The 1,118,116-nt window shown below is 35.7% G+C and overlaps 6 protein-coding genes and 2 non-coding genes across 8 annotated transcripts; 1 reads left to right on the top strand and 7 right to left on the bottom strand.

Annotated features, from left to right (window-relative positions):
* Positions 1 to 147,115: 147,115 nt before the first annotated feature.
* LOC145681976 (uncharacterized) lies at positions 147,116 to 148,381 on the bottom strand. Its single transcript, XM_081753577.1, has one exon. It carries the CDS (start codon positions 148,379 to 148,381, stop codon positions 147,116 to 147,118), a length of 1,266 nt encoding a protein of 421 aa, XP_081609703.1.
* A 139-nt stretch (positions 148,382 to 148,520) lies between these two features.
* LOC145681975 (uncharacterized) lies at positions 148,521 to 149,768 on the bottom strand. Its single transcript, XM_081753576.1, has one exon. The coding sequence runs from the start codon at positions 149,766 to 149,768 to the stop codon at positions 148,521 to 148,523; it is 1,248 nt and encodes a 415-aa protein (XP_081609702.1).
* A 227-nt stretch (positions 149,769 to 149,995) lies between these two features.
* LOC145681974 (uncharacterized) lies at positions 149,996 to 150,847 on the bottom strand. Its single transcript, XM_081753575.1, has one exon. The coding sequence runs from the start codon at positions 150,845 to 150,847 to the stop codon at positions 149,996 to 149,998; it is 852 nt and encodes a 283-aa protein (XP_081609701.1).
* A 3,709-nt stretch (positions 150,848 to 154,556) lies between these two features.
* Positions 154,557 to 1,012,113, top strand: rdgC (retinal degeneration C). The gene is made up of 14 exons (XM_081751765.1): positions 154,557 to 156,300; positions 422,144 to 422,271; positions 571,751 to 571,826; positions 634,257 to 634,390; positions 640,473 to 640,634; positions 683,224 to 683,390; positions 723,091 to 723,127; positions 724,928 to 725,077; positions 801,603 to 801,689; positions 836,128 to 836,313; positions 844,386 to 844,641; positions 943,135 to 943,298; positions 994,958 to 995,045; positions 1,003,784 to 1,012,113. The coding sequence occupies exons 1-14, from the start codon at positions 156,105 to 156,107 to the stop codon at positions 1,003,984 to 1,003,986; spliced, it is 2,034 nt and encodes a 677-aa protein (XP_081607891.1). The 5' UTR covers positions 154,557 to 156,104; the 3' UTR covers positions 1,003,987 to 1,012,113.
* On the bottom strand, positions 454,574 to 454,645 carry TRNAQ-CUG (transfer RNA glutamine (anticodon CUG)). Its single transcript has one exon. It is a non-coding gene; the product is annotated as a tRNA-Gln (tRNA).
* Positions 705,941 to 706,012, bottom strand: TRNAR-CCG (transfer RNA arginine (anticodon CCG)). Its single transcript has one exon. It is a non-coding gene; the product is annotated as a tRNA-Arg (tRNA).
* Positions 1,012,114 to 1,018,740: 6,627 nt separating the features above from the next.
* On the bottom strand, positions 1,018,741 to 1,061,998 carry LOC145681973 (WD repeat-containing protein on Y chromosome-like). Its single transcript, XM_081753574.1, has 8 exons — positions 1,061,938 to 1,061,998; positions 1,060,867 to 1,060,982; positions 1,050,275 to 1,050,646; positions 1,038,191 to 1,039,080; positions 1,034,706 to 1,034,832; positions 1,032,933 to 1,033,233; positions 1,021,858 to 1,022,033; positions 1,018,741 to 1,019,030 (listed from the first exon to the last, which is right to left on the bottom strand). The coding sequence occupies exons 1-8, from the start codon at positions 1,061,996 to 1,061,998 to the stop codon at positions 1,018,812 to 1,018,814; spliced, it is 2,262 nt and encodes a 753-aa protein (XP_081609700.1). The 3' UTR covers positions 1,018,741 to 1,018,811.
* A 1,671-nt stretch (positions 1,061,999 to 1,063,669) lies between these two features.
* LOC145681520 (uncharacterized) lies at positions 1,063,670 to 1,087,627 on the bottom strand. Its single transcript, XM_081753164.1, has 4 exons — positions 1,087,509 to 1,087,627; positions 1,079,488 to 1,080,327; positions 1,072,773 to 1,072,864; positions 1,063,670 to 1,063,898 (listed from the first exon to the last, which is right to left on the bottom strand). The coding sequence occupies exons 2-4, from the start codon at positions 1,080,319 to 1,080,321 to the stop codon at positions 1,063,670 to 1,063,672; spliced, it is 1,155 nt and encodes a 384-aa protein (XP_081609290.1). The 5' UTR covers positions 1,080,322 to 1,080,327; positions 1,087,509 to 1,087,627.
* Between the last annotated feature and the right edge of the window lie 30,489 nt (positions 1,087,628 to 1,118,116).

Raw genomic sequence — 1,118,116 nt, 5'->3', positions numbered from 1 at the left:
ATATAGAAATGTCCTAGTCACCATTTTAGTCAAGATGAAAATTTCCATCTCGCCCGAAATGGTGAAAATCCTTATCTTGGATAAATCAGTGGCTGATAAGACGTTGGCGCGATGAGAGGACAGTGTTTAAACATAATCCCTTGGCAATTGAGTTTATTGTTCAGTGATAGTGACATCAGTACTTTTTCTATTGTTTGTTGTTGAGGTTAAAATGATGCCAGTATTTTGACCACCGTAATTTCTATTTGGAAGTATGTTTCATTTATAATAAATAAGTAAATAAATTTGTATTGCGGTTTGAAATTTATTATTGGAATTGAAGACAAAGACTTGGATGTTTTCCTCTGATGCTGTTTCCTCTTACCCTTTCATTTAATACGCTTAGTAGCGGTTATTTAATTATTCGTTGCGGCTGGGTCATATTAATTAAAACAGTTTTTGTGCTCCGTTTTCATCGCTAACATAGATTATGAGAACCTAAATTCAATTCCTGTCGGTTTTACCCCCATTACGAGAAATCATAGCTACATTGCAACCAGTGATAGCGTACAGTGCTTGGCAACGGTAATCTGATTTGACAGTAACATGATTACTCATGCTGTAATTTCAATGCTAATTGTCAACAGCAGGTTGTTCCTTTTATGGCATATTCTGCCCGATTGCGTCTATTTGATATTCCAATATGGATTCTGTGTCCAGTAGAGAGACTGTTCGTTAACACCTTAGTGGACTAGCTTAATACTGTATACACATCTTATTCGCATAAATCTCTTTCTACCTATTCTACGGATAAGTAAGTGAAATCTTATGTCCAGAACTGCTTCTTATGTTCATCTGTCTGCCAACAGGTACATATTAGAGAAAAAATGGTAAAAGCTAGCGAGAAGCGGTTTTTTGGAATCGATTCCATGTTCCAAGATAAGATTTCATTTTAACTATATTAAAACCGGAAGTGTAAGAAATTTCCTATTACTTCTGGTTTCAACATTGATTTCCGTACAGCAAAAAGGATAAGAGAAAGCTAGAAATAGCTTTTTTTTTTTTTTTTTTTTTTTTAAGTATAGACGAAGGGTCTCAAGAATAAATTTTGTCTTTTCTTTTGTTCCTCTACTTTAGTGGTTCCCAACCATGTTTACTTGTAATTGTTAACAAACAGCTTTAAAAACGAAGAGTTGCGTGATATATCGAAAGAGAACAGAGCAGTATTTAGTATTTATTTTCGGCACTGTTGGTCTAATAATACACGAAAAGTCTATATTACTTACTTTGAAGTTGATTATTGATAAATTGATAACGGACTCTTTATTTCATATTTCAACAGTGTCGCTATTGTGCTTCTGAATAATAAACATAACGTAAACTGTGCATATCTGCAGTAATGGAACCATTCATAAGCTGTTGTTCGTTTCATGTTGTGAATGTTGTATTGACTTTGTAATTTCTCGGTTTTTTTTTTTTTTTTTTTTTTTTTTTTTGGCAGAGTATATAAAGTAAAATGACAGCTTCCGGTTCGAAGAGGAGATTGTATAGTGAAAACTACATCAGGTATGGCTTTACGTTCACTAAAGCTAGTGAATTCTACCAGTGGTGGCGTAAGGGCGGGGCGAGCAGTGCCCCTGCCCCGGGCCCCACTTTGTGGGGGCCCCCGAACGGCAGGTAAAAAATAATCACTAAAGAAACTTGTCAGCCTGAGGTACAAGGGCCGTCAAGGTTTATAATTCACAGCTTCCCTAAAAGTAAAAGTAAATATTGATTAATTGTCAATCAACATTACACCAAATAACAGATGAAACAACAAAAACACCTGTCTAATAAAACTAATCAGTGCCGGATTTCCGTATAAGCTAAACAACATATAGGTTAGGGCCTCACTCTATTGGGGACATGGAAAGAAATTTAAAGAAAAACTTAATGTAGATTAAAAATAAATAAAATAACAGTTTTATTATCTTGTGGGTTCCCGAAGAAATTTAAAGGAAAAGCTGAATGTAGGTGAAAAAATAATAATACAAACGTTTCACTCTCTTGGGGGCCCCCGAAAAATTAAAAAAAAAAAAAAAAAAAAAACTGGATGTAGGTGAAAAATAAGTAAAATCAGTTTCACTCTGTTGGGGCCCCAAAGAAATTCAAAGGAAAAAAATGTATGTGGATTAAAATATGAATAAAACAAAAATTTCACTCTGTTCAATTACTTCAGAGAAAATTAAAGAAAAAATCTGAGTATAGATTGAAATATACTAAAAGTCGAAGTATATTGTGTTGTCTACATTCTGCTAGCTTCCTTCCTGAAATATCACTATTTATTTATTTATCAGTTCAAGGGAAGGGCACAAAGAAGTGATGAACGTACATAAAGCTTTATAAAGATAACCAAGAAAGTTATGTTGCTTTTTGTGGACGTCTGTGTTCAAATGGCTCTCACAACGTGAGTTGAATGCGAATGAAGATAAGGCGAAGATCAGTTGTTTGTGTGGGGTATATCCAAGACACTACCTGGTTGTGGCAGTTCAGTTACAACGTGAACTTTCGTAAGGACAGAGTGAACATGGGACCTCCACAGAGCGTCGTAGGGGCGTATATGCTGTACGAGTTCAAACAGGAGTCAAACGTCACGTTTGCAGCGAGGCGGAAGACATGCCAGGCCTTTGGTGAGGGTGTCGTGACTACGTGGACAGAACAGGAATGGTTTAACAAGTTTAAGGACGTGACGAAACACTCGAAGATGCACCACGTGCCGGAAGGCCAACACATGTACAAAATTAAGATCTTCAAGCAGCAATTGAAGCGAACAGTGGCCAGCCATGTGAGGAATTGGGACTACAATTCAGTGTGAGTGGAGAAACCATTCGGCAGCACCTCCATCAATTTGGGAAGCACTACAAGTTGAGTAGACAGATGCCACATGATTTGACTCCGGGCCAGAAAGCAACGCGAGCAGACACCTGTGTTTCTTTGCTGTCTCGTCTGAGGAAGGAGCCATTTCTGGACAGGATATTGACGTGTGATGAAAAGTGGGTCCTGTACGAAGCTCCACGGCGCCGTCGTCATTGGTTAGCATTCCACGAACCGGTTCCAAAACAGCCGAAACCAGCACTGCAGTGGTCCAGTGAACCAGTGATCCTCCTGTGTGTTTGGTGGACTGCTGACGGCATCGTGCATCGGGAAATGCTACCAGCTGGTCAAAGCATCAATGCAACTGTGTACTGTCAGCAGTTGAGCAGTGTTTAAGAAAAACTCAAAACTCTGGAGAAAGCACTTCTGAATCACAAAGGTTTTCTCCTTGTTACAGGACAACGTTAAGCTCCACGTGGCTAGGATGACCCAGGACACCATTCTATTCCTTGGATGAAAAACACTATTGCATCCGCCACACTCCTCGGACATTGGATCGTCCGATTATTACTTGTTCCATTCCTTGGACAATCATGTTAGAGGACGCAGTTCAAATCCCTAGTAGAGGTGCAAAATGCACTTGATACCTTCTTCTCTTCACGGCCCACCAAGTTCTACCGCGATAGAATCCATGGCCTTCCAGAACGTTGGCAGAAAGTCATCGTTACTGATGGGGACTATTTTTGATTTTCCAGGTACGTCTTAGGTGACATATCGATGTTCAGTGTGGTTGGTGAAAAAATGATAGAACTTTCTTTGTTACCTTTATATTAGGGTACTAGCATTCTGTTCCTAACTAAAAGCTCTTTGGTGCAAATGCTATAGTTGCTGATTCGCTTGTTTTCCTTCTGTCTTTTTCTTTTGTCTTTTACAAGTCGAATTTTCAGCGAGCGAAACTCTTTTGCTTAGCTAGTTTCTCCTTTTTTGCTCTTGTTTCTTGGCGTACAAATTTACACTTCAGCCCACAAATTTAGAGTGAATAAGATGTACAATAGGAAAACAGTGTTCGAATGTTCAAAAAAAAAAAAAAAAAAAAAAAAAAACGTGAATTATGTTATATTGCTTCCTTCGATATTTAGATAGAAATAAAATAGAACTATTTTCTTACTTTGCCAACTTTGTGCAGCAGCGACATGATGAGAGCGAGAAAAGGTTAAAAACATGTTTGTTGCTCTGATTTGGTTTTGTTCTAACCGAATGACCTGGATGGCATAGAATTGTTTATATATAATCCGTTCACTAAGGTGTGCTTAGAAACCTAAAGGACAACTTGACTTTTCCCCACAAGGTATACTGAAATATGTATTTTCAATGGAGCTTGAAACTTACCAAAGTTTGGCAACAGCTTTTCAGATTTTGATAACACAACCCGTATCTGTCGCATCATTTGAAAGGTCTTTCAGCAAAATGAAGCTGATAAGACCATACTTACGCTCCAATACGAGTCACGAAAGACACGAATCTGGACATTCTTTCTATTGATAATGGAATAGCGTCTACTTTGGATTTTGATAATATAGTTGATACTTTCGCAGCTACTAAAGCAAGGAATGCTGGCGGAACACAGGCTAATAAGGTAGTGGAACTATTGCTGAAAGTAGTTTCATGTTTCAACTTAAGACAATAAAAATACAAAAATACCAAAACAATAATAAAAAGCCGCCAAGATCTGTCAATTGACTGGTGATGGGTGGTAATGAAAAGTGGGATGGTACACAACCCATAGTAGAATTATGTGCTCACATATTTAATCTATGATGTAGCCCTATCCCCAATTGTTCAATACATTCAGGATTTTTTGTTACTGTATATTCTAATACTAAGTGTTAGTAAGTGGTAATGGAAACAATCATAAGTGGCAGAATATAAATATGACTGAATTATTAAATATAAAATAATGTTATCATAAAACAAGTGTGAAATCTGGAAACAATAGTAAAAAGAACAAACAGGAGAGAAAGATTTTAATGCTTAACTATTTATTGATATTTCGGCAAAAGCAGTGCACTAAATAGATCGTATATTATCACTGGGGAGAAACCTAGTAAAAGATAAATGAAGAAGACACACAGGAGAGAAATCTATTCTAACCATTATTTACTAGTTCGATTAAAAAAAAGAATCATGTGTTATTACTGGAGAGAAAATGAATGTTAAAGTGAATGGGGCTAATTGTATGAGAAAAATTTAATCAAATAAAACCCATGTAGCGTAAACTCAGACAGGTGAGAGACTATGAATAAACTTAATCATATGACAAATTGGACAGGACAAACACCAAAGGCGAGAACCGAACAAGAAAATTCTATAGAAAACTGAGAACATACATTTAGAAATCGCATCGGTTATATTATTATTTGCATATTTTTCAATATCAGCTCATTGTTACATTTTGTACGTAAATTTGTCTCTAAGTGTATTATTAGGAGCATAACTTGAGCTAGTCTACCTAATTACAGTACACTTTTAACCTAGAATAGTATAACTTAGGTGTCGGATAAATTCTGGATTCTTTGTTGTTATGTTTTGTTTCTTCTTAAGATTATGTCATTTCTGTCATGGGTTGTAGTTTCCGTTACACTTGTATCCCTAATCATTTTTCTGTCATGCCCCTTGTTTAAAAATGAATATATACTGTATATATATGATATATATGCTGAATGTCACCCCCATTTATTTAACATATTCTAAATTAAGGTGGTTTAAACACACACACCAACGGAAAAGGGGGAGGAGGAGTAAACAGAAAGAATAAGTATGAAAATGAATGTCAAAAATAGCAATGGATAAATCATGATTGTTCGAGAAGGGGCCCCGATCTACTTCACTGGCCCCGGGCCCCAGTTTGCCTTACGCCGCCACTGAATTCTACGCAACTACCACAGTGTGCATATGCCATGCTGTTCTTAGTAATGATGCTCTCCGCTGCGTCCGATTGGAAATACTTTTGTCAACAATACATCCAGCTCTCCAAGACAAATCTAAAGCTTGTTTTATTATGAAAAGAAATTCACTGAAACGTATGAGGTTGAATTCCTTTGGACTTTCATGAGTATAATAAGAAGGTGGTGAAAGCAATATATAAACTTTCTCTTCTAATAGCCAAAGATTGAAAAGAAAACTTATAATATTGGTGAGAGACTTATCAAACCTTTCATACTTAAGGCAACCAAAGTATGAGAACAGAGGGAAAAAATATCGCATTCAGATAATGTGAAACGTAGAATTAATGAAGTGGCCTTGTATTTTTTTAAAAAAATCCCGTAGTTTAAAAAAAATCTTCATTTCTTGCCTGCAGTGTAATGATTCCACAGACACATTTTAGTGTTTTTATTTAACAGTGTATCGTGGGTTCGTAAAAGAAAAGAGGTTAATGGAAGAAATATTGTTTTCAAAAAGTTTGGAGACATCATTATCGAAAGGTTCTGATGTGTGTTTCTGCTATCAATATTTTTTTCTTGAAAATTATTTGTCTTGGAGCAGAGTTGTAGGAGTTCGAGCAATGTTAGGTTTGCGGTTTGGATTTGTAAAGCTGGCAAAGGACAGAAATCACACAATTATTGGTTTCCACTGCTGAATTCACAGGCAGTGAACCAAGAAAAAAAGGGAGGCTAGCAGAGTGGGTAATAATAATTCAGAATGGTTTGGTTTTGAAAGGATAGACTTTTCTACGGCGATGAATCTTTGGTTTCCGTGAGCCATTCAATTGGTTAGTTAGAAAATCGTATATTCAGAACTTTAGGATGATTGCTGTGCCGTATTTAGTCGAATATAAGCACGTCTCTAAAAAATAAATAAATAAATAAATAATATCTATTTTGAGAATCCGTTTAATATGCTGATATAAGCACCCCCTGTACCACCCAAGAGAGAGTTAAATAGCATTTTTATTTATCCTGAAAAACACAAACTTAGACTTGTACATGAAGTGTTATGAAGTGAAAAATTAAACATCTTGAACTCATTTTTGTACTCCATTTTTATGGTATTTTCACACAGGAAAATCAAAGAATGACAGTTATTTGTGCTTGACAATAGAGTTATGTTTTACATTCCCCCTTTGTTAATTCTCTTACATGACATGCAAGAAATAAACAACAATTGAACAGCAATTATAAAAGTCTTCCAAAAATTTGAGAGCAAAACTGTTGAAAAAAAAAGGACATTTATCTGCGAGTAAATACGGTCTTTGTGTATAGACATAAGGAAAAAGAAGAAAAGTTCATTTGCAAATATGAACACGAGTATGAAAGACTCTTTTTGTTTTTAAATTTTGTCAGGTATATATTTGAAAAAAAAAAAAAATCAAATATGATTTTTGACATTAATTTTAAACGGAAACAATGCATCACTGTAAGTGAATAACTGTTAATTCAAGTGTCATGTTATCAAAACTCCAATTATTGATTTATTGGCAACAATTTAAGCTACTTCTTAGAGAAGAAACTGTATTCTCAGAAACGTGTGAATAAGATAGATATAAAATAGATGAGATCAGAGAGGAGGAAGAAATACCGTCATTGATTAGCGGTATTAAAGCGGATAATACCTACGTAAAGATGAAGACTTAATGTGAGAACCATTGTGCTGGGGAAACTATCACTTTACGGCAAATGGCACGTTAATGATTACTAAATATCTATGATACAGTGGTTGAAACACTTAACATTAATGTTTTCCATATTTATGCTTTAACTTATTTTTCTCAAATTATAATGAATTATGCACTATTTTAATGCATTGGATTTTGGACATAAATTCTGGTCATTTCAGGAATTAATATACGTACATATAGGTCCTATGTATCTTATAACAACATACACAGAAATTTATAAATTTTACACATAGACAGGTACGAAAATATTTAGTTTGAATTTGCACTGTTTGCAGTTCTTCATGTATACGACAATTTACTGTAGATTTTGGGTTTCGACTCATTCATATATTTATCATTGTATTTGTTTTATTTGTATATTTTGATTTCCTTTTTCCTTTTGAGCGACGATGGGAGAAAGTGTAGTGATCGTGAAAAAAAAAGTCTAATTCAACATTTCAAAGAATCTACACGTTCCATGGCCATACATACCGAAAAGATTATATTCCAATGTCTGTCTATCTGTTCGTACCCTCGTCCAAACGTTCACTCACTCTAGAGTCCATACCGTTCAACGTATCTGGGCTGAACTTTAAACCTGAGGTTTTTAAAAGATCTCCACTTTTTTAAAAATTCTTTCTATGTTCCAAAATAAGGGTAGTTTATGGAAGGGTAAAGAAAACAATTTAAAAAAAGCAGCTCTAATAATCTTGTTCCATATTAATGATCGATATTTCATTAAGAACCCTAAATAAATATCAGTAGATGAAGAATGTAGAGTATTAGTCGGGTGCATTGATAAAAATAATGACACAATGATCGAAAGAATTGGAGAAAACAAGAATACTAGTCATAATCAGTGTTGGGTAAATTACTTGTAAAAATGTAACGCGTTACAAGTTACTTTACTTTCTCTTAAAATGTAACGCGTTACTTGCTCCAAAAAAATAACTGCTACTTTACTTCGAAAGTAACGCGTTACTAACACGTTACTTTTAGGTCCGAAACTTTAAATATGTGAAAAAAAATATTGCTTCAATTTTCCGTACTACCATTACTCCAGCTATTATTATTATTATTATTATTATTATTATTATTATTATTATTATTATTATTATTATTATTATTATTATTATTATTGCACGTTCTGAAACGCTTTATTTAAATGCAAGGACAAATTATTACTTGATATATGAACATTTTCATATAATGTAATATTGATAAAATGCCATACTGCGTTACTCGTAGGGATGGGCACGAGCGAGTTTTCTTTGAAACTCGATTCGACTAGAAACAAACATCTTTGAGCTCGACCCGAAAACTCGGCTCGAAAAATTTCCTTCAACTCGACTCGAATTGGGGTCGAATTTCGAGTCGAGTCGAGCCAAATCCGATGTGTGTTTCGAATACATTCTTCAAGTATATTACATAGACAATATAATTATTATCAATGACACTACTACTACTACTACTACTACTACTACTACTACTACTACTACTACAACTTATTATAATTAATTATAACAACACTGTATATAAACATGAAAGATAAGCGGTTTGTATTTGAATACTAAAACTAGTTGATTGCCAACCTCGGTAGTCGTGAAGTCTAGGAGTCAAGGACATTGTTCACGAGCTTCTGAATTTGGGTGAGGGTCTAGGTTGAGTATTCGGGCTCGAGCCAAACACTGTTAAAAGTTATAGGGCACTGGCCAAATATCTTCAAAACTGCTCGTCCCGGGTTTAGAATTGTCAACGGCTGGAGCAGCTCGGCTTACAGCTCATTCACTATCGACCGGAACCGAGAAGTGAGCCGAGCCAACAGGTCACCCAACCGACTCAGCTAGAGCCCTTGGCTCAGTTGAGCCGAATCGAGCAGATGGCTCATCCCTACCAAGCCAGCTCGAGCCGATGTTTCACCCCCAAGCGAGCCGGCTCGAGCCATCTTCTCAGTTGAGCCGAGCCGTGCTAAGCTTGTTATAAAAATATCTTGTGGTCTCACTATCGAGACGAGACGAGATGCGAGCAGTGTTCCCTTTCGTGAGCAACACTAAAAGTATTCCATATTACTGCTTAGCTTTCATTTCTCATGGCTTTCGCTTTCCAGTCTAATCAGGCCATGATTTCAAGACGAGTTAAAACGAACGAGCCATTTATAAAACTCGACTGGACTCGAAACTCGATTTGCATTCGAGTCGAGCCGAGTTTTAGCTTGACTCGTGCTCATCCCTATGCGTTAGAAAAATAGTTGCTAATCATTATTCTGCTAAACTAATTATATAATAATAACAATGTTGTTATGTAAAATTAAAAATACAGAATATAGAGGAACATTACACTACATGTAATAAATTGAGAACACATGAATTAGGGGTGAATCAAAACTTGCCAGTAACTCTAAAATCGATACATGCTTTTAAAAGCTAATTTCAAACTCTATAATCAACGGGACTTTAGGATAAGCAAACTGATCTGAAAGAACTCCAATATTACATACCATCAGTAAACTATTTTCTAGTAATAAAGTAGACCTGCTCATCAGAACACAGTTTATTCATATTACCTCCTTATTGTATATCGTTAATTATGGCATCCTAGTTGTTGATATATATTTCCCGCCGGGGCACTTCAGACACTTTACTTTTAAATTCTATCCACCATCATCCTCAGTTCTTAAGAAAAAAAAAATTCTTTCAAATGTTCGAACAGTAAAATATTTTCGTTCTCCATCTTTATAAAAACAACACCAATCAAAGTAAAATAGTCTACCGGTATCATTGCACTCCTAGTTCACTCACTGAATGTATTGATTTGAAGCTGTCAAAATCTACGACAGAATCTTCCAGGTGCTTGCAATCTGTACATGTGATTTCCCTAAGGCTGTCCTCAGCTTCCAAAAGCAGCAAGTGGCACTACGAACTTAGCGGTTTCTCTGTGTGTCGGTGACTGTCAGTCACTGACATACGTAGTTCATGCTCGAGTGTTTCATTCTGAGAAATTCACTTACGGAAAAGAAACATTTGTTTCCGAAGAAATAAGAATACATATATTGTAGTTACTCACCCGAAATGTAACGCGAAAAAAGTAACGCAAACTAGGTACGTTACTTAAAAATTTGTAACGCGTTACCGTTACAGTTACTTTGGAAAAAAATGTAACGCGTTACTAGGAAACGTTACTTAAAAAGTAACGCGTTACTTGCGTTACGTTACTTCCCAAGACTGGTCATAATATAGTAGACGCGAAAGAGAAGACATATAAGAACTGGTTTAAGAAGAAAACGTATTCTGAAAGATGTGAAAGAAGTAAGGAAACAGAGAGAAGGAGAGAATGAGGCCGGCCGCACATTCATCAAAGCCAGGACAGCCAAGCCTACACAAGAGGGAGGCAGGAGAGGTTTCGGAGAGTGTCCTGACTACATTGACTATCTGTCTGAATCACAATGGTGGGGAGAGCTTTGTCTACTACGCGCTCGAGTGTACTACAAGGCTTTATTGCATTGCTAACAGTACTACACTTCGACTCAGCTGTCCTGTTCTCTGGTCAATAGGCGGCCGGACTAAGATCGAAAATTAATGGACTGTATGGTGTATTCCTACCTGAAAACAGTGGCGAATAATCAAAGTCGGTAGTGTGCCAGTGGTGGAATAATAATAATAATAATAATAATAATAATAATAATAATAATAATAATAATAATAATAATAATCTTGCTTTAAAGCGGTTTTTTACTCAGTAACCGGGTGGCCGTTTCTAGCAAGTACAGATTGTTGGAAAGTTGTCCAAAGAACTTTCTCCTCATATCACAGATGTCAAGAGATACTGATTTTTGTTGCATTATTAGAAATGCTTTACATTTATCTGTTTTTCTTTTCTTGTCACAGTGCATTGAGGAACAACAGTTGTAACTGAGGTAATGATTGATTTTACTGCTGTTCTTCCATATTTTCACATTTTTTTTAAAAAAAAAAATCACCCTCTATACTTACTAATTATTACACTTAACTAACCATCAAATCTATTGGGACTTCATTCATCAAAGACTTTGTATTTTCTTGTTTTATATTTATTGGTGATAATAATGATTGGTTTTGTTGGTAAGCACCGTTATATCTGTTCTGATTTCTTGGTATCAATTATAGTTTATTGTTTTGAAGTACTGGTAGACTTGCCTACGAGGCAAGAGACTGTCTCATCTCGAAAGGGCGTAGTGATATTGTACTTCGATTCAGAAAGTTGGTTGGTTAGAATTTACCGTTCCTTTCCAGCTCGACCAGCCGGGAGATCTCTCTCAGAGATTGTAGCTTAGGTCGTTACGAAAATTGACTCATCTAGTAGGCCACTAAATACTGAATTTCGTTGGTATTTATCACATCGTATTATTTGGTGTCGGAAATTAGTTACATGCTGTTATTACTGTACTAATTTAATTTAAAAAAAAACTGCATAAGAAATACTTCAACTCCTTCGGAAATGTATACAAGATTTTGCAAAAGAATCAGATGCGCAATGAGAATCACCTCAGTTTGCTGGTTGTGCAGGATGGAGTATGGAAACAGGAAATTTTGAATATTAGAGTTGGTAACACTGTAGTACCGATAGTTATTCGGAACCAATGCGTGGTAATTGTGAAGCCATTGCCATTTTGTAATCGTACAGTACGCGGAGCGTGCTATCTCTGTGAGAGCGTTTTACAAGTAGGGTGATAGTTTGACCGCTGCGCAGAGTATCTCTACAGCATTACCATGGTAGAACCATGGTAGAACTAAGACAAGGTAAACCCACGAGCAGCCTCTTCGTTCGCGTGACGTCACCTTTGACACCTAATCAATGACCCTCCGAACAAGACACTATTGTCGCGCCCTCTCAGTTGACAGGTCACTAGTTGTATTTTTGTTGATTTTCTACGTTTTCTTTGTTTTTAATGACATTTTCTATGTGTAAATATTATTGTATGTTTTGTACTGTACATATTGTATAAATAGAACTCATCTGTATTTGTTACATTGACTTTGAAAGCTTTAGCAATGCCCTTACGCGTTGTGTACGGCTGTAAAATAAACTCACGAAATAGAAAAGTTGGTGAGGAGAATGCCAACTTCCATTCATTTCCAAAGCAGGAGAATTTAAGCAATTGTAAAAGAAGAAGGGCGTAATTTTGTCATCTGCAGTTGGGCCCAAGAAGTCTGTAGGCCACACCCTGCTTATGCCAGCCATAGTTTTATGAATTTTACCAAATGAATGAATATACTGTATACAGTAACACAACGTGTTCTTTGCTAATACCACTTTAAATACTGCTTTTGTAATAATATTTTTGGCATTAATTTACTTATTGTGCATCGCCCTATATAAAGGAACAAGTCCTGACTGATTGATTGATCAACGGTCAGTCCATACCGCTTAAGTTCGAAACTTGAAATTTAGACAGGGCATAGGTCTCACAAAAAAGAAAAAAATCCGAAGGGAAAGGGGAGAAAGAGGACTGGAAATGATTATCTTAAGATATCGATATCCTAGAATCTTTGAACGTTAAAGACATACAGTTTGGTATATGAACTTCTCATTTAAAATAATTGTACACATCTTTTAGCGTTTTGTTACAGTATATTTGGCCTAGATGGGAAGAAAAAAACGAAGCGGGAATGAGAAAGGGTTGGAATTAGAATTATTATAATGAGATGTCCATATCTCGGAATCTCGTAAGCTTTGAGACATGAAACTCAGTATTTGGACTTCTTATTTAAAACAATTAGATATGTATGTAAGCGTTCTTTGATAGTTGCCCTAGAACCAGGGTAAAGTTACAATTGTTATAATCAGAAAACCATATCTCTAAATCCCTTAAAGTTATCGGTGTGAAAATTTGTGTTTATGTTTTAATTTACACCGTAAAATAATTAAATTTAAAACAATTTAAGACATGTTTCTGCGTTTTTTAATGTTTCCTTAGAAAAAAGAAAAAAAGAGTTGGAGTTGTAATTGATAAAATAAAATGGCCATATCCCGAAATCCCTTAAGAGTAGAAACATCTTATTTAATCATATATTTCAGCATTTTTTTTAATGTTACCGTTAAAAGGGAAAAGTGAAGGGAAGAAATATTAATGGTTGCAATTGTTATAATAAAACAGCCATATCTCAAAATCCCTTAAGATTAGAGAACTTAACGATATAAGAAGTGAAAGACCGTGGGAAAAGCAAATGCAGGAGTCTAGACGCGAAGTTCCCGGCTGATCAAAGGCTAGTTATTCAATAAATAATCTGCATGAGCTAGAGTTTACATACCGATTTCTGGGTATTGGTTTTTGAAGCTCTAAGTTAATCACGTAACTTCAATTCATATGTATTTATTTTCTAATATTCAGTAGTGATTTACAAGAGAGTATTTTGGAATGAAAATTTGTATTTAGATTCATATGATTTTCATCATTTATGTCAACTTTATTTTCTTTATCAGGGTAATAGATAATAATTTATTTTAATAGTTTCATAGCTGTGGCCTGCAATAATTTCATTCTTAATCAACTCCCTTTAATATGCTACATGTTTCATCTTTTTTAATAATCTTATTATTTCTAAAATTATTTTAGATCAATCAGGGAAAAAGAGAGAAATATAGTCCATTCTTTTCCGTTTATTTCAGCTGTTATTTTTTCCTTTCATTTTGATGAAGAATCAAATTACAAAAGTATTCAGGAAAAATTGCTCTTGACAAGGAAATTAAATTAAGATAGTTTAGAAAAAAATTCTTATATCAGAGGCATGAGTTCAAGCAACGAGCATCCGGAGTCTCTAGGATTTAAGTACAGACTAAGAGGATATATAATGGAAAGGATTCTGTCGTTTTATTTACCCATGGTAAAAAAGAATGTCAATTTATTGAATCTTCTACGCAGCAGGAAACAGTAAGATCTGCATTAATTGAAGGTATTTGGAAAAAAAACCGCACAGCAAGTGCATGATGAATTATATACAACAGTGCAACTGTTGATGCATGTTTCATCAGAAGATGAAAATGAAAATGAAGGTCAAATGTATTCATTAAATACGCATGACCTTGAAGAACAGTCTTCAATTTGTAGCTGGGCGGGTAGGTTTCAAATTTAAAATAAAATATTCACAGCTCCCTGTCAAAGAACGTCTTCAGGGACTGCAATACAACTGGACACAATTAATCTCAAAAGGAGGACTGACATTTCTATCAAAGGAACGTCTAGACACAGTCAGAGTAGCTAACAAATATTGTCTTGAATATCATAGAGAATTTATCCGCAAAGGAAAGAGTATTATTAGAAAATTAACGGTATAATGAAAAATGAATTTGATAATAAGTGTGAACCGAAAGTTTTAACATATTTTATCCGGCTTAGAACATGCATAATAATAAATGAACTAAACAAGCAACTGAAAAGTTCTTCCTTCAAAAGAATATTTTACAAGGAAATGAAGAAAGTGGTGAAGTGAGAGAATTAAAATGTTAGTTTAAAAAATCTAATTGGCAAATGCAAGTGGATTAGGCCTACTGGGGATACCATTTAAGAAAAAACACGGACAACACTTCAGAGGTTGTCGGGTAACTTGTCTATATAAAGAGGTGAAAGTTTGATTCTTTATTGAAATACTTGATTTATCCTATGTGCATTTTTAAAAAGTAAAATATATTCCGATGCCGGAATAAAATTCCAGTAATATAATAGACATCTAAATTAGAAATAGCAAACAAGCTGACGACAGCACGACTCCTATCCCGAGCGTGTGTCGGAGGTGACGTCATTGCGCGAGTAGGACGCAGACGCGTTCGCTGATGAACTTACCTTGCCTTATTTCTACCATGCAGCATTACCAGCTAGGACGTCATAGACGCGTCCCATCTGCATATACGATTACAACGTGGATGCACAATTTTGAAGAAACCGGTTCAGATTTGAATTAGGAGCTTCCAGGTGGCGTTTGAACGGCACTGCCCCAGAGAACATTGCAGCTGTTTTAGTTTCCATAGAGAGGAGCCCTCGCCGCTCCGTTCGACAATACGCATCTGCACTAGAGATTGGGCGACGAAGCATACAAAGAATACTGCACAAATTAAAGTCCCACCCCTTATAAGTTACATATTTTGTAGAAATCACATCCAAGAGGTCCTGCGTCGCGTAAGGAGTTTAGTGAATGATGTTGGCTAAAATCAAAGAGGACGACAATTTCCTTAACAACATATGGATGTCAGATGAAGCCCACTTCCACCTTAGCGAATACATTTACAAACAGAACTTCCGTTACTGACCACAGGAAATTCCTTGTGAGATACACGAGCGTCCATTAGATAGCTCCAAGGTTACAGTATGGTGTGCTGTATCATGTCAGAGTGTCATTGGCCCTTACTTGCTTGAACATGAGGATGGCATTTCAAGGACAGTAACATCCACTCGATATGTAGATGTGCTTCAAACATTCTTTACAAACACTCCACAATCTTAATCTTCACATCGAAAATATGTAATTTCAGTGGAAGAGCCACGTCACTTACTGCACGAAAATCGATGGAAGCCGTTCGCCAATTGTTTTAAAAGGCGCGTCGATTCACGTAATGGTTACATTCCATGGCTTGTGAGATCTACATTCCATGGCTTGTGAGATCCCCTGTGTGCGTTTTCTTCCTTTGGGGATATCTTAAAGGCAAGGTGTACCGTACATGTTCTGCAACTATCCATGAACTGAAACAGAAGATTGAATTCGAAATAATTGTCATTTCCCCTAGACATACTACACCGATCATCCAGAGTTTCCACAACAGGCTATTAGAACATGAACGAAGAAAGGAAATATATCTTTCCGATGTCATCTTTAAGAAGTAAAGACATTTTGTAACGAAAACATAAACGGTATACTGCATACATGCACATTCTCAATAAAAGATGTTTTTCCTGTGTTTATTCTCAAGTTGCGTTACTTTGAAATTTCTCGTCTCTGTACCACTCTGTACGTAGAAGTTGAGATATAATAAATGCGGGATATTTTTAAAAAAAATCTATCCTTTTAAATTGTGTCAACCTCTAAAGATGGAGTGCTTCAGCGACGGTGCACACCTGGCTGTATAATTTGCTAAAATATTGCCTTTCATTGGGTACCAATCTATGCGTTAGTAGTTGTGGAGTAACTACCGATTGAGTAACGATGTGCATTACCTGCCCGTCGGGTTTGTGGAAAATGGACAATGAGGGAGTTGGAGGAACAACGTGTCTGTGACAATTAGGGAAAAACTTCCACAGAAATATTTCGAATGCTTAACCAAGCATGCAAGGATGACTTCATGAGCCGAACGCTATACTATGTTTGGTTTAAGCGAGTTAAGAAGGGCATAGGTTCGATTGTCAAAAATCCAAAAACTGAAAGATCTTCCATGTCAACAGACGACCAACATGTTGAGATTGTGCGTGCTGTAACTCGTGCAAATCATCGTTCTTGAGGTTGCTGGAAACGTTGACACTAGTGTAGGATCGTGCCCTCAAATTCTGATTGAAAACTTGCGAACTATCTGACAAAACATCGCACTTCCGTTATGCCTTAAGCATCCTGTTCTCCTGACTTGGCCCAGGCAGATATTTCCCTATTTTCCTAACTTAAAATCACTTTGATAAGACGCTGTTTCCTTTTGCCGAGGAAATTCAAAGCAAGTGATTTCTAGCAGTCAAGAAACAATGACAACTTTGCATTTATGGTGTAATAAACCTCCTATTAGGTCTTATAGTCAATTTTATGACGTCGGACTGCAATTCCGGAGTAGTGCATAATGCACTAAGACCTAGGGAAGTTCATTGAAGGGGATAATGCTTAAGAATTTGTATAATGAACAATAAAACAAGAACAGCAATAGTTCGGTATTTTTTTAAAGATATGTCGTATAGAAGTTCAAACCTAGTAGACTGAATGAATCGTTGGTCTTTAGTTGGACATATTGTTTTGTCTTTTACTACATACCTAGCCCTATCTTATTTGTAGTTTTCTCTTACTCCCCGCAGATAAACTTAATTAAATAAACTTTCACAGGAAGGGACACGGGTGAAAAAATATTAACAAAGTGACACCGATATTTTTTAAAGCACCAAATTGCATGCAAAGAATTTAATATTTATTTTATCATTGTTCCGTTATCAGGTTGCTACGGAACCACATTGCGTCTTCCTAAAATAACTACAAATGGAGATGAAAGCCAAAGTTGCCCGAATACGTTGCAATATTTTCGTAGAATCAATATCAGATAAAACGCCTTTCATTTGAAAAGATTATACCGCTATCGGTCAGGATATTTCTTTCCTTCCATTTGTTTTCGAGGAGCAATTACTTTTAGCAAGTAAGTTGAGAAAGGATGTTTTTTGGGAATTAACATTTAATGTAAAAGCGTTTTCCAAGCAATAATGATAAGGCTTGTTTCCTGAAAATTTTTCCCTCGTTGTTCCAAAGTATTTAGTAATGATTATTATTGATTAATCGGTTGATCGGAGTTTTTAATACTTTTCTTTATCATTGAGGATATAGGACGGGATTCATTGCTTAAAGTGCGATCCGAGGTACTACTCCGGGCTTTATTCGAGACAAGCTCCCCGCCGGGGATTGAATCGAGATACTTGCACACAGAAAGCACACGCATTAGTACTTGGCTTCGAAGAGACATAATAATAATTGTAATGGCAATTCTAGTAATGAACTGTCTTTTAACTGTTTTAAGTTGTTGTAGAGGATTCGACAATGTTATGACATAATCCGTACTCAATGAAAGAGATCATAACATAGGCTCTCATAAAATTTCTTCAATAATCCCGCTCTCTCTGTTTCAAGTAACTCTCAGTTTTTTTTTTTTTTTTTAAACAAAAAATGTATGTTGAGTAGGTACAATTTTCTTCTTTCTTACTTCAATCATAGGTTTGGTGGGCAACTTGGAAATTTTAAAAGTTCTCTCTCCCTTGAGAGAGAGATTTTATACTTTGAAAAGGTCTCTTCTTCGTAACTGCATCTAGATATTCTATTCTTGGTTTTCCTCTTTCTGGTTTTCTTTCTGTCTTCCCTTCTATCAACACGGTGATCCAAGCGGAGTGCTGAATAAGATGGCCAAGCATTCTATTTCTTCTTTTTCCTGTTATCTTCCCACGACGAGTAGGTACAATAGATATTATTTTTAACTGTGAATATTTGGAAATGAAAAAGTGGAATTATTAAACATAATAAGCCAAACACAATGAAACAAAGCTTTTTAATAAACAATTGAAACTTAGCTAAAAATATAGTAAAGGTCATTGACTTAAAAATGAAATTCAACTGTAAAAATCATCATTATTGTTAATTAATACTATCTATAAAACAAAAAGATCTCAGTCTGTGTGTAACACCTATATACAACCTTCAAAACATTTATTAGTTACGGGTTGCATAAACATCTAGACGAAAATATTTGATTTATTGTTAGTCCTTATTATAGACTTAATATGTTTCACTCTGTCAATCACGTTAGTTTCTAGTAGTTCACAATCAGGTTAAGTTGTTCCCAGCTGCTCTGCCTCTTACTTGACATCAACAGATCTCGCTAGCGTGCAGGCAATTTCCAGACGAGCCGAAGGCTTTGGGGAACAACTAATACCACCACCACCACTAATAATAATAATAATAATAATAATAATAATAATAATAATAATAATAATAATAATAATAATAATAATAATAATAATAATTTAGTCAATATAAAAAGTACTCGATGAAAAACTCGCATCTTTATTTTCTGAACTGTAAACAAATTGGGTAGGAACACTTTCACGCTAATGCGTTACGCCCTTCATTAATCTCACCAGCACTTTTTCCAATTCTAGTAAACAAATTAGTCAATCAAGAATATAAAAAAATATAAAGTGAGCTAGATAGTGCATACAAAACGCTATTATATGAACTAATAACTGTTTCAAAACCTTTTATTTATTCAAAATTACTCAAAACCTTTTATTATAGATCAGTTATTTGGATGTGCAGTTTATGAGGTCGTAATTGTTGAGCACCCAAATTTATACACTATACGGAGGATTTTGAAAATAATTATTAATCCATATAATAGTATTTTAGAGATACTATCTGGCTAATTTTCTACAATTTTTTATACTCATGATTGTCTTTAATTTGTTTAACTAGAATTTTAAGAAGTAGGGATGAGCTTAGGATTAGGATTACGAATTAGATTCTTAGGCTTTCGACATTCATGGCTATGTTAGCCCGTCCATCGGCGATCACACTTTCCGAGGAAAGGAAGGAAGAAATGATAGGAAAAGGAAAGAAGCGCCCTAGGACCGATATGTTAGGTACCATTTCGCTGTTTGCCTGGTGTGAATGAGAAAACTCAGGAAAACCTCATTCAGGATGGCTGACCTGAGAAAGCTTTTCCACTTTTTTGACTAAGTGTTCTTACCGGGAATCGAACCCAGGACGGCTCTCACCAAATATGAGAGCGTTAGCGACTACGCTACGCGGGGCCACTAGGTATGAGCTTAACGTATGAACGTAAATGTGATTCTACCCAATTTGTTTACAGTTCAGGAAATGAAGACGTGATTTTCACATTCATTAAAACAAGGAAATACAGAATTAAAAATAAAAGAGAAAAATAATTTAGTTACAATTAGTTCTGTGAAGTGTTTTTTTCCATTCAACTAAAACACAAGTATCGTACATTATTACATTGTTTCACTGGGTAGGCTATTGACAGCAATAAAACTTTTTCATCTGTTCGTTCGATGGAATAAATACTGTCTTTGCATGATTACTCGAGTGAAAATCATTAGCTTGTTTGTTTGAGTAACTAAATGTGTTGCAATGTTCAAATATTGATTTATGTTTCGTGAATGCTTGCATCTATTGTTACAGTACAATCTACATCATTTATTAAGTATAAGAAATACTGCTTCCAACATGATCGTATCATGAAGTAAGTTGCAGTTTTAATTGAGTTGTGAAGATTTAATACCACAGCACATAACAAATAGCGTTATATTTACTCTTTCACAATAATGAGCACATGAGCTTTGAGCATTTTTAATTGTGACCGAAGATATGTTTAGAAAGACCGACATAGGGGGAGAGCCACTGTGGCTTAGTGGTAAAGAGCTCACCTCTGATGTTATGTTCAGATCCCACACTAAGTGAGTTTGAGGTGGACAACATTGTGTCCGTGGATTTTCTCGCGGTTTTCCCGTTTCCTTCTACAATATCATACCATCAATTCTTTCATGATCATTCACCTGCATTTATCATCCGTTTCTTTTAGCCTACAAGGCATAATCGTGGTACGTTAAATGAGAAATTTCGTACACTTGATTATATTCGTTACACTGTCAATGTTAGGGGAAATACGAGCAAAGAGAATAATGGAAAAGTTTCCAAAACCTGGGAGTGCCAGCACGCCAAGCGGTAATTATGTGAAGGAGAAGACTAGTATCTGTCGTGTAAGAATCTGCTGCTGTTCAAAACCGCAGTTCGTATTGTCGAAGAAATTAAAGGTATATCATCTAAGATTATTAACGTAAATTTCTCTAATCAATGAAACAGCTATATGCAGGGTGTCCATAAAGTCCATTGTCACAACGTGTATCTTCGAATCGACTTCGAATATGAGAAAACGCAAAAACATGTCCATCATTATTTTAAGGGGCTTGAATTTTGAGCTATAAAAGGTCCAGCCCAAACACCCCCATATAGAGGTACGTGGGGGTCAACTTGAAAATTTTAAATGGCAAAGGGGATCGAGTAATATATTGTTGGAAAGGACTCGACAAGAGAAATATTTTCCCGAGTTTCAAGTCCCTATGTTGACCCATCCAAAATGGCGGGAGGTCACATTTTGTGTACATAAAGTCCGTTGCCACCCCGTGTATCTTCGAAACAACTGAGAATATGATAAAATGCAAAAACACGACCCTCGTACCCTTATTTGGGTGTCTGGGGTGGACCTTTTATAAATTAAAATTCAAGCCAATTAAAATAATGATGGTCGTGTTTTTGCGTTTTATCATATTCTCAGTTGTTTCGAAGATGCACGAGGTGGCAACGAACCTTATGGACACGAAATGTAAACCCCAGTCATTTTGGACGGGATCAACATACGGACTTGAAACTTTCGACGAAATATTTCTCTTGTCGAGACCGTTCCAATGATATATTACCCGACCCTTTTGCTATTTAAAATATTCAAATTGACCACACATACCCCTATATGGGGGTGTTTGGACTGGTCCTTTTAGAGCTCAAAATTCAAGCCCCTTAAAATAATGATGGACAGGTTTTTGCGTTTTCTCATATTCTTAGTCGTTTCGAAGATACACGGGGTGGCAACAGACTTTATGGACGACCTGTATACGTGTCTCCTATTTCCCCATACATGTAGTCAGTTCACAGCAACGGAATAATTATTAAATCGAAATCACGAAATCTTTCGCACTGCTAATTACTTAATCGGGCAAAGTGGATGGGCATTCATTTTTACTTTTTTTTTTCTTTCATATTTCCTGTTGGACAGGTTCTAAGAAGGAACACACGTAGTAACAAATAAAATAAAACGAATTTCATAAAATGGAATATACAGAAACATGTTTATCTAGTAGAAAAAAGTGACAATTTAATGCTATAATATATAATACTAACATCAATTACCCGCTTCGCTGGATTAAATGAAGGAAAAATAGTAATATGTCCCGTTAGTCAGTCACCTTTTACTATTAAAGCTCTCTTTGATATTGGATTTTTATATCCCCTCCCCATCCATTTTGCGGGCCACGGCATCGGAAGTGTCATTGTTCATCTCAGTGACCCCAAAAACTATGAATCAGACACTCATATAGGTAATTTCGATTATATATCCCCCTACACCAAGTTGCAGGGTTTAATTTGGATTTAAACGGTATCAGAAGTGTCACTGTTCATCTCAGCGATCCCAAAAGTTATAGATTCGACACTAATATCGGTCATTTTCGATCATTTCTAAAGTCTCTCCCCCTCTCTTAAGTTACATCTTCAAAGTGATATGCCAAATCTATCTTAGATTCGAACTTCATCTAGCTTGAAAATTTGATCGAGATCGGTTCGGTGGTTCAAGAGTTACTAAGTTTTATTTATTTTTATATATCTTCCCTCCCATTCCCCTCCCCTAAGTTCTACCGCCAAAGTGAAATGATAAAAACCGTCCCAGGCCCGAACGTCATCTGTGTTGAAAATGTGATCGAGATCAGTCGGGTGGCTCAAGAGATTAAGAGTCACAAACATAGTCACTTTCAATTTTATAATATAGAGTTTCACTTTGTTTTTTAACTTTGAAGTGTATTTTGGAAGAAAAGTCGTAAAGGTCAAAGAAGAAATGCACTATTTAGGGTCTACAGCAAAAAGGATCAAAGAAAAATGTCTGATGATGTGAACTAAAATTATTATTGTTTTTTTTGTGCAAATAAATTTGGTAACCACCCAGTGTAGGTTGGATTTACGCTGATTCTAAAGCATGGGCACATGAAGAATCCACATCTTACGTACGCGCGGGATCTTATTTTTGAAACTTGTGTGAGGCGATTTGATTGTTGAGAATACTGAGATACAATGTGTATTAAGTGAAGCATAACGCGACAAGAACTCGAAATAGAAAACCAATCGCATTCATAAATTACTTTATATATTTCCATTTGTAACCGTCCTAGAGTTCGGGTCACTGTTCGGGCGAACATTTATTTGTAACCGTCCTAGAGTTCGGGTCACTGTTCGGGCGAACATTTATTTGTAATCGCCTGGGTGTCGAGTCGCTGTTCGGGCGGCCATTTATTTGTAACCACTCCGTATTCTGTTCGCTGTTCGTGGCTCTGCTCGGCACGCCATAAGATCAAATGACATCTGCTCGTCGTGAAAGTCGAGAATTTATTTCAATAATGCTCATTACAACAAATGGTTTCGTTCTGAAACAAAGTTATTATTAGCTTAGGCCTAGAATAATGGTCGTTGTTCACTTCCAAAAACGTAAACATTGTAGGGTTACCAGAATATGTGAGTATTATCTGCAAAAAATTTTATTAATAAAGTGTTGAAAACTATTCAATATTGATCCAAGTTTTTCGAAGGTCTGAATCAAGGAAGTTGACTCACTAGTCCAAACATTCCTGAAAATAAATGGTCATTACGCCATGAATTGACCAAAACCATAGGTGGGAAGAATGTGTAATACTACACGTACTTACACACGAAATATGCCATCGACACTTGCGAGGCAAAACTAGAAACGAGGGAAGGCCTGCAACCATAGGCACTTACAAAATGTTTCTATACATAACTGAAATATCAACACTAATATTCAGTAAAATACACGTATGTTCCCTGGAACATAATGTACATCATCCACCTGGAAAAAGATGTGTAAACACACAAAATACAAATGCTCTTGTAGCATCGTAAAGATATGTCTCTATAAGACAAAATACATGAGACCTATTAAAAGAAAAACATGAGATACAAACAAGAATATAGTCAACGACATTACAACTCTCTGGTCGGTCTGAAACATCAAGATAAAATTCCCTACAAAACAGCTGTAACAAGCTTCCTTAGGCATCTTCGCTATAAAATATTCAAACTGGTATTATTAACGCATTAAAATTCAAAGTCATCGAGCACATGAAATAATTAACAAAATAATTTTCATAAAACATAATGGCTTCATGCTGTAGGAAAGAAAGAAAATAAGTTTATTTTTCGGGATCTATATCGAATTGGAATAGTTTCTAGGACATACTAGAACAAAAATACAATTTTCTCAAAATTAACATAAAAAATAAAACAACACATTAGCATACAAGTACACAATGTAGTTACGATTCATAAACATTAAAAGATTCACTAGAATATTACTAGACAATAAAATATACTCAAAATATTTAACCTAAGAATACGCATGCTTAGTTATGGGTACCATAAAGGAAGAAGAGAAATGAAAAACTATATTTTGCGATTGATGGCGAAAATACAGTTAGCTATGGAATATCCAATGGATTAGCCACATCCATTTTTGCAAGAGATCTGCAATTCCAGGAAATATTGCCTCCCTAAAAAAACATTTATTTATCCCCATAAAATATCCTACCCGAAGAAGTTTCCCTACGGTCGTTCAGTGGTCTAGAGAAGACAAAAAAAATGTTAATTAGAAATTACAAGAAAATATAGAACTTAAACATATTTCCGCATACATATTAATATGAGGGGAAAAACGACCGTTCACCATCAGAATATCTGTTCATTAGTTCCTTCTTAAATAAAAAGATTACTGCTTTCGTTCGGAGAATATACTATTCACACGACATTCCTGCACAAACTATTGACCAACAAGGAAATGTCTGTTATCACTTGTTTAAGGCTTAGCCTACTTTCCGTTCTAAACTTTTCTCTTCGAACAAAATATATCATGTCACATCCTGGAAATTCAAATAAAGTCAAAATCGGGTAAATGACGTAAATGAGGTTCAATCAAATTACAGTAAACATTTCAAAATGAAAACGGGAATCTAAGATTAACACTGAAAAAGAAATTTAACATTGATAATTGTAAAGTTTCATGTTCTACGCATGAGATTACGTACTAAGTTTTAATCACAAATATACAAGTGTACATATAATGAATAACGAAAAATTTCTCTTCCTGGGCATCTCGATATATTTTTTTTTAATTCTGAAAAGAAAATCAAACATTAATTGTGAGTCATATGTATGATAACATGTTTGAGAATTTGGAAAGTGGGAAGTGATCCTAATTTTTTTTTTAAATGAAAAACAATAGAAATATGTTATAAGGACAAAACATCCTCCCACTAGCTGAGGTACGGATATCTCGCCAAGATATCAAACCGTTTTTGGCTAAATACGGTCCCTCTACGTATGTGAATACATACTAAATTTTAATTATAAACGTATAACTATATATATTAGTAACAACTAAAATTTTTCTGATTCTGCGCATCTGGATACATTCTTCTTCTTTTTTAAAAAAAAATCTAAAAAGAAAATAATACATTAATTGTAAATAACATGTAATAATGTATTTAAGAATTTCGAAAATGGGAAGGGATCCTAAAAGAATTTTTAAAATTTTAAAACACAATAAAAATATATATTATAACGCCAAAACATCTTCCCACTGGCTGGGGATACGGAAATCGCGCCAAGATTTCAAATTGCTTTTAAGATGCAATTCCCTACGTATATAATACGTTAATTATTTATTAAAAAATCTAAATTCAAACATCTGAAATGAAAACCAGAAAAGATAAATGGCATTAAACTAATAGTAAGTCATTGATAATGTTTGCAACACAAATGCACAGCTGACTGAGGTGTGAAGTACTACGTTGAGCAAAGACACACACATATACACACACACAAAGAATCAATCAGCTGTGTGTCGTCCGTCATTCGTAATCATAAACACAGGTGGTCTAAAATGCAGCGACTATCTTATCAAAATAAAGAAAGAAAACGTGTTATCTTCTCTTTGCTGAACAGTTAAAAGCTGGAAGCAAAAGGGAGTTTTAAAAGAAATGCGTAGTTCTTCTTTTCGTATCCAGGCGTTCGGATCAAAAACTAAAAGCAAAAAGGAAGAAAAATGAATGAATGTTTATTGCTTAGAAATGAGTCGCTAATCCTGGGAGAAAAAATTGTATCAACATACAAAGTTTTGGTTGCTTTTTTTTCTTTCTTTTCCTATGGTTACTACTTCTACTTTGATAATTATGGTTTGTTCGTCTATTCCTACAGCGGTTATCTCTATGTACAAATCTATGCTTAATGTCACACAAATTGCGGTCCCTGTCTAGTATGTGATAACTCAGGTTACGTGGCCGTGATTTACGACGTTTTTTGTTTCTGTTACTGCCTTTTCGAGTGCGGTCTTGGTTTTGATTTCCTTTAAATTTCGTATTGTTTACGCTCTGATCTTTGTATTTTTGCTTATTACAATAACTATAAATTCTTTTGTGCTTTTTCAATCTGTGGTTTGTGACAGCTGTTTTTGTGCGCTTACGACCTCTGTCGTCTACAATCATATGTTCGTGGATTTCACTACCTCTACTACAAGCGGCGTCACTAGATCCTGAATAGATAAAATCGTTGTCAGATTTTTTACGAGGTTGGTTTAGACTACCTATCTCTGGTTGGAGTTCAGATTCCTGCGTTTCCTTTTCATTAGCAGTGTTAGTTTCTAGCTCAGGTTCCAATTCCAATGTTTTATTTACACTAGGAATATCAGTCACAAACAGGTTCAAATTCCGGTATTTCGTATTCAGTAGGAACATCTGACTGTAACTGGGGTTCACATTCCGGTGTTTTGCTTTCAGCGCTCTCTGTTTCTTGATCATTTTCACGAAACACGTCCCGTAAAGCGTCTATCTTCTGACCTACTTTGCTCTTTAGTTCTTTTTCTAATCTATTCATATTCTCTTTATTTCCTTGTTCTAATCTAGCTAGGTTTTCTTTATTCTCAGCACGGGACTCTTTACTTTCTTTCTCTAATCTAGCAAAATTCTCATCGTTTTTATCTACTTTTTGTTCTAATCTATCAAAATTCTCTTTAAAAAGTGAACTTATCTTAGTAATCATATCTACTTCCTGTGCCATCTTGGAGAAAAATAAACTTGAAAAAACATACAATTAGAATAAAATATTATGTCACAAGATATGATTAAAATCACCTAAAAGAGATTTTTTTTCAGATTACTGGTACTAAGCTGAAAGAGAAATCGTATATTAAAATATTGATCTTATAAGTATTCGAGCACCAACGGTCTCGATTCGGGTCGGTAGTTCGGGCGTCATTTATTTGGAACCGTCCTAGAGTTCGGGTCACTGTTCGGGCGAACATTTATTTGTAACCGTCCTAGAGTTCGGGTCACTGTTCGGGCGAACATTTATTTGTAACCGTCCTAGAGTTCGGGTCACTGTTCGGGCGAACATTTATTTGTAATCGCCTGGGTGTCGAGTCGCTGTTCGGGCGGCCATTTATTTGTAACCACTCCGTATTCTGTTCGCTGTCCGTGGCTCGTGGTACTACCAATAAGTATACTCCTGATACTTTAACTTACCTGGACAGGACGATGAAGGACCTCTCCAAGAAAGGTTACAAACTGTTTCCAAAAAGCTCGTCGGTCTCAATAATGAGATGAGCATTAGGCGCCGAGAGGTTCGGGTGTCTCGTCTCGAAAACCTCACGGACGATCAGACGGTCATCCAGACCATAACACACACAAACATCACTCATACAAGCAACGAAAACACACTGGATTAAATAACACTATACTTATTTATTAGAGCACTAGTATATTAAAAAATAATAAAAAAAAATAACGAAGAGAAATGAACACAACACTGAACACTGAGGATGTATAACAATTTTAGTCGCTGAAATCACGCTTTGCCCTTTTCGGGCAATATAGCCCTTTATATATATATGATTACGATTCAGATATCACTACAAATTCTTCTCTCACACCATTGACACACTTGGGGGATTAGCACTGGGGAAAAGTTGTCTGGATCGTCCCACGATGAATCCAGTTGTTACGCTGAACAGTCCTGCAGCGTAAAGGTAAATCTTCAGCAAACAAACAAAAAGAAGATCTCCACAGTGGAATACTGATATTGGAGGGCGCGTATATAACTTTTTGAACGCACAAGGTCTGCGGACCTGGGATTTCACTAGTTGGGGCTAGCCGTAAGAAATCGTCCCTCACCGGCTAGATAGCTTGTGCCCCTTCACAAAAAGTCGTATCTGAAGCTCGACATGACATACGCGGGTTACGGCTTCCAGACCTGGAGTCAAACTCCTCGAGCACCCAAGCTCAAGGTACGGGTTGCGATGGTCAACTGAAAAGTGTTGGCAGTTCATTTCAAAAATCACTCTGTTAACTCACCTGTACGCACATACAACCAGAATACGGAAAACAATTTATGTTAATTTTAGTCAACTGCCTATAATGCACTAGACACGGCGATAACACTGGCGTGAGAAAGTACAGATAACGAACTGCAGAACAACGCAGTTGGTGCCAGTTTGGCCACTGGGACATCTGGTCAGCCCGTATTTCTCTAATCTATTGTAATGTTTCCATAAGCGATTAAAGAAAGCACTTAATTCAGTTCCAAATAACTGCAGAATATATACTGTGCATATAATAAGTCAGGGAGAAACACTGAAATGGTTAGTCACTAACTGAAATGTTCTCAGCAAAAGCAATGTTTTAAATATATATATATATATATATATATATATATATATATATATATATATATATATATATATATATATATATGAGAAAACGATGAAAGACTTCTTTGTCCAATTGTGTGGAAAAGAAGCAATTCCCACCAAATAAAGAACTTATGTGCGTTGTAGAATAAAGTATAAATCGAAAATAATAATCACTGTCTTTACGAAATATACAGAGTGTCCACAAAAAATCCTTCTATAACCTGGTAGCGGTTATACATTCACTCTAGTAATGAAAAACAAAAGTATTTTTTAATCTTAACATCTAAAACTTCTGTGTTACATTCAAACATTTCATTGTAATTCTTAGTATAGCATTTATATTTTATAAGTGTTATGACATTAGAAACTAAACACTAGATTAGATGAAAAAAAATAAGTGTTAACATTGTTCCCACTTCGGAGAGCTGTCTCACCACTACAAGAGTTTCGGAGATGTCCGTGAAACTACCATACTCACATCGGCACAAATTTTAAACCATGTGCAAACATTAGTGCCCTATTAGAGGTGAGACCTACAATGTTAAAAAGAAGTACTGTTACACAAACGTCTAAAAAAAATCAGGGGGAGTTAGGTTCACGTTAGAACCACTGAGATGAAACGGATACAAAAAATTAGTGCTAAATCACCATTGACAATAACGCATAGAAAGAAAATTTGTTCTCTAGGCATAAAACAGAAATATATATACGAAAATCTAAAATTTCTGCATCACCAAAGAAAGCAATTGGTCCGATATTTTCATGATGAGATGAATAGGACTAATTTTCTTTCTATAGACATCGTGAGCACTAATTTAACACTAATTTTTGGAATATTCTTACGAACACGATTAATGCTGCATTATTAAAAATAGGTGAAGACAACCTCCACCTACTTTTAGTAATAGAGCACTAATTATGGAAAGTTTGCGTAAAATTAGTGCTGACGATACCGCTTAGCAGGAAAGTTAATGCTCTTAGCAGAAAGCCAAAAATATACACGAAGAATATAATGGCGGCATCATCAAAGAAAACAAATTATCTCTCATTTTCATGATGAGATTGTGCGTGAATTGCACTTTTCTTTAATATAGACTAAAATTCTTTAAAACTTTTTGTTGAAACAGGTTATATCAAAAATGGATCCTAACTACTCGAAGTATGTTCCATTTGTGATTCCTGTGATACAATGTTCTTTCATGAATTTATATCAATCAGTTATTGTCAGTCATGTTAAAAAATACTTACTTGAGCGCTAATTTTTGAAACGGTTTCCATTCTTATTGATTAATTAAATTATTCCAGATTCATGCTTCCCGCTAATCTTCTACCAAATTTTGGTGTCTAAGTTTTCCGTTGTAATAATGTACAAATTATATTTTTATACTAATTGATCAGCACAATTTCAGCACTATTTTTGTATGGCTTTCATTCTAATCAATTAAGTAGGTTACGCCAGGTTCACGCTCTCCTCCTTCAATTTCTGGGCTAATTTCCTGTTATATTAACAGCACAAATTTTTATTTTATGTCCATTTTCAGCATAAATCCAACACAATTTTTTAAAATTATTTCATCTCAATTGCTTAAGTGGATGGAGCTAGCCTAATCCCACCCAAAATTATTTTCTTTTTCTTTTTTTGACATTTGTGTAATAGCATAATTTTTAAATAACACTAGCTGAACCTGCGCTCTCTACACAGCGCATCATTCGCATATGAGCATAAATCTCCTTCTCATTCTTCACAACATATGTACATGTCCCTTTACAGACACAAGTGAAAGACGTCTTAATAATAATAAAAAAAAATCGGCAAGGGGTATCATAAAGGGGAGATTTTTCGATTATTTTTTCTCAATATCTCGCACCGTTTGCAAGATTTGAGCCTACTTCCGGTTAGAGTTTCTAATTAATGTATGACCAGTGTTTTCTTTTTTCTTGCATGCAATATGTAATAAACAAATACAATACATATACAATTAATTATAATGTCAGTTATATATGGTGTTCATTGGGCAAAACAGTCAAAAAATAAAGATTTATCTTAGGCTCGAGAAATGGTTATCCTTCCTTTTCCATTATTATTTGGCCAAGAAACAAACGCCTGAGACATATACAACCCCAATATACAATAATGTAGCGTTGGAATGTATAACGCATAGCATATGATGCTTTCGTTTTTTTTTTTTTTATTTAAACGCTTCCAGTGTACCCTAAAAATGTAATAAAGAAACAATGACTATGTTTTTTAAATATTCAATTAGAACGGGACAATCTACGCAAAATTTCCAATCGATCAGTGAAAACGTCATCTTTCTAGCGCCTGTAGTTTCCGACATCTCATTGTCGAAAGGATTGACCACAAAAATATAAACATAGTTTAAAAGAACTAGGAAGATGGAAGCACAATTCACATGCTTGATTTTAGAGAAGGCTTATTAAAATACGAAGGCTTTGAACAATAATTTTATATCATAAACTTTATGAAAAAGATATAGTTAACTAATTTAGACTATTTCAAGTACAAATACTCAAAACGTTTGTCTTTGTTAAACGTGAAATCACACATAACCGTAAATGAAAGATTTGAAAGCCCAAGTTATAGGTTGGAGCTCAGGCGCTTTTAATTGCTATTGTAGAATTTTAATAGATAGATTGTATATAGAGAGTACTAATTGGATATTAGCTTTTGGTATATTTTTTGAACTAGTGCCCGATTAGTACTTTCGATATATAATGTTGAAAAAATTGTACTGTTGAACAAATATCAAAAATCGATAGAATATCCAAGGTGGAGTTAGCGTGAATCTACTGACTAAAACCGATTGAGACCTAATTTTAAAACACGATGCCAGAAATTAGTGCTGCTGACCTACAAGACCAAAAAATTTTGCTAATACCCAAACGCCAAATTTTATTTTAATTCAGCTTCCCGTTTAGCAGCGAGGCTAAATGAGACATGGACCTACAGTTTAACATGGGATCCGAACCACACGAGCTTCTGCCGGGAATCGAATCTCGGTCCCCCACGCTAAGTTTAATAATAATAATAATAATAATAATAATTTTGAATGGATCCAGGTTTACGTTATCTCCACCCACTCAAGCGATTAAGATCTCGATCTTAAAACATATATAAAAAATTAGTGCTGACCACTCATAGTTAGGTCAAAAAATTGTACTGTTGCACAAACATAAAACAAAAATCTCGGCATGGCTATGTTCATGCTAGTTCCGCCCACTCAACTGATTAAAATCTAACTTTAAAAAGATATGCTCAGTATTAGTGACGAATTAGTGCTGACAACCTACAAGTCAAAACATTTGTGTCACACAACAAAGATTCTGGGTGGGACTAGGCCAATAAATGAAAATGAAATTAAATATTTAAGTTTTGCGTCCCACGTTTATGCCGGTGAGGCTAAAGGAGACGGTGATGATGAGAGATGAGTGAAATGGTGGAATGAAGAAAGTGGGAGGAAACGGGAGAACCCCGAGAAAACCCACGAGCACGGCGTTTGCCAATAAATGAGTAAATAAATAAATAAATAAATAAATAAATAAATATTCAATTGTTATTGGCAACGAACCACACATTTTTAGCGCCATAAAATTTCATTTTTTCGATTTTTTCCCCCATGATTGTTCATGGGATTTTATCTTGGATATTGTTCATTACAACTTTGGAAGTAATTCGACAGTATAAAACAAAACTGACCGAAGTACTAATTATAGATTGCAACACTTGTGTAACGGTTTCTGCAATGTAACATCACCTTCATCAGGCACATTATGCAGCATAATGCGTTCTGAAGAAGGTGATGTTATGTTGTGGAAACTGTTACACAAGTGTTGCAATCTATATTTAGTGTTTTTGTTTTAGTGATACTGACAATTTACATTAAGCATATAAGTTATTTTTTCTTTTTAGTTCAATGTGATCTATTGATTATCTTGGGGTGGGAGGGAAATTAAACAAAAATTAAAGTTTATGAGTTAATTATAATTTTTGGGGTATATCTCATTATTAACCATACTGTATGTATTGATGTTTTTGCTAAAGTCAGAAGAGAAATCTTGATAGGATATTATATCAGTGCCTGTTTCATTTTAAAGGATGGCCTGGTTGTTGCACAGCAAGAGTTGTTTTAGGTTAACAATAAAAGAAAGTTTCTCAATTTTGTTGAAAACTACACATAACAATGTTGCACTAACCTATTTTACTTTTTTTTTCAACTCAATGACACCTATTGATTCAAACGAATCTCTTCTTTACTTCACCTCGGCCTTCGTTTATCCGGATACTACTCAGAGATGCGTGAATAGTTCTTAACCAAATTTGACACAGTGATTTGATAGCGCACGCTGAGTATAATTAAATTTGTGAGTTTTACGCACCACGATTATGCCTGCTAGGCTAAAGGAGACGGTGATGATGAGAAATGAATGAAATGGTGGAATGAAGAAAGTGGGAGGAAACGGAGAACCCCCAAGGAAATCTACGCACACGGTGTATGTCCAAAACAAAGTTTACTTGGCGGAGCAGGGTTTGAACCCGGGACCCCATGCATCAGAGATGAACGCTCTACCATAGAGCCACCGCGGCCTCGCGCGCTGAGTGTCGTAAAAAAAAGGTTGCATGTCTCGATGGGACATACGATTGAGGAATAATCACCGAAAAACGGAGGAGCAGGTTTGAACCCGGGACCCCATGCATAAGAGATGAACGCTCTACCATAGAGCCACCGCGGCCCCGCGCGCTGAGTGTCGTAAAAAAAGGTTCGCATGTCTCGATGGGACATACCATTGAGAAATAATCACCGAAAAACGGAACACTCATAGACTTAACCTTTGGAAAAGCATTTGGCGCGCGAATTCTCATTGTATACTCATACAATTTTCAGCAAGGGCGAAGCCCTTTCCGTTTTTTTTTCTACGAACACAATGTTTCAAAGAGATTATGCTTCTCGCTGATATGCCAAATTCAACTATTTGCATGTTGTGTTCATTCACGAAAATAATCGTACTAAAAAATTCTATGTAAACTCAGTAAAGGTGGATCGCTTCGCTCCAATTTGCAATGAATATGTCTTATCTTTTAATAATTTCCTGTCAGCCGCTATTCTGGAATTTTGATATTAGAGAGATCTGGAAACAAATCTACCGAATCCATATCCAAACTATAGGTTTCAAAACTCAGAGTGTATTTAAAAAAAATAAAAACTCGATTCACATTATAGAAGGAACATTAGACGGTGCCCCTTTAACTCGTTTCTTTCACCAGAGCAATGTAGCAGGAAATGAGGGAGAAAGTGATTTTTTTTCGTTATTTCTGTGAGAAAGACGGAGAGACGATGAGTTGTGTGAAGTTTCCAGGCAATTAACAGTTTTCTCATCTTTGTAATGACTTCCTATCACTAACTGCAACTTTTCGGCTTTCTTCCTGTAACACCGGTTACAATGTCTTCCTACAACCAACACACCCTACCGGATTCGTTACGTAATTGAGTAATTAGCAGTTAAAAACACGTTAATGAAGTTGAAACCGTGTTTTAATGGATGCATCATGGAAGTTATGGTAATAGAGATGCAACGAGAGAGAGGATTCGTTTCAAGGGTATCACCATTAAAGTGCGTAATGTAAAGGGGTAGATTCAGGTAGTACAGTCAACAATAATTTTATTTAACTGGAGACAAAGAAATCAATGATAATTCTTCAGAGTTTCACTGATTAGGATTAGGATTTAGATTTCTAAGCTTTCGGCATCTAAGGCCATTTATCTCGTCACGATTTGAGAGATGACGTCCCTCGGCGAGCATACTATCCATGGAAAAGGAAAGAAGAAAGGATTAGGGAAGGAAAGAAGCGGCCAGAGACCTATAAGGTAGGTACCACCCCGGTATTTGCCTGGTGTGAATGAGAAAAACCTCATTCAGGGTGGCTGGCCTGAAAAAGCGTTATACACTTTTTCGACCGAGTGTCCCAACGGGAATCGAACCCGGGATTGCTCACTAATTAATTAATTTCAGTCATTTAATTAGTTTCCGATTTCATTTTTATTAATGAAATTATATTTGGGTTTGGGAGACGGTACCCGTACCAGGGACAGAATGCACGAGTATTAGGGGAAGTGAATAAATTTAAATGCTATGAACACTAATATATTGTTTGTTTGTCTGAAATTTAGCTTCCGTACGAGATAAGGTGGAATCCCAACCAACATAATCCGTTGAAAGCTCTTTCTCTGGATATCGTACCGTTAACTCGTGCGCTAAAGGCAAGCGTGCTAGCCACTAGTAACAAATTCAAAAATATTATTAGATCGAATAGAAAAAAATGTCCAAAGACTACACATATACCAATCAATAAACGTCACTGACTAGAACAAAATCATATGCATCAGTGTAAAAGCTTATGCGATTTTTTAATGTGCAATTTCATTTCCATCCGAAGATAGGCGGGCCGTAGACTCTCTGGAGCCATGAGTATTCATTTATTGGTAGTATCATTGGGAGATAAGTATTAGGATTTATTTATTTATTGATATATTTATTTGGTTAGGCATACAGAAGAAGGTGACCTGAGCATTGTATGTAATTTATATGATGAAATGAAGTGCAGTAACAGGACACAAGAATACATGACAATAGTTACGACGAGGAAATTAATGTAACTAGTCTAGTCTGCTCTGGGACTACTCACAACGGCTTCAAACACTTGCAGCTCTGTTAATTAGAAAACAAAGGAGTTCATTGATGATGTTATGTGCAATGGATGAATGGATGGTGATAATATATACCACAACCGGGTATATATGTGCCTGATCATGTTCATGGAAGATGATCAGGCAATGTCCTGATTATGTTCCAGTGGGCGGTGGGCGGTGTCCTGATTATGTTCCAGTGGACGATGGGTGGTGTCCTGATCATGTTCATGGAAAGCAAGGTGATCTAACGGTGACTATGCATATAGTGGTAGAGCTGGAGTTTGGTCCAAGAGTTCATGGAGAATCGGATGAGTGTCTGCTATACGGCGTTGAATGTAACGGGAACAAAGACTGTGGTAAGAACGTTGGTATGGATATGCGACGGTACATCTCTTGTGTTGGCGTCCGTAGTGATAAGGAATAAGCAATGCATGAAACATGGCTTTGCAGGACAGCCATAGAAAAGGAAACAGTTTATAATAAAACTTCTGTGGAAACGATAATAAGGCGATATGTCCATGCGTAAGAGCAGACAAACAAAAACTTTATAAAGAATGAATTTGGTGTTAGGATCCCAGTTAGTGCCTTTTAAACTTCGTAACAAGTTGATTAGACGACGAATATTAGCTTGTAAATTGGAGAGGTTGGCTTTCCAAGGGAGATGTTCGTAGAAAGTTACACCAGGCAACTTCACGCTATTTTGCAATGGTAGATACGAACCTAGCAATGTAAGATGTAAACGTTCCGGCTTTGGTGTTAAGCAGTACTTGTTTCTTTTAAGTCCAAATAACGTCATTTGTGTTTTAGGTGGATTTAATTTAAGTTTATATTTGAGACACCAACTGACGAGTTTATCAATTGCTGGTTGTAATGTTGCATTTATTCGATCCACTGAAGAATATAAAGCGAGATATGCTGTATCATCAGCAAACTAAAGTGCATAAATTGGTGGTTCTGGTATCGGCATAACAGCAACATATAGGATTATAGTAGTGGTGACAAAACAGAACTTTGAGGAGCTCCGGCCTCTAGGATGAAGTGATGGGATTGTGCCTAATTTATTTCTATGAAAGCGGAGCGGTTATGAACAAAATTGGTTATAAATCGAACGTACGGTAATGGTAGAATGCGGAGTAATTTGAAGAGAAGTCCTTGGTGCTAGACTGTGTCAAATACGCGCTCAATATCGAAGGAAGTAAGAACATATGGCAGCCGTTTATTGGAAATGGTTAACAAGATAGCTTGATAGTTTTGAACAATTGGTCAGTAGTGCTAAATGATGCTCGAAAGTTTCGAGAAAATTGATAAAAATGATTTTTTTTGAAAACCTAAAAATTGACGCTGACCGAGAACCACGTCACTTATTAAGATGAAAACTCTCTTGAAGCTCTTTGTTAGGACACCATCAAGACGACAGAACGTAGCATGAATAATAAGTCAAGAATTATGATTAACTCTGAAACTTCAGTCTTTATTTAATTAAAATATTGTCCAAACAGTCGACATATTACATGCAATTTATAAAATGTCATACTTAAGAGTAAATTGTGATTTATAGTGTCAAGAAAATCGACAAAAAACTTTTGTGGCACGAAAATGTATGTCGTTCCTTGTTAATAATAATTAATAGTTGTACTGGAACAGATTCCAGGTTTGGGCCTGGAAATGTTTCTTCCACGTTTCTCGATCTTCAGCTTGCTGTTTTAACTCCCAGTGTTTTCTTGTATTTTTGAAATAATCAATCAGTTGTGTTCTTCTTCTAATTCCTCACTTTCCTTCCATCTGTTTTTCAATGGCAGTATGAAGAATACTATTTCTTCGCAAGATGTGTCCAATCTGATTGGCCTTCCTACTAAGGCTTAAAGCGTCCTCTTCTCTCCTATTCGTTTAAAAACATCTTCGTTTGTTAAAATATGGTGTTAACTACCAAATCGTATCTCCTCCTAAATCTAGCACTAATACATCTATTGGTGACCTGACACGTATACTAACAATTAGGAACATATACCCACTATCTGTAAGCATTATGCCAACGAGAGGAAAAACTATTATTATCTATCCGGATTTACTACTGACAAGCGAGCTCTCCTTGCTGATGTAATGGCTAGCGTATGTGCTTTTGGTGCAGAAGGTTCTGTAGCTGAACATTGAACATACTATAATAGTTTACCTTCCACTTACACTGTGTTTCATACGATTTAGACACGTTGTTGACAAGAGACGTAGATACGAATCAATCATTAGCCACAGACTCTGTTAATTATAGAAACCACAATAACCTTTTTGAATTGTCTCGATATACAAAATTATGTACAACTCATTTGGCTTATTGAGCATTGACCTCAACTAGAAGCCGCAACGGACACTCGCTCCACGTTATTACTCCCTGGACACTCGCTCCACGTTACCGTATATTGGCACTGTTAATCATCTTGTTAATCGACACGCTTAACCAGTCGTCTCCAACTGATAATGGATTACGTCAAGACATTTCTTTCTGGAAGCATGAGCAAGGAACACAGGAAAAAGCAATGTAGGTCGAGTGAGGGTAGTGTACGAATAGTATGCCTGCTACGAAAGCAGGAAAAAATGAAATGAAATCTTTGAGTTTTACGTCCCACGGTTATGCCGGTTAGGCTAAAGGAGACGGTGATTATGAGAAATGAATGAAATGGTGGAATGAAGAAAGTGGGAGGAAACGGGAGAACCCCGAGAAAACCCATGCACACGGTGTTTGTCCACCACAAAGTTCACTTGGCGAGGGCTGGGATCGAACCCGGAACCCCAAGCACCAGAGGTGAACGTTCTACCACTAAGCCACCGAACTAAAATTTCCCCCGGATCCCGGAAAATTTTGGTCACCCCTAAGTTAGAGTATTCAATATTTACAACAAAGCTGATCAACAGTCTCATAAGTTGCTTTTGTATGCCGCAAATCAAGGTTTAATAATTGGATTTGTTCCTTGTATTTTTGTTCTACCTGAATAGCAATTAATTTTATTTATTAGATGTTATTTTGCAACAATTTGACTTCAATATATAAAAGAAGTCTTAAGTTGGCGAGTAACTGATGAATGTCCAGACCAAATCACTCATGCTAGAAACTTCAAATTTAGAGAGTGTATAGGACTCGTCACGTAAGGACACTTAAAAAAAAATGATTTTTCAAAATTCGAGTAGAAAGGGAAGGATAGGAAATGGGAGTGGCAATTTTTATATTAAAATGTCCATATCCCGTAATCTCTGAAAATTAGAGACATTAAATTGGATACTAGATCTGTTTCATCGCTTTGTGATATTTGATCTAAAAAAGAAGAAACGAGAGTTGGAAGAAAAAGGGGCAAGATTCCAGTTATTATAATCAGGGTCCATAACTTGGTTTAGTTAGTTAGATTTGAATTTAGCGTCCTTTTCAGCACCGAGGCTATATGAGATACGGACCTACAGCCTAACGCGGGAACTCACGCACATGAGCTTCCGCCAGGTTTGTGCAGTAGCCGCATAGCCACGAGTTAACTTTCTATAAGTCAGAATCTCTTAAAGTTAGAGACGTAAAATTTGGTATTTAGACTTCTCATTTAAGAGTTAAGCCATGTGTTTAATATATATATATATATATATATATATATATATATATATATATATATATATATATATACCCTCCATTCCAAAAGAAACCGAACTTTTGAAAACAAATAGTACCACTAGTGCCATCTGTTGTAATATTATACCGGTAGATGGCGTAGTCCCTCATTGACAACTGGTATAAATGTCATGACATTTGGATGCACGGCAACAAAGTTATTGCGTTTCAACTGTCAGTGTGTTCTGTACATCGGTAGGAAAATGAGTTTCAAACAACGAGCTGCAATTGAGTTTTGTGTTAAACTGGGTAAAACTTTTAGTGAAACGCACCAAATGCTACAAAATGCATATGGTGATGAGTGTCTATCCCGTACGCAAGTTTACGAGTGGTTCAGGCGATACAAATCGGGTAGAGAGACGCTGGATGATGACGAAAGATCAGGCCGTCCCAGAACCGGATTATCGGAAGAAAACATCGAAAAAGTGCGTGAATTCATCAAACATAACAAAAAATCGTCGGTGAAAGTTATTGAAATGGAATTAGGCATTCCTCAAACAACCGCATACCGCATTTTGACCGAAGTTTTGGGCCTTAAGAAGGTTAATTCGCGGTTTGTACCACACAAACTCACAGAAGACCAAAAAGTTGATCGAATTGCGCATTGCAAAGACATCGTTAAAAGTGCTCGGCAGGATCGAAAATTCTTGAAATCGATTGTAACTGGTGACGAGACGTGGTGTTTTGAATATGAGCCCGAAACAAAGCGGCAAAGTGCTGAATGGAGAGCGCCGGATGAAGGAACACCCAAAAAAAGTCGCTTGGTGAAGTCAAAAGTTAAGGTGATGCTGATTTGTTTTTACGATTCAAAAGGAATTATCCACAAAGAATTTGTTCAGCCCGGCCAGACAGTCACTGTAGAGTTTTACTTGGGCGTCATGAAGCGTTTGCTGGCAAGAATTCGTCGTATTCGGCCCGAATATCGCGAAATCGGCAGTTGGACTCTTTTGGAGGATAATGCACCATCACATCGTTCGCGACTTGTAACTGAATTTTTGGTCAAAAATCACATTATTCGGTTGCATCATCCGCCCTATTCACCAGTTCTCGCTGCGTGCGATTTCTATCTGTTTCCGAAACTGCATTTGGCGATGAAAGGAAAGTGGCACGCATCGATTGATGCCATTGAGAAGGCGACGACCGCCGTCCTAAAGACCATTCCAATAAAGGAACAACTTGTTGGAGCGTGCAAATATGTGTATCGATGCAGAAGGGGAATACATTGATTAATAAAAATGATTTGTTCCAAAATGTACATTGCTTTTTTGTTTTTTTTAAAACGTTCGGTTTCTTTTGGAATGGAGGATATATATATATATATATATATATATATATATATATATATATATATATATATATATATATATATATAAAATATGTTTCAAAACAACACCGACAACGTTTGGAAGGTAATTTTTGACACCAAAATAAGACGAAAAGTATAGACCAACCTGGGTGCACAAATTCTTCCTTTCTAAGTTATAGGCAGCCGAAAACATGAAAAATTATATACCTCTAAAGTCGGAAACACACTTAATTGTTTGCATAATTCCACAAAACATACAAACACCAAATTTTGCATATTGTTCGTCATGGGATGTGAGTAATGGGAAAATTCCAATATCAGGAAAAAGGCGACATTTTCCACGCAAATGAAGTGTCGAAATTTTTCGACGTTTCGAAACGCTGCTTTTCAGAGTAGTTCCGCACACCATAGAAACGTTATATTTTGTCAGGCAGTGAAGCTAGGAACATAGTTTATGATAGAAAAAAGAGCATTAAAATTCGTTTTCGTTTCGCGGCGCAAATCGAAAAAATGTGAAATTTGTAATGGCTGTATCTAGGATGTTGAAATTTCGAGGTGATGTTTATTCTGATGCGTAGTTTGCGAATCCGCCCTTAAACTTGAAAAAAGTAGTCATATTCGGAGTAAGAAAGTGTTAGGAATGTTATAAGGGAGCGTCTAATTCTACACAACTTGTAGATATGGTGGAATCACGAAATTGCGTTCAAGTGTGTAGAGTACAGCCCATGTGAGGGGAAAAATCCGACATGTTGGAAAAGTCATCATCTTCGATTCAAAATGGCGGCTCAAAAATTTGTAACCATGAAAACTGTAAGTTGTGCTGTTGGTAGGTAAGCCAGGTTTCGCTATGTTATTAAGGACGTAGTTCAGTTTAAGAGAAAAAACAAATCATTGGAGAAGGCGCCATCTTGAATTGAAAAATGCCATATTTTTGAATTGCCTTCATTTGGCCTCTTATGTGGTATATTCAGGAGAATAGAACAAATAGATTTCAACGTAGTAAGTTAGCACCGCGGTAAAGTGTCTGCTTTCTGAGTAGCAGGTCTGGGTTCGAATCCCAGCAGACCTTGTTTTATCTTGCGTTTATTTTCTTATCACGTTGCTTCATTTTACCAACTAGTTTCTGTTGGCATTGCGTGAACAAAATATTTTCGTTATTACAGACATAGACGGAAAGGATATATTTATACGCTAACTGTTGAGATGGTCTCGAAACTAGGCAGTATGTTCGTGTAAAGTTTCGAGACGATATTGAAGTATTTAAAATCAAACATATGTAGCTTTGGAAATGGAGCATCAGCAGTGTCTCTATCGGAAGCAATGTTCGGGGGGGGGGGAGTATTACCCCGGAGGCACTGCTGATAACATTCTATTCGCTATTGTATTATAAACGTATTATTTTGATCTTGCCAGGGGCGATCTGAGGAGGGAGTGTCCCCCAAAAAGAGTCTGAAAGAAAGATTGGGCATCATTTTCACGATATAGTGTCCATACAAGACAACAATACATTTTGTCTCGCAACAACAGTGTCTGCTTGAAACCGGAAACGATTGCAAAATATCTCTCTCCCCTTTTATGTTCCTCGTTAAGATACATGCGTATACCAAATTTGAAGTGAATACCACAAATGGAAAGTATAAAATATTAATTTTAAGGAAATACACACACACACAGGGACGTACGCAGGGGGTGGGTCCTGGGGGTCCTGACCACCCCCGAAATTCCAACTTTTGAGTAATTTAACCTAATTTTTGGGACAAGTTTAGGAATTTCAATATAAAATACACTGATATTGAGTTTGGCCCCTCCCGAAATAAATTCCTGCGTACGCTACTGCGCACACACGCTCACACACACACCACACACAAATGGGCACCTTTTGAAAATTGGCTCGTCGGCAGCGTACATAATTTTAATATATAAGATACGTGGAAAAGTGCCTCTTTCGATTTAATAGTTTTAGTAGCGGGTCCGGTTGGAATGAAATGCTGTATATAATAAAGTCAAGCTTATTTTCAATCACCTATGCTATAAAAATAAACTTTCAAGAAAGAAAAAGTGAGAGAAAAACTTGTTGGGAATCGAACCCAGGTCTTTTGCACAATAGGCTCACGTCGTTTCCCTACACTACGCAATTCCTTAGGTTTTGTACTTCCTACTTACTGCTCACATAGTACTGATACGTAGCGGGCCAGCGTCTGTGGAATTATATACCTCTAAAGTCGGAAACACACTTAATTGTTTGCATACTTCCACAAAACATACAAACACCAAATTTTGCATACTTGTTCGTCATGGGATGTGAGTAATGGGAAAATTCCGATATCACGAAAAAGGCGACATTTTCCATGTAAATGAAGTGTCGAAACTTTTCGACGTTTCGAAATGCTGCTATTTAGAGTAGTTCCGCACACCATAGAAACGTTATATTTTGTCAGGCAGTGAAGCTAGGAACATAGTTTATGATAGAAAAAAGAGCGTTAAAATTCGTTTTCGTTTCGCGGCGCAAATCGAAAAAATGTGAAATTTGTAATGGCTGTATCTAGGATGTTGAAATTTCGAGGTGATGTTTATTCTATTGCGTAGTTTGCGAATCCGCCCTTAAACTTGAAAAAAATAGTCATATTCGGTGTAAGAAAGTGCTAGGAATGTTATAAGGGTGCGTCTAATTCTACACAACTTGTAGATATGGTGGAATCACGAAATTGCGTTCAAGTGTGTAGAGTACAGCCCATGTGAGGGGAAAAATCCGACATGTTGGAAAAGCGTCATCTTCGATTCAAAATGGCGGCTCAAAAATTTGTAACCATGAAAATTGTAAGTTGTGCTGTTGGTAGGTAAGCCAGGTTTCGCTGTGTTATTAAGGACGTAGATAAGTTTAAGTGAAGAAACAAATCATTGGAGAAGTCGCCATCTTGAATTCAAAATTGCCATATTTTTGAATTGCCTTCATTTGGTCTCTTATGTGGTATATTCAGGAGAATAGAACAAATAGATTTCAACGTAGTAAGTTAGCTCCGCGGTAAAGTGTCTGCTTTCTGAGTAGCAGGTCTGGGTTTGAATCCCCGCAGACCTTGTTTATCTTGCGTTTTTTTTCTTACCACGTTGCTTCATTTTACCAACTAGTTTCTGTTGGCATTGCGTGAACAAAGTATTTTCGTTATTACAGACATAGACGGAAACGATATATTTATACGCTAACTGTTGAGATGGTCTCGAAACTAGGCAGTATGTTCGTGTAAAGTTTCGAGACGATACTGAAGTATTTAAAATCAAACATATGTAGGTTTGGAAATGGAGCATCACCAGTGTTTCTATCGGAAGCAATGTTCGGGGGGGGGGTATTACCCCGGGGGCACTGCTGATAACATTCTATTCGCTATTGTATTATAAACGTATTATTTTGATCTTGCCAGGGGCGCTCTGAGGAGGGAGTGTCCCCCAAAAAGAGTCTGAAAGAAAGATTGGGCATCATTTTCACGATATAGTGTCCATACAAGACAACAATACATTTTGTCTCGCAACAACAGTGTCTGCTTGAAACCGGAAACGATTGCAAAATATCTCTCTCCCCTTTTATGTTCCTCGTTAAGATACATGCGTATACCAACTTTGAAGTGAATACCACAAATGGAAAGTATAAAATATTAATTTTAAGGAAATACACACACACACAGGGACATACGCAGGAGGTGGGTCCTGGGGGTCCTGACCACCCCCGAAATTCCAACTTTTGAGTAAATTTAGCCTAATTTTTGGGACAAGTTTAGGAATTTCAATATAAATTACACTGATATTGAGTTTGGTCCCTCCCGAAATAAATTCCTGCGTACGCTACTGCGCACACACGCTCATACACACACACACACACACACAAATGGGCACCTTTTGAAAAGCAGCTCGTCGGCAGCATACATAATTTTAATATATAAGATACGTGGAAAAGTGCCTCTTTCGATTTAATAGTTTTAGTTGCGGGTCCGGTTGGAATGAAATGCTGTATATAATAAAGTCAAGCTTATTTTCAATCACCTATGCTATAAAAATAAACTTTCAAAGAAAGAAAAAGTGAGAGAAAAACTTGTTGGGAATCGAACCCAGGTCTTTTGCACAGTAGGCTCACGTCGTTCCCCTACACTACGCAATTCCTTTGGTTTTGTACTTCCTACTTACTGCTCACATAGTACTGGTACGTAACGGGCCCGCGTCTGTGGAATTATATACCTCTAAAGTCGGAAACACACTTAATTGTTTGCATACTTCCACAAAACATACAAAAACAAATTTTACATACTTGTTCGTCATGGGATGTGAGTAATGGGAAAATTCCAATATCACGAAAAAGGCGACATTTTCCACGTAAATGAAGTGTCGAAATTTTTCGACGTTTCGAAATGCTGCTTTTTAGAGTAGTTCCGCACACCATAGAAACGTTATATTTTGTCAGGCAGTGAAGCTAGGAACATAGTTTATGATAGAAAAAAGAGCATTAAAATTCGTTTTCGTTTCGCGGCGCAAATCGAAAAAATGTGAAATTTGTAATGGCTGTATCTAGGATGTTGAAATTTCGAGGTGATGTTTATTCTATTGCGTAGTTTGCGAATCCGCCCTTAAACTTGAAAAAAGTAGTCATATTCGGAGTAAGAAAGTGCTAGGAATATTATAAGGGAGCGTCTAATTCTACACAACTTGTAGATATGGTGGAATCACGAAATTGCGTTCGTGTAGAGTACAGCCCATGTGAGGGGAAAAATCCGACATGTTGGAAAAGTCGTCATCTTCGATTCAAAATGGCGGCTCAAAAATTTGTAACCATGAAAATTGTAAGTTGTGCTGTTGGTAGGTAAGCCAGGTTTCGCTATGTTATTAAGGACGTAGTTCAGTTTAAGTGAAGAAACAAATCATTGGAGAAGGCGCCATCTTGAATTCAAAATTGCCATATTTTAGAATTGCCTTCATTTGGCCTCTTATGTGGTATATTCAGGAGAATAGAACAAATAGATTTCAACGTAGTGAGTTAGCTGCGCGGTAAAGTGTCTGCTTTCTGAGTAGCAGGTCTGGGTTCGAATCCCCGCAGACCTTGTTTTATCTTGCGTTTTTTTCCTTATCATGTTGCTTCATTTTACCAACTAGTTTCTGTTGGCATTGCGTAAACAAAATGTTTTCGTTATTACAGACATAGACGGAAAGGATATATTTATACGCTAACTGTTGAGATGGTCTCGAAACTAGGCAGTATGTTCGTGTAAAGTTTTGAGACGATACTGAAGTATTTAAAATCAAACATATGTAGCTTTGGAAATGGAGCATCAGCAGTGTCTCTATCGGAAGCAATGTTCGGGGGGGGGAGTATTACCCCGGAGGCACTGCTGATAACATCTATTCGCTATTGTATTATAAACGTATTATTTTGATCTTGGCAGGGGCGCTCTGAGGAGGAAGTGCCCCCCAAAAAAATGTCTGAAAGAAAGATTGGGCATCATTTTCACGATATAGTGTCCATACAAGACAACAATACATTTTGTCTCGCAACAACAGTGTCTGCTTGAAACCGGAAACGATTGCAAAATATCTCTCTCACCTTTTATGTTCCTCGTTAAGATACATGCGTATACCAAATTTGAAGTGAATACCACAAATGGAAAGTATCAAAGATTAATTTTAAGGAAATACACACACACACAGGGACGTACGCAGGGGGTGGGTCCTGGGGGTCCTGACCACCCCCGAAATTCCAACTTTTGAGTAAATTTAGCCTAATTTTTGGGACAAGTTTAGGAATTTCAATATAAAATACACTGATATTGAGTTTGGCCCCTTCCAAAATAAATTCCTGCGTACGCTACTGCGCACACACGCTCATACACACACACACACACACACGAATGGGCACCTTTTGAAAATTGGCTCGTCGGCAGCGTACATAATTTTAATATATAAGATACGTGGAAAAGTGCCTCTTTCGATTTAATAGTTTTAGTAGCGGGTCCGGTTGGAATGAAATGCTGTATATAATAAAGTCAAGCTTATTTTCAATCACCTATGCTATAAGAATAAACTTTCAAAGAAAGAAAAAGTGAGAGAAAAACTTGTTGGGAAACGAACCCAGGTCTTTTGCACAGTAGGCTCACGTCGTTCCCCTACACTACGCAACTCCTTAGGTTTTGTACTTCCTACTTACTGCTCACATAGTACTGGTACGTAGCGGGCCGGCGTCTGTGGAATTATATACCTCTAAAGTCGGAAACACACTTAATTGTTTGCATACTTCCACAAAACATACAAACACCAAATTTTGCATACTTGTTCGTCATGGGATGTGAGTAATGGGAAAATTCCGATATCACGAAAAAGGCGACATTTTTCACGTAAATGAAGTGTCGAAATTTTTCGACGTTTCGAAATGCTGCTTTTTAGAGTAGTTCCGCACACCATAGAAACGTTATATTTTGTCAGGCAGTGAAGCTAGGAACATAGTTTATGATGGAAAAAAGAGCATTAAAATTCGTTTTCGTTTCGCGGCGCAAATCGAAAAAATGTGAAATTTGTAATGGCTGTATCTAGGATGTTGAAATTTCGAGGTGATGTTTATTCTATTGCGTAGTTTGCGAATCCGCCCTTAAACTTGAAAAAAGTAGTCATATTCGGTGTAAGAAAGTGCTAGGAATGGTATAAGGGTGCGTCTAATTCTACACAACTTGTAGATATGGTGGAATCACGAAATTGCGTTCAAGTGTGTAGAGTACAGCCCATGTGAGGGGAAAAATCCGACATGTTGGAAAAGTCGTCATCTTCGATTCAAAATGGCGGCTCAAAAATTTGTAACCATGAAAATTGTAAGTTGTGCTGTTGGTAGGTAAGCCAGGTTTCGCTTTGTTAATAAGGACGTAGTTCAGTTTAAGTGAAGAAACAAATCATTGGAGAAGTCGCCATCTTGAATTCAAAATTGCCATATTTTTGAATTCCCTTCATTTGGCCTCTAATGTGGTATATTCAGGAGAATAGAACAAATAGATTTCAACGTAGTAAGTTAGCTCCGCGGTAAAGTGTCTGCTTTCTGAGTAGCAGGTCTGGGTTGGAATCCCACAACGTGTTTGCTTGCTGGAGTGTGTGGACGTGTGCTGCTCGCTCTCTGCGATTGACTCACTTCCCAATCTTGGTCGTCAAATACTTCATCTTAACGTGTGTGTTTGTTTTGGCTCGTTATATACAGCGAAGCTTCTATTTATTGTTGTCGAAGTGCTTTTTTTTAATTTTTTTTTTAAAAAAAGAAAAGTTTGTTTACTTCTTGTTGAATACTGTGCTGCATTTGAAGATGTCAAATCTTAAACGAGTAAACACACTAAAATTTGATTTCGGCCCTGTTTCTCAACGACCAATGTCTCTTGTGATACATGAGTGGTTGCAGAACACTTTTTCGTTTACTATTGATCAAGTGTTGAGTATAGAAATGGATATGTATCGTAAGTGTGTTTTCGTCAAACTGGTCTCTTTACAGTTATGTGAGAAAATTCTTCGTGATACAAATGGTGTTGCAAAGTTTAGTGATTCCCAGAGTTCATACGATATAAAAGTGACTTGGGCTGATGTTAGTATTTTAACCGTGAAACTGCATGTCACTCCCTTGGATTTGACACATACTGATATCCAAAATGTTCTTGAAAAATACGGTAAGATCTATAGTATACAGGACGAACTTTATTCCGCTGAACATGTCTACCCTGTTCGAACTGGCACGAAATTAATTAAAATGGAAGTGAAACATGCCATCCCTTCGTTTATAAGCATTCAAAATAGTCGCTATTATGTTACCTATCCTGGTCAACAAAAGACATGCTTGCGATGCAATTCCCTTCAACATCTTCACTCTGCGTGTCCTCTCCGTCCTCAGCCCCAGACTATTTCTGCTTCTTCGAGTTATGCTGGACGAGTATCTGTTCCCAAGCCTTCCCATTTGCTATCACCGCCGGATTTTGTTCCTAAATTTTCCACCCTCGCCCAAACTGTTCCGCAGCGAGGAGGTGAAGTCAGTTTATCCACAGTGTCTCCTTCGGTATCCGCACTAGACGGCGGTAATTATGATATGAATGTGAACGATAACACCATACCTGTTATGAACAATATCAGTGAGTTTCCTCCCCTCTCGTCTGACAGTGATACTGCCCACGACAAGACCACATCGTGTGATAATGATACTGACGGTCGCCAGCCTCTGAATGTACAACCAACTGAGTTCCCAGATACACTGCACCAACCTCCCACCTCAACTGCCTCCCCAATGGAAATTGCTTCCAATATGGCCGAATCTATTCCCTCTTCTTCACCTGCTGCTTCCATTACTATGATTACCGACGCAAGTGTGAGCCCCATTCAACCATCTTTGGGAAATCTTAGTGTTTCACCTCAATCTTCCCCTGCTCTAAGTATTCCAGCAGATGATCAAGGGCAAGAGTACTCCTCTCAGCGAGAAAGTGTAAGATGTGCATCCAGTTCCCCTGATCGTGCTAAACGGAAACGTACGAAACGACAAGAATTGAGTAAAGCCCTGTCTCAAAGAACTGAACATCTGTCTGAAGATATCGTTTCCACACGTTCTTCTGACAATAAGTAAGTACTACAACATTGCAATAGTGGATCAAATTTTCAATTTGTGTCTGTTTTTTTTGTCTAATCTGTACATTCATAAGACAATACCGACGATTTCTTTGTCAACATTGAGTTACATGACATTTCCATTATCACCATTAGTGGAATTTCTAGGATAATTCAGTTAAGCAGCGGGCCTGTTATCGACTCCAATATCCTGTGTCAAATATGGTGTACTTACAGAAAAACCTACATTTTTATAGTGTTTCTCTTCATCATTTTCATGTCTGTCAAGATAGCCACCATCAATATTAACAACTTGCAGACACCTATGAAACAATTTTCCTTACGTGATTTTCTTGTACAGTCGCACATCGATATCGCACTCTTACAGGAAGTTGGTTTAGAACAGCTCAATTTTGGAACAGCTTATACAGTATACAATAACTATACCGCAAACGGCACTGGTACTGCAATAGTGGTTAAGAATGATGTAAACTTTACACCTGGAGAAATTCACCCAACCGGGAGAATAATAACTGGCACACTAGGAACTATACAGGTCGTAAATCTGTACTCACCGTCAGGAGCACAGCAACGTTTAGAAAGGAATGATTTTTATGCGCATGATGTTCCGTCTACCTTATCCCCAAATACTGAACATTTTTTAATAGCTGGAGACTTCAATTCCGTCATCCATCCTGAAGACCAAACTCCTGGTTTTAACTATTGTCCTACCTTACATGAATTGGTTACAGGATTTCATTTACAAGACAGTTGGTCATTGAAACGTCCAAATGAACGTGGATATACTTACATACGGAACAACTCCGCTTCGAGAATTGACCGCATCTATTTGTCTTCCGTTCTTGCAAAAAAGATAATAGACGTAGAAGTTACACCTACCATCTTTTCTGATCATCAAGCTTATGCCATATCCTTGAAAATTCCTGACGCTAAAATTGAACGTGGTAGAGGCTATTGGCATTTCAACACTTCCCTTCTTTCTGACACCTCTTTCTGTGAAGAATTTGCAGCTAACTGGCAATATTGGGTGACACAACAACGACATTTCCGAACTCTCAGCGAATGGTGGCATCAATATTTGAAACCTCGCGTTTCTAGTTTCTCCAGATGGTATTCTTCGGAGAAAAGTCGAGATCATCGAGCCCTGTATAATTTTTTCTACAGATGTTTGTGTGACGCTCAACATTCTGCAATTTCTGATCGTACTTTCTTACCTACTGTTAATAAATTTAAAGCAAAGCTTTTAACCATGAATAGACACAAAATGAAAGGTGTACTTATTCGAAGTAAATCTCCCATATTCGATCTCGAGGAAGAGCCATCACTCTATCATGTTATACAGGAATATAAGCGTGGTGCGAGTCAATTAGTAACTCGTATTCAAGATAAGGATGGGAATATCTTTTCTTCCTTCCCTGAAATCAAAAAAGCATTTTATTCCTACTATAATAACCTCTTTGGCGAACGCGGTGATGCAAACACCGACCATCAGATCCTAAAGAACCTCTCTCCAGTGGTCGATTATGATTCCGCTAGACACATGGAAACCCCAATTACGAAAGAGGAGGTAGAATCTGCTGTAATGAACGCACGTAGTAACAAATCTCCTGGTCTTGATGGACTTCCAGCGGAATGGTACCAACGCTTCTTCCCTTTGATAGGGGACACTTTAACAGCCTTAGTTAATGAATATTTCAGTGCTGCGCCTGTGCACAATTATAAATCTCCAGGAGTAACAGTACTTACTCCCAAAAAGAGTTCTGCAAGTTTGGTCACTGATTATAGACCCATTACCCTAATGAATTCTGATTACAAAATTCTGGCCCGCTGCTTGAACAATAGACTCCAACCGTATTTGGTATCGTTGGCGGGACCGCATCAATTTGCAAGTGTCGGAGACAGGAAAATCTACCATCTTCTGCAAACGATTCGAGATTTCATTGCCAGTTGCCAAGATTCACCAAGCACTCCTGCGATTTTATCAATTGACTTTCATCAGGCATTCGACAGAGTCAACCATGCCTATTTATGGACTCTTCTACAAATGTTCGGCGTAGGGGAGACCTTCATACGATGGATCCGTGTATTATATGACGAAGCACAAACAAAGCTCAAAATAAATGGCTTTCTGAGTGATCCTATAAAAATCAACCGAAGTGTCCGACAAGGCTGTCCGCTGAGCATGACACTTTTCATCATTTCCCTGAGTCCCTTACTAAGTCACATTGCCGCACATATTCAAGGGATTCCTCTTTACAACAATAGACTCAAAATTTGTAGTTATGCGGATGATGTAACGGTATTTCTACGTGACCAAGAGGATCTTCATTCTGTGGAAACATGCCTTAGAGACTATGTGAATCTATCCGGCACTCTGGTAAATCGCGCGAAGACTAAAGTACTGCCACTTGTACACAACTCTTACGACACACAATTACAAGTAGTCGACCAACTGAAAATTCTTGGGATAACTTTTACGCCTGTCCTTGCTGATACCATACTACTCAATTATAACAAGTTAGTTAATACTGTGCGACATATTCTCCAACTTCACAGATCCCGTCACCTAAGCTTACAGTCCAGAGTATGTTTTCTCAATATCTTTGCATTTTCCAAAATATGGTTTCTAGCACAGATCCTTCCTATACCCTCTCACATTGTTAAACGTTTTACCAGTGTTGGCAATTGGTTTATTTGGCACGGTCATATCTTCCGGGTCAAATATCCATATACCTGCCTACCAAGCGGACAAGGTGGCTTAGGGCTTGTACATATTGGCTGTAAAGCAATGGCTTTATTTCAGTTTCGCTGTTTTCAAAATATTCAACACAATGCAAATTGTACCAGCCATAGCATCTTAGCTGATTGTATTGAGTGTACAAGTACGACCTTGCCTCTAAATATTACTACAATCCCTCGCTGCTATTGGTATTTCAGAGAAGTGGTTGCTGATTATCTTTATATGACTGCTGAGCAACACGCATCAATAACCTCGGTGAAGTGTCATTATCTATTGCTCCTCAACAAATTGACCCTTGAGCCTCCTCGTCTGGAATTGAAACATCCGAATAGCAACTGGTCTCAGATTTGGGAAATATTTTTGCCGCTCATCTTCCACGATATGTTCAATCGACGTGGTATACTGTTGTTAATGAGCTTCTTCCCACGAACGCTAAAAAACATCGTCTCAAGTTCAGTGATAGTCCTCGTTGTGACAAGTGTGGTAATGAAGATGATCTTGTGCATCGATTAACTAAATGTGAGTTTGCAGCAGGAATATGGTTTAAATTTCAAACAGTAATCAGCAAAATCTGTCGTACGGTTCCTACTCTTACCACAGTTCGAATATTCATTCTACCGGACTATAAATTCTATCCAACAACTAAACATAATTCAATTACATGGCTAACAGCTAATACGATTGAATATATATTACACACCTCCAAGCCATGCTACAGGATCGACTATCAAGATTTCTTGTCTACACAATACAGACAATATCCTCCAGCTAGAAAGAAAAAGCTATTTGCAAACTACCTGGACATAGCACTTTCTGAATATATATGAACTTCCAAACTCAATGACAACCACTACTACCTTTGGTGAACTGTTTTTTGTGAATATTGTCTTTCGGACTTTTCCCAATATCTGTGTACGATTCCGTTCCAGTATACACTTTTTTCTCTTTATGTTAATATCATGTTAATAATGTAATTCCTTTCATATTAATCCCATGTACTGATGTTGTATTGCTATTGTATTTCATATGTATATTACTATGTAACAATAAATAAGTAATAAAAAAAAAGCTCAGCGGTTAGAGCACTGGTCTTGTAAAGGAGGGGTCGTGAGTTCGATTCTCACAGGTAGCTGTTATTCTTTGTTTTACAAGGATGATATCATGTATCTTAATATTAATTGCTGACGAGTTCCAAAGTACGGTATGTGGGTAAGCAAAGTTCATCAGTTCTAACGCCTCCTTAGCTTGTATGTAGTATTTACTGTATTTTATTTTCTAAAAATAATAACATACATTTAATGCAAAAAAAAAAAAAAAAAAAGAATCCCCGCCGACCTTGTTTTATCTTGCGTTTTTTTCCTTATCACGTTGCTTCATTTTACCAACTAGTTTGTGTCGGCATTGCGTGAACAAAATATTTTCGTTATTACAGACATAGACGGAAAGGATATATTTATACGCTAACTGTTGAGATGGTCTCGAAACTAGGCAGTATGTTCGTGTAAAGTTTCGAGACGATAATGAAGTATTTAAAATCAAACATATGTAGCTTTGGAAATGGAGCATCACCAGTGTCTCTATCGGAAGCAATGTTCGGGTGGGGGGAGTATTACCACGGGAGCACTGCTGATAACATTCTGTTCGCTATTGTATTATAAACGTATTATTTTGATCTTGCCAGGGGCGCTCTGAGGAGGGAGTGTCCCCCAAAAAGAGTCTGAAAGAAACATTGGGCATCATTTTCACGATATAGTGTCCATACAAGACAACAATACATTTTGTCTCGCAACAACAGTGTCTGCTTGAAACCGGAAACGATTGCAAAATATCTCTCTCCCCTTTTATGTTCCTCGTTAAGATACATGCGTATACCAAATTTGAAGTGAATACCACAAATGGAAAGTATAAAATATTAATTTTAAGGAAATACACACACACAGGGACGTACGCAGGGGGTGGGTCCTGGGGGTCCTGACCACCCCCGAAAATCCAACTTTTGAGTAAATTTAGCCTAATTCTTGGGACAAGTTTAGGAATTCTATACCTCTAAAGTCGGAAACACATTTAATTGTTTGCATACTTCCACAAAACATACAAACACCAAATTTTGCATACTTGTTCGTCATGGGATGTGAGTAATGGGAAAATTCCAATATCACGAAAAAGGCGACATTTTCCACGTAAATGAAGTGTCGAAATTTTTCGACGTTTCGAAATGCTGCTTTTTAGAGTAGTTCCGCACACCATAGAAACGTTATATTTTGTCAGGCAGTGAAGCTAGGAACATAGTTTATGATAGAAAAAAGAGCGTTAAAATTCGTTTTCGTTTCGCGGCGCAAATCGAAAAAATGTGAAATTTGTAATGGCTGTATCTAGGATGTTGAAATTTCGAGGTGATGTTTATTCTGATGCGTAGTTTGCGAATCCGCCCTTAAACTTGAAAAAAGTAGTAATATTCGATGTAAGATAGTGCTAGGAATGTTATAAGGGGGCGTCTAATTCTACACAACTTGTAGATATGGTGGAATCACGAAATTGCGTTCAAGTGTGTAGAGTACAGCCCATGTGAGGGGAAAAATCCGACATGTTGGAAAAGTCGTCATCTTCGATTCAAAATGGCGGCTCAAAAATTTGTAACCATGAAAATTGTAAGTTGTGCTGTTGGTAGGTAAGCCAGGTTTCGCTATGTTATTAAGGACGTAGTTCAGTTTAAGTGAAGAAACAAATCATTGGAGAAGGCGCCATCTTTAATTCAAAATTGCCATATTTTTGAATTGCCTTCATTTGGCCTCTTATGTGGTATATTCAGGAGAATAGAACAAATAGATTTCAACGTAGTAAGTTAGCTCCGCGGTAAAGTGTCTTCTTTCGGAGTAGCAGGTCTGGGTTCGAATCCCCGCACACCCTCTTTTATCTTGCGTTTTTTTCCTTATCACGTTGCTTCATTTTACCAACTAGTTTCTGTTGGCATTGCGTGAACAAAATATTTTCGTTATTACAGACATAGACGGAAAGGATATATTTATACGCTAACTGTTGAGATGGTCTCGAAACTAGGCAGTATGTTCGTGTAAAGTTTCGAGACGATAATGAAGTATTTAAAATCAAACATATGTAGCTTTGGAAATGGAGCATCACCAGTGTCTCTATCGGAAGCAATGTTCGGGGGGGGAGTATTACCCCGGGGGCACTGCTGATAACATTCTATTCGCTATTGTATTATAAACGTATTATTTTGATCTTGCCAGGGGCGCTCTGAGGAGGGAGTGTCCCCCAAAAGGGTCTGAAAGAAACATTGGGCATCATTTTCACGATATAGTGTCCATACAAGACAACAATACATTTTGTCTCGCAACAACAGTGTCTGCTTGAAACCGGAAACGATTGCAAAATATCTCTCTCCCCTTTTATGTTCCTCGTTAAGATACATGCGTATACCAAATTTGAAGTGAATACCACAAATGGAAAGTATAAAATATTAATTTTAAGGAAATACACACACACACAGGGACGTACGCAGGGGGTGGGTCCTGGGGGTCCTGACCACCCCCGAAATTCCAACTTTTGAGTAAATTTAGCCTAATTTTTGGGACAAGTTTAGGAAATTCAATATAAAATACACTGATATTGAGTTTGGCCCCTTCCAAAATAAATTCCTGCGTACGCTACTGCGCACACACGCTCATACACACACACACACACACACACAAATGGGCACCTTTAGAAAATTGGCTCGTCGGCAGCGTACATAATTTTAATATATAAGAAACGTGGAAAAGTGCCTCTTTCGATTTAATAGTTTTAGTTGCGGGTCCGGTTGGAATGAAATGCTGTATATAATAAAGTCAAGCTTATTTTCAATCACCTATGCTATAAAAATAAACTTTCAAAGAAAGAAAAAGTGAGAGAAAATCTTGTTGAGAATCGAACCCAGTTCTTTTGCACAGTAGGCTCACGTCGTTCCCCTACACTACGCAATTCCTTAGGTTTTGTACTTCCTACTTACTGCTCACATAGTACTGGTACGTAGCGGGCCGGCGTCTGTGGAATTATATACCTCTAAAGTCGGAAACACACTTAATTGTTTGCATACTTCCACAAAACATACAAACACCAAATTTTGCATACTTGTTCGTCATGGGATGTGAGTAATGGGAAAGTTCCGATATCACGAAAAAGGCGACATTTTCCACGTAAATGAAGTGTCGAAATTTTTCGACGTTTCGAAATGCTACTTTTTAGAGTAGTTTCATACACCATAGAAACGTTATATTTTGTCAGGCAGTGAAGCTAAGAACATAGTTTATGATAGAAAAAAGAGCATTAAAATTCGTTTTCGTTTCGCGGCGCAAATCGAAAAAATGTGAAATTTGTAATGGCTGTATCTAGGATGTTGAAATTTCGAGGTGATGTTTATTCTATTGCGTAGTTTGCGAATCCGCCCTTAAACTTGAAAAAAGTAGTCATATTCGGTGTAAGAAAGTGCTAAGAATGTTATAAGGGGGCGTCTAATTCTACACAACTTGTAGATATGGTGGAATCACGAAATTGCGTTCAAGTGTGTAGAGTACAGCCCATGTGAGGGGAAAAATCCGACATGTTGGAAAAGTCGTCATCTTCGATTCAAAATGGCGGCTCAAAAATTTGTAACCATGAAAATTGTAAGTTGTGCTGTTGGTAGGTAAGCCAGGTTTCGCTATGTTATTAAGGACGTAGTTCAGTTTAAGTGAAGAAACAAATCATTGGAGAAGGCGCCATCTTGAATTCAAACTTGCCATATTTTTGAATTGCCTTCATTTGGCCTCTTATGTGGTATATTCAGGAGAATAGAACAAATAGATTTCAACGTAGTAAGTTAGCTCCGCGGTAAAGTGTCTTCTTTCTGAGTAGCAGGTCTGGGTTCGAATCCCCGCAGACCTTGTTTTATCTTGCGTTTTTTTCCTTATCACGTTGCTTCATTTTACCAACTAGTTTCTGTTGGCATTGCGTGAACAAAATATTTTCGTTATTACAGACATAGACGGAAAGGATATATTTATACGCTAACTGTTGAGATGGTCTCGAAACTAGGCAGTATGTTCGTGTAAAGTTTCGAGACGATAATGAAGTATTTAAAATCAAACATATGTAGCTTTGGAAATGGAGCATCACCAGTGTCTCTATCGGAAGCAATGTTCGGGTGGGGGGAGTATTACCCCGGGAGTACTGCTGATAACATTCTATTCGCTATTGTATTATAAACGTATTATTTTGATCTTGCCAGGGGCGCTCTGAGGAGGGAGTGTCCCCAAAAAGAGTCTGAAAGAAACATTGGGCATCATTTTCACGATATAGTGTCCATAGAAGACAACAATACATTTTGTCTCGCAACAACAGTGTCTGCTTGAAACCGGAAACGATTGCAAAATATCTCTCTCCCCTTTTATGTTCCTCGTTAAGATACATGCGTATACCAAATTTGAAGTGAATACCACAAATGGAAAGTATAAAATATTAATTTTAAGGAAATACACACACACACAGAGACGTACGCAGGGGGTGGGTCCTGGGGGTCCTGACCACCCCCGAAATTCCAACTTTTGAGTAAACTTAGCCTAATTTTTGGGACAAGTTTAGGAATTTCAATATAAAATACACTGATATTGAGTTTGGCCCCTTCCAAAATAAATTCCTGCGTACGCTACTGCGCACACACGCTCATACACACACACACACATAAATGGGCACCTTTTGAAAATTGGCTCGTCGGCAGCGTACATAATTTTAATATATAAGATACTAAGACTATTCATGGCTTTGGATTAATTGTTTTAACAAAAGAGACACTGACCAAAGCTTAATACTTTACTTTATTTTAAATTATAATTTGTTACTGTTTCGGATATGTAGCATATCCTTCTTCAGACACGATCTAAATTAATGAAAATACAGAGATATATATAAACATTTATAACAACATTTATATATATGTCTGTATTTTCATTAATTTCGATCGTGTCTGAAGAAGGATATGCTAGATATCCGAAACAGTAACAAATTATAATCACTTTAATTTAAAATAAAGTAAAGTATTAAGCTTTGGTCAGTGTCTCTTTTGTTAAAAAAATATAAGATACGTGAAAAAGTGCCTCTTTCGATTTAATAGTTTTAGTTGCGGGTCCGGTTGGAATGAAATGCTGTATATAATAAAGTCAAGCTTATTTTCAATCACCTATGCTATAAGAATAAACTTTCAAAGAAAGAAAAAGTGAGAGAAAAACTTGTTGGGAATCGAACTCAGGTCTTTTGCACAGTAGGCTCACGTCGTTCCCCTACACTACGCAATTCCTTAGGTTTTGTACTTCCTACTTACTGCTCACATAGTACTGGTACGTAGCGGGCCCGCGTCTGTGGAATTACACCTCTAAAATCGGAATAGTAATCGTGTTATATATGAGTTTTTTAGGATGATTAAGGAAATGATGTATTGTTATTTGATTGTAATAAGAAATTAGAAAGACACGATTCTAGTACAATGTTCTACTACAGTGTAGAAAGTGGTGTTATTTAATTTGCTATAAACAAATTTTTTAAAAGCCTCCAATAATATTCATATTCTAAATTACCTAGTAAATAAACGTCTTGACTGAAAATATAAGAGTAAAGATACAGGAAGACTGTATGTAATTGTCCAGTATAAATAATCATTTCAACAAGTCCTGCTGCCCAATAATTACTTTTGTACCAAAGGACAGCATTGTAATACAGTGTAGTACGTTACTGTGCAAAAACTGGTGTTCAATCAAATGTTATGAACTAATGTTTAAAAAGCCTTAACAAATTCATATTTGTAAATTACGAACAAATTTAGCCTTCATAAAAATACAAGACGAGAGATACAGGTAGACTGCAAGAAAGTGTCCAGTAAATATTAAATATTTCAAAAAGTCTTGCTGCAGGTAATATGTACTGCTATGCCGAAGGGTTCCATTATAAGGGACTTTTCTATATTACAGTGCAAAAGTAGTGTTCTCTCAAATGTTACCAACAAATGTTTAAAAAGCCTCCAACAATAATCATATTTGTAAATCACCTAGAAATTGTAGTCTTCATTGAAAATACATGAATAAATATACAGGGAGACTGCAAGAATTTGTGCAGTATATATGAAACTTTTCAAGAAATCTTGCTGAGGTAATATGTACAACTATGCCCAAGGTTTCCATTATAATCCACTGTACTACATTATAGTACAAAAGTAGTGTTCACTCAAATGCTATGAAAAAAATTTAAACCATCTCCAACAATATTCATATTTGTAAATTATCTAGTAAATTGTAGTCTTCATTGTAAATACAAGAATAAATGTGCAGGAAGACTGAAATATTTCCCCACCCTTATATCACAGATATGAATTACTTTTCCTGCAGGTAATATGTACAATTAACCACAAGGACACTATTATAATACATTGTACTAAATTACACTGCATAACATAATATTAAAAAATGCTACGAATAAATATTTGAAAGGTTGCAAAAATCAAATTTGTAAACAGTGAGCGTTTTCGCAAAATGCAAGGTTTAATAGGTAGGCTATTGGAAGACAGTGTCCGCTGTTTATGTTTGAGAAAATAAATTCTGTTATTGTCTCTAACATGTATAGGTGTGCGCAAAGTGTACATAATAAGCCATATACATGCTTGCCAGAGTAGAAGTAGTAATAGAGTTCTTTCTAATAAATTGTGTGTTTGCTTTTCAAAGTTACATGGAAGGAATAATACCGGTTGAATTGAAGTATGTGTTGGTAACAGGTGTCTGCTGTAAATGGAAGTGAATTCCTGAAGGAATAGTTTTCTAGAACATGACACCTCACAGCAAAGACCTGACCGGGGGCCTGGGGGCGGAGCCCCCAGCGAGCTTTAGCGAGTTGAACTCTAAAGGTACAATACATTGCTCCAAAACCTCCAAAACTATAGGACCTACCGTAGTCGAGTCAATACTTCACTTAGGTACTAATATATGCGCTAACCAAAAATACATGTTCCAGAATCCTGCGATACTTCCGCAAGAATTTTTTGAGAGGTAGTTCGTGAGTACTTCAAATTATATCTTCAAATTATATATATTTGACCTAGAGAAGAAGAAAATGGAGTGGGCAGGAAAAAAGGAGTAGCATAATATATTATTTTTTTTTTTTAAAAAAAATAATTATATTATCCCAAAATTTTGTATGTCAGAGTATGGGGCGGCAAACACCTTTCTACTTAAGGAAAATATTAAATACGGTCCTGGAATACGTAGATCGAGTCGTTACGTACAGCATCAACGTTTATGTTTTTATTTTTATTTTTTTTTTTTTAAAAGAAAAACTCGTTTTTCCTGACGACTTTAAAAAAACTACGCGTGAAGATTTATTCTCACTACATCATTTTGTTCTGCTTGATGAGATCTGTCAATTTGTGTAGATCTTACTTTTTTTTGTCATTACACACTAGTAATATTGTAGAATTCTTATGTGGAACTTTGAGCTTGTTATTTTGTTTACTATGTTATGTTTTATTATTTGCCGTTCTTTCAATGAGAAAAAAGTTTGTCATTCTTGGAGCTCTGCTTCTTTCTCCTAATTTCTTTCTTACTCTCGGACTGAACTCATTTGTTAAACTGAGTTGAATCGTAGCAACATTAAGAGAGAAAAAAAGTTTTCCTTACAAGTTGGTAGAGATAAAAGATGCGAGGTGGACGTCTAACTTTCCCGGAGCCTCCAATACCAAATAAGTAGATCTCAAAAACTTTTCGTTTTTTTTTCTTTCATTAAAAGGACTTATTATATCATACACATTTGTTGGAAACACAGTGTAGCCATACCAAAATCACAAGAGAAATCGTACAGCCAAGTAAGATTATAGTGGGACAAAATCGTATCCGTGGGTTTTCTCGGGGTACTCTCGCTTCCTCTGACTCTCACTCCACTGATTCTTCCATCACCTTCCTTAGCCTAAAGGGCATAATCATAGCACATTAAATTGAAAGATTTCATTTCATTTCATATAAGAGGAAACGTACCAAAATGAATATGTATACGAGGGGCTACCCAAAAGAAACCGGATTGAAAGAGGGCTGCCGTTCTTAGGCGTAGTAGAGAGTTCTCCTGCTAGATCAGTGGGCCAAGCGGCGTCTGCGTAGGAGGTTAACGTTTGATCGTATTATTGTTTTTCTCAACTGTTTTCGTTTGCCGCCTGCTAAATCGTTATGGCAGATTCAAAGGAACAAGGAGTGTGTTTGCTTCCTACTTGGGAAATCGGAAACGAAAACTTCCCAAATGCTTCAACAGGCTTTCAAGAAGGATACTATGAGCCGCACACAAATTTTTGAGTGGTTTGGGCGCTTTAAGTGTGGTGAGATGAGTGTTGAAGATCATGTTCGTTCTGGGTGCTCTTTATCCTTTCGAAACGACGAAAACATCGAACAAATCTGCCCCAAAATCAGCGAGGATCGTCGTTTCATGATCTATGATAATTGAAAACAGGCAGGAGTGAGTTGGAGCTCGTGCCAGCGTGAGGTTTTGCAAATGAGACATGTTGCCGCTAAGTTTGTTTCTCGCCTGCTCACACAGGATCAAATCATTCGTCTGAATTTGAGCCAGGACTTGAAAAATCAGATTGAAAGTGATCCAAACTTTTTGACCAATGTGATGACATTTTCCGAGAATTAAACAAAATCTAAAAGGAAAATGTTTTGATGGTGTAGAGGCTGTAAAAAGAACTTCGCAGAACGCATTGGACGATATAAAAGTTCCAGAGTTCCAGAGGTGCTTCAAACAGTGGGAAAGAAGATGGGAGAAATGAATCGCATTTAATGGAGAGTACTTTGAAGGAGACTGAAAGAATTTTGTAAAAAAATGTAATAAATTATTTTTTTTAGAACGAAAGTCCGGTTTCTTTTGGGTCCTCCCTCGTATGATAATTAGAAAACATATTATCTTAGTCATAACGTAAAAAAAATGTTTTCAGAAAATGAGGAAAAACGAATTTCTTCGTAAATCTAAATATCTTGATAATGTACCAGAACCATATCCACTTATGGAGGAGATAGCGATATTGAAATATAGTCTTATTTAGCTCTTCACTACGATGTTAGTAAGATGAGAGTACATAGGATGATTAATTAGGTACAGCGTAGCATTACTCTTTAAATTTTAATATCTGCATAACCATAATATTGTCCAACTATAAGGTATATGTCAGCCGGTAGATCACTTTGACCTGAACATCTCATGTCTAGTTTACGAGAAAACTAAACATAAGCTGAATTTTTGTTGTGCTTAAAAGTATGACACTCCTCGCCAATAATAATTGACATCTTTTTATTTTACTGGAAATAAAATATTTATTTATGTACTACATACATAGCAAAGTACAGTTATTTTCTATTCTTTGTCCTTTCCTATAACGATTACATCGTACTTTTTTTTTTTTTTTTTTTTTTTTTTTTTTTTTTACAAGATTACTACTTGTAATGCAATAACAAAACAATTTTCCATAGTTTTCAGACATTCCCAATTTACGTCTTCTGTCTCCTCAAACATTGTTTAAGATTCAAAATATCCCAATTTTTCTCCAAAGCAAGATATTGTAGTATCATTCGTGGGATTTTGAAAAATGCTACTTTTATCAGTCATCGATACTCAACTAATAGTATTAAGCTACTTTCTGTAGGGTTTGTGGTTCGATCCAATCATATGTCACTCATCACTAATGGACAAACACTGTGTGTTTTTTTTTCTCGCAATTCTCTTGTTTTCTCCCACTTATTTCATTCCTCCTTTATCATCTATCTCGTCATCCCTGTCTCCCTTAGCCTTGGTGCATAATCCATGTCCCTCCCACATGGACTTTACAGGAATTAAGTGATTCGTGTGTGTGCAAATGTGGTGCATAATGTATAAAATCACCTACCAAGCCCTTATTACTTCCATGCCACATCTGGTATGTTCTGCAAGCCAAAATTGGACATACCAAATAATAGATAGATGGTAATAATTGTCTGACTGGTCAGTGTATTTCAGGATGAAAAAAACTAAGCCATTACAATAAAATGGCGTGAAAAATACTACTATCGATAATCTATATCGCCTATTTAATATTTATGCATAGAGAGAGAAGGGCAAGGGAAGAAAGGCGATCCTTGATCTAACATGAATAAAGCGCCTTCATTTGAGGATTCCTAAATTAATTTCAACTACACTCCTGTCCTATAGCTCCCAGATTTTCATACTAGAAACCGGGACACCATATGAACATTTCCAGTACAATTATAGTTATGCACATGCTTTTTAATGAAATATCAGAATTATTTAAATAATAGGTCAATACTCACCAAAAGTGAGTGACAGACAGTAGATTATTCCTATCAGTTACTATCGATTACTAATAAAAGAGTAGATTATTCCTATCAATTACTATCGATGACTAATAAAAGAGTAGATTATTCCTATCAGTTACTATCGATGACTAAGAAAAGAGTAGATTATTCCTATCAGTTACTATCGATGACTAAGAAAAGAGTAGATTATTCCTATCAGTTACTATCGATGACTAATAAAAGAGTAGATTATTCCTATCAATTACTATTGATGACTAATAAAAGAGTAGATTATTCCTATCAATTACTATCGATGACTAAGAAAAGAGTAGATTATTCCTATCAGTTACTATCGATGACTAATAAAAGAGTAGATTATTCCTATCAGTTACTATCGATGACTAATAAAAGAGTGGATTATTCCTATCAGTTACTATCGATGACTAAGAAAAGAGTAGATTATTCCTATCAATTACTATCGATGACTAATAAAAGAGTAGATTATTCCTATCAGTTACTATCGATGACTAAGAAAAGAGTAGATTATTCCTATCAGTTGACTATCGATGACTAATAACAGAGATAGTTTTAAATATCACAAGAATAATACTAATTAACTTTTTTTATAAGTAAACCGGTACATCTAGAATTTTGATAATTTTTGTGGGGACACATATAAATCAAGCACGTCTAGAAAACCTACTCTGGACACATCATTTATGGTAGCATAATTACAGACAAAGAAAGTAAAAATTATAGAAGTGGACAAAGAACATCAAAGAAGAATTAACGCTCCAATATGTTGCAATCGATTCTCGTTCCGGTATAAAGTAAAACTTCACATTTCAATGGCAGAATCGAATTAAAGTTCATTTAAGTATAACTATGAAATTAGACTAAAAGTACTTGTATGAACGCACGACAAAGAGAGTAATTTGACAAGCTTTTAAATTCCATTAGTTACTTAGCGTAAATGCATTCTACAAAGTAAGTTGGAATTATTGTTATAAGAGTTGAAATCATGTTTTATGAGTACAATAGTTTCTCCAAATATATTTAATTTGAACTAGGGAGGAGAAGTGGCAAGAAACACGTGTCCTGGGCGCAGTATAACAATGGCTACGGATAAGACACTCCGTATGTGTATAAAAATTAATTGGTTAGATTGAATTTTTAGCGTCCGTTGTCAGAACCAAGGCTATAAGGGGTGTGGACTTTCGGAAGATAGTTAGTACCCACTTTAAGCTGTGTTTTTGAATCGGATCAATTTGCGTTACGAGTCACCAGTGGCTCGTGCGATATTCCATTTCTGTGCGGTGCCGTTTTGTGCATTGCATTACGTCTGTGCGTTTGTGGTATTTTCGTTCGTACAAATTTTGTACATTACTAGCACCGACGAACAACCCTTCAAGGAGACACACTGTGACTCTTGAGATCCAAACTCAATTTTATACTGCCGCAGCTAACGTGTTAAAGGCAGCGGCGCAAAGCTGTCTTTAACATGGGGGAGGGGTGGTAAGAATGTTCCCGTAATTTTTTTGTTATGAGCTGTTCAAAATATTTATGAAGTTGAAAAACAATGCTGTTTTGGATTAGGGAAGCAGAGTTGTCTTCAACACTGGGAGGTTGGGAGAGTTGAGACTTATTCTCACTTTCCTTTGTGGCTATCTGACACAAATAATCACATCTCTCCCCAAAAAACACATTTCAAATCGGATTATTGGGAAGACAGTCCCTCTAGTTCCAAGATTAGAGGGGACATGTCTCCCTCATTCTCCCTCGGGATTAACACCGTGTGCGTGGGTTTTCTCGGAGTTCTCCCGTTTCCTCCCAGTTTCTTCATTCCACCATTTCATTCATTACTCATCATCACCGTCTCCTTTAGCCTAACCGACATAAGCGTGGGACGTAAAACTCAAAGATTTCATTTCATTTTCTCCTCCGGAATTTGCGCTAGTGATTAAAGGCATATTCTGTGGGGGTAAGGTGTTTCAGTATTTATGGTAAAAGTAGAGTATCTTCTGTATTTTATTACATTTTTCATTGAAATAAATTTTCTAAGGAATGAACGGGTTCAAATATTTCCAATAAACCTATTCTCCTCTTGCGAAGAATGGACATTTCAGCTAGTAATAATAAGAAAGAACGAAAAATTTAATTTTTTAACATAGTACTAACTTTCTTATATATATATATTGTGTGGGATATATTCTTAAGTTTTAAAATCAAATGATCGTTAAATTTTGGGTTTAAATGTAACGTTAAAACAAATCTTGAGTCCCGAGACAATGAAAGAGCTATTATAAATAGCATTTCAGAACCTTATACCTCCAATGAATGAAGTAAGATGCATGAAATTTACCTTTTGCGATAAAGTGTGTTCGGATGCGGTCCTGTATTTACTAGGGGACATAGGGGATAAAACTAAGTAAATGTAAATTTTACTTTTTAAACTTATGTTCTGTAAATAAAGGAAGACCCCCCCCCAGAAAGTCATTTTGCCGCTTACTAGACGGTTGATAAAGTATCGACTTAGCTGTAGTTACGGTTTCCAGAAAAGTTGTTGCTAGTAGTTTTTACTGCTTCCTTCTCTTTTCTGAATGTTTTTAGAAGTTATCTCATGGCTACAAAGTTCCAGTGACCATGGTTAATGTGTCTAGACTACGGTGACATGAGGGCGAAAGAGCACTCTAGTACATTAGTCCTTTACTTTAAGTACAAAATGGCCCGAAAGGGGAAAAAAGTGGGGGAAAAAGTAGAATTCAGACCAATCCTGAAAGCATCTCGCTACAAATCAATAGGATGGTGCTAGATTTTTTTTTTCAGAGTAAGTTAGATGAAATTTTGCCTTATGCTTCTATCACTTCATTGTAAGCTTCAATGAACTACATGCAAATTATCAAACAATATGGATTTCCTGCACTAAATTTTCTCGCTCTACATCCAACTCATCCCTACCCACTAAACTATTCTTCCCACATTCTTCTGAGAGAAATAGATCATGCCATTTTGTGAGATCGTTAATGAAACATTAAGTTAAGAAATATGAACAAAATAGTTACAATCGGTTTTAAGAAAAATAGCAATCTTCGATATTTCAAATAAAATATTCCTTGTCGTGGATATAGAGGGAGAGTGAAAAAAATCCTTTGAGAAATTCTTGCCCTCCAAAGAAACAAGAACCAATGCTCAACAGTTAATATCGATGAATTAAACACTGTGATGACCTTTAAGGGCACCTATACGGACAGGCGTACACTCATGTCCAAAATGATTGTCGCACATTTATAACGGTTTTCTTGTAAGAATATAATTTGATAATGATTTTGTAGGGTACTTTTAATACTGATACTATGTGTATAATCGGGAAATGTATATTTGTGGTAAATTTCATAAGAAAAGAATTATAAATACGAAAATTAGAATAAGTAAAACAAAATGTTGCTTAATGGACAAGAAAGTATTATTTTCGTTATACCGGTATTGTTCACATTTACTGCTCTTTTGACATGAAATTTCCCACATGCATGTCTTTCCTGAATATACACATACTAACATTAAAAGAAATACCGGGCGAATTCGTTATCAAATTATATTCTTACAACAAAATATTTAATTTTGGACATGAGTGTACTTCCAAAATGCCAGGATGCCTATTTTCTCCTGGCACGTATTTTACGTTTTAAGTTCTTCTGAAATACTACGAGTTTTTACTCAATATTCTGTTTACTTACTTCCCTCTTTTCCTCTGAGTGTGTAGAGTTCTTTTTATTATTATTATTATTATACATTTACACAAAATTCTAGTTGTTGACTAGTCTTATTTTTCCCTCTCCAAAATTTTCAATAAAGCATTTTCCGTTCTAGCTCTGATCTCTCTGCTTGATGGGAAGTATTACTGAGACAACAACCTGTCGATTAATGGAAAAGTAGAAATTAAAAGAATTAGGTATATATATATATATATATATATATATATATATATATATATATATATATATATATATATATATATATATATATATAATATAATGTTTTGGTACTAGCAACATAGTAATCATCATACTTTCAAAATCCAGCTTCATAGTAATTTTCTATTGCTAGTTTAGCAGGATGATTCAAGCGCTCCTAAGTATAAGGAAACTTTCTATCCCTGTCCGTGCGTAAATGTGGGCCTAGATACAACCTTGGATTTTGATGATGTAAGGGCTACGATGCTTATCTCCAAGAGAATGGAAATAGTTTTACAACAAAAGAGGAAGTTGTGATTTCTTGTAAAGAAGTCTGTGTTTGTTGCAAGGTACTCGTAGAATAAACTGAATGATAAGAGCTTGACTTTATATATATAAACTTTATTTTTAACATTATTGTTACTTTGCAAGCACTTTCGTGTGAAGCATGTGTCGGCCACTGGCTTTTTCGTGATGAGGACAAATAGCAGACCGGGATTTAAGTGTTTAGAGGTTTAGGGGCTAATTTGATTTGATTTGATTTTCAGTTTAGCGTTACTTTCAGCAGCGAGGCTATTGGATCTGCAACTTAACGTGGAATCCGAACCACAAGAACTCCACCGGGAATCGAACGCGGGTCTCCCATGCCAAAGACGCGTACGCTAACTGCTTAGCCACGAGGGAGCTCCGCGGGGCTAATAATATTGTATGATTCCTATTCATTAACAGTAACATTATTCAGTGAGAGAATGCCAATAAAACAGAAAGGAAACGGATAATATATATCCAAAGATAAATTCTATAAAGTGCTACCACTACTACTACTACTACTACTACTACTACTACTACTACTACTAATAATAATAATAATAATAATAATAATAATAATAATAATAATAATAATAATAATAATAATGCTTTAACAGTTATGACTATACTGTTTGATCCTAATATAGTATACAAAGGAAGACTATAACTTTGTGGATGCTGATGGATATAGCCGAGCTGATTGAAAATTAGACTCACAAGGGAACATCTTATATTGATAGTAGCATTGCTCAATCAAACAATGTGCAATCGATAGAAGAGTGAAGAAAAGTGAGGAATCCAAAGTTTTACGGACCAACACCCAGAAACACAGGATATACAGAGGAAAGAAGAGTCTAGAATCATGTGAAGATAGCAATGCAAAAGATACACTGACACAGAAGGAACTTCAAAATGATTAAAATAATCAAAATGACTTGTATACAACAATATAGTAAGCAAACATTGTACCCACAAACATGCTCAATAACATCATATGTAATGCAGTGTTGCCAACTGAGCACAAAATGAAGTTTTGTTAAATGGCATAGAGGACAAATTATGACATTTAATAAATCTAATTATGAGTATAACTATACCTGTGACGTCTTGATGTACAGTGTCACCAACGTTTGAAGATAAGCCTATATGAATTCCTATATGAATCTTGGATGTAGAAGAGTACATACATTACACAATTCGAACTAGTTAAAACCAAAATATGAGACTACAAACAAAATTGTAATCACTGAAGTACGAAAGTAAGGGACGAAGCACAGTGTCGAAGCAGTTTTGCCCAGATGAAAAACCAGAATAGTTTCAAACACAACTCACAACTTCATATAGGAATTCATATAGACCTATCTTCAAACGTTGGCAACACTGTACATCACGACTTCGCAGGTATGTTTCTACTCATAATTAAATTTTCCAGGTGTTATACTTTGTGTTCCGTGCCATTTAACAAAACTTCATTTTATGCTCACTTGGCAGCACTGCATTACATATGATGTTATCGAGCATATCTGTGGGTACAATATTTGAGTACTATACTGTTGTATAAATGTCATTTTGATTACTTTAATCATTTTGAAGTTCTTTCTGTGTCAGTGTATCTTTTGCATTGCAATCTTCACACAATTCTAGATCCTTCTTACGTCTGTATCTCCTCTGTTTCTGGGTGTCGGCTCGTAAAGCTTTGGATTTCTCACTTTTCTTCACTCCTCTATCGGTTGCACATTGTTTGATTGGGCAGTACTACTGTCAATATAAGATGTTCCCTTGTCAGATGATTGCGAGTAGAAAATCATTGTGTATGACATCAGGTATGAGCGTTCTTAACTGTCACGGATATCAGTCTCGATCGAGCGATAGATTAGGATAACAAGTTAACATAATAGAAAAAGAAAAACTAAAAGAAGAAAACATAAATCAAGAAAACTCATGTGGTAGAGCACTCATCTTTGGTGTTAGGGGTTCTTGGTTCGATGTCAGAAGGGTTGCCTACGAAACAACAGTTGAGGTTATCTTCTCTTTAAAAAAAAGTATAATGAGAGTGACGTCACGACAGGAAGATTTATGTGTTGTAGCTCGTCAGGAAATAAATGTTTGTCTAGTCTCATGAGGAACCCTATATGCCACAATTTGTAATTTTGCAGTGGATAACATCATATCAGTTCTCTTTAGTTCTACCGTTTCCTTCCATGTTCTCATTACAGCCATTATTCCCCCCCCCAAAAAAAAATAGAAAAAAAAATCATTTCCATTAATCAAACATTCCGTTTGCCTAAGGATCTTAGGCATGGAATAGTGAACTAAAGTTTTAATCATATTTTCCCTCAACTTCATTTCTAACACAACTCAGGAACAGCAAATTCGTGAAATAATAGTAACTTCTGGTGTCACAGCGCATTATAAGTGATAATATGCTGATGAACCAGAGAGCTATTTTTTTTTTTTTTTTTCGTGAGTTACGGCCGAATGTAACTTAATGCAAGTTAGTTTTCCAGTATCTGCGATTGGATGCCCTAACATGAAGTTGGCAGCAACGATTTACATTTATAGAGGAAAGAATTGTTGTCAAGTACCTTGCCATCGTGACCGCCCGGAGTGAAAAATGGCAGTTTCACTCCTTGGAGTTTCGAAGGGAGTTCACTTCTTGGAAATACATTTAAAAAAAAGTTAACCTGATCTCACATATTGTAGAACTTGATATTTATACGAAATACTATAATACTGGCACAGTATATATTACACTATAATACGTATAGTACTGTACTAGCATTATAGTATAGTATGGTATTTAATACTATAGTTTAATACATACTACATTAAAACTATATGTAAACTATATTCAAAGGTATTCTGGTTTCAAAATTTTTGTTCATGCAATTAGCATTTTATTTAAAATTCTAAATTCTCACACAATCACTTCTAAATAACTTTCTACAAAGTCAAGAACTTACTCATAACGGCACAACGATGGATCCATCTCAATTCATGGAACTCATTAAGCAAAATCTCTAGTAGATTCTCATTGTTGTTTGTATGTTGAATGAGTTGCATGTTAACATGGCAAGAAGTGTTACAGTGAACATAGCATAATTATATTGAAAGAGGTATCATGTTGAGTTTGTGTCCTTGTTGATTGGTAGGTATCAATATCGAGTACATAGGTAACCTCAAGTTATAAGTAGCCTGGTATACTCAAGAAACCTCTTATTTAAGTCGCGAACAGAAAGGTTCTAGACCCTGATAACAGTATATGCCATGATAATAATTATGTATAATAAAGTAGTGAAAAAGCTACAAACTAAGTAGGCTCATTTGTGCTTCCTAGAAGTACAGTACAAAGACCTCATATTACTAATGAAATAACACTACGGTTCCAAAACGAACGAAACAGCATTGAAATATCGATTTCATCTATTACTCCAAAATGAACACCAAAGCATAATGAGTTTCGTTATTGATTGAAGAGTCAAGCTACTTATTGTAATTATACATGCCTTGCCGATCAAACGCTGCTTCGTTATCAGCTAATTTTTCTTGTAGCCTAACTAATGAGACCATTAAAAGATAATTATTAGCATGCAAAAAGCGTACATTCAACGAACATATTGATATTTCAGTTCATATAGGAAGCACGGATAAACAACTGAAATAATTTAAGTCACCCATCACCATCAGCAAAATCACCGGCATCATCGACTTCGTATGAGTCGTGTAATAGAAGCAAATGACTAATCAACCGTTGAGATGTTAAAAATGTAAATTAAAGAGTATGAAAGGTAACAGTTCACTTGAGAGAAATGTCATTTCCGCCGTAGTTCTAAAAATCATTTTGCATTAGGCTGTTGAAAGCTAATGCAGAACAAGATAAAACAATATAGGTCAAACAGGTGCGTATTCAAGATGACGAGATAAATCTTTTAATGTGATTACACACGAACTACTTCGCACGAATTGCTTCATTCATTTTATTCAATTAGATACATTTTCGTCCATTAAAGAGGAAGTTCAGATACAGGTGAAGATCTAAGTTTCCATCAGGTTGCTGCCTGTCAAAAAAAAAGTATGAATTTGGCCGAAGATCGATTGAATAGTCGAGTTTCTGCTACTAATATGTATGGAATTGTGAATAAGTTTTAAAATATGATGGAATATTCATTGGTTTATATGAGAAAAAATTCTAATTTGAGATTTGGTTTTCCAAGAGGAGTAAACAATTCTACAGAAAAACATAAAGTGATTAGAAAGGAGGGAGAAGAAAAGTGATTTCAAAATTACTGTTCCGGAAGAGCTTCCCATACAGGAATGATAGAAAAAATTCACGACCGCAAATTTAAAAAGAAAATGAGACGTATTGACTTTCAAAAGAAAGAAAAATAGTATTATGTGAAGAAGTTGTATGTTAAGTGGTGAGAAGTGTTAGGGTGAAGTAACATACAGTCATATTAAAAGTAACACTTTGAGTTTGTGTGGGAGGATTAAAGATGGCGCTGTAAACACTAAGTATTGGGGATCTTTGCTCTCATTTTTTATCCAATTTTTACTATTTACAATTCATTACTTTGGACAATTTTATTATTTGTTACAATCTTCATGTACTGTTTTTCATTTTCAATATGTTCATGCGCCGCTTATCTTTCTTTATTACATTAATAGTGTGATAAATAATTATATTTAAAATAGGCAAATTCGGCCATCTTGGCACGTGCCATTTCAGTACATATTCTTATTTCAAACAATTTATAATTAAAACAAATATAGAGACGTAGTCCACAGGACTCTAAGGTCGGGACTTTATAAATCTCCCGTAAGGGAGGTAACTGAAACTGAAACTGAGTTTGTGTGTTTTTTGATTACCAAGTGTTTCAATATAGATAACCTGAAGTTGTAAGTGGTTTGGTGTATTCAGAAAATCTTTTATGTAATTATACGTCGTAAATAGATAGTTGTAGACCCTGATAATTGTAGGCGTCCGTGTACAGTTCTATTTTAAAGGGTCATACTTTATTAATGAAATATTGACTTCTATTAGCAGGAAATGCACTCTTACTGGCTTGGAAAGAGTTTCTTAAGGGAGGAGATGCATTAATGGGTGCAGAATAACTTTAGGAGAATTGAATATAAGTACACGTGTGGACATATAGCATAGAAACTACAATGCATAAAACACGAATCAGCTTTAAAATTCAAACCAACTTGTCATAGGTAGCCACTAAAAAGAACTAGTACTATCTAACCAAATTAGAGCAAAAACGCAACAAGGGAGCTCGTGCAAGGGCGCGTCCGTAGAGAGCAGGCGCCTTAGCGATGGTAGGTATAGGCATAAACGAGGATGGTGGAATAAACACTACATATAACAAACGAAAGAAAGCCCTGCCTATTTTCGACACTTCTAAGCTCACTTTGTACACTACTTTCACATAGTACTTCACTTTATATGTCTTATTTATGGAGCACTGCGTAAAAAGCATAGTTTGCACTTAATATTTCTACTCTATTATACATGAGAGAGATAAGATCTCGTGACTACCTATACAATGCTAATGTGTAATCAATTGACATATTTCTTCCGTAAATTTTACAAATTTACGTCCCCCTAAAATAAGATAGCACCGGGATCCGTGAGGGTAATTATCTAGAATAAAGTATTCAGAAAGCAACACAGTGAGTAGATTCATTTGTATTGGTAGTTAACCTAGCTAATCTGATTAACCCTAAGGTTACGTGGAAACATAAATACGTATTACATGTTACTGTAAATCTGTATTTATTTGCATTCCTTCACAATTAATAAGAATAAGTGAAAGTAATATCCCAAACGTCAAAATCCACATATGGCTGTGTGTATCGACAAAGTTCAACGTTAAGTCTCGATCAAGTGGTGAGTGAATTAAATTCAACCTCGAACGGCTGATTTTCGTGATTTAACTTCGTTGATCCTGAACCAAATGTACTAAACTTTCAGTGGTGCATAAGTTTCCTTGAACTACGTTCAAGTTAAAAAATTCAACTTTGAATTCGTTAATATGAATGTTCCTTTGAATTTCGTTGGGGTACACAGCCGATAGTGAAGAATTATCTGAATTTAAGCAACAACCGAAGTACATCATCAATAATGATGATAACGCCGGAATCCGTTCTTTTTTATATAGGCACCCATAAGTATATCTTTGAAAGTTAAGACTAAGTTAAATCTCTTTCGTAAGACCTGCTCCGTTTCAAAGTTGCTACAAAATTCTTATCCCCAAAATTAATTTTTCAGAAAACTTTCTAATTATTTTTTTTTTTCTGAATTTCGATACGTAACCACATCGACTTCTCGCATCAGATGTTCATATTATGTATATCAGAATTTTTAAGACTCAAAATTTATAGTTGTATGCTCAGTGTTTCAAAAAGCAATTTACAGTAATAATGGAAAACCTCCCATCTACCCTAAATAGTGACAATTCGCAACTCTGCCTTATCCTTAGTTTTGAGAAACTGAATAAGGTTTGTTCAAGTTTTGAACTTCCTTGAACGATTTAATAACGTAGTTTCTCTTTTCACCCTCTTATATATTGAATTTTAAGTTTAAAGACAACACTTGTACAAAATTTGTGCCACCTTCTCAGAGATCTGGTGAATGAAAAAAACTCCTTTCTACTTGCCTCTCAAAACTCCAGGGGTTGTAAAACTTCATCTTAGCTAGGGAGATCAATGAGAATTTTCGAATGAATAGTTTCGGAGATCTGAGAAGTCATGAAAAAAGAAAAAAGGATTCAAACATCCTTTTTCCTGTAGGGCTCATAGTTTATAATGCTCCATTTTACTTTTCTCTAACACCTTGAAGATACGTATCATATAAAGGTACGTATCCAATAAAAGATTGTTTAGCTATCCAAGTGTGATGAAGACCGAAAAATTTATAGTCCTTCTTTCGTTTCTGTCCTTAAGAGTCACATTTCGTCAAATCATGTTTTACAACTTCAAATTTCGGTGCTGGTGTAGTTTTCTTGCACCACATTTTGGAAGACATGTAAGTAAATTCAATACTTTGAATGAAAATACATGTTTATAATGAACAAATTTCTGCAGGCGACAGAATTGAATTCAAAGTAATCCAGCTGAATTTTAGAATAAGAAATGTAGGGTTACTAGGTAAAAGTATAAAAGTGCTTTACGACGAATAAAATAAGTGAGTGCATATGAAAGATAACTCTAATAGATACTATTTTTCACCGCGGGTGTATTTCTCCACAGTGTGCAAAACCTGTACACTGTACAGTGTTTACAAGTGGGGCGTTACTAGTATGAAATCATGACAAGTTCTATTAAAACTCGCAGGGGTGGAACTGAAGGGAGAAGGCGCGCGTAATGATTTTACACTAATAACTCTACACTTGTAGGCATAAAATACAGCATCAATTCTTACTATATAATTATGTAGCTTGCAGAAATTTGTTCCCTATAAATATGTATTTTCGTACAGAATAATGAGTCTTACTTGAAATCTTACTAATTGTAGTGTGACTAAATTTGACCACCACCTAAAACAATATCACAATGTACAGCTACTTCATATAAAGGTACGTATCCAACGAAATCGTTTAGCTATCCATTACATGATAAGGAAGAAGAAAAATAAGTCTGACAGTGAAATAGTTTTATATTTTTGTAATTTAGAAATCCAAATTACTCCAGGAGATAGCTACCAAGTGCTCTGGTTGTTACTATTATTTTCTCTTATTTGACGTATGTAAAGATAACCAAAAAAGTTCTTTCGCTTTTTCATCCATCACCTTCGAACATCGATATGTCACCTAAGATGTACCTGGAAGATCAAAAATAGTCCCCATCAGCATCCATGACCTTCTGCCAACGTTCTGGAAGGCCATGGATTCCATCACTAGAACTTGGTGGGCCATAAAGCAAAGAAGATGCCAAGTGCATTTTGCACCTCTACTAGTAATTTGAACTAGCATCCTCTAAGGTGATTTCCAAGAATGGAACAAGTGATAATCGGACGTTGCACTGTGCGGGGAATATGGCGAGTACTTTAATGTTTCCCATCCAAGGCGTAGAATGGTGTCCCGGGTCATCCTAGCCATGTGGGGCTTAATGTTGTCCTGTAACAGGAGGACCCCTTTGCGATTCAGAAGTGCTGGTGAGTTTTTCTTGAACACGGCTTAACTGCTGACAGTATACAGTTGCCTTGATGCTATGACCAGCTGGTAGCAGTTCCCGATGCGCGATGTCGAGAGCGGACCACCGGACACACAGTACTACCTTCTTCTGGTGCGTTGCTGGTTTTGGCTGTTTTGGAACCGATTCATGGGATGCTAACCAATGAAGACGGCGCTTCGTACAGGACCCATTTCTGATCACATTTCAACACCCTGTCCAGAAATGGCTTTTTCCTCAGACGAGACAGAAAAGAAACACAAGTTTCTCGTTGCTTTCTGGCCCGAAGTCAAATCATGTGGGAGCCATCGACCCAACTTGTAGTGCTTTCCAAGTGGATGGAGGTGCTGCCGAATGATTTGTCCACTCACACTCAATTGTAGTCCCAGTTTCTCACATGTATGGCCACTGTTCACCTCAATTGCTGCCTGAAGATCTTCATTTTGTACAACTTCTTCGAGTGTTTCGTCACCGTCCTCAAACTTTTTAGATTAGCGCTGCACTGTCCGCATAGTCACAACACTCTCCCCAAAGGTCTGGCATATCTTCAGCCCCATTGCAGCGGCGTTTGACCCCAGTTTGAACTCATACAGCAACAGCATACACGCCCTTATGGCGTTCTGTGGAGGTCCCATGTTCACTCTATCCTTACGCAAGTTCACGGTGTAACTCAATAGGCACAATCAGGTAGTGTGTTGGATATACCCATACGAACAACCGACCTTCGCCTCATCTCCATTGGCATTGAACTCTCGGTGTGAGGGCCAATGGAACGCAGACCTCTACAAAAAGCGACAGATCTTTCTTGGTTACCTCTATAATTAGTATTATTGTCTAAGAAAAAGTTAGAGAGCTGAAATGTTAGCTTAATTGCATAGGATCCACAAGTATCTTCGAATCTCTATAAAGTATCATGTCCCGTTCATCTTCTTAAAAGTTATTGTGTACCTATTTCACTGGATTACTCGTAACGGAAGGAAAGCAATTTCTGTTATTCAAGTCAAAGATGCTATTGAGTTTGAACTGCCTATACAATATTATGAAACGATGATTATAACTGAAACTGATAACTATTTAAGGACATTACAGGACCTATAAATCGTTCATGATGATATTTGAGTGATATGGATAATTCAAATAAAACGTGTCTGCTTTTGAAGGCTAATGAAGCTGAATTCTAGAGCAACTCTAATAGGAAAATGATATTCATTATACGTAGTTTTAGATATCACGTCTGTGAGTTAATTAGGGTTAATGCCCTCTTATGGTCTTCTTGCTTAATTGTTATTTTACTGGTATACCTCTAGTGTGAAACGTTTCATTAAAAAGATAGTTAATGGTAGTAAAGTTAACATCTGGACTTACGTCCGAGATCCTTCTTAGGTTAAACCAGAGTAAATGGGTAATCTGGTCTGAACAAGAGTATTGCGAAAATTTTTCAATTACCAAATTTTCCCTAGTGTGTTGTGTATCCTATACCTAAGACAGAAGATATGTGATAAGATTAGTTTAGCTATATTAAAGGAAGTACCAATTTCTCATTTGCTTTTCGCTTCTATTTTTACTTTTTCCTGCACTTTTTTCTTACAAAGAAAGACACATAGAGCAAACAATGAGTGGAAATTATGCTACTTTGAACAGACACACTCATACACTATTGCAATTGTATTAGTTTATTTCTGAAGAACAAAGAAAAATTTAGACATTTACATTAATCAGTCAGTTAGCGCGAGAATTTCTCTGGATTTTCGCGTTCTATCGAAAAAATACCTTTTTTGCTAAATTAGCCTATGAAATTTCCCTAGATCAAGGAAATTTCCCTCAAACTACGAACACTGGAACGTAGCAGATTAGAAGAGCTTGTGCGACATTCTGCGAGGTCTAATAAATTTAAAATACTTAGAGTTCATACTGCTCGAGATTAGTTTGAGTTATCTGCTGAAGGATGGAAATGCTTTCAAGCCTATATATTATAAACTAGGAATAGTTTACGATATTTGACGAAACATTGGGAGAAGTTAAAAGAACGATAAATATTGAGGCCATAGTGGAGGGAACAAGTAGGGTAATCTCTCCCTACATCCACTTAACTACTGCCTCTAGTATTTTGCGCTCTGTAAAATTTATAAAGCTTATTTCCAATAGACAAACCTTTTTTTCCTATGTGCCATTTAAATGCTCTTAAAACAAATTTGTTTTTCTTTTATAGTAATATATATTTTTGGGTACATTTTATACTTTGTTTATCATTGCTATTCCCCACATATCCGCTGTTACTCGTTTAACTTTCAAATGACTTTTGCTCTTCATTAGAACGTGTGATAGATTTATGAATACGAGTGGAACGTTCGGATGGCAAAATAGAGAGCACAAAAATAAGTTCATAAAATTTTATGATATTTCATCTCTACACAAAACTCTGGTGAACTATCTTCCATTTTCTCTCCCTCCTCCCCCCCGAGTCCCCTTTTCCATCCTCTGATCTATAAACTTTAAAATTAAACCCAGGTACATTTCATGTCATCACTAAGCTTTTAAAAGCGGGGTTTACTTTCCAGCGTTTGCGTAATCTGTTGCCGATAATGGCTTACAGGCCATCTGTAATATAAGCACATTGGTTTTCTATTTTAGTAAAGGCGGGAAAAAATCCATGAAAATGAAGGAAGAAAAGATAGAAACAATGGATGAGAGAAAGTAAACGATCGATAGGATAGATGATGGACGTGTAAAGTTCTTATAATCCGTATTCCGTGCTTTGTGATAGGGTTTTCTTTTAGTTGATCATACGGGAATAGATAAGGAAATGTATATGTTTAACATAACACATATTACTTTCATATGCAGTATAACCTCGTTTATCCTGTTTAACTGAGACCAAAGGTAATCCGAAAAATCGAGAATTCGGTTAATCCGGGTAATATGGGTAATAAGCAGACTTACCATTTACTATAATAACTTTTCACATCGTTTCTTAACAAAGAATTGATCCACTGTCTTCTGTTTCAAACACGTGTGGCGTTTGAATGAAGCATTGAGGTGGTTTATTAAACTCGACAGAAAGCATCTTATCTACATTATTACCATAACTTATTGTACAATTTATGCAAGAACAGTGCACTTAATCAATATAAAAAGTGAATGTTTGGCGTACTTACAGTTACGTTCCTGCTATAACACAGGTCTGCAAAAATAAAACAATGCTAAGCTGTTTCGGTTTAGTTAACTAATTCGTATATGTTGGGGTGCCCTGAATCTAGGAATGACAACCATTTTGTCCTGGGATGTCTGGTTTCGAACAAACGGGTGGTCACTCTTGAACAAAAATATGAACATAAATATGCGATTTACAGAAACACCATTAACAACGTAACACAAATTAATGTCCAGAAACACGCACACATGTGAAGACAAAAAAGTAATACCACCCTCAATCAGATTGCTTGTGAAATCGGTTTTTTTTTTAAAGTCAAACTTCGTTTGGAGTTCATCCTTTTGTAGGTGGCTACCGGAAGATCCCTAAACAACATCCAGTAGTAGTCTGCCATCATCGTAACACTCCAGTTCCCCTGATACCTTTTTTTGTTTCTAGAGCAGTCGTAGCGTTCGGACGTGTGTTAACATCGCTCCAGGAGTCAGTCATCTGCGACAAGATGGGAGTAGATACCTCAACTTGGAGAACTCGGATAGGGTTATTTGTTGTGAGAATTAAGTTCCAGTGTTTCAAACCTCCTGCAAATTCTGATATTTTTGGTGTTGTGCTTAAACTCTCGTTTTTTTTTGGTTTAATAATTGCAGTGCTACTTGTAATTGGTGGAGTGGAAGTAAATCCAGGCCCTAAGTCATTAGATGACTTATACAAAAAGCTGGAAGAAATGGACTCAAAGATAAATGGAATATACAGTGTGACTAATGACCTAAATAATCAGCTGCAAGTAGTGATGAATGAACTCAATGCTGTTAAAAAGGAGAACGAAGAACTGAAAATTCAGTTGGCTGCTAACAGTGAACTCTTGGACAAATTAGAAAATCATTCAAGAAGAAATATTCTAATATTTCGAAACATTGGCGAGTGCGAAGGTGCGGAAACTTGGAAAGAATCTGAGAAACGTGTTATAAAGTTCGTCACAGAGCAATTGAAAGTGGATCTAAACGCAAGTGAAATAGAAAGAGCCCATCGTCTAGGCCGCGGACATAACAGACCCATCATTGTAAAGTACTCTTCCTACAAGAAGAAGAATGTAATATTAAAAAATGCATATCATGCTAAGGAGATCCCTGTCTCAATTACAGAAGATTTCTCTGCCTCAATTCGTCAAATTCGCAAAGAACTAACTGTTTTTATGTGGGATGACCGTTCCAAAGGTGACCATGCAAAGCTTCAGTATAACAGGTTAATTATAAATAATAAGGCATTTACTCTTGAAGAACTGCAACAAAATAGTGCGACGCCATCAAAGCAGGAGGAAATTCCGAAGAACGTACATAGAGAATTGACAACACTACCAGTGGTTAACCAAACCCCGATTTCAGTGAGTGCATCCACCTATGTAGAAATGCCATCGTCCGATAACAAAAGAGGAAGGAAGATCACCCGGGCGACCTTACCTCACCCCTACAGAAGCAGAGTGTGACTAACAAAGGAATGCAATGAAACATGTGGTAAGTTATCTACATCTGATCTCGAAGAAATGTGTTTGTGTAGTTCAAAAATAGCAACTGGTCTTACAAATAATAAAGTCTCTCTAAAAATATTCTATCAAAATGCTCGTAGCTTACGTGATCGAACATGTGATTTCTTTTGTGGTATATTAACTAACAATTACGATGTAATTACAATCACTGAGACATGGATTAACGAATCTCATTATGATGCTAAGTTAATTGATAATAGATATACCGTGTTGAGACAAGACAGAAACTCTATCAAAACCTGTAAAACAAGGGGTGGGGGTGTTCTTATTGCAGCCCTAAGTAAACATTGCATGTTCTTATTGGACAGGCGTGATGATAATTATGACTGCTTGATTGCCAAAATAAACAGCGAGGGGAAAACCATATATATTTGTGTTGTGTATTTTTCATCGGGATCTTATATTGAATTGTATAATGATTTATTTACTCGCCTTGAAATTAATTGTCCTCAAGGTTGTCCTGTTCTTATTTATGCCTTATTATAATTTGCAATCATTAAATAATGTGACGAACGAAAATAATCGTACATTAGATCTGGTTCTGTCTAATATAACAAATAGAAGTCAGTAGGGAATATTGTCCACTAATTCCAGAAGATGTACACCATCCATCCTTAGTAATAAACGTGATGCAGCAGGGGACCGCGAAGATTAAAAAGAAAACTAATATATCAGGATATACTTTTAGGAAAGCTAATTTCTTAGAGTTGTATCTTGAATTCTCATCTATTGACTGGAACTGCCTGAAGAAATATGAAAACGCCAATGACCTAGTTGATAATCTCTATTATATTATTTATAGTGTATTTGACAAGTGCTTGCCACCTAAAAACAACTCAAGAACAGCTTATCCGTGCTGGTTTACAAATGAAATTATCAAAAAAAAAAATCAAAACTAAAGCAAGGTATCATAAAAAATACAAATGTAATAAAGAAGTAAATTATCTCAATAAATTCAACGAATTGCGTAGGGAAATAAAGAAAGAAATTAAGCTGGCATACAGAGCGTTCATACAAGATTCTGAAAATAACATTAATAACAATTGTGGAACTTTATAAAAAATAATTCTAAGCATCTTCTTGGGGGGAAATTAAATTATGAGGGACGCGAACTTTATCATAATGATGAAATAGCCAATGCTTTCGCACAGTATTTCTCGTCAGTATATGTGTCAGATACAGGTTTTACTGACATTCCTACGAACAATTTATTAACTTATGTAAGTAACAAACTAGACTCACTTACCATTGAGGAAATCACTCAATCTGAAGTAGAAATGGCAATCAAAAAATTAAAGCCCAGAACTGCTGTTGACCCTGATGGAATACCTCCATATATCGTAAAGGGTTGTATAGATGCGTTTACATATCCGCTAAGGATTGCATTCAATCTCGCCTTAAAAACATGCATTTTTCCGGATAAATGGAAATCGTCTATAGTTTGCCCAATACCAAAAACCAATGATAAACACGAAATAAATAACTACCAACCTATATCAATTTTACCTACTTTTGCAAAGATATTGACCACATCCAACGATAATTGACCACATCCAACCCGTAATATCACCATATCAACATGGCTTTATCCCACACAAATCAACAACAACAAACCTTGCACTTATCACAGACTTTATAGCAAATTCGTTAGATGTAGGATGTCAGGTTGATGTAATATATATAGATTTTGAGAAGGCATTTGACAGAGTCAATCACAAGGTACTATTACATAAGCTAGGCGAATATAATTTCTCTTCTCCCTTGATCAAGTTCTTTTCATCATATTTAAATAATCGAAAACAAACTGTTATCTACAAGGAATATAAGTCATCTGATTATATTGCATATTCTGGAATTCCCCAGGGCTCTAATCTAGGTCCATTATTGTTCCTTTTATTCATTAACGATCTCCCTGATCATATATTATTAAGTAACAAATTGCTTTTTTCTGATGACCTCAAAATATACGGTAGGATAAGGACCATCCATGATTGTCTCGATTTACAACGTGACATGGAAAATATTGCTAATTGGTGTTCTCTTAACAAACTTAATGTAAACATAAGCAAATGTAACATTTTACCGTTTACCAGAAACAAAAGTCGAATAGAGTTTGATTACTCAATGAATCAGATCTTACTAAATAGATTAAATTCAGTCAAAGATCTTGGAGTTATATTTGACACGAAACTGACATTTAATAACCATATAGAGAACATAGTTAACGAATCTCTCAAGATGTTAGAGTTCATAATTAGAACTGGAAAGGAATTTAACAATAGTACTATACTAACAAAAAATGTATTATGCCTGTGTCCGATCAAAACTGGAATATGCTGCCGTGATTTGGAACCCATCACAACAGCAATACAGACACCAACTGGAAAAGGTTACAACGATAACGTAGTATGTAACATTAGCAATCTGTGCCTATTTACAGAAAGGGATCAGAGGCGAATTATGTGAGCAGTATAATGTATAAAGAAAAAGAAAGACATATAGAGATTTCGAGATATTATTTGTGTAATCGGTAACTAAAATAAGAGTTGTTGTTACTATAGCAACGTCGTAAATAAAGGTACACGTACGTAGTGTAAATAAGTGTGTGTATGAAGGTCTAGATATTTTATTGTATATGCAGAAAAGTTAATTATGTACACTTCTCATGGTCAAATATTAAAAACCAGTTAAGAAAGTGTTAAACGCTTTGAATTATTTTGAAGATTAACTTAGATACGAACCAGGCCCTTACAAGATCCAATCTAAATTTATCAAATACTTGACGTACAAGACAACTGGAATCTATCCATATTATGAAAATTATCTAACATTAATAGACAACTTCTGTATCCCTACACTTGAACAAAGGCGAAATGTGACAGATTTGATTTTCCTCCATAAAATAGTACAAAACGAATTTAATTGTACGGATCTCATATCAACATTAAATTTTCATGTCCCGACATTTAAAACTCGTGCTAATAACTCTAGTCTCTTTTATTGCAAAAAAGCAAGGACCAACGTATTATTGAAATCACCAATTTGGAGAATGTGTTCTACTTATAACAAAATATGTATCAAACACAAAGAAATTGACATCTGCAATATGAACTCTATGTTTAAGAAAACTGTTGTAAATGTATTATGTAATACACCAACACTATAATTGGGCTTATGCCTGTTGTGTTGATGGCAAATAAATAAATAAATAAATACCATCGTTCCATTTCTTTGAGATCTTGATGGAAATGCCCCCCCCTGCTCTTCACTCACTGCTCCCACATTGTCAGGAAAGTAGTCAATGTGAGGGTTGAGAAAATGGACTTAAGCTCATGGAGCAACCAAGCTTTCGGAACCGGTACAACATTTTTCCCACCATTTCCTTGTACTGTGGGTCCTTTCGGTTTCCCCAAAACTTTTTGATTACCACAGTAAAGGCAACCCAAGCCTCTTTTGGAGTTGGAGTCATTGAACTGATGAAGTCTTTGTCGGGATATGAGTTTTCTAATATCAGGGCCAACAAAACCCAGCGTACTCGCGGTATTTGAGCAACAGTGTAACCAGAACTACTTACCAACGTTTTACAAATCTAAGATGTAATCTTACTAAATTCGTTTTATGAACAGATTTATTGTTATTGGTTTTTCTTTGTAATCTCGTATTCCCATTCATGACACATTACGATATGTGTCAATGATCCCCATCCGGACCAATATACATTTATTTTGATGTTTCAGGGAGCACAAAAATACATTTAATCTTCCATGTTCATTTTTATTTTCGTGTGATGCATTTGCAATTTAGCGAGATCCAGCTACCTGTTTTACCACGTTACATTTCGATTGTGCAAAAACTTGATGTTCCAGGAAGAAAAGGGGGTCATTTTCGACTTCGTGCACCCAGAAACGTAAAAATCAGCTAAACTTATGCAAACAGCTTTTTGGTTGCAGACCTGTGTAATAGTTAAAAGTTAATATCAATGTGGATATTAAGTTGCTTTTTTTTGAAAAAGTCTACAAATCTAACCAGGATCATCCGGAGATCCGGATCAACGAGGGCCGAATAAACGAGGTTGTACTGTACCTAGGCTTAGTAAGGGACACAGATACAAACATATGTTTCCATGTTCGGAAAGCTAATTGACTTTTCACTTATTGATTTGTATTTACGTTCCAAGTCAGAGTATGTGGAACAAGACCTAAGTAGAATCTGAACCACTATACAAGTATTTGTCGACTTTCGATCGACTTTGTCTTACTGCGCGGTCGTAAATCGATTTGGTTGTACGTAAGTCTGTCAGGTGGTAGCCTAATATACAGTACAGTGCCATTTTGATCATTTGTCGGGCGATGATTTAGGCTATATTACATTATATGAATTTTCGCCGTTTCGTATACAGATGTGTTTGTATCTAATCATCTCGGTCTTATCAGTAATGTTAATTTCTAATAATTAAGAAACGCCGCTCCGCAACGTTCACTGTCTGCCTTTATTTGAAAATGGACAGTGATTATGCTAAATACTTGGAGCTGTTACATAAGTAATTACAACCTTATTTGCATTTAATAAAGCCCTTGTCTTTCAAGAAGAAGCAGACTTTCGTAAGTGAACTTCGAGACCATATTTTGCGAGGAGGTAGTGCACATTTAAAGAGATAATATTACAAAATGGGAGGGCGCAATGGCCAAAACTAACCGAGAAAAATCATCTTATAGTTTTCTGCTCGCCGCATATATCATAAGACGCGCAAGCTTACCAAGTGACAGCGTGGCAGAGTGAGAAGAACTTGAGACTCTAGTGCAAAGGGTCCAGGATTCGATTCCCATTCGAGTCTAACTTTTGTTTTTACTTCAAAAGATAAAGTAGCCATTTGTAACTATAAGTAAAATATTAATTCACCACATGTTCATAATGTATTAAAACAATAGAAATTTTCCATCACTTGTAAGATCTTTCAGTGTTCTATGTTAACTAGGAACAAAATTTAATCTTTTCCGTAAATATTATTGTTACCGCAGTCGTTGTGTAAACATGTTCTTGATGCTCCGTGTCTACATTTGTTGACAGTGTGCGAATTACAAGGGGAATGATGGGCAAATCTCCTTTGATTATAGCAACATCCATTATTAGCAAAGGGTATTTCCCCTTCAACTCCTTTGTAATTCTCACACTGTTAACAGACGTAGACACGAAGCTTCAAGAACATTTATTACACAACGACTGTCGTAACCATAACATAACATAACTCGTGATATCAGTATATTTACGGAATAGATTATATTTTCTTGCTAGTTAACATGGAATATTGAAAGATTTTACAAGTGATTGAAAATTTCTATTGTTTTAATACATTATAAACATATGGTGTATTAATATTTTACTTATAGTTACAAATGGCTACTTTATTGGTTGAAGCAAAAAAACAGAAACAAAAGTTTGACTCGAACGGGAATCAAACCCTGGACCCTTTGCACTTAAGTCGCAGGTTCTTCTCACTCTGCCACGCTGTCACTTGGTAACTTTATGTGTCTTATGATATATGCGGCGAGCAGAAAACTTTAAGAAGGTTTTTCTCGGTTATTTTTGGCCATTGCGCCCTCCCAGTTTGTAATGTCAACTCTTTAAATGTGCACTACCACGGGCACGTAGCCAAGAGGGGTACGGACCCTCCCTTCGAGACCAGAAATGGAAAAAATAAGGAAGGATGAAAAAATGAAATAAGAAAAAGAAGGATCGCGTTTAAAAAAATTTAAAAATGAGGAAGCTTTTGGTTGCTCTTTCTTATGAGGAGATTTGTATTACTTGAAATACATGGTGGCGAGGTGAGCGAGATATCCTGGAAGAGTCAGGGAATTTGAAATTTCTAGAGAAGTTACGGAATTCTCAGAATTTCTGTTATTAGTCAGGGGGATTTCAAGGGAGATTTCAAGCTTCCGAAAGTATAGTACCGTTGTATAACAACGTGGACACTTATCATAAATTTTCGTCATCGCATCCTTGAAGTATCAAACATGGTATTTCAAAAGCAATTTTCTACTGCTCCTTTAACCTGTCATTAGAACAGACAGTAGTTGACGGAATAATAAATACAAAAATCTATATGGAAAGAAAGTTCTGTTAACATTTGATTCAACAGAGAAAGGGACGCAGATATTGTAAAATATTTTACAAGACATTTTTGAGTATGTACTTTTTATAATAGTTGGGGTCATAATGAAAGGAACATTGTTATATTTGAATGAACAGAGGAAGGATGTAAATATTGTAAAATCTTTTTCAGTACGTATTTTTATTATTATTATTTTACTCGAGATTTCTCATAGTTTGTTATTAAAATACTTACCAACATATCCTCATGTTATTGTCCTAACAAACCAATATATGTTGATAGTAAAGTAGCTTAGATTGATCGAGCTTCTGGGCATTCAGAATATCATGTCACCCCCCCCCCATTACGAAATCCTGGTTGAACGAACCAATATATGTTCCAGTAAAATAGTTTAGAATGATCGAGCCCTTGTTGTGATGACCACAGTATTTCATGTCACGGACCCCTCCCCTTCACGAAATCCTGGCTACGTGCCTGACTACCACCTAGCAAAAAATAGCCCCGAAGTTCACTTACCAAAGTCTGCCTTCTCTTTGTTAGTAATAAACAGTAAAGCACATAAAGCGAGATGAACATAGTATATACACTACAGACAGTTATTACCGTTTACCTTTTTGAACAGTACAATATTTAACAAGATTAACTGCCAATCTGCATTAAACATACAAGTACTATCATTTTAAAATTATGACCATATTTAAATTTGAGCACTAATATTTGTATAAATGCAAGTTGGTTGACAAGCTTTAAAAGAAACTTAAATGCATACAATTAGAACTTTCCGTTAATCACGATTAATGCTATTCAGTCGGTTCGCACCGGTTTCCTAGAACCGGTTATTAAAATATTTCCAGTTCCCAAAACTGTTTGTTATACCCAAACATAACAGTAAATTTTACTCAGTTTTATCTAGCAACAGTAAATTTTAGTTTATGTAGCTTTGTTTTTAGAAATTCTAACAGCTACAGGGTAAACGTATGATCTCTCCGAAGAGCAGTTCTATATTTCTTAATCTCAAATGCTGAGATATCAAGAATGAGAACAGGGTTCACATAAGTGTAGTAGTGAGGGTTAACTTACATTTGCAACCCATACATACAATTAATAACAAATGTCGATCCATTGCTGGATTAAGGCCTTTCCAATACTTTTTGACACTCATCTATCTTGGATAATTCGTTTTCAACATATTCATAGTTCTACCTAATTTCATCACACCACTTTGTATTAGGAAGCTATGTAGGTCACTACTTGTCATTTGTGCTATCCCGTGAAAAATTTGCTTTTATCTGCCACGTATTGTTTGTTTCCTAAGAGTTCTCTCTCTCTCTCTATCTCTCTCTCTGGAGATATATACACAGAACCGGTTGTATCAGTCTGAATCTCGTCTCGATGAACAAATTCTAGTCTCGATTTTAACCTCGGTCTCAAGGCTCAAGGTTCAATCTCGTCTCGATAGTCTTGAGATGAATTGTGAGAAATTAAAAATTGTACAAGCATCGTCATCTTATACTCTGTTTCCGAATTATTATTATTCTGAACTCCTTTGTTGATAAGTGGTTAATGCTTATGCTTTCTGTACATGTATGTGCTGGCTCAATTCCCCATTGGCGTATCAAGTCTTGTATAAAATTCTAGTAGTGATTCAGATAAATTTCAAGCGATAGATGTATTTCATATAGTTTAGATACTGAAAATGGACATTAAACTCTAATAAATCTACTACAATACTACATTAAATTAGCATTAGTCAATACTACATTCCAGATAACGCGGTAGATATAGCAGCAAGACCGTATTTAATCGAAACGCCATGCAAATTTTGCTATTTTTCATTTACTATTCATTACATTCATTTTTAACTGCCGTTTTACCTTTCCGAGTGTAATTGATACTTTATAACACAAACTTACTACAACTTTATAATCAGATTAATGTCCCATAGTCTAATAGCTACATCATTCATCTTTGCTGTGCACGGCCTGGAATTGAATCACCGAACGGCTTAGATTTAAACTCGGATATATATCTACGTAATTAGGGTCCCACTTTCAATATATTAAGTTTCTTATACACGCAGTAGTTTATAAAGTTGAAATGCATTATATACTTACATATATGCATATTACATATATATCCTGATTTTCTTCTAATCTAACGCCCACGGACTAAGGTATCCACAAGGAGCTTACAATAATATCCTATACTTCAAATGGAGCGCAATCTGCCATTTAATTGAAATGTAAAGGTCATGAAACTCCCCCGCGTTAGCGTTAGAGGGGAAACATGGAACTCCAATACTTTAGCACATAGATTTTAAATTTGTGTTGAAAAGTTAGGTAGATTAAGCTAAGAGCTACCAGCTATCCTAGCTCTAGATCTAAGACTAGGCCTGGAACAAGTAAGGTCATATGTAGAGGCGAAACTTTTCGCAACAATTTTGATATCTTGTAGTATTAATTATCACAACTTTCGCATTTATGTCACATTTATTTTCTTAAATGTAGCACAAGTTGAGTTGTTTTTTTTAATATGGTACCTGTAAACGGTATATTTTTCGTACGTAAGGTGTATTTAATATACCTTAATTAGGTGCACATTCTAGATAATGTATTCACTGAAATGTAGAAATTAATGCAAAATTTTAAACACTTCCTCTAACCTCATCCTTAGTTAAAGGATAACATGCATCAAGACATTGCCAATTTTTCTTTTAAGTTTGTTCTCCTGTCAGTAACAATCATATTATACTTGGAAAAGAATCTCTCGGCATCAACACTCAAGACTGGCAACCATATTGAACGTAACGAGCTGACAGCAAATAACCTGTGGTTGACTTTTAAACTGTTTAGCAATGATACAATGTCAACTTCCTTATCCTTACTGTTGAGAAGTTCAATAACCTTACTTTTAAATTCACCGTAAGAAACTAAAAAATCAATCATTTTTACCACAAAACACAGTCAACGATTTAAACAACAATTCAGTTTTGTTGATGTCTACATCTTTATGAAGTGAAATAGTTTCTGGAGCAAATAACTCTCAGAGCTTTTCGTACTCTCCACACAGAATTGTCGTCACTTGCTTGCGTGTAATTTTGCAGCTTCATCAATACTTTTGACACGCAGTTTTCAAGTTCACTTCAACTACTGCCTGGTGAGAAGCACTACCCTTTTTAATTAACTCTACAGTAGCAGACCTAATTTTTTCTGCTTGAGCTAACTCTAATTTATTTTGCAAGTTTTCGTTTTCCCGACAATAATGTAACCATAAGAGTCCCGACTGGCCTTTGTGACGCAAAAAGAGGCGTTGAAAATCCCAGAAAGTGACATCACACCATGCAAGCTTACGGATTTTATGGAGAATTTAATTTAGCGTTGTGCACCTCGGTAAAATGAAACATTTTTTAAGTTAAAAAATATTGGAAATGCGCTTTTTAGTTATTATTAGCAATAATTAGCCAGAATTCCACTTTTTCGCTTTTATTCGCATTTATCGCCAGTAATGCAGAATTTTGCAAAAATTCGCTAAAATATAAACGATTTGCGATTGGGTTATGATAACGGTCATCCAAAAGTAATACTGTAGTTTCACTATTTTACGTATAAGTTAGCAAAACAACTAATTTTAAGTACAGATAATTTCAGTTTTTTTGTCAATATTCCAAACGAGGCCGAAATTTTCGAGAATAGGCTTGTCTCGTATTTAATTACAAGCACCTGTCTTGGTATCGGTCTCATCTAGAGTAAGTCTCGGCCTCGTTTCGATTTGAAAAGATTCATTTCGATCTTGCAAATTCGAGACGAAACGGGACTCGAGACTATTCTTGGCCTCGGTACCATCTCTGGATTCAAACGCTTAGGAGTAACAACTGGTTTCTATAATCATAGTAACAATATTTTTACTTCGTTATTATTACATCTTTTATTATTATTATTATTATTATTATTATTATTATTATTATTATTATTATTATTATGCTATTACTCAATAATAATAATAATACTATATGTTATTGATAATAATAACTACTTAACCTAACTTGTACAACAGGTCGTTAGTCGGATAGATCGTAAGTTGCCAACTACCTGTATACTTTCGATGCTCTTCTGCCGGGAATCAAACTCGGAACTTTGTGCACCAAAGGCAAGTCCATAGCCACTAGGCCAACGAGATGTGGCTTGAGCAAATTAGTAAATACTCATTACTCAATTGCTTCTCCTTTGTCATAATGATTCCCACAGGTTTATCTCATTGCGGGCGTGTTAACTATCGACTTTCTTTTTAAATTCTGTACCAAATATGAAATATCAGAGCTAATTATAAAGCATAATCCTTTAAGTTGAGCTCAGTTTACTCTGTATAGAAGAGATCCATTTTACGTACTATCCACTTAAGAAAACTAGAGACTTGAGCACAAACTACAACACTTATTTAAGTGTAGCGTTGTCCACGAAATGAGACGAAACAATTTCAGTGATGAGATACTACCCCCAACAAGCACTTGCAATAGAAACGTAAGTATAGGCATATTTTCCGAGATGAGACTTTACTTACACATATTTTTTGAGACAAGACAGCCTCAACTTTTGTCTAGTAATTATTAGGATTAATATAACTTCAGTTTTTTTAAACAAAATCTTAACAACAGTTTTCTTAGTCACAAAAATTCTGTTTTTGAGAAGTATAGTTTGTTCCACACTAGCGCCATCTGAACGACGATTTTTATGAAATACTTGGAAACTGGACATCACTGTCCAAATAACCATTACACCTTTGGGTTGTCTATGATTCAATTCTGGTCTGTAGCTGACAACAACCAATGTTCTTTGGCTGTTGCTGGATTTTGTAGCTAGGTTTACTTTTCGAACGAACTAATTGTAATTCATTCCAGAAACTAGTAGTATTTCGGCTGATATTTTTATGTGTATTCTCTAACAGAGAAAGACCTGTTGATTTTGGAGGTTGAAACTGAACTAAAGTTACAAATGAATGGGATTGCTAAGAAACAGAACGTAAAGAACAATTGAGTCTTAAAGTACACTAATTCCGTACTAATATTGACAATACACACTACTTGTTAATTGCTAGGAGACATATATAAACAATTGCTAGGGAACAAAGTTGGCCCTGACTTTTCGCAACATGATCAAATTATGTAAAGTAACTAATATATGAGCACAGGTATTAGTTCAGCTTCATCGTTGAAAGAAGCCGAACGTTATAAACCGTAAAAAGAAGAAACAAAGCAATATGAATAGAGCGGCTAGTTTCGAGAGTACAGAGGATTCAAATCAAATCAAGAAGTCATATTACTACCCCGTGCAACACAGTATTCCGCACATCTCTTTGTCAAGTTGTCGATGTAAATGTACAAGAGAAGATGGCGAATGTTATACCATCCTTCTTTAAGGCAAGTTTTGAGTTCTTGTAGTGTCTGAGATGATGAGTTTCTTTGTGAAACTCTTGTACTGAGAGCATCCTAGGCATGTTCGATGGAATTAAGATCTGGATGCTGACCAATCCGTACGGCCGATATCCTCTCTCAAGAGTCTATGTAACTTTTGTACTTAGATTTATAGGGGCAGGGTGTTGCTATTCATGTGAACAAAGTCAGGACCCATTGCACCATGGAAAAGACTAATATATCCTTTGAGTATCTCGGTAGATAACCGTTTCCCAGTAACGGATCCTGCGTCAAAGATATGCAATAGTATTGTTCCATGTTTTTTTTTATTATGGCTGCTCGTACCAAAACTCCCGGCACCCATACCTGTTAAACTCACGGATGTAAAATGTGATATCTAGAATTATTTGCTGCACAGAACCATTATTCAACTTCGAACATCCTGTTGTATCATCTGCCTGGGTCCCAGTTACGATGTTTCTTGCATCAATGTAATCTAGCTCGACAAAAGACAAAGACAAATGGAACACTCTTCACTGGCTTTTGAGGAGACAATCCAACACTCTTTAGTCCTAGTTAAATGGTTGTAGGTAACTCATGAACACCAGGAGCAACGGCAAACGCAGAAGTAATATAAATTGGAATGACTAATCGATTTGTTTTTGCCAACTGTCCTATCTCCCGAACTGTTGCACAGCTTCCATGACCTTCACTATACAAACGTTTAAATCTGAAAGTGACATTCTTTATTCCGTCCCACACAGTGCAATATTTGTGATACTTTGACTTACCTGATGCTAACTAAAACTCTGTCATAATCAGTTACGTAAACCTTTTTAGTCTTCTTCCGACAGATTACTTCATGCAGCAATATGCATTGACAAGAGGTTTTACCATATTTGACTATCTCTCTTCGATACCACCTTCTCACTCAGTATCGCAGTTTTTTCCTGATAACGACGCACACAGAGCACTTGCCCCTACTGACAGGTACAATGGGTCGCTAGTGCCATCTCTTGGTAGATTTACATGATGCATAGACACAGAAGTATGTGAACAAATTTTATTCGTCAATTTATATTTGTTCCCTAGCAACTGTGATAAGCATATATAGTATACTGGAAAAGAAACTATTTACATTGTCACAGTCCTATAGAGCAAAATATTCTGCGAGCAAAATATGACAGCATGTAATGTTGTCATATTTTGCTCGCAGAAAAGATTATCTTGCAGATGTGAAACGTTATTCTAGACAGATTAGAAAAAAGAAGTATCTAATTTAAGGTTGCATAATTTATTCCTGTAAGTTGTTTCATTTCTAAATTATTGATAGGATAAATATTACACGAGAAAGCGAAAATACATTTTCAAATGCCTATTATGAAGTCAGGTTAGTTCTTAGTTTATTTCTGACTAATAATTCCCAAACTTTGTTTTCATAAACTTTTCGCTTGTATTCCTCTCTGAGATTTAGGAACGAAGCACCACTACCAAATAGAACGTTCACGTCCACAACTTTGTTGCCTTGCCGATGATTTGTGTGAAAATCATGGGAATCTATCTAGAGGATTAGGGGGTTAACAGGGAGCCAGTGACGGTGTTACTGCAACTTTTATTTCCAGATTTATAAGCTGCATGACGGAGAAAGGCCCTTAAACCAACAATGAATATCGTTGTACCACCTGAGTCCAAGGGAACTTGGGAAACAGAACACGTTTTCACTTTCCCTCACATAGTGTTCTCCTTTGTGATGATGTGCTGTCTGCATGTGATAAATATGCGTTGATAAAATGTGATTATTTTCATTTCGTGAGATTCAAAATGCTTTAAGGATATTTTTATTGATTTTATAGAACTTTCTGATTGATAACATTTGCTGGAAGTTTTACAATTATAGGCACCGGAAGCTGGAGGTCAGCCCCTCCCGCCAATATTATTATAATTGAGGGGGCTGAGTCCCTCGATGTTTCAGTGTCATTTTTGTGTTCTTATTTCTACAAAACATTTTCCTTAGCAAACATTTAAAAGAGACTGCTATCCATCTGTTATTGGGAATATGTATTTAAATTTGAAGAAATTAGCGGAAAGTGTTATGCGATAAAAGTTTTTAACTACTGATACCCCCTCTCTCTCGAATATTTATTATCGTCGACGCTTATTTTGCAATTACCAAATATTACGTGCACCATTTTTCTGTTTAAAAATATAGTACGAACCAAGTGTTACGTTCACTGACTTAACGTTTTCTCGCCTCTTAACATTTTTAAAGCTCCTTTCCTTTATTCGTAACGTATTAAAATTCTCCTTTTTAAGTTCATGAATATGTACGCACGTTCTATCAATATTCAACGTAAAAACAAGATATATTTATATATATATATATATATATATATATATATATATATATATATATATATATATATGTGTGTGTGTGTGTGTGTGTGTGTAGGTAGGAAGGATAAAAAGTAACCTCTGTGTCTCAGCACTCCGAGAGTTTCGTAGCTGATAAAGGAATGTAAAGCGATGAAGTATGGCGATGTTATCGAGTATGTCATTCAGTGAGAAGCAGCAGTGCCGTAAAGTAAATAAGGAAAATGCAAGCACTATAACAATCTTTCGAAAAGACGAATAACATGCGGTGGATCATTATTGAAGAGGCACATGGGCGCACTGTTTTCAGGGACTTTGTGACGAAATATTTACCAAAATGAAGAAGCAATTTCGCAGGAAGCACTACGATACATGAGAAGCAATCACCTGTGCTATATGGCTGTTCCTGCGGGAGATCGACAATGATTGACGCGCTGACGGTGTACAACGCCTTCCACACATGTTGCAAAAAGTATAGAGATAGTAGGTGATTACATTGAAGGAATGCAACAGGTGTACGTCTGTGGATAAAACCAAATACTAATTATGGCAATATTACTTTTATTCAGTTCTTGTATAATAGAACCGGCCATGACAACGAAATTAATCACGACTCCCTACTTCCTGCTAACGTGACACTCGTAATCTGTGCGCTACTTGTCTGACAGTGCTACATTTATGGCGCGAAATACTTGCACATCTTCCTATTCCGTTGTTGTATATAGACCTACTCCCTCATCAGCGGCTGAATGTCTTTAGAAATGATGATAGGATATCTATGACAATAGCAACTGTTCATAATGAACTATCATATAAAAAAAGAATAAGTTTACATTAGTGCAAGAGAAAGAGTATACTATTCAGCTAAGGCCTAATATTATGTATTACCTTATTTAACATTTTTTGCATCCAGAAGTTGTATATCAAAAATGTGGTGCTACAACATTATTGAGCTTCTCATTTCCTACAATTTACACTTTCCACTGATTTACATTATTTTCATTCTAATTCCTAGAAAAGTATAAAAGCGAGTTAAGTGTAAGATACAAGACGAAATACATAGTTTGGAGAACACAGTGACATTTAAGTGAAAGAATAGTAACAAATACCGCAGTAAAGGGCAACGGCGCAAATCTGTCTTCAACATTGGGGAGAACGGATAAGACCGTTCCATAATCTTTTTTTGATTAAGCGATGTTCAAAATATTTATGAAGTTGTAAAACAATATTGTAGAGAATCAGGGGAGCAGAATTGTCTTCAACACTGTTAGGAGGGCAGATTTGAGGCTTATTCTGGGAGGTGAAGGTGAGACGAGACTCATATTATGGTAGATGAATTTGATTTCTGAGGTGAACCTGTTGTATATTATATATAACATGTTTCTTGATTACTGCAGGAACAAGAATGTAAGATTCCAGATCGGAGGTGATAACACTTCCAAAACCTGCACCAAGAGCTGCCCTCAGGAATGTGTGTGCGGACCGACCTTCTGGTATGTGGCAACTGAACCGCTCCTAACGGAGCTACTGAACATGCCTGAGTCTTTTTATCTCGTGGCTTCGGACGACTTGGGGGAGACTTCCGCAGAGTTCTAGATGCAAAAGGGAACGCTATCTTAGCGCAACTTGATGCCTGGTGCAAAAAAAGACTCTTTCAGTCAATGTCTACATGCTGTTTGAGAAGAGGCTCCTACGGGATCTAATTCTCTGACTAGGCAGACAGACTATAATAAGGGTTACGATAACCAAATACCTGAGAGTGGTTCTAGACGAATCACTTGACATGCAGCGGCGCATAGATTACATCTGCAACCGAGCAAGCAATATTGCACAGAGGATCCTTTCCCTGGGAGGAAGACGGTTCCAGCTCCACCCTAGCCAAATCAGAGTGTACAACTACAGCCTGTGAACCTCAGTATTGGCCTACGTGGCGAGCTCATGGGCACGTAGCCTCGTTAAGCGCAATGGAAACGTTACAAAAGTCAACACAATACAACGCTTGATCTTGCAAAAACTGAGCGATCCCTGGTGAAGCACTCTGTGTTACATTGGGGATAGTGCCTGTCCTCCTAAGAATAAAATCGAACGAGCTGAAAACTACTGGATTAGGCATGGGGGACCTGAAAGAATTGTTCACCTGCTAGGCCAACTCTACCTCACCAAGGAAGAGAAGAGGGCCAGAGTATTAGCAGCCCGGCAAAGGGAATGGACGCTTCTGAAAAGGAAGGAGAACCCATGACGTGCTACCAGACGTAGCCGAACGGCTGGTCCTCAAGCACTTAAACCCAGGTAAAGACCTTGTACAATTTACAACGAGACACGGTCCACCTAATTCTAAATTCCACGCGTTGGAGTTAACTGGAACGCCGCAGTGTGAATCTGGACGTATTCTTGGCACACCTGAGCACACTGTTCTGGATTGTGAGCTTATGTCCTTTTCCAGTCTAATGGCGACTGACACGTGTCATTGGGTTCGGGAGGAGGTACTAGCTATCTCAACGTGTTCGTGGTACCTCAACACGCAAAAGAGAGGTGGACCCGTATTGTTTGGGCAAGCCTACCAGGGGAGTAATTCACTCTCAAATGACCATATCTGTCTCTACAGGCAGTCTGTGTCAGTCATTGGCTCTGGTAGTTTACGGTGTACCTCTATCGTAATTAGAGGAAGTCCGTGTTGCTTGGACGATCCTATCGAGAGGGGAATGTCAGATTCTTGCCTGCAAGGGGACTGAACGACGACTGAGGGAAATGCCAATCCCATGTTCTGGGCAACGGTTTCTGATCCCAGTGGAAGGGAGGAAACTCTGTAGGATATGGGCTGACACCAAACTCAAATGGTGACTTAACACGTATCATTGGATCCGCGATGAGATATGGGAGATATGAGATCTCCACGTGTGCGTTGTACCTCTACACGCGAAGATGATTGCTAGTTGAAGGACAGAGGTAGGCAGGGCGGAACTGTAGCCCTCTTGGACATTACCTGAGGTTCCAGGATTGGATTGACCATATCGGACTGTGGTCATACCGTGGGATTCGGTATTATATGGGAGCTAATCCCAGGAATCTGGGTAACGGCAAGCATGTGCGGGAGGTGAACTTGCCTCGAAACGTTCGGAGACCATGCCTGCACAGCATGGTAGGGTCTGACTCGCTAGCAGGACCGCCTCCACCAGTAAGCAACTAGTAGGCAGGATTCCGGTTCTGCCGCGCAGTGAGCGTATCCCACTACCTTACAGAATAGGGGTTACACGCTAAGGCGTCAAGATTGAGGAACAGATCTTGACAGTGCACGTTGAGCACGTGGACTGATGTCCAAGATAGAGAAACCACGGGCAGAGTGCCTTGTTTGGTGGGATCTGCCCATTAAATAGGCCTAACGGCCACGGGCGCGCTTTCCATGCGTGCGTGTAATCGTGGAAATAATAGACCACTAAATCCTAATGTATATTATATATTAGGCGATGCAGATGAAGTGGCAGTTGGACACAAATCATCACATTTCTCCCAAAAAACACATTTCAAATCTCATTAAACATAACTTTCTTACAAGGCTGTCTAATTCTTTATTATAAATTAACGATATATAATCGTTAATTTATAATAAAGAATTAGACAGCCTTGTAAGAAAGTTATGTTTAATTTGTGTTTAAGATAGACACAAGGCCTTCTTATAAAAATATCTATATTTCAAATCTGATTATTGGAGGGACAGTCCCCCTTGTTCCAAGATTCGTGGGACATGTCCCCCTCATTTTTCCCGGGATTTGTGCCAATGGCTAAAGAGATATGTTATGATGATATTACGTCCCGGAAACCAAAATCCTAGATTATCCAAGTCAAGCAGTAGTAGATTTGTCAAGTACTTCAATCGGTGATAATGAGGAAACCAGGTGAAATTAACATTGCGGCGTTTAGTCTCTATGAAGAGGAAATTTTGGAAACTACTTGAAATAATAGCGGATCCCGGTTAAGGAATCCCGGTCACACTACTGGCAATACTGTTTACTGACTTGGTAACAATGTTCAAGAAGGTGGATGCTGCTAGTGCCATCTCAAATATTGTACTGTACGTTAATCATCTTCAGGGATAGTTTGAAGAGAACATGAGTACATGAACATTATGCTTAATTCAAGAAAAGTGTGAATTTCTTCGTGACAATGATAGAAAAAAGATCAATTATCGTAGTATAAATGGTGTTAACATTCAAAGTGTAATCTGGAGCAGTAGGCGCGTGACTGTTGATTATATCTTGGGAGTGTGACTATCATAATTGTGGTAAGGAAAGAAACTAATACCTCGTGATAATCTGAGTTACCAAAATTGGTGTAGTAGTTTCACATGCCTGGACATTCGTCAAATAATTCTACTAAAACATAATTACAGAAACGAGATAAAAAGGAATCAAAAGACCTTGTTAGATATGTATTTATTTAAAACAGAAAGAAACAAAGAAAGAACAAAGTTCCATGTATTATAAACGGAAACTTCATTACAATATTGATGTTACGAAGCATGTTTTCGTGCATTCCCTTTGTGAGTCAATCAGCCAATAGAAATAATGTGCATGATTTAGTGAGAAAAACGCAACGTAATCCTTTAAGCACGTAATGGACTGAAAGCTCAATATCCTCGGCTGAAAATGACTTATCACTTGAAGACCTTTTTCCCCCTCCTCTCTCCTTTTCTCTGTAAAACTATATCGGTTTCCCTCTCACGGCGTGCATCGATCATTTGTTCAAGTGTCGATATAAATGTGTCTATGCGTGTGTGTGTGTGTGTGTGTGTATGTGTGTGTTTTAGTACGCGATAACAAATCACGCCTGTCATATTAACCTGCACTTGAAAAATATAGGGGAAAACCTCAGACAAGAATATAAATTGTATCGAAAGACAGGTACAAGAAATTTTACGCTATGGTGCATATGCAAAAGTAACGTTCAGAACAGAATAGAAAATTAAATGATAACATTCACAAATCTGGGTAGAGGTTAATACACCTATTCAGTTACGATAACTAAAAATTTGCAGAAAGAAATGTTTTCTATTTTTAATGTTAAAAATACTGAAAGGAGAGGAAGGACAGATATTTTTTAAAAGAATCTGATGATTCTATTTAAAAAATGAAAGCTTTTAAGTTCTGTACGCTAAAGGAGACGGATGAATAATGAAGGTGAATAATTATGGAATAATTGGTGAATGAAAAGATGAGAGGAAACGGTAGAATAAATAATAATACTCACAGACACGATGTTGTTTACCACAAATTTACATGGCCTGAAACTGAACCAGGGAACCCCTGTACCAGAGGTGAGCGCTATACCATGTTTTTAAAGTTAAATCATTTTGTTAGTTACTTGATTTTCTACTTTATTAAATGCTTCTACTTAATACGATAGGGGCATGAACACAGAAATATCGAGGACAGTTAAAATTCTACATAAGCTCACCACCAAGAGTCGAAAGTCGCACTGCATCAAAGTCACACATGCTTAACCACTAGACCAAGGCGGAGGACGCTGGCCCACTGCGTTCCCATTATTATGTTGGAAAGGAAACAAGAAACGGCTTTGTAGATGGTTTAGGATTTAAGATTTAGATTTCTGGACCTTTGGCATCTATGACTATGTTAGTCCGTCACGTTTGTTGAAATGATATTCCTCGACGAGCACACTATTCGGCGGAAGGGAAGGAAGAAAGAATTGGAGAAGGATGGAAGCGGCCTGAGACCTATATGTTAGGTACCAGCCCGGCATCTGCCTGGTGTGAATGAGAAAAACTGAGGAAAACTTCATGCAGGAAGATCGACCTGAAAAAGTTTTTTTTTTTTAAATTCGTTTTGACCGAGTGTCCCCTACCGGGAAGCGAATCCGGGACCGCTCGCACCGAAAATGAGAGCGTTAGCGCTACGCGGGGCCACTACAGATTTATAGAGTACGTTACAATTAGTTTAATATCACTGTCGCTCAAAGTTCAACTGCAAAACTATCATAGGAAAACTAACGATGAAAATATATTTTCACAGGGAAAAACGATTATTTACTGCAGAAAGTGGACTGTGTAACACTAAAAAAGATGATTGTTGGGTCTCTTGTCAAGAATGTGGCTATATAGAATGAAACCTACTGCTTAAAATGCAATCTGGATATTGCAGTGTGTCCCGACGGGAAACAGAACCCGATACCTCCTATGCCAAAGGCACGCTCTGTAATCACTAGACTATGGAGGAGATAAACACACGAAAAAGAGATTTTACATTCTCAATCATAACGAAAAGATTAAAACAAATATTAAGAGTCAGTTGTTCGTATGGAGGCACAAAAGATAATTCCAAGGTATGGAGTATGACCATATTTTGATTAGGGCTCTGTTTGGGCCCTAAAGATGGGTCGTCTGGGTTTTTAGGAACACGGAGAAATGTCCTCTTGTTGAAGTTACAGATAACCGCTGCAATTTCAAGCTTTGTCCATCTGTAAGCAAAGGAAAGGAGGAATTGTAAGAGTTCAGTTGTTTAAACTATATATTCTCGTTACGCCATGAAGAGATTTGTCTATTAATACTTACGTACAAATCTTTTTTTCTCTCTCTCTGTGTGTGTGAAATCTAAATATGTCCTCTTTTATAAAATCTGTCATATGATATTCCCAATATTGATTTAGCCTTAGGATATCTAACATTCTGAGAGGACATAAAGAAGTGGATCTCTGATACCAATTGTGAATGTTATCGATTCCCCTACAAATAGTGTAAAAAAATATTTGCTGATGCTCTTAAAGCCTTATTTAGAATATTATTTAAATGCAATTTCACATGAATTGGTCAAAACCCTACAGGCAATCAGATTAGGTCCAACGTTACATGACGAACATATAACGTTGGATAAAACAGTAAAAAGTCACGTTATTGCTATAAATTTGTTGATATACATTTATAACACAACCAGATAAGAACATATACTACCTTGTACAAAAACTCCGATATGATCAGAGTAGTGAGAGCTAATTTGTAATGCTCCGCAGGCCAGTTCAAAATGAAAATCATACGTGGGGCCAATTTATCTTGCACCCTGAACCAACGGTGGACTGAATATGCGTAAGTAATATATTTTCTGAACTGCTGTTCTAATCTCCCTCTCGTGCTTATTATTTCATCAGTCTAGATCAATTAGGATATGAGCTACGAACATTTGGAAGTACCTCTATAAAATCTACATTTTTTTCAATTAAAATCAGATCTGCATCGACAGCCTTACTTCACAGAAAGGACTTGGTAACTATAGAAAATGTTCAAGTATATTATGGTGGCCAACTACTCTCTTCCTGTTAAATCAGTTACATTGAGTTATGAAATAAATATATATTTCTCATATGTGTATTCGCGGGTCACTATATACCACAGATCTAGGAATAAATAACAAAATTAGTAAAATAAAATAAATAAAGAAATAAAATAAAACAAAAATCGGTTAATGGTAGCATCATCGTAAGATGATTCTAAAATACTGTATATACTATTACTGTAAAGGTACGAAATGTACTAACGATTTATATAGTTAATCAATACTTAACTCATCATCCTTGCAAAGAACATAGACAATCCGGAAATAGTTAATTAGTTGGTTTGGTATTTAACATCTTTTTACAGAACCTAGGCTATGTGAGAAGTGGATTTACATCTCAACGAAGGATTCAAGACAATGCTTTTCCGTCGGGAATTGAACTTGGGTCTCCCATTCAGAAGGCAGTAAAGCTAATCATATAATCACGAAAGAATTCCCGGGAATAGACGAAACAAGGAGTAATTGTAGATTAATATTTATCATCTCTGACACAATATTCATAAGAATAATAATCATAAATAATAGAATTATGCTCTTTTTAATTTCGTGTTTATGGAATTTTTTACTTTTATGTCTCATGTTTATGCATGGGATGAAATGAGAGAACCTCGAAAAAGCCCACGCACCGGTGTTTGTCCACCACAAAGTTCACTTAGCGCGAGCTGGGATCCAATAATGAATTCCATGTACCAGAGGTGAAAGCTTTACCATTGAGCTACCGCGGCCCCTAATACGTGAACATAAGTCTTCTGAAAAGAACTGTAAAATTTTAACTTGTGCTATGTAAATTAACTTCAAACAATAGGGTTAAGTATCGTTAAAGTTCCATAGAATTACATTTTTACTTATTTGGGGAAAGAGATGGTGAGAATGGGGAAAAAAAGCAGCACTTATGCACTATCACTCTAAGGGGATAGAAACTCCTTGATTCTTTTTTTCTATATGAAGCACACATTACTAAAGGAATGATAGGCAAGGTTGCAAGGTTGTTATTGATGCAAAATTTACAACATGAGAAATATTGGAAACCTTGAACTTGTTTCCACTGCCATTGGAAAATTACTTTTTTCTTTTCTTTTTGCATTACCATCTCTTAGTATATTTCTCTCAACAACAAGAAGGAATAATTCCAGGTTGCTGCAGCCCTACAGCAAGAGCTCCCTCATGGGTAATTTTATAGCCTTTGATATGGGGGACCCAAGTTCAATTTCCGGCGAAGGTCATGCGATTCGAATCCCACGTTAAGCTTCAGGTACACGTCTCATGTACCCTCACTGTTGAACGAAACGCTAAATTCAAATCCAATTCAATCTAATCCTTGGCTACAGTTGAAGAGCTGTAACTAGATATTTCATCAATTTCTGTTGGCGGTGGTTTGGTTTGATTTAAGACGAATAAAGGCCAGCAAACTGAAGCTTCAGGGCCCCCCTTTCACGTAACAAATAATAATAATAGTCATAGTAGTGGTAATATTTCTCTACGCTTGTTAGTAGCATTAAGGAATATATGCAAATGGTGCAGCAGAAATATTCCGGGAAGCAGACGAAACAACTTTCGTCTTCACCAACCAGCAAACACTTGTGCGCACAGTGATACAACATCGAGTTCCGTGGTTTGTTTGTGAATGCTCCAAAAGATTATGAAAATCGGTTTAACAAAATACATACAGTAATACTTAACGAAATTAATGAATATCTCAGCCCATCTACTCATAAATAATAGGCGACTTCTCAAGGCACAAACGATGTTTTATTTCCTATAAAACTGGACAACTCATAATAATTTAAAATTAAAGGGAAGGGGGATTAAAAGCAGCATAAATAATAAATATTTTAGCATCACAATACAACTAATGAATGCAAATAATCTCCTCCATGCGTAGAACAAAAGATACTAATATAGACAGTCCTAATCTACCCTTACAAACTCTAAAAGTCAAAAACAGAAGACAAAAGTAACTCAATATATAGACTTCCTAAAGAATAAGAAAGCAAAAGAAACATCATAAATACTATAAACTCAAGTCTTAAAAGGACTATCAATAAACTTATGTTTAAAACAAAACATGTTATACCTAATATAGTTAAAAGATAAGAAAACAGTACAAATAGTATTTTCATAATCTTTTATAGTTTAATTAAAACAATGGTCTTGTAAATCTAATAAATTTTATTCTAAAAGTATGAAGAGAAAGACTCCAACACGTACATATCTTCAGTCCCCAAATATGAAAATCGATAAAAACTAATACTTTAATAAAACTACCTCTTAATATCAAAGTAACTTGAATATTATCAATAATTCTCACAATTTCAAGTTGTATTGTAATTCAGATATTATACTAGTTATCAATGGGCCTTATACTTCTTAATAATGCAATTATTACCTGTTTGACTCTCTCAATCATGACAGACTCTCCTCGATTCTCTTATATACTTTTCTTAGTTTTTTCTGAAAGGTATATTAGTACTATTTATTAATATAACAAGACTTTGATCAAATTAAATATTTACATTAATCTCTAAACTATTACTTTTAATAGTCCTTCTTCCCCCTATTCTATTAACCATTTGATTAATCAAGCGTCTTTTTCTTGCAAATGTACTACCATGAGCAAAATAAATGACGCGTCTCTTTATTCTGAAGTTTTTCGAAAATATCTCCATTTTCTTTATATGTTCGAAATTTCGGAAGGTTTCCCCAGCAGGACAGGTTAATAACAAACCCGTTTTTAATATTTGTGTTAGATATTAGCTTAAAATAAATAAATTAGAAGCAAAAAACATTAAATCGAGAGAAATCTCGAGAATTACCAACTCTGCTAAAGTGGGAAATTTTCAAGAACGCGATGGAATTCTGAAGTTCAACACGAAGCAGCGACATCTATGTCATTGAGAGAGACGTGGATTAGATCTACAAACGAAACTTTTAACGAAACATTTCTAATGTGTCTTATTACATGCATTATCAGCGAACTCCAAATATATGAATCTATGCTAAGTATTAACGTAAAGATAGAGCAAATAGTGGAAATTACCTATGGAAAAAGACGAATTCTTAGCACAATCGTAATGAAAAATCGTCTTTACCGTAGAACAGGTTCAGGTCACGTAAGAAAACAAGTAGCTCAGTTAGTTAAAGTAACTAGTCTGTATGCCGAAAGTATTGGGTTCGAACCCCATGGAAGTGCCGTTGTAATTTTTATTACTGTGATTATTTTATTTATTTTTTATGTGGGAGAAAATCAAATTGTAACATATGTGTAAAACTCATGACGATACCAAAAAAAAGCCGTTCTCGCACTTGCGTTAGTGTGTCTAATTTTTGTTTGCAAACAGTTTAGTAATTATTTCCCCTGTGCTCACTACTCACTACATGCTCACTGGTGCATAACGAATGTTTTCGAGTAAATGTTAATTCTAATTAGGAGAATTTTATAAAGTTTCACAATGTTTCTCGCTTGATAGTCTTCTATCTACTTTTTTGGACACTTTGATAACAGATTTCTCTATTAAATGTTTAATTTCCCCTATATATATATTTAATTACAGAAAAGTTTTACATGTATTTGTCTTAAATTGAAATTGTTTTGAATTTACCACATGAGGTAAGTAGCCCGAAGGAGGAGAACTGAAGTAACTGATATTCTACGTAAACGCAATCTATTGTAGAATTATTATGCTTCTTAACTTCAGCACATAATCTTTACGTTGGTCAGACAGAGAAAAACCCTGTTTTTTCCTCTCCTATGACCACTCATCTTAAAGCTCTACATGTAATGATTCGTGTCACATAATTTCGGCTCTCCAAACACATTTATTATTATTATTATTATTATTATTATTATTATTATTATTATTATTATTATTATTATTATTATTATTATTATTATTATTATTATTCCTGAATATGCCATTCTTACATAATGTAACTTCAGATATCTTTATTTAAAGTGCTTTCTTTAGTAATAATTTGAGCAACCATGTAACAAAATTTAAAATGTATGAGGGGGCACGAAGTTTTATTTCCCCCCCCCCTTTTCAGCACCGTCCCAACAGAAAGTATATAATTTCTGACAAGCAGAGTAGACAAAATGAATAAGAAATTAAAGTAACCTTTCCTCCTTCGTGAATGGAATATCACGTAACATTTTTTATTCTACTGAAGACGACCCTAGGCTGTTATGGTTAGGTAACAAAAGTTGCTGTGACCAACTGAGTTTCGATTTCTTACGCGAAAGAAGTCTGTTATATTACGAGGCATGCTTTTCATTAGCAAAACTGTTCGAAGTAATACGAACATGGCTCAAGAACAGAGACGGAACTGAATTACCACTCGATTGACCTTGAGGCCAAATCACCAAAGAGTAGCTATAAACGTAAGTCCAGCAAGCATTTCTGGGGAGTTCTGTTCTGTATTCCTATCTGCCAATCACGTTTGTTCGTAGGAGTAATACTTTACAAATCTAACCTTTCGATAGAGCACATTGACAGGGAACGAAAGGGAAGGAATTCTTCCCTTGTGAACGTGGGATACCACCATGTGCAATAAAAATGTCACGTCTCCTTGAAGTGATATTTTATCAAAAATAACTCTTTTTCCTTTATATATCAGAAGTTTTTGAGGGTTTCAAAATGCGGAAACGTTACGGACAAACAAGGACGCATTTAGGGGTGGGTACAGGGGGTCCGGACCCCCCTCTGAAATCCCAACTTTTCTGTAAATTTAGCCTAATTTTTGGGATTATCTTTTAAAATTTTATTATAATTCATCCTAATATTGAAGTCGGGCCCCTTCCGAAATAAATTACTGTATACGTGCCTGCTGACAATTTTTAATATATTCGTTAAATAATAAAGTAAAATAATTAAATTAGGAGCAAAAAGCTTCAACACGGGCTAACTTTTGTCCACTGCCAATATTGTTAGAAGGGATATTAATAGCATAAACTGCTAATCAATGCTGAACCTTGAAACTTCACCCCGAACAGCAAGCCTATTATTGAGAACTACATATAAAACATTTTATCAAAACTTGTCTAGTTTTTATCTGGCATGAAATTATTATATACACTAAAATGCACTATCCTAAAATGTGTATCTAAACATTTCTCTACGTATTTACGAAGCAATGACAATTTTTTATCGAAATATTTGGGCAGGAAACTCTAACAGCTAGCCATTTTATTTAAATCGTAATAAACCCTGTAACCGTGCGTTAACGTGAAGACAAAGCTTGGTCCATTGGTAATGTGTTGGAAGAATGAAAACTCAATGTTCGTAGGTTCGAATTTATCCACTCACCAGAACATTTTATTCTTATGTGTAACGATGAAATAAGAAAGAAAAAATGTATAACCGTTAAGACAAAACTTCAACCAAGTCTGAAGAGAACAATACTAAAATAGTAACACAATGACGTCAACCAAGAATTATTTCATGTAGCGTTTGGACGAAATTACAACTGTCAACAAGTAAAAACAGGCTGATAGGCGTAATGTAGTCTAGACTTCTGAATGCATTTACTTCCTCAAAACTTCCGTCTCGTCATTGGTATGCCGTTAGTCATGGTAAAACCTTTCAATTGGAAGTGAAATGACAAACTAAAACAGTTTTAAATCAATAAATGTCTATGTGTAAAAGTAGGTGTCTCTTATCTGTAGTTCTGAGTTCCTTTTACTTTGAAGTGACAAATGAGAGAAGAAAGTATGGTGATCGAAAAAAAAGTCAAATTTGAGATTTCAACGAATTTACACGTATTATAGCCCCTAATACCGAAAAAGTTATTTTTTGATACATGTCCATCTGTTCGTCCGTCCGTTCGTTACACTTTTCTGTGCACTCGCCTAGCGGCCAACCGTTCAACTTATCTGCACCAAATTTTAGTTTAAGATTTTCATAGTATTTCCGATAGTTTCTTTTATTTCCCTTCTACTCCCAAAACAAGGGTAGTTTCCTGTACGATGAAAATAGAAAAAATATATTTTCTAATAACTGGCTCTAACGATCTTGTTTTTTTCTTTTTTTATAAATCAATATTTAATTAGCAACCCTATTTTGTGGTATAAGGCATTTATCTGAGAAAAATCTACAAGGGGTCGTTTATACTTAGGGGTGAGTTTTTTCTCAGTGATTTTCTCAAATTGGACTCAAGTGTTTTCGTTCATATTTCATAAATAAATATTTCATTAATAACTTAACAATATGGCATAAATAACTCGTTTGTCCTAAAAAAATGCGAGGGGTAGTTTATTCTTGGTGGAGTGTGTTGTCTGGGTGATTTTCTCAAAAATGACTCAAAAGAGTTTATTCGTATTTCAAAAATACATATTTCGTTAATAACCGAACAATATGGCAAAACTCGTTTGTCCTGAAAAAAAAAAATATACGAGGGGTAGTTTACTCTTGGGGGAGTTTTTCCTCCACGGTTTTCTCTAAAATGAATCCAGCAATTTTGTTCGTACTCAGAAATAAATATTTCATTAAAAACCTAATAATATGGAATAACTCGCTTGCCCTGAAAGAATCCTCAAGAGATAGTTTATTCGGGGAGTTATTTTTCCCTCACGATTTTCTAAAAACTTACGTGGACAATTTTATTGATAATTCATAAATAAATATTTCATTAATAACCCTATATTTTAGTATAAGTCATTTCTATGAAAAACAATTACGACGGATAGATTATTTTGGGGGTCAAGGTTTTTCCCAACAATTTTCTCGAACGACAGGCGATTTTGTTCAAATTTCGCAAATAAATATTTCATTAATAAGCAAAAGTATATCTTAACTCATTGTTCGAAACAATTCACAAGAGGTAGGTTACTTCTGACGTGTTCTTTTTGAACGACTTTCTCGAAAATGACTCATTTGATTTTTTCATATTTCATAAACAATTATTGCATTAATTACTCTATTATATGTCTAATGAAAATGTGCTCAAAGTGTGAGTTAGTTTTGTAGTGTGGATTTTCTTCAATCGAAGTTTTTTATTCGATAATCTGACATTCGAAGTATTTGAATAATACGATATTTTTTTTTCGTATTATCCAAATACACACTTCAGTAACAACTGCGGCCTAACACAGTTAAGAAATTGAATTTAAAAAGTTTAGTGCGGTGGCCCTGTAATTGAATATTTTTTGGTAAACACCCTAGCTTTTTGTGGTAAACTCAGGCTTTTCTTTTTCGAGCGACAAAAGAGAGAAGAAAATATGGTGATTGTGAAAATAGTATATCAAATTCAGATTTCAACGGATTTACATACTTCATGGCGTCTACATACCGGAAATGTGATTTTTCGATACCCGTCCTTCCGGTCCGTCCGTTCGGTACACTTTTCTGTGCACTCGCCTAGAGGCCATACCGTTCAACGTATCTACACCAAATTTTAAACTTAGGGTTTACATAGTATTCCTACAGGAGATTTTCCCATTTTTTCCTACCGCCTAAAATAAGTGTGGTTTACTAACAGCCGAAAATCGAAAAAAGCTATTTTCTCCAAAATGGTTTTAACAATTTTGTTTATTTTTCATTAATCAATATTTAATTAACAACCCTATATTGCAGTATCAGATATTTCTCTTAGAAAAATTTACGAGGGGTAGTTTATTCTTGGAGGTGACTTTTTCTCGACGATGTTCTCAGAAAGGACACTGGCAAATTTTGTACACACTTCATAAACAAATATTTAACCTTGCAGCATGGTATAAGTCAATTGACCTGTAGTAGCTTATTCTTGGAGTTGAATTTATTTCCAGTGAGTTTCTCAAACAAGACCAGTTGGCAACCCTGTATCTCGACAACGAAGCTGAACTCAAAAACTGCAAGAGGGCTATTTGTCTCCTTTTGATGTCACGAATCATCTCCCGAAGTTTGTGGACATCTTTCAGGTTCACCCTTAATGAAGCTTCTTTTCGAAAAGTTAACTATTAACTTTAGACATTGTTTATTTTTTTTTAATCACAAATGCCGTTATTAATTTTAAGGCAGAGAGCTACTTTTGAGAGAATAGATCTTTAAAAATAATTTTAAAACTTAAACTTTTGTTTTCGAGTCATTCCAGACAAGACGAGACATTTTAAAAGCTATCTCGTGTCCAAAACATTTGTTACGTCTTCTTTTGGATGTCACAAAGCGCGTCTCGTCTCTTTCTCGAGACATGTCATCTCGTGAACATTCGTTAACACTTGGGAAGGATTATCTTTCTACTCAAAGCATTGTTTTTATAATGGTTGCATATTTATGATAATTGCCGTCAACATAAATTACAGTTCTTTCAGTTGAATTAATTGTTTATTATTATTATTGAAATTAAAATTAAATGCAATATCTAGTTTAACGTTGCACGAATATGCACCTACGCTAAGGGAAAATGATGATGAATGAAATGATGAAATGAAGAAAGTGGGAGGAAAATGGAAAATTCAAAGAAAACCCATACCCATGCACACGGTATTTGTCTACCTCAAATTTCACTTGGCGCGAAGTTTAGTCGAGCCACGGACCCCATGAATGCTCTATTATTATTAATAATAATAATAATAATAATAATAATAATAATAATAATAATAATAATAATAATAATAATAATAATAATTGAAGTGAGCTTAACGAGTTTCAACCGTCCGACTCAACCAATGTTTGGGTGCCTGTTCGTTCATCTACTCCATGACAACTTTTCATAAAAGCCATTTCCTTTTAATGAAACTAGTAAGTGCCTTTTAGCTTTGAGAAGTAACTATGCTTGGAATTTGAAATCTGCAAAATATAAGAGGTAAAATTAACCAAATGGTAAATTAACCAAGTTTACACTAATGTATACAAAACAATTTTGCAATATCAATTACGTGAATCTTGTCCCATAAAGAAGCCGAAACCCCTACACCAAAGAGCCCTCCGAGATTTGATAATTGTCCACAAGGACTGAAATTGTCATTTGAAGCCAAGACTTTAATATGAAGCCAATAATTTCTTTAAAATAGACGAAAAATTCGAAAGTTATAAGCATTTTCATATTTTTGTCTTTTCCCATAATGGAGCCGTAGCACACTATACTGATGAGCCCCCCCGACTCCAGGATTTGTTCATTCTCCATCGGACTGAAATTGCCATTTGGAACCAACACTTTAATACGAAGCGCAACAATTCTTTAAAATAGACGAAAAATTCGAACGTTAGAAACATTTTAATATTTTTGCCTTTTCTCATAAGGGGCCCGTATTAGCCTACACTGAAGAGCCCCACGAGATTTGATCCTTGACCACTGGGACTGAAATTTTCATTTGAAACCAAAACTTTAATATGAAGCCAAAAATTAAACTTTTACATCAATTTAAACTGACTGGGTTCCAGTTCACCCCACTATTATGTTTAGTTTAGTTAAGTGGTAATTTGTGACAGCTTCACATCATCAAAAGAATCTTTCACTACCCCCCCCCATCCCAGAAGTTTGTGCTGGATCCGCCACTGGTTTCCATAGACATTCTTCCTATTCTTTTTATCACCTTGTTGGGGCTCCCTCGTACAAATAAAGAAGCGGTAATATTACAATCAAGGGGAGCTATATATTAGGTATTTCTTTAGTTACCTACCCCTAACCGCACAGGGCCATCTTTGGTAGAATAAAAAATGCTACGTGATATTCCATTCATGAAAGGGGAGAGGATGCTGTAAATATATTTCTTATTCATTTTGTCTACCCTGCTTATGAGAAATTACTTTCTGTTGGAAGGGTACTGAAATGAGAGGGGCAAAATAAAACGCCGTACCCCCTCCTACATGGTTGTTCAAATACTTACTAAAGAAAGCACTTTAGACTAAGATATCTAAGATTTAAACTAAGAAACTAAGATATCCTTACATTATGTAAGGATGGCATATTCAGGATTATTATTATTATTATTATTATTATTATTATTATTATTATTATTATTATTATTATTATTATTATTATTATTATTATTATTATTATTATTATATGAATGTTTTTGGAGCACCGAAATTTTGTGAGACGAACAATGGAATGTAGAGGTTTAAGATGGGTGGTCATAGGAAGGAAAAACCAGAATTTTTTTCTGTCTGACTCTCTAACGAGAAGAGTAAACTATGTACTAGGATTAACATTTACTGGGAAACAACGCGCTAGCGAGCATTACGTATAGTGAGCAGTGAGCACAGGGGAAATAATTACTAAACTTTTTGCAAACAAAATTAGGGATGCCAATGCAAGTGCGACACCGACATTTTTTCTTTTTTTTTTGGTATCGTCATGAATTTTACACATATGTTACAATTTGATTCTTTCCCACATAAAAAAATAAATAAAATAATCATAATAATAAAAATGACAACGTCACCTCCATCTGGATTCGAACCCGCTACCTTCGGCATACAGACTAATTGCTTTAACTAACTGAGCTATTTGTTTCCTCACGTGAACTGACCCTGTTCTACAGTAAAGACGATTTTTCATTACGGTCGCGCTACCAATTCGTCCTTTTCCATAGACAATTTCAACTTTTTGCTCTATCTTTACGTTAATACTTGGCATATATTCATATATTTGGAGTTTGCAGATAATGCACGAAATAAGGCATATTAGAAATATTTCGTTAAAAGTTTCGTATGTAGATTTTATCCACATTTCTCTCAGTGACATAGATGTCGCTGCTTCGTGTTGAACTGCATAATTCCCTCGCGTTCTTGAAAATTTCCCACTTTAGCAGAGTTGGTAATTCTCGAGATTTCTCTCAATTTAATGTTTTTTGCTTCTAATTTATTTATTTTAAGCTAATATCTAACACAAATATTAAAAACGGGTTTGTTATTAACCTGTCCAGCTGGGGAAACCTTCCGAAATTTCGAACATATAAAGAAAACAGAGATATTTTCAAAAAATTTCAAAATAAAGAGACGCGTCATTTATTTTGCTCATGGTAGTACGTATATTTTCTATTTCTGACCCTCGTTTCATGCTAACAAACTATCAAGAAATCCCTAGTATAAAATTCTATATAACATCTATTTTACTAAACACTATTAGCTACATACTTATATATTACTTTAATTACAGTTATCAACATTTTTTCCTTATATCAAGTTTCTCTTCGTCTTTCTAAAACATATGTCAACATCAATTTGATTACATCAGCCTCTATTTAAAACTGCCAATAATGCATTAGTAGACTTACCAGTATACACCAATATTTCATTACTGATGAAATTTTGGGTCTCTTTTTGGCTAATGCTTAATTATCCAACTCACCACATGTTTATTTCTAGCAATACATTATGTTTCAAGCATTGAATTAGCCTTTGATAAAGTAATTCACATTTGTCGAGATGTTAACTTTAGTTAATTACTTCGTACATTTCACGGTCGTTAGTGGAATATCCTTCTTTTCTATCTGTCTCTACCTTCATGTTGATCGAATAATATATTATGGATCCTACCTATGCTTTCATACCTGAAGAGTCGCTGTTAATATTTTATTATTAACAACAGCAACAGCATTCGTTGGATATGTTCTCCCATCAGAACAAATATTTCGAGGAGCAAGTTATTATAAACCTTTTATCTGCTATTCGTTTTTTAGATTCAATATTAATATAATGAATTTAGGAAGATTTTGCTGTTGATAGCCCAACACTTAATCGATTCTTTTGTTTTCCATTTTTTTCTACCTTTTATTTTATCTGTAATATCCATAACCCACTTATTATTTCTCCATCAAGCAGGTTGTAATAATCCACCAGGCCTTAACAGAAATTACGATAATATTCCTTTTCATCCTTGCTTCTCAACAGAGGATATAATTGGATTCATAATGATGATGATAGCATTAATACTAGTTTCGTTATGAAATCCATACATATTAGAAGACCAAGAAAATTTCACATCTTCAAATCCATTGGTAATTCCCTCTACATATTCAATCAGAATGATACGTTCTTTTTGCTTATTCTATTCTACGCTCTATTCCCAATAGGTTCAGAGGAGTTATTGCTCTTGTAATATCAATTCTTATTCTAATAAGTAATTATACCATTTTCCAGACCAGAAAAATACGTGGTCTACAATTCTACCCTATCAACCAAATCATACTTCAAATCATAGTATGCTCAGTTATTTTTTTAACTTGAGTTGGTGCTCGCCCACTAGATGACCTTTTACATCCTAACAGGTCAAATCGTTACTATCATTTATTTCGCTTATTTTTTACTTGTTCCTTATCTATCCAGTTTTTGAAACATTATATTGAAGACGTAAAACGTGGCCCTGCGTGAGTAATCGCTAACGCCCTCGCCTTCGGTGCGAGCGGTCCCGGGTTCGATTCCCGGTAGGGCCACTCGGTCGAAAAAAGTGGTCGGGGTTTCAGGTCAGCCTGGGTTTTTCTCATTCACACCAGGCAAATACCGGGATGGTACCTAACATAATGGTCCCAGGCCGCTTCCTTCTTTCCCCGGATAGTTTGCTCGTCGAGGGATGTCATCCCTCAAACGTGGCGGGCTAAATGTAAGGTGACCAGACGTCCCGTTTTAGCCGGGACAGTCCCTTAATTTCAACCGTTGTCCCGGTTTTTTCTGATTCTCAAACGGGACGCCTAAATGTCCGTTTGTAAACAAACATGACCTAGGGGTCCCGTAATTATTATTCAAAATATACATGGTCAATGCTAATTCTACACTCTTCCATACCAACACTCATTGGGAAGGTTCAGCCGTGCCTAGAACTTCTGAAAAATCAAAGGAGAATTGAGTGTTCTGTGATTCAAGTGGGAATTGTGTGGTAATTCTGAGTGTTGAAGTAGTTAAAATTATTTTTGGGTAGTACTTAAGTTAGAAACGCTGTGTTATCATTCTTACTTGTGTATTTTGTAAATTGGAAACACTGCTGAGTCCCAAAATGCAATGTGGAAGTCACCCCCCCCCCCATCGCTGATTCGTATGCGTCCCGTTTTTAAAAGTAAAAGTTCTGGTCACCTTGGTGGCCTTAGATGCTGAGAGCCCAGAAATCTAAATCCTAAATTCCTAAATCCCTGAAGACGTAAAACTTAATTCTTTGAGAATAAGTATATGTTTTGAAAACATACAACAAAGTATAAATTCTATGAACTTCATTCTAAAGCGTGTTCTCCATAGACATTTATTAAAACTTCAGTAATCCGAGTCAATAAATACACTAAACCGAGTCAATAAATAAACTGCAGCAGCTATAAAAATAAATAAATGAACTAATGCAGATACTGGTGTTGCAGCTATCACAAGTGGTAATAAAGCGGAAAAAGGAATTTGAGCATTTTTGTTATAGCTGCTAAGATAAGTAAAGACGCAAAAACTACTATTTCATTATTACTTAAGATTGTTACTAAACATTATTATTATTATTATTATTATTATTATTATTATTATTATTATTATTATTATTATTATTATTATTATATTATTATTAATCTCCATAATTTGTATTCACGCAATAATTAAGCAAACTGCAAAGTACCCTATTCGATTAGAAAGTCCAGTTAATATGCCGGTATTATATGATCGAACATTTTGATAGCAAATAATTATACTAAACATATCCCAACTCATTCAAGTAGAATTCTAGTTAAATTAGGAGAGATAGTTAATAATACTATAGAGAAAAAGCAAACATTAAAACTAGTATAATAAAACGACTTAGATAATAATAAGAACTTATATGCTGATTACAGAAGTAAATTGCTTTGCTACAATGTAACACAAATCACATAAATAATATGTGATATTCAATCAAATAAAGGAGTCATCACAATTCTATTTCTATTAAATGATGCAATTTCCTATTTAATAAAAACTCTACAATTATAAATTAAAAGATATACACCTATCATAATCAACAACACATATATTTTTAACACTTAACGGGAGGGGGGAGACTACTAACATTGATACAAAAGCTAACCATTTTTCTTTTGTCCGTTTATCGTAAATGAAAAGAGATAATGAAATGTAACTTACCATAATAATAAATAATGTTATTCTACACCAGAAAATACCAATCCGAAGAATTTTCAATGTTGCCATCCATAGAAATTACAGTATGACCAGAATTTGAATTATCCAAAAATCTAGGTTCAGGCAGTGACTAGAAAAAATGTATTAAACGGTAATTGATTACTCATCATGTTGTCTTGGTTCCTTGTTAACTACTTTTCAAATATTTGTCTTTATTTTGTAATAAACAATATAATTTTTAAATATATTTTTTTAAATATTTTAATATAACAGGATTTCAGTGTAATTTTTTATTGTCATATTTTTATGTACTCCAATAGTTTGTATTGTAGATTAGACATTCCACAGTATATATCAAAGTAACAACAGTGTTTTTTAATGCTATAATTAACCAGTATATAGCATTTTAACTTTTAGGGTCCCATATTCGGGGTTCTAACCCTACTTGTTTCAGAATTTTGTGATATTTTTCCTAAAAGAGAGAAACAAATGCGGGCTAGGTTTCTTTTGTACACCGTTGCTATTAATAATTAGCAGACGTAACTGTCTTAAAGAAGTTTTGTAAATTAAATAATAATATAGTCGCGAAGGTATACAATAAAAATCCATTAATGGAATAATAAAAATGCAGTAATTATTGTTCCTCGCAGAGTTCGTTGTTTAGTATATGAATAATACGAATTAGCTTTTTTCATAGTAAAATGCTATTAGTATTTTTCCATATAGTCCACAGGAGGAACAAAAGCAAATTCGTACTAGTCATGTACTAAATAATAATAATAATAATAATAATAATAATAATAATAATAATAATAATAATAATAAACTTTGGAAGTAACACTGTATTGTTTTTATTAATAATGGCTACAATAATGGATTCTTATTGTCCATCTTCGAGACTATACTATTATTAAGTTACGAAACCTCTTTAAAACAGTTAGTTCTACTCATTATTAACAGTAACAGTGTTAAATGTAGGTTAGTTGATTTTGGCAACAAATAGTTTACTAATGAAATGCTCGTCAAATGTTAATATTTTTATTACAGGAAGTTATAAACGATGAAAACGATGATTATTATTCTTGAGTAGTGTATATTCTATTGGCTACTACTGTAAGAAAATGCTTTCCTGAAGTGTCTACTTTCTCTGCTATGTCACTTTAAATATCACCATTTTATTTTTATTATTTAGCTATTTATACATACTTCCGGTAATTGCCGCCATCTACAGCATTAAGCCTATCGTATAAGAAGAATGACATTTTTCAGGAAGTATGCTATCCAAGAAAAGGGAAAGGCATAGAGGAATATGGAAGGAAGGAAGCATCCCAGAATTTGCCTGATGTGAGTAAGGAAATTCAGAAAAAACCTTACTAAGGATGGCTGGTCTGAAAAAGCTGTTATAACTTTTCGAGTGAATGTCTCCATCGGCAAATGAACCCAGGACCAGGGTCGCAGTAGTTTAGTGGCAGAGTGTTCCCCTCTGGTGCATAGGGTCGTTGGTTTGATCCCAGCTCGCCCCAAGTGAACTTTGTGGTGGACAAATACCGTTTTTGTTGGTTTCCTCGGGGTTCTGCTGTTTCCTCTCAGTTGCTTCATTTCACTATTTCATTAATTTCTCATCATCACCGACTCATTTAACCCAGTCGGCATAACGTGGGACGTAAAACTTAAATACTTCATTTCATTTCGAACCTAGGACAGCTCACACCAAGGAACCTCACTGCGAGGGGCTACTAAAATCATCATGTGGTATTGTACTATTTCACATTCATATGTTGGCAACACTATGAAGAACACTGATCACGTTTTTGGAGTATGATCTTTTCAGCATATTAATTTTCTGTTCCCTCAGAGTCAGCGGCGCAAATCTGTCTTCAACACTGGAGGGGACGGGTAAGCCAGTTCCTTTTTTTAAAAGCGATGTTCAAAATATTTATCAAGTTGCAAAACAATGCTATGGAGGATTAGAGGAGCAGAGTTGCCTTCAACACTGGGAGGCGGGCAGATTTGAGGCTTATTCTGGGGGGACAACAATTTCATCTCACTTTCTTTTGTGGCAATCGGATACATTTGTCCCCAAAAAACACATTTTAAATCGGATTATTGGGAGGGACAGTCGCCCCCAGTTCCAAGATTCGAGGGAACATTTTCCCCTCATCCCTCCGGGATTTGCGCCAGTGCTCAGAGTGCATAAATGCCGAGATATAATTTTGAAAAAACGTAAAATGAACTTCTATCATAAATTATAAATTTTTCGTTTATCTATATCCGTGTTTTCAATCAGTATGTTTCCACTACAAAGCTGTAAAAATAAACCTTTCGTGACATTAATTCAAGATATGAAATACAATGAAATATACAGTTATGTAGATATAGTGATGCAGATGGCTAATACGGAAGTATAAAGCAAATTATTATTTTTAAAAAGATAAAAAGGTGAATGTAGAATATAAGAAACTTAAACATCCTGTAGAAACTTACGATAGATGTTGCTCTCTACAGATTCGGATTGAACGTTTCGTTCTTCGTACAGAGTGAACACTACAACTCAGTCACCATTTACCTTTTGACGTGAGCCAGAAAGAATTAACTGATACTGATACTTCAGATATTCCCTATCGAAATTATTTAAGCAAATAAAACTACAAATCTGCACCCACCAATTCATTGTGGGTAGGTGATATTATTAATTTTTGTTCCTGTTGGGATAAATTGTAAATTAATTTAATATAAATTCAACTATTATTTATAGACAGTGGAGTTTTAGACCTACAATGTGACTAAATTACCTATTGAAGTAATTCTCTAAAAACTCAAAATTAATTGTCATCTTACGTACTTTTAAGATAGTAAAAATTTCGCTGCTAAGATACATAAATACTTTTATAATAGAGGGTGAACAAAAGTATGGATACACCCCTATAAAAGTTGAACGGTGTGAGGAATCAGAATGTCGTTTAGTAAGGTGTAGGCGCAACTTACAGGAGCTATGGCGATAGCGGCGGCCATCTTGAAATCCCCATCTTTGATTTGGGTTACGTTTTTCAAATGGGAAGGGGGTCATGTCTCATATTTGAGACATTTAAGTGATTACATTTTTCTTTTTACAGGGCAGAGTTCCCTCGTAGCTGACATACTCGTGTTTAGCCCGGGTTCGATTCCATGGTTGAGCTTACGTGGTTTGTATCCACGTCAAATTGTAGGACCATGTTTCATATAACCTTGCTGCTGAATGGGACAGTAAATTCTAATCAACCAATCAACCATATTTTTATCAGGGAAATTCATACAATTTTCTTACTTCTTTTCTACAAGGAATGTCTATATAAGTTCCTTATCAAGTATTAATCATTTGATACACTTCTGTTAGGAGTAGAAATAAAGTCTCTGTTAATAACTAATTGATTAATTGAGTGGTTGTTTAATGTGACGGTATTAATGAAGAGCTTGCAAGATTAATACGCACCTTATATGCAGACAATTTGGTTTCTTTATGCTATGACATATACCTAGGTAACGACCCGCTCGGGAGAGTAATACTCCCGGAAGTACGTTTTTTGTTTTTCGCGCGCTACCCCAGCCAGCTGTTTTAAGTTGGTCAAATTTTGTTCCAGCATTGGGGGTCAAGGTGGAACAAAACGAGCCCTGCAGGGCTTATAACTCGTTCCTACTACTACTACTACTACTACTACTACTACTACTACTACTACTACTACTACTACTGCTACTGTTACTCTTACTACTACTACTGCTGCTACTACTACTACTACTACTAGTAAATTGCTTTTTGAGTATTTTTCCATCTTATTTTAATGAAAAAGTGTTATGAATTTTTTTTAAAAAATAAAATTTTTCCTTGGGCCGGGTTTGAACCCACGCCAAAATTGAATTCAATTAGTAGCCCGTTGCGATAGAAATCGGCCACGAGAACCGACATCAACAAACGTTTGATTTCTGGTATATGCATGCTACATGGCAAAAAACGGATAACGTCACCCAATCAGAACTGTGTATTTAGTTCCTACTTCCTGGGGCATTACTCTCCCGAGCTAATTCTCCTAGGTATAGGGACAGAATACTATAATATCTGATGAGAATACAATAACCACGCACAAGTTTCAATTTCGTCCGATAGATGTCAACCGCTGCAGAACGTTTGCTAACATCTAACGCTGAAACTTCTACTAACGTACTAACATTACAATAAGTCCCACTTGCGTGATCCTACTAACGTTATAGAAAATCTGATACCATACGATGCTAAGTGCTTGAATATGTATGGCGATGCGTCCTAAAGTAGAGTAAGATATCTAGTTTCTAAAACATAAAACTATTGGACGCATCATTTGTCGTTTTGATCTTCGCACCAAAACGTTCCTTTTTTTCTGGATGATTCTCATCAGGGACGTACGCAGGAACTAATGTCGGAAGATAGTACAAAGCTTTTTGGAGCGATCCAAACTCAATACGAGGATAAATTGCATTAAACCTTGTTAAATAACCCTTAAATTAGACTCGATTTACAGAAAAGTCGAGATTTCTCAGGGAACGGGTCCGGACTCCCCCAGGACCTATCCCTGCGTACGTCCTTAATCCTCGTAATACTCGTACTTGCATGCTAAGTGGAATTAGAAAGTAAATTTACATTTATTATGAGCAGTAAATCTGTCAATAGAATATTAGCAGCAACTCGCGGATTGTCAAGATTGGTAACTGCAAAATTACCACCGTTGCAAAGAGTTAGTCGCTTCTCATTGTTCTTAGTAGGTGCAAGGTATAATGACCAGCTCTTTCCTTGACGAATGCTTCTCTTAATCTTGAGGAAAAGTTAGGTTTTATTTGTGCTCAAACTCCAGGACCTAGTTATATTAGATCTTCAAATTGGCTCAAGCCTGGGAGGTCCTAAAGCGAGTAGAACCCGCCCTAAATTATCTTTTACGCCCTCTGAAACAAAATGTAGAAAGCTTTTAAATTGGAGCGAAACTAAATGTGCAATCTTTGCAATTAATACATTTACCAAATTTAAGACAATTTAGCGCATGTTACTAATTTCTGCGTAAAATTATATGTTTCTTGCTAGATGCACCAAAAATATCCCATTGGCCTTTTCTGCTTGTAAGAATTTGAAACTCAAGTACTGTATTGCATCACGACAAGTATAGAAGTTGTGTGGCCAGATGCACTTCCAAAGGATAGTTGCATCAAAGATGTTTGTTTTTGGAGATGTACGTTTGTAAATAAACTGTATGACAGACCCATAGCTATGGTGTAGCCAAGGGGCATCTTCGTTACCACTCTTTACAGACAGCTTTATTCTTCCTGAAAGTTCGGTTGATTTTCTAGATAAATATATTTTAAAAAATATAAGCTAAAAAGTTCCTTACAGATTTCATAAATTTATCTATATAGACTTTAAAAGAAGTGCTGAGTGACTAACTGATCAACAGTCAGGCCAAACCACTTAAGCTAGAAATTTGAAATAATAAATAAATAAATAAATAAATAAATAAAAGTTTTGTTGTCTTCCTTGATCACTGATACCATCCCCTTAGTGTTAATGTTTCCCCCCACTAAGAAATTGTCCTGACTGCGGATCTGGTTTCAAACTATGCTATGGATAAGAATCAGAAATCTTATAGAACGGCTATGTCCTTCTGTCTGTCAACAGGTGTTAAAGCAAAAACGGTCAGAAATATCGAGAAGTTGTTTCTTGGAATCGATTCAGCGTCGCAAGAAAGACCCCATTTCATTTGTTAACCTTCTATAAAGGTAACCAAGAAAGTTCTGTTGCTTTTTCACCCACCACTTTCGAACATCGATATGTCACTTAAGACGTACCTGGAAGATCAAAAATAGTCCCCATCAGCATTGAAGACCTTCTCACAACGTTCTGGAAGGCAATGGATTCCATTGCGGTAGAACTTGGTGGACCGTGAAGCGAAGAAGGTATCAAGTGCATTTTGCACCTCTACTAGGGTTTGAAATGACGTCCTCTAAGATGATTGTCCAAGGAATGGAACAGATGATAATTGGACGGTGCAATTTCGAGGAGTATGGCGGATGCAACAGTGTTTCCCATCCAAGGCGTAGAATGCTGTTCTGGGTCATCCTAGCCACGTGGGACTTAGCGTTGTCCTGTAATAAGAGGACCCCTTTGCGATTCAGAAGTACTTGCTCCAGAGTTTAAAGTGTTTCTTGATCACGGCTCAACTGCTGATAGTATTCAGTTGCATTGATGTTCTGACCAGCTGGTAGCAATTCCCGATGCACGATTCCGCAAGCAGTCCACAAAACACACATGAGGATCTTCTTCTGGTGCAGTGCTGGTTTCGGTTGTTTTGGAAACGATTCATGCGATGCTAACCAATGATGGCGACGCCGTGAAGCTTCGTACAGGACCCACTTCTCATCAAATGTCAACACCATGTCCAGAAATGGCTCTTTCCTCAGACGAGGCAGCAAACAAACAGGTGCCTGCTCGTGCTGCCTTCTGGCCCGGAGTCAAATCATATGAGATCCATCGACCCAACTTGTAGTGCTTCCCAAGTTAATGGAGGTGCTGCCGAATAGTTTCTTTACTCACACTGAATTGTAGTCCCAGTTTCTCAAATGTCTGGCCACTGTTCGCCTCAACTGCTGTCTGAAAATCTTCATTTTGTACATGTGTTGGTCTTCCGCCACGTGATGCGTCATCGAGTGTTTCGTCACCGTCCTTAAACTTGTTAAACAAGCGTTGCACTGTCCGCGTAGTCACGTCACCCTCACCAAACACCTGGAATATCTTCCGCCCGCTTGCAGACGCGTTTGACTCCAGTTTGAACTCGTACAACATACACATCTTTATGACGCTCTGTGGAGGTCCCATGTCCACTCTGTCCTTACGCAAGTTCACAGTGTAACTGCCATAACCAAGTAGTATGTTGGATGTACCTACACCAACAACTAACTTTCGATTTATCTCTATTCGCATTCAACTCACGGTGTGAGAGTCAATGGGACACAGACCTCCACAAAAAGCGAAAGAACTTTCTTGGATACCTTTATATTCAAACTAAAACTAGTATGACTTAACCATTTTCGCTTTCAGCTTTGATCGTCATAGAACAAACACGGTAACTGATAACTACAAACTGTTTTTTTCTAAATGAATACAGCGCCTCACGAAAACGATGATACGCCATCTTATCCGCGTTTCTCTACTATAATCGGAAATGGTAGAAATTTACTGTTACTTCCGGTTTCTACATTGATCTCCATAGAGCAAAAACAATGAGATAGCGAAAAAGCAGTATTTTTGTAGGTGATTCAGCATCTCAACAATACGTTCCATCTACTCCATTAACTTTCTATTCAAGTGTAGAGTGTTGTACATTAACCATTTCCAGTTTTAACGTTGATCGCTATAAAGCGAAAGCGGTAAGAGTTAACGAGAAATTGTTTCAGGAATCGATTCTGCATTTCAAGAATAAGTTTAATTTCCTTCGTTAACTCTCTATTCAAACCGGAATTGGAGAAATTTACCACTATCTACTTCCGTTTCCACTATTTATTTCCGCAGAGGAAAAACGGTAAATGATAGAAGCAATTTTGTGCAATCGATTAAGCGTCCAAAGAATGTCCGGCTTTATTTCCATAGTGCGAAGAGAATTCGTAGATATCTACTACCATGCAGGTTTCAATATTAATTTTTACATATTGCCAAACCGTTAAGAGATAGAAACAAGTGGTTTTCGATATGGCTTTAGTCCCAAGAATAAATTCTATCTCTGACTTTTAATTTTCATATTGCCAAAACGGTAAGAGATAGAAAGTAATGGCGTTTGATATCACTTCAGTGTCTCAAGAAAAGTTCCATCTCTGACCTTATAATCTTGTATTTTAACAGGAAATTATTAAGACCAATTTCGGTATTGATTTCACATAGTTTGGGAATCGAGCGTAGTTATACAATGTGAAATGTAACTCATTTCTTTTTTTTTTAAAAAAGGCATTTTCTTTAGGAGATTCTACCTGTGCTCCCATAATTTAATGGGTACAGGTTTAGTGGGCACTTAGTTTAGTGGGTAAAGCTTTCATTTCTAGCTTCAAGTGTAAGATACAGTAGTTGTACAGTGTGATATTTTCGTAACACTTGCTTAATATTTTTGCATGTTGTAGATTAAAAAGATCATTCTGTTAAAATGTTTGTCTTTCAGTTTAACGTCCCGCGATTGTGCCCGTTAGGCTAAGGAGACGGATGATTAAGGCAAAGTGAGTGATGATGTAAGAATTTGTAGAATGGGAATGTGAGAGGAAACGGGAGTACACCGAGAAAACCCATGGGCACGATGTTGTCAACACAAATTTATTTGGTCGGGTATCGAACCAGGGACCACATGCACCAGAAGTTAGGGCTGTTCCGATAATCGAGTAATCGATAACAATTCGATAAAATTTCAAAACCGTTTCATCGATAAAGAATTTTAATTTTATCGAATTATCGAACTTTCGAGACTCCCGAAATGTTCGAGACTCTCGAAATGATCGAGACTCCCGAAATGATCGAGACTCCCGAAATGTTCGAGACTCTCGAAATGTTCGAGACTCCCGAAATGTTCGAGACTCCCGAAATGATCGAGACTCCAGAAATGTTCGAGACACTCCAAATGTTCGAGACTCTTGAAATGTTCGAGACTCTCAAAATGTTCGAGGCACTCGAAATGTAAGAAACATTAGACAACTTCGAGACACTCGAACTCTTCGGGAGTCTCGAATTGTTTGAAAGCAGCAAATATAGAAATATATCAATATGATCGCATTTGTCGAGTCGCTTAAATATTTTGAAAAGTTCGGAGTGTTTGGAAGAAACGAATTCGAGGTTATCATAGTTGTATATAATATGTATTACATATATGCAGAGTGTTTATTTTAAAATTCTCTCCTTAGCAATGAAGTGAAGGAAAAGTTCTTCCCCACAGATCTGTATAAGGTTTAAGCAGTCTGTCAGAAGAGAGAAAGAGGAAGAGAAAACATGCATCACCTGAATGGAATTGGAATCCAAGACACCATTAGTCTACTAATAGTCACTTTGCCGATTGCGCCAATAAGGGGGCAGGCAGAAAAATAATTTTAATATGATTTCGAGGGTTTAATTTAAAGTTCTGTATAGAGATAGCTACTGATATAGGTAGAAGTAAGGAAATTCGAAAAGGCTGAAGAGTTATCAAACTTCCCTTTCGAAAATTTACTCTCCGGCGCTCGAATGCCTTCGAGTATTTGAAATTGTCGTGAAACAAACCTTGAGAATTTTGGGTGCGAAGCTCCCTATTACAGGCCGTCCTGTCTGTCTGTTTGCATGTGGCATCCGACGATAACTTTTGAACGGATTGTCCGATTTTGATGGAACTCATTTTAAAATGCTCTCTTTTGCTTTCACCAGACACCTATTGTTTTAGTTGCCATACCACAAGGGGTTTTTTCCCGAATTGAAGTATTTGTTCTTACTTTCGGCATAGGCGTGTGAAAGCTACGATAACTTTCGAATGAATTATCCGATTTTAAAGAGGATTGGTCTAAATGCATATGTCAAGTATCTGTTGCTCTGGGTTACTTTACGATATTTGATTTTGTGCATAAGATGCCGTGCGGCTCTGGGCATTACCAACCTCAGATTCAATGCGTACCTGGGAGGGGGGATGCGGCCGAAGCGTGGTGCCGACAACACCACATTCATCTACGACTGAAGGCACACTCCCTACCAGGGTTGACTTCAGGGGGTAGCCCGGGGGGAATCTCCCCCCGAACAAAATTCATTCCCCCCCGGAGAAACTAAAAACATTTCAGTCACAAAATGTAGAAATTACTTCACCCAATTATTTGCTTTCTTTCCGTGCACGTGCAGACAAAATCCGATCTATCAATATACATATAAATGACGTAGACTCATTCTATATAAATATTAAACATGTAACATCTAAGATAGAATACCAAATAGTCAATAAAACTTGTATTTCTTAACGCTATGACCGAGTTTGGCAGAACATGAAATTGTTGACTGTTGAAGAAAGGTTTCCTAAATAAAATCTTGACCGGACTACGGTACATCCTATAGTATTGGAGCTATGGAACTATAAAGTTCATTTATTCATGTTTTCGGCATCCTATAACTCCAAAAGGAAGCTTTTGTGCATCCAGGTTGGTCTATACTTTTTGTTTTATCTTGGTCTGAGGATAGGGTTGCCATATTTTGAAATTAGAAAAGCGGGGGATTCTAAACCGTAAGTACTGATGTGAATTTGCATATTAGAAATACTGACGATCCTTCTGACAATTTTTTAGTGATTTCTTTGTTAAGTGACACTTCCAATGTACTTTTCTAACAAAACTAAAGTAAAGAAAATTTAGTTTTTGCCTTTAATGTTTTATTAAGTTCAACAAATGTGAGTCTCGAATTGTAAAGTAAGTATTAAATAAGTATTACAGTAAAATATCTCTAATAAGGATTTTCTCTAAGACAAGTTTTAAAAAAAGCAAGCGATATATGGCAGATGTTGTTCATACGGTTTTCTCTCTAAGGAATACAAAATAATTTCTAAACTTTTATCGTAAGAAAGCTAAAACATATTTAGGAGTCTTGGTCCATCTCTTATAAAATTTCTGATCATTTTCAAAGATTTCTACTTGAAATCATACTAACATACGAAAATACCACAGTTTCACAATATATGAAATACAGTATAAACATTTTAAAAGAAAAAATACTAATAATGAATCTAATCTAAACAATATGCTAAGGATCCGTAGGTTCAATTTGCAATCATTTCTGAATATATAAAGACTAGTTGAACATATAGATTACGTAACAACATAGACGTGTTCAGTTGAACTGGACAGAATGTTATCAAAGAAATACGCAACCATGAGATCATACATTAGTATTCATGGGTTGAACCAAAATGTGTATGATTATGCCAAATTTTTTACATTTTTCATTCCCTTTAACTTCCTTTAAAAAATATCGATGGCATAAAATCTTATCATAAAATTCTACGCATGATACGTCTTTCATATTGTACAAAACCAGTAGTAATAATTTGACAGTTTTTGCGTTCATCTTGTTTCTGTCATCTGTTCATTCGCGATTGAGATTGACACAGAAATGTAGCTGTTTACGTTGAATATAACAGCACTTTATCAACAAAGTCGTCTTAGATTTTTCTCCAATCCGAAAAAGCGGGTGGTTTTTCGTGATTAAGAGATGATTAAGCGGGGGACGAATATAAGACCTGAAAATCTGGTGATATCCGCTAAAATTAGGTAATGTGGCAACCCAAACGTTGGCGGCGGTGTTTTGAAACACTATATAAAATAATGCACCACGTTATTCTAAATTGATGCAAAACTCTTACGTTTTTAAAACCTACATTATTCGTCCAGGAAGCAATCTGCCTCCACCAAACGACGCTTCTGGATCCGCTAGTGTGTGGATTCATCATAATGTACAAATCAACTGTATAGAACATATGCTACACTGTATATTCACTGTCGAGGAAATAGATTTATTTCCGTTTTTCACCTTCATTAAACTTAGTGATGATTTCAAGGTTTCCCCCGCGTAGTCTTATCATACGTCCTAGATTCAAGCCCGATCCGGAAAATTGTCTGCGAATAACTAATGCCCTAAATTTTAGGGAAAATGGAAGACTGGGAAATTTCGCTGTGTTTGGTCAAGTGCTTGGCTTGCAATTCTGTCTTGTGCTGATATTAATGAAAAAAATCAATAACGATAAGGTGTTCTTCGCAAGAATATTTTACTCAGGAAAATAATTAAGACAATAATATAAAAAATATTTTTTAAGTATAGAAAATGAGCATAAGCATTTTAGGAAGTTAAGATTAGACTTTTCTTAACTTCTCAATAAACACACACACCATTCTTAAAAATATCCAGAAATTATGGTAATCCTACCCCGGGAGATTTTGAATACACGGAGGGTGAAAGTAGCAAAAATATTGGTAAACCACGGTGAACATGATCAGAGATATGTTTGTGGGAAAATATTCCTCCTAAACAACTCCTGAAATCACCACTGATTTGACTAACATTTATTCTGCTGAAAGGCTAAAGGGGGAGTTTGCTCCCAAAGCATCATCATATCTGATTGCGGCAATGTGTGAACTTGTGGCCATTAAGAGAAAGCAAACACGACAGAAGATAATACATTTGGCTTAAAAATAAAATTTTGCTATAACATTTTAGCAACACCGTGCGTGATTAATATGGTTGAGGTGTTGGGCGTATACTATATTGTATGAAGAGCAAATGACCCTATTTGTACGTTTAAGACCGTATCTCTGGCAACACTAATACACTAGCTGTTAGCAAATAACAAACAAGAGATAAAATTCAGGGAAAAATGAACGCTTTCTGTGTGGGGGGAGGGGAGGGGACGTAAAAGCAATCCCTTTGTGCACGCTTTCCTTTCTCCTCACAAGTACAACTTTGCAATAACTTATCAGATAAAAAAAGTTGTTTGACTAGTCTGGCTGCAAGAAGGAATCATTGGAGGTGAAGGAACCGAACTGTCCATCACTACTTTTGATAATACCCGAAACTTCGATAATACTCGAAATTTCGATAATACCCGAAACTTCGATAATACTCGAAATGTCGATAATACTCGAAAGGTTTCGAGTAACCGATGACAACTCGATAAATTTTCAGTCCCGAAGTTCGATAGGTCTTCAGCCTTATCGAACACCCCTACCAGAAGTAACCGCTCTGTCATTTTTTTAAAGTTAACTGATTCACCGACCATATTTCAGTAACTTGCCTATTTTCTGCTAGGTTATATTCGTTTTACAAGTTTATTCCAGTAACCTTGAAGACTGTCACATCGAGGACATTTAAAATTCCACAGGTTCTCCCACCGGGAATCGAACCAGGGAACCTGTATACCAAGGATGTACTAGACCAGCGGGGAGGGTATCACTGAACCACCGTGCCCCGTAAGTAAATATTGAACTTTCTTCTATTTCGTATGAAACATTCACAAAAAGAGAACAGATTTAATATATCTGCTTGCCGAAACGTTTTTCTGCACTATTACTTACACGTGAAAGTAAATGACGAAGTTTGCCTTTGTCTGAAAAATCACTGGTTCAATTACTGCAATATAAACTTGTAAAACAGCAGAATTCTCTTGTTTCTCTAAAAAGAAAGCTCAGAGTATTTTTCATAATTATGAAACATTAAAGCTGTTCTTAATTGCATGTAATTGCTTTGCTTAAGCTACAGCGATATATCCCTATATATCCCTATTATAATTAATCTGTACCTATATTATCAACATTGATCAGAGGCGCAATAATTAAGCATATAGCTTATATATAATTAAAAGAAAGAGTTGTCATAAGTAAGATTATTAGTTTGTTATTGATAGGACATGTTGTCATGGAAAACATTATTATTGGGAGGATACGTACATAAAACGGTATGGTTGTTATTGATCCATAATATATGTATAAAGGAAAGAATAAATCGACGTTAGTTGGTATGTATAATGATATAATTCATTGAGATAGATTAACGAATTAGGGCTAGAACTTGAATTAAAAGGAATATTTATCGTTCTATCTGGTGCCGGAACCCGGGAATATACTGAAAACCTTTAGTTCTGAAGGATAGTAAGAACTGAGTTTATGTGTATACATATATATAACTTTTATGAGTTTCACTACTTTGAGAAGTGGGAGGAAAATCCAAAGAATTGGTAATATGCAGGATTCCGAGATTGAAGAAGTACCCAGTATTTTAAATGAAACCATATCTGGAAATGCCGTAACTGTGTCCGAACGTTCTCATTCTAATCTTATTGATACGATTAGTCAACTACTAGATGCTAAATTTGATCAACAACAAAAGTTGAACGAACAAAAGCTGAAATCAAACCATGAAAAGCTAGAACAGACACTAACTGCTAAATTTGATCAACAGCAAAAATTGAACGATGAAAAGCTAGAACAGATACTAGAGCAACATAAATCTCTTGCAGATAAAGTACAAGGTGTACAAGAAAATTTTGATCGCTTGCAACACAATTTGAAAGAAAATTTGCAAGTATTAGCTGATGAGGTTACCATCAAAATTACAAATGATATGACGCGAGAAGTTGATACCAGGTTTCAACAATTCAGTAACAAATGGCAAGGTAGACAGGATCAACTAACTCTAGAAACTGAGTCGATAAAGAAAGTCGTTGAAGCCATGGAATCGACGACAGCCCAACAAAAAAATCAGATAGTGAATATTACTGCCCAGGTCAATTCACATAGCATACTGATATCCAACATACAAGAGGAAATCAGATCGTTACAAGAGAGGGAATGTGACTACAATAATCCTATGTATAAGGAGGCTTTGGGTACTCCCAATCAACAGGAAACAATGCATCATCAACAGGAAACATTGCATCACCGCCCGAGAACTCCATTAATAGAAACTGACGGGATATCTTCTTCTAAGAGTTCTACTGATGATGGTTTAGTTGTGGAAAACCACAGTAGGCGATTCCAAAGTCCAGATCGCAAAAGAAGAAAGGAGATAAATAAGTGCAAAAGGGTTCCAGACCATTATCAACGCCAACAAAAACATAACTATAGCAAAATAAACGTTAAGGTCAGTGAAATTAAGGCCATGACTAAATTCAGCGGTAAGTGTGACGAAACCGCAAGCTCGTTCTTAGAAAAATTTGAAGCAGAGTGTGAAATTATGGGTGTAGATCAATCTAAATTTATGAAGTTGTTACCACATCTGTTACTTCCTCCTTGTTCCTTGTGGTTTAAGGCTATTCGCGACCATATAAAATCCTACGAAGAATTTAAACGGGCCTTGTTGGCTAATTACGAAAATGATTTCTTGTTAGCTAACCGTGATGCGATGGTGCGAACTCGACACTATTCACCTCGGGTCGATAAATCTCTTACGGATTTTACAATCAATGCATATAATGAACTTAAACTCGTCAATCCGTTTCAGCCCGAATCCAGAATAATCGCTTCCGTACGCATTTTATTGCCGTATAAATTACAACAGATTCTGTTGTCTGCTCAATGCGTAAACTTCAATCATCTGATAATTTTAGTCCAGAACTTCGAGAATCAATTTCCGAACCCTAGCGGAAGTAATCGTAATCCATCCAATCCAATTCCTGTCAGAAACCTGAATATAACTAATGAAAATACCGAAAATCTTCGCAGCGATGAGAGGTCACGTGACAATACTGGCATTGGAATTAGTGAAAGATCTGTTATACGTACTGGAACTGGAGCTAATGGAAGATTCAATTCTAGCGGTAGAAATGGAACGAATTATAATAATCCGAGGAACAGTTGGATGAACGGGAGAAACTTTCGTGGAAGACGCAATTGCAGTAACAATGTGATGCATACCAGTGTGACTCAAAACAGATCCAATTGGAGATCTCGAGATGGCAGGAACTGCCGGAATAGGACCGAAGTAATGAATGAAACAGGAAATGGGTCAAGAGAAAATAACCAAGATTGTGGTGTTCAATGTACTTTAATTGACCCATTTGTTAATCATAATTTAAACTAAAACCCGCTGATATGGTTAGGGTTAATCCCATATCAGCTGAAGGTTCTCATGATTATTCGTCTCAAAGTTCATCTAATAGTTTATTTGAGAACGATGGTAATTTATTTGAGGATAACAATTCTTAATTTATTCTCTCAGATGTTACGAGTTGTGTTGTGAATACTTCATTTGGACTTTATGTTTGTGCAACATGTTATCATGTGATTAATTTATCTTATCTTTGTATTAACTCTGAATGTTATGTTTACCTTTATTTTACTTTACATGTTCAAAAGAGATTTGATTATGTTAAATTGAAATCTATGACATTGATTTTAAATTGAAGCCTTTAAATGTAATTATTGCCTTCTGATCTTGTTGTTGTTTTGGTAAGATGACGATCTTAATTATAAATAATGTTGTTTGTATATGGATGTTATCGTTCAATGTAAAAGAGGAACAACTAACTAGTAACTCTGCGTAAGTCATCAATTAGTTATAATTTTGAATAGACCCATAAATGATATTTGTAATGAATCGACGTTTTATGATACGTAATTAGTAATAAAAGAAAAATGTTATTATAAATCAATTGATATATATATATATATGGAGAAAGAAGAGAAAAGAAAAATATTTATATTGATGTAATAATAATAATTAATACGAGGATTGATGTAATAATAATTAGTACGAGGGCTATTCAAAAAGTGAGTGTTTTGAAAATATCCAGGGTTCTTTCCTTCACTGTAATACTGTTACGGAATTCCCGTTCTGGGCGACATTTACAGCGATATATCCCTATATATCCCTATTATAATTAATCTGTACCTATATTATCAACATTGATCAGAGGCGCAATAATTAAGCATATAGCTTATATATAATTAAAAGAAAGAGTTGTCATAAGTAAGATTATTAGTTTGTTATTGATAGGACATGTTGTCATGGAAAACATTATTATTGGGAGGATACGTACATAAAACGGTATGGTTGTTATTGATCCATAATATATGTATAAAGGAAAGAATAAATCGACGTTAGTTGGTATGTATAATGATATAATTCATTGAGATAGATTAACGAATTAGGGCTAGAACTTGAATTAAAAGGAATATTTATCGTTCTAAAGCCATGGTGATTTTCCTCTTGGTGCTACGTTTAATCATGATAATTCTCAATAACATCATGTCACAGAAATGAAATGTTCATTCAATGGGGGATTTCTGATATTTTAGTTCTGATGTACGTTTTGATCCAAAACAGACCACCAATTAGTTTCAAGCGTTTGAAAACGTTTAAATCTCTCTCTCTTGCGGAAAGTTTAATTAACGTTTTGAGATTGGAAAGTGGGAGACATTTGAACATGATTAATAGCTGTAGTGGTTGGTTAATTATCTGGAAATGGTTCTAACATGCCGCACATGATTATAGAAATCACTAGAATATGTCAAGTATTATCATATTTCTATTTGTTACTTGTGATTTACTCATTTCTGTGCAAATTAAATATTTTATTTAATACTTTGAAATCCTTTACTTTTCACTGAATTTTACAAGAAAAAACAAAAACAGTATTTGAATATAAGTTAGAATTTGCTTTTTCTGTTTCGAATAGTATTCATACTTCAACTTTTAGTCCATTTGTGGTTTCTCATTCCACTCTTCTAAAAAGTAAAGAAAGGGTAGTATCCAGGCCCGTAGCCAGCCCAAAAACTTAGGGGGGGCCGGCTGAAGTTAGGGGGGGCCCGATCCAACCATATGATAGTTCATCACCACATTATAGTTCTTTTGCAAGCCTACTGTAAAACTTTTAGGGGGCCAGCAAAAATTTAGGGGGGCGACCCCCTAGACCCCCCTGGATACGGGCTTGGTAGTATCCGATCTTTTATTTTATTTAAAGAAGAAGAATACAGTAAACTACTGCCCAATTACTGTAATCTAAGTTACAATAATAATAATATTCATGTTATTATCTAATTAATACGACAAAGTAACAATATTATGAAGACTATTCATGTACGTTGTTACTACATAAGACGTACATAAGATACTGATTGTAACACGTTTAAACATAAAATTTTCAAGTTCTATTTTTATTTTATTCCCATTGCCATTAAGGATATCTATTGCCAATTCAAAGCACACATCCGCCATGTAGGAGAACTTCTTTAAGATATTTGTTTTACCTTTATTGCAAAAGAACAGAACGTTATTTCTATCTCTCATGTTTGGATGAGGGACCCCCAAAATTCATCTTTCCTAAGAAGTTAATATAGTCCATATTATTGCGTAGTATTTTATGTAAAAATACAATATCAGGAGTATATTTTCTATTTTCTAAGGATGGTAAATTAAAATTAGTGTTTTTACAAGGAACCTGAATCAAATTTGGATAGTTCTAAGTTCGATTAAAAATGGAAATCTTAAAAATTTGGATTGCATGTTTTCAATTTTGCTGATGTATATTTGATATACTACAGATTCCATATTTGAGAAGCATATTGCAGCTTAATTTGACGTAGGCGAAGTACGTAAAGTATCTTGAGCTCTCAGTGCGACCTTGTTACAAGCGCGTGCGTTGGTACTCGGGGTTCTGAATTTGATACTCGGTGGGACAGTTTTGAAAATTTAATCGCATTACGGTGGTTTGGATTCCACATTAAAGGTTAGATCAACACCTCATATAGCCTCGATGCTGTAAAGAAACGTTAAACTCCAAACAACTAAATTAAACAAATCAAAGTCAAAACTCAAATAATTCCACTCAGTCTAATGGTGCACACAGAGGGTGCAGAGGAGAATTTTAGAGGGGTTTTATACTTACTCATATGGTTGTCCTAATTGATCTTCATGTAATGATTACGTTAACTAAATTTTCTCATTAGTTTCGATTTGACATGTCCTTGGTATCAACGGTCTATTAGAAGAGAAAAATTTACTACTTTGCTAAACGCCTGGAAATTACTGTCAAATGCTCTAACTCCATTTTATCGGAGAGAACTGAGAAGAACTCGTGTACCAATTTTGAAACTTCATGTAACTAAAATCTGCCTGCAGTCATACAAGTCGCATACCACACATAATTTAACAACTACTCTTCCAATTCATTCGTTGTATATAAAAAAAAATAATAAAAAAAAAGACGAAAGACAGAGAGATTGGTTATTCACGGAACCACAATGTAGTTTTTTTTTTGTGGCAGGGAAATTGAACCAGAAAACCATTGCATCTGGATGCAATGGAGCATTCTTCAGTTCTGAGAGGTTTTTTTTCTTTCGTTTTGTTAAAATATGTATTCTCTGCCTGAAGCAAACAGCATCCTGGCTTTTTTCCCCGTTTCACATTGGAATCCGTGGAATGACCTGAGTGCGGGCGGGAAGGCATGTGTTACTCGTGCATAATAAAAGCATTCAATACCCATCCAGCTGTGTAGAGAAACCATGTAGAGGAAATGTGACTTCCATCTGAAATGGAGGTAAACCCACTAGAAAGAAGTAGACAAACTGCACTAGGAGGCAAATGTTATTTCCAGATATAGCAGACAATGCTACAAAACATTCTATATACTATCTAAAAGTTGTTCAAGAGAGCTGAAACGCTCTAGGAAAAAAGCAATTGAATTGGTATTTGAAGGAAGGAACGCAAAGATGAGCTGGACAGTTAGAACGCCAAATAGTTTATTTGATCCATAAATTTTACAATATTACTAATGTATAGGGGTCTAATAAAAAAAAGTCCGAAGATGAGACACATACCAATCGATAACTCTGTATCATTTTGAGCTGAACAAAATAATACGGGTGAATGTAAATCCTGATGCGTAGTTGTTGAGAAAATCAAGATAAATTATTTTTTGTAAACCTTAAGCCTCTGCGTACCGGTGATATCCATCTGGATATCTTGAAAATGTATCCCCTAAGAAGGGTCGTATTAATCTAGCGGATGCAAGCCTAAGGGAGCATCCAATTACAACACACACGTGTTTGTTTTGACAATAAACAATTAGCAACTTCGAGTTCTATTTCGAGATCGGAAAAGGAAAACCTTTGTCTTTGATCTTCACTCAGTGTTGCCAACCTGAAGCAGCATAAAATCCCTTCAGAAGATCAGAATTCCCCTTTTTCAGTCCAAATGTTCCACAATGCAAATAATTGTTTTTGTCAGTAATATGAATGCTTTCCTTACGTGTACACAATAACTATGCCCTATATAACGGTCTAGACCGTCTTTTAACGTGAATGACACCAGGGGCGTCATTTAGAGGGAGCAGAAGAGGGCAATTACCCCCAAGAGTTTGAGGAATATATATACGTTAATCGATTGTCTACTAATATACTACCTAGGTAATACAAAACGTGAAAGTCTTATGTGGGTGGTACTCTTGCCCCCCTCAAACGAAGTCTGAAATGAAACCGGTGTTAGAGCACGCACATAGGAAAATAATAGCTGGAAATCAAGAGCATGCTGTACGATAACCCAATCACCTACTGACATGAAACTAATACTGGCGTATACCCTCATCAAACATTCCATTATGAAGCTACCGGAATGATAGTACATAGCTTATTTAATGAGTAATAACCAATATTTTTTCAATAACTAGCTAAAATTTTAGCTTTTTGTTTAACTATAATATTCTGTAAAGATAAGATATAAATCAATAAAGAAAATCGACCTGAACAAAATTACATAGTTGAGGATGAATTCTGATGAGTAGTTTTTGAGAAAATCGAATCGAATGATTTTTTTGTGCGCAGCACTAAAAGAAGTCAAGTCGTTTGTTGTCAATAATAGTTGTTAGTATTTATTCTGCTGTTAACACATTTATTTATCTACGTATTACTGTAGTGTAAAAATGCATTGTTAATTAGCAGATTGTAACTCTTCAACTCTGTAACAGTAATGCACACATACTCGTAACAGTAACACAATACTAGTCCCTATTCGTAAAATTAGCATACCATATGATATATTCCTAAGTTAAAAAGTAGTGCTAAAAATTCATTTGAATGAAAGCATATTTGTTCCATTTATTTTGATGAAAATATATGAAGTTATAGTTATAAAAAAGGTAAAACAAACAAAAAAAAAAAAAAAAGAAAAAGAAAAGAAAAAGAAAATTAGGTCCAAAGAGGTAACTTAAAGCTTTAGTAACAAGAAATTCCCGCGTAGAGTCGGATTTAGGTTTAGTGGGGCCCTAAGATGTTGAAGGTAATGGGGCCCTTTATATGTCCAGATGAACATAGGTACCCTATATACAGAAATGAAGAAACTAATTTAAAGGGCAGACTAGCAGAAGGGGCCTCATTACTTACCTCAAAGAAGCCTACACAACAGGAAGCACTGTTACTACATATTTTATTTTATTTATTGGTTATCTTATACTTTGAAAATTTATATATCAAGCTTTTTCTTTAGATTTTGGGGCCCCCAAGAGAGTGGGGATCCTAAGCTATAGCTTGTTTAGCTTATACGTAAATCCGGCACTCCCGACTTCTTTTCTCATCAAAATACAGTAATAGGAATACAGTGACATACTTGAAAAATTACTAATCGCTTGTTGTATTTGACACGAATCATAAAATAGGCCTAAATTCATACAAAATTCTTGAGCGTCATATCTGTATGTCCTGTTTATTTTCCTCTCAGTACTGCGTGAGGGAATGTTGCTCACGAGACGTTTTCGTAGAAGTCTTATCTCGCCTCGATTCTCGAAGGATTCTTTCTCGTCTTATCTCGATTCTCAGCAAGCTTCTCGTCTCGTTTCGAAAAATTTCTCGTCTCGTCTCATCATGTACAGTCACCGACAATTTTTTATTTCCATGTGGTAAAATTTATTTTGGGAATAATTGTAATATGGTTGGAATGCGCAACGTTGGTATGGTTGGAACGTAGATAAAATTACATTATTTTTAATTTACTGGAAACTATACTCAAACTATACTTCCATTCCGAAATTAGTCAATAAACTAATGTCATCAAACAGAAAGAAATTTTGTCTTTGACCATACGTATATATACACGCATACTTTGCCCGACTACGCGGCTTAATGTGGAAAAGGGGAAGACCAGATATGACGGAGTTCTATAATTACTTACTTCTTGCCCTACCCATACTAACAGAAACACACACTTTTATATCAAATCCCGCTTTTATTATTATTTTCTGACCTGTTAGTACAGGCCAATACTTTATAAATATTTGTTAGGTATTGCACTGTACGTTTAAAAAAAAATATTACACAAAGAAGTTCCAGAATAAAAATATTTTTACACATTTTAAGATAAATTTAGTAATGTATAATTTAATGACAGAAAACATGAAATAATATAGATAAACCAGGGTCCCTCAAATTTTCCATTGACGTATTACTATAATTCCTACGAACCAACGAACCGCGGCTGTCGTGCCACATATTCAGAAGACATTATGTATACTGTATACAAGGGCGCCGATTTTTCTGTAAATTTGGGGGTGGGGACATTCAGATGCAGAAAACATATATGAGGATTTTAAAACAAATCGCATTCAAATTATGCCAAATATTGTAAATTTACAAATACAATGGGCTTTGGGGGGTCTCGGCCCCCAGGATCGGCGCCCTTCACTGTATATGCATACAGTTTTAAAATAAACAAAACATTAATGTTAATAAATGGCTAAATAAATGTAAAAAAGTAGCTCTTAAAAAGTCAAAACATACACGGTTTAAATCAAAAACTTTTTTTCAGCCGTGTATCAAGAACTTTTTCAAAAACTAAAAAGTCAAAAACTTCTTCTTTTTTTTTTTTTTTTTTTTTTTTTTTTTAGTTTTTGAAAAAGTCCTTGATGACGGCTCCATCTCCTTGGCACAGTCGCGCCTTAAGAAAGCGTTACAAGTCAAGTAGATCGTTCAAAAAATATTCTTAATTTAATTATGGAGTTTCTCTCTCTTTTATTCTTTTAATCAAACCGAATAGTTGCGAACTGATAACTTCAAAATCTATTATGCTTGACTTTTCGGAAATAACGCAAACAGTAGTCTTGATAGATTAACTGAGTAATAGGACCAGTGGCAGCCCGTGTCTAAATGCAGTGTGACTTGCGGCGCGATATGAAGTGGCAATCTTACTGGAAGCTTCAAAGCATATAATATTCTGATGGACAGTAGGATATCCGCGTGTCCTATTTGGTTGGGTTGTGTAAAATTAATATAGGAATTCAGGTACATTTACTTTGACACATAGCAGAACCATAAAACACACTACTACTGTTAATGCTATATGCCTTGTTAATATCTTTCGAAAGCTCATGTTTAGCACTTTTCTATGTGATAGGGAATATATCTGTGCTTTCCTTTTGTTTTCATGCCTTAGAGAGGATAGGAAGACACAGCTCGATTTTCACAGAATTTATTTCAGCATAAGTATTTAAATTCGGTCACAGATTAGCGTAAACAATTTTAAACATTAATGAAAGTGAAGGTTAAATTAAGGCAATGTGAGCGAGGATATAAGAGAAGGTTGACTCCAAAACTTCTGTCGTGGTGACTTACGCTTGGAGGATAAGAAAGATCTCTAACTTCGTTTGGGTTTTAGAGACTACAAATTGAAGCTGATCTCCGAAGCAGAACTGCGGAAAATGACACGAGAGGTTGCAGAGAAGCTAAGCATTGATCATTCTGCAGTAATATGGCGTTAGGAGAAACCAGAAAGGGTGGAAAAACGAATAAATTGACCGAGAATCAAAGAAATCCTCGCCTTGAATCTGCTCTATGTTACTGATACTTCTGCGGTAAGAAAGCGATACATTTTTCGAATATATTCACACAGCTAAGGAAAATTAAATATTGTGCGACAACCAACATATTCTATCAATCTCTGGATGAAGTGATACGTGACCAGTCGACCTTCATGTAGGGTTGCCATATTTTAATACATAAAAAACGGAAGAATGTTGAACCAATGATTATTGTGACATGTTTTCACAAGCTTTAACTTTCTTTTCCACCTTAGTTACGATACTACCGTAGTAATTTGTATATGTTTTGTGTTTTAAGTTACACAAACATATTTATATCAATTTTGCAATGCTATTATTTAAGTTACTCTCTCATCTGTCGGCTGCACATTTCACTCAATTATATATGTATTTTTGAACACACATTTTCAATTCAAGTATAGTTATAACCAGGGGATTTTGATGGCCTAAAAATTGTTGAAAAATAACCTTTAAAATGACAACAAAAGTCCTGTAAAATGACCTAAAAATCTTTTAAAAAATAACTCAAAAATTCGCACAAAAATCAATTTCTGAAGGATCTGATTCAGGATAGGGAAAATGAAAAACAAATCAGTCAAGAGATTGTTGACTCAAGAAGAGAAAAAGAAGAAGAGGAACAAGATGAATGAGAAGAAGAAAAAATCAGGAATTCAATCTTTTTTTTCGGCATCTATGGCTATTTTAGCCCGTCACGTATGAGGGATAATGCTCCTCAGCGATCACATTACCCAGGGAAAATGGGGGAACAAAACAGGTACCCCTAACCTAACCTAGAACCTATATGTTAGGTACTAACCTGGCATTTGCCTGGTGTAAAGGAGGAAAACCCTCATTCAGGACGACTGACCTAAACAAGCTTTTGTTCTCTTCCCACCAAGTGTCCCCACTGGAATTGGAACCCGTGAACGCTCGCACTAAAGGCGAGAACGGTAGGGACTACGTTACACAGGGCCACAAGAAGAAAAGAAAGTGATGGTTGTAAATAAACAATATACAGTAAAACCTGTTAACTTGGCCACCTCTATAAGTTGACCACCTGCTTATCTTGGCCTTGTTCGACTTGAACCTACATTTTCCCGTTAGATATTCATTACTTATTTCTCTGTAAGTTGGCCATCTGTCTATCTTGGAAGTTGGCCGCATTGAAGCAATGTGTACTCTATAATGATAATGATAAATCTACCTGTGTATCTTGGCTACGCGAAATATCATTTTGTTATTTTTCTTAACTCTTTCGTATTCCCATATGAGAGGCAGATGTTCTGTATTTTTGACTGGAGACAAAGAAGCATGGATTTCCACGATTTTTTCTTGCAGATCAATGGCCAGAACTCTACCCTGATAAAAGTATGGTGAAGGAAGATGTGAATAAGAAAAAACACGCACAGGAATTCAGGAAATGGTTGTACGTCTTATTTACCATGTCTGTTTTGGTAAAACCATTAGATATATCGGCCCATTTCATCAGTGACGAGCATTAGTAATTCCGGAAAATTTTCAAGGTTGAAGCTAACCATCTCAATTGTCAACTATTGGCACCTACAGCTTGTCGAAAGGTAGTGGAGGTTTTGAGATATGAATTTCCTTAAGAAAAAAAATGAAATTAAATCTTTGAGTTTTACGCCCCACGGTTATGCCGGTTAGACTAAAGGAGACGGTGATGATGAGAGATGAGTGAAATGGTGGAATGAAGAAAGTGGGAGGAAACGGGAGAACCCCGAGGAAACCCACGAGCACGGTGTTTGTCCACCACAAAGGTCACTTGGCGGGGGCTGGGATCGAATCCGGGACCCCAAGCACCAGAGGTGAACGCTCTACCACTGAGCCACCGCGCCCCCCGAATTCCCTTAAGAGTTTTGCTCCGAGGGAAACACTTGTAGCTAATTAAACATACAGTAGTTTTTCTAGTACTGTATATTTCCATAATTAAAAGTAGCTGTCGTGCCATTGCTTATTACGATTTTTCAATGAAACAATACTAGAAATCCTATTCGAAAAATACACCAATCACACTTATTTTCTATAAGTTGGCCACCTGTCTAAATTGGACACTTTTTAATGGAACCAATTGTGGGCAACATAGACAGGTTTCACTGTATGAGGAACAATAACAATCTCTTCCTCACTTAGGTATCGTTAATAATTTTTTTTTTTAAAGGACATTTCGTTGGTGTGAAATAATAGTAATAATAAAGCGCAACCTCACGATGGTAAAAATTACTTAAGCTTTTGATAGTAGTAATCTTTTGTTTATTTCTGCCCATACCCGTCTGTAGCCTTTCAATCTACAACTACAATGATTTTTTTTGTTTTTTACATATATATGTATCATGGCATTAGGGGGAAAGTTAATGGGATGTTTATATAGGATCCACGACAGTAACCATTGAGATAGAAACCTTTTACAGGCAGGAAGTGATGAGCATCAATGAATAAACATGAACTGAAACTGTCGGGAAGGGGGAGGGGGAAGAGCAGAGACCAAAATATGAAACGATAGTGGATAAACTCATTACATGCTATTCTGAAATATCAAAAGAACACGAGGCGTAGATTATAACACAGTGCGTAAACAATGAAAATACCGTACATAAAACTGTATCTAGAGCTACAATATAAACTGAATTTATATGTTTTACTATCAATGAACTGTAAACATGACCACAATTCATGTTAACGAAAATATTTATCGTATTTTTTAAAATAAATATTTTAATATCCTTCTACCCTAGGTAACAGAAATGAATATTTGATGATGTCCCATTTGCTTTTGTAGAAATAAACCCTCCCAGTTCATTAAGTTACAAATAATAATGTCATTAACAGTAATACTATAAACATGGACATATTTTTAAGATTGAAATTTATATTTTAGAAGTAACTGGATTGTTACAAATAAAACAAGTGAATGATTTGTTGTTCCACTAAAATCAATATTCACTGAAATCGTTTAAGAAAAAGAGTGAGAAACAACTAAATTTTTGTTTTATTGAATACTATTCCATTATGCCCTGGTTATGAAGGAACCTTCCGCAAAAAAAAAAAGTTTCTTTTCTGGCCATTCTACAGGGTGTCCAATATACAATGCAACCCGGAGTTTGGGATAGTAGAACTTTTGAACCTGAAGTGATACACAAATAATGATTATACCAAAATGAAGCCTTGTTCATGCATAATTTTTAAACTAGGAAGCAAGGATTGAAGTACACTAGAAATCACATAGTGTTGCCAGATGTAACCAAAGGTGTAAATCAATTTGTTTTGCAAAATATGTAAATTGACTCATAACTCATACATATGGATGTTTTGTAATTAATTTTTAGTTTGCTTAGTTGGAGTAGCTTGCAAAATATGCAGTAGAAAAAAGAATCTTTCATTTCCACCGATAACTAATCGGATTAGGCCTCTGAAGGGGGAACTAGAGAAATCATAGTTTTCATAAATTAACACTCTGAATTGGCAACCCTGCTGATGTTTCAGTACATCAAAAGGTGTGTTAAGGATCTGTCTACATTATGCAATTCCTGAAAACAATGAAAAACAAACTTTGAAATTATCATGATAAAATTTTTACTTACATGCACCCGGCAACAATGCTACTATCAGAAATGAGTTACCAGCTCTACAGCCGATACTCGATTTCACGCCATATGTTGCGGAGCATGTTTTCCGTGACACAGTTCCGGGTGCATGTAAGTAAAAGTTTGTTTTTCATTGTTTTCAGGAATTGCATAAAGTAGACAGATCCTTAACACACCTTTTGATGCACTGAAACATGAACAGGGTTGCCAATTCAGTGTTAATTTATGAAAACTAAGATTTCCCTAGTTTCCCCTTACAGAGGCCTCATCCGATGTTATCGGTGGAAATGAAAAATTCTTTTTTCTGCTTCATATTTTGCAAACTACTCCAACTAAGCAAACTGAAAATTAATGACAGAACATTCGTACGTATGAGTTATGAGTCAATTTACATATTTTGCAAAAAAAAGAAAGAAAAAAGAAAAAAGAAAAAAGAAAAAGAAAAAAGAAAAAAGATTTACACCTTCGGTTATATCTGGCAACAGTGTGTGATTCCTAGTGTACTTCAATCGTTGGTTTCTAGTTTAAAAATATATGCACGAACAAGGCTTCATTTTGGTATAACCATTATTTGTGTATCTCTTCAGGTTCAAAAGTTCTACTATCCCAAACTCCGGGTTGCATTGTATATTGGACACCCTGTAGCTCTCGGGTACCAGTTCATACAGCTGTAATCTTTCATAATTAACCTCATCCCTGTAACGGAACACAAAACTATAATCAATTAATTAATTAATGTCTAAATAATACTTCAATTTTTATGTTAAATCATGAAGTGTTCGGAAAAACAATATGTAAAACAAATAAAAATAAAGAAAGAAAAGAAAAGAAAGGATACGAAGTATATTTTCAGGAACTTGAAAGTGGCATGAAACATTGATTCCAAATTTAAACCAGAACACAACGTGAAGTCCATTCCCACTATGGCTCTGTGACATGTCCTAAAATCCATGACCTTTCTGAACATTAAGCGAGCGCTTAATTTCTAAGTATCAATCATTGTGCAATACCTCGAAAATAGCACACGCAAGGCTCTAAATGTCTCCCTTTACCTTGAGACTGACGGTAAGATAAGAAATACAACTGACGACAGTGCGTAAGGTTATCTCTTATCTTTGTTAGCATCAGGCAAGTTTGCTCTTTATCGTGTTCTTTTCTCTTCTATCCAAAGACAAGGAATTATGCTATATTTAATTGGATATCGTTATGTGTTTGGAAAATTACTATTTGAAAACTTTTCATGAACTTCTTGAATTCTTGTTCGGGTTTTACTAATTCCTAAAATTACTCGCGTCGTAATAATGGTTTTTAGTTTACTTTCTGGTACATGCGATTCAGATTAGATAAACATTCCTGCATATAGGTCATGAAACTACATTTTTAATGCGATTCTAGATCAGTAACTCGTTATGAATATATTGAATTATTCAGGGTTAATTTTTGGTTTCTTTGCAATTGCTATTCAAAGTGAATCGCAAGAAGTAGTAAGGAAAATGAAATCTTTTAGTTTAATAATTCACTATTATGCCCATTAGGCTAAGGGAGATGATGATTAAAGCATGTGAATGATGATGGGATAATTGGTGGAATGAAGAATTCGGAGGAAGCGCGAGTACCCTGACAAGACCCACGGACACAATGTTGTCCACCGCAAACTAATTCTACCGGGGATCGAACCAGAGACTCTATGTACCAGAAGTAAGCGCTCTATTACTGAGCCAACATGGCCACCAAGCAGAGCACCCGTGTTTGCAAGTGCATGAGAAAACAAAGAGAGTCTTTTAAAACTTCTATTTTTCTTATATTCCTACTAAATAGAAACAAGAAACGAAACGGAAATTCGAAAAACTATCTTTTAAAAACTCTAACAAAGCTAGTTTCCACTCCAACTGATCGATTCCTTTGTACAGTCCGCAGCTAAAAACCTGCAACAGGGGCATGTAAGTTTATTGTGAAACGACTAAGTATTTCGCTCCAAAATAAGTGTGCAGGGGAGGGCGCCGAGGTTTCTCCTGGCATGATTCGTGCCACTTAGACGTTACGTTGATTCCCTGCGCTGTTAGGCGTAGTTTTATAATAAAGTTACCTGCTTATGTTGCAGGTTTTTTTGCTACGGACTATACCAAAGACATTTTTTTTAAAAGTCCACTTAAGTAGCACAAATCGATTTAAGAAAAATGTAGGTAGTGAACTGTTATTATGTTGATTATTGATTCTGATCAACACAAAGTTGTAGGGTGCAGTGGCGTACGCAAGGGAGGTTTCGAAATTTTAACTGCCCCTTGAGCAAGATATGGAAAATTAATATTTATTATATCAAAAGATATATACACAATATCACGCATGTTCTGAAACGGTAGGAGATTGAGCGTTTGAATCGCCTCCATCACCGGTAGACTGGATAATTTATCTTGATACACCCTTGTAACTTTTAAATTAATAGAGAGAAAAAAACGCTGAAATTTCGTGCAATGTAACTATCAAGAACGGTACATTGTTGGGCGTACTCTGTTCCCTAGCAGCAAAATTACCTAGCAGAAAAATGTCTATCATGTTCCCTCAGGTACATGGGAATGTGTCCAGTATGTGTCTTATGTACCTCTGAGAGAGAAATCATATGGATGACAAGTGATAGTCACAGTCTATGTCCGCCCCTAGGCACATGCCTGACATGTACCTGGGGAACGTGCCTAGTATGTTCTAGCTATGTTCCCTGTGCCATAAGCGTCAGTGAAACACAAAATTACTTCCCCAAAATATGTTAAATCGCCTATATGGGTAATGTGTTTACATCAAAGTGAGTTTAAAAAACACTTTAAACAAGTAAAAGAAATGTACCCCAGGGTAGGCGCGAACCACCAACCTTTGGATTACTAGCCGCGTGCTCTTCCGACTTGGCCACGAAGACGATGATGAGAACGTCCCTTGTAGAGGGATAAATTGTTGAGGTCTTTTGAATTTGGCTAATCAGAGTGCTCCTTTAACCAAACGGTAACCATTTGAGATCAGATAAAATTTGCTCGCCATGTCATTTTATAATAAGATGACGAGTGTCTATTAACTTTATTTCACAGTTCTTGCATACTCACTTTCAAATGATCGGCGACAGTTCTCATCTAATAAGCCATATAATAAGTTGATGTATTTGTTCCTTCTAGTACACCATCGTTTAGAAAAGAAGCAACAAATGCATCAAATGTGGGAGATGAATTTAGAACACCTAAATGGCGCATGCCTAGCACCTCTTGTGTTATCAGGGTATCTGAAATAGTTACTCATGTCCAAAATTATTGTCGCATGTCCATAAATATGTTATTATAGGAATATAATTTGATAACGAATTCGCCCGGTATTTCTTATAATGTTAGTATGTGTATAATAGGCAAATACATGTATGTGACAAATTTCATTTGAAAAGAGCAGTAAATAAGAACAATAAAACGAAAATAAAACTTTCTTGACTATTTAACAACATTTTCTTTTACTCCTTTTAATTTTTAATATTTATCATTCTTTTCCTCTGAAATTTACCACAAATATACATTTCCCGATTATACACATAGTATCAGTGTTAAATCATTATCAAATTATATTGCCAAAACAACACAATTATAGATATGCGATTATCATTTTGGACATGAGTGTACCTAAAGGACGTACCTAGAACATGACAGATATATGTCCCAAGTGACGACATAGAAACAAATGACTGTTGGAGTTCAAAACTGAGCCTGGTACTCAAATGCACTGCGTCATTCTTAACAATATTGCTCCAATATTGGCTATTTTATGTAAGTTTTGTGGAATTGTGTAAAGAATATCCTTACTTTACCTTATAACTGTACTGCTTTTTGACACCTGATACGTTTTGACTTTTTCACAAACGTAAAACATATTTGCTAAGACTTTCTTCATAGATTTTTGTAAATTTTCACTGCTATATATTCGAGAGACACACATTATATGATTTATTATCGTATACGCTTTCCAATCCATGTGAGTTAGATAGGAATTATATTAGGCTACAAATTATATTTCTGTGCTGAATACGCCGACCAAACAATAGTTTATTGTTTTGCGCATTTAATTAAACAGATAATGAGTTACTGAAAACAATAACAATTTATTTTGTATCTGGAATTGTGGACTGTATTAATTTGTATTGTTGGTGGAATCAATAAGTATTAGGATAAGCAAATACTACACACAAACACTGAAGATCCCGCACACGAGGCCTTTGCAGGAAAGCACAACACAACACTGACAAAAAATGCGGGAGGCAGCCTACGGTATTTTTGAAAAGAAAGACAAGAGACCGCCAGAGTAAGATACTACAAATAGAAACCATATTGAACTGCAGAGACATCTCTACAGCAAAACTGACACTACATAAAACATATATTTTGTTCCAAGTTTTGGAAATGCCGACAATAGGCTCAAATACTGAAAAAACATAAGTCTTCTTTTCTTCTTAATTTTGTGAAACAAACAGAGGGCAGAATGGCCCGAACATAGCCCCCACCTTGAAACGCTCTAGTTTCAAATAACACACGCACACAACGAATGATCGAGTGTCCCACAGGAAATACACTACAAACGAAATAATAATAATAATGCGTAATAATTCAAAAACAAACAAACAAACACAAGACAAATATTCATATGCAATGATAAGACATGCTTGATGAGCGAGGTTGTAGTGTTTCACATGACTTCACTTTACTTTGAAGGGTTGGAAGGCAACGGAACCAGCTTCACAATGGGGTGCTTCAAGTCCCCGAAGGCAGTCTTTATAGTAACTGCTCGCACTAGAGCATCATTTTCCGGATATACACACTGAACAGGCCCTAATCTCCATTGCTGGGGAGGCAGATGGGATTCCTTTTTTAGGCACTTCATTTCGGTGTGGAATTCTCTTTTCTGTACCTCATTTACCAAGCACAAAATACTCTCTTCCACTGCTTCGAAAGTACAAGCCCCCTGGCGTTTCTGCACCAGATTCCTGCAGTTGTAAGCAAACCTGCGACACCAACACATTACATGCTTCAAACTCACTAGAGAAGAGTAACGGTTCAAAATGCCATTTTTAGACTGCACACACATAACTGTGACACATTTTTTCTTTTCTTCCACATCTGTAGCTGTCAGCGGGAAGACATGGAAGTCCTGGCAACACTGCTTCGCGCAACCACTCCGACCGCACCACCAAAGGGGATGCTCTAAGAGCTCGCTGAGGTTTACCCTTTTTGATGCACAATCAGCTGCGTTGTCTCCACTGTTGGTATGCGCCCATTGTGACGAAGGCAAAATTCCTTGTATTTTCGCTATACGATTTGTGACGAAAGTTTTCCATTTCACAGGTGACTGGGCTAACCAGGCCACCACAACAGTAGCGTTAGTGAAAGCCCTTTTATCCTGGACGTTTGCACTGATGGCACTTGCAACTGTTTTTATCAATTCGGCCAGCAACAATGCGGCGCACAGTTCCAGTCGGGGTAGGGAAACTGTTTTGATTGGAGCAAGTTTGGTTTCTGCAGCGATGAGTCTCACGTCGACACGACCGTTAAGACGCTCTGCTCGTAAATAGGCGACTGGAGAATAGACCCGCTCACTAGCATCAGAGAAGCCTATTAATTGACAGCTGACGGCGTCAGAGAGCACAATGCATCGTTCGACCTTCACTTCACGGAGCAAAAACAACTCATCGCAGTACTCTCGCCAGGCTGCACTTGTTTCCCAACCGAGCCTTTCCTTCCACAATGATTGTAATATCATCTTGGCCCTGATGGTTACTGGGGAGAGGAGGCCAAGGGGATCAAAAATCTTGGCAATCTCTGACAACACTTTTCGTTTTGTCCACACTACAGGGGGAGAGGGAGGCACTACGTTGAATCCAAACTCGTCACTAACAGGTGACCACTGTACTCCGAGGGTCTTGATGTTGTTATCGGTGTCAAAGTTGAATTGTAGGTCAATTTCACGCATATGGGGAGGAACAGCCTGGAGCACTTCCGGTTCGCTAGATAGCCACTTTCGAAGTTCGAAGCCTCCTTCTCGTAAAAGTTGAATCAGCTGTTGTTGTAGCTCAATTTCTTCGCTCACACTAGCTGCACCTCCGAGGAAGTCATCCATGAAAAAATCTCTTCTCACCGCCTTCGCTGCTAAAGGATACTTCTCCCCCTTCTTCTTCAACTACCTGGAGCAAGCATCTGGTTGCCAAGAAGCTAGCAGATGCAGTACCATACGTCACTGTTAACAAACGGTAGTCTTCGATTGGAGCACTTGGAGAATCTCTCCACACAATTCTTTGGAAGTCGACGTCGTCCTTCTGCACTAACATTGCCCGGTACATTTTTGCAATATCCGCACATAAGGGAACACGATGCTCACGAAAACGAACAAGAATCGGGAAAATATCGTCCTGCAATTTTGGCCCCACCATGAGCTTCTGATTCAGAGATACACCCGAAGTTGTTCTTGCACTCCCATCGAAGACCACTCGCACCTTCGTAGTGGAGCTGGTGGGCTTCAAAACAGCATGATGTGGTAGGTAACAACTAGTTTCAACTGGAACGTTTCTCTTGCTTGGGGGAATGAGTTCCATATGCCCTAACTGAATATATTCCCTCATGAAGTCGCGATATTGTTGCTGAAGGGAGGGTTGTTTAGCTAACTTCCGTTCGGTATTTAATAGCCTCTTCACTGCGATTTCACGTGATCTGCCTAATGGGGCTGTGTTACCCCTGAAAGGTAGTCTCACCACATAACTTCCGTGCTCGTCACGGTGGTGTGTAGCTACGAAGTGTTCTTCACAGCTCTTTTCTTCCTTTGACAGGTGTTTTGTAAGTGGGAGCTCTTCTAACTCCCAAAACTGGTGAAGAGCTTCATCGATCTCACAGGAAACTCGATGTGACGTTACCGTTAGCTTCCCACTTGTCGGACCTATATTGCCAGATAGCACCCAGCCGAGACTAGTTTCTAATGCGACAGGCGTCCCGGGTGGCTCTATACACTTCCCGCTCAACATAAGTGATGGAAACACGTCCGCTCCCAACAGAATGTCAATGGGGCCCACTACGTTGAAAGTGGGATCTGCTAATCTTAGGCTCTCTAAATGAGACCAGTTTGTAGCACTAGGACACTTTTGTTTGGGTAAATCAGATGTAACTTTCTGAACTACCACAGCACGAGTTTCAAAAGTTTCACTTGTTCCCCCGAATGACTGAAACTCTAAGTCCACCATTGCACTCGCTGTCGCCACTCCTGCTCCTGTAATCCCGGAAATCACAATACTGGATTTCTTTTTCTTGAGACCCAGCTTTTGTACACAGTTCTCGGTGACAAAACTAGATTCACTCGCGCAATCTAGCATCGCTCTGAAGGGGTAATACACACCATTATTTCCTCTTACTTTCACGATGGCAGTACATAATAACACCTGTGGTACACTTGCGTCCGCTGCAACATGGGCCGAGATATTTGATTCACGCACTGGTGACTCAGCTCTCTCGTAGTGCAAGAGAGTATGATGTTTTTTTAGCGCACTTGCGACACGTACTAGATGCGCACGTATCCTTTCTACACGATTTCCGAAGACAATTAAAACAGTTTTTTCTCTTTCACTAGGGTGACACGATCCGACATTTTGAGTTTTGTGAACTCCGCACATTTGTAGAGGGGGTGGATTGCACTGCATACGTCACATAATGTTTGACCACGTTCACTGGTGGTAACATGGGAGGAAGTTTGTTTTTTGTCGCGATTCTTCACTTGTTCACTACTTCCGGCGACGCGCGATTTCCCGCCGGTAGACACTGCGAGCGCGCGGGCTCTGTTATCGAGGAACTCTGCAAGCTGCTCAAATGATGGCTGTTCATTCGTTTTCAATGAAAGTTCCCACTGTCTACGACTTTCACTGTCCAGTTTATCCGTGATATGATAAACCAAAATAACATCCCAGTGTTCGACTGGTTGCTCGAGCACCTTGAGGGACCGCGTGCACTCCATTGTGGTATCAATTAACTTACGTAGAGCGGCTGGCGATTCTTGTTGTATTACGGGTTGCGTAACTAAGCGCTTAAATGTCGCGTTCACTATTTCCCTCTTATTGTGATAACGAGCGTTTAAAATGTCCCACGCCTCTTTGTAGTTGCTGTCCGTGGTTTGCATCGCTTGAAGGAGTTGTGCTGGTTCCCCTTTCAAGGATGTTTTGAGGTACTGCAACTTTTGATCACCTGAGAGATTTTTGTTATTGTGTACTGAAGCCACAAATAAATCGTGAAACGATAACCACTCATGGAGGTTTCCCGAAAACACTGGCAACTGAAACTGCGGTAGTCTTACGTCACTAGCAGGTTGCCTTTCAAACAAAGACAAAGGCTGAGCTCCTTTACTTCCCTCCAATTGAAAATCCATCAATTGAACACACATCTGAACTATCCTCTTGTCCATTTCCGCTAACTCTTCCTCTTCTTTTTCGAACTCCTCGTCTCCTGCCACCGCCGAAATATCATCCAGCAGCTTTGAACACTCCTGCTGGAGTTCACTGACCTTCGTCTGATGCACCAAGATGGCTGCCGCTGCGGTAGCGTCCAACTCTGTGATGACTTTTCTTAATTTTTAGCGGCTCCATCTCTAAAACACTACACTATGTTCGTGAGAAAAAAACACTCAATCACTAGTCTATTATTGTTCACAGCAACAGTTCACATAGGCACTAGTAATCCGGCTCGGAGGACCATGAATACGCCGACCAAACAATAGTTTATTGTTTTGCGCATTTAATTAAACAGATAATGAGTTACTGAAAACAATAACAATTTATTTTGTATCTGGAATTGTGGACTGTATTAATTTGTATTGTTGGTGGAATCAATAAGTATTAGAATAAGCAAATACTACACACAAACACTGAAGATCCCGCACACGAGGCCTTTGCAGGAAAGCACAACACAACACTGACAAAAATGCGGGAGGCGGCCTAACGGTATTTTTGAAAAGAAAGACAAGAGACCGCCAGAGTAATATACTACAAATAGAAACCATATTGAACTGCAGAGACATCTCTCCAGCAAAACTGACACTACATAAAACATATATTTTGTTCCAAGTTTTGGAAATGCCGACAATAGGCTCAAATACTGAAAAAACATAAGTCTTCTTTTCTTCTTAATTTTGTGAAACAAACAGAGGGCAGAATGGCCCGAACATGAGCATTACTGGAATTCATGGCATAAGCCCATCACGTGTGAGGGATGACGCCCCCCAGCCATCAGAATACCCGGGCAAGTGAGGAAGGAAGCGGCCTGGGATCTTTTATATTATGTGCTACCCCAACCCCTCACACAGAATGAGTGGCCTGAAGAATTTTCTACCGAGTATCTGCGTAATCAGAAGCTTCCAGAACGTTAATGGAACTATATATGAAACAAACAAATAATGCAGAATGCAGTTACATTAGTGGTAACTTTGATAGACCCAACATATGCCAGAGACCATTATGAAGATAGTACTTCGGCCAGTTTAAAGTTTCTTCCGATGTTTCGGATTCATAGATTGAGATTAAGGATGAGCCTTCGCCTATGACGAGTTCATCGTATAATGACTAAAGTCTATGACAATGGTGACGGTGATGTCTCAGATTATGAAAACAAGTAAACAAACAAAAGAGGCTGTCATCAACGGAGATAGGATCGTTTCCAATTGCTGGATATTACGTCACCGAAAGATGTTGCGTTTCGTGATATTATACTGCAGTTGATACTACTTGTCCTTTCTGACAGCTCGCGTGCGCGCACGTGATGCTCAATGCTGTGTAGCCAGGTTTTGTGTCTGTTATTGAAACATAAAATTATTCACTGCAAGTAAATCTCAGTTTTATAAAATTAAATGACCCAAAAGAGAACTAAACAGAATGCTCTTAATAACCAGCAGATTCATTACTCAAGTTGACATTCGAATAAACCAATGTGCATTTCTTTATATTCAAATTGGCTACGTGCTGCAAGGGTGGGGTGGAATGTTTACTTTGCCGATATGTAAAACAGATCACCATAACACAAAAGTTTCCTTACGTTGGTTCATGGTGTTTTCTTTTGAAAGTCTAGTTTGATTTTTAAAAAATGGCAAATAGACAAGAGGTTTCCACAGACCACTTGGTTATGCTTCTCTCCACAGAAGCAAGCATTGTTTTGTTTCTGCTGTCTCTTATTCCCTTACAAGTGAATGAAAAGAGGCAGTTTTCATAGCGCTGATGGTGTCTCAAATTGGAGAAAGACCAATACAAGAGTTCACAACCATTGAAGCAATTTTAGTCATCAGTCAGCTTCCTGACAATGAAAAGACCTAGAAAGTCGCAGTTAATTATTATAGTACATTTACTGCAGTCAAGAAGGTCATGCAATGTGCGTAAATAATTGTTGTTTTGTATGAGAAACATCCTCCAGGAATCGCTCCTGAAAGCCTCTCCATTTTTCAATTTTACCCACAAAATACACCCATTGCAAAGTTACATTGTGTTTTAACAATGTGACTTTCAATGTTAAGCAGAGCCAACTTTTTATCACTGTAGTCTCTAGCCATGTTTTGAGATATATATGACAGTGACCCACAAGCTCCTTAAGTTAAGCAGATAAAACTTGCCATATAAACTTCTTCTATTAACACGAGTATCTAATATGACACGAATTCAAGTTGTTTTTTTTTTTTTCGAAAATTCTGTTGCTAAAGGAAGGCAGAGGAGTAACTTCCATAATTTTTACTTCCACATTTAAAAATGGACTTTTTTGTTTCATACTAACGGGAAAGTTGCTGAACACTTGGGTCGAACTGGGTTTTCACAATATCAACTTATTAGAATGTGTATCTCAAGGAGGAAGGGTTTCAAAGTTTATATTTAAAAATTTTGCATCGCACGAGATCATTTAGAGTCATTATTTGAACATGATTAACAGTTAGTAGATTTGGATTTTTATCATTAGAGCTCATACTTTCATGGAAATGCGTACACTAAGGCAGTGGTTCTCAACATAGGCGATAACGCCCCCCCAGGTGGTGTTCTCATTTCCAAAGGGGACAATGAAACAAAAAGGTGCGATGGGGGGGGCGTAGACTATTTTGGGATCGTTTCAAATTTCATCATAACCTGTTAGACTTTTTTCTTACTATTGGACGAAAGCTATTATGCATTTTACAAGTTTTTAAAAGTTTAGTTCTTTTTTTTTACAATTATTAATAATAACACATTATTATTATTATTATTATTATTATTATTATTATTATTATTATTATTATTATTATTATTATTATTATTATTATTATTTTATATTGATGAAAAATATCTAACTGAGCTAAGAACTTGGTTATTATAGCTTTAAAAAAAGTCGATCAAAGAAACGTTCGTTGATTCATTTCTTTCAGAAAGTTAGTAGGGCAAATGTATGTTTTAAATATATATATATAATAAATTTAAAAAATGAATTTCTCGGGGACAAATTATAGAAACAAAACTTTCTTTCAAGGCTGCTTCAATTCTTAAAAATCAGACTTGAGGGATATATTTTTTATGACTAATTTAAGAATTGAAAGCATTTTCCTGGTTCTTAGATTGTTTCGCTTAAGTCTCACGTTCAAAGTTGTGCATCGATGGATTGAGTTAAGTTGACGGTAGAAAGGGGGCGCTCAGGACAATCACATTCACCCAAAGGATCGTTAACCTTAAAAAAAAATTGAGAACCACTATCCTAAGGGACAAAAGGGTATTTATATTTTTTCAGAATGAATAACGTTTAAACTGTACTGCTTGAAATAAATATTTGAACTCGGTCAACCTGAGGTTTTATCATTTCATTTTGTTTTAAATACGCATTCCAAGGGAGTGGAAAAAGGAGTATTCAATTGTACATTTTCATTTATATTTTCCATTTACCTCTTCACTCCGCGCGAAGAATTGGTATTTCAGACATGTTATAATAGTGTTTCAGATAGTCGTCTTGTATTTGGTAGGAATCGATACGAAATTGCATTTTATGAGTACCTATTGGCTCAACAAATAATCTACTAAGGTATTGTAAGGTGTTTAACCTGTACAATGGATAAGTACAGTGGATCATAACGAAGTGGATAAATATAGTAATATTTTTTTCTATTTATTTTCAGATTATCACGAAACAAGAACAAGAAGACAAAAGAAAGCAGAAGGGAACAAGGAAGGAAAGAAAGAAAGAAGCAAATGATTGTGTGTTGTTTCAGTGGCGACAAGTCCGGACCTTCTGTGTTGTGCATTGCTAATACAAAAGTTTGCGTGCGATTGGAGCTATTAGCGTGACACTTGTCTGCTTAATATCGAAAATAAAAAGAGCTCTCAGCTTGTGTCTTCTTTTTTCACTTGTTCCATGTGTGACTACAGTCTCACAAACACGCTTAGAATACAACCATAGAGATATATACAAACACACTCATACATATAATATTTTCCTTCTTAACAAAAACATTAAAAAAAAGTACTAAAGATGTTCAAAATGACATCAAAATTTGAAACGTCAATAGGCACACAGTCGTAATTATTTTATTAAGAGAAGAAATCTTTTACAAAAGTAGCAAATCATTGTTTACAAAGTGAAAGTAATCTATTCAAATACTTAATTCTACATAACATATTGCAGTATCTGCAATCATTTGCATATACACCTCACTTTATTTAACCACTTTTTTTTGTCAAATTAAAGTGATCGTAATTTATGAAGACTTAAAACAAATTTTACTATTAGCATAAATATTAAGTTACAACTGTTTTACTCACTTTGAATTTATCACCTGTCCAATTTTTGAATTTAAATTAACGAGGATAAGCCACACTTTCCATTAATAAATATAGATTTTATGCATTTTAAAATTGAATTTTTCGAAAAAATTATTTCACATTTCGAGAAATAAAATAAAATTACCTTTATCTTTTATTTTCTCAGAAGAAAATGAAGAAAAAATATATTTGAAACAAAAAAAGGGAACAAAGAGAAACAAAATAATACGTAATGTTAACTAAAATTGTATTTGATGAAGACATTTCCAAAATTTTGCCTTTGTTCCTTACGGCTATGGAACTGGGTTAAGAATTTAACATTAGTTTAACGTTTTTCTTAAGAAAGAAAGAAAAAAAGAAAAGAGAATAGTGATAAACTTGGACTGCCTTTTTTGATTTTTCTTCTAGTCTTTTGTTCGTAAATAAAAAGAATCAAAACAAAAGAAAAATAATGTCTTTGGTGAAAGAGAATAATCTTCGCGCTTCTCTATTATTACATTACCTCCCCGATAGAGGGAGTAAAAATGCAAATGGCTAAGACAAAGAAAAGAAGAGCGCGAAAAGAGAAAGATCTTTCTTTCGCTTTTGAAGCTTCTGGCAGCAAGTTATATGCAAGCGTAAATTTGTATTATAGCGTTATTTTTATGTTCCTCTCCGCCTTTATGTATTTCTCTTTGAGAAAGATCAAGTAATTTTTTGAGCGAAACATTCTGCGATAGAAGCAGAATTTAATTTGACCGTACAGTACTTTCTTTTTTACCGTGGTGAAAAATAGTTTAGGTGATAGTACTCTCTCTACATTGATATTACATGTTGTATTAGGTATAATAGAGAACTGAAAGAGAAAAAGGATGACCCGGGGCTAAAACAACGTGAAAGAATAACAAATTGTGTTTGATTTTTTTTATCATGGGGTCTTCGTTTTCAAAACATTGTTGCGAAGATGACAACTCGGGTTCGCCGACAAGAAGTGATGGTGGATCGGCCAAATCTAGTAAAGGCAGTGGAAGTAGTTCTGGTTTATGGTCATGGTGTTCTGCGTGGAACGCTTGCAGTGGGAAGGGGAAAAGACGGGAAGAATTTACAATGCCCAAAGCAGAGAGATGTAAGTATAACATTTTTTACTCTCTACTTCATTATATGCCTTTTCATTTTATTTCTTTTACAATTTAGAATGCTTGTTTGTTCGTAACATCTTATACAGGAACAGTTAGAGCTGGATTTAAGACGATTTGACCAATTGTTTCGAATTGGGCCCCGCAGCTAAAGGGACCCTGCGCTATAGCATAATCTACTCTCAGTTGTCAAATCAGTGTTCGTAGGTCTCCTTAAGAAAATTTCCCTCGACTATCACAAAATTTTCCCATTTTAAATCAAATTTTCCCTAGATTTTTGAGTATCCAATTCCTATGACAGAAGTTACGTTAGAAGACCAATTTAGCTATATAGAACGAAGTACCAATCTCATTTTTTATTCCTTTGCCTTTTGCTTCTTTTTTAGTTTTCCTTCATTTTTTTAATAAGCACAAATTCACAACCAACAACAAGTGTAAATTATGCTACTTTGAACACACACACACACACATACATAAACTATTGCTATTGTATTGGGTTATTTCGAAAAAAAAATAAGCATTTATATTGGTGAATCAGTCAGTGTGAGGACTTTCATGTCTTACCGAAACATTCCCTTCTTTCCTTTTTGCTAAATTTATCTATGTTCCCTCAAATTATGTGCATTGTGTTAAATACACACAAAAACATTGCAATATATCCTTTTCTTGACAATCTCAGTGACTCTGACATCTGGAGGAAGGAGTTATTCCAAGTCCAAACTTCTCAAACCTTAATTGAGATCACCAATTCAGCAATAACGCTTGAGCAGTTTGGCAATTTTGTTCACTGACTGGAATCACCGCGAATACAAAATTTTAAAAGACTACGGAGAAAAAAGCAAGAAAAATAACTGATTAAAAAGAGGATTAAGAGGATTAAATAAATAGTTTATTATTTATGAATGTTAAGTAAGTTCAAAAAATATTTTTTTTCTAACAGTGAACTTACATTATCATGTTTTTTTTCTGAAGAAAAATATGTTTTCAGTAATTCACTAAAAAAAATAGTATTGTGACTATATACTTTTCAAAAATAATATACAAACGTTGTTAATTATTTGTAAGCTTACATGTATGTAATTTTATACTAAAATTTAGATTACATATGTTTGATCTATTAAGTCATGCGTGTTTTATGCATACATTTTAGTTGTTTTCCATTTTATTACAGAAAAAATATGTAATAGACTTTATATATATATATATATATATATATATATATATATATATATATATATATATATATATATATATATATATATATATATACAATTGTGTCCTGCGTTTCCAAAGGCTGGCCCTGGGGTGTTATGCATTTTCGCACGGTGCAATTTCACACGCATTCATTATCGAGCAAGTTTGCACGGTCTCCTTTATCGGATTAATATTCTGTAGGTGTCGTGCATTTTCACAAGATCCTCCTGTCAATCACTTGATTCATCCTGAAAACACTTTCACTACAAAGGGATGGAGAACACAGAACAAATGTCGACTAAATAAGAACAGAAAAAGAGCAAACGCAAGTTAAAATACATACGAACAATTGCAATTAATACTAGAGCAGGAGAGCTTAAGAAATGTTTCACTTTTACAGAAAAAAATAACAAAGAAAAATAACCAGAAATTAAAATAACTAAGAACAAGACACAGAACAAAAATGAGCAAACAAAAATTATAGCAAAAGAGGAGAGATAATAATAACATAAACAATACGAAATTGAAGTAAGTAAAAAGAAACAACAAAAACTATCGCAAATTGAAGTACATGAAAACAAAAATAATAACAAATGAAAATAAATAAGAACAGAAAAGGAACAATCAAAAATTAAAATTATTAGGAATAGAAGATAGAACAATCACAAATTAAAGTAAATAAATAGTAAATAAGCAGCATATCAGAGAATTTACTCAGGAAGTTCAAAAATCGAAGAAAAATGTGCCCTCCCCAGAGCATTTTTAAACGTTGTGATTTGTGAAACACAAACCATTAGCTCATACTTCAAGGCAGTTCGAAGAAAACCGTTATCATCTTGTTATTTTCTGTGCGAACAACACGTCGTTAAGGTGGAATTTTTACACTTCTGTACATCGTCAATCCATTTTGTACAATTCATAGTTCATTATTCCAGCTTTTGGAGATGGGCACGAGCGAGTTTTCTTTGAAACTCGACTCGACTCGAAACAGATATCTTTGACCTCGACTCGAGAACTCGGCTTGAAAAATTTCCTCCAACTCGACCGGAAGTCAGGTCGAGTTTCGAGTCGAGTCGAGTTTCAAAGAATGATTATATAATTGTCAATGATACTACTACTGCTATAGCTTATTATTCATATTCTTCTTCTTCTTCTTCTTCTTCTTATTATTATTATTATTATTATTATTATTATTATTATTATTATTATTATTATTATTATTATTATTATTATTATTATTACAACACAGCGTATAAATATGAAAGACAGGAGGTTTATATCTGAATACCAAAAACTAGTTGACTGCCGACCTCGGTAGTCGTGAAGTCAAGGAGGCAAGGACATCGATCACGAGTTTCCGCGTTTTGAGTTCCGGAGGAGCATGTATTCGGGCTCGAGCCAAAAATTTTTAAACATTATAGGGCGCCTGGCAAACATGTTCTAAATTGCTCGGCCCGGGTTTAAGGCTGTCAACAGCTCGAGCGGCTCGGCTCACAGCTCATTCACTATCAAGCCGAACCGAGAAGTGAACCGAGATGACAACTCATCCAACCGAAGTGGCTCGAGCCCTCGATTCAGTTGAGCCGAACCCTGCCAATGGCTCACCTGAGCCGAACGGAACCGAGCTGATGGTTCACCCTAACCGAGCCTGCTCGAGCCATCGGCTCAGTTCAGCCGAGTCAAACCGAGCCGATGGACTCGTTTCAACCCAGCCTACTCAGCCAATGGCTCACCTGAGCCGAGTCGAATCCAATCGGTGGCTCATCCGAACCGAGCCGACTCGAGTTGTTCGCTCAGTTGAACCGAGCCGAGCTGATTGACATCACTATCCGGGTCCTACCATGCAGGTCTGAGCTTTGATAGTAAGAAATACAGTATATACTTATATTAGTGCTCACTACATTTGAGGCTGCCTCGTTATAAAAATCTATTGTTGTCTCGTTATCGAGACGAGAGGAGATGCGAGCAGTGTCCCCCCTAAAATTATTCGCCATTACTGCTTACAAATATTATGACTTTCGCTGTTCACTCTAATCAGGCCATGATTTCAAAAGGAGCTGAACGAGCGAGCTATTTATCAAACTGCACCTCAAAAACAGTAACTCAGCTGTGAACTCGACTCGAGAAAATTACCTTTGACTCGACTCGAAATTAGAATCGAGTTTTAGCTCGACTAGTACCCATCCATAAGCTCAAGCTGCTCAATCATTTTTTTAAAAACTCTACGCCATTTCCTAGCTTCTCCAAGACTAATTGCAATCTGTGGTCAAGATGGGTGTAAGTTGATTTTTCTACGCTTATCCGGATTGCAATTTAAGTCCTGTCTCGCAAAGCATGAAAATTAAACGTCGCATTTGGCTTTAGTATACTCGCAAGCTTCAAGATACGTGGTGTACTGTTTGATATTCTGCGGTTTAACTTATTGCTCCAACCCTCCATTGAATTGTTTGTTCTGTGTCCTTGACCATCTGAATGTTTGAAATGTCCAGCCATTGCTCAATGAAATAATCGTTTAACTCTGGTCAGATGGACAGTCCTCCAGACAATGAGCCAACCTTCATCGATCCAGCTTAATGATATTAATGCTAAGGCACTATACATACGAACATGATGACGTACATCTTCATTGTGGAGGTATTCTTCGACGAGACCTAAATTCTAAACCTTCCATCAGATTCTCTGGTTAAAATGATAATAGCGGCCGGAAACCTCTGAATTAGAAAACATCGCACGCAATGCATTGATTGCAGCGAGCTTTTCAGCACTCGAGAATCCTTCTGGACAGACCACATTTTAAGAAATATAAATAGTTAGTTGTATGTTCCCTCTATTTTATCTGGCATCAATGCATACAAGACTGATTTTAACTAGTGTTTGCTCTTTTTCTGTTCTTTACTTAGTTGACATTTGTTCTGTCCTCCCACCACTTATAGTGAAAGCGGTTTCAGGGTGAATCACGTGATTGACAAGTGAACCTCGTGAAAATGCACCACATCTGTAGAATGATTAATCCGACAAGGAAGACCGTACGAAATTGCTCGATAATGTGCACCGTATGAAACTGTATTGTGCGAAAATACATGGAGTCGGCCATGGTAATGGCCATAAGGATGTTTGTTTGATTTCTTATGTATCTAATTATTAAAAACTTTATTTTAATCCTTTAGTATTGATGCAATGTATTTCTGAACACACAGCATAGCTCTCCGGACTGATCAAGTTCAATTAAATCGAATGGTATATTTAGTATCTTTCAATTTACATCTCATCTAAGCATCTAATATGCTGTATAGAGAATAACGTCACAATGTTCCTTTTTACATTATTACCTAATTAATACGTGGGGAAGTTTGCTAAGAACCTGCACGAATAGTAATGTTGGTCATTGACACGTGATAGAATGTGTGTTTTCTCTGCCTTATATCCATGAACACTCTTAATGTCTTCCACACTTACAATGAGTGATGATCGCTACAGTGGTCAAAATACAGATAAAGATTGAAAAGAAACTAATGACTTTTCTCTTCAAATAATTACTAACACTGTAAGATATAATAAATGAAAACACGGTTTCTATAGAGTGACAGTTCAATAATATCTTATTTGCCACTGATTGCTTTATGTAATGAAAATCCATGAAAGTTATTTGAAATCTAAATTAATGTAAGCTAAAGTGTTTCATTTTACTTATACTGTAAAACATAGTAAACACTGAAATTATTTTACCAATTAAATTTAAATATATATTTTCGTTTGGGTGTTTATAACACCTCACGCCAGAACTAATGTTATTAATCAGCATTTTCATACAGAAGGGACAATAGTTATGTTATTGCCTTAATGAAATTTCCTACTAAGTTTGTTTTAAACTGCTTCACAGTAAAATTTCAGAAAGTAAACATCTCGATAATGTTCTCAACATAATTTCTGAAGTTTAAATACATTTAAATAAAACACGTTATTCAAAACAAAACAATTTCGGTAATGTTTATTATTTTAGATCAAAATCCAAATAAATTCCTTTGAATATCTTACTAAAATGAGCATAAGCGAGTTTCTACCAGTCAAGGTGTACTTATGTGTGTCTGTTTTATCATATCGTCCAGAAAATTTATCCGCTTTTAAATTTGATATGTGCTTTCTTTCTGGCAACCCATATAGGCACAGTGCTTAGAATGGAAAGAATGTGGGGTGAAAACTAGACTACGTGAACGTTTCAGTTATAAATAATGCATGGTTACCCGCATGAAAGTCATGGTCCAAAATGTGTTATCAAAAGTTGAGATTTAAACCAGTGCATAAAAGGCACACGATTTATACAAGAATATGTTTTAATCCAGTATTACAATTAGTTAAGAGGGATCTTTTTGGAAGTCAGAACAACTAGAAGCTTTAAGATAGTTATTACTTTCGTTAGGGCAAGTCAGGAGAGTGTTGGAGTTGCGTCATGTAGTTTAAAAGTTGGTTATTTATTTTTTTATTTATTTCATAAGGACAATACAACAGGCTTAATGCCCAGTTATAGTGTTGTATACATAATTATTTAACATACACTATTAAACATACATTATATACATACACAAATATACGTCATCTAATTATACATAACTTATTGTCTGACAATTCTTTTGAATTTGTTGTCTAACGTACTAAACACATCTATTACATGAACTCTAATCATTTCGTTATATGAAGCACACATCCTCCTCAGAGGAGACTTATGTAATATATTAGTTCTTTATTTCCTGGAATAGAATGTCCCAGTGTTTGCTGTTGTAGTCTTACCTATTGGGACACGTAATAATACTTCTGAAATTAATTCTGGACAGTTAATTTTACCGTTTAATAATTTATGTAAGAACAACAAATCAAAAACCCGTATCCTTTTTTCTAATGTTTGAAAATTAAAATTCGTTACTAAGTCTTCATAGGGGACATACTTTGGGTAGAAACCGGTTTTCTTGTATGCAAGCATTTTTAAGAATTTAAATTGTATATTTCCTATTTCATCAGTGTATCTAGCGACATTTGGTGTCCAAACAATACAACAGTATTCTAATTTTGACCTCACATACGAAAAATATAACATTATAAATGTTGATTCTTTGTATAAATCCGGTCCTATCCTATAAATTAAACCTAGGTTTCTTTATACACTACTCGTTATCGCGTCAATGTGTTGGGCAAAGATTAATTTGCTGTCAAGTATAACTTCTAGATCTTTGACTGTATTTTGGGTAGACAGGGAAGTGCCACTTATTGTATACGAAAATTAATTGCATTTTCTTTCCTCGTAGAAGATACAGATTTACATTTTATACATTGAGAATCAATTTATTCTTATCACATCACATTTGAGCTCTCGGTAGATCCTGTTGAAGTTTCACGCCGTCATCAATTGAACTTACTTTAGAGTATAATTTGAGATTGTCGGCAAAGAGAAGAACTTCAGAAGTTTTAATACACAAAGGAATACCATTAATAACAAGTAGAAACAACAAGAGATCTAGATTAGATCCTTGAGGGACTCCTGATAGAGTATTAAACTTTTCAGTAACAAATCCTTTGTATGAAACATATTGTTTTCGGTTATGCAAGTATGATACAAAATACTTCATTGCTTGTTTCGAAACATTCAGAGATTCTACTTTTAGTAGCAAGACATCATGATCAACGACGTCAAATGCCCTGCTAAAATCAGTATAAACGATATCTACTTGACCGCCTTTATCTAATTCTGTTACTATAAAATTTGTTAAAATTGATAAATTTGTCGAAGTAGGCCTATTACGTAAGAAACCGTGTTGATAAGTTGAAAGAACACTTTTTACATGATTTAAAATTCGCGCATATACTTTCAAGAATTTTTGCAAAGGGTGACAGAATAGCAATTGGCCTGAAATTTTCTATTTCTCTTTTGTTTCCAGATTTTGGTAATGAACAGACTAAACTTTTTTCATTTATCTGGGAAAGTGTTTATTCTAATAGAAATATTAAATATAGTGCTAAGTGGGTATCTAAATACATCACTGTAACCTTTCACAACAAAACGGGGAATGTTATCAGAACCACAAGATGCTTTTGGTTTCAACGCTGATATAGCATTTTCTATTTCTTCTAGTTTTATTTCGTCCAATTGAAAGTTGTCTAATATATTACATTCGGTTCGATTAGCAAGCAAAGCGTCAATGTTGTATGTGGCGAGTACATTGTTGTAAACTGAATGGAAATAATGTGCAAATGCCTGTGCTATTTCATTGACATGTTGGATATCATGACCATTGTATGTAAGGGAGCTTGATGACAAATGCTGTGTATTGCGTTTAATAAAACTCCAGATCTGGCTTGGGTCTTTTTCAATAGAGCATTCTGAGTTTAAAATAAAAGTTTTGTAGGCTAATTTTACGTCAGATTTTATTTCTTTACGCAGTCTCTCAAATTGATCGCGATGGTAAAGCATATTTGTTGATCCCTTTTTCCACTTGTTATGGTGCTCTGTCTTGGATTTTATTTTCATAATTATATTATAAGTAAACCAACATTGACAACTTCCGCTGATATGTTTTTCGGGTGGAACACATACAGAAAATATGTTGTTAGTCATTTGATAAAAGTTTGTTAATGCTATATTTACATCATCGGATTGCGAAAAGCAATTCCAGTTTACTTTAGAGAGTTCTATGTACATCTTTTAGAAATCTGCTTTTCTAAAATTAAAACCGGGTTCTTTAATTTCTTTCTTATGTTTCTGCAGGTGTTCAAATGGGAAAGAAATAAGTAAAGCTGGGTGGTGCCTGTCTTCATTAGCAACAAGAGAATACTCTTTTATTACGGAAAAGTCATTAACATTTGAGAGTACTAAATTTAAGGTTCGGCCATTACTATTTTGAATGTCATTATGGGACATTATCATACAAGGACCTAAAGTTATTCAAGTCTTTAAATTTATTTGTTGAAAGTATTAGGTCAAAATTAGAACACGTTATTTGACTTATATTAAAGTCCCCTATGCAAGAACGGTGCTTCCTATTGGAACATTACTCTCAATAAATTCATAAAATAATTCATATGTCGTTACAGTTGAATCCGGAGGAATATATACTGCACGAATAAACATCTTTAGTGAGTGACTGAAGAGCTTGACAATTAACCCTCTTTCAGACTACGCGGTGTTTCCCGCGTGCCGCATCTGGCACGGCGCCGTGATTATTTGATTACCATTAGTATATATGAGGCTTTTCAGATTATCCGACAACGGCGTTTCGTCGCGTGCGGCCGCCGTAAACATCACGGCGCCCTTCAAGACGGCGCGGCGCCGCGCCGTACACAGCATATTGATACCATTGTCGCTTCTGGTTCTTTTCAGACTAGACGGAGCGCGCCTGACAAAATTCTGTTTGCTAGTTTATTGAAAGGGGCTGGAAGGAGTTGATTTTGGTTATCTTAAATTAATTTCATGAAAGATATAGAAACGTTACTTAGTTTGGTGGAGTAAAGGCCCCTACTGTGGGACATATCTTTCGATTCATACAAGTCCAAGAATGAAACAAGAGCTACTTGGAGGGAGGTTTGCAACAGATGAACCCATTTCCTTCCTCTATGCCTTCGTCTTTTAGATTTTAAGTAGAACTAGTACAAATATACTAACCTATCACGATCATCCATACTGTCTGTAAAGTAAAAACGACAAATCAGTTTGGCCGGCAAAAAAAGCTGCCGTGATGTTCACGACAAAAGCACGACTTTCACGGCAAGACTTTTGTACACACGGCGCGGCGCCGTTCACTGCACGGCATATAGTGTGAAAGAGGCCGCACATTCAAAATTTAGAATCACATTGTAATTTTGATGTACTGCTAATATTACACCCTTCATAGAGTAAACAGAATTACTTTCCTTAAAATTTCAATATGTATTAGACACAACATGTATTTTATTTGAAACTTAAGAGATTGAAAAGTGCTTGAAACTTCTTAAAATTGAAGCAAAATATATTTGAAAGTTGACTAGTGCCTGGTGTCAAAACTAGCCACAAGAAGAGGATAAATTCACACTTTGTTATAAAAGCATGTTTAACAAAAATAAATAAGTAAATAAAATAAATATCTAATTTTCATGAAACTTGGCATCATTAGAGCGGATTCATGTTTAGCTTGACTTCGGGAAAGGGCAAGACGCTCCGATATGAATACGGATTTCACGGTTTTCATTGGTGCATCACATATCAAACTATATGTATCAAGTGTTTCAGACCAAGGAAGGAATTTGTCCCCTTGGAGCCCAAGATGACGCTTCTGCTTGGCATGTTGTTTCTACCGACTTCCCAATGTGGCCTATTGCTTGAGGTTGAAATCAGTCAAGGAAAATGCATAAAATACAGTACCAGTGGTGAGTATATATTGACACTCACCTTTGCAATCGCCATGGAAAAAGTAGGTAATTTCAATATCTCTAGGTGTTGATCAATAAACTCTGAATGTGAAAATTATCTCGGAAACCTTCACGAAAAATTTACATGATATTAGTACCCGATTACAGTATTTTACGAAGAAACTATTGAATCACTTTACTGCAAACTATGCAAAGAATTATGCCTAAAGTGTCGGATTGCGATGTGAGAAACTACTGACAAATTTGGACAAATATACAGTTTGAACGTTTTGGTGTTTCCCTTCTCAGGTGAGTAAGTGGACTCTACATTATTCACGATATGTGAATGGAAGAAATGGCAGTAAAGTTTACAAAAGTATCTTTGATTGTTACGGAACATATAAGTTATAATTTTGGCAGTTTACTAACTAAAGCCTATTTAAAACACATTAAAACATCCTAAGTCTATTTAACCCAAAGTTAAAACATACAACTTATTTGTTACATACCCTTTATAGAATTTATGAGTCTTACAACGATACGTTGTATATACTTATATTTCTGGGGCAATGAGTATTTCTTTATATGTACTAACCCAGGTTATTTCGAAGAAGAAGTTAGTTACAAATATATAATTGTCAAATATACAGAAAGATATTCAGATGTCATAAAATAATGAGTTTGTCAATATCTGGTTGGCAGGCAACCAGATAAATAAAAAATAAATAATATAAATAATAAATGGAATCAAATAGAAACGAAGTGTGCGTATGATTTAGTGTGGCTCAGTAATAAAGAACCAGTGTCCGAATGTATCGTTGTAAATGGTACAAGAAACCCGGGAGTTGAGAAGGAGCGTTTTTTTTAAGTTTAGTAAAAAAGAAAAAAAACGACCAAAATTGAGTCAGACATCAATTATATTTGTTTAAGAAGCGGTCGAGTTATATATTGGAGCAGAATGAGTGACATAGATGGTGAAACGATGGACAGCCCAACAATAGATTCATCCAATATGTTGAAAATTTTGAAGGAAATGTCCCGACATCAAGCAGAACAATTTGCTCAATTGAATCAGCAACAAACTGAACAATTTGCTCAATTGAATCAGCAACAAACTGAACAATTTGCTAAATTGAATCAGCAGTTAGAAAAGCTAGATCAAAAGGCGGATCAACAAGCCCAACATGTTGATAAGCGCCTAGAGCAACTACAACAGCATAATGATGGATTACAACTGCAGATACAACATATGGATAAGGTGATAAGCAAGATAGGGCAGAGACTCTCTGAATCTTTAGGCAAAATAGAAACCAAGGAAAAGGTAAACTGCGAATCTACATGGGTAGAATTTGCGAAGTCTTCACGGAAACACACTGCCGTGTTGATTGGAACAGACTATCCCAACTTTTCCTTTCAGTCGCATACTTTTGGTTGCCTCATGGATGCAAGTTGTAATGATGATTTCGGTATGCATCAAAGTGTGAAAAGGTACAATCGTTTTCGTCTGGTGAATGCTATTGATTACTTGAACTCCCAGTATCATGTTGAGTATCTATCATGTCTCAATATTAATCTTAAGCATGAAGTAATGGTAATGGAATCATCTAATGGCATGTACATGACAGTACCTCATGTGGCAAAAAGAAAGTTGAATCCAGTATTTGTGAAACTCAGGAAGAAGACGTGTATTCCTGACTACCCGATTGAGTTGAATCAGTTGGACTGTACATTTAGTGACAAGACTAATATGATAATAGTGAGCAATCCGACGATATCCTTACGGAACATGACACGGTGCCTTGATGTCGGTCATCTAAGCATGACAGTGAGAGATTTTAAAAATCATTCAATGTTACTGTATAGTGGCAACATGAGCCAAGCTAACATTGATCGAAACCAACTTAGATGTATTCATGTGCAATTAAAGAGTGATCCCAATGTGCAGGAAGATGTTAAATACATGTGTACCTGTGATACAGCTGAACCTAACCCCAGAAGAAATTAAACCCGTGGAAGGACAAAGTACCGATATGGAAAGAAGAGGTACAGATATGTTAGGAGACATGACATCTTGTCACCATTAAAACGAAGAAGAACTAAACCTAATTTTACCGGTAAAGTAACCAAGCCTAATCCTAGTGATAATGATTGTGTATCCGAACCTAATTTTGTCGGTAACAGGACGCAACTTAATTGTAGCAAAAATAATACGATTTATCAGAAATGTTGCGCAGATGGCAGGAACTATGATAAGAAAAGTAAGAAACGTAGAACTATGGAAGTAACTAACGTGCAATGCTGTGTTTCTGTTTGTGACTATCAGTGTACCATGACTGAATTTGTTGGATATGTAACTTAGATTGGAGTTGCGTCGTCTGAAGGGACCGTACTCAATTGATTTTGCTTTAAATAACGTTATGACTTTGTTTGTTGTTCGTACTTTATTTGAATTCTATAAAGTTAATGTAAATGATACATAAGAGATAGCATTTTGCTTCAAAAGGATAAAACTAAGAGTTGTGGAAATGTATAACGCATAATGCTATGTTTTAATTTAAGACATCGAATCTTTAAATTTGTATTTAAGATGACAATTTCTTTATTCATGTTATATATATATTTTAAATGCAACAATAATCGCTTTATTTGAGTTCCATGTTACGGGAATACATTTGAAAGTATTTTCGTAATGCAAAAATATATATTGAAGTTAATTCTTATGTCATGTCCTGATTATTATCGATAATTCAATCTCAATTTATCTTTTGTTTAATTATATGTTATATTTGATCATTTTGGTGTTCAAAGAACAACTATATGAATATCACATACATCTTTTTCAAAACCTTCTTCATGATGCCCAAGTAAATAATTATTAGATTGTAACAAAGCATGTAATGGCTCCGAAAAGGAATCAAACAACTCGTAAAAACATTTAATAGACCCGAAAAAGGACTTAAATAACTTCTTAATCTAATTTCGAATGCGCCTCATCGTCGATGAAACGTATAAATATATGAAGATGATAATAAAGTTTAAAATAAATATGATAAATAAATATGATAATGATATTGTTATAGAATTAAATATGATATAGGCCCTATATATGTATAATTATATGAATTGTATTTTTTTTTATATACGAGGTGCACTTGAAAACTCGAATGATCCATATGTATATAAGCGGTCCAGAATTCTTTTCCTTTTTATGAAAGTTAATGAATAAAAAAGGGAAATTCCGTTCGGGCGTCATTATATACAACGATACGTTGTATATACTTATATTTCTGGGGCAATGAGTATTTCTTTATATGTACTAACCCAGGTTATTTCGAAGAAGAAGTTAGTTACAAATATATAATTGTCAAATATACAGAAAGATATTCAGATGTCATAAAATAATGAGTTTGTCAATATCTGGTTGGCAGGCAACCAGATAAATAAATAAATAAATAATATAAATAATAAATGGAATCAAATAGAAACGAAGTGTGCGTATGATTTAATGTGGCTCAGTAATAAAGAACCAGTGTCCGGATTTATCGTTGTAGTCTATTAGGAGTGAATACGATATTTCGAACCAGTTCATCTCTGCCTTTAATAACATTCTTCTGAGAGCCTCGAATCACAGGCGAACCACGGTTCTGATTCTTCCAAATTTCCCGTTCGATATCTGCTGGAACAATCATGGATAGAATGTTTTGTCTTTTTGCTTGAGATTTTTGACGCTTTGGTGGTTTCTCTCGAAGCATTAAATGCTTCAGGCAGAGAGACCACATGGTTTGCAGATAGAATTGTTTTGCACCCAAGTCACAAATGACTGCCATCATAAATTTGAAACAACAAGACAGAAAGATATAAAAAGCAAAAACAGTGGGTTGTCTACTTAAATGGCTTTATCAAATAAAGAAAATATATTTAAAAAAAATAAAGCTTAAGGTTAGTCTTTAGAAGGATTCGTATGTCGGAAGAATTCGCAACTATTTCGCACTGATTAATAACAATCTTGCGAAATACTAGAACACAATTCAAGGTGTAATCCCTCTCCTGTGGGAGATTATTCTGTCTTGATCTTGCATGTTTAACGCAAGCAGTACAGGTATTTCAGGAATTAAACACTTGTTCGCTTGCGAAGATTGCCAGCTCGTGGAAGGTAATTGCTTCAAGATACTCCTGCTCAAAAGTGCAACTTACCAGCATACAAATAAAATGGTACACTAAATTTTCATCTGTTTTATTTTATTTTCCATTTATATATATATATATATATATATATATATATATATATATATATATATATATATATATATATATATATAGTATTTAGCCAGTACAAGATTTGACGTTTCATCCTATAAACATCCAGCAAAGCACCAGAATTAATATACGTTTTCCTGCGGCAGTTCCTCGTCCGCATATTCAAACACAGTGTAAGCAAATTTACATGCCTCATATTACATACAACATATATCTGACGGTATGAGATTCGCGGTACGTATATATATTAATTGACATGTTTGAAATATACAATTATATGGCTAAATATCTGGTTAATACACATAGTAGGTATTTCACTTTGATGGAATTTCGATCCGGAGGATCGAAGGCAAGATGACTCTTATTTATTCCTGCATTTTCTTACCTATTTCCATTACAAATGACATAATTTAAAACATTACTTAGGGACATTTCAATGTTATCTTCTAATTTCCACTATATATATATATATATATATATATATATATATATATATATATATATATATATATATATATATATATATAATATTGATTCTGAACATAAATGCGATAAATTAAAACAAGGGGAAATAAAAAGAATAAAATTAAATAAGAAAATTCCTTTAAAGAATACAAATAATTCTGTAACGCCATAACGTTACAAAGATTTGATTATTGACTTTTACTAGTCTTCTGCTCGAATGAGAATCTATCCTATTTATCTAACAATCCAATAAGACTAATCAAGAAGAGAGTAGAATTCGAGTGGCTCATTCTCTAAAAAATAATCTGTATTATAAAAGGTATCAGGAACACTGGAAGTTAACGAGCTGAAAGGGAAATATTAGATAAAGAACCCAAGACTTGGATAATCGTGACTTCGTCAGGCATATATTTACTTCAACATACCAATTTAAAGGCTATTCTCTCGACTTAAATCCGCTTCTTATACATTAAATCTATGATAGAAGTTACAGACTGCAATAAAGCATTATCTCTAACAGAATGAATAGAGTAAAACACAATATATTCGTATACTATTCACCATAACAAATATCGTCGAGAACCGTATTGATCGTAACAAATATGTCGTATGTAACAATACAAGCATATGCCGAAGAAAGAAGAGAGAATGCCGACTTATAAGACTTGCATTTTAAGAACTTATATGATACTTCCTGTTGTTTTAAACAACAGTATCTCTCGATTTTTCTGTGTATGGTCTAGGTCAGTGGTTCCCAACCTACGGGAAGAGGGTATGAAAAACGAATAAGGGAATGCAAGCTACCGACAGAAATGAACTGCGAAATTGCGTTTAAAGCACAACTTGCAATGACCATTTACAACTTAGCTTTAACAAACTTCACAGGCGATACAGGTTTGATATTTTGTCTTAATTATGGAAAGGAGGAAGGCGTGAAGTATGCAGGTTACAAGAAGAAGGCGCCAGGTAAACAAAGTTGAGAACCAATGGTCTAGATACTGGTATAAAGTAATAATTTAAAATGTATTTGCATTCTTTAAGATTATTTACCGATGATTATTATTCTAATGTTGTTAAAGCGACATAACATACAAATAATATGTATGGAATATACACAACGGTATATCATAATTTCATCAATGAGGATTTTGAGACTCAATAAAAAAACATCGAAGACAGGTAGGGTGGAAAAAAAAGCATATCATTGGACAGGCATGTATCTAGTAATTTATTTCAGGAGGTCCAAAACTTTTCGGTAGGTCCCAATTCAATGAGAGGATAAACTATATTAAAATTTGTAAAAACACCTCTCAAGTTAGACTAAATTTACACAAAAGGCCGGATTTCGGTGAGCTGTCTGGACCCCAGAACCCATATGCTACGTATGTTTTTGTCATTATGCATAGAAATGTATTCAATTTTTAAACACAAAAAGACATAACGCGAACTAGTTTAATCTCTTCTCCGCAAAAGATGTTAGAAATAACAATGCTGAAGTTATTATTGAAGTAAGGGTAAGTGACCTTTTAGTATCCAACTCTACCAGGATTTGAATTTTGTCTTGTCTTCCACGATAATTTTCATAAAGTTTTCCGATTTTAATTAAGGTGGATCACTACCCGGAAGTCAGTATAAGCATTAGTTTATTGCCTTAACCAACGCGTAAAGAAATGGCACATATTATAAGTATTACACTATAAAATAGAGTTATGCGTCAGCTACAACTTGAGATACTATTTTCTGTGCTTATGTATTCTGTTAGCTAAAAAAGTAAAATATAAGAGGAAAACTTGATCAGTTTTAAGATCAGTACGCAAGATGGCGCTTGCTGTTAGATTTTGCTACTCCTGTGTTCAGTTTTACGAAATTTTTACTTACAAGCATAAATTATTTTACAAGTAGTTGTCTCATTACGAAACATGAATATTATATTACCGTTTCTCGTGTTATGTTTTACATTTTATCCAAATATTATTTTGTGTTTACGGAAATAGTTTTAGCGGCTGAATCTCATGCTTACGCAGGACGCCATAATGCTTCGTTGCCAAACTTACATGTGTACTCTTGCAGTCACAGTAGTAGGGCAATTCCTTGTTAGCGTTTGAAGTCCAGAGGCGGAACCTGTGAACTGTGACAAAACTATTACAAATAATAAAAGTGGAAAATGGGGAAACGGAAAGAATCATACACAAAAAAGAAGAATCCAACTTAAAGTAAAAGATCGAAGAGCCAAGGGAAGCGAAGAGAAAGGGAGAATAATTCGAAGAAACAGCTAAGCGCTTTTCAATTTTTAACTGTTTGTTTCCACGTAAATATTATACACACGTGTAATACGAAGATAGTTTATTTTGACGATCATTTTGAACGTTAAATATGTAATATGTGTTCTTTCATTTTCTTCTTTTTTTCTTTCTTTATTTCTTTCTTTTTTCTGAAACTCATTTTGCTTAGGTAAAATATTATATCTTCTTGAAAATAATTTATATATGTTTTTGAGCTTTCATACATACCCGTTAGTGGAAAATAGTAATTAATTCTGCTTACTAGGGAAATCGTGGGGTGTTACTCTGACTTCATTTTGATATTATGCTCAGTCGTCTCCTTTTACATATGAAACAATTAGGCAACCGGAGAAAACCTCGATCGCAAGCTTGTTCGAATTATGGACGTTAAAATTTCAAAATTGAACAGATTTTGAAAAAAGTTTGAAGAAACCATTTTTGAGATACACGCTTCATTTTTGGTACGGAGGTGTTTTCTTGGATACTCGATGGAATGGTGAAGTCTAAACGTACGCATTTTGCAAGATAAGGGAACTTATTGGGAAAGGGATGAAGGGTAATGGCGTCTTACAACTTGCCAAAATGAAATGAAATGAAATCTTTGAGGTTTACGTCCCACGGTTATGCCGGGTAGGCTAAAGGAGACGGTAATTATGAGAGATGAGTGAAATGGTGGAATGAAGAAAGTGGGAGGAAACGGGAGAACCCCGAGAAAACCCACGAGCACGGTGTTTGTCCACCACAAAGTTCACTTGGCGGGGGCTGGGATCGAACCCGTGACCCCAAGCACCAGAGGTGAACGCTCTACCACTGAGCCACCGCGCCCCCCTTACAACTTGCAAATTGCACCCTATTTGGTACACCGGATAAATGGGCTAATAAAATTTATTTGAAACCAACTGTATTGTCATTCAAATGTCACTTTCTGTGTGGCCATCTAAACATTAAACAATGACATGTGTCCCCGAAATGCTTTGCCGCGGGACAAACTTCAACGCGACACTCAACCAGCTGGCCTCTGTGCATTGTGGAAAAAATGAAATATTTCAGTTTAACATCCGATGATTATACCCTTTAGGCTAAGGAAGACGATGATTAAGGTAAGTGAATAATGATAGAAGAATTGATGGAATGAGAAGAAGGGAGGAAACAGGAGTACCCCGAGAAAACCCATGGACATAATGGTATCCATTGTGGAAGACGGTGTTTCAATATTTCATCGCTAGCCATTTTTTAAAATTTTCAACGGATTTCAATGGCGATTGTTTGAAAATAGTGACCAAACTTCAGACAATATTTTACGTATTTCGCGAGAAATGTGACCCAAAAACAAACAATCGGCTAGAGGTGATGTATTGAAACAGCGGTTTTCTCGAGAATAAAAGTCACCTAGTTCACAACTTTGAGCGCACATTCCCGTTAACCATTTTTTTCTTCTCTAAATTTTTTGGTCTATTTTCTCATTGAATATCTTAAAATATTTCCTGGAGTTTGATCAATATTTCCCAATAATACTGACATTCTAATTGCTGAAAACTAAGCACATGGCTAGCGATGATGTATTAGAACACCGTATTCTACGATGCATAAGCATAGGTCGACAGGATTCGGAGTACCGCGACAGTGCAAGCCTGTCTGGTGCTGCTCGAGCTGTTTGGACCCAGCTACAGAAGGGGAAGAACCAGGCCAGTAGTCAGTCCAAAAATGCGGGGGAGAGGTAGAAGTTAGGGGGGCAAATCCAACCATAGATCCAGGTTCATCACCATATTATTGTTCATTTGCAAGCTTATCGTGAAAACTTTAGGGGAGCAGTAAAAATTTAGGGGGAGCCCGGCCCCCTAGATTCCCAGGAATACGGGCCTGGGAAGAACCACAATATAGATAATCACAAGTTTAATTATGAATATCTTCATTGAATTTTGCACGCCTGGCAAACCGTTCCCAAGACAAATGTGATTGTTCAATTTGAAGGTGGCCACACAGGATAGTGATATTTGAATAACAATATAGTCGAATAGGAGTATCAAATACATTTTATTAGCCTATTGGCCCCAGGGGTAAAAGCGAAGGAGAATGCGCGGACGCCGTACCCCACCTCGAAAAAAAGTTAAGGCGTCCCCCAGTTCTGAAACAAACTATAATGGGTATAGATAGGCAGGAGAACGGCGTGGCGTCATGCCGCTACCTACCGTCCTCCCATCCTTTCAGATCCACTTTTACCACTGGTTGGCCCAGTGTGTCAAATGGGAGGCAATTTGCATGGTGTAAGATGCCATTACCCTTCACACCATTCCAAATAATTGCCCTTATCTTGCAAAATGTGTACGTTTTGAACTTACTACTGTGTTGAGTATCCAGGAGAAGTCCCTGATATCAAAACTGAAGCGTCTATCTCAAGAAATGATTCTTCAAACTTTCTGCAAAATCAGTTCAATTTTGAAATTTTAACGCTCATAATTCGAATACGCTTGCGATCGAGGAATTCTCCGGTTGCCTAACTGTTTCATATGTAAAAAGGCGTCGACTGAGCATAATATCGAAACGAAGTCAGAGAAATATCCCGCGACCTTCTCTAGTTAGTACTTAAAAATTCATAAAACCGTAAAGCTTTATTTTGTTTCTATAATGAAAAGAAAGTATTCAGACCCTATAGCTTCACTTAAGAAACGCAACCACTCATGTAGAAATCCTTTCTCTAGTCCGGAGTTGCAGTGACCCCGTGGTAGAGCGTTGACATCTTGTATGGGGGGTCACTGGTTCGATCCCAGCTTAGCCAGGTGAGTTTTTTGGTGGACACACACCATGTGTGTGTGTGGATTTTCTCAGAGTTTCTCTTAGTGCTCCTATCTTCTCATTCTGCCATTTAATTCATTCTTATCATCACCGTCTCGTTTAACTTATATGGCATAACCGAGAGACATGAATGTTTTTTTTTTCTGTAACGCCCTATCATTGTGCTTCGAAGGAAAGATAGAAAGTGATGATGACAACGAATGAAATGGTTGAATGAAAGAAAGGGAGGGACCCGGAAGAAACTCCACTCATGGTTTCTTCACCACAAAGTTCACTTGGCGCGAGCTGGGATCCAGCCAAAAACCGGACCTACCAGAAGTGAGTGATCTATGTCTAGCTCTTATTGATCCAATATTCTGACGAATATTGTCCGTGAATTCCGATTTGTAAGTGATACGTTTACAGCTTGCGGTTTCAACATAAGATTAAGGAGCGGAGATGGAACCCATGCTTGGGACGCTGAATCTATATCAACAAATAATTTCTTGTTATCGCTTACCGTTTTGCTCTATGTAAATTGAAAGTGTGATAAGGGGCAATGCAAAATGACTGGATGAAGTAGCTACAATCATTGGCATAAGTCACTGTTCAGTCTGTAATATTATCCACCCTGTACTCAGATTTCGGAATGTGTGTGCCAGGATGGTATCACGCCAGTTGATAGGCGAACTGAAGCAGTGATGTGTTGATGTGTCACGAGATTTTGCTACGCCGTAAATGAGAAGCTAGTGACTTTCAGAAGAGATTAGTTACTGGGTATGAAACATGGGTGCACTACTACATTCCGGAAGTAAGAAAGCGAGCATGCAATGGCAGTATCCATTATCGGACACAACCATCTACAGGGAAGTTAGTACTTTCTTCTGGGACCAAAAGGGTGACATTTTGAAGCGTTACAGCATAGGGAACGCATAGTCAATAATATCTTGTATTCCGATCGCCAAAAAGGTCCTAAACTTACTATACGACGTAATACGGACTTCTGAAAACAAATTTCCTCTATAACATAACAATACTCGGCCTCATACTACTGCCTGTGCAATGGCTGTGATCATTGAAAATCTTCATTTCATCCCCCTTTCGTACCAAATCTCGCCTCAGTGGTGAAAGGCACTAAAGATAAAGAAGTTGCAATCTGATGAAGAGGTGCAACGAATGGTGTATGAGTGATCGCATATCCAATAAAAAAAAAAATCTTTAGAGGCATTGGGACACTTTGGAAGTAATGGGAAACTTATATTGAGCGTAGAGTGGATTATGTAGAAAAATGAAATACATTTGTTCCATGCTCTCTCAATATTTTAAGTTTTTAAGTTTTAAAGGTTTTTTTGACACCTCGTAACACTAGAAAATTGTTGTTCCCGTAAGTACCGGATATGGAAGTGGAGATACGATTTTAACAACCGGTTCCAAGAACCTGAGAAATTTTAATAACCGGTACGGACGAACTAGGTGAATGACACCATTGAGTAAAACAATAGACCCGTATGCTCTGTCAACGATCAGACTATGAGCGTACGCAGTGGAGGCAAGGGGACAATCGCTTTACCCTGCATTTTCGAAAGGTGTTTGGTTGTTTCAAAACTCTTTTACCCAGAAACACACATGAAGGAACAATATATTTGGTTACACATACTAGAATATTTAACATAAACCTATTTAATGTAGTCCCCAAAGATATACAATATGCCTGAATAATAACTGTTTTGCATCATGCGTTATGCGCATCAATGTATTTCAAACAGCGCCTTCGGCACCCTAACACCCGTGCTAATCGCGTAGTTTTACTCGCTGCGAGAATTTATGCAGAGTCATTCTGACGCGTGATTACTAAAGAGTTCGACTAATATATGTTACCTGTAGTAGCCAGGCCTTTAGTATGACTCTAATCATACGTCAAAACGACTCTGCATAAAGCCCCATCTCAGTTTCCTTATTCCACCTGGATTGTGGAACAAATCTGTATGTAAGTAAGGAACCTAGTAAAAGTTGGTGATAGTTTTCATTTAACGTAGCCATGTTTGGTCCAGAAAACGCAGGAATTTTAGCCATAATGAATATCATCCCGGTAGCCACTCCAAAATTGTAGGGGGCTCGGCTGAAGTTAGAGGGGGCTCGATCCAACAATATAGTTAATTTAAAAGCCTACGGTGAAAATTTTAGGGTTGCCAGGCCCGCCTAGACCCCCCTGGATACGGGCCTGATGATTATGCCATCTAAAGTAAAGTTACACTAAGACATTCAACTTACAAAATATATGCACTGGGGAACACAACTTACAAAATACCTGCACGGGAATAGAACTGACAAAATCCCACGCTTGAAGGAACTGAGTCTGTTTTGTTGAAATGATCGGATTTGTTTAATGGTTTTGTATTTGGATACTTAATTTTTATTTTGCACCTTTGAGACATCTAGTTATAGATAAACGTATATCTTTGTAATTTGCAAAGAAAATTTTACCATGCAAGTAGTTTTCGTTACCCCTAAATGCAGTTTCAGTCGAATTTTGACCAAAAAACGCTGGAATGTTAGCCATGATGTTTAAACCCCTAAAGTAAAGCTGCTCCAAGGATTGCAACTTCGCCTATAAAATAACATTTTTGAACCTACTAAGAATATGTTTTGTCCTATCTACCTAGGTAATGGTTTTGTATTTGTACACGTATCCTTAATCTGCACCGTAGAGGCATCTAATAAATAAATGTATAACGTTTAACTGCCATTTTCTAAGAAACTATTACCATAGAAATGATATGATTTCCCCCTAAATGCAAATTGAGTTGCTCTTTGACCAAAAAACAAGGGGATGATATATTAAATCTCTAAAGTAGAGATAAGTTTTACACGAAGGATTACAACTAGGCGTATAAAACACCATTTTTGAGCGTACTGAGAGTCTGTTTTGTCCAAAAGATGAAATTTATGTAATGATTTTGTATTAGTATAGGCATTCTTAATCTGCACTGTAAAGACATCTAGTTTGAGAGATCCACATAACGTTTCATAAGTTAAAAATCACTTTTGATCAAAGAATATAATTAATTCATATTTTAAAGCAGGCAGTATTGAATAAAATGGAAATAAAAGCTCTCATTTCTTTTTGTTGTAAATCATGTATGTATAAAATGCGGCCGTCTAAACACTTTTCTATCCGTAACTCATGTGGCAACGTCGCATGTATCGCAATGAGCTCTGCCATCTAGTGAGAAAGTTTTACTCTAAAGGTGACTAGCGATCCAGCTTAAACTTGGCACATGTATTTCTTCAACCATAGATGACACATCTATTGCTTGAGGTTGAAATACATCAAGAATAGGGTAAGAAAGAATTATAACCAAACAATGTTGCTAGTTTATATAATACATTATCAAAATATTGTACCCATGGCATAACTTTGGTGAAAGTTATTCCATTTTGACGCAATATTATATATCTTCTTTACAACTGCCTAATTGTCCGCACAGTTTGAGTTCAAGTCTGTCATCAATAAAGGGGATAAACCAAGTTCAATTAACTAAGATGTTGCAAATTTCCACATATAATGTGAAAAACTAATTTTTCAATACTTGACGTTCCATTAAAACTGTAATCAATCAATTAATTTTCCATTATAATTTTGGTGAAAATTATCTAATTTTGATTAATGTTACATATCTTTTCTTTGGGGTTTGCTAATTTTCAACAATATTTCGGGTTAAAATAAGTCAAGAATAAGCAGCAAATTTATCTTTATTTAAAGCAAAGAATATTTTCCTTCGTGCACTTGCAAAATAGCGTTTGTGATTTTTATTTAAATTAATACTTTCTCCCTATTGCTAATGTTGAAAAAATCAGAAGCAAAAGATACATTAACCTCACCTTTAAAAAATAAGTGTTTCATAGGTTTCACACAGTTTCAACTATTATTTCGGAAGTATTGGTATGTCAATATCCTTTTGTGCACCCTGACTTTGATCTAGTATTATCGGTAAGTCCCACCGAGCGACCAGGAACGTATACCACATCATTTCTATTCTTACGTCCTTTCAAATTATATATTCCTTTAAAATATTTATATCTGGCCACTTTTCTGTCAACGGCAATGATGAATATCAATTTAAAAAAAAAAAAGTTATGAGGCTCGACATTATTCGCAAATCTAATCTATTTTGGAGCTGTATAGATGGCAGTGGACTTCGTGGACACCCTGCATATTTCAAATTAACGAAACAACGTTACATAACGTCATCTGATTCCATAGAATATTAGAATTAGATATTTTGTTTAGGCACTTTAACATTGATTAAGGAATAATGCTTCAAATGAGAGAAAAGTATTAGATTAGAAATAAGATAATTGGAAAACATGATATGATTATTTTTAATACCGGATAGTTAAGAGTATTTAAGGTGTCTTTGTCAATTTTTTATTTATTGTTTCATTATAATTTCATGTAATATGCATATTTGCATTGCACGAAAATCTTTGATTTTTTAGTTTTTTTTTTTTTAGAATCTGCTATCTGCAGTTTCCATAGAACGCCTAGCATTTATACTTCCCACCAAAGCCGAAATATGTGTTTGGTTGCATATGATTTGCAAAAAATGCATAAATGTTGCCACGTCAAGTACTATTTTATCTCATAGAGGTTGATGAATCGATTTTAACGTTTCTTTTTAATACCAGGCTATATAGGGTCCATTATAAATGTAATGCGCATTTTCTGGAAAAAATAGATTTATTGATCGGACCTGTACAAATGCTTAAAATTCTTGAAAATACTCTCCCCCCCTGCTTCAATACACTTGCGGAGACGTGTCTGCCACGCCTGGAAGGCGCCCTGAAAGTCCTGGACGGGAATGTCTCTCAGGAACGTTGTAACATGCTTTTGGATGTTTTCCACGATCTCCCAATACTTTCCTTTCAGCTCTGTCTTCAGTCGCAGAAACAATCAAAAGTCGCACGGAGCCAAGTCGGAACTGTAAGGGGGATCGGGACCACCGGGGTGTTGCTCCGGGCCAGGAAGTTGGTAACGATGAAGGACGTATGGCTAGGGGCATTGTCATGCCTGCAGATCCTCGGTCACTATCCCATATACCGCAAATTTGGATATGTGTAGGGTGTCAGCAATTTGCTGAATGCTCAATCGACGCAAAACTTCTCACACACTATCCACGTTGAGGTCGGTTCTGGCCATGTTGGGCGTCCAGAACTGAGTTCGTCGGCGACCTTCCCCGGCTCTCCTTGAACGCCTTGTACCACCTCCTGGACTGTGACCTTGAAATGCAGTCGTTCTTGAAGGCCTCTTGAAGCTTCTGGAATGTTTCGGTTGGATTCTTTCCAAGCTTCACGCAAAAGTTGATGGCGTATCGCTCTTCAAGCTATCGCTCCATCGCACAGTGTTACAAAGTCGAAAACAACACTTCACATGGAGGCACGTCTTTCTGCTTACACTGCTCGGAGCAAACTGGCGACTGGCTGCATTGGGAGGGTAGACCCTCCACCACATTGCCCGACCGGTTTTACCGCGCTGCCATGGATAGTCGCATCACAATAAAAGCATGTGCATTACTTTCATATTGGACCCTTATGACAAGGAATATCCCATCGAAAACATAAATGTAAAATATAGAGCCAAGTTCTCGTGCATTTATGTTTGTTGATTCAGAAAAAGAACAGAGATGTGAAACAATACCAAGTTCTATTTAAATTTGAAAATCATAGTATAAAATTTGTTACTTTAGTACTAAGAATAACTTACTAAGCGAAAGCCTCTCGAGGTAATACTTTATAGAACTTCTTCTCAGCACTAAGGTTGCAAATTTATCTTCAAATTTTTGGATTTCAATAGAATTTGGTTTCAAATTTTTCTATGATAATTTACAAATTCAGTTGGAAATTCACTGTAGTTCAAATCCTTAGAATTGAACGCTTCTGTGTAACTATTCTGAAACAATTCCAAGTTCTATTGAAATCATAAAATTTGAAAATAAAATGTGCAACCTTATTGCTGAGAACAGGTTCTATACAGTATCGACTTGAGAGGCTTTTTCCTGGCAAGTTATTCTCACCACTAAAAGTGCTAATTTCATTTTTCGAATTTTCGACTTTCCGTAGAACTTGGCATCATGTCAGATCTCTCTTCTTTTCTCTCCGAATGAAGTTAAACAGTAAATTCAAGTTTACGTGTTCCCGGTCAGCTTGGTCGGTCATTTTATGTATACTACAGTGATACGAATGTATTTTCTGTCCAAAGCCCTTTTCATAAATCCACGTCTGTACCAACAGTATTTTCGTAAGAGCTCATATTACAATGTTTTTCTTTCAGAAAAAAATGCTCTGGGGCACACTTAGTATTCAGAGGGGCAGATATTATTTTCCCACTGTACTATTCTATTTATTATTATATTATAAACGTATTATATTGATCTCCTCCAGGGGTCACTCTCACAGCTCAGGGAAGGGGGTAGTGCCCCTCGAAAACATGTCTGGAAGAAACATTGTACATATATATATAACAGACACATCTAACTGGAATGGTTCTTCGCGGATTCAGGATATAACTGTTCTCTACAGCCAGTCAGGACTGACTTTTTTCTCACGAGGGAACCTATCCAAGTGTAACTCTGACTTCGAGTCGAGACTATAACCGTAGGATACCTTCTCCCAAAAGAACATAACACGAAAAGGGATACATCCTCGATCACAACTGTTGCGGAGATATAAGGGTGAAAAGTTAGAAATTGAGCTCCATACTACACATTACAAAGTCAGATTCCGGGTTAGATTTTTCGGAAACGGTCGAGTAAGGAAACTCAGCGAATACATATCAGATTAGTGTGGGGAGCATAGCACCTTTTGAATGAAAAATTTTTGTCCCCGGGGCACTAGCAGGGTCCCAGGCGGGGTCTAACTCAAAATTTGCAAATGGAACCGGGGGTCAAGTAGCGTATTGTATGAAAGCTATTGCAAAATAAAAGAAGATAGAACAAATCTCAATTCTCTACGATAACCCTGTGCAAATGGGCAACTGGTCAAAATGTCAATACAACCTACATCAGAAAATCTATGGCCACACTTCTAAACCCGTTAAGTTGCGACAATAACAAAACAGAAAAACACGTTTAAAAGTGCAAGGTATTGAAGTAAAGCAAATTGCTGCAGAGTCTCTCAGAGTCGCAAAACGGACCTTACCCAAGTATAAGTGTGACTTCAAATGACCAATGGACCACAGAATAACCATGACCATTGCATTTCGTGTCCTAGAAGAGAAAGAATACATTGTCAATCGCAATCGTCATGGAGGGTGAGTAGGTCAAAGGCAACGGTATACGCTTCGCGCATCGGGACCCCAAATTCAGAGACTGCACTGTGAAATTTCTATTGGGGGATTTGCTGATCGAGAAACATGATGGTAAGGACGAAAAGGAAATAATAGTGCAAAAATCAAATATATCGGAGGGTGCTTTTGAGAGAGAGACTCTGCAGCAATTTGCTTTACTTCAATACCTTGCACTTTTAAACGTGTTTTTCTGTCTTCTTATTGTCGCAACTTAACGGATTTAGAATCGTGGCCATAGATTTTCTGATGTAGGTTGTATTGACATTTTGACCAGTTGCCCATTTGCACAGGATTATCGTAGAGAGTTGAGATTTGTTGTATCTTCTTTTATTTAACAATAGCTTTCATAGAATATGCTACTTCACCCCCGGTTCCATTTGCAAATTTTGAGTTAGACCCCGCCTGGGATCCTGCGAGTGCCCCGGGGACAAAAATTTTTCATTCAAAAGGTGCTGTGCTGTGCTCCCCACACTAATTTGATATGTATTTGCTGTGTTTCCTTACCTGACCGTTTCGGAAAAATCTAACCCGGAATCTGACTTTGTAATGTATAGTATGGAGCTCAATTTCTAACTTTTCACCCTTATATCTCCGCAACGGTTGAGATCGAGAATGTATCCCTTTTCGTGTTATGTTCTTTTGGGACAAGGTATCCAACGGCCATAGTCTGGACTCGAAGTCAGAGTTACACTTGGATAGGTTCCCTCGTCAGTGTACACCTAACTATTTAAATTTATTAACACCACCTTATTATTATTATTATTATTATTATTATTATTATTATTATTATTATTATTATTATTATTATTATTATTATTATTATTATTATTATTATTATTATTTAACTACTAATTTTTCGTGAAAAGATATCAGTTTGTCATCGTAGTACGTACCTACATTTACGTACAAATAATTTCCTTACACTGTTCCAGAAATATATTGATTAGTCTCCTATTGATGGTGATGATGCCATAAATAAAATCTATTTTCTGCTACTTGAATTGTGATCTACAAGGTATAAATGGCAATCTCGTTCAATCCAGATTTAAGTTCCTAAATTAAAAGTTTCGTTGTGTTAATACAGTACGGAGTTGAATCACTGTAGTTAATGAAACCAATATTACTGCCCATAATTATCATTCTTCCTCTGCTGGCTATGTGGTTACCATACGCAACTTTTGCTGGAGAGCTCGGATTTGATTCATGTGGAAGCTCAAATGGTTTAGATTTTACATTAAGCTGTAAGTCCACGTCCCGCATAACTTCGATATTGAAGAGATTATAACTTCATACCATATAATTACACAATGCTACAAATTGCAAGGTCACATAAAATTTTTTCGAAAATGTGGGCGTTCTTTATGTATTTCCACCCCCTGAATTCGAAAATTATACTCTAAATATCGTATCACCCACAGTTTTGGCACAAATCTCTTACATTTGTAATTGATGAAAATGAAATGAAATCTTTAAGTTTTACGTCCCACGGTTATGCCGGTTAGGCTAAAGGAGACGGTGATGATGAGAGATGAGTGAAATGGTGGAATGAAGAAAGTGGGAGGAAACGGGAGAACTCCGAGAAAACCCACGAGCACGGTGTTTGTCCACCACAAAGTTCACTTGGCGGGGGCTGGGATCGAACCCGGGACCCCAAGCACCAGAGGTGAATGCTCTACCACTGAGCCACCGCACACCCATTTGTAATTGATGACAATGCAATATAATGATATTATAATATATACGAAAACACCATATGAAGCTCAGAAACGGCGCATCGCTTTCAACTGTTCAACAGTTGTGCCCCTAGCGGCACACAGCAAACTGTCACATTGGAAATGACGCTTCCTGTTCGTCACGGTGTTGTTTGAGGAAGGAAGTATGTGTTAGTGTTAATGTACAATGTCTACCCGAGGCTTGTAAACTCCTCTAACAGTTTTTGTTATATTTGTGGTGAACTTGTGGTGAAAAAAGACTGTAGAAACATTACTGAGTTCGTCAAGAAGGTCTACCATGCCTATTTTGGAATGAAACTAGGCGACATCAACAAATCATTAGCTTCACAAGTCGTGTGTGTTTTGTGTGTAGAAAATTTACGACGGTGGGCGTCAGGAAAGAAGAAGCAGTTTCGCGATTTGATATCCCTATGGTCTGGCGGAAGTAACAGAATCATACCGACAACTGCTACTTCTGCTCTTGCAAGGTTACTGGTTTCAACAATAAAAACGAAAAGACTATTGAGTATCGGAACAACATTCGCTCAGCGAGTCGTCCTCTTCCACATGGTCCACATATGCCTATACCACAACCTCCGCAGACATTAGATACGGACGACAGTGATGACATAGATACCGTGCAGGAGACGGATGATACTGAGTTTGAAGTAGGCATAGATGAGGTCCCTATTCTGTTCACTCAGTCAGATCTAAATGATTTAGTTCGTGATCTGGGACTGACAAAGGACAAAGCAGAGTTTCTAGGGTCATGTCTGCGTGAAAGACACTTGTTAGCACCCGGTACTTCCGTTACATTCTACAGACAAAGGGACTTGATATTTTGCTCAGATAGACTTGTTACTGTACTGCAGTGATGTACAAGATTTAATGGGCCAGTTGAACATTCCATACGCGCCAGGTGACTGGAGACTGTTTATTGACTCATCTAAAAGAAGCCTGAAGGCAGTTCTGCTGCACAATGATAATATGTAATGCCTCAACACCTGTCGGCCATTCTGTGCATCTGAAGGAAACATATGACAACATGAAGGTGCCTCTTACTACCATACATTATGAAGATCAGAATTAGATGATGTGTGGTGATTTGAAAGTGTTGGGTATGCTTCCAGGACAATAATCAGGATATTCCAAGTTCCCTTGTTTTATCTGTGAATGGGACAGTCGGGCTCGTGACAAGCATTGGGAACAAAAACAGTGGCCTCGAATGTTGGAATTGGTTCCAGGGGATAAAAATATCAAGTGTGGAACTCTAGTGGAAAGAGACAGAATACTCTTGCCACCTCTACACATCAAATTAGGCATAATGAAGCAGTTTCTCAAGACATTACCTAAGTGTGGCAACTGTCTCAAATATCTATGAAACAAGTTCCGCAATCTCTCAGATGCTAAGTTTAAGGAAGCTGTGTTTACTGGTCCCGATATTCGCAAACTAATTCTGGATGAAGGTTTCCTTCATTCAATGAATGCCGTGGAGCGACAAGTCTGAACCGCCTTCAAGTGTGTGGTTCAAAACTTCCTGGGAAATAATCGTATCGCAAATTATATCGACATAGTTAAGAATGTGCTGACGAAATTCAAAATACTGCGATGCTCAATTAATTTGAAGTTACATTTTTTTACATTCGAATCTTGACCTTTTCCCTCCAGTCTGGGTACTGTAAGTGAGGAACAGAGTGAAAGATTCCATCAGGATATCAAGGACATGAAACGACAATACCAGGGCACTTGGGAGGTTCGGATGATGGACAACTACGTCAGGATGCTTCACCATGAGTACCCAGAAATACCACATAAGAGGAAAAGCAGAGGCAACGCCATAACTACTAAGAAAGCACGGAATGAATGGGCTTAATGCATGTTTTGTACAACATTCTCTGTATGCATCTGTTCACTATGTTCATATTTCAATATTGTGTTATTTTAAACTTATATTCTACTTCAGCATAATTCGTGTTCCATATATATACTTGAACGACTAACTGGAAAAAGCATGCAAAATGAAGATAAATAAGAAGAAAAGGAAAGTGATAAAGTGCACAAGAGCAGTACAAGAAGATGCAAACGTATGGCTGGATGGAGAGAAAATCGAAAACGTTAAGACGTTCCCCTATTTAGGAAGTCTAATATCCTCGGACGGAAGAAGTGAAAAAAATGTTAAGTTCCAGAATAGCGCAGGTTAAACAAGCATTCAATAGGAAAAGATGACTACTAACATCAAGAAATGAGTCGTTGGACGTTCGTGAACGATTTATTAAGACAGTGGTATGGAACGTGGACGTCTATGAAGTTGTCCCGCCCACCTACCGATTTTTCCTTTTCCTTATCTACATCGTTAGTTTATCGTTAGTTTACGTTAGTTTTGCTATAATTATCGTTAGTTTCGAAAAATAAAATTTTTATTCAACAAATAAATGGGCAGGCCAACTTCACGGTTCCTCACTCACAAATGAATTTCAAAAGTTTTTCATATCACATGGCTAGTTTATCGTTAGTTTAGGTTAGTTTTGCTAAAACTATCGTTAGTTTCGCAAAAATAACGATTTTATTCTAGAAATAAAGTTTCCCGCCAACTGTGAATTAGCCCGCATATAATGAATTCTCATAAAATTCCAACTTATATCGTTAGTTTATCGTTAGTTTAGGTTAGTTTTGTTAAAATTAACGTTTATTTTGCAAAAAATAACGATTTTATTCAAGAAATAAGGTTTCCCGCCAAATGTAAAGTTAACCCGCCTATAAAGAATTATCATAAATTTCCATCTCACATCGTTAGTTTATCGTTAGTTTACGTTAGTTTTACTAAAACTATCGTTAATTACGCAAAAATTACGATTTTATTCGAGAAATAAATGGGCAGGACAACTTCACTGTTCCCCGCCCACAAACGAATTTCAAAAGTTTTTCATATCACATCGTTAGTTTACGTTAGTTTTGCTAAAACTATCGTTAGTTTCGCAAACATTACGATTTTATTCAAGAAATAATGTTTCCCACCAACTATGAATTAGCCCGCCCATATTAAATTCTCTTAAGCTTCCAACTCACATGTTAGTTTATCGTTAGTTTAGGTTAGTTTTGCTAAAATTAAGGTCTGTTTTACAAAAATAACGATTTTATTCGAGAAATAAAGATTTCCGCGAAATGTAAACTCTAACAGCACAATTACATAGCAGGCATATGCCTATCATGGTCCGTCAGGTACACTGGAATGTGTCCAGTATGTCCCTAAGGAAAGTAAAACTAACATAAACTAACGATAAACTAACGATGTGAGATGGAAATTTATGATAATTCTTTATAGGCGGGTTAACTTTACATTTGGCGGGAAACCTTATTTCTTGAATAAAATCGTTATTTTTTGCAAAATAAACGTTAATTTTAACAAAACTAACCTAAACTAACGATATAAGTTGGAATTTTATGAGAATTCATTATGTGCGGGCTAACTCACAGTTGGCGGGAAACTTTATTTCTAGAATAAAATCGTTATTTTTGCGAAACTAACGATAGTTTTAGCAAAACTAACCTAAACTAACGATGTGATATGAAAAACTTTTGAAATTCATTTGTGAGTGAGGAACCGTGAAGTTGGCCTGCCCATTTATTTGTTGAATAAAAATTTTATTTTTTTCGAAACTAACGATAATTTTAGCAAAACTAACGTAAACTAACGATAAACTAACGATATAGATAAGAAAAAGAAAAATTCGTTAGTTGGGCGGGACAACTTCACAGACGTGGAACGTGGCGCTGTACGGATCAGACACGTGAACATTGAGAAAAACTGACATTTCCAAAGTGGAAGCATTTGAAATGTGTTTTTGGCACAGAATGCTGCGCATATCATGGACCAAAAGGAAAAGGAATGAAGACGTACTGAAGGTAGCTAATGAAGGACGTCACATCATGAAGATAATAGGAAAAAGAAGAAACAGCATGCTTGGCCATCTTATTCTGCACTCCGATTGGATCACCGTGCCGATAGAGGGAAAGGCAGAGTGAAAACCAGGAAGAGGACGACTAATGATAGAATGTCTAGATGCACTTACGAAAAAGAGGTCTTATCAAAGTATAAAACGGCTCTCCCAAACGAGAGAAAGTTTTAAAATTTCCATGTTGTCCACCAACCTATGGTTGAGGTAAACAGGAAAAAGATAGGTAAAAGAAGATATTCCTAGGTATATGTAATACTTCAATATGTGTTACCAATATTGATATGTATACGGTTTTTGCCAGAACAGTAGGTGATAAGACTTTTTGAGTGTCATTTTCGAATGCAGGAGGTCGAAATACATAAAGAACACCTACTTTAGATAAAGAATACCTAGAGAACATAAAGAAATACATAAAGAACACCTTGCAAAAAACGTTTTTCACTGTGTTATCATTAACTTACCTGAAACCTAACAATTGAAGCGAGCGTTAGCGAAATTTCTACTATTCGACTCGATTGACATTTGTGTGACTGCCCGTTCGTCTTTTTCACGACAACTGTATTAAACTTATCTGATTTTGATTAAACTTGGTATGTGCTTTTCTTTAGCTTCATTATTTAGAGAATCCATCAAGTATAAGAGGTTAAAAAAGGAGGTAAAAATCAACCAATGTTTCAAGTTTGAACATGTACATGCACAATTTTCCAATATAAACTACGTACAATAATTTTCAATTATGACAAAACTTAGTATATATTTTACTTAGTATATATTTTCTTCAGGGCGTTGGAGATATCACCCAGCTTAAGCTTAAGATCTGCCAAGAATGAAAGTGTGAATTTAATCCCCTCAATTTTTTAATAATGGACTGTTCAATGATAGTTTTTGTTAAAAAAGAATCGGGTTTAGCGTGATGTATCGTATATTTTCTTTAAGGATCCTGGATCGTTCTTTGTGCAGAGATAAAATCAGTAAAAAATAAAGTAATAAATTTACTTTCATATACCCTTCACCGATTTTTTGATAATCCACAGTGCTTAGGATTCAAATCACTCAAGAATAGGCGTTGAATTCACTTTCTCATTTGATATGGATTAACCTCGCATTTGTATTTGAATTACTCGCCTGCAGTGCGAGCGGTCACGGGTTCGATTCCTGGTGGAGGCACTCGGTCGAAAAAGAGCAAAACGCTTTTCAGGTCAGCAACCCTGTATGAGGTTTCCCTCCCTCAGGCAAATGCCGCGGTGGTACCTAACTTATAGGTCCCAGGCCGCCTTCTTTTTTCCCTTTCTCCGGATAGTGTGCTCGCCGATGGACGTTATCCTTCATACGTGACGGGCTAAATGGCTATAGATGCCGAAAGTCCAGAAATCTAAATCCTAACTCGTGTATTTAAATTAATGTTATTATTGTTGTTTATTATAATAAATTGTTCAATAATTTTTGAAACCAAAGCGAGCACACTAATTTATTTAAGTTTTTATTAAAGAAAACGGAAATAAGAAAAATATTATTTTATCTTCTGCAATAAAATTTTTCTCGACATCCGACGCACTTTGATTATCTGTTCTTTCTAAATATAATTGCAAACAGAATTTCCATTTCACTCAAAACACAAAATGTTAGATGCAGTAAATGTAATAAAAGGTTATGTTCAGTAATATTTTACAAATAAAGGGATATATTGTGAAATAAAAAAAATCTTCTATGCAATTTATTTTTTTAAATGATAAACAGGGTGTTACGAACTTCATGTCCCCTAAACTCCGCCCTCCTCTGGATACCACTATGCTAATGATTGGTAGGGATGCGCTCGAGTCGAGACATGTCTCGAATCTCGACTCGACTCGACTCGAATTCGAGTCGAGATTCGAGTCGAGACACACTTCGTAAAATTCGAGACGAGTCGAGACAAACGTATTTCTCGACTCGAATTTTCGAGTCGAGACACGAGTCGAGTCGAGACGGCTCTTAAAAATCTCGACTCGACTCGAATGTCTCGAAAATCTTTCTATAATTTTTAATATTATTTTGAAGAAAGTATTCACTCAGAAACAGCCTTGAAACCAATTCCAGCTTTTATTCCTTCAGATAGGTACAGAACGCATAAAATTAATAGTTAATCTTTAAAGATCAAGATTTAATTTTCAGCTCAATTCAGTTAATTAGAACTAATAGTTAATGTCGTTGTATTTGGTTGTACTGCAAATATAATGATAATAATAATAATAATTGATTATCTAGTTTGTATAAAACTATTATCCGTAGTCTAAATCTAGTTTGTATAAAACCATTGCGATAAAGTGAACTTCATAAATTCTCTGAATAAGCAGTTGGTAGTCTATAGTAATTTAGCATAGTATAACGAAATACTTTAGTTTGTATAATATTAACCTGTACCTTGGGCAAAAAGTGTTCATAAATATGTAATATACTTAGTAGAATGTTCATTTTAAATCAACAGAAAAGAAGAATGTTTTTAATATATGTAGGAGATTATTATGGGATAGTTGTGACTATGTACATGTTATGTGTTGACCTAGTCAAGTGAATTTATGTATTTTACGGTCTTAAAAAGAATATTAAGACATATAAAGCAATAAAGGTGAGACTAATAATCTTTGAATATCTGAGTTGATTTTTGCATAAAGAAAAGTAATTATCGCTTCGTAACTTATATTTTACAAGACGAACCAGGTTGACGACGCTTTTCTATAGAGTCGTTATAAAAATTTGGTTTACCAAACCCGGGACTTTTGAAAATTCAGTTCCCGAAGAAGGAAAGTAGGGCTGAATTTACTTGGATATTACCATTTATGAATACGAACTTAACCGTATTACGAAGCGGTAAGGTCATCAAAAGAAAAATGGATAGTGAAATAGTGCAACAGGAATCTAATACCAGTAATCCAGGTGAAATTAGTGCAACACCAAGTTTGTCATCTGGGGATCGACTTTTGTTAGCTGTGCAGCGACAAATTATGCAAATGACGACTGAGATAAAACAAACCATGGAACAGAAGCTCAATGAATCTAACACAAACATGGAACAGAAGTTCTATGAAGCTAACCAGACCATGGAACAGAAGATAGAACAGAAGTTCTATGAAGCTAACCAGACCATGGAACAGAAGATAGAATTGAAATTCAACGAAGCTAACAAGACCATGGAACAGAAGTTCTATGAAGCTAACCAGACCATGGAAAAGAAGATAGAACTGAAATTTAACGAAGCTAGCAAGCAGTATGAAGAATTAAGTAAACGAATAGAACGGATAGAACTGAAATCAGACGATACGAAACAAACAATCGTCCAGGTGATGAACGACATATCCTCGCAGTTTGAAGAGAAGTTAAAAAGGTTAGCCGATGAATGTCAAGAAAAGCACGATCATCAAAATCATGAAATCTGTGCTGTAAAAAAGGATTTAACGTTAATAGAATCTTCCGTTAAACATCAAAAGATCCAGTTGGCTACTATGCAGGAAGAAATTAAAATGTTACAGGCTAGAGATAACATTTATCGCAATAATCTGGGCAGTGATCGCTTCGAGTTTCCCCAATCACCGGATATAAATACGCCTTCGCCGGAATCTGAGGAGGATATTATATTAGAGGAAAATTGTCCGAAGATCACTGATGAACGAAATATAAATGGTATCATGACACAGCTCGCTACGGACCGGAACAATCACACCACAAGAACAAGGAGTGAGAAAAGAAAGGTAAAGTTAAGTGTCAAGATGAGCGAAATCAAAGCCATGAGTAAATTTAGTGGTAAGTGCAATGAAAATGCTAGTTCTTTCTTAGAGAAGTTCCAAGACGAATGTAATATAATGTCTATCGACCGATCACAATACATGAAATTAATACCCCATGTATTACTCCCACCTTGTTCCTTATGGTTTAAGGCAATACGTGATCACATTAGTACATATGAGGAATTTAAAGCGGCATTGATCGCGAATTACGAAAATGACTTTTTGCTGGCAAACAGAGATGCCACTCTTAGAAATCAACATTTCAATCCTCGATTGCACAAATCTATTGTAGAGTTTGTTGTAAATGTCTATAATGAATTAAAGGTTGTTAATCCCTTGCAATCGGAATCAAGAATAATTGCATCGATTCGCAATTTGCTTCCATTTAAATTACAGCAGATCTTATTTTCCACACAGTGTATGAGTTTCAGTCATTTATTAATGCTTGTACAATGCTACGAAACTCAATACCATGCTATGAATCTAACACAATCAGGAATGGGTAAAAATAAGAATAATTCAGATCATTTGATCCCTGTTCGGAATTTGAATATCCGAAGTGTGAATAATAATGAACCGAACCTAAGACGAGTATACTCTAGCAATCAAAATGAACAAAATAGACAAGGTTATGTAGGGAATCCGCCTAACCTAATCAACCGAAGTAGACACAAAAACAATAGAAATACATGTCGAAATCCTAGAGATGCTACCAATCCTATGTATAGACAAAATCATTGTTCACGAGATGGTACTTCGTATCCAAATTCAAATCACAATGAAAGACATGTACAACCTAATGTAGAACCTAACCACGATTGTGCGGTACAATGCACTTTATTAGATTCATATGCCAGTGCGAATGTAACATGATTACCGTTAACGAAATTAGGTTAAACCCATGTTGGTTATAGATTCTTGTGAATTTTCGTTTTAAAGTTTGTGTTAATATTAATAATGAAAACGATGGTTATAAATATTTGAAATGCATCTAGTTAAAGAGTTAGTATCACCCAACATTCTTGATCAAATAAATAAGAATGAAAAATAACAATAATAATGAAAAACGTGTTTATATAATAACAAAAGGGTGTCTTTTGTTTCTGTAAAATAAATTTATTTACTTCCATTTGATTATTCAAACGTAGGTTATGTTTAATTTTTATTCTTTCTTATTAATGTGAAGAATCATAATTCAATTTATAATTAGTTAAAGGCAAAAATTATTTATATTAGATTGATTTGTGTTTAATTATCAAAGATTATGTTAAGAATAAGATCCATTCTATAAAATCAATTATTCAATGACTACCTTGAGTGAAATTCTTTTTTTATTTTGGACATCTTAGTGCTACTATGTATACATTGCAATTGCAACATCTAACTTATTTGTTATACAATGCGCCCGAAAAGAACAAATATTATTTGTCACATCATCGTTTGTAATAATGATCGAAACTAATAATCTTGATAATTTGTGTTTCACCCTCGTTAATTATATTTCTAAGCGACGATGTTTTTAATGATAAAGAATAAATAATAAGGTAATAAAAGAGAAATATTAATGAAATCAAAGATTTATTATAAATGTATTTATGTAAATGATAATAACTAATATTTTATATATATATGAGGGTTAACCAAAAAGTAATGAAGATATATACGAGGTGTGATCAAAATATAAAAAACATATGTAATGTACGAACATTAATCTAATCAGACCAGTGGTTCTTGAATATAAAAGCCAAGCCTACTCATGACTTTTATATTCAGTCCCTTTATCGGGCGACATTTTCTATAACGAAATACTTTAGTTTGTATAATATTAACCTGTACCTTGGGCAAAAAGTGTTCATAAATATGTAATATACTTAGTAGAATGTTCATTTTAAATCAACAGAAAAGAAGAATGTTTTTAATATATGTAGGAGATTATTATGGGATAGTTGTGACTATGTACATGTTATGTGTTGACCTAGTCAAGTGAATTTATGTATTTTACGGTCTTAAAAAGAATATTAAGACATATAAAGCAATAAAGGTGAGACTAATAATCTTTGAATATCTGAGTTGATTTTTGCATAAAGAAAAGTAATTATCGCTTCGTAACTTATATTTTACAAGACGAACCAGGTTGACGACGCTTTTCTATAGAGTCGTTATAATAGTTATAATTATTGTGTTTTCGTTCCCATGAACGCAATAGAGTTACGTAACTTGTGGATTATTCGCTTGCCCAACTATTCTGAGGTTTTAATATGTTGCAGCATATCACGAGCTACGGATAATATATAATGTAACATTTAATATTTGTTGTAAATCACATATTATGATACGAGACTATTTTACATAGTATATCTTATCTAATATAAATAAAATAAAGAGTTTGTTTGTGTGTTTGTCTGTCTGTCTGTGTGCGACCTGGGGACCAGACGAGTGGACCGAGAGTTCCCAAAATTTGGTCACGGGTACCTTAGTCCAGGCCCCAGATCAACACGAAGCGTTTTTTTAAATTTCGAACCAGGGGGGTCTCAGGGGGGACGTTTACTGGGACCGACCTGGGGACCAGACAAGTTGACCGAGAGTTACCAAATTTTGGTCACGGATACCTTGGTCCAGGTCCCAGTCTAAGGCGAAGCGTTTTTGTCAAAATTGGAACCAGGGGGTCTCAGGGGGGCGTTTAGCGAGACATGTAGTAAAAGTAATCCAAATTGATCGACATTAGTGTCAAATCCATGGTTTTCACGGTCGCTGAGATCAATGGTGACACTTCCATCAGCGATGACTTGCAAATTCAGGTACTACTGTATGCGGGCCGGGTGTCAGCGGGTGAGGAATACCGAGACATGTATAAATAGCCCATATTGATTGATACTAGTATCAAATCCATAGTTTTCGCGGTCACTGAAATTAATGGTGATACTTCCACAGGTGTTGACTTCCAAATACAGCCTCCATGCGAAGAATGGGTATATTAAGCTAGTATTACAATAAACGGACTGCTTGGATGCCAAGAACTAGTACAGATAAGTACCATTCACTTCTATGAATAGGTATTTTTTTAAAGGATTTTTGTAAACACTAAGTTATAAAACAATGAACTACATACAGTAGTTATGGTTTTGGTTCCCAACATAAAAGAAATATGGATTGTTCATGAGATATTGAACTTCAACTTTCACTCCTGGAAAATTTCAATTTTGGAGTTAGGCCACTTGGCATCAAAGCAGTTCACTGTAAGATAAATTCATTCCGCACATTAGTAACATAGTTGTTCAGGGGCCTTCGATTTCCATCCTCTCAAATGAAAGCTGAACGATTGCTTGATACATGCTGACTATATAGGAGAAATAGTGTATTAAGTTTTCGAGCTTTGGTGCGTATCCGTATTTACACTCTGATATAACTTTAAGTTCACACTCAAATCGAGCTAATTGTTTAATGCATTTCGAAAGCTTTTGTTTTTATGCAGCTCATTAAGGAAAATCTATTTCATAATCGTAACATTTATGTACTAAGAAACTATGAACGTAAAGTGGACTCGACCTAGCCCCGTGGCCGCTGTGACTCAGTGGCACAGCTCTCACCCTTGATGTGTGAGGACTCTGATTCTGTGTGTGTGCGTGAACTCCGCGGCTAGTGTACGCGTCTTTGCCGTGGAAGACTCGGGTTCAATTCCCGGCGCGAGCTCATGTAGTTCGGATTCCACATTAATCAGTAGGTCTACATTTCATATATCCTCGCTGCTGAAAGAGACGGTAAAGTCAAAATCAACTCAACAATATATATGTGTGTGTGCTTATGTGAATTTCCTCGTGGCTGTATGGTTAACACGTACGCCTTGATTGCGGGAGACTCTGGTTCGATTTACGGTGGAAGCTCATGAAATTGTTACCGGTATCCCACTTTAAACTGTAGATCCATGCCTCATATAACCATAGATATAATATATATGCCTTTGATACACTTATTTTCCGACTTGGAAGCTATCGAAAATTTCCGGACACAGAGTCCCGTAGACCGAAAATGAGAAACATGGGTACAGAGTAAAACAGCCATAGAAATTTAAGCTTTTTAGGCTAACTTAATCCTTACATATAATACAACTAGCTTGGCCAAGTTATAATGGAGGAAATGCTATCATTGCAACACTCTGAGAATAGAAAATGCTCGTCAGGTTTTACTATCCCCCCCTCTCCTGCAGAATGAAAACCCAGACTAAAACTCTCTCTCTCTCTCTCTCTCTCTCTCTCTCTCTCTCTCTCTATATATATATATATATATATATATATATATATATATATATATATATATATATATATATATATATATATTTAAATCCCTCTACTAATTTGGAGACCGTCATAAAACGTATCCTTTTTGCAACCGGTAGAACGGCTGGAGTATAGAAATTTGTTTTTGGATATATCGTCTCTAGACATTGAGGATGACACCGTAGTCAACTTTTTTTCTTCAAAATTGATGTATTTCTGCCTGTTTCCAAACTGGCGTTCTTCTGGAGACAATTCACTCAAGTACCTCTTCGGAGTCCAGTATAGATGCTTTTTTGCGTACAGTTTCAGGCTATTTCTGCGCCCCTTCAAGCAGAAGTACCAACGTTTGCTTGGGCGTCCAATTAGCCTTACAATGAAGCGGACTTCCGGCGAAGCTGTGTATAGATGTTTTACGCACCTCTAGTTATGGTAACAGATATATATGTATTTATCTGATGGAGCGACGAGCTCTTTATTCTGTTCCTTCAGCTTTTTACTATATACAAGGAGTATCAGACCACCCGTCCCAGGAACTTTTCTTGCCTCGTAGTGCACGTTGACACTTGAAACAAAAAATGAACTACCAAATCGTATGTGAAGAATCAAATAGTGGTGCTTCAGTATCCAGTGGCGTAGCGGGAATACTTCCACGGGGGATCAACTGCAAAAAAAAATATGTGGAAAGTGGTATCACTTTCGATTTCTTTGGAAGTATTATTGAAAAACAAGCAATTTTGCAGGAAACACTTTTCGTTAAATTCTACGGTTTGGCATATGTGTATGTTATTTGTTGTTGAATTGCTATCAGGACGCCCGTCCCATGCATTTTTCTCAGTTCGTACTTCGTAGTACAGGTAGACACTTCAAACAACCAAAAAAAGAAAAATAATGAATGACCAAATCGTATGTGAAGAATCAAACTGTGATTCTTTCATATTCAGTGGCGTAGCGAGAATACTTCCGCGGGGAATCAACTCCAAAATTTTAAATGGAGAGTGGTACCAATTTCGATTTATTTGGAAGTATTATTGAAAAGGAAACAACATTTACAGGAACATTTTTCGTTAAACTCTACGGTTTGGTATCTATGTATTATTTGCTGTTGAATTGCAACTAAGAACAACAGTTTTAGTTGGTACTGACTCCAAAAGAACATCAGATAGCACATGTTCTATTAAATAGTTGCTGAAAACTCTTTACAGCATTCAGTATCAAACGTTAAGGCATATCTCGTCTACTTATCAACAAACGAAAACAATATTACAGGACAGTACTAGTTTAAATTTCGGAATCTGAACCAATTTAAAACAGAAAAACACTCTTTGGTTTTAAACTACGTATGAAACAAATTTTGGATGTAAAGTCCAACAACAACCCCCCCCCCCTCCCAAAAAAATCAAACTTACGAAATCACTGTCACTCTCTTAGTCTTCTTAACTTATGTAAACATTTTAATAAATCACTTTTCGGAACTCATTGCACAAACAATTGTTCAAGAATAGTACAAATATACAAACTGAAGATAATAAATAAAATAAATAACATGAACTGCAACTTCTGAACATTCTTACCAAAATATCGTACTCCCCCCCCCAAAAAAAAATAAAACTCATAATAAATGTTCAAAGGATCGTCCAGCACGTGCGATCCACATTCGAATGCGCACTGGGACATTGCAGATTGCTCTTAACACTTCATTTCCCCTTAGTCTATGGCATACATTATAGATCTTGTTCATTATGTCTTCCCTTGTAGTAGGACGCTCTTGCTAACCACCTCCTTGACTCGTCCCCAAAAGAAAAATCGAGATGAGTCAGATCCGGAGAACGAGCTGACCAGGAAACGTCCTCCTCTTCCGATCCACCTGTTTGGAAATAAATGAGCAACAGTTTGTCCGGCAACTCTTGCAAAATGAGCAGAGTAACCGTCTTGTAATCACATTATTTCACGAGTTTCTAATGAGACCTCCTCCGAGAGCTCAGAAAGAACATCTGACAAAAAATTAGCGTATCCTACTTCTGTCTCCAGATATGTTGATTGTCAACTTCACGTACCCAGTGAGCATTCTTGCTGGACTACTAGTGAGCATTGTGTACGTTGACCTACATTAATCTTGAAGGTCGCCTCATCCGTACACAGAATGTTCTGGTGAAACATGGGTTCCTGGCGCTCACCCATTGACAAAACTCCAGATGGTTTTGGAAATCTTGTTCTCGAAATTTTTGGTGCAGATGAACATGATAAGGATTTAACGGATTATTGTGCAGAGTCCTCCAAATCATAATGTGGCTCATAGCAGCATCCCTAGCTAATCGTCCTGTCGAGATTTGGGGAACCATAAGGACTGCATCAAGGATGTCGGGAGACCGTTTATCCTGATCATGGCGCCTGATCTGCAGACGTTTGTTGTGGTGAGAATGGACGTGCACAATCCTTTGCACACAAAGTACCGATCAGATACTCGTGGACGTTTGCGGACAGATAGTCAGTGTCTGTGAATATCTGAGGATTCAGTGAATATATTCTGGTGAATTCAAATCGGTTGAGAGCTACGTCCATATGATATACCTTTTGGTATGCCTCTGAAACAAGATGCGCTACATCGTATTCGGATGTCTTTACTCCAGCATTCTTGCGCATCCACAGTGAACAAGCATCATTGTATGCGTCTTGAAATGGTTTCATAAAACACCTATCAGTGAGTTGAGTCTTGTGAGTGATATGTGGAGGAGTACTGAGCAGTGAATCCTGTGATCTCTCGCATATTTAATCACTTTCAGTTCTTTATGGCTGCCATGTTCATCAACAATTAGCAGAACTGGGATGTGAGGGGAAGGATGACAGAATTTCACAAAGTGTTGGAACGAAGTTAAAAAAAGTATCACTCATTATCCAATCAGTACTTTGTGCTACAGCAATACTCTCAGGTGGAGCATCAACAAACAGTCCCTCACTCATTCTCTGGCGCGGAAATACGACTATGAAGAGGGGAAGTACAAACTGACGAGTAGCACTCACGCAGAATATTAATGTTACATTCCGACCTCTTTCAGCCGACGTAGGATTGCCAGATTTTGTAAGCGAAAAACAGGGGAGACCAATCTCACGCTATATAGCCATTAAGATCACGGTTCCTACTCATCTGGTAAGAATCGATTATACCTATCTTTTCCTGATTAGTAGCTACTTACAATTTTCCCATTCATTCTTTTTATATACAGTTAGCACAAATGAAGCCCAACAAAGGATGTATAAAAAATGTGGAGAGGTAACGGGAGTGCTGCCTGGTGTCCCTTATTCCGAATTCCGAGCTTTTGTGTTTAACAGGCCCTAAGTATTGCGTCAATTAGGACACACACTCCCATTTATGATTGAAGAGATACTCTTTTCTTTGTTGCGTCATCATTTGAGTCAGAAATACTACCTTCCGTTTTCAGGTGAGACATACTAGTTCTTGCGGGCTGATTGCTTTTTCAATCTGGAGAACGAAAACAGGCGTCCTGAAAGCCTTTTTCGGGACAGTTAATTCTTTCATTGAAAACCGGGACGTCTGGCAACCCTAGCCCGACGTCAACTTGCCCAGAACTCGTTTCCGTTTTTCACATATCACTTTGGGATTAACATGAACACACGATACACCAATCTCATGAGCGTTCAGTATTCGTGATGGTGGAAAAGAACATTTGTTCATCAGTGTGCACTAATTTGTATATAACTTTGCAATTTGTTCCCTATTGAAAGTTGTTGTTCACGATATACTTATAGGTCGCTGTGGCTCAGTGATAGAGCGTTCATCTCTGCTGCATATAGTTCTTGGTTCGATCACAGCTCCGCCAAGTGACCTTTGTGGTGGACAAAAACCGTGTGTGTGGGTTTCCTCCGTTTTCTCCCACTTTCTTGATTCCACCATTTCATTCATTTCTCATCATTGCCGTCTCTATTAGCCTAGCCGGCATAAGCGTGGGGAATAAAACTCAAAGATTTCAATATACTTGTAGACACAGGTGTTCTAACAAATAAATTGGGAAGTCACTTCTTAAACTCGTATAAAAACCTTTCACAGCACTCTGTTTATCTTTGTTGAACCTGTCATTGATATTTAGTTCTTCAGCTAAGTCAAACTAGCTTCAGGTATTCTTACCGTGATAATGACATTAAACGTTCAGCTAACTGTTTCGCACGACATTTCAGCTCTTTTCCATACATATCGGGAAAAGTATTTTCTCAACTCCTAACTTACGCGCAACAGGTATTTTCATTCCTTGCTTTCGCTGTGACAGTCTGTGTTGCAGAGAAGTATTTGGGACACCAAATCTATGTATCAAATGCCATGTGAAGCAGTTAGCTGATCGCTTAATGGCATTATCATAATAAGAATACCTGAAGCTAGTTTGACTTAGTTGAAGAACCTAATATGAAAGCATCACCATTTGTTGTTTGAAGTGAATACGTGCACTACGAGCCGAAAACAACCTGGGACGGGTGATCTGATACACCCTGTATACATGTTAAATTAAAATTTCTGCAAAATTCCTTAAATGGGTTAAGTGAAATAACATCTGAGGTTTGAAAACATTTCTTTCAGTTACAAACAGTGTTCAGTTCTTTTAAAATAAAACGTCTACTTTCCTTTAAATGGATGAATATGCAACTGAGGTAAACTGTATGTAATTTTGAAATGTAATTTTTTTCTTCAAATGTAATTTTCTGTTATGTAAAAATAAAGCGTTGACTTTCATTTATATATCTACAGAATACTTCAAAAGTGCTGTAATATACAATAAATGGGTAAAACTGAATTTTCGATGAAAATGCGTGAGAACAAAATTTTTACAATTTTAAACATTATGTTCACTTCTGTACCGTATATATTAAGTGTTTCCGATGTTCCCAACGTAGTTTCATTGGGGTGAAAGTCCGTGGCCATAGGAAAAATTGTTGAATATGCATCTCAACTAAAAGTTCATAAGAATAAAAGTTTAGCAGTTTCAAGCGTAGGTTTCAATTAATGCGAGTTGCAGGACATTTTAGATACCGTGTTTACGCAAGTCTAAAACGCCCTCAAATGTGAGACGAAAAAAAAAAAAAAAACTACTCGGCATTGACTTTTAAGAATGAAAAAGATAAATAAACATGTGAAAACACAATGAAAATTTTTCGTCTTTCGTTTTCAGTTTCCAATTTCCGGATAAAACAATTTCCTATTTTCGGAAAATGTGGGTATTCCTAGTACAAATTTTTCACAGAATCATGACTAACGACATTAGCTATCTCCGACAAAACTCAATCGTTTTCTGCTGTAAATTGGGCCTTACTGACAGTGCAAAATGTAGGCCTAAACTTGCAAACTCGAATGTAAGACTCACCTCGATTTTGGGGCTGAAAAATAATTAAAAATGTGCGTTTTAGGATTGCGTAAATACGGTATTTGAAAATGAAGGAAGGAGAGGAGGATAAGACAAGACGCTCAGCCATTCACGATAACCCAAAGGAAAACTACATCCATTTAAGCTGCGACTTTTCCTTCCCCACGATCGTGAATACAAACTAGTATTGTGTGGTCATTTCTTGAACATCAATAAGAATATTGCACTTTGTTATTAGAACATATAAAGAAAGCATGGTTCATGCAAGTTGGTGCCCTAGCACACTACTTCCTGCTCATACTAAACTACTTGAACACTAGATTTTAGACAAACTGTATTGATCGTCAAGGAGCCCGAGGCTTACTTTGAGTTCGATGAACTACGCTTTCAGGGAGTACGGTTAATTTCTGTTGTAATGCACCGTATAGATTCGCGACTGGGCTCATCTTTGCACGAAAACAAAAGATATATAAGGGAAGCAATATGCCCAAATTCTCCCCCCCCCCATATTTTCATCCTTTAAAATTCCGCTTCAAAACATGGGTAGAATACAACAGAGGGCGCATTGAACAAATGTGCTCTCATCTATGATACGGGACTTTTTGGACACCCTGTAAACAAACTTCATATTTCTCTGCTTGTTGAAACTACTGTCGTCCCCCTAAAAAATATATCATTATACGTATAGCTTTACTACGAACTTTTATATTTACCTATCATCCTCCGCAACCAAATCTACTTTTTTTCTTGACACTCACCCTCTTTAAATCAAACTTCTTTCAGACTGTTGCTTCGTAATGAACAATTTAATTCATTCTCATTTTTCATTACAACCTTACGTGCTCATGGACGAGTGTCACATCAAGAGGCAAGTAAAAGTCTTGAAGCCTAAAATACCAATTAATCTATAAAGAAATCTTACTTCCAGTAGTGACAGCAAATGCAATAGTGTTGATTATCCGCATTAATTGAGACCGCGGTTACGCATCTAATTAAACATGCGTTTGTTTAGCAAAGAAAGCCACTACAGTGCATTGTTACTTTTCTTATAATACATCAAGCTTGAAAAAGTGATGGCGAAATCTCAAACAACCTTAATTAGTTTAAACTATCATGTTTACGTTGTTCCAAGGAAAATATATAAAGGAGAAAATGGCTGAAAGTGATCAAAAGGAATGATGCTTGCTTCAATTCGTTATTTCTGATCACTGTTCAGATGATGTAGTCAATGAAATATTGACCCACAACCTATTGACCCACCACCCATCGTGACCATGACCCACTGTGATCCACCATCCACCATGACCCACTTCGACAAACCGTGACCCACTACCTAACGTGACGCACTCTGACCCACTACCCATCAAAACCCATTGTAATCAACTTTAACCCATGATCCACGTCCTCCTGTCTACTGACTAAAGAGTTTACACTTTCAATTAAACAATGCTGTGAAATTATCACTAATCGGAGTTTGAATTTCTACGGTCAATCGCTCAAGCACCGCTCTGTTACAATAAGGTGGATCTGACCTTTACAATATAAAATGGTAAAGTGTTTGTCATGCCATACACCATAAATGAGCTCGGTGTTCCGTTTTGTAGGCACTCCGTTCGAACTTTTTACATGTCAACAGAGTTTTTTTTTTAATACCGTCAATCAGAGCCGCAACTAGAGCGCCCGGGGTGAAGTAGAATTCGGCACCCTGTACAGACACCTTACCAAGCTTTCTGTTTTTTAAATATGAAAAGCAACTTCTGTTATTATGCTACACTGAATTTTTATTAAGCTGCTTAAAAGAGCATTACAACAGCAAAAAGCGATCATTATGTATTCTTTTACAAATAAGAGCTGCTTTCAAGAGGTTTATTTTGGAATTTTTGTTAAACTTGACAAAACTCCCTTTGGTTCTATACAAATCCACTTGGAAAAAGTTATGGAAACTTACAGTACAACTATTTGCAATATTTCATACTATCGATAAGAAATGAAATTTCAGTACAGTAGAAACTATGTGCTTTTAAAATGTTCAAATTGAATTATAGCATTAATTTCCAGTAATAATTGTAAACTTTTGTAATTTTATTCTGTAGGTAAATTGGATTTTAATTCAATTCTTTTACGATAAAAAATATTTTGTAAAATGTAATGGACATTTAGAAGGAGCCTTCTTTGCGAATTTCTCAATATTGATCCATGGAGCTAAAGAATATGTTTAATGCTGTATTTCAAATCTAAAATATAGTTCGCTACAACATTTTGAAATAATAGTAATTACTAAATCTCTTAATGAATAGAAGTTCTGAATTTAAGGTTGCTTATTATTAATTAACATATTAAAAATACACTAACACACATACACACATATATATTATATATGTGTATACGTTTGGTATGTATGCTGATAGAAAAACCACAAAACTAGATACGTATGCACAAAAGAAAATATCCTGGCGATACAAGTGGTTGATGGAGAAATGATTCCAACAAATTCCTTCAAATTGGAAGCATTTCATATAGCCTATCAAAGGAATAAAAAAATACACTGGTAGTGATCAGTCTTTGAAAACGAGGAAATTCACTGACTCCTTTTTTACAACTGCTTGTAGTTCGAAAGTATTATTATTCCTGTTGTTTTCCTACACTTTTAATATTCCCGCCAAACATCAACTTGCATGTCCTCTCGTGTCTCTTCACTCTTTTCATTTTTGTATCTTCATTCTCACAGAAATATTAATCCCATTGGGTAGAAAAGCATGATTAAGTAAGCAAACTCATCACCATCAACGTATTTCAGACTCAGACTTTGACTGTTTCTGATTTTGAAAACGCTCTTGAGTACATTATAAATCATTACTTAGCACCTTATATATATATATATCACATCGTCATTAAAAATCATGTACAGCAATAACTTTCTTTAAGTACTAACATGTAACACTTCCCAAGTGTAACACTCCGATTTTGATAAAATTTGGCAGGTAGATATTACACAGGAAATAAATGAATACGCATTTTCTTTTTACGGAAAAACAGTTTTAGGGTGCAGAGTCCCCAACCCAAAATTTTGAAAGTTGGCGCTCGGAAAGCAAGAAGAAGTAAGTGGACCGAAGTAAATGAAATTATGCATAGATACCGTAGAATTAAATCGAAGGAATGTGTATTTCGTATTTTCTTAAAACAAAAAAATATAAAACAGGTGGGTGGGGCACAGACCATTCCAAACCTTTGATTACGAAATATCAAAAGTGCGAATAAATATATATTAGAAGTGCCTAAAGGATAAGGAGAATTACTACAACACTTTGTGTAGGGACAATAGGCAAAAAAAAAAAAAAAAAAAAAAAAAAAGCGAACACGTGTTTTTAGTTTCTGCGGAAATGTAGTGTTGGGGCCAAGGCCCCTCTGAAGAAAGTAAATATTAAAGCAGAAGCGCAAGGAGTGGACCGAAGCGAATGAAATTGTGTGTAGATATTGTATATGTAAAATAAAGCACGTTGTGTTTCCCAAGTGTCCCGTACTGATTTGCTTCAAATTTGCACATCAACAGTAAACAGAAAATAAATCGACACGTGTTTTTATTTATGAGGTTAAAGGCGCACCCCGAAATACTATAAAATACGCTATAAGTAGAAAAAAACTAGTGTGAAAATGGTGAAATTTTACCAATAGATAGATGACCTAAAAGTAGGAATCAATACAGTGAATTTCCAGTGTTTCGTGTTTCTGCCCTCAAAAGTTCAAGTTCAAAGACTGAAGTTAGCGCCCCCTAGCTACTTGCGAAACTCGTATTGCCTTATTTTTACATATACAAGATCTATGTATAATTTCATTCGCTTCGGTCCACTCCTTCCTGCGCTTCTGCTTTATTATGTATCTTTTTAGGAGAGGACCTTGGCATCCACACAGTTTTTCCGCACAAACTACAAAACACGGGTTAGCTTATTTTTGTGTATTGTTTCTTAACACACTTTCGTTGTGATTCTCTATGTAATTTAGGCACTTCGAAAGGAAACTCATTAGCACTTTTCATATTTCGTAATCAAATATTTGGAAGGGTCTTTGCCCGAACCATTTCTTTCTTTCTTTCAGGGAAATACGAAACAAGTATTCCCTCATTTTACATCTATTAGGTACAATATCTGTGAACAATTTCATTCACTTTGGTCCACTTCATACTGCGTTCGGGCGTCAACTTTCTAAATATTGGGTAGGGGCTTTGGTCCCCAATAATTGTTTCTCCGCAGAAAATAAAAAAAAAACACGTATTCGTGTATTTTATTTGTAGTATCTAACTGCCAAGTTTTATCAAAATCGGAGTGTTACAGTTGTATCAAATTGTATCAAAACCGACAACAACATTGATTTAAAAGGGCGTCAATACTTTTTTTAAAAATAATTTCTAGCACTTTTTCTTTCTTTTTGCTCGTTCGGCGCTTTCTAGCAATCAACGCCCGGGACGACCGCCCCGCGCGTCCCCTTCTAGCTACGGGTCTGCGGGAAACGGATCCGAGATATAAGGAAACTAGTATAAAACGATTGACAATTTTCCTATAAATGGATATAAAACATTTTTAAACTTCTGCCAGTAACTTTCGACTTTCATTATGTGAAGGTGGCCCAAAGATGTCCAACACTGCTTGTAAAAATATTTGACATCCCACACGATCAATATGTATGATAATAGTTGAAACAACGTATTATAATAATTATTTGTAAATAGTCACATGTATTCTATGTACAATCTAAAAAACATTGTTACTTTTTCTCATCGTCTTGTATATTACTACATAAAATATTCAGTCAGTTGTTTCAGTTACTTTTTAATCACTGTTTGATTCCTTCATTTATGTTGTTTCTTCTAGCTTCCGAAAACGTGAGAAATCTCTCTATCTGCAAACAGAACAAAGTGCATGCACGAGCCAATGGTGAGCACAGCTGCCAACTGCGAAATGAGAACTTCCGGTGGTCCAACGCGCCTTTATGTATACAGAACTATACGCTCAACAAGCTATACGCTCGCGACTGTCGCGCACCTGCCGGTGAAACCCTGAACTGCAGTTATACAAAAAAAAGTTATCTCAGCACCGTTGGGACCACCAACGTCAATTTTCAAAGTTGATTTCTACGCACTAGTGGTGGTGAGAGGAGACCATCGAACACGGTTTCCCACTGGACGACCATATAGTGTCGCCTGATCGACCAGGTCGCCTGATGGAATGCAAATCACCAATGTATGGTCGTTATATCGGTATCAGGATAAATATATATATATATATATATATATATATATATATATATATATATATATATATATATATATATATATACAGTGAAACCTGTCAACTTGGCCACCTCTCTAAGTTGGCCACCTGCTTATCTTGGCCTAGTTCGTCTTGAACCTGCATTTTCCCTTAAGACATTCGTTACTTACTACTCTATAAGTTGGCCACCTGTCTATCTTGGAAGTTGGCCACACTGAAGCAATGTTTGATGTCCTATGATGATAATGATAAATTTACCTGCGTATCTTGGCCACGAAAAATACAGTTTTGTCATTTTTCTTAACTCTTTCGAATTCCCATATGAGAGGCAGATGTTCTGTATTTGTGACTGGACACGAAGAAGCATAGATTCGCACGATTTGTTCTTGGAGGTCAATGGCCAGAATACTACCCTCATAAAAGGGTGGTGAAGGAAGATGCGAATAAGAAAAAGCACGTACAGGAATTCAGGAAATGGTTGTACGTATTTGTTTACCCTGTCTGTTTTGGTAAAACCATTAGCTATATCGGCTCCTTTCATCAGTGGGAAGCTTTAATAATTCCGGAAAATTCTCAAGGTTAAAGCTCAATTGTCATTTATTGGCACCTGACTGCATGTCAAAAGGTAGCGGAGGTTTTGAGATATGAATTCCCTCAAGATTTTCTCAAAACATCTTTTGCTCCGAAGGAAACATTTCTATGTCATTAACAAGAGGTAGTTAACTACAATATTAGAATGTGCATATCTGCCAAAAAGAATAAACCAAATATGTCTAGAATGAACCACCATTCAGTAACAGCTGAAAAGAAGTCATATAAATTGCATATGAATTTCTCAATTTATAACTTAGCTTTTCTTGTTTTCAATCTGAATAACTCAGTGTGCTATAATATCAATTTCAATGAACTGCGTACATACACTTCTATTTCATGGTTTTTTGTGTTATTGTGTTTTCAATCCGAATAATCTAATGTACCAGACTAGTTTTCAGGAAGAGAAAGGTATGCATATATAATAAACATACTATCAAGAGCGCCGATTCTGGGGGAACCGAGGGGGCCCGGGCCCCCAAAGCTCATGTGGCCCCTATTTTATTTATGAGTATACAATATTTGGTATAATCTGAGTGCAATTTGTCTTAAAATCTTCATATACTGCATCTGAATGCCCCCCCCCAAATTTACAGAGAAATCGGCGCTCTTGCATACTATAGTAATACTTTCTAGTACTGTATATTTTTATGATTACTCTATATACATTATTTATAAGTAGCTGTCGTGCCACTGCTTATTAAAATTTTACAATTTAGTAATACTAGAAATCCTATTCTAAAATACACAAATCACACTTATTTTCTGTAAGTTGGCCACCTGTCTAAGTTAGCCACTTTTCAATGGAACCGATGGTGGCCAACATAGACAGGTTTCACTGTGTATATTTTGTGTAATGTAACAAACAGTGGCGGATAGTATTCATGTTTCCTTGCAGAGGTCCTTACGAGGGTTCGCTTCCATCTTCCTCTCCCCAAGAAGTAAAATAAATTAAAAAATTGCTATTACTTGTTAATCTTGTACAAAGGACGCAATTAAAGTCCCAGTGTAACACCCCTTCACATTTAGATTTTTCCCCTGGAAGAAAACCAGTTATTATTGTTTCTTGATTTCTCAGTCTCACCTACATAAACATACGAATAGAATTACAGGATAGGACATGTTTAGATTGCTTGCACGTGACATCTAACTATATTTCTCATCAAATGTGTCACAGATGAAAATTTCCGTTTGTACTGCCTCTATTTTCTGGTACATATGTTTCATTTATGTTATGCTGCTAAAATTCGTTAGGAAACAAGTACAGACTGCGCCTGTGTGCCAGACAAAACGTAAATGTACTGGATAATTATTTCTTCACTTTCTTCCAGAAAAAAAAGTAACCCATCTCATGTCGGCTAACAAAAGGAGGTAGCGGACCAAAGATAGCCGTTGTTTACCTAAGGTCGTTACACAGCAGGGGTTTCATTCAGTCAGAGGGAAAAGAAAAAATAATTTAAGGTTTCTACATTTGTTTTGAACTGCAATATACTTCTTCCTTTTATTTTAAGAACCATTTCCTTCTCATTTGTCTGCATCAGAAAAAAATGCAAAAAAATCACTAGAATGTGCCTATTTACCCAAAGTACGTACTAGATCACTAGTTCAATAGTAAAATCACTAAATCTAGTACGAAATCATAAATGTGGCATCCGTGGGTTGGAGCGAAAGTAATGGTTGGAGTAAAAACTATTCCGTATTTCTACTGCGTTCTGTTGTTGAATTCACAGAAATGTTCAAAAATAAATTCAAGAAGTAAAACACGATCCTACAAAAGACTGTTTACTTGCTCACTGGTTTCCGTATTGTGAACTGAAACTCAAGTGCGCAGTCATGTTGAATACTTCTGTCCCTTTCTACTTTACAACTTGAGGTGGGATGAGGGTCAGGATAGATATAGTGATATACCGCTAAAGGAAGTGCTTCAGTACAGAGTCGGAAGCGGTATGTATTGTTTATACTACTTACAACGTTACCCCCCACATAAAATATAAATTCACCCTTTCTCCCTTCCCTTTTTCGAATACAATGAACCGACTCTTTTGCTGAAGAAAGATGCTAAAAGAAAATTGAAACATCTGTGTCTAAACTTTCTTTGAAGCGCAGTCTTTTGTATTTGTAAGGTTTTGCGAGTGTTTTCGAGATAGCCAAATCTTTTACCAAGGACTCCTGCTGCGAACTGACCGTGAATAAACACCCTATCTCGCTGTGCTCAATTTCTCTGGCACACGTGAAATGGGTTTGTTGTTTCCAAAACAAATAGGAAGTTACCTTGTGCTTTTGCATTTCTGCACGCACACAGGTACCATTGTTGTTTTAATGATCAGAAGAATATCAAAACCATCCGATATATATGATACGAAACAGCTAACAGAGGGAGGCAAAGATAAAAGTAGGCCTATACCAAGTTTTCCGCCTGGTACCATTACGGAGAATAAATATTTGATAAAGTCACGTAGATGCGCTTAAACATATTCCATCTGTCCTTATAACTTTTCTGGTCTCATCAATTTCTCAGGAGAATACGTACAACATATGTCCAAATTCCATATATACTCTTTCTAAACTAATGAGTAAACTCATTAAGAACACCAACTGATATCAATAAACAGGAAAGAAAACAATACTTTATACTTCTATCATTTGGTACACATCTCTATGAAGCACAGCTTGTTTCTTTTCGAAATAGCTCCTTCGTGTCACAGCTGTGGTTAGTTTTGTTTTGTGTTAGGATGAAAGAGAGAAATGCAACATTTGCTTCGCGGTGAAGTTATATATATTATTAAGATGAGCGGTGATAAGCGAGGTTTAACAAAGAGTGCCTTTCGGATGCACAATTTAACGGGTAGTTGGAGTCCGTGTTGAGAATCGAACGAAAGCTATGTAAGACATGTTATGACAAATCCAAAAGGTGTGTTGTATCGGTGCAGTACCAGTTTTTCACGTTTTTCAAAATGTTCCAAAACCCAAAGAATAATCTTTAATTTCTGATATTTTAGTCGTCACAAATTACAATTTTATAATGTAGTCAATGTTTATAATTACTGGGCAGTTGGACGTTTAAACTAATGACATCATAATAAAGTCAAAACCATAATTTTGAGTTGAATTGATTCTGAGTTTAACGTCTCGTTCAGCAGCGAGGCTATGTGAGACGTGGACCTACTGATTAACGTGGAATCCGAACCACATGAACTCCCACCAGGAATCAAGCCCAGGTTTCCCACGCCAAAGGCAAGTATGCTAACCGTTAGCCACGAAGGAGCTCCACCATAATTTTAGTGGGCGTTAAGAAATATCTCGCCAGTGCTTTTAGAATAAATAAAATTTTATAAGTATTAAAGAATAGTGGTAAGAGATTTTATAATAGCTCTTTTATTTATGAGATATGAGTATTTTGAAAAAAAAACAACTAAAGAATAGGTTGGCGGAACCACAAAAGACTTTCTTATAAATACATACGCACCTTACTCACCTTTTATAATTGCCATGCTTACGTTCTCCATAAAAACAGAAATTCTCTTTTAGTGATACTTTACACAAGATCATGAAGTGGGTTAAAATTTAATTAAAGGCAAAATAAATACAATAATCCACAAATATTGCCTCAAGTGAGTTTAAAGATTTCTAAACACTAGTGCGAAACCGGGCTCTGCCGTTGCGATCGATTTACAGGTCTTGAGACGAAAGTAAGAAGGGACTTAAGCACACAATAAGTAAAAACAATTAATATGCCTGTAACTTTCCCCCAAATGGGTGTATCTTAAAACTAACCTCACCATTATTTTTCTAATTAAATTCTAGCCCGAAATCATGTATCATATTACCCTATTCCCATTTTGAAAACTTGACCTTAATTCAAAAGCACATCGCCCCCTTCCCGGAATTTACGGGAATTAGGTGACCTGAGAGAGCACATGTGGTGATAGCTCTCTCCAGCGACCTATCAAGGATCATTGCGTGTATGCCAAGACGTGTCGCCGTTTTTATCCATGCAAAAAGTCGACATACTGATAATTAGGTAGGTAGTCATGATGGTCTGGCTGATGTGTGCGTATATTTTAACTCGTACATTTTGTCTCGACTCGAATTTCGAGAAGTCTCGACTCGAATTCGAGTCGAGTCGAGACAGAGACTGTCGAGTCGAGACACGAGTCGAGACAGAAACATATTTTCGAGTCGAGACACGAGTCGAGACAACATTTTCTCGAGACGAGTCGAGACAGGCTTAAATCTCGACTCGACTCGACTCGAATGCATCCCTAATGATTGGAACGCAGATTTGTGGTATTTTTGTTTCTTCTCTACGTCATAATTTTTGCTTGCTTTCCGTTAATCATTGCGTGAACTAATGCCTCTATTGTAACACTATACTAGCAATCTTACTTTGCAATTAACATTTGGGTCGACTATAAGTGTAGAGTCAAAACTCATGGTCCGATTAGAAAAATTCCAACATTTTAGATTGAAAACCTATCATTTCCAGCAACTTTGCTGTCTCTGTTCATCTCTCTCTCTCTCTTTCTCTCTCTTTTTGTATCTGTACTCGTAACTAATTAGGAAAGGTCGCAGTGCACAAGTCTGACTTCATATCGATACTCTGCTTGTTCAATTCCTTTTTATATATGAAACAAATAGGCAACCGGAGAAATCCTCAATAGCAAGCATGCATTAAAATTTCAAAATTGAACAGAGTTTGCAAACAGTTTGAAGTAAACAATTTTTAAAAATAGATGCGTCATTTTTATTAGTTTTTTCAGTACCCAACACAGTGGTGAGGTCAAAACTTACCCATTTTTATTAACCTATCAACTTATTATGCGCAACAGGAGGCAATTTCCGAGTTGTAGTACGCCATTACTCTTCATCTCCTCCCCAATAAGTGCTCTTACCTTGCATTTTGATCTCACCACTGTGTTGAACACTCAAGAAAAAACCCTGATATCGAAAATGAAACGTCATCTAAACAAATTGGTTACTTCAAATTTTTCGCAAAATCTTTTCAATTTTGAAATTTAACGCTCATAATTCGAACACGGTTGCGATCGAGGATTTCTTCGGTTGCCTAATTGTTTCATATGTAAAAAAGGAGTCGAGTGAGCATAATAGCAGAGTTACACCCGACGACCCTCCCTAGTAAGTGGGAACTGTAACTCAGTGGTAAGCCGGTGCTAAGAATTTCCGGGTCAATCCCACGCCATATGAGTTCGCAATGGAGAACATCGTGTTCCGTGGATTTTCAACGGGTTTTCCGTTTCTTCCCACATTTTTATTACACCAAACTTATTTCAAAATCGTTCTCTTTTATTAATCACCTTATCTGCTTTATCATAAACGACATAACCATGGAACGTTAAATTAAAAATATTATTTTATTTCATAGAAATGCGTTTTCAGGAGTAGTGGGCAACGAATCTGAATAAACAGAGTGAGAATTGCAATTTCACCATAGGTATTTTTGCTCATAATGACCAGTCAATGAAGAAAATATTTAGAAGTTTAGCATCTCTCTCTCTAGATATTTCGTAAAACCAACAAAACCATAAAGCAAAAATATTTTAACAGATCACGAAGGAGAGATAATTTTCTACTATAGAGAATAATAAAAGATGACTGAGACGGGCAATTCAAAATTCTTGAATTTTATTTGCGTTTAACAAAATAAAGAAAATAGTCCAAAGTTTAAATATACACCGATCAGTGGCGCATCCACGCGGAGTGAACTCAAAACTTCGTAAGTCATAATACACTTCATTTTCTCAGTAAAACTATACTTGTAAAACACTGAAATAATTGATCGCAGTGGCTGATCCAGGGGGGAGGGGCGATCAGGGATGATCCCCAACAGAAGAGGAAAGTTTCTTTTTTTATTTTATATATAAATTGAACTCATCCCAGAGTTTGGAGCGCTTAAATGTAGGTCTAAGTAGCAGTATTACAACCCACCGCTCCCCCCAGAAGTCCGTCCTGGATCCGTCCTTGAATTGATGTAGCATAAAGATTTGATCTTAGACTTCATCTGTACTCTTCCAATGATTAAAAACAATCTAGTTATATCATTCTTTTCTGAAATTATAGGTGGAAGTATGTTACAATTACTTATCGTCTTTTCGAGTGCAGAATAATACCCATTCAATAGTACATAGACGTGGTGGCTTTGTAGTATTATACACACTCTCAACAAAAATTTCTGGTTGCGCGCCTGACACCAAACGAATTTAACACAATGATGTGCGTCAATGCTAAAGCTCATGCTTAGTTTTCGAGAAAATTTATTATTTTTGAACCTATTTGCTGAGCGAAACCCATGCCACCTATTGTGAGACTTATCCTCAAATGTATCCTCATGAAACTCGTTGTTATGACACTAGTAAGGCGACAAGACATAATTTCGTTAATGAGATCTAGACGTATATATATAGTATTTAAAAAAGTTTATCATTTTCAAATAAAATCAGGCATTGTAACCAACTGAATATTTTGCAATACAAGGAAGAAATGAATTCTATATAAACATTGATGTTTTCCACAACAACCTCATTAAGACTGCATATCGTGTTCCACTTGGAGCTCTGATTACTTTACCCGTGTTAGTCGTAAGAGAGAGACATTGCTGTCGAGTCACGTGCAGCTTATGCAGTGTTTCCAGCTTTTGATACAATATTTTCCCAAACTAGATTTTCTTTTAGGCACTGTAATGATTTTAAAGAAGCAATCTGGAGCAAAGGTCACAAGAAGTAGCGGTCTATCCGTCAACGTTAGGAGAAGTCAATGAGCTCAGTGGTAGAGCTTCTGGTGTGTGTAGTCCTTGGTTCAATCCCCAGCTAAGGAAGTTAATGGTGGACAACGTCGTGTCTGTGAGTTTCGCAAGATACTTCTATTTCCTCCCACACTCTCATTCTACCTATTCTTCCATGATTCACTAGCCTTAATCATCCGTCTCCCTTAGCATAAAGGGCATAACGTGGGACGTTAAAAGATTTCATTTTGTTTATTTCTTAGGAGATATCAAACAATAGAGCAATAACAACATATCTATTCCAGCAAAGAAAACCTATTTACTGTATTAGATTGGCAAAGAATGAGATACCCTTGTTTTAATGCCATAAAATTCATTTTTATAATTTTTTTTCGGAAACTACACATCAGAATTTACCTGTAAGCATATAAGTTTTTCAGCTTGATTCAACCTATCGATTGATCTGTCTTATCTTTGCCACAATATTATAATTAAATATAAATTAAAATTTGAACTAATCCTAATTTTGGGCTTTAACTCATTAACCATAGTTTGGGGTGTTAGCAAGTGTTCTCCAACCTTTCTCTTGTGGCGAAACCCTATTAATAAAAATAATTTAATACGACACCCCTTTCACTGACATTAATTATAAAACAAAGACTGTTGTAACAAAGATAGATTTATTTAAGAAAAATATCAATGCTGTATCGAGAATTTTCCAACTATTGTACATTAAACATATTTTATACAGACGAGATTCAGAACTTTACATTTACACATTCAAAATGTATGGTTCGGTAATAAATCTGGTACTTAACATACCTGTATTTATTACAGTACAATGAAACCAGATTAACAGTCAAAAGTATAGACCCTCGTGTTGGGCTGTCTGCATCCATCATCCTGCTAGTGTGCTATGAACTGAAACAGACAGTAATCCGAAGGAACAAAGTCAGGATTATATGCCGCATGTGGCATAAGTTGTCGCGTTTTCATAGCCCAATGTGGTATTACGTCAATTTGATGCAGTATTACGCGCTTTCACCAATGCAGGATATTTTGGGCGTAGTGCAACATACATCCGACTCAATTCTTCGAAATAAAGGCCTACATTTGGAACGAACTCGAAGTGAATTACTCCCTCGTAGTCCCATCACACACAGAGCATAATTTTATGCTCGAAACGGTCTGGTTCGGCGACATGTTGTGGCCCTCGCTCAACCACTGTTCTTGCACATTCATATTTCGGAAAACACTCACATTTCGTTACACCTGAGAACTCGTTTCAAGGATAGCAAATCACGTTAAGTTTGCAGCAGTTGTTGGCACACGTCCACGCTCCTCTGAACCTGAGCTGGGCTCAACTCGTGTGGCGCAATACAAAAGCTCCTGATGGTTTTCCAGAATACTTAAAGGTGACCTATTACAATGAACTGGAAAATGTGGAGTCGTTTTCATAATCGTCCTGTGCTGCTGGATGAATTTTCCTCAATGGCGTGTCGTATAACTTCAGAATCTGTTCCTTTGGTTCAACCGGACCTTGGGTGATTTTCGACATTTTTTTACAGCCTGCACGAAATTTAAGGAACCGAGGTACTATGCTGTGGTTCAGTGGATATTATTATTATTATTATTATTATTATTATTATTATTATTATTATTATTATTATTATTATTATTATTATTATTATTAAAAATTGACTCAAAATACTGACGGAGTGATGGCTTCCGCGTTAAATAGTCTGCTTACCACACTACTTCTTTGTGCCGCGCCTGCTGTTTGGATTGTGGAAATATTGCAAAACTTCTGACTTATCCCTCAAATATTGAAAAATGGTATCTCTAATCTCCATGTCACGGTAGAATGACTCGGTCTGACATTTTTTTAATAACAAAATTTGTTCATTTCTGACAGAACATATCTGTATTTTTTTTCGTGGGATATATTACTTTCAATGTATAAAATAATTACATCTATAACAGAACAAAGACATAAATTCTGAAAGAATCTATCAACCTTGACGGTTGCTAGGGTGTCGAGACTCGAAGAGTTAAATCAAACCGCTAAGCAGTACTAATGTAGAGCATTAAGAATAAGAGACATCTAGTGTCATCATTGAGTATAAATCAACATGTCCATCGCGTAGTTAATACTCTGAACAAGAAGAGGAAACTTTGGTGCTACTATTGATGCTAAACTCTTGACCTCACGAAGTCCTTGATGCTAGCCCACGACACCCAAGTTGGAAAGTTCTCCTTTATACTGTCGTCTCCTTAGTGTTATAATGAAAAGTTTTAAGAAGGTGTAATTACCATCAGTTTCGTCTTCATACGTGGTGTGGTTATCATGTAACATCAATTTCTAGGTTGAAAAATTTGTTTTTTCTCAAAGTACTCATGGAGACCTATACTTAGTCATTAGCGGGATCGAGAAGGGTCGTTTGGAAGGAACTGATCGAATTCTGGAGTATGAATGTAGGAGGCTCGAGATCACTGGCGTACGCAAGGGAGGTTTCCGAGTTTAACCACATCCTTCAGCAAGATATTGGGGAGATAAAAACATTTACTATATTAAACTATATACAGTATATACAGAAATCACAGTATTTGCCTGAAAGGATATTCAATTCAGTGCTTGAATCGTCCTTGATGAAATTGAGCTAATGCCAATGCTCAAGAAAGGAAATTTATATCAAAAGAGAATAAAGTTCTCGCCAATACAGCAAGCACTGCACTTATAGTTTCTCACATCTTGCTGTTTATGCAAAGAAAAAGCCTGCAGATATGACACTATTAATTTGATCTCATGCTATTAGATTCTATGTATCTAAAAGAGTTTAGGAATAGTGAATAGAAAACCACACATAAAAATTCCGGGGGTGCGGTGGCTCAGCGGTTCAGCGTTCACCTTTGGTGTGGGGTTCCTACTTCGATCCCAGTTTTCGCCAAGTGGGTTTTGTGGTGGAAAAATATCTTTGTGTGGGCTTTCGCGGGATTCTCCCGTTTCCTGCCACCTTGTTCATTTCACCATTTCATTCCTTTCTCATTATCACCGTCTTCCTTGAATTTCACAAAATAACCGTGGTACGTAGAACTGAAATATTTTATTTCATTTCATTTTACAAAGATCTCAACTTTAGGTCAGTTCACAGTATCAGTGTCTTCAAGGGCCAAATTGATGAGATTACCAATCATAGATACAAACGAGGGTGTTCCAACATGGAATGTTTTGGACTCATTTTCAGCAACTACATATCAAACTGTACGAGATCGAGAACACGATACGAAGAAGAAAGAAAAAATAGAAGATAAATTCATCATAAAATTGAATTTTGGAAATATAATAAGTGGATTAGGAACAAAAATCAGGGAAGCAGATTCTCCAGAGCAACCTACGATGAGACTGGAGGGAATCAAGGAACCTGAGCTCAAAAGACAGATAACAGAAGATGAATCTTGGGGGACGTATTTGAAAAGTAAAGAAAGTTAAAAAAAAAAAAACGAGGAAGATGATGGATAATAATGAGAAATGGAAAATGTGGTTGGTATGAGTGTCCTAATGGACGACGTTGCAAATAGATATATAAATAAATTAATTAATAAATAAATTAAAAAAAATAAAAATAGTGAAGTGTTGTTGGATTAATAATTCATAGGCAAGTATACTCTACCGAAGGAACTAAAGGTAATCTTAGTAATCCATTAGTTGCTGCAATGATCCTTACTACGAATTAATATTGGTGTACATCGATTTTCATCAATTATCAAGGAATGTTTTAATTTTGGTCGGAGCTTCTCCATTACTTTGTCAGGCAAGAATGGTCGCTCTCCCTTTCCGCGGTGTTTACTCCCATCAATTACCAGATAACTTTCACTTAGTTGATGTACAGTCAACACAAGAGCTGACGCTGCCGTTTTTCCGCCTTTCTGACTGGAGTTAGCAAATTATAGTTTATTGGTTAAGTTGTTGACTTCTTCTTCTTCTTCTTCTTCTTCTTCTTCTTCTTCTTCTTATTATTATTATTATTATTATTATTATTATTATTATTATTATTATTATACAGAAGGTCTGAGCTATTGGTTAATGCCATTGCCTCGGTAAATGGAGGGCAAAGCGACTGTCACAATTTCACAGTCCATGTATTAAATCTCTATAACGGTTAGAAAAGGCTTATAGAATTATAAATCAATAACTTTGATTTTTAACCAAAATCACAAGTTGCGACCACAGACTGCTCTAGAGAAACTCATTTGAATGAAATACTGAATATTAAATAAAACACACAACTCTTGTGCAAACCATACAGTTATTTACAGTGCATGCATATTGATTGTATGTGTATTTACAGTGATGTGAAATACACAAAAGGGGAAAAAAAAGGAATACGCGTATGATTGAGCCTTCGATACTGACACATTTGCCAAACGAGTGTGACTATATATGAAGACATTTGTCATACGAAAAAAAAAAAAACACATTTGGACTAGTTATGTGGTACACCCCTTCTCTATTGTAGACTACCGAGTGCAGCTGGTAAAAAATATGACTTATTTCTTGGAAGACTGGGCGGTTAAGTCGACGGATGGTTAAAGAGAGGACAGTTAACAGAGAGTCCACTGTATTTAAGTAAGATACATAGCGCCTATAGGTCTATAGATAAGCTACAAATTGTTTAAACTAGTCATATTTTTATGATATATATATATATTTTTTATTATACGTCCTATATGTTTTAAAGACCCACTTTCTTTACCAATTAAATAAATTAGATTCGTTCTTCACTAGAACGACTTATGTTACAATATATACGACAATAAAGCTGCTTGTACATTTCTCCCCGCACCCCACATTAACTGTATTAAGTACCTCCACATTTTGCCTTGGAAAGGTGGCAATTCTAGTGTGCCTTGTTAATCAATATAGTAGCTAGTTGAGAACTAGTAGATTATCTTGGATTTAGGCATGTAGGTGCTTATGACATTTTCTTCAATGTAGGAGGGGTACATATATTCAAAGGATGTCAGACAAACCTCTATGGACTTTGAGATATATATTTTAACATTCTCCTCTTTAGACTACTACAGTAGGACCCTCGAATTATCTGTTCCGTAATGCTGTTCGTAAATCGAAATTATTTTTCAAATTTAGATTAATGAAAATACAATTAATTTGCTCTAGCCTCAGAAACATGTATTTTTTTACATTTTATAGGAGATTTTCTAGAATTTTCTTCCTAACCCAAAACAAAGGAAGTTTACTGAAGAATGAAAATTAAAAGAAAAAAGTGATTTTCCCGAAAACGATTCTGTTCATTTTTCAGAAATCAATATTTCATTAAGAATCCTATCATGTAGTCTAAGTTGTTTTTATGGGGGGAGGGGGCAGAAGGGAAGCTCAATCATAGGAGTGTTTTTCTTGGACGATTTTCTTCAAAGTGACTTAGACACTTATTTTCATATTTCATAAATAAATGTTTCACTAACAAACCTCAAACCTAAATATGGTATAAATAATTTTCCACTAAAAGATTCAGAAGGAGTAGGCCTAATTTTCTCTAGGGGGTTAGTTTCTCTCGAACGATTTTATTTTTTTTTTAAAAAAAACTACGAAGCCAATTTTGTTTATATTTCATGAGTAAATGTTACATTTTGAAACCTACAATATGGTATAAATTATTTTTCACTTTTTAAATCACAAAGAGTAGCTTGCTAGTGGGATGAGTTTTCTTCGATACAAAGTTTTATTAAAACGTTTATTACAAGTTTCTCTGTATTTCGTAAATAAAACAGTTACCGCAATAACTATAGCATGTTACTGTATGGTTAATTTAAGAATTCCCTGTGATGTCACATATGAACGCTACCTATCCAGTAATTAAACGATTCAGATTGTTAGGTGAACTTAACATACAAAATCTGAGATATATGATTAGGGAATCTTAATTGGGAAAATTTATTTTCTGAATGTGCCAATGTTTCCGAAGCTTTCCACAAGTTTATCAATACTTTGATTCTATATTTAAATGCCCGCCAAGTGAACTTTGTGGTGGACAAACACCGTGTGCGTGGGTTTTCTCGGGGTTCTCCCGTTTCCTCCCACTTTCTTCATTCCACCATTTTATTCATTACTCATCATCACCGTCTCCTTTAGCCTAACCGGCATAACCGTGGGACGTAAAACTCAAAAATTTCATTTCATTTCTATATTTAAATGAATGTTGTCCAGAAAAGATTACGAGGTATACCACCTGCGGAAGTAAACATTCACAAACAGTTCCTAATTGGTACACGCAACATCTTAGATCTCAGCGGGATAGACTAATCACATTGTATAATATTGCTAATATAACAGGGTTATCTAGAGATAAAGAGAGATTTAAAATTGCTAAAAAGATATACAGAAAAGATATTAAAGCAGCAAAAATTACTGCAAACGAAAATTGAATAAATAATTCAAAAAACAAGTGTGCAGCGGCTTGGTCTATAATCAATAAGGAAATCGGAAAATGCAATATTAAAGACCCCATACCAATATCCGTCAATGAATTCAATGAACATTTTGTAAATAACATAAGGAAATTAAGTGATAAGTCAAAAAGTGAAGACTTTTCTTCTGAAAATCAAATCTACAATTTTAGTAGTTTATTAGCACAGCAAAACCTAAATAACGTTAACTCGAATTTTCAGTGGACTAGAATAAATATCAGCACTGTTTTACAAATTGTTAACAAATTAAAATCTTCAAATAATGAAGATATTTATGGGTTTTCTAATAATTTGTATCGAAAAATAATTGATGTTATAATTGATCCTTTGGTTTACTTATTCAATTGGATACTTTTAGATGGAATATTTCCTGACTGCCTTAAAACGACAGTTACAGTACCTATACATAACAAAAATGATAAAAGTGATCCTAATAACTACCGTCCTATATTAGTCCCAATTATCTCAAAAGTTTTTGAACAATGCATCAAAATCAATTATTAATGTACTTTGAACAAAATAAAATATTCCACAGTTCGCAATTTGGATTCAGATCTGGCCTTTCTACGATTAAGGCCGTAGAAAACGTAGTATCACACATATTAGATAGCTTCGAAAATAATTTAAATACGTGTGCAACGTTGATAGATCTAAGTAAAGCATTTGATACGATGTCACATCATATATTGGTTGATAAATTATATTATTATGATATTCATGGAACTGAGTTGTCATTGATTAAGTCCTATCTTAGTAATAGACGTCAATCTCTCCGTATTATTAACGAAAGATCAACATTTTTGGATGTAACAGCAGGGGTACCTCAGGGTAGTGTGTTAGGACCTTTACTTTTTCTTATTTATATAAATGATTTCCCGAGTTTTATACCTTGTAAATCTGTATTATATGCTGACGACACAACTCTTCTAAATTCGGGTAAGAATTTAGTAAGTGTTAAAACTAAAAGCAATCAAATGCTTGAAATATCATCTATATGGTTGAAGCTTAATAAAGTTTATTTAAATGAATCTAAAACAGAGACTATATATTTTTCTCTTAGTAATTATATGATAGGTAGATATGCACCATTCCGTAAAATTACTGGGAATCCTTCTAGATCCGAAATTAAACTGGAGTGAACATACTGAAAATTTATGCAGGAAATTATCTAGAGTGCTATTTTAATTCGTAAACTGAAAACAACAGTTACAGAAACAATGCTTCTTGCAGCATACTATGCCTTTTTACATTCTCATCTACAGTATAGCATAATATTGTGGGGAAATTCACCAGGTGTCCAGACTGTCTTTAAATGGCAGTAAAAAGCCATAAGAGCAATAAAGGATTTAACTGATAGTGTATCGTGTAGACAATATTTTACGGATTTACAAATTATGACAGTTCCCTCTCTATATATTTATAGTTGTCTTATGTACGTTAAAGAAAATGAGAGCAGTTTACGTTATCGTAACAATATCCATTCATATAATACTAGACATAAAGATGACTTAAATACGCCTTATATTAGGCTAAGTATAACACAAAGAAGTTATAAATATACAGGAATGAAACTATATAATACATTGCCAGTGCATATACGAATGATGCGTGATAATGATTTCAAAAAGCATTGTAAATCTTTTCTTGTAAGTAATTTTATTTATAGTATCAACGAATTTGTAGACAAGTGTAAATTGTAACTTTTTTCCTTTCTTTCTTTCGTTGTATAAATTTATTTATATGCTGACAATGTCTATTGCAACAAATGTTGTTTAATGACAATAAATATTCTATTCTATTCTATTCTAAATGTAGCGAGAAAGTTTAGTGTGGTAGCCCATTCCTTTATTAAGAGTTATTTTGTGATGAAAAATATAGAATGAATGGAACATTATCTTTCTTACAGACAAAAAATGACAGTAAATTGAAGAAAACAGTATAAAAGCAGAAAAAGTACAAAAAAGAATAAAAAGTGTTTTTTTGAATCAGAGGTCGAACATAGGCTATATAGTATTTACGGCAAACACCTGGCAACACAGCTATGCGCATGGAATTGTCGGTACAAATGTCTGTGTGCTTTCGTTTCCGAAATATTGTTCTGAAGTCGAGGAAAAAATTGTTCACGAAACTTATTCATATTCCCGATTGTTCGCAAAACGAGGAATTACTAACTTGTGGGTCTCCTGTACCTACTGTTAAACAAACTCAATGATTATGACCTCGAATACATAATTCCCTATCTATGTTTTCCTTACGTAAATTACTTCTTCATATATAAATCATATATGAACGTAATTATATTAGCCAATTATTGGTTTAAATTTTACAGTTAATTATTTTCCAACTTGCTGAATTTCATTGTCTTCCCCTGTAAGCACGTATTTAAACTTCTAGATCCTAAATTCGGTACAAATTGCTATTAGCAAACTGTGACTAGAAAGTATTCAACGTATGTTTACGAGTCATTCAACACAAAGATATTAAGCGTATATAAAAACAGAGAACAACGAAATAAATTGTCCAATTAAATGACGAAATATAGACATAAATCTAAGTAATGCTATATTGATTTTGTTTCACAGAACAGTAAATATTATACAGAAGTTGTTCTTGTTATCCCCTTTGATGTTTCAAAGTGTATTAATCTTGGAATTTTCAACTGCAGTTTGTCTTTCGTAAAATCAAAATTACATACTGAAACTTAGCACATAAAGAAATGAACCTATGGCTATTCATAGGATTCGATCTATGTGAATTTCCACTGGAAATTGAATTATTGACAATGCATCTACGTGTGATTATAGTCACGGCAAAGAGTCGTGAGATTTGATCTAGAGTTACCAATTTCAGCAACCAATAGAATGCTCGGGTGTGTCCCAATCGTCAATTCATCAAATGTAGTCAGTGTCGTCTCTCGACCTACACGGAGAACATCTGTTGTCTTAGGGTAGGGACATGCCGAAGATACCTCACGATCGAGGTCAAGGTTTAAGTCGCGGTCGCTACCTCGATGTCTAGGTCGCGATGGATGAAGGGCACACATAGCGAGGAGGTCGCACCCTCGCTGTTAAGTTCTCAATTTAAGGAGAAACATTGCTGTTACGCATGTGAAATTATTCCGTCAGTGAAACCCCTGTGTGAAAAAAAAAATCCCTGTGAAACCACATTTTGAAATTGAAAGGACCAAACAGTTTATAAATAGGGATGGACGCGAGACGAGATGTGATAAATGCCAAAGTCTCGTCTCTTATTCGAAAAAATATTTGAGTCTCATCTCTTCTTCATCTGTATCAATATTCTAAATCAAGAGATTTTACCTTTTATTCAATTATCTGTGAAGAAATGCCATCTTTTAGCACTAAGGCGAGAAATCGTTTCTCAGTAAAATTTAATAAGTAAATAAATAAATAAATAAATAAATCATGTATATCTTCAGGTTTCGAGGTGGAAAGTGTATTAACTGCAGCAAATGAAGTTTCGGCACTGCAATTCCATTATTCGACGTTTCCTCCCTATGGATACGTGCCTGTCTTTACAAATATTTCTTTACCTTATATCAATAACTAACCCTTTTTATAAATCTCGGAATTGGGTAGGGGGTGTGGAGTTTTTAAGCATAGATACGATTAACAGTAGCTTCTTTTTTTAAAAAAAAATTCTACAATTTATGGACTTAAGCCCGAAATCCCGCTCTCTGTGACCGCCACTGCCTTATATAATAATAAGCTACAGTGTAATTCTCAAATAAGTAACTTATCTGACATTCTCATTTTAGCTGCTATTTTCTTCAATTCTCTATTTAAAACATGCCTATTATGATGTTGTTTGTGTTTCTTATTCCACATTGCTGAAGCATTCCTCATTAGTTCTATTAATATATCTTTCATAGTCAAATATAATAGTGCAGCAAAACCTCTCAAGCATGAATACACACAATCCTGTACAGACGAAATTCTAAACAAATTAAGACTTTATTCCGTGCAGCGCTTCAGGGAGAGCCAATGAAAACATGAGCCACAGCGATGCTTCCGCTGAACATCAATGTAAAAACAAACTCAGATGTTCATAATCGCGACCACTAATTCACCCTCACGGTCGACCTCTAGGTCGCGATGTAGCGTACATCTTCGGCATGCGCTTACCCATTTGAATCCATGTGTTTGTACCAGTATCGAGGGTGCGACCGCGACTTAAACCTCCTCGATCGCATCAGAACATCAAAGTTTGAACAAAATCGATCGAGCCATTCTTGAGAAATAAATTAATATCACTTTTCCGATTTTGCGCCATTTCTCATGAACCAATGAGAGTTGAGGTTTGAAACGTGAGGGATTAATGTATCTTGGAGGTAGCTACATACCATCCACTTATCGTCCCAAGATTCATCTGGGGCCATTTCACTATACTTATCCACCTATGCCCTTTAAGGCTGAGGATGTTAGAGGAAAGGTGTGATTACAACAAAGTCAACCTCGCGTCTGAACGTGCTACTATGCCATACAAACAGCATGTTTTACTCTCAACCACTTCCTTAGGAAAGTGAAGTGGAGAGGAAGCCGAATTACACTCTAACATAGCAAACAATTCGTCTTAAATCTATCCTTAATAGGACCAACCAATTAAATACAAATTAATCAAATTAGACTGCCTTTTCCGACGCTTATGCCTTGTAGTTAAAGCAGAAGAACGATTCATGAAAGTGAATTAATATGAAAGCACTAGTGGAATGAGAATGTGGGAGGTAACCGAAAAATCTAAGAGAACTTGTGGACACAATGTTACTCATCAAAACTCACATGCTCCAAAGTAGAACCGAGGACTCCTCTCACTGAAGGTGAGAGTTTTATCACTGAGCCAGCATACTCTCAGAATTTCCCTTGCGTTTATGCTACCCGTTTTTTTTTCAAAGTGATCGTTGCATATTTCCTTTCTGATATATGCTAGATATATTACATGAAAGTGTGGTAAATTATCGTATAGTATGCAACGCTGCTTTAGCGATAGCTCTCACGAGTTCTATGTAATCTTTTATGAGCGCGTGCGTGTTTTGTTGTTCTTTTTTCTCTATCTTTTTTTCCCTTCCTGATACGCGTAAAAGAGCACGAAAGCAGGCTGTGGGTTAATATTCAATAACACCCACCTGGTTTTGAGTAGCTTCTGCCTTCTTCCTGATTAGATTACGCAACAATATATATTGCACAAAGGGGAGGCATAATTTCCTTTTTTTTCCCCCAAAATGCTGACTGTCAAGAGGAAAAAAGTCTCTAATTATTTACGTCATTCAGTAAAAGTGGAAAATTTATTTCGATAATAAATGGGACAATGTAAGTGTTTTACAAGTTGGATTATTCTAATAGAATATTTGAAATTAAAGGGTACAGATTATGTCCCAATTGAGGTCGATTTTCAACTGGTTAATTAAGGTTTAATTTTTATTTCCTTCTTAAAAGTTAGACAACCTTCAGTAGTAGCTATAACACAAGGGTACGCGCAAGGGAGTGTTATGACACGTAGTATGTTGTTGAAACTTTACGGAGAGACGACAGGTCTGTTGCTAGAATATTACGCCAGGGGGAGCTAAGAAAAATTTTTAAAAGCTAACTTGAGTTGACTTTATGTTGATATTTTCTTAGTACAAAGTACATAATTGCTACTGTTAAGGAAAAAGATTTTAATTTAATGGTACAAAAGCATTTGAAATGCATTTAATAACACAGGTTAATGTGGTCTTAACAGCTTTTGAAGATTGAAGATTGTTTACAAAATGAATACGAAATTCTATCAAGTGAATACAAAGCATGCCTGCCTGCAGAAGTCAAACCATCTAGAACTTTTCCTGAAAAGAAAAATAGAAAATACAGTAGCAGACCAATTATCATAATAAATGAAGTGCTGTTGCGGACGAAACTGCTGAATTTTTATAAACAAGAAATAATTGAATTCATCCCTCCAGGGACGTACGCAGAGGGTTGGTCCTGGGAGTCCAGAACCCCGAAATCATGACTTTTTTTGTAAATTTAGTCTAATTTTAGGGATTATTTTACAAATTATAAATATAATTTATCCTCATATGGAATTTGGAGCCTCTAAAAGCTTTGGATCCCTCCTGAAATAAATTCGTGCGTACTTGCCTGCATATGCCTGGCTACGCGTCTCCTTGAACGATACAAGAAATTGTTGTCAATAAAAACAGAAACTCTACGTTAACAGAGTAGTCTATTTAAGAAGGAAAATTGTGTCAACTCCTCCCGGAGAAATAATGGGCCAGAAATAATAAAATATTAAATTGAGTTCTCTATTCCGACCCCACAAACAATCGGAGCTTCCAGAGGGGGTGAGTGTGTTTTCAAAGTCTCAGCCCCCTGTGGCTACCCCATAGTTACGGACCCGGTGACAGCCTAGTAAGCCAGTTAACAGATAACAATTTGTATGGAAAGGGAATATTTACATAACAAGAGTATAAATCAAGATTGTACGTATCATAATTGGGTGTAGATTGGAGATTACAACCATTGACAAAGTTTACTAGTTATAGGTTTTCTGATTACGGAGGAAAAATTATTTAATTAATCTTTTTATCACAAGTACGTATGCACTGCATTAACTTAATCCTTAAGAGGTTAACTTTTAATTCAAAACTAACGTTTATAACAGTTTCGTATATTCCTAACTTGCGCTAAACAGCAATTAGTGATTTTTTCTTTTGTTAAAATTTGACTAAGTCTAACCCCCAATAACTCGGGAATCAAATGTAAGCAGAAAGAAATAATTTCACATGTGCAGTAAGCAAGTCAAGATCTATCTTCACGACCGTCCGGTTAACATTAGATGAATTCTGCAGATCGCGTAAAATATACATTGAACAGCAAACATTATGACCATCGGCTATTTTTGAACGAAATCGTCGAGCTGACGTAAGAATCACAGGCCATAACAGAGCCACTAGCCAGACACTGAGAGGAATCTTACTCAATCAGCCAGTGTGATGCTTGTGTATAGAATAACGAGTTTGAGAGGGGCCAGATTGTGATGGCCAGACGCTGGGAACGAGCACATCGGAAGCAGCGCGACTTATTGGGAGTTCACGAGCAGCCGTGGTTGTATCTCTCAAAGATGCGAAGAAGACGGCGAAAGTAGTACGAAAGCACAAGAGATGGGACGACCACGCTTCATCAAATATGTTGGAGGTCATATACTGTTGAGCTTGGTACAATAGGATAGAACGCAAACTGCGGGCCAATTAAGAACAGACTTTAACAGACTATAAAAGTGGACAAGGCACGAGTATGTCTGTGAACAGTTCACCATTCACTGTACATCTCCGCAGCCAAAGTTTCACAAGTGTACCAGTGTTAACTGCACAACATCCTTGATAACGACACGTACTCATCATCATTGAGTCGCCGAACATGGTCTGATTAATAACGATTCTGCCCTGATCCTATTGATGGCCAGAGCAACAGATGCTCGAGATGTGCACTGTAGCAACAATAGACCGATGGTGACTCCATCACAATTTAGGAAACCTTCATGGGCCCGGTAATTCGCGTGGAGGGCACTGTTGCGGCTCCTAGCTATCATCAGATCATTGCTGCTTACGTACACACATTCGTGTCCATATTTCCAGTTGGGAATGATATCTTTCAGCATGACAACGCTCCTTATCAGAAGACCCATTTTACGATGCAGTGATTTGAGGAGCACAGTGGTGAACTTCAATTGTTGTAATGGACCCCAAACTCAAGGAATTTTAACACAACTAAACACCTTTTAGATATCATTGAACGTTACATCCGAACTCATCAATCCCCTCCGCAGAATTTACAGGAATTAAGTGACTTGAGAGTGCAGATGTGATTCTTCATTTCTCCAGCCAGTTACCAAGGTCTCATTGCTTCCATGCCAAAGAATAATGCTGGTGTTCTACGAGTCAAAGTGAACACATCAGATATTAGGTAGGTGGTCATAATGTGTCTGAACGGTCAGTGTATGTATATTGTACTTGCGATTTTTTAAAAGAAAAAAGAAATGAACGACAAGAAATAGAAAGTACTTCTGACTTGGAAACTTACGGAAGTGTCACTCATTGATTTTGAATAAAACTTTGCATACTTGTAGAACATTGAAAATAATCGACACGTATTTTTTTTTATTTCGGCATGGTGCGGGTTTAAGGGTAGAAGCCACCCTTTCAACGGTAGGGGTGGTCTCCAAGCATAGACAGAAAACAATCATTTAATGTAGAAGAAAACATACTGCCATAGGAATTTTAGAACACCTGATGCAGAATCTGACGTCAAAATTCAAAATGGCAGATCCAATATGCTGATTAAAATTACAAAAAGTTTTCTGGTTTGAAATGCTTTGCAATTAGGCAAGAACAATCATATTTGGCAGGGGTTACTATGAGAAGGTTGCTGGCCGATTTGAAACTCTTTTCTATGCGTACTTCAACGGAATACTTGATTATTGTGTCTCTGTACCTCTCACTATTAGGGGTGCTTATTTATAGTGAGCCCTCGTCTCTCACTATTCCGGGTGCTTATTGAAAATGAGTTCCTTCAGCTCTCACTAGTTGGTGTGTTTATTTAAAGTGAGTTCCGTCGCCTCTCACTACGTCAGAACTTCGCATATCCTCAATTGTTATAAGTATGAATTTATCGGGAAAACGTTTTACAGTAATGATATTGCGCAAAAAAGTGTGTGATGTATAAACATCGTTTACACCACGCACATCTTATTACGGAAATAAGTGTAAACAAATCGCAAAATGCTGCAGAATCTTTGAAACAAAATGTTACGGGATTTTCAAACTCGTGTGGTTTTTCTTCCAAATAACCGCTTTTGTATCACGCATACCTACTAAGATTTGCAAATCTGGGAGAAGAAAACTGATTATGAATCAGTAATTAGATCTTTATTATATTATTACGGAGATATGTAAATTTATGTTATAGTTGTAGAGAAGGACAGTCAGAAAAATGTCTCGAAGTTTTTCTACGGCCTAAAGAAGAACACAGGAGGCTGAATCCTACCAGTTGTTCCTGTAGAAAAGATTTCTATTTTGAGGTACTCTTTTGTTCTTAAAATAGGTTCAAAAGTTGATGAATTGTAATCACTTCACGAATCAAATAACAAAACAGTCTTTGCATTAGACGCTGCGAGAGAAACCTCTTGAAACTATGATCTCACAAGCCTTGATGTTAATTTTCCCTAATTTGGCGATTTCACAAGTATATTTTCAGATTTAAAGAGGTTGTTTTGGACCACAGTGAAAGGCGAGGGGACTCACTTTCAATAAGCACCTCGGATAGTGAGAGGCGCAGAGATGCACTTTAATCAAGCATCACGTTAAAATACGCACAGAAAGGTGTTTTAAATTGGTCAGCAACCTTCTCGCAGTAACCTCTGCCAACTATGATTGTTCTTGCCTAACTGCAGAGCATTTCAAACCAGAAGACGTTTCGTAATTATAATCATGATATTGGACCCGCAATTTTGAATTTTGTAATTTTGTTCAGATTCTGCATCAGCTGTTCTAAAACCACCCTGGCAGTATGTTTTCTTCTACATTAAATGATTATTTTCTGTCTATGGAGACCACAGACCACTCCTACCGTTAAAGGGTGGTTTCTATCCTTAAACCCGCACCATTGTAGAAATAAAAAAAAAATACGTGTCGATTATTTTTCGATGTTCTACAAGTATCCGAAGTTTCATTCAAATCGATGACTGACATTTCCGCAAGTCTCCTTGTGAGAGAATATATGTCAACAGATTTTACTGCGGGTTGCGTCATGAACTTCCGTACATGCCACTTTTGTTGGGAGTATTCGTTCCCTATACGTGGGAACTCCAAGGTTTCACAGAGGGCGCGGTGGCTCAGTGGTAAAGCGTTCACCTCCGGTGCTTGGGATTCCTGGTTCGATCCCAGCTCGCGCCGTGTGGACTTTGTGATGGATAAACACCGTGCTCGTGGGTTAAGATTTCATTTCATTTTTCCAAGGTTTCACAATGCCGATGTGTTCTTGTTTATATGTTGAAATGTGGTTTCTGATGTCAGTGATGAAATCTGAGTGTTTTCAGAATTTACGTTACAATGAAACATTTTATAGAAACGCCATATGCGGAAGAACTCAACAAGATATTGTGATAGTCATAATTTAGAACGATAAGGGATGAATAACGCTTGAGAAATTACGAAAGTGTATTAATTATGAAAGTAGATAACACTTAGATAATTGCCATATCTCTTTGATTGAGAAAACTCTCTACACAATTTTTTAAAAATAATTATTGGATGTTCTACGTGAACCCTGACCTTCAAGAAGTCGAGAGGCTACATCCTTAAATAAAATTATGGGAGCATAATTACAAGAAATAGTTTGAGAATGAGTACTTGAAACGAAGAAACTTCCGTAAAATAGAATAAAGCGGAACCAACAGTAAAGTTGTGAAGTGCACTTAAGCTGAAGTCTACAAGAAAACTCACAAAGAAAGAAAGTGCTTCAGAAAGTTTCGGGAAGATGGACACAAGTAATTTAATTATAACTTTGCTTTAGATTTCGCCATTGCCTGTCCACACTTCGAAAGTTTAGTGAATAGTCTCTGAGGTACTTCTTTCGACTGTTCTTTGTGTTTCACACAACTCCCGTTACAATACTCTGCGACATACGCGTGGACGTACGTGATCAAACTACTTTCTTCCTTTTTGAGAGTAAGAAATGTGATAACTTTCTTTTTAAATTTGTCAACATTTATTTGTTTGAAATCTTATATTTCTTTCATATTCCTAGCACTAACAGTGGAGAATGGGAAGAACACAGCTGGGACCTATGACATATGTTTAAAGACATCAGTTAGGCACTTTATTAGTGAAGCAGAAGGAAAACATTTTCGATTTTCATCAGATTGACCATACACGACAAATTTGTTTTAGCATTCAGACTGGATCTTTAACGAATTCAAGTTCGCTGCTACGAAACTTTTGTTACACTAAGAAATCCTTATAGCAAAACAACCATTTCATTTTACGCAGAATTCTCTGAATTCCACTGTATTATTTTTATTATCCCCAATCTCTCCAACAGTGTAGGTTCCATCACTTCAACTTCCACAAAAGCTCATGCGGTATGGTCATTGACACAGATTAGGTGAACTTCACTTTACACTTCAAGAGTGCCTCTTCCAGCGTTGTGTCGAAACACCACCCATGGAGGTCTTACCTTAGGGGTCCAAACAAATGATAATCGGAAGGGGATAAATCAGGGCTATACGGAGGATGGTCAAGAATTTCCTAGTTGAAAGTCATGATGTATGTACTGGTTCGTTGGGATGCATTTGACCGTGCGTTATCGTGCAGTACCAGCACCCTCTCTCGTAGCGATTCTTTCTGTTTCTGAAGTATAGCTGCTACCACCCTGTCCATGGTTTGAGAATACGTGCGTGCAGTAATCCTCGTACCCTTCGTCAGAAATTCAACATGAATAATACCTTGACGGGCCCAAAATACAGTAACCATTATTTTCTTGGCAGATGCGGTCTTGAATTTCTTGGCCAGCTGTGACGAAAAATGTTTGCATGCCATGCTCTGGTGTTTTGATTCAGGTTTTTCATAGGGGTTTCATCCTCCGTTATGATGCGATGAAGGAATACATTTCCTTCGTGGGCATATCCCGTGAGGTGGATCATAGAAATGACCATTCGAAGTTGTTTTTGGTTTTCTCTAAGATGTTTTGGCAGCCAGCGCGCACAAACTTTTCTGAAGCCAAGTTAAGCATAGACGATACTTCTCACTGAACCATATGAGATTTGCAATACATCCGCAATAATCATCCCATCGACATCACACATATTCCTGTTGGTGGTCTTCCACTTCTGTCATGATCTGTCACAGTCCTTCTACCGCTTGCAAATACACCATATTTACACTTGTTTCTGCGACATAACACACACTCTCTCTCCATAGACCTGTACAAATTCTCGATGAAAACTTAAATTCTTCCTGTCCCTTGGCCCATAATAAAGGAATAATACCGCGTACCTCCTCCTAGGAGTAATATTCAAGTCGATGCGCCATCTTTAAATTGCTTTAGGCAGCAGACGGGTTGATGCAGAAGGCTGTAACTGCTTTACTGCTTTCCGACTTTTCTTATCTCGGTATCTGCAACATATAAAAGAGTTAATTAGTCACACTGAAATCTCTGGGTCTTAGAAATAAAGTCACCTTATTTTTGATACAACTTTGCATATATATATATATATATATATATATATATATATATATATATATATATATATATATATATATAGACACCATAGAGTTCATGTCCATTATGAGAACTCTAAAGTCTTACACTAATGTGTCTCAAACTATAAAAATCAAGTTACCTTCTTGTTGCGAAGTCTTTTACATAGAGTTAGAAGACAGCAAGCCCTGCGGAAGACAGAACATTCCATAACTTTCTTTAAAGCATTTACGAGTGACAACAAGGGTGAATGAGTAATAAGAGAACTACCGAAACGAACTGATGTTATGTATATGAAATTACCCGTTCAAAGAGAAGAGCCCAAAATCATATTAAAATCACTTTGCTTCTTAAAAGACACAGCAACGCCTCGAGTAATTAAGAGGAGAATATGAATTCTAAAAGGGAAGGAATGTTCTACGTAGATGTGAAGCAAGATATAAAATCCAAACCGAAAGGAAAAAAAAAAGAAAACTTTAAGTATGACCCGCATGCACCCTACCAGTTTTAACTTCTGTAGTAATGCGGAAATAAAAGAAAAATAGATATTAAATGGATTTAAGTACTCGAGGAAAATTTCATTTTAAGAAATCTTGGAATTTGCTGAGAACTTGATTCCTGAATGCAAAAATCTGAAATGATCAAGTTTCCACTTTTCTTTTCACAGAATTCAGTGATGTAATTTCTCACAAGATAATAATAACCAAAGTTTTATTTTTTATTTTTTTTAATTCTGAAGATTTCTTTTTCAGCGTATTATTTTCTTTTTTTTAAAAAAATAGAGACAATAATTAAATATTCATAACACACTTAACATTCATTTTTATTACCTAAGTTGTAATTTGGAATTTGTTTTCATGTCTTAGGATGTATATAAATAAGAAATTACTTTCTTCATTGTACTTAGTTAACAAAGAAAGGAATATTTTTATTGTAATACGTTTTCAGTTTTATTATGTTTTAATTTCCTTTCTATCATTAAAAGGAAATTGAAATTTACCTAACAGTTTTATGTTTGCGGTTGCTTGTTTTAGAGAAGCCATTTGTTGTTTTAATCACTCCATGATTATTATCGTTATTCTGTTGTATCAGGGATGGCATTTTGTGAAAATACTTACCTAACGTCAATTGAACAAAGTTATAAACAATTTTTAATTTGCATTTCCAGTAAAAGATCGGAGTTATGTAACTTGTTACTATATTATACACAGTTCAAAAAAGTTACAAATTCTCTTTGTTAAGAGTAATAAAAATCAATTTAGATCTATTTCTCAAAATATTACGTCATAATTGAAAATTAAAGTATTCTAATTTTAATCAGTATAATTGTTTCGATACAAAACAGCTTTTAACGTTACGAAACATGCACTTTTCGTAGAATACCAATTATTAGGAATGTGTCATTAATTATGTATTTTATTATTTGTACTTGCCTAGTTCATTCTCAACAGCTTATGAAATATTTGCTTATCTTAATCAATTTTATATAAAGTTGGAAGCAGTACAGTATTGTAATCTCAATGTGAAAATTTATTCGCTTGTCAAAAAAATTCAAATGCAAAAATCATCGTTAAGTTTATAATTGAAATATATTCTATCTGTTCTTAATGGTAGACTCTTTCTTCATTAGTTAAAGCATTTTTTTTTACTGAAAAGTTATTCTGTTGTATATAGAACAACACGCATTCTTTTGGTAACTTCTTATAAATTGACTCACAATATACCATTTTTCAGTATACTTATCTATATTTCTTTATTATATCACAAATTTTAAAAAAGAGACCGCAGTAGCTCAGTAGTAGTGTGCTGACTTCTGGTGTGTGGGTTCCTCGTTTGATCCCAGCCCACACAAGTAGACTTTGTGATGCATAAACACCGCGTGCGGGTATCTCCCGTTTTTCCCCAATTTCTTCATTAACCTACTTCATTAAGAGTACTTTACAAGCTATAGTTATCGAAGCAGGGTTGAATGTACAAAGAGACAGAAGAGCCAATAAAGAAGCTCGTCATAAGTATGTACAACTGAACACTTATTGCATATTGTAACACGTTTGTATACTTTATTCTAATGTAGCACTATAACATATGCATTTGTGTGTGTGTGTGTGAGTGAGCGTCTGTTCTGTGTTGTATTTTTTACTTTCTGATTTTTTTTTATGATTGTAAACTATAGTCTCTGAATTTTGTATCATGTTTATGTACTACAAGGCTCCTTATAGCCTTAACCTTGACAGGTAAAACAAGTCGAAATAAATCAATAAATTATCATTATCGCTGTCTTCCTTAGCCTCGGAGCATAATTGTGGGATGTTAAACTTAAATAAAATTAAGGCATTTGTTAATAATACAGTACAGCCTAAACATCAAATAGTAATAATTGTGTCTGTCGTCTCCTCTTTACATTGTATAGTTACCAGTTTCCTTTGGTGCACTCGCCATTGCTCTTTTTCTTTTTCTTAACCTTCATTCCATATTCAGAGTTTTGCCTCAAGTTTCTTAACATCATTCTTAATTGTCGATTTCAATTTCACAATGAGCAAAGCGAATAGTCTTAAGTCTTATATATCCTACCAGGATATTATCCTTCGTAGTTTTGCTTTTTCCTCTAATTAATATGAACAATAAAGTTGGTGATAAACTACACCTTTATCGAGTACTACATCCAATTTAACTTATCTCTGTCATTTCGTCTTCTATTCTGGGACTTGTTTATTGATTCAGACATAAGTTCTTCATATGGGTTTTCGGCTCTTCTATTCAATTACAATCTTGGAAATTATACTTCTCAGATCAGTTCTTCTCAGATTTCCTTTCGATTGGTTTTGCGCAGGTTTCCAGTCTTCCTTAACACACCTTTTCTTCTCTAAATCTCATATTATTTGGTGGGCGTGTTTTTATCGCAACCTCCCTCCAAGTATTTTCCTTCCGCTATTCCCTTCCAATCTAATAGCTTAATTCCTCAATGTCTCGTAGTGTGTTCAATCATCCTATGTTTTCTTTAAGAAAAAAAACCTTTATCGTATTTTTTGTTTCTACTATTTACCCTCCTACCATTTCCAACACTTTCACTTCATACATACCTAATTTACTTATCTAATTTTCACCATCTTTCTATAACATTACACTTTGCAGACTTCCGTACCCCGTTTTTCATCTTCTCCCAGACTTGCAAATTCTAATATAAATACGCGTACAGTAAATCGCTAAAGAAAATCTAATGTTCGTTGAAATACATTGAAAGTCAAGTAAGAAAAGACTTCTTTGACTTTTCAAATTCTTGAAGAAATCCTGAGTTTTGTGTCTCAACATTGCTTCGACTACAGTTATTGCCCTCGAAGTTCAAAATCAGTGGTGAAATGATGTCTGAAAGAACATGAGTACCTAAAGGAAAAAAATAATGTGTTGGTGGTTTCTTGGATAGCGAGATATTAGAAGGAATGTATTTTTTTTTATCAATTTTGCTCCCTATTCACAATGGGTTTCCTGTATAGCGAGTTTTTATTGAAAAGAATATATTTATTTATCAGTTTTGCTTCCTGTTCACAATTGGTTTTCTGCATAGCGAGATATTGCAAAGAATGTAATTATTTATCAATTTTGCTCCGTGTTCACAATGTGTTTCCTGCATAGTGAGATATTGCGAAGAATGTAGTTATTTATCAATTTTGCTCAGTGTTCACAATGGGTCTCCTGCATAGTGAGATATTGAAAAGAATGAATTTATTTATCAGTTTTGCTCGCTGTTTACATTGGATTTCGTGCATAGCGAGATATTGAATAGAATGTATTTATTTATCAATTTTGCTCCCTGTTCACAATGGATTTCGTGCATAGCGAGATATTGAAAAGAATATATTTATTTATCAATTTTGCTCTCTATTCATAATGTATTTTCTGCATAGCGAGATATTGAAAATAATGTATTTAGGTATATTTATCAATGTTGCTCCCTATTCACAATGAGTCTCATTCTATTTAGACTCGATGTTTACGAAGGACATGAGTACAAAACAATCAGTTGACCAGAACCGTAAGAGATCCCTACGCTTGAAAGTATGATTTGCTCCTAATAAATGATCTCAGTTGAAATTATGCTGTATAGGGCTAATATGTATGAAGAAAATGGCGTTATAACATTTTATAATATTAACTAAAGACAAAGGCAAGAAGACTAAAACGAAGGAATACGTGAGTTGGATATATAGTATGTATAAACTTTTTGCAGTCTTTCTTTCTGTTTTGATAATTTTGTTGAATTCAATTAATTAATCGGGGTCAAATTTGCATATCAAATCAGTAAATTAAGTTAATTCGATGAAAAATTTGAAAACTCTAAAGGAAGAGTACTTGACCTATTTGCGTGTATAGGATACACAAAACAACGTGTGTATGTTTTCCTCCATGTGACTGCTTTTATCAAGAAGTTAGCCTTTACATCTCAGCTGGTGCTTTAGCGTGATTTTTCTAATCTAGTTCTTAGCAAGTGCTAAGGCGCAAGATTGACGACTGAGTTAGCTTTGATAAAATACATACACTTATGTATATAAGAACATTGCGTGATTGGCTTAACATGGCATGATTTATTGATTAAACATTTTTATATAACTTTTTTTAAAAGAAAAAAGTTAGTATAAGCTTCAACTCAACTATACTCCATATAGTTTGTTTTAATCTGATGATTATGTTTTGCACTCTTTCAATTTCGTGACTTAAAGCAAATTAGCATGTACAGTTCGTTTGTACTACAGTAAAACAATTACGTATTTATTGCGGAGGCAAGTTTTAAGTAATTTGAGATGATATGATAATTTCTAGAATATTTAATAATCTCACACAATCATTTTTCTTTTTTATAAGGTTAATGCACAAATTTTAACTTACGTATGATAGTGCAACATAAATTAGAAAGTAGGTACAGTATGAACAAATAAATAAATATACATAACTGAACGCTTATTCTGCGCAGGGGTAAAATAAGTTTCTGGAAAATATTTGAAACGTATACAAACCTCTTCTCCCTTGTTTGTGTTTTTTGATCGAAATGGAACGGTGAGAACGGAACTCGTCACAAGTACAGAATATGTTCACTCATTGTCCTCGTTGACTAACCGCTTTCGAATGATTTCCTCTTCGTCTGCTGTTCCAAGTCTGTCGTTGGACATAGCCATACATCGTTTTCCTTCCTAAGCTTATTAATTTCCTCTCTGCTATTGTGTGGTTTATGTTAAAAATCTAAGTTATAAGTGATGAAAAATGCTTTATGAACTTATGAAAAATGTGTAATAATTAAATGTAATACGACTAAATAGACATCAAGGTAGCTGCCGGATAACTTCAAGAGTTCTAAACTTAACATTTGATCAATTCTTATACAATACGTTTTACTTTAGACAATTTGTATTATTTTTTATACTATATAGTGCAACTTCAAAATATCCAGCGCCATTACCAATATTTAATTTTTAACAATTTATTAGTTTAAACATTTCAACCTAAAACAGGTATTCGAATTCGTGTGCGTGCTGTATTGATTATAATATATCCTCTAATTTTTGAAACTGTTTTCTTTTTGAAACCGTTTTAACATTATAAGATAACAGTCTCAGTGATATAGACGACATGGCTTGAATTGCTGCGACTTTAACCATTTATGTCCCGAAAGGGTTGGGAAAGAAGCAAAGAACTAACGAATTCGTTGTTGCGGCTTGGAATATCCCGTTTTTGGCATAAATTTTGAACTCTCACTACGCTCTTTACTATACGCATTTTAATGAAAGTGACGTGAAAAAGACATTACGTTAATCGGTTCAGCTGCTTGGTCGCACTGCGGTCACAAACAAGGTTATATTCTTTTTTTATTAATAGCGATCATATACATTTAATTAAGAGCGTAATGAAAATATAAGTACATTTAAATCCTACATATTATTTTTTTTGGGAGTAATTGTAGATGAATACACATCTCGAAAATTGTCAAAGCACTGGAACTTTTAATCAATTTGGTTTCTCAGAACTGTACATCTTTTTTCGTCACTGAATTTAGATTCAGAAACAAAGAGCTGTGTAGGATTCGCGTGAAACTTGAATCAACTCAATAGAATTAAGGTGAAAATTTTAACAACTTTATTTTAAGGATTTGAGTCTCATCAGAGATGATTATACCATTGACTTTTCTGTAGCTAGTGATAAGGAGCTCGTAAGAGTTAGAGGATTTTTGCTGAGCAGGTGAATCTCGATTTCCGTATGGATTGAATAATATAAATACTTATTTGATTTTACAACTAAATGTCGCATTCTTATTGAACATAAACGGGTCGTGTTACGAGGAAGCTCAAGGATTTTGATCGATTACAGTATGTATACTATCAGGGCAACCCATCGTGTATTACTAGGTCGTACGCCTTCTATCTTGGCCTCTTGGTCTCTGAATCTAAGGCTTATCAAGCCATTGTGTGGCATGGATCCTTTCGGTCAGCCGGTCTCTAACAATGACAATCGCGATCGTGCAATATGCTACCACAGGAAGACATCTGTGCGATGGGCCATCTGCCGCTATGAAAGTTAGTGTTTTATCGTTTTGAGCATGTTGGAATTGCCATTACCTTGTGTGTAAGCTGGGTCAAATCTGTAATTTCTACTGACTCTTCTTAAATGTGTTTTCACCAGCATACAATTTAAGTTAATATCGTTTAAAGCTAAATCGAATAAAATAACAATGCTAACAATCTTCTCAAAGCTAAATCGATCAAAATAATAAAGGCTACTATTTTTTCCTTAAACTGATTATTTTGAATTTTTAAACAGAGTAGAAGTAAATTTTTTAAAGAGAGAAAGGAAGGTTAATTTTATGTAATCAGGATCTCACACGTAATCTTTACAAAAATATGGAAAGTCTGAAAGAATCGATCTAACCTAATATACGTATACAGTTACTGTCAAATAAAGATCAGAAAACGTGTCTTGACAGGAATCGATTCAGAATATTGTGCATAAAGAATACGGGTAGTTTTCTGAAGTTCTCTTGTTCCTATAAGTACCGATCAATGAGCTTAGAAGGTACTGTTGTTATGTACGGTTATTGAAAATTATAGTCAAATTAGCAACAATAAGTAGTAATTTGGCAACTATGGTTCATTTAATATATATTCCCTTGATATCAATATTCTTTACTCATTAACACATTAATTTTTCTTGGATGCACCATAACGTAATAACGCTGATGCTTGAGTTACAGACGAATCACCACCCGTAAGAGTGACCACTTCAATGATCAAAGCCTGTTTAAACATCTTTTTAGATAGAGTTCATCATCGCCTGAAAGAGTGAGGTCAGGCGAATAAGATTGTCGATTGAACACATGAAAGTGTAAGTTATTTAATTCTTTATCATGACACGAATTGAGAAGGACGATGTATCGTCTTAGGAATAACCGATTTGAGAATATTTGAACTCAAACGTGAAACATTTGAAGACAAGTATAGTATATACTTCAAGCGGTTCTGAATAATCATATGATTTATCGATTATGAATCTGAAAGAAAAATGAATGTATATCGAATATAGCATTTAGCATAAAAATATTGTTTCTTCTTCCTTATTATTATAACGATTTTTGAACGAAATTTATTCCTTAACTTCCTAAACTGAGTAACAAGGTCAGAATTATTTAGAACTATGTAGAGATAGGCATTTTGCAATCGAGCTCAGGTTTACTATCCTCAATGGGAGTTGCATTCACTAGTCTTCATAAACCTTATCTCATCTCATTTTTATCTCAATAATCCCAACGAAACTCGCATTATAGCTAATCTCAATTAAACTCACGCTATCTCAAGATCATACTCCGTCTCATAGAGCCTCGCCACTGAAAAGGACGTTAAACTCACAATCAACTCAACTCAAGATCATACTAACTAATCTCAATAAAGCTCATGTTATATCAGGCTCATAATCACTAATTTCAATGAAACTCAAGCTATTTCAGACTCACACTCCGTAATCTCAATGAAACTCACGCTATCTCACTCATTAAATCACAATGAAACTCTCGCCATAGCAGATTCACAATCGCTAATCTGAATGAAACTCATGCTGTCTCATGATTACACTAGCTAATCTTATAGAAGCTCGCGCTATCTCAAAGTTTACTCACTAATCTCGATTCAGCTCATGCTATATCAGGTACACATTCACTAATTCCAATGAAATGCACGCATTCTCAGACTCAAACTTACTAATCTCAATGAAGTTCACGCTATCTTGGCCTCTCACCCGTTAAATTCAATGAAGCTCACGCTATCTCACTGTATCACACTATACTTGAGCTCGGGCTCACTGCCCTCAACGAATCTGAATCTCATTAACTTCATTAGGCTGACGCTCACTAAGTGCTTGAGTTCGCTATTAGTATTGCCCACAAAACGCGATTGTTTCGAAAAAGTGTTGTCAAAGTGCAGTATTGTCTCAAAAAGCATGCCTTTTGCCATTAGAAATAATTCTTCTTTCATCGTATTTCTTGAAGAAAATTCTGTCTCGCGTCGTCCCGTCTCGTGAGTTCCACTACTCTCTCTCCTCACTGCTGTTCGAGTTCTGACTCGTCATCCATTTGTAGAACTCATAGTTGATTGCGTTGGTTTATTAAGCTAGAAAGCAGGGCTCACGAGTTTGGATATCTCTTATTGTGACCTACGTAAGTTTCTGAAAAACCTAACAAAGATTTAGAAATATATTTACGTAGAATCTAGATTGAAAATATTCACTATTTTGAGAAATTTAGCAGAACTTTTTCAATTAATTTTGCTTTGAAGTATTTATTACTAATAAATACTTTATTGAATAATGAAATTCGTATTGAAGAACTGAGATTGTCCGTGGTACACATGACGAAAGCAAAATAAAAAGGCTGAATTTGTGTGTAGTACGCATGCAGTGTCAATGGGTTAAAATTAGCGACAACATGACCAAGTCCCTTTTTATTCTTCTTAATTTTATTGTGCAAAGTATTGATTTTAAGAAAACTAAATTGGGACGAAAATACTCAATACCTTAATAAAATATCTTATTTTTCATTACCTTTATATTTGTTTCACTGTCTGAAAAGTAAGAAAACTATTTATTGTGAAGGCGATTTAGTAGCGAATTGGAACTATCTTAGGTTGATGCTTTAGGGTTTGTTTATAGCCAGACACTTAAAATGAATGATTTATATCATATTTGATTTAAACACATGCGCTAATGTTTTTCTTGTATTGTCGTAACTCCCTCTCATGAATCTTGGTTTTAGATTCTTTTTGAGTTGAGTGATTGGAATTCAATCTCTCATTTCAGCGCCCAGGTTATATGAGACAGGACCTACTGATTGAAGTGGTACACAAAAAGATTCAAAACTCTGCTTGGATTGTATCTGAGCAAGTGGCTCCACCGGGAATCGAATTCGACGTCACACACACCCGTTAGTCACTTAGTCACAGAGGGTCACTAAGATGTTTTCGAAGAAGTGCTTGAAACAGAAGAAAAGAAACTAACACAGTGTATACAGAAAATTTATTTAAAATGAAAACTTTTTTTTTTCTTTTTCAATATTATCCAATGGCAAAGGTAAATAAAACTATGGAACAGCAGTACATAAATGACTATACAATTAGTTTCAATATCTAGAAGAGTTGCATTAGATCGTCTTTTTCGACCGCAACATCATTTCACAAGGTAGAGAAGAGAAACAAACGTGAAAAGAAGAGGGAAGAAAGGTTAGTTGAACTTAGAAAAAGTGATTTTTCATAAAATAATTTGAAGATAAGAAACAAATTCTAGGAAGAAGGCCCGTTGGAAGGGGTTTCATCTCCAAAAGCGAAATGAAGTCACTCGATTCATTGTTTTGGTGTTAAACAGCATTTGAAATCCTAAAGTATTCCCCGGAAGTGTTCACGAGAAATTCCCATTTCTTACATGAAAATACTTTTTCCAAACTGCTGTGAAAAATAAACAACTACGTAATTATAAAACTTTAAACATAGAAACATCTATTCTTCTGAATTTTATAACAGATCACTAGCGCCAGTGTTAGTAGAAGCTTGCAGAAACTTTTCCAGCACCCCTCGTATGTATGTACTCTATGTATAGTATTACATACATATATGTACGAAGGAGTGAAATATATAACATGTTAAATAAAATACGTAACTGAAAATCGGAGAAGCAGTTTCGGTTTGTTGGCTTTCCAGTTCGTTAGCCTGTTCACATGTAATGAAAGAGATTTACGTTCGTCGATCAGCAATTGGATGGCTACCTAACGAGATGGAGTGAAGTACGGAGGAAACGGTTTGGGACAGAGAGGGACAGAGGTGATTAGGAAATAAGAGAGCATGCGGTTATTAACAGAAGTTCTGCAGAGAGAGAGAGAGAATACGCTTGATCGAACTTTAGCCACACTGACAAGGCTTGAGAGAAGAGAGAAGGTAAAAGAGGGAGAAGCAGAAAGCAGGAAATCATGGCTTAGAGATTTGTTGACTGACTTCTTTCAATGTTTGAATTGGCTAAGAGCTAATTTTCCTTTTCGTTTTTGTTATCCTATTCCACTGCTTTCTGCACGATGAAACGCTACACAAACACACACACACACACACACCAAGAGATGCATCCCAATGCTTTCAACCGGATGTTCAATGGTAGGTGCAGTACTCCGTGTACTCCGCAAAAGTACTAATGAATACAGCTTGGTTACATAGGAAACGAGCTGCCACTCATTATTTATTTAATTACTTTTAGTTATTCTGTAAATAAAAATTTCATGAGTTACCGAGTTTCCAAATTATAAACTAATTTTAATGAGCAGTTGTGCCGGGAATTATTTCATGGTACACCAAGGACACTGTATATATCTGATTTTCGCTTCAAATTATCTAACTTACTTCATATTATTTTAATATTTCTTTACATGCCTAGGTAACAATTTTAGACTGTAATTGCTGTGTAAGGTTAAATCAATGTAATTGATGTTCTTTTTTGTTTTAATTTATCCGTATTTAGTCCTTCTAGCTGTTCGATTGAAGTCTACGGTCTAACTGTCTACTGAATTGATATTCGTCTGCCTAATTTATGTTTGTATAATTTTTCATGCTTTCCGGTGATTGAATGACTGGGTACGTGAGATCCGGATTCAACTCCCAGTAGTAGTAACTACAGTAGGTTCCATCAAGAATGGGGGGCCGCGGTGGCTTACTGGTAGAGAGTTTATCTCTGGTGCATGGGGGTCCCTGGTTCGATCCCAGCTCGCGCCAAATAAACTTTGTGTTGGACAAGCACTGTGTGCGTGGGTTTCCTCGGGGTTTTCCCGTTTCCTCCCACTTTCTTCATTCCACCATCTCATTCATTTTCATAATCACCATCGTCTCCTTTAGCCTAGCGGGCAGAATCGTGGGACGTAAAACTCAAAGATTTAATTTTTTTTTCAAATCAACTGTAGTTCTGTCTCATAGTTCTTGCGCTGGAAAGGGATGTTAGCTGCAAATGTCAATTACAACAATCTGCTTAATTCCTTCCTGCGTAGCTCACATTTTACATTTATCTTGTTTATTAGAATGATGTTAGTGGACCTTAAATATTGTTATGTTAGTATTTCCGTCCATCCATCCGTTACTCCACAATATAACTTTTGAACGGAAACGAATTTTCTAATTCTGCTTTTCTGCAATGGATAGCTACAGCGATAATCTCGGTGAGTAACGGTAACTTTAACGGTGATTATCCATACCTTATACCCCATACATGGAAATATATATGTTTCTTTAATCATGCTTCTGCTTTTTTGCAATAGGTAGCTAGAGCGATATTCTCGGCCAATTTATTAATGTAATCAATCCATTAATATCTTGGGTAACGGTAACATTAACGGTAAGTTTCCATACCGATATCCTATACATGGAAATATGTGCGTTTCTTTAGATCATGCAATAAATAAAAGGAATAATAATCTCGGCTAAGTTCGTTAATAGAGTTGATCCGTTAACATATTCATGGGTAACGGTAACTTTAACGATGATTATCCATACCGCGTAACCCGTACATGGAAACGTGTGCGATTCTCGTGGTCCTGCTTCCTGTCTCTATCAGAGTTTATATCTAATTGATATATTTAACTGTATATCATCTATCTAACGTAGTCATTTCCACATGGCTAGCCTGTAATGTCACAGTTTGCTTTTCCTCTTGTCAGCAAACCACAAGGAAAGGAGAAGGAGCTGGCCGTAATATAACATAACAACAACAACATAATGCTGTAGTGAGTTGTTTTGGAGGTACATTACTCTTGGACCCATGGTCGGCAAAATTTGTCTTTTCTATTCTTCTACTTCCATTCTCTCTTCTCGTTTGCTCTAGTGCAGGGATTCTCAGCCTGTGGGTCGCAAAGATAGGCGAAAGAGAGAAATATAATCATAATCTAATACCGGATAATATTTTAAAGTATTATTTTGAATTTTGTTCTGATAGGCATATTTTTATTTTTGTACATAGGGTAGAAGGGGGAATTGGGAGATACGTTTTTTTAACCTTTTTTTTCTCACAGGTTATAGGTGTTTTTCTTGTTTTTAAGAACTGATTGTATGTTGCAGGTTCTTCTGCACCTACTGTGATAGTGATAAACTTTCGGCATCTTTACTTTTGATACTGCAACATTTTTATCGCTATTGGTCTGTTGGTGCAAAATGATTAAAACCAATGCCAGAGCACATAAATTCGTGGGGGTGATTGGATGTAAATGAAGAAAACTCAAACTTTCATTTGGTATATATAACTTGTGTTTCACTTAAAAACTAATAGTTTTATGTGGGCTAGAAAAGAATATACCTTTGTTTACGCAAAATAAGGAGTAACTTATTTCTAAATCTCAAAGATATTTGAATGCCTTTTCAAGTCTTCCAGTTATTGTTTATAGCGTAGTATATTGTCCGGTAAACTTAATCCAAAATGCATCACATACGAAAAAAAACTATAAGCGGTCAAAATTTTGGCCGAAAACGTAAACAAAAAATAGAAAAACCAAGAGAATAGGCCCTGATATTCAAACAAACATAGGAGAAGGTAATAAGACTAACGCTATACAATAGAACAAGTGTTGGAACTCTGGATTGATAAACAGGTCCTATTTACAGCATCAGCACTATTGTCATACGCAACAGCCACTGGAGGCCTAAGTTTGGAGCAACTTATTTATAAATCTCAAAGATATTTGAATGCCTTTTCAAGTCTTCCAATTATTGTTTATAGCGTAGTATATTGTCCGGTAAACTTAATCCAACGTGCATCACATACGAAAAAAAACTATAAGCGGTCAAAATTTTGGCCGAAAACGTAAACAAAAAATAGAAAAACCAAGAGAATAGGCCCTCATATACAAACAAACATAGGAGAAGGTAATAAGACTAACGCTATACAATAGAACAAGTGTTGGAACTCTGGATTGATAAACAGGTCCTATTTACAGCATCAGCACTATTGTCATACGCAACAGCCACTGGAGGCCTAAGTTTGGAGCAACTTATTTATAAATCTCAAAGATATTTGAATGCCTTTTCAAGTCTTTCAGTTATTGTTTATAGCATAGTGTATCTGTAAACTTAATTCAAAATGTATCACATACGAAAAAAACTATAAGCGGTCAAAACTTTGGCCGAAAACGTAAAAAAAAAAAAAAAAAAAAAATAAATAAATAAATAAATAAAAACAATAGAACAGGCTCTGTTATGCAAACAAACATAGGAGAAGGAAATAAGACTAACGCTAAATAACTATAAAACGCTAACTAACTATAATAACACTAAATAAACAGGTCCTATTTACAGCATCAGCACTATTGGGATACGCAAGGGCCACTGGAGGCTTAAGGTGAATAAAATAGCTTAATAAGCACAATGCGCTAACACAAAAATGCACACCGCAAAAGACAAAGATAGCACAGCATATAAATGAATTCTAAGCAAAAAATGCTAACTTAAGGCATTTCATCCATTTACCTCTACATCATGTGCTCAATTACCCCTTGGGGTAATTGGGAGGTATAAATTTTAACAAAATTTTAACTGCCTCACAATGAGGATCTAAGATTGCTGTTCTTCACGGCACCATCCTTACGATGTTTTTAAGCAGCAGTAAAAGAACAGGATCAAAACATTAATAGATGCGCGATTTATTATGACTCAAACCAAAACACACACAAACCTGAAACTCGGTTTCAAATATGTCATTTCTCAATCCAATCAGTTTTTGGCCATTATTACAGCCTCTCAAAATTCATCAAAGCTTTCTTCTGATAAACATCTACCCACCCAAGATTTGGGTGTAATTAAATTCCATAAAAAATATACTGAAATGCAAAATATGAATTTTTAGAAGTTTTTCGTCCAATAACCCCTCCACCCAATTCCCCCTTCTAAACTACTGTCCAGAACAACAAAGAATAGGTCTACTAAACATTTTCAACAGGAGCAGAGTTGTTTAAAAATCAATTTAAATGAAAGAGGTACGATATGAAACTAATGAGAACTGTGTATTGGAATTCCAGGAAAATATAAATGCAACAAAACTTGCATATTGAAACACAATTAAAATCGAAATTTAGTGTGATACCTGAGCATGGTGTGATTTCATTAGCGTGGTCAATGTCTGGTTCAATCTTCGTGATGCACATTATGAAGTCATTTAAAGTACTCAATATTTTTAATAACTCCAAATATTCTAACCAAAATTAGAAATCACTTTATTTTTATTACATGACTCAAAATTAGGGAATTATGAAGTTTTAAAATTTTCAAACGGACCTCATTTTGAAACAGTATGACGAATCGGATTCGACATTTGTAATATGAATGAATTGACCAAATTTGATTTTAATCCATTCGCTTTTAGGAAAGTTACTGCATCCACTATATACAAGAAATGGATTCTACTATTATAGAAATAGATGGATATCGTGAGATCTTTAAAATAGGTATGTTAAAAATCGCAAACCAGAAATTATAAGGATATCGCTGGCAAGAGGATGTTATAAACTGGGGGTCGTGATAGGAATTAGGTTGAGAACCATTGTTCTAGTGTTTATTCTTCTGAAACTCTATAGATTGGTGAGTTTTAGATGACTGATCTACCTTCTTGATAATATAATTAATTTAATGTGCTTTGATTTGACATTTATTTCACATTTTTGTGTAGTTTTTATACTTACCTAATTGCTACGTGTCTATTTAATTTCTTCTTTATTCCATTATGTATCTATATATGCTTGCTATTTCTTTGAAATCAATAAATCTTAGTCTATCTCCAAAACTACGTCCCTGTATAATTAGTATCAGTTTTACTCTTCTCTTATTAGTTCTTGATTCAAGTTAAGTGTTTATCGTCCCTTTCACACCAAGGCTATATAAGACAGAACTTAAGAAGAATTCTTTAGGTTAGTGTTAGAGACACTTGCCTTTACTGGTTATCGAACTGGGAAATATGCAGCACACGATTTGGCCCCTTGGTCAAGAAGAGGTCTATTATGGTTCTGTCTGTTCGGCTGACTTCATTATTTTAGTTCTGATTTACTTTCTGTCTGTTCAACCTATAAGTTCAGTTGTTTCTACGAATTTACATAAGTTTATCTATCTTTCTGTCTATTTAATTGACATATGTAGATAAAGCTTGTTTACATCTTGTCTATTTACTTAATTACATCACTATTTAAATGCTAACAGGAAATGAATGTATTTAACTCTAAAGGAACTATGTGCCAATTTTTGGTAAATACACTTTTTGTTAGATTATGGGTCTGTCTGCTAATGAGAGGTCCATGTTTAAAGAATGCAAATGCCAATCGGTTCCGTTGTAGTCCATAGGAACACTCAAAGATGGCGTTTGCTGCATGATCACATGGTGAATACAAGCATTTCTTTTTTTGGTTCAAAAGGTCCAATATATTTCAATCAAAGATTTTCTGGTAAGCCTTATATCTGGAAAACTACATACAGTGTAGCCAAGCTCAAACTATCACAAAACTCGATATGATGCTCTTATTCCGTAGAAAATACGAAAACTCGATTTAGGGGCCGTTCAAAAATTTTGTGGCCCCTGATCCAAAAACTAATTATTGGCCAAGATCGAAATCTTTTGATCCATTTTTTGGATCATTCCTAAAATTCTTGGTCAAGATCGATCTTTTGATCCATTTCTAATCATTCTTGTTGATATCCAACATTTTTACATTAGCCACTTAGCTCCTTTTGAACTAAATACATTGCAATAGATGGTGGTCAATAATTCTTCTCTCTTTTTTCATAGGAGATATATAAAGCATGTGGAAGGCATAAATCGTAGTTAGAACAATGTATGGGTAGGCCTAAGAAGCTGTTGGATATGGGATAACCGTCTTGTGAACCTCGTGGTGCAAGAAGTCCTAGCGACAATGAGCTACGTAATTACACAATATCCCTCCACGCTGGTCTCGTGGTTAGCACGCATGCTTTCTGTTTATGTGAACCGAATTTGACTCCCAGCGAAAGAGCACAAACATTTAATTGCACAATAATTCACTTCCATTAATCATCCTTTAGCCTAAGGGACATAAGTGTGGGACATTATATTAAAAATTTCATTTCGCATTACAAAATGTTCGAGAACCCATCTTCATTACTGCAACTAGGGAGGTAAGCGAAAACTCTATAGCCATTACTGTTAATCCTATTATTTATATTCTTTACAAGAACTAGACGACCATATGTCCGCAAACTGCGGAATTGAAAAGTGTAAGGCATCATTTATAACAAGTATAATTAGATTTTTTTTGTTTGTTCAATGCTTAGAGCATGGCTTTTGCTGCATGAAGTCCCGTATTTGATCCTTGGTGGGAGGACATTGAAAGCATTACAGTGCCTAGGAAGAATGTTCAGACCCTACTTTAAAATCCGTGGATCTCATCCCATATTTATCATGTTGCTGACATAGAATTATAACGGTAACTAGTAGTTTGATTGGCGAGGAATTCACGCCATGTAAAACTACGAAAAAGAATAAAGAAAAATCAATTTTTATGTGGATAGTATCGTGGGTAATCAGTGGATAATATGTTGTTATTGATGCATTACTTGCATTGATGTACCGGGTGTTTCATATTTTCCGTCAATAATATAAAGTTCAAGGGCCTTGTGCAGAGTCGTTTTGACATATGATTAGCGTCATACTAAATGCCTGACTACTGCAGGAAACATATGTTAGTCGAACTATTCTGTATGGCACTAATCAAGCGTCAGAACGAATCTGCATGAGGCCTCAAACGTCAGCGATGCATAAGTTCGTGCGGTTCTTATATTTTATATCTTATTTTTATTCTGCTGTTCTGTTAATTCAAATACAAATACAATATAGATATAACATTAACATATTTTACGAGTGTAACAATACATTTGCTACATTTTACTGTCACTCACATTAACTTGCACATTGCTGTCACTCACTTTACTGTCACTCACACTTAGTGTCAGTGATGTATTCAACTCTACTATCTATGACCTTCTGCCAACGTTCAGGTAGCAGTTCAATGCCTCAATTGTTGAACTGTTTCGGTTTTAACTGGAAGAAATCTGTTAGCCATTTGTCAAGAGAAGCTTTTCTTTCAGCAATTGCTTCATTCCCGTACACTGCACAAATTGTTCTCGCAGCTTCTGCTGCACTGGATCCTCGGTTAAACTCGAAGAGTAAACTGTGACGGAAATGATCACTTTTCTCAACTTAACATTCCATATTAGTTTGGCTGAAATATATACAATAATAGTTCACAATCAAGAAAACCTGTGTTTCACAACACACAAACTCTAAACTACGGCCAAACAACGGAATAACAATAAACAATCGCTTCACGCCGCATTGATGCCAACCCAAAAGAAAACCGACCAAACTTATGTATCGACCTTATAATTAACAAGCTCAGTGAACGAACGAATTGTTAATGAAATATACTTGTGAAATACATTTACTAATGCTTCGGCACAATTCTAAACTCCTGGGCGGAAATATCATTATTAAACAATTATAGTTTAAATTTCATAGAATGGGATTCAGTTACTATTTTCAGGTTCGACAAAACGATTTAACTATGTTGAATTTCGGAATTTTTTTTCGAGAAAGGAATTTTTACAGCTCTAGCGACTTCGAAACACAATGAAACATAATCAGAACTGTGATCAGCGACGATATAAATATATTTTATAACTTTCATTTCTCGTTGTACATGAATTTAATAGATAACTACAGTACATTAAACAAGTTTTGCTGATGTAATATTAGAGATGGCTAATTCCGGAATATTTACTTACCGGAATCTGGAAAGTAAAATTGGAAAATTTTTGGAATATCGATAAATTCAGTAATTTAGAAAATCCCACATTTCGGAAAATTCCGGAATTCGGAAAAATTTTGTATTTTTTGTTTTTGCGAAATCCGGAAAATGAAATTTCCACCGGAATCCAGATTCCGAAAAATTTTGGCCATCCATAGTCAATATGCACTGATATAATTTTCTTTTCTTTTCTTTCCTTTCCTTTCTTTTCTTTAAAAAATGAATGGTTACCCAATAGCTTGTCTTTTCTCTCTTCTGTCCCTTGTATCCTACACTTTTATTTCTTCTTTCAACCAATGAGAATATCTCTCTTTTTTAAAAAACTATCAAACCTTCAGGGATTTTCTGGTTGAGATGAACCTTCATATGCTTCCCATTAGAACATCTCTTCTCTTTCATTCCATACAATTGGATGATATGGAAGCTAGATTCGATGTATGTTTTCAGTTTTGATTAATCACACATATCAACAAGTTTTTGCATATAGATAGACTCATTTTGCTACATTAATATATTATAACTTTGTCTATAGAATATCTTTGAATAAATAACAACTACAAATAAAAAAAAAGAATGTCAATATGAAATTGATAGGTTCTCTACAACAAAATCAATTGGTTTACTCAATGGTTTAAATTGGATAGTGTATTTTACTTTATCTTGAGGTTTATATAATTATAAATAACTCATAAGTGACGATAACAAACTTCTCATATTTGTGTATTACTAACGACGATCTTTTAAAGCAGAGATAAAATGTGGAAGAAGCATTTAAAATCAAATAGACGAATTCTTATGTTAGATGGTGGGGTCTTCTATTGGACTTGCAGAAAGCGACACTAAACTTGGGTTGACACAACGGAAAACACTTCTTAACTTCGATACATTGTTTTTATTGAGGTCTAACGTTCTTTTTCAGCACCGAAACTATATGAGACGTGAATATACAGATTCAAGTTGAGTCCGAATTAGCGCAATGCTCTCAATTCCAATGATCTTTCTGGGAATCGAACGCGAGACGTCGTGCATAAAAGGCACACAACCTAGCCATTTTACCATTAGGGAGGATTTTACTTCCGGCGTGATGACCACTTCTTTTTACAGAACTTACTTTCAACATTTAATGTTGAAAATATGAAATTTTAATAATTTTTGTTGTTAATTAAATATACTAACTTTTGCTGCTGAGGTACAGAGATAGTCTATACAAATATGATGGACTATCGAGATACCGTGGTGAGTATTCTCAGATTCATCCGCCGCCTTCGGTCATCATTCTTCATTTTCATACTTTTTAACGTTAAATTTACTATTTCGAGACAATTATTTGCAACAAAATTCAGTAATATAGGTAGATGACTGCGACCTAGGTCCGTACCTGAAAATATGAAACTTCAACTGAGGTTAAGACAGAAAACGAGGCGAGGCTTCAAAGATGGCGTGAAGGGTTGTGCAGATTTAATTTTTGCGATTTTCAGTAGTTTTACATGTTTTCCTATTATTTAGTGATCTAATTATCCATAATTCATTCTAGCATAGATCAACTTAAATATAGAAAATGAAAAATATTAAAGCATGTCTATAATAAGGACTTATCTGAAAACATCTAAAGTTCTATTTCTACAAGATAAGAAGAACAATCTTCTAAAATATCTGGAAACATGTTTCAATGAAACTAGTTATGAGGATGACCTTATCAACTATTAAAACATTATCTATTAAAATAACATTTATAAACAATTATCAAATATTTAAAAAAGTTTTAGAAATCTGGTTTGCAGATAGCGCCCAGATTATACTATGACCTTACGCAATTTAAAACATTGCAGAAATAACTAATCAAACTTTACTTAAGAAACAATTGGATATCGGTGACAGAATGTTTGCTAAGACAATATCAACTGTTATAGGAAGGTTATACATCTAATCTGATGTAATTAAAGGATTGAGTATAGCCCGCTCCCCCCAGTGATTTTTAATGAATCATAGTGATTCTATCGATTCATACTAGTTCATAATGAATCGGAATCGCATGTTCTAAAGATTTAAGATGTAAATCTTGCAGTAAGGAAGCTTTAGTATAAGTAGTAGTAGTAGCAGTAGTAGTAGTAGTAGTTAGTAGCAATAGTAGTAGTAGTAGTAGTAGTTAGTAGCAATAGTAGTAGTAGTAGTAGTAGTAGTAGTAGTAGGAACGGGTTAGAAGCCCCGCAGGGGTAGGTTGGGTTCTGTTCTCGATATAAGTAGTAGTAGTAGTAGTAGTAGTAGAAGTAGTAGTAGTAGTAGTAATAGTAGTAGTAGTAGTAGTAGTAGTAGCAGCAGTAGCAGTAGTAGTAGTAGTGACTTCCAGTTTCGGTGACAAAGAACTGGGGGGAGCGGGCTATACACAAGCCTAATTAAAAGAAGTTAAATTCCGTTAAGCCCTGTCGTAATTACTTATATCACGGTAAACCGAATATAACCTAATCTATCTTAACCTAAACTAATCTAACCTACCCTAACAGTGTGTTTTATAAGTTGGCGGGGATTGACGGAATTTATGTGATTGAAACACTCATGTAATCGAAATGGATTATATTCGCGACTTTAATGTACTACCTTATAGATGTTAAATGTAGTGAAGAAAACAATGAAAAATTTAATATGGTTACAGTTAATTAACCATCAAAGTTTATGTGGAATTATATTGTTCAGTGTATGAGAGTAATAATGGAATTGCGAGATATGATAAGAATTACAGGAATTTGGAAATAAATGAGTTCATCAGAAGTGGAGTATATCTTAGGTACCGATCTTTCCTATGCCAATGTGGTAGCATTAGTTGCTAGCTCTGTACATACCAGGAAGTATATAGGCCTATATTGTGGGTATAAGAAAGATATGTCCAGTATACAAATAAGTTCTTAGTTTTACATTTTAACAATATGTTACAAACTGAAAATAGGACACAATATTGTTTTCTTGATGTTAACCACATATCAAAGTACAGTATTTTTCTTATAGCTCTATCAATGTACATAGTGTAGAAAGAAAAGGCATTCAAGCACCGTATACTATCAACAAATACCAAGATATATTGATTATTGACCAAATATGATTCTTTAACGTTATTGAAGTTCGAACGCAAATATTACATACACGCACACACGAAAATATATTTTAAAGTTCTATGTAAACGCTTCAGTGTAATTGCCATGGTACGGTAATTACTCTAAAATTACATCTAAGGACAATTTATAGTGTAAGGATAATGTCCGTGTGACACTATTAATTGCTAACTCTATACATACCAATAAGTGCATACATTGTGGATAAAACAAAGATATGTCCAGTACGCAAATAAGGTTCTTAGACTTTAGATTTGACAATCTGTTCCAAACTGAAAATAAGTCACCATGTTGTTTCCTTGATGTTAACAACATATTTTTCATACAGCTCTATCAATGTAATATGAAAGAAAAGGCATTCAAGCACCGTATACTATCAACTAACACCAAGATATGAAATTACTGGCCAAATATGGTTCTTTAACGTTATTGAAGTTCGAATACAAATATTACATACACGCACACACAAAAATATATTTTAAAGTTCTATGTAAACACTTCAGTGTAACAGAGAGTAATTACTGTAAAATTGTTCTGATGCATTTTTTTTTACGTTAGTGCTAAAATGTTGTCGAACTTTTGTTGAATGATGTTATTAGTAGAGACTGTAAATATTTAGACATATTTCCGTTCAAATTTAAATATTTGAAAAAGAAACAATGGAAAGAAAATAAGATTTCTTGGCACGCGAAGAGAATTAATAACACAGATTTCAAGTAACAATAGAATCACGCAATCATCCATAAACATATCAGATCTCCAAGTGAAATATCTTACTAATTTATAAGTATAAGACTATATTGTGGCAGCGTTTGTAACAGTAAAATCTGCATTATGTCGTTAAAACATTAATGGTTGCGAGTTAAAGTATTCGCAGATAGGAATCATTATGCTAAATACGTCATTGTAATATTTTTACGAATCGAGAAAAGAAATTAAAAAATAAACCAATTGGGATCTAAACATTTGCATAAAAAAGATACAGTTTGAAAAAGATCAATTAGTTTTAATAAAGGCTTAAATAAATTTACAAGCAGTTATAACTTCTATATAGTATGAGAATTATCTTAGGATAATTTATAGCTTAAATAATGGACTATGTCAGATGACATTCTTGACTATGGTTATCTTGAAAAACGTTTGTTTGTCATTACTCACTAGCTTTTCGGATGCTCACCAAGGTTTTTACACAGTTAAATCTTCTGGGTTTGATTCCTGGCGGAAGCTCATGTGGTTTTCAGATTCCATGTTAAACTTAGGTTTACGTCTCATCTAGCCTCGCTGCTGAAAAGGATACTAAAATCAAATCAATCAATCAATCAATCAAAACACATAAATCTTCATTAGATCTAATTGCATATGAAGTTCTTTTGTCGATTTGAGCTGGGAGTGATTTTGTAGGAGTCAAAATGAATGTCAAAATAAATTCATGTTTCTAGTTGTTTCTAAGAACGTATTGCCTTACACAACCCACATTACTTCTGTGTTATGCAGGTTTACATAACAGCAGATTATAAATACCTGGAAAATGAAATGTTTACTTTGAGGTAATTCTTCTTCCTCTTATTTTTAAAAATCAGGTTCTGAATTAAAACCGGGAACGGAATTAAGTGCTCACTCTTTTATCCGGGTTCTGAATTAAGACCTAGCAAGACAGATGTTTACACCTAGTAGAATTATTGATCGTGGTACTGATACTAAACGGACGTTGTGAATCTTAAACTTTTCCCCAAGTTTTGAAAAAAAAAATCATGTTGAATATGAAGCAGAACACAATAGAGATGAAACTATTATTAGAATGAAGTGACACTTTCGGTTATACAAATTGAAAAATCAAACTTAGCATAGCTCACCACTTATGTACGGACATTGTGGACTTAACAACACTGAAAATGCAAGCGTGGGGAATAATGGAGAAATGTAGATAAACGAATCACTAATAAGAAAGTATTAGAAAATGTCGAAATACACGTAGAAAGCATATTAGAAATAATTATAACGACATGAAAATGAAATGCTGGTTAAGGCACATTCTCAGAAAAAAGACATGCAAATATTGACACGTTTATCAATAGGGTATCGAATGCATTGCTGGGGGGAAACAACATTTATCAACTAAGTAGCAAGTGAAACTGCGACAAGCAACGCATAGAATAGTCAATTTGATACAACAGAGTGAAGACTTTGATAGGTATGGTGGAAGAAAATAGAAGAGAGAACAGACGATTACAGATAGACACTACAATAAAAGAATACTTCCTTTTGCCGAGACGAAGTGAGGTGTGGAGAATTGTTTAACCTAAAATTTTTAGGGAGATGCATCTACACTACCTCTCAAAAGTTTCCGACAACAGTTTTGAGTGAGCATCTACTGTGGACCTATTATTTTGACACAAGAAGTTTGCTGCCATGTATAAGAAGTACTCCTGTATCCTGTCTAAGGCATAAAATTTGGAGACAGTTGGATCATGATCTGAAAGATACTATATATAATTTATCTAATTATTAGGACAAACGACTTTATGCTTTATACAACTGTATATTATGCTTTATTTTTCCTTACATTATGCTTTATTATACTATTTCCTAAATTGTGCCTTAGTATGCTGTTCTTGGCATTATATTTCACTTTTAGTCATTTCTGTTACATATTTGCTTTATTTTACTTGTTTTTATTACACAAGGAATAAAATTGTATATTAAGATATTAATTTTCCCCCCTAAAAATTACATCAATACAACATACTACCTCATTTTGTGCATTTTCTTTAAGCAGTATTTCGAAGAAGAAACACGTACCTGCACAGCAGACTTCTCATATTTAATGAGTTCAGAACGAAGAGTTCAAAATAGATTACCGCCTTCTATTTTGAAATGATCAGTTGGGAATTATCTTACTCTGAGATTGAATTTTACTCTTGGAATAAGTATAACCAGTCTTGCCTGCCATTTAACACAGTGAGAAAACAAAATAATTTTCTGAGAGGAAGGTGCGGAGAGAGGAAGAATTTAAATTTCCCATTGTTACACGTAAAGGCAAATTGTTTGTGGTATTGATAATAGCCTTTGTTTTTCATTTTTTTCTTTCGCACAAAATATATTAACAATTTTTTCTTTATTGTACACATACACAAGGTCTGGAATAAAAAGCATTAAGTAATATGCTTTATAATTTATTTCTGTAAATTATGCTTTATTATGCTTATAAGATTAGCAAATTTCGATATGTAAAGTGGTGAAAATCACAGATAAGGTACCAACCATAGGTGAAAAATTCCATTATGCTTTTACTGTTTTTTTATGCTTTATAATTGCCCTACTAATTATAAATCTTAAAATAGATAGTGAGAAACACAATATATATTGCATAATATAAAGGGAAATGTGAAGCAGGGTAGGATATTAATTTTGTTTGAAAGGTATAGACATAGAGGTTAAATCACTGTTAGAAAAGCTATAAATAACTACAAAACTTGCGAAACTTATTCTCCTTTGCAATTTCTTTTACTGAATTGACCCCATACATTTATATTTTTTCAAACAAAACTAATATGTTACCTCGCTTTCCACACTATTTGTAACAATATATCTGTAATAATATATTACTACATTACTACATTCTACATATAATAATTAGACTTCGGATTTTAAGGCAAATGCCTATTTTGTTCCCTTTATAGGAAGTAAAAAATACTTCGGATCTTTACGAATCATGAGGAATTAAGCCTATTAAAACACTTTATAAGTGCCCTAAAAATGCCTAAAATGGAGTTTAGCGCCTATTTTGGCCGTTTTGGCCTAAAAATGCCTAAAACTGCAAAAAATACAAAATTCCTGTATTTTTTAAATAAACTTTTTTTTTAGTGTTGAGTGAAATTTAATTGACAAATCTGAAGGCAGAGTGAGTGTGTTTGTCGAGGCTAATTTTAGTCTAACTCGTATGAAGAAGTGAAACGCAGAGGGTGGTTGTATGTAAAAAATTGTTTCTAAAAGTTGAGCTATTTCTGCTCAAGGTCAAGCCCATTTGTGAAAGACAAAGACAAACCATCCCTTTGCATCCTGCAGACACTGTACTGAAAGATCTCTATCTCTTTCTGTCTGTCTCTCTTTCCCCAGGGGCAAAACCAAAGCTATTGCTAAGTGCATATCGCAGTAACCAATATTCCCCTCCCTGCCGTTCTGCATTCTTGGAACTATTCCACCTTTTCTCTTCTGTAGCGGCTCACTTCAGCTCTTCTGTGATCCGTTCAGCTCTCTGGAATTTGGACAATAGTTTACACACACACATTCACAAATCAACACACAGCTCTATTGAAGCAAGAATCTCTTCGGGTCTTCGCTTTCAATATTTGGGAAAAACCAAAGTCCACGAACAGAAACGATTCATGAAGTGACGCGGTTCAGTTGACTGGAGTATCCATCCATGTATCATTTTCGGGTCAGTGCAGTGATTTATCTTAAACACGTAGTTCAAGAACGATACATCGTCTCTACAACGCATGAACAATTGGACTCAACGGCTTACAGCCCAGTCACAGATCTTGAGGATTCTTAAAAAGAAGTTTTGTATCATACGCAACAATGCCAAAGGAGAAGTCTTCAAAAAGTACCTTGATTCGCCAGTGGTTGCAAGAATTTCCAGATCTAACATACGATGGAAGAATAATCTTTTGTCCATTGTGCAGCAAGCAGGTAAGAAAAGCTATTTTTATTTACAGAATTTATAAATTTAATTAAATCAATTGTACACCCCCCCCTCCTTGTTTCTGTATAGCTAGCTAAAGTAAAACCTTTATCAATGGGAGGTTAACTATTTTAAGAGACAACGTTACTGAGCTGCTGAACTCGTGAAAATCTAATTTACATGGAATTTAGATCAGTTAAGAAAAAACATAAAAATAATCCTGTAACACAGGAAAATCTTTAAAATGTAAAGACTTCTAGCAGCCTGCTTAAATGAAATATATGAACGATGGTTTTGAAAGTGCTAATGGAAGAAAGTGTCTAGACTTACACATTCAACAGTTTTAGGGATTCTCGGGGATCTTGAGAAAAGCGGACATGGCATTCTCGGTTCTTTCCGAAGGACTCCCCCCCCCCGAAAAAAAGCGGTAAAGGTTAAAAACAATGTAAGTTAAAGTTGACATATTGTGTCAGTAACTCCAAAAGGGGTCCTCTTTTCGGAGAAAAATGTTTAATGCCAGCAATTACTCGACAGTTTCAGGAGCTTAAGAAAACATATTTTTGCTATCTCGTTTTTCAAAAGAAAAAAAAAATACGAAAGAAGTTAAGAAAGGCGGGATTCAATTTTTTTTAAATAAATGCCAACAGTTCCAAAAGTTTGAAAGAAGAAATGTGCAATGCCAATATTGATTATCTTTAAAAAGTTAAGGAAACTGGATATATCCTTTCATCCCGAAAATATCTAAAAACGAGGATTTCAGTTTGAAAGAAAAACTAGAAATGTCAATATCTTGAAAAGCATAAAAGATAGGAAAAATGTTTAAAGGCCATTTTTTTTTTTTTGTTATTTTTCTCGAAAAAGAAAGAAAAGATCTGTTAATAGTTAAATAACGGCGTTTGAGGTTCATAGATTGTCTCAGAACTTGTTTTACGAAGCAGAAACTTGTTTGTCTCTTTGTTTTTTTATTTATCAATTTTGCTCGAGGTGCTACTGTCTATTGTCTTAAGATGCTATTGATTTCCATCCATAGTTACAGACAAATAAATTCCACACAGGGGCAAGAAAAGAACAGTCTGACACTCGTCTAACAAGAATTACAATTGCGGATAATTTTATTTTAGGACAGATCTTAAGAAAGGAAGAATTTGTCTCTGATGTTCTCTCCCCAAAGCCAAAAAAAAAAAAAAAAAAAGGAATTCTAATCGATTGCTCTCTCTCTCTCTCTCTCTCCTGATGAAGAATATCCATACACCTTTTGTCGCAGGGCCGCAAGAGACAACTAATTTCCAAAAAAAAAAAAAAATTAAAAAACGCCAATTTTATTTATTGTATCATGCTGATGTTCACGCTCAACTAAGGCATTGCTAATACTTTATTTTCGTTCTAACTTTGGTTTCTGTCAGTTGATAGTTGCAAAAATTTTGAATTTTTGAAATTTTAAAACGGCCCTTATTTTAAATTTTTGACAGGTCACTGATTTTCACACTGAAACATTTTAATCATATTTTGGGGAAAATTTGGTTCAAATCAGTTAAAAATTTTGTAAATTACAGTTTTAAAGAAAATTTTAAAGGGACGATATTTTGAAATTTTTCATGCAATTATTTTGGCATCCAAATCTCAAACAAAATATTGCCAAATTATGTTTTAATTTTTGCCAAGTTGGAGTGTGTCAGCATTCGAAATTAAATAAAATATAGTGCTTAAAATTAAATTAGTTACAGTGCTTAAAATTAAATATTATTTCTCAGATATTGATATACAATTTTATTGCTTCTGTCTGTAAATTGGGGATTATTCTGAAGTAAAATGCTCATCGATTAGTCTTTTATTTGATCTGTTCTGATTCGAAATGGGACTGGGGTATATTGGTCTTTAACGAGGTAGACCAACAAGTTTGCCTTTTTGTCAACTTTAAATCAATAATGTAACGTTCACCGATTAAAAAAAAAAAAAAAGCACATTACGACCAGAAAGGCAAGCAAACAGTGATGGTAGTTGTCGCAATTAGTGCTCTCAATCGGGTCAGTTCGGGTCGACTTTTGGTTGGACACCCTCGAGTAACGGGTCGGGTCAGGTCAGCCTAACTCGGGTCACGGGTCGGGTAGCGTTAGACCAACTCAGTTCACCGGTCGAGTCGGGTCACCCGAGATAGTTTGACCCGACCCGACTGGTGAACTGAGTTGGTCTAACGATACCAGACTCGTGACCCGAGTTAGGCTGACCTGACCCGACCCGTTACTGAGGGTGTCCAACAATAAGCTGACCCGAACTGACCCGTTTGAAAATACTAGTCGCAATGTACACGAAGAAAATTAGAGAATTTGAAACCGAAATTAAAGTTAAAACGCCACCATCTTCACTAGTTTTGTAAGAAGCATTTGAAAATATATTTCTAAGCGTTTTTTTTTTTTTTTAAGGTTTCTCAGGAAAAGAAGTGCCACTTAAAGCAACACATTGATGGTGCTGGACATCTTGCCAAATCTAAAGCGAAGAAACAACAGAAACAGACACAGTTAACTCAGCCTTCTGGATCTGGATCTGAATCTGGAACTGCGAACACATTTAATGCGGATCTTGCTAGAGCCCTTGTCGCTGCCAACATCCCATGGAACACACTTCAAAATGAAACATTCCGACAGTTTTTATAGAAGTGGTGCCAGCAATCGATACCGTGTGAGTCAACACTCAGGAAAACGTGTTTGGATTCTGAATACAACAATACACTTGATACAATCAGAAAGGATATTGGCGATTCCAGCATTTGGGTAGGCGTCGATGAGACTACTGATGCATGCAATAGATACATAGTGAATGTTGTTGTAGGAAAACTTGATGAAGATGGACCTTCAACTCCTCACTTGTTAAGTAGCAAGGAAATTAAGAAAGTGAGTGCCCAGACAATTGCTTACACCGTGAACAAAAGTTTGCAACTTCTGTATCCTAGTGGTGTGGATGATTCTAAAATTCTTCTTCTTTGCACAGATGCAGCTTCTTACATGATTGCTGCGTTTAAGAACCTAAAACCTTTCTACCCCAACCTCATCCATGTTACCTGTGTAGCACATGCTTTTCATAGAATTTCTGAAACAATCAGGAACGAATTTCCTCAAGTCAATGCCCTCATTTCTAACATGAAAAAAACTTTTTGCAAAGCCCCATCGAGAATCGCTGTCTTTAAAGAAAAACTGCCTGGCATTTCTCTTCCTCCACAACCTGTCCTAACGCGCTGGGGAACATGGCTTGAAGCAGCTTTGTATTACGCAGAGAACTTGGACGCTATTGCTGGTGTTGTTGGCGAACTTCCTGGTGTGGAAAACATTGCAAGTGTTTCAGTTTTGAAGGAACTTTTCAAAGATCCCATTCTCAAAAGAGATCTTGTATATATCAAGTCAAATTTTTCATTCTTACCTACGACGATCACTAAGTTGGAAGCTACGGGAAAGCCACTTAGTGAACAGGTGTCAGTAGTTAACGAAGCCGAAAAGAAAATCCAAAGTGCTACGGGGAAAGTTGGGGAAAAAGTGCAGTGTAAGTGGGAAAGTGTAGTGAAGAAGAATGAGGGATTTCTTGTGTTGGCTCGTATAGGGAAAGTTTTGATGGGAGAGGATGAAACCATCCCCGACGAAGTGGAAATGAAAAATGTATCGAAATTTAAGTATGCTCCTGTAACATCTGTCTCAGTGGAAAGATCGTTTTCGGCAGCAAAGATGATCCTTACAGACAAAAGAGAGAGATTGACAGTCGAAAACTTTGAGAAACTGTTGGTAATTTACTGTTTCCAAAATTACGAATGAGCAAGTTGTGTACTGAATGAATCACCTGATTCACTGAAAACAAAAGATGTTAATAAAAAGGGGTATGTAATAATTTATACTATTATTTTTAGAGCCTATTTTTAATTTTTAGCGCCTATTTTCCTATTTTTAGTACCTATTTTAGGCGCCTAAAATTAAACTTTTTGGTGCCTAAAATTCCGAAGTCTAATAATAATATATATAATATATTACAAATTGTCTTTTCGTGTGTATATTTTATGAATTGTAATTAGATATATCACCTACAGTATTCCCCAGATAGCGATCCGACTGTTGTCAAATTTTATGCTTTAGACAGGATCACTTCTGACACACGACGGCAAAATTCTTGTGCGAAAATAATAATCCCACAGTAGGTGCTCATTTAAATGAGGAATGTTCGAAAACTTTTGAATGGTAGTATACTTTAAAAAAGTTTCTCACTATCTCTTATCGCTTTAGATCTATGTATAACTTCTACCACTTTCGGGCGTCTACGGAGATTGAACCTATTTTTGGAGCGCTCAATACACATCTGAATACCGATTATCATTATCACGTACCATTTACTGCTCAAATACCAGTCGAGAAATGGACAGACAGGGTTGTTGTATAAGATTTTCCGTAATTAACAAGGTTTTAAAGTCTAAATAATAATTTTCTCTTAATAAGTAGACTGTGTCCGCCAGAAACATACACTATATGGTACAGGCGCGCACCTAGAATTTTTTGTAAGGGGGAAAAAGCTTTGGGGGGGGTCCAAAACTACACATAAGCCATTACATCTACATAGTGTTCAACGGGTAGGGGGTCTATTATTCTGCACCCGAAAAAACGATAAGTAATTGTCAAACACTTCCACCTCTATTTTCAGAAGAAATGGTTGTTTTTATAAGAGAAAGAATATAGATGAAGTGTAAGATCAAATTTTCATTCTACAACAATCATTTCCCTGGTAAAAAGTATAGTATTATTGAGAAAGTGTAAAAATGTATGTTGAGTTAGGAAGTTTTGGGGGGACCCGGTGGCTCTCTCGTGGGTGCGCCCCTGATGTGACAGTATAACTCCTGATACAATACTATTTCCTTTTTATCTTGATTTATCATAACAAAAGTAAGAGACTACTGGTACTATGTTTCCCTTCTATCTACAGAACTAAATAGAAATGATATTAAAGAAGATGGTCTTTGTAGCATAATTGTTCCATGGAGAAATACTGTAGTTTGAGAAGAATATACAAGTTAATTGCAGACGATTAAGAGAAAGAAGAGGAAAGATTACTGGGATAATCTCTTCAAGTTAAGTAAAGAAAAAGTGAAAATTAGATTGACAAGTCGTGAAAGGGATAATTCATCAACTGAACAATGAATTGAGTGACAAGTTATTAAGAACTTGATAACCATTAGTTCAAATCTCATAGACTGTAATTCGAAGATTGATTTCTTAACCCCGCAAACTTTCACTTTTAAGACGCTGATTTTATTTTCTTTTTCTTTAAGCTTTAGTTCTTATGAGTGTTCAATATATTGTAGGCTGAAACCTCATGAACCTGGTCTAATATTTCACATTTATTTTTCGTTTTTCTTTTAAAGTGAGTTTCCCTCTTGATCGTGAAACTGCAGCAGACTAATCAACTATAGGAATTCAATATTGAAATCAAGAATGAAGATCTGCCAATTACGTCTTAAAACATATAAAAATGGAGATGAAGCATATTAGTGAAAAATTTAATTCTCTCTTTCACACACACACACACAAACACATTTGATATATACATATATAATATACATATCAGGTGTTCTAAAAATTGAGCTCACGGACCTTAGATCACTATTCTACAGGTCAAAATAAAACGAAAATGTTATATGATGAAATGTCCTCCGGGGCCTCCTTCACCCGCTATGGGGAATCAAAATTTCACTATGTGGCAACGTCGCAGATTAACTTGGACCCATTACCACTACTCTACCAATACAACAAAGCAGTTGAATCGATTGCAACACTAATAAATGATGCTAGTATCAAGTAATATCGACTTTAGTTGCCACTTGGAAAGAATCGATATAACTATTTGATAAACTGGTACTTCTAATCTATGGTTCTTTATTTGAGACGTTGGAACATAGTGCAATTTGTGTCCCTAGATGATGACTCGAAAGATATACAAATATATATTTTTTTCTTTATTTTGACTTGTAGAATAATGCTCTGTGGTCCGTGGGAATCTAAAACAGGTTTGTTCAAGCCATATTTATTTTTACATGAAAGAGCACACCTTAAACTATTTTTCGACATAGTTTCCACTAATGTCCAAACACTTGTCAGAGCAGGTGACCAACTTGTCCAAACCTTCTTTAAAGAAACATCCCGCCACTGAAGACAACCATAACACTAGAGCGTTTGTTTTTTCTTTTAACGTCGTCTTCCCTTTCAAAGTGCTTACGAATTTTTATTGAATTGCCTCACCCACTTTCGTACGATTCCATCGCTCACTGAATCTTCCCCGTTAGTCTCTATAATTTGACGATGAATTTCGGTCGGCCCCGTCCGGACGTCCCCACTTATTCGAAACACGTCGTATTATGACCATGGTACACAACGCTAAGATACTTTATGCGTTACTCTGTTCGTCTCAGTTGTACTGTTTTCCAAACTTTGCATATTTGTGATACTGTAGCGTCCTTAGATTGCAACACTGAATAATAAATGTGGAATTGTAAGTTTTCTTTTTACATGTACGTTTGAAATATGTAATTGATGCAGTGCTATTTGAAAAGAAAATAATTTTATATTGCATTGGCAATATAACTTCATATTTGCTTCATCTATTGTATTGCAGATATGTCAAAAAATTTTCCCTTGTTGATAATGTTTGTTTTGTACAAAATTTCCGCATTTTTTCACTATTAGTTCAGAAGTTACAAGGTTGTCTCAGGTTAATAAAGCACCCTGTATATACCCTGTAATAAATAAAACTGACAGACTATAAGAGATAGGCCCTAATTCATCATTTCAAAATAAGAAAGAAAAGTTCATGTAGACCTGGGAAAAAGTGCATAGCTTTAGAGCTAGAGTCGTCCAAAAGCATGGAAAAAACATTGAAACACGCGTTATTTTGAACCGAGGAACCGTGGAGTGACGATCTATATTAGCGTAAAGATAGTCACACATACGTTAATCAAAAATACATATTTAACAATGTACAATCCTCACAAAGAAAACTCTTAGATATCCTCGGACTTAAAGAAAGATCCGAAGTAGACAGAAAGTAAGCATTGACAACGATAAACACGAAATACATCAGCGAGAATTCGGAAGTGTTAGAGAGTACCAACTTCATGGTTCTTCACGTTTGAAATAACGTGTGTTGCAGTTTTCTTTCTTTCTTTCTTTTCACGCCTTTTACCACCCTAGTTCCGAAATAATACACTTTTCTCCACATATCATTATTTTCTTATTTTGATATAAGAAATCGTCTAAGGATGATTTACACCGTAAAAAATGACAAAAATATTGTTAATAAGAAAAAAATTAACAGCAAAACGTTTCCTACATTTTCGTATGGATTTTGAGTTGAGTTGATATTGAGTTTAACGTTCCTTTCAGCAACGAGGCTATATGAGACGGGACCTATTGATTAATGTCGAATCCGAACCACATGAGGTTCTACTGGGAATCGAACCCGAGTTTCCTACGCCAAAGGCGTACGCTAATAGCTTAGCCACGAAGGAGCTCTCGTATGGACATTGTGTAATGTTAATAACAATGATATTAATATGTTACTAACAAAAATGTTGGTAACCTCTAATAAGAAATTTTATAACATACGATTTGTTAATAGCAATGTTATTAGTAATATTTTTGTTAACACTTTACAAAAACCATTTGAAATTGTTAGTAACATGTTAATAACAACAGCAATTTCTTCAGATATATGATATTTATTCAACGTAGAAGACAGCTCTTGCTGCAGCCTCTGTAGTAATAATTGACATGGCAAGAAGACAGGAATGGGAAAGAAGGACTAGCTTAGAGATTATCATGGAATTAGCATAAAGAGCTGGTACACAGAATTTCAGTGAGTTAGCTGAGTACGAAAAAAATATTGTTTAAGAGCGCTCTCAAATGTGTTTAATGGAATTTGGCTTTCAACAGGTTGACCACATCCAGGGACGTACACAGGATTTTCTTTCGGTAGTCTTATATGTTCGACTTGACGTATAAGCTTAGCGAACAACTACTCTGTACTACTACTACTACTTATTATTATTATTATTATTTTTATTACTATTATTATTATTATTATTATTATTACTATTATTATTATGATTATTATTATTATTATTACTATTATTATTATTACTATTATTATTATTATTATTATTATTATTATTATTATTATTATTATTATTATTATTATTATTATTATTATTATTATTGGCACATCAGGAAGAGTTTGCTGAAGCTTCATATATGTATTTCGTTCACTTACTTTATTCTTTTTAATATACAGGAACTTATCATTGTACACGAGGAGATAAAAGAGGATAGCACAACAAATTTAGAAACGATTATAGTTATGTTTCTAATTCTTCCTAACAGAAAAATGATATAGCTTATTAATTTAATATTACACATTTGTAAAATTTAAGAAATGTTACACGTAAAACACACTCTGAATTACTATGAACAAATCTGATGAATTTTATCAAGATGGATATTGCAGTTTCAATTGCAATAGATTTGAACGCATAAAATATCATCAATATACTACTTTGAAAATGTTCTACTTCAAACCTTCTTTAATCCATTCTTTAAAAAATCAGTAATGTTTAAACAAAATGAGTCCAATAATATCTGAGGTAATCACATATATTACCATACCTTTAGATACATACTCGTGTAGAAAATGAAACCTTTTTATTTTCTTTAATAATTAAATAGACACGTTAATTGAAAACAGATACTTTTAATGTATTATATTTTAAAGGAAATTGTAGATTTAGGAAGCTGCAGCTCGTACGGTAACTATCTTAGATACGTGATAAGTTCTAAAATCATTGTTCTTAAAATGAATCAAGGTTTTCAATGACATCACTTGCATGTATCTCATTCCATGAACTTATAAAGAATTTAGGAAAATTAGCCAAGAAAGTTTTTTTTCTTTCCAAAATTGAGTACCCATACTACGAACAACAGTTCACATGTATACAGGATACATATCTCGAAAAATACTATCTGAACTAGGCTATATGTTTGCCAAATTTTATTATTTAGTATGAAAAAAGTATTTTCAAACGATATGTAATTATATACAAATTCGAAAAATCGAGAAAGAGAATTCAAGATCCTCCTCGTACCCTGATTAACTTCTAATTTTGTTGTTTGCGCGTCATTATCTTTAAAATAAATCAGAGTTGAGTTGAGTCGAATTTCAGTTTAGCGTTCCTTTGAGCAGCGAGGCTATATGAGACGTGGTCCTACTGATTAACGTGGAATACGAACTACAGAGCATACGTTTAGGAAAAATGTTCAAAATTTCTTTCCTTTTGAAAACTAGCAACCCAAGCTAGCCAAAATAAAAATGTTATCAACATTCTTTGATCCAGACCGCTTTCGGAACGATCGCAAAATTCATATTCTTAACAATGTTAGCAACATTGTTATCAACATGTTACCGAAAAATGTTAGCAATGTTGATAGCAAATGCTACAAATATTTGTTAATAAGAAAATTGTTATTAACATGTTTTTGGAAAAAAATGTAACGATGTTGATAACAATTGTTTTCAACAAATGTTGATCAATGTTGATAACATTTTAATACATGAATTTGAAATAATGTTCGAAACATTATTAATAACAAGTGTTATTGACCGTGTTATTCTCGGTGTAAATCAATATTTACAGTTTGTCGGTATAGTTCATTAACACCCTGGATATACGCTAAAGGGCTGCAGCCTCCACCTTCTCGAGTTAAAGATTGATGTTCGATGCACAAATCACATTATTAATCTATATAGGTAGATAAGGGTTTTTATAGTTTGTTTCTGTGACAGAAACTTACACCATCAAAAATGTTTCGTAAAACTCCAATTCCCATGTTATATTTTAATTTATAATTAAAAATATAATAATTTAATATTCAAATACTGTAACGTTTAGGTTGGATACATTCAGAAAACAATTGTACCTAACACACAAACACACACACACACACACACACACACACATATATATATATATATATATATATATATATATATATATATATATATATATATATATATATATATATATATATATAGTTAAAATAAACCTGTCTTAAACATACTGAACCAAGGAGCCTAACCTCTCTTGTGTCTGTTAATGTGCTAGCTAGGACCAAGTGTTGCATATGCATTTGTGAGCACAGCACACATACAACACTTAGAGGGTTGACGGAAGTACTCACTTTCGGAGGGCAAACTTGCTTTTTGAATCTCATTCATCATCTTTTCATTACTTTTCACATTCATTTGGGCTTCGGCCCTAGGATAGTTCATTGCGATGGCGGACTCTGGCAATACTAATAGACAATCGGTCCTCGGTCGACATACAGGACTACCAGCTTTTCTCTCTACAAATTCAAACACTTCGCATGTTCAAACTACATCCACTGGAACTACCAGTCGCACTCGACACTTTTTTTTGGGGAAGTCAATCAGTCGCGAGCACGTCTAAAGAGAGACATCCATCCACTGAGTCAGTCCAGTCTACAAAGAGATTTCGCGGGGGATCACAATCTTCAAACGTCCAACCTATGGACACTGGATCGCCACCGTCAGAATCGTTATCCGAACCTCTCAATATGACTCCAGATCCCGTTTACAATTTTCTCCTAACTGACTTTGACCCGAAGTACAGACATCCAAAGATGATCTTTCTCCAGATCATGAAATACATTCCACGTGCGAATGTATAACAAATAGTCCAAACTAGAAATGGCTACATTATAAAATCAAAAGATCCAAATTTTGGAACCTATTTACGTAACAAGGCATCTTATGAAATCTTCGGAAAAAACGCAAAATTAACAAAAAAGGCTGATTGTAGGCCTAAACAACCACCACCACCCAAGAAATTGCCAATGTTGTCTGTTGTTATCCGTGGTGTTCTTCCAGAGTTTACGGACGACGAAGTGCGCGAAGAGCTTCTTCAAGAGGGCGTTAACATTGACAAATGCATACGCATTAAAAACAATAATGGGCCAACATATATGATTCGTGTTTTGTCCCAAAACCAGCAGGCCATCGATCATCTTCTGGCACACGGTGCATCTATTTATAAGAAAATTCATAGGGTAGAGCCTTCTAAAACTCCTGGGCCAGTGCCTCTTCGGTGCGAGAGATGTCAGACCTACAACTCTCATTTCACAAACAGCTGTCCAAATCAACCGCGCGGCGGATATTGTGGAAACCAACATGAAACCAGGTTGTGCCAAAATCAACAACAACCTCCAAAATGTTCCACATGTGGTGAAATGCACCCCACATACAGCTATCGCTGCAAGGCAAAGCCCCCGGCAGAACCCACTCGTCCGGAGTTTACTGCACCCATTCGAAGTTCTGATAAAACTACACCTCCAGCTCAATCTATTCTGCATCCACTCAGTATCGAAGATTTTCTACGTTACTTCACTATAGTGCTTCAGAACGTGCTGCCATTTCAACGCGATCATATACTTCGTACCATAACTGCCACTGCAAAATCTTTCTTTAACATCAATATGCATGGTACATATTCAAGACAGTATGCTCACTTTCAAATTGCGCCTCTTGAAACCGTCGTTTAAAGCCATGTCCCTTCTGATTCTAATTATGAATTTGTTGTTTATTAATATTCGATCCTTCCAGCAACACAAACTTCTGTTAGAACATCTTTTACTGGAAGAACAAATTGATATTTTTGCTCTGAATGAAACTGCACTCAAACCTAATGTCACAGCTCGCATCAAGGGTTATCACCTTCACCGACATGATTACATGAGACCAGCCGCCAGAGCTCAAGGTGGAGTTGCAGTAGGTTTTTCCACCAAAATTACCATTCCGACAATATCATCCACAGGCTTTTGGCAATCATCCAGAACATCTTCTGTTGTCCGTTTACTATCCATCCATCGTTATCAACGTTGCTACAATCTATATCCGGCCGAGACACCAAATACCATTTGATTTTTTCAATTACATTGCCCAGAATTTTCGGAATATCATCATTATGGCTGATATCAATATTCACAGTCGCAACGACCGAGAAAAACAGCAATTTATCGACTACGTAACGCAACGACTACATTTACATATCCATGACTTACCTAGTCATACCAGACCAAGCAGTCAAACAACGCCAGATGTTGTAATTACGTCACTTAATCTGGTAGGCGATTGTAATATCCAGGTACTTGACACAATAGGCAGCGACCACTGCCCAGTAAAACTAACGATCAATAAAGGCCGTTACTGCAACAACACTCCGGTGTTCCGTACCGTCAAACGTTACGATAAAGCAGATTGGAATACGTATAGGACAACCATTGAAAAAGATATTTCTGATCTTACAGCACCAACTACTGAATCTGAATTGTATAACACTATCTCACGACTCACAGATACCTTAACCTCTAATGCTGAAGCATCTATTCCTACGGACAAAATATGTCCCTCTAAACCAAAGTTACCGCCTCCCTATCTGGCCATTGTAAAACGTGCACGGCAGCACATTCGAGAATACCATCGTACTGGAATTGAGGCACATCTTCATTGCTATAGACAATGGCAACGAGCAGTGAAAAACTATCTCATTGCATATAAACGGAGACATTGGATTAGTGCTTGCAATAAGTTGAGAGACGAAGCACATCCTACCCGCTACTGGAAGAAATTTCATCAATTAACGGGAAAGAATACTGTTACATCATATCCGCTCCATCTCAATAGTGTTCCACTACTTTCAGACACAGACAAAGCAAATGCTTTTGCAGATCAAGTACAAGCAGTATTCACTCCAACTGAGTCTCCATGCCAGAGCGAACGTGTTGATATTTCCAGTGTACCTGCTCTACAACCCTCTGTAACACATCAAATCGACTTAAATCATCCTCTTACCAGACCAATTACTGCTCCCGAATTACATTACGCTCTCCGACGAAAACGAAACACAGCTCCAGGAATAGATGGCATATCTTATAGGATGCTAAAAGAATCCCCGCCTCTCTTTATTTCTTTATTAATTTCTATTTATAATTTCATTCTCAGCACTGGATATTATCCGTTACATTGGAAAGTCTCAAAAGTCTGCATGTTTCATAAACCGCACAAGCCCATTCATGATGTTAGTTCTTACAGGCCCATTCAGTTAACTTCTGTCTTCAGTAAGCTATTTGAAAAGATTCTCGTCAATAGACTACATACTCATCTTAAAGAACACGATCTGTTACCAACACATCAAGTAGGTTTTAGGCCTGCCTTTTCTATTATCGATCAACTGCTACGTCTCACGACTGTTCTCACCAATCAGTACAACAAAGCCTTTCCATCATGTTTAGTCCTTATGGACCTAGAAAAAGCTTTTGATAAAGTATGGCACTATGGCTTGCTGCGGAAACTACAATCATTCCGTTTACCAACTTGCTACTTTCGTCTTATTTACTCTTTTTTAAGTAATCGAATAGCGTATATTTCAATAGGAAATGTCCTATCTAGTCCTATTTTTCCGCACACAGGCGTACCTCAAGGATCTGCACTTAGTCCATTCTTATATATCTTATATGCCTCAGATATGCCTCGACCACCACCTAATGTCTATGTTTTCCAATATGCTGACGACACAGCATTTTTATCGCTTGGGAAAACTATATATCAGATCAGTAGAAGCCTACAACTGACACTCGATAATTCTCTCATCTGGTGCAGGAGGTGGAAATTAACTGTCAATTCAGAGAAAACGCAAGCTCTTGTATTTCTTCCACCTAAGCGTAGAACTAAAGTACGCCGAAATCCTGCTAATCTTACTATATCAGTTGACGGACATTTTCTTCGACCAAGCGCCTCTGCTACGTATCTGGATGTGGTATTCGATACCAAACTCACCTGGAAACCTCACTTTCAAAAACTGGCGCAAAAAGCATCTACTAGATTAAATCTTCTACACCGCCTTACGGGCACAACTTGGGGACTAAGTGCGGATGTCTTACTAAAGACATACAAAGTTTTTCTCCGACCTCTTCTCACTTTTAGTCACATTGCCTGGTGTCACGCTTCACCTAAACTCTACGAGAAGTTAGCAGTTATGGAACGCCATGTTATTCGCCTGGCATATCGGATTCGCTTGCCATATCCAAATTACATGACCTACGAACACATCGACTTTCCAGCCGTTTTCGACCATCTTGCTACACTCCGGACAAGATACACTCAGTTACGCATTACAAATGTTCATCCACTCTATCTGGACACTTTAAGACTTGATGCTCTTACGGATGCTCCGTATCGATACCAGCACTCACCGCTCAACATACTCACCACACTATATGTTAAGACAACAACTTTGGACGCCGCAGAGAGAGCAATATTTGATATTTACGTCATCAGAGATCATATACCTCATATTTTTCCATTTTAGCACATGTTTCTCACTCATCACTAATATTGGGCTATCATCACGTCTTACATCAGTCTCGAGTCGCCCCGAGACAGAAGATCTAACGCTCATGTGTCTCAACTAATGTTCACCAATGTGTTTGTGACGTCAATTGCACTTCATATCATTATCATACCTGCTTATATATATATCATATACCTAGTTACATTTATCCTTTAACTATATTTGTATATTTGCACCATTGGTATGATATCTTGCACTACATTATATTGTTCTGTTTTTCAAGACTAATTTTACGTCGTTTTTTCTTTTCTCAATCTATTGTTATTTTGCACTAGCAGCGTTCACCCCGCTTCGCTGCGGTCACCCCGGAACGCAATAAACTTTGTTACTTAGATAATTTTTACTTTTTCGCTTTCAAGTGATATGATAAAAACCATAGAAGATTGCAGTAAATGTTAACATTATATCGCCTGTCATTTATGTTAACCCGCCCCGCTTCGCTGCGGTCACCCCGGAACGCAATAAACTTTGTTACTTAGATAATTTTTACTTTTTCGCTTTCAAGTGATATGATAAAAACCATAGTAGATTGCACTAATGTTAACATTATATCGCCTGTCATTTATGTTAACCCGCCGAGTGACACGGTCATGCGGGTTGCATATAAATACGTTTATTTTTACCTATGATGAACTAACAAAGGATTTGTACGTTATGGACACTTGAATGGTCAATTATCTCAAGACACTGGTAATTGAAAATTAAAGTGATATGATAAAAACCATCTAGAGTCCAAATCCTAATAACCCCCCAAAAATGAAAGAAATTGGTTCAGCCGTATTAGCGTGATGAGGGAACAAAGGATTTGTACGTTCTCTTTTATATATAAGATTGCACTTAGACCATCTATTGTACCTGTACTAGCACCATCAACATGTATGGAAACCTATGCCAAAGAGAGGGCGTAACCCTCTAATGGCTGGGGTTAGTTTGTTTGATATGAAACCAAGTATACTGAAATAAACAAAATAGATGATTAAAGAAATCTCCCAAACCTAATCCCTTACCTAAAAAAAAAACTGTCTTAAACCGGAGACATATACCTATGTATAACATTTCTCACTATTTTTAACCATTTTTAGTGTAATACATGATGAGAGGCTGATGAAAAGAGTAATTTTTTTAGATTTGCTTATACTTTGTATAGCACACTTTGGAAGTCTAAATTGGATCATGTGTTTGTAAAATCAATCTTACTAACTTTACAAAAATCTGTGTAAATAGTTGAAATGTGAATTTTAACTTAAAGCAACTTTCTCAAACTTGTATTATTTGAATGTTATTGATGTAAGACATATTACAGACTTTCTATCTCCTTTAAGTTGATGAGGCTGTTAAGCCAGTAGAAAAGTAGATTGTCTGTTCTGTAGTTCAAAACAAAGTACAAAACTGGAAATTTGATAGGTTGAATTGAAAATTAGCATTTCTTTCGAACACCCGAGGTTACATGAGATGGGAACTTACAGTATAATGTGGAATCCAAACCACCGTAATATGTTCAAATTCCAAAGTTTTCCCACCGGAAATCGAACCACGGACCACGTACAACAAGGACGCGTGCTCTAGTCACCAGACCAGCAGAAAGTTCTAATTGGAAATTTGAGAAGTGGAGTGAAGGAATAGAAACCAAAACTACAATAGCTTAAATAAAAAGTGAACTCAATTTATATTGTCTGTAAGTCCAAAACTCATATTTAATATCTGCCGTGAACAGATCAACACATGTTGTGTTTTGGAGGAGCATGATGGCTCAGTTACAGGGCGTTCACCCTTGGTGTAAGAGGTCTCTGGCACGATCATAGGACTGTGAGCTCGTGTTTGACAGCATTGGTCCCTGTGTTCTCCTGCTTCCTACTACATTCTCATTCCACCAGTTCTTCTATAATTGTTTACTTTCATTAATTATCCGTATCCTTTAGTCTGAAGCACATAACCAAAAGACGTAAAATTAGTATTAGAAGTTTCATTCATGTTGTGTTTAGATGGACAATGTCACAAATGTAAATACCGTTATTGATATAACCTCTCTTGTCAATGTTACATTGAAGTAAATCTCTTTACTGTTCTTGGTGAGATAAGAAAGAAGAAAATAACAGAATTTACTTACTAAATACATAAACTAATGTAAATGGAATGAAAGTTTGAGCAAATACAATTCATTTACTAAGTACATAAATTTGTCTAAGTGTGACGGGTTCGAGAGCACTTTTTATTGAATTTTACTAAGGTGCTCTTAGACTTCTATCTATTGCCTTTAGATCTCGTTAAGTTCTTAACACCGGATGACAGACGGAGGAATGTTAATCCTACAATGTTATGTAACCTCAAACAAGATTATAAGGAACAATCTATCTTGCTAAAGACATGCATATGAAATTTTTGAGTACACTCAAAGAAGGAGACATCCTCTCCGCTTACGTAAATGAAATTCGTCTTTTCCTCTCGTGTATGTATGTCGAAAGCCTGGATCCGTGAGAGTACGTATTCAGGGTGGAAATTAACTACACAGAAATTCCATTAACACTTAAGTAGCTAGAAGAGGTAACGGAGTTACTGAACGTAAACAGGCTTAGATATATCCTGAAGTCTCGGAGGGATAGCGCAGATCCTCAAGTATACTAGGCTATGAAGAAAAAAGTTTTGAAATAGAAAGTCTATTTCTTAGTATGTTAACTTTACCTAATGGAAGACTTGGATTCCATTCTCGAAACCATTACTATTTTCATTTTTTCGAGTTGATATAATAAAAAAAAACAATATAGCTCAAATTATTCGAACTCCATTCATGCTGATCGGCAAGTATACGAATAAATATCCGAAGTGTAATATATATATATATATATATATATATATATATATATATATATATATATATATATATATATATATATATATAAACCTATTTACATGGAAACTTATGTATTCGTTCTTAAAAATATGATTTCCTCGAAATTCCTACTTAAACCAATGTTAAAACTTTAATTGGAATTTTCTTTTCTTTTTTTAAAAAAATGTAGTGAAAGCAATCTTATTTTCAGTATACATTAGACCTACGTTTTTGTTCAACAAAAGCTATTTTTGAATTTCTTAAATCTCACAATATAGAGTAATGGAGGGTAGATGAAGGCACTTAAGAATGACATAAAATTATGAAACTATTTTCTGATATATGAAACCTTATGTATTTTGTGAGTGTTTTGTGGTCCTTCATGCATATTAGAAAAGTGAGTAAACTTTTGTACGTATTAGGACAAGAATAATAACGAAAAAAGGTATTGCATTGTGCGAAATGACCCGCATATGCGGGTAATAACGCATACACTGGTGGGTAATGACACACAATTGGAAATAATCCCATACACATCAATTCCTAGATTTTAATTGACATTATACTGAAAGATAAATGTATTGTTACAAGTAGAAGTTATCTGAGACTACAATATGAAAATGATGATATATTTTGGAAATCCATCACATCAACAAAACTATTTTCATTAAACAAATAATAGTATACATCAGAAACGTAACATGAGTTTCTTAGATTAACGTACGATTTTATGCAATGTAAGACGCATGGAAAAATACGTTTGCATGTAATAATCAGATAATCTACTGCAATCCATTTTTTTAAATTTATTTCATACGGAAGTCTCACATATTTTCTGGCAAATCACAACTGCATTTTGTATGTAACTAGTTTAAACAAAGCACACTATGATACCACAACCCTTTATATTTTCTGAAATCGTTAGAGATAATGCATAAGCGTCCAGAACTTGATAAGTCAACATCATTGAATTTATCATCAGCATGCAAGAGCTCTTCATCCATGTCCTTAGAATACGCTGTACACGAAACGACATGTCTCATTAAAAATGAAATTTTCATAAAAGGAACGTTGATTGCTTTATATAAAAGATCTTCTATTTCTTTTTATATATTTTTAGAAGATCTGTACTTCTTGAAATCCTTGAACTATCCACTGTAAATGGCCAGACTTCAAGAAGAACACCGCGCAGTATTTACTCTCCTGTAGTTTGTGAACATAATTTGATTTATCAAAAACTTTTGCAGTAAACCGAAACACATGATATCAATATTTAATATGTAAATTTTAATTCTACGTGTATAACAAAGTTATGCAATGAAAGTTTACAAGTTTTCACCTACTCCTTAAGTCTTCTCAGAGAAAAATTAGATCAAGAATCAATTGTCTTGAAAACGTACGTGAACACGAAAAATAAGACGGGCAGAGGCGTAATATTTTTGATGGTTCTTATCACGTCCACTGGGTGTTCCAGCGTTACCATGCTCTCCAGTTCTGCAGAACGCTTCAGCGCGATATTAACTATTGCGCGGCATTTCACCACATTCTTGTAACATCTTTGATAGTTTTCGCAAATTATCTGGATATTTGCATATTTGAATTACTTTCAGAAATCGTCAATACGGAGTACCACTTTACTTGTATTTCAGATGATTCTCAAGCAATTATTTCAGGAAATTTTACTTATTTAAAATAATAATAGAAAAAAGTATTTTGCTTTTAGAGATTTCATTCCTTTGATTTTCTAGAACTGAGCAATTTATATTTTCTTATTTTCCTTTCTAACTGTTCTGTATCGACTTTTCTTATGTAGAATTCTTCTTTCACTGTTTAATATTGTATCTTCTTGTATATACTTCCTGTGCATTTTCATCATCCTTGCTCTTATTCTATTTTCCTTACCCTCTCTGTTTTGTAACTCACTTTTTCATAAAAATTCATAACGGTGTTTAAGGTGCTCCGCTTCTTCTGGACTCAAATGTGTCTTGCCAATTGACACGAAAATGGTATAATTTGTAAACGTTAACTCGAGCTTGTCCCCAAATACTTTTGCTTTTGATGGCTTGTAATGTAGCAGTTTCACCTGACGTTTGCAACACATACACTCCTCCACCCACGCATACTACCACATTTTCTCTGACAGTGTCACTCCAAACGGACAGTTCTCAAACCATTGGTCTACCATTGCTACCATGTACTGGCCCCGCTTACTGCTGTGTAACTCTTTCACCTTTTTTCCACTATTGCACTGAAGTGCATGCATATATATTGAATCTTCTTGTCCTTGAATAGAATAAAGAAGGAAAGAATGTGGTGTATTAGAAAAAAAATTAGATCAAAGAAGGAAAGATTCACTGAGACAACAAATCTTTATTTGATGAGTTGGTAAATCCTCCCGGCACAGAAGAAAAGCTTCCAGCATCGATCTACAAGCCATGACTGCATAACCAAAAAACGAGGTTGAGACAAAATAAACTTCCAACAACGGAAAAAAGAGAAGGTAAAGTTTATTTACATTTATGTGAAAACAATAAGGAATAGAGTGAAGGAGAAAGATCCGGATGGTTATCTAAAGCAACAGTGAAACCCAAATAAATATGCAGAGCAACCTTCAGAAAGACGGAGAACTATTTTGTTTCAATTGAGATCTAGAAAGTCTATTATTTAAGTTTCTATCCAGTTTCTTCGTAAAAAGCAATATAATAAACTTAATTAAGAACTTGTAGTGTGGAAGTTGGAAGTAAGTGATGGTGCTAAGAAAGCAGAAAAACTCTTCTTCCTCCTAGCTCGAAAGTGAAAAAAGTTTTCCCTGTAAAATTATATATAGTATGTTAAGTCTGATCCATATCTACCTTCGACACATCTGAGAAGAGAGTGCGATGCAAGAAAAGTAGGAACGAGGTAAATTTATAATTTGCTTGTCATAAAATCTGTATTTAGACACTTTCGTTCTAATCCTGTATGTGATGTTATAAAGAAAAATAATAATAAAACTTTAAAACAATTCTTTTATTAAATGTATTAAGATAGAGATTTTTCTGGTGTAACATGAAGAATTCGGAATAAGACCAAAGACACTAGGTACTCTTTCTAATGCTGTGTTATACAATGTCCACAACTAGAGAACTATAGTGGTTGAAAATAGAAGCGTGAGTTAAACATTATGGTTGTTATTTACTTTCTAGTTCTTATTTAACATCTTGCAATCAATTCTTTACTCCTAGCTGCCTTAACTTATGTTTTTAAAGGCGTCACATAAAGGTCTCGAACCAGCGTTGAACTACTTTTATCACTCATTGAAATAATGCTTAATTAACAGAAGTTACCTAGGCATTTATACAATCTATATACATTTGTAACAATTTAATTAATTTTGCAGTAATAACTCGATCAATTTAATAATAAGCTACAGCAAAAAGTTACGTTACAATATTGTATTGTTATTCGGTTTATATATATAAGTACAACATTTCAAAGCTCTAGTTAGTGTGTGAAAGTTAGGTTGCAAGATTTTACACTAATAGACAAACAAACAAAGTCACATAAGGAAAGCATTGCAGAAAAGGGTTTTCTTTTCACTTCTATCCCCCCCCCCCCGATACACTTTCACTGTTATGATCTCGCATCCTGATCTCATGTGAATGTGGAATAACATACATTAGAAAAACAAGAGGAACAAGTAAAACCAGATGTAAGGAGAATCAGATGTGAGGGATTAAAACCATATATATATATATATATATATATATATATATATATATATATATATATATATATATATATATATATATATATATAATATGAAGGTAACCAAGAAAGTTCTGTCGCATTTGTACCCACCACTTTCGAACATATATATGTCACCTTAAGACGTACGTGAAAGATCAAGAATAGCCCCATCAGCATCGACGATCTTCTGCCAACGTTCTGGAATGCCATGGATTCCGTCACGGTAGAAATTGGTGAGCCGTAAAGCGAAGGGGGATAACAAGTGCATTTTTCACCTCTACTAAGGATTTGAACTAGCATCCTCTAAAGTTGTTATCCAAGGAATGGAATAGATGATAATCGGACGGTGCAATGTGCGTAGAGTATGGAGGGTGCAATAATGTTTCCCATACAAGGTGTAAAATGTTGTCCCGGGTCATCCTAGCCATGTGGCGCTTAGCATTCTCCTGTAACAGGACGGCCTCTTTGCGATTCAGAAGTGCTGGCTCCAGAGTTTTGAGTGTTTCTTGAACACGGCTCAACTGCTGACAGTACACAGTTGCATTGATGTTCTGACAAAATGGTAGCATGCTTATACGTGTTTCTTAGCGTTACCTAAGTAAATCAATAGAAATAAAAATTTCCAACTTTAGAGAGGATTTATGGGGAATTGAAAAATCTTTCCCATATTATTTACGTAGGACACTTTTACACCCCAAAATTATTGGACACTTCCTGTAGGGTTTCAGAGATTAAATTTGACATGATTGTAGCTTTTCGGGACTAACCAACAGAAAAATTGCCAAAAGTGAATATTTTCAATCTTTAGTGAGTCTAAAGGGGAGATTAAGAAATGCTCCATGTTATTTAAATGGGCTTTTCTTGGAATACAAAATCTTATCTTTTAGATAGTTGAAGTAGAAAAAGAAACTTGAAATTTGGGGGAATTGTAAGTTTAAGAGGTGCGATACCGTAGGCCGAACTAACGTGGGGATCTGGGGGCGAAACCTCCTGCTGGGCCAAATCCATTAAATGTAATTAAATGCACGCAAATGCACGAAATTCACTGTTGATGCAAAGGCTGATACATAAAAGATGCGAAGACTAGGCCGAGCTAACAAGAGAGCCTGGGGGCGGAGCCCTCAGCTACCAAAGGCTAGTTGAAATATAAAATTATAAAATATCAAATAAATATGAAAATATCAAAATATGTACAACATTCTCAGATTAGATGAACTCTGATGATGAAACTAGTCATTGCGTTTGAAACGTAAGTTGAAATAAATTAAAACACAATTATAAATTGAACGTTCTTTTAATTACAGAAATCTCGGTAAAAATTATGTCAAATATCTATATAACATCAAGATTTTTTTCTTTACAGTAAACCTTCCCGAAATGGTCCTTCCGTTCATGATTGATTTGTATTCTTTGTCAAGAGGAAGACTGTATTAGACAAGACCTACAAATGTTGGATCTGGGCCACTGGTCTCACTAGGAATCAAACAGTATTTCTGAAACAAAAGTACACACGCTAGCCACAAGAGCATTTGGAAGCTCTTGAGTTGATGCTCTTAACCTTAGTAAGTGGATACACTGGCAACAGACTATACAATAATGATTAAAAATGTGTTTTTTGATGAAATAAATCTTTTTAAAACTAGTTTTGAGAAATATAATAGCTCCGGTGCTTGGAGTTCCGGGTTCGATCCCAGCTCGCGCCGTGTGGACTTTGTGGTAGACAAACATCGTGGTAGTGGGTTTTGTCGGGGTTCTCCCGTTTCCTCCCACTTTCTTCATTCCACCACTTCATTCATTTCTCATCACCACCGTCTCCTTTAGCCTAACCGGCTTAACCGTGAGACGTAAAACTGAGAGATTTAATTTTTTTCTTGAAGTATTTGTAGAAGAAAACAGTCAAAAAAGGAACAAAATTATGAACACTTTTGGATCAATGCTCTTGAAGTTCGAATTGTTATTATTTCTTGTCTAGGATTCGAATACCGTTAAGGTCATACAAATTTTGATTGACCCTTTCCCATGTTATTATTAAATTGAAAGCTTCTTGTTTTAGAGAAACTGCAGATTTCTAGGGAAAGGATTTAATATGCTTCCTATGCATAATTGAACTAAGAAGCCATTTCGTTACTTTTAGCATTTGATGGACAGTAATATTAACTGTACGGTAAGTTGTAGAGAAGTACCGGTATACAATTTCAAATTGCAAGGAAATAGTAATTATTATTTTTTTTTATTATTTATTACAAGACACCACAAGCTGTAGAAACCCACTGCAGCGTCCATAACATAGAGTTAGGTCAGGTTAGGTTAGAACTCTATGGTCCATAACAATATACAGTATTTGTGTTTACTATGTACATTATTGTTCAAAAAATTATGGCTAAGCACCGCTCTATGCAGAAGTAAATGAAACAATTGTCAAGCCATTTTACCTATTAAATATCTTTATTTTAACCCAAAATACTGAATTGTTCTACGAACATTTGTAAGACTAGGCTCTCTTAAAGGGAGATAGGTGATCAGGATGTTTTCAATAGGACTGTACAAAGAATGTTGTATCTGCTCTGAAATTTCTTCTGGTGTTAACAATGACATCCAGGTCAGTCATGGCTTATTAAGTACATCTCCCATATCTGTTACATACGAATGTATTTGTGAAAAACTTTAAATAAAGCAAGTAATCATATCATTTGGTCATTAACGAAGATTGGTCTATTGTAAAAAGAAAATATCATAATATGAAATCAACCAAGGCCAATTTTCATAAAATACCATAATCCATACAGCTACTTTCATCACAATCTTCATTAAACTTCTTGTGAACGTCATTTAGTACTCTGAAGCATCTCAACAAGAATTTGTTAGATTTCTTCGCGAATTCGATTTCTTAACCTCTGAATTGAGACATACATCTGACGAATACTACCTTGAGCAGAGTTAATGAGAAGCTGATTGTACAGGATGTCCAAGAAATCACTTATTCCTAAGTTTAAATATCACAGAGAACAATGCCAGTGTAATTTTAGTTGTGTGGTTGGTAACACTGTTTTCAAGGCCACAAACAGCACTGTCTCGTTTCATTTCGTTCAACGTCATGTGGAGCATTTCAATTGTGAACCCATGGGTGAAGTGATTGGTTGCAGTAAGTCAACTGACAAATAGCTTTTGGTATATGTATAGATGTACGAGCGACCACACAGAGGGCAATGAAAAAAAAAGGTGTTTATTGCGTTTAGAGATCGCTTCATCAAGAACCCATCTCGTAAAGCAAACCTACTTGATTGGGAAAAACGTCCGTTCTTTCCTTCGGAATGTGTCAAAAGACAAGCCCAGTAGTGGACGTAAGAAGACACGCAAAAGGAAACATGTGCAGTTGTTGCTCGTTCAATCGCGATGTTTCCGCAACTAAATCACTTTGCTAAAGTGCAGATAAACTAAATATGTCGCGTTCAAGAATGCATAACCACATTTAAAAACATTTGAATTTGAAAGCATTTCCCTAGGAGTACGTGAAATCCTTAGACACCCTGTGTGTGGTGTTTGCGATGAGACAAAATGTAGAATGCACAAATATGGAAACAGAGTAAGATGGGGTTCGGATGTACTTCAATTTGTTTTTCAATATGTAGTGGAAGAAGCTATAAAGAAGTTTTCATTTCTTCACCATAAATATTAATGAAGTAAAATTTAGTTTCATGTTATTCAACATAGTTTCTTTCTAATATTGCACAACTTTGAAAGCAGAGAACTACGAAGATCTTCAGATCTCATTAAAACAGTTGAATGTCTTACTACACAAAAAGTTCCACATTAAACCAACACAACAAAACTTAAAATAATGATGTGCTTTTGAGAAAAAAAAATAGAGAAGACTGAAGTTCAATTAGAGAGCAATTTTGTGGCTATAGTCATTACCTCTGAAGGAAGATGCAAAAAGAAAATGATATTCCGAGGAAAAGAAGCTCTCTAATAATAATAATAATAATAATAATAATAATAATAATAATAATAATAATAATAATAATAATAATAATAATAATAATAATAATAATAATAACAGCTCCCCCTCAAAATTCCCTATGGTATAGGTCTGAGTGTGAAATATCTCTGTTCGAACCCATTCATGGGAAAGAAATGTACTATCGTGAACAAAAGTGCACTAACACCTGTATTCTGCATATCCTTAGTACAATAACTAATAAGCTTAATAGATATATTATGCTATAAATGAGAAACTGAAATCGCATTGATCATTTTATTGTATTTAACAGTAACTACCACTTCTTTAAAATCATTGGAACAGATGAACAAAAGTATATTAATCCTTATGTAACAATTTTGTGTTTGGAAAATGAAATTTATTCTTTAAACTTATACTTCAACTACAGGAAATTGCTTTAAGAAATTATTTTTCACTCTCAATAAATATATAAAATTCAAATACAAAAAATTTCAGAATTTCCCTGATACAGTCCGTGCCTTCTTTAAAATTATCTAAAGACATGAACAAAATATATTAATCATTTATAGTTGGGGAAGGGCGACAGTTTTGAATTTACAGAATGAAAGTTACTTTTTAAATCTATACTTCGAACTAGATACAAATTTGAAAAAAAAAAACAGTCATAAAGGGGTTGGTAAGAAGTTTGTACAAATCATCGGCTTTAATCAAAATAATAGCAATATTTCCGGTCAGGCCGGTCAAAACCCGGTCAGTTGGCAACCCTATTTTGCCACTACAGGTCTATTAAAAAAAAAACAGCCGGGTATAACGATTTTTTGATTCCGGGTTGTGGGATATTAATTTTCAGGGTTTCATACAACTCTACCAAAATTCCAGATATCTTACCTTCTGCTGTTTAAAAAAGAAAAAAGTCGCTCCGTAGTTGCCAAATGGCCACTGATTGGTGGTTGTGACCATGAGACTTTTTCTCAGGACCACAATATCTACAACATACCACTGTTTCAAGCAATTCCATCATAATAAAGAATACCATTACCTTCTGTTCATTTTTTTAAAAGTGTCCCTGTAGTGGCCAAACGGTCGTTGATTGGTGACTGCGCCTGTTGAGATTTTTTCCAGGATTACAATATCTACAACATATTACGGTTTCAAGCAATTCCACCGAAATCCGGAATACCGTTACCTTTAGAACTTAAAAAAAAAAAAGTGGTCCAGTAGTGGCCAAATGGTTAGTGATGGATGGTTGTACAAATTGAGACTTTTTCTCAGGATCATAATATCTACAACATATCACGGTTTTATGCAATTCCACCAAAATCCAAAATAACGTTACCTTCTGCTGTTTAAAAAAAATTGGTCCTGCAGTGGCCAAACGGTCAGTGATGGGTGGTTGTACAAATTGAGACTTTTTCTCAGGATCACAATTTCTACAACATATTATAGTTTCAAGCAATTCTACCGAAATCCAAAATAACATTACCTTTTGCCCTGTAGTGGCCAAATGGTCAATGATTGGTGGTTCTGCTTATTGAAACTTTTTTTCAGGGTCACAACATCTAAAACATATCACAGTTTCAGTCATTTTAATCGAAATACAGAATATCACTATTTTCTGCTGCTTTCAAAAAAGTGGCCTCGTAGTGGCCAAACGATCAGTGATTGGTGGTTACGCCCACTAAGACTTTTTCTCAGGCTCACAATATCTACAACATATCAACGTTTCAGTCATTTTTACCGAAATCCAGAGTGTCGTTATCTTCGGTTGTTTTCATGAATGTGCCCCTGTAGTGGCCAAACGGTCAGTGATTTGTGGTTGTGCCCGTTGAGACTTTTTCTTGGGAACACCATATCTACAACATATCACTGTTTGAAGCAATACCATTGAAATCCAATTTCCGTAAGAATTGTGCGGATCCCTTTGTTATTTCGAATTGGGCATTATCCCTGCAACCCTTTTCTCACAAAAGCGACAAAACCCGTATTTTCTATTTTGAAGTTATCTTTGCATTGGCAGAGTTTCGTTTCTTTAAAGTGGTCCTTTTATTTACGAGAACCCTTTTTGAAAGGGAACTCTTTGCCCCCTTAACCTATTTTCCGAAAGAAACAAAAAATACGTGTCGATTTATTTTCGGTCTAGTATATATCTGCCAAGTTTGAAGAAAATCGAATGACGAGAAACCATTGTGAAGCTATCTCCTTTACACTTTCACTGTCTGGACTTAATGGGGTTTTGCCCCAAAGTCTTCAATTATTGAAAAATTTTCTAAAATCTATAGAAAGAGACCTATACGTTACAGTGACCTTAAAAAGGATGTGTGTAAGCAGATAACGCACACTTACCTGTACAAAATACAAACACACATCAGTCACATTGAAGAGTAGGAAATTTATTTTTCTAGGAGATCACTATTTGTGCTTTAAAAGTTTTTTTCTTACTTACATTAGTGCGAAATATTAATAATAGTTTACAATAACATAATGGCAACGGATGATTTTTAAGTTAACAAATACTAATATATACATTCACTAAGGAATATAAAAGTATCACGCTAACGGCTAACAGTTGTATCGTACTACAGCAAATTTGTGTCATTTGAAAACAATATTGATACATCTGGTTATCATTTAGTGAGAAAAGTATTTCGCGACCAGTAGCTAAAATAGTTGCGAAAAGGATACAACTATATCCCACAATCTATTGCGTCATATTGTCATCTATGTTTATATAAGAGCTCACTTAGTTCAGGAACAGGTACTCCAGGTCTTGCTTTGTGATACAACTTGTGAATTAGTTGCTTGACTATCTATAATTTTTACGTGTTACATTTTTGAAAAGGTGATTTTTTAAAACTACATTCATACCTGCTGTTATGATTTTAATGGGGTTTGAATCTATCTTAGTGACCTCGCCATCCTCGTTCCACGAGCGCCTATAATAATAATAATAATAATAATAATAATAATAATAATAATAATAATAATAATAATAATAATAATAATAAATAAATAAACAGTCCGTTGACACCTAAGATCGTATCTCTCGAGGTTAAAATGGAGTTTATAAAAAGTTCTATTTGGAATAAGGTTGGTTATGATTCCTAAATTGGCCTTACCAAAACCAGACATTAAGATATTATAATCTGGAATGTTTTGTTGATGATGAGCTTTACTAATGTCTTGAACCGAAAGGAAAAATAATGATGAAATTTTTAGAAGAGCCAATAAAAAAATAAACAAATAAATAAATCAGAAGATTTGGAAAGAAGAAAATTAAAATGTATTGGCCATATGCTATGACTCTCTCCATAGTGTAGAAGAGTGATTGAGGAAAGAATTGCTAGAATGTCAATCCTGAATTTAGTTCATAAATTATGTTGAAAGACCAGGAAGTAATGGAAAAGATGGTTGGTTTATTTTGAGTTTAGTATATCGTTCAACATCAAGGATATAAGAGGCCTGGGCCTACAGTTGAACGTGGGGTCCGAACCACATGAGCTTTCACATGGAATCTGATCCGAGTCTCCCTCAGTGAAGGCGTGCACGCCGACCATATATCCACTAGAGAGCTCGAAGCAGCGGACAGGAATACATACAATTAGGCTTCTCAGTCAGAGACGAGTATTTACATCGGGCTCTCGTTCATTAACCTTCGGGCTTGGGCTTACTATCCACTAGTTTTACTCGGGCAAGAAATCTGTACCCGCAGTGAACTCGTACTCCCTTGAGCTAGGACTTGCTATCCGCATCGGCTAGATCTTACTAATCTATTTGGGACTCGGTAATGAGCTTAATACAGTGTGTCAGTTATTATTTGCCAGTGTGTTTAAGCCAGGTTGAGCGCGAGTTCCCGATAGTTTGAGCATCTCTGTTCCGATCAACCTTAAAGTATAGTAGGTCAAGAAGTACTGTTTCTGAACAACTACTTTTCATCTTTAGTACAAACTCACAATCAATTTTCATTATATGAAGATGGGTTGATTGAGGATTACAATGAATACCAAAGTCACTTTCAGTTTTAAGTTCACGTTAAGTAAACACAAAGTTTTAGCAATTTTGCTTTGATCGCTTTCACAACAAATAATATCATGTAGTTAGCAGATTAATGCAACATACAATTCTTTAATATAGATAGCAAGATGGTGTAGGAATGTCGTCCCGAGTGTTGCAATCCTAGAAAAAGAATGTTGCAAGATCGCCCAATTCAATGATGCATTAAGTTAACATAAGCTTATACCGAGTAGACAAATTGAACGTGTGATGTTGAGAGCCACGGAAGGACACAAAATGCCTAATTTTGCAATTGGAAATATGCAAAGGAAGGTGAGATTCAGTTTATCTCAATAATACAATTATAGCGGAGCGCAGACATTTAGTACTCGTATAATTATATGACAGCTTCTGTTGATAGTAAAATAGTTTCTTTATAAAATTTTGCTGCTTTCACATTATAAGGTATTTCGGGATATATTACGTAGTATATCCCAGTTAGATAGCTTTAGAAGTAAATTACCATTAAAACTGCTTCAAATGTTACAAGGATTGCTATAACTATTAAAATAACCCAGATGAGTTAGAATACCGTGCTATTTTCTTATATTTACGACCACTCTGTACTATAGAGAACTAAAACGTGCCTTGTAGCCATAAACAAAAGGATAAATGACATTTCCATTGCTTTCAAGAGATTAAATTTGAGAAAATATGTTCCACTAATCAAATTTATTGTACGACGTTCTGCATTCTTAAGCATAATAGAGCGGATCTTTAATGACTCAAAATGAGTAATGTAATTGAACAAGTTAACATTACTGCTATTAACAATCGAAAAAAAGGGTTGTAACTTTATTATGAAATTACAGGCCTATAAATTAGTGATTAGCAAAGGCTGAATAACGATGAGTAATTGGTATTATACTGAACAGGCACATTTGAAATTAAATTACTCTCGTCTTGAAGGAAGAACATTAATATAGGGCAGTACAAGAATGTAACCTCATTTGCATGTGAGAGGCATGTCCACTCTTTGGGTGAGAGCTTTGTGGTAATTAAGTCCAATCACCCCTACTCGTGGTTTCTGAGAGAGAGAGAGTATACTCCCACTTTTCATTCTCTCACTTTTGCGTCACTCTACCTCATGTGATGGCTAGGAGGAGTAAGTAGAAAGATCTTATTATGGCTAGTAATTCGGTAAGGAACGACTTCAGACTGTAATAAACTTTCGAGTGCGTTATTTGGTAGGAAATCTCATAGGCGTACTCATACACACATCTCTCTCTCTCTCTTACTTATACATAGGCATACAGAGACCTGAGTGAAGGGGCGGACGTCGTTTGCATATTGAAATTGGAACCAAAGTTGTGTGTGTGATGTCACATCAGCTGCGAATGACAAGTATCATTTTTTTTTTTATTTATTTCAGAGTGCTGTCAAGAAGCTTAAGGTCGATCGTGCCTTTATTTTGTCATAAGGATTGCTAATTAAGTAGCACGGGGTATAAAGTATCGAGAAGGTTCATCATTGTAGAAACAAATAATCTCCGTTGAGTTTTCTGCTTGCACCCTCCGAGCGTCTATTATTATTATACCTCCAAACTACGCTATGTATAGTTATGGGAGTCTTATAGAACGGCTGTCCGTCCGTCCATCTGTGTGTCGAGAGGTATAAGAGCGAAGACGGTAATAAATAGCGAGACACAGCTTTCTGATTATTCGGATTCAGGTCCCAAGAATAGGTTTAACTTCTGCCCTTACATCTCTATTCCAACCTGAAGTGGTTTTAACACATTGACTCCCACGTGACCTACCGAGAGTTTCGTCCGAGCACCGATAGGTCACCTTTTCTGTAGTTTGATATGGTAATATAATTTTCAACGGCGTGAAAATCAGTTTGCTCTGGTTGGTTTCTCAACTAAATATGTATTTCTTGGTTAACCTAAACATAAACAAACACTCTGAAATACTTGCTTCTGATCACGTAATTCACACTTATACATGCTGGCAGTCAAAGTGTTAATATTGATATTCATAAAGGAAAAGCAGTAATAAACAGCGACTAACTTTGTATATGTATTTTATGTGTCAGAGTTAGGTTCTAAATCTCGGCTCTAATCTCGGTATTAAAATGAAAAGTCAGGGAAATTACTTCAATTGGCGGTGTCAGTATATTCATTCACATAGAGACTATAATATATAGAATGGAAAGTTTTTTTTCCAGTCTCAAGAATAGATTTAATCCCAGTTCTAATGCCTGTATACAAATTGTAGAAAGTAGAAATCTACTTCCAGTTTTAGTTTTAATGTTGTTCTCCATAAAACAAAAGGGTAGCGAGGAATGGCTTCTTTTTTTGTGAATTGAGTGTTCCAAAAAATTAGATTTAATCTTAACTTTATTCCCGCTATTGAATCCGAAATTTGTAGATATCTGTCGCTTACGGTGTTAATACGTCTATTAAGTTTTCATATAGCAAAAATAACAAGAGAAAGCGAAAAGTATGTATATACTCCCACAATGAGAGAATAAAGTCTTATTTTGAATCTAGAAAATCTGGTGAGGTGAAATTTAGTAGGATTTCTGTATAATACAGATTTTTTATACCAGGTTAGTACTAGTTTGATGCTTAGCCAGATCTAATCTGTACAGTCATGAATAGACGGAAATCATGTATGTCCTAAATCGGTACGTATAGGATATAGAAAGACATGATTATGAAATTCGATAAACATTATCTAGTTATGTACTGACACAATAAAGTCCCATTCTTGTGTACGATCTAGATTTTCATTCTGGCCGGAACTAAACAAACAGGAGAAGAATTGTATATGTAGCAGCATCTAGAAAATTTGTATGGAATATACGTACATATAAAGATCTAGATTTCCTACGGGCTGGAAATAAACATACAGGGAAAAGAACTGAGTAGCAGAATCTCGAAAATTTGTACGGAATATATATGCAAAGATAAGGAGTGCGATGCACCATTTTGGCTGGCCTGGTTCCAATGCAACACAGAAATTCTGCATCACAACACAGATTGCAGTTCTTCTGCCGCGGCAGGAGTAACGCCAAGAAAGTCACCTGTAGCTGGAATCTATGGATTTTTCTTCTGGAAGCGCTCGATTTTCTTCTCTTTGCAAAAGTATGCTCCATCCTCCTCCCTTATTTACCTACTAAAACCGAAACTTATGAATCTATCATTTCTTGTTAGAATATTGAATGCCTATAATTGCAAGTCTATCATAGTTTTAGAACGTGAAACAAAACTTACTAGATGAAATTTGAGATTCAGATGCTAAAGCATTTTACACTACGTAAAATCAAGTGACAGTGAAACATTGGGAGGAATTTGGAATGTAGGTCGACCTATTATCATGTTTAAAGGTACCAGTGTTCACTCTTGGTCACAAAAATTTAGACGACTTTCAAGAGTTTAAGTCTAAATAAACTGATAAACACAGTAAAGAGGATCACGTAAGTCACCGTTATCCATGAAGATATTAAAGGATTGGTTCCATTACGAACTCGAAAGAGATAATCGCTCTAGCTATCTATTGCAGAAAACAGAATTCAGAAATTCGCATTCGTTCAAGAGTTATCGAGAATAAATAGCATTGAATATGGTAAGAGCTATAGAGAAGATAGGGCTTTCTTGGTTTGAAAAATATAATTTCTTCAGCTCTTGCCAAAGACAATGTCAATTTGAAGTTTGGGGGATTTTAAACTGAAGTTGGCTGTTCATGCATGGGGCATAAAATTAAATTTTTTAAATACCATTTTCTGTTAGAGAAAAGAGACAGGTCACACACTGTTTTTGCGTAAGGAAAGGAAAAAAATGTAGTTAATTATCTTGGCCATCTTCGTATCTATCCTGGCTCCTCGTTGTCTTTTATAACTTTTCGGGAGACGATCGACATTATCTAGGTAAGAGTGTCTACCAAAAGACAAGCAATCACCTGGACCTCGGTGTCCCGGCACCGGAATCTTTTCTAACCACTCCAGCCCAATTTATTCAATTCTTGTTCTGACAGTCCCTAGAACTTCTTCCAATGGTCGCCTAGTCCACTGAACCACGTTCAAGCCGGTACCTCTCTGGATAATACACGTAGTAGTACACTTCATCCTTTTGCCAAGAGGTTCCGAAATTTAGGTTTTATAAAGGACCCATCTAAGCTCGGTAGACTACCATTGTTGTCGAAAATCGGCTACGCAAAGAGCATAATTTGGTTAATTGGGACAAGATAGGAGAAGTCTCTCTACTTTATTTAAGATTATTGAACAATTTATGAAACATTTACAACATAGTACATAAAAGAAGAGAGAAAATATTAGTCAGCATTACTTGACTCGATTGCCCATAGTTGGACCAGTGTTGCCAGACCAGTCAATTGGAAAAGCAGGAGACTCAAAGATAAAAAACAGGAGAAAGCAGTAGACACATGCAGTAGTGGCGTTTAAATGTAAATCCTGGGAGGGGGACAATAAAATTTGCAATTATTAAGGGCGCCGTAGTCAAAACAAGCAGTCCAGAATTCATTTCCGATTAACTACGTTGAGCAAATGAAAGGGAAAAGTCCCGATTTATATTAATATTATTTGATACACACGTGTGTGAAGTAAAACGTAGTGAAAGAGCAAAGTGGAGTGGGAAAATGTCTTTTCATGCACGTAGCGATAACATAGCTATATGGTACAGTCACACGTGATCGTGACGTAGGACGATTTCTTGCTGACGATCGTGGAGAAATGATCAAAGCCACTCTTCCAACCCAAGTCCCAATCTAAACAACACTTACTTGTAAATAGAAAGTCATAAAAACAGTAACCATAATGCATATAGAAGATGACGTACAGTTGTATTCTTTGGATTCATATCATATACAGTAAATCTCTATATCTATATGCTCTACAGAGTTTTGTGTATTATAACAGAGAAATTTCATCTTTTTATATGAGGAAACATTGAAAATTCAGGAGGATTTCGGCGTTCCTCTGCGTTTTCCCTAACTTTTACCCCTGTATATAAGGGTAGAATATGAATTGCTGTTAAAAATAAACCAAAATCCTTACTACAGCCTAAGGTTTATATATAATATGTAATATAAAGTTTTGAGTTATTGAGAAGAAATCCTCTTTGTAGCCATAGCAGAAATGAACATTATAAGCTTTTCTTGCTTGCAATGACTCACTGAATAATGCATTCTCATAAGTTTGAACGTCATTTCATTTTCTTTCATATTAGAATTAATATCTCATAATGAAGAAGATATTGGTTCTAGATCTTATTTCCTTGTTTCAATCTTCTGTAATATTTAATTTATAAAATCATTCTTAGAATTTTTTCCTTCTTTCTTTTTCCTGTTCTCTAGCATTGAAAGAGAAAGGAAATCACAATATAGAAGGTCGATGTGGGCGCAAAAACTAATTCCACGGGCGTGTCCGCGAATCAAAAGGCAAAAGAGAGAAAGAAAAAAGAAGGCTAGATGTTCTTTCAAATTGTAGTCCATGACATGCAAGGGCGGAGGAAGAGGGGTATGGGTGGATCTGCTTTGGATTTCTCATTCAAGAGAACCTAACCAGCTATGATGTGTGAAGTGTTAACGTAGGCTCTGTTTGTAGGCTATATCCCAAAGACAGAATGGACATTTTGCGTGTGTTTGATGTCAAAGTTTAGTTGTAACTGGGGATTTTTTAAAGATAGCACGCTAAAGCTTGGTGTTATTCATTTTTATTCTTTCATGCGCGGTAGATGGTAAATTTCATCTAATAATGTGAAATGAATGAGAAACAGTATCATACTAAAGGTTTTATTTTCTCCCAGTAAACACAAGTTGAATTTGAAGAGATGCATGTCTTACTCAGTGATGATGAAATGTTCGTTCCCAGTAAACGTAATTTTGTAAGGTATCCATAAAATAAGCGCGGTAACCTAATTATATCTTCGAACTGCTTAGTAAATTTCGTAATCAATAACCATTACCTATAATATACAATGTTCCCACAATTTGTAGCTGGCATTGCAAGCTTTCCACTGATACCTGTATCAGTACTATCTGTAAAACACAAATAAAGGTATCACGTTGGAGGCAAGGTCGCCCATGTTGTGGTTTCCAAGGGGGGCAAATATAAGCGAGGTTTCAAATATAGTTTCAAATTTTGCTATAACTAATGTAAAAATTCTATTTGGCTTTCGATATTCTCAAGTAGGATTTTCTCTTAGGGGGGCGAGCCCCCTAATGGGCGCCTTGGTTGGAGGCATTACTTTCTCAATCACCCTCGTAATTAAAATGTTCAGAGTTAGTTTCACATTAACAAGTGTCTCACAGTCAGTTATCATATACTAACATGAATTTCTAGGTTTTCAAAAAAGTCGTTTTACCAATCTTCTTGAATCTTAACGGACGATCTCGTGGGTTTTCTCGGGGTTCTCCCGTTTCCTCCCACTTTCTTCATTCCACCATTTCACTCATCTCTCATCATCACCGTCTCCTTTAGCCTAACCGGCATAACCGTGGGACGTAAAACTCAAAGATTTCATTTCATTTTCTTAACGGACGATAACTTACAGTCATCGATATAGTTTTGTTCAATTCAACGAAATCTATCGATCGGTAAACGTACTTGCGTCAACACGAAACAAGATTTTTCATGCCGTCGACGAAGAATTGTAGTGGCTGCTATCGACACCATGGCCGAACTGCTCCTTCCACCTCCGCGCCACAACTGTAGCGTTGGGGGCGCTTAAGATGATCCTTAAGGTTGGGGGAAGAGACAAAAGTCGAAGGGGGCAAGATCCGGACTACAAGCAGGATGATGCAGAATGTCAACAACACTTTGCTAGCGGATGGGACAACTTTGAATTTTTTGGTGGAGGAGAGGACGTGTGGCGGTACTCCATCGGCTGTTTCGTTTCCGGGTCGTAATAGTGTATTCATGACTCGCCGTCGGCAGTGAATGTTCCTGGGCAAACAACCTTCAATCAGAAATTCTGGGCGAATCGTAATCAGAAATTCAATGACAGCCCACTGTTTTAAGCCGACGTCACCACTGGATGCCATGGATTGGTCCATTACTCTGGAACGAGAAGAGATAGGAAGGTGGAACAAATGACATTCCATAGCTTAAACAGCAATGCATTAATGATAAACAGTTCACAATATTTGCAGTACTATTGGCCAAGTAGTGGGCTTGGTTGCACTACTTTATGAATCGCCCTCGTATAATATGAAACTAACATGAAGGCAGTACGCGGTATCGTTAATGAGATATAATTCAAAATTATAATTCACTTTAAAGTTTTATTTATTTATTTTCGTTTGATTGTGACATTGCGCAAAGAAAAGATATGTTGTATGTCAGTCGATAAAATAACATCCTTGAGTTCAAATTATCATGTGTAGTTTTCGAGAAAATTACGAAAAAACTAATTATTATGGCGCGAGAAGGTATGTTGTTTATTACCATTAAAATTGATAGTTTTTATTCTGCCGGAATAAATTGCTTATTTATTTATTTACATGATATATTATATATATATATATATATATATATATATATATATATATATATATATATATATATATATATATATATATATATAAACACAAGGTAAAGTAGCAGATTTATCTATTGTTCTCTGTCTTGTTCTAATGGTGAATCCCAATACTTACTACTCTACTTTTAACGATGATGACACACACACATATGACCTATGTGAAGTATCTTTCGAAAGCACAAACCTTTGACACATTTATCAAAGCGCAAATTCGGATACAGAGAATTTAATCCCGAACCATATACAATTACCGGCAAAAATTATTAACCATGCAATTTCATTTCTAAGTATCTTCCAAGTGAGTGGACCGACTTGAGTACGATCTGCTAATTTTTAATATTCTCGTTCATTTACGTGTTGTGTTAGAGTAATCAAATCCTTTTCAAAGTTGAAAGCCAAAGAAATTGTATGAGTAGTTATCAGGTTTTATTGGCGATTGTATAAAGAAACTAGCGCATGTAAGCAACATAACTGCTCAAAAGCAATAACCGGATCCATCATAACGTTTACTGCTAAAGCGCTCGTTTTTCGTTACTTATGGAATGTCAGTTCCTAACACTGTTGGGAATACAACATTCAGATGAAAACTAGAGTCCTTTCTGTCTTTTAGTAAGTCCACTGGTTAGATACAAATTACCCACACTGCAACGACGCGATAACTAGTTAACTTAAAAAACGTTTCTTCACATGGGAAAAACTGCGGGGTGGGTAAGAAGTATTTAGGGATTAAAATTTACTGTAGTTTTCTTTAATATTTAAGCACTTGCTATAAATCTTTGTGTATATTATTGAAAATGATTATATGTTCTAGCCCAGATTATAACGATCTTACCAAAAGGTAGTCGTCAACCTGGTTCGATTGATGATGTCAAGAACTTGAGTGGTAGTAACTGTTTTCATGTAAAAATATCTCTAGTAATTATATATATAATGTTATTCTCACCTTCTCTATCAGAATTATAAAGTAGATGAACGGTTTTAAATGGTTTATTAGTTGATACACTTTTAATGTACTTTTCCTTTACACTGTCGTGCACACATACTTGACGATTAGGTATCCATAAACAATTACATAGCAACGAACTATATAATAATCTCTATATCTTACAGATATTAAAAAACCTTCTTCTTTTGTTATTATTAAATTAACATTCTATAAGGTATAGTGCTTATGTATGAGCACTTTCTACCCAAGGTACAGGTAATTATTAACCTATCCAATATTTCGTTATATAAAATGTCGCCCGACGATGGGACTGAATATAAAAGTCATAAACGAGCTTGGCTTTTATCTTCAAGAATCACTGGTCCGTTTACAATAGTGATCTTACATTACATATGTCCTTTACATTTTGATTGCCCCTCGTATATCTTCATTACATTTCATATATATATATATTTATAACAAATCTTTCATTTCATTAATATTTATCTTTTATTACATTAATTATATTCATTTCATTATCATTTATTACATTATCATATTTTATTATTAAACGTCGTCGCTTATCATATAATTTTTGAAGGGTACGAAGTCAAAATCGTAGGAATCAATTACGTTTTAATACATAAGTCACCGTGATGCAGGGCGCATTATATATATTAATTATTTTAGATGATATTTCAAAATAAACATTGGATCTATAAGACATCAGAATAATGAAGAATCTTATTCAAGACGGTCGTTGAATAGTTAGCTTAAAAGAATGAATCTTATACTTAACATAATCTTTGACAATTAAGTTTTCAACACAAGTCAATCTAATATAAATAATCTTTGCTTTTAATCAATTATGAACCGAATTATAATTCCTCATATTGTCTGTATATCGAAGTTATAAGAATTGTTTTCATTATTGATATTAACACATAAACTTAAAAATAAAAATTCACAAGAATATATAACTGATATAGGTTTAACCCTAACTTCATTAACTAGAGTCAGTTTAAATTTGTACTAGCATAGGATTCTAATAAAGTACATTGTACGGCACAATCTTGATTAGGTTCCACAATATGTTGTATATGTATTGCATCGTGATTCTGATTTTGATACGAAGTGCCATCTCTTGAACAGCGATTATGTCTATCCACGTAATTTGTCGTATTCATGGAATTTCGCCATATCTTTCGATTGTTTTTATATCTACTTCGATTGGGTGATCTGACATAATTATTGTTGTGGTTGATTAGGTTAGGTTGATTTCCTACATAGCTTTGCCTATTTCGCTCGTTTGGATTACTAGAATTTACTCGGCTTCGGTTGTATTCCGTATCGTTCATACTACGGATATCTAAATTCCTAACTGGTACAAAATGATCTGAATTATTCTTATTTTTACTCACACCTGCTTGTTGATTCAAAGCATGGCATTGAGTTTCATAACATTGAACGAGCATTAACAAATGATTGAAACTCATACATTGTGTAGAAAATAAGATCTGTTGTAACTTAAATGGGAGCAAATTTCGAATGGATGCTATTATTCTAGATTCCGACTGCAATGGATTAACAACTTTTAATTCGTTGTAGGTATTTACAACAAACTCGACAACAGATTTGTGTAAACGAGGATTGAAATGTTGATTTCTAATCGTGGCATCTCGATTTGCAAGCAAAAAGTCATTTTCATAATTCGCAATCAGTGATGCCTTGAATTCCTCATATGTATTGATGTGATCACGTATTGCCTTAAACCATAAGGAACATGGTGGGAGTAATAAATGAGGGATTAGCTTCATATATTGTGATCTATCTATACACATTATATTGCATTCGTCTTGAAATTTTTCCAGGAAAGAAGTAGCATTCTCATTACATTTACCACTGAATTTACTCATGGCCCGTATTTCACTCATCTTAACACTTAACTTTACCTTCCTTTTATCATTTCGTGTACTTCTTGGGTGACAATTCCTATCCATAACGTGATGTGTTGTTGCGTCGTCTCTTATCCGTCCATCTGTACTCTTCGGATGTATTTCTTCCAAAATAATGTCTTCATCAGATGTGGGTGGAGGCGAGGTCATCTCTTGTGAATGGGGAAACTCCAAAGGATCACTAACCGTATTATTATGGTGTGCGTTGTCCTTGACCTGTAGCTTCCTCATTTCCTCCTGTAGAGTAGCTATCAGTTGCGTATTTGCGCGTATGTTGTTTGAATTATTGGTGACCTGAACCTTTTGTTGACGAACAGAAGATTCCATTACTTCTAAATCCTTTTTTACACCACTGATTTCTTGGATAATGTGGTCGTGATTATCCTGACAATCCTCGGATATTCTTTTTAACTTTTCCTCGAATTGCGAGGTGATGTCATCCATCGCCTGGATAATTGATTGTTTCGTTTCATCTGACTTCTGTTCCATTCGTTTACTTAATTCCTCATATCGCTTGTTGGATTCTTCGAACTTCTGTTCTATCGTCTGCTTCAATTCATTGGACATATGAACCAAATTTTGTTCCAATCGCTTCATGGCTTCCGAATCGCCCTTACGACATTGTTCTTGCCGCTGTAAGGCTAACAAGATTCGGTCTTCCAGTGTCATTCCTGGTGCTACACTATGTTCACCGTTGTCACTATCATTGGGTTCATTCTCCATAGCGTTACCGTTCATTTTTCTTATTATTATTCTACCACTTCTCAGTCTGGTGAAATTTGTATTCATTAACTTTATTACAAAAGTAAATTCACCCTTACTTTGCTTCGGGTAGTGAATTTACAAGATGTTCCCGGGTGAGGTAAACCAAAATTTTTATAACGATCTTACCAAAAGGTAGTCGTCAACCTGGTTCGATTGATGATGTCAAGAACTTGAGTGGTAGTAACTGTTTTCATGTAAAAATATCTCTAGTAATTATATATATAATGTTATTCTCACCTTCTCTATCAGAATTATAAAGTAGATGAACGGTTTTAAATGGTTTATTAGTTGATACACTTTTAATGTACTTTTCCTTTACACTGTCGTGCACACATACTTGACGATTAGGTATCCATAAACAATTACATAGCAACGAACTATATAATAATCTCTATATCTTACAGATATTAAAAAAACCTTCTTCTTTTGTTATTATTAAATTAACATTCTATAAGGTATAGTGCTTATGTATGAGCACTTTCTACCCAAGGTACAGGTAATTATTAACCTATCCAATATTTCGTTATAAGATTTCAATGTTTGTACTGGCATAAACTATCATCTTTCTTCAATGCACGGTCTTCTGTACAAATTCCTTCAGAATGTTTGTGATAATATCCTGAATCTGTTCTTCTATATGTTCCAGAGTGCATCATTTTGGTCTTGTAGGCTACTTCCTTTGGCCAGTATTATAGGAAATGTCACAGAGTGTAAGGTATGGATTCATGCAAAGAATGTTTACTAAAAGTTCCGGCCACAATATAAATTCCCAAACTTCACTCTGCGATCATATTAATCTTCAAGAGGCAGCTAGATACGAAATGAGGTTTCCACGGACAAAATAGGTGTAAACTCTTTCTATGACACTACTTATCATAAACCCTACAGTTCTGTTGTATGCGGATTTTTTGTGAACTACATGTAATTATAACTTGCAATTATGCTATCTTCATCTTATATCGTGATACCCCTTTAGAGTCAGTTCTCATTACGCCTGTAACCAAGCCTGTAGTTGTAAGCTTTCTATGACAGCTCACAATTATCTAAAACCGGATTGTGGCATTTCCACCTTCACTGTTCGCCACTGCCTCTATACAGCAACTACGAATTCTACAGATCATAGCGTGCCACAGTCTGTGATTGCTTCTGGTCAATCAAGGGGTTGTCATATTACTGAAAAGATAAGTAAATATCATCATATATGATATTTATATGTAAGTACGTAATAATGTTCCATTATATAGAGTACACAAAGTTTCATTGAGATTGTTTAAATATTTTTTTAAAAAAATCAATGCCTGGTTGTTTCTAACCCACCCTATAGAAGCGAATAATTGAAAACATTATCAATAATAATGAGCAGGAGCATCATCATCTAGACTCTAATCGACGTTGCCGTGCTATATGGTTATTGGAAACAACTTTACAGGACTCAGCATTCTTAAGATATGCTCTTATTGGATTTGATTGTTTGGTTTAACCATTCTTAACCAAGGTCATTTTGTTTGGTTTTAACATCCATTCTTAACCAAGGCTATCTACTATTGTTTAAAGTAGGATTAGAAATACTAAAAGGATCCAAATACTCACACTAGGAATCGAATCAAGGACCACACGTACAGAAGACATTGTGTTAGACACTTTACCATGAGAAAGCAATCTGTGTTAGTACGTACCGGTATACATGATGAACATAGTCTATCTACAAAATTTAGCTGACACTGATATGTGTGATATAATAATCTGGTTTCTTAAAAAAGAAATTCGCCAATTTCGTTTCAGACCCAACTACAAAATAACCTTGCACCCTTAATGAATGTTTCAATAACCACGAATTGTTATCCATCTTGCCTCTCTAATCTCTATGGACTCTTCTGATTTCTTCGTTTTGGCTTTCAATCTGTTCATGCAAGTCCCTTTGTTATGATCGCTATTTCATATCTTACCTTCATTCACATCTTTTTCTAAGCCCTTCTTTTCCTTCGCCAGTATTTTCCATTAGAGGTGTGTTTTCACAGAACCGTTTGATTAATATTCCTACATTCACTTTGACTCGTATCATCCTGTCACTTCTATAATAAGCTTCTACAATATTGATTTCTCTGGGTGGTTTAATTCCTATCCATCTTCCCGATTCACGTGCTCCTCTGTAAATTCTGTATCCATCATCTAGTTACTCTTCTTCTCTTCTGGCTCATCTTCTCCAGATTATTTCTATACAACGATTTCAGATAATAATAAAATTATAATAATAGAATGAGTATAAATAGGGAACAGTAGTCTATATGCAATGAAGACTTTTCATAAGTACAACAGTTAAAATATGATGCTATACCTTTGTAAATGGCAAATGTTAACCATTGTTTAACGTTTTACTAATGCATTCCATATTTTGCTGTAGATATATTTCATGTGATTGAATAATTTGATATCACTGAGATCCACTTCTCTATGCTTTAGTTTTTGTTTTATACAATATACGTATTTTAAAAGAGCAACAACTAGTAAACAAAACGTTAAAAATGTATCATATGAAATATCATGTATACAAAAATTTGTTTGAAATGTTTCACTAATATATTTTTATGTTTGTTGAAATAGTAAGCTATAATTTTATTTAATTTTTTCCCGCAAAGGTAAATAATATACGGTAAGAAAAAGTGTAAGTTCATTAGTTGTATATTCTTTATGAGATATGAACAAAATTAGGTACTAGAGTTGATTCCGACGTAATTAGTTTACTTTCATTTCTTATTTTCAAATAACCTACCTTTATTTAAGGGTACAGAGAAAAATAAGGACTCTTTTAAAGATTCTTCCTAAAAATGCTAAATTTAAAATCCGATTCGCTGATTGATGCCACAAAAGCAAATTTTCACCAGGTTTTGGATTTGTATGACAAATTGTCCGGTGCTATCACATCTTGATCGACGGTCAGATAGATCTTTTTTAAGTCTTGGCTGCGTGTAGAGAGTTGAAAGTAAAAATGAAACAGTTTGAAACGAGCATTGTAGTTAATTCTTTCGCTTGCCATCCTTATCTTTTAACTGCTGCACCAATCACAGTGACGGTTGCAGACGGTTTCAGTGACGGAATTCAGTATCATCACAGGGGCAACCGTATACGTATAGCGGCTACTATGGCATAGCATATTAAATGTTGCACATGGTTTTCAATCTTTACCACGTTTTCCCATCAATTAAAGTATAATGCATTAATTTTTCTATTTTGTGGTGTTAAAAGCAGTGAAAAAGATCAACAACCGTTCTAAATACTTTCACTTAATTCAAGGCTAGGTAACGTTAAGCCAAAGCAAAGGTGGCTTATTCATCAATTATACAAGTATTGCTGCTGCTATGTTGCCGAACGTACACCCATGCAGATTAAAATTTTGCGCGTATACTGTAGTTCACGATTTTTCGCGTTTATTACCTATTTCTTCCGATTTTGGCTAAAGTTGAGTGATTAGTAAGTGGAGATGATAGAAAGGGTATTGTGTATGAAAATGTTCCTAAAAAATGTTAAAAGAAAATAACGAATATAACCAAAAAACAAAATTAAGGTCGATTGATTTATATATTCTGGCAAACGTCCTTTCGAGGGATTTTGTACGTAGTATTGAAAGGCTATTCACATGTTTCCAATAAAGAAGCTGGTAAGGGACGATGAAAGGGAGATAAAGGGCTAAAATGTTGAATCTATTGGTTTAAACTTATTTTCTCGATTTCACGTGTCACAATATACCATACAGAATGATTTGTAGTCTTACTACCATGAATAAAATAGAAAAGGTTGTCGTTATCAAACCAGCGGATGGGAATCGTAGCTTATGTATTTCGTAATAATTTCATTAAAATTTAAATTACATTCTTTCTTTAAGAGCTTTATTAAATCAAGAGCATAGTCTTACAAATATTTAATTTCTATAAGTTTGTGTTGCAGTTATTAGAAATAACGTTACTTAAAAGATCTGACACTATACTTGAAAAGAAGCGAGCCAGTAGCCACAGGAATCTCTTCGCTAGACTAAGTTACACTATACTCAACGGAAAATAATAATACGCAACTTCCGGTTGCAGAAGACAGATAAGATTTGAAATATAACATCTTCTTCAGACGAAGAATATATATATATATATATATATATATATATATATATATATATATATATATATATATATATATATATATATATATATATATATATATATATATATATATATTATCGCTATCTCTTAAAATTGTTACTTTTGATTTACAGGTTGTCCATAAAGTCCGTTGCCACTCCGTGTATCTTCGTAACGATTGCGAATATGAGCAAATGCAAAAACACGTGCGTCATTATTGTGAGGGTCTTGAATTTTTTGCTATAAAAGGTCCATGCCAGATACCCCCATATAGCGGTACGTGGGGTCAACTTCAAAATTTCAAATAGCAAAGGGGGTCGAGTATTTTGAACGGGCTCGACAAAAGAACGGTTGCTAGGTATTCTGAATTGGCAGTGAAATCAATTTTCGGAGTGAAGGCCTTTGATGACTTTTAGATATCTATGGCTTGTAAATGTGGTCCTTCTACGTTTTTTTAATTTTTAGGCAAGGTGTAACTATCGTAAATACTTTTGTAAAACGAGAAGGTGATGAGTTAGTGGGTGGAGACTTTGTTTCTTCGCATGTTGCCCCTACTTTTGTAAACGGATTACCATTTTGTTGTTATATTGTATTCCCATGAGAGTAAGGTTTTAAGAAATGATTCTTTCAAAAGGTGGGAATAAAGAGTTGAAAAATATGAATATCAAAGAGAAGAATCAGTACCATTGGAGTTTCGAGAAGTGGTAATCGCTACAAGATAAACTTGGTTTTAGACATTTAGGACTACGTAGTTTCGCTGATTGAAAACTAAACAACCCACATCAATCCATACCCTTTAATCCATACCGAACTACCCTTTTCTGCTCTATAGGAATCAATATATGAACCGGAAGTGGTAGTAGATTTTTACTAGTTCTGTTTGAAATCTATATGCGTATACAGGGTGTTTCAAAACAACGTTTCGAAGGTGATTCGTGACACCAAGGTAAGACAAAAAGTATAGACCAACTTGGGTGCACAAATGCTTCCTTTCGGAGTTATAAGCTGTCAAAAACATGAAAGAAATGAACTTTAAAGGTCCATAGCTCCAAAACTATGGAACCTACCGTAGTTGGGTGAAGACTTCACTTAGGAACTAGTATGTGCCCTATTCAAATATCCAAGTTTCACAATCCTGCGGTACTTCCGCAACGATTTTTCTAGAGATAGTTGGTGAGTACTTCAAATAAAATACACGTAGCCAAACTATCTCTATAATAATGTTTTGCGAGTACTTTAGGATTCTAAAATACGTATTTTTGGATAGCGCACATATTACGTCATAAGTGAAGTCGTGACCCGATTAAGGTAGGTCCAATAGTTTTGGAGCTATGGACCTTTAGAATTCATTTTGTTTATATTTTTGGCATCCTATAACTCCGAAAGGAAGCATTTGTGCACTCAGGTTGGTGTATACTTTTTACCTTATCTTGGCATTAGGAATCGCTTTCCAAACGTTGTCGGTGTTGCTTTGAAACACCATGTATAAAAATGAAACTGACTATGTTTGTGACTTCATACCTCTTGTGCTACACAACCGATTTCGATCAAATTTTCAATACAGATGAGGTTCGGGCCTGTGTTGGTTTTAATCATATCACATTGACGGTACAACACAGGTGAGGTGAGGGGGAGATATACAAAAATGATTGAAAATTACCTATATTGGTGTCGAATTCATAGTTTTCGGGAAAGCTGAGATGAACAGTGACACTTCCGATGCCGTTTAAATCCAAATTCAGCCCTTTATGTCCAAAGTGAAACGTATTCTCCCCTTGCTAAGAACTGGTATTCTGTTAGTACAGGAATAAAATTGAAAATAGAAGTTATTCTTGCAATACTGAATCCAATTTTTTTAAAGAAAAAAGTAATTTTTGTTAAATGTTCGCTGTGGCTATAATTGTTGGAACCGGAAATCGTAATTTTGTTTACTAATTCCGGTTTGAATAAAGGATGAAAGTCAATACAAAACTTATTCTTGTAACGCTGAATTATGCTACAAAGCTATTTGTCGCCATCTCTTACTTAGGATTGCCAACTTGTGAAAATGGAAAAACCGGACACCCTTTTCAAGTATGTATACTCTTAAGATTGTAACATTATCGCTCGTCAAAAATGTGAACCTGAAAGTGGTTACTTCGCATAAAATTGAACGATCCTCGGAATTCGGTTTTAATAACTTTAGTTACTTTTGAAGGATTTATTATATATAGTTATTCCAGTTTTGGTTGAGTCGGCAAATGTAATTTTTGTAGTCTACCATCAACAATACGATTATATATAATGACAGATAGGCTTATTTTTCAAGTTTACACTTTATTTTAAAATAAAACATATTTTTAGAAATCAGTTAATGGCTAATGAAAAAGTCCAAAATGGCAAGAGTTTCATCAAATAAGCTATATTTAATGTTGTAAACATTTCGTATATTTGTATGGCTAAATGCCTCTCTAAATATGCTAAATTTAACCAAAAATAGACCAAATTTGCATTGCTACCACCTTGTAAACGATAACACCATTGCCACCGAACAACAATTTCGTTACGGAATGGAATTACGCTATGGCCGTGATCAGCCGGTTGTTGAATGCGTTTCATTTTAGAATCCAGATTAATTTAAATCTACTTTACATGGAACTTAATAATAATCTGAATAGAACAGAGGAAAGGACTAGTAAGAGGAAAAATTACCGGGCATTTAATGTCCGGTTTTGAGGTCGTACCGGACACCGGACAAGGAGGTCAGAAACCGAGCTGCCCGGTAACCTTATTCTTAGTATTTTTGCTATCTGGAGTTCAATTCGAAAACTCTAGTAGGAGTAAAATTATATACTTCCGATTTTACCAGAGATTTTAAGTATGGAGATGGAATCTATTCTTGTGACACTTAATCCGTTAAAAAAAAAAGAAAACGATTCTTGCTATCTATTATTGTGTTTTTTTTTTTCTATGGCGGCCAACATTGAAACCTAAAATGATTGATTTCGACCACTTCCATTCTGAATAGAGGATTACTCAACGAAATGGAGGCTATTCTTTGGACACTGAATGTTTCTCCCCCTCCCCCTCCCCCCAAAATTCTCGCTATCTGTTATCGTTTATGCTTTGGTACTTGTTGGCAGACATTCAGACAAACAGCAATATACGTATAAGACTTCCCATATTGATGCATAACATAGTTCGGAAACCCTGAAAGAACTACACGAAAAAAGTGCAAACGCTGAAGCTTTAGCCAACCACATACATATTCCTATTTCAGTTTTGTACCCTTCAGTAGCGTTCTTTTGTTCTACATATAATACTATCGATTTTACGTTTGTTTCACAACAGCTCATTGCATAACTGAAAGAAAGAAAGAAAGAAAAAAACAAGGTAAAACATTTGAACCGCTTCTTGTTTGTATGGTTTCTTGTTGTAGCAAAAATATACGTTTATCATTTGCGGTGACAGCCTGTAATTGTGGAATGTCACGCCTCTTTTGTGGCGGAACGTTTTTCAAGTACTTTGAGATCTTTAGTGTATGACATTCTATTTGGAAGCAACAATTTAATTTATTACCATCTATAATAGATGGTTCACTCTTAAGGTGTTCTCTAAGGGCAACACATTTTCAATTAAATATGAGAACTGCATTTAGTAGTCAAGTTTTAATTGAATCATAACGTTCAGTTCGATTAAACTGTTACCGTTATGTCTTATCGGCATTTGATATTCATATTATTGTTTTGATTATCGGATTTTCCACATATCTCGGTCCACGCTTTTACCTCAGAAACAAGTATGAATGAAAAAAAACAAACAAACAAAAAACTACCTCACTATCAGGTGCCCTAGGTTATTATTGCCCCGCTCGTCAGGAGTGTTTCTTTGATGTATCTTTTGATATGATTTTCTGTTCAAACTTCAAATAACTTGGAACTCGAGGGAGTAATAATTCCCTAGGGTATTATTACCCCTTGTAAAGTTTCCCTGATACACCGGTAAGCATTATTTTATTCCACCAAAGAACGAGAGTGAATTTCGTAAGTGGGCTAAAGCTATTCGACAGAGTGTTGTTACGAAGCAGTAGCATTTGTGATTCTCATTTCTGCGACCTTTCTTCCGTGAAAGTCGATACGTTTATTAGTGAGTGGAGGGAAAGTTGAATTATCGGGACAAAGATGGAAACTGAAACCAGGTATAGTTCCCCACATTCTTCCAAACCTTTCTAATATTTATGAACACGTTTAGATAGTGATGAGTTTGGTCAGTTTTTCTACTCAATCGAATTAATCTGGAGGAATTTATTGGGATCATTTCTCATCCATCAACTACGTGTATCACCAGGATATTTTCGTGTGTATTCGCATCTAGTTATGTGATTTTATCTACATAGATACAAAACATATACACACATTATATACAAAGTATGTATGTGTGTGTATTTTAATATGTTAATTAGTAATAAGTAACCTTAAATTCAGAACTTTCATTCATTAAGAAATTAAGTAATTACTGCAATTAAGATAGGATCTATGTAGTAGCCAAACTACATTTTGTATTTTAAATACAAACATTAAAATATTCTTCAGCTCCATCGATCAATTTTGAGAAATTCGCAAAGAAGACTCCTTCTGATTTTCCGTTATAGCCTATATCACAAAATACTTTTACCTTAAAAGAATCCAAATTAAAATTCTAATTGTGTGGTTACATGCTGAATAAAATTTCAAAAGTTTACAGTTGTTACTGGAAATTAATGCTGTCACCTATTTCGAACATTTTAAAAGCACATAGTTTCTTATGTATTGAAATTTCATTTCGTATCAATAGTGTGAAACGTTGTAAATAGTTGTACTGTAAATTTTCATAACTGTTCACCAATTGGATCCGTATACCAAGCAAAGGTAGTTTTGTCAAATTTAACCAAAAAGTCCAAAATAACGCTCTTAAAAGCAGTTCTTACTGGTGGAAGAATACATAATGACCGCTTTTTGCTGTTGCAATTGTGTGCAGGCCCGTAACCAGTGGAGGGCTAGGGGGGCTATCCCCCTAAACTTATCGTGCCCCCCCAAAACCTTAACACAAAATGCTATTATTAATACAAAAAACACAATTTAGCTATTGGTTAGAGAACGTTTAATGACTTGCCCCCCTTCCCTAAACCTCTGTGGCTGGTTGCGGGCCTGATTGTATGTCCAAGCAGCTTCATAAAAATTTAGCGTAGCATAGCTTAACAAAAGCTTGGTGACATGAACATGAGACGCATCGAATTCTACTTCGCCTCGGACGCCGAAATCTCTATCTACGGGTCTGATTCGGTGACAGTTCACCCTCTTGACTGTTTTACCGATAATAGAAAAAGTTAGTTTAGTTCGTAATCTCATTTCACTTGTTTTTGTTGTGTAAATTCAGAATTCTCTGTACCATTATTTACTTTAATTTTGTATATAATATCCCACAAAAGATAGAAAAGGATATAATATACAAGGAAAACCTTGAATGTTGATTCATTATTTCTTTTAAATATATAATAAAATCAAGTCATACTTTTCAATGCTGTGTAAGTCCTCTAATGTTGTACTTCCTGTTAATTATTTGCTCTGGAAGACAAAGGGATGAAGCGAATTGTTTCTGTTACTTTAATAATTTTTAATCCTTTTTTTTCCTTTTAAATGAAGAGAGCTCATTAGAACAAACTTACGTTGATTAATTAACTTTGATATCATCTCCCAACGCCTTCTCATTTATCGAACTGACGAAGCGAATTAAATTGCCTATTTTGATTCTAACCTCAGGGTTGAAGAGAAAAAGGAGATGCACAGCAAAGGAGCTAGCGAACACAAATGTTATTACATATAAGAATATTGATATATATACATATATATATATATGAATATTCAGTTAAAAGGAAAGTAAAATATGAATTGAGCACTTAGCTTTTCTCGATTATGCCGTTGGGAAGGAAACCTTATAGATTTAGTGGGGTTAACTGTCGTAGATGATGGCCCCGAAATACAAAATTTACGGAGAAATGAACAAAATCAGGCGAAATGTCAGCATGAGAGTAACAAAAAGGTAATAAATGTCACCAATGTAGAGTGGTTAATTAGTGAGAAAAATGAATTTAAATTCTGGAAGATATGAGTTCACGTATTGATGCGATATTAGGTAAACAGACAAAATAACATATTATAGCAGTGTTTCAAACCTACTGTCTTATTGATTAAACTAAGACGTGCATGCAGTAGTAATGTATGGATATACAGATATGTAGAACGGAGATTAATACAAGGGTAGTTTCAACTGAACCAAATGTGGTGAAATGAGGCAACGTTTTGGATGCTATCTCATTTTATGAGTGCATAAATCCGTAAAATCCACTAAAGAAATGTGTTATTTGATTTTACAATACGATTGTACAAGTAATCAAAATATATCGAGATCTTCCTTTTTACATGTATACACTGTGTATATAGGTAGAAATACGAAATAGAAGTGTGCTCTGTACTACGTAGTATTCCATGAGAAAAACATGATAAAGTGAAGGACTAGGTGAGGCAGTGTACAGAGAGATCATAAAAGCGTCACATAGCTATGCAACACACTAGAATTGTTTTTCTTGATGCCATATAAAGAATTTTCGTACTGTTCTCGTTTAACTCATTGACGTGTATACTCATTGACGTGCCTGCTGTTTACAGGCGTATCTCTCGATAACGCTCGGATCCTCCAGCTACGCTCCTGCCCTGAGTCAGTTAAATAGTATTTGTGCTTTTTAGTGACCATTTAGCACAAGTTGGTTTGCTCTTTAAGTTGATTCGTGTTTTATATATTGGAGTTTTATTGCTATGTATGAACATGCTGTAGTATAACATTAGTTTTCCTTAGAGGGAGGACATGCCTCCAGGAACGGGATTCCAATGCTAACACAAGAGATAAAAACAACCCGTAACAGATTAGGCAACACCTCCGAACTTAAAACAATGTTGGTTGCCTATACAAAAGGGGTTACACTTTCATTTAAATCAGGGATGCAAATAACCACTCGCCCACTCGCCTGGGGCGAGTTTTTAATATCACTATTATCTATTTCAAACAATAAAGACTATAAAAATCACGATATCGGCTAGTAGCTATTTTCTTGGTTTAGTAAAATTTTTTGCTTATTTGCATTCCTGATTTAAATGCATATCCTACGTGGAAGATGGGTTTCAAATACCGCTTTACTTACGTATCCATCGATATTTATTCTACTCAGTTTTTTTATTTCCAAATATTATGTGTAAACATTATTCTTCCCGTAAGAAAAACTTGCATTTTCGCTAGTCATTATTATAAGTTCTATTTAAGTGATAAATGCCTCCCTTGGTAGTGTTGCATTTTTCACTAATTTGAGGCGCAAATTTTTGATCATTGAAAGTTAATACCTTCGCAGGAACGAAGAAAACTGAGTATCTTCGGATATGAGATATGACAAAGAATTTAATAGAATAGACCAATTCACCAGGAATGAAGGGGGAAAATTCTAGTTAAAGTGTAAAGCAACACTAAATTGAAAGCAGAAAGGAGGAGAAAATGAAATTAATGATAACATATTAAGATGATCTTATATTCTGAGTGATACAATACAAATATCATGGAAGAGAAAAGCGTTAAGTAAAGATCAATAATGTAATAGATCGATAAGTTTAAGAAAGTAATCAATATTAAAATTTAACGAAAAATAGTAGCAGTATGAATAATTCCTAAGTTGCAACAAGTGTTTTGTTAATGAAAAGAACATATTTATGATAATAATGATGAAGATAATGTGTTGATAATAGAAACTATGAAGTCAACATGTCCATCAGTTTTTGAAACCAATCTGTATATGGTTACTGTAACAAATTTATACTTTCGACTGTAGATGTGTAAGTGTAAAAAATTAGAGCAACGAAACTATTCTTTCATAATAATCATAACGGTCCTGATTCACTTTGTTCAACACTATGAATCAAAAATCGCATAAACCATACTATACATGGAGGGATATCTAAAAAATAACTTTTGTATTTTTCTATTCCTTAGATATACCACTATTTTGTCTCTTTGCAGAATTTGATTTTTAGAAAATACAATAACGTTTCAACTGTGCATTTGCAAGTGGTTCATATCAAACTAAACAGCTTTGTATTCTTGGAAGTGCCTATCTTCTTGTACAGAAACTGAAAATGATTTCTTATCTCTTAACGTGTAACTGTTTTATCTTAAGTACGTAGTTCCGATTCTGCTCGCCAGGTGGTGATGATAGCTTTTCTATTTTCTTTCATTTAGTTTTCGTTTCTTGCCTTTTGGTTGTGACCGTTTCCCGTGATGCAACAAAGACGACCTGATATGATTCACTCAGCCGTCTGCTCTTCCCATTACCGTCACTAGATGTCACTAGCGCTGCTCTGTTCACAAAATCTCGCTGGAGAGCAATCCTGATTGAGGCAAGTGATGGGAGTATTAGAGATGTGCGGGGCGGGGGAGAAGAGTCTTTTTTTTTTTGTTCAAAACCAGAGTGAGCGGATGGTGAGCAAAAGAGGGAAAGAGAGGGAGTTGCATGTTCTCTAACTCTCCGCATCCTGGACTGTTTTCACCCCAGGAACAATGTGAAACCCCGGATTTTTATTGTCTTGCTCCGAAATCGATAGGTATAGACGAGCCATAGCGAATTCTGTTCCCAAAATTCTACATTCCAAACATCCATTTCCACTGGCGATAGTAGAAGTTAAAAAATAAAAAAGAGAGAAAACTGTTTCAAATCTCTTAAAACTAGAAAGAAAAAATCAATATCCGGTGAAAGGGCAATACCTGTCATTTGTAGATCCCAATCTCCGTTTCTCTTTGACTAAGTAAAAAAAATTAAGCTTTATCTGTGACAAGGGAATCATTGAGGCGTAGGATTCTAGGATTCACTGATGCAGATAAAAGTTAGATTAATCAAATACTTTTATTATACTGTGATATGACGAAATTATTCGCTCAATGAACGCATTTTGTCATTCTGATCATATTAAATACGACATTTTGTGCTAATGTATATAGAATTACAAGAAAGTATTCAGTAGTATCTCAACCAATGGGGGACACATACGTTAATAATACTTCTTATCATTCATTGGAAGTCACTTATCAAATCGGGTTTGGGAAGTATTGGTTCCGTGCTCTTTCTTTATTCTCAAGTTAGTGACGAAGTTAGTGACTCGTAACCCGGAGTGTTCTCTTCTAACTCAGGACTTAGTATGACTTGAAGACAATGAAACATTTTCATAGATATTGGAAAGTATGGATGAAGCTTCAAATGTACGAATAACTTTAACAAAGATGTTTCTCTCCTTTCTCACTTTTCTCACTAAATCTGTCTCTTCTAACTCACTTGTTTGCGCGTGTGTCAAAGTACTACACTGAAAGATAACTGCAAGACCTCTCAAGGGTGTGCAAGGCCTATCAAGGGTTTAAAAATCCTTGACCGATATGCTTTTCTATTGAAGGATGTCAAAGTTTAACCAAGTAAGCTTGAAGAATTTGTTGTGTAGAATACGAGAGATACCGTTGAGACAAAATAGTGTTTCGTGAATTTTTTTTTGGAATGTTTAAAACCATTGTATCATTTTTCAGTATGGGAAGACGAATAAACATGGAATCATAATATTTGATATGGTCAACACGAAACGTTACATCGGGTCAAATACATACATATTTGAGCTTGAATAGACATCATTAATCTACTGCCAATTTTGCACTAATATTGCACAGTTGATACATCGACTATTGCCGGAATATTTGGTCTATCCACTGATCTGACAACCAAAATTCAGACCCGGTTGACTTGGATAAAAAATCATGACCCGGGAACTCGTGAAATCACTGCTATAAACAAGCTATGAATAAAAGTTGTGGAACTTGTTTTTTTGTATTTTTAAGTTTTACGTCCCACACTTCTATCTTTGTGGCTAAAGGAGACGATGAGAAATGAATGATGAAATTAATTGTCAAGAAAAAATTACATAACATGCATACCCAAAACGAGATTTGAACCCATGCAAAAACAGGTCCTTATATTGCCTAGTGCCATAGACCGTCGACCACGTTAGCTGCTTAATAACACTTTTTAATAAAATTATTCTATTTATATAAACGAATGTAATGATATTTGACGGCTAACTTCTGCTAGACTGTTGCACCGATTTTTAATGATTCTTGGTACATGAGTTGAACCTGCCTTAATTTAGACTTCAAGCACATTTTTGGCAAAAGGCGAGAGGGTGAAGTAAAATAATCAAAAACGACCGGTATTAGTGTCCAATACATAGTTTTTTTTTTTTTTTTTTTTGATCGGGAGATTGACTTCCCGATGCCACTTAAATTTAAAATCATCCTTCATTATCCTAAGGGAGGAAAACGAATCAAGTACTTTCCATTCTTCTCATGCGAAGAAAGTATATTTCAGCTAATCTCTAATAACATTGTATTTTTAAAGATGGAAGAAGCATAGTCTACATATAACGAAATGATGCTTGGAGATTTCACTTTCTCTTATGTCATGATGCTCTATAAAAGAAAGAAAAAAAGAGATTATGGTATCGGAACCGTAAATTATTTAGGTTCCAGTCATGGAACCTAAACAAATACAACTTTTAATTCGGCGTACTTCGGGAAGAAAATCAAAATACATTTCCAGGTATCGGTTCTGTTCAAGTAATCGAAAATCCTATTTCAGAGTGCTTCGCTAACAGAACCGAAAATACATTTTGACATATCGGTTCTGTCATAAAACTAAAATATATTTTGATATATCGGTTCGTCCACAAACCGAAAATTAGAAAGAATATTGAATTATGTTTTGAAACGGTTCAATCATTATCATTTGCAAACATAGTTAGCTTATGATCAGTACAAACTCCAAATCAAAATCAGAATATTCTAATATTTGCTCGTTAAAAACGAAAATATTTGTCCATTCTGTATAAGTGAATAAACTAGAAAAAAGATGACGCCGATAGCTTTCACCGTTAGGGATAAAATGAGGTGAGAGGAACTATCACATTAGTTACGAGTATTACTATTACCACGTTGCGTAGAGCTCCTTTCACCTTCGGATAAAATTAAAAATAGGTGGTGACCTGCCACTTCTTTTTGTTATGATAAAACAGAATGGTTAATACTTTTTAATGAGAGGGAGATATAAAAAAAAGCTAAATATCTGTGGAGTTGCTTTTCACCTATTAAGCTGTTCTCTATTTAACTTTGTCCAAGTTTAGGCTACACTAAACTAAATCAGTACCTGAGCAACAGCAGAATCAACCGTCCTTATTCATTGTAACCAAGTATTATACACGTTTCATAGTCAAACATATACCATGTAAACTTATTCGGAAATAATTCTAGGATCCATAGATTTATCCTTGAGAGAAATGCTTAAAATTGCTTCAAACAAATAGCTAATAAAAACCAAATGGGCCTCCTATTTTTGTCAAATAGAAATATTTTCTCTATGCAGAAACCATTAATTCTTCAACCTAATTTATAATCTACGCTTTCTAAAAAAACTATTTAAATTATAAAGAAGGCTAACCAGCGGAGGCTTGTGCTAGATTCATAAATGCTTTCTGTTCATCATTCAATACTTTTCCAACCACATCAACAAATCATTGGCAAACAATATATTCAAAATGACCGTATTTGTAGTCTCTATGTGCCATAGGATGGCATCTTTTTACCAAACTAAACCATCACACTCATTATTTTTGCTGTGTTCTTGAAGTTTGATATTGCAGAAGAGGTCTCCAATCCATCCATCTGAAGCGAAAAAAAAAAGAGATTTTCAGGACACGACATAGGTGGGTGATTCACTGGCTTTGGCTAGGCTTCGTTTCATCTTCTTTCACTTTTTTTTGTTTGCTTTGGCGAACAACCGAACGACGACGGCCAGGAATCACACACGAAGAGGAAGATAAAGGAAGCAGTGTAGGGCATCTGTCTTGGAGTTTGAATGTCACGTCTTCTCTTCCCGTCTCTAACAAATGGATGGCTCTGAAAGATGCTGGCTCTAGCTTTTGTCTCTGGATAACCTGAACCAATCTTTTCCCTTCATCTCACACTTGAACAACAAGTAACCAACCAACCAGCTTTGCTTCCTTCCGTGGATGCTGAAAAAAAATTGCTTTCCTATTATATATATAAGTGTCACCTCTCTCAAACTGGAAAAGATATATGTTACTGATGTTCTTTCTACGGGTTTCATAAAAGAAGGGAAAAAAAATGAACAGTGTAATTGAAACACGAGGTTTTAAGCGAGAGATTTAAGGATGCACTTGTGTGTGAAATTCAAGTATTTCTGGAAGAGAAGTTGTGGAAGCAAGGAACTTGAATTATGCCCTAGTTGTTTTTCTATTTAATTAACTCGCGGAGGAAAGCTACCTTTTTTAATTAAAACCAGTCAATTGGAATTCTTTTATATTTATTTTTTCGGTTTTCTTATTGTATAAGACAGTTCTCTACTGTTCGGTAGAGTGATGTATTGTCTTATTTTTTTTTAAATGTACTAAATAAAAAGAAAATAAAGTGGCCTATTAATATTCATTTACGCCTACTAGAATTAATTTGGAGAATACCTTCTGCTTAAAAAAAATATTTGAACACACGAAAAGCAATTAAATTTGGCAGAGACAAGTAAAATATGCAGACTGTCTTTTTATCACAATTCCACGTATATCTAAGAATGGTTTGTTTACTTTTTTAAAGTTGAAGTAAGACGGACCTATTTCTTAGGTGCGCATATGGAGAAATCCTTCAAGATAAAGTTGGGTAGGCATTTGTGAGGAAAAGTAGTTCAAGTGCTACTTCAGTATGATTTGTTGTTGCTGAATACATATCAACCGTATGCCACGCTGTCACATTCACTGTTTCTCAGAAATTAAAAAAAGAAAAAAAAGGCTATCTAAAGTATTTTTGGTAACAGAAAACTCAAAATATGTGTTTGTTCGACAACAGTTTGCATAACGCTCAACAAAATTTCTATTAAAGTTGGCATAAATATTCTTCGACACTCCAGAAAAGCGATTGCTGGAATTTAAACCTTCAAACATCCAGTTGTCAGTGTTACCAACCTATTACAAAATTATTTTTTCCGGGTTATTCCTTACCGTTCAACATATCTGCGCCAAACTTGGTATGAAAATTATTCGATACCCTAGGAACATAATTTTCTTGAAATAACACTGCATAAGTTTGTAGAGTACTTGGTATTTTCTAATAATAATACATTATATTTGAAGTAAATGATGCATTCAACCAAGTCATTAGTGACAGGAGTTGCATCAGAAGTTTTGACCCTTCCCTTATCACTGCAGCAACTATGGTCTCGTTGGAAGCTGCTTGCAGAGTCAACTGGTGGGAGAGACATTTAACGAGATCTGCTTTAGTTATCATCAATAATAAAGTTCTCTTACTTTGCAGGAAGAGGCACATCTCTGCTATCTATTGATCTTCTGATTCCCACAGAGCTTTTCTCACGCAGTTTCCGTGTACCACTCTTGATTAAGCGATGATAGTACAGATCAAAAATGGTATCGATGCACTGGAAGTATTCGCACTTTGGAAAACATTTTGAACAAAAGTATCTGCAAGGTCTCCGAAAGTGCGTTCTGCTTGTAGCTTTCCAATTGCTATTACCAGGGCCTGTCAATCAATGATTAGCTGTGATTCGCTGTCAAAATCTTTGGCATCAAATATGTTTGGATAAGGAATACGATCAGTCAATATTCCAGCAAGAATCGTTTCTAAGCTTGAGCGAAGCTGCCCATTTTCCTGCCAGAGATAGAGGAATATTGAACAGTTCATGCGTCATAAGTCAGTTCATGCGTTCGTGTGTCAATTGTTAAGGTTGACTGGATGTCGCTGCAGAATGTTCTTATCAGCTTTCATTGTTTTTATATTCCCAGTTTTTTGCATCTAATTGTCTCACTTCATACAGAGAAGCAAAGATCAGATGCTTGTTTTGAGGCAGCTTGTCCTTAAAATTTATCGTTCTTTCTTCAGTTGGCAGAAACCTGTTCTTCACAAAGACATCAAACTGATCTTGTCCTTTCTGTGGAGTCTCCAATAGACCATCCTCAATGCCTAGGCTAGCCAAGTTCTTGTTTGCAATTAATTGAGGCATGTTACTTGACAAAAGGCCAAATCTCAGCAAAACTAAAACTAATGTATCTTCATATCTCAAATCCTACTTCATTCTGCATTTCATTGCCTCGTTGTAAACATAGTTTTCTTCTCGTTGTCTAGAAGACCAAAACCTCCAAACTGACTGATGGTGTTGAGCTTCTCAGCTTTTCCAGTGATATGTAATTTTCGGATCCTGAGCTGTTAGCTCTTTTTTGTAGTCACTGAATCTTAGTCTTACTTGTGAAGGATGAAAACCATGCCACCACAGTACGTTGACTCCTGAGGATACCATTAGTTGGTTCCGATTGATTGCAGATCTGTTGTCCATGTCAAGCAGTTTATTTCTTGTCAAGGAAGCTTGATTTAATGACTCTAGACCTCGTTCGGTGCCACATACTAATCTCTCACTTCTATCTTCATAGATAAAGTAGTCTTTAACATCGGGGTTCTCATTCCTTTTAACAAATCTTCTAAATAATATGATTGATTGAATGATTGACTAAGATTGAAAGAGGTAGTATAGAGTTAGAAATTCACTTTCATGGGCATTACATGAAGAAAACTGATTTATTACAATTACATATAACAAAGAGCATATAAGATAAACCACTACCAAAAGAGCTTATTAAATGAATGATATTAACAAGATAATTGAAGGGTTCACATTCTCGTTTTACATGTCAGGACTATCTATGTGTATTTTTCACCCGAGTCACTAACAGAGCTCTTTGCGAGCGTACTTACAGTGTCTTAACGTCCATAACCATCAGAAACTGCACTACTCCTTCCCAATGCCACTTTTCGACGAAGCAAGAGTGGTAACTAGGAGGTTGATAGATTCTTCTGCACACCTAGACTGAATTGTCTACGGTTTTTTATAGTACTTTCATCTCACGGAAGTGGAATTGTTTTTGTTTTCACTTTTCTAAATTCGCCCGTGTTACCTACAAACATGTTGTTAGTTCTATTTAAAAATGTTTTCACTCTGCTATTTTGTTCTAGAAACTTAGAGTTGATCCGTTAACTGTGTACTTCTATATTATTATTTTTAAACCTCAAAATGAGGAATGTCTTACTTTTAAGGCTGCAAACAGCTTCTATGTTGGAATCTGAATAATGTCATCAATTCAGAAACAGAAGAAAATCCGAAACTACCGTAATGACAATAGCACTAATGAATTAAAGAACTGGAGACTAATGATAGCTTTGACTGTATCTTCCGTTAAGTTATCACCTCAAAAATGCGTTATAATGACGATTTTTTAAATGTACAATTTCATTCCCATCCGAAGATAGGCAGGCCGTAGAAGGTAACGCCTTCTCTGGAACCATGAGCATTGGTAGTTTCATTGGGAGATAGGTATCTAACTAACTAACTCTATGGCCTATGGAACCCGGAGGTTCAACGCCGCGTTCACAAAAGCTCTCCACTGACTTCTATCCTTAGCTAACTGCATCCTGTTTCTACTTTGTATTCCTATCTCTGCAAGATCCATCTTAATATTGTTTTCCCATCTGCGTCTAGGTCTTCCTAATGGTCGTTTTCCGATTGGTCTTCCAGTCAAGACTTTGAAAGCGTTTCTACTTTCTTCCATTCTAAAGATAAGTATCAGAATTTATTTATTTACTGGTATATTTATCTGGTTAAGCATACAGGAGAAGGAGAACTAAGCATGGCATGTGATTTAAATTATGTTAGTTACGAGGAAAATGTTAAGCTTTGAAAGTCATGTACACAATGGTTAAAGAACAATAAAGAGTAGAAAGCTTATGAATATATTAAGAACAAAATAATGTCTTGCTGGTAATGGAAGATTATAAGCATTGAAGTTCAACAAACTACCCTGCAAGACTTCATATTTACCTTAACTAGGTACACACAACTTTAGCAGAATGCAGACTTGAAAGTTTATTTTATTAAAATTTATAATTTTATACAATATTCCGTTCGTATTGTTTAAAAGAAAACTCTTGTGAGTAACGTTAGTTAAAGTGAACTTAAATTCTAAGTTCCCTACCATCTACCGACTTCCATATAACTCTACAATGTATTTGTCAATCTCGATACACAAAAAATTGCGTAGTGCCTTCATTTTATGTGGTGAATTTTACTAATAGTCCGGCAGCCGAGACCTAAACCCGAAGTTAGCGTTTTAAGTTTTTCTGTTTGCATATTCTGAATGATGGACATGTGAGCTTTTCAAATTCGAGTGATGCCACCTTGGCACCCTTGGGGAACTCGGGCGGTGACGTCATCATGTCATTGCAAGTTTCATTGAATGCCCTACGACAGTTTCAAATACTTGACCACAATTCCTACAATTTTTATCCAATTTGTATCCTGTAACTTTCTCTTGATAGATAATGAATTTACCTTTCGCTTATTTTATTCGCTAATTATCTATTAATTTTCATTGCAGTGAAAAAAATACTTTAAAATGTAAAAATGCCCTGTTCTCTTAAAGAAAATTTGCATGTATGAAATTCATTTAATTCTATATCTATCTAGAAGCTTCCAATTAAGCTGGAAGCTTTTGATGTAACCAAATTCCAAATCACGAGGTCAGAAGTGTAAAGAAAACCACATTATTTGAATGGGAATAGAGTCTACGATCCCTGGCATTATAAATGAGAGCGTCAATCAACTTGAAAATATACATTTCCTTTCGAGTTAATTTTATTCAATTTTTAGTATTGTACTTAATTTAAGACAGACAAAGCCACATTGTGATCATTAAAGAACATTTCGGATGAAAAACGTATATATTTAAATATAGGTAATTTGCCACTAAATATTGTTGATGGAGAGCACATATACGGAGTTTCATGGTTACAACACTTTTATGTTGTAGAGAAAGTAGTTCAATTTGACAACCATCCACTTTGGCGGTTTATCTACCTCTGATTGATATGTCCTCTTCTCATCCCAATACTATCATGACAGCATGACGAAGGCACAGGTAATAACAACAAATTGGGAAAGATATTACTGTATTCACATGTGACCAGCAGTTATACAGAGTGGCATTACACATACAGTGAGCATGTCCTGTACAATTTCAGAACGTTATGCTGAGACTTGGAGGCATGCACCTTCTGATGAGTTTTGTTGGTTGCATTGGTACTCTCATGGTGGACAGTGGGTTAACTGAAGTAATCCAGAATATATTTGCGGGTGTTAGTAAAATTCTACTTCGGAAGAAAGTTTATCAGTATGTACGCGCAATGACGATAATTGCAGAAGAAATTTTGAGAGTAATATTTGAGTCGAGTTGCTTACAAAGTGGCAACGAATTACTGGATGTTCTGTAGAACTTACCCCAAAAAGTAAAACAACAAAACTTAGAATTCATGTTCTCATAAAACCTGTATTCATTATAATGCTAACATCTTAGTGAAACAAGGAATGAAAGTAACCCTGGCTGGCAAATGACTGTAATATCAGATGACACCGGTGCTTTCCTCTTCCTTGTTTATTACTATAAACGTAACCAAGAAAGTTCTATCGCTTTTTCACGCACCACCTTCGAACATCGATATGTCACCTAAGACGTACCTGGAAGATCAAAAATAGTCTTCATCAGCATCGTCGACTTTCTGCCAACGTTCTGGAAGCCCATGGATTCCACCGCGGTAGAACTTGGTGGGCCGTGAAGCGAAGAAGGTATCGAGTGCATCTTATACAATCTACTGGGATTTGAACTGGCGTCTTCTGGAGTGATTGTCCAAGGAATAGAACAGGTGATAATCGGACGGAGCTATGTCTGGGGAGTATGGCAGATGCAATAATGTTTCTCATCCAAGGCGTAGAATGGTGTCCTGAGTCATCCTAGCCACGTGGGGCTTAACGTTGTCCTGTAACAGAAGGACCCCTTTGCAATTCAGAAGTGCTTTTTCCAGAGTTTAGAGTTTTTCTTGAACACGGCTCAACTGCTGACAGTACACAGTTGCATTAATGCTCTGACCAACTGGTAGCAATTTCCGATGCACAATGCCACGAGCAGTCTACCAAACACACAGGAGGACCCTCTGATGCAGTGTTGGTTTAGGCTGTTTTGGAACCGGTTCATGGGATGCTAACCAATGACGGCGGCGCCGTAGAGCTTCGCACAGAACCCACTTCTCATCACATGTCAATATCCTCTCCAGAAATGTCTCCTTCCTCAAACAAGACAGCAAAGAAACACAGATGTCTGCTTGCGTTGCCTCCTGGCCCGGAGTCAAATAATGTGGGACCCATCAACCCAACTGATTGAGGTGATTGAGGTGTTTCCCAAGATGATTGAGGTGATGCCGAATGGTTTCTCCACTCACACACTGAATTGTACAGTAGTCCCAGTTCCTCACATGTATGGCCATTGGTCGCTTGAATTGCTGCCTGAAGACCTTCATTTTGTACATGTGTTGGTCTTCCAGCACGTAGTGTATCTTCGAGTGTTTCGTCACTGTCTATAAACTTGTTAAACCACCGCTGCGCTGTCCGCATAGTCACGACCAGAGATGGTCATCCTCCCTCATTTTGCCCTCATGAGGGCCGCCCTCACCCTCACCTCACCCTCATTTTAGTAGTTGAGGGTGAGGGCGTTGGAGGGTGAGGGCGATAAAGTAATTGAGGGTGAGTGTGAGGGAGGGTGAGTGTGAGGGCGTCAATGGAGGGTGAGTGTGAGGGAGGGTGAGTGGAGGGCGTCAATGGAGGGTGAGTGTGAGGGAGAGTGAGTGTGAGGGCGTCAATGGAGGGTAAGTGTGAGGGAGGGTGAGTGGAGGGCGTCAATGGAGGGTGAGTGTGAGGGAGGGTGAGTGGAGGGCGTCAATGGAGGGTGAGTGTAATGGAGGGTGAGGGTGTCAGTTGAGAGTGAGTGTGAGGAAGGTGAGGGTGAGGGTAAGGGTTCATAAAATTAATTATCTTGCAATTCTTCATTTCTGGAAAATATGTTAGAAAATGTAATGTAGTTTTTTTCTTAGAATTAATCGTCGTTCACAGAAAATCGTTATATCAATATTCTATCAGTTTCACACGCTTTTCATGCGCCAAGACAAGATGTTTCTAATAGCTTTATTACTATTCTATATTTATATATTTTCACTTTATAGAAACAATAATTACGAAATATATAAAAATATCTACTGCAAGTTTTTGGCTACTGAAAATTTCAAATTTTAACGAAAGTAACTCATTAAAAATACTAGAAGTTCTCAGGAAATGATGTTTTTTTTTCATATATTCGTTCAGAAGAGAAACTAATAAATATTCATATATTCATTCATTCCGAAATTGTAACTAAGAAAAAGCTTTATTTCTTCCTTTAAGAGAAAAATATATATATATAAGAAAAGTACAAAGCTGCAAGCCGCAATAAATAACTTTATATTTAATTATCAAATAAAAAGATATTTCCTGCTTTTGGCTATATACCTAGTTTTAGATTTCCAAACTACGCTATGCATATGAAAGGGAAGTCTTATAGAACGGCTCTGTTCGTCTGTGTGTCTGTCTGTCAACAGGTATCACATCAAAATCGGTAAGAGCTATCGACAAGCGGTTTTCGGGAATCGATCCAGCATCCCAATAATAGGTTGCATCTCCTTCAACAACCTCCTACTTAACAGGTACCCTCAAATCACCTTGGCAGTCAATCTGTTAAACCGGAAGTGGTAGAAATCGGAAGTTTCCGGTTTCAAATTAAAGACCACGAGTAAAAAACGGTAATAGCGATCGGCAAACGGTTTTCGGAAATAGGTGGATATGAATGGAACCACCTTAACTCCTGCATTTCTACTAAAACTGGAAGTGGTAGGATCCACTACTACTTCAGGTTTCAATATTTATTTTCATAAACTTAAAAGGGTAAGAGCTATCGACAAACGGTTTTCGGGAATCAATTCTGCATTGCCAGAAGGGTTCCATCTCTTTCAACAATCTTACTTAAACGGGAAGTGGTAGAAGTCGACCATATCTGGTTTCAACAAACATATTCATAACTCATAAACGAATATAAAACATAGCTAGCGATAAAGAGTTTTCAGAAATCGATTTAATTCTTAAGGGGATAAACCACCTGTACTCCTGTATTTCCACTAAAATCGGAAGTGTTATAAATTCACTACTATATTCAATATTGATATTCCTAGACCAAAACGGTAAGTGCTATCGACAAGCGGTTTTCGGGAATCGATTCAGCATCCCAATAATAGGTTCCATCTCTTTCACCAATCTTCGAGTTAAACCAAAAGCTAGGTTGAACCACTTCTGGTTTCAACAATATTGGTCATAACTCAAAAACGGTAAGAGCTATTGAGAAACGGTTTTCGGGAAACGATTCGTCGTTTCAATAATAGGTCCCATCTCCTTCGACAACCTAATATTTAAATCGTAAGTGGTAGAAATCAACTACTTCAGGTTTCTACTATTTCCAGTTCTACTAGTTTGGAAGTTTACCGTAGTTTCATACTGTAGAACGATACTCGCTTGTTCTATCATATAATTCTTGTGTTATCAAATACTAGGTTTATTACCAGGTACTCAGTAATATTTATATATTTTCCCATTACAGTACCTAGAAAGTTGGAAGATTATAATTTGCTGTAATGTCATATTTCTATTCATGGATTCAATCAATATCATGGCTTAATGTGGAGTTAATACTTGATAGTGAATATTTGTTTAGAATGGAAAATTTTCAGAAATGGGAAGTTTTAAGCGGAAAATTTTCCACTTCACATCACTAGTTGCAGAGATGGTTTCAGTAGAGTAATTGTTAATATGTACATTTAATGGACGAAAAATATAAAGGAGATTCTTTCTTCTAGGGTAGAAAATGTTTTATTTGTAGCTGTACTTTATTTGAAGGAGCGCCAAGTAAACTTTGTGGTGGACAAACACCGTATGCGGTGGTTTTCTCGGGGTTCTTCCGTTCCCTCCCACTTTCTTCATTCCTCCATTTCATTCATTTCTCATCATCATCGTCTCTCTTAGCTTCGGAGCATAATCGTGGGACGTTAGACTGAATATTTCATTTCATTTTATTTGAAGGAGAACATTTCTACCCAGCGATTATCTGAAGCAGAGATCTTTGGGTTATCCGGGTTCGATTCCGTACCGGACATAAGTTCCGCGATAGGGAGAAAAGTTCAATTAAATATAAAACATAATTGTATTTATAATGATTTACATATATAATTATAGTCCTAAATTTACACAGTTCAACTTTTTTATTATTATTAAATTAAATATTTCCCTTTGTCTTTCGTGACTGGTGGCTTGTTGGCAGTGGCGTTACTAGGTCTAATTTGGGGTGTTCAAGCCTCCCCAATTTCTTACAAGCCCAGCTAAATTTCACTATGTTACATACTTTTAGAAAAGAGGATACTAAGAAAATCTACCGAATTTGCACCCAAATGCAACAGAAGGTGCACACACACCTTAAAATTCAGCATCTTCACAGAGTAATTGATCGTTGATTATTAATATTCTGTTACTATATGAATAGCCCCCTTAAAATATGAACTATTTCACAGGGCAAATTTTAAATAGGTGACTTTTAAGGTTTGATTACTTTATAAGGTAACTAATGTTTTCTTTTTTTACTGTATTCTAATATTATTACGTGCAAATAGGGATGCGCACGAGACAAGATTAGAGGTTGTCTCGCCTCGAAAATATGTTGTGTAAAGTGATGCCTCGAAAAATGTATCTTTTTCTGTTGGAAGAACTCTGTCTCGTCTCGAATCTTGTCGAGTTATTTTGAGAAACAATAGCTTTAATTTAATAAAGAATAAAACAAACATGACAATGTTGCTAAAAATGTGCAAGACTGAAATAGTAACCACAATTCTTTTGCCCTAAATGCTCGCAAATTGTGTTATGTTCTTGATTAAAGATAAACCTAAAATACCGAAACAATGGAATTTTGGAGTGTTGGGTACCTTGGCCCCAAAATGGTTTTTCAGTCCCCTTTTTAAAAATCCTAGTTACGCCACTACTTGTTGAATGCAAACAGTCAATGATCGTACAGATCACGCCCATACCCATGGGGCCTGAGCTTCCCTGAAATTATGAGTTTGCTTGAGAATGAATTTCGTAATGAAGAGTAATTTCATTCATTCGTCCTTAAAGTTGCTTGTATCCGAAGTATGTTCCGTCCTTCATTTATAAATATGGTGTTATATAAAGTCATAACTTCAATATCTTCTTTCTGCATCTCTTAAGTTTTTTTCACCAAAAGTTGAATATCAACAAACATTTGGCAACCATTATTTTAGATTTTTTAAATCTATGTTCTCTACCAATTGTAAATCAGACATATTGAAAGAAAGGCACGAAAAGTCAAGCTTTATTTCTAAAGAAATGAAATGAAATAAAATGATATATTTAGTTTAACGTCCCAGGATTATGCGCCAAAGCTAAGGGAGACGGTGATGATGAGAAATGAATGAAACTGTGCAATGAAGAAAGCGGGAGGGAACAGGAGAACCCCGAGAAAACCCACGCAGACGGTGTCTGTTCATCACAAAGCTCACTTGGCGCGAGCTGGGATCGAACCAGGGACCCCACGCACCAGAGGTGAACGCTCTACCACTGAGCCACCGCGGTCCCCTTTATTTCTAAAAAAAAAAAAAAAATGGATATATTGTGCACATAGCCAAGGACGTACGCACGGGGTGGGTCCTTGAGGTCCGGAACCCCCCTCAAAATCCGGACTTTTTTGTCAATTTAGTCTAATTTTAGATACAAAGTTTAGTATAATTTAGCCTGAAATTGTGTTTGGACATCCCCCCCCGAAATGCTTTGGACCCCTCCCGAAATAAATTCTTGCGTACGTCTCTGCGCATAGCACTGAGAGCGGATTAAGGTTTTTGGGACCCTGCAGCCGACTATTTCAAAGGGCCCTATGTTACGAATAATTTCAGCGCATAACTTTTCTTTGCTGTCTTCCATAGCCTCATAGGCCTATCGAAACACCGAGGAGTATGCTGTAACATTTTAATGTGCTCCAAGTTTACAATAATTAGTTTAATTACATTCATTATTAACAGTTAAATGCCTATATACTTCAGTGTAACACATAAATGCCGAATACGAGATAAATGGTCAACAGTCCCTGTAAACACACTAATAGAGCAAAAGGAGAAAAATAGTAAACCTGTACAAGGTTACACTGTGATCAAAGTTCCGAATTTGAAGGTCTTCTGTGTGAATGATGTTTGAATTTATTTGTTTATTCATCACATCAATCAGTTTATTTATCCACGCCCGGCGGTGCCACGAAAGTCTGATGTTTGCAGGCACGAGTCCAAGCTGGTGGAAGAAGGCTTAACTCTAGCGATACCGCAAGCCTACCGAGCGGGAAAGGAAATTAACATGGATCTGAAGCCTATACTATAATAAGTTGATTGATGTATTTTAGTATTAAAGAGGGGAATTTTAGGGGACCCCCTGAGCCTGGGCTCCATTAGCTCCGCCTTTAATCCGCTCCTGATTGCAATCCAGATTACTTAAGTTGTCACAATACCTATAGGCCTATTCACTGAGTCTATTAAAAGCAATTGTGTCTGAGTTGTTTGATTCAACAACTAATTAGTATTATTACTATTACTATTATTATTATTATTATTATTATTATTATTATTATTATTATTTTTATTATTATTATTATTATATACATGCTACAAAATAGATTTACTGCTATACTGACATACTATACTGACTGCTATACTATTCATATAGACTCCGGCCAGGAAGAAGAAAGAAAAGTGCGAAAATGTTATATTCATTGCTTCAGCTTTTTTTTTCTAACTATAATGCACATTCATACCTTCCTTCGATATGGACAGCAGTAACAGGTGCAAAAATGCTATTGCTTTGTGACAACAGACAGCATTTCCAAGAATTATTTTATCCCTCTGTGCTGTGTCTTCAACCGTAAATACCGCGAATTCTTGGTAAATACAAAGCATCACATGATCTGTTCATCTTTAGGGTTTTACCCTCATGAGGGCCGCCCTCACCCTCACCTCACCCTCATTTTATTAGTTGAGGGTGAGGGCGTTGGAGGGTGAGGGCGATAAAGTAATTGAGGGTGAGTGTGAGGGAGGGTGAGTGTGAGGGCGTCAATGGAGGGTGAGTGTGAGGGAGGGTGAGTGTGAGGGCGTCAATGGAGGGTAAGTGTGAGGGAGGGTGAGAGGAGGGCGTCAATGGAGGGTGAGTATGAGGGAGGGTGAGTGGAGGGCGTCAATGGAGGGTGAGTGTGAGTTCGTCAATGGAGGGTGAGTGTGAGGGAGGGTGAGTGGAGGGCGTCAATGGAGGGTGAGTATGAGGGAGGGTGAGGGGAGGACATCAATGGAGGGTGAGTGTGAGGGATGGTTAGGAAAAATGACCATCTCTGGTCACGACACCCTCACCAAAGGCCTGGCATATCTTCTGGCCCGCTGCAGAAACGTTTGACCCCTGTTTGAACTCATACGCATATACGCCCTTATGGCCCTCTATGGAGGTTCCATGTGATTACTCTGTCCTTACGCAAGTTGACTGTGTAACTGAACTGCCACAACCAGGTAGTATGTTAAATATACTCACATCAACAACTGACCTTCGCCTTATCTCCATTCGCATTCAACTCACGACGTGAGGGCGAGTTTATCACAGATCTCCACAGAAAGCGACAGAACTTTCTTGGTTACCTTTATTCTTCCTTTAAAACATTACAGCAGAAATGTTAATGGAATCACCAGTGCACGGACGAATTGTTGTAAATATTGGTGTAATTTTATTGGAACATCGGAAAATCATTTCCAATATTTTAGCAGCTCACACCAGGGTTGCTAACTTTTCTGAAGAAAAAATCGGGACTGAACAATTGGTGTTGGAACCCCCTTCCTACCCCCTTACCCGGAGACGACTATACACGTACGGAGAGCAGTTGAAAACAATGTAAATAACCAGCTGAATAACACAAACCTGAACGAATGCGGCACTTGACTTTCTTATTTTCCCACCTATTGCTCATAAGGTATAAGCAATATATGCAACAAATTCAAACCAAGATAAGTGCTATTTATTTAATATAAACGAAGTTTAGAGAGAAAACACTATAGAATTTGGTAAATTGATTCTACACATAATAGTGTGCCCGTAAAAGAATGTTATTCCTTTGTAAAAATGGCGAAGTAAAATATATTAATTAACTTTGAAAATCGATAAATCGGGACAATATGCGTCCCGACGAGTGTCCGAATGGGACGCGGGACAAATAAGTCAAAAATCGGTACATTCCCTACAGAATCGGGACGGTTGGCACCCTGGCTCACACCCTCAATGGTTTGACGATACAGCTTCGTACTTTAGTATCGGCAAAGGAAAAAATGTTAAAACCATTAAGGATGGATATTCCCTGTCATTACTGCTCGACCATACAGCACCAGTTTCTAGTGTTCTAGAGCAATCTTCACTATTTGTTACAAAATGCTATGGTAAAGAAAGCTGTACAGCTACTACAGAGGCACTAGTAAAACTATGGAATGAAAAACTGGGAAGAAACTGTTCTCAACCACCACAACTTTCCTCGCTTCCTCCGACGAACGAGGCTTTAAAAAAGCGTCAAACGTGTACATTTGCAAACATGTGTGGAATTCTTCCACATCCACCTGAACTAGACCCAACTATGTATGTATGGATATTATAAAGACAGTGTTCGGAAAAGTTTAGTGCTATTAATTTTGCCTGAAGATGTACCCTTAGCACCCTCTGATGAACTAAAACTGATTAAATGCTGTGTGGAAGTGATGAACCATCCAAACGGTATCGTTGTAATTGTGGAGATTCTTCTTTAAAATGTACATGTAACAATATTGGATGTTACAGCGCTATACCACGTCGTGAAGTTTCAGATGAGGATGGAAATAGTACTGATATTGAATGTACAGTGGAATGTTTTAAATGGAATGTACCAAATTTTGAGGGTAGGTCTCTATGACTATCTAGTCATGTTCTAGGAAATTTGAAATAGGTCAGTTGAATAGGGGTTGAAAAAGAACAGGAAACTGTTACATTATCGAAGACATACTGTATATTATAAGTAAAGTTAGTTAAATTTTAACTTTCTAAAACAATTTTAAGTGCAATAGAAGCCATAGGAGAATGGTATTGTAAAGTAATACAGGCGAGCAGCATCTTAGAAGGTGGTGTTTAAATTCCTATGCTTTGTGAAGGTTGCGATTTCAAAATTTTCTTCTTCTTCAGATAATATGTATACCTAGGTATATAAAATAATCGAATTTGTAATGATCGAGAACACAGATAATTAAATTTTATCTAAGTTTTGTGAAGTTATTCTGAAAAACACTTTGAAAATAGGACTTTTTTGTCTGTACTTATAGGCCCTACATCAATCAGAGGCGGTTTTTGAGGGAAGACAGCGCCGGTAAAAATGGAAACTTCTTCGCTTGAAACTAAAATAAGAAAACTTCCTTAATGAACTACTTGCCACATGGAACAACCACGGCTGCCCATAGCCTGGGGCAGTGCCCCCTCCCTTGAATTTTCGAAAATGTACTGTAGGATATTGAAAGTATATGTCAAGTTATAATAACTTGCTTACTCACATACTATACCTAGGTAGTATGCAAAACTTAATCACGAAAGTAAGTTTCACGTGCTGTTTCACTCTCAAGTGGAATAGATTGGGGAAACTTGAATTATACATAGGAAGTAGTGTTACAGTATAATACAGAAAACAACAGAAACATGTGATAAGAAGAACAAAAATGGCACTTTTATGCAGAGCCAAAAACTTACTCATGCAGTACTGCGACTCATGATTCTCCTTGACATCACAGAAGTAACGAAATGGTCCTTAAGAGGGTATGTGATCACTACGGACAGCAATACATTCTCTGCAACGTGTTCCCATACTGCTCACAAAATTTGTTGTGATAATGAGTTTAATTACTGCACCAGTGCTTTTGTCTACTGCGGAAGGTCTTTTGTGCATCTAAACGACCTGCTAGAGACCTGCACGGGCCGAATTTTTCGGCCCGAGCCCAATCCAGCCCGAACGTACCTAGGCCCGGCCCAGCCCGGGCCCGAAATGTTTTGAAAATTTTCGGCCCGAGCCCGGCCCGGCCCGATAATTTTTCTAAAATTCTTGGCCCAAGCCCGGCCCGATAAGTTTTCTAAAATTCTTGGCCCAATAAAATTCTTGGCCCAAGCCCGGGCCCTATAAATTTTAAAAGTTTTTGGCCCGACCCCGGCCCGATAATTTTTTTAAAAAATTAGCTCTAGCCCCAATCTTTCTCAAAATTTAATACTAAAATTTGACCTAACCCTCAGAAACATTTTCTAAACTCTGGTTCACAACCTGACGCTTGCCTCCCGAATGGTATCATTGCCTCCTAGAACTTTGCCTATCATCGAGAGAACAAAAACTCCATTCCCTGTAACAAACATCTAATTTAATTGATTTTTAATATAAAGTAAAGATGGCAATATTGTTTAGCGACAAGCAAAATATTCCCACCCCTTCTTGTTATATTTTGAGTTCAGTGAAGGTCAAGGTCAGAGCTCAATTTACCGCATAATGCCTGCAATCCTCTATGGTGAAGAGGAGCCGCTAAGCAACTAACTGTAAATAGTTATTGCATTCTTTGTAACATTTCACACACACACTTCTTCAACGTTTGGCTTTATTCAAATTATCGTTTAACGAAAATCAATAATTATTAAAGAACTGCAATTGATCGGTCCCAGCCCGGCCCGACCTGAAGAGAAATCAGTGTCGTCCAGCCCGGCCCGGCCCAAAGAAATAACAGAGTCGGCCCGCCCCGGGCCTCGAGCTGGGCCCGGCCCGTGCAGGTCTCTACGACCTGCAAGACATCTCCCTATAGCATCCTAATGTGCTCCATCGGATTTAAAATGGGGGAAAAAGCAGACCAGTCTATTCACAGCATTGGCTGTGGTTCGAAATGCTCCTCAAGTACATTAAACAATGCTGTGGACAGTACCAAACTCCTGGGCCACATTCATTACACTTCGTCGTTCTTTCAATTTTCGGATGATTCTACCTCATGTGAAGTCACCAAGATGTTATCTCCGGGCTATGTTGATGCGAGTAACACCACTACAATGTACTTTAAGAGCTCTTTGACTGAAACACACTGTCTCGTCACTTTCATTTAACTACTTCACGCTGGGGAATCAGACACATTCGACGCTACGGTCACGCTGACGTCACACCATGCAATTTCTTCCTCCGTGTAACATGTTAAAGAACTCTGTCAACATACTGTCGGGACTTCATCTATTTCTGTCTGCTATTCAATATTTTATGTTCCGTTATCTATCTCGTTCTTAAGTTTTGCACCCTTGTGTACTGCAGTACTATAGTTTGTTTATTGTAATTAAGGATATAAGCGTAAATAACTGTTATTTGACATGATGAATTATGTGTGTATGCATCAAACTGTATATTCGCGACTGTGCTTGTGCATGTCTTTTGTCCCCCTTCCCTGGGAAAAATCCTGCGGGTATCCATGACAACAATCAATATTAGGCAAACTTTATTCCCTTAGTTTCAAGCGTAAAAATTTTTAATTTTTATCAGTAAGACTTCCCTCAGGAGTCTTCTCTGACGCCAAAGAAGGACGGAAGACAACAAGAAATATGCTAAGCAACAGAAAATCATGTAGTCTAAGTTTGAACTTGAGCTCTTCGCCAAGTAAAAAAAAAAAAAAATTCCGGTTATTTGTATTGGACATCTTCGTTAGAACTCTCCAAGCTACTGCCAAACACGTGTTGCAAAACTGTAAAACTTTGCCAAACATAATTATTGAGATGAATCCTCAAGTGAAAAACAAAGGGAAGTCAGTTTAATATGAGCAGTACGAAAATATGAGCAGCACGAAGCTTAAACTTACACAGCATACACATACCTTGCGCAAGAGGAAAACAATGAAATTCGTAGCATTGTTTGGAGTTTCATTTATTTGCAGAGAGGAACCCAAGTTCATTCGCTGCAGTTCTTGTGAAATAAAAGACAAGTTTACAGATAGGTAGAATAAAAAAATGTAGCTTTTTGGATCTATAGTTAAATGAGGATAATGGATAATAATAAGCTAAAACTTTGGTCTCTCTGCGTTGTATACAATTTGCCACTGGATTTATAGTCAGTTCTGTCTAAGAACACAACACCAGTCTTGTCTTGTCTTGTCTTCTTCACTCTTAAAAGTGCTGGAAAAAAGAAGGGCACCAGGAAATAACCAATTTGTGCCATAAATGCTCCAAAATATTGTAGTGAGTTAGAAATCTTCTTCAGTAAAAAATTGTACTAACCATAATTCTTGAATCTATTTACACAGTTTTTTTAAATATAGAAATTCCGTTTTTTTAAATAAATTGTATTAAAGCCTTAATTGGTATACGTTGATTTGTTGCTAAAATATATTTATATGAAAAAGGAGCTCAAACTACAACGCATTAAAATATCATTAGCAGTCGGTGAAATATGAGCTTTTGAATTCAGTTTAATATGGGCATATATATTTTTTGAAAGTAATGGGAAAAATGGGCGTGAGGAGCTTTTGCAGATGTTAACTAAAGTAGACATTCCATAATTACATAATTTGTAATAACATGGATGATATAAATTCTACAATCTTCAAGTTCATAATCAGCTTGGATATATTTTGAGCATTTCCAGTCTATCACCCCAGCCCTGTTTGGGAGAGGTTTTATCACAGTCTATGTGTGCAGAGAAGGTGAACTAGCAGACATACGTAAATAAATCTAAAGATCAATTTGATAATAATAGTTCCATTGAAGAAAACGCCAGAAATGCTACGCTAAGAAAGAGGACAGGCTCATCCACATAGCGTGAGGAGAATGATAGTATTTGCCATATTTGTGAAGGAAAGTTCAGTGAAGGCTCAGCAGTGGAAGAATGGATCAAGTGTGATATGTGCCAAGACTGGTATCATGTCCTTTTTGTGAACGTTCAGTGTCCTGGGTTCTTTGTTTGTGATTATTGTAGCAGATGTAGTACGGAGTTATTTACGTCACAGCAGTAGACAGGACTCTTCAAATGAATTTCTTTTACGTGGATGTGCCACTATCTTTTGCTCGTTATTGTAATTATTTACATTTCATTTCTTCTTTTGTATGTTTATGTACTTGCTTTGCGTTTTATGTGAAAATATTAGAAAAGAAATGCTGTTCATATTTACCCCATGAAGTGCTCATATTACCCTTGTACTACGGAAAATATGAGCACTGCGCACCTACCTTACTAATCTGTTTATTACTCATGAACAAAAGTATGTATAACTTTGTAGTTTTTAGCGTTTGTAGACAAAAGATCAGGCTTTCTTTTGGTGATACTTTTTACTTCCTGTAATACATCATTTTTGAGATATATTAGTATTTTCATTAACTATGCTCGTATTCAACTGACTTCCCCTAATATTAATGTATTTCAGTGGGAGATATTTCTCCTGGTGAGAATTCTGTATTGTTACATCTGCTAATCTAAACAACAGGTTGCTTAGCTAGCGGCATGTATGTGTTACAGAGATTGCTTTATTAAGCGTTTGTGTGGTCGAACCTCATGTCAACTGTGTACTATATCTATTTCTTTTTACATCAGAAACAATTACACTCATTCATTTTCACGTACGAAATAATTTCAGTTAAGCAGATTAGCAAATATCCCGGTCGACAAAATGAAAATAAAAGATTACATTTAGAAAACTTACTGGAATGAAACCTATGCAAACTATGATTTCCTCTGTAAAAATAAAATTTTCTTCAAATTCGTATTTAAACCACCGTTAAAAATTTATATTAACTTTAATTTTCTGTATTCTTAAGGAGTTCGGTTTTCCAAAACTTCCTGCTTATTTATTTGGTCTGTACGGGAAACAAAAACTCTCAGGAACTGCTTGGTGGATCATCATCAATTTTGGCTAAGATGTTCAGGGCCAAAATATATTAATCCAGTTCGTTGATAGACATGATTTCGTACTGGAAGTGGTTGAAATCATCCATTTCAAGTTTGTACTTCAAACATTATAGGGCAAAAACGATAACATTTTGTGAGAATCTGTTTCCTGCAGCCAAATAAGCATCTCAAGAATACATTTAATCCAGGGATGCAAATAACCGCTCGCCCGGGGCGAGTAGTTCATCGGTACGGGCGGGTATTTAATATCATACCGAAGGTAAGTAAATGATTTCTATTGTGGGATGTGGGTTAGTAGCTTTTTTCTTGGGCGAGTAAAATTTTGTTGCTTATTTGCATTCCTGATTTAATCTTTACGTTTAACTCTTTACTAAAACCAGAAGTAATAGAAATTCACTTCAACTTTCTGTGTCAATTTTGATGTACATAGTGCGGAAACAAGAGAAAATGAGAAACGGTCTTTGCGTTTTATTGAGTTCTAAGGATATGTGCCACCTCCTCTCTTTACTTTCTATTCAAACCGGAAGTGGATGATTTATGCAACTTTCGGTTTAATTATTGACCAATATAAAGTAAAAACGGTAATATACCGAAAAGCGGTTATCTACAATTAATTAAGCTTCCTAAAAATATATTCAATATGCATTTTAATCACTCTACTGAAACCGGAAGTGGTAGAAATCTACTAGCATTAAGAAAATATAGCTAAAAATATAGCCACATAAGCCACTTCTTCACGTGATATACACATAATACTGCTATTTGTTTTTTTTTAAATAAAAGTAATCATAGTTTTAATGTGCATTAGGGCTACCTATGTATTAAACGGGAGAGATTTTACATTTTTTTACCTTCTAACATAAGCTTTTTTTAAATGATTTCTCCAATTACCCGGATTTCGCCTTATTCGGATTACTTCTAGAACTCATTAATACGGATGATTGTTGTTTACTGTATTTGCTTAATTAAATAGTATTGTAGTGCCCCGATATTGTGCAACAGCACTGCATTATAATATATAAAATTTTCGTATGTGGCAATGTGGACATTAGTCCGTATCAAAAGATAAAATTCTTTATTAAAATGTTTGGAATACAATTAATAAATAAACAAGATATACTAATATATTATAAAATATGTAAGTGAAGAATTTATAATTGAAGAGTGATTAAAGGATATAAATACATCGAGTATCCTAGCAAATATATATATATATATATATATATATATATATATATATATATATATATATATATATATATATATATATATATATATATATGCAGAGAAAAAGTACCTAAATAAAATGCAGCACTAATATAAAGTTTATGTCGGGAGACTCATCTCGGATATAGTATACAACAGGTCCTCATCATTTCCCGAGGACTCACGAAGTTCAGTTTTTTACGGATTATTCATTGAGGATCTAGGAACTTGAAAATGGGGTAACAAAGCGACTTTCATTTACATATCGACTGAAACTTGTACATGACATACCACCATTTCTGTACGTGGTGTAAGAGTTTCAACTATCCTCGAGTACGGTGCACTTTATGTGCGCCTCTGTAGTGCCCTTGTACTTTATATTTCACTATGTGTGTGGGGGAGGAAGGGTCTTGAACGCATATTACATGTCTTGTGCTCGTGGATAGTTCTTACTGTTGCATTACGTAAAAACGTGATGGTATTTCATGTAGAAGTTGTAATAGCACACATAAGAAACGCAGATCACGGTGTACTCATACTGCATTTTCCAGTGTGAGTACAACATGCTCTGGGTTTCTTATGTGTTCTATTACCGCTTGTACATGACATACCACCATTTCTGTACGTGGTGCAAGAGTAAGAACTATCCTCGAGTACGGAACACGATGAGGAGCTGTTGTATACTATTACCCTCATCTCTCCCATTTCTTCTTAATGTGCTGCCATTAGTATAAAATGGATTGATTGAACAAAATTTTAAAGTTAAATAATCTTCCAAATTATTATGTCTATAGGCTACATCATTTAGAATTTATGAATTTATTCATACTGATGTAATTCTTACAATGTTTCCTATATACTAACAAATGGTTTATAACATGAATAGAATATCATGGTAGTATACGTGGTTTTAATCAAGAACTACTATTATTATTAATTTTGATAGAATTCATTAATCTGCCGAAAGTTAGTTATGCTATTTTAATAATCTGAAAGGTGCAAAGAAGTAAGAGAAATATAAATGAAATACGGTTATAATGATGAAATACGATAAGATGAATAAGTGATACATAGGGGTAAGAATATAAATAATATGACGAATATTTACGATGAAAGGAGAAAATATGGTCTATAATGCCGGGGTTTCAAGTTTTGCCTATTCAACATTCGCCTAATACCTCCTAGCTATGCAAACGTCAACTAAAGCGATGACACAGAGTTAATTTTCTTATTAGGGGAAAGTTTAATTTTTTTTAATACTTGGTTTAGCTCGCATACGTTGGTAGTCCTGCACTGCATTAATAGTTAACATTTCCTCTTGAAACTATTTTCATGCTCTTATTAAATAGTCCAGTGTGTAGGGGGGAAATTTTGACAAATCCTGCAAATATTAGTAGCTTAATGAAACTTACAGGATTGTTTCATTTCATCAAGTATAGTAATAGTCTAAAAGTCCCCGAATATCCTTCTTCAGCATGCGGCTGCCATATCCAATTTGGCCGCCACCGTCTATAGAACAATCACGTTTTCCTTGATTTCTTAACTTAGGTTCAATTATATGCTCTTGGAACTATAACAGAATATTTTTGTAAATAAAAACTCTTGTTTGATTATTCATCACTGTAGGTTAAAATAAAGTTACGAGTAATAGAGTAGGTTTGTATTGCTTTATCGTATACTTATGTTTCTTTCAAGCTTAGTTTTTTTGATTTTCTTGTTTTTACACATATAGTATTTACGGCATATAAGTAAAAAATAAAGAATATATGCTAACATGCCATAATTATAATTGAAATGCACAAAATATGGTACATTTGAGAATAACTGTAGTCTTATTTAACAAAATAGTCCGTAGAAAATACGTTATAGAAAATACGTTATTTAAAATTATTCAGTTTTTCAGTAAATTCTGTTTTTTTTTATAAGCGATAGAAATAATTTATAGTACATAAAAGACACAAAAATTAACCCATTCCTGGAACGGTGCACTGTTGGCACATAAATGATACAGTTGGGTTGGATCAGACCCGCTGCTGCTTCAGATGAAAAAAGTCGTTGAAACAATGAGTTTTAAGGAGAGCGTTTATATTTTGGTCATTCAGGCCTTATATAATAACTCTGCTTCTTTCAGAACAGCAAAGGTATCTGTTATACTGAAAAACTAAAAGGAAAAAAGAAAGAAGAAATTTCCATACATTTATAAAAGTATCGTATAATTCAAGGGTAGTTCAACACTAAGAGAATGCCAACATCTCACTTTCATTCTTTTTTTTTTTTTTTTTTTCCTTCTTTGATTTCCTTACAATTAATGCACATATCTGAGTACAACAATCTCGAACATGAACAGTTGGACTAAGTATATGAGAGTTTTGCATTTGCAATACACCAGCTTCGGAAAAAGAGTTGGTGCTGGTATGTCCAAACAAGCAATTGGGTAGCATTCTTTATTTTCTCCTTCGATCTTCAATCAATTGTTGGAATATCTTGTTCGAACCAAGTTTCTCCCTGATGGTACACTTTCAATACATGTTGTGTGCTCGCACTTGCTCTCATGAGTAAAACAGAAGGATGAGTGACTGGTGTGAAATAAGTCTTCTCTATGTGAAATATCTACAGAAATCCACTGCGTCACTATCATGTGATGCATAAAAATGTAATTGGAAAATGTTATCACTAGTTCTTCATGATTCGTAGTAGATTTGTTGAATATACTCACAACCTGTTGCAATTAACTGCCTTGTAACTTTATTAATAACTCTATTAATAAAAATACACTTGAAAGAAACAGATACAATGTTAAGCGACACAAGCCTACTCTATCATTTGTAACTTTATATCTACCTATGCTAAGAGATGTATTATATACCAAACGAAAGGAAATTTTATTTACAAAATATCCTAAATTCCAAGACCATATAATTGAACGTAGGGTAAGAAACAATGAAAAAGCGATTGTTCTATAGACGGCGGCGGCCAAATTAGATATGGCAGTCATATTGAGTGAAGCTAAGGTGGGTGTCTGGGCACTAGGATAAGCCTATACTCGATGGAGAAAAACTGTCCTGAAAGTTTCATTAAGTTCCTAATTTTTTCCGTGTTCAGACCGCTGTATACTGGACTAAAAAGTTTGCGTTTAATTAAAAATTAAATTTCTGATGTCGATGCTCGATTTCAAGCGTATACGATCAGTTCATAAACCACAATTGTGCTTATACTGATTCTTGGCGCTTTATTTAATTTAATTTTATTATTTATTCAAACTTTCATAGAATTTATGTTACTACATTTTGTTTTCCGTAATACATTTAATGTAATTTTCATATCTTGATGTCGAACATATAATATGTAGTCATATGTTCATATGTAGTGATATGTAATTGAGCTTATAGTTTTTAGTATGTACCTTTCTAAATATATATTTTTAATTTAGAAACTACATATTTTTGTGCTATTTCTTGTAAGTACTACCAACATAATTTCACATTAGGCAAATCTTGAAAGGCGAATCTTGAATTCAAGATTCGCCTACACTTTCTCTTGAGTTAACATCTGTAAATTCCATTGCCTGAAGTTATTAGGCGAATCTTGAAGAGGCGAAAGTTGAAGTCACCTATAATGCGGCGGAGATGAACAATAGTTCTGAATAATAATAATAATAATAATAATAATAATAATAATAATAATAATAATAATAATAATAATAATAATAATAATAATAATAATAAGTATTGCGGAAAATGGAATGTATATATATATTGAGGTGTTGTGAAAACATTGGAGTATATGGTGTTTTCAGTATGTTAATATGGTACTCCTCCGATAAACCAATATATGGAGTAATTAATCATTCTAATCATCTTAAATGCTGATGCGAAACAATAGGAACACAAATATAATTTACCTAGGATGAAATGTTTTAGCCGATTGAAATTGTTGTTATTCCATGTAGAATACTATGCAATTAATGATAGAAACTGCATTCAAATCTCATGTTTTAATTAAATTCTATGTTTTCTTGGAATTAAGTCTGTATATGAATTTTGAATTAAAATTTAAGATTGTTTTCTGTGAGTATGTATTCTCTTATGTTATGAAGTACAATTTCCTCATATTTCGTGGTTTTAACAGAATTTGAATCTGACTGTCTTTTGAAGAGATTTCCCCGCGAGGGTAACGACTCCATTGATATCGGGCCAAAACAACATATGTTTGCTAATTTTCAGTAAACCCACATTACAGGAATTTTCACATACAACCAGAAGTATCGCCACATTCATAATTATATACGGTAAACCGAAAGGATTGAAAGTTTATTACCGTTGCTATCAACTTCCATCCAGGAGTATTATAGTATTGACTGGTAGCTAATTGCTGTTCTTCATCTTGATAATGTGATGTAGAGAAGTTTAAGATAAAGAATTGGTAGATTGTCTTATTCCTATGATCAATCGGAAGGGATTTTTGAGAATCATGATTACACACTGGTAAAGGGCTCATTTGTGGTTTGAAAGATCACTGGTTCAATTCCAGCCTATGTAAGTTTGTGTTGAATAACACCCTGTTCGTGAATTCACTCGGAATTCTCCCGTTTCACTCCGCTTTGGGGAGAAATTAAGGAATGAGGAAACGGCCTGGAACCATTATATTATGAGGTACCATCCCGGCATTTGCCTGGTGTGAATGAGGAAAATTTAGGAAAATATCATTCCGGAAGACTGGCCTGGGAAGGCTTTTACACTTTTTCAACCGAGTATCCCTACCGGGAATCGAACTCAGAACAGTTCGCACCAAAGGGAAGAGCGTTAGTAACTACGCTACGCGAGGCTATTATTGCAATTCTCAAGATCAATACCTTTGACTAGTTTTTTCTTCTTTGATTCTAGTTTTTTTATAATTGTATTGTTAGTGGTACTGAATATTAGGTAAGTGCATCATAAACACCAAGATTAAATAAAAATAAAATTGTATTCTTAAATGTCAAAGCAAAAAAATTCGAGGATAGCCATAAAAGTTTTGCTACGCACTTGCATCGTGCAGCTTTATATCACAAATGGAACATGATAAGGGATTTATATGGGAATTGGTCTCATAGGCTATATATCTTGGTTGTTGACTGAAGTAAAGAGATACGTTAGTTACTCTGGACGTTTGATAGATTTTAAAGATTTATTATGCTCATGTAAGTTGTTATGTTCATTTTTTACTCTATCCCTTTCCGTAATACGTACGTACATTATCATGTTTCTAGATGAATGTAAGTCATTAAGGTCACCTTCATTTTCTTCTCCACTTGTTTATCGGACATTAGATCGTTGTATCTGGGGAAACAAAACGTAACCACATGTGACGATTCATAGTGACTTGTTGCACACAAAGTTTTAATCAATACTCTTTTCTGAGTCGAATACATTGCATATCATGCGATTACGTTGTATTGCAACACATAAAAAATTCATACGAATATGGAATACGCAGTGTTTTTTTAATTTTTTTTTAGTCTATTTGCGTATGTTATATACGAGGTGCAATCGAAATATTTCGAAACGTATAGGATAATACTGTTTGGTAATGTGGTGATTTGTTAATATTTTTCTACGAATAAAACTAACAGTAATTTTCAAATATCAGTTCTATTTGTTCAGTATTAAATCTCATTACTATTGAATTTGAATGTCTCTACAGTTCAACTTTTAAAGAAAATTGTCTATTTAGCCTTTATTAGCCTACATGGTGTGCCTGTGAAACAAAATAAAAATAAGAGCTCTCTCATGGCTGTGGTTAGCGTACGCGTCTTCGTCGCGCGAGATCCACGTTCCATTTCTGGTGAGAGCTCATGAGATTTTTGGATCCCACGTTAACCTGTAGATTCACGTCTCATATAGTCTCAGTCCTGAAAGGAACGTAGAATAATAATTTAACCAACCAAAAGAAAAAATGTACATGAATAGTTTATAAACGTGAAATATATATATAATATCAACCAGTAAACTATTTGGTTGATTGACTGAGAATGTAATGTTTCGTTCCACTATGAAAGTCTTATGAAACGTCAACGTACTGTAGAGCTTAACATGAAATCCGAAACAGATGATCTTCCACCGACTATCAAACTCGGATCTTCTGTGCTCGAGGCGCGTATGTTATTTATTTATGACCAAAGTTAAAATCCAGTAGAAGAACACCATTTTGTTCTGTTTTAAGTATACACAGTATCGATCATCTGTAAAAACACTAACTCCAAAACTTTTTTTTTTTTTTTTTTTTTTTACAGATATGTTAAGAGAGGAGTAAATTCTATTAAATAGGCATTTAAGTTCGTTATGTAAAGGCCAGTTTTAACTTACGATATCTCCATTATCAGAACAGTGAAGTGGTTTTATATACGCTTTATATAAGCTAAAGTAATGTTATTTATTTATGCAAAAGTGACCATAATTTTCACACAACCGAGCTTGTTTATATATTCAATAAACAGTATTTTTAACGAAACATTTAAATGTTGAACCTCGAAAGTACTGTACTAATACGCTCTTCAAACTTTATATTTATTATTATTATTATTATTATTATTATTATTATTATTATTATTATTATTATTATTATTATTATTATTATTATTATTGGAAATTGAAAATTCTCATTTCCATGTCTGTTTTAGAAAATAAAAAGACATAAGAAATAAACACAAATGTCCAGTAAAATTTAATTTATTCACGCAACTTATTGTGAATATATTTTCTCGTAAATTTTCCAAACAAAATCTTTAGGGACGTTGTTTTCGTCATGCCTTATAATCTAACCTTTAATTTTATACTGCAGATCGCATTTAAGAAAGCATTTCTAAAAATAATAAATAAATAAAAACTTGAAAGGGTCACTTCAGTACTTCTTTCTTTGCTTCTATAAGTGAAAACATCGCTGTCGAGTGAGGTGTTGCCAGTACAAAATCTCGTTTCGGTTATCGTGTTCTTTGAGTGTTAGGCATATATTTGGCTACGTATGTAACAGAATATCCATGATCTTCTCGTGCAAATCTCCAAAACAAAACGAAACAAAAAAAATACAAGATTCTGTTGCAGTTATTAAATTATAAGTGTACGGAATAAAACTCGGATCTCGTTGGTTCAGTCAATATAGTTCAGTCAACCACAAAATATTGTCAAAATAGGAACAACAACCCTTATGGTTGTCCAAACCATATTATAATGTTGTTTTAGTATAGCTGGGTGAACGATATACGTTGTTCTTGCTACCATAATAAGTGATATAACGCACAATATTTTGTGTTGTACTTGTAATCATACGTGGCTATTATAGTTAATTATACAATACGATATTGTTGATTCTACAAGAAAGAAACGTGGGTCGTATTCAGAACAATACGTATTTTATGCTTTTTACCATATAGTGTGGTTGTTGCAACAAGATATAAAGTTCCAGGAACAATACTATTTTGTCAGGAGAAGTTTTTATTTCTGCTTGTTGTGAGGACTATACTACATTGTTGTGTAGGCCGTACTATATAGTAAAAGGAACTATACATTATTCGGCGTAAGCTCTAAACTGCGATAAACAAAGCCACGTGAAACTAAATCTCGCTGATTTGCTGTTGTCCTACCGACGCTTGTACTCCTCCGCAAAATAGTTACTTTTACTATGAAGCTTCATATAAAAAATCTATTATTATAAATATCAAAAATATAATACGGATTATCTAATAATACTGCAATCGAGTGTGGCTAATGAAACAATAGAAATAAACACTAAGCATGCGCAGTAATTCTGGCGCCAACTCAACTGTGGACGCGTGTTCTGCTTTTGAAGTCTGAAAGATGACTGGCATGAATCTCGGTTCCGCGAGTGTTGTGGTGAAACACCAACAAGGCAAACCTTGACTCACTACGCAACAATTATTTACGAGCGAAATTCAAATACTTTTTTTTTTTAATCTTTCGAGCACGTGTATAATTTGCTCCTCCCCGTGGGAAGTGGGAGTGATACATCACTAGCCAATCGTATTTGTGACAAGCGGAAGGATACAAATATTTTGTTTATCGGAGTTTAGAGCTTACGCCGAATAATGTATACATCTTAAGTTATGTAGATCGTACTATATAGTTGCAGTTGAAATCTATATTCTGTTTCGTATATTGTTTGCAAGGATCATATTGCATTGTTGAGAAGACTATAATCGTATTGTTAGTGCTCATTTTCCACACTCTGTTGTTGATGTAACACAACGACAAAATGGTCGCATGAACTATATCGTATAGTTTCACGTACCCTTATGCGGTATGTTTCAGGAGCAAAGTCCGAACTTCGCGGCTCCGAAGGAGAAATTGAGCCACCTCCTGAAATAATCGAGATTCACTTCTGTATATTGAAATAAAATTCTTAACGTGATTTCGAAAGTCTGGTCATGAGGCGAACATTTCAATCGGTGACGCATGCCGGTCCATCGGGTGTGTTTTTTGCGTGTCTGCGCTTTTTCGACATGGCAGTTTATTGCCACCATGATGTTTTACTGTCCTCACCACTGCTGCAGATGTATTAAATTAATGTTTTAAAAATATACTTTAGTGTTTCATTCCATGTTAAATAGTTTTACGTACTTCGCGTAAAATCACTTAAAGTATGTATAAAAGTGGTTCCATTTAATTTGATTCGCTTCACTATATCATTTTAATTCTCTTGAAAATCTGCATATGAAACAAATCTCAAGTAAATCCAGTAAGCAAGTGCAGATAAATCAAATCAGTAATTCAAGAATGCTAGAAGTTACGTATCGCACCGTTAGATGACAAAGTACACACTCCAGCGGTTTACATCTACCGGACGAATTGAAACTTCTAGAAATAGAAATAAATGTGCGTTTCGTGAGATCCTCTTTACTCTCTTGTATCAGAACTTCTTATTGTTGCTGATAGTCACACAGAGTAATGCATCGACTGCTATTATAAGAACAAATATTAAATCCAAATTGACTAGTAAAAACGACTGTTAGCATGATACAACAGGTGTCCTTAGAATCTCATCAAAATAAAAAAAAAAAAGAATAATTTCGTGCTCCGATTTTTGTTCTCTCGTGTTCCTTTTTAGTATTCAAGGAAATTTTACTATAAATATTCATGTTGTAGGGGGATGAAGACAATCGTTGTTTTAAGTTTATAGTTGAGGGTTGTGAAATCAGCAGGTGTCTATTGATTCTTTCTTTCGCGTCACGAAACTTTGCACAAGTTGTTTGTGTAGTAGTGTTGTTTCTTGTAAACACTTTCCGTTGTTTTGTTTTAGTTTCTCATTACAAAAGTTTCCAACAGATGGTATTGGCATTGTAGCACTAATTCATTATTATTTGAGAGTGGGATTTTTAGTATCAATAAATGGATGATTTATAGTAGAGCAGAGGCAATTAATATTCTGTGGATGGTTTAGAGGAAGAATTTTCGTGTTTAATTGAGCAGTTATCCAACCAGAAATTGAGAAATACTAAATTATTGCACAATACCAGTGTCTATGAAATAATGCTATAATATTATTAATAGTGCATTACATGTTTTTACCAAATTAATAGTTCATCTGGGTATAAAAAGCCAGGGAGTGTTATTTAAGTCCAGTGATGACTACTGTGTGTTCACTTTTTTAAAAATAAAATAAAAATGTTTGCGAAATCACATTTGATTGCCACCTATATCAGATTAACCTTCAGTATTTAGCAAATTCACTGACTATGACCAAATTTGTACTCTGTGTTGGCGCAAACCAATAATAATTAATTCTGGTAAAGACAGTAAAGGGGATCACGGGAGCCATTTCCATGTATGAGATATGTAAAGATGCCGTTAGTCACCGTTACCTGTTAAGATGTTAACGGATTGATTCCATTAACGAACTTAGCTGAAATAATCAATCAAACTATCTGTTGTAAAACTTCATGTATGGGCAATGTATGAGATATGTGAAATAGTCACTATTAAAGTCCCCTTATCCATTAAAATATTAAGTCTGTTGCCAAGTAACAGAATTCAAAACTTTACAAGTAACAGAATTCAAACCTTCAGGCTATAGATAGTCTCTGTTAAGGTCGCCGTTATCCATCCATTAAGGAACTCAGTCGAGGTAATTGATATAGCCATTTACTGCATAAAACAGAAAATTAGCGTACATACTGTATATGGGGTATGGGGAAAAATAGCCACCATTAAGTTGCCGTTACCCATTAAAGGATTTACTCAATTTTCAAGAGTTATCATGCGGAGTAACGAGCCGAAAAATGGATGCACATACTAACAACACATATTGTAAGTCTCACTGTGTGATCCTAATACTATCTGGGCTTCCAAGTCCTCGCAGTTGGAGCACTTTTTTTTTCTTTAATAGAGAGAAACTGGATGCAGAACACGAGATAAGATATGAGACTAACGAAAGGTTATAACCAAGGACATCACTGTAGGGGATTTTTAAGAAGGACAAGGAAACTTAAGTGTTAATGATTTACTGTCAGTGAAGCGTGTATTAAGGCGATGACAGATGATTTAGCATGATTGTGGGATATAGTAACTTTGCAAAGACATAGCTTTTTTTCACAGCAGGAAGTAGATGAAACCATAAAGGAGAAAAGTATACCGATTTTATAGAGTGAGACAACTATAAACCAGTTGTGGGACATATTTGCTTTATAAAATGCATAACTAGCATGAATGATTAAAACAAAACCTCTTGTTAAGAAATGTATCAATTATTCCTTCAAAAATCACATTCGGGAACCGATAGAACATTTATCTTAGTTTCAACCAGAAAGTTTGAATATACATAAAAAATCATTGTATTAGAGTTTAGCGTTCCTTTCATCGCCGAGACTACATGAAGCGTGGACTCACAGCTTAACATGGAACCCGAACCACATGAGATTCCACCGGAAATAGAACCCGGTTCTTCCGCACCTAAGACTTAAGTATACATAAATAAAATCAATATAAACTCTTTTTTTAAAGTAGTCAACGCCAGACTATCTAACCGAAGCTAACCTAAACTGAACTTAACTAACCCTAGCTAACCTAACCTTTCCTGAACTTAAGCTAATTTTTTCATAAGAAATAGATTAAAAGTAAACGCGATTATATACAAAAGTCAATGTAATATGACGAGTGTAATATAAAATGACTCGGTAGGTTATAACGAGTGTATCTATTCCAAGAAATATGGCATTTGTAATTATTATCTTGTGGTATCGCTAAAGAAACCTGAACACTTGTTATAATTTTCCTTTGCTGATTCTGTCACCATACCCTCCGAATTTGAAACGTTAACATTGAAACATGAGTGTTATGTTAGAAGAAGGACTTCTTCGAGTACCATACAAGCAAAGCTTAGACCATTTGTGAATTCTTGGTAGTTTTATATCTGCATCTTCCAACCAAGTGGCATAAATGTAAAGAAAATACATCTATCTCCGAATTGTGTGCCATTTACGAACACATAATAATGAGTGAAGTAAAGGTCAGACAATGGTACAGAGAGTTTCGGGAAGCGCGATCAAATGTTCATAGTAATAAGCGTAGCGGAAGGCCTAGTGTTCAGACGGACGATCTGCTGAAACGCGTTAAAGAGAAACTGCGATCCAACCCCGGTTCACAATAATTGAATTCTCCAAAGAAATGTCCAGAAATGTCTGCGAAAACAATACATTGAATTGGGGCTGGCAAGCTAGGTTATCACAAACTGTGTGCAAGGTGGTTTCCAAAGAAATGCTGACAGACGCTCACAAAGAGCAAAGAATGAGAGCTGCACATGATTCTTTGACTCGCTAGGGGAGAATGGGATGACCTCTTTTCTCACATAGTAATAGGGAATGAAACATCGATATTGATATTGCATGCCACCCGGAGTTCGAAGCAGCAGTCAATGTAGTGGTGGCACTCAAGTTTTCCTAGAATCTTGGAACCAGGACAATTACATCAAATGAGTATTGCTAAACCCTGAATAATCTGCGAAGTGCCATTCAAAATCGGCAGAGAGGAATGCTACGCCCTGGAATTCTTTTGATCCATTACAACAACCGCTCATACACAGCTGTTCGTACTGTTGAGACAATTTAATGATTTCGATGGAAACTATTCAATTATCTCTCTTATACCCCCACCTTCCCCCCCCAGCAATTTCTTTCTTTTCATCTGAAAAAATGGCTGGCATCAAAGCGTTTTAACGACAATGAAGTGCTCAAGACATCAGCTCTGGACTGGCTGCACTGTCAGGTTGTTGAGTTTTACACAAAGGGTACACGGAAATTTGTGCCATGCTACCACAAATGTCTGAAGGTTCATGGTGGCTACGTCGAAAAAGAGTCAAGGTATGTCCTTATATATCAATCACAAGAAATTTCTTATCCTATCATTTTTTTGTGATTTTAAAAGTATCGTCTCTTTTTTTCTTATATGTGCCTCGTATTACCAATCGCTGTTGTATATGAATTTAATGCAGCAAGCGAAATTTTCTATCGATCAACTTTTTCCTCAGATACGAAACCTAAAATATACTTTAAATATAGGTTCTTATATTCTTAATGCTTACGAAAAAGGATTTATGGATCATAAGTTTATTCATTAAGTAGGAATTCGGAAACTGATTAAGAAGTTATTTAAGTAAAATTTGCATCGGAAGAGACCGGAAAAAAATTAAAATTTGAAAATAATGAATAGCTTCCTAGATCTAAGAAGAAACAGAGTAGTGTAATAAGATTTTTCTGAGATGTTGTTCACAACTGAGAAATAGGTATGTCATGACGTCACAGTGATGTATTCTTTAACTAAAATCTTTCTCACTTTATTATTTCGTAATACTTTCTTCATTCTAAGGTCTTTTCTATCGTAAATTTTAATTTTGCTTTTTGTATTGGCCATTTTTTAAAAGTAAAAGGGAATTTTAGTTCTACAAACTTCAAATTGAAATTGTAGAAATAAAACAATGGTATAGGAGATGAGAAATTAAGAATACATGCTGAAGTTAAGTGATTATTATTGAGATGCTGCGTACCTAAATCATAAACATTTTAATTCTTTATGGTAATGTTTGGCTAGCGAAAAGTCAAGTCTCTTCTGAAAGTCCCTTTACCGTATATGAATGATTTTTTTAAATACCGGTATACAAAAGTAAATTTAAGTGCACATACTAAATTTAAGTGACATAAGCGTACACAAACCTGATAAATAGAAGCTTGACTCTATTAGACTCTCATAATACGAGTGATTACCTTGTTTGCGCCAACGACCGTAAATCAGAAACTTTGGTGCTATAAATCTGAAAATCCTTCTTCTAAATTGAGGCAATAAGCAGAAGGAAACTTCTGCTGTTCGTGATCCATGTTTGTGTATGATAGATGGGCGTTCTTGTAGTTCCTGCTTTAAATATTTTATTAACCTCCTTTCACAGCTACGTGAATAGCAAAAGATTATGTTACAAATTATGTCGTTTTAGTAATAATAGATGTCTACGGAATCAAGTAAAAGGATGTCTGAAACAGTAGTTGTAGTAAGTACAAACCATCAGATTTCCAGGTGCATGTATACATAATCATTTTCTCTCACAGGAACGTCCCTGAAATTGCCAGATTTAACGGAAAATCGCTTATACTGACAGCTCTGTTTACGAAGAAAATCTTGTACTACACAGCAAGTGTTACTGATTATTCCTCACATTCTTCTTCTAGTTGTGGAATGTTTACAACAAAGATAGGGATGGAAACTTCAAGCTGACTGACAGACGATATATAAGCCTTAGAGAAAGAGCTAGAAACAATAGTCCCATAGCAAGTAACAGTACCCAGATGCCTCTTTAAAAAGTTCATATTATATGCAATTAGACTACGTGGGTCATATCAAATCTAAGCAGTTATTACTGAAGAAACTGCTGAAAAAAGAAAAATCGAAGAGTACAATAGCAACGAAGACGTCATTAGTTCAAAAATTACCAATTCGATAAGTGCCACTTCCAGTGAAATCTCCCACTGAGAAACTCAAATATAGTGTGACTTAGCCCAATAACTACATAAATAGTAGTGGACATCTCTGCTATTATTAAAAATATTGACAATTAATCTATTGGACCATAACAGGTTTTTCAGCACCGAGGCTAGATGAGACGAGACATGTTGATTAATGTGAGATTATGCGAAGTAAGTACTGTGAAGTATCTGTGAAATAACAGAAATGTGACTGTGAGATGACTGTGTAAACTCTTAACTTCATTTGCCAGATTCAATTATTTTATTAAATTACATTTATCAACGACAGAATCATGAACTCTTTACAATTCTAGGGAATAAAAACTTTTTATTAATGTTGTACATTGCCAGACAGTTTGAATAAGCATGTACTTGTTAATTGTCACTTTTGAAATTGTCAATAAACGCGACTAGTTTCCTTCTTGCTTTTCCGCGTTCTTTTTCGCCTAGCCTGACATATCCTGGTTCACTGAACGTCAGACTCATCGTTTTTCGATTAAGCAAAACCATGGAGGACACATCGACAGGGGGTATTCGCCACAAAGTTGAGGAAGGTGCAGGATCGTCGGAGGCAAGCACACCGCACCATTGGAGGACGACCGACTCCATGTCCCAAGAATACCATTCTGTTGGTTTATCGCCACAGACACATTTGAGTTTGACATCTGAGTAGTGGCACGAAGGTGAATAAGTACATCGTAGAAAGCACATCGTCAAGAGAGAACTCGACGCCCCTAGCAGATCCAGAGGACAGATATCCAGATGTTGATTGATTCCAGCATTTCCAGAATTCCTCTAAATAAAAAAAAAAAAAATTCATCATCCAGATGACACCAGTCTAATCGGATCTGTCAGGCTAGTACTCACCCTTTATTTCTTAATCATAACCTATCTCTCTCTCACACACACCTTTTCCCCAACTAGTCACTTTCAAAATTAAAACATTTGAATTTTATTTAAATTCAACCATAATTTTGCAGTTAAGTACAGCGTTGTGCATCAGTTTCATCCCCAACTGTTACGTTTATTCAATGAATATTTTAGAAATTATTCTGAGCTATAACTGATGGCATAGCACCGACACAGTACTGTTGAACATAAATAAAAGGAAGTTTCGTAATCTAAAATTGTCATTCCCAAGCAAGAAATTTCAAGATATGTTATACAACTCTTTAGTGCTTCGTTGAGGAGAACACGTCTCAATATCTGATAGCAAGATATATTTTGGAAAACCGATAGTCATCATATACGACTAATCTAGGCTACATCAGTGAATAAGCCTAATCACAATATGCATGCCATATGAATTTATTGCCTCTTCACATCATACCAATTCCTCTATAATTAATTTATACCTTAGATCATCATTACATACAAAAGACTATTTTCCATCTGACATAGCTGGTTCCCTACCCTATGACAAATCATCGCTATGCTCACACATTCACCTCAACTAACAGGAACGACTAAACAGTAAATACAGACTCTTCATTGAGAAACATAATAATATTTAGCACGTTAGCTTCTTCCTAATACTTCTTGCCTATATGATATATTAATCTCTTAAGAAGTACCACACGGAGAGTGAAAGCAGAGACTGCGCGCATAGGAAGTACGTATGTTAGACACTTTGTCAGAGAATACTATTGATTGGACGGACTATTGATTTTAATTTTTTCACAGTTTACGTAAAATTTTGCTAACGAAAATGAAAGGAAATTTCTAATGAAAGAATTCGTGGAATCAGAGTGTGACAAGAAACGGGAGAGCACCGAGAAAACTCTTGAACACGGTGTTGTCCACCAGAAAATGGCCAGGGACCAACCAGAGTCACCTTGCACCAGATCCGTAACCAGTTCCAACAATACACTCATGCGGCCGGTCGGAGGACATTTTATAAATATTTTATTCAAGATGATCTCAAGGTTGTATACTGCATTGAAAACGAATATGTAGACCTATCTATAGTCTTTCACTTCATAGAAGAACAAAGTTGTTACTTGTTTTCACTATCCTGTATTTGTTTCCTGACATAAGTGGATACAATACACACCACTGTGCATATTCTACTATCAAGGTCGTCTACACTTAAAACTTTTTGGAAAGAAAGCAGTTGCATTGGAACATTCCCAACTGACTGCAGACTCTGTTTTGTGTTGTAAGGCAGTGTTGCCACAGTCCTAGTTGTGGAGTGGGCTAAAAAAATGGTACTAAATTGAAACAGAAAGGGATGATTTCATCATTTTATACCAGTGTAATACATGGCTCTATAACATGAAACTAAAAGATGTAAAGTTCTAGAATACCCCTCCCCCTCTTACAAGATTCCAAATCAAGAAAGTGCTCTTTTTAAATATTATTTTTTTAGTAACATTCAAATAGCAGGACCCCGAACAACCATGGAAGTAGATGAATTTTTTTCTCACATGTAGAAAGTATAAAACAAGCCACAAATTAAAAGAGAAAACAGTTATAATCTTTGGTATGTATTGTAAGGAAACCAAACGCGCCTCTATTTCAAAGTGATTAATAAACCAAAACGGTATTATGGCCATATATGAGAAAATATATAAAACAAGGAACAAATCAATCATCTCAGAGTTCGTGTGTGAACAGTACGTTATAATCTATATATATAAAAGAGAACGCACAAAATCCTTTGTCCGCTCATCACGCTAATACGGCTGAACCGATTTCTTTCATTTTTGGGGGGTTGTTAGGATTTGGACCCTAGATGGTTTTTATCATATCACTTTAATTTTCAATTACCAGTGTCTTGAGATAATTGACCAATCAGGTGTCAATACGTACAAAAAATCCTTTGTCCGCTCATCACGCTAATACGGCTGAACCGATTTCTTTCATTTTTGGGGGGTTGTTAGGATGTGGACCCTAGATGTTTTTTATCATATCACTTTAATTTTCAATTACCAGTGTCTTGAGATAATTGACCATTCAGGTGTCCATACGTACAAATCCTTTGTTATTAGTTCATCATAGGTATAAAAATAAACGTATTTATATGCAACCCGCATGACCCTGTGACTCGGCGGGTTAACATAACTGACAGGCGCTATAAATCACTTGAAAGCGAAAAAGTAAAAATTATCTAAGTAACAAAGTTTAATGCGTTCCGGGATGACCGCAGCGAAGCGGGGCGGGTTGGGGTGACCGCAGCGAAGCGGGGCGGGTTAACATAAATGACAGGCGATATAATGTTAACATTAGTGCAATCTTCTATGGTTTTTATCATATCACTTGAAAGCGAAAAAGTAAAAATTATCTAAGTAACAAAGTTTATTGCGTTCCGGGGTGACCGCAGCGAAGCGGGGTGAACGCTGCTAGTAAAATATTAAAATATAAATTATTTCACCGTGTTTTCGCTTATTTCACGACCGAAAGAGAATAATAGACTGTAAGAAAAATATATGACAAGTAAACTAACATTTGTAAAAAAAAAAAAAAAAAAAAAAAAGTAAAACCGGTCCAGGGTTCTAGAACCTTCCCTGAAAGACATCATAACACATTATTAATAACACACAGTATGAGTAACCTGAGATGTAGGAAAAGTCTTACTGACACTTTTGAAAATGTGACAAGTATTTGTTAAATGGTGCTTTTCACAAAAGGAGCTGAAAATTCCAGCGTGGTACCAACGGGTCCGATGACAAAATGGGCTGAATTTGGTACAATTGTACCAAGTGTGGCAAGACTGTTGTAAGGAGAGTTCGCTAAAAGTTTATATTTTATTTTCTCGTATAGGTTTTCTACATTATACAGGGTGCGGCACGTAAATCCGGCCCGTCGTAATATTCTGGTATATTGTGTTTTTGGCAACACTTAAATAATCTACCTTCCTACCAAGAGATGGCGTGTCGAGGTCGGGTCGACTTACGTGACCTGCAGCAGTCACGTGCTGCCGCAGCCAGTGAAACTTGTCGAAACCAGTTGAGAAAAAGGCCTCGTTGTGTTAAGCCGGGTGAGTGTCAGTGTGTGATAATGCCGTATTCGATACCCGAGCGTGTTGCCATTGTTGAAGGGTTCATTCTCACTGGATCTTTTGTGAAAACAAAGAATTTGTTTCGGGAGAAATTTCCAGGACGTTCTGTGCCAGCAAAAAGCACCATTCAGGAATTGATTGAAAAATGGCGGCGTACAGGATCGGTTCAAAATGCTCCCAGGAACAGACGACCATCTGTCTGCACACCTGAATTAAAGATGCAGGTGGAGGAGATAATGACAAGAAGTCCTCGAAAGTCAACCAGGAGATTGAGTCAACAGGTTCATGCGACGTTGCAGACGTGTTTTAAGGGGACTGAAGTTAAAACCTTACCGGATAAGTGTTGTGCAAGAACTGAAGGAGCCTGACCTGCAGAAGAGGGTGCATTTCTGTTCATGGCTGTTGAGCAATGTTGCCACTGGTTTCTTGGATCCACTAATGCTCATCATGAGTGACGAGGCGTGGTTCCACCTGTCTGGGTACGTAAATTCCCAAAACAACCGGTATTGGTCGACAGAAAATCCACACGCAATCCACCAGGTACCCTTGCATGATGAGAAGATTGGTGTTTGGTGTGCCATTTCCGCCACACGCGTTATTGGGCCCATATTCTTTGAGACGACAGTGAACAGTGACGTGTATATGGGAATCCTAGAGGGGTTTTATACACACTTGACCGAAGAGGAGCGTCAGTTATGTTACTTTCAGCAGGACGGTGCAACATGCCACACATCAGCTGCATCATTGTTCCTTGTGCATGAGATGTTTACACCAGAGAGGACAATCAGCAAAGGCTTGTGGTCTCTACGGTCACCAGCCTTGTCCACGTGTGACTTTTACTTATGGGGACTGTTAAAGGGAAGAGTATACGAAACAAATCCACACACAATTGAAGAACTCAAGACCAGGATCCAGGATGTCACCAATAGCATTACAACACAAGAACTGACAAGGGTATACATGAATCTCCTCAATCGTGCTCACATGTGTGTTGAAGTGGGCGGAGGACACTTTCAGCACCTGCTGTGAAGGCTTTTGTGAAGGTGAGTAGTCATATTCAATACATTACATTTTATTTATGTGTTGTAGTTAATCATATTCAATACATTACATTTCATTTTATGTGTTCACTTTACGGGCCGGTTTTACGTGCCGCACCCTGTATAACGTAATGCTTGGATGCAGTTTGATTTAAAATATTTCATTTACTAACATACGGAAGCATTTTATTTGCTAAATGGAGCGTATCTCTCAGAAATATTTAGGATTGTAAAAAAAAATGCAGTGAATAGAAGTAAAATTATATCCAGTTCTAAAAAAAGTAATTCTTTAAGGAATTTGGCTTACCAGCAAATGTCCTTTATATATTTACGTGTACTCTCTTTCCATCTGAGAGGCAACCAATCTCAAGAAGTACTTGATGGGTGACCATCAATTTTGGCCAGGTTGTAGAGCATCAAAATTAAGAATTGAGTTCATTGATGAAGGTGATGTTGAAACCGGAAGTTGTACAAAGAAATCATTTTCGGCTTTAACATTGATCATTATAGAGTTAAAACGGTAATTGATACTGAGATGATTTTTTAAAAAAATCAATTAAACATAACAATAATATATTCTATCTTCATTCTAATCATTTCACTAATCCAAAAAGTGAGTTGAGTTGATTTTAGTTTAGCGTCCCTTTCAGCAGCGAGGCTATATGAGACGTGGACCTACTGATTAACGTGGAATCCGAACCACATGTGCTCCCGCCGGGAATCGAACCCGGGTCTCCCACGCCAAAGGCGCGTACGCTAACCGCTTAGCCACGGAGGAGCTCAATCCCAAAAGTGGTAGCAATCTACTACCACTTCCGGTTTCAGTATCAATTGAGAAAATATCACGTCATAAAAGTCAGACTCCTTCATATGGTGTACACGAGACACCACAACTTGTTTTAATTTCATAATTGTTTGGTATATTTTGATGTAAGCAAATTAAAATTAACCGTGCTTACTTTTCTTTGACAATTTTATTCTTCAATATGAAGTAAGAAACTCCTTAAACCAATATTTTTATAAGAAAAATATTTTTATTGCATAATTAACTAATAATGCCAAGTTAATTTGTATTTTGACCATAAAGAAACAGTATCTACGAAATTGCAGTTGCCTCATATCAAATAATGAAAACTCGCCAGAACAACGACGTCAATATTTTTTGCATTTTAACATAATGGCTTTTCTTAATTTCATTAGGGAACTGCAATAAATTTATTTCGTTTGCTTGCCATGTACGACGATCTCTTATCTTCATTTGTGTAGTTAGATACTAGCTACTATTTTCTTTCTTACCATCATCACATGCGATTGTGCATACGCTTCCTTTTTGAGCTTTTGTGATCTTTTGGCTGCACTGCGAGTGTTATGAACTCATTAGTTGTTGACCAGTATATCTTATTAGGTGTCAAAGCCTGGTGACATTAAGCACGTAATTGCTTTGTATAAAGCAGGGATGAAAGATGAGATAATGAGACAAAGCAAGGATGGGATAATGAGATAATGAGAATACTAGTCTAAAGCATAACGATTGGTCAAACTTTTTAAGGATGAAGAAAGGTCACAATTACCCTTCCAAAACCGAAGTTTGTGTCTCACCTAAGGACACCAAAGAATGTGTCTTAAAAAAACATTGAATATCATCATTAGGCAGCTTACTACCTTAGATACTAGACAATTGAAAGAAAAATCTGTTAGTGTATCCTTTTGCACGGTACAGCAGAAAATTCGTTACGACTTACGCTTTCACAGTTACAGAGCTCGTCCTAACTCTTTCCTCAGAACCAAGCAGCGTAAAAAGAAGGCTAACTTTCTGTAACAAACACAGTGACTGCACTGTCGAGACCTGAAAGGAAGTGGTGTGGACTGATGAAAAAATCTTTCTTTGTGAGTGACAGTTTTACCAAACAGGCGTATCGTTTCTTTTGTGCTGATCTGACGCTTCGTGAGCACACTTGTGTAACAGTAAAACATCCTACAAGTGTTATTGTATAGGCTTACAGTTACGGTGGTGTAGTTGAGTTAGTTGTTCTTTTAAGAAACCAGAGCAAGAATCATTTCAGGTATTTCAAGCTCTTGAATGATGTCTTACAGAGGTCTTTTGAAAAAACACCGGAGCGCGATCTTCATGGCTCTACGCCATACAACAAAAACTGTTGTAATCTGGGTTGACGAACGCACACACATGCATGAAGGAATCATCCAACTTGCATGAAAAATGATAAAACCACAGACAAGTTGATCGTGTATGGTCTCGTTCATGCATGTTCAAAGTTCCCAAAATCTTCTGTAAACTTTCATGATGGGTTTGCCGTTCTTCATGCAATTTTATCGTGTATGTGCTCGTTCATTCAAATTGGTTGTTTTATATTTAGGTCCGCCAATCACGACAGCGGAAGAAATCACGTGACTCTTTCCTTCGATTCAGTCTTCTAGTAAGTTGGACAGCAAGTTGGTACGTGTGTGGCCAAAAAAATCCAACATGTATGATGAAACAAATCTATCATGTAAGTTCGTCATGCAAGTGTGTAAGTCTATGGCTCCTTATACTAGTATACCTTACATTAATGATTAGCCAGGGCAAATCACTGACTTGAACTTATTAGAAAATTTATGCTGTGATGTGAAGAGATGGGACGCCTCGGCAATTCCAACGCTAGAATCTGCCATAAGAGAACAATGGAATAATATGTCCCAAAATCTTCCTAAACCTTGCTTTTAATTGTCCTCAAAATGCTGCAAGGGTGTGAGAGGAGGAAAGGATGAACTAAGAAAGTACAGCCTACATGGTAGGTAGCTATATTTCTTCTTGAGGTATTTTTTAGTTTACATTGTAGGTTTAAATGCTGTGGCACCAATTCTTTTCGCGCAGACTGTAAATATTATTTCTATAAAACGTGCATTATTTTCGGTAATGTCTTATTCGTCGTTACACACTAGTGTGCTGGCTGGGGTATACCATTTAAGAAAACTGCTGGTTTGAACACTTATTGGGATCACGTTCGTGAGATTTGTAAGTTTATAATCGTGGTAGGTCCATCCGTTTCTCCACATGACAACTCTTAAACGAAAGCGAATTTTAAATTCCGTTTTTTTTTTTTTTTTTTAAGTAGAGCGAATATCTCGGGGTCGAGTTCGTTTCTGAAGTCAATCCAAGTATGTAATGGGACATATACGACATATTCCCACCTAATATTTTTTACAGTCCACAGTATACTTACCTTAAATTTATGAAAGAATGAGCTTATAGAGGAATGAATATACGTTATATTTTTGAAAGCGGTCTAACGCAGGGATGCAAATAACCACTCGCTCGGGGCGAGTGCTTCATTGGTACGGGCGGGTATTTAATATCATACCAAAGGTAAGTAAATTATTTCTGTTGTGGGATGTGGGCTAGTAGCTTTTTTCTTGGGCGAGTGAAATTTTGTTGCTTATTTGCATTCCTGGTCTAACGTATACCTACCAAAAAGTTTTAGTACGAGGGATGCTGCTGGAAAACTACTATGCTAGTGTTTCACTACTATAAAATTCAGAAGAATAGACTTTTCTATTTTTAAATTACTTATGATTATTTGTTTAAACCTATTCTTTTACCTTTCACAGCAATACGAAAAAATAGTTTTATGTGAGATATAGAACCTTCTCGTGAACACTTTTAAGCAATTATTTCTTATTATCTCAAATGTAGCTTAACACCAAAACATTGTATCCAGCTACTTCATTAAGCTTTTGAAGATTAAGCACCTTCTAACAGTACTGTGTATAATTAATTAATTTTAGGATTCAGCGTGGTTCCATATTTCGCAGTGATAAATTTCGTGAAGGTCTACCATCAGCCCGTAGCCACCCCAAAAATTTAGGGGGGCCCGGTAGAAGTTAGGGGGCCCGATCCAACCATATTATAGTTCATGTGCAATCCTACCGTGAAACTTTTATGAGGGCAGTGGAAATTTAGGTGGGCACGGCCCCCTAGCCCCTCCCGTGGATACGGGCCTGTCTACCATCAACATCTGGCGTTTGCTAGTAATGTTGATACTGTGCACAAATTGATTTAGAGAGTTCGGCACGTAATATATTGTGAAATTTTGGGATCATTGGACATCGACACGAAACCAATACATAAGACTTGGGATACTGACTGAAGGTATTGAAACTTTTAAGCCATTGTTCTCTCAGAACTTACCGATGTTCAGAACAGGCTCATGGCAGTTGGTGTAAAGAAATGCTAAAAAAAATTCAACCAAGGTACGTCAAATTTGGTATACTACATCCTTACAGGAGCTATTCATACGAAACTGAAATTAAACATCGATTTACTGTTTGGGTGTTTCAGAGTGAACCGAAATGAACAAGTGTTGCCAAACAAAAGATTGCTTATTTCTTCGGTTATATCAAATATGTGGAAACCATAGCTTTAGAAGATCAAAGAACTGTTTATACCGGCTTGTGCACAACAATTTGTTTGCCAGAGGTCATTCATGAATAGCGTAAGTCAAACTCAAATCGCCGCATCATTCTTCACCACCACAATGCCGGTTTCCATTCAGCATGCCAAACTTGACATTTTTGTCCAGTAAAAACGTCGAATTATTGACTCAATGTCCGTATTAACTTGATTTAAAACCTAACGGCTTCTTTGTGTCCCCTATACGTGAAAACTCATATGAGTACAAAGTGATTTGTGTCGCCTGAAGCAGATAGTGACGCAATAAGAAAATTGGTTTCTGAGGTACTTTTTCAAACTGCAGTGAAAAGTAAACAAATAAGCTTAAACAAAGATGATTTAATTGTAGAAATGTAACGAGATACCATCGCCTCTGTTATTAGCAGTTTGTAGAATCTTTTCCAGCAGCCATCGCATTACATCACTAAGTCGATCCGTTAACACATTAACAAGTAACATTGACTTACAGCCGTCCTTTACTCCACACTATAACTCTTGAACTAAAGCTAATTTTTGAGTTTTGTTTCTTAAGAACAGATAGCTAGATCGATGATCTCACAAGAAGAAAGCAGACTTAGGTAAATTAACTTCGGGGCCATATTTTGCAAGGTAATAGTGCACATTTAAAGTGCTCATATTATAAACTAGGAGCGCGCAATGACCTAATATAGCAGAGAAAAAGCGTCTTAAAGGTTTCGACTCGCCTCATGTGTCGTATGTTGTGCAAATTTACCAAGTGACGGCGTAGCAGAATCAGTAGCATCTGTGACTCACGTGTTAAGAGTCCCGGGTTCTATTCCCCTGGAGTAAACTTTCTTTGTTCTTTGCTTGAACCAATAAAGTAGCCACTTGTAGCTACAAGTAAAATTCACCATATGTTTATAATGAATTAAAACAATAGAAATATTCAAATCAGTTGTAAAATCTTTCAATGTTCCATGTTAACTACTAACGAAATGTAATCTATTTCGTAAATATTTTGATTTTTATGAGTTACGTTATGGTTGCCACAGTCGTTGTGTAAAAAATGTTCTTGACGCTTCGTATCTACATCTGTTGACAGTGTGTGTATTACAAACACTGGTGCAAATGGCGCGGGGGGATGAGGGAGACATTTCCCCTCCAATCTTGAAACTGAGCGACTTTCCTCTTAATAATCCGATTTGAAATGTGAGTTTTGGGGAGAAATGTGATGCTTTGTGGCCGATTGCCACAAAGAAAAATGAGATGAAATTAATATCCACCCAGAATAAGCCACAAATCTGCCCGACTCTCAATTTTGAAGACAACTCTGCTCCCATGATCCTACACAGTACTGTTTTTCAACTTCATAATTATTTTGAATGTCGCTTTAAAAAATATTTGAACAGTCTTACCCGTTCCCCAATGTTGGAAACAGATTTTCGCCGCTTATTGCAAGGGGAATAAGGGGGAAATCTCCTTTGGTTATAGTAACATCTAGTATTACCAAAGGGAATTTCCTTCTCATCCCCATTGTAATCCTCACACTGTCAACAGATTTAGACACGAAGCTTCAAGAACATTTTTTACACAACGACTGTGGTATCCATAATATAATTCGTGATACCAATATATTTACGAGATAGGTTACATTTTGTTGCTAGTTAAGTGGAACATTTAAAGATTTTACAACTGATTTGAATATTTCTATTTTTTAATTCATTATACAGTAAACATATGGTGAATCAACATTTTACTTGTAGTTACAAGTGGCTACATTATTGGTTCAAGCAAAACGAAAAAGTTGACTCCAGCGGAAATTGAACCCGTGACCCTTGGCACGTGAGTCACAGATGCTACTGATTCTGCCACTCCGTCACTTGGTGAAATTGCGCAACGTACGACATATGGGACGAGTTAAAAACTTTAAGACGCTTTTTTTCTGTTATATTAGGCCATTGCGCTCTCCCAGTTTGCAATATGAACATTGTAAATGTGCACTATCACTTTGAAAAAATGGTCCCGAAGCTCATTTACCAAAGTATGCTTTCTCTTTGTCAGCCGAGTTCATTACTGGAGTCAGTCAATCCGTTAACATCTTAACGAGTAACGGTGACCTACACCTTCTCTTTCTCCGCACAATTCTTGATTGAAAACGCATTTTTGAGTTTTGTTTTTTAGGAACAGATAAATAGAACGATTATCTCAGTCGAGTTAGTTACTGGAGTCAGTAAATCTGTTAACATTTTAACGAGTAATGGTGCTTCACACCCTTCTTTTTCTCCACATGATAACTTTTTGAACGAAAGTTAATTTTTGAATTCAGTTTTCTGCAACAAATAGGGAAAGGGATTACTCGTATCTATACCGAGTGTGTTAAGAGAGTCCATCCTGTAACGTTTTAATGGGTAACGGTGACTTTAACAGTATGTAGTCATATCTCATTTTCTACTATTGAAGCAAAAATGATAGAAATTACACGTTACACCGTTAGATGACAATGAACATCCTCCAGCACATGTTATCTACGGGACGAAATTGAAATTTCTATTGTGTGTGATCTTCTTTATTGTCCACAAGGGTTTATTTTATTAATGTTGATGTTACATCACTAAAGTTTCTATGTAATTAAAACTTACATGTTCAAACAGACGTTTAGCTTTGTGCTACCCACCGAAACAAAATTGTGGAGTCGCTGTTAATGGCCATTTCAAGGAGGAATTCCACTCTAAATCCTAAAGCAGAAAGTAGAACAGTATGTTTAAGGATATGCAAAAATGTAGCGAAGAACATAAAAGTATAATACATAGTGAGTTATAACATTCTACCTAAAATGGTATAATTTAATATGAGCCAAGTCATGAATAATACATTGTAACAATCAGAACAAACTTTTTTTTTTTTAAAAAAAACTATGTTTTAGTAGCACTAGAATTTATGTATATTATAATAAATTTCAGAAGAGGTATATTAAATATTTATAAATGGAAAATAAAACAGGAAAAACAATTCTTTAGGAAGAGAAAATAATCATCATATGTCATGGGAATAAATATCATTTAAATATGTTAAGGAGAAAGAAACAATAAAGGATTTAAGAGGAGAACTTACAATAGATAAGAAGGAAATTTTAATTGCTAATATCATTTCTAAAACTGAATTAGTCTTAAAAAAATCCACCATTATCTACAATAGAAACGCTTCCTAGGTTAATAGTTTCAACGTTAAATCGTTTATCATATGATAAATGGGCGTTAGAAACGAAAGTTCTTCTTATGTATATGAACATACTGTATAAACTTCTCGTAGCAGATTAAAGAAATGTTATTCCTAGGAAATAACGGCTTTCTACTGCAGAAAATGAAACTATAAAAGAAGAAAATTGTGAGTTTTTCGATAATGAATCCAGATGTAGGTAAGAAAATCATTAAGTGGATAATCTTAAAGGGATTTAGGATCTAGGAGTTAGATTTCTCAGCTTTCGGCATCTAAGGCCATTTAGCCCTTCACGTTTTGATGGATGACGTCCCTCGGCGAGCACACAATCCGGGGAAAGGGAAAAAAAACAAAGAATTGGGGAAGGAAGGAAACGGTCTGGGACCTATAAGTTAGGTACCACCCCGGCATTTGCCTTGTGTGAATGAGGAAAACCCAGGAAAATCTCATTCAGGGTGGCTGGCCTGAAAAAGAGTTTTAAACTTTTTGACCGAGGGCTCCCACTGGGAATCGAACTCGGGACCGCTCGCACCGAAGGCGAAAGCGTTAGCGACTAGAACTCAAAGGGTGTAGCCGGATAAGGCAGTGAAAAGTGCCCTTACATGGATTAATGTGATATTTATACCAAGGGTACCTCATATCCAAAGATAACTTTGGCCAGAAAATGAACTTCAAATGAGTTGGAATTTCGAACTTATTATTGAAAATTCGAAAATCAAAAATTGTTCATATCTCGGAAACGACTTAAGGTACGAGGGTGAAACAAAATATGAATATATTTTGCTTAATGGATCTTGCCGAAAATGAGATACAATGTGTTTCGTCCTTCAAATTTCTACCGCAAAGCGCGCCAAAAATATTCGAATTTAAATCTTTTTGCTTTATGTTTGAGTGACCACCTTCTATGTTACACCATTGAAGCAGCACCAACCCACCTATTATATATCTTGACCATGGTTTGATACTCCCGATGCAACTTGGTGTAAAATGAGGAAAATCAGTCGCACACACCTAGGAGATATGCAACCCCCGTTACGTGATAAATGTTTCGGCCGGCACAAATACTGTCAGAAGTCAAAGATGGTTGAGTTTTAGTTTCTGATTCGTCATGAATAGTTCTACGTGGAAATATAACCATCATAATAGCACCTCTTCGAGAAACCGCGTGAGATCACCAGTGCCATTGATTTTCAGTCTGCCACAGTAGGGTACCTAGAGAGGCCCAAAAGTAGGTATACAGTCCGATACTGATCAACTCAGTCTATTTCATATCATTTCTTATTGTTATCAAACAGGTATACCTAGTTTCTTTATTATTTGTTCTTAACGTCCTTTTACTTATAACTTAAGCCTGGTACAGTCGAAACAAATAAATCCATAAAGTAGAATGTTATGCTTTATCAATGCAGGGGTAAGTAATCCCACCTACTTTTGGGCCATCCTGTATTTTAAATCGTGATTTAGAGAAAACAACGTTTTTTCTTATTCTTACATATAATGCAGGCTATACTCATATATCATGTACGGTATAAACTATGATAATGCGCAAGATGATGATAATACAAGAATATTCAAAATGTGTTTCAATGTCTTTCCTGTATTAGAAAACAATACAAGGAAAATGAACGACACAGTATGCGGAACCTTCAATCTTAATCACTATGTTCGTTTATTACTGGAGTGGAAAGACCAACGACATACAATTTACTTAAAATCTCTGGAGGCCGATCAATCTTAACAAAGTATCAAGCACGTGAAAGATAATAAATGTTTGCAGTGACATATGAACAACATCAAACTGTTCGATCCCCATGTGCACATTCACAATAATACGGCTTTAGAACCGAATACCCTATTGTATTTGGAACAAAATCAATATAACACCTATATGTCTTCCTACTAGCGTACTTCAAATTTAACTGTGTGGGTATTTTATTTCAGGAAATGGAGATTGATGCTGTTATCTTCACTCATGATTGCATGAGTTGAATTGATTTTGAGTTTGACGTTCCTTTCAGCAGCGAGGCTACATGAAACGTGGACCTACTGATTAACGTGGAATCCAAACCACATGAGCTTCCGCTGGAAATCGAACGCGGGTCTACCACGCCAAAGGCGCGTACGCTAACCGCTTAGCCACGAAAGAAGCTTTCGTTCATCATTTCAGCCGAGTAGGAAACTGTCTGAGACAACTGAATAGGAACCTGTAAAAATATATTTTTTAGGTCTCTTTCTGTCAACTCTGGGAAGTCCAGGATGTCCGTAGATGTGACTTTTGCTCAAGAGCGTGTATATCTGACCTAACCGTGCTCTTCTACTTCTAATCCTAATGTGTTCCATTTGTTGAATTTCCTCGTCGAGGCCATCGGCAGAATTAAGACGATCACCAAAAGTATTACCATATGTAAAAAAAAAAAAAAAAAAAAAAAGAAGAAGAAGAAGAAGAAGAAGAAGCTATCCAGCATAACAATCCAGCTTGAGGAAGCAACTTGTCCAATTGGTGACGTAGAAGACAATATTTGTCCAAGAATACTATGAACGGCCTCAACAGCCCAGTAAATTTTTGTAACAACGGGAACGCTTACCTTTCAATGTAGGCATTAAAAATGTAAGTCCTCTTTCTTCCAAATATTCGGTTGATCCCGAAACCTGCGATTCACATAATAAATATCACCTTGTGCCATTAGAATCGCTAGCTCGTTTGCATCTTATATGTTGGCCCTAGCATATCTACAATATAACCAGTCTTAGTATAAATAGTAAATGGCTTACATAGAGGCAACTTTCGTTCATACTCATTATTCAACCTGTTATCGTGTTGAATGTATCTTTCATCAAAGATTACTACCAAATGCTCAACAGTATTATGAAGTTTCGTTGTCACAATAGCTTTCTCAATTGTTATGAACTCTTCTTGCGAACAGGCCGCTACTCCAAACATATAGGGTAAAATGATTCTTTTTTTGAAGGACGTCATGACAGATGTACACATATCCGAAACTTGCTGTTTCCTTTCCAGCCCTAGAATTGCAGCACTAAACTATTCGAATTGCCAGTGCGCAGTTTAAATACAAACGTAACAGTAGTTAAATGACAGTTCACTATTATCAGCGGTTCTAGCATTCTCACGCGGTGTCTCGAAGAGGTACGATTATGAGAGTTATACTGTGATATAGAGCAGTTCATGACGAGTCAAAATTCAAATTCGACCATCTTTGACTTCTGACAGTATTCGTGCAGGGCAAAATATTTATGACGTGACGCGGGTTACATATCTTCCAGTCGTGTCCGACTTTAGTTTTCCTCATTTTACACCAAATTGCACCACGAGTATCAAACCATGGTCAAGGTATATCATAGGTGGGTTGGTGCTGCTTCTATGAGTGAAAATAGAAGGTAGTCCCTCGAAAATAAAGCAAAAGAATTTGAATTCGAATATTTTCGATGCGCTCCTCGCTAGAGATTTGAAGGGCGAAATACATTGTTTCTTCTTTTCCGTAAGACTCTTCAAGTAAAATATATGCATATTTTGTTTCATACTCGTTCCGAGATATGAACAGTTTTTGATGTTCGAATTTACAACAATAACATTGAAATTCGAAGGTATTTGAAGTTGTTTTTCTGGCCAAAGTTATCTTTGAATATGAGGTAACTTTGGTATATAAATATCACAGTAATGCATGTAACAGCACTTTTCACTGCCTTGTCCGGCTACACTCTTTGACTCTTACGACTCTGTCATATAATCGGCATGAAATGCTTTTGGCGATTACACAATACCAAGATTACGTCCTTATGCAACATCGAAGTAATAACGGAGGAACGAACTATTTCGAACTACTATTCAGGTTTCTTACTGAAGCTTTGTATGTATTCCCAATATTCCGTTTATAAACTGTATATGATCTAACCCAGCAATAGTGTCTGCCGAGCTGTGGTGATGCTTATATCGTGTATGAAGTAACTTTGAAATTGAATGCAACTGCGAAATTGAGTGTTCCCGCTGACAAAACACGAGATGCTACGGATAAGTACCATTAAACAATTAGGCATCTACCTACGTATATTTGTTTGAGAGATGTGTAAAGTAAAGTAAATCAGTATTTTGTAAAATTGAAACTCCTTCAGAAATTAGGGATGTTTCGAACATGTTGAAAGAAGCTATGACTATCTTATTTGATTCAGAAGCACGTACAAAATATTGTCTTTTAGGTTTGGGGCAGTGCAAATGTCATTAGAGGACGTATGAGTGAAGTACAAACTACTTTTGAACGGGGTAAACTTTGTGCTATTATTTAGAAAGAAGAATTATCAAGAACTTTATTAATATTGCTATCTATAATCCATGTTTAAGGCACTAGTGGACTTGTCTTATTACTTTATAAATACAGAAGGTTGATCCGTCTATATATGTGTCCGATTTTAAACCATCCCTGCTAGCAGAATCGATAAATCCGAATAATTCAAATAGCGGGAGAAAACCAAAGGCCTCTAGTATTGCGGCAAGTTCACCTGCGTGTGCTGTGTGCATCATGGTTCCCAAGGTGAACCGGTTTGAAGAAGCCTACATCGTAGCACTTTTTATATCAAGTTTACGTGATACAAATTCAAGAACAGTGCAGAGAAAATGGATGCGTATTTGGTAAAAGACCATCAAGAACAATTAATAGACTTGAAAATCAGCGCTTCGTTCACTAGTAAGGGGAGTAGAAAGTGAACGTGTCCTACGATGACTCTACCTGTAGCTCGAAAGTTGTGCCGAATGGCCCTGCAGGAAAACCCTCCTACACAGTGTGTATTGGAAAGACGATTACACATGTCACTGTCAACTGTGAATCACCTACGTGGCAACTTTAAGCACCGGATGATGTTTAAAAGTTGTGGATACGTCCTTACTGCGGCCGATAGGAGGGAAAGACCCATTTCAGGCACCTCTACGAACGTCACCTATTCAAAGAGAAACAAGTTTGTAGCCACTGCGGTTGACATCTGTCGGATAAAATTGAATTTTTTGTTCTTTTAATCGTCTGCTGGAGTTTATTTACACTAGACACACTTTTCACTGATGTGGCCTCAGAAAATTACGTTAACCAATGATGATGATGAGTTACGCTTTCTCCCGTTAAAAGTTTTAACAGAAACAGAAAAGTTAAAAAAAAAGTTCCCTCAGGACAATATCGAGTAGCATCGTTGCCTTTATATGTGGTGAGATGGACAGTTGCCCTTGTATCAAGGCTAATATCTGGTTACTTATGGTTCGTTCTTATTCGAGCTCTAAGTAGGTCAGAGAGTACCTGCCACGTATAGATATTGGTAAAGGGAATTTCTGTAAAGGGTAGGAATCTGTTGATAACTTCATGTCGTCACCGAGATGTTGAAGCAAGCTCATATTTCCCATTTAGTGACAGGATATGTCCCGAGACTGCGAAGTATCGAACTTCACGATATGACTATAACCTGTCAGAATCCAACCCTTGATTTAGGAACCCCTGGAAACCAGACAAGGGCTACAATTAAAACAGTACCTACCTGAGATAATAGGCAATACTGGAACCAGTGACTCGTGCAAACTGATCATTTGAGAGTGTCATTTCTTCCCCATTTGGCTACTCTTAATTTATAAAAAAGAAATTGATGCTGATGAAGAATTGAGGCTCCTAGTATGAAAAGCCGACAAATCCATTTTTCTAATACCGAAATTGACTTATATATCGCTTGTTACTATGTTTAATCTAAAGGAATTCCATGGAAACAGAATTTTGTTTAAAAGCTTAATATTTCATACTAAAAATCTAGTTCAAATATGAGACTTTGTACGTGTGTATATGGAGCTTCACTGCACGTTTTGCGAGATTACTCGAAACTAAGCGAAAATGATGTAACGGATTTTGATATTAGGCACCTCAATTTAGGTTTTTACACCATGCGACAAGAAGTCACCACAAGTGATTGGTCCGGTAGACTCAGTGCAGGTAGTAGACCCTTAAAGACAATCTGCCTTGCGAGAAAGCGAGGCATCAACCAGCATATATCTGTTCTACATGCTGTTAGTAAGCTACAGCCATTATTGTAGATGTATCTTACAGTTCACATCTTTATAAAGACATTTACTATTAATCGGAATGTGTGAAGAAAAATATAAAAGTGGAAACTGTAGATAGTAGGGAAGCGCAAGAAGATTTATTTTGGAGATGGAGATGGAAGTTAAACCTTGGAAGCCAGGAAATAGCCGCTATGTTATGTTTATTCAGCCTTATTCACATCATCAAATACTATGTGTATGGTGATATTTGTTTCCTAGAGTCCTGCTGTGTGCTTATGTCGTGTTATTGGTTAAAGGTGGTGTTGGGAGAGAAATATGAGAGTTTTCTCACTACTTTATAGGATTGATAGAGTATAACAGCCATGAAACTCAATATACATAGTTAATTTCTAGTTTTATTAGGATCACGCAGTGAAACTTAGATAAGATTTTGTTGTTAATACGTCTGTCCGTCCATCCGTCTGTTACTCCATACGATAACTCTCGAACGGATGCAATAGATAGATAGAGCGATTATCTAGACCGAGTTTGTTAATGGGTTCAATTCGTTAGCATGTTAACGGATAAGGATGACTTTAACGATGGCAATTTATAGCCCCTATCCCATACTTGTAAGTGAACTTTTGAATTCTGATTTGACTTGTGTATTCTGTAGCTAGAGCGACTATTTCGATCGAGTTCGTTAACGGAGTCAATGCGTTAATGTATTAACGGATAACGGGGATTTTAATGGTGGCTATTTATATCCAATATATATGCAAATTTTTGAATTTTGTGTTGGGAAATCTATAACTAGAGCGATTATTTCGACCGAATTTGTTACTTGAGTACATCCGTTAATACCTTAAGGAGTAACGGCGACTTTTAACGCTGGGTATCCATGTTCCATATATTGAAATATTTCGCATTATCCTCTCTACTACCTTTACCAGAGTTTTTGATATTGCACACGGTTATTTAACTGATTGTTCTGATTTAAAGAGTCAAATGGAAAAGCTAGAAAGATTGTAAAGCAAAGTAATCCAGTCTGATATCATAAAAGCCATATAGAGTATTGAAATCATACACTGAAGAGTTGTTAATATTTGTGCATATTAATGTTTTCCTTAAATATTAATTAATGCTTAAAGTTCGTTTTCCATATAGAACAATTAACTCTTAGGAGCCATAAGAAAGGTTTAATGCTTTTACTCTGTTAAATAGTTTTACATATTCAACGCAAAAAAGACTTACATGATTGCTCTCACATACATTTGATTAGGTATCACTTGATTATTATTATTATTATTTTTTGATTTCATGAAAAACTTATACATACGCAATAAGTCTGACATAAAAGCTCTACCTCTGACAACTCTGGCATGTCACTGACATCACTTGTAAACAACGAAGTTAGTTTGTAAGCATGCCATATGCATAGTATATCAAACGCGTAAACTTTACCTAGGGAAGGAAGTGTCATTAACCTATCTAAAAGAAATGTTCAAATAATAATGAATTTTACTAAAGGAAAGAAAGAAAGAGAGTAAGAAAGCAATCTTCCGCAAATGGTCAAGTGTTTGTTTTAGAATACAACTTCTTTCTTGATTGTGGTCTTGCTGACTTGTCGTCGTTGCCTGCAAACAGGCACTAATTTCCTACAAATCCAGGAATAACCAGTTGAAAATGCTCCAAGATCATTGCTAGAACGAAATTAGAAAGAATTATTTTTTATTAACTTCTACAGGCTTTATAACAATTGTTCTATGTATTTTATTATTATACTCATTAAACAATTCTTGTAATATACCAATCCATTTATAATTTTCTTGAGTACTAAATTTGTTCCACACATTTTGTTCAGGAATTCTGTAAAAAGGTTCTACGATATGTTGTTTTACGAAGACACATGCTCAAAATAGAGGACCTAAAATTGAAAAATTCGCAAAATATCATCTCTCTATGACTATGACTCCATAAATCTCCCGAATAAGTTTTTCGGTTAATATCTTTGGAATGGTAAGAGTGACGCAAAAATTCCATCATTTTCTCAGATAGTTCTTGATGCTCCATCGAGTGGAGGGCTCAACATTGAAAAATTCGCAAACATATACACACACACAGACATAGAGAATTCAGTAACGAACTTTTTAAGTTCGTTGATTAAGAAACACCGAAGCAAGCAAATGATAGTCTTGATAAATACTTTAGTTTCTTGTTGCTTAGAGAATCTCAAAAAAAAAAAAAAAAAAAAAAAGAAGTTGAGAATAAATGCATATTAAGCATCAAAAAAGTTCTTCCTACATTCCTACATAACGAAATATAAGCAGGTAGAAAACGAATATTTGCTAACGCGAGAAACAAATTTAAATTTTTTTATTTTAAATTTATTCGTTCAGAAAGGTAAGAAACTAAATAGATCGACAAAGAAACAGAGAGAGAAAGAGAAAGAGAGTGAGAGTGAGAAAGGGAGATAAAACTAGATAACTCGAAGACGGAAATTGAGAAAGAAAAATGACGAAGACGCGTAAAGGTTGAATACAATCAGACGAAAATAGACGAGAGGGGAAGAGCAAACTATTTATCGTAGACTTTGTATCTTGTCTTTCATAAAGAACTCACAGATTGCAAAAGAGAAGTCAAAATGAAGAAAATGCTTCAAGGCATTAAAGGAAAAGATTTTTTTTTCTTTTTCTAAGGAATATTGTGTAGTGGATCGTGCCGCAAAATTAATATTTCCCTCGGGCGTATTAAATTTCGTCTCAATGCTGAGGAACGAGAAGGATCCACACACTTTTCTGTAACGTTAAAAAAAAAGGGGGGAAAGCTTTAGTCATTAACCAACTGAATGCAAATCCTTATTTCGCGGCTCAACAGATATAAAGTGGTCTCAAGCGAATAAATGTACTTCAAATAAAGGAAAGAAAAGATTGAAATGTGGGAAATAGAGAAAAGACATATTTTTGTTCCGATAATAATTAGTGCAAGATGAAAAGTTTAAATATATATATTTTTTTTTCAGATAGGAGATAGTAATTAATACTTCAGAGCAGATCCATTGTTATTGTTACTGATCAAGCTAATTACGCCCGGCGGTTTACTTAATATCCTACTTTTCTTCCTCTTCTTTTCATTATTATTATTATTATTATTATTATTATTATTATTATTATTATTATTATTATTATTATTATTATTATTATTACGGTTGAATGTAAATCTGAAACAGAATAAATTGAAATTTGACAAGGTGGAAAGTAAATGGTGTTGTTCAATATACCAAAGTGTGGGAATACAGAAGTGGACTCAGGATGAAAGTCAATCGATTACCCAAGAGCTCCTTCGTGGCTAAGTGGTTAGTATACGCACCTTTGGCGTGGGAGGCCTGGGTTCGATTCCCGGTGGGAGCTCATGTGCTTCGGATTCCACATTAATTAGTAAATCCCGTCTCATATAACCTCGCTGCTGAAAGGGGACGTTAAACTCAAAATCAACTCAACTCAATCGGTTACCCACTACTTTTCCAATGAATACTGTAGGGTGAAGTACATTTTCCTTTGAATTAATAACACTAATAACATAAATCTAGTTTAGAAGATGTTAAATGAAGCAAAAAGAAGCAGCTGGTAGTTAAACTGGCGAAAAATGGAAACCTTCTTTGGCAAGCGGTTGGTCAAATCTGTGCAATCATTGTTTCGTGTTTATTTCTTATTTGCCAAGTGTCAACCAATCACAATGAAAAATTTTTCTATTTTGAATGAACATAACAATGATGGGAAAATTTATAAGTGGGTTAATAGAACGTTGAGGTTTCGTAATAGAATAAGATAGTTCTTTGGTACCTTACATCTAATTTTCGATAGCTAGACAAATCCAAATGATAATCACATTTAGCATATGTAAATGTGCTGATCAACCCACAACAAGGTTTACAATTGAAAGTTTTTGTTGAATTCGGACTTTTAAAATCTGAATAAATTCAAACCTTAAATCTGGAAGCCCTAACAATGAACCATGGAAAGTATACTGGACAAGTAACGTTGCTAGGTGTATACATTTTTCACAGGAAAACGGAAAACAATAATTTTTGATAGATCAGAAATGTATTATTGATAAATAGATCGTTCAATAAATACTTTATAGTTCCAATTCACCGTTTGCTAAAATAAATAACAAGCTTTAAAGAAACATGGAAACTTTTAAAAAATATACTTTTGTTTAAAAGATGTGTTGCTACAAGAAAAACATGTCTGATAGTTTAATTACGGAACAGTTTTCAAACTTTGCCTTTCTCCTTTACTCTTTTTCTGTCGCTTTGTCATTAGAGAGTCACCCTATGTTCTAAGGTTTCGGCTCCATCATATCCTCGTTTACGACTACTTAATAAAAGAACAATTTCCTCGCCTGAAAACAAGACACATCGATTTTTGCGTGTGATATCTCTGAATCCAGCAAGAAAGAATTCTTTCACTTGCTTCGTTTGGACATTATTTATTAAATAAGACTACTGATCTCAAGAATTAGCAGACACTGAGATAAGTACAAAAATTATTTTAATAAAAATACATTTTTTTTACAGGAACTTTGAGATAATTTTATAGAGATTTATGCTTTCCGATCTGGCAACTCTGCAACCAGGTTTGTGGTTACAGGGTGAACGACCATCTTTACCCTTCTTTGAAATTTTGTTGCTTGCTTAGATAAATACATGTTGAAATCATAAGCAGTCAGGAGTGCGAAGTGGACTCAGGTTACCTAACATATCCTAACTATCTCGCTACCTCCCCCGTCTTAGTGTTCTGGGTACTTGCATGATGACATTCATGTAATATATGTTAAAACTGTTTGTAACAAAGATATTGCTGTGAAACTTACATTAAAAATGCAGTCGCGTCATTAACACTTCAGGGGGAGACAATTTTTTTCTCTCTGAGTTTCGGATATACCAGTCCATACATACACTGTCACATACAATACAATACCATATTTCGGGGTCACAGTGGGTTAGTGGAAGAGCGCTTCCCTCTAATGTTCAGGGTACCTGGTTCGTTCCCGGTCAAGTAAGTTTGTGGAGGACAACATCGTGGGCACATTGGTTTCCTCGGAGTTCTCCCGTTTCCTCCCACATACTCATTCCTTCAATTCTTCGATCGTCATTCACTTGCCTTAATCATCCGTCTCCATTAGCCTAAAAGACATAATCATGGGATGTCAAACTAAGAGATTTAATTTTATTTTCAATACAATATTTCTGTAACTTTACATTAATATTAATAATTTCTGTTAAGAACAGTGTTGTGGAACAGATTAAGTTAGTAACCCGTTGGTCAACTGTATATGATTGTGTGTGACAGAGAGAAATATATTGTAGAAAGAGACGCATTTTTAGCAAATTTAATTATGATATATCCCATAATAAGTACTGTCTGATTAATCACACTTAATATAAGGAATACATTGATGTAATCTCAAGAAGGGCGTTGCAGAGTAAAACAATGCCTCTATTATATGCGATGATTACTTGCATCCTGTGCATGTAAAGAGGTAGTAGATTGTAGATCAATATACATTAAAGTCAATTTCTGCCTGTCAACATGCGATAAACTGTAATCGCATATTAAAGCAAACGAGATTATTAGTCAAGGTTTAGTGGAATTATCTTCAGCTGAGAGATAAATACAAGCTGAGAGGACATATAATATGAACATTCTGTTATACGTTAATAATCTCGTGATGCACTCAATTATATTGGAGAGTTCAGTCAAGTGTACGCAATGACTCCTTTTATACCGGCAGGATATTCACTCATTAGTTCTTTCTATACAATTCCAATAGTGCACGAAGGTTGAGAAATTTTTCGAAATCGGATAAGAACAAAACATATATTTTATCACAGAATTTAATCGTGTAATTTTCATTTTCTCAGAATTACTTGAGATAATATGTTTAGAATGTTTTCTCGAAGAAAATACTGGAATAAATATAATCCTTGCATCGATGACTCTTCAATATCAAAATCACTGGTAGATTTTTGCAGAAGATTCTTCCTGAAAAAATAATCATCGTGTCACACGAAAATATCAACTTTGTGGTATCTTCAACTTATTTAGTGCCACATTCTCTGAAATTGCATTACACAAATCTAAGCAATAAATATAACAAACAATAAACGTATTCAATTACCTTCAATATTACCAACCATAGAGATAACTTTTTAAAATCAAAATTCATGAGTATTGATAGCGTATCGTTTCAGGTTTGCACACCATGAAACATGGGAAGTCTTATATGGCAGTATGTCTATCCTTTCGTCTGTTTGGGAGCAGCAGTAGCTCAGTGCTAGAGCCGTCACCTCTGGTGCGTGGGGTCCCTGGTTCGATCCCTGCTCGTTCCAAGTGGACTTTGTGGTGGACAAACACCGCGTGCGTGGGATTTCTCGGGATCTCCGTTTCCTCCCACTTTGTTCATTTCACCATTTTATTCGTCTCATAATTACCGTCTCCTTTAGCCCACACGACATAATCGTGGGAAGTAAAATCAATTATTTTGGTTTTTCCTTCCGTCTGTTTGCAGGCATCAGAGCAAAATGGTAACAAATACCGAGAAACATTTTTTTTTTTTTTTTTGTATAATGCGGGAATAATCATAGTTTTATAAATCGTTTGCTACAATGTAAATTCATATTTTCGGATCAGAAGATCCAACATATTTCAAGCAAAAAGTTTCTTGTAGGCCTTGTATCTGGGGAACTACATATAGTGAAGCCAAACCCAAACTACCACCTAACTCAGGATCCAAAAAAATCAATATATTTAATTCAATCAAAAATTTTCTTGTACGAATTATATCTGGAGAACTACGTATATTATAGCCAAACCCAAAATATCACTTAGCTCAGTATGATGTGCTTATTCCGAAAAAAAAAAAAAAAAAAAAAAAACTGGATTTACGGGCCGTTCAAAAATTATGTGGCCTCTGATCCAAAAAAATTCATTCAATCAAAATTTTTCTTGTACGCCTTATATCTGAAGAACTACATATAGTGTAGTCAAACCCAAACTAGCACTTACCCAGTATGATGTGCTTATTCCACAAAAAATACAAAAACTTGATTTAGGGGAAATCAAACGTTTTGTGGCCCCTGAACCACAAAATCCAATATTTTTATTCAGTCAAAAATTACTTGTACGCCTTATATATATGGAGAACTACATACAGTGTAGCCAAACCCAAACTATCACTTAACTCAGTATGATGTGTATATTCCGTAAAAAAAAAAAAAAAAAAAAAAAATACGTAGACTCGATTTAGGGGCCGTTTAAAAATTTTTGGCCCTGACCAAAAACTAGTTACTGGCCAAGATCGCAATCTTTTGATGCATATTTTGGACCATTCCTAAAGTTCTTGTTTCATATTTTCTTTATTTCACGTATAAGAATAAGCCTAATTCATTGTAAAGCAATGCAAATTACATTTAACATCTTTGATGCAATTCATTCATTTGTGTAAACGTTACGTGTGCTTACTAAGGCTCTACGTAATTTGTTACGTTACGTACGATGTGAAGTAGATAGACTTAACATATTTTATGGATACCAGAAGAGTTTTCCATCTATCAAATTTTGCAGAGTCCTGGAGAAAATCTTTAACTCTAGAACTTTTGATGTAATCCATAGAATTTTAATTCAGCACAAGTCTTTCTAACACCGAAAACTCTTCCGGTTCAGTAAGTGGGGAAGAAGTCGGAAGTGGAGATAGTTGGAGTACAGAACAGAGAGAAAAGTTATTAGTGCACAAATTTGTTCCCAGGAATTTAAGAGATCATCTTTTTCTATAATTCACAACGAACAAAGATGAGTGAAATTTGGTCTATTCACCATGTCGCAAGTCACAAACAAATAACAGTACACAACCACTTTGTCACAGCTCAACATTAAAATGCTCATACAGCATTATTTAGAAACTTGTTACTGACTACACATAGCATGTTCCTCATATTCATCCCGAAAAAATGTATTCTTTGTTTAAAAACTGCAGTTTAGAATATGCCTGCATTACCTCTCGTAATTACTTATAAAAATAACATAATGTTGGACATTTAATTGAACTTTTAGTCTAGGATATCAGGCTACCGCCTCAATGAATATTATTGTGTCAAGTATAGCTCTATCTCCTCCGTTAGCTTTGTGTTCAAACTAGAAGTTATAGGAATCAAGCACAAGTATTTCCAGTTTCAACGTTGATCATTATAGAGTTAAAACTGTGATACATAGTAAAGAAGCAGTTTCTTGCAATATATTAAGCATGAAAAGAATAAGTTTCTTCTCCATTCTTATTATTCTATTAAAACCGGAAATGGTAGAAATTACTTTCTTCCGGTTTCACTGTTTATTCCCATACAGTGAAAGCGGTAATTGGATGTGACAAATTATTATTTTATATGGTTTCTGGAACCCATGAATACATCCCACCTCAGTTCTTATCCTTCTGTTTAAACTGGAAGTTGTAACAGTCCGTTCAACTTTTTTATATTGATTCCTATAGTGTAAAATTGTAAGATATAACAACAAACTGTCTTCTACATGGGTTCCATGTTCCAGGAAAATAGTTTTCATTTATTTATTTATTTATTTATCAACTCAAAAATTAGATGTCAATTAGGTTGTTGAAATATTACAATACATTTTTACAATAGTTTTTTTCAGTGCCTTATAGGACATTGTACACATCAATTTTATCCTGTTTCCGACAAATTTGTTATAGACAGAACATATTCTCCATATTTGTGACTTCAGCCTTATGTTAGTCTTTTTCAAATAGAGGAGACCTATATTATTAGTTCTAGTTCTAAGTGAAGGAACATGAAATTTTAATGTTGATATAAAGTTTGAGCAATCGAATTAATTTTGAACTTTTTTTTTTTGGGAGCAATACCAGATTTGGGCAATATTACGCCTTTTTTCTAATGAATAAATATTAAAATTGTCTATCAGAATACTATAATTTTCAAGTAAGGGATAAATTCTAGTTACTCTGTACATCAAATACCTAAGAAAGTTTAATTGAACATTTTCAACTTGTTGGCAACACTTTTGTTGCCAGGGGTTCTAAATTACAACAGTATATTCGAACTTGGAGCGTACATGTAAGTAATACATTTTCAAGGGTGTTGCAATAATGCTGAAATCCTTACCACTTCTAATTATAAATTCTAATAGCTGAAAATCATTATGATAACGCTTTCGATGTGATTATTGAACACATGCCTAAAACTTTAACTTATTAATTCTACGTACACCAAGGTGGGTTAAAAATTGTCCACACTTTTATTAGGATAAGATTTTTATGGATGTTTCTTTGGTATCACGTCATAATTCAGATTATGTGTCAAAAATAATAGAAATTTTTATTTCCTGTAATTCAATACTTTTAATTTCTAGAAAATAACCCAAAATTTTAAAGTTATCATGGTAGGTATAAAGTATTCTCCCTTGGTGTAAAATGTTACCATAACGTGCATAAGATTGTTTCCAGTTGAAGCTTTTGACACTAGGCGTAGCTACGGATACGATTGAAGCAAAGCGTTGTACGCATAAATGGAAAGGACCTTCCATTCCTTCTCAGGGTGAGGATATCAAAAGTGGGCCATTCTAACTTAAATCGACCAAAGTATAAGCATTTTAAAATTTCATGGTCTCAAATTTTGATAATTTTTTGTACATTGAAAGACATATTTGAGCATAGTTATTCCCCAACATAATGCATTTGATTGTTTATTTCAATGACCATAAATGCTATGAAGCTAAATTTTTTTTTATCTGCATGTAATTTTGCATGTAGATTTCAAATCTGCAATCAAAACTAATGAATATTGTATAGGTGGAGAGTTATAGCAGCATTTAGGTCCCAAGTTTAGGGCCCGGAATGAGCATGTGGTGAAAGTTGCACATGTGTGAAATTTTAGCACAAGGTGAATAAATATCTATATTTTGTGTGAACCAAATTTGGTTTTGGGTATTTGACCCTAAGGTCTCCAAAAATCTGAATGTGTCTTTTGCCTCTTAACGAGCTTCTGGAATAATGATATAGGCTATTTGATACTGTATAACTTTTATTACAACTATTTCACACAGTAGCCTACAATCATGGGCATCCGAAGGGGGCCAGGCCACCCTGGCTCACGAAAATGTATATGTAATATAGCAAACCACATATATTAAATACCAGGCGCAATATAACAACCATGGAATGATCCCCCTAGAAAATTTTCTTTGGGTGCCCCTGTCTGTAATTATAACAAAAAATAACAGTTGCCTTGTCTACTAAAATCAATATTGTGCAATGTATCAAGGTTTACTGAAGTTCTTGAATAAACCGTTAATTTTATTAACAGTCTCATGTGACACACTATGTGATCTTCCACTAGCCGTGATAGGAATGTGATCTATTGCATCAATAAGAATGTGACCAGCTGGCATCCATACGATATTGTCGGTTCGAGACCAGTGAAAGGTAGAATCGGTCCCTGCAGGGTGTAAGAACTTTGTGTTGTAGTCCTGATATCCCTCAGAATATTCCAGCACCATCCCAATCCACCATTTGCAGTGATAGATACACGCTATAAATTTTCCTCGATCCAAGACTTTTACTTCTGATGTCTTCTGTTTGTGCTTTTGTATCTCCCCAAACTCTATGCTTTTCCATTGATGTAGAGGACATTAGTATATTTTTAAAACTTATTTCACTATCAGGAATGAAAACATGTTTATTTCTTGTTCCAGGTATTGTTTTCACAGGGATAAACCTATTTCTTGAGTCGTACGATGCTGCTGAACATCTTCATTTGATAAAAAAAAAAAGAAAGAAAATCTAATGGATGTGATATTGTCTACAGCCCCTTTATGAAATTGTTGTGCATTTAATATTTAGTTCGCAGTTGTACTCCGTAAACTCGCACGAGTAACTAATCGCTTTGTCGTTCCACCTATGTCATCGCAAACATTTTTACCATGTGAAGAGGCAAAGAAATGCCACTCACATATAAGACCAAAATCTGATTTGTGCATACAAATGTTCTTGAAATTTTTACAATTTTTGCATTGAGCCCCAGAGCCATCACTGAAATATATAACATGTTTAAGGAATGGTAGCTCCGTTTTTAAGTTTGCCAAGAACACGGCTAAGAATTCATGTACAGCCACACTGTCATATTTTAAATGGTCACTGATTACGCGATCACCTTCCAAGGCTCTTCTGGGTGATTTCCGTGGTTCCTTAACCTGAAATAGCCATTTGAAGAATTTATTAATCCCTTGCATATTCATTACTACTGAAAATTTTACTACATATTAGAAGTTTTATTTTGGCCCTTAAGTTAAAATAACCAAAACCAAATTTGGTTCACACAAAATATACGTATTTGTTCACCTTGTGCTAAAATTTCACACATGTACATCTTTCTCCACATGCTCATTCCGGCATTCGGGGCCTGAACTTGGGACCTAAATGCTGCTATACCTCTCCATCTATACAATATTCATTAGTTTTGATTACATTTTTGAAATCTACAGGCAAAATTACATGCGGATAATATTTTTTTTAGCTTCATAGCACTTATGGTTATTGAAACAAATAATAAAATGCAAAAACAGCGTGTTTGGGGTTGTGACCTTGCGTAATTAATTACTAATTAACTATAAGGGCTGGAAAAATTTTATTTGGGGAAATAACCATTCTCAAACTTGTCTTTCAATATAGAGAAAAATATCAAAATCTGAGATTATGAATTTTTCATCATTGGTTGATTTGAAATAGAATGACTCAAGTGGAATCATACGTACACCAAGGGGTTACGCGTAACTCAGGACACCAAGGGCGAGCTAAAAATGTCCACCACAGAAATCATTATTTTTGTCCCAGAAAATGTAATATTCTTCTCTATTTTGTACTAATTACAAACTAAGATATGTAAACACATAAGACAACTGAAGCACACAATAAGGAAAAATATTACATTGTTTGGTTCAGAAACTAATGATTTATGTGTTGGATATTTTTAAATCCTCCCTTGGTGTGCGATGTTACGCGTAACCCCTTGGTGTACACAGGATTAAATCTGCTTATAGAAGTATTACTAAACCTGTATTTAAGGCTATTTTTGTTTATGCTGAACGATAATACATTATATTTGTTTATGTTTAGTCTAAGTTTATTGATTGAACACCAGTTTACAATACTCTCTAAATCGTCTTTAATCAAGTCAATCATGATGGTTTTGATGTTAGAGTATATTTTGAGATCATCAGCGAAGTTTTCACTGTTGGGTAGGCCTCTGTGATCCGGAAGATCGATGTTCTTTGGAATTGTTGTTAACATTTTCTTTTGAATAAATGAATTATATGCTGTCTTGGTGTCTTTATTAACATATTTACGAAATTCATAAATTTTTAAAATACAAATTGAGTTATTGAGTTGAGTTGATTTTGAGTTTAACGTCCCTTTCAGCAGCGAGGCTATATGAGACGTGGATCTACTGATTAACGTGAAATCCGAATCACATGAGCTCCCGCCCGGAAAATACAAATTGATTGAGCTGTTAAGTTCATACTTGCTATAATACAACGCTTTCGTTTCGAGGTTTTGAATAATTTCCTTTTTGAATCAGCAAGAATAGTTATTCATCCATCCTTTCTGGTTCACAATATGAACTCCTTTTAGGCAAAATATTCCTACCAAATATATTATACATAACATCATAAAAATTTCTCACTAATTCGTTAACATTATCATACTTTTTGAAGCAATTTCAATTTATCAACGGAAGTTTCTGAATGCAACTTCAAAACGTCAGCTTTGAAAATTGTACCCTGAGGTGCTACTCTCTTGCTTCACTTTTGCTGTCGATTATTATTTGAAGTTTATTAAAATGGTCGGGTATGATTAACGCGTTATCTTCTTTAACTAAAGGGTATGATTCTTTACAGATCCCACGTATGACATGTTTGACAAAGTTAAATATAAAATTCAATTAAACTTATTAACAACATTATTTAATAATTCTAAATTGAAATGAGACGTAAAATTCTATAAATGTTTACATTTACATGAACTGTTTCCAAGTTTAAATCACCGATCAGAAGAATCGAACTACCTCGAGGACAGTTAATTTCAATCCGCATGCATAATTCATTATAACATTCAATGTGTAATCAAGTTATAATTATTTGATAATACTCGTACACTACAAAAGAAACCATTCACTTTACCATGCAAACAATCAGAAGTCTGATAATATATATATATATTAAACAGTTTTTGAGTTTCTGAATGTACAGTTATTTTGAATGATTCACTTGGATCAGCTCAAGGTAACTTACTGGCTTTTTTCTTCTTTTTTTTACTTTCATTCTTTGTATTGTCCTCGATATCTTGACCTCAATTTGATCTATTCTTGGACACTTGGGAATATCTAGCTAAGTTGAAGGTAGAGGGAACAGAAAAATACTTTCTTGCAGTTGGCTCCACGGTGATCTTCGACTTCTATTGTTACCTTTCTCAATCTATTTCATATCACGACCCTCCTTTATCACATCCTCTTGTCAGCGACCCCTATAAGTAATTTCTGGTTAGTATTAAGCTTTTATCATTATTGCTATTTATCGCTTAGAAATGTATACAACTCTGCAAAGAAAATGAAACTATGTCTATCAAAATAAATAAAATGCAAAATAATATTTTTTTTTAAAAAAATGTATTTTTCTGTTACTAGATCGTAATTTTTATCTCTCTTCGCGACCCACTTAGGAGTACCGACCCCAGGTTGAGAAACTGTGCTATATTGTAACCAAAAATGATTAATGTACTAGTTACGGTTTCAATATTGAATCTTCATAGGTTTGAAGTTTAATTACTGTAGTTTCCAAATGTAAAAGGAAACTCTCTTGTTTAAGAAAATGTATCTCTTAATGAAGTCAAAATATCTGTATGTCAGTTTAAAATCAAATATCTTCGCTGAAAACGCACTTAAGAAGATCCAGTAGGAACCCGGTCAGCAGGGGCTCTGACCTAAGTTGAAACACAAGATGGCAGTAGGTGGTAGTGAAATGATCCCAAACTGGCGTCATGTTATATAGAATATTCAAAAACATCCAATGCTCAAATTAATAACACGTGTAACCACAATGATTGGCCATAGAAGCAGTTATTTAGGCAGTTAATGATCATACAGAATATAGATATTGAATACCTACCCGGGGTATGGTATTCCAGGCTCGCTGAAGATCTTGCCGAAGTTGGATGATATTGTCATAGCCCAGTTGGTGATCAGTAGCCTTCTCACCTTGTCCTAAACGTGCTTGATAAATCTTAAATCCGAAGATCTAGCAGGCTACGACATACGGAGGATACTAAAACTTGTTTTTATAAAAGTCGGAAACCGATTTCCAGAAAAAATACTAAAATCGACATTTCGGTTTTCCAACTTGTTTCTATTTCTACCGAAACTAATTTCAGTTTATTTCTAAAAAAAAAAAAAAAAGGGTTCGGTTTTTCCAGGTTTTTACCGAAAACGTTTTTAATTTTCTTCAAACGAGAGTTTTGTGATTTTACAGAAACTCGTGTGACTTTCGATGAACCCGGTTGAGTTGAATCTGAGTTTAGTATTCCATTCAGCAGCGAGGTATAAATCTTAACACGCAGTCCTACATCTTAACATGGGATCCTAATCACATGAACTCCCGCTGGAAATCGAACCCGGGCCCCCCAAGTCAAAGGCGTGTATACTATCTACATAGACACGAGAGGGCTCCTCCCAAAACCTGTATCCGCTCTTGTTCTTGTAGTAGTGCTCATTTCCAAAAGTTAACGAGGACAAGGAGCGGTTTTGATAATCAGAAACCAGTTAATAAAAAAATAAACGACTTAAAAACTATCTTTGTTTTATTTCCAACAACCTGTTTCTACTTTTCTAGAAAATTGAAAATGACAAAACTGGTCTCTGTGTCCATTATTATTATATACCCAATAGAACCTGTTGGGTTACTCTAGTGGTATAAAGTCAAGCATTATCCTGCTGGAACAAGTGTCCCGCAAAGTGTTCAGAAAAGATGAAAAGACAGAATTTCTGACGAAATCACAAATGTATAACGCAGTAATCATACTTCCCTAACCGAAGACAGGAGTCAAGTAGACCATATATTTTATTAACTTCACATCACAATGCCATGATGATTATTAACTTCACATGTCATTTGCCTTCTTGAATTTTAACAGTATGTTCTTGAGTCTAGCAAAAAGTGTTACGAAACATTTGTCATCTTCAATCGAGGCTGACACTATTGAACCAATTTAGCACAGCATCATTTTTAAAGAATCTACCGATTTTCAAATTGAAATTGTGATGATACTGACTATATTTCATACACGATAATAATTTCCTAATCGTACTACAACTCGAAGTGTTTTGTACAACATTTACTTATGAAACCTACCGCATTTTTTGAAAATAACATTTTTACATTTTCTTCAAAAGTTTTCTTCATGTCTATTCAAGACTCGCCGTATTCAAGACTGGCATAACTGAAGACTTGTTTTTCTATATTTTTTGTGTCGTTCTTTCCCTTTTTTAAATTTATTTTCTTTATTTTGTTTTGTAGATAAATTCTGTACAAACGTAAGTGTTGAAGTTGACATTTCAGTCACTATCACATCGGGCATTTGTAGAGACGTTCTTTTCATTTTATATATACATATATACTGTATATTTTAAAGGAGTGAATCAGTGATTGTTAGTCGGCGTCCATTTGGTCAGCAATTCAACTTTAATTGGAATGACAATGTGTTCTAAGCCGCAACACACGCAATATTGTTGTGGTTTACAAACTTTCGATGAAAAATTTGTTGGGTCGTGAAAAAGAAATCTTCAAGAAAAAAATCGCACCGCTCGAACTCTAAAGAATATTGAGGAAATTATATAGAAAATACAATTTTCAAAAAATTATTGGTGGCATGTTCAATAACTAAGTGTTGTAAGCAAAACACTTTGAGTTATAGTTCAATTAAGGAATAAAAAATCATACGTGAAATAATCAGTTCAGCCACAATTTCAGTTCGACAACCATAAGATTTTTCTGCTAAACCCTAAATATGAGATCACAAGTTGTAGTTAAATGTAATGAATTGTAATGTTCCTTAGAATTTCTGCTAGGTACAGGTATACAGATCAGTTACTCTTTACCATGACAGGTACCATACATACAAGTTAATATTTTTTTTTAAATACATAACTACATTCGGTAAAGAAGTTTCTTAATACACAATGATAAACTAAAATAAAAAATAAAATCAGTAAAATACTTTTGCCGTATTGAGTTTTTTTTAAAAAAAATGTTAAATATCTTAAGGGACTCTTTAATATTTACACACACACACACACAGAGAGAGAGAGAGAGAGAGAGAGAGAGAGAGAGAGCATATTTGTATCCACTTGATTTTCTAATAAATAGAAAATAAAATTATCCGGCTGTGAAAGACGGTATTCCAAATGTGATTATATTCTTCTTTGTGCAAACCCATTCTTTGTTTAACGGACCAACAAAACAAAATTAATTTTTAATTTATAAGGAAAAGAATGCTTCACTAAATATGTAATAACACAATTCATTTGTTGGTAGATTTTTCTCCTTTTGTTTTCTGCAAGTAGACTAGCTTCTGGAACAAGGTGATGAAGAAATGTTTTATAGTGGATCGATCTCGATGAGATAGTTTCCTGCAACTCATTACGTGCTTGACTAGAGTTACGAAAGAAGAGAATTCCAGCAATAAAACTTACTCGTATATAAACCTTATATAAGGAAGCGTCTGTTATGAAATAGTATAGTGATTTCATATTAAAGTAGGAGTAAAATCGATAAAAGTAGGATATTACGAAAGCGTTCTACATAAGACATAACCCTACGACATATTTATGTCATCAATAATAAAGTAGGATCTTCGATGTACACAACATAGAACAGTGGTTCTTAACCTAATTCTTATTACGATCCGCATTTTATCACATCTTCTTGCCAGCGACCACCTTATAATTTCTGGTTTTGTAATAAGCTTGTGTGGGATTTTTAATATACCTATTGCAGAGATCTCATGATATCCATCTATTTCTGTAATGGTGGAATCCATTTCTTGTACATAGAGGATACAGTCACTTCCTTAAAAGCGAATGAATTAAAACCAACTTTGGTCAATTCATTCATATTACAAATATCGAATTCTGTCCGTCATACTGTTCCAAAATGGAGGAAATGTTCATAACTCCCATAATTTTGGGTCATATGATAAAATAAATAAAGTGATTTCTAATTTGAGTAAAAGAAACTTGGAAAGTTGTTTAAAAAAATACTGAGTATTTTAAATGACTTGATAATGTGCGTCAGGAATACTGAACCGGACATTGCCGCACTAGTGGATTCACACCATGCTCAGGTATCACATTTGCTTTTAATTTTAATTGTATTTCAATATGCAGGTTTTGCTGCATTTGTATTTTTTTTTTTTTTTTTTGATATTGCAATATACAGTTCCCATTACTTTTATATCATACCTCTTTCATTTAAATTGCTCTTTAAACAACTCTGCATCTGTTAAAAAATTTTAGTAGATCTATTTGTTGTTCTTCTTAACAGTATGTATAAAAATAAAAATATGCATATCAGAACAAAATTCGAAATAATATTTAAAAATATTTTCCTGTATTAAATTTTAATTATTTTTATATCTTCCGCTTATCTTTGCGTCCTCCCAAGTTGAGAAATTTTGATAGAATATAGAATTTTATTGAATACCTGCAGATTCTTTTCCGTTCAAGTTCTTGTCTACAGTAAGTAGAACAATGTAGACAATCTACTTGGATACCCGTGGTCTGATTAATACAGCTTTGTATCCGTGCCTATTCTCTGTTCCATATTACTTCCAAACAACCATAAACAAAGCTATGTAATTCAAACATTAATACTGATTTTGATTTAATCATTCTTGCACACAAGAAGTCGACAACAAATCTATTTCTAAATATAAAATAATAATATAAAACAAAGAATGAATTCCAAATGACAATATAAATAACCTACTTACACCAATGAAATAATAGAAGTATTGCGTATAAGCGTACTCAGTGATTAAGGCATGAAATGATTTCTCATAGAATGACTATATATGTGTACACGCTTTTCTTTCTTTTTTCAAAATCTCACAATAGTCCTCCGAGGCTAAAACAGACGGTAATGACGAAAATGAACGACATGGAGAAATGAAAGAAGTGGCATAAAGAGAGAGATCTCCGAGAAAATCTGTGCATACGGTGTTTGTCCACCACCAAACCGCGAGATGGAATTAGCGATCCGGCATACCAAAGGTGAGCTTTACTACTGACCCGCCGAGGTCGCCTTTACTCTTTGGGTATGTACAGCTTTAAAATTTTGAATATTATGGCACTCAGTTTAATTTATAAAATTCCTCGGATCACTTATGCCCCTCAGGCCTGGCCCTGGTGTTGCGTAGAAATCTCAAAAGAATTTTAGAAATACTCAAAAGTACACACAATCCGGATGCAAAGTTTCAATATGATATCTTGAAAACTAAAGGCGTGAAAACTTTTAAAGGGTCTTTCCTAGTAAAATAGTGAAAACGGCCCTTGATCCAAATTGGGTCGCTATTGACCCAAAAGGTTACCCTTGACCTAAAACTACCTAGAAAAATGACCCCCTCCCTTACCGAATTATCGTATCATACCGTACATGCTCAAAATTGAATATTTTTAAATTTTGGTGGGGGTGGTCGAAAACTTTTGAAAGCTTCCCAGATTGTTGATAATATCTTGGTATAATGTGCAATTGTTTTTCAAAACCATCGATGCGTATTTTCTTTATTTTTTTGTGTTGAAAATTTCAAAAAAATTGTGGATTTTTTTTTGGGGGGGGGACACGTTGCTGATTTTTTTGTTAAAAAATATGTTATACCCTTAGGTATAACATATATTTTTTTTCGGGGCCTGAAAGCGATGGCAACATTGTCAAAAAGAAATAAAACTGAAACCTAGATAGTATCTACTTGAATACAATCTGTCAAACTTTCAAACTTTTTCGACCACCCCCCACCAAAATTTAAAAATATTCAATTTTGAGCATGCATGATACAATAATTTGGTAAGGGGAGGGGGTAGAGGGACAAAATCTTTTTGAGGTAATTTTAGGTCAAGGGTAACCTTTTGGGTCAATAGCGATCCAATATGGTTCAAGGGCCGATTTCACTATATTACTAGGAAAGACCCTTTGCCTTAAGAAAAAAAAGTAAAAAGTCATGGCTCACCGCCCCCCACTTGACGCATCCAAATTGACCATTCGGTTCCAAAACGCATCTGCGGTGTTCTTTGGCCCATCCTTGACTTGACCAATAAAACAAAACTGGTTTAAATACCTGTTATAGAACCTAATTGTGGTCAAAACGATATTACGTCATGGTAACAAAAGTTACCAAAAATCCTAAAACGGTTAATCCAGCGAAGTGGGTAGTTGACACTAGTAATAATAAGGAAAATTTAAGTAAACAATGAATTTTCTTTTTTTCTTTCTTTCTTTCTTTTCTTTTCTTTTCTTTTTTTTTTTTTTTTTTTGCAATACTCACACTAGATAAACGAGTCTCGAGATCTCTTAGTTTCCATTTTTTCCATTAGTAAATTAAAATGAAACTTGAGCGATTCACAAGAGAAAGGAGGAAATTGTTAAGTCACAACTCATTTCACGATAAAAGACGTTTAATAGAAAAAAATGTTTGCTTTTATCATTAAATTACATTGATGGTTATATTAAAGTGGGAACTTTAATAAATAAACGAGAAAAAAATATTTTTAATGATTAAATGTGACTGCAAGAACAGATTTAATTCCAATGCCGCCTTTTGAGAATTAAACCCGATATTAAACAGGACTTTTTTTTAAAAGAAGAAAACTTTCAGCTAGGTTTTTAAATATAGGAGTATAAGAATAATGAAAATTCATGAATCCGACATTTCTTGTTGATTTTAACTAATACTTTTTAAAGCAGATGTAACTTAATCAATTGAAATATTTAGATTATTGGAAATACAGAAGAAAGAGAAATGTATTTTTTTAAAAGAAAAAAAGTAAAGTTTGTGTTAATGTTAAATCTTCCACTTTAAGTATTATACAAGTAAATATCGAATTACTTTGGAACATATTGTTTAAAACGGCAGATGAGGAGATTGAAATTTACTCCCTCGTTCTCGGCAGTTTTTAAATCCAAGCAGTTGAGATTATTACATAATCTGAGAAAACTATATGCTACAATGCACAAAACTCGACTTTTAAGTCCATGTTATTACGTGACACACGGTTTTAAAGGTAAGAATATATCCCTCTTTTTTTCACTGGTTTTAACAAGCAGTGGGGATTGTGGAAAAATTTTAAAGTTTTTTTTTACTTAAATTATCTTGGAATCGGGGGGGGGGGGAGGATAAGTACCTTCTCAATCTTGACCGATTTCAACCACAACCAATAGAGATGGTTGGGAAGATCAAAATAATACACCTATTATACGAATTTTATATAGATTATACTAGAGAATTATCAGATTATACGATGTGTGAAAACCTCTAACCTTGGGGGTTTTTATCCCGTTATTCTTGACAAAATCCTAATCAGATTTATTCTTCAAGGTCCAAAGAAGGGGTGTAATAAGTTTCATTGAAAATACATACATTTTACAAGAATTATGAGTGGAACAGGCAGACTCATGCTTGATTTTAAAAATAGAAGCTTGCTTGCACTTGCTACAATAAATGGTAACTTATAAATATCAAACAATAATATACAGAAGAAATAAACGAACATTTACACACACACACAAACACACACACAAACATTCACATATCTATCTATCTATATAGATATAGATATAATTACACAACAATAAATTAATATACGTACGTATAGCAACGTGCTGGATCATAAAGTATGAGCGCTAGCCTGTGCTAAGTTCTTAAAGAAGAAGCACGTGAGATGACGAAACAAGGACAAGACAAAACTATTCATTGGACGTCACCTATCCTCCATACCGATAGACAGACGTTATTGTTTAATCGTTGTGGAGTAGCACGCTTTAAAACATTAAATTTAATTGAAGCTTCCGTCAAGTGTAATTTGATTTCTCCAGGCGCTGATCTAGAAACTTTACGGATCTCAGCAGATAGTTTACAAATCTTAACCATAGCGTTTCACGAACTACGTGACTTACGCGTTTTAGCAAGATCGTCTACCGCAATAGTTTTCCATTCTTTTCTGACCTTGTCGAGTTCATCGTGTAAGCCTTTCTTTAAAACTCTCTGCAGCAGTCGTTTAAGCAGCCATATTTATAAAATTCCCTTTTTTAAACTCCCTGCAGCACTCGTGCACACAGTCATCACTTCTAAATTTCCCTTTTTAAAACTCTCTACAGCTCTTATGCACACACTCGCGCACACAGTTATCACTTATAAAGTTCCCTTCTTTATACCTTTTGCAGAAGTCGTGGAGAAGTGGTCACCTCACGTGGTTTTTCTTGTTGGCTTAATGGAGGTTGAAAAAATAGCCCTCGTAGAATAAATTAGAAATACCACAAGAAAACTCATGGACAGAATATTTGTCAACAACAAAATATTCATGGGCTAAAATCAAAACTATGACTCTGCACACCAGAAGTAAGTAGTCTTTCACCCTTTTGCACTTAATGTTCAATTTTCTCTATATATTCAACATAAAATGAGTCGAATTATATGAAAAATGTCATGAAAAAGTTCGAAGGGCAAAGTATTTGTGATTTTGCCTATAGTTGGTACACGAATAGGTGGAGTACCTTCGTGGCTAAGCGGTTATCGTGCACACCTTTCGTGTGGGAGACCCGGGTTCGATTCCCGGCGGGAGCTCATGTGGTTGGGATTGCACGTTAATCAGTACGTCCCGTCTCATAATTTTGCTGCTGAAAGGGTTGTTAAATTCAACTCAACTCAACAAATAGGTGATGATAGATGATTGTGATTTCAACATAACGTCTGTGGAACACATTTAACATGTACATAGAGTATTTACAAGCAATCAATATCCACCATATTGTTGTACTATAACCAATCCGAGTGGCCAAGTAAACAGCTGCACAGGCAGGTAAACGGGACGATAATACAGATGTTGAATGTGTATCTGATACGTTCATCGCTGTATTTTGCAGTGTAACTGCGCGATTCCAAACGCCGAAGGTCTGTTAGCGGTCAAGAGCCACCCCACTATGTCGTACACATGGTCTAGTGGGGCTTTGGTGCAGATATATTGCAGGCCAGGTTACCAAGTAGAATGCACTGCGGTCTCCTAGCGATATGGGGATGCGCGTTAATCTATTGGAAGATGGGACCATACAAAATTACGCAAATGAGATCGACACATAGAATTGACAAAGTAATGATTGTACGACGCTTTACCCATATTCCACTGACTGGATTTTTCACATGCGCACACAGAAGTTTGCTGCTCATCTGCACATCTGCTGCACACAAACGCCATTAATGCATGTGAGACAGTAATACTCTCGTTGCTTAATACCACCACCCTACATTCATCTCACCGAAACCACCAAATGCGTTTTCGGCGATGACTACTTATGAAGGGTAATTGTGCGACAGCAATGCGGAAACCTACACCTTTCTCAAAGAATTTATTACTTAGTGCTCGTGAATGTCCACCATTTATAACAGAATTTCCTTATGTGATATCTTGCTCTTATGTGCCACTGTTCGTCCCACTCCCAATGGGCAGACTTCATGAATCCGGTAGTACGTATGGCACCTTAGCAGTAATCTGAGATAAGTTAGCCTCTCTCGTGCTGTTGCTATATTGTGGGATTCAATACTTTGCAATGTCGAAATTCCTGTTAAGACCAAAAGCGGGATTTTGCTTACCTTAACGCTCCGAAGCAGATACAGGAGGTATTGATAGACTTCTATTTCAAGCATGGCGATGGTTTCAGAAGTGATAAGGTCCCCATCGTGGTAAGGGGTGGAGTCAATCCCAGGGAAGGCGTAATTGCTTGTATAGGCTCAACCACATTAAACTCATATGGAGAATCGAGGAGGGACAGTAGTTCCAGTTGTACTCGTTCCGATTGTAATTGATAATGTAGTAAAGCTTGTAGAAGTACTTACGTGAAAAATAATTGATAACAAAACTATTTTTTTATTTATAGATAGAAGAGGCGGCTTTTTAGGCACACATCTATTGACAAACAGTCATACCTTATTACACCCGCTTCAGTTATGTTTTTTTAAATATATGAATCAGAATACAAATCGAATTAAAACAGCTAATGATAGAAAGAGATCAAGAATTCGTACCATGTACAAACCAGCAGCACAACTTTTATGCGGGTAATAATAATGCGGGTGAAGAAGACGTAGTCACTATTTGTCTGAATAAGCTTACGAGAAATAGGCTCAAAAGACGTTTCAGATTTAGCATAAAATAAATTGTAAGACAAAGGAATTATCATGCAAGAATATGAAAAGAGTGCTAGATGTGTCATTGGTATAATTACTTACTTTTGTAAGAAACGATGACAATATAATACAGTAATTAGAATCAAAACGTTCTTTTGTTTCCAGGGATGATCTTATTGTTGTAATTGAAGAGAGAACTCAGATATCTAGAGAATGAACATAGGAAAAGAAAATTGTTTCACTCATTCCCAGAATAAGTTTTACAGATCCCCACGAATTCTTACCTCAATAAATTACTTAAAAGTATTTTCTGGCCATTTTTACTTTTGCATAAGTTACTACCGTCGTTAGCTTTGGTACGGCGACGTAATCGATCAACACTAATTTACTATTTATTCTGTACTAGTAGAGTCCCTGGAAGATCAAAATCAATCGTAAGACGTAAAAACATCTGCAAGTGAACTAGTAAAAATAAAACTAGTTGCAAATACTTTACAAAGTAATCTATTACTAGCGACTGTTAACTCCTTGTGGTTTAAGCAGTCCAATCTCTAATAGTAAGTTCTTGAATGTTACTTTTAGTTTGTGGTTAACAAGGAACCACACTTTCTCTATGTTAAAGAAAAAGTGTACAGACGAAATATGTAGAAGCGTTTAGCTTGAATCTCTTCAAGTTTACAATCCGATATCTTTACCTGAACTTATAAAGTACATCTTTAACCTTCCTGATAGACTAGCTTCCTGCTTTGACAAGTGCACAAAGACCTTTTATAGTTAACCTTCCAACTTCAGAAAGTCGTGCTTGACGATTGGCATATCCGAATGAAGCTCCCTAACGCTACTCTTATATTCAATTTGATATTATGATCATTACACAATATCTCAAAATATGATGGGATCACTGGTGGGAGCTCGTGTGGTTCGAATGCTATGTTAAGCTGTAGTTCTACGTCTCATATAGCTTCCGTGCTGAAAAAGAGACTACATTCCAATTCAATTATGGCTTGCTATACTGACAAAAAAAATGTCGTTGGAACATCCTAGTTCATTATTACTACATACAAGAAAGTTGAAATCCGAAGAACTTTTAATTAGGATCTTCACTTGCTTTCCGATTATTAGATCTTTCAGATTTACCATTCGCGTATTCTTTACTCTTACAGTAAACAATCCTATTAGTATGGGTGGCTTTACATGTTTCTCTTCAGAATTGCATAGTACCAAGAGATTATTTCACGGGTTTGCTAAAGATATGCTGTGATAGTGACTTCTATGGAAAACTCATCTCTGTGATTCATTGATACACTTTCAAAGAAATGAAAACATACAACATAATAAAGAGTTAGATAAAATTTAAAAATATAAAGTATATGAAATTTAAAAAGGTCATTTTTATATCGTTGTTTCTCTGCAGTAGGCTTGGCTATGTAACCAAAAGACTATAGTTCGATTCCCAATCAATGGTTTAATTTGTTTTTTCCGATATTTGTTTAATTTGATATAGCTCTGGTAGCAGATAAGAGTACACATGACTCTCTCTAGATGGAAGTTCATTTTTGAAGATATCAATGTAAATTGTTGGAGACTCTTTTCATTCTTTCCTCCCCCTCCGTCAACACTATTTCTGAGATAAATAAACTGTCTTCTCCATCCTTTCGATTGTGAAGTTGCAACAGCTTCGTATTAGTTTATGTCAGACTCCATTGCTTCTTCTCTACGTGAACAACCATCTCTCTCATGTCAGCTGCATCATGCACTTTACTATGCGGTGCTGTTACTTTTATTTTTTTCTCTTTGCTGTATACAACTGTTGTCACTCGATGTTAAAGATTACATCCGTGGCTGTCAACCGCAAAAAGATGTGATTCATTTATCATTCTAACAGAATTTCCAATTCCACCAGAAAAAAAAACTTATATATGTACGTTACTTTTTTTGCCCTCTCTGTATTTTCTCGAAATCCTACCGTAAACACCATTTTAAAAATTTAATTACTCCGAAGGTTTATTATGAAGTTAAGTCGACTTAAGAATGAAAAATGGGGCCTGTCCTTAGTTTCTATTTTTTATACATAAATAAACACATTTTCAATTTAATTTTCTACTTATTGTAGTCCTTAAAATCCATTGTTAATCTTTCCTGTAGAAGTAATATTTTAATTGCCACTCTGTAAACTTATTACAAAATTTTGCTCAAAAGATCTAGGCTAAATTATTAAAATCCACGGTAGGAGAAAATTAATATTTTTTTTTCAAATAAATAAACAAATAAATGAATAAGTAAATAAATAAATAAATGTTCCATTGTGTATCTAATGTAAGTTAGTCTGATACCCTTGTTCCTTAATGTTGTTATATTCCTAATTGAATTACAGTTTACATTTCTTCTTCTTGGCATATGATATTCTTCTTTCTCTTGAGTTTTCACATAATCACCTAGCATTTTGTAAATATATCAATGTTAATTTCAGTTTTATTGTAGTTTGTGTCATCACCAGCCGTGTAACACTTCAAATCTATTGTGAATATTAGATGTATGCAGGCCATAAGATAATCAACAACCTTGTGGCAATTAGATTAGAATATTCAGGTTACTTTTTTAAACATTGATTTAGAAATAATGTATGTTCAGGTACATGGTGTTTTATAATTATCTATATTACTATATTTTGTAATAATAAGTTGTTGATACATGACTAAAGAGTTTTTATTTTACATTGTACTTCTTAAAGTTTCCTTACTTCTTATATTCTTTAATGTAAGTACTCTTATTTTGATCACAGATAAAGTGGTGAACAGCCTGTCTTTAAAAGACTATATCTGTCAATCCATATGAAGTAACTCAATAAAATCATGTTTGCTTGCCTGATTATTTTTAATTTTTGTTTTTTATATCCTATTACCATATTATACTAGGAGGATAAAACTGGTTTCTAAAAGTTGTAATCCCAGCCTATTTGTCAGTGACGGTCATTTTTGTTGAGCAGCGCGTGCCGCTTAGTGACTTTGGATACCTTAGCATAAACTTGTATATCTTAAGATTGGATTATTCAAAAGCATTGCAACAAACGCCATTTTGTTTCAGCATTTTCTGTTCTTTAATTTTTCTCTCAGCAAGGAAAGCTTTAATTGAATTCTAATAGACGAAATTACTCCCTAAATTTACTATCAAAATTTAACAAATTCCATGTTTTAGAGCTAAAGTTCATACTAAAAGTGTGAAATATCAAATATGATATATTTCTTATATTTGGTATACTCATTACACTGATAAATACTTTTTTCAATTCTTATTTCTTTTCTTTTTAAGATTTGAAATTTTGTAATTTTTGCAAATCTTGAAGTACGTTTGACATCTCTTGTAGGACATAGAATAAAAAGTATTTTTCTACAGAATATAAATCTGTACAAGAGAAAACTATAGTAAAATTTTCAACGTTAATATTTGACTATGAACAAAGTTATGACTTTTCAAAAAAATAAATTTGTTTCTATTGTTCTCATATCACCTTATACCAGATTTACATCGTCAGCATAAGCCGTAATCTGGTAAGTGCCATTCAGTTCTAGACTCTGGTTGCTATCTTTGATTTTCCTTATAGCATATTCTGAAACAAAATTAAATAAAAGTGGAGACAACACATCTCCTTGTTTCAGGCTAATTTCGAACCCGAAAGCTCGTGAGAAAATATTTTCCTACTTGGAATTTACTTTGGGATTCATTTGAACACAACCTAATTAATCTAACCAGTTTTTTCGGTATTCCAAACTCTGTAAGAATATTGTACAATGTTTCTTTCGTAACAGAGTTGAAGGCCTTTCTGAAATCAATAAATAATTGATGTACCAGAGTATTGTGCTTCTATTTATTTTCGAGTATTTGAAGAACGGTAAATATCTGGTCAATAGTTGATCGATTTCATCTAAATCCTCACTGATAATCTCCAATAATTTAACATGTGTATAGAGTATCTTGTTATCAGTATGCTTGAGTGAATTTTGTAGGATATTGACAAAAGAAAGATGGGTCGATAATTATTGAAATCAGTTTTGTCGCCTTTCTTGTGAATTGGAACGATGATTAATCTTTCTACTTTTGTGGTAATTCCTTCTTGTTCCAGATGGAAAAAATGAGTTTATATATGTTTCCGCAACTTACATTATAGAGTAATTAATGAAATATTTATTTATGATATACAAACAAAATTGCCTGTGATGTATTCGAGAAAATAGTCCGATAAAAACTCACATCAAGAATAAACTATCTTTTGTGAATCTTTGAAGTACAAACCACTTTCGCCATATTTACTTTTATTAATAAAATATATAGTATGTTTATGAAATGTGAACAAAATCTCCTTGGATGTTTCTGAAAAACTAGTCTAAAAAACTCACCCCCAAGAGTAGAGTACCGTTTGTGGATTTTATGAGGAGAAATGATTTATTACAGGGTTGTTAATGAAATATCTACGTATTTATGAAATCAGCTGAGTTGTTTTCCAGACAATGTCCAAACTTACACCACATTATAGCGTTGCAAATTGTATATTGATTTGTGATTTTGTTTTTAAAAATGGTTAGTCCACTTTCGAGAAAATCTCAAATTTTGCTTTTGCCCTCCTGTAAACTGTTCTTATTTTCGGGGTTGCAAAGAAAATTCGAAAAATACCTTTTAGAGAATCTTATAGTAACTTAAGTTTAATATTCGGTCTGGATAGATTAAACGGCATGGCTTCTAAACAAGTGTACATATATCAAGACGAACGATTGGTTTGATGAACAGGCAAATATAAATACAAAATCCCTTTTTTGGCACGTAGAGGCTATCAAATATTGAAATCTCGAATTCCATTATTTTCAAGATCACTATATCTCCTTCTCTCCTATCGTCATTCGAAACTAAAAATACAAAATAGCATATAATAGAATATCGTACGTTCAAAGAGTATATAACTCAAGTGATATTTATTTTAGAAAAAAAGGGCAGCGGTGGCTCAGTGGTGCAGCATTCAACCTGGTGCATGGTGTCCTTGGTTCGATTTCAGCTCGCGCCGTGAGCTTTGTGGTGGAAAACACCGTGTACATGGGTTTTCTCGAGGTTCTCCGTTTCCTTCTACTTTCTTCATTTCACCATTTCATTCATTTCTCATCATCACCATCTCGTTTAGCCTAGCCGGCATAACCGTAGGACGTAAAACTTAAAAGTATAGAGATTTCATTTCATTTTACTAAAAGTTTGGAGAGCACAGTATTGTATAACCTTACTGAAATCATGTATTCTTTGGTAGAGTTGAGAAATTTCTTCCAAAAATTTTATGAATTTTTGGGGCTGTGTTCGATGGTAGCACCGATTAACTCTAAAACTTAAATACCCCTTTTCCTATCCTCTAGTATTTGACCAACAGTGTCTTTATACGAATATATATATATATATATATATATATATATATATATATATATATATATATATATATATATATATATATATATATATATATATATATATATATATTATTAAATATATATATATATATATATATATATATATATATATATATATTATTAAATATATATATATATATATATATATATATATATATATATATATATATATATATATATATATATATATATATATAATCGTGTATATAATCTTTCCTGTTGCCTCTCATGGAGTTATTAATTTCATTTTCCTTGCTAGTTCCTAAACATTAGCTAGACAAAACATTTTAGCGAATTTCGCTGACTTTACTACTTGTTTTGTATCCCTTTTATACAAACAAATTCATATGTATTTCATGCCATTCTGCTTACTTCGATTACCTCGTTTACTTCACTTAGTATAATTTATATGTGATGTCATAACGGAATTACCAAGAAATTTATGTAAATATTTCGTTAAAGTGATATGTATTCTCCCTATCTATCACTTGTTCCTAGCTATTTTCTACATTCTCTAAATCTTGCACTTCCTTAAATGGATTAAAACAAATAATTAATCTCCTGCAAATATATAAATTGAATAGCATATAATGACTCATTATGGCCAGAGGAGGGGGACAGTTCCCGTAGCCATGGGTGCCTGAAGGGACTACTGGGACTATTTGGTCTAGGAATTAATTCGTGCGGGTGGACAAGAGATGGCACAACGAACGGAGCGTCCCACAGTTCCGTGTATCCACACATGTGTTGCAAACCCCTGTCATCGCGTATTGTTCGTAGTATAGGGCAGTGGATAAAAGCGTCAACAACACCAGTTTGTAGTTAAGTGAACATGGCGCAATTTGTGCCTGATAAAGTGTTTTTGCGGGGTGTCCTGCTGCATTACTTTAACATGCAGAAAAGTGCGACTGAAAGTCATCGTATTTTGGTGGAAGTGTATGGTGACCATGCTCTAGCTGAGCGAACGTGTCAGAAGTGGTTTGCACGGTTTAGAAGTGGCGATTTCGGCTTGGCAGACCAAGAGCGAGCTGGACAGCCAAAAAAATTCAAGACGAAGAATTGACGGCATTGCTCGAGCAGGATTCGTGTCAAACGCAGGAACAACTTGCAGCAGCATTAGGCGTTGATCAAACAACAGTCTCCAAACGCTTGAAAGCCATGGGAATGATTCAAAAGATGTCACATTGGGTTCCACATGAATTGAAAGACAGAGAGTTTGAAAGACGAAAAACCGTTTGCGAATTGCTGCTTCAAGGACAGAGCAGAAATGGGTTTCTGCATCGAATTATTACGGGTGATGAGAAGTGGATCCATTACGAGAACCCTAAACGAAAAAAGGCCTGGGTGAAACCAGGTGAACCAGGTCCATCACAACCAAAACGAGATATTCACTGGCAAAGGTAATGCTGTGCATATGGTGGGATATGAAAGGTGTGGTGTACTATGAGCTGCTGCAACCGGGGTGAAACTATGAATGGAGAACGTTATCGACGACAATTAATGCGTTTGAAGTAAGCTCTGGCCAGAACACGACCAGAATGGGAGAACAGACATGATAAACTTATTGTTCAACATGATAACGCTCGCCCACATGTCGCAAAACCGGTCAAAACCTATTTAGAAAATGTCGGATGGGAAGTTTTACCCCACCCGCCGTATTCACCAGACGTTGCTCCTTCGGACTACTACTTGTTCGATTGCATGAACAACGATTTGATTGGACAGCGGTTTACTTCTTCAGAAGATATCGAAACATGGGTCTCTGACTGGATCGCTTCCAAGGATGAGGACTTCTTTCGCCACGGAATCCGTACATTGCCTGACAGATGGGCGAAAGTGGTGGCTAGCGATGAACAATATTTTTCTTAAGGTATTTATGTATTTTGTGTTTGTACTACAGCTTCAATGTGTACGTACCAACCGCACGAATTAATTCCTAGACCAAATACTATACTATAGCAACTATAGATGCCCCCTCTAGAAAATTTTCTTCGGGTGCCCATGCCCGTGGCCCCACTCTGGTTGCGGATTTGTTGTACAGTAGCATACACACTTTCGCTGTCAGTTGTGTAATGTTTCCTAAAGATATGTAATATTTTCTTCCTCCTACTAGATTGCTTCTATAGTATCAGCATTGTTCGCGATCTCCTTATTCCTGTAGGAGAGATCGCGCAAAATAGTGTGGAAAAATGAAAAGAGCACAATCACTTTGAATAATGACTGCGAGCCTGGTATTGTGCACTAGCCATCTAAGAGCACAATCATTTTCAACATTGACTGTTGCCATAGCATTGTGCACAAGGTACCCAACACATTGCATCATTCTTTACAACGTTGCTTCAATATTGGCTATCAAGTTCATTGGATTGTTCGCAAACTATCCTGACTTTGCTTTAATTCAATAACAGTTTTATCTTCATAGGTAGCACGATTATTGTAGAGCATCTACTTTTAGGTTTACAAAAATTGTTTTTTCTATATTTTCTCGAAACATACGTTTAAGAATTTACTTTTACTTATATCCTTTTGTTTGGTGTAATGAGATGTATCTATTTCGATGGGGGACATTAGTAAGGTACTCCGTAGACCATTCATTCTGGTAAATAAAAATAGACCCCATTTAAAAGGAGTTAGAGCAACACTTCTCTATATTTACATACTTCCTAGAATAGATTTACGTTTTTAAGCAACTCTTAATGACTTCTATCCTTATTACTAATTAAAAAAAGACGTTAGAAGTAAGAAGAAAACTAATATTTACATCCGTGATTTTCTAGAAGTATATAACATAAAACTTATAGGGCTATATAATTAAAAAGAACTGTTATTTTCAGCAACATTCATAATTTTCTCTCCTCCAGGGCTTCCAGCCGTGCACCGCACCCGTCTTTTTCTTCCTTTTCTCCTTCCAGCGGAGACAGCTGGATATACAGAGGCCTTTAATTTCCTGGAGAATGTACCAAAACGTCAAGTACAAATGCATGTTTACGGTGAAGTGCAACAGTTTCGTGTTCCATCGAGGACGGTTAGTTTAGTTAGTACACAAGTAGGAGTTTCGACATCGAGAACGAAGAGAGGGGAGTGTTTATATTCATGCTGAGGCACGCCATGCTGTGCTATTTACGAGCAGAGGAAGGTAGCGCTAGCGGATGAGCTCGGATCTCTAATGAAAATAGATTCGTTCTCATCACGAAGATTGGTTTGCTTGCTAGCAGGAAGGATACTATCAGTTGTTCCTTTTTTCACACTCCGTCTCTTTCCCGCCAAAATGATTGTCTGCATTGTAAATCGATTATATAAAACATCCGTTTCTCTTATCAGATTTATATACTCAGCGTTTAATTAATGTTTCAATTATTTGAGAACAGTGTATTTTAGTTGTAGTGCATGTACTGTGTGGAGTGCTCGTGATAAGTAGGTGACCCTCGAGGACCGGGGCACAGGGGTCAATTAAAAAATTCCAAATGGAAAGGTTTATGTGATTGGATGACATTTGAAAACTCGTAAGGGGCAACGACTGGTAACGTTTATCCCATATCGATACATCAAATGAGTCACAAATGGTCAAACTACAAGTTCGATCTCTGTCGTTAGGACGATTTGAAGTGTGATCGGAGTTGCAGATTTCTGCTAACACGTAGTGCATGTACTGTGGGTGCCCACTACTTGAAATGCTCGTGATAAGCAGTTCTTTTCAAAGCTATTTTATATGCTACAAGTATAACCACACGAATGCAGTTGTAATAGTAAGTTTATTTAGTATCATTACGTAAATAGACATTGTTTGTAGCCTGAGTTAATACACTAATTAATGTCCTCATATTTAGGTCAACATTCGATCTTATGATGCGAATTTTATTCATTCTTAAGGGGAAAAAATATAAAAGCACAGTAATTTGATAGTTGAGTGCTAATTTCTGATATGCCTGTGAATTTGATAGCTATGCGTTCAGGGGGCAGCAAGAGGAAATTTACATGAGAAATCTCTTTCCGAAGTAAAAATAATTCAAATTCTTTACCGAATTGAACACTAGGATGCACAAAAGTAAAATCATAATTGAATCGCTTCCTATTAAAAGGACGTATGTAACATTCTACGATTTTAACTTTTATAAAGAAATTAATATTTTGGAGGAAGGTGTAACAATTTGTGTTAAAAGGGGTGTGTTTCTTAAAACATGTTAAAAATATAAAGCATTTTTCTTTTTTCATAATCCAAATCGTCTCGTAAGAAAACAGTTTTTTGTCATTTCCCGAAAAATTTGTTTATTGCACATACGCCCTTTTAACAGAAAGAGGTTCAATTATGTCCATGAGTTTTCTGAGAAGTCTCCAGTGCTATTATTGAACTATTTTAAACATTAACAATATTATTTCACCATAATATATTCGCATTTACCACACTTTTCTTTAGTCAATGGAACGAACGTACTCGCAAATTTTTATACTAGGCCAGGTGAACAGATCGACTGAAGTGTTTCGGAGAGACAAGTTAACATTTAAACAAACAAATAAACAAATATGACAGCCAAGTAATGACAACAAATTACAATTGGCTGATTAGTGAATGTAATTTCTAGTTTCTCGTTTATACCATGTATGTTAGGAGCCGGATGATTAATGAAAGGGAATGATTATTTTTTTAAAAAAATGGCGGGGTGGTCTCTTGTAAAGAAACGCCATAACCACTAGAAAATACATGACCACGATGTTGTCCATTATAAACTCAATAGTCTGAGATCGAATCAGGGATCTCTCGTACCAAGGGTAAACGCTCCACCACTGAGCCACCGTCTCCCCTGATTTTGAACGTTTGTAATGTGTCATGACGAATAATATACACACTATTCTGTTCTAGTGAGTGAAGCAATATATGGTAAACCAAGAAGCGTTGAACTCTTCAAACATTTGCTTTTATGACTTCTTTTTACTTATGGACATCCGAAAACTTACAAAAAGAAAAAAAAAAAAAAAAAAAACGATACTTTTACAATATAATCTTTTCTAAGAACACCACCATATTCCAAACATTATTCACATACAGAGCTGACGACAGAAAAATATAAATAAACTTATATTCGTATGCTTAGAATACTACTTCGTGTGAGGTTATTGAAAAGCAAAATTTGAAGTTTCGAAATAACGGTACATGTAATACATAATGAATTTCTGCCAATAAATCCAAAATAAAATTTTGTAAGCCAATGTATCAAATTGTATCATTATGGTGCGCCTGGGTCAGAATTAAAAAAAGAAAAAAAAATCAAGCCGTTCTTTTGTTCATGATGCTCTATCTGCAGCCGAACCGTTAATCTGCCTCTATTCGCTACAGCCTTCTTCAACTTCAAACCACCGCTGTGACCACGAAAATATTTTCCTTGTAGAAATATAATAAAAAATAAAGCACTATATAATATAATTCTTGTAGCATTAATATAAGAATAGTTGTAGCAATGGTGTGGGGTAAACAATTGCTAAAAAGTACAGTACCTTTGTAAATAGTAGAAACAATGTAAGGATGTAGTAGGACACGGATTTTCATTTTAAAAAAGTATTAAGAGTTTTTTGGTGCAGATAGTGCTTATTTATAGCCATAGTATAATAGCATGGAAATTCACGACAAATTTTCAAAATAAGAAAAAGCTATAATGTGATCTATCAATTTTGTATTTGTATTTGTCTCATGTTTGGGCAATATTTCTTTTCATTAAATGCTAAAAAGTATTTAGAAAATATTTATCTATAATTCTTTTCTCTGCTATTCAGACGCATAAATAAAGGTAAAGTGAACAATGATTTGTCATGAGTGTATTAATCGAAATTCATATCTGATGAACTCTATGAAAGGAACAGAAAAAAGAATAAGATTATCGTGACTGTAGCCATTTAGATATTTTACGTGTATCTAATGGAAATGAGTCTTTCTTCTTTTTATGACGGAAAAGACAAGAGAAGATACAAAGAGCTCAATTCTTTTCTTAATCTTTTGCGAACACCTGTTTGATTCCCGTGCGTTCACTAAAAGGCTAACTTTTTTCAATAAGTTATTGAGGAAGCCTTGTAAAAATGCTTTTTAAAAATAAAGCTCTTTACTTTCATGAACACAGAATGCACGAACACGCCCACTTTGTTTTTTGATTGGTTGAAAATTAATATGCTTGTAAATGTCAACCTATTTTAAACTTATATTGTTTTGTAATGAATGGTGTTTAAAAATATACCTATGAAATGCCTGGTAAAGCGTATAAGCTTACAAGTAGTTTATGTGTATCTGGAAGGAGAAATTAAACAATAGATACAACCTGATAGTAATAATAAATATTTTTCTTATGCAATACATAAATAAATAAATAGTCTATCCCAGCAGAATAAAAACTGTTAACTGCATCAGATTTAATCTATTCCAGCAGAATAAAAACTATTAACTGCGTCAGGTTTAATCTATTCCAGCAGAATAAAAACTATTAAATTATCAGATTTAATCTATTCCAACAGAATAAAAACTGTTAACTGCGTCAGATTTAATCTATTCCAACAGAATAAAAACTGTTAACTGCATCAGATTTAATCTATTTCAGCAGAATAAAAACTGTTAACTGCATCAGATTTAATCTATTTCAGCAGAAAAAAACTGTTAACTGCGTCAGATGTAATATATTCCAGCAGAATAAAAACTATTAAATTTATCAGATTTAATCTATTCGGAGAATAAATGCTGTTACCTGCATCAGATTTAATATTTTCTAGCAGAATAAGAACAATCAGATTTGCAATGAATGACGTATTTTAGCACCATAAGATTTTCCTCTCTCTCAATTTTCTTCATACATACGCATGTGAATTTATAATCAAATTTGTCACTTTGTTCAGTTTGATATGGTCGATCAACTGATTTATATTCTCCGTATTTGGAGAATATTTTAGTTAAACAGAAATTGAAACTTAAGAGTTAATGATAATTTCAAACCGTTATCTCATTAACCATAACATGTGCTATCATCTTGCAAGGCTTCATAATGAAACGGTCGGTTAGGCTGTATTCCTATTACCAGTTTTACATTAATGCGTGACATAGATGTGGCATAGTACATTTTTTTTTTCACGTTTACAAAAAAAATCGTTTTTCTCAGATTTTCCTGTAAAGTGTGAGCTTTTATACTGACATGTCATCACTGAGCTAACCACTGACGAATCCAAGGGGGGGGGGTTCCAAAGGATCCGGACCCTCAAAAAGCTTCCGAACTCAACATACATTTTGTACACTTTCTCAATAAAGCAATATTTGTTTAAGAAGGAAATGATTGATGTATCATGAAAATTATATCTTCATCTGTACTTTTTCCTCTCATAAAAAAATCTAGATCAAACTTCATCTGTACTTTTTTCTCTCATAAAAATAAGCTAGTTCTATCATTTTTTTTTCTGAAAATATAGGTGGAAGTCCTTTACAAATACTCGTACGTAGACGTAGCGGCTTGTAGCATTAGATCCCGCCTACAGCTTGGATTCCTCCCAACAAAAATTTCTGGGTGCGCGCTTGGGACTAAGCAATAGGCATATCTCAGACTTCATTGCTTTGATTATCTCATCTTTTCTGGTGACGTCAAACCTGCTTTCACCTTGAAAACCGCCTTCTCGCCAATGCGATATTTCCAGAAATGAAGCCTCCGTATCCCATAATTCTTACGGCTATCGCCAGATCTCGTAAAAATCATATGAAGTACCGGTATTAACTTTAAAAAATCATAATTTCTGAGATGCATCTATTGGTTGTCTCAACGATGATATATATCTGTTTCTGGTGACGTCAAACCTGCTTTCGCCTTGAAAACCGCCTTCTCGCCAATGCGATATTTCCAGAAATGAAGCCTCCGTATCCCATAATTCTTACGGCTATCGCCAGATCTCGTAAAAATCATATGAAGTACCGTTATTAACTTTAAAAAATCATAATTTCTGAGATGCATCTATTGGTTGTCTCAACGATGATATATATCTGTTTGTTCATCTCAGTAAGGCCTATCGATTGGAATAATATGTCTCGTCTTTGAACAAACTTTTGTAATGTGTTCACTTGCTATACGTAACTTGAATAATTTGGAAGAAAATATATTCATTTAATATACATAACTTGAATAATTTGAGGGGTAATGTATTCATTTAATATATGTAACTTGAATAATTTGAGAGGAAATGTATTCATTTAATATACATAACTTGAAGAATTTGGGAGAAAATGCATCGTTTTATATACTAACTTGAATACTTTGAGAGGAAATGTATTCATTTAATATACTTATCTTGAAGAATTTGAGGGATAATGCACTTACTTAATATACGTAACTTGAATAATTTGGAAGAAAATATATTTATTTAATATACATAACTTGAATAATTTGAGGGGTGGTGTATTCATTTACTATATGTAACTAGAATAATTTAAGAGGAAATGTATTCATTTAATATACGTAACTTGAAGAATTTGGGAGAAAATGCATTCATTTCATATACTAACTTGAATAATTTGAGAGGAAATTTATTAATTTAATATACGTAACTTGACTAATTTGAGGATTCATCATCTTATTTTTTGGAAGAAATATGGAAAGAATTAGATATGTGGTTTAATCAATTACACTCTTTTTGAATGTAAACTTCATGTATTATGGGTGTTCTATAAACATTGCGAACGACAATGTGTCAATACAAATACAATACAATAGAGTCAATCTTCCTCTTTTTATTTGTGTTAGACTTCTATCAATATTGGGAGTTCGTTTGACATTTCCTGGTAACAATTCCAGGTAAACACTACTTGTCAGATCACTCAAGAGTTCTAGACTTTTTATTATTATTATTATTATTATTATTATTATTATTATACTTACTGCATTTCTCTGATTGACAGTGACACGAATTTCTACTTCTGCCGAAGGCCTCCTGAGTCAAGTGGGATATTCATTTCTTCTCGTAACAACCAAGATGATGTGATATTGTCTGCGCAAAGAAAGTCATGAATGAATTATTGCTTCTTTTATTGGTTTCTTTGCTCCCCGACTAAGCGAAACAGTACTTTTTTATATGTATGTCATCATCGTAACTGAAATAAAACTGCTGCTGTCCAAAGTGTCAGATATTTTCTTTTCTTAAAATTTTACAATATTAAACAACCGTGCTTGGATAATAATGGTTAAGTCACTAGTCAACGAAAGCATTAACTCTAAAAATGTAACTCACTAGATAAACATTCTAAATCCATTAATAAGATCGTAGAAATTTTCAACTTGTACAATACTTTGTTGAGCTGAGTAGTTATGATTTAGTGAAACATACTCATATGTATATTTTCTTGCTTCACTTGATTTTTCTAAACAAATAAATCAATGACAAAAGTATTAACTAGATAAATTGCATTGTACTTCATCGGTGCAACTCACTCGATAATTTGACCAGACAGCAGTGGAAGTAAAGTTATATGTTTTTTCTTTATATTGAAAGAAAAAAAAATATTCCTTCCTCTTCTTATCTCTTAAGCTAATAATCTTCCAAGTATGAATATCAATTCCGTATAATTAGCGATAACAGCTAATTACTTTCTAAATATTCAAAACTTCCTATCTACGTTCTTACAATAGTATCTGCTCGTAATGTCTAGGGTATTAGGCTCATATCAAAGAATATTAAATGAAATTTCGAGAAATTAAATAGGAGATTATTCGTTTATTTACAAATAGAATACTCTAATTTAAAGGTAGGTTACTAACTTTAACTCAGGACGCCACTCCGCCCTATATGCACTCTATCTTCCTTCTTACCCTTCCCCAATAACTAATGGAGAAAGGAAGTATTTTAATCTAAACTCTAGAAATCCTAATTTCCTTATTTAATCAAATTACTCTCTATTATAGCAGGGACCTGTGGAAATACGGTTTACAGAATTCAGTTACTCCTGGACCGTACTCCTTGCTTTTAAAGACGGGACCTTGAGTCACAGGTCACTGTCTGGCCTAAACCTGTCTCTGGGACTCCAAGTTAAGTCCACAAAAGGATTCTATCTAGCTTAAGCAAATAATTATATAGGATAGGTTGGTATTAGGGATAGGATGTCAGCCTCTACTCACGGCTCTATCTAAATTTCCTTACATTCAAGGAAATAAAGGAATTTGGTTAAATACTCACTCTAACACTCTCTTAAATGAAAGTTGCAGTGAGAAATCTCTAATCTCTTATAGCACCTAAATATGCTATAATTACATAAGCAGGGATCGAACCCAAACGCATTTGGATTTCAAAATAAATGTTCCTCCACCACTAGGACGGAACCAAAACCTCGAGTCTATACGTGCGTCACTCACCTCCGCCATAGACCCTTAGGAAGCTTATATACTCCCATTCTAAACAAGCAATAGTAATCCAATAGCCTCTGTTATAGGCGTAGGATTAAGCATCTAAAAATAACAACTTATTTCCTAAATCCCTATCATTTGAATATCCTATCTAAACGGCCAAAGCTCAATTGCTTAAGCGGGCATCTGTAATGTAGTAGAATCACTATTCTCTCTACATACAGTCTCTAACTAGAGGGGACTCTTTCCAAACTGCACTATTCACTACCAGTGCAGCGGGCTGGCTGGCCAAGATCCTACATTCAGGAATCCTCAAATTGCACAGCAGCGAAGATAGGGGAGGCAGCCTTTTTATACGTTTTGACCTGCTAAAAAAATAGCAACAAAAATTCTTTAGAAAGTTTTTTTTTAGCGCCAACTTCTAGAATGGAAAATTCCCAGTAAGGGAGACTGAAATACAATGGATTTAGCAGCTAGCCTCCTCGACAGGCTTCTAAGAGAAAAAAATAGCATGGAAAAAAGCAACGATAGAACTAGCTAAACTGTAAATAATAATATGGTTAATTCTTAAATAATAGGGGATGATGCTCTAATATATATATACATAAATATACAACATAAATTGATTAAATATTTCCTTACACTAATAATAATAAAATAAATGAATAGATATATACCAATAAATTAATATACTCCAGGCCTGGATTTCTAACTTATAAATAAACACAATTATTAAATAGAGCAATATTTAAATTATATCAGTTATATTTGAATATAATATCAGCAAGGTCGCAAGACGTACCTTGCATATAACCCCGTCACAAAAAAAAGAAAAAAAAAGAAAAAAGAATATTATTCTCACTTGTTACTTTGAGTATTCAGTTTATAGTCCGGATCAGTCTTATATTTCAAAAATTTTTCATCACAACACTATCACAATCACAAAAAACAAAAACAAACAAATTTTTCATTTAATTTCGTAATGACTTAAAATTTTTTAGGGAGAATTTCCCTTCAGTTCTTAGTCTCGTGACCGTCTTTTTTAAAAAAAAAACATAAGCAAAAAAATTAATAATTTCCATTTTAATTCAGTATTTGTTCACTTCACTTGTTCACTCACTTCCACTGAATTTTTCTGTTTATCTGCACTACCGACTTGCAGATTTCTGTTCACTAGAAGTCCAACTTCCTTTTTGCCGTCTCGACTCCGTTCACAGTACCTGATAAATCTAAGTCCTTACCTGGTGTTAAGGGAAGGTTATCTAATCCCTCACCATCAGTGATTAGATCCAAGAAACAACCATCCTCGACAATAGCATCTGGATTACTGGAAGAATCTTTCGAACTCGGTCCACCAAGGTTGGAGTCCTCTTTCGTGAACAACTGCTTATTAAACTTTTGCAACGATTCTTGATATTGAAGTGCTCTAATGTCCTTCAGAGTATAACCTGGGTCATTTACTCGAACTTTCTTAATATTACTGTTATTTAACTGTGAAAAACGCATACGACGCTTATTGTTTCGTGAAGCATCTACGTGACACAATAATTCAAGTTCAAAACTTGCATCTGCTTTAGGACGAGCAGCAACGTACACACTACGTCTAGGTTTCTTAAATCCGTTCGACATTTTTTCAAAGGTTTTAGACTACAAACAACGATGTTTACAGTAAACGACGAGACGAGAAACTGTGATCTTGGCCAGGCTTGTTCCCTAAACTAGCTAAATTTCTCTAAGAAAGAAAAAAAATAACAGCACAAAGAATCTTTTTTTTTAGCTTAAATTACTACGTCTGTGGGATGTTTTATTTTCCCCCCAACTTTACTTTCTCTTTCGTCTGGAAATAATGTTTTGGCAAACTCTGGCTGAAGTTCACGGACCTTCTTACAAAATTCTGGGGCCATAAAAACAGGTTTGATCATATCAGCGTTTGTCTTGACTGTTCTACCACTGTCTTGATTCCGAATTATATAAGTATTTGCAGCTAACTGCTTTTCGATCTTCCAAGGACCGGTGTATCTCGGTAAGAGGCCTGCACTCACTTTATTAGTGGGTGAAGAAAGCCGTATTATCCGCCACCATACCATCTGACCGGGTTTGAATGGATTCGGTCGTCGACCTCTATTGTAAATTTGTTTTCTGTCAGCATGTTTTCGTCTCTGTACCTCATTCGCGCGTTTGTAAGCAGTCTCCATTCTCAGTCGGATTTCCCGAACATATTTACAATAATCTGGCTCCTCTTGAACTTCTTCTTTCTCTTCTTGGGTTTCATATAACGGGTGTTTAAAAGACCTTTCAAAGAATAGAAATGCTGGGCTGTATCCCGTAGCCGAACAAACTCTGGAATTTATTGCAAATTCAATAAGTTTAATATCTCTCGCCCAATTTTCATGCTTGTTAGCATACATGCCGAGTATTGTCTTTACATCTTTTATCATTTTTTTCGCTTTTATTTCCCTTTGGCCTATAAGCGCTAATAAAATGACATCTTGTCTTAAGCAGACTCATTGTTTCTCTCCACAATTTTCCTGAAAATATTGAGTGATTGTCACTAGATATCTGAGAATAAGGTCCAAACTCCGAGAAAAAAGTTAAAAGACAGTCTACCATTGTCTTTGCAGTAAGTCTTCTGACAGGATAAATCTTTACCAATCTTGAAAATCCATCAACAAGGACTAATCCATATCTATATCCTCCTATTTTACTCGGCACTAAGGATCCAAAATTATCGACATACAATATCTGGTTAGGCCTAACAGCTAATGAAGATTCCATAAACCCATACTTAGTATTAGTATTTTCCTTGTATAAACTACAGGGAACACAAGCTTTGCAAAAATTTCGTACATCATCACGCATACTTGGCCAGAAGTAAGCTTCCCGCAACTTTCTTAGCGTTTCTATCCACGAAGGATGACCTGATTCTTTAATTATATGAGCCATCACACAGAGAGTTTCTCTCAATGAGTTTGGGATCCCAACCACATCCCTAACTTCATCATTTACTCTCAATCTTCTTTTCAGAATTCCATTCTCGTCTATAAAACAATTTCTCTTCAGTCTCTTAAATTTTTGTCTCAGCTTACTAGAAACTGACACCTTATCTCCCTTTAAAAAAAGCAATGAATTTCGAAATAAAAGAATCTCCATTTTGCTTTTCTCTAAGTTTATCTAAATCTCTGTTTTGCGAGAAGTCTGCATAATTATTTTCTTCCTCTTCTTCTACTAACATGCAGTAAGGTAATTCTGATAGCATTTCTCTCTTTTCTTCTAGAGAAAATTTTCTAACTTTGCTCACGATTAAGTTCTTTCTTCTCTTCTTTTCCTTCATTTGTTTCTTTAATAGTTTTACTTCCCTAAAACTATTATAATCAATGAGTAAAACCTCAGACGTTGGTAGCTCCTGAACGTCTACTACTTTTCCTTCGCTTGTCTCTATCTTTAGAAAACCAGAATCGTTTTCAGCTTCTAACGGTAATAATTCATTAGCCTCGTTGCTCCCCTCAAACTCTGGACCTTCAGTGTGCGAGTTTTCGAGACGAGACAGAAAATCTACGGGATTTGTCTTCCCTTGCTGAAATCTCAGCACAACTGGAAATCTCATTATTCTTGTTAACCACCTCTGTACAAGCGCTGGGACTTTCATAGATTTTATCAGTGATAAAATTGGTCTATGATCTGTATATACATAAATGACAGGAGCATGAATCAAATATAATTCGAACTTCTCAAGTGCAATAACTATGGATAAAAGCTCTAGATACGTAGAACTATATTTACTCTGAGTGGGAGATAACTTTCTAGATCCATACGCTACTACTGCTAAACGGCTCTTATCATCCTTTTGGCAGAGGGTGTACCCAGTAGCCACCGAGCTTCCGTCCACATATGAGTAGAACGGATCATCTAACTTTGGTAGAAGTAATTCAGGATCTTTGGCTAATTTCTCCTTTAGTTTCAATAACGCTTTCTCGTGCTTCTCTTCCCATTTAAATTTTGCATCTCGCTTCAACAAATCTGTAAGCGGTAAAACTATCATAGCCATATTTGGTATCCGAAAGTGAAAAAACTGGAAAAATCCCAAGATCGTTTGAAGCTGTTTTACATTCTTCGGCCTAGCGATTTGCTGCGCCATCTTTAATTTCTCCGGAGTGCATGTTATTCTACCGGGAGTAATAGTATATCCCAGAAATTCTATTTTCTGCGTAAAAAGAACTGCTTTATCAGGGTTAAGGGTAAGTCCTGCATCGCTAATTCTCTTCAACGTTTCTTCCAGAGTTTCAATTAACTCATCAGGTGTTTGACCGCCCACCACTATATCATCATAGAATGAGATGACCTTAGTATAATATAGTTCCTTTAAAACCATTTGCATTAACCTGGCTAAAGCAAATGGGTAATTACATAATCCATAAACTCCTCTAATGAACTGATACGTGCCCAAATGAGTTATAAAACTTGTATACGGTTGACTTTCTTCATCTAATTCAATCTGAGCGAAAGCATATGATAAATGAAAACATGCATAGAAATTCATCTTTCCTAAGTGAGTTAGGGATTCCATTATACTTGGCAAACCTACTTTTTCCTTCTCTGTTAGTTCGTTAACTTTTCGACTGTCTAATATGACCTTGAAACTACCATCCTTTTTCTTATGCAAAATCGGGCAGCTTACGTACGGAGTACTCGCCTTTTTTATAATTCTATCTTTTTCCATTTGATCTAACACTTTCTCCATAATCTGCCTTTTCTCTATAGACATAGGTCTAAGATGACAGGAAAAGGGTTTGGGGTTTTTAATATTTATATGATGTTTCATTAAATGTGTAACTCCTGGTTTGTCTGAAAAAACGTTCTTATATTTTTCCAAAATATTTCTCATTTTATTTTTTCTCTGTGGGTCTAAACTAACATTGTTTAACATCTTTTCTGTAAGTTGGCTGGGGGCATTCTCAATGGCCGCACAAGGGACATTTCCCTCCCCTCTACTTTTATGAGGTTTGTCATACTCGCATACCGCCATCCCTCCGTTCTCAATACACCATCCTCGGAGCGATGTACACAAAACAATATTTGCCCTCGCCAGGCAATCTCTTCCTGCAATTATGGGTTTCAGAAGGGAAGATACCACGTGGAACCGTTGCCTAATTTTATGGCCGTAAAATTCAACTTCTACGAGCACACTCTCTAAGGAAGTCGTTGACCCACTCGCTAGACTTAAATACAATGGATCTTTCTTAAACTTCGCCCCTCTCTCTCTCCACAAATTTGCTTCGTTTTCGTCAACAAAGCTCAGTAGGCTGCCAGAGTCGCAAAACAAGAATACCTCTCTATTTAATATTGTCGCTTTTATTAGTGGCTCTGTTCTCCACCCTTGAGATTCCTTTTTTGCTTTCGATGCAATAAAAAAGAATTCTTTCTTTTTCCTGACGCACCATCTTTTCCCTCTTTACAAAGAGTACCGTTATCCCTCATTGATGTTGACAAACTTTTTGGAGTTCTCTCTCGATCCTCTGGAATTACGAATCTCGTAAGAAACGACTCATCGCTAAAGCACCATGAATTTCTCGCAAGGTAAAGATCTATCTTTTCTTCTGATAGAAAATCAGCACCAAGCACTAATTCAATAGAAGCGTGAGAAAGAGCATAGAATTTATGCGTAAATTTCCTCCTTTTTATGAAAAAAGTTGGCATAACCACAAGACTACAGTTAGCTTCACCTGTAGCTAACAAAATCTTTTCATTTACTTTTTCCGACTTTGCTCCTTTCTCAATCCATTTTTTCGCGGTCTTAACATCAATTAATGAAATAAATGATCCACTGTCCAAGTAACAGTCTTTAATCTGTCCGTAAAATTTCCCAAAAAGATAAGGAGGTGCATTTTTCCCTCTAGCAAGTTTTCTAGGAAATCTAGTGACCGTAGCTGCAATATTTTCCCTTTTCCCGTGGTTCTCAACCTTTTTCTTGCTGGGGCAAACATAGCTTTTGTGCCCAAAACCTCCACACGCATGACATTTAATTTCAGCCTTACTTGGTCCCTCTTTTTTACTTTCTCTCTTTTCATTTGTTTGCCTGCTAAAATATGCTGGATTTAATGCCTGCGGCCTAATCGGGGGGACTGACTCAGTGCCTATCTCTCTACTACTCACTGCAGCCAATTGGATACGTTCTTCCTTCCCTGCGCTATGCTGCTTAGCATAGTTATAATCTTCTAATAAATACGCTTGAATTTTCAAGACGTATTCTTCCAACTCCCTTATGTTAGCAAATTTCCTATCATGAAGAAATTGTTTATACTTAGGGTGTGCTTTACTTACAATCTTGGCTATCTGTTCTGTCTCCTCGACTGGATTTTTCATACGAGAGAAAAGCAATGCCATTTCTCTAATAAATCTTGAGAACGATTCGTCCGGTCTCTGAATTCGTGTCGCCAATTGAGCTTCTATTTCGCTTTCATAATTAAAGCTAAAATATTCCTGCAGTAGACTATGCCTATATGCAGTAAAATCTGTAAATTTCGACTTGAAATTAAACCATTTACGGGCGTCAGAAACTAAGGCATTTGGAATAACTTTCTCTAGCAATTCATTCATTTTCATATTTTTGCTCTTGGCAAAATCTGTCAATTCATCGAGGAAATCGAATGGATTCTCCGATACTTGTCCTGAGAACTTCGGTAACGGTAGTTTTATTTCATCCAAATTACTACATTTACAATTTCTGTGCTCATTATTTTCTTGATTCCCCTCTCTAAGCTTACGTATTTCCTCTACTATTTGGTCTATTCCTAGATCAACATCCGGATCTATCCCTAAAGCGGATTTTAACAAGTCTAATTTAATTACGTTCTCCATTTTCCTCCTACGTCTGTTTCTCGGTTTCATTTAATTTCTATGCCGGACGAGAATTCCCCACTTTTGGAAGAAAAAAAATTATTCCTTCCTCTTCTTATCTCTTAAGCTAATAATCTTCCAAGTATGAATATCAATTCCGTATAATTAGCGATAACAGCTAATTACTTTCTAAATATTCAAAACTTCCTATCTACGTTCTTTCAATAGTATCTGCTCGTAATGTCTAGGGTATTAGGCTCATATCAAAGAATATTAAATGAAATTTCGAGAAATTAAATAGGAGATTATTCGTTTATTTACAAATAGAATACTCTAATTTAAAGGTAGGTTACTAACTTTAACTCAGGACGCCACTCCGCCCTATATGCACTCTATCTTCCTTCTTACCCTTCCCCAATAACTAATGGAGAAAGGAAGTATTTTAATCTAAACTCTAGAAATCCTAATTTCCTTATTTAATCAAATTACTCTCTATTATAGCAGGGACCTGTGGAAATACGGTTTACAGAATTCAGTTACTCCTGGACCGTACTCCTTGCTTTTAAAGACGGGACCTTGAGTCACAGGTCACTGTCTGGCCTAAACCTGTTTCTGGGACTCCAAGTTAAGTCCACAAAAGGATTCTATCTAGCTTAAGCAAATAATTATATAGGATAGGTTGGTATTAGGGATAGGATGTCAGCCTCTACTCACGGCTCTATCTAAATTTCCTTACATTCAAGGAAATAAAGGAATTTGGTTAAATACTCACTCTAACACTCTCTTAAATGAAAGTTGCAGTGAGAAATCTCTAATCTCTTATAGCACCTAAATATGCTATAATTACATAAGCAGGGATCGAACCCAAACGCATTTGGATTTCAAAATAAATGTTCCTCCACCACTAGGACGGAACCAAAACCTCGAGTCTATACGTGCGTCACTCACCTCCGCCATAGACCCTTAGGAAGCTTATATACTCCCATTCTAAACAAGCAATAGTAATCCAATAGCCTCTGTTATAGGCGTAGGATTAAGCATCTAAAAATAACAACTTATTTCCTAAATCCCTATCATTTGAATATCCTATCTAAACGGCCAAAGCTCAATTGCTTAAGCGGGCATCTGTAATGTAGTAGAATCACTATTCTCTCTACATACAGTCTCTAACTAGAGGGGACTCTTTCCAAACTGCACTATTCACTACCAGTGCAGCGGGCTGGCTGGCCAAGATCCTACATTCAGGAATCCTCAAATTGCACAGCAGCGAAGATAGGGGAGGCAGCCTTTTTATACGTTTTGACCTGCTAAAAAAAATAGCAACAAAAATTCTTTAGAAAGTTTTTTTTTTAGCGCCAACTTCTAGAATGGAAAATTCCCAGTAAGGGAGACTGAAATACAATGGATTTAGCAGCTAGCCTCCTCGACAGGCTTCTAAGAGAAAAAAATAGCATGGAAAAAAGCAACGATAGAACTAGCTAAACTGTAAATAATAATATGGTTAATTCTTAAATAATAGGGGATGATGCTCTAATATATATATACATAAATATACAACATAAATTGATTAAATATTTCCTTACACTAATAATAATAAAATAAATGAATAGATATATACCAATAAATTAATATACTCCAGGCCTGGATTTCTAACATAAATAAACACAATTATTAAATAGAGCAATATTTAAATTATATCAGTTATATTTGAATATAATATCAACAAGGTCGCAAGGCGTACCTTGCAATATTCATCGTGCAACCTATCAAAATAGGTTTTTTGTAAGAATTCCATTCCCGGGCAATGAGAACCTGTTTAGAACAGGTAAAATAAGCAGATTTCTAGAGAGGTGTCTATGCGGAAAAGTTATCCAAGCAATATAAGTCGAGAGCAATTTGAAAAAAAAAATCAGGCCAATTTTGGAGAGTAATAAGCAGAAAACAAAACCAACGAAAATTGATTTGTACGACATATTTTGTGGAGTGTTGAATGTCTTAAAAAGTGGTTGTCAGTGGAGGATATTACCAGACAATGGCGTAACTATAATGAAGCAAGAGGAGCAGTTGCTCCAGGGCGCACAGTAAAAGGGCGAAAAATTACGGAAAATTGTTCCTTACGCAAAGAACGTTTGAAAATATTTCAAAAGGTCCGTTATGACTACTACCAGCTAATTGACAACAGCCAAGACCGAGGGCGGACCCAGGAATTTTTGAGGGGTCTGAAAAATAAACTTGAGAAATTTTTCGATATTTGGTTCTCTAACTAAAAATGTGGACTGCATTGCTTTCTTTTCTCAAGGCGGCATTGATGGAAGCCATGTTGTTCATATACAGGGTTTTCATAAAGTCTGGACGGATTTAATTTGCTTATAATTTTCATAAAAATGCTCATAATGAAATCAAATAAAGTGCAAACGGTAGCGGAAGGATTAAATTTTTACCTGTAATCTGCACCAGCTCAGTTCATTCACCGCCACACCTCCAACTGGGCGCCATTTACGTCCACACATTCGCGTAGGCGGCGCTGGAATCCACTCAGCGTTCCGCCGTGTTTGATCCGAAATGCCAGCCACAGACGCCCTGATTTTGTTCTTTAAGTTCTCCAAATCACTTGGCTTCTTTGCATAAACTTCCGTTTTCACATGACCCCAAAGCCAGAAGTCGCAGGCTTTGAACAATGAAAACAACAATGGATAGAATTTGGTAAGAAACTGACTCTTGCCCTCTCTCTCCCTCTCTCAACGTGTTCAGAGTTGCCGCTTATCTAAAAGTGTTGCCAACTAAAAATTTAATCCTTTCGCTACCGTTTGCACTTTATTTGATTTCATTATAACCATTTTTATGAAAATTATAAGCAAATTAAATCCGTCCAGACTTTATGAAAACCCTGTATATAACGCAGCAGCTAAAATGCGTGGAGCAAGGGCTGGGTATGAGTAAATCGATGATCGATCGATCAAGGGTGCAATAAAACTAGTTGCGCCACTATTACCAGTGGATTTTCCAAGATGGGAGAGCATATTTTACTATTGTCGAGTGTTATGTAAAAAGAATATAGCTTACCTAAGTAAGGTTTCCCCGAATGCTGAAGGACAAAATCAATGGCAGAATTGATTAGATTTTGAAGAGATTAATACACCTATGAAATATGTTAATGCTAGTTTAATAGAACTCGTTCGATTTTAACCAAAATTAGCACGTTCCTGCAGTTTGACGAGATTAGTGCACATACGAAATATTATGGTGTGGAGACGTTTGATTCCCAAATTACGATCCAGTTAGTAACGTAAATGATATAAAAATAAATTAAAATATTAAGAAAAATAATTTTTAAAAACATGCTTTCCCTTAAAAAAAAATAAAATAATGGAAAAATAATTTTTAAGAAAATTACAATAAAAATCTGTTTATGCCTGACCAAAGGGAAAAGCATGAAGAGCACTCTCATGTAACATAAATTGATTGTATGTGTGAGCGGTTTCCATGCTGTTCTATATAGTTATGCTCATGCATGAATAGAATTTATCAACATGGCTGAAAACATATGTTTTTAGTTGTTAGTAAATTTGTATTCTGTTTTTACTTTTTAGTGTGATTTGTTTTATTTTTTAAGAAAGCATGTACATACCAACTTCAGAGCATTTCTGGTTGGATAATGGAAATGAATCTGTAGTTAGTAGTGATTAATGTTAATAATAATAAATCTCTCACTATATATATATATATATATATATATATATATATATATATATATATATATATATATATGCATTCTAGCATAACTTTGGAACGCCTGAAGCAATTCCAACTAAATTTTGTATACACATATTATTTACAATCTAGAAAGGAGAGGGAGGGGTTAACTTGAAAAATGGTGGAGAATGACCGATATTAGTGTGAAATCACTAGTTTTGCTGGTCGCTAAATTAATTAGTGACAATCCTGATAAGTTCAAGTTGAGCCCCAGAGAGGATAAGATCTCCCTGGGATAGGGGGATATGTAAAAAAAAATCCAAAATGATCGATGTTAGCGCAAATAATTAGTTTTCGAGGTAGCTGAGATGAATAATTACATTTACGATACCGTTAAAGTCCAAATTCAGCATGTAACGTACCCACTACCTAACTACGTAGACTTCAGTATCGTCACTGGGAGAGTATAAAAGCTCCCTCCATTTTATAAATATAATAAAGGCAGGTATATTGGGATGGTACTGCATTAAAATCCGAAATTACCTTTTTGTAATAGGATCGAACCCAGTTCCTCAATAATACGTTGCTCAGCTATATCATATCTCGGGAAATATTCCAATCTAAAATACAGGTTTAGCAAAGGTTGTATGAGAAAAAACTATATCGTTGTAATGAAATAATAGTTTATAAACAAAATTAAATATGTCGAAAATATCAAGGGAAAACAAGTAAATATCTGATTAATTGAATTAGATCTTACAAATTGCCTAAAGAGCTTTAGGTTAGGTTACAGTCATTAATTAAATAAAGCAAGTGGTCCAAATAGATGAGATATACTACAAACTAATACATACAACAAGCTATTCGTCAACAAGGACTCCTACAGGTTCCACTTCCAACGACGGGCTATAAAAGAGAATATATACACCTAGAAAATATCAGTCACCAAGTGATTACATCCTACATATTTCTCCAAGCTGCTCTGAGCGGAAAAGACTCCTCTAACCTCACCTCTGCGCTACTTCGGCTAAGAGGGTTCCTTACCCATCTTCGCACTGCACTGGGTAGGATTTAATATCCCACCTCTGCGCTAATTCGGGCAAGAGATTCCTTCACACCCAGCTGGATTCGACAAGGTTATTCCTAACCAACAACCCTAGAAACCTCAGGTGTTAGTATGGTCAGCAGCCCCAAATTACGGAGAAAACGATTATGATAAAGGTAACCAAGAAAGTTGTGTCGCTCTTTCACCCACTACCTTCGAACATTGCTATGTCACCTAAGACGTACGTGGAAGATCAAAAATAGCCCCATCGACGACCTTCTGCCAACGTTCTGGAAGACCATGGATTCCATCGCGGTAGAACTTGGTGGGTCGTGAAGCGAAGAAGGTATCATGTTCATTTGCACTTCTACTAGAGATTTGAACTGCCGTCCTCGAAGGTGATTGTCCAAGGAATGGAACAGGTGATAATCGGATGGTTGAGTTGAGTTCGTTTTGAGTTTAACGTCTTTTTCAGCACCGAGGCTATACGAGACAGGACCTACTGATTAACGTGGAATCCGAACCGCATGAGCTCCCGCCGGGAATCGAACCCGGATCTCCCACGCCAAACGCGCGTATGCTAACCGCTCAGCCACGAAGGAGCCCGATAATCGGATGGTGTAATGTTCAGGGAGTATGGCGGGTGCAATAGTGTTTCGTATTCAAGGCGTAGAATGATGTCTCGGGTCATCCTAACCACGTGGGGTTTAGTGTTGTCCTGTAACAGGAGGACATATTTACGATTCAGAAGCGCTGTCTCCAGAGTCTTAAATTTACCTTGAACACAGATCAACTGCTGACACTACACATGTCCATTGATGCTCTGACCACTGGTAACAGTTCCTGATGCACGATGCCGTAAGAAGTCCACCAAACACAGAAGGACCTTCTTCTGGTGCAGTGCTGGTTTCGGTTGTTTTGGAACCAGTTCATGGGCTGCTAACTAATGATGACGGCACCGTGGAACTTCGTACAGGATTCACTTCTCATCACATGTCAGCACCTTGTCCAGAAATGGTTCCTTCCTCAGACGAGATAGCAAAGAAACACAGGTGTCTTCTCGCATTGCCTTTTGGCCCGGACTCAAATCATGTGCGACCCCTTGACCCAACTTATAGTGATTCCCAAGTTTGATGAGGTGAACACTTTCTCCACTCACACTGAATTGTAGTCCCAGTTCCTCACATGTCCGGCTATAGTTCGCCTCAATTGCTGCATGAAGATCTTCATTTTGTACATGTGTTGGTTTTCCGACACGTGGTGCGTCTTCGAGTGTTTCGTCATCTTCCTTAAACTTGTTAAACCGCAGCTGCACTGTCCGCGTAGTCACGACACCTTCACAAAGACCTGGCACATTTTTTGCCCTGCTGCAGCGGCGTTTGACTCCAGTTTGAAGTCGTACAGCATACAGTCCCTTATAACGCTCTGTGGAAGCCCCATGTTCACTCTGTCTTTACACAAGTTCACGGTGTAACTGAACTGCCATAACCAGGTAGTATGTTGGATGTACCCACACCAATAACTGACCTTAGTCTTATCTCCATTCGCATTCAACTCACGGTCTGAGGGTCAATTGAACACAGAATTCCACAAGGAAGCGACAGAACTTTCTTGGTTACCTTTGTACTAGAGACATTGCTCATTTGTAATCCAGTGTATAAAATGTATCAAAACTTTTAAAATAAAAGGTGAGGGAAATCATGTGTAACTTTTCTTGGCCATAAATTATAATACATAAAAGTAACAATGGATATAGTATTGTCATCCGACTTATGTCGGTGTACAAAATTTCGTCACTATACGACGTCAGGAGGTAAGGTAAATTAATGTTCCAAGATTTAAGAAGAAATTTGAACGAAAACACGTTTGAATCATTATGAGTTACAACGACTCACATTTCTCTTCATGGGCACGTAAATAAATTCGTGTGGCATCTATGCGCCTGATCCTGAGTTCGATTTCCAGTGAGGGGTACTTCACTCGTGTATAAATCTGAATAGTGGCTCGGATCCTACTTTACGCAGTAGAGATTGTCTCATATAATATAAGTGCTTAAATTGCTGTAAAACATGTAAAGGTTGCATGTTTCACTTATGATTTCTTTTTATTGCACAAGAGAGTATTATTCCGATTTTAACCAAAGCTACGTATTAAATAACACTAATAATAATAACCAAAACACTGAAGATACTTAGCTAGATATGACTACAGGTGAAAATATTATTTCTTTTACGAAGTTAAGCTATTCATTAAATAAATTCAAAGCAAAATGCAGATGAATTAATATATAAAAAGTAATGATTCTTTGAACGTGTCGTATGTATTTAAAGAGTAAGACCTCAATCTTACGAGATAATTTTTCTTTTCATTTTAGCTATAAAAGCGGCAGTTTTAATTCAGCAATGGTATCGTCGGTACCTGGCAAGAGTAGAAGTCAGGAGAATGTACACATGGACGATATTTCAGAGCATCGAATATGCAGGAGAACAGGACCAAATGAAAGTAAGTGGAGATCTTTTTAGTTTACTTCGTAAATTGTAAAGGTTTGAGTTCACATCCATTATTTTAACTGTTGTAATACATTACTTTATTTGTTAATAGTGTGCAGAGATGCCGCATATGACTATTTAACAAGCATACTTTCAAAACGAGAGTTATGTATCAACTGTGTTTACACCAGAAAAGGTAAGATTGTATTAATTCACACCCATATTGTACGTGAAAACTGATTTTCATACTCGCCTTTGGGAGACCCGGGTTCGATTCTCGGCGGGAGCTTATCTGGTTCGGATTCCACGTTAATCAGTAGGTCCACGTCTCATATAGCTTCGTTGCTGAACGGCACGCTAAACTAAAATCAACTCAACTCAATGATTTTCATACAATTGCTATACATACCAAAAGGAGTTATGAAATCTTTCATTATTCTTCGTAATAATAACTTACAACCCGGGACTGTGATTACGGCTGATGAAGATTCTGCTTCGTCTGCGTAGTTTAATAACATGAATTTCTATTGGAGGTATGGTGGACAAGTGGTGGACCGCTCTGATACTAAGGATTCTTGATTATTCAAATCTAGTGATAGTTAACATTGCATTTTGCCGTGGAGGCTTGTCATGGGTAATATTATATCTTGCGATGGATATTCTCGGGGTTCTCTCTTTCTTGTCATTGTCCTTATAGCACCACTTTTTTCATTGTTATTAAGTTACATTTTTCATTTGATTTTCTAACCTAAAAGAAACGAACAGCAAGAACTTTAAAGTATATTCATTCTATTTAATTAATGCTTTTTATGATTTTTGTTTGTACAAAATGAAAGTACTCCACAAAGTATGGAACGAATGCAAGCATTGAAAAAAGATACAAATTACCTCTACAGAAGGTCGTTTTAGGTTTATGGTCGTGAATTCGTCCGACAAGTTACTGAACATAGTTCGAAAGTAGTGTGTATTGACGTACAATGAAGCCAGCTGTTTGTGTGCGAGAGTGATGATATGGTTTAGAAAATTACGACTTTTTTTGGAAAAGTTACACTTGTGCCTTTTCGGACACTGATGACAAAATATTTCTGTGTCAAAATGAAAAGAATTAACTCTGTGTTGAATCGCTACAAAACAGCATCCGTTCTGTTGTTGGACCCTCCACTATTGAACATCAATAGATATCGAAAGCCTGGGCGTACCCCGAATGTGGTGCAAAAAGTGAGCTCCTTGCAACAAGTAAGAAATCACATTTTCACAAAACAATAGCAACACAACATTCTGTCGCCATGATAAAGTGCATAGTAGTGGAAGATTCACATCTGTTCACCATGAGGAGTGAGAATCAGTCAAAAGCTGTACAAATGCTATCTTGCAGTGGATAAGAGGACGTTGTTGGACTGTAGACGAGACGTGAATGTATTTGTCGAAGTGTGAAAAAAGAGGACCTTAGATTTCAGAGGTCGTTCTGACTGGATATATGACTGTATCCATGCGCAATATGGTTGTTGGTGGTTACGGCAAACTTAGCCATTCCATGCTGAGTGGACAAAAATGTTAACGTAAAGTCAATGGAATATACGAACTCCTGGAATAACTTTAGAACGAATACCATTATTCGTCTGATCCGTAGTAATTACTGCCGTGCTACTTCCGCTATCTCTTTCTGCTTATCAGACGAATATTTTGGAGCCAATGTACTGCCATGATATTACACCCGTATATGACAGTGACACATTTTGTGTTATGATTCACCAGGACAAGGCGTTCAGTAATACGGAAAAGTCAACTGTAACGTACATACAACGGAAGATACTTGAAACGGGGAAATCGTACAATCCCTTAAACACATTACAGCATTAGCTTTTTCCCTATCGTATCCTTTCGTATAAGAAATAGATGACACCAAAAGGGTGAGGTAAGTGTGACATGTTCATTCTGAGAGACAGAGATAATTTCCTTCTAATCTCTTTATTCTTACCTTCAGATATCTATATCACTTTCATTGTTATCATACCCAGGTCTGTGAGAACCACACTTAAATTTTCCTAGACATTTACGTACATCTTTAGTTATCGTAGTCAATGAGATTTTTCACACTCCGTCAATGAGATTCCACTAATTTAACCATTTGGAAAGTGCATTTCACCTTCAGCCATAAATTCAAGATTTAAAAAACGCTTAATTTTAAAATGACTAACGTGGTAAAGTGTTCAACTCTAGTGCATGGGGTACTTGGTTCGATTCCAGCTAGCGCCAAGTGAACTTTGGGGTGGACAAACACCGTGTGCGTCGGTTTTCTCGGGTTCTTCCGTTTCCTCTCACTTTCTTCATTCCGTTATTTCATTAATTTCTCATCATCGCCGTCTCCTGTAGCTAGCCGGAATGCTCGTGGGACGTAATATTTGAAGATTCCATTTCATTTCATTTCTTAAAATGACTAGGATCCCGCTGTATTGCTTGGTGTAAATCACGAATATCTTTAGAAATGTGTTTCCTATTGCCGAACTGATAGCTCTTTTAGACAAATAAACGGATTGATTAGAGTTCAGGTCGATGTAAAATCGGGAATCATAAGGGTTGTTTTGTTTAAAACAAAATGTTTGAAACAAATGATTAAAACTTACATTAAACAATTTATTTTGTTTAAAACAAATTTTGTGTACGTTTTAAACATTTTGTTTTAAACACGTGTATTTTTAAAACTTGTTTTAAACATATATTTATTTTTATTATAGTTTTTGTAAAAAGAAAAACATCTCATAAAAAAAATTGTCAAAAAGTGCTCCCCGTTCAGAAGGCTATTTTCTTTCCGTGTGAATGTTTTGATTTCTTGTGGCTACAGCAGGTCAATGTGGTGATCTACAATTTATTTTGTCTCTTTCTTTCCCCTTACTTTTAACGTATATTGTATTGTTTAAATTCTTCTAAGTTAACTTACGAGTAAGTGTTATAGTCGAAGGTTGGACTACTTGTAAAACTGATATTAAAAAATAAATAAAATAATTATCATGGAAACAAGTTTTTCTGTTGTATTCAGAAAACAAAGAAAGGGTGTTTTGCTAAATTGCGGTTCTGAAATTAAAATATCGCAGGCATTCGTTGACACAGTACTTGTTGGTTTTCAATCTCCGTACAACTTGGAATCGTTTAACATGAGTTTTACGAGAAGAAATAAGTACATCATTTGAAGCAAATTTTTTAAAGTAACTCAAACTCCATCAGGTAAGAAAACGACCATACGAGCTCGTTGCAAAATGTGTAAGAAAGAAATGGTTATTTTAGTTCAAAGAATGAAGAATCATTATGAAAAATGCAATTCTGTAAAAAGAACTGGAAACCCAAACAAATTGTAAATGTTGATTCGAAAATTGCTTCTGTTGATTCTAACTTCAGTGTTGTTGTTGAGATGCAACTGAAAACTTCAGGTAAGAATTAATTTTGTATCATCAGTTTCTTTTGCATTATATTGTGAAATTTTTTTCGGCACTCTTCCCCACCTCAGTTCTATTTTTTTTTTTTTTTTTTTTTTTTTTTTTAGAAACTTGACACTTTGGCATAAATTGTATGAAGGAACCAGGCGAGAAAGCGCAAGGTATGACAGTCGCCCGCCTAACTAATCAGTAAAGCGTGCTACTTATTGTAACATCAGTGCCGAACGTCAGTGTCTGCGACAATTTGATCTCAATTTGTTCGTCTGTCTGTATGTATGCACCACGCTACAGAGCGCTATTTTCGGTATTTTAACATTAAATTTTGAGGGTAGAGGCACTAGACGTCGGAATTTGCTGTACAGATTTTGACTGTGATCCGACGTAAAATTTCAAAATTAGTGGTTCAAATCCCACTTTTAACGACAAGCCCTGTCTCATATAGACTTGCTACTGATGCAAATTATAATCAGTCAAACTAAACAAACTAATTTTATGCGTTTCGAATAAACTTGGGTTGTAGAATAAATTTGGCTACAACTCAGATTTATAAAATATTTTTAGATATGGAACGTTCAGAGCACAAGGGATCCAAGTCTATTTTTTAAAAGGCTCACTTTTGTTCAGCAAACGTATTATCTTCGTAGCTAAGAGTACGAAATAACTGAAACAAAAACCATTTGAAAAGGTGTGGACTAGAGTTTCATACGACAACTGCTAGACAAGGGCCTTGATGAAATGGGGAGGAGGTCTAATTTCCCCCTCCTTGCTCATAAATTTAAGATATTTATATTGTTTACGCTGCAGCATGAGAATGATTGACAAGTCAAGCTCCAAATGTCATAGTCAAAGATGCATAATTTCGTTAAATAAGTGCAGGGTGTGTCCAAAAGAATACACCAACGGAAAACGTCATATTTTCACAACCACGAATCCGAGATGAAAGAAAGGAAAAACTATATGACAAGATGCAATCTAGAATTTTATATGATTGCCGCTAGAGAGGGGCGTTCGTTTAGAGGTCATCCAGCCTGCCCTGAATTTCAGATTTTGGGAGCACTAATGCAGATTTAGAGACCTTTTGATGAGCGAAGTCCAATATAAAAAAATTGAAGTCGTTACGGATTTTGATAAGTTATAATCCATTTCCATTGGTGTTAAGAAGCTAAAGGCCTATATTACTCTCTTGTATATTGTTTGGCCCAAGGATTCAAAAGGTGGCTCTACTTTTGAGTTTCGGGCCTGCTTAAAAGTCTGGAAATTGGGCCTAAGCAACTTTCCAGTTTTAATACAATTTGTATATTCTCTGTATTTATTCGGTGTACCTCAAGCTCGTTTAGTTGGAGGACTTTACTTATCAAAAGATTTCTAAAACTGCCTTGCTGCCCCCAAAATCTGAAATTCAGGGGGGATGGGGCGGTTGTCCTCCAGTCCCACTGACGCCCCTGTCTAACGGCTGTCGTATGAAGCTATCCCACGCCTTTTCTCATAGTTTTAATTACATTTGTTTCGGACTCTTGACTGCGAAGATATAACGTTTTGAAATAGAATTCATTTGCCGAGCAAAGCTGAAATTGGATTTGGTTCCATTGTGCCCTCAACGCCTTAAATATTATCTTTCTTCAATAAATTATTGACTCAAAAAACAGTCAATTACATAGACTTGCAGAAAATATTCTAAAGTTAGCACAACATAAAATGTGCTTCAACCATTACTTTTCGAAAATGTATTATTTTAAAATAATTTTATTAGCATCAGTGTTCTGAAATAGTAATCACATTCTGCAACAACAATCTTACCCGCCTCCACGAAACGCGAGCTTAACCACTAAAGGCATAACTAAAAAACTTTCAGATCACGTAACTACGAAATGACTTGCTTTAGGGCTAAAATATCCGCACAACCGTATCTCTGGTAAAATTCTAGCCTTAAAACATGTAACATGACTCCTTCTGCATTTGAAATTTCGAATACCAAGCAAAGATGTCTTCCATGATGCTTGATAACACCATCTGATGTGTCAGACCACCCGTTCTCAACACACAAGCATGGTGGAGGACTTTTTGTTTTGTCATGCATTGTGTGAAATCTCTATAGTAGGTAGTTTTAAAATCTACCGGTACCTAAAAAGCTTGTTACAACCAAGAAAGTACTTACGAGAGTCACTGGCAAGAGGGTGTAATAAAAGGGGGTCGTGATATGAAATAAATTGATAATTACAGTAAAAGCTCCTTATTCGCGCTTCCTTCATTAGCGTTTTCACTTTTTGCGGATTAAAAAAAATGCGACCCAATTCCTATATTCGCGGCTAAAGATTTCTTTATTCGCGGATCTAATCAGTACGTACATACATAATAATAAAAAGGATTCCAATAGGTATCCAACCTAATATCCTTTGTAAACGCCGTCAAATGGACTAATAAAATGTAAAATAGACCTTATTACAACTTTGCCTAAAGTATGTTGTTAAATGATATCGCCGCTGTATTGGTTCGGACTTTGACATAAGCCGCCTTCGCCGCGATCGGTGTTTTTCAGAATGTAAACAAACAGAATGAAAGCAACCTTATTACTCAATGAATAAAGTATTTTTTAAATGACGCCACATTATTAGACGTTCCGTCCTTTGGTAAAAGCCAATTTGCGTGTTTTATTGTTTCGTCTTTCCATTCGTTACAAAATTTGTGATCGAGTAACGCGTCTCTACCGCTGTCTTCCTAATTTATACAGTAATGTCAACTAAAGAAAATGAGAAACGAGTTTCGACACGAAAAAATCTGTGATACCGCTTAAAGTGAAAATAGAAATGCTTGATCGTTTACGCCTTGGAGAGTCGTTTGCATACATATCACGCTCATTCAATGTCAACGAATCAACTGTACGATCCATAAAAAAAATCCGAAGATAAAATATGGTCGTCTGGAGCTTCAACTTCACTGTCAGCGAAAATTGTTCGTGATCCAGCAATAGAAAAAATGGAAGTGGCGTTGTCATTATGGATCGAAGACCGCAACCAAAAAAGGGTGCCCCTGAGTGGTCCAATGGTCCGGGAGAAGGCAAAGCGTCTTTACGCTCATTTTAAAGAACCTGATGGTAGTTGTAATGGTGAATGTACAGATGGAGGATTTCAAGCATTGGAAGGTTGGTTCAATAAATGTAAGGTGAGACAACCATTGCATAACATTAAAATCGTTGGAGAAGCTGCATCTGCAGACACTGCTGCAGCAGAACGATATCCAGAAGAATTTTTAAACTTAGTAGCTGATGAAGGATACAAACCTGAGTAAGTATTTAATGCAGACGAAACTGCACTGTTTTGGAGGAGAATGCCAAACTAAACATTCATTTCTAAAAGCGAAAAGTCTGCTCCTGGATTTAAGGCAGCAAAGGATAAAGTTACACTGCTGCTATGTTCTAATGCATCTGGAGATAGTGTCATTAAACCACTGATGCTTTACAGATCGTTAAATCCTCGGGATTTGAAAAATCAAAACAAGGGCGACCTGCCAGTGTTTTGGCGTGCTAATAAGAAAGCGTGTGTTACAAGCGCTATTTTTTGTGACTGATTCCGGAATTGTTTTGTTTCTGAAGTTAAAACTTATTTAAGAAAAAACAGAATTTAGACTTTAAAGCAGTTCTAGTTTTGGACAATGCACCAGGTCATCCTCGCGAACTTGAAACTATGCATCCAAATATAAAAGTGACATTTTTACCTCCCAATACAACGGCTTTGCTTCAACCTATGGACCAAGGAATAATCCAGGCCTTTAAGCTCTATTACATTAGACGAACCTTCAAAATCGTATTGGATAATATGGAATGTAATCCTGATATGAATGTTATGGAATGCTGGAAGAAATTTGACATAGCAAAATGTATCGTAAACATAAAAGAATCATTGGAAGAACTGAAGCCACACACATTGAAGTCATGCTGGAAAAAACTGTGGCCTGCCCTGACTGCGGAAAATGACGAAGTATGTGTGCAAATTCAAACTTTGACTGCAAACATACCCGAAATTGCGAATGGAATAGGACGAGATGGGTTCGAACAGATATAATCAAGTGACATTCAGGAATTGCTTGAATCGCAAGATGAAGATTTGACTGAACCCGACTTGGAGGAAATGTTAAATTCACAGCCCATTGAAGAAGAGACTTCAACGAACACTGGAAACGTGACATTTAATTTGAAAAATCTTAGTGAAGGTTTAAGAATGGCAAATGAGCTTTGTGATTTCTTTATGAAAATTGATTCCTCTATGGAACGAAGTCTTATTTTTAAGAGGCAAATTGCTAATGCCACTGCTGAATATCAGTCTGAATTGAAGGAGCTTTTAAAAACTGCCAAGCAAGAAAAAATTACAAAATTCTTCAAACCATTGCCTAAGCCTGAAGATAATAATTAATCAATATGCTCAAAAACTTCAATTACAGTAAACTGATTTTTTAAATATATGTATTTGTTTTTTTTTATTTTGTCACCTAGCAACGTATCCCCTATAATCCCATATAAATTACCATTCCTTATTCACGGTTTCTGTATTCGCGGCCTATTTATGGAACATATACCCCGCGAATAAAGAGCTTTTACTGTACTAATCTATACTGAAATATTCTGTGCCCAACACAGTGTGGTCTTAACCAAAATAAAATAAATGAAAAGATCTGTTGCAAGAGCAAAAAAAGTCTTAATAAATACGTTATTACACGATTTTGAAATGTTTAAAATCAAGTTTTAAACTGTTCAAAATGTTTAAAACATATTTTCTTGTGTGTTTTAAAACATGTTTAAAACACATTTGCATTATTGTCAATGTCCATCGAAGTATTAATTTTGACTAAACTCTTTCTATATGCCAGAGGTCGAGTTAATCAAGAGAGTATCAGATATGCTTCTTATCAGGGTTGGAAAAATATATATATATATATTTTTAAAAAGAACAAAAGGTGTTTAAAACATGAAAAAAGTGTTCAAAGTATTTCAGGTTAGGGAGTAATTCTATTTGAACCAAACAATCCCAAAATATTATTTATTAGTATTCATTTTTTGTATATTCCAAATCAGAAGACACGGTGTTCTCTGTTTATTGACTCATAGTAACGACATATTTAAATTAAGCTCTATTTTTAGTTATTATTGATCAAAATCTATAAGAAATGCTTCGAGTTCACGTACAAAAATACACTCTATTACGTGTAAATTTGCATACTTAATGTATGTTTTTTTTGTCGTAGTTTGCGATCATTTTGATTAAAAATAATTTCAGCATACCATGTGAACAGAATATATGAACGATTCCAAAATGGTTATCAACGCTAAGTTACACCTACACCAGGATAAAAATAAACCAGAATAAGAAAAACAAAAACAATAAAAGAGCTAAACGAAAGGAGTAATTAGTTTGAACTTGGAGTCTTCTGTATTGACTTAAAACATTTTGAAAAAAAAGGAAAGAAAGAAAGAATGTAAAAGGGGAATTGTATATCGCTTAAACACTGCTTATAAAGAGTTTTACAACTCGTGTATGGATCTTGCGTGGTAATAACTTAGCTTCCTATGACTTCCGGTTTCGTGTGTTCATGCATACATACAAACTGTTGCTGTTCTAGTCACTCATACACAAGAACACAGCAGACGGCGAAATAAACAAATAAAATATGCAACAGCAAGAGCCATGTGAAAGGTGAAAGAGTGAAAAGATCTCATTTCTAGATGTCTGGACGCGCTTTATATTCAGCATTAAAGTTTACAATGCTTCACAAATATGTAGATTACGTAGCTTTACGAAATATGTTTTAGTATTTTGCATGCGTGTCAGCTCACTTAAAGTGATGGAAATATAATTGAATACTCATACATGTAAGGGGTCATGTTGGCTTAGTAGTAAAGCGCTCACCTCTGATGTGAGATGTCGCTGGTTCGACCCAAGCTAATGAGAGTTTGAGGTGGACAACATCGTGTCCGTGGGTTTTATCAAGGCCTTCTCTTTCTTCTCTCTTCTCATGCCACCATTGTTTTCATAATCACTCACTTCCATAAGTTATCCATCTTCTTTAGACTAAAGGGCATTGATATGGAAACATTAAAATAAAGACTTATTTTCATTTCACTTACTAAGTATCTGTGTTTCTAACTACAAATTGCCTAAATACGATAGATTTACTCCAGTATTACTAAATATATTCTTGTGGTGTCAACTAAATATCGGAAAGGTACCGGTACTCAAAAGCAGCGAGAGAAAGGAGGAAATATTGATATTGGATTGAACAATGCTTGCCAAATGAGATGAGATGAGATGTGTTTGTTTAGCACATGAAGCAAACTTGCAATATCTAATGAGAAGAAAACAGATATAGTGCGAATTATGGCTAAAACAGGGGTAAAAGTGAGGGGCAACGCAGGGTGACGCCGTCCTCCCACCTGAAAAAAGTATGTACGGCATCCCCCCGGTACCTAAAATATTACAATGGGCAAAGATAGGCAGAGGGAACGGCGTGCCGCTACCTACTGTCCCCCCACCATTTCAGATCCAATTTTACCCCTGGGCTAAAAGAAATGATGATTGTACCAGCGGCGTAGCATAAGGGAACGCCGATATACCCGGCATCCCCTGTTAATAAGAAAAAGTGCGTATTTCATTATATATAAATTGTTTGCTTGTAATTATCACAAATATTTCCACTGCAATCTTCTGAATGCGCTTTCTCGCCTTACTTTGACAAGCAGGACCTACTCATGCGCGTAACTCACATGCACATTCATTCATTCCTGTTGTTGTATGCTATGTTCCTTGGGCATCCAGGCCTACTACAAGCAATGGGGTTTTCGTCTGCTTTCTGTCGAATGCGCATGTTCAACTGCTTGCTTTCTTACTCCTCCTCATTCCTTGCAACTTATATTTTGCTTTAGATATAAGCTGGCATATTCTCAAGTATTTCCAACACTATCTATTCTATTTTGAACTAACCTATAGTTTCTGTACAGAACGTCTAACTGCAAGGAAATAGAACAAAACAGAAATGGCTAGTTCAATGCCTTTTTGAAGTATATCGGTTATATAAATAATAGTATAAATATAGTTTTGCTTTAGACGTAATTAAATGCATCGTAATTAAAGGCAAACCATTAACCTTCATCACAAATACATAGTATGCCCAGTGGCGTAGCTAGAAACGCTTGGAGGGAGTTCACACACACAAGCATAATTATAAGGCATTCTGTAGAATCACGGTCACCTATCTGGTAGGACAAGAGAGCCAGCACTCCCCGCTCCTCGCAAAGATTGCTTGGGTCCTTCAGTATGTGGATATCTGACAACGAAATAGACACACAGAAACAGGCCCCCTGAGTTATTTTAAGTGCTTTCTATTTGCATTTTCAAATGATATACACTCACGCCATATTCACGAACAAGCGTCTGAGTTTCGGACCCAAGATGACAAATTTCTAGGGGCGATATATATATATATATATATATATATATATATATATATATATATATATATATATATATATAGAGAGAGAGAGAGAGAGAGAGAGAGAGAGAGAGAGATTTAAAAAACGAAATGATTGAAGTTTGGTATGCGGAGAAAGAAGCTTCCCACGAGAAAGAAATAAAGGGAAATATACTGAAAACAAAGTTCATACAACAGTGGAGCCGAGTTTTCTCGTCACAAGGGTAGTGGCAAGAGGGAGCTGAGACAATTGCTTAGTGGCTTCTAGCATAATCCACGTATTTGCTTCTGTATGCCTCACTAGGCCACCAATTAGGGGGCCTGGCCCCCTAAATTTTTTATAATCCTATACTTCCCCTCGGAATCCTATATTTCCCATCGTATTGCTGATTTCAGCAATATTGTATCGCACAAGTGAGTAACTTTGGCATCCCCATTTCGGAATACCACGCTACGCTATTGGATTGTACCACAGTCATTTTGAAAGATGACCTTCTGTCTGCTCTCTTCGGCTTCTGTACTGATCTTCGCAGATACCATGATGGGAATTCCAGTAGCGTACGCAGGAATTTATTTCAAGGGGGTCCAAACTCAATATGAGGGTATTGTATATTAAAATTCCTAAAATTGCCCCTAAAAAGTATTCTAAATTTGCACAATTGTCGAAATTTCGGGGAAACCCCCAGGATCCATCCCCTGCGTATGTTCCTGGGGAATTCTACTGCAAAGTGCCCACAGGAGGATGTGATGATTCAGATTGTGCCGATGAGGATATTTGAGGTTGACATAATTTTGTAAAGAAAAATGTTGTAATCAAACTTTAAAATGGTAAATGTTGTGGTAAGAAAAATACATTTGAGAGTAAGAATTGTAAATTTGGGGAAAGCGGTAAATTTGATTGTTTCACCAAATCTGTGAAGAGGATAGGCAGGGCTTCGGGGGCTGTAGACTCGGGTCTCCAGGTTAACGGGGGCTTTCACTCTGATCAAAATCTCAACTGACTGTCTAAAAAGAATCATACAAGATAAAATCATCATCATAAGATAAAAATGACCAATGAAAGAAATTTCTTCTTTTTGTTACATTCACCATCTTAATAAATGAGCATAAATCAGTTTTAAAAAAGAAGATCTAATGAAGTACTTGAGAATCATGAATCATATTTTCTCGTTGAATAGAAGTTTTCTACAGTCTCATATAATGATAAAATATTAAGTTCCAATCCGGCAGAAAAATTAAGCCACTACGTTCCAGGATTTGAAAAACGGACTTCGCTAGGACGAAAGCTAGGAAAAAAAAGTTTTGATGTACTCATTTTTTTATTTGTTACATTTATATAATAGGATAAATTTATGAGGTTATGATAAATTTGGAAAGTTTCATTTGGTATAGTATCATGTAATGCATGGCATGGTTGATGTCGTAGAACTACGTGTACCTTTAATTTTTCTATTGTACTTTCTGAGAAATGTATTATTCAAAGTCATCAGAGGCCACAGAGCCCCTTGCCTCCAGCTGGGTTAATCAAGTCTTGGGGATAGGGACCTCTATTCTCCTGTCTGTTAGATGACACGTTGGCTCGCCTGATAACCTAAGAAGAACTTTCTTTAGATGTTGTGGAATCGAACCTCAGCATCATCGCTATATGGGTTGTCTAATAGTAGTCAGCTGGGACTTCAGTCTCTGAATCAATCTTTCCCCTAGCGATAGAGTGGAAACGAACCAAAGTTCTCTTTCATGAAAGATGTTCTCCATAGAATCATTGTTCAGCATTAAAGATTTCAATTGTTTTCGTGATTGTACATCGATGTGCTCCAAACAAAAGGCTTTGAAGGAGAATCGTAAGTTTCCTTTTCTATGTGTTGGCTGATATTTGATTCTGCTTTTTTAGGGGCCGCAATGGCTCAGTGGTAGAGTGCATGTGCATGAGAGTGCGAGTTCAAACCCTGAGCTTGCCAAGTGAACTTTGTGGTGTACGAACACCATGTGCATGGATTTCCTCGGATTCTCCCATTTCCTCCCACTTTCTTCATTCCACCATTTCATTTATTCCTCATCATCACCGTCTCCTTTAGCTTAGCTGGCATAAATGTGGGGCGTAAAACTGAAAGATTTCATTTTTGCTTTTGCTTTTCAATGATCTTGTTGTAAGCAATAGTAGGGAGCTGTAGTTTTTCCGTGAGTTGACGCAATGGCTAAGATTAGGGTTTCTTAATGGAGAGCAGGAATAAGGAAGAGCAAATACAAGAATGAAGAAAGATACAAGTGAGAAGATGGTAGTTTCTTGCCTTTATTTACAACAGCAATTACAATGACTCGGTGAACAAGTGCTTTTTTTAATACATGAAGATTCACTAAAACCAACATTTCTCTGTTATAACTGCAAAGTATTTGTACAAACTTAAAGGAATAAGCTATTTTTATTATTTCCTATGTATTCAGATCAATGATAGGTCCTGATCTACTTACCAAACCTAGATAGTGACATCACTCAGCCGGTAGAAAAAAGACAAGGTGTTCATTTTCTTTTCACTTACACAAGCCATTATTTTTCCTAAAATGCGTGATATGATCATTTAATTCCTGATATCCATCTGTGAAAAATATATGAAAAGGTAATATTAGGAAGGGTTGTAACTTGTAACACAGAAATTGCTCTACCTATATATATGCAATCAAGATTTTCGTCATGATATAAGTCCGCGCCATAAGTTTTACAATATTTCCTCAACTCAAAAAGTAGTCTCATGTGTACGCCGTGATCGGTCGTAAGTACAAGGTGAAACTGGCTCAAGAGGTAGTGTGGTAAGTAGCACTGAGGCTGTCTTCCATCAGTATTTTCAATTAGTGTTTATTGGCAGTGAGTATGAGTGCTCAACAACGTCTGAAACGTGAATTGATACTATATGAATTCGAACTCGGGCATAACGTTGCGGCAGCAAATCAAGACGTTTGTTATGAGAAACGGGGATGTACAATGAACCATAGCACAGCAACTCGTGGTTTCAGATATTTCGGGCAGGTTGAAACGATGTTGAAAAAAACGATGTTGATTCCGGGCAGAACAAATGGGGTCCATGCAGAAATATACAAAGCAAAAGACTTACTAGTGAAAGTGATGCTAAGAGTCTTAGTGGGTCTTTGTTGATTAGCAGACAATATAATCAACCACTGCAATGTCCCATGCCCTGGAAATTAAATCTGGTACAGTCTACTGTCAGACACAACCTCCGTGTGTGTTCACAGCCTCCTTTCGCGTTACATTGCTGAACGTAAGACAAATTGTGGCAAACTGGGCGAAAGACACTTGACGGAGTGAGTGTGGGTCGAAGTGAGAGACGGCTGTAATGTTGAATTATGTCTAGGCTTATCTCACACCTAATTGTATATTCGTGGAATTACGTACTGTAACACCCCTGAGATAGGGCATATCGAATTTTATCGCCAGTGCAGAGAAAGTTCCTCACGAATCGTCATTGTCACCGGTCACGGTTACGTGTAGGAGTTTGGAAATTCGTAATGTGCTCAAAAACGTTAAGGTGAATGCCTTATTTTCAGGAATCCATCATGCAGCCAATTTATCCTTCGTTTGTATGGAGCCAACAAGAATCAAGTACGGATTCACATGGGTCATCCATCCAGCTTTATTATTCATGGAGCAGAATAGGAGAAGCTGTGCTATTCCTATTGATTTTCTGCTTGTTAACGACCCTGACACCAGCCCAATGAGTTTCTGAGTATTTGAACTATTACAATAACGTCCACAACATCACCTTTACTTGCTATGGAAAATCTGCAGGGAGAAATAGGATGGAGTATGCTAGAACATTGTTTGTTACAGAGAAAATAGCGATGTCGTGCAATATCGACTTGGCATGTAGAATTTAATTGTATAAGATGCCACAAATATACCAACATTCAAAAACAACAAATTAGATAAATAACACAAAATTTTACAAGTTTGAAAATAGCAGCCACCATGTCTAATGAAGCCGACTCTGTTTTTTTTTTTAGATCTTTTTCTTCCTTGATGAATAAATCATTTGATCATTATGAAAATATTTGAATGATAGTTTTTGTGTCTGATCAAAACATAATTGCACTTATTACCAGCACTGTTCTCAGGAATATTGTATTCTATATATAAGTTTGTCTCATGTCATTCTTGTTTCTTTCGTGGGAAAAATAACTTTAAAGAATATAGAAAATATCAGGATCAAGAGCAACTGGGGAGCGTCCAGTTCAAATCTGTCGTAAAAGGTATTAATAAACAATCTATGGAACAACCACAGATTTCACATTAAAAAATTCACATAACATTCTCATATTTGGTTGTATTGAACTGATTTTTGAATCTTTTTACCTATTATCACATTGGCAAAGTGTGTAATATTAGTTTATAATTACTTGAATATTTACACTTAAAGGTTAAAACAAATGATGAAAAAAATGACTTTTATCAATTTTCAGCTAATATATTTCACATTTGACCTGTATGATCTTAAAAAGAAAACAAAGATTTCCCTTGCATTTTGTGCCAAAATTACGCTTCTTTATCCTCTAAGAAGTTAGGTCGGTATAAAGATTACCTTACAAATTCTGACAGGGACCATATTGATGACGCCATGTCGTCTAAACTCGCATTTTTTTCTACTTTTTGGTGAGCAATATCTCGCAAGTAGTAATAATTACGTATTCCGGCAAGTTTCGTTTTTTTTACGTGTAGATTGACTTCTAATTGGACTGTACTTATTGGTTTGCAATTACTAATTTAATAAGTTTTCGAAACCAATTAAGAAAAATAGCATAAAAATGAATCACGATGTTTAGGAAACTATGGAAACTAACGATTTTTGTTTTAAGATTATTGTAACTTATTCATAGAACACCGGAGATAATGACTTCCACGTACAATTACGATTCAAATTGATTTAGTTTTCTTTGTATGAAGGTTACGTTAATATATCACTGGATTATACGTTACTTGGAACTTAATTGGAAAATGATAGCAAACTTTTCTTGGTGAATAAGGAAGTCGAGTTGAAAATGAATAAGGGAAGTGATATTACAACTATGAGGGGTGGGTAAAATGTAAAGACAACACTGTTATAGTTTCAGCCTGGCTTTACGCACAGGTGAACACTCATTTAAGTTCCATCAATGCAGTCGTGTCCCATCCCTATCACCTTCTGCCACAGTTGTGGAAGGTATGAAGGCATAGAACATAAGCAGCGCGTCAATCTTTGTCGATGTGTTGCAGGAACCGCTATACGGCAAGCATGATAAATTCTCTCGTGCCGCAGTGTTTCCTAAAAAACGATTCCCTCATTTTGGCAAAGAGGTCGTCACGAATTCCCTGATAACATTGCTGTGTCCTGCCCCTATGTACCACTTCAATCTTGATTCACGCACATCGTTATCGTTATGGAACACACACATTCTTCTCATCACGCACATTCTTTCCGAAACACATCGTTATGGAGCTTCAAATTTTTTTCCTAACTCACATCACTGCTTCTTTTGACTGACTAACACACGGTTGTTACTACTCATCACACTTGATGTCTCACGTTTTCTTATTAGCTACGGAACATTTGTAGTGCATCTCTCTGATGTGTTTCCACTACATTTTATCGCAAGCTAAGTCAAGAGGATAAGTTAAAGATATGAAATTAGAAGTGAAAACTTACATTTACGTGGGGAGAGGAATTTTAATTGGAAGGTAACATGAAAGAAGAAACTGTCAAACGTGCTATTAAGGTGGACTGGAATTTATTCGGAAGGAATAGATACAGTTCATAATTATAAGTAAATTGTCGATATGTATGAAATGATAAGGTTTCATAAATTTATGCATTTTACCTGTTTTGACATATGGATTAGAGATACGGACACTGAACGTATAAGGTGTTTATCGTCTGCAAAGTTGGAGAACAAAGCCTAGAGAACTCATATGCTACAATTTACAGCAAAAATAGAAAATAATTAGATGAGTCAAAAGTGTGAGTAAAGGATATTATTATGTTGAAGTGGCAGTATGCCTGACATCTTTCAAGTAGAAATGATCATGATAAACTCAATGCTTGAGTGGATATAAACACAGAAGCGCTATATTCAAAATTGTGTGACAAAATCAAAAAATACAACGAGGTAACGAAGAAAATAATTAAATAAATGACTTGGAGAATCTTCATAAATAGGCCTTTATCTAGTAATGGATTGTTGTTCTTGCTAGTGTCGCTGATGATATCAAACATTCATTATTTGAATGTGTAATATTTCTGTTGAAAAGAACAGCTTGCAATATTATAATTTTCTACTTATATTTTGCTTGATGCAATGTGCTACATACATCTATTATTTAGAGAAATTCTGTGAGTTCTTTGAAAAGATGGATATGTCATTGTCGAAACAAAAGGGATTAGATTTTCCTTGTTTGTATTTACTCTTTTATTCTTACATTTTAGAAATCGAAATTCGTTTTCAAGTACGTTTTAAAAGAAAGAACCCTACACTGTAGTTCCGTCGTAGTTTGATATATCTCTTTAAAAAATAAGTAAAATAAATGTTGAGAATTTTATATGAATTGTATCAAATAAATGTACTATTAATATGTAGTTGGTTTCAATAACGAAATTAAATAAATAAATAAATAAATAAATAAAATTCATAGAATTTCTTCTTAAAAGCCTTTCATGTATGAATGTAAATACATTGGAAGGAATCTTCCTGTTCATACCACTGGACATAAACAGAGATAGCATAAATCTCAATTATAAAGCTGTTATCTTTTGTTATTGTCGGTCATGAAAGCTTTGAAGAATATCATCACAAAAATGTAAAATGTACAATTTTCTACTACATAGTATAGTTGAACAATACAAAAAAGAATTATTTAGTATAATGTTATGAAAATGCAGAAATTTAGACGTTTTGAATAAACATTTATGTAATATTTTTAAATGAGAACTGAAACGACAAATTAATATATAAAATATATAGTCTTGTTAGATGCCAATATATATCTCGAAGGTGTCTCTCTTTCACAATAAATTAAAATATTTTATCTAGTAAGTCTACAAATACTGTGATGGATTTATATTATGTCTATGTTATAGTACAATTTAAACTAGACGTAAACACTGTTTCCTTTAGGGAAAATTTTATTAAGTTGTTGTCTTAAGTTTACGAGTGTGAACTGAACCTCAAGATTACTTGATCAATTGATTATGCAAAGTTTTTCTTAAATAGTCATGATGAGTGTTGCCTAATCAGATGGCCAATATAGATGAGATCGAGAATGCCATGTTATGTCCACCTTAGTTACTAAAACCATTTACGATCAACAAAATCGTTCCAAGGCAGTCACTTCAACTGTATTCTTCCAGATTACAAAAGACTTTATCTAATGTAATATAATATCACATTTCTATTTTCCACTTTGATCGAAAACGTAAAACAATTGGATTTAACTACTCTGACTCGGGTATATATCTAATACATAAAAATATTCCGTCCAAAGGAAAAACGTCGTATTTGCAAATTTGGCCAACATTAAGTTACTAACAACAAGCAAATCATATGACCATGTGGCGTTAGCTAAATTTGCGGCCTTTAGTTAGTTAGAAATCTTTTTTTTCTGAAAACCAGATTTTTTTAAAGAAATAGATAAGTCATTTACGTTTGGATGGCAGGGATGTATGGCTACATTGGTGCAGGAAAGATTCACTTGATTCCAAATCCAAGTATGATAGTGCGGATACAAGTCGAACACTTTCAGTAAAATGTGTTCTGTAAAAGAATGTTAAACTTCAATGCAAACAAATAACCAAGGTAATCATGGAGAACCGTCTGATGAGTAATACATACGTTATTTCTGCTTAAAGTAACATTTAATACACAAATGAAAGGAAAGCAAGTGATAATAAATTTATTTAATTATGGATTAAAACGAAACTGGAATCAATCCATGTAGATAACGTAGAAAGTTAAAATACAATAACTAAATAAGAACTGTGATTCAACTAAAACTTTTGAATTCAAACCATTGTTATCAGCTATTTTGAAAGAACTATCTGCATTATAAGAATGTATTCAGCAGATTCTCTGAATTCACAAGGAACTGTGTTCATCCATATATATAAGTTGATGTTGGGAAGATCGAATGTTTACATAAAATTTATATTTAGCAAGGTAAGACATGATGAATTAATCACCTCTGTTATGAAAAGTTATGTGAAAGTATAGACAACTTTTCGTCCATAAACTTTTAAGAGTTATCCAATTATCACTCACTTCCTTTATTACACAAACTGTTCATTGTCAGTAAGCACATTGGCTCAGTGATAGGCACCTCGAGTAGAAAAGGTTCAAGATCAACAGGTGCAAGATAATGTAAGTTTTTGGACGATGATATAGTGTTCAGGATCGAAACTTGAGCTTAAACATCTTAGGTTTATTCAAAGTTTCTCTTAAGGTTTACGAAGTAAAATATTGCTCTCTGGCTGATTTTCTTGAATTTTTCTTGCTGTTCTTCGTTTTTGACATGTGTGTAATGTTTCTATTATAAAGTGGGTTTATCAGGTATGTACTACGTAAGAAATAACTGTAAGACAGTGCAAATAAAAAATACTCTTAATACCTTGTGTTTTACATAGAATGCAAACAATTTCTAAATAAGGTAGGGTGTCCGCTTATGATCCAACTTAATTTTGTTTACTTTGTTGAATGTTTTTTCTTCTTCTTTTTTTGCTCAAATAACTAAGTGATTACTTTGAGACGAGTTTACTTATGAAAATTACAAGTAAATAGTTCTTATAATAAATCACAATGTGAATCGAGAACAAATCTTTCGAAAGGAATACACAACATTTGTTTACTCATTTGTATATACTGAGATATTTATCATTTCCGCAACTCTCTGTGTCTACAGCTTACGAATGGCTATTGCTGGGCCCAGCCAGATGAAGCGTATTCAACTAGGTAATGGGGAGTATACATGTTGTATAACAGGCATATTATTTCTAGCTTTCTACACATGGATTTATCACACTTCAATGCAGTTTACGGTGCTGGGTCAACACCGGGAAATCTATTTGCAGTTTCCACAGCAATATTATGCGCTTCGAGATCTCTTGGTTCCTATTCGCGGCAACTTCAACCATAATGGAATGCAAGAGTTACAACGTTATATTATCCAGACATTACATTAACTTAATTGAATTATAGATAATCATTTCTAGTTATGAGTTTTCCTCACCAGAAAAAAAAACATTTTTCATTAGTTATAATAAAATTTACTGTACACGCTGAATTTACTTAACATTTAATACGTTTGTTTCATGTATTTCTTCCTAATTCTTGTTTCAAATAGTAATTAGTGAACTTTTGTAGGAATTATTTAGCTATCCAACTCAGAAATCAAAGACATACGCAGTAATATATTTAACATGAATACTAAGCAAGTAATGGTCTATGAGTGGTGATCCAAAAATAATGATATTCGGACATTTGTATTACACATAAAATCTAAATAAAATACTTTTGTTTCCCTATGCCCTCAATAGTTTTTATAATATATATATATATATATATATATATATATATATATATATATATATATATATATATAACTGTCATCATTTCTGGGAGGTATATTTAGTTTAATACGAGCAGTCGAGGTGACAACACGAAAGTGTAGATAAAGGAAGTGAGAACTGTCACCAGCTATCGTCCGAGATTCAAACTGCTCGAACACCCACTTTAATCATCCGATCTATGTCCCAGTGATTTTTCTTCTTTTCCCGTCTCAAGGAAATGTTCAGGGGCAAGAGATTTTAAGATTAGAGCGAGGTGACGGCCGCTGTAGAAGCATTTTGGAAGGGTCACGACAAAGATTCTAAGGGTATTAAGGATTTTTTAAATAATGCATTACTAGTTAGGAGACTATGTAGGAAAATAAATATAACTTCAAACCATAACCGCTGCAATAATATACTCGTAATCACTATTTTTGGATCACCCTTCGTACTTTCATTCTAAGATAGAATAAGTTTTCCATATTGCGTTCGATATAGACTATCCTAGTGATTAATCTCCTCTTTAGAAATATCAAATAGGTGATAAGTATACTAGTGTATTTTTAAAATAAAAATATATATATATTAAGCTATCTGTTGCAGTACAATCAGATTTACAGTGTTTCCAGTGACGGCATCTTGAAAACAATACCTTGATTAAGGCACCGAAACCTGTTAGTTGTAAAGTTTTTTTTTTGGGGGGGGGGGAATAAACACGTGACCGTGATTGTAATAATTATGTTAATTCTTGTAGATTTTATGAATTTTTGTAATCTGGTAAAAAGAAGACAGTTTTATTGCTTGCTTGAGATTGGGAGATATTACATTTAAGAAACGTCTTGATGCAGGGAATAAGAACTTGAAGAAACAAGTGAGTTTCGGTTCACAACGTGAAGCTTCGGCGAACTTACAAACTAGGGGAATTCAATACTCAAACTTGAACTAATACATATATAACTACTGACCGCAATGAATTAATGAGATCAAAGGATAGAACCTGTTCCTCGGACGCTGATTCCATATCAAAAAGCAATTACTAGCTTTGGTTTACTGTTTTAATTCTATGGCGATAAATGTTGAAAACGAAAGTGGTTAATTTGAACCATTTCCGGATTCCATAGAGGGTTAAGGGAGGTACTCTTAGGAAGCTGAGTCGATTGCAAAACATCTGCAACTCGATACCTCTTACCGGTTTTGCTCTACAGATATCAGCATTCAAACCTGAAGTAGTAGTAAATTGCAACGAGTAGTTAGTCGGTTGCAATTTACTATTACAAATTGAAACCAGTAGTTAGCCGGTTTTCTGTTTTTGGTAGAGTGTTGCATGTTGTGACAATATGCTCTCTTGAGACACTGAATCGATTACTGAAAACCATTTGCCACTATTTATAACCATTTTTGTTCTATGACGACAAGTGTTGAAACTGAAAATAATTAATTTGAACCACTTTCGGTTTGAATAGAGGGCTAGTAAAGACGATGGGCCCTATTCTTGGAACAATGAATCAATTGCAGAAAATTGCATCTCGAAATCTTGTACAGTCCGCAGCAAAAAAAAAAAAAAAAAAAAAAAAGGCAACATGAGCATGTAAGTGTACTGTGAAACTACGCGTAACAGTCCAGGGAATCAACATAACGTCTAAGTGGCTCGAATCACGCCAGGAGAAACCTCAGCGTCCTCCCCTGCACACTTATTTTGGAGCAAAAGACTTCGCCGTTTCACAATAAATTTACATGCTCATGTCGCAGGTTTTTTGCTGCGGACTGTACCTTTCAGTCCTGTGAAAATCAGTGTTGAAATTGAAAGTAACATTAAATTTGATACACTTCCAGTGTCGGTACAGTGCTCAGAACAGTCATGGTGCGTTACCTTAAGACGCAGAGTCGTTTTAAAAAGATCTCGCTATCTGTTACCAGTTTTGTTGTATGGCGAAAAAATATTGTATGTACGGCGAAAAAATGTTATATGTATGGTGAAAAAATGTAAAGGAAACAATTATGTTAATAATTACTATTCAAGTCTACATATATATATATATATATATATATATATATATATATATATATATATATATATATATATATATATATAGTGTGCAGAAAGAGAGATGTATGGGATTCCAGCATGCAAGGACCATAATAGCAGCAAAACACTGTAAATTTTCTCATGTTTCCAACGAGCATTCTGTCTTTTTCTGCGTGAGTTTCGGTTGCTCATATGATATAACATCACGATCGTTTTATCAGTAACATTTTTCCCCATCACTTTTTACATGAAGTGGATAATTTGAATGCCTTAAGAATTACATAGCACGTTACCCTGTTCCTCTCTTGCCCTTTCCTTTACCTCATGACTTGTACTCTGGTGTCAAATTGTGCGTGATTCTTATTACGTTTAAAGTCCGATCTCTGTTCGTGATACCTGTTGCCTAGCTTATCGTGTAAAAACATAGCTCACAACACACAACAAGCGCACGCTTCTTCCTACACACACGTATTATATATATATATATAGGTACTCAAAGTATTATAAGCATGTTGTGGTGGGGACGATACGAATTAAAGCAGGCAAATAGTCGGCTAGTAATTACTACAAGTAATGTGTGCGTCACTGTTGAAGCACGTGTATCACTGTTGGAAATATGTTTCATTTTTTTAAGGAAAAGTCAACCTAAGACAGATACAATATTCTGTTTAATTGTGTATTTCTTTTACATATACAGCACATAAAGTAACTACACGATCTATTCCAGAAGAAGAAAATATCTATCAAATTACTATTGACAACAAAGAGCAACAAAAACTTGCTTTTGAATAAAGGGCGAAGAATTTTGATAATGTGGGTCTAGAGTGGAAACAGATTAGACAGAATAAAACTGAAATACTAACATGTTAAATATAACAAATACATAATGTTTTCTCCATGCACTTCATTAATCTTACAATGAATATCAGCCACTTTCACATATTTAATTTCATGAATAACCGGATTTAGTGTTTTGTCGCCCTTAGGCCGAAAGGTATTTACCGCCCGTCACCCTGACGGTCAACATTTTAACACAACACAAAATTAAACAATAACTTATTTATACATAAATTTGTTTCAACGTTGTTTTAAAAAGTAAATACTAATGAAGTTTCATTTTGAATATGTTGTAAAGAAAGATTTAAATTGTTACAAATTTATGTATTTTAAAGTAATGTTAGAGAGAATGTTTAGTTTTATTTCTACAATATACACTAGCGCAGTAATAAAAGAAATTAGTTTTCATTTTGTTCTGTAATATAGTAAATACGAGGCGTGTTTTTAAGTAAGCACCGTTTTGAATGTCTTAAAAATATACTTTTTGTAACAATTTTATTGTTTACATGAAAGTCTGTACCTTAATCTACTTATCTACATAGTTCCCACCAATATTAAGGCACTTACCGTATCGTACAACAAGCTTTTCAATACCATTCTCATAGAAGTCTGCCGCCTGATTTGACAACCACTGCAACACAGCTGTTTTGATCTCATCGTTGTTGTCGTGGCGTTCACCACCCTGATGCTTCTGAGTTGTGTCGCTGAATACTTTTTGAAACTTGAACAAAGTTATCAGATAACGACAAAATCGTAAAGTGTCGACTTTCTGTCTTCAGTAATGTCAAGTCTTTAGTAATGACAGAAGGTCGCCCACTTCGTTCCTTGTCATGAACATCTTAAAAGGCATTTACCCATTTCAGTACCATTCCATTGCTTATAATGTTTTCTCCATATACTTCATTAATCTGATAATGAATTTCAGCCCCTTTCACACATTTAGCACTAGAAAAACGAATCACAGCGCAAATTTCACAGTTAGCGGGATTCTGAATCGTCAATTCTCAATATTACTAAAACTATTAGAATAATTATTTGGATTGCTGCAATTTATGTTTCTATGGTAATACAAAATGATTATTTTGATTCTTTTCTTTATCACACTAAAATCATAAAAGTAATTGAAACAGATTAAGAAAATGCGTTTATATTTTAATCATGTTTATTATTATTATTATTATACAGCTTCTGCAATTTCGTTTTAGTGCGCTTTGGCGTGGGAGACCCGTGTTCGATTCCCGGAGGGAGCTCATGTGGTTCGGATTCGACGTTAATCATTAGGTCCACGTCTCATATAGCCTCGCTGCTGAAAGGGACGCTAAACTAAAAATCAACTCAACTCAATTCGTTTTAGTGCTGATTATTAAATTTATGTCCAACGTGCACTTCTAGGCCCGAGGCTAGTGAGCCTAGTGGTAAATTCGAGTCTAAGCGTATGTACACTCATGTCAAAAATGATTGTCGCATATCTATAACTGTCTTCTTATAAGAATATAATTTGATAATGATTTTGCAGAGTACTTTTAATACTGATACTGTGTGTATAATCGGGAAATGTATACTTGTGGTAAATTTCACAGGAAAATAATTATAAACGCGAAAATTAGGAGAGTAAAACAAAATGTTGCTAAATGGACAAGAAAGTTTTATTTTCGTTTTATTGTTCTTATTTACAGCCCTTTTGACATGAAATTGAAATATACATGTCTTTGATGATTATGCACATACTAACATTATAAGAAATACCGGGTGAATTTGTTATCGAATTATATTCCTACAACAACATATTTATAGATATGCGACAATAATTTTGGACATGAGTGTACATATTTAAAGAAACTACACACATGGATTCACGTACCTGTAAACTACAGATGTATTCAAGCAAATAACTGACAGCATTTAAGTGCGTAAAAATGCATATTTTGCAATGTAAACTACTTAAGTGTAATAAGATTTTATAACGACACTCTTCTATTGAATGGCACTATGGCTTTAAATTCTTCACTGACACCTTCAAAATTTATGTTCATAGAAATCAACTTTTAAACAGAAGTGAACATGATGGTGCAACATCAGCCGAGTACAGAAAATGAAAGATATTCAAAACTGAATGAATTGTTTTAGGAAAGATGAAGACCATAGCTGTTAATGTGGATGCAGCTGAAACCATTACACTCAATGTGCGGCCGCGTATGCGTGTTTTGCTGTATTTTCTCGAAAATTATGCATGATGATTTACCCATTTTCGTTTACCTTGATATTATCTACTCATTAATAAATGCCAAATCTTTAGAGAATATTATACTGAAACAAAAAGTTTAATAGGCCTAATTAATGTTACGTTTGTACTATGTATCATGAACTTCTGTATAATTTTGCCTTGCAAGGATCATGATGGTAAGATTAATGAAGGTAAGCTTCAGTGTCAGTATCATCTTAATTGGTAGCGTGTTTATTATATACCATCAATTTTTAAGATTCATAAAATCGTTTGTCTCTATTTTCTTCAAATCTACACGTGAGAACATTTTCTTTATATTGATGAGATCTACCAATTGGTGTAGGTTGGTGCGAATAAAATGCCTCTCTTGAAGTTTGGTGGGAAACTCACCTCAACGAAACGGCACAGGGGATGGACTAAGGTTATGCGTCTATTGTCACAAACTCGTACACGTCCAGCAAATGAGCTTGTGTACCCAGATAATCAGGAGGCAGTGCGTTGTTTAATAGAGTCATATGAAAGTGCGCCATAAAGAACACAGAATTGCGAGGGATTTTGCTTTATGAATTCAAACTGAGACATTCTGCACAGCAAACTGCAGTATATTTGGGTTATGAACGAACAGAGTATTTGCCGTCGGTTTGTTTGGTTTTGTTAGACAATATGAGCAGAAGTAATATTTAAAATAGTTCTAAATCCTTCAAATTCATCATAGGTACCTAATTAATAGACGTATCTGTACTACGAAGAAGTAATGTGTGTACATTTGCTAAGCAAGTGTGAACTTTATCATTGATGTGAAATCTGATGGACTTCAATACATCTGCTTCTTCTAAACCTCGCCACGATTTTCATTTACTAGTATTATAAGCTAGGTTCAATATATGAACAAGACATTTATCCATTTTTTCTTCACTAATCCTTAAGGCTTCCTCGTTTATTTCTTTATCTAATTGAGTTTCATCACATGCTTACTTTGACATGTGTTTGTTGTGTCTTTCCTATTATTTCAAGTTACTTCAATTAAAATTTTTGTCAGAAAAAAGACTTTTTCCGTTTCAATGGATACAAATTGGAAAACATCGGTCTGATATTACCGATTATCCGTAATTTCCAACACTAAGACTGCAGTTGCTAATATCCATAATTATGTTACGAAAGATAGAGAAACAATACAGCACTGTACTTTTAATCAAACACAATATTCAATTTGACAATGTAAAATAACTGTAGAATGTAAATATTCATTATGATAAGCACTTTGATACAGTAAATTCTACCTTCTAAACTTAAAATCAGGACTTTTAAACTGAATCACCTACTACAGATTCTCTCTTTTGCTTCCTATATCTGGATAGACATTCTATAAGATCGAGGGATGAGTGTATCTCTTTGGATTGCATTTGTACCAACGTAACTATTAAATAAACATGTCCTGAGCCCTATTTTACATAAGCAGAACAAGCATAAATTCCAAAAATTGTATTGTAATATTTTTAAAAGGGTTTGGTGTATTATTCCTACAAACAACGAACCAGTCAAAGAAAACTAATTAACATAATTTCTTCTCTCAGTTTAGCTTCAAAATAATTCCTAGTCTTTATCTTCATTCTTTTAACCTTTGAAATAATTTGTAATTAACTTAAGAGCAATGGGTTTATCCCACATGTTGAATGAACCTTTTGTAATTTTGTCTGAAATGACCTACGAAAGTATATAGATAATCCGCACCTGATATAGATAATAATATTTGTATTCTTTGGGAGATTATTTTTAATAACAAACTCTCCAGTATAAACTAATCCCTTAGTGGCCCTTTGAAAAATTTTTTCTTTATAATTATCTTATTTGTCGCTTAAATGTCTTACAGTTATTTCATTTGCTTTAACATGGCCAAGACTTCTTTGTAAAGAGTTAATCCTCACCTTGCTGAAGACAAGGTTTTGCTCTTGTCAATTTTTGATTGCGATTTTTTTCTCTCAAGTATGCAATCAACTCGTCAGCGTGTAAATTGTAGGAGGTTGGAAAATGAAATAGGTGGAAATTAAAAAGAAATAGAGCTTACATTACAAATCAATGGACACAGGACATTTATTGAATTTAATTTCATTACTTTGATTTTAATTTTGTCTTTCATTTTATTGTTTTCTGCGTTTTAGTAGGTACCTTCCAACATTTGATTTGTTTTGGTCAAATATTAGTTTCCTTCAAGTCTTTTATATTTTCAACTTTTTCTAAACTTTCCGTGTGTGAAGAAATTTAGTCACCACATAATTTGCTGTTTTTTCGTATAGACGATACTTTTTGTTTTATTTATACTAATACACATTTTTCTTTATGTCAATTTATTATAGTACTTATACAATTACTCTCTACATCATTAAAATCTCTATTAAGTTTCTACAATTTAATGTCATCCGCGTACATCTAAATACACATAATTAATTAACTCACAATAATCATTTATAAATATTGATAACAATGGAGGCCCCAAGAAAAGTCCTTGTTGTATGGAAGATCCTCGCTGAATTGGTGCATTGTCGGAGATCATCGTATATATCTTTTCGACAAACGTTCCTTCTGACAAAAAGTCCTGAAACCATCTTGAGATATTGGAAATAACGCTATACTCGATAACTTGTCTAGGAAAAGCAGATGTGGCACACATTCAAAAGTTTTAGTAAAATCCATGTATATCACATCTAATGTGATCTTGATTATATAGCCTTCGAGATTTTTTGGTCTATTTGATGAATATTAGTGATTATAGCCTCCCGATAAACATCACCTTTACGAAGATACTTATGTGTCGGGTGGGGAAGATTGCGTGCTTCAGTGACATTTAGAGCTATGACAGCGGTAGTTCACTACCAGAAGGCTCATTACTACCAAATTGGTCTAAATGATTTGGTCTAAATGGTATAGTTAGTCTGAAAGAGTTCTAGAAGAAGGAAGCAGTTCTCCAGTAACCAAGTTGGCGGAAATCATAGTGATTGGTACAGCAACTTGGACGTCAGTCCCAGGCGTGGTCAGAGTAGCTTTAACGGTTAGGATACTGTGGGATGGAAGGCAAGGAAAACCACCACTCTATATTTCCCTAGTTTGCTGACAGCAAATAGAGAACACCTTTCATACTTCAAATATAGTTACCGAGGTAAAATATTCCCACATTCTGATCTCTGGGAATGAGATGTCTTGGGAAGGACAATCGGACGAGAGAGTAACAGTGGGGGGAAGATCGTTAGAGAAGGGAAGACAACCAAGAGCAAAAGGTTTAGGATATGGACATGGAAGTTATAAAAACTTGAAGAAGAAATGGAACAAAATAATCTAGAATTGGTAGGAGTTGGGGAGGTTTCACTCAGGTAATGACAAAGGCGGTCATAATGATGTAGGAATAATTCTTGGTAATCGCTTAAAAGAAATGGTAGTGAAAGCAGAATTTGTTGATGAACGAGTTACGATGTTAAGACTTAAAGAAAAAAGAAGGATATAGTGGTGATACTAACATACGAACCGAGCACTTCACTTGCACCTGGAGAAGTAGAGAAAAATTATGAAAAAAATAGAAAAAATGTAGTGAGGGAGAAGAGGTGTGTATGCGTAATTATAATGGAAGATTCTAATGCAATTGTGGAAGAAAAGTAGTGTGAAGTATCAGTGTAATCAGAGTGACATGATTGTGAGACAACTGTGCAAACTTTTAAATTACTTCGCCAAATTCAATTATTCATTAAATTGCGACTATGTTTTACAGAATCAAGAACTCTCTTTAAAATTCATTGGAAGAAAACTTTTATTAAGTTTGTACATTTCCAGACAGTTTCTGTAATCATATATTTGTTAATAAACACGACTAGTTTCCTTATTGCCTTTCCGCATACCTTCAAGCATAGCCTGATACTTCCTCATTCATTGAACTCCAAAGTCATCATTCTTGAGCCACACAAAACCACATCAACAAGGGGTATTCGCCACGAAGTTTAGGAAGGTGCAGGATCATCGGAGGCAACAGATCCCATCATTGGAGGACGACCGACTTCATGTCCCGAGAATACTATTCTGCCGGTTCATCGCCGGAGACACGTTTTGAGTTTGACAGCAGAGTTGTAGTATGAAGGTGTAGGAGAATATCATCGCAGAAACGCTTTACAGAGAGAATTCGACGCCCCTAGCAGTCTAGCAAGATTGAGTTCCAGTTGTTGGCTGATTCCAGAACATCCAGGTTCCTCCAGAGCAAACCTTTCACCATTCAGATGACCAGGAAGACGCCAGTCATAACGGAATGTCAGGCCAGTGCTCTTCCTTTATTTCTTAATTATATCCTTCTTCTCTCTCTCACTTGATTCCCACAACTAGTCACTTTTCAAAATTAGAAACATTTGAATTTTATTTAAACTCAACCACAATTTTTTAGTTAAGTACCGTGTTGTGCATCAGTTTCATACCCATTTGGTTGCGTTCATTTAATAAGTATTCTGAGCTACAACTGATAGCACAGCACCGGCACAGTAGGAAAAACAGGAAGGCCGAAGAAAAGTATGCAACAAGATGTTTCTTAAAGAAAATTTGAAAAAAAATGAGGAAGTAAAAAATCTTTTCGTTGAAACATTCGAAGAAAAATATTCAAAAGATGAAAGGATAGGTGCTGGCAGTGACAGAAGTAAGAGCATATTAAACTTTCCATACAATAGGCTGCATGAGAAGTAGTAGGTTACCGCGAGCACAAAACGGCTAAGAAACAGTAAGTTACAGAAAAGATGATACAAAAAATGAGCGAAAGGAGGGCGTGGAAACAGATTAATACGAAAGAGGGCAGAAAAATGTACAAGAAATTAAACAATGAGTTACGAAGGGAAACAGACAGGGCAAGAGAACAGCTTTACAAAAGAAAATGCCAGGATATAGAAGAACTAGAAAGAACTGTGAAATATAAGGAATTTGTACAAAGAGGTGAAATCTGTGGTACTTCGAAGGAAACAATGGGATATTACAATAGCAGTAGAGAATAAGAATGGATAGGTAGTCAGCGAGAGAAGTGTAGCCTTAGGAAGATGGAAAGAATATGTTGAGGACTTACATGAAAGTAGAATAGATCGTGCTTCCTGGGTGCTGTAATAGAAAATGAACTATGCTATACAGGGTTTAGTATTTTTCGTGATGAGTTTGAAAAGTTATATCCGAGATTAGCAATGGAAAGGCAGCCGTTATAGTTAATATACCAATCAATTTATTAAGGATATGTGAGACAAGGACAAGAAAAAGTCTCATCGCATGGAGCAAAAATTTTGCTTCGAATACTGAACAGTAACTTGTATGAAAGAACAAATGGAAAAGTGGAAGAGGAACAATTAGGGTTCAGAAGAAGTTTACAGAAAATGGGCTAGTCGTGAATGTTGTATTTATTGATTTGGGTTGAGAATTGTGAATTGCTAGGAGTTCTAAAAAAGGTTGAGTTGGGATAGAAAGATCGAAGATTCATAAAAGAACTTATACATGAACCAACAAGTAAGTGTTAGAGTAGGGGAGGAAACGACACAAAAGAGCGTAATTGAAATGGAAGATCGACAGGGATGCTGTTTCTAGCCTACGTTATTTAATAACTATCTAGAAGAAATAGTGAAAAAGCTTCTACACAGTGAGAACGACATTTCGTTAGGAGGTATAATAATTAGGTGTATAGTTTGTAGACGATATGACGCTTGTTGCAAAATCTGAAAAGAAAATCAATAAAATGTTAATAAACTTGAGGAAGGCTGTGAAGAATATGAGATAAAAATAAACGTTAGAAAGGCAAAAGCCACGGTGATTGGAATGAAGCTGTTGGTGTCAAATATAGAAGTAGGAGGAAAGAAAATAAAACAGGTGGTTAATTTTTGATACCTAGGCAGTATTATTAATGACGATATAAAAAGAAAAAATGAAATAAAAACAAGAATACACTGTTAAAAATGGTTTCTTAAATTCGAGAAAAAATCCTCGTATTTGAGAACATCCGTTTTATACCTATGCAACGAGTAATACGTTCTTAAAAGTAAGATTTCGATTTTCCCAAATCATTTTGAGAAATACTGACTCAAATGCCAGGAATTATATATCATTTCTGAGGGTGCAAATGTTTTCTCAAATTTGAGAAAAAATGTACTGTTTCTTAAAATTGAGAAAGTAAACATCTGAGGAAATATGGCATATAATCCCAATTTTGAGAAACACATTTCTAAAAAAATTGAGAAATGTCTTTCTCAAAAGCGAGAAACGTTGCACAGAAACAGGGTTCTCAAATAGAGAAGGAGAAGGGAAAGGGTATAAACAAAATATAAACATCCAGAAAAATTCAAACTCTTAGTACATACAGGATTTATATTAATTAAAGGTCTACAGTTATATAATGTTTAAAATATACGCATTTAAACTTTCATTTCAACGCAAGAAAATCACATTCATTAATAACGAAACGTTTGTTTTACAACAAACCAAAAAAATTAAGCAGGTAAATTCTGTAAAAACTGCCAAAAAACCGACGTCCACATTTTCATTACACCATTCTTATCCATCTCTATCATTGTCTCCCTTAGCCTTGCGGCACAATCTTGAGACGTTATTTTTTTAAATGAAATTTTTGAGTTTTATATCCCACAGTTGTGTCAGGTAGGCTAAAGGAGAGGCTGAGAATGAATGAAATAGTGGAATGAAGAAAGTAGGAAGAAACGGCAGAATCCCGAGAAAACCCACGCACACTGTGTTTGTGCACCACAAAGCCCACTTACCGCGAGCTGGAATCGAACCAAGAGCCTCACGCATCAGAGATGAACGCTCTACCACTGAGCTATCGCGGCTCCTACGTTAAATTAAGAACAAATGGGTACAGTATGTAGTGTGCAAATTGATGGGGAAACCAGGGATTTCCCCCTCTGAGAAAAATTTATCACCCTAAAAATGAAATGAAATGAAATCTATGAGTTTTGCTTCCCACGGTCATGCCGGTGAGGCTAAAGGAGACGGTGATGGTAAGTAATGAATGAAATGGTGGAATGAAGAAAGTCGGAGGAAAGGGAGAACCCAGTGGAAACCTACGCACACTGTGTTTGTCCACCACAAGGTTCACTTGGCGGGGGCTGGGATCGAACCCGGGACCCCAAGCACCAGAGGTGAACGCTCTACCACTGAGCCACCGCGGCCCCGAATTTGTCGCCCTGGAGAAAAAGATTTCATCCCTGGCAGGGATAAATTTTCAAATTCTCTGTACGAGTATTATATACATGTGTGACGACTGGTTGCGTATATAGGTGAAATTCATCCCTCCCCCGGGGAAAAATATTCTGTGCAGATTGTTTATACGGATCCACATATTTGTAAAATTACAGAAAAAATGTAATATTTTAATGAACTAGTATGTAAGAAATCGAAATATGGCGTGCTCTTACCTGTGAAATGCGTATTTACGTGAAAATATATTAATGGAAATCGAACTTGGTATGCACGTATTCGTCCAGAAGGTAAGTGGTGGTAGAGTAATAAAGGACAATGTGACGTGCGACGAATGTAACGAGCAAATGAATTTAACAAAAACATGTCTATCGTGAAAGCATTGGTTTTCCAGAATCCTTGTTTACGAGTAGATACCCACCATCGCTAACACGCTTCCTTCTACGGATACCCCACCAAGCGGCACCTTTCTGCGCTTATGCCCTGACTCGGTTAGATAGCATTCATGCTTTTTAGTGGCCACCTGGCACACGTTGTATTTTTTTAGCACAAGACTTTTTAAAGTGAATCTGCACCAGGAAATGCAAGTGCACACCACAAAAATGATTGCTGAAGGTACAGAAAGTGAATTCAGAAAGAAGTATATATTTAATGAATTTCTGTATGAATCATCTATGATATTACACTTTTTAATCATCTACGATATTACAAATTAGGCACTATTCCATTCTCATTTTTAAGAAATGAGAAAATCTCATAAATGGAAACCTGAAAATTTCCCTTCAGCCTACAAATGAAAACATGTTTGAAAATAATGAGACATTTTCTCTCAAATATAAGTAAAAATTACTGATTTTGTTTTGAACATGCATTTTCCTCAATTCTGAGCAAGGAAATTTTTAAGAGTTGGAATGATGGAAGAAGTCTTTAGGAGAAAAAAGTATATTTTGTGGGACCTTGAATAAAGAGTTGAGAAACACTCATAAAATGTTTCGTGTGGAGCATTGCACTGCAAGGAACAGGAACATAGGTATTATGCAAAAGTGACGAAAAACGACTGGAAGCTCTTGAAATATGGATGTGGAGAAGAATAGAGAGAATTAGTTGGGTCGAGCGGAAAACGAATGAGAGGATGTTAGAAATGGTGGAGGAGAAAATAGTAATTTCGTATATTATTGAAAAAAAGGAAGAGAAACTGGCTGGGACGTTAGCTAAGAAGAAACTGTATCATGAAGGGTTCTGATAGAAGTAATACGAGCCCTGAACATAAGTCCCGTAGGAATGGCATGTCTGACAGCTGTTCTCTCTGGATTCGGTATCTGCAATCAAACACAAGAAAAAAACCTTGGGTAGACATTCTGAATTCCCGGCAATTCTTTTCTGTGACGTCATCAATGCGGCAGCCAACGAATTTCCTCTTACCAAATTTAAAATTGTATACCTTCCTTACTATTCAAAATAATTTCGCTCTTCTTTTATTTATCAGAGAATATATTGGGCTTTTATTGTAATGTTAAGCTTTTCCTTTTATTGCCGCCATTTTTAAATATGACCTCTCAAACTACAGAAACTACAGATGAATCTCAATTAATAACTGAGATATTCGATTTTATGTTACGTTAAGTGTAAAATTTTCTTCGGTAAGTTCGAGGTATTAAAATTGTATATATAGATATCTCCAATTCTTACAAGATTACATATATGTCGTTGGATTCGTTAATTTCGCGCGCCACCGATTCGGCGACATCATTATTTCGCGCCGTCGATTCAGTGCCTTGAACTTCGGTACTAGAGTTGAAAATACCGAGAAGTAAGGTTAGCAGAAATGTTTAGAAATAGTTGCATTGAAAACGAGAAGTAAGGTTGAATAGGTTACGTTGAGGATAGTTTTAGACGAGTAAGGTGCAAAATACGAAAATCAAAGTTAGATTGGGTTAGCGATAATTACTAATCATTTCGAACCTTTAAAAAGGTTTTCTCATCTTAGTTACGTTAGAATTTCGGCTGTAATTTCTAAGAAATACACTCGGCTCCGAAACATAGCGTACTCATAACTTATTTAGTAGTCTGACATAACTATCGTTATTTTCTGCAGTAAAATACGACATTTAGTATAAACTAATCACTTTACATTCTTTTAGGTTGATATTAATATTAATGCTATTGGAGCTAGAATTTTCTTTTCATAATTTACAAAGTAGTTTTTCAACATTTAGGATGATGGCGAGAGGCAGAATTTATGTTTAATATTATTCATTCAGTTAGTCTTTCAAGACACATTACTTCGCTGCGTCCACGTCAACACCTGAAACCCTACTTGAAGAAATCGCGCCCATTGTTATTGCCTGAAAACATGAATGTATGTTGTGATATGTACGAAACAAATATTACAGGGGTAGTGAAGAAAGAACAAATCATCAATATGACAAAAGCTTTAAACGATCTTGACAAGGGAGAAAGTAGTGTGATCTGGGGTTTATTTAATGCTGTAATATCAAACTCCAAGGTGCCTGTAAAGCAAGTTGGGTACTTACCGATTCTTCCGTATCCAGTTATGCAATATGAAAACGTGTTTAATACAATAAGAAACTTTCAAAATTTATTGAATTGTCTTGAACAAACAGCTTTGCCAATAGCTTGTGACGAAGAGATTTATCATATTGCTGGAGAGATTCAAATTACTTCAAATAAATTTCCAGATGTGCTTCTTACGGAGTCATTTCACATGGCAAAAATTATGTTAGTTTGTGTTGGTAGATACAAAAGTGTCAATGGGTTGGAAAATTTTCAGTGTTTGGTTGTAAAATATTGGAAACTGTACTTATGGGAAACAATTACACGCGTTCAGTCAAATGTATGTTTTTGCTTGTTGAAGTTGGTGAGAAATTAAAATGGAAAGCATTCTTATGTCAAAGTGACTATAATCTACCTAAGTTGCGAGAGACAGTCAAAGCTCTAATGTTTACAATGAGTAAAAGGCAAACTAAGCAATCAAGTATTAGTTTTGAAGCGTTAACACAAATCATGGAAAAGTGTGTGAAGACATGGATTTGTTTTTTTGACTTAAGGGGGCAGACTACTAAATATTTTTGAAAAACTAATAATTTTTCTTTTGCCCGTTTTTCGTAAGTGGAAAGAGGTAATAAAATATAACTTACTACAATAATATATAATGTTATTCTACACCCGAAAATATGAATCGGAAGAATTTTCCGTGTTGCCATCCATAGAAATTACAGTGTGACCAGAATTTGAATTACTCAAAAATCTAGGTAAAGGCAGCGACTAGAAAAATGAACTCAACGGTAATTGATGACTTATCATGCTGTCTGTGCTCCTTGTTTACTACTTTTTAAATAATGTTTATTTATTTTGTAATAACTTATTTATTTTGTAATAATTTATGTAAGTTTTATAAAATAAACAAAAATATTATTTAAAAAGTAGTAAACAAGAAAGCTAGACAGCATTATAAGTCATCACTTACCGTTGTGTTCATTTTTCTAGTCGCTGCCTTTACATAGATTTTTGAGTAATTCAAATTCTGGTCACACTGTAATTTCTATGGTTGGCAACACTGAAAATTCTTCCGATTCGTATTTTCGGGTGTAGAATAACATTATCTATTATTGTGGTAAGTTACATTTTGTTTCCTCTTTCCATTTACGAAAAACGGGCAAAAGAAAAATTATTAGTTTTTCAAAAATATTTAGTAGTCTGCCGCCTTAAGTGCAAATCAATCAGATACATGTAAATACCTTGGAGGTTTCTTATATTTGGTTTCCCTGTTGAAAAAATCTTATCCGAGCAGACAAAGGAGGAAACTGGATGTTTCATTTGCATACGGTTCTGCAACTTCTTCCAATATTCTGTGTGTTCGATCGAATTAACTACTTAAAATGGCCGTCTCTCTACTTAGAACAAATGGAGGAATTAAGAATTAAAACACCCAACAGTACATCATAAATTTATAGAATGCAATTTTGTCGTTAGAAGGAGATAAGGTAAATTCAATGCTGTTGGTTTATACATGGCTTTAGAACAAACTATTAATAGATCTCAGAAATCTACAAGGGAAATAATCGGACAAACGAAAAGAAAAGAAAATGTTCTCGAGTGGCAATTATCCTATCATGAAATAATTGCCATCAAAAACACATTCCAAACACTACTGGAAGTTCGGGATGTAGATTATGATCTTCAGGCCCATCATGAGTTGGCAGGGAGACAAGTTCAAGAACTTGAAACAAGCATTAGGAAGATGTTTATATCCATCGAGGATAAAGAAAGTCCATATGAAGCAAACAGCGAAGCCTGGATATCTTTCTCACTAATGTATTGGTAGCATTAGAAGATGCAAGGAGAATTAAGTCATTATTCTCTAAAGGTAAAGAGTTATATTGCGCTTTTAGGAACGAAAGATTTATTACTAGAACTAAGACATTGACAGCCACTATAAATAAATTACAACTTCCATCTTTTAAATCGGAACGTCTATCACAGCCACTTGGATCTAACCAAAAATGTAGGATAGAAGTAACTAATCTTGTTTCTTCCCAAAGGTTAGTGGGCATAGTAAAAGAAAGGGACATCCTTAAATGAGATCCTCAGATATGATATCTCTGTACTTTTTGAATTCAATGGAGCCACAACGTAAATAAAGAAATCTGACCTTATGTCTATTTTATGTAAAAAAAAAAAAAAAAAGGAATATACTGAACTTTGTGCCGTCTTTGATGAGAAACTGTCAACCTGTATTGTAGTGGATATTATGAATCAAATTTATAAGATTTCAATGAAAACTTTGAATACATTCAAAGATTGATTTGTTCTTTATGTAAATATTATTGATTCTATTCATGAATGCGGCAGAGTAGATTACGCATTTGATAGTTACCTGCAGAAATCATTAAAAAATGCAGAAAGAGAAACATGAAGTGCAAAGGAGTCCACAACTTTAACACATATTACATCTGAAACACAAATTCCTATTCAGATAGACAGATTTTGGTCAAGTTCTGAAAATAAAATCATGCTCCAAAACGCATTAAGAAATTTTCTGCAGGAAAGAGCTCGATCACTGCACTATCGTATTAACTCAAGTGATGTTGTTCAAGAAGCAGGAATTACACCAGCTATAAAAATGAGTCTGAACAGTACTTAGAAATATCGGATGAGGAGATTATGAAAAATACTGAAGAGGCTGATTTGAGAATAATCCCTCACATTTTTATGCTGCAAAAGAAGGTTTTGAGCAAGTAATTGTAGTATCAAATGATACAGATGTTTTGGTACTACTTGTCCATTTTCTTAAAAGTTTTCAAGCCTGTAGGTTTAAAGAAACTGTGGCTTAGAAAATCTTCACAAGAAATTTTATCCATTCACATTTTATCAGATAAATTAGGAGAACTTAATTATGCTATTCTAGCAACACATTTTCTAACAGGACCAGTCCAGTAAAACTGGAACTAAATTATCAGCCTTAAAAGCACAACCAGAACGATACTTAACAGATTTTGGACGTCATGGGCGAGCAGACGATCAAGCTTTTTAAGCAGCAGAAGAGTGTCTGGTACAAGTTTTCAAGTGCACTTGTCACTCATCAAATTTCACTGATCTCAGGGCAGAGATTATGACGTAGCCTAAGGTACCAAACCTTCTACCACCAACAAGTTCTTCCATACAGGGTCGTCTCAAGCGCGCATTCTTTATGGTATATACTTGCTCCTCAGTGCTTCATAACAGTATCACGCTGCCGCCAGAAGAATATAGAAAGATTCAAGATGAGAACGATAAATTGATACCTGACCCTCAATTAAATTAATTTCCTGAAGATATTATTGTTACATATAACTGCAAATAAAAATGTACTACAAAGCGGTGTAGGTGTCATTAGAAGCTTTATTTTTGGGCATTGTTTTGTAACTGTAATAAACTTTGTGAAAATATATTCAAGACCATAGATGAAAAGAAACGTTTCTGAAACAGTATCCTATTATTTAGTGGTTCATTTGAACAATGCACATTTCAGTTTGTGCTGTTTCTACTGTCATTGCCTGTTAGTTTTAATTCAATATTAATCTTCATTTTAAAACGTTAATTGTAATATATTGGTTTCCGTGTGTTCTTTTGCAAGTATAAAAACATTTAGTAAATTAATACGAAGAGGAACTACTGGACGAATTAAACATCTGTTGTAACTTTCCATTTTGAAAATGTAATATACAGATGGTGATCAGAAAAATGGAAACACCTGTAGTTGGCAACACGTTAGATGTATGGGTTGGCAGTGGTGTCGTGGCGCCCGCACCGCCGGACCGCTGGTGGTGGTGTGTTAGGTCGGTCTCCATAATACGTCAGGCGCAGTGGAACAGCAGAGTTCAGTGGCTGCAGCAGACGGAGGTAGTGTAAAATTGGAGACCTCTCAGATTTTCAAAGAGGGCAAATTGTTGGTGCGCGGTTATGTTGAGTGAGTGTGACGGCAGTGGCTACTGTGTTAGGTGTGTCGCGTGGGGCAGTGTCGAAGGTGATGACGGCCTACACAACACACGGGAAAACCACATCGGAGAAGCGGAACAGTGGGCGGAAGAAAATCATGAGTGACAGGTCACGCCGGGTATTAAAGCGCATTGTCACGCAGAGCCGTCGTGCCACTGCGGAGCAAGTGACGGACGAACTCAATCAGTACCTCCCCCACTCTGTTTCGACAATCACAGTCCGCCGCGAATTACATGACAAGAACTTACGGGGTGGTGTTGCACGGGCCAAACCGCTCATCAGGGACCATAACGCTTCCGCACGCCGCAAATGGTGCCGCGACCATGCAACTTGCACCGTTGAGGACTGGAAACGTGTGATATGGTCGGATGAGTCATCCTTCACCCTATTCCCAACCACGGGCCGTGTTTATGTGTGGAGAACGCCCAAAGAAGCTTATGATCTGCAGTGTCTCCGCCCAACTGTGAAACATGGCGGCGGCTCGGTGAGGCTGTGGGCCGCCATGTCATGGTTTTCATTGGGTCCTGTGGTCACACTTAGCGGACGAATCACTGCTAATGATTGTGTCGCAATTTTAGGAGACCACTTGCATCCTATGGTTCGGATGTTGTTCCCGGACAATGACGCCATCTTCCAGGATGATAATGCACCCATTCACACAGCTGGCGTTGTTGCAGCGTGGTTTGAGGAACACCGGGATGAAGTTCAACACCTCCCCTGGCCCGCCCAATCCCCAGATCTCAACATAATTGAACATCTGTGGTGCGTCTTGGAAACACGACTCCGGCGACGATTTCCACCTCCATCCTCTCTCACAGAACTGGCCGATGCCCTGCACGAGGAATGGTGTAAAATTCCACTTGCTACCATTCACGACCTCTATGCCTCCATCCCACGTCGCATCAAGGCTGTTCTGAAGGCGAAAGGTGACCCGACACCATATTAATCTGGTAAGTTGCAATTTAGTTCAGGTGTTTCCATTTTTCTGATCACCATCTGTATATTTTTATACTTAGAGTGCATAACAATTATATATTAGCTAAACAAATAATATTAAAAATAAATTGCGCCTCTCAGCCATCATCCTCAATGTGGAAATACTTTTTCGTAAATTGTCAAAATAAATTTCAAGCTCCAGTAGCATTAATATTAATATCGACCTAAAAGAATGTAAAGTGATTAGTTTATACTAAATGTCGTGTTTTACTATAGAAAATAACGATAGTTATGTCAGACTACTAAATAAGTTATGAGTACGCTATGTTTCGGAGCCCAGTGTATTTCTTAGGAATTACAGCCGAAATTCTAACGTAACTAAGATGAGAAGACCTTTTTAAAGGTTCGAAAGGATTAGTAATTATCGCTAACCCAATCTAACTTTGATTTTCGTATTTTGCACCTTAGTCGTCTAAAACTATCCTCAACGTAACCTATTCAACCTTACTTCTCGTTTTCAATGCAACTATTTCTAAACATTTCTGCTAACCTTACTTCTCGGTATTTTCGACTCTAGTACCGAAGTTCAAGGCGCTGAATCGTCGGCGCCAAACAATGATGTCGCCGAAACGGTGGCGCGCGAAATTAACGGATCCCAAGACATATATGTAATGTTGTAAAAATTGGAGATATCTATATATACAATTTTAATACCTCGAACTTACCGAAGAAAATTTTACACTTAACCTAACATAAAATCGAATATCTCAGTTATTAATTGAGATTCATCAATGATTCTGGTTGTGTTCGAAAGCTTTTGTAATGTCCTGTATCGTTAGTCTCAGAATGTGTTTTCTTAAACATAATCGTTTGAAAGTTATTTGCCGTGACAGTTTAAAAAATAATGTGAAAATTATTTCCCTAGTTTGAGAGGCTATTTTTAAAAACGGCGGCAGCAAAAGGAAAACTTTTATCATTACAATAAAAGCCCAATATATTCTCTGATAAATAAAAGAAGATCGAAATTATTATTTTGAATAGTAAGGAAGGTATAAGTTAAGTAAGTAGTAAGTTAAGTCGAAATAGTAAGGAATTTGTTAAGTCGCAATTCGTTGGCGTCCGAATTGATGATGTCATAGAAAAAACTGCTCGGGATTCAGAATGTCTACCCAAGTTTTTTTTTTTACTTGTTTTTGGTTGTAGATACATGATCCAGAAAGAACAGCTGTCAGACATGCCATTCCTATGGAACTTATGGCCAGGGCCTGGACTAAGGATATAGTGGCAGGAAGGAGAAAAGGAGGTCGAAGGAGGCCACCATTGATGGACGGTATGAAAATAGAAAAATCTACATGAAGAGCATGACTGAAGACCGTGAAGCAAAGAAGCTTCTCGGTTACGGCAAGTGACCTTCCAATAATGGCAGAATACCTATTATGAAGACGACGATGATGATGAATGATTATAGTGTTATTATTTACAAAACCATGTTGGGACTCATGTAGCCGACTCTTTACATCAAAGTAAATAAGTTGAATTATGCACTTGAATATTTTATTGAATGCATTTATTAAGGTAATTGGTCTGTAGCTCCTTAGATCGTATTTAACTGTTTTGAAAAACTGGTATTTGTATGGTGTATAATTATTTTCCAGGCACAGAAACAAATTGTAGTGAAATATCATATATCTTAATAAATAATGGAAGTAAACTCTCTTTGTAATCTTTAATGATAATAATAATAATAATAATAATAATAATCTGTCGACCATTGACTAACTACTAACTATTAAGTACTAGCTAAGAAGATTTTAAACCATATTAACCGTAAAAAGATAGCGGCTAAAGAACAAACAGGATGTAGGAAAGGAACATACGTATACAAAGAACAAGATCCTCAATCAAGAAAAGGAGATACCTACGCATATGCTACTTAGATTACCAAAAAGCCTTTGACTGAATCCCACACACCTGGTTAATTAATGTAGCAGAACAGACAGAATAGATCCTATCATAATCAAATTTCTTGAAAGAACCATGAAAACCTGATGAACAAACATATTAGTACGGGCGAAAAATTAGACCATGACTACAAAAGAAATAAACATACAACAAGGCATATACCAAAGAGACTCACTTACTGCCCTTTGGCTTTGCCTTATTAAACCCATAGTCGAAAGCAATAAAAAAAGCTTCCAACTCAAATATACAGAAACTAACAATACATACAAGGTAAACCATCTTTTCTACATGGATGACTTAAAGATATACACTTGTTGGAAAACCTAATAAAACTAACAGACATATGCAGCAAGAACGTAAGGATGGAAACGGACATAGCCAAACGTAGAACACTACACATAAAAAAAGGAATACAAACCACCCAACTCCCACGTGTATTAAACAACCAAGAAAAATTAGATTGCATAGATAAAGGGAAAAAATACAAATACATAGGCAAATCGCAAAGCAGATCCATTCCACGTACAGAAATAAAGATGAAAATAACTAAAACATATATAAGATAATTTTGAACTATACGTTGAACTTATTTGAGTGCGAAGAGCAAACTCAAAGCAAGCAGTATGTAATATCTCAATACTTACATACACCTTTGGTATAATAAACTGGATGTGGATAAATTTTCAGAAGTTCAATAAGCTAACGCGAATAACATTAATGAAATAGAGAGACCATCATCCACACAGAACTATAAAAAGTATTAACTATTCCATAATTAATTGGTTGATTTGGTCGACGTCCGTTTCACCAGCGAGGCTATATGAGACGTGGACTTACAGCTTAGCTAGAGATCCTAACCACATGAGGTCCCACCGAGAATCGAACTCGTTTCTTCCGCGACAATTTATTCCAAGAGAATAAGTAAATACTCGTAGACATCAAGATACTACGTATGTGGTAAGTAAATTGAAAAGCTAAGAAAATACTTCTATCGCATATATGTATATACAAGGGCAAATTCACGGAGAATCGCAGGCAGAACGTGATAACAATAAATAAATATAAGTAATTCACAGGCAATAGGTTAGCCAACTGTGACCTATTTGGACGAGTGGAAAGTTAAAGTGGTGTAAGTCTATATATATATATATATATATATATATATATATATATATATATATATATATATATATATATATATATATATATATATATATATATAGGCTTAGGCATAGAAACCAGATCAATCTGTTAACAGAAAAAGTGAAGTAAGTCAGAGTTACAATCTGAAACATAACTGATTTCAGCAAATGACTGGGAAAGTGCTAGTGATTAAGGAAACAGCTCTTCTGTTTATCAAAAAAATATGTTAGTCAGACAAGAAAGTATGACTTACAGGCGCGTACCCAGAAACTTTTGTTGGGAGGGGTTCAAAGTTGGGCAGGAGTACAATAATGCAAGACACTATGTTTATATTTTATCGAACAGGTGTTATTCTACAGTCAAAAAAAGTATTTTCAACTACTGCAACCTATATTCTCACGAAAAATGATATAACTAAATTGTTTTTGTCAGAAAAAGAATAGTTCAGGCGATGCGTAAAGCAAAATTGTTAGTCTACATCAATCACTTTTCTACTAAACAATAATAGTTTTGTTAGGAAAGTGTACAAAAGTATGTCGAGTTACGAAGTATAGGGAGGAGGTGGAATTTAGAACCCGGTGGGCAATTAAAGACAAAAGCATACCAAACGTCCTAAAAGATTGAACGGAAAAAACAGACAGGTACAAAACATGTTGAAAAAATAAAATGAAACAATAAAACATATCCTGGAAAATGTAAAATCGAAGCACCAACTGAATATACAGAAAGACATAAAAACATGAGACAAGCTACCACATTACGAATGAAATGAAATGAAATGAAATCTTTGTTTTACGTCCCACGGTTATGCCGGTTAGGCTAAAGGAGACGGTGATGATGAGAGATGAATGAAATGGGGGAATGAAGAAAGTGGGAGGAAACGGGAGAACCCCGAGAAAATCCACGCACACGGTGTTTGTCCACCATGAAGTTCACTTGGCGGGAGCAGGGTTTGAACCCGAGACCCCAAGCACCAGAGCTGTACCATATTGCGAATATATCATAAGCCTCACCCTGTCATGGAAAAGAAAACTTTTAAATTACTGTATACCGAGGCTGATAGCATGCAATAGATCAGATATTCTCTTAGGAAGAAAACAAAGAACATTGACCTGGCAATTTGAAAGAACAAGAAACAAATGGAAATAAGAAACTGTAACGATATTTACCCCTCTTAATATATTCTATATACGCAACTTATACTAATCATTTTGAAGGCAGAGCCGAGCAAACTAAACATTCAACACAAAGTCATTCATAAATTGCAAAAGCCTGTCCTACTATTAGAGGTAAGATCTCCCAGTGACACAGGACATACAGCAGAGAAGAAACTGTCTTCGCTAAGACTGATAACAACAACATCATAAGTAATGTAAGATAGACAGAAATAATAATAATTTATATAAATAAAAATGAAAATGGCAATGTTTGTAGCTTAATAACCAGTGAAGCACCCGGCCAATCTCTATCAAATTTTCAACTTAGATGTGATCTGGGCCTGGTATGGTTTTCATCATTTCACTCGGTGCAACATAGGGGGTATATATATATCTAGACCTATGGCGAAAAGTGTATACTTTTACAGATAAGGCTGTCCAAAATCGCGAAAAAATAAAATTCCAAGAGGCCCTATTTCGAATTCGTGAGACTGTGGATGGCGGTCCTTACCAGCGTAAAAGAAGTCACGCATACGCAATCCAAAAATGGATATTTCATTAATGTTCAATGGGTGAACGTATTATTCCCTGCAGGGTGAAATTGCCAGTCATGCCATCAACCGAATTTTGAGATAGTTCATGCTTCGACTTTACGATTGGTCCAAAGTAAGCAAACGATAAGCCTTAATAGCAGTGAACACGGAATCCTTTGGCGCGATGTCGGAAGTGTTAAGAATCGTCAGCAGCACTCTCTCTCGTATTCGGGAGAGCGCATGCTGCGATGTTTTCTTTCATAAGTGAAGAAAACGTGAAATATACCGTGACGAAATACATATCATCATATGTTATTGCGAACACAAAGAAACATGGAGCTACCGGTTCCTAACACTTCCGCCTTCCGTCCGAAGCATTGGATATCAATTGTTTTCAACGCTTACCTCCTACCTACTTTGGACCCTTCTTGAAATCAGGGTATATCTGAGAGCTCTATTGAAAACATATCTGAGAATTACACCCTGTAGGAATACGTTCTACACCTACTGACAATTGCTGAAATACGCACTTTTGGATTGTGTATGCCTGGCTTCCTTTACGCTGATATGTACCACCATCCACAGTTTGAAGAACTTAAAATAGGGCCTATTGAAATTTGGCTTTTTAGCGATTTTGGACAGCCTTAACTCTGAAACTATGCACTTTTCGCCATATGTCCATATGAACTTTTTCTCTTATTTTGATGTGAGGAATCACCTCTTCCAGTTTGTCGGTACAGTTCTTTAACTCCCTGTATAAATGATCGAAAATGACCGATATTAGTATCAAATCCAAAGTGTTTTTGTTAGTCGCTGAGATGAACAATGACACTTCCGATGCCGTTTAAATCCAAATTTAGCCCCGCAACTTGGGAGAGGGGGATATAATATATATTCGAAAATTACTGTTATCAGAGAGTGCTTGAGTAATAGTAAAAAGTGACTAACGGAACGTAGTATTAGTAACTTTTCTTGTTTTAGCAGAGAAGCGATTAATTGACGCTAGTAATGATATAAAAATTGAGTTTTCTTCTTATTGTCAATAGATGGTTAGTACATCTTTACTTCAACCTCTTGATGAATAAATGAAACTATTTACATATTTTGGAAAATGGATCGGGTCCCAATGGATTCTATGGTAGATACGTCGCTGAGCATATCTTTTATATCATATTTCATATTATCATCAGTTAAATAACATATTCTATTAATGGAAAATAATTTAATTTGAGCTTTTGCAAGTACGGTAAATTCTCTTGAACTTTAGATTTATATCAGCGCTAATAAGATAATGAAAACGCACATTTAGACGCGTGGCTTTAAAGAAAGTGATATGTTACTAGCACGAAATACTGTTAAAGAAAGTAAAGAAAGAAGACAAAGAAAAAAACTCGATTTTTTTTTTTTTTTTTTTTTTTACAAATCCTTGTCGCATGACCTTTACGTGATACATCGTCATTTTACCTTAAACAAATAATTTTCTTTTATAGCTACACAAAGGAAAAATGAAAATTCAAACTTAGTTAAAATCATATTGCAAAATACGCTTTCAGTAATTTCTTTAAATACAAAAAAATAAAATCGTTTTAAAAAGAAGTATAAACTAAGAAAAGCAATTTTACTTTCCAATTTTTTAAAATATATATTTCTCTCTCTTTTTTTAAAGGAAACAGTCGTTTTTAAATGTATGTAAATTCATGTATGGTGATATAGAAATCAAACAGGTACATAAGTAGTTGACGGAAATCGTCAAACAAGCCAGCAAATTTCAGTGGAAAGGTAGCTATGTTTATAGATCGTTTATACAATTGGCTTGCATGCAAGTTTATTGCCTGTTGAGTAACAATGCTTTAAACACGTAATATTATAATCAAAATTGAATATTTTTTCTTTCTTTTTGGCTAAAATACAAATCATCTTTATTATGTAAAAATATTCTTAATCATACGATAAAATCTAACCTTTTATTTTATTAGTGTTCCTTGCATTTTTATGAATGTTCTACAATATTTATATATAATGTATATGTGTGTGGCATTTGGCCTTGTGTGTGTGTGTTCGTGAATGCTTCTGAAATCTGCTACCAATATCACTTATACAGTTCCCTGATTAGGACTATTCACGTAACAGTCAATGATGATAGGATAGCGTGTGTATTATCAACACATTTCCGAAACGTTAATTTAGTTTGAACGTTACGTTATGTTTCTGCGAAACAAAGTAGGGCAAATATTATACATACAAGAGAAAAAAAGATCTGATCTTGATAAACCCAGAAAATTTGTTATCATAAAGGAACTATCGAAAACTTAGGTTCCAACAAAGAAACTTTACTTCTTCGACTTTTTTGTAAGGTCATATGTGTATCACTTTTGTCTCTTACGGAATCAACATAAAATTGCAAAAATGAAGTTACTATAAGATAAGCATTTACTATGAGGAATGTTATGTGATTTCTATATACTATATTACGCTCAAATTTTTTGGGGGTTAACGATTATAGACCTCGAAGCAATAATGATTTATTTACCACTTCTTACATTTACCCCACTGGTTCATAAGCCGCTTCATGTAAGAAATTCAAATACTCTTCATTAACTAGTGCACAGATGGGCAAAGTTCGGCCTGTGGGCCAGAGGCAGCACCTGAAGGGTTCTATTCGGCTAGCAATGTGTTTTCTAATCTGAAAAGTGGAAAGAATAGAGATGTATTCGTTTATACTGATATCTCCTGTGTTTCTGGCCCTATAAATAGTCCGGACAGTTTTAGTGTTAGGAAAAATGGGGAATTGGCCTTTTCTTAGAAGAAAGAGAGAGGTGCCCAGACTATGGTATCATGACGTAATTTGGGGAAGGGACAGAAATATGTCAATTAATTTGATTTCCTATCTAAAATGATTTTATAATTTATCTGAAACTAGAGGGGCACTGTGAATTAACGGTAGAACATTTACCTCTGGTGCATGGTATCGCTGGTTCGAACCCATCTAAGTAAGATTGTATTATACAACATTGTGTATACGTGGGTTTTCTCAAGATTCTCCCGTTTCCTTCCACATTCTCATTCCATCATTTTTTCCATGATTATTCACTGGCCTTAATCATCCGTCTCCCTTAGTACAAAGGACGTAATCATGAGACATTAAACTTAAAGATTTGTATTCATTTTCCTTTCATCTGAAAATAAGAATAATGCATTGAAACTACCTCGTATCTTCTCTAATGGGTGTGATTATAATTATTCATGGGAGATAGTGTTTGATTTGGCGGGAGAGATGAAAATTTATCACTTCGTACATTTTTTACAATTCTGGGTTCCAAAGCAGTATCACTTGCTCGTAAGCTTTATTAAAAGTAATGAACTATTCATTGCGAACCATTTACTATGTATCTTCCGTATATAAGATGGGGAAGAGTGTACATGTGGGGTCAGTAATATTCACTGGAAATTTAGTAAAAAATAATATAATTATTTGAGGAGGGAATCTCGTGGAGTATTACCGAGGATTAAGGGGAACCTCTGTGGTACCGGATGACTCCAGAAGTTTTGCATTTTTGATGCTTAGCGTCATGTGCAATTTGGGGTAGGGGCAAAATTAGTTAATCTAATTTATTTTCCTTTGGCTAAGACTGGCTTATCTCTTTTATTGTATTAGGTCACCGAAAATAGTTCATATTCTCTCCTCCTGGAAATGATTATAGTACTTGGAGGGAGATAAATAAATAATGATTGATTTATAGGGGACACAGTTGGCAATTTTCATCCCTTGATTTTTTCTAGTTTTTCTTTCCGAAGTACTCCAAAGATTTGGTGAATTCGTCTAATATATTCAAAGCATTCTTCTGTACTTTATTCGGGGATGGAAGAAACAAGGACAAAAATATTTATTGCATGATTATCTAAATGTAAGAATGATTTTTATTCATTATGGGTTACGAGGAAATGAGAGATTTTAACAGTAAATAAGAGAAAAGCATTTACTAAATTTAAAGATAGGAACTGATTGATTTAGGGGGTGATATCAGAAAAATGGGATCGCATTATGGGTAGTGAAAAACAAGCACTACTGAAGGGGAAGTAGACCCAACAGCTCCAACTTGTACAATTGTTATTTCTAATAAATTACATTGGCCCACCTAAAGTTTTGCTTTTTCTTTGACCCCTTCCTGAAAAGGTTGCTCATCACTGAACTAGTGTTTCATAGTGTGTAGTTAACAGAATACTGTGTATGGAGGTACTGTTGATTTATTAGTAAGCTCTGGTTGTTAGAAACTAAATGAAACTCTGAGTGACATCAATTCTAAATCAACTTTTAGAGTTTGTTGAATTTACGTTAATTGATTGATTGATACTATTGAATGGAATTGAATCTTTCAACTTTACATCTCACGGGCATGCTCTATACGCTAACAAGAATACAGATGATTAATGAAAGTACTTCATTATGAAAGGAATTGCTGGAATGAGAATCTGGGAGGAAATGGAAGAACTCCGAGAAAGCCCAAGAGCACAGTGTTGTCGACCACAAACTCTTGATCTGTCCCCTTGGTGGTAAAAATGGTCTGGAATCGAATCACGGACCTTACACCAGAGATGAGTACTTTTATTACTAAGCCACTATGTTACCAAATGATGTTAGTGTTACGCGTCATGTATCTAATTGTTGCAGATATTGTGATACGTTGTTACATGTTTATGTAATAGATTTAATTAGAAACTCTTAATTTACTTATATTAGTGTGTCATTAGTTAAAAACGTATCACATGTTTAATTGCAGATAAGTTAATATAGAAGTTCTCACAAGACCAAAGTTGGGTCGTGTGACTAAAATAACTTTGCAAGAATTTCACATAACTTTTTCTATTTATGAAAATATCATTCATGACGAAGAAGATTCGCTCTGTCAGCGCATTGGATCCTCACAACGCCAGATGAAGGTCAACAACTTTTCGGAAGTTAGAGTATAGTCCCTCCTTGTGCTGAAGTGAAGGATAATTTTCAGATGGTGTGTTGTGTTCGCTAACCTCAATTCATTCAACTTGTCAAGTGTGACAAACTATTTTATCTACTTCTAAGTTCATCTAACTAATCCGTTCCATCAATCTCCAATGAATGAAGACGTTCTTACAAGTAACAAGCTTTATCTCTTCCAAAGAGAAGCTATTCAGAGTGTTACCCAGCATTGACATCGCACCGCCCGGTTGCTTTAAGCGTGGATTAAGTATATCTCGAAAGTTCTCGAGTATCCAAAACTTTTCTTAAGAATTTACATACCAAAATTGTAGTCTAAACAAATGACAATAGTTCTTTCAGGGAATTTAAAGAATTGAATTGTATTCTATTAAACAAATGACAATAGTTCTTTCCCGATGATATAATAAATAAATTTATAAAATTATGGACAAACTTTGACACACACGCACACACATTACTCCACACATACATATCACTCGAATTACAATACTGTAAACCAATTCACGAGTCTTGCTTCTACCTAAGTAGTAAGAGGAACTTTTCGTTAGATTCACCACGGATAATAGTTTTTAAAGAAAAACTTCGAAGTTTATAAGAGAGCATGTATATGTATACTACTACGTGTGATATGCTTCCTGAATATGAGAATTCTTTCGAATACATAGTGATGGAAATGCTTTTGGAAACGTCAAACTTTTAAAAATGAAGAAAAATAATGAAAAATAAAAGAAAATGCAAAAAAGGTCTTTTAAGAAGAAAAAACTGTTTAAATTAGTTATTCTCTTGTTAAAGAAATAGTGGCCTCAATTAAACAGAAATAAGTTCTTTATTGAGTAATTAACGGTACGTAGCAGAGTCCACCAGAAAAAAATGTATATACTGTTTAAGAAAAATACCTACATATCACATTTCTTAATTATGTTTAATTATTGTTCAAACATGTGTTACAAACCTTCAAATAAGCATATGTTTACATTGGATGTTCAAAATGTTGTCCATTGGCGGCCAAGTACCTATCAGAACGACGAACGATCGTTGCAGATACAGCGGTCAATGTATCGATGGAGACCGATGCACATGACTCTGTACTCTTCTGGCAAAGTTTCTCGAGTGTGAGCGGCTTACTTCGACACACTTAATCTTTCACAGTGGGCCTTATCAGACCACACTACCTTCGTCACAAACTGTTCATCGTTAGTTACAATTTGCTGATACTATTCACAAAATCACATTCGACGATCGGACTTATCATCATTAACAGCATGCAGTAATCGCGGAATGTAACATTACCACTTAGCGTTTTTCAACCTAAGCTTGTGCCAACTTTTGCACATTGCGTAGCAGACTTCGGTTGCGTAGTAAACTTTTCCAACACGAGAGCCGACAAAGCAGGACTTGTTGCTGTAGGCGTTCTTCCAGATCTTCCTTTGTGAATATCGCAAATCGTTACATGTGCTCAAACTTATCAACAATGCATTTGATTGTTAGGCGGGTTGATAGTTCAGTATTCCACTGATGATGCACTTCGATGGCAATCTCACACCTGATAAAACACTTTCAAACGTACTTAGTTGCTCGAACTTCAAGCGTGCTCCTACAATTTTATCTCACTAACCGCTGACAGTACCGACATCTGTTGAGCGAAAAATCGTACTACAACATAATTTTAGTTGTAAACAATTGACAACGCTGACATCTGTTGGGCAGAAAACCATACTAGAACATACTTAAATTTCAGAACAGTTATCAATACCAGTATCCTGACAGTATGATAAAGCATGTATACATTTTTATGTCGGACAATATGTGGTACATGATAACTATAACTGAGTTTCCTTTTAAAGAGTGACAAAGTTTGTTTCACTGCACTTCCTCACGCAGCACCACTGGTAAAGATAAATGAATGAGAGATGTGAACCACTTTTCCAACCCTACTCTAGGTGTTGAATTATCAACAAGGTTTAGGCTTATGGTTACGCATTGCCAACGAACGATCTAACCAGAGGGCTAGTATTACGTTTACCCTAATCATGACTAATCAAAGAATTGAAACTCATCTTTAAACCAATCAAAGTATGCTATTTTAAAACGACAAAGTCTCAGTATATCGTGCTGTTCCATAATAATAAACAGTTACACTAATAGATGAAGCATAAAAGTATAATCTAGGTTCTACTTCAGTTAAACGCTAGTTGGGGCCCCTAGAAGTGATAAAGATGTGTATTAACGCTTTATATATTAGGCAAGGGTAAAAGTGGATCTGAAAAAGTACGGGGGAGGTAGGTAGCGGCATGAGGTCACGCCGTACCCCTGCCTACCTTTGTCCATTGTAATTTTTTAGGAACTGGAGGGACGCCATACATATTTTTTGGAGGTGAGGGTGCGGAATTTACCCCTGATATTAGGGAGCTCAACTATAATATTTCATATTTTTCTAGGGGGGGGGGGCAAATATTACTGCTTACTTCTTCAGATAAAGTTTCAAGTTACGACGCTGCTCTCAGTAGCCATAGGGCTATGAAAGTTCTTTACAATCCACTGAAAAGAATACTTATACAAGTATAACCAACGTAAACGAAAGTTAGTAACAATTTTAGAGATAGAAAAGTGGACAGAAAAGATGAATAAAGCAATATACAGTATGCAGTATGTATGAAGATTATTACACATTGTGTCATCAAACAAATACTGTTTCGAGAAAGACAATGTTGTGCTTTAGTAGCAGACATAGGATAAGAACAACCTTGATAGCGAGTGGCGAAACTTATAGGAATCTTGTGATAATGATAAAAAGAAAACTGGTAACTGAAAGATAGACAGATGAAAGTAATATACTGAGATTACAGCACAGGGGTCGTACTAAGTTAACCCGCCACTTTCATTACTGAAAATCGTGAAAAATTAAAGTTATTGTACAGCGGTGGACACTTCTAAATGGTACAGCCATATGGAGATTTACGGCTAAGGTGTACCATTTAGAAGTGTCCACCGCTGTACAAGACTGAAATTTTGCCTTATATTAGCTTATGATTCAAAGAAACAAGTGCACCATATGATTCCATGAAATATCTCGTACATCGCTGGGTATACGCACGTCTTTGTGTGCTTGTTTTGAAAATTGTAACGGAGGTCACACTTTCATGATCTAATTAATTTCCAATCAAAAAATGAATGATAATTATGATCCATTTTTGTCAATATTTTTGTGATTTCTTTTGAACATTTAATTCAAATTTATATAAAAATTTGATGTAGATTGTCAATAAAATGTAAAAATCCATTGTTTTTTAGAAAAAAGAGAAATTTAATAGTGAATTAGATTACTTACTGCAGTTAATATCGTTGCTAGTAGACCGATTGCATTTTTTTTTTACCGTAAAGCTTTGCTAATCAATTAACTAAAACAGTAGAACATTATTAGAAATGTTAAAGCCCAATTTATATTAATTATATTTCTTGTGTGACCTCCCGTTACAACGTGACCGCTGTTACAATGCCTGTGACATCCTATTACTTACCATGGACCGCTGTTATAATGCTTGTGTATTCCTGTTACTTACCTGTGACCGCTGTTACTTCGACAATGGCATTGATACATATCCATGATTATCGTAACTTTATCAGGTGAGGAGGTATGTTCACAAGAAGTATTTTACTACCTAATAAAATGTTCAGCTGTATATGTTAAATATTTTCTGCATATATTTTTCTCATTAGTTACAATAGTGAAGTACTACAAATTAGTTTGTCTTCAAAATATTGCTCTCCAAAGTTAGTGATGCATTAAGAGATTAAAATAAAAGGCTACTTGTTTCTTAAATAAAATAAAATAAGTTTAAACAGAATACAAAAAACTTTGTTCTGAACACTTTCGCAGCTAACATGGCAACTTCATCTTTTTACCGTCCTTTAGTCAAACTTAGAAGAATTACAAAGCAGAACACATTTAGGAAATGCATAATGAAATATTCGCTTCTTTGGTGTCATGACTTTCACTGGGGGATCTATTATAGCCTTCACATCACTTAAGCGATAAGGTGTATCCTTTTCCTTAGGCCAACTGAACTGTCCGGGTCCTGAATACTGCATTACATTTACGTGTATCACATTACAGCTGTCCAATTTAGTAATAGTCCCAGGGTACAATATTCCATCGAGATTCACAATTACCCATTGTCCAATGACTAGCTCTTCTTCTGTCGTACTCTCTTCCTTTTCAAGTTCATCTTCTGTCATTTTTGCACGTCTTCTACGTTGCCTCTCTCGATCCTTCCTTGTTTTTTCTTCAAGTGTCGAACCACTAAGCTTCCTTCTTTGCCTGACTTTCTTCTGTGAAAGAAGATTTTCATTTCGATCGTGTAAATACCTCCGTAGGGTGGATTCTGATTTTGAAGATGTTGGAGTCTGAACATCCATCGCTATATAGGAAGTAAAAAGAAACAAATACCTGTAAAGCAGTGGTTTCAAATTTTAACTTATAAAACGTATTCGTTTAAAAATACTGATCATCGTCTGAAAAGGTCTACAAAATCTCGTAGCGTAATCAGTGTTTTGCAGAATAATTCCAGAAACTAGAAGCAGGCCCTTTTTCCTACCATACACTGTAGGACAAAATAAAATAAAATATTAAACTGAACGCGGCGTCTTGATTCTTTGTTTAGGAAAATTATGGAAAATCATCATACCATTCTGTAATAGTACAATACTACGAACTCTAATGCGTTAATAAATTATACTTTCAATTAATATTACATGCACTCACAATAAAATATTAAAAGTGCTATTCTTAGAAGGACCTAAATCAGTTTTCAGTGACCTCCGCTTCTGTCTGTATTTCACTCCACAAAAGGCCGAATGGTTTCCTAAACTTATTTGTATTTAAAAGAAAGTAAAGCAATCAATACAATTCTAAAACATTACTGAGAGATAAACACAAGTCTCTAATCCATCTCGTATCTCAAATATTTCTAAGAGACTTTTCATTACTCTTTGCAATCCTTAATTCTGTAGTTTTATATAGCTTGATCATTAGAAAGAATCTTCTAATTGAAACATGAAGTATCGGCGGTCACGCATGTAACAGCGGTCATTTTTTGTATCGTCGGTCACGCAAAAGAAATAGCCAATTCGTGACCGCTGTTACAGTGACCGCCGTTTCATTTTCGGGCTATAGCTTCAGCTATCGTTCACACGTGAGCTTAATCGTGCTGGCCTATTTAGTAATGTTAGCATTGTGAATGTGATTTAAAAAATAGTAGTTTATTTTACATACAGGAATCAACTTATTCTTTGAATCAGGCGACCGTTGTTACCTTTTCAAAAGTCATGCCTGAAATTTGTAATATATTTTTGCACTTACCTGCGTAATTGATTGCTTATCTGCTCGATTCATCTGCAGTCACTAATCACACGCGCCATCTTCCTTCACTAGAAAGTATTGCCAGTTCTGAACAGGTTTCGTGTGGTGAGTAATGACATCGCTTGATGGTATGACCTCCGTTATACAGAAGTATTTGGACATGGTTTTGGAGGCCTGTGCTATCCACATAAATTGCTTGCGGAGATTAAATGGTACATAAGTTTATATTTCTATATGTTTAGTAAACTGTAACATCAAAAGAATATACTTTAAATTTAATGTTTAATTTTAATAAGGTGCAGAATATGCTATTTTGTGTATCGGGACACGTGACCTCCGTTACATTTCTTAGGTTTATAGCTTTATAATATAGAGTTCGGAAATATTGTTCGTCATTCACTTGTCTGTAAAGATAAGGACAATAATGGGGATTGTCAATCAACGCAAATCTACTTTACTTTACAATTCACTAATCCTATGGAAGCCTAGGACTGAAACTGGCGGGTTAACTTAGTACGACCCACAGATGTTGTCATCAAATAAATAATGTTTTGTGGAAGGGCGTGTTATTCTAGTAACAGACAGAAGAACTATCTTTGGAAAGAAAAATCGACATTATGTGGCAAATCTTGTGATAACGACAAGAGGAAGATAGAAACACTGCTACAAGGGAAATATGAATCAAATGCATCATCGTGATGTTATTCTATTCTTTAAGTAAGCATTAACCATAAAATTACTATAATATTTATCTTATAGAACAATATTTTACACTTTTCTCTAGGTCAGGGTTTCTCAATTTGGGGGTCGCGAAAATAAGCAGAAGAGATAAATATAATTAGAATCTAACACCGGAAAATATTTTTAAATATCATTTTGAATTTTGTTCTGATAGACAAATTTTTATTTTTATACATAGTGTGAAGAACAACACAAAGTTGGCCTATTAACATTCTTAACAGGTATAGCGTTGTTTAAAAATCCATTTAAATACGAGATGTATGATATGAAACTAATGAGAACTGTATATTAAAATACCAGAAAAGTACAAATGCAATAAAACCTGCATATTGAAATACAATTAAAATTGAAAGCTAATGCCATACCAGAACATGGTGTGATTTCATTACTGCGGCAATGTCCGGTTCAATCTTCATGACTCACATTATCAAGTCATTTAAAATACTCAATTATTTTTTAAGAACTGTCCAAGTTTTTTTTAAAAAAAACAAAGTTAGAAATTATTTATTTTTTATTATATGACACAAAATTAAGGAAATTGTGAAGTTTTCAAATGGCCTTCGTTTTGAAACAGTATGAAGGATCGGATTCAATATTTGTAATTTGAATAAACTGACCAAATTTACTTTTAATCCATTCGCTTTTCGGGAAGTTACTGTATCCATTATATACAAGATATAGATTCTACTATTATATTTTAGAAATAGATTAATATCGTGAGATCTCCGCAATAAGTATATTAAAAATCTCACACAAGCTTATTACAAACCAAAAATTACAAGGGGGTCTCTGGCAAGAGAATGTGATGAAATGGGAATTAGATTGAGAACCACTGATCTAGGTAATAATAGCAAATTATTTATACTTGTACACTAGTAATAAATACTTTAATCAAAGTAGCATATCAATTAATTAGGTTAAGAGACAGCAGTCGGTATCAATCTATAGGCCAATTAATCAACTAGTCATACAGCGTGATGATAGAATGGATCGCCTACGGGTATGACTGATCGATTACTGTTCGTAATGTCATTATTAATTAATGAACGAGTATGCATTTGAATCAAGCAGTAAATGTTTGTTAAGCTTGAAAAAAACTGAATGTGTGATATGTATAGTAACGATATTGGAAAGCAGGAAAATATGCAAAGAAAAGTGGAGACACGAACAGACGAAGAAAAGGAAAAAAAATATGAAAAAAGAAAAGCGTGAGCAGACGAATAAAGGAGGCAATATATGTGAAGATTACACGCATCGTATCATAAAGAAATAGCGTTTTGGAGAAGAGCGTGTATAATTCGCATGGGAGACATAAAGATAAGGGCCCTTTTTCAGAGAGAAGAGTAAGCCAATTTCCTGAAGGGTTGTTATATGCATCATGAGATATTGATGAAGGCAATATCAGGTGGCTTTGAGCATCGAATAAGAAACATGAGAAGTGCATTGTCGCTAAGCAAAGGGATAACATAAATTGCTTGTGTAAGGGATGAAATGGGAAAACAACAACAACAAAAAAAGAATGATCAAGAAGATAGTGCCTCAGTAAAAAAAAAATGAATGGTCATTAAGTATTGCCTGTAAAAACTAATATTCTCCTCACGATTTAACCTGTTTTACATGTTTTCCTCTACTAGCAGAATACAAATGAAACCGAATTTTACTATATCAATCTATACTAATATAAAGAAAGATTAAATTGTATTCCGTAAGTATAATTTCAAAATGCCTAGAAAATATGATTTTTCGCAAAATTGCTAAATATTTCAAAACTTCAGGCAAAAAAAAAAAAAAATCCTGATGTTCCGTCTACTTCAATAGTTTATAGTTTAACACAATTGCTTCTAATGGTAGTAAATATATCAAAGTAAAGATACATTCTGAAAATTTTAAATTTTAAAATGTAAAGTAGTTCATTGAGTTTTCTTTTAAAAATCTACATTATTATTAGCGTTTAGCGGAAAAAGATGTCCAAAAATCAGATATACTAATGAATAGATCTTATTGAGCAGACAAAAATGATAAAACCTCATGCGTAGTTTTCGAGAAAATTGAGAGAAACAAAATATTTTATAAACATAAAAACCTGACTGATACTGAGGTGTACTCTTATGAAGCTCATTAATAGGACAATAGCAAGAATACAGTACGTAGTATGTTCAATGAGATAAAAGCCCAAAATTATGATTTACTGTTAAACTGTATTTTGTATTTAACTCAAATATTATCTAAAGCTAAGGAATATATCAGTTGATAGATCACTAAAGCGTTAACAAAATCACATGCTTAAGGATAAATTCTGATGTGTAGTTTTCGAGAAAGTCGAGGAAAATGAACTTTAAAGGCGCTAAATAAGTTGTTTATAGCTATATCTACGTACTGTATAAGTAAACAAAATGCTCTGTTAAAAATCAGAGCGTGATGACTAGCAGTGACACGCACTTCTAACAGTCGTGACGTATGATACTTTAATATCTTGTAACATTTGACTATATTAACGCGATTTGTACCAATGTTTGTGTATCTTTTTCTAAACTAGAAACCATGGATAAAAATTCACAGAGTAATCAAAATTTCGTAATGTAGGTAGTCAGAATTTCCAAATATCCACCATGATTAATTCAAAAGTACATAGTTTAAAATACGAAGCCTCTCGGAAAAGTATTAAACCATGGTTCCGGAAAACTAATACATTCACCTGCTGTTTTCTTGGCCCTAATCCCTTTTTCTACACAAAAAGTTTGGTAGCCTTTCTACTGCTGGAAACACACCTGGAACCCATCTCGGAAAGTGCTACGAGAGCAGCCGTCGGATTGGCTAGATCTCCGCACGAGCTGCATGAATGGAATCATTATCCTGGTGCAGTCTACGGGGCTTTCAGGTTCACAGATCTGGTTACTTCGGACACCGAGCGTGATGTAGAAGACTGAAACTGTCTGAAGAGAATTCCTTTGTATCTATACATCCTACCTGTACGTACTCATGTTGCACATTGCATCGGCACCTGAAGAACACGATCAATATTGGTTTGAGTTTGCTACCGCGATTCTCCCTTTATCTTCGCGAGATTTGTCAGGCCTTTGCGAGGTCAGATGTATCCATAGAGTCGATTGTGATTTCGTTCTTTCCTCCTACCCGTATACCCATTTCTTTACAATTTTAGCCACGCCGAGACTACAGAATAGCACCCAATATAACCATTCCTGTACAACAGAAGAAAGAAATGAAAGCAACGATATCTTGAGGGTAAACACATCATGGACCACTCTTCCATCGCGCAAAATTTGGTCACCCTACGCCCTACACTTTTCCCCAAAACAAGTAAAGACGGATACTTTATCGACAGACCTCGTGTATATTAAAACATGACAACATAAATACACAAAACTGTTATCAAAGGAATACATTTCTAGAACCATCTGCAGAATAACAAAATTGAATATTTTTTTAAAAAATGTATACCATAGAAGATATAAACTTTCAACATTACAAAGAAAGAATAGCATGTCGCCTGTGAGGTAGCATCTCACGGAGAAAGTTGTAATGGAATAAGCCATTATACAGGGAATATTCAGATTGTATTTCTTCCGATAGCCAATCACAAAAATTACAACCATTTTGTGTGAAAATGCGAAATTAAGTGCTTTACAGTGTTTTCTCTAATTATTATATTTAAGCTTCTCAGTTCTACTGTAGTAATATTATTTTCTTTTTAGATTCTGTTTCACGAGATAAATTAAAAATGTAGTGTGCTTTTAAGCAGCGAATGTATTTTCTGGATAATGACAAAAAGAGCTTTATAACTCTTAATTATTTGATGCGCTTAAAAGCAAAGGAAAATACTGTAACCATGAAACCGTTGCACAGTAAGCAGTGGATATTCAAAAAAATAATATATGTTTTTTTAAAAAAATCCTGAGACCAACTGTATAGCAATCGATACATTTCATAGAACTGAATAAAATAGTATGAATGAATATCAATTCTCGTGAATAATTTTCGAGGAAGTTGATAAGCGTAAGTTTCTGTTTTGTAAACATAAAAATACATGTTTTGTGATAATCACACCACTTATTTAGTTAATACTAATCCTGAAATAAATCCTAAGTTGTCATTTCATTATAACTGTACCAAGACAGCCGTATGAAGTATGGTTAAGGAGATATAGCTCAGTATACAGCATGGTTAATGAGATATCTCATTATACAGTATGGTTAATGATTTATCCCATTATACAGTATGGTTAATGAGATATACTCTAGTATACAGTATAGTTAATAAGATTTTCCATTATACAGTATGGTTAATGAGATATAGCCCAGTAAACAGTATGGTTAATGAGATATAGTTCAGTATACAGAATGGTTAATGAGATATCCCATTGTACAGAATTGTTAATGAGATATAACCCAGTATACAGTATGAATGAGTTATCCAATTATATAGCATGGTTAATGAGATATAGAACAGTATACAGTATGGTTAATGAGATATAGTCCAGTACACAGTATGGTTAATGAAATATAGCTCAGTATGGAGTATGGTTAATGAGATATATCCCAGTATACTGTATGGTTACTGTAATGAGATATCTCATTATACAGTATGGTTAATGAGATATACTTTAGTATACAGTATGGATAATGAGATATCCCATTATACAGTATGGTTAATGAAATATAGCCCGGTATACAGTATGGTTAATGAGATATCAGATTATACAGTATGCTTAATGAGATATAGCCCAGTATACAATAAGGTTAATGAAATAACCCAGTATAGTATGATTAATGAGATGTAGGAAAATTTATGATCGAACTCTTAAGCTTTAAGTTTTGTTTCGGAATGATATTGTCCAAAAATAAGACATATCAAGCGATAGGTTACATCAAGATGAACAAAATAACATGCTTAAAAATGAATTCTCATATGTAGTTTTCGAGAAAAATCGAAGAAAAACGAATTTATATGGCGTTAAAACATATATTTAAAACTTTACAACCCGGGCCCGAAGTGATATATGCTTTGTAGGACCGAATTCGACCCTCGCGCTCGACCCGAGTCCATGCAGACCTCTAACTTACACAAAACTATTTTTTTAATATCAAAGATCTGTACTCTTTCTAATCTTTCTCGATTTAGTATATACACGATATATTTCTACATAGAGAAAGCTGTGTGAAACATTTTACCAAATTTTTACTCGACATTGCTAATCATTAACTTATTCATAGCGCATATTACCGGTATAATCAATAAATGCTTGTTCCTTTCTTTTATAAGTATATGCCTAATTTGTTAAGCTCTATTTACCCAATCTTCCAACATATCATCTCCTTGCGGAGAAAGAGAACGTAACTATTTTTTCTTTGATACGAACACATATTTGGTGGCCTATTCAATCTATCTGATCTCCTTAGTTCTGAGGTATCTGGATCTTCCAAAAATCAACATCCACTGTATTATCCTAATCCTTACAGTTTCTAGTTTCTGCAGTACCCGTCTTTCATTTGTTTTACGTCTGTCCTGTAGCGAACTACTCTTCTGTCAAATCTTTCGTCTTTTCTGGTATCATATAGTATATCCACCTGACGCCCAGACGGAATCGCAACATGAAGCACGAGGAATCTTAACTGCTGTCCAATTGCATAACATAAGGCGCTACTGCGATTGTTCGTCTGACGGAAACAAAATTTGGACTGTAGAAATTACCCTACAAAAGGTTTCAAAACAGCAAAGCTCGAGATATCAGTAGGATCGAATGGGCAAATGTCGTCATTTTTTGTAGAGCCGGCTCTAGGCGGGATGTGAGGAAGTTATGTTACTTGGAAATCTGATTGATGCTTGTGAAATGTTTCAACCTTACCGTCTAGCAAAACTTAAAAACATTAGAACTGACCTTACTTAACAAGACAGCTTTTATGAATTTCAGAGTGCTTGATCTCCGCTTCTTAACACTCCACTGTTGTCTCTCTGATTCTTCCTTCTCGTCATTACTACAATTATCTTCTCTTTTAGTTCAGGCTTCAGTCTCTTTAGATAGTTTTAATTGATGACAAAATATCAAGAACTTGGTGAAAACGATAGTACAGCCGATACTGGCAAAGTTCCTAAATTCTTATTAGGATGATGTAAAAGAGCATAATTAGCTTTGGCGATCCCCCATCCATAATTTGTATATTTACTTTACCTTCATTCTGTAGAAACCACTTCCATAATACTTTCTATATTATTTGGATATTTCTTTTCACACAACCATTACTTTCTAAAGGACCGCGGACAACTATTTATACTTCTTTCTTTACAGGCATAACTTATTTCTATACTTCGAAACGGTGGTCCATTATCCGAAACTAACATCTTAAGAAAATTGGCAAATCGAAATACCTTCTCTAAACATGAAATTATTTCTCGAGCACTGGTACTGTTAACTCTCCAAACATGATTAACATGGGAAACCAAAAATATGAAAATGATCATTATGTTATCCATTAATTACTTTGTTAGTGCGAGAAGAAGGTTGGTAGCTTACCTTAGGGGAGCTTTAAGCTCTTGCTTGATATATATCGTAATTGTATGCTAATTGTTGAATTTCCTGTACTATTTCAGACTACCAAACTTGTGCGCAAGCAAATTTGAGCATCGGTTTTAACGCCTATGTAAGCTCTGTAAATATATATGTCTTATCCTGTTTGGTACAGTTATATAGAAACTTTGAAGAAAATACAGTTATTGACTACCTGTAATGTAAATCTTTTGACTTTGAAGGTCTGGCAGTTTCTTTGTGCTTCTTCATTCAATTTCTTATTTTTGTGAAAGTAGAATCTATTTCAGACTCTTCTGCTTACAAAATACTCGTCGAAATCTCACTTAATACGCTTACAAAATCATATTTGAGTTGAGTTGAATTTGAATTTAACGTTCACTTCAGCAGCGAGGCTATACGAGAGTGGGACCTACTGATTAACTTGGACTCCGAACCACTTGAGCTCCCGCCGGGAATAAAATCATATTTCGAGAGTAACAAAAACCAACACTAAATTCTAGGTAAAGCTACATCACAGGGAGCTTTAACCCCTTAGACCCATTTGACAAATACCGAATCTGTAGCCACTTTGAAAGTTCTCCAGCCAAAATCTATGAAACTCTCTCTTGGCAAATACTACTACTACTAAAGCTTTTCTTTCGTATTATGAATAGTTTCTTTCTATTGCTAATAAGATAGCCGATGCTCATCCCAATGTGCTGAACTGCTCCTTACCTTTAATGAAAAGGATTGCACTCCCCACATCTGAAAATGCACTTGTGATCATAATAACATTATCTCTGTCATCGAAAGAGGGATGAATATGCATATTTCTAACCATCGTTTTCCTGAATCAAACTCCTGGTTGTGTCCTGGATTTCAGTTCACTGCCTACGTCTTTCTTTATTTAACAGCGTATACAAGAAATTGGGTTTGAGATCAGTGACTGTAGATTATAATGGTGAAAGTGTATCACCGCCATAAACAATTGCAATTGCAAAATATTCTGTGGTGGGTTCTTCTACAATATTAGTATTAACTTATCCGCAGGACTTTCTTTAGAAATGTCAAAACCTATATATTAATTGTAGTGTGCAAGACTATGGGTTTATGTTTATACATGTGTACGTTAACGTCTTAAAACAACCTTAAAACTTAATACTCCGGTGATAACACTCTTCCACCATCTTGCCCGAAATCAACATATCATCCAAATAACAACACTCTTTCCTTATCCTGCATTAAATGATTCATGTACCTTATGTAAGATTAGAATATCTATGCTGACCATCATATCAAATTATCAGTGCTGCATTATTGAAGCCCCAAGAAGTAATGATCACTAAAAACTTCTTTGTCTCTTCTACTACTTCCAGTTGTACTGAAGCTTTTCAACTCTGGGGTAATAAACCACGCCACACCCTTTACTCTATTTAATGGATTTACTATTCTCGGCAACATATAACTAAGTTTTTCTGTAACAAGATTGAGCAAACGTTTGAAATCGAAACCTAACCAAATACTTTCATTCCTTTTTCAACCAGAACCACAAGTGTAACCCAGTCTGAATATTCAATTTTCGCTAATATCTTTAATTTATAAAGCTGTTGTATCGCTTATTTCACTCAATTTCCTAGTGGAAAAGACACTTCAAATTGCAATATTCCTTAGATAATGGTTGAGTGAATGATATACGGGTTTTAGTTCCGTCAGTTCGATTTATTATAAAACCATAAATGATTACACAAAATATATTACAGTGTTTCACTAAAAAGCGAAATATATAAGATTTTCTAATAATGCAGTTGGGACCTCCCCTGCCCATAATAGCTAAAGAGAGGGGCAGAAGATTTCTTCTCCTAAAATCTGGAGAAAAAGTACACTATGTAGAATATCCGGGCTCACAGCAGCCTGGACAAAGACTCTCAGTATGGCAACTGAGAAGGTAGGAGTTTCTCCTTCCTGTGACAACTGAGTAGAGAATAAAATCGCTCCTGTCCGGAGCAACTGAGTAGAGGAGAAAGGAATTTCTCCTGCATGTAGCAGCCCTAGCACCTATGAGAGAAGATGAGGTTGTCCATTCAAATGCCGACTGATGCCATTGAAGGTACTGCGGGGTCTCTAGTATCCTCTTCATAGGTGTTGGCACTAGTGCTCCTCTTTGAGTGTCATATTGATGCTATAGTAACGAGACGTTGTCTGATTCTGTTGTTGTTTGTATCATGCATGAGGAATTGGCAACCACTTGGAGGAAACATTGCAATATGCTTTTCTAAATATCGGTGTCAAGTTTCGCTTAATCAATACTTGCATCTTATGACTTGTAATGCGTGTGTATTAGTAGATTAATCAAAACCTTTCAGAAATTGACTACGTGTATTCTGAGTGAAATTAGTGGGTGACAATTCTTGCCTGGCTTGTACTTTGTCCAAGATATATCTTTGCTGAGACATGTTTTTGAACGTTTTGGTCTGCAGCTTGGAATATTAATATGTTCAACCAGTTTCAGCCCAAAATAGGTGATCCAATTTTTCAAGTGCTATTAAAAGAAGAAAAAACTTTCTCACCCAAACTTGACGTCACAATCTGTTCTTTCATTTGAATGGATTTATCTATAAATATTCTTTAAAACACTGCCACAAGGCCCCAGTAGCTATTCTTCTACTAATTCATACTTGCTGCTAATAACAAAAATAATTGTCCCCATATCCACAAGAAATTTTACGTTTCTATTGTCACAAAACAACATAAAATTCTCAGGTTTTTTATATTCATCGTATAAGTATACGTAGGTCCGATCTTGTTGTAAAATTAAATCTCCGGAGTAATCTTAAAGTTGTGGTATCACTCACATCTGCAGCATGTCAAAATACGAGTGTTCGGTTACAGTCCTTTCTTCATAGAAAATGTTCCATAAAGCTTCGTTCTGCACATGGCAGCAAGTACTTTTAACGTTTTTTAAAGAATCTTTGACATCCTCAATGATTCACCGAGGATGCTCAGAACCCCAGATTCGAACGTTATGTTTATTGTCTTTGCCGTTGATAATGTCGCCTCATTACTGAAGACTACCCTGTCCCTACAATCATTTTCCCGGAATCCCATGTCTACTCTGAAGATAATAAGAAGTTTTTGTCATCTTCAGTAAGTGCCCGCACAAGATGCAGTTGTAACTCTTGAATTTCAAACGCTTGCGAAGAATATCCCGGACTGTTAAGCAAGGCAATGCTAACTCATGGCCCGCTTTCCAAACTGACTTCGTGGGGCTGCGGTGGAAGGATTGCGAAATATATTTACTGTCTCCTCTGAATGCAAAGGACGACCAGTGATTTTGCCTTTGTATAGGCAACCTATATCTATGAGTTTTGTATGCCAACACTTAATGCAGTTCTTGTAAGGTGTATCTATCCCAAACTGCCGCCGAAGATTGCGTTGAACTGTGATAAGAGACGTTATCTTTGCATATTTCACAGCACAAAATGTTCTCCGTTATTGTGTGGGCTCCATCGTGAAAATATTGTGTTCTTGGGAACATCGGGTATTTCAATCAAAACTTGGAGTATCTAATAGCAATCCCGGTTGCTGACACTTCTTTTCACACACTGAACACCTAGAAAATAAGGAAAAGAATACAATCTTTTCGGACACCCTTTAGACAGATCAATTTCTTTTTATCTAATATTTATATTTTTGTAATTTTTCTCTGTTTACACACAAAAATGTATATTTCTATATCCAAGAAACTTGAAACTATTACCAAAATATTACAATACTTCATCAACATAGAGCAAATTATAATTAATAAACTTCCTTATTTTCTTTAACAATTCTACGCCAATTCTGTTAAGTACTGTTCACTCAATCTTCCAACAACTTGCTTTTAGTTTTTTAGCTGACGATTTTTAATAATGTCGAACATTTCATTGAGTAGCAACAGATCTATGAGCTGTATAAATCGTTGCTAGACTCATCATTTATAATGGAGCCTTTGATTTTCAGTAGAATAACAATGATGCTAATAACAATGGAATTCCCTTATTTTTGTCTGCAGAAGTCAGGCTATTAACTTTGTAGTAATAGTATGTACATATTAGATTGAAATAAATCTGGGGGGCTAGAGGACTGAAGAAAGAATTAACCCTTTTCACTCCTAATGGTAAACCTACTGTAACTCTCTCACCTTCGTAATCTGTTGTAAAGTTATACAATGTGGAAGAAAAAATATATAATTAGTTTTAGCTTAATATTAACACTAAAATTAAGCATTTTATTTACCTCTCCTTCTGATCTTAGTAAAATAGTGTAGTATGTAACAATATTAAGCTTGATAGAAAACTATACCAAAATGTCCAATTCATTGCCAGTTATAGATTAGAAAGGTCAAAGAAAAATTACTAGAACTAGTGAGACATGCCCTTCTAGAAAAGTCAAATAGTCCTTGTCGAAATAATATCATTCTAGTAGTAAATCCCAGCGGCGCAAATCTGTCTTCGACATTGGGGAGAAACGGGTAAAACCTCTCCAATAATCTTCTCTTCTTTTTTAAGCGATGTTCAAAATATTTATGAAGTTGAGAAACAATGCTGTGGAGAATCAGAGGGACATAGTTGTCTTCTCTTATTGGGGCATTAAGAGGAAGGCAGATTTGAGGCTTATTCTGTGGTGACATCAATTTCATCTGACTTTCCTCACTTTCCTTTGTGACAATCGGACACAAATCATCACATTTCTCTCCCAAAAACACATTTCAAATCGGATTATTGGGGAGACAGTCCCTTCAGTTCTAAGATTGGAGCGGACATGGTCCCCTTATGCCCCCGGCATTTGCGCCAGTGGTAAAACCTAACTGTAAACTTCGTTTAGTCTTAGACTTGCTTAAATTATAACAAAACAACATTTCAATAGCGCACCCTCTTCCTCCAATAAAAGATATTTAGACGATCGTATTTTCAGTAGTTGAACATGGAATCCAGTTTCTTCCAGCTCCAGCTTGCAGAATAGGATCGTTCAGCAACGATTTCACGTAAGAGATGTTATTCTTCCTTAACACTCAATATGACGTTTACAGTCACAGAATATTAACGTTAAACCTACAAAAAATTCAGTGGCGGCAAAAATCTTTACACTTGTGCGGCAAGAAATCTTTACATTTAAACTATGAGTCATCATTTTATTTCATTCCCACCATAAAGATGTGGATTGAGTGTAGCGATCACGTACGGCACTAGTGACTCTCAGGCGACCTTCACCCACCCAGCGAAAATTCAATAACCTTCGTTGGCTTTTACACTGAGGTAGAAAGTAGTCCGCTCCTGCCGGCCAGTGTTTTTTTATTTATTTCATTTATTTATTTATGTTTGTTTTCGTTTTTGCCTTTTAAAAGTTTGAGATCTAACACCTTTACTCGCACTGCACACAATGGACCATAAAAAGCTTAAAATAAAGGAGAAATACCGTACCTTGACTCGCCTAGATGAAAGGTAGCCGGTGATTGCTGTAGCAGGTGTGCCAAGAGTGACAATGTATCAACTGAAGCGGTCAATAGCATTATTACCTCCCGGGTCGATATCCTAGATGAAGTCAGGCTCTGGTACAACTAAAATACTTCAGCTTCTCAAGCGTAAAGTGATGTCAAATTCTTTGATAATCACAATTGAGCTTATAAACAATTATCCTGAGCTCCTTCATAACGACGTTATTGGATAATTCGTCAACGCATGCAGAACTTGGGTCTGTCGAGTTACCGTACGAAAAAAAAAACTCTGTTCACAGCGGCAATGAAGAAGGCAAGATTTGACTTCTGTAAGAAATATAAAAATTGGACATCTGAACAGTGGAAGAATGTGGTGTTTAGTGATAAAAACACTTTCAAGTTGGTCAGGCAAGGCTCAAAGATCGTCGATGTACCGCTTCACCGTATGATCCAAAATTTAAGCTAGAACTGTTAAAAGCCCTGGCAATGTGATGGTGTGGGATACATTCAGTGGAAGCAAGGACAGGGAAGGTTTTTACTTAATTCCTAAGAATAGGGACTGTGAAAGCAAGTAGTTACGTTAATTTTTTGAAACAGCATTTGCTAATTTTTTAATTATTCATCAATGTGATTAATTTATGTAAAAATCGTGACCGAAGTACTCAATGACCATGACATTAGTGTTTTGGTGTCCATGTAATTTTCCTGACCTTCACCAAATAGAACATGACTGAAATTTCATGAAAAACAGCATGTAAGGAACACGACCCAGCAACATCAATGACCTAAAGGAGGAGCTAAAGACACTATTGACAACCATGGACTACACCTACTTCGCCAGCCTTGCTGAATCAATGGCGAAATGGCTGCAGATGGTGATAAAATGCAAGGGTGACAAGACAAAATACGAATTGTAACGAAGAACTCAATAAAATACTTGAATGTTATCATTTTGTAGTTTCACTGCCTTGTAAGAATTTTTTGCCGGCACTACTTACATAATCTTTAAAAACATTCCTAGTTCCAATTTACTAATATACGTTGACAACTTCGTCCTAAAAGCACGCAAATTTGCGTAATTTTTAGAAGTCTTAGGTACAGCTTTAGAAAAGGCTTAAAACTTTCAATTTTTGTTCAATTGAAAGAAATCAGAATTTGGTGTAAAGTTAGTCAAAAGACTTCGACATGTTATGCGTAATTGAAAAAAGTAAGCCTAATCAGTATAACATAAAAGACGTTACAATTACCAAGAACTTAACAGTCAAAAAATTGAAATTATTATAAGGAATGGTTAACTCCTATCAAACGCTCTATTCGTACCTTTTAATAATAGAGATCCGTTACATGAGGCATTGAAAACGTCCAAATGCATATTACAACAAGCAGATAAAGTGAATGAAGCTCACTAGAAAAGTATACAGGAAATATCTCCAAACCTGTTTTAGATTTTTTCCTCGGAAAACACAATACATTTTCATGTGCGGTTCGAGTTCTCTAGGTCTGACAAATGTACTCCTACAGAAGAGAAAAGGAGATGATACATTGCATCATCCATCATGTATGTTAGTGCTCGACATTCACCATTCATAAAAGCAAAGCCAATTTTTAAGTAAGAATCATTTGCGGTTACCATGCGCTTAGAAAAGTTCGTAAATGCTTAATAGGATGGAAACTTAAAATAAACGTTGACAAAGCTCTTGTGGCTCCCAAGCACACTAATAATCTGACCACCGAATTACTGAGATTATACAGCTCATTAACACATTTTACCTTGGGTTCTATTATGTCAAAGTAATAAGAACACCATTCTTGATTTACTTTCAAGAAACTAAATAACCTTAACAAAAGATAATCTAGAATTATCGAGACTAAATAGCATTCTTTACAGCTACCAGCGCTGGATAGGAACACACATGTCCCACAACTTCACAGAGGATATGTATTTTTTTTTTTAAAATATAAAAGGTGTTGCGAGCTGATGAAATGCAACACCCTTGATATGAGTATAGAAGGAAACAATATGCCATAAAAAACACATTCTGTATATAATATTGCTCTCTTCAATTACACCAAAACTTTTATTATGTGTACCCATTGATTTGAGAAACACCATCTTCTATGAAGTGCATTATACACAAATGGTACGTCCAGGATGCACAAAAACGTATTTAATGATACGCTCTAAGTATTTTTTCAAAACTTGAAATAACGACTATACGATAAGATAAAATGATACATAATATGTTCTATTTTCTAAAAGTCCTTTCAAAAGAAGAACTTAACCCTTAGTTGGTAATATCCGTCTCCCAGGCGGATACACGATACTTTTTTGTTCAGAGTTGGTACGCATATTCACGGTTTGATCTGATAGTTCACCTATGCTTTAGTTGTGGGTTGACTAAGATGTTTTGTGCAGGTGGTCGCGTGTCTAGCTCATCGTTGCAAACTTCGAAGTGTATAAAGTTATTCTACGCCGTCTCGCAAGCGGATATTACTGTAAAGGTAATATATTTTTTCCGTCTAAGTGACGGATATTACTTTATACTGACAAATATTAATATTTGTGTGTTTTCTTTCGTTTCAAAAATCAATATTTTAAGATGTCAATTAGAAAAGGTATACCACAAAGGAGTAGGGCTATACTACAACTGGCTATAGAACAATTACAGATGGCTGTAATCCGAAATTGATTATGATTACAGATCAGATGATTCGTATGTTCCTGAACAAGATCATTTATCCACTACAGGTTATGTCAGCAATCTAGAAATAAATTTTAATTACGTCACGCTAAGATTTTTAAGGCAGTGCTTGAAAACTTGGGGTCACTTTTTTCATCTGACTGCACTGGACTTCATGCTTTTCGTGCAACTATCTCTGAAAAGATGTAAAGTTTTGCTGGCGGCTCTTAGGTTTGATGATACAGCTACTCGTGAACGAAGGAAAAGAAAGAATTCTCCAGCAGCAGTGTGTGTGTTTTTAATAAGATCATTTCTAATTGTCAGAAGGCATATTCTATTGAGATGCAAATACGTGTTGATAAAATTCTAGAAAATATATGCTTAGAAATAGATTCTCAGCGGCGATGCATGTTGTATTGAACTCATAGGTACATACACAAGTGAATTACGACGTGCTTCAGTATTCAGTTAATGAATTTTGATACGTACTATGAATTCTCTGGATGTAACTAAACCTTATTGGAAACTGACTTACACCACTTTGGCTTCAAACGTCTCAATTGTGTGTGTCCGTCTCTGAGGCGGATATTACTGTTATAGCTTATTTTTTGGATGTTACCAACTAAGGGTTAAATGTCAAGACTTTCGTGGAAAGTTATTTGTTTCAAACACTCGTAAGAGACACACGAAAGTAGTCTACTACCACCTAAGAGAGCTATATATATATATATATATGCTCGTGACATTTTCGTCATGAGCAATAACTAAACCATTTAAAAAATAATAACAGGAACTTTCATAAAATTTGTCATGAACGTAACAGTAATTCCTTATGGAGTGTCCCCTACCTTTTATCTAGACAAGGCCACATGTCATACAGCGACGGAAACAGAAGAATTCTTGAATACTTTTAGTATCAAAGTCAAGTATCCTTTATCTGCAGTTCGTCAAACAATTGGAGTGGCGGAGAATAAAATAGCTGAAATCCAGAAATCATTGAGAAAATATATTTTTGTCAAAATCATGGAAAACAATTACTTGTCACCTATTAAACTTTATCTGCAACTTGATATTGTGAGTCGGTCCTTAAAGTAAAAAGTCGGCGCTAGACTAAACAAAATTCATATCTTATTTTAACTACTTGTGCGGCAGATTGGGAATACCATTACAATTCTCATAATTGTTTTCTTTGGCCCAGGAAGCTCTTTTTACTAACGCATACCTACAACTCTCTTTGAGTAGTCTTAATTCTTCCTTAGGCATCTATATTTATTACTATATGCAATCATTGTCTTAATCAGTGTTGTATTAGTAGCATTATGCAGTTATTCATTGAGTTATATTCAGCATATCAAAATTACATGCATACCTATATCCAATATTTAAAATTCTCATACATTCTAATATTCATAAATGGTCTACAGTATTCTTATATCCGTGCACTAGTACTGCATTGATTACTATACACTTATAGGAATAAATAGCTTATCTAGTAAATTATCATATAGTAAAATGCGTTGTTCTTGTTTAATATTGTAATAATTTTTCTCTCATTTCAGGTAAGTACTTTTCTGCGTCTAAGATTAATTGTCGAATTATATATGTAGATGCCTGCAGTATGTAAGTACCTGCTAAAAATTCATATTTATTATTTTATGAAATACTGAAATTACTATAATAATAAAATAACAATATGTTTTCTAATGCTTTTAGGTATAATTCTTAAATATAAATAGTTTGTTCACCAACAATTTATTTTGTATCTCCATAGATACCGGTACTGGCTAATTCTATAGAAATTATATTATTTAAAAAATACAAACGTCAAATGCTTTACAAGTGATCGAAAGAAGGCTTTTAATCCCTTATTGGCCCTTTGAATCTCTTCAGTATAATTTCACTAAGTTTGTCGCTGAAGACTGATGTAGTTATATAGTATTCAGCAAACCCATCGGAAACGACCTATCTGACTATTAATTTCCTGTTTGCTAAAAAGATATGCTTGTTTCCTAAATAGTATTCTATATGAAAAACATTTGCTTAACTTCTCCAGGTTTTAATTTCTACAAAATTTTGAATATTCAACTAATGAATATTACCATTGTCAAATCGTGCTTGTTCTGGTATGTTTATATTTTGATTTTCAGAAATGAAGAGATTAAGATTTAGCCTAATCTCGATTTACCTTTGGAAGCTTATCAGTGGCTTAACTCGCTGGCTAAATCAAAATGCAAAACAGATTTATTCTCTTCATAACCTTGGTATTGAATTTATATAATTTTCTAAACTTGTTTCTAAATGACATAATTAAATATCTATTCTATTCATTATTCCCAGACATTAGTCCCAGGCGTGGTCAGAGTAACTTTAACGGCTGGGATACTGCGGGGTGGAAGGCAACGGGAAACCACCACTCTATTTTCCCTAGTTTGCTGGCAGCAAAAAGAGAACATATGAACAATGGTCTTTCGCAGGTCAAAATGTAGTTCCGGAGGTAAAATATCCCCCCTATTCGGATCTCCGGAAGGGGGATGGCTTGGGAAGGACTATTGGACGAAAAAGTAATAATGGGGGGAAGACAGACAGAGAAAGAAAGACAAGGAAGAGCAAAAGGTTTAGAATAGGGACATGGAACGTACGTACTATGTTACAGGGAGGAAAATTAGAAAATCTTAAAGAAGAAATGAAACAAAATAATTTAGATTTGGTAGGCCTTTTGTGTAGTTATTTATAGATGGGAAGGTAATGGGGTATTGAACAGCGAAGGATATAGAATGTTTTACTCAGGTAATGAAAAGGGTGGTCATAATGGCGTAGGAATAATTCTTGGAAAGCGCTTAAAGGAGAAGGTAGTGAAAGTAGAATTTATTGATGATAGAGTTATGATGTTAAGACTTAAAGGGAAAACGAAGGATCTAGTGGTGATACAGACGTATGCACCGACGACTTCGCATGCAACTGAAGAAGTAGAGGAAAATTATGAGAAAATAAAAGAAATTATAGATAGGGAGAAGAAGGGTGCATGCATAATTCTAATGGGAGATTTCAATGCAGTTGTGGGAGAAAAACAGGAAGGTAGTATCGTAGGCAAATATGGTTTAGGCGAAAGAAATGAAAGGGGAGAGAGACTGGTGAATTTCTGTAGACAGAATTCACTAGTAAGTGGGAACACTTGGTTCAATCAGCACAAGAGAAGAAGATATACATACAAATCACCAATAGACTGCGGAAGATACCAGATAGACTATGTTATGATTCAGGACAGGTATCGGAATACCTTAAAGAACGCGAAGACCCTTCCTGGGGCTGATTATTTTCTCTGATCATAATCTTGTGCTGGCCGAAGTAGATATTCAACTGAAAAATGTAGGCAGAAGAAAAGTAGGTAAAAAAGTATTGAATACTGAAAAGTTGAAAAACGAGGAAATAAGAAATCTTTTCGCAGAAAAATTCGAAGAAAAATGTTCAAACGAGGAAAGGATAGGCGCAGGTAGTAACGCACGGTGGGAACATATTAAACGTAACAGAAGAAGCAGTAGGTTACCGCGAACACAAAACTGCTAAGAAACCATGGGTTACAGAGCAGATGTTGCAGAAAATGAGGGAGAGGAAGATGTGGAAACAGGTTGATACAGAAGAGGGCAGAAAGATGTACAGAAAGTTAAATAATGAATTACGAAGAGAAACAGACAGAGCGAGGGAAGAGTTTTACAAAAGAAAATGCGAGGACATAGAAGAATTAGAAAGAGTTGGGAAATATGAGGAAATGTACAAAAAGGCGAAATCTATGGAATTTCGGAGGAAACAAGGGAGTATTATGATGGCAGTAAAAAATAAGAATGGGAAGGTAGTCAGCGAGAGAAATGAGGTCATAGGAAGGTGGAAAGAATACGTTGAAGACTTATATGAGAGTAGGGATAGACCGTGTAGCATAAATGTTGAAATGGAAAATGCAGTAGGCGAGGATGATAAAGGATTTAGTATTCTTCGGGATGAGTTTGAAAAGGTTATATCCGAGATTAGGAATGGAAAGGCAACCGGAATAGATAACATACCAATCGAATTCATTAAAAATATAGGAGACAAGGAAAAGAAAGAATTGTGGCGACTATGCAATGAAATATATGAAACAGGAGAAATGCCAAGAGACTTCCTGAAAACGATCATGATACCGATGGCTAAGAAATCGAACCCAAAGAGATGTGAGGATTATAGAACTATTAGTCTCATATCTCATGCAGCTAAAATTCTGCTCCGAATACTGAACAGAAGGTTATATGGAAGAACAAATAAAAATGTTGAGGAAGAGCAGTTCGAGTTCAGAAGAGACAAGGGCACAAGATATGCTATTGGATTATTAAGGGTGATCGGTGAAAGATTTATAGAAAAAGAGAAAGAGGTGTATGTTGTATTCATTGATCTAGAAAAGGCTTTTGACCGCGTGAATTGGGAATTGTTGTTGGGAGTTCTAACAAAGATAGGGTTGGAATGGAAAGATAGAAGACTCATAAGAAACTTATACATGAACCAACAAGTAAATGTTAGGATAGGGGAAGAACTGACGGAAGAGAGTGCAATTGGAAGGGGAGTTCGACAAGGATGCTGCCTCTCGCCAACACTATTTAATGTGTATCTAGAGGAGATAGTGAAAAAGAGCCTACATGATGATGATGGCATTTCGGTAAGAGGTAGAATGATTAGATGTATAAGATTTGCAGACGATATGGCGCTTGTTGCAGAATCTGAAAAGAAAATCAATATAATGTTAGAAAAAATGAGAAAGGGCTTTGAAGAATATGGGATGAAAATAAATGTTCGAGAGACAAAAGCCATAGTGATTGGAACGAAGGGATCTGTATCAAATATAAAAGTAGGAGGGAAGCAAATAGAACAAGTGAATAGTTTTCGATACCTGGGTAGTATTCTTAGTAATGACATGAAATGCGAACGTGAAATAAAATCAAGGATAGGAATGGCGAAAGAAGCCTTTCAAAGAAAGAAAAGTCTGTTTTGTGGGACCTTGAACAAAGAGTTGAGAAAAAGACTCATAAAATGCTTCGTGTGGAGTGTTGTACTGTATGGGGCGGAAACGTGGACATTACGTAAAGGTGACGAAAATCGACTGGAAGCCTTCGAAATGTGGGTGTGGAGAAGAATGGAAAGAATTAGTTGGGTCGAACGGAAAACGAATGAGAGTGTTAGAAATGGTGGGTGAGAAAAGAACACTTTTAGATATTATTAGGAAGAGGAAGAGAGACTGGTTGGGACATTGCCTAAGAAGAGATTGTATCATGAGGGACGTCGTAGAGGGTATGGTGGCGGGAAAGAGAGGGAGGGGACGAAGAAGACTACAATTAATGGATGATATTAAAACAGAAAGATCATACGTGAAGACGAAAAGGTTAGCGGAGGACCGTGGAGCATGGAAGCTTCTCAGTTGCGGCAAGTGACCTGCCAATAAAGGCAGAATATTTATGATGATGATGATGGCTATTCATTATTTAAAGGATTAATTCTTATTTTTGTCCATGTCTTAAAATATATAAATCTACCTTCATGACCTTGTTGTTATATTTGTATTTTTATCGTTGCTCTATGTGATGTTTTAAAATTAAGCCCATCCTTTGTTTGGTCATTGAGTATATGAATTCAGCATAAATCTATTATGGTTAATTATGAGAAAATTACTTCATGCTAAAACCAATCCTTCAAACTACGTCTAAGTGATAATGTAAAGTAGTAAAAATGCCAAAATATTGCTTAACCTATATACACTATATTTAGAATATAACAATCCTGGGTTTCAAATTCTACTTGTTTTTCTGGCTTTAATTTTAAGAAAACACCCGAGAATGTTTTCTCTTAGACAGGTGCATAAATCTAAGAGAACCACTTCAGATGATACTGATAAGTCTCATCAGAGTTTCTACATCTGTTATCTCGTAGGCAGATTTGAAATTGAACCTCGAGCTATGTATCTTACTTACCATTTACATACGTGCTATGGTCTACTCCACTTAAATATAGCAAGAATGCTGTTTCTCCCTTTAATTAAGAGGATGCGGAGGATTCAAAAATTCTACAAGCCTTTACAAAATTTGTCAGTGTCGCCAGAAATGTTACTTTGCGATCACATTTGATTCTAATATCTCTAATTCCAGGTGCAATTTGAACTACAAACCTCTTATATCTATTGAATATTTTCCCCCTGATTTCATGTTCAATCCAATTATTATATCATACTTCGGAGAATAGTATATAAGAAAAGCAAATATGCAAGTATGTAGCTTACAGTATCTGATTTTTGATTCAGGTTTCGCCTGTTTACAATCACCTCTCACAATTTATAATGCAAACTATTTTATCTTACTTACTTTTAATACTAATAAATGGTTACAATTCTCTTATAAAATTCTAAATCACCTTAAAATTACTTAGTTACCAATCAGGAATAGACTGGTTTGGGTTTTAAAACATCTCTACCTCGATGTTGAAATTGTCTTGAGACAAATACAAAAATGCGTAAGGCTCACAGTATTCTCAAACTATGTTCAGTTATTGTCTTCATCTGTTGAAATTACTATACTTATGCACTGTACCACTTTTATTTTCTTGCATCGAACAGAGGGTGTAAGCCACACAACAAACCTACACCATTTTGAAATATGTAATGAAAGGTATAACAATGGAACCTCATACGTAAATGAAACTTAAAAGAGTTTTAATCGTGTTTAATTTAGAGTGTGAATGTAAACGTCTGTTAGTAAATGTGTTACTCCACCGGGGAAAGCCTAGCACATACAAATTTCTCTACACATATCTGATAGATTCTGATAATGATGAATATTCCAATTCCGTACTTTTGATTGTCGTTAAGATACAATCCTGATATAGTCTTGATTAGTGGCGGTTTATTATTTCAGAGACGAAATAATTATGGCTAGTAATTCTTTACTAGTCCTGTAACAACTATACCGAAAATCCTCCGTTTCGATAGTATTAAATTTAAAACGAATACTTGTTCAGGTATAGAAATATTAGTCTCTTTCTGCTATAATTTAAATCAAAGCATGGCAAATATACAATATATAACTTAAATTATATCCATAACTACAACGGATATAAATCTTGGGTCGTTTATTTTCTGAGTATCATTGGACGGCATCTTTAAAATTACCTAAAATTTTATATCAGGATCTTTGCTGAGGTGGATAACTAGAAGCTTGTGGACGTGAGGTATTCCGAATCCGGGTTCGAGGAGTTCCAGCACAAACTTTGGAATTTAGTAAGAAATATGTCTGTGCGCGCTTTCCGTAATGTGTTCTGATTATGTAAATGAAACTGTCATCAGCGCATAAGACGAATTCACAAAGATGATTGTATAACAATGTGTTTACATACAATTGCTTGCAAGTAAACTTATATCTTTCCGTATATGTTTCGTAAACGTACACCACTAAATTGAAAATTTGATTTCACTCTAAATAAAATGTAAGATATATTTGTAACCTAAGACCCACTCACTCAGCCTGTAGAGGCGGACTACATATAGGCTTATACTACTTTAAAACCTGAACGCAACGCATATTCTGGCTTTGATTACGTCACGTATGTCTCATCAAACATCCATCTTCTTCGTTTCTCACGTTTTCGAGTAGTATTATTAGCTTCATTCACGCACTGGTTTCTTCTCACTTGATTCGAAATACTTAAAAAGATCTTTTATGTTCCCAAACCCAAAGAACCCATCTTTTGAAGCCCAGTCCTATCGTTCTATTCATCTAACTAGTTGTCTTTGTAAAGTACTTGAAATATTCTCGTTTACAGAGTTCATGATAATCTATTGTGACATAATCTTGTGCATTCATCAATCTGGCTTCAATCCTTACTTTAGTAAATTCGATCAGTTACTACGCATCACACTGCATTTACAACCAATATAAGAAAGGCCTATGTTCTTGTTTAGTGACAGTTTATCTTGAAAAAGCTTTTTAATAAGATTTGACACTTTGGTCTGATATACGAATTATATAATTTAGTTACCTGTTTTCTACATCCGATTCTCAATTCGTTTTTTTTTTCTTTTTTTTTTTTTTTACAGGGCGTCGTTCTTTTTCAACCAATCATCTTGTACTCTGGAGTATCTTAGATTTTGTCACTGTCTCTTTTGTTCTATTTGTCATATTTCACCTATGTCCGCATACCAAACAATGTTCAAAATTATCAATTTGCTGATGGTAATGCTTTTCTTTCTACTACTCATATTGTTCAATCTCTTAAAAGTCTCAAGCAACATGCTATCGGTGCATTTGTCCGTTGGTGTCACATTTGGTGGCTCAGTATTAACTCTACGAAGACATTGTATTCGTATACTACCTGCAAGACAATGCTGCGTATACCGCAATCCTACTTTATATTAAATTTTCAGGTTGAACATACACCAGTTTCTGTTGAAACAGACTATCACTTATCTTGAAATAATATTTCACACAAAGCTTCCTTGGACAACTCATCTCACGAAAATTCTCACCCATGCTCAAAACCACCTTAACTTACTGAAAAGTTTGATGGGCAACCTTCTACGACACTATACATTTATAAAGCTTTCGTGCAGAGCACGTTAAAATATGGCACACAGCACTGACTGCTTACCCACTAAAATTCTGTTAAAAAGTGGCAATTATGGAACACCATGCTTTATGGTTGGCATACCGAATCAACTTACCAAACCCCACCAGACTGTTCTACAGTCTTATATATTTTCCACCTCTGCTTGTCCATCTGGAGCATCTTTGAGAACGATAAATTACCAACAGATTCAATGACCACCTTCTAATGCTAAAGAATATTCTGCAGTACAACAGGGACAACCGCACTCTGCCATGCTATACTGGTACTCCGCTTTAACACTTTATAACCTTCTATCATCTTCAACAGAACTCTAAATCCGGAAGTATTCGCCATTTATCACCCACACAACCTCTCTACTCAGTTTTACTGTGTATACGATTCATCAATATAACTAAAACGGAGCTCTTCTGTCTTGGGCGCAGAAGAGAATCTCGTTTGTCTATCAACAGAACATCATGTTGTGGCGCCAGTGCAATTCCTGTCTATGCTCATATCTATATTACACCCTTTTCCATGTTCATATCTACAGATGTTGATCAGAAAAATGGAAACACCTGAACAAAATTGCAACTTACCAGATTAATATGGTGTCGGGCCACCTTTCGCCTTCAGAACAGCCTTGATGCGACGTGGGATGGAGGCATAGAGGTCGTGAATGGTAGCAAGTGGAATTTTACACCATTCCGCGTGCAGGGCATCGACCAGTTCTGTGAGAGAGGATGGAGGTGGAAATCGTCGCCGGAGTCGTGTTTCCAAGACGGACCACAGATGTTCAATTATGTTGAGATCTGGGGATTGGGCGGGCCAGGGGAGGTGTTGAACTTCATCCCGATGTTCCTCACCACGCTGCAACAACGCCAGCTGTGTGAATGGTTGCATTATCATTCTGGAAGAAGGCGTCATTGTCCGGGAACAACATCCGGATCATAGGATGCAAGTGGTCTCCTAAAATTGCGACATAATCGTTGGCAGGGATTCGTCCGCTAAGTGTGACCACAGGACCCAATGAAAACCATGATATGGCGGCCCACAGCATCACCGAGCCGCCGCCATGTTTTACAGTTGGGCGGAGACACTGCAGATCATAAGCTTCTTTGGGCGTTCTCCACACATAAACACGGCCCGTGGTTGGGAATAGGGTGAAGGATGACTCATCCGACCATATCACACGTTTCCAGTCCTCAACGGTGCAAGTTGCATGGTCGCGGCACCATTTGCGGCGTGGGAAAGCGTTATGGTCCCTGATGAGCGGTTTGGCCCGTGCAACACCACCCCGTAAGTTCATGTCATGTAATTCGCGGCGGACTGTGATTGTCGAAACAGGGTGGGGGACGTGCTGATTGAGTTCCTCTGTCACTTGCTCCGCAGTGGCACGACGGTTTTGCGTGACAATGCGCTTTAATACCCGGCGTGACCTGTCACTCATGATTTTCTTTCGCCCACTGTTCCGCTTCCCCGATGTGGTTTTCCCGTATGTTGTGTAGGCCGTCATCACCTTCGATACTGTCCCACGCGACACACCTAACACAGTAGCCACTGCCGTCACACTCACTTCACAAAACCGCGCACCAACAATTTGCCCTCTTTGAAAATCTGAGAGATCTCCCATTTTACACTACCTCCGTCTGCTGCAGCCACTGGACACTGCTGTTCCACTGCGCCTGACGTAGTATGGAGACCGACCTAACTCACCACGACCAGCGGTCCGGCGCTGCGGGTGCCACGACACCACTGCCAACCCATACATCTGACGTGTTGCCAACTATAGGTGTTTCCATTTTTCTGATCACCATCTGTATATTACACCCTTTTTCGTGTATATTTTTGACCTGTTATTGTTATTTGCATCTTTGACTTTGATCACATAATATTTGTTCATTCCTTTGTACTTATTCCTTGATTAGCACCAGCACTTGTTATTTACGTGTACGTTTTAGATTGGACCATCCCGCACTCTTTCTTTTGCTTATTATTATTATTATTATTATTATTATTATTATTATTATTAGCATTGCATTCATTTCATTATGTTCATTAATATTTACTATAGATACCTGTATTATGAATTTGAATTGAGCTCCCTCTGGTTAAAGGGTTAACGTAGGAAGCCGGCTTCATTCCTGCAGGAGCTCCTGTGGTTTGAATCCTACGTTAAGTTGTAGGTCCACGTCTCATATCGTATCTCTGCTGAAAGGGACGCTAAAACGAAGTCAATGAATTTGAATTACATAAATAAAGATAAAATTCCATATATCCGCTACTATTTCATGGCCTCCACAATTTTAATAACGCAATTCCCCAAAGAAAGGGCTAAGCAGATAGAAAATAAAAGAGTCGAAAGCAGGGAATCGTCAACTGCTTTCACACTGCATTCTTAGTGTGTATTTACTACAGCACAGTGTGTCTGAAGAAACAATATCAGTTCATAGATAATGCTATGACAACAATGTTTACATTAAACATAGATAGGATAAGTGTACTAACCTTGAAGTATAGACATTGTAACAAACACACATTACATCAATCATCTTGCCATTCTGAGCATAGTTGCTGTATTGTTTTTATTATCACACACGTTTCTTCCTTGTAGGGTCAATAATATCGAATTGCACAAATAACTATTATAGTCACGTATAGTTTCGAGTACAATACAAGATATTGCCTAAGTTACCACATATTTTGGTAGCAGCAACAAATTTATTATTGACCCAACCATACTAAAATAATGTAATATGGTTTCCACAACTTTAAGCATTGTTGTCCCTACTTCAAGGTGACCAGAATTGTTACTTGCAAAAACGGGACGCATACGAATCAGCTAAGGGGGGGCGGGGGGAGTAAAAATATCTGATTTCCAGATTGCATTTTTTGACTCAGCAGTGTTTCCAATTTACAAAATACACAAGCAAGAGTGATAACACAGCGTTTCTAACTTAAGTACTACCCAACAATACTTTTAACTACTAATAAACTACTTACCTCATTACTGAATATCTGTTATTCTCTACTATATCATTACTTTCACTACATCATCTATAGCGTAATTTTCACTGGCATTTTTGGGATGAATGGATCTTCTTTAAAAGTTCTTTGTTTGTTTGCACTTAACAATTTGTAGAAATTGGTACAAGACTAATCAAAATTAATCTTACTGGTCAGCACAGCTTTTAAAGTATCTGTAAACAGTTGGGTTTTTATCACTTGTCCACAAAGCATTCATGTGCGAAAATACACGTTCAGTTGGAGCATTAGTCTCGGGTAAACAGAGAAGAAACTTTACAAGTTTTAGAAGATTTGAGTACGGTACGTTATAAGAACAGAAATGGGAAAATACTTCTACCCAGCAGTTGTCAGGAGATGCTTTATTTGAGTTCCACTTAAATGAACCTTTCCAATGAATGTTGGTACGGAAGAGTGTAGAGTTTGTATTGACCATTTATATTTTGAATAATAATTACGGGACATCTAGGTCATTTTTGCTTAAAAACGGGACATTTAGGCGTCCCGTTTGAGAATCAGAAAAAAACGGGACAACGATTGAAAAAAGGGACTGTCCCGGCTAAAACGGGACGTCTGGTCACCTTGCCCTACTTTAACAATAGTTTATGGTTCATCTAACTATATTATGATTTTCTCAACTATATTACTTTTTCAGTGAAGAAATCATTGATTTAATATAAAGATATTATCTTATACTTCACCCGTACTTGTTCTTTTCTTATAAAAGCAATTTAGTTCTATATGTTTTATTTTTCTGATAATATTTTCAGTATTTAACAATTACTCGTCGTATTTTCGGACACAGAAATAACACCGCTTCAATACTACATAGATATAATGTCGTAGTATGAGACTCCTTCAAATTTTGGACCCCTCTCAACGAAAATTTCTGGGCGTGCGATTGGTGTTGGACTGTCTTTTCTACTTCAGTCCGCCAAACAGTGTTTCTTCCAGATATGTTTTTAGAGGGGCATTGCACCCTTGGAGCTTTGAGAGTGCCCCCCGAAGGAGACCAAAATAATATGTCTATAATATAATAAAAAATAGAATAGTACCATAAGTGCCCCCCGGAACATAGTTTCTGAAAAAAAAACTGCCGCCAAACCACGTACTCTGGCGGAAGAGATAGAATGACATAATGGTTTCTAAATATATTCTTCCAATAAATTATACAATTAGTCATTTCTTGAAATGATGGCCTGTATTATGAGTAAAATACTCAACTACTCAGGTGCGTGTTTCTTGAGTATTAAAAATTTTACTTAAAAATTATTTTCAGTTTCGAGTGACGATAGGAAAGAAGAAAATAGAAGTAAAGAAAAAAGAATTAATTCGAGATTTCAACGGATTTATACGTTTTGTTGAAAAAGTGATTTTTAAATATCTGTCCATCCGTTCGTTCGTCTCAATGTATGTATACTAGCCTAGAGGACACTCCGTTCAACATATCTAGACCTCAATTTACAAATTAACGTTTTTTATAGGATTCTCTTCGGGAGTTCTGCGAATTTTCCATGCGTCCAAAATAAGGGTATCATAATAACTGAAGTATCAAAGCTTTTCTTTTTTAATGTCTGAAAAGTGTGTTTTTAAAAGGAACTGGATTGAAAGTTCGAAAGACTGGAAACTCTGGCTTAGACCAGTAAAGAACAATAAATTTAATACTAGATGTAGCTATGTATTGTATTTTGATTTTGATATTAGTCGTACTGGCGTTGGATCTGCTAAATTACATGAGAAAGAAAAAAAACATTGTCTTTATTGTCAAAAGGACAGAGTACTCTTTCTTTTCGCGTAGAATTAATACAACCAGAGTTTTGTGGAGAAGATACGAAGCCTTTATATTCTGCTGCTGCTTCTAGCATGTGCTTTAGTGGAACAACTTGAAGTAAGTCCTGCAACCACCACATTGAAGATTTTTTTTTTAGTGAGTGATGAAGTTACAGAAGCAGAGATTAGGCCTATGTAGGCCGTAAATGAAGTGGTGACTCATTCATCATCTAGGAGTTGTCCTAATATAAGATATTTGTTTCCTCTCGTGTACACTGAGAATACTATTGTAAAAAAAAAAAAAAAAAAAATGAATGGACAAAACAAGACGTCAAATAGCTACATATGATTTAAGACTATATTTTCAGAATCTTCTGTCTGATCAACTTCCACGTGCTACATTTTTTGGCTGTCATATGATGAGAGTTTAAATAAAGTGATACAACAAATGATAGATGGACTTAGTAGTACATTTTTGGGATTCGGCAGTCAAATGCGTCTTCACAAGGTTTTAAACATCTGTGTTTTTGAGCAGTGCAACATCTGGTGACTTACAGGCTGGTTTTCACAGTGGTTTAAATAGTTTTAATTTATCGCTGCAAAACATAACTCAGATTTCAATGAACGGTCCCAATGGAAACATGAAAATATAGTGTGTGATCTGCAAACGTTTTTAAAAGAAGGTAAATATAGACAACCGGATTTGATTTATTTCTTAACATGTTCTACTTGGTGCGTACAGAACTACTCAGAAAAAAGCATGTGTAATATTAATGAGTTTGTAAGGGCAATTTACTATTTTGTGAAAGATTTCAGGAGAGCAGTCTTTATGAGGATTACGGCATATGCCTAATTTTCTTACAAATTGTTTGTTGTTTAAGGTGGGTGTGTTATGAGCAAGCTTAACAGAGATATTTTATTTATTTTTATTATTCATAAAATTTGCATAAGCAACCTAAATCTTATATTCAGATTTAATATATATATTTAATTAGTTTAGTTATTTTATACACATTAGATTTCAAGCTAATCATTCTGATATTATTTTATTTTATTTTAAATTTCATTAAGTTTAGTAGCATAACAGAAAACTGCTTTTTTTATATTTGTGGAAAGTTCTGTATGATTTTTGAAACTTCAGGGAGATAGAGGTTAGTGACCTTTAGAGTACCAAATATTGCCAACCTATAGTAACTAGAAAATACTATAAACAAGATTCTTTCAATGTGTTATATTTGGTCTAGGAATTAATTCGTGCGGGTGGACAAGAGATGGCGCAACGAACGGAGCGTCCCACAGTTCCGTGTATCCACACATGTGTTGCAAACCCCTGTCATCGCGTATCGTTCGTAGTATAGGGCAGTGGATTAAAGCGTCAACAACACCAGTTTGTAGTTAAGTGAACATGGCGCAATTTGTGTCTGATAAAGTGTTTCTGCGGGGTGTCCTGCTGCATTACTTTAACATGCAGAAAAGTGCGACTGAAAGTCATCGTATTTTGGTGGAAGTGTATGGTGACCATGCTCTAGCTGAGCGAACGTGTCAGAAGTGGTTTGCACGGTTTAGAAGTGGTGATTTCGGCTTGGCAGACCAAGAGCGAGCTGGACAGCCAAAAAAATTTCAAGACGAAGAATTGACAGCATTGCTCGAGCAGGATTCGTGTCAAACGCAGGAACAACTTGCAGCAGCATTAGGCGTTGATCAAACAACAGTCTCCAAACGCTTGAAAGCCATGGGAATGATTCAAAAGATGTCACATTGGGTTCCACATGAATTGAAAGACAGAGACGTTGAAAGACGAAAAACCATTTGCGAATTGCTGCTTCAACGACAGAGCAGAAAGGGGTTTCTGCATCGAATTATTACGGGTGATGAGAAGTGGATCCATTACGAGAACCCTAAACGAAAAAAGGCCTGGGTGAAACCAGGTGAACCAGGTCCATCACAACCAAAACGAGATATTCACTGTGCAAAGGTTATGCTGTGCATATGGTGGGATATGAAAGGTGTGGTGTACTATGAGCTGCTGTAACCGGGTGAAACTATGAATGGAGAACGTTATCGACGACAATTAATGCGTTTGAAGCAAGCTCTGGCCAGAACACGACCAGAATGGGAGAACAGACATGATAAACTTATTGTTCAACATGATAACGCTCGCCCACATGTCGCAAAACCGGTCAAAACCTATTTAGAAAATGTCGGATGGGAAGTTTTACCCCACCCGCCGTATTCACCAGACGTTGCTCCTTCGGACTACTACTTGTTTGATTGCATGAACAACGATTTGATTGGACAGCGGTTTACTTCTTCAGAAGATATCGAAACATGGGTCTCTGACTGGATCGCTTCCAAGGATGAGGACTTCTTTCGCCACGGAATCCGTACATTGCCTGACAGATGGGCGAAAGTGGTGGCTAGCGATGGACAATATTTTTCTTAAGGTATTTATGTATTTTGTGTTTGTACTACAGCTTCAATGTGTGCGTACCAACCGCACGAATTAATTCCTAGACCAAATAACTATTATAGATATATATTGTAAGAAAAGGAAAGAAACTCTAAGGATGGACAAAACAAAATTGGCGACAGAAAGTCGCTGAGCAATCTTTTATTAAACTATACACACCTAGATACGAATTTTCGAATACAATACGTGAGAAATTGTTTCACTGACCACGATTTTCACACTTTTAATGGAACCGCTACCTCTCCGGTGGGGGTGGTTCAACGGATCTGGGTGCCTAGTCAGCGAACCTTCATCAATTCAATTTTCATATTGTTCCAAGGTTACCAGAAGGTACTGATATATGAAATATATTTTTTAATATAAATTCCAACCTATAACAATTCTTGGACAGATCCGATATAGTTATATTAGTATGTAGAATCGCGATCCTTACCGTATTTTCTTATAGAATAGCTATTTTGGCAGTTTGCTATTCTTTGCTTAATTTTAAACTCAGTATGTTGATTCTGGCACTCCAGGCATGCCTTGGAGTGTGATGGAGGGTAGCAGAAGACAATTGTCTACCACCAACAAGTTATTTGGTATTTTTTCTGCTTTTTAAAAATGACAGCTCCACCCAAGTTTATAAATGTAAAATAGGATATTTAAATATTGGTTTTCAACCTTTGTTACATGTCAATTGTAATTCGTTAAACGGTAATATCATTAATTATAAATGTAAACAGAAAAGGATATCGGTCACTGAGAGAGGTTGTTTACATTCGAAAAAGAAACAGTAACCGCTAGAGGGATACACGCGTCAGGCCTCTCGCAAGCAATCCTTATTGTGAAAGAAAGTCCCGCTATCCTCTGACAATGAAGAAAGAAAAAAAAAACTTTTGAAGCCCCGCGAAGGAGGCGAGTTTTGGTAAAAACTAGCCTTAGTGTGTGTAACAAAAGCAAATGAGAGTAAAACATTCAGTTAGTTGAAGATCGACTGTCGCCAATGTCAGACATTTTCTTTTTGGAGAAACTGAGAGTTGAAGTCATATCTTCATACATACATAACTTCAGCAGTAAATAATGGAGCACAGGTTATTTGGACATCTGTTATAAAAAGATATTTATTCTGAAGAACCACATTTTATTTGGTGCTCAAATGAATAATCTTTATTGACAAATTTACAGCTGAAAGTGTTTGAAAGTTAACGAATATCAGTTTAGCATACCAAAAGTAAAACACTATGTTTGCATTGCTGAACTTCAATTTGACATCAGTGCAATGTTATTTATTTAAACACAAGGTATAAGACTGAGTTAAAGATGCCAGTGTGTTTTATCAGCAGTTTCTCTGAAACTGAAACTTTATTCTCAATAGAAGACAAAATCTAAAGACAGTGACTCCCGAAGAAGAAGGATAATAGGACCTCTCTAGGAGAATCATCTGTAGTGAAGTGTGATTACAGTGACGAGAAATGAAATATCTTGTTTAAACGGTTTAGTGACAGTGAACATTTGAATTTGAGAGAGATCTCTATTATTATTTCTTTTTTTATAAAAAGAAACTAATTTAAGCAGTTATCAAGTTGATAAAAAATATATATCTATTGAATATCTAGTGTGTATATATATCTATATATTGCGTGTGGTGTTATTGTGTGTTCATTAGTGAAATGAAAAATAAATATGTGTGCATTTTCTAGAAAGTGTGTGGAGTTTTTAATTGAATACTTAGCCGCAGGGTGAGTACAAAATAACTTGTAATTTTTTTTAAAATTTTATTTACCTTTCAGGCATTCCAGGATTTGTTGTGTCTGCCAGAGTTAACTAATGCAATTTGATGATAAATTCACATTATCTTAATAGTAAGATAGTATCTGGCCTAAAGTCAGAACTTCAAGCAGCATTACTGTCCCTAACGGGGCAATGGGACGTTAAAATAGAACTCATGTTTACAGGAATGTAGATTCTAAATTTTATTGTAATTTGGCTCTACCGACATTAAATTATATTTTTATTTTTTTTATATTTATTTTGGCTAATCTAAATTTTATTAATTATTTACATTTACATATCATTTGCATATGTTGTACATTCCTGTGGTGAGAGAATGAGATGGGTATTGAAAGCATCTCCCACCTGCCTCATGCTCTTCACAAGTGGAAAACTGTAATGTCAGAGAACGAGTCATATATCTAGTTCTACATCATAAAAAGTGTGTTTGTGAGGTTGAGAAATATCCTTCAATGAGCAGAAGCTTCGAAAAAATAAAGCATCATTTAAAAGACTCTTTACTGTGTGTGAAACTAGGATTTCTGATATCATTGACAACAGAGTGGGAGGAATTTTTAACATAATATCAGTGAAATGATATGCTTTTGCTTTTTTTGTATAAAGATTTGTTTAATGTTATGCATGGCATCACATCTGATTCGTTAAGAAAAGTGTAATTGAGAAAGCAACCAATTTCACTAAAGTGATAGCCATTGATGTAACCAGCTCAACGAGCAATAAAACAGCCCATACTATAGACACAGGATTTGGTACCACATTTCACTGTAGAAAGTTGAAAAAGAGGGATATACGTCTGTTTAAAAATGAGTGTATAGAAATGTTACAAACGTTGTTTATGAAATTAGCTGACAAATGTTCTCTAAAATATAAAATTGTAAATGGTGCAACATCTTTATTGCCTGAAATAATGCGGAACTGTATTTTGAGAGAATCTAGAGTTAGTGTAGCTGTAAAAGATACTATTTCCAGAAACCACATGATAGCATATGTGGGTGTAAATGTAAAGAGAGACGTTTTTTTTAATCGACAATTTCCAAACAAAAGTTGAAGGCTTCCAATAGGAGACAGGTCAAATTTTGAAAAGTTCAAATGTTACAAATAGAGATTTGGTTAAATATGTGAAGAATCTTCTGTGCATATACTATAGTAATGCGGCTGTTGAAAGAGGTTTCTCTGTTAATCGAGAGTGCTTGGTAGACAACTTGGAAAGAAAAAATTCTCTGGTAGCCCAAGGAACTGTTTATAGTGTAGTTACATCATCAGGAGAGGAATACAACATATAAATATTACAAAAGCATGATTCATGCTAATAAGAAATCTTCAGGAAAGAGAAAAGTAGCTTTACGAAGAAGAAAACGCAAAGAAAATGATGAAACTACTCGTCGAAAAGAAGAAACTAAAGAAAATGATGAAACTACTCGTCGAAAAGAAGAAACTAAAGAATTAAAGGATTTGTAACAAAGAAAAAGAAAGCTTTTAAAAGAGATTCAAGAATAAGCATCAATGTTTGTAAGCTGAAATTGAAAACTTTACAAAGAAAGTGAAGTCATAAAAGCTTATGTGTGTTCAAGGTTAGTATTGTAGATATACAAGATATATACATAAGTATGATGTAAGATATGTGTCTATAAAGCCTGTGCGTTTTAATCATGAATTGTTTGAAAAAGGTCATGGAAAAGTGAGGAAAGAAAGTCACGAAAATTACTTAAATAAATCCGGTAGGCAACATGGCTCATTTTCGACAATTTCCCAGCAACGACGCAGGCAATTTTTGTTATATTTCACAAATAAATACTTCATTACTAACTCAATAAGGCTGCATAAATAATTTTTTATGAAAATGTCAACAAGGATCATGTTTATTCTTTTTTTCATTATTTTCTCAAGTACGACTTACGCGGATTTGTTCATATTTCCTATATCAATATTTGATTAATAGTATGTCATGTTCCATTTTAAAAATCCACAAAAGGTAGTTTACTTTTCGAGGTGAGTTTTCTTCGGACGCAGTTTTACGAAAATGCCTTATAATGTTATTCTATGAAATGAAATTTTTGAGTTTTATGTCCCACGCGTATGCCGATTAGGCTAAAGGAGACGGTGATGATGAGAGATGAATGGAATGAAGAAAGTGCAAGGAAACGGGAGAACCCCGAGAAAACCAACGCACATGGTGTTTGTCCACCACAAAGTTCACTTGGCGGGAGCAGGTTTGAACCCAGGACCCCAAACACCAGAGGTGAAGCTCTACCACTGAGCCACCGCGGCCCAATGTTATTCTATCTATAACAAAATGTTACAGTAATAACTATAGTGTAACATTGTTTAGTTTACGGGGTGAAAGTTTAGTGCAGTATCTATTATTTTTACTCTTTTCTGAATTAGCGCTAATTCTTCTAATTCTACATTGCATAAAATAAGAAGAGCACTTCTAGTTAAAGAACAAGTCAACGAAAACTAAGATAGAGTTCTCTTGTGCGAAGCGTCTTTGCATTCATCCGTGGTCTTATAAATTTATAGTGATCAATTTCTTTAACTAATCAAGTTTCATCAAACTTTTACAACAGTATTCATTTGCATTCTTTTTCTGCCGTTTTTTTTTTATCCTACAAGGAATCAATTAAAACACAAAGGAAAACTTTGCTTAACTTTGGATTATATATATCCTCATTTGGAAGACATGCAAAGTAATGAATACCATTACTACACTTGATCTGGTTTTTGTGCATCTTTTATTCTACAATGAGGAAAGAATATGTATTAACGTAAGTTCGGAAGTAATTCCAGTAAAATAAATGTTTACTTTTCCTAACATTATGAAAACGGAGTTCATAATGGAGATCGTTTCCAAAGTGAAATTTAAGAATGTGCGGTCAAACCATTTTTATGGTTTCTTCTCATCCTGAAAGTATCGATCAACCAGCTTAGCTTGTGTATGAAACAGGTTGTTCTCCTTTAAGGATGACACTTGCCTTCACAGGAAAAAACAACAGTTCTCTCTGTTTTTCTCTTGCAGTTCCATCTCCAGATCCGTTCTTTTCTCTCCACTAGCAGTAAGTAACAGACATATTGTCAGTCGTATAAGTGAAAAGAGCAAGAGAGAGAGAATATATATATATATATATATATATATATATATATATATATATATATATATATATATATATATATTAAGCTTGCCGATCTTACGGTGTGGTATTTCTGGAATTAAAAGATATCCAAATTGTGAATGTATGAGATATTTGAAGGGAAGTACTGCGTGGTTCTTATGTGACATTTTAAAAGCCTGAATTAAAAGAGTACTCCTAAGTCTGCAAAGTTGAATGCCATACGTCAGTGTTTCTCAAAGTGTGGGTCGCGACCCATTGGTGAGTCGCAGAAAGTTTATCTTTTTAAAACTTTTATTTGGATGCAGAAACATTTGTGAAGTACTATTCAGAAAATGAAAATTGCGAGCATTCGTTAATAAGGTGACGAATATATGGTTACTTAGAGCCCTGCCCTCTTATACAGTCACTAGAGATGCTGGGTTAGTATGGAAAGAGAGTGGGTGAGTCAAAATCTTTCACGAGGTAGGGCATTGCGTCAGGAGTAATGTTAGCTCTGTGTTACTTTTCTATGGAAACACTTTATCTCTCTTTGTACATGGGTACGATTTCATATGATGCAGTTATTTAGAAAGGCATTTACATCACATTTGCTCGATCGTCACCGACTGATATTCTCATATCGATAGGCCCGTATGTTAATAAATTTACATTACAATTTAGTTTGAAAGTGAGATATTTACAATAGACATAGAAGAAACCAACTAAATTTTGATTAATTAAAATTTAAGCATCGAGCTCTACTTTGAAACTTTCGTGGTCGCTCGGAGTGTTCACAACATCCCCAAATACTGTAAATTGCATGTTAATCACTCATACGGGCTGTTATTGAACGAACTGAAATTAGAGATATGATTTAAAAAATTTAATTGCTTTGAAATACACCAGCATTACGTAGAATGTCAATGTGTATTTGAATGAAAGTAGGTGGGCCACAAAATACTTTTTGTTATTAATGTGAGTCGCAGTAACAACAAGTTTGAGAACCACTATCATACGTGACAAATTAGTGTTTCCAAATAAGAATTCTCATGGGCGGAAGTACGAGTGCAAGAGGGATAACATTGACCATGAAAATGTAGCTGAAACGAATTTATAAGATTGGTAGACCGAATGTATAAGCTTAAAACTAATTCTACGATTGCAAAATAGATTGCTGTAGCTGCGGGTTTTATATTATTTATTAAAGCTACTGACATTGCAACATCAATTGGCAAATAATGTTTCAAAATAAATATAAACTTCCTTAATAAGGTTAAGTGTAAAATTAAATAAATATGAAAGTCTCAAAACTAGTTGTTTTTGTTAATTTTGAAATAATTTATTTTTAAAAAAACTGGCATAATTATACAGATTTTTACAAATGCCCTATTTGATAGTTATTTAGTTATTTTCACATAATTCAAACCTCAATTAACGTTGACAAATTTTAAACAAATGTACTGAAATAATTTGTTATATCACGTTTCATTGCTTTATACACTGTATTCGAGCTTGAACATAGTATATACAGGGGCGTCATTTCAGCCTTCACTTGAGGGGGTGGGGGCAAGGGCACCACCGACATAAGACTTTCAAGTTTTGTAGTAGTTTATTAATAGATAATCGATTAAAATATATTTATTTTCCTCAAACTCTTGGGGGCAATTGCCCCTCGTTCCCACCCTAAATGACGCCCCTGAGTACATACCAATTCAACGAGAAGTAATTATTTTGTTAAAAGGAAAGAACTTCATGAAATGTATTAACTGACGGCGTTACAGACTCCGTCAATAAAATAAATTGAACTGAGAAGGATTCTTTTAGTTTTGAAGAATGACTTGATTCCATTTAGGAAGATAAAAAAATCAAAATTCAACCTGTTCCTATCAATAACAATTGAGGACCTGAATTTTAAAAAAACCCATGTTAATCTTTTTTGTATTTTCAGTTTTTATTTATTCGTCGGCACCTGCGTTCCAAGGACTGTTCACTTTCTTAATATTACAGATTAAATCCAACTCAAAATCTTATTAGGGGGTTGAGGTCGCTCAGTGGTAGAGCGTTCACCTCCGATGCTTCGGGTCCCTGGTTCAATTCCAGCTCGCACAGTGTGAACTTTGTGGTGGACAAACACCATGCTCGTGGGTTTTCTCGGGGTTCTTCTCCCACTTTCTTCATTCCACCATTTAATTCATTTCTTGCGGCCGCGGTGGCTTAGTGGTAGAGCGTTCATCTCTGCTGCATGGGGTTCTGGGTTCAAACCCTGCTCCTGCCAAGTGAACTTTGTGGTGGACATCGTGTGCGTGGGTTTCCTCGGGGTTCTCCCATTTCCTCCCACTTTCTTCATTCCACCATTTCATTCATTTCTCATCTTCACCGTCTCCTTTAGCCTAGCCGGCATAATCGTGGGACGTAAAACTCAAAAATTTCATTTTAATTCATTTCTCATCTTCACCGTCTCCTTTAACCTCACTGACATAACCGTGGGACACTAAAACTTAGATTTCATTTCATTTCAAAATCTTATTTTTAACGCAATATAATTTCAGCTGAATAGAGTAATATTCCAATTGAAGGTATTTAAAATGTTATTCAGTTAAGTTAAGTGATTTAGGATATGACTGCATTCAGTTGAATCATATTGCTACAATGGGAAACTTTAATGCCTGAGAAAGATAGCCTATTATTCGTCTGTAATGCTTTATTTGATCTTCGCAAACAACGAGAAACCGAAGTTTCTTCCCTCTCAGACATTTAATAACAACATTGCTGTGACTCACCTCGTCCAACGTTCTTTTCATGCCTTGAATGCACTTTGATAAAATTCAGGTGACTGACTCTTACACCATTGTTTCATAAGAAATAAGCAGGTGAGCCATCAGACGAAAAAACTGGAAGAAATCAGAAGCGAAGTCTGGACTATAGGGAGGCTTAGGGACGACTTCCCATCCCATGTTCATGATTATCATCATGGCTATGTGAGAATTAGCATTGTAATGATGGAATTTGATGCCCTTATTTTGCAGCTCCGGTTTCTTGGTCTGAAGAACACATCGTACCATATCCAGTGACAAACAATAACGCTCCTTACTAATTGTGGAGCCATGTTCCAAGAAGTCTATGAAAATGACACTACACTGATTCCAGAAAAGTGAGGCCATAATTTTCTTGTCTGATCTGGAAAGTGTAGGTTTTTTAAACCAGTGTAATCAACATTGGATACTGGCGCGGTCCAATGTGTGATTCCCAGAAGCAATTTCCTATGAATAGTTATGGCTGATTCATTACCGGTTTTGAACAGGAGTTCCATTACCGACCGTTGTCGGGTTCTGATGTCTACTTCAGTGTTCATTCTGATTTAGACCCTGTAAAGACTATGAAACAACAATTATTACAATTTTGAAGCCAAAAGATTAAGGTATATTTACCTAAATTTTCATCACCATATTGACCTAATAAAAGTATTATACTCATCTGTGCAAAACTTACTGGACGCTTTTTGTATTTTATAACTTAGGCCCGAAGAAAAATGAATCTAAATTAATTTTGAGGGTTCAACTTTCGGAACTTGATATCTCAGAATATCTCAGATATCTCAGGTTTTTATTTTTTTAACATACTTCATTTATTTATATATTTATTATTATTATTTAACATATTTTCTTATGTAGTTGTGTATGAAACGTAATGAGAAATTTAGCACGAAGATAATGTAATGTAATACACTGTAAATACAGCATACGAAAGTATGTTATTTAATAATTTTGTTCCAAAGGGGACACTGAAGCCTTCTCGGTACTAGGCTAGTACTACTGCTAGTACTACTAGCAGATTCAGTTTGCGGTTCGTAGTGAATGTCATTTGTAGTTAATTATACTAAAATTATTCTGTTAATAGGTTGTTTTAGTGTACATAAACGTTCTGTGTGTCTTTTACTCGTTATGGAAGATTTAATGTTAAAAACTTATGTGTTGTATGGAACTCTCATAATTTATACATTTCACGGAAATGGGTATTTTCGACCGATTGAAATTAATTCCACACTTGATTTCTTATAATTAATATCAGCGCTTTTAACTAACTGCAGTCTGAAGGTACTCAGGTCAGTAGTCACCGATAATTTATCTACTATCATAATCACTCTGGAACACAGCAAACAGATCCACAACTTTCCACTCTGAAATATAATGTTGCCAAAGCAGATAGAGAGAAATATCGCCTTTACACCTCAGAGCAACTACATTCTACACTGAGAAAATCCGTTATCCGGACAGCGGTACATTGTACAAATATACAGAATCCTCATGCTTGCTACAGAAACTAGTACGGAGCATACGTTATCCGTATGCTACATAGGCACTGCCCTTAGATGTTACATCATGCCGTTGCAGGATGTCTGAAATATAAGTTTTCCGTATATCACATGCATATACTTATGTTCCATTCCTCAGCTATGTGTTATATACGTCCATTTGTATGTGAGATCCTGACCGTCTATATTGTTTCACACGGAAAGTACGTATGGATGGAACACTTATACGGAAAGTATTATAAAACATGCGTTTTCAGTTATACGTCTGTTGTATGTTAAGTCCAAAAACTACAGGAATTACGCATGTAACCTACCTTTTTAAGTACGTCACCTACATTTTTTCTCAGTGTACTGATTTTCTATCATATCCATAGTTGACATTGACTCCATCTAGGGGACCGAGGGGCCGAGGGCTCAGTGGTTGAGCGTTCATCTCTGGTGCATGGGGGCCTTGGTTCGATCCCAGCTCGCGCCAAGCGAGCGTTATGGTAAACAAACACCGTGGGTTTTCTCCGGCTTTTCCCGTTTCCTCTCACTCTCTTCACTCCACCATTTCATTCATTTCTCATCATCACCGTCTCCTTTAGAGTAACCGGCGTAGCCTGGAATGTAAAACTTAAATATTTCATTTCGTTTCATTTTTCCACTTCTTTAAGTACTATCATTAGTCACGCTACCGATCATGCAGTTCCAAAAAGTGGTTTACACATTAACCGTCTTAGTTTACGATCACACCGTCACACTTCTTCGCCGTTCTCACGATTATTTAGAATACCGAAAAATACATAATCAGCATTTCCTACTACTACATCAACAATTCCAACGCATGTCAAGCATTATATTATCGTTTCAAACGGCTAGATTGGAGAACTTCTTGTAATACGTTACATCATGAAAAGAACTCCTCGAAATTCTTGATTTTGTTCAGACTGGTTACTTATCAGAAGCGAGGCTCACAGCATTCCATTCTGGTTGATAGTATCTACCACTGATAAAGAGAAAGCGACAGCTTTCGCTACGCATTTTGAGAGCGTTTTCACCCATCACTCTACACCACTTTTTAGTTATATATCTCACCGTCACATTAACAGTCTTGACAATCCTACACTGAGAAAAAACAATCGTACGTGGCGTACGTAGAAACGTGTTACATTTGTTAATCCTGTAGTTTTTGGACTTAACATACAGCATATGTATAACTGAAAACGCATGTTTTATAGTACTTTCTGTATAAGTGCTCCATTCATACGTACTTTCCGTATGAAACAATATAGGCGGTCAGGATCTCACATACAAATGGACGCATATAACATATAGCTGATGAGGAAAACATACATATAGGCCTATGTATGTAATATAAGGAAGACTGTTAGGTATCAGACATCCTGCAACGGCATTATGTAACACCTAAGGGATAACGTATGCTCCGTACTGATTTCTGTAGTAAGCAAGAGGATTCCGTATAATTGTGCAATATACCGCTGTCCGGAGAGAGGATTTTTCTCAGTGTACCCGAACATTGTTCGCACCTACAATAGAAAATCTTCTAGATTCAAGTAAACCAATCACAGCTCCTACTATCAGTGATGATTTTGTCGAATCTCTCAGAAATCGACGTAATGCAGCTCCTGGAGCTGATGCTATTCACTTACTCATCTCGCAAGGCACCAACAGCTTTTCATGATATCCTCGCAATGCTCTACACGACTGTTCTAATTGCAGTCTCCTTTCCAACGTTTGGGAAGCTCGCTAAAATAGTAGCATTTCTTAAACCTACCAAGAATTCTACGCTGCTTGAAACTTACGGAACAATTAGTCTTACTAATGTTTCCATCAAAACTCTGGAACGCATTCCAGTAAAGCACCTCCGTTTGTACTTACTAGCTCATCCTACTCTACTATCTACGCAAGCTGGCTTTCCACCATCATTTAGCACAGTTGATCAACTTTTAAAATTGTCAAGCTATCTAAGTAGCCATTACAATAAACATCTGCTTACTTTCATTTGATGTTGAGCGTTCATTGGATACTGTTTAGTATCAGGGGTTTCTCTTCAAATTACTTTACGTTTTACCTCTAACTTACGTATGGCTTTCGCCAATTTTCTTCACCACTGCTCAGCATTATACAAATTAATCAAGCACAGTCCCATCACATTATCTTGAAAGCCGGAGTTCCGCAAGGCTCTGTTTTGTCTCCACTACTCTATATTTTATACGTAGCTGATGTACCTCAACCTTCACAACCAATCTATTCTTTACAGTTTGAAGATATATCGCATACCTCGCTCTCGTCGGTAGATGTATAAACGTAACTTTACCAGCGCAATTGATAAATTTGTCAGTTGGAGCCTCAAATTGAAACTAAAACTAAATCCATCTAAGTCAGAAATGATCATTAAAGATGAGAATACGTTTCTTTATTTCATGGAAGTGGGAAAAGTTTGTTTAACGATGTAGTATTACTAATTTAACTGTTTCCTTTTATTATTGTGTAATCATTTGGGAGAAGTGAAGTTCCTCTTGCAAATTTTACAATCAGGAAAATAATTTTAGATTATACATAATAGCAGCGATGCCCAACTTTTTTTTTTTTTTTTTTTTGACAGACAACACTCTTTACTGAACGTTACAATATCACGACATACTACTTTGATTTTTTATTAATAATAGTACAAATTATACTAATGTGAGCCAATAAGTTTCTAAGTAGTGGCACCATGTAAAACTGAGCATTACCGCAACACAGAAATTATAATTTCTTAAAAAATATCAGAATTGTATCTCAAACTACAGTTTACGTAGAGATAAAAAAGATACAGGCAAAGATAGTGTTTGATTTATTGTCTTAGTTTTTTTTAGAAAAAGATATTGTACGGTACATATTACTTTGTTACATATTTTAAACGTCAATTGCTGGTTAATACCTTTAATCAATTTTATGTTTAATTTGATGCTCTTCCTCCTTCCATGATCTTGCCCTATTCTACTCCAAAATTTCTGCTTCTACTCTCCTCCAATCTCAAGATTTTAATTTCAACTTTTGTGGGTCATTTTTTTTTCTAGAAGTGATAGAACGATACCTAATCTAAGCTACGCAACACACGCTCAAAACAGAATAAAAATCATTTTTCGAGTTCAATTCCCCATTCCTCTAGTTTTTTTAAAAAAAAACTCATGGTTGTAAAGGAAATAACGCTTTGTAGTGGAGCAAGTAAGAGCATATTTAGTTTCTTTTGGCAAGAAGAGTATTTCCTGTTGTCTACGAAACGATAAAAGGAAAGTTCGCATCATTAATTATACGACAGGTTGTAGTAAAACAACATGAATTTTTAATCAGGTTGTAGTAAAACAACATGAATTTTTAATCATATTTTTCCGTGGGTAATTCCTGAACTGTGAGGGAAAATATTGTTTCGAGGTTGAAACATCATGTGTCTGCTCTATAAAATTACATTTCACAGTATGTTGACAATATACCCTTTGAGTAATTAAAATAACTGAAAAGAGAATAAAATATATTGAATTTTTGAGACGAGACCAAGATTACAGTCTCGTTGCTGTCCCTAGTATATTATTATTATTATTATTATTATTATTATTATTATTATTATTATTATTATTATTATTATTGACTTTATTATACTATCTGAGATCTTTTCTCTAGTTAACGAATCGTACAAAATAAGTGGATTCGTAAAATATGCCTATAACAGAGATTAAATATTTTTATCTTGTGCAGTAATTCTTTACTAATTGACAACAGTACGAATTGATCTTTGCTAGCTCCAGCAATTTGTTAATTTCTGCGGAATCTTTCGGGTAAGTAATTCGAGTGATTTTACACACAGAGACGACAGAAAAAAAAAAACCTCGAACACTCATTCACTGAAGAGACCTCAATGACGTCTTGTACTATGAGTAAACTACAGACAATGACTTTCTTAAATTATTTCCCGCCTTTTTGTCCTGTTTCGAGATGCGTGGTATTACAATAAAAGAAACACGAAAACGCTGCCAGTTCCCACGTACCCAGTAGATACTGAACGAAAGTAGAAACCCACACAATAAAAAAAGTTGTGTTAATTCAAGTAAAATTTAACACAGGGCAGTGGTTCCAGCGTGACTATCACTATGCGGGGTTAATTCAATACAGACCCCGCAGTGTTAGCGCTTAACATAGGCAGTGTGTTACGTTTTTAACACACAACCGGTGTCGAGCGGTGTTAAGTTCGGATCTGTGTTACTATTTTCGGTGTTGATTCGACACCATGTCAGGATCGGTAGCGTGGGGAAAAGTGTTGAGTATTACTATGGAGATGTTGCACCAACACGAAGAAAGTAACACAGTGTGCAGTGTGTTAATTATTTTGTGTTAATATTACACCGTCAAGTATTAATATAACACAGTTCCTGTGTTATTTCAACGTCATTTTCTTGTTATTTCAACACAATCTGTGTCATAATTCAAGGTCAAAGCCGTAAAACTAACACAGTTTTGGTGTTAAAATTCAAGGTCGGACCACCACATTAACACCTTTTTTGATGTTAGTTCGACTCCAGTTCGACTCCGACATCTACTTCGGTGTTGAAATAACTCCGTGTGCGGTGTTGATGGAACCATTATTCTGTGATGGAAAAGCTTGTGGTGTACATTCTTCATAAACTTTTTTGTAGTCCTCCCCAGCATTTATTGTGAAGTATTTCTTCATGGTTCGAAACACAACCTTCACCAACAACTTGTTCAAGAATGATAGTGAACTTACCTATATCCTTATAGTATGTTTGCCTCTTAATCGTGATTCTACTTGTTTTCCGCCATTTTTGAAACAGTACCTGTGTTGACTGGTGAGCTCTAATGCAGTGTAGAAGTGACACGGTAATACGGTGTTGTTTCTCGCTGTTGACATATTTCTTCAGAAACATTATGTAAAACAACTGAGAACACATCGCGCAGTTTGCACGTTGAAATTTTGCGAATACCTGGATTTGTTTAAGTATTTCTTTCTACTGTGTTTGACTGTAGCTTCATACATAAGCCTTTATAATTAGATGGCTAGAATATTTGGCAATCATGCAGAAAACAACACCTTAGATTCTACACTTGTGTTAATTTAACACACAGGCTGTGTACCGTTTCAACTACCGGCATTTGACACACAACTCCAAATGGAGAGTGAGTTGTTTCAACCATCTATTGGTATTATATTTTAACACAATTGTGTTAACACATAGGCATGTCATTGAAATAACACCACGATTTTTTTTACAGCGCAGTGATGTTGAGGTAAATGCTTTTTTGTTCGAGCAGTTATCGCATCATTGAAAGAACTCCGAGCAAATTGCTCGAGTGATTTTACACCAATAGGAATCTAGGAAAGCATCACGTGGTACTATAAGTCAATCACACAAAGTGACGAGGGTGGAGCGCTCATGTAATTTCACTTGAGTATGGTATGGTTTTATTTTCTTTCTTCTAAATACAAATAAAAGGTTCGCCTTCCCCGAACCAAATTAATTGATTTTCAATCTTGCGATAAATATAGCTGGAAGATTCATCAGTTGCATACATACACTTGAAAATATATCTTTTTCTAGTGACGAAGCACTCGATTATCTGAAATTGAATCATTCAAACACTACCAGCTATTAGAAAATTCGAACAATTTGAGTAGTTTTTCGCTCGATTATCCCCATCTCTATTGGTACAGTTATGGAAGCACATAGTAGTCCTTTCTGACTTTGAAAACTATCTAGAAAGAATTCATTAAAACGAAATCTCATGTAATTTTTTTTGTTGATGTGTGATTTGAATTTTTGTTTTTTGATAATATCAACAATGTTAATAAAAATAAACAGAAGAAATAGTGGCAAAAGCCAATGTTCACAACAATAACAACAGCAACAAACGACGACTGAATATAGCCTGAATTGACTAACTTTACAAAGGACAATTTTCTTCGAATATATTATTCTGAAGAATTTGCTATTGAATGTTTACAAAGATACCACCTGATTCATCAGGCAGAAGATGAAAGAAGTTGTCTACTATCTGTCACATAACGACATAACGGTCATAACTCAGATCTCAATTTGGGCTGGGGCTTTTGCTGCATAAACAAAGAGTGCAAGACCCAAAATTATTCAAAGCACAAGCATCTCGAAAGAAAAGGCACCCTATGTACACAGCGATACTCAACAGTCCATACTATAATTTTTGAGAGCATGCATTCAAAATTTACTCATAACCTTCATCTTATTTGCATTTCGCTACCAGGAGAAGACTTCTGATGAATAGATGCTTCCAAAATAAAAACTGATGTTATCCCAAGTACCATTTGAGATGGGAGAAACGTGCTTCTTGAAACATGCCATTTTTGTGGTGTTCGTAAACGATTACAGTTCAGAGCGGATGCTATCGAGATGGACGAATATCATCTCTATACACGCAAAAACAATCGAGGCCGGGAATTGAGAGGAGATTTTCCCCGTCAGTTAGGGTTTTTGAAAAATACTGTTTTGTTCAAATCACACAAATAAAAGTAATAAGAAATAAATCAGAAGTTCTGAAGCAGATAATCTGCGATGAAATTAAAGAAGGCTCGATTGTGACAACAGATCACTAAACTGTCTATAATCATATAGCCGAAAATTGCAACATTCACTACAATCGAGAAAATCATTCACAGTGCTTTACAATAATAAATGTGCAAATCACGAAAGAACGGAATTTACGTTAAGTCTGAGCTTGCGAAAGCAACAAAACACCACTGTAGAAATTTATGTCGGAAAATGAGACCACACTTCAAATATGTTGTACATGTATACACAGAAATAAAAAAATCGACTTCATCGAATTTGTCTCTACTTAATGCGATCAGTTTGTACTTCCAGAACATCTTTAGGCCTTTGAAGTACAATCATAATGTTTATAACTTGAGAGATTGTAGGCGTATTCTTAATTAACATTTAAAACGTGTATTCTGCCATTGGTGGCGTGTGATATATACACTCTCAAGTTAAAGAGGAGCAACTTGAAGTCTACTTTGTCGAGGATCCTCATGAACATAGTTCACCTTTACTTGAGAAGATTGTTTTTGACGTTCACTTTGAGTCAAAAATATCGTAAATGATACGTAACAAAGTAATTGTGAGACCGTCCCGTCAAATACCAGCAACACCGGATCAAATCTTATACAACCAATCTTATACGCTTCTTATACAAATCTTATACAATCCTATAGAACCAATCTTATTCGTGGACAAATAACTGATGCGCGAAATTTCTGTGGCACATGCGGTAACGAGTTTGATTCTTGCGGGTATGCTTACCTCAGATACAAATCCGTTGTCAAGGAAATGAATCTGTTTTGATGGTACTATCATTCGCATAAGATTCTAACGAACGATGTTTCAAACTTTCCCAAATTACCTTGGTAACCATTTCATAAGAATTATACACATATAATTTTGGTTTGGTTTCGTAAGTTCTGGTAACCGAATATATTTAAAGAAAGTCTTCTAACATTAACCTTAAGAATAAATAACAAATGCAACACCCCTCCTTTCTAACTTTTTACTTGTTACTTGGAGGAGAAAGATGAATACTTAGAAATACGAGTAATCTTACCTGCTAACTAGCTCTTTACAGTTATTGAAATCCATGAAATTCCTTTGCCGTAAATGGTCTTTTTTTTTTTTTTTTGCTTCTTTTAAAATAAAATTTAGGTGAAATCTTCACTCCGTCATTATTTATGTCACATGAAACATGGATTACACAGGATCTACCAAATACTCGCGAAGCAATACAATCTCGAAGCTTATATATATATATATATATATATATATATATATATATATATATATATATATATATATATATATATATATATATATATATAAAATGACGCGTACTTTCTGTTCTTCTGGAATCCATGTCGAATGCAATTCTGGATGCTTTTCTCAGTTATTCCATAGCTCTTTTTTTTAAAATTCTTTGTGTCTTTTCCTTGGAATTATTTCTTTCCTTCTTTTTTCGCTTGACACGTAAGCTTCTTACCTCGGTAAAAGGGAGAATTGGGGATAAGATGGCGATATAAGGGAATCTGTTCTCAGAAACTGGTGGAAATTTTTCTTTACTATACCAGAAGAATAAATAAAATATGGTTTCTTTTCCCAAAATAACGAAATATTGATGAATTAATGGGTTTTCAGTTTTCGTTTTATTGACAGCCTTCTTTTGAACTACTGGAATCGTCTAAGCATCTTTATTTTTCATACGTTACCTAAAGGTTTTGGGACATTTTTTTAATTCCTTTTTCTAAAGCACACATTTGAAATGTATATTTTTCTTTGCACTTTATTTTATTATAATTTTTTTGTTAACGTTTGATTAATTTTGTTGAATACTTGAAAAATGTATGTTGAGTCACGAGTTCTAACCATAATATTACGTCAAGTTCCCTTTGGGCAGGTGTTGGTAGAGCATAGGTGGAGCAAATTACAGTCCGGAATCGTTTTTCCCACTAGCGGTTTTTATTACAAAATTCCGTTATTATACAAAATAAATTTAAAAAATCTCTAATGCTAGAGTTAAGTAGGTGTCCCTTCGAGCTGACGATTTTGGAAAGAAATCCTCACGGAGCAAGCTACATGAGGAGAGGTAGGACACTTACTGCTCCACTGCAAGCGAGAGGGGTTAGAGTCCCGACAAAGCTCTACTGCAAACTAGGCCGGGGTTTCTGATAACGAATCTTCCTGTACTTTACTGCAAGCACAAGGAGAGATAAATGTTCCCACAAGACTCCACTTCAAGGCAGGAGGAGACGTAACCCAATAGTTCCACTGTAAACTACAGGCTTTGGATTTGGGAAAGGTACTTCGTAGGTTCCACTGGAAGAAGTAGAAGAGAATTTCCAGCAGCCGAAACCGATGTATGTTTATGAAATCCTTTCGATTTATAGGTGCTTCATGTGAGGTGGTGAAGCTGCTGTTCCTTCGTCGTCATGTGACCAGTGATTTCACTGTTCTCTGTCGTCTGCAACCGTAGTAAACCATCGTAAGACGCATATGGTTGAAGCTTGTAAATAGAAGCACATGTTGGGTGTTTGTAAACACAACCATGCGGATATTACAATATTTATATCGGCCATTGCTCATTATTCAGAAATTGTCGAAATTTCTACTACTTTAAATAGTAACAAGGTCATCTAATTCAAAAGTGATAGAGATACTCTAACTATCACATATACGGTGCACCACTCGGTGATCAGTTAAGTTATCTGCAAGAAGTAATCAAAATGGCGGCAGATGGTTCGTGCTGCAAATTATGAAAATTCTACATTGTTCTTTATGTGATGTATGAATGCACATTGCCATGCACGATAAAGACATTATGTCTGTTTACCATTCCTGGAAATTTGAGGGCAAGTTTTTGCTGTATTTTATGCAGTTTAGTATTGTAACTTCGTGGATAGAGGGACGCCGTCATAGAAGTTGATCATGATCCAACCACTTTCCTGACCTTTTACTATTGTCGTAACTCAGAAAAGTGCACACTTCAAGATACAGAGGCCGATCTTGAATGTAACAACTGGGGAGGGGGGCAGCCACAACCCAAACTATGGTAGGTATGTCATGAGTTCACTATAAACTTTGAAAAATACATAAATAATAGCTTAAATTATTTCAATTGCTCAATAACTGGGGGCCTAGGCCCCCCGGTCCTGAGCTAAATTCGCCACTATCAAGATGGTGAGTCTTTTTTAATGGTGTCAACTCATATACTCCCATTAGTCAGTGACGGATCTAGAAGGCAAAAACTAGGGGGCAGCCAGAACCCGAACTATGACAGGTATATCATGAGTTTACTCAACTTCCAAAAATATGCAAATAATAGCTTAAATTATTTTTGTCACTCAAAAACCTGGAGGTCTATGCCCCCCGGCCCCGGGTAGATCCGTCACTGCCATAAGTCCAACTTTTTTCTGCTTACTGATTGAGCGCACCCGCAACGACAGTGGATTCGTCTGCAATTCCACAAACACTTTTTCGAGTTCAGTTCCATACTGTTTCTGAGGAGCTTATCGGTGAATGATTGATGAATGTGGTGCTCATTTTTTAATGTTATGTCCCCGACGTGGAATTTCCACAAAGTGTATGATGTGTTCATTCACCACTCAGAGCCAATTGCGCTATTGATGTTTTTCGAACTAGATATCACACGCTGCAAATTGAATATCACCCTGGGTGAAATGTATATACTGGATCACCAATAATAATGGAACTTCCAATAATATTAGTGAAAGGAAAAAGGTTATTTTCTCAGGCACCTTAAAGCCAGATGTAACCGTAAACGATCAAATTTTAGTCATCATGGTAAGAAAGGTTAAAAGCATCTGTATGACTTCACATTCTTTGCTTTTTACTTCACGTTTATTGCTGTCACATCAACTTTTCTAACATTGCTGACAGTCGCACAATAAACGGCAAGGGAATTGAACCTATCTTCTATCTCGGTTAGTCTTTCATAGCTGTATAACATCAAACGCACGATATAAAATCATGAATTGCTATTCGGCGTCGCTAAAATCTTATAGGTAAAACTTCTAAATGACTGATACTCTTGGAACATGAATACTTGTCCGTCAAGGAAAGATATCCGTTCAGAAGATAGATACCGTTCAGAAGATATCCGTTATAAAATTTAGATTACTCACAATTCAAGTGATAATTATATAATTATATAGACTACAAACACATTAGTTATAAAAGTAAATATAGGCTAATATTGAAATATTGCATTCCGTGTTCGAATTACTGTGGGAATGAGAGGGACATTTTCTTGTGTAAAGAAAATACAAAGGATTACTGAAGAATGAGTATATATGGGCATGTAGTGCGTAGTATAAGAAAGTTTTCTCGCTTTTCTTGGAGGTCTGTGTTCAATTGGCCCTCACACAGCGAGTTGAGTGCGAATGGAGATAAGGCGAAGATCAGTTCTTGGTGTGGGTATGTCCAACATACTACCTGGTTGTGGCAGTTCAGTTAAACCTTTGTAAGGACAGAGTGAACATGGAGCCTTCACAGAGCGTCATAAGGGCATGTATGCTGTACAAGTTCAAACTGGGGCCAAACAGCGCTGTAGCAAAGCGGAAAATATGCCAGGTTTTTGATGAGGGTGCCGTGACTACGCGGATAGTGCAGCTGTTACTTAACAAGTTTAAGAGACGTTGACGAAAAACTCGAAGATCCACCACGTTCTGGAAGACCAATACATGTACAAAATGAAGATCTTGAGGCAGGAATTGATGCGAACAGTGCCAGACATGTGAGGAACTGGAACTACAATTCAGTGTGAGTGTAGAAACTATTCGGCAGCACCTCTATCAATTGGGAAGCACTGCAAGTTGGGTTGATGAATCCCACATGAATTGACCTCCGGGCCAGAAGGGTATGCGAGTAGTGTTTCTTTGCTGTCTCGTCTGATAAAGGAGCCATTTCTGGACAGGGTGTTGACATGTGATGATAAGTGGGTCCTGTACGAAGCTCTACGGTGCCGTCACCATTGATTAGCATCCCATGAACCGGTTCCAAAACAGGCCAAACCAGCACTGCACCAGAAGGAGGTCCTCTCGTGTGTTTGGTAGGCCGCTTGCGGCATCGTGCATCGGGAACTGCTACCAGCTGGTCAGAACATCAATGCAACTGTGTACTGTGAGCAGTTGAGCCGTATTCAAGAAAAACTCAAAACACTTGATCCAGCACTTCTGAATCGCAAAGGAGTCCCTGTTACAGGACAACACTAAGCTCCACGTGGCTAGGATGACCGGGACATCATTCTACGCCTTGGATGGAAAACACTATTGCATACGTCATACTCCCCGCACATTTCGCCGACCGATTATCACCTGTTCCTTGGACAATCATCTTAAAAGACCCAGTTGAAATCCCTAGTGGAGGTGCAAAAAGTAGTTGATACCTTCTTTGCTTCACGGCCCACCAAGTTCTACCGCGATGGAATCCATGGCCTTCCAGAACGTAGACAGAAGGCCGTCGATGCTGATATTGACTATTTCTGAACTTCCAGGTACGTCTTAGGTGACATACCGATGTTGGAAGGTGGTGGGTAAAAAAGCGTCAGACCTTTCTTGAATACGTTTATATAATAATATTCTTGTGAAGTACAATTTAGATTACTATAAAAATCCCTTAATTCGGTTACTGACTGTACTAAAGTAACAAAATAAGAACATGGAACATTATTATTAAATACTGAAGATGTAGACAGAACTAAGCAATCAAGCCGGTTTATGCATATCTGGGAGAAAAGTCTGAAATTGTTGTCTATCATATAACATTGTAGCACAACTTTGTGATGGAAATTTAGTTGTAAGTGTTGGATAAATAGAAGGGATCAATTGAACAGTACTTTTCAAATTGCAGATTTCTTCCTCAGCCAAATATTTAAGAGCTGTGAATAATTTCGCCCTGTTATGAAGATGTTACTTAGGCGTTAAAGAGAGTATGTCCGTGTCCGTATCTGAGATAGTCCGTAAAAGGGAGAGTTCTGTCCCAAAACAATACCTTTATTTTTGTCAGGACAAATAGGTTTGTCTGTATTATGAAGTTGTCTGCTATTGAGAAGTATTCGTTAAGAGGAGTTTCATTGTATTAGCGTTCAGCTTATCATATACTATAAAATGTATGTTTTATATGATGGAACCAATGCATCTCTGGGTGAGAGGCAGTGGCGTAACCATAACATTACGGGCTATGTTGTAGAAATGATTTTCCGTCACCTAAATAAATAAATAAAAACTTACAGAATTAAATCAGTTACAATTAGTTTGACATTGCAGAAAACAAAAATGAAAGTTAATGCATTGATTATCATTAGTAAATTGTATTATCTAACATTATAAGAATTATTAAATTACTTAGCATGTAAATTATTAAAATACTTTAGAGGATATAAAATCAGTTTTCATTTGTTGTATTTTGTCTGCTGTTGTACCATAAAAAAAGAAAAAGAAAAACATGAATTCTACATGTAGTTTTCATTCAAGATAACATAATTTAATAAATATTAATGTTTGGAGTAATTTGCCGGCAGTCAGAATTTCAGAAGTTTTCTTCCTGAAGAGTTTCAAAGTAGTACAGCGAAAATTCCGATAATTTACGCTGAGCACGATCGAAAATATGAATCCGAGAAAACCGTTCTCTGGACCAACCATTGAAATCATCACTGATTGAGACTCTTGACTTTTCTAAATGATTGAAGTTAAAGTGAAAGCATGGAATTCTTTATAATCCTAAATTATGATATATAGATGGCAGAACACATACGGTCATTGGTAATTCAAAAATATAACATGTTTCCCTGTTTATATAAATATTTATCTACGAAGTTACACTTGGTATTATAGCAGAACAGTTTAGCTGGTATGTCTGAAATACGCACTCTTGATAGCATTCCTACACGCGAAGCAAGAAGTTAAACATACGCATGAGTAAAATTTCAGATTTAAAATATTAGTTGTCAATTCGAGACAGTAAACGCACACTAACGCAATAACACTAACTTACCTATCTTATGAAGATATTAAGTAAAAAATTAGAGGTAAGTTGGAAATAATGTCCGACGTGTGGTTATGGTGTAAAGCACCCCAAATTGTGTGACATAACCTATTCCAATTGAACATTTTGGACCCGAATCCAAGATGGCAGTAGTAATGGCGTTACTTGAGGTAAATTTGGACTTAGGCCCTGTGCCCTTGTGACGTCATAGGTCAAAGGTCAATGCCCTTGCCCCGGGGTCAATGACCTAGGGGTACCTAGGACCACTCCCTTAAATTTTGGAAATTGCCAAATCTACAAATTTGATATGGAAGCCTAGGACCATTTTATGTACCTCTATAAGTTTTGGGAGTTTATCTCGTTCCCTTTCATGAGTAAAAAATTGCCACAAATTCAAATTTCGGAGGTCTTTGACCCAATTTGTCCCATTTGATGAGATCTTATTACCTTATATGGTTATATGGGCATGTACAGGAGTCCATTTTCTTTCATAAGACATAGGTATATTGGTAAATTTGAATTAATAGTAAATTTGAACTATTTGCGATTTCAGAATTGCGGTCGCAGTTTTGTCTTGAGATACTGAACTGTTTGCAAAGAAATGTTTTTCTATTTATGTTACTGCTTTTGTTTTACCACTTGAAACGTTTAAGGGGGTGCGGTGGCTCAATGGTGGAGCGTTCACCTCCGGTGCTTGGGGTCCCTGGTTCAATTCCAGCTCGCGCCGTGTGGACTTTGTGGTGGACAAACACCGTGCTCGTAGGTTTTCTCGGGGTTTTCCCGTTTCCTCTTCATTTCTCATAATCACCGTCTGCTTTCGCCTAACCGGCATAACCGAGGGACCTAAAACTTAAAGATTTCGTTTCATTTCATTAAAACGTTTAAAACGGAAATGATTGATTTCTACAACTTGTGGCCTGAATAAAGATTTAACGGAGGAGATGGAGCATATTCTTGGATACTAAATCAATTGTAAAAATCCGTTTCTCGACATCTTCTATCGTTTTTGCTTTATGGAAATCGCAACTGAGACCGGAAGTATGAGTAAATCTAAATCACTTCTGATTTCAATAGTGTTGCGGGTAGTCACTATATGTTCCCTTCTGAAACTAAATCGTATCCGAGAATCCGATTTTCCTTATCTATTACGGTGATAAACGTTGACACCGGAAAAGGCTCATTTAACCATTTCCGGTTTATATAGAGGTACAACAGATTAATAGAAACTATTCTCGGGATTGTAAATGAAGAGTTTCTCGATATGTTTTTACCGTTTTTATTCTAATACCTGTCGAGAGGCAAACAAACACTGACAGATATAACCGTTCTGTAACACTTTGGTACTGATCCATAGCATAGTTTGGAAGTCTAAAAACAATCTAAATATGTGGACCTACGACGAAGTTATGTGTGAATATGCCAACAACATATATATCAGGTGGTCTAGAAAGTATTGAGGCTTTGGAGGTCAAAAATCATAGTAGATTTATTATGATTTGAAAATAACATTATGAAACTTCATACAAACTACTTTGTTCGATGTCCTCCTGTCATTTTCTAGTAACATCGCCCTTTCGTTGCTATAGAATTTCTCAGGTTTCTGGTTTAAGAAAAAATGCCATGCGATTTTCACAAGCCTCATTTGAAACAAACTTAACAGCATTAAGAGAGTTCTGCAGGCCTAAACAAATGATACCATGACGGAATGAGATCTGAGCTTAACGGCGGATGTTATCGAAAATTCCCAACCAAGTTCTCACAATTTCTGACGAGTCGTTATTAATGTATCAGTCTGGCGTTATCAGCATTGTGTACGACACCCTTACGTTTACCAGGTACGTCCATTTCTCTTGAATTACTAGATGCACCAATTGTCGACAGTATAGGTCCGATTCTATAGCTCTTCCTGCCGGCAACAGCCTGTGGTGCATGATGTCCTTCCAATCCCACCAAACATACAGCATAATCTTCCCTGGCGTCAGTGTGGGCTTTGCCACAGACTGTGGAGCTTCTCCTCGTTTAGACCACGACCTTTCTCGTGCATTGTTGGCGTAGGTTATCCACTTTTCATCACTCATGATACAAAGCTTCAGAAATGGCTCGAGTTCGTTACATTTCAGTAGAGATTCGAAGACAGGCATTCGATCGAGTAACTGTTTCTGAGACAGATCATACGGTACCCAAATGTCGATCTTCTTTTCATAACCAGGTTTCTGTAAACTGTTTAGCACTGTTTAGTGCTGGATTGTTAGGTCATTGGGCCTACCTAGTAGTCTTGCTCGACTTTTCCCAGAATATCATTCAGTTTTTCTGATTGATCACCCACTGCGAGGAGTATTTTGGACATCGAAATTTCCATAACGAGATTAGGAATTATATTTCTGCGCTTTCAGCATCTATACCCATGTTAGCCCCTCTCGGGCGTTCACATCGCCCGGAGAATTGGGGAGGAACTAGGAAATATGGAAGGAAGAAAGCAGCCTGGGATCATTACTTTTGGTACCTTTCCAGTCATATATGGAGAATGACGTCTCTTAGCGTTCACTCTACCCGGGGATTTGGGGAGGAAGAAGGAAATGGGGAAAGAAAGAACCGGTTCTGAGACCATTACTTAGGTACCACCCCGGCATTTGCCTGGTGTGAATTGAAGAAAAGTTCAATCAGGATGGCTGGTTGAAAAAGATGTTACACCGGGAATTGAACCCATGGCCGTTCGCACAAAATATTTCCAGAACGAAAATGATTGAACAATCTTTTGGCAATTGCTTTTGATAACGAATCTTACCCATAAATAGCACGAACTCATTCACGGACGTGCCGAGCATTTGTACCTTTAACGAAATAAAATTATAAAATGTAGAGCTGTTTTGTGGAAAGTTCAATTATCTTAAGAGTCTTCATCCCGGCGAAATTAAAATACCGCTAATTTTACAGTAATTATGTGATATCTTCAAATAGATAAAAGATAATTGAAATATGGAACAAGAGCGCTCTAGAGAATATTATTTTGCATGAGGTACTGTCACCACAAGTCACATAGTAGCTTTCCGTTTTCAGCCGTTTAGAAACGCGAAAATAAATGACGATTTTCAAAATGGCTCGAAATCGAAAGCAGATAAGTGAGTCATGATAACGGTTTCTCATGTAAAATAATATTGTCTAGGGCGCTCTTGTTCCACATTTCGATTATCTTTTATCTATTTGAAGATATCACATAATTACTGTAAAATTAGCGGTATTTTAATTTCGCCGGGATGAAGACTCTTAACGGCACAATACATTACGTCTGATTATTAAATTTTGCAGACCTACTATTTTCAACTATCAGCTACCGAATGATGTTAGACCTTACCCGCTGCGGCTCATATACTCAGAGATTTGGGACACTAACGCCATCTCGTGTACAAAAAGCTTAATACTGTTTAATCTACCTGGTATGCATGAACGAGTATAAAATAAAATCGGTGAAAAAATGAAATTTTGTTAAATTATGCTAAAGAACATCAATATAAAAATAGGCTTAATAAACAATGAGGCTAAAACAAACTTCCACAAAAGCAAATGCTGGATGCGCAATTACCAACAATTGAAATACCTGTTTGCGTTAGAGGATCAATGCGATGAATGTAACATACGTGAACAACAACACACAAGCAGATTCTCGCTAATACATTCAGGAAGCCGTGTCTATAAGCAGGGGGTCTTGCGTCAAAATCTATGACAGCACCGGTGTTCCAACATGAGGTACCCAAAATTGTGTGCTATCTCCTACACGCACATCCGAGAACACGTTGACTTCTCCTTCATTTGCATATTGAACGCTGCGTACATGCATGTCGTTGAATCTGGATGTTGTTATGCAGAAATATGGGTTTATAATTAGCTCGTGAATAGGCAACTGCTCGCATGCACTGTTATCTGTATCATTTTGTATGACAGTATATAAATGTTTCTCACAACGTAAACAAACCAACGCGAAACAAAAGAGGTGACTGACTATGGCTTACTGAGTGGACGAATGTAGCTGATTTCTTCAACACTTCTCTGTCTATATAAAGAATAGCCCTTTACCATTTGCGTACAGAAATGGAAAGGTTATGTAGAATCCATAATGTAACGTATTTATCGTGCTGAGGTTAGTATTTTTTAAGAAAATAATTATCTTTAACTAGAGTAGACCTTCATGTTTATGTATTCTTTAGTACAGAATATGTATATCGTTTATTTTTATTCTTATTTCTATTTTTTATTGAGATTATGCGCATTTAATCCACTCTGAACAAGTGGGACCCCATAGTGGTGCAGTGGCAGATCATTTACCTTTTAAAGAATTGTGCTGTATGAGTTTAATCTCATGTCGCACCATGTCGTGATAACAAGCGCTTCAGGGGAGCTTTCTTCGAGATATAGACTACGTTTTCTTTTTACATATGCACATTATTTTTACTCTATTATCGCTTCACTGTATAGCATATTTCTGCATGAATTATATTTTTCTTTCCAGACAACAGAACAATTCGCTGACGTTATGTATCACACTGAAAAGAAAAATGATTGATAAATTTTCAAAGGTTAACACTGCTTTGGTAGACACACATCGGCTGTTTATTTCAAGAGTGACACAACTTAAAAATCGCTCTTATTGACTTACGGGCAGAAAACGAAAGCTAATCTTGATGTCTCTCGGGGGGAAAAAATCCAAAGCAGAGCTAAGATGCTCCGATTACTTTCGATTCTACATAAATTTTAAGTACATACATTTTAATACATATCTATATATTAAAATGCTAGGTTTATATATTTGTCTCCAATCCTTTCGACAATCGAGATCTCGAAAATCACAAGTACTAGAAACGTGCCATTTTCACTGGTTGATTTCAAATTTTGTGTAGATTGTCCAGCTCTAATTAAATATTTAAAAAAAAAACGGCCGTTATTTCTTTATTACAGTTTTTAGGGGTACACTGGAAATATCGAAATTAAAAGCAGCACCATACCCTAGGAGTTATGCATTCCATTGTTATTATTGTATATGGAGGTAATATATCTCTCAGGCATTTGTTTCATTGCCGAATGATAATGAAAAACAAGGGATAACTATTTCTCCAGAGTATTTTGCCCAACGAACACCATATATCACTGACATTATAATTAATTGTGTATGTAATGTATGTGCTTATTACATACTGTATGCAAGAAGAAAGAAAACACTGATCATATATGAATTAGGAATTCCAACCAGAAGTAGGCTCAAATCTTGCAAACGATGCGAGATATTGAGAAAATAATCGAAAAAGATCTCCCCTTTATAGTACCCTTTGCCGATTTTTATCAAGACGTCTTTCACTTGTCTGTGAAGGGACATGTACAGATGTTGTGAGGAATGACAAGAAGTTTCATGCTCTTACGTGAATGATGCGCTGTATAGAGAGCGCAGGTTCAGCTAGTATACTATTAAAATCATAAACAAAAATAGTTCATAGATACGTAACACATAGACATCACTTTTAAATACATACAGGGTCGGATTTAGGGGGTGTAAAGATTCATGTGCACCCCTCTTCATTGTAAATATACACTATCTATAATGAGAAGCCAGTAGTAAAAATACCAAGACTTCCCGAAACTTTCAGCCAAGATGTTTCCGTTTGGGTCTTCATACAAAACAGAGCTTTGCAAAAGTTTAAGGAAAAGGGTTTTCTAAAGGTTGAAGGAAAAGGATTCACCAAACAAAACAATATAGCATTTGCCAAGCAGGGAAGAAAACAGAAGCCAGGAGGAGAGAAGAAGGTTTTTTTCCTGGATAACACTTGCGACCCTCTTTAAAATACTTTCCTCTCTTCTATGCATCAGTGTTGTCAGGGGTAAAGAATATTGTCACATTTCACTTTGAAGAGTTTCAGTGTGATTGGTTATTTTCGTAGTTATTGGTGCACCCCACTCAGACAACCCTGGATTCGGCCCTGAATATATACATTAAAACAAGAAAAGTAAGTCATATATAAAATAACAAATTGACTTTTGTACAAACATAGACAAAATGCATACAGAAATGTATAGTCTATTTACTGTATATACGACGGTGATTTAATAATTATTGTCCCTGACCTATAAGCAGTATTATTTTTCCAAAAAGTCTCCTTTCATAGTAATACACTTCTTCCACCTATGCTGTAAAGCCTCTATGCCAGCTTCAAAGAAAGTCTCTGGCTGAGCTGTGAGCCATTCCTCCACAGCTTCAATAACAGCTGCATTTGAGTGAAAATTCTTCCCCTTGAGGTGCTCCTTCAACTTTGGGAACAAATGAAAGTCACTAGTGGCGAGGTCGGGTGAGTAGGAAGGATGTTCCAACACATCAAAACCAGCAGTATGGATTGCGGCACCAGAAAGATGGCTTTTGTGGGCCGGAGCATTATCTTGATGGAACAGCACTGTTCGCTGCAGCATCCCGCACCGTTTTTTCTTGATTGCTTCGCGTAACTTAGGGGTTAAGGCTGCATAATAGGTCCCCGTGATAGTGTGTCCAACCTCCAGGTAGTCAATAAGAAGCACACCCCTCGCATCCCAAAAAAATTGTGGCCATAACCTTTTGTGTTGATGCTTGCACCTTGAACTTGCGTGGGGGAGGCGAACTGCTGTATCGCCACTCCATGCTCTGTCGTTTGGACTCGGGATCATAGTGGTGAAGCCACGTCTCATCCACTGTCACAAATCTATCACAGAACTATTTCAGGTCTGCCCCCATGACTTCCAAACCAGCCCTTGAACATCGAACTCTGTCTTTCTGATGTTCATGAGATAACATTTTGGCTACTTATCGCGCTGACACATTTCTGAATCCCAAGTGTTCCTGCACAATCCACTGAGCCACTGAGCCTGTTTCCACTAAGCCTACAGAGGTGTGCATGATGTCTGCTAACTGTTGCACCGTGATTCGTCTGTCTGCTATAATCGTATCATGCACTGCATCAATGCTCGCTACGGGTGCATGTAGTTGTTAGAGGACCAGCATAAGAGGCTTGTTGACAGCTTTCCCTGCCGCAACGGAAGTCGCGGCACCAGTTCTTTACCATCTGGTAGGAAGCAGCCCCATCACCCAACACACTGATCATGTCCTTATGAATCTCTTTTGGGCTCAACCCCTTTTTGTGGAAGTACTTGATGAGAGCTCGTTGTTTGGTTTTCCTCATTTTTCAAGCTAGGTGCCACCTCTCACACCTGAAACGACAAAAAAAAAAAAAAAAAAAAAAAAGAATATAGCAGCTATGGTTCTGAAATTTAGCATATAGGCATCTAAGACATTGGGCTACAATATCCCCCATTAGCCATACCAGCTCAAGTATGTTAAATATGCCGGGGACAATTGAACCTCCCTCGTAAGTTTATAAACAGTGTCACGCACTCGTATTATCATAATTGATAGTTTCTTGTATTTACTAAAGAGAGCACGGAAATCAAGATCAAATCCTTGTAATATTAAATTCTTATGAATCCTAGACATTATAATTAAAAAAGAATAATTATGATAATTATTAGTATAATTTGGGATACTAAAAAGTAAACGGGTTCTTAAAGTTTTCGGGCATGCATTTCGTCTTTGAACAAATGTTTTCTCTTAAACTCTAACAATGTTCCAGGAATTAATAATTTGAAATCAAATGAAATATTGCAGTGTAACGTTCCACAATTATGCTTTAGGGGCTAATGGAGATGAATGATTAATGCAAGTGAATGATAATGGAAGAATTAACGGAATGAGATTGTGGCAGGGGGGCGCCGCAAACTGAGATTACGAACTGTGACGAACACGAAGCTGACGAGAAAGACCAGCCTCGACCGAAAGTACTAGTTCGGGAGAGTAATGCTCCCGGAAGTAGAAAGGAGAAACACAATTCTGATTGGTTGGCGTTATCCACTTCTTGCCACGTTGCATTCAAATAGCAGACAACAAACGCTTGCTGTGGTCGGCCTCACTGGCCGAATGGGCTAGCGCTATGTGCTATTAATAAAATTCTCTTTTGGCGCGAGTTCAAACCCCGCCCGAGGATTGTTTTTTTTTACATTTTTATAACTCGTATTAAATTAAAACAATATAAAAATAATACTTTAAAAAGTGATTTATTTATTTTTATGCAGATAAGTAGTTGTAATACTTATGCCCTTGTACTCCATGATATAGGGTCGTTTTGTTCCCCTTGTACTTCATGATATAAATTTTGTGACCAACTTAAAACAACTGGCTAGGATAGCGCGTAAAACAGCTGTCCAGAGTAGCGCGCGGAAAAACGAACTTCCGGGAGTATTACTCTCCCGAGCGGGTCGTCGACCGAACACGTGTGACGTCATGAGGTAAGCACAGCCAAGCCAGTGATGCCAGTTTGTGGGAAAATTCCCGTAAAATGGGAAATTCTGAGCACTGGCAGGAATGCGGGAATTTTTCTTTAAAATAGGCTGGAAACGGGAAATGAAAACATTCTCAACTTTTTTTAAATACGCCATAGACGAACAAATATTCCATCATATATTGTGTCAAATATTTCATCAAAGTGGAATTTGAACATTTATGATACCAAGTTGTATGCAACTTTTGGGTTGGTTACAACATTTGACACAACTGCTCTAAATTAGAACTTGTTCTATTTCTATCCAACATTATATCAAAGAAAACAAACCAAAATCGCTATGCGGTGGCACTAAAATTGAGTATGTGGACACGGAAAGCATTTGACGTTATTTTGATGCATACTAGCAGTAATATGTTTTGTATAACTATAAAATTAAAGAATATTAGGGCTAAGTACCACAGGCGACTTCTCAAAATTGGCGTAGATTGAGAATATTCCGTGACTTTTTTTTTTTTAAAAAAAAAGCAAACATTTTTTCACTTTTCTTGATTTAAAAGATATCTTAAGACGTTCTGGCATGTTATTACTTTGGCGCATGCTCAGATTATTGCGTACAAATTGACAATATCCATGTATATAATGTGTATGGAACGATCATGTGCTATTTTGTTATATGTAGTTATTTCTTCACGAAATTAGTTCGTAATGCCTTAAAAATAGTTTCTCAGGGTAGGAGTTTTATTCGTGAGTGCAGATTCACTTTACGAGGACTTTCTTTAAGGGTCTTCACTTCAGCGAAATTAAACTACCGCTAATTTTAGTTTTTCTATAATATCTTCAAAACTAATAAAAATATTCGAAAAGCAGAAACGTAGTGAACTAGACAATACAATTGTGCATGTGATACTTTTACTACAATTCCCTATCTGTTTTTGGTATGCCGCTATTTACATAACCCACAAAAACTGTTAAATCTATCTACAGTTGCAAATCGAAAGCAGATAGATGAGTTGTGATAACGGTATCACATGCAAAATCGTATTGTCTAGTTTACTACGTTTCTACTTTTCGGGTATTTTTTTTATTTATTTATTTTGAGGATATTACAGAAAAACTCTAAAATTAGCGGTAGTTTAATTACGCAGTAGTGAAGACCTTTAAGGTGTAACTACGCATCGAATGAATATCATTTAAAAAGAGACTGCAGGAAAAGCATCTTACGATAGGTGGTCATTAAAAGCGAGGATGATATTTAACCGATTCAGAGCAGGATCACAGCATGGGACCCACAAGTTAGCACAGGGTTTTGTTCGCAAGAAGCGGAGGCATCAATAGCTGAAGGTGAGAGCCAAAATGAGGGTAGCGAAAAACACTTGATGTTGCATAAAATCAAAATAGGTTAGAGTGCGTAATATTTTCGCATTTCTAAATATAAATTAGAAGTTTCCTACACTGAAAAATTCCTCGGGAATTTAATATCCTACAGAATCCTCGTTAATATGCACTCTCTCATTTTAACTATAAAATCTAACATTTGGTAACTGTTTAGTAATTGAGGGCCAACACTAATAAAGACGGAAAACAATGTGCCCTGCGAGACTCTAACCCGCCTATACTCGCTAACGCTCGCTCGGCAATACTGTGTGAATTAAATGTTATTAACCTAGTCTAACCGAATGTTAATAGAAAATCGCAAAAAGTCAATTAAAAACCTGGTCCCCCAAAGCTAAACAATAGCCAAACATTTTTATGACGGAGTATTTATTCTTAATCCAACTTATTTGACTAAATTATCGTCAAAGAAAAGTTTGATACAATATTTGATGGAAAAGTTTGACGATGTATAATAGGCTTTAGGTGTAAGACCCTTAACACTGAGCTCTTTTGTGATGCAGATGAACCTCAAAAATACAAAAAGACTTGAAAAATCCAGTTAATGTAAAGCAATTCCAAAATACCCTGCTTTTCGCTGCTTTTTTGGTGACGGAACAAGCAATGTGCTGCAACACAAAAATCGTTAGGCCAAAACAACTGAATTAATTCTGGCTTTCCTGAACATAACATTCCCTTTTAAACCATAAAGAACGACATAGTGTTCGTTACAAAAAAAAAAAAAAAAGAAAAAGAAAAAAAGTGTGCACAGTATTTTTAAAAAGTTTGTTTTTTACCTTATCATGCATAACTATAAATAATACTTTTTTATACTACGAGAATGAATTCCATTGTACATCATAATCCGTCTAAAGTGGTATTTTTTAAAATTGTTTACTACTAGATGTAAACTATATCTATTTAGGTTAGCGGGAAATTTTGCATCACATCGGGAAATTTTGTGGCTTTGGACGGGGTTTTTGCTGTTACAAAACTGACATCACTGAGCCAAGAAAATACTCGCGTATGCTTACCCGGTGACGTCACACATCCAACGATTGGGCTGGCGCAACCTGTAGTGTATATATGAACCTTGAATTGTGGGAGTACCCTGAGGAAACCCAAAACTTACTTGGTTGGGGATCGAACCAGAGACCCTGACGCATCAGAGCTAAGCGCTCTATGATTGAATCACCGTGCCCCCAGTGGTTTAACATTGTTTTTATTAATTTACAGAGCTTTATAATCTTTAAATAAAAATGAACCGACGGTTTCAGAGCGTTACAACGAAGATACTTGACTGATTTTTATTTAAAAGAGAAAAAACGCTTGAAAATTAAAAAAAAAAAAAAAAGTTGCATTCTGTCATTTTAGTGGATGTATAACGAAGGTATGCTGAAAGGGCTTCCTGAACTGTGTACAATGCTCTTTCTATTTTTATTCCGTGAACTTAGAGAGCTTCAATTGAATTCGTTACGTTAGACGTGATAATTAGATTTCCGCCCTTAACCGACACATTCCGATCTGTTCTCTGCTCCTTGACTTTATATTTTATTTTTATTACTTTTTTTTTTCAATTTTTGTTCTAACACTCATGTCAAGGGGTGCTTTCTCTCTTGTTTGAAATTGCTGAGCAGGTTTTCATTTTTTCTTATTTTTTTCACATTTTGCTTTTGCTTTTCATACTTGGTCTCTTTTCATTTCGTCCTCCACCTCTTGCATTGATTAATATGAATGAGAATTTTATAGGCTATTTCCTCGTTCAACCCCCTCCCTCCGATCTTGAAATTTCAAAAAAAGTCTTCGGAAATTGATTTTATTTTATTGACACGATCATTCATCTGGAATAATAGGATTGGACAAGTTAACAAGAAGGACTTCCTATCAAATCTCTTCTCGGAAAATTGATGGAATGTCATATTTCTTTGCTTATGTGTAGTGGAAAGAGATATATTTTTTTTCTGTTATTCAGTCGTCAACTGACGTCAAAATCTTTCTCTCCATCTTACCTATTAAGCTTATATAATTGGTTTAACGAAACTCCTTTTTATATATATATTTACTCTGTCCGTCCGCCTGGGAGACAGTTAATTTTGACCAGGTTGTCGAAAATAAGAAATCGAGTTTGTTAATGGATGTGTTATTCAAAGCGGAAGTGGTAAAAAAATGTACCATTTCAGGTTTTTGTCTTGATATCATTATAGAGCTAAAATTATAATTCATACCGAGCGAAAAGTGGTTTCTTGCAATCGAGTAAGCGTCCCAATAACACATTTAATCTTCATCCTTACCTCTCTACTAAACCGAAAGTGATATAAATCCACTACAACATCCGGTTTCAATATTGTTCTGCATAGAGCAAAAAGAATAAGAGATAACAAGAAGCGGTTAATTTAGACTCGGTTTAGCGTTCTAAGAATAGGAACTCTCTTCTCTATTAACCCTGTATTGAAACGAAAAGTGACTCAAATCAACTACTTCCGGTCTTAACGTGGATCTCAACGGAGTAACATCGATAGCAGATAGCAAGAAACGGTTTTCTGTGATATATTAATCGTCCCAAGAAAATATTTAATCTTCACTGTAATCCTTCTATTAGAAATTGAAGTGGCGGAAATCAATCCCTTTCCGTTTCAGTGTGTTAAGTCGATAAACTATCACGTAATACAAACCACACTCCTTTACGTGATGTACACTTGACACTGCAACTTGTTTAATATGTTGTAAATTTAACAATATTATTAGCGCATAACCCAAAAGGAAATGTCTAACGATGAGGCATGTACCAATTGGTTGTTCGTATTGAGCTGAACATAACGACATGAGTGACTGTATATCCTCATGAGTAGTTTTCGAGAAAAATGAAGCCATTCGTAAACGTAAAAATTAACGATGTACGATAATCATATCATCTATTAAGATCAACCTCATATGTTCAATTATTGAAATTTGTAGGAATCTCATTCTTAATTTTCCTACAATATTAATATTTAATATAATCTTATTATACAGTATTTTGTTGCAAATTTCGTATGTTATTAATATTTATTTAATTTTTCCAACTTTTCGTTTACGTCAAGTAGTTTGTCATATAGTTCTTTAAGTACCTTTTATGCATTCGTAGTGATACTAATAATCAAGGTTAGTTACCAATTGAAATGCATCTATTTAGGAAAATTCTTCGAAATTATTGTGATCTTATATTCTGTTAATATTGTAGTATTCTAAATATTCGATTTCGCTAATTGTGACAAATATTTTAAAATTATCCACTCAGAATCTTCGATGACTACGGTACTAAAAATAGACGAATTATATGCATAGTCTCGTATATGTTTACATGTAACGTTGCCATGGAAATAGGCGTGTGAACCTCTGATTTGTGGAATGTCTGGGGTTGAGACTAAGTACTCAATGGTGTTTTAAAATGAAACACAGTCGTAATATATATCTGTTTCAGAATATAAATTTCGCAATTTGTGCTGCTGTTAGCAGAAGTAAGGTATGATATACACCTGAAGTGTCATTAATAAAATACAAAAGTAAGTATTGATGAAATTCTGGAAGAAATTCCACTGAATAAAACAATTTGAAAAAATTCTCAAATGAAAATGATACCTCTAAATTCTTATGAGTAGTGCTCTCAAACGGGTCGGGTTATCGGGTCGGGTCAGTCGGGTCAGCTCGTGTCGGGTTGGGTCAGTCGGGTCAGTCGGGTCAGTTCACTTTGGTCAACTGAGTTTAGCTCAGTTGGAGTCGAAAACTGCTGTTTTTCACTAGCTGCCTAATTAAAAATAGCAATTTTCAATTGATTTTATAGAAACCATAAATCTATTTTGAACACTTGCAGCTAGTGCTTTTATGGTAAATGCTTATTTTTGTAATTGTGTGTACTTTAATTTTTAAATGGGGAAGATTGATTTTACCAATCGACTGTAATATTAATATCTACGCTAATATGGAGTCTAGATTTAGAACAAAACTAGAAGTTGTTTAAGCAAGGCCAAAAGAAAGATTGGATATGGATGACCAAGCCCAAGCAGGGCAGCGGTGGCTCAGTGGTAGAGAATTCATCTCTGGTGCATGGTGTCCATGGTTCGATCCCAACTTGTGCTAAGTAGGCTTTGTGGTGGAGAAACGCCGTGTAGTGGGTTTTCTCGGGGTTCTCCTGTTTCCTCCCACTTTCTTCATTCCACCATTTCATTCATTTCTCATGGTCACCATATCCCTTAGCCTCGGTGCAGAATCGAGGGACCTTAAACAGAATATTTCATTTTATTTCACCAAGCCCAAGGACATCGATACAAGAACAAGATAAAGATTGGATATGCAAGACGAATTGCATAGTAATCTTGCTCTTGGCCTTGTTTTGGTTATCACCAAGTAGCGATGAGCATATTTTCTTGCTTTCCGTATAGTATGAAAGACCATAATCAAAATCACACTTGGTCTTCATTTGTACCGATGAGGCGAGCATTCTTGGCTCTTGTATAGCATAAAAGACCACCGAGACTACGAAATGCAGGACCAAGACTTGACTGCAAGACAAAGAATAAGACGCAGTATTGATGACCAAGACCCAGGGAGCGAATTGTTTGAATTTGATTTGCTGGTCTGAAAGTGATGAAATCAAATTAGTACTTTATAGTTAAATATGATACTGTATTTTTAAATTTTAAATTACAAAATTCAAATTATGTATCTTCTTACGTGCAACTATATATACTGTAAAATACGTTTTAATTACCGAGAAAGAAAAATCAAAGTGGCACGAGTCCCGGAATCATAAGAACCTATTTTGGAATGAATGTTGAAGGGTTGGAAAAAATCACAGATGTTCTCTTGTTTCCTCAACCCTTATCATTGTAGTTAAACGATTTCCTTTTGTCTCCGCCAAGAGACTCTTGCTACTGCCTTCCGAGCAAGTGAGAACACTGACCTTGAAGAAAAATTTCGTCCATAGAACTAAAGCAAGAAAAAAAAAATAAATTTCTCCCACGTCGGACATTGGTATCAGTTATAAAAAAAAATAACCAAACCTCAAAAGTGCCAAATATTTATTAAGAAGCATATACAAATCCCCTGCTTGATCTATTTTAGCTAGGGTTAACGTGTAAGACTTCGGTACACGTGGTCCGGATTTAATTCCCAATGGGAGTGCATTTTTGGCGTTCACCCAGTGTCGTGACCATAGTGCTCTCAAACGGATCTGGGTAAACTGGACATTGTGGGTCACATCACAGTATCCTTACCTCTAGTGGGTCTTGTGCTGACGCTTACCGATCGCGTTACTGTACGCCATTTTAGGGGACCATGCACATCCTACAATTTAGATATTTTCGGGCATTGACGACACATTGGGGTGATAATGTGTCCATTCACATAGCTGGAGCTGGAGTTGTATTCTGGTCTAAAGAACATTGAATTGAAGTTGAACACCTCCCCTGGCCTGCCCAATTTCCGGACCTGAACATAATTAGACATCTGTAGTCTATTTTGGAAATACATATAAATCCGGTGCAGATTTCCGCCTCCATCCTCTCTCACAGAACTGACTGTTGCACTGCCAGTAGAATAGTAGCCTATATTATTCTGCTTGTCATCATTCAAACCCCTATGATTCCATTCCACATTTCATCAATGATATTCTGAAAGCAAAAAAGTAGTTACTCCTGAATTTCCCAGACCCAAGGTTTTGCCAGAATGCTTGTCTAAAGAGAAAATAAAACTTTTATAGAGTTCTCAAAAAGTTTTATTCTTTTAAAAAGTACAATCTCAGGTTTTATAAACATGCCCTCGAAAAGATTTGTACAGTTTCTTTTCCTCAACAAATATAAGTTTAAATATACAAAATCAAAATTAGTGATTTCCTCAAGGTGACCAGAACTTTTACTTTCAAAAACGGGACGCATGCGAATCGGTGACGGGTGGGGGTGGGGGGTACTTCCACATTGCATTTTGGGACTCAGCAGTGTTTTCAATTTACAAAATACAAAAAGTAAGAATGATAACACAGCGTTTCTAACTTAAGTACTACCCAAAAATACTTTTAACTACTTCAACACTCAGAATTGCCACTCAGTTCCCACTTTAACCACAGAACACTCAATTCCCACTTGAACCACAGAACACTCAATTCTCATTTGAATATTCAGAAGTTCTAGGCACGGCTGAACCTTCTCAATGAGTGTTGGTACTGAAGAGTGTAGAATTAGCATTGACCATTTATATTTTGAATAATAATTACGGGACACCTAGGTCATGTTTGCTTAAAAACGGGACATTTAGGTGCCCCGTTTGAGAATCAGAAAAAACGGGACAACGGTTGAAAATAAGGGACTGTCCCGGCTAAAACGGGACGTCTGGTCACCTTGGATTTCCTGTAAGTAGTACTTGTAGCATTTTTAGTCTCAAGTTGCATTTTGTTAAAGTAGAGCCATTAACGCAGCAATTGTATAAAATACTCTTTAACTTGTATTATAATATCAATGTATTATAATAATTATTGTTCGAAACATCCGTATTGAGTCTGATTTATTTGTGATTGTACAGATGCTGAACTCTGCCTTTACACATTATAAAACTTTATTTAAAATTTAAAAAAAAAACTATGTAATGACATATATTTCAATATTATGTAAAGAGTGTCCAATTTACATGACATTATTAGTGCACATATGTCAGTTATTTCTTGCCGGCTATATTGTGTATAAAACTATAACCAAAAGATGCCGCTTTCACTCTGCTCAAACATCAATTAATTTATTGAGATATCCGCAAGAGTGTTATGTTCGATCAAAGACTAAAAAAGACAATTTTAATTGGATCAAATAAAATAACGTGGCTCTGACTGTTCTGCAAGCTCCAGTTCTCTGTGCCGATATTCATTTGACGAAAACTCCAGAGAAAGGCGTCTATTGATATATATTTATTAATGACAATTGAAGGCATTAATAAACTGTAATGATATTAACCAAAATCCGTTGTAAGCATCAACTTGACATAAATTTTTTGAGTTTAAACAGAAATTATGTAACAATTTGACATTGAAAATATTTGTGATGTACTATATGCCCATCACAAAAATGCCGTATGCAAGAAATAAACTCGTGGGAGGGGAAGAAAGCCGAAATTTTAGACGTTTCTATTATTCACTATATCTCCGTAACCATTGGAGCTAGAGCATCCAAACGTTTTTCATTTTGTATGTATAACTGTCTTCCACAATTTATTTTTGATGCATTTTTGAGCTAAATATAATGGTTTTCTTGTTATTTTCATTTTTACCCAGTAGACCTATTGGTTGCTTGTGACGTCAGTTTTTTAAGCCACAGATTCGTTACAGGATCGAATTCGGGAAAATGTTTTCTCTAAACGTTTTTCGTCATTTTATGCTCTTTCAGAAAATGTGTACTTATATTTGTGTAGGAGTAATAGTGCATGAGTTATAAGTGACTTTATTCTGTCTTGTGCGAAACTGATCACGGCTCGGTCCACGAGTTACTTTCCCACAAACGGTAGATATTAGAACCTGATGATGATTGATATCTATCTATCTATCTATCTATCTATCTATATATATATATATATATATATATATATATATATATATATATATATATATAGACTCTATATAAAATCTTGTCTGCAAGTACATAATCCTAATGATTAAGGCTGTATATAATCTAACTAAAAATATTTATTTTTAATATCAATTGAGAGCTTTTCGGAAAATAACTTTTGTCTAAACAAAATTTCTCTGAAGAATGAAAAGAGAACTTTCTCTAGTACACATTATGGGAAACTCTGCAAATCTGTTTCTTTATACATGTCTCTGATACCTTCTAAAACATGCACAAACATGCAGCTTTCTATTCATTTTTCTGAAAAAAAATCTTGTTTCTACAAGGGTTGTTTATCTTCAAGTCCTTCGATTTATATACTACACTGGTACTGAACGAAATAGAGCAGGAACCAGATTTCAAAGTTGCCTTCAAGAGAGAATCGTGAACAATTTGCCATCCACGATTTTTTTATATAGTACCACCTTTCCCTCTTAATACTTACTATAACGGTAAGAAAAAAGCAAAAAATAAGATATACCTAACACATTTCATATGAACGATCAGTTTTTAAACTGTTAAATTTTATACACAAGAGAACAAATTATTTGAGTTTTAGAATTAGTTCTCAATAATGTTATACCACTCTTATATCCTTAAAAGATAAAGAAATTTGTAATGTCTTTAATGCATCACTCAGTCTTCATCACTGTGTTCATTAAGTGATATTGAATTTTTATACTCGTTTGGACAACTACACATTGGAGTGCACATAAAACCGCGATTCTTACATCTGCATTTCAAACTTACACACTCACGTTTCTGACAGCCACACATAGTAGCTGTCTCTAAAGAAGCCTTGGAAATATCTTTGTGTGTTTTCAAAACTGGTCTCAGAATTTGGTCCCCCAAGTACCATCAAGAGTCTTCTGGCCCTGGTAGATATATCTCACACTTATCAGCGTTTCCCAAGCGTCACTAGTTAGAGGTAATTTCTCTAGGCTGCATTTTCCTAAAAGTAGAAACTTAGCTACGTCACAGATCTTTGCATTAACATTGACGCGCTTTAGAAAAAACAGTTCTGCAGATTCAATAGCGTTTGCTGATAAAGGAATCTGTCCTAAGAAAATAAAAGGTCACAATTTTCTGACATCAGCATGTAGACAGTTGTTGATCTTTGGTATGACATCATGTCGCATACAAGTGGATCGTGATAAGCCATTACCTCTCTTCTCATTCTCAGATAACTGGTAGCAAAGGTGGTAAACTGGAATAAACCTTCTTGTCTTTGAAATCCTGTCATATACAATTCTTTACAAGAAATCCTGTCATAATGGGGTATCAACAGCAGAAATACACAGGTGTGTCTACTCATCACAACAATTCCTTCTGAATTGTTATTCACAGCATGAAGTATCATTCTAGAATCTACTTCTTCATGCTTCCCTTCAAGATTTTGAAAATCGATCTCGAAGTTTGACTTAACAGTCTTCTGATCTTTAAAACTACAGGAAACAACAACAAAGAGTTCTCAAGGTGATAATTCCAGCAATGCATTATCTACTTATGGTCTATTTACTCAGAGAACTGTAACCTTTTATTTCCTCTAGTACAGATTCCTTTATCAGTAAACACTGTTGAATCTGCAGAACCGTTTTTGGAAAAGCTTCTGAAGATTAATGTGAAGATCTGTGATGAAGCTAGGCTCCTACGTTTAGGAAAATGCAGCCTGGAAAGGTAATTTCCAACTAGTGATGCTCTGAAACAACATATAAAGAGATCCCATTACCAAACAGCAATTTGGGAAACGCTAATAAGTGTGAGATATATCTACCAAGGCCAGAAGACTCTTGATGGTACTTGGGGGACCAAATTCTGAGACCAGTTTTGAAAACACACAAAGATATTTCCAAGGCTTCTTTAGAGACAGCTACTATGTGTGGCTGTCAGAAACGTGAGTGTGTAAGTTTGAAATGCAGATGTAAGAATCGCGGTTTTATGTGCACTCCAATGTGTAGTTGTCCAAACGAGTATAAAAATTCAATATCAGTTAATGAACACAGTGATGAAGACTGAGTGATGCATTAAAGACATTACAAATTTCTTTATCTTTTTCTATAAAGGAAACTAAAGAAACTTATGTCGTCTTTGTTGAGGTCTGTGTTCCATTGCCCCTCACACCGTGATATGAATGAGAATGGAGATAAGGCGACGGTCAGTTGTTGGTGTGGATATTTCCAATATACTACCTGGTTGTGGTAGTTCAGTTACATCGTGAACTTTCGTAAGGACAGAGTGAACATGGGATCTCCACAGAGCGTCATAAGAGAGTGTGTGCTGTACAAGTTCAAATTGGGATCAACCGCCGCTGCAGCGGGTTGGAAGATATTCCAGGCCTTTGGTGAGGGTGTCGTACTACGCGGACAGTTCAATGGTGGTTTAACTAATATAAGGAAACACTCAAAGACGCAGTACTTGCCGCACGACCAACACGTGTAGAAAATGATGATCCTCAGGCAACAATTGGGGTGAACAGTGGCCAGACACGTGAGGAATTGGGAGTACAAATTAATGTGAGTGGAAGAACCATTCGACATCACCTCCATCAATTTGGGAAGCACTACATGTTGGGACAATGAGTCCCATATGATTTCACTCTGGGCCAGAAGGAAACGCGAGCAGACATCTGTGTTTCTTTGCTGTCTCGTCTGAGGAAGGAGCCATTTCTGGACGGGCTGTTGACTTGTGATGAGAAGTGGGTCCTGTACGAAGCTTCAGGACGCCGCCATCATTGGTTAGCATCCAAAATGAACTTGTTTCAAAACAGCTGAAACCAGGACTACACCAGAAGGAAGTCCTACTGTGTGCTTCGTGGACTCTCGCGGCATCGTGCATCGGGAACAGCTACCAGCTGGTCAGAGCATTAATGCGACTGTGCAATCAGAAGTTGAGTCATGTTCAAGAGAAACTAAAACTCTGGAGCCAGCACTTCTGAATCACAAATGGGTTCTCCTGTTACAGGACAACGCAAAGCTCTGCGTGGCTGGGATGACTCGGGACACCATTCTACGCCTTAGATTGGAAAGACTATTGTATACTTCTTATTTCCGGGACATTGCATCGTCCGATTATGACCTGTTCCATTTCTTGGACATCACCTTAGAGTACGCCAGCTCAAATACCTAGTAGAGGTGCAAAATGCACTTGATACATTATTCGCCTCACGGCTCACCAAATTCTACCGCGATGGACTCCATGGCCTTCCAGAACGTTGGCAGAAGGTCGTCGATGCTGATGCCCTGGTGGGGACTATTTTTAATCTTCCAGGTACGCCTTAGGCGACATGTTGATATTCAAAGGTGGTGGGTGAAAAAGCGGCAGAACTTTCTTGGTTACCTTTATATAAGAGTGGCATAACATTTTTGAGAACTAATTCTAAAAATCAAATAATTTGTTCTCTTGTGTAGAGATTTCTTAAGTATATGACTTCCTTCTATTACGTTTCTTATTATAGATTTATTGTATTATAGCAATTCATTCATTACTCATCATCACAGTCTCCTTTAGCCTAACCAGCGTAACCGTGGGACGTAAAACTCAGAGATTTCATTTCATTTTTTTTCAGTTCTTTATCATTTTCCTTTTAGAGTTTCCATCACTTGTAATTAATAATTTGTCTCTGAACTTTTGATAATCAATTTTGCTTTGTCCAATTACGCTATTTTAATGAAAATAACATTAGAATTAATACTTCTCTTCTTACATGAAATTCAGTCTCTTTCCCCCTTTTCGAATAACTACGTATGTATTCTCTGTCTTTGACCTCTAGGACAAGGAAAAATGCAAGCTAAAGAGTTTGCACTGAAATTGCAAACTAAAACATGTTGTCCAACAGCTGGACACAAAGGTTTTCATTTCTAAAATTCAGGAGAATCGATTTTCTCAAAGAAAGAAGGAAAGTTCTGAAATTTATACGTATTTTCTAAATAAATGAAGGATAGCGTTTTTAATAGAGATGAACTCGATGGAAGTCCAAAAGGCAGTTCCCCAAGAAACCATTGTTTTCACACGAAAACATAAATATTTAGGTTTTTAAGTTGTAGAGAGAGAAATAGCTTGCTCCAATCGCCTTATAGATAGATAGTTACCAGACGTTTGTATGTTTTACAATTGTATGTTTTACTTGTTCCATATTTCTATGTATGTTACACCAAAGATGATGGGAGAGTGGTATATGTTTCTTTGTCACTCTACTCTGAAAATAATAAATGAAATTACGTAATTTCGAGTAAATAAACTCCATGGAAAACCTCTCATATTTGGTGTAATATTCTGTCAATCTAGTTGACAACGTTGGTATTATTTTGCTTTCTCTAAAGAATCATAACAGCAGCTGTCTCTTGCTCACGTATTGAGGTAATTAAATCTTGAAGGTAGCGCCTGTCAATTATGTGTATTTTTGTGAACTTTATGAACGCAAAGGATCAAAGAGCAGTTTCTGCTTTAATTCCCAGCAATTTATAATATGCGAGTATGTAACGTAATCTTTAACATCAGGACAGAAACATATGTTTGTTCAATCACGGAGCCAATGATCAATTCAGAGTTAATTTTCTATCCTTGTTTCTCAAGAATATTTTGCTTGTATTTATTATTGCAGCCGAGAAAAAGAAAGGGCAAGGAATAATAACCTGGAGCACTAAGGCTTTTCTGGAGCCAAACAAAATAACCCTGACAAGATCTGTAGGTTGACGAAATTATACAGCTATAATAATGAAATTATACAGCAATAAGATCTCGATATTACAACACTTTTATTGTACAGAAACGTTTCCATGTGAAACAAAATTATTCTCATTTCCACAATAAAGTATAAATGAAAACAAAGCGCGTATTATAAAATTACGATTAGTTTATACAGACTATGTTTGGCTAAAAATAAGTATATAATCCCATTATATTGGAAATTGTGACGTGTTAAATAGAAGCTTATGACCGCAAGGAGTCATAAAAAGAAGTGTTTCAACTTCCTTAATATCCAGAAAATTGACTCTCAAACTTCGAAACAACTAACAAAAAAGTTGTTAGAAGTGGTAAATGGTCTTCAAGACGAACATCATTGTCACGCAGTAAACAATCTTTATAACCCAATAAATAAGAATTTAGATATTTTATCCTTATTTTATTTAAGTAGAACTTCTTTCAATAAATGGAAGTTTTAATCAAATAAAACATGGATGGGATTTCAAAAGTCGTGTTTATTGAATTACAAACATCTTCGTGAAAATTATATGGAATATGTAATCTTTATAACTGTTACAGGCACAACAAAATGAATACTAAATTATGGAATAACGTATATATCCCTATAATGATCTAAATGTGTCCACATTTATTACTATAGTGGTTAGTTTAGTAGCTTCTCGGAAAATCATGTTTGAAGTATAGTAATTTAAAAATAGTAATTAGAAGCCAGAAATTATTTTTCTTTACGCATGCACTTACTCATCAGAATGGAACTTCCATCATTTCACATTGCTTAAAAACTGAAGTATTAAAGATATGCTTGAAATAGTAAAATAATATTCCCTCGGAAAACTTTTGCACACCCATGTTCCATACTTTATTATTATTATTATTATTATTATTATTATTATTATTATTATATATTATTACGCAAGTGAGTCTGTACATTTGTTAAGAAAATGAATCGTCCATTGCGAAACAACTCAGTAAAGGAATACACAGAGTAATTAATCAACATAATAATTTCTTGACTGAAGCATGATTCAGTCTATTTATATTAGTGATGGCAACCCGCAAGCCGAATTCGGACCACGAACAAAACTAGAGAACTAGCATTTCTTATTATTTTTTTTTAACTCCAAGCGTAACAGGAAGTGTGTACCTGGTTGTCATTATAAATATTCCTGAATGGAGATTTGACTTTTAACTAAGAAGATGTTTTCTTAACCTTTTGGTACAAAGACAATTCTGCAAGGTAAGGTTGTTTGTACCCGATCGATTTTTATTAAATGCAAACTTCATGTAATGCTTAAGCCAGACACACTAATTGACCTAAGGACATGAGACAAAAAGCAAAATACAAAGAATGCAATAAATGTACGACTTACATATATTTGGTGACCCGAGGGTTCTTATTTTGTTATAACCCGCGGTGCGTTAGAAACAGGGCATCACTACATATAATGATCGATTCATTCATGAACTACAATTAAGTGCGATTGTTATAAAATAATTAAAAAGAAAAGATAACATCAGTTGTTTGTCTTATAAAAGAAAGATACATAATTGTTCTTTTTCTGCTACTTTCATTAGAACAAATCTACTTAATTGTTCAAAAGACAGGAAAAGAAGTATTGTTTTCCAAAAGTTGTGGTAATCTTTGTATTTTAAAATTAGCACCAAAAAAATTTGATTTCAATTTATTCTATTGTCACTCACTTCTTAGTAGCTACTTAATATATTATTATTATTATTATTATTATTATTATTTTACTTTCCTTTGTTATAACGAAGAAATAATTGGCATCTCAATGTTAAGAGACTAAAAAGAAAGACTTACTTGATTGTACCAGTTTGAGCCACGAAATTTTATAACAAGAAAAATATTTTTTTATGTACACACACAGAGAGAGAGAGAGAGAGAGAGAGAGAAAGAGAGAGAGGAGGAGGAAGAGGGAGAGCGTAGTAAATATAATCTACTTTTTTTATTTTAACCAAAATGAAAAACAAGCAAAATAAAATAAAAGTAATAAAAGTAAATTCTGAAAGAAAAATTAGGTCTTGTGGTATGGAATAAAATAAAAAAAAGTCTTTCCTCAACGATATTTTCATTTCCTTTGATTTGAAATAGGAAAAACTTTTCCAAGATATTCAATGTTTTGTTTGTTTTCTTATTAGGAAACGAAAGATATGAAAGAAAGGAAAACTAGTTTCTTAGTATGTCAGAAAAATACAGTAGATTAACTTCTTTCTTTCTTTCTATTTATCTTTTATTTTATTTTTGTTAATTTTCTTGCTTTTTTCTGTAACTATACGTGTGCAAAAAAAAATCTGCACTTTCAGTTGGATACCTATGGTGTTAGAGCATTCCTTATTTCTTTCTTTCTTGGCCTAAGATCTCTCTCTCTCTCTCTCTCTCTCTCTCTCTCTCTCTCTCTCTCTCTCTTTCGAATCCATTTGCATGAGAACACGTCACTCAAACTCTTATAAGATGGCGGAGGGTAGCAGGGTTTGTGATAGGAATATCGGTGAGGAGCTGAGGTACTAAAGTTTCTTTTATTTTTTAAGCACGTTTAGGGAAAATTGCCATCATCGCACTTAAAGGAGAGCACCTCTAGACTGAATGATCGATACACGTGAGATCCCATAGAGAAACAAAATTGCCTGCACTTAGCATCCAGACGAAAATGAAATACAGCGTGCAAAGAATCAAAATTACTACATGTGGTTACGAAGTTACACTAGATCTCGTTGTTATTAGGTAGTAATGTTTCCTGGCCACTGTGAATGATGCAACGGCTATATATTTTTTATTGATTTTAGGTTTAGCGTCCCTTTCAACAATGAGGCTATATGAGACCTGGACCTATAGCTTAATGTGCAATTCGAACGACACGAACTCCCGCCGGGAATTATATATTTTTAAAAGCAGAATATTTTGTACCTTACTTTTCATTACTTTTGTATATCATAGGATTACTTAAATATTTTCGTCTTTATGAGAAAACTTTACTTATGTCTTAGAAACTAGAGATACTCTAAATCTTATTGCGTTTCGTAACTTCACAAGAGTGATTCTCGAAAGAGCACATCTCAAAAAATCTCCCGGATTTTTCTTATAATCCCGGAAATTCCTGTTCTGAAAGAATTACCTATCAAACCTCTGAACGTTAGAGCAAAGTAAATTATGTAAAGAGGAAAGCGTACGTTAAAACCATAATAAGATGTACTGATATCTAGATAAATTTAAAAAAAAACACACGGAGATTAAAATTAATTTCTGATAGTAAAAGAAGATAAAAATTCTCCTCCAAAATTTCATTTTAAAATGGATTCTCTACATTTACCCCTGAGAGAGATTTTTCACCGAAATCTAGAAGAAAAACTCTCAAGTTGACAAGCATGTCTGAATCTCAACCTCAAAACATGTCTACCCTGTGAACCTATCAAGTGAGTAATAAATAAGAACGATACGCAAATTAAAGTTTAGAGTTTCATTCCAAAAGGGAGGCTGTATAAAAGCGGCTTAAAGTGGAATTTAACCAGAGCTCTGATTTGTATCCGATGCAAGTACCCAAGGTTTCAAACTCGTTTACAGAAAGTAAGCACTTTAACCAATCCTGACTAGGAAAGTGGTAATTACTTTTAGTAATTTAGCTACTTCGATTTAGTACCTGATCAATGAAACTAGCTGCGCCTAATCTTTGATAGTTCTGTTCTACCTTTCATCAGATAGTAAAAGGATCGTGTTCTTGAAGTTTCAATCTCGTCCGATAGTTGTCAACCACTCGAACCTGTTTCTGCCACCTAATGGCATAATCTGCAACTTCTACTATCTTTATATCTATAGTAGAACATGGGAAATACCCCTTCTGTAGATAACCACCATTAAAGTCACCGTTGCTTGTGTAGTTTTTAACCTATTGACTCCAGCAACAAACCTGGCTCCGAGATAGCTGCTCTAGCTATCTTTTCAAATAAAAAACAAAATTTTAAAAAAATAGCTTTCATTCATCAGTTATCGTGCGGAATAACGGACGGACGAATTAGCATTACAATGTTATTCGTAATACATCGGTAGGTGTCGATACACGATTTCTTCTGGTCCTGGGTTTCCACGGGGTGTCATCATTTCCAGCGATTTGCTTTTCTCCACGATTCCTTTCATCATTCACTTACGTAGTCTTATTTTGCCTACAGATAATATGGAACTTTTAAAAATATTTTCAGAGTAGTAGATACTTGGGTTTTATAATGAATTTCAAATTAACTGTCTTGCATCTGAGTGGTTACCGATTGAATCCCAAATTGGCAAAGGAACTCTTAGTATTGACCGAGTATTGTGAGGCAATCGAAGAGATGCTTGAATGAAAGGACAGAACTCTCTGGTCTAGAAAGCCAATATATATATACCTAGGTATAATATATCGACGATACAGCGATATGCTGGACACATTTAACTAACTAAAAACTGATTAGCCCAGTCATAACACTTTGCGGGCTGTAACCCCAAATTAAATTAAATTAAATATAATCTCAAGTTTAACGTCCCACGTATACGTCATTTAGGCTAACGAAGTCGGAATTTCGAGCACGGATACAGAAAATACGAATGATGTTATAGGGGAAAGGGGTCGCTTTTATGAGATTCATGAAGAAATTTGTCTAAACTATTCCACTAGATTGAGCGTCCTTAAATTAGTATAAAAAGTGCAACTAGAAATGCATTCAAGCGTTGACACATTTTACCAATAGTATGAACGTTAGTTTATTGCAATAATATTAAAATTTCATCAATAAGATTATATCGTAAAATTCTGTCTTTTAGGATAGAGAGGAGGAATCACCTTTTATTATACAGTTTCTTCCTATAAACAGTAATAATAATTACAGTTCAAATATAAGTTCCTCTGCGGTATTTGGTGGTTTGAGGAACCCAGAGATCATGCGTCCTGATGTGACAGGATTCAAGGATCTTGGCGACCAAGGAGTAAGTATAGTTAACTATCAGAGACTAAGCATCCTAGAGAGTGGTAAGGATAAAGCAGCTCTCACAGGCTAGACGTTCTAGAAAGCGGAGATGATGATCGATCGATAGAGATCGATGCCTTCTGCAGTATGTAGGCTCTTTTAGAAATGTTGCTGATTTCGTTAATCTTCGTTACTTTGCGATCGTTGACGATGGTTGATGACGTCTTCTTCGTGGTTATGGTCTGAAATTGTTTATAGTCAGCACGTGGAAATAAAATCTTTGAGTTTTACGTCCCATGGTTATGCTGGTGAGGCTAAAAAAGACGGCGAAGATGAGAAATGAATGAAATGGTGGAATGAAGAAAGTGGGAGGAAACTGGAGAACCCCGAGGAAACCCACAAGCACGATGTTTGTCCACACGGCGCGAGCTGGAATCAAACCAGGGACCACAGGCACCGGAGATGAACGCTCTACCACTGAGCCAGCGTGCCCCCACTAGTCAGCACGTGGTGTTAGGGTCACGTGTAGAACCTTGCAATATTTAACAAATGCATAAGGCTACTGGGGAGATCTAAAAGACTCATATGAAACAATCAAGTATTTAGAAGACGAGGATAAATACACAGATCTACTGGTGCATGAGTTGTTTATCATTTGTATCTTTCATTTGTATCATTATTAGTTAATTTCATAGTAAAGTTACACATTCAAAAGTCGAGATGTAGTTCAAACAAACCCTACCATGGAACGCATGTCTTCAGTGAAAATTGTTTCCAGTCCTCTCAAGGAAATAATTTTCAAAACACACTCAACTCAGGTATATTAGTCTAGTTTAGGCCAGTCCAGCATAAGGATAACTAAACAATAGCACTGCTAATTTACTTGCTTAGTTTATGTTACTTAATTTTCCTGTATGAAATCTTTCCACAGGAAACAAACCACTATCGAAAGAATCAAAGATAGGTGCGTTAGTTGTTCCCAAACTTGGGAATTCATTCAGTACGTGCGAGAAAGTATCAGCTATACGGCATCGTTGAAGTTCCCGACAGCTTACTTGATTATCAGTCCACTATTTAGTTGATTATAATCATCACCTTCTCCCTTAACCTTTAGAGTATTATCATAGGACCTTAAGAAAAAAACTACATCTAAAATAGTTCTTTTCTTTCTTATTATTTCAAATAGCTTCAAATGTGTTGGACCCAACTAATTTTCTCAATTCTTCCCTACATCCACATTTCTAAAGCATCCAATCTTTTGTCATTGTTTTTACGTAATAATCACGTTTCTGCCCCATATAATAGAAATGAATCAATTCCCTGAACACAATAAACGAAAGTTCAATTGGTAAGTAGCTTGCATATTGCACTAGAACTGACGTCTTTCATTCTTTATTGAGGGCGACTATATAAGAAAGACTGCATGTCTCGCATCCCCATGACCATGCAACAAAATAACTCAAGGGAACAAACAAGAAACATTATTGATTTTTCGACATAGGATGATGCAGCATCTAGGGTACCAGGAAGAATTATTGCCCAATTGAGTGCAATCAATAGGATAGGTCGCGTTTGGAAGGTATTTGTCATGGTCGTAAATAGGACGGCTACTTGTCTGGGAAATAGTTGTAGAGAATATGTATTTTATTGCTTGCATCGGATATTGCTGGATGGCAGTTTGCCAAATGTTTATTAACCTATAAAACATTTTAGAACCAATAATTTGGTTTGATCTTTTTTATTTTGTTTATAAGGTATTATTGATCTATGGATTCTAAAAGCAAGAATGTTCTAAATAGGAATTTTAAAACTAATTTCTTTCGAGTTACTTATTTATGTATACAGAAAAACACTATAATAATATAAGAGATGTTTCCTTCTTCTTTATTAGCAAGAGTTGCCTTTCCTATGTGTCAGAGGCGGCTATAACTAAAATGCTTGTTCAACCACCACTTTTTTTAAATCTCAAAAATGATTTTCTGAAGTCTTAAAGTAGTGTATAAGTAAAAAATAAAATATTGCTCTTTAGCACGATATATTATTGACACATCTCTCAAATTCATATATAAAAAATTAAAGGAAGAAAACAGTTTACATTTGTAGTTTCATGAGCACTGCAATTATATCCAATAACATTAAGCAAATAGCAGGAAGCTCCTATGTCTTAACATTGAAAATTATACCTGCATCGCTCCTATCTTTTAGTATTGTCGACAATGTGGTTACAGTCATTTGTATAACCCAAAGCATTGTACTTCCATTCCAGGGTTGCAAGTTTTTCCTGTTTGTATGTTCTACGTATTGAAGTACCACTCGGGAGCAGGAAGCGCAAATGCCTTTAATACTGCTACCACTGTTTTTTCAGGCCAGCTACCGTTACTAATATGTCTGCGGCAAAGAAGCTGGAATCAGAAATTACAATCAATGGATGAGGAACAGAACCGGCCTTTTGTCTTTTTCCTAAATGCAGATTTTTAAACTTTAGATGACTACATTGACAATGTGTACAAAGACTCACATGACAGGTTTAAAGCAGGGACGTCATTAATAGGGGGGTCAAGGAGACAATTTTCCCTGACTTGAAATTGAAATTTGGGCCAAAGGCCTGAAAAAAATCGTAAAATTGGGGATTTATGCCAATTTAACATATTTCACTGTCCAATATCTCCACTTGGCCTGGATAACAAAAAATCTGAAAATTTTGGGAATAGTTAGGCCTTTAGTATATCATAGCACACAAAGCGCGTTTCGTGTTTTTGAGCAGAAGGCGGTCAAAGTATTAAGTAATGACTTTTACATTCCACAGTCAGTATTTACAGCGAGTAAATGTTCACTGACTTGAGAATGTAGATCAAACGAAAGGCCAACAGTCTCCTGCATGAGTTGAAAGTTAAAACAAGAATAATCAGGATTGAATATCATTGATATAGCAAACAACAATGAGTACTTATGGACTTTTTGTCAAGGGTGCATTTTGACTTTCCTCGCCTTTTGCTGATAGAGGCATTCTTCACCAGTGCTGTGGTGGTTGTGATAAGACAGTATCACAACTAGAGGAAAGAAACGAGCTTGAGAGCCTGGACTGGACTAACCATTCATCCTACTTTATTTTACTTCACAGCAACAAATTTACGGTAGATTTTATGAAAAAAAAAAAAAAAACACCTCCTAGAGTATGACGTCATTACTTAATACTTTGACCCCCTTCTACTCAAAAACACACAACGCGCTTTGTTGTGCATTATGATATACTAAAGGACTAACTATTCCCAAAATTTCAGATCTTTTTTATCCAGTCCCATTGGAGATAATGGACAGTGAAATGTGCTAAATTGGCATAATTCCCCAACTTTACGATTTTTTTTCAGACCTTTGGGAGCAGCTACAGGTCTGTAAATTTTTGTGTATTAACTTATGACCCTGGACTACATGTACACACAAATTCAGACCTCTACGTTAGTTGTTTTCTATTCCCAAACATGTTTTCAATGTCCAAAGAAGATTTTATGAACAAAACACCTCCTAGAGTATGACGTCATTACTTAATACGTTGACCCTCTTCTGCTCAAAAACACAAAACGCGCTTTGTTGTGTGTCATGGTATACTAAAGGACTAACTATTCCCAAAATTTCAGATTTTTTTTTATCCAGGTCCATTGGAGATATTGAACAGTGAAATACGCTAATTTGGCATAATTTCCCAACTTTAGAATATTTCAGCATGCATTTGTCCTACAAAATTGAAAATTGCTGGACGTCTCCAACTCGTGCAGAGCTAAAACTTTGATCTCTTAACATTAAAAGAAAAAAAAAAGAAACACTTCAAGGGGGTGAAATCAGGGTCTGCAGTAGCAACATTTTTGTACATTAAAGACATGTTTGGGAGGAGGAAAAAACTGACATACAGATCTAAATTTATGTGTGCATGTAGTCCGGAGTCATAAGTTAATACACAAAAATTTACAGACCTGTAGCTGCTCCCAAAGGCCTGAAAAAATCGTGAACAACGTAAACGCCTAAAATCGAAAAAAAAAAAACGCAAAATGGAGACAGTCGTTGCGTCGCCATGGGATGTTGTAAAACAATAATTAATTGTGGTTTTGAAGTACCCTGATATAGGATAAACATTCTTGAAAAAATTAGATTTTTTGGAGATGGTCGAGCGGCAATTTTTGTTTTTTCTCGACCACTTTGCATGGATTGACCCTTAAATGTCTGTTTCCTTAAGATCAACCTTTGAACGATTTGCGTTCTCTTGCATTTTTCTCTCCTTTTAACAATGACGAATGATTATAACCGTTTCCATTAGATTTATCTGAACAGTTTTTTTTAAGGTAAGGGCGGTATGCAATGATACACTGTACTTGTACTATTTGTCTGGAGTTTCAAAAATGCTATTTTTCTATTCTTTTCTTTTGCAATATTGTATTTATGTCACGAATGTGTGTGTTAAAATGTATTGAGATCAATAATTTGCAAAACCTGCTAAATTTTTTTGCACCTTTTTACGTTTGATGTTTACCTTCAAAGCTCCTAAATTCCGTTATTAAATTAAAAAAGAAGCAGTTCGTGATTTCCAAGATTATTTTCAGAAAAATAAAGCCCCAAACTTACTATTTGCTCTAAAATACATTTCGACCATAATTGCAATATCTTCCAGAGGGCTTCCTTCAGATGAACCTTCAAGTACCTTCACCTCAGTCGTTTGTACTTCTATGGTAGAATTCTGCAATGATGTCATCAAAATATTAGGATGCCTATCACACAGTTCAACCCTAACAAATACGTAGACTTGCGGCTATTCTGGTATCATCTTTCTGCAGCCGAAAGTAAAGGCGATCTAGAGATGGCGAAAGTTATATTAGATTATATGTTTACACTGAGAAAAAAATTGTAGGTAGCGCACTTAAAAAGATAAGTTACATGCGTAATTCCTGTAGTTTTTGGACTTAACGTACAGCAGACGTATAACTGAAAACGCATGTTTTATAATACTTTCCGTAAAAGTGTTCCATCTGTACGTACTTTCCGTATGAAACAATATAGGCGGTCAGGATCTCATATACAAATGGTCGTATACAACATATAGCTGAAGAAGGTAACATAAGTGTATGCATGTGATATACGGAAAACTGTTAGATGTCAGACATCCAGCAACGGCATGATGTAACATCTAAAGGCAGTGCCTATGTAGCATACGGATAACGTATGCTCCGTACTGATTTCTATAGTAAGCAAGAGGATACCGTATATTTGTACAATATACCGCTGTCCGGAGAACGGATTTTTTTCTGCGTAAATATGGAAGTTGCTGTAACAACGTACTAGCATGTTTTCTTCTGGAAAAAAATAAGTAAATTTCGTTTCACAGTGTGTAACTACGCTAAACTTCAAAATTATGATAATTCAACACTGAAACTGAAAGTAGTATATCTATAATTCCTAGTTACGTTAGAGCAGCGTTTCCCAACCTTTTTCAACTTGCGGCACACTACAGGTGTAACTTGAATTCTCGCGGCACACTCATATAGATATTATTATTATTATTATTTGTAAATATAAAATATCGTGGTAATTTTTTCTTTGATTACTGATCTCCTCACAAAAAGAAAGCTTGATTATTGATTTTCCCCGTAGTAAATTATTATGCTTATTTTTTCATTCTAATTTAACAATAGAAAACAACTGCAATGACATATGGGACCAAAGCTTTTAAAAATACACTTTTTCTTGAAAACTGTATCCAACCTTTCTTTAAGAAGGAAGATCACTAAATAACGAATGAACAAACAAATCTCTTTACTTTTAAAACACAAATGTATAATTTGTATGCATGTTTGCTTTGTCGAAAGGACTGAATGTATTTTAAAATTTCAAGTTACGAAATAGTCTGCAACAGTAAAGAAGTAATAATGGTCATAACAATGATAACGAATACTATTTTCAACACTAATCTAATTTAAATACAAAAAAGTAATAGTGTGAAACTCAAAATTGTAGATCCATAGTAGAGGTTCATGTTAATGTTAAATACAAATATACATTTTTCCCTATATCTTGCAATTTGATTGCTATAGAATTAATAATTTTGATTCGATTTCCTCGCGGCACACTAGCGGCCCATTTGCGGCACACCAGTGTGCCGCGGCACACCGGTTGGGAAACGCTGCGTTATAGGGTAAGATCAAAGAAAAAGATTTGTTCATTGAACATTCAATCAATATCGAAAAGTCATTAGATGCTATCTCTCATTTTTTTATTTTCTCCATGAAGATGGATTTTTATCTTATCATGGAACCTGCATGAAAGCATACTCTTTGAAACTACTAGCAAGAAAGAATAATGAAAATTAGTTCACCTATGTTGTAGTTATGCGTGAATATGCATTCAATGATGTCCGTTATTTGCAACATTAACATTGTAAGCCGTTATAGAATTTCATGGTCTAGCTCCGAGGACTATCATCAAATCCTAATGGAATTTATGTGAAATCACTGCAAAAGCATGCTCTTTTAAGCAGAATGTAAATGAACGAAACTAGTGCATTTATATAGAAGTTACGTATGTATGATCATACACACAATTGTGGTTTTAACACTATAACTCGTTAAGGAGTTACATGGCTTATCTCTGAAGAGTATTGTTAGATTACCATAAAGTTGACAAAAAAAGTACCAGGAAAGAATTCTCTCCCAAACAAAAAGGGAACCACTAATGGTGCGTTATAATGAACATAGGCACAAAACGCATAAACATACACATACACACACTATCTCTCTCTCTCTCTCTCTCTCTCTCTATATATATATATATATATATATATACAGGGTGGTAGGTAACTCCACCGAGAAACTTTGGGAGGCGATTTTTTCTTATACGAAATGAAAGAGAAAAATTCTAATAAATATGGGCCGCAAAACGTCTCCTTTCAGAGTTTTGATTCATTGAAAATTCGAAAAATCACTTTTCAAAACTCCCTAACTTAGAAACTATAGGACCTATTCCAAGCGGTTTAAGGAATTACACAGGAACTAGTATGTGCTCTATCTAAATATCCATGTTTTTTCATCCTTCGTTATCGGTGAAAGGAACTGTAAAGAGGAAGTTGAGGTATAGGGATACTCCTTTTAAGTACAAATGGTGCGTTCGTTTCGCTGGTATTGGTGAATTCTCAAACATGGATATTTAGATAGAGTGTATACCAGTTCCTGTATAATTCCTTAAACCGCTTGGGAGAGGCACTATAGTTTCTAAGCCAGGGCGTTTTTAAACGTGATATTTCGAATTTTCTGTAGTTCATAACTCTGGAAGGAGATGTTTTTCGACCCATGTTTATTAGAACTTTTTTCTTTCATCTTGTATAAGGAACCGCCTCCCAAAGTTTTTCGGCGGAGTTACCTATCACCCTGTATATATTATCGGTATATATATATATATATATATATATATATATATATATATATATATATATATATATATATATAGAGAGAGAGAGAGAGAGAGAGAGAGAGAGAGAGAGAGAGAAATTGGGAATGAGAAACTCCTTTTCCATTTTTTCCACATGGTGATTAACGTTGAAACCGGAAATGCTTAGTTGCTACTAGTTCCGGTTTGAATAAAGGGCTAATGGCGAAGATGATACCTATTCTTGGGACGCTGAGTCGATTCTAGAAAACAACATGTCGCTTCCTGTTACCGTTTATGTTCTATGGGATCGATGTTGAAACCAGACATGGTTAATTTCTACCATTTCTAATTTGAAGAGTAAGTTAATGGATGTGATGGAACCTAAGGTAGAATTCATTGAAAAGTTCTTTCTCGATATCTCTTACGGTTATTGCTCTGATATGTGGTGACAGTCATACGACGAGCAGACGGACATATATGTTCTCTAGAAGATTTCCTTACACTATGCTTACCATAGTTTGGAAGTCCTAAAACGATAATTGATAAGAATCATATATTACAATTTAACATTGAAGAGAAATAATGTAATTTTTGTACTGTACTTCCCTAACTTCCAAAGAATGAATGCATGTAAAAGTTGAAAGCCATCGTATGTGGAACATCCGTTATAATTACAACTTGAGATCAGATCTGAATTTAACCAAATCTTTTTTAAAACGATGTGCTTACAGTAGATCAGGTAGTAGGTGAGCCGTTGAAAGTCAAAACTGAGAATATACTTATTGTAGGGGTGCCCACAAGGGGGGCTATGACGCAAACTGCGTCATTGAAATATTTGGGGGGTTAAAAATCTACAGATAAATATGTTTGAGGGAGTGTAAAAATTAATCGAAAAGATTTTTTTTCATGGAAGAACATCTATGGATAGACAATTGCGGAGGGTGCGTCATGGACATAAGGGGGGTGGGTACCACTGCTTATTGTGATTTGGAAATAACATATGAAACAACTATTTTTCCCACATTATAGTCCCGTCGCCATATAATTGCTGTGGTCTCTGGTCAAACGTTGTGCCACATGCTTTTTACAAGCTTCCTTTCAAACTAACTAAACATCGTTCTGGGTATTTCGCAAAGACGAAAATAATATAGTCTAACAGTGAAAGGTACGGGGTATACAACGGATGTATTAATTCCTCCTAGCCAAATTCTCGCAAATTCTAACGGGTGGTTAAATATGAATGCAGCCTGGCGTGATCAGCGTGGTATACGACACACTTTCTATTCACCAGTTCTGATCGCTTCTTTTGAATTGCTAGGTACACTCAACGCTATTGTTTATAGTACAGGTCCGAGTCTATCGTTCTGCCCGGCAGCAGCAGCTCTGATGCACGATGGCATTCTAACCCACTAAATGCACAACATAATCTTTCTAGGCTCCAGCGTTGACTTTGCAATAGACTGTGAAGATTTTTCCTCGCTTTGACCACTATCTTTTTCGCACATTGTTGACGTAGATTATTCACTTTTCATCACTCGTGAACAACCATTTCAGAAAGAGCTCGAATTTTTATGTTTCAGTAGAGGTTCGCCGATAAAAATCTGGTCAAGTAAATATTTTTGAGTTGGATCATGAGAGGCAACCAAACATCGAGCTTCTTTTGGTTATCACCTTTCTCCAAATGGTTTAAAACTGTCTATGGATGTTTAGGTCCTCGTATATGTACTATGCTGCTGATATGCCAGTCATACTCAACTTTTGCCTGAATATCATCCAATTCTGCTGTAATAGGCTCACTGCAAGAAGCATCTTGGCCAGTGAAATTTTCAGAACGAAAGCGACTCAATCACCTTTTGACTGTTTTATAACACATCTTTCCCTAAACAGCACAAATTTCTCCACGATCCTGCGCAACATTTCCACCTCTATCGAAATAAAATTGTAAAATATAACGCAGTTTGTCAGAAAGCACAATGCCTGACGTTTGATTATAAGAATTACAACTTTATGCAGCACATTTACCAGCTTGAACCGGCGTTAGGCCCAACTCACTGCGACTTATATGCTCTGAGATTTCGCCATTTAGTGTTGACAAGACTCAATTCTTTTTAGACTACCTCACATTAGAAGTAAAACTTTGAAATCGTGTTTTGGTAATACTGACTGAATGGACGAAAGCAATGTGTGCAGCAGTCTGTGGCAAATTAGCATGGACAGATACACAATTCAACAAAACATAGAAATTATTAGAATTTGCCATCAAAATCCGACAGAACCGGACCTCATAGAGAACCTCATAGAGAATATTAGTGAAACGAAAAGAAACATTGAACATACTATTTCGAATTTACAGCACTAACATGTACGGCTTTGACTCTATTTTCAGTTACAAGTGCGTTTCGTTTCAATGTTGTGAAAGTATGGTAGACTTCGAAACTGGTCTTCGGTACCTAATATTGAAGCGGGAAGTAGTTAAAATTTCCGCTCCCCTTTTACACTTCTGTTTTTTTTATTTATTTATTTTTTTTTACCGATCTACTACTCCCGTTTTAATTTAATAATAAAGATAGAGATAGAATTTTTCTCTTGGGACGTTAAATTTATATATGCGTAAATAAAACTCTGTATCGCTGATCTTTTCTACTCTATGGGAAAGCATTTTGTATGTTCAAAAGTGGTGCAAAATTGGACCCTCAGTATCCATTCCAGCCTCCAAAACAGATTAGGATATTTCAACAACATTTTTTTAAAAATGTAATGTCATTTATTACTTTTACAATAAAACAAAATTTATTTCATTATCACTTGTATGTAGTTTTTTAATTCTGTCTCATTTTCAAAATTTTGTGACGTTCTTATTTGCGTAGACTTTATTAGGGGTATAACTAATTTTATGTGTTTGTATGCAAGAAGTTTCGTATGACATCTACCTGGGAGTGCAACTCACGTAACACATCAGATAACTGACAAAGTCCACATTCACAAACCTAGAGATCTACAATTGAAAGAAAGAAAGAAAGAGAGAGAGAGAGAGAAAGCTAAACTAGTGTCTAGAACAGAAGTAGATGAGGAATTTGGTCCTTTCCTGCTGAACTATTTCTCCTGTGGGGTTTTCTTTGTAGGTAAGTCTCTGTACTAAGAATTTTATTACCATGGTAACGATAAAATGGAGGAAAAAAGAACCACGCAGAACTAGTAGGGAAAAGCAAGTCACATATAAGTTTCTTCCCCTTTACTATATTCAGCATGACGTTCTCCCAGCTTTCTATTAATGTTCTTTGTTGGCAAGTTCTCTTGCCCCAGGTAACATATTTACTTTTTGTTAACAGTATGCTTGGTACCGCTTTCACCGTACTTGTACGCTATCATCTACACGCTCTTACGAACACTAACGAGAACACATAGTTGCAAAGTTTCTAACAAATAATGGCATCATGTTACTGTAAAGTAGGGGTATTTCACACGCTTGAGTCTAGCCTATTGTTAATGATGGAAGTGTGAGAGTTGAAAAAAAGATTCTAGCTTCAGTTACAAGTGAGTTTCGTTTCAATGTTGTGCAACTGTGGTAGTAGACATTGGAACTATTATATCTACTATTGAGACCGGAAGTCAAGGGCGCCCATCACGGGGGGCAAGGTGGGGCGCTTGACCCCCTAGAGGAAATTGTACTTCAGATTACCGAAAATCTAATAGAATTTTTACATTAGTTACAGAAAAAATTAAAACTATTTTTGAAACGTGCCCCCTTCGAAACCACAACATGGGCGCCCTTGCCGGAAGTAGTTAAATCTACCACTTCCGTTTTAATTTACTAATAACGACACGGCTGGAACTTATTCGTGGGACGCGTAAATGAAACTCAGGTATCGTAAGAGCAGTCATGAAATCTATTTTTGAGATGCCTCATCCTTATAATAAGACAATTTCTCGCCACCTCTTGCTTTTTTTTTCGCTCTAGATGGATCAATATGATAACAGAAAGTGATACTTAGATTTCTATTAATCCTTGTTTTCATAGGATAGATTGATTGATAGCTAAGAACCAGGATTAAATCTATTCTCGTAACCCTCTAAATTCACATTTTTAAAACAAAACCGTTTCTCAGTACGGTACCTTTTAAAACATTTTTGTTCTGATTCACGTAAATGTTTTTAAAAGTTATGCGTAGCTTTAGTTTAGAACTCAGAAAATGAAAATACTACCAAAATTGTAGTTAGAGGAAAATGAGTTTCATATTGAAAAGTTTATGGAAACTAACTTAGACCCACAATTATTAACATGAATTGGAAATTAAAGAGCAATGTTTTTCTGTATTGTTTTAAAGTTATCCAATGCTCACAGATGTTCTGACAAGTGACACTTCGCTCCTTTGAATCCGGAATGGCGAAAAGCGACACATATACTGAAAGTGACAGTCCTAATTAAGATTCATATGGATTCCTAGGGTCAGTCAGCAGTGGATTCGGAAGTGATGAACCTGTAACGTTAACATAGAAAATACAGCTTCTAGGCATTTCCTTGACGTCTGTACACGATTGTACTATAATGTAAGTCAAACATAATAAAACTGTCATTTTTGGTATGCAAAAATAGCTGCCCCTCAATAAGTGTCTCTGCGCCTCCTTTGCCCCCCTAATAAATTAAAGCTGGCGTCGCTAGTGTGCTGTAACATATTTAACAGACTTCAAGTCGCCATCACACACTTAACAGCTGAAATTAGCTGAACTGGCCTGAACTATTTCCATCTACCAGAATAAGGACAACTAACAATTATAATTGTACAGATTTCTATAGATGGCATAAAACCCCACATTCTCCTCATCTTGAAGTTGTTGGTGATGGAAAGTAGTAGAGACTGGATGTAAGTGTTATGGAAGATACGTAGAGGCACTAGTAAGAAGGACGTTTTTACTGCACTTCTTTATTTTGTTAAGATTAGGATTTAGATTTCTGGGCTTTCGTCATTTATCCCTTCGCGTTTTGAGGGATGACGTTCCTCGACGAGCACACTATCTGGGAAAAGGGAAGGAAGAAAGGATTGGGGAAGGAAGGAAGCGGCCTGGGACCTATAAGTTAGGTATTACCCCGGAATTTGCCTGATGTGAATGAGGACAACCCAGGAAAACCTCATTCAGAGTGGCTGGACTGAAAAAGCGTTTTACACTTTTTCGACCGAGTGGCCCCACCAGGAATCGAACCCGGGACCGCTCGCACTAAAGGCTAGAGCGTTAGCGACTACGCTACGCGGGGCCACTTCTTTATTTTGTGTTTGTTAGAATTTTCATGGAGTAACAGATCTTCTTATGAAATTATTTTAAAATATAAACCTAGAGGTCCTTCAGTGTATGTAATTTTATTCAATATTATTGCAAATAACCTTTTATTTTACTTGCAGGAATGGAACTTAAAATTAAAGTACGCATTATTATCATAGTACAAATTAAGATTGATTTAGTTGCTCAAAAGGCAAGACTACAATAGGCCTCGTACAATCTCGTTGTGCAGAGTGCAAAATTGCTACAGGTACCAATCCATCAGTACCTACATGAATTTTGAAATTAGTTTTCTTTTTTCTTTTTTTTTTTTACCTCACTTCTTTTAAGTTTAAAATATAATAATCTGCGTATTACAGTGGGTAAATGTTGTATCCATAATGATGTTCTGTCTTAGTATTATTACCCGTAACTTACTAATTTGAATTTGAAGTAATTTCTTGTATTTCTTTTCAGCTCTACAATTTCTTCAACGCTCTGCTAACGTATATGCCGCAAGATAAGGGCGAGAAGTTAATCACGAAAAATTCAGGTAAGTAAGACAGCATAAATTCAAACTATTAAACTTAAAATAATATAGTTAGATGGCCGCACTGATTTCTCTGGATTTTTGGGGATGTTCAGTTCTTGGAAATACATGTCAAAACATATTAATTTGTTCCCACATAGTGTATATTGTTAATATATTTATTCTACGTAGTTAATACGGATAAATGCGTAAATAACTATTGTTTTATATGTTTTATGTGCAGACGTGCATCAAAATATGTGTGTATATTCGTGAATGTGGTTGTACATCAGGGGCAGAACTAGCCCAGGGCCGGGGGGCTTAGGCCCCCTATTTTTGGGTGGCAAAAGTATCTTAAGCTATTATTTATATATTTTTAAAGTTTAACTAAACTCATGATATACCTATCATTGTCTGAGTTCTGGCTGTCCCCCTAGTTTTTACCTTCCAGATACCCCACTGTTGTGTATTGAACTTTTTTCGCCCCTTGGAACCTGTCTTCTGTTTTCCCTTGTAATCGATGTTTGTCCTTCTTTGAAATTAGTATTTTGTTCTACCTTGGAATAGGTCTTTTGCTCTCTTCCCTTGAATACAATCCTGCGGGCGTCCCTGATTGTAGTTATACTCTTCTTTCAATGTATTAATATTACCGTTTCTTTTACGAGGCTTGGAAGGTAGGCTTCTCTTCAATAGTCTTTTAAGAAACCTTGGTATTTTTGAAGATCTTGAACGGAGTCCGAATTTAGTTCTTTCAACTCGTGTATTGATAGAAACGTGCTACCACATTGCTTTCAAAATTGCCAAATACTTTAATTGATTCATATGAGCTCAAGGTTTGTGCCTTAATTCTTAGTCTAGTAACTAGGGCGTGAGCTTTTAGGTCCCTTCTTGTGCACTGAGACTATGAGACGTACACCTAGCCTACAATATAGCTTATAATGGAAGTAAACCACTGTAACACATTGAAATTTCAAGGCCTGCTAGCCACTAGACAAACGGAGACAGCCAGTGTTACAATTTAAAAAATCATTTGATAAGCGTATGTTTCAGGATTAGTTTTTAGGTGGTGTGTGCTTATCGTACAGAATAGTTCACATAATAGATTTCTCGGAAACTAGGCATGAGAAACTACACTCATCATTTTCTCAGCATACTCTCAACTAGTATATGACTCATCTTTGGACATATTTTTCGTCAAACTCTAATACAGTCACATACACAGGACTTTATATCGATGGAGTCCAAAATTCAATATGAGGATAAATTATATTAAAGTTTGTAAAATCATTCCTAAAATTAGACTAAATTTACAAAAAAGGTCGAGATTTCGGGGATTTGGGTCCTCAGCATGGGCGCCCAAAGGAGGCAGGAGCCCCCTGGTTCTCGCAAATATGTAATGCATATTTCTAAATTTCTTGATCTTCTTTAATGCAGATAAAAATACCAAACGTAATATAGTGATCAGGGAGATGCCCCTCTAGAAAATTTTCTTCGGTCTCCCATGGCCCCCAGGACCCACCCCTGTGTATGTTCCTGCTCTACTAATATGATAGAAGCAGTATTTATGGTAAAATCTTAACTATATATGTAAAACTACATGAGCTGACATAAATTATTGAGCACTTCCTGTAGGGCTACAACGATTAAATTTGGCATGATTGTAGCTTTCCGGAACTAACCGAAAGGAAAATTACCAAAAGTGAATATTTTTAATTCTTAGGGGGTCTAACGAGGGGATGAAGAATTTCCCCATGTTATTTAAATAACTTTTTTTGAACTTATAATCTCATGTTTTAGGTACTTAGAATTGGAATAAAAACTTGAAATTCAGTACGCTTGTACTTGTTCTTAGTGCTACCTAAGTAAATCAGTAAAAACAAACAAACAAAAAAAAAAAAAACTCAACTTTAGAGTGGTTTTATAGGGAACTGAAAAATCTTTCCCATGCTATTTATAAGGGACACCTTTTAAACCCCTTAATTATTGAGCACTTCATGTAGGGCTATAATCGTTAAATTTGACATGATTGGATCTTTTTGGACCAAACCCACAGTAAAATTCCCAAGAGTCAATATTTTTAATTTTTAGGGGGTCTAAAGAGAGAATGAAGAATTCCCCCATGTTATTTAAATGGCCTTTTTTTTTTTTACCTATAATCTCATGTTTTAGGTACTTAGAATCGAAATAAAAATTCGAAATTTGGTATGCTTGTATGTTTTCGTTAGCGTTACGTAAGTGAATCATTAGAAATAAAAATTTCCAATCATAAAGTGGATTTATGGGGAACTAAAAAATCTTTCCCGTGTTATTTATATGGGACGTCTTCCACACCACAAAATGTTTAGGTACTTCCGGCAGAATCAGAATGATGAAATTTGGCATGATTGTAGACTTCCGGGACTAACCCACAGGAAAATTGCCAAAAGTGAATATTTTTAAAAAATTTTTTAGGGGTCTAAAGGGATATGAAAAAGTTGCCATGCTATTTAAATGGGCGTTTTCTTGGGTTACAAAATCTTATATTTTAGATAGTTGAAAATAGGAAAAGAAACGATAGAATTGTGGGTCTAAAAGGTACGAGACCGTAGGCCGAGCAAAGATAGTGTGTATCGGCGAAACCCCCGGATAGGCAAATTTAGGAAATATGAGGAGCAAGTTCACGAAATTTAATGTTGATGCAAAGGCCGATAGATTAGAAATGCGAGGCCGTAGGCCGAGCAAACTCGGGGGTCTGGGGACGTAGATCCCAGCTAGCCAAAGGCTAGTCCTGGCTAAAGTGGAATAAGTTTAAAAAAATAACGTCGTTAATTTCAAGGTTTAAACTAATAAGATTTAAGTTGACAAAGACACACGAGGTCATAAACCGCAACTCTTAGGTATAAAAGTTTGGTTAGTTGATATTCCTAACCATTTCGTTGCATCTAACTATTAATTTACTGCACGTTATGGAAATGTTTTTCTGAAATTGACAATTGGTTTCAGTTTTATCAGCTTTAATAAATAGGTTTTTAAATACATTCCTTTTTTTTCTTTTATTTTAGTGGCATGTGGCATTTAATGAATGGAATTTCATATTAGTTTTATCTTAATTTATCCAAAATAAGAATTTTAAAAGATAGTTATCTTAAGGTCAATGCATTACTGCCAAGAGTTAGATCTCAAAATATTGTTTGTTACGAGCGATGTAAAATAACGATACGAAGGAAAATACATGTGCATATTGATTTATTTACATGTTGGAGATATTTCTTTCTCTTTAAGTAGTTAATAGCTCTGGTACAAGCAAATTACTTATAACATGCAATTGGAGTTCATATATATAACATAGTCCTTGATGGTTACGTGTCAAAGTTAAGAAATTTCATAGTTAAGGATCTTTAAGGAATTTTAGTTATTATGTGGATTTGTTTCATCGCCATTTTTTTGCGTAGCCAGCGGTCTAGGGTTCGATTCCCGGTGGGGACATTCTATCAAAAAAAGTGTAAAAGCTTTTTCCAGGACAGCCATCCTGAGTGAGGTTTTCCTCATTCACACCTAGGCAAATACCGGGATGGTACCGGTACCTAATATATATATAGGTCCCAGGCCACTTCCTTCTCTTTCTTCGGATAACATGATCACCAAGAGACATCATCCCTCAAACGTGACAGGCTAACATGGCTATACATGCCGAAACTCCAGAAATCTAATTCCTAATCCTAATTCTAATTGCGTAGCTTCCTAAATTACAATAAATCATTCCTCCCATATGTCCAGTTTCTCTTCTTGTTTATGATAAAATTCTAAGTTTATGTGTAAATCTATGCCTGCTTATTGCTATTGAATTTTTTTGATTTCTTACGAGAAAGTCCTACCCCGAAGAGTTTGTAAAGGATTTATTCAAAAGTACCTTTTGTGGGGAAAGGCAAGATTGAACATCATAACTATTTTTTTTATTTTTTAAGAAAAAAGAGCAATGCAACATGATATTGGATAATTCGAAAAGAGACTAATGCCTCCAACAAATCTCATAGATGTATTTTGAGTACTTAACGTCGTGTATTCACTGTTTCCATCTCTTGTCACATATATCTATCAGAGATTTGTAACTCTTAATTTGAATTCCTTCTTAATAGTTTCACTGTTAATTAATTTACGACCAACCTCAGATACGTATATTGGACTATTCTTACGTTCTAGGGTCACTCGAAAACAAAAACTAAATCAAACAGCTGATAGCCAGTTGCACAAGCCGCATGAAAAAATATTTGACCATGGATAATGCCATGTTCAAGTAAACATTTTGTAGCACTAAGCGTGAGTGTGACTCAGCTAGCTGTTGCACCCATTTGAACGGCCAGTGGAGTCCAGAACAATGATCAAAAGTTCGAAAATGTCTGATAGGTGCATCTCATTTTTTTAAGATATCGTCTAAACAATATACAATGAATACTATATAATATTTGTGCATACAACTGCGATGACAAGCTTTGCCCCTTGCCTCCGTTATATTCTATATTCCGAACTCGCAAAAGTAATGCCCACTATGGAACTTGATCTGATGCTACTAACAATTTGCACTTTGAAATTCCATATGAACATAGTGTGTTTAGCTAATTATAAAGAAGCACAAGACATTTTATACTTCATAGGTGCTTCATATTATTCAGATTTTCGCTGGAGTAGATACGTGACACTTGAACTTTAAAAAAAATAACTAAAAAGTTCATCTGCCAATTGAAACGTCTCCTAAAATGTGTCAGTCACCAGCAAAAGAGTTGGTTAATTAATTTATTAGGTCTTCCAGCATGATAATAAGTTTTTTTCAATATTCTTTCTTGTTCTAAATTATTGCTCAAGTTTTCTTTTGCAAATAGATAATAAGTTGTTTTGCGGAAAACTAGGATCAAACAGTTTAAACGAACCAATCAAAGAACATTTAAGAATCTGATCGACGTTCGGTTAAACACTAGTCTAGTGTCTGACCCCAGTTTCCAATGGTGCAATAGAAAATTTTGAACGAAATACCACAATACTGCAAACAGCTTGAGCTTGGCTCAATGGAACCTTCATTTGATTGTTGTTGGTCAGTAAAGATATACGTACAGTGGAAGCTTGTCTATATAACTCGGCTTCATGACATTTGGAAGTCCATACATTTTGTACTGCCTCGACTGAACATTAATCTTTGTCTCAGTATTGTCTGTAAGCCTTTAGAGAATGTATAGCAGTATGTATAGCAGAATGTATAGCAGTTTACCATTATTTAGTTAAAAGCGACTTCTTTTGTCTCCTTTGAGCTTTCATCACATAACATCTCGCAGACAAGCAAGCATTCTCTGTGTTCATTTTACACGATCGTTTTACTTCTAGCGAACAATACATAACTTTCTCACATAGAAGTTGAAACATACATTTCATGTATATATCACAACATTCCTTTCATAAGGAAAATGGAACGTTTTTTTTTTTTTTTAGTGAATTGTACTTTCTTAGATAATGAAAATTTGCTTTCTTTACCGCTGTCTAGTGGTATCTTATCTCCCACAAACGAGAAAGAAATACTATGAAGTTTAGAAATGATTGCTAAAATAACACAAAAGAACCATGTCTCGAAATGTGCCTAACTTAGTGTCTTCCAATTTTGGCGACTGGTTTGCTCTCTCTCTCTCTCTCTCTCTCTATATATATATATATATATATATATATATATATATATATATATATATCTCCAGGGTCGTATCCAGAATTCTCTGACAGGGGTGCACCAATAACTACCAGTACATTTGAATTAAATTTAAGTTTTTTAAATGCCTTTAGGCATCTGTGATGTGAATAAGGAATTCATTTGGAAACGCTTAATGTTTGCTCTTGATGAATTCTTTTCCTTCAACCATCAGAAAATTGACTTAAACTATTGATTTTGCAAAACTCACTGCTAGCTTCTAACTTTAGGTAGTGTATATTTACAACGAAGGGGGTGCACGTGCACCTTTGCACCCTCTAAATCCGGCCCTGTATATATATATGTTACGTTACTTAAATAGCTACATTTCTCAAGCTTATATAGCAGAATTTTGTGTTATATTGTACCAAATGATAGCAGAATGTATATCTAAATGGCCGACATAATAAAAGTTATATATATATATATATAATCAACCGTTATCGTTTCACAGCTAGATAAATGTTTCTCAATTCTTCTCATATCTTCTGCATTACTCCATTTGGTCATTTCTACATTACTTCGCAGTATTTCTTGATTTCACCACATTTCTTCATCATATCAGTACGTTTCTAGATTCTCTTCTTATCCCTTGGTAGGTACCCTATCTTCTGTCATATGTCCGCCCCACTGCTACTTCAATGTCTACAGTATATTAGTTAATTCTGGTTTAGTTAATTCTGGGAGCTTTGTGGTCTGTGATTCTTTTGGTATCTTTACGGGTGATTCCTATCATTTAACCTTCTGTTCTAACATTTTGCATTCGTAGTTTGGAGGTGGTGAATATCTGATTTCGTTAATAAATACATTTCTGATCCATATGCCAAAGCATGCAGAATGTATTCATTAAAAAACAGATGTATGCTTCAAACACATTAGTGTTTTCGGTACGAAAATGATCCGCCTTTTGAATGGACTCCAGACTAACGTAATAACACGTTTATTGTTTCTTCTTTTAATATTGCAATACAAGAAATATTTTCTGTTCCAGATACATATAGTATTTACTTCTTCAAATTTCTGTTTCTTTCTTTCAGCTTCAGTTTTTTAGTTTTTGCGAATTTGTTTAGCATAACTGCACATACCTTTTTCTATGCTCATTTTATTGAAAGTAAGCTCCCATATAATATTTTGCAGTACCGTATACGCTCTCGTAATGTCCGCACTTTTTTTTTTGTTTTTACTAAAATCGCGGTGTCAAAATGCAGTTGCGGACATTACGCGGGTCGTTCAAAAAACGCGCAATTTTCAATCAATTTTTTCGAACTAAATTTCATTTTGAACTTCCTACATAAATCGGTAAATAATAAAATGAAAAGCAAATGAGGACCACTAATAGAAACAATTTTATGGCATTTAAAATCACTAAAAAAATATTTAAATCTGACCTTTATTTCCTCCTCGAACATAATTTTCAACCACGTCAGCATATACTTGATATAAAGTCACAAATACAACACAATCATAAATGTAAAAATATCACAATTACTTGTAAGCAGTTTTTTTCTACTCGAAAGAAACAAATTTTAATACACAAGCAGTTCCGGAACTTTTGTTAGTTCTTTTCTTTGAACTCGTCATCTGAGGAACTGTCGGTAAAGTCCGAGTCATTATCGGTGTTTTCTTCGTTCACTTTATCTTCCCAAAAGAGATTGTCTTTCAATCCATCAGGTGCGTTTGATATACCAGTTACCTTAAAACTTTTAACAATTAGATCACTGGATATGCTTTTCCACGCAGCAAGAATCCACTATAGTGTCTGGTGCCAGAAGTGCGAAAATTGGTACAGTATTAGAAATACCACAAGACGTAACTGAGATTTTCAAGCTGTGAATTTTAGGGTGCAGTCATTACGCATTTAACTTTTTTTTCCTCAAAAAATATCTCTGAAGTTTGGGTGCGGACATTACGCGAGCGTATACTGTACTTTGTCGTTCATTGAGAAGAAAACGGGGCTAGCACTGAAACAGAGATGGGTCTGATGTTCGTTGTTTACATTCATCTTTTCTGATCTCCCAGTTGAAAGACTGAAACGTATATTCAAGTACGTTTGTAAAAAGCTTTCAAAACTACCATAACCTTTTTGTAGACTGTTCTTACAGTCTTCCTACAGCCAAGCAATTGAAAATGTTGCACTGGATTATTCATAAATCTTATCTACAGTATAACTTTAAAACAGGCTTGTTGGATGTCATGTGATTTTTGATCTGTAATAAATATTTGATCTGGTTGCAATGATGTGAGTAGACTTTGGGGGAGATGGCTAAAATTCAGCTCATATGTAGAAAAGATTCTACATTCCGAAAGTAAATTATCCTAAAATGGATGGAACATAGTCAAAAAGCACGAAACATTAACATTTATGTCAATGGAAAATCAATAAAAAATAAAATAATTCCTCCACTTATGTCAAAAACCAAAAAAAAAAAAAAAGGAAGATGACAACATTAGCTTAAATATAGAAGAGACTATGTAGATCCTATATTCCAAAATCAAATTGTCCTAAAAATGGATGAAACATAGTCAAAAGATACAAATACACTGTTAAGTACAGATCTCGGTTTGGTATCTCGTATCAGCGACAAAAACTGCTGACAGTGACACATAATTCCAGTGACGTATATTCGCAACAATGACGCTCATACAGTGACGACGCCAGCTTTAAGTTCTTAGGGGGGCAAAGGAGGGGCAGATACATTTTCGGGGGGGCGGCTATTTGCCATACCAAAAATGACATATTTATTACGTTTGACTTATTTTACATTACATTGTGTAATTTCGTTGCTGTTTTTATATTAGACCTATATGATTATAAATTAAAGTTATTTCAAGTAAAATTTGTAACTAACAAATAAGTAACGTCTGCACATGAAATATTTTTCAATGAAACTTTTGAAGCCTAAACATAAATTGAATTACTTTCACGTATGCTACAATTAACACATTCGTCTAGTACTATATGCTCTCTCTCTCTCTCTCTCTCTCTCTATATATATATATATATATATATATATATATATATATACAGAGAGAGAGAGAATTTACGAGGAGCTACTGAAAATGTCCTAGTCCAATCCAGAACGAATGTAGGTACTAAGTAGAAAAATGAAACCGTAGTTTAGAAAAACATATCTGTGTATGTACAAAACAATTTTTCATATTAATAATGAAATTCTTATTGTTTCTCAGGCTTCTGAAGTGATTGTGCGTGCCCAAACAGATAATTTCATGAACATCCAGATCCTGTTATAACATTTTTGTTCCACCAAGGAAAGTCACCGAAGTATATTAATTAGGAAATCAGTGAAACACCACGGGACTCTCCTCCGTTATATACAGTGGTGAAGAGGTAAATGGCTTAGTATAAACGTGGCGATTTCTCAACAAATTATGCTTTACACCCAGGATGATTAAAAGCAATGACTTCCCGAAATCACGGATGCAATTTGTGACATTATTCTTGAAAATTGCAGCATTTCAGCCGTGGTGGATATAGCCCGGGGCCGGAGGGCCTAGGCCACCCCAGTTTTTGAGTGACAAAAATAATTTAAGCTATTATTTATATAGTTTTTTAAGTGTGTAACTCACGATATACATATTATAGTCTGAGGTCTGGCCTCACGCCGCTTTCTCAGTTTTTACCTTCTCAGCAAAACTTGTGTCAGAGATTCTTGGCATTTCTTTGGAACTTGTCGGTGGCATAATTCAGAATGGCTTGGGTATGCTCAAGTTCTCGGCATAATGGGTTCCCAAAATATCTGTCAGGAGAATAAAAGAGTGACGGCATTAAGAGAAGTCTTCTTCCAATTTGACCCTAATGCTGATCAATTTCGCTAACGAATAGTAATCATAGATGAAATATAGTTGTACCACTATGATCCGGAATCGAAACAACAGTCAATGGAGTAGTAGCACTCATTTCTCCATCGCCCCAAGAAGTTCAAGACACAGAAGTAGGTTTAGAAACTGTTTGCAACATTCTTCTGGGACAAGTATGGAGTGATACTTATAGACTACCTCCGCAACGGTCAGATATTGAATCCAGAATCTCTACATTACTTAAAAAACTGAAATAAAATTCAAAGTTCAACGCCGCGGAAAATGAAAAGAAAGGAATTCTGTTCCTTCAGGAGAATACGCCTGTTCATCAAGCCCCTGCGAACACAACTGACATTGCATAATCTAGGATTTCAATGTCTAGATCATCATTCTCATTCTGCAGATTTAGCTCCGTCTAACTATTACGTGTACTTATTTCCCAAACTTAAATAACACTTGAAAGGACACCATTTTAGATCTGATAGGCTACGAACAGTGGTGCGAGGAAATCTTCAGATTTTTTTTTTTAAACTTTTCTGCAAAACTGGAGCACTGTACAAGGTAGTATATTGACTCGCGGGGGAAAGTGTAGAAGAAGTAAAACTTCACCATTCCACGTGCACTCCTTCTGGGTTGGGCTACGAATTTTTCAGCAGTTCCTAGTCAATATGGTAGACATCACGTCAGTACTTTGAAACAAAATAAGTAAGGGAGCACTAGTATAAACCAATTACTAACTAAAGATCAGCACTCTGACTATACGTTTTATTGGGAATCAATATAATTCCATAAATTTATTATTATCATTTGCAGGAAGGTAAAACACAACTCTTTTTATCCCCTTTAAAAAATTAAGCCCTGGTAGTTGCAAACTAAGTTGTTATAAGCACATCCTCTGAATATTGAAAGTCGAGAATAATGTTTCAGAAAAAAAGAAGTATAGAACCTTTAAATAAAACAAAATATGAAACTGAAAACCTTCAAACCTGGATAAATACAAACAAGTTACGTAACTGGTTTTACCTTTCTGTTGTTGCCAATCGAAGTTGATCCAATGAAAAGAAAACAAGTCGACCAAATCTACTATTGTTCGCTAGGCACAATAATTAAAAATCATAAGAAAGAAGTATAACTAAAATTTACCTCAAAAGGCGCTAAATTAGAAAACAGAAATATGCGTGCATACCTAGACGCTCAAAGAAGAAAGCTTTAGGACTAATCTGCCACACAGTAAATGCATGGAAAGTAGACTACAATTTGACAATGAGATTGATTATGATACTCATATAAAATACTACATATAGAATGTTTAAAGATTGTAGGAGTCTGGGGGGGGGCAGTCTAGGCGGCAGTCAGGGGCAGAAGTAGCTACTAGGGGGGCGCTCGCCCCCCTTGCCCCCCCTCTGGCGTCGTCACTGCGCTCATAGTCCTAAAATTTACACGCATATAGCGACTAATTTTGTAGTGTAAACCTTCGTTTTATTTCATTTCAGACACTAATCTACCAGAAAGGTTCATATCTTTGCCAAACGTTTTTAACAAATGTATTAAAAGGGAATCTTTTCTGGAATAATTGCAACTCTCCTTTTTTTCCGTCGAGGACAAATATGGAAAAAAACACTGAAACACGTTTTAATAACTTTAAATGGAAAATCTTAAATACCGAATTTGTCTCTAACTTTTAGAAATTTCGAGATATGGACATCATCTCATAATAATTGCAACACCACAGCCAACTTTCTTTCTACCTATTTTCTTCCCTTCCAGGAGAATATATTCGTAGAAGATGCCCCTATCTCGTCATATGATCATATGCCCCTATCTCATCATATCTATTTCTAAAGACGTCTTAAACACGACTTTAGTTATTTTAAATAAAAAGTGTTAAATATCAAATTTCATGTCTTTAACCTTAAGAAATTTCGAGATATCGTATGATAACTGCAAACACTATTCCTTCCATTTCCACGCCGATAAAAATGAAAATGAAATCTTTAAATTTTACGTTCCATGATTATGCCGTCTAGGCTAAAGGAGACAGTGATGATGAGAAAAGAAAGAAATGATGGGATGAAGAGTGAGAGGAAATGAGAGAACCCAGAGAAAACACACGTACACGGTGTTTTTCCATCATAAAGCTCACTTGGCGCAAGCTGTGATCGAACCAAGGACCCCATGCCATTTCCACGTTGAATTTCCAAAAATCCTTTCTTATGTACTTTGTTACAAACCCTTTTTTCAATTTCAGGTTTCTAACTTAAACAGTTTGGCTTACAAGCGACATCACCCAAATGACCGGTTGCAATTTCAATGATTTTTTTTTCTGATAGAGGACATGTATGCATTATTTGTGATTACAGAAACTTTTGCCATGGTGCGTGTTTTCTATTTTTAATAATTCTTAAGAGTTGTGATGTGGTTATTAGGGATTACTGCAGAAGTCCCTTACTACCCTTTGTAAATGGAGTGTTAATGACAAAAGAACCGTGTAGATACATACGTAAAAGGCTTAGGGGAAGTCGTATAGTAGGTATGACCTTGACGGCAGCCACCTTGAAATCCGCCATTTTGAATTAACGTCAAGTTTTTTTTAAATAGAAACAGGATAATATGACACATAATTTCGGGTTAGAATTTAATCAGGAAAACAATGGTGAACTTAGTTTTAAGATACGCACATCTGGGGAAAAGTTACAGGCATATTAATTGTTTATACTTACTATGTGCGTAAGTTCCTTACTTCCACTTCTAACCCGCGTATCAGTGGATAAAAGCTTCGGTAATACATATTATCTTTAGAGGTAAGGGTAACCTTGACGGCAGCCATATTGAAATCCGCTATTTTGAATTAAAGTGAAGTTTCGAAAATAGAACCTCTTAGTATGTGACACTTCATTTTAATAGTAAATTTTCCTAAAAAGCCAAAGGTATACTTATTTTCGTTCTATTGTTAACCAGTATGAATTTAGGAATGCTTCTAATAAGGACCAAATGTTTATTATTCGATCTTTCAAATTGGAAGCACTCCTACTTTTCACCTCTAATGTTTTAAGAATCCAACTGGCACTTTGCAATTGTTGCTATGGTTCATGATTTCTAAATTTGTTACATTTTTTTAAAAGTTGCGATCTGTCAGTTCATGAATAGTGTTGGGATAAGCATCCAGCAATCTTTCTGAATTTTGAAGACTTGCAGCGTAATTATATATTTCCTATACGTTCAAAAACTCGTTTACTGACATGAATCGTCGCACAACGAAACAACTAAAACTTTGCATTCAGGTAAACCGAAGACGTAGCGTAATGGATAGTAAATGAGACGAGAAATCAAATGAAAATGCATTTCAAAAAGAAAAACGAGAAATGATTGTTCTGTAAATCAATGGTCTTTTGTTTTGTTTTTTATGTATTTCTTTATTGTTTATTTATTTATTTATTTTCTATGGCAATTTTGTTTAGCTAGTCTGACAAAAAAGTCATTTGTTTTCTAGCAATTGTTCATATTTGTAAGATTTATAATTAGTTTTGATCGGGAACTCGATTAAGTTACCCTCTTTATAAACAAGTTGTCTGTTTTCATATGATGTTCATGGCATAAACAGTGTGTTGGGAACAGTCATATTATGCCTTTTTGATATTTTCCATCATTCTTGCTGTTCTTTTAAAGTTGTATTTATTAAAAATATTTTATTGTTTGTCGTTTGTGCAACATGTAGCCTACATTTCCTGATATAACAGCAGTTCGTTATAATTTCATTTGTATTTCTTTACGTCATATAGGTCCGTAGGCTTCCCATGTATTCTGGTTTGAAATAAATAATTACATTGCATGTCTTCAAACTTCAGAAAGATTGCTGGATGCTTATCCCAACACTATTCATGAACTGACAAATCGCAACTCTTAAAAATGTAACAAATTTAGAAAACATGATCCATGGCAACAATTGCAAAGTGCCAGCTGGAATCTCGAATCATGAGGTGAAAATTAGGAGTGTTTTCCAATTTGAAAGATCAAACAATGGACGTTTGGTGCATATTCGAAACATTCCTAAATTCATACTGGTTAACTATAGAACAAAAATAAGCATTCCATTGGGTTTTTAGGAAAATTTGCTATTAAAATGAGGTGTCACATGCTATGGTATTCAGTTATCAAAACTTCACTTTAATTCGAAATGACGGATTTCAAGATGGCTGCCGTCAAAGTTAATCTTACCGTACCACTTATCTCTAGGCATAATATGTATTACCGAAGCTTTTATCCACTTATTATCATTAATACGCGGGTTAGAAGCAAAGGTAAGGGACTTTAGCACATAGTAAGTATAAACAATTAATATGCCTATAACTTTTCTTGAGATGTGCATATCTTAAAACTAAGTTCACCTTCGTTTTCCTGGTTAAATTCTAACCCGAAATTATGTGTCATATTATCCTATTCCTATTTTAAAAACTTGACCTTAATTCAAAATGGCGGATTTCAAGATGGTTGCCGTCAAGGTCATACCTACCATACGACTTCCTCCTGAGCCTTATATGTATCTATATGGTTGTTCTTTCATTAACACTCCGTTTACAAAGTGTAGTAAGGGACTTCTGCAGTAATCTCTAATAACCATATCACAACTCTTAAAAATTATTTAAAAGAAAAATAGAAAACATGCACCATGGCAAAACTTTCTACTATCACAAATAATGAATACATGCTCACTATCAGAAAATCAAATTTCATTGAAACCGGAGCCGGACATTTGGGTGATGTCCGTTGTTAGGTGTTGATCAGTCAGTCAGTGAGGATTGGTTTTTTGTTTAATAGATTATTTCCTAGATTGATGCAAATTATGGAAACTTCTATATCGCCTTTTAGCATCATAGAATTATAAAGCAAATCCTAAATTTTAATTCGTGTTAGCGATATGAATATTGAAAGTTGTAATATTGTTTTACGCTTTATACAGGAATAATACATGTACATTAGGGAGTAACACGAATTGGTTCTATTGCTTTTGTATTCCCTCGGGAAAACTTTTAATTGTTGACCAACTTTTAAGCTTCAGTTGAGCGTTAAACAGTGAAAATCCCACTTCATTGCTTTCATTAACACGTTTGCTTAAAGCTGAAATGCTACTATGAATCCCGGAATTTCCATAAAGCTTGAAGCTTAGACACACTTAGACTCTGATAGTCAAACAACTTCAGAACGTTATTGTTATTGCAATACTGTTTATTCTGTCAGTTTATGAGTAATGATGATTGTATGACTATAATAGGCTGCTACTACCAAGCATTTGAGGCCAAGTTTTACTAATAATATAAACGTACTTTTTAAAGTATGTTTTTAGTTTTATTCTGCCTGTAATTCTCATCATCTCATTCTCTTATGAACAAATTTCATGTACAAATGCATGAGCTTTAGTTGGATAATTTTGAAGATTCTTTTTAAGTAATTTGTCATGTTTCTATATAAATGGATAATTAAATACTTATATAATAGATACAGTGGTTCACGGTAGAGGATTCACTTTTGGTGCGAGGAGTCCGTGGTTTGATCCCGGGCACTGCGAGTTTGTGAAAAGGTGTTCGTGTTTTGGGGGGCAATTCTCTCGCTTCCTGCTACATTCTTATTTCACGAATTCTTTTATAACTTTTAACTTTGATTAATCATCCGTCTCCTTTACATGAGACCTAAAATTAAGTATTTCAGTTCATTTTATTTTCAACTAAATATGTAATTGTCACGTATATGTTTTCCTTGTAAAACAAATTGCTTTCTGTATAAGATAAAAAAAAAAAACGCGTCTAAATGTTTCTTTAAGGTCACTGGCCTACTAATCCTTCTTGTTTAGCGCAATGACTAAGCAAATAAAGCAGGAATACCGTATTCAGGGTTTTCCTCAGTGGCGGATCTAGCCTGAGGCCAGGGAGGACCTAGCCTTCCCAATTTCTGGAGTGACAAAGATAATTTAAGCTAATTTTTTAAAAATATATTATAGAAAAGGTTTATACTTTCTAGCCTTCCTTCTAGTTCCAGATAAGAGTAGTAAATTGTAAAATAGTGAAAGACTTCTTGTTGTATTAAACCCTCTTTCTTTCGTAATGCAATTTGTGGATATGGCCCTTGCAAAGATAATGTCGAAAATTAAAAATTTTCAAAATCGTTCCTTAACGCCTAATTCTTATACAACCCAACAATCACAAAAGTTCGGTTGGTTGCAGATAACTATTGATTCTCTTGACTTCATACCAATAAGTTTTAACATCCACAAGAGAATTGTCAGAAGTTTGTTAATTACACACAAGCGTTTTAATAGCTGACAGAGTGGTTCAATGCTGGTCCGATATCTTTTACAAATAATTTCTAACGCAAAAGTTACGAACTATTGTCTTCTATAAGTTAACTTAAAATAGGTTCTTTCGCTCAATAATTATGATGTTACGGTTAGATCAGTTAACCAGGTTTATTAATTAATATAATTGTATTGTAGGGTACCTACTGAACATTCTCCTCCTAAGATTCACACAAAAACTGGTTTAATATGAAAAAATCTTATAATAAAAAGTTTTTAAAAAACTGATAAACATTAAAAGCTTTTCGAGCATGATTATAAAATCACCTAAAAAGGAAAAATACTTTTTGGTGAGGTAAAATTAATAAATCAGTGTAAACCTAAGAACATTGGCCGCATTAGATTATAATGTATTATAATGATCTACTTCTTTAATATCCAGGAAAGCTTTAACCCTCAGCCTTCGGAAAAGTTTGAGTCTTAGTACAAAGTCATCTCTTAATAAAGTTATATTTTTATCCTATTTAGGGCATTTATAAAAACACTATTTGATCTTTTTTGTTTACGATCATTGTTTCTTGTTTTCAAATGTATGCTATATATTGTTTCAAATTAATAGTAATCATGATATTATCTATAATGCAGTAAAACCTTTTCATTTTTACATGTTTTCTTTAAAAAGTGTGATTTATTAAAGCCAACATGACAGGCTAATAGCAAATATTAAGTTCTTTAAAATAGATTATCATCAACTTAAATTATCTATACAGTACGGGTATATCAAAATGGCGCGATGCCTTTCTGAGGAAGAAAATTACTTACAAATTCTGTTATTAATTAAGTACAAAGTTATTATTATCATTTTCTTGAGTTTGTCCCACGATTATGCACCGAGGTTAAGAGAGAATATGATGATGATGATGATAAGGAACAAAATTGAGGAATGAAGAAAATTGAAGAATCCCAGGAAAACCAACGCGCATGATGTTTGCTCACTTTGCGAGCTGAATTCGAACCTGGAAGCCCATGTATCAAAAATGAGCTCTCTACTACGTAGCCATTGTGTATCCAGTATATGAACTACAATTCGTCCATTTTTGGAATGTTTTCTATGTCTTTTTAGTTAATTCAGAATATGTACTTCATGGTTATATAATTAAAATATTTGTATTAATAATGAAAATTTGTGATAACATTTTTCCGCTCATAAGGTTCATTGTGACTTTTTTTTTTCGAAAAATGAAATACAAAAAATAAATCCATATGAAATAACACAAGACCTTTATCAAAATGCTTATCAACATCTATCATACTCAGCTTGTAATTTAGGATTAGGATTAAGAATTAGATTTCTGAGATTTCGCATCTATGGTCATGTTGTCCTGTCACGTACACTATGTGATCAAAAGTATCTGGACACCCTAAAAAATATACGTTTTTGCCATTGTGCTGCCACCTACTGCCAGGTACTCATTATCAGCGGCCTCAGTAGTCATTAGACATCGTGAGAAAGCAGAATGGGGAGCTCCGCGGAACTCACGGACTTCGAACGTGGTCAGGTGATTGGGTGTCACTTGTGTCAGAAGTCTGTATGCGAGATTTCCACACTCCTAAACATCCCTAGGTCCGCTGTGTCTGATGTGATGGTGAAGTGGAAACGTTAAGGAACACGTACAGCACAAAAGCGTACAGGCCGACCTCGTCTGTTGACTGACGGAGATCGCCGACAGTTGAAGAGGGTCGTAAAGTGTAATAGGCAGACATCTATGCAGACCATCACACAGGAATTCCAAACTGCATCAGGATCCACTCCAAGTACTATGACAATTAGGCGTGAGGTGAGAAAACTTGGATTTCATGGTCGAGCGGCTGCTCATAAGCCACACATCGCGCAGGTAAATGCCAAACGACGCCTCGCTTGGTGTAAGGAGCGTAAACATTGGACGATTGAACAGTGGAAAAACGTTGTGTGGAGTGACGAATCACGGTACACAATGTGGCGATCCGATGGCAGTGTGTGGGTATGGCGAATGCCCGGTGAACATAATCTGTCAGCGTGTGCAGTGCCAACAGTAAAATTCGGAGGTGGTGGGGTTATGATGTGGTCTTGTGTTTTTCTTGGAGGGGGCTTGCACCCCTTGTTGTTTTGCGTGGCACTCTCACAGCGCATGCCTACATTGATGTTTTAAGCACCTTCTTGCTTCCAACTGTTGAGGAGCAATTCGGGAATGGCGATTGCATCTTTCAACACGATCGAGTACCTGTTCATACTGCACTGCCTGTGGCGGAGTGGTTACACGACCATAACACCTCTGTAATGGACTGGCCTCACCGTATAGAGCACCTTTGGGATGTTTTGGAACGCCGACTTCGTGCCAGGCCTCACCGACCTACATCGATACCTCCCCTCAGTTCAGCACTCCGTGAAGAATGGGCTGCCATTCTCCAAGAAACCTTCAAGCACCTGATTGAAAGTATGCCTGCGAGAGGGGAGGCTGTCATCAAGGCTAAGAGTGGGCCAACACCATATTAAAATCCAGCAGTACCGATGGAGGGCGCCACGAACTTGTAAGTCATTTTCAGCCAGATGTCCGGATACTTTTGATCACATACTGTATGAGAGAAGTCACCCTCAATGACCACTATACTTGGGGGAATTGGCAGGGAAAGAAAGGAATAAGGAAGAAACAGACCTGGAACCAATATGTTAGGTACAATTCTGATATTAGCCGGATGGGAAGAGGAAAATCCAGAAACACCTCATTCACTAAGGTTAACCTGGAAAACCTTTCGAGCGAATGTCCTAATCGAGAATTGAACCCGAGACTGTGCGCACCAAAGACAAGAGCGTTAGTGATTACACTACACGGGGCCAGAATTTGTAATTTTAGTAGGCTATCTAAATATTTTGTAGACATTTTAATGTATAAAAAAATCAAACTAATTAGATGCAGATACAAATACTTTGTACTTAATATTCGAAAACACTTTTTCTTATGTTTGAATTTTGACTGTTCCAAAATAAAAACTTAAAAAAAAAAACACAGTTGCTGTATAAATAGGAAATTACCATTACAGTCTCTTTGCGATAAAATAGTCCATTAAAAAAAGGAATAAAATGCACGAAAACTGACGAAATACCTAAGGTATGTAAGCAGAGAAAATAATACTTTTTTTTAAACTTAAAGCTTCTAATTATCTGTATACATAATGGAAGAAGTACTGAGTGACTGACTGCTTGATCAACGCCTACGCAAGTTGTTTAAAATAGAAACTTGAAATTTAGACAGGACAAAAGATTTGCGACGTATTGTACCACAAAGTAAGGATTTTTGGAAATTCAACGAAAAAGAGTATGAAATGGGATGGAGGCTGAAAAACAAGTGAGCATAATCTGGTGCTCAGAACCATTGTACCGTATATGAAAGATATAGAAGGTGAAAGGTGAACATCCCGTATTATTGAAAATATACCAATAATATTTCAAAACTGAAATATATATATATATATATATATATATATATATAAATAAATAAGGTAATAGATATATTGACTATGTCATTAGATATGAACCCTCACCCTATTCACTTCGGCAAAGGAATTTTGGGGAAAAATTTGGATTTAAAGAGGCTAAGAAAACATAACATAGTCTTCCTTTAGGGGAAATCTGTTTGGGTGTTATATCACTTTAATAATCCATCAATCAATAAGATAATGCTTCCTTTTTTCTTCTATTTTATCATAAAAGGACGAAAACAAAACATTATCTATTTTACATCACCCTATTTTTCTTCCTTTCTGAGCTCAATAAACTATTTGCTAAAAGGCTGAATGAGGTATACAGTGGCTGACCTGACCTTTCCATCACAATTGATCCAGAAAAAGAGCGCTTAGTATGTTGAACAATGAAAGAGGAACAGCGTCTGGTGGAAACGAAAATAGAAAAAAAAAGAAGGGAAAAAAGGTCAAATGATGCGATGCTCTTTTGTCTGGTAATGGGCACAGTGGCGCCAAAAGTTCTGAATGTATCAATGAATTTCATCAACTTCTGATGGACTGGCAAAGGAAAACACTGAGATAAAATGTACAACATATCACGGTTGAATATTAGGTCTCCTCTTTTCAAAAATGTTTTGACGTTAATGGAATTACTGTAAGAGAGAACATTAATGGTCTAGTAATGCAGTTCTAAACAAAATATTATTGTAAAAAATCATTTACCTTGAACATAAACAGAATCTCCCCCTCAAAAAAAAAATACATTTAAGCTCCAGGCTATGTTGCTGTCTGGCTGTGTAATCTGTAATCAGATGCTCATATTATCGTCTCTTTTGAGGCATTCTACATAGACTAGAGTTTGCCAATTTACAATCAACGAGGCCATGTATGAAATTCTATATGCTTTCCACCATCCGAGCCCTAGAATTAGGATTTTAAAAATATATATTTACCATTTTTCATCCTTTCTTCTTTCTATACTTCATGTCGTAGGATATACAGTACATAAACGACTCGGGGGAACATAATTGTATGTCACATTTTTTTAACCTTCGAGAAACTGGAAAAGAAGGTTCAAGATTCCCATGCAATCCAATGCAATGACACATACTAAACAAGCTTTCCCTTGCACCTACAAGTACATTTCCAAAAATAAAACGACTTACATAGTGTCCTGTGGTTTGATATCAATCCATTCTAATCCACCTAGTAACCGAATTTTACCGGAAGAGGCTCCCGAGCCGCTCATATATATACAGTTAGGATTTAGAATTTAGATTTATGGGGTTTCGGCATGTATGACCACGTTAGCCCGTTACGTATGAGGGATGACGTCCCTCGGCGATCACACTATACGAGGAAAGAGAAGGGAAAAAAGATTGGGGAAGGAAGAAAGCGGCTTGGGTCCTATATTGTAGGTACCATCCCGGCATTTGCCTAGTGTGAATGAGGAAAATCTTACAACGAGATTGTATATCTAATCTATAAGTTACTTTCATTTTCTTGTAGTTATTTTGGCCAACGGCGCTTAAAAGTGCTCAATTTGTTGTTAAGAAGAAGAAAAAAATGTAGAATATATGTTGATTTTATATAGATAATCATGTAATGTCAGTTGTTAAAAAGAATATAGGTATTTGTCTGTTGTTGCTATGACAACAGAATAATTCATTCATGAAATAAGAAGAATAAAAGTCAGTTGTGTCAAACATTCAATGTGCTTGATTTTCAAAGTATTTAATAAATATTGCAATTACAGGTAACAATTAAGGTGTTTAATTGTGTTTACCAATTTAGTGATTCGAACTGTGGGCATATATGTAAAACGTTAAAATATAAATGTAACGTTACAATTTAGATGGTGTTATCTCGCCCAGGAAATACCTTGAGAGTTGCGTGAAGAAAAGTAAGCAATCTCGAAAAGAAATCAAAACGGAGTACACTTTGTTGAGAAGTAAAAGAAAAATCTATCGCATTCTTAAAATGGATGTTGAAAGTAATAATGAAGAAGCTGGTGGAACATCAGGTTTGGAGACATCAACAAATGTAGCTAACCTTATAAAACAGTTAGGTCAATCTTTGTCGCAGCAAATGCAACAAATGAACACTAAATTTGAACCAAAGTTTCAGCAAATGGATACTAAATTTCAGCAAATGTATACTGGTTCTCAGCAAATACATACTAAATTTCAACAAATTACACAGGCTATGACTAAGCGAATGGATAATAAATTAGAGCAAATAACATAGCAAATAAATACTAAATTAGACCTATGATGGACCGAACCGACAGTATGATGGAACAAATGTTGCACAGATTTACAATTGTGCAAGGTGCAGTGGATCTAGGATCTTATAAAATAGAGGATCTGTCCTTACAACAAAATCTTGAAGCCATACGTCACAGTTTTGCCACCCATATTGTGCCCACTCCGCCCAATAAGATCGCAATGTTTTGAGCCAACAATCATGGCGGAGACGAAAGTAGTCAATCAGACGATGGCGAAAACGAGAGTAGCCAATCAGACTTGCCGAGGCTCGGTTGTTTTTCTGGCTTCATTAATTTAATAGGATGAAGATACGTATAGGCAGATCCTCTATTTTATAACATCCTTGCAGTGGATGTTGTTGAAGCTCAAGTTAGTGAACATAGTAACCAAATGAAAGTGTTACGGGAAGAAACAGACACTATAAAGGAAAAGATCATCACCATAAATATTAAACCTGATTAGATCATCATTTAGGACCATTTATCCAATGAACCCAGATTAGCAAGGAGAAAGTGACCTACCGGAAAGTTCTTCGGAGAGGGATGAAAGTGCCTGTAGCATAGGGAAGGAACAAAGGAGACCCCGTTCAGTGCATCGCAAGAAAGCCAGATGCGTAAGATCTAATCATACGAAACCGTCTCATAGTAACAATTATTATTTTAAATTCAGAGAAAATCCATCTTTAACGAAATTTAGTGGAAGGTCGGAAAACATACCTGCCAGCGTATTTTTAGAAAAATTCGAAGACGAATGTGACTTAATCGGTATAGAAAAATCTAAATTTCTCAAAATTTTACCACATGTTTTACTACCACCCTACTCTGTTTGGTTCAAAGCAATCAGGGGGAGTTTACGCAATTAATTAGATTTTAAGAACGCTTTGCTTTCCAATTTTCAGAATGATTTAATGTTGGCAAACCGAGACGCCTTGGTTCGAAACAGACGGCTTGACCCCAAAATTGATAAGAATCTAACTGATTTCTTAATTTCTTTAAAAAAATCTTTAAGTTTTACGTCCCACGGTTATGCCGGTTAGGCTAAAGGAGAATTCTTAATTTCTGTATACAATGAGTTCAAATTAATTAATCCGTACCAACAAGAATCACGAATTATAGCATCGATCCGGATACTATTACCTTCTAGGTTGCAACAAATACTGATTTCTGCACAATGCATTAACTTCAATCATTTGATTATGATAGTGCAAAATTTTGAAAATCAATCCATGGTGCAAAGTAATAATAATCGAAATCAAACTAATAATAACCGAAGTCAAGGTTAATTATATTCCCGTCCGGAATATCAATGTGCGTAAAGAATGTAACCCTAATGTAAGAAGTAATGCTAGAACCAATTATACCGGTATTAGAGCTGAACCTAATTACAGAGGAAACAGGAATAGTAACTATACAGCGTTAAGAAATCAGGCAGACAGTACACCTAAGTTTTCTCGAAATAGGTTTCGTAACAATTTTATAGGTGGCAGAAGTTATCAATATAGAAATCAAAGATCTGGAGGAATGCCTAATATACAGAACGGTAATCAAGATTGTGCTATCCAATGCAACTTAACCGAACACTTTGGTAATATAACTTAAGCTAATGTTGTGGCGTCCGAGAAAACATATTGAATTGATTTTTGTTTTATTTCACTTTAGATATCGTAATGATTTCATTTGTCATTCGTACTTTGTTTGAATTCTATACGTATAATATAAATAATGTTCTTAATGTAAATGAGTACGAATATTTCCTATCAAAGTTATGCTAACTATGCCTTAATAAATAAAACATGTTATATTGTATTCTAACCCACATAAACTTGTAATATGCCATTACAGTCTAATGAGATTATGTTTTTAATAGGAGGGTGCCCGAAATTTTTTGCACCGACTGTACCTGACGTTTAACAAAAAATTTCTGGCTGTTCATATAATTCGTAATTTTATTTGTTATTCTATTTCAAATTAACATGGAAAACAGTAAAAAATTCATTAGGAATTATAGTTTTGGGAATCAATATCTTTATTTATATTTTAAATTAGTTATAAGTCTTGCATATGTATATGTAAATGGATTATTACAATTCTTACGGTGTCAGTGCTATCCGAAAATATAGATCCACTATTGGACGGAACTTTCCAGATCAAATAACCAATCTAAAATTCGACAGAATTTTCAGGACCACCCTTCACCTCTCTTTTAGATACCTAGGTCCTTCTAAAATCTAGTTTAATCCAGATTTTACCAAATTTTATTCGTTTCAAAGCCCCACCGCCAAAATGCTTAGTTTTGATTGGCTGATAAACCCACGCTATGATATTAGGGCGCAATTATTCCATTTCCATGCCTGAAATTGTGGTCGACGACATTAGTTTTTTTTTGCTTCGTAAATGGACTGATTCCTGCAGTGGTAAACATCAAAATTCAGGTAATATTTGAATTTTATTAACATGAAAAATCACTGGAAGTCTCAAGGAGCCATAAACTATTAAATTTTTCGAACAACACTGGTTTAAAAAAGGCTGAAATAGTAAGGGCGATATAGTGACGCCATGTTTTCATCCACAGATCGTTATGGACAGGATTCAAAAGTAGTGTGATTTCTGTTTTCTTTCCTAAAACCGGTTCAGAAGATCAGTGTTTCCCCTTATATTTCTACCTCCCAATTTTCCTACTAATTGAGGGTTACAAGACCTGTCCACATAGAGATTTGTTTATGTAGGTAGCGAGTGATTTTTTTTTTTTGGCATACATGGCGGTATTTAATTTTGTTGTAGTTAGAATAGTAATCACAATGTACGTGTAAATTTACAGTAAGGGCTCCTATCTGACTCCCAAATTGGGAGTACGGCTTCCAGCGGGATGAGTTGAACATTTAGTTTGTTTCCGGGTTCCTGCCCCTTCAGGGCAGGGGTCCTATTGTTAGCTAATACTCCGATATGTCCCCTCAGGGCATTAATTAAACACTCAAGAATGTGATTTAGTGAATACAGGGCCAGTTGGCCCTGTTTCCTTTCTTCCCCTTTCCTTTCATAGAGCCGATTTAAAATGGTAAAATATGAATGTTTTCTGTGTATATTTATTAGTATAACATGTATTAATGTAGTGTGTAGTATGAATGTGGCATGTATGTGTTCGTAATGTAGAAACATGTTCTAGTAGTAGTAATTGTGGTAGTTAAGTGATGAAAGAGTGTGTGAGATAATTAAATATGGACAGTGTAGTATTTACTATGCGATAAATTCTTTATTATTCCGTCATTAAGTGAACTCATACGCAATATTCAAAAGTGAACGTAATATAGTATAATAATTCCGTGTACAAGGTCACATTCAGTTGTTCAAGGGTTGATTATATCGTCGCTAGCTCTAGTGTCAAAAGTCAGTACTAACCGCCATTCTTCTGTCGAGGTGCTTAGTGATTTAGATTTCATGAAATTGACCTTTCTTTCCGAAATAAAACCTAGAAGGTATAATTCACAGCCCATATGAATGTACAGTTAGGTCAAGTGACCCAAAATTAATATATTCTGAAAGTTTCAACATTCTGCATAGTCTAGAAATCGAGATATTTAAGTAAATAAACAATACGTAATTTTTTAACAGAAGTCGGGCGATATGATGCTAGTTCTTCGCTTTGAAATTATAATAAATGTCCATTTTTTCTTCGTGGCTGCAGAAGCTCATTGTTGCTGCAGAATTTTATAAACATTAAATATTATCGCGGATAATTCTATTTTCAGTGAACATACGTAGGATTTTTTTTCGTTCTTAATAAAGCTACCAGGTATTACATAGTATTGTGTGTGTGTGAAAGAGTCTTGAGTTCGAGTGAGGTTGTCGTGCGGTGATCGGAATGGGAAATGTTTGTAGTGACTATAGATTTTAAAGTATTATGATGAAATGTGTAAATAGGCTGGGCGTAGATAGAGGAAACAGGGTGTTTGTAGAATATAGCGTCGTGGCAAATGAATAGTAATGTGAATATGAATATAAAGTGTATGAATATTGTAGTAAATGAATATAGAAGATAGAACGCCCATATAGTTAAATATATAGTAGCCCAGTGAATACTTCGCCGTGTGTTGATATATAGATATTGAATAGATACGTGTAGCTACAAACATCTCAAGTTCTGACCCCTGCACCATGATATCACGCGGACCGGAGGGCAATATATAGTCGGACTATGGTAATACTTTGTAGTTTAATGTGTTATAGTAATAATCAACCATAGTAATACCATCTGATAGAATAGGTAGCATCATATAATCGTTGACTAGACATATTGAATAATAAATTATGAAAAGACAATAGTAGCTATAGAACGGGGCTGTAGTGAATTATATTTTCTGGTCGGTTTTTTAAAATAGAATATCCTGCTCCGTGAGATTTTTTTTCCTTCACGTTACCTACTCAGGCTAGCTTACAATGTTCATGGAGGCGACAGCTCTGATAGGGTTACAGAATCAAAACAATTAGTTATTGAAATTTATTTCGCGTACCCGGATGTCGACCCCTAGTCCCTTTAAGTATTTTCATTTCTTTTCTTAGTTTAATTAGACGAGGGAAATTAACGACATCCCAGACTGTGGCGTGTCTGCGCAGGGTAGCTATCGGTGAGGTTTGGCATAGAAATCACCGATCCAAAATTCAGTTTATTTATTTTTTTTTTCGGCAAATCACTAATTAGGGATATCTTAGCTATTACTCTAGTTTCATTACTGTCCTCGAACCTTCTTAGTTTTTTCTAAGGGGTCGAATATTTTTTTCTTAGAGATTTCAAAATTGGGGACGCAGTTACCTGGTCCCTTTCCCCCTCTCCTTTTATCCTGCTGGTCTGGGCCGGATACGGGGATCGGATTTCAATCTTACAAGCAAACTCTTGTGGGATTGGGATCTGATGGACACAGAACTTGCATCCTTGGCAGCAGGGCGCCCCTTGAGTCTACGTATTTGAGTAGACCACCCTTTTGGCATGTTAAGAATATTTTGGCTATGGATTTTGTTGAGAGCGAAATTCGACTTCTATCTTTGTAGCGTTAGTTATTTCTCACTTAAGTCTTTGGCGCCCCTATTCTTCGTCTTCCTTCTTCTCTATCTCTCTCTCTGTCTTCATTTCTTCAAGTTTTTTTTTCAAATTTTCAACCTTCCCCCCCCCCCCAAGATTTTGAACTTGTTGCTTACGATTTATTTAACGTACAACTCTGATCTGAAATTACCAGCTGAGACGTTGCAAGACACGATTCTTGGATAAAGTAGATAATGATTGGGTCCTCCATCACATTTTGACCTATCGCCGAAATAAATGAACAAAGACTTCGTAGTTGACGACACTTCGATTACGTTCTTTCACCGTCGTTCCTCTTAAGTTTTTTTTTTTCTGATCCATTGGTCACTTTCCTTTCTGTTTTGGTTTTCGATTACTTTGTAGTTAACCTTGGCCCAGAAATTGTACTTTGGTTTATCTAGTTATATCTTTAGAAATGCTCTGTGTTACGTGCCTGCCTCACAAAGTTTTTTTTTCATTATTTAAGCACGAATTGAATATATAAAAGTGAAAAATTTATAGATGCGCGGTATCAAGTAAAAAATCAATTTTCTTTTTTCATATGTAATGTCGGAAGTCATTTGTTTTGGGACAATGTTTGCAACCTTGTAAAAAATTTTATTATTGGGGTGATTAATTTAAATGTGTGCGCATTTATTGAATATAAATATATATATATATAGAGAGAGAGAAATGAATACGTCGAAATGTATATGTACTTAATATGTGAATATGATTTTAAAGTAAAAGTATGATATTAAATGTATTATGAATATATGTAAGAGCGCTCGTGTCTGTCCCCCCTAAACGTGTATTGGTTGCTATAGTTTGCCAGTGAGTTTTCCGACGAATTTGAGAATGTAGATTTTGTCATGAATACCGCCGTGCACTTAAGTAATTTTCCTTTTCTTTTGAATAAATGTAAATGATACCTTATGTAATTCTGTAATGGCATGTATTGAAAAGTAACGGCAGGTCTAAACGTAACCCACATCATAACGAATATTATCCCTGAACTACCAACCAAAAACCATTGTGGAAAGTGTACCTTGAATCCTTCTCACCTGCATATGTATCCTGTGACTTGACCAGTTTTTTTTAATCCTCAATTTGAACCTTTATACTCCGTACATCTGCGGGAGATCGTTTTAAAAATCCGAATTATATACACATATATACGAAAGTGATCCTAAAGAAAGGTCTCATGACCGTAGAAACCGCCGTTTCCAGGGCAACAGATCCTGTCACGGCTAGCCAATACATTTCTAATCACTGCTGCAATCTACGCAGAAAAACACGAGGCTGTCCATTGGTAATATTCCCGTCAAAAGTCGGAAAACGTTCGATGTCCCTCAGCGAAACCTTGGAACCCATACTAACATAAGCAGGGGAATAGTTACTGGGAATTAACATATTATCCTGCACAATCGGAGTCGTCACCGGATTTACCACCGACGACGTAGTAGCGGTGTTATAATTACCCATGTAAGTGAAAGGGATTCTGTTGGTCGTATTGAGTATGTTGGGCTCCATCCCCGGACCAATCGCACCCATGAACAACGACTCAGAATGGCACCCATCTCCTCTTCCCGGCAACACGCTATGTGATTGTATACCTCCATGTAAAGAGGGAGCACTCACGCTAGTGACCGTAGTCGTCACAACACTCGACTGATTCGGCACACTATTGGAATTGAACCACGACTTTGGTTCTGACCGATGCATGGGATAGTGCGTCGCAATATCCCGTGCATCAACTGACACTAAATTTTCTTTTCCTGCGCCACGGGTAGTTGTTGTAGCGGGTAATATTTCTAAGGAATCGCTACCGGGGAAAGGATAGGTTACCTCTGATTTTTCGCGACTAGATTTTGTCATTTCTTTTTGAATATTTGCTATCTCGTTTTGAATTTTCGAAATTTTCTGGTCAGTTACTTCCAGTTTGGTTTCCAATGATAAGTCTGACAAGGTTGACTTTAAACTATCAATTTCGGCCTGCTGTGTTTCTAATTTATTGTTGATTTTATGCAATTTAGTATCCATTTGTTCAATTTCAGAATTTACATGCTCTAATTTACCCTCAGTCTCCTGCTGAAATTGCTTTAGGGACTGTTGAGCCTCGCATCTGACCAAATCAATTTCAGTAGACGTTTGCTGCCTCAATGTGGTTATTGAGGAAGCAAAGTCCAAACATATGTTGTCGATTTTCTGGGTTAATACCTCGAATCGAGATTCGGTTTCTCGTTTCGAGGTGTCAAATTTTTCATTTATTTCGCGTCTTATCTCCCGGCTATTTTCATTCATTTCACGTCTCATCTCCAGGCTATTATTATTTATTTCGCGTCTCATTTCCAGGCTATTATTATCTATTTTCTCATTTATTTCGCGTCTCATTTCCCGGTTATTTTCATTCATTTCTTGTAGCATTTGTTGCAATGAAAGGAGGAGAGCGTCATTATTAGATGACACAGTCTTCCTTTGCTTTTCTTTGGGTTTATCACCAATTGGATCCCCATCTTTTTCATCATCATCGAGGTCAGATATCTCCACTGGAGATATTTGGCCTCGGTTCTTCGGGGTACTATACCCTCGCTCACCGTCCGAATCGGGATGTTCATTTTCTTTTTCAGAGGATAAACTCATGGGTTCACGCGACTGGTGGAGCTTCCCCTCACATTCTTTGCAGTATTTAACTATTTCACCAGCCCGGACCTTTTCTGCATTTTCAGCAGTATCCTCTAAATTAATACAACTGAAATGGATCCATTTCAGCCCACATTCGTGACACCTCACTAGCCTACGAGAGACGCGAGCTCTTTTCTCACTAGTTTCTAAAGTACATTGTGTACATGAGACTTCCGCGTTCTCGTGTGATACTACTTCCCTATTAGTTGCCATAGTTTCCATACAAAAAGACACAATATAAACACATGCAATTATATCCTTATAAACTAACAATACTTATTAATCAGGTACTATTCATAAATTAAGGGACTCCTATCTAATTCCCTCCTTGGGTCAACTTCCAGCATTTTCAAATTTTAGAAGTCACTTTAGCAAATTCCTTCATTTCCCCCTTTCTACAGAGAGAGACAAAGATAGCAGAACAGCCAATGACTACGACTATTTAATCTCACTGTAACTTTTAAATTATTCACCTTTTGTGGCCAAGTCAATATGTGCTCGATCCTAAACAGTGTTTAATAAATAATTTCAGATCCGTTACCAGAGAAAACAATTGTTTCCATGGTAACTATCCGATGTCAACGGTCGCCAATATTGAAAGAAAACTTATGTCCGTTGCCATAGAAACCGCCGTTTCCAGGGCAACAGGTCCTGTCACGGTCGCCAATATTGAAAGAAAACGTAAATATATATATATATATATATATATATATATATATATATATATATATATATATATATATATATATATATATATATATATAAACAAAGAGATAAATAAATGCAATGTACTGGAGACGAGTCGCTACAATTTAATTCTCTTTAACGAGGACGATTTACGAAACATCATCTACTAATTGAAGTCATGATTATTTTCCAATACAGTAAATTTCAATAAACTTTCTTGTTATCGTTAATTACTCCCTATCGGACTCCCGAAGAAAACTCATCTAAACAACTTATTGACCGTGCCAATAGCGACTACTCTCAATCATGACTCCGTTTTCTTTCATTTAGAAATAGAAAAGAAAGAGAAGAAAGTAGAAGGGTAAAAGAAGGAGGTAGGAAAAGAAGAAAGAAAAGAAATAGGGTATTTTAATAAGAAGCAGATTACTGGATAATTCCGGAAATATAGTAAAAGGTCGGTAAAGTCGTTGAAAGATGAATCATTCTAAATGTTATTAACAACTAATCAATTTTGGAATGCTTCGGAATAGACACATGTTCCCTCATACCACCCAGACCTAGCTCCAGGCACCACGATCGTGGGGTTGCCCAGACCTAGACCTGGAAATGAGAAAAGTGAAATTTAATTCTTTGTACTGTTATTCTAACCAGTGATTGATAACCATCCAGTATCTGAACTCTGTTCTCTAGGATCGACCACACATATGAATTAGCCAAGAGAAAAAAAAACAAACTTATTAACTCAATATAAATTTATGTATCGTATCAATAAAAGTCTCAACTTCCTGGAAGAAAGATGTCGTATTTAGGCTTATCCTGCTATTTTTGTTTCACTCCTCGAGCCGATTTAAACCATTAGTAGCGGTCCTTCATGACCTAGGTTATTTACCTTAACACATATATTAAAACATGACACATATATTACAGATGTTAATATGACAAATGATATCACTAAAATTACTTAAATTAAATCTATCATGCATTCACACGCTCACTCACTCAGGACAGTGTATATATGTTTAAAGGAAACCAACTAACTACAAAGGTACAAATAGTTTATTACATTCATAGTGGAAAGAAAAAAAAATAATTACAAGGAAAATCTTAAAAGCACAAGTTCTTGGTTATATATGAATAAAATACATAGAGTTATATTTTAGTAAATTTTTATATATTCAATCATATTGACAAAAGAAAAGGAAAAAATAATTACATGTATCATATCTTAGGCATGCTAAAACAAAATTATGATTTGCGACATACGCAAAGAAGACACTTATTTCACTTTAAAAAAAATGGACAAAGAGGAAAGAAAAAAAAAACTTTTTGGTGTATTAGAACTTATATGAGTCTCTACCTCACATTGGGTAATAAAATATTAATGATTTTGAGCGTTCAAATCACAAATCACGCACTACTCATAGTGTCCATTACATTGCGCTTGCTTTTCTTCGTTTACTATATATTTTTTTTAACGTGTTTTCTTTCAATATTGGCTGACCGTGACAGGACCTGTTGCCCTGGAAACGGCGGTTTCTATGGCAACGGACATAAGTTTTCTTTCAATATTGGCGACCGTTGACATCGGATAGTTACCATGGAAACAATTGTTTTCCCTGGTAACGGATCTGAAATTATTTATTAAACACTGTTTAGGATCGAGCACATATTGACTTGGCCACAAAAGGTGAATAATTAAAAAGTTACAGTGAGATTAAATAGTCGTAGTCATTGGCTGTTCTGCTATCTTTGTCTCTCTCTGTAGAAAGGGGGAAATGAAGGAATTTGCTAAAGTGACTTCTAAAATTTGAAAATGCTGGAAGTTGACCCAAGGAGGGAATTAGATAGGAGTCCCTTAATTTATGAATAGTACCTGATTAATAAGTATTGTTAGTTTATAAGGATATAATTGCATGTGTTTATATTGTGTCTTTTTGTATGGAAACTATGGCAACTAATAGGGAAGTAGTATCACACGAGAACGCGGAAGTCTCATGTACACAATGTACTTTAGAAAGTAGTGAGAAAAGAGCTCGCGTCTCTCGTAGGCTAGTGAGGTGTCACGAATGTGGGCTGAAATGGATCCATTTCAGTTGTATTAATTTAGAGGATACTGCTGAAAATGCAGAAAAGGTCCGGGCTGGTGAAATAGTTAAATACTGCAAAGAATGTGAGGGGAAGCTCCACCAGTCGCGTGAACCCATGAGTTTATCCTCTGAAAAAGAAAATGAACATCCCGATTCGGACGGTGAGCGAGGGTATAGTACCCCGAAGAACCGAGGCCAAATATCTCCAGTGGAGATATCTGACCTCGATGATGATGAAAAAGATGGGGATCCAATTGGTGATAAACCCAAAGAAAAGCAAAGGAAGACTGTGTCATCTAATAATGACGCTCTCCTCCTTTCATTGCAACAAATGCTACAAGAAATGAATGAAAATAACCGGGAAATGAGACGCGAAATAAATGAGAAAATAGATAATAATAGCCTGGAAATGAGACGCGAAATAAATAATAATAGCCTGGAGATGAGACGTGAAATGAATGAAAATAGCCGGGAGATAAGACGCGAAATAAATGAAAAATTTGACACCTCGAAACGAGAAACCGAATCTCGATTCGAGGTATTAACCCAGAAAATCGACAACATATGTTTGGACTTTGCTTCCTCAATAACCACATTGAGGCAGCAAACGTCTACTGAAATTGATTTGGTCAGATGCGAGGCTCAACAGTCCCTAAAGCAATTTCAGCAGGAGACTGAGGGTAAATTAGAGCATGTAAATTCTGAAATTGAACAAATGAATACTAAATTGCATAAAATCAACAATAAATTAGAAACACAGCAGGCCGAAATTGATAGTTTAAAGTCAACCTTGTCAGACTTATCATTGGAAACCAAACTGGAAGTAACTGACCAGAAAATTTCGAAAATTCAAAACGAGATAGCAAATATTCAAAAAGAAATGACAAAATCTAGTCGCGAAAAATCAGAGGTAACCTATCCTTTCCCCGGTAGCGATTCCTCAGAAATATTACCCGCTATAACAACTACCCGTGGCGCAGGAAAAAAAATTTAACGTCAGTTGATGCACGGGATATTGCGACGCACTACCCCATGCATCGGTCAGAACCAAAGTCGTGGTTCAATTCCAATAGTGTGCCGAATCAGTCGAGTGTTGTGACGACTACGGTCACTAGCGTGAGTGCTCCCTCCTTACATGGAGGTATACAATCACATAGCGTGTTGCCGGGAAGAGGAGATGGGTGCCATTCCGAGTCGTTGTTCATGGGTGCGATTGGTCCGGGGATGGAGCCCAACATGTTCAATACGACCAACAGAATCCCTTTCACTTACATGGGTAATTATAACACCGCTACTACGTCGTCGGTGGTAAATCCGGTGACGACTCCGATTGTGCAGGATAATATGTTAATTCCCAGTAACTATTCCCCTGCTTATGTTAGTATGAGCTCTAAAGTTTCCCTCCGGGATATTGAACATTTTCCCACGTTCGATGGGAACATTGCGAACTGGTTACCTCGTGTTTTCCTGCTACCTAAAAGGTGAACTCACAATTTCCAGAATCTTAAGCTTTTCAACTGTACTGAGGACAAAAAACGGGAACTTCTATCTCAATACCCAAAGTGAATGTTACACTGTCTCATTTGAGTGCATGAGAGTATGAGTGAGTAGTTAGTTTATTGGTATTAATACATGTTAATTCTATTCAACAAAATTTTGTTAGTCAAACAAAATTTTTTTTAACGACGCCGGGGAACTGTAATATGCCATTACAGTCTAATGAAATTATGTTTTTAATAGGAGGGTGCCCGAAATTTTTTGCACCGACTGTACCTGACGTTTAACAAAAAATTTCTGGCTGTTCATATAATTCGTAATTTTATTTGTTATTCTATTTCAAATTAACATGGAAAACAGTAAAAAATTCATTAGGAATTATAGTTTTGGGAATCAATATCTTTATTTATATTTTAAATTAGTTATAAGTCTTGCATATGTATATGTAAATGGATTATTACAATTCTTACGGTGTCAGTGCTATCCGAAAATATAGATCCACTATTGGACGGAACTTTCCAGATCAAATAACCAATCTAAAATTCGACAGAATTTTCAGGACCACCCTTCACCTCTCTTTTAGATACCTAGGTCCTTCTAAAATCTAGTTTAATCCAGATTTTACCAAATTTTATTCGTTTCAAAGCCCCACCGCCAAAATGCTTAGTTTTGATTGGCTGATAAACCCACGCTATGATATTAGGGCGCAATTATTCCATTTCCATGCCTGAAATTGTGGTCGACGACATTAGTTTTTTTTTGCTTCGTAAATGGACTGATTCCTGCAGTGGTAAACATCAAAATTCAGGTAATATTTGAATTTTATTAACATGAAAAATCACTGGAAGTCTCAAGGAGCCATAAACTATTAAATTTTTCGAACAACACTGGTTTAAAAAAGGCTGAAATAGTAAGGGCGATATAGTGACGCCATGTTTTCATCCACAGATCGTTATGGACAGGATTCAAAAGTAGTGTGATTTCTGTTTTCTTTCCTAAAACCGGTTCAGAAGATCAGTGTTTCCCCTTATATTTCTACCTCCCAATTTTCCTACTAATTGAGGGTTACAAGACCTGTCCACATAGAGATTTGTTTATGTAGGTAGCGAGTGATTTTTTTTTTGGCATACATGGCGGTATTTAATTTTGTTGTAGTTAGAATAGTAATCACAATGTACGTGTAAATTTACAGTAAGGGCTCCTATCTGACTCCCAAATTGGGAGTACGGCTTCCAGCGGGATGAGTTGAACATTTAGTTTGTTTCCGGGTTCCTGCCCCTTCAGGGCAGGGGTCCTATTGTTAGCTAATACTCCGATATGTCCCCTCAGGGCATTAATTAAACACTCAAGAATGTGATTTAGTGAATACAGGGCCAGTTGGCCCTGTTTCCTTTCTTCCCCTTTCCTTTCATAGAGCCGATTTAAAATGGTAAAATATGAATGTTTTCTGTGTATATTTATTAGTATAACATGTATTAATGTAGTGTGTAGTATGAATGTGGCATGTATGTGTTCGTAATGTAGAAACATGTTCTAGTAGTAGTAATTGTGGTAGTTAAGTGATGAAAGAGTGTGTGAGATAATTAAATATGGACAGTGTAGTATTTACTATGCGATAAATTCTTTATTATTCCGTCATTAAGTGAACTCATACACAATATTCAAAAGTGAACGTAATATAGTATAATAATTCCGTGTACAAGGTCACATTCAGTTGTTCAAGGGTTGATTATATCGTCGCTAGCTCTAGTGTCAAAAGTCAGTACTAACCGCCATTCTTCTGTCGAGGTGCTTAGTGATTTAGATTTCATGAAATTGACCTTTCTTTCCGAAATAAAACCTAGAAGGTATAATTCACAGCCCATATGAATGTACAGTTAGGTCAAGTGACCCAAAATTAATATATTCTGAAAGTTTCAACATTCTGCATAGTCTAGAAATCGAGATATTTAAGTAAATAAACAATACGTAATTTTTTAACAGGAGTCGGGCGATATGATGCTAGTTCTTTGCTTTGAAATTATAATAAATGTCCATTTTTTCTTCGTGGCTGCAGAAGCTCATTGTTGCTGCAGAATTTTATAAACATTAAATATTATCGCGGATAATTCTATTTTCAGTGAACATACGTAGGATTTTTTTTTCGTTCTTAATAAAGCTACCAGGTATTACATAGTATTGTGTGTGTGTGAAAGAGTCTTGAGTTCGAGTGAGGTTGTCGTGCGGTGATCGGAATGGGAAATGTTTGTAGTGACTATAGATTTTAAAGTATTATGATGAAATGTGTAAATAGGCTGGGCGTAGATAGAGGAAACAGGGTGTTTGTAGAATATAGCGTCGTGGCAAATGAATATTAATGTGAATATGAATATAAAGTGTATGAATATTGTAGTAAATGAATATAGAAGATAGAACGCCCATATAGTTAAATATATAGTAGCCCAGTGAATACTTCGCCGTGTGTTGATATATAGATATTGAATAGCTACAAACATCTCAAGTTCTGACCCCTGCACCATGATATCACGCGGACCGGAGGGCAATATATAGTCGGACTATGGTAATACTTTGTAGTTTAATGTGTTATAGTAATAATCAACCATAGTAATACCATCTGATAGAATAGGTAGCATCATATAATCGTTGACTAGACATATTGAATAATAAATTATGAAAAGACAATAGTAGCTATAGAACGGGGCTGTAGTGAATTATATTTTCTGGTCGGTTTTTTAAAATAGAATATCCTGCTCCGTGAGATTTTTTTTCCTTCACGTTACCTACTCAGGCTAGCTTACAATGTTCATGGAGGCGACAGCTCTGATAGGGTTACAGAATCAAAACAATTAGTTATTGAAATTTATTTCGCGTACCCGGATGTCGACCCCTAGTCCCTTTAAGTATTTTCATTTCTTTTCTTAGTTTAATTAGACGAGGGAAATTAACGACATCCCAGACTGTGGCGTGTCTGCGCAGGGTAGCTATCGGTGAGGTTTGGCATAGAAATCACCGATCCAAAATTCAGTTTATTTAATTTTTTTTCGGCAAATCACTAATTAGGGATATCTTAGCTATTACTCTAGTTTCATTACTGTCCTCGAACCTTCTTAGTTTTTTCTAAGGGGTCGAATATTTTTTTTTCTTAGAGATTTCAAAATTGGGGACGCAGTTACCTGGTCCCTTTCCCCCTCTCCTTTTATCCTGCTGGTCTGGGCCGGATACGGGGATCGGATTTCAATCTTACAAGCAAACTCTTGTGGGATTGGGATCTGATGGACACAGAACTTGCATCCTTGGCAGCAGGGCGCCCCTTGAGTCTACGTATTTGAGTAGACCACCCTTTTGGCATGTTAAGAATATTTTGGCTATGGATTTTGTTGAGAGCGAAATTCGACTTCTATCTTTGTAGCGTTAGTTATTTCTCACTTAAGTCTTTGGCGCCCCTATTCTTCGTCTTCCTTCTTCTCTATCTCTCTCTCTGTCTTCATTTCTTCAAGTTTTTTTTTCAAATTTTCAACCTTTCCCCCCCCCAAGATTTTGAACTTGTTGCTTACGATTTATTTAACGTACAACTCTGATCTGAAATTACCAGCTGAGACGTTGCAAGACACGATTCATGAATGGAGTAGATAATGATTGGGTCCTCCATCACATTTTGACCTATCGCCGAAATGAACAAAGACTTAGTATTGGACGACACTTCGATTACGTTCTTTCACCGTCGTTCGTCTTAAGTTTTTTTTTTTGTAATCCGTTGGTCACTTTTCTTTCTGTTTTGGTTTTCAATTACCTTGTAGTTAACCTGGGCTCAGAAATTGTACTTTGGTTTATCTAGTTATATCTTTAGAAATGCTCTGTGTTACGTGCCTGCCTCACAAAGTTTTTTTTTCATTATTTAAGCACGAATTGAATATATAAAAGTGAAAAAATTTATAGATGCGCGGTATCAGGTAGAAAAGCGATTTTCTTTTTCATATGTAATGTCGGAAGTCATTTGTTTTGGGACAATGTTTGCAACCTTGTAAAAAATTTTATTATTGGGGTGATTAATTTAAATGTGTGCGCATTTATTGAATATAAATATATATATATATAGAGAGAGAAATGAATACGTCGAAATTTATATGTAATTAGTATGTGAATATGATTTTAAGGTAAAAGTATGATATTAAAAGTATTATGAATATATGTAAGAGCGCTCGTGTCTGTCCCCCCTAAACGTGTATTGGTTGCTATAGTTTGCCAGTGAGCCTTCCGACGTATATAAGAATGTAGATTTTGTCATGAATACCGCCGTGCACTTAAGTAATTTTCCTTTTCTTTTGAATAAATGTAAATGATACCTTATGTAATTCTGTAATGGCATGTATTGGAAAGTAACGGCAGGTCTAAACGTAACCCACATTATAACGAATATTATCCCTGAACTACCAACCAAAAACCATTGTGGAAAGTGTACCTTGAATCCTTCTCACCTGTATATGTATCCTGTGACTTGACCAGTTTTTTTTTATCCTCAATTTGAACCTTTATACTCCGTACACCTGCGGGAGATCGTTTTAAAAATCCGAATTATATACACATATGTACGAAAGTGATCCTAAGGAAAGGCCTCATGACATGTCCCAGTGTTGCATAAATAACTTAAAACTATTCAATTAATAAGTTTGGAAATTGACCGTCTAAGAGGAGAAACATCCTCTAGCGATAGTGATTTTTCGAAATCCCTGGATGGGTAAAGCGTCGTAGTGTGCGATTGCAGATATAAACTGTTAAAAGTTATAAACCAAGTATAGACGACGAATGGTTTTGTAGACCAATAGATATATATATACATATAGAGATATAAAGAAACACGAACGAAGTTAAATGGAGCGAAATGTTTTGGACACTATGAGTAGTGCGTGATTTGTGATTTGAACGCTCAAAATCATTAATATTTTATTACCCAATGTGAGGTAGAGTCTCATATAAGTTCTAATACACCAAAAGTTTTTTTTCTTTCCTCTTTGTCCATTTTTTTTAAAGTGAAATAAGTGTCTTCTTTGCGTATGTCGCAAATCATAATTTTGTTTTAGCATGCCTAAGATATGATACATGTAATTATTTTTTCCTTTTCTTTTGTCAATATGATTGAATATATAAAAATTTACTAAAATATAACTCTATGTATTTTATTCATATATAACCAAGAACTTGTGCTTTTAAGATTTTCCTTGTAATTATTTTTTTTTCTTTCCACTATGAATGTAATAAACTATTTGTACCTTTGTAGTTAGTTGGTTTCCTTTAAACATATATACACTGTCCTGAGTGAGTGAGCGTGTGAATGCATGATAGATTTAATTTAAGTAATTTTAGTGATATCATTTGTCATATTAACATCTGTAATATATGTGTCATGTTTTAATATATGTGTTAAGGTAAATAACCTAGGTCATGAAGGACCGCTACTAATGGTTTAAATCGGCTCGAGGAGTGAAACAAAAATAGCAGGATAAGCCTAAATACGACATCTTTCTTCCAGGAAGTTGAGACTTTTATTGATACGATACATAAATTTATATTGAGTTAATAAGTTTGGTTTTTTTTTTCTCTTGGCTAATTCATATGTGTGGTCGATCCTAGAGAACAGAGTTCAGATACTGGATGGTTATCAATCACTGGTTAGAATAACAGTACAAAGAATTAAATTTCACTTTTCTCATTTCCAGGTTTAGGTCTGGGCAACCCCACGATCGTGGTGCCTGGAGCTAGGTCTGGGTGGTATGAGGGAACATGTGTCTATTCCGAAGCATTCCAAAATTGATTAGTTGTTAATAACATTTAGAATGATTCATCTTTCAACGACTTTACCGACCTTTTACTATATTTCCGGAATTATCCAGTAATCTGCTTCTTATTAAAATACCCTATTTCTTTTCTTTCTTCTTTTCCTACCTCCTTCTTTTACCCTTCTACTTTCTTCTCTTTCTTTTCTATTTCTAAATGAAAGAAAACGGAGTCATGATTGAGAGTAGTCGCTATTGGCACGGTCAATAAGTTGTTTAGATGAGTTTTCTTCGGGAGTCCGATAGGGAGTAATTAACGATAACAAGAAAGTTTATTGAAATTTACTGTATTGGAAAATAATCATGACTTCAATTAGTAGATGATGTTTCGTAAATCGTCCTCGTTAAAGAGAATTAAATTGTAGCGACTCGTCTCCAGTACATTGCATTTATTTATCTCTTTGTTTATATATATATATATATATATATATATATATATATATATATATATATATATATATTTTACGTTTTCTTTCAATATGTATATAATTGATTGTGCTATCCAATGCAACTTAACCGAACACTTTGGTAATATAACTTAAGCTAATGTTGTGGCGTCCGAGAAAACATATTGAATTGATTTTTGTTTTATTTCACTTTAGATATCGTAATGATTTCATTTGTCATTCGTACTTTGTTTGAATTCTATACGTATAATATAAATAATGTTCTTAATGTAAATGAGTACGAATATTTCCTATCAAAGTTATGCTAACTATGCCTTAATAAATAAAACATGTTATATTGTATTCTAACCCACATAAACTTTGCTAATTCTTAATATGATAATTTCTTTATTTTGTATTATTCCGTTATATTGATCAAATCTTGTTTTGTTTCACTCTGAGTATTGTTATTTCTTTATAATTCGCTTCACTTATCAATATTGTGCTTTTCAATTCTTTTGTAATCATCTTAATGATGCCCAAGTGGAAGAAATAAGTTATGTAATATGTCAATGTATTTTCGTTTAATGTGTTAATGAGCTCCGAAGATATTGAATTAAAGAATCTATTTTAGGACCTAAAAGTGCTTAACAATCTTACCGCATTTTGAATAAGCCCTCTTCGACGATAATTTATAGAATTAAAATATAATTGATTATTAAATAAATGTAAGATTATTGTTGATATAAAATGAAATTAATATATGTATTGTAATTTATATATAGGAGGGCTATTTGGAAAGTAAGGTAACCATGTATGTAAGAACATGTAACGGTCCAGGATTCTTTCTTAAATTGTAATCAATTTAAGAAGTCCTTGTCAGGAGCCATATATAAAACGAGATTGTATATCTAATCTATAAATTACTTTAATTTTCTTGTAGCTATTTTCGGCAACGACGCTTAAAAATGCACAATTTGTTGATAAGAAGAAGAAGAAGAAAAATGTAGAATATAGTTGATTTTATATAGATAATCATGTAATGTCACTTATTAAAAAGAATATAGGTATTTGTCTGTTGTTGCTACGGCAACAGAATAATTCATTCATGAAATAAGAAGAATAAAAGTCAGTTGTGTCAAACATTTAATGTGCTTGATTTTCAATGTATTTAATAAATATTGCAACTACAGGTAACAATTAAGGTGTTTAATCGGGTTTACCAATTTAGTGATTCGAACTGTGGACATATATGTAACACGTTAAAATATAAATATAACGTTACAACCTCACTCAGGATGGTTGACCTGAAAAAGCTTTTGCAGTTTTCAGACAGTGTGTTCCAACCGTATATATTTTGTAATGGACACCAAATCGCATCATGCAAGGTAGTAATAGTCATTACCTGGGAAAAATTTTATATCAAACGAAAGCAAGTTATTTTATGTAATAACAGGAACACATTGTCTTATATACGCGTAAGATACGGTTCAGTTTTACCAAAAGTTAGGTTCACGCTGATGATTCTCATTATCCACACCTCAGAATTATTGAAATCTTTAGTAATTCCATAATAATAACATAATGAATAAAGATAAAGCAAATAATCAGCTTCTATTTGACTATAAGGATAAGCATTTATCATCATATATTACATAAAGTTATAGTTATTGAAAAAATAAAGCTGTTTGTCTCATTTTAATTCTTAAAATGTATTTGTTATAAAACGTATAGTAAAGAGTCATTTTAATGTATTAATGTTATCTTTGTAATTCTCAATTCCTTAAACAGAGACTTCCAGAAAATTATATATTTTGAGTTTAAATAAAGAATCGAGAATAATGACATAACAATTGCTAAAAATAAATCTGTATCAAAAACTTTGACTGAAAGTGGTATAGAGTGGGTATAGAGTTAGTGTACGTGACTTTGGCGTAGAAGATCGGCGTTCGATTCCTGGTAGGAGTACTTGTGCTTCGGATTCTAAGGTAAGCTATAGATCCACGTCTTGTGGTATGTAGCCTCGGAGCTGAAGGGGACGCTAAACTCCAAATTAGCTCATAACTTAATAACTTAAAAGAAACCACAAAAGTTGTAGCACACAGCAGAAAAAGCATCTATCACCAATAGCTCCTCTTCACTGACTGATAGGATATCGTCGCTAACTAGAAAATTTAATATTACACAGTGTAGTATATTCAGAACCCAGTATATATAACTTGGATAATCCGCCTTTCCCACTGATACCCATTTCCCCCGTCTCCCATAAGATGTTATGTCATAATTTGTATATATAATCAGTATTCTGCCTTAAAATATTATTTCTATTGAAGTTGACGAAGCGTTGTTACAAATATAGAAAGGTCAATGGTTAATATTAATATCGAATTCACTGCCATGATTACATGGGAAATTAACATGCTGCAATTACTTTTTGTTAAACTTAGAATGAATCTGTCGCAAACGTGCTCCTATTACCTTGTAAAATGCCAGCGATGCGAGGCACTTGTTATAATTTTGAAATTAAAGTAATAATAATAATAAAAGAATAAAGTATAGAATAATAAGATACGGTAATCAATATTCGTAGTATACTTTAATTATTAATAGTATTCATCGTGTTATGAATCACTGTAATTTAACAACGATCGAATCAGAGTAGGTATTTGACAGTAATGAAGAAATCTACAGAGTAGCTATTTTAGTAAATAAGTGTATTATCTTTAAAAAAATCACGATGTTTATATTCTTCCTGTATTCTGTTATTCAGTGGTATTACAGAAAACTCGAACAACTTGGAATGAAAAATTTGAGGAAATAGGAGGATGAACACTGTTTTGAAATCTGAATGATCAGAGCGTTTTTCTTAAATGTGTTTGTATTAGTTTCCTTTGCTTAGGGCTTCCCAATACACTTTATCGTTCGGTCCGTTATTGTACAACTGTAGTGAAAACATCACTATTGTGATTTACCCTACTAATTTTATGTTTTTGTACCTGCTTTCTGTGTTACATATATATAATTACTTAGTGTATTCGCCATGGATTCTGAGCTCCCTCAAGCCTGAGCGGTTAGCTTACGTGCCTGTAGCGTGGGAGACCCAGGTTCGATTCCCGGCGAGGCGAGAGCTCATGGGTTTGGATCCCACGTTAAACAGTAGGTTCACGTCTCATATAGCCTCGCTGCTCAGTGGAACGCTAATCTCACAAATCAAATCAAAATCGCCATGGATTCTGTAAAGTTATTTTTTCTTCAGGTATTATTATTAATATTATTGTTACTATTTTATCTTAAAATTCAGTGTATTTCCTGTTAAAATTTTAAAAATTCGAGCTCGTGCGACCCAGGAATGCTTTAATCCAGTTTATAAACTTTTAAAAAGAATTTTTTTCTTGGAACTCGAACAGCCTTATAGAATGAACGAAGTTTTTATTTCAAGGAATCACTGTATTTTCCTCATTGTACCGAGCATAGAATAATGCACCCTGCTTATTATTGCTCCTCTGTCATTCTGTTTCCCCACATGGATTATGCACCCCTTCATATAGAATATATGTATGAGAAATCATGATATTTAGTACATCTTCCTTGCGTATATTAATAAGTATGTAATGGCAAGTGTCTTGAAAGTGAAATCCAGCAAGCAATCAGAGAGGTTGTTGTGCCAGTGTACGCGAATACTTGACCGAAGAAGCTTACTGTATTTTTATTCTCTGGTCATTACTGTAGGAATATTGATTCAAACTTAATTCAAGCTTGCAAGTTTGCAACGGAGCCAATCTGTTTCAAGTGGATACTGGTTGTTCAACTGACTCTGAAAGTTGTATTTTTAATGACTATTTGAGGAGCGGGATAGTATCTTTTGCACCTTATAGCAATTGAGGGCATGAGGAAATTAGTTCATGTTATTGACTTTATTAAAACTCTTAAAGCTATGATTCTTGTTACAATGAAAAAAAGTAATACGTTTGCAAATGCACCTTATACAACACATAATAAAAATAATGTAACAAGTAGGAAAACAGAAAAACTGTTATATGTTAAGTCCTAGACAATAGAAATATAAAAATCATTTGAATATTTAAAGTTTATCGCAGAAGTGAAGCGTGTGAATGTTTAGCGTAGTGAGACCATTGACCTACCAGTTAGCTAGTTCATGTTCGAACCATCATCAAATACATTTTTCCCATCGAAGTGATAATTCTGATTTGTAGTATTACAGTTTTAGATCTGGTCTCATCCTGTTGGATTTTTCTTCTTCTTCTTATTATTATTATTATTTTGCCAAACTAACAATGTAAAGCAACAAGGATAATTCTAGATCAAAGTAAGGGTGCTCTAGAGTTTTCTTCCATTAATAAAATATAGAAATAAGCCTTTATCCGAAATATACACATAATTGAAATAAATGTACCGAGTTTCTACCATTTGACTCAATCAAATTCTTATGTCTCTGTCTTTTAACCTGTTTGTTTCACGATAACTCTCGTAAAACTTATTTGATTTTAATGAAAATTGATATATGTTTTCCTCCAATCTCTCAAAATAAACTTATTGCTTGATGTTACAAGTATCCTCAAGAATAAGTGAGTAAAATCCACCCCATGTTGCAAGTATTCGCAGATAGAAAACCCTTTTCTGGTAGAAAGTGCGTAAAAATCATTTGAATTCAGTAAAATGTAGTGTATGTCCTCTTAGGGTATCCCAATCATCCCCAAGGTTGAGGTTGAAAGCGTTTGAGGGTAAGTTGGTGAAATGGATGAGTTTTCCAAACTTCCGAGTTCAATTATTGAAATATTGTGATATTAGAAAAAGAGTTTTCTCTGATAATTTTTTTACAGATGTTATCCTTACGCATTAGAGTGATTAGGAGGCCTTAAAGAAAGTACAAGCCATAAAGTTAAGGTTGAATAATCTATGAAAAAGTAAATATGTTCTACGATACTTTTCGTCATTATATATGTTCGATTTTGTAGAAATATAGTGCTTATGTCCTTTGAGGTTTTGAATCATCTCTCCTGGCTGCTGTTTAAATCAGTAAGGAAGGAACTTACGTTATATATCAAATAGAAAAAAATGTTCCACGTTAACTTCCGTGGAATGAAGTAAACTTAGGATATTAAAACTTATATAAGCTCGAAACGTCCTAAAATATACTCTAAAAGTCATGAAATAGAACAAATAATGCCTTTAAGAATATTGACTGCGTGAATCTTTAAAACCCAGACATAAACAAGTCGAAATTTCCATTCTTCGCACGAGAAGAAAAAGTTTACGGAAATATTATTTGAAATATTGTTTGGTATAAAATTTTATATACCAAATTTCATCTACCTAACAAGAGACTTGTGAGATACTTTGGTACTTGAAACCCCTCTTTTCCTTACCTCACACGCGTTAATGAATGTAACATGATAAAACATAACTGAAGCCAAAACCGGTGATAACTAAAGTATTCCCTCACTTTCTCCCAGTAGATTACTAAGTGAAATGATAAAAGTCCAAGTCAATCCAAGTGCTAAATATGTTTAACATTCATTGTAAACAGTTAAAACGCTTCCTCACTTTGGTCAGGCACGTAGCCAAGGGGGGGTGTCCGGGGGTCCGGAACCCCCCCCTTCGAGACCAGTAATGAAAGAATTAAGGAAGAATAAAACAAAATGAAATGAGAAAAAGAAGGATCAGCGTTAAAAATAAAAACTACAAGAAGCTTTTGGTTACTCTTTCTTATGAAGAGATTTGTATTACTTGCAATACATGGGGGCGAGGTAAGCGAGATATCCTGGAAGTAAGGGAATTTGAAATTTCAAGAAAAGTTACGTAATTCTCAGAATTTCTGCTACTAGTCAAAGAGAATTTAAGCTTCCGAAAGCATAATGCCGTTGTGTAACAACATCGAGATTTTTTATCATAATTTTTCGTCATCGCATCCTTGCAGTATCAAACATGTTATTTCAAATTTTCTACTACTTTTTTAATGTCATTTGGAACCGACAGCAGTTGACGGAATAACAAAAACAAAAATTTATGTGGAAAGAAAATTCTGTTAGCATTTGATGCAACAGAGAAAGGAACGCAGATATTGTAAAATAGTTTACAAGACAGAATTGAGTATGTATTTTTATAATAGTGAATATGTACTTTTTATAATAGTTGAGGTCATAATGAAAGGAAAATTGTTATATTTGAATAAACAGAGAAAGGACGTAAATATTGTAAAATCTTTTTCAATACGTTTCTTTTTTTTATTATTTCACTCGAGATTTCTTCATAGTTTTTTATTAAAAGACTTACCAGCATATCCTCATTTTATTGTCCTAACAAACCAATATATGTTGATAGTAAAGTAGCTTTGATAGATCAAGCTCTTGGGCCTTCAGAGTTTCATGTCGCCCCCCCCCCTTCACGAAATCCTGGGTAAACTAACCAATATATGTTCCAGTAAAATAGTTTAGAATGATCGAGCCCCTGGTGTGATGACCGCAGTATTTCATGTCACGGACCCCCCCTTCACAAAATCCTGGCTACGTGCCTGCTTTGGCCATTTTATGAATACCTAGGTACAAAATGATAACTTAAGATATTATAGTATTTGGCCTTTCTTCCTTGAAATGTGGAATTTTGAAAAACAGCGGAGCACGTTTTTATTATTTTTCGTTATGACAGGCAAGGTCTTTTCTACTACAATAAATATAGGTTTATAGTATTGGTTCTGTCCTGTACGCATAAGTTATTTCTTGATATAAAAATGAGTTGTTATGTTTAATGTGATGAATAATACATAATAGCGTTTTCCACTTTATCAGCAATCAAGCTGTGAATTTTGTCTGTGAGATTTATCTTAAGTTGAATGTAATTCATTACAGTAGGAGCAGTGTAGTCCTGAAAGTTGAAATATGGTTCAGTTTCTTTACCCAAGAGCTTTTCTTTTCCCTCCAGCCATTATTTTGTCAATAGCTTACAAAACACTGGACCAGACATTTGCATGCATTATTATTGCCTGTAGTACTGAACCTTTTCAGTACTGAAACTTGTTCATGTAATACGTAATTTACCACTATCCCTAACTTAAAAAGTGTTTCTGGTAAGAAAACTTAAACTGAATACACACAATGTCATGTACAGATTGCTCATGTGCAAAAGTTTCTTTGCTACTGATAGCGTACACTCTTATTTATTCTTAAATTTTTTGTTACTGATGCAACTTGGGTACCTTGATCATGACTTATCCACGTCATCTGAGTCTTGGTCTTGCTATTTAGACTCGGTCTCACCTGGACAAACCCGGTGACCTAGGCAAAGCTAAGGACCCGGACAAACTCGATTTTCCGGAAGAACATAACTATAAGCTCTACAGTATTTTATATGATTATCATGAACGTACACAGGGATGGGAACTAGGGGTCCGGACCTCCCGAAGTCACAACTTTACTGTAAATTTAATGTAATTTTAGGAGTGATTTACAAATATTAATATATTTTATTCCCATATTCAATTTTGTCTCAATCTTGGAAAGAACGCTTGTGAGGCATTCACCATGACTAAGGAGGCTTACCTGTAAAGCGCCCAGGCTTTCTCTTTGCATGGAGATTTCAACGACGGACGGGAAAACATTGAGAACGACGAATTCTCTGCACGCCCTTCGACAAGTTGTGTGAACAAGAATTTTTTCAAAGTGAGGAACTCTAGGATCAAGAATATTGTTTTAGTGTGAGAATGATAGTCGAAGAACTGAATCTACCGAAACCAGTGGGGCAATTGTTAATGAAAATTTGAACATGTGTAATATTTATGCGAAGTTGATGTCAAAAGTGCTGAATAACGGATAAAAAGGAAAGACAATTTGATTTTTCCCGCCAAATGTTGGAGCAAGTCGAGAGTGAACTGAACTTTTTAGACGACGTAACAACAGGTGAAGAAACATGGGTGTTCCAATACGATACTGACAGCAAACGCCAAAGTTCGGAATGCAACACGAAGGAGTACTCGTTCTCCAAAACGGCAACGATTTTCAAATTCAACGTAAGACAATGCTCATTGTCTCCTTTGACAAAAAAGTATAGTATTCAAACAATTTCTGCCTCAAGGGAAGACTATTAATGCGGTTTACTACGTGGAAGCCCTCAAATACGTGCGAGGTAGAGTCAATCGAGTCCGACTGGAGATTGCCAAATGCTGGAAGCTCCGTCACGATAACACGCCGAAACACACTGCGTACGTTGTGACGCCATTACTGGCTAGAATCGGCGTTGCCATGTTGCTGCAGTCACTATACAGTCCGAACATGAGGCTAGTGGACGTTTCTCTATTCTCCAAGCTCAAGACAAGCTTAAAGGGTAGCCGTTTGGACAATGTTTTGCCCTTCTAATCAGCAGTGACGGATGTTCTGAGAGGGTAGTCGTAAAATGATTTCCAGAAGACGTACGCTGCGTAGAAGTCTCACTTTCAGCAGAGTGGTGATAGCCAATAAGAATACGAGTACTTCGACGAATACAAATTGTACCAATCGGATCAAAATATTTTATTTCCTAGATTCAGTCTCTCTATTTTCCGGATAAACACGTAGGTACATAATCAACAATATTAGTAAATATTGTTTCAATATTTGCTGCACTGTATATATTGTATATAATAGCACAATTGAAACTTGACTCAAGATTTTTTGGTAAGAATTACTATAAAATTCCATTTGTCATATCCGTGAATGATGCACTAATAGAAGTTGTTTCGCTGTTATAATTGCATGTCATTTTCCACATGACATCCATACACCCAGATAAGGTGTTATTTAATATTAATAGCATTGTTTCCGTATTAACTGCGTTATAATATAACTTATAATAATAAGATTGTTTTCATATTAACTGAATTATAGTACAACTTATAATAATAGCATTGTTTCCACATTAACTACGTTATAGTATAACTTGTAATAATATAATTCTTTCCATATTAACTGTGTTATAGTATAGTAGTCATCATATGCTAAAAGACCACCAACCACACTTATTCCCTGAGTACAAAAGTGTTCGATTTTTTTGTTTGTGATGGGATAACAAAAAAAAAATATTCTATATATTTATGGGTTCAGTCAAGATTACTACCCTTCAAACATAGGTTCAAGAATACAAAGGTTGAGAAACATTAAAGTAGATTTACGCAAATAGTATACTTTGAATATATTTTCTCTGAACAACCGGTTATTCTAGTACACTTGTGCTCATTTTGTCGGTAGGGAAAATTGATAATTTTCATCAAACAAAAGTAGGTGGTGTCTTTCAACGCTAACCTCCACGTAAATCGGCTTTAATGGCTTTTCTGCATATGTAATTTTTAATATTTCGCTTAAAAAACAGTGCAAACTGCAAGAGAGTAGATAAAAATGACAGAGTAATATGTTTATCCAAAGAACTGAAACTTTTATTGACATTCCTCAACCACTTTGGTCCTTCTTTTATCGACTATAGAGGCCTTTAGGAGCAACGTCTGGAAGAATTTTAATAGAAAAGAGGAGACTTTTTTAAACTTAAGATTAAAGGCAGAAAATCCTTTTGAGAAAGAAGAAGATTAAAAGATGTAATGGTGCCCAAGAGAGAGACGAAAGGGAACACTATAAAGTTGAAATGTTGGACAGTGAGATGAAGAGTCACTAGTTGAATTATACCTTTGGGACAAACGAGAAATTGGAAAAATCAACTCCAAAGAAGCGAATACTAAAAGCTTCGCTTTTGAGTGATTCTATATAATTCATGATGTTCATTATTTTGAATCGAAGATAATGGATTGCTTATATCGAGATAAATGGTATAGAAAGAGAGATCCTGAGAGATAACTAGAGTGAAAAAAAGAGGGATGAGGAGATAAATTTAGGGATTTAGGAATTACATTTCTGGGCTTTCTTTTATCTATGGCCATGTTAGCGCGTTGCGTATGAGGGATGACATCCATGGGGAATCATGCTATCCGAAAAAAAGGTTGGGGGAAGGAAGGAAGCGGCTCGGGGCCTATATGTTATAAGCCACGCTGGCATGTGCCTGGTGTGAATAAGGAAAACCCGAGAAAACCTCATTCAATATGGATGGACTGAAAAAGCTTTTACACTTTATCGAACGAGTATTCCCGCCGGGAATCGAGCCCCGGACATCTCGCACCAAAGATGAGAGCGTTAGTTAGTACAGTACGCGAAGCCATAGAAGATATATATAGAGAGATCTATTGGAGATAGTCTTCTATCCTCAATAATATGATCGCCCTTGTTAGTATGATTCCTTGCAGTTTGCTGTATCAAGTTTAAGAAAGAAATGAATTGAAATATTTCCGTTTCACTTTCCACAATTAACTTTGAGAGACGAATGATTAAAGCAAATGAATGATGATGGAAGAATTTGTGGAATGAGATGTGGGAGGAAACGGGAGTACCCCCGAGAAAACCCCGTGGACACGATGTTGTCCAACATAAACTTACTTGACCAAGGATCGAAACAGAGGTAAATGCTCTACCACAAAGCCATCGTACCCCCAAAGTTAATTCTCTATTATTCCTAAATGTATTTCGTAGCAAATAAAGTTCGCAGGTTTCAAGCCTAAGCGCAGTTATGTTAGCATATATAATAGCGAGATACAGATAAAGAACAATTTATCTTCAAACTCCCTTGCAACTTTTAAACTTATAGATAACAATAGCTGAAATTTTGTACAATGCAAATATTGGCCCAGTTAGTCGTTCCAATATTCCACAATCTATTAGCAGAGTTTCCAACTCACAATAAGTGTGTATTTCTTGAAGTAGCACTATGTTATACTTCAAATTTTGTATTAAAATAGTGGTTTCCAATCATGGGGAGGGTGTGTGAAGAACGACCAAGGGAAGAGCAAGCTACTGACACAAATAATCTACATTTGTAATTACAAATATTACGGAAGTTGTAACAAAAAAGCATTACATAAAATACTACACAAGCATAACATACCAATTGATAGAAATACTGCATATCTACAATATTGATAGAAAGAACAAAGATGGTAATATAAGTGCTGCACTTCGACGGTATGTACAAGGTTTTCTTGAGACAAATATAAATTGAAGATTTGAGAATTCAATGCTTTATCTGACACCTCAAAAGAGGTCAGACTAACGAGCGATGGGGACGGAGGGGATGTAACATATGCAGGGTTCAGGCAGGTAAAAAAGATTCAGAACCATAGTATTAAAAGAAAACTTAGAATATCATATTTATTATTCAGTATTACAAATAAGACCGCCACAGTGTCATACACATCTAATTTTTGGAGTCCTCTACTAACTAACTAACTAACTCTATGGGCTATGGAACCGGAGGTTCAATGCCGCGTTCACAAAAGCTCTCCACTGACTGCTATCCTTAGCTAACTGCATCCAGTTTCTACTTTCTATTCCAATCTCTGCGAGATCCATCTTAATATTGTCCTCCCATCTGCGCCTAGGTCTTCCTAATGGTCGTTTCCGATTGGTCTTCCAGTCAATACTTTGAAAGCGTTTCTACTTTCTTCCATTCTAGCTACATGACCTGCCCACCTAAGCCTCCTAGACTTGACGACCCTAACAATGTTGGGTAAACCATATAAATTATGTAGTTCCTCGTTATGAAGTTTCCGCCATTCTCCATTTCCGTTCCTCTTGGGTCCGAATATTCGTCTCAGGATCTTGTTCTCAAATACTTTCTGTCTATGTTCTTCCCTCAGAGTAAGTGACCATGTTTCGCAGCCATACAAAACAACAGGCATGATTATCGTTTTGTATATTTTAAGCTTCAAATTCCTCGAGAGAATTATCGACGACAAGAGATTTTGAACCGAATAGTAACACGAATTCCATGCTTTCAGTCGACATTTAATTTCTTCGTGAATATGATTTTCGTCTGTTAATATTGATCCTAGATATTTGAAAGTATCCACTTTATCAAAAGTATTATTTAATATTTTAACACATCCATAATTTGCTGTATTCCGGTCCCGACGCACTTCCATGTATTTAGTTTTCTCTGCATTTACTTCTAAACCCATGTCCCTGCAAGAGCTTAATAAGATCTCATGCATTTCTTTCTATTGTTCTCCTATCATCCCCTATTAAATTTACATCATCAGCATATGCCATCACCTGGTGAATACCGTTCAACTGTAGGCCCTGGTTGCTATCTTTGAGTTTCCTTATAGCATATCCCAGAACGAAGTTAAATAGTAATGGCGACAAAGCATCTCCTTGTTTCAGGCCATTTTCGACGTGAAAGCTCGTGGACAAAAATTTTCCTACCCGGACTTTACTTTGGGATTCATTTAAACATGTCTTAATTAATCTAATTAGCTTTCTCGGTATTCCAAGTTTTGTAAGAACGTTGTATAATGTTTCTCTCCTAACCGAGTCGTACGCCTTTCTAAAATCAATAAATAGTTGATGTACCGGGATATTGTATTCCCGCTTTTTTTCGAGTATTTGGCGAATGGTAAATATTTGGTCGATAGTTGATAGATTTCGTCTAAATCCGCACTGATAATCTCCAATAATTTCGTCTGCGTATGGGATCAGTCTTGCTAATAGAATATTTGAAAGGATTTTATAGGATGTTGACAGAACAGAAATGCCTCGATAATTATTACAGTCAGTTTTGTCGCCTTTCTTGTGAATTGGAACAATGATTGATTCTTTCAACTCTTATGGCAATTCTTCCTTGTTCTAGATAAGGAGAAAGAGTTTGTGTATCTTGTTCCACAATTTTTCGCCTCCAGCTAAAATTAACTCAGCCGGAATTTCATCTATACCCGGAGATTTGTGTTTCTTTAATTTCTTTATAGCGGTTTCTACTATTCGGTTGGGTTTGGAATATACGGTTCTGCGGTGTGTATCTCCTTTTCTCCACGCACATTAGTTTTTGGTTGAGTGTTAAGCAAATCGTCAAAGAAATCTTTCCATCTATTTAAGATGCTATCCGTGTCAGTGAGAACTGTACCGTCAGATTTCTTTAATACATAAGCACGAGGTTGATAGCCTTTCTTAAATTCGTTGATTCCCTTATACATGTCCCGGATACTTTTATGTTTACTATTATCTTCAAGTTCCTTAATTTTAGCTTTCAGAAAATCGCGTTTCTTTGTTCTAAAAGTTCTGAAAGTTTCCCGCCTGATATCTGCGAAATTTTGTGTAGATATTTCATTCGGATTTTGTAGCCAGCGTAATTTTGCCTGTTTTCTCTTCTCTGCCAGTTTTATGCATTCCTGGTCGAACCATGGTTTGTTTCTACGCATTTTCGCGTGTTCCAATTTTTCTTTTGCTGAAATTTTAATGCTATCTCTAATTTCAATCCAGGTATCCTCAATACTAGTGCACTCCGAATCTTCTAAAACTGAGAATCTATTCGAAATTTCAATCTGGTATTCCTCTCTTACCCGGCTCTCTTAGAATTTCTTTAAATTGAATCTCTCCGTTTTCGGACAATGAACATTACCTTTATTCAACGATAACCTCTCTCGTATTATCGCTGCTACCAGGTAATTATCAGTGTCACAATCAGCCCCTCTAAACTACCGGACAATAATTATACTAGATTGCCTTCTTCTGTCTACTAAAACGTGATCAATTTGATTATGTGTTCTTCCGTCTGGCGATGTCCAAGTGTATTTGTGAATGTCGCGATGTGGGAATTTTGTACTCTTCATGATTAGGTTTTTGGATGTTGCAAAGTTCACGAGTCTAGCCACCGTTGTCATTACTTTCCTTATGCAGATTTTCGTTTCCTGTAATCAGTTTGAAAATATCCTCTCGTCCTACCTTCGCATTGAAATCCCTTAATAGAATTTTTATAAGGTATCGCGGGAGTTGGTCAAATATCCGTTCCACTTCTTCGTAAAAATTGTCTTGTATATCATCATCCTTATCTTCAGTTGGGGCATGTACGTTTAAAAGAATAATATCACACCACCGTCCCTTAAAAGTAATAAAAGAAAGTCTGTGAGTAACAAATTAAACCCGTTTAATTGCTGGTAATATACTTTTATGAACGAAAAACCCTGTTCCTAACTGGTGATTTTTATTTCCTTCCCCGTAAAAGAACGTAAAATTTCCGGAATTCACAGATCCATTTCCTTCCCACCTAACTTCCCGAACTCCTACTAGATCCATCCTGTATTTCTCTAATTCACTCGTTACGGATTCACGCGCCTGCCCTATAAAGACTCCTAATATTCCATGTTCCAAATCTCATGTCCATTTTCTTTTGCTGAGGTTGTGCCAAGTTATCAGTCCTTGCCCGAGGCTTTTGTGAATATTTCTGAACAAGTGCTTTTTTTTACAGGATGAGGTTGTTAGCCCTACCCAAACCCCCTCTCCTCTCTCTACAGCATCAGAGTCCTCTACAGCATCAGTAATACAAAAGACACAGACGGAGAAATGCACATCAAAAGGAAGTTAGTGCCGAATACGATTACTGAAATATGACCCATTTTGAAATTTTAAAAAAAATGGAACAATGTTACAAGAAATTGTACATTTGACCTTTTTAAACAACTTTTAAGTTGAAAAACTCCTAAGATAGGTATCATAACCATACAGATGGTTTTCAGCAGAAGTAAAGATTATAATGCCGATTACAACAATTGTGATCTCAAACCGTTGCGGAAATGTGGTAAACATTAAGTTATCAACATTGTTTTAAATTAAACAATTGCAAAAACTTGTTACACTTACCGCTATCAAAAATTATTGCTATAATGTTATAGAAACAAAAGAAATTAATAAACATTTTACATATTACTCACAAATGCGTTATTTTAAACAGCATAGCAAACTTGGCCCATATTTCGGTCGGTTGAGATATGAAATTGCTAAAATCATGATCTTCACGTCATTCGGAAACAACTTAGGTAATTGGATGTGATACTCATATATACATTTTGTTTCCAACTTATACCTTTTAGAAATGTTAAATTTTCAATTCCTTGTAACTTTGTTTCGTTTCTTTTCAATCTAAATCCGTCATAACATGTCCCTACTATTCGACAATGAGTTGCTTTGGTTGTACATTGCTCCGTGCTTTCGTCTGACTTGCGTTGGATGTTTGTTACTGTAGCGTCCTTAATTTGTAACAACGTAGTAAATAACAATTGTTGTATTACAAGTTTCCGTTTAATACGTAAAGCTGTCTCTTGGCTAAGTGGTTAGCGTACGCGCCTTTGACCTGGGAGAGCCGGCTTCGATTCTCATCGGGAGCTCATTAGTTCGGATTCCACGTTAAGTTCTAGGTCCACGTATCACATAGCCTCGCTGCTCAAAGGGATGTTAAACTGAAAATTAAATCTAATCAAATAGTTTAATACGTAGATTTGAAATATAATATAATATGCAATTTGAAAATACAAAACTTAAATTTTCCTGTGTCCGTATTCGCATCAAACAAAATTTAAGCGTTTTTTAATATATTAGTTTGGAAGTTTCAGCAGCATTTAAAGACAAATGAACCACTTTCCATGTCTGTGGAGCCGCGATTGCTTAGCGGTACAACGCTCATCTCTGGCGTGAGCGTTTCCTGGTTCGATCACAGGTCTTGCCATTTGTGCTTTGTGGTGGACATACACCGTGTACTTGTTCTTTACTCGAGGTTTTCCCGTTTTTTCCTACTTTGTTATTTTATCGTTATTGTCTATCATATCGTCACCATCTCCTTAGCCTAGGTGCATATTGTGGGATATTGAACTTAATGGAACAAGTATGTGTATTAACATTACAGAAAGTAACTTACTGATAGTGACGAACTATTTTATTTTTAATTACTTTACACTATACTAAAACTGAAATCAAAATCTTTATTTAAAAGTCTGTTATTTTTAAGCATCGCGACTTGTGAATGGTCAAAGTAACTTTGAACATTCCCATATTATGTGAGTCAATACGGTAATATACTTCACAGTAAATGCACATTGAGTCAGCACCAAAGGAAAAATAAAGTGATGGCTTCCCGTCGCCTCCACCCCGTAGTATCCCAACCTTTATAGTCACTTTCAACGCGCCGGGAACTAATGTCCAAGTTACCGTATTAATCAGTATGATTTCCGACAACGTATTAATCAGTATGATTTCCGACAACTTACCTACTGGACAACTGTTGCATTCTCCTAGCACGCTCTTAGTTTGGCTACTCCGTTTAGATCAATTCAGCAGGGTTCGCCCTTCTGGTAGTGAACTATCGCTGACATAGCTCTAAAGTTCACTCTAGAACGCACTCCGTTACTCCTGCAATGGAAAAGCAAATTTGTTCTTCCTCTATTGTTTGGTTATACAGCTTAAGAGATACATCATACGATACAATATTTTCTCTGCACCGACTATTTATTTAAAAGCTTATTCTTAATTTACGAATGTGTATTTTGCCTCCAGACAAACGGGAAAATGCTGTCGCGCCCTCACTTATATGGTGCAGCTTCAAAAGTTTACTTAATATCGCCGGTAAATTTTCTCGCTTTAAATATTGACATTTTTTTCTGGAATAATAGCTACACAAAATAGTTTGCGTACCCTGTGAATTATTGTGGGTAATAATTTTCTAAGGTGAGTGTAAGATTGGCTAAACCTAAGTTACAAATATATTGCAGAAGCATCTCCTAATTGGTATGACACCCTCCCAATATCTGTACCACCTTCCTTTTTACTGAGCCTTATGTTTCTGTTAGTTTCTATATCTGGTGATGGCTAGCTCTCACGTTTGATGAAATTCTATTTAGATATTAAACAGTGGTAGGCACACTGATTTGTATAGAAAATTAAATTAAAAATTGAAATAGACCTACCACACAACTATATTCTTACTTTTGTTTACCCTGGCAACTTTCTCTTTACGTTGACACCATTTTCTCTCTGTTTACTCAGCAGGTTCTCAAGCAACCCCATGTTTTGTACATTCTTTATTTCTTGATTTATTTATTCTTTTCAACGAAAAAATATATGAAATGTACAGTAGAGTTTTGATTCGGTAAATTATTTTGTTTCTAGAAATGACCATTACGCAAATTACCACTGAGACATTACTTTCTGGCAACATAGATAACGAAGGAAAATAATTTTTAGCCAAGTTCAGAATTTTTTTTTCTCTCTCTCTTACCACGAGATGGTACCAACTGTTGAACACGCAATTCTTTAATATACGCGACGTCGCCAAGAGGAACTTGAAATGGGAAAGAAAAAAATTATCACAGCGAAATTGTACGTGAAGGTAACAGCTGCTCAGAGAGGATAAAACTGGAGAAAGAACTGAATAAATAAGATTATCCTAATGGTTGATGTTTAACTCTACACAAAATTGAAGTCATTTCAACGTGTAGAATACCGTAGACAACGCAGGGGCGGATCCCCGATCGGGGCGATCGCCTCTCCCCTCGAAGAGGAAACTTTCTTATTTTATATATAAATAAAACCCATCCCAGAGTTTGGAGCTCTTAAAAGTAGCTCTAAGTAGCAGTATTACAACCCACCGCCCCCCGAAGTCCGTCCTGGATCCGCCCCCTGAGCCAACGTTCACGAAAATATATTTATTTATTTATTATAAAAAATGATATCACTTGGGACGTATTCAGTGATTTATTTTTTTAAGTTTAACGTCCTAGGATTATTCTTTTTAGTCTAATCATCATCATAGGTATTCTGCCTTTATTGGCAAGTCACTTGCCGCAGCTGAGAAGCTTCCATGCTCCACGATCCTCCGCTAACCTTTTCGTCTTCGCGTATGATCTTTCTGTTTTAATATCATCCATTAATTGTAGTCTCTTTCGCCCCCTCCCTCTCTTTCCCGCCGCCATACCCTCTAGGACGTTCCTCATGATACAATCTCTTCTTAGGCAATGTCCCAACCAGTTTCTCTTCCTCTTCCTAATAATATCTAAAAGTGTTCTTTTCTCACCCACCATTTCTAACACTCTCTCATTCGTTTTCCGCTCGACCCAACTAACTCTTTCCATTCTTCTCCACACCCACATTTTGAAGGCTTCCAGTCGATTTTCGTCACCCTTACGCAGTGTCCACGTTTCCGCCCCATACAGCACAACACTCCACACGAAGCATTTTATGAGTCTTTTTCTCAACTCTTTGTTCAAGGTCCCACAAAACAGACTTTTCTTTCTTTTAAAGGCTTCTTTCGCCATTCCTATCCTTGCTTTTATTTCACGTTCGCATTTCATGTCATTACTAAGAAAACTACCCGGGTATCGAAAGTCTAAAGGAGACGGATAATAAACAAAAAGCGAGTGATTATGAAGAAATAGGTGGAATGAAAATGCGGGATGAAATAGAACTCCGGTAAAACTCACAAACATAATATTGTTCAGCACAAACTCAGATACCGTAAATTTGAATCAGTGATCAGTCGCACCAGAGGCAAAAGCTCTACCATTGAGCTTAGTACTCCTTTTTTGATCAGAGCTCCTCCGTGGCTAAGCGGTTAGCGTATGCGCCTTTGGCGTGTGAGGCCCCGGTTCGATTCCCGGCGGGAGCTCATGTGGTTCGGATTCCACGTCAATCAGTAGGTCCACATCTCATATAGCCTCGCTGCTGAACGGGACGATAACCTCAAAATCAACTCAACAACTCAACTCCTTTTTTGATCACATTCAACTTGTTCACTTATTCATTAGTGGTGGAATTCAGCAGGATAGGATAAGTCAAACCTGATGCATCTAGTAGTTTCAATCGAAGACGAACGCATCTTGATGATTAGTAGTACCAAATAACTATACAAAAATAATTAATTTACCACTGACAAGAACATATAGTCTTGTGTACAATGACAAGAATGTACTAGCAGCGCCAGAGATCTACCAGTTTCAATACGCAAAATATATTCTGTATTTGCAATATAATATAAATCAATCCAATATTTTAATTGATGAATTGTATATTTCGTTTGTTGTAATGATTACGGTAAGTGCCTGGTTTATAAAGCCAGGTAATAATGCTTTTTTTTATTTATATGTATTTCCTAGCACCAATTACCTGCTTCGCAGGATTAAGATAAGAAAAAATATTAATATGTTCCATTGCTCAGTCACTTTTTACTACCACTGAAGTGCTCTCCGATAGACGATGTTTTTGTCTTATTGCGGGGCTTCTATTTTTATATATCATTTTCATATATATCTCCCACCTCCCCCTTTCCCAAGTTATGGGGATGAACGGCATCGGAAGTGTCACTGTTCATCTCAGCGACCCCAAAAAACTATAGATTCAACCTGATATCGGTCATTTTTGATCATTTCTATATATTTCTCCTCCGCCCCCCTGCCCTAAGTTGCATCGTCAAAGTGAAATAATATATGAGGTTCATGCTTGAGATGTCTTTTATGTTGAAAATTTGATCGAGATCGGTCGGATGGTTCAAGAGTTATTAAGTCACAAACATTGTCACTTTCAATTTTATATATGAAGACTAGAGGGGAAAAGGAGGCGTCATTTTTTAAACAACTTTTTACATAATTGCCGTGTTTTTGCACTGGCTTACCTGCTTCTTCCCTTGTGGGCGAAATATTTAGCATTAAATTTCTAAGTGACTAATCTTGTTCTTATTGTGAGATTTAGTCCATGCAAACTACACCTTTCAGGCAACATAATTCTGCTGTTAACTCATTTTGACCATTTCTCGATTTATCTCCTTTTTTCCTCTGTGATCTTCATATTAGATTGAATTAATAATAATAATAATAATAATAATAATAATAATAATAATAATAATAATAATAATAATAATAATAATATAATAGCTTGTTGCGAATAAAATGTTCGCCCCAATAAGTCATTTCTGGAGACCAGAAAATGAAAACGACTACATCTTATCAAAATACAGTAGTCGCCGTCCGACGCAGCCATATATTTTCGTTATTGTTAACAATAGATTCGGTGCGAAAGAAATACCTAACCTTACGTTGCACCATACGATCATCAGGGAAGATCTTCTTTTCCAAGAAGTGATCGAGAGGATAGGGAAGCGTTTCTTATTGCAACTCTTGGAGAGCCCACATCGACATTTTTGCAACTTGCGGGCTAGGATTGTTGTTCAGCATATAAGGACACCATATTCTATTGATTGTTTGCTGAATACTTGCAGACAAATTTGCGGTACATTTCGTGAAGATCAGCTCTGTAAGAATCTAAATCGATGTTTCCACTTCACCTCAGATGATAGATCGTTTTTACCTTAGACAACAATACCAATACCGGTACCATCTTTTGTGGGTAGAGAGGTAGTTTATGAAAGGGTCTTGAACGTTGATCACGATCCAACCATTGCTCTGACCGTTTGCGATTGTTAGAGTAAATCCGTTTCATATGATAATAAAAAACAATTCCCAATTATTTCTTCAACATAAATTTTACTCTTTAAACCCATATTAATATTCATGAATTATTCACTTATTTTACTCAGAAACTAACAATTTGTTAATTTATATACAAGGGTTATAAATAAGCCTAAATCTCACAATGATTGCAGGGATTGTTATTCAGGAACTTGTAGCGTATAAACCTCGAGTCTTTATTCTTATGAAACTATTTATTAGGTAGGTTACATTTGTGGTGAATCTAGAAATGGAAAGAACTCATATTTTGTCCGCTTCAATCACTAGGAATTTTCTTTCGTTTTATTTCAGTTATACGTATTTCAGTAGTACGTATTAAGATGAACAGTATTCAGACTAATATATGAAAGTTGACAGTTGTGCAACCATATAATCTAAGATAGCAACCCAAACATTCTAAGGCAACGACCATGCAACCAAAGGCAACAACCATGTATCTTAAAATAGGAACCATGTATTCTAAGGCAACAACCATGCATTTTAAGGCAACAACCATGCAACCTAAGACAGCAACTATACAATCTAAGGCTGTCTGTGCCTGTGACGGGCACTAGAGGTTTACTAACAAGGTACATCCGCGAAGTGTCCCTCGGGATTCGTGTAAAATTGATTCAAATGAAAAGTTCTCCGTTGCCCTATGTGTATTGTACTAATTTTAACGGCCCATACCGGTAATTTGCATATTTATTGGCCTTCATATATCCGAATTCAATCATACACTACTATACCGCTCGGACACAAAATTGCTTTCAGTTTCTTTAAATGTAACTGGACATGAATATGTAAAATAAATTGGATTAAGTACTGCTTCTCTGACACGTGTTACCCACCCGGCCGCCATCTTGGATCCCCCATATTGGATTCAACTTTCGGTTTTTCAAATGTGAATGGGTGCAAGAGATACATCAAATTCATGTACAATTTTCTAGGAAGTTCACTGGTGTAGGGAATTTTACCGTAGCTTGTACCGTTTGGATATTATTGCATGCTAAATCCCTCCAGGCTTTCGCGAAAACACATTGCAGAATAATATCTGTTACGCTTACGTTTTTGATATTGACAAATCAAAACAATTTCTAACTGGAAAAATAATGTAGGTATAAAAAAAACTCTTTACAACGTTGGTGCTAATCTTATTACATTTCTGTGAATGGTTGTTATTATTTCCATGTTATACTACCTAGGTACAACAAAGACGTATTGTATAACGGTCAAAATGCCGGTTACATCTCATGTCCAGTTACATCTATTGAAACTAAAGCTAATTTTGTATTCGAGCGCTATAGTAGTGTATAATTGAATTCCGGATATATGAAGGCTCATAAATATAACAGTTACCTGTATGGATCGCTAAAATTAGTATAATACACATTGGGGTGCGGAGAACTTTTCATTTGAATCAATTTTACACGAATCCCGAGGGAACACTTCGCGAATGTACCTTGTAAGTTTCAGCACAAAACTGGTTACTTCTGTTCATTATATGAGTGCATATAATGTTCATCAAAGTGCTTTATTTCACACAGTTTACACAGAGTGAATATTGTAAGGCTCCGCATGTCCCCATAACATGCGATAACCATGTGTACTATACGTGTTAATAGTAAACAGAAACAACGCAGACGACGGACCCGAAAAAAAGAGAGTCGCCCACATTCGCTAGCAGTCGGCAACACGGAGATCACCGATGGCAACCGACACTCCAGTATAAAATAGAGCGGCAGGCATCATCGAGCATCAATCTACCCAGGTTGATCAAACCACCTAAAACCCTCTTACAACGCTTGGTCACCGAGAGATACCTATCCATAACCCTAAGACGCACGGTCATTGGGTTCCCATCCTCTTCACGACGCCTGGTCACCGAGAGAGACACCTAAGCTTAACCCCTCTCACGACTCCGGGACACCGAGAGGTACCTCACCTGCAAAAGCCCTAAGACGCTTGGTCATTGGGTTCCTTTCTTTATCTTACCCAAATTATTAGTGGAACTGCTTATTGTATAGCTTTTGTATTTAAGAAGACAATTTTATAATAAAAGGTGATGGGAAAGTCCTAATTCCTGTGCACAGTAATTACTTTACCTTTATAGACTGAAAGAATTTATTTTTGAAAGATATATAAAAAATTTCAAATAGTCTATACATTTGTCTTTCGCACTGTATGCCAACGTTTCTCTACATATTGATTTCTGTCTACTAGTACAAATAGCTATTAGATTTGAATTTACCTTGTGAACTTAAAGACCTATTTTTCAATGTCTTGATTTTCTTTCCCTTTTTTTTTTCAGATGACGAGAAATCAGAGAAGGGTTTTCGAATTGCTAATCTTAATATTGACTCATCGTACAAAGGACCACACTTAAGCCGAAACATCAGCGACAAAGACGTGACAGAGTTAATTGAAGCTTTCAAGAATAAAAAGGTACCAATTTTTGCTCTTACTGTGCTGTATAAAACACAAAATCTAGCCTGCTGTAGGTGGTGTTTTCTTACGACTGGAAAGTACTTCTATTTCCGAAACAACTATTTGCGACACATAATTTTCTTTTGACATTAGCGAGAAGTCAAAGAAGAGATACGGAGGCACATTCACCATAAAAATGTGTTCACACTTTCTACATGACTTTAGGCAATATTTTAGAAAGGAATTCACCAATTTAATCCCATTTTTTCTTTTCTTTCGCGGAAGGTACCAATTACTACCTTGTGAGTCAGGAGTCATTGCTGGGTTCAGAGTGAATCTTTAATGAGTCAGAAACTTATTGTTGCAAATTGAATTTTTACATATAGCTTAACAATTTTGCTCACGCAATTAAGGCTTGAATATTCTGAACTCGAATAAGGTACAAAGTAGCTCATCTCACTTTCTGATTATATGATTGGATGAAAAGAGCGTATATTTTTGAATTCAATTAAAATAGCAAGTATAGGTGGAAGCTTGATGCATTTTAAGAATTAAGACGTTATCACTATCGAGCATTATGTGCCCGGTTACTAGAGAAAATGAAAAGAAAAGAAACCCAATAGTCACACACATTCCCTGAATATAAAAATATTTGGTTTTCTATTCTGTAGCAACAAACCAATTTTCTTTGTGCTTCCGAACACATAAAATTTAATATTCTTCAGATAAGTTTCAGGCGAGAAAAAACACAAAGAAACAATAGTGTAGAAGGAATCATCATTGTTCAATTCATTCTGAAATTATTGTGAAGAGAATATGAATTCAGATTGGTAATGGTAGAGTGTTCTTTAAAATAGAAAACTGACCACTTTCGCTTGCTCTTATAACAGAGGGTATTTGTAGGAAAACAGAGGGTATTTTGAACAGAGAATGAGGAAATTGGATTATTAAAGATATTAAACACCTACACAAAGTTCGGATTTGTTTGATTTCCTCTCAGGATAAGAGGAAACGTCTTTTAAACAGAAGTAGGCGAAACTAGATTTGTGAGAACAGGACGTTTACATGCTATCTCTATTGCTGCTCTCTACAGGACGTATTACTGCTATCTCTTGTTCGTATGTGTACTACGAACATGGTGTAATACGAATATTTGAACAACAGATGACAGGACGTTTACTCATGTAAATGCCAGAAAAAAGTACATTGTTTAAATACAATGTATAATAGGTTGTTGGTATAAATGTCAAATATATTGCGCAAATAACAACTATAATACATTCTTACTATCAGTTATTAGATAGTTTAAATACTCTAGGAAAATGATGACCTTGGTGTTCATATCCGTCTCGTGGTGTCCATCTTTAGTTTTCCCAGCGAGGAATCTTGGTGCTAAGTCTATATTCATGTTATTACTCTTCTGTAGATGCAGATCAGGCATATCCACATTTAGAGTAAAGTGTTGTGGACAAAATCCAGATGGTTTCATCCGATCGAGGACCCCCTTTTTATTTATCTAATTACCCTTCATATCTACGCCATTGTTAGGTACATCTATCTTACTGGGTGAGATCAGGTGGCCATCTAGGACTACCGCACCCATCTCCGGGTCCGTCTCTTGACCCTGCTTTGGTGGGTAAGGGGACTGACCAAAGCCAAAATCTGCCTCTGAAAGCAAGAATATTAGTAGATTTCAGACAATGGACAAAACTAACAACACTTTTCATCATCCGACTTTTAAACATCAGCACACTGTGAGTGACTCATAACAGTAGGTTAAATCTATGAATCCAGACAACTACAAGGGATTTTTCAATATTCAGACTAAGATAAGGCATATATTCATTTTCACTAACCAATTGTTGACACTAATTTCACAATAACCAACTAGTCTTTTAACAACTTGTAAAATATCTATCACACGCCTCAGTAGCACAAATAATTCTCACTTGTAACGGAAACATCTTCAGATCTTGCTATTCTACTTCTTAACCTTAGTGCAAAATAAGTGAATCTTTCAAATCTTTGGCAAGCATGTCAATATGAAGCATAAGAACCTAATGCATTTAAACAAGCACTACCATTGCTAAGAACATCAGCTTTCTCGGTTGTCATTAGGAGGTTGATACTTCCCTAACAGACGACGAGATCTGTAAAGAACTCAGTTTGAAAGGACTTCTCATTCTAAAATGCCTTCGTATTAAAAGCGACCAAGGAACGATAGATGGTATGGGTCTCAACTAATTTGCAAGACACTATAGATGATTAGCCGTCGAAGTCACCACCACCTTTTCCATTGAAGTGCGAGTACTACCAAGCACATAATTCACATCCAACATCGAAATACATCCAGCCAATCAATAGTGGGTACTGGAGAAGAAGTGACGATAGGAAAGCTTGTCCTAACTAACCTAAGCCATCTGAATACCCTACGTGTCCGTAACAACATCCATATATACCTATCACTGCAAATTAAAATCTACTCCCGAATCTTTAAATCCAATGCTCACTGTTCCATTGCGATTCATCCTACCCGAAACTCAACAAACTGAAGCATCACAAACTGCTGACGAAGAAAGTTTCCTTACAACTACTCATTTCATCTTTTATCAATGCATCGCAAAACATTCACCATTTTCTAAGTCAACACATTCTCAATATGATGAACCGTGAAGCTCGAAGTATCTTCAAATGTTTTCCAATTTCTTTACTATGGCCCCCATGTCTGTTTTCACGCCAATCCCCTTGAGAAACTGCAAAATGTTTCCTTCTCCAGTTGTAATACCTCTGCTGCATCTTATTCATTGGTTTTTCATTATTGTTCCTTAATATTTGATCACTTATTTGTCATTACACTCTTTTACAAGGTCTCCTTCAGAATTAAATTTTCCCTAGCCTGTCTACATCGTTCAAAATATCAGATATACCTTACTCCGATGTGACTTTACGATAACACCACGCCGAGAAAAGAAAAAGTGGCCATTGGCTTTCATCTTTCGTTAGTCGTCGCCAATATCATCATGCCTTGCGTAATATAACAGAGTATCTCATTACTACACTGTACTACTATTGTCTTTATGTTACCATGGCTATCATTTTTGTGCACCTTGGACACCCACTCCTATGCCCATTCTTTCAGTATATCTCCAATAAGTTTAATTATTACATCATCAAGGCTAACATCAATATTCACAGCCGTCCGGATAATCATAAAGGAAGCTTGTAGTTACACTCATACCACAAGTAATGTTTTTCATATACCAAAGCCTACTAAACGTATCACGGATACAACACCTGATGTAGTGATTTCTTCTTGCAGCCTGTTTGATCGTTGCACTCTTGAAGTATTTTGTTCCTTAGATAACCATAATCTTCCCATCAAGCTTCATATTCGACAATCACAGACTACATCTCGTCATCCTCAGCGTTTGATCAAGCAAAGTAGAACGATTATCGTATCACTATAGCTGAACACTTGGTTACTTTCGAGCCTTTTTCTATTGTAAAAGATCTCTACACCCGCGAAAGATCTCTACATCTCCGAAACCACTCACTCCATCTATTATGCTTCTGATTATCATATACTCATAACCGGAATCTTCAGGTATCAACCATGTTTATTGTCAAACTATTTACCTTTCATACATCGATACCACAAATTCTTTCATGAATATCAACGAACTAGTCTTCGCTATCATTGTCAACTCCAGTACACTGTGTGAACCTACTTCAAGATATATAAGCTCCATAACTAGGTTAAGACGTGTAACAACTTAGCCAAAACTTTCCCACCCAACTGAATATTGAAATCAATTTCATATGTTGACTCGCACACCATATCCGTTGGTCGGTAACAAACCATTACACACAGATGAAGAGAAAGCACCTACACAATATTCACCCCTTACCCTCTGATTTTCCTAGAACACGTCCTATTGATCGCTTAACCATATCATCTACTTATCTACAGCCTAGTGCAATGCACATTCTTCCAGACTACACTTCTCTTACAGTTCCTATTTCTATACCTCTGATATCACTTCCGTAGTAAACGGCTAGTTTAATACATATCTTGATATGAAGAAGTTTCTTGATATGGATTAGATACCACAATATTAAATTTCACCTTTGATCTGATCCTTCTCTTATAACGAAAGCTATGGATCTATCAATTCGTGTTTCAGTATTGTTTTTGGCATACTTTGGAAGTTTATTGTCTTCTCTTACCGATTGCCAGCAAAACAAGTTTTACAATTCGAGTTTTCCAATTCGACTCGCTTTTATATATACGTAATGAGTCTGGTCACATGTAACTTCCACATAACTGCACCTATTTTGATGATTTTTTTTTGTTTGTTCGAAAGAGTATATCTTCCCAGTGGTTCTATTGGATAATTCGTTGAGCTTAGTATCTCTTTCAGCAGCGAAGCTATATGAGACTTGGACCTACAACTTTACGCGGAATTCAAACCACGTGAGGGACTAATAATAATCGAACAGGATTTTTGGGTTTCTGGTGCCAACAACACTAACCATATAACTAGGAGGGAGCTCGTAGTGGTCGCATGTAAATTTTCCTTAGGATCTAATGATTTACTTTAAAGCTAAACTATAAAGCTCCTCAACGGATGATAAAGTTAATACGGAAATTCCTTCTAGTCTGTCCACGTATAATTCGGTAATGCTTAAACCGATTAGACGAAAAAAAATTGTACACCCAATTTTCATAGTACAACCACTTTTTACATTTTACTTCACAATGAGCGTATATCAAATGCCAATATTACTATTATTGTTGTTTAACTATCAAGAGTAGTATATAATACTGATAATACGACAACCCTTTTGTAATAAAAATTTTCACTCAGTTATGGTAGCTTGTCGAGTGGAAATTACATTACAGCTGGGAACATGAAGAAATAATATTTAAAATATTCCCTTTATATAAGTACAATTATCACTGATACACTTGCACTAGAGTAAGATTTCATACATAAAGTATGCTTATCTTTCCTATTTATTTTCTCCCTGACGCCTGATTCGTTATCGTATTCTTCCAAACACCGTCATAATTTTGTTAAATGGAATTATGAAATCTTAAATGCGCATTGAATATCAAGAAGTAATTTCCTAATTTCAATCGGTCAGCCCAGTGTTTCTCAACTGCTGTGTCGCAAGATTTTCAAGAGTTTATCCTCGCACAGATATGCTGTGCAAAAATCGCCAGGGTCAAATATCTTACTAGTTTTAAGTTTGATGTCTTTTTATATTTCTTATAGTAATATTTCTTTGCCATATTCCTTCTTGAGAGTCATAATATTCTTTTATGTTACTATTCAAGAGTGTTACGTAATTTTCTTGTGACATTTGTATCTCATAGTCGCTCCATAATTATAAAAAAATCTATTGTATGAATTTTTATGTGTTTGCTGTTTTCATCTAGAAAAAAATCACATGTAGGTGTACCGCAAAAGATGGAAACGTACTTTAATGAACCCCAGAGGAAAAAGAAAAATTCAAAAGCACAGCTTCAGCCATACTTAAAGTTTATCATTGAAATATTTATTTTCAAAATAGACAAAATCGTTTGGATAGAAAAGAAATCCAATATTGAAGCAGTTTTTTTCTAATTTCTTTCTGAGTAAAGTAAATTATGAAATAAAAGTTAATGAAATATTTACTTGTAAAATTTAAAATTGCCTTAGTTAGCAAGTTGTGCGCTAAACTTCCACGAAATGTACAACGCTTTAGCCGTAATCCATCTATTTAATATTCTTCCAAACTTTTTACTTAGTATTTAAATACATAGGGTGTATTGCATGTTTATTGCATGTTTATTGCACGTTGTATTCATAATGAAAAATGTTTAGAAATTCAAAATGAACAATTTTGAGTATATTAAGTTCAAAAAACTTTACACACAGTTAACACTTTAATTTAAAATGTTTTTGTCATCTTTTTCGTACCTCAAGTTAAGAATTCTTATAAAAATGTTTAGTCATATCATAATATGAAACAAACATTAAACAATTGAATACATGGTTTCAAATTCCTTCTTAAAACAATTAATTTGCTTACAAGTTTTTTATTTTGTTTACAGAGGCTTCACCCAAAATACTTTTTCCAATTGCTAAAAGATGCAACGGGTGTTCTACAGAAAATGCCTAATTTCCATGAAGTCTCTACAGCTATTTCAAAACAAGTGACAATTGTAGGGGACTTGCACGGGAACATGGAAGATCTCTTGGTTATATTTCACAAGGTAAGTGCATCCGTACGTAGGAGATGTGTATTTAGAAAGTTCCATGTTTGTTATAACAATTTAAAACTATGTGATACGTGATAATTTAATAAAGCGCTTTTTATATGACAAGTTACTTGACCTTAAGCTGGCCGACTACTTCTCCAATCGCAGTTACGCAATGTTGTCAACTTGCGGCAGGTGTAGTACATACCGACTTTCCACACCACTTCAAATGTTGTCAATACCAGATGAGCTATTTTAAATTGTATAATACAGATGATTCTTTTGAGAACAAGTAAATTTCTTTCGATCATTATATATGTAACCAATTTTAATGTAGTTTGTTGCAAATGACTCAGGAAGGATGTAAATTTTATGCACTATTTGTTGTGGTAGTGTCTGGTTACAGCCAAAATAATGTGGTAACCGGAAAACGTCCAAAATGTTTCAGTCCTGTAGAGCGAAAAAGATCCTGGAAATCCTGATCTAAAACACTAAAGCGCCTGGCAACATAGCTAATGACCGGAACATTTTCACATGCAGATGAGAGATGTCACCACGAGATGCGTTGACTAAGGCTGACGCGATAGGTAATTTAGACTGGTTTCTCACTGAAATTTAATGTTGGTGTTGTTGTGTGTTGTGAACTGAATTATTTACTATGTCATATAATTTGGAAAACGTACGGGAAAACTGATTCTACGTATTATTGCCACGCAATGAGGATAACAGCGGGAGAATAGTGTACGTGCACCAAAACGGGACACAATATTGGCTCTGGTAAAGAAGGTTGAAACCACCCGGTCGCTTCTTAATGAAAGAGGTAAGCATCGATCGCGACGTGAAGATGTTGCTGAGGTCACCGTTCGTCTTATGAGGAGCACAAATCGTCTCTCCAGCGTTTACTACAGGAGACAGGATACAGCTACTCTACGTATCATAACTACCAAGTGAACATGATTACACCTTACAAAGTAACTGTTGCTCACAGGAATTGCGTTACCCAAATCGGTATAAATGGGTTACCTACTGTCAATGGTTCCTTCAGTTCATTACGCGTATCGAAGACATTATGCCAACTACATGATTTACGACGAAGCATGGTTTCATTTATCTGGTTTGTGCATTCTCAGAACATGCACAGGTGGACATCAGAGGATCGACAGTAGTTAATTGAGATACCGCTCCATGCCCTCAAAACTGGAGTGTGGTGTGTTGTGGGATCCAATAATGGGATCCATTTTTTTTTCGAAAGAACAGTAAACACAGCTCGTTATATGGGCATTTTTAATGAACTTGTTCAACAACTGGACGACTTAGAACTGAACCACATAATAGACTTCTCTTGAAAGTATGGCCGATCAGCAGTCACTTTGGTTTATCGGATCATTTGAAAGAATGTGTGGTCCAGAGGACTCCTCATATTACGTCACCAGATACTTCCTTTGTAGTTATCTGAAGGATCGTGTGCCAAAGGGATTACCCATGAACACTTGAACACTTGCAAGCTAACATCACAAGAGAAATTACAAATATCAGCCAGAACACATTACGGGTTACTGCAGCGAGCATGGAGCTACAGATTCGACTGTGCCTAATGGAAGATGTAGGTCATTTCCAATAACTACTTTAAAGGTAAGTGATTACCAATCTTCCTGCGTCATTTGCATCCTTTCTGCAATGTTCATCCCGCCTGCGTCATTTGCAACAAAATGTATTAAAATTGGACATGTTTTACAGAGTTATGAGCGAATGAAATCCACCCTTCTAAACAATACTCGAATAATATGCCATTTTGACAATTTTCTGGTTACCACATTGCTTGTATGCTCGGAAAATACCACAACGAATGATGCATAAACTTTTCATCTTTTCTGCGTCATTTGCAACAAATTACATTAAAGTTGGACAATTTTTACAGATATTATTACAGAATGAAATCCATGTGTTCTAAAAAAAATAGTCACCCTGTATATTAAGTACTGTCTATAGCAAGTAGAAAAATGTATTATGACCACGTAGTGCAAACCATACGTTTCTATGTCAACTGGTTGCCAGGATACAGACTTTTAATTGTTTCCATATAAAGTAATTGACAAAATCTTTAAAATACGTTGCCTCCCATAACTGCTAGTAGAATTTGATTCAAGCTTTTATCTAATATTTCCCTCACAAGATAGTAAATAAAACAACCTACTAACACTTCTTGGGCTCTCTCTGCCTGGAGATGCATAGGTAGCAGCATTTTTTAAACAAACATTTTCAAACGTATAATATAATACAAATAATATAAATAATGAAAATAGAAGATCCCATTTCTTTCAAAAAACAATTTCAAAACAAACATTTCTTTATTAGATATAGGCAATATGATTTCTTTTTCTTCGTATTCCATGCTTGGCTTTCATCACCAATTTCCCCCACTCAACATATGAACTCATGATTGCTGAACAAACGCGCAGCGAACTAAGTGGTACCATAAATTATGCTACTCAAAACAAGACTTTACTTCGATACATGGACAGCTGATACAATCAAGTAGAACCCTCATTCCAATTATTTTCTTAATAAATAAAAGTTGTATTGTGTTTTCAAGAGCTATAAAAAATATATTTAAAAATAGTTGTTTCTTTTTAAAAAGTGGTTCCAAGAATTATATTTAGAGTTTTTATGCACATACATAAGGTAAAAAAGAAATTCGGACCAGAGGAAGAAAAGCAGAAACTAAATTTCCAAAAATATAAAAGCAGAGGTTTAAGAATTCATTTCGTTTTTTGTGATTTATCTCTAATGCACCAAGGAAGTGTTCAAGGAGGAAGGCCTCTCTTAACCAACGAGCAAACTAAGCTCGCAACAGAAAGACTGAGAATGATGCTTTGCACAACACATAGAAAAATCAGAAGATTAACAAAGTTTGCAACCTGTTAGAATATATTGTAAACCGAGGCTACACTGAGGAAACTCCGTTCTCCGCGACAGCGGAATATTATACAAATCCTCTTGTTTACTACAGAAATCAGTATGGAGCATACGTTATCCGTATGCTACGGTACATAGGTACTGCTCTTAGATGTTACATCATGCCGTTGCAGGATGTCTGACATCTAACAGTTTTCCGTATATCACATGCATATACTTATGTTACCTTCGTCAGCTATATGTTATATACGTCCATTTGTATGTGATATCCTATATTCTTTCATACGGAAAGTACATACAGATAAAACACTTATATAGAAAGTATTATAAAGCATGCGTTTTCAGTTATACATCTGCTGTACGTTAAATCCAAAAACTACAGGAATTACGCACGTAACCTACCTTTTTAAGTACGACACGTACACTTGTTTTCTCTGTGTAACACAGTGACAAAATACATACTGTCATAGGCGATGTTAATAGCAGAATGAAGTAGACGTCGAGCTTTTAGCAGTTCTAATGGAATATTTAAAATGTAATTAATGTAGTTCATATTTATATTTCCAGCATGAACGGTGTATACTTTAAATTTTATTGGAGTAACATTTCTAACATTATGAAAATGCTGTCAATTAATTTGCCTAGGTGGAGAGAGAGAATGTGAAGGGAAAGGGAAGTCCGCAATCCGGAAACGCTGTGCTAAATCTCGCATACCCTTTGGCTACTGCTCACATTGCTTCTCGTCTAAAACGAGCTTAGCTGTAAATGTGCTTCGTTTGAGCTGTATATGGTTTAATTAAATATGAAGATGGAATGCACGCCATCAAATGTATTTAAGCTATGGTTGTTGTGGTTATATAGGCATACCATATCGATAATGGAAATTAACGAGATGAATTTCATAGGCTTACGCTTGAAAGACATTACTTAATTAACTCTGCATATTTATCTTGTATAACTACATATGCATTTTGTTTGACATGTAATGTAGAAACGCGAAATAATATTACGTGTGCCAGACACCATGTATATTTTTGTATTTTATCTTATAACAGCCATTAACAACTAAATATAAATAAAAAATACAACATTATTGACTTCACAGGTAACATATGCTGACCGTAGACTTATGTTACGAGGGGGAATCCGAAAATGTTTCCCCAGGCGACTGCGGACAGAGGTGGTGATGCAAGACTAAAACTAGCATGCGACATTAAAGATCAGACGTACAACGATCTTGTATATCTGACATCTGTGAATTACTTTCATTTCTAATTGTAGCTATTTCGGGCAACAACGGTGCTTAAATGTGCACAATATGTTATGAAGAAGGAGAAAAATGTAGAATATATGTTGACATACATTGATATTCATGTAATGGTAGTGACTATAACTAGAAATAGTTGTTTGTTTCATATTGCTATGACAACAGAAAGATTATTAATGAAATTTTGAAAATAAAAAGTTAATTGTTCTAAATATTTGACGAGCCTAATTTCCAAGGTATGCAAATGTTAGTTTTTGCAATTAAGTGTAAAAATTAAGGTACTGAATCGTGTTGACTTATCTAGTGATTCGAATTGTGGGCAATATATGCAACAAAAGGAATCGTAAATAACGTTACAGACGTAACCTTAATTTTTTCACACAAGTACCACGTACAGTGAGACATTTGTCATACCGGATTATAAGCTTCACAAACCCTTCCAGGAAAAATTCAGGGCTCTCCATACGTAAGAAGCGTCAAACAGCTTCTGTGACTTCACCACTGCCTCCAAAGCGCCTGCTGCCGACAGTTCTTCACCACCTCCGTTTTCGTCTCTAGTGCCCGTATACGTCCTTCCAGATCTCGGTGTGTCCAACACTTTCTGCAACCCCTCACTGAATTGACGACACAATTTCCACATCACTTGTTTCGGCATCACATCAGGCTTATAGATTTCCAGGAGGCGGTTTTGGATTTCTGCTCACGATACGCCACGTGCTCATTCATAGCGGACTACTCCTCGCACTTCTTCATTTCACCACGACGTCAAAACAAGGCTTCTGTCCATACCTTCCAGGCTCAGACTGAATGAGTCATATCTGTTTTGCGCAGGCGCTGCGACGGCGCTATCTGCAAGATCGCGGGCGAATGATACCCACTCTTGTGTGAGTGTGTTGGGCGTGCAACCGTTGTCTTTCCCCACTCCCTTCCCCATTGCTATACGCTTTCCTGGGGAAAACGAGAGAGGAAACATTTTCGGACTCTCCCTCGTATTAATAATTGCATATCTATCATAACTCTTTCTTCTGATTATTAACCAGAATAGATATGAACTCTAAAATACCTGACCAACTTATTAATCATTACTTTTCGCCTAAAAATTACGCTGAGCATATTAAATTGAAATTCCATATACTTCAACCGTGAAATGAATCCAAGCTTCAAACGACTTTGTATTTAGGATAAATATGACAAAATATTTACAGCACTGTGGTACAGCAGAATTTTGTTTCCAAAGTTACCAACAATCAATATGAACAATTGTACGAATAAATAAACTTTGCTCAGGACAGTAAAAAGTATCACAGTATCAAACCTAGAAGTTTAATTTTGGTCCAGTAGTCACCTTCTAGAGGATGTTTGCTGCCATCTAATGGCACAGTGTGTAACTTCAATAGTACAAATTAGGATATGAATAGCTACCGTTAAAATCACTGTTACCCATAAAATGTTAAGGAATTGACTCCAAAACAAACTCTGGTTACACAATTGCCTTAGCTATCTAATGTAACAAATAGAATTTAAAAGTTCGCTTCCGTTCCAGAGTTATCGTGTGGAATAATGAAGAGACGTAACTCACCATAATCCGTTAGCATCTTAATGGATTGATTGTCTCTACTAATGAACTGGGCCCAGATAATGGTTCTAGCAATTCACTGCAAAAGTAAAATTCAAAAAATTCGCTTTCATATCAGAATTATAATGTGGACTAACGGACAGGTGCAACTCACCGTTATCTATAAACACCCAAATCGATTGTCTCTATTAACGAACTAGGCCGGGGTAATCGCTCTGGCTATTCATTGTAAAAGCAGAATTCAAACATTCGCTTACATTCCAGAATAATCGTATTTACTAACGGACGGACATAAGTCACCGTTATCCGTTAACATCTTAATGGTTTGTCTCTATTGACTAGCCAGGCCGAGACAATCACTCTAGCTATCTATAATAACAAATAGAACTCAAAAGTTCGCTTTTCGTCAAGAGTTATCGTGTGGACTAACGGAGGACATAAATCACCGTTACCTGCAACGATGTTAACGGAGACCTAACTAACTTTGTGTGAGTAAACCAAGTTCGAATCCCAGTGATGGTGATTGGAGCATGAATAATTATTCCAGTCTTATTTTAAGTAGTATTTTAACATCTTAGACAGCCCACGTGCTCAAAATGGACGTTGAAGTCTAACCAATCAGTAAATGGTCTTTTCCTTGAATATGTAACAAGTGATATAAAGTTTCTATTTGTAGTTTTGTGTTTCATGTATATTTCTCTAAAAATAAATAAATCTTTAATATTATTAATAAAATAATGTTTGTTTGTCTGCCATCACATTTTCACATACAAATGAGTCAGTTAGGGCCACATAGTTTTGCACACAAATATATCTTCACCAGATTTATTTGCCTACGAAGCCGGTTCTTCACTTTTCGGCTTGAGGTGTGATTGGTGGAGGGTGCCATCATTTATCCAATTTTCCGTTTCTAAGACCACCAATAATACATATATGCAACCAATAATACATATTTCAATACATTACAGGTGATGATAGAAGTTGAGTTGGGTTGATTTTGAATTTAACGTCCAGTTCGGCAGCGAGGCTATATGAGACGAGGACCGATTGATTAACGTGGATTCCGAGCCACATGAGCTCCCACCGGGAATTGAACCCGGATCTCCCACGCCAGTGATGATAGAATTGTTACTTTTCATGATATGGTAGCCTATGCGCCTTGGCGTAGGAGACCCAGGTTTGACTCCCAGCGGCAACTCAAGTGTTTCATGTCCTCCGTTAAGCTATAGGTCCAGGCCCAGCCTCGTTGCTGAAAGGAACGCTAAAGTCCAATTCACCACCACTGATATCCGTCGTCCTGGATTTATTATTGTCTCTTTCTAATCATATATTCTGTCCTCCTTCTAATCTCTCCCAAGGCAATTTGGAAAGAGATAACTCTAATTGATAATAATGCACTGGTAATTGAAATTACATAGGGCTTAGGAAGTGGTTATCACTAGAGCCTAGAACACAGCCTCTACTGATAACTTTACTAACACTCTGACCATGGCAATTGCTTGTAGGTCTGCAACACAAAGAACTTCTGGTTATTTGAATAGAATACGTGCCTTCAGCGTGGGAGACGCGGGTTCAAATTCTCAGTGAAAGCTCATGTGGTTCGGATCTTCGTCTCATATAGCCTCAACGCTGAAAGGCTGTGGCAGATCTAGCCCTGGGCCGGGGGGGCCTAGGAGTCCCCAGTTTTGAGTGACAAAAATAATTGAAGCTGTTGTTTATATGTTTCTGAATGTTTATAGTAAACTCATGATATATCTGTCATAGCTTTGGTTCTAGTTACCACTCAGTTTTTACCTTCTAGGTCCGCCACTGTTGAAAGGAAAGCTAAACTTTACGTCAACCAATCGATCACGCAGTAAATCACATGGATAGATAAATAATATTATTAATATAGACCAGTGGTGAATTTAAGAGGGGAATTCCGGGCTTAAGCCCCCCGAAATTCTATTTACTATTTTAAAGTAAATGAAATATGTTGCATAATTTTCATATTTCCAAGAATAAAGTTTGCAGTCCCCCCGAAACAAAATCGTAAATACGCCACTGTTATAGACTTAAAACTGTTGACAGAAAAGAAATCAAGAACAGAAATGAGCCTAAAGCCTTTTTAAACAAATAAAGATACAGTTACTGTATATCGCGAGCAAGTGAATAAATAGTTAGAAAAAGAATATTCAATGTTTCGGGCGAAGTATTATAGTGTAGAAAATGAAAACAGTGATTTTATAAAAGAAAGATAAAAAATATCTGTGAAAGATCTGAAGAAGAATGCGGGAAAAGTAAAGAATTTCGATAGCAGAAACGGAAATACTAAATAGAAATTTTGGAAACAGTGGGAACAAGATTAAAAGTATTGGTAACACTTAAAAGAGAAACAGAAACTGTGCAGAACACCGTGTGAGAACAAACTGTTTTGTTAGTATGAGATAGGAGGTGCAATAGGAGATAAAACGGAAACGTATACTCGAGTGTTCTGAATCATTAAGATGACAATTCTCAGGCGACACCCATTGGAGGAGAGAGACGTTCGAGTCTCTCTGAAGAGTACGAGTTTTATAACTGTCCCAGATGTTTCTGTGTTCATGTCCTTATTAAATATAGTAGTCATAAAAAATATAAGGAAAGGGAAATAGGAATATTTTATTCAGTGGTAGACCACCCTCCAATAGTGCATATGGTCCTTCATTTGAACCTATTCCATGTGATTTTGTGGTGAACAACATTGTGTTTGTAGATTTCTTCTGAGTTATCCCGTTTCCTCCTACATTCATAATCCATCAGTTCCTTAAGTTAGTTACACTATCCCCTACCCCCCCCCAAAAAAAAAAAACATTTCTCCTATTTTTGAAGAAAAAAGTTGAGATTCTTATACCCATTTGAGAGCTGGATTGCAATATGTGTTTAGTTTCTCTGCATCAGGGATAGTGTTAGAATCATCGTCATCATTATCATAGGTATTCTGCCATTATTATCAGGTAACTTAAAAGTTGTCATACACCACAGTCTTCAGTTACCCTCTTCGTCTTTATGTACTAAGTTTTTGTTTTAATATCGTCCAGCAACTGCAGCCTCTCTCAGTCCTCATCCTTTTCCCTATTAGCACGTCCTTCTTCATACAGTTTCTTCTCACCCAATTCCGCAACCAGTTTCTCTTTTTATTTCTAATAACATTTAAAATTGTTCTTTTCTCCCCCACTATTTATAACATCTCCTAATTAGTAAACGCTCGCTTCAGCTTGTTCTTTTCATTCTTCTCTACACTCGTATTTCGAAAGCCTGTCTATTTTCATCTCTTTTACGTAATGTCCATGTTTCTGCCCCAAAGAATAGAACACCCGACATGGAACATTTTATGAGTCTTTTTCTTAACTTATTATTCAAGAACCCACAAAACAGGCTTTGCTTACTATTTTTAATTTAATATTATTCAGAACTTTCATTTATGTGAACATTTTAATGTAATTCTAGACATCGTGTTCATACAGAAATACTGTAGATAAACTGATTAAAATTCAACAAAAAGCTATAACGTTTCGAGAGTAACAGAAGGTAATATATGATACAGTGTCCAACACTGCCATAACATATAGTGAGACAGAATGGACATCTGACACCTCTCATTTGACTCCCACACCGTTCGGGTGAGGCCCACCTCAAAATTTTCTTACTGCATTTGAAAGGATATGAACATGAATGTTTAAAAGAAGCATAGGAGAGGTTTACTGTATTCCAAAAGCAACATTAAAAATATTTTAAATGAAACCAGCACGTAACAATTATCCACTTTCGTAAAATATTGTATCTACTATTTGGGTCCCCATAAATATTTAAATACTATGTATTTCTTAAGGCTTTAAGTTGTGTCAAATATTATTCCATAAATATCACTTGTAAATGGAATTGGTCAACCATATAATTTCCAAAAGAAGTGAATATAATTTAAGGTGATCCTGCCTTATAATGTGAAAAATAATGGATTTTCCCAAGATAAGGCATAAATTTAATCTATGGACTAATTTGGTAAAGCGCCATCTGTGGTCCCTAAAAGTAATGAAATTGTTTATTAAAGTTTTACATTCCAGGAAGGGTAAACTTCATATTTTTCTATCGAAGGCCAAGTTCATATTTTTCTGTGGGAGCCAAAATTAATTATTATCCCTCAAGAAAAGATCCAAGTTATGGTGCACGTATTCATATGCGTATATAATTTTCAAGGATTATTCTAATATAATATTCATAACGAATAGCCAACATTTTAATGCAATGAAATTTTTTTAGTTTAACGTCCCGTAGTTATGCCCTTTAGATAAAGGATACGGATGATTCATCGGAATTATTTTTTTTTCCTAAAAGTTTTAAGTGATTTACCGAACGTTCCTCAGTAACTTAATTTCCTTAGTTATCACCTACTTTCTTATCATTAACATTTAAGAACAGGGACAAGAGCACAGAAACATCGAGGATAGTTAAAATTCCAAAGGCTCTCAAACCGGAAATCGAACCTGGGACCACGTATTATCATATCTGTTACAAAAGAAAATGCACGTTCTTCGCCAGATATTATCTTTTGCACCTTGCTATGAGAATGAAATCGGTATACATATGTACCTTTCTACCACCCCGCGATTGAATTAAATGTTTTTCAAGTTTTAAAGGCCCGATTCCTTACAAAATCTTACTCTGAGAAAAAAAAAATAATTCCGATGAATCATCCGATGAAGAAACCTAACAATGAAACCATTTATAGAACTCTAATACTTCATTAAATAGCTGCTCCTTCGACGAAAAGAAAAAATTGTACTATGAAGATTCGAAAATAGATAAGTTGATTGGTAGGAAAGAACGTTACCCACTACTCCGCATACCCACGTGCAGCATTCCCGCTATAAACTTTAAACATCTAAATGATGTTTATGTTTCTCTTGTGTTGAACTTACCATATAACATTTTTCTTTGTTTTTTCCTGCTTAGTACACTTTATCTGTTACGTATTGTGTAAATAACGTTGGCAAACTTATTATATTATTTTACCAAGATCCACAGCTTTAAGATTTTAATAACATCAATTATATTATTAAACGAATTGCTTTCCTCATATTTCTCATTGCTTCAAAGGACAAAAGATAATATCCGGCGAAAAGCACGCATTTTCTTATGACAGATAATACACCAAAGGCGGTAGACACTACTCAACGGAAACGGCACTCTAGACCAGCGAAGAGGGCTAGACAAAATTTGAAAATAGCTTTCGTACTAAGTGTACCTTTCGTCCCGAATTATATAATCCAGAAATACTCTGCTAATATTATGCACGCCAATATTCCTTCTTATCGTTCCTCCACGGTAGCTGCGTCGTTATGAATTCTTTGTCCCATATATGACTACATAATTGTCCCATATATGACTACAATTTTCTCAAAAGAAGTGAAGATTTGAATTCCTGATATGTAGCTTAATTTCAAGGGCATATGTATGATAACTCGATTCATAAATTCCTTTTATTTATTTGGATAAACGATTCTACGTACTTCCAAGGAAGTTTTGTATTACTTTGTACAAATGGAAGTTTTCTTATTGTAAATTTAAGGAAAACATCCCACACTATGTGAACAGTAATATCAACCACTAAAAAAGCATAAATATTTTAAGAGCAATGTTACCAAATCTTTCAAAAAGTTCACTATATTTGTCTGCAGATATTGTTATCCACATGTTCAAATTATACTTTCTGAAATTACTGGAATTACTGAAAATTACTGCAAAACTATTATGCACATTAGACTAAGGGATACGATGATTAAAGCAAATGAATGATGATGGAAAAATTGGTAGAATGAGAAAATGGGAGGTAACGGGAATACCCGCCAAGAAAACTCACGGGCACGATGTTGTCCACCACAAACTTACATGGCCAGGGATCGATCCAAGGATCTCAGACACCAGAGTAAAGTGCTCTACCACTCTGCCACCGTGCCCCTAAGATGATTTTAAAATTGAACTTACAGCTGTAGATTTCTAATTATCCATTAATACGTATTATCGATATGTTGAACTTAAAATTACCGGAGTTAGTAGAAAAAATATTCCAGACAGCAAACTTCTGATTTCAAATTTGATTTTACTGACCTATATTCCTTTAGACTAATTTTCATTTCATTAATTGAATCCTTGTAACATTGTAATTATTCGCTAATCATCCGTCTCTTTTAGTCTACAGAGCATGATCATACAATGTAATATTGAAAGATCTCATTTATCATTTTATTTGTGAACTTTATCCTACAAAATTTTGCTAAATAATATATGGTAATTTAAACTCAATCTGAAAGTTGACAACCTGCATTTCTTGAGTGGTGAAGAACTTGCGGCAAAGGCAGATGATGATAAAGAAGACATAATGAAGACTAGAGGAAGAAAAGGGAAGAGAATAGTATTATAGATAAGAGATTCTACGTTAATTACTTTTTGTAGGTGAAAGACGATAAAAGCGTAAAAGATAAAAAAAGGAACAAGAGGTTGAATTTTCCGATTACACCAAAATTATTCAGAACAGTGTGCGACATCTTGTCCTCGACAAAGATTCAAAGGAAGAATAGATATAAGGATCCAGTGAAGAGACGAGAGATCACTAAAAGTATTGAAGATAAAGCACATCTCATCTGCACTTCCTTTGAGAGTTCAGCGTTAGAGGTCGTTTCTAGAAAAATATAGGAGGAGAAAATCATTATTAATTGCTCAGATCAAAAGATAGTTGTCCTGGAAAAAGTATCTTCAATAGTAGAAGGATACACTTAAGACATGTAAAACATCCATTGATTTATACTACTTAAAAAAATCGTTTGTAGATGAAATTAATTCCACTACGTATATTAATAATTGTATGAGTGCTCTATAGTTATGAAGTCGAAACTTTTCAAAATCCAATTTTCCTTCTTTCTGTAATATATATATATATATATATATATATATATATATATATATATATATATATATATATATATATATATATATATATATATATATATATGTGTGTGTGTGTGTGTGTGTATGTGTGTGTGTGTGTCCTATAGAGAATTATGTTTAAAATTGACAGAAGATACCTCTTATACAGTATTTTAATGATTTCACGAATTGTATTATATTGTATGTTCGAGTGAAACTTGACTATGCTGTTCCACGCCTATTCTGTCCTGTGTCCTCTATTCTCTATGACTACTGGTCCATAACTTTAATCAGCTACCACTATAATCAAATTAGCGTACTGATATCATTTATACCCTCTTCTTTATGGTACTCGTGAAATAAGATAGTATTTCAAATGATACAAGTCGCATCGTCATCGGGTCGGGCACATCAAAAGATGAAAAAATGAGAACATTAGACAGTCTCTTGATGTTCTGAAACGGTTCATAAAATTTTCAGTTTTTCTTAACCTTTATAGTAAATAAAATAATGTATAATTCATGTCTCAGGGATAATTACATTTACTAGGTGAGCTTTCGAAATTCAATGTAAGAACCAGGCGGCAAAACCCTTGTATCGACGTACTTTTCGAGAATTAATAAACAAAGATCTACTAGGTGATTCAGAACAATACATTGTATCATTGAAAATATTCCAGACGAGAGAAAGCAAATGTTAATTTTTGTTAGTTTCTAAAATGAAATATGACGAATGATAGTGTTCCGTTTTGGCCAAAGCCTTGATGTCCTGAATAGAAAATAAAATGTGTTCATATATCACTACAGACTTTATCATTGCCTTCTAGAGATGTATCTTTTTGTTAAGATCGTTTACTTTATAGCTGTAGAATTTATTCAAGGTCAATATAGTTCGAACAGCTTTAAATTTTGCCTCTTTACTGTGAACGTGAGATCAATACATTTTTTTAAAGAAAGATTTCATTTCAATCTTAAAATATAAATGAGTTTCAGGTAATTATATTTCATCTCTTGTCAACATTTCATATGTACCAAGAGATTTAGAGGCAAGGAGGCTCAGTGGTTATAAAATATGGTTAAAATTGAAAAAAAGCTCTAGTGGCTCATCTCTCGTGCTAGTGGTTCCTGGTTCGGTCCCAGGCTAGCTAATTAACAGTGTGGTTGTTAAAATTGCGTCAGTAAATTTCATCGAAGTTCTCCCGTTTCCTCCCATGTTCTCATTCCACCACTTCCTCTAATTTCGGCTTTTATTAATCGCTCGTTTTCTTTAGCCTACAGTGTATAAACGTAACGTTAAACTAGAATTTAATTTATCAAGAGATATTAATAGATTATTTGATGAGCTAAGTGCAAAAAAAGAATGTAATTCAATCATAATTATGACGAGATTTCTAACATTTCTTTTTTCATTTTTGAAGAAAATAAAGCAGGATGTATTAGATCCATTTCATATCAAGCTTTAGTATTGTAGGTCCTGAATGTAATAATTTAAAACAGGATCTTATCTTCTACATAGATTACAATATTCTATAATTATTATAATTTGATACATTTCATATATACATACATAAGTTACGTATGTATTTATACATATTAATGTTTCCAGTTTTAACTTATGGTTGTTTTTACTGACTTTTATTTTCTAGTTTCTGTCCATGACGTTTTATTTAAATAATTAAAATTCGTTTTGCACATATACATACATACATATGGGTGGGTGTGTGTATGTGATATTACACACTCTCTTTATGTTCAACAACGGTTTAATATAATGTTCAGTTTTTCTTAACCATTATATTAAATGTAATTATCCTGAGACATGAATTATACATCATTTTATTTACTCATACATATATTGTAGCTTAGAAACAGGTTGTTCTGCATGGTTTATGGTTCTTTATTTTTAGTTTCCTTTTCGCTAATGTGTTTTCTCCATTTTTCACTATTCTTTGTTTCTTTCCACAAATACGCTTTTCTCACTATTTGGGCTTTTCTTTCTTTCTTTCTTTCTTTCTTTATTTTCCGTAGGAGATGAAATCTGTTTTAAATATATTTTACTGAACTTTTATAGACCTAAGTGGAAAAAATAGAACAAGTTACTACTATTGGATACCTGTGTAGTATTATTACTGATGATATGAAGTGCGAAAGTGAAAGGAAACAACGATAGAAGTGGCGAAAGAAGCCTTAAGAAGAAAGAAAATACTATTTTGTGGGACCTTGAATAAAGAGAGGAGAAAAAGACTATAAAATGCTTCGTGTGGAGAATTGTACTGTATGGGACAGAAATTTGGATACTATGCAAAAGTGATGGAAAATGACTGGAAGCTTTCGAAATATGGGTGTAAAAAAGAATGGAGAGAATTAGCTGCATCGAACGGAGAACGAATGAGAGGATGTCAGAAATGGTGAAGGAGAAAAGGACAATTTTGGATATTATTGAAAAGAGAAAGAGGAACTGGTTGGGATATTGACTAAGTATAAACTTAGTGAGGGACGTGCTAGAGAGAGTAGCGACAGGAAGGAAAGGGATGGCGGCAAAGGAGGCTACAATTGATGGACAGTATCAAAACAGTAGCTGAAGATCGTGGAACATGAAAGTTTGTCAGTTAAAACAAAGGACTAACAATAAAGGCAGAATACCTATGATAATCATCTAAGTCATGAAACTTGTTTTATTTTAATTTACTCCGATTTACACCATCACCACATATTCACTCATTGTGCCAACACAAGTAAGTGACTCATAACCACATTGCTCCAGAATTGCAAGACCATGGATACGGAGATTCCTCACTCCAATATTGAGACCACTTCACACTTCACTTTCACACATTTTGTGTTTTTCTTTTGTAATTTGAATTTTCCTTGTGTTGTTGCTTGCTTTTATTGTTTCGGACTACTAGGGGAAGCTTGAAGGATAGGGGAAGGACTACTTTTGATTAGTTTATCTTTCCTTTATGTATCAATCCCTCATTATGAGTGATATTGTTGAACTTAAGATATTCCGTTTTTCATAAGTATTTTTATATCCAATTTCATTTATTGCAACATTTTATTTGTATGGGGCGTGTCCCGATATGTAATTTATTAAACCTTCATGTGGATTACTGTACTTAGTTGTTATTTTTCCTTGATGTTTCTGGATTAATTCAATTGTACTTCTCCCCTTGACCTCTCTTTCCCACTTTTGCTGCCAATTTATTACTCAAGCACCTATATATTATTATTATTATTATTATTATTATTCTTATTATTATTATTATTATTATTATTATTATTTTTATTATTATTATTATTATTATTATTATTATTATTATTATTATTATTATTATTATTATTTCTTATTTGAAATGGAAGAGTTAAGGCATAACCTTTTCTTCCACTGAACCATTTACATTTTTCTTTTGCAGTCGGATCTCATAATAGAGTTTTCTTAGAACGAGAATAAAAATTATATACACTTAGGCACGTTAAAGAGTTACAGACATACTGAACAATACAGAAAATAAAACATGAAAAGTGAAAATGAAACTTATTACATATAAAATAAACACTAAAATAAACAAGCGACAATGCTGAAGACATGTTAAACTATACAAGGAGAGAGAAACAAAGAAATCAATCTTGATTATATAATAAAATACATTCCTTTGATTGCCTATGTATAGATAAAATGATGCATATACTTAAATGATTGTGTATAATATATACGTTCATACACATGTATCAGAAGGGAATAGACAAGAAAATAAGAAGAAATAGAAAGAGAGAGGGAAAAAAGGAAAACGAATGACTGCATGGTAACGCAAGGAATAGTTTCGTAACAACTTTTTTTTTTTTTTTGTTTTTTATTTACTGAAGATTTTCATTAGAAAGATATTCTTTAAGCCGACGTTTAAAAGTCAACACTGAACCAGAGTTTCTGATGCCTACAGTGGTGTCATTCAAAGCTTTGGTGGCAAATAATGTGAAAGATTCATGTTTACGATTTTGTCAATTATTTATTGTTACTCGAATCTGATTTATCTTTTTTGAACCAATATTTTGCCACTTTCTAGGCTGACTGGGATGATGTTGACAGTCGTGTAATTACAGATAATGCTGGTGTTGACATTGTTCTGTAAGCTCCAGTTAATCATGGAATTACGATACGCTGAACTGCATCCATTATTTCCTGAAGTTTTTTTTATAGTTTATTCAGTGTTCCCAAACACTGGCATCCAGTGGCGTATTTAGGGGGGGGCTTCCGGGCTTAAGCCCCCCCCCGAAATCTTACTTACTATAGTAAAGTATATGAAATATCTTGCAGAATTTTCACATTTTCAGGCAAATCCCCCCCCCCCGAAAGTTAGCAAAGCCCCTCCCGAAACAAAATCGTAAATACGCCACTGCTGGCATCATATCCTAATATTAAGTTAAAAATTGCATTTTTGGATGTTATTATTACTTATCTCGGAATATTAAATTATTTTGAGCAATGTTTAAAATTTTATTGGCAATGTTCTTATGTTGTGAAAGTTATCATTTTGGTACGTAAATTAAAATTTCTCTTTTCGTCCATAATCATTCCAAGATAATTAAATTCTTCTACTCTTATTATCGTATTTCATAATAGGATTTCCCTGTATTTTTTCCAAACCGTAACATAGGTTTCCTTTTGCTTACAGATAATTGAAATTTCTTTTTCTCACATCAATCTATTAGGGTTTCCATTACTTTATTTGTCGACTAAAAGCAGAGAATTCGTGTTACTATTCGGTTCGAATTCTCTTGTCGTCGCGAATTCTGTCGAGGAATTTGAAGCTTACAATATATAAAACTGTAATCATGCCTGTTGTTCTGTATGATTGCGAAACGTGGTCGGTTACTCTGGGGGAAGAACATAGACTGAAAATATTAGAGAACAACATCCTGAGACGAATATTCGGACCGAAGAGGAACGGGAATGAGGAATGGCAGAAACTTCATAACGAGGAACTACATAATTTATACGGTTTATCCAACATTGTTAGGGTCGTCAAGTCTAGGAGGCTTAGGTGGGCAGGTCATGTAGCTAGAATGGAAGAAAGTAGGAATGTTTTCAAAGTCTTGTCTGGAAGACCAATCGGAAAACGACCATCAGGAAGACCTAGGCGGAGATGCGAGGACAATATTAAGATGGATCTCGCAGAAATAGGAATACAAAGTAGAAACTAGATCCAATAGGCTAAGGATAGAAGTCAGTGGAGAGCTTTTGTGAACGCGGCATTGAACCTCCGGGTTCCATAGGCCACAGAGTTAGTTTAGTTAGTTATTACTTTATTTGATTTTATTTCTATTGTCTATTAGTTGCTCCTCTTATTATTGTAATATCATCCACATAGCCAACGATGTCACTAGCTTCTTCCTTATTATTTATCAGTTTCAGGCTGGAATCAATAGCATTGTCCCAAAAAAAGATGAACATGCATACGGATTCCTGTGGATATCCTTTGCTCATCTCCTTAGTAAAATCTCTGCAATAGTGTTCTCACTGTACTATTTTGTCATAATTTTCAAAAGAGATCTCGAAAAAGTTAATTTTATTATTATAGTGTCAATTAGTGCTGGCTAACACACATTATCGAAAGCTTCCTCTATGTCAATGAATATTGATATTGTATATTTATGCTGTCCTCTGTCATTATCGATTAAAATAGGGAATTGCATCTTCCGTTGAATTGTGTTTCTAAATCCGATTAAATTATACCCTGTTCTATCTCGGCTCGAAATTTATTAATGTCACTTACTATTATTTTTTCGAAAATCTTTCCTATTGTATTTAAGAGGCAAGTTATTCTATAATATTTTATTTGCGTTTATCCTTATTCTCCCTTTTAATAATAAAATTGTTGAAGTTATTGGGAAATTTTTTTTGACATGCAAACTCTCTCGTTTGCCTGTACATTTCATTTTTAATTTGATCTGGGCCGAGTGTGTTTTATTTTAGTTTTTTGATGATTGCTTCCACTTCCTCGTTCGTTGTTTTATTTAAATGTTATTCGTTCAAGTTTGGAATATTGTCAAATATTTGAAATCTTGGCGTAAATCTTTGTGATATTCAATTTCGTTCTTCACTTTGTCATCTACCAGGAAACTAATGTAGTACAATCTCAGCCTTTTCCCTACCACACTTTCGCAATCGTTCCGTCCTACTTTTTAATGGTTGAAAATTGCACGGATAGCCAATCTTTTCTGTAACGATTTTATAAGGTAGTTCCCATGAGTTAGTCTGTAAATTACCTTTTACAAACATATTCATGAGTTTTGTTTTGTTTAAATTAATACGTCATTATATTGCTTTTTGTTATTTCGGTATTTTTCTAGTCGTCTTAACCTTATTATTTGATTTGGAGAATGTTGGTAGCTTCTTCTTGTGGTTCTCATTATTCTGCACAGTGTTTGTAGGTGTTGGTTCTAAAAAGGGCGTTTTAAAAGGAATATTTATGTTTGTTTTCACTTTGTAAATTTTGAGAGTCTTCCTTGTTTCATTTTCCAATTTTTCCGCAATTTAATTAAAATAGTCTAATTTATTGATGTTTGGGGGCGCGGTGGCTCAGTGGTAGAGCATTTACCTCCGATGCTTGGGGTCCCTCGTTCGATCCCAGCTCGCGCTGTGTGGACTTTGTGGTAGACAAACACCGTGCTCGTGGGTTTTCTCGGGTTCTCCCGTTTCCTTCCACTTTCTTCATTCCACCATTTTACTTATCGCTCATCATCACCTTCTCCTTTAGCCTAACCGGCATAACCATGGAACGTAAAACTTAAAGATTTCATTTCATTTCATTTATTGATGTTTGGTAGATGCAGGTTGTTCATTAATGTAATTCAATTTATTTTATGTACATTATTATATTTATTTGTATTCAGAATTGTGTCTGATTCTTTATTGTGAATATAATTACATTGCGGTCGCTTCTTGTTGCTCTGTCGAGGCCCATTCAGTTTTTAATATCGATATTTACAGCAATATTATCTTTAAGTGTTGCTCCATACTGAATACTGAATAAGCAGTCGCGGACAGACGACAAGGAGTGGTCCTCCAGCTTGGGGTTTGGGTAAGGCTAACAACTCATTCTGTAAAAACTGACACTTGCTCAGAAACATTCACAAAGCCTCGCACAAGCACTGATAACTTAGCACGATCTCAGCAAAAGAAAATGGACACGATATTTGGAACATGGAATATTAGAAGTCTTTATAGAGCAGGCGCGTTAAAATCCGTAACGAGTGAGTTAGAGAAATACAGGATGGATCTAGTAGGGGTTCAGGAAGTTAGGTGAAAAAGAAATGGATCTGTGAATTCCGGAAGGTTTACGTTCTTTTAGGGGAAGGAAATAAAAATCATCAATTAGGAACAGGGTGATCACCAATAAAATGAACAAATAATGAACAAAAAAAGAAAAAAACACCAATTAGGAATTATTTACAAACGAATATTACCAGCAATTAAGCGGGTTGAATTTGTTACTGACAGACTTTCTTTTATTACTCTTAAGGGTCGGTGGTGTGATATTATTGTTTTAAATGAACATGCCCGAACAGAAGATAAGGATGACGATATAAAAGACAGTTTTTACGAAGAAGTGGGACGGATATTTGACCAACTCTCACGATACCGTATGAAAATTCTAATAGGGGATTTCAATGCGAAGGTAGGACAAAGAGGATATATTCAAACCGATTATAAGAAATGAAAGTCTTCATAAGGAAAGTAATGAAAACAGTGTTAGACTAGTGAACTTTGCAACATCCAAAAACCTAATCGTGAAGAGTACAAAATTACGACATCGCGACGTTAATAAATACACTTGGACGTCACTAGACGGAAAAACACATCATCAAATTGATCACTTTTAAGTAGATGGAAGAAGGCAATCTAGCATAATTGATGTCCGGTCATTTAGAGAGGCTGATTGTGACACTGACCACTACCTGGTAGCAGCGATAATACGAGAGAGATTATCGTTTGATAAAGGAAATATTTAATGTCCGAAAACGCAGAGATTTAATTTAAAGAAATTAGAAGAGAGGAATACCAGATTGAAGTTTCGAATAGATTCTCGGCTTTAGAAGATTCGGAGTAAACTAGTGTTCAAGATATCTGGATTGAAATTAGAGACAGCATTAAAAGTTTAGCAAAAGAATAATTGGGACACGTGAAAATACGTAGAAACAAACTATAGTTCGACCAGGAATGCATTAAGCTAGCAGAGAAGATGAAACAGCAACATTACGTTGGCTACAAAATCGGAATGAAATAACTACACAAAATTTCGTAGACATAAAACAGGAAACATCCAAATCTTTTAGAACAAAGAAACGCAATTTTTTGAAAGGTAAAATTAATTAACTTGAAAATAATAGTAAAAATAAAACATTCGGGACATGTATAAGGTGATCCACGAATATAAGAAAGGTTATCAACCTCGTATTAAAGAAAACTGATGGAACAGCTGATACGGGTAGCATCAAATAGATGGAAAGATTTCTTTGATGATTTGCTGAACACGCAGCCAAAAACTAACTACGCCCAAGAAAAGGAAATACACAGCTCGGAATCGTATATTCCAGAACCCAACTGAATAGAAGTAGAAATCGCTATAAAGAAATTAAAGAAACACAAATCTCCGGGTGTAGACCGAAATTCTGGCTGAGTTAAATTTAGCTGGAGGGAAAAAAATTGTGGAACAAGATACACAAACTCATTTTCCTTATCTGAAACAAGGAAGAATTGCCACAAGAGTGGAAAAAATCAATCATTGTTCCAACTCACAAGAAAGGTGACAAAACTGACTGTAATAATTATCTAGGCATTTCTCTTCTGTCAACATCCTATAAAATCCTTTCAAATATTCTATTAGCAATATTGAGTCGATACGTAGATGAAGTTATTGGAGATTATCAGTGCGGGTTTAGACGAAATCGATCAATTATCGACCAAATATTTACCATTCGAAAAGTACTCAAAAAGAAGTGGGAATACAATACCCCGGTACATCAACTATTTATTGATTTTAGAAAAACGTACGACTCGGTTAGGAGAGAAACATTATACAACGTTCTTACAGAACTTGGAATACCGAGAAAGTTAATTAGATTAATTATGATATGTCTAAATGAATCCCAAAGTAAAGTCTGGTAGGAACATTTTTATCTACGAGCTTTTACGTCGAAAATGGCCTGAAACAAAATGCGTTGTCATAATCATTATTCAACTTTGTTCTGGAATACGCTATAAGGAAAATCAAAGATAGGAACCAGGGCCTAGAGTTGAACGATATTCAACAGTTTATGGCATTTGTTGATGATGTAACTTTAATAGGGGATGATAGGAGGACAATAGAAAGAAATACAGAGATCTTATTAAACGCTTGCAGGGACATGGGTTTAGAAGCAAATGCAGAGAAAACTAAATACATGGAAGTGCATCGGGACCTTAATACGGCAAATTATGGATGCGATAAAATATTAAATAATACTTTTGATAAAGTGGATACTTTCAATTACCTAGGATCAACATTAATAGACTAAAATCATATTCACGAAGAAATTAAATGTCGACTAAAAACAGGGAATTCGTGTTATTATTCAGTTCAAAATCCCTTGTCATCGCGAATTCTTTCTAGGAAGTTGAAGCTTAAAATATATAAAATGATAATCATGCTTGTTGTTCTGTATGGTTGCGAAACATGGTCGCTTACTCTGAGGAAGGAACATAGACTGAAAGTATTTGAGAACAAGATACTGAGACGAATATTCGGACCAGGGCCGCCCACAGGGGGGATGTATGGCGCAAGCTGCGCCATTGAGAAAAATTTTGGGGGGGATTTTACTCTACTTTGGAACTAGCAATTTTACTGTCGGAATAGCATTAAAACACGATTTTGAGAAGCTAATTTTCAAAAATTTTCCGGGGTGAACCCCCGTACCCCCTGCTTCGATACTCGATGAATGAAGTACCGCGCAAGTAGCCGTATGAAAGGACAGGTTGGTTCGTTTTAAGAGAGAAGGGCCGCCCACAGGAGGGATGAATGGCGGAAGTTGTGCCATCGAGAAAAAAATTGGGGGGAATAAAAAAATTGGGAAAGAATTTTACTCTAATGTCGAATAAGTAATTTTGCTGTCGTCAGAATAACATTGGAACACGATGCGATTTTTTTTTTAAATCTCGAGAATGAATCCCCCTACCCCCTGCTTAGAAACTCTATGAATGAAGTACCGCGCAAGTTGCTATATGAAAGGATGGCGCCAAGTTCTGGTGAACAACAGTTACAAACACTCAAGGAATCACTTTCAAATTTAGGTTTGAAACTTGCCTATGTTGTCTGTTGAAAATTATAAAGTAGTTTGACATAATTGTGAGCTAGTGGTAACCATAAAGACAACAGCCAAGTTTCAAATCTAAATTTGAAGTGAGCCAGTGAGTGTTTGTAACTGTTGTCCACCAGAACTTGGCGTCTATTTTTGTGATTTCAATTCTTTTTAAGGCCACTCGTACTTGGCTCTTTTACAGGAATGTTTTTTGTTGGATATCACTTCTTTTTGTAGGTTAATTTCGAGGATAACCTTTTCTTTTGGTATCAAACTCAATAACTTGTAACTTGCGTCTTACTTTTCATGTACAAGGGAATTATATCAATATTTTGTGAAGAAAAAATAATACTACTAATTGTAAAAAAAGAATACCTGTGCCATACACAGTGTGTAGAAGTTTTTATACCCTTCAATATCCTTATAGAACATATTTAGTGTTGTACACTACCAAGACTACTAATAAAAGTAATGCCATTTTTATAATTACTACTGCCCCTACTACTACTACAAGCATTCTATAATACTACTACAGGAAATAAAAACAACAACAAAAATAACAATTACTAGTACTATAAAAACTACTGCTACACTGGGCAATTGTCTTTTAGAGGTCTTGAGTTTTGAGGAGGGAAGAGATTATTAGTTTTGGGGGGGAGTGCGCCATCAGCTTTGGCGGGGATGGGCACCCCTGATTCGGACCAAAGAGGAACGAGAATGGGGAATGGCCGAAACGTCATAACGTGGAACTACATAATTTATACGGTTTACCAAACATTGTTAGGGTCATCAAGTCTAGGAGGCTTAGGTGGGCAGGTCATATAGCTCGGATGGAAGAAAATAGAAATTCTTTCAGTCTTGAATGGAAGACCAATCGGGAAGATCAATCGGACCAATCGTATATATATCCAGGGTGTTTCGAAACAACACCGACAACGTTTAAGAGGTGATTCCTGACACCAAGATAAGACAAAAAGTATAGACCTACCTGGATGCACAAATGCTTCCTTTCGGAGCTATAGGGTGCACAAAACATTAAAAAATGAACTTTAAATACTCATAGCTCCGAAACTATGGGACCTACTGTAGACGGGACAAGACTTCGCTTAAGAACTAGTATGTGTCCTATCCAAATATCTATGTTTCAGAATCCTGTAGTGATTTTTATAAAGGTAGTTTGTGAGTACTTCCAATTATATGCCCGTAGCCAAACTCCCTCTATAAAAATTGTTGCGTGAGCATCTTAGGATTCTGAATTAGTAAGACTATCCATGGCTTTGGATTGATTATCTTAACAAAAGAAACACTGACCAAAGCTTAATACCCAATTTATTTTAAATTATAATTTGTAACGGTTTCGGATATCTAACATATCCTTCTTCAGACACTATCGACAATAAGACAGACAGATTACTTTGTTTGATATTACTTTGTCGTACTTGTTTATAAATCTAGATACTGCAATCAATATTTCGAAAAAGACTTATCTTTATGGATCATAATTAATGGCCGCCATATTGGATTCATATAACTGGGTTGGGTCAGGCTGCCTTGTGCTCTGGTGAAAATGGGATTTATGAAGAACACATCACAAGAGAATGATTTGTTTCATACAATGCCACATCCATCAGTGATGTATTATTACGGTAAATGAACTCTCGTTCGAAATTTGGGAAAATCAATCGTCTCAACGAGAATCTCTAAATTGTGATAACTTCGTTGTTTATTAACCAATCTGAATGAATTATGAACCAAACGAAAGATAATTTAACACTCTTTAAAAAGTTATACGACATCTTCTTTTTCAATAATCCCAGCCGTTTACTTGTTATTTTAAAAAATATGAGTAAACTCCATCATAAGAAATGCAAAGTTTCAAATTAAATAATTTCTGTAAGGGTTAATTTCAATGTTAGGTAAAAACTTTTGCTAATTTATTAGACCCTATTATCTTGTACATCGTTTAGTTTTTGAATCGTGAAGATTGGACTATTAGTTAAGGAGATATAGGGCTCTAAAACCAACACAATGAATTCGCAGAGGCGGCCATCCTTGATAGCCGCCATATTGGATTCAGGACTCCTGTCGGAATGGGGCCACTTCGATTCCTGCTTAGTTGGATCAGGGGAACAACCTATCCGAGTGGCACCTTTTCAACACAAAGTGCAGGGTTTGGTCATTTTTTTTTTTTTTTTTTTTTTTTTTTTGCGCCTTAAGCTCCCCTACTAATTGGACCTATAATCTCTTTTTTAGGTACTTGGAATTGGAATTAAAACTTGAAATTCGGTATGCTTGTACGTTTTTGTTAGCGTTATCTAACTGAATCATTGGAAATAAAAATTTCCAACCGTAGAGTGGTTTTATGGGGAACTGAAGAATCTTTCCCATGTTATTTATATGGGACGTCTTCTACATCCGAAAGTGTTTAGGCACTTTCGGCTGGATTAGAATGATGAAATTTGGCATGATTGTAGCGTTCTAGGACTAATCGACAGGAAAATTGCCAAAAGTGCATATTTTTAGTTTTAAAGATGTCTAAAGGAGGATGAAGAAATTCCCATGCTATTTCAATGGGCGTTTTCTTGGGATACAAAATCTTATCTTTTATATAGTTGAAATAGGAAGAAACGATAGAATTGTAGATTCAAGGGGTGCGAGACCGTAAGTCTAGCAAAGACAGTGTTTGGGGGCGAAGCTCCCGGATGGGCAGATTCAGGAAACATGAAGAGCAAGTTCACGAAATTCACCATTGACGCAAAGGCCGATAGATAAGAAATGCGAGGCCGCAGGCCGAGGGAACTCGTGAGGTTGGGGGCGGAGCCCCCGGCTAGCCTTAGGCTAGTATATATATATATATATATATATATATATATATATATATATATATATATATAACGATAATTATGCCTGTTTTTCTGTATGGTTGCGAAACATGGTCACATACTCTGAAGGAAGAACATAAACTGAAAATATTTGAGAACAAGATCCTGAGACGAATACTTGGATCCAAGAGAAACGGGAATGGGGAATGGCGGAAGCTTCATAACTAGGAATACATATACGGTTTACCAAACATTGTTAGAGTCATCAAGTCTAGGAGGCTCAGGTGGGCAGGTCATGTAGCCAGGATGGGAGAAAGTAGGAACGTTTTCAATGTCTTAACTGGAAGACCAACCGAAAAACGATCATTAGGAAGACCTAGGCGCAGATGGAAGGACAATATTAAGACGAATCCTGCAGAAATAGGAATACAAAGTAGAAACTGGATCCAGTTAGTTAAGGATAGAAGTCAGAGGAGAGCTTTCGTGTACGCTGCATTGAACCTCTGGATTCCATAGGCCATAGAGTTAGTTATTTGGTCTAGGAATTAATTCGTGCGGTTTTTAATAAAAATTGAAGCTTTATTTCAAAAACAACGTAAATGAATACGTTAACAAAAATATTGTCCATCGCTAGCCACTACTTTCTCCCATCTTTCAGGCAATTTACGGATTCCGTGTCGAAAGAATTCCTCATCTTTTGACGCAATCTAATCAAAGATCCATTTTTCGATATTTTCTGAAGAAGTGAACCGCTGTCCAATCAAATCGTTATTCATGCAATCGATCAAGTAGTAGTCAGACGGAGCAGTGTCTGGTGAATATCGCGGGTGGAGTAACACTTTCCATCCGACATTTTCCAAATAGGTTTTGACCGGTTTTGCGACATGTGGTCGTGCGTTATCATCTTGATAAATAAGTTTATTATGCCTGTTATTCCATTCTGGTCGTTTTCAGGCCAGAGCTTGCTTCAAACGCATTAATTGTTGTCGATAGCGGTGTCCATTAATAGTTTCACCAAGTTTCAGAAGTTCATAGTACACCACACGTTTCAAATCCCACCATATATACAGCATAACCTTTGCACAATGAATATCTCGTTTCGGTTGTGAAGGACCTGGTTCACCTTGCTTCACCCAGGCCTTTTTTCGTTTAGGATTCTCGTAATGAATCCACTTCTCATCACCAGTTACAATTCGATGCAAAAATCCCTTCCTTTTCTGTCTTTGAAGCAGCAATTCGCAAACGGTTTTTCTTCTTTCAACGTCTTTCTTTTCAATTCATGTGAAACCCAATAAGACATCTTTTGAATCATTCCTATGGCTTTGAGACGTTTGGAAACTGTTGTTTGCTCAACTCCAAATGCTTCTGCAAGTTCGTCCTGCGTTTGACACGAATCCTGATCAAGCAATGCTCTCAATTCTTCATCTTCAAATTCTTTTGGCTGTCCAAATTGCTTTTGGTCTTCCAAGCTGAAATCACCACCTTTAAACCGTGCAAACCACTTCTGACACGTTCACTCAGCTAGAGCATGGTCACCAAACACTTCCACTAAAATATGATGACTTGCGGTAGCACTTTTCTTCATGTTAAAGCAATGAAGAATAACTCCCCGCAAAAACACTTTATCAGGCACAAAATGCGCCATTTTCACTTGAAGAAAAAATGTTGTTGTTTCCGCTTCAAGCAACTGACATATACTAAACAAGATGCTCAATGACAGTAGTTTTCAACGCATGTTTGGATCAACGAAACTATGGGACATTGGGACAATAAGCTAGTTACGCCATCTTTTGTAAAACCGCACGAATTAATTCCTAGACCAAATAGTTTGGAGTCAACGTCGGATTATTTACTATGGTTTTCGCGAATTTTGTTGAATGCCATTCTCTTCCTACATACTCACCGTCAATTTCACGACGATATACTAGTGACATCCGCATTAGACTCCAAACGCCTGCCACTCATATATTTGAATTTGAATTGCCAAGTGTGCTGTTTTATAAACTGTTAACAGTATACACGAAACATACAATGTATTAAATTAATATGATAATTGCAAAGACACCTTTAAGTACGAACGCTTTGTCCATATACTTTTGCATTGTTGTTTCAAGACATTTCATGACTGTTTATTTTGTATTTACGTTCTTTGTTAGAGGCTAGGCTATATAAGACGAGATTTACAGTTTTAAAAGGTTACTGTAATGTGTTTGATAATCTCCCACCTGTAATTGAACCGGGGGTTGGTACACCAAAGACATGCACTATTCACTGTACAAATAAGGAGGACAGGAACTGCAAGAAGTTAACCCAATCGCTTAACCAATTGAGGTTAGTGCTCAAGCCCCACTAAAAGTAATGAGTCCGAAATCTATTAAGGGTAATGGTTCCAGTTCCGAAGGAAATTATTGCAAGCGAACTCAAGTGTGTGTGAGTTTCGTTGAGGGAAATGAGCCAATATATGAGCCTATTTGGGGCTATAAATCCCTAGTCTGGGAGATCACGAGAACAAATAACATTAGAGAACACGATTCCAAATGAGTCCGAGCCCCGATGAAAGTAAGAACCCTGAACTCCATTGAAGATTATGACCAGAAGCCCAAACTTAATTGAGCGTTATTCCAAGTAAGTGCAAGTCCTACTGAGGGTAGTTAGCTCAAGTAAATGCATTTTTAAGATTAGTGAGAGCGAACCCCACTGAAAGTAGTGAACCCAAGCCCAAATGAGTGCAAGCTCTACTGACGTTAGTATGCTTATGATTCTGAATCCAGACCAAGTTGAGGGATGTTTTATTGAGCAACAGTGAGCACGTCCAACTGAGATTAATAAGTACCATCTCCACTAGGGAGTCCGAGCCCAAGTAGGCGCGTACCGGAAAGAGATTAGTGACCACGATCTGCAGCGAAGTTAGTGAGTGTGAGCTACATTTGCATACGAGAGCAAGCCTCGTTGAAGGGTGTGAGTCCAAGCCTAAGTCAACGCAAGTCTCAATAGGGAGCACGAGCCCTACTAAAAGTAATGGGCCCTAACCCACACGAGCGAAGGTACAACTAATCAATAATATCGAGTCCAGTTGACGGTAGTAAGACCGCGCGAATGAGCGGGATCCATTTGAAATTAGTGAGCCTTTATCCCAAGTAAGCACGTGCCCGAAAGAGATAAGAAAGTACGAGTTCCAAGGATCCTAGTGGGTGCGAGACAATGAGTCCGAGTAAGCGTGAGTCTTATTGAAAAATGTGAGCTCAAGCCCAAATAAGCTTGATTCTCAAATATTATTGTGAGCGCAATCTCTACTAAAGGTAATGAACCTGAGCCTACATGTGCGCAAATCCTACTGACGTCAATGGTTAGGATTTAGATTTCTGGGCTGTCGGCATCTATGGCCATTTAGCCCGTCAGGTATGAGGGGTGATGTCCTTCGGCGAGCACATTATCCGGGAAAATGGAAGAAAGGAGGCGGCCTGGGACCTGTTAGATACCACCCCGACATTTTCCTGGTGTGAATGAGGGGAAACCCAGGAAAACCTCGTTCAGGATGGCTGGCCTGAAAAAAGCCTTTTACACTTTTTCGACCGAGTGCTCCAAATTGACGTCAATGAATTCGAACCCTTTCATGGTAGTGCTCGAGCACAGTTGACAGAAGTTGGCCGGCGCGTTTGACCACGGGTCTGCAAGCCTAAGTAAGTGCACTTGGAAGAGATTAGAGAGCGTGAGCTCCAAGTAGCCTAGTGATAGCGAGCCTTATTGAAGAATGTGCATCCGGGCACGAGTAAGCGTCAGCCTCAACGAGAATAATAAGCGCAAGACTCACTGAGATAATGAATCCTACCACAAATGAGTACAGGCCTCACTGACATCATTAAACACGAGTTCATTGATAGTAGTGAGCTGGAGCTCAGTTGAAGTAATGAGCCCTGAACCTTATTGAGTGTAGTGAGCTCGAGCCCAGTAAAAAGGGGCCAGTAGAGCCCAGTTACCGCAAATTCCGAGGAGGTTCGTGACTGCGATCTTCATTGGAAGATGCAAGCCCAAGTCCTAGTAAACATGAGTCTCAATGGGTATGGAAACGCGAGACCCATTCAAGGCAATGAACAAGAGTCCGAAGCTGTATATGTAATGAATTCATGTGTACGTTACAGTGAAGATTTAAATAAAAATAATACATACGGAGAACGTAATATTTTGAGCGAATATGAATGGCGGAAAAGAGAGAAGTCGATCAAGTTTAGCGATGCTTGCGTTTTTCGGCTTCACTGAGTTACGGGGACAGGGATATTAATTATGGGCAAATTCTAACATCTTTGATATCAGGTTCATTTTCAACAATCATCAGGATGGTATTATGGTGACCTCTGTGGAAAAAATCACGATATGGATATAAATTAAACATTTTAATCAAAATAATAGAATGTCCAGTTCTTTTTTATACAATTAGTCTCAGCGTAGACAGGCATATTTCCTAAGATGAGTCTAAAGAATTTTGAAATGAAGCAAAAACTTAAGAATATATTAGATCTTTCCTACATTAAATATTTTAACCAAGAAATAGAAATACGTTGAATACTATTATTAGTTCACAATAGACTCTGAGACTTCACACATTTTATATCCACTTTTAGATGATACCTGTTGGTTGCACTTGTAACTAAATCCGCTTTTTGACGGTATGATTGAACAATTGCAATGGAGTTCACTGTTACTTTCAGCACCGAGAGTCAGGAATATATCCAAGGAAGTCCATGGGGTCCAGACACCTGAAAGTTAAGATCGTTAACGTTATTTATAGAGTATCAAATAGCAATTTCGAAATTTAGGGTACTTTTAAAAGCAATGTTAGTTGGAGCTCCCTTCACACCGAAATGAAGTTCCTGGTACTTTCCTGCGAGGCTATATGAGATGTTGACTTAAGGGAAAGGCGGGCAAAGTAGCATTCAAATTATAAATGCCTTACTGGTCTATCGGATAATCTTGCAAATGCCCGGTGCGTCCCCACCAAAAGGAAAAAGATAAAAGAAAGAAATAAAAAGAGGAGAAAAAGAAAATATGACAGCACAGGTGGGAAGATACCTCGTACACCATTATCAGTCTTAGACTCTGCTCAAAAGAGGGTGTCAAAACCAGGTATTAGGTGGAATTTTCTACTCCTCTATTAGGGGCTGGATGCAGTTAGTTTTTGCACAAAACGCAAATATGATTCCAAACTAGCAAGTGTTGTTTCGCCGTGCTTATATGGAGAACTCTAGAAACACCCCTATAATGACGCCGGTTCAGTACATTCCCTTGATCATGACATCAGTGTCATTGGTCAGTCTATCTTAGTTAAAGACCTTTGGTGAATAATACCCTTGGCTTTGAAGAAGAAGATAGAAGTGTGTTGTGTGGGTAGACTCTGCATAGCGTGGTTGATAATGCAATAAGTGCAATAAGTAGCAACTAGAAACAGAGCCGTTGCTAGAGATTTCGGCGCCCGAGTCGAAGTAGAATTCGGTGCCTCCTGGACGCAACTCACCAAGCTTTTCATTCTGTCGACTTTTCCTTCTTTTCTTTTTCTTTCTTTCTTTTTTTTTTATATAGAAGAAAAGCAGATTTTGTTGTTACGGTACGCAAGCTGTTTAGACTATTGCAACAGCCAAAAAACACAATTATGTAATCTTTTACAAATATGAGCTGTTTTGAAGAATCTTATTTTAGACTTTTTGTCAACCTTGACGAAACTACCTTTGGTTAGTACAGAGATCCACTTGAAGAACAGTTACAGAAATGCTTTTAAATTGTTTGAAATGGGTAACAGCATTAATTTCCAGTAATAATTGTAAAGTTTTGAAATTTTATTCTGCATGTGACCACAAAAATAGCATTTTAATTTTGATTCTTTTACGGTAAAAATATTTTGTGAAATCTAACGTAATTTCAGAAGGAGCCTTCTGTGCAAATTTATCAATGTTGGTGGTTAGAGCTGAAGAATATGTTTAATGTTTGTATTTAAAATCCAAAATATAGTTTGCCTACTACATATATTCGAAATTACAGTAATTACCTAATTTCTTAATGACTGAAAGTTCTTTATTTAATGTTAATTATTATTTATTAACATATTAAAAATACATTAACACACATGCAATAATGTGTGTATATATTTTGCATGTATGTAAATAGATAAAAAATATCACAGAGCTAGATATGAATGCACACATAAAAAATCCTGACGATACAAGTAGTTGACGAGAAATGAGCCCAATAAATTCTTTCAGACTGGAAGAATTTCATATGTTATTGATATTAAAAAAACACGGTCAGTTTTTCAAAAAGACAAAATTCACTGGGTTAAGTTCTGATCCCTTAAGCCTTTATTCTAGAACTGCTTCAAGTTCGAAAATGTTATTCCTCTTGTTTACCTTTATTTTTAATATTCAGCGCAAACAACAGCTTCCGTGTGTTTTTACACTCCTCTCATTTTAATACCTGTATTATGCCCGTCATGATGAATCCGATTGGTTATAAAAGCTGATTAACTAACCAAACTTATCACCATCAATACGCCAAACATGTGTTTTATACTTTGACCGTTTTCGATTTTGAAAATGCTCTTGCGCACATAATAAGTCATTACTCGGCACCTTATTATATCACATCGTCATTAAGATGTCACATTATAACAAGTTTTCCAAGTAATAGATAAAAAAAACTGTTGTGACTCTTATTCAAACGTTTGGGTGCGAGCGGAGCAAGTAAGAAAATTTTTCCGAATATATTTCTCTGCAAACTGATAATAATATTGATTTAATAGGACGCCCACCAACACTTTTACGGGGCGCCGCTTCGTTTACTCTTTTCCAACACTTTTCCTTTCTTCTTGCTCGTTCGACGCACACAGTATCAGCGCCAGGGGCCCTCGTCCCTCACCCGCGTGCCTAGCTACCAACGAAGCCGACTTTCCAAAATTTATGTGGGTGCATATCAATGGCGGGACATGTTAGTCTATATGTTTTCAGGGAAACCTCGATATTTGATCGATTTAGTTTTAGTTAAAATCTTTTATGAGCGCTGTTATAAAGGGCTGTGCTGTGATAAAGTAAAATATTCCGGTACTATAAGGATAAATTGAGGCTACCCTAGCTCAGTTGGTAAGATGGCTGACTTAAACGCAAGAGAAACGGGGTCAAGTCCGGTCCAAACTAAAAATCTTCTGGCTGCGGCGCACCCACAATATTATTTGTGTGGGTGCTGGAACCACGGAGCACCCACGTAGTCGGGGCGCATGGTAGCTACAGCTCTGCCTAGAGACAAGGTAGGTTAGTTTTGTGATTATTAAAATGCTTTATCGTATCAAAAACTGTTGACTTAACTTTGTTTCTCGTGGCTATGAAATAAGATGCTTTCACAAAGATTTTTTAAACAATGTGAGAGGCGATTGCATTTCTTGGCTACCATGATGTCATCTTTTCTACGCTTTTTTAAAAGAATTTCTTGGTTTGCAGAAGGCGTAGAAAGCTGATGCTTGTTTGAAATGAATTGTGAAAGCGTCTTCTTTATCTTACTTAAGATATGAGAACTAGTCAATTCGCACACTAGATAAGGGCTTTAAACTGAAACTTGTGATACTTTCAAATCAAAATAGCAAAGTTTTCGGATGTTCTAAAAAAATGTAATTATGCTGGGGGGAGTGAAGTGTTAGGTGATCTGGTTTTGTTTAAAAATCTTTGGCTGTTTTAAAAAAAAAAAATTCTTGAATGAGGTGTTTTAAGTTTGAACTAATAAAAAGAATTAAATTTGCTATTTTTCAAGATAATGCGCATAGTCATTTAATTATTAAGAGAAATATATCTATCGCCTATACCCATTGCTAACCTTCGGCAGCAACTGGTCACCCCTCTAACCTACAAAAATAAAGGTGCGTATAGGCGATAGCCTCGAGGTGACAGCCTATACATTTTGTATTTTTCTATTATATTTCAGACAATCTCTACTGAAGGGCTGTCACCTCGAACCAAAAAGTCCGCTGTCCGACATCTGACATGAAAACAACTACTAATGCGAGATTAATTATACGCTGTAATTGTAATCATTTTAGTTTTAATCTTATTTATTTCAATTTGTACTGCAGTGTGTGCCCTGTGTTTGTTTCCGGAAAAACTACTTTTTCTTCAAAGAATGGCTGTAATTGATGGAAGCACATCTATAAGAATAACCAAAATCATAATTCGTCTCAAATGCACAAGTCTTCTTCATCTGCATATCTAGCGAAATGTTCTGGTAAAGATGTTTCAACTCTTTTATCTGGTCCTGAACAAGATATAAAAAATATAGAAATTGTTATTCGTAGACATGCTATTGTATGTGTTGTAAACATATAATAATTATTTGATATGCAGGGTTTAGCGTTTCGTGGTGATAAACATGAAGCGGTATATGATATCAGCGATGAGATTTTGAATCACGGGAACTTTATCGAGATTATTAAAGTGTTGAGTAAGACAGACCCAATATTAAAGCAGTATCTTGACATAATTAAAAAGAAGAGCCAAACAGACGTGAAAATCAACAAGGAACTAGAATCAAAAGCCACAGGTCTTTGTTGACTCTTTTAAATCCAACAAGAGTCAGCAAGATCATGACGTTTTTCAACAAGGAGGTAAGAGAAGACATACGTGAAGGCGTTAGAACAGCTGGTCCTTATGCAATCATGATGGACACATGCAAGACATAACGACCACTGACCAGTGTGTTGTCGCTGCAAGATACTCGTACAGATCTAAAGAAAAGGTTATCAGTAGAAGAATCATTGGAACAATCAAATTATCTTCTGGAATGAGAGAAGATATGCACCATAATTGGCCTATTTAAGGGGCTTAAGTCCCACCCCGCGGGAAATTTTATTTATGATTTGAAAGTACATATATGAAATATCTTGGAGAATTTTCATATTTCCAGGAATAAAGGACCTTTCCAGTTACAATAATGCAAACAGCCTTTGGGGGAGATGGCTGAAATTCAGCTCAAATACAGAAGAGACTAGCTAGATTGTATATTCCAAACGCAAATTCTTCCAAAATGGATGAAACATAGTCAAAAAAGCACGAAACATTAACATTAATGTCAATGGAAAATTAATTAAAAACAAATAATTCCTCCATTTATCTCAAAAATGAAAAAAAAGTAGACGGTTGAAATTCTGATCAAACGTAGCGAACACGATGTAGATTTTATGTCCCAAAAGCAAATTGTCCTAAAATGGATGGAACAGTAAAAAATGGCGAAACATGAATATTAATGTCTATGGGCAATCAATTCCGTATATTCCAGAACCGCAGAACCGTATATTCCAGAACCCAACCGAATAGAAGTAGAAACCGCTATAAAGAAATTAAAGAAACACAAATCTCCGGGTGTAGATGAAATTCCAGCTGAGTTAATTTTAGCTGGAGGCGAAAAATTGTGGAACAAGATACACAAACTCATTTTCCTTATCTGGAACAAGGAAGAATTGACACAAGAGTGGAAAGAATCAATCATTGTTCTAATCCACAAGAAATGCGACAAAACTGACTGTAATAATTATCGAGGCATTTCTCTTCTGTCAACATCCTATAAAATCCTTTCAAATATTCTGTTAGCAAGACTGACCCCATACGCAGATGAAATTATTGGAGATTATCAGTGCGGATTTAGACGAAATCGATCAACTATCGACCAAATATTTACCATTCGCCAAATACTCGAAAAAAAGTGGGAATACAATACCCCGGTACATCAACTATTTATTGATTTTAGAAAGGCGTACGACTCGGTTAGGAGAGAAACATTATACAACGTGCTTGCAGAACTTGGAATACCGAGAAAGCTAATTAGATTAATTAAGATATGTTTAAATGAATCCCAAAGTAAAGTCGGGGTAGGAAAATTTTTGTCCACGAGCTTTCACGTCGAAAATGGCCTGAAACAAGGAGGTGCGTTGTCACCATTATTATTTAACTTCGTTTTGGAATACGCTATAAGGAAAATCAAAGATAGCAACCAGGGCTTACAGTTGAACGGTATTCACCAGGTTATGGCATATGCTGATGATGTAAATTTAATACGAGATGATAGGAGAACAATAGAAAGAAATGCAGAGATCTTATTAAACGCTTGCAGGGACATGGGTTTAGAAGTAAATGCAGAGAAAACTAAATACATGGAAGTGCGTCGGGACCGGAATACAGCAAATTATGGATGCGTTAAAATACTAAATAATACTTTTGATAAAGTGGATACTTTCAAATACCTAGGATCAATATTAACAGAGGAAAATCATATTCACGGAGAAATTAAATGTCGACTAAAAGCAGGGAATTCGTGTTACTATTCGGTACAAAATCTCTTGTCGTCGCGAATTCTGTCGAGGAATTTGAAACTTAAAATATACAAAACGATAATCATGCCTGTTGTTCTGTATGGTTGCGAAACATGGTCACTTACTCTGAGGGAAGAACATAGATTGAAAGTATTTGAGAACAAGATCCTGAGACGAATATTCGGACCCAAGAGGAACGGGAATGGGGAATGGCGAAAACTTCTTAACGAGGAACTACATAATTTATATGGTTTACCCAACATTGTTAGGGTCATCAAGTCTAGGAGGCTTAGATGGGCGGGTCATGTAGCTAGAATGGAAGAAAGTAGAGACGCTTCCAAAGTCTTGACTGGAAGACCAATCGGAAAACGACCATTAGGAAGACCTAGGCACAGATGGGAGGACAATATTAAGATGGATCTCGCAGAGATTGGAATACAGAGTAGAAACTGAATGCAGTTAGCTAAGGATAGAAGTCAGTGGAGAGCTTTTGTGAACTCGGCATTGAACCTCCGGGTTCCATAGGCCATAGAGTTAGTTAGTTAGTTAGTTATGGGCAATCAATGAAAAAATGCAGTCATCGACATATCTCAAAAACTATAATAAGGAGATGGTTAATTGAAAGCTAATTGCAAAGACATAATGAAGAGCTTAAAAACGATGTATAGTACATAAGGTAAATATGGATAGAAAAAGTCAAAAATCAAATTGTTTGATTAAAATCTATAATAATGATAAAGTACAGGTATATGCACCTTCTGTGAATTACCCAGGCGCCTCACACTGCGGTTACGTGCTTGAAATATCTCACATTTGAATTTGGAGTCTCTATACTCGATTTAACACATAACGTGACTTTTCACCTGATCACGTGACACAGTCTAGTCCTTATGGCAAATAGGTAGTCCCTTAGCAAAGCCCTCCCGAAACAAAATCGTAAATACGTTACTGTGTACCATGAACTGAAAACGTGCTTTCTAGAAATGACATTGACATTTCTCTATGCATTGGTGACTCCACAGGTGGGGCAAGTAACATGCAAGGGCGATACAAGGATGTTGTAACTTTCTTGAAGAAAGAAAATGTGAGTCAAATTCAAGTATAGTGCAGTTGACATGTGCTAAATCTGTTTGTCTGTGATGTTACTTCTTTAGTTGAACCAGCAGTTACTTTATTTGGGACGCTGAAGTTATGTTCTTGTTTTTCCGTGATTCATATAAAAGAGCCGATGAATGGAAAGTTGTCTGGAAGCAGAGGCAAACTCAGGATGGATTTCTGGGGGGAACGGTGAGTTGTAATACTGTTACTTAGAGCTACTTTTAAGAGCTCCAAACTCTGGGATGGGTTTTCTTTATATATAAGATAAGAACGTTTCATCTTCTGAGGGGGGGGGGTGATTGGCCCTGTATGGGAGAATCGGTTCGGAAGTGCAAAATTAATGCATCCTACTGTAGTCGCCTATATAAAGTTTCTCAGTACAGAAGCAACCATAACAAAAATCTTTGGAAACAACTGAAAGGACTGATAAAATAGGTGTTAATGTTCGAAAACAATATGCAGAAAACTATGTCGTCATAGAACGTATCATGGTTATTGATATCATCAACCGTTTATCGTGTTTCAACGCTGTTACTACATTTGATACTGCGAATATTTTGCATTATTTCATCAGTTACAAGATTGTTGGTATAATCTTCATTTATCTGCGAGTGTTTTCGATTATGTCAAACGCTTCAACTTCATTGCAAAGTCAGAATTTGCATTACATCAAAGTCTGGAGTATGATTAACTCTGGGGCACAGAAACTGAAATAGGCTGGCAGAGACTTCACAGCGGTTCTTAGTCCATCAGCCAATTTTATTTAATCTGTTAACAAGCGATTAGAGAGGGATAATTTCAGTGTGAAAGTGAACAGTGAGTTTACACAGAAAATAATTTCATTGGCGAAAATTTTACCTGGTGAAAAGGCAAGATGCAAATTAACATAACTAGGAACTGAGGCCAATCGCTTCAGTATAAATGTGTCCAACACAATCATAGATATTATCATTAAGAATTTTGAGACCCAATTCGCAACACACAAAATCTTTATGCTGACTTGCTCTGTTTATATCCAGCCAATTTTGAAGTTTTCACGTGTAGAAGTTGGATATTTCCCGCCACAAATAAGACAATTGTAAATAACCTCTGTAGATCTCACATATGCCCTCCGTTCCTAATGTGTCTCCTTGTGAGAATTCTGTCTATTTAAGTTATTGTTCATCAAGAGACTTCTTCACAGAAGTATCGTTTTCATTTGGGCATGGTGTGCCTGACATTTCCGTGTTTCCTTTTCCTTCCATGGCACTGGTCATACACCTGCAACACTAACTGGCGGTGGAGAATCAGAATGATTTTTCTTGAGCTGACGTATCTCGAATAGTTAGAATACATTCAGTCAGATAAGTTTCCTAATATAAGTTGTCGTCTACTCAAGTATGCTGTCTAGACGTGGAAGCTGAATTCTTTGGGAGAACACTGTCAGTTTCAGTTGCTCTGTTAGGTGTTGGTAGACAAGGCATGGAGTCTTTATCACCAAGTACATTTTCATTTTTTTGGATTCACTCTACATCGTGCAAAATCATTCATAATAGTTTCCACTTTTGCAGCACGAAGATATGGACTCTTAATTCACACTAAGATTAGTGATGGATTGTCCGGGATAGCCAGATGTCTATTGCTAGAATGTCGTAAGAGGACCCAAGAAAGAGACATGAAGAAGTTGTAACCTATGCGTCGTGTGCGTGTGTATCTTTTTATTCTAAGAACAAACAATATGAGCAAAATGTGCCTCGATAGAGCATGTTTAATTACACGACCAAATATCTGTCGAATGTTACTAGTATTGTTTGTGTATTGTCAGGAGCAAAGTGAAACATTTACATTTTGCCCGCCGTCTGTTATTCCTCTGGTCTACACTTCTCCCGCATCAAGTTTGTCAACATTTCACAAAGCCATTTCATCTACTTCTACTATGAATAATGACGTACCTAGTTTCAGAATAGATATTTCCGTTAAATACTTAAAATCTCAACAATTTTGTTCCTACCCTTCTGAAAACTTGTCCTTTCTAGTATCATGTTTTCTCTCTATAACTCGTGCGCAAAACAGCACACGTTGTTTTCCATTATGTCATAGCGTTATGCCACTTAGTTCTCTTCAGTGGAACCAACTATGTCTTAGTTTATTGGATATATTTATTGGAAATGACAAATTCCACTATGCCTCCACGTTTCACGTTGCCCGCCCTTTCCTTACAGCTTAACGTTGATGATCTGAAATACATGGGTACCACTGGGATTCGAACCCATAGGCAATGTAAAAATTGGACAGAACTCAATACTTTCACTATAGCGCAGAATGGAGGGTGATGGTATTCAATGTAAACTGTATAAAAATAATTCGTCTTTTATAGAAGATATAAATCATCCCCATTGGTTGCGGCTGAAAGACGTCAAGGGTAGGCGCAGTAATTTTGGTTACGTACATGAGTGTTTAGAAACTCAACTACATACGCCAAATATTTTGCAGCACTTTATCAGTTACCAGATTGTTGGTATAGTCTTCATTTATCTGCGAGTGTTTTCGATTATGTCAAACGCATCAACTTCATTGCAAAGTCAGAATTTGCATTACATCAAAGTCTGGAGTATGATTAACTCTGGGGCACAGAAACTGAAATAGGCTGGCAGACTTCACAGCGATTCTCAATGCATCAGTCAACTTTATTTAATCTCTTAACAAGCGATTAGAGAGGGATAATTTCAGTGTGAAAGTGAACAGTGAGTTTACAGAGAAACGAATTTCAATGGCGAAAATTTTCCGCTTTAGTGAATGTCAAAAATATAGAATTTACCAAACAATTGAAATACGCATAATCATTAAAAAAAGTCGTCCTTCATTTATTTTTTCTGACCAAGACTGGCCTTTAATTGATATTTAAACAGTATTTATTACGTTTTTATTATGATTAATGTATTGATTTAGAGCAAACTTAAAAACTAAATATATGTATACTGTAATATTTTATACGATTGCATAGCAAGTAAAATTCTACCATTATATTAAGTTCGACTCAAGTGGGATGAGTTCGGTTGATGATTTTATTTTTCTTCACGAAAATGTGACCCACAATTCAACCACTATATCTTGGGAACCAAAAGTCTGCACAACATAGTTTTTCACACACTTATATACTAGATCTCTGTCTATCATCGTGTTAAATTTGAATCTGATGGGAAGAGTTCGGTATAAGGCTTTTTGTTTTCGAAAAATGACTCAAAGTTTGATCGCTCGCAACTCGGGGACCGAAAGCATGCACAAATATATTATACGTTTATATAGTAGGGATGGAAAAACTCTGTTTTTTTATAAAAACAGGAAACCGGTTTCTACAAAAATCGAAATCCGAAAAACCGACATTTCGGTTTTCTCCAAAACTGGTTCGGTTTTTCATCGAAACCGGTTTCGGTTTCCTCCCAAAGCGGTTTTGGTCTTCTTCAAAACCGGTTCGATTTTCACCGAAACTTATTTTGGTGAAAACGTTTAGAAAACACACAAAAGTATTTCTCGGAATCAGTTTCCAGAGAACAATGAAACATTATTCTGGTCAGAAATAGAAGAAATTTTAAAAAAACGGAACCGGTTTTGAAGAAAACCGAAACCGGATCCGGTGAAAAACCGAATTGGTTTTGGAGAAAACCTATAACCGGTTTTTCTTTTTAAAATTTTCAAAAACCGGTTTCGGTTTTCCTAAAACCGAAAAACTGCTTTTTGTGCCCGCCACTATTATATAGCAGAGCAAGATGTATTTTACCAAGATTAATCCTGATCGAATAAGTTCGGTATTGTTTTATTGTTTTCCGAAAATGACAAAAATTTTTCCGCCAATAATTCAGGAATGGAAAGACTGTGAAACATATTATGTCATTTTTATATAAAAGATCTAAGTTTACCACAATCACAACTTTGAAGCTGATCGGATAAATTCGGTTTAATTTGTACGATATGTAGTGGTCTTGTCTTTACATGCTACTTACAACTTGGTGTCAATTGTCCAAAATCTAACAATAACTGAAGTAACTAATTAAACAACAAAGTATTAAAATAATTTTAATTTCTCAGAGTGAAACTACGGCAGACTTTCAAACTATATGAATTTAATACTAAACGTTAAGTTGAACATCTATAATTACTGGTTGCAATAGATTAATACGAACGAACATAGCCTAAAATCTCTTTGTCGGACGCTGAATCCATAACAAAAACCTTTACTCACTATGTCTTACTGTTTTCGTTCTATGATGATTAAAGTTGAAACAGGAAATGGTTAATACGAACCACTTCCGGTTTGAATAGACTGTTATGGGAGGAAATTGAATCTATTCTTAGGATGCTGAATCGAATGCAAAAATTTAACACCTCGTTATATATTACCATTTTTGCTCTGTAGCAATCAGCATTGGAACTGAGAGTAATAGTAAATTTGAACTTCTTTCAATTTATGTTGTCTTGTAGTCTTACTGATTGTAACGATATGTTCTCTTGAAACCCTTAATCTATCGCAGGAAACAGCTTGTCGCTAATACCATTTCTGTTCTATGGTGACAAACGTTGAAACCAGAAATGTTTGATTTTGAACTACTTCCAATTTTCAATAGCGGGCTAACGGAGAAAATCTAATCTATTCTTGGGACGCTACATCGATAGCAAAAAACTCTCTTACTGTTTTGTTTTTATACCTGTCGACAGACAGACATACGGATAAAACCGTTCTATAACACTTCCAGTCTTTATGCATATCATCGTTTCGAAGTCTCAAAATTATAATCCAGAATTCTTATCTGTTTAAATGGTAGGTCTCATTCCACAGAGACATGTGTGTCACTAATTGCGAATAAAAATAGACTATAGTTTGAAACTATAGATAGATAGATATTCGCGCAGTATACTATAGTTCGCGATGAGGCTATAATTCAAAAGTTTTTGTATTGCATATTTAATACTCTACACATAAACATTTGACCATCATGTATTACAGCTTAACTGCACGTTAGTTACTGCTCATCAGCGTTTACCTGTAAAGTTACATAGCAACACTAATATCTATTGGAACATTTTTTCCTGTCTATGGATACAAGTTGGAATAAAAAATAAAAACATGTGACATCTTTCAATTCTTTTTCTTTTCTTTCTTTTGTCCTTATCTGAGCATAACTAAAACATGCGCAACAACTCATAACAAAACACTGATTTTGAAACTTTTCATTCGTACTTCATTTACCTTCAGGAAATTCTAATTCTCTAGTTCTTGTGAATCCAATTTAGTACCAGAAAACCTATAACAATTTTTCTTTTTATTAACTTCTTTTTCAGAATGGTCTCCCTTCAACGGAAAACCCTTACGTATTCAACGGAGATTTTGTGGACCGAGGCAAGAGATCGGTCGAGGTTTTAATTCTCCTATTAGCATGTATGTTAGCGTTTCCCGGTGCAGTATATTTGAATCGAGGCAATCATGAAGACACTGTAGTAAATGCTAGGTAAGTTTGTTTTTTTATTATTTATTAAACTCTGATATTGTAATTAAATGAATTACTATGATTGTTTTGATTAAATGAATTTCTAAGTTTTAATGAATTGATATGCTAAAAACTAATTGGTTTATTTTATTGTATGAAGAATCTAAATTCCAATTCGCTTAAGTATATGTCTGTTATAATTTCAAGAAATATTGATTTATTTTAATTTTCTTTTGAAATTGGTTAGAGGAAATGTGAAAAATACAATGGGGTTTCAAAAACAATTAATCATTTTAAAAGTCCACATGTATTGATAAAAACGTACTACAAAAATGGGATAAATTCAAAATACTCACAAAATCTTTAAGTTCTAGCTATGCTATTACAAATGTTCTATGTGTCCAACAACATCTAGACGATACAAACATTTTACCATTTCATAGGAAGTGCAAGTCCGACCTGGACTCTTACATTTGCACAAGCATCCTGTCTCATCAAATTGGACATACGAAAGTCGAATGGTTTTGGGTCAATGCCAAAACGCCGACGAAGATCACGCTGGACCGAAATCACTGACTCGGTGTTTTGCAAACTGCAGCACACAAAATGCCTTCTGTTGAGCGGACGCCATCTTACTTGACTGACTGACTCCAAACTAAGAAGACGCATGGACTGACATCTAACGGCTATTTTCTGAAACTCTAGACCACGGCCATTCAATCACCACTCATTTTCTTGCCGGCACGTTACATAATTATTACCGTCCAAATTCAGGTCATTCTTTTTGAAACACGGTGTAGAACTAGTTGTTAGTTTGGTTTTAGCTTGCAGACGAAATATTTTCATATATAGTTTGAAATCTTATTCAAACTACACTTATTTCTCCTGCCCAGAGAGGGAGGCAAGGACATCGTGTCTAGAAATTTATCATCATGGTGTTTAACTATTGTAAAATTACTTTGAGCTATACATCGATTTTTACTTTCTCTCACAATCTTTTATTACAAAAGTTTCGTTATATACAAATATAGCATAATCCACTTCAATTGGGGTCCGAAGACCAATACAATGTTCTCTATCTCGATTTCTGTTGAGTAAATGGGTGTCTCTAGTCCCAAGCAGCTAAGAGAAGGAGACCATGGAGCTCCAGGCAAGCTAAGTGGTTGCGGTTAGGTTTTCCAGTGCTCCAGGCAAGCAAAGAGACAGATTTATCATCCCGCAAAGCTCCAGGTAAGTTAAGCAGGCAGGGAAACCACAGAGCTCCACGCAAGCTTGGTGAGCAAAGAACCTCAAAGCCTCAGGGAAACTAAGAGACTTGGTTTAGGTTAGATCTCTCAGAGCTCTACACAAGCTAAGAGAAAGGATTTGACCGGCCGAAACTAATTCCAATGGTGTTTCTGCAGCCTGTTTTATACCCTCTTCGTAGACAGCATCCGTTATATTAATCCTCTTAGGTCACGTTTCCTGATGATGATGATGATTATATCTGTCGTTTGTTTGCTCCTGTAATAGTGGTAAAGAAGCACGTGGTCTTGTTTACAAGTATGAAGGATGTGATTTGGTTTACAAATAATAATCACATGTAGGACAACGTTATTGATTAAAACTGGATTGTTTTGTATCACAACATTTTATCTTGTCTAACATGGTATAACACAAGATAATAAATCTCATTCTTAACAACCACAAAGTGATATGTTCCAGGATAAGGAAACTTGTTTTAATGTTAAATTGTATGCAGCTGTAACTTTATGTACGTATGTGTAAACTGTATGAAATGTTTGCAGCAACACTACTGTATACCCATGCAATATCAACAACATAACCCATTATAATAGTATAAATTCTATACACTAAAATGTGTTTCAGTCATTTTGAAACCATGTTACAGCATACAATTATTCTGTTGTTTAACTGATTTTAAAAAAGTAGGTTCCCAATTCGACATTTTATGTGTTTGGTAAAGTATTACCTCTCCCGTGGTCTCACGTAAATTACTTTAAAATCTAACCATAATGTCTAGAGCTAGACTATGAAATACCTCAATGGATGTTCGGTTAATTACTGCAAAATGACATGCTTATAAAGGGGTAAAAGTGAATCTGAAAAAATAGGGGGACGGTAGGTAGCGGCATGACGTCAAGCCGTCCCGCCTGCCTATCTTTGCCCATTACAATTTTTTAGAAACTGGGGGACGCCGTGCATATTTGTTCGAGGTGGGAGGACGGCATTCCCTCGCACTTTTACCCCTGTGCTTATAGGTAACCATACATTATTCAGTATGATTATGGTTACATACAGTAACAGGACAGGGGTTGCATTGCAAAGTTTCAGAACACGGTAATATTTTTTTAGAAAAGCAAGTGGGTTACGTGCGTAAAATCGGTAATGATTTATTTTTTTTAAAAAAAAGACAAGATCCTTGTAATTATATAATTAATGTAAATCAGGCAAAGTATCTTCCTTCGAGACACATGGTCCTTTTGAAGTATGTGTTGTATGACAGTCCTTCTTCCTTGTTTCATGACTAGCATTCGTGCCTTTGGCATGAGATTTCCATTTCGATTCCAAGCGGGATAGCATGGAAAGTACTGCAAAGTACTATTGTGAGTGATTCAGATTCCATTTTAGATTGTTGGCCTTGTCATTACATAGCCTCGCTGAGATAAATAGGAAGTAATCAGTCTATCTATAGTCTACGACTTCATGATTTCATTCATCTATTTTGAGTAAGCATAAACAAGAAACTGTGTAATGTATACACCACATGAAGGAATATGATTTGTGTGGCGTTATACAGGGTGATCGTGCATGAATGTCGGAAAATTCGGGAGATGAATCTACAGGTAAAAACAAGCAAAAAATGTTATATGAACATTGGGTGAATGCGGCTTCGTTTGGACGCTAGAGGCGTCTGAAATGTCACCTTCCGAGGCGGCAATTTGCAATATCTCAAGAACGGAGAGAAATACGAATGTCGGGTCAAAACATATCAAAGGAAACCCCATCCGAAGAATCCAATTATGCATAAGTAATGGCGAAACAGTGGCGGCGCTAGAGGGGGGCACAAAGAAAGTGAATGAAACATGGAGAAAAGTGAACAATTTACACTGAAAAATTGTAGGAGGGGATGTTGCTTGGAACATGCAACAACAAATGTTAATGAACAAAGGCAACAACGGCTAGTTTGTAGGGACATTATGGGAGGCGGATTGTAGGAATACAGTATCTTTGTAATGGTGAGAAATAGGAATGTCCGGTCAAAAGATATCAAAGGAAATCTCATCCGAAGAATCCAATTATGTATAAGTGATGGTGAAACAGTGGCGGCGCCAGGGGAAGCACAAAGGAAGTGAATGAAACGCGGAGAAAAGTTGATATTGGTGAAAAAACAACTATTTGAAAGCAATCAGGAAACAAGGAATACAACTCTAGTTGTACTGTATGATACATGTCCGATGACAGAGGGCGTATAGCTACAGTAGGTGGAACAAGGGGGCGTGCAGAGCGTCGCGTAGTAGAGTTAGTTATAGGAGTAGTGAAAGCGTGGGTAACGAGAGCGTTCGCATCGAAGGTGCAGAGGACAGCGCACAGTTCATTCGTACTGAATGGGGCAATGACAGTAACAGCACAAGCGTTTTAGTGCTAAACTCTACAGGCAGGGCAGTGATCCATGTGTATCTGAATGTGGTTTACTTTGTGTTGTGTGAAACAGTGTTGATGTTGACAAGCGCGGGACGGACAAGTGCTATGTGTAATGCACCACAATGAATAGGGTAGTATACACTAACGCCGAAATGGCAGATATGCATTTGATGTACGGCTTAGCGGAAGGTAATGCAGAAGAAGCACGTAGGTTATATGCGGAACGCTACCCAGATCGACAAATTCCAGCACCGGGGATGTTTATTCGTATTCATCAGCGATTGCGGGACACTGGGTCATTCCTTCCCAACACAGACATTCCGAGACGACGATGCGTTCGAACACCCCCACTGGAAGAGAGGGTACTCCGACATGTCACCCGGAACCCGAATATTAGTACCCGACGAATAGCAAGGCAGGAACACGTTTCGCATCAAGTCGTGCTAAGCATCTTGCATAGTAATAATCTCAGACCATACCACGTACAACGAACGCATGCGTTATACGATGGTGACTATGAAACCCGACGACGTTTCTGTCGTTGGTTATACCGCCGCTGCCGTGTATCACCAGCCTTTCTAACACAGGTATTGTTCTCGGATGAGGCATTATTCACACGGGATGGCATCACAAATTTCCACAATGACCATCGATGGGCACTCAACAACCCGCATGCAATTGTAGAGACGAAGCATCAACAGCGTTTCCAATTGCATGTGTGGGCTGGTATTATTGGCGACAACGTTGTGGGACCACACTTCTTACCACAGCGATTGAACGCAATATCGTATTTCCAGTTTCTGACTCAGAACCTACCTATTCTGCTTAAAGATGTGCCACTGAGGACACGACAGTGTATGTGGTTTATGCATGATGGCGCCCCTGCCCACTGATGTCACACCATCCGTGCATATCTGAACAAAGCATTTCCACGCAGGTGGATAGATCGTGGTGGAAGACAAACATGGCCCCCACGTTCACCCGACCTGAATCCCCTAGATTTTTTCCTGTGGGGTTACGTGAAGAGTCTCGTGTATACACGGCCCCTGCATGATGTTGAAGATCTTTGCCAGCGTGTATGTGCTGCATTTGCCACATTACGGCAAACGCCAGCGATATTGGCACCAGTCAGATAATCCTTACGCCATCTTGTAACTGTCTGTCTCGAAGAACAAGGAGGCCATATTGAACAGCTTCTATAGAATGGCATTATGTTGACCATGGTAAGTACAATACCTCTTGCTTTTACAGTACACTGGGTCTCATCTCCCATACGTGTTTTTTACGATCTGCACGTTTCATCACTAAGAGTGTTTAACAGTTTCTTTGAAGCTCCCATGCGCCGCCACTGTTCCGCAGTACGTGTGCATAATTGGATTCTTCGGATGGGATTTCCTTTGATATCTTTTCACCCGACATTTCCATTTCTCTCCGTTAAAATGATACTGTATTTCAACATTCCACCTCTGATAGTGTCCCTACAGCGTAGCCATTGTTGCCTTTGTTCATTAACATTTGTTGCTGCATGTTCCATATAACATCCGCTCCTACAGTTTGTCTGTGTAAATTGTTCACCTTTCTCCGCATTTCATTCGCTTTCTTTATGCTTCCCCTGGCGCCGCCACTGTTTCACCATCACTTATACATAATTGGATTCTTCGGATGAGATTTCCTTTGATATCTTTTGACCGGACATTCCTATTTCTCACCATTACAAAGATACTGTATTCCTACAATCCGCCTCCCATAATGTCCCTACAGACTAGCCGTTGTTGCCTTTGTTCATTAACATTTGTTGTTGCATGTTCCAAGTAACGTCCCCTCCTACAATTTTTCAGTGTAAATTGTTCACTTTTCTCCATGTTTCATTCACTTTCTTTGTGCCCCCCTCTAGCGCCGCCACTGTTTCGCCATTACTTATGCATAATTGGATTCTTCGGATGGGGTTTCCTTTGATATGTTTTGACCCGACATTCGTATTTCTCTCCGTTCTTGAGATATTGCAAATTGCCGCCTCGGAAGGTGACATTTCGGATGCCTCTAGCGTCCAAACGAAGCCGCATTCACCCAAGGTTCATATAACATTTTTTGCTTGTTTTTACCTGTAGATTCATCTCCCGAATTTTCCGACATTCATGCACGACCATCCTGTATTTTCTCAATTAATATTGAACTCGCTAGGTTTAGTAGAGAGATTAGCGTGGAGAGGAAATACATTCTTTGGATACTTAATTGACTGGAGACAGAAGCTTTTCGTTATTTTTTTTAAATAGTGATCAACATTGAAATCGGAAGTGGTTAATTTCTGCCCATTCTGGTTTGAATAGAGGTTTGAAAGCAAGGATAATATCTATTCTCAGAAGGCTATGTCGATTCCAGAATAGAGCTCTTTGTTATCCCTTGTCGTTTTTCAGGACATAATATTGTAATTCAATATTGTAACCGGAATCTGCAGTTGATTTATATCACTTCCAGTTTTAGTATAGAGTAAAGGGTAGAGATTAAATGTATTCTTGAGACGCTTAACCGATTTCAGAAAACCAATTCTTGCTATTTATTACCGTTTTAGCTTCATAGTAATCAACGTTAAAACCGGAATTTCCATCACTTCCGGTTTGAATATTATTTCTATGAACGAACTCGATTCCTAAATTTCGACCCTCTATATCATACCAAAATTCATGATCACCCATTAAGAAGTTCTTGAGATTTTTGGTTTTCCTGACTGGCACACTCACACTCACTCACTCTCTCTCTCTCTCACACACACACACACAGACACACACACACACAAGGACATACAGATGAATATTTAAAGGAGTGCTGGCAAATCAAACCGTTGAGTGGCGTTTGCTCCTAATGCTTTTCTACTCTTGATTATTTCCCCAAATTCTGAGTCCAATCCAACATTGATGAACTCTTTGGCATCTGAATTGAAAAAAAGACTCAAGAAAGTTTTTTTTATATTATTCTTCCTTCATTTTCAATTGAAATAGAATGATACACCATAATCGAAAAAATGTATATGTAATGTATTAAAATATATAGCTATGTATTTTAGATATCATATTTGACATGAGAGAAAAACAAGTTTTATAGCTGCTGCTGCTTATATGTAGCTTATTTCCTGTTAGTTGGATTGTAGCATTATTTCCTTGTTTTGTTCATTTGTTTGAAAGGTGAATGTTTTTAAAAAGCAACCTTTAATTTGCAATTTGTTTCCAAATATGTGATGAAAAAGGAAAGGTCAACATGTTAAAGGAAATATAACGTGTGAAGCACGAAACCAAGCTTCAATATCATTTGATTTTTACCTTTCTGTTCTTATTTCGTTTTTCCACGGATGCTGAAGTTCTTTTATTATATTTTTGGTAATATTTCAGAGTGTTTTTTCCGGTTAAAAATTTTTGTTATACTATTTATGCTTAAGTGCTTCTATTGGTATTCTATATAGTTTTAATTCATGTAAAGTTTGTACACTCTATGAGCCAGATCTGACTCAAATATTTCCTCAAATTGCTCACAATAATGCATAATTGTGATCAAAAGTAGTGATTTTGTGTCAAATTCTGACGCTGAGAAGTTGATCGATAGTTAATTCCATAATTCTTAATTACAAGTATCTCAATTTCATACTAACAAAGAAGAAAGAATATTATATTTCAACTTTGAGTAACTATTTCAATTGCCCATTGGAAAACTGTTTATAAAACCAAACTTTAAAAAAGATCGTTTCTAAAAGTTCCTTTTAGTACCATTAATGGGCGTTGGACCAATCAGAGATAAGATTTATTCATATCTTCTACTTCTTATCATTCTCAAATAAGCATTTATTAACATCTTCATGTATCCTAGTAATTAGAATTTCATTTTACTGTAAAGTATTTGCATATCCATCATAGTTCTTGTTCTTTAATGCTGTGAGAAAGATGGGTGGAATTATCGTGCACAATATTGCTATTTTCAGTGTTCCGATATATAATCAATTGTTGTTTCACTGCAGTAGTTCAATTGTTTAAACAATAACCGTGGGTCTCAATTAATAGTATAAGATTTTAATTCGGTATGGATTAATATCATACACTAGAAAACGTAACTCCTCACTGTGCTGTGATTGATTTTACACCCTTGAGCAACACCAGATCTTTTATTGCAAAAGACACAACGACATTCTTCTTTCGTGGAAAAGAAAGGAAATTCACGAATGAGCAATAGCTACAATAGGCAAATACCACGGAGCCAATTAGACTTTTTAAACAATTTAAAGAAAGTGCCAAATCGAGTAACGTAACGGAAGCAAAGACAGTGGCTGCAAAGGAGCAAGAACCACACGAAATCGATGATTTTGAAGATACACTACTCATGACTCCACCTACTATCAACACTCCTTTACACCCTTCTCCCGTTCTCATTTCATTTATATGCATTGCATTACTTATGTTAATTTGTGCGCAAGGTAAGACGTATGTTGATTCAGGAGTAGCAAGGTTTATATCAGGAGTATCTATTGTATCTATTGTATAAACATCTAAGATTTTCTGCTTATTCGCCACATTGTTTGAAGGTTATCTGATTTTATATTGTATCCTAAACTTAGAAACACTTTTAACTCTTTCGCTCAACGTCTTATATAGCTATTCAAATTGAAGCTTGCTGGCAGTTTTGTGCATAATATGTATACCAAATAGAAAAAGAAAAACAAAGAGGCATGCAAAATACATGTGAAGTAAAGTTTTAAATATTCTATTTTAAGATGAATTCTATATTTATTAGTATTGTTGGGAGGAATTGGTACACTGTTACTTGAAACAAATGCTCTTTCATTTACATGAAAATCAAAATTACAAGAAAAACATAATGTGGAAAACGTGCAAAACTTGTTTATTATTTACATCCTTGAGTAAAACTACTACAATGTTCGCTATTTGTTCTTCATCCATTTATATCCCTTCCTGTATTATTACAGGAAAAGAAGTAAAACGACTTTAGCACAAAATATTCATCTATGTTCATCCGCAAAATACCACAACGCAAGAAAACTAACAACAGCTTTTAGCACACAATATCTCCACAATTTCATCACTAGATGACAAACGTCCGTCAAGCTGGCCCGCACAAATTTTATTTTCAAACTAAAACAGTACCAAAAATTTGTACCCAATATGTACCAATTTGTACCACTAAAATTAGAATTTGTACCCCCACCAATTTCTAAAAAAATTAATTTTTGATGGTGGGCCAGTTTGACGTCAAGCTGGTTCGCACAATTTATTTTCCTTTCCAATTCGAACAAAAACGGTACCAAAAATTTGTACCGAATATGTACCAACTTGTACCAGTAAATTAGAATTTGTACCCCCACCAATTTCGAAAAAATTGAACTTTTGATGGCGGGCCAGCTTGGCGTCAAGCTGGCCCGCACAATTTGTTTTCCTTTCCAATTCGAACAAAAACGGTACAAAAAAATTGTACCCAATACGTACCAATTTAACCCCGCCGTGGCCGGTCCCAAGCCCGTGCTGAGAAAGGGGGAGGGACCCCCTGTGTTTTTCCCGGGTCACAAGCCTTGTGGTGGCCCGGCACCCTTCAGGGGGAGATAGGGCGACACTGGTGCCCGGACTCACTACCGGTACTTTAACTGCCATATGGTAGTGGGTTAACACGCGGTGTCAACAACCTACCGGCAGAGGTGAGCCTTCGGGGGGCATCCTCTGAAATGGGCGACTAACTCGTGCCATTGGATCTGGGAGAGTACGTGTGACCCCATCACGTCCTCAGTGGGGTAGGTAGTTTCGGCTGCCACACCTACCGGCGGGGGTGAGCCCTCGGGTATCCCCCGAAATGGGCAACTAAGCCGTGCCCTTGGGTCCGGGAGATAAGGCTGCGTGGTACCCCAACACGCCAAAAAGAGTGGGCAGCTGGTGTGTCCAAGAGTGTGGGCGGATCCAGCGCCCTACCGGGAGAGTTGTAGCTGCGCTCAAAGAGAGTGTAATGCGTTCTCTTGGGTTCTCTTGGTATCCTAACGCATACTCGTACCTCAGGAGTGCTGAGGAAGTGGGTCCCTCCTTCGTCCCAGTAGTGTGAGCTGGGTGCAGGAGCCACGACCCTACCAGGGGAGCCGCCGCTCCCAAATGGCCATTGTCTTTAAAGGTAGACAGTCTACATCAGCCATTGGGTCTGGTAATGTACGGTTCACCTCTCTCGTAAGAAGAGGTAGTCCCGTATTGTTCGGACGACCCTACCCGGAGGGGAGTGTTGGACTCCTGCCTGCAGTGGGACCAAACGGAGGTGGGGGAGGGGCCAATCCTAGGAATCTGGGTAACGGTTATGATCCTGCCAAAGGGAGGGAAGACTGTGGGATATGGTCCGGCACCAAACTCAATTGGTGACTCAACACGTACCATTGGGTCCGGGATGAGATACGGGAGTATCTAGACGTGTGCGTGGTACCTCTGCACGACAAGGCGGTTGCCAGTTGAACGATAGAGGTAGGCAGGGCCGGGATTGAACAAGCCCCCTCGGGCATTGCCTGGGGCCCCGGAATTGGGTTGGACTCTGCCGGGCTGTGGTCATACCGTGGGATTCGGTAGCTTGTGGGAGCCAATCCCAGGAATCTGGGTAACGGTGAACACGGGTGGGAGATGAGCTTGCCTTATAACGCTCGGGCGCCATGCCTGCAGAGCATGGTAGGACTGACTCGTTAGCAGTCTGCCTCAACCAGTAGGTTAACTGGTAGGCACTCAGGACTTGGTCTGGCCGCGCAGTGGGCGTATCCCACTCCCTCAGTGAATGGGGGTTACACACTTAGGTGTCAAGGTTAAGGGACAAATCTTGACGGTGCACTTCGTGCACGAGCAATAATAGCGTATATTGTGCAACTACGGGCGGGGTGCCTTGTTTGGCGGAACCTGTCCATTAAATAGACCGAACGGTCGCGGGCATGCTCTCCATGCATGCAATTAAGCGTGGCATAGTAGACCACTAGCTCACAATGTACCAATTTGTACCACTAAAATTAGAATTTGTACCCCCACCAATTTCGAAAAAAATTGAATTTTTGATTGTAATATGTGTTGTAGAAATTAGAGTCATATGTGCCCACATCTGCACCTGAGAAACTTGTACAGAGCTTTACTTGGTTTCTGAATCTATTTCGGATTAGAATATTGTCTATTTGGTACTGTTCACTACCTCCTGGTTTGCCCAAGATAAGGTATAGTTTAAAAAATTACATAAATTCAAATATTTCGAAATGGGTAAAGGTACAAATTCTACTTTTCGTGGTAAAAATTGGTACATGTTGGATACAAGTTTTTGGTACAGTTTTCATTTGAATTGGAAAGAAAAATGTGTTGAGCAGGGCAGATTGACGTCAAGCTGGCCCGCCATCAAAAATTCATATTTTCGAAATAGGTAGGGGTACAAATTCTAATTTTAGTGGTACAAATTAGTACATATTGGGTACAATTTTTTGGTACCGTTTTTGCTCGAATTGAAAACAAAAATAAATTGTACGGGCAGCTTGACGTCAAGCTAACCCGCCATCAGAAATTCATTTTTTTCCAAATTGGTGGGGGTACAAATTCTAATTTTAGTGATACAAATTGGTACATATTGGGTACAAAATTTTGGTACCGTTTTTGTTCGAATTGGAAAGGAAAATAAATTGTGCAAACCAGCTTGACGTCAAGCTGGCCCGCCATCAAAAATTCATTTTTTTCGAAATTGGTGGGGGTACAAATTCAAATTTTAGTGATAAAAATTGGTACATATTGGGTACAAATTTTTGGTACCGTTTTTTTTTGAAATTGGAAAGGAAAATAAATTGTGCGAACCAGCTTGACGTCAAGCTGGCCCGCCATCAAAAATTCAATTTTTTCGAAATTGGTGGGGGTACAAATTCAAATTTTAGTGGTACAAATTGGTACATATTGGGTACAAATTTTTGGTACCGTTTTTGTTCGAATTGGAAAGGAAAATAAATTGTGCGAACCAGCTTGACGTCAAGCTGGCCCGCCATCAAAAATTCAATTTTTTAGAAATTGGTGGGGGTACAAATTCAAATTTTAGTGGTACAAATTGGTACATATTGGGTACAAATTTTTGGTACCGTTTTTGTTCGAATTGGAAAGGAAAATAAATTGTGCGAACCAGCTTGACGTCAAGCTGGCCCGCCATCAAAAATTCAATTTTTTAGAAATTGGTGGGGGTACAAATTCAAATTTTAGTGGTACAAATTGGTACATATTGGGTACAAATTTTTGGTACCGTTTTTGTTCGAATTGGAAAGGAAAATAAATTGTGCGGGCCAGCTTGACGTCAAGCTGGCCCGCCATCAAAAATTCAATTGGTGGGGGTACAAATTATAATTTTAGTGGTACAAATTGGTACATATTGGGTACAAATTTTTGGTACTGTTTTAGTTTGAATATGAAATTTGTGCGGGCCAGCTTGACGGACGTGATGACAAGCAAATATTATTAGATGCAAGCGCGAATAAGTTTTTCACAAACAGAGTACCAACTACCGCCTCTAAAAGAATACCTGAGAAATAAATAGGAAGTTCTGGTTACATATAAATATATATTCTTGAGATTTTAAGTAGGTTGCAGAAACCGCTTTTCGCTATCTTTTATCATTTTTGCTCTATGACTATCGACGTGGGAAGAGGAAATCGAAAATGTTTACCACTTATATGTATTTAAAGATTAATGCAACAGACTACTGCCCAAATGCAGTATTCCAACATACAGTAATCATATTCATGACATAATCTAATTAGTATAACAAAGTAATACAATATTAAGACTATTCGTGTACTTTATTAGAATATAACAAATGTACGAAATACTGATTATAACATATCTAAACATAATTTATCAATTCTTATTTTTAATTTATTCTTAAGAGTTATTATTAAGAATTTCTATTGTCGATCCAAAGTTGTAATGCTGTTCTAAGAAACACTTGTCTGCAATCTAGGAGACTTAGGATATTTGTTTTAGCTTTACTGCAAAAGAACAGAAAGTTACTTAGATCTCGTGTGTTTGGATGAGGTACCCCAAAATTGAACTTCTGTAGCTTTCGCTTTGAATAGAGGGTGCAAGGAGTAGACGAGATTTTATTGCTAGGAAAATGATTTCAAGAAATCGCTTGTCGCTGTCTCCTACCATTTTGCTCTGTGAAAATCAATAGTGAAACCAGAAGTATAAGTAAATTTCAACATCATTTGGTGTTACAAGAGAGATGCGAGTGAAGATGGTATATTTTCTTAAGACGCTAAATCGATTCCAAAAAAAAAATCCGCTTGTCGCTATACCACCTCTCACCATTTTCGATCTATGATGATCAATGTTGAAAAAGGAAATTGTTAATTTCAGCCATTTCCGGTTTGACTAGAAGATTAAGATATGATATGAAATCTATTATTTGGTACGCTAAATTGATTCCGAAAAATTTCTTCTCGATATCTCTTACCGATTTAGCTCTGATATATCTCTCTACAGATGGACCGAAGTTGCCGTTCTAGTTTGTAATGTTTTTGATATTTATGCGTAGCGTAGTTTGGAGGTGTAATAATATAAATTAGTTTTCAAAACAAAATTCTGAGGAAGAATTATAGCTCATGCCAATGGTAAAAGTACTCATACTTGGATAAATTTCTGATTTCTCGTTTTATACTTATTTGCATGTGCTGAATCCAATGGAATTATTAACCATGTCCGTCCATGGAGTCACGAGAAAATGACCTCAAAGTTCGGTGTTTACAATTTGCTATATTCCGAGACCATTTTTCTCGTAAAACTATGAACAGATAATCTTAAAATAGTTCATTGTCATTCAGTGTTATCAAATTAGTATAAAATTAGAACTTTACCTAAATGTGGAGCACGTTTTCATCACTGGTATGAGCGGTATAATGTAATAAGTTCTTCCTGAGGGTTTGCCCGTAACACTTGAATTCCTGAATGGGTAGGCAACCAACTCAACTTAAGAAATGTTTTGGTTGCATAATAGCATACGAAATTCCCAAACAATCGTCTCAAAATATTGTGTATTCGAGATGTTTACTACTACTACTATAACAACAACAACAACAACAACAACAACAACAACAAATAATAATAATAATAATAATAATAATAATAATAGTAATAATATATTTTGCAGAATATTTTATTCTTAACGTAAGCTTTTTATCTGGTTTATTTTGTAAGATGTATTGTTTATCAGGGAGCTAGCGTTATTCATAGCGAAAGAAAAACCCATTTTTTTCTGAATTAAAAACAAATAAGGATCACCATCATGGTGGTAAACACTTTCTTTTTCATTTCTTCTTCTTCACGAAAGTGTTATTTCTATATGAAGGCGCTGGTGTGCAAAGCGTGACTGGACGTCTGCTTCTTTGCTTGTCATAGAGTCTAAAGTTGTTTACTGTGTACTCATGCATTCATTGCTCTAGAGCGCGTGCCCTTACATGTTTTCTCTTGTTTTGAATATTATGAACGTCAATATAAAGTTCTGAATCACATTCTTTCTATTAAAATTCAGAACGGAATATATTATTATTATTATTATTATTATTATTATTATTATTATTATTATTATTATTATTATTATTATTATTATTATTATTATTATTATTATTATTATTAAAGGCTCAACGTGTTAATTTTCAAGGATCTTTGTTTACCAAAACTCCTTTATGTATGTACTCTGTCAGTGTATCCGTTCGTCCATCCGTCGTGGTGCAAAAAATCTCATGAACTATTTAAATCTCATGAACTAACAATTTTGATCGGGACAGTGGCGTATTTAGGGGGAAGGCTTCCGGGCTTAAGCCCCCCGAAATCTTACTTACTATAGTGAAGTGTATGAAATATCTTGCAGAATTTTCACATTTTCTTGCAAAGCCCCCCCCCCCGAAAGTTAGCAAAGCCCTCCCCGAAACAAAATTGTAAATACGCCACTGGATTGGGATGTAGAAGAATCAAAATTTACGAATTCAGTTCGTTGATAGACATGATATTCCAACTCGAAGTGGTATAAGTTAACCATTTTCGGTTTTAAAGTTGATTAATAGAGAGCAAAAATGTTAATAGATAAGGTTTTCTTAAATCAGTTACGCGTCCCAAGATTCTATTTCTAGCCTTAATCTAATATAAATAAAATAAACAGTTTGTTTGTGTGTTTGTTTGTCTGTTTGTGTACAGCCTGCGGACCAGACGAGTGGACCGAAAGTTACCAAATTTTGGTCAGCAGGATCTTGGTCCAGGCCTCAGACCAAGACGAAGCGTTTCTTTTAAATTCGAACCAGGGGGGGTGGCGTTTACATTGATATGTAAAAGTAGTAGAAAATGACCGATACTAGTGACGAATTCATAGTTTTCGCGGTCGCTGAGATCAATGTTGACACTTCCATTAGCGATGACTTCCAAATATAGCTACCAATGTATGGAGACTGAAGGTGGGGGTACCGAGATGTGTAAAAATAATCAAAAATGACCGATATTAGTGTCAAATCCATAGTTTTCAAGGTCGCTGAGATGAATGGTGATACTCCTACAGGAGTTGACTTCCAAATACAGCTTCTTTCGGCTGGGAACCAGGGGGTCTTAGGGGGCGTTTACCGGGACATGTAAAATTAGTAGAAAATGACCGATATTAGTGTCAAATACATAGTTTTCACGGTCGCTGAGATGAATGATGATACCCCCATAGGCGTTGCCTTCCAAATACAGCCCCCATCAGCTGTGTTCCACAGGCGTTTTGTTTTTCAAAATTCGAACCAAGGGGTCTCAGGGAGCGTTTACCGGGATATGTGAAAGTAGTAGAAAATGGCCGATATTTTTTCGTTGTTATGTTTGTTTACATAGATATTTTATATGAATATAAGAATGGGTATATTCAACTAGTCTATATTATAAAACTGAAAGTGATTGTGACTCTTAATCTCTTGAACCGCACGACCGATCTCGATCAACGTGAATGTGGTTCTGACCTGGGAGTGTTCTTAGCTATTCACTTTGACAGTACAATTTAGGGTGGGGGATGAGAGGAAGATAGAAAAAATGATTAAAACTTAATAACTCCTGAAAAACCTGACCGATCTCAATCAAATTTTCAACATAGATGAGATTCGGAACTGGGGTGGATTTTATTGTTTCACTTTGATGGAACAACGTAGAGGAGGGGTAGGAGGGGGTAGATATATAAAAATCAATGTAAATAAAAATAAAAGTGACTAGGTATGTGACTTAATTACACTTGATACCACTAGACCGATCTCAATCAAATTTTCAACGTAGATGAGGTTCACCCTGGAAAGCTTTTCATAATTTCTCCTTGATGATAGAACGTAGTGGACGGGGAGGGGATGAGATATATATATGAAAATAAATAAAACGTAATAACTCTTGAACCACATAACCGATCTCGATAAAATTTTCAACATGGATAAGGTTCGGGACTGTGATGATTTTTACTATTTTACTTTAACGGTGCAACTTAGGGGAGGTGGAGAAGGACACACACACATTATATATATATATATATATATATATATATATATATATATATATATGAAATATAACTAACTGTCTTTCTGACTTCACTCTTCATGCACCCAATTGATCTCGATGAAATTTTCGTCACGGATGATGTTCAGATCTGAGATGATTTCGTCATATCACTTTGACGGTGAAACTTACCGGAGGAAGGAGGGGAGGAACATTTGTAAATGATCGGAAATGAACGATATTGCTGTCGAATCTATAGTTTTCGGGGTCGCTGAGATGAGCAGTGACACTTCTGATGCTGATTAAATCTAAATTCAGCACCGCAACTTGAGGGAGGGGTAGGAATGAGTTATATGTAAAACTGGTCAAACATGAATCATATTAGTATCAAATCCATATATACCAGAGTTACTGAGATGAATAGTGACACTCCAGATGCCGTTTAAAACCAAATTCATCCCCGCATCTTGGGGAGTGGGAGATATATAAAAATGATGGAAAATGACCAATATTAGTATCGAATCCTTGGTTTTCGAGGTCGGTGAGATGAACAGTGATATTTCCGATGCCGTTTAAATCGATGCCACTAAAAACGACAACAGTATATTTCACGGGTACCAAACACATGAGATACGGAGTTGTATATTTAAATTTTCATTTTAACCCAGCGAAGCTCGTAATCGATGCTACTTGTATACGAAAACCGTAGGTGATAGAAATCTTTTACAGCTTCTGGTTTCAACATTGATCTACACAAAGTAAAAAACGATAAAATATATGAAGAAAAGTTTGTTTTTCTCTTTTTTGTAATTGATTTGGTATTTTAAAAGTAACTTAAGTACGATCTTCTCTCCTAATTCTCTATTCAAACCGATAGTGATAGGAATCAACTAGTACCGGTTTTAACGCTGTTTGCCGTAGAACAAAGACAATAATATTTGGCGAGAAGTATTTCTTTGCAATCAATTAAGCGTCCCAAGAACATATTTTTTCTTCACTCTAATCCTGCTAATAAATTTGTAAGTGGTAGAAATCTACTAATGAGTTTTGACTTCAGTTTTATTGAGAGAACATCACACTATACAAACCAAATACCTTCTCTTAGTTTATTTCAAACTAGGATTGGTTGCCAATTCAAAACAAAAAAACAAAAAAAATCACTAACCACATTTTTTCTGTGTATTACTATTTCGAAAATAATCTTTCTAGTTTTTACTTTCTTTAACGATATTCAGTAATTACTTAATATAATATTAATACATATTCCGAGGATTCACAATAAGATTCATTATATCCATTGTACTTGCTTATATAACATAATTAATTTTTATTTTATCATTGTATCTCTCATCTCACACATCCTCATTTAGTGCGTGGCTCTAACCGTCTACATTACGAATAATTTATCATCTCAATGAGTATTCGGCATATTCTTGTGGAATGTTCGAAATATTCGGACCTCAGGCAATGTTTAGAATTACGTTATAATAATAATATACCCGTCCCACGGTTTTACGGACCTCAATTTGACGGATTTCGGAAGCAATTGACAAAGTCTGAAGTAGCCGATTCAGTTTGAAAGTCCTGATTTTAAACTAAAAATATTGAATTTACTGTATTATGGTAAATATTTACAACCTCTCAGGTATTTTACACTGTTAGATTAGATGGTGTGCTTGCTTAAAAGTACAGCACTGACTTATTATTCTTTATTTCGTAATTTAATTGTGAATACGAGTATTGGGTAGTGTAGGCTTATGTGTCGGAACTTAGGCTTGTGTGTCGGACAATTAGGCAACATCACATCGCTATTGCCCTTTTTAGTCTGTTAAAACGAGACATGAATGTACTTGAGAAATAATCCCTTTTCTTGTGACTGTACTCTAGCTTTTATTTGCAGGATTGAAATAGACTCTGTTTCCATCATTGTATATTTTATTCTTTTGTTATTCCTATTATTTATTCATTTTTCTTCTCATATGTTTTCTGTATTATTTGTTGTCTTTTAACGATTTCGTGACCTCGATTTTAATTTTTATACAAACTTTTTCGTGTTAATTTTATTGTATCATCGAGTTTGCACTGCGTTTACAGTGTTAGAATGTTTTACTTGTGATTATTAATTTCAATTTGAGGGTTAATTTTCTACACGAAGGATACCAGGATTGATTTTAAATCATTTGAGCAAGTAGTTACGAGCTTCAGTGCCTTAGATGTTTTCAAAGGTTTGCCGCTTCTTTCCATTATCTTCATTCAACCGAACAAACTTTTTCAAGATCGCTCACTTTCATTTACCTTCTTCCCTTTTCTTTATCCTGTGGAGCATAACCACCGGAAGTTCCAACTAAAAGATTCAATTCATTTCATCGCTCTTTTCTTTTCTCTCTCTCTTTCACAGACAGACATAAGCACACTGCAAATGTCAGTTTGAAGTCTACAAAAATCGCTGGTGTGAAACATATATCAACCATCTCAGGCGTATATATTCTATATCAGTATTCTCACATAAAGAGGAAGAAAATGAAAGTAGAATGAGAGAAAACGAGAAGGAAAGAAGTTGAAAATCTGACTGGTGTGTGTGTGTGTGTGTGTTTGTGTTTGTGTAGATAGGGAAGAACTGACTGGACGCTGACTGTTTTCGTGTCGCGGCACATTAACGCTGGATATTTCAAAGCCGTAATTCTTGAAGACAAGCTGTCCAGACTTCTACGCGTTTAGTGCAACCAGCGAACAGTAATATCCCTTTCTTTCGCCTTTCTGGATACCAATTTCTTTATCTAAGAATTCTTTCCTTTTTCGTTCTTCGAAATCATTGCGCGAAGAAGATAGATACATAAAATCTCCGCGATTTGAAGTGTTGGAAGATGTTAACAATACTGTTTTTTTTTTTTTTTTATGTTTGTGATGTATTACGAAATTACAGAATCTAAGGGAATTTCATTGTTTTCTTCTTACTGATTGTAACGTATTTTGTAAAGATAGATGATGTTAAATTTTATTCATCATGTTAGCATAAGTGCCCATTCTTTACATGGATTGCATCCCAGTAGCGTCACTTGGGGAGGACAGGGGCTATCCTCCCTGAGTTTAAGATACGTATTGTTTGTAGTAAATTGTATACTAATATACTAAGAAGAAACGTGAAATTCATATATCAGTGAACAATCATACCCCCTTTCCATCTCCTCCCATTCGAAACCTCAAACGACGGGCCACAGTGTAAAATTTCAGCATTCTAGGTGCAAAAATTCAAAATATCTATTTAACGAGAACTCCTGGTTACATTTCGCTCTATATTTCGTTTCCATGATGATTAATGCTCAAGAAACGATATTTGTTCACCGAATTCCCTCCAGACGGAGTAATAGGAGTACGCCAAACATGCACTAACATGTTCGCACTTCAGGCAGCTGCAACCACATCTAATTAGAACAACGAGTTTGTTTGACCTGTGTTCTTCGTCTGTCGAGTGTTAGAGCCTGAAGCAGTTGTTGTGTGAATTTGTAACACTTACTTAGCTAGTGGTGTGTTTGGATAATCAGAAGTTGAAGTTATCGGCTCGTTAAAGTCCGTCAAAAAGGTGCATTATGTATGCAACGTAATAAGTCATAAGGGACATTTTACGAAGGTATTACTTTTTAATTTATCCGAATTCAGTGGTGTGTTTGTCCTAATGTTATAGCTAGGATATTTCTGATTCTATATATCGAAAGAGATCTTGCGAATGTTTGCGTACTTTTTTTGTTTTCATTTGTTTCTTCCAGAATGACACTTCACATTTCCCGATGGAAACTGTTCGAAATATGGGTTCAAAGTCCAAAGGAGACAAAGTTTGACAATTCGATTTGTCATGTCTTGCAAGAAATAAACAAAGTGGATATTGAACGTATAATATTTGTCTAAACACCACAACAAGAGATTTTTGTCAGCAAATCAAAATAAAATGGGAGAAGGTCGAAAGACATAGACAATGTTTTCTTCATTGTGATTCCCAGTGGCTTGATGAGTATGTCACTATTTCCGATGACATTATTAACAATGTTCCTAGCACATCACGAACGTCCACAGTAGGACCTGGTCGGCCAAGGAAACCTTTTCCTGTGTGTGGTCCTTAGCCTAAAACGATGAAAGTAAAACATTATCTATAGTCATTCACTCAGGAACTTAGTACCGCTATTGCTGTACAATTAAGAAAAGAAGGCAAACGGGATTCTGCAACTGTTGTGAAAAAACCCTCCACTCCATCTCCGAATAGAGGAATAACAATTAAAAAAGCTCGAATATCCTTGCTTCAAAAGCCAGCGTCATTAACACCAGAACAAGCACTCGCATTAATGGTGGACACTAATTTATCTACTCGTCAATATCAACGAATTCGCGAGTAAGCCAAAAAAGATGGGTTCTAAATTTTATCCTCTCTATTATAGTGTTAAGGAGTCGAAGTAGTTGTGCTATCCAGAAAGACATTATTACTACGGAAATTTCGGCGGAAGTACCTGTGCAGTCGCTCATCGATCACACGATTTCTCTCTTGTGTCAAACTGGAGAGGTCAGTGAGAAATTACATCTATCTACAATTTCTGCTTTTCACTTGATCATCAAGTGAAAATGTGACGGATTAGACCAGAGTCGGTACAAACAGAAGTTCTCTGAAGAACATTGCAGTGATGCAAGCTTGTTTAACATTTCTATGGTTCCCTTGCAAATGCAAATGACTCTGACACGATCGTCTGGCAAAATCCTGCTGCTTCTTCTACTAAATACTGTCGCCCTATTAAATTTATTTTTACACCCGAATCGGCTAACTTGATTATCACAGAAGTTGATAAGATCAAACAGCAAACAGATACACTAATCGACACTAAAATTACTCTTAATTGTTCGGAAATAACCGTAATGCATTCTCCATATATTTTACCGGCTAGAAATTAAAACGTGGCAAGCAAGGGGTTCTGAAAATAACAAGATTGCCATGAAGAAGAAAGACGTTCAGGAGAAGCTAAGAAAGGAACTAGGCCTTTTAGTTGATATGCCTAAGCAACAAGTGGCAACACAAACGATGGCAACACTGCTAGAACATTTTCTTTTTCAGGAATCCCGAGCAGGCTGCAAAAATCATCGGAATGAATCTTGAGTTAATTAAGCGTTTATTCACTATTCTGGAGTGCATACATTGTGATGATAGGAAAATTAATTTAGACAAGTTTCAACGATTCGCAAAAGACACCATGGACTTATACCTCCCAAACTACAACTGGATGGTCTCACGCCAAAGTGAACTAACTCCAAATTTCTATTTTTTGAGTTAAACATGGGAATAAGTTGCAAATTATGTAGTCTTTCTTATGCCAAAATGAACCAAGCTATTTTGTAAAATGATATTTTTTTACGATAGGATTTTTGTTTGGCATGAGGTTAACAACACTGGGTTTAGGGCGACAGAACGAACTATCTACACAAACAAGATGGCTTCTCCGGGAGCTAGTTCAAAACGAACGCTGAGAAATGTTCGCGTTAATTATGTAGATGAAGACGGTTCTGACATAAGATGTGGATCCTCAGATGTCTATAAACCAGATTCTAATGCGGGAACGTCTGAGACAGGCAGGCATATTTTGTTTAATGGTCAAATTAGATCAACAGAGTAATATTGTGTTTCTTATCCTGTGTTATGAATTCGAGTTAAACTCTTCATATGCCAAAGTGAACTAACTTTAAAAAACAGTTTGCGAACGCTCGTGTGAGTGACATATTAGATGTATAACAGTATGGCAAATCTCGCAAGTATATCACACACTAAATGTTAAAATTATTGAGTATTAGTGACCAAATACGGAATAGTATACTTATTTCCAGAGCAATTTGTATTTAGTTCATTTTGGCATGTCAAGAGTATTATCACTTTTCATAAGTTCGAACGAAAAGAGATGGATCATACCAATAAATAGAACTCTCAGAATCCTGATGTATGAGCAACTGACGAAACAATAAGAGTATTACAAGGCTGAACCCAACCCATGACCCGAGTAGCTGTTTGACCCGACTCGAGCTTAAAAGCTTGACCTGACCCGTAACACGAGTACATCTGACCCAACCCGACCCGTAACCCGAGTTACTGTGACCCAACCCGTGATCCGAGTTAGAAAGACCAGATTCGTGACCCGAGTTTCCCTCACCCGATTCGACCCGTTTGAAAGCACTAATAGTACACAGGGAACGCTGACAGTATTCTACTTTCTGCGAAAATGAAAATGAAATGAAATCTTTAAGTTTAACGTCCCACAGTTATGCCGGTTAGGCTAAAGGAGACGGTGATAATGAGAAATGAGTGAATGAAGAAAGTAGAAGGAAACGAGAGAACCCCGAGAAAACCCACGAGCACGGTGTTTGTCCACCACAAAGTCCACACGGCGCGACCTGGGTTCGAACCAGGGACCGCAAGCACCGGAGGTGAACGCTCTACCACTGAGCCACCGCGCCCCCATTACTTTCTGCGAGTTACAACAGACTTTTGAAAATATAACTCGCACAAACTAGAATACTGTCAGCGTTCTCTCTTCGTATCAATGGCAAATCAAATACCAAAGTCTTATGCCATAGTGAACTAAGTTACAATTTGTATTAATATTATTGTATTTTGCACTATTATTTTGTTGTTACCCACTTAATATTCATCGTAGTTAAAAGATCAATATTTGTAACAAAAGATAGAAATAAAGCTATATTTTCAAGTGTTATGTAGATTTTTTGAAACAACTAAAACTTTAAGCCTCGATTTCTCGAAAAGCTGTTTTTGGCGGTTGGTTCACTTTGGAATGAGACCATCCAACTGGTATCCAATCCCTGTAAGCCTGCATAAAATTTTATTTCACGGAAGAGAGCTACTTGTGGCATGTATATCACCTACAGGAGAATTTTCAGAAGTCCAAGAAGCAAGAAATAAAGATATTAGACGGTTTCAAGAAAGGTTTATGCAAAAAACTTCTCGAGTGGACACAAATATGGATTTAATCAATCGACTCCTTATCACCTCATATCCATATATAGCAAGTCTACAAAGTTCCCCACATACAAATCACAAAAAGATAAGCGAGGATACACAAGAGTTGTTAGAGATTGAGAATACACATCCAAAAGGAGACAATTCCGTCAACTACAATTCCGAAGACAGATCAGATCAGAAAAGTGACTTCAGTAATTCTGAATAGTGTTGTAAGTATCTTCTTTTGTCAGTTAGGTATTTTTGTTGCTCTTGTATTTCGTACTTGTTTTTGTTTTCATTACTCTTTTATGATTAAGTTTCTTTAGGGCCTCACAAAGCGTAATTCACCACCATTTTCAATGTACATATATAATAGCATAATACATGCTTCATTTTGTATTAAACTGCAAATCTCTTGCAAATGCTTGTTTTAGTGTCACAACTACCATATTTAATACTGAAAAGTCGAATAGGCTGTTCTTTACTAACATTAAATTTTTCCACCTAGATTGCTGAAATTTAACACTGTGTGACGCTACTAATGCAATTTCAACACAAAGTGTAGTTTGAGTTGTCTATCCTGAGGAGCTTCTGAGATACTCTGTACTTTTCGAACTTCCAGACTTGAACCCCCAATCACTCTTTGAACCCAAAATCGAAAAAAACAGCTTTGTATGTGATTAGCTCTATCTGTGTACAAAGTTGGGTGGCTTACTTCTACTGTATGCGAAACTCTGATGACACATACGCTTTCTTTTACATAGTAATAAGGATAAGAATTTACAAGACAAAGGAATCTATTATAGAAAATTGTAAAATATAGACAATGTATTAATACAATATTTGACACTAATTGGCTACATGTAGGGAAAATTAGACCGCATTACTTTAGCACAACAAATTTGAAAGAAAACGTTTAATATTACTTTATGCTACTTGAGTTCAATATCGGGGCCCACGGTGGCTCAGGGGTAGAGCGTTCACATCAGGTGTATGGGGTCCTTGGTTTGTTACCAGCTGGCGCCAAGTGAACTTTGTGGCAGATAAACACCGTGCGCGTGGGTTTCCTCATAGTTCTTCCGTTTCCACTCACTTTCTTCATAATAATCTTCATTCCACCATTTCATTCATTTCATATCGTCACCGTCTCCTTTAGCTTAGCCAGCATAAACGTGGGACGTAAAACTTGAAGATTTCATTTCATTTTCTATATTTTGAACTTAATGTCATTGTTCTCTACAATATATTCAACAAGCTTATTAGAATGACAATGGAATACTTCGAGAACAGGTCTAACAATTTTGTTGTTCATACTGCACCTATGCTAAAGTTACCATATTCTGAAATGCTGAAAAGCAGACACATTTCGATCTAGTTAACTCGTAATATAAATATCAATGTTCAATATAAGAATGATAACTTTTACGTATTTCTTACTTTCAAGTTTGCTTTTAGAACATAATAAAAAATAATTAAACAATAGCTATTTATATTTTGACTTTGGTTATTTGTATTTTTCAGTAGATCTTATCTTTGCTTTTTAACAATTCATTCTTTCATTACAAATACCTTAACATACCTTTACACGTGAAATGTCTGAAATAAGCTTACAATGCATTTGAGTTTTGAAAATGGGGAAACATAAGGAAATTTTGGAAAATATATTCGGACGGAAATATTTACTCTCTGAATGCGAATATGTCTGCATAAATGCTTACATATAGTAACTATAACTGACGTTAATAGAGTAAAATATTCATATAACGAACGCCAGCATTAGAAAGTGTTCAGAGTTCTGAAATTAATTTAGTCTTTTTTTTTTCCTATTTGATGTGGGATAAAAATGTTTAATTTTATCGAGTTTAGAACGTTCAATATACCGAATTAAAATTTCATATTTTACCTACATTTTTAACTGTTTACTGTTTAATATTACAGTTGTAGAAAATATAATTGAAATTTATTCTTTTTTATTACATTATTTTATTATTAATATTTCAGATGATATAGTAGCCATTTTGCGTACTTGTACCCGATCAGTCGAGCAAAATAGCGATTTGAAAGTTATCAATAAATATTATTTCATTAATAAGCCTTAAACATATTCTAAGGTAAGAAATAAGGAACTAAGTCGAAACCAAAATAGATTTTCATTTTCCATGTGTTTTCCGTCTGGTAGTGTTTCAAAATAAAATTCCTAAATATTGTGTCCATGTAGAAATTTGGAATGCTAAAAAAAACTTGCAGAGATACATCTTGAAATTTCATGTATATACCATACATTTTCCTTTTATTAATCATAATTATTAAGGTTTCTTATTTGTATTTTGATGTTAAAATAATGCAGATCCTGAACTGGATATAATAACACATTAGTTCTTGATAATGAACTTATTTCAGTATTACAACATTTTTTTATAACAAATTATATCGAAGGCCTTCAAAACTTCGATATGCTAGTATTTTACTGTATAATAAAGCTCTAATTGAAGTGGAATATATGTATGCAGCTATGGATGAAAATCACAAAACTACGGGTCGTATTTAAGAAATTTTCATCAATTTTTTAAATTCAAATTTCAGAATAATTATAGACATTTTGTCTCTATGGAATTGACCATAGCGTAAACGATTGAAACAAGTATGCGAAAATATATTATTTCTTGCTTACTTTTATTACTACTGCTATAGACATATATATTCAAGAGAACTTCTAAAATAATAGGAATGAATTTCTATTACAAATAATACAGCTTTTCACAGGTTACAAATTCTGTAGAATAGAATCTGAAGTATAGTAAAGGGTTCGAATTTACACATGTATGAAAATTATTAAGTCTCATTGCTGTGCAATGTTGTTACAGAACACTTAACTATGTTAGATAATAATATATTTTTTCTCATAGAATTTCATCAAAAGTCATAAATAAGTTTATTTTTAATTGAATTAGGATCTTTATCTTAAACTTGGTACAAAGTTAACGACATTCCTGTATATGAGATATCTAATTGACAAAAATATGGATATGTACTTTAATTCGAATAAATTTGTGATTTTCTCGAATAAATTTTTGAATTAAAATAAGCTAGTTTCCTTTCACATTTATGAAATTAAAGTTGATTTCCAAGTCATAGGAACCCAATATTCCCGTATAATCAAAAGTGTTAGACTTACCAGTTACGGTCTCAATAGGCATATAAAGGTGAAGATGGAACTTACTCTTGTAATGCTGAATCAATTAATACATCCGCATCAAGGAATAAAATTAACAACATTGTGTAATGAATAGATTTTGTTTCACTGTCATAGATTATTATTTGTTTATGGAAATTACGTCCATTAGAAATACAGGAATAAATAATATTTTGATTCACAGTAAAGAAGAAAATATTCATTCCCAATGAGATGATACCTTTCTTTTACAGTATTTTTCTCTGACTTTATATTCATTCCCAATGAGATAATACCTTTCTTTTACAGTATTTTTTTCTGACTTTATAAGTATTTCCGCAACTAATAAGCATCTCATCATAAGGTAAAAAAATATATAAACAGTTGCGTTCATTCTGATGTTATAAACATTCTTAACAACGTATATCAATAGCCTTTCCTAAAACCAATGTGTTTCCTATACGAGATGCATCAGAAGTTTTAAGTTATACTATATGGAAAACGGAATGTAATATGCTACAATGGATATCACGACAAGCTTTTTAAGATTTTACTTAAGAGGATTGTTACAGGTTGAATGCGACTCCTTTACACTTGCAAAAGAAACAACATGTTACCTTATTTTTCTTACAAGTGCATGAGAATTTTGTACATGTCAAACAGGTATAAACTAATAAACTCATTAAGATAATACCGTAAGTTTTATTTTGACATGGAACAATTTTCTGTTACTTCGAAACAAAAATCACAAGGGTCTACGTGAAGAATTGTGTCATCAATACAGTGCCGTTGAAAAATAAAAATAAGATCTTAATATGTGTCTCTTAGTACTCCTGCTTGTAGGTAGCAAGCCGTCAATGCCTAACTTTTTTCCATGATGATACTGCCAAATCCTGAATTCATCTATAAATTCCAATGGGATCATTTCCTCAGTATCTTTACTAAGTATTCTTTTGCAGCTTTAAGGCTATTTTCTATTTCATCCCATTCAGGCATTACTACAAAATTTTCCAAGTTTATGTTAGATGCAGAATAAATTGCTGCCTTCTCTGTACCGAACTTACTAGTGCATGGTTGGCTAGAAGCAATTTGCACGCGTCTCCCATTTTTCAGTAAATGGTATAAACAAGTAAAAGTCGTATTCAATCAACAATTCCATTGTGTACACATTTCTTGCAAACGAATTCGATTGAGAGTAGACCAACGAAACAATGCTAATACCATTATGTCAGTATCAGTAGTAATGAGAACAATTTTGGTGAACCCACATTATGATACATGCTAGAAATCTAAAGTCAGCTTCCCCTACCAGTAAGCAATTTATTTGTGGATAATTTACTTGGGTTCCATTTTTCATAGATTTACAGTTGAATGTCATCTCATCACCAGAGAAGGCACTAAATTTGTAGTTGGTAGCACATGAGCTTTAATCAAAAAAGGCATCAATATTTTTGCAAGTAACTCTAGAAGTTTGTTCCTTGAAGATCCTCAGAAACTATTAAGGTTACGGGCAATGGTATGTCTTCGGAGATGGAAGCTGTATGTATAACAGAAGTACTATTTTGCTTTCGCATTCTCTCGTGTCCTTTTGGTGATCGTTTGTGGTGCTTTCTACCACATAAGCGACCCTTCACAGTTCTTCGTGATGCTCTTAATATACGTAACGTAAGAAGCTAGGCCCTACTTAACCAAACGTTTTCTTGTCAGTTTTCATCACTTTCCAGGTAGAATTAATACTATCCACAAAATAACAAGTTTTCCGATCCACTTGGAACAGGAGATAGTTATTGGTGATGCTGAAAGACGTTTCTAGTTCTTTCATGAACGCACTTTTTTTGTGTGTGTGACTTTCTCGTAAACCCTTCTACATCGAAGAGTAGAGAATTATTTAAATGTACGAGTTAAATCACATGTACGAGTAAAATCATTATCTCGTAAGTAAAACGTGGCTTTTAGAAACTCCTCAGCTCTTTGACATTCACGTATATTTTATAACGAAATACTTTAGTTTGTATAATATTTACCTGTACCGTGGGCAAAAAGTGCTCATAAATATGTAATATACTTAGTAGAATGTTCATTTTAAATTAACAAAAAAAGAAGAATGTTTTTAAGATATATAAGAGATTATTATGGGATAGTTGTGGCTATGTACATGTTATGTGTTGACCTAGTCAAGTAAATTTATGTATTTTACGGTCTTAAAAAGAATATTTAAGACTTATCAAGCAATAAAGGTGAGACTAATAATCTTTGAATATCTGAGTTGATTTTTGCATAAAGAAAAGTAATTATCGTTTCGTAACTGATATTTTACAAGACGAACCAGGTTGACGACGCTTTTCTATAGAGTCGTTATAAAAATTTGGTTTACCAAACCCGGGACTTTTGAAAATTCAGTTCCCGAAGAAGGAAAGTAGGGCTGAATTTACTTGGATATTACCATTTATGAATACGAACTTAACCGTATTACGAAGCGGTAAGGTCATCAAAAGAAAAATGGATAGTGAAATAGTGCAACAGGAATCTAATACCAGTAATCCAGGTGAAATTAGTGCAACACCAAGTTTGTCATCTGAGGATCGACTTTTGTTAGCTGTGCAGCGACAAATTATGCAAATGACGACTGAGATAAAACAAACCATGGAACAGAAGCTCAATGAATCTAACACAAACATGGAACAGAAGTTCTATGAAGCTAACCAGACCATGGAACAGAAGATAGAACTGAAGTTCTATGAAGCTAACCAGACCATGGAAAAGAAGATAGAACTGAAATTTAATGAAGCTAGCAAGCAGTATGAAGAATTAAGTAAACGAATAGAACGGATAGAACTGAAATCAGACGATACGAAACAAACAATCGTCCAGGTGATGAACGACATATCCTCGCAGTTTGAAGAGAAGTTAAAAAGGTTAGCCGATGAGTGTCAAGAAAAGCACGATCATCAAAATCATGAAATCTGTGCTGTAAAAAAGGATTTAACGTTAATAGAATCTTCCGTTAAACATCAAAAGATCCAGTTGGCTACTATGCAGGAAGAAATTAAAACGTTACAGGCTAGAGACACCATTTATCGCAATAATCTGGGCAGTGATCGCTTCGAGTTTCCCCAATCACCGGATATAAATACGCCTTCGCCGGAATCTGAGGAGGATATTATATTAGAGGAAAATTGTCCGAAGATCACTGATGAACGAAATATAAATGGTATCATGACACAGCACGCTACGGACCGGAACAATCACACCACAAGAACAAGGAGTGAGAAAAGAAAGGTAAAGCTAAGTGTCAAGATGAGCGAAATCAAAGCCATGAGTAAATTTAGTGGTAAGTGCAATGAAAATGCTAGTTCTTTCTTAGAGAAATTCCAAGACGAATGTAATATATTGTCTATCGACCGATCACAATACATGAAATTAATACCCCATGTATTACTCCCACTTTGTTCCTTATGGTTTAAGGCAATACGTGATCACATTAGTACATATGAGGAATTTAAAGCGGCATTGATCGCGAATTACGAAAATGACTTTTTGCTGGCAAACAGAGATGCCACTCTTAGAAATCAACATTTCAATCCTCGATTGCACAAATCTATTGTAGAGTTTGTTATAAATGTCTATAATGAATTAAAGGTTGTTAATCCCTTGCAATCGCATTAAATAGCATTAAAAGTTCAGCAATAGAAAAATTGGGACACGCGGAAATACGTAGGAACAAACCATGGTTCGACCAAGAATGCATTAAACTAGCAGAGAAGAGAAAACAGGCAAAATTACGGTGGCTACAAAATCCGAATGAAATAACTACACAAAATTTCGCAGATATCAGGCGGGAAACTACCAAAACTTTTAGAACAAAGAAACGGGATTTTTTGAAAGCTAAAATTAAGGAACTTGAAGATAATAGTAAAAATAAAAATATTCGGGACATGTATAAGGGGATCAACGATTTTAAGAAAGGCTATCAACCTCGTGCTTATATATTAAAGAAATCTGACGGAACAGTTCTCACTGATACGGATAGCATCTTAAATAGATGGAAAGATTTCTTTGACGATTTGCTTAACACGCAGCCAAAAACTAATGTTCGTGGAGAAAAGGAGATACACACCGCAGAACCGTATATTCCAGAACCCAATCGAATAGAAGTGGAAGCCGCTATAAAGAAATTAAAGAAACACAAATCTCCGGGTGTAGATGAAATTCCGGCTGAGTTAATTTTAGCTGGAGGCGAAAAATTGTGGAACAAGATACACAAACTCATTCTCCTTATCTGGAACAAGGAAGAATTGCCACAAGAGTGGAAAGAGTCAATCATTGTTCCAATTCACAAGAAAGGCGACAAAACTGACTGTAATAATTATCGAGGCATTTCTCTTCTGTCAACATCCTATAAAATCCTTTCAAATATTCTGTTAGCAAGATTGACCCCATACGCGGATGAAATTATTGGAGATTATCAGTGCGGATTTAGACGAAATCGATCAACTATCGACCAAATATTTACCATTCGCCAAATACTCGAAAAGAAGTGGGAATACAATACCCCGGTACATCAACTATTTATTGATTTTAGAAAGGCTTACGACTCGGTTAGGAGAGAAACATTATACAACGTTCTTACAGAACTTGGAATACCGAGAAAGCTAATTAGATTAATTAAGATATGTTTAAGTGAATCCCAAAGTAAAGTCCGGGTAGGAAAATTTTTGTCCACGAGCTTCCACGTCGAAAATGGCCTAAAACAAGGAGATGCGTTGTCGCCATTATTATTTAACTTTGTGCTGGAATACGCCATAAGGAAAATCAAAGATAGCAACCAGGGCTTAGAGTTGAACGGCATTCACCAGGTTATGGCATATGCTGATGATGTAAATTTAATAGGGGAGGATAGGAGAACAGTAGAAATAAATGCAGAGATCTTATTAAACGCTTGCAGGGACATGGGTTTAGAAGTAAATGCAGAGAAAACTAAATACATGGAAGTACGTCGGGACCGTAATACGGCAAATTGTGCAGGCGTTAAAATATTAAATAATGCTTTTGATAAAGTGGATACTTTCAAATATTTAGGATCAGTGTTAACAGACGAAAATCATATTCACGAAGAAATTAAATGTCGACTAAAAGCAGGGAATTCGTGTTACTACTCGGTTCAAAATCTCTTGTCGTCGCGAATTCTGTCGAGGAATTTGAAGCTTAAAATATATAAAACGATAATCATGCCTGTTGTTCTGTATGGTTGCGAAACATGGTCGCTTACTCTGAGGGAAGAACATAGACTGAAAGTATTTGAGAACAGGATCCTGAGAAGAATATTCGGACCCAAGAGGAACGAGAATGGGGAATGGCGGAAGCTCCATAACGAGGAACTACATAGTTTATACGGTTTACCCAACATTGTTAGGGTCGTCAAGTCTAGGAGGCTTAGGTGGGCAGGTCATGTAGCTAGAATGGAAGAAAGTAGAAACGCTTTCAAAGTCTTGACTGGTAGACCCATAGGAAAACGACCATTAAGAAGACCTAGGCGCAGATGGGAGGATAATATTAAGATGGATCTCGCAGAGATAGGAATACAAAGTAGAAACTGGATGCAATTAGCTAAGGATAGAAGTCAGTGGAGAGCTTTTGTGAACGCGGCACTGAACCTCCGGGTTCCATAGGCCATAGAGTTAGTTAGTTAGTTAATCCCTTGCAATCGGAATCAAGAATAATTGCATCGATTCGCAATTTGCTTCCATTTAAATTACAGCAGATCTTATTTTCCACACAGTGTATGAGTTTCAGTCATTTATTAATGCTTGTACAATGCTACGAAACTCAATACCATGCTATGAATCTAACACAATCAGGAATGGGTAAAAATAAGAATAATTCAGATCATTTGGTCCCTGTTCGGAATTTGAATATCCGAAGTGTGAATAATAATGAACCGAACCTAAGACGAGTATACTCTAGCAATCAAAATGAACAAAATAGACAAGGCTATGTAAGGAATCCGCCTAACCTAATCAACCGAAGTAGACACAAAAGTAATAGAAATACATGTCGAAATCCTAGAGATGCTATCAATCCTATGTATAGACATAATCATTGTTCACGAGATGGTACTTCGTATCCAAATTCAAATCACGATGAAAGACATGTACAACCTAATGTAGAACCTAACCACGATTGTGCGGTACAATGCACTTTATTAGATTCATATGCCAGTGCGAATGTAACATGATTACCGTTAACGAAATTAGGTTAAACCCATGTTGGTTATAGATTCTTGTGAATTTTCGTTTTAAAGTTTGTGTTAATATTAATAATGAAAACGATGGTTATAAATATTTGAAATGCATCTAGTTAAAGAGTTAGTAGCACCCAACATTCTTGATCAAATAAATAAGAATGAAAAATAACAATAATAATGAAAAATGTGTTTATTTAATAACAAAAAGGTGTCTTTTGTTTCTGTAAAATAAATTTATTTACTTCCATTTGATTATTCAAACGTAGGTTATGTTTAATTTTTATTCTTTCTTATTAATGTGAAGAATCATAATTCAATTTATAATTAGTTAAAGGCAAAAAAAATTACTTTATATCAGATTGATTTGTGTTTAATTGTCAAAGATTATGTTAAGAATAAGATCCATTCTATAAAATCCATTATTCAATAACTACCTTGAATGAAATTCTTCATTATTTATGACATCTTAGTGCTACTATGTATACATTACAATTGCAACACCTAACTTATTTGTTATACAATGCGCCCGAAAAGAATAAATATTATCTGTCACATCATCGTTTGTAATAATGATCGAAACTAGTAATCTTGATAATTTGTGTTTCACCCTCGTTAATTATATTTCTAAGCGACGATGTTTTTAATGATAAAGAATAAATAATAATGTAATCAAAGAGAAATATTAATGAAATCAAAGATTTATTGTAAATGTATTTATGTGAATGATAATAACTAATATTTTATATATATATGAGGGTTAACAAAAAAATAATGAAGATATATACGAGGTGTGATCAAAATATAAAGAACATATGTAATGTACGAACATTAATCTAATCAGACCAGTGGTTCTTGAATATAAAAGCCAAGCCTACTCATGACTTTTATATTCAGTCCCTTTGTCGGGCGACATTTACTATAACGAAATACTTTAGTTTGTATAATATTTACCTGTACCGTGGGCAAAAAGTGCTCATAAATATGTAATATACTTAGTAGAATGTTCATTTTAAATTAACAAAAAAAGAAGAATGTTTTTAAGATATATAAGAGATTATTATGGGATAGTTGTGGCTATGTACATGTTATGTGTTGACCTAGTCAAGTAAATTTATGTATTTTACGGTCTTAAAAAGAATATTTAAGACTTATCAAGCAATAAAGGTGAGACTAATAATCTTTGAATATCTGAGTTGATTTTTGCATAAAGAAAAGTAATTATCGTTTCGTAACTGATATTTTACAAGACGAACCAGGTTGACGACGCTTTTCTATAGAGTCGTTATAATTTGTCGTAAACCCAATTATGTGACATTTTTGGTTCCAAATAATACACAAATGATGTCGTTTAGAAGTCTCTATTTGAGGACTGTTCTGACGTGTTCGTTTCCCTGAGGATTTCCAAACATTTTCTTTCCATATAATAAAGAGGTAGTTTCCATAGTCTCACTTGTTAATCTTTTCTTTTCTTTCAAGCTGCAAAAATGTCTCTTTATGAGTATACTGTTTATAACACGCACTATTCAGATTATGATAAAATATTGTTTCCACATTTATAGAGCACACTCGTTTAGCAACATGTCATTTTGCACTTGAGCAGCATGTCATTTTCTCTGCCATTTTCAGTAGTTAATACACTATGGTCACTTACGTTGCATATGATGCTTGAATTTTCACTTGATTTAAACTGTTTCATTATACAGTTTCTTGGAACTCTCGACAATTTTGTGTCATCCGTATTTTCATTTCAAAAGCCTGAGGGGAAAAAGAAAAAGAAACCTAACATCTAATTTAGGACCTTGAAGTGTTTTACAGTTTTACACTTACAACTGCCTGAGATACGAAAAATGTAGCAGCCGCCATATTTGATGGCGTCATGCCTCGAAAAAGTGTTGTTCACCTAAGTTGAAAGTACTTACTACGTCACCTATTAAGTTTTCCTTAATAAACGGAACAAACTTTCATGTTGATTAGTCAAATATTTCCACCAATATAAAGATTTCTGTGATTGAATAGCCGTCATGTTGGGTGATATCATATATGGAGAATTTGTCGGATAATATAAATGGAAACTAGTTAAAAAAAACATTTGTTTAACAGAATGAAAAATTAAAAGGAAGTGCCTTATTAATTTTAGTAAAATATTACCAAAATATGAATATTTTTGTAATTGAGCAGCCACCATCTTGGATGACACCATCCTAGACAAATGTGTCAGATGTTCACTTTAGTAAGAAAAAGAGTTAGTAGGACCCCTACTAAACAATCTTGAAAAAAGAAGGAAACTGCATGTTAATCAGTCCAATCTTAGTCGAAATATGAACATTTTTGTGATTAAGAAGCCACCATCTTGGAGACGTTATCCCAGAAAAATATAATGTGTTCGCCTTAGTAAAAAGATACGTACTAGGACCCCTGCTAAGCAATTTTGAAAGAAAAAAACGAAATGACATGTTAATTAGTCCAATATTAGCCTATATATGAACATTTTTGAAATTAAACAGCCATCATATTTGATGACGTCATCCCTGGAAAATGTACCAGGTGACGGATGTCTATCAGCGGCGTAGCATAAGGGAACGCCGGTATGCCCGGCATCCCCTATTAATAAGAAAAAATACGTATTTCATTATATATAAATTGTTTGCTTGTAATTATCACAATTATTTCCACTGCAATCTTCTGGATGTGCTCTCTCGCCTTACTTTGATAAGCGGAATCTACACATGCGCGTCACTCAGATCACTTTTTCTATCTTTCCTCTTGTCGTATGCTATGTTCCTTGGGCATCCAGGCCTACTGCAAGAAACGGGGTTTTCGTCTGCTTTCTGTGGAGTGCGCATGCGCAACTACTTGCTTTCTTAACTCCCTTCACCCCTTGCAACTCAACATTTTGCTTTAGATATACGCTGGCATATCTTCAAGTATTTCCAACTCCATCTATTTTGAATTAAGCTATAGTTTATGCACAGAACGTACGAGCGCTAACGTCAAGGAAAGACAACAAAACTGAAATGGCTAGTTCAATGCCTTTATGAAACATGTCGGTTATGTAAATAATAGTATAAAAAATAGTTATACTTTAATCGTAATTAAATGCATCGTAATTGTAATCTTAATTAAAGGCAAACTATTCATCTTCATCATAAATGCATGTATGTCCAGTGGCGTGGCCAGAAATTCTTTGAGGGAGCTCACACACACAAGCATAAATATAAAGCATTCTGTAGAATCACGGTCACCGATCTGGTAGACCAAGAGAGCCAGCATTCTCGCCCCTCGCAAAGATTGCTTGGGCCCTTCCATCATTAGCACATATCCCGAGGAGATGAGGGGGACATGTCCCCTCCACCCGATTTGAAATTGTGATGACTTGTATCCGAATGCCACAAAGGAAAGTGGAATGAAATTCTTTCCCTTGCCTTGTTTCATTTTTAAAAAAAGAATCGTGTTTTTTTAATATTTCATTATTATTTATTATTGTTAGTCTATTTTCAACGATTTGTTTAATTCCTGTAACGATTCCTATAATGCTATTGTGATCATCATAATTTTGCTCAAATAAGAGTATTGTTGCGCCATACATAGTTGATTTTCTTTCATAGTTTTGAGGAAGTCATTATTAATATTATTACAAAACAAGTGTCCTAAAATTTTAATGTGGATCATTGTGGATGTGTAAATAGAAACATATCAATTATAAATATGCATGTATTCAGATTTCAGAATGTGTTCACGACATTTGATACGTATCACAATTTTATCTACATCGCCTGGTATATAATATACAACAGGTTCACCTCAGAAATCAGATTCATCTACCGTAATATGAGTTTCATCACCCCTCCCCCCAGAGTAAGCCTCAAATATACCCTCCTCCCTCAAATCTGCCCTCCTCCAAATGTTGGAGACAACTCTGATCTTCCCCAGCATTGCTTTTCAACTTCATAAATATTTTGAACATCGCTTTAAACAATGCGAACGGTCTTACACGTTCCCCGAACGTTGAAGACAGATTTGCGCCCCTGCCTTCAGTATCTGGATATCTGACAACGAAATACATACTCAGAAACAGGCCCACAGAGCTGGTTTAAGTGTTTTCTATTTACATCTTCAAATGATATACGTATACACTCAGGCCCATATTCACGAATGGGCGTCTGAGTTTCGGACTCAAGATGACAAATTTCTAGGGGTGACTTTTTAAAGAACGAGATTGAAGCATGGGCGGCGATTAGGGGGGGCAAAGGGGGCAGTTGCCCCCCCACTTTTTATGAGATGACCCATTAACGTATATAGTTTCATTTGGAAATATTGAGTATTTGTATGTATTTCTGAAAACGATCATGATACCGATGGCTAAGAAATCGAACCCAAAGAGATGTGAGGATTATAGAACTATTAGTCTCATATCTCATGCAGCTAAAATTCTGCTCCGAATACTGAACAGAAGGTTATATGGAAGAACAAATAAAGATGTTGAGGAAGAGCAGTTCGGGTTCAGAAGAGGCAAGGGCACAAGAGATGCTATTGGATTATTAAGGGTGATCGGTGAAAGATTTATAGAAAAAGGGAAAGAGGTGTATGTTGTATTTATTGATCTAGAAAAGGCTTTCGACCGCGTGAATTGAGAATTGTTGTTCGGAGTTCTAACAAAGATAGGGTTGGAATGGAAAGATAGAAGACTCATAAGAAACTTATACATGAACCAACAAGTAAGTGTTAGAATAGGGGAAGAACTGACGGAAGAGAGTGCAATTGGAAGGGGAGTTCGACAAGGGTGCTGCCTCTCGCCAACACTATTTAATGTCTATCTAGAAAAGATAGTGAAAAAGATTTTACATGATGATGATGGCATTTCGGTAGGAGGTAGAATGATTAGATGCATAAGATTTGCAGATGATATGACCCTTGTTGCAGAATCTGAAAAGAAAATCAATAAAATGTTAGAAAAAATGAGAAGGGGCTTTGAAGAATATGGGATGAAAATAAATGTTAGAAAGACAAAAGCCATGGTGATTGGAACAAAGGGGTCTGTGTCAAATATAAAAGTAGGAGGGGAGAAAATAGAACAAGTGAATAGTTTTCGATACCTGGGTAGTGTTCTTAGTAATGACATGAAATGCGAACGTGAAATAAAAGCAAGGATAGGAATGGCGAAAGAAGCCTTTAAAAGAAAGAAAAGTCTGTTTTGTGGGACCTTGAACAAAGAGTTGAGAAAAAGACTCATAAAATGCTTCGTGTGGGGTGTTGTGCTGTATGGGACGGAAACGTGGACATTGCGTAAGGGTGACGAAAATCGACTGGAAGCCTTCGAAATGTGGGTGTGAAGAAGAATGGAAAGAGTTAGTTAGGTCGAGCGGAAAACGAATGAGAGAGTGTTAGAAATGGTGGGTGAGAAAAGAACACTTTTAGATATTATTAGGAAGAGGAAGAGAAACTGGTTGGGACATTGCCTAAGAAGAGATTGCATCATGAGGGACGTCCTAGAGGGTATGGTGGCGGGAAAGAGAGGGAGGGGCGAAGGAGACTACAATTAATGGATGATATTAAAACAGAAAGATCATACGCGAAGACGAAAAGGTTAGCGGAGGACCGTGGAGCATGGAAGCTTCTCAGCTGCGGCAAGTGACCTGCCAATAAAGGCAGAATACCTATGATGATGATGATGTATGTATTAATGGTTCATAGAATAACAATTGTTTATTTGTTTATTTGTTTATTTGTTTTGCAAAATTTTTATTAAATAGGCTCCTAATCTGATCACACAATTTTCCAGACAGAATTTTGAAATGTTCTTGAGCAAGGAATCAAATCTCTTCTTACACCTTCGTTGTTTAAGAGTAAAACGGGTTAATATCTACTTGCGTTGCTCTCGCCAATTTACTTTAAAAAAATATGAAACACGATATAGGTACGGTATTTTAACTGGAAAAGAGAGTATCCTAATAGTTATACAACCTTTCGTCAAACAAAATGTTAGAAGAAACCAGGAAAACTAACATTGGTAAGATCATGTCTTGCCCCCCACTTTTAACATCCAACCGCCGCCACTGGATTGAAGTATGCCCATGAGAAAGAAATAAAGGGAACTATACTGGAAACAATGTTCATATAACAGCGGGGCCGAGTTTTCTTGTCACACGGTAGGGGTAAGAAGAAGCTGAGACAATTGCTTATTGGCTTCTGACGTAATCCACGCATTTGCTTCTGTATGCCCCACTAGGCCAGCAATTAGATGGCCTCCCCCCTAAATTTTTTACAACCCTATATTTCCCATCGGTATAGCTATGTATTGCTGATTTTAGTAGTATTGTATCGCACAAGTGACTAACTTTGGCATCCCCATTTCGGAATACCACGCTACGCTACTGATGTCCATCCAAGTAAAAAATAATTAGTAAGACACCTACTAACGATTTCTGAAGAAAAATTCTCCATACTCAAACTTGCCTACAAAACCATAGTCAGATCCTGGACTAAACTGTGGGACGTAAAAGTTAGAGGTTCCATTTCATTTCACTTCACACAAATTGATAGTATGAACCATTAGAATATCTTTTCAAAAACTAATCCTAGATGCCACTTAAAACAATGGTAATGAGATGAAACATTTTCTTCTTTTCAAGATTTTTTTGCTATTTAGTTATTCAGCATAGTTTAGTATAGCATTATCCAAATCCAGCCAATAAAATCTTAGGCCCGTTTCTGGTACGATGTAATAAAATAATTTTATTTATCATTAGTAGGCACAAGAACATAATGTTAAACTGGGTTTCTAAATTGTGAACGAAAGTGCCTAAACAAGGTCTATGAGTCACATCAATTATTGAATCGAATCGTTGAGTTTTCCACATTTGATTTATTTGATTTTCATATGTTTTATTTTGTATTCAACTTCTTTACATTTCGTTTATGATATTTCTATAGCGTAGAAGCTATGATAAAATCATTATGAGGTGAATTATGCTTTGTACAAATCACTTCTTTACTAGAACTTTTAGAAAATTCCAGAAAGGAAATTTCAATTAGTGTTTTGTTTCAGGACTAAGATGAAACCTTAGCACTTGATTACCAGTACTCTCTTGGTAAGTAATACTCACTATAATATTACTTAAGAAATGAAGTTATTAATTTTCTCTTACTTTGTTTCGTTTCAGGTACGGCTTTATTCATGAAGTTCGAGATAAATATAGGGTAAGTTTCTCACCCAGGTACATTTTAACACTTTTGTAATTTTAATTTCGTAAATATTTGTTCTGTGTGTGCGGTTTTCTTTCATTCATTATTATAATCCTAACACGAAATGAAATGAAATCTTCAATTTAACTTCAATTGGTTATGCCCCTTTAGACTAAAGGAGAATGAAAGTGATTAATTATTAAAGAATTCGTGGAATGATAATTTAGGAGTAAACGAGAAAGTACGAAAAATCCATAGATATTTCTCTTTGCAAAATTCAAGTAAGCTGGAATCAAACTAAGAACCCCACGGACCATAGATGTTTTTTTGTACCACTAAGATACCATGGTTCTCACAATCCCATCATTATTCGTTATTAGAACTTTTGTACTAAGTTTTTTTTAATATTGAGATTATAATATTCTAAGTAAAAACATATACTGGGAATTTTGATAGACTGTCTTTAGAAAAGTATTCAAAAGAAAATACATTTACAAGCGGATGGATACATAAAAATTACGTATGACAACATAATGTAGCTATTAAACCATTCGTCTAATATGAGCAAAATACATTCTATCATGAAATTCATATAGGTTCTGGCTTGAAAGCTTGTGAAGAAAAACGTCTTTGGAAGTGCTGAAAAAATGAAAGAATAGTACCTGTAAGTTGTGTCTGGGGAAATAGATCATTTTAGGTGCAGCCGATATGCACCCAATCTTACCTTCGTTCTTAACAGGTTTTTACTTTTCACGCTCTACTAATTCAGTAACAAACTTTTATGTACTAATTACAGCCTCTCACACTTATTAACCGTTAGATTTCCGCACAGAAACTTTTGTACAGATGTAAAATAGATACAGAAATATGAAATGGAAAGATACTATAGAACACACATGTAAGTGTAACTGTATTATCGTTTCGTGTTTAAAATATGGAAAAAACTACGGGTATATCTTGAGCTTCTCAGAAATCTTCATATATTAAGCTCCTAAAAGGAGATGCTACATTCTATCTTATAAAGTGATAAGAACTTTGCGGGATTGCCCATTTTTGACCCTAGCAATGATGTATAATTACTTGGCTTCTTTTCTCTGAACTCAGGGAAAAAGGTCATCTGAGCAGTATCAATCTTTCGTTAATGTACTTAATACATGAGGTACTTAATAGCTCATTCGAAATTCCATAACATTAATTTCTTAATGGCATAAAAAGAATAATAAAGAGTAAGATTTTATAGTAAATACAAGCACTTTGTGAACCATCAAAATATTGAATCAAGAGGCACTATGCGTATTGTTATTTTAGGGCACGGCGGCAAGATGTCCATTTTCATTTCATATTTGGTTACCTATTGTTTGAGGGTTTTTTTTTTTTTTTTTTTTTTTTGCGTCGGTTGTGATATTTGTTTCAAGGTCCTCAATAGTTCGAAGTCTGTTCTTATGCTCTCTCCGAAGCTTTCCTAAAAGTAATCTGTTCATCGAAAGTCAAATGACCTACAGTGAACAAATCTCAAGATAATGTGCTGCATATTCCATTAATGTGACATCATTTTACGGGGAAATGCATTTCCTAAGTAAACAGTCCTAATAATGTTTGACATTTGCTGTTTTATTTTAAATCCAATATGAAATTCCAAATAATTCCCCGAAAAACCTAAAATCGATCCTGGTCAGAAAATGTTCAGAAATAAACAAATACAGTTTAGAAAAGATTGTATCTTAAAATAGTAATAAAATGAAAGATATTCTTATAAACTTGTCTACTCCTATGAAACTTTTAGTATACACTTCTCCTTTTCTTTCTTTTTACTAGGACTATTCGGATGAAATACTGGAACTGATAGAGAACCTATTTCGGTGGATACCTTTAGGTGCTATAATTGATAACAAAACGTTTGTGGTACATGGAGGGATTTCTGATTCTACAGATCTTTTCCTGTTGAAATCATTGGAAAGAAAGAAGGTAAGTGGGATTTTTGCTGTTAATGTTGCTTACTTTTGTGATTTATTTTGAGTAATGGTTTTTGCTGTTCTCAATTGTAGATAATTTCTTTATCAACAGGGAAATGAATAAGATGGAACTATATATGATCGTAGGAGAGAGAACAAAATCTAATAAGATATTTTACAGATTCAATACATGTGAGTAAACACATCTTTGGTTTCATGTAATTTCATTTTAAACTTTGTTTAAATCTACTGTATAAGTTTCCTTGTATTAAATAATAGGTCTTTAAAACTTAAAACAACTGTAAGAAATAGGAAAGCAATTCAAAATGGTATGAAGAAATCTGAGTCAACTAGGGACGTTTGTAGGGGAAAATTGAACTAATAATTTTTGGAACATACAAAACATTAGTAATAGCATTACTATAAGATCAGTTTTGAACTCAATGTATTTCCTTTCAGATTAAACCTGGTAAACCTGGTTCGCAAGTTTGCCAATAATGGATTATTTTAGAAATATAATATATATGAGATGTTCTATAAAATTCGTACTATCATTAAGAATTAAGGAAGTCATGTGTACGAATTTTGGTGGTATATTTAGTTTCAATGTAATCACAGCCAAAGTTGACACACATTTCCTAGTGGTAGATTATACTTGAGATACTCTTATTGAGATACTCTTGAGATACTTGAATCTCGCCAATCGGGAGTCGCATCCGAATCTGACAATATGAAGTGATAACGCTAAACATATATATATATATATATATATATATATATATATATATATATATATATATATATATATATATATATATATATATATATATATATATCTGCTTTTGATATTAATATGAACCACTTCTGATGTTAGTATGATTATTTCTAGAAATAAGAAAGTAGTGTAATTTTACTTTTATAGATGTTATATATAGAACCGAAAATATTCCTATTGAAGCTTTACTAAAAGAATTAAACGCTAACATGTTTATATAGTTTCCAAATTGAGACATAACGTTTACCTAAACCTGTTTTCATGCTCCAAGAAATACCGGTTAAGAGTGGATAATATGCTTTGTATTTTGGTTTGAGATCTTACGCGTAGTGTGTATAAGAAGCCGTAACCTACTGGATAAACTAACCAAGGCTACGAAGTGCTTTAATGAGTTTACCTTCCACAATTTTCTCTCTCTCTCCACACATACGTTCGCTCTTCTCATTTCGTTTGAGAACTTCCGCCTACCTCTACACAGTGTTTACCTAAGTCCTTTCTGAATACGACAATAATTTGCTCTGAACATACACATTATTTTAAATGGATCTTCAGTACAATGTGCATACCACCTTAACAGATGTTTTCATTAGTACGCAATAGACGGTTGTATAATCAAGGTGCAAAGCTACCTAATTAAACTCTCTTCGTAATAAAAGATAACAATATCACAATGCACTCAGCTGTAAGCTTGATTCATACATATTTTTTTATTATGTCCTTTCTACGTTATTTTCTTTTCTCGCGATAAATCAAATAATGTAATATTAGAATCGTTAGTAACACAAAAAGAAGCAATAAAAATGGGACAATCTATTCTATTAATTCCACTAGGTCGATCACTAGGTGTTCTTGGTGCTATGCTAAACGCTGCTTGTATAGTGTGGCGTTGCCAGATAGTGCCGAGTATTTACTTATGTCAGATAATAAAGGAAGTTATCATGGAATTCTGCTTGGATACTTACTGGAAAAAATTAACTTTCGATCCTTACCGGAATTCACAACTAAGTTTCGCTTCTGGAACTGGAATGCTACAATCCAGGAATTTCCTTATTGTGACTACCACAGTAAACGTACAAATTTGGCAACAACGCATTATGGCGTTCTGAGCAAATTTCTTCTCAAAATTTTATTTCCTTAAATGTAAATTAATATTTAAATAAAATATGAAACGTAACACGAGAAACGGTCAAACAAAGTGTCTATTTCGTAATAAGATTGTTACTTCAGCATACTTTACATATACAAACAGTGGCGTATTTACGATTTTGTTTCGGGAGGGGCTTTGCTAACTTTCGGGGGGGGGGTTGCCTGGAAATGTGAAAATTCTGCAAGATATTTAATTTACTTTACTATACTAAGTAAGATTTCGGGGGGGGGCTTAAGCCCGGAAGCCACCCCCCTAAATACGCCACTGTATACAAATAAACATTTCATAAAAAATGAGCACTTCTAGTAAGATCTAACAGTAAGTGCCATCTTGTGTGCTCATTGTAAAACGAATCAAATATTTTCTGTCATTTGTTACATTTTTCGATATCAGGAGACACAATCAAATGAGTCAGTGTCTTGTGCTGTAGCTGACACATTACTCTATCTTATAGTACAATATTTATAGTATGTAACGTTTCATTGCGCAGTAGTAAAGGAAATGAGCTAAAATAAGGAGTGCGATTTAAGTAAAGAGAACTTTGAATGTTTGTAATAACTTTCTTATTTCTTGAGAAATCACAACACATTTTAATATAATAAACAAATGATATCTGAAGAAAGAAATAGTTTACTATTTGCTGCTGTAGACACCCTTGCGGCCGATTTCTCGAAGTTTGAACCGGAACTTCCGAAAATGGGCTTGTCCACTACATTTTGCCACTTCTTTTGATATTTTGACCAATTTTATTTGCATATTTTTCACATCCTTGATGAAAGTATGCTTTTTTAGTCATTTCACATTTAACTAGAGCCCAGAAATGCTCAATGGGTCTAGCCAGAGGAACTTTTGGCGCGTTCTTGTTTTTGCTTCCAAATTCCTTGCCAGCGTCAGTAAGCGCGTTGCGCACTTTTTTCATATAATGTAAGGATGGCATATCGGGACAAAACACAATGTTATGTCCGGTGAATTCTTTTCGTATCCATGGAATGAAAACCTTTTCAATGTACTCTAAATAGCGGTCACCGTTGATTGTCCCACTTCGAACTACAGCACGCGAAACTTTGGCCTTTGCCGCGATCGCTTGCTAGTTCAAAAACTTTTTCGCATACCTGTTTTTAGGTTTTACGAACTTACTAGGATAAACCTGATGTTTATCAATGTGTACATACTTGGAAACAGGCGCAAACGCTAAGTTATGGTAACAGTAAGTTTCATCATCCTCGATCACAATCTTGTTCACGTCCTTCTTGTCGGAGAGTTTGCGGCAGTTGGTCTTAGCGCGCTTCTTCTGTTCGTCTGTGTAAAATGGTATACTTTTTCATGTTTCAACCTTGGATCTTTGTTCTCTCTTGATTTTCCTTACACTGAATTCAGAAATTTGATTCTTTTGTCCTAAAAGACGGTTTGACAAGTTTGGGTTCTTCAAGAGTTCTTGTCTAATCGCACTTTTCATATTTTGTGCACATTTTGAAATTGGGTGACCAGATTTCTTCTTTCTTGATGTTTCACCAGTCTTCACATAATGTTACAACTTCCTATGCACTGTACTATAAGGATATTCATACTTAAAATGGTTTAAAGCAGCCGTAAAATCAGTCGGGCATTGGTTCATATAGAATTGGATAAGCCGCTCATGGAGAGCCTTGGCTTGTTCGGCTGTCATTCGCTTCCCGTTCATATCTACGCTGTCACATTTTGTGTGCACTCGTGAGAAACTATGAAGAGGAAAGTGTGAAACTTTCATTGAGATCGAGTGAGCTGTTTTCGTTTTATGCATACTTTTTGCCAGTAACCTTAACTTAAATCGCACTCCTTATGTACTGACTTCCGGGTGGTGATCCACCTTAATATCTATGTAGCCACTAAGTAGAATCAGGTGGTCATTATCTTAGCGGCAGGAAAAGCAGTAATTCGGAAGAACAAAGAATCAATAAATCCCGTTATCTCTGACCAAAGAATGATAATGTCAAGCATCTTTCCACTCTTAGTTAAAGGAGAGACAGGGTTCTTTACAGTTATATGTTCAGAAATTAAATACATACTACACTGTTTAGTTACTAGGACGAATAACGAAGATGGAGATTTTTATCTTTAGAAGCTTCGCATCCATTTTCTTTTGCAACATATAGAGAATTATCTTTGTTCTATGGGGCCTTGTCAGGAGTCACGATTTTGTGTCACAAGGTAGATGTTATACTTCTAAACTGTGCTATGCAGAAGAATGGAAAGTCATATAAAACGATTATGTTGGTCCATCAGTCTGTTAATAAGCATCAAAGTAAAAGCGGTAAAAAAAAATACCAAGAAGTGTTTCTTTAATCAATTCAGCCCAACGAATAAGTTCCATCAAGTAGAAATCAACGTTTTTCGGGTCCAATGTAAATGACTATGAAAGAGGACTTCCATTTTCTACTCTAAGAAGTGGGACCGGGGCATTTGAATTCCCGAACAATTTCTTTGGGACATGGCTAAACCAAGACGTATAAGAACCTTACCATACAACAGAAACGATAATATATATATATATATATAGCGTGAAACGGTTCATTAACGTCCTACGATTATGACCTACAGGCTAAGGGAGACGATGATTTACGCAAGTGAATAATAAAGGAAGAATTGGTGGAATGAGAATGTAGAGTATCCCGAGCAGACCTACTGACACAATATTGTCCTCCACAAACTTACATAAGCGGGGATCGTGCAGGGACTCCATGCATTAGAGGTAAGCGCTTAACACTGAGCCCCCTGCCTCCTAATTTAGCATCACAAATATAGATTTTATGTCAACTTATCTCTGTCTACCAAAACCGGAAGTGGTACAAATTTATTACTACTTCCGGCTTCAGTATTGATCTCCGTAGAACAGAAACGGTAAGAAATAGGGAGAAATGCTTTTATGATATGAATTCAGAGTGCCAAGAATAAGCTTCATGTCGATTTTTACCTTTCTATTCAAACCTAACCGTGGAGAATATATACAATTTCCGGTCTCAACACATGATCGTCATAGTAAAGAAGCGGGGGTAATAGCGAGAATAAGATTTCATGTGGATTCAGTATCCCCAAGAAAATCCCAATATCCTACCTTATTCCTCTATTGCAAGCGGAAGTGGTAAGTATTTTCCATAGAACGAGAACCGTAACAGAAATTCCTTGTTGAATATAAATTCATGATCCCAAGACTAAATTTCATCTCAAATCTTATTCTTCTAGTGAAACTACAAATTGTGGAAGCTAATATAATTTCCGATTACAATATTCATTCCTATAGAGTAATAGTTGTAATAGATAGCGAGAAATAGTTTCGATTATGGAGTCAGCGTCCAAAGAACAAGTTTGAACTCTTTATCTTATCCTCTTTTGCAATTGAAAATTATAGTTCTATTACGTCCGGCCTCACTATTCAATTCGCATAGTTTGGAAGTCTACCGTAGTTTTGCAATTTACAACGAAGCTCACTTGTTAATGTTATTTACATAGGTCCGTGCTTTACTCCATACGATAACTTTTGAACGAAAGCAAATTTTTGAATTCTTGTTTCTTGCAGTAGATAGCTAGGGCGATTATTTCGGCTAAATTCGTTCAAGAGTAATTCCGTTAATATCGTTATGGATAACGGTGATTTTAACGATGGCCACTACTCCACACAATAACTTCCTGGACGGAAAGAGATTTCTGAATTCTTCTTTTTTGCCATAGATAACTAGAGCGATTATTTTGGCCATTTTTGTTAATAAAATAAATCCCCTAATATCTTTATGGATAAAGATCACTTTAACGGTGACCGTTACTTCACAAAATAACTTTTGAAAGAAAAGAGATTTCTGAATTCTTCTTTTTGCCATACGTAGCTAGAGCAATTGTTTCGGAGAAGTTCGTTTCTGGAATAAATCCTTTAATGTATTTATTGACAAGGGTGACTTTAACGATAGCCATTGCTCCACACAATAACTTCTTGAACGAAAAGAGATTTCTGAATTATTCTTCTTTGCGATTGATAACTAAAGCGATTATTTTGGTCAAGTTTGCTAATAAAATAAATCCTCCTAGTATCTTTATGGATGACGGTGGCTTCAACGGTGGCCAATACTCGACAAAATAACTCTTGAACAAATGTTAATTTTTGAATTCTCTTTCTCCCAGCAAGTAAGAAGAGCGATTATTACGGCCAATTTTTTCAACAATCAGTCTGTTAATGTATTCACGAATAACAGCGAAACAAAGATGTATAATTCTAGAATGCTAAAGTTACATATCGCACCGTTAGATTGTAACGAATATTCTTCAGTTATTGGCATCTACCAGACGAAGTATAAACTTCTAGAAATAGATATATGTTTTGGGGGATCCCCTTTACAGTTTATAGTACAGTTTATTTGGATACGAAAAGTTACTTCATCCTCATTGTTTTTGACAGTTCTTTGTTGCAATTTTCTAAAAGAGCTTTTGATTTCCTAAAATGTGTGGGTCTTAGAAGTTTGCGCTTTCTCCATACCCAGCAGTACAAGGTGTTACAAAAATTTTTCTACGATATTTTGGGATCAAAATAAGAAAGAAAAGTCCATATGGACCTGTGGTGGGAAGTGCATAGTTTCGTAGCTATAAGGCGCTGAAAACGTGAAAAAAATGAACTTTAAAGCTCTCTAGTTCCATTATAATAGGATCGATTGTAGTCGGATCAAGACATCTCTGAGGAACTAGTATGTGAATTATCCAAATATCAATCTTTCAGAACCACCAGCTCTTGCACTATCATTTTTAAAGAGGTTGTTTGGGAGTATAGTCGATTCCTTCTATGCATGTCCAGTTTGTATATAAAGAATGCTACCTTCTACATGTTTTTGCTAGTGCCATGAATAAGTCACCGTCCGCGGGAACTTGTGGAAAACACCTCCGATAACTAAATGGCCAACTAGAATCCTCCTTTCCAGAATTTGACAGCCGCTCGTCAAGTCCACGTAGACTATTTAGTTGCCACAGTTCCAAACGCTGTCCTTTCAGTCAGTAATTAGAAGATTGCTATTCAACATATACAGGGTGTTAATGAACTATAGCGACAAACTGTAAGAGGTGATTCCTCACATCAAAATAAGAGAAAAAGTTCATATGGACCTATGGCGAAAAGTGCATAGTTTCAAAGCTAGGGCTGTCCAAAGTCGCGAAAACGCTAAATTTCAATTGGCCCTATTTCGAATTCCAGAAACTATGGATGGTGGTTCTTATTAGCGTAAAGGAAGCCACGCATACACAATCCAAAAATGCATATTTCATCAATTGTCAATAGGTGTAGAGGGTATCTCTACAGGGTGTAATTGTCAGATATGTTTTCAATAGAGTTTTCAGGTATACCCTGATTTCAAGAAGGGTCCAACGTAGGCAAGAGATAAACCTTAACAACAATGGACATCCAATGCTTCGGAGGAAAGACGAAAGTATTAGGAACCGCCAGCTCCATGTTTATTTGTGTTCGTAATAACGTGTGGTGATATGTATTTCGTGACGGTATATTTCACGATTTCTTCACTTATAAGCGTGAAAGAAAACATCGCACCATGCGTTTTCCCGAGTACTAGAGACCGTGCTGCTGACGATCCTTAACACTTCCGACATCATGCCAAAGGATTTCGTGTTCACTGCTATCAAGGCTTATCATTTGCTTATTTTGGACCAATCAAAAAGTAAGAGGATATCTCAAAATTCGGTTGATGGCATGTCTGGGAATTTCACTCTGCAGGGAATAATCTGTACAACTATTGAACATGCATTTTTGGATTGCGTATGCGTGACTTCCTTTATGCTAATAAGGACTACCATCCACAGATTCTGGAATTCGAAATAGGGACTCTTGAAATTTGACTTTTTCGTGATTTTGGACAGCCCTAGCTCTGTAACTATGCACTTTTAGCCATAGCTCCATATGAAGTTTTTCTCTTATTTTGATGTGAGAAATCATCTCTTACAACTTGTTGGTATAGTTCATTAATACCCTGTATATATTATACTCGATTGTAGCAAAATGTTTCATGATGTGGAGACCTGACATCTGTTTCACATTAGCGATAGTATTGGGAGAGAGTATGAGAGACAGAAATACAGTGGGTTCTGCGACATTGCAACCCCGTAAATGCAGTCAAAAGAGCGATGGTGGGAGAAAGAGATACAACAATCCAGCAGAAGTTCAAAGAATTTACCGAACTGCCCATGTATAGAAGAAATCAACTATACTTGATCACTCTCCACCTACCTCTTTAAAAATTGATGCACAATTACTGAAGTATTCGTAAACATGGATATTTGGATAGTTCACATACCAGTTTTTCAGTGATGGCTTGATCCAACTACGACAGGTCCCAAAGTAGTGGAGCTCTGGAGTTTTAAAGTTCACTTATTTCACGTTTTTGTCACCCTATAACTCCCAAACTATCCACTTTTGATCACAGGTCCATATGAACTTTTTTTTTCTTATTTTGATGTAAGCAATCTGTTTCCAAATTTAGTGATACATTTATGTAACACCCTGTATAGGATTTCCGAGATTTGGTTGAATAAGTAGATGGACCTAACTTCTGCAGAGCTCTTCAATCTAAGCAACTACTTAGTACTTGTTCTTTTGCGAACAACTGTTGGACGTTAATCTATTTTTTTTTTTTTTTAAAGAAATTAATTTCGCTTTCTACTTTCGAGCGATGCAAGGAGAGAACAGAGTATAGTCCTCATGAAAATAAATCAAATGTGGGATTTCAAACAATTTACACGTTTCATGACCCACTCAAGCTGGAAAGATGATTTCTTTTAAAAATCTTTCTGGTCTTTCGTTCCTACCCTCCTCAGACCTGACCGTGATTTGTGGTCGCTCAAGCAACCATGTGTGTTCCAGCCGTTGCCACCTTAGAGACAATTTTTGTAGTAATTGGGAACGCTTGGTCGCTACAGAAACCTCCCTCCGTAGAACCAACTTACAAGTAGTTTGAAATGTGAGCACTACACGGGAGGATCGTCACATCATGGCAGCGTCTTCTGAGAATACTCGTGTTGGAGCAGCAATGGAAACTATTTATATATTACGTATGTTTGTTGATGAAGTTGACAGGTTTTCATGCATTAATTTTCATTTTAATGTCAGATTGTACAAAGCACGTAATAACTAGCAACTGGAACGTTTTTTCGATATAGCTATAGTCTCGAAAATTTGTGTGGTCGCTAGAACGACCAGAGGTCTCAAAGAAATAATTTCTTATTTTCTTGAAAAACACTGAAGTGGAATTAAATGTCTGTTTACTAAAAGCAAACTATGGAAGTAATAGATTTAATTGTCTTGTGAATAAGCTGAGCCAGGTATGTAAGCTGAGAAGGGGTCTTTAGCGTCCAGATCTCCCCCTGAATTAAGACTTTTTGTGAAATTAGTATAAGTTTTTTCAAAATTCGAACAGTTTACGTAAACTTCGCACCCGGACACACCTCGGAGCCCTCCCTATCCAAATTCTGCTTCTGCGTAAGTGCCTGTGCTGAACTGAAATAATGGGCTGAACAGACAGTATTTGTCTAAGCCTGTCATGTGTGGGGGATGACCTCTCTTGAAGATTACTCTTCCAGGGATATCCGCGCCCTTTGTTGGTAGTTTTAAGAAAAAAAAATGACCGTGCCGCTGTAGATAAGGTTTTTCAGGGTTTTTCCTCAGTCACACCAGGCAATTGCCGGGATTTCAGACTGTACAAAATTTAAAGAACTAAAAGTAATTTGTTATAGTAATAATGTAATAAATCCATAGTAGAACTGTTTGTAATAAGCTGATAAGATGCAGGGGTGAAGAGCTGAAATATCATTGAGATATTTTTTTTTTAAAGGAAAAATAAGAAGTAAAACAGTTACATTGAAATATTAAGCTTCTATATCTTTAGTACTGAAACCAAATGGTCGCTAGAGCGAGCTGTCCACTACTGGTCAGTGATGACTATGGTTGACCAAAATTGAACAAAATCACTTCATATGCATGTACTGCAACAGGCATCTTCAAACGAAACCCAAATATAACAATTCGTTTCTTCTCGGTTCTGAAGAGGCTATATTAATCTGGACACAGTAACCTCCAACATATCCACAAGTTTACATTTAAGGCTTTTATAAGATTCTCCAGAGGAATTCTAGCCTCAAAAGTAAGGGTAGTATACTGAAGGGTGAAAATAAAAGAAATGCTACTTTTTCGAAATCAGTTATAAAGATTTTGTTTATGTTTTGTACATCAATGTTTCGTTAGCAACTCAATATTGTGCTATAAGTCATTTCTCTGGGAAAAATCCAGAAGTCGTACCTTACTTTTAGGGCTGAATTTTTCTCCGACGATTGTCTCACAAACGACAGGCTATATTCTTCATATTTCATAAATAAATGTTTCATTGATATTGCATACATGATTTGTCTTGAAACATTCCACAAGGCATAATTTACTGCTGCAGATGATTTTTTCCTCAGACAATTTTTCTCAAAACGTCTTAGTCGATTTTCTTCATATTTCATAGATAAATATTCCATTATTAACGTACAATGCAATACTAAATATGTTTTTAACCCTTTAATTGGCAAGTATTGATACATTGCCATTAAAATATTTAGTTTGCTTTTATGGTTGAACCATGTCTTCCTGATCATAACTTCGTAATTATTAAATTATTTTTGTACTTTGGTTACAAAATATAGGATGTTTATTTCAAAGCAACATTGCATAAAATAGGTCTTATATGTGGCTAGTGAGCGGCATTGCCCTATTATAGTAAAATATCGTAAGAATACTCTCAACAGTTACAAACAATTACCAACAGTTTAGTTGAAATATTTTGCTACAGAGCAAGAAACCACAAATAAAAAATTTAAAAAACGGACTTTTGCAGGACGTAGGAGATAAAGCTTCTGCAATACTAAATTTGACTGTCCCCTGTTGACGAAGATTAGAAATATCTGAACAAGCGACCCGCAAATCATGTATATCAATGTTGTATGAAAGCAATAATGCCAATTAAATGCTCAATGAAGTTATAATTCGTGGGGATAACGCAATAGAATGCGATGTTCCTTGAGAGCAACAATACTAAATAAAGGGTTAATATCCAGAAGGAATAGTTTACTTTTATGGACAAATTTCCGTCCCAAAAAAGCCTTATAATTTCGTTCGTACTTCGCAAATAAGTGTTCCAGTGATAACTGCACCGTAACATGATTTAGTTTAAGAAATTGGAGCTAGAAAATTTAGTGTGGTGGTCCATAACTTTTGTTTTGTTCACGAATTAATCTTATGTCTTAGTGTTGTGCTTATATCTTTCCTCCAATGCAAAATTATATATGCTTAATACGTGCAATTATGTAGTTTCTTTCTGAATTACTTAGTTAATATATTTGGAAGTTGCCTTTAAAAAAACACTGGAATAAATATATTTTTCTATATAAATTCTCTTCTATTTTTTATTCACCGAAAGCGAGAGAACCACAGGATCACGATTTACATTTCCAAAGAAATCAATACTAGGTGGGAGCGAAATTAAACCTAATATTTTTCTTATCCTACGTATTAGAATCTTTTCATCTGTCTTCACAATTTTGAAAACCAATAATTGAGATTGACATAGATAATCAATAAATTTATACTAGGATTCTTATTACATAGTAGAAATATGTTACACATAGTTATTAAGTTCTTCCTCTGGTAAAATATGCGAAGATTAACTTTCCAGATTAATAAACGAAGATTAGTGCGTTGCCATCGACAATATGCTCTCGTCCTTGAAGGAAATTAAACTTTCTGTTCTTATTTTGCTCAATTTTGTAATAGTGAGCATAAGTTGAGTTGACTTTGAGTTTAACGTCTCTTTCAGCAGCGAGGCTATATGAGATGGGACCTACTGACTAACGTGGAATCCGAACCTCATGAGCTCCCGCCGGGAATTGAACCCGGCTCCTCCATGTCAAAGGCACGTACGCCAACCGCTTAGCCACTTCAATGAAAAAACTCTTTGCTTATTGGTCAATGTAAATTCGTGACCATTCAACCAACCAATTACGACACAGATTACTTTATTGTCACGACCAAAACGTCCTCTAAGTTATTCTCTACAAGGGAAGAATTCTGGCAAACGATATGCGAAACCTGGGAAGTCCTCAATTAAAGCATCTGTTTTAATTTACGGAAAATATCACATTTACGTGGCATCATGGAAAGACATAATAAAGGCTTCTGCGTCATTGTTGATTGTAGGTAGTTTTTTAACAGATTGGATAAATTTGTTTCTGTTGGAAAAGTTTCAGGTTGGATAAATTTCTTTCCGTTGTAGCAACACTGCCAAGTACGCGTAATAGGCAAGATTATTAGAGCAATATTACCTTTGGAAATAGCTCAATGAGTGAGTTTTTACAAGTATATGTCAATACTCGCAATAGTTAAGTTTCGTTTCCAGAATAGTGAAATGAAGAATAAGTAATAGCTCTTCATATAACTGATGGTCATCCACATCACCAGTGGCGTATTTACGATTTTGTTTCGGGGAGGGCTTTGTTAACTTTCGGGAGGGGCTTAGCCTGAAAATGTGCAAATTCTGCAAGATATTTCATATACTTTAATATACTAAGTAAGATTTCGGGGGGGGGGCTTAAGCCCGGAAGCCACTCCCCTAAATACGCCACTGCACATCACTGTAATACTTTTGTATTAAGGATACCTGGAAGTTCTCGGAACACTTCTACAAATATTTTCTTTGTCTGTTGTTGCGCGAATATCATAGAAAAACTCGAATACATCGCTATGCTGCTTCAGTGGTTGAAATCTTTTATCTAGGGGAAAAAGTACTCGCATCTAATATGCACAAAAATAAGTTATGTCTAAACGCTTAATATGGATCCTAAGATATTTTGTTTTTAGATTCATATGAAAATTGTAGTTTGACTCTTCTAATTCGGAGCTTTGATTCTCAATAAAATCTCGATTCAATGTCGAGAACCTCCTCAATTACTACGACATGAACCACAATATTTTGGAAACCTTCATCGCTTCACACGATTTTAAGATAGTGCTTGACTTTCTCAAGTAGACCGACTGTCTGCTGAGTATCTTCTAATTTTGCTAAAAAGTATACTCTGTTCTGATTCCTGGAAGCTGCATTAACAGAGAAAAGAACTTCATCCCATTCTTCGAAAAGAGCATCGTATATTTTATCTAACTAGTAACGAAATCGTTTGACGTATGTCATACGATTCTCTCAACATGTATCACTTAGAGGCTATAACGTGAAATTGGATATGAATTTCTATGGAAGAGACCAACGGTATATGGAACTTGAGTAATAAATATACACTTCTTGTAATATAGAAAGAAAAACTAGACGGCTTCAATGGAGATCATAGCACAATTATTAAAAATCGAATTCAATGAATGTGCGCCACATAGAACGAAGATTGCTTGGCAAATCACATTTAATGTCCTTTCTGAACACCCAAATGCTTTCTATTCACATTAGCATCATTTTCATATCCTTGGCGACGGATATTTGAGATATAAGTTTTTTTATTATTCTATCTTTTCTTTTTCAAAATACCGGTAATTAGTTCCTCTCCTTAAGAATCTATGCACAAAAATTCCACGAAATGTTCATCAATGGATGGTTCCTTACCTTATTCTACACTTAGGAAACGAACCGTTTTCAAAATTTAGAAAATATTCACAGAATGGGGGAAAATATATATGTATGTTTGTGTGATATATGACTACCCAATTTTTCACGACACGCTTCGCCACTGTTTACGAGTATGATATAGGGAGTACTTTTTAACTGAGCATGTGAAGCAATGCTCGAAATCATCTTCCACAGTTTAAAGCAGAGCAAATTAACGGAAGCACCTGAATCACATACAGCGAAAAATTATTAAATTATTATTTTTACTCCTTTCTACGGTGTCATTTGGTGTAATAATTTTATTACAATTTTAATGGGTTTCTTTGTCGTCATCTGACGAAGTTTCGCCATCCCAGTTTATATTTCCCCCAATTTTTACATAATGTTAGTGTACTCAATACTAGTTGTCACACTATTTCCATTTTTAACATTAGTTTTTCTCTGGTAAGCAAATTTAGTTTGGATGCGGAAATCGCATTTGTGACGTAGAATCTATTAGAGAAAATTTTACAATATATGGTCTTATTTTGCTTGCTGAAATTTTGATAGATCGGAGGACTAACAAATATCTGATCATTAGAAGCGTACATTCTAACATTACCGTAACAATTCATTGCATGATCATTGCTATAGAATGTTTGCTTATTCTGATTAACAGTAGACTTATTAAATTTAAACTAGCGGAACCTGCGCTCTCTATACAGCGCATCATTCACATATGAGCATGAGTCTTTTTGTCATTCCTCACAAGATCTGTACATGTCTCTCTACAGACACAAGTGAAAGACGTCTTGATAAATATCTGCAAGGGGTATCATAAAGGGGAGATTTTTTTAGATTGTTTTTCAATATCTCGCACAATTTGTAAGATTGAGCCTTCTTCCGGTTAGAGTTTATAATTCATGTATGATCAGTGTTTTCTTTCTTCTTAGATACATTACATACACAATTAATTATAATGCCAGTGATATATGGTGTTCATTGGGCAAAACACTCCAAACAATAAAAAATCATCTTAGCCTAGAAAACGGTTATCCTTCGTTTCTCATTATCATTTGGTCACGAAACAAACGCCGGAGAGATATACAACCCCTGTATACAACTATCTTGTGTTGGAACGTATAACTCATAGGATATGTTTTTTTTTTAATTTCAACACTTCCAGTATAACCCTAAAATGTAATAAAGAAATAACAGCCACGTTTTTAACTATTCAATTAGAACTCGACTACTCAGAATTTGGAATCAACCAGCGAAAACAGCACGTTTCTAGCACTCGTGGTTTTCGAGATCTCATTGTCGAAAGGATTGGAGACAAACATATGAACTTTTCTTTGGGAACAAACATAGCAACCTAGCATTTCAATATATAGATGAAATATTCTAACTATATATAAAACTACATAATCTCACTCACTGACATAAAATAACGGGTACTTCCGGTTGACGTGGAAAGTTGAAATTGGGCATGATTCCATTTTTGGACCTATAACATCATATTTTAGGTACTTGGAATTGGAATGAACACTTTAAATTCGATATTCTTATACATTTTCCGTTGGATTATTTAACAAAATCACTAAAAAATAAGAATTTCAAACTTCGAGTGATTTTATGGGAAACTGAAAAATCTTTACTATATTATTTATATGGTACATCTACACCACAAAATTATTGGGCACTTCATGTAGTGCAACAATGATTTAATTTGGCATGGTTGTAGCTTTTCGGGAGTAACCCACAGGAAAATTGTCAAAAGTGAATAGTTTTAATTTTAAGGAGTCTAAAGGGGGTGAAGAAATTCTCATGTTATTTAAATGGTCGTTTTCTTGGGATACAAAATCTTATCTTTTAGGTAGTCGAAATAGGAAATGAAACTTGAAATTCAGTAAAATAGTGGGTTTAACAGGTGAGAGACCGTAGGCCAAGCAAACACGGGAGGTCCGGGTGCAAAGCCCCCAGCTGGCCAAATTTCGGAAATATTAAGAGCAAATGAACAAACTGCACTGTTGATGGCAAGATTGATACATAAAAGATACGAGGTCGTAGGCCGAGCAAACGCTTAGGTCTGGGAGCAAACTGCCATCTAATCAAAGGCTAGTCGTGACTTCAATTACACGAAGGACCATCTGAATGAGAATCGCAACTATAATTAATATTTCTCGTTTTACCTTTGTTTCTTTCCAACATATTTCTACCTTTAGTTTTGTTTCCGTTACTTGAGTTTGCGTTACATTGATTTAGAGAAGCATTTCCGTTTCCATTGCTTTTCTGTTTTTCTTCTTACCATTAAAATTGTCCTTTTCAAGTGACGCTCGAATTTTATATATATATAAATCTTTGGTTAAATTCTCCTCAAGCGCCAGGCCTTGGTATAGTCTCTAGTGTTTGAATGACTTAATGCAGGTGATAGTGTTAATATAATGAAAGTTGTTAATTGGAGTAGCACCACACTAAATGCTAACATCAGTTTTGACATCAGGGTTAATGCATTGAATTTATTATACCTGTAGGAAACAATGATATAAACACTTTCATCTGCTTTGGGATCGTAAGGTGTGTATTGCAATACCATAAATTTATTAGCTTGAATACTTACTTATTATCAAATTCAACGTTGAAATCATTATCGAACTCTTCGAACGTACTAAAAGAAGACCCATTGTTAAATATCAGTTATGAGCAGAACCAGTGAGTAAAAAGTTAGTAATCTCTAAAAACTGACTACAGGAAATGTCAATAATGGAAGTTTGATCTTTAAATATTTTCAAAAATGCGGTAACACTTAACTCGTTTCTATTCCCTGAAAACTTCTCAAAAATGTCTAATTCCCCCAGATTCAATGTAACTTTCTTATCAATTCTTTTCTTTTCTTTTTCTGCGAAGTACAATATGAACGACATCTTTCACTGATATTACTAACACTCTAGTCGGCATTTCTACTAGTTGAATCAGCACTTTATCAATTAACTTACATGCATTTTTACTCTCACTCTATACTTTACATTCTAAAGTATTAAAACTTCCAGAGATTTTTTAAACTATAGTCTCATTACTTTTCAATATACGATATGCGACAATATACGAAATATACGACTCGTATTTTAAGTTATTGTTATATTTAAAATTGTACTTGAAGATAATCTTTTTCACAATTGTCTTCACAGACGGTTTAACTTCATTTATTTCACTTTACAATCTATTTTCGAAATTGGCTCTCAAGGAATTTAATTCATTTGCAAATTCTTTGCTCATCGTTTCGAGACCTACATGAAATTTACTTATTTTTTTCTAAATTGCTGAAAACGTTTCCTTTAACTCTTCTCTATGACAACTTTTAACTCTTTCATCTATTATTTTCAAAATTTTCATCTACTTTTTCAAACATTTCGTCTATTGTTAATTTCCAAAAGCAATGTTTGTAAGTTCAAAGTTTTGTTGTTGGACGTATTAGAAGGATGCAACTACTAAACAATAGCAGAATACAATAAAATGAATATATCAATTACCATTCGTGCATACTAATAAACATGACGTAAAGCACTCTTCGTATTGAAAAACATATAGGTATTGCCCCTCCTTGGAACTTTCTATCGATAATCTAATACTGCGTCCAGAATTAGTCCGTGTTCCCCAAGCCACCATGTATGACTTTCCACGGTTGAAGGCATGTGTGAGAACGATGGATACTGAACCAGGAACCTAACAATGTGTGATGATATGCAGTTCGATTACAATAGATCACTATGAAAGGCCTATATGTGAGAGTGCAAGAATGGCACTCTTAGCTAGCTTGATTGAGTGAGCGGCTGTATCTATAGCAGCTTGAACGACGATTTGCTATCCAATCATTGCATCAAGGCTAAACATTGACTGACTCTTTAAAGGTGTCCAACTAGGTTGGTCCCTCCAGCTTCATCAAGCCGGTTGTCTATGCGAAATGGAGTTATTTATACCAAGACTACCCACAAGAATCAGAAACTTTATAACATTCTCATCGTTGGGATCGGAGGATTTTATGTTCCAATGTTCTGACCTCTGTATGTTTCGATATTTCGCAGATAAGATATGCTAAGATATAAGTATTTTTTGCGTGCGTAGTCCTGCCCCCCCCCCCCACCATCACGCAATTCTTCGAAAACAATTTCAATCGTTTGTACTTCGTTTGCTCCATTTTGCTCCGCAGTAGCGCCGTTTGCTCTCTTATCGTTCCCGAGAAAATGGAACCTTAAAGTGGGGGGCCAGAACAACGTCGTTCCAGCCCCCCCACTCAACTAAAAATAATCGCTGAGGGAAACGAATGGTGACATTCGTTTATACTTCGTTTCCTCCCATTTGCTCCGCAGTTTCTGCGTTTGCTCCCCTACCGTTCCCGAAAAAATAGAAATTTAAAGTGGGGGGCCAGAAAAAGGTTGTCCCAGACCCTCGAATTACAAACAGTCACAGAGAGGAACAGATGGTCGCATTCGTTTGTACTTCGTTTGCTCCCATTTGCTCCTTACCGTTCCCGAGAAAATGGAACCTTAAAGTGAAGGGGCCAGAACAACGTCGTTCCAGACCCTCACCCAATTAAAAGTAATCGCTGTAGAGAACGGATGGCGGCATTCAATTGTACTTCGTTTGCTCCCATTTGCTCCGCAGTTTCTACGTTTGCTCCCCTACCGTTCCCGAGAAAATAGAAATTTTATGTGGGTGGCCAGAACAACATGTCCCAGTCCCCCAGTTAATAGCAGATAGGAATGGATTGTGGCATTTGCCTGTACTTCATTTGCTCCCATTTGCTCCGCAGTTCCTAAGTTTGCATCTTTACCGTTCCCAAGAAAATGGAACTTTAAACTGTGAGGAACCAGAAAAAAGGAACCCAGGAACTTCGAAGGGCCAGAAAAAAGTGATTCCAACCCCTCGAATTAAAAAAAATCACAGAGAGGAAAAGATGGTCGCATCCATTTGTATTTCCTTTGCTCTAATTTGCTCCGCAGTTTGTCCGTTTGCTCCCCTACCGTTCGCGAGAAAGTAGAATTTTAAACTGTGGGTTCCAGAACAACATGGTTTAAGTCCCCCACTCAATGGTAGAGAGGAACGAATGGTGGCATTCGCTTCTACTTCATTTGCGCCCATTTCCTCCGCAGTCTCTCAATTTGCTCCCCCGCCGTTCCCGAGAAAATGGAACATTAAAATCGTGGTCCAGAAAAACGTAGTCCCAGCACCTCGAATTGAAAATAATTTCAATGAGGAACAGATGGCGGCATTCGTTTGTTCTTGGTTTGCTTCGCAGTAGCTACGTTTACTCACTTACCATTCCCGAGGAAATGGAACTTTAAAGTGGAGACTAGAACAAAATTGTCTCAGCATCCCACTCAAATAAACATAGTAACATAGGGAAGCGGATGGTAGAATATTTTGTACTTCGTTAATTTCGATTTGCTTCGCAGTTTCTTGGGTTACTCTCCTAGCGTTCTCGAGTAAACAGAACTTACACACTTGATTTCAGCCACCCTCCCAACTTACATAATCGCAGAGGGGAGTGATGTTGGCTATATCTCGTTTGTTCATATTGGATCCACAATTGCTCTGAGTACTCGTCTACTCCGATTGATGTTAAGAAAGTGGAATTTTGAAGCGGTTGGTGTGGAAATGTGAACCCAGTCCTCAACCTCCTAAAAATCGGGAAACAGTAGGGCAGAAAGTGAAACAATTCAAGAGCAATTCGGGGCAAATCACGCAAGCAATTATTTTTTACTACAATTTTTAGGAGGTTGAGGACTGGGATTACATTTCCACACCAACCGCTTTAAAATTACTCTTTCTTAACAACAATCGGAGTAGGCGAGTACTCAGAGCAATTATGGAGCAAATATTAATAAACGAGATATAGCCAACATCCACTCCCCTCTGCGATTATATAAGTTGGGATGGTGGCTGAAATCACGTGTTTAAGTTCTGTTTACTCGAGAACGCTAGGGAAGCAACCCATACAACTGTGAAGCAAATCGAAGCTAAAGAAGTACAAAATAATGCCACCATCCGCTCTCCTATGTTATTATGTTTATTTGAGTAAGATGCTGGAACAATTTTGTTCTAGTCTCCACTTTAAAGTTCCATTTCCTCGGGAATAGTAAGTGAGTAAACGTAGCTACTGCGAAGCAAACCAAGAACAAACGAACGCCGACATCCGTTCCTCATTGAAATTATTTTCAATTCGAGGTGCTGGGACTACGCTTTCCTGCACCACCAGTTTAATGTTCCATTTTCTCGGGAACGGCAGGGGAGCAAATTGAGAAACTGCGGAGAAAATTGAAGCAAATGAAGTAGCAGCGAATGCCACCATCCATCCCTCTCTTCCATTGCGTGGGGAGCTAGGACCATGTTGTTCTGACCCCCCCAGTCTCAATTGCGGAGCAAATGGAGCAAAGGAAGTACAAACGAATGCGACCATCTGTTCCTCTCCGTGATTTTTTTTAATTCACTTTTAACTGGCCTCTCGAAGTTCCCGGGCTCCATTTTTTTGGCCTCTCACAGTTTAAAGTTCCATTTTCTTGGGAACGGTAAGGATGCAAACTTAGGAACTGCGGAGCAAATGGGAGCAAATTAAGTTCAAGCGAATGCCACAATCCGTTCCTATCTGCTATTAATTGGGGGGCTGGGACCATGTTGTTCTGCCACCACTTTAAATTTCTATTTTTTCGGGAACGGTAGGGGAGAAAACGCAGAAACTGCGGAGCAAATGAAAGCAAACCAAGTACAAACGAATGTCCCATCCGTTCCCCTCAACGATTATTTTTAGTTGGGTGGGGGGCTGGGCCGACGGTGTTCTGGCACCACACTTGAAGGTTCCATTTTCTCGGGAACGGTAAGGGAGCAAACGGAGCTACTGCGGAGCAAATGGGAGCAAACGAATACAACGAGATACTTTGTATCGTTTAATAACTACCTGTACCTTGGGCAGAAAGTGCTCATACTCAAGTACTATACTTGATATAATGTTAATTCAAAATAACAAAAGGAGAATGTTTTTAATATATGTAAGAAATATACATTATTGTATAATTGGTTGCTAGGTAGTTGTTTATAGATACCTAATCAACATGTATACTTGCAAGACAGTTTGTGTGAAAATACGTTAAAAGAGTATCAACTAATAAATCATTTTATACTCATCATCGACTTGTAATTTCGATAGAAAAGGTGAGAATAATAGTGGATATAATTATTGAAGATATTTTAATGTGTAAACAATTACTACCACTCAAGATTTACTTATATCATTAGCCGAACCAGGTTGACGACTACCTTTGGTGAGTCGTTGTAGAATTTTTGGTGCCGAAACCCGGGAACTTTGTAAATTCATATCCTGAAGTATAAAGTAAGGGTGAATTTACTTCTGTAATAAGGTTCATGACTACGAACTTTACTATACTTAGGAGTGGTAGAATAATCACAAGAAAAATGTTGATCGGTGAGGCAATGGAGAAAGAAACTGGTGACAGTGGTAACGAAGAACAAAATACAACTCCTGTTGTACCCGAAATGTTAACGTTAGAAGACAAAATCTTAATGGCTTTACAGAGACAAGAACAACGATTGGAACAAAGTTTAGCCCAGATGTCGGAAAAATTAAAGAAGACGATGGAGCAGAAATCCGAGGAATCCAGCAAACAGTATCAGGAATTAAGTAAACGATTGGAGCAGACATCCGAAGAGACGAAACAATCTATTATCCAGGCGGTGAGTGACATTACATCACAGTTCGATGAAAAGCTAAGAAGAATATCTGAAGATTGCCAGGATAATTACAATCATACAATTCAAGAAGTAAACTGTGTAAAAAAGGATTTGGAAGTAATAGAATCTTCTGTACGGCAACAAAAGATTCAGGTCACGGATAATTCTAACAAAATACGTGCGAATACCCAGTTGATATCTGCATTACAAGAGGAAATCAGGATGCTACAGATTAAGGACAACGCATACCACAACAACAGGGTTAATGATCATCTGGAGTTCCCTTGTTCACAGGAGATGACCTCGCATTCACCCGTAGCAGATCAACGTGGACCTCACATTATCTCATCTTCAAGTAACCCATCCGATGAGGACATTATTTTGGAAGGAATTCATCCAAGGAATACAGATGGGCGTAAAAGAGATGGTGGAACTACACATCACGCAGTAGGTAGGAATTGTCACTCAATACGAACACGGAATGGTGAAAGAAAGGTAAAGTTAAGTGTAAAGATGAGTGAAATACGTGCTATGAGTAAGTTCAGTGGTAAATGTAACGAAAATGCTACCTCTTTCCTAGAAAAATTTCAGGATGAGTGCAATATAATGTGCATAGATAAATCGCAATATATGAAACTAATCCCTCATTTATTACTCCCACCATGTTCTTTATGGTTTAAAGCAGTACGAGATCACGTCAATACATATGAGGAATTTAAAGCAGCGCTGATTGCAAATTACGAAAATGACTTTTTGCTTGCAAACAGAGATGCCACGATTAGAAATCAACCTTTCAATCCTCGTTTGCACAAATCTGTTGTTGATTTTGTTGTAAATACATATAACGAATTAAAAGTCGTAAATCCGTTGCAATCGGAATCTAGAGTAATTGCATCAATTCGAAATTTGCTACCGTTTAAACTACAACAGATCCTGTTTTCTACCCAGTGTATGAGTTTTAATCACCTCTTAATGCTTGTACAATGTTATGAAACTCAATACCACGCTCAGAATCATCAAGCCGGATTAGGCAAAATTAAAAACAATTCAGATCACTTTGTACCTGTTCGCAATCTAAATATCCGTAATGTGAACAATACGGAACACAACCTAAATCAAGTGAATTTAAGCAATCAGAACGGACAAAATAGGCGAAGATATGTTGGGAATCAACCTAACCTAACCAATCGTAACAACAATTATGTCAGATCACTTAATCGAAGTAGACACAAAAACAGTCAAAATACATGGCGAAATTCTAGGAATGCTATAAATCCTATGGATAGACATAACCGTGGTGCAAGAGATGGCACTTCATATCAAAGTCAAAGTCATGACGCAATTCTTGTACAGAATAACAATACGGGACATAATAACGATTGTGCAGTACAATGTACTTTATTAGAATCATATGCAAGTACGAATTTAAGCTGACTACAATTGATGAAGTAAGGGTTAGACCCATATCAGCTATAGATTTTCATGAACATTTATTTTATTTTTATTCAATTTAATTTTCTTTAATTCTCATTAACCAATGATAATTTTCAAATGATTTTAATTCTCTCTTGTTAATGTGAAGAATTATAATTCGATTTATAATTGATTAAAAGCAAAGGTTATTTATATTATATGGATTTGTGTTGAGAATTTGTTGTCAAAGATTATGTTAAGTATAAGGTTCATTTTATTAAGCTAATTATTCGATGACTGTCTTTATGCGCTACTTTATATATTACCCGAATAAGATTCTTCTATATTCTGATGCCTTATGGATACAATGTATATTTTGAAACATCATCTAACGTAGTTATCATATAATGCGCCCTGGAAAGATCAAATATTATTTTCTTAACATCACCGTTTTTAATAATGATTGAAACTGCTAATCATTGTGACTTATGTTTTTAAAAAGTAATTTGTCTCTTACAATTTTGACTTCGCACCCTTCATTAATTATATTATTAAGCGACGACGTTTTTGTAATAAAAGATAAATGATAATGGAATAAAAGATTTATTATAAATGTATTTATATATATGATGCTTAATGAAGATATATATACGAGGGGCGATCAAAATGTAAAGGACATAAGTAATGTAACATCATTATTGTAAACGGACCAGTGGTTCTTAAATATAAAAGCCAAGCTCGCTTGTAACTTTTATATTCAGTCCCATCGTCGGGCGACATTTTTATACAACGAGATACGTTGTATCGTTTAATAACTACCTGTACCTTGGGCAGAAAGTGCTCATACTCAAGTACTATACTTGATATAATGTTAATTCAAAATAACAAAAGGAGAATGTTTTTAATATATGTAGGAAATATACATTATTGTATAATTCGTTGCTAGGTAGTTGTTTATAGATACCTAATCAACATGTATACTTGCAAGACAGTTTGTGTGAAAATACGTTAAAAGAGTATCAACTAATAAATCATTTTATACTCATCATCGACTTGTAATTTCGATAGAAAAGGTGAGAATAATAGTGGATATAATTATTGAAGATATTTTAATGTGTAAACAATTACTACCACTCAAGATTTACTTATATCATTAGCCGAACCAGGTTGACGACTACCTTTGGTGAGTCGTTGTACGAAGTACAAACGAATGCGACCATCTGTTCCTCTCTGTGACTGTTTTTAATTCGAGGGTCTGGGATCACCTTTTTCTGGCCCCTCAGTTTAAATTTCTATTTTGTCGGGAACGGCAGGGGAGCAAACGCGAAACTGCGGAGCAAATGGGAGCAAACGAAGTACAAACGAATGCCACCATCCGTTCCCCTAAGCGATTATTCTTAGTTGAGTGGGGGGCCTGCAACGATGTTGTTCTAGCCTCCCACTTTAAGGTTCCATTTTCTCGGGAACGGTAAGGGAGCAAACGGAGCTACTGCGGAGCAAATGAGAGCAAACGAAGTACAAACGATTGAAATTGTTTTCGAAGAATTGCGTGATGGTGGGGGGGCCAGGACTACGCACGTGTATTGCCTCATAAGTTTCCTCTACCTCTTCAGTTGTATGCGAATTCGTCCGTGCGTATGTCTGTATCAACACTAGATCCTTCGTTTAGCTTTTAAATCTTATCATCATAACTATACCATCAACCAATTAGTCTATAATTTCACTACCTTCTCTTTTAAACGCTTGTTAAGAATTACCCCTACACCTACACCCTCTTCTTTACCTGGGTAAAACATTCTATATAATTTGCTTTTCAATACTCCATTGGTTTCCCATCTAATTTCACAAACTCCTACCAAATCTAGATAATTTTATTTCATTTCTTCATTAAGATTTTCTAATATCCCTCCCTTCAACATTATACGTGGTGTGCCTTAAGCTTTTGCTCTTGCTTCACTTTATTTCCCTATTTATCTTCTCTTCTCGTCCAATAGCCCCAACCAAGACATCTTCCCGAAGATCCAAATGGAGGGATATTTCAGCTGCGGAACTATGTTTTGACCTGCTAAAGACCATTGCACATACGTTATCTCTTTTGCTGCCAGCAAACTAGATTAAAAAAAAAAGAGTATTGGTTTCTCGTTGCCTTCCACAATGCATTATCTCAGCCGTTAAAGTCACCCTGACTACGCCTGAGAGTAATGTCCAAGTTGCAGTACCATTCACTATGATTTCCACCAACTTGACTATTATTGTTGGATTCATATACCAAGTTGTCATTAACAAATTATATAGAAGAGGGGTGCCAATGATGACAATTTAGAAAACCGACGATGGATTGATATAGGTTGTGAAAGTTCATCAGCTATTTTGATACACGTAGTTCGTTCTTGTAGTAAAAGATAAATCCATCGTAATATCGTAGTAAGAAGATTTAGTTGTTATTTTACGTACTACCATCTAACCAAATTTTGTCAAATACACTTTGATGGTCGAAAAAATTGGACCTAGTTTATGTATCGGTGTCAAGTAATTACAACAGCGGAATATGTGTGAAAAGTTTGATAGTGAGTGTCATAATACGGGCAAAACCTCTCTTGACTGATTTTTAGTTGATATTATTTTTTTAGATTTCAATAGATACGTTGGACTATAGGCTACGCCTGTCAGTATTAGGAGTGAAAAAAGTTAAACTGATCGAATGCACAGTTTATGCCGGGCTACCATTTCTGTATAACTTTACTTGAATATCTGACAACAATGAAACATACATATCTGAACGCCTCCACCCTTCCAAAGATATCCAGATCTTACGAAGTCCAAAAAATTTAGGGGGGACACGACGCCCCTCTCCCCCAAGATCGACGACAATGAGTTTATGCAGTGTGAAAAATACAAAATACTACATTTATAGTTCTGCTTGAACACTATGACAGTCGGAGAAAAGAATTACTCACAATGCTTGTTTGGTGTACCATATAGTTACACGTGACAGGTGGTCTAGTCTTAGAGAAGTTATTTCACTGTTTGTTAGTCTTTGCAGCTATTTTGAGTGGTAGTGTATAATTCTTCAGTTTAATGTTTAGCTTGGATACTGATTATGAATAATCACATTGAAGATTTTTTAAGGTTAATGATCGTTCAGAATCAATTTGAAGACATGGTCACTAAATTTATGAGTATTACAATTCGATATAGAAAACTATGTTCCTAGCTAGTGATGATTTTAGAGGTAGCTATTTCCGCGCCACGAAGTTATTAAATTCCCTCTAGCCCTATTTACTGTCCCATGAATATGCTCTGAGGACAATGAAGACAGAAATTATAATGAAGGCAATGAAGAAAGTGGGAGACCTCAGAGAAAACCGACCCATGATATGTTTGTCCAGAAGAAATCCCACTTGGCGAGAGCGGAACTGAACAGAAACTGTACGTTCCAGAGGTGAGCGCTCTATTACCTGACAACCGCGCCCTCAAATGAACTTCGTATCCTGAGAAGCTGCGAAATGTAGGAAATGCTTCAAAACTTCCTGAATACCACCAATTTTAGCTTTGGAACTTCTTGTGTACAATAAAAGACGGATTCTGACCAAAGCATATATTAGTTAATTATTTATTAAGTAATTAGTTAATATATGTTATTTATTAGTTGCAGTAAAGCCTCATCTAGAAGATACGTAAATTAGGCCAATAACAGATCACGTGTCAATACTAATATTTTGTCAATTGTTCACACATAGAGAGCTATAAGCAGGATCACCAGAATTTATAAATTTATATATTGGGATCCTAAAGAAAGTTTACTAATTTTTTGACATTTCCCAAATTTTACAAGTGGTCCAACACACCGTCTCTAATTTGCAGAAGAAAACATTAATATACCCATGTCTTATGAGAGAGAATTAACTTCTGTACTTCCCCATGTAACCTCATAACGTGCTAACGCACATCACAGAAGCTAAATTAGGTCAATAACCAACCACGTGGGGAACATATGGCAATATTAATATTTTTAATATTTGTTAATATTTTATCCGGAGAAAGAGATAAACAGGACCATCTAAATTTACAGTGGTATATATTTGAATTTTATTGAGCACTTACCAGGCCCGTATCCAGGAGGGTCTAGGGGGCCGGGCCCCTCCTAAATTTATGCTGACCCCCTAAAATTTTCACGGTAGGCTTACAAATGAACTATAATATGGTTGGTTCGCCCCCCCCTAACTTCAGCCGGGCCTCCTCTACATTTTTGGGCTACGAGCCTGGCACTTACCAATTTTTTTTGACAATCCTCAGATTTATGGTGTGGACCAATGTACCCCTCCCAAAATTTGAAAGATGTGTATCATATACTAACATTTTATAAACGCGAATGGACTCCTATACTCAGTTATATATCCGCATAACGTAAAAAAAAAACATATCAAAGAGGATAAAAAGGTCAAAAACCTCCAAAATTTTGTATTTTTCATATTTTGTTTTACCCAAAAATGTAATTAATATCAACCAAATTTACAGAAATATTACAGAATACAGAATTACAGATATATCACCAAATTTACAGAAATGTCCGACCAAAATTTAAGAAGTGATCTATTGTACTCATTCCAAAATTTGTTCGTCCAATGTACACATTTCAAAATTTGTTGGTCCAATGTACCCATTCCGAAATTTAAGAGAATTCCATCAATATTCGTATGTCCTATGAAAATCACTTAACCCTGTACTCAATTGTATAACCACTAGTTGTAGTAAAGCCTCATATAAGAAGATCAATTAGCCCAATAACCGCCTACGTGGCAATACTAATAGTTTGGCAGTTATTTACACGTGAAAGTGTATACGTAGGACCACCAACATTTACAAAGTTATTATTAAGGACAAAGAGAGCATTTATCATTTTTTTTTTTTTTTAGATTTTTCAAATTTAAGAGGTGGTCCAGCACACTGCGCTAGTTTTCAGAAGAGAACATCAAATGTACCCTATGGCTTATGAAAAAGAATAGATTTATATACTCAATTTATTTTTCCGTATAACGTAATAAACCCATATCAAAGGGGATAAATTAGGTCAAAAACCTCCAAAACTTGAACTTTTTGGCAATTTTATACCTTAAAAGGGAACGAGATCCACCACCATGCTTACAATGGTATATATTTGGGTCCTATAGAACATCTATCGAATTTTATTTTCTGACATGTCCGAATTTAAGAGGTGGTCCAATATATCTCTCCCGAAACTTTAAGGGTGTCTATTAATTTCCCCTTGTCTTACAGAATGAAATAAGTAACGATTGTCAACTATATAATAATATAAGGTGATAAACCCTTTTCCAAGAGAATAAAATAGGTCAAGAACCTCCGAAAGTTAAAATATTTGGCAATTTTATACCCTTGAAAGCGCACAACATGGACTACCAAAATTTACAGTGGAATAAATTAGGATCCTAGAAAACATTAACCGACTTTTGTTTCTTGACAATTCCCAAATTTAAGGTAGTGGTGCTATTTACCCCCTCCCTAAAAAATTAAAGAGAGAGGAGCATCAATGTGCCCATGCCTTATAAAAAAGAATGGACACTTATATTACCATATAGAGTAAAAAGGTATCATTAAAGAGGGTAAAATAGGTGGAAAGTTTTGAAATTTTTAAATTTTGCAATTTTATACCCACGAAACAGAACAAGCTAGACCACTCAAACTTACAATGGTATATAGTTGGGTTCTAGAAAATATTTACCAGTTATTGTTTTTTTCACAATTCTCAAATTTAAGTCCTATGTACCCTCTCAAAATTTAAGAGGGGAGCATCAATTTACACATGTCTTATAAAGAGAAATGAACCCGTGCACACGTTGATTTAACAATATAAGATAAAAAACGCTCATCAGAAAGCATAAAATAGGTCAAAAACCTCCAAAATTTCATCACCAAGCACGAGATGGATAAAAAAAAATACCAATACATTTTTGGTAACTTTTACACATGAAAGGGAACGAGGTGAACCACCCGAATCTACAATAGTACATACTTCGGTCCTATACTACCATACCAAATTTTTCAGTTTTGGTATTTACGCAAATCTAACGGGCTGGCCCTATGTACCCTTTCCAAAATTTAGGAGTGGGCCAACTTTCCTCTTACGAAATTTAGAATGGTGGTCCTATGTACCCCTAGGCCTGGGATCCAAGGCACAAAAGTTTCCTCAACTGACCCCAATACTACTAGCACCCTAAAACCTCTTATTTCAGACCTGCAGCCAGAATATAAAAAAGGGGTGCTCAGATCACTAATTGTAAGCGGACTAACTTAAGTTCAACTTACTTCATATATACACATATACCAACAAACAATTAAAGTCCTCTCATTGATATGTGTTTAGGGTACTTACTTTTAGTGTAGGAAACCCAGGTTTCGTCTTTGGTGGAGCTTATGTGGTTTGGATCCCGCACTGTGCTGTAGGTCTATATTTCGTATAGCCTCCGTGCTGAAAGGGACGCTCAAACCCAACCAATAAATAAAATGTTTCGAAATTGTGGCAGAGGCTGAACCACTTGGCCACCTCTTAGCTACAGGACTGTTTTAGATAGGTCGTGTTGAGAAATATTCTTGTAAGTGGCCATAGGGGAAGTGAAATTCTCATATAGACCATTGTTCCGTAAAAATTTTCAAAATACTACTGCAGCCAACGAAACTGGTAACATCTCCATACAAGACAATGTCTTGATAGAAATGTAGTTGTTCAAAATCATTGATCAGAATACTTGGCAAATGGAAGGATGAAAGATATTTTATAAAAACTTACATATTGTAAATTTAATGTAAAAATTTTCTTCTAGATAACAAAACTATTGTAAGTTTTATTCCAGTATTTATTGCGATGAAAAGTAAAAATAAACAGAATACGTCGAAGAAAGCCGGAGAACGGAAATGAGCAGAAATATATTAAATATAATTTTGAATACTTATAGAGGGCAGGCTCCTTCTCCTCTCAGAGCACAAGTTTTCTTGGATTTGCCCTAAAGGATACACCCTAAGGATAAACTATTTTATTTTGTATAAAGTAGGCTATTAAGAACTTGCAGCATGGAAGCAATTTTTATTACAGGCAATTCAATTATGTTGGGAACACTAAATCTCTTAAGAGCGTTTTGTCGGTAACTTTAGTAAAATTTAAATCGCCAAACGATAATAATGAGATTTAAAATTATCTTTAAGAATTTTTATTTTTATTTTCTGCATGAACATTGTCTTACGTTACGTGAGAATAGAGTTTCTAAACTAGATAAAAACTAAATTTTTAGCGTGATACAAGACATGCCAAGAAAATTATTACGCATCCTTCGCTGGTTTAGTGTGTATATTCAAAGTGTGTATGTTATTTCTGCATGTGACTGATATCGAGTACATTTTCATTAAATTAAAATTAAATTAAAACTCTTTTTGTGAAAATTGCAACATCAACAAGGAATGTGACCAAACTCACAGGATATATACGCAAGGTGTGACTGTTCATTGAAGTTCAGCGTTCCTTTTAAGCACTGACTATATAAGACGTGGGGCCTGTATAGTTTAAGATGGAATCCGAAACACCGTAAAATTCATGCGCACTAGGGGTCGAACCCAGGACCTTGTGAACTAATAAAGTCCAGAATATGATGAAAATTTGATTAGGATTTCATCAGGATGGCGAATCTATGTACCTGCCACAGGCATTTCACAGTACTCAGATGGTGGAAAGTGGACAAGCAAACAAGAAATGCGTAGGCAAGTGTCATTATGCTTCGTCAGGCTAAAAGGGTGCAATGTAAACAAATGATTGCATTCGAACCAGGTTACAGAATTTGTCTACCGAAGGGCGAGTTCTTGAACCTCAAAGTTGGTGCAACTATAGAGAATGCCACCACGACAATGGTACGTGTGTCGAAGTAATAGACAAATGAATAGGGAATAGACAGAGGAATGTGACCTCACCACAGATGGACTTGATGACCGGCAAAGCTTACTCCGTAGAGGTAGCTAGTTGAGAGAGCATGGTAACGAGTGTGGAATTGTATTTACCAGGAAGAAATAAATATAATTAAAATCTAATAACAGAAAATATTTTTAAAAATTATTATGAATTTTGTTTTGATAAGCACATTTTTATTTTTATATCTACTGTTAAGAACAACAAAAAATAGGTCTACTAAACATTTTCAACAGGTGCGAAGTTGTTTAAAATCATTTCAAATAAAAAAGGTACGGTATTAAACTAATGAGAACTGCATATTGAAATATCAGTAAAATACAAATCCATCAAAACCTGCATATTGAAATTCAATTAAAATTCGAAGCTTTGAGATACCTAAGTATGGTGTAATTTCACTAGCGCGGCAATGTCTGATTCAATCTTCGTGACGCACATTATCAAGTAATTTAAAATACTCAATAACTTTTTTAACAACTGTCCAATTTATTTTAACCAGAATTAGAAATCACTTTTTTTTATCATACGACCCAAATTAAGGGAGGGGGAGTTCATTCGTGGCTAAGCGGTTAGTGTACACGTCTTTGGCGTGGGAAACACGGGTTCGATTACCAGCGGGAACTTATGTGGTTCGGATTCCACGTTAATCAGTAGTCTCTTATAGCCTCGCTGCTGAAAGGGGCGTTAAACTCAAAATCAACTCAACCAAAATTAAGGGAATTATGAAGTTTTAAAATTGTCAAACAGCCACCATTTTGAAACAGTATTACGCATTGGATTCAATATTTGTAATATGAGTGAACTGACCAAATTTGGTTTTAATCCAGCGCTTTTAGGGAAGTTACTGTATTCACTATATACTGTATAAGAAATGGATTCTACTATTACAGAAATAGATGGATATCGTGAAATCTCCGCAATAAATATATTAAAAAATCGCACACAAGCTTATTACAAACCAGAAATTATAGGGGGATCGCTGGCAAGAGGATGTCATAAAATGGGGATCGTGATAGGAATTAGGTTAGAACCACTGATATATACCAACTGTTCAATGACATCTATTGACTCCTGAACTGACGACACGCTTGAAAAAAAAATGAAATGAAATCTTTGAGTTTTACGTCCCACGCTTATGCCGGTTAGGCAGACGACACGCTTGTCTTTGCGTCGGTTTTCAATATGCATAAAACTACAATCGTCTAAGGCTATTTTGCGCGCATCAACGTCATGAGTTGCACGAGGTCGTGTTCAAGGATAAGCCGCACATAGTTTTGCAAAGGACCGAAAAAAAACAACGGAAATTATGAGGTGGAAAATGACTTTTTGTCTTTTTACCAAGCTCCGGAAGAAAAACTGAAAATTTGAAAAAATACGAAAAAAAAACTAGTTTTTACTTACACAAGCAAATATATGCAAAAAAAAAAAAAAAAAAAAAAAGATTTTTGTCTTAGAAGAAAGATGTAAATAATTAACGAGAGCTTATTTATTTAATGTTTAGTGCCTAATTAGTTCTTTTTCATATAAAGCTTGTTCAACTATCTCCATAGCCTAGGAAACCTGAAGATTCAATGAAGCTTTCAATAAAGTTCTCTAGTGATTTCTGTCCTTAGCCAAACGGATCAAGTTCAGGCCCGTATCCACGGGGGGCTAGGGTGGACCAGGCCCCCCCCCCCTAAATTTTCACGGTATACTTGCAAATGAATTATAATATGGTGATCAACTATAATATGGTTGCTTCGGGCCCCTCCTAACTTTTATCCCTCCCTACATTTCTGGGCTAGCTACGGGCCTGATCCAGTTCCTACTCTGTATTCCTATTTTTGCGAGATTCATCTGAAATTTGTCCTTCGTCTGAAAATAGGTATTCCTACTTCATGCCATTCCGGCTACATGCCATGTTCACCTCAGCATCCTAGACTTAATGATTCTAACAGTGTTAGTTAAACGGCATAAGTTATGCATTTTCCCATTATGAATTATTTAGCTAGTATAACTTTAAGTTCATTGTTTTTGCTAATGCATTGTTACGGGCCGTTATATCTACAATTTAGAATGCATTAAGAAAATTGAATGAGTAAATATATATATATCGGGTGTTGCAAAATAAATGTTACAACTCTTGGGAGGTGACTCCTGCCACTGAGACAAGAAAAAAGTTCTCTTGAACTTTCGGTTATCGGACATAGTTTCAGATCTACAAGGTGCCGAAAGCGTGGGAAAATGACTTTCAGACGCCAATAGTTCGGAAACTATCCAACATAAAGAGGGCGGATAAAAAATTCACTGAAGAAGTCATACCTGCTCTATCGAATTTTGCATGTTTCACAATCCTACCATACACGCGCAAGGGATTCCCCAAAGGAACGTAGGGAATCCCGGATAATCTGCCAAATGAAACTTGGTCTAAATGGATATGAATTGATAGGCTTTCTAACAATAATTCGTTTGTATTAAGTCGATATCTGGAACAAATACAAAATGGCGGACACCTTCATTCCCGTTGTGTGTGGTTGCATAATCGCCAGGTACGGATGCTGGCCAACAGTGACGTTCTGAGTATTAAGTGTAGAGAATTTGTACTCAAATGCTCTAGAAAGACATCTGGAGTGTCGGTAGAGCATAACAGATGAAGCAAGGTGATTCACATGTGTGGAAACACTTAACGAAAAATGCTCAGAAATGCACTCATACTTAGTAAACGTGAGTTCAAAGCGTCGGAAATGTAAGGATAAGCGTCAAGAACATGAAAGCCATTGCCAACTCAACAATAATATCCCTTCAAACCGATGCAATATGATGTACACGATTGCATACCAATAAGGATGCAACAACTGAGGCCAAGTTGAAATTGTGCAATTGGACCCACAAAGAAACTGGGCAAACTAAATGAATGTCACTAGTGGGATCGCATGATCGATATTGAAATGTGGCCAATGTCTGTGTTGATATCAACATGTAGCTAATGGACATATGCCAACATGTCGCACTACTGCTGGGACACCGTCTCACCTGCGAAAACTAGGACAATAACGTTATACATTCTGCTATTTCATCTGGTGCACCTAATGGTAGAACGTAACTAGAACACGATTGTATCAATGTCCCTCTTTGTTTGGGACATTGTCCCACAGTCGACACATATGAAAAGAAATCTCTTAATGCATGGTTCAAATTCTGATAGAGCGTGAAAATAACAAACCTGTATCATGTCCCATGTCTTCTGGGACATATGACGTACTCGAAATATAGGAAAATACTTCCAGAAATTCGTATCTTACACACAGTGCACATGCGAAGACAAAGACGAAAATGAACCGATTTGGCTCATTTAACACTACAGCTGGAACACCATACATATGGAAAGTAAAACGACATGAGAAATAGGAAGAAACGTCGTAAAGCTCTAATTGTTTACAATTGTGCAGTAGGAGTAACAAAATGAAACACACAAGCATGTCGGGAGGCTGTACAAGAGCGTTTGCCAAACAAAGTGGGTACTCCTCAAAGAAATGATACAGAGAAAGTGAGGCTTCTCGGAACCTCAGGGCTAGAGCTCGCTTTTGCTCGCGTGGTCGCAGTTTCCAATCCTACTGGGAGCCCACGGCCTCAGATTCAAGACCCGAGTAGTTATTTTCCTATTTTTCGCACGTGGGACGGTGTCCCAGCAGTAGTGGGACATGTTGACATTTGTCCATTAGCTACATGTTGATATCAACACAGACATTGGCCACATTTCAATATCGATCATGCGATCCCACTAGTAACATTCATTTAGTTTGCCCAGTTTCTTTGTGGGTCCAATTGCACAATTTCAACTTGGCCTCAGTTGTTGCATCCTTTTTGGTATGCAATCGTGTACATCATATTGCATCGGTTTGAAGGGATATTATTGTTGAGTTGGCAATGGCTTTCATGTTCTTGACGCTTATCCTTACATTTCCGACGCTTTGAACTCACGTTTACTAAGTATGAGTGCATTTCTGAGCATTTTTCGTTAAGTGTTTCCACACATGTGAATCACCTTGCTTCATCTGTTATGCTCTACCGACACTCCAGATGTCTTTCTAGAGCATTTGAGTACAAATTCTCTACACTTAATACTCAGAACGTCACTGTTGGCCAGCATCCGTACCTGGCGATTATGCAACCACACACAACGGGAATGAAGGTGTCCGCCATTTTGTATTTGTTCCAGATATCGACTTAGACTTTCTACCAGGTAACAATAAAATTCGTTTGTATTATCAATTCATATCCATTTAGACCAAGTTTCATTTGGCAGATTATCCGGGACTCCCTACGTTCCTTTGGGAAATCCCTTGCGCGTGCATGGTAGGATTGTGAAACATGCAAAATTCGATAGAGCAGGTATGACTTCTTCAGTGAATTTTTTATCCGCCCTCTTTATGTTGGATAGTTTCCGAACTATTGGCGTCTGAAAGTCATTTTCCCACGATTTCGGCACCTTGTAGATCTGAAACTATGTCCGATAGCCGAAAGTTCAAGAGAACTTTTTTCTTGTCTCAGTGGCAGGAGTCACCTCCCAAGAGTTGTAACACTTATTTTGCAACACTCGATAGATATATATATATATATATATATATATATATATATATATATATATATATATATATATATACAAGAGGTCGCAAAAATCAACATATACAGACAACATTATTGGGCCTATACTCGTTGAGTGTGCAGGAACTAGAAGTGCAATTTCATTCGAAAACATCCTACCCACCTACCACTCCTTTAGAAACGCCTGGTATTGTTATTTCTATTTCAAACAAAAATGCTATAATAATTCCGTACGCTACTCTGGGAATACAGCACTTTAAAGAGAAGTATATGGCTGGATTTTTATTGAAGAAAATAATACTGTACATTATATTCTTTTACATTTGTCCAAAAAAAAAAAAAAAAAAAAAAATGCGGATTCATAAGATTCCCTTTCCCTCCTCCTTCTTGGTTGGTTTAAATGCAAGCCGACTCCTCTGTTTCTTTGTGGTACGCTTCTGGTAGTATTAAAAAGCTAATGAAATTTAAACTTCGAATAATGACCATGAATTATTTTCTGACAGACACAAACTAAAATTTCAGGCTTGTGAAACTCTTCAACTAGTAGCTGTACATACGAATATTTCATATTGCTTTTCTATCAACAAACGCGTGACCTAAGCAATAGCTTGTGCCGTACGCATATTTTCGAAATACACTCAGCCCTAACCAGAAGGCATTACGTTTGGCAACATCGCACGGAAACAAATGAATGCTGAATTGCATTCTAACCCGTTCCTACTACTACTACTACTACTACTACTATTACTATTACTACTACTGCTACTACTACCACTACTACTACTACTTTTGCTATGGATCTATGTAAGTACAAGGGCAAACTTATTTTAGTGAAAGAAGTTTAATGAAAATTTTAAAAAATAATCGTTAAATCACTTTTTGAATATCATTTTTAATCTTAACACATCTTGTTTATTTTACCCTTCTATTTGTCGTTGTTATTTTAATAAGTACTTCTTAGTTTCCAGATTGCGGAAAAAATTTCGTCTTCGTTGGTTTTAACAAATCTTCATTATAAGTATCCATTGCACCTTAACATTTAACAAGCTTTTTCCGTATATTTCCTGTTAAGTCGTATTCTCAATGGTGTTATTGACTTTTTGTGTGTAAAACTTGGTCCAACTCTAATTTTGATTGCCGAGTTCCCTCGTGGCTAAGCGGTTAGCGTACGTGCCTTTCGCGTGGCGATTCCCGGCGAAAGCTCATGTGATTCGGATTCCACGTTGAGCTCTAGGTCTAAGTCTCATACAGCCTCGCTGCCGAAATAAACTAAAAATCAAATCAAATCAAACTTTGATGATCAATGACTCGGAAACTACAGTTTTGCACCCCAAAAAAAAAAAAAATCCTCACTAAATATGCCAAGCTCTGTTTGTTCCATATCGAATGACGTCTGAAGGTCACGTACGACAGAGTTCGAAATATTTTCTTCTGATTTAATCGCCAGTTTTGAAACGGTAATAATAAAAATCTAAATCTAAAGGCCCTGAAATTTTAGAGTCCTGGCGTACGATATACATACTGTTCTTGAGATTGATTTTTGAAAAGAGAATTCAAATAAAGAACTAAAAGCAGTGGTTCCGAACTGGGGGGCGCATCCCCCTGGACGGATGTGAAGAGCGAGCAAGGAGGGCGAAAGCAATGACAGAAATAAAATGTGAAATTATAAATAAACCATAGCTTGTAATAACACTGGTCGGCATGAAAATCCTTCCACGAGGGTGAAAGGGTGTACCGGATAGATTTCGAGACGCTGATTACGAATATCTCATTGAGAAAGTTCCAGCACGTAAGATTTTTTTTTTTTTTTTGGCGGGGTGCTGTTTCTATAATTGACAGAAAAATCGTATTTTTCGTATTTAATATGTGTTTTCCGTGTTTGAAGTGCATAATTCTGAATTTTTATCTTAATCCAAGAACTGTTACTAGGCTATATCCCAGGAACATTCTTTTTTCTAGCTCACGACCCCCGGAAACTTACCCCCTCCCCTTGTGTTGCAAAGATTTATTGTCGTTCCACACTGCATACACTAAAACCTAGGCGTTGTTGACGGAGAAAGGTTTCGTAATCAACTTGCGATCATTCGTCGCCTCCCTTTTGTCTAGACGACAGACAGATTGTTGAAAAAGGCGCCAAAACGTACACCACGTTGTCGCGTGAAACAAATATTTCAGTTTCGAGTTGATCTTCGTGTTAGAAGGTGGTGTTAGCTATGTCTGTGTATACCGTAGGTGAAAAATATTTCTGCGTGAAATATTGACGTTTGTGTTAAACGAACATGACGAGAACTTGCAACAATTCGACAGATTCATTCTGCTACATATGTGGGGAAGTGATTTTCAAGGGACAAAGTAGACCATTGTCACCGTTCCTGAAGACAGCCTACCATCTGTACTTCGGGTGTAAAATCGGCGACGAAGATCGCGTTTGGGCTCCGAAACAAAGTTGTAGCTCGTGTGCGCGTACTCTCACAGGATGGTTGAAAGGTACACATAAATCGATGCCGTTCGCCGTACCTATGGTTTGGCACAAGCTCCGTGATCATGTTTCAGACTGTTACTTCTGCCTGACTAATATAAAAGGTTTCTCAAAAAACATGAAGCATAAAATACAGTATCCTAACTTGGATTCCGCGAGGAGACCTGTGAAACATGATGTTTGTCTGCCTGTACCAGTACCACCAGACTCATACACCCTGTGCAGTGTTTCATCCGATGAAGAACTGGCTGCTTGTGAGGATGTTGCACAATCTTCGAGTAAACAGTCAGATTCCAATTACGCTCCAGTGCCTGACACTAATGAACCACATGTGATAAGTCAGGAAGAGCTGAATGATCTGATCAGAGACTTAAACCTTCTCAAGTCTCAGGCCCTGTTGCTTGCATCACGACTTCAACAATGGAATCTACTAAACCAAGATGTGAATATATCGATATAGGGAAAAGAGATGTGAGCCTAGTTCCTAATTTTACAAAGGATGGTGATTTGATACATTGCAGTAACATTCCATCGCTTATGGGACAACTGAAGCTGAACTACAACATTGAAGATTGGAGGCTATTCGTAGATTCCTCTAGGATAAGTCTCAAGGCAGTGTTACTACACAATGGCAATGAAAAGCCAGCCATCCCTATTGCTCATGCTGTACATATGAAAGAAACATACGAGAACATGCGAAACCTATTGCAGAAAATAAAGTACGAACAGATCCAGTGGTCTGTATGCGCTGACCTTAAGGTTATTGCCATCCTCACCGGTTTACAAGGTTACACAAAGCACTGCTGCTTCTCGTGTCATTGGGATAGTCAAACCAAAGATCTATACACCATCATAAAATGGCCGCCAAAGAAGCAACTGGTCCTAGGGGAGATGAACGTGGCTAATGAACGTCTTGTGGATCCGGAGGAAATATTCTTACCACCCCTTCATATCAAATTAGGGCTCATAAAGGTTTAGTCAAGGCCCTAGACCGGGATGGTGAAGCGTTTAATAATTTCAGAAAACTATTCCCAAGACTCAGCGAGGCCAAGGTGAAAGAAGGTGTTTTTACGGGACCTCAGATCAGAGACATTTTTAAGGATACTATATTTTCTTCTAAGCTTAATGAAGTGGAAAGTGAGGCTTGGGAGGCCTTTCGAGAAGTGTGCAGTAACTTTCTAGGGAATCATAAGTCACCTGCTTACAAAGACATTGTGGGCAGGTTAATTACTTCATTTCGTAACATGGGATATAATATGTCCCTAAAGTTACACTTCCTGCATTGCCACCTGGACTTCTTACCTGAAATGTACAGCTTGGGGGAGGTCTCTGGCGAACATGGGGAAAGGTTTCACCAGCAAATAGCTACCATAGAGAGGCGCTACAGTGGTAAATGGAGTGTGAATATGTTGGCAGACTTCTGTTGGAATGTGACACGCAAGACACCCTGTAGTAATTACAAGAGGAGTAGGAAAACCAAGTGACACGTAAGTGTTTAACTTTTTATGCAATTTTAACTGCATAATTTATATTGATATTTAAATTATAAGGTGGAAATTATTATGGGTGGAGAATAGCATCTTTGGAGGGATATTGAAACACTCCCCTCCTCCCTGAAAACTGGTACGTCATGGAGAAAAACGGGTTACGAATTCGAACTCAGGAGCTCGAAACCTATAGGAATCACCTATTTTCGTTCGTGGGAGCGAAAAAAGTTTCATTTTGGCGACCAGTGTAAGCATCTTAGCTTTATCAGATTTCACAACGCTACATGTTGGATATTTTGTCTTTCTTATTCCTATGCAAGCTTTCTACTTTATTAAAATCTAAATTACTATTCAAATTAAATTCTTTTTACAAAATTATGAAAACTGAATACAAAATGCTATTTTAGTGTATAAGATCGAGCTCAAAATCTTTTCAAGTAAGAGCAAAGGAAAACCTCAGTGTGATAGTTGACATTGATATTCCTTCACAACTTTCTTGATGGTTGGTGAGAAGTCAGACAAAAATAAGTATGTTTCTGCTTTGGGGTTGAGATTATTTAATAATTTCAAAAAAAGTCAATAAGATATGAAAAAGGAAATACAAATATGCCATCAGTAAAAGAACTATAAAATTCATCTTTTCCTACACTTAGGAGAAATCTTTCCACATCTGACTTAAATTCGTACAGCGTACGTAACTTATTACCTTTCGAAAACCAACAAACTTCAGTATGGAAAAATAAAGTCTTATGTGTAGCATTGAGGTCGTTATACAAAGCCTTAAAGACACGAATATTTAGAACATTTGACTTTACAAAATAAACAACTTTAACAGCCAAAGGCTTGCCTATGAATTAAACAGTGCGAACCAATAATTGTAGAAGCTATGTCCTTTGCCAGCTTTACAAATCTCCATCGCGAACCTAACATTGATGAAGCTTCATCAGAGTACATGTTTCTACAACTCTGTCCCAAGAAAAATCATTAAAAAAAAAGAAAGAAAAACTGATAGCAGGAAAAATATCAGAACCTTTGGATAATGTATATAAAGTTTATAGGATTTATATAAAGTTTCAGACTTCTATGTCTAATAGTTTTAGAGGACTAAAGAGCAGCAACAAAACTTATAAGACTAGCTCCGCGAAGCGTAGTTCGCTAACGCTCTCGCATTCGTTGCGAGTCGTCCCGGGTTCGATTCCCGGTGAGGACAGTCGATCGAAAAACTGTAAAGCGCTTTTTCAGGCCAGCTATCCTGAATGAGGTTTCCCTGGGTTTTCCTCATTCACACCTGGCAAATGCCGAGGTGGTACCTAACTTATAGATCCCAGGCCGCTTCCTTCCTTCCTTCCCCAATCCTTTCTTCTTTCCCAATTTCCCGGATAGTGTGCTCGCCGAGGGACGTCATCCCTCATACGTGATGGGCTAAATGGCCTTAGATGCCAAAAGCCCAGAAATTTAAATCCTTATCCTAATCCAAAAACCTATAAGACCACCGTTTTTTCCTTTAGATGTTCAATCTCATAATCTTTCGTTACATCGTTATACAATACAAGATTATTTTTATAAAATGTTACTTACAGCTCTACTCTCCTAATAGTTTTGAAGATCTAATAATGAGCGAATCGTTGGGTGTCATTAGATTTATTCATAGATCTCAAAGTTGTGTCTGGACCTCTCTTTCTTAATTTAGTTCATTAATTATTGGATAAAGCATTAAATACGTCACAATATCCATATTTGAAACAGAGAATAGTAAATTGTAAAGTTCATTAAGGGTAAAGTTACATGCATATTGAGTGCAATGATAAACAAATAAAAAAAAATTTGTTAAAAAATCCATTTTTTCTGATGTTTTTACCGTCCTTTCAAAATTTTCGGAAATTTTACAACCTGTATCAAACGGATTTAGGCCATAATCTTCACAAACCTAACCCCGCACACAAAATATCAAAATGCCCATAGAAATGTCAAAACCATAATATAAACGGACAAATCTTCTAAATACATATCAGTTATAATCCCTACAGCTATAGCTATCATACTCAGTAAACTTCAAGATGTCCACATAATCAGTAATAACCCCTGCACAAATGAGCAACCGTGCCAAATGAAAAAAAAAAAAAAAACGATTTAACATCCAACTGTCAAAATCTCCCTCCTTAACAATGATTCGAACAGTTGGGTGATTTTGACATGGATGGACAAATTGCCTACACACGTGGACAAAACTTCAAAACGTAGAAGTGGTCACATCCACTATATAAATGGACACTCCTTCACTCACGCGCACTTGAAGTCGATCATGGTTCCACATTTTGTAAGCTTCACAAGTTATAAATATAGCATATCGAAAACACCCACGAAACATGAACCAATAATATAACTAAAATCCGTACAAAATAAAGGACATCATAAGCCCCGAGATTAAGTAGTTATTCTTAATCTTAAAATGTTCTCTCACCATTGATTCGAATTGTTACACCTCTACGAAAGATACTTCAGATGGTGAATATATGTAAAAAAAAAAAAAAAAAAAAAAAAAAAAAATTAGCACGAAGGATTCTCTGGTATGAACCTTTCGTTGTTGATACTCACATTTTGTTAATGCTTGAAATCACTGGTGTCATTTGGGGAGGGCCCTGAGTTTGACAAAGACATGCTTTTTATAATTGTATACTAATATCCAAATAAAACGTGAAATTATTATGTCGGTGAAAAATGTTATGCCCCCTCCTCCCCTGGCAGAATCTGAAATGTTGTTATTACTTTGAAATCAGTGATGAAGCATATTAGTTCCAAGTTCACGCTGATTTGTTTGAGTACTTATAACCAGTGGCGTATTTACGATTTTGTTTCGGGGAGGGCTTTGCTAACTTTCGGGGGGGCTTTGCCTGAAAATGTGAAAATTCTGCAAGATATTTCATATACTTTACTATAGTAAGTAAGATTTCGGGGGGGCTTAAGCTCGGAAGCCCCCCTAAATACGCCACTGACTATAACTTACAAGGAAGTCTATCTGCAGATGTATAGAAATATACTAATACCAAGAAATACTAATAAACTGTTCGAAGTAGGGACAATTTCTCTTATCACTACATCTCGTTTGGATACAATCTTAAAATTATAAGATAAGAGAGCAGATAAATTAACCTATTGTAGACCTAAATTCTTAACAGCTGTATTACTCAACAGCATTCTCGTAACTTTCAAAATTCACCATGCAGATCAAGAATTTTGGCTTAAATCTGAATGAATAGTAACTAACATCCTCTTACAAAATTACTGAAAATAAGCCAGAAGAACTGCAGCTATTCAGTGAGAACAATTAATTGTTCATAGAATGTTCGTGTGCTGAGTGGTTATAAAATCCAAACATTTGCCACACTGTAAGCTTTCCAATTTAGAAATATGTCCATTAAGCTTTTCTACGATTTCTTTGTCAGCTTTGAAATACTTCTAATGATTATTCAAACTACTTTCTGCCATGACGTCATCTAAGAAGTCGAAAGAAGTATCCCAAGTATGACGAGTAATTTGCACTGAGAAAAAAAAATGTAGGTGGCATACTTAAAAACGTAGGTTACATTCGTAATTCCTGTAGTTTCTGGACTTAACGTACAACCGTATATAACATCCTGCAGCAAACGTATAGCTGAAAAAGTATGTATTATACGTACTGTCTGCACAAGTGCAATGACGTCATTCGTGTGACGTTATCTGCAGTAACAAGTATATACGGAGGTAATATCTAGCTTTGTGACGTCAGGGTCGTATGTAGCATGTGGGTTAATAATGACGACATACACTGACTATCAGGACGGAGCATGATTTCAAGAAGTATGCAATATACGTTCTGTACGTATGTTTCTTGCGTTCAACCCCGAGACAGCATCTATATTGTACTTGTGCCCCATACGTACGACTAGATACAGTATACGTATTGTACGTATGTATTATACAGATTTTCCTTATGTCGCACACAGCTTGTCCAGATACAGCATACAGAATATCCGTATGCACCATACAGAGTGCATATATGTAGCTTACAGACTGTCTGCATGCAGCATATAGATTATACGTATGTCGCGTACAGGTTGGCCATATGTAATGTATAGATTGGATGTATATAGCTAATAGGTTGTCCATATGAAATATACAGATTTTACCTGTATCGAATACGTATTGCCTTCTTGTAATGTATGGATCGGACATATGCAGGATCTAGAGTGTACGTATAGTGCACCATTATTAAAGTGCTGCAACATACTGCAAAGTGCATGATACATTCTTACTGTAATGTTGTCAAATATTGTTTTACTCTGTATGAAAACAAAAATAGCTTAAAATATGGTTGATCTCCTTTGTGCCAATAATAATAAAATTAACAATACTACACTTTTCAAATCTTAGTTTGGAGCAGTGAAACTGTTCAAAGAAATGTATTTACCTGCAGGGTGTCCTATAAGTTTGGGCTTCCTGCTAATTCGTTGGAAAGCTACTGCAAAGTCAAGTGTTGAAAAGTGACACAAGCGTTAATTTTAAAATTATGGGCACAAAAAGGAGGTTAACCATATATTAAACTATTTTCCTTTCCATACAGAGTAAATCAATATGTGATATATTACTGTAAGAATTTATCATATGGTTTGCAGTTAGTTAGTTGCAGCACCTCAATAATAATGCAAAATGCACAGCCTTATACAATCCTATATTCAAACTCAAACAAGATTTACGTACAATCATTTATTAAGCTGTTATCATCCATTGCTTGTACGATATAAAGATTATTTTACCTCATTCTTTTCCTTAATAGTATCTTCTACTAAAGTGCAGTTGTTACCACAAGAGGCCTGAATAGAATTTTCCAGAAATAACTTCTCTGTACATTTTAATTAACAGGTATGTCTTTTTTTTTTAATGTCGCAATAATTAAAAGTGTGGTGTCAGCCGGAAACGTATTCGCTTACAATATGATTCCTACTCAGTACTCGCCATTAAAAATGCAACACCAAGAAGGAGACTGGGTAGATGCGCCAAAGTTCCCAGGCCGATACCTAATAGTAAGTGCAGAATACTCTTAAACGTTCGCTGTATTCGCTGTGTGACAACGTGGTGACAGCGGAGGCGTTGTGCAGCCATCGACTAAACATATTTATTCTTCCCTGCTATAGACATTCTGCAAATTTGGACTTTCCTGGATGCATCCTTCTTAGTGCAACATTTTAAGGAAAGAGCAATTTAACAGTCTCATACATTGCTTAAAGAAAGAGCAATGATTCTCAGAATTACTCGGAAGATATATATACACAATAATTTAAAACGGTTATTTCAAACTTTGCAATTCAAAGCACGAAAAGAACTATAGATAAAGGAACACTGATTTTAGCCAAATAGTAATTAGTAAACTCAATCACACTCAGTACCATTAGTTGCTTGGTGTTATCCGTAAGTCAGAGATCACGGTATCTCATTTCGTGTAGATTTTTGCATTTGTTTAACGCTAAAAATGTATTTTATCGCTAATTGAACCCAGTACCATATATATACCGACAGGACGTACCTTAGTCACAAGGTGACATGAGTGAAACACTAAACTATTCGATTGACACCTGCGGCCTTGTCAACACTAGAGAAAGTTACAAAGTGATTAAGTAAATACGGAACATAGTTCATACAAAGTATAGCGATGTATGAAGTCTCCGTTTCATACGACTTGGATAAAGGATACATCTGAAATAGCAACAAAGAAATATATAATGATTTCTCTGGATAATTTGGATTAGTCCAGAATTCGAACACACACACGCTGGTAAGTCCAACATTTTTTTTTAACTTCTTTCTTCGGATTCCCAATAAAGTTGACTACTGAAAAGCTGAGTTATAGATTCTGTATTAAAACAACACCTTCGCTAGACATGTTCAGTATACACATTGTCTTACATACAGAACAATACATTAGTTATTAATGCATGTCTGAAATAATAGTGCTTCGTATAGAATTTTACTTCATCCAATCGCAATAGCACAAAGATAAAAAATATTGCTAGGGATAATGTTCTTATTACAGAGAAAAAGAATTAAAATGACTTAACATTAACAATCATTTTCTTTAAACAGAGATAATATTTTATTATAATTTATGGAAGAAAGAAATAATTTGTAGTACAGTATCTTTATTAGGGTTATATATTCGTACAAAATAATGTAAGTACAACTGAGTCTGTCTTCAGAAAGGGCGTACTTTTAGCCACACCCTACACTGTCTTTTGACTGTCTTTCAAGCAGAATCCTGGTTTGATGCACGAAATACCTGCAACAAAAATCAGAAAATATTTAAAATGTTATATTCAGTGTGCTTAATTTGGTTGTATTTAACAATACAAAGTATCTTAACATTTTTGAGATTAAATGGACAAAATCTGTTCGGTCAGGTATGGACTTTTGGGTTGCACGTAGAAAAACTATGAAGTGTTTATTGATGCTGAACAACAACTCAAAATGTATTACCATTCAAAAGTAAGTGGGTACCTCAATGGTGTTCGGGCTACCATGGGGTACCTAATGTCTGTATTTTTTAGATATATGAAAATATATGTCTCTAAAATGTAAGGAACTGACATCTGTTTACCGAAAACCTCAACTCGGTAAGCCTTATGGATATCGAGATATGGGAAAATAAAGAGCGACACTACAGAACTGTGGAGTTTGCGTACTAGATGGTGCAGTTTCGGAAACGTAATTACGAGGGCTTACAACAACCTCAAAAGTAGTTTCAATTAAATACACTACACACACGCCCTGATGGGGGTTTTCGGGTACCATGATATTCCCAGAACTCTCATTTCTAAATATTCTAAAATAAGTCTTAATAACGTTTTAAAGAACGTTAGAGGTGTGTGTTTACCGAAACCGCAAGTCGGTACGCCTAACAGTTACCGAAATATGGTGAAATAAAAAGCGACACCATAGGTACGTGGAGCTTGCATATTAGACAGTACAATTTAGAAAATTAATTAAAATATGACTATCAAGATATTGTCAAATAAAGGGAGGATCCATATAGTTATGGGGTTTTCGTGTTAGGTGGTAAAATTTCCGAAACCGGTCATGTAAAGTTAATAAGCATCAGTAGCAATTTCATCTTAAAATAATTAGGTATTTCCATGGAGTTTAAGAACATCATGGGGTCTACCAAGATTAAATTTTAAAAGTTTTGTAAAATATATTTTGACATTTGTAAAGAGTATTAGAAATATGTATTTACCTAAAAGTTCCAGCTAGTACATCTAGCAGCTAGAGAGACACCATACAATAAAAGCGTATTAGATCTTGAAATTTCAGAAAACAATTATTGATCCGAACAAAAGTTAAATAAGATGGTACTTATATGGATTCAGTGAGTACCTCAGACTCGTCAGTACAATTTCGATCGAAAGATTAATTCTGCTCTAAATTTTCTTTGGACAATTCCAAGCGTTCATCGGGCTCTGAAATAAAGTGAACATTTTTTGTCAATATCTAATATAGCAAGCGAGATATAAGGAATTATGCATTTTATGACGTCGTAAAAATAGAGACCCACATGGATTTGTACTTTTGAGTATTTGCTGTAAGAAGAAGAAATTTCAGAAAACAACCGTATATACCTTAATAGACAATTAAATGGGCGAGGGCACGATGGCTTAGGGGTAGAGTGCTTACCTCTAGTGTATTGGGTTCTTAGTTCGATCCACGGTCAAGTCAGTTTGTAGTGCACATCGTATTCGTGGGTTTTCTCGGGGTACTCTCTTTCCTCCCACCTTTGCATTCCATCAATTCTGTCAACAACATTCACTTGCTTTAATCATAATCTCCCTGAGAGTAAAATGCATAATCGTGGGTCGCTACACTGAAATATTTCCTTTTATTTAATTTTAAAATTAAATAGGGAGTTAAGTATGATCGTATCTCTACAGGTTAAGTGAATACTCCAATAGTTTCTGCAAAAAAAGATTAGTTAAATACCCTACCACTAAGCTACTGTGTCCCCGCCCACTGAATTGTCTATTAAGGTATATACAGTAGTTTTCTGAATTTTTTTTCTTATAGGAAAGAGCCAAAAGTACAAATCCGTAAAGATCTCTATTTTTACGTCATAAAATATATAATTCCTTATATCTTGGTTACTATCTTAGATATTGACAGCGAATTTTCATTCTTTTGCACAGCTCGATGAACCCTTGGAATTGCCTGAAGAAAACCTAGGACTGAACTAATCTTTCGATCGAAATTGTACTGAGGTACTCATTTAACCCATAGAAGTACCATCTTATTTAATTTTGTTGCCACCAATAATTGTTTCCGAAATTTCAAGATCTCGTACGCTTTTATTTCACAGTGTTTCTCCAGATGTTAGATGTACTAGCTGGAAGTTTTGGGTAAACACATATTTCAAATACTGTTTACAAATTTCAGATTATATTTTCAAAAGCTTTTAAAATTTAATTTTGGTAGACCCCATGATGTTCTAACACTCCATGAAGATATCTAATTACTTTAAGATGAAATTACTACTGGTGTTTATTAACTTTCCATGACCGATTTCGGAAATTTTAGCATCTAACACGAAAACCCCTTAACTGTGTTGGTCCTCCCTTTATTTGACAACATCTTGATAGCCGTTAGTCATATTTTAATTCAATTTCCGAATTGTAGCGTCAAGTATGCAAGCCCCACATACCTATAGTTTATTTTCCCATACCTCGGTATCCATAAGGCTTACCGAGTTGCAGTTTTCAGTAAAAAAAAATCAGTTCTTTACATTTTAGAGACATGTACTTCCATATATCTAAAACGCAGAAATTAAGTACCGCATTGGAACTCCATTGGAGTACTCACTTACTTTTGCATAGCAGGGTAAAAACGCCAGTGGTTCTCACTTTAAGGTTGAAAACATACTATTTTGTCTCTTCTCTGAGCATCGTGAATCTGTCGGAGCTGTACCATAGTTGGAAAGACTCACTGATCCTTCCTATAATGACCATGTAGTTAGAATTAAAAAAGGAGTAGCCGTTGGAGGAAAAACAATATTTTAAAATCCTTGCACCAGTAGTCGTCACCTTAAAATCAAAATGTTCCAGTAGTAGTCAGGATTTTCTACCAGTGTTCGTCACTCAAATAACTTGACATAATTTATTCAGAAACGCACTGTGTATCAGTTTATGGTTAAGAATACAATATAAAGTAGTAAGCTTAATAACTTTGCATCACTTTTAGCACTCAAGAAATAAAATTAAAACGTTTTTACATACTTTTTAAAGCAATTTCAGAGAGAAAAATGTTAACTGAATTCAAAAGTTAACTGTATATCACTTCCACGTTAAGAGTACAATATTAAATACTATGTTTAATAACTATACGTCACTTTAAACTCTCAAGAATGAAAATAAACGTTTGTACATACATTTTAAAAACAATCTGAGAAACAAAATAAGTTAACTGAATTCAAAATTTAATTATACATCACCTTAAGCTTGAGAATACACTATGAAATACAGAGATTAATAAAAAATGAAATCTTTAAGTTTAACGTCCCACGATTATGCCGGTTAGGCTACAGGAGACGGAGATAATGAGAAATGAGTGAAATGGTGGAATGAAGAAAGTGGGAGGAAACGGGAGAACCCCGAGAAAACCCACGAGCACGGTGTTTGTCCACTACAAAGTCCACACGGTGCGAGTTGGGATCGAACCAGGGACCCCAAACACCGGAGGTTAACACTCTACCACTGAGCCACCGCGCCCCCCTGAGATTAATAATAATGCATTACTGAAGAATGAAAACAAAAATGTTTTAGCTACCTATATTGTATTTACATGTTACCGCTATTTCTCATTAACTTTTTTTTTTTTTTTTTTGATACCTCATGATCAAGTGTAGGAATGCGCAAGAGAAAAGATTTGAGATTGTCTCCTCTCGAAAAGGTGCCGCGAAAGTTATGTCTCGTCTCGAAAACTGGATCCGATTCTATTGGAAGAGCTCTATCTCGTCTCGAATTTCGTAACAAAAATTCTGTCTCGTCTTGTCTCGTGCGCATCCCTAATCAGGTCCATAGCCAAAAACTTCATTTCGGAGGGGGTTCGATAGGGCTTTGGGATATCCGAATTTAGATATAGATAATCGATATTGACAAACTATCGAAACTTGTTCGAAATATCGAAAAATACAGCAATATCGAAATATAAACAATATCAAAAATCGAAAATATAGAAATATGAAAGAGATCAAAAATATGGATATATCGATCAAAAATGGATATATGATCTTGGAATACGATTTGGTGGAATAATGAGGGAAAAAAATAATCATTGATTAAATATTAAATTGAAAAGAAATAAGAGCCTGACGCTCAAATACTTATCTATCCGGCACCCATCTTGATCCCCATAAAATATCATGAAGTGCTTGATTGATTCTAAACCCAATAATAGTAATAGTAATTTAACAACAAACACAGAATATATAATTTACGCACCTTGAAATGTAGAAATTAATGATTGTAATCCCCAGCTTTCCAATAGACGTTTGATTTCTCCAAATGAAGATTCGGATATCTTGTTTCTTCTCAAGCAATAATGGGTTACAATAATCAGTTGCAGTCCAAAGCCAAGTCACTAAGTTAAGCATGAAAATAAAGAATTCATTAGTTAGATGCATACAAAATCCTACGCATATAAATCCGAATCTACTTGTATTAAATTGTAAATTTAAACAAACTAAATTATACTACTTTGGAAAGCGTCTCCAAATATAATGTTTTCATTCTAAAGTGAAGGAATTTTTAAAATCGGATGACCCGTTTGCGCTGTACACTCGCTATGCGTCCAATGTGAAATGAAAATGCAACATTGCCATTTACCTGGACCCACAACGTAAGTGAGTGAAGTTACTGTCTTTTACGCTAACATGTCGATGGCCAGCCCCCGTTTCAAACAGTAACTTCATTCACTTATGTTGTGGGTCCAGGTAAATGACAACGTTGCATTTTCATTTAAAATTGGGTGCATAAAGAGTATACAGCACAAACATCTCGTCCGATTTTTTTTAAAAAGTGTTCACTTTAGATTGAAAACGTCATATTTCGAGATGTTTTTCCTCTTACATTTTGTTGTAACTCTGATAATAACAGAGTTATCCTATGTCAGGGAACGTTTGAGACATCCTGTATACATCATAAGAAGTTCCTTTCTAAATTCTACACGGATGTGGTTTCATTGAATGTGAGGTGGGTGATACACATTAGGCCTTTTGGGAGTACGTCACACGGACGACCGTAATTTTGTGTTCAAAATTTTTATGAATTGATGGGATATGTGATACATATGGCCACGGACTAGAATTTTCTCAGTATGTCAAATATGCAATCAGATTTCATGCAGCTTAATTTGGTGAAAAGCTATTGCCAATTGAACGTTACATTTACCTCTATCTTGCAGATGTTGAACCATGCCGTTAGCACGTGAGGAATGGATCGAAATAATCAAACTGTGGGGCGGGAGGAGTATATGTGCAGTGGTTGCCGATTGCAGTCATCCACAATGTGACTCTGTGTCACATGTTTCAGTGTCACAGTAATTAACTAAATTTGAGAAGACGGGGACATTCGTGAACATACATCGTAGCGGTTCAAACTCGCGGAACCTTTTTCCTTCCCCATTTTGAACCGGTACATGAAAATGCCATTTTCTCCATGTTTGCCTGCGCCGATTTTGAAAATTCCTTCACTAATCGATTTCTCTCGACGAGTACTACAAGAATCAGTTAAAATCTCGCGGAACCTTTTTCCTTCTCCATTTTGAACCGGTACATGAAAATGCCATTTTCTCCATGTTTGCCTGCGCCGATTTTGACAATTCTTCACTAGTCGATTTCTCTCGTCGAGTACTACAAGAATCAGTTAAAATCTCGCGGTTCTTTTTCATTCCCCATTTTGAACCGGAACATAAAAACGAGATTTTCTCTGTTTGCCTGCGCCGATTTTGAAAATTCCTTCACTAATCGATTTCTCTCGACGAGTACTACAAGAATCAGTTAAAATCTCGCGGAACCTTTTTCCTTCTCCATTTTGAACCGGTACATGAAAATGCCATTTTCTCCATGTTTGCCTGCGCCGATTTTGAAAATTCCTTCACTAATCGATTTCTCTCGTCGAGTACTACAAGAAACAGTTAAAATCTCGCGGGCCCTTTTTTCTTCCCCATTTTGAACTGATACATGAAAATGCGATTTTCTTCATGCTTGCCTGCGCCGATTTTGACAATTCCTTCACTAGTCGATTTCTCTCGTCGAGTATTACAAGAATCAGTTAAAATCTTGCGGCCCTTTTTTCTTCCCCACTTTGAACCGGAACATGAAAATGAGATTTTCTCTATGTTTGCCTGCGCCGATTTTGAAAATTCCTTCACTAATCGATTTCTCTCGACGAGTACTACAAGAATCAGTTAAAATCTCGCGGAACCTTTTTTCTTCTCCATTTTGAACCGGTACATGAAAATGCCATTTTCTCCATGTTTGCCTGCGCCGATTTTGAAAATTCCTTCACTAATCGATTTCTCTCGTCGAGTACTACAAGAAACAGTTAAAATCTCGCGGGCCCTTTTTTCTTCCCCATTTTGAACTGATACATGAAAATGCGATTTTCTTCATGCTTGCCTGCGCCGATTTTGACAATTCCTTCACTAGTCGATTTCTCTCGTCGAGTATTACAAGAATCAGTTAAAATCTTGCGGCCCTTTTTTCTTCCCCACTTTGAACCGGAACATGAAAATGAGATTTTCTCTATGTTTGCCTGCGCCGATTTTGAAAATTCCTTCACTAATCGATTTCTCTCGACGAGTACTACAAGAATCAGTTAAAATCTCGCGGAACCTTTTTCCTTCCCCATTTTGAACCGGTACATGAAAATGCCATTTTCTCCACGTTTGCCTGCGCCGATTTTGAAAATTCCTTCACTAATCGATTTCTCTCGTCGTGTACAAGAATCAATTAAAATCTCGCGGTCGTCTTTTCTTCCCCATTTTGAACCGGTACATGAAAATGCGATTTTCTGCATGTTTACCTGCGCCGATTTTGAAAATTCTTTCAGTAATTTATTTCTGTTGTCGAGTACTATAAGAATCAGTTAAAATCTCGCGGGCCCTTTTTTCTTCCCCAAGCCAATATTTTTGTATATTTTGAATGTATTCAAGTATGGAACAAAAGTATTATATAATTCCCTTAGTAGGTTTCTCAACTTCATATTTTTCAACTTAAATTTTATTTATTTTAATTATTTATTTTCTTGTGACTCAATATTTAATTGCAATCGTTCATTGGGGAGAAGGGTGGCCATTCTCAAATATAGTATTCTTAAAATTTATGTGTTCTCGTACTATTAGTTTCTTCCACTAGACCTGGAAATTGAAAAATTAATACCTGGAAAACCTGGAAAATTCAGGGAAATTGAGTTCCATATTTATGTATGAACACTGCTATTTACAATTTTTTTTTTTCGAATAGGGAGAACTGTACAAAAGGGTGTTTTGGGAATGGTATAACAATAGGTTTCTGGGAGTGTTGTTCGAAATGAAATCTTTAAGTTTTACGTCCCACTATTATGCTGGCTAGGCTAAAGATAACGGGGTGTTGTTCGCAGTGTTGAATTCAGACATTTACACCCGGGGGGGAATGTCAACTGCTCGGGGGAGGGTTATTTTTCTGTATTTTTTTCAAGAAAGCAGCATATTTAACAATTCCATTCACATACACATCTTACCTAATATTGAGACTAATTGCTGATAAATATTCAATGAGATTATAATTTTAAGAAAACAATCGTTTGATTTCATCTAAAACATTAAATAAAGACTGGCAAAAATAGTTTACACTAAACTTTAACTGCTATTTACAGTAACTATTTTTATTATTTCCTATATTCAGTAATTACTGTTTGTTACTAATGTAAAAATTTTTAAAAAGATTTAAATTAACTGAAATATTTTTTCTCCTAAAACAAACATACTTAGGAATATCTTAATAAAAAGTTATCATTCTTTCTCACACTTCTGATTCTAAATCAAACATATTAGCCTTGGTTTCTTCACTGCATATACATCAATAGTTTAGTTGACGAAATCTTCAGTAGGATTAGTGCCGTGTCGTGGAAAATCAGCGCTTGGCGCGAGAGTATACGACGGCATCCCCGTATATATGAGTGAGGTCGACAGACCAGCCGCCAAAGGTGGGAAAATTTTAAAAAGTAAACCCTGCTTTTCCTTGATTTTGAGCACTTTTCATTACTTTTTTCCTTTCATTTTATATATGTCCACATGTATTTCATTCCTCTGTTTTTCTTTCCTTCTTTTCTTTTCTTTTTCCCTCCCGAATTTTTCACCCCTTACTTCGGCGCCCGGGGCCGTCGCCCCGCTTGCCCCTCCCCCATGGAACGGCACTGAGCAGGATCTTGGCCACCTTCAATAGCAATCTTTCACTTATATACTATTATCATATTGATAAATTCTATATAAGTCTCTAATCAAGGAGGGATAACTGTTCCTCCCTGATCCCTCTAAATGACGCCCACTGAATCTCACCCTTTAACTGAATTATTTTTAATTAAAGAAAGATGTGTTTACTTTAACAATCGTAAAACACATTTACGTCTGTTACTTCCGATGCGAGAAATGGGATTTAGGCGCCCTATTTCAAATAATGTAGGAACTGTATATTTTCAAGAACTGAAGTCTGCTGACATGAGAGATTATATGGAATGATCGAAAGATCTTCCCTATCTTTCCTTTCGTATCTCAACCTGTGCTAGTGCTACCTACTAATATATAATATAGGGCGAGAGTATAGTACCTACTAATATACAAACCTTTCTTCAACAGTTAACAATTTCATGTTCTGCCAAACTCAGTCATAGCGTTAAGAAATACAAGTTTTATTCACTATTGGGTATTCTATCTTAGATGTTACATGTTAACATTTATATAGAATGGGTCTGCGTCATTTATATGTATATTGAGAGATCGGATTTCGTCTGCACGTACACGGAAAGAAAAGCAAATAATTGGGTGAAGTAATTTCTACATTTTGTGACTGAAATTTTGGGAGTTTCTCCGGGGGGGAATGAATTTTCTTCGGGGGGGAGATTCCAACCCTGAATTCAACCCTGGTTGTTCGGTGGGGGTCAATGTTGCCAATTTTGGGTAAAGTCGCTAAATAAGGGGAATTCGACCTCAACGATAGCGTAGGTTGACCATAAAATTTTCAGTTAAAAACGGGACAGGTTCTTGCAACCCTAGACTTTTAGATCTACCTTTGTTCTTATCAGTGCCTTGATATCAGATTTCCTCCTCTCTCTCTTTGTTACAGAGCGGGTACTTATGAAAAAGGAAAGACACGTTGAAATTTGTTCAACACACAACCAACTGCTAAAACCTCTGCTGCCTTTCGAGCAGTACTGCGAACTATAGAGTATGTTTAATATAGGGAATTTCAGTTCAATTTTTGCCTCTTTGTTATTATTAATTATTAATACTTTTAAAAGGAGTAAAGATACTGGGTTTGTTATTTACTTCTTTCATTTACATAGAACGGGACGAATACTACTTTTTCCATCTACTGACGGAACGGCCGGGACACGCCACTAAAACGGGACTGTCCCGGTCAAAACGGGACGTATGGTTGCCCTACGATAGCGACAAAAAATATTTTTTTCCGATTGGAGACTCTTTTGGGTGATTTTTAAATGACGATTTACCTACTTACACATTTAGCGACTTTTTGCTCCAAACAAAATGTTCATCTGTAGAGAAGCATTATTAGTTCAAAACAGTTTTTACGTTCTTTTTTTCTGTTTGTTTGTTTTAATCAGCGCAACTGATGAAGAGTTTGGAAATACAGCATACTCACTGCCCCACAATCCTGCATTGTTATGTTACCCTTACCCTCTAACGAAGAACAACTACAAACTTGATGTCCTTTAGTTCGCAGAGTTTCCGTTGAGAAACACACGTAATACATCATTACCGATAGCAACAAGCTTAGCTATAGATTGCGTGAATAAAGGCGAAGAAGATGTTTGTTATATTTGTCCTTTGGGGTCTTTTAATTATTCTGCACTTTTTCTTTTACAAAAAAATTGCTTAACGTAAGTACTGTAGTGTTAATTATTTCGGAACTATTTTGACCACAATATGAACAAAAGTACCCGAAACAACCTGAAATGATCCCTGAATTAAAGGATTGGTTGCGCCCTATTTACAAAGATGTGAGTAGAACCAGCGGCGCAAATCTGTCTTCAACATTGGGGGGGGGGGTAAGACCGTTACCATACTTTTTTTGGCGATGTCCAAAATACTTATGAAGTTGAAAAACAATGTTGTGGAGGATCAGAGTTGTCTTCAGCGTTGGGAGGCTGCAGATTTGAGGCTTATTCTGGGGGACATCTATTTTATCGTACGTTCCTTTGTAGCAATCGGACAAAAATAATCAAATTTCTCCCAAAAAACACATTTCAAATCGGATTATTGGGGAGAAGTCCCTCTCAGTTCCAAGATTGGAGGGGACATGTATCCGTCATCCCCCCCCCCCCCCACGGATTTGCGCCAGTGAGTAGAACATATTGTTTAGTTTACATCTACAACTTTAAAACAATGCTTATAGACAATGAATTTCTCTATTATTTTTTATAGCGACTTTTCACCCAAAATTGGAGTCGTCATATCCCGTTTCGCAAACTTATTGCCAACATTTTGGAAACTGGTTGCAAAGAGAGCTACAATGGATGAGTCGAGTTATTTCGTCGCTTCCGCTGTGAACCTAAGTACAAGATTCCAAAGAGATTAAGAAAAAATGAAATGAAACCTTTGAGTTTTACGTCCCACAGTTATGCCGGTTAGGCTAAAGGAGACGCTGATGATAAGCAATGAATGAAATGGTGGAATGAAGAAAGTGGAAGGAAACGGGAGAACCCCGAGGAAACCCACGCACAAGGTGTTTGTCCATCACAAAGTTCATTTGACGGGGGCTGGGATCGAACCCGGGACCCCAAGTACCGGAGGTGAACGCTCTACCACTGAGCCACCGCAGCTCTTAAGAGATTAAGAGTCACAAACATAGTCACTTTCAATTTTGTAATATATATAGGTCTATATATTGCATCACTGACTAATAACTAAAATCCTTGGATTGTATATATAAAAGTCGCCCCCTGCCCGTAAAAAGCTTCATTCGAACTCGGAATCGAACAATTGCATCTGTAAAACAGTGCTGATTTGATTTTAACGTTCCTTTCAGCAGCAAGGCTGTATGAGACGTGGACCTACAGATTAACGTGGAATCCGAACCACATAAGCTCCGGCCGGGAATCGAAAAAATGAAATGAAATCTTTGAGTTTTATGTCCTGCGGTTATGCCGGTTAGGCTAATTGAGACGGTGATGAGTAATGAATTAAATAGTGGAATGAAGAAAGTGGGAGGAAACGGGAGAACCCCGAGAAAACCCATGCACACGGTGTTTGTCCACCACAAGGTTCACTTGGCGGGGCTGGGATCGAACCCGGGACCCCAAGCACCAGAGGTGAACCTTCTACCACTGAGCCACCGCGGCCCCCGGCCGGGAATCGAACCCGGGTGTCCCACGCCAAAGGCGTGTTCACTAACCACTTAGCCACGAGGGAGCTCATCTATAAGGCAGTGTAAGCAAACAAAAAAACGCACACTGGATGTTTGCGCAACTGAGGATCAAAACATTCTCAATGGAGTATGAGAAATAGTTAACGCCAATCAAAGTGTGCTTTTGCTTATTTATTACTTCGTTAATACTTAATTCCTTCTAGAAATAGTGAAACTATACTATGAAGAAACACTAATAAACTAATAACAATTACGTTGTATTTCTTACCACACCACGACCATTTTTACCACCCATAGAATTTGAACCTAGTACTATACTGCATTAGTCACGCCGTAACGAAAGATAAACACCTGGCACTCGTAGCTGTTGAAGCTGTGTTGTAGCTACCTGTATATCACGCGGCCTGCGTTGGTACTCCTCAACATAAATACCTCACAGCCCAAAGCCAGGAAACATCACAGACAGAAGACAGGGGCACAAGCAGTGCCTGACACTTCACGAACTCTAAACCCGGCAAGACTCAACTCAACATGACCTTCAATTACGTTCTAGAAACCAAACCAATGCTAAGGCACAAACTTACCAACTTCCTATACGAAAACACAAGAAAAAAAATCTAACTTTTTTGGTTCCAAAGTGATGACATAACAATAATACTAAAAAGGTTTTAATTTTCAGTAACCCAAACATTAATTAACTAGGGAACATAACAAAGCAAAAATAAATAAAAATAAAAATAAATTAAATTAAAAAATAAAAATCTGACAAGTAAACTCTCCCTGACTACTTTTTTTTTAATTTCAGTGAGGCTGTAAAATATGTCAGTATCTTCGTAAAATATATATATTTCAATGTAAACAAGTTCTTTAAACAAAAGAAAGCTTTGTAGTAGAGCGCTTACCTCTGACGCGTTAGGTCCCTGGTTCGATTCCTGCTCCCGACAAATAGCCTTTTGATGAACACTGTAGGTGTGGTTATTCTTAAGACTTTCCAGTTTCCTTACATTTTCTTGATTCCACCATTATCATGTATCTCATTGTCACCTTCTCTCTTACATTGATGTACAATCATGGGGCGTTAAACTAAAAGCAAAAAAAAAAAAATTTGCAAATATCCTAGTAAAAATGAGTTTTCTAGACTACACAAGTGGCCCCGCGTAGGGTAGTCGCTAGCGCTCTCGCCTTCGGTGCGAACGGTTCCGGGTTCGATCCCGGGGGAGAACTCGGTCGAAAAAGTATCAAAAGATTTTAAGTCCAGCCATCCTGAATGAGGTTTCCTTGGGTTTTCCTCATTCACAGCAGGCAAATGCCGGAGTGGTACCTAACATATAGGTCCCAGGCCGTTTTCTTCCTTCCCCAATCCTTTCTTCCCTTCCTTTCCCCGGATAGTGTACTCGCCGAGGAAAGTCATCCCTCATATGGGGTAACAAGGCCATTGATGCCGAAAGCCCAGAAATCTAAATCCTAAATCTTCACTACACAAGGAAATTTCCGCGCTGAAAACGGTTTATTAGTAATTATGTTAAGCAGTCCTGTAGTAAATCTGCACCAAGTAATAAATCGTCACATATAAAATGGAATGAATAAACACATAACATTCATTTTGCTACCTTGAAACATAATATGTTTCAAAACATTAATATTCAAAGTTTTTTCAAAATTCAGATTCACCCATTCCATTCTCCTCAATCATTTACGAGTTACAATAGTAAGAATTGTAGTCATAAACTACATTACTTACTTAGTACTATATTAAAGCAAGTTACACTAAAAGAATATATAATTAATGGAATATTTAACTAAAGTAATAGTTAACTATTGTACTTACCCAGGCTTTTGTTTCCTTCCTCTCTTCTGTTCCGTTTGTAAACAACCTCGTTTCGCAAGCAAAAGACGGTAGTTCAATGACGTCAGCCATGGCGAAAGAAAGAGTGTCTATAGGCGGTCTGGATCTTACACACAGATGGACGTATATAACGTATAGCTGAAGTATTTAACATACGTATACGTATGTAAAATACGGAAAATTGTTAGATGTCAGACATCCTGCAGCGACATGATGTAACATCTAAGCGGGTAAAAGGCAGTACCTCTGTAGTATATGGATAAAGTACGCTCCGTACAGATTTCCTTAGTAAACATAACGAATCCTTGTATTTGTACAATATACCGCTGTCCGGATAATGGATTTTTCTCAGTGTGTATCGTAAGTACTTTAGTGTGTAAAAATGCGAAACTTTTTGAACATAGTGATCATCGGCGTAGCATAAGGAAACGCCGGTATGCCCGACATCCCCTGTGATAAGAAAGGATACATATTTCATTATATATAAATTGTTTGCTTGTAATTATCACAAATATTTCCACTGCAATCTTCTGGATGCACTCTCTCGCCTTACTTTGACAAGCGGAACCTACACATGCACGTCACTCAGATGCACATTTTCTGTCTTTCCTCCTGTTGTATGCTATGTTCCTTCGGCTGTCAAGCCTACTGTAAGCATCGGGGTTTTCGTCTGCTTTCTGTTGATGCGCATGCGCAACTACTTGCTTTCTGTTGATGCGCATGCGCAACTACTTGCTTTCTCACTCCTGCTCATCCCTTGCAAATCTCAAGTTTTCTCAAGTATTTCCAAGTATTCTCAAGTATTCTCAAGTATTTCCAACTCTGTCTATTTTGAACTAAGCTATAGTTTCTGTACAGAACGTACGTCCGCTAACGTCAAAACAGAAATGGCTAGTTCAATGCCTTTTTGAAGCATGTCGGTTATTTAAATAGTAGTATAAAAATAGTTGTGCTTTAATCGTAATTAAATGCATCGTAATTGTAATCGTTATTAAAGGCAAACTATTAATCTTCATCATAAATACATATTATGCCCAGTGGTGTAGCCAGAAACTCTTTGAGAGAGCTCACATACACAAGCATAAATATAAAGCATTCTGTAGAATCATGGTCACCGATCTGATAGACCAAGAGAGCCACTCCCCGCTCGTCGCCAAGATTGCTTGGGCCCTTCAGTATCTGGATATCTGACAACGAAATAGACACACAGAAACAGGCCACATGAGTTGTTTTAAGTGCTTTCTATTTGCATCTTCAAATGATATACGTATACACTTAGGCCATATTCACGAACGGGCGTCTGAGTTCCGGACCCAAGATGACAAATTTCTAGTGGCGACGTATCTTTCTTTTTTTTTTAAAAAAAAAAAACGAGATTGAAGTATGGTATCGAGAGCCATCTCTAAATAAGTTATGTGCATTTTCCCTCTCCCATTTCTTCGACAGGTTTAGTAAATGAGTATCTATTCGGCAAATTAGATTCTTGTTCGACATTTTTTTTTTTTTTTTTTTTTGAAAAAGTAATATTTCAAAACTTACATTTAAATTTTAAAAACTAACATAATACAGTATGTAACCAGAGACCGAGTATCAAACTTCTTTCAAAATTTACATTTCTCAAATTCTATTTTTCCTTATTGAATTGGCAATTTTAAAAGTTGCAGAAGTCAGATCTATTTTCCTCTGCTCTGCTGTAGGTTTCTGAACTTTGAAACTATGAAATATTCCCAAAATCGAACCTCTCAAAAAATTGGTTTAATTAAAATACTTAATTGAAGTTTAAATACAAATGAGGTAAATTATAATGACTCTAGATTTGATATCAATAATAATAATAATAATAGTAATAATAATAGTAATAGTAATGTGTAAAAATTATATATGTTAATATTTAAATTAGTTATGTAAATGATATAACAATGATAAAATTCACCTATTGATACACAAATTAAGCTTGCCTTCCACAACCTACTGTTTAAGGTTAAACCCAAACCAACATAAGTCATTCAATACTCTCCCACCGGACATCGAACTCGGGTCCCCATGCACCAAAGTTCAGGCATTCTGGCCATTAGACTAGCGGTGAGGTAGAAAAGGTTTAAGAGGCCTCATCAGTGCGAAATTAAAATACCGCTAATTTTACAGTAATTATGTGATATTTTCAAATAGATAAAATATAATCGAAAAGTGGAACAAGACCTCCCTAGACAATATGATTCTGCTTGAGATACCGTTATCATGACTCATTTATCTGCCTTCGATTTCCAGACATTTAGAAAATTGGCATTTATTTTTGCATTTCTAAATAGCTGCAAACGGAAAGCTACTAGGTGACTTGTGATAACGGTACGTCATGCAAAATAACATCGTCTATGGATGCCTTGATCCACTTTCCGGTTATCTTTTATCTATTTGAAGATATCACATAATTACTGTAAAATTAGCGGTATTTTAATTTCGCAGTGATACGGACTCTTAAGAGCACAGATTGACTGCAACGCGACCTACATGCTGATTGATCAGATTTTTAGCATTCATTTTCAGCGTCGACAATACATTAGACATAGGTCTGCAATTTAACACGCGATCCAAATTCCATAAACATTCACAATGTATCGAAGAAACAACATTAGGTATATATTATTTAGTTTTAAGAACAAAATGTTAGTATTGCTCTTCGAGTTAGTAAGGTTGAAATCAGTATAAAGGCAGGTAATGTTATTTGCTCATAGGGAGACCAACGCCAGTTTACTGTGTTCGACAGTCATCCTGACAACAGTAGCTACAAAGAACTTCACACTTCACAAGAAAAGACGTGTGTGTGTGCGAACTTCGCGTATCATTTTTTGGGACAATGTCTAGTGGGAAAAAGTTGTCAAGTGAAAGGAAAGCAAGAAATAATTATTACAATCAAATGTAGCTAGGCATATGTCTGTCTAACCGTTAAGGTGTGAGAAAATTAACCCATACAAGTTTCGTTATATTAGGGGCACTAAATGAATGAAAAAAGAATATATAATGAAGGTAAACAATCACCCGAGTCGGCTAAACGATTATTGTCACGCAAAACAAAATTTACGAATATATTTTCTTCCGAGCGCTTAGCTGATTTAAAATAACCTGTAACTTCCTGTCGCTTCAAGCCTATTTTTTCAGCAGAAAAACGTCATATTTTAAAGTACCAACTACGCAAACCACCTATAACTACCACGTATAAAGAGGCTAGATTCGATTTCACGGAGCAGTATATATCGTGTACCTCTGAATTGAATAAATTAATATTTAGTGATGCAAAGAAGTTTAATTTGGATGAGCCGTACGGGTTTCAGTATTATTGACATGATTCCTGGGTTCAGGAGCAGATGAGAATTAGAAGAGTCTTTCGTAGAGGAACTACTATGATCTGAGTAGCATTTTGCGCAATAGGTAAGTCAAATATTGGGTGGGTGCACACTGGAATAATTTCAGATGGAGATGGTAGTGAGAGAACTGATTAGAATTGTGAAGAACATATTTTTTTTTAAACTAGTTTTTAGAAGTGGCAATGTATCTATTCCAGCAGCGTCATTTCAGATTTTGCTTAAGGGGGGTTTAAAACACGTAAAATAAGTAGAATTTCGAGCTGAGCTTTTCTTTACTATCTATATATATAAAAGAGAACGCACAAAATCCTTTGTCCGCTCATCACGCTAATACGGCTGAACCGATTTCTTTCATTTTTGGGGGGTTGTTAGGATTTGGACCCTAGATGGTTTTTATCATATCACTTTAATTTTCAATTAGCAGTGTCTTGAGATAATTGACCAATCAGGTGTCCATACGTACAAAAAATCCTTTGTCCGCTCATCACGCTAATACGGCTGAACCGATTTCTTTCATTTTTGGGGGGTTGTTAGGATGTGGACCCTAGATGGTTTTTATCATATCACTTTAATTTTCAATTACCAGTGTCTTGAGATAATTGACCATTCAGGTGTCCATACGTACAAATCCTTTGTTATTAGTTCATCATAGGTATAAAAATAAACGTATTTATATGCAACCCGCATGACCCTGTGACTTGGCGGGTTAACATAACTGACAGGCGCTATAAATCACTTGAAAGCGAAAAAGTAAAAATTATCTAAGTAACAAAGTTTATTGCGTTCCGGGATGACCGCAGCGAAGCGGGGCGGGTTGGGGTGACCGCAGCGAAGCGGGGCGGGTTAACATAAATGACAGGCGATATAATGTTAACATTAGTGCAATCTTCTATGGTTTTTATCATATCACTTGAAAGCGAAAAAGTAAAAATTATCTAAGTAACAAAGTTTATTGCGTTCCGGGGTGACCGCAGCGAAGCGGGGTGAACGCTGCTAGTATTATTATACTACGGAAAGTATATGCATACATAATATCAAACTCAGGAAGGCAATTGTAGCCCCTGAACCCGAAAGATACGCCATTGATTTTTTCATATCCTCGCGCTAACCAAAAGGTAGTTTCCTGACAGAAATATCCAGCGCTGTGACTTGGCCAGCTCGCCCGGGGGAATACTTGCAAGGCATGTTCATTGCAATATCCGACACTTTAGATTGTAGCAGAGCTATAGAGCGAGTGATACGGAAATAATGCATACAGATTTCAACCCACAGCTTTAAATTTTTCTCACGAGTGACTAAGGACAATAGAGGTTTAACCAACTATTTTCTATATTTTTTGTACGTTTCTGTTAGTTTTCTTTAGTTCCTTATGGGACGCCAATTTCTCAAAATTACTAGTCTTGCAATACTATTGTAAAAATTTCAAAATCAAATATTATACGGTTGTAGGAACTATAAAATCATGACTTGAGAAATTAGTATCAAGATTAGTATTTAGAAATGAGTTTTACTATTATTCTAATACTTCTACTTCATGATATTTTATGACTTCTAAAAAATATTACGAGACTTGTTGCTTGGAGAAATAGGCTTCAGATACTTTTATACCACACTGAGAAAAATCCGTTCTCCAGGCAGCGGTATATTGTACAAATATACGGTATCCTTTTGCTTACTACAGAAATCAGTACGGAGCATATATTATCCGTATGCTACATAGACACTGCCCTTAGATGTTACATCATGCCGTTACAGGATGTCTGACATCTAACAATTTTCCGTATATCTCATGCATATACTTATGTTACATTCCTCAGCTATATGTTATATCCGCCCATTTGTATGTGAGATCCAGACCGCTTATATTGTTGAAAGTACGTATAGATGGAACACTTACACAGAAAGTAGGTCTATTATAAAACATGCGTTTTCAGTTATACGTCTGCTGTACGTTATGTCCAAAAACTACAGGAATTATGCATGTAATCTACCTTTTTAAGTACGCCACCTACATTTTTTTCTCAGTGCAATTTCCACCCAAATATTGCAGACATTCTATTTGTTAATGATATTATAACATTCTTTACGACCCATACCTACCACTTGTACAGTGTGCGGCACGTAAAACCGGCCCGTAAAGTGAACACATAAAATGAAATGTATGTAATGTATTGAATATGATTAACTACAACACATAAATGAAATGTAATGTATTGAATATGACTACTCACCTTCACAGCAGGTGCTGAAAGTGTCCTACGCCCACTTCAACACACATGTGAGCACGATTGAGAAGATTCATATATACCCTTGTCAGTTCTTGTGTTGTAATGCTATTGGTGACATCCTGGATCCTGGTCTTGAGTTCTTCAATTGTGTGTGGATTTGTTTCGTATACTCTTCCCTTTAACAGTCCCCATAAGTAAAAGTCACACGTGTACAAGTTTGGTGACCGAGAAGGCCACAAACCTTTGCTGATTGTCCTCTCTGGTGTAAACATCTCATGCGCAAGGGACAATGATGCAGCTGGTGTGTGGCATGTTGCACCGTCCTGCTGAAAGTAACATAACTGACGCTCCTCTTCGGTCAAGTGTGTATAAAACTCCTCCAGGATTCCCATATACACGTCACTGTTCACTGTCGTCTCAAAGAATATGGGCCCAATAACGCGTGTGGCGGAAATGGCACACCGCCATTTTTCAATCAATTCCTGAATGGTGTTTTTTGCTGGCACAGAACGTCCTGGAAATTTCTCCCGAAACAAATTCTTTGTTTTCACAAAAGATTCAGTGAGAATGAACCCTTCAACAATGGCAACACGCTCGGGTATCGAATACGGCATTATCACACACTGACACTCACCCGGCTTAACACAACGAGGCCTTTTTCTCAACTGGTTTTGACAAGTTTCACTGGCTGCGGCTGCACGTGACTGCTGGAAATCACGTAAGTCGACCCGACCTCGACACGCCATCTCTTGGTAGGAAGGTAGATTATTTAAGTGTTGCCAAAAACACAATATACCAGAATATTACGACGGGCCGGTTTTACGTGCCGCACCCTGTATAATACACTATGCACACGTACATATCACCATACAGTGTTTTTTTCATATATGAAATAATAACGCCTTTATATCAATTTCCACCACTGTGTAAAAAGACACGAACTAACGTCGTGAAATGACATTTAAATCTTAAGCACAGTAGGGAACGTTAAAAGCAAATAAACCAGCATTTCTTTGTTATTTTGATAGTTGAACGTAAGAAAAAAGCTAATGTTCCATGAATCAACATATAAATTAAATTCCTTTCCCTCCTCATTGCTAGGCTAGAAAGAAAGAAACTTGTCGTTCGAGAAACGTCTGCACCATTCCAGCGAATGTTTCACAAATCTATTTCTACTGAAATAGTCTGTTAATCGATTCTACAGTCTTGATAAGTATGTTCTAAAATTTTATAGCATGTTTTATAATTCAACAAATATCGCACAAACAGTGGAAGATGTTAAACATTTTAAAAGTACTACTTGACCAGCGAACGAGTGCGGGCGGCAGGTTTTGGAACTAAAATACAAACAACAGTGTTTCTAACCGGATTACTTGTAACACAGTTATTTTTGTCCTGTTCGTAATAAACCACTTCAAGCATGTGTTCAAAATTTATAGAAGTTATTTACAGAACACAATAAGGGTCTGAAAAAAAAACATACTCCCTCCATATTAATTTGACAATAACTTGCGAATAAACTAACCTCAGTGTTGTACAGAGAAACACTAAGAACTTCGTAACATTCGAGTGTAACGAATTCTTACTTCTCCTATTAACAAAACCTCGAAGTTCATCTTTGTGAATCAAAGTTATACTTTGACAACTGCGCTTTCATTGTTTAAAGTAAGTTTTATTGAGGAATTTTGAGATAAAACGTCTTCGAAATTATGACCAAGTTGGACCATGTGATCTCCGATCGATTGTCTAAACAGTGTCTTTAGTAACAAAATTCTTTTGCATTGAGATCATTTTCGGATATGCTGCAGAAGTCCGGCCAGAGAGAAACTGATAATCTTTCAGTCACACTCGTAACCGCCTCCGAAGGAGACTTGGATCCGCCCCTGATTGAGGTGGTAGATAAAGATAACTTTCTCTGATGGCTAACCTGTCATTATTTAGCATGATTTGGTCATTTAAAAAATCCAGTATTTTTGCCATGTTTTGAAAACTTTATTTAAAAGAAATATATCCAGTGTAACATTGGAGGCGATAGGGGAGCGCTTAAAGTTAAAGTGGGATGCCTGGCAATTGAAGGTTCCTTGTCCTTCCAAGGAGTTGAACTCCAGTGACATTCAGAAAAAAAATGAATTACGTATTAAAAAAGAAATACAAAATATGTTTTCAGGGTAACTATTACAGGCATTATGTTGTTATAAAATTAGTGCTACTTCTGAATCTAATTAGAGTGAATAGATAGGTATTTGAATAACAAAACCACTTGCACAAGTTTTTCTTTCACTGTTATCTCATTGCTCAAAGATACCGGTGATGAAACAATTGGCCGGAAACCACGCGGCCGCTTCTTAGCATCAATTCATGTAGAAGAAGGTGAGTATCAATGTTAGGTACCTAAGTTCAGTATTAACAAAAAAAAAAAAAAAAAAAAAAAAAAAAAAAAACTTCTTGCAACCATATGTAGCACATTTTAATACTTAGACTTGAAATAAAAATGCAGCTGTTTAAAGATGATTGCCTTTGTCTTTGAATTTCATATGTGGACAACAATATAGGGCTTTTCAGATGGAGGAGGGAGAGGGGCAGGTTTTGTTAAACAAGACCGTACATCTGATATGTTTGAACTATATGCAACTTGTGCTTACCGGCTAAACTCAGTCCTCTGAAGACAATCGAGAAATTATTATGTATTACAGACACAAAGGTAACGCTAGGCTCCCAAGTTTTAAAATTATATTGTGTGTGAAAACAGATAGTAGAATTTCCTCTTTGTTACCTGAGACATAGTCTAGAAGAAATTCAGAGAGAGTTCAAGGAGAATTTCTGTACTCGTAAATAAAAGTGAGTTTATTATGTGTTGAGGCAGTGATACTTACGCTTACATTACCCATACGTTGATGTTTTATCAATACTTTTATTCCACATTTACCAAAAGGATGGATTTCGATAATAATCCTAAAAGAAAAATGCACTGTAATCAGATTCTACAAGTCAATCCCGAAATGCAAGTATCAAATTCCATAGCCCTTTAAAAAAATGAAGGAAAAATTTCTTCTTGACCTCCTTTTCCCCCCCAAAGGGTTCACATTCATCGAAAAAATGAAATGAAATTTCTTTAGTTTAACGTCCCATCATTATGCTCTTTATGCTAGAGGAGACAGAGGATTAATGAAAGTGAAAAGTGGTAAAATTATTTTTTCAGATCTCACTGGGATTTGAACTCAGAACCACGTACAACCAAGGCACATGCGCTAGCCAATAGACCAACGGAGAGGATTTCCACAGTTCGCGACTAGAAACGTATTGGAATTCTTCCTTGGCTAAAACTCGAGAAAATAATTTATTTATCAACCGATAAACATACATTTAAAACAAACTCAAGCATCGCGAGCCTTGATTTAAACTTACAGTTACAAGGTAATGCGCAAGTCTAAACCATCTACCCTTAATTTATCTTTGTCATTGGCATCGTTATTCCTGCGTTTTACATGTTGTTCCTGTCTTATAACGAAATCAACTAAAACGTAATTAATTTTTATACAATCTGCTTAATACATAGTAGAAACACACTTGCGTGCTACGTTGTTCTTAAATTGTAAATTTCCATGTGTGTCATTATCCACAATAATCTGCATTACTGCAGGAATAACCATTCCTGCATTCAATAACAACTATATAATTTATGGCGTTCTTTATTAAGCGAAACAGATTAGGTTACTTATAGCATGTAAACTGAAACTTTTAGAAATCGTTGGATACACTGCAGAGTGACGCTCTCCGCTCCCCTGTCCCACCGTGCTTACCTAGAAACTGATGTAAACACACCAGCGCCCTCCTCGAAAAACCGCACTAATATCCTGGTCGGGTAATAACAAGTTTGTACTTACCAAACAATAGCTGTTCTAGTTTTAAACAAATAATGATTTTACGAAGTTCTTCATTATTTAGAAATATCAGAAAGTTTTACATTAAATTAAGGACGAGGGATGTACCAAAAATGTTACGTCATTTGTTTTGAACGAGAAAATAGTACACCAGGTCAAACAAACAATCGCCATAAGAAACCACACTTGTTGCTGGTACAACAACGGAAAGAGCATCAGCGATGTGGAATGACGCATGCGCAGAGAGCCGAAGAAGGGAGATTAGCACCAGACCGGCGTGTTCGAACTTATTCGAGTATAAATAACGATAGCAGACAGACGTGTCCTGACAATATGGTCGCCAATGGAAGTCCGTGCTGTTATCCGGTATGAATGAGCATATGAGACTAGTGGTCCGTTATCCATGAACACCTACAGACTATGTATAGTGAACAGGTCATGTCTCGTCAAATGGTTTGTCGCTGGTGTTGCATGTTCAGTGAAGGAAGGCAGAGTGTGGAGGGAGTGTGTGGGAGTCCCTTCACATCCACGAATCGAAACAACATTGCTAGTGTATAGGACAGGTAGCATAACGGTGTCAGATGTGGCGCCCACACTGCGTATTGGTGGTACTCATGCCCCTCACATGCTCCATGATGTGTTGGATTACCAAAAAAGTATCTGTAAGATGGGTTCCGAGAAATCTGACCCCAGATCATAAGAGTGCAAGAATTAGAATCAGCCTCAATCACTTGGTACGGTACGTGCGAGAGAGAAATGAGTTCCTGATCAGATCATCACAGGCGATGAGGCGTGGGTGCACCTCTTTACCCAAGAAACCAAGAAGGCTTCAAGGACGTTCACCAGTAAGGAAAAAATTCAAAGTGTCACCCTCTGCAGAAAATGTTATGGCCACAGTTTCCTGTGATTCTCTTTGAGTTCCTCCCTGAAGGGACCATCAATGCCGCACGCTATTGCGACACCCTCACCAAACTCAGGTTTGCCATTCGACAAAAGAGACAAGGGCTTTTGAGTGAAAGTGTTGTGCTCTTGGATAACAACACAAAACCATACACAGCAAAACTCACACAAGATCAGATTCGTCGCTTCGGATGGAAGAGATTGGATCACTCTGCCTACAGCCCTATAGGACTTTCACCTGTTCCCTGCATTGAAAGCCACATTCTTAACATTTCCAAAACAATGCTTTGTTGAAGCAGCTTGTACGACTATTCCTTGCATCAAAGAGCACCGAGTTTTAGCAGGAAAAAAAATGAAATGAAATCTTTGAGTTTTATGTCCCACGGTTATGCCGGTTAGGCTAAAGGAGACGGTGATTATGAGAAATGAATGAAATAGTGGAATAAAGAAAGTGGGAGGAAACGGGAGAACCCCGAGAAAACCCACGCACACGGTGTTTGTCCACCACAAAATTCACTTGGCGGGAGCAGGGTTTGAACCCAAGACCCCCAAGCACCAGAGGTAAACGCTCTACCACTGAGCCACCGCGGCCCGAGTTTTAGCAGAGTCCTTTTTTCAAACTCATTGCACGCTACAGTCTCAAATGTCTCACAGTCGGTGGCGACTATATCGAAAAATAGTGCAAGGTGTATAGTTCATGATGCCATGGTATATATGTATTTGGCAATAATAGATTCTAGTCGAATTGAAGTGTCGTTACAGCAGTGCCATGCCGTAGAAAATCAGCGCCCAGAGTGAGAGTATACGCCAGCGCCCCCGTAGGTCGACAAACCAGTCGCGAAGAGGCAACATGGCTGGCGCGAAGCGTCAGAAAATTTTCAAAAATAAACCCTGCTTTTCCTTGATTTTGAGTATCTTTTATTACCTTTTTCCTTCCATTTTATATATATCTTTCCTATTTTCCTCAAGAATTTTGCGCCGCTCTTACTTCGGCGCCCGGGTCCGTCGCCTCGCTCGCCTCCCCAACACTGCGTTGCGATGTGTTTACCAATATATCAATACAATTAATGAACAATAATTCTATATTATATTTCAACCTTACACATCTTTCTTTCCCTTCTAGGTTCAATGCCAAAAAATACTGAAATAGGTGTTTAATAATTTTAAACGAAAATTCTAAATACTGAGTCTGTAAACTTAAGGGATTACGAGATATGGACATCTTACCATATAATTGCCATCCCGAAATCCCCTCTTACGTCGAATTTTTAAAAATATTTCCTTAGTGTAAAATGTAAAGTGTAACTTTACATAGCAAATTTGTGTACTCTATATATTTCAAGTTTCTAGCTTAAGTAATTTAGACTGGGTGTTGACCAGTCAGTCAGTCAGTCAGGATTTCTTTTATATAGAGAAATTCCAAATAACTACTTTGATTATATACTACTAAAACAGCACTAAGTCCTTATTTTTCAGTAGTTAACGGCATTGAAGATTCCTACGCCATCTTTGTTTTCTCATTTTCTTAAACCACTGATTCATTTTTTCTTTCTTGTTTGCCTGGAATTTTAGTTTCTTCTGCTGAAAATTAAATTTTGCTAGATCTATATGTAATTTTAATATTCCATTATCAAATTTAATTTATATAATATTAAAATTAGTGTCGTCCATGAGACGAGAAATTTCGAGAACTAATCGAGAAGTATATTTTCTAATTGGAGACGAGACGAGAAATTTCTCGAATCTTGCGACTAATACTAGTTCACCAGAGTTGAGTTTAATTGATTTTAATGCCCTTTCAGCAGCAAGGCCATATGAGACAAGACCTACTTATTAACGTGGAATCAGAACCACATAAGCTCCTACCGGGAACCGAACCCAGGTCTCCACCAGCGTTGACAGACTCACAGCTCGGAATTATTCCAAAAGCTGATCGAAATTATGCTAGATTCGGTCAAATTATGCTAGATCCTCATAATTACTAATTCAGAAGTTTTAAAAGAAAAAAACGAAGTTGAGATACGATAACGTAACTTAAAATACGCAGAGCGCAAGAATGCGTGGATAGAACTCAATACTTCACGCACCAAAGCTTTAACTCAACTAAACTACTGCAGTCGTTGCCAGACTCAATGGCGTATATTTCGTATAAATGAATGCAAAGTATTTTCATTCAAACATTTTTAAACAAAATTACCTCGTAGCATAAGCGGAGTTGGGAATTGTCTGCTGGGGGTAGATTTTTGGTCCGTCTCGAACCTTTCATTTCAGGAATAAAGATGGCCATGAAGTCATGTCAAAAAGTTGGGGGGAGAATGGCCCTTATAGCTCCGCCCATGCCTCGCAGTTAAAGGTTAGAAAACCCTGGGTGGAGCCCCCCCAAAAAAGAGCCCAAAGCTGTTTCTAACTTACTTCGGAAAATAAGACTGCCTGTATGGTTTACCGACTGTATGAATCTATGGGAGATACATTTCTGCCGTTCTTTTTCTTCCCACGCCCAACTTCTTTCTCATCTGCAGGTTTTAGGGCTTTTTGATAAACTTGCTGAAATTATGCTAGATTTGGGCAGGATGTTAAAAGCAAGATGCTAGATGCTAAAGACATGCAAATTATGCTAGATCTGGCAACGCTGGAACCATGAAGGAGTTCTAGTTCACCCGAGTCTTAGATCTGAAGCACAGTTCTAGGGTTACGTGCTTTATATTATGAAAGTTATAAATTGATAAAAGGAATTGTACGAACACGATGAAAAACATTTACCCACGTTTAAAGATACAGAAGTCATTACACAATACACGGCTTGTGTATAGCCCGCTCCCCCCAGTTCTTTGTCATCGGAACTGGAAGAGTCACTACTACTACTTATATCGAGAACAGAACCCAACCAACCCCTGCGGGGCTTCTAACCCGTTCCTACTACTACTACTTCTATTGCTACTAACTACTACTATTACTATTGCTACTAACTAATTACTACTACTACTGATACTGCTACTACTACTACCGCTACTACTACTACTACTACTACTTATACTAAAACTTCCTTACCACAAGATTTACATCTTAAATCTTTATAACATGCGATTCCGATTCATTATGAACTAGTATGAATCGTTAGAATCACTATGATTCGTTAAAAATCACTGGGGGAGCGGGCTATACTCAATCCCAATACACTTCAATAATAAATGTGGTTTAATTGTCGCTGAAGGATTAGATAGAAAACTCAATCAGAAACATAAGTCAAAATTTGGTCCTGTACGTTGAACGGTGTGACCTCTAGGAGTAAAGAGCAAATGAACTTAACAAACAGGTTACTACATAGACGTGTAACGGATAGATGCAATGAAATCTCGAATTTAATTGTTTTCACCTAAACTATCAAAATAAAAACCGTATCGAAATTCTCAACAATGCCGAAATTTAAGTAATACCTATTTGTACTGAACGAAGAATAGTACATGGAGAAAGCTAATAATCAGTGACTATATACTGTAAGTCTATATAGGTATACTAGATGAAATACCCGTTCTTTATGTAATGAGCTCACTCGAAAATACCGATTACTATTACATTTGTCGTTTTGTTCTATGGTGCTCAACGTTTCTTTGTCTTTGGACGTTTATGAATTTGATCTTTGCGAAACATTTGAACCTTTTTCTCTCTTAGAATAATCAATTCAATTAAATGAAATGGAAAAACCATGGCGTCCGAAACGCTATGTTGTAAAATGCATTTAAAATTGTTTACTTTTTGTCCTGTGGTGATCAGACAGACAACAATGAAGTCATTTTTACAGCGAGAAAAAAAATGGAAATTTCCCCATTCTTCCTTAAAAATTGAATTTTCGGATATATTGTAAAGCACGTGCTCACTTGTATTGAGTAATTACTATAAATACAAATGTCACTTACTTAACATAAGGTAACTGCAGGTATATACGCCAGTGCAGCTAAATACGTCAAGTGTTCAGTGCTGATACGTTTCCGACGTAATCCGCTAAAATGCACCTCCAATATGTACCACGGTCTTGAACAAGTCCAATTTGACGAATACTTCGGGAAATAGCGGTGAAACCGCCAGGCCGTGCAGTGTTGTTTGCTTCGGGAAGGTTCCGTGCAAGGGTATTATTATTTAAATAGAGGTAAGAATCCGTTATTAGTGCTAAGTCAGAATGCTGTTGATTGTTTATAGCAATGTACGCCTTATTTCGTGTCAGTCTAGGAACAGTTTGTTATTAAGTGTAACTTCAGTATTTGTGGTTCCATGCTATTAAATCAATACCAAGCATGGTGCAGCGAAATACGCCAGGGCTTGTGCAGGACTGACTGCAGAAGACAAAGATATTTTCATTTGGCCCACATGTTGCATGTAATATTGGTGTAGTTTTTTTAAGTCACAGTAAAGTGACACTGTTTATTTATCTTCTTATGGACTAAAACTTTTCAGTTTGGAACTTCATTTCAACTTTGCAGATTATCGTTTTACATTTTATCTTTTTATCTTCATCTTGCACTTCGGTTATTCAATTTTTTTGCTTCAGCTATAGTATTATTGTATAGTAATATTTGAGTTCGTGTAATACAGAAGACGTAAGCAGTTGCAAGATTTATTACAGGCTTCTACTAGTATCCTAGACTTTGCGTAATTACCTGCACAGGTTGGTAAATACGTCACTTTGTTTATACTCTTTTCTTTTACCTTCGGTACAAAATAGATGTGAATGGCATCATTGCCACATTTTTTACACGCGGAAGAGGCTACTCTGCAACGTACATGTCTTGTTCTTTTTGTTTGATTAAAATTAAGGTCATAACAAATCCAATATCCTTAACATGGCGTATTTACCTGCACCTACCTTATCTCTATCGTTAAGGAATTTCGAGATATGACCATCTTATTGTAATGTTTACAACCTTACTTTTTTCTTCTCTTCTATGGGAAATATAGAAAAAAAACACTGAAAAATTATATGGAATCTTTCAGTTTTATGTCCCACGATTATTCCGTGCAGCCTAAAGAAAACATTGGTGATGAGAATGAATGAAATAGTGAAATGAAGAAAGTGGAACAAAACGTTAGAACCCTGAGGAATCCCACGCAAACGTTTTTTGACCACTACAAAGCCTTCTCAGTGCGAGCTAGGATCCAACGAAGGATCCTCTAAAGGTAACCAAGAAAGTTGTGTCGCTCTTTCATCCATTACCTTCAAACATCGATATGTCACCTAAGACGTACGTGGAAGATCAAAAATAGTCGCATTGATGACCTTCTGCCAATGTTCTGGAAGGCCATGAATTCCATCGCGGTAGAACTTGGCGCGTCGTGAAGCGAAGAAGGTATCAAGTGCATTTTTAATCTCTACTAGATATTTGAGCTGGAGTCCTCCAAGGTGATTCTCCAAGGAATGGAACAGGTGATAATCGGATGATGCAATGTCTGGGGAGTATGGCGGATGCAATAGTGTTTCCCATCCAAGGCGTAAAATGGTATCCCGGGTCATCCTAACCACGTGGGTCTGAGCTTTGTCCTGTAACAGAAGGACCCCTTTGCTATTCCAAAGTGCTGGTTCCAAAGTTTTGAGTTTTTCTTGAACACGGCTCAACTGCGACAGCACACAGTTGCATTAATACGCTGACCAGCTGGTAGCATTTCCCGATGGACGATACCGCGAGCAGTCACCCAAACACGCAGAATTTCTGGAGAATTGCTGGTTTAGGCTGTTTTGGAACCGGGTCATGTGATGCTAACCAATGATGACGGCGCCGTGGAGCTTCATACAGAACCTACTTCTCATCACATGTCAACACCCTGTCCAGAAATGGCTCCTTCCTTATACGGAACAGCAAAGAAACACAGGTGTCTGCTTGCTTTACCTTCTGTCCCGGAGACAAATCATGTGGGACTCATTGACCATAGTGCTTCTCAAGTTGATGGAGGTGCTGTCGAATGGTTTATCTACTCACACCGAATTGTAGTCCCAGTTCCTCACATGTCTGGTCACTGTTCGCCTCAATTGCTCGCTGAAGATCTTCATTTTGTACATGTGTTGATCTTCTGGCACCCGGTGCGTCTTCGAGTGTTTCGTCACCGTCCTACACTTGTTAAACCACCGCTGTGCTGTCCGTGTAGTGACGACACCGTCACAAAAGGACTGCTATATCTTCCGTCCCGCTGCAGCGACGTTTGGCTCCAGTTGAACTCGTACAGCATACACGCCCTTATGATGCTCTGTGGAGGTCCCATGTTCACTCTGTCCTTACGCAAGTTCACGGTGTAACTGAGCTGCCATAACCAGGTAGTGTGTTGGATATGCCCACACCAAAAACTGATTTTCGCCTTATCTCCATTCACATTCAACTCACGGTGTAAGGGCCAATTGAACACAGACCTCCATAAAAAGCGACAGAAGTTTTTTGGTTACCTTATACAAAACAGAGATGAACGCTCTATTATTGAGGCACCATGGCTTCTTCAACAAACTCTGAAATACGTATTTAATTATTTTAGATAAAAATCTAAATATCAAATTTTGTATCTTTAACCATAAGGGATGTCGAGAGATGGTCATCTTATTTCAGTAATTGCGATCCAGAACCTTTTTATATTCCTACCTTTTTCCTTCCCTTGTAAGGAAAATGTCAAAAAAAGAAAGAACGAACGAAACAAACAAAGAAAAGAAAAAAGTAAAACGCTGAAACATAACTTTAATTGTTTTAAATGAAAAGTCTAAATACCGAATTTCACGTCTCTAATCTTAATAGATTCCGAGTTATGGACATTTTAATATAATAATTCTCATCCCCAATTTCTCCTTCCACGCCGAATTTCCAAAAGTTTCTTCTTAGTGGTATGTTATGTCACGAATTCTACATGAACTGTCCAAATTTGCTGGCTTAAACGGTTCGAAGTGGGCGTTGATCAGTCAATTTTCAGTTAACCACTTATCAGTATAGGGATGAACAAAATAGATTTTTATACAAATCGAAAAGCGGTTTGTAGAAAAAATCGAAAACAAAAGCTCGACATTATAGGTTTCTCCAAAACCAATTCGATTTTTCATCAAAACCGAATTTCGGTATTTCACAGAAAACCGAAGGAGTTTTAAAAACGAAACCGAGTTTTTAAAGTTTTCAGAAACTGGTGTTACTTTTTCTAATAATACAAAACAGAAAATCCCATTTTGTGCTCACCCTAATAAAGAGATGAAAAACACTTAACACTTCATATCAGTATATTGATCGACAATGAATGCCTTAATAGAAGTGAAAGAATATATTCAACATCAAATTTGATATGTTTTGTATCCTAAGTCTATAAGAAATCATGTTATTTGATTATAAAATGTATTTCTTAAATCGATGTGCTTCAACATCAGCTGTTAGAACACTTCTTATTTCCTTGATTTTGTTTGTCTCTTTTTTAGTATATTTCTCTACTCCGGCCTCCTCTAAAAGATGATGAAACTAATGATGATGTTGCAGATGTCATTGATAAAATGGAGTGGAAGCAGGTAGGAAATGTGATCATAAAATTACTTTGTGAGTCATTATACTGCATAATAAATGAAATTATTTCAATAAGCTAATAGGATAAAGTCAGATCATTACTTGTATTGCTCTTTCTTCAATAAGAAAAGAATAAATAACAATTTAAAAGCGATATGTTCTAATAATCACTTACGATATCCTAAGTTGATATTATCTAGTAATAATCCCTTAAGAAATCCTAAATTGCTACTGTCTAGTAATAATCATTTATGATATCCGAAATTGATAGTATCTAGTAATAATCACTTAAGATATCCTAAATTGCTAGTGTCTAGTAATAATCATTTATGATATCCGAAATTGATAGTATCTAGTAATAATCACTTAAGATATCCTAAATTGCTAGTGTCTAGTAATAATCATTTATGATATCCGAAATTGATAGTATCTAGTAATAATCATTTATGATGTTCTAAATTGAGAGTATTTAGCAAAAATTACTTATGATATCCTAAATTTAGAGTATGTAGTAATAATCACATACGATATTCTAAATTGATATTATCTAGTTATAATCATTTAGGATATCCTAAATTGAGAGTATATCGTGATAGTTACTTACGATATACTAAATTGATAGTATCTAGTAATAATCATTTATGATATCCTAAATCGATAGTATTTAGTAATATTCATTTATAATATTCTAATAATAATGGTAGTAATAACGATAATAATGAATAACAATATCTGAGTAATAACAAGAAAGGTCCACAATAACTTACTAGACTTTATCCATTAAAATGAAGTCGTAGTGCAGAGTTGCATGCAGCTTCAGAATTATATAAATCTACAGGTGTATAACATTTCACTGTATTTAAGAAGCCTGTAGAACAGACGGCGTTGGACTATTGACAGTCCAGGTCGTACTATTGTTACGTGTTTGTCTGAATGGAATTCGGAAATACAATACTGAAAGTAACGTTTCAGACCTCAGTTGGCCATGTGTGAGTTTGTAGAGATATTTGAGTTCACTGATTTTATGACTAGTGTCAGGTAGTTGAATATTTAGTGTTCGTAACAGTTCGTGTTTTATCATCCACGTGTGTGAGGTGCTCTGAAAAGCACTACTGCCAGAAAGAAGTTTAAAACCGAGTTTAGAAGCGATAGGTTTGTAGGGGCTGACATTGTCCAGATAGCTGACGGAACAGTTCTCACTGATACGGATAGCATTTTAAATAGATGGAAATGTTTCTTTAATGATTTGTTGAACACGCAGCCAAAAACTAATGTACATGGAGAAAAGGAGATACACTCCGCAGAACCATATATTCCAGAACCCAACCGAATAGAAGTAGAAACCGCTATAAAGAAATTAAAGAAACACAAATCTCCGGGTGTAGAGGAAATTCTTGCTGAGTTAATTTTAGGCGAAAAATTGTGGAACAAGATACACAAACTCATTCTCCTTACCTACAAAAAAAGAATTGCCACAAGAGTGGAAAGAATCAATCATTGTTCCAATTCACAAGAAGGGCGACAAAACTGACTGTAATAATTATCGAGGCATTTCTCTTCTATCAACACCTTATAAAATCCTTTCAAATATTCTATTAGCAAGATTGATCCCATAATTAATATATAGCAGATGAAATTGTTGGATGTTATCAGTGCGTATTTAGACGAAATCGATCGAATATCGACTCGCCAAATACTCGAAAAGAGGTAGGAATGCAATATCCCGGTACATCAACTATTTATTGATTTGAGAAAGGCTTACGACTCGGTTAGGAGAGAAACATTATACAACGTTCTTACAGAACTTGGAATACCGAGAAAGCTAATTAGATTAATTAAGATATATTTATATGAATCCCAAAGTAAAGTCAGGATAGGAATTTTTTGTCTACGAGCTTTCACATCGAAAATGGCCTGAAACGAGGAGATGTGTTGTTGTCATTGCTATTTAACTTTGTTCTGGAATACGCTATAAGGAAAATCAAAGATAGCAATCACGGCCTAGAATTGAACGGTATTCACCAGGTTATAGAATATGCTGATGATATAAATTTAGTAGAGGATCACAGGAGAACAATAGAAAGAAATGCAGAGATCTTATTAAACGCTTGCAGGGACATGGGTTTAGAAGTAAATACAGAGAAAACTAAATACATGGAAGTGCGTCGGGACCGTAACACAACAAATTATGGATGCGTTAAAATATTAAATAATACTTTCGATAAAGTGGATAGTTTCAAATATCTAGGATCAATATTAACAGAGGAAAATCATATTCACGGAGAAATTAAATGTCGACTAAAAGCAGGGAATTCGTGTTATTATTCAGTTCAAAATCTCTTGTCGTCGCGAACTCTGTCGAGGAATTTGAAGCCTAAAATATATAAAACGATAATCATGCCTGTTGTTCTGTATGGTTGCGAAAGATGGTCGCTTACTCTGAGGAAAGAACATAAATTGAAAGTATTTGAGAACAAGATCCTGAGACGAATATTCGGGCCCAAGAGTAACGAGAATGTTAAATGGCGGAAACTTCATAACGAGGAACTACATAATTTATACGTTTACCAAACATTGTTAGAGTCATCAAGTCTCGGAGGCTTAGGTGGGCAGGTCATGCAGCAAGGATGGAAGAAAGTAGAAACGCTTTCAAAGTCCTGACTTGAAGACCAATCGGAAAACGACCGTTAGGAAGACCTAGGCACAGGTGAAAGGACAATATTAAGATGTATCTCGCAGATATGGGAATCCAAAGTATAAACTGGATCCAGTTGGCTAAGGATAGGGGTCAGTGGAGAGCTTTTGTGAGCGCAGCATTGAACCTCCGGGTTTCGTAATCCATATAGTTAGTTAATTAGTTAGTTTTAGACATTGTCCAGATGGCTGAAAAATATTTCATTTTAGGGAATATTCTTGTCTTGTAGAACGTTGCCCTAGAAATAGTTATAGTTTATAGATGAGGAGGAAAAGTTTATGGATGTACAGTCAATACCGTTTGTTATTGATTTTTTCTTGTATTATTTCCTTGTAATTATTCAAATAGAACCAGGATTATAAGATATATTTGATACGATTTACCGATATAATCACTAGCGAAATCAATTTTACAAGTTCATTGTCAGTAATAAAGATTGTAAAGGATAACTTGTTAGTTCTACCAGATTTGGCAAATCCATTTCACTAATGGCTTTCTCTGTAAATTCAACCCTTGCAACTACACAGGGTGAGTCAAAATTATGTAAACAAGTTTAGAGAATGCATTTGCTCAGAGTTTTCGTTGTGCAAAGTCTAAACTTGCCCACCAGCATGATTAATGCACATAAACTAACATTCAACAGTACAATTTAGTGCCCGAACACACATTTCAGGAGTAACGTTGCATATCACACTTTTTATTCTGTTTTTGAATTCTTCGATACCTCTCACTTGTACTATATACGCGCTCCTTTATCATACACCATAACCAAAAGTCATAGAGTGTGCGAACCGGAGATTGGGAAGGCCATGCCAACGGTCCGCCGCGAACAATCCAGCAATTTAGGAACGTTTGATTAAGATAAGCGCGAACAGCTCCAGCAAAATGAGGCGGTCCACCATCATGTTGACAATAACATTTTCGTCTAAGTTGTAGGGGCATGTTATCAATGTTCAACTCTTGCAACATTTGCAAGTAGTCATCTGTACCCACCGTTGGGGTGTAAAGAAAAATGGGCCAATTACAACAGTAGTGGCCACGGCACACTACATATTTATCTTCGGAAATGCAAGTTCATGCTCACAAATGATACCCGGATTTTCAATACCCCAGAAAATTGTGTTATGATGATTAGCATGACCACTGGTATGAAAATAGCTTTAGCACTGAAAATCATTTGACTAACAATGCCCGGCTGCATCCGTGACATTTCAGATGGAATCTCAGCATTCTACTCGTACCTGTTTCTGTCGAGCAGTCGAAGCCTGAACGATTTGTAGGTAATACGGTCGCATGTCAAGATCTTTGGATAGTATTCGGTTCACTGATCTCTGTGGTACTCCTGTTTCCAGACTGCAATGTCTTGTCGTTTTTGTTGGACTCCGTACTATGGCTTCCTGCATTGTAGCAATGTTTATTTCACTTTTGCCATTTCTAGGTCGCCCCGCATTTCCACCATAAATGTTTGCTACTGATCCAGTTGCTACAAACTTCTGGTAAATGCAATAAATTGTTAAACGAGTTGGTGACCGTCGATCCGGAAATCGTTCTGCAAACCTTCGATGCACTTCTGTTGCCTACTGCACAACTTCCATTAAGGTTGCCACCACTCTTCTGTGCTGCAATATTTGTCTGTCAGTCATGGGTCAGCCTCTAATAGAAAAAGAAACCTTCAAATTGTTCACATAATTTTGACACCCTATGTATATATATATATATATATATATATATATATATATAATATAAAATATTAATTTATTTTATCCAAAACGGAAGATAATGATGAACAGTATTAAGTATTCATCCATAAACTTTCCCATACACGTATCGGTGGTTTCTGTTCTACAGACAGAGTATTTGCATTCATGAGATTTTGGAGGAAATAAATGTATATGTTGACTTTTTTCAATTAAAAAATATATCACAAAGGCAAAACGTTCTGAAATTGAATAAAATTAGTCTACAAGACAATCTTAATTTGGCTTAGTTTTATCTTACTTTTCTTAGCTATCTTAGTTTTGTCACAATCAACTCTGGTCTTCTTTAGTATTTTGTTGAGCGAAGAAATAAATTTAGGGGATTGCGCCCAAGCATTTGAAGGATGGGCACCGCAGTCTACAACCACTCCCAGTACGTAACAATTTTCGAATCAAATAACCAGCTCTGAACTGCAAATGCAAATCACTCTGTTCGGCTGATTCTAAATTTTCCATCTCAATATTCTTAATACAATAGGATTCAGGATGAATAGAAATATATTCGCGTGGTTGCGTACTTCGTACACGAAAATATGGATTTGGTTATGTGCTTGAAGTCGCAGATGTTACATTGAAATATTATTGAAGCATTTTATTTTTAAATGTATTACTTCATTAATAACTATAGTAAATATGTTTATTTTTATTTTGTAAATGGTACTAATAAATGTATAAACAATTTTAAGCATGCTATTTATAAGATTAGTCATAACGCTATTTTATGGTGGTATCTATTATGAATTATAATTATTTGTTTTGTTTTATTTTACTGTACGAAGCAAAATATGAGATCACATATTTTGCCTTCATGCAAGGTGTTCCAAATATAAATTAACAGTAGAATGTAACACAAAAATAGTTTAAAGTTTTTGTTAAAAACTACATTTTAAAGGAAATGTGTTAAAATGCTTATTGTAAATTATTTGTATAAAAGAATTTAAGGTCCATGTTCCGTTAAGGGGCTCCAAAACTACCCTCTTAAGCTAACCTAACCTAACCTCACCTAAGCTAACCTAACCTAACGTAACCTAATATAACGTTCCGAATTTAATGGATGAGTGCTATTTCTATTTTGGATATTTTTGCAAGATAATCAGGTGAGTGTTAGGAAATCGATATTGCAGTACTTCTTCAACTTCTATATAAAATGTCTATGTATAGACTATTACTCTTATAATAAGTCAAGTGTGTATAATTTGCAATTTCTTGAAAATGTAATTTTCTACCCAGTGCACTCTGTACTGCAATTGCCAAACCAAGTTTCAGGACACTTTGTAGATTGCTTTTAATCTAATATCTTTTGCACAATTCTGAATCTTTCCTTCTTGCAGTATATCTTAGCTTTCCATAGAGGAGAAATATTTAGAGCACCAGGAATAACAGACATAGAAATAACTGAGAAAAGGCAGGCAGGTGGTGTTAATAATTTATATCAATGTATCCGAAGAATGCCGCTTTATATGCCTGATACGTACACCAATAAAGAGTCACGCAAAATATACATAAGAAACACATATTTCTGGTTACGAAAAATGCATCAAAGTTATCGAAACAAAGTATTAGCTTGTACTATTTACTAATGCACGTAAATCACTTTTTTCAACCATGTTACACATTAGTCTATGTAGGATTAAGAAATCACACCTTCGAAAGATCAAAATATTTCATTAATAATAACCGGCAATTGTGGCACAAAAAACGAAAACAACAAGTCAAATGCAAGTTTATATTGCAACTAAAATGACAGTTTATATTGCAAAAAAAAATCTAAAATCATTATTTATGTACAATTAATTTGCAAAAAGCTTGCATTGAATACAATCTTCATTAAGGATTGTATATACAAGCAAATAGTAATAAGTATGACTTTGAGAGTATCAATAAGGGAACACATGAAAACGCAGAAAGAGAAAGAAAATTATCAAATGTTTGAAATGTTAGTATCATAGAAATATTATATTTATTGTGTAAACCCAAAATTCGATTGCTTCAATAGGTTTGAGAACCAACACAATTCGTAGAATTCTATATCTCATATGTGAGCTACATTTTTCAGTAATGGTGAATCGTGGGACTTGTATTTCCAATAGAAAGGTGAACAAAATTTAAAAAGTAAAAATAAATTGTCAAACATGGCCAACGATTACATGGAAATGGCATTTACTTACGATTTCTTCATGTGAAAATGGCAAAATATTTTGTTTTTGGCATTTTGACACAACTGTCGGTTTTTATTCTTCTAGTGCAGCGTTTCCCAACCTTTTTCAACTTGCGGCACACTACTGGTGTTACTTGGATTCTTGCGGCACACTTATAGATATTATTTGTAAATATAAAACACAGTGGTATTTTTTCTGTGATTATTGATCTCATTCTCACAGAGAATAAAGCTCGGACACTGGTTTTTCCCCGTGGCAAATCATTATGCTTATTTTTCATTCTAATTTAAAAATAGAAAACAATTGCAATGAAATATTGGACTCAAGTTTTTTTAGAAATACGCTTTCTTTTTCTTTTTAAAAACTGTATCCAACCTTTTACTAAGAGGGAAGGCCACTAAATAAGGAACGAACAAACAAATCTATTTTACTTTTAAAACACAAATGCAGGTAATTTGTCGAAAGGATTGAATGATATTTTAAATTTTCAAGTTGCGAAATAGTCTGCAACAATAAAGAAGCAATAATGGTCATAACAATGACAACAAATTCTTTTTTCAACATTAGAAATGTACAGAACAGTAACACGGTATGAAACTTAAATTTGTAGGTTCATATTAATGTGAAATACAAATATACATTTTCCCTACGTTTTACAATTTGATTGCTATAAAATTAATAATTTTGTTTCGATTCCTCGCGGCACACCAGCGGCCCATTCACGGCACACCAGTGTGCCGCGGCACACCGGTTGGGAAACGCTGTTCTAGTGGGATAGCTAAATTTCAGAAATTGGGCGAATATTTCACTGCCGAATACTAATCTCTCCTTCTCACAGGTTAATAGGTCATAAGAAATCGAAAATGGCTGTAGCACTAATTTTCCCTGGCCTTCAAAGTGGCTACCCTGTAACGCTATGTGTGGGTGTTAGTCAGATATAAAATGTTCTACAGAAGCAATATTGGTGTGTCTGTTTATAGACTTTTGAAGTCGTCGAGTTAATTGAGAGTAATTGTTGAACCTGTCAGATGCATGCTTTATTGCCGGAATCTGCCATTTTCCTAGATGATAGTCCCATATCGCTTCGAGTGGATGTAACTCATAGAAACTGTTTTAAAATAGTACTATTAATGTCTATTTATACGTTTCTAAAATTGCTTTTTTTTTTATTGGAATAATTTTTGAAGCTGTCAGATGTTTTTGAGTTCCGGAAGCTGCACTGTTTTAATATGACTATCCTGTAATTGTAGGTGTGCATGCGTTTAAATCAGGAAAAAGAGGTTGTGAGATTCTGAAATTGGAGTCTACTGATACGTTTTCGGGGTACCTACGCTGATTGGAATAACTTCTGAAATGGCCTTCACAATCTTCCATTTCTTAAGATAGTTGTCTAAGTAATATTACTTTAGTTCTAATTTCCCTGGAAGTAAAACATCCAGGAAATCAATATGTTGTGAAATGCTTTTATTTCTCTGGTGCATCCTTATTTAAATATGATTGTAATAGTTAAGATTTATATGTAAATACATAGTTTTAGTTTCACAAATTACCACTGAAGTTTTGTTATATTTCACGAATAATAATGTTCGCAGTGTCTCACGTTTCTACCTTTAATGCATATTTTTACATATTTAAGAAAAACCTGATTAATTTATACATTGTATATGAACAAGTTTATCTCACATAAAGTTCTTATTTAATAAGTGATCGGTCCCCAAAGGCCACTTTAAGAGGACGAAATTGTGCTTTTTCAAGGAAGGCAGGACGGATATTCTTTATATAGAATTTCAGTTCAAAACTCTGAAATATTTTTTTATATAGAAGCAGTAACGCTTTAGTCTCTCTCTCTCTCTCTCTCTCTCTCTCTGTCTCTGTCTCTTATCTGTATTTATATATATATATAAATGAATGTATGTGTGTTTCAACATAATTCTGGTATGCCTGGAGTAATTGTAACCAAACTTCCTACACATATTACTTACAGTCTGTGAAAAAAGGAAAGGAAATTTTTTAGCTTTACGTCCCACGATTATGCTGGTTAGGCTAAAGAATACGGTTATTATGAGAAATGAATGAAATGGTGGAATAAAGAAAGTGAGAGGAAACGGGAGAACCCCGAGGAAACCCACGCACACGATGTTTGTCCACCACAAAGTTCACTTGGCGGGGCAGGATTTGAACCCGGGACCCCATGCACCAGAGGTGAACGTTCTACCACTGAGCCACCGCGGCCCCAGTCTGGGAAAGAGTACTGTCAGGGTAAGTTATGGGGAGTGGGAAGCAAGGGCGCCGATTTCCCTGTAACTTTGCAGGGTCCCATTCAAATGTGTGTTCGGTTTCAGACAAGGGTCCAAAAACGCTTGTGTGGATTTTAAGACAAATTTAATTCAAATTTTGCCAAATATTGTATATTCATAAAAAATACATCTAACAATAAAAATACACATAAAAAATACATATTCATGAAAATACATGGGGTCCAACATGAGAATTGGTAGGCCCGGTCCCTCCGGCCCCCCAGAATCGGCGCCCTTGGTGGGTGGAATACATATATAAATGATAGAAAACGATGAATATTAGTGTCAGAGTCATAGTTTTCGGGATCGCTTAGATAAATAGTGCCACGTCCGATTCCATTTAACTACCGTTTAAGCTCCCATTTGCACTCGGGGGAACATACTGACGTAAAATATCAAAATTAACCGATATTAGTGTGGAATCATAAGCTTTCAGTATCGATATGTTATTGGTAGCAATTGTAATGCTGTTTAAGTCCAAATTCAGCTCCAGTGGTAGCAATACTCACTTAGCCCTCGTAGGGGGAATGGGTTGGACAGACATAAAAAGAGACCTATATTAGTGTCCAATCCATAATCTTGGGGATCACTTAGATGAAAAGTGACAATCAAGATGTCATTTAAGTTCAGGCCCCATTAGCACCCTCATGGGGTGTGTGAAATTGTGACATGTAAAAATAATTGATACTGACCGATATTAGTGTCGAATCCGTAGTTCACAGGATCCTCAAGTTCATTAGGAGCAGTTCCGATAACCTTCAAGTTTAAGTTCAGCTTCCAGTAGTGGTAAGCCCCCTAGCACGTCAGCTGGATTTTAAATTTACAGGGGTAGCATTGGTGACATTGCTTACACCACTATAAATATTTTAATGTATGTGTATAAATGTATATTCCAGCATAACTTTGGAACGTCTGAAGCTATTTACCCAAACTTGGTGCCCGTAGCACTTTCAATCTGGAAGAAAATTACTATACTAGTTAGACACCCCAAGGAATGGGATTTGGGGGAATAACAATTAAAACAACTGATACTAGTGTGCAATCGATAGTTTTCCTGGATCACTGAAATTAATAGGACTCTCACAATGGCGTTTAAGTCCAACTCGAAATTTTGGAACCGCTATATTTTATCTGTGACAGTTAGCATAAAACTTTTTTGTATAATAGAAGTCCGAAAGATGGTAGATCGCAAAGTTTCCTATCAGTTGAAATGAAATCTTTAAGTTTAACGTCCCACGGTTATGCCGGTGAGGCTAAAGGAGACGGTGATAATGAGAGATGAATGAAAATGGTGGAATGAAGAAAGTGGGAGGAAACGGGAGAACCCCGAGAAAACCCACGAGCACGGTGTTTGTCCACCACAAAGTTCACTTGGCGGGGGCTGGGATCGAACCCGGGACCCCAAGCACCAGAGGTGAACGCTCTACCACTGAGCCACCGCGCCCCCCCTTCCTATCAGTTGAATTTTACTTTTTTAACCAGTTTTGTTTAAATCTACATTAACAAAAATAATAACAAAGTAAATAGTTCTATAACGATATATTTGTAAAATGCTTTGCAATGTCCCTAAACTTTCCCAATAGCTTTAATGTTCAAGAGTTTCATAAAGGAAACGTGGAAAAAAACTATAAAAGAAATTTAATCCATAAGTTATGTAAGAATGCTTAATAACTGTGGCTAAATGCGAAAAACATTTGAGTAAATTAACATAATCGGTAAAATGATTTACTTTAAATTTTGTAATTCACTTTTCTGTTGCATATTATGTAGAAATGAAAGTAACTTTAATTCAGAATTATGTATTTAAGTAATTGGTACTGAATTATTCCCTTAAAAAGAATATTTGGTTTGAAATTGTGTAATAGGTAGTCCATTGTTTTTGTTTGCATGAACCACATGCAGTCGAAATATGAAATCCAAGATTAATTTCACGAGATACTGAGAAGTAAATAAAATATCAAGAGACATTATTCAACTTCGACTTGAATGTATCTGACAATACTTACAGCAGGGCAGGATCCAGGATTCCCTGACGGAGGTGCACCAATACCAGTACCTTTGAATTAAATTTGAGTTTTTAAATGCCTTTAGGCATCTGTGATGTGAATGGGGAATTCCTTTGGAAATACTAAGTGTCTGCTCACGATGAATTCTTTTCCTTCAACCTTCAGAAAATTGATTTAAACTATTGATTTTGCAAAACTTACTCCTAGTTTCTCACTTTAGGTATTGCATATTTATAACGAAGGGGGGGGGTGCACATGCACCTTTGCATCCCCCCTAAATCCGACCCTGATTTACAGTTTGTACATACAAAAACCATTCTTAATATATGGATTTAACGTTCAACTACGGGGAACAGAGTGGCCAGTAACCTTGGCTGGCTCGAGGTACTGTGAAACAAGAACTGCAATGATTGGCGAGTAATCCTCCCATTGGATTTGTTTACATTTGCAGCTGTCGGACCCAGGTTTTCTTAATCGCGCAGTAGAGCGCTTTTAAGGTGTTCAATGCCAAAATCAGTTTAAGGGCTCAAGACGAAAAATGTTAAGTTCCCCTTTTTAGTGTAAGCTGAAACAAGAGCTAATTTGAGATGTTTCAAAAACATAACCAATATTTAGGAAAAAGTGGGAGGATAACATTTTGCAGTTTTAAGGTTGAGTTTTCGGACATCCATCTAGCATTGCCCACGAAACAAGAAAAATAATTTTCATGATGAGTTACAAGATGAGACAAAGTTCTAAAAATACAAAGTGAGGTACAAACAGTGGCCCATCGCACTGAATGAATCAGTGACCGCGATATATTGGACTACCCTTCTTGCTCATATGATCTTACATATTGTTAGTTCTCGATATGGTTATAATTAATGATATCGTCTACGTTTCAAAATCACAAAATTTGAACGAATTGCTCTTTATGAAATTAACGTAAATACAGGTTTGTTATCAAAGATGTATGAATCTGTTATTCGTCGTGGCCTAGGATATGCTGCAAATGATAGTAAACATGTTGAGCGTGTACATAGATTGTGATTCTTTTACCTGTCTTTAACAATAAAACAGATTTCCTTACTACAAGTATCATAATTTTGTTCTCTTCTAGGGAAAACGGACTTTTAGGTCATCCTCTATTTATATTAATGAATTGAATGTAGAAATCTTTATTACGTATTACTAGTTATTTACTTCAAGATAGGCCTATTCATTAAAAGATTGTTACTCTATTTAGCCATACCAGGCGCTTAAATAGGAATTTATTTCGAGAAGAGTCCAAAGGTTTTAGGAAGTTCAAATTGAATATGAGGATAAATTATACCAAAATTTGTAAAATCACGTGCAAAATTAGACTAAATTTACAGAAAGATCGGAATTTGCGGGGCTTCGGACTTACGTCCTTAGGCTACAATATGACATGCGCTCTAGCTTTCTTTATAACAGGTTATTCCATCTGTAGATGGAACACTTGAATAATTCGAAAATAGAAAAATGCAGAACACTATCACTTGATTAAATTTGATTTTTAATTTAATGTACCTTTCAATAGCGAGGCTACATGAGACGTAAACCTACATCTTAACGTGGAATCCGAACCACATGAGCTCTGTCATTTCATTAAAGACTACGATGTTTATTACGTTGACAAAGTAAAGCGCTACATCTACAGGGTTTGAAATCTACGTACGAACAATTTATTTATCAGATCTGTATTTTCGACGCTAATGGTCATTCTGAGTAAATATACACGAGAATTAACCATGCTTGAAAAATCGGAGTGAAGAAAAAACCAGGAGACTACAATCCTGAAAGGAAATTATTGTAGAAAAAAAGTATTTTAAAATAAGAAAATCATTTTTGATATAGGATGTAAAGCAGAGAAAAATGAGCGTGACGCTTGAAGTTCAAAACAGATTCTAAATCAACAAGAAACTTAAAGAGCTCCTTCGTGGCTAAGCGGCTAGCGTATGCTCCTTTGGCGTGGGAGACCCGGTTCGATTCCCGGCGGGAGCGCAAGTGGTTGGGATTCCACATTAATTAGTAGGTCCGTCTCATATAGCCCCGCTTCTGAAAGGAACGTTAAACTCAAAATCAACTCAACTCGAAACTTAAAGTAGCATCACGTAGTGGGTTCCAAGAACAATATACGAGGAGAGAATATATGGCAGCACCAGAAGATCCTTTTACTCTATTGAAGTTCTAAATACAGTGTCTCCTCCTTATTTACCAATATGTTTCCAGTGTCATTTATCAAAAGCAAACTCATGAAATAAGATGAAAAGATTCTTTTTCCTCTGTCCCAGTAACACGCCTTACTTTCTTTAACTTAAAATGAAGATCTACGGGAAGAGAAACATCGGGAATTCTTTAATGTTTTGAAGTAATACATAGTACTTGTGATTGTCAAATGCACGCAAAAACATATTGTTATATTTGCATTAATTTATAATTTCAGTGATTGTGGCATCTGCAGAAGGGAGTGTATGAAAGTTGAAACTGTTTAAAACTTAGTAGAGATCATAAATTCAGTTAGAATATTTGAACGTTTTCGCAATTTTGTTCATTGAACTATAAATTAACACAAATTTTAACTGACAAAATTTTAAAATGTTTTGCAGAGAAAAGGACAACAAAATAAAATTAATATAAACAAATAATATCGAGCATTTACTGTTTATGAATCTTAAGCAATTATTGTAAGTTTAGAAAATGCAATTTGTTTCTAATAGTTCACTTAAAGTTTCATTCGTTTTCTGAACAAACAAATATATATTCTCTTTATAATAAATCATTCCACAGTCACTAGAAAAGTGGTATAGTGATTTTGTACTTTTCAGAGGTGATATACAATAGCTCCTTTTTAGCTACTTATAAGTTTACATGAAGACAATTTTATATTAAAATGTTGCTTACATCTGTTTAATGTATTAAGTTGCATGCATTTTTCAAGCGTACATTTTGATGTTTTCCAATCTATCATAGAGAATTAAAGCCTGTAATATACTTGGGTTAAGTTGGCTGGAAATTTTGATCTCCCCAAAATTATTTCCAATTGGTCTCCGCCCGAACCTCCTAAGGCCAGTGATGCATCACTGTCAGTAATGCCTTATGGCTAAAACTCCACGCTGATAACATCCAAAAATTCAGGGATCCACTCTCCACCACTCATGGTATCAACCTCGTGACACTAATGACAAGTTAAACGCTAAAAATTTTGCTATTTAGGATAAAAGCTTGACTGGCAAACTGTTTGATAGTGTTACCATCATACCTACATGTAAGAAAGCAATCCATGGTCAGGTTTGTCCATGCATGAATCCCTGCGAAATAACCATTCCATATTTAATTAACCATTTCAGAAACTAATTTAATCAACTTAGCTACAGAAGATCTATGAGCAGACACAATTTTTTTCACACTTGTAGGACTTAACCTCTTGACTTATACTCACACCTAGCATTACAGAACAGTAATGGAAAATGGCGGCCTCCGGCACACAAGCATCCATCCGACAGATTCAAAAACTATTCTAATCAACTCAACGACTTCGAAAACCTATAAATAGATACCACTATTGCTCCTGACAACACTTTGTACCGTACTCATACGCAGACGTAGCATTACAAGGTGCCCTTCTTGGAATATGGGTGCTACCCGCAGTCAAGAAAAATATATGTTCTAGCCTTTTCTCGATTTCTCATGACTTATATTACTTCATTCTCTGAAAAGGACAGACTGGTATCCGGAAGTGAAATACTATTCCGCTAAGGTATTGCACTAATAATAGATTTATAACAATGCATTTCGAGAATCTTTAGCAATTACATATATTTCAAAATGAGAGTCTTTTCTTGCAGCTGCACTTTTCATGTTGCACATTAATTTATGAAATGGAAATAGTTCATTTAAATGATAACTATAAGTTTTCACGTAAAGCACAATCTAACAAACTTACATTAATAATTCAGATATTTTTAAAGTTTGATTTTCAGTTACTTTCCAATCAGGTGAAGATCCCGGACGGATTCGTAGGGGGTCTAGGAACGGTGAAAGATTCCCAATTTTCTCTCTTACCTGGCTCCTGCAGCACTGGTACCTGTGCTGCTGGTGTGAGGGAGGAGAGGTAAATGACCATTCACCCCTTCCCCCTTGGATCCACCTATGTTTTCAATTCATTTTACTAATGTCTTGCAAACTTTGTCATCTATCGGAAGAAATTGAAACTGCTATTGCGAGATCCTTTTTATTTATTTGTTTATTTAACAATCACCACATATAGCTCAGAGGCCATTTTATACTGGATATCTAACAACAACATCAACAATGGAAAGTATTTTGGGTTGGTATCGGCCAGGACCTGTTTTAGTAGGTACCACCCCGGCATTTGCCTGGTAGGACTGAGGGAAACATGGAGTCAAGATGGTTTGCAGCGAGAATAGAACCCACGACCTCCCGAATGCGAAGCCAACGCTCTATCACTTGAACTATTTTGTTTGGCATGCTTTTTCTACATAGCAGAGTTTATTGCTACTAGATAACTCAGCTTTGCACGCACAAGAGTCGGTACTGACACTACACTTTGGTCACCTTCATCCCTTAAGTTCCCCCAGCTACCCATTTTACGCAGGCTGAACGAATCCCTGAGTCAGATCGAACGAGGGTAGAACAAGGTGCCTTATTACTATACACTGTGGCTCTATTTGTTTATTACTTTTTTCAGTTTTATTTGCATCATCAGTGTAATGATTATATCTATGTTTCAAACTTTCAATTTAAGAAATATGAACATTACGAAACATTGAAATATTAAATATTATACATTGAAATATTTAAATTTTAGGTTGAATATGCTGTAGAGTTCATAGCAGCCGCAGAGCCACTGTGGCTTCCAAAATAAACTATTGTTTTCAAAAATTTCCATATGATGGTAGACATTTAAGCTATCACAGATTTCTGTCACATTGTTTTACTTTCTAAATGTTTGATATTCATTGTCTTTATGTTATTCACAGAAAGGGCCTGTGACACATCCATAAGGTGTCTGGGCCACAACAACCGATTTTGATGAAACTTGGTAGACTAGTAAGACACTTTGCAAAACTAATGTAACTAGCAGGAATTTGTAGAAAAAGTTGTAGTTTCACAGATACAGTCGATTCATTAAAGATGACATGTGTCGTGATATCTCGGGAACGGCTCCACCGAGAACAAGCAAGCCATAGTAGATACATGATAGGTTTAAAACGAAATTAAAACGAATTGTCTGCACCTGCGCAGAACTGCGCATAATTCGCAAATAATTGTGCGCATACGCATATCTCGAAAACGTGAAGACTGCGATATTTTATTTTCTTGCTTTGTTTGAAGTACATCACGAGTATAACATAATGCAAGAAAAAAAACTAGACTCAAAGGTGAGCGATTTCAAGCAACTGAGGTGAGATGTTAGGGTAGTCTGCCCCCGGATACCCCTTCTAGTTAAGGCACTCTGTCTGGCTTCTCAGTCATACATTTCCATTACACTTGTGTAGAAGTCATATATACTAGTTAACGTTAATAGTCGCCATATTCGGGGCGTAGTGATATCAAGTGTTGTAAGTTATCAATGTTGCACAACAGTAATAGAGTATTAAGAGAGCGTGAGGATAAACTATTAGGTCTATGTGTCGCGGTCTATTGGAACACATCAATGTGATGCAGGCATCTATGCTTCAAAGAAACATGTCAAAATCATAGGCCATAGGGTAACCTATATATAGTTTGTGCTGCCACGAGACGAGCCATTTTTCATGCCTCGCCTCGTCTCCACAACGAGCAAACACTTCGAGACGAGACCTGTCTATTATTTACGAGACGAGACACGCAACAGTGTTGTAAAGAGACGAGATACCACAGCTCCAATATCCCATCTCGTCTCGTAGCAATACTACCCAGTTGTATAAAGCAAAGGCTAACGTAAAAAATCCGCGAGGTAGTTGCGCAGGCTTGTTCGGGTCTCGACTAGCATATAGTCGATTTCCCCTTCATTTTTATCACGAGTTTTGTCTCGTAATGTTCTACGAGACGACACGACACCAGGCACAGGTTTTGGGACAAAGACACGAGACGACACCAACCTCTCATGTTTGCGACGAGACTGTTTCACGTGATGAGATGAGACAACCCCAAAGGTTTTATCTCATGGCCGCACTAACTATATATAGGTAACCCTATGCCTATGATTTTGACATGTTTCTTTGAAGCATAGAAGCCTGCCTCACACTCCGCACTGATGTGTTCCAATAGACTGCGACCATAGGCCTGATAGTTTACCCTTACGCTCTCTTAATACTGTATTACTCTCGTCCCACATTGATAACTTACAGTAATTGATATTACTACGACCCGAATATGGCGACTATTAACGTTAACTATATGAGTTCTACACAGGCTGAGAAGCCAGACTAGTGCCGTAACTAGAGGCGGGGGTCCGGGGGCAGACCATCCCCAACATCTTCTCACCTCAGTTGCATGAAAACGCTTACCTTTGAGTCTAGTTTTTTTCTTGCATTATGTTATACTCGTCGTGTACTTTAAACAAAGCAAGAGAAAAATATATTGCAGTCTTCACATTTTCGAGATATGCCTATGCGCACAATTATTTGCGAATTATGCGCAGTTCTGCGCAGGTGCAGACAATTCGTTTTTAATTTCGTTTTAAAGCTATCATGTACCGTATCTACTATGGCTTGCAAAGTTTGCTTGTTCTCGGTGGAGCTGTTCCCGAGATATCACGACAAATGCCATCTTTAATGAATCGACTATCTCTCAGAAACTTCTCAGAAACTACAGCTTTTTCTACAAATTCCTGCGAGTTACACTAGTTTTGCAAAGTGTTCTATTAGTTTACAAAGTTTCATCAAAATCGGTTGTTGTGGCCCAGACACCTTATGGATGTGTCACAGGCCCTTTTAAAAAATGTTTCGTTAGCAAAAAATTAAATTAAATTGCTAGTTTTAAATCTTTTAGTTATGCCATTTGTACTAAACGAGGAAGATAATGAATCAAAGTGAATGACCAGTGCAGTAGAATTAGTAGAATAAGAATGTTGGAGGGAGAGAAAGAACCTTGAGACATTCCAGGGACACGATGGTTCCACCAGAAACTAACATAGGTAGGGATCAAACCAGGGACCACTCGTACCAGAGGCGAGCGCTCTACCACTAGGCTACCGTTCCCCTTGAGGGTTGATAGTATTATAATCACATAGCAATCTTTTGTACAAATATAAGTTCTATGTAATTATTCTTATGTTTCTACATGAAAATAGCTACATATTACATCTATAATATACAGTAGTTTAGCATATAACGTTATTGTATAATAGAAGTTCGAGAGATGGAAGACTGTAAAGTTTCATATCAGTGAATTCTAGTTTTTCTTACTAAGTTTTATTGAGTTATACATTAAGAAACACAAGAGCAAAATAAATAAATGTATTACAATATGTTTATGAAATCTTTTGCGGTATTCCTAAAATTTTGCAATAGCCTGAATGTTCAAGACTTTCGTAAAATAAGTGACTAACAAAATATACAAATAGCACATGTATTCTCGAAGATTGCCAAATATCTGTAGATTTACTGGTATGGTATTGAAGTGGATGTTAATGGTGTGAAATGGGTTGTTTTGACTTTTCCAACTGAGCTTGCTGTTGCATGCTGTGTAGCAATCGCAGCAGGTTAAATTCTGATTTACGTATTTAAGGAACTCAAACGGAGTTCTTTCTGTAACAAGAATATTTGACTTGAAATATTGTAAGCGACAGCTCCTTGTTTTAGTTTACAAGAACTACGTACAGTTGAAATAGGAATTCCAATACTAATCTCACGGGGTACTGAAAAGTGCATTAAAAAATCAGACAAACCGTTCAACTTCGCCTTGGATGTATTTGACAATACTTACAGTTTGCCCATAGAAAAATACTCTTAATATACGGATTAAACGTTCAACTACAGGGAACAACGCGGCGAGTGACTTTGGTTGGCTCGAGATAGGGTGAAATAAGTGCAGTGAATGATAAGTAACCTTCCCCTTGGATTTGTTCATATGTGCAGCTGTCGTACTCAGCTTTCTTTAATCGCACAATAGAGCGCTTTTAACGTGATCAGTGTTCAATTCAACTGAAGAGCACAAGAGGGGGGAAAAAAAGTCAGGTCTCTTTTTGGTCGAAGTTGAAATCAGGGGCGGATCCAGGACAGACTTCTGGGGAGGGACGGTGGGTTGTAATACTGCTACTTAGAGCTACTTTTAAGAGCTCCAAATTCTGGGATGGGTTTTATTTATATATAAAATACGAAAGTTTCCTTTTCTGGGGGGAGCGATAGCCCCGATCGCCTCCTCTGGATCCGCCCCTGATTGAAATAATAGCTAATTTGAGTTGTTCCGAAAACGTAACCAATATTTAAGTAGAAGTGGAAGGGCATGTTTTACAGTTTTAAAGTTGAGTTTTTGACTTCCAACTAGTTTTAACCACGAAACAAGGTAAGATAACGTTCATGACGAGATACGAGACAAGACAAAGCATTATCTATACAAACACACTTTTCGAGAGGAGACAACAATTTAGGGGAAACTTTTTCAGACGAGACAATTTAATCTCATAAGCAATATTAATTCCATCATTTTGAACTTTATGATTTCTCTTCCAGGCAGTGATATCAACACGAAACCTTACAAAATCCCATCTCCAAACACAGAAATTCCCTTTTGGGCTTAAATTTCCCACTCGCTATACTAATTACATTTTTTTTTAATTTATAAAATATAAAACTTGAAACCACTGTATACTTTCTTCAATAGTTGAGTGACTTTTTCGTAAATTCCGATCCTCTACATTCCTAATAAATACGTATTTTCCTTAATTAAAAGAAAATTGTTGATGAAACCAAGTACATTTTGTCGTCAGAATTTAATATTTCCACCACGCTTCTGTTTTATAATATTCTAATATTGAAGGTTATGATACTATTTATAGACAAACTTTATTCTTCAGTTAATGTCCTGTGAGACGTTTTAGAAATTGGCTACTTCTCCTTTGGTAATTTACTTTTCTTCCGTTTATGATTCTTTCCTAAATTTCAGAGTACAACTAACGTTCTTTGTTGCTTGTGCTTTGAGATTCACGTGCCCCTGCATAAATCAGTTGTACACTAACTTGCACTTTCCAATACCAAAATTTGACAATTAGCACTGATTTCAGGTTTGTTGACGCTTTATTAACTTACTTCCGGTTCATAGAGAATTTTGTTGGCGTTGATGAAATAAATATATGAAAAATCCCATATATGCTGCCAATTTTGCCGAAAGTTCCGTTTATCTCTATTTGAAAAATGAATGTAAAAAATCCCACAAAATGGGATTTTGCCCACGGATTTGCATCACTATCCCAGGACTCATTTACTTATAATTGATTTAATCAATGTTCACAATTGTCAGAATCGATTATGGTTGATGTAAAGTTCATACTTTCAGCTTGTTTGAAGTAAGTTTATAAATATATTCTGGAAGAAAACACAGTGTAGTATGGTATATGGTATAGCATTTAGTGAATTCCACATGTAAAATAAATCGGAAGAATGTGAATGTCATAACCGACTAATTTAATTTTTAAAAAGTTAAATTTTAAAATTAAGAAAAATTGAAATTTTACAATAGTATTAATGTTTAACGGTGGAGAATGTCATAAGACAAGACAGGTAACACTTGATATATCTCACTGAACTGCAGGGGTGGATGCAGGGGGGCGATCGGGGCTATCTCCCCCCCTTCCAGAAGAGGAAACTTTCTTATTTTATATATAAATAAAACCCATCCCAGAGTTTGGGGCTCTTAAAAGTAGCTCTAAGTAGCAATATTACAACACACCGCCAGCCCCCCAGAAGTCTGTTCTGGATCTGCCCAAGCTGAACTGAATAAAATGATATGAATTAGTATAATTCCTCATGTGTAGCTTTCGAGGAAATCGAGAAAAATATTTTTTTGTAAACTTAAAAATTGAAATATAACCCTCATTAAGTATTTTATTATACCCCTATCGAGACAATGGTATACATCGTGATTGCTAAGGTAAAGCCCATTTTTTAAAAAAATAATTCTCAAACTTTAAGTTTTGTTTAACTCAGCGCATATATGAATCGATAGACCACATCAGAGTGAACTAAATGATATGTTTGAGAGTGAATTCTCTTACGCACTTTTCGATAAAATCAGAAAAAAACTATTTTCTATGGCTTTAAAAAGAATATCCTTCGTTGCTCATGTCATGAAACCTTCATTCTATCCATAGATGTTCATTTTACTTCGACCTCACTCACCCTCGCCCTCGCAGCAGCAGTTGGCCCTCGCCCTCGTTCACCCTCGCCCTCGTCGTCGAAGCTTGTCCTCGCCCTCGCGCACCCTCGCCCTCGCGGCCAAAACTTGTCCTCGCCCTCGCGCACCGTCACCCTCGCCATTGAAGCTTGTTCTTGCCCTCGCGCACCCTCGCCCTCGCTGCCGAAACTTGTCCTCGTCCTCGCGCACCCTCACCCTCGCCATCGAAACTTGTCCTCGCCCTCGCGCACCCTCGCCCTCGCGGCCAAAACTTGTTCTCGCCCTCGCGTCACTGTGGGCGAGGGAACTTGAGGGTGAGGATGCCCTCGAGAGGGCCACCCTCGCGAGGGTGAACATCTCTGATTCTATCTATTTTGTGTGTGTGTGTGATTTCTTCTAAGCGACACAAGTATTACTTGTAATTTAATAATAAAACATATTCTGTAAATTAAAAGTTATTTTCTAACTATTCAATGTATATAATAAGCAATAGAAAAAGAAATAAACTTGAAATATTGTCGTGTTCGATTGCTAAAATGAAAAGTGAAGTTGTTCAAATAGAAGACTTTTGCACCCATTTTCCTAAGTGGCCGTTGGTGAAACACAATGACACTTAGGGTTCTTTTATGCACGCAGTTGCTCAACTTCCACGTTATCTAACCAGTCGTTCTTTCAGAAAAAGTGTTCCCGGGGGGCACACGTGGTATTCGGGGGGGTCACTGCTGGTAATATTTTATTTATTATTATATTATAGACGTATTATTTTGGTCTCGTTCGGGGGGCAGTGCCCTCCCCCAAAATAAAACATGTCTGGAAGAAACACTATATCTAACTACACTGAGTTAAAGGAGTCGTTGTGTCCACACAGCGGTGCGGATCTTCAACTGCCATTATCTAAAAAAAAAAAAAAATCTAACTGCTAGCAGTTACGATCTTCGGTGATTGGGCGGTTTATATTTTATTTTATGTCATATGCGTAAACTTTTACCCAACAGTTGTTAGATTTGGCAACTATCTGTAGCACTACCAAGCCCCCAAATTCTCAGTTGATTGTTGTCTGAACTGCCCGAATCTAAACATGACTAACGCAATAGAATGATCCATTGATGAAATCAAAGATAGACTTTGTATTTGGAATACAGCTTCGGAAAACTACAAAATCGAAATTACAGATACTCTAAATTAGTTTTTAAAATATGATTTTTCCGCTGAATTTTTCGTACAAATTCTTATAAACACCTTAAACAGGTCCAGCACCAGGCCCATATCCAAGGGAGGTCCAGGGGGCCCGCCCCCCTTAATTTTTGCTGGCCCCCTCTAAAATTTTCACGGTAGGCTTGCAAATGAACTATAAAAAGTGATGAACTATAATATTGTTGGATCGGGTCCCCCCTAACTTCAGCTTCCCCCCTAAATTTTATGGCTGGCTACCGGCCTGTCAGCACTGTTAATAGGATAGACATCCCGTTGCCTTCTTTTACGTTTCTTTCTACTCTTGTATAAATACTACAGAACCACTGCGTATTTCCAGCCGGTTATGAAATTCTACTGAGCAGGTCAGTATTGCTCTATTCTACATACTACCTTCCGCCACTGGCAGTAGTATCAGTAAATACAACCGCAGTTAGAAATGGAACAGATTGGCAACCGGTCTGAGACACAATCATATATCCATGTAACAAAGTGATCTATGATGAGGTACGTCCGTATATGAACCCCTGTGAAACACCCATTCCAATAATCAATTTGAACATTTCAGAAACTTCTCTAATCAACTTATCCATCTCGAATATTTATGAGAAGGCAGAAACCTTTTACACTCGTAGGATTTCTTCTTCCTGACATAGTTACACCTAGTATTAAGGAGCACTGATAGAAAATGGCTGCCTCTGGCACCCAAGAATATATCTGACAGGTTCAAAAGATATTCTGATCAACTCAGCGACCTCGAAAATCTACAAAATAGACGCCAGAAAACACATGTACTCTCACGTCCAAAATGATTGTCGCATGTCTATAAATACTGTATGTTGTTGTAGGAATATAACTTGATAATGACTTCGCCCGGTATTTCTTATAATGTTAGTATGTGTACAATCGGCAAAGACATGTAGGAAATTTCATGTCAAAAGAGTAGTAAACAAGAATAATAAAACGAAAATAAAACTTTCATGTCCATTTAGCAACATTTTGTTTCACTCATTCTAATTTTCGTATTTATAATTCTTTTCCTTTTGAAATTTACCACAAATACACATTTCCCGATTATACACGTAGTATCAGTATTAAAAGTACCCTGCAAAGTCATTATCAAATCATATTCTTACAAGAAGACAGTTATAGATATGCGACAATCATTTTGGACATGAGTGTACCTTACTCATCCATACGTAGTACTACGGGACGACCTTTATAGAATATGAATGGCTGCCACCCAGGGTAAGGAAAAATATGTCTGATCTTTTTTTTTTTTTTTTTTTTTCGATTTCTCATGACGTATACTTACTGTTTGTGAAAAGGATAGACTGGTATTCGGAAGTGAAATACTATTCCGATGAGCTATTCCACTAATAACAGGTTCATAATAATGCATTTCAAAAATAAGTAGCAGTGAAAGATATTTCAAAATCGGAGTCTTTTTTTGCAGCTGCACTTTTCTTGTTGCACCTTAATTTATGAAATGGTAATACATTATTTAAATAATAGCTATAACTTTTCACGTATTTCACATAGGCACAATTTAATTAACTTGCATTAATAACTCAGATTTTTTCATTTGATTTTCTGTTACTTTCCAATCAGGGGAAAATCAACGACAGACTTCTAGGGAGGGAGTAGTGGGACTGGGAACGTTGAAAGATTCTCAGTTTCCTCTTTCACCGGGATTTTGCAGCAATGGTGTGTGTGTTGTTAAGATGGGGCGAACGACCCTTAACACCCCAGGGCTAGCCCTATATTTTCGATTTGTTTTGTTGGAGTCTTGCAAATTTGATGTTATAAAATAACATTCTCCTCATAAGAGCCTGTTTAGACTTCAATTATCACAGTTTGAAACAGGGAAATGAATTTAAATGTAAAGGATATACAACTCATTTGTAGCCGAAAAAAATCAATTTATTGTCTCTGTTAATACTTTTTAAGCATACTTTATTATTAGGCTTACGTAAGTGGTACTTGTGATGTTAGTGCGTCCCTCCTTTATTCCACACGATGGTTCTTGAACGAATTCAAAGTTTTAAATTCTTTTTCTTGCAATAGATAGCTAGAATGGTTATCTCGGATGTTTTCGTTAGTGTAGTGAATCCATTAACGTCTTAACAGAGTAACTATCTTAATCCCAGTTTCCACTATTGAAACAAAGGTTGCGAAAGTTACACATTGCGCTATTAGATTAAAGCAAATGTTCTCTAGCTGTTGATATGTAGCAGGCGAAACTGAAACTTGTAGTCCGTGCTCTTTTTCTATTATCTAGCAGTATTTATTGCTACTAGATAACTCAATTTAACACGTACGAAAAACGGTATTTTCAACACTATACTCTGGTCACCTTCATCCATCAGGTTGCTCCAGTTACCCACTTTACGAAGGCTGCACAAATGACTGAGCCACGGTTGAACGAGATGTCCTACAGATTAATACACAGTGGCTGTAATCAAGCACTGTGTCACTAATCAAGAAAGTTGTTTTACATAATCAAGTGTATCATATGATGTATATAGATGTTTCAAACTTTCAATTTAAGAAATATGAACATTACGAAACCACATAGTTAAATTTTATGTTGAATATGCTGTTTATGAACAATAGGACTACGGTGGTTCAGTGCTAGAGGCCTCACATCTGATTCGATCCTAGCTGACGTCAAGTGCCCTTTGCGGTGAAAAAACACCATATGCCTGGGATTGTTTCGGAGTTCTCCCGTGTCCTCCCTCTTTTAATTCCACCATTTCGTTCATTACCAATCATCACCGTCTTTCTTAGCCTCGGAGGATTATTATGGGACATTAAACTAGAAGTGAATGCTCTATCACTGAGCCATAGGCCCGTATACAGGGAGGTCTAGGGGGCCGCTCCCCAAAAATTTTGCTGTTTCCCCTTACATTTTGCTGCCCCCTAAAATTTTCACGGTAGGCTTGCAAATGAACTATAATATGGCGATGAACTATATAATATGGTTGAGTCGGACCCCCTAACTTCAGCCCACCCCCCTACATTTTTGGACTGACTACCGGCCTGCTGAGCCACCGTGGCTTCCAAATGAACTCCATATTTCTATCATACTACCAGTGTTACTTTCTAAATGATTGATGTTCATTCTTTATAAGTTATTCGCTGAAATATTTGAAATCGGATTCGTTAGCAAAAAATGAAACTGAATTGCTAGTTTTAAATCCTTTAGTTATGCTATTTGGATTAAAAGAAGCAGATGATGATTGAAAGTGAACGACTACTTCAATAGAATTAGTAGAATCAGAATGTGGGAGGAAACGGAAGAAGTTTGACACGATGTTTACATCAGAAACTAACATAGCCAAGAATCCATTGCACCGTAGGTGAGCGCTCTACCACTGAGCTACCGTTCCTATTGGGCAATGGCAATGTTTTGTGCAAATATAAGTTTTATGATTATTTTTTATGACTGGGTTCATTTAAGAAAAAACGAGCTACTTATTTGAAGGCGTAATACTGAACTCAAACTTACGGAACCACTATATTGCATCAATGATATACAGTAGTTTAGCATAAAACCTTATTGTATAATAGTAGTTCGAAAGATGGTAGGCTGTAAAGTTTTGTATCAATTACCCTCTAGTTTTCTTTACGAAACTTCGTTTAGATCAACATTAACATAAACAAGAACAAAATAAATAAATGTGTTCTAACGTGTTTATGAGATGATTTGCGGTATTCTTAAAATTTTACAATAGCCTGAATGTTTAAGACTTTCATAAAAGTAACTACGAACAAAATGTATAATAAATTCGTCGAAGGTTGCTTGATAATAGGAATTACTCATCCTTATATTTTCGTAAAAGGTTAACATTTATAGGCTCTTCTGCTGACAGTAGTATACTTTTAAAATCAACATTCACTAAATGATTTAGAGTAACAAAATTTAGTCAAATACATCCCCAAGATTTTAATATACTTCTCTCCCCCATGTGATGTTTCATATTTTTTCGGTAATAATTATATTCAGCCTGATGCTACATGCAATGCTAAGTATTTTGAATGATGGTATCCGTCAGTTGAAATGAAATGAAACGTCCCACGGTTATGCCGGTTAGGCTAAAGGAGACAGCGATGATGAGAGATGAGTGAAATGGTGGAATGAAGAAAGTGGGAGGAAACGGGAGAACCCCGAGAAAACCCGCGAGCACGGTGTTTGTCCACCACAAAGTCCACACGGCGCGAGCTGGGATCGAACCAGGGACCCCAAGCACCGGAGGTGAACGCTCTACCACTGAGCCACCGCGCCCCCTATCCGTCAGTTGAGTTGAAAAGATAATTTCGCTCTTTGTTGTTTCTTTTGATGACGTGGTGCTGATAGCAATGAAGTTTCGTTTTGTTGGGTTGCATTCTAGCAATTGTGTGTGTCTCGCCCCCCCCCCTGGAAAATATACTGCGGGCGCCCATCGTTAATAGTATGCAAGTAGTGCGAACTGAACTATTCCTTGAACTAGAATTTTGACTTGAAGTTGGGTAAGAGACAGTTCTTTGTTTTAGTTTGCATGAATCAAGTGCAGTCGAAATAGGAAATCCAAGATTAATCGCACGAGGTACTGAGAAGTGAATTTAAAAAAAAAAAAAATCCGGAGATACCTTTCAACTTCGACTTGGATGTATTTGACAATACTTACAGTTTGCACATGTAAAAACCATTCTTCATGTGTGGACTCAACTTTCAACTACAGGGAACAGCGCGGCCAATGACTTTGGTTGGCTCGAAACAAAGTGAAACAAGAACTGCCGTAATTTGCGAGTAACCCCACCGTTCGATGTGTTTACATGCGTAGCTGTCGGACCCAGCTTACCTTAATCGCACGAAGTTGAAACATTCGCTAGTTTAAGTTGTTTCAGAAACGTAACTAATATTTAAGTAGAAGCGGGAGGACAACGTTTTGCAATTTTAAATTTGAGTTTTTTTGACTCCATTGCCCACGAATCAAGACAAGACAACTTTTATGGCGAGATACAAGACGAGACAAAGCTCTTCTAATAAAAACGGAGACATATTTTAGACAAAACAACACCTTAGCTGCACCTTTTTCAGACGAGATTGTTTAACCTCGTGGGCAATACTAATTCCATCATTTTGAAATGTACGTTTTCTTCTCATTCTCGGAGGATTCACTTGTTATAATAATATTGCTTTAGTTATCTAGTGCTTTAGATTTTGAATCAATAAAAGCAATATGCAATATGTTTGTGTTTTAGATACAAACGCACATGAAGCAGAAAACTACCAAAAGTACGTGTATCAGTCTGATACCTTGCCACTTATTCCGTAACTATTTTTTTCTTAAGCTACTGTGATTTCATAATGTTTTCAAAATTTAGTTTTCCTTCAAATTAGAACATGTAAAACACAATGTAATTAATCACCATAGCATAAGCCAATGAGTTCATGTTTTTTTTTAATAATAATAATAAATAACTACTAGTATTAAATCAAAGGGAAAGTCAAATGTATCAATCAGATACATTGCGACAGAAACCTTAGGTCTAAATATTGCGACTAACTGAGAGCTATCTGAATATTCAACTGCTGCTAGTTACGATCTCTGGCGGTTGAGCGGTTTCTATACTACATTATGCCATATGTATAATCTTTTATCCATAGCGGTTCAGTTTGCAATCTATCTGTAGTGCTGACAACTCCATCAGCCCTACTCCTCTCGGGGATGAAACCCACATCTTCGGTTTCTTGTTGTTGTATGAATTGGTCGAATCTAAACATGATTGACTTAATAAAGAAGAATCAATTGATGAAATCAAGTATAGATGGTGGTTTTGGAATACAGTTTTGTAAAATTACAAAAACGAAGTTATCGACATTCTAAAATAGATTTTAAAATATGACTTTTTCTCTGAGTTTTCTGTAAAAATTTCTATAAACACCATCAACATACCCAACATGTTAATAGGATGGACATTCCGTCGACATCTTTTACGGTTGATTTTTCTGCTCTTGTATACATACAGTAGCGTAAAATAATTGAACCTTTTCAGCCTGTTACAAAACTCTATGAGTAGGTTTGTAAAGCTATGTTTGATGTACTGCCTTCCACCATTGCCAGTAACATCCGTAGGCACAACCGCAGTTGAAAACGTCACTAGCGGACCAGTGGCGGTCGATCAACCATGTCTATAAAAAAGGCCTTAGACAAACATCCTTACTAATTACTTGTAATTATTTCCACATTTAAAATAAAAGAATATATAGAGCTTTGTATTTTCCATATTCTATCTGCCGTTACATCGAACGGTGACTAGCACACGATCACTTTAACCAATTGTAAAATACTCGTACAACTATTGCAGTATTATTGTAAAATGTTATTAAACAGGGGTGTGCGAATTGACATGGGATGCAAAGGATTTCCCCCTGACAAAAATTGATCCCCCTTGCAGAAGAAAATTTTCATATTCATATATTGATTCACTACCGCTCAAAAGTTTTCGAATACCCCGGATTTTTGTAAGCATTTACTGTGATCCTTTTATTTTGGCACGAGAACTTTATCGCCTTGCATCAGATGCACTTTTGTGTAAAGCATAGAATTTGACGACAGTTGAATTGAGGTCTGAGACGTACTACAGATATGATGTCAATTTATAATTCTTAAAATTGAAACCAAAAAGCAAATTTGATATATATTTTGCATAGTATAAACAACAGTGTGGAAGGTGAGGCAGGTCAATGAAGTGACAAAAATTTGAAATTTCCTCATGAAATTTCCTCATGGTCAATGAAGTGACATTTCCTCATGACCAGGGGTAAAAGCAGATCTGAAAAGGTAAAGGGTCGCATGACGTCACGTCGTCCCCCGTGCCTATCTTTGCCCATTATAATTTTTCAGGAAGTGGAGGGACACCATATATATTCTTGAAAGTGGGAAACGACGTCCACTCGCGTTCCCCCTCACTTTTACCCCTGCTCATGACTCATCAATACGTCACGACCAATAGGTTGAAAATGGTTGAATAGTATCCACCACAAGCACCGTATAATATCCATCATATCTAGCATAATATCCACCAACTGCTTTACGCATCGTTTCCAATATGCCTAATTTTTGCTTGATTCAAAGTTATATTTTGTCAACGTATAAAGCTTTTCCTTAAAGATATTCACCTGTATTTGCAATGGTATGAGACATATACAAATATTATATAACTCTCACATTCAACACTTAAGTGGTATCTTCATATTAAGGATTGTAAGTGTACTTCATATATATTATCATTCAAAATGATAGTATCTCATATGTTTGCTTAATACACGTTATTTATTATAAGATGTATAACTATAAGAACGCAATTATTATCTAGAAACACATATCGTTGCTGCGTCTCGAAACAACGCTATGTGCAGAACTGGCAACTTTATAGAAGAAGTAAAAGAACAAGAATTCTCATCATTTACATGATTAAAAAGTGTCATTTTTGTTTCCTTATTACGAGAAAACTATTAAGAATTTACATACAGGAATACAAGGGCAATATGTTCTTCCACTTATAATCTAGTACATAACGTATTTTCGGCGAGAATGTCACATAGCGGTTTTTTGAGAGACAGCGACGATGTAGTATGTATTAGTGTATGGTTGAAAGATTAAACTTCTGTGACCCGTATCACAAAGTAACGCACTGAAAACGTTGAAAGAAGAACATATGAAAATGCATTAAAATCTGAACGACAATATAAACATACGAAATTATGCTTTCTACTGTACTGCACTTTTGATCTTGCATGTTGCTTTATACAGTAAAAGTGCTTTATTTGTTAATGTTTGCTTATAACTACTAATGACATTTTAGTGTATTCTCCCTGATGAGCACCATTTTTATGAACACACTTATGTCTAGGTGAGGAGGATTGCATGTTAAAATAAAAATGTAAAGCGGTAGTTCACTATTATAGGGGCCTTGTCGAATTGGTCTAACGAAATCGCTAATTGAAGAGTATCTTGTCAGCAGGCAGAAAGTTCAGTGAAGTTGGTAATAGTGAAGTTTGTAGAAATCATAATGGATTGGTTCCAGGTGTGGTCAGATTGACTTTAACAGTTGAGATATTGCGAGGTGAAAAGCAACGGAAAAGTAGCATTATATTCTTCCATGCGAGCACTACAGAAAGAATATATGTACAATGGTCTTTCGTAGGTCAAAATATATTTCTGAATATACGTAAATATTTTTCTTATTCGATTCTCCGGGAGGCAGATGACAGAAGTAAGGAGAGATAAAAGATTAGGATTGGAAAATAGAAGGTAGTACAATGTTACAGAAAGGAAAATTAGAAAATCTTAAAGCCAAAATAAAATAAAATAATCTAGATTTGATAAAACTTTGTGAAGTTAGGTGAAAAAGTAAAGGGAATTGGGAAGCAAAGGGTAGAGTGTGTTTTATTAACGCAATGAAAAGAATGGTCGTAATGGTGTGGGAATAGTTTTAGGTAAGCACCTAAAATTGAATGTAGTTAAAATTGAATGTCTTGATGGTAGGGTTATGATGTCAAGCACATAAAGAATAACACAATGATATACTAAGAATGAAAACATACGTACCAGCCACTTCTCGGACAACTGAAGTACCAGAATAAAATAAAGAGACAATCGAAGAAATCATAAGCAGAAAATGCGTAATGTAATAGGAGATTTTAACATAGTTGCAGGAGAAGAACAGAAAGGTTGCGTCGAAGACATATATAGACATATATAGTGTAGACATAAGGAATAAAAGAAGGCATGTACTGCTCAATTTCTATAGACATAATTCACAAGTGCTTGATTCAATCAGCACAATGGGAGATAACACAGAAATCCTCAATATATGTCCAAAGACATCAATTAGATTATTCTATTTAGGAAAACTGTCTGTGTAGCTTGAAGAACGCGAAGGCTCTTCCCGGAGTCGATATTTTCATTGATCATAATCTTGTGGTGACCAAAACAGAAATTCAGAAAAAATGTAGCATGGTGGAAAGTAACGAACAAGATGTTGGATAAAGAACAGTTGATAAAGAAGAATGCAGTCATTTGATCGGAACATTCAATGATATATATTGAAATGCAGGTAGACCCTACTAACTGGCGGTGGAAGTACACAACGTTAGCATAAATGATTCAATCATTTTGAAAAGGCTATATTTTCAAAGTATTACACATACACACATTAAAGAGATATGAAAAGAACCACAAACTCACCAAGTTTATACTCCACTCTACAAATATTCAATATGTGCCTCTTTGCTGATACGACACACATCCAGACGATATTCGAGCTCATTTCATACATTTTGTAACATAGTCCTGTCAATTGTCTGCACTGCAGCATTGATACGTTCTTTAAGCTCGGCTAAGGATTGCGGTAGTTAGGGTACGTAAACAAGGTCCTTGACGTACCCCTACACGAAGAAGTCGTAGGGCATTAAATCAAGAGTTCTGGGAGGCCAGACGGACAAAGCGAGATCATTCTCACTAATACACCCAATTCAGCAATGCGGTATGTGCCAATGAGGGGGTGCCCAGTCTTTTGCTCTCCTCGTACTACCACCTGGAATATACAATACAAACTTGTTGAGTTTGTGGATCTTTTCATATATATTTCATGTATGTACGTGTAATATATTTTTTTAAAATATAAGCTTTTCAAAACGAATGAATTATTTCTGCTTACTCTGTATTAAACTCAACATACAAATATAAGAGACTCCAGAGGAAGTAGTAGGGTATCACGAACAGGAAACAGCTAAGATATCATGGGTTACAGAACAAATATTGCTTAAAATGAGCAAAAGGAAATTTTGTAAACAGAATAATGTAAAAGAAAGCAAAAAGATGTATGTGAAATTAAACATAGAATTATGAAAGAAAATAGTGATAAAAAGAGAAGAATTTACAAAACTATATGAGAACACGAAGGAATTAGAATACATTGGATAATATGTGGAAATGTATAAGGAAATGAAACCTATAAATCGACGAAGAAACAAGGGCTATTACAAAGAGAATAGAAAGTAATTCAGAGAAGTTTGTCAACGAATGAAACGAAGTCTTAAGAAAATTGTAAGAACATGTTAACAACTTGTTCGTAAGTACGAGTATAACGCATATTCTAGATATTGAAGAAGGAAATTCAGTAATCAACAATGATAAAGGGTTTGTAACATTTTGGAACGTATTTGAAAAAGTTACATCTGAACTGAGGTGGAAAAGCAATCAGGAAAGGTAATATGAAACGAGTGTATTAAAAATATGGAAGGGCAGTTAAGAAATGTTGTTCCAACTCTTTAATGAAATACATGAAACGAAAGAATGGCCAAAAGATTTCTTGAAGAAGACAATACAATACCACTAACTTAAAAAAATCAAATTGGAAAAGAGGCGAGGACTGCAGAACTATTAGTCTCATACTGAACACAGGAAAAAATATGCTTCAAATACGTATTTACAGAAGGCAGTATGAAGAACACATGAGAAAGCTGAGAAGAGTTTTGCAGAATATTGGCACATTATCTGCTATTCACTTATCAGGGGTAATCTTTGAAATGTTTATTCAAAAGAAGGGATAATGTATGTGTTATATTTATTGATCCAGAACGAATTTTTGACCGAGCGAATTGCGAATAATTTAAGAAATCTTTAAATAAGGTTAGCCCGGTATAAGAGGACGAAAGGGTCATAGAAATTAATAAACAAACCAACAATTTACTGATAGAATTGGGGAAATAAGTGGCTACAGAGAATGCAATTGAAAGAGAAATTCCATGGAGATATTGTCTGTCACCAATGTAGCTTAACAACTATCAAGAAGATATACGGAAAAAGGGTTCACATGAGGAAGGTGGTATTTTGCTAATAGGTAGAAGGATTCGATCTATATAGCTTGTAGATGATACAATATTTGTCCCGGAATCTGGAAAGAAAATTAATGAGATTTTGGAAATTTTGAGGAAAAGCTTTGATAAATATGAAACCATAAACGTTAGGAAGATGATTGGAACGGAGATTGGTGATTGGTATCAAATATAGAAGCTGCAAGCGGAAGGCAGAACAGATCACTACTTTCCTATACCTGTTTAGTGGTTTGATTTTAAATTTGAAGTTTAGCGTCCTTTAGGCAGCGAGGTTATATATGATGTGGACCTATAGCTTAAACGTAGGATCCGAGTCACATGAACTTTCGCCGGGAATCGAACTTGAGCAATCCGCAACAAAGACGTGTACGTTAACCATATAGCTGGGAGAAAGCTCCTGGGTAGCAGTATTAGCATTGAAATGAAGTGCAATGGTGAAATGAAATCAAGTATAGGAATAGCGGAAGATGTATTTAAGAACAAAGAAGGCCTATTATTTACACTTTTAATAAAGAGTTAAGATAAAAAGTGCTAAGAAGTTTCAAGTTGAGTCCTGTGCTGTGTGGAACAGAAAAATAAGCATCACAAAGAAGAGAGGAAAAAGACTAGAGACATTGTTAAGAATAATGTACAAAATAGCTTGGATAAACGAAAAATCAATGAGAAAATGTAAGAAATAATAGAGAATGAAGGAACAATATAAAATGCAAATTAGAAAGAGGAAGAAAATCCGCTACAATATTGGACGAGAACTTGAAGGATGTATTAGAAAGCATTGTGGAACGAAGAAAAGGGGCGAAAAAACACACCGCTGAGGATGGTATTAGAAAACATCATGTGGAGCATAGAAGCTTATGAGTTTGTAGCAACCATTCATTCAAAATAACTATGTTATTTGGTTATAATGATAATTCATGTGTATTAATTTTTAATTCTAGCCTAGTCAGAACAGCTCTGTGGGCGAACTCGAAGAATAAAATTATCCTGTTTTACACAAGTTATGTCCATCCGTGCTTTAATCTATGCACGATGTAAACTTCGCTTTCTTCCATTTCTATTATGGTATAATTTTTTTAAAAAATATAATTTTCTTCATATTCAAACAGGTGTTCGATCTTCTGTGGAGTGACCCACAAGGGGTAAATGGTTGCGTTCCGAACGCTCTTCGCGGCGCAGGCACATATTTTGGACCAGATGTAACAGAAGACTTCTTAAACAAGTATGACTTGACTTTATTAGTGAGATCTCACGAATGCAAGCCAGAAGGATTTGAGGTTATTCACGACCAGAAGGTAAGGAATGTGTTTTCTAAAAGATTTATTAACATTCATTGATGATTACTGCAACTGAATCTGCACAATCCAAATCGGGATACGAATACGGATATACAAACCATATGTTTGCCCAAGTAGCTGACACGCTTACTTTCAATGTGCGTAATTCCAGCTTCGACAGTTTCAGTCTCATAGGACAACAAAAGTGTAAAATCTAATTATAGAAATGAATTTACTGCAATTTCTTAGTGATATATTTTATAACATATATGTTTCCCGTTTCCGCTTGAAATATTTGATTTCGATCCAAAATGGCGAAATTCAAGTTGGTGGTTATGAATTGGAAGTATTTTCAAATGTATTGCTTTCCTACGTACGAATATAATAGTAAACTAAAACACCTCCTCAATCTCACAAAAATAAGAGTGTCCTAGAATTTTTGACTCGTTATTTGAATTTTAGTGCTTAGAATTTTAGAAATATCAACAGTTACTTATGTTCAATAAAAGATTGTGGAGATCCTAAGATGATTACTCCATTACAACTCTTTTTTATTATTGTTTTTCTGTCTTACAGTTTTTCAAATATTAAAGTAAATTAGTATTAAAATTTTCTAATAGAAAATGTAGTCTAAAAATTTCCTAGGTATGTTTTAGAAAGTCATTACTCTACTTTTAAGAAATGTCACACTGTTGAGGCAACATTGCTATATTCTATTACATTATAGTTGATGTATGGAGATATCATAACTCAATAAAGAACAGCCCCCGCCAAGTGAACTTTGTGGTGGACAAACACCGTGTGCGTGGGTTTTCTCGGGGTTCTCCCGTTTCCTCCCACTTTCTTCATTCCACCATTTCATTCATTCCTCATCATCACCGTCTTCTTTAGCCTAACTGGCATAACCGTGAGACGTAAAACTCAAAAAATTCATTTCGTTTCATTTCAATAAACAACAATTATGGAAGTAGTTTCTATTTTGGATTGCAACATTTGATGATGCTAAAAACACTCCTTTGGAAAATGCTAATATATTTTTAACTATTTCGGATTTTTAAGAAATAAAATACATAGTAATGTTTAACGATCTATCTTAACAACGTCAAGTTACATAGCAATTTCAATTCTGCCCACTAACTGGTGTCCAGCCAGCATCAGAAACAAGAACATAAGTTAGTGGTCTATCTAATTAAAGTAAAGTTCGCTTCCCTTGCGGGACGGACTACTAACGCCCGCAGTTTCTTGATTTTGGCGCTTTTGAAGGTAATGTAGTCAAAATCTCTGGCCTTCTTTACTTCCCCTGGTTGCCCCAGATGCTCACAGAGGTTGGATGAACCACAAAAGTTTAATGGAACGAAGGTAGAAGAAGAAAAGTTCCACAAACCATTGACCTCCATTAATAGGAAAATTAACTTTAAAAAGTGCACAAACTATCTAAACTATTCTGAAACACACTGTAACGAAAAAAAAAACACTTTCGAAGAAAGATTAACTAATTTTCTGTGGGAACTCAAGGAAAAATCATAGTAGACAATAGTATACAAATTGGCCCAAACGTCTAAAGGACTAATAGTAACTGCATATACAATTCTAAGAATAAAAATTAAAATGTATTTAAGAATTTCTTCGGAGAGCAAAATTTTGAGATGATATAGAGTGGTGTTGTGCCAGAGCTTGAAATCAACCTGTACCACCAATTCTTGTTCATTATTTGGCAACAAGACGGTGCCTTATCGCACTACATTGTTCCTATTCACAGTATTTTGAATGAACACTTCGCTGAATGAATTAATCACCGCGAGATATTCAACTATCCTTGCTCATGCAAATCATACTTGTTTTTATGTCTCTCCATATGGGGTATAACTAAGGATACCGACTACGTTGTAAAATCACAAAATTTGAATGATTTGCGACAAGGTATTGAAAATGATTTTGTGGAACTTAACGTAAATAAAGGTTTGTGATTAAAAGTACATCAATTTATGATTCGTCGTTGCCTAGGATATGTCGCAAATGATGTGAAACATATCGATCATGTACTTTAGATTGTGTTTCATTGATCTTTCTTTAAAATAAATACAGATTTCCTTACTACAAGTATCATAATATTGTTCTCTCCTAGGGGAAATGGACTTTTGGGACACCCTCTGTTTTTATTAGTGAATTGTATGTATAAGGGACGATCAACTGAAACCCGTTCGTTCCATGTATTATTGGTATAGTGTGTAGAGGAATATTGTTTGGTTAATAGTGTGTAATGGCTAATGTCCCTGTGTGTTGGGTGTAGGAATGTTGTTGATACGTGTTTCCGTTTTGCAGGTATAACTAGTGAAAGATGGGGCTCAAGATCTCCAATCCATCCAAACAGTGCCAGCGTGCCGTCATCCAGTTTCTGAGTGCGGAAGGTTGTCAACCAGCTGAAGTGTTCCGGCGTATGAAAGACGTGTGTGGTGATGCATGCGTCTCCAAAACGACAGTGGTGGACTGGGCCACAAAGTTTCGGAAGGGGCGTCAACAAACCACTGATTATCTCCATCCCGGTCAGGCCCATGTTGTTCCACAGAGGACACGCGTAGAAAGGTGAATGCGGCTATAGCTGCGGATAGATGCATTAGTATTCAATCCAAAGCGAACGGGATAAACATGAGTTATGGTACTGCTCAGAAAATTGTGAAAGATCTGGGGTATCATAAAGTGTACGCGCAGTGGATCCCCAGGGTGTTGACGGAAGACCAAAAGTTGGAACTTATGAGTTGCGCCATTGAACATTGGTCATGTTATCATTCGGAAGGTAACGACTTCTTGCTGCGCATTGTTACTGAGGATGAAACTTGGTGCCATCATTTTGATCCGACTTCAAAGTCTTGCAGTATGCAGTGGAGACAACCCCTCATCTCCACGTCCCAAAAAGTTAAAGATACAACCGTCTGCGGGGTAAGTTATGGTGTCTGTGTTTTTTTATTGTCACGGACCATTATTGCTCGACTTCAAGGAACCAGGACAGTCCATCAACGCCGCACGCTACTCTCAGACCTTGACACAGTTACGGAGAGCCATCAAAAACAAAAGGCCTGGTTTATTGACCGCTGGAGTCATTGTGTTGTATGACAACGCGCGTCCACACGTTGCAAACCAAGTGCAGGATTTGTTTCAACGATTCAAGTGAGAAATGTTGCGACACCCGCCCTACAGCCCTGACCTTTCACCTTGTGACTTTCACATCTTTGGGCCTCTAAATAAAGCATTGAAAGGTCAGAGATTTCAGACTGATGCTGAGGTTCAGAACGCTGTGCGTGATTTGTTTAATAGTCAGCCGTCCAAATTTTACATGGACGGCATTTGTAAGTTAGTGACACAGTGGGACAAGTGTCTCAACGCTCATGGTGACTTCTTCTGAACAATATTTTTACTGCATGCTAACCATAGACGCCTCTAGATAGTGTACAAGTTTCCGCTCGAAATAAAATCTATTTCGTGAATGATGACCATCAGTTTCAGTTGATCGACCCTTATATATACAAATCGTTATTACGTATTAGTATTTATTCACTTTAATATAGGCTCATTTATTGAAAAATTGTTATTCTATTTGTCCATAACGGGCACGTAAGCAGAAATTTATTTCGAGAATAGTCCGAAGCTTTTAGGGAGTTCAAATTTACTATGAGGATAACGTATATTAAAATTTGTTAAATCGCCCCCAAGTTAGACTAAATTTAGAGGAAAGGTGGGATTTGGGGAGGTCCGGGTGTACATCTTTGGGCTACAATGTAATACACTGTATCCTTTATTTTAATGAGCTATTCCATCGATAGTTGAAATAAATAAATTTAAAAATAGGAAGACGTACAAACTCTTTGGGAGATCTCCATTTGCGGCTGTCATGGTCATTCTGAATAAATACAGAAGGGAATAAAATATACTTGGAAGATGTAGAAAATACAGGAGACTACAATTCCCAAAGGAAGTCATTGTAGATAAAAAATACTTTACTAAAAAAATTGTTTTTGATATTCCAAGTAAAGCAAAGAGAAACCAGTGTGACCCTCGAGGTTCAAAACAGGTTCTAAATCAACAAGAAGCTGAAGACAGCGCCACGTACTGGGTTTCTTTATATCCAATTTCTAGTTGACTTTATTCTGTAGTCTATAATCAAGAACAATATATGAGAAAAAATATGGCAGCACCAGAAAATCCTTTCACTCTATTGAAGTTCAAAATACAGCATCTTTTCTTTATTTACCAATAAGTTTCCAGTGTCGACTATCAAAGGCAAACTCATGAAATAGCATGAAAAGATTATTTTTCCTCTGTTCCAATAACACGCCTTACTTTGTTCAGCTAGAAATGAAGCAATATGTGAAGAGAAACAGTGGGAATTCTTTGATTTTTACAAGTGAGACATCTTATTACGTTTCTATCATATCTCATCTTTGTGTTTTCAGTACAATTGTGAATCAATACATATTTTCACATTCTAAAACAAAAGATACGAACATAATGACTTCAGTACTGAGGTATCTTGTGCAGAGAGGAGTCACTTGGTTTGATTCCTGATCATACGGTGTCGTCTTAAACCAATTTGACATCCTTTGATTTCCTTTTGGGCCCATTCCTTCGTCTTGTTCCACTCCCGTCCTTCTAACATTTTTTTCTTTTAATTTACATTTGTTTGCTTCTATTCTACTCTACTCATTCCTCTATTCTCTATTCTATTATACGTCATTTTCCAGCAATGTTTCTGCCAGACTCCTACTAGGAAGGTGTCGCACTTAATCGATTGGATATTTCCTTGATTCGTGCACGCCAATAGGAAATAGTTCTTTTTCATTAAATAACATTATTTTCAAATCCTTTCTCTATTGCTAAGCGCTCTATGTACTGTAACATCTCCAAATGTTGCAATTCATTCAAGTTAACATAATACAGTATTATGATTTTCTCCTTTTACGAATGGTGATTTTGAAAGTAATCCTTTCGATTACTTTACCCATAGTCATTTTATGGTTTCTTAAAGGAGGGGCGTCATTTAGGGGGGGCACGGAGGGGCAATTGCCTCCCTTAGTTTGAGATTTCTATAGATTTTATCAATTAAATAGTAGTAAATCAGTGAAATACGCGAAATTTTACTTATATCAAAGGGTCTTTCCTCCCCCCCCCCCCCTAAAGCAAAATCTGAAATGACGCTTCTGTCTTAAAGGTGAAATACCTCAATATTGTTTCTCAAAGATTAGATACATTTCATACAGCAACATTGAGATGGAGGAACATATACTATCTAACACAATGTAAGTAAAAATAGCGCCCTATAAATCGCCCCTCAGTGAACATTCCCGCTTAGAGTCGAGTAGCAAGTTAATGATAATTTTAAATGTATTTTGCACATATTAGTCAACATTGCTTAAGGATATGATGAACTATAGCTTCTACGGAATGGAAATGACCGCCATCGGTGTGCAGTTCCTATCGTCTGATTAGTTCGATATGCAAATGTGTTTTAAGTTGTTAATGCTACTTCTATGAAACAGTGATTTCGAGGATTTATAATAACCGGGAGCGACGTGCGTCATGTCGCTCCGTAAAATGTCGGCTCGAAAGAGACACATAGGAAGAACTGGAATACGACCACCTTCCGCAGAACAACAACAGAGTACAATCGGAATTCGACAATATACATGAGGGAGAGTCGAATGACAACCGCAAAAGTGTCATTAAAATCTGTTTTGTTTTATAGTCGTTTGGACATTTGCAGACAGTCCTTGACGTCTTTCTGAGCTGTTAGTACAAGCCGTGCCGGTAGATGGGGTTGGAGCTGAATAACAGCTAATTCAATATGGTGGCACCACTACGTAGTTGTACAAAGGAGTTATTCGATTTTTTATGGAGTGAAGGTCTGAAACCAGTTGATATTTATCGGAAAATGAAGACGAAGTATGAGGACGCCTGTCTGTCACAGCAGCAATTCTAGGAATGGTGCAAGAAATTCACAACAGTTGACTGATGCTCCCCGCCTGGATCAGACTCATCGAGTTGTATAGAGGAGCACATAACATGCAGATGTACTCATTCAGGAAAACCGGCGTGTGACTCTGGCTGAAATGGCTTCCTTATTGAATATTAGTTTCGGTTCAGTACAACACATAGTGCATGACGAACTCCGCCACAGAAAAATGTTCTCCAGGTAAATTCCTCAACAGCTGAAAGATCGTCGAAGATTGGCACGTGCCAAGAGCTGGTTGGGACGTTATGAACAGGAGGGTGAAGATTTTATAGCTCTCATTGCCACCGGAGATGAAAGTTGGGCACACCATTTTCAACCAGAGACAAAACGTGCAAGGAAAGAATGGCGACATTCGTCTTCGCCGAAACCAAAGAAGTTTCTCAGCTATCTCTCTCCAGGGAGAGTTATGTTGATTTTATCCTGAGATGTGAATAGTCATTTCCAGGAACACTACATGCCCCCACGTATCACAGTGATTAAGGCCACCTTCACTTACCTTCTGAAGAAGCATTTGAAGTCAGCAATACGCACAAAATGAGGGGGATTGCTGCGTGCAAGTGTTATGTTTCAACATGATAGCACCTGTCGTCATTTTGCTTGTGCAATCATGAAAACCACCTACGATTTACGCTTGAAGTGCATTCCACATCCACCATACTCACCAGATTTGGCACCATTAGATTTCCACATCTTTGGTGCATTAAAGGGCTATTTTGGAGGACAGAAGTTTAATTTTAATGAAGATGTCCAATCAGCGGTGCGCAAGTAGTTACAGCGTCAGCCAAAATAATTTTTCTTGCACGATATTGAAGCATACTTCCCATCCGATGATGTAAGTGCATTAAACTGGGATATCATGTTCAAAAATAATGAATAAGCAAAGATTCTTCTTGCAGTAAAATAGTAGGAAAAAATTACTTGCGGTTTTCATTTGATTCCCCTTGTATTATCTATGATTTACTATTAATATTTAAGATTTATTATCTACGTGGAAAGGGTTATTCTTGTTTCTAAAAAGTAAACAAATAAGTTTCGTTTGACAGTGTGAAACTATACCAGACTTCGAAACTATGGGAATTTAATACTCAAAACTGAAGTAGTACATCTATAACTAATGATTACAATAAGAAGATGTTCCTCGGACACTAATCCATATCATAAAGCCACTACTCGTTATGTCTTACAATTTTTTCTATGGAAATAAAAATTGAAATTGGAAATCGTTAATTTGATCCAATTCTGAATTGAATAGATAGATAGAGGAGACAGAACCTACTCTTGAGGAGCTGAATTGATTGCATATATATATATCAGAGGCGTATTTACGATTTTGTTTCGGGAGGGGCTTTGCTAACTTTCGGGGGGGCTTTGCCTGGAAATGTCAAAATTCTGCAAGATATTTCATTTACTTTACTATACTAAGTAAGATTTCGGGGGGGCTTAAGCCCGGAAGCCATCCCCCAAATACGCCACTGATATATATATATATATATATACCGATATCTCTTACCGTTAATGCTCTACGGAAATTAGTATTGAAACCGGAAGTAATAGTAAATTTTAACCGCTTCATGTAATAATAGAGTGTTGCGGGTTAAATATGTGCTCTTCCGATTTTTAGCAGAGTGATGAGGGTGAGGAACTTATATTTTCTTGTGATGCCGAATCGGTTCCGAGAAACTCTCTGTTGCTATCTGTCACCATCTTTTACATGGAATCTGTTCTTGGAAGCTGAATCGAATCCAGAACACCTCTTCTCAATATCTTTTACTGTATTTGCTCTAATACTTTCATATGGATGAACGAACAGATAGGCGACATAGGCTTCTGATACTTATACAAAGAAGAATTTGGAAGACTAATAAATAAAAATCATTGTTCAACTCTAAATTGAAGTTTGCCCCGTTTTCGCTATAATTCTCTGCGAAGTATTCCCAGATTTAAAATATTAGTTAAAATTTAAAAAGAAAATGAAAGTACTTTCTAATGATTCTTTTCACAAAAGAACATAGTAATGTGGTACTGTTCTATATTTTGATTCATACTTTAGTCTTAATAATAATGGTAATAAATTGATTTTTTACAGTGTATTACCATCTTCTCGGCATCGAATTACTATGAAGTAGGTTCAAACAAAGGCGCTTACTTGAAGCTGGTGGGTCCACGACATACAACGCATTTTGTGCAATATATGGCTGTGGTATCCCAGACCAAAAGACTTACAATTGGACAAAGAGTGGGGATCGTGGAGACGTCTGCGTTACGAGATCTCAATACGAAGATTCACTCGTGTCACAAGGAGCTTTTGGAGGAATTTCTTAAGTTTGATCCGGAAAATACGGGTAAGTAGCATCAACATTTCTGCTAATTACTATTATTAAGTTTGTCCGTAGGACTGATTGGAATGTAGCATAAAATCTAATTAAAGAGCTCGTACTAACGGACTCAGTTTAACTAATGGAAATTCTCTACGTTCATTGTAAGCTCGTCTATATGTGATCAGATTCTGAAAAACAAGCTTCCAGTTAATGTAGAACTAGCTGAATCTCCTCACTCATCGTTTTACGGAACAACAAAAGGACGAGAGGACTCAGAGAGGAATTGATATAGACAAACATATAAACGTAGTAGCATATTTAACCGACTTCAAAAAAAGGAAGAGGTTCTTAATTCGGCACGTTTAGATGTTGAAATGTTTTTCGGTAGAGTCAATAAATACTCCGGGATAAACTCTTCACCAATTTATTATAAAAATAAGTTTCTATAAACAATGAACAGTTTCTTTGTAATATTAATAAAAGTGTTTCCAAGTTTTGTTGTATCCTTAGTGGCTTCGGATATTTTAAATTCAGTTAGATTTGTACGGGAACACTTTCGCTCACGGTAGCCTCTGGGGTGTGTTTGCTAGAGACTCCTGTGGCATGTTTCTCTGTGTTATATGAAGAATCATTTGCATTCTTTCTTCTGTAATTTTCCTTAAGAATTCGTCTGAATAGAATAGGACCTGTGTCCCAAAGTTTTTGAAAATTCCAGTTTTAAGAGGGACAAAGGAGCACCTTCTATGCATATAAAAATTAATGTAACAATGATTGTCGCAAACTCTTCCTAGATCGCTGGCATGATTTTGATAATTTTTGGTACATGACTAGACCATAACCTAAGTTTTTTTTTTTTTTTATCATGTTGCTTTGGTTAGAATGAGTATCCTAAGAGATAGTTCTGTGGTTTAAATTTACGCGAAAAATTAAGTATCTCACAACACTCTCAGCTTAGGAAGGTGAAACTTGATACATAAAATGTTCATTTAAAATAGTAAAACCTACGTAGTAGCTTTTCTTTTAAACTTCCCGTCTTTAAGGATTGCAAGAGCAGCATCTTCTATGTATACAAAATTAATGCTAGAGATGTTCTAGGATCCTAAGGTTCTGACTCCCTATCTAAGTTCTCCTCACGTCATTCTGAACGCTGGTTATTTGTCATATAAGGCATATGAAAAATTTTAGCTGAAAGTAGCACGGAGAAACGCTCGTTCAATTTGTCTCTTATAAAATTATCAGCGCCTCAATTCTTGAATTTTACGTGTTTTCATCTCTGGTAAACTTAGTTCAAATTTTATATACTGCCCCTCGGGTCTACACAAATATTGGTTCCTACTATCATTTAAGAAATGCAGCAAAATATTAGATTTTTTCCTCTTTTTCTTTCTTTTTTCTTCTCTCTATTTTTATTTCTCTTCTCATTTTTGTGTGAATACTAAGCACCGCCTCAAAATTTTGGGGTAGTACTCGAGCACCGGAGCATCCTCAGAATCGGCGCCGGTGATGTTGAGTTTGAAAAAGGTTACGGACATATGAAAGTCGCAGACTATCAAAATGATACTGCAAAGTTGAAATAGAATCCAGTTATATAGATCCTGCGTTGGGCTATGTAATATTATGCTTCAACCTATTCGGAAAGTGTGTCTTTCAAGAACAGGAAATTTATTGTTTAAAATTTCCCTATTTTTAGTTTACTATATATATATATATATATATATAAGTTTCAAAACAACACCGACAACGTTTGGGAGGTGATTTCTAACACCAAGATAAGCGAAAAGTATAGACCAACCTGGGTGCATAAATGCTTCCTTTCAGAGTTATAGGCTGCCGAAAACATGAAAAAATGAACTTTAAAGGGGTCCATAGCTCCAAAAGTATGGGACCTGCCGTAGTCGGGTCAATATTTCACTTAAGAACTAATATGTGAACAATTTAAAAATACATGTTTCAGAATCCTGCGGCACTAAACAACAATTTTTATACAGGTAGTTTGGCTACTGGCACATAATTTCACGTACTCACCAATTACCTCTATAAAAGTTGTTCCAGAAGTACGGCAGGATTTTGAAACATATGTTTTTGGATAGCGCACATATTAGTTCCTAAATAAAGTCTTGATACGACTACGGTTGGTCCCATAGTATTGAAGCTATGAACCTTTAAAAGTTCATTTTTTCATGTTTTTGGCTGCAACTCCGAAAGGAAGCATTTGTGTACCCAAGTTGGTCTATATCACTAGTTAACAAAGGTTTTGTTATATAAAAGGAAATACGTGTTCTTAAAGGAACTTTTTGCGCTGAATTCGAATATGCACTCGGTTTTTCTCCATCACGTACGATTTTCCCGTAACAGAGGGATTTTCGGGAAAATCCCTCAAAAATTTCCCTTTTCGTTTATTTTACACCCCAAGATCTTGTCTCCTTACATATACTAACATAGAAATTATACCTAAGTATACTTTGATTCATATTTAACAAACCCTCCAAGTTTCGTAATAATCGCTTTATTCTTTCTAGAGAAATAAATATGTTTGTATGTATACTGTGTGTACTGTTTATTGCACCTTATAGTAATGCTTTCAGATCTCTTAAGTTGAGGTAAAACGTTTTGCTTTATTACCACAAACACATATATAAAATATAATACAATATAATTTACAAGTGTGACAATTTACAATAAACAATAATACAAATGTACCAAAAGGTCATGAAAAGACAATCAAAACTATCACAATATATGAAACTTCCATTGGGTTACAAAAACGTACGCTACTTCCTTCTTTTGTAAGAAATGTTGCATTCTCTAACAAGACCCCAACAATAGTCCCCCATCATTGAAGGATCCCATCGTCCCTGGTACCTTTTCTCCATTGCCATTATATCTTGGTGGAATCTTTCCCCCTCTTCGTCGCTGAGAGCACCTAGGTTAGCAGGAAAGAAGCTGAGGTGGGAGTGCAAAAAGTGGATTTTTAAAGACATCCTACAACCCAACTCTTTGTATTTCTGTATCATGTCCTGTACGATTTCTGTGTAACTCTCAGCTTTGTTATTGCCCAGAAAGTTGCGCACAACACACTTAAATGCTGTCCAGGCAGCTAGCTCAGCGCTGTTTAACTTGCTGTCAAAGCTATCATCAAGCATTAATTTCCTAATTTGGGGACCAATAAACACTCCCGCTGCAAGCTTAGCATCACTCAGGTTAGGGAACTTATCTCGCAAATACTTGAAACCTTCACCAGATGTGTCCATGGCTTTGACAAAGTTTTTCATAAATCCTAACTTGATATGAAGTGGCGGTAGTAATATCTTATTAGGATCTACCAAAGGAGCGTATTTGACGTTGCATTCTCCAGGTACGTAATTCACTCTAGGTTCCCATTCCTTCACTTCATAATGTTTGTCATCAGCTCGGCTATCCCATAAACATAAAAAACATTGGTACTTCGTGTAACCGCACTGCAGTCCTAATAAAATACCAACTATCTTGAGATCACAACATATTTGCCAACAATGGTCCTTGTAATTTATAAGATTTAGCAAAGTTGACATGGTGTCATAGGATTCCTTAATCTTCACTGAGTGCGCAAGTGGTATAGAAGGTTTTTATTTCCATTATGTAAAAGGACAGCTTTATGGCTGACCTTTGACGCGTCGATAAATAACCTCCATTCTTCTGGAACGTAAGGAATTCCTAGCCCCGCCATCAACCCATTTATATCCGTACATACGCACACATTATCTTGCATTGAGAAATAGCGTGAAAATTGAACATGCCTTTTCCTGTACATTGATATGTTCGTTTCTGCATCCAATAAGTTCCACTGCTGGAGCCTTGATCCCAGAAGTTCCGCCTCTTGTTTTGTCAGGTGCAAATCACGGACTAGGTCATTAAGTTCACATTGCCGGATGAAATGTGGCTCGCGAACACAGTCAGGGATGAACGTTGGATCCTTGGATGTACATGTTGATGTCGATGGTTCATCAAGGTCATGATCATCATCAGAGTCTTTTGGCCGTATCTCTTCCCAGTTGGTAGGGGGCTCGGGAAGTGGAAGTTCATTCCCGTGCGGAATAGGTCTAATTGCGGATTTAACGTTGGGATAACTTATTGTGTATTTGCTTTTTTTAGAATGTCCCTTAACTACTGTGAGACAAAAATAACAATCATCCAGATGGTTGGTGGGTTCTCTCCACACCATTGGTACAGCAAATTTCATGAACCTCCGTTTCCCTTTGGCCCACGCAAGTAAAGTGACGTAGCACGACGCACAAATTATGTTGGGTGCCCAAGTTTTGTCCTGATCTCCCACACGACATCCGAAATATATATAATATGCTAGTTTCACCGATGGCGTAATGGATCTACACTGTCCTTTAACTACAAACTGGCCACACACATAACAAAAACTATTTGGTGAGTTAACACACGAACGCCGTCCTCTTGACGCCATTGTACTGATCACAAACTAAACTTCTGGTCTTAGTTGGGTATAATGCCGTTAAGATCAAACATGAAAGCACTCTTAGCAGCAAAGACAACTTTGAAAGTGAAGTAGTGTTAAACCACACGTCAATATAAAAATCTACAAAACTCCCTCACCAGGTGTCAAGAACACAAGAAAGAAAGAAATGCGCGGGGGGAGGGGGGAAACGATACCGTAGTGGAAAATTCAGACTGCATTAGTTCATTGTTGTCAACAATGAGTCTGTATTCCATTCTTTCTTTCTTTTGCATTCTGTTACATTTGATAACAAATATTGATAACCATTTCATGAACAAAATGAAGAAACTTGGAGAATTGTATATATATGTTATTAAGATATACATTATACTGTACGTTTAAAAAATATATACGTTGGAAGTATTTACAGAGAGCAATACAAGTGTGTTGTTGACTATTGTAAATATTCATTTTTATGTCTGTTTGTAGTAATAAAGCAAATCGTTTTTACCCCAACTCAGGAGATCTGAAAGCATTACTATCAGGTGCAATAAACAGTGCACACAGTATACATACAAATATATTTATTTCTCTAGAAAGAACAAAGCGATTTTTACGAAACTTTTAGGGTTTATTAAATATAAATCAAGGTATACTTTGGTATAATTTCTATGTTACTATATGTAAGGGGACAGGAGCTAGGGGAATAAAATATCTGAAAAAGGGAAATTTTTGAGGGAATTTCCCGAAAATCCCTCTGTTAGGGAAAACTGTACGTGATGGAGAGAAACCGAGTGCATATTCGAATTCAGCGTAAAAAGTTCCTTTAAGATCAGGTGATTTTTCTCATGTAACAAACAAAAAGTTTAAATTTGTTAACTAGTGTATTCTTTTGTCTTAGTTTGATTTCAGGAATCAACTCCAAAACGTTGTCGGTGTTGTTTTGAAAAACCCAATATATATGAGTGTTTAAAGAACGTATTACTGCGTAACTATGGATTACTATACTGTGCTCATATAGCGCTGTCCACAACATACATTGTATGCTTTTGATGTTCTGTTATTACTTCTATGTTATCTTGTATGACATCCTCAAGCTAGACCAGAAAACTTGTGGAAAAAAATTGTTACTGTGTGTGGGGGATTCTGGAAGGAATGCCACCGTCTTTCGTCATACTGTCGCAATGCCTATGAACATAACATTTGTTGAAAAGCTAAATTTATCTACATTTTATCTCATATCTCATATACCCTTTTTTCCTCCTTAAAAAAAATCTTTGGTTTACTGCTTCCAGCCACTGACGTTAGTTTGTGGGAAATATTCAACAAACCATGAAACTAAACCAAACGTAATGACATGTTACATACACCTTAAAATGGGAAGAAGAAACTTCCTTTCATGTGCAAACCTCATTAAATGCGCAATTGTGTTACATCTTAAATTCCTTAAACATCGTAAAACAACAGGGAACTTTTTCAAATATATTTTTTGGATTACACCATCACTACAATATAGTAATTTTGTTTTTTAACTGTAATTTTTTTAAATAATAATTGCACAACTTATCCGACATCTATCGACTATTTTCTAATACACAAACTGTAATGAGAAATGAATGAAATGAAATGAAATCTTTGAGTTTTACGTCCCACGGTTATGCCGGTTAGGCTAAAGAAGACGGTGATGATGAGTAATGAATGAAAATGGTGGAATGAAGAAAGTGGGAGAAAACGGGAGAACCCCGAGAAAACCCACGCATACGGTTTTTGTCCACCACAAAGTTCACTTGGCGGGGGCTGGGATCGAACCCGGGACCACCAGCACCAGAGGTGAACGCTCTACCACTGAGAAATGAATGCAATGGTGGAATGAAGAAAATGGGAGGAAACGGAAGAACCCCGAGAAAATCCATGCACACGGTGTTTGTCCACCATTGAGTTTACTTGGCCCGAGCTGAGATCGAACCAAGGACACACGGCAATAGAGGTAAACGCTCTACCACTTTATATATCAGAAAAGTTAACTGATTCACCGAATGTGCCTCAATAACTTGCTTAACTACTTATTACTACATTTTTACTTGTTTTACCCACTTAACTCGTCTTTCTTTTAAGCTAAAACTACAGGGATACGAACACAGAAACATCGAGGACAGTTAAAATACCAAAGGCTCTTCCACTTGGAATCGAACAAGGGTCCACTGAGCACGTAGCCCGAGAATAAGTTCAAGTATGACCAATCAATTGTAAAAGTTCAAAAAGTATATTTGTGTGAAATGAGATGCTTTGGAAATACATGTGCTAACTAGGTTGTTTCTTTATTTAATGAAAGATGAAAACAATAATTGGAAAAGAAAAATGAAATGAAATTCCCTCCTAGTTTTGCGTCCTTCGAGACTAAGAGACGGATGATTAATGAAAGTGAATATTTATGATAGAATTGGTAGATTGATAACTTGGAAGGAAACGGAATAACCGAGAGAAAATTCTCAAACACAATGTTATCCATCAAAATCTTACATGATGTGGAATCGAACCATGGATTTCTTGCACTAGAGGTGAGCGCTAATCTAGCTTTTTCTTTCTTTCTTTCTTTATTTATTTATTTATTTATGTATGTATTTATTTATTGAAGAAATTTATTCAATCTTTTCTTATCTTACACTTATGAATTTCTACTGAAGTCAGTAGTGACACAAACATAGAAACATCGAGGACAGTTGGGGGCAATTTGGCCCGTTAGTAAACGGCGGTGCTGCAGTCGAGCGGTCTGAGACGTTAGGCTGATGATCGTGGAATGAAACCCATTGAGGATTCTAGTCGCTCTGAAGAGGACAGGCTTTATTAACTGTCTTTATTGTTTCTGTGTTCGTGTTTCCTCGCGTATATCACTAAAAATGTACGAAAGAGAAAATAAGTATCGGAAAGAAATCTTGTTTGCAAGAAAGGTTGTAGAACGCTAACTTGATACTGGAGGTCCAAGGCCATATGAGTTTGTGGTGGACAACATCGCATCCGTTTATTCTCCTGTATCCCTCCATATTATTAACCCACCAATTTCTTCATAATCAGCGCTTTCGTTAATCATTCGTCTAGGTTAGCTTAAAGATTATAATGGTGGGACAAAAAAACTATAAATTTGATTTTATTTACAGTTATTGTTTTCTTATTTTTCGTTTTAAAAATAAAAAGCTAATACGTAAACGTACCTCGAAGAATCTTATTAAGTACAAATTTTTACAATCTTTAAAATTATTTTATCATAGGAGATTCATTATATAAAATATGTTTATGGAGCAAAGTCAGTAACAAGTGATCTATGTTATTGTTTAACTAATGTAAACGAGAATGATGCATAACCACTCCTCATGACATTCTAATTTTCCGAATTGTATTTACAGTTTTATGAATTGAAAAATCTTTTTTAACTTGGAACGTGTCAGATTTCTTGATTGATTTGGGATTTAACATGCCTTTCAGCACCGAGAACATCTCTGTATGAAATGCAGAATCCTAATTACATGAACTACTAATGTGAATCAAGTCCATATCTCCTATGCCGAAGGCGCTCACGTTAATCATAATATAGCCAAGAGGTAGTTTTCAAACATTCCAAGGTTTAGGTATCTACATATTAGTTTGTTGACCATTATTTGTTACCTCCGTATTTGTTTTTCTGTGTTTCAATATATACACAAAGAGAAATATTAATAAATGGATATCATTTATGTAGCTGTCAAGATAGCCCTCATATTATTATTATATTGTAACCTAAGCTTTTATCGTTAACATAATCCAACTCGTTAGCTGTTTTACTTCAAAGCACTGTTTGCGTTCTGCAGATTTCACCAACGTACCGGTATCTATTGTTTGGCAGCGCGTTCTCTAATACTTGCTCGAACAGTCAAAGGGAACTGTCACGACCACAATGTGGGAGAGGCCTGCCGAGATGATATTTGGTGGGGCTTACTTTTCATCTTAGGGTCATCCCACATACATTCCAACTAACAACTGCAAGTTTCAGCGGCAGTCGCTCTGGGCAGACACGCCTGGCTACAGGCTTGGGCCTTTGACCAATTTTCTCTACGCTACCCATCTCTCACTTAAATGTATAGCATGAAGCTCAGTTCCATAGTTTACAGCAATGGTAGCCAATTTCTAACGCACCGCGGGCCAGAACAAAATAAGAATCAAACTTGGGGGCCATTTTCCAAATTTCTCCCCCCGCCTGAGGCCAAGGTACGATCCATGTGCGTCATACATTTTCTGAATCTTTTTTACATTCTCCGTGTCCTGCTTCTTGTTTCATGTGTCTAAGACAATTAGAGCCTAATATACGAATATTTGAAAGTAACTACATGAAATATTTCTAAATATCGGCCCGACAGCAATAACCATTCCTTCAAGAATGTGAATTGGATTTGATTGTAGTGTCCATTTCGGAAGCAAGGTTATATGACACGTGGAATCCAAACCACTTGAGCTCCCGCTGGGAATTGAACCCGGGTCTTCCCATAACGCTCTCCACATAACGGACTCCATTACATCTCACTCGTCGCTGATTAGTGGACTTAAAAGACGCGACGATACTGATTGGTGGTTAGCGGTCACTTGGTCTTAGAGCATGCCCCTTCCCGGGGGTCACGTGATATAACGTTATTGACGCGGAAGTTTGAATCAGGGTCCATAGTAACGAGCTATATGCACGTAGGACAAGCCTTAACATTTGTACCTATTCCGTTCTCTTATAATCAAATTTGAGAGGATTTTGGCCAACTTTATCTTCTATGATAAGGATTTATTACAACATATAGTTCTATTGATAAGTATACGATTTCATTATCTTTTAAAAGATATGGATACATTGCAGGAAATTTAAAATTAACCCACTCCCTGGGATCACGGTATGACGTCATAAACACGTAAGTTTTGAATCAGGGGCCATAGTCCCTGCTTTGAGCCCCTGAGTCTCTGGTCCTGGGGGTCATTGTCGTACTCTTGGATGATGTATTATGAGGTCCTTGTTCTCTTGGAAGCTATTTATAACGTCGTAAAATAAAGAAATCGCCATTGCATTAGTATCACTACGCCCACTTATAATCTACTCAAATCAAGACATCACTAACTAATTGACATAAACAAAAAAAAAAAAAAAAAAGATTGAATAAATATGATTAATACACGAAATTTGCAACGAATTGTAAAAATATTATTTGAAAAATTAACACTGAAGGATTTTTAAAAAAAATGGGATTCCTACCCAAAACCTCGCCGTCCAAAATGTAGCTCGGCCAAAATCTATCCATAATAATTTAATCAATCAGTTCCTTGGGTCAAAATAAAAATAATGATAATAATAAGAAGAATACTTTAGACACTAGAAGCGTAAAATATTGATGGTTTCAAAATGAATGAATACATATAATCCTAAAATAAACACAAATGAAGATAAATCTTATCCATCGAATCTAGTTTCGTACTTCGTTTGTTTGTTTTTATCTGAAAAATTCAAGGACACTATATGTTGTACAAGTTCAACCAAACTCATTCGATCAGGGCCAAGTTCAATAATATGGTAGTGTATCCTGATCTATTATATATTTTATAAGAGTATATTATGTTGTGCAGCAGGCTTACGGTTTCCGAGTTGTGGGCGGTCAAATTTTGCGTCGTGTATTCCAAAAACAAAAGCTCATGCGCCGAACTTATCCAACCGGGATGAAACTTGGTATGGTGGTAGATCATGATCTGTTTGCTAGAGTCAGAAATACTAAGTAATATAGGCTTTAAGTAGCCGCGTTACGCACAAGCAATTTCTGTATCGCTTCAGATAACTAAATCACAATAAATTGCGTCTAAAAAGCAAGTGAAGGTTAGGCTTGAGCAGGAAAAATAAAAAATCTTTGCGAATTTGACTGGTAATATAATTATCTATGTATTACCTTTTAAAAAATTTATACATATAGCAATATATAGAACACTCTGCACTGAAGAAGCCGTTGTGCCGAAATTTTGTACTGACAGCACTCCTTCCTATGAGATTACGTGCCTTGAGATTTTGGCGGGTGAAATTTGTCGCACGAAATTTTGAACGGCGAGATTTTGGCCAGACGAGGTTTTGGTCAGACAAAATTTTGAAAAGGCTAGATTTTGGCCGGTGAGATTTCAGGACCTTGAAAGAGAAAGGGCGAACCCGAAAAATCAATTTCTTTTTTCCTCGCAGCAAACAGATCTGGACAACACATAGATACCACGTTTTGCCCTACTTCGCCCTTAGTTTTCTTACAGTTTAAAGATAAACAAAGATTCGCCCTTGCTGTTTTAATGTACTTGCGAAACTTTCAGCTTGATTTCCCAACACCCCGATTTCAAGATTCGCCCTTTCTCCTCCAAGATCCTGGTTTTGTCCAGGCGAGATTTCGGTCAGGCGAAATTTTGGTCGCAAGGCTATGAATACACGAGATTTTGGGCCAAAAGGTTTTGGTCAGGCGAGATTTTGGTCAGCGAGGCTTTGCACCCAAACCAACTTAATGTTACTAAAGTGTGAAAAAGATAATGGTGATCAAGTCTCCTCAGGAAACACCATTGATAGATGAGCTGAACTAAAGCAAAGAATTGTTGTAAATGAGAAATGCAAATTCAAAATAACTTTTGGGTGTTTGGTGGGGAAAAAAATGTCGCAAGGAATTTCGAAAACGACCTAACTAATTTGATATACTTTGAAACACTTTGAGTAAATATGGTGTAGGAAACAACAAAAATTATTGTTTTTTTTCTCAGAATTGATTATTTATGTAAAATTACCTAGGTAAATATACCTACATCAGATGCATTAAACATAGTCTACCTTACACTACGATTTTTAAATGCATTTCTACAGCTGATCGTACAATTTTTCACTAGTTCTAAAGGTTTCCTTAGAGATTGGCTTGTGGAAATTATCTAGTCTAGCCATGATTACTGTTACAAACACTTTAAGTATAATATGCGCCATCTTGTCGTAGCGGAAGAAAGTATTTTTGTTGTCAAATGAACAGTAGTATATCGTGAGTTATGATCAGTAGCGTATTTACGATTTTGTGTCTGGGAGGCTTTACTAACTTTGTTCCTGGAAATGTGAGAATTCTGCAAGATATTTCATTTACTTTAATATAGTAAATACAATTTCGGGGGGCTTACGCCCGTAATCTCCCCTAAATACACCACTGGTGATTATCCCGAGTTCAGGTGTGAAATTGAACTCGGGAGTGACACCGAATTAAGGGGAGAGAGAAATTCAAATAGCCGAACTATTTGAAAAGGAGTATCAGTTTTTGTTTAACAGGATTTTTGTGCAACTGTAGAAAATCAGATGGAGCTCTTTACCTTCCTTCACTGATACATTCATGCTTTTACTCTCGTTTCTTTTTATTACATATTGTTGCACAAATAATGACTCGAGAATAATATAAACACAGAAGAAATATAAAAGGATTAATGGTTAAGCCAGGTAATATTTGAGCAATTTATCACGTAAAACTGTCAGGAAGAGATTACTATGCTTGTAACTTTAAATTATGCCTCAAAAGAGCTTTGGTGGAGCAAATTAGATTTACAACTCTTAGCAATGTACAGTTGCACTATAAAATTGGGGAAAGACTAATACGCTGCTTTCAAGTCCGAACGTCTAGTATATGTGCTGTGTAAGTTTTAATGTACGTTTCCCCTTCGCATTACCTCACTTTTAAGTGTAATTATTATAGTATTTGGATCAAAAGATCTAATATATTTCAATCAAAAATTTTCTTGTATACCTTATATCTGGAGAACTACATATAGTGCAGCCAAACCCAACTACCATTTAAGTCACTATGATGTGCTTATTCCGTAGAAAATTAAAAAAAAAAAAAAAAAAAACTCGATTTAGGAGCTGTTCGAAAATTTTATGGGCATATTTCCAATAACTAATTATTGGCCAAGACCGCAATTTTTTTATTTATCTTTTTGGGTCATTTCTAAAATTTTTGTTCTATATGTAAATTACACTACTTTTGTCTCAACTACTGCGAACTTGTTTAATATATTTGGTCTAGGAATTAATTCGTGCGGGTGGACAAGAGATGGCGCAACGAACGGAGCGTCCCACAGTTCCGTGTATCCACACATGTGTTGCAAACCCCTGTCATCGCGTATCGTTCGTAGTATATGGCAGTTAATTAAAGCGTCAACAACACCAGTTTGTAGTTAAGTGAACATGGCGCAATTTGTGTCTGATAAAGTGTTTTTGCGGGGTGTCCTGCTGCATTACTTTAACATGCAGAAAAGTGCGACTGAAAGTCATCGTATTTTGGTGGAAGTGTATGGTGACCATGCTCTAGCTGAGCGAACGTGTCAGAAGTGGTTTGCACGGTTTAGAAGTGGTGATTTCGGCTTGGCAGACCAAGAGCGAGCTGGACAGCCAAAAACATTTCAAGACGAAGAATTGACAGCATCGCTCGAGCAGGATTCGTGTCAAACGCAGGAACAACTTGCAGCAGCATTAGGCGTTGATCAAACAACAGTCTCCAAACGCTTGAAAGCCATGGGAATGATTCAAAAGATGTCACATTGGGTTCCACATGAATTGAAAGACAGAGATGTTGAAAGACGAAAAACCATTTGCGAATTGCTGCTTCAATGACAGAGCAGAAAGGGGTTTCTGCATCGAATTATTACGGGTGATGAGAAGTGGATCCATTACGAGAACCCTAAACGAAAAAAGGCCTGGGTGAAACCAGGTGAACCAGGTCCATCACAACCAAAACGAGATATTCACTGTGCAAAGGTTATGCTGTGCATATGGTGGGATATGAAAGGTGTGGTGTACTATGAGCTGCTGCAACCGGGTGAAACTATGAATGGAGAACGTTATCGACGACAATTAATGCGTTTGAAGCAAGCTCTGGCCAGAACACGACCAGAATGGGAGAACAGACATGATAAACTTATTGTTCAACATGATAACGCTCGCCCACATGTCGCAAAACCGGTCAAAACCTATTTAGAAAATGTCGGATGGGAAGTTTTACCCCACCCGCCGTATTCACCAGACGTTGCTCCTTCGGACTACTACTTGTTCGATTGCATGAACAACGATTTGATTGGACAGCGGTTTACTTCTTCAGAAGATATCGAAACATGGGTCTCTGACTGGGTCGCTTCCAAGGATGAGGACTTCTTTCGCCACGGAATCCGTACATTGCCTGACAGATGGGCGAAAGTGGTGGCTAGCGATGGACAATATTTTTCTTAAGGTATTTATGTATTTTGTGTTTGTACTACAGCTTCAATGTGTGCGTACCAACCGCACGAATTAATTCCTAGACCAAAAATAGCTATTCGTTTCTTCAACTTATTTTATCTCAACACTTACTAGCTCAATATTATGATCCCATGGATCATTTTAAGTCTGAAAGTATTAGTTTTAATTAACTGAATGAAAATAGCAATGGTTAGCTCTATTTTAGATTGTGTTCCACAGATTTGGGAACAAACCCTCATATCCATGCTGCATGATGAACTTAAGAAGCTCTTCAGACATTGATTTTTTTTCAGTGCGAGTTGAAAATAACATTTTTAAATTCAAATTTTCTTCATATGCGTCAGTATTAATGTTATAGGTTTGGTTCAGGCTTCTGTAATTGTTTTCTAAGTAATTATCAGTGTAACAATATGTATATATCTAGGTATTAACTCCCAGAAGGAACCCGAACTTTGTGTATCAGCTATTTTCTGACTGACGACACGTTTGACTGGGTGTGAATGACATCACTAAACACTTGTCTGATTTTTTAATAATAATAATATAAATTATATTAGTATAAGTTTCTGTAAATTTCTGTAAAGTAGTCACTCTATGTAGCACAGACTATTGCGTCTATCACTGGAAGCGTTGATTGTTGCAGTCTGTCTCAAAATTGATTTGAAGCTTCATGAGTTTTTAAATTCTAAAATTTCGCGACATATCCTATAGGACTGTGCGTCCTACAAGTTGAAAATTACGGAGTTAACCCCTCATGTCTGGAGATCTCACTGGACATACTTACTACGAGCTTCACTCTCACTTCCAAGATTACTATATTTCCTCCGTTGCTCCCCTTCCTGGGAGGATGATAACTTACTTGACAAATTCGACCACACTCTTAGAACAGGACTGGAATCCATTCTAAAATGTTCTTTGAAAGACAGTTCATGGTTACAAGCTTCCTTACCAGTTGAGAATGGAGGTCTTGGGATTCGTCGAGCCATGGATATCGCCATACCTTCTTTCCTCGCATCATTCTATGGCTCACGAGAACTAATTGAATCTCTTCTTCAACAGGAGGTTGACTTGGGCTCGTTTCGATATATACAAGAATGCATCGATAAATGGACTAGTCTGTTTGGAATGGATCCCCCACCTAACGACAAAAGACATGTCCAGTCTGTTTGGGATGAATCTATAGTCAAGCTTCGTTTATCTTCACTCCTATCATCAACTAATAATTCAGATGACAAAGCCAGGCTGTTACCTGTCTCCTCCTCCAAAAACGGAGCATGGCTTCAAACCCTATCTTCTCACACACTCGGCCTACACTTTTCTAATAAGAGCTTTCGTATTACTATAGCTCTGCGCTTAGGTGCTAATATTTGCGAGCCTCACTACTGTTCTGCTTGCAACGCATATGTTGGTAATAAAGGTTTACATGGTCTTTAATGGGAAAAGAGTGCGGGAAGACAATCTCGACACTATACTGTGAATGACATCATTTGTAGAGCCCTCGTATCAGCGGGGGTCCCTTCAATAAAAGAACCAAATAGTTGTTGCCGCTCTGATGGTAAAAGACCGGACGGTATGACCTTGGTACCGTGGAAACATGGAAAAGCACTAGTCTGGGATTTCACATGTTCCAATACGTTCGCTCCTTCCAACACACCGCATTCTTCAATTCAGGCAGGTCTCGTCGCCGTTCACATAGAATCCGACAAAAGGCTAAAATACCCAACCTATTGGACAAATATTAGTTTGTAACAGCAATAGAAACCAATGGGTCATGGGGTCACGAAGGATCTAATTTCATTAATGAAGTTGGTCATCGAATAGCGATCAAAACTGGTGATCTCCGAGCTACTGCAATCCTTTTCCAACGTATCAGCATCGCCATCCAGCGGGGGAATGTGTCATCGATCTTAGGCACGTTACCTCGTGGTAAAGAACTGGACAAGATTTTTCTCCTATAACCCACAATACGACGGAAGTACAGACATCCTATAGGAGGATGACAAACACTTTGACGATGTTCTGAAAAATGTTTTGAATCCAAGAACGAAAAGTATCTCGAAAGAGAGAACCAAGCCAAGTGTTTCACAATTTTAGTTAATATTTGTTTTAGTGATATATTTAATGTTTGGAATATTCATATTATTAGGAACGAAAATTCAAAACAAAATTCTTTACAATATAAAACTATTTTGTATTTTTATAAAATCAACAAACTATTTTCTAGCAATAAAGTAGGCCTGCTCATTTATTTCTTCTTTAATGTCTCTCAACTGTAACATTCAATTTTTGACACTGAATCTTTCATCCTAGGTCTCTCACGTAGTTTATATTTCGGCTTAAAAAATACCCTTTCGGACCTTTTAAATCTCCAGAGCATCATGAATCCTGAAGCTACTTTTGAACTTGGTTGATTGAAGTGAGACGTTGGTCCAAAATTTTTAACGAAGTTAGAAATCTATAAATAAATGAGCTTGTGTCTAACTGTGCCATATAACTTCTTGTTTCACTGTTCTCTCTTTCATCACCTATTATGATGCGAAGAATTGGAAGAGTGTCTGCAATATATTTAGTGATGGGCATCACAGTTTCTACCCCATGTACTCCACTTAGTTTATGAAGCCGATTTTAGAGCCATGGGAACGCAATTTCTAGTTTTTCCCTGCGTTATTTTGAACGAGCGAAGATATAGAGAACTTCGGTGATTCCTAAAAGCTTTCCATCAACTGGCCATTGTTCGATGCATGCATTCCCACCAAGCTGAGTAAATGAAGGTCACAATTCAAAAAATGTTTTTCCCTCCTTAATTCTTTGATTATTGCGCCACAACAGCATCGTCAATATCTTATGTTAATTTTGTCAGGCTGTGCTTGTTTTACACAGCTCTTTCCGAAATATTTACTTTTATAAAGCCAAATAAAAAATCATTAGCGCGTACTGTTCTTTTCGCAATGTTAACTTCCTTATACGAGGGTAGATCAGAAACTAAAGTTACAAGGTCTGTATTTCTGGGGTTTTGTCTGTTACAGAGGAATGAGAGGTGTGCGGTAATTTTAATACATGGAGTTGGTAACTATGCAGAATTTAAGTCTCCTGCCCCCTACGGCGCTAGTTGTAGGTAAACACAAATGGCGACTAGTTTGAAAAACTATGGCCTCGCGAAGAAGTGCTCTCAGTTATTCGATTTCTGTAGGTGAAACATGTAACCGCGGTTGAAATTCACCGGCAGCAGGTAGAGGTTTACGGAGATACTGTTGTAATGTTTCGTCAGCATGTCGCAGAAGGGTATCCAAAGTTTGCGGCTGGTTTCGCTGGAACATCACCGACCACTCTCCCTACATCTGAACCTCGCTCCAAGCGACTTTCACCTGTTCTGGTACTTGAAGGAGTACCTAGGAGGCCGTCAATTCGCTTCAGATGATGAGGTAAAACACTTTATGACAACGTGGGTGAACACGCAAAGACAGGATTTTTACCAGAAGGGAATCTTCAAACTAATCTCAGGACGCGACAAGTGCTTCAACCGATATGGTGACTATGTAGAAAAATAACTTAATATATGTACTATCTGTTGGTTGTATTGGTTGTAGAAAATAATTGTATATACGTTGCAGACTTTGTAACTTTACTTTCTGATTACCCCTCGTACCTCATTATTCTTGACTTATACTGAGGATGTACCTTACCAGGACTGGAGTCACTCATTAACTCATAGTACTTTGTTTCAATAATCTCAGCCGAATAGTGGATCCCATTAGTTGAATAAATTCATTCCGAACACTAGGCGCTTTATCTGCTTGAAATATTTTTTTTTTTTTTTTTTCAAAATGGAAACACAGACAGAATGTAATTTTAGTAAGGCTAGGAAATTACCAACGTTTGTAGTCATCGCGTCATTTAATTTCTTAAAAGAAACGGTCTGATTGTTTATACTCGTCTCTGTCTATTTCGGAAATATTTTGCACTCAAACGTATTATTTCTGTCCTTAACGAGCAGGCAACAGTTATCTTTGTGTTTTATTGCTGATCTCCAGAAGTCCAGCGCTATACTGTTCAATCATTTGGGTATCACAACTCTAGGCTTCAAACCAGTAGCTTCGTCTTTGCGACTATACTTGATGTCACCATTTTCACAACTGTTTGGTTCATCTGTAGGTTTTTTTTTTCATTACACTCGATTGTTAAGCACTCGACTGTGAAGCACTTGAAGTTGATCAACCTTCGAATTCCTATGGGACAAACTGAGATGCATCGGACACAAGCAGGCCCATAACCAGCCATAAAAGTTGGGAGGAGGGCATAAATATGTTCGGGAGGGCACAAGTCATTAAATTTTTTTAAACAGCTTCACATCAGTAATTACTAAGATTTTGTACGCCTGGCAAACAACTATATACCTTCACTCAAGCAATTATTATTATTATTATTATTATTATTATTATTATTATTATTATTATTATTATTATAAACACCCCTGTTATGCGGAGATTTCTGAGAGACTTCTTTTAATGAAATTCTATGTATTTATTGAAGTACATTGTAAATAATTCAGCGTTTTAGTAGCGTAATAGAAATCTTTATTTTCTTCATTAACTTTTTAACTTTTTTTTACTACAATTTCTTTTACCCCAAATATCAATAAACTGTTTTATCTTTAATTTGGAAAAGGTAAATGTGGGGATTCTTCATACTGCTATTACTAATATAGTGACTTTAAATGTAGATAGAATAGATTAGATTAAGTAAGCATAATACTCTTTACTATTTAAAACTATAATTATTTAGTTAATAATATCCGAGAAATCTATTTAAAACACGTATTTTAAGAGAAATGAAATGAAAGATACGTACCACTGCACTAAACTTTCTCATTCCTATTTATGTTCCAGTTACTACTAAAACGTTTATTTATGAATGAATGTTAAATCAGTGATTTCAGAAAACTTCGAAGAAAATTTACCATCAATGTTAAACTACTCCTTGTTGATTTTTCACTTGAAATGACAATGCCATATTGTAGATTTTTTTTATTGTGTTTATTTATAAAATGTCAGCAAAATCGCCTGAGTAATCCTCTTAGAAATGTGTTTCAAAAATTCACCTCAAGAATAAAGTATTCTTTGTGGTTATCTTCGGAAGGAACGATTCACACTATATTGTAGATCGTTTATGAATATTGCAAGGATCCGTATACCCACACATACTATAAGCCACATGTTTTCATTATAATCACGTGTTTACAACTTATAAACAAACAGTGGGAGAAGACAGAAGGTAACTGCACTTACGAAGTCTGGGTGCAATGTGATATTATAAAACCCTTGCCCGAGTCACGTTCTAGCAATGAGCCAGAAAGGAATATGATGGGATCAGGCGCTTACGCGTAATGCATCGTAACATTCATTTTTACTTCTGTCGAATATGCCGTACATAGGGTCACAAACACCAACAAACCGTCCCCTTATACAGTGGTGCCCCCCCCCCTTATATACATGACGCACCCCCCCTCAATTGTCTATCCGTAGGTGTTCTTCCATGGAAAAAAAATCTTTTCGATTAATTTTTACACACCCTCAAGCATATTTATATAGATTTTTACCCCCCCCCAAATATTTCAATGACGCAGTTTGCGTCATAGCCCCCCCCTTGTGGGCACCCCTGCCTTATAGGGTCAGATTGCGGATTTGCCCGTGATTTGAAAACGGTTTCGTACTTCTAATGGCAAGAGCTTTCAGACGATATATAGGTTTTACCCAGGAACTTGGTCCCGGTATGGAATCATCCCTAGTTAGATAGATGTTAGAACAGTGGTTCTCAAACTATCCGATAACGTGGACCCCCTTGCAATGCCATCTGAAATTTCACATGGCATTAAAAAAATATACTAATCAGAATTATCACTGACAAGAAAAAGATCAACAATTCTAATTTATTCTAAAGATACATGATTGTTTCGTAGTGAACGAAATTTCATTTGAAAATACAGTAACTTTCAAGATTTTTTTTCTTTCCGCCACTTGAAGATGAAATCCATGAAATTCCGAGGCGTCGTGCAGTTATTGTACAATTGCTTTTGAAAAGGTGCCTTTACAAAGAAGAAATTTCTCGCTTGAAGTATTGCTATATAACGATTGACTAGCTTCATGGCAGAAATTTAGTAAAGTAGGAAAACTTTTAAATTTATAAACGTAGGTATAATTTCTAATTGTTTTCTTTTTAGTAACTGAAAAAATACTTTTTGCATAACAGCTGGGAGTTCCATTTTATTACAACACATTTCAACGTTTAAGGGTCGCGGACCTCCTGGCTAGGTCCCACGAACCCCCAGGAGTCCGCAGACTCCACTTTGAGAACTACTGATAGAAGATTAGGTTAGTTAAGATGTTGTTAGTAATGGAGGGTGTATTGTAACAATATGAGCCTTACACTTACGCAAATGCTAAAATTGATACAAAATACCATCGCCGACATTATAAGACTGTTTGATTTCGTACTCAACGTTTTTGTGCCTTAAAATTCTGGTCCTACTCTACTATACAAAGGCCATACTTTGACCCTACTTCTATAATTAAGAAATTTGTTTATTTATTTTTATTTTTTTTTACACTTCATGCTGCTATTATTTTCCAAAAATATATTTCAAAGAAATAAAATCGTAAAATAATCACGAAACCTCAAAACTGAGCAGTAAGACTGATAAATATTACAACTTCATTGTGCTTTCTGCAGACTCATAGCAGACTACAACTACTGGGCAATAAGACCATCGAACTACCTACGTCACAAAATGCGACTCGCCTTATTCACTTCGTGGATAGGAGCTATATAAAATGCTATGCTGTAGGATATTATATTAAAGGTTGGCACGGAATATTTCATTAATGAATTTTAAAAAATAACCCTTCCCAATGAGATTAAGTTGACGATCACATTGACCAACTGTTAAGTAGCAATATTCCTATAATTTACCGGTAAAAAAAAAAGCTTCTTTCGGGTGCCGTCCCTCAAAGGTTGCGCCCCTAGGCACGTGCCTAATATGCCTAATGGTAAGTACACCACTTCCTCGAGGCAACTGTACATAAATCGGGAAGAAAGAACAAACATATGAACAGACTGACAGATATCTAAAAATAAATTTTTCGGTATAGGGGCCATGAAATTTACAAATTCATTGATATCTTGAACTCGAAAATAAAGTAGCATATAAAACAGTAGGATCGGACGTACAAAGGTTATGTGAAAACTTCACTGAAGTTGATTTGATGAAAAGTAAGAACACAGTATTGTACAACCTTCATAAAATTATACACTCTTAGTCATATCCCGACCTGTACTTCATTGTAGTAGCACTATTTTTTTCTAAGTAAAGTAACATATTTCCTCCAAACTTTTGCAAATTTCGAGCTGGTTGGTGGTAACACTGATTAAATCTGAAACTCATTGTAGCCATTTCCCTAGCCTCTAGGAATTAAGAAACAGCAACACGAACGGTGTTTTTGAAAAAATAATTATGTCTTCCTTGTTGCATCTCATTTTGTCATTTTCATTCTTTCATTCTAGCTCCTAGATATCTCTCAAACATTTAAAGAACATCCGAATTTCAGTCAGAATTGGCAGGTTTCTTTGAAACTTGTTTTGTATCCTTTCTGACTTACCCTTTTTAAGTCATGTGTGTCTCGCACCATTGTTTATACGGTTTACCCAACATTGTTAGGGTCGTCAAGTCTAGGAGGCTTAGGTGGGCAGGTCATGTAGCTAGAATGGAAGAAAGTAGAAACGCTTTCAAAGTCTTGACTGGTAGACCCATAGGAAAACGACCATTAGGAAGACCTAGGCGCAGATGGGAGGACAATATTAAGATGGATCTCGCAGAGATAGGAATACAAAGTAGAAACTGGATGCAATTAGCTAAGGATAGAAGTCAGTGGAGAGCTTTTGTGAACGCGGCACTGAACCTCCGGGTTCCATAGGCCATAGAGTTAGTTAGTTAGTTAGTGTCTCGCACCATTCCGCTTAATACTGTATAATCACTGTCGTTCTATTCGTTGCATTTCATTTACAGTTTCATTCGGGAATTACCAAGAAATTTGTATAAAAATTTTGCTTAAATGACATATCTTTATATCCCTATCATTTTTTCATAACAATTCACGTTTCCTCATCTCGTATTTTCTTGAAGGAATTAAAATGAATTTAAAATAACCCATCTTCCACATTCTAAATTGTATTTTTGTGTAGCACTTCATGTCACATGCTGGTCTGGGGACAAATGCCTCACATAAAGTATGTCAAGCTTCAAGTTAACGTGCTAAACTTTTCAGTTTCTTCTACTTCCATCTTGTAGTCTTATTGTCCTTTGTACAGTTCGCAGCAAAAAAAAAAAAAAAAAAAAACTGCAACATGAGCATGCAAATTTATTGTGAAACGACCAAGTCTTTTGCTCCAAAATAAGTGTGCAAGCGAGGACGCCGAGGTTTCTCCTGGCGTGATTCGTGCCACTTAGACGTTATGTAGATTCGCTGCGCTATTAGGCGTAGTTTCACAATAAACTTCCATGTTCATGTTGCAGGTTTTTCCTGCGGACTGTACACAAACATTTGAATTTGAAATAAAATGTTCCATAATTTCACAAACTTTATTCTTGAACGTTTTCTGAAGGCTGAACAATCACAAAATAAAGTTTCAAAAGATAGACTTTTTTGTCTGTCTGTTCGAAAGCATTTGAAAAGACTGAAAAGTTGCTCGTTATTTAAGAAGGCGATTTTATTGATACTAACACGCCAAACTCGAATATTTCCAAGTTAAAGAAGACTTGTTTTGTAACAATGAGTTGTTTGTAAAATGATATCTTACATCAGCAATGCAAAGTTAAGAAAAACAAAAAAGACGCCGTGCTTCAGTCATCTACCACTAGTTCTGAGTATTACGTTTTCATAGGTGACAAATTGGATATCAAGTAAAATGTGCCTTTTCATGCACATACCACACCGCTTTAGGAATAGGAATAACATATTTGCTCCCTTTTAGAAAAAAAAGTACAAAGAAACAGATAAAAAAGTAATGGGAGGAAAGAAAAAACAAGTAATAATAAAGAAAATAAGGTGCTTTACAACCTCTGTCCAGTAAATCAGCCCAGTAAATACAAGATTAGAGAAATTGCTAAGACAGCGCGGCATGTTGAGTTTCTGTGCACTATTGGGGCGCTATTGTAGACGACAGATTCAGTTAACAACAATCAACGCCATCAAAACGAAATGAATCACAGGAAGAGGTAAATTCAATCAATGTGATTTTAGTTTAGCGTCCCTTTCAGTGGCAAGACTGTATGAGACGTGGATCTGAAAAAAAAAGTAATCAGACTCTACAGGAGAACCATACAGTCTATAGTGACACCCATTAGAGACAAACATGAAGCTACTAATGTGAAGTCCTCGAGCTGCTTTCTCTGGCACGTCATGGCATTTGCGCCCTTCAGCAACTGGCATCCAGGGCATGTGCCCTGCTTGCCCCACCCTAGATACGCCTCTGCTTCCCTTTCCCCAGCGATATTTCATATAGAATGTGTAGTAGATCCTACATCTTCTGAATCTTGGTTCTATTCCGCGTATCCTACTTCTTGTTCCAAGTAACTATAGGACTATTAGGGCTTGGGCTACAAACATTTGAAAGTCTCATACCAACACCTTTACTTTGCAGAATCAAGTAGAATGAGATTGGTAAAATAATAATAATAATAATAATAATAATAATAATAATAATAATAATAATAATAATAATAATAATAATAATAATAATAATGTTCTTGAAGCTTAAAGTCAAATTTCGAGTTTATTATTATGCTTAGCTTTACACTTCGTGTTACGCATAGATTTTTGTTTTTAAATCTTTGTGAAAAGGATTAAATTGTATATTTTCAACTGGCGTATGCGTCCCAGGCCACCACTCAGCCATTATTGGTCTAATGGTTGTCTCATACAACGTTGCTGCAAGTTCTATGGAAACTAAATCAATGCACATACGTAGTGATTAACTGTAGCAAATGAGAAATTTGCTTCATTGCAATGCAATGAACACATTAATGATCACTTATCTCAGCAGATAGTTGATCATCAAAATTAAATGATAAAAACGCATCTCAATACGAATGCTAACTATGTTCAAAAATGCATTTCATTCAAAACACACTTCAGTTATTTTGTCATGAAAAGGTGACATACACGTCAATTTCATTTCTATATTATTACTTGCAGAAAGTTGTGCGGAAATGTGATTGAAAACTCAAATAAAGAAAGGAATGTAATATTTCAATGTTCCCATTTATATTTTGAATCTATAGTTAGATAGAAGTACATTCATTACGTAAAGGAAGGATCCATGGCTGAAAGTTAATTTATCAATTTTGTACAAGAAACTTAACGCATCTTACTGTTATAATCCTAAGAGAAAAGGAGCCATATTCCGGTTTACTTAAAAAATATTTCCTCAAAATGATAAAAAAGGAAAGATTCCGAGTTTGACACGATAGATCCGAAAACTTGTATGAGTATTATCTCTTCTAATCCTCTCGAATTGACACCATTTATCTATTGGCAACGTCTTAAATGCATGTTGACAAAACTTCGACCTAACTAACGTTTTGTCGATAAGCCATTGTTTAAAATCCCATTCAGAATTCTATTCCGTTCTCGTCTTATTCATGTTTTCAAAGGTATTTACTCCTTTGCAGATATATATTACTTAGTTTAGCGAAGTTTTGCTGCGCGTGGGAGATTCTTCTCCCTAACTGTCTGCAGGCAAAATTTCCTTCTTCTGAAATCAATATACTACAAAAGTCTGGAAAAGAAAAACTCCAACGAACACACACAGAATTGCTTGTACTAGCACAGACGTCAAAGGTATTGTTTCCGACAGGTATTTCGTGTACAGATATATTTCAAAAGAAAAATATTACCAAGCTAAGAACAAACATAACGCGCTTGAAAACATCTTGCAAATAATATTACTTTATATTGGTTTTTAAACTAAGATTTTTTTAAAAAATAATAATAATTTTACTTTTAGTGCTGTGAATAGCTTATAGGCAAAAATACACCACTATATTAAAAATATGATACAATCTTTTTTAAACAGATTAGAAGATTTGTAATATAGAGTGAATATTAGTAGGTTAAGACCTTTGTCAGAAGGCTAATATGTTCAAATTACAACGTTTAGGCTGGTTTATAAAACAATATTAAAATAGATACAGTCAGTTTCATACTCGTAATATACCACTTACAGAACTATAGAAATTAAGGCTTCATTTAACTATCATTTTAAGAGTGAGTCAACCTTGCTTATAATCGCATATCCAGAGGGCGAAAGATCCTGAATTACTTATTGTCATATTTTCAACTTAAAAGATTGATTCTTTGAATAAAAGATTATAACTAAAGATGTTCTGAAGATTCATAATAACAATAAACTCAAGATCAGCAGTTACATCCCTTGTTATAAAGTTAAAATAGTTTAATTTTTATGTAAAAATTGCTTCGTTATTTTTCCCAACATATGTTCATTTTAAATTGTTATAAGACATTGTCACTCTTCTAAATATTTCATTTTTTAAATAAATGAAAATAATAATAATAATAATAATAATAATAATAATAATAATAATAATAATAATAATAATAATAATAATAATAAAAAGATAACCAAGAAAGTTTTGTCGCTTTTTCACCCACTACCTTTGAATATCGATATGCCACCTAAGACGTATTTGGAAGATAAAAAATAGTCCCCATCAGCATCGACGACCTTATGCCAACGTTATGCAAGGCCATGGATTCCATCGTGGTAAAACTTGATGGGTCGTAGAAGCGAAGAAGGTATCAAGTGCATTTTCCCTCTACTAGGGATTTGAACTGGCGTTCTCTAAGGGGATTGTCCAAGGAATGGAACAGATGATAATGGGACGATGCAATAGTGTTTCCGTTTAAGGCGTAGAATGGTGTCCCGGATCATCCTAGCCATGTGGGGCTTAGCGCTTTCTTGTAATAGATGGACCCCTTTGCGATTCAGAAGTGCTGGCTCCAGAGTTTTGAGGTTTTTTATAACATTGCTCAACTGCTGACAGTTGTACACAGTTTCATTGATGCTCTGACCAGCTGGTAACAGTTCCCGATGCACGATGCCGCAAGCAGTCCACCAAACACACAGGAGGACTTTCTTCTGGTGCATTGTTGATTTCAGCTATTTTGGAACCGATTCATGGGATGCTAACTAATATTGACGGCGCCGTGGAGCTTCGTACAGGACCCATTTCTCATCACATGTCAACACTCTGTCCAGAAATGGCTCCTTCCTTAGATGAGACAGTAAAGAAACACAGGTGTCTGTTCGCGTTGCTTTCTGGCCTGGTGTCAAATCATGTGGGACCCATCATCGCAATTTATAGTGCTTCCCAAGTTGATGGAGGTGTTGACGAATGGTTTCTCCACTCACACTGAATTGTAGTCCCAGTTCCTCACATGTCTAGCCACTATTCGCCTCAACTGCTGCCTGAAGATCTTCATTTTGTACAAAGTTAGTCTTCCGGCACCTCCATCGGTTGTGATGCTTCGTCGAATGTTTCGTCACCGTCCTTAAACTTGTTAAACCACCGCTGCACTGTCCGCGTAGTCACAACACAATCACTAAATGCCTATAATGTTAATGAATTCGCACTGTTCAGAAACGTGAGAAACTGCACTGGTGTAGTTACTGTCGCGCTATCTCACCCACTCGGCTGACTCCATAAAGCAGAGCATTTTTTTAATACTGTATTGTTAGTACTGATTTATGACCATAATTTACAAAATAAGTGCTGCGTTATTAAAAGTGTGTGCGGCTATCTTTACCTGAAGACAATGCTATCCACTTTTGTTAATGAGGCACAAATCCGCTAAAGCTCTTGCCTTTGGTGCGAATGGTCCGGGGTTCGATTCCCGGTGGAAACACTCGGTCGAAAAGTGTAAGAGCTTTTTCAGGCCAGCCATCCTGCGTTAGGTTTTCCTCATTCACACCAGGTAAATACTGGGATGGTTCTTAACAGATAGGTTCCAGGCCGCTTCCTTTTCCTTAGATAGTGTGACTGCTGAGGAACATCATTCCTCATATGTGATAAGCTAACATTGCTGATGCTGAGACCCCATAAATCTAATTCCTATTCTTAATGGAGCACACACTTTGGAAGGTATGCAAAAAATTACTGCTAAATTCGTGCTGACGATACCTATAAAAAAAAATAATGTTGTTAGACAAAAGCCAAATGATATACGAATGTATAATGGTGAAATCATCAAACAAAACATTGATTACTCATCTTCATGATTAGATAAACAGTGCTATTTTTTCTATGCGGTATTGTCATCTCTAATTTTTGCTTTGTTTACGAAATTCGTGCTGCATTATTAGAAGTCCATGGGGGCTATCTGTATGTGAGGAAAACCACACTCACTTTTGCTAATGTTGCACTATTTTTTGTAAGTATATCAGAAGTTAGTGCTATAATAATACTGACGATGCCGTATAGAAATAAAATTAGTGCTCTTAGCAGAAAGCCAAAACATATGCAAAACATTTAATAGCATTATCTTTAAATCAAGAAAAAATTGAACCCTAAATTTTCCAATGAGATGATGCAGTATTTTTTTCTTTGAAATAGGCTGAAATTCTTTAAAATAAATAGTTGATAAAGAAAATGGATTCTGATTACATTCTCTACGTTTTGTTTAAGGTTTTATTTATTTATCACGTTTCGCGTGATACGACGTTTTTCATGATTTTTGATTTATGATGATTTTTGCTGCCCTCCCTAAAATTTTCACAATAGTCTTGCAAATGAACTATAATATGGTGATGAACTATAATATGGTTGGATCGGGCCCCCCTAACTTCTGCCGGGCTCCCCCTACATTTTTGGGCTGGCTGCCGGCCTTACCAGTTCCAATGGAGGAGTTGAGTCCAGAGACGCATATACTTGTACTACGAATGATTGTAATATGCTTTACAAGTATGGTAGAAGATTGAAAAGGTCATCTCTCTTTAATACAGACACCTATTCGAGATACTTGTGGCACTAACATTCAGTTTACTGTATTGCAAAACCAACTCTTCAAAGTTGTTCTTTCCTTTCATATGTGTTTTCTAAATCACATTTCGAATAACACAACGTAAAAATCGGAAAGAATATTTGTGGATATGTAGTGTATAATTAGGAAATCTATATTATAAAATTGAAAGTGACTATGTTTGTGACTCTTAATCTTTTGAACCGCCCGACCGATCTCGATCAAATTTTTAACGTCGATGCGGTTCTGGCCTGGGAGTGTTTTTAGCTATTCACTTTGACGGTAGAGTTTAGGGGAGGGAGAAGAGGGGAACATAGAAAAAATTAAATAAAACATAATAACTCTTGAACCACACAACCGATCTTGATCAAACTTTCAACATAGATAAGGTTCGTACCTGGAATGTTTCCGTCATTTCACTTTTACGGTGGAATCTAAAGGAAGTGGAGGGGAGGAGGCGATATATATGTAAAAAGAATAAAAATAATAGTGACTGTCTTTGTGATTTCATCACGGTTAAACCACCCGACCGATTTTAATCAAACTTGCAATATGGATAAAGCTTGGAATTGAGGTGGTTTTTATCATATCGCTTTGGCGGTAGAACTTAGGAAAGGGGGAGGGAGGGAACACATATAAAAATAAATTGAAAATAACTCTTGAACCATCCGACCGATCTCGATCAAATTTTCAACATAGATGTTGTTCGGGATTTGGATAATTTTTATCATTTAAATTTGATGGTGTAACGTAGGGGAAGGGGAGGGGGAGGCGAAGATAAATTAAAGTGACTGTCTTTGTGACTACTCTTAAACCACTTGACCGAACTCGATCAAATTTTCAACATAGATGGTGTTCTGGCCTGGAATGGTATTTATCTATTCACTTTGACGATATAACTTAAGGGAGGGGGAGGAAGGAGTTAAGAAATAAGTAAAACTTAACTCTTGAACCAAACGATCAATCTCAATCAAATTTGTAACGTAGATGAGGTTTGGACCTGAAATGTTTTCTATCATTTTACTTTGACGGTAAAACTTAGGGGAGGGGGAGGAGGGGGATATATATAAAATAAATAAAACTTAATAACTCTTAAACTACAGGACCGATCTCGATCAAATTTTCAACTTAAATGAAGTTCGAACATAAGATGATTTTTGTCATATCACTTTGACGATGTAACTTAAAGGAGGGAGAAAGACATTTACAAATGATCGAAAATGACCGATATTAGTATCGAATCTATAGTTTTTGAGGTCGCTGAGATGAACAGCGACACTTCTGATGCCTTTTAAATCCAAATTCAGACCCGTAAATTGTGGGAGGAGGTATATATAAAAATCATCGAAAATGACCAATATCAAGGAGCACTTAGTAATAGTAAAAAGTGACTGGCTAACGAAACATATTAGTATTTTTTTTCTTAATTTAACCCAGCGAAGCGGGTAATTTATGCTAATCTTAAATATTGAAAGGAGATCAGTCGGGATATTCTGTGTGCTGAGCTGTAACAAGAATCGAAGAATATAGCCTATTTCAGAAATTTTATTTCTGAAGGTATTTTGTTCAAAAACAAGCAACGAGAAATGTAATAAATTTCAATCTTTTAGCTTTCACATGGTCCTTTGGTTTCTTTGCCTTTGTAGTTTGGTGTCCACAACTCTTGTCTGTGTTGCTGCTTGTGTATGTGTGTTTAGAGAGATCTGAGAGACGTGGACAAAATTTCCCTGGAGGGTTGTTATATCTATCCAATCCCTGTTCTTATGAAATAGAAACCCCCCAGTCCATCTCCTAAAATCACAAGAAGACCACAGCCGTATCTCTAATAGTCTCTGCGCACTGCATTATCCGTGAAAACTCTATGCTCTGATACTGTACACACAGAAAATCAATGTTTGCTAGACATAAATTCTATTATATTACTTGTCTCTCTTTTTTCTTCTTAACATTCGACTAGAAGTAAGTTCTGTTTCACTTTTTAAAAGCTACTGATAGATTTGTTTTTACGTAAAAAAGAAAACTGTGCATGATAACTTAATAAAAATATATTGAAAACGAAATAACTAAATTCAATGTACTGATTTGAAACGAAACCAAAAACCCTGAATTATTTGATGATGAGCCAATATTACTGGTAGATTCATTTTAGTTATAGTTCGTTCGATTAACTTGATTTCTCTGACTTTTTTCTATTTTTCTTTATCTTATTCCTTTAAGTCTATTTTAAACACCAATAATAGAATGGCTCACAGGTCACTCGGGTCTAGCTCTCGATTCTCTAATCCGGTCATCCTGAAGCAGGTGAAATCGTATATTCACATGTTTGGTTATCTGTATGATGTTTGATCTTAATCAAAGTTCTTATATATACCAAATATGATTTCGTGTTTATTCATCGAGTTGGTTTCTGAACATACACTATACAAGAAAATGTAGTAGTAATACTGGCTCAGCAGCATTGGTTCATATTCTACGCGTCAAGATTTACAGCCTTCGCTCGCTCACTTACGTTAGACTTTCATATTGTTAATAAGAAAAATATGCATTTTTTATTTTCTGTGATTTGCACGCATTTATAGTCTGACAACTCATGCAGTTACCTTTCAGTGTAGTACATTAACACACATACTCATACAAGAATAAAGAAAAAGTAATATATTTAATGGGAAGAGAAAGAGAGGTGAAAACACCAGTGATTAGAATTCTGTCGTTCTCCGCATGTACGACGAAGATTCGTGGTGTAAGGGTCATGGAACGTGCCGAGTCTCTTGAAGGTTATTGGATTCATTGCTCCTGGCTCCTCTAAAAGTTCCTGATGCTTCCTATCACTGCAAATTTGGAAGAAATTCGTTCATTTCACAGGAGCAAATCTATCGAACACATTTATTCCTGTTCTTGTGAAACGAACTAGTGAATTTATTGATTTTATTAAAATATCGTGAACGTAAATTTTGTGTTCCTTAACTTTTTCTCATCTGAGTGAATAAATACATATGATTTTATGGATTTAAAATTTTATTAACGAATTTTCGCAATTTCCATCATTCAGAAATTGTATTTCGCAGAAACATCACTCCCGTAGCAGGATATACTTTGGTACAATTCTACTGCTTCTGTAGAACAAGCACGCGTATTCAGTATTTGGCGAAAACATTGTAGCGTGAAAGACATCTAACGTGAAGTGTACAGCTATTGATAATTTTGCTCTAAAGACAAACAACAAATTTGAACATGACCTAAATAACTTGTATTAATATGATTGGAACGAAGCTGTTGGTGTCAACTTTAAAAATAAGAAGGGAGAAAATGGAACAGATAACTAGTTTCCGATATCTAAATAGTATTATTACTGATAATAGAACCTTTTATTTTCCGTAGGAAGATTCCTTTATCAGCAAACGATATTGAGTCTGCAGAACAGTTTTTCACAAAGCTCCTCAATATTAATGTGAAGATCTCTGATAGAGCTAGGCTCCTACTTTTAGGACAATGCAGCCTGGAGAAATTACCTCAAACTAGTGATGCTCTGAAACAAAATATAAAGATATCCCATTACCAAACAGCAATTTGGGAAATGCTGATAAGTGTAAGATCTATCTTCCAAGGCCAGAAACTCCGATAATAATTAGAGGACCAAATTCTGAGACCAGTTTTGAAAACACTCGAAGATATTCTCAAGGTCTGTTTAGAGATTACCATATGTAGCTGTCAAAAACTCGAGTGTGTAAGTTTGAATTGCAAATGTAAAAATCGCGGTTTTTTGTGTGCACTCCAATGTGTAGTTGTCCGAGCGAGTATAAAAATTCTATATCAGTTAATGAACACAGTGACAAAGACTGAATGATGCATTAAAGACATCACAAATTTCTTTATCTTTTTAGGAAATAAGAGTGGCATAACATTATTGAGAACTAATTCTAGAAATCAAATAATTTGTTCTCTTGTGTAGAGATTTCTTAAGCATATAGTTTGTTTCTATTACGTTTCTTATTATAGATTTATTGTATTTTAGCAATTGTACACAATCTTAATAATAGGCAAATGCTTCTTCTGAAAATAAGATTTAACAGTTTAAAAACTGATCATTTATAAAATGTGTTAGGCATATCTTATTCTTTGCTTTTTTCTTACCGTTACAGGAAGTATTAAGATGGAAAGGTCGTAATATATAAAAATAAAAAATGTGGATAACAAATTATTCATGATTCTCTCTTAAAGACAATTTTGAAATCTCGTTCCTTCTCTCTTTCTCTTAGTACCATTGGAGTACATAAATAGAAGGATTTGTAGCAAAAACAACCCTTGTTGAAACAATTTTTTTTTTATTTAGGAAAATGAATAGAAAACTGCGTGTTTCTGCATGTTTTAGAAGGTATCAGAGACCCATAGACGATCCACAGTTTGTGCAAACACTGTGTTTGCGCAAACATTCGCCCATACATGGTTCAACTGTTTGCACAAACTTCAGTTCAATTTTGAGTTTGATCGCGTAAACATGTCCACTGAAGCAGCTCGTTTAGCGATAGTAATTGCTTGTGCATTGGAAGCGGAAAGACCTGCGAAACCAAAACGGGAGAAGAGGGTGTGGATGAAAGAGTGGTTCAAGAAACGGTCTAAGTTTAGTCATCAAAATTTACCTAGGTAATATCCGAACTTGAGATAAGTTCGACTGTGGACTATAAAAATTATTTACGAATGGATTCAACTACATGTGGTGAAATACTGGAAAATTGATTTTATTCCTCACTGACTCTCTATCCGCCTTCTAATCTATTTTCTTCATTTTATCCACCAATTTCCCATATGCCGCATTTTTCAGATTCCTGTTTTTTTTTTTTTTAATAATAATAATCTTCACTCTTTACCTTCCACAGTTCAGGTAAATTTCGATAAAGTTCAATAAATTCTCTCCAGAATTCTTGATTCCTATTCATTGACGCCATAGCGCAAGAAATAAGCATCTGTACACTAGGTCTCTTACTCGGAAATAAAGTTCGTATTAGCACAAACATGCCCATACACGGTCCACGTGTTTGCGCAAATATCATGTTCGTGTAAACAATTTTTGAACGAGTTCGATGTGGAAAAAGTTTGCACAAACGTTTGCGCAAACAGTTCATACAGCACCATACACGGTCAAACTGTTTACACAAACCGTGGACCATGTATGGACCCTATAAAGAAACAGATTTGCAGAGTTTCTTATACTGGGTACTAAAGAAAGCTTTCTTTTCATTCTTCAGAGAAATTTTGTGTTTTGACAAGAGTTATTTTCCAAAAAGCCCCTTAATTGATTTTAAAAATGAATATTTTTAATTAGATTATAGACAGACTTAATCATCAGGATTACATACATGCAGGCAGACAATATTACATACATGCAGGCAGACAAATAAGATATTGTCATCAGGTGCTAATATCTACCGTTTGTCGGAAGATAACTCTTGGGCCGCGCCGTGATCAGTTTCGCACACGACAGAATAAAGTCGCTTATAACTTAGGTACTATTAGTCCTACACTAATACAAGTATACATTTTTTGAAAGAGCGTAAAATGATGAAAAACCCGAATTCCACCTTGTAAAGAATCTGTGACTAAAAAACTGACGTCACGCGCAACAATTTCTGAGTAAAGATAAAAATAACAAGTAAACCATTATATTTAGCACAAAAATACACTAGCATTAAATTGTAGAAGACAAATACACAAACAAAATTAAAACAGTTTGGATGCTCTAAGTCTAATGGTTACGGAGTTATAGTGAATAATAGAAAGGACTAAAATTTCGGCTTTCTTCCCCTCCCTCTCCCCTTCCGGCATGCGTTTTTTTTTCTGGCATCCGTCATTTTTGTGATCAGTGATGGATATATATTCAAAAAATATCGGATGCCAAGTTGTTACATGATTTACCCTTAAACTCGAAAAGGAGAGGACTTTTGTTAAGTTAATGCCTATTTATTCTAGTGCAATTGCTGAAACCGATGTTTGCAGAGAAATGACGGGCCGTACACTCGCATCGTCTCTAGATTTTTTCGTGCTTTTAAGTTGGTTGTCGAAAACATACGAACGTAAATCTACGTTTTTACAATTAGTACTTCATCAAATAATAATATTCTTTGAAGGTGGACGTTATATTCACATCATTTTACATTGTATTCACTGATGGACGTTAAACATACAACACCAAGAAAGGCACTTTATTGCCCACACTGCGAGCGGTCCCGGGTTCGATTTCCGGTGGGGTTAGTCAGTCGAAAAAGTGTAACAGCTTTTCAGGCCAGACATCTTGAGTAAGGTTTCTCTGGGTTTTCCTCATTCACACCAGACAAATGCCGGGGTGGTCTGTAACATAATGGTCCCAGGCCACTTCCTTTACCAATCCTTTCTTCCTTTCATCGGATAGTGTGATCGCCGAGGGAGGTCATCCTTCATATACGTGATGGGCTAAGTGGCCTTAGATGCCAACAGCCCAAAAAACAGATTCTCCATTCTTGCTCACACATTTGCCAAGAGTGTACTACGTAAAAATTGAACTTGAATCACTTTGAATTAAGGGAAGAAATTTTACCTAATATGTGATTGTTGTCTTTAATAGTTAGTATGGGGTCACGGTGGTTCAGTAGCAGAGTGCTAACCTTTGGTTCGATCTCAGCTCTCAACATGGGCTTTGTGGTGGACAAGCATCGTTTCTGTGGGCTTTCTCGCATTTTCCCGTTTCCTTTCGCTTTCTTCATTAAACCATTTCGTTCACTATAATATCACCGTCCTCTTTAGTCTTGGATTATAATCGTGGAACGTTACACTATCAGTACCGTTAATAATATAAGTGTGTTAGGGAAGTTAGTTTGAAGGGAAGCGATAAAAATATAATTTTTACTCATTTAACTTTCCTTACGAGCCGCTACTGTTGGTCTCCGAATTCTAATCACGTGAAATCTACCTATCCTTTGTACAACTTCGAAGTTTCTTAGAACCTCCCTATGTGCTGTAATCTATTGAGAAGGTGTAACCTTTTGGGAATCCTGTAGATAAAAAAAACGCATCACTCTCGAAGAGACGAGAGTGTCTTTTATATTTCTATAGTTTTGGTATGTGGTCTTTTTTATATTTGATTAGAAAGAAAGAACCTCTGTGACAGTCCGATATACACATTAAACTCTTTAAGTACACAGAAAGCTTATATTGAATCACACAAGTTGGGAGAAAATTAGATTTAGATCCAATTTACAGAACCAACTTCATCAACGAGCGCCTCATTTGAAATTCAAATTCTATCGGCCGTCATGTACTCGCTCTTTGGTAGGTGTTTGCTTGTTTGTCTACTTTCACTGTCCTAAGAGATTATGCAAAATGAAAAGCTAAAAAAGAGAAAAAAGAAATTTCTGAGAGAAAGAAAGAAGAAGAAGAGAGAAGGAGCACAGTAGATTAGAGATGAAACTTAAATAATCTTTTTATAATTATTTGCATTCCTTAAAATGCGAATGTCATTAAAATTCTCAGGTATTTTAATTTAATTTCTTCATTCACTATTGATTATATTAAGACGACTAACGTCGATACTTTTAAATTTAAAGATCCAAATGTAAGACTTTAAATAAACGTTTTCATTTCTATAAACATGAGAATTGGATTTTCGAAACGAGTTACGAATGGAAATAATCAAACCAAGGGAAGAGATTTTTTTAAAAAATACGAGGACATAGAATAATTAGAAAGAATTGGAGAACATGAAAAAATTTACAGGAGATAAAAACTATGGAATTTCGGAGAAAACAATAGGGTATTACTAGTGATGTGGGGTGGAAAATTTTCCGCTATATTTTTCCGGAAAATTTTCCGTTCTAAAAAAATATCAATAATCAAGTAACAATTCCTCAGTAATCATAAAATTGGTTGAAATCATGTATAGAAATGTTAAAAAGTGAAAGATCGTTTAAAGAATCTGAAAATTTTCATGGCTCAGACAATTTTCAGTGCTATGTAGGAACAAATGAAACAATTTTTCGTGAATCGAAATATTTTCTCTTATATAGGAAAATTGAAGAATTTTTTATGTCGGAAAATTTTCGTCATTTTGAAGCAAAAAATAAAACAACTTTTTGTGAATCGGAAAGTTTTATTGCTCTGTAGAAACAAGTGAAAGGAATTTTCATACATCGGAAAATTTTCATCACGATGTAGAAACAAGTGGAAAAAACTTTTCATAATCCGGAGAATTTAGGATATTATGTATAGTGATGTTAGGTGGAAAATTTTCACTATATTTAACTGCACATAGAGCTACAAAATTGAATTTCTGTAGAGGAAAGTTAGTCAGCAACAAATTATGATTTTCCAATTAGCTATCGGGAACCGGAAAATTTTCTAATATTTCAAGTTGGTAAGTAAAATTTTACACAGTGTTTCTCTCTCTCTCTTCCTCTGGGAGCTCCTTCGTTGCTAAGCGGTTAGCATACGCGCCTTTGGCATGTAAGACCTGGCTTCGATTCTCAGCGGGAGCTCATGTAGTTCGGATTCCACGTTAATTAGTTGGTCCCGTCTTATATAGTCTCACTGCTGAAAGGAACGTTAAACTCAAAATCAACTCAACTCCTCTCTCTCTCTCTCTCTCTCTCTCTCTCTCTCTCTCTCTGTGTGTGTGTGTGTGTGTATACGCAAAGTGCAGAGAACATACATCGAGTTCGTAGAATACAAATTTCCCATTCTATTATTTAAAATTTCAATTTATTAAAAGTCATGAATATTTTCCGATTCATAAAAACATACTCCACTTATCCCTACATCGTTGTTTAGCCGTAAAATTTATTGGTAATAAATATTGTCTTAATAAGTTTCAAGAAGTGAAAATCTAACGATTGTTTATTTCAAGAATGTTTCAAAAACTACAATGCGTTCTTCCCTCTGAATCCACCTTTGATCTTACAATATTACATTTCGTCAGTTTAATACACATAAGACGGTTTTCTCATAGCTTTACTACTTTTATTACATGCATTACATTTATAAAGAAGTAGATTTACATACTGCAACATTCATAAATAAGTAGATATAATATAAAGTGCCTACTGTAAATTTTTGACTACCCAAAATTCGAGTTTAAGTAACTCATTAAAGCAAATACTTGTTGTGTGTGTGTGAGTGTGTTTGTGTGTGTGTGTACTTGTCCTATCGAATCGTCATTATTTCTAATACATTTTTATACATCGTAATGCTAGTTTTACAATACAAATTTCTGCACTAGGATGTTGACTATACAAAAATTCCAATATTCAAATTATGATTTACGAGTGTTAAACACAATAAAATCATTTTTGCTTATTTTCTGTAACAAAAATAATCTTCATAAGGAACTTTTATGTCTCTATTTCACTACATAGGCAGGCCTACATATGAAGAAATAGTGGAATTTTTTGTTTCTGGAATTGATAAATTCACAAAGGTTTCTTTTCAATTTCTTGTTACATTTTAAATATTGGAATGGGATATTTGTTCTCTACGAACTCGATGTATATTCCCTGCACTTTACACACACACACGCAGAGAGAGAGAGAGAGAAAGAAAGAGAAACACTGTATATTTTTACTTCCCAACTTGAAATATTAGAAAATTTTCTGGTTTCCGAAAGATAATTGGAAAATGATCATTTGTTGCTGTCTAACTTTCCTCTACAGGAATTGAATTTTATAGCTGAATGTGCAGTTAAATATAGTGGAAAATTTTCCACCAAAAAACATCACTATACATAATACCCAAAATTCTCCGGATTATGAAAAGTTTTTTCACTTGTTTCTACATCGTGATGAAAATTTTCCTATTCATGAAAATTCCTTTCACTTGTTTCTACAGAGCAATAAAACTTTCCGATTTACAAAAAATTGTTTTACTTTTTGCTTCAAAATGATGAAAATTTCCCGACTATTAAAAAGTTCTTCAATTTTTCCATACAAGACAGAAAATATTTCGATTCATGAAAATTTTGTTTCACTTGTTCCTACATACTATTGAAAATTATCTGAGTCATGAAAATTTTCAGATTCTTTAAACGATCTTTCACTTTTTAACATTTCTATACATGATTTCAATCAATTTTATGAATATTGAGGAACTGTTACTTGATCACTGATATTTGTTAAGAACGGAAAATTTTCCGGGAAAATATAGAACAACATTTTCTAGCTCATATCACGGCTAAACAACGATGTAGGAATAAGTGGAATATGTTTTTATGAATCTGAAAATTTTCCGTTTCAAAATTTTTCGGAAAATTTTCACTGTACATAATAGACAATTTTTCGATTCATGAAAAATACTTTCACTTGTTTCTACATAGTACTGAAAATTGTTTGAGCCATGAAAATTTTCAGATTCTTTAAACGATCTTTCACTTTTTAACATTTCTATACATGAATTCAATCAATTTTATGAATATTGAGGAACTGTTACTTGATCACTGATATTTGTTAAGAACGGAAAATTTTCTAGAAAAATATAGAAGAAAATTTTCCACCTCACATCACGGTAAACAACGATGTAGGAATAAGTGGAGTATGTTTTTATGAATCGGAAAATTTTCCGTTTCAAAATTTTCCAGAAAATTTTCATCATTGTACAGGATAGACAATTTTTCGGTTCATGAAAAATTCTTTCACTTGTTTCTACATAGTACTGAAAATTGTCTGAGCCATGAAAATTTTCAGGTTCTTTAACGATCTTTCACTTTTTAACATTTCTAATACATGAATTCAATCGATTTTTTTGAATACTATGAAATAGTTACTTGCTCACTGATATTTGTTAAGAACGGAAAATTTTCCGGAAAAATATAGAAGAAAATTTTCCACCTCACATCACGGCTAAACAACGATATAGGAATAAGTGGAGTATGTTTTTATGAATCGGAAAATTTTCCTGAAAAGTTTCATCACTGGCTATAACACTGACTTGGCGGCTATTTGAAAGCCGCGATCTTGGATATAGCTTAAGATATTGAAATGAGAAGCGGGGTGTGTGATATATCAATGTCAGGTAAAATGCAAAAACAAAACCAATGATGTAACCGCGAAAAGCATATGTGTAATGGTAGGAACGGGACGAAGTGTAGAAGACTCGGGCAAAACAAACGTGTATTCGAAGGACAGAATAAGCGGGAGCTCAAGTAGTTCGGAGTCCACTTTAATCAGTAGGCCCACGTCTCATATAGCCTCTCTGCTAAACGGGACGTTAAACTCAAAATCAACTGAACTCGAAGGACAGAATAATAGGGCAAGACCCCACGACTGTGGTACGCGACAAGTAACTGCAACAGTGTCTGTGCATGGAAGTGCATCCGCCTTGACACATTATGTCTTTTGAGGATATTGGGATTCCGTTTGGGACACTGAAAACAACAGTTGCAACCCGCGATACGAGCACTCGTTTGGAGACCACATAAACTACAAAGGGCTATTTCTTATGGAACAGCAATTCGGCAGCTCGCTACGGAGTGTAAGAGATATCATCTTGGATTGGTGAGCAAAAGCACGACCTACCTGGGATTGAAACCCACTCCAGGACGACGTTTTGTACGTTTCTTTTTCAATTTTCTTGCTGTTTCGTGTGAACAAGGGACATTTCGGCCCACGTTTGTTTAAACAACACTATCTGAAGCAAAGTGTGTACGGATGAGAAAGCCCAGCCACCTTCTAGCTTACATTTTTTTATTTTATTTATTTATTTATTTACGAATGTTTCGTTTCCTTTGCGCGGTTTGCTACACTTTTCGGGACGATTCCAAACAGTCACAATATTAGGGAAAGGCAGCGTTCTGCATTGACTCGATGAGTTCCATGAGTTGTTGAAGTCTCCCACGAGAAAGCTAGTTTACCACACAATGAGACGGCTCGAATTGTCTACTGGTTTCACTGGCACATATGGAACGAAGTGAACGTGAGAGCAGGGGCCGGCCAGTGAGAAATGATAGTGTTTGTTTCTTACGCATGCCAAAACGCGCAATATTTTGTGTAGTGAATGTGTCCGCAGTATCGTTAATCTATAAACACCAATGTAGAGCTTCAATGGCGATCCCTCTCAATGTGGTGTTACTGATGCAAAGTGTACTTCCAAAACAAGTGAACATCCAATCGACAGAACCGACAGTGGACGAACGACAAGCAACTGAACACATGCTGGAGATTTTGAACAACCACGATGTAACTGAAGTGAATGTAGATGAGACACTCGGAACCAGTAGATACAATTCGAGTAGTCTCATTGTGTGGTAAACTAGCTTTCTCGTGGGAGACTTTAACAACTCATGGAACTCATTAAGTCAATGCAGAACGCTGCCTTCCCCTGATATTGTGACTGTTTGGGGCCGTCCCGAAAAGTGTAGGAAACCGCGCAAAGGAAAAGAAACATTCGTAAAAAAGATGTAAGCTAGAACATGGCTGGGCTTTCTCATCCGTACACACTTTGCTTCAGATAGTGTTGTTTAAACAAACGTGGACCGAAATGTCCCTTGTTCACACGAAACAGCATGAAAATTGAAAAAGAAACCTACAAAACGTCGTCCTGGAGTGGGTTTCAATCCCAGGTAGGTCGTGCTTTTGCTCACCAATCCAAGATGATATCTCCTACACTCCGAAGCGTGCTGCCGAATTGCTGTTCCATAAGAAATAGTCCTTTGTAGTAGTGCTCTCAAACGGGTCGGGTCAACTCGGGTCGGGTTGTCGGATCGGGTCAGCTCGGGTCGGGTTGTCGGTTCGTGTCAATCGGGTCGGGTTATTCGGGTCGGGTTGTCGGGTCGGGTCAGTCGGGTCAGTTTACTTTGGTCAACTGAGTTTAAGTTGAGCTTAAACTCGGCTGGAGTCGAAAGCTGCTGTTTTTCACTAGCTGCCTAATTAAAAATAGCTATTTTCAATTGATTTTATAGAAACCATAAATCTATTTTGAACACTTGCAGCTAGTGTTTTTATGGTAAATGCTTATTTTGTACTTGTGTGTACTTTAATTTTTAAATGTGGAAGATTGATTTTACCAATCGACTGTAATATTAATATCTACGTCAATATGGAGTCTGGATTTAGAACGAAACTAGAAGTTGTTTAAGCAAGGCCAAAAGAAAGATTGGATATGGACGACCAAGCCCAAGCAGGGCCGCGGTGGCTTAGTGGTAGAGAATTCATGTCTGGTGCATGGTATCCATGGTTCGATCCCAGCTTGTGCTAACTGGGCTTTATGGTGAAGAAACGCCGTGTAGTGGGTTTTCTCGAGGTTCTCCTGTTTCCTCTCACTTTCTCCCTTCCACCATTGCATTCATTTCTCATGGTCACCAGATCCCTTAGCCTCGGTGCAGAATTGAGGGACCTTAAACTGAATATTTCATGTTATTTCACCAAGCCCAAGAACATCGATATAAGAATAAGATGAATAAGATAAAGATTGGATATGCAATACGAAGTGCATAGTAACCTTGCTCTTGGCCTTGTTTTGGTGATCACCAACTAGCGATGAGCATATTTTCTTGCTTTCCGTATAGTACGAAAGACCATAATCAAAATCACACTTCAGTCTTCATTTGTACCGATGAGGTGAGCATTCTTGGCTCTTGTATAGCATGAAAGACCACCAAGACTACGAAATGCAGAACCAAGACTTGACTGTGCAAGACAAAGAATAAGACGCAGTATTGCTGACCAAGACCCAGGGTGCGAATTGTTTGAATTTCATTTGTTGGGCTGAAAGTGATGAAATAAAATTAGTACTTTATAACTAATTATCATACTGTATTTTTAAATTTTAAATTACAAAATTCATATTATGTATCTTCTTACTTGCAACTATATATACTGTAAAATATGTTTTAATTACCGAGAAAGAACAATCAAAGTAGCGCGAGTCCCGGAATCATAAGAACCTATTTTGGAATGAAAGTTGAACCGTTGGAAAAAATCACAGGTGTTCTCCCGTTTCCTCAAACCTTATCATTGTAGTTAAAGATTTCCTTTTGTCTCCGCCAAGAGACTCTTGCTACTGCCTTCCGAGAAGACCCCCTGCCGTCCGAGCACATGAGAACACTGACCTTGAATTAAAATTTCGTCACATAGAACTAAAGCAAAAAATAAATAAATAAAAATAAAAAATAAAAAATAAAAAATAAATAAATAAATTTCTCCCACGTCGGACATTGGTATCAGTTATAAAAAGAAATAACCAAATCTCAAAAGTGCCAAATATTCATCAAGATGCATATACAAATCCCTCGCTTGATCTAGCTAGTGATTTACGCGTAAGACTTCGATACACGTGGTCCGGGTTTAGCTCCCAATGGGAGTGCATTTTGGCGTTCACCCAGTGTCGTGACCATAGTGCTCTCAAACGGATCGGATCGGGTCAGTCGGATCAGCTCGGGTCAAGCTACTCGCGTCGGGTTGTCGGGTCGGGTCAATCGGGTCAGCTCGGGTCGGGTTGTCGGGTCAGGTCAATCGGATCGGATCACGGGTCGGGTCACTCGGGTCGGGTCGGGTCATCGGATCGGGTCATTCAATTCGGGTCACGGGTCGGGTCGGGTCGGTCTTCAACCCGACCCGTTGAGAGCACTACTTTGTAGTTTATGTAGTCTCCAAACGAGAGCTCGTATCGCAGGTTGCAACTGTGGTTTTCACTGTCCCAAACGGAGTCCCAAAATCCTCAAAAGACATAATGTGTCAAGGCGGATGCACTTCCATGCACATACACTGTTGCACTTACTTGTCGTGGGGTCTTGCCCTATTATTCTGCTCTTCGAATAAACGTTTGTTTTGCCCGAGTCTTCTACACTTCGTCCCGTTCATACCATTACACACATGTTTTTTCGCGTTTACATCACTGGTTTTCTTTTTGCATTTTACCTTACATTGATATATCACACACCCCGCTTTTCATTTCAATATCTTAAGCTATATCCGAGATCGCTTTCAAGATGGCCGTCAAATCAGTGTTATAGCATATCAAATATCTTGATGTCATTCTCGTGCTGCCCATCCTTTCCGTTTTCGACATAAACGGGTATCTTGCGAGGTTTACCTTATATCATATTGTCGCGTAGTGCGTTATATTGGCAGCTCTAATTTGGCATTTTTTTTTCTTATTTTCTATTATGTGCCCTCTGAGCGAAGTTTGAGTCGGATCTGATCCTGCCTTGTTCTGTACGTTGCTTGTAAGTTGAGAAAAGTGACCTGCCATTTTGCATAGTGGCAGAATGATGACATTATAAGAAATTTGCTTATATAGAGAACTTGGTTTAAATAGCTGCCTCAAAACTAATATAATCTGTCATGGTCTTGAAAAGAAAAGAACGTTGATGACGAGTTGCATTCAGAAATGAGGACTAGCTCAGGAGAGTAATGCTCCCGGAAGTAGAAACGAGAAACACAGTTCTGATTGGTTGGCGTTATCCACTTCTTGCCACGTTGCATTAACATAGCAGAAATCAAACGCTTGCTGCTGTCGTTCTTCGTGGCCGAGTGGGTGAGTTCGTTGTGAGACGCGGTGTAGTGCACCTCGTGTGTGAGCTCCGCTGTAACTAGGTTATACGTTCGCCTTGACGGCCTTTGTGTTTGATACAATTTCAGTAGTGTGTCTGTCAGTGTACCTAACCCGGATTTCTGCATAGTTTTGTTTAGTGAATCTTAGTTGTTGTTTCACTCTACGATAGTTTTGTACCACTTACAATGAATGCTTTACGTAAAAATACAGTTCGAATTGCATTTGACAAGATGACGCGTAGTATCAGGCCCAGTGTAGCCAGGATACAGGCTTGGTTAACTAACGAATTGCAATTACATATTCAGGATATTGCAGCGATTCAACTTCATAATGACGATTATAGTTTGTACATCAAGTTTAAATGTCAAGATCATGTGGACACCTTTCTTCGTCACCACCCGGAAACCATGAATTTTGAACATGAAAATGGCACAATAAGTCAAGTACAGTTGTCCAGTGCAAGTATACAATATACCCGTGTACGCATATTGGATCTCCCCATGGAAATCACTAATGATGAACTTAGTGCAGTGCTTCGCCCCTATGGACAAGTGATACACGTCACGGAGGAAATGTGGTCCAGTACGTTACCATTTCCAGTTTATAATGGCAATCGACTCGTTCAAATGATTTTAGGGAAACATATTCCCTCTAAAATTGTGGTTCGTGGGTGTCGTGCTAGTGTCATGTATCAAGGTCAACCGCCTACTTGCTTTATTTGTCTGGCCCCGAACCACGTCGCAAGTGCGTGTCCACGGAAAGTTAAACCCCAGGTGATATCTACTTCAGCTCCCACTGCATTTAAGATGACTGAACTTTTCAGTGGTAAGATGCCGACAACTCCTAGTTATTGCCCTTCTTCACCCGATTTACAGTTGCCAACGGTTTCTACTGCTCAACCAATGGTCCTAGAGAGCACCCCCTCCCCTTCGGCTCCTAATTTAAAGGATGAGAGGAATTTTCCCCAGTTGCCCCTCAAAAGTGAATCTCTTCAGTCAGTTGTATCCGAGAAGCAGAGTAAAGAGGGCAGTGCCCTTCATGCTACCTCCAAGATGATTCCTACTACTGCAACGACCCTGTCATCTGACCCCTCGCCCGACTGTAAACAGCCTGAAGTGTCTATTAACCAAGAAGCACATGTGACTCCCCCTGTTGTAGTAGAGTCTCCGTTACAGCCAGTGCAAAGTGAAAACGTGTCAAAGAAAAGGAAAACAAAAGTATCTACTGAACGGAATGACGTAACAAGTGCTTTATCCGTGTGGCCTTCTAGTGCAGTGTCTTCCCTCACTCCAGCGAATGGTGAAAACAATGTTAGCCAGTGAATTCGTAAACAAACCATGTTCCAAGTGTTTGTATCGTTCTGCGATCTTACACGTTTCAGACACGAGACCAACAACACACCGCACAGCTCTTCTCTCTCTCTCTCTCTCTTTTTTTTTCAAGGTTGATAGTTTCACGGTGTGGTAGTAATTTTGCCTCTAAAGTACGATTTACGTAATAGTGTCTGCGATACGAAAGCTTTATTTACATTGTCTTCTATTATATGTTGTTATATAGGTTGTTTACAAATGTACCGTCTGTTAAGAAACGTACCAGGGAGGTCATTTCCTTTCTTTTTGTTACTGCTGTTCTTGTGCGCTATATCCGGCTCAATGCAAGAAGTTCGTAAGCCAAATGTTCGATCATATCTTACCTTAAATTTGAATGGAATTCAAAGTGATGCTAATCGCAATCTCTTACGAAGCTTTATCAACCAAACATCGACTGACTTTATTTTATTACAAGAAGTGGCGTTTGCAGAATTTGACTTTTTACCCCAATATATTGCATATGTCAATATAGGACCAGCGCACCGGGGTACAGCTATATTATGTAAACGAGGTATAGAGGTCTCAAATGTTATTCACTTGCCGTCTGGCAGGGGTATTAGCATTACTTGTGACAATATTACAATCATTAATATTTATTCGTATTCTGGCACTAATAATCGAATAGCAAGGGAACAGTTTTACTCTACTGAAATCTTACCATTATTTCCGACTGTTCCGAATAACATAATACTTGCAGGCGATTTTAATGCTGTCTCTAGAGCAATTGATACCACGGGAAAGTTTATTCCATCACCTGCCCTACAGCAGCTAGTTTCATCAATACCTTTCAAGGACGTCTGGGTCCACCACCGGCGAGATCTCCAATTCACTTTTAAAAATTCTACTATGAGCAGTCGGTTGGACCGAGTTTTGGCAACCACTAATCTAGTATCCTCCATCACTGATATTCATTTGAAATTAGTTCCGTTCAGTGATCATGCCGCAGTAATCTGGACATGTAAATTTGCGCTAGGTGTTTCTACAACCTATGGGAAAACAGCTTGGAAATTGAATACTCAATTACTTAATGACGCCGACACGAAATGTTTGTTTAGAACTAAATGGACGTATTGGCTCCGCCAACGTCACTACTACCCGACACTAAATGACTGGTGGGTCAAATATGTGAAGCCTAAAATAAGAAGTTTTTTCAAATGGCAAGGAGCTGAAAAGAAACGAGAACAGCGTGACACCCTAGCGTATCTTTACAGAGCGCTGCATGAACTTTGGATCCTGCCCAGCTCTCCGCAAAATATGATTGCAATTCACGAAACGAAGGCATGGATAAAACAACTTCATGCTAATGATGTACGCAAATATGTTCATACCCTGCCAGACGGAGACTGTCTGCCCGATGAACACATTACATTTTATCACTATATGGCTAAACATAAACGTCGTGTTGGGAAGGTGATTGACACCCTGAATCATAACAATACCAAACTTACGGCCCTCCCTGACATTCAAAAAGTTTTCTTTGACCATTATACAACGTTATATGCTGCCACTACGGACCCTCCCCAAGGGTATCACGATTATTTAAATTTGTTGCTCCCACAATTATCAGCGGCTGATAATCAGACATTAACTGCACCACTAACAGAAGCGGAAATACTTCACACGCTTAAGCAATGTAATCCTACCTCATGTCCCGGGAGTGACGGTTTGCCGTATGCACTCTATCAACAGTATTGGGATATCATAGGCGTGGATATGGTAACATTATATAATGAACTCTATGCTACTCCGCACTTCCTTCAAAATGATGGTCATGTGATCTTTATTCCTAAGTCTTCTGATGCCAACACTGTCACACAATATAGGCCCATCACCTTGCTCAACACCGATCTCAAATTGTTTAGTAAAGTTCTAGTGCGACGCCTCAAATCAATATTTCAAGACAAAATTAGTCCATTTCAGGCTGCTCTCAATCCACATAAGAATGTTTATTATGCGCTGACCAAGATTCGGGATGTTGTAGGTTATTTTACATTTAATAGAAAACCGGCTTGCCTGATATCCCTTGATTTTCAAAATGCATTTGATCGATTATCTCATGCCTTTCTGTTTGCTGTGCTACGAGCGTATAATTTTCCGGAAGTTTTCCTTAACTTTCTTACTCACATTTATAGCACAGCCACGGCTAAGCTTCAAATAAATGGTTTTTCTACTGCTCCCATTCCATTACAGAAAGGAGTTCGTCAGGGGTGCCCGATTTCCATGTTTTTGTTTGGCCTCGCACTGGAACCTTTATTATATAAGTTAGCTGCATATATACAACCTGATCTGAATGACCTGCAAAATATATCGGTTACTGCCTTCGCAGATGATGTTAGCCTTAGCTGTACCACTCTACAACAATTTCACTATATTATTGACCAATTACAACAATTTAGTGCTCTTAGTGGCGAACTGCTTAATTTACAAAAAACGAAAGTGTTACCCTTTCATTCTTGGACTATGGACGGCATACCCCTACCATTTGCCAACATTGAATTGGTTACGAAGGTGAAAATCCTGGGCATAACGTTTTCTAATTCAAACAGTTTACAGTATGAACTTGTTTGGGATCCTCTCATTCAAAAATTACGAATGCTCAGTCTAAATCACAAATTGCGCAACTTAAACCTAATCCAACGTATTTGGTACATCAATAGTTATTTATGTGCTAAATTGTGGTACTCCGCTCATATATATCCCATTAGTGATTTGTATGTTCGTAAAATAAATTCCCTGATTGGTTGGTTTCTGTGGGCAGGACATTATTTTCGTGTCAAGAGTGACACTGTTACCTTACCCCTTGACCGTGGGGGCTTGAACCTAATATCAGTCAGAGCTAAATGTACTGCATTCTTTCTAGCTAATAATTATAAACAATTTCAAGTTACTGACCAAATCACCCACCAATGGATTTCTTGTTGGATCTCTTCCCTCCCTGCACCTAATCCTCCTAATATGATGTCACTCAAACAGGCCCCGGTGTATATTCAGCACTGCGTGCAAGGTTGGTCCTATGTTCCTATCTCTGATCCTACCAACTACTCCCATATCCGCTTTCTATCCACACACTTCCACGCACCTCTTTGCAATAATATCGTTCCGCGTATCCAAATGAAATTTCCAACAAAAAATTGGTCCAGAATTTGGTTCAATATTCATAACACCACATTGACATCAGCGGTCGTGAGTGTCTGGTATACGATAGTAAATGAGCTCGTACCTACTCATGTTAAGTTAAAACGTATTAGTGTACTCCCTACGGATATGTGTCAACACTGTAATCAGGAAGACACACTAGAACACAGATTGACGTTGTGTCTTCACTCTTCTTCTATCTGGGCTAAATTACAACGCCTGTTAAGTGTGATTTGCCGAGAACCTGCACATAAGTTTGATCATAATTATGCTTTGTTCCCAGATTATAAGTTTTTTCCAATCACGAAAAACAATAGCGTCACATGGTTAATTGGTCAAACGATTTTTTATCTTATGGACACATATCCGTATGGAAATGAATATGCATATGTGCTGTTTCTTAAAACTGCTTGTAAACAATTTTCTGTGAATGTAGCTCACAAATATTTTGCAAATTATTTGCGTATACTATGTACTGAATATCTGTCCTAAGCTGTTTTAGCTTCATGTAACTCTTCTGCAAATGGCAAATAAAAAAAAAAGTGGGCTAGCGATATATGCTAGTGATAAAAGTCTCTCTTGGCGTGAATTCAAACCCGGCCCGAGGAAAGTTTTTTCTTACTTTTTTTTTTACATTTTTATAACACTTATTAAATTAAAATAATATGAAAATAATACTCAAAAAAGTGATTTATTTACTTTCGTGCAGAGAAGTAGTAGTAGTAGTATTCCCCTTGTACTCCATGATATAGGGCTCGTTTTGTTGCCCTTGCACTCCATGACGTACTTCCGGGAGTATTACTCTCCCGAGCGGGTCGTCAGAAATGATATGTAAATATGAAATAACTTGTATTTTAAGAAAAGGATTTACAATGTATACTTGAACAAAAGTGCCACTTTGCATAATGCAATTTGAATAAATATACTTTGTTCTTTTAACTGTCGTATGCACATGTGAAACAAATTCTTTATAAAAGGTGCTAAATAATAGGCACAAAGAATGTTTTGTAAAGAAAAAGCAGAGTTTGATGCAGAAGAATAATTAAATTTAGCAAAAAAATCTATTTTATTTCTGGTTCCGAAGGTAATTGTTTTTGAACACTGTTCAGAATAAAGAATTTGCTTTCATCTCATATTCATGCATGCACACCCACTATATTAATTCCTTTACATCACACATATAGAGTGTTGTCACCCTATTTTCACATTTTGTTTTTCATTCCAGACACTCTTTCATGTGTGACTGGCATAACATGAAAGAGAGTTCTGTTGAAAATACGTGATTGTTGCCATAGCAACACTGAGTATCAATGACATTTCATATATATACACAACAATCATTTTCCCCCCATGGACTATAACTAGAAACGTTGTTGTATCCTATGTATTAGATATCACATTACAAAGGTGTGTAATGCCTGAAGAGGTACATTCAAGGATAATACAGTACCTCAGAGTTGTTGTTTTACTTCCACAAAATTCAGTTGTCGGTGTGCATCGAATGTGACAAGAGTTTATTGTGGCTTGTATCAACGCTTCATAGCATAACTATAATTTCTTTCTATAATTAAACAACTGGTTTCATGAGATTAAAACATGGTTGGATCATCATGTTTCCGAAACAAAGAGCAGAAAATTTTCTACTAGGTTAATTGTATAACTAAATTTATGAAGTAGAAATTTCCAATATCGTTTTTACTTTATATACTAGTTTGGTGTGCATTTTAGATGCAAGCAAAAGTTTATTTATTTATTTATTTATTTTTACAACTATTTTAAAATGTGGGTTTGCAGTACCTTACAATATACAAGTTTCAACCCAAGCGAACAGGAATAATCCATAAACGTCCATGAAAAATATTCCTTGTTTAATATATATTAAACAAGAAATATTTTTCATATATATTGTTCATATATACTTCTATATTGTTCTTCGGAAAAAAATCTAATTTTCTACCTGTACAACGCAGAGGTGATTGGCTAGGTTTTGGAATTAAGATATACAAACTCCGTGTAAAAAAAAAAAAGGAATTAACTTGGAGCCTAAAAGTAAAAAAAAAAATGGATATAAATTCAACATAATAGCACTGTGTTTACCGGATTGTATTAAATTTGACACAAGTGTGGTGTTACTTTAATGCTATGATACTTTAGAATAAAGTGTCAAAATAATACTCATAATGCAACAATCAGACGTGATTTTTTTAGTAACTCGTTTATATTTGTAACATAATGAAATGGGGATGAGACGATCATAAACCTTAAAAACTGATGGAAGACGGATGACGTGTTTTCGATGAGATTATTCGAGGTAAGAATCGGATTAGAAAACAATCCTTCATAAATAGCCACCTATTCAATACGCACTAGTGTATTAGGTTTCACTGACTTGAATTTTGTTAAAAAAGATATGACTGTTAAGAAATCTCGGAACCAATATACTCATACCAATGTACCATTTCATCATGACTTACAAATATCAACGTATGGCAACATATACTCCATCATTGTATTTCTCTTAAAATTCTAACCTAGTTTGATATATTACGTGACTCCTTTCCTATTTAAAACAATCGAGCGAGATGCAAGATGGCTGACCTCAAGAGGGCGACCATAACAAGCCTACCCTCTAATAGATGTCCACTTTCCCCCTGTGTTTATTAATGTGTTTAAGCTTTCCATCCCTTTACCCGTTTTACAAATACACTGCTATTTTCAGGTTTGAAATACATTGTTCTGGCTTATTCTGATTAATTAGGTTTCTTTCCACTGCGCCCGTCGTTACGAACGGAAGCACTTCCGCACTATGCATTATGGAAGGTTATGTTCATTTCTTGATATTCCCCACCTTGCTGCCAAGTTTGGTTAACAAAGGTGATTTCGACTTTGTAAGGTTAATTTATAAGTTTGAGGGGCTTTCCTAGAACATCACGTTCAGAGTTAGCGATTTCTAATCGTGGTCAGATTCTCCTAAACGACTATGCAAACGCAGTGCTTTTTACCTTGATACTGCTTTGTATTAGTGCAATGACTGTCCCAGAGAGCCTTACACTGTTTGCATGCTATAGTTAAGGGTCCATATCCAACGGGTGATGAAAGAAGGAATTCCCAAAAACGGATGAAGCAGACCGCTTTCTGGAAGCAGTACTGGGTCTATCGAAAAGTGATCACGATCCAAGTCACCACACTATATTACTACACAAACTAGCTCCGAGGACAATATACATCTAATATGACTACTTCAGAAAATAATCAACAATCAAACCAAGTTCAAACGTAGGAATTTATTAGAGGGGTCCAAAGCTTTTCGGGCCGATCCAAATTAAGTATGATGATAAATTATATTAAAATTTGTAAAATCACTCGTAGAATTAGAATAAATTTATAGAAAAATCTGGATTTCGGGAGGTCCGGACCCCCCTAGACCCATCTCCTGCGTACCTCCCTGAATCAAATTACCAACCTGTTCATTGTTTATTGCTAACAGGATACAATCCTAAATACAGTGATTCCTTGTTTATTTTCAATCATATTATAAAAATCTCCCAAGGAAATAGTGTTTATCAAACGTAGTGTGATCGTACACTCCGAAGATGAAAACTTGGAACAACATTGCACAACAAAGCGAGTTCCGATATTTTCGAGGAAAAATGCGCAACTGACAAGTAACACTTCCGAAGTGTAACACTCCGATTTTGATAAAAAATTTGGCAGGTAGATACTACACATTAAATAAACGAATACGTGTGTTTTTTTTTTATTTTCTGCGGAGAAACGGTTTTAGGGGGCAAAAGTCTCACCCAAAATTTTGAATTTGACGCCCGAAAGGCAAAAAACGAGTGAACCGAAGTCAACTAAATTGTACACACATATTTTAGACATAAAAAGAGGGAATAGGTGTTTCATATTTTCCTGGAAAAAACGGTTGGGTGGGGCACGCACCTCCCCAAAACTTTGATCATGAAATATCAAAAGTGCTAGTAACAGTATGTTAGATGCGTGTAAAGGGCATGAAGAATTGCAACGAAACTTCCTGTATGGACAGTACGCAAAAAAAAAAAAAAAACGAATACAGGTTTTTTATTTTCTGCGGGAAAACGGTTTTAGGGGGCAAAAGCCTCCATCCAAAATTTCGAAACTTGAGGCCCGAAAGGCCAGAGGAAGTGAACCGAAGTGAATGAAATTGCGCAGAGATATTGTAGACATAAAATGAGGGAATACGGGTTTCTTATTTTCCTGGAAAATAGAAAACCGTTTTGGTGGGACACAGACCTCTCCAAGACTTTGATCGTGAAATATCAAAAGTGCTAATAACAGTATGTCAGAAGTGCTTAAAGGACATGAAGAATTGGAACGACACATTGTGTATGGACAATACGCAAAAAAATAAAGGAATCCGTTGTTTTTTTCTGCGGAAAGACTGTTTTAGGGGGCAAAAGCTCCACCCAAACTTTTGAAATTTGAGGCCCAAAAGGCAAAAAGAAGTGCGCTGAATTGAACAATATTGTACACAGATATTGCAGACGTAAAATAAGATAATTGGGTTTCGTATTTTGCTCGAAAAATGCGGTTGAGTGAGGCACGGACCCTACCAAACCGTTGATTACGAAATATCAAAAGTGAAAATAAGCATACTTCAGAAGTTCCTAAAGAATATGGAGAATTGCAGAGAAACTTCGTATAGGGACAATTTGCAAACCAATAAATGAAATGTGTTTCATTTTGTGCGAGAAAGCAGTGTTGGGGCCTAGGCCCCATCCGAAAAAAGTAAATATTACCGTAATAGCACAGGAAGGAGTGGACCGAAGCAAATGAAATTGTGTGTAGACATTATATAGACCCTATGTAAAATAAGGCCTTTCGTGTTTCCCAAGTGTTCCTATCCGTTTTGCTTCAAATTTGACACATCAACAGCAAACTGGAAATGAATCGACACGTGTTTTTGTTTATGCGGAAAAACATTGTAAGGGTTAAAGGTGTCTCCTGAAATACTATAAAATACGCTATACTGTTTGTGCTTGTAGTTGATCTGCCAAATTTGAAGAAATCGGATGGAGACACTCGTGAAACACGAAAGACCATATTTTACATATCCAATATCTACATACAATTTCATTCGCTTCGGTTCACTTCTTCCGCCACTCAACGTCTCGGTCCACTCAACGGTTATTTTTCTTTTCAGGAAAATGCGAAACACGTATTCCCTCATCTTACCTCTACAATATTTGTGCACATTTAATTCACTTCGGTCCACTTCTTCTTGCCTTTCGAGGTCAAATTCCAAAATCTTGGACGGAAGCTTTTGCCCCCCCCCCCACAAAAAAACAGTTTTCCCGCAGAAAATTAAAAAAAACTTGTTCATTTTTTGTCTATTGTTCATACAAAAAGTTACGTTGCAATTCTTCATGTCTTTTGCACACATCTGACATACTGTTACTAGCACTTTTGATATTTCGTGATCAAAGTTTTGGAGGAATCCGTGCCCCACACAGCCGTTTTTTCCAGGAAAATACGAATCCCGTATTCCCTCATTTTACGTCTGCAATATCTGTGACAATTTCATTCACTTAGGTTCACTTCAGCTTGCCTTTCGAGCGTCAAATTTCTAAATTTTGGTTGGGGGCTTTTGCTCCCTAAAACCGTTTTTCCGCAGAAAATAAGAAACGTGTATTCGATTATTTTATGTGTAGTATCTACCTGAAAATTTTATCAAAATCGGAGTGTTACTTCGTATTACGACTGACATTAGAAACTTTGGTGGTGGTGGTGCGTGTTTAATTTTCTCACAAGTAACACTTCCGAAGTGTGAGTTGCCTGAAATCATTAATTCAGAAATCTTACAAGGGAACATTCCGATTTAGTGAATTCAATTGCTGAAAATGATTGCCAACACTCGATTCAGCACCAAGAGAAACAGTGTAATAGAAGATGTTTATTGGGAGACCGTATAGAGGGTGGGAGAGAAACGAGGGCAAAGTGCGAAAATAGAACGCAGAAAATATCCAGAAATGCTATGTTAATTTTGAAATTAGCAGAGGGATTAAGATAAAATGTTAGATATAAGGAATACATGTAGAGGTCGACTGAATAGGTGTAATGTGAATCATGGGAGACATCTGAAAAGCCGCCATTTTGGAATTAACGCAAGAAGAATATAAGGGAATGGCGTCATGTTACATCTGGCACACTTTCTAGCCAAGGAACGTCCCGATTCACCCAATATTCGTTTATATGCTAAAAGAAATGCAAATATGACCAAGGACAACCTGAAAGAGTTCATGAGTGACGTTTTCTGGCCTTCTATAGAGCAAACAAAACTTCTGCTCCTCGTTAATTCGTGGAGAATCAATGAAGATGAAGAGTTGGTGCAGAAACCAGGCAATGTTGAACTTACCCGACTCCTTATCCCTAATGGTTGCACGTCAGTTATACAACCGCTGGATGTGCTCTTCCGTCTGTATAAGAAATTCTGTAAAACATATTTAACAGACACTGTTCTCCTGTCATCTGACTTCAAAATATTCCAACGGGACGACTTAATTAACTTGCAATCACTCCCCCACTTCCAGTTTACATCTGCAAGGTTCCAATCTATGATTAGATATGCTTTCTCCAAAACTGGATATTCGCAAACAGCACCTGGCGCATTCATAACACCTGTCGACCACTGCTTCAATTTCACTACAACGACAGCTGTGACGAGCTCGATCGTCCATCTTTATCGTTTTCCAAATGTGCCCACTGTTGTCTCCATTTTTGTATCAACCACACAATCATTCTTAAGGTCCATAATACTTGCAATTAAACAAAGGTCTTAAACTGTATTGGCCACTATTGATTTCAATAGACAGTGTGCGTCAAGAGGCATATGTCACATGACCCCTTTCCCGTATATTCTTCTTGTGCTAATTCCAACATGGCGGATTTCCATGATTCACATTACGTCTATTCAGCGGAGCTCTACATGCATTCCTCATATCCAACATTTAACCTCAATCCCTCTCCTCATTTCAAAATTAACATGGCACTTTTGGACATTTTCTACGTTCTTTCTTCGCACTTTGCCCTCACTTATCTCCCACCCTGTATGCGGTCTGCCACTGAACACCCTCTTTTTCTCTGTTTCTTTTGGTGCTGAATCGAGGCTAGCAATCATTTTCAGCAACTGAATTCACTAAATCGGAATGTTCCCTTGTTAGAATAGCTTATTGCCGAAGGCATTCCTGTTGACAAACGTATTTGTATATAAAAAAAATAACAATGAGCTTACTTATATGGTGTATGTGCTCACCTCCAACAAATCATACATCGATACCTCCTTCAAGGCGGAGCGTATATCTTCAAGAAATGCCATAGGATGAAATCCTCTCGTACTAGTGCGCCACTACCTATACGATGCGAGCGGTGTCAAACATATAATTCTCATGTAAATGTCTGAATATTCCCAAGTTGGGTACTGTGCAGACCAGTTGAGACTAAAGACTGTCCAATCCATCAAAAACCTGCTCACTACAACACTTTTCCAAAAACATACCAAATCCCACATATACCTGTAAATGTGCATCTAAGCCAACACCACCGACAAATCATACTAAGCTCACAGTTCCACTACGTACGAACCGCCTGTTCATCTTCAACCACACAATCACTCAAGGCCTTAAAATCAAAAATTTTCTCCGATATTTCACTCTTGTTTTACAAAACATTTTTCCTTTTCAATGTCAATTTATCCTTGACTATATTATTGCTGCGGCCATGAGCATTTCCAATATCAACCTATAAAAATTATGCCACTTATTCCGGGACCTATGTGCACTTTTACATATCACCAAAATAACCTGTAGTCTAATCATATGGCTTTTTATGTTATCATGAGTCTTTCTTTATTATTTATGAACATACGTTCATTGCAGCGCATGGAATTCCTTTCTAATCAACTGCTATTGGTAGACAACATTGATCTTTTTGTATTAAATCTTACGTCCATGAAACCAACAACACAAGATTTCCACGATATATTTCCCAATGATTTATGAACCAATGTGTTTGTTACTTGCAAATTGTATACGTGTATTAAAATGGAATCAATTTTCAAACGATGAGATCAATTTCTCAATGTGTAATACAAATTTTGGTGCACTTCTGGTGCAGTATAGATTCTCCACAAACCTATGTGAAAAATAAAATATTTCATTCTGTGAAACAGGACCACATGCATTGGGTTATTTTTCTGTTCTTCGAAACATGGCAATGCTGAGCGTGAAAAACAAGTTTGAACCCATCAGGAGCATACGGTATAAAGATTCGGTCATTGCTATTGTCACACGTGCAATACTATGAAGATACTGTTGAAGCATAGCAAAGTACCGCATTCATTGTGTCCCGAATGACATATGGACCTACAACTTTCTTGGAAGTCATGCCGCACCACTCTGTGACTTTTGGACAATGTTGGCATTTTTAAGAAGTACCTTCGGATCCTCTCCTGCCCAACAATAATAATTATGGTGGTTAACAAGTCCCCTCCATGAAATACAGCTTCATCTGACCATAAGATATAGCAAAAATATCGGATCAGTCTTGATACCAAGCAAACAACACCTTCCACTCCAACCGGTAATCACAATCTTCCGACAATTATTTCTGGTAGTAATGTGATTTTCACGATTAAAGTTCAACTCTTCCTACTAACTTCTCTGTATTTTATAGGCATCAGACATGCCAACACCAGCTTCAAATACTTACTTATTTCAATATGTCGATAATACTGCCGTACTTATTCTTGGAAAATACACACTTACAACTCACAGTTACCCAATTTCCTGTATTGTGTATGAAATAAACACAGTCAACGAGGTGAAAACGCAAACATTATTCATTATTACCTAAAGACAGGAGTAAAGTTCATCACAATCTTATTTGCTTAATATTTGTGTTGGACACACAAATACGTCGGTTACATGTTTAGGAAAAACCTTCGATCATAAATTGCAATAGATTACAAGATAATTTATAATTAATTTATTTTTCAAAATTTTCTTTCTCGAATAATTCATATTCTTTCTATAGCTTGGCATTTTTCACAACAGGTCCAGGAGGAAGCTCTTAATAACTCTGATGGTCTCTGGTTCCCGTCCTCTTGGACCAACCTCACTGAGGGTCGTACTCGCTCCTTCGTGTCCGTGCTTGCTAGGGCTCGGGTTTTCGCTCGCTATCCACATTTTGAACAAGTTTTCAATAAGAGAATGAGTATGGTTCTCATTTTACTGGTTCGAAATCCCTTGCAAAGATGGAGTGGGTCAGTGGGTCAAGTGGGTCTAGATTTGTGAGTGGATCAATGGGTCATTTGTCAACAGGACGTGACCTACTGCAATCCACCACCCACCGTGACTCACTCAGAACTGACCCACTCTGACCCACTACGACCCACCGATACATTCTGCTAGTGCATTGTAGACGCCGCACAGTGCGTCGACCAATGGACAAAAATGAGAAAAGAAACAATTTTCTTCGAACTTGCAAATAGCACGGATTGAAGCACAAATGATTCACAAGACAGAAATCCGCAGCCAAAAATTGATGACAACCCGTCAGCCTACAGAGGGTCTGCGTAAAGTTACCACACTAGACCGACCCGAGTCGAGATGACACTCTTACAGATAACAATTCGCATGCATAACTACTATACTAGACCGACTTGAGTCATTATCTCCACAGCGATCGCACTGTGTTTTAGACCAAAGCGAAAGTTGAGACCTTTTGTCACTAGTGGGCAGTTATAGCACAGGTGCGTTCTTTCCTTTAGGACGAACGATTGGTAATCATTTTTTACTGGTATATTTGGAATATCTCAAAAAAGCCTAAACATGTCTTGAGATCTCTGCAGGAATATCTTCCTTTAATGATTTCCTTTGGATTCAGCAATAGTGTGTGTGCAAGTGTCCGCAATAATGACTGTAATTAGTGAAATTGCGAAAGAAAAACACCATGAAAAACAAGGACATTTTTGAAAGATGAATAACAACCACCAGTGCTAGTCGGAAGAAAACGGAAACTATGCAGGCTATTTGTAGTCGTTATAAAGTTTAAGACGCCACGGAAGATGTGTACAACAGTTTAGAGAAATTTAGTAAATTATTAATATGACCTTGAGCAAAAAAAAAAAAATGGAGGATGTCGCAAAGAGTTTCGTCGGTTTTCCTAGCTAAAAATAAAGAGTGGTTTGATCATGCATATACAATTCCCAATTATGTCTCAACAGTGATAACTGCTCGGTATCACAGCAACGTGAAGACCGATGTAGCTTGCTCTACTCGCGGTAGAACCAGTAAACAGTTCGCTGAGTGTTCAATAAAAACAAAGAAAAGGCGCTTAGATCCTCTTGTAGCGACTAAATCGGCAGAGGAGCTTACCTTTTCTGCCAAAGAATCTTCAGTGAAAGTAAATACACCAAGAAATGACGAATAGTTTAAAGGATTGTCGGTTATGCGGAAGAAGCTTCAGAAGCCCTCCACAAAGTCTTCCGTCACTCTAGGCTACATCTTATAACTTCTCTCTTCAATACTTATTTAGACCTAATGAAGCATATGCTTTTTCTATCTGACCCTATTGTCTCCTCCAAGATACAGATTCATGCAAAGTAAAGGAGGATAGATACGGATCTGGAAAGTTATTTCAAAACTGATGCTGCTAATGCTGTGCAGCTTCATAATTCCGTCGCTATGGACCTTGATAACTTAGACAGTGATGGTACTGGCTGATCTTAAAAAAAAAAAAAAAAAAAAAAAAAGAAAACTCTAGAACTATTTCAGTCATTTCATGCACTGCTTTTCATTATATTTTAGTGTTGTGTAGTTTTGAGTCGTATGGGTTCGTGTTTACAAGAGCCGTAAAGAGGAAGGGCCTTATGCAGAGTCGTTTTGACGTATGTTTAGCGTCATACTAAAGGCCTGACTACTGCAGGAAACATATGTTAGTCGAACTCTTTAGTATGACACTAATCACGCGTCAGAACTACTCTGCATAAGACCTTAAGGGCCATATGCAGATTTCTTCTGATGTGTGATTAGTGCCATACTAAAGCATTCGATTTACATATGCTTGCTGCAGAAATCGGGCGTTTAGCATGACGCTAATCATTTGTCAAAATAACTCTGTATAAGGCGGTAAATGTCTAACTTAGTTTTTTTACGTCCCTGAACGGGATATTATTTTCTTACATCAGTACAGTTGTCAAGTTCGATAACTTCAAGAACAACTTTGCTTCAGTCTAAGTGAGCAAAGAATGCCTTGCGACACAATAAACATGTAATAAAAGCTTCAGTATGATTTGTTTTATTTTTGTCCATTACTCCCATATGCTCGACGCACTGTGCGCCGGTGAACATTGGTGAATTTGTCTATGTTTTACTTTCAAGGCCTCGAGTATTCTTCCTTTTGCATTTGTTTCTATTTACTTACCTGAGATGAGTATATTTAACAAGATGTTTATGCGAATCATGACAGCTAGATATTTATGAAAATTGGAACCCTGACTAATCGTGGATCGCTAATCATCGTGGTGATACTCGGTGCGGAAATGCCTTGTTTACCCGCTACATATAAGTGGTATAACACATATAGCACGCAGTGACCGGGTAAGGCTGTGCCGAGCTATACCCTAAAAACGCCGGAAAAAGGCAGCAAATGGAAAATGTATGAGGGTAACCTGATACCTATGAGAGGGGGACACGTGACCAAGAACATGGCAGTAGTGTCACACAAGCAGTGTTGCCATCCCAATACAAAGTTGTAATTTTCCAAATAGAATGTATACCATTTTATGGCATTAAAACAATTGGCATAAAATGTGAAAGAAAACAAGCCATCGGTGGGATACCAGTGTAGTGAAACAAGGTAGATACTAGGTTGTCCCACATGTTAACGTTTCCTATACTCTTAACTGACACTTATCACAGGTCATTAATCTCTGCGAATCGATTCTGACGTATTTTCTTTTCATAGGGTTATTACCTTTCGTGCCACAGCTTTTCTGTAATCTTTTTCAGAAGCTGTGCTGTTGTTTCTATGACTTCAGTGGCATGCAACATTTGATGCAGTGTTGCAACCCTAAGACAGTTTGTTTTATAGTTCTCAGAAACGGGTCGAGATATAGATTCCTCATAAACGCCATTGAAATTGCTGCGCTACAGGAAGACTTCCTGTTCACATTTCCGCATTATGTCACATGGGACTTCTTTTTTCTGTGGCTGCTCTAACATGTTCCCTTTTTTCTAGGTGAATCCTGTGTCAAACCTGCTATTCACTGGATGCTGTGCATGCTGTGGTTTACTCACTACTGTACATTTGTTCTTTTGTAATCTTGTTGTTGTTGTACATTTGTTCATTTCTCTGTACGTACCCCATAATTTCTCAACTTTAGAGCCTTATATCTTCCTTATTTGACATCACTGATAACCCACCGTTTGCATATCTTCTTTCACATTATGTGCCAATTGTTTTAGTGCCATAAAATTGTATACATTCTATTTGAAAAACTACAACTTTGTGTTGAGGTGGCGACACTGCTTATGTGACACAACTACTGTGTTTTTGATTACGTGTCCCCCTTCCATAGGTATCACGTTACCCGCACACATGTTCCATTTTCTGCCTTTTTCCGGCTTTTTTAAGGTATAACTCGGCCCAGTCTCACACGGCCACTGCGTGCTATATGTGTTATACGTAGTAGGTAAACAAGGTATTTTCGCACCGAGTGACTATCACCACGATGATTAGCAATCCACAATTAGTCAGGGTACCAATTTTCATAAATACCTAGCTGTCACGATTCGCATACGCCCCTTGTCAGGGAAAAAAGAACTTTAGACACTTTTAGATATTGACATTTGTAATTGTAGGTTAGGACTAGGATTTAGATTTCTGGACTTTCAGCATCTAAGGCACTTCACGTTTGAGGGATGACGTCCCTCGGCGAGCACACAATCCGGGGAAAGGGAAGGAAGGAAGCGGCCTGGGACCTATAAGTTAGGTACCATACCGGCATTTGCCTGGTGTGAATGAGGAAAACCCATTTGTAATTGTAATAATAGCAATAGGACTTACTACTTGGAGTTCGAGACACAGCCTATGAGTTTTTAGAGGAGCTAACTACTTGAAAAAATATATATTTTAATCACCTTATAAATTATTATATAAAAAGTTGAATGTAACTGTGTGTGCGTGATCATCACAGCCAAATTGCAAAGTCAAATGAAATAACTTTTCGTATATAGTTAGACCCCAATCCCAACTGGTATGTTACCATATCGTTTTCATTATACCTAATACATATGCTAAAGGAAGAGTAGAGTCCGAATTTTTGCGAAAAATTGAGTACGTCACTAGCCATTCAACTTAGAAACCTGAAATTCAGTATATTAACTCTATTAAAAATAAACAGAACGTGTCCTAGCATTTTTAACATTTTCTTTTATGAGGGGGCACTTTCTATATAAGGTTAGTGGATTGATTTGTAAAAATAATCGAAAACAATCGTTATAACTCGAGAAACAACTTGAAAAATATTTATTAATTGAGACACAAAAACTACAGTGTTTCGTATTTTATATCCACTGCTTTCTATTGTAATAATTGTTGAAGCTTGTGTCTATTATATGGAGCGTTCAGAGCATAAGGCAATCAAGCCATCAAGTTGTGAGGAAAATAGACATAAAATTGTATTGTAAGCTTAATTTAATAGAAATTTTAAGTTTGTATGGTATGCTTAATTATATAGAAAATTTTACACATTTTTTTCATTTTACATTGGTTTACTTTACCTTCATTTCAGACTTCCAAATTTTATCCTATTTTCTACTGTAAAGTATCTGTAATTCAAGAAGAAAATGATTATGTATGATAATTTAATTGAAATTCTTCGTAATTTGGCCCATGACAAATACTTTACCGGTACTATTTTATATCGTAACGGTTAGATACACCGGTATTGCAACAGAGCTGTGCTTGAGCGATTGACCGTAGAACTCTTACTAGTAATGTCACACCTTTGCTTTATTACAAGTGTAATATCCTTCAATCAGTGGAGACGAGGGCGTGGTGCGTGGATCAGAGTTGATGACTATGATTTTGGTGGATCAGAGTGGGTCACAGTGGATCAGGATGGTTCATGATGCGTGGTGGATCATGGTGAGTCTTGGGTCAGAGTGGGTCACGGTGGGTCGTTGGTCACGATGGGTGGTGTGTCAAGTTTTCATTGACCCACGCCATCTCTAGTCCCTTGATCCCGAGAGCTCGGCTTGAAAGTTTGGATATCATCTGTACTGGATAGTGGTTTGAAATAGCACCTTCGGATTGAATGCTAAAGTCTAACTTACGTCATCTCCTACCAACTTACCGTCTTCGTAATGATGTATGAAATGTTAATGCGGGGAAAAAATCTTTTCTTTTGCACGTGGGCACAAAATTAATTAACTCTTAGTCGCAAAAGAAAGAAGAATATTGGAGATTTAAAAAAAAAAGTTTAGAATTTAATGTTATCAATAGCAAACAGGCTCAAATTTTCAACTAACTGAACACGATTGCTCTGTAATACGCACTCATTTCACAATATGAATGTAAATCAATTTCACTCCAATGCTCTTTAACAATTAGTGACGCTCTACAGTGGGATGTCAATTCCAGGATATTAAGTGAACAATTAACATGGGTTTATTTCCACTCCAAAATTGAGCTATTGATTATTATGCTTAATTCTGCATCACATTTCTTAATTTGAATTTTATTACTTTCTGTATCACATATTGTGCTTCATTTTTTTGAAAACTAATATATAATTTAAGATAGCACATGTGGGATTGTCCAAACCAAGGTTTACTACACAGCAAAAATCTGATCTAACCCAAAATATCATGTAATAATAATAATAATAATAATAATAATAATAATAATAATAATAATAATAATAATAATAACAATGAGCCTCAGACCAGGACTGATAACTTGGCACTATCTGAGCTAAGTAAAATGGACATGAGATTTAGAACATGCAATATAAAGAGTATTTATAAAATCTGTAACGAGTGAATTAGAGTAGTGGTTCTCAACCTAATTCTTATCACGACCCCCATTTTGGCACATCCTCTTGCCAGCGACTCCCTTATAATTTCTGATTTATAATAAGCTTGTGTGAGATTTTTAATATAAGGTAACTGCAGGTATATACACCAGTGCAGCTAAATACGTCAAGTGTTCAGTGCTGAGACGTTTCCGACGAAATCCGCTAAAATGCACCTCCAATGTATGCCACAGTCTTGGACAAGTCCGATTTGACGAATACTCCGGGAGACAATGCTGATACCACCACGCCGGAAAGGTTCCGTGGAAGGATGTTATTATTTCAATAGAGGTAAGAATCCGTTATTAGTACTGTGCTAACTCAGAACATCGGCTATTGTTTACAGCAATGTAAGCCTTATTTCGTGTCCGTCTAAGGACACACTGTTTTGTTAGTGTAATTTCACTATGTGTGATTCCATGGCTACTAAATAAATACCAAGCACGTGCAGGGAACTACAGCATGGCTTGTGCAAGACCAACTGCAAAAGACAAAGATGTTTTCCTTTGTCCCACATGTTCCATGCAATATCGGTGTAGTTTTATTAAGTCACAGTACAGTGACATTGTTTATTTTCTTACGGACTAAAACTTTTCAGTTTGGAACTTCATTTCAACATTGGAGATTATCGTTTTTGATTTTTATCTTTTTATCTTCATCTTGCACTTTGGTTAATATATATATATATATATATATATATATATATATATATATATATATATATATATATATATATATATATATATATATATATATATATATATATATATACGAGGATCATTCAATAAGTAAAGAGACAAAGTCTATATTTTTAATACTAATCATTTTTTTTTTTTTTTTTTTGTTTCAGGGGTGTTAGCTGGCAACCTTGGGATATGCTCTGATCTGCTGTTTCGTAATTTTATGTCAACATAACTTCAAAAATATCATTTCATCATGACAAGTTCTCTAGAAGATTGCACCTTAGAAGAACAGCGCTCAGTCATTAGGTTTTTAGTCGCAGAAGGTGTAAAACCAATTGAAATTTTTTCTCGAATGTTGAGACAGTACGATAACAGTTGTATGAACCGTGCGAATGTGTACAAGTGGGTTGATCGGTTTAAAAGTGGCCGAACAAGTGTATGTGATGAACCCCGATGTGGACGTGCAGTGGAAGTTTCTGGTTCTTCGTTGGAATCGAGGATTGACGGACTTATTCGTGATAACAGAAGAATTACTGTTGAAATAATAGCTGAGAAAGTTCAAGTAAGTGTTGGAACTGTTCACAATGTCATTAGGAACATTTTAAAGTACAGAAAAACATGTGTCAGATGGGTTCCCAGACAGCTTACTGACGCTCATAAAGAATCAAGGCTTTCCATTTGGCAAGCCTTAACGCAACGAAGTTTGATTGAAGGAGACGCTTTTTTTGAAAGAATAGTGACTTGCGACGAGGCCTGGATCCATCACTACGACCCTGAGACCAAAAGGCAGAGTATGGAGTGGAAACACACTAGCTCTCCAATTCGCAAAAAATTCAAGGTTCAACCTTCCGCTGGTAAAGTGCTGCTGACCATCTTTTGGGACTCACAGGGCCCAATCTATTGCGATTTCCTTGAAGATCAATGAACTATCAATAGCCTATACTATTCTGAGATGCTAGAACACAAAGTTAAACCAGCTATCAGGAGCAAACGCCGTGGACTCTTGTCAAAGGAGTCATTCTTCAGCACGATAACGCCCGCCCTCATACAGCCCAGCTGACCCGAGATAAGCTTCAAGAATTGGGTTGGGAGGTCTTACCTCATCCTGCCTACAGCCCAGACCTCGCCCCATCTAATTTTTACATGTTTGGACCACTCAAAGACGCCCTACGTGGAAAAAGATTTGCTAACAATGAGGAAGTTAAGGCAGCGGTGCAAAGGTGGCTTCGGGGTAAATTGAAAGATTTCTTCGCCAAGGGAATTAGGAAGCTGCAAGTAAGATGGGACAAATGCATAACTGTAAAGGGTGATTATATTGAAAAATAGCCTTAGTTTTGAAAGATTGAAATAAATCTTTATTGAGCTATAGCAATTTGTCTCTGCTTCAGCCATGTTCTGTAGTAATATTTGAGTTAGTATAAAACAGACAATGTAAGCAGATGAAAGATTTCTTACAGGTTTCTAGTAGTATCCTAGACTTGACGTAATTACCTGCACGTATTGGTAAATACGCCACTTTGTAACACATTTTTCCTTTACCTTGGATACAAAATAGAAGTGAGTCGCATCGTTGTCACATTTTTGTTTCTACACGCGGAAAAGGCTATTCTGCAACGCATATGTGTTGTTCTTTGTGTTTCATGAAAATTAAAGCCGTAAAAAATACATCATCCTTAACATGACGTTTTTACCTGCACCTACCTTACTTATTGCGGAGATCTCACGATATCCAACTATTTCCATCCATTTTTGTATATAGTGGGTACAGTAACTTCCCTAAAAGCGAATAGGTTAAAACAAAATTTGCTCAGTTCATTCATATTACAAAAATCGAATGCGATCCGTCATACTGTTTCAAAATAAATACCATTGGCCGGAGTGGTTTTTTCTTGAATTGTAATCATTAAAACAAAGACAGGAAATCGCTTATCAGTTGAAAATGACTTGATAATGCGTGTCACGAAGATTGAACTGGACATTACCGCACTAGCGAAACCACACCATGCTCAGGTATCTCATTAGCATTCAATTTTAATTGTTTTTCAAAGTGCAGTTTTTATTATTATTATTATTATTATTTCAAATGCAGTTCTCATTAGTTTCATATCGTACCTCTTTCTTTTAAATTTATTTTTAAACAACTCTGCACTTGTTCAAAATATTAGACCTATTTTTTGTTGTTCTTAACAATATGTACCGATATAAAAATAAAAATATGCCTACCAGAACAAAATTCAAAATAATGTTTAAAAATAGTTTCCGGTATTACATTCTACTAATTATATTATTTTCGCGACCCCCATGCAACCCTCTAGCAAACCTCAGGTTAAGAAACCCTGAATTAGAGAAATATGGGATGAACTCAGATAGGAAGGAAATGGAGCATCCTCATAAAGCAACAATTTCAACACACAGCGAGAAACATTTTCTCTGATATGAATTTAGTGTCTCAGGAATGAGTTCTGTCTCGATTTTAATCTTTCTATTGATTGAAACCGGAAGTTGTAGAAATCTGTTTCTTCCTGTTTTCACAAATTTTCATACAACAAAATTGATAAGAGATATCGAGAAATTGATTTGTATATAAGTATATTCAACATCCCAAAAATTAGGATTCACTCCTCCCCCTCCCGCCATTATCCGTCTATTGAAACCGAAACTGATAAACCTACCATGTCTGGTTAGAATAATGAATCCGTGTAGTGTGAAAGTCTACTTTAATTTCGTAATGTGTAACGAAACTTACTTCCTTTTTCATTGTTTCTCCAGACAAAGATGCTTCTTTCTTTCTTTTTTTTTTTGTCTTTTTGTTTTTTTGTACCACTTCGAAACAAAAGAGCTTTCAAATCTAGAGAGAAATGAGGGGAAAAGATAACTTAACCTAAAGGGACAATGTTTTTGAATAGGGTACTTCAATTTGGTCAATTCTGACTTTAGCAGCTGTGAAAATAGTGTTTCTCCGCATACTGAAAATATATATAAAAGAGATTTAGGTTATAACAACGTCTACTTCCCGCGTTCACTTTCCGGAATGGAATTTCGCATCTCTTTCTTTCCATCTCCTTTTCTCCCTATCTGAGATTTATCTTGAAAGCAATGTCGCTTTCTATCTTGTTCGTCACCTCTTCAACACCTATTTCATCCTTCTTTTGCTATTTCCGTCATTCGTCCAAGGCGGACAGGAAAGCAACGGAAAATGAGAAAACCAAAGCGAAAAAGGGAAATTGAATAGAAAATAGACAAGAAAAAGTCAAATAAACTCTGGATTGTACACACGTGTAAGTAGTTGCTGAATAATGTTAATGTTGACTTTAAATTTAAATTTAGAAAGTCAAGATGAAGGCAACGTGTATTGCTATTTATTCAACAAACTCTTCAGGTAATAACTACGACTTTGACAATACAGAAGTTAGCGTACATGATGAGACGTAACCTTACTTCTAACGCTTCTTCATCAATCTTCTATTTAATCTATACCAGTGATCGCCAAACCGTCGATCGCGAGATACTAGTAGATCGAGGAGATATTTTCGGTAGATTGCCTTAACGCGCCACTGGGCTGCCTCTAACGGCTGCGGACGCTGACTGTTTCTCCCGCGCAACTCCCAATGCCAACCTCATCTCACAGTTGATTGTATACGCGTGCGGTTGTGCACGTTATGTTTCTCGTATGTATATTAGACATTTGCTAACTTGGATAACTTGATTTAATATTTATTAGAAATGTAAGTTTATAGGCACCACCAGGAATGTTTGGAGAAGATGGAAAGCGGCCAGATGGAATTACCCTAACTCCATGGAAAATGGGTCAACGGTTGATATGGGATGTCACATGCGTGGATACCTTTGCACCATCTTATTTGCCATCAACACAAAACGAAGCAGGTAGTGCAGCTGAAGTGGCCTGCAAGAGAAAACACTCCAAATATTCTAAACTGAAAGAAGAGCATCTTTTCGTTGCTTTTGCAACTAAAACTATGGGGGTTTTCAGCAAAGAAGCTCACAAATTTTTGAAAGAACTGGGTTCCAATTTGATTACTAAATCAGGCGACGCCAGAAGCCAACAATTTTTAGTACAACGCATTAGCCTAGCTATACAAAGAGGCAATGCGATTAGTATCTTAAGCCCCTTCCCTTCACACAAGTTAGAAGAAATCTTTTATCTTAATTAAACATAAATTTTCCCTTATAAATTTTCAAAAATAATTCATTTTAGCGGCTCATTCTTGAAAAATATTTGATGTATAGAATATCCATTATTTAACGGATTCATAAGATCATAATGCATAAATAGCTTATATTTGTCATATCTGTAATTTCTTGCTCTGTATCTTTATATCATTGTGGCATTGGGGTTTTATATTTCCCATCTAAATGTTCTAAAAGTCTTTCACCTGTACTCTAAAACTCTTTCTGTGATAGAATTAATTTTCATGTTATTTCGTAAGCTTTGCGATTTTGTAAATCATATAGTTTATAGGCAATACACGAATGTAAGATTTCTTTTTTAAAAAAAAGTTGGTAGCTTTTTCGGTTGGTAGTTCACAGTAGGATTTAAAAACAGTATGCAAGCTTGGATGTTTCATTAGTTTGGCGATCACTGATCTATACTATCATACAGGGCAAATCAAAATGATGGATCTATTTCAGAAATTCATTCTGTGAAATCTAATAAACACATGTTGATATGAGACATACGCCCTCGAAATGTTAACTTTCAAAATTTATTTTTCACGTTATGCTTCAACTTTCTACCGCTAAGAGTCAGCAGTGAGCAGTTAACGAAAATGGCGTTAACTGAAGAGCAGAGATATTTGTGTGTGCTTGATTATCATGTAGACAAGTCTGTAAGTAGTATGCAGTAACATTTCCGTACCAAATATCAGAGAGACCCAACTACGGGGAAGGCCATTCGCAAGTGGGTATGAACATTTCAGAGATTAGGGCTGCATCTGTAAACGAAAATCGACTGGCTTGTTGGTGACCGTAACATGCTACAAAGGGTTTGGTAAATCGGCTTGATGTGTGCCGTGTTACGTAAAGTGCTCACATATAACATTTTTAATATGTTTGAAGAAAACTTCGACAGTTTATCTTTCTTAAAATATGTCTCACAACAACATACACCGTGTATGTTTATTAGATTTTACAGAATAAATTTCTGAAATCGGGTCCATCATTTTGACTTGCTTTGTGCAAAAGAGTACAAATAACGTACTTACTGGCGTTCCGGTCATATTACTATAGCTAGAAACGTGAAATTTCAACACAATTCTCCCATTACCACTAGAGAAAAGGATAAGAAGATTTTTAAAACCCTATTCTAAGAGGACGAAAAGGAATTAAAATATTTAACCAACACCAGAGTATCTCACAAATCTGTAAAATTTTAGAGATGAAACTTGCCATATGAATTTCTCATTCATAATAGCCGAAAGCATGTTCATTTTTTAAAATCCTTGCTAAAGAAGAAAAGGAGGCACTTTTGTAGAATTCATATTTCCTATTCTTGTTCCAATATAAAAAATTGCGCAAGTGGGAGACGTAGAAATCGGTATATGAACTCTTGATTAGAAGCAAGTTAAAATTTGTATGGATTCAGTGGCGTGGGGGGCCAGAGGGGCCGGCCCCCTCCCAAAGAGGTCCGACAATGTACTTTGGTACTTTGGTGTTTGTGATTTTTTATATATTTTTATGTTTATATATTTTTGTTTGTAATTTTTCTATATGTACCTATAACAGCACTTGACCCCCCCAAACACATCCTGGCTACGCTACTGTATGGATTATATATTGAGGAAGGGATAAACGAAAGGAAATAAACCAATAGAGTTGGACACACTATAAAAAAAAAAAAAAAAAAAAAAAAAAAAAAAACAGGAGGTTTAAGGGATCAGTAATTGAAACAAGAATTTAGTTTTGTTATCCCAAACCTGTGATGACAAATTTCGCTATTTTTATTTTTATTTTATTTTATTTTATTTTATTTTATTTTATTTTGAAGCAAAAACGTACCATATAAAGGTAATAAGTAATGAACCATAGAAGCAAAAGCTTAACTTCCAGAGTATTTTTACTGGTTTGGCTAATATTGTACAGTAAGTGTCTAAAGAGCAACTTTTAAATAAGTAGCTGTATCTCGTGTACACCACGTGAAGGAGTTTGGTTTTATGGCATGATATTTTTCGTAATCAATATTAAAACCAAAAGTAGTAGTATATTTATATTACTTCAGGTTTTAGTAAAAAGGTTAGAGTGAAGATGGAATGCATTCTTGAGAGGCTTTTAATTGATGGCAAAAAAAAACCGCTTCTCGCTATCTATTACCGTTTTAACTCTATAGTGGTCAACGTTAAAACCAGAAGTGGTTGATCTCTGCTGATTCCGGTTGGAGAAGAGGGTTAACAGAGAACATCATACATATTGTTAGAACGTTAATCGGTTCTTGAAAGGAAATGATTCTCAGTATTCTCTTTCTCTTGTTCTATTAGATCAACGTTAAAACTGAATTCTAGTGGATTTCTATTGCTTTTGGTTTTCATAGAGAATTAGGGACAGAAGTAATATATATTCTTAAAACAGATTCCCGCCATATATTAACTTCTCTCTCTCTCTCTCTCTCTCTCTCTCTCTCTCTCTCTATAGTGATCAACGTCAGAGGCGGATCTAGAAGGTAAAAAATGGGGTGGGCGACCAAGACCACAGAAACTCACCTATGTTAGGTATATTATGAGTTTACTATAAACTTTCAAAAATATATAAGTGACAGCTTCAATTATTTTTGTTACTCAAAAAACTGAGGGGCCTAGGCTCCGCCGGCCCCGGGCTAGATTTGCCTCTGATTAACATGAAAATTGAAAATGGTTGGTTTTTTTTTATTATTTTCAGTGCATGTATCAGTTCTATCAACCTCGATTCCCAACTTATGATCCGTTAAATCCTGTCCAAAATTGATGGTGATCCATTAATTAGTTCTTGAGTTTATTATGTTTATTTATTTATTTATTTATTTATTTATCTATTTATTTATTTATTTTGTCTTACGTACACACAGACAGACACTTTTGTCTCCCAAACGGACAGAGATAGGAGTTTTGGTTCATAAACTAAACTTCTTAAAAACTAATGAGTTTTTATGTCTTCTGAGTTTATATCTTGAAAAGCATTGTAAGTTTAATAAGCCTCTACACTTATGGAGATTCTGAATATAATGATTCTGCACTAGATGATTATTCTTCATTTCATTTAAAAGATCTGAAAACTTTTGTACGTCAACTTTTGTGTGTGTGTGTGTGTGTGTGTAATTACGCCTAGTAATTCGATATAAAGTTGAAGTTTGAGAACATGTGAGTGATTCCTTTTGATCATATACACAGTGCAGGCACGTAGCCATGATTTCGTAAAGGGGGGATCCGTGACATGAACTACTGTGGTCATCACACTAGCGGCTCTATCATTTTAAACTTATTTTACTGACAATATATATTGGTTGGTTCAGCCAGGATTTTGTAATGCGGGGAAGGAGGGGGGGGGTCGTGATATGAAATGCTGTGATTATCACACCAGAAGCTCGATCAATTTAAACTATTTTACTGGCAACATATATTGGTTTGTTAGGACAATAAAATAAGGATATGTTAGTAAGTATTTTAATAATAAACTATGAAGAAATATCGGGTAAAAGAATATAAAAAATTATTGAAAAAGATTTTACAATATTTACGTTCCTTCCTTTGTTTATCTAAATATAACAATTTCTTTTCATTATAACCTCAACTATTATAAAAAGTACATATACACTATTATAAAAAGTACGTATTCAATAGTGTCTTGTAAAATATTTTACAATAACTGTGTTCCTTTCTCTGTTGAATCAAATGTTAACAGAAATTTCTGTCCACATAAGTTTTTTGCTTTTATTATTCCGTCAACTACTGTCTGTTGCAAATGACAGGTTAAAGGAGCAGTGGAAAACTCTTTCTGAAATAACATGTTTGATACTGCAGAGAAGCGATGACGAAAAATTCTGATTAATAAAATGTCCACACTGTTATAGAACGGCGCTATACTTTCGAAAGCTTGAAATCCTTGACTAGCGGCAGCAATGCTGAGAATTTCGTAACCTTCCTGGAAATTTCAAATTCCCTGAATTTTCCAAGATATCCCGCATATTCGCCACCATGTTTGCAAGTAGTACAAATCTCCTCATTAGAAACAGTAACCGAAAGCTTGCTGTAGCTTTTTATTTTTAACTCTGATTATTCTTTTTCTCATTTCATCCTTCCTTAATTGTTTTCATTCGTGGTTTCGAAGGGGGGTCCGGACACCCCCTTGGCTACGTGCCTGCACAGTGCATATGAAGCTTTGCGCGAATGAAAAACAATGTGAAACAACACACTACCGTGATACGAAACATACTCCACATGTTCGCCATCATTCTCAATATGCATTTTCAAACGTCCACTATGTTTTTGATTGTTTTGATCCACAGCAGCCGTTGCAGTTGTCTTCTGCCAGGAATATTCAGATCCCTAACAGGTAATAGGCCTATACACCTTTGATTAAAGTTTTCGATATATCGAAGATTATAGAATTCAAGAATCTTCACATGGCAAACGTAATCAAGTTGAAAATTCCCCACAGTGGAAACGTTAATAGTTCAAAATTCCCCGTTTGGCAAAGATCGTGAAGTCCAAAATTCTCCATGTGACAAAAGTATGTTTTTGAAATTCCTTACATGACAAGTTAATAAAACTCAGAATTCATGTGTCATAGATTATCGACTTAAAATTTTCTGATATGCCGAACGTTATGGAGTTCATAATTCTCCATATGGCAAAGGTTATGTGCGCAAAATTTCCCAAATGATAAAGACAATAAAACTCAAAATTCATGTGTTAAACTTTTTGAAGTTAAAAATTTTCCATATTGCAAAAATAGTAGAGTTCAAAATTTTGAATATGGCAAAGATTGTGTGGGGTAAGATTCTCCATTTGACAAAGGATACGAATTGAAAATTCTCTAAATGGCAAAGCTATGAAGTTGAAATATCCCTTAGCCTATAAGGCAAAGGTTAAGAAGTTCAAAATTTTCCATGTGTTAAGTTATAGTATAATAATTGAATCATACTACAATCATCATAATGAAGAGTGTGGTTTTGTGTCATGCAATAACGTACGCAAGGGGAACTTTCGGAATTTAACCTCCAATTTAAGCAAAATATTATAGAAAAACAAATATTTACGTACTATATTAAGATGTATACATAAAGTCATACGTGTCCTTAAGGAATACGTGATTGAGTGCCTGATCCGCTTCCCCCCCTTCCACCTCTTTGATGAAAGTTTGCGTACTGGTGTCACGTGAACATGCTTAGAGAAAAAAAATAGAATTATGTTTAAAGAAGTTTCCGTAAAGAACTGATAGGTAGTTCTAATAATTTCCAGGTGAAAGCGATTAGGCCTATTTTAAAGCAAAAACTAGGATGAAATAAACCATGCAACTTTACAACATTTCAATACAGCTTATGGAAGTTGGTTTATAATTACTTTATTAATCATTTTAATAATTTATCTAGGTCCTATGGAGACATTTAGAAAATACTCGAAACGTACACATTGTCAGCAACTTATGCCGTAATTGGGAGAAGATTAATTCGTTCCGGGTAGTAGGGGCAAACTCAAAAGTAGTTATGTGCAATCTGTACAGTAGGAAATTACTGTGGCAGTCAGTTCCCGAGCTTATATGTATAGTTTGTGGAAGTTGTTCATGTTTACTTCAGAAAATAAAGTTTCAAAATATAAATGTACAATATTCAAATTTTGAAGTTTTAGAAAATAAGATTTTGTTGAATTCGCTCTTACTATCCGGAACGCCTCGTATTTTTCAACCCGCATTTTTTAATTGACTTTCTTTTGTTGTTTTAAATATAAGAAATTTTCTAAAATAATTTGCATATTATTTGTTCTTAATATTTTTTATGTTCGCGGTGGCTGAGCCGTAGACTGTTCACTTCTGGTACATGTGGCCCTTGGTTCGATCCCAGCTCACGCGAATTGAGCTTTGTATGGACAAACACCGTGTGCGTGGATTTTCTCGGGGTTCTCTCGTTTCCTCCCACTTTCTTCGTTCCACCCCATTTCATTCATTTCTCATCATCACCGTCTCTTTTAGCCTAGCCGGCATAAGTGAGGGACGTAAAACTTAAAAGATTTCATTTATTTTTTTTATTTTTACGTACGTAAAAATATATATCTATAATAATATACTGCATACAAACAAAACAAAAAAATTATACTTGGTAGTTTGAAGTGTTTGTGATTAAAATGCGTGCATGTGACATTTTGGTACATTGCTCTGCTGCAAGATTCCCCGAGTCTCTCTGGCTGGATAGATGCTTCCTTGTCGTCATTCGCTGCAGGTGCTCTGTCTTTTTAATTAAGCGTAGCCTCAATTTTATTCATTGAAACGTCACTTCCAGCCGTGTAATTCAGGAGAGCTTTTAAAGGACAAAGTTTCTTTGATTATGTTCAAGATAAACTTTTTTTTTTTTATTTTCATATTCAAAATTAAAGTTGACTAATAGCAGGAAGCTAAAGTGATTTATAATTTTGAATGTGGCTGGCTTCTCAATTGTACATAGAGTTTTCTTTATTTAAAAAAGAAAAATCAGAAAATTAACAAATAAAGTGAATAATACAGAACTACCAAGTTGTCTGTTGACATAGTCGTTAGTATAAACCAAAGAGAAAAAAGGAAAGATTTGTCATCTTGTAACAATGAATTTTTGGTTAAATTTTAATTGAAATATACAGGACTTTGAAATTTAATTTTAGAAAGTTTTCCACGGATAAGGAGTAAAAATTCTATATTCATTAATATTTAATGGGGGAAGAACTATCCGAAGATTAAACATACACCAAAAGATAGATCTATTAAACTGAACGAAATGATAAGCATGAGTGTAAATCTCATGCGTAGTCTTTGAAAAAAATGAAGAATCTTTCTAAATTTAAAGATTGATGGTGCAAGAGAACCATACTGCTTATTAAGACAAAACTAATACGGAAATATATCCTCATACTAAGATCTTCATTACCACATTACTAAAAAGACAGTACATAACGTGATTAATAAGATATAGCCTAAAATTACATTTAAATTTTAACCCGCCGTAGCACGCGCCGCGGAGTCACACTCCGCGTATACTCCGTGGATAGAGAATTTTTAGTTTTCTTAGAACTGTTAAAGGAATTTGTGCTGTAAAATATACGTTGTGAATTGTCAGAAACATTGCAAAGAAAATACTAAACAATTTAATATCGCCTCAAAACAAAATACATATTAAAATAAGATAAAGAAATAAATATTGCGGAGTGAGATTCCGCGTGCGCGCCTTGATGTTACAATTGACCACGCGGGCTATGGAGGGTTAATATCATGTCTTCACAGGTATTCTGCCATTATTGGCGGGTCATTTGCCATAACTGAGAAACTTCCATGCTCTACAGCCTTCAGCTAACCTCTTCACCTTTACGTACGACTTTTTTTTTATTTTTTTATTTTTTTTATTGACACCTTCCATGAACTGAAGCCTCCTTCGCCACCTTCACTTCCAATCTCTTTCCTGCCACCACATTTCCTAGCTAGCACGTCCCTCATGATACATTTCCTTCTCAGCCAAATCTCCCAATTAATTTCTCTTCCTCTTTTCAATTACATCTAAAACTGTTCTTTTATTCTCCCACCAATTTCTAAACACCTTCTTATTCGTATATCTAAAATATTGTCCAAAGATAACACTAAATCAGTCGATTGGTCCAATCAAGAGGAATTAAATATCATGCTTAAAGGTAAATATTCTGATGAATGGTTTTTGAGACAATCGAATGAAACGAATTTTTGTAGCGTTAAAAGAAAAAAAATATTTTCGTTCTTTGTCTTGGCGACACTAATTGGCAGCATTTATTTTGCTGGAAGAAATTGTTGTTCATTTACATACTGTAAATATATAACAAAATACTTAACTTGCACAGTGTATCTATTATTGTTATTTTTTCTAACGGTGACACCCCATACACACTCGCTTACGCATGTATTGTTGATAAAAATATATAAAACGAAGTTTAAAATCAGTAAAACAGTAACAACCACTTGTACCAAATTTCTCAAAAGTAAATCCCCACGTTAAGTGGGTTTGTATATCCAGGCTCCTAACTATGAAAACATTTACGATCACTCCAACCCCAATCATTTCACAGATTCAACCTGTTGTATATAAGTTATTAGGACGTAAAATTGAACATAATTTATACGAAAAAGACTTTTATGCATTGCAAGATCTGTAAATGTGAAATATTCACCACAAACTTATAGTCGTATCGACATAAACAAAAAGAAGTGTGGAGCAGGAAACTACTTTACCCAAAAGTCAAAAGAGACGCACTGAAGACATACGAACCGGTCGAGCGGTTTGCGCCACTAGTCTATCAATTAGAAGTTTATATGTTCAACCCCTGAAGGGAGTATTCGTTCTTTTTTTTGTAAGTGTGTTCCTATTTTCATCAGAGGACTGAGAACATTTCTTTAAATGAATCTTTGCCAACTACTTTTCTCTCAAAGTCCACGAGAAGGGAACATTATATGAATTGCAAATCTAAAATCCACAGCTGAGAACAAAATATTATGTTCCATATTTCATTATTCTCCTTTGATTTGTAATGAAAAACTAATTATAAGCATTGACGATTTCAGAAGATTCTCCCCCGGTAATGGTCAATATATGAATGAGAGAAAACTGATAAAACATTATTAGTTCACTTTGAGCATGATCGAAGATAACTTATGGCCACGAAGGGGGAAATTTATGTCGACAGAGTCTCAAATTTGCCCACAGGTCATGCCCTGAAATCATCAGTTTGAAAGGTTTCCTTAACAAATAGAATATTATATTTATTTCTCGTTCTACGTTTTGAAATAGAAAAATCATAATTTTAAAGTGAATTATAATACGATAAGCATAAAGATTTATAGAACTAATGAAGTAAATATTCTTGTGTAAGTTATCGATTTCTAATCAGATTAAAACTCGAATATTCGTTTGCATCGCACTTTAAAGTAAATCCTCTCTCTATATAATTCTTACTGGAAAGTATGTTTAACTCCAATTACTTAATCAATATTTTTAATAATATATTTTTATTCTAATACTTTTACTATTCAATGTTGTATACACTTCATTTCCCAAAGCAAAACCTCGCAAATGTATAGTGGACTAGTGAATATTATCAAATAAATTATCATTTTATTTACGTAAATACTCCATCGCCTCATTTGAAACTTCGTACTTTAAATAATAATAATAATAATAATAATAATAATAATAATAAAATCATAGCCATACCTTTATCAGAATTTCAGGCTTAGTGATTAAATGAATTCAACGTGGTCTCTATTCGAATTTCTATTTAGTCGAATCCGATAGAAATACAATGAGAAACTTCGAAAACAGGTAAAAGAAAAATGTTACCTTGGTGGGACTGGAAGTAACTTTTAAGAGTTCTTTACAATTTACAAACAAATGCCTTAGACAATTTTTTTCTTTTCTTTACGTTAACTGATTCACCGAACGTATCTGAGTAACTTGTCTCTATTTTCTACTCGGTTATATACGTTTTACAATTATTTCCGTTAATCTTGAACGACAGGAACACGAATACAAAAACATCTAAGAGAATTAAAATTCCAAACTCCACCATCGGGAATCGAACCTGGGACCCCATACACCTTAGGCACACGGGCTAGCCACTAGACCAGCGAGGAAAGCAAGTGAAATGCATTTTGTAGTATCTGAAGTTGACACCTATTTCATCCTGCTGTAATAATGTTTACCGTATTCGTTACTTTGAGGAATGATATATGTTCTATTACATATAGGTTCTATTACATATAGGAATGATATAGGTTCTATTACATATTCGTTCATAAATATTATATAAATTATCAGAATTATTCATGATCTTCCATGGAAATTCACTGGTGCATGCGCAGTAGAAACAGAAGAATGCAGTTTACTGATATTAGTCAGAATGCAAATTTCTAACAGGCTATCAGAATTCCTTAATGGAAAGTAGTGGTTCCCAACCTGGGGGCGCGCAGATTCCTCCTGAGTAAGCATGAAGTGGGAGTAAGGGGACGAAAGCTACTGGCAGAAATGAATTGTGAAATAAATTATTATTATTATTATTATTATTATTATTATTATTATTTGTAATACCGCTAAATCAATTTCTTCACTGCTTTCTCGTCACAGCCCAAAACCCAAGCTATCTGAATGAGAGTTTGTTCCACTTTTACTCCACTATAATTTCTCCTCGCAGACTAACAGATAGTTCTCTACAGCCTTTAGAGCTAGGCATTTTGACAACTTGTAGAAATTTGCATTGTGATTCGTATTAACAATGACAGTAAAGTGGATCTTTCTGTTTCTACTGTGCATCATCAGCATCATTATATCAGAAGTATTCCGCCATTACCAGAGGGTCACTTACCGCAGCTGAGAAGCTGCCATGCTCCACAATCTTCTGTTAACCTCTCCATCTTCACATACGATTTTTCTGTTTTGATATCGCCAATAGCCTAATTATGTTTCTATATAGTCTAATTCGTCCGCTCCCTCTCTTTCCTGCCACCATACCCTCTAGCACATCCCTCATGATACAGTTCCTTCCTAACCAATATTCCAACCAGTTTCTTTCCCTCTTCTTAATAATGTTTTTCTCCTTCCATTTCCAACCCTCTCATTCGTTTTCCTCTCGACCCAGCTATTTCTCTCCATTCTTCTCCACGCACATATTTCGAAAGCCTCCAATTGTTTCTCATCATTTCTGCGTAATGTCCATGTTTCTATCCTATAAATACAGTAAAATACAGTACACGAAGCATTTTATGAGTCTCTTTTTTTTCAACTCTAAGGCCCCACAAAATAGTATTTTCTTCATCCTAAAGGCTTCTTTCGCCATTTCTATCCTTGCTTTTATTTCACGTTCGCATGTCATATCACTAATAATACTACTCAGACATCAAAAACTAAACACCTTTTTTTTTTTCGCTCCTACTTCTATATTTGACACCGATCGCTTCGTTTCAATCACCATGGATTTTGTCTTTCTAACATTTATTTTCATCCCATATTCTTCAGAAGCCTTTCTCAAGTTTTCTACATCTTATTAATTTTCTTTTTAGATTCTGCAACAATAATCATATCAACCCCAAACCGTATACACCTCATCATTCTATCTCCTACCGAAATTCCATCTTCATTATGAAAACTCATTTTTGCTATCTCTTCTACATAGCTATTAAATAATGTCGACGAAATATATAATATCTGTTGAACTCACCTTTCAATTACACTGTCTGTCTACTGTGCATGCGCCAGTGAATTTCCATGGAAGATCATGAATAATTCTGATAATTTATATAATATTTATGAACGAATATGTAATAGAACCTATATGAATAACATATATCATTCCTCAAAGTAACGAATACGGTAAACATTATTACAGCAGGATGAAATAGGTGTAAACTTCAGATACTACAAAATGCATTTCACTTGCTTTCCCCGCTGGTCAAGTGGCTAGCCCGTGTGCCTAAAGTGTATGGGGTCCCAGGTTCGATTCCCGGTGGGGAAGTTTGGAATTTTAATTCTCTTAGATGTTTTTGTATTCGTGTTCCTGTCGTTCAAGATTAACGGAAATGATTGTAAAACGTATATAACCGAGTAGAAAATAGAGACAAGTTACTCAGATACGTTCGGTGAATCAGTTTACTTAAAGAAAAGAAACAAAGTGCCTAAGGCATTTGTCTGTAAATTGAAAGGAACTCTTAAAGGTTAGTTCCAGTCCCACCAAGGTAACATTTTTCTTTTACCTGTTTTCGAAGTTTCTCTTTGTATTTCTATCGGATTCGACTAAATAGAACTTCGAATTGAGACCACGTTGAATTCATTTATTCACTAAGCCTGAAATTCTGATAAAGGTATGGCTATGATTATATTATTATTATTATTATTATTATTATTATTATTATTATTATTATTATTATTATTATTATTATTATTATTATTATTATTATTATTTAAAGTACGAAGTTTCAAATGAGGCGATGGAGTATTTACGTAAACAAAATGATAATTTATTTGATAATATTCACTAGTCCACTATACATTTGTGAGGTTTTGCTTTGGGAAATGAAGTGTATACAACATTGAATAGTAAAAGTATTACAATAAAAATATATGATTAAAAATATTGATTAAATAATTGGAGTTAAACATACTTTCCAGTAAGAATTATATATAGAGAGGATTTACTTTAAAGTGCGATGCAAACGAATATTCGAGTTTTAATCTGATTAGAAATCGATAACTTACACAAGAATATTTACTTCATTAGTTCTATAAATCTTTATGCTTATCGTATTATAATTCACTTTAAAATTATGATTTTTCTATTTCAAAACGTAGAACGAGAAATAAATATAATATTCTATTTGTTAAGGAAACCTTTCAAACTGATGATTTCAGGGCATGACCTGTGGGCAAATTTGAGACTCTGTCGACATAAATTTCCCCCTTCGTGGCCATAAGTTATCTTCGATCATGCTCAAAGTGGACTAATAATGTTTTATCAGTTTTCTCTCATTCATATATTGACCATTACCGGGGGAGAATCTTCTGAAATCGTCAATGCTTATAATTAGTTTTTCATTACAAATCAAAGGAGAATAATGAAATATGGAACATAATATTTTGTTCTCAGCTGTGGATTTTAGATTTGCAATTCATATAATGTTCCCTTCTCATGGACTTTGAGAGAAAAGTAGTTGGCAAAGATTCATTTAAAGAAATGTTCTCAGTCCTCTGATGAAAATAGGAACACACTTTAAAAAAAAGAACGAATACTCCCTTCATGGTTTGAACATATATACTTCTAATTGATAGACTAGTGACCCAAACCGCTCAACCATTTTTTTTATTCTTTATTCAAGAAAAGTGCAATTACATACTTAAGCACATACTTAAGCTAAAAGAAAACAGAAAACAAATTTTGAACGTTAATAAATGGCGTTTACATAATTAGCAAAATATTTCCGTTGTTGTTGAGATGTAAAAAGTGACAGACGAGAAATTAAAAGTTTTAGATACAGATCAGTATTTCCTCTGATATCGTCCTCAAGTATTAAAGCTGCAGTAGTTATCGTTAACCAGATAATAAGATTGTGCTTTGGTTGCGGAAAATGTTTATATTCAGGACGCAGCGACATGCTCGTAACAGTGACATATTTTGGGTGCAAACGGAGAATGCGGCTTACAATAGAACAATATTTGGACCAGATCACTTTGCTTTCATGACACCCTGAAAGACGATGTTCAATTGTATCCTCAGTAGGGCAACGGGCACAATACATAGTACTACTTAGTCCAATGTTACAGTATATCTACGTACATTTGTAACAATTAAATTGTGTACAAGAAGAAACCAAAGCGATTTAAGACTAAAAGAAAGAAATTTCGCCGTAATATTGGTCCAAATTTGCGACCATTGAACAGTCGGAAATTGCTGCTGTATTTTAGGAACATATCGAATATTACTATGATAATAACAATATAATTGTTTAACAGTATACGTTTCAATATTCTCATGACTGATTAGAGCATAACTTATATCAAGAATAGCATTATTAAGGTGTGGGTACATATGAGACCAAGGTAGAACACTGACTGGCGAATCTAAAGATACATAAAAAAGACATTGTTTTAGTAACATAGCTGTGATTGAAGAATCATACACACAAAGTAAAACACATGTACGGTGTAATAATAAGCTGCGGCATTGTTGGCGAATATTTAAAATACGTAAACCTCCATGAGCAAGAGGCTCATAGATAGTTGGACGAGCAACTCTGAAGATTTGTTTATGCCACAGAAAGTATAATGCGTGGCTGGTGATTTTACTTTCATATTTGACCGGTAATGGGAAAATTTGAGCAAGAAACCAGAGTTGAGAAAATGCAAATACATTAAGAAAATAAGCACGACCATATAATGTAAGGTCTCGCAACTTATTAGCATATAAAGTAGAAATTATTTTAGCCGTGACTTGCGAATAATTATAATCTATGGTTTCTTTTATTGTGCGTCGCCAGTGAATTCCTAAAAGTTTAAAACCATCAACAAGAGTAAAAGGTGTGTGATAAAATTGCTCAGCCTCAGAGTGAAAACAAAAAAGCTTACTTTTGTGGTAATTAACAACAGCACCCGAAATACTAGCAAATTTATTAAGCTCCGTCTGAACCACCTGTAAATCTGCAGGGGAATTAAGTATGGCATGGACATCATCAATGTATGCTTGAAAGCAAATGGCCCTTGTTTCAATACGGACACCAGTCAAAAGATTATTAAGTTTGTATACTAAGGGTGCAATAGCTAAACTGTATAAAATGGAACTTAAGGGGGATCCCTGGGGGAGACCTCTGTTCACAACCAAATGCTTAGATAAAATACCATTACAATGTATTTGAAGTAAGTGATCGGAAGAAAGCGCTTTTATCATAGAAATAAAATGAGGTCCAATACCATAAGACGGCAGTAATTGATATAAATAATCAAGATGGAGATGATCAAAAGCTTGTGTCATATCGACTGAGAGTAATGCAGTAGTAGAACCATGAACATTAGTAAAATAAGCAATAGTGTCCCTGATATTACTTAAGGCGACATACAAGGGAGGGCAAGAGCCATGACCAAACTGAAATGGAGACAATAAACGGTGTAAGACGTGCCTCAGTCTATTTGCAAGAAGACGTGCAAGAATCTTGTAGTCAGAATTAAGTAATGTAATAGGACGGTAATCTTGAATGCGAGTAGAATGGGCATGTTTAGGAACTAATACCAAAAAGCCTTTTTTCATGTGCCGAGTCAAGCGAGGCCGACTCCAAAATTCATTAAACATTTGAGTGAGGAATGGTAACATCAAATCAGTAAACATTAAGTACATTTCATTGGGTATAATATCAGGACCTGCTGACTTTTGTCGTTTAGCCATAAGAATGGCATTTTTAACTTCCTGTTCTGTAAATGGTGCATCCAGAGTTTCACGATCGGCAGCCTCCAAGCTAGGAAGCATATCAAAAAAGGGGGAAGAGGAAGTATTTATGGGAGATACATTTGTATATAAACTGGTATAATACTTATGAAAGCATGGCACCACCTGATTACCCTGATGCACAGTGTTAGTCTGATCTACTAATTTACTTATAAGTTTACGTTGACCGCGTTTGCGCTCTTTACAAATTTGCTGAAGTGTCGCATCCTCTGTTGCATTACAACTTTCCGTTTTACTTCTGACGAAAAAACCTTTTGTGCGCTTCCGATACAATGATATCAGTAACGCTTTAATTTCTTTGACCTTAACAAACACAGAAGGAGGCATAGGTCCAGGATATGCAGAGTAATAGTCATGTAGTAAACGAGTATAATAATTAAACTGGGTATGATAAGCATGCCAACGCTCCTTACTATAATGTCTACATACAGATCTTAAAGCTGGTTTAATATAAAGTTCCCAACGAGTAAGCAAGGATGAACGTCCACTAGAATTGGAAAATTGGCGCCATTTAGTGAGAAGGCGTTGTTGCAACTCAGGGTCCGTTAACAGAGATGTATTCATATGCCATACCGGAGAACACTGATAAAATTTTTGAACAGATAACTTCAATGTTAACAATACAGCACAGTGATCGGTGAACGAAGCAGGATAAAGTTGTATATCCAGCACACAAGGAATTAAGGATTTAGATATGTAAAATCTGTCTAACCGACTAGAACTGTGGCTAGTAAAGAATTTATGTCCTAGTTCCGTAGGCTTATAATAATTCCAAACATCGATAAGGTTAAACGAAGTGACTACCTGTTGTAGGGTAGACGAAAAGTTGCGTCCTGGATGATGATCTTGCGCAAGAAGAGAACAATTGAAATCCCCTGCGCAGATAATAGGAGCGGTACTATCATGTAAAGTGACTGCAAGGTCAGTAGCAAAAAAATGCTCTCTGTCAGCTTTGTGATTACTTCCAGAATGAGCATAAACGTCAGCAAGGTGACAGTGTTCTAATTTTGCTGTTAACAGTCTACCTTCCGGATGTAAAAATAAATCATCAATTGCCAAATCTGCCCTATAAATGAGACCAGTTCGGGTACCAGAAGGAGTATCATTAGCAACATAGGTATATTGATGCGGTAAATTAAGAGTAGAAAAGTTTACTTCTTGTAAAAACACTACGTCAAGAGAATGGACCAAAATAAAATCCACTAATGCAGCTTTTCTAACCACGGAAGACAAACCATTCACATTAATTGTAGCAAAATTCACTGAAAACATGGAGAAATAATCATACGGAAACGGTAACAAACACAATGAAAACCCTATAAAAAGGGACCATAAAAGTAAAAAACGGATCGGGAGGAGATTCATTATAAAAACAAGACAATATCCAATATACACTAGGCACTGTAGTTTTCAATTTACACAAGATCGGCGAGTTCACTGAGAAGCACTGACATCCTCGGGAGCACTGATATCATCTTGTAATTGAACGGTTTGAGAAAAGAGTAACTTACCAAGTTCATGTCGCTTCTTACGTTTTCGACGTCCTCGTTCTGGAGATGCAGAAGACGAACGGTTGACTTCCGTGGTAGTAGGTGCGGTTGAAACGCTGTCCAGCACCATAGGGTTTAGAACAAGTCGTAGTGGTAGAAACAGGATGAACGTCAGGAGTAGTCGTACTCTTGGTAGATGAAGCATTCAAACATGGCACAGGAGTATCCACAGGGGTCTCAACAGTGGGAGGCAGTGAAACTGGAACTGGAGAGCCGGGCAATTCTTCTACTACGGTAGTGGGACTGTTGCTGCGACTGCAAAATACAGGATCCGGGGGGGAACATTTGGCACTAGAAGGTTCAGCTTCAAAAAACGACTCAGCACTAGGTAGAAGTTTAGAACTGTTAGGAACTACTGTTGAAAAAAGCACTTTCCCAGTTACAGCGGGGGTGGGGGCTGGCACAGAAGAAACACATTCAACACTGGTATTAGCGGGAGGGTCTGAAGGAGGTTTCGGTTGCAATACAGGAAAAATACTGTAATTTGTAAGGTCGGGCGCACTGTCAAGTTGTAAGGGGGGAGGGGGTCCCCTCAGTATGGTACGGACACCTGGAGCCACTGACGTTGACGTATGCCCATGACGCTGAACTGGCTTGGCCTGGCGATGAGGGCAGGAGGAAACGAGGTGATTTTCACTATCACACCGAGCACACGTTTTAGATTGCCCAAAATAGGTAACCCAAAGCCGTAAATTACAGATGGTCACATAGGAAGGAATGTTCCGTTTTAAAATCATTTTTAGGAGTTTCCGACCAGTCCGTACAGGATAATAATGACCTTTGGTGTATTTCTCTTCGTCCATAGAAATAATTTCGCCATACTGTCCCAGCTCTTGCTTTATTTGAGCATCCGAAATTTCCATAGGAACTGTATGAATTTTCACCAATTTGAACGTGTGAGAAGCCGATTCTAAAGGCAGTTCATAAGTACCTTCAGCGTCAGTATATGACACAACACCATTACGATCCATGAGGATCCGATCACACAAGTCCGCATTAGAAAGTTTAATAAAAAGAAACTTACGAGCAAAATCAAGTTGTATGCTCAAAACATCACTTAATGCAAAGTTAAATTCATTGTGTATCCATTCATGTAAATAAATAGAATTAGGAACATTTACTACACTCTGGAAGTTAATACGAATCGTATTAAGATGTAAGGAAGCCATTATTCACTGAATAATCACAATTAATAAACTTAGCGTTCCAAGAAAAAAGAAAAAACAATGCAATTATATTCAATTGCACAGTCAGCAAACAAAACACCAAACGAGGGCAAAAACTGCTAAGCAAACAGACACCACCCTCCACCAAACTCCAAGCACTCAACTCGTACAGACACAACCAGGGACGGCGCTAAGGGTGGGCGGGGGTGGGCAACCGCCCACCCGATGGATGGCCTCGCCCACCCATCCGCCCACCCCAACAGAACAGGGGTGTCATTAAAGGGGGACAGGAGGGGGCAATTGCCCCCCGCAAGATTTTGAGGAATACATATACTTTATCGATTGTCTACTAATATACTAGTGCAAACTGTGAAAGTCTTATGTTGTTGGTGTTCTTGCCCCCTCAAGCGAAGTCTGAAATGACACCCCTGCAACAGAAGAAGAAGAATAAAGGTGACCAGTGCCGGATTTCGGTTTGATGGGGCCCTAAGCTATTGAAGATAATGGGGCCAATTTATTTCTAGCATTCTTTTTCAGCGACAAAATTTCGCCTTTTCTGTTTCAATATATGCTACATGGTAATTTATGGACCTAATACATATCTATTAAGTAAATACGTTTTCGTGTATATTTCGTTAACTTAACTTACTGTTTTGAATACATTACAGAAAAACTGTAAAATTTGTAAAATTAGCGGTAGTTTAATTTGGTACCAATAAAGTCCCTTGCCGATCTTTTTGCACCAACTATGATCCACGCTCCACGCCATGCTTCTACAATATTTGGAGACCGCATCATTTCTCATTTCAAGTTGTTTCTATTCAGTTTGGTAAAGTTTGAAACGTTTCCAGGGATCCGTGTAAGTAAATACAGTCTAAATATCATCCAGGATTGGTAATTACTGCCTGAAGCTCAACTAATCGTGTGAGCTTTTTCCAGGTCAGGTTACTGGAGTAACTCAAAATGGAATGCAACCCTCGAAGATTACACAAGGTGTAATACGACACAAATTCGCTGGAACCAGAGGCGAACTTAGAAGGTTTAAACTGGAGAAGGGGCAACTAAAACCCAGATTATGATAGATATATTGTGAGTTTACTCTAAACTTTCAAAAATATGTAAGTAATGGCTTCAATTATTTTTGTCACTCAAAAAACTGGGATCGTAGACCTTTCCGCACCTGGATCAGCCCCTGCCTTTAGTGATCCATTATCGCACTCTATAGATCACTATATGAGCTCCTCCGTGGCTAAGCGGTTAGCGTACGCACCTTTGGCGTGGAAGACCCGGGTTCGATTCCCGGTGGGAGCTCATGTGGTTTGGATTCCACGTTAATTAGTAGGTCCCGTCTCATGTAGCCTCGCTGCTGAAAGGGACGTTAAACTCAAAATCAACTCAACTCTATGGATCACTATGAAAATCAGTGCCAAGTTCTGAAAGTTATGAAAATACTTCTGCAAACTACTTTTCATACTTACGTACAGCGAAATAAAATAGCTATAATTTCGCAATGTAAAGATTATTGCGGCTTAGGGCTGTAATTCCTTTATATTTTACTATTATTTCGCGAGCTTGTCGTTTTATGCCTTCTTCTTAAGCATCCACTGTTACCAGACTCAATTTCTTGTCGAATTCCAAATAGTACAAGAAAGGGTAGCACTAGAGTTCTATCCGCATACAAGATACTGTATCACTTATGCTGTGAAGTCTTATTAAAGTAGCTAAGTGTAATGGCTGGAAAACAGGGTCCCGATTACAAATGGGGCTCTGAAACAAAATCCCCATTACAAGCGGAGCTGGGAAACGAGGGTTCCATTATAAGCGGGGCTGGGCAACAGAAATTCCATTGCAGGCTAGTTGGAAAACAGGGACCTATTACTTGCTTCATGAGAGCTTAATACATAACAGTACAGAACACCGTTGTTGTATGTGCGTTTTATCTTATTTGCTTTTTCTTATTATTTGGAAATGACATTACAGCCACTTTTTCTTTAAAATTTTTGGGGCCCCCAAGAGAGCTATAGCTTGTTTAGCTTATACGCAAATCCGGCACTGAAGGTGACATCCTGTACTTCACAAGCAATAGGTATTACTTTCGATTGTAATGTAATAGGTTCTAAGACTCTGTTTAACTCTGCAATGGACAATGATTTTAAGACAGATACTTGTAGTAATATAATGGATGCCAAAAGTCGTGATTAATGAATTGAAGTTTAACACACACGCACAATCGTGCTATTGAAACGCCAGTGTTTGTATGTGCTGCACTGAAAAAAAAAAAAAAAAAAAAAAAAAAAAAGTGCTTTCTAAAAAGCCAACTAAATAATGGACAGAGCTGGCCAGTATTATCTATTGTCTCATTTTGAGAAAGAGAGGGAGGACAGTAGTGCTTTGTGTCAAGGGCGCCGATCCTGGGGGCCCAAGGGGGCCCGGGCTCCCCCAAAGCCCATGTGCGCCCCCGCATTTTATTTATGAATATACACTATTTGGCATAATTTGAATTCAATTTGTCTTAAAATCCTCATGCATGCCTTCTGCATCTGAATGCCCCCCAAATTTACAGAGAAATCGGCGCCCTTGCTTTGTGTTGGCGCGATAGCTTCTTATAAGAGGGTTCCAACTTGCAATTGTTTACAGCAATGTACCACATGTCTTACCCGTGTGGCATTAAACAGATTTGTAAAAACCCTTATTATAGCATTGTTGAGTTGATCTCTGTTGCGTTCAGAAGTCTTGGCGGTCGGTGCTTGTTCAGCTAATATGTCGAAAATATTTAGCGATTTCTTCTCAGGCTCGGTGTCTTTCTCGTGTTCAAAGAAGCGCGATTTTCAATCCGTTGATGTTAGTGATAATCCTTCTTCTTCAATGGGGACTTACATGTGACAACCAGGATTCGCAATTTGAAGTGTTCCATTTCGAGGAAAGTGAAAATGAACTAGATGTTGGAGAGAGCGAAGATGACAGCATTGCTTCTGAAGTTACTCATTTATATTTTTTGCCTCTTGCTTTCTTGTAATAAATACTTCAAAGATAAAAATGTTTGCAGCAGCCTATTTTATCCTTGTTTTACTTTACCTACTTATTGTGTATTTTATGTTATTAACGAAAAGTAGAGTATTATCTGTTAGTCTGCGTTGTTTGAACCTTCTTTTATTTCTATGCATTCATGTGCATTCTTGGAGGGAGAGGAGTTAAAGCAGTCTTGAACTTCTTCGACTACACAGAACACACCGTTATTATTATTTAAAAAGCTGAAAGTAGAGGTAGTGTGTGTGCCACGCGGACTTCGGTAGGTCGAGCATATTGCCACGAACTCCCGCAGCCCATCCTAAGTCCTGCATTTCTTCAGTCTTACCAGGTGAATGCTGGAATGGCACCTTCTATAAGGCCAACACAGATGTTCCACATCCTTGTTTCTCCCCTATTTCGGTCTGAGCCTTAGCTAACTAAAGAGTATAAAAATTGAAATTTAATTATTGTCAAAAAATGTCTACATTGCCCAGTTCTCATTTTCGTTGTCCGCCCACCCAGCAACTAGGTCCGCCTCTTTCCGCCCACCCCATCAAGCGTTCCTGGCGCCGTCCCTGGACACAACACAGTACACGATGTGAACTGCACGAAGGTCACGGATCAATTCGTATGTCTTCAGTGCGTCTCTTTTGACTTCTGCTTAAAGTAGTTTCCTGCTCCACACTTCTTTTTGTTTATGTCGATACGACTATAAGTTTGTGGTGAATATTTGGCAGTTACAGATCTTGCAATGCATAAAAGTCTTTTTCGTATAAATTATGTTCAATTTTACGTCCTAATAACTCATATACAACAGGTTGAATCTGTGAAATGATTGGGGTTGGAGTGATCGTAAATGTTTTCATAGTTAGGAGCCTGGATATGCAAACCCGCTCAACGTGGGGATTTACTTTTGAGAAATTTGGTACTGTAGGTACACAAATTGTCAAACTATTAGAAAACAGAAAAGTATTGTTGCTGGACTATCGCCGGAGACTTTAATTCCAATATGTTACTCGCAGAATGGGCGTTCTACCACCGCTGCAAATGACAGGTGGTCAATTAGAGCCCGAGAAGTTCTCAAAAATACAAAGCCAATTATATCGCTGGAAATCAAATAACTTTTAAACTACTTTTTCCGTTCCCATTGTCAGCCAGGTCAAATATCAGATATTTCTTTGTTACCCCAACATTGTTTCATACATACAATATTGTGTAAAAATAAAATGACAAGAGATATTAATACTAAGAGTTTTTTCGTATTGATATTGTATATAAATGATTTAGTTTAAGATATAATTTTCCTATTTTATTTCCGTAAAACAAATTCCTATACAAAACACTCCGTGTCAAATAGAAGCCAAGTTCCGAACGGCTACAAAAAAAGTAAAGTTTTCAATACAGCCTAGTTCTTCAGCCAAGGTAAGTTATCGATTCTGCAAATTCTTGGCAGAATTCCTCATAATTTCAGAATGAGGAAAATTATTTCAAGAACTTGACAGAATCGATATCACATGTTGTATTGGCTGAAGAATTTGAGTGATTTGATAACCTTACTTTTTTTGTAGTCGTTCGGAATTGTGTTTCTTTTTGACAAGGAATGGTTTGGATTGGGATGTCAGAACTTTTTATAGATTTCATTTAACTTTTTGCTGCACTCCATATAGATTACTTCAGTATACTTCGCAGTAAATAGTTTAAGAAAAGATAAGATTGTAAAAATTTAAAAAAGCCAACCCTATATTTGCGTTCAGCATTATATTGTCTACAATTTGATACCACTGCATGACCTTTTGTGATTTTTTTCAATTGTTGGTGCCACTTCTTCAGGATGGCAACCAAAAAATATATTTCACATGACTATATTTATATATTTTTAATATGTTGATTGGCTTCACTTTAAAACAAAAGTCATTTTTGTGGAAATTAGTTCCACTTTATTTCTATTTCGACTTTAATTAAGGGGTACTCTAGGTTGTTGATGACGCTGTTTATCCCCCAACAATGTTATCCGAAACGCTGGAATTTTCTTTATATGCAAATGTTATCCCCTATAAATGCGCAAAATTTTGTATTTCAGGTTAGACTTCAACATAATTCTTTTTATAAAGAGGCTGGGAAAGATACCGTAACGATATTCTACAGTTGTTCAATTTTTCCATTAGTTAGCAATAATGTCTTGAAAATGACCATCTTGATCTTTTCCACAATTTACACTAAGAATGCAATTTCGAGATGTTCATATCTCAACTTCCTATGATTCCCTCACTTAAGATAGTTGTCTAGGGCGTATCATTACTAGTAAGCGAAGGGCCACGGGGACACTGGTAGAGCTTATCTCTCGTACGAGGGCCCAGTCTTGGAAAGTAACCTAACGGAAGTAACGCGTTACTTTTTAAGTAACGTTTCCTATTAACGCGTTACATTTTTTTAAAGTAACTGTAACGTGTTGTTACAAACTTTAAAGTAATATTCCTAGTTTCGTTACTCTTTGTTGCGTTACATTTCGAATGAGTAACTACAACATAGCCTATGTATATATTTTTTTTTTTCGGAAACAAATTTTCTTTCCTGTAATTGAATTTCTCAGAATTGAGCAAAGGAGCATGAACTACGTCAGTGACCGACAGTCAGTCATCGACACACAGAGAAACAGATAAGATGTTAGTGCGGCTTGCTGTTTTTGGAAGATGAGTACAGCCTCAGCGAAATCACATGTACTAATTGCAAGCACCTGGAAGATTTTGTCATAGATTTTGACAGCTCCAAATCAATATATTCAGTGAGTGAAATGCGAGTGCAATGGTAGTCTAGTTTACTTTGATTGGTGTTGTTTTTATAAACATGGAGAACGAAAATATTTTACCGTTCGAACATTTGAAAGAATTTTTTTTTCTTAAAAGCTGATGATGATGGTGGACAGAAAAATGGACTGAAATCTTTGAGTTTTACGTCCCACTGTTATACCGGTTAGGCTAAAGGAGACGGCGAAGATGAGAAATGAATGAAATGGTGGAATGAAGAAAGTGGGAGGAAACGGGAGAACCCCGAGAAAACACACGAACACGATGTTTGTCCACCACAAAGTCCACACGGCGCGAGCTGAGAACGAACCAGGGATTCCAAGCACCGCAGGTGAACGCTCTACCACTTTTTTTAAAAAAAATGGATTTATTTAGAGCAATATAGAATACATTCTGTGTTACAGTTGCATGAGAGACATATATAGAGACATTTATATGAATAGGCTTAAATCTAAAGACTAATATGAACACCTAAAATATATGTGCAAGGAGAATATACAATACGAACAACATTATAGTTTAAGAGTAAACATCGAGTGTCACCTGGAGAAATCGAGCGAACAATCTTTGCTCGTCTAGGTGAGTAAACTGTTTTTTTTTTTTTTTTTCGAACTCGGTTCAAGTATGCCAGATATAGATGTCGGTCACAGAAGGGTCGGTAGTTGTCTATAAATAAAATAGTAGAGCAGATGAGTCAGGTAACTGCTGGTTGTTTGGTAGGTGGAAACCACTGAAATTCCGGAAATAAAAGGAGATCAAAAGTGAAATATCTCCCTTAACAGCGACAAATCAGCCCAAGAAAGGAACACAGAGTTTGCCATGCAGGTCGCGTAGCCGTGCGTCGTGTATATCGGTGTTGTAAAGTGTTCACCTGCGGACAGAAGTCACATATGTCGGACGTACTCCTACCAATCTGTAACAATCTGGCTTTTGAGACAGTCAAGTTATTTACTAAACGATACCAGGCTTCTCTCATTGAGGATGTAAGATACGGCGCTTGAATGGTACGCGAATAGCAGGCCAATTGTGGTGCGATTCTCTGACTTGACATAAGGGGGTGACATTTATCAATTCAGATTGTAACAATGTGATACAGAGAGATTTAGGAGTCCAGGGCGTGGAAGGATTTTCACTCGGAACCATCGACCAGACCAGGGTGAACTGTAAGATGTATGTTGGACACGATTCAGGGAAACGAACGTGGGCAGGATTGTTCCCTGGCCAAAGGCGATCTACCCAGCATTGGAACCAGCACGCTGACGGAAATAAGTACTAGATAGATAGTACTAAATACATTTCACTTCACAGTTTGAAACTACGGCAGATTTCCGAACTATTGAAGTTCAATATTGAAACCGGAAGTGGCAGTTTTATCACTTCCGGCTTCAATAGAAGAATACATTCTCTTAAAGACAGTAAAGAGGATCACGCCTAGAAATTTTAATTTCGTTTCATAGATGTCAACGAACGATGTAAATTTTCATAGGGTGCTCTGAGTTTTAGGTCTGAAAATCTGACACCTCTAGCCATCTTATTTACTGACGTGAGAAAACATTATGAACATATTAAGACATCATAGCATAAATATTTCTTATCTGTAAATATCATCTGAGAAAATTTTGATACTCTAATAAACATTATTTCGTTGATTCTTGACGCCTTTTATTAGCTAAATGTTAACTTAACACTTGCTTTCGACTATTTCCGAAAACTAAAAATTGATGAGAAATTTTCTTTAGGATGAATCTTAAGCTTTGCACTGCATAGCATTACCATTAATGGCTAGAGAGTAAGAAAATAAGGTAGATAGGTGCATAGAAAAACATCTTACTTGGCATTGCTTACCCGCACTAGATATTTTCTACATTAATATTATATGCCTTTACTGGTTATAAGATTTCGATCGTCTTTCAGAACCTCTTCTTGCAGCTTATCTACAGTTTTTAATTTGTCGCTGTTTGGTATTCAATAATTACTTAGTAACGAACATAATAGCTTAATATCGCAAAAAATGAAAATTGCAATCCGATCGTTATCTGCATCCAACTGAACCGATTAGAATTATTACAGCAAATCCTCTCAAATTTTCTTTCATATTAGCTTTCCACCTCTCAGCCTACCATTGGCTCTTTTATTATTCTATTATTTTGACTCATTCTGTATGCCGGTAATGCGTATTTTTCATGTGAGTGACATGTACACTCATGTCCAAAATTATTGTCGCATATCTATAACTGTTTTCTTGTAGGAATATAATTTGATAATGATTTTGCAGGGTACTTTTAATACTGATACTATGTGTATAATCGGGAAATGTATATTTGTGGTAAATTTCATAGGAAAATAATTATAAATACGAAAATTATAATGAGTAAAATAAAATGTTGCTTAAATGGACAAGAAAATTTTATTTTCGTTTTATTGTTCTTATTTACAGCTCTTTTGACATGAAATTTGCCACATACATGTCTTTGTCGATTATACACGTACTAACATTATAAGAAATACCGGACGAATTCGTTATCAAATTATATTCCTAGAACCAACATATTTATAGACATGCGACAATAATTTTGGACATGAGTGTACCTCCGATTTTTAGACTCTTTATTAACTATTCGCATGCGTTTCTTCCTTTTTGCAGGAGCGTAATTAACAACAATCTATTACGGAGTTTCGATTCGGTGGTTTGACAACAGCTCGTCTCTTTTTTGATTGATCCTATTTTTTTCGAAGACCAGGAGTGACCCACCCCGTAAGATCCATTAGAACTCATCTACGTCTTCATAAACGTGTCTCCACAAAAACAATGTCAAGTTCTGACCTTTTAGGAACTGACGTGGCGTTTTAAAAAACAGCGGATAGTTCTGTAGATATATAAACACACAATCTAGAGGCTGTGGTTTATAAGCCTCATTTGCGTTTTATTTGTCAGAATAGTCATTCTAGGTATTATAATATAATAAAACTTCAATTAAAAAAAAGAAATTAAGTTTTTGAGCTTTATATCCCACGCATATTCTGTATGGGGTAAAGGAGACGGTGATGATGAGAAATGAATGAAATGGTGTAATCAAGAAAGTGGGAGGAAATGGGAGAACCCTTAAAAACCCGCGCACACGGTGTTTGTCCACCACAAAGCTCACTTGGTACGAGCTAACGCTCTACCTCTTCAGTTTCAAAATTGTTCATTCCTTCATTTTCGCTCTCTTTTATTTTATTTTATTTTTTTAAGTCTCTGAATAAAAATCGATATGAAATAAGTCCCTAAAGAGTTAAACTTTCTCAGTAGTTTCGTTCCCCAGTATCTCGACTCCCTTTTTCATGAAGAACTTGTGATGTTCTTGTGAAATATGATGTTCTTGTGTAAATAATTCACTTTTTAATGGATATTTTTTTTACTTGCTAAGCAACCATTTTTGGCCCATTAAAATTTTAATGACTCACTTTGCATCATGGATCTCCTCACTCTTGGGCATCCCTGCTTAAGGTGGTTTTTCTTAAAATTCTTAACCTGTGTTTATCTTTGCGAGTTTGCAAACAACTTTGGCTTACATAAATACAATAAAATGCAGCAAAGGAGCAGCACAAAAACACCGCTAACTGAGGCCAAATACAAAGAAAATTATAAGCAACAGAACAGTTAAGGAAAATTAAATGTTGTATATTCATTGACGATATATTGGATTTAGTGTTGCCAACAGGAGCTATCAAAAAGCAGCTAAATGACGAAAAATATAACTAAAAAATGTCTAAGATTGTGGCTACTAAATCAGCACAATCTAAAGCCATGCCTAAATTTATATGTAACAGAATTCAACGAAAAAGGAAGAACGTTTCATAATTTTACGATAGTTATCTAAAGAATACTGTCATATTCTTCTTGACACTCTTAAATCAGATACCTTTAATTCACATTTAAATTTCCATAAAATGCTTTGCTCAGATCATTAAGCAGAGATACCCAATAGGGGGTACGATGGCTCTGTAGTAGAGTGCTTATCTCTGGTGGGCGGGGTCCTGAGTTCGATCCCTGGCCAAGTAAGTTTGTGGCGGACAGTCCTCCCCACCCAACACAAGTACATACTGATCATGTGTAAAGAATGTTCCTCGAGGTACATTGGAATGTACATGATAGGTACGTGAATAGAGCAATCATGTGAAATACACATGTAAGGAATAAGGTTACTTCCGCCCAAAAGTACGTGCATGACACATGCCGAGGAATGTATCTATTATGTGTATAACACGTACCGTGTATGTACTTGACACATTTACTTGGCATTGGCATGTGCCAGGAATGTACTAGGCATGTCAGTAATGTTCCTTAGGGCAGTGCTATGCAACTGGGGGTGCGAGTACTTAAATACTAAAACCTTAACGCTTCATTTTTACGTTCGAATTTTGAAGCTTGTACTTTAAAAAAAGCCATGCAACTAACTCTGAAAATATATGCCCTCCTCCGGCATCTGTGTGGCAATTTAACTATCTAGTAAAATACTACAGTAACATTTACGAGCGACCGAGCTCTAACCTATAATCTTAGCATTCAAACCTTTGATTTACGGTTATTTGTGATTTCACGTTTATAACAAAGACAAATATTTTTAAAAGAGTGTAGTTTAAATAAATTACTGAAATAAATATTTTTCACAAAGTTTATCCTTTTAAATTATTGTTCAAAGGCCTTTGCCTTTAGTAAGCCTTCTCCGAAATACATGCAAATGAATTGTGCTGCCATCTTTGGAGCTCTTTTAAAATACACATATATGTTTCTCGACAATGAGATCTCAGAAACTAGAGGCTCTAGAAAGATGACGTTTTCACTGATCGATTGCAAATTTCATGTAGATTGTCCAGTTCTAATTGAATATTTAAAAAACATGGGCACTATTTCTTTAGTACATTTGTAGGGGTACATTGGAAGTGTTGAACTTTCACAAAAATAAAATAAAACATCACATCCTAATCATTACACATTCCAACACCACACTGTTGTATATAGCGGTTGTATATGTCTCCGGCATTTGTTTCATAGCCAAATAATAATGGAAAAGGAAGGATAACCATTTCCTGAAGGATGTCTATATTATCAGGCTGAATTTCTTTAAGGAGTTAGTTTATACTTAAACTTACGTCTTCCCGAAAATTTTATTTAACGTCTAGTTTTAACGTACAGGTTTTGAACTAATTCTCTGCTGTGTAACGTCACAATATAACCATCAATGCTAATTTTATGAGGACAATTCTGCCAGTGGGGTTTAGAATGTTACAACCTAGAGAACGCATCAAACGTCAGAAAATTGCAAAATGACACACACAATATATTACAATGTGGCTAAACTCAGAAAGTGGCTATAGAAGTGAAAAGCATATGGCTAAAAAGCCACTATTGGCTCTTTGGAAATTATGTGACTAACGACGTTCTCAAAATGGCCAGATCTCGTCACAAAGTGCCTAAATTGGCAACCCTAGTCGCAATACGAAGCAACTTACGCACAACCATGCCATGGTACATGGGGTATGTGCCATTCACATTTCTCACATTCCAGTGAAGCATGTAAAAGTACCTTTCAAGTGTCAGAAATTCCTCGAAAGGCACGTACCTAGCGACACGTGCTATGCATATGAAATGTACATTTTTCAAGTACCAGGTACGTAAACGGTACATATGGAACTTAAATGGCACGTTCCTAGAATGTACCTGGTTGGGTGGGTCGGGGTAGTCCCGCTCCCTCCCACTTTTTCACTCCACCAATTTTTCAATTATCATTCACTTGCTTTAATGATCGTCTCTCTTAGCCTATCGGGTATAATCATGTGACGTTTTCATTATTAAATTGCAAGGCCAGAGTTAAAAGAACTCTTAGTTTATAAAACCGAACTTACCTTTAAAATCCCTGAATATCATCATCTGAACTTTCATCCTCTTCCTTTTCTTCGTTATCGCTGTCCTCTTCATGTATCAGATGGTCACTGCCATCGAAAGCGTTACTTATGCCGTACTTCTTGACAAATATTAATTTTGAGTACAAAAAACACCTGAATTTTGGAGGTAATTTTTCGAAGGCAAAAGTTCATCTAACACAGTCCGTAAAATACATGCGGTATTTTAAGGTATGTAATTCATATACCCATAAAGGAGAAAAAAGGGGAAATATGAAATATATATATTTAGGATATGTGTTAAAAGAAATAATGCAGTTCTTGATTAGAAGATAATGATAGTTAAACTCTTTTGCTGCCCCTTGATTTCAGTACCCTAATTCAATGTGCCATCTATACTTTTGCAATATTTAACCTTTTGTAACAAACTAGCAACATCTAGCGTAAACCAAGCACACTACAGAAAATGACGAGGTCAACACTGTGTGGCACTAGAGTGCAAAACTTTATACCTGCTAAAGGTCTGCATGGGCCGGAATTTTTAGCCCGGCCCGGCCGTGAATTTATAATGTGAGGCCCGAACCGAGTCCGAAATATGTTTTAGCATTTACGCCCGAGCCCGGTCTTCTGAGCTCGTCTGGTAAATTATGTTGTTATTTACAGTAATTACAAGTTTAATTTTGCAGTTATACTTTAAAAGTTCTCCAGAAAGAACGGTCCAGTAAATATCGTTGTGCAGTATATTTACAAAGTTAGGACCGAAAAGACCTGAGAAATATGGTTGTATATTTAACAATTTACTGCCCGAGCCCGGCCTGGGCCCGAAGTGATATATGCTTTGTAAGCCCGAGTCCGGTCCGCGGGCCGGGTCGGGCTTAGGCTCGAGGGCTAGGACCCAGCTCGTGCAGACCTCTAATACCTGCGTGCCATTTTACAGAGAATGTCTAGCATGAAAACCCTCTTGACGATAAATAGCGTCAATGGCACACAGCAATAGGTATGAATGACGCCATATGGCGTCAAGTGGCAGCGAACGAGTTAAGTCAATAATCGTTGTTTATCTGAACTAATGTAGATTCAAATTAAAAAGGACACCTTTAGTAAGTAAGTTTGAATTTAGAATATCGCGTAATAAAACATTGAAAGATAAGCAAAACGACTTTATATATGCAATATTTCAATATTAAGTGTATGTATGAGGATAAGTTTATCTATCTAAGTATAACGAACTGGAAAAAAATATTATATGACTCACTAAACCCTCATAATCTTTTTAACATTATTTAGTAATGACCATTTCATTTCATTTCAGGTTATATTAGCCTTTCGGAGTGGTGCACTGCCATGCAAAAAGGGACCGGTCTCAACATTCCATGGAGGATGTTACGGGAGAAACTGGTATCACTAGACAGAAATTCTGGAATGGTTGAATACCAGACAACATTTCAGGAGCAAACACGTTCTAGGAGTGCTTCGGTATGTATTATCATTTTTTATTGCAGTGTACTCTCTGAAATTTTGTAGTTAGAACGTAGAGATATTATGGACACTTTGGAGCTATGTAAAGTTCATAAATTGCATGTAGAGTTTATATTTATGCGCGCAGATGTGTGATTTCGAAGTGCGTAATTGGTAAAGACTTCCGAGAAACCTAGTTTTTGTTTTAATATCCCTAAAGGAGAAACTGTGAATGGTTTAATACAGTATTTCGAGTTACTGCAGAAAATTGTATGTATGTATATAGAAAGTGTATATATAAATATTTTACTGTATATAGAAAATGCCTTTAATTCGAGAAAGATCATTGGAGGGCACAGTGGGTTTGACGTAACAGAACATTACGACGAGAATGCCCAGGCCTAAGTTACAAAATCTGCCTAATTTTGACTTTGAATGTGTTATATACAGTCGTATAAGAAGGTCATAGACGAGCGAAATGGAAAGTACGAAAATAAAATCATACGAAATCTTTAATAAATATGGGTCCCTAAAAACGTGACAAATACAATCCTTAAATATGCTTTGCTTGATTCAAATATAGAATATTCTGCAAAAGTAATAGTAAAACTTATGTAGAGCGCAGTAGCGTAGTTGGTAAGGGGTCTATCTACCAAGTGAGAAGCCCACATTCGATCCCAGATGGATGCGGGAATCTTTCTTCTTATACCTTTATATTCCAATGATTTTCACACAGTCTCTCTAAATTGTTTAGACATCTGGATCAACCTGAAGAAGTGAAGGGATCACAGGGTGGCGCTGACTATATCAAATCTGTGTTTGCCGAAGTGAAGAAAGTGTTGTCCTTTCCCGTTTTAGAGCCTTTATAGCCTATCCCCAGGGATACCAGATATTTTCCAAGAGGGGCAAAAAACTTATTCCAGGGGGAAAAAGACCGATACCAAAAGGGGAAGGAAGACCGGCACACAACCAGAGCCTCGAATGCACACACACACATTTTAATGCACATGTGCACATAATTCATCATATAAAATGACAATTCTTTACGCATATATCCTTATTAACTTCAGTAAGTAAACTATAATACTATAGTATGCCAATAAATATATTCGGTATGTGGGAACAAATTATTGTTTTAACATGTATTTCCATGAACTGAACATCCTTCAAAAATCCCGGGAAGTAACTGTCCCTACTTCTTGTTCTCCGCTGCGAGTGGCCTACCTCCAAAGACTTTACCTTTTCTTATAGGATACTATTCGTCTTGAAATTGACTTAAGATTTAATTTTTATCTTGTGTAAACTTCGTAATTTAGGAGAAGTTCTGACGCCACTATCTTTCTCTAGATACTAATTTGATCTTAGTACTCAAAAGTCAACAGTATATGTAATCAAATTCATATAGCACTATGTTAAGATTCTCGTAGGTATTGTAAACTAATAAGGTTGCATTTTATCGGATGTTTTCTTCAAAAATCCAACAGAAAAGAGCTGAAATAGAAGACGTTGCATAATAGGACTTTTTTTCCCTTTCCCTATGTGTTGTGAGATTTACATAAAGAGGCGAGACTCAAGAGGAGATAGAAGATATTCTGATTGTAAGGGAAAACCAATGAATCAGAAAACAAGAGTTTGTTTGAAATTATGTAAAAAGCAGAGAAGGTAAAGGATATCGTATTTTTTAAGGATTGTTGAGGACCAATAGTTCTCTATTTAAAATGTTCTATTTGACTTTGAGGAAAGGTTATAGAAATTCAATACTCTTGACCTTCTCTTTGTAGCTGAAAACATCTCACCCGAAAAGCGATTGATTCAGTTCTTTCTTCGTAATATGTTTTTAGCTTTGCAATACAGCACACAGAAACGCAAAACATAAAAGTTTTGTTACATTGTAAACGTAAAAACTTTACAAAATGAAAGTCCCATGGTTATGCCGGCTAGGCTGAAGTAGACGGTGACAATAAGAAATCAATGAAATGGTGGAATGAAGAAACTGTTAGGAAAAACGGGAGAACCCCAAGAAAACCCACACACTCCGTGTTTGTTTACCACAAAGTCCACTTGGCGCGAGGTGGGATCAATCCAAACACCCCACGCACCAGAGATGAACGCTTTACCACTGAGCCACCGCGGCTCCAACACAAAAATAGAAAGGAAAGCTTCCGGATAAAAACCATCAGTGGTAACGCGCTCAATTCTAGTGTAAGAGGGTCCCAGGTGTCATTGCTAGGCTATGTGAGATTGTATTGGACAACATCGTATTTGTGGTGAATTTTCTCGGGATTTTCCTCTTTCTTCCCACATTTTTATTTTACCAATTATTTCATAATCACTACTTGCAATATTCATCCGCCTTCTTTAGAAGTAGTTCCCAACCATTTTTGAATAAACGCCTAAGACATCACGACACTTTTGACTAAAAGAAATAGTAATAATATAAATTAGAATAGTGTAAGGCTAGAGCTTTAAGAAAATAGTGACTATATATAGTATTGATCATTGTTGCTGCCGCTGGAAGCGTTCAATGATACAGTTCTTTTCCTCAAAATTGATTGTAACTAATTGTAAAATGCTTCATGATTTTAACATTAAAATTACTCAATATGCCATATGGGACTATGCGACACACCGGTTGGGAAGCACTGGCCTAAGTAAGGGGTACAACCGTCATACCTTACATTGAAGATTTTATTTTTAATTTTCTTTCAAGTGTTTGTTCAACTAATTTGATTGCTGCGCTTATACATGTCAACGAAACGCTTATTTGAAATAATTTAGGACTGTTAAGTTTATTTTCCTTATTGAACTCATAACTTCTCATGGTGATGAAAAAGAGTTTATTAATTTTAATTTTATAAAAGAAAAATGAAACGAAATCTGTGATTTTACGTCGCACGGTCATACGCTGTACTCTAAAGGAGACGAAAAACTAGTGGAAGTTTATTATGTAATAATTGGTGGAATGATAATGTAAGAGGAAAGGGGAGCAAACCTATAGATACAAAGTTGCCCAGAACACACTCACATGGCCTGGGATTAAAACCAGGAAACCTCTCGTACCCGAGACGAGCTCTCCACAACGGAGCCACCGTGGACCGTTACTTCAATCTAGGCTTTGGACTTACACAACGAAACATTTGTTTACCAGAACCAAGGCAAATTTGTTCATTTTAATAAAGTTGTAAAAGGCCTACTGGCACACACCAACGACAAATTCGAGCTCTTCATGGCTATGTTGTTCAGTAGCTCAAGTGGAAGCCGGTGGAAGTAGCCGAGCGGTCTGAGGCGTTAGGCTGATGATGTCAATTGAGGGTTCGAGTCCCTCTGTAGTAGCAAAGGTGAAATTTTAAATGTCCTCGATGTTTCTGTGTTCGTCTCCCTGTCCTGTCTAGTAGTCCTGAAAAATGGTTGAAGTAGATAATAAATAAGTCAATAAGGTTTTTTTCCTTTTTACAAAAAGTGGTAGAGCGTTGGCTTCGTATTCGGGAGGTCGCGGGTTCGGTTCCCGCTGCCGACCATCCCGAATGGGGTTTTCCAGGGTTTTTTTCTCAGTCCCAGGCAAATGCCGGGATAGTACCTACTAAACAGGCCCTGAACGATATCTTCCCAAATAATTTCCATTGTTATTGCTGTTGCAAGATATCCAGTATAAAATGGGCTTTGAGCTGTATCCGCTGATTGTCAAATAAATAAATAAATAATCTTTCAGTTTAACGTTCGACGATTATTTTTTTTTTTTTTTTTTTTGGCTAAGAGAGACGATGATTAAAGCAAGTAAATGATGATCGAAAAATTGGTGGAATGAGAATGTGTGAGGAAACGGGAGTACTTCCGGGGAAACCTACGGATACGATCTTGTCCATCACAAACTAAATTTGCTGGGGATCGAACCAGGGACCACGCGTAGCAGAGGTAAGCACTTCACCACTGAGCCATCGTGCCCCCAATATATTGGTCGTAGGAAGCATTACGGGATAGTACGTTAAAGAATAATAGTTGAGCAGACTTAAGGAATTATGTTATTTTATTCAAGCAAAATCAAACAGCCTCGAATCGTGATATCTGAATAATTTTGTTGTAAACCTTGTATCAATATCTTCTTCATTCTAATTTTAAAAATAAAGGAGACACAAAAGCAAGACAACAAGTGGGAGACTTCAAGGGCATTGGTCAATCTCTTTGCTTCCCAAAGGATTCATTTTCAAGCGGGAAATGGACCAGTGTTTTCTTGTAAAAACTTTATCCAATTGCTATCGCAGTACGTGCTGACTGGATGGAAATCACTGATAGGATTGAGAAATAACAAGAAAAAAAAAAAAAGCGTGATCTTTTGCTGTTCTAAGCAATTCCACAAGACAGAGGCGTTTCCAGGTTGACTAACCATTTGAACCAAGCGTCGAGTGGCGCTTTGAAAATCTACAAGAAACGTTCGGTGGTTGCAGTTAAGATTAAGTGGATTAGGGGCAGTATTGTAACAGAGAAAAGTCGCAAAATAAGCTGGATCCAATGCCGGAGACAGAAATTACCTATTTCGTGCATTGATTCTCATTTGACAAGCTAATTGCTCGGAGGACTTCAAGTTGTATTCTAAGAAGACTTGAATTATATCTTGTAGTGCTGTTGTGGAACGTTGTTAGTTACTGATCAGGCGTGCATCCAGATATTTTTCTTGGGAGGAGTCCAACGTTTTGAGAAGGATTCAATACTACAAGACACTACGTATATTATAAGTATTGTAGGCTATCGGTGTTACTGTGTACCCCAAAAAATATGATAAGTAATTGTTAAGTAGTGCCAATTATATCCTCAGAAAGAAATATAGAACTAGATTCTTTTATTTTTAAAAAAGAGGCACTGACCAAAGCTTAAAACTTTACTTTATTTTAAATTATAATTTGTAAGTATTATGTTACTATAGATTCTTTTATATCTAAGAAAAGAAAGATTATAGATAAAGTGTAGATGATCAAATCTTTAGGCTACACAAATCATTTCTGCTAAAGAACATATAGTTTTATTTAGATAATGTATAAACGTATGTCGAGTCACGAAGTTTTTCGGGAGATTCGTACCTGGTGGACCTCCACCTGGGTCAGCCCTGTAATAAACGTATGGCAAAAGAGCTGGTTCGATCCACACTTTAGAAAATTGAAACAATGACTAGTGTAGCGCCCCAGAGGGCCCAATCCCTGGCAGGCTACAGCTGAGTGTGAATGCTCAGTACCAGAGCACTGAGATGATAATTATATGGTAGGGGTCGCCACCTGTGATCTACTCGGAACACAGGAAAGAAATAACAACAGATATTAACACTGTATGAAATTGCGCTAAATCCATGCGTTAATAAAAGAACGAGAAAAGAAAAAAAAACAAACAAACAAACAAACAAACTTTTAGTACAACGGTAAAACGAATCCAACATGTGCGAGACTGCCCCCTGTACACTCTACGAATGCACAGAGCACAGCCCTTCCCTTGTGCTGTGATTTCCTTACCTATTTGAAGCTTATGAAAATGCCAAACCTGAAATACAAGGCTGCAGAGTTAATTTCGCAAAACATAACACTTATGGTAGGGTGTTGCAACATTTTATTTGACTTAAAACATTCACAGATTTAGAATGAGGGATCTCACCAATTATTACACCAAAATTATATTGAGGTTACCATTGTGAGTGCTTTCTGAGATAACCCTGCAATGTTATACTTAGTAACTTGCTCAGTTGCTTAACTGAATAAACTCACACCCATCATATTGCTAAATTGTAATTAAAAATAATGATATGGGATTCAACACTCTTATAAAACAAAAATATTGGAACATATACATATATATATATTTCTATAAAATTGCATGACGAGTAATATGACACTAACAGATAATAGGATAATTGGCTCGAGCAAACGTAGATTTACTTACCACGACTAGTCGGGTTTACACTAATTATGTAATACTCAGAAGTATAATATGATGCACTTACTAGTAACCACCATAGCAGTAAGGAACCCCAAAGAAACATCATGCTAGATAGGTTCTCGATACATAGTATGTAAACATAAGACAAGGGACTCGTCCCAAATGAGTGAGGACATGAATATAAATAAAAGGTGGACAAAATAGACAAGTGTAAATATTAGACATTATAAGTAAAACAGACAATGCATTACTGAACGCCAGTGCTGATCAGGATGTCAGGTACAAGTGAGCATCATGATTATACAGATGTAATGCTCTGACTAACAAAACCCATGTAATCGTCAAGTAGTGGCGTATTTGGACAGAACTTAAAAGGAAACGACGGTAACGTGACCCATATAGACTGACAATAGTAAAAGTCACACCAGCTTTAAGTGTAGAAACAAAAGGACAACATATTGAATCAACTTGTGCTAGACGGCCAGGTGTCTCCTAAATACTGAAAGCACACTCCTGCTTCTGACAGTGATAAACTCGATACACAGCAGTTAACTAAACAATCATATGGGTAGTGGTGTTCCTATGGCTTACTTCAGCATTGATTAGTGCAAACAGACAATCGTCGAGATTACATGCTTAAGATGGGCATCAGCGAATCCACATACGGGCGCTATGCAATATGATTCCAATTGATCAACAGCAGAAAAGATAATTCTGTACAAAGCAGAATTATGGTCGGCCTGCTACGAAGGCAGGCACACACAACACAGGGTACTTACCCTTCTGACAGGTGTAAACAAGCAGAGACTGCTATACCTTTCATAAGTGCACTTGCACTATTAACGTAACACATTTCCAACTGGACACCAAGAAATACACACTAACTGCTATTCAAAACGCATACGATGCACAGAAACTGAGACAGAATAACTGATCACTGTTGTGGAGAACTTCCATTAAGCTATAACGTCTAGAAGATAGAACATGAGGAGAATTCTTCGTCTTGCACACAACTCGATCTGGGCAGGTGAAAGCTGGGGGGCACCGTCGCCAAAAGTAAACACACCGATCCTGATGCTAAAAAATCCATGAAGCTCACTGGACAGTTTAACAGGCAGTGAAGATAAAGTATATATTATGAATATCAACGGAGATTTTGAATGATAAGTAGCACTATTATAACATCGTACTGAGAACATATTAATTGAACACTTCGTAAAAGACACAAATAGTGTATGGATGAAACTTACACGTGTAGATATTGACTCTTATGGATAGACGCTTCAAACTGTAAGCCTATGTACAAGGTTCCATTCCAACCTCTTGGGAGAATACTGAATTCTTGACTTCTTAAATCGTCACTCGGGAGAACTGGATCACATAAGTCACCAGGTTACGTACTATTAAATGGCTAAACAACACAAGCAAAATTAGCAGGAACAAGTGATAAACCTGTATCCGTACTTGCCACTTGAATAAATCACAATGATGACAATGTTCTGGATTCCACTTCTGGAATGTCATATTTTCACTGGCAAATTTACCATAAACTCCTGATGCTTCCATATTACATAAAGGCATGGGTATTCCTGAATAAGACTTATAGGGAAAGTACTTACTTCTGATGCGCTTCACGGACATGGCGAAAGAGTTGGGGGCCCCGCTGCTAAAGATTTAGTTGTACATTGGATACATCATTTCTAACTGCAAGTAAAAATATGGCTCACTGGAAAACATGATGAGCAGTCTGCTCTGAGAATGCTTTCACTAGATATTTGAGTATGCAGAAGTAACTGAACAGAGCCAACTTAAAACAATACACTTTCACAAAAATGGTTCACGTGGCAGCCTGGGCTAATAAGCGAATCCAACTACCTTCGAAGTTTCATGCTATGCTAGATAGTGGCACACTTGCCAAAATCCATGAAACAGTTCCTTGAGGGATAAAGTGAAGCACACAAATTATTAACCGTACGATGGCGGCTGTAGTTCAGAGATTTAACATAGTTTTTCAACGCGCACCAAATTAATCATGCCATGATGCCTTCGTCTTCAAATTCCTGTACCCCGAATCCCTTGCGCGAACCCGCGAACATGATGCTTCGGCAGGGTTGCCAAATACAAAAGGATTACAAGAGGAAAGTTATAACTTGTACTAATAATAATACAATTGTAGAATCATTTACAATGGGGCGTTACAACCTCGCCCTGGTTGAAGAAAAAAAAAAAACTTTGACCAAATAGTTTTTTTTTTTTTTTTTTATAAGTACGTATTCACCAACAATTCCTGGCGCTTCTCCAGAGAACAGTTAAACAACTTAACATTATCTAAATTATAAGTACCAATCCATTCATTGTTTAAATTAACCAAACTTACTGCGTTATTTTCTACACCTATGACCAAAAATGGACCCAAATACTTCAAGAAAAACTTGCTAATGGTCTTGTCCATCATAGAACTATGCTTCTGATTTTTTACGAAAACAAGATCACCAATTTTAATTTCGACACCTTTAGTTTTCACTTTAGAATCATTTTTCTTGAGACTTTTCTTTGTATTTAACAATACTGACTGATGTCTAAACTTATAGTCTACTTCACCAAACTCTGAAGGCCAATCTAATTCTTTCTTGAAATTATCTAAAGCTGAGAAATTAAGAAAAAGCTCTGAAGGAGCGTAACCAGTAGTAAGAGATATAGAATTATTTAACAATGACTGAATCTCTGATAATTTTTGACTCCATTGAGTATGGTCTTTGTTAATAAATACTCTTAACAAACGAGAAACTTCTGAATGATATCTTTCTACAGGATTAGATTTTGGATTATACGGGCTCAACAACAAATGTTGAATGCCATTTCTGCGACAGAAACGACGCCACAGGCAACAAACAAACTGTGCTCCCCTGTCAGTAATGAGTTCCTGGGGAATAGGATAATGGTAAAAATACCTTTTAGTAAAAATGGAAGTAATTTCTTTAGCATTAGCATTTCTTACTGGATACAACACAAGAAATTTACTATAGACATCTAAGACAGATAATATGTAAGAATAAGAGTTACTCTTTGGTAAACGCCCTATAAGATCTACACTTAATTTACAATGTGGGCGGTCAGCCTCCACATGACAAATTTGATGTACCTTGGCCTGTGAACATGGTTTAGTTGTTGCACAAATTTCACAATCATTTATAAATTTAGCAATGTCACGCTTCATATTCGGCCAATAGAAAAGTTTTCTACAATGTAAATAACATTTCCTGGAACCAAAATGGGCTTCCTTATGAATTTCATCTATTACCACATGAACTAAACTTTTAGGAATAATTAATTTCCAAACATTAGATTGCTTAACATACACTAAGTTTAAATGTTTACAATAATTTAAATTGCCTTCTTCCAATTTAGTCAAACATTTACTAACAAAAGCATCATTCTGTTGTTCTTTAGACATTAGCTGTAAGAAAGAAGATTGAGTTAAGTTTCTAAACACAACATTCACCATGTACATAGCGCTACCTGTTTCATCCTCATCAGGAGGATTACGTGAAATAACATCAGCAATATAATTCTCACCAGAAGACAGGTGTTCAAACTGCAAGTTATAATCCTGAAGTTTTAGTAGCAATCTAGTGGTTCTAGCATCTAAATTACGTATAGTTTTAAGATGTGTTATGGTCTTGTTGTCTGTATGGACAACAGTTTCTCTACCAAGAATATAATCTTATTAATTTAAAGTTGCATTACATTGAGCATAAGGCTCAGAGACGGTTTGTGAATTTACACCCATACTTTCATGATTATTCCTAAAATTAGGACAATGATTACAATTACAACAAGATGAAATAGGTTCAGCCTGTTCACAAGAATTTCCTGATTGACTGTTAGTGTTTCTAGCAAAACCATTGTTAATGTTACGATTTCTAACGTTAACCCTTCTAACATTACGATTATTCTGCCTAGCTTGAAAACCATTATTACCTTGTCTATTAGTGAAATTATTACTACTATTGTTGTTATTACGGTTACCAAAACCAAACCTTCTTCGGTTATTACGCCTGAAATTAACATTATTGCCATTACTGTTGCTGTTACTATTACCAGGAGGATTATTACCTAAGTAATCCCTTACATTGGCATATCCTACTTGAGCCCATTTCTCTTTAGTAGTTACCTTATTGTCAGAACTGGAATTCACACTAGAGCTACCTTGTTCATTATTGTTTTCATTGATCATAGTAGTGGCGAGATTGACATCAAAATGCACATTGCGTTTCTTACTCTTACTGGGAGGATCATTATCATTACCTGCTTTACGTTTGAAACTGAATGACTCTAAAGACACTAGCGGACTGTTTAATAACTTAGTTTTATCAGGCACTTCCAGCCGCATTAGGCGCTCAGCAAGCTCAGAAACAGAAGTGATTTCTACTTGACTCAAAGTAAACTGATACTCTGGAGGTAGGGTATCAATTAGATAATCCACTAATTCTATTTGTGACATGTTATTCTTAAGCATCCTTAAACCTTTAGAGAGTTTCCACACAAACTCAGAAGCTTTTCCGTGAATGCTGGGGTTATACTTGGTGGACAGCAAATATCTCCACTGAGCCCTACAAACTTTTGGATTGAGATACTGCGACAAGAAGAGACGTTTAAAGTCATGATATGAATGAATTTGATCTGAGACCTGTGAGATCCAACAAGCAGCAGAGTCTTTCATAGCTCTTATAGCAACTAACACCTGATATTCGGGATCAAGATTCAACAACTTAAAATTCTGTTCTAATTGTTGCAAGAAATCAAGTGGGGAGATTTCCAACACATTACCTGTAAACTCAGGGAAATGACTCAAATCTGACAGACGCAACGATTTTAGACCATGACCATTATTATTGTTACCATTGATGCTAGACAGTGGACAACCGTTTGACAAGAAAGAGGGGACATCTGGCTCCAAAGTGGAAGTTCTAGGGTAGGCAGAGTCACCTCGACCAATATTGATGGACGAAACACAAGGTAAATCATTCCTATCTTTAGCATGCTGCGAAAGAAAAGGGCTAAATAAATTATTTCGCTCATAACTAGGAAAACCATCAGCTTTCCGACCGTTCAAACCTTTATCATGACTAGGCTGAGAATGAGTACAATGACTATGCGGCATACCATGAGCAGAAGCAGTGGAAACACAACTAGCATTGTTAAAGAAATGCTGTACCTGGGACAGATTGACTTTGGCAGGGCGAAAACAAGAGGTAGTGGTTACTGAAGTAGTTCCAATCAAAGGACTAGAAACAACCACTGGAATTTCAGACTGACTACTGCTCTCACAAGTACTAGGATTAACAAGACCTAGAAATCTTTCAAAGTCTGTAAAGTGTCTACGCTCCACATTAACAACATCAGAATTAAGCTGGTTACTTTGCTCTTCCACTTCTTCATCATAATCTTGATCAAAAAGGCTATCGACCTTCTCCTTCAAGGCTTCAAGTTCGTCCCGTAGTCCTAAACAAGAGTTGCTGGTCTGATGGATTTCTTTCACTTGGGTAGACAACGCTTCCAATTGACGCTTACACATACTATTGTCTCTCAAGCAATTAAGCAAGGTTTCTTCCTGAGAGGCTAAATTCTCATTCACCACTTCCAATTGATGATTCAATTCAGCTGTGTTGTTTTCCAATTGGTTACTCAAGGCAGCTATACGAGCGTCTTGCTCTTTGATGTGACGATCCACGGTGTCCTTCAGCTCAGACATTTCTTTTCCCACACTAATTACAGTTGACTTAACTTGAGAGACTTCCTCAGTTACCGCCGATTTTAATTGGGAAGTTTCATTAACTACGTCTGCCCTTAACTGCGTGGTCTCTTCAATCACCTTCGACTTCAGCTGCACGGCTTCTTCTGTCACAACCACTTTTATAGAATTTATTTGGGTGGTGAGCTGCGCTAGAAGCTCAGAAAAGTTAGAAGCAACACCAATTTCACTACTACTACTTCCACTTTGACACTTCTCTACCAGAGATCCAGTGTTTACATCTTCTAATTCAATAGTATTATCTGCTAAATCAGGAGATTGTACCAAACATGAATTACAATCCCACGAAACATTGGGCTTGCCCTTTTCGGCAAAAGCTTCTTCACTTAATCCTGCACACTGTCTACAGTACCAAGAATTACAGGATGTACACTCTAATAAAGTGCCTGAATGGCCACACTGACGAGTTTTCCTCTTAGACTTGTTCATTCTGGCACTAACAGTTTAACACATGCACTAAGATTGCAAGAATACACTGAAAAAATAGTTTATCTGACGTTAAACACTCAATTGACTATTACTTCACTGATATATAATGCGGGTCCCCAACCCAATTCGACAATGTCAACAGAGAGCGCTGCACTTCACCTACGATGAAGGTTGATTTAAAACAGTAAGGCTTTTTTTTTTTTTTTTGGAACATTCGAAGATGACGGTATCCAACTTCGGAAGCTAAGGAATATACAAAATGTGCTAGATATACAAGATACTGATAAACAAGAATTGCAATACAATACCAACAAAATTCTATATAGCGAAATAAAAATAGAAATCACTAGAACACAAGAAAAATCAAAAGGTACCAGCCGATATCCTGGCTGGGTCGCCAAAAACAACACACCGCTGTAGCGCCCCAGAGGGCCCAATCCCTGGCAGGCTACAGCTGAGTGTGAATGCTCAGTACCAGAGCACTGAGATGATAATTATATGGTAGGGGTCGCCACCTGTGATCTACTCGGAACACAGGAAAGAAATAACAACAGATATTAACACTGTATGAAATTGCGCTAAATCCATGCGTTAATAAAAGAACGAGAAAAGAAAAAAAAAACAAACAAACAAACAAACTTTTAGTACAACGGTAAAACGAATCCAACATGTGCGAGACTGCCCCCTGTACACTCTACGAATGCACAGAGCACAGCCCTTCCCTTGTGCTGTGATTTCCTTACCTATTTGAAGCTTATGAAAATGCCAAACCTGAAATACAAGGCTGCAGAGTTAATTTCGCAAAACATAACACTTATGGTAGGGTGTTGCAACATTTTATTTGACTTAAAACATTCACAGATTTAGAATGAGGGATCTCACCAATTATTACACCAAAATTATATTGAGGTTACCATTGTGAGTGCTTTCTGAGATAACCCTGCAATGTTATACTTAGTAACTTGCTCAGTTGCTTAACTGAATAAACTCACACCCATCATATTGCTAAATTGTAATTAAAAATAATGATATGGGATTCAACACTCTTATAAAACAAAAATATTGGAACATATACATATATATATATTTCTATAAAATTGCATGACGAGTAATATGACACTAACAGATAATAGGATAATTGGCTCGAGCAAACGTAGATTTACTTACCACGACTAGTCGGGTTTACACTAATTATGTAATACTCAGAAGTATAATATGATGCACTTACTAGTAACCACCATAGCAGTAAGGAACCCCAAAGAAACATCATGCTAGATAGGTTCTCGATACATAGTATGTAAACATAAGACAAGGGACTCGTCCCAAATGAGTGAGGACATGAATATAAATAAAAGGTGGACAAAATAGACAAGTGTAAATATTAGACATTATAAGTAAAACAGACAATGCATTACTGAACGCCAGTGCTGATCAGGATGTCAGGTACAAGTGAGCATCATGATTATACAGATGTAATGCTCTGACTAACAAAACCCATGTAATCGTCAAGTAGTGGCGTATTTGGACAGAACTTAAAAGGAAACGACGGTAACGTGACCCATATAGACTGACAATAGTAAAAGTCACACCAGCTTTAAGTGTAGAAACAAAAGGACAACATATTGAATCAACTTGTGCTAGACGGCCAGGTGTCTCCTAAATACTGAAAGCACACTCCTGCTTCTGACAGTGATAAACTCGATACACAGCAGTTAACTAAACAATCATATGGGTAGTGGTGTTCCTATGGCTTACTTCAGCATTGATTAGTGCAAACAGACAATCGTCGAGATTACATGCTTAAGATGGGCATCAGCGAATCCACATACGGGCGCTATGCAATATGATTCCAATTGATCAACAGCAGAAAAGATAATTCTGTACAAAGCAGAATTATGGTCGGCCTGCTACGAAGGCAGGCACACACAATACAGGGTACTTACCCTTCTGACAGGTGTAAACAAGCAGAGACTGCTATACCTTTCATAAGTGCACTTGCACTATTAACGTAACACATTTCCAACTGGACACCAAGAAATACACACTAACTGCTATTCAAAACGCATACGATGCACAGAAACTGAGACAGAATAACTGATCACTGTTGTGGAGAACTTCCATTAAGCTATAACGTCTAGAAGATAGAACATGAGGAGAATTCTTCGTCTTGCACACAACTCGATCTGGGCAGGTGAAAGCTGGGGGGCACCGTCGCCAAAAGTAAACACACCGATCCTGATGCTAAAAAATCCATGAAGCTCACTGGACAGTTTAACAGGAAGTGAAGATAAAGTATATATTATGAATATCAACGGAGATTTTGAATGATAAGTAGCACTATTATAACATCGTACTGAGAACATATTAATTGAACACTTCGTAAAAGACACAAATAGTGTATGGATGAAACTTACACGTGTAGATATTGACTCTTATGGATAGACGCTTCAAACTGTAAGCCTATGTACAAGGTTCCATTCCAACCTCTTGGGAGAATACTGAATTCTTGACTTCTTAAATCGTCACTCGGGAGAACTGGATCACATAAGTCACCAGGTTACGTACTATTAAATGGCTAAACAACACAAGCAAAATTAGCAGGAACAAGTGATAAACCTGTATCCGTACTTGCCACTTGAATAAATCACAATGATGACAATGTTCTGGATTCCACTTCTGGAATGTCATATTTTCACTGGCAAATTTACCATAAACTCCTGATGCTTCCATATTACATAAAGGCATGGGTATTCCTGAATAAGACTTATAGGGAAAGTACTTACTTCTGATGCGCTTCACGGACATGGCGAAAGAGTTGGGGGCCCCGCTGCTAAAGATTTAGTTGTACATTGGATACATCATTTCTAACTGCAAGTAAAAATATGGCTCACTGGAAAACATGATGAGCAGTCTGCTCTGAGAATGCTTTCACTAGATATTTGAGTATGCAGAAGTAACTGAACAGAGCCAACTTAAAACAATACACTTTCACAAAAATGGTTCACGTGGCAGCCTGGGCTAATAAGCGAATCCAACTACCTTCGAAGTTTCATGCTATGCTAGATAGTGGCACACTTGCCAAAATCCATGAAACAGTTCCTTGAGGGATAAAGTGAAGCACACAAATTATTAACCGTACGATGGCGGCTGTAGTTCAGAGATTTAACATAGTTTTTCAACGCGCACCAAATTAATCATGCCATGATGCCTTCGTCTTCAAATTCCTGTACCCCGAATCCCTTGCGCGAACCCGCGAACATGATGCTTCGGCAGGGTTGCCAAATACAAAAGGATTACAAGAGGAAAGTTATAACTTGTACTAATAATAATACAATTGTAGAATCATTTACAATGGGGCGTTACACTAGGTTATTCGTTTGTACTACGTTTGTACCGTTTGTACCGAAAATATTTTCGTTTGTACCATTTTCCTTATAGGGTTACTTGAGAGGTCAACTGGGGGGGCTATCTTGGCGCCAAGATAGCCCCCCCGTATCACAGCCCAAAAAATTGAAATACACCATTCGAAAGCAAATCGTTTGTACCGAAAAAAGTTTTGTTTGTACCCTGATAGTTTTCGAGAAATAGGGGATGACATTTGGGGGGAGCTATCTTGGCGCCAAGATAGCCCCCCCCACGTATCACAGCAAAAAAATTTAAATACATCATTCGAAAGCAAATCGTTTGTACCGTTTGTACTGAAAAAAGTTTTGTTTGTACCTTGATAGTTTTTAAAAAGAGGGGATCATATTTGGGGTAGGGGGCTTGTCAGAATTTGAACTGGACTAGAGGATAAACGCAGAGTTCATTGTGAATTGACAGACGATTCCATGTTTGTGTTAGTAGCTACCGTTCAACCAAAGATTCCTCATCACTGACCGGCTACATGGACAAGGAACTCACAGGCCCGTGCTAGCCCACCGGGACACCGGGACGTGTCCCGGTGCGCCCTCCGAAATATTGCAGTATAAATAAAGGAAACAAGATTTTAGTAATAAATTCTTACAGTTTTATTGGTAAAGAATCCGTGAAAGGTGCAGTGCGCCCTTGCGAGACCACATCAAAGATGAACGATTTTATTTACTCTTCTGTATACCACAGTTCTGTACAATAAATACATACAGTTACTGTTGGTAAAGAACCCGTGAAAGGTAGAGTGAGCCCTTCATATAAGGCGTCCTACGAAACATCACATTATAGATAAGTGGTTTTAGTTATCCTGTATACCAGCTTTGTGTAATAAATTCAAATACTGACTGGTAGTATAGAACCTGTGAAGAATACAAGGTGCCCTTTACATAAGATGCCCTGCGAAATATCACATTATATTTTTTTAAGAAAAAAATATTCTGTATTTCAGTTTTGTATTATAAATTCATACACTTGCTATTTGCAGAGAACAGGTAAAGAGTATAATCACTTACAAAAACATTATAAAGTTATGTAGCTGTAAAACGAAACAATGTGATACATCAAGAATAGTTCGGATAGTCAAACGTACGATGCATTTATGTAATACTACACTGACACTAGTTTATAATTTACGATTCTTACGGCATCGAAGCTTCCACAGTCTTAATATGCATCCATATATCGGAGCATATTGATTGTTTCTGTGCGTTTTAAAGCAGTGTTCGGATAATCAGTATCTATTGCAGCGTTTCCCAACCGGTGTGCCGCGGCACACTAGTGTGCCGTGAATGGGCCGCTGGTGTGCCGCGGGGAAATCGAAACAAAATTATTAATTCTATAGCAATCAAATTGCAAGACATAAGGGAAAATGTATATTTGTATTTCACATTACTATGAATGTACAATTTTAAGTTTCATACCATGTTACTCTTGTGTACAATTTTAATGTTGAAAAAAGTATTTGTTATCATTGTTATGACCATTGTTGCTTCTTTATTGTTGCAGACTATTTCGTAGCCTGAAATTTTAAAATATCATTCAATACCTTCGACAAAGCAAACATGAATACAAATTACCTACATTTGTGTTTTAAAAGTAAAAGAGATTCGTTTGTCCGTTTGTTATTTAGTGATCTATCTTCTTAGTGAAAGATTGGATACAGTTTTCGAAAAAGAAAGCGTAGTTTTGCAAACCTGAGTCCAATATTTCATTTGAATTGTTTTCTACTTTTAAATTAGAATGAAAAGTAAGCATAATGATTAACCACGGGGAAAACCCAGTGATCGAGCTTTCTTCTCTGTGAGAAAGATCATTAATGACAGAAAAAAATACCACGGTATTTTATATTTACAAATAATAATATCTATGAGTGTACCGCGAGAATTCAAGTCACACCCGTAGTGTGTCACAAGTTGAAAAAGATTGGGAAACGCTGATCTATTGTATTTCTGAAATATAGCTATATTAATTTCCGTAAAATGTGGTCTTCCTGTCACCACGACACGGCACGTTCTCAGGTTGTGGATCGAGGAGAAGGCTTCTGGGATATAGAGGTTAGCTGCGAATATACTGAATAAGCAGTCGCGGACAGACAAGGGGTGATCCTCCAGCTTGGGGATTACAACGAGATACTTTGTATCGTTTAATAATTACTTGTACCTTGGGCAGAAAGTGCTCATACTCAAGCACTATACTTGAGATAATGTCAATTTAAAATAACAGAAGAAGAATGTTTTTGATATATGTAAGAAATATACATTATTGTATAATTCGTTGCTATGTAGCTGTTTATAGATACCTAATCAACACGTATGTTTGTAAGACAGTTTTGAGTGAAAATACGTTAAAAGAGTATCAACTAATAAACCATTTAATACCGATCATCGACTTGTAATTTCGATAGAAAAGGTGAGAATAATAGTGTATATAATTATTGAAGATATTTTTATGTGTAAACAATTACTGCCACACAAGATTCACTGATATCATTAGCCGAACCAGGTTGACGACTACCTTTGGGGAGTCGTTGTAAAATTTTTGGTTTACCTCACCCGGGAACTTTGTAAATTCTTACCCTGAAGTATAAAGTAAGGGTGAATTTACTTCTGTAATAAGGTTCATGACTACGAACTTTACTATACTTCGAAGTGGTAAAATAATCACAAGAAAAATGATGATCGGTGAGGTAATGGAAAAAGAAACTGGTGACAGTGATAACGAAGAACAAAATACAGCTCCTGTTGTACCCGAAATGTTATCGTTAGAAGACAAAATCTTAATGGCTTTACAGAGACAAGAACAACGATTGGAACAAAGTTTAGCCCAGATGTCGGAAAATTTAAAGCAGACTTCCAGTAAACAGTATGAAGAATTAAAGCAGACTTCCAGTAAACAGTATGAAGAATTAAAGCAGACTTCCAGTAAACAGTACGAGGAATTAAGTAAACGATTGGAACAGACATCCGGAGAGACGAAACAATCTATTATCCAGGCGGTGAGTGACATTACATCACAGTTCGATGAAAAGCTAAGAAGAGTATCTGAAGATTGCCAGGATAATTACAACCATACAATTCAAGAAGTCAACTGTGTAAAAAAGGATTTGGAAGTAATAGAATCTTCTATACGGCAACAAAAGATTCAGGTCACGGATAATTCTACCAAAATACGTGCGAACACTCAGTTGATATCTGCATTACAAGAGGAAATCAGGATGCTACAAATTAAGGACAACGCATACCAAAACATGGTTAATGATCATTTGGAGTTCCCTTGTTCACAGGAGATGACCTCGCAGTCACCTGTAGCAGATCAATGTGAACCTCGCATTATCTCATCTTCTAGTAACCCATCCGATGAGGACATTATTTTGGAAGAAATTCATCCAAGGAATACAGATGGGCGTAAAAGAGATGGTGGAACTACACATCATGCAGTAGGTAGGAATTGTCACTCAACACGAACACGGAAAGGTGAAAGAAAGGTAAAGTTAAGTGTAAAGATGAGTGAAATACGTGCGATGAGTAAGTTCAGTGGTAAATGTAACGAAAACGCTACCTCTTTCTTAGAAAAATTTCAGGATGAGTGCAATATAATGTGTATAGATAAATCGCAATATATGAAACTAATCCCTCATTTATTACTCCCACCATGTTCTTTATGGTTTAAAGCAGTACGAGATCACGTCAATACATATGAGGAATTTAAAGCTGCGCTGATTGCAAATTACGAAAATGACTTTTTGCTTGCAAACAGAGATGCCACGATTAGAAATCAACCTTTCAATCCTCGTTTGCACAATTGTTGACTTTGTTGTAAATACATATAACGAGTTAAAAGTCGTTAATCCGTTGCAATCAGAATCCAGAGTAATTGCATCAATCAGAAATTTGCTACCGTTTAAACTACAACAGATCCTGTTTTCTACCCAGTGTATGAGTTTTAATCATTTATTAATGCTTGTACAATGTTATGAAACTCAATACCACGCTCAGAATCATCAAGCGGGAGTAGGTAAAACTAAAAATAATTCAGATCACTTTGTACCTGTTCGTAATCTAAATATCCGTAAAGCGAACGATACGGAACACAACCTAAATCGAGTGAATTTAAGCAATCCGAACGAGCAAAATAGGCAAAGATATGTTGGAAATCCACCTAACCTAATTAATCGTGGCAATCCTTATGTTAGACCATATAACCAAAATAGATTTAAAAATAGACGTAATACATGGCGAAATTCAAGGAATACAGTAAACTACATGGATAGACGTAGTCGTAATTCAAGAGATGGCATTCCGCATCGAAATCAAGAGAATGACACAATTCTTGTACAGAATAACAATACGGGACATAATCACGATTGTGCAGTACAATGCACTTTATTGGAACCATACACGAGTATGAATTTAAACTAACTGCAGCTGATGTGGTAGGGGTTAAACCCATATCAGCTATAGATTCTCATGAACATTTACTTTCAAATTTATGTGATAATGTAAAACCCATATCAGCTATCGATTCTTATGAACATTTATCTTCAAATTTTTGTGTTCATGTTAATGATGAAAACTATATATAAGAGTGTTTTCTGTTTGTGTAAAAATAGATTTATTTTCTTCCTTTTGTTCGTCTAAACGTAGGTTACGTTTAATTTTTGATTTTTACTTAATTTAATTTTCTTTAATTCTTATTAACCAATGATAATTTTCAAATGATTTTTAATTCTCTTTTGTTAATGTGAAGAATTATAATTCGATTTATAATTGATCAAAGGCAAAGGTTATTTATATTATATGGATTTGTGTTGAGAATTTGTTGTCAAAGATTATGTTAAGAATAAGGTTCATTCTATTAAGTCATTTATCCGACGACTGTCTTTATGCGCTACTTTATATATTACCCGAATAAGATTCTTCTATATTCTGATGCCTTATGGATACAATGTATATTTTAAAACATCACCTAACGTAGTTATCATATAATGCGCCCTGGAAAGATCAAATATTATTTTTCTTAACATCACCGTTTTAATAATGATTGAAAATGCTAATCATTGTGATTTATGTTTTTAAAAGGTAATTTGCCTCTTACGATTTTGACTGCGCACCCTTCAGTAATTATATTATTAAGTGACGACGTTTTTGTAATAAAAAGATAAATGATAATGGAATAAAAGATTTATTATAAATGTATTTATATATGTGAAGCTTAAGGAAGATATATATATATATATATATACGAGGGGCGATCAAAATGTAAAGGACATAAGTAATGTAACATCATTATTTGTAAACGGACCAGTGGTTCTTAAATATAAAAGCTAAGCTCGCTTGTAACTTTTATATTCAGTCCCATCGTCGGGCGACATTTTTATACAACGAGATACTTTGTATCGTTTAATAATTACTTGTACCTTGGGCAGAAAGTGCTCATACTCAAGCACTATACTTGAGATAATGTCAATTTAAAATAACAGAAGAAGAATGTTTTTGATATATGTAAGAAATATACATTATTGTATAATTCGTTGCTATGTAGCTGTTTATAGATACCTAATCAACACGTATGTTTGTAAGACAGTTTTAAGTGAAAATACGTTAAAAGAGTATCAACTAATAAACCATTTAATACCGATCATCGACTTGTAATTTCGATAGAAAAGGTGAGAATAATAGTGTATATAATTATTGAAGATATTTTTATGTGTAAACAATTACTGCCACACAAGATTCACTGATATCATTAGCCGAACCAGGTTGACGACTACCTTTGGGGAGTCGTTGTAGGATTTGGTGTGGGGCTGACAACCTCATCCTGTAAAAAAACAAGGATTGTTTAGATAAGTTCGCAGAACCCTCGGATCAGAACTGATAACTTGGCACGAACTCAGCAAAGTAAAAATCGACATGAAATTTGGAACATGGAATATAAGAAGTCTCTATAGGGCAGGCGCGTTAAAATTTCTAGAGAACGAGTTTAGAAATAGAGGATGGACCTAGTGGGATATCAAGAAGTTAGATGAGAAGGAAATGGAGGAGTCAAGTCTGGAAAATTTTACGTTCTTTTACGGGGAATGAATTAAAAATTACCAACTATAGGAACAGGGCTCTTTGTTCACAAACGAATACGCAATATCAGCAATTACATGGGTTGAATTTAATGATAGATTTTCTTTTACTTCTCTTAAAGGTTGATGGTGTAATATTGTTTTAAATGCACATGCCCCAACAGAAAATAAGGATGGCGATAAAAAAAAATAGTTTTTACGAAAGAATAGAACGGGTATTTGATCATCTCCTGCAATATTATATGAAAATTCTGTTTGGCGGTTTCAATGCGAAGGTAGGACGAGAGGGTATTTTCAAACCGATTATAGGGAATAAATGTTTGCATAAGGAAGGTTGTGACAACAGCATTAGACTCCTGAACTGTGCAACATCTAGAAACCTTATCGTGAAGATTACAAAATTCCAACATCGCGACATTCATAAATATACTTGAACTTCATCAGATGGAAAAACACATAATCAAACTGATCATGTTTTAGTAGACAGAAGAAAACAGTCTAGCATAACTGACGTTCGGTCGTTCAGAGGAGTTGATTGTGATAGTAAGAGAGAGACTATCGTTGAATAAAGAAAATATTCAATATCTGAAAACGGAGCGGTTTAGTTTTTTTAAAAAAAAAAAAAAAAATAGAGTCAGGTGAGAGGGGAGCCAGATCGAAGTGTCGAATAGATTCTCGGTTTTAGAAGGTTCGGAGTGCACTAGTGTTCAAGATACTTGGTTGAAATTAGAGATAAGATTAAAATTTCAGCAAAAGAAATATTGGGGCACGCAGAAATACGTAGGAACAAACCATAGTTCAACCAGGAATGCACTAAAGCAGCAGAGAAGAGAAAAAAGAAGAAACAGTGTTGGCTACAAAATCCGAAAGACATAACTACACAAAATTTCATTGTCATCTGGCAGAAAACTTCCAAAACTTTTAGAATAAAGAAACGCGACTTTTGAAAGTTAAAATTAATTAACTTGAAGATAATAGCGAAAACAAAAACATTGGGGACATGCATAAATGCATCAACAAACTTAAAATAGGCTATCAACCGCGTGCTCATATATTAAAGAAAGCTAACGGAACAGTTCTCACTGATCAGGATAGCATCTTAAATAGATGGAAATATTTCTTTGACGATTTGCTTAACATATAGCCAAAGACTAATGCGCGTGGAGAAAGTGAAATGCATACAGCATAACCGTATATTCCAGAACCTAACCATACAGAAATAGAAATTGCTATTAAAAAATTAAAGAAACAAACATCTCCGGGTGCAGACGAAGTTCTGGTTGACTTAATTTTAGCTGGAGGGGAAAAATTGTAGAGCAAGGTACACGAACTCATTCTCCTTACCTGGAATAAGGAGGAATTACGACAAGAATGAAATGAATCATTGCTCCAGTTCAGAAGAAAAGCAACAAAACATTTAATAATTATTGAGGCATTTCTCTTCTGTCAACATCCAATAAATTCTCTTAAACATTCTATTTACAAGATTGACTCCATACACAGATGAAATTATCAGGAATGGAGATTATCAGAGCGGATGTAGGTAAAATCGATCAACTATCGACCATATGTTTACCATTCGACTAATACTTGAAAAGAAATAAGAATACGATATCATGGCACATCAATTATTGACTTTAGACTCGGGTAGGGGGGAAACATTGTACAAAATGCTTTCAGAATTTGCAAAACCGAAAAAGGTAGATTAATTAAAATATGTTTAAATGAATCCCAAAGTAAGGTTGGAGTAGAGAAATTCTTGTTCACGAGCTTCACGTTGAAAATGGCCTGAAACAAGGAGATGCGTTGTCGCCATTATTATTTAACTTTGTTCTGGAGAACACTGTCAGGAAAATCAAAGACAGCAATCAGGTCCTAGAGCTGAATTGTATTTACCAGGTTATGGCGTACGCTGATGATGTAAATTTAATAGGGAATGATAGAACAATAGAAGTGAATGCAGAAATCTTAATTAAAGCTTGCAGGGATAAATGCTTAATAGTACATGCAGAGAAAACTAAATAAATGGAAGTTTGTCGGGATCGTAATACTGCATTTTATGGATACGTTTAAATACCAAATAATATTTTCTTTCGACAAAGTGGATACTTTCAAATATCTAGGATCATTATTAACAGACCAAAACCATAATCACTAAAAAATTTGATGTCAATTAAAAGCAGGGATTTCGTGTTATTATTCAGTTAAAAATCTTTTGTTGTCGCAAATTCTGTTGAAGAATTTGTAGCTTAAAATATAAAACGATAATCATGCCTGTTGTGCTGTATGGTTGCGAAACATGGTCACTGACTCTGAGGGAAAATCGCAGACTGAAAGTATTCGAAAACAAAATTCTTAAACCAATATTCGAACTCCAAAAGGAACGGGAATGGGAAAAGGCGGAAACTTCATAAGGAGGAACTGCATAATATTATACCGTTTACCAAACATTGTTAGGGTCATCAAGTCTAGGAGCCTCAAACGGGCAGGTTATTTAGCCAGAATGGAAGAAATCAGAAACGCTTTCAAAGTTGTAACTGGAAATTCAAATAGGAAAACGACAGTTAGGAAGACCAAACCGCAGATGGGAGGACAATGTTAAAATGGTTCTCGCAGAGATTGAAATATAAAGTAGAAGCTGGGTCCAATTGGCTAAGGACGGAAATCAATGGATAGCTTTTGTAAACGCGGCACTGAACCTCCTGCGTCCATAGGCCATAGAGCTATATTAAGTTGTTGATACATTTAGCTTCTTTTTATTTGACAGAAATGTTATTACAGGAACTAAAAAGTCTTTCTCTAGTAAAGAGGATTTCGATTCGAGGTTAGCTATTTACGTTAATACTAAAACAAATCTGGTGGTGATTTTGATATAAAATGTCATCCATATTTTCTTTCATAGTCTCTGTCTGTCTGTCTGTCTCTCTCTCTCTCTCTCTCTCTCTCTCTATATATATATATATATATATATATATATATATATATATATATATATATATATATATATATATATGCTCTCTCTCTCTACAAAGCTCATGCTCCTGCGACATTTTCTCAGGTCACCATGTTGTCTCAGATGAATATTTTTGAGCAACAGTACATGGAACCAGGGCCGTGCTGGGATACTAATGAGGGCGGTGGACAAGTCTAGTAAAAGGGCGCCCATACAAACGGGAGTATATATATATATATATATATATATATATATATATATATATTCCCGTTTGTATGGGCGCCCTTTTACTAGACTTGTCCACCGCCCTCATTAGTATCCCAGCACGGCCCTGGGAACTCAGGCAGGGCCGGCCTTAAGCCGATTGGACCGATTGCTCCCAATCGGGCCCCGTGCCTAAGGGGACTGCGCACTAGTGCCGTCTTTTCTACTGTCCAGTCTAATCTACTCTCCAGTCTTGTTTTAACAGCATATTAGATCCCACAGCAAACAAGTGTGTTGTTGTCCCTATGACTAAATTTGCTGCTAATACATGTCATCCTGCTGCAAGTAACTATGGTGCAGTTAAGATGGCTCAGCTACTCTCGATTATCAAGTACACACAACAACATATTGCAATACAGGTACATCCATGGACTGCACAAGGGAGGATATCTCCTCTCTATATATGTAAATGAATAGTTTGTATTAAGATTTCAGACATAGGCAAATATTTTCTGATTTTAATGCTGCAGTAGTTTCATTATTTTCTTACATTTACAACTTCCGTTGTAAAAATAGATTTTATGTCCAGGGAGTATTCTGCACACCCCAACATCCCTAACTCCGCTAAATTTCCTTACACACACCCCTGGGCATAAAAATATTGTTTTCTTTGAGTTTGTGTAAAAATGTATATCATTATTCTGGGTGAAAACCCTCTTTTATTTTGAACACCTCATTAAGTAAAATTCCTGGCGTTCTTGCTGATTATGTCATGTGATACTACTGTGAATACCGATATGGTATCAAATAAATTAGTCTCAGTGAGACTTATTTACATATCCTTTCTCTTATTATAGCTATATTAAAAATATAGAACCAGAGGACAAACTTTGCCCTCTCCTGCGAAAAATTCCGTTAAGTATCTTTTTTTAAAAATCTAAAAATAAATAATAGTTAATAACTCTTGAATCACCCGACCGATCTTGATCAAATTTTCAATGTAGATAGGTTCGGGACTAGGATGATTTTTATCATTTCACTTTTACGGACAAACGTATGGGAGGGGGGGGGGAGGGGAGATATACAGAAATCAATAAATATAAAAATAAAAGTGACTATGTTCGTAACTTAATTACTTTTGAACCACCCGATCGGTCTCAATCAAATCTATTATATAAAAGAGAACGCACAAATCCTTTGTTACCTCATCACGCTAATACGGCTGAACCAATTTCTTTTATTTTTGGGGGGTTATTAGGATTTGGACCCTAGATGGTTTTTATCATATCACTTTAATTTTTAATTACCAGTGTCTTGAGATAATTGACCATTCAAGTGTCCATAACGTACAAATCCTTTGTTATTAGTTCATCATAGGTAAAAATAAACGTATTTATATGCAACCCGCATGACCGTGTCACTCGGCGGGTTAACATAAATGGCAGGCGATATACAGCGGAAAATAGCTTGAATCTTCTGTTTAAAATTTTTTAATTGATTTGCTTATTTTTACAGACACTTTTACAATATGCCAGCACCGGGATGACCGCAGCGAAGCGGGGCGGGTTAACATAAATGACAGGCGATATAATGTTAAGATTTACTGCAATCTTCTATGGTTTTTATCATATCACTTGAAAGCGAAAAAGTAAAAATTATCTAAGTAACAAAGTTTATTGCGTTCCGGGGTGACCGCAGCGAAGCGGGGTGAACGCTGCTAGTTTACAATATATATGAAGTTCAAACCTGGGAAGTTTTATTATCATTTCATTTTCACAATATATCTTAGGGGAGAGGAAGGGGGAGGGAAATATATGAAAATAAATAAAACTTAATAACTCTTAAACCGCCCGACCGATCTCGATCAAACTTTCAACATAGATAAAGTTCAGGCCTGGCACGTTTTCTTCATTTCACTTTTACAGTGCTACGAAGGGGAGGGAGAGGGGGAGATATATGTCCAAAAAGTAAAAATAAAAGTGACTGTCTTTGTGACTTCATCACGTTTAAAACACCCGACCGATCTTAGCCAAATTTTCAACATACATGAGGTTCATATATGAGGTGGTTTTTATCATATCACTTTAACTGTAGAACTTTAGGGAGGGGGAGGGGAGGGGAGAAATCTATAAAAATAAATAAAACTTAATAACTCTTGAACCACCCGACCGATCTCGATCAAACTTTCAACATAGATAAAGTTCAGGCCTGGCACGTTTTCTTCATTTCACTTTTACAGTGCTACGAAGGGAGGGGAGGTATATGTAAAAAAAAAAAAAAAAAAGTAAAAATAAAAGTGACTGTCTTTGTGACTCCATCACGCTTAAACCACCCGACTGATCTTTAAAAAATCAACATGGATGAGGTTCGGACCTGAGGTGCTTTTTATCATCACTTTAATCTTAAAACTTAGGGGTGGGGGAGGGGAGGGAAGAAATCTATGAAAACAAACTTCATAACTCTTGAGCCACCAGACCTATCTTGGTCAAACTTTCAACAGAGATCAGGGATATTTTCGTCTTTTCACTTTTACGGTGCAAATTATGGAAGGGGGAGGGGGAGATATATGTAAAAGGAATATAAATAAAAGTGACCTTTGTGACTTCATCACGCTTTTACCACAGGACCGATCTTAATAAAATTTTCAATATGGATGAAGTTCGGACCTGGGGTGGTTTTTATCTTTCACTTTGACGGTAGACCTTACGGTAGACAGATATATAAAAATAAACAAAACTTAATAACTCTTGATTCTTGAACCAAACAACCGATCTCGATCAAATTTTCAACATAGATGACTTTCGTACTTGGGATAATTTTTATAATTTAACTTTGACTTTGCAACGTAGGGGGGAGGTGGAGATGTATGTAAAAAATAAAAATGAAAGTGACTGTCTATGTGACTTCACTCTTAAACCACCTGACCGATCTCGATCAAAGTTTCACGGGCCTGGGATGGTATTTATTTATTCACTTTGACGATAGGACTTAGGGGAAGAAGTAGGAGGAGGAGATATATAAAAATAAATAAAACTTAATAACTCTTGAACCACCGGACCCATCTCGATCAAATTTTTAACCTAGATGAAGTTCGAACATGAGATGACTTTTGTTATATCACTTTGACGATGTAATTTAAAGGAGGGGAAAGACATTTACAAATGATCGAAAATGACCAATATTAGTGTCGAATCTATACTTTTTGAGGTCGCTGAGATGAACAGTGACACTTCTGATGCCATTTAAATCCAAATTCAGTCCGTAAAAATTGTGGGAAAGAATATATATATATATATATATATATATAGTGGCGGATCCAAGGGGAGCTATAGGGGCTAGAGCCCTCCCCTTGACGCTCAGGTATACACTGGATAAAATGGGCTTTAATCCTGCTTTAAACTGGATAAAACGGCAAACTATGGTTTAGCCCCTCCTATATATATAATCAAAATGACCAATATCAGTGTCGAATTCATACTTTTCGGAATCGCTGAGATGAACAATGACACTTCCGATGCCGTGGCCCGCAACACGGGAGAAGAGGGGATATATAAAAATAATCGAATATGAGCACTTTATTAATAGCACTTTAGTAATAGTAAAAGGAGCACTTTAGTAATAGTAAAAAGTGACTGACTAACGAAACATATAAGTATTTTTTCTTAATTTAACCCAGGGAAACGGGTAATTGATGCTAGTATATATACGAGACGTATTCCAGAAGTAAGGGCTGTCGACGTATAGTGAAATGGGGTACGCCGGAACACAATTTCACACATGCAACGCCAACGGTGGACTATTGACGAAGCCACTGCAGTGGTTGTCTTGATTCAGTAGGAGTTTGGCAGCCGTGGAAGGCAGATCGCAATGGCCGCGAGAATTGTTTCTTGCGGTAGTCGTGAAGTGCGCGGTGTGATACGATTTTTGCTTGGAAAAGGAACTTCTGCTCCTAATATCCATCGGAATTGTGCCTAGTGTATGAACCTACAGCAATGAGTGCAGGAAAAGCTCGCAAATGTTGTCGTATGTTTCAAAATTGTCGCACCAACGTGTTTACGATGAAGACCTAGGAGTAGCAGGAGGATACCTCGTAGGGTAAGTGAACCAAAAATGAGAAGTGATCGGCAATTGACAATCAGTACTTTGGCTCATGATTTTCCCCACGTTGCACGAATCACCATCTACAGGATTGTCACAGAAACGCTTGGATATCACAAGGTGGGTGCAGAAAATGGTAAGTAATGGGTGAAGCAATATTGTAACAAAGGCACAATTGAAAATTTCATGCCTTATTTTCTTAACCATTTCCTCTGCTACAGAGCTGTTAGGTCATTTTGAATTCAATTTGATATTCTAGCAAATATTAATTGCATTCAACACATGGCTTGTAACTTTTCAATCACATCTTACAATCAAATTCGGTAGTTCAATGCAGTTGTTCTAGCTCATTGATAGAGCTATCCTCTCTATGTCTTTTATGTCCAATCCCTGCTTTTCTACAGAAAACTTCTGACACTAATCACGCATCTTCATTAGTTTTACCTATCTCTAAGCGACCTTGGTAATCTGCTTGACCATCATTCCTTGTGTGATCGAGCAGAGCAGAGCAGAGCAGAGATTTCTTGGCGGTTTTTGTGGTTGATTTAAGTACCGGGCTTGGGCCCTTGCCTTCCATTTGTGTTGTTGACTGTCGTTTGTTTTGCGTGCGTATTTGTTGTGAGAGAGGACGCAACTGTCGCGCTCCTCTTTTGCTGTTCCTATGTCAGTTTAGTGGTTGTGCGTTTTAGGGGTGCGGCATCTTGTAAGTTCGTCTTCTTGGGTTGGCCGTTCCTATGGTGGCTATGTGTTGGTGTGGTGAGGCTCTGATTGTCCTCCAGAAGTTGGCTGATCTGTGAATTCTGTAGTCATGTAGAAATGGGAGTTCCAAATCTTCATGTATTTGCTCGAGGCGAGTGTCTCTCGAGTGTCCAGTGATAGCCCTGGCTACTCTGTTCTGGATGACTTGTAGTTGGCTGAGGTGCGTTTTTGCTGCGTGTTGCCATGCAGGGTGGGCATACATCAGGATGGGACGAATGCTCATCTGATATATATGGCGTTTGGTTTTCAGGGTGAGGGATGGGGAGAGGAGTAGCGGTAGCAAGGCTTGATGGCGTTGACTGGCTTTCTTGGCGATGGAATGTATGTGGTGAGCAAATGTAAGTTTCCTGTCCAGTATTATTCCGAGGTATTTGGCATCATCTCGGTTCTGGAGGGGTGTTCCAGCCATGGTGATCCTGACGTGAACCCTTCTTCTGTTTCTTGTGAAGTTTACTACTGAGGTCTTCTGTTCGCTGACTTTGATCTTCCACTCTTCAGACCATCGGTGGAGAAGTTCGGCGTGTCGTCTGAGGTATAGTTCAGCGTATCTGATGTTTCCATGGCTGGCAAAGATTGCCGTGTCGTCTGCGAATGTTGCTACCGCTGTGTTGGGGGTTGTGGGAATGTCCGCCGTGTACATGGCGTAGAGGGTTGGGGATAGGCAGGATCCTTGGGGGACTCCTGCTAGGATAGGTCTGGAGGGTGTTAGGTGTCCTCCATGGGCAACACGAAAGGTTCTTCCTTGAAGAAAGGATTTGATGATTCTCAGAAGGTAGTGCGGAGTGCCCTGGAGCATCATCTTGTGAAAGAGGCCTTCGTGCCACACCTTGTCGAATGCTTTTTCTATGTCGAGAAAAAGCCCCAAGGTGTGGCCTCCCTCGTTGAATCTGTCACATATCTTCTCTACCACCCGTACCAGCTGCTGATCCGCGCAGTGTCCTTTCCTGAAGCCGAACTGGTGGTCCGGGATGATGTCATGATCTTCTATGAATTGCTGAAGTCTGCTCTGCAGTACTCTTTCAAACACCTTGCTGGTATGCGAGAGCAGGCTGATAGGGCGGTAGTTGGCCGGGTTTGATCTTTTCTTTCCTGGTTTGGCCAGCATTATGACTTTTGCTTCTTTCCAGGCTTCTGGGTAGTGTCCGGTTCTCATAATGGCGTTGCACAACTTACAGAGTAGGACCAGGGCCTTTCTCGGGAGGTGCTTCAGTGCTTGCGGCGTCACTCGGTCTTGACCTGGAGCCCGGTGTGCATTGATCCTCTTGATGATTGCTTGTATCTCCCGCGGTGTTGTGAGGGCTTCTGGAGGATTGTCTTTGCGTAGTATTTGAAGGGGTATTGTTCTAGGACTATTCACGATTTTAATCATTGAATTGATGATCATTGGATCATTGAATTCTGACACATTCCTAACGCCTTTTAACTAACAAAATAAAAATAATCATTACTAATATGACAATTTGTCACTTGCAATTTATCATTAAAAACTCGCGCATTTCCTTCTTGGAGTAGTGCTTAAGTTGATGTGCCATCTTTAAATTTCTCTAGGTACCAGACAGGTTAATATAGAAGCCTATAATTGAGTTTCAGAAACAAATTCACCTTTGTGTACGTACGTATACACCTATTTCTTGAAACATCTTTGTATATACGTACAGTATATTATATATTGTCACGTGCGAAGATTGCTTAAACACATGTTATGTTAAAGTTTATGCTGTTGAGAATAGAATCCAGTAATTTAGGTGTTGATCACATTCTGGAACTTCTTCACGAGGATTCCACTTTTGTCAATTTTTAAGATATTTTCATCAATTATTTATGAATTATTTATTGTCAATACCTGTACAGTAAGTTCTAATCTAATGCCTTATTTTTTCTTTTCAAAAATGTGTTAACGAAAAAGATTTTAACCCATATAAGCCTCCCGGGTCGAAAACGATCCACTTATGTATTTTGTTATTGCTAAAGCTTATATATTTGCTTCCCGGGTCGTTTTAGACCCGGTATCATAATTAATCATGGGAGATCAGTAGAAAGAAATGACACTAAATTAAAAAAGAATAGGTCGAAAACTATCTGTTTTCCAAAATAAATTAAAATACAAAAAAAAAAAAAATAATAAGGGCATATATGAATTAAACCCTTTTCAGATGTTCGAACAATTACTGTGAGTATAACAAGTTATATATCTTTCGAAAGAGCAAGGTTTATAGTTTTCATAAATGCCTTTAAAATAAAAACAACTAAAAATAGTTTCATACGATTAAAAAAAATAATACCAAAAATTGCCATCTACTGGAAAAAACATGATATTTTCAAGTTCGTCAGCAAAGAAATAATAAGGCAGTAGACAACTTCCAGTCTGTAGTATGGCTTGTATTCGTCATGGAATTGAAGCGTATCACTTGTGAATTCTTTCTAGAGAAACAGTGCGCCACTCTTCATATAGTATTACTCGGTTCCATTAGCGATAAGGGGAAAGGAAATATGAGCTCGTTCTAAAACTGTCCATAGGTGTTCAATAATGTTCAAATTCGGGAAGGGGGGATTAAGCAGGACAGAGAAAGTGTGTTGAAACTCATCCTGATGCTCCTCAAACTACGCCTAAACAGATTTAACTGTAACGCATTATCATACCGCAAGACTGCCTCGTTATAGACTGAAATAGTGTGACGTCACAACCTTCTCGTTGCCATGGTGATCGCCATTTTATTTTCTAAACAACAAGTAACCTAAATACCTAAAGGATCTAAATGCAAAACAGTGATGAAATATTTCGGAACTGCAAACATTAGAGTGAAATAAATACTTATGTTTCTTTTTTAAATATTTCTAATCAATGAAACTGAAGGAAAAAGGTAGAAAAGGTAATTAGAAAAGAAATACGTGCTTGACAAGCATTGAAACTAAAATCAACAAGTTCATATGTCTTCTGAAGTTTTCCCTCTGATATCGTATATTTCGAGAATTTCTACATTTTCAGGTTAAATTAAAGTATCTTCCTTGCTCATAATAATATATTAACTTTAAATAATTCCGGTAAATTTTTGATTCATTAATATGAGCATGATATAGATAGGGCTATACTATTGCAAATTTGAACAGTATTATTGTTTAACAGTTGTTTAAAAAATATAATGAACCATTCATAATTGTATGTGTAATTATTGTACCTTTTTAAAAATGTTTTTGTTTAAAAAGAAGTTGATAGAGAATATAAGAAAAGATGTTACCTCTATCCACTGATGGTCTGGATTGAGTATTTCTAAGTGGGTGGCTATTTGAAGCGATCGCAAAGCGCATTTATTGCTCATGCGTATGCTTGAAATACGCTGACCATGTATTTAAATCTGAGCGGCTAAACATGAACGCGAAAGCAATAAAATCGCTGAGAAAACGCCGGCTCGAGCGTATTTGGTGCAGGTCGGAACAATAGACCGCCTGCTGTTTAAAAGATTTCAAAAGGAAGGACAGAAAGGAAAGACGTGTTGCCAGACAAGGGGATTGTAACAAGAAACAGCTGCTTGGAAGACGTTTTGTGCAGAGATTGGAACTCTGCTATTATAAAGTATGTGTGTATATAACAAAAGAAAATTCACAAAAATAGAAGGAAATTCCGAAAAATTAGCTAATCACAGAAAAATCTATGTAACACAATAGGGTGATTTCTCGTGATACACTTGATTGACACTTAGCTGGTGCCATGGTAATCTATTTGGCTTTAGGTAAAAGATGAAACAACGAAATAACTTGAATTTGAGCCCCTATCTCAGAAGCTCGAACTCCACCCCCAAACAGATAACCACAAGTGTAATCACAAAGAGAAATTTTCAGTTGTATTTGAAAACGTGTCCTGTGAACATATCCAGTCATGGTTAGTGTGTTTAACACAGAGGCGTTTATAATCGAAATACAAAATAGGCCATGCCTATATGATTTAAGAGATCCGAACTACACGAATCGTGACTTAAAAATAAAAATGTGGAGAGAAGTGGCTGCGATATTTGTTCCAGACTGGGAGGGAATGGAACGGAATTCTCAGAATGAAGAAGGTAAGAATATTCTTATTTTATGATTTCATTTAATACTGTTAAGTAGAGCTACATCGAGCCAAATTGTATGTTCACTATGAATAATAATAATAATAATAATAATAATAATAATAATAATAATAATAATAATAATAATAATAATAATAATAATAATAATAATAATAATAATAATAATAATAATAATAATACAGTAATAAATATTTTGTTAAAGTTGTGCCAACTTCCAATATACCTAATATATACCAAACCTTAAGGCGCAACAGCCCGAAAGGGCCAGGGTCGGCTATGCGTCATTTTATGGGGTGGATATGTTAGATGATGGAACAATTGCCCTTAGATGGTCTAAGCCATAGATGTGTGCACAGTAGAAAGGCGGAAAATGCCACCTCTAATAGTTTGGTATTTAGGTATATCGAAAATGTTTTAAACAGCAAAGACCATAATTTTAAATTGGGATTCAATACATCTTATTCTCTTTCCAGTCTTTGAAATGACCGAAAAACTACGTTGCCTAATTATTTCGAAACTTAGTTTTGTAAAACAAACACATAATGTTTCAGTTTCCAGACATTTCTTTCCATGCAGCTTAGAAATATTCCTGGGAAAGATATGTTTATTTTATTTTATTTATTTAACTGTAACTGCTCGTGTTTTATCAACTTTGTTCTGAAACTGAAAATAAGGTGCTACAATTGGTAGAGAGTAGGAATTTCAGAAGAAGCCAAAATCATGAGAGGAAAAAAATTAAAAGATTAAACCAGAGAATTGGTTTAAAATATCATGATGTAAATTTTATAGTTGGTGGCTTGGAATTTAGCGGTCCTTTCAGCACCGAAGCTATACAAGATGTGAACCTACAGTTTAAGGTGGAATCTAAACTACCTTTATGCGCTGAAACTTTTCAATGATCTCCCACAGGATTCGAATCCGGAACCCCATTCTCCAAAGGCACGTGCATAGCTAGTAAAGTATAAAGTAGTGTAAATGTTGGAATTTATTGATTGGGGTCTAATATTTGTTTTCGATACAGAGGATATCTTTTAAAAACAAATGCCTCTTGCTCCTCTCTTTCGACTATATCAGGGAGGCTACATCAGACGTGAACTACAGCTTAACGTGGGACCCTAACCACATAACCTCCTGCCTAGAATCGAATCCAGGTCTACCACTTCTGGCGTGGGAAATGAAAAGAAAAGACCTGGAAACCCTGACTGGCTCATAGTGTGATTTACAACTTTGGTGAAACTAAAATTATCGTGTAGCCACTTAGGCCGCGTTCGCTGTGGGGGGTAACGCTTTGTCGACTAGCCTAGTACTAAAGGCTAGCCTTTTCTTTCTTTTGTAGTGTTGTATACTTAGAAATAATATTGTGCACTCCCATTATAAAGAGTAGACATTAGAAGTGTAAATGTCCCAATAGAATTAACATTATTCTAAATGTTTTTTTTTTTTAATTATATATTTTTACAGTTTTCTCTGTGCCGACAGTTTGTCAATCTACACGTTAGGGAGTTTATATTGCGTATAATTGATTCTTATGGTGGATTATATGATAATTTTGCTTACATTAACTATTTGATTTCTACCTCATTACTTAGGGAGGTGGAGCTTTTTAGAAATAAGCTCCATTAGCATCACGCGTTTGTATAGAAAAAAACATGGCGATCACCATGGTAACGGAAATGAAATGATGACATCACTATTCCAGTCTATTAGGGAGCAAAATTTATACCTTAGGATACATCTGACTATCTGAAATCATATAACCAACATTGATTATCTTTTATTCCTTTAAGAGTAATAACAGGACCAATGGAATAACATGAAATTGACGGTCCTCGCCAATACTAACGGCCGACATATTTAATGGTACGAAGTAGTCAGTCCGGAGTATATGTTTCTGTGGGTATCTACTATTCACAAATCAGCCTGTTTTAGAAGAAAGATGACCAATCGGATCATATACCCTCTTCTAATCCCCATGATTTAAGCTTAATGCACTAGGAACCTTCCTTTACGCACTATGGTATTGACGACGCGAATCAGAGATTTCAAAAATTTTGTCGACCATCAATTCCAAGGAAGCTCTGCTCTTGTCGGACTGAAAGGAGTCGTTCCAGTTGGTGATTAAATTCTGTAGTTTGTTGTGTTTTCCTGTATACGATTCTTTGTGAGAATCTTGTTCAACGTTTGGTGATCTCTTTCACTTATTCTTAGGTCGCTTCAGATTCTGGTTAAGTTCTGCAGTCTTTTGTGCTGCATTAGCTCTCCAGTTATTTTTGCTTCTCGTATTATATGTTGCAATGAGTTCTGTATACCGTCATCATATTGAACACTTGTTCCTATTGATATACTTAACATGCTGACAGACTTAGATGTACCTACTCCAACGAAACGCATGCTCATGTATTTTTCCCATGAAAAAATAGTAGAGATCTCATACCAAGCATTAAATATATTTAAAATACTTGTATAACACATAAGCTTCAACCAAGATTCAAACCCGAATATCCCATGTCAAAGACGTGTACGCAACCATATACCCACAAGGAAGTTCCTTATACAATAGAGGAATAATAGTCTGGAAATACTTTCGATAGATAAAATAAATATAAACAAGCCACATGGTAGGTAAATCTCGAATAATATATGAAATATTTTTTGTTTTGTTGTTGTTGCTCTAAAGTATTGATTTTAGATTTTTATCTTTATTATAATGACATGTTTCAAATTTGCTAGATCTAGCACAATTATACTAAATATAGCATCCCAGGTTCAGTAACAGCGTCCATTTCGTTAATGGTATTGATATTTGTTGTGCGTTTGTCGTCAATTACGTTAATGAAAAGTTCATGGAATGTTATCAAACAGCATGGCATCAATCTCCGTCCTCATTCCACATTTTTTTTTTCTGTTTCTCGATCTATCCAGTCAATCAGCAGTCCAATTACCAGAGACAAATTTGCAAATCATGCGTTTAATAAAGTAGAATTATCTTTCACAGAAACGGTATTCGTACTCTGATTTTTAAGCCACTTCTTTCGAAATGTCAGTAATAATAGACACGTGTGTTAACTACAGCGGACGTTGTGTGGTTAACGAAATGGGGAAACCTCACTAACCACAATGAAAATGACTGAAACAGGCTCTGCTCTAGTTACAATCAACAGTAATTAACATTGCACATATATCGTGCAGACACAAACATGTAACGTTTCTGTAGAATATGTTGTTATTCTGTTTTATATTTTGTTTCGCCTGACACTGTATGTATTAAACGTATAGAATGCAAAATAAATTCTCTTGTATTAGGACCGTGATACAACGGACCTGTTCAGTTTCGCCATCTTTAACATAACAAAGCCTTTTGGGCAAATTAAGAGCCCTTCCCGCGAAAGCAAAAAACAAAAGCCATAGTAATTAGAACGAAACGATCGATGTCAAATACGGTATAGAAATAGGAGGGGAGAAAATAGAGCAGGTGACTAGTTTTCCATACCTAAGAAGTATTATTAGTGACGATATGTACGGTATTGGATTGGAGTAGATTTTTCAGTTCAACGTCCCGTTCAGCAGCGAGGCTATATGAGACGTGGACCTACTGATTAACTTGGAATTCGAACCACATGAGCTCCCGCAGGGAATCGAACCCCGGTCTCCCACACCAAAGGCGCGTACACTAACCGCTTAGACAAGAAGTAGCTCGTGAGATCATATGGAGTACGAACGTGAAATAAAAGCAAGATAGACATAGCGGAAGAAGAGTTTAGGAGGAAGAAAAGACCATTTTGTGAAACCTTGAATAAAGAATTGAGAAAAAGACTCGTAAAATACTTCGTGTGGAGTATTGTACTTTATGGGTCAGAAACCTAGACATTACGCAAAAATGATGAAAAACGACTGGAAGCTTTCGAAATGTGGTATGTGAGTAGTAATGGGGTTACTTTAGGAAACTTTTTGGCTCCTGGGTCCCTGCCTCAGGACCCATGGTCCCTGGCCGGGGTCAATGACTTAGGGGTACATAGGACCACCCCCTTTAAATTTTGGAAATTGCCAAATCTAAAAATTTGGTATGGTAGCCTAGGACCACAGTATGTACCTCTATCCGTATTGGGGGTCTATGTCGTTCCCTTTCATGGGTAAAAAATTGCCAAAAAGTCAAATTTCGGGGGTTTTTGACCTAATTTATCCCCTTAGATGAGGTGTTATTACCCTATATGGTTATATAGGCGTATACAGGGGTCCATTCCCTTTCATAAGACATGGGTATATTAATGCACCCCTTGAAAAATTTGGGAGGGGTACCTTGGCCCACCCCTTCAATTTTGGAAATTGACCAATTTAAACATTGGGTATTATAGTACAGGACCCTAATATGTATTATGATAAATTTGGGTGGTCCACCTCGTTCCCTTCTAGGGGTACAAAATTGCCAAAATATAAACGTAAGCAATACGTAGTACCACGTGTTTGGTTTTTGGTCGATTTTATCCCCTTTGATGAGGTGTTATTATCCTATATAGTTATATGGTCATGTATAGGGGTCCATTACCTTTCATAAGATATGGATATATTTGTGCACCCCGGGAGGGGTACTTTGGCCCACCCCTTAAATTTTGGAAATTGCTCATTTTATATATTTGGTATTATAGTACTGGACCCTAACATGTATTATAATAAATTTGGGTGGTCCACCTCGTTCTCTTCTAGGGGTACAAAATTGCCAAAATATAAACGTAAGCAATACGTTGTACCACGTGTTTGTTTTTTGGCTCATTTTATTTCTTTGGATGAGGTCCTATTACCTTATATGGTTATATGGTTATGTATAGGGGTTTATTTCCTATTATAAGACATAGGTACATTTGTGCACCCCTTTAAAAATTTGGGAGGGGTGCGCCCCGGGCGCCCGGCGCCCATTTTTTGGGTTACGTGGCCCGGGGTCAATAACCTAGGGGTACATAGGATCACCCCTTTTAGATTTTGGTAGGGGTACCATGGCCCACCCCCTAAATTTTGGCAGGGGCACCTAGGACCATCCCCCTTAAATTTTGGAAATTGCCAAATCTAAAAATTTGGTGTGGTAGCCTAAGACCATAGTATGTACTTCTATCAGTATTGGGTGTCTATGTCATTCCCTTTCATGGGTAAAAAAATTGCCAAAAATTGAAATTTCGGGGTTTTTTGACCTAATTTATCCCCTTGGATGAGGTGTTATTATCCTATATGGTTATATGGGCGTATACAGGGGTCCATTACCTTTCATAAGATATGGATATATTAATGCACCCCTTGAAAAATTTGGGAAGGGTACCTTAGCCCACCCCTTAAATTTTGGAAATTGACCAATTTAAACATTGGGTATTATAGTACTGCACCCTAATATGTATTATGATAAATTTGGGTGGTCCACCTCGTTCCCTTTTAGGGGTACAAAATTGCCAAAAATATAAACGTAAGCAATACGTTGTACCACGTGTTTGTTCTTTTGGCCCAATTTATTTCCTTGGATGAGGTCCTATTACCTTATATGGTTATATGGTTATGTATAGGGGTCTATTCCCTATCATAAGACATAGGTACATTTGTGCACCCCTTTAAAAAATTGGGAGGGGTACCTTGGCCCACCCCTTAAATTTTAGAAATTGACCATTTTACATATTTAGTATAATAGTACAGGATCCTAATATGTATTATGATAAATTTGGGTGGTCCACCTCGTTCCCTTTTAGAGGTACAAATTTGCCAAAATATAAACGTACGCAATACGTTGTACCACGTGTTTGTTCTTTTGACCCAATTTATTTCCTTGGATGAGATCCTATTACCTTATATGGTTATATGGTTATGTATAGGGGTCTATTCCCTATCATAAGACATAGGTACATTTGGGCACCCCTTTAAAAATTTGGGAGGGGTACCTTGGCCCACCCCTTAAATTTTAGAAATTGACCATTTTACATATTTGGTATAATAGTACAGGATCCTAATATGTATTATGATAAATTTGGGTGGTCCACCTCGTTCCCTTTTAGGGGTACAAATTTGCCAAAATATAAACGTAAGCAATACGTTGTACCACGTGTTTGTTCTTTTGACCCAATTTATTTCCTTGGATGAGGTCCTATTACCTTATATGGTTATATGGTTATGTATAGGGATCTATTCCCTATCATAAGACATAGGTACATTTGTGCACCCCTTTAAAAATTTGGGAGGGGTACCTTGGCCCACCCCTTAAATTTTAGAAATTGACCATTTTACATATTTGGTATAATAGTATAGGACCCTAATATATATTACTATAAATTTGGGTGGTCCTCCTCGTTCCCTTTCATGGGTACGAAATTGCCAAATTTTAATACATTCACGTGTTTGGTTTTTGACCTAATTTATCCCCTTGGATGAGGTATTATTACCCTATATGGTTATATGAACGTATACAGGGGTCCATTACCTTTCACAAGACATGGGTATATTAATGCACCCCTTGAAAAATTTGGGAGGGGTACCTTGGCCCACCCCTTTAATTTTGGAAATTGACCAATTTAAACATTGGGTATTATAGTACAGGATCCTAATATGTATTATGATAAATTTGGGTGGTCCACCTCGTTCCCTTCTAGGTGTAAAAAATTGCCAAAATATAAACGTAAGCAATACGTTATACCACGTGTTTTGTTTTTGCCCAATTTCTCCCCTTTGATGAGGTTTTATTACCCTATATGGTTATATGGTCATGTATATGGGTTTATTTCCTATCATAAGACGTGGTACATTGATGCACCCCTTGAAAAAATTTGGGATGGGTACCTTGGCCCACCCCTTAAATTTTGGAAATTGACCAATTTAAACACTGGGTGTTATAGTACAGGATCCTAATATGTATTATAATAAATTTGGGGTGGTCCACCCCGTTCCCTTTCATGGGTAAAGAACTACCAAAAATTAAATTTCGGAGGTTATTGACCCCTTTGATAAGGATTTAACATGTTATATGGGTATGTACAGAGGTTTATTACCTTCATATGTTTATGTGCCCTTTTAAATTTGGGAATTATCAAATAACAAAATTCGGTAAACCTTTTCTAGGACCCATTGGTGTTCCTCTTATGGCCAAATATTCAAAATTTAAAGGTTATTGACCGGCTTTATTATTGAATAACTACAGGATTTATTACTTTTTCATAAGACACAGGTGTATTTGTGTACCAATCTTTAATTTTGGGAGGGGTACATTTCTTATTGTCATATCAATAATTGATAATTGTTCTTAAAATTGGATAGTATCTCATTCATTGGGTAAATCATTGTCAAATATGAGTATGATCACGTGATCAGTTATTGACCTATGATGGGATTAGGAGTCCAGGACATTGGTACATTTAAACTTTGTAGGATAATTTGAGAATGCGTCATTGGTTTCGATTATTCCAGCCAAATATAAACGTAAGCAATACGATGTACCACGTGATTGACCTTGATGAGGTAGTGTACAGGGATACATAGCTAACCTTATTGAAACTTATGACTCATAGTCTTAAGGGAATACATGCTACAACACTGGCAAAGTTATTGTTGATGCAATTTGATTGGTTGATCACTATCTTTCGTGCAATCTGATTGGCTGATCACTATCTTTCGTGCAATCTGATTGGTTGATGAGTTTCAAATCTTTGCTGCATTCAGTTTTGTTTTAACATTTAAAAAGTTTGAAACTTTGGTTTGACATTTTTTCGTTTGATATTTCTAGTTTAAAAATGTTTGTTTCGAAAATTTTTGTTTGAAAATTTTGTTTCAAAATTTTGTTTGAAACTTTTCGTTTGAAATTTTTGTTTGAAAAATTTTTGTTTGAAAATTTTGTTTGAAAATTTTTTTGTAAATTTTTTTTTCAATTTTTTTTGTTTAAAATTTTTTCGTTTGAAATTTTTCGTTTCCAAAATTTTTTCTGTTTAAAAATTTTTGTTTGAACAGTTTTGTTTGAAAAGTTTTGTTTCAAATTTTTTTGTTTGAAAATTTTTGTTTGACATTTTTTTTAAAAGTTTGTGCACTCATTAGTAAAGAACCGGAACTGTTTAGAACTAAAACCTCTGGCAACATTATGGTGCAATAGTACACGTCAGAACATGATAATGCAACGTCATCAGTTTTGCATCATATATAAGTATCGTTCGAGTTAGTATTCATGATAACATCATCATGGCTACTTGTCTGCAGTTTCTAAACACACGTGATGTAATGAAATCATTTACCAAGATTACTGATTTACAACAGAATGTACCTTATAGAATCTTAGCTAGCGAAAAAATCCCTACAAAGTTTGGATTAAGAATCGTAGTGAAGCTTGAAAATGATAAGAATATAATTTTACCAGCAAGATATTTACCCATGGAAGCATCAAAACAAGAAGAACTGCTGCGTTTCTTAAATACTGGATCTGTATCTTTATGTTACAAAGGATTCTTGGGTCGAAGTCATCAATTTGAATTTAGTACACAGCCAGATTCGTCAGCAATTGTGATGAAATCATGAATTCAAACGTCAGCACATTCCTTTGACGTCAGACATAGTTGTATGAATTTGGTTGGTCAGCATGACGTCAGCAACTGTGATGAAACCATGAATTCAAACGTCAGCACATTCCTTTCCAATGACGTGAGCCGTAGATCTATAAATCAACCAATACAGTGTCATCCCACGAAATCATTTGAGCAAGTGCTTTTCAGGAGGAAAGATGTGTACTTCTAACGATAAAGAGTTCATCTTCGCAAGCTATTATCCAATAAATATATTTCAAACAAAACATGTGATAATTGGTATCAGTGCTAGATCATTTGAACCAGTGATTCGATTGGGCAAAGCAGAACAATTTGGTGTACAACTGACCTGTGAAGAATGGCAAATATTATGTTCACGAATCGACCAAATGAACGATTATTTTCATGATGAGCTAAATGTGACCATAGTCAAATCATTAGGCTCAAATCATGAAGTGGTGCTGCGTACAGTCCTCGAAGAGAAGATGGTGCTGTTACGTAAAAAGAGTACATTTCATGTCCCTCGCAACATGGTGTATCTAAGGCAAACGGAATGGAACAAATTTATCAGCGTATTTCAGTGTGTTAAACATGCAGTGGAAGTGTGCAACAAAACTAGTATATTCCTGAAAAAGTACTATTTTGAAAAATGTGTTATGCATATTGTACAACATGTATCTAGATATTGTGATGGTTGTCAACATCGTTCGTGGGTGCATACCTGTATTGATAAACAGTTTATTTGTGATCAAATGGACATTGAGTTTCCACCAATTGATATTGCAATAGATCTTAAAAGACTTCAATTGGAATTAAAATTATATGCTAAAGACAAACTAGTGCAAGAAGTTCAAAATACATTGTATCGACAATATCCAGAACCACTATCTGGTATGGATGTATGTGGAGTGTAATAAAATGATCCATTTCAATGAATTGTGTTTTTTCATTTCAAGTACAACCCCATATTCTGATGTGTACTATTGCACCATAATGTTGCCAGAGGTTTTAGTTCTAAACAGTTCCGGTTCTTTACTAATGAGTGCACAAACTTTTAAAAAAAATGTCAAAAATTTTCAAACAAAAAAATTTGAAACAAAATTTTCCAAACAAAACTGTTCAAACAAAAATTTTTAAACAGAAAAAAATTTTGGAAACGAAAAATTTCAAACGAGAAAATTTTAAACAAAAAAAATTGAAACAAAAATTTACAAAAAAATTTTCAAACAAAATTTTCAAACAAAAATTTTTCAAACAAAAATTTCAAACGAAAAGTTTCAAACAAAATTTTGAAACAAAATTTTCAAACAAAAATTTTCGAAACAAACATTTTTAAACTAGAAATATCAAACGAAAAAATGTCAAACCAAAGTTTCAAACTTTTTAAATGTTAAAACAAAACTGAATGCAGCAAAGATTTGAAACTCATCAACCAATCAGATTGCACGAAAGATAGTGATCAGCCAATCAGATTGCACGAAAGATAGTGATCAACCAATCAAATTGCATCAACAATAACTTTGCCAGTGTTGTAGCATGTATTCCCTTAAGACTATGAGTCATAAGTTTCAATAAGGTTAGCTATGTATCCCTGTACACTACCTCATCAAGGTCAATCACGTGGTACATCGTATTGCTTACGTTTATATTTGGCTGGAATAATCGAAACCAATGACGCATTCTCAAATTATCCTACAAAGTTTAAATGTACCAATGTCCTGGACTCCTAATCCCATCATAGGTCAATAACTGATCACGTGATCATACTCATATTTGACAATGATTTACCCAATGAATGAGATACTATCCAATTTTAAGAACAATTATCAATTATTGATATGACAATAAGAAATGTACCCCTCCCAAAATTAAAGATTGGTACACAAATACACCTGTGTCTTATGAAAAAGTAATAAATCCTGTAGTTATTCAATAATAAAGCCGGTCAATAACCTTTAAATTTTGAATATTTGGCCATAAGAGGAACACCAATGGGTCCTAGAAAAGGTTTACCGAATTTTGTTATTTGATAATTCCCAAATTTAAAAGGGCACATAAACATATGAAGGTAATAAACCTCTGTACATACCCATATAACATGTTAAATCCTTATCAAAGGGGTCAATAACCTCCGAAATTTAATTTTTGGTAGTTCTTTACCCATGAAAGGGAACGGGGTGGACCACCCCAAATTTATTATAATACATATTAGGATCCTGTACTATAACACCCAGTGTTTAAATTGGTCAATTTCCAAAATTTAAGGGGTGGGCCAAGGTACCCATCCCAAATTTTTTCAAATGGTGCATCAATGTACCCATGTCTTATGATAGGAAATGAACACATATACATGACCATATAACCATATAGGGTAATAAAACCTCATCAAAGGGGAGAAATTGGGCAAAAACAAAACACTTGGTATAACGTATTGCTTACGTTTATATTTTGGCAATTTTTTACACCTAGAAGGGAACGAGGTGGACCACCCAAATTTATCATAATACATATTAGGATCCTGTACTGTAATACCCAATGTTTAAATTGGTCAATTTCCAAAATTAAAGGGGTGGGCCAAGGTACCCCTCCCAAATTTTTCAAGGGGTGCATTAATATAACCATGTCTTGTGAAAGGTAATGGACCCCTATACATAACCATATAGGGTAATAATACCTCATCCAAGGGGATAAATTAGGTCAAAAACCAAACACGTGAATGTATTAAAATTTGGCAATTTCGTACCCATGAAAGGGAACGAGGTGGACCACCCAAATTTATAGTAATATATATTAGGGTCCTATACTATTATACCAAATATGTAAAATGGTCAATTTCTAAAATTTAAGGGGTGGGCCAAGGTACCCCTCCCAAATTTTTAAAGGGGTGCACAAATGTACCTATGTCTTATGATAGGGAATAGACCCCTATACATAACCATATAACCATATAAGGTAATAGGACCTCATCCAAGGAAATAAATTGGGTCAAAAGAACAAACACGTGGTACAACGTATTGCTTACGTTTATATTTTGGCAAATTTGTACCCCTAAAAGGGAACGAGGTGGACCACCCAAATTTATCATAATACATATTAGGATCCTATACTATTATACTAAATATGTAAAATGGTCAATTTCTAAAAATTAAGGGGTGGGCCAAGGTACCCCTCCCAAATTTTTAAAGGGGTGCACAAATGTACCTATGTCTTATGATAGGGAATAGACCCCTATACATAACCATATAACCATATAAGGTAATAGGACCTCATCCAAGGAAATAAATTGGGTCAAAAGAACAAACACGTGGTACAACGTATTGCTTACGTTTATATTTTAGCAAATTTGTACCCCTAAAAGGGAACGAGGTGGACCACCCAAATTTATCATAATACATATTAGGATCCTGTACTATTATACTAAATATGTAAAATGGTCAATTTCTAAAATTTAAGGGGTGGGCCAAGGTACCCCTCCCAAATTTTTAAAGGGGTGCACAAATGTACCTATGTCTTATGATAGGGAATAGACCCCTATACATAACCATATAACCATATAAGGTAATAGGACCTCATCCAAGGAAATAAATTGGGCCAAAAGAACAAACACGTGGTACAACGTATTGCTTACGTTTATATTTTTGGCAATTTTGTACCCCTAAAAGGGAACAAGGTGGACCACCCACATTTATCATAATACATATTAGGGTGCAGTACTATAATACCCAATGTTTAAATTGGTCAATTTCCAAAATTTAAGGGGTGGGCCAAGGTACCCTTCCCAAATTTTTCAAGGGGTGCATTAATATATCCATATCTTATGAAAGGTAATGGACCCCTGTATACGCCCATATAACCATATAGGATAATAACACCTCATCCAAGGGGATAAATTAGGTCAAAAAACCCCGAAATTTCAATTTTTGGCAATTTTTTACCCATGAAAGGGAATGACATAAACACCCAATACTGATAGAAGTACATACTATGGTCCTAGGGTACCACACCAAATTTTTAGATTTGGCAATTTCCAAAATTTAAGGGGGATGGTCCTAGGTGCCCCTGCCAAAATTTAGGGGGTGGACCATGGTACCCCTACCAAAATCTAAAAGGGGTGATCCTATGTACCCCTAGGTTATTGACCCCGGGCCACGTAACTCAAAAAATGGGCGCCGGGCGCCCGGGGCGCAAAATTTTAGCGGCGGCGGGCGCCCCCTAGGTCATTGACCCCGGGCCACGTAACCCCAAAAATGGGCGCCGGGCGCCCGGGGCGAAAAATTTTGGCGGCGGCGGCGGGCGCCTCGCTCCAGGGGGCGGTAAAAATGGCCTCAAGTGGGGCGATTACTACTATGTGAAGTAAAATGGAGAGAATTAGCTGGGTCGAGCGCAAAACGAATGAGAAGGCGTTAGAAATGTTTGGAGAGAAAAGAAGAATTTTAGATATTATTAAGAAGAGGAACTGGTTGGGACATTGGCTAAGAGAGAACTGTATTATGAGGGTATGGTGACAGTAAAGAGAAGCAGGCGCGAAGGAGACTACAATTAATGGACGATATCGAAACGGAAAAATCGTATGTGAAAATGAAGACGGGACTGTATACCTATTTTTGGGTCACCCTGTATAATAAAGTATCGAATAAAATATGTAATTTAAGCACTGGTGTAAGGTTAACACACTTGTTAAAATAAAAACTGAAACTCGGCGGGGACAAAATGAAATCCAAAACTTTGTAGTACATATTGGAAAATTATCAAAGATTTTCATTGGGTTGTTAGGACGTTCTAATAAAGAACGTTGTATAGGCATACACATGGGGAGTAAAGGCGAGATAATCCTCCCTTCTAATAATTTGCTGCTATATTATTTCATGCAGTACACTTATTTGTGTAGAAATTTCATATATTTTCATCAATTCTCAATCATTTTAATTATTCATGGATGCAGATGTTCAGTGGCATATTTAGGGGTGATTCCGGGCTTAAGCCCCCTCGAAATCTTACTTACTATAGTATGAAAGTATGAAATATCTTGCAGAATTTTCACATTTTCACGCAAAGCCCCCCCCCGAAAGTTAGCAAAGCCCTCCCCGAAACAAAATCGTAAATACGTCACTGCAGATGTTATACATCATATTCGGAATCTTATCTGTATAAAACGAACACATAAAATATAAAAGCATTATAACTAATTTTGAACTATAATCTTTCGAGAGCTTTAGGGAAAGGCGTATCTATGAAATCCCTGCCGCAGTGAAATGAAAAATGAAATGAAATCTTTGAGTTTTACGTCTTACGTTTATGGCGGTTAGGCTAAAGGAGACGGTGATGAGGAGTGATGAATGAAATGGTGGAATGAAGAAAGTGGGACGAAACGGGAGAACCCCAAGAAGACCCACGCACACGGTGTTTGTCCACCACAAAGTTCACTTGGCGGGGGCTTGGATCGAACCCGGGACCCCAAGCACCAGAGGTGAACCTTCTACCACTGAGCCACCGCGGCCCGCAGTGAAGTGAGATAAGATAAATGAAAATCCTTGATCGAAATTATGTAGATGGAGCAGTTTCCAATTATGATAAACCCAGGGTTACTAGTGGATCTGGAAAGGTAGGGGGATGCGTGACATCACGCCGTCTCCCGTGCCTATCTTTGCCTATTGTATTTTTTTTTTTTTTTTTGAAAAGAGGGGGGATGCCACAGATATTTTCTGGGAGTGGGCGGACGGCGTTCCTCCGCTTTCCCCCTCACTTTTATCTCTGGATAAACAGAGATTCAGATTAAATTATTGAAAGAGGAAGAACATTAACTAAACCTTAAAAAAACAAACATGAAAATACCATAGTGTACTTCAAACTAAAACACATTACTGCACAAAGTCAAACCTACTAAAATTCTTTTCATCAACCATTAATAAATGATCAAATGTTTCTTTCAGCTTAACGTGCTGCTGCGGAGAATTGCAAACTGTTTGCTCTGTTCTTCTTCCAATATTTGCACAATGTTGCATCGGTTAAACATCTACGTACTGGTGTGTGCTTAACTTCACTCGGTTAATTATTATTAAACAAGGATCTAATCAATTTACTGAAAAATAATAGAAGAAAATCACCTACATACAGTATATCTATACCCAGCCGAAATTATAGTAGTACGCTCATCCCTCAGTTTTACGGATCTCCATTTAGCGATTATGGAGCAGGCGATTTAGTTTGAAAGTCCATACTTTAAATTAAAACTGCTGTATTTACTGGTATTATTACGTACATTTACACTGTAAGGTTGGATAGTGTGTTTATTTAAAAGTAATGTGGATGTAAGTGTAATGTGGATAATGTAATTCTGGATATTACTTTCTGCAGATTTAGTGTCAGAACTTATAGGCAATTGGTAACATCGAACTGCTATTATAGGGATGGTCAGAAAATTTCGGATTTGGGTTTCCCATTTCCGGATCCCTCCGTTTTCCAGGACTGAAAATCGGATACTTGGAACCATTATTACCCGATACCTAGGTATTTCAGGATCCTGTTCTGGTCATCCTACACTATTACCCACTTTTATGAGTTAAACCCACGGATGAGCGTATTCACAAATTTTAAATTTAAACAGTCTACTTCTTTTATGACTTATAAAAACTACATTATTGGATCTCGCTTCAATACAGCCAGCTTTACCCTTTTTCTTAAAGCGCCCCTTTTTATTACATACCTATTCTTAGCCGAGTGGTTTTCATGCATATAATTTCTGTGCATATGTTCTTAGGTTCGATTCTCGTTAAAGGCACTTGCCTCGGGTACAAAGCCGAGTAGTAATTCGGAGCTTAAAAGGGTCATTACCCCAATCAACCAATACTGTCATTAATTACACACTTTGCATATGTATATGATATTTATATAAAGGTAACCAAGAAGTTTTGTCGCTTTTTCACCCACCACCTTCGAACATCGATAGTCACCTTAGACATATCTGGAAGATCAAAAATAGTACCCATCAGCATCGAAGACCTTCTGCCAACGTTATGGAAGGCCATGGATTACATCGCGGTAGAACTTGGGGGCCGTGAAGCGAAGAAGATATAAAGTGCATTTTGCACCTCTACTAGGGATTTGAACTGGCGTCCTCTAAGGTATGGATACCTGGCGTCCTCCAGGAAGTATGGCGGATACAATAGTGTTTCCCATCCAAGGCGTAGAATGGTGTCCCGGGTCATCCTAGCCACGTGAGGCTGAACATTGTCCTGTAACAAGAGGACCCTTTGCGATTCAAAAATGCTGGCTCCAGAGTTTTGAGTTTTTCTTGAACACGGCTCAACTGCTGACAGTACACAGTTTCATTGATGCTCTGACCAGCTGGTAGCAGATCACGATGCACGAAGCCGCGAACAGTTCACAAAATACACAGGAGGGCCTTCTTCTAGTCCAGTGCTGGTTTCGGCTGTGTTGGAACCCATTCATATGATGCTAACCAATGATGACGGCGCCGTGGAGCTTCATACAGGACGCACTTCTAATCACATGTAAACACCCTGTCTGTTAGGGACATTTAAAAAAAAAACCTCTTCACTACTAATTCTTGTTGTCTGGTCAGTTAACCACTTATACTAGGCCTGTCCCTTTTATTTAAAGAACCTAGGCTTCTTTACAATTATGCAAACTTTAATAATCACTGTTGTTTCCATCTACATACACTTCTACAAAAGCTATTACCAATATTACAGCCACTTTATACTCAATTCATCAACATGACATAACTTTCATCACAATCGATAATTCTACATAAACACAATTACGCTCTTCAATTGCCTCTTTTAAAAACTAACACTTTGTCCCATAAAATTATCTAACTGCTCTACAAGCCCTAACACTGTCCAGAAATGGTTCCTTCCTCGGACGAGACAGTAAAAAAATATAGGTGTCTGTTCGCGGTTGCCTTCTGGCCTGGAGCCAAATCATGTGGGACTCATCGACCGAATTTGTAGTGCTTTCGAAGTTGATGGAGATGCTGCCGAATGGTTTCTCCACTCACACTGAATTGTAGTCCCAGTTCCTCACATATCTGGCCACTGTTCGCCTCAATTGCTGCCAGAAGATCTTCATTATGTACATGTTTTGGTCTTCCGGCACGTGGTGCATGTTCAAGTGTTTTGTCCCCGTCCTTGAACTTGTTAAACCACCGTTGCACTGTCCATGTATTCACGACACTTTCACCAAAGGCCTGGGATATCTTCCGCCCCGATCCAGCGGCGTTTGACCCCAGTTTGAACTCGTACAGCATACACTTTCTTATGACGCTCTGTGGAAGTCCCATGTTCACTCTATCCTTATACAAGTTCACGGTGTAACTGAAGTGCCACAACCTGGTAGTATGTTGGATATACCTACACCAACAACTGCCCTTCGCCTTATCTCCATTCGCATTAAGCTCATGGTGTGAGAGCCAATTGAACATAGACCTCCACGAAAAGCAACAGAACTTTCTTGGCTACCTTTATACTTTAGATATACCGGTATCCATGAAGCTCTTTTGGATGTTTTCGTATAAACTAGGGATGGACAAAACCGGTTTTATAAAAACCGGAAACCGGTTTCTAAAAAATCGAAACCCTAAAAACTGGTTTCGGTGAAACTTTTGGAAAACACATAAAACTATTTCTGTGGAAACGATTCGGTTTCCGGAGAACAACGAAACATTATTCTGGTCAGAAATAGAACAAATTTTGGAAAAAACCGGAACCGGTTTTGAAGAAAACCGAAACCGAATCCGGTGAAAAGTCGAACCAGTTTTGTGGAGAAAACTGAAACCGGTATTCGAAAATTTTCAAAAAACGGTTTCGTTTTTTCTAAAACCCGAAAAACCTGTTTTCGTGCCCACCACTAGTATAAACCAGTGTTTCTGAAAGGAATGCTATATCAGAATAGTGTAAACCGAAATTCCGATAAGAATATACCTCGAGTTCTCAGGCAAAGAATTGTAAACCGTCGTGACTGATCAGTTCTGTCTACATTTTTAGTATGGCTTATGTTTTGTTTCAATAAAATAAGTGACACACATCCCCCAGTGATACTTTTGTTTCTTTATGTTTGCGGTCTCTTTCATTCTTCCAGTATTATCTAACACTTGTGAGTACAATATTTGAGTATTAGCATATATTTACCTTCCTAACTAATGTGCATACTGTATGCTACATATGACTACCGCATGAACTGTGAGTAATCTAGGTATGTGTATTCTCTCTGTAACGGGTCCTATGCCCCCATCGGTGTTCCTTATTCAGAGGTTTCACTGTATTGATAAATCAAATACAGTTTATTCCTGACATTAAAGACTAATAGTGTGAGTAACCATAATGAAAGTTTAAATAAAATATTTTACAGGGAAGTTATATTTCTAACGTTATTCTTGTTCTAATTAAGATATTTTTCTTGTTTATTTCAGTTTGGGACAGCAACTGTTGTTCAAACGCTGTATCGCCATAGATCAAATTTAGAGGCTATCTTCAAAATTATAGACAAGGACAACTCAGGTAAATATTATTGAGCTGAGCGAGCGAAGCTCTTATACTCGGGTTAGCCGTTTGGTTGTCCGCGAACTCCTCCTAGACCGTTTGGCCGATCTCAACCAAACTTAGCACGCTGATAGAGTATGTCGTGCTGAGTGACAACATAGGTCGAAATCAAAAATCCGATGAACCATCGAGGAATAATGACCGAAAAACGCTTCCTCCTAGACCGTTTGGCCGATCTCAACCAAACTTAGCACGCTGATAGAGTATGTCGTGCTGAGTGACAACATAGGTCGAAATAAAAAATCCGATGTACCATCGAGGAATAATCACCGAAAAACGCTTCCATAGACTTAACATGGGGAAAAAGTTTTCACGTGATTTTTTTGTCAACAATTAAAATCTGCGCGTGATTTTCAAAAATTCCGGCGAAGCCCTTTTATTTTTTTAGCGTAAAAATTTACAATTTTAATCACAATTTAAAAACAAATTAACGATTTTTTAAACTTTTTTTAGCCGGAACAAAAGGTCAAGACGAAGAATTGTGCGATTGTTATGAAAAATACTGATTGTTTTAAAAAGTCACAATAAACTGATTACGTTGCTTAAGCTCGCTCAGCTCATTTCATTGCAATCGAGTATATCCATTGCATTCCTAGTTTATTTTTATCCATTTTTGTTAAATTAATGAACAGAAGCAAAATCTTGAAAGGATATCATAATAGAATGAGATGTAATTAAATTGATGAGAAAAGGCACAGTGTTAACGAATTGCAATAGAAACACATCTTATCAAGATAACTGCAATGTTAGTCTAATTCATGTAATATTAATTTTGAATAACTAGTGGATAGCAAGTTATAATTTTTCTTTTGTCTCAGAAACTGTAGAGTCGTTAAATGTTATTAATTGGGTCCGGAAGTTGAGGAAAAATCCTCTTTTTTACGAGTACCCGAAGACAAGGCTTAACATAATATATGTTTATTTTGGGTCATTGTAGGCCAGAAAATGGTGGATTTTATTTGTCCTTTTTTGCCTGTTTCGGCGGGTTTTGTTTGTTTGTTTGTTTGTTATTGGTCTTTTTTAAAAGCTTTTCATAGGTCTTAACGTCCTTTTTGTACTTTATCTTTCGACCATTTTACTGGCCATTAACTCGATTCACCGCCACCTCTTAAACATCTTTTTTTTTTTTTTTTTTTTAGTAAAGAAAATTCAAAAGATAAGACAGATAAGACCAGATCTGCAACAATCACAAGTCAGATAAGGAGGCGTAACAATGTCCTCCAGCAAGGGGCGTGAGGGTGGGGAAGTTTTCTTATTTTAGTTTGTACTTCAGTTTGTGGAAGGACAGACCGTTAACCTATCAGAAGCTTGTATTTCTTGAGCATTAGAGTCTATATTCATTAAATATGTATTTCTGATTAAATTGTTTCTTATTTTTACTTCCTTTTTACCAGTTTTTATGTCTTCTTTTTTTTAAAGATATTTTTAGGTCTTTTTATAGATCCTTTTTAGGCAATTTTTAGGTCTTCAACTTCCGAGCCCTAGTTATTAAGTACTGTATATTAGTAGAAAGTTAAAAGTACACTGGTGTCCAAAACTTAAGCTTAATGATTGTTCGAGGACATGACGTACAAATAACGTAAATAAATCGCACCAAAGGGAGCCACAATACCACCATACCAATATACAACACGAAACAGGTCACATTTGCAAAACATGCAACTTCTTACATGCAACCTGTCTTACATGCAACTTCTGGCATTGCGCTTAAGTTTAGGAAACAGTGTATAATTCTGTATATATCCTAAACATTATCTAGAAAGACGTAAGATCCATGCAAATGTAAGTTTAGAGATCTTCTGATAAACTTTCAGATTTTCAACAAAAATGAAACTAATTGAGAACAAATCTGACTTTATGATATGCTATTATCAAATGGTGGTTTACACTACCACTGCTTGCCTTCTGAACATACTGCTATCACAGATTTAACAGTAAAGCGTAAGTCTCGGTTCAGACGTGCAGAGAAGTCTGTTGCGGACCCGCGCGAGCCGGAAATACATTGGTTTATATCATTCATGCCACACGTGCAGACTTTCCCGCACGACTCTGCTGCGGGCCCGCAGCGGGCAAAAATTGAGTTGCGGGGACTGCTGGCTCGCAGCGAGTCCGCACAGGTGTTGCGGGTCGGAAAACCATTGCTGGCAATGAGGCAAGCCACACGTGCAGACTTTCCCGCGCCCGCAGAAATGGAAAGCGAAGAACTGAATGAAGAACTATTCATTAATGAAATACAAAAATATCACGAGATATGGAATTTAAAGTGCGAAATGTATAGAGATAGAAATAAATAAATAAATAAATAAATAAATAAATAAATAAAAAAACGGGATGCATGGAATAAGGTGTGTGAAACCTTATGTGAGAAATTTAATGAAAAAACAGAAGAAAAAAAAACAGGATTTGTATGTATTATTATTACTTTTCAATGTAAAAATCTAATATTCATGTAGTGTTTACATTTGATTTTCGTTTAGCGTCCCTTTCCAGCAGAGAGGGTATGAATACTTTTTTGTGATAACAATAGACAACAAATGCGCTTGGAGGAAAAGCCTTTGTTGTTAATGCAGTTTCTTTGATGAGATTTCTTGTCGTTCACTACGGAATGAACCGACTGCTTATAACGTACGTTGCATTATACTTTAGGTCGAGGCAAGGGCGCCCATCAGGGGAAGCAAGGCGGGGCGTTCGCCCCCCCCCCAAAGAGGAAATTGTACTTGGGAATATCGAAAACCCAATAAAATTTTTACATTAGTTGCAGCAAAAAATGAAACTATATTTGAAAAGTCGCTTATATTTGCCCCCCTTGAAAACCACAACATGGGCGCTCTTGGGTCGAGGTCACGTATTATATAGCTTCTGTGCTCAAAAGGGACGCTGAAGTCCAAAATAACCATCAACATAATAGCAGAACAGAAAAGAAAGAAAAAACATCGTTTTTCGGCTGACAATTGTTGTCTTTATTTGTTAATGTACTATTTTTCTTTTCTTTTTTTTTAATAGAGTTAACACGAAAATTGTTGAACATCAGGGTACTCATGTGGTTAAAAAATAAAAAAGCATGGTCGAGATGTAATATAAATATTTTTGTTTCTCGTGCAATTGATAATATTGTGCACGTCGTTGCTATTCTAGAAATAACAACTGAATGTTTTCTTACATAAAGAACAACTTAAACAAAGTTATCTTGCCATGCAACTCTACCTATGTCGCTTACAAAATAATCAGCCCGTCTGTTTTTGCTTCCGTTTGCTGCGTTGCCTGCTTTTGGTGCGCTACACGTATTGGGGATTTCCTCAAAACCTTCTATCGTTAAATGTCACAATTATAAAAATGTTTCCTTTTCCTCACCTTAGAAATGGATTATTCGGAAACACTAAATCCATTATTTTTTTAAAGAGTTTACATTAAGAATTTCACATCTCCAATCTAAGCGAGTCCTATACTTTCTCAATATATAACGGGAAATGTCACTACTATAGGAATGAAATTAAATCCTTGAGTTTTACGTCGCACGATTATACCGGGTAGGCTAAAGGAAATAATGATGATGATGATAAATGAATGAAATGGTGGAATGAATAAAGTGGGAGGAAACGGGAGAACCCAGAGAAAACTCACGCACACGGTGCTTCTCGCACTACAAAGCCCACTTGACGCAAGCTGGGATCGAACCAGAGGTGAACACACTATCACTGAGCCACCGGATCCCACTACTATAGAAATTCCTCATCTTTCCTTCAAGAGAAAATTTTCAAAGACGCTGAAACCTGTGCTCCATTATTTTTAATATGAGTTTATATGCCGAATTTTACATCTCTAACTGAAACAAATCCTCACATTCGCTAATTTGTGAATAAATAAAGGGAAATTTTACTATTATTGAAACGCCCCCTCTTGAGCGGGATATTCGGGAAGTCTCAAATAAATGTCTTATTTTTAATTTAAAGCCACCAACTATGTCAAAAAATCGAAATTAGTTACGCAATTGTTAAACTACGCCAGTGGCCGCTAATAACGTCTGAAAATGTCTATGAATAGGTCTCCGAATGTTTAACTTTCTGTGCTTTTACAAACGATAATTAGTTCACATAATTAACTTACCTTAATGTAACAGCCAGAGCTCCTCCGTGGCTAAGCGGTTAGCTATTCGCCTTTGGCGTGGGAGGCGCGGGTTCGATTCTCGTCGGAGCTCATGTGGTCCGAATTCCACATTAATCAGTAGGTCCACGTCTCATATAGCCTCGCTGCTGAACGGGACGTTAAACTCAAAATCAACTTATTAAAGTAACAGCCAACATTTCAATTGGTGGTATCGCAAGTCTCATGAAAGTATTTTCTGCTTTAATTTTATCACTTATTTTCGATAAGAGTTCATCAAATGAAGTGATGCTCATGCGAAAATAGTTAAAGGTCTTTTCTTCGTCATTGCGCAAATCAATAAACATGGAAGAAAATTAACCTTTAAGCAGTCGTGAGCTTACATACGGATGAACCCAGTATCGTCTGTTTCTTCCTTAGGATTTTACTGGCTAAGTATACAAAAACAGCACGTTTTCTTCTTTTAGTTTCTATCTTTATTCAACTGCAGCTGAAAATAAAATGAGCTGTTTTCTATGTCTATGTGAAGTGGTTGGGCTGAGACGCCCGCACGAGTCTGCTGCGGGCCCGCAGCAGACTTTTCTGCACGTCTGAACTGGTTGATCTTTGACGCCCGCACGAGTCTGCTGCGAGTCTGTTGCGGGCCCGCAACAGACTTTTCTGCACGTCTGAACCGAGCCTAAAACTGGTCCATTAGATTTACGGTCTTATTTTTTTCCTGACGTTTCGTAATCGATTTTTAGACATAAAAATATTTTCCATATAGGAATAAACTCAGTGGCATTGCACGTTCTCCTTGTGTCTTTCATATCGACATTTAAACAAGTAGTAGTGTCTCATGTACACCACGTGAAAAAGTTTGTTTTGCATGGCGTGATATTTCCTCAATTAATAATAAAACCATAAGTTGTAGTTCACTTCTGGTCTTACAAGTAAAGGGTCCAAGTGGATGAATCGAGTTGCAGGATGAGACATAAAGCGACTGATAGAGAATGTGAAAGTATGTGTATATGCAAAATTATAGCACAGAGCGCCATAAGAAACGGAGGGGGCCAAAGTTGGTGGGAGAAGGGCTATGCTATGTTATACATCAAATAAACTGTTGAATCGAAAAAGTAGTGAAAGATATACAATACAAACTGTGGTAGTTTCACATATTAACGAAAAAAGAATGGACAGAGTAGATCACGAACTCCGCTGCCATCTTGAAATCTGCCATTATAAAATTTGTGATATTGTTTGAAATGGAAAGGTAGTCATGTGGCACATGTGTTAAGACTGTGTTTTGATCAAGACTGCAATGTTGCTATTCATTTTATCATATCACTAACAGTTGATGAATTATCGCTTTGGATACAATTACAACACATGCCCGAAATGATCACCTTCTTCAACAATGGTATGTGTTACACTTCTCTTCGACTCCTCATGCACAGCCAGCAATGTCTTTGGACGCACAGAAGCATATGCATCCTCAATCCGTTGCAGGAGATATGGTAAATTCTTGATCTTGACAGAATATACTATGGACTGAAGGTGGCCTCTCAGATTGAAGTCAAGATCCGGAGAGCGTGGTGGCCACTCCATCGGTCCCCGACGCCCATTTCACCTCCCCGGGAACTGTTGATCTCTATACTCTGCGCACAACAAGTCCCTAATGAAGAGGGGCACCATCCTGCTGGAAGAACGTTGAATATGAAACCGTCCTCCGACAACACTGACGGTAGATTATCCTCGTCGAGCAGCCGTATGTATTGGTTCTCTTTCAGAGTGCCGTAGATGAAGAATGGGCCAATTACCCTTGTGGAAAAAATAGCACACCATACCATAACCTGTTGACCATCAACCATCCTTGATGTGCCACTTCAATGAGGGTTATTGTCACTCCAGTAGCGGTGTTTTGTTTGTTTACTTCTACGTTGACGTAAAAATTCGCCTCGTGAGAGCACAGCACGGTCAAGAGAAAATCTAGATTGGTTGCCAGTGTTGCTGTTGCCCATTGTGCAAACTGCATCCAACGGTCTGGATCGTCCTCTGTTGAATGCTGGTGAAGCTGGAATTTGTATGGGTGCCACTTGTTAGTGAAAAGTATCCTCCGAATGGACGTTCGACTAACTCCAAATTCCTGGGATAAACGCCGTGTGCTGAGTTGGGGGCTACGAATATCACACCACACGAGCATCAGTCTCCTAAATTTTCATAAATAACTGTAAAGATGATCCTAAATCTTCCAAATAAGTACAGATAACGATCACTAAAGTTCATAATTGACTTTTTGAGAACATGTTGGTCCTAATTGATATATCACATGATTACCTTTCTATTAAAAAGAAATCACATATTTCAAAACGGCGGATTTCAAGATGGCGGCGGAGGTTCGTTATCTACTCTACCCATTCTTCTTTTACCAATATGTGAAACTACCACTGTTTGCATTGTCTATCTTTCACTATTTTTACGATTCAACAGTTTGTTTGATGTACTTGTATAACATAGCATAGCCCTTCTTCCACTAACTTTAACCCCCTCCTCCTCCGTTTCTTATGGCGCTCAGTCAAGGGCGCCCATGTTGTGGTTTCCAAGGGGGGGGGCAAGTATAAACGACGTTTCAAATATAATTTCAAATTTTGCTGTAACTAATGTAAAAATTCTATTGGATTTTCGATATTCCCAAGGACAATTTCCTCTTAGGAAGAGGGGGCGAGCGCCTCCCCCCTGATGGGCGCCCTTGCGCTCAGCCGCTCTAACTTTTCACATACGCATATTTTCACATCCTCTATCAGTCGCACTATGTCTCATCCCGCAACTCGATTCATCCATGTGGATCCTTTACTTGTTAATAGAGAGAGAGATTATAGTAGAGATTGAATATAGTGTGGTGCTTAATTGATTGCAGAAAACAGCTTGTTGAAACCGGAAGAGGTTGATCTTTGTCACTTCTGGTTTGAATAGAAGGTTAAGAAAGAAGATGGCGCCTATTCTTAGAATGTTAAATCGATTCCATAAAAACTTTTCTCACTATATCCTGTTGTTTTTGATCTATGCAGAACAACATTATAACTGGAATTGATAATGAATTTCTTTCGCTTCCGGTTTCAATAGTGAATTAACCGGACGCTTAATCGATTGCAAGAAGCCACTCCCCATTAATCTATTATCATTCCTGATTTATCAACGTCGTCTTCTTCTTGTTCACCTTAACCATAGGTTGGTGGGCAACATAGAAATTTTAAAACTTTTCTCTCCCTTGGGAGAACTGTTTTATACTTTGATAGGATCTCTTCTTTGTAACTGCATCTAGATATTCTATTCTTGATCTTCCTTTTTCTCATTTTCCTTCTGCCTTTCTCTCTATCAGCACGGTGATCCAATCGCAGAGCCGAATAAGATGACCAATCACGCTGTTTCTTCTTTTTCCTATTATCTTCATGATGTGTCGTCCTTCATTAGCTTCCTTTAGTACGTCTTCATTCTTTTCCTTTCGGTCCATAATATGCGCAGCGTTCTGCGCTAACACCACATTTCAAATTCTTGCAGCTTGGATATTTCAGCTTTTCTCAATGTCCACGTCTCTGATCTGTAAAGCGCCACGCTCCATACCAGAGTCTTAATAAATCGTTGACCAACGTCCAACGATAAATTTCTTTATGTTAGCAGTCCTCTTTTCCTATTGAATGCTTGTTTAGCCTACGCTATTCTGGAGTGTGAGTTTTTTCACTTCTTCATTATCAACATAAAAACTGGAAATAGTTTATTTCTAGCACTTTAGGTTTAAACAACACTTCCTAACTTTTGATCTGCCATGCCAAAATTGATGGTAATTCACCGAGTAATTCTTGAAACTTTTTCTCCCTTACGATCACATAGACAGTGTTCGTAAGGAACTTTTGGAATAAAGGGATTTTGGTAGGCCAAACTTTTAAAAAGAGAAAGAAAAGGGGTATTAGTTAGTTGAGTGTTTCCTCTTATAGACTCCTAGTTACGGACACGTATACCAGGCATTCGAAAGAAATGTAGTAAATCATGAGTGAATGATACAACGTTGATTTTACAAATTTAAATAAAGCAATGAACCCCTTCAAGATGCACCACGTATTTCATTCACCAACACTTCTACTAGAACTGAATTACTCTCCTAATGCATCACATGTTTGGCCGTTCTTAGCTTGAAAAGAAGACTCAAGTTTTTCGTTGTCTATGGGCTTAACTGAATACCGTTGTCTACCGATTAACTGCCTCGCGTGCAGCGAATTGAACTATTGTGTAAAAAGTTATAAGATCTCATTGAAGTCCTTTCTTAAAATCCCTGGAAAGTAACTATTTTTAGGGTCTTGAAATATATTTTGTTTGCTTTTATTTTTTAAAAATATATATATTGAGTTATATTATTGTTATTTAGTTTTCACCTTTATTCTCTCATTGCCTCAGAAGTTTCGCAGCATTTCGTGGTACACCGGTTGAGAACCACTGGTCTAGAGAAATTGTTAACCTTACCGTTATTAACTAGTTAATACATCAATTTGTACTCAATCTATCATTTTCTAAAATATAACCAGGAATTAGTTGATTAAATTGTGTTTACCATTCTGTTGCAGGGTATATATCGATGGACGAATTGGCTGAAGCATGTGATCTGTTGAGTCAACACCTCCACGAGCCTATATCGCGGGAGCATATGGTGGACATCGCCAAGAGTATGGACATGAATAAAGATGGATTGATTGACCTAAATGAATTCTTGGAAACATTCCGTTTGGTAAACATGGAACAAGAGGAGGTTGAAGATGTAGAAAATTGAAGTACAATATTTTTATGTCCCGAGAAAGATATAAATTACGCTTAAATGTACTGTATAATGCTATTTCTATTCTACCAAAGTGTTCATTATATATATATTTTTAAAAATGTCGCTTTTTTCAGTTCTCATTCTTTACTCGTTGCGTTTGTGAGTTGTGAATAGGTAGTGAAAACAAATTACTTCGTTTCATCTCTGAACTAAAAATATATCTAATTTCAGTAATTAAAACTAAGGATGATAACGTGTCAGTAATGATTTAATTATGAATTAGTTAATTCTCACTTCGGTTAACACTTTATCAGTTGTCTACAAAAAATCACACCGGTCATGATACGCGAAATGCTAATTCGAATTTAGCCTAATTCACATTCCGCCTAATGATCTCAAGGAGAAAATATTTATATCCTATATAGTAGACCTGACAATGTTTCTACCAATACTTATATATATATATATATATAATCAAGGACTTGTTGACAAGAAACGACACATACCAGTTACAATTATTAACTATTTTATATGTCCAATGGTATGGTAGGAGTTTTGAACATGTTATATGTTACACATGCCTCATGTTTATAAATAAAGCTACGTGTTTTGTTACTACTATTATAACCTAGCGGCGACAGATATCAGCATCAATGATAAGACACGAGACAGAAGAGAAACAACAGTGCCTTGACTCCCCACAAAGAGGGCAGTAGAGGTTGCAGAATCTCTATCAACGTCAGTCTGCTCTGAGACTAGTTACCTTACCTGCTTTCTCCTAACTACATCTAGGCTTTAAAAGCTTCCTTAACCCAATATCCTGGCAGCAATATCCTGGCCCTGAAAGCTCCTTTTTTCTCTCAACTGCAACTGATCTTTGAGAGGCACCGTATACCCACCTCTTACCTGCAACTAAACCCTAAAAAATCTTCTCTCTCTCTCTCTCTCTCTCTCTGTTGGCTGTAATTAAGCCTTAAGAGGCACAATGTACCCACCTCTTGGCTGCAACGAGCCCCGGAGTTTCACCCTAACCTGTCTCTTGATTGTGTTGGGCTTAAAACATCCTATTTACCAACAACCAAATTTTAAAAAATATATATATTGATCTATAGACCACAACTCTAGTATTTTATATTACATTTATATAATTAAATTTTAATAATAAAAACTTGTAAAAAAATTCAAATCCCATGTACTAATTACTTTACCTACTGCCCTAAAAGGACATTTTTACGATATTGTTTGTACCTAAGAAATGTCGTGAGTTATCATGTGATATTTATGAATTGAACATAACAGTGAACTGGAGCTGTGACTTGAAATTCCCGTGGTGATTCGAAACATTATCAGATTATCCTTGATAAGATCATTAGGAGGAATGAGAATTAGGCCAAACACGAATTCGAATTTCGCCCAAAATGTGGAATTCGATTTTTGTCTGTGAATGATAGTTGATAAAGTTTTAGTGAACTTGACTACAGAACTTGAACTTGAAAGAAGTACCAATAACAAGTGCTATGGTTTGACTTTGTGAAATTAGCATAACTGCTGCTGGATATTGCTTATACAGTAAATTCTGTTAAGTTAGCCACTTTTTACAACAAAATTTATCGGTTTTTACTTGATTCGTTGTTGGAAGTAGTGATAATAATAATTTCCTGTTAAAATTGGTAATTAGTTTGGATTTATTTAGAATTTATGAATAGATTGCGTGATATCTTGAAACGAAGGATTATCAATAATATCATTATAAACAATAACACTCTTCAACAGTTTTTCAAAAGTAGATGTTACGGTGAAAGGACTATTTCTTTGTGGTTTTGAGGTTGCTGAGCACGAAAATAGTGCTGAAATTAATTGATTAGCTCTTGTTTTCGAGATAATGGCACTTTTGAGCTAAGCGAGTGGAGTGCTTTATGCTATACTATGCACATTTTTTCAGGGCTCCATTTCCTATTATCTTTTAGAAATGTCCATAAAACATTTCATGCGATGCAGGTAACCGAGGAAAAGTTTCTTACGTCTAGGTATTATATGCAAAGGTTAATAACCGCAGGAACAAATTATCATGTTTGACCCTTTATTATAATTATTTAAGGAGCCTTGTTAAAACTTTGGATAATAATAGAGTCCATTAACTGGAATGTTTGTATGCTAAGATGCAAATATTAACAGTTTTTATCTTGCACGCTTTGCTGGTAAGCTCACTTAACTGAATTTTGAAGTGTTATTGTATGTTACAATTTAATACAATAATAGAATATAAAATTACTTACTAGAACCTTACCTAATACCGATTAAGATTGTGTCTTGTGATCAACTTATTCACCAGGACCTCAGTATGTTTGCAGTGGGTATTGAAATTACCATCGGTTTTAAAGAACTCTTCAAATTTCTCATTACTACTGAGGAATGCTGATCTTTCACGGAGCGCTGTACATAATTACACCTGTGTAATCACTTTCGTCTAATTTCAGGAAATTCTAAATGCCTGATCAGGTAATTGAACTTTTATTGCATTAATTCGAGAAGTCTGTGTTTTGCAACTAGTCCGTATTTAGTGAGGCTAACTGTTTTATTCTTTGCTATTTGAGGAAAGACTGATATTTTCGCCAGAGTTCATAGAAACACTTTCTACAAGTTCAGAAGTAGGGTGTCGTTTGTTATTAGAATACACAAGATTTGATTTTTTTCCCTACATGGATATTCATTTTGTAATACAAGGAATCACACAAAGATGTAAAACCATGGGCACTGCAGATGGCATACAACAGTCTTATCTACTAATCCGCGAGTTGAGTTTCAACGAAAACGCAGTGCATTATACGTTGATTTTTTTTGTCTTAATCATCTCTGTAATAACCAAATTACACAGACACAAAGTCATTTTTATAAATGGTATAATTGATTGCTTCCTCGAAGCAAATGTTACTTCACTGCAAATATAGTGTAAATTAAACGAAAGTGTAGACATTTTTCTTCTTGTCTATAAGAAAGGAATGACAACTGAAATTATCACAAAGTACTATCATGGAACGATTTGGAAACTTACCGCAACACCACTAATCACAATATCACAATTATAAAAATTTTCGTACAATTTATATGAACTGAAAATCCTTATCGGAGGGTCATACTATGTATCACGTGATAAACACATGTGCAGCGATCGTAACCGATAAGAGGAAGATACAGAAGTTTAAAAAATATGATGCGCTCTTGAATGTTGATAACTGATTACCGGTATATGTTTTAAAAAAATCACAATTAAGTACAAAAACCGTCATTTCAGGCCATTTTGTAACTCGAAAACCAAAGCTAATCTTCAAATTTCAAAGTCATTTTCGAATTCAATAACCACAAATTACTAAAGCTTAGCTGGTCTTATTTCCGTAACATTTTGTTTGACGTGTTAAACAGTGTAATTGATAGATAATAATATTTTAAAAGGTAGTAATAATAACAATAGCATTATAAGGTGAAAAGTTAGCAAAATTTAAGAAAAAAAACTATACAGGAAATACAATATTGTACACTCATGAAATTAGTAGAAAATCTGACACGATTTTGTAGGTAAGAATTGACGACTTAGACACAAGTTCCAATAGATTGGGGAAGCCTGTTGGCAAAATACACGTTTTAACTCCAAGTTGCCATACCTAAGGTTAGTAGGCTATAGTAGAGGCCATAAAAAGATTTTGAAAAACACGACAGTTTGATTAACTTTTTACTCAGAACATTTTATACCATCTGTCAAAATATATTATTGATTTTAATCATTGTATTATATCTCCAGTAAAACTCAAACTTGCAATATTTACTTGTCTTATGTATAGACAAATCCATCTCCAACAAACCTTTGTATGTATTTTTGCACTTAACAAAAAAATAATAATAATTTTCGTGACTACAAAATTATGCAAATTCTGTAAGCAAAATTTACTTTGTACGGAAAAAACATAATGATCATTTCATTCATCGATTGTTTATTACACTGCTTGAATAACTTCTTGGCAACATACTTCTGATTTAAATGTCATATAGAAATAAATCGTTAAATAATATGAATGAGACATGGTTGATAAACATAGCTATCGCTAATATTATTGAGGAATATTTTAGCATCTTGCTCATTTTTGTATCTACTACAAAATAATATTGTTTGAGTTCTTTATATTTTTCATTGATCCTAAGTGGACCAAGCAATCAACATAAATATTAAATCATACTGATAATTGATCTTCAAAGTAATGTTAGAAAATATTTTTAAAAAAGCTCTTTATTGTCAAAATTTTATTAACAAATTTTTATAAACTCTTTTATATAGCGAAAGAATCTTTTTTAGTATAAAAAAGATACTGCCAAGTTATTTTTAGTTTCATCTCAAAAATTTAATAAACATTTGCTATGACTAAAACGTGTTTAGATATCAAAACTTCTTTTTATCAATAAACAAGAAGGGTACAACTATTCCGATAACATTACAATATTATAACCCATTATATCTCTAGGAGGTTACTAAAATTAGCTAATGAGAGCTTTAATATAATTCTATTTCAGAGTCTATAATCTCTTCTTTAAGTTTCAGTTGAACATTGTTCTAGTTAATTCAAAGTTTCTTATGTTTAACTTGTTCTAACTACTTAACAGTTTATAATCATTCCATTAAGTTTTAAATTGTTTACAATATTTAAATGTGCAACTACTTTACATTCTTTATGTTAGAACTAAAATGGCTTGAAATGTTATGAATAGATGTACTTTGCTGGACAGAATGGTTAGGAAAAATTGAGAATCGAAAACCGATGCCACTTTACTATCAGACGTATAAGGAGTTTCAAGATAAGTAATATGGGATTTCACTGGTATATTAACATAAGGACAAGGCTAAAGTATTTACCACAAAGCTGCTACTGTAAAGAAATGTAACAATAATTATGTAGGAAATCTAACAAGTTGTAAAGTTTTAAGCTGACAGAAGACTTAAATTTACAAGAATTGAAATCATTTGTAAAGAATATTTATTCGACAACGTGAATATGACTATTATTAGTTATCAATTCCTTTTGAAAAAGATAACATTGTAAATAAATATAATTATGCTGGACTATGTTTATGGGAATATGCTTATCACAAAAGATTATTGTTAGAGCTAAATAAGAGATCTTTTTGATTTGATTGTAAGATATTTTCTGAAAAAAAAAATGCTACAATAAAGATTGTTGATTTTTTTTTCTGTGAAACACATTATCTTTGTACATAAAATAAATTTTTAATATGCTGGATTCTCAAGTTTAACGATTTATCAAAGCATGTTAATGAGCAAAATAATTTGTTTGCAATTTAATAAAATTATAATATTGTTAATGTTACGGTGATGAATGAAATTTTAAAGAAAGATTTAAGGTAAGTTATTGATAAATAATAATTCTAGACTCCTGTTGACAAATAATAAAGTCTATTTTGAATCTGCGCACCTAAATTTATTAAAACTATTCATGCAATGCTAAATAAATTTGCAACTATTTTCGGGAAATATAATTAATGCATGTATATTTTATGAGAAACAACTTTTACTGAGGTACTTCTACCGAAAGTGCGGAAAGAATGTATGGTTTAATACAAAATTTGAAAGCGAAATATACATTCTCTTTGCACTGACTTCAAAGTATGAGTGCTTGATATCTATTTTATGGCACAAATTTCGATTCTGAGAAAATACATAAAGATGTTGCTATTTTTGATTCTACTGTATATTTCCTATTACTTAATCACAGCTTTCTATGTAAAATATTTTCTGAAATGGACGTTAAGTGCGTACATTATCTTTCTATTAAAATGTGACGGGAACTCAATGTAAAATGTGTACAGCAACTGTTGTAAAACTTTGAACAGTACTCAAATTCTCGTTTTAAGTTTAAAACTAGTGATAAATGAATGTGTAACTGACTGAACGTCGTCTCAAACTGATATTACCGTGAAATGTAAATAGGAAGTGATTCATGTTCGTGTTATGTTGCATTCAATAAAAATGAATTCTGCTTAAATGATTTATAAACAATCTATCGCGAATAATAATAATATTAGGAATTATTAGAATAAAATTAAACAATTTAAAGTAAATTCTATAACAATAGTTCCGTTTTGGTTCACATTCCCCTTATTTGCTTCCTACGTTCGAAACGTTCATAAAATGTGATATGATAGTATAGAAAATGTCTTCAGGAAATGGTGCTGTTTACAAAGTATCTGTTTAACTTTTGGCAACAACATTAAAATACTTCTAATGCTAAGCTTATTATTAAAAATATATATTTTTCATCGAAATAGTGAAATTGTTTTTCATAATTTTATATTTAATCAAGAAACTAATAAATCAATTCTTACTGTAATGCATTACACTTTTATTTTGGTATTACATTATTTATTAAACGCAATACAGAAAACGTCTTACATATAACGCAGTTTAACTCAAGCGATTTTTTTAAATAATGAATACCACGTTAATATTATGTTGTGAAAGCGTAATACGTAATGGAGAGAACTGAAAAACACACCAACCTTTACTGGTTAATATATTTGTGTTTAATTGTTAAGACGGGTTAGAATTGTAAACTTATTTGACAAAAATAATATTTGTTCTGAAAAAAAAAACTGAACGAATTTTTCAAATGTTTGAACTTCAACCATAGTACAAAGGATAGAAAATAAATTCTCCTAAACAAGTGTATACAATTGTTATTATTGTTGTAAGGAATCAAATCTTTAAGTTTTACGTTCCACGGTTATGCCGGCTAGGCTAAAGGAGACATTAATGATAAAAATGAATGAAATGGTGGAATGAAGAAAGTGGGAGGAAACAGGATAACCCCAAGAAAACCTACGAACACAGTGCTTGGCCACCACAAAACTCACTTGGCGCGAGCTGGGTATCACCAGAGGTGAACACTCTGCCACTAAGTTAGTGCAGCCCCTGTAATAAAACAAGTATGTAAACTTAATTGAATATTAAATATTTGCATTTAATTGAATATTTTTGCTTACATTAACATCTGTCGTTCTCTATGTTTCATAATGTTTCCAATAACCCTATCTCTTCTTATTTTCGTATGCTCCATTTTTCTTCTACCTTTTCTAACAATATTTCATTTGATATGTTATTTATCCATCTATACCACCACATTTTGAGGGCTTCCGTTTTTCGTTTTTTCCTCTTTTACCAGAGGCATCTATTTAATGCTACATTTAACACATACGATTTAATTTGCCTTTTCTTCAGTTCTTTGTCTATGTTTTCAGTTGATTTTTTTGTCTTTCTGCGAATGCCTTCTTTGCCAGAATTCCAGAATTTCAATTTACTTAAGCATACTGTACAAAACTTTGTCTTTTTCTCACAACTTTCTGATTATACTTGATTCTCTTGTGCTCTGAACACCCTATATTTTGATTAGAATCACATATAAATCATAATGTTATATACACACTTGTTGGATCTTTATTTACTATCCATTGTATGTATGAAGGAAACATCCCCATTATTTCAATGATGAATCTAATTGAAACGACAAGAATTTCATATTGAAGATATGTTGCCTTGTAAAGTGTAAATCTCTCTATAAAATAGGCTATAAATATGTGTATGAGTATTAATTGCATATTTGTGACAGAGAGAGCGTGTCTTCGTTTATCAATAAGTACGAAATAATGTATGTATAAAATAAATATTACGTTCTAACTTTTAAAAAATGCATTTGAGCACATGTACAATAGTTTCAAGTTCTTCATTCCTTTTATTCATGTGCTTTCAAAGCGGAAGTAAGACGTTCAAAAAATTATAAATGTTGACACGAATATTTGTGAATATACGGTATATTGTTAATATGCGGAATATATGTACAATATAAATGTTGGCGGAACATATAATAACTGTTACATGTATATAAACGGTTAAAGTGTGTCAAATATACATATTATATATATATATCTATATTTTGTGCCATGAAAAAATCAACTTTCAACATGCATGATTTGAAACATATTTTTGTCCCTTTATCATTAAATTTTATTTGTGAAACGTTTTTAAAACATTTTACTTCTCTTTGTATCGTAAATCTTTAATGTAAATAAAATATTATCTAAATATTCTCAATTTTTGTTATTATTTTAAGCTATATTATTCTTAAGTGAACATATTTATAACATCATTTACAAGACGATTAAACGGTAAGGAAAATGAATAAAATCTGTATTTGAAGGTAATATAGATAATTATTAAACTATGGAAACATGTTTGATAAAATGCAGCTTATCTGATTATTAAGGCGTTGAACCACTTTTAACAAGTGGACATGTGCTATTAGTCCCTTTCCTGTGTTCGGCGTAATATTACGCTTTCGGTCACTATAGTCTATTCTGTGTTGGACGTACTATTACGCTCGTGAGTATATCTTACTGAATTTACCTTTGTTGAACGGAATAAAACGTATTTCTTTGGCAAAATATTTTTCAATGTAAATTATGTTGGAGATTCCGTAGCTTGGGCCGCTCCAGAAGACGCAAAATTTTAAAAAAGACATTTTATGGGAAATTTCTCGAACTTTCCCCAATTTAACTTGTCTTGTACATCATGCACTCTTGAGTGTGGTACCATTAGAAACCCTGTTTTATTCTGGAGAGAAAGATATACGAACGATGATACTCGGATAAATTGTGCTGAAAGAGTAGGTACTTTAAAATATTACTGTTAGTTAAAATAAAGTTGAATCAAATAATATTGGTTAAAAATCTTTTCTTAATGCAGTCCCTATCAATTTATCTAAACATTTGGAGCAACCCATAAACCAATTTCTATCATCAACTTCAACCCACTTTTAATTATTTGAAACAAAAAATGCATGCCAATACTATAAACTTACACCAAATATATCAGTACACTAACCTTTTGAAGATCCCCCGAAGCTATTGCAAGTAGACCATCTACAAACAACCTAATATTATTGGAGTCTACGCTCAAAACTTGTGATGACCCCCACCTACACAATTTTGTTGATCCAACTCTCAACTACACAAACAGAGCTTTGTAATCCACACATTATAAAGATGCACTAAATTACATGTATTTGTATAGTACATTCTGTAAATAAACGCAAGCTCATACATTCTAAAAACGTGCACAACCCCGAGTGGACGTACGTGTACAATCCACATAGGCGTACACAAATATAAATATCCTGTTTATGTACACAACCTCGCATTTTCTACAAACTAGACTCCAACTTACAATTGACATTCTTTCAATATAGTTTATTTTTTAACTAAGTGAAAAAGCTCCAAGCTGAGATAGACTTTAGCAGTTCCATCTGCTCACAAGCTTTACTCCATTTCCCACTCCTTTCAACTTTTTGTTCCACTTCACCATTTCCTAAATAATCCATGTTCAATCCTCCAAACCATTCTTTTTTTCTTCCTTTTCCGCAACGCACAAATGTCATTCAACTTCTTCATCAACCTCAAACGTTAGGTTTTGTTCACTCTTTTATTCTTTCTGACCGTTCTTCAACAACAATTCTTGAAATTGCTCATTCAAAGCAAGTAGTTCTTCAGCTTTTCTTTCGTTAATACGCATCCTGCTACCCTGCAGTGTGAGCTTCCAACCTTTCAATAAGTTGTACCAGTTCTTGCTCAAGGCCCCTGAATGAACAGTGCTCCTTTTTCTTATACCCAAAGCAGTACTGACTTTGAGCCGAATATTTACTCTTTTGCTGTTCTACACTCATTACTACCAACAAAGTAGATTCTTGTTCTTAACCTCTTCTGTAATTCATAACTGATCGAGTTGATCTAAAGACTCAAAAAGATCAAAATGTACAAATACTGAAAAATTATCCATAATTCTGAGATAGAAAGTTGAGATTGACACAACTTGAGATTGACCAAACACTGCGCCAAATAATGTTAGTTAAAATAATTTTAATTTAATTTTTTTAAAAAAATGAAAGATATTTTACTTATTTACGCATTGCCTTCCATGTACACTATCAGAACTATTGTGAAAATACTATAAATAAAAGAATAATCCATGATCCAACCACTGAATTTATATTTTAACTAACTTGTTATCAGATCTATTAAATACACGAACAAAAACCGAAAATCAAAAAAAATCTCAGATTATAAAACAAAGATTTAATATTATTCTCTTATAGAAGTCCCTATCAATTTATCCAAACATTTACAGCTAACCAAAAAAACAATTCCTATGATCAACAATTACTACACAAACCAAGAAAAAAAACACAATACAGGAAAGCATTTTGTTAGAAAATTACAAAGAAAGGAGTTAAACACTAGTAGATGTACTTTATCACAATGTTACATGATTAATTACTTTTTTTAACAGTCATGTTGAAAGGGTTAATCATCATATCTCATATTCGCTCTTTCTTTACTTAGGAATTCTTGTGGTTGTGAAAAAGATGGATATGAATATCCTCCAATCATACGAATACTATGAAGCACAGTTTACTATTGTCGATACAATTTATGGGTCATCATCTTTCATGGCAAGATTTCACGCTCTTTTCACCTTGTGTTTTGTGACTTAGGTTGACTCATTTTTCTTATTAAATGCTCACGGTTTCTTCCCTTATCGTCCAGATATACATATTAGGTACTATATATATATATATATATATATACATGGGAATCCGAAGCACTGTACAAGTACGAACAATAATATGTAATATTCTGCAGAACTTTTCACACGGAATGGACTCTGGTTTATTGGGATTTTCATTGTATAGTTATAAATAGTGCAAATGTAGCTGTAAGTGATGTAGAGTGAATTACCACTAGATTTGATGGGAAGACCGCTAAATCAGCAGCATTGCCAATACTTGACTTGATTTGTATTCGAAATGCAAAGATTCCAGTTCAACTAATCTCATATATATATTTATATATATTCAAACAAATTTTATTTCAAAATTCTAAGTTTGATTACCTACCCTGTAGTTGGCTTTGTACACCAAAGAGAATGGCAATTTTGAAAGCTAGACTTATTTCCGTAACCTGCAAGATATTGTTAAATCAAATCTAGTAGTTTGTCTATTAGCTAAGGAGAATGGTCGAGGAGATGTAAAGAAAATAGATTTTATTGAAGCAAAAGCAGACAGTCTCAAAAGAGTATGTCTGTAAATAATTATCTTGTAATTTTTTATGCATCAATCTTTCATTATGTTTCTTGTATTTTAATGAAGATATGTGACTAGGTCTAATAACAACAACGTTCAATGGATTAAAATTCTGCGTCGTGTCTCAACAGGATCTTTTCCAGACGGTGTAAATCATAATACCCGCTTACTTGTAGTTATTCGACCCAATAGCATGAAATACGTGCTAGGACGTGCCCTAGAGTAAAGTATTGGGAACAGATAGGTAAAAACATTGGAAGACTACAGTAGAGAGTAATTGTAGGAGTAGAAACATTTATTTTTTCTTCTTTCTTGCTCACGTCGGTGTAGTTACCAACAAATTTCTTGTAGCAGTAGAAACAACTCTCTGTATGGCTACATAATTCATATGCCCAACAGTGAGAACTGAGCCCAGAATGAGGAAAATGCCTCAATAGAATATCTCTAAAGAAGAGAGATCTTTTTCTTCAATGCTGAATAAGTAAGAAGCATGAAGTATCTTGGTAGAATGCTCTGTGCATTAGACATGCGAAAGACGGATTATTATTAGGAGCTAGCGGATTATTCCACTAGCGAAAGGCGGATTATTCCACATCACTAATGTGCAATAGAAAATATCCATGATACTTCCTTCTGTAGAAAAGTACTAGTAAAGTGTATCATCTAGACAGTTATAATAACCAGTGAAAAACTTCTATAGACATTGTTCCACTGACGCAACATCAGTGATTATTAGACATTGTGAGTAACTGCCTTAACTTAAACTAATTTTTCAAGCAGGATAAAATTACACAATGATTCATATCGCTGTATTTACCAATGCACTATTGGAGGTTTCACAAGTAAGCGAGAAGTAAATGAAATATTTTTCACTTAACATTTAATTATTAAATTATAGACCACAAACTTAGATAAAGTCATAGCATAAGTTTGACGGCTAAACTTTAGACCTGGTGTTTTTTCAAAATTCAACTAAATGTTTAAATTTTCAACTCCTCTACTTAGACCTACAAAATTATAGACCAGAAACTTTGATAAAGTCCTTGCACAAGTTTGACGGCTAAACTTTAGACTTTTTTTTTTAATTCAACTAAATGTTTAATTTTTCAACTCCTCTACTTAGACCGACAACTGATAATTGTTCACTAAGTTTAAAACGATCTTTCTTTTTCAGTGACAAGGGAAAAAAGACAATCGTTCTATTGTAACTTTAGCTTTTAGACACCAGTAATCCTTACCTCAATATCAGAATCATAATGGAGGTTAATTTGTCACCTGTTTCTATCAGGCGAGATTTCCGAGAGAAGCTGCCTGGCTTGCCTTTATTAGTGACGGTGATATCTCACCTACATTTATATCTCTAGATAACGCTTGAATAGTTCTGGTACATTCACTGTTTTTCGTTGAAAACAGAACACGTGGGGTCAGTGAGCAAGACTGTATAATTTATGGTATTCAAAGCACAAGGGAATCAGGTCTGTTACAAGAGGAAAACATAAAAAAAAGAGAAGTAAAGTATCAATATATACGGTATGCTTAAGATTACATGAAAAAGTTAACACTGTTTCTTACATTATAAGAATTATTTGGACATTAAGATCTCTATCTGAAACTCCTTTCACTGCCTAAAGAATTCAAGATAAAATACCTCCAGAAATGACTAAAAGTGAACTCGATTCTCATGTGCACTAAAAGCTCCACATATTAGACGATAAGTTAACTGCAAAACATTATCCCTATTTTTCCACTGAAAGTAATTGACAGTTTTGTCACTAGCACCAGACTGAAACTTTCCCCACGATTTTTTCTTTTTTCTTTTCCTTTTCTTTTCTTTCTTTCTTTCTTTCTTTCTTCTTCTTTTTTTTTTTGAAAATTACTAAAATACAGATGATGATCAGAAAAATGGAAACACCTGAACGAAATTGCAACTTACCAGATTAATATGGTGTCGGGCCACCTTTCGCCTTCAGAACAGCCTTGATGCGACGTGGGATGGAGGCATAGAGGTCGTGAATGGTAGCAAGTGGAATTTTACACCATTCCTCGTGCAGGGCATCGGCCAGTTCTGTGAGAGAGGATGGAGGTGGAAATCGTCGCCGGAGTGGTGTTTCCAAGACGGACCACAGATGTTCAATTATGTTGAGATCTGGGGATTGGGCGGGCCAGGGGAGGTGTTGAACTTCATCCCGATGTTCCTCAAACCACGCTGCAACAACGCCAGCTGTGTGAATGGGTGTATTATCATCCTGGAAGATGGCGTCATTGTCCGGGAACAACATCCGGACCATAGGATGCAAGTGGTCTCCTACAATTGCAACATAATCGTTGGCAGTGATTCGTCCTCTAAGTGTGACCACAGGACCCAATGAAAACCATGATATGGCGGCCCACAGCATCACCGAGCCGCCGCCATGTTTCACAGTTGGGCGGAGACACTGCAGATCATAAGCTTCTCCACACATAAACACGACCCGTGGTTGGGAATAGGGTGAAGGATGACTCATCCGACCATATCACACGTTTCCAATCCTCAACGGTCCAAGTTGCATGGTCGCGGCACCACTTGCGGCGTGCGAAAGCGTTATGGTCCCTCATGAGCGGTTTGGCCCGTGCAACACGACCCCGTAAGTTCATGTCATGTAATTCGCGGCGAACTGTGATTGTCGAAACAGGTTGGGGGAAGTGCTGATTGAGTTCCTCCGTCACTTGCTCCGCAGTGGCACGACGGTTCGCGTGACAATGCGCTTTAATACCCGGCGTGACCTGTTACTCATGATTTTCTTCCGCCCACTGTTCCGCTTCCCCGATGTGGTTTTTCCGTGTGTTGTGTAGGCCGTCATCACCTTCGACACTGTCCCACGCGACGCACCTAACACAGTAGCCACTGCCGTTACACTCACTCCACATAACCGCGCACCAACAATTTGCCCTTTTTGAAAATCTGAGAGGTCTCCCATTTTACACTACCTCCGTCTGCTGCAGCCACTGGACACTGCTGTTCCACTGCGTCTGACGTAGTATGGAGATCGACCTAACACACCACCACCAGCGGTCCGGCGCTGCGGGCGCCACGACACCACTGCCAACCCATACATCTGACGCGTTACCAACTACAGGTGTTTCCATTTTTCTGATCACCATCTGTATCTCTGGCTTCATCTCATGATTTTACCACTATAACCACAACAACTGAATATATTAGTTACAATAGAATGGTTTTAGGTTTCGATATAATTTTTACTTTGTTAAACAGACGTCTTAAGCACATGTGTTAAACAGACGTGTTATTACTTAATTAGATATTTGAAGGAATATAAAAATACTGATAAAATAAATTGACCTAAGGAATATTTAGAAAACATTTAACTTAGATATTCAAAAATATGTTTGCTGTCATTATCCATATTTCAAGTAAAAATTAAGTTTCATTTCTAAGGACAGTCTGTCACAGGTGCAACGGCTCCCGAGAAGGACAAGACTGACCTACGCAATGAATAATCATAAACGCAAAATAAATAAATAAATTAATAAAATAAAATAAAAATGAGAAAGTTTTTCAATCAATACTATTTAATGCAAAGTTAAATATTATAAACGCTGACTCTTAGACAATATTCACAAAACTTCTTAAAGTTACAATTTTCTTCAGTTAAAATGTCTTTTGCCGGGCGGATAATCATGGAAACATCCCACTGGACATATAGATTCCTTCTGGTTGGGAATGTTCTTATAAACAACTTTCTTCCCTTGGTAACTAAGGAAAGGAGGCAGTTTTCTGTTTGGAACTCTAAATGTAGATGCAGCTTTGGCAATTTCCCAGTCCGTTAATACCCTGAACGTTGATTCCATTTTGCTCCCACACATCTAAAAGAAAACGAGAATAACAATATACAGTGATTGTTTAATAGAAAAAGCATGTCAATGTTGAAGAAATTACTTTCTTCCTGTGTTACAATTAGAGTTGAAAACATGTGCTCTGGAATGCATTTCAGAGTAAATTTTAAATTCTAGCGCCATAGAATACAATATTAGATCTTTTTTGAAAAATATATATCTAAACTAAACTTACTGTATAAGATTATGTAAGTTTAAGATTATTGCTTGCTCAAGGGTCAGATAAAGATGTTAGTTCCAACTTAGTTTCTATATCTAACTATTCTTAGTTAGTTTCTTTATTTCTATACTCTTACTAATTTTAATGACATGGAAATGTGATTTTTTTTAAAATTTTACAATGCGTTAATTTACATTTAGTCCTATAATTTCACTTAGCTCGTTCTTGTAAATACAAAGTAGTTTGGACACAATACATCCTCTAAGTAAGTACCCACTATCTATACAAATTTTCATTTGACCATACTATTTTCATGTTTTAGAGCAGCGTTGTCCAATCATAATGAAGCCGAGGGTCATAATCGTGTTTACTATTAAGGTGGGGCCGCAGCTTAGCAGCTTAATATATATACGAACAACAATATGTAATGTGATAAAGAATTTATCACACGGAATGAACTCTGGCTTATTGAGATTTTCATTGTATAGTTATAAATAGTGCAAATATAGTTGTAAGTAGTTGCGAGTGAATTACCACTAGATTTGGTGAGAAAACTGCTAAATCAGCAACATATATATATATATATAAAACAAAAGATATCGAAAAGTGTATTTGAGAATTGACATACCTATTTAATATGACTAATGATGGTATCCAACAACACTCACAAAGCTGGGACAAATGGTGTATCTCCAAGGCAACTTGTGAAACGATTCTTAACAATCTGATTTTGGAAAATGCACTCGATTAAAATTTCGAAAGTTAGGAAAACGTTTGTTAAACAGTATCCTGAAGATATCTACTCTTTCTCTGTCCTTGTTTGAAAGAATAGGTCAGCCTAAAGGTCACAAAGTTCGAGCTGTAAGTTAGTAAGTTGATCTTCCGTATCAATTGTCAATCATTGGTGATACTCGCTATGTCTATATGTCCCTATGTCCCTATGTCGAAGACAGAAAAATCAAATTATTCTTCTTCAAAATCTTATGTTCGACGACTTCAACCAGAAAGTGTGTTGAATTATTTTTCTCTCAAGCAGAATGGAAAAGGTAACATTCCGCAAACAATGTTAAACGAACTGTTCGTCAGAAGTAAAAATGGACTTCTGATCTTCCAAAAACATAATCTTCCAATTAAATTACAAATCATTAAAGTTTTATGGATTGCACAAAACAGCTTGACAGGCCACCATTTGGACGGCTTTGATTTAGAAAAACAGCCAAATAAAATTATAGAAGTAAATTCTTGCTATAAATTAAAAAAATAATCGCACATCTCTGTTATCAGGATTAACAGAAGTATTCGTTTTGATTTTAGAAACTAGAATGAAACTACACAAGATTAACAAAAGTACTCGTTCTATATTTATAATCTAAGATGGAATTAACTCAGGATTAACAAGCGATCGTTCTAGATTTAAAAACTAAGATGGAACTAAGACAGAACTAACAAAAGATTAGTAAGAATGCTTATTCTAAATCTAGAAACTAAGGTGGAATTAAACAAAGTTAATAAGAATACTCATTCTAGATTTAAGTATCCTTTCTAGATTTAGAAACTAGAATTAATAACTAATACAGGATTAATAAATTTTAAATTTAGAAACTAAGATGGAACTAATAACACGATATTAATAAGAGTACTCGTTCTAGATTTAGTAACTAAGATGTAATAACGCAAGATGAATAAGTACTCGTTTTAGATTTAGAAAACAAGATGGAACATTCTTGATTTACAACCTGAGATGGAATAACATAAGATTAATAAGAGTACTCGTTTTAGATTTAGAAACTAAGGTGGATCAAATCAGGATTAGTAAGAATGCTCGTTTTAGATTTCAAAAATAATATGGAATTATTATAAGGTTAATAAGAGTACCTGCTCTATATTTAGAAATTAAAATGGAATTAACACAAGATTAATACGAGCACTCGTTCTAAATTTAGAAACTAAAAAGGAACTAATATAAGATTAACACGCGTTTTCGTTGTAGATTCAGAAATTGGATGGAACTAACACAAGTTTAATAAGTGTACTCGTTCTAGATTTAGAAACTAAGATAGAACTGATACAGGATTAATAAGAGTACTTATTTTAGATTTAGAAACTAGGATGGAACTAACGAAGGACTAACAAAAATACTCATTCAGAACTAACACAGAATTAATAAAAGTACTTATTCTAGATTTTGAAACTAAGATACATGGATTAATAAACGTTCTCATTTCAGGTTTAGAAAATAACATAGAACTCATATTACAATATTAATACAAGCACTCGCAATAGATTTAGAAACTATGATTTAACAACGAAGAACATCTTGAGCTTGAGTTAGCCACAGTACACCAGTACTACCAAACGTGCATGTATTATCCAACCCCATACAGATGTATTTTGATTGACATGGATAAGTAAAAAAGATTTAATGGCGTTCAAACAACAGAATTATAGAAATCAGTAAGAATTTTAAGTAAATTTAAATATCAGTATCAGAGTCAGTTTAAGTATAAGTATCAATAAGTATTTTTAAAATTATTAAACAACTTTAAAAAAATCATTCAGATATAAGAAAAAAATCACAATACATGTTTAAGTTCGTCGCTGTAACTTAAATATTTAAATATTGTAATATAGACCTACCAAATACGAATCTTCTAGCAAAACATTTTGAAATGTATCTCCAGGTTTGAATAGCTTAGGTATCACTTGCATAGGTCTGTAGTCCGTTAGAACATCGTGTGGAATAGACGGATGACGAAAAGTATACGAGTCATGGATATTATATGTGTCTCGACCTAAAGCTGCCACATAATGTCCTGTGAAAGCGAAACAAGTGTCTATTATGAGAACTACTATAAATGCTTATTCATTACACTCATTATTTAATTAAGGTGTACGTAATGTTACGAAGAACGCCAATAAATATTTTATTACTTATTTTTTGTAATTTATTTTACATTAATTTAATTCAAGTTCAAAAAATGATGTTGAAACTTTGCTCAAAGACTAATAAAATCATTATAAAGGAATCCCTGTAATGGTCTTATTTATTTATTCTTCATACATTTATTGATAGCGCTTTATTTTACTTCTCAGAAGTGTAATCCAATTGTTTGATTATCAGAACAAATTTTCAGAAAAAATGGAAGGATTATTCTCCAACTATATAATTAATTTGCCTTTGGGCAAAGCTTTAACATCCATTTCTTGGACTTGAATTTTGCCCGTCATTAAACGTTTTCAGTTTCTTATCAGTTCCAACTTTCTGTCAGTTCAGTGCATTTTTAAAAGATGTGCATCAAGCAGGGTTATTTTTCTTAAATCAAGTGATTAAAACTTGCTTTAAACAATTGATTTTGTTTAAAACAAATTGTATATACGTTTTAAACATTTTGTTTCAAACACGTGTATTTTTAAGGCTTGTTTTAAACATATGTTTATTTTTATTTTATTTTATTTTTGTACAAAAAAAATTGCCAGAGAAGGAAAATTGTCAAAAAAAGGGCTCCCCATTCAGAAGGCTATTTTCTTCCCGTGTGAATGTTTTGACTTCTCGTGGCTACAACAGGTCAATGTAGTGATCTACAATTTATTTTGGCTCTTTTTTTTTCCTTGTTTTTAACGTTTATTGCATTGTTTAAATGTTTATCAGTTAACTCGCGAGATAGTGTCGTAGTCGAAGGTTGGACTGCTTCTGAGATTAAAATATTTCAGGCATTCGTTGATACAGCACATGTTGGTTCTCAATCTCCGTACAACTTTGAATCGTTTAACACGAATTCCACGGGAATCAAAAAGGATATCATTTGGAGCAAATTTACTAAATTAACTCAAACTCCATAAGCTAAGAAAATGGCCATACGAGCTCGTTGCAAAACGTGTAAGAAAGAAATGGTTTGTTTAGTTAAAAGAATGAAGGATCATTATGAAAAACGCAATGTTATGAAAAAAAAGAAAGAAAGAAACCCACAGATGGTAGAACTATTGATTCAAAAAATGCTTCTGGTGATTCTAACGTCAGAGATGTGTTTGAGATGCAACCGGGAACTTCAGGTAAGAATTAAGTTTGTATCACCAGTTATTTTTATTATTATTTTTTTTTTTTTCATTATATTATGAAAAATTTATTTCGTCTCCCTCTTCTACCTCCGTTCTAAATTTTCTTAAAAACTTTACACCCTGGCATGGCTTGTACTGAAGGGACCAGGCGGGAAAGCGCGAAGTATGTAAGTCACCCGCGTAACTTAGCACTAAAGCGTAATACTTATTGTCACATCATTGCCGAACGCCAGTGAGGCTCCTGCCATGATTTACATTTGTTCGTCTGTATGTATGTATGTACCACACTACAAAGGGAGCAATTTTCAGTCTTTTAACATTAAATTTTGAGGATAAAGGCACGAGACGTCCGGAATTTACTGTATAGATTTTGACTGCAATCCGACCTACAATTTCAAAATTAGAGGTTCGGATCCCACTTTAAACAATAAGCCCTGTCTCATATAACCTTGCTACTGATGCAAAACTGTAACAAAACAAACTAATTTTATGCGTTTCGAACAAACTTGGGTTGCAGGATAAATTTGGCTCCAACTTAGTTTTTTTTTACGTATTTTATTTTATTTTTTAAAAATGTTCAGAGCACATGGAAGTCCATTTTCAAAAAGGTTCATTTTTGCTCAGCAAATTCAGTATCTTCGTAGCTAAGAGTCCGAAATAAATGAAAGAAGAAACACTTGAAAGGGTGTGGGCTAGAGTTTCATATGACAACTGCTAGACAAGGGCGTTGATGGAACGGGAAAAAGAGGGCTAATTCTCCCCTCCCTGCTCATAAATTTAAGATATTGGCATTATATTGTGTACTCGGCAGCGTCGGAAAGATTTACAAATCAAGCTCCGAATGCTATACTCAGTGATGTATAATTACGTTAAATAAATGCAGGGCGTGTCAAAAAGAATACAGTGACGGAAAACGTCATATCTTCGGAAACACGAATCCGAAATGAAAGAAAGAAAAACTATGTGACAAGGTGCAATCTAGCAAGTAAAGGGGAAAAAAGTCTTAAGAAATAAGATATTACATGATTTTGAAATACATGTTTAAAATCATGTTTTAAATTGTTCAAAATGTTTTTTGTGTGTTTTAAAACATGTTTAAAACATTTTGAATATCTTTTTAATGTTTTAAACACATGATTAGTTATTTTTTTTTTTTTTCAACCCTGGCATCAAGTAACAGAAAATTGGTGGATATGCGAAATACACGCCAAATAAAGGTTTTAACATTGTATATTAAGATTAGTATAGCATTTATTGGTGTTGTTGAGTAAACTTGCTACAATATTACTGAGATAAATTGGGGCTTCGTCCGTTTGCATTGAAAAATTACCCCGAGTTCTTCTCGAGCTTAGGATCGGAAATCTTAAAAATACTGCACATATAAAAGATAGGTGAAACGTGTTGTTTTTATTTGGCATTTTCTTTCGTGCTCTCTCACAAATTTTCAGCAGCAAGGCTTGCTGAAGACAAAGGGTAAGCGAAATTTAACTAACATCAATTATCAATAATTCATAGCTATTTTAAATTTATTTGACCATTAAGTGTTAGCGTGGGGGTCCAGCAGATCCCCAGAATCCTTTATTTTAGATGTTTCTACGTGGAAAAAGTTGGTGGCGCTGCTGTCTGGCTAGCTACCCTGTCTTTCATATTTCTTTTTTCAGTTAGTAAGACTTTCATTGCTCATCTACACGTGTGTGGTGCTTATTGTTCGATAGTTGTTTATTGGTTGGAGTGCTCTCATATCCCCATACATTTATTGTAAAATTGAACCGTAAATACAAGTTAAATCATTATATTATTTCTTTATTCGAAGTGTTGAACTGTGTATATCTTAATAGTTGTGAGTTCACAGTCATGTAGAAGAAACTTTAGTTAGTAAGTAATGCTTCAGGCGAAGAAAGGGATGTGTAATTTGGATAATGTCTTATCTGAGTCCAAGACCAGAAACAAGAATAGAGATACCGGCTTAGAGAAGGTGCATTATCTGTTCTTGAAATAAGTATGTCAAAGATGGAAAATATCTGTATGTGTTTGAAATATTTGCGGACAGCGTCTGAATGGACATCCGTCATCAGAAGAAAATAAGATTTTGAATGTTTTCCATATTTTTATTGATAATTGAATATTAGTTTGACAAATATGTATTTTCTGATATAATGCTATTATGAATATTACTGCTTTTCTGAATAGGAACGTAATATCATCCAGGTGTGTTTTACTACCACTGGTCGATTTGCTGGACATGAATATATATTTTTGTTATAACCTCAGTAGTATTCTTATGGTACAAACTCAATATCTCAACTCTAAACAATTTCAATGAATATACGGTTCTACAAAGTATTGCTCAACTTAATTTGAACGTTTAATTCTTTACCTGTACATTTTAGATGAAATAAATGAGTTTTAATTCATTTCATATGCTCACAAACTAGAATGATGCGAAAAGGTCTCCTGATTACATCAATTCACTGATAAATGTGAATGGACGTTTTGTTGTTGTTACTGGTGCCAAGTAAGTGGCACTTCTGTTATAGATCATTTAGGGAATTCAGAAAATCATTTATTGATTGTGAATAATTGTTTACACTGAAATTCTAAACCAATAAACTTTATGAAATAATAAAATTGCTATAAATAAATGACTACACTGGGATATTCATCATTATATATTTCACATTCATTTAGACTTCTGTTTGTTTGAATGTTCTTCTCGAAGGTAGGTCTTACTAGCCCACTTATCCTAACACATCTAGGATGGACCATTAGGCCGGTAGACCAGGAGTAAGGGCTTCGTTGACAGTAATTGCAAGTATGATATTACAAGATAAAAATAATATTTTTTCACATTTCTCGATGGTTATTCAATTTAAATATGTTTAAAACCACAAGATTCGATTAAAAATTCAGAAGAAAATGTGTCTCAGTATTCAACAAAACAAGAATAACTCATATTAAACAAAGAAAGGAACAATGTAAACACAATGTTCTTACATTTTAACTACATCTGACAATATTTTAATTTCTATCTATTGTGTAACATTAAAACCCATACGATCATTGACACATTATGTTTCCTCTCAAATGTCAAATAAATTAATTATTCCTAAATCTTCCATTTTGGGCTATTATAACATGAACGTTCAGTTTGGTCGCTGTTAATGCTCCCCTCCCTATTGGCTCTCTTTAACTTAAAGAAAGGGGAAAAAAATCATTAACAATTGAAAGTACTTTATACACATTTTTCATTTTTATTTCAAACAGTTCCATATCAACTATATAACGAAATCCTACTGCTTTCTGACCACATTGTTGATATAATCAATGCTCTGAAGAACATTGCAGGAAGAAACGATTTAAACACAGAATTTCACCAAACTGTCTGATGGCACCTAAAATTGTCATAGTATGATGGTCATAGCACAATACTCAAAATTAAGGTATTGCCAAATGTGTTACAGGAGTAGAAATAAACCAAGCGTCTATTGAAAATGAGAACCTTGAAGTAATATTTTTGGAAGAAGAGTCAACAGAAAATTTGCATAGTATACATAGATGTTAAGCACATTTGTTAACATATTGTTGCGATCCGATCTCGTTGTATTAATACTTCACCACAGCAGCGTCGCGGAAACTATTCATCAGAAAGTGTGCAAAAGAGTACTTTTGGTAGCTAATAGTTTGTTGTGTCTCGATTCACTCCTTGCTGCTTTGAACCTAACATATCAAAGTACGCTTTGAACTTGTTTTGAACCTAACCTAACAAGAAACATTGTTGAGAACTGTCCGTTTTGATACCTAAACACTTCAAACAGTTGTCATTTGACGAATACATGAAAAATTTGAAAGAAAGTCCACGTCAAAATTAATATATAAGATATCTCTTCTAAAGTAGAGGAACATAAAGTTCGTCAAAATATAAAATGACATGATGCATTCTCTAGTAAACGGTAAGATTTTTCAACTTTCCGCAAGAGACTGAAGATGGCCTATTTATATCTTTAAGTCGATTATTTTAAAGTAGAAAATGATAATTCATTCTATTTATATTTGAAACATGAAGAAGAAAACAAGAAATTTTTGTTTCTAACGCATTTCCGAAAGCGCACTCTTTGTTCTTGAAATAGGGTCAATGATAAGAACAGTTGTACCTATGTGGTTTATTTTCATTGTTATTCTAAAGGCAAATAAAATGTAGGTAGTATGAAAAGAAACTTTGAAACCAAAATTTCCAATTAGCTTGCTTACATTTTAAACTTGAAACAAAATTGATCACAATTCATTTAATCAACTTCTGTTCTAAATAGACTACCTTCAATCTTGTGTTGGAGAAATTTCAAATTTTACAATTTAATAGAATACAATTCAAGGTACTGTTACCTAATACTATCTAATATTTTGTCAAAATTCCCTCGCCATAATCCTTAAAAGGTTTCTATGTATGAAGCTGATTTCTTCATTTTCTCGATTTAATAGCCAACGAAGAATTTGAAGAAAAGAATGTTTGAAATGTAAAATTCTTATTTTCTTGTATACATTCCGAATCTGAAACATAAATCGTCACTTTAGATTTAAGAAATTCGATTTCCGATTCAGAGAGACCACTTGCGGTTCCCTTTAAAAGTTCAAAATACTATAAGTGGATTTGTCCTATTCGATTCATATGACATGTTATTGTGTCAAGACTATAAATAGGGACAAATTTAAGGACTTTTGTATTGATAAATAGTGTAAGGAAAAATAATTTCTAAGGAGGAAAGGGAAATTAGTTATTAGAAAATAGTGGAAACAATCACATACACTAAAAAAAAGTAGATTGGAGGTACTTTCACCGTAGACTAGAAATACTTTCGCTAAATACTGCATCAAATAGGAAAAAAAAAAAAAAAGAATTAAAGAACAGAAAATGAGCTATGGAGCATTCAAGTAGATATTACGTTGAAATACAAGATCACATAATAATGATTGTTTTCTGTAAGATGTGATTAATCTGGTTCTGCAACTTATGAATCTAATGTACATAGCAATACAGGCTTACAATAAACACTTTAATTTCATTTGCTTTTTTTCATTCGAGTGGTGAAAGGAGAGAAGTATGCTGATCGTGAAGAAAACATCAATTCAAGATTTCAAAGGAGTTTCATGGCTCATAGATACCGAAAAAGTTATTTAGCGAGATTTGTCCGTCTGTTTGTCTGTTAGCCCCTTTGTCCTGATGTACACTAGCTTAGAGGTCATACCGTTCAAAGCAATTCATCCAAATTTTATTTTATTTTATTTTTATTTATTTATTTATTATTATCATTTTCATTCTTTATTGTGATTGTTCAATGAGTTTTTTTAAATTTAATTTGCTTAAGGGTAAAAATAAAAAAATCCTATATTCTCAAAAACAGCTCTAACGATTTTGTTTATATTTCATAAATTAATTTTTCAAAAATAACTCTTTCAATTTCATGTGATATAAGTCATTTCTCTGGTTAAAATCGAGGTGGTGCAATTTATTTTTGGCGGTGAGTTCTTTTCGAACGATTTTCTTAAAAGCGACCCAGGTGATTTCTTTCATATTTATAAATAAATATTTTACTATTGAAAGCCTGACATACTAAAAATAACACAAAATTTGACATTTTTCTTTTGCTCTTTTTCATAAGTGAAAGAAGATAATGAAATGCAACTTCACGATCATAGATGATGTTATTCTACAACGAAAAACTACCTGAAGAATTTTTAGTGTTACCATCCATAGAAATTACAGTATTGCCAGAATAACATTTCCTCCAAAATCTAAGTTAAGGCAGCGACTAGAGGAACGAACTCAACTGCATTTGATTGCGTATTATGTTATTTTGTTGTCCTGTGAACTACCTTTTAAATAACATTATTATTTAATTTTAATAACTGTATGTTAAAACTATTTTGTTTATTACAAACTAAATACAACTATTCACAGGATTCCGTCATCTCCTTCAACTCGTCGCCAATTAAAATAAACTACAATAGTATTGGCCCAGAAAACTTCTTTATTACGATCACTATCCATAATTCTAAGATAACAGATATTAATATTACGGACTGTATATATTTATTTAAGTCACAATCAAGTATTATTGTCAATCAATGATTAATCTTTTAACAACAGAAATTAGACAAAAACATAAGGTATTGAGCTACTTCAAACCTAACTTCCAACATTCAATATCAACATCAACAAAGTGAACAGTAACCTTGATCTATTTAAGACAAGCATACTGTAAAATATCAGTCAATAATGATCCTTTCTTCTTTTATGGAAGTTTGCTATTTGTAAATTTTTACTGCTAACTATCATACACCAGTATCTTTTCAACATCTCAGATTTTCTCCCTTACATTGTCCACCTTACTATACCACAAAATCCTCAATTCCAACAGAGTGCCTTTTCATCTAATTACTTCACAATTATTTTTCTGTAATTTAATTCTTCTCTTTTATTTTCTACTTCCCCAGTTCGTTGCTTCCCTATCTGATGGAGAATTTATAGAAAGAATTTCGCGCCTGCACATAGTCTTCTTCCACTAAATCCCATCTACTTCCAGTCTGGTAACATTGTAAAATGCCTACTTGACTCTGTTCTAACATAGCGCTCATGTGGACGCTTCTAAGTTTTTTCTGTTATTTAATTTTTCTTTTATTTTCTCCCCACTTCCTCTCATATCTATCTAATGAAATATTTTAGTCAAAGAGTTTATAGTGTATATTTTTAGTATTGTGATTATCATTTTATGATTCTAGTAATTAATTCATTATATATATGAGGCCATTAATTCGTACCACGGCAGTAACACTGCTGATATTGCACATAGAGTTTTGCAACTCAAATATGACATACCAAATTTCATGCGTTAGATTTAATGATCGTACTTGGAACTTTCAAAATAGGTCAGGGAATGATTTGCTTGTGTCACAAGCCGAATTCTTTAAAATGGAAAGTAATAATTTCTGATCGAGATTTTGAATGAAAACGAGAAAGTAAGTTTCTATTTCAAATATGTTTTCGTACTTTCCCCTAAAAATGATAATGAAAATGGAATTAATAATAGGACACCACTTGTTATCCCCTTATACAGCTAAGGAACGTAAATTGTGTCAAAATATTAAATACTACGGTAACTAAATTCTGTGTGGTTAATTGAATAGTGAAATGTTCAACTTTCGTAACGGATTTAAAATCGAATTATTAAAATAGTATTTGGTTATTGTTGTTTCAGATTTAGAATGTCTGCAAGAAAATAGAAAATTCTGATTTCAAATATTATTCGACAATGTTTCCTTTGACCTCCGAATGAAATGGGAACTTAGTCCCAGTACCGGGATTTATCGTATGTGCAAAACGTGCATTTGCACAAGACAGCAAGCTATGGAGAGTAGCAAAGATCTGGCGTAAAGTATACAAAATTGAAAAATATAAAAAAAAAAAAATAATTATTTAAAATAAATATTTAATTTTGGAGTCGGACTTCATAATAATGCTAGTTAAATTTACTAAGCTGACTCGTCTATTTTTATATTATATTTACAAATAATGTTTAGTTGTCTGTGTTGATGATGGTTGCCTAATAGTACAGGCACGTAGCCAGGATTTCATGATAGGGGGGGTCCGTGAAAAAATACTGTAGTTATCACACCAGGAGTTCGATCAATCTAAACTATTCTGCTGGCAACATATATGCATTCGTTTAGCCAGGATTTCGTAATGGAGGGGGGCGTGACATGAAATAGTGTGATTACACACCAAGAGATCGATCAATCTAAACTATTTTACTGGCAACATACCCATATTGGTTTGTTAGGACAACAAAATGAGGATATGTTAGTATTTTAATTTAAAAAACTATGAAAAATATTGAGTAAAAGAATATTAAAAAGTATTGAAAAAGATATAGTCTTCCGAGGTCATTCGAACTCGATTCTTCTTGTCTTCTTTCTTCTTTTTCTTATCTTCGTTTAATACCGTCAAGGATAGCAATGAGATATCTTTCGGCAGTAATGACATCCTATAAAATGGGTTAGTGTTGCTGTGAAATTCAAAATGGTTCATATTATTGGTAATATTGGGCATTTCTTAAGTATTACCTGAGAGTCTATCTGATTGAACATGTTTATAGATTGTCATTTGTAGTCCATAGGATTAGTATGGAGATAGAATTCGGAATGCTTCGTTACAATAATATCCATTTTCAACTTGACTTCGCTCCCTGCACACAAAAGAAAGAGTAGGGCTAACCAAACGCTTGCTGTAGGTTTTTGACACTGGTTCATCTTTTTCTCGCTTCTTTTTGTTCCATCCTTCCTTAATATTTTTCATTTCTTGACTCGAAGGGGGCTGGGTCCCGACCCCCCGGACCCACCCCTTAGCTACGTGCCTGAATAGTATTAATATCATACAACGCAATGCGACAAAGCAATTCAGTTGTAGGCTTGGGTAACTTCATTTCCAATTCCCTTGTTAGCATGAATTACATCCTTCACTGAAGTTAAAAATAACATTATTGTCAATGATGACAGCTCAAACTTAGTTTCTGACAAGAATTCCATTACTATTTTTGATGAATTGTATATTTTCATTAATGCTACTAAAGTTATGATGATGAGTTAACGCATTTAAAATCGTATCTTTTTTCTTTTTGTTTGTTTGTTTGTTTGTTTGAAAAGGAGCAGGAAATTATACTATTGCACTAGACGGAAAATTGTTCAGGTACGGATCTTCTTAGTTTTATTTGTAAAGATCGAAATTTCTAACTAGAAGAAAGGCACATAAAAAATATATCTTGAAGCAACAAGCTAACCCGTTGCCGTAATGTGTATTAAATACAGAGCCATAAGATTCTCCTAAAAGCTAAGAACTGTAATGCAGAAAAATTACGATTTCATAAAATAGACTAGCACAACAATTGCTTGAGATAAAATTAAAGATCCTAATAATAAACGTAAAAAGCAATTTAAATTAACAGCATATTTGAAATACCAAATTTTAGAAAAAAATAATTAAATAATTTATAATTAATTGATTAAAATAATTAATTAAAATAATAAAATTAATTAAAAAATTAAAATAATAAAAATTAATGAAATAATTAATTTATAAATTAATTAAAATAAATACACGAATAAACACGGAACTAAATATAAGTTACAACATACTTCTGTAATAATTGAGTAGTTTGATGTAATAAGGGCGCAAGCGAGTTTACGCCCTTTTTGCATCAAACGCATTTGCGGCTTTTGCCATGCTTGTTTAGCCTCCTGGTAACATTTCAATTTAATATCGGAATAAAATGCTGCATATTACATTGTTTTATATAAGAAAAAAGCACTACTTTAATTCTCAACATCGTTTTTCTCCAACTGCATGTTTCAGACTTACATCCTTATTGCATCAATCTCCTCAATTGTGATGTAACAATGTTATTTGAATATTTGTATAATTATGTGATTTGGATATTTAAATTAAATGTTAACATCTCTATCAACGAAAACAGTTTCGATTTTTCAAGACGTTTCGAGACGTTTAAACGAAAATTAGTTTAAAATCAGACAGAACACCAAACAAACATTTCAATTACTATATTTATCTCTGTGAAAATATCATAGAGTGTGTATTCTATATTACTTACCATTGTAAGTAAAAATTCTGATTTGCCCATCTCCTGCACCAGTAACAACCATTCTATATATCTGAATGATGTCAATCACTTGGATTCCTATTCTGTGTGCTTGAAACATTTTTATCATTGTCGGAAGACCTTTGGAGTTGGCAGTGTGCATATCAAAGATGATGACATGTCCACTGCTGCCTCCAGCAACCAACAAGTGAACTTCCGGAGCAGCAACCATACAAGAAACGAAATAATCGTTTGTATATTTCCATGGCTTTATACTGCCAACATATGGGAAATATCGTATTCTCCAATAAACCTATGAATATAAGAATTAAACAGGTAATTTTTTAAGAAAGAAAAAAAAAGAAAAAAGTTTCATTATTACCTGATTGAAGATTTGATAGAATATTTTAATCTTGTGAAAACGTCTAACAATAACGTATGAGCTAAATGTATTCAAGCAGGGTATATTTTGCAAGGAGAAAGATTTGTGAAGGAACATAATGAAAGTACTGCCTGTTTTCCTATCCAGATGGGCAGACAAACATAGTAACTTCAATTTAAAATTAAAATGTTGTAAATTAATTAAAACATACATATGAAACACCCTATTATATAGGGTGTTTCAAAACAACACCGACAACGTTTGGGAGGTGATTCCTGACACAAAGATAAGACTAAAATTATAGACCAATCTGGGTGCACAAATGCTTCCTTTCGGAGTTATAGGCTGCCGGAAACATGAAAAAGTGAACTTTATAGGTCAATAGCTCTAAAACTATGGGACCTACTGTAGTCAGGTCAAGGCTTCACTTAGTAACTAGTATGTGCCCTATCTAAATATCCGTGTTTCAGAATCTCGCGGTATTCACGCAACAATTTTTATAGAGGGGTTTGGCTACGGGCATATAATTTGAAGCACTCACCAACTAGCTCTATAAAAATTGTTGAGGAAGTACATCAGTAGGTCACATACTAATTCCTGAGTATAGTCGTGACCCGACTACGGTAGGTTCCATAGTTTTGGAGCTACAGACCTTTAAAGTTCTTCTTTTTATGTTTCCGGCAGCCTGTAACTCCGAAAGAAAGCATTTGTGGACCCAGGTACACCCTATATATACACATTATATGGTGTACACTACAAGACACGAGGGTCTTGGTTCAGGGCGACAAATTACCAGGGGGAAATATATAAAAATTCGAGATTGTAGTATTTTATGAGAAAAAAGAGACGTGTCTAGTAGAGATATTTAAGGAAGCTCTATAGCAAAAACAATGTTGGTACCACAGCAAGACTGACTTTTCGTGTTACGACGCTACTGGCGCTAGAAGGAGTTAAGGCTATTATTTATTGGCTGCTAGCGTAATCCATGCAATTAGCTCCGTTACGATGGTTCAATGTAAGCGAACGAAATACTACTGATGGCCTACTTCATGAAAATTTACTACTGATGTTCTGTGATGGTTTGACAGTAGATAAGCAAGTAATATTTCAGCAACAACACAGAACTGAACACGAACAAATAATGGGAGTGGTCATAAAATTTTTCAGAGGCATAAAATAGCTAAATATGGGCTTGAGCACGTTATTTTATTGAGAAGTAAATACATTTTAATGTTTACTTTATACAGTAATGTCTTCTTGTAGAATTGTAGAATTTAAAAAAATGCAGAGATATTAACAAAGATTTATATTTATTTAAACTAAGTATATTGTTATTAAAAGGAAAAGAAATCAACTAGACAGAATCACGATATGTAAAGTTAAAGATAGATTGAAGTACTCACAGCCCACAAGTGAATCGCGTTATTTGGACCTGCAGATAATAACAACAATTCTTCTTTCTTAACATTCACGGTCTGTTTGTAAAATAAAAGAACTGTCACTTTCGTAAAATCCATATTCGGATCATATCTGAAAAAAAATTAGAGATTAATATGTTAGGAAAATATATATATTTAAATATGTATATCTACAAATTCCTCTTTAGCTTCTCTAAAGTGTTAGATTAGTTCGATTGTAATTTTTATATATATATATATATATACACAGTATATATATATATATATATATATATATATATATATATATATATATATATATATATATATATATATATATATATACACATTTGAAAACAACGGAAAGTTATTTATCTGTTGCATATCACTTTATCGTTATATCAACAAATTTAGCTATCGTAGATACTATCGATACTGGGATGATAATTTGTTCCTGAATACAGATAATGAAAATTAGATTTTCCGTTTAACAAACTTAACATTCTTAGATCAAACTTTACAGCTGAACCCGAAAATAATGATTTTATTAGATTTTTAGGGGCCTACACATACATAACAAACAGCGGTTTGTTACAATATTTCATAAGAAGACATCTACAGAAGAGAACTTTCATGCCACCTCGACGTGTTCCACACACGACATTACGGATTTTTATTATTATTATTATTTTGCTTATTTTCTTTCTAGTAAGGCAATCAAACTTTCCTCGGTAAGAACTATTTGTTCGTAGAAATTAAATATTTGTATTATTTAAACCAAAAAAGCGAATGTAAAAATCATAGCTTTTAAAGTACAAGGTAATATCAAAAACCAAAACACAATTATTACCACCCAGATTCACTGAAAAATTTTGGATTGGCTTTTAGCTTTCAATAATGATTAGATAAACGGAACTTATACAACATGAAAATGGTCTTAATCTCACAGTCTCCGAAAGAATATAGAGAAGACTAATTATAAGATTTACTACGCTGCTCTTTTCTCGTCAAGACTTGAATACAACGTAGTCTTCGAATGTAATGAAATATATGTGACGAAATGTGAAAGTTAAAACCAGTGTCAATGGACACAATATATCGCCTAAATAACAACAACAGATAATAATATATCATATCTTTCTAAACATTTAAGAACAATAAACCATTATTTTGCACAATCAGTGTTTTGCATGCAAAGAGAAGTTACCGAATCAGATTGTATCGAAACTAAAAGTCTAAAATTAAACTTTGATAGAGGAAATTTAGGTATATAAAATGTGAATGGTGTTATAGGATAACTATAATTTGCACAATAAAATAAGTACAATAGTTGGAAACATTAAATATCTTTCTGCTAATATCATAGAAGAACCTCATCTGGACTACAACAATTTTTACGGTGCAATGTTAAAATATTCGTTGTAAATATGTCTCCTCAAAACTTCTTTTTTCTTAAAAAATCACCGTAGTAAAGACCTAAAAGGATGATTTACGGCGTAAATATTGAAGAAATTACATTTACTCACATAACAGTGAATAAATTCAGGCAACGTTGCTATTTGTTTAATGGAACATGTTCAGGGAATTGAGAATATTATTTGTTTATTAAGGGTTTAACATCTTGGGATATAAGCCATGATCCTACAGTTTAACAAGAAATTAAAACCACATGTGCTTTTCCCATGAATTGGGAAACCGAAAATAACAATATTATGTTCAACTACAGCCAAAAGTTTCTTTTGGATTATATATAGATATTTATTTATTTATTTATTTTAAAAACCATTAGATTTATTTATTTAAAAAACCATTAGATACAGCTCAGAGGCCATTTTATACTGGATATCTGACAACAATAACAACAACAATGGGAAGGATTTGGGAAGGTATCGGCCAGGGCCTGTTTAGTAGGTACCACCCCGGCATTTGCCTGGTAGGACTGAGGGGAAATCCTGGAAAACCTCAGTCAGGATGGTCGGCAGCGGGAATCGAACCCACGACCTCCCGAATGCGAAGCCAACGCTCTACCACTTGAGTTACTTCGCTTGGATATTCAAGGTGTATTTAAAAAATCTCTTTTGACGGTACTTACACATCAGGGAAAATATATTAATTATCTGAGGAGATTCAAAAGTCAATATTATTGGGATGGTAAACAACTAGTTTAAAAATAACTTCAAGTAAATCACTTTTTTTTTATATTTCTATAGCGTACCATATTAATACCATATTTTAGCGAACAAAAGAAGGGACACACTATTGTCAATATAAAGTATGATAATGTATTGTGGCAAGAAGTATATTAATTTAACAGTGTTTATGGTAGGGGTTCTATTGTGGTGTACTTGCTGTGCATTTGACGTTGTCATGGATCAAAGATGGTATTTAAATCTTTCTCTTAGTGAAGAGCGATTTGTCGAGTGGAGATAGACCAGACATAGGTAGAAGTATCAAAAACTATGAATACCTGAAGAATATCGTGCCATGCATACCAATACCTATACCAAAGTATTTCTTCTTATTTACGTCCTTCTTTTCCAGCCTGACGAAAACAAAAGACCAATGGAGAGACAGGGCCAAATTTCCTTACAGGCTAAATAAACTCAAACGTAGAGCGTCGTCTGCAAAACCAGGGCTCAAAAGTTGTGGAAGATTTTAAAAGAATATTAGAGTCATTAATATTATATGATCTTCACGTATACTTTGTTTCTGAGCCTTAATTATTCATATATATTAAGAGTCTTCATCCCGGCGAAATTAAAATACCGCTAATTTTACATTAATTATGTGATATCTTCAAATAGATAAAAGATAATCGAAATGTGGAACAAGAGCGCCCTAGACAATATCATTTTACATGAGATACCGTTATCACGAGTCACTTATCTGCTTTCGATTTCGAGCCATTTTGAAAATCGGCATTTATTTTCGCGTTTCTAAACAGCTGAAAACATAAAGCCACTAGATGACTTGTGATAACGGTACCTCACGCAAAATAATATTGTCTAGGGCGCTCTTGTTCCATATTTCAATTATCTTTTATCTATTTGAAGATATCACATAATTATTGTAAAATTAGCGGTATTGTAATTTCGCCGGGATGAAGACTCTTAAGCTTATTATCTATTTAAATAATTTAAAGACATACAGATACCGATATTATGTTGTTCTGTTATTCTGGAATATACAATATACCGTGGTAGTATATTATTCCTTACTATTACAACTATAATAATAATAATAATAATAATAATAATAATAATAATAATAATAATAATAATAATAATAATAATAATAATAATAATAATAATAATAATAATTATTATTATTATTATTATTATTATTATTATTATTATTATTATTATTATTATTATTACATCATTACATCACTTAAAAGGAAGACACTTTTAATGTTTCTCAAAAATTTAAAAGGGGAATTTACTTATAGATTTATTTAACTAGCAAAATTTTAGTGAAGCTGCAAAACTCACGTGAAATCTGGTGGTTTCAACTGTTTCTCTGCGCGACCAGAAGAAAAATTCCAGATATAAATGCCGCCGTCAAAAGTACCTGTAGCCACTATTTCAGGATCGCACCAACTGGTGATTGCCCAAACATCTTCTTTGTGAACATCTTCAACTCCTACCCAAGTAATTTGTGGCCCTTCATCTCTTTGTCTTGGTTCACAGGTGAATATATTAATTCTTCTATCCCAGCCAACAGCGAGAATATTAGGTCGTCTTGGAAATGTAGCATAGCGAACAGTGGTACACTGAGTAGGACACGGCTGGCAACGATACATACTCTTTAAACACATTCCATTGGTGAAATTCCATTCTTTAACAACGCCTTTTAAGTGACCAGTTAGTAGTCTTTGTCCATCTCGTTCGGCATAAATACAGGTGACAGGTCCACAATTTTGAGGATCGGGGCAAATGTTTTTGCTTTTATCTTTATTTGCACTAACATTTGCTGAAGCTCTCCGTGGAAATGACGTGCAATCAATCTCGTATGATTGGGTACTGGTCAGGCATTCGGGTTCCTCTTTACCTTTCTTTATTTCTTCCTTGTGTGTTTCAAACGCTAACACTTTTTTACCAGTAGTAGCGTCCCATACCTTGACTTGATTACCAGAGCTCGAGATGATGTAATTAAACAAAGCGCTGTAACATACTCCAGTTACAGGACCAGGATGAGCACTTAAAGTTTCATCTTCGTGAATTAATTTGCCAAAATATACATGATAGAGATTGTCACTTGTTTGTATTAACAGTCTCTGTGCCACATGAGAAAAATAGAAGCAACAGACTTGTTGTCCACGAATAGATGATACAATCGCAGACACGCTGTAAAGTACTGTACATTCTTTTATATCCCAAACCTGAATTAAAAATAGATCCAAAGAAGACGATTAAAATGGTGCTAAGACGTTTCACATACCTATTTACAAATTCAGATGAGATTTATAGACAAAACCACAAATGCTCAAGATATATTACATTGTGTTGTATAAGACATTAGTCTTAGGTTAAAAGTTAACGAAGCACTAAAGTTAACGGTTAGTAACGTCTTGTTTCCAAGCCTATAATCAGAATAAGGAAACTGCACAATGCTTACGTAACAGCATATGAAATTTAACAGAGAGAAAAACAATCTGAAATTTGGAAACTTCTTTGATATAAGTAAAAGAAATAATAATTAAAAAGAAACTCCAAATACTACTACAATTATCTTCTGATTATAATCAATCTAGCATTGGTTAGAGCCACGCGAGAAAACTGAAGGCATGATTGGTAGTAAGGCTAAGAAGTTTGACTAAAATAATAACCATTAAACTATATATCAATATTAAAACGCCCACAGCCAAATTATTGAAAGTCATAAAAACAACTCTACTTATAATAATAATTAGAACAGGAAATTTAATTTCACTTCAATAGAAGTAACTTTACTGAAGGATTTGAAATTTTTTTACATAATATGAAAGAAAATACATACTTTCACTTTATGTAAATAGATATAAAATGCTCGGAATTTATGAATATTTACTCTTTACTTGTATCTCTCTGTCAAAATGTTTCATATTTTGTTGTTAATTTTTATATTTTTATTATTTACCTATTTTGTTGTTAATTTTTATATTTTTATTGTTTACCTATTTTGTAAATTTTTGCTTTTTACGTCACACGTTTGACTATTACGTCATTAAGTTAATGTCGATGTGTGTGCGTATTGATATAAATAGGACTTAATTGGTTTTCTCATGAAGTACATGTATTTTAAAAAAATATTTTTAATTTAAGCAAATTTAAAACTATTTTGATGCTATAAATCCTAGATATTTAGTTTTAACCATTGAACCTAAGAAATCCTATGATTAATAACAGTAGATTCTGATCATTAAGAAATTTGGAAAAATTATTTTCATAGATATTACATGTTCTTTTTTTTTTTTTTTTTTTTTTTTTTTTTTTTACATGCACACATACGTTGTTATGAAAACAGTCTACAATTGGCTTTAGTAGAAAGAGCTCTGGAGTTAAGAGTGAGTGAGTGCAGCTAAAGAAGATATTAGAGGCCAGATATATAAGAATTTTCTCCATACATTATCAATTTTATCATTTTTGGACATATACAAGGTGTTACAAAAGTTTGACGCAATATTTTGGAAATAGATTTCTCTCATCAAAATAAGAGAAAAAGTTCATATGGACCTGTGGTCAGAAGTGCATAGTTTCGTTGTTTTAGGGTGTCGAAAACGTGAAAAAATGAACTTTAAAGGTTCATAGTTTCACTACTATAGCACCGATCGTAGTCGGGTCACTGAGGAATTAGTATGTGAACTATCAAAATATTCACATTTCAGAACCCCTAGTACTTGCACAATCTTTTTTAGAGAGGTTATTTCGGTATACTTGATCACTCTCAATCTATCTCTCTAAAAAATTGGTGTTCAAGTACTGGAGAATTCTTAAACATGGATATTTGGATAGTTCACATACCAATTCTTCAGTGATGTCTTGACCCAACTACGATAGGTTCCATAATAGTGAAGCTATGGACTTTTAAAGTTCACTTATTTCACGTTTTCGGTACCCTATAACTCCGAAACTACCCACTTTTGAGTAAAGGTCCATATGAACCTTTTTTTTTTACTTATTTTGATATGAGGAATCTGTTCGCAAAATATAATGACACATTTTCGTAACGTCCTGTATAAGTAATAACAAATCCTTCGATATTAATAGACGAAAGGGATTAAAACTACTTATTCCCGAAGATGCACAGTTCAAACGAAATTTAACTGGAGAAAGTAATTAATAAATACGTACAGCTTAGTGGTAATCATTCCTTATACAAACCTTCAGAAATACAATTATTCAGTGTTTTGGATAGTTCCCAAAATAGGATAACTTAGTAAAAAATAGCAACTTTCAGTAGCTTTGCATTATTTGTTACCAGCTCTTTGACTTGTCAAGTAAATATATATATATATATATATATATATATATATATATATATATATATATATATATATATATATAGATAGATAGATAGATAGATAGATAGATAATTAAAACTAAAAATCAGCACTCTGTCCCCCCCAAAAATGAAAAGGTACGAAATATAACATCTAGATTATCTTTGACTAGGTCAGCGTTTCCCAACCTTTTCCAACTTGCGGCACACTACTGGTATAACTTGAGTTCTCGCGGCACATTCATGGATATTATTCTATTATTAACTATTCTATTTATTATTATTATTATTATTATTATTATTATTATTATTATTATTATTATTATTATTATTATTATTATTATTATTTATAAATATGAAATACCGTGGTATTTTTTTCTGTGGTTACTGATCTCACAAAGAAGAAAGCTCGATCACTGTTTTTTCCCGTGGTAAATCATTATGCTTATTGATAATAAAGAAGCAATAATGGTCATAACAATGATAACAAATACTTTTTTACAACATTAAAAATGTGCAGAAAGGTAATATAGTATGAAACTTGTAATTTATTAACATTGTTAATATATGTTATAATATTTAAATGATATATGAAGGTTAGAATTGTTCAATAATATTAGTAATATAACAATTTTTCAATAATATCTATTTGTTACAATTGTTTACTAATAATATATGAAAGTTATACATTTTCAAAAATAAGTAAAACAAGTTAGTCACGAAGCAAAATTGTGGACGGATAGTTGATAAACACACTCTCGTATGGTTTCTTGGAGTTAAAAGTTGTGACCTGTTCTTTATGTTCATTACAGAAAATCCTGCTTCACTTAAGCAGGATATTGAAAAGATAATGAAAACTTTCACAGCATTTGTAGAAATAGCTGGATATTCTCTCCGGAGAGAAATCCAAAATGATCCCATGTCTTGTTGTTAGTCCTAGGGCTTCAAGCCTCGGTCATTTCTCACATCAATCAAATTCACTTTCTTCCTGGACATTTAATTTTGCTGAGTGTGGGACAGAATACGCAGAGAGGTCCTTCACACAGTAATATATGTACAATAATATATTACAATTACAGTTATTTTTTTCCATTATAGAGGTTCATAGTAATATGAAATACAAATATACATTTTTTTTCTTATGGCTTCCAATTTGGTTGCCACGGAGTTAATAATTTTGTTTCGATTTCCTCGCGGCACACTAGCAGCCCATTCGCGACACACCAGTGTGCCGCGGCACACCGGTTGGGAAACGCTGGACTAGGTTAATATATGCATTATATTATGCTGCAACCATGCTTTTATGTTTTTCTAATATATGCATTTATTTCGGAATTGACGTATTTTAGGTTCAAATCAGTATTTTTTCAGAGAACAGTTCTAGCATTATTTTACCAGAATTGAAAATAAGTTTTATTGCTCTTGGATTTGCCATTAATAACTATTTTCTTAAAAAAAAAATACATATTTAAACTAATGTCTTCTAATTTTGTTTAGGTCAGTCATAATTAATTATGTTGCATATACTATGGCCCTTCTAATTATTAGCTTGTTAGCTTAGTTCAATAAGCGATGTTTGAGCTTTATATAAGAGATTTTAAATCAACTATGAGAAGCGATGTAATGTAGTCGCCGAAAAATGTAATTTTATATGTATGTGAAAGAATATAAGCTCGCAAAGTACAGGATGTTATTTAAATATATGAAATAGTTGCTGGATTCCCACCGGGCTGTCCAAGTAGCGGATAGAGGAATGCCCACAAGATATGGCGAATATTGGAAACCACCGGGAGAGCAAAACCAGACTGCTGTCTTGCAGATAGTAGGGGATCTGCAAAATCTAGAAGATCGCACAGAAAACTCCTGATCCTCCAGGATGGGGATTGTGCATAGGGCTAATTACTCTATCATGGAAAACCAAACTGTTCGGAAACAGAAGCCAGAGTCTCGGAATTGGAAAGGAACAATGGAGACGACAAAGCAACGGAAGAAGGATGTAAAAATAGAAACATAGAACATAAGAACCATGCTAGAACCTGGCAAAATAGAAAAGATCACTCAAGAGACAATAGAAAATAACATGGATATAGTGGCATTGCACGAAATTCGATAAAGAGGCAACAACGAATCTCTATATTACAACGGATCTGAATCTCTCTATTGTCCCCAACAAAAGCTGGACAATATTGAATCGGATTCATGATAGTGAAACATTTAAGAGATAAGATACAACAATAAATGCCAGTCAGGGAAAGAATAAATAAAATTAAAATGAAAGGAAAATTCAGAAATCGTACAAAAATTACAGTCCATGGCCCTTACTTTTTCTGAAGAAACAGATATTGCAAAAAAAAAAAAAAAAAAAAAAAAAATTCTACGAGAGCTTAGAGAAAGTTTACGAAAACACACCTAAACACGATACGATAATAATAAATTACTAGGCGACTTCAATGCCAAACTAGAAAGCAATGATGCAAATACGAAAGTCACTGGGAAAAATACACTACATGTAGAAAGTAATGAAAATAGGCATCTGTTAATTCAATTTGCAATAAGAAATCAATTAATTGTAAAGACTACAAGCTTTCCACACAAAAAGAACCATTTAGGAACCTGGAAACTTCTGATAATAATATAAAAAACCAAATAAATAACACCCTTATCAACCACATATATGCATCCTCCATAATAGATATTAAGAGCTTAAAGAGTGCAAACTCGATACAGACCACTTTTTAGTTAAAACAAAACTAAGAGAGAGAATAGACAGTAAACAACAACAGAAAATCGTGATAAATGAGAAATGGAATACAGAGAAATTAAAAATTAAAGAAGTGACAAATTCAAGAACATGATAGAAAGTAAATGTGAAAAAAAGGTAGAAAAAGTAAACTCAACGATACAAGAGAAGTGTAATGACGTTGTAATACTAATAAAAGAAGCTGCGACCGAAACAAATGAACTAAAGAAAGATGGAAGTAATAAGGACAGATGGTTTGATGAAGAATGTTAAGGGATAATTAACCAAACAATAAAGCCAGAAGAAAAATGTTACAAAGAGAGACAAGGATCAACTATGAAAGCTATAAAGAGTTGAGTAAACAAGCGAAGAAGGTTTGTAAGAAGAAAAAGAAAGAGATTATAAAAAGTACAATAAACGAAATACAGAAATTAAATAAAGCAATTGAAACAAGAAAATTCTATTATATAGCAATGAAGAGAATGAAAACAAGAGAATAAATGATAGGATACAGAAACGGGAAAGGAGAAATAGTGAGAGATAAAGAAAAAATAATGAAAATATGGACAAACTATTTTAAAAAATTATTGAACTCTCAGGCACAGGTAGAAACAGAAGCAAAATGAGCAAATAGGTAAAGGAAAGAATTCTAAAGTGCACAAAAAAAAAAAAAAGATCTGAAGAAGAAGTTTGAAGCAGCATTCTCGAAGAAGACATGATTAGGAAACTGAAGAACAATAAGGCACCGGGAAAAGATAGCTTAACCATAGAACTAGTAAAACACGCATGGCTTACACTGAAAGAAAAGTACAAGAAGCAATCAAAAGGTCCCGGAATTTTGCTGTAGCTCTTTATTAGCACAATTTAAGTTCACATTTACTTAATCGCCTTCGGAACACACACACACACACACATACACACACACACACACACACTTCTTTCTGCGAACCTACGATTTCTGGAAACATCGGCGAAAGTCCTCTTTTGGTAACTTTTCAAGTTCAAGTGCCGCGTTCGTTTCGATCTCTTCTCTGACCGGTACCTTTTGAGACCCATTTTTATCTTTGGGAAGAGCCAAACTTCTCTTGGTGCTAAGCTATTTTTTTAAGGCTATCAGAAAATGAAATGAAATCTCTGAGTTTTACGTTCCACGGTTATGCCGGTTAGGCTAAAGGAGACGGTGATGATGAGTAATGAATGAAATGGTGGAATGAAGAAAGTGGGAGGAAACGGGAGAACCCCGAGAAAACCCACGCACACGGTGTTTGTCCACCACAAAGTTCACTTGACGGAGGCTGGGATCGAACCCGAGACTCCAAGCACCAGAGGTGAACGCTCTACCAATTAAGGTTATCAGAGTCTCTAAAGCCGATTTCCCCCTATTTGCACATGAACTTGATGGTTGAGCGTTATTCGATCTGTGGAATTGCGCCAACTAATCAACCTCCATCCTGCTACACCATGTTCGTACACTGCCATTAAGACGTGTTGACACTTGATAGATTCATAATTAGGCAACCTAAGGATTGTGCTGCACGAGATTCATTGTGATTGCATCATAAATGCCGAAACCACAACATTCCCGAAACTTTCTGACTGTCCATCGTATATGATATAATCTAAACTAAACGGGACGGACAAAGAAATACCAGACAGATGGAAGATAGGGATTATACATCCTCCGCACAAAAGAAGGAGATAAAATGGAAAGTTAAAATTATATAAAAATCACATTATTGAATGTAACATACAAACTACTAACAGACATAATCAATAATAGAATAAAGAAGTATGCAGAGAAGGAAATAGGGGAATACTAATGTGAATTTCGAAAAAAAAAACGCAGTACGATAGACCAGCTGTTTATCATGCGACAGGTAATAGAAGAAAGTTACGAATTTAACAGCAATCTCCACATACTGTTCATAGATTTCAAGCAAGCATGGAAACACTAGAAAACCTTCTGATAAAAAAAAAAAAAAAGAAAAAAAAGAAAGCAACGAAAGTAAGAATAGAAGTTACTAGGAGAAAAATTCTGGTATGATAAAGGGGTTAAACAAGGAAACTGGCTATCAGAAACATTGTTCATAATTGCAAGATACACAAAGCAGATACACGAGAAACAATAATGTACAAAGCAAATCATTCTTATGCATACTTCGATAAAGTTGCAATTATTGTAAGAGCTGAGATCAAACTAGAAAGAATATACATAAAACTGGAAGATAGAACCAGCGTAATGAGTTTACAGGTGAACGTGAGCAAAGCCAAACATATGAGAATGAAAACTGCAGACCATAGAAAAAAAAGGAATATAACAAAACAAGATAAGACAGTTGAAAGTGTGTCCACATTTAAATATTTACAATATTTAATAGATAACAGAAACAACACATAACAGCAATAAAAGAACGAGTACAAGCAGGAAATAAAGCATATCACGCTAACAACCTTCTGCTGAAGAATAAGATAATAGACAGAAGCTCACAATTAAAAATATACAAAATCATCATAAAACCAATAGTAACACACGATTCAGAAGTATGGCCACTCACTAAAGGAAACGAAAATGATCTACGTGTATTTGAAAGAAAAGTAATAAGGAAGATTCATGAGCCCATTAAAGTTGGAGAGGAACGGGAAATATCTTCCAACAGAGAAATAGAAGAAATTCTGAAAAATAAAGACACAGTCAGGTATATATAAAACCGAAAACAGTGAGACGGTTGGATCACAAAGAACATACGGAAGATCACCTTCCCAAAAGAATCAATGAATGCTTATTGCCACCAATTTTGTTTAATCTCTACATTGAAGAAGCAATAAATGAAATCAAGGACATACACAGCATAAGAATAACTGTTCATTAGAAGAAAATACACACGCTTAGATTTGCTGACGATATTGTAATCTGGCAGACAGTGAGAAAAAAATTAGAGACAGGTCTGAACGGTATGCAACAGCTAGTTAGCAGCAAATTCAACACGAAGATCAACAAGAGATGCACTAGGATACAAACAACAAGAAAAATGATTATGAAAATAGGAGTCCATCTGGTGAAAGAAGTGTAGAAATTCTGTTACTTAAGCAGTAAAATAACGAGCAATAACATGTACAAACAAGATGTAAGATCCAGAATAGCTCAGTAGGAAAAGGCATTTGAAGAAAAACAGAAGCTTCTAACCGGAAGCATCGGCATAGGACTGAAAGAAAAGCTGATGAAAATATATGTGTGGAGTGTGGCATTGTATAAATGTAAGACATAGACACTACGATAAGAGGAAAAAAGGAGCATGGAAGCATTTGAAATGTGGTGCTACAGAAGAATGATGAAAATTATATGAATGGACAAGGTATCAAATGACAGTATTGGAAATGGTAAGGGAAAAAAAGAAATATATTGGAGAATACTTCGAAAAGACGAGATAGGATGATTGGACATGTTACGTTATGAAACATGAAGGACCTCGTTAGTAGCTATGGACGGAATTGCAGAAGGAGGGAAAACCTAGAGGAAGGCCGTGATTGTAATATACAGAACAAATAATACAAGATATATTGAAGAAAAGTTAAAGAGGGAACGCTGCGTCAAACTAATCGAGAGATTGTTAACCTGAGATTACTAGATGATTACATATCATTAATGTTAAATTTTGATGTGATAAGTATCGTGTTAAGAATCCATGAAGAACTCTCGAATAAATAACTATTCACGATTAGCATATTTTGTGATTTTTCCAGGGGTTTTCTTTGAAATGGGAAGATTTTTCAAAACGTCTACATAGCGAATTATGATTGGGAGATATACAGTCTTTAGAAATGCTTGAAAAATTTAGTTTTGCTTTGTGTTGTCAATACACCATCATTCTGAACATGAGATACACCCCCTGTACCTTATATGATATTTTACATAATATTTCAAATGAGAGCAAATTAATGACAAGAGTACGTTATTATTAGTGTATGAACTCTTACAAAACAAAATAAATTTAAAATGTTAATGAGGATACAAGAGCTAATACATAGGATGACCATATATCCCTTTTTGACCAGGACAGTCTCGTTTTAGGGGTGTGTCCCGGCCGTTCCATCAGTAGACGGAAAAAAGTAGTATTTGCCCGTTTTATACAAGTAAAAGAAGGAAATAACAAACTCAGTACCTTTACACCGTGTACCTTTACAACCTCGTACCAGTACCTTTACAGCACATGCGTGAAATACCTTGAAAAATGAGAAAACAGCTATGGTGGAGTGGAAAAATTTCAATGAGTTATCCTGCAGAATACACCCTTTTGCTCGGATATTCAACACAGCATTTCTAATAAACTGGTAAACGGTAATATGCTGTCAGGTTCGGACGATGAGACACAACTATTTGATCAGTGGCAGTGCACAAAAGAGATTGTAATACAGCTCCCCCCCCCCCAAAAAAAAAAAAAAGTTTCCTAGCCGGAACGATGGGTACAAATTTTTGGTAAATTAGAAGAGGAAAATATTAAGTTTGATATTCTATTGAAAGCAGTAGGAATGGTATGTGCCTCAGATAGGTTCTTCTGAGATATACTTCTGGCATTCTTCAGTTCAAGAGTCAACTTCTCACTCAATGTAATATCAAGGATTCGAGTTAGGGCAAAGGAGGGTGAGTAGGTAGCATCATCCCCTACTATATTGTAAGTTAAATGCTGTTTATATTTTATAGCTTATATATGTTATGTTATATTGCTATATAGATGTATTAGGTATTGCTAAGGTAAACAGGAACTAATTTACACACTAACCTCTTTCTCATTTTTTATCAATTTTAAAAAACCGGAACCTGTTTCATTTTCAGCTGAAAATTTTATGGTTACGCTACTAATACATTAACATACTTGTATTTTTGGATTTCTTTTATCTACTGTAATCTACAAATATATAATAATATACATTATGCATATATATACAACGTTATATAAATACTTGTTTACTGACAAATTCAACAACCGTTCATTTTATTAATCATTGGACGTACACATAAATAAGTTTTTATAATGTATCTTATATCTTATAATCTAAATGGCAGTAAGCCTTATTTTATTTTTAACAAACTTGAAAAAAGTTCGTAACTGAATTCTCTATGTCTATTATTTGCAATTTTTTTTTTCAATTTTGAGCCCTCCATTCGATAGAACATCAAAAACTAACTGAGAAAGTGATGGTATTTTTCATGTCACTCTTACCATTCCCGAGATATTGGTCAAAAAAAGTTCCGATTTCGGGAGGTTTAAGGAGCCATATCTCGGGAACCGTAAGTCATAGAGATGACATTTTGCGATTTTTTTCAATTCTCAATCCTCTATTTTGAGCATGTGTTTTTTTAAAACAACATATCGTAGAACGTTTTAACAGAACTCTGGTATAAAGCCTGCAGAATTTAATAAGAAAAATTAATTCTTTTTACGTTCGTTCTGGCAATGTTTTTCGAGCATTATCAGCTAGTTTTTATATTATATTTGTCTTTAATTCTTATTTTCGTGCAAATTGCTACCAAATGTGCATGAGAACAGGACATGACAATAACGTATAAGGAAACAATATTAGAAAATATATCTTAGTTATCTAAAATCACTATCATAAGGTTAATAACCACATATTATATATATAATTATACTGTAAAACCTAGTTATGATAATATAAACACAGTATGGAGATAGTAGATTTGCATACTGCCTTACTTACAGTACATTATCATACGTACATAGTTAGATCATAAAGCTTTTATGCCTTTTTTCCCCTATTGTTCTATTCACCAAAATGCAAGTCCAAGATAATGTTATACGTAATTTTGAACGATAGGATGATATTATTCACCTAAATTTTCTATGTATTTTAAGCAATATGTGTGTAGAAATAAGTGGTTATTGAAACACGTACCTAATCAATATAACTCACGATTATGTTTCATTACGTTACATGATTTGTAGATTTCTTTCAAAGAAAGGTCCGCTTGAAAGTATTCTCTTAAAACAAAACAAACACTAGATCAAATATTTGATCAAAGGAAAAAAAATTAAAAGAGAAAAAAAAATAAAAGGAGCCAAGAACAAAGCCTTACATTTTAAAGGTCAATAACTTGATTTTGCAAGAAGCCATTCCTTATAAACTTCAATCAATTTAAGTTAATATTAGGTAGCTCCATGTTTTGTTACTTATATTCTTTTTTCTTTCAAAGACACTAACATTACGTCATAGTTGTTTTGTTTTCTTTACATCTTCACCTAAAGAATTGATGGTAGCTATAAGTACAATGAATTTGTGAATAGATAAGTAATCTTCAATAAAATCCGTGTTGGTTTTTATACGTTCATGTGCCTACCTTGATAGTCCTAATAGCAGAAATACTTATCAGAACCTCGTGCGAGCTGTGGAATAGTAAAGAGCATATTGGAGCAATATGCCCACGAAGGTATGCGGAAGGCTTTCCTCTCATAAATATGTTCCAAGTTCTAATAATCCTGTCGATTCCACCAGCGGCGATTAAACGTCTCTCCTCCCATATGGCTATGGCTCGAACTCCATATGGCACTTTGAGTACAGTCTCGTCAAACTCTGGTCGCTTCCTTGCAGGTATTAACAGGTGATCGTGTCGTACGATTATGCCTGCTGTTTCCTTAAGTTGCTCTCCGTGGACAGGAATGGTACAACCAATTACTACTGCAGTTTCTGGGTCCGAAGAACACGAGATTATCTAAAATAAATTCAATACTAACAGTTACAGCTATATACAGTTTTGCTCTATGCTCTAGATTGCTATTGTCCGCTATTTCTACAAAAAAAAAAAAAAAAAAAAAAAAAAAAAAACTATTTAACGAAACACAACCATGAGCGACCTTTTTATGAGCGAGGCTATATAAGGCGTGGACCTACAGTTTAACGCGGATCCGAACTACATGAACTCCCACCAAGAATCGAACCCAGGTCTTCCACGTCAAAAGATAGTACCCTAACCATATAGCCACAAGGGAGTTCTAATAATAAACAATTGCCTCAACTCCTTCCAGCATCCGTTGCGTCGTAACAGAAGAAACATAACAAACTTCTGGTTACAAAAAATGGGACTACCTTCCAGCCAGAGACTAAGTCCAAAAAGTTGAACCTAGATCCTTACGTCCCTCGGATCTCCTTACAAGAGAAATAATTTTCCCTCCATTTTGTTACAGAGCAATGTGCGTTTTCTTTAGTAGAAATAGACCATCTGCATATTGCTTCCAAAAAATATTCAGGTGGCATGTAGAGAACAATATTAAAATATGACAAAAAAGAAGATAAAAGCAAAATTGGCATACTACATGATATGAGATTAAAGCACGTGGAAAGTACACTGTCAACAGAACAGCAACAGAAAAAAACAGAAAATGCTAATATTCATGCGCTCTTAGTCTAGTGAATAATGTAATCGATTCGTGTACTAATGTTTATTTCAAACAAGTTCGAATCGAGACTACTTTTTTTTTTTTTTTTTTTTTTTAATAAAGAATCTCTTTTACTGACAGAGCATTCAAGTTTGAATGTAAGAAATTTATAAATATATATTACAGGCGTGTAATATAGTAGTAGCGTAGCCAGGATCTTTGTTTGGTGGGGGAGGGGGGGCTTAGTGTTGGGGAGCACTATACATACATACATACATACATACATACATACATACATATATACATACATATATATATTAGTTAAACTTTCTTTGAAGTGCCGGCTTCTTTAGATATTTCTTCGTTGTTTCTCGATTGGTGTTTTTGGACATTTTCTTCACCAAAATTAGCGCACTGTCTTTTTTCTTCATTCTAGCCACTTTTCTACAGCGTTTCTCGAATCTTTCTCTGAATTAATATATTATTTAGATGTTTTTCCGTTGTTCTTTTTTTTTGGGGGGGGGGGATTTGTTTCCTTACCGAAATTAACACAACTGTTTTCTTTTTCCACCTTACCCACTATTATAAAAGTTTTCCGACATTTTGTAATTGCAAAGTAAGTGTTGGTAAACACGGCTTGTCTAGGGACTGTTTAGTGACACATTTTGTTTTCAAATAGAGTACATGAAAGGCAATTGCCTTTTCTTCTGAGAAAAAAACTACCAATATCAAAGTACATTGTTGGAACCCTTCCCTACACCACTGTAATATAGTACATTAGAAAATATGTATTAAACAAAATCTCATCTCATTCTCCTTTTGTCTCTAACGTTTACTCCGGCATGAGAGATCCATTTTCGATTCCCAGCGGGAACTCATGTGATTCGGATTCCATGTTAAACAATATGTCCAGGTCTTATATAGTCTCTGTGTTGAAATGGACTCTGAGCTCCAATATAGCACAGTCTAATATTTACTCTTGAACAGAAAGCAATATGGAAATATGTTCATCATAGAAAGTAATTTTTTGGTAATTCGCTCAAGGAGGAACATCATTTCTAGAGGGCAGGCCAGCATTGGCCCCCTAATTTTAGATGTATATACATTTTAAACAACAGAATAATTATATACTAATAAAAACTCGAAACTATGTATATCGAAGAGTCTTGCCACCTTCCCCTGAAGGTAAAACCTTAAATGGCTACTACGAACCAAGTGAATCATTCTGTAAGAAAATAAATGGTCGCTAAATGTTATCAATACTAACAAAAGTATCCTTTCTACATACAGGAAGATGTAATAAATCTAATACTGAAATTTTGAATATTCTAGAAATTGTCTTCCTTTTCCCCTTCAAATGTGGATTTTTGAAAATGCTGAATCACGTATTTTTAATGAATAGATTGTTTATCGCAGAGCACACCTTCAATTTAAGACAATTCCAATATTGAACAATTTCGAAAAAAAGAAAGATATTTGAATATTTTTAAATTTCCCCCTTTTCTTCGTTAGAGGGAAGTTCTCAAAAAGTATTCTCTTACTTTTAATTGAGAGTTTATATACTGAATTTTACACCTTCAAATTTCCTTACCAAATTTAACACCTTCATGTTAAACTAATCTTTACATTCGACACTTCCAAAATAAAGGAATGAAAGGGAAATTTTGATATTGAAATGATACCCTTAGGAGATCACGCTGAAACATATTTCATTACTTTTAATTAAAAGCCTGTGAGTCAAATTCCACACTTCCAACTTAAGCAAATCTTTAGATTCGACATTCTCTGAATAAAGAACAAGAAAATTAAATATTAGAGAAACGATATTCCTTTCCTCCTTAAACGCAAAGTTTCGAAAATGCCGGAACACATATTTCCTTGCTTGAGTCTCTCGTTTCAGAGACGTTGAATGGCCTTCACGCTCCCCTGATTTATCACCATAAGATTATTTTGCTATGAGCTGTTCGAAGGATACGATCTACTTCCAACGTCACATTATAAAGGAATCACAGTGTTTTATTATTATTATTATTATTATTATTATTATTATTATTATTATTATTATTATTATTATTATTATTATTATTATTATAGATCATTTACAACAATTTCATGTAAAAATTCACTCCACTGATTCAAACAACTAGGAAGGAGTCATTGGTCTATTTGAATTTTAAAGACACGAGACTTTAAATACTTATAAGATGCGTCGGACGGTTCTAGGAGTTATGTGTAAGGTGGTTCTTTGGCGACGAGCTGAACTGATGAGAACTACGATGATAAGCTTGTGTCACCCTGCGTATACATCGAACCGGGATTTTATCACTGATTAAAATGCGTACCCTAAGGGGAAGGATCGGGTTCAAAATGTATACCAAAATAGAGTATCTCACGAACTCTCATATTAGAGATTTGAAACTTGAAATATGAAGTCCTTAAATAAATTGATGTGTCCAGCGTTTCAGAAAATTAAGAGAAGGGAGAAGGAGGGAAATTCCATAATATTTTTCTCAATATGTAAAAACAATTTCAACCATGTCTCTCTTCACTATCACAAGAAAGTGCTTGAACTGTTTCAGATGAATCTCGGAAAGTACTTAGACTTAGACCGAGCTGGGTTTTTATAATTTCATTCCACTTCAATTCACTCCACTCAATCCATTTCAATCCATTTCATTCCACGTGTAGTCTCCATTAGTTTCTGTTATGACTCTTAATCGCTTTGGCATACGGAATTAACTAAGCTGGATATATATCAGCGTCCCTCTGTCACTTCTTCCCACGCATTAAGAGCGAACTCTCATAGTTCGTCAGCTCTCCTTAGTGAGTTGTCAGGTCAATTTTTCTGTAGAGTTCTAGTAAAATCGGCCCACAGATTTTCCATTGGATTAAGATGGGATGCTCTAGGGCCCCAGTAAACTAATTTAGAAAAATATATCTTGAAAAATATCAATTAAAGGATCTTTTTCTAGTCTATCGTGCGTAAAAACATTGTGTTGTTTTTCTTATATATTTACAGTGGACTCTTTTCAATTCGAACTTGGTTTATTCGAATTATTGGATAATTCGAACAAAAGTTTATTCCCTTTGAAAACTGTATTAAAACAATGTTAAGAAATCGTGGGTAAATCGAACATTTGAACTTTCTGTTTGGATAATTCGAAGTATTTACAGTAGAAAAATTTGCAGTGTTCGACATAGTGCAAGAGAAAGCTTTATTTGTTGATACCACTTCCGCTGGACTCTTTCCCGCTATAGAGAATCAATCAGAAGATGGTTAGTATGCATTTCTCTTTCTCCTCAGTACCTGAATGTGTTCATTCCTTCTGTAGAAGTGTGGACGACCTTAAACCCTGCTCTCCACTAGCAAACGACTTGTACAAAACATTTGTGCAATTCTTTTTAACTGAACTAAAAGCAGTGACAAAAAGGTAAGCAGATTCGTTTCTGATCTATCAGCGTTCATTATGCACAATGTCGAAGCTGGCGCGTATTTTAATCCCTTACAAAAATGTGGTATTTTAGAGGTAAGGTAAATTGCATGCTAATTAGTTTTCCATATACAGTAAAGTTATTTTGTTACCTTGATTTTACTTTAAAATGAGTGTTTTTAGTTAATTCGAATTTTTCCGTGTCTCCTTGGACTTCGAATTAAAGAGACTCTACTGTATTTTAAATAGTTGAAATGCACGTTCTTCGTAAGAAAAATAAAGGTCTATGGAGAATATTTGAAAGCTACATTTAAACCCCCTCGCCCTCTTATGATATGCATTTCAATCAAAGTATAAAGTCCCAGCTGACTCAAGTGCTCACTAGGCCCATATTCAAATGTTCATTTTTTTTAGATGGTACAACTGTTATCTTACTTCTGTCATTTTCTGAATATAAAATAGGAAATCAAAATACGGGCATAAAAATTGTCTTTAGAAACAAAAGTTTCGGGAACAGTGAACTCGTGTCAACTTATTTTTAACAACCAATCTATATTCCAAATTTCATATTCCAAACTTAAGCGGTTAATAAGATACTTCATTTTTGAAATACATTTTGAGCCATTCCTCCTCTTCCAAATGATCCCCGATAGTAAGAATATTCTGTTTAATAAGTGACATTATAAAACAACGGCTCGAGAACATGTTATCTTCATAAAAATTAATTTCACGTGATGCAACCATTTTCTCGTGATGATAAAGACAACTGCGATTTGAATGTGTAGGGAAAGTCATTTCAAATTACTCTTTTCCTCCAGCAAATACGGAATTTTCAGAAAACCGTATATATAACAAATATACATTATATATTACAAATTTACAAATTTACAAATTTACAAATTTACAAATTTACAAATTTACAGTATATATTATCTGGTTTCATCTATAATTTTTTTTCTTACTTTTTTGCTAAGTAATAATTTAAGGCAATGAGTATAATTGTAGATCAAACGTTAGGGGGCGCGGTGGCTCAGTGGTAGAGCGTTCACCTCCGGTGCTTGGGGTCCCTGGTTCGATCCCAGCTCGCGCTGTGTGGACTTTGTGGTGGACAAACATCGTGCTCGTGGGTTTTCTCGGGGTTCTCCCGTTTCCTCCCACTTTCTTCATTCCACCATTTCATTCATCTCTCATCATCACCGTCTCCTTTAGCCTAACCGGCATAACCATGAGACGTAAAACTTTGAAAAAACTATAGAAATAAGCTTACATCCGAAACTAAATATACACGTAATTGAAATGGACATAACGAGTTTCTATCATTGACTCAACCAACATTTATGTCTCTGTTCGTCTGTCTGTCTGTTTCAATGTAATTCTCGTAAAGCTTATTCGATTTTAATGATATCTGGTATGGGCCTTTCCCCAATCACTCAAAACAACTTTATTGTTCAATGTCACAAGGATCTATATGAATAAAGGAGTAAAAGGGAATAAAATCTTTCCAATATTGCAAACTTTTACTTCTGGATGAAATTCAACGATTTCCCCGGCCGTCCAATCTCCGGACTTAAATATGATTGTTCATCTGTAGTCCGTTTTGAAGACATGAATTTCACCTTCACCATCATCCTCTCTCATGAAACTGTGTAATACACATGCAAAATGGCGTAACATTCCACTTGCTAATTTTACAACCTCTATGACTCTGTTTCACGTCGCATTAGGGCTGTTCAGCAGGCGAAAGACGATCCAACGACAGCTTAATCTGATAAGCTGTACTTTTTTCCCAGTATTTTCATTAAATAGATAAGTTTCTGTATATATATCAGCGTTTTGTATAAACGGTAAAACATCTTCATTTGCGCCATTAAATTCCAGAAATAAGATACAAACGAAAATTTTGTTTGCAAAATGCGATGCATCTATAATTATAATTTATTATCGCAGTGAACTAGTTTTACAACAGAAAACAATATATAATTCTTTCCTTTATGACAGAACATTTCTCTATGTTGAATCTTAGTGAAGGATGGGTTGAAGCTCAGAAACCCGACGATTTCGTTTAGGTGTCTATAAAGTTCTCATGAACACAATCTACTGTGAACTACAAATAATACCAGTTCAGACTGAGCGTAGAATTGACGACTGTAAAGAAAGCAACTCGAAATGCTTTCGAAATGCAAGACTCGAGCTTAGTTTCTAGAAACTACTCGAAGATCACTGACATAAACACGTTATTTCAGGAGTAAACTTCTCTTTTTCCCTTCTACCTTTTCATTACTATTTCACAGTATTGGCCCAAAAATATGTACTGTATCCATTTTGCTATACTCTTCTGTTTTCAGTTCAAATGATGTTACATTTTTTTGAAAACTTTCTGGTGAGCTCTCGTAGAAAAAAAAAAAATCCTGGACATGTGCTTTTTTCAAATGTACACCTGGCAGTGAGAGCTGCTGGCTTCGCCCAACATTATGTTGGATTCCTTCACTTTTCCTTGTTTGGTATTAGAAAAAGAAAGAACAGCAAAGCCTCTCAACTGGTGAAATCGAAGCTAAATTTAACAATTATGTCAATGATTCAGTTATTCAGCTGAGGCTATCAGCTAAATTGGGAACTTTCCTTGGGCAGAAGTAAGACAGGACAGGCTGTAGAAGCAAGAGTCAGTCGACCTACAACTCCTGTGTGACCAACAATTAATGCATAGTGTAGCGTTACAGATTGCAAAACTAAAACTATTTGTTACAGTTCATTTTAAAGTTAACGTCAAAATTCCCTATATGAATAATGGTGTTACTCTGAGAAAAATCCCATAAACAATAATTATTTGGTTTACCTAGTTTCGAAAAAGAACAATGTTTGGAACCGAACAAATATATGTTACGACACAAAGTGGTATGTTGTGAAAGTTTTCTCCTTCAGGAAAATAAGGACACAATATTAAAAATGTCAAGAAATCCAGAAAAATTCATCTATATGTTATTTGTGGAAATGGAATAATTATTAGTAATTGAACAGTGACGATTATTAGGTCAACCATATCTTCCGCGAGTGATATACAAGACATAATTTTTGAGTCTATTACAAAACGTCTTTTAGTATCTCAAAGTCAATCAAATTCGTATACAGGGTGTTTCAAAGCAACACCGACAACGTATGGAAGGTGATTCCTGACACCAAGATAAGACAAAAAGTATAGACCATCCTGGGTGCACACATGTTTCCTTTTGGAATTATAGGCTGCCGAAAACATGAAAAAATGAATTTGAAAGGTCCATAGCTTCAAAACTATGGGACCTACCGTAGTCGGATCGAGAGACTTCACTTAGGAACTCTTATGTGCCCTATCCAAATATCAAACTTTCAGAATCCTGCGATACTTCCGCAACAATTTTTATGGAGGTAGTTGGAGAGTACTTCATATTATATGCCCCTAGCCAAACTGCCTCTATAAAAATTGCTGTAGAAACATCTCACGATTCTGAAACACGCATTTTTGAATAGGGCACATAGTTCTTAAGTAAAGTCTTGACCCGACTACGATAGGTTCCATAGTTTTGGAGCTATGGACCTTTAAAATTCATTTTTCTCGTGTTTTCGGCAGCCTATAACTTCGAAAGGAAGCATTTGTGCACCCAAGATGGTCTATACTTTTTGTCTTATCTTGGTGTCAGGAATCACCTCCCAAACAATGTCGGTGTTCTTTAGAAACACCCTGTATATATATATATATACATATAGATAGATAGATAGATAGATAGATATAGATAGATAGATAGATATATAGATATAGATAGATAGATAGATAGATTACAAGTAATAATTTAAAATGTTGAGTATATTGTGTAGTGATTTTCAAGGGATATGAATTAAAATGTAGTAATACAAGTTTCACGTATTCTTTCAAAATCATATAATTGCGCAATATGACATGATAGTATAAATACTCGTATAAATTTTAAGGCATGAAAATATAATAATTAATTGATTCTTTCCATTTCAGCATATTTAAATTGTTCATAGAACAACAAAACAATATTTATATTATTCAGCTGTATCGGCATTAGTGGTACATTTAGAATCTATCTTTAGCGTATATTGCCCAAATGTTCTGAACCGAACTCCTTTTAAACCAGTGGCTATATAATTCGCCTGCATTGGTGTCCTCCAAACTAACGCTGAGACTAACATACTCTCAACTATTGGCTGACTCTACTCAGGGACGTCTGTGAATCACGCCACACCCTCGAATATTGGCTGGACTTCTCAGAAACGTCTATGAATCACGCCATATCCTCAAAATGATGAAGACAATAAATAATGTTTCGTTTAAAGCGTTTTATAAAATGGGAAAACGAATTGATTTCAATATCATTTGTCTTAATATGAGTTAGTTTAATTTCAAACAAATATTAATTTCCGACTTTATTTTTAACTAGGGGCCGCGGTGGCTCAGTGGTAGAGCGTTCACCTCTGGTGCAAGGGGTTCCGGGTTCGATCCCAGCCTCCGCCAAGTGAACTTTGTGGTGGACAAACACCGTGTGCGTGGGTTTTCTCGGGGTTCTCCCGTTTCCTCCCACTTTCTTCATTCCACCATTTCATTCATTACTCATCTTCACCGTCTCCTTTAGCCTAACCGGCATAATCGTGGGACGTAAAACTCAAAGATTTCATTTCATTTTTTTTTATTTTTAACTAAGGGTATAACTAAGGGTTCACTTTATGGACTACGTAATTCAGATTGTTCATTTCTTATAGGATTATAAATTCAACACGTAATAACAAGCATATGGGCACATTTAGAATAAGCTACAACTTAGACAATTTGGTTGGTACTTTAATTTTTTTTTAAATATAAAAAAAATAATTACTTTTTCTCTAATTTGCTCTTCACTATCATCCTGTTTTGTGATACACATTTATTATTATTATTATTATTATTATTATTATTATTATTATTATTATTATTATTATTATTATTATTATTATTATTATTATTATTATTATTATTATTATTTCATGTGACCTAAAAGAATAATTTCCTTCACTGGCAAAAATTTGATACAAATTTATAAATTACTATCCACAATTAAATTTGTTTAGGAGTTTGAAACGCAAAACGCAAAATTTAAAGTCATATCTATCTATCTAAGCAACTGATTATCAACAATTATTCCCTTTTGGTTACTAATGTCTGCATGTCTGCTAAAATGTCTAAATGTTCTTAAATGTTCTGTTTGGAGGCATATTCCATCTCACTCACCTACATTATTTCAAAGAACTAAGAGAGCAGGGATAAGGTAGTTAGTTCTTTTGTTGGTTCTAATTACCTCCACTCCTCAAAAATAGTTTTGCCTCTGACTTGTCTTACCTATAACAAACTTATTTTTAACCAAAATGTTCGATATGTCAAAACCATTTCTACTGTCTTTTCATGTTGAATCCGTCCTTTATTCCTATTTTTGTTCTTCTAGAACAAGGCTCCAGGTGAAAGCCGAAAAGTTAGAAGTGCAAGGCATATTTGGAAATCGGAATTTGAAGTAAGTGAGATTACAACGATAACGTGTATTTATATTGGTTATTTTATTTATCATTTAGGGCAGAAAGTGCTATATTAACTTGCACTAGCCACATAGAAGAAGAAAAATAAGAAATGTAATATTTAATGTCATAAAAATATTGATTTTCAGTTGTTAGGTAGAAATTATTATCCATTGTCATGGCATTTGATTTGTTTACCGAGAAAACAGTTTATCACGATGTAAATGTTGATACATAGAACACAAGAGGTTACGACTCAAGACGCCATGCAAGACTGACATATGTTACAGAATTATAAAGTGAATTACAATTATTGTGAAATGTAGGATGTTAGGTGAATGTTAAAGCTGGTGTACAATTCTACAAATGATCTTTGTGTAGGTAGTGACTAATTTTGTCTTGATATTGTTAAAACGAACTGTGGTGGTGGTTATAAGTTGATTGTTAAAATTCCATGGCGTGTTATCATATTATCTAAAATGGAATAGATTTGTTGTAAATCCGAATAAATCGAATAGATATGGTAGTTTTAACACACAGGTATCCGAAATTGAAGTATCAAAGAACAGCTTGAATATTTAACTTACCTGCTTCAGTAGTGGAGAATATATAATATCTTCGATGAGATCGTTATGAGCTTGCCATCTATAAACTTTTATCTGACCTTTTCGTATAGCTACGTCAAATGGTATTGTAGGAATTCCTAAGTTGAAAACAATAGTTATGTTATTAACCACAAGTGATTTTCTTACGACTTAACCTCATCACAACAAAAAATTTAACTTTATTTTTATAATTATTTCTATCATGAATAATTTGTACGCAAAAAAGTAGCATTTTTGAATCAAAAGATTCAATATATTTCAATCAAATTTTTCTTGTAGGCCTTATATCTGGAGAACTACATATAGTGTAGTCAAACCCAAACTATCAGTTAACTCAAGTGTGATGTGCTTATTCCGTAGAAACTACGAAAACTCGCTCTAGGGGCCGTTCAAATATTTTGTGGCCCATATCCAAATTAATCGTAAGATTATTGAAGTATATGGGGAAAACATTCAGAGCGATGAAATTGTGCGAAACTGTGTTAGAGCTCAGGCATTGCAAAACCACACTCAGGAATTGTAACTATCATTCCACTTACAGGTTTCTGTAATTTCGCAATCTTTAGGATTTCAAGCTTTCGACTCTCCCTTGGAGTCTTCGTCACGGAGGTTAAAGGCAGGAAGAAAAATAACCGAAACATCAAGGAATAAAAAAGAATGGACTTAGCAAGGGGGAATGCTGTGTTATTTAAAAAAAAACACGTTGTCAAGTGCGTCAGCGATCTACAGATGATCTTAAAGCAAACTGAAATATGGTGAGTCAATTTGTGCGCCTTTCCTAATTTTTTTATTGGAAGATTACCAACTCATGTTATTTTTATTGTCATGCCAATGTTGTGAAAATTCTGTAATAACCGCCTCTCAATTGTCACTCAGCCTTCCCTTATCTAGGTTTAGTTTTTTTTTTTTTTTTTTTTAATGAATAAATAAATTCTCAAAAACCAATCTCTCTACTTCATATCTAGCTCCAAATAAAATTTCTTCTACCCTGTGTTGCGTTCCTTCTAAATGTTTCGGCACCAGATTTTTCGCTTTCGAATCTCTAATGTGTACCTTTACTCGAACTTTTAAATTTATTTTCGTTTTGCCTATATAACTCTCTTGGCAACTGCATTTTATTTCATAAATACCCGATTTTTCATTGGGATCCGTGTAATAACTCGTAAATTGGGTGGTGTTATTTTCTAAAGTTTTAGGTCGTTTTAAAGCTGTACGAAAACCGTGTTGTGTGTAGATTCTATTTAATGCAGTTGTCAATCTGGGAAAAATAGACAATCCAATCCATTTTTTTATCCTTTATGTTGGTTTCAGGCTTATCGGAACTTAAACTCCTTTTAACCCGATTATACCAATTATTTAATAATGAAGCTTGGTACCCGTACAGACTACCCAGTTTCATCTGGTATTCAATCTCTGTCTGTAAATCTGTTTTTACGAAAGTAATACGTATGGCACGTAAAAAGAAATTCTTCCAAATATTTGCTTTGGTACCTGTTGAATGTGCAGATTTATAATGAATGTACTGTATATCTGCTGTTGCCTTATGGTGAACTCTAGTAATGAATTTGTTGTTATGTCTTCTTATATTAAGGTCTACATACGTAAGACTGCCGTCCTTTACTTTCTCAACCGTTAATCTCAAATTCTTATAAATATTATTTAATTCTTTTAAGAAGTAATCCAGTTGTGAATCGTCCTTGTACAAATAAAGTACATCTCAACATATCTATAATCCGGTGCCAGGTTTATCGAAACATTTAAAAGAAACGCAACACAGGGTAGAATAAATATTATTTGGAGCTAGAAATGAAGTAGAGAGACTGATTTTTGAAAATTTATTTACTCATTTAAGAAAACCAAAATTAAACCTAGATAAAAGATGGCCTGTATGACGATTGAGAGGTGGTTATTACAAAATTTTCACAGCGTTGGCTTGACAATAAAAATAACACGAGTTGGCAACCTTCCAATAAAAATCAGGAAAGGCGCACAAATTGACTTCGCCGTATTTCAGTTTGCTTTAAGATCATCTGCAGATCGCTGACGCACTTGACAACGTTTTTTTTTTTTTTTTTTTTTTTTTTGTATAACAGCTTTCCCCTTGGTAAGTCCGTTTCTTTTTATTCTTTGATGTTTCTGTGCTTTTTCTTCCTGTTTTTAACCTCTGTGACGAAGATTCCAGGGGAGAGTCGAAAGCTTGGAATCTTAAAGATTCAGGAATTACAGAAACCTGTAAGGAGAATAAGAGTGTGTTAGAACTTTTAGAGATAGCTGCACGAATCTTCATGAGGAACAAAGTGGGTGACCTTCTGTCATTACTGAAGACTTCATGTAGAAAGTTGGCGAAAAAGTGAAAGACAAAAGATGCTTTGCGATTTCGCCGTTATCTGGTAAGTTCCCTCACATTTCGACACGTGTTCTCCATGAAATTGTGACTCAATGCTTAAATTTTTGCAAACGGCCGTGTTGAAGTGGTTTTCAAATCAGGTGGCAGACTTTTATGAAGATGATATTCAAAAGCTTGTTGTACGATAAGATAAGTGCCTTAATATTGGCGGAAACTATGTAGAAAAGTAGATTAAGTTACAGACTTTCATGTGTCAATAAAATTGTTACGATAAGTGATCGTTTTTTTATTTCAAAACTGTACTTACTTAAAAAAAAAAAAAAAAAACACGTTTTGTATCTCACGTCATTTTCAAAATGAGAAAAGTTTTTGATAGTACAGATATTTCTTTTTGTGAAAGTACAATGTCACACAAATAAAGGATAAAGATAATTAGTCCTAATAATTAGTCACCTTGAATTTTTTTGCTTCATTCCATACTCCTAGAGTCACTGTACGTTGTGGAACATGAATAATCAATATACTTCCAAACATATCTCCCAAGGCAAGTATAAATTCATCCTTCTCAGGTATAAAGGCACATAATCTCAAAGCAACCATTTCGATTTCAGTGATTTGGCAAAATGGAGTCAGTTGAGGAAGCTCAAAAAATTGAAGCTCTTTGTCACTAGAATAATAATAATAAAAAAACAGCCATTTATAAATAATAAATTGCATGTAACAGGATAATTTATCTTGTTTCTTTGAAACTAAAAAAGAACAAACCAACCCTGGGTGTTATTTTACCTTTACGAATTTTCATAAGATCAGCTAATTATGAATCTTAGCGCGTATATTTTAAAATAAATATATCCTATGCTCAAAAGTTCACTTTAAGGCTCATATTCAAGTGTGGCTATTAATTTATTTGAACCTTTAAGCAATGGACAAAAAGCTAATATCTCTCACGGTTTAAAATGAGGTAGACCTGATGCCTTTTACAATTTTCAGCTACTAGAAAACAATATGAAAATTTGGATTTTATATGATGGTGGTAATAAATACATATTACTTCATATAAACTAGTATATTAACAATTCTTAGGTGAAATTTTACATTAAAAGTAATAATTTGAAAGAAACACTGCTAATCCCTAAATGGTTAAAAATGTATTTTCAACATCATGAATTTTATAAAGTAAGGAAATCCAGTTAATTTAATAGTGTGTGAATAGTGTAGCACGTACTGTTACTAAATATATACAAATCTTTTATATATTTTGAAAATCAAGTACATGCTTTGTATTACGTAACTAGTTATGCTGTACATTGCTAAAGTGAGTGGTTCTCCCTCTCACTAATTTCAAACCTAAACTATAAGAGTAAGTCTATCATGTCAGATAAAACACACATAGTATTCTATAGAAATCTGACTGTGCTTAATAAATATTCAGAAAAGTATGTTATATAAAATTGGGGAGAACGCGCTCCCTTTTTCTGGCCTAGTTTAACTCTAAGTAATTGAGACAACTAGAAATTACCAGAAAAAAATATCCCACAATCGTCAAAACTGTTATCTTAGAAAGTTAACATAGAAGTTATCATAGAATTTTTATTTAAATCTTCGGGGAGGGGGCGGAGTTAAGTGAATCCTGTCTGATATTTGATTCAACTGCAAAAGTGGAAATTATGTGAAAACCTCAATAGACATATGCATCATATTGTATTAAAATCAAATATTTACAAAATTTATCATACAACTTTAAAAAAAATTGAAGGAGGGGGGGGGGGTACTCTCTCGTTCTCAAGTAATTCTAAATCCAAGTAATGGAAATGATTGTAAAGCCTCATGAAATATTTGACATATTCCATAAAAATCTAATATTTTTACGAAAGATATGTTGAGTCATATTTTTTATTCGGAGGTGAGGAGTAATCCATACCACATTAGGAAGCTAATTTTACCACTCATTCTTGAGTTATTTTAATACTAAGCACAAGTGATTACGAGAAAAGAAACAAAAAATATACATAATATTGTGTCCAAACTGAATAAGCTTTATATAACTTATCATGGAAGTGTATATATATATATATATATATATATATATATATATATATAAAAAGTCGGGATGGGGATGTAATACCTACTTTATTGTGTACTGATTTCAGCTCCATGCAGAGTGGATGATCGTGAAACGTTTTAAAAAATGCATGATATACTACACCAAAATCGAATAGTTTTAACGGAAATTGTCGTGGAACATATTTATTGCTTGGGCGGAGGGAGGGGAACCCATCCCACATGAGGAAACCGAGTTCACCGCTCTCATTCAAAGGGACAATGGTCAAAGAAAATGTGCATTATATTATATCAATACTGAACGGATTTTAGAAAATTTCTTGTGGAACTCTAAAAGAAATCAATGCCATATTCCCAATGCCATAAAAGATATATATATTAAATTTTACTATAATCGAAAATTTTTTATCATGGGTTATTTTGGAAAATTGTCTTGCATGTATTAATAAAAGTGCAATATGGGGTGGATTTTACCTCTTTTACCCCTTTATACTTGATGGATTGCAGAATCAAACGATAGGGTTATTTCTGTAAGTGGAAAGAAGGCAATACTGAGTTTCATCAAAATCAGATAAATTTTACAAGAGTTATCGTGGAACAGACAGATGGAGAGATGGACAGACGGACAGATACACAAATGTTAATCAAGTCGAATAGTAGAAGCTTCGCTAACACTAACTTCATTAAATTTCATTGGTCTATTGTCTGTATCAAATCTTGCATAAGATACAATCCATGCATTTTATTATTATATAGCAGAGCCAAGTCAACGATTTTAAAGCCACGCACACTTAAGTATGTTTCGCTAATTATAAACTACTAAAAGGTTAGCTTGGAGATTTTCTGTAAATGAGTTTGCAACACTAAAAATTTTTCCTGTTGCTTTATATCTAACTAGTTATAGGACTAGGATACAGAAAATAAATAAAAATTATTGACTTACATTTACTTACAGCCTTTTAAAAGGTTCTGCCATTAATTTGTTTTATTATTTTGGGAAATTTAGAAACCTGTTTCACTTGATGTGCCCTTCCACCTATAGAGCCTTTTCAAAATCTGAGTTACTCAGTTCACTTAATATATATTTACACAAAAAGGTACCTTTATTGTTGCACATATATACAGCTTTTAAAAAATAAATAGAAAAAGGAACTTGTAAAAATATTGTACCTTAAAGTATTTTAAAATATACAAATATTTTATTTTCAGTACAAAATATCAGAAGAAAAAATAACAATTCTGTGTGTTTACGTTAAATAAATGCCATATCAATTGTATACCAATAGTATTTGACTGATTAGAGTCTCTGATTCAAACGTGTTTTACATGACTTAGTAATTTTTGATGTGTTTTATATCTTATTAACATTAAGGAGAAACACAAGTTCATCTTAAACATGAAAAAGAACATACGAAGTTGTAATTGCAGTTCAGGCCCGAAACCAGCCACAGAGGTTTGGGGAGGTCATGGATATGTTACGGGGGGGCAAGTCATAAAAAAAGTTCTCTAGCAAATTTCTAAATTGTGTTTTTGTATTGAGTTCTGGAGGAGCCACGAAAAGTTTAGGGAAGGCTAGGCCCCCCTAACCCCCTTGCAATTGCGGGTCTGTTGTAGTTACATTAGTGCTCAGTTTCGTGATTCCTTATTCTGAATGGGACGTTACAGGAAAAAATATAATATTGTACACAAACTAAACACACTTTCTTACAAGGCTGTCTATAATCTTTATTATAAATTAACTAGAAATGTAACAGTTTCGGAAGTATATCACTTCCTTCTTCAGACTACTTCTCCAACTGCTTTTTATCATAATAATCTTGTAAGACATGCAGGCGAAGATAGGACTATTTTTTCCTCTCCACTTCCCTGTTAATTAAACATTTAATACAAGTTTGTACAGTCTGCATAATTCTCATATTTTGTATATTTAGTGCATTATATTTTGAATCGTGATTTATTATCTTTAAATTCCTCGACATGAGAATTCAAGTAGCATAAAGTGCAAGTGATAATGGCTTCTGACAAGATAAACGTGTAATGACATCTTGTTGCAAGATATCGAACTTCATTAAACAATACTAGTTCAAGATCGAAAATGTTCTTAGAAATGAAAGTACAAATGAAATGAAATTATCTTTATTTGAAGCGTTGTGCTATACGGATCAAAGTTGTGAACACCAAAGATGTGAAGACAGAAAATGTAAACTTTTGAGATATACATGGGGGTACCCAAAAGAAACCGAACTAATTTGTGGGTGTGCAGAACTTCTGTGGTACTGCGTTTTGCCGTTAAAGCGCACAGAGCGAACATTCCTGAGTCAGTAAGCCGAGTGCCATCGCTGAAGAAGGTCAAGACTAGTTTCGACAGAGTTTATAGTAATAACTGTTTTGTGTGGTCGTCGTTTTTGCAAATTCTGATTTTCGTGAACAGCGTGCGGCGGTGAAATTCTGCTTTTTGCTCCGAAAAATAGAACAGAAACTCTTGAAATGTTAAAAACGGAGTACAAGAACGATGTAACGGGGAAAACTCAAGTGTTTGAGTGGTTTTACCGTTTCAAAAATGGTGAAACGTCAATTGATTGACAAATTTTGCTCTGGTCTTCCTTCCACGGCCCGAACACATGAAAATGTTAAAAAAAATTCGTGAAATCATCAACGAAGATCGACGACGGACCATTGAAGAAATTGTGGAGCTGTCAGGAGTGACTTTGAGTTCAGTGCAGCAAATTTTGACAGAAGATTTGGGAATGAAAAGGATAGCTGCCAAATTCATGCCACGACTGCTGACCGCTGGAAAAAAAAGGGCGCCTGGAAGCATGCTGTGCTTTGAAAGAAGAGTCCCGAAATGATCCAGATATTTTTTGTTTCCTACAGTGAAAAGAGACATGAAAGAAAATGGTTTTCCTGATGTTGCTGAGGTAAAGAAAAAAACTTTGAAAATGCTGTCAAGCACCACAAAAGTGTTTTGAAAAATAAAATAAATGTTGTAAATGTTTTGAAAAATAAAATAAATGATTAGATAATGATTAGATAAGTGTATTAGTGCAAGTAGAGAGTACTTTGAAGGGGATTGAAGGCTTGTGCTTAAAATGGGAACAAATAAGTTTTAAAATGTTCGGTTCCTTTTGGGTACTCCCTCGTATTTACGTAGACTGCTATATATGTCACTGATAGAAAAGAAGATTAATGATGAAATTTTGAGAAAAATAATCGTAAGAAGGCAGATTCTAACAATCACAGAAATAAAAAAAAAAACTTTATGATTGTACATCTAATACGACATTAGAAGTAGATTAATATTCTAAGTGAAAATAGAAGGGAAGGCGAGACGAGAAAGATCTCAGTCAGATGCCACTATCTCAAATGAAAGTGAAAACTGAGAATAAACAATTTTCCCACCAACTAAAGATTGAGGAGAAAGCACAGAAAAATGTTAATAAATAAACAGAAATGTCAAAGAAATTTCAATATCACTATAAGTACAAAATTTTATTATCCATATCATCGTATTGTTTTGTAGAATACTTGCTATGATGTGCCTGAACAAGCAGTAAGTTAAGTCGTTAGTGAATGAAATACTAAAGGTTTAGAAAATTATAATACGTAACTTAGAAAAAATATTAATTCGGTTTATTATATTGTAATTTTGGAGCTCCTCTTTGTTATGAAACCTGTGAAATGCAATGGTTCTTGTGACTTAAACTTCCACTTCTAGAATTGTAATAAATAGATATTGTTTTTAATTTCTTTTGACAGTGGCCATTTATATTTTTATTACAATAACAAATTTAACTTCACCAATAGTAGCACATAGCGGAACAGGTTAGTTTTCCTTGGTCAAGTTCCTTTCAGACATGTGTGTGTGTGTGTGTGTGTATGCATTTGCGTCATTGACTTTTAAATATGGGGAGACATACTACATTTAACTTGTGCATATTTTTAACTGTACACTATGGTTTGATTTGGTTTAATTTGATAGAAGAAATTTAATGAGTTATTGTAACTTATATAGTGAAAATAAAATGAAATCTGTTATTCGTAAGCATACAAGTACACAGGGACAAGTTCAGGGTGGAGATTATCTCCCTTACGCGAAATATGAAAACATATTCAAATTATTGAGTTATAATATTAATTATAATACTGTTTACAACTTATTAGTATTGCATAGTATTTAAAAATCGAAATTTACTCCTGTTTATTTGCAAATGCAAGATTAAGTTTGTGGATGCATATGTATTCACATTAAACTCAGAACTGTTACAACTAGCCATTTAATATTGTTGTCTAATAAATTGTCAAGTATTGCAAAGAAATAACATAACAAGAATATAATAAATGAATTAGTATATCAGACTATACAGATCGCACAATTTTTGTGGTGAAGTTGTGATCGGACAATTTACTCAACCAACATTTAACATTGCAGAAGAAATTTAACATTGATATGAGACACGATTAGAGTTGCCAACTCTGGAAACTGCCGGAACCTTCTCACAAATTACTTATGATAGTACAATAGGTCTGCCTTAATCAAACTACTAACAATATCATAGGCCCTACCGGTAAAATATCAGCCAGTTGGCAACCTTACATATGACATAGAAAATTATTGGATAGGACATCCTCCACCCATAACCTATCTAACTACGGCTGTGTGTATGTCTGTGTTACCTGAGTATTTCTGGGAATCTTCAATAATATAGACATGTCTATCGTGTGTTGTAGAATTAATTCTGTTGAATACTTTCTTCTCCTTTTAAGACATTGTACATCTCTTTCAGTAAAGAGTTAAAACTTCAGATTATTTGATGAGACTTACTAAGAACTATAAATCTTATCTAGAAAACATCGTCTTCTAAGGCTGAAAAGTCAACCCGAAGTTTCGTTTAATCTATCAATATATACTTTCCGCTGAAGTTTGCTCCCTTCCCTCTCAAATACAGTGAACTCAAAAGGAACTGAGCAAACTATTTGTATACTGCATTACCTAAAAATTTCTTCTGTGGGAGTTCATTCTTTTCAACTTAAAAAAAAAAAAAAAAAAAAAAAACTTGATTCTTTTACATTAAATTTGAAAATTTCATAAGTCATTATTTTTTTCTTCCTTCCTTTCTTTTTCTTTCATTATTCTGAATTTCAAATCGTTTACTTTGTAATCCCATACTTCGTACCAATCACATTTATTACTATTTCGATCTTATGAATCGTTGACAATTCCTCCTGAAGTGCCAATGTCTTATTTTTATTCCTGTTCAACAAAAAATTTACGCAGGTAACATAAGGTATAAACAGTAACATTTACGCAACTAAGAAACATTGTTTTTTCAAATCACTGCTAGACAAAATAATAATAATAATAATAATAATAATAATAATAATAATAATAATAATAATAATAATAATAATAATAATAATAATAATAATAATAATAATAGTTTTCAGCTAATAGAAATAAAGTATTCGGGTTCATGATCCCTGTGAGGATCGAAATATTGAAAATATTTAACAAATAAACAGGCTCTAAAGATATTCGTAACATTGAGTCCATGACTGTAGTTAAATCAGTTACAAAGAAGTATCTATTGGACAATTGTTTTTATTCACTAGACGAATACCTGTCTGCCAAATGCGGCTTGTAGACTATATAGTGTAATTTTATCTCACATAACACCATAACGTTACTGTTTTTAGTATGTAAAAACTATTTCTTTGTAACTCATTTATTGACCTGCCCGATTCCTTCGAGATTCATGTATGATTTACGGATGAAAATAAAATGAAAAAAATTAACAGAACAAAAGGCTCTCGATCAGTTGCAGGATGATTAAGGCTGACAGCTTTTGTGTTGTCATTTTAGGGGAATTTCTGCCACTCTTAAGTATATATATCTATATCTATCTATCTATCTATCTATCTATATATATATATATATCTATATATATATATAAGTAGTGCAGGTTATGACCTTTCATTCTTTTATTTTTCCATTTGTTTCTTTTTCTTCTGTGAAAACTAATCAATGAACTATCACTAATGACAAGGAAAGGGTTTTCATAACTTTTACAACCTTGAAAATTTACAATATAAAAGAGGATCATACTCTTATCTCTGATAGATTAAAATCAGCTTTAGGAGACGTGTATTTTTTGTTTATTTATTTATTTTTAATGTATTAAAATGTTAGGTTTATATGTTAGTAGTCAAGAAAAGTTTATATGTTTGTCTCTAATCCTTTCGACAGTGAGATCTCGAATATCACAATGGCTAGAAACGTGCCGTTTTCGCTGGTAGATTCCGAATTTGTGTAGACTGTTCAGTTCTAATTCAATGTTTAAAAAAGAATAACCGTTATTTCTTCATGATATTTTTATGAGTACACTGGAAGTATTGAAAGTTTAAAAGAACATCTTATCCTGCAAGTTATACATTCAAACACTACACTTTTGTATACTGGGTTAGTATAACTTTCGGGCGTTTGTTTTATGGGCAAATGATAATGGAAAACGAAGGATAACCATTTCTCCAGTTTGAGATGAATTTTTTTTATTTGGAATGTTTTGCCCAATGAACACCCTATATCACTGGGATTATAATTAATTGTGTATGTAATATATTTGATTATTACATACTGCACGTAAGAAGAAAGCAAACACTGATCATACATGAATTAGAAGCTTCAACCGGAAGTAGGCTGAAATCTTGCAAACGGCGCGAGATATTAAAAAAAAATAATCGAAAAGATCTCCCCTTTATGATATCCCTTGCCGATTTTTATCAAGACGTCTTTCACATGTGTCTGTAAAGGGACAGATGTTATGAGGAATGACAAAGAGATTCATGCTCATATGTGAATGATGCGTTGTGTAGAGAGCGCAGGTTCAGCTAGTTTATTTTTTAAAATAAGTTTCAGTTCCTTCGGAAAGTTTCGAACATAAGGTAACATCAAAGGATTCACTGAATGACATGTGCTGATAAGAGGGTTTGCTATTGGCATAATTTCGGTATTGTTTTGTGATTACAAAGGAAGAGGATTGAACCTTTGAGTTTCTGAAACTGTACAACAGGAGAGTGTCTCTACGATGTACTCGTTGCCGTCCAGTTAAGCTATTCAGCCATGACTGATCTTTATATTAACATTAATTGCAGGCGTTGCTGTCCGGATTAATAAAGGGAAAAATTGTATATCCGTTTACAGTACTTAAGTTACGTTAGAAAAACAGAAAATTTTATTGAAACTACGAGTTTTCTCTTTTAAGTTAAGTTAAAAATAACGTATATGATGAAAGATCTATGACAGAAGCCGATCTGAAGAATATTTGTAATATATGGCTCTCTGGCTGTTCTTGCTTCGGAATGAATTGAACCACTGAAACGTAAGGAATTGGTACACTAAAAATATCAGTATAAATGGTCAGTCACTTTATACAAGATATACACACAGCTATTTCATTGAATCTTAGACAAACAGAGCACTTACCCTGTAGCTGCAATAGCTTTATTTATTTGAGGAACTAGTTTGAAATCTGTGTACCATTTCGGTAATTCTCTTTCTTTGTCCATACCGGGACACTGCAAAAAATATACTAAGAATGAATATTTAAATACTTTTTAAATATTATTATGATTGCTTATATCCACGTTTAAAAATAAAATACATATTTTAGGAACAATAACTATAAATTGTGCAATATTTATTGATGACTTAGCTGGTGTCACAATGACAAATAAATCTGAGGCTGTTAATCACCCCTCAAGGTGATCGTCAGTGTTAAATAACTAATGAAACATATGTGACACTAATTGGTGCAATATTTATTTTATTGCTATATATATATATATATATATATATATATATATATATATATATATATATATATATATATATATATATATATATATATATATGTTAAATAGTATTGTACTATTCATCTATATATAAAAAAAGTAACAATGCTTACTTGCTAACCCCTTCTAGACCAGTGCTATTCAACCTTTTTTTCTCGTGTACCCCTAGATACAGTTCGCCATCTAATTGTGCACCCCTGGAGCTGTTTAAAAGAAATTAAATCGAAATGAACTTACTCGTATCAAGCTTAGTACACATATTCTGTTTGTTAAAGAGGGCACTAACAGAGACCCAACAAAAGGAGAATCAGTATGCCAATCGAAAGACTATTTACAATGGGATAAACTGCACATCCGAAGAAATTAACATGGCAAATTTCAAAACATATGGGAGACATTCAGTTCTACTTAGGGGGATTTTCCCCTCATTCTCCCTGATAATTCGCACACTGAGGACAATGTTAAAATTCAAAAACTGAAAGTAACTTTAGAACTAATTAGTTAATGACATGACTGAGCTTGTTTCCCGGACACCAACTAATCGATTCTTAGTCGAATCTTCGAGAGTGCGAGAATCAGAGCTGATTCTGGATTGAAGCAATTTCTGTGTTCCATTTTTATTGATGTTAACGCAGAAACCGTTGAAAGAAAAAATTCTCCAACTATGATAATTCAATAAATATTGAAAATATGTTTATTTTAGGATTATGTACCTCCAGAAACATCTTCGCGTACCCCAAGTTGAATAGCATTGTTCTAGACCACTGCGCTGATTTTGATGATTTTTAGTACCTAAATCGACCTTGGCCTAATTTAGAATTCTGGCACATTTTCGGCACGGGGAGAAGGAGTAAGGCAGAAATGATATGTAAAAGTAATAAAAAATATTCATTCTACTTGCAGATTTCTGTAATTCCTGAATTTTCTATAAGTTTCCAAGCTTTCGACTCTCTTCTGGAGTCTTAGTCACGGAGGTTAAAATCAGGAAGATCAAAAATAGTAACATCAAGGAATAAAAATAGAACGAACTTACCAAGGGAAGAGATGTGTTGCACGGAAACATGTTATCAAGTACGTCAGTGATCAGCGGGTAAAGATGAAGTAGAGAGACTGATTTTTGAAAATGTATTTATTCATTTAAAAAAGTCGAAATCAAGACAAGAAGTGGTTGAGTGACGAAATGGGAAGCAGTAATTACAAAATTTAAACATCATTGGCATGACAATAAAATTAATAACATGAGTTAGCAACCTTCCAACAAGAAACAAGAAAGGTGCACAAATTGACTCCGCGATATTTCAGTTTGCATCATCTTTATCCGTTGATCGCTGACGTACTTGACAACGTTTTTCCCTACAACACAGCTCTTCCCTTGGTAAGTCCGTTCCAGTTTTATTCCTTGATGTTTCTATTCTTTCTCTTCCTTTTTTTAAGCTCCATGACCGAGACTCCAGGCGAAAGTCGAAAGCTTGGAAGCTTAAAGGAAATTCAGGAATTACAGAAATCTGTAAGTGGAATGACAGTGAGAATTCCTGAGCGTGGGTTTGCATTGTCTGTAATCAAAAACGGTTGCTGACGACTCCCGATGCTGTTAGGGTCCAAATTCGAACCCCTCACCCTTGCGTACTGTATGGGAAGAAGAGTCCAAATGCTTCCACAAACCTATTCTCCCCGTGCGAAGAATGGGCGTTTCAGCTAGTTGTTTCATAAAATTTAACTTAAATAAATTAAATTTTGCCCTGTCAAGATTGATTACTTCTTTGTTTAGAAGAAAGCAAAAAATAGTAATAATATGTACAGACTAGGTTGTCTGAGAGAATATATTCATTTCGTAACAGTGGCAGCAACCTGCGTTTCGCAGATTTCATGGTGAGGTACACATAAGTGAAAATATAAAATACCGAAGAAACATGATGAATTATATATATTTGAGGTTCTCCGCTGAAGTCCATTTGAGGTAACATTGACAAATGGGATCTTGATTTGGGCAGGCCGTATGCTGAGAGATGTTGTCGGACATTCGGGCGAGATTAGATCTAAACGTTGGAACTTGATATATGAAAATTATAACTAGTAGAAGCGTAGCTACTTAGGGTCATGAACAAACTAATGTTTAACAAGTTGACTCTTGTTAGCCAGCTGGAACGAGGTAAGCACAGTTGTAACTCCTGAAAGGCCACTTAACATACTAAAAGGGTAAGTTGGTTCTAATCTCAACGAAACCTTAGCCGGTTTTAAATAACAATATGTACTATAAATTCAACTATGAACAGAATTAATATAAAAAAAAATAAAAAATACCCTTGCTTATGTATGAACTGAGTGAAGTAAGAAACAGATGCACTTGAAGAGTGTATCCGTTCATCTTTCTTATCCTAATTATAGAAAAAAAAAAGGATAATGGCATTATACTTTCACTGAGGAGTCTCTCTTAAGTGAAAACAGAGAAATCTGGGACGTCCATTATCGGGGAGCCCCAGTGTGTGTGTGTGTCCCAGTGTGTGTGAACATTATTCAGTTATTATTAATAAACTGTAAAGACAAACTCTAAAACGTTCTAACCAGACACCCCAATGTGAGTTTCATCGGCTGGAGAGCACAGCGTCCCATTTATTATCCATTCAAGGTGACAATCACTACATGGCCAGAGGGACCACTATGCGCCTTTGCTTTTAAATTCTCTCCATTTTGAATCGGAAAGACGAAGGTGACCAAGGCTTACAAGTAATCATTGTTCCTCTTATAGATTTAGCTTTTCTTACTAACTAATTGGAATTATCAATCCATGGACTAATTCCTTTTAGCTGAAGGCTATTTCAATCGAATTAATCAAAAATCAAAAACTTAACATTATGAGTTAGTGTAAACATTCAAGATGAGCAAAGATTCGAAGCCCGTTGGAGCTTAAATTCCTAGTTTCAATCTACTTTTCAGCATTTCAGTTTTCACTCAATGGACAAATGAAGTCCACCAATGATTAGGTTAAAAAAAAAATAAATAAATAAATAAAATAAAAGTACAAAAAAAAGTACAATTACACAAAAAGGGAAGTCAGAACTGTCACTTAAATTCAACAAGTAAGATCCAGTTGACCATATCTGTGAATAAACTCCAAGTGCAATTCAGGTTGAGTGCACACAATACCAAAGACGTAAAAATTTTACAATTGCCAAGCAGGGAAGGATCCAGGGGGGGGGGGGCGATCGGGGCGATTGTCCTCCCCCAGAAGAGGAAACTTTCTTATTTTATATATATAAATAAAACCCATCCCCAAGTTTGGAGCCCTTAAAAGTAGCAGTATGACAACCCACCGCCCCCCATCCCAGAAGTCGATCCTGGATCCACCCCTGGTGCCAAATGTGTTCGGTAATGATGAAAATAATGACTAGTCATTACATATTTGCGTTAAATTTAATAAAATCTACTTTTTCTTATGAAATCCAAAATCATAATTCTACAATTCTACTAAGTTAGAGACTTGGAACAAACCTGAAATAATAACAAGTCAAACGAGTATTAGCCTAACTGAATATATATATATAGCGAGAGAGAGTCGTTTTAGAACGAAAGAATATTCCTAAATTTGTTGTTTGGCCAGAAAAAAAACATATAGATTAGATATTTTGTGATCTTTCAGTTTATTTCTAATAAATTCACCACATATTAAAGAATACTCGAACTTCAACGATTTCTTTCTTATTTATAAGAAATTCATCACATAGGAAAATGACGAGTCCTACGATGTCGGGCTTATTTGTAAGGAATTAATTTTTTGTTAAAGTCGAGAAATGCTAAATTATTCTAAGTTAATAGTTCGGTCAACTGTTGAAAAAGAAAATATTCTAAATGTTACAACTGAGCTTAAGAACGCCCCAGTCTCCGCCTGTAACTCCTGCAGCGTCCATCGTTTTTCGTTCTCAAACAAATGTTCCAAATGTTACATTACACATCGGTCTGCACGCTCACAGGCCGACTTCCCGTTTCTTTCTCGTTGGTTGCTTGGCGTCCTCGCTGTAAAGTTGCCTCCCATCTTGAGACAGTTCGATATGGCAGAGCATTATTCCCTAACGCTTCTACCAATTCTTGGTGGCACTCACTCGCATTTCTCCCCCACAGAACAGCCATTTTGATGTATCATTGCTGTCCCACTCTAGTGACTTCCATTTTGCACCATAACTGACTCACAACTGTTTTCTCAACGCAACGTGCTAATTCGGTAAAACACACAAAATCATCTATTGATCAGAGAGTAAATTGCTAGTCCTTCCACAGTCTGAATTTTCCATCTACATTTCCATATTGTTAAAAATTACTTGATCGTCATGACGTATTTTGAAGGTTTATTACAATAGGACAAGTTTCTGTGACATGTACATTAATACATGTGTATGTAACAGAGTTGCTTGGGTTTTCTTTCATGGTTCCTACCAATAAAATATTCATTACGGATAATCTTTCAGTTGTATATAGCACATTTTTAATACAGCGTTCGATTGTCGAAATATTACTAGGTTGCCATGACTTATTCCCAACCCTTTCGAGAGATAGACAGAAAGAGAAATAGAGAACTTATTACCTGCACACTTACTTTTCTGTTTTTTAATATTTTCTTTTCTTTCTTCTTTACTTTTTACTTGTGTCTGTTTCTATCTGGTGAAGTACTTAGCGAAAGGTCTTATAAGTTTTTTGTTCTATTTAAAAATTTAACCATTACGGTGTATGATTTTATTTTTACTACTTATTAGTAAGTAATTCATCTTCCATTTCTTCTTCTGGACTTCTTTGCACAATTATATACACGTATTCTTTCCTTCAATTATTACAAAAGGACCGCAAGTAAACAGACACAGAGGGGCACTGTCCTGTTTAGCGATACGGAAGATGCACCTTGAGCATGCTTATAATGCATTTTGAGGCAAATTCACGAAAACCATACATGTTTTGTATTATCCATCTTAAAAAGAAACATGTACTTAACTATTCATTTGTTCCGGATATACAAATTTATTAGATTTTTAAAAAAATTTGGTTTCAAGATTGAAAATTTGTACGAAACTGTATGCATTTTATAAATTACGGTTGGCAATTCCAGTTTCCGTACCCGAGATTTTAACAAGTGTTTCCAGATTGAAAATGTCATCAGATGGAGTGCAATATCGATTCTTGGGTGATATTGTTGAGAATATACAAAAGCACTTATGTATATACATCATAAACATGTAACTTATATTGTGTATATAATGTTGCAGTAAATTTTAATGTATGAATTGTGAGTTAATTGTTTGTGTGTTTTCGTTTTATAAATTACTTAATTGGTATTATCTTTACTTATTTAATATACTGTTTACACTTTTATTTCTAATTTATTTTGGTTATGTGTGTGGTAAGTGGTCTTCTTAAAGAGGATAAGAAAATGTTTTCTAACAAAAATCAGTGGTCATCTTTCGAAAGGTGAAGTGATTGGCATAAAACGGGTTCTAATGCTTAGCTCCAATTTAACTATAATTTCGTTTTCTTTTACAGTAAAAATCTGTTATTGTGAAACACGGTGTTCTTAAACAGTCGTTCAGACAGAGGAGTTTCACTAACTGTATTATTTATAGATAGGCAAAAGTTTGTCAGTAAAATGAGACGATGAAACTTTTGTGACCGCGCAAAATTTCATGCCGGAACCTCTGAATACAGAGAACAACCATTTCAATATGTTAATTGAAAAATCAACTACAAAATATTACTTGATTTCTCTGCCAAAATTTTAACAGTTTAGAAGGAAGTCAAACCCAGCCGAACCACTTAGCGTAACAGCTGATTTTTAGGGTTTGAAGTGCTCCAACGCCATCTGTCAGCTACCGGCTGAACTACGTCCAGGCTAGCGACGAAGTGGTTTGGTTTGGTTTGACTTCCTTCTAAACTGTTAAAATTTTGGCAGAGAAATCAAGTATAATTTTGTAGTTGATTTTTCAATTAACATATTGAAATGGTTAACTATGGAATTACCATAGGCCAGGAGCGACGAAACCCTAACAGGCCTATCAGGAGTTTTCTAGATCTAGTGACCAACATCTCTTTCATTCATATGATTACCCAGTTTGCCTCACGACACTCGGTGAACGCGAGAATTGGGAAGCAAGCACCGGCTTGTAATCGAACCCGAGACCACATGGACGTAAGTCCGTCTAACCATTAGACTATGGTGTTCCCTTTTAGAAGGAAGTACTCTTGAAAATTATAGATTGCTTTACATTAAGAACCATCGAGTTATCTAAACTTTATTGTAAATATTTACCTTACATAGTGCAATACTGATATTAATTTACTCAAGAGAATATTATTTTCTAATTTCTCACCTTTAAACTACATGATGTCTTGAAATTAAGACTGCCTGTCCAGAAAGTTACTGTTCCATCTTGGCTAAATATAATAACTTTTTCAACTCCAAAATCCACAATAACTGCAGGCATTACACCGTGATATAGTCGAATCTGTAAAATGTCAGCAGGTGTTGATATGTAATATTGATGCTGTAAAGCATCCTGAGTTTCCTTCAGATTTGTTTCTTGATGAAAATAATCACAAAATTGAGACCAAGATACTTTCCCCTTTTGATAAGCGTCAATCTTCATTACCATTTTATCTACAAGATGTTTAGGAACTTTTCTGTTTGAACCCAAAATACGGCAAATTTCTTCAACAAAGTCTTTGCACGATACAACAGGGCTTTTCTCTAACTTACTTGACAAGACTTGAAGATCTTGTTCTGTCAGCCTTTCTTGTGGGTTTATCTTAATTTCACTCCTTTTTAAGGATAATTGCGAGACGCTCGACATTAATGTCCATATCTTTAACAAAGCGGTTTGTGGCACCCCAGTTTCTGCTGGACGAAGTTTAATGAAAAGCGAAGGTTGAATCGAGGAATCATGAAGACAAAATCTTCCAGGTTCTTCGGGTATAGTTAGCTTCTCCAGCGATTGAACTTGCCAAATAGGACGAGGAATTGCTATAGATTGCAGAAGTGGCTTACGGTCGTAAACAGGAATCAAACGTTTTGGTGATGCTGTCGGACTTTCTTCCTCATGTTGTTGCCACGGCATGCATAATTGTTCTTTGTGGAAACCAGTGATCATTGACTTTACTCGACGAAGTGGTGCATCTACGTCTACTATCATTGTGCTGCCACCCATTATGAACTGTCAAAGAAAAAAATATTAAGATATAACAGTAGATGTTGAAATATGTTTAATACTGCCGAAAAAGATTAACTATTAATATATATATATATATATATTTTAAAAATACCCCTGAATGCGTCTTATTTTTGAAGTCTCCTTACCGTTTCAACAGGTTTGCATGCCTTCGTCAGAAGGGTTTGAAATCCCTACTATAAAGTTATATCACATTCTATAATAGAACAATGCCTTCTTGTACACTGGGAAAAATTATCAAAGTATTTAGATTTTAAATACATTCACTGGAAACCGGTAATTGCTGTCAACACTGCTTTTTTCAGTACTTCCCTTCTTTTCTTATACTTTTGCCCTAGTATTCAACACATTAAATTTGAAGACATACACACAAACACACCAAACGCTACATAGAACAAATTACAAGTAGGCACACGTTACAAACAGATAGGTTTACGTGATAAACAGGGTCAGTCAACTATAAAATATATGTATTTTTGTCGTTATATTAGCAAATATTACAGTTGATATCTTAATTTATAGTGTAAAGCAGGAGATTTTTTTTCATAATTAATGAAATTGCTGTAGTTTTAGATTCACAAAATAGCGTATCAGAAATTATTATAAAGATCATACGAACATATTATATCTGACACCACATTGAAAAATTGACATTTTCCTCTGTATTATCATTAGTGAAACATGATTTAACTTCCAATAGATTGTTGTACATATATCGAAAAGGCGTAAATATAATTGCTGTTAGACTTCCAAACTATGTTATGTATGAGTGTCGGAAGTCTTGTAGAACGACTATGTCCGTCCGCCACTCTGTCGACATGTAACACAGCAATGACGATAAGAGATATCAAGAAACGGTATTTTGGAATCGATTCAGGTCCAAATAATGGCTTCATCTCATCCTTTTACCATCTATTAAAACCGGAAGTTGTTGAAACCAACCGTTCCCAATTTCAGCGTTGATCTTCGTAGAACAAAAACGGTAATAGATAGCGACAATTAATATATTGGAATCGACTCAGCGTTTCAAGAAATATACTATCTTTACTCGTATTAGTCTATTAAGACCGGAAGTGGTAGATTTTGGTAGATCGGAAGTGAGACGCTGAAACCTGACTTAGTGGGCTCGGGAAATATCATTGATGAACTGACTGATTCCTATTTAGATTCTTTGTCAACAGAGGGTATATAGGACAAAACTTACTCTTTAAAGTGGAATCTGAAGAATTGGCGTGTTTACTCTTGTCCCACCAAGAATTGAACCTGGGGCCTCATTTATCGAAAGCACGCGTCCTGGGTACTAGACCAGCGAAAAGGGTTACAAAAAATAACAGTCGATAAAAAAAAAGTTTTTTTTTTTGTGTGTTGTGCGTTTGGAGAACCATTAAAACTCCGAACGCAATAGTGTACCTTAAACCTAAAATTCCTTAATTTTTCATTCCAGTAATTATGTTACAATAATGATATTATTCCCCATAAAAATTGTTCACTTAGAGGTTAAAAGGTGGAGACAGTGGCCTAATGAATGATCCTTGGTTCGATTCCATACATGCGAGCACGTGGAAGAGAACATGATTTCTTGTAGTCTGTATATCGTTACAGAGTGGCATTAACGAAAGTTCCCTCTTGAATTCAAGCCGACGTGTGGGATGTAATACTAAAACATTCAAGTTATTACTTAAGAACAATCACGGGACAGTTTTCCAATATGAGTTAGAATATTCATGTAACCATTTAGTTTGTTCAACTTTTGAGCAATTTTCAACATGTCGAAATAGTTACAAGCTTATTTTTGATTTGAGGTAACTGAATACAATCTTCTATCTATTAAAATGCTACAACAGCATCGAAAGCTCAGCTCAGCTCAGTTCAACTCGAAAGTGAGGCTTTGTGTCGAGTATCGGACAAAAATCCCTGACTCGATGACAGCTATAGAAAAGAAGATGGTTAAACCTTTGGGGGGGAAGGGGGAAGTTAGAATATGAGATACGACGACGTCATGTGGCCTTCAACAGCAACTGTCGCATGAGGGGGTGGAGTGTGGGTAAAACATCGAAAGTCCCTGAGCTCCAATCTATAACTTTGGATTTCAAACCTTTGATTTACGGTTACTTGTGATTTCACGTTTAACAACGACAAATGTTTTAAATGATCTGTACTTTAAATAAATTACTTAAATAGATCTTTTTCATAAAGTTTATTTTTTAAATTATTGTTCAAAGCTTTTGTATTTTAATAAGCCTTTTAAACTATACGTTTGTGGACGTTTATATGTTTGTGGCCAATCCTTTTGACAATGAGATCTCGGAAAATACAGGCTCTAGAAAGATGAGGTTTTCACTGATCGATTCCAAATTTTATGTAGATTGTTCAGTTCTAATTGAATATATAAAAAACATGGCCATTATTTCTTTATTACATTTTTACGGGTACACTGGAAGTGTTGAAATTAGAAAAAAAAAAAAACTAAAGCATCATATCCTACGCATTATACATTCAAACACTACATAATTGTATACTGGATTAGTATATCTCTCCGGCATTTGTTTCATGGCCAAATGATAATGAAAAACGAAGGATAACTATTTCTCCACTCTAAGTTGAATCTTTATTGTTTGGAGTTTTTTGCCCAATGAACAGCATATATTACTGACATTATAATTAATTGTGTGTGTAATGTATTTGCTTATTACATACTACATGCAAATAGAAAGAAAACACTGATCATACGTGAATTGAAAACTCCAACCGGAAGTAGGCTCAAATCTTGGAAACGGTGCAAGATATTAAAAAAGTAATCCAAAAAATCTCCCCTTTATTGTATCACTTGCCATCTTTTTTTTAATTTTTTTATTTTATCAAGACGTCTTTCACTTTTGTCTGTAAAGGGACATGTACAGATGTGAGGAATAACAAGAAGATTCATGCTCATATGTGAATGATGCGCTGTGTAGAGAGCGCAGGTTCAGCTAGTCTAAATATTAAAATGATAGGTTTATGTTTATCTCCAAAGAAAAGTTTTTATGTTTGTCTCCAATTATTTCGACAATGAGATCTCGAAAATCACAAGTGCTAGAAACGTGCCGTAAATTTTGTGTAGATTGTCCAGTTCTAATTGAATATATTAAAAAACATGGCCGTTATTTCTTTGTTAAATTTTTAAAGGTACACTGGAAGTGTTAACAGTTTTAAAAAGTAAAGCATCATATCCTGCGAGTTATACATTCCAGCACCACATAATTACATACAAGGGTAGTATATCTCTCAGGCGTTTGTTTCATGCCGAAATGATAGTGAAAAACGAAAGATAACGATTTCTCCAGTCTAAGATGAATCTTTATTGTTTAGACTGTTTCGCTCAATGAACACCATATATCACTGACAATATAATTAACTGTGTGTATAATGTATTTACTTATTACATACTGCAAGCAAGAAGAAAGAAAACAATGATCATACATGAATTAAAAACTCCAACTGGGAGTAGGCTCAAATCTTGCAAACGGTACGAGATATTGAAAAAAATAATCGAAAAAAATCTTCTCTTTATAGCACACCTTTCCGGTTTTTTTTAGCAAGACGTCTTTTACTTGTGTCTGTAAAAGGACATGTGCAGATGTTGTGAGAAATGACAAGGAGATTCATGCTCATATGTGAATGATGCATTGTGTAGAGAGTGCAGAAATAATGAAACTATCTTAGAAGTGAGACAATGTGATTGGGAATGGCCTCAATAATGTAAGGATTGATCTCGCATGATGGTTTGTGCACCCGTAAACTACAGCTGATTCATCTCCTCGTAAGGTGTTCGGAACCAGGTTAATAGTAATCGCACTCCTTCACAACCTCGGTACTGTATAAGGACATAAAGCACAAAAGGTATTTTTAAAAAGGGAAAGAAAAGATCAAAATTAAATGTATAATTGATATAAACGACAAAATCATTACAGTTTGAAAGAGAAGAACAAGAAAATTTGGAAAACCAAAAATGGATCAAAAAATTGCGATCTTGGCCAACAATTAGTTTTTGGATCAGGGACAACAAAATTTTTCAACAGCTCCTAAATCGAGTTTTCGTATTTTCTGCGGAATAAGCACATTATACTGAGTTAAGTGATAGTTTGGGTTTGGCTACACTGTATGTAGTTCTCCAGACATAAGGCCTACAAGAAAATTTTTGATTGAAATATATTGGATCTTTTGATAAAAAAAGGATAGAAACTAACGTGAGTCACTCTGGTAAAATATTTTAATCTGAACTTTTGCTCACGTTGTAATAATGTTATAGGATCGTAGGATAATATATCATAGGATAATGTTATAGGATTGCAATACATGGTAAGAAATGTAGCTTTTATCGTGTTTCATAAATTCTAAAGCAGATTGGTTGGTTGGTTTCAAACTTAACTTCCCCCTTCAGCACTAAGGCTATGTGAGTTCCCATTAGGAACTGAACCCGGTATCCTTCCTCAGAAGTGCTTACGCTAATCACATAGCCATGAGAAAACTCCTTAATAAAGGTGTTAGCTGCTTTTGTATATGCATGCTTGATCGATGTGCACTTATTTTCATGTAACTAAAACAGTTGCGTTAACTATATATAAATATAACGAAGAAAAAAACATTTAAACGCAGTGAAAACTTACATGTCTAGTTGTAAGTTACAATATCATGTATACAGTAGTTTATGCTAATGTAATAACAATATCTATCTTATCTTTGGTTTATAACTTTTGGCTTATCTATCTGTATATTGAATTACTCTTTGGTTTCGTGTGGGGGTTTTCTCTGATACCCCTCAAAACAATAGGAGTTTTACTTCTAGACTGCTATGAAAAAAGAAGGAAAGAAAAATAAACATGACCTAAGAACAGTGTTGCTAGTAGCAGTAGTTAATTCTTGTTAAAGATTCTGATTTTTAAAATTTACTAAGTCTAACTTATACTAAGTGCAGATATACTAAGTGCCTTTACCACTCAGACGAAGAATGGTGTTTACCATTAGTTAAACGATGCAACTTATTTTTCCTGACTTCTTGTGTGTACAATCAGCTTTTTTTATAAATAGTTCAAAACATAATATGCATTTGCTTAAAATTTTCTGAACGTTGAGCAAAGATAATATTCAGTAGATTTTAAGCAAGTTCATATTTCATTTTAAATTACTTCCAAAATAGCCTAATGCACACATAAGAAATTAGGAAGGATAAATAGCATATTTAACTAATGGCATAACATCATTCTTCACTGAACAGCAGTGGTAAATAGAGCAAAGTGTTATTATTCTACCATAAGATGTGATACACTTTTATGGAAGAAATTTCAAACCCACCGAGGAAGACAAGGTGACTTGTTGAAACTGTATTAAGATCTCAAGAGTAAAACCTATTTAGAAATAACTTTGTTTCGTTTTTTGTAGATCTTGCAGTAAAGTAAACGTAAATATATTGAGTTTTATAAATATATATATACTTTTTATTCTGTGAGTGATTATTAATTTATTTGTAGCATGCAATTTTAGAGTCTTTTCTGATTGTTCTAGCTTTCGTGTCCACGTTGAATCTATTCACGTAAGCACGAGAATTGACAATGAAGTCGCGAACTCATTTTAGAATAAAATGTACGGACTTTCTTAAATTAAATAAAGCCTTCCTGCAGTTATTACTGAAACTTTTTAGGAAACACGTACAAAACTTATAGGCGTTTTCGGGAAATTTCGAAAGTAAAAAAAAAAAAAAAAAAAAAAAAAAAAGTAAGAACTCACTCCTAATGTAAGTGTGAACAATGCCTTATGGACGTTTGCATGAGAAACTACTTATGTAAAATATTGTAGGGTTGTTATTGACATATTGATTTATGAAATATGTTCAAAATAACCTGAGGTATTTGTGAGAAACGCCTGGAAACTCATTCATAAGAATAAATTACCACTTGTGGACTTAGTCAGAAGAAATGACTTACGCTATATAATAAAGTAGTTAATAACATACTTATTTGTGAAATATGAACAAACTCGCCTGAGCCTAGTGTTTGGGATACCATCCGAAAAGAAATTCACTCCCACGAACAACCTACCCCTTGTTGATCTTTCCAGGAGAAATGCCATACGTTCAATTATAGTGTCAATGAGATGTTTATTTAGGGAATATAAACAATATGCTTTTATAAACCCTAATAATATACAGGATGGTATGATAATACATTGACAAACTGGAGGAGGTGATAATAGGCATGAAATTAAACAAAACGATCTCGAATGAACATGGGCTGAAAGCGGCGCCGTTTTCAAGTGAGATACGTTGAAAAAAAGGCAGAGATACTGATGGAATATCGAATATTTTATGAACGGAAAAAAAGTTGCTACCAAGTCAAAAAACTACATAAAACGTCGGCCTTTCAAATGTAATGACATACAGGGGAAAGAGGAATGGAAACTGTGCATTGGGTATCCTCGCAGAAAGGACAATTCTCAGGAAGCGTACTATAGAGGAAAATGCGTAAAATGGGCTACGTAACGCATGGTGAGTTTCTCGAACAGCTATAATGTATGAACTAAAGTCTCCGACAGACACATAAAGCCCAGAATCATGCTGAGGCAGAAAGAGGGATTGGTCATGTAACCGAGACACGAGATATTACCACTCTTGAACAACCAATACATCACAGGAGGAATAAAACACAGGCGTGCTACAAGAACATAGAGCCAACCGCCAACTGTACACAGAAAAGACGTAGCTTCGTACCAAAGCGCATTCACGTAAATGGCATAACGAGCAATATGGGGAAGGAATCCCAGATTTAGAAGTAAGATATTGCATCATATAATCAGAATAAGCAATAAAAATATATAGAGGCGCCCGAAGAAAATTTTCTAGAGGGGGGCCCATCTCCATGGTTGCTATATTATGTCTGGTATTTCTGGTATTTAATATACGTGGTTTACTATATTACGTGTACATTTTCGTGAACCAGGGAGGGGCCCGGTCCTCACCCTGCCTCCATCTTCGGGCGTCTATAAAAATATACTAACTTGAATTAAGATTATGAGAGGAAAATATATTAATGTTAAAACAAAGGTACTACAAAGAACAACATTATAATTAGTGTCTCCCCAAATTAGTACTAAAATGCTTCCTCGTTTCTAGCTCTACCATGCTCGACACTTACCAGAAATTTTTCCACGAACTTGCACTGAAGATTTAAATGTATCAGGAAACAAGAAAGACAGTATAAATAAGTAGTTTCTTAATGTCACATTATAATTTTGTACATTCAACTGTTTCTATGAATTTAAAAATTTTCATTATTGCTCATTATTTATTTATCGGTTTGTCTTAATATTATTCACGGTGAACAAAAAACAGATTTATAATCCAAGCCTAATATTTCTAAATTTTGCACTCTTTATATATTGAACAAATCAAAGAGTATTGTTGTAATTACCTCTATGTAAAGTTCTAGATATCATGAAATACTAGTTAAGAAAATACTCAGCTTATGATCTGAAATGATAATTGTGAAAAGCATAATTCTTTTACTGAAAGTGCTGGAAAATTATAGAAACAGAATGTTATTTAATGTGAGAAAGATGGATATCGGCTAAATTATTTTGATACCAAAAGTTCCTATGATGCATTAGTTTGCTGAAGGTTAGCGTTCGTTTTCAGTACTGAAGCTATATGAGATGTAAATCTACAGTTTGAAGTGCGAACCACTTAATATGTTCAAACTTCTTTTAATACTGTTCCGCTAGGAATCGAACTAGGGACTCCGTAAACCAAAGGCGTACGCTCTAGTCACTAAAAGTGAGTGTGAAAAAACACAAATTTACTTATGTGTTTTATTGCGTTAAAATTTCATTAAATTACAATCTACTAGCTGTTGTGCCTGAATCTTCGATCCGTTATGCTTTATAGGTTGAAATTATGCCTACTTGAAAGATTTACATTGTTTATATTTATTATATTTTCTTCAAGTTTGCCCATCAGGTTTCTAGTTGCCCACCAGGTTGCCCATCAGGTTTCTAGTTCTTCAAGTTTGCCCATCAGGTTTCTAGTTCTTCAAGTTTGCCCATCAGGTTTCTAGTTGCCCACCAGGTTGCCCATCAGGTTTCTAGTTCTTCAAGTTTGCCCATCAGGTTTCTAGTTCTTCAAGTTTGCCCATCAGGTTTCTAGTTGCCCACCAGGTTGCCCATCAGGTTTCTAGTTCTTCAAGTTTGCCCATCAGGTTTCTAGTTCTTCAAGTTTGCCCATCAGGTTTCTAGTTGCCCACCAGGTTGCCCATCAGGTTTCTAGTTCTTCAAGTTTGCCCATCAGGTTGCACGAATATTAATACTCAAATCTAATTTATGGCATTTGTCCTAATAATAAACTGCAAAACAAGTTGAAATTCAGTATCATCATTATCCATTTTGAAATTATTCAATTTGAAACAATACAGTTTAAGTTGTATTTACAGTGTCACAACATGTTACTGTAGAAACACACAAATATTAATGCTCCAGTTCCAGTTACCTCCCTTACGGGAGATTTATAAAGAAAGTCCCAGCCTTAGGGCCTTGTGGACTACGTCACTATATTTGTTTTAATTATAAATTGTTTGAAATAAGAATATATACTAAAATGGCACGAGCCAAGATGGCCGATTTTGCCTGTTTTAAATATAATTATTTATCACACTATTAATGTAATAAAGAAGGATAAGCAGCGCACGAACATATTGAAAATGAAAAACAGCATATGAAGATTGTAACAAACAATAAAATTGTTCAAAGTAATGAATTGTAAATAGTAAAAAATTGAATAAAAAATGAGAGCAAAGCTCCCCAATACTTTGCGATTACAGCGCCATCTCTTATCCGAATAATAATGGTCAAATCTAATTATTATTACGGTCCTTGTCTTATCTTGAAAGAATTAAATTGGAACAATACAGTTTTAAAGCTATATTTATTTGGTCACAATAGTTTTCAATCGGAAAGTTGTCTATCGGCTAGTAATATATATTTGTGTCATGCAGTGTAGGTGGCTATTTCCACTCATTCCTTGAATTTACCTTTCAAGCATCTCATTTTTTTTCCAGTTTGATGTGGTTATCGGTTAATTTATAGAATATCTCGCCTCTTAGGATAATATTGTAGTTAGATAAATTAAAGTTCAAGACTTAAATCATAATTTGGGGTAATATCTCATTAACGAAATTGAGTACTATCGTTTTGCTATGACTAGCTCGAGAGAGTAATACTCCCGGAAGTAGGAACTAAAAACACGGATCTGATTGGTTGACGTTATCCGTTTCTTGCCACGTAGCATACATATAGCAGATATTAATCGCTTTCTGCTGGCGGTTCTCGTGGCCGAGCGTGTTAACGCTAGAGGCTAGTAATGGAAATCGTTTCTGGCGTGGGTTCAAACTCGGCCCCAGGAAAGTTCTTTTATTTTTTAAATTTTCATAACATTTTTTCCATTAAAATAAGATGAAAATAATACTCAAAAAAGTGATTTACTTATTTTTTGTGCAGATAAGAAGAAGTAGTAGTAGTAGTAGTAGTAGTAGTAGTACTAGTAGTAGTAGTAGTAGTAGTAGTAGTAGTAGTAGTAGTAGTAGTAGTAGTAGTAGTAGTAGTAGTAGTAGTAGTAGTAGTAGAAACGGGTTAGAAGGCCTGCAAGGCTCGTTTTGTTCCACCTTGATCCCTATGATATAAATTTTGTGACCAATTTAAAAGAGCTGACAAGGGTAGCGCGCGAGAAAAAAATACTTCCGGGATTATTACTCTCCCGAGTGGGTCGTGTTTCGCTAGTATAATGAAAAGCTTGATGTGGACAGAAATGCCAACCTGAAATATTAAATCCCATCTCGAAAGGTGGAAATTCCCATTTTGCTCTTCGATTTCCCACTTATATTAATTACAAAATTAAAGAAAGAAAGAAAAAAACATAAAAATTGAATTATTGTATTCATACACTTTCTCCAACATATGAGTAAATTACCTGTAAATATCGGTCTTCTACGTTTATTAAGTAGTTGATAAATAACTATATTTCTTAATTGAAAGAGACAGTTGAAAATGTTGGCGAAAACAAGTATATTTTGTTGTCAGGATTTAACATTTACATAATTTCTTTATATCATCACATTGTAATGAATATAAGGATAATAGAAGAACTTTATTCTCCAGTCGATTTGTCTAAAATGTTTTCGAAGTGGGCTGTTTCTTATTTTGAATTTTAGTTTTTTTTTTTGGTTATGTTGTTTCTATTGACAATAAATACCAGAGCACAATTTACATTTCTTGAAGTTTGTTTATTGAGTATTACAAGCTACTTATGCAGTAGCATGCATTTTTTGGTTACAATATTTGACTATCAACACTACTTTCAAGATTATTGAGAAGTCATTAGTCTATTTCCCGCCCACAAAGAGTTTTCTTGCTGTCGACGAAAAATCCATATCTGCTTCCAATCGCGACGCAAAATTCCCTTTATCACTTTTCGAGAAATTAATGTTAAAAATCCCACTAAATGAGATTTCCCTTTTGGGATACATAGTTTTTTTGAACATTTTTTGTTCATTGACTACCTATTTTGGCAACGTATCCTATGGGATACATTACATCACAGCCTTGTCTAAATAAAACTAAAATGTGCAATTATCTATTATTTTATAATGGCACGGAAGTCGCATCCAGTATTTTTTCTGAGCAACACAAGTCTCCTTGCCAAGAAAGGGGTTAAACTAACACAGGTTCGTTTCTGGATATCAATATATTCATGCTTCCTTATTACTGGTTCCAAAGAGAGAACCTTCGAACGATTAGTACACCCATATATTGTTGTTAATGACAAGGCTCCAGCACCCACACAAATAATCTTGTGGGTGCGGCGCACCCACAACAGTTTTGCTTTGATATTAACAAAATAAAATAAATATTTCTCACTTGCCGTTATCAAAAAAAGTAAATAAATAAAAATAAGCAATTAAAACATTGAGATGGAAGTTAAAATTTCTAACTTCTAAAACATAATTGTTTGTTTCAAATGTGTTTGTGCAAAGGCAAACAAGCAACACACTCGCCCTTCCTTGACTGTCTCTGGCCTAGTCAAAGGCAGTCCCCACAATAATAATAATAATAATAATAATAATAATAATAATAATAATAATAATAATAATAATAATAATAATAATAATAATAATAATAATAATAATAATAATACTGGAACTATATTGTGAATAGAATGTGAATAGAATGTGTGAGCCCTTCATGACAGTGTTCACAAAAGATATTAACTAAAATGAAGTCAATCAAAAAATATCAAGAGTCTTCTGAAAACAGCTCGTCCCGCCATTGAAATGCACCCACATAAATTTTGGAAAGTCGGCGCCGTTGGTTAATGGTGATTAACAATTTCATTTCATTTCATTTTCATCCATAAATCATAGATGATGCTCGAAGGAAGACGAGCGTATCAATCGGACACGTCAATAAAAAAGTGTAATGTACCATTACAGTTGAAAGTAATGGCAACTTTTTTTTACGCACCCTGTACCTAGTAATTTTTTTTTCCAATTTCGGTTTAGTTACACTATTTATTTACTCTCTTTACTTCGAATTAAATATAATGAATCGAAAGGTTTCATTAGTAACCATATTCCCACTGAATAATATATTTTATTTATATTTTGATTAAGTGTAAATCCCATTTTCGGATATACAAGTTGAAAAGTTACAAGGTTTACCATTCTGACGTCATACCGAAACATAGTTCCGTCATTGGATATAAATTTTCTTAATTTCAGACCAATGTAGAATTTAGTCAGGTACCTAATCTTTCCCTCACCCCCCCTCACTAGTCCATAGTCACTTTCAGATCCGGTTATATCTGGATTTGCCAAATTTCTATTTGCTTTGTAATTTCCGCGGCTAAAGTTTTCGTTCTGATTGGAGGAATTCTCCTACCTCTGGCGTTTTCGGCGCAATGTGATCAGAATAATCGAAGACACTTTACGAGGCGCAGCTTATAATTTCGCCTACATATCTGCGGTAAAAGGACTAGGATTTTAATAGAATTCAGGTAAAAATCTGATTCAATTTCATAGTTGAACATTGAAGGCTGTGTAGGAGCCCCAAAAAAAGGGAAAAAATCTACATTTTTCGTAAAGAAACAATAAGTTAGTGAAACATCCAGTTCTGTTTACTAGGAAGCCATGTTTGCTGCCTATCTAGAATAGACAAGAGTGAAATAGTGACTTTACTTTCTTTTTTATTTCAAATTCAATTAGGGATTAGGGAAATTACGACCTGTTTAGTGCATGTTGTTCGTGTATTAGGTAGATGTGATTTTTTTTTATTTTACAGTAAGTGCATGTACGTAGTAGGTTTGATAGTTGTAATGTAAATAATCATAATGGCAGCTTAAGTTAGCTTAAAAGGGCTCCTATCCCCTTTTCCAAATTGAACCAGTTCTAGCGGGGGAATGGGTTAGTTATTGTTTGTTTTAGGGCCTTTTCCCCTCTCAGGGGAAGGGTCCCTTCATAAACCTCGTTAAAGTGCCCCCAGGGCATCAATCTTTGGCAATCATTATGTAAACAATTGGTCAGGTCAATTGGACCTAGGGTTACCTTTCTCATTTTGCCCCCTTGCCCCTTTTAAGTTTAATAGAGCCGACTGTATATACCAACAAGGGAGTATTTTTCGTCAACATGCATGTAATTAAATGGTGCATGTTTGGTTTAGTTAGTTGTCTTTATGTATAGTACTAACAGTGGTGTATGTAGTTAGTAGTTTTGTGTGAGTGTGTGAATTTTCGGTTAGGACAGTGTATAAATATGCGTTAATTTAGTACCATTTATCTAACTCGAAGTATACTAAACCGGAGTAAATATTAAATTTCTGATTAATGAGTACAAGTATATATTTCAGTACACGGTAAATTATGCCTCCACTACAGCGCCATAGCGTCCGGTTTCGCTAATCAATTGTTTGTTGACATTACGACATCGCATGACTTAGTGATCTAGATTGTTTGATTTTGGACATTTATTCTCAAATTACATCCCGTGGACATGGTTTTCGGTTCAGATGAGTATACATTCATATAAGATAGCATGAGATCTTACTGTACTGAAAATTTCAGCTTGCTAGGTCCAGTAGTAATTGAAATATCTACTGAAATAAAGAATACCTATTTTCTTAATAGAAGTAAAGCCCATATGCTGTTACTGTTTGTTTCAAAATGTAGTATTAAATTCTCTTTTCCCGTGGCTGTAGAAAAATTCCATTGTTGCTTTAGTTTTATCAGCAAATTGGAAATAGATTAATCGTTGACAATTTAACTTTCAGTGAATACACGTATGATTTTTTTTTTAAAACTGCGAAGTAAATACAATTTGGGTGCTTCGAAACAAAGAGTACGTGGTTCGATGAATGTTATCGTGTAGTAGTTTGAGCGTGATAGATTGTGATAATTATATATATTTATTACTGTGTAATGTAAATATGTGTATGGCCTGCGTGTAAAATGTATGAAATAGGGTGTCGGTAAAATATTACTTCGCGCGAAAATTAGTAGATAATGAATGAATGTAATGATATATTAATAATATGATATAAAATATGAATGAGATGATGACACCTATATTTAAATGGATAGGCCTAGTGTATGTTATATAGTGAAAATATGAATACGTTTACTAAAAGAAAAAAAATCTCTCGCGTTTTGACTTCTACACCAGTACATTCATCCAACCGAGTTTGCTACTTGGATAGTAAAGTATAGTTGGGAATTGTGTGTTACTTCGCATTTAAGTACCTCATAATAACAGCCCCGGATCTTAAGCCTTTCAATAGATAGGGTAGCATCATGTGGGAATTACTTCTAAAGGTTGACAGAAATGATAATTAAGAAAAATAACTGCTATTTCCTGTGATCATCGAAAAGTACAGGTTTCGGTCATTTGTACCTTTAACATTCATTGCCTCTCCGAGATTTTTTTTTCCGTTGCTTACCTTATTTATTTATTGTGCAGTGTTCATATAACTCAGTTCGGACTATCCGATTAAATCAACTGCTACTAAATTAATATTTATGTCATTAGCGTACCCGGACGTCGACCCCTAGTCCCCTTAAGTATTTTCATGTCTTTTCTTAGTTTAATTAGATGAGGGAAATTAACGACGTCCCAGACTGTGGCATGTCTGCGCAGGGTAGCTATCGGTGAAGTTTGGCAATAGAAATCACCGATCCAAAATTCAGTTTATTTAATTTTTTTTTATTTCAGCAAATCATTAGTTAGGGATATCTTAGATAATACTTCTATCCTAGTTTCATTACTGTCCTCGAACCTTCTTAGTTTTTTCTAAGGGGTCGAATATTTTTTTTTTACTTAGAGATTTCAAAATTGGGGACGCAGTTACCTGGTCCCTTCCCCCTCTCCTTTTATCCTGCTGGTCTGGGCCGGATACGGGGATCGGATTTCAATCTTACAAGCAAACTCTTGTGGGATTGGGATCTGATGGACACAGAACTTGCATCCTTGGCAGCAGGGACTCCCTCCTAGTTTACGTATTTAAGTAGACCACCCTTTTGGCATGTTAAGAATATTTTGGCTATGGATTTTGTTGAGAGCGAAATTCGACTTCTATCTTTGTAGCGTTAGTTATTTCCCACTTAAGTCTTTGGCGCCCCTATTCTTCGTCTTCCTTCTTCTCTATCTCTCTCTCTGTCTTCATTACTTCGAGATTTTTTTTTCAAATATTTCAACCTCCCCCCCGGTTTCTGAAACTCATGAAAACGTACAATATTCATATCACTTATTTCGATCGTATGTACTAACTGAGACATCGAGGGATGCAATTCGTGGAGGTATTGCAGCACATCTCAGGACCATTTTCGCGATATTCAATCCACCACGGGAGAAACTGACGAGAAGGTACACTGTGCTTTCAGATTCCTGGAAACATTTGTTATTCATTGATCGTACAAAGTATACCCATTGACGACTGATTTCTGGTTTTCTTTCTATTGATTGGTCATATAGTGTGTATGTATTAATAGTTTGGGCCCACTAGTTTCGAATAACATTGATTTTTTTTCTGTATATACATCTATATATGTACTTACATAGTTTTAAAAGTTACGTGCCTGCTCTATTCGTTGTATTTCCACCTCTTATGTCAACTTATTAAATAATACCAACTATTTTTTTATATACGCGGATCTTTAGTAAATTGAGAATGATTATTGATTATCGGGTTTATATATATAAAGTTCAATGTCGCAACCTTATAAAAAAAAGTGAATTTTTATAGTCAGGGTTTTGTTTATTTTGAGCCAATAAAATATGGATACTTATTGAATATAAAAAGGTTATGTAGAATTTAAATGTCGACGAAATACTACGATGGATATTAAAGTGAAATTTATTATATTGAGTAATATGAATATATATATATATACGAGTATGTATGTAAAGGGCTCGGTATTTACCCTGGTTGTTTTAGGTTGCCATAGATTTTTGACACCCGATATTAACCAACTCTTTGTGATATACAGTATTACCGCGTAAATTGTAATAAATGACATTTTGTTGAGTTGGTATTGATGTTTGTGACTATTAAAGTTGAATATAATGTTAAATACTGCATGTAAATAAAACAAGTAGCAGGTCGTAAGATAAGTAAAAATAACCCTAATCCTTATCCAAATTTATTTTGCGAGATCATAGTGAAATCAGTAAGCTACGAAACAGTGTGCCCCTCCAACGAATCCTTCTATCAGTAAACTATGAAACAAATCCTTCCCCTACGATCGGAAACCTAACTATTCAGTGACTAGAATCTTTTGACTACACGATCTATACTAAAAAAAAATAGTGATTTTAAATTCAATGAACTGAAATTTGGTCAAAAATTTAGTAGTGTGAATACAGGAATATGGAAATATGTTCCCAATGTTTGGGACTGGATTCGATAATTTTTCTTTAATCTTGATAAACTTTGAAATTTTATATCAAGTGCGTCAAGTGACGAAATGAGAAATATAAATATATATGTGATATGAAGCAACTATTTGTCTATAGTTAAAACAAAAACGATTAAATACTCTCATGGACACAAATCACAGTGCGTAAAGAGAGTTGAAAAAGGAGTTATTATCGACGTGAGAACAAAGACTCATAAAATTGTAGAAATGTCTCCTCTTGGGACAGAGACTCAATAAAATGCTACTAAAGTGTTTTTTTTTTAAATGATTAACCAATTATATTTTTTTCTTTCTTTTGCCCGCAATGATATGTATTCATTGCACTGAATCTTAAATATATTGACCTTTGAATTTTCTTTTTTTTTCCCTTTATTTTCTGTCTTTCGTTTTTTTTGTTTTTTTGTCGATTTTTTTTTCATGTAATCCAACTTTTAATATATCTAGAAAGAGAAATGTGTTATTTGATCTTGTTGAAAGTAGCGGATTTCTGTGCATGCTTATGAAACATTCTTTTCATGTATTAAATTTTTCCTGTTATGTCAAACTAAGTTTTCTTTTATTGAAATGTAATAAATGTCTATAGAAATGTAGTTAGGTTAGTTTAATTCAACTAAATACAACCTGAAGTATACATTGTCCTGTATGAATGTGTGTGTGAGTGAACTGTAGGTTTAGTATTAAGTGCACAAATTATTTTGACATATATGTGTGACTTATTATAATTAATGGTAGCTAGCAATTAAAGTCATTGAATGTTAATACTAACTTAATTTAAGTTGGCTCTATGAAGGAAGTAAAAAGGACCGAAGTAGCCTGAACGAATGATCATCATGGGAGAACTGTGAAAGTCAAAATCTTCGACAAATATGTGATACTCTGATTTTTTTTCCCTCTGTGGTCGATTCTAACATGCCATCAACTTCGTCGTTCATTTTTTAAATATTGGATACTAGTCTAGAACTTCTGGAAATATTGAATAAACGGTAAAATTAAACTTTCTCATCTATCTCAGAGCTAGATTGGGATAATTCGGTAGTTGGGGTCAAATGGATCTAGATCGGGGATGTATGGGTTAACATGTGTCTACCTTTGATCACCTTAATACCAAATATTCACCCAATAGCTATTGGAAATGATCCCAATTCGATAATTATTCACTTTCTCTTTACCATATTTCTCAAAATATCCAGTAACAGTTTCCTCTTTATCACCTTCTTACTTTACCTCTTTCCTCTTCTATCTTCCTTTTCCTTTCTTCATCTTCTTCTTCTATTTTTTAAATAAAACTGAAAAGGGGGTCGTGACTGGGAATTCTATATGTAATAAACACGGTCATGTATTCATTTGGTTTTTATTTTCTTTAGAAGTCCGATAAAAAGTTTTTCTCGTTTCGATCGAACCTAGTATGTTCGAAATTAAGAAATGGATATTATAGTCCAATATAATTAGACATAAGCTGATAGCTTCATGAATATCCCCACCAGGGGTGAAGGGTTCCCACTCACGACTTATTCCATGCATCACATTTGTTGCAGACTTTTTTTTCTCAATCAGTTTTAGATTGACGAGCCGTGACGGGATTCGTTGTTATGGAAACGGTGGTTTCTATGGCAACGGGCCCTTTTTCAGTTTTAGAGTGGCGACACGTGACAGGACTGTTGCCATGGTAACGCATGTTTGCTGTGGTAACGGATCTGAAAATGCTTATTGAATAATACCAGTTATCATGCCAATCAGTTTGAATTGGTGAACCGCGACAAGAATGGTTTGTCATGGCAACGTTTGTTCCCATGGCAACGGATCTCAGTTTAAATGGCGACCGATAGATCTGAATTTTTTTAAGAATGTCAAAGAGTGAGGTTGAAGGCATGTTGAATTGATTACAACATTGAAATTAATAAGAGAAATTTTATAGTCAAGTGAAACAAGTAGAGTCGTTGGCTACTTTGTCATTTTTGTTTCCTTTTCTAAGGGGGAAAAAGAGAAGGAGTGTCAAAATTTTTTCTAAATTAGAACTAAACGCTAGAAGGGTTTCAAGGAAGGAAAGAGAATGGGAGTCCTTTAATTTATGAATAATACTTGTCTTGATAGCGAATAAGTATTTTATAGTATATGTGTATTTTTGATATATATCTTGTCTTTTGTAAAGTGTGTCAAAGCTATGGCAACAAAAAAGGTTGTTGTGTCACAGGGCGAATGTGAAGTCACGTGCACTCAATGCACGTTAGATGAAAAAGAGAAAAGATCTCGCGCCCCGCGGAGATTAATAAGATGCACCGGTTGTGGACTAAAATGGATCCACTTTGCTTGCACCAATTTGGATGATACTGCTGAAAATGCAGAAAAAGTTCAAACCGGCGAAATAATAAAATACTGTGAGGAGTGTGAAAAGGACCGAGGCCAAATATCTCCAGCGGAGATATCTGATCTCGATGATGAGGGAAAGAATGGAAATCACAGTGATTCTCGGGATCAGACGGCAAACCCGAAGGAAGGAATGTCATCTGGAGGGTCTGACACGTCTGCATTAATTCGCCAGATGATGGAAATGATGAACGAAAAATTCACTAACATGGAACAAAATAATACAGAAATGAGGCGTGAGATAAATGAAAAGTTAGACCAGAATAGTGAAAACTTAAGGCGTGAGATAAATGAGAAGTTTGATACCTCGAAACGAGAGACCGACGCTCGATTCGAGGTACTAAACAATAAATTTGACCAGATCTGTTTAGACTTTGCTTCTTCGATTAGCAAATTGAAAGAGAAAACGTCTACTGAACTAGAGCAGGTTAGATACCAGGCCCAACATTCTACCGAGCAGCTCAGAGACGAAACAAATGAAAAATTAAATGAAATAGATGTAAGGTTTGAGAGCACAAACAAAAGATTTTGTGACATCGAACAAAAGGTTGAACAGCAGCAGGCTGAAATAAGTAAATTAAATGTTGTAATATCTAACCTATCAATAGAAACCAAACTAGAGTCGGTTGATCAAAGAATTAGTCAAATTCAAACCGAAGTAGACAGTCTTAAGGGGAATATTACTAAATTGGAATTCGTCAAGTCTGATATCTCCTATCCTTTTCCTGATAGCGATTCTCCAGGGAAAATTTTCCCAGAAACAAGTAACGTCCACCCGGGAAGATCTCAAGTGTTGCCTGATGCACGGGACACAGCAATATATTGCCCCCCGCATCAGCCAACCTCGAAATCATGGTTGAGTAATTTCGATGTACCGATGCAGTCGAGTGTTGTGACTACAACAGTCACTAGCGTAAATGCTCACTCTACCTTTGGAATGGTACAATCTTACAGCGTGCTGCCAGGAGGGGAAAGGAGATGTGCCGGACCGTCGGTTACTGCCGTGGTGGGTTCTAAGTTCGAACCTCACATGGTCAACACTAATTATAAAACCTCTCTTGGTCATATGGGAGCGTTCAGTTCGGTGACCACTCCGTCGGTGGCAAATCCGGTGACAACCCCAACCGCTCAGGATAACGCGTTGATTCCAATAGATTCTTTTCCTGCCCCGTATAGTATGAGCTCTAAAGTTTCCCTCCGGGATATTGAACGTTTTCCCACTTTCGATGGGAACATTGCTAACGGGTTACCTCGAGTTTTCCTGCGAAGATTGCAGCAATATCTAGATATGTACAAACTTACTGATGGGGAACGCCTACAAATAGTCGAAAAATGTTTGATCGCCGCTTCGGGCGCATGGTTTGCCTCGGTTAAATACCAAATCCGGACGTTCAGTGATTTTTTGATTCTTTTCAAAGAAGAGTATTGTAATGAGCACATCGAGCGGCTCCAAAAGAGAAACTTACAATCACTCCGGTATGATCGCTCCAAGTATGGGTCCCTCTTGGACTATGCTTGGAAAATCATTGAACTATATTATCAGATAGCTGAACATCCCTCTCAGGCCGAACTGGTAGATATTATAGTTAACGCTCTTCCACCCGATGAGTCCCGGGCCATAGCGTCCCACTTGTGCCAAACGGTGCGAGAAGTCACCTCACGTTTAGCTGCCTTGTGCGGCAAGGAAGTTGGTGGTCCACCAAAACGATACTTCGCCCGACAGGCAAAGATTCTAAAACCGACGAAGACGAAGGTAACGGCAAGTTGCCAGACAGATTTCCTGAGTTATACCCAAGCTGGATCTCGTTATCCTAGTGGGTATGGCTCAGAAAACAACACTAATGGCCGGCGACTATTCAGGAATCGGCCCATGTTCAACAATCGCCGGAGTTATCGTCCCTATGACCGTACCAACATGGAATCGAACCCGGATAGGGGCGATAACACCAGGAGGAATTTTAACAGGACGTACGGAAGAAGGGAGAACGGTAATAGTCAGGGCAATAATAATAACAATAATAGTAACAATAATGTAAATCGACCCCAGAATCCAGTCCCTTCGCAAGTGCGTGGTAACGGTGAGCCTAGAACAATATTAAATGGCAGTGATAGACGGGAAACTGCGGCCTAATGTCATCGGATATGCTAGTCGACGGGTAAAGCCTTACGAGTTGTCTCTGTCGATCTCTCAGTTAGAACTACTGTCCGTTCTGTTCCTATGTGAGCACTTTGAACAACATATTATGGGTCGTATCACGTATGTTCATACCGACAATGCAGCAGTTACTCATGTTTTCACTCAGAAGAACCTTGAACCAAGAACCACCAGGATCCTACTTAAATTAGAGAAATTTGACTTAACATTTCAGCACTGTCCAGGCCGCGAGAACCTTATCGCCGATACACTTAGTAGGTACCCGCCTGAGGTATTGCTTGAACCCGAAACCCATTATGTGCATTTCCTAACGAAAACACAATATGCTGACATTGATTTAAATCATATAAAGAAAAATCAGGAAACTGATGAATTATGTCAAACGTTCTTAAGGCAATATGAAAATAGTGGTAATCAGAGTAGAATCGCAATGCATTGTGGGTTAATGTACATAAAACCGTTGCGAGTTCAAAAATGGCTTTTAGTAATACCTCAGGCTTGTATTCACCAAATTATCAGTATTGTTCACTCCACAGGTCATTTTGGAGTTCAAAAATGTTATCGCTTTTGTCGCGCAATCTTTTATTGGAAAAATCAAAAATCTACCATAAAAAAATTTCATCCGAAACTGTATCCAATGTGCGGAAACAAAGTTCACAAACCGAACCATAGCTCAGCAAGAATATCACATAAGAGCAAATGTACCCCATGAGACTCTGGGGGTGGACCTCATTGGGAAATTACCACCTAGCCAGGGATACTATTATATCTTATCATTAATAGATATTTACTCTCGTTTTGTTACTTTTCTTCCGCTCAGAAAAGCTCATACCAAAGAAATAATAACGGTACTAGAGAGAAGATACTTTCACCTTTTACCATATCCTCAAGAATTCTTAAGTGACAGGGGACCACAGTTCCAGTCTAAACTGTGGCAGGATTTCTGTGCTAAGTATAAAATTAAACACAAGAAAACAGCTAGCTATTCTCCTCAGGGTAACAGCATAACAGAGCGCAGCCATAAAGAGCTCAATAGGTTAGTTAGGTTATGGTGTAATGAAGATCAAACCACCTGGTATAGATATCTTGTAAAAATACAGGACCTTCTTAATAATTCTTATTGCTCAAGTATTGATTGCACGCCGGCGGAACGCTTTCTGAGTTACTCTGCTGTTGACAACTACCGGAAGGTGTTCCCATGGCCAAAACAATTAGATTCCGTTGAAAATAGGTTTAAATTTACGGAGACTCGCGAAATTCGCGAAATTCTAGTAAACGGTCAACACATTCTGTTACTCTGGAAGAAGGTCAACTAGTAATGCTGAAATTACACAACTTATCGTCAATAATAAAGCAGGAATCCGCCAAATGGATGAAAATTTTCACTGGCCCGTTTGTCGTGAAAAAATTGCTAAAAAACTGCGCTGTTTTGCATAATCTCAAAGGTGAAAGTATCGGAACTCACAATTTTCGAAATTTAAAGATTTTCAATTGTACAGAAGATAAACGTAGTGAATTACTCGCGCAATACCCCAAGTAGATATAATATACTGTCCTAGTGAGACTGGTAACGTTTGAATGGGATGAATGAGTGTGTTAATTTAACAAGCATCAGTAGTTAGTATTCCCAATTAGCAAAATTTTGTTATTCTAACAAAATTTTGTTAATGGGCCGGGGAAAACTGTAATGTACCATTACAGTTGAAAGTAATGGCAACTTTTTTTTACGCACCCTGTACCTAGTAATTTTTTTTCCAATTTCGGTTTAGTTACAATATTTATTTACTCTCTTTACTTCGAATTAAATATAATGAATCGAAAGGTTTCATTAGTAACCATATTCCCACTGAATAATATATTTTATTTATATTTTGATTAAGTGTAAATCCCATTTTCGGATATACAAGTTGAAAAGTTACAAGGTTTACCATTCTGACGTCATACCGAAACATAGTTCCGTCATTGGATATAAATTTTCTTAATTTCAGACCAATGTAGAATTTAGTCAGGTACCTAATCTTTCCCTCACCCCCCCTCACTAGTCCATAGTCACTTTCAGATCCGGTTATATCTGGATTTGCCAAATTTCTATTTGCTTTGTAATTTCCGCGGCTAAAGTTTTCGTTCTGATTGGAGGAATTCTCCTACCTCTGGCGTTTTCGGCGCAATGTGATCAGAATAATCGAAGACACTTTACGAGGCGCAGCTTATAATTTCGCCTACATATCTGCGGTAAAAGGACTAGGATTTTAATAGAATTCAGGTAAAAATCTGATTCAATTTCATAGTTGAACATTGAAGGCTGTGTAGGAGCCCCAAAAAAAGGGAAAAAATCTACATTTTTCGTAAAGAAACAATAAGTTAGTGAAACATCCAGTTCTGTTTACTAGGAAGCCATGTTTGCTGCCTATCTAGAATAGACAAGAGTGAAATAGTGACTTTACTTTCTTTTTTATTTCAAATTCAATTAGGGATTAGGGAAATTACGACCTGTTTAGTGCATGTTGTTCGTGTATTAGGTAGATGTGATTTTTTTATTTTACAGTAAGTGCATGTACGTAGTAGGTTTGATAGTTGTAATGTAAATAATCATAATGGCAGCTTAAGTTAGCTTAAAAGGGCTCCTATCCCCTTTTCCAAATTGAACCAGTTCTAGCGGGGGAATGGGTTAGTTATTGTTTGTTTTAGGGCCTTTTCCCCTCTCAGGGGAAGGGTCCCTTCATAAACCTCGTTAAAGTGCCCCCAGGGCATCAATCTTTGGCAATCATTATGTAAACAATTGGTCAGGTCAATTGGACCTAGGGTTACCTTTCTCATTTTGCCCCCTTGCCCCTTTTAAGTTTAATAGAGCCGACTGTATATACCAACAAGGGAGTATTTTTCGTCAACATGCATGTAATTAAATGGTGCATGTTTGGTTTAGTTAGTTGTCTTTATGTATAGTACTAACAGTGGTGTATGTAGTTAGTAGTTTTGTGTGAGTGTGTGAATTTTCGGTTAGGACAGTGTATAAATATGCGTTAATTTAGTACCATTTATCTAACTCGAAGTATACTAAACCGGAGTAAATATTAAATTTCTGATTAATGAGTACAAGTATATATTTCAGTACACGGTAAATTATGCCTCCACTACAGCGCCATAGCGTCCGGTTTCGCTAATCAATTGTTTGTTGACATTACGACATCGCATGACTTACTGATCTAGATTGTTTGATTTTGGACATTTATTCTCAAATTACATCCCGTGGACATGGTTTTCGGTTCAGATGAGTATACATTCATATAAGATAGCATGAGATCTTACTGTACTGAAAATTTCAGCTTGCTAGGTCCAGTAGTAATTGAAATATCTACTGAAATAAAGAATACCTATTTTCTTAATAGAAGTAAAGCCCATATGCTGTTACTGTTTGTTTCAAAATGTAGTATTAAATTCTCTTTTCCCGTGGCTGTAGAAAAATTCCATTGTTGCTTTAGTTTTATCAGCAAATTGGAAATAGATTAATCGTTGACAATTTAACTTTCAGTGAATACACGTATGATTTTTTTTTAAAACTGCGAAGTAAATACAATTTGGGTGCTTCGAAACAAAGAGTACGTGGTTCGATGAATGTTATCGTGTAGTAGTTTGAGCGTGATAGATTGTGATAATTATATATATTTATTACTGTGTAATGTAAATATGTGTATGGCCTGCGTGTAAAATGTATGAAATAGGGTGTCGGTAAAATATTACTTCGCGCGAAAATTAGTAGATAATGAATGAATGTAATGATATATTAATAATATGATATAAAATATGAATGAGATGATGACACCTATATTTAAATGGATAGGCCTAGTGTATGTTATATAGTGAAAATATGAATACGTTTACTAAAAGAAAAAAAATCTCTCGCGTTTTGACTTCTACACCAGTACATTCATCCAACCGAGTTTGCTACTTGGATAGTAAAGTATAGTTGGGAATTGTGTGTTACTTCGCATTTAAGTACCTCATAATAACAGCCCCGGATCTTAAGCCTTTCAATAGATAGGGTAGCATCATGTGGGAATTACTTCTAAAGGTTGACAGAAATGATAATTAAGAAAAATAACTGCTATTTCCTGTGATCATCGAAAAGTACAGGTTTCGGTCATTTGTACCTTTAACATTCATTGCCTCTCCGAGATTTTTTTTCCGTTGCTTACCTTATTTATTTATTGTGCAGTGTTCATATAACTCAGTTCGGACTATCCGATTAAATCAACTGCTACTAAATTAATATTTATGTCATTAGCGTACCCGGACGTCGACCCCTAGTCCCCTTAAGTATTTTCATGTCTTTTCTTAGTTTAATTAGATGAGGGAAATTAACGACGTCCCAGACTGTGGCATGTCTGCGCAGGGTAGCTATCGGTGAAGTTTGGCAATAGAAATCACCGATCCAAAATTCAGTTTATTTAATTTTTTTTTATTTCAGCAAATCATTAGTTAGGGATATCTTAGATAATACTTCTATCCTAGTTTCATTACTGTCCTCGAACCTTCTTAGTTTTTTCTAAGGGGTCGAATATTTTTTTTTACTTAGAGATTTCAAAATTGGGGACGCAGTTACCTGGTCCCTTCCCCCTCTCCTTTTATCCTGCTGGTCTGGGCCGGATACGGGGATCGGATTTCAATCTTACAAGCAAACTCTTGTGGGATTGGGATCTGATGGACACAGAACTTGCATCCTTGGCAGCAGGGACTCCCTCCTAGTTTACGTATTTAAGTAGACCACCCTTTTGGCATGTTAAGAATATTTTGGCTATGGATTTTGTTGAGAGCGAAATTCGACTTCTATCTTTGTAGCGTTAGTTATTTCCCACTTAAGTCTTTGGCGCCCCTATTCTTCGTCTTCCTTCTTCTCTATCTCTCTCTCTGTCTTCATTACTTCGAGATTTTTTTTTCAAATATTTCAACCTCCCCCCCCCCGGTTTCTGAAACTCATGAAAACGTACAATATTCATATCACTTATTTCGATCGTATGTGCTAACTGAGACATCGAGGGATGCAATTCGTGGAGGTATTGCAGCACATCTCAGGACCATTTTCGCGATATTCAATCCACCACGGGAGAAACTGACGAGAAGGTACACTGTGCTTTCAGATTCCTGGAAACATTTGTTATTCATTGATCGTACAAAGTATACCCATTGACGACTGATTTCTGGTTTTCTTTCTATTGATTGGTCATATAGTGTGTATGTATTAATAGTTTGGGCCCACTAGTTTCGAATAACATTGATTTTTTTCTGTATATACATCTATATATGTACTTACATAGTTTTAAAAGTTACGTGCCTGCTCTATTCGTTGTATTTCCACCTCTTATGTCAACTTATTAAATAATACCAACTATTTTTTTATATACGCGGATCTTTAGTAAATTGAGAATGATTATTGATTATCGGGTTTATATATATAAAGTTCAATGTCGCAACCTTATAAAAAAAAGTGAATTTTTATAGTCAGGGTTTTGTTTATTTTGAGCCAATAAAATATGGATACTTATTGAATATAAAAAGGTTATGTAGAATTTAAATGTCGACGAAATACTACGATGGATATTAAAGTGAAATTTATTATATTGAGTAATATGAATATATATATATATACGAGTATGTATGTAAAGGGCTCGGTATTTACCCTGGTTGTTTTAGGTTGCCATAGATTTTTGACACCCGATATTAACCAACTCTTTGTGATATACAGTATTACCGCGTAAATTGTAATAAATGACATTTTGTTGAGTTGTTATTGATGTTTGTGACTATTAAAGTTGAATATAATGTTAAATACTGCATGTAAATAAAACAAGTAGCAGGTCGTAAGATAAGTAAAAATAACCCTAATCCTTATCCAAATTTATTTTGCGAGATCATAGTGAAATCAGTAAGCTACGAAACAGTGTGCCCCTCCAACGAATCCTTCTATCAGTAAACTATGAAACAAATCCTTCCCCTACGATCGGAAACCTAACTATTCAGTGACTAGAATCTTTTGACTACACGATCTATACTAAAAAAAAAAAATAGTGATTTTAAATTCAATGAACTGAAATTTGGTCAAAAATTTAGTAGTGTGAATACAGGAATATGGAAATATGTTCCCAATGTTTGGGACTGGATTCGATAATTTTTCTTTAATCTTGATAAACTTTGAAATTTTATATCAAGTGCGTCAAGTGACGAAATGAGAAATATAAATATATATGTGATATGAAGCAACTATTTGTCTATAGTTAAAACAAAAACGATTAAATACTCTCATGGACACAAATCACAGTGCGTAAAGAGAGTTGAAAAAGGAGTTATTATCGACGTGAGAACAAAGACTCATAAAATTGTCGAAATGTCTCCTCTTGGGACAGAGACTCAATAAAATGCTACTAAAGTGTTTTTTTTTTAAAAAAATGATTAACCAATTATATTTTTTTCTTTCTTTTGCCCGCAATGATATGTATTCATTGCACTGAATCTTAAATATATTGACCTTTGAATTTTCTTTTTTTTCCCTTTATTTTCTGTCTTTCGTTTTTTTTTGTTTTTTTTTGTCGATTTTTTTTCATGTAATCCAACTTTTAATATATCTAGAAAGAGAAATGTGTTATTTGATCTTGTTGAAAGTAGCGGATTTCTGTGCATGCTTATGAAACATTCTTTTCATGTATTAAATTTTTCCTGTTATGTCAAACTAAGTTTTCTTTTATTGAAATGTAATAAATGTCTATAGAAATGTAGTTAGGTTAGTTTAATTCAAAAGATACAAAGAAATACATACATACATATTCAGTGGCGTATTAAGGAGGGGCTTTCGGCTTAAGCCCCCCCCCGAAATCTTACTTACTATAGATTACGAAATCTTACTTATCTTGCAGAATTTTCCCATTTTCAGGCAAAGCCACCCCGAAAGTTAGCAAAGCCTCCCCCGAAATCAAATCGTAAATACGTCACTGTACATACTAAAAAACAATAACGAGACAAAATATGAGACATGTTATGTGAGACAAAATTACACTATACGTACAATCTACAAGCTTCATTTAGCAGACAGATATTCATCCACTGAATAAAAACAATTGTCCAATAGATACTTCTTAGTAACTGATTTAAATACATTCATTGATTCAATATTACGAATATCTTTAGGAAGGTTATTATATAATATTAGATCTAAGTATATGGGACCGTTTTGAAACAATGTTATATGGCGATTTTGAATGTGGAGATTTTCCCTATATCTAGTATTATAACAGTGAAGGTTTCCTTTATAGGCAAAGAATGTATTAAGATTCTGGCGCGTGAAAATTAATAACTGTAATACATAAAGACATGCCAGTCTTATAAAAAGTTTTTTTATTACATGGTACGTTTACTCTCGCATTGGCCAATACTCTAACAACTTTTTTTTTTTTCAATACGCAAGATTAACTGACTTTTTGAATCATTTCCTCAGAAGATAATGCCGTACATTAACGAAGATTGAAAGATACCAAAGTATATGTTTCTACAGCTATTTATATACAAAATATTTTTAATAACTTTCAAGGCATAGAAAACATTATTAAGTTTATGTGCTAATGACATTATGTGGGTATCCCAGATAAGAATGTTACTTATATGAAAACCTAAGAAATTTGTTGAAGTTACATACTTTAAGTCAGAATTCATGATTGATACATTTATGTCATGACTATGTTTGTTTCGTAAATGGTGAAATTCAAAGCCACCGATTTTTCTGTATTTACTTTTAAGCCGTGTAAAGTAAACCATTTTTGTAATTCATTGTTTATGTTTTTTATTTCCTGTTGCAGAGTGTCGTAATTTTCACCTGTAATGAGAATACTTGTATCATCTGCATATAACGTTGACTGCACTAAGTGAATGTAGTTAGGAAGATCATTAACGTATAGCAGAAAAAGGACAGGTCCCAAAACCGAGCCCTGTGGAACACCGCTTAAAACTGGGTTGGAATATGACAAGAAATGACTACGGGATGACGTTTCTTTATCTGTGTATATTATTTCGACCTATTGAGCCCGGTTTGCCAAATAGGATTTTAACCAGCCATTTTCTATTCCGCGTAAGCCATAGGCTTTTATTTTCTCAGCATATTGTAGGGTACTAAATCAAAAGTCTTTGACAAATCCAGAAAAATACCTAAACACTTCTTCCCATTATCCAATGCTTCCCGTACCTGTTCAATATAATTATACATTGCTGTAATTGTTGATTTCTTCTTTACAGATCCATGCTACGACGTAGAAATAATGTTGTGCTTGGAAAGAAAAGCAACAATTTGGCTAAGTATTGCAGATTCAAATATCTTTGAGAAAGGAGAAAGTATTGAGATTAGTCAAAAATGATCTGCCTTTGTTTTTGCGCCTTTTTATGTAGAGATTTAATTTTTGCATGTTTTAATATCAGGAAATTTACCGAGTTGGAAAGACAAATTGATTAAGTAATGTAACGGCCTTGCTAAATGAATACTAGTTCTTTTTACTATGGACATTGGTATTTCATCTAGACCCGTTGACCATTTATTTTTTAGATTGTTTAATTATTGTTAAAATTTTATTTTCCGACACTAGGCGGAGAAACATTGAGTTATTTATTTTGTTAAACAATACCTTTGGATTTATTTTTTTTTTTAAATCCGTACTGGGAAATTTGTTCGGTTTTTAAATGACGGTTAATTGAAATGTCAGCCGCTAGTAACCAAATTTCTGTTAAGAATACAATTTTTGAAGAAATTCGCAGAGTTACTAGTAACCAAGCGGTATTCGGTTAAGCCATACTTTGCTCTTTTAACCTATTTCTGAGCTACTAGTTACCAAGAAAATTACCAAAAATATTTTTAATCAATTCACTCAGTTAGTTAACCCCGTTAAAACGATGAGTTTTGAATCTAAGGTGTAAAAAGTCCTGTAGCAACATGAAACGAACCTACTCACAAAGTTTGAACCAAATTGGCCCGTTTGGAAGGGCTCTACCTTTGTTGAAATGATCGAAGTGCTCCCACTATTGGGTTCTTAGTAGAGGAGCAAGAAATGACATGATTTTCCACAGAGTATTAGAACAATTGAGTTGGTAGCCGAGCATGTTAAGGCGTTATCCTACTGGTCTTTGGTTCGAGTTGTTTCAATTGGGTTCAAAAGAATTTTCCTTATTTTTCTTAATACTTTATGGGTACTCAATTAACTAATCTCCCCGGTTGAATTAGCCAACTACTCTTTTAAATGAACGAAGATTAACTAACCGAGTAATACTCGGTTGCAGTAACCAGAGCTCGGTGTGTTATATATTGACAAAGTAACTCGGTTAAAGCAACCGAATTTTGGCTACTTTAACCCTGGAATTTTTTTCGGTGCGGCGGCTTGTCACCGTGATTGCCTCTCTTGAGTTTGAGGAACACATACTTTTTTAATAAATTGTATACTAATCAGAGCCCTGCAAACCCAGGCCTGAAGACAGCCCGGATAGACCTGTATTCTGTGTCCGGCCCGGCCTGACCCGAATCTCGAGCCGGGCAGAGAACGGGCCGGACCCTAAACTGGCCGGGCACAAACAAGCCGGGCGCAACCAACTTGAGAACAACCAAGTCTGATATGTAAAATCAATCCTTCAATATGCAATGGAAAATGAGAAATGTGTCGTAATAATATTGCAATGTCTTTTTGTCCTCGAATGGGAAATCGTGTGAAAGGTTACCCAAGGTTTGCTTTCTATATTCCTATTCTGTCTATTTGTTATCTGTACTTGCTCTGTCCAGCTATGTTTAGTATACAATAATACAGCTCACGGACGTAAAAGTCCTGTACTACATTCATTAGTTCGTTACGAGTAACAGAAAAAAATGAAATGAAATCTTTAAGTTTTACGTCCCACGGTTATACCGCTTAGGCTAAAGGAGACGCTGATGATGAGAGATGAGTAAAATGGTAGAATGAAGAAAGTGGGAGGAAACGGAAGAACCCCGAGAAAACCCACGAGCACGGTGTTTGTCCACCACAAAGTCCATCCACATGGCGCGAGCTTTGATCGAACCAGAGACCTCAAACACCGAAGGTGAACGTTCTACCACTGAGCCACTGCGTCCCCTTTACGAGTAATAGAGAAGAAATATAAAACTGCTACACCGTATGTAATACTAACACTACAACTACTACTGCTAATACTAATATTACTATTACGATCACGAATGCTAGTGCTAATTCCATTATTGCTGCCACTGCTACTACTATTACTCCTACCATTACTACTACTACTACTCATTACTATGCTAATACAACAGCGAATACTACTACTGCTATTAGAAAAATAGGCCTACTAGTGACATGAAAACAAAATAATGAAAATCAACCAGAGACCCCATGCACCAGAGGTGAACGCTCAACCACTGAGCCACCGTTGCAGGAACGTGTAATCGACCCTGGCGTCTTGGTGATTTATTTGATCATTATATTTTCCTATATTTATAGTATCATATTATAAACAATACAGTGGTATTTGCCTTGCTAATTGAACATTACTACAAATGTCACTGATCTTATGAACACGCCAGTTCACGGTTTCGGCCTCCGTGGTCTAATGGTAGCGTACCAAATTTACTTAGTAGGTCAGGTACTTGACTTTATCATAGTTCTTTAGGTAACTACGGCTCAGGGCGTACGGATGATGATTAGATGAATTGGTGGAATGAAAACAGTGGGAGGAAACGGGACCACCCCGAAAACTCCCACGCACACGGTATTTGTCCACCACAGAGCTCACATAGCACGAGGAGGGATTGATCCGACGACCTCTAGCACCAGATGTGAGTGCTTTACCTACTGAGCCACCGTTGTCCCTCATAGATCAAGCATCGGTTCACATTCTAGGCAGAGTGGCCATAATAACTAGCATTTCTCCGTTTTTTTCTGTACTTAGAAGGTAAATTCGGTAACACCAGACATGTCAACTCTGATGCGAAGTCGTAGCAGTTGTAGTAGTATTAGCAGTGATCGTAGTAGTAATAGTAGAAGTAGTAGTAGTAGTAGTAGTAGTAATAGTAGTAGTATTACAGTACTTTGCAGTCTTGAATAAAGAGTCAATTTCCCAAACATTACGATTAACATAGGCTGACAACATTAGTTTCCGATCCGTTTTTCAGTGTCCGGGCCGAGCCGAGCCGGAAATATATGTGCCCGGTTCGGCCCGGTTAGGTCCAGTTTGATATTACTTGAAACGAGCAGGTAATCCGCCGGACCAAACGGGCTCGCCCGGCCTGTGCAGGGCTCTGATACTAATATGCTAACAAAGAATGTGAAATCTTAAGTCAGTGTACAATCTTGCCCCCCACCTGACAAAATTTAGATTGACGCTATTAGGTGATTGATAGCGAGAAGTAGTTTTCTGCAATCAATTAATCGTTCCAAGAATAATCCCCACTCTGATCTCTCTACTCAACCGGTAAACCAGATGTGTTAGATATCTGTTACCATTTCAGGTTTCAATATTCAGAAAATATTACGCCGTAGAATCTAAATTCCTTTACATGGTGTGTACGTGACACCGCTACTTGTTATTATATAATAGTACAAAAAGTTCTAGATACACAGCAATGATGGTTATTTTACACTCGAAATATTAGCAGCAGAAAGTAGGAAATTGGCCAGGGTCATATTTAAAGTGATCACTGCAACATATTTGTGTAGTGAAACTTAGGCGAAACTAAAGAAACAGGCATGCAGGCTCAAAGCAGAATTAGAACTCAGGGCTCCCGATCGCTAAACAAATGCTCACACTACTCGTCTGTATTCGCTTGGTAGAGTTTAATGTTTGAGGGGGGGGGAGGGAACACTGACACAAAAGCTAAGTCGCTAATAGTCTATATAAATAACTATAAGAACCTAACCCAGGGATACAAATAAGCAACAAAATTTTACTAACCTGAGAAAAAATCTATTAGCCCACATCCCACAATAGAAATCATTTACTTACCTACGGTATGATACTAAATAGCCTACTCGCCCACACCAATGAACCACTCGCCCCGGGCCAGTGGTTATTTGCATCCCTGAAGTAACCTCTTTCGAAAACCCAGGGGATTGTCCCCATTTACCCAGCTGCATAATTTAATTCTTATCTTTCTATGGATTAGATAAATCGAAATCAGAATCCAAAGTTTATTTCTTGAACCAATAACAGCATCCTAATCAAAACTATTGTATCAAAGAGGGTCAATTCTGTTTTTATTTCATTCCAACATGTTTTCATGCAAACATTATGAGTTAGTCATTCTAGTTCCAGTATATTCCCTTGTGTACTAAACGCCACTTACTATCATCCTTCATTCGGATTTCCTGTTCTTAGTTTGTTTTATATCCGTGAGATGTCACTACATGTCCGCATTTGGCTCATGTACCATCGCGCCAGCTGTTGGAATATACTGGAACTAGAATGACTAACTCATAATGTTTGCATGAAAACATGTTGGAATGAAATAAAAACAGAATTGACCCTCTTTGATACAATAGTTTTGATTAGGATGCTGTTATTGGTTCAAGAAATAAACTTTGGATTCTGATTTCGATTTATCTAATCCATAGAAAGATAAGAATTAAATTATGCAGCTGGGTAAATGGGGACAATCCCCTGGGTTTTCGAAAGAGGTTACTTCAGGGATGCAAATAACCACTGGCCCGGGGCGAGTGGTTCATTGGTGTGGGCGAGTAGGCTATTTAGTATCATACCGTAGGTAAGTAAATGATTTCTATTGTGGGATGTGGGCTAATAGATTTTTTCTCAGGTTAGTAAAATTTTGTTGCTTATTTGTATCCCTGGGTTAGGTTCTTATAGTTATTTATATAGACTATTAGCGACTTAGCTTTTGTGTCAGTGTTCCCTCCCCCCCCCTCAAACATTAAACTCTACCAAGCGAATACAGACGAGTAGTGTGAGCATTTGTTTAGCGATCGGGAGCCCTGAGTTCTAATTCTGCTTTGAGCCTGCATGCCTGTTTCTTTAGTTTCGCCTAAGTTTCACTACACAAATATGTTGCAGTGATCACTTTAAATATGACCCTGGCCAATTTCCTACTTTCTGCTGCTAATATTTCGAGTGTAAAATAACCATCATTGCTGTGTATCTAGAACTTTTTGTACTATTATATAATAACAAGTAGCGGTGTCACGTACACACCATGTAAAGGAATTTAGATTCTACGGCGTAATATTTTCTGAATATTGAAACCTGAAATGGTAACAGATATCTAACACATCTGGTTTACCGGTTGAGTAGAGAGATCAGAGTGGGGATTATTCTTGGAACGATTAATTGATTGCAGAAAACTACTTCTCGCTATCAATCACCTAATAGCGTCAATCTAAATTTTGTCAGGTGGGGGGCAAGATTGTACACTGACTTAAGATTTCACATTCTTTGTTAGCATATTAGTATCAGAGCCCTGCACAGGCCGGGCGAGCCCGTTTGGTCCGGCGGATTACCTGCTCGTTTCAAGTAATATCAAACTGGACCTAACCGGGCCGAACCGGGCACATATATTTCCGGCTCGGCTCGGCCCGGACACTGAAAAACGGATCGGAAACTAATGTTGTCAGCCTATGTTAATCGTAATGTTTGGGAAATTGACTCTTTATTCAAGACTGCAAAGTACTGTAATACTACTACTATTACTACTACTACTACTACTACTACTTCTACTATTACTACTACGATCACTGCTAATACTACTACAACTGCTACGACTTCGCATCAGAGTTGACATGTCTGGTGTTACCGAATTTACCTTCTAAGTACAGAAAAAAACGGAGAAATGCTAGTTATTATGGCCACTCTGCCTAGAATGTGAACCGATGCTTGATCTATGAGGGACAACGGTGGCTCAGTAGGTAAAGCACTCACATCTGGTGCTAGAGGTCGTCGGATCAATCCCTCCTCGTGCTATGTGAGCTCTGTGGTGGACAAATACCGTGTGCGTGGGAGTTTTCGGGGTGGTCCCGTTTCCTCCCACTGTTTTCATTCCACCAATTCATCTAATCATCATCCGTACGCCCTGAGCCGTAGTTACCTAAAGAACTATGATAAAGTCAAGTACCTGACCTACTAAGTAAATTTGGTACGCTACCATTAGACCACGGAGGCCGAAACCGTGAACTGGCGTGTTCATAAGATCAGTGACATTTGTAGTAATGTTCAATTAGCAAGGCAAATACCACTGTATTGTTTATAATATGATACTATAAATATAGGAAAATATAATGATCAAATAAATCACCAAGACGCCAGGGTCGATTACACGTTCCTGCAACGGTGGCTCAGTGGTTGAGCGTTCACCTCTGGTGCATGGGGTCTCTGGTTGATTTTCATTATTTTGTTTTCATGTCACTAGTAGGCCTATTTTTCTAATAGCAGTAGTAGTATTCGCTGTTGTATTAGCATAGTAATGAGTAGTAGTAGTAGTAATGGTAGGAGTAATAGTAGTAGCAGTGGCAGCAATAATGGAATTAGCACTAGCATTCGTGATCGTAATAGTAATATTAGTATTAGCAGTAGTAGTTGTAGTGTTAGTATTACATACGGTGAATATATGTCTTCATGCATAGTTTGCGAGAAAATAAAGAAAAGCAACTATTTTTCAAATAAAAAAAATTATGTTATGCGATAACTACTGCCACTTATTAAGAGAAAATCAAACATGTATAAATTCATTAAGATTTTCGTTGTAATTCATTACCAAATACTAGAGTACACACAGAGTAGTTAATGAGATATAGGCCAAAATTATTCACTCTTAAACTTTGATTTTTTTTATATTGTCCAATATGTGATGTATAAATCAGTCAATAGATGGCATATTGTGTCGAACAAACATGACATGCTTGACGGTAAATTCGTATGTGTAGCTTTTGAAAAATTAGCAAAAGAAATCTAACTTTTGTGATCGTAAAATGTGTGTTGGCCGTTACTAGTAATAACTGAACAGTTTTTATTCTGCTAGAAGAGTTATTTTTTTATTATTAATTATGCTTTAAATGTATAAGAATACACAGTTAAACAACAGATTGTGACGGTGACATAGTGTCCTCGTAAGTGTCGCTTATACTACTTTTAACAGAACACAAAAGGAAAATAATGGAATAAAAACTACTTATGTCAGCGCAATTGAGAACTAAACAAAGGTGAACAGTTGTGTAAAAGTTCATTCTTTAATTTAAATGTTTATATTTGTGTTTTAAACATACAGTATTTCATAGTAAAAAAATACATTTCTACTTTTTAAAAGGGTTTGATTTCCCCATATTCCTTTCTATATTACCTTTAATCTGTTCGTGCGTCCGTTAGAGACCTGCACGGGCCGAATTTTTCGGCCCGAGCCCAATCCAGCCCGAATGTGCCTAGGCCCGGCCCGGCCCGGCCCGGGTCCGAAAAGTTTTGAAAATTTTCGGACCGAGTCCGGCCCTGCCCGATAGTTTTTTTAATTCTTGGCCCTAGCCCGGCCCGGGCCCGATAAATTTTAAAAGTTTCATTTTGTAACATTTTTCACGGGCACACTTCTTCAACGTTTGCCTTTATTCTAATTATCGTTTTATGAAAGTCAATAATTATTGCAATTAATCGGCCCCAGCCCGGCCCGACCTGAATAGAAATCAGGGTCGGCCTGCACAAGCCCGGCCCGCCCAAGCCCGACCCGGCCTAAATAACAGAGTTGGCCTGCCCAAGCCCGGCCCGTGCAGGTCTCTAGCGTCCGTCCGTCTCGGAAACAAACAAACTCTGAAACTAGTTGATGGTGTCATCATCAATTTTGGCCACATATATAGAGGGTCGCTGATGGTGTAAATATAATAGGAGATGTTAGGAGAACAATACAAAGAAATGCAAAGGTCTTATTTAATGCTTGCAGGAACATGGGTTTAGAAGTAAATGCAGAGAAAACTAAATACATGAGAGTTTGTCGGGATCGTAATACTGCAAATTATGGATGCGTGAAAATATCAAATAATACTTTCAAGTATCTAGGATCAATTTTAACAGACCAAAACCATATTCGCGAAAAAATTAAATGTCGATTAAAAGCCGGGAATTCGTGTTATTAATTAGTTCAAAATCTTTTGTCCTTGCAAATTCAATCGAGGAATGTGAGGATTAAAATATAGTATACAAAAGGATAATCATGCCTGTTGTACTGTATGGTTGCGAAACATAGCGATTGCTCACAAGGAAAAACACAGATTGAAATTATCTGAGAGAGACGAATATTCGGACCGAAGAGGGACAGGAATGAGAAATGGCGGAAACTTCATAACGAGAAGCTGCATAAATTTACACCCTTTATCAAACATTGTTATCGTCATTAAGTAGGAGTCTCAAGTGGGCAGATCGTGTAACCATAATGGAAGAAAGTAGGAACATTTTCAAAGTCTTAACTGGAAGTGAAATCGGAAAAGGACCGTTAGGAAAGCCCAGGCGCAGATGAGAGGACAATATTGAGATGCATCTCGCAGAAATAGGAGTACAAAGTATTATAGGAACTGGATCCAGTTGGCTAAGGACAGAATTACATGAAGGGTTTTGTAAATGCGACATTGAACCACTGGGTTTCATAGGCCATAGAGTAAGTCAGTTAGTTATGTAGAGAGTCAAAAGTTAGGCCAGAGTTTGTTTATGGAGATGATATTCAATTCGGACATGGTAGAAATCAACCATATCTGTTTTTTTCCCTTTGGTCATTGTAGACCAGAAAACTGCTAAAGATAGCGAGAATCGGATTTCTGCTGTTGACTTAGAATATATTTTATTTCCATTCTTATTTCTCTAGTAAAACTCCATGTGATTCAAACTCAGTACATCCTCCGGTTTCAATTTTGATCTACATAGAGCAAAAACGAGAAGAAATAGTGAGAATCAGTTTGTTGGAACCGATCTAGCATTCTAAGAATAAATACCAGGTCCTCTTTCTTGGCTCTCTATTCAAACTCTTAAGAGGCAGAAATAAACCACTACCGTATTGATTTAACGTATAAAGTCCTTAATATAGTGCTGGAAGCAGTTTACTACATTCAATTAAGTGTCCCAAGAATATATTCCATACGCATTCTACTCTGTATTCCATCTGGAAGTTGTAGAAATATACTATCACTTCCGGTTTCAACATTAATTCAGAATAATGTCACCGCATATAAAACAACCTCCTTTACGTCGTGTAACTGTGACACAGCTATTTGTTTCTCATTTACTTTCACTATTAC

Source organism: Thermobia domestica, chromosome 3 (assembly GCF_964235325.1).
Source record: "Thermobia domestica chromosome 3, izTheDome1.hap1.1, whole genome shotgun sequence".
NCBI classification, from domain to species: Eukaryota; Metazoa; Arthropoda; class Insecta; order Zygentoma; family Lepismatidae; genus Thermobia; species Thermobia domestica.
Note: the sequence above shows the minus strand (reverse complement) of the source record. Positions and strands in the feature narration are given on the sequence as shown.

What these genes read in the sequence shown, in the direction of transcription:
- LOC145681976 (XM_081753577.1), bottom strand. Translation starts at nt 148,381, where the DNA reads ATGCGTGAAATTGACCTACAATTCAACTTTGACACCGATAACAACATC.
- LOC145681975 (XM_081753576.1), bottom strand. Translation starts at nt 149,768, where the DNA reads ATGCTAGATTGCGCGAGTGAATCTAGTTTTGTCACCGAGAACTGTGTA.
- LOC145681974 (XM_081753575.1), bottom strand. Translation starts at nt 150,847, where the DNA reads ATGGACAAGAGGATAGTTCAGATGTGTGTTCAATTGATGGATTTTCAA.
- rdgC (XM_081751765.1), top strand. Translation starts at nt 156,105, where the DNA reads ATGGGGTCTTCGTTTTCAAAACATTGTTGCGAAGATGACAACTCGGGT. An exon ending in AAGCTTTCAAGAATAAAAAG is followed by an intron (nt 634,391 to 640,472) that starts GTACCAATTTTT and finishes TTTTGTTTACAG; the next exon opens with AGGCTTCACCCAAAATACTT. An exon ending in AGGTTATTCACGACCAGAAG is followed by an intron (nt 836,314 to 844,385) that starts GTAAGGAATGTG and finishes GATTTTTTACAG; the next exon opens with TGTATTACCATCTTCTCGGC.
- LOC145681973 (XM_081753574.1), bottom strand. Translation starts at nt 1,061,998, where the DNA reads ATGCAGTTGCCAAGAGAGTTATATAGGCAAAACGAAAATAAATTTAAA. An exon ending in ATTTAAAAGTTCGAGTAAAG is followed by an intron (nt 1,060,983 to 1,061,937) that starts GTACACATTAGA and finishes TTTTCAACTTAG; the next exon opens with GAATTCCTACAATACCATTT. An exon ending in TTGAAACCACCAGATTTCAC is followed by an intron (nt 1,034,833 to 1,038,190) that starts GTGAGTTTTGCA and finishes ATTTTTTTTCAG; the next exon opens with ATATGATCCGAATATGGATT.
- LOC145681520 (XM_081753164.1), bottom strand. Translation starts at nt 1,080,321, where the DNA reads ATGGGTGGCAGCACAATGATAGTAGACGTAGATGCACCACTTCGTCGA. An exon ending in AGACATCATGTAGTTTAAAG is followed by an intron (nt 1,072,865 to 1,079,487) that starts GTGAGAAATTAG and finishes TATTTTTTGCAG; the next exon opens with TGTCCCGGTATGGACAAAGA. An exon ending in AAAGCTATTGCAGCTACAGG is followed by an intron (nt 1,063,899 to 1,072,772) that starts GTAAGTGCTCTG and finishes TTATTATTCTAG; the next exon opens with TGACAAAGAGCTTCAATTTT.